Raw genomic sequence first — 1,115,043 nt, forward strand, 5'->3', positions numbered from 1 at the left:
AGCAAGGGCTGTCAGCGCCACGACATGGCTCTCATGAGTCGCGGTCTAAAGGTACCTTAACATGGATGGATTTTGACAAAACTATACTTGGTGGATAGCGGATGAATAGGCCAACAAGCCCACAAATTTGCAAGGCTTCAGACTTGAAAAAAACTTTTGAGAGTGAGCCCCAGACGTAGGTGCATGATGCCCCCAGTTTCGTTTTTGTGCAGTAAGTCCCATAGCAAGGGCTGTCAGCGCCAGCCGACATGGCTCTCATGAGTCGCGGTCTAAAGGTACCTTAACATGGATGGATTTTGACAAACTCTAACCTTGGTGGATAGCGGATGAATAGGCCAACAAGCCCACAAATTTGCAAGGCTTCAGACTTGAAACTTTTGGAGTGAGCCCCAGACGTAGGTGCATGATGCCCCCAGTTTCGTTTTTGTGCAGTAAGTCCCATAGCAAGGGCTGTCAGCGCCAGCCGACATGGCTCTCATGAGTCGCGGTCTAAAGGTACCTTAACATGGATGGATTTTGACAAACTATACCTTGGTGGATAGCGGTGAATAGGCCAACAAGCCCACAAATTTGCAAGGCTTCAGACTTGAAACTTTTGGAGTGAGCCCCAGACGTAGGTGCATGATGCCCCAGTTTCGTTTTTGTGCAGTAAGTCCCATAGCAAGGGCTGTCAGCGCCAGCCGACATGGCTCTCATGAGTCGCGGTCTAAAGGTACCTTAACATGGATGGATTTTGACAAACTATACCTTGGTGGATAGCGGATGAATAGGCCAACAAGCCCACAAATTTGCAAGGCTTCAGACTTGAAACTTTTGGAGTGAGCCCCAGACGTAGGTGCATGATGCCCCCAGTTTCGTTTTTGTGCAGTAAGTCCCATAGCAAGGGCTGTCAGCGCCAGCCGACATGGCTCTCATGAGTCGCGGTCTAAAGGTACCTTAACATGGATGGATTTTGACAAACTATACCTTGGTGGATAGCGGATGAATAGGCCAACAAGCCCACAAATTTGCAAGGCTTCAGACTTGAAACTTTTGGAGTGAGCCCCAGACGTAGGTGCATGATGCCCCCAGTTTCGTTTTTGTGCAGTAAGTCCCATAGCAAGGGCTGTCAGCGCCAGCCGACATGGCTCTCATGAGTCGCGGTCTAAAGGTACCTTAACATGGATGGATTTTGACAAACTATACCTTGGTGGATAGCGGATGAATAGGCCAACAAGCCCACAAATTTGCAAGGCTTCAGACTTGAAACTTTTGGAGTGAGCCCCAGACGTAGGTGCATGATGCCCCCAGTTTCGTTTTTGTGCAGTAAGTCCCATAGCAAGGGCTGTCAGCGCCAGCCGACATGGCTCTCATGAGTCGCGGTCTAAAGGTACTTAACATGGATGGATTTTGACAAACTATACCTTGGTGGATAGCGGATGAATAGGCCAACAAGCCCACAAATTTGCAAGGCTTCAGACTTGAAACTTTTGGGAGTGAGCCCCAGACGTAGGTGCATGATGCCCCCAGTTTCGTTTTTGTGCAGTAAGTCCCATAGCAAGGGCTGTCAGCGCCAGCCGACATGGCTCTCATGAGTCGCGGTCTAAAGGTACCTTAACATGGATGGATTTTGACAAACTATACCTTGGTGGATAGCGGATGAATAGGCCAACAAGCCCACAAATTTGCAAGGCTTCAGACTTGAAAATTTTGGAGTGAGCCCCAGACGTAGGTGCATGATGCCCCCAGTTCGTTTTTGTGCAGTAGTAATCCCATAGCAAGGGCTGTCAGCGCCAGCCGACATGGCTCTCATGAGTCGCGGTCTAAAGGTACCTTAACATGGATGGATTTTGACAAACTATACCTTGGTGGATAGCGGATGAATAGGCCAACAAGCCCACAAATTTGCAAGGCTTCAGACTTGAAACTTTTGGAGTGAGTGAGCCCCAGACGTAGGTGCATGATGCCCCCAGTTTCGTTTTTGTGCAGTAAGTCCCATAGCAAGGGCTGTCAGCGCCAGCCGACATGGCTCTCATGAGTCGCGGTCTAAAGGTACCTTAACATGGATGGATTTTGACAAACTATACCTTGGTGGATAGCGGATGAATAGGCCAACAAGCCCACAAATTTGCAAGGCTTCAGACTTGAAACTTTTGGAGTGAGCCCCAGACGTAGGTGCATGATGCCCCCAGTTTCGTTTTTGTGCAGTAAGTCCCATAGCAAGGGCTGTCAGCGCCAGCCGACATGGCTCTCATGAGTCGCGGTCTAAAGGTACCTTAACATGGATGGATTTTGACAAACTATACCTTGGTGGATAGCGGATGAATAGGCCAACAACAAGCCACAAATTTGCAAGGCTTCAGACTTGAAAACTTTGGAGTGAGCCCCAGACGTAGGTGCATGATGCCCCCAGTTTCGTTTTTGTGCAGTAAGTCCCATAGCAAGGGCTGTCAGCGCCAGCCGACATGGCTCTCATGAGTCGCGGTCTAAAGGTACCTTAACATGGATGGATTTTGACAAACTATACCTTGGTGGATAGCGGATGAATAGGCCAACAAGCCCACAAATTTGCAAGGCTTCAGACTTGAAACTTTGGAGTGAGCCCCAGACGTAGGTGCATGATGCCCCCAGTTTCGTTTTTGTGCAGTAAGTCCCATAGCAAGGGCTGTCAGCGCCAGCCGACATGGCTCTCATGAGTCGCGGTCTAAAGGTACCTTAACATGGATGGATTTTGACAAACTATACCTTGGTGGATAGCGGATGAATAGGCCAACAAGCCCACAAATTTGCAAGGCTTCAGACTTGAAACTTTTGGAGTGAGCCCCAGACGTAGGTGCATGATGCCCCCAGTTTCGTTTTGTGCAGTAAGTCCCATAGCAAGGGCTGTCAGCGCCAGCCGACATGGCTCTCATGAGTCGCGGTCTAAAGGTACCTTAACATGGATGGATTTTGACAAACTATACCTTGGTGGATAGCGGATGAATAGGCCAACAAGCCCACAAATTTGCAAGGCTTCAGACTTGAAACTTTTGGAGTGAGCCCCAGACGTAGGTGCATGATGCCCCAGTTTCGTTTTTGTGCAGTAAGTCCCATAGCAAGGGCTGTCAGCGCCAGCCGACATGGCTCTCATGAGTCGCGGTCTAAAGGTACCTTAACATGGATGGATTTTGACAAACTATACCTTGGTGGATAGCGGATGAATAGGCCAACAAGCCCACAAATTTGCAAGGCTTCAGACTTGAAACTTTTGGAGTGAGCCCCAGACGTAGGTGCATGATGCCCCCAGTTTCGTTTTTGTGCAGTAAGTCCATAGCAAGGGCTGTCAGCGCCAGCCGACATGGCTCTCATGAGTCGCGGTCTAAAGGTACCTTAACATGGATGGATTTTGACAAACTATACCTTGGTGGATAGCGGATGAATAGGCCAACAAGCCCACAAATTTGCAAGGCTTCAGACTTGAAACTTTTGGAGTGAGCCCCAGACGTAGGTGCATGATGCCCCCAGTTTCGTTTTTGTGCAGTAAGTCCCATAGCAAGGGCTGTCAGCGCCAGCCGACATGGCTCTCATGAGTCGCGGTCTAAAGGTACCTTAACATGGATGGATTTTGACAAACTATACCTTGGTGGATAGCGGATGAATAGGCCAACAAGCCCACAAATTTGCAAGGCTTCAGACTTGAAACTTTTGGAGTGAGCCCCAGACGTAGGTGCATGATGCCCCCAGTTTCGTTTTTGTGCAGTAAGTCCCATAGCAAGGGCTGTCAGCGCCAGCCGACATGGCTCTCATGAGTCGCGGTCTAAAGGTACCTTAACATGGATGGATTTTTGACAAACTATACCTTGGTGGATAGCGGATGAATAGGCCAACAAGCCCACAAATTGCAAGGCTTCAGACTTGAAACTTTTGGAGTGAGCCCCAGACGTATGTGCATGATGCCCCCAGTTTCGTTTTTGTGCAGTAAGTCCCATAGCAAGGGCTGTCAGCGCCAGCCGACATGGCTCTCATGAGTCGCGGTCTAAAGGTACCTTAACATGGATGGATTTTGACAAACTATACCTTGGTGGATAGCGGATGAATAGGCCAACAAGCCCACAAATTTGCAAGGCTTCAGACTTGAAACTTTTGGAGTGAGCCCCAGACGTAGGTGCATGATGCCCCCAGTTTCGTTTTTGTGCAGTAAGTCCCATAGCAAGGGCTGTCAGCGCCAGCCGACATGGCTCTCATGAGTCGCGGTCTAAAGGTACCTTAACATGGATGGATTTTGACAAACTATACCTTGGTGGATAGCGGATGAATAGGCCAACAAGCCCACAAATTTGCAAGGCTTCAGACTTGAAACTTTGGAGTGAGCCCCAGACGTAGGTGCATGATGCCCCCAGTTTCGTTTTTGTGCAGTAAGTCCCATAGCAAGGGCTGTCAGCGCCAGCCGACATGGCTCTCATGAGTCGCGGTCTAAAGGTACCTTAACATGGATGGATTTTGACAAACTATACCTTGGTGGATAGCGGATGAATAGGCCAACAAGCCCACAAATTTGCAAGGCTTCAGACTTGAAACTTTTGGAGTGAGCCCCAGACGTAGGTGCATGATGCCCCCAGTTTCGTTTTTGTGCAGTAAGTCCCATAGCAAGGGCTGTCAGCGCCAGCCGACATGGCTCTCATGAGTCGCGGTCTAAAGGTACCTTAACATGGATGGATTTTGACAAAACTATACCTTGGTGGATAGCGGATGAATAGGCCAACAAGCCCACAAATTTGCAAGGCTTCAGACTTGAAACTTTTGGAGTGAGCCCCAGACGTAGGTGCATGATGCCCCCAGTTTCGTTTTTGTGCAGTAAGTCCCATAGCAAGGGCTGTCAGCGCCAGCCGACATGGCTCTCATGAGTCGCGGTCTAAAGGTACCTTAACATGGATGGATTTTGACAAACTATACCTTGGTGGATAGCGGATGAATAGGCCAACAAGCCCACAAATTTGCAGGGCTTCAGACTTGAAACTTTTGGAGTGAGCCCCAGACGTAGGTGCATGATGCCCCCAGTTTCGTTTTTGTGCAGTAAGTCCCATAGCAAGGGCTGTCAGCGCCAGCCGACATGGCTCTCATGAGTCGCGGTCTAAAGGTACCTTAACATGGATGGATTTTGACAAACTATACCTTGGTGGATAGCGGATGAATAGGCCAACAAGCCCACAAATTTGCAAGGGCTTCAGACTTGAAACTTTTGGAGTGAGCCCCAGACGTAGGTGCATGATGCCCCCAGTTTCGTTTTTGTGCAGTAAGTCCCATAGCAAGGGCTGTCAGCGCCAGCCGACATGGCTCTCATGAGTCGCGGTCTAAAGGTACCTTAACATGGATGGATTTTGACAAACTATACCTTGGTGGATAGCGGATGAATAGGCCAACAAGCCCACAAATTTGCAAGGCTTCAGACTTGAAACTTTTGGAGTGAGCCCCAGACGTAGGTGCATGATGCCCCCAGTTTCGTTTTTGTGCAGTAAGTCCCATAGCAAGGGCTGTCAGCGCCAGCCGACATGGCTCTCATGAGTCGCGGTCTAAAGGTACCTTAACATGGATGGATTTTGACAAACTATACCTTGGTGGATAGCGGATGAATAGGCCAACAAGCCCACAAATTTGCAAGGCTTCAGACTTGAAACTTTTGGAGTGAGCCCCAGACGTAGGTGCATGATGCCCCCAGTTTCGTTTTTGTGCAGTAAGTCCCATAGCAAGGGCTGTCAGCGCCAGCCGACATGGCTCTCATGAGTCGCGGTCTAAAGGTACCTTAACATGGATGGATTTTGACAAAACTATACCTTGGTGGATAGCGGATGAATAGGCCAACAAGCCCACAAATTTGCAAGGCTTCAGACTTGAAACTTTTGGAGTGAGCCCCAGACGTAGGTGCATGATGCCCCAGTTTCGTTTTTGTGCAGTAAGTCCCATAGCAAGGGCTGTCAGCGCCAGCCGACATGGCTCTCATGAGTCGCGGTCTAAAGGTACCTTAACATGGATGATTTTGACAAACTATACCTTGGTGGATAGCGGATGAATAGGCCAACAAGCCACAAATTTGCAAGGCTTCAGACTTGAAACTTTTGGAGTGAGCCCCAGACGTAGGTGCATGATGCCCCCAGTTTCGTTTTTGTGCAGTAAGTCCCATAGCAAGGGCTGTCAGCGCCAGCCGACATGGCTCTCATGAGTCGCGGTCTAAAGGTACCTTAACATGGATGGATTTTGACAAACTATACCTTGGTGGATAGCGGATGAATAGGCCAACAAGCCCACAAATTTGCAAGGCTTCAGACTTGAAACTTTTGGAGTGAGCCCCAGACGTAGGTGCATGATGCCCCCAGTTTCGTTTTTGTGCAGTAAGTCCCATAGCAAGGGCTGTCAGCGCCAGCCGACATGGCTCTCATGAGTCGCGGTCTAAAGGTACCTTAAACATGGATGGATTTTGACAAACTATACCTTGGTGGATAGCGGATGAATAGGCCAACAAGCCCACAAATTTGCAAGGCTTCAGACTTGAAACTTTTGGAGTGAGCCCCAGACGTAGGTGCATGATGCCCCCAGTTTCGTTTTTGTGCAGTAAGTCCCATAGCAAGGGCTGTCAGCGCCAGCCGACATGGCTCTCATGAGTCGCGGTCTAAAGGTACCTTAACATGGATGGATTTTGACAAACTATACCTTGGTGGATAGCGGATGAATAGGCCAACAAGCCCACAAATTTGCAAGGCTTCAGACTTGAAACTTTTGGAGTGAGCCCCAGACGTAGGTGCATGATGCCCCCAGTTTCGTTTTTGTGCAGTAAGTCCCATAGCAAGGGCTGTCAGCGCCAGCCGACATGGCTCTCATGAGTCGCGGTCTAAAGGTACCTTAACATGGATGGATTTTGACAAACTATACCTTGGTGGATAGCGGATGAATAGGCCAACAAGCCCACAAATTTGCAGGGCTTCAGACTTGAAACTTTTGGAGTGAGCCCCAGACGTATGTGCATGATGCCCCCAGTTTCGTTTTTGTGCAGTAAGTCCCATAGCAAGGGCTGTCAGCGCCAGCCGACATGGCTCTCATGAGTCGCGGTCTAAAGGTACCTTAACATGGATGGATTTTGACAAACTATACCTTGGTGGATAGCGGATGAATAGGCCAACAAGCCCACAAATTTGCAGGGCTTCAGACTTGAAACTTTTGGAGTGAGCCCCAGACGTAGGTGCATGATGCCCCCAGTTTCGTTTTTGTGCAGTAAGTCCCATAGCAAGGGCTGTCAGCGCCAGCCGACATGGCTCTCATGAGTCGCGGTCTAAAGGTATCTTAACATGGATGGATTTTGACAAACTATACCTTGGTGGATAGCGGATGAATAGGCCAACAAGCCCACAAATTTGCAAGGCTTCAGACTTGAAACTTTTGGAGTGAGCCCCAGACGTAGGTGCATGATGCCCCCAGTTTCGTTTTTGTGCAGTAAGTCCCATAGCAAGGGCTGTCAGCGCCAGCCGACATGGCTCTCATGAGTCGCGGTCTAAAGGTACCTTAACATGGATGGATTTTGACAAACTATACCTTGGTGGATAGCGGATGAATAGGCCAACAAGCCCACAAATTTGCAAGGCTTCAGACTTGAAACTTTTGGAGTGAGCCCCAGACGTAGGTGCATGATGCCCCCAGTTTCGTTTTTGTGCAGTAAGTCCCATAGCAAGGGCTGTCAGCGCCAGCCGACATGGCTCTCATGAGTCGCGGTCTAAAGGTACCTTAACATGGATGGATTTTGACAAACTATACCTTGGTGGATAGCGGATGAATAGGCCAACAAGCCCACAAATTTGCAAGGCTTCAGACTTGAAACTTTTGGAGTGAGCCCCAGACGTAGGTGCATGATGCCCCCAGTTTCGTTTTTGTGCAGTAAGTCCCATAGCAAGGGCTGTCAGCGCCAGCCGACATGGCTCTCATGAGTCGCGGTCTAAAGGTATCTTAACATGGATGGATTTTGACAAACTATACCTTGGTGGATAGCGGATGAATAGGCCAACAAGCCCACAAATTTGCAGGGCTTCAGACTTGAAACTTTTGGAGTGAGCCCCAGACGTAGGTGCATGATGCCCCCAGTTTCGTTTTTGTGCAGTAAGTCCCATAGCAAGGGCTGTCAGCGCCAGCCGACATGGCTCTCATGAGTCGCGGTCTAAAGGTACCTTAACATGGATGGATTTTGACAAACTATACCTTGGTGGATAGCGGATGAATAGGCCAACAAGCCCACAAATTTGCAAGGCTTCAGACTTGAAACTTTTGGAGTGAGCCCCAGACGTAGGTGCATGATGCCCCCAGTTTCGTTTTTGTGCAGTAAGTCCCATAGCAAGGGCTGTCAGCGCCAGCCGACATGGCTCTCATGAGTCGCGGTCTAAAGGTACCTTAACATGGATGGATTTTGACAAAACTATACCTTGGTGGATAGCGGATGAATAGGCCAACAAGCCCACAAATTTGCAAGGCTTCAGACTTGAAACTTTGGGAGTGAGCCCCAGACGTAGGTGCATGATGCCCCCAGTTTCGTTTTTGTGCAGTAAGTCCCATAGCAAGGGCTGTCAGCGCCAGCCGACATGGCTCTCATGAGTCGCGGTCTAAAGGTACCTTAACATGGATGGATTTTGACAAACTATACCTTGGTGGATAGCGGATGAATAGGCCAACAAGCCCACAAATTTGCAAGGCTTCAGACTTGAAACTTTTGGAGTGAGCCCCAGACGTAGGTGCATGATGCCCCAGTTTCGTTTTTTGTGCAGTAAGTCCCATAGCAAGGGCTGTCAGCGCCAGCCGACATGGCTCTCATGAGTCGCGGTCTAAAGGTATCTTAACATGGATGGATTTTGACAAACTATACCTTGGTGGATAGCGGATGAATAGGCCAACAAGCCCACAAATTTGCAGGGCTTCAGACTTGAAACTTTTGGAGTGAGCCCCAGACGTAGGTGCATGATGCCCCCAGTTTCGTTTTGTGCAGTAAGTCCCATAGCAAGGGCTGTCAGCGCCAGCCGACATGGCTCTCATGAGTCGCGGTCTAAAGGTATCTTAACATGGATGGATTTTGACAAACTATACCTTGGTGGATAGCGGATGAATAGGCCAACAAGCCCACAAATTTGCAAGGCTTCAGACTTGAAACTTTTGGAGTGAGCCCCAGACGTAGGTGCATGATGCCCCCAGTTTCGTTTTTGTGCAGTAAGTCCCATAGCAAGGGCTGTCAGCGCCAGCCGACATGGCTCTCATGAGTCGCGGTCTAAAGGTACCTTAACATGGATGGATTTTGACAAACTATACCTTGGTGGATAGCGGATGAATAGGCCAACAAGCCCACAAATTTGCAAGGCTTCAGACTTGAAACTTTTGGAGTGAGCCCCAGACGTAGGTGCATGATGCCCCCAGTTTCGTTTTTGTGCAGTAAGTCCCATAGCAAGGGCTGTCAGCGCCAGCCGACATGGCTCTCATGAGTCGCGGTCTAAAGGTACCTTAACATGGATGGATTTTGACAAACTATACCTTGGTGGATAGCGGGATGAATAGGCCAACAAGCCCACAAATTTGCAAGGCTTCAGACTTGAAACTTTTGGAGTGAGCCCCAGACGTAGGTGCATGATGCCCCCAGTTTCGTTTTTTGTGCAGTAAGTCCCATAGCAAGGGCTGTCAGCGCCAGCCGACATGGCTCTCATGAGTCGCGGTCTAAAGGTACCTTAACATGGATGGATTTTGACAAACTATACCTTGGTGGATAGCGGATGAATAGGCCAACAAGCCCACAAATTTGCAAGGCTTCAGACTTGAAACTTTTGGAGTGAGCCCCAGACGTAGGTGCATGATGCCCCCAGTTTCGTTTTTGTGCAGTAAGTCCCATAGCAAGGGCTGTCAGCGCCAGCCGACATGGCTCTCATGAGTCGCGGTCTAAAGGTACCTTAACATGGATGGATTTTGACAAACTATACCTTGGTGGATAGCGGATGAATAGGCCAACAAGCCCACAAATTTGCAAGGCTTCAGACTTGAAACTTTTGGAGTGAGCCCCAGACGTAGGTGCATGATGCCCCCAGTTTCGTTTTTGTGCAGTAAGTCCCATAGCAAGGGCTGTCAGCGCCAGCCGACATGGCTCTCATGAGTCGCGGTCTAAAGGTACCTTAACATGGATGGATTTTGACAAACTATACCTTGGTGGATAGCGGATGAATAGGCCAACAAGCCCACAAATTTGCAAGGCTTCAGACTTGAAACTTTTGGAGTGAGCCCCAGACGTAGGTGCATGATGCCCCCAGTTTCGTTTTTGTGCAGTAAGTCCCATAGCAAGGGCTGTCAGCGCCAGCCGACATGGCTCTCATGAGTCGCGGTCTAAAGGTACCTTAACATGGATGGATTTTGACAAACTATACCTTGGTGGATAGCGGATGAATAGGCCAACAAGCCCACAAATTTGCAAGGCTTCAGACTTGAAACTTTTGGAGTGAGCCCCAGACGTAGGTGCATGATGCCCCCAGTTTCGTTTTTGTGCAGTAAGTCCCATAGCAAGGGCTGTCAGCGCCAGCCGACATGGCTCTCATGAGTCGCGGTCTAAAGGTACCTTAACATGGATGGATTTTGACAAACTATACCTTGGTGGATAGCGGATGAATAGGCCAACAAGCCCACAAATTTGCAAGGCTTCAGACTTGAAACTTTTGGAGTGAGCCCCAGACGTAGGTGCATGATGCCCCCAGTTTCGTTTTTGTGCAGTAAGTCCCATAGCAAGGGCTGTCAGCGCCAGCCGACATGGCTCTCATGAGTCGCGGTCTAAAGGTACCTTAACATGGATGGATTTTGACAAACTATACCTTGGTGGATAGCGGATGAATAGGCCAACAAGCCCACAAATTTGCAAGGCTTCAGACTTGAAACTTTTGGAGTGAGCCCCAGACGTAGGTGCATGATGCCCCCAGTTTCGTTTTTGTGCAGTAAGTCCCATAGCAAGGGCTGTCAGCGCCAGCCGACATGGCTCTCATGAGTCGCGGTCTAAAGGTACCTTAACATGGATGGATTTTGACAAACTATACCTTGGTGGATAGCGGATGAATAGGCCAACAAGCCCACAAATTTGCAGGGCTTCAGACTTGAAACTTTTGGAGTGAGCCCAGACGTAGGTGCATGATGCCCCCAGTTTCGTTTTTGTGCAGTAAGTCCCATAGCAAGGGCTGTCAGCGCCAGCCGACATGGCTCTCATGAGTCGCGGTCTAAAGGTACCTTAACATGGATGGATTTTGACAAACTATACCTTGGTGGATAGCGGATGAATAGGCCAACAAGCCCACAAATTTGCAGGGCTTCAGACTTGAAACTTTTGGAGTGAGCCCCAGACGTAGGTGCATGATGCCCCCAGTTTCTTTTTGTGCAGTAAGTCCCATAGCAAGGGCTGTCAGCGCCAGCCGACATGGCTCTCATGAGTCGCGGTCTAAAGGTACCTTAACATGGATGGATTTTGACAAACTATACCTTGGTGGATAGCGGATGAATAGGCCAACAAGCCCACAAATTTGCAAGGCTTCAGACTTGAAACTTTTGGAGTGAGCCCCAGACGTAGGTGCATGATGCCCCCAGTTTCGTTTTTGTGCAGTAAGTCCCATAGCAAGGGCTGTCAGCGCCAGCCGACATGGCTCTCATGAGTCGCGGTCTAAAGGTACTTAACATGGATGGATTTTGACAAACTATACCTTGGTGGATAGCGGATGAATAGGCCAACAAGCCCACAAATTTGCAAGGCTTCAGACTTGAAACTTTTGGAGTGAGCCCCAGACGTAGGTGCATGATGCCCCCAGTTTCGTTTTTGTGCAGTAAGTCCCATAGCAAGGGCTGTCAGCGCCAGCCGACATGGCTCTCATGAGTCGCGGTCTAAAGGTACCTTAACATGGATGGATTTTGACAAACTATACCTTGGTGGATAGCGGATGAATAGGCCAACAAGCCCACAAATTTGCAGGCTTCAGACTTGAAACTTTTGGAGTGAGCCCCAGACGTATGTGCATGATGCCCCCAGTTTCGTTTTTGTGCAGTAAGTCCCATAGCAAGGGCTGTCAGCGCCAGCCGACATGGCTCTCATGAGTCGCGGTCTAAAGGTATCTTAACATGGATGGATTTTGACAAACTATACCTTGGTGGATAGCGGATGAATAGGCCAACAAGCCCACAAATTTGCAGGGCTTCAGACTTGAAACTTTTGGAGTGAGCCCCAGACGTAGGTGCATGATGCCCCCAGTTTCGTTTTTGTGCAGTAAGTCCCATAGCAAGGGCTGTCAGCGCCAGCCGACATGGCTCTCATGAGTCGCGGTCTAAAGGTACCTTAACATGGATGGATTTTGACAAACTATACCTTGGTGGATAGCGGATGAATAGGCCAACAAGCCCACAAATTTGCAAGGCTTCAGACTTGAAACTTTTGGAGTGAGCCCAGACGTAGGTGCATGATGCCCCCAGTTTCGTTTTTGTGCAGTAAGTCCCATAGCAAGGGCTGTCAGCGCCAGCCGACATGGCTCTCATGAGTCGCGGTCTAAAGGTACTTAACATGGATGGATTTTGACAAACTATACCTTGGTGGATAGCGGATGAATAGGCCAACAGCCCACAAATTTGCAAGGCTTCAGACTTGAAACTTTTGGAGTGAGCCCAGACGTAGGTGCATGATGCCCCCAGTTTCGTTTTTGTGCAGTAAGTCCCATAGCAAGGGCTGTCAGCGCCAGCCGACATGGCTCTCATGAGTCGCGGTCTAAAGGTACCTTAACATGGATGGATTTTGACAAACTATACCTTGGTGGATAGCGGGATGAATAGGCCAACAAGCCCACAAATTTGCAAGGCTTCAGACTTGAAACTTTTGGAGTGAGCCCCAGACGTAGGTGCATGATGCCCCCAGTTTCGTTTTGTGCAGTAAGTCCCATAGCAAGGGCTGTCAGCGCCAGCCGACATGGCTCTCATGAGTCGCGGTCTAAAGGTACCTTAACATGGATGGATTTTGACAAACTATACCTTGGTGGATAGCGGATGAATAGGCCAACAAGCCCACAAATTTGCAGGGCTTCAGACTTGAAACTTTTGGAGTGAGCCCAGACGTAGGTGCATGATGCCCCAGTTTCGTTTTTGTGCAGTAAGTCCCATAGCAAGGGCTGTCAGCGCCAGCCGACATGGCTCTCATGAGTCGCGGTCTAAAGGTACCTTAACATGGATGGATTTTGACAAACTATACCTTGGTGGATAGCGGATGAATAGGCCAACAAGCCCACAAATTTGCAAGGCTTCAGACTTGAAACTTTTGGAGTGAGCCCCAGACGTAGGTGCATGATGCCCCCAGTTTCGTTTTTGTGCAGTAAGTCCCATAGCAAGGGCTGTCAGCGCCAGCCGACATGGCTCTCATGAGTCGCGGTCTAAAGGTACCTTAACATGGATGGATTTTGACAAACTATACCTTGGTGGATAGCGGATGAATAGGCCAACAAGCCCACAAATTTGCAAGGCTTCAGACTTGAAACTTTTGGAGTGAGCCCCAGACGTAGGTGCATGATGCCCCCAGTTTCGTTTTTGTGCAGTAAGTCCCATAGCAAGGGCTGTCAGCGCCAGCCGACATGGCTCTCATGAGTCGCGGTCTAAAGGTACCTTAACATGGATGGATTTTGACAAACTATACCTTGGTGGATAGCGGATGAATAGGCCAACAAGCCCACAAATTTGCAGGCTTCAGACTTGAAACTTTTGGAGTGAGCCCCAGACGTAGGTGCATGATGCCCCCAGTTTCGTTTTTGTGCAGTAAGTCCCATAGCAAGGGCTGTCAGCGCCAGCCGACATGGCTCTCATGAGTCGCGGTCTAAAGGTACCTTAACATGGATGGATTTTGACAAACTATACCTTGGTGGATAGCGGATGAATAGGCCAACAAGCCCACAAATTTGCAAGGCTTCAGACTTGAAACTTTTGGAGTGAGCCCAGACGTAGGTGCATGATGCCCCCAGTTTCGTTTTTGTGCAGTAAGTCCCATAGCAAGGGCTGTCAGCGCCAGCCGACATGGCTCTCATGAGTCGCGGTCTAAAGGTACCTTAACATGGATGGATTTTGACAAACTATACCTTGGTGGATAGCGGATGAATAGGCCAACAAGCCCACAAATTTGCAAGGCTTCAGACTGTGAAACTTTGGGAGTGAGCCCCAGACGTAGGTGCATGATGCCCCCAGTTCGTTTTTGTGTGCAGTAAGTCCCATAGCAAGGGCTGTCAGCGCCAGCCGACATGGCTCTCATGAGTCGCGGTCTAAAGGTACCTTAACATGGATGGATTTTGACAAACTATACCTTGGTGGATAGCGGATGAATAGGCCAACAAGCCCACAAATTTGCAAGGCTTCAGACTTGAAACTTTTGGAGTGAGCCCCAGACGTAGGTGCATGATGCCCCCAGTTTCGTTTTTGTGCAGTAAGTCCCATAGCAAGGGCTGTCAGCGCCAGCCGACATGGCTCTCATGAGTCGCGGTCTAAAGGTACCTTAACATGATGGATTTTGACAAACTATACCTTGGTGGATAGCGGATGAATAGGCCAACAAGCCCACAAATTTGCAAGGCTTCAGACTTGAAACTTTTGGAGTGAGCCCCAGACGTAGGTGCATGATGCCCCCAGTTTCGTTTTTTTGTGCAGTAAGTCCCATAGCAAGGGCTGTCAGCGCCAGCCGACATGGCTCTCATGAGTCGCGGTCTAAAGGTACCTTAACATGGATGGATTTTGACAAACTATACCTTGGTGGATAGCGGATGAATAGGCCAACAAGCCCACAAATTTGCAAGGCTTCAGACTTGAAACTTTTGGAGTGAGCCCCAGACGTAGGTGCATGATGCCCCCAGTTTCGTTTTTGTGCAGTAAGTCCCATAGCAAGGGCTGTCAGCGCCAGCCGACATGGCTCTCATGAGTCGCGGTCTAAAGGTACCTTAACATGGATGGATTTTGACAAACTATACCTTGGTGGATAGCGGATGAATAGGCCAACAAGCCCACAAATTTGCAAGGCTTCAGACTTGAAACTTTTGGAGTGAGCCCAGACGTAGGTGCATGATGCCCCCAGTTTCGTTTTTGTGCAGTAAGTCCCATAGCAAGGGCTGTCAGCGCCAGCCGACATGGCTCTCATGAGTCGCGGTCTAAAGGTACCTTAACATGGATGGATTTTGACAAACTATACCTTGGTGGATAGCGGATGAATAGGCCAACAAGCCCACAAATTTGCAAGGCTTCAGACTTGAAACTTTGGGAGTGAGCCCCAGACGTAGGTGCATGATGCCCCCAGTTTCGTTTTTGTGCAGTAAGTCCCATAGCAAGGGCTGTCAGCGCCAGCCGACATGGCTCTCATGAGTCGCGGTCTAAAGGTACCTTAACATGGATGGATTTTGACAAACTATACCTTGGTGGATAGCGGATGAATAGGCCAACAAGCCCACAAATTTGCAAGGCTTCAGACTTGAAACTTTGGGAGTGAGCCCCAGACGTAGGTGCATGATGCCCCCAGTTTCGTTTTTGTGCAGTAAGTCCCATAGCAAGGGCTGTCAGCGCCAGCCGACATGGCTCTCATGAGTCGCGGTCTAAAGGTACCTTAACATGGATGGATTTTGACAAACTATACCTTGGTGGATAGCGGATGAATAGGCCAACAAGCCCACAAATTTGCAGGGCTTCAGACTTGAAACTTTTGGAGTGAGCCCCAGACGTATGTGCATGATGCCCCCAGTTTCGTTTTTGTGCAGTAAGTCCCATAGCAAGGGCTGTCAGCGCCAGCCGACATGGCTCTCATGAGTCGCGGTCTAAAGGTATCTTAACATGGATGGATTTTGACAAACTATACCTTGGTGGATAGCGGATGAATAGGCCAACAAGCCCACAAATTTGCAGGGCTTCAGACTTGAAACTTTTGGAGTGAGCCCCAGACGTAGGTGCATGATGCCCCCAGTTTCGTTTTTGTGCAGTAAGTCCCATAGCAAGGGCTGTCAGCGCCAGCCGACATGGCTCTCATGAGTCGCGGTCTAAAGGTATCTTAACATGGATGGATTTTGACAAACTATACCTTGGTGGATAGCGGATGAATAGGCCAACAAGCCCACAAATTTGCAAGGCTTCAGACTTGAAACTTTTGGAGTGAGCCCCAGACGTAGGTGCATGATGCCCCCAGTTTCGTTTTTGTGCAGTAAGTCCCATAGCAAGGGCTGTCAGCGCCAGCCGACATGGCTCTCATGAGTCGCGGTCTAAAGGTACCTTAAATTTTAAAAATACGGTGGGGATAGCGGAATAGGCCCAACAAGCCCACAAATTTTCAGTGATAGCCTCTAAAAAAAAATTTTTGGAGACCCGAGCGTATGTTTTGAGCCTCCAGTTTCGCATCTTTTGTGCAAAAACAGTCCCATCGGACCAAGGGTGTCAGCGCAGCGAAAAATTTTCCGGCGCTCGCGCGTTGGTCTGAAAACTGAATTTTCGCATAATACGTCGTGGACACAGAGCAGAATTGCCATTCGTACATATGAATAATTAATTAGCCATCCATTCAAAAACCTTTGACCTATAGTCTTGAAATTTTTGGGTAGGTCAGGAGAGTTGCCATGATGTATCCCAGTTTCGTTTTTCGTCAGTGATGTCCCAGAGCTTAGGGGGGGGGGGGCCAACCGCCCCCCCCATGGCTGAGAATGGTAAAATAACCCGGCCCCTTTAGGTTAACATGGATGGATTTTGACAAACTATACCTTGTGGGATAGCGGATGAAGGATAGTAGGCCAACAAGCCCACAAATTTGCAAGGCTTCAGACTTGAAACTTTTGGAGTGAGCCCCAGACGTAGGTGCATGATGCCCCCAGTTTCGTTTTTGTGCAGTAAGTCCCATAGCAAGGGCTGTCAGCGCCAGCCGACATGGCTCTCATGAGTCGCGGTCTAAAGGTACCTTAACATGGATGGATTTTGACAAACTATACCTTGGTGGATAGCGGATGAATAGGCCAACAAGCCCACAAATTTGCAGGGCTTCAGACGTGAAACTTTTGGAGTGAGCCCCAGACGTATGTGCATGATGCCCCCAGTTTCGTTTTTTGTGCAGTAAGTCCCATAGCAAGGGCTGTCAGCGCCAGCCGACATGGCTCTCATGAGTCGCGGTCTAAAGGTATCTTAACATGGATGGATTTTGACAAACTATACCTTGGTGGATAGCGGATGAATAGGCCAACAAGCCCACAAATTTGCAGGGCTTCAGACGTGAAACTTTTGGAGTGAGCCCCAGACGTAGGTGCATGATGCCCCAGTTTCGTTTTTGTGCAGTAAGTCCCATAGCAAGGGCTGTCAGCGCCAGCCGACATGGCTCTCATGAGTCGCGGTCTAAAGGTATCTTAACATGGATGGATTTTGACAAACTATACCTTGGTGGATAGCGGATGAATAGGCCAACAAGCCCACAAATTTGCAAGGCTTCAGACTTGAAACTTTTGGAGTGAGCCCCAGACGTAGGTGCATGATGCCCCCAGTTTCGTTTTTGTGCAGTAAGTCCCATAGCAAGGGCTGTCAGCGCCAGCCGACATGGCTCTCATGAGTCGCGGTCTAAAGGTACCTTAACATGGATGGATTTTGACAAACTATACCTTGGTGGATAGCGGATGAATAGGCCAACAAGCCCACAAATTTGCAAGGCTTCAGACTTGAAACTTTGGGAGTGAGCCCCAGACGTAGGTGCATGATGCCCCCAGTTTCGTTTTTGTGCAGTAAGTCCCATAGCAAGGGCTGTCAGCGCCAGCCGACATGGCTCTCATGAGTCGCGGTCTAAAGGTATCTTAACATGGATGGATTTTGACAAACTATACCTTGGTGGATAGCGGATGAATAGGCCAACAAGCCCCAAATTTGCAGGGCTTCAGACGTGAAACTTTTGGAGTGAGCCCAGACGTAGGTGCATGATGCCCCCAGTTTCGTTTTTGTGCAGTAAGTCCCATAGCAAGGGCTGTCAGCGCCAGCCGACATGGCTCTCATGAGTCGCGGTCTAAAGGTATCTTAACATGGATGGATTTTGACAAACTATACCTTGGTGGATAGCGGATGAATAGGCCAACAAGCCCACAAATTTGCAAGGCTTCAGACTTGAAACTTTTGGAGTGAGCCCCAGACGTAGGTGCATGATGCCCCCAGTTTCGTTTTTGTGCAGTAAGTCCCATAGCAAGGGCTGTCAGCGCCAGCCGACATGGCTCTCATGAGTCGCGGTCTAAAGGTATCTTAACATAGATGGATTTTGACAAACTATACCTTGGTGGATAGCGGATGAATAGGCCAACAAGCCCACAAATTTGCAAGGCTTCGGACTTGAAACTTTTGAAGTGAGCCTCAGACGTAGGTGCATGATGCCCCCAGTTTCGTTTTTGTGCAGTAAGTCCCATAGCAAGGGCTGTCAGCGCCAGGCGACATGGCTCTCATGAGTCGCGGTCTAAAGGTACCTTAACATGGATGGATTTTGACAAACTATACCTTGGTGGATAGCGGATGAATAGGCCAACAAGCCCACAAATTTGCAAGGCTTCAGACTTACTTTTGGAGTGAGCCCCAGACGTAGGTGCATGATGCCCCCAGTTTCGTTTTTGTGCAGTAAGTCCCATAGCAAGGGCTGTCAGCGCCAGCCGACATGGCTCTCATGAATCGCGGTCTAAAGGTATCTTAACATGGATGGATTTTGACAAACTATACCTTGGTGGATAGCGGATGAATAGGCCAACAAGCCCAAAAATTTGCAGGGCTTCAGACGTGAAACTTTTGGAGTGAGCCCCAGACGTAGGTGCATGATGCCCCAGTTTCGTTTTTGTGCAGTAAGTCCCATAGCAAGGGCTGTCAGCGCCAGCCGACATGGCTCTCATGAGTCGCGGTCTAAAGGTATCTTAACATGGATGGATTTTGACAAACTATACCTTGGTGGATAGCGGATGAATAGGCCAACAAGCCCACAATTTGCAAGGCTTCAGACTTGAAACTTTTGGAGTGAGCCCCAGACGTAGGTGCATGATGCCCCCAGTTTCGTTTTTGTGCAGTAAGTCCCATAGCAAGGGCTGTCAGCGCCAGCCGACATGGCTCTCATGAGTCGCGGTCTAAAGGTATCTTAACATGGATGGATTTTGACAAACTATACCTTGGTGGATAGCGGATGAATAGGCCAACAAGCCCACAAATTTGCAAGGCTTCAGACTTGAAACTTTTGGAGTGAGCCCCAGACGTAGGTGCATGATGCCCCAGTTTCGTTTTTGTGCAGTAAGTCCCATAGCAAGGGCTGTCAGCGCCACGACATGGCTCTCATGAGTCGCGGTCTAAAGGTACCTTAACATGGATGGATTTTGACAAACTATACCTTGGTGGATAGCGGATGAATAGGCCAACAAGCCCACAAATTTGCAAGGCTTCAGACTTGAAACTTTTGGAGTGAGCCCCAGACGTAGGTGCATGATGCCCCCAGTTTCGTTTTTGTGCAGTAAGTCCCATAGCAAGGGCTGTCAGCGCCAGCCGACATGGCTCTCATGAGTCGCGGTCTAAAGGTATCTTAACATTTATGGATTTTGACAAACTATACCTTGGTGGATAGCGGATGAATAGGCCAACAAGCCCACAAATTTGCAGGGCTTCAGACGTGAAACTTTTGGAGTGAGCCCCAGACGTAGGTGCATGATGCCCCCAGTTTCGTTTTTGTGCAGTAAGTCCCATAGCAAGGGCTGTCAGCGCCAGCCGACATGGCTCTCATGAGTCGCGGTCTAAAGGTATCTTAACATGGATGGATTTTGACAAACTATACCTTGGTGGATAGCGGATGAATAGGCCAACAAGCCCACAAATTTGCAAGGCTTCAGACTTGAAACTGTTGGAGTGAGCCCCAGACGTAGGTGCATGATGCCCCCAGTTTCGTTTTTGTGCAGTAAGTCCCATAGCAAGGGCTGTCAGCGCCAGCGACATGGCTCTCATGAGTCGCGGTCTAAAGGTTCCTTAACATGGATGGATTTTGACAAACTATACCTTGGTGGATAGCAGATGAATAGGCCAACAAGCCCACAAATTTGCAAGGCTTCAGACTTGAAACTTTTGGAGTGAGCCCCAGACGTAGGTGCATGATGCCCCCAGTTTCGTTTTTGTGCAGTAAGTCCCATAGCAAGGGCTGTCAGCGCCAGCCGACATGGCTCTCATGAGTCGCGGTCTAAAGGTACCTTAACATGGATGGATTTTGACAAACTATACCTTGGTGGATAGCGGATGAATAGGCCAACAAGCCCACAAATTTGCAAGGCTTCAGACTTGAAACTTTTGGAGTGAGCCCCAGACGTAGGTGCATGATGCCCCCAGTTTCGTTTTTGTGCAGTAAGTCCCATAGCAAGGGCTGTCAGCGCGAGCCGACATGGCTCTCATGAGTCGCGGTCTAAAGGTACCTTAACATGGATGGATTTTGACAAACTATACCTTGGTGGATAGCGGATGAATAGGCCAACAAGCCCACAAATTTGCAAGGCTTCAGACTTGAAACTTTTGGAGTGAGCCCCAGACGTAGGTGCATGATGCCCCCAGTTTCGTTTTTTGTGCAGTAAGTCCCATAGCAAGGGCTGTCAGCGCCAGCCGACATGGCTCTCATGAGTCGCGGTCTAAAGGTACCTTAACATGGATGGATTTTGACAAACTATACCTTGGTGGATAGCGGATGAATAGGCCAACAAGCCCACAAATTTGCAAGGCTTCAGACTTGAAACTTTGGAGTGAGCCCCAGACGTAGGTGCATGATGCCCCCAGTTTCGTTTTTGTGCAGTAAGTCCCATAGCAAGGGCTGTCAGCGCCAGCCGACATGGTTCTCATGAGTCGCGGTCTAAAAGTACCTTAACATGGATGGATTTTGACAAACTATACCTTGGTGGATAGCGGATGAATAGGCCAACAAGCCCACAAATTTGCAAGGCTTCAGACTTGAAACTTTTGGAGTGAGCCCCAGACGTAGGTGCATGATGCCCCCAGTTTCGTTTTTGTGCAGTAAGTCCCATAGCAAGGGCTGTCAGCGCCAGCCGACATGGCTCTCATGAGTCGCGGTCTAAAGGTACCTTAACATGGATGGATTTTGACAAACTATACCTTGGTGGATAGCGGATGAATAGGCCAACAAGCCCACAAATTTGCAAGGCTTCAGACTTGAAACTTTTGGAGTGAGCCCCAGACGTAGGTGCATGATGCCCCCAGTTTCGTTTTTGTGCAGTAAGTCCCATAGCAAGGGCTGTCAGCGCGAGCCGACATGGCTCTCATGAGTCGCGGTCTAAAGGTACCTTAACATGGATGGATTTTGACAAACTATACCTTGGTGGATAGCGGATGAATAGGCCAACAAGCCCACATTTGCAAGGCTTCAGACTTGAAACTTTGGGAGTGAGCCCCAGACGTAGGTGCATGATGCCCCCAGTTTCGTTTTTGTGCAGTAAGTCCCATAGCAAGGGCTGTCAGCGCCAGCCGACATGGCTCTCATGAGTCGCGGTCTAAAGGTACCTTAACATGGATGGATTTTGACAAACTATACCTTGGTGGATAGCGGATGAATAGGCCAACAAGCCCACAAATTTGCAAGGCTTCAGACTTGAAACTTTGGGAGTGAGCCCCAGACGTAGGTGCATGATGCCCCCAGTTTCGTTTTTGTGCAGTAAGTCCCATAGCAAGGGCTGTCAGCGCCAGCCGACATGGCTCTCATGAGTCGCGGTCTAAAGGTACCTTAACATAGATGGATTTTGACAAACTATACCTTGGTGGATAGCGGATGAATAGGCCAACAACCCACAAATTTGCAGGGCTTCAGACGTGAAACTTTTTGAGTGAGCCCCAGACGTATGTGCATGATGCCCCCAGTTTCGTTTTTGTGCAGTAAGTCCCATAGCAAGGGCTGTCAGCGCCAGCCGACATGGCTCTCATGAGTCGCGGTCTAAAGGTATCTTAACATGGATGGATTTTGACAAACTATACCTTGGTGGATAGCGGATGAATAGGCCAACAAGCCCACAAATTTGCAGGGCTTCAGACGTGAAACTTTTGGAGTGAGCCCCAGACGTAGGTGCATGATGCCCCCAGTTTCGTTTTTGTGCAGTAAGTCCCATAGCAAGGGCTGTCAGCGCCAGCCGACATGGCTCTCATGAGTCGCGGTCTAAAGGTATCTTAACATGGATGGATTTTGACAAACTATACCTTGGTGGATAGCGGATGAATAGGCCAACAAGCCCACAAATTTGCAAGGCTTCAGACTTGAAACTTTTGGAGTGAGCCCCAGACGTAGGTGCATGATGCCCCCAGTTTCGTTTTTGTGCAGTAAGTCCCATAGCAAGGGCTGTCAGCGCCAGCCGACATGGCTCTCATGAGTCGCGGTCTAAAGGTACCTTAACCCTAAAAGGGCCGGGGGGGGGCGGAATCCGCCCCCCCCCCTCAACATTTTCCGTGATAGCCTCTAAAAAAAAATTTTTCGCGACCCGAGCTGTTATAACTTTTTAGCCTCGAGCTTTGCGCATCTTTGATACCAAAAACATAAAAATCGGACCACGGGTTGCCGCGTAGCGAAAAATTTTCCGGCCCTACGCGCCGTGAAAACTGAATTTTCGCATATACGTCGTGTACACAGAGCAGAATTGCCATTCGTACATATGAATAATTAATTAGCCATCATTTCAAAACCCTTTGACCTATAGTCATGAAATTTCTTGGGTATGTCAAGGAAGAGTTGCTCTATGCATGTATCGAGTTTCAACATTTTTCGTCACTCGATGGCCGAGATCTTAGGGGGGGGGCCGAATCCGCCCCCCCCCCCCGGCTGAGAGATGGTCAAAATAACCCGGCCCCTTTAGGGTTAACATGGATGGATTTTGACAAACTATACCTTGGTGGATAGCGGATGAATAGGCCAACAAGCCCACACATTTGCAAGGCTTCAGACTTGAAACTTTTGGAGTGAGCCCCAGACGTAGGTGCATGATGCCCCCAGTTTCGTTTTTGTGCAGTAAGTCCCATAGCAAGGGCTGTCAGCGCCAGGCGACATGGCTCTCATGAGTCGCGGTCTAAAGGTACCTTAACATGGATGGATTTTGACAAACTATACCTTGGTGGATAGCGGATGAATAGGCCAACAAGCCCACAAATTTGCAAGGCTTCAGACTTGAAACTTTGGGAGTGAGCCCCAGACGTAGGTGCATGATGCCCCCAGTTTCGTTTTTGTGCAGTAAGTCCCATAGCAAGGGCTGTCAGCGCCAGCCGACATGGCTCTCATGAGTCGCGGTCTAAAGGTACCTTAACATAGATGGATTTTGACAAACTATACCTTGGTGGATAGCGGATGAATAGGCCAACAAGCCCACAAATTTGCAGGGCTTCAGACGTGAAACTTTTTGAGTGAGCCCCAGACGTATGTGCATGATGCCCCCAGTTTCGTTTTTGTGCAGTAAGTCCCATAGCAAGGGCTGTCAGCGCCAGCCGACATGGCTCTCATGAGTCGCGGTCTAAAGGTATCTTAACATGGATGGATTTTGACAAACTATACCTTGGTGGATAGCGGATGAATAGGCCAACAAGCCCACAAATTTGCAGGGCTTCAGACGTGAAACTTTTGGAGTGAGCCCCAGACGTAGGTGCATGATGCCCCCAGTTTCGTTTTTGTGCAGTAAGTCCCATAGCAAGGGCTGTCAGCGCCAGCCGACATGGCTCTCATGAGTCGCGGTCTAAAGGTATCTTAACATGGATGGATTTTGACAAACTATACCTTGGTGGATAGCGGATGAATAGGCCAACAAGCCCACAAATTTGCAAGGCTTCAGACTTGAAACTTTTGGAGTGAGCCCCAGACGTAGGTGCATGATGCCCCCAGTTTCGTTTTTGTGCAGTAAGTCCCATAGCAAGGGCTGTCAGCGCCAGCCGACATGGCTCTCATGAGTCGCGGTCTAAAGGTACCTTAACCCTAAAAGGGCCGGGGGGGGGCGGAATCCGCCCCCCCCCCTCAACATTTTCCGTGATAGCCTCTAAAAAAAAATTTTTCGCGACCCGAGCTGTTATAACTTTTTAGCCTCGAGCTTTGCGCATCTTTTGATACCAAAAACATAAAAATCGGACCACGGGTTGCCGCGTAGCGAAAAATTTTCCGGCCCTACGCGCCGTGAAAACTGAATTTTCGCATATACGTCGTGTACACAGAGCAGAATTGCCATTCGTACATATGAATAATTAATTAGCCATCATTTCAAAACCCTTTGACCTATAGTCATGAAATTTCTTGGGTATGTCAAGGAAGAGTTGCTCTATGCATGTATCGAGTTTCAAAATTTTTCGTCACTCGATGGCCGAGATCTTAGGGGGGGGGCCGAATCCGCCCCCCCCCCCCCGGCTGAGAGATGGTCAAAATAACCCGGCCCCTTTAGGGTTAACATGGATGGATTTTGACAAACTATACCTTGGTGGATAGCGGATGAATAGGCCAACAAGCCCACACATTTGCAAGGCTTCAGACTTGAAACTTTTGGAGTGAGCCCCAGACGTAGGTGCATGATGCCCCCAGTTTCGTTTTTGTGCAGTAAGTCCCATAGCAAGGGCTGTCAGCGCCAGGCGACATGGCTCTCATGAGTCGCGGTCTAAAGGTACCTTAACATGGATGGATTTTGACAAACTATACCTTGGTGGATAGCGGATGAATAGGCCAACAAGCCCACAAATTTGCAAGGCTTCAGACTTGAAACTTTTGGAGTGAGCCCCAGACGTAGGTGCATGATGCCCCCAGTTTCGTTTTTGTGCAGTAAGTCCCATAGCAAGGGCTGTCAGCGCGAGCCGACATGGCTCTCATGAGTCGCGGTCTAAAGGTACCTTAACATGGATGGATTTTGACAAACTATACCTTGGTGGATAGCAGATGAATAGGCCAACAAGCCCACAAATTTGCACGGCTTCAGACTTGAAACTTTGGGAGTGAGCCCCAGACGTAGGTGCATGATGCCCCCAGTTTCGTTTTTGTGCAGTAAGTCCCATAGCAAGGGCTGTCAGCGCCAGCCGACATGGCTCTCATGAGTCGCGGTCTAAAGGTACCTTAACATGGATGGATTTTGACAAACTATACCTTGGTGGATAGCAGATGAATAGGCCAACAAGCCCACAAATTTGCAAGGCTTCAGACTTGAAACTTTGGGAGTGAGCCCCAGACGTAGGTGCATGATGCCCCCAGTTTCGTTTTTGTGCAGTAAGTCCCATAGCAAGGGCTGTCAGCGCCAGCCGACATGGCTCTCATGAGTCGCGGTCTAAAGGTACCTTAACATGGATGGATTTTGACAAACTATACCTTGGTGGATAGCGGATGAATAGGCCAACAAGCCCACACATTTGCAAGGCTTCAGACTTGAAACTTTTGGAGTGAGCCCCAGACGTAGGTGCATGATGCCCCCAGTTTCGTTTTTGTGCAGTAAGTCCCATAGCAAGGGCTGTCAGCGCCAGCCGACATGGCTCTCATGAGTCGCGGTCTAAAGGTACCTTAACATGGATGGATTTTGACAAACTATACCTTGGTGGATAGCGGATGAATAGGCCAACAAGCCCACAAATTTGCAGGGCTTCAGACGTGAAACTTTTGGAGTGAGCCCCAGACGTATGTGCATGATGCCCCCAGTTTCGTTTTTGTGCAGTAAGTCCCATAGCAAGGGCTGTCAGCGCCAGCCGACATGGCTCTCATGAGTCGCGGTCTAAAGGTATCTTAACATGGATGGATTTTGACAAACTATACCTTGGTGGATAGCGGATGAATAGGCCAACAAGCCCACAAATTTGCAGGGCTTCAGACGTGAAACTTTTGGAGTGAGCCCCAGACGTAGGTGCATGATGCCCCCAGTTTCGTTTTTGTGCAGTAAGTCCCATAGCAAGGGCTGTCAGCGCCAGCCGACATGGCTCTCATGAGTCGCGGTCTAAAGGTATCTTAACATGGATGGATTTTGACAAACTATACCTTGGTGGATAGCGGATGAATATGCCAACAAGCCCACAAATTTGCAAGGCTTCAGACTTGAAACTTTTGGAGTGAGCCCCAGACGTAGGTGCATGATGCCCCCAGTTTCGTTTTTGTGCAGTAAGTCCCATAGCAAGGGCTGTCAGCGCCAGCCGACATGGCTCTCATGAGTCGCGGTCTAAAGGTACCTTAACCCTAAAAGGGCCGGGGGGGCGGAATCCGCCCCCCCCCCCCTCAACATTTTCCGTGATAGCCTCTAAAAAAATTTTTTCGCGACCCGAGCTGTTATAACTTTTTAGCCTCGAGCTTTGCGCATCTTTTGATACCAAAAACATAAAAATCGGACCACGGGTTGCCGCGTAGCGAAAAATTTTCCGGCGCTACGCGCCGTGAAAACTGAATTTTCGCATATACGTCGTGTACACAGAGCAGAATTGCCATTCGTACATATGAATAATTAATTAGCCATCATTTCAAAACCCTTTGACCTATAGTCATGAAATTTCTTGGGTATGTCAAGGAAGAGTTGCTCTATGCATGTATCGAGTTTCAAATTTTTCGTCACTCGATGGCCGAGATCTTAGGGGGGGGGGGCCGAATCCGCCCCCCCCCCGGCTGAGAGATGGTCAAAATAACCCGGCCCCTTTAGGGTTAACATGGATGGATTTTGACAAACTATACCTTGGTGGATAGCGGATGAATAGGCCAACAAGCCCACAAATTTGCAAGGCTTCAGACTTGAAACTTTGGGAGTGAGCCCCAGACGTATGTGCATGATGCCCCCAGTTTCGTTTTTGTGCAGTAAGTCCCATAGCAAGGGCTGTCAGCGCCAGGCGACATGGCTCTCATGAGTCGCGGTCTAAAGGTACCTTAACATGGATGGATTTTGACAAACTATACCTTGGTGGATAGCGGATGAATAGGCCAACAAGCCCACAAATTTGCAAGGCTTCAGACTTGAAACTTTTGGAGTGAGCCCCAGACGTAGGTGCATGATGCCCCCAGTTTCGTTTTTGTGCAGTAAGTCCCATAGCAAGGGCTGTCAGCGCGAGCCGACATGGCTCTCATGAGTCGCGGTCTAAAGGTACCTTAACATGGATGGATTTTGACAAACTATACCTTGGTGGATAGCGGATGAATAGGCCAACAAGCCCACAAATTTGCAAGGCTTCAGACTTGAAACTTTGGGAGTGAGCCCCAGACGTAGGTGCATGATGCCCCCAGTTTCGTTTTTGTGCAGTAAGTCCCATAGCAAGGGCTGTCAGCGCCAGCCGACATGGCTCTCATGAGTCGCGGTCTAAAAGTATCTTAACATGGATGGATTTTGACAAACTATACCTTGGTGGATAGCGTGAAGCCCATCGCCATTTTGAAAAACGATGCCTACACGTTATGGTAAAATAGAGCGCTTTAAAGGGCCCCAATTTCATCAAAATTGAACGGAACGATAAGTTCACAGTCCTGTGCACGGCTTCCACCCATATTTTTTAAAAACCCTCAAGTTCATGGCCCACAGAATGCTCAAATACTGAAGATTTTGAGGGCATGCAAATCGTGATTTGGCCGGCGTAGGCAATTTCGGACCGATTTACTGGTCTGCAACCTTACTCTTAGTCTATGTAATAGACGCTCGTCGAAGACACGGCTCGCTCCGTAGAATGGGTGTTACTCAGACTAGTGAATGACTTGATCAAGTCTAAATCAGCCTCGCACGGCGCCCCCGTGTGGTACGAAACCCATTTTCCTTCGGATCTTTCTGCTGATGCATGCAGCGTACGCGTTCGATCGACCTGTGGCGTTTGAGAAATAACATCGACCATGGAGGTCGTGCATTGATTTAGCGTTCTACTTCTAGCTTCTGCCTTACTTAGAATCAAGGACAAGGTGAGAAATCTGTCAATTTTAGGCATTTTGAGCTATATCTATTTAATTTAATTTGTAGCCACAGTGACATTGCCTGTTATTCTAAGAAGTTTAATTGTTTGGTTCATGGTTGTCTAGCTCTTAAACATTTAAAAGGGCAGTGGATATTTTGCCGGAGACGGCAATCTTTAGTAAACGTTAGTTTGCCGGATATGCACTGAACATGTGCAGTTACTGTTTTTTTGTACTTAAACATTTTCCGGTGACAAATTTTAGTCTGGCTCCATGCCGATATTATCGTTGTAACCTCGTATTCACAAGATGGGATTCAGACTATTTTATAATTTCGGACTTTATTTCCCTTTTAAAAAAAATCCTCCAGAGCCACAAATCTGAAAAAGAAAATGTAATACTCTGCAATAAACTGTTAAAATAAGACATGTTAAAATAATAAAAGAAGAATATTCTTATTTATTTGGGGATGGGAAAAAAAAACTTTAAAAAGTGGCAGGGGTCGGGATCGAACCCGAGTCATCCCGCTCACTAGAGCTTTTGCTTAACCACTACACCAAACGTGCTTCACAACTTTTTGGTGGGAATTTAATACATCTTATACATAATTCAGCCCTATCTTAAAGAGTACAGCGCCCTCTGTTGATATGGATTGCCGCCAGCAAACCTTTAGTAAACGTTAGTTTGCCGTCATTACCTCCGGCAAAATATCCACTATCATTTAAAAAACTCACGGGGGGGGGGGGGGGGGAGCTTTAGAGAGACTGGTGACAGACTTACCCATAAATGTGGCCAATTTACTGGGCCTAGGGCCTACCTTACCTCCGTAAATACATATAAAGGCCACGCTTGTACAAAAACATGTCAAACTTTTTCAATTTTGATTTTCACATTTAGGCTTAGTTTGTACTAGACCTGTGAACGTGGCTACATGTACATAGCCACGCTTCAGTCTATAGTAAAAACACTCTATTGTGATCCGCGGTTACTAAAATGGAGTAACCGTTCAAGCCGAATTTCGGCTAGATTTGACAGAATATTTGCTTACAAAAATGAGTTTTACAGAAAATCAGCAGACAATTTTTTTCGGAAATATTTTTTTCGGCAGAATTATGAAGATGAAGGAAAATGAAAAAGATTGGAAAGAAATATGGCACATTTGGTTTGAAAAACCTTCACTTTTTGAACAATCTTTAAAACAAATCCCTGCACAATGGAGCAGCATTACAAACTGGGTGATTTGGCAGATCGCTTTCGAAGTGGATTTAGCAGAATTTTACATGGTATTACGGTCATCCTGCCATGTAAGACGGTTAGTCGGGTACCCACTGGTGATACTTCTTCCGTTTTGCGCATGCGGAACTCGGGTACCAGAGTGTCATGCCTGTCTTTGATTTTCTGATCATTTTGAAAACATTCGTTGTGACAAAGTTGTGCCGTACTTTACATCAAATTTCTTGGCAATGCCAGATCCAACACTCAGGGAAATTCACAGGACGCCAAACAAGTTAGTGATTCACCTATTGGCAATATTATACATGGTTATATGTAGCGGATCAAAAGATAAAATGCTGTCGCTTGTATTTACCCGACAGAAGCGCGTGGCGTTGTATGCAACGCCACGTTCACGGGTCTAAGTTTGTACATGTAGTTTATTTTTGCTTTAAAAGCATACTCACCCTCTTCATAGTTATAGGCTATTAAAGTGCTGCCTTTTTCAGATGTCTAATTTTCGTGAAATCTCATGTTGAAATTTTGATACGCAAATGAATCTGGAAATGTCATGAAAAACAGACATCTGAAAAAGGCAGCACTTTCTGATTAGCCTATAAAGAGGGTGGGTATGCTTCCAAAGCAAAAATTAACTACAAACTACATTGTAAGCCTTAATGTGAAAATCAAAATTTGACAAAGTTCGACATGTTTTTGTACATGGTGGAAGTGTGGCCTTTATTTACGGAGGTAGTCCAGTAAATTGGCCACGTTTATGGGGCTAGTGACAGACTAGTCACAAGAGTGCTGAGTGGTACAAAACAGTGCCAAGTGAATGTTTTCATGCATTACCGTCAATCACTATATCCCTAGGCATTTTTGTTTGGACTCATAGGAGTAACCTCAATTCTGCAAAATCCTCCAACTGCCTCCATTTTAAAAATTAATAGCATACAGCTTCAGTCCTCCAAAATCCTCCCTCTTTTCTTGAATGTGGCCCTGACCTTGGAGGGGTGACCACTGCCTCAATCCTGCAAAATTCTCCAGCAACCAGTGTTCTAGCCAGGCATCAAATAGCGCTAGCACCCGCTACGCTTTCGGAAATAACCGCTACGCTTAAATCGCGCCGCTACGCTATAAATTTTGGTTGCGAAAAAAAAATATCTGCCGTTTGTTCGTATACAAGCGCAGCGACTTTGAGCATTGCGCACTGGCCGTACGACACAGCGAAAAATAAACAACGATCCCACCGCATGTACCCCGTACGATACCCCTACCGTGATGCTGCGCCACACTTCCATTACACTACAGTTACACTTTGAGGCAGAGCCAGTAACTTCCTGGAGCAGTGCGGAGGATTTCAAGTTTAAATTTATGTACGGCTGAGCATAAACAACACAAGGTCCGGCCCAAGACGTTGACACAGTGCATCCTCCGAAATCAGCCACACACTTGTGCCATATAGCCTCAATCAATCCTGCAAAATGCTCTATTTTGCAAAGAGGATTGTGGAGGATTTGAGAAGGTTAGGGTTGAACTTAAAGCTCCATTTTCTGTAGTATTTCTTTCTTGTCGCTCGATTTTAGAAAGCCGCATCATGGCAGAGTTTATCACCGTCGATAGCCGACTTGTGGAGCCACTGGCCCCAAAGCCTGGACTCGAAGGCGAGCCGTCCACCATTGAAGAATTTCTGGAGTTCTCGACGGCCGAGTTGAAATTCTTTCTCCTGAACAAAGGCGAATCCATTGCCGGTGAGACATGGGGCTAGTCTTAGGCTGGGGAGATTTGTCTTGGGAAATAGTACCGCATAATCTTTGAATTATTTGAGTTTTAGCTATTGTGCACAGTCCAAAATTAAGGATAATTTTTTTAATTTTGGCTCACGTATTGAAATAGAAATTTCAGAGGTTCTTATCTGAGTGCCTGCTTCTTCTTTTTTTAAGACCACCCCCCCCCAAAAAAAACCCAAGAAAGATGTAAAAAAAAAAGGGGGGGGGAATGCTTTCAATGGCTAGTTCAGGTAAACATTCAGTCATTGTTGTCTGGAAAAACTCTCGAAAAGATAAACTTCCATCACGAAAAATACAGGGTAACCATTTTGTACCAAAAAGGCCTCCTTTTCCTTTAACAACAAATCAGGATTTCAAACTTGTTATGTGTGAACTTTGGCACTTGGTGCCCCCCCCCCCCCATAAAAATTTGATTCGTAATAACTAAAGATATGTTTGTTTTTCTCTTTGATATTACAGGTTGCAGAGCTGAACTGGCGGAGCGCGCCGTTCTGGCCCAGCAACGCGCCAACAACACCGGTCCCACCGAGCCAAAGAAGTTTAAGATCGAGCGCGAAGAGGCAAAAGGTGAATACGCAAGCGTTTTAGAGGAGTACAGTTTAACAGACCCTGACGTTGCTAACGAGTGGAGTGTCGACATCTCCGGCCTACCCAACCTGGACACCGGAAAAATCTTCCACTACATCCTCACGAAAGAAGCGTTCGATACGTACTACCTAAGCGAGTACAAATCCAAGAAGGCGTACCAGTATTTAGAGTCGGTATGCGTGCGAAGTATTCAGGTCCATGTCGCGTCGGATTTCATTTTCGTGAAAGGGACCATTGCACCGTTGAACGAATCCGGGGACGGTTTTGAACCGCTGAAGCGGGCGAACGTGGTGAAGATTTTGACGACCGTAGACAAGGACATAATCGTGTCGTGTTGCTCCTGCACGTCCGAGCTCTACCAGTGTTGTAATCACGTGATCACGGTCCTCTTCCGTATCGAGCGCTTGGTGCGCGAGATGAACGCGCGGGAAACAACGGGGAAAACGCCGGACCCGACGCCGGAACACCAGGACGGCTTCAAGCCCGTGAAAATCAGCGACCTATACAAGAAGAAAGACCCGTTTTCGCAGTCGCTCCTGGAGAAGATACACAAGCCGTCGGCCGAAGAGAAGCGACGGTTCATGGAGAAAATCTGCCAGACTATTCCCAATTGCCTCTTTGCGCAGATGTTCAAGGGGTCCATCGGTGTGACTGTCACACCCGACCAGGGAACGCAACCGACGAAAGCAGTAACCGAGCCCAACGCGGCCCTAGCTACAACAACCCAAGTTCAGACAGCCGCCCAATCAGCTACCACTTCCCAAACCATCCCAGTTGCCCTAGCAACTGCAAGCATTGCCAATTCTACCCCTGTCCCAATTTCCCTAGTAGCCGTGACAGCACAAGTCACGCAGCCTGCCCAAAGTACCCCCTCTGCGCAAACAACCAGCGTGCCAAAGAGTGAAAATCAAACTCCTTAGACTGCTGAAAAAAAAACAGTTAGGAAATTTGACATCCGTTTATATATTGCCATACGGTATTCATTGTGCTTTTAATAAGGCTGCTCACTTTTATTATGGAGATGCACTCAGTTTTGAAACTTATAGAAATATAAGTTTGAAAAATCTACAGATGGTTCTAAAACAGTAATGAAAACATGAAAAATAAGAATATCTGGGTATTTTTTTTTATATGCTTCAGTAAACTGATCGGGGCTTGAGACAGGAATACAGTATGGCAAATAAATGTCTCATATTAATAGTGTCCAAGTAAATTTCTTCACCATATGCCCATTGTACATTACATGTACTTTACATTCATAAATACATGTACCTAGGACAGTTTACCCATTCCTATTGGTCGAGAGCCTGTCACGTGGCTGGTTTTTAAACTGTTGATAAAGACATGGCTGGCTGGTCTTCAACACTTTTCCAGTGTCGCATGAAATTTGGACTCCTATGAAATCCGGTGCCAGCACCGTTTTATTGGTTGAACGTTCACACAATCCTCATGTAGGCATGCGCAATACTACCAGTGAGTCAGTATTTCATAGTACTAAATTCATAACGCACTCACCACAGTTGCATCAGCGCGTCATCGCGCAGTACGCGCGCCGCGCATGCCAATCTCTATAAAAGGAGTTGTTTACATCTTAACTCGCGAGCTGGACACTCCATTATATAGCTAGAGGGGTGTTTCGAAATACATAGAGTAAAATTGTTCAACCAAATCGTTGGAAATTTAATTTTCAACTTTTGAACCGAAAAAGTTTTGGTTTTTGGACCTACGGCTCAGTAAATTATCAGCATCCAGACTCCAACCAGTCTTGTTGAACACCTCACAAGCACACATTTATTCTCTTATTTAATATTATGTGTTGCATTTAAAACACCCGGCTTTTCTTTTTAGAATATTGTCTTGGTTGTCTTCCTAATGGAGTCTAGATGCAGATAATTACCCTCGCCGTCAGCTTGGGTAAATATCAGCATCCAGACTTCAACCAGTCTTAAACAGAATGTTTAACACCTCACAGGCACACATTTCTTCCCTTATTTAAAATTACATGTTGCATTTAAAAGACCCAGTTTTTTCAAAAGAATATTGTCTCTGTTCTCTTCATAATTGTTCTCATTTGTAGATCAGCTCTACTGTAGTGCTGTCATCTTGCTGTCTGTTTGTAAGTGGCTAAGCTTCATGTGGAAGTACATGTACATGTACAATTGAATAAATTTGCATGAAATGTAAAATTCATTGAAAGTTATTGGGCCTTGTGTGTTTCTTGTGTCTGTTGTATGTGTTGGGGGAGGGGCTGAGGGAGGGGCTAGGGAGCCTTTGCTTGGGGGAGGGAGGGGAAGGTGACCAATTAATTTGTCGATATTTTCTGATTTGCCTTGGATGGGGGTGGGCGTGGGCGAAATGCTGTCTGCTGGAGGAGAGGAAATTTGCAGGAAAGTGTAAATTGCAACCAAAATGAGTGAATGCTGGAGCATGCATGGAGTATGGACAGTTTTACTGTCTATGGTTTCGAAGAAAATTTGCCAATTTTTGGTTGAGGATGTAAACTAAGGTCGTATTTTCCCCCTCAAATAAAAAAAGTTCGGTGGACTTTAGCAGACGACACATTTGTTTTTGTGGCGAGCGGAAGTGTAGCGCCACCTATTGACGTGCATATCCGTTCATTATTTTTTTTTCGTTTCCAACATAAACGAAACCTTACCGGTTATTGTCATTTTGTGCTCTCATTTTCCTTCTGAATTTCACACCTTACTCGACAACGGTGTTCCTGAACAAGCTACCACAGGATAACTCCATCCTCGAGCACTGCTCTGCACTTTTGAGGTGAGTTTTGAATCGTTCTTTGAGTCAATATCTGCTCTTCAAATTGACTGCATCCTACGAATTAATTTTGTACGCACACCGGTACGGTACGGTGACAATTCACCAGGGACCGCGCAGATAACGCTACCGTGGTTCAGCGCGCTGGGCCCCGTACTTGTGGCGGGTAGTGGTGGGCCTAATTGCCGGAAAAGGCGGTCGGAAACGCTTGGCATAGAATGCGAATTTCTGTTCTTTACTGCATACATAAATGATAAGTTCCTTTTTAAATTGGTTACTGTCTGTTTCATCTAAACTGAAAAAAATTTATTGATATTTTAATTCCGCTTTTTCCTGGTCATTTTTCTCCAGAATAGTCCTAATTTGTTATTGTTTTGATTGTAATGTCATTTACTTAAGCTAGTTAGGAAAGAATGCTGCACCCTGAAGCCACCTTTTCTTCATATCATCTCAATGAAGGTCAGCCATTTCAAAAATGTTAAAAAGACATGAATCTGGGGCTGAGAAACATTTCCAATTTTGTTAAAATTTTAGGAAATACTTTTAATAAATTTTCTTGACTCTCCATAGACTTTGTACACAATCGCTGAAACGGCATCTAGATACTACATTCTTTCCACTAGTTATGAAAAGTAACATTTTTACATGACTTTTTTCCCCACCAAATATATCAATTCACATCTTACCATAGGTATATTTTTGCAGTTGGATTGAAGGATAAATCTTGCTCAAACTTTTAAGTTTTTTTTTACCTTGTGTGTATTAAAGTTTGAGCATTTTTCTTCGAGAAAATAAATGTTTCATTGCTGTCTGGCCTATCCAACTCTACAACGTACTAGTTTATTTCTGAAAATAACTAGATCCACATTCCATTTCCAAGTCAAATTGACCTAAACTGCAAACTCAAGAGAATTTCAAAGGACTTCTTCATAACAGCACTCTTTGTCCACTTGTCCATTGAAATACAGAGGTCAATTTAGGAGTTCTAGAAATCCAAACGGCGTAATTTTTTTTAGCACTATCACAGCCCATTAACATTATATTTGCCATCCTTTCTCCCATTCCATAAATGGCCTTGCAAACTACCATTATCACAACAAAGCATGGCCTTTGAATGCATTTGTCACTGTGGAGATCCCAAATAAAACACAATACAAATTGTTCAATACAATGAAATCTAGGGCCTTTACAAAATGGACAGATATCCCCTGCAAAGTGAATAGCTGCTCTTAAAAGGTTTTGGTGGTGTTTTAATTTCGATGCTTGAACACTGTTAGCCCCATGCTTCCAACGTTAAGTACATTTAGGATCATTTAGTTGGTGTTTATTGACCATCATTTGGATCAAAGTACACAATTTGGCTTGTTAAGTAAAACATACAATATGTAAAAAAAAACCTTGAAAATCCCCCCCCCCCAAAAAAAAAAACTAGCAGAGTTTACTTCCAACGCTGAGACATTTGATCCGAATTTCTACACGTACTTTGTAAACACTTCGTAAAACTCCTATTGTGAACAAGTATCATTCGATACTTTTTGGTAATTCGATCTACATTGGACACTAAGTAAGCCAATTATATCATTTGATGGCCAAGCTTGGAAATTACGTTCAGATTTCGGAGTGTACACGTTAACTTTTGTTGTTGTTGGAGGAAGGAAGCGTCTTTCCTGTACTGAAAAGGAGGCCTACATGCATAGTAAACAAATAGATAGGAGAGATGACCAACATACGTGTACGTACATTTGATATGGTTTATGTAGGCAGGGACGTGGTAGCTACATGTAGTATTTAGGTTGGCCGACCTTGATGTGATGGATATGCGTCCCCAAGTTTCCTTTCATTGTTTAACTTGTTGCATCTCGTTGAGTAACTGCAATTGCAACCGAAAGTAATTTGGAGATTCATTTATAAACCATTGTTTATTGTCATGATTGTGTACAAACTTGGGCTGCAGAATTGCTAGATACACTGTGCACAGAATTTGGAGTTCAGGAAACTGTGTTTTGGTGCATTGTTGAAAGATTATTAATACAACGTAAAATTTCCATATATTTTGGGCCGAAGTAAAATGGTAGAATCTTGTACATTTTAAACAAAAGAAACAGTTGTTAATTATAACTTATTTGTGTAAGTTTTATATTAATTGATATGATTATGAAAAAAGTTGGATGAAACATTTTTGTACACATAGGGCCTAGTTGGATTTGTATACATGCACCAAGTATGTGCAGGAATAAGTTTACCACCGCGCATCCTACATGTATGCTCTGGCTCAGCACTGTTGCTGAAGACTCTTGCCATTCACACCAAAACGTATGGACATCGATCCTTCACACACTAATCCGCTACTCTTTGGAACTCTCGCCCACAAACACATCAAGACTGCAAGAACTGAAACTGAGTTCAAAATTGCACTTAAGACACCTACATGTACGTGTATGTAACATTTAATTATTTTGTGTTGTAAAGCGCATTGAGACATTGTGTAATGCCCTATAAGAACTGTTTTATTGTTATTATTATTAGCACACATTTATACCAAAATTTGGAGTGCATAAATTACATTGATTTTTGTTTGCACTGATCTTGTTTTTTTTTTACAACAATCACAGCTTGCAGACGTCATTTGAGCAAGATTATTTGCAAAGCATGTGGCATACTTGTACACTGTACTGTGTGATTAAAACCTTTTGTGTAGAGATACAAAACCATTAGATAAACATGCCAGTATCCACTTTGAACCCCAATTCATGAAAGATCATTTATGCTTCAGTAGAGGGGAGTGTGCCAATTCCAACAAAGCTAAACAAAACTTTTTTTCAACACAAAACTGACAGAAAAGTTTCCCGGGCCGTGCTTGGATATTAATGAATTTAGCTTTAAGCAGGTTGGCCTGACAATACATTTCTGTGTTTTTCCTCAATGTTCTTTGTTTTTGAAAAAAAATAATTCCCATTAGCAACATTTGTCTATAGAACATGAACGTAGCCTAACTCCCTACTGTCTTTTACTAAGTACTGGACCAAGTCCACCAAAATCCATCAATCACACTGCTTCCAATACATGCTTTGCTTTAGGCCTCCAGGCCCAAACCCATCATATTCCATCAATATTCAGTCACACCAGGCCTGCAGGACCAAGTCCCCCAAAATCCATCAAAATGAGGGGATGGATTTTGATGGAGTCAGGGAGGTTAGGGTTATTACAATGTAGAAATATATTAAAGCAGTCACCACTTTCCAAGCCAAGCCAAGGCTTGCACTTTACATGTAATGTACGGTAGATGTGCATGCTGTCAAATTTTGTGAGAGCAGTCAACCAGTCCAAAAATAACACAACTGATAAAGTAAACATTCTCAATGAAAGACAAATATTTTACCCGCACCCACAAAGGTCGACAAAAACAACTGTTTCCCGGCTGAAGTGCACAAAGCAAAATGACAATGCCATTTTCCTGAACAATAAAAGAACCAGCTTTCTCTGAACAATGATCCCTCATTTGCTGGCAAGATTTTGGGGAAAAATCTCAAGTAAATTCCCAAATATTCAAACAAAACCGGACAGTTACACATTGTATCTTTTACTTCAAGTGGAAAACTTTAATTATATTGAAGGTATAGGCCAGATGATTTTATTGACGTTTTTTACATTAAAGGCTAATTTCATGCTAACCAGAGCCAGAACCCATAAAAGATCACAAATACTGCAAGCTAATCCTTCGACGAAACGTTGCTTTGCATAAACATGATGAGCAGCAATGCTTTACAAGTTGTAAAGTTGAAGGTTGCAGACTTTGAACATATTGAATCAAAACAATAAGAGCCACTGAGTAATTTTGGACAATGGTAAAATCTCTAATGAATTCCTACAGTGCATTGTCTTGTTTCGTTTGCGTGTATTGTGCCGGGGGGGGGGGGGGGGAGTGTAGCAAGCCCTGTTTTGCAAGCACTATCATCAGACAGATGGCTAGCGAGACCTTTAGTTTCCTTACAATGACCTTGTGTTATCATTGTCCATATATTATTATGTAGATCTGTAGTAATGTATGTACATGTACAACATGTACTTGATTTTTGCAGAGTATGTTGTATACATGTACTTAAAAACATGTACACGTAACGTACATGTTGTACATGTTCAAGTACATTAAATTGCAATGACAGTGCTTGGAAAAATTGCTACAAAATTGCTACATCATTGTTTGTTTGTATTTTTCAAGGCAGACTTATAGAACTGATGCTAAAATGGCTATAATTTAATTAATTAATGTCCAAAAGATATTAAGAAGTAAATTTAACTCTGCTCACTATTTGTATCAGACATTGGTTAAAACGCTTATTTATTTATGAATATGACAACAAATAGTGCTTGAGGACTGGACATTTGAATGATTAAATTTTGAAAAACCTAGTTTTCAGAAAAAAAATGAAAAAGTGTCCGATGTAAACAACCAGGTTTTTTTTCATCTTTTCACAGGAACGGTAAGACATTAGGTTGGTTTCCTTTCAACCACATGTTTGAAATAGGATGAGTAAACAATTCAAAACATGAAAATTTCGGGGATTGTAGGACCTAGTGCCCCTTTAAATTTACGCTATTATTTATGTGTACCCTTGTGTACCGGTACGTGATTCCCTTCTATGTCGAACATGCATAAATGCAGGGGTTTGGGACTGATGTCTACATATTGCCAAGTTTTACCAGATGGCAAATTTGATGAGCACGCCTGCGTCTATTATGCCTCATTGATTTTTATCCTCGGAGATGAGTCCGGATGTTCGTTTCTTTAAGTCTGTTTGCCAGATGGACAAAACCAAAACGGTGGATAGGGTACATGCGAGGAAGCTATTTCCTGCAGATAGTAAAGACGCTTGTTTATAGTTTCATTCATTCTTTGGTGTGCAGTCCTGTATTTGTTTTGATGGGACTCCAAAGTCTACTGTTGTTGACACGTTCTTTGTTTTTGTTTCCTGTTGTATCAGACTGTGAAAATAATTATGTCATGTTATCTGTGGGCTCCTTCTTTCCAGTTCTAACAAAATAAGTGTGGATACGAGCAGGGTTCGACTTTAGCGGTAGCCTGCTAGCCAAATGCTAGTCAATGCTAGCCAAATGCTAGTCGAACTATTCCTTAAGTTGCCCGGCTGGCGAGTCAAAAATGATTGGGTTACGGCAAAGATGAAAGGACAGGAAGAAATAAATCACTAAATTCAGAAAGTAAACCTGTATCAATATTTGTGTCTAATATTATTAACTGTTAGGGTTAAATCAATAGGTCTGTTTCTTTACAAGCTTTGCCGTAACATTTAAACAAAAGGTCCAAATCACACAGAACAAAACACCTGTCAAGGGTAAAGAAGCACTCCATTATGACATGGTAACTTTTGTTAAAAAAAAAACATTTAAAAAAGTCCTCAGAAAAAAATGTTAAACAACCTGTACCGAAGTACATAAAGAGAATGTTTTTAGAAGACTAAAAAAACTGCAGATTTCTGGGGGTTTTTTTCGGGGGGGGGGGGGGGTTTCAAAAATATACTTGTAAGTTGTAACAATCAACGAAACTTATACAACAAAGGGGATGGACAAAGGAGGGCATGGAAAGTAAAGCTTGGGAACAAAGGAATTTTGAATATACTTGTAGTAGCCTATATTCAGCGAAGTCAGACTTTGTCTACATTTTAAAGACAAATTCTGACTTCGCTGCAAAATAAAATTTAATACTACATGTATATCAAACCAAATTCTTCAATTTCTTCCTTAATGTCATTTACAGCCCCAGAGTGCATGCATTCGCACAATGGGGAAATGAGCCCACGATCCGATCCAGCAACTTGTAATCCGATCTGTCTACGCTGCAAGAAATCCTTAATTTGAAAACCTGCAAAAGGTTGATTGCATTGTGGGGAGAGCGCCGATATTATATGTCTAAAACAGATTGTGTTTGTAAGTTGCTCTGTAGTACTGGAACCTACATTGTAGTTGCAGTGCAACAGTGTTTTCTGTATCATTTGTCATACATGTAAATTGCTCTAACTCTCTCACATTGTACATTTGCAACAATTATAAGAGTGTATTTTTTTGTGGAAGTCATCAAGTTTTAAAATGTGTATTCTCATTAACTGCCAAAAAGTATATTCTGTTTGCTACAATCATTGAAAAAAAACCACCAATACTGGTAGGTTTTTCTTTTGTGATGTATAGGCCTACTGTACCGGTATTTTCCTCCAGTTTTTGCCTTATCATTGATGGAGTGCCTGGCGAGTACACAACAAACAAGGTTATTAGACCGGACAGATAACATTAATTCTCCCTTTTTGACAGCTTTTCTGATTAAAATTGCTCCAAAGTTCATTACAGAACTGGCTGGAATAATACAAATTTTTGTTTTGGTGAGCATGCTATTGATGTCTCCCCTGCGGCCGCGGACAGATAAACAGTTGTTACAAGTAGGCTTATAATTTGTATCGATGATATACACTAAATATGGCACCACAAAAGGATTCATTCTGTGAAACTATGAAACTCGAATTTTAAAGTGATGACCCAAAAACTTTTGGCATGATCTACTTTACAATATGGGGGTGGCGCGATAACCGTAGCGCGCATAATAAATGCAATTACGTAACAGAAACGAAGCGAATAAAAGACGATTGTGACATTTTGTTTCTGTTTGTCCAGATATTTGTCTTGAAAACCATTCTATACATGTACATTTCTTCCTGGTTTTGCTACTAAAACCGCTGTCAGAAGGATTTTTTCCTCCTGAAATTCGTGGCATAAAAATTGATACTGTAATTTCTCTACAAAATTTTGAATGTTTTTGTGCTTGCAATTAATGATGAACTTTTCAACTAATTAAAGAGGTTGTGGAATGCTGAAAGTCGTTTTGTTTTTTATATTTTTTTACTGTAGAGTAGACCAATATATATCATAATGACAAAGTCCCGTTCTTTTGTAATGTGCGTTTATATGTAAATAAAAGTGAAATTCATCGAGTAATTTGTTGGTCGGCGAGCACATAATTGAAATCAACAGTCGTCGAGTTCTTCGTAAAATTGTGACGTAACAAACAGGACTCGTTTATACTACGCTGCATCGGGAGTCCTGTTTATTACGTCACAATTTACTATGTTTTGTTTGCTGCCCCCAACGACGACTTTTACACAAATTGCACGTTCGGGTCGAAACAGGACCTGAAAAACAGCTCTCAAAAGTACCTTTTGTACTCATTTCATGACAGACACAATAGTCGTTTTTATTTCATCACACCTTAGGCTACATATACCCGAAAAATGACGGAAATGTCTTTGAGCATTCCACAACCTCTTTAAAGAACATTCATTTTGTCTTGCAAATTGCTCATATGTATGGTACATGTACCTCTACCAGTACAAAACATGTTTTTGTTATGTGCACATTTACATTGTAATGTCATGCACATTGTACATAAATTTACATCATATTGTGAATAAAATGCACGGACACGAAAAGAAATTTGTAATCGAATGCATCTCATACATAACGTGTACACGTGTACATGCATGCATTGTGCAAGTATTTTGTACATTACAAGTACATACCGGTACCAACCCTTACTTTTTAAAGGGAATGTACCGGTACATCATTGGCTTTTGCTGTAATTTTCAGAAATGAACTATTTGAGGGGTTAGTATTATAGATCAAATATTGTTACACTGACATGTTTAAAGTTTTGTGTTTGAAAATGCTGGAAAAACCAAGAAAAACAAAAATGTTCAAGTAGTCTGGTTCCTTGACTCCACTAAAGATAAAATGGATCAATTTATAGATCCTGGAAAATTGTAAGGTAAGGGAACCAGTCTTGCTGGCCTGCACTCGTTCATGAACATGTAACCAATAGCAAACAAAATTTGGACAGAAAAAAGTGTAAAGTTGGAGCAGTAGTTGAATAATAGTTAGGTTTTTCCAACGGTGGTCGGCCGACCACTGTTGGAAATGTTTGCAAATGTTGTTCCCTTTAACATACCGGTACAATGTACACTTAGCATAGTCCTAGTACTGATACTTAGCGTTATCAGAGGCACCATAGACGATTTCAATCAATGTGTTGTTGGTGTCATATTGATCTGTATGCAAATCTATCGCTGGTAGTCAATACCAATATGCGCCCAAACCTGCATGCATACATAATTGGGAATGTAATAGAGTTTTTAAAGTGTGGAAATGATGTTGCTGATGTATAGCATTGAAAATTGTCCAAACCTCTGAAATTAAAGGGAATATACATCATTTGCTTTTGCTGTAATTTTCAGAAATGGATGGAATTGGGGGGTTGGAAATATAAAGCAAATATAGTTACACTGACTTTGTTGAGGTTTTGGGTTCGAAAATGCTATAAAAACCAAGAAAAACAATCATTTTCATGTAGTCTGGTTCCCTGACTCCATATAAGAAGAAACAGAGCAGTTTACATACATTGGGGAATTGTGAGGTCAGGGAACCAGTCTAGCTGGCTTGTACCCATTCATAGGTGTGTAATCGATTGCAAACAGTGCGATGGTCAATTGGGGCCAGTAGGCCTATTTGAAAAAAACCCAGTTTTTTCCAACGCTGGTCGGCTGACCAGCGTTGGAAATTGATACAAAAATACCACTTTTCTTGAAAATGACAGTATACCAGGTGCCATATGATTTTACAGGATGCTTTACACTGTCATTCACTGACAGTCCAGCAAGGTATTTCAAAATGATTTGGTAGTTTGATTTTTTGACGTTTGCAAATGTTGTATTTTCCCTTTAAATACAATGTGCATGCCTTTTATGCAAAAAGTATCATAAAAATGTATGGCTACTACTGTACCATGTGTGTGCAATACATTTTCTGCTTGAGTTACCCTTAGTAACCATTTTGAATACCCTGTTCTGTTCAGGGTTCCTTTTGTCATTCCCCTGACAGTACATTGTATACAATACGGCCCGGCCCACCACAGACACAATGACAGCCGTCCTTCCGGCTTAAAATAACAAAAATTTATGAAAAGGCTGTTAAGTCACAACATTGCAGGGATATGCTCCGCAGCCTCTGTGCTCGCTTGAAAGATTCTGAGCATCGAGAGTTCTATTTTTGCCTTTTCCCTGGGAACATTTTTTTTCCTGCTAAATTTGTTGTGCGTAAAAATGCTAGAGTTCAATTCTGACCGTTTGCATTTACCCAAAGAAGAGCACACAAAAAAGAAGCTTTTTTTTGTTCTGTGGTACACCCGTACTACGGAGCGATATCTGTCCAGCCAACTGTCCAATCGATTTATAATTTGAGGACATTTTTTTGTGTGATACATGACATAAAATTCCACTTCTGGCTTCAGTTTTAAAAGTTAAGTGCACGGTGAACAACTCCTTGGGTTTACATGTAACTTGCAACTTCCAACCATTTGTTTGAAACTTAAATTTGAAAATCTTTTTGTTCCATTGCATTGCACTTTGCATTATAACAGCTCAAGAAATTCTTGTGATTGTTTTTTTTGTCCAAAGAATTTCTGTGTCTAATTTTATCCTTTAAGCGTATGTATCTACCGGTAGGTATTGTATTTAGTAAAAACAAGATCCTGCACAACTTTTGCAAAAGAAATTCCATTCCATTTGGCCAAAGATGTAGATAAGCCGAATTTTGTCAGATTTTTTTTATTGCCTCGTCACTGAAGACACAGTGTCAATATAGAAAATTGTTGGACTTCCATGATAAATTCCTAGCGCGGTTCTTTTTTATCAGTCCGTGCGCAGCAACGTCCCGATGTCCAAATGCTAGGCATTTCAACGGGAGGTTTAACTCACCAGGGAGTGTTCAGTATGCTAAGTGCTGTGTTGAATGCAAGACCGAATTGGATTTGTATAATGCAAGTCGGTTCGAGCCAACAATCCTGGAGTATGCAATATCTTGTCAATGTGGGATGGTCATGGATTGACTTCACATGTACACGTTAAATGGACAATCAATGCATATCATGTGTACATGGCTCTGTTCAGTCAATAAAGGCAAAGCAACTGTATGCGTTCATTTAAAGGGAATATACAACATTTGCAAACATCGAAAAATAAAACTACCAAGTTTTTACGAAATACCTTACTAGGATGTTGGTAAATGACAGTCTAAAGCATCCTGTAAAATTATGGCACCTGCTGTGAAGTCATTTTCAAGAAAATGGTATTTTTGTATACATTTCCAACGGTGGTCGGCCGACCACCGTTGGAAAAACTATTTTTCAACTACCGGTACTGCTCCAACTTTACACTTTTTTAGGTCCAAATTTTGTTTGCTATTGGTTACATACATGTTCATGAACGGGTGCAGGCCAGCTAGACTGGTTCCCTTACCTTACAATTTTCCGGCATTTATAAATTGATCCATTTTATCTTTAGTGGAGTCAAGGAACCAGACTACTTGAACATTTTTGTTTTTCTTGATTTTTCCACCATTTTCGAACACAAAACTTCAAACATGTCAGTGTAACAATATTTGATCTATTATACATGTACTAACCCCTCAAATAGTTCATTTCTGAAAATTACAGCAAAAGCCAATGATGTACATTCCCTTTAAACTTACAGATAATATGGAGGCCATCTGATATAAAACAATGTTTTGGAAAGAATGTTGCATCCTGACGCAACTTTTTTTCATCATATATTATCTCAATGAAGGTCAGTCATCGCAAAAATTTTGAAAAGACATGAATCTGGGACTGAGAAAGATTCCAATTTTGTTCGAAAATACTTCAAAAAATACATGCAACTCTCCTTAGACTTTGCACACAACCAAAGAAGTGGCGTCTGGATACTACCATGTACATGTTCTTTCCAATGTTTTTGTTGATTACTTTTGTTCGGTGATAGTCAGTTATTGATCTGTATCTTAGTGCATAATATACATGTATACAAATGTGCATTACTGGGGTAATTTGGAAGTGTACCGATGCATGTGTAGTATTACAAAGTCAGAGGATTTATTTTTAAAGAGACAAAATTTATTAAATTTAACCATCTTCCGACGCTTTTCAACAGAAATGTCTGTTCAGTTTTTTTTTGGCTAGGAAAACAACATTAATCTTTTTCTCTTTGTTCTGTGGCTCGGGGTGCATTTTTAATGTAATCCAATTTTTTGTTTGTATCGAAATTGCCACGAGGGGGGGGGGGGGGGGAAACACACACAAATACTAAATCAGATAACAATTTTTAACAGCACCAAATAAACATTTATGGTCACTTGGTTAGTTCTGAGGGATATGAGCATGGAGCATAGCCCCATATTATGAGGCAGACAAGTAACAAATTGTGATCTTTTTCTTTTTCTTTTCTTTGCCCTTTGTTCAGATTTTTTACAGCACCCAAATTGCCCTTGGGGTGTACACGCACGCATTTATCAGACAATAGAGTCCTACACAAAAGGACGTCTTTTGTATTCAACCGACCGCGAAATGCACGTATTGAATAATTTGTGTACCCAGCCACAGATTTGTTGTAGCAGTGTATACTGTGTGTACATATCTGATTGAAAAACTGAAATCATTCAAGCTGCAATTTTGACAGACTTCCCCAAAACATAACAAATCTTTCAGGATTTCTGTGCTCTTGAGAATTCAGGATTTGTCAACAAAAAGCAATTGTTTTGGATAGAATAATACATTTTTAATAATATTGGAGTGCACGTGAAGCTCATTGGATACATTAATTATTTGCCAGCTCACTCCCCCCCCCCCCAAGAAAAAAAACTTACAATTATACAAGTTTTTTTCAAATACATGTACGTTTTTTCCAAAAAAGTTAATTATTTTGTTCAAAACAAATTTAAATTAAAAATGTAACAAGATGAAAAATATAAAATCAAAGAATTTAATACATTTCTGAAAAAATGGATTAGATAATAAAACTTTTGCTGGCCATCAGTGCTTTTAAATTATGTATTTTTTTTTCAGTAATGAAAAACATAAGTTTGTAATATTAAAAATTAAAAAACAAAATTAACAACTTTTTTTTTAGAAATGAAAAACAAAATTATGATATTAAATATTAAAAAACAAATTATGATAAACTATGATTGGATTTGAATGTACATGTACATTGCACGTTTTATGAAAAACCCATAGACTGACAAGACTGTAAGGACTGACAAGGTTGACAATTTTTTTAAAAACAAAGTTACGTCTGTCACCACACTTTTACACCCAACAAGACTGACACGATGATGCATTATCGCCTCTGTCTGTTTTCCCAAATAACGTCCCCCACGGCCAGACAGCCCAGTTTATTAATTTAGTTTAAATTTTGTCTTGGCGATCTTTCCTGTGTTAAGTGGGGAGATTCCCCGGCCGGCCCATTATCTGACAGAGAAAACAGGAAACGTGCGTCTCGTTAGCGACTTGCACGCTGCTACTGTCTCAAGTTGCACAAGGAAGAATATTTTACCAACAGTTCCTTTTGTTCTTTTGAGATCGTCGGTCGTAGAACATTTGAAAGTACTGCAAAATGTTTTATAACTGTAATTTTAATGCAAATTCATACTGACATTTAGTATAGGGCTTAGTCAATTTGAATAAATTTAATGTTCAAATATTCGATTTTCCATTCCATTGAATATTCGAATATTCTACGCGTATGTTTCAGGAAAAAGTATTTGGGCCTAAGCAATTACAATAAAAAAACATCAAATTTTGTATTGTAACCAATTTTTGAAACAAATTTTGCAATATACGGTAATGTGTTGCTTTGGTATGTATTTGTACTGAATTTTTGATACCATGAACCCTGAATTCTCCTGTAGGATCCTTAATTTGTCCATGGTTCGTTTGACGGCATTCACAGTACTTCCCGTCCTGTATCATATCAGATTTATAATGGTATTCATACACAATGTCTAGTCATCTTGAAAGTAAAATGGAGCAGATTTTTTTTCCCAGCTTGGAATCAAAAACTACCGATAACTTTCATCAGTCATTTTTTACAGTGTAAATTTACTTCTTAGAGGGTTAAAGTGTAATCCTTGAAACAGTCTTTGTATCCCAATTACATGTAACTTCAAGTGTTGTTAATTTTTATTTGCCATATTTAGGGGCATTTTGGTGCTTTTTGGTTATTACGCTAAATGCAAATTTCCAATGTTGATAAGCAAATGTGTGATGTCATTTCAGGCAGAAACCTCAATGTTACAGCTCTATTTCAGCACCAAAATTTGCCAGAATTTTTGATATTTTTGTTTCTTTTGTGATTTGTTGATGTTTCAGTAGATGACAGTAAGCCAGTGAGCAAAGTTTTCTCAGAAAAGTTTTCAGGGAGCAAATTTTGGGTAATTCTCTATTTGAACAGAAAACCCTAAACTGAACAGTGTCTTCCTGAAATGACATCACAGCAACAGTGCCTCAGTTGTCAGGAAAAGTATGAACATTTCAAAAATGTAAAAAAAGTGCACATTTCAATAAAATTTACCAAAATAAGATGTCAAGTAGTTTTCATACAGTATTTAAGAGGAGTAGAAAGCTGCATTAAATATGTTCCCAAGAAAAATCCACGTCACCTGTAGAAGATTATCTCTTCGAATCCTTACTGAGTAAGAGTATGCCTGAAAACATCTCCCTTTTTGACTGGCCTTTCAAGAAAAAAAAAACCCAATCTATGCATAATCCAATGACCCAAAGGACTCAACAAAATCTCACGTAAGCCTCTCGTGATCCGCCTAATGCCAAATGCCATCTCCCAAAGCCGAGAACTGATTTTCTCTGCATTGTGTTATCGACTGAATAACAAGTTAACAAGTCCCGTCGGGAGAGCAGTCTATTTTCTCCCCGCGACAACGTCAAGATTTTCTAGTCTGCTGTCTCTCTTTGCTAATGGGTTTTCTGACGGATGGAGACGATGATTATTGCATTGTATAATAAGAAATCTGTTCCAATTTGTTAATACGGCTTCTGATTATGGTAACGAGCGTTGATCAGAGATGTTCCGTACGGGGGGGGGGGGGGGGGGGGGGGGGGGGGGGGGATGGGGATGGAAGGAGCGATGGGAAAATCTGCTGTTTAATAATATTAATAATAAACATGTAGCTCTGTGTAAACTGGGTTTTCTGAGTAAATTCTCATTTGAGGTACATCAATACATTAATGTACAGTATACAAAATGTAACCCTAACCCTGCTGAATCCAACAGGATTCAACTACGTGTATGTCATATACCCGATGGAGCCTGTTGGATTGAGCAGTTAACCCCTTGTGTACATTCCTGATGCAAAATGTTGGATTCAGCAGGCAACTGAACCGCATTATAACGCCATGTTGGACTCCGTTGGATTCAGCAGACAACTGAAAATAAGGCACAGTGGATTGAGCAGGACACTCCGGTTGGACTCTGTTGGATTTAGCAGGGTAGTCCTGAGGGACTACTATAGGGGGTTAGGCGTCTTACCATAAGGCCAAAAAAAAAATGTCTCCGGTTTCTGGTATGGAGCTTGCCCAAAAAGTGGTGCGGCGACGCGGCTTTTTTTTTTTTTTTACCTGATTTTTTGCTTCAAATGTCGGCTGATGACTGCAAATGGTGCCCGACTAAGCTTAGTGCAAATATTTGCGAGTCCAGAGAGGCCACATAAAGCTGATTCTCGACCATAACCCAATCTAAAAACACGTTAAAATTGTGCAGCAGCAGGATTCCAGTCAAACCAGTGAGTTTGGCGGTTTTGAGACATCATCTTTCATTGAAAAAAAAACTTTTTCATTTTGTCGACGCGCATGGTTACGGCGACGCGCGTGCATACCAGAAACCGGAGACTTTTTTGGGGGCCTAATGTACCAGTAGTTTAGTCTACAATTTTGTACAAAACTAGGACCCACTTTATCCTGTCCCTATAACATCTGACATGTATAATTTCTTAAATTCTGTCTGCATTCCTACTTGAATTCTTCCTCCAAGAGTGGTTTGTGAAGCAAACAATCGACCTACCCAACAAACATGACAAATTTAAAATTAATCTGAAGTCATTTTTTATGAGTTACCGGTACCGGTATATTGTGTGACACTTGAATGGCAAATTACAAAGTTCAGAGGTACATGTAACAGGGACATGAAATAATGTCACACTTTGGTCCCAGAAGTAGCGTCTATGGAAGGCTACGGTAATTTCCAACTGATAGTAAAATCTCTATGGTGTCAAAGTTTAACAAAATGTCGTAAAAGACCGCTTTGATTCAGATTCTTTGAGGTTACACCATGTTCAGTATCATCAAAAATACATTCCTGTCACGGTTAGTTTTTCTGGGAAGAAAATGTGTGATAAATACACCCACTTCCCACTGACTCCTCCCACTTTGTGGGTGTATTTCTGGTGTCTAATAGTCTGATCTCAGACTCAGGCTTATAATTGAATTTGCGCATTCTCCGAACTGCCTGTCGAGTCTGGTGACGGGCTGCACGTGCTGACGCCTATTGTTCTGCTAATAACCGGACGGTGTAGTCCAAATTAATGATTTCCATTAGCTAATTGGGCCTTGTCGGTCTGGTTCCTGTCTCTGCTGTTGCTGTGGTCTACATGTATGTCTGGTTCTGACTCACACAACGAGGATGTCGCGCGGGGTACCGGACTTTTGAAGGCCGGACTGATGTTTTGGTGTCAATATAAGGTGACCAAAGGATGTCCTGTGGTGGTTTGGGTTTGCTGTACATGAACACAAGCAGGATTTGTTCATGCATGCGAACACCAGTGTATATAAACATTGTTTGCATACTCAACCTACATACATGTGCATTTAATGTTCAACTTTGGGTGCAACTTTGTAGTATTTTAGTTACAAGTCTACGGAGCTGTAAAGCATGTACATGTACTTGGACCAGTCATTCAACTCTCGAACCTAAAGGGATTATTCGCTTTGATTTGGAGAATTTGTGGATTATTTGGACTTGACGTCTGGATATATTTGTGGAGTACGGTGTTTGTACCATACTTTGTACATTTTCAGCTGGAAACATTAAACAACATCCTAAATGTAAGTTTGTTCAAGTTGTATAACATTCGGAGCTGTACAGTTCTTGGACCAGTTGTTCAATGCTCAATTTGGGGGCACAAACATGTTCAGAGAATGTAGACTTAATTGAAGGAATATTTGGAGTTTTACCAGCTAATAGTAATCGGATGTTATACCTGCATATAATATTAATTCTGCTGTAAGTAAGTATTGTGTAGGTAAAAAAAGTTAGATGGATCAGTTTTTCACCTCCCAAATTTGAAGGGTAGTGTTGATTGCGATGTTGAATGTTAAAAAATTGTTGAAAATTTACGCAATATTCAATTTACATAAAAAAATGCTCCACAATTTCTCCAAATCAGAGCACACTGTATATAGTACAAATGTTCATGTATACCGGTACGTGAACATACAATATATTTGATTCGGAGAATTTGTGGAGTATTTTTTTTTATGTAAATTGAATATTGCGTACATTTTCAACAATTTTAAGCATTCAACATTACAGTCAATAATGTACTTTTTCATTCATGAGCACACTATACATTATGAGCTTTTTACTTTTGTTGAAAACAAAAATGCAAGGTCTTTTCTGTCCCTTCATAATTCAATTCCAAGCATCCTCACGGACTGCGTTGAAGGAATTGTGAATGCTCAATCTCCCGGTGCCGGGTTGTCATGGCAACATCTTCACATGCTTTCAAAGTGTGATCAGATTTTATTTACTGGAGAAGGTCACATCAACTATGCGGCAAAAATAATTCCGGCACTGCAGATTTGGTTTGAATTTCATTGACACGTAACAAATTGTGAATATTTGATTTTCTACAAGCAGCTAGAAATTTGAAATGTTGCCATGTACCGTACATGTACATGATGTACATTTAAATAACAGGTGTACTACATGTTTATTAGGACTTTTTCAGCTGGAGCCAAGCTCATGAAGCTGTTTAGCAGATAAGCAGAAGAAATATTGCTTAGAAAAATTACTGCTAAGCAGGAATGCAGTTGAGTACCAGTCACAAGTAATAGATGTCAATAAGATTTTGGCTAGTAACCTGTTTGTGCGAAGCAAACTTTTCTGTGCTGAGAAGATTTATTTTGCTTAAGGTATCCGGTAGAGTACCGGGTATCATTTGTAATTTGTGCATTTTTTTCGTTTGAAGCAACTTACGTGTAAAGTGCTCAAAACCTGGAAAAAGGTGCTTAACAACTAACCTGATGAAGTTTTAGCTCAGTGAATGCTGTATTTCTGAGAAATCAATATTCAAGGATCTCGATTTCAATTCGAAAGTTGCTGAGTCATGTTTTGAATTGCGCCCAAAATCAGCGTCTGGGACACGTTCTCATACAGCCGATTGCAGGTACGCGACCTCACGCACTGAACCGACGAATTACACCGACTGTGCATGCGTACCGGTACATGTACATCGTGTCAATGCTGGCGCGGGACCATTTTTGGCTTTGCCGAGTTAAAAATGAACTACAAATGTAGCTAACTGACAGACATTTCCCAAAATTTGTCTGTAGACACATCTTTGGAAATTACCCTCTTTGATTGTTTTCTTCAAAATGACAGCTTGCAAGAAAGAATAATTTCACAGGGAGTTTAGTGCCATTACTATTTTTAAACCAAGTATGTTTTTCAACAGCAATACTTTTTGGATAGCTGCAAATGACTCTACCTTTAACAGATAAATTCTGTGTGAAGCTTAACCCTAAATCCTCCAATTTCCATATAAACATTGGAAGATTTACCGGTAGGACTGTTAGGCATGTTGACTACTTGTAAACTTTGTGCAAATGCCAAACATATTGAAAACCGAAGGTTAACAACAATCTTTCCATTTGTAACATCTGTTTGGACGCAAGGTTCATTCAGAATCCACATGAAAAACAGGTGAATTGTAATCTTTACCAGGTGCATGTACTTTTGAACAGCTTCAATGGGTCATGCCTCTTTTGCACAAATTATTATTTCAGTGAATAAAAAAAACACATGAACTTTGAATACTGTACATGTAGGTACTTTCAACAATTCAAGACTCCATCTTGTAACAAATGGAAAAAATGTTGTAACCTGACGCCACTTCCGTAATTTTGTCTAGATATGGAGAGTCAAGAAAATTTTCTAAGTATTTCCTCAAAAAATTTGACATGTTTCTCAGTCCCAGATTAATGTCTTGTCATCATATTTGCAATGAATGACCTTCATTGAGATGTAAATACATTTTATGTATGAAGAAAACAGTGGCGTCAGGTTGCAACATTTTTTCCTAACAAATTCATCTCCACCATGTTTTCCTTCTAATTTGATTGAAATTCCACCCCCCCCCCCCCCAGATTCCTTGCACAACACTCAAGCTAATTATAGCAACCGGCATCTCGTCAAAAGAAGGCTGCGACTCTATGTTGCCATAGCAACCGCATCGTCGGCTGCATCCTTCCTCCTGCCTTCTCGGATCAAAAAGACGGAACAAAAAATCTTTAACCAAGATGCATCAACCTCGGGACAGGACCGGCAAGAACACGGCGGACTTTGAGGCCTACTTCTCAGAGCTGGAGGAGATCCAACAGGCCAGTAAGAGCGGGGAGAGTAACGGGTCCAACTCGGCCACGGACGGTGAGGATGACGAAGCAAGGACACCGGAGGGTAAGCAATGTTGTAGTCAAGGTACTTGTGACGGATCTTAAGTACATCATAAGTAATAATAAGAAGAATACCGAAGTCTTATATAGCGCACGTATCTGGGCTATTCCACACTAATGGGCCAATTAGGTAAGTTTATGGATGTTGTATCTAAAGGGTAAAAGATGAGCTTCATGTACATGTAGTGTTTTCTTATACATGTACCTTGCTAAGTTGAAAGTGGCTAGGACAAGAAAATACAAGAGATGATATCTTTTTTATTTGAGAAAATTACGTACGTAACATGGACAGACACACTGCAAGGAAAAGGGTGCTTAGGATGAATTCAGCTTCTAATAGGCACTTTCATTTGGCATTATCAACCCATTTACATTGCTATCATGCGAAAATAAAACAGTTTTTGCACTGGCTTCAAAGTTATGATGTGATAAGGGTTACGTACAGACAGGGACAGACATTTTGTGACCAATGTCTAGTCTGTTCGTACAATTGTATAAATCCTAATTATAAAATACATGTACATTGTATGAAATAATTCTTCACATTGGCTCTGAGTTTTCTAGGTTTTGACTGATGGCATTCCTCCAGGGTACATCTTTGGAAATCAGACAACATTAGGGGATCATTAATTGTTATGCTTACTTTGTGACTTTATCTAAAATACCGGTATCTGTCCTTTGTTACGTACCAGTACATGTACATGTACATAATGTACATGTACATTGTACGTAACACCTTAATATACAAATATTGAATGCTTCGAGTGGTGTAGTAAAACTAGCCTCCCGAGGTGATCCATGGACATTCTATTTTCCTGAGGCGAAGCCGAGGGAAAATATATGTAGAATGCTCCACGGATCACCGAGGGGGGCTAGTTTTACTTCACCACAAGATAAAGCATTCAATATTTGTTTTATAACACTTCTCCCACAGATTCTGCTTGGTTTTAATTTTTAAATTATTTAAATCTCAACACAGTTGAAATAAACTTCAATTTCAATACAAATTGGTGGAAAATGTATTTCTCTCTTCCAAACTACCCCTTCACGAAATGTTTGAACCCAACTCTGCGGCGCGCTCTCTTTGGAACAATACGCAGAATGCACACACCAGCATGCATTTGCACACAAATACAGTACCGCGCTGTGGATATAGTACTTTGGTTGCTAATAGTATAGTACTTTGGTTGCTACGGGTATAGTACTTTTGGCTGTGCACAGAAAGATAGCGAAACATAGAAAGTAACATGTGACTCGATCTCGGCCAATCAAGACACAGAATCTGAGGGTGAGGTGTTATAAAAAACAATATCCATCGTATTTTCTAAAATACAAAACCAGTTCTATCGGTATCCTTTGCAGGTGAGGATATTTGTTCAAAGCTTGCAATGTTTACAGCAAAAATTTAGAGACCAAGATCCTAGTTTTATTATCAAAACTCAAAAAGGTCTTCTCAAATGTCACACTTTTGGGCCCATTAGTGTAGAATGGCCCATAATGCCTTATAGACCGTTGTTTGGTTCGAATCCAATAGACGGTACCGGTGCATACATATGATACATAGCAGTGCCTACAGATACCAGCCAAAAAGAGTTTTTGCGATAGTAAAAACATTTAATAAATTAGCGTGCATCATAGCAAATTTACGTCAACTTCCCAGAAAATGTCTAGTAGCCATAAAATTGAATTCCCCCTGTCTCTGCAAAAGCGCCGTGAATTACCCGTCTCACCATAGTAACGCTAAATTGATTTTTTTTTTGAAACTCAAGCCCTCATAAGTCCATCACAATACGCGATCCTGAATTGCCGTGAAAAACACTCTCAACAGCTGCTAGATATTAGCTGCTAGATTGGAGTGCTCTAATGTAAATCATTAACTCTCTCCGACGTTGAAGCGTCGGGGACGACAAAGGCGATTCTGACACTGCAATCAGATAATTTCGTTAATTGGCCCTTCACCGAGGGCTGTCGGAGCATGATACATGTAGGTTGTGTTATGGCAACGTGTACTGCTCTCAAAGTGTACTGCGTGCTCTCAGAAACTTATGATGCACGTACACGTACCAGTACATAAACAGATAAGGTGCGCTGTGTGATATTTGTGCCTTTTGGGTATTAATGAGAGGAACACGGAAATTTGTAAAAAAATATGTAATATTTCTCAATATATTGCTCAAGTATTGTCACATTAAAGTCTGCTTGATAACACATACCGGTACATGTAAACCTCATAAAAAAATTAATAGAAATTTCACCATCATAACATGACCATAATTGTGTTTATTACTCATTTATAAAGCAGTAAACAAAGAACAACAACCGGGGGGAAAAAAATAAGGAATTCAAAACCTTGAAAAGACCAGTCCTTCTGATTTGAGGCGTGCGATCACACCCCCACACCATCACACACCTAAAAGCTTCCCGAGAAGTGTGATTAATTGCACGCCTGAATTTTCCTGCACCACAGATCACACACCTAGAAAATCACACACCTAGAAAAATCACACGCCGAGAAAATTCCAGGCGTGCCTTTTTCCACACGCCTGTGATTTTAAAATCAGAAGGACTGAAAGACCTCTCATCATGCTGTAAGGAATTTTGAATATGAAACCATTGTGAAATTCTGACAAGACGGACAATATAACTTTACATGTACTGATCATTTACCATGTCTCAACAAATGTTATGTTCTTATTATTGCATTTATGTGACAGATCCAAATTAATTAAGCTCCGTCATTTTGTCTGAGCATTACACACTCTGCATACTAAATACATGTACGATACATGTACCCTTAATCTCTTAATATCCTTAAAAGAAATCCCAAAACGAGAGGTTTTTTTTTTGGATTTTGAAATGTTAAACAGAGTACAACTCAACCAGTGTTACTTGCTGAGGTCAGCTGTCTTGTCGAAATCTAAATACTTTTTTTTAAATGTCGTTGGCAAAGAGCAAAACCCAACATTGAAGGGTAAATGTATTTAAAAAAAATACTGTTACCATTTTGCTTTTGCTACTAAAGATGAAAAAAAAAATTCAGTTGGCTTCAAGCCCAAAAGATCTATACTTCAATTGGCCCATAGTTGTTTAGGCCTTCATCGTGAGGCCAATGTGTACAATCGTCTGATCCCTCTGTTGTGTTTTGTGTAACTTCCAGGGGAACCGGAACTGCGGTGGTTGAAGGAAGCCGGCCTGTCGTCCATAGCTGACTCTCTCAAAGGTACGTGCTTGAAACGCCGACGCTACTTTGGTGTAGTAAGTTTTAATGACCTCTTGACGTCAGAAGGAAATTGCGTCGGTTTATTTTGTTGTGGCATTTCCTTCTCGAACTTTTGGAGCTGAAATTCGATGCATTTTGTGTGGATGCATTTCATCCAATTCAGATATACAGTGAAATCTTGATGGAACCTCTAGGGAACAGGTTTAAAATTTGAGCTAAGCAGGGTTGTATATTGTTATACTAATGAAGGCGATGGATTCTTTGTTTGCAGTTGTTTTGAGTTATCAGAGTTTGACTTATCGAGATTTCACTGTAGTTCAAATTATGCGATGCAAAGATTTTTATTCTTTGTCAGTTGTCAGATTTTAAGAAATTCTTCAATTTACCGTTGAAATCTCAAATTGGAATGTTGTAACTTTCTAAAATTTAAAGAGGTTGTGGAATGCTCGAAGACATTTCCGTCATTTTTCGGGTATATGTAGCCTGAGGTGTGATGAAATAAAAACGACTATTGTGTCTGTCATGAAATGAGTACAAAAGGTACTTTTGAGAGCTGTTTTTCAGGTCCTGTTTTGACCCGAACGTGCAATTTGTGTAAAAGTCGTCGTCGGGGGCAGCAAACAAAACATAGTAAATCGTGACGTAATAAACAGGACTCCCGATGCAGCGTAGTACGTTCGGGTCGAAACAGGACCTGAAAAACAGCTCTCAAAAGTACCTTTTGTACTCATTTCATGACAGACACAATAGTCGTTTTTATTTCATCACACCTTAGGCTACATACATGTATACCCGAAAAATGACAGAAATGTCTTCGAGCATTCCACAACCTCTTTAATGTGGTTTTGTGGCATCATATTTGTACATGTACATGTGGGTATTTCCATCGTTATGAAAGGAAGTGTAATGTCCGTGACTGAGCCAATTAACCATGATATCTAATTAATGATTCAGAGAAACGATCCAAAACTCCTAGTCTGTAATCTCTTTGACCATTACTATTGCAGATGATGGATGATAAAGATTTGAAACATATATTTTCAAGTTTATTCACTCAGCTCTCAAAAGTTCGTCACGGACTTACAGAACTCTGGAATTGTCATCATGTGTAAATGTAGTTGAAGATAAGGGGTATATTACCTTTTCAGTTTGATAAAAGATTTTATCGACGTTGAAATCTCAAATATATATTTTAGCACTGTCGGTCGTTTTGGCCTGTTTTGGGTTGTTTTTTTATTTGTGACAACAAATATAATTCTATGGCTAGGGACGTATTTCACGGCGCTGCTTAACAGTTAACAGAAAATTTGTGCTTAGCAAACATGTAAATTAGCAGAAAAATTTGCTAACCTTAAGCCCTACGGTATTTCACGGCGTGGATGTGCTAACGGTCGCGCGTGCATGGAGATTTCTATTGTTACGTCACTGAGTTAAACCAATTTTTTTCCTCTGAATTAAGCGTGCCTTTTGCTGTGCTTATGCTTACTGTCTCCATGAAATAGACGGGAGGCTCTGTTGGCAGAAAATCGTGTGCTTAGCAGCGCTGTGAAATTGTGGCGCTGCTTAGCACACGGTTTCTGCTAACAGAGCCTCCGTCTATTTCATAGAGACCATAAGCACTACATGTAAGTACAGCAAAAGGCACGCTTACCTCGAAGGAAAAGTTGCTTAAATCACGAACGTAACGGTGCAACGGTTAACACATCCCTGCCATGAAATAGTGCCTAAGGTTAGCAAAATTTTTCTGCTAACTGTTAAGCAGCATCATAAACATGGCCTAGGGCCCAATTTCACGGTGCTGCTTAAGAGTTAGCAGAAAAGTTGTGTTTAGCATAGCAGAAAAACGTGCTAACCTTAAACACTATGTGTGTGCTTACGGTCGCGCGTGCATGGAGATTTCTATTGTTACGTCACTATATAAGTTCTAAAAAGCAAATTTTTCCTCTGAAGTACATGTACATGTAAGTGTGCCTTTTGCTGTGCTTATGCTTATGGTCTCCATTAAATAGACGGAGGCTCTGTTAGCAGAAAAGCGTGTGCTTACCAGCGCCGTGAAATTGGGCCATGGTGAGTGAAATTTTCGCTTAGCATTTAGAACAATGTTTTAAGTATAATTTTCTGCTTCAAAACCAATGAAATTGGTTCATGGTTATTACATGTAGATGTTTCCATAAAAAAGCTCATAAAATGGAAAATATTTTTAAAAAAATTTGCAGATGGGCAGATTTTAGATGACCTCCTTCTTGACACGGCTACCTCAACGCTGACGCGCACCCAGGCAGAGGCAGTCAAGAAGCGAGTAGAGAAAGTCAACGAGACGTTAAGGAACAAGCAGCGACAGGAATCCCGCATACCGGACGTCCGGGACATCTTCCCACCCAACCAGGAGGTGAGTGTTCAAATCAAACTTTTCCTTAATGGGTGCTGTGCATGAGAAAAAGAGGGCGCTATTCGACCACTTTTGAGAGCCCAGTGGACGGAACACGCCGCGTGCATTTTGGTTTGTGCGCATGTAGCGTAATTACGTACGCCTTATTTTATTCTGAAAGTGGCATTGCAGCGTCTTTGCGTGAGAATCAGGCGTCGTCAGCAATTTTTGTTTGAATATCTCTCCTGACGGATGATGAACTGATGTAAATTGAAGGGGATCATGGTGCTTGTGTTCTTGGGCAAGCAACTTTACTACAATTGCTTCTCTCCACCCCAGAATATAAATGGGTACCTGTGAGGGTAGAGGCCAGAATGCACCAATCTCCAGTTGCTGCAGAAATCTGGTCACATTGCCCGATGAACAGAGGTAAATGAAGTGGATCATGGTGATTGTGTTCTTGGGCAAGACACTTAACTACAATTGCCTCTCAACACCCAGGAGTATATAGTACCTGTGAGGGTATAGAGACCATGTGCTGATCTCGAGCTGCTGCAGAAAAAAATGGCCTCATGGCCTGATGAACAGGGGTAACTGTAGAGAGTTATGGTGGTTGGGTTCCTGGGCAAGACACTTTACTACAATTGCCTCTCTCCACCCAGGAGTATATATGCTACCTGTGAGGGTAGAGACCAGATTGTGCTGATCTCGAGCTTTTGCAGAAAACATGGTTGCATATTCCTGATGGATAATAATTGTGATGCACTTCGCCGACCTAGATTTTTACTGTTGTATTAAACACATTAAAATAACGTACGTCATTACCAAACCATGCTTCAAAATGTCTACAGCCTTGAAAAAATTCCATCAAAACAACATTCTCATCAAATTTGTTTTTAGGCACATCGCTTTCAATCTAATTGCTCTGTAAACAAAGCATGAAGTTGACAGAAAGTTTTAAAAAAAATCATGTCACTTTACTTAAGGAGACTATTTTGATACATCTAATATATTTATCATTTTCCTCGGAAGGTGGACGTACAGGTACATCCTTGAAATGCTTTTAACAAAATACATTTATCAAATAAATCCAATAATGTGTGTGGACTATGTACTGGCTTATTATCACCAACAGAGGGCGTTCTTCTTTACCACCATAAATAAAATTCCAATACACATTGGCACTGGTTGAACAGGAGAGGGGGCTGTTGCCATTCTCCAGGAATTACTACAAGTGGCTTAAACCAGTGATTTTTTTCGTTGCATTCACAAAACAGGTTTTAAGTGTCCTTGACCAAATGTCGGGTATTTCTCAATTTTCAAAAAGTGGTCACCACGCTCGAGATTGGCGTCCCCTTTTTTTTCTTTTTGGCAAACCAGAAATCGATCATCTCCTCTTGTCGCCGTTTGTCATCCATCTTAAAGTTTGTGGCCCGTCTTTCGACTCCCAAAAAATTAGTCAATTTGTCGTTTGAAATATTGGTGCGATTGACGCGTCTGTCATCGTGTGGCAACAAGTTGTCTTGCCTCCTAATTGGTAGGAAATTAGGGGAATTGCCCACGACGCCCCTTCTAAACCCCCTGAAAAACTCTTGCGTTTTCCCCAAAGGGTAAATTCCCAAAATCACAGGGGAATTTTGACCAGTGAAACTCAAGAAACCTTGTTCCCCCGTCCTTTGGGAAAAGTTGCGAATGCTAACCAGGGTGCTTTGAAATTCTTGCGCAAAGTGAAGAAATATTCGGTAATGCCATCTGATGGGGCCCGAGCACGCAATGTATGTAATTAAGAATGCCTTATTTTTTTTGGGGGGGGGGGGGTGTGGGGGGGGGGGGGGGGAGAGGATTAGGGGCATTTTGTATTTTTTCCTGGGTTCTGGTTTTTATTTCATTTTGAAGGACTCTGCAAGATGAAGGGGAAATAACATGTAATTTAAACACACACGTTAAATTTGGGCTTAATCTACTGAATTACATGTTTTTCTCATTTTTTTAATTGTGACACAACGTGTAATTTTCCTAAATTGAGAGGGCCCATGACATGACTTTTACTTGGGAACCAACCGTATTTCGTACAACTTTCTACTCCTTAAATGTATGAAAATTATTTAACATCCCTTTTTGGTTAATCTTATTGAGCATTTTTTCAATTGAAAAAAAATCCATGTTTTTCCTCACAAATGAGGGCATTGTTACTGTGATGTCATTTCAGGAAGACACTGTTCAGTTGAGGGTTTTCTGTTCAAATTGTGAACTGAAAATTTGCTAATCGTAAACTTGTGGGAAAACTTTGCTCATTGGCTTACATGTTTGGTACATGTACTAACTATCATGCACTGAAAAAACCCAATGAATCACCAAAGAACAGAAAATTTATGACGGCAAAATATTCAAAATTCTGGCAAATGTTGGTGCTGAAATAGCTAACATATATGTACGGTTCATTGAGGTTTCTGCCTGTAATAACATCACACTTTTGCTCTTAATTTGCAAACTTGAATTGGCATTGGAATTGCATTTCATGGACCCTAATATAACATGCATTTGGCACTGCATATCAATGGCGTTGAAAAACAATCAAAGCAGAAGTTACAATAATTTAATTTTAAGCTGAAATCACTTTTTGACTTCAAGAAAGGTCCAGCTAAGGATCATAACATTAGGTCCTCTAATTTGGATTAATGATAAACGAACAAACAAACAAACAATTAAAAAAAGGAATCAGTCATGATAGATTTATTTTCGATCGCCTTTTATTTCACGAAATATTTTTGATAAACAAAACTTTTCACATTTGTGCATCTAAAACTTATGCAGGTAGGTAAAAACTTAAGGTCTTCACACAAATTGACACACTGTCACTTATAAAATTAAATGTTAACAGACCAAAAAACTTACCTTCATACTTGTAAGGTGCAGGGAGAGTTTGATCAGCTTTTTTTCGCATTTCATGGAATCCCCTTTAGTCCGGTTCGCGGCAGCTAATCTTAGCCCCCTTTATACATTAACCCGTCTGTCGTCGGCCCCAGCCACGTGGCCGCATGCTGGAAATGATTCGTTAGTGTCCAACCAGTAGTCATTCCCGATTACAGATCATACAATAAATGCAAGAGTGCCGTAAGGGTTATGAAGAGGCCCACTCCCTGGAGATGTTGGGGGGGGGGGGGGCTGAGGTTGAGCCCGAACATCTGTTCAGCACCGGACAAAGATTGCTGGGGAAAAAATGGGCCATTGTATGAGGACTGAAGATGGAATAATGATGTAATACTGTGAGGTTTATCTAATATCCCTCCAACTTTTTGACCAGGGGGATATGGCTATTGACCTATCGCCGTTTGCGAGTTAGCCACGCCCCTTGGACAACCCTATGGGAATTTCTGTACACTAGAACTTGTAGAAGTATTGTTCGTCTCAGATTTTGTGCGTTCCGTGTCCATTTGTATATCATGTAATCTGACAATATTTCACAAGCTGCGTTGACGCAATTCTAATGCGATTCTACCGCGATAGGTCAATTGAATCATTCCCCACCCCACTTTTTGGTGATGAGAAATGTTTTAAAAAGGCGGATTTTGAGGTATTTTCTGAATGTCGCAACAACTAAAGTGTATTCAATAGCACTGAAAAGTGGAAAAACAAAGTACAAAAGCTTTAAACATTTAAGTGAGAGTAGACATATTGATACATCTTTATCCTGAAGAGCGCTCATAGTGTAGTGTGGTGTCAAGCCCCCCCCCCCCCCCAATTTTGTTATTAGTTGGGCATGTAGTTTGCTATTCACAATCACTCTTGCAGGACGACTGCATATTAAGAAGTGCATTCAGAGCTGTGAAATCACAGATGTCAGATTTAACAGTGGCAGGACAAAAAGTGAACTCAAAAATAAAGGACCCAATAAATCTCTTCTGAACCACATCCTGAACATCAGTTTGTGAAAACCAAAGTTTTTTCCAGGGCATAAAAAGCATCCTGCAAGTTTGCTGAACTTAAGTTGTTGTAGAAATACATGTACTTTTAAGTACATGTACAAAGATTCAAGGTTGGATGAATGTATTTTCAACCCTAGTCCTTCACTGTTCTGTATGAACTCTAGTCAATTCGCATTTTTGGCGGTCTGCTCCAGGGTCAGGAATGATTTCTTCTCTTCACGTTTCAAATTTAGACTTGTTCTATTTTGGAAAGGATTCATGGCTACCTCAGTTCATGGTTATGGGTATAAAAAAGGTGTGTTTTAGATGCGTAGTTATTAATCTCCAGGATTAATTTCATGGGCCTTGTCGCGTGGGGTCGGTGATTCACTGCCTAGCATTTCCTGTGTATTGAAGGTGAACTGTTGGCCACCTTTCCAGAGATGTGATCTCTGGGTTTCATCGACTGAAGTTTTTGTGACCTTGCTGTGTGTAAATGAGTACCTTGTTGCAATCCTTTAGTCACTGCCCCAAACCACCCTGCCTATTACTCCCCGCGGCATTGAAACCACCCAGACACTCTATGTTTTTGTGTCCTCATTAGTCCATCATTTGCAGCTATCCAAAAAGTAACTGGCGTAATTACTGTCGAAAAACATACTTGGTTGAAAGATAGCGAGGGGACTAAACTCCCTGTGAAAATATTCTTTCTGGAAAGCTGTCATTTTGAAGAGATTAACAAATGAAGGAAATTCAAATTAGAAGTTCGCTTTTTTATTCTGCCTATTACTCCCTGGGGCAATCGAAACCACCCAGACACTCTATGTTTTTGTGTCCTCATTAGTCCATCATTTGCAGCTATCCAAAAAGTAACCGGCGTAATTATTGTCGACAAACATACTTGGGTGAAAGATAGTGAGGGGACTAAACTCCCTGTAAAAAAATATCCTTTCTGGCAAGCTGTCGTTTTGAAGAGATTGACAAATGAAGGAAATTCAAATTAGTAGTTCGCTTTTTTATTCGGCGAAGCGCGCGCAAGCATTGGCACGGTGCACAGGTGCGCGCGGTTGCTTCACCGTAATTCGTCGGATCAGACTAGTGCGCGACATCGCGTAGCTGCAATCGGCTCAGTGAGAACAAACCTGTCCTGAGAATCAGTTAAAATTCAGCTGAAAAAAATGTGTAATAAATTAAATAAAAAGAAAAGAAAACACGTAAAATGTGCTGCGATTTCCAAAGATTGCTCCGAATTTTCTGTAATCAGGTATTTTCACGTCCTTCCCATCTGGGGGATCAGGCAGCTTCCTTCTCCATGCGTCATCAAAACTCTGCAGATTTCCCGTCTTTTTGAAAACCTCAACGTTGCTCCTGAAAGTCAGAGGCTGAGTCAGACTTGCTGGCCATTGGAGGGAAGTTACACACACGACGGTGTCAACCGCTGTTTCATGTTTAATTTGTTTCTTTCATACATGTAGTAGTTCAACAAAAGATTTCTGATTTACCATACAATTCTGAAGCAGAAAAGCTCTTACAAAAATCAAACATAAAATTTCACACACAGGAAATGTGCTCTGTGCAGTTCCACTTGTGAGGAATTCATGCGCTGAGTGGTTTTGTGAAAATATCAATTAAATTGATATGAATACACATTTGATTTATTTGTACATGTACAATGTACTGGTACATGTACACACATTTCTTTGAACATTTCTTTGTTCTCGTGTACAAGTAAAGTTTTTGAGTTTGAAAGTGTAGTTCTAAGGCCAAAAAAAAAAAATACTCGGTCTCTGGTCAGACCAAAGTTCCGGAATTGATGCGGCGACGCAGCTTCTTTTTTTTTTCAAGCTTGGATTGTACAGACAAGGTCATGAAGGTGGGGTACTATTTTGCTTTTTTTGTGTCCTCATGTTCATTGATGTCCTGCATAAATTGCCTTAGTGCCCTCGATCATTTGCCTTGGTGCAATTTCCCATTCCTTGGTGCTCTTTGGTAAAAAAAAATTGAGGAGGTGCGGCAATAGAGGGCGCTGTTGGAGCTACCATGGAACATTTAAAAAAAAAAGATTGACGCGCGTGATTAAAATCGACGCGCACGCTGACCAGAGACCGACTATTATTTTTTTTGGCCTAAAATGCTCTTATTTTAACCAGAATTACATGTAATTTCCTTGGCTGAAATTCGGACTTACCGGTAATATCCCTTTTCTAAAACTCTTCCATTTGCGACAGATCAACATCTCTTGGAAATTCCTAGTTTTTGAGTAAAGTCCATATATCAATTTCATGAAAACCTTGTGGAGACGTATTCATCTATAGAAATTGCCCTGTGGAGACGTATACAATCTTTTGTTCCCTATTGTGTGCATGTCTCCAGAGGGCACGGTGTATCAGATCATTGTACAAGTGTCCCGGCATGTATGTAAATCTGTACTGCGTAAATAAATTGTAAAAAGTACATTGCAACAAAAGTCTGATGCAAATTATAAAAGAAAACATTTTTTACATGTACATAAAACATGTACGTACATGCCCACCTCTGAGTCCGTATGATAAGATTCAAACCTAGATTTTGCCCGATCTGATTCAAAGTGGGTTCATATTGTGGATATTGATATGTCGATTATTGGTAACAGTGTGATACACAGCACATGTACAGTCACCAGCAATACCCGGAGTTGTTCCCCTGCGCTTGGGCCAGCTCATACCCCCCTCCCCCTTCTCCCCCTTCTCCCCTCTCGGCCTTCAGCATAACACAGGATGTTCCTATGAGTGTTAGTTACGCAGCGGCAGCGCATAGAGGCCACCGCTCTAGGGAAAAACCGATCCATCACTCTTGATCAAGCCGGGCACAGGGAAACATGACAGAAAACTTGCAGAGAATAGTCGATTTGACTGACTAAAGATGTGCTGCAGCTTGGGATGTGTTCAAAGTTATCACTGTCGGTTCACCATTATTGAGGAGATTTGTTAAAAGGTGTCTGAACATTGACTTTTGAACAGTAGCGTGACACTTGACGAAAGGCCAAAGTCTTATTTGGAAAGTAATTGGCAGTAATCGTACAAGTTATGATTTTGGTTCATGTACAGTGAATGATTCACGCACACTTGTATGTGTCATCACCTACATGTACATTTCTGGCATCTTCAATTGCGGCAAAAAGCATCTTGCCATTTGCTGTCGAAAGATTTCATGTCTCCGAAATGACTTGCAAATTGAACACAAGTTGTTTTCCTTTATTGTTCAGTGTTAGTTAGCGTGGAGAAAATATCGTCAGGACAAAAGTTTGGCACCCGAGTTCGTAGCATCTCGTGCGCGCGTCCATAATCTCTTAGATTGGCAACATCTTATTTGTCACTCGCTGCGGAGGAAGAAACCCATTTCTGCCGAGCCCCTGGGACGCGGACCGCCATCAGATGTAATCAAATTGGACGGTACGTACGCGAGGCACGGTTATTGACAGGAAGCTGAACTCACGTGGGCCTTCTGGAAGACGACTACACCATCAGAGCGTCACTGCATCGGCACATGATGAACACTCTCTGAATGATCTATCGTTGTCTTGCCGAGTCTCTGAAATTGGTTCAAAGAACCCCAAACTGATTCATGACTCTTTTGCTTTGGTCTCAGCACATTTGAGTCATCATTATTTTTTTTAAACACACTCCATTCCCGAGTGATCTGTCATTTTCTTGCAGAGTTCGCAAATCGTCTTTACAGAGTCTGCGAATCACTCATACAATCCAGAAACTGATTCATGGATCTTCTGCTAGGACTTGTGACAAGGTCTTGGCACATTTGAGTCATCGTCGTTTTTGAAAACTACACTTCAACCCGAATGATCTATGTCTTGCTGAGTTTGCCCGTCATCTTGGCTGAGAATCGCTTGTAGAATCAGAAATGGAGTCATGACTTTTCTCGGCTTAGTTTGTTGACAACGTCTCAATATATTTGAGTCATCATTATTTTGGACGCCAGAGTAGTACAGTCAGTTAGTCAAGTCAAGGAATGTAAATGTGAGATTACGCTGACAGAAGCCAAAGCAGTGTGTAACGCTTTGGAAACTCTGGAAGAAGTCGGCACACAACAGTCTTCTTCCAAGAGTTCTTCTGAAGCCTTTATACCTCGGTGTCAGTGGAGCAACCATCTTTGAGACAGTCGACCTTTTCATCTCATCAACGAAATCGTCTGAAGCCAAACATTTTCATTTTAATGAATCAAGACAACAAAAGAACAACCTTCAGGATTGTTACAAAGTATACCATCTACTACATGTAGAGAGCATCATTTGTGTTCAGATACCAACTTTATCGACAAGAAGATTAAGTGCTTCAAAGCCTGAAATTGTTGTTCTTCGATCAGCGTAACTTTTTTGTGTGGCACAAAATTTGCCTGATAGATACTGGAAAAGCCAGGTTTGCGAGTCGAAACCAATTTGACCAATCAGATTTGGCGTAGCGTAACAAGGAACCAATCGGATTGCCAAATGGTGCTGACGTATACCGGCAACGAGGCCAGGATGTGGGCCTGCCGCCTGTCCCACCTGGCCAACCTGCACCACCCCTGCCGATGTCCCAACTGCAAGGGGCACCCACGGATCCAACGAGTCGTAAGTCCAACCATCTCCCCTCGATCCCCCCTCCCCCCTCCCCTGCCACGTCTTGGTCCATAAAGACTGGATTTGTATTGATTGTTCCCCTGACACAGCCAATCCCTGACAAGCGTGGTCACGCCTCCACAGTGGTAGAGGGCGCTATAACGAGATGAAACAACATCTAGTCTTGGGAACTTTGACGCTGGTAACCAAGAAATTTCAAGCATACCTCATGCGGGCACATACACGTGAATATAATGTCATGAGGTACCGGTATGCAGAGTGGATTAGGCCAAAAAAAAAGGCTTCGGTTTCTGGTCTGCGCGCGCGTCGCCATAGCCATACGCGTCGGCAAAAATAAAAAGATTTTTTCACTGGTTTGACTGGAATCCTGCTGCTGCACAATTTTAACATGTTTTTAGATGGGGTTACGATCGAGTATTATTAGCTTTAGGTGGCCTCTCTGGGCTCCCATACATTTGGCACTAAATTTAGTCGGGCACCATTTGCAGTCATGAGCCGACATTTGAAGAGAAAAAAGTAAAAAAAAAAAAAAATGCACATCGCCTCACCACTTTTGGTCAAGCTCCATACCAGAAACTGAAGACTTTTTTTTGGTCTTAGATTCGAGTGCCAAAATTGAGTGCCCAAGACTGAATTGGATGCATCTTGTTGATTGCACCCTCTACCTCCGTGGCGACTTGACCTTCCTTGCCAGAGATAGGGACAAAATCCAAGACTACCCCTGCCTCGCTCAAGGGTCTGAGTGAAACCATAACTTCTAATTTTCAGGCAGTATTGTGGCCAAATTCCTTGAAGTTGTACAGGATTACAACTCCTCACAAAACCATCACAAGTCGATCATAAGTCGTCCAGTCCCAAGTCAACTTGCAAGCTATTCAAATGACAAAGGCATTCCTTCTTTATTGTTCATCCCCAGTTTCTTGTGACTGGACTTGCAAATTGACTTGTGATGTACTTAGAAAATAAAAATTTGGTACGCAGAGGAGAAGTTTGTACTCGCATTATTTTGAAAATGATATCCTAGCGCTCACATCAAGCTGGCTAAGCAATTTGTAATTTCATGTAAGCCTAATGTCATTTCCCACAGTACATGGATCAGATACATTCAGAGTCTTCTAAGCAACATTTTCGTGCTAACTAGATCCTGCTTAGCGGTTCCTGTAGTGTTTATGTGCCAACAGACAGGACAGAGGAAATCATCCAATTATTGTATTTTTAGAAAATGTTTAATGACTTTTAAAGTCTGTTGCCGATTGCTTTAATATCAACTTCCTTCCACCGAGTGTTCGCTGTCAGTTGTCAAGAAAGGCTCTCATGTTTTTTCCCCCTTTCATTTTATTGTTTTTATTTTGGCGTTTCTTCAAAGTATTAAAAGCAATTAGAAAAATCACTATCTTACTTCCCCAGAGTGAAGATTTACTTAATCTGACTTAAGCTTGGGAGAAAATGTTTTTGTGGGATGTTTTTGGATTGGAAAGATTGATGAGTTTTTACTCAACTAATGTCTTTCTTTTTTTCAAACACTTTCATCTAACAAAGAAATTGTTTGCTCTGGTTTCTACTTTCAGTGGCTGATAAAAAAAGGTGAAATTTCATGCATTTTCTGAGAATTGAGTGAAAATATTATTTTGTTAATTAATCTGAAAACTTTAACCAAAAAAGTAATTGTCGTAATAACATAAAGTAAAAATAATATATCAGTCAATAAATTAGCTCACCATATAAGTATAGAATTGGCATACACGTCCACATAGCGCTTTTTCTTAAAAGAAGTTTGAGAATAGAGGGGAAAGAGACTAGAGCTCAAACGAGAACATTGAAGTTCTTCTCAGTGACACCTTTTTATATCACACATCCCGACACACTTTGCTCCAGTTCACAGCTCTTACAGAAACACTGCACATCCTGTTTGTGCATGCAAAACCTCCGCTTTCTCCCCTTTTTTTAAGGCAACCTTGTCGACTGTTATTTTTAATAGCCAGATCTGGGACAGGAGGGGTGATAATTTTGGGTGGGTGGGGTGGGGTAGGGTGAGGGTAAGACTAGGATCCCTTCTAGCAACAAGGGAAGTCAGTACTTTTTAAAAGAATCTAGATCAAAAGTCCCAGTGATAGACGGGGTCACAACACCAAATGTTTGCCCCAAAGAGGCAATTTCTGGCTTCATAATCGACGACTTGTGCATATAACAAGTGCGAGTGCACAATAAGCTCTGGCCGTGTTACAAGAAGTCTTGCATGAAAGTCTTGCATGAAATCGATCAAAATGATCCCTGCCAGAGCTAAAAAATGCAACGCCAAAAAAATGAAACGCCATCCTTTTGGTCAATTTTCCGGACCTATCAACCAACCACCAAGTGACATGTAAGAAGCTCCTGCCAGAGCTTAAAGGGAAAATACAACATTTGCAAACATCAAAAAATAAAACTACCAACTCATTTTGAAATACCTTGCTGGACTGTTAGTGAACGGACAGTGTAAAGCATCCTGTAAAATCATGGCACCTGGTATACTGTCATTTTCAAGAAAAGTGGTATTTTTGTATCAATTTCCAATGCTGGTCGGCCGACCAGCGTTGGAAAAAACTGGCTTTTTTTTCAAATACTGGCCCCAATTGACCATCGCACTTGTTTGCAATCGATTACACACCTATGAACGGGTACAAGCCAGCTAGACTGGTTCCCTGACCTTACAATTCCTCAATGTATGTAAACTGCTCTGTTTCTTCTTATATGGAGTCAGGGAACCAGACTACAGGAAAATGATTGTTTTTCTTGGTTTTATAGCATTTTCGAACCCAAAACCTAAAAACAGGCAGTGTAACTATATTTGCTATATATTTCCAACCCCCCAATTCCATCCATTTCTGAAAATAACAGCAAAAGCAAATGATGTATATTCCCTTTAACAATAGGAAGTGGTTAGAGAAACCCCTGAAATCTCCTGTTAACAAGAACCCCCTCGGAGAATGAAAATAGGCATCATGAAACCCCTTAGGGTACTACTTCTATACTATTTTTTCATTTCTCGCAATTCTCGGGAAACATCAACAAATAGGATGACGGTTATCAGGAACCCCTAAGCTAGTAGAAAATAGGTAGTGGCAATTGGTACTCCCTAGTAGGATAGATAAAAGTGTGAGTGCCCAATAAGCTCTGGCCGTGCTGCAAGAAGTCTTGCATAAGGCCAACAAAAAAAAGTCTCCGGTTTCTGGTATGGAGCTTGCCCAAAAAGTGGTGCGGCGACGCGGCTTTTTTTTTTTTACCTGACTCTTTTGCTTCAAATGTCGGCTGATGACTGCAAATGGTGCCCGACTAAGCTTAGTGCAAATATATGGGAGTCCAGAGAGGCCACATAAAGCTTATTCTCGACCATAACCCAATCTAAAAACATGTTAAAATTGTGCAGCAGCAGGATTCCAGTCAAACCAGTGAGTTTGGCGGTTTTGAGACATCATCTTTCATTGAAAAAAAAACTTTTTCATTTTGCCGACGTGCATGGCTACGGCGACGCGCGCGCATACCAGAAACCGGAAACTTTTTTTTTTGGCCTAACAGTCTTGCATGAAATTGATCAAAATGATCCCTGCCAGAGCTGAAAAATGCGACGCCAAAATGCGACGCTGATAGCACATATGGAACACCATACTTTTGGTCAATTTTCTGGGGACAGACAGACAGACAAACCGACCGAACAACCAACTGAACTCCTGCCCGAACTTGAAAATCATTGTCATTATCATTGTTTAATTTGCTTTAGCACAGAATTTCTGCCTACATTGTGTACAGTACAGGCCCAATTTCATACAGCTGCTTAAGCAGAAAATTTGCTTAAGCACGAAAAAACATTGCTTAGTAAAATTAGGTTACCGGCCAAAACTCCATGTGATGTACATTGCTTTTGACTGGTATTTAGCTGTTGTTTACTTAGCATAACAATCGCATGGAGTTTTGGCCGGTAACCTGATTTTATTAAGCAAGACGTTTTTGTGCTTAAGCAAATTTTCTGCTTAAGCAGCTGTATGAAATTGGCCCCGATGGTACCTAACGGGTAATTCTTTGTCTAAATTTATCCCACCCTCGACTAATTCAATAAACCCAAATTTTTAATGAACCCAAACCCCAAAAGAAAACACGCTAAACGTATTAAATATCCACCAATTGAAATGCAAAAGACCCATAAATCATTTCCAGGAAAGGATCTCCCTGGCAAAGGCACGGATAGGACGTACGGTAAATGTAAACGGGCCGGGACAAATCGTAGCGAGTTAATTGACCAGCCAGCGCACCTGTCCTGCATCTCCGGCTAGTATTATAAGCAATTTGTCTGTCCGTAATGGTTGGTTTAAGGCAACTTCCCTATCTCCAGGAGGCCTGTAAAATACGGACAGGTTTATTCACCCCCTCCTTTCAGGTCAGGTGCATGCGTGTGATTCTCCCCCCCATCCCCCCCCCCCCCCCTCCGGGATTGAAATGGAAGATTTTTGTCATGGTGCAGGCCTGCAGTGTAAAATGTGTTCAAACATCCCACATAAACATAACTACAGCTTCAAAAACACCCTAATGTCGTATAGTGCAAGTACCAAACATATGGAACAGTCCAAGCCAAAGCTGGAAGGAAACCGATGTTTCCAACACCTCCTACGTTTATGTCCATAGAAATATGTAAAATTATGTACCAAACTTTTGGCCAAGTCCGAGCCAAAGCTGATAGTAACTAGAGGTTTCAAAGGCCTCCTGCATGTACATGTAATTTCATAAAAGCAAGTACAAAACTTTTGGAACAGCCACAGCCAAAATTAGAAGAGAACCGAACCCCACATAAACAAACCGCAGTTTTAGAAACATCCTAATGTCGTAGAGTGCAAGTACCAAATGTTTGGAATAGTCCAAGCCAAAGCTGGAAGGAAACCGATGTTTCAAAACCTCCTAAATTTATTTCCTTAGAAATTTGTATCAACTTTTGGAACAATCCAAGCCAAAGCTGGTAGGAACCTGAGGTTTCAAAAACCTCCTACTGGTACATGTACATACGTTCATGTAGACGGTCCAAATTTGTACACAACGTTTGGAACAGCCTTATGAGCCAAAGTTGGACGAAAGTCGAAGTTTCAAAAACCTACATGCATGTGCATACATATGTATGTAGAAAGTCCAAGTACAGTACCAGACTTTTGGAGCAGTCGAGGCGCAGCTGGAAGGAAGTCAGGGTTTCAAAAACCTTGTACATGTACAGGTGTACATGTTCATAGAAAATCCAAGTACCTATGTACGTACATGTATCAAACTTTTGGAACACTCCATTCACTCCAAGGGTTGGGGGAGGGTATATATATTTGTGACAAATCCTGTCTCCCCTCGAGGGGTCATATTACAGATAGTCACGCATGGATGGCATTCGAACCAAGAACCGGACGTCTGCTACGCAAACCGCCCAGGGCGGCCGCGCATGGTTAACATCACGCGGTGACGACGCATACCTTAAAACCATTGTTTGCAGACGGGACAAAAATATTGACATATTTCTGCATCCTCCAGTTCAATGTGGGCTGGATGGGGTAATTTGTGGTTACTCAGCTTTTGAGCTTTAGGATAGTTTGAGGGGATAGAAAGAAAATCGACTGTCTAAAAAGGGGCGGGGTTAGTTTGATACAAGGGGGTTGGCTAATTTTTCTTGTATCAGTAATAGTTCATAGTATCTTGTAATGTACATGTAATCTAGGGTCCAACAATGGGGTGGAGTTAGGGTGGTACCGGGGGGGGGGGGGTGCTATTTAGTACATTTGTTTTGTAGAAGTAATTTTGGGTCCAACAAAGGGGCTGACTTGTGGTGGTACAAGGGGGGGGGAATTTTCTTGGATTAATAATAGTACACGTACCAGTATATTGTACATACATCTACATATATACTAGATTGTTTTATTTTTGGGGTCTTACATCAGTGGACTTACAATGACCGATTTCACAAAACTCCCCGCAGATTGTGAAACCTCGGACTTGCACAACATAGCGGGGGCAAATTCTAATAACTATTTATTAAACCCACCCACTCATGCATCCTGTACAAGTGGCTGAAATTCAGACAGTTAAAATTATATGTACACGAAGAAAGACTAAGCCAAATTTCTTAACCAAATTTCTTCTCCAATTTGTATCAACTATCGGTGTTTCACATGCCCTGCTTAAGTTTCAAATTTTGAAACTTTGTCAGTACAACAGGCTTCTGAATTAGTTTGAAGATGCTTAACATTTACGCTTTTTCCGTGTTTCGTTGCTTGTTGTTCCAGCACTCCAACATCACGTACACGGACAGCCGCGGCGTCTCAAAGCGTGGGACTCGCCGGTCGCGGAGCAGGACGCTACCGGAGGGTCTGAGCAGCGAGAAGCTGCTGTCCAAATACAAGGATGCGTCGTCGGGCGTGGCCGACTCCGTCAACTCGGGTAAGAGATGAGATTGTAATTTACACTTCGGATTTCTTCCTTTATTTCTTGTCTTTTCTGGAAAAAGTTACCGGTAGTTCCGTGTCGTGGCCTTGTCGTCTGAAGCATTGAACTTGTAGTCTGTGGGTAATTCTGCAGGTTGTGGGTTCGAGTCCAGCCTGGGGTTACGGCGTGTGTGCCCTTGGGCAAGGCACTTTGTCACTCATTGCTTCTCCCCACCCAGGAGAAAATGGGTACCTGTAAGGGCAGAGATGGTTATTGTGATTTATTTTAGCTGCGTTGAGCCGAAATGGCGGAGATTGCCTTTGGAATGTTTCCTTAGCCCAATGAACAGGGTAATAATGATGTAACGCTTTGAGCATCAATATTTGTGGATGTGTTCTCCTTCTTCTTCTTCTTCTAATTATTAGTAAAGAAATGGAAACTCTGCCAACAAAAAGAATTGAAAGTTATATTAAAAGCTGCTGCTAATTTACAACTATGATCAAAGATGAAAATTGAGAAATTATCTCTCAAACATTTGCAACCATCTTTGATTTTGAAAAGGGAAGAAAAATATGAAGGTGGGGAAAATTTTTTTAAAAATAACTGACTTTCTTAAGAACAAGTTCAAAATGTTTGTATTACTTCCAAACCGGGCTTTGAGGAGGGGGGGGGGGGGATTCTGGAAGTGCTTAGCATCTACCGGTAGTCAATATACTTTTGTTCAAAAACTTAAGTCAAATTGATTCTTTTGCTTTGAGATAACAGCATTGTGATTCTGTAGTCTAGACTTTCAATTTGCACCCATACATGTACATAAAACAATGATTATCAGCAACAGCCTTAAATCTTATTTTACTATTTTTTATTTACCCAAGACCCAAGACGCTTTTCCATAAAGAAAACGGAATTAGCCTTTGTTAAGCTTTTTGACGGTTGCCATGGTAATAATTACCCTCTTTGTGATAAAATTGAAACAATTCTCCTGTCTAGACTTTGTGCTTATCATTGTTGAAAGATGCAAACGTTTTTGTCAAAACCGTCCTTAAAGACAAGTGCATTGTGCACGAGTGATAATTCTTACAAAGATTTTTCAAAAGTCTCCTTGAAAACTTTTCCTTTTACAGTTTGTACATGTACTTAAATAAGGCCAGGAAAAAATGTTGCAACCTGACGCCACTTCAGTGGTTGTGTACAAAGTCTATGGAGAGTCAAGAGAATTTTCTATGTACCAGTATTTCCTAACAAAATTAGACATGTTTCTCGGTCCCAGATTCATGTCTTATCATTTTTGCAATGACTGACCTTCACTAAGATGATATGAAGAAAAAAGTGGCGTCAGGTTGCAACATTTTTTTGTAAGGCCACCCCAGTCTGTTTGCAGTACCGTACTTAACTGCTTTAAAGAATCTTCTTTAATAGAAATAAATGAATATACATATGTACAGTGGAACGTCGCTATAATGAACATTGTGGGATCCACAGAAATTGTTCGTAATTCTGTATAACGATTTCACACATTAGTGGCGCCCTCTTTTACTCGTTGTTGTGAAGTTGCATTTACAAACCACGCGCGGAGTCGCCAAACTTGTCCATTAATATTTTCAATTCCGTAGCAGAACTTCACCAAGTACGCCCTGGTACATGTAGTTACTAGAAGATGACTTCGAAGGCGTGCGACTATTGAATCATGTAATTACACAGTTTTTAATAACAGCCATTTGTCGCTCTTCTGATGACATTTCCAGCAACAATGTTCGGTACGTTTTGTACACAAGAATTGGGAGCCAAGGCTGATGTTCGGTATAGCCGAATGTTTGGTATAGAGGTGTTCGGTATAGCGACGTTCCGCTGTATGTATCTTAAAATAATGCCTTGTTGAGATTTCTAACAACAGTCCCAAATGTACGGAATGTACAATGTACAACCTGAATCCATGAAATTCTAATACGGCAAGTTTCACTACCCAATCCAACCAAAATCTAACGCCTGAATAGGTAGGATTTGGATAGAATTTGGACAGTAAAGCTGAGCTACTGGAAATTACTTCACACAGCTCTTGATTCTAAAGATTCTGCAATTATGTGTAGTTACCACACAGACGGAAGACAGGGTACCGGCCTTGCTATTGGGGGAAAAATATGAACGTGATTGACCTCGGGTTTTTTGCCCGAGCAAGTGGGACGTCAACTGGGCGTAGAGCATCAAGAAACTGCACGCCATTCCAAACTTCCTCACTGATCACGTTCCTGAAAATTTATGAATCTAATCCTTCCTGGGTTTTAACCCCATCCCCATTATAAAAGGTTAAGAGAAGTTCGGAATAAAAATAGAAACTGAAGCATAAGGGAAAAGCTGGTTTTGCTTTTGGATTGATCAGCTCTGGGGGCTTGGACAACACGGTGGATCCAAAAATTTGGGGTCCTACATTTCATGGATTTCATAAACCTTGATTTTTGTCTGTGACTTTAGAAGAAGTTCAAACCTAAACAAAATACGTAAATTTGGAGAAAAGACACAAGAATAGTTTTGACTTACAAAATGTAGTTTAGAAAGATCGATTTTCGGAGACAACTATCGGCAGGGATTTTTAAAAGGTATGGTTCGTGTCAGCTTGAGACAGGGTTTTACAAGATGCAAGCAAATGTACGAGCCGTAGGTCGAAAATCAACTAGTAAAAATTCCTTGAAAATGGCGACTTTCTGATAACGAAAAAAAAGAAAGGAAAAGGCTTAAAGGGAATATACAACATTTGCAAACATTGAAAAACAAAACTACCAATTTTTTTATGAAATACCTTACTAGGATGTTGGTAAATGACAGTGTAAAGCATCCTGTAAAATTATGGCACCATGTGTGAAGTCATTTTCAAGAAAAGTGGTATTTTGTATAAATTTCCAACGGTGGTCGGCTGACCACCGTTGGAGAAACCTAACTATTTTTCAACTACTGCTCCAAATTTACCACTTTTTTTTCAGTCAAAATTTTGTTTGCTATTGGTTACAAGTTCATGAACGGGTGCAGGCCAGTTAGACTGGTTCCATTACCTTACAATTTTCCGGCATCTATAAATTGATCCATTTTATCTGAAGTGCAGTCAGGGAACCAGACTACTTGAACATTTTTGTTTTTTTCTTGGTTTTTCCAGTATTTTCGAAACACAAAACTTCAAACATGTCAGTGTAACAATATTTGATCTGTTATACTAACCCCTCAAAATAGTTCATTTTTGAAAATTACAGCAAAAGCCAGAGATGTCAATTCCCTTTAATCACAAGTTTCTTTGGAATCACACAAAAACATGTTGAATAAGTTTTGTAATGTTGATCCAGATACACGTACTGGTTTACCACAAGGTCTGAAACAAAGGTTAACATGGTTAATGAAGACATGCACATGTGTATTTATGGCTCTGATATATGGTTTACAAACGTCCCTGCCCTAAGCTTCTTCTTGAATCTTACACACCAACATACGTCAAACAAGTTAATAGGCCTATACGTACATGTACATGAATGTGCGTTGTGTAAGTTTGTACTTACGCAAAAACACGGCATTGAAAATGAATTCTTCTTGAATCTTACACAACCACATACGTCAAACAAGTTAATATACGTACATGAATGTGCGTTGTGTAAGTTTGCACTTACGCAAAAAACACGACATTGAAAATGAATTCTTCTTGAATCTTACACAACCACACACGTCAAACAAGTTAATATACATACATGAATGTGCGTTGTGTAAGTTTTCACTTACGCAAAAAACACGGCATTGAAAAGGAATTCTATTTTTCCCTCTTTGCATTAAAAAAAGAGTGACCCCAAGTATTTTCATTTAAATGTCTGTGAAAAAGAAAGACTTTTTTTCTGTCATCTCAACCAGAAGATTGCCCTGGTGGAGTTGGCTGCATTTTTTTCCCGGCGTCTGTCAATTGCGAGTCAAGTTCGTTCTTTGCGTTTGTGACAAAAATCGGAGTTCCGATTTCATTAACTGCAGTTTCATTAACTGCAGTAGGCTACTCATGTTCCTGTACCGGTATCTTAAAAATTTCTGTCTCGCTTTGCTAAATTTTGTTAAAAAAAAATTCTAAAAGTTTGCCACTGGGAAAGTAGGCTGTGAATTTACCGTATCAGTTAAAAATTACTTTTGAAAAGTAGAAATTATTTGGTGCAAGAAGTAAATTTTAAAGGTTTTCACTAACACAGGAATTAGTGCTGCATTTTTCTGTGTCCACTAATTTACGTATGCTCAAGAAAAAAAAGTACTTAATACTTTTTATTGGGCTTGTGCAGTAAGCTAAACGATTTCCTGTGTCCATGAAAAACGGATTTCGTAACTTCTCTCTAAGTAAAAAAAAAAGGGGGAAAAATGAAAAAGGAAAGGTTGGGATTAGGAAGTTGACTGAGCCTACCCAATTATCGGCCGGCTGTCAACGCCAGTATTAGCAGTTGTCGGGATTGAGTCATTTCAGTCACGTCTATAAATAGCCCTGATACATCAATGGGTTAAAAAGTTTGACCAAACAAATATTTCATAATATAAGTTTTGAGAGTCTCATGCAGTTTGTGGTGGTTTGGGGTAGGGTTGCATGCAAAGTAAAGTAAGTAAAGTCTGAGCCAATGTGGCCCATCAGGCCGGCGTTTATCTCCGGTTTCAGTAGCATGAAACGACTGAGAATATTTCTACTCCCCCCTGGATGGGATGCTAGTCCATCGCAGGTTACTCCTCAGCTAATGCTGGTACCCATTTGTACTCCTGGGTGGAGAGAGGCAAGTGGGGCTGAAGTGGCTTGCCCATGGACACAACAGATGACCAGCAGCTGGATTCGAACCCTGACCCTCTGATCAAGAGTCACAAATCCTAACCACAAGGCCACACTCCCACTAAGGGTTGCATGTACATGTAGTTCTGAAGAAAACAGACCAAATAAACAAAGTTTCTATTTCCAAACGGGAAATCAGATTTCTGTCATTGAGCAGCCACGGCTTCTGACAAAGTAAGAGTTGAAGACGAGAAAAATTAATGAGACGGCAGATGACGAGAAAAATCAACGCGCTGATGACGAGAAAAATCAACGAGATGGTAGAAGCTGAACCGAAGTACATTTTTATGTCAAATCCTTGAAAATGTGTACTCAGGAAATCTGTGACATAACTTTTTACTGGGAAGAGAAGGGGGTGGGGGGGTGGGGGTTGGGGTTGGTTGGGAGGGGGAGAGTTTGTACACGAATGTTATTCTTTTTTTGTGTGCTGATTTTACAAAACATGTGTTTTAAAGTTAAGGTCATAATGACATTTGCTGAAATATAAGATTATATGAATGTGTTTTACGTAGTACGGTAGATAAACTTTTTTGTAGAATTTGTTGCTAAGATTCTTATAAATCAGGAGTATTGTTTAAGTTTATGTGCAATTTTGAACTTCGAAATTTGATGCAATTTTTGCCATCAAATTGACTTACTGCCAAGCAACATCCATTATTCCGTTTGTTGCAAACTAAGTTTTGTTTTTCGCTTTTGAGATGTTTTCAGATATATTTTAAGAACTTACTGGTACAATGTATGAATACAATCTGTGCTGAAGGCCCTTTTTAAAACCAAATATGTGCCAACATTAGTTTGTGATAAGAGGTTTCTGACAAAATAAAAAAAATCTGTATATCGGTAGTTTAACCTTAACAGAACTCAACCCATCAAACCCCAACGGCATGTTTTGTTGGAATCTGTCAGGATGGGTACAGTACCCCTAAACTGACAGATTGGCACACCTCCAGAATCAAAGTCAGAAATACATGTACATATGTGTGGGCAGTTTCACTTATGTTGGAATTTGCTGGTTCATAGTTTATCAGGCTAGGGAGTTAAGGTGTCAATTGATTATATATCCGGTATTAAAACAACAATAATGGGCACATATTACATGTACGTTTGCAAATTCGCCTCAAATTTCCGGTACTTTTGGACATTACTTCATCTGAAAATGAATGACGTACCGGGGTACGTCCGTGCACGTCGACTAGAAATGGGTCCAAAGTACGTGTACTTAAGGTAATGACGTAACAGCCATCGAAAGTGTTTCATATTTATTTGAGAAATTTGACGCCAGAAATAGACCTGGCTTAACACCGTTGTTTACATTGAGACAGGAAGCGTCACCTTTTGTGCAGACTAGCCCAGGCCCGGCTGATTCAGCCTCAGGAGTGGCACGACGTGTCGCATCATGACCAAAAAAAAATATAGAAAATTAAAATCCTGCATCTCATAAAAACCAACTCAGTTTGTTGTCAGTAATTCACCAAGAAGCAGGCATTGTTTGTTGGTTGTCTACATTGTATCTTGTCGCCGGAAACACTTCTGTGAAAATCCTTCAAATGTTGTTGTGCGGAATACATGTTTCAACACGGCATTTCAGTATTTCATCTGCGTGACGAATTTTTAACAGTTTGAAGCAGTCTTGTCAAAAGTCATTCTCTACTTTTTAACGTCGCCAATTCTCTGAAATACATTTCTGACGCGGATACTACCTGTACTTGCCAGTCGTCACTTATCTGTGGATAATTTGGTAGTTGGCTATCCATCTTGAAACGTCATACAGCTATCTGCAGGAATTGTTCGACGCTGTTTTGGGCATTGGATTGAACTTGGAAGTCTATTTGTGTGGCTGGCTTTTTGAAACTTTTGTCTGCTCGGACACACCATGGATTGGCGTCAGAGCCTGTTCAGCTTTCAGAGTTTAATCGGATTTCCGTCCGAGGAAGAAGAAGAAGAAGAAACAGGTAGTTTTGATTTCTAGTAAGAGGTATTTTTGTTGCATATTTTGGCCTTTTTTTCCCCATCAAGCCCTATGCACAATGTGCAGTACGGTACGTGTACGCGTACAATGTTATCGTTGTTTGCATACCGGTACATGTACATACATTTACGCGTTTGTTTATGGTGTAAATCGAGGATTTTCCTTTGTTCCTCTTCCCTTTTCCTTTGTTTGCACTTCAACTTTTTCGCAACAGCTCTCATTGGTTTTGTACACGTCGTTGTTTAATCGAGGTCGTCCTCGATTTGGTTCCTGTCCTCGATTCACCGATGATGTTGCACGTGTGTGTCCTCAATTTACACCATAAACAAACGCTGTGTGCTTGTGTATTATTTTGGTGGTATGGGTGGCTTGTGCGTAAAGCGCTCGCCTCTCACCACTGGGGCCCTGGTTCGAATCCTGGCCGCGGACCATACATGCCATATTAGTAGAGTTGTTCATTCATTCTCTCCTGTGACACGAGGGTTTTTCTCCGGGCCCTCCGGTTTTCCTCCCTCCGCCAAAATCAACACTTTCGATATCTGGCTGTGCTTCGTAGTCATACATGAGTCGTATGGCGGCAGCCTAAGGCGCCTTTACCTGTACATGTACATGCCTGCGGCTTGACCACGTTGTAGCCGCATTCTTCCTAATTCAGCTTCTCAGCTGCGAGTAATGATGATCATTACTCGGTAGCTTCCCAAATTATTATTATTATAGAAAGAAACTCTGTATAACAGGTAAAAATACATTTAATTAAATTTTTTTTGTTGGGGGGGGGGTGTTCAGATGTTTGAGTTAAAGATAAGGCCAAAAAAAAAATAAATAAGTCGGTCTCTGGTCAGCGCGCGTCGATCTTTTTTTTTTTTCCAAAATGTTCCGCGGTAGCTCCAACAGCGCCCTCTATTTCTGCACCTCCTCAATTTTTTTTACCAAAGAGCACCAAGGAATGGGAAATTTCACCAAGGCAAATGATCAAAAGCACCAAGGCAAATTATGGAGGATACCAATGTACATGAGGACACCAAAAAAGCAAAACAGTACCCAACCTCGTCTGTACAATCCAAGCTCGAAGAAAAAAAAAAAAGCAAAAAAAAAAAAAAAAAGCCGCATGGCCACGTCAATTCCGGAACTTTGGTCTGACCAGAGACCGAATATTTTTTTATTTTTGGCCTAACTGTATGACTAAGTGTTGTTACTGCCGCGCAGACAAACCCATGTCAATTATCTGAAGCTGCGAACCACATGTGTTCTAGTAAAGATTACCAAAAGTACAATACGCAATATTGGGTTTACATAATAACACTGTAAAACCGGATGAAACATATTTTCGAGGTTTGGCGGTATACATGACCATCGAGTAGCTCTACTAAAAAGCGTTGATAGTGGCACGCAGATGATGTCAGAAGACAAACCCGTGTACTGGTACATGTGTTATTATCTCAAGCCACAAACTACGTATGTCCTGGGTAAGATATCATCATAGACGCACGTCGGAACATTCTAATTACGCTGTGGTCGCCCCTAAAATCCCTTGATCCTGTAGCAAGCTCCGCATATCACACAGGTACATGTATTTAAGCACTTTACGTTATTACGGACTACACAATGGTTCATCGTCATCCCCAACGGTTTCCCTTAAAGCTATAGTCCATCATTTGCAGCTATCCGAAAAGTAACTGGCGTACTTATTGTTGAAAAACATACTTGATTAAAAGATAGTAAGGGGACTAAACTCCCTGTGAAATTATTCTTTCTGGCAAGCTGTCAGTTAGAAGAAATCAACGAAAGAAGGCCTTTCCAACGGTGCATCTTAAGACGCACCGTAGGAAATTTCTGTTAGTAGTTCGTTTTTTTACTCGGCGAAGCGCGCGCAAGCGTTGACATGATGCACACGCGCGCACGGTTGCTATAATTCGTCGGATCAGTGCGCGGTATCGCGTAGCTGCAATCAGCTCAGTGAGAACGTGTCTCAGACGCTGAATTCAGGCCCAATTCAAAACATGATTCAGCAACTTTTGATTTGAAATTAAGATCCTAGAATGCTGTTTTCCTCGGAATGTACAGCTGAAGCTGAGCTGAAACTTCATCAGGTTAGTTGTTCAGTACCCTTCATTAGATTTTGAACACTTTTGTTGCTTCAAACGAACAAAATGCACAAATTACAAATGATGGACTATATCTTTAATACTGAGTTTTCAGTCTATCCTCCAGTGATCCTTAGGTTGTACTCCTGTTTTAATTTTTTTGCGGGGGTAAGCCTACACGGGGAGTCAGGTTGGCGTAGCTCGGTACTTTCCTCGCCTTCCACCGCTGTGACCCGGGTTCGATTCCTGCCTGGGCCAACATGTGGACTGGGTTTTCAGTCCCTACCTGATTCCGTGGGTTTTCCTCAGAATACTTTTCTGGGGTTTTCCTCCCACATCTTAAAACTGTAATTTCTTCACATTGTCTTCTCTTTACTTGGCCCAGTGGGAGACCAGCGGATTCCGCTGAATTGGCTACCAAGTTAAAAAAAAAAAATTAAATAAATAAATGAAGTGTCTCTTGTTTTACCTCTCTGATTGACTGACTGACTGTCACTTGTGACTTGGACTGGTTGTAGACAGTGCAGAGGCCCGGGCAGTGCTGTCTTATAGGATTACCCCGTAATGCCAATGAATGGGTTACATCCGGCCCATTGTGTGGACCAGATGCATAAAAAGACTTAAAGAGAATATTCTGAATCAATCAAGTAGAATTTTATGCACATTGGGACCAGTTTGACTAATGCTTGCCTAGTCTTTTTGTTGTTGGAATTTAGAATATATCAGTCCTATTTATGGTCATCCTGATAACTCGACGACCGTCATCCCCTGAAAAATATTTTTGTCATAACGGGGAATTTCTTACATCCGATGACAAGGGAGAAATGTAATACCTTGGGAATTACGGTATATCTGTGCATGCAGGGTTCTTACTTGTGGAAGGACGCGTTTCTGACAGAAGATATAAAAATGATGAACAGCAGATTTTGAAAGTCATTTGAATTTTCTTGTTTTTTGGGTTCTCATTTTCTGGGGGGGGGGGAAGGAAAGGTGAATCAATGGGTTTTAAACGACTGAAAACTCTGGTGGGGGGGAGGGGCACGTTCCTTCTCTCCCCCCCACCAATGCTCTTCCAGTTCCTCCCACAAAAAAACCCTGAAATTTGTCCCTTTCCCAAGTAGTGTCTCTGTTTTGTAGTAATTAAACTACAAGAGGATTATAAACAACTATTTTTTAATCAATTTTTTTTGTAATTCCTACAGAATTACGAAATACGTGGAAAAAGTGATATTAGAAAAAGGGAAAAGGAGCAACCTCTAGCATCGAAATAGATCCAGCTCTTCTCCCACTCCCACCCCACCCAACCCCACCCACGCAAAACAGAAATAATGTGAATTAGTTGCCAAAAGAAACCCTCTATAAAATATCACGTGTACGTACACATGTAACCTGTAACGTACAGTATTAATAGGTACATGATATTGTATTACAATTTAATATCGCCCCGAACCCTCCCCCCACCTTTCAAAATAGAAGACCACGCTATTTTTGTACGATTCGTTTGCAAAATCTGACGCCGATCTGTAAGCGGCGTGGTTCTTGGTCATGTCAACCAAAAGAAAGACGAACATAAAAAAAAAAAAAATTGATTTTAGACGTACATGTACGTGAGTATGTGAGGTGGCCATTAAAGGGAAAATACAACATTTGCAAAATCAACAAGTAAAACTACCAAATCATTTTGAAATACCTTGCTGGACTGTTAGTGAATGACAGTGTAAAGCATCCTGTAAAATCATGGCACCTGGTAAACTGTCATTTTCAAGAAAAGTGGTATTTTTGTATCAATTTCCAACGCTGGTCAGCCGACCAGCGTTTGAAAAAACTGGCTTTTTTTCAAATACTAGCCCCAATTGACCATCGCACTTGTTTGCAATCGATTACACACCTATGAACGGGTACGAGCCAGCTAGACTGGTTCCCTGACCTTACAATTCCCCAATGTATGTAAACTGCTCTGTTTCTTCTTATATGGAGTCAGGGAACCAGACTACAGGAAAAATGATTGTTTCTCTTGGTTTTTATAGCATTTTCGAACCCAAAACCTCAAAAAAGTCAGTGTAACTTTATTTGCTATATATTTCCAACCCCCCAATTCCATCCATTTCTGAAAATTACAGCAAAAGCAAATGATGTATATTCCCTTTAATGTCTAAGGGTTCCTCATTAATCCTTCAACTGGAAATGTACCGGTAGGCTTCGTCTGTTTGCGTGACCAACGACACCCTCGTTAACGTCACCCTCGTTAACGTCACCTGCAGCCTTCTATTGTTGTGCTTTCGATGTAAATGTAGCTTTTAATTTTCCAGACGTGTTGCTGTAGTGTCACTTGCCGTGACTGTTTCTTGCCCTGACTGTTTGTCTAATTGTCCTTGCTGCGCAGTCTCAAAATTTCCAGCGGTGTTCTAACGATCGTGACAATCGTATAAATACCGGTCCGTTTCTCTGCTTGTTGTATTCAGGTGTTAAGATCCTCAGTCTGACGCACACCATGCCGATCACGGTCCCCAGCCAGAAGGGCAACTACGACAATTTCCTGAGGTCCCAAATGCGGGATTCCATCTTGGTAAGTCTCAAGTTGAATACTCCAAAGCGTCGTTTTAACCCTAACTCCCCAGGGGGTGTACACAATTATATTGAAATTGGAGGATTCAAGACTGTTAGGGCTGTTATTGCTTTCAGCAAAGTGAAATTGAAGTCGCGAAACAGTAGCTACAAAAGTGTAGGTTAAGTTCCTGAAGTCTTTGTCGTTGTCCACAGAATCATTTGCTTTCTAAACAAGACACACAAAAAACTGATTACTTCTAGTCTTGTAAAAAGTCAATGGCATTTGGCAATAATTACTCACGAGATGTGGCTAGTGCTCAAAGCGCTCGCCTCTCACCAATGTGGCCCGGGTTCGATTCCCGGCTCGGACCACATGTGAGTAGAGTTGTGCGTTGATTCTCTCCTGTGCCACGAGGGTTTTTCTCCGGGCTCTCTGGTTTTCCTTTCTCTGCGCAAAAGTCAACACTTTTTGTTCTCTGGCTGTGCTCCGTGGTCGGACAATTCAGCTTCCTAGCTGTGAGTAAGGATTAGGGGGCCCCCCCCCCCCCTCCAAAAAACCCCACAAACAGCAACAAATTTTCCCATGATGCACCGTGGGTGATGGAAAAGTTGCACCGCAAACGTTAGCTTTCCACATTTGGATTCACTCAAATCACCCAACTCGTTCTCCCAGCGCGAGTCGCTTTAAACACCGCCCTCCTGCTTGCCACGCGCAAGTCACCAGAGAGTTTTGCCCAATAAAGTTGTCAGACTATTTTTCCCTAACCGCTTCGTGGCATGTTTTTTCCCCCCGAACTCTTGGACCAAAGTCAAAAAGGATATTAAATCCTTCCAGTTCCAAAGATTTTTTTCTCTCTCTTTTTTTCTTATTATTTGCTTTTAAGCGTTCAGCTTCCTAGGCCGACAAACATTTGTTTCATATTTCCTCCAATCTTGTTTGCATTTTTTCTTCTTTTTTTCGTGGGAGGCAAGTTATGAAAGATATTGTTTTGGTTTTGCTGGATAGTGTGCTGCTAAGTTTATTTCACGTGATCGATCGAGGCTTTGACATGTGTAATTTTTTTTTTAAAAAGCAAAAAAAAAAAAGCCGTGTGGCCGCGTCAATTCCAGAACTTTGGTCTGACCTGAGACCGAATATTTTTATGCCCCGCGGCGAAGCCGAAGGGGCATACTGTTTCCGCCTTGTCCTTCCGTGGGTGGGTGGGTGGGTGGGTGGGTGGGTGGGTGGGTGGGTGTGGGGGTGGGTGGGTGGGTGGGTGGGTGGGTGGGTGGGTGGGTGGTGTGTGTGTCCGGACAAATCTTGTCAGCGCGATAACTTGAGAAATACTTAACATATGAACTTCAAATTTGGTTTGTGGATTGTTCTTGGTAATCCTAAGAAGTCTTTCGCATTTGGGGCCAAAAGGCCAAAGGTCAAGTTCACAGTGGCTAAAACAATAGAAATCTTGTCAGCGCGATAACTTGAGAAATATTTTACATGTGAACTTCAAATTTGGTTTGTGGATTGTTTTTGGCAATCCTAAGAAGCCTTTCGCATTTGGGGCCAAAAGGCCAAAGGTCAAGTTCACAGTGGCTAAAACAATAGAAATCTTGTCAGCGCGATAACTTGAGAAATACTTTACATGTGAACTTCAAATTTGGTTTGTGGATTGTTCTTGGCAATCCTAAGAAGCCTATTGCATTTGGGGTCGAAAGGTCAAGTGTCAAGTTCACAGTGGCTAAAACAATAGAAATCTTGTCAGCGCGATAACTTGAGAAATACTTAACATATGAACTTCAAATTTGGTTTGTGGATTGTTCTTGGTAATCCTAAGAAGCCTATTGAATTTGGGGCAAAAAGGTCAAGGGTCAAGTTCACAGTGGCTAAAACAATAGAAATCTTGTATTTATTCTGAGATTATAGGGATTAGGGATTAATTCATATAAAACCTACAGAAGACACTAATGCTGTCAATGAATGTTCCATGTGACCAAGGTACATGTAAGTTGATGTTAAAAGAGTGGTGTTATGTCATGGGAACAGTCACGGTTGCGGGGCATTTGTGTTTGTAAACACACCTGACTTGTTTTTTTTTGGCCTTACATGTAGTTTTTTGGAATTTCTTTTTTTTGCCCACATTACATGAAAAGGAAAAGTATCATTCAGTTTTCATCAGATAATGGTTTTTTTTTTCCCCCGGAACCACAGGACTTGCAGTCATCCGAAGATGTCGCGCTTCGACAGGACGACCTGCTTCGGAGCTTGTCTGCCTCCCTTCCTGTGAGTTGATAATATTTATAATTATTTCTTTGTCTTTTCCTTTTCTTTTTATGGATATATTTTCAAGATGATTGTGTTTTGTCGGGAAGGTAGAGACAGTCTGAAGATGAAAATAAAAAAACAGAGGGTGACTTTATTTAAAACATATCCCACAGGAAGGAACAGACAAAGTTTAAATAAACAAAGTGGTTTTGTTTTGAACTAAAAAGAAGGCTCCATTTCCAGTGAGTCAAAAATGGAAGGAAAATTTGTTTCTCATTTGTTTTTCAAAGCACAGTTGCCCCCTTACCATGTTTTATTCCCAAATATACTGTCAGCTTTGTGGACAGACAATCACAATTAATTGCATCGAAGCTCTGTGAACTTTGTTCCGAATTGAAGGGCCGACAGTAATAAGAAACAAAATCTTGTTTAAAGACGTGAAGAGAAGTGATAGAGCAAGCTTTGAAGTAGGACGGGAAAAATGAAAACAATTCACACACATCCCTATGTGATTTGTTGTTGTTTTGCTGAAAGGACACTGAACCGTTTTGTGATCCGTGGACAGAACCTGAAAACGGTGGTTGTGTTTAAAATACCATAACTTGAAAATCACATGACAGATTTGAATGATTCTTGTACTAAAAGAAAGCTTATGAATTGGGCTTTCATATCCTAGATTTTGAAAGTGCTACATGCAGAACTTCACTTAAACAATGGTCCCGACATTTGGGTTTCGTTTTTTTTACTCACTCTGTAGGGGCGCCAAGTACAAAAATCTTATAGAACCAAAGCAGGAGAACGTTCATTAGCTTCGTGTTGATCTTGCAATTTACTACCGCATTCATGCTCTGTCGCCTTTGACTCATTCTCCTTCCTCCAGCCCCCCTTACCCCCCTCCCCTTACTCCCCCCCCCCCCCAACCCGACAATGCAGCCCAGGAACTCCCCAAATATGGGCATGGATTTTGCTCAAGTGGGACGCGGAATTCATGAATTACCGGCGGTACTCCGTTGAAAGCAGGATGCAAATTGCGGTCATTTTTTTTTTTCTTTTTTTTTACAGTAAGGAAAAAGTTGCATATGCTGAGGATAACATAACCTTGGGTCCCTGGGGACGAGGTGGTTGTCACGGCAATAGAAGAGGAGGTGGAGTTAATGGGGCAAGGGGGGAGGGGGGATGGGATAATGTGGTTTTGCGGGATTCTTTTTTTTTTAAGGGACGGATTATGACGTAGTGGGTTTATATCGGATGTTGTTGCATTTTCAAGGGAAACTTTCAATTGTCGCGGGGGGATGTTCGGTGCACGTGCTTGCGTAAATGTGTCAGTGTTGTGCTCTGTTTTTCCTCGGGCACATACACTGTACACTACGGTCGACACAATTTGTTTTTTGAAAGTTGTGTTGACTGTAGCAATTTATAAACCAGAATGAAATTATTCTTTACTTGTTTAATATTAATTGTACGGGTAGATCGTATTGACTTGATATAATTTACCAAGTATTTGACAGAATTTTTTTTTTTGTGCATACTGTACATGTAAATAGAGATGTGATTGCTTAATGATACAAATGTATGACTTGTGCTATGATGTGTAATTGTAATTGTGATTTTACTCATGATTGACTTGTGACTGACCTTTGATTTGTCTTGTGATTAACTTGTAACTGACTTGTGATTGTCTTGTGATTGACTTGTGACTGACTTGAGATTGACTTTTTATTAACTTGTGATTGTCTTGTGATTGACTTTTGACTGACTTGGGATTGACTTGTGATTGACTCGGGTCTGACTTGTGATTGACTTGTGACTGACTTGTGATTGACTTGTGACTGACTTGTGATTGACTTGTGATTGACTTGTGATTGACTCGTGATTGTCTTGTGATTGACTTGTGATTGACTTGTGACTGACTTGTGACTGACTTATAATTGTCTTGTGATGGACTTGTGACTGACTTGTGATTGTCTTGTGATTGTCTTGTGATCGACTTGTGATTATGTTGTGACCAGTTTGTGTCTTTACTTGAAACTAACCTTTCTTTTGAATTTGGACCTTCTTGTGAGTGGGATTTATTTGAAAATTTGTAATAAAAAGCTGTTTCCTCTCTGAGTGATCCCCGTTTGCTATTTCCCCGGTTTGCAGCATTGCTAATGTTGCTAGCATTCTGGCTTTAGGCGTGATCCCTGCCTACGTGGCATTTACGGACTTGTGGCTTCTGACTAGCGCCCCTTGAACAAAGACATTGACAAAATGGGGAGCCGCCAACATAGGGCTGGATAGCTCAGTTGGTAGAGCACCGGAACGGTAATCCAGAGGTCGCAGGTTCAAACCCCGCTTCAGTTAATTTCTTTGTCAATTTGAGAGTTTTTTCCTTCCTTTTGTCCTGCAGAATATCACCATTGCCAGGGACAAGCTGGGCATCACCCCAGTCCATTTCCTCTCCCCTAAAGACATCGACCGCGTCCGGCAGATCGCCCTGATTGAGCTGACGGCCATGTTTGATCGGCTTGGCCTGTCCTTCCAGCCGGTCCGCAAGTCCAGTCGAAAGAAATACAAAGGTGGGGTTCTGCATTTTTGGGAAACAAATTTTGCTTGAATCGAAGAGCCAGCCTTTTGTCCTCTGACTAACTGATGGACTAACTGATTGACTGACTGACTGACTGACTCCCCAACTCCCCTACTCCCCGACTCCCCCCTCCCCCCCCCCCCCCCCCCCTGTCTGCCTGACTGAGTCACCGAGTATAAAAGTGTTGTTAGGCCCCCAAAAAAAATAAGTCGGTCTCTGGTCAGCGCGAGCGTCGATTTTAATCATGCGCGTCAATCTTTTTTTTTCCAAAATGTTCCGCGGAAGCTCCAACAGCGCCCTCTATTTCCACACCTCCTCAATTTTTTTTTAACAAAGAGCACCAAGGAATGGGAAATTGCACCAAGGCAAATGATCGAAAGCACCAAGGCAAAATATGGAGGACACCAATGTACATGAGGACCAAAAAAGGCAAAATAGTACCCCCCTTGTCTGTACAATCCAAGCTTGAAGAAAGAAAAAAAAAAAAAAAGCCGCGTGGCCGCGTCAATTCTGGAACTTTGGTCTGACCAGAGACCGAATATATATTTTATTTGGCCTTAACTATGTTTCTCAGGTCCAGTTCAACTATGTAAGCCTAGTCTGTGTTTCTTACAAAACACAATATATTCTGTTTCACATATTCGTTATAGACTCTGGAATCTTTGGCGTCCCGCTCACAACGCTTGTAGAGAACGACAGACTATGGAGGCCGGACACAGACACGCCGCTGGTATTACAAAAAGTAAGAGGCTTAGAACTTCATGAATATACGCAAATAATTAATATGCATGCATGTAAAATTTGTATAACTTCATTTTGCCTTTAAGTGAGACCAAATACAGACCCATCACAGGCGATACAAAAGGTCAGAAGCTTGGAACTTCATAAATATTCACAAATAATTAATATGCATGTTTGTAAATTTTGTATAACTTAATTTTGCCTTTAAGTGAGACCAAATACAGATACATCGTAGGTGTTACAAAAGGTTGGAAGCTTAGAACTTCATGAATATTCACAAATAATTATTATGTATGTATGTAAATTTGATATTATGACTGAAGTTTGCCCTTAAATGTTGCTTACAGCAAAACTGTAACTCAAGTTGAGTTTACAGTCAGAACATCGAGCAAACATTTGTTTAACTGATGGGAAACATGGAACAGAATGAACCAAATTGTACTTTTTTCTTAAAATAAATTTCAGTTTTTCGAGATAACACTTTAAAAGAGTGTATACAAAAAAGCAAAAAAACTTTAAAAAAAAAAAAAAAAAAAAACACCTTTTTTTTCCAGTTGCAAGCATAATGCAGAGCTATTAGGAGTTGTCGTTTTGAATTAATTTCTAATTTTACACCCAACAAGCTGGAAACAGATATTTTTGTAACGATTTGTTATGGTTGAAACAGAATTCACATAGGATTTTTCTGAAATAAAAAACGGATATGGTGCATTTGAAAATCTTTTGCCTTAGGCTGAGAAGAAAAAAAAATTGTGTGTTTACGGGAATGCCCTAAAATTTTCCAGGTAGGTACATAGGAAGGAAAAAATATTATTTTGTAACTTTTGTGTGCATTTGCCCGTTCGTCTTTTATACTTACTTTGTTTACTTCGGGTCCCTTTGACCGTATTCTGTTTAATTAACCTGTTTAATTGTTTAATTAGCCAATAACTCAAACAAACAAATGTGCAAAGCGAACATTTTTCTGTTGTCAACATATACTTTATTTCAGATATTTGGCCAAATGTGGCAATAAGAAGCTTTGAGGTCGGAAAGTTGGCCTAAACAATTCCAGTTAGGTCGTTTACCGTGAATGCACACATTTTTTTTTAGGCCTTCCAACTGCATATGCTTAGTTATGTTACCCTTGTGTATGCTAGTGTTCTATCTGTATTTTTTGTTGGATGAAAACTTATAAACTTTCTTGTATTTTTTCCAACAGATCATTAGTTACTTGGAAGAGAACGGGCTTGACGAAGAAGGCGTTTTGAGAGTTCCGGGCTCGACGGGCAGAATTAAGGTAAACAAATTCCCTGAAACTCTGCACTTGCAAGATCCTTGGGATCATTAGGATGCATACAGGGTGAGTCAAAAAAAGCGGAACCCAAACCCCAAATATTATATTTCACATTAAAAAAATATGTAGCACCAAACATAATAATGACTGGAAAGCCAATTTCATCAGCTGCTTTTAGATGAAATTTTTTTTGAAATCGCCCTATTAAAGAATATCAACATTTAATCGCAATGAACCTAAAACCTCTTTCGTCCAAAAATGCGATTTCAAGAATCTTCGTCACAATTGTCTTCAAACATCACCAGCGATAAAACCGCAGTTTAAAAGTAAAAAAATATTCAACAAAGTCTTTTTGAAGGCCTGTCTTTTAAAAACGTGGATTTTATAAATCAAATTGTTTCCCTAACCAGGGTTGTTTATAAAGATATTGTGTACTACAGTTATTGACAGTTGTTGAAACAAGTATTCTGTGTCATTTTCTTTGTTGTTCCAAACAATCAGAATACGCAATAAACTGCTTTTTTTTTTGACGAAACAGGTTTCAGGGTCATTGCGCTAAATGGTGATATTCTTTGAACGGATTGAGCAATTTCAGTAATTTTTTTTATCTAAAAGTAGCTTATGAAATTGGCTTTCCAGTCATTATTATGTTTGGTGCTACCTATTTTTTTTAAAATGAAATATATTTTTTGGGGATTTGGGTTCCGCTTTTTTTGACTCACCCTGTACAAAAAATGCTTGCTTAAAAGAAAAGTTCCCAAATCCGGATGTTTACGTAGTTAGGAGCCTTGATTTGAAGGAAATTGTAGCAAATGCTTGGATAAAAGAAAAAGTCCACAATCCCAGATATTTACGCAGTTAGGAGCCTTTATTTGATGGAAGTTGTAGCATTTTAAGAGTTCCGGATTCGACGATAATCAAAATGCCAAGGTCTTGGAGATCATTAAAGTTGTTTACATCATTAGTAAAGTTCTGAACTATGTGAAATAATAAAAGTCAGGGTTTTTAACATGCTTCAAATGGAGTTAGTCTTTCTTTGACCCAATTTGGAGGTCTTTTGAGAGTTCCGGATCTGAGGTTAGTGAAGGTATAAAATGTATTTAAGTTGGTCTGTCTTGGGTCTTGGAGATCATTAAAGTTGTTTACATCATTAGTAAAATTCTGAAATTTGTAGTGAAATAATAAAAGGCAGGGTTTTCAAGATGCTTCAAACGGAGTAAAAAAGACAGTCAAATTGCCAGTAAAAAAAAACGTCCTGGCAAACATGATGGATTTCTTGGAATTCATGGATTTCATCATGGAATTTGTCAAGGGAAACGCATAAATTGTCAGGCAAGACCGCCGTGGAGTTAGACATGTAACCTACTTCTTCTTAGCCAAAATTGTTTGTGTTTTTCGGTAATTTCATATTTGAACCAGCTCTTCAGAACTCAACTCTTTCTAATCCCCCTCCCCCCCCCCCCCCATTATCAAGTCATTGGACATAGATCCTCGTTTCGCTTCCCTGAGTGCGAACAATTAATTAAAGACGTTCCTGTTTTGGACGCACATTGGCCCACATGAGGCTCGGGGGTATTAGCAATACAAATTAATATTGACACTACTGCTGTTGTGCACCGGGAGTTTGTTACACGACAGGATATCGTGATTTAGGCTGTGAGATAGTTACAAGTTAAACATCTGTCGTTAGATCAGATATAAACGTTTCCATTTGGTCTCTCGAAGGCCAATTTTTACGTTGCGGTGGAAAATATTTTTGAAGAATGCACGAGCCTGTGCAAAAGCAATGGAAATGTGTGGATGATGCAGAAATGATGACTTGTTATGACTTGTGATGACTTGTGATGATTTGTGGTGGACTTGTGATGACATGTGATGACTTGTGATGACTTGTGATGACTTGTGATTTGTTATGACTTGTGATTGACTTGTGATGGCTTGTGATGGCTTGCGATGACTTGCGATGACTTGTGATGACTTTTGACGACTTGTGACTACTTGTGATGACTTGTGATGACTTGTGATGGCTTGTGATGACTTGTGATGACTTGTGATGACTTGTGATGACTTGTGACTTGTGATGACTTGTGATTGACTTGTGATGACTTGTGATGACTTTTGATTGTTGATGACTTGTGATGACTTGTGATGGCTTGTGATGGCTTGTGACGATTTGTGATGACTTGTGATGACTTGTGACAAGTGATGACTTGTGACAAGTGATGACTTGTGATGACTTCTGATGACCTGTGATGACGTGTGATGACTTGTGATGTCTTTAATGCAACTCTGCGTCTTCCTGAATGCAACAACCTGAGGCATCAATCAATTCTCCTTCAAGCCACCCAAACAATTCTCAGTACGACCCCATCAAAACTTGATGAATAAATTGAGTTGTTCCTCTCTGCCTTGTCTCTCCGCACAGCAACTCCGTGAGGAAATCGAGAGCCTGTTCTACGAGGGCAAATTCAAGTTTGAAGATTTACGCATCAACGACATCGTGGGTCTCCTCAAGCAGTTCCTGCGCGACCTGCCGACGCCCATCCTGACCCTGGACTACATCAACGCCTTCGCCATGGTGGAAAGTAAGTCCCTCGCTCTCCTTGTTTCGCAACCGATAGAGGGCTCTCTCCATTTGCATGTACATTCAATATGAACGAGGCTTCGCCTCACCCACTACTTTGTCTTTATACTACATTACATTGTATTACATTGCAGTTATTACATGTACCTGTGCTGGGGCAATTTGGGGCAGTGCAGGGAATAACAGACTGGGCAGTTTAGGGCAGTACAGAGACTTCATGGGTTTAAAATGCTGGCTGTTAGGCCAAAAAAAAAAAATATTCGGTCTCTGGTCAGACCAAAGTTCCAGTATTGACGCGGCCACGCGGCTTTTTTTTTTTTTTTTTTTTTTTTTTTTTTCTTCAAGCTTGGATTGTACAGACAAGGTGTGGTACTATTTTGCTTTTTTGGTGTCCTCATGTACATTGGTGTCCTCCATAATTTGCCTTGGTGCTTTCGATCATTTGCCTTGGTGCAATTTCCCATTCCTTGGTACTCTTTGGTAAAAAAAAAAATGAGGAGGTGCGGAAATAGAGGGCGCTGTTGGAGCTACCGCGGAACATTTTGGAAAAAAAAAAGATCGACGCGCATGCTTAAAATCGACGCGCGCGCTGACCAGAGACCGACTTATTTTTTTTTTGGCCTTAGCGCCGATAGGCATTTTTTGTTTTGGCCCAAAGTTTTGTTACCTACAAGCATTTGCTTTTCACGCATTTTGTTTGTTCCCAATAAATAACACCACTCAAAATCCAAAGAAGAAGGTTCAAAACCTAACCTGTTGAAGTTTCAGCTCAGTGGATATGCACTTTTCAAAAAACCAGTGAAAAACCATGCATAACCATTTGGTCACGGAACACGATTTCGTCATTATAACCAGGCCTGCAACTTTTCCTCGGATCCGCTGATTTCCTTGTTTTTTTTTTACTAGAATGAATGAATGAATGCCATTACAAAATTGAAAAACACTGTACAAAGTCTTGTGTGGTTTAGAATTTCCTCGTTTTTTTTTCTAAATTCCCAGTTGCATGCCTGTATGACTTTTTTTTTTCCAAAAATCAGTCAATTGACTGATCATTGGAAATCACCTGGGCCTACATTTCTTGATTTCCTCTAAACGACAACCAGCCAGACGGAATAATTTTCACAGGGCGTTTAGTACCAGCATACGATCTTGAATCCAAGTTAGCTTTTGTGATAATAATTCGGTAGCGGATTACTTTTGGGATAAATGCAAATGATCCTATATGCCTTGAAGAGTTCTTGCAACACCTGTTGCTCGTTATCAAGGTCAGATGCGGCCGTTATCTCCAGGATGTATCAGTAAGGATCTGGATTTCGTAGGGAGATGGATTGCTTCCGGCTCGGAAAAATGGCCGGAACTGACCACGGATCTCAGAAAGGGCTTGAAATGCCTGGTCTCAAGTTCTCTGTTTTTGTGATACGGGTATCGGTTTACGACCTGTCGAAAGTCATTAAACTTGACGAGCTGCCCGACCTGACGTTCGGAGGATAGGATGGCATTTAGATGATTTGAGTTTAGAAGATAGAATTCAGAAGATAAAGCGTGCAAGATTTAGTTGAGAAAGATTGGATTCCTAAGGCAGGATATAGACAGATTTAGGATTAAGAAAGATGGTTTTGAAGGTAAGATTTGGAAGATACGACTGAGATGATTGAATTTAGAAGATACAGTTATCAAGAGCGTATTCATGATTTATGGTTAGAAGATTTTATTTATAAAATAGGATACAGTAAGACATTTTAGGATTTAGAAAGAAGATTTAGATAATAGGATTGAGAAGATAGGATTTAGATGATTAGATTTAGATGATGTGATTTGGAAGATTGGATTAAGGAAATAGGATTAACAAAATACATGTAGTATTAAGTAGATGAGAATTAGAAGACAGGATTTAGATGATGAAAATAAAAAATGAAAATAAAAAAATTAATGAAATAGGATTAACAAAATAGGATTAAGTAGATGAAAATTAGAAGACAGGATTTAGATGATGAAAATAAAAAGATAGGATTTTATAGAACGTTTGATTTAGAATATGGATTGAGCAGATAGGATTTAGAAGATAGGATTAAGAAATTAGGATTAAGAAGCTAGATTGAGGAGATTGGACTAGATTAAGAATTGGATTTAGATGGGATTTAAAAGACAGAACGGGAAGATACCGGTAGAAGATTGTTAATTAGTTGTGCTATGCAGGTTTAACTCAAGGAAGACTGCGTGAACGGTGAACGTAGGTCCTTTTTGATAATTCAGATTTCATTTTTGATAAACAGGTTAAGAATTGTTTTCACTTAAACGTGTAAACGTCACATCCTTAAGAAGATCGTTGCCCAAAATAACCAAGAAAACTGCTTATATCCGTCTCCAAACAGAAATCCAAGATCGCAAGAAGCAGCTCCAGTGTCTCAACCTCTTAATCTTGGTCCTCCCCGACATCCACAGAGCTACCCTGAAGGTAAGCCGGTTATACCCCTCAGTAACAACCCCTCCCTCAAATTTGGAAAAGGGCGTAGGTTCACGGACTCGGTTTTCCCCGGTACACGCTTGCTCCGACCCGTTGCGAAACTTAGCCGAAGGGAAATCACAACCTCATGCTTGTTTAACATTTGATTTGCCGCATGAAAGCCGGTGTTGTTTGGGACCTTCGGGCTATTTTTCGCTTTCGCAAATGCGTGAAGGTCACACGCACAAAGGTTCCTTGGTGTTGAGAAGCGGTTGTGGTAAAGCATCTTGCCCGAGGACACAAGTTTTTTTTAGCCCAGTTGATGCGAGATATGGGAACACTATTCACTGCCACGCCAAAGCATACCCTAAGTTGTTCAGGATCTGTGGGTTATTTTTGGATTTCAGAAATGCGTGATGTTGAGAATTGGTTGCGGTAAAGTGTCTTGCCTAAAGACACAATGCTTTTGATTCCTTGCAGTTTTTGTGTCAGATTTGCAAGCATTTTGCACTGTTAAACCTAAGTCGATTCATAATTCGGTTGCAAGTTCTTTAAGAACAGGTTTAAGAAACATGTCAGATCTGTTTTGAATTGAGGTGAAATATTTCAATTTTTTTTCGCCGCCTTAGTAGCTGAATTTTTTTGATAAACTTTCAACTCTCAAAAGACTTTTAACGGACGTTAAGCTCAGTTAACCTCCAAACACATTAACCACCCACAAACACAAAAATCCCCATCTTTCCTGATCCGCTTAACATTTCAAAACCAGCCGGAGTTTTCCAATTAGTCAGTTCCCGGGAAGGAAGTTGAAAAAAAAAAAAAGTGTTTAAAAATACACGCAGAGACTTCCATTATGTGATCAGTACCCATTTAATTTCTGTGAAAGAGAAAGGCTAAGACCTAAACAGAATTTTTTTTATCAGGGCGTTTGAGGATGTGTCGGAATTGCCGCTTAAATCCTAACCCTTGCGTGAACTTCACCGCCATTTCTTATCAGTGCGTGCAAGTTAATGGGACACGTCAAGACTCTGTAATAGGATGGGGTGTCTTAATAATAGACAAATTTGGGCGTGTTGCTTGTGCATGATGATGTGTATTTTGCGTCTGGATTCTGCAGAGAATGAAATGAGAAGTAAACCAGAACTGAACACCGCAAAAAAGAAAAAGTCTGGACTCATTGGGTCATAAGTTTGAATCTGATCGTCTTAGGATGACGTCATTTATATGGACCTATGGGGAATGTTGTTAGCTACATTTTGATACCCGTTTGCTACCAAAGACTGTAAATCGTCCAAGATTGACAACGGTTTATGAAACATGATGCAGTTTGAAAAGTTGCAAATTTTAAAGAGTACACAAGTGGAAATTGCAGCGTGACAATGTTACACTGACCGAAACGAACGCCAGGGAATATCGATTGCGCAGTGCTTGTATGCTTGTATGCACGTGGGCTATTTCGAATGACCTGCACTTTTTTCGGCACTGTGCAATTGATAGGGGCCAATTACGGCCATGTGTGGTAACGCTTAGCAATTTCTCCTTGCGTAATCGTTTAAATTTGCAACTTTACCAACTGCATAATTTTTCATAAACCGTTGTCAATCTTGGACGATTTACAGTCTTTGGTAGCAAACGGGGTATCAATATGAAGCTAACAAAATTCCCCAAAGGTCTATATCAATGACGTTATCATAAGATGATCAGATTCAAAATTATGACCCCTCCAATGAGTGTGGACTTTCTGTTTGTGCGGTGTTTAGTTCTCATGCATGCAACTTCAAAACTTGCATCCTCAAATCCAGTTTTCCTACTAGCATGAACAAATCTTTAAATCCTGTTCATTTATTTTTCTTCCAATTTTCCAGTTGTTACTGAAATTTCTGGGCAAGGTGGTGGACCACGAAGCCAAGAACAAGATGTCGCTGAACAACATCGCCATGATCATGGCCCCGAATCTCTTCACGGCGCAGGCCACGCGGAAAAAGTCGCCCGACTACGCCGAGCTGCAGTTTGCGGCGGGCACGTGCAACGTCATGCGTATGCTGGTCAAGTACCACAACATCCTATGGGTGGTGAGTAGAACCGGAAAATTTATTTTAGTCTGTGGCTGTGGCTATTTGGTCATTGGTGTGCTGAAGTCGTTAGCCATAGCCTCGGTCCAGAATGGCAGCCATCTTGGTCTGGTATCCTGACTCATTTTTGGGCTGGGGCTGTTTTTGTCATTGGTGTGTGCAAAAGTCAGTAGCCACGTAGCCATAGTCAGAAATTCATAAGGAATTAAGAGAATCATCGGCTGCAGCCATCTTGGTCTAGTATCCTTACTCATCCAAAGTCAACAGCCACAGCCAAGACAGAAACCCTTAAGCAGCCATCTTGGTCTGGTATCCTGACTCATTTTTGGGCTGGGGCTGTTTTTGTCATTGGTGTGTGCAAAAGTCAGTAGCCACGTAGCCATAGTCAGAAATTCATAAGGAATTAAGAGAATCATCGGCTGCAGCCATCTTGGTCTAGTATCCTTACTCATCCAAAGTCAACAGCCACAGCCAAGACAGAAACCCTTAAGCAGCCATCTTGGTCTGGTATCCTGACTCACTTTCTGGCTGTGGCTGTTTTTGTTATTGGCGTGCTCCAAGGTCAGTAGCCACAGTCATAGTCAGAAACCTTTTAGGACTTTAGAGAACCACAAGCAGCAGCCATCTTGGTCTGGTATCCTGACTAAATTTTTGGCTGTAGCTGTTTTTGTCAATGGTGTGCACCAAAGTCAGTAGCCACAGAAGTAGTCAGAAATCCTTCAGTACTTTAATTCAAACACAGACAACAACCATCTTGGTCTGGTGTCCTAAGACACTGTTGACTGACTGACTGACTGTTACATGTGAGCCGGGCAGTGCTGTCTGATAGGATTACCCCATAACGCCAACGAATCGGGCTAAATTCGCCTCAATGTTTAGACCAAATGCATGAAAAGACTTCCAGTGAATAGCCATTCGGAATCAATTGACTAGAATTTTGCGCAATCTCCGACCCCCCTTACTAGGCTAACCTACTCTTGTGCAAAGCAGTTGAGTTTGTTATTTATCTGTGAACAAAGTAGCTTGCTTAAACTCTCGGGGGATTTACACTGAAACTTTAAATATCAGAGATATATTAAACAGTCGGTCAGCATTTGGAAGCCAAGTATCCGTTCAGGGGTTTAGCTTGAAGGAAAATTAAATCCGACCCCGCACCCTTCCCTTTCTGGTCAGATTAATCCTGCTGTTTTCTGTCAGCTCATGCTGGGTTAATCCTGATTCCGTCCCGCCCCCTACTAGGGTCCGTTTTGGGGTCATTTAACCCCTATGCTGCCAAGTTGAAGTCAAGTCCGATAGAAATTCAAACCGTGAGGGAAATGCCCCTCAGGTCGTAAGTCAATCACGAGAAGTCAGGCTGCAAATCAATCTCAAGTCAATCACAAGTTTATCACAAGTCAGTCACAAGTCAAGCACAAACCATCACAAGTCAATCCCAAACCATGAGGGAAATACACCTCAGGTTGCAATTCAATCACAAGAAGTCAGTCACAAGTCAATCACAAGTCAATCACAAACCATCACAAGTCAATCCCAAACCATGAGGGAAATACACCTCAGGTCGCAAGTTAATCACAAGAAGTCAGGCTGCAAATCAATCTCAAGTCAATCACAAGTTTATCACAAGTCAGTCACAAGTCAATCACAAGTCAATCACAAACCATCACAAGTTTATCACAACAAGTCCATCACAAGTTAATGACAAGTCAGTCACAAATCAATCCCAAGTCAATCACAAGTCAGTCACAAGTTGGTCACAAGTCAGTCACAAACCATCACAGGTCAATCACAAACATCACTAGTTAATCACAAGTCAATCACAAGTCAATCACAAGTCAATCACAAGTCAATCACCAGTCAATCACCAGTCAATCACAAGTCAATCACCAGTCAATCACAGACCATCACAAGTCAATCCCAAGTCAGTCACAAATCAATCCCAAGTAAAATTACAAGTCAGTCACAAGCCAATCACAAGTCAATCACAAACCATCACAAGTCAATCACAAGTCAGTCGCGCGTCAATCGCAACTAATTTTAAACATTTCTTCATGCAAAATGTTTATTCTTGCAACTTTTTGTTCCTCCTTTGCAGGTCCCATTCCGTATGACGGAACAAATCAGGCGGATGTGCGAGGTTGAAACCAAAAAGACCAAAGATTCAAAATCGGTGAGTTTAACAAAGCAATTGTTTCTTTCCCCTCAAATTTCTTGTAAACAATATTTTGACCACTTTCATGGGGAAAAAACAGATGTTTTCAAAACAGAACTATTTCCTTTGTCTGTTTCACAAATATTCTCGTAAAGAAAAGGCTTTTTTTTTTCATGTTACCAATAGGTTCATGTTAAAACAGTTTCTATGACACTACTGTATTCGTCATTTAATAAAGAACAGATCCTTTTCCGCCATTTTCCCAATGCTACATACTGGACAAGTCCCTCAAATACAGTCTTGTATCGGGTATTATAGTATGGAGTCAAAGAGATAAGTGTGTTTTGAAAAGACGTGTTTTTTTTTGTAAATTAATTGCATGTGTGTTGTTTTCTCAGGTTATGACGCTTTTCAAGAAAAAGGACCGAAAGAGCTCAGCAGCTGAGGTAAGAGACAAAATTGTTGAATGACTGCGCAAAATTACTTCGGCCAAAATGTTCAAACTCAAAACATTCACATTAGTGGGGTGCTGCGGTGCAATGGTGAAGGTGTTCGACTCGTGTGCCGTGGTACATGGGTTCGAATCCAGACCGTGGGAACATGGTGCTTGTGCTCTTGAGCAAGGCACTTTACCATTATTGCTTCATCCTTCGGATGGGACGTAAAGCCGTCCGTCCCGTGTGTTGTGTGATGCACGTTAAAGAACCCACACATTTCTCATTAACTTCATTTACCTGTCTTTAATAAGAAACATTATTACCAGCGCCTTGAGTACCTAATTGTCGGTAGATACGTGCGCTATATAAGACTTCAGTATTATATTATTATTATTTCAAGATTTCATGTTCCTAACTAATTGCATTGCAAGCCAAAAGTACATTTTTCCTGTAAAGTTCCATGGGTTACACAGCCCTGACATTTTTTTGGGTTCATTTCTTACTTATTAGTTTGACGCGCAGGAAGGCGTCATCCGCATCCAAATGCCGGGCAACGAGAAGATCTCCAACACGGTACGACTCCACGAGACCATGACGGCGGGCGACATCGTGTCGCACTTCACGCAGCACGTCGTCCACCCCGTGCCCGAGACGCCGTTCAAAAGAACGAACAGCCGACGAAGAAGTAGGAGGAAAGCGTTCGAGAGGTGGGTTGGAATTTATTTAATATTATAATAATAATCGGCATTTAAGAACGCTCTTATTAGTAAACGTAATCACAGCGCTTACGGTGTCATTATTACCCCTGATCATTGGGCCAATTAAACATTCCAAATACCATCTCAGCTCCCTGGGGAGTATACAGATTGATGCTGCCTGTTAGGCGCAAGGAAGCTAATTCAATCACAGTTACCATCTCTACCCTCACAGGTACCCATTTACTCCTAGGTGGGGAGAAGCAATGAGTGACAAAGTGCCTTGCCGAAGGGCACACGCACCGTAACCCCAGGCTGGACTCGAACCCACAACCCGCAGAATTACCCACAGACCACGAATCCAATGCCCTTAACCACGAGGCCACGGCACTCCATTATTTATTGTTTATAATAAAGAAATAAAGGAAGAAAGAAATTTAATATGCTAAGCACTCATTTGAAATATTACTTAAACTTTATTTGTTTTGATTGATTTTCGCTTAGCACATAACTTTGCTGAACACTTTTTATTTTCTTCTACCAACTCCATGACCCCATGTCACAGGTCACCGCTAATTCTGCACTAGCTAGCAATGACAACAATTATAGTTTTTTTTTCAATTTTATGTAACTTCATGCAAATACTAAGCGAATCTGACGCCGTGAAACGTTCGCTGCAAAATTCTCCAGAGTTGAAATGTGTTCCACTTTTGCACATTCGCAGAGTGCACTCTTGACGTGACATCACAAGCTCATGTTTGCATTCACTTTCGTGCCGACTATGGGCTGTTCTTCACAGACCATTATCATATTGCCGCCATCTTGATTTTGTTTCCCATTCAAATCAACGTAACCAAATCGAGGCCGGAAGGAAAAATAGTCTGGTTCCTGTTTGCACATAAAACATTAATTATTCAGTACTGTTGTTGGATACAGGGAACATGACTGTAATGGTGGCAGCATGAAGGTCTGTTGGTAAAATTCTGGACATAAAAAGGACTGCCAGTGTCATTTCAATCAATTGAATTTCTTTTTTCGTCTGTTAAACAGAAACGGCGATACATCAGGTCTGATGTCACAGCTAGCACCCAACAGAACGAGATACTTCCTGTACGAAGTCGGCGGTAATATAGGTGAGTTGAGATTCCTTTGCTTCACCGGACTTTTGATTGATGGTTCCAGATGGCCAGCCTGGTTCCCTATTTGTACCTATCTCACTGTCTGACTGTCACTTACGACTCGGACTGGCTGTAGGCTATTGAATAGAGCCGGGCAGTGCTATCGTATAGGATTACCAGTGTTGTAGTCGAGTATTTTTTGCCAAGTACCGAGTACTGCTGAGTACTTAGGTTGCTGGTCCCAGAAAGCCAGCCTGGTTCCCTATTTGTACCTATCTCACTGTCTGACTGTCACTTACGACTTAGACTGGCTGTAGGTTGGTGAAGAGAGCCGGGCAGTGCTATTGTATAGGATTACCAGTGTTGTAGTCGAGTACTTTTTTCCAAGTACCGAGTACTGCCGAGTACTTAGGTTGCCGAGTACGAGTACGAGAACGAGTACTTGTACTTCCGAGAACAAGAACAGGTCCCCAAGTACGAGTATCAGTTCAGTGGAACGCCGCTATAACAAACATCGTGGGATCCACAGAAAATGTTCGTAATAGCGATCGTTCGGTATAGCGATTTTAAGCTGCCGGTGCTCCAGTACTCACTTTTCAATAAACAGCGCCCTTCATACATGTAGCTTCACCCTGCACGCCCTGGTAGTTACTGAAAGACGACTGCGAACACGTGCCGGCTATTGGACTATATAATTACACAGTTTTGCGCTTACTACCTACATCGATGGGTGGCATTCCCCTTCTAAATACTAGCCTCTTGTCCCTCTTCTGTTGACATATTTCACAAACAACGTTCGGTTGGTTTTTCTACAAAAAAATCAGGAGCCAAGGACGTAGTTCGGTATAGCCGAATGTTCGGTATAGCAGCGTTCGCTATAGCGACATTCCACTGTACTACTCGAGTAGTACTCGATTACGAGTACCGAGTACGAGTAGTACAACACTGAGGATTAACCCGAAACGCCAACGAATGCGCAAATGTAGGCCAGAAGCATGGAAGGACTTTCAGTGAATAGCGGTTTGGAAACAATTGAATATAATTTTGTGCACTCTGGGACCAGCTTTACTAAATCTTGCCTAGTCTTACTTGTCAACTCTACTCATTAAGAAGGTTTTTTTCTTTGAAGTTCTAGGTGCGAGTAAATAATTTATTGACAAGTTTACTCAATCCGTTTTGTGATTTTTCTTTTGTCTTGATTCAGGGCAGAGATGTTTAGACCCCGACACCAACATGCAAGCGTTGCTAAAAGTGAATCCCAACGCGGAATGGATCATCAACGCAAAGACGAACTGAAACGATCCATACGTGTGCTGCCAAGTCCCCCCCAAAAAACTCAAACAACTTCACTCCAAGGTTTGTTCAGCTGTTACAAGTACTGGAACGCTCTGGTTGGAAGTGGAGCTGTTTCGGGCAAACATGGCCAAAAGTTCATGTGCCAGATTGTCCGGGGGAAAGGGCGAACTCGCTTGATTTGGATGGAACTGGAACCAATTTGGATTGCAGTGGGTCAAAGGTTACTCTGTGTCCAAGTGGCCGAGGGAAATACCCCCCTCGCTTGATCCGAATGGAACTTGAACCAATTTGGAATGCAGTCGGCCAAAAGTTACTCTGTGTCAGAGTGGCTAAGGGAAATACCGCCCTCGCTTGATCCGGATGGAACTTGAACCAATTTGGAATGCAGTGGGCCAAAAGTTGCTCTGTGTCAGAGCGGCCAAGGGAAATACCGCCCTCGCTTGATCCAGATGGAACTTTAACCAATTTGGAATGAAGTCGGCCAAAAGTTACTCCGTGTCAGAGTGCCGAAGGGAAATACCGCCCTCGCTTGATCCGGATGGAACTGAAACAGATTTGCATTCAACTTGACCAAAGTTACTCTGCGTCAAGAGTTTCTGAGGGGGAAACACTGCCCTCGCTTGATAAGTGTGCGACACGTGGCTGGTGCTCATTAGCCGGTAACCGATAGACGAACAAGGTTAAACAGCGCTGCACTATTTGGGAGAGCGTTGTCGCGTCGTCTTCCAAAGTGCTGCATTTTGGATAGTAAAGGAACTGCATCGGTCACAAAATGAATGAAACTATATAAGTTTAATATAGAGCCCAGATATTTATGTAAATATATATAAATATTAATTTAAAACAAATAACATCGTAATCAGTGCTTTCCGAAATGTATATGCACAAAAGTCACAGCAGGGGATAAGCATAGCAAGTATTACACAAATTGCGAGATATATGCAATATTTTTCTCAGCCCTGTAGCCAGTGTATATTTTTCGTGTTTCAAAAAATTTAAAATTATATTTAACAGCCTGACGATTTGTAGATTCTGGCACAGATAACACTAGAAAATGGTAATTTTGTAGCCTTTGAAAAAATATCTGTGTTTCAGTGGGCATTTTAAAAGATATGCACCGAATATTTTATGCGTTTTTATCATATCAAGATCTTTCATTGGAAAAACTACAAGCGAGCATTAAAATACAGTATTTTGTGCAATACTGTCATTTTTTAGAACAAGAACAAGTTTGTAATGCTACAAAAGAACGAACGTTTAAAATACCATGCAAGTTTTACAGCAAGCACCACATTTTGTGTAATAATCGATCAAATATTGTCACAAGTAAAATTTACACTTGTAAAAAATGTATAACAAGTTAATGCGTTTGTAATGATATTGTAAATATTTCGGTTTTATAGTAATTTATTTAAACAGATGATTTTTTTTTGTCTTGTGTGATGATAAAAGTGTTTTGTTCTTTTTAGACTGCCAGTAATCCACTAAGGATGTTTCGTAAAATCAAAAAATAATTCTAAAGGTGAACATTTATTGACAACATATACGCAAAATGTGTCAAATAGCTCCTTCAGTGAATAAGCACCCCCCCCCCCCCCCCCCCAAATGAACAAATACAAATATTTCAGTTAAATTTTTTTTAATTCAATTTAAAAACTGTTGAGATCAACTTGGTCCACGAAAAGTCTCACTTGTCTGAAAAAGGGACCAATTAATATTAAGGGATACTATTTAATCATTTTTTTGCTCTAAACATTGTAAAAATTCTTAAAATTTAATCTTCAGTTTTCATATGAATTTTACATGACCCCCTAAAATGTTTTTACCGATTATTGTTCAAAGTCATTCCTGTCTATAATGCAATCAACTTTAACCATTTGTACTTGTACATTTCTTTGGCGATATGTTGCATAAATTGAGTGTATCAAAATTATAGGTTAAAATAGCAATGTTAACAAATTATGGTTTCTAAAATTTACATGAGACTATATGCATTTAAATGAAAACAACTTGCCAGATTTTTGTCAAGTATGAAAAGTGTTTTTAAAATAAACATTCAGCTTCACATAATTTATAATTTTTTTCCTGTGTGTGTTTTTCTGGTGAATGTTTGGTGAATTTATTAATTTTGGTGTCTGATTTTGAGGTCAAACCATGAAAAAGAGTTTGGAATGCATACAATTATTTCAAAAAAGTTCCTCAATTTTAGTGGAGAATCTTTTATCCCCTTCTCCCCCCCCCCCCCAAAAGTGTTAACGCCCCTTTAGTGACTGAACAACACAAGAGGGCGTCCTTCAATTCAGGAGCTTGCGAGGTCGCTTGGCAACAGTGATAGAGTGCACATGCGCTGCAATGACTACTACAATAGTTGACATCCATATAGTTTTATTTGTATGGCTTTCGATCGAATAAAGCCTCTTATTATTATCGGTTATCTATTCGGCACTATCATGGGGTATGCCTAGGGCAAACTTTAGTGTTGTGCCTGCTTATGTAGACCTACATGTATTGACTTTCTTTGTAAAGAATGGAATTTGAATCGATTGGGTGGATTGAGTATTTGAAAAAAACCTTAGTGGGTGGTTTTGGAACTTGCTGTCCCTCCCCCTTAACAAACCCCGCCCATCCCCGTTGCCCTTTTCCAAATACAAACTGTTATTGTGAAAACTTCAAGGGAAAAGTTCAAAGGATAAGAAAATACTATAGGCCTACTTGATCTCTCAAGATTATGTCACTTTTTGACATAAAAGCTGATTCATTTTTAGTAAAAAAAATTGAATTGTTTTTAATAAAAGTATTATTTTCTTTAGCCTATTTAATATTGGCATCATGACTACTGATAACGATTTTGTTTCTCAAAATGTATCCGTTATTTTAGATTAGTTTGTTTTACAACTTTTTGCAGAAAATAAAATCGGAAAATTACTTTAACAAGTTTCTAAATACATCGCATTTTTCTCTAAATAAGCAATGCACTATAAACAATGAAATTATTCTCAGAATATGTCATTGAAAAATAACAATTTCAACAATTTCTTTCCATCAGATTAAAATTAAGAAGTCTGGAAAATGCTCTCGAATTTTTTTTTTTGAACATGGTGTAAATTACGGTTTCAATTTAGTTTTTTTTTTCACTAGAAAAAAAAGCTCCATACTAGCACTACTTAATCCATGCTTCCGTAAAAGACCAACGGTGCGCCAGTAATTAGGCATTTCTAATTGTACTTTCTATCCAACCACCAACAAAAAAAGTGAGTGTACCCCTGCATCCAAAAAGGGTCATTATTTCTTCCCCATTTGGGACAAAAGAAGGTCTCAACATGGTGCGTGACAGAATTAAGCCTATAGTATAAAGTAACAATGAGCCACAGCGCCACATGCTGAGGTACAGCCCCGTTGCCTATGGCTGCGTTTCGGTTCAATACTTCCGTGCAAATTCACGTCAGTGCCGGTCGATGTTATTCGAGTACGAGCAAGCGAAATAGGCCACCAAAAATCCCACAGTGCGACACAAAATCGGCACGTAAAACTTCAATTAGGGATCGAAACAGTTGGCCTATTGTTCTTAAATTAATTAGATGGAGAGTTGAAATAGCTGAACGGTGTCGTATCGCGGCACGGGTGAGGATTGATTACCTAGTTTTCAATCGAGGAGAGGGAAAAAATACCGAGGCGATTGGAGAGTTTTGACGGGTGGATTACGAGCTGAAGACGGTAGGGTGGTTGGTGGTGCACGCTGGAGTCGTATGAACCCGGAACTGGTGGTTATCGGAGAAACAAGGGGTAAAGTTCATCGAGTGCTGCGTGTATCGGATCGTGTATAACACCTGTTTTTATCGATGGTAGAGTAAACATTGCACAGTTCTACGGTATGCCGATCGGTGTGATTTGGTTTGAAGATAACGCTGATGGTATGTAATGATCAAACTTCAATAGATCTGGTGTAGCTCCATGCTAAAATAGACAAGTTTTCATTGTGCTACTGATACTGTATGATTTATGCGTTGTCGAATGATTTAGATGTGGCACGACTGGACTATCCTATAGTGCCAAAATGTAGGCTGAAATTTTTGTTCCAATTCTGGTTCCAAGTCACCAAAATGACTTCAAAATCTTCCTAGTGAATAACTCGACATGGAAATAAACAGGATTCGTCAGGGAACGTTCTGAAACGTTCATTTAAGGCGTTGGGAACGGTTTCAAAATGGCATTCCCGGTTCTGAACCACTTGGTGTCGTACCCGGACCCACTTCAAGCGGATGTTCCAACGGGGGACTCGGATGCTGACGCCCCGGGAGAAAATACCTCCGAGACGGTCGAAGACCGAGAACTCTCGGAACCCGTGGAAGACGAAAGAGTTGATGAAAACAAGAACCAAAACCATCGTCTACCATCCGTCGTATCTCTGAAAGAATTTGAGAGACTTCCAAAGCCTGGAACAATCAAGCCAAGTTGGTTGGAGACAAGTTACCAACAAGCTTTGGCCCGAGTCCGAGAGCGGATCGTGGGCGAGAGGAAGCCGCCGAGGAACGCATTGGAGTGGCGGTACCACAAGGCGCCGGCTCCCGCTCGGCCGGATCTGACTCGGACTTTTCCCGTCCTTATACGAAACGAGGTCAATAAAAAAAATCCGAATAGACGGAAGAGGCATCGAAGGAGCGAGACATACCCTAGAGCTGCCACGGTAAGTATAAAACATGTAACTGCATTCCGTTAAAAAAAAAAGACAAACTGTTCTCGAAAATCTTTGTCCGGATTTCTTTACAATAATTTATTTGTGTTGATTTTTTTGGAGTCATACAGTTTATCTTCATTTAAATTAAACGATCTCATAGGCCAAATCCCCCCCCCCCCCCCAAAAAAAACCTGGCAAACTACGAACGTATACGAAGTTGTCAATCTTCAACATCATTCCTATCTAACGCATGAAACGTTGATTTGGAGTACCAGGAAGGTTTAACATTTTCCTCCGAATTTTGATGGTCATCGCAAGTTGTCCATTTGTGAATGATTCGATAAAAGTCGTGGATACCATACCAGACGATGCATCGTAAAAATATATGAATATGATGAACAAATAAATGAATATGATGAACAAATAAATGAATATGATGAACGGTACAAGCCAACATTTTCACCCACGTTTTCGAAACCCATACCCTCATAACTTGAATGGCGTGTATGGCTTACCATACACACAAACAAAAACGCTTGGAAAACTAATCTACTGCAAAATACGATAAGTAAACTGCGCTCTTTTCCCTCAACAATCCTCCAAATATTTTCTCCTAATCCCTCAAGAGCAAAGTAAGCACCCCTTTGAATACAGCCCAGTATTTTGACAACAAACAAGCAACGTTATATTCTAATCTAATCCCACACGATCCTCTCAAGGACAATTTTGCCCTCAGCCTCAACGTGTTTGCGTCTAGCGCAGGCGATTTCATATAATCGGCTAAACTATAATCACGAATTCCTAGACATGCTAGACTAATCCTATAGCCTTCCTTCCAGAGGATTTTTATGTGGAGCCACATTATGCCACGGTTTCGCGGTCTGCCGTCGTCAATTTTTCCCGTCAGAATCGCGGAAACATTTTTTAGCAGTAATTGTTCAAGTTTTTTTTGCAAAGTAACTTGATCTCTTGATACAAACAAGATATGCATGCTTGACATGATTGTGATAGTCACATTTTTTTCACCTAAATTTTCCATAGGCCTAGCCTAGTTGGTATTTTTCGAAGGTAGAACTTTTTAGGAAACATAACTCCAGCAAGCCAGATATAGAATCGTATGCTTTTCATGAATTCTTGTTCGTTTGTAACGATAAAAAAGACAAAGAAAATCCAAAGACGAACGTTCAAAACCTAACCTGTTGAACTTTCAGCTCAGTGGATATCTGTCATGCAGAAAGTTTTGATCATGAAACACGATTTCGTCTATAGAACTTTTTATTCCAAAAATCTGCAGTCAACTGACTGATCGTTAAAAATCACTGAGAGTTTTTCTTCTATAAAAATGACAGCAAGCCAGATGGAATAAATTCACGGGTTGTTTAGCACCAGTACGATATCTAATCCAATTAAACTCTTTGATAATAATTCGATAGGCTAGTTTTGAGATAAATGCAAATAATGCTGTACATGTATATGCCTTTAAACGGTCGTAACTAGGTCAAACAACATAATCACTACCGAGAGTTATGGCAAGCTTTTCACTTTGCGAAGGCAAAAAAACTTATAATAAGAACTGCTTTTGGAAACTCGGAGTATAATCATATACAACTACATAGCCAACTCGTTTGTGTCGTGAAATGCATGAGCCAGTTGCCAAGGCATTGAGCCGGTGATGTCTGAGTGACGTCATGACTACGTAATAAGATGCTCTGAGCTTGTAAGCACTATGCTGGTCGTAGGTTTTAGTCGAATTCGAGTAATTTTGTTAACATTTTTTTCATAAGCTTTCGGCATGCACTGTGCTTGCGCATGGTACTTTGTGAAACTTTCTTGAAACTTGGTACGAAATTGCCAAAACCAAAATTATTCAATGACTATAAACCTTAACTTCACATTATCAAAAAGATGTTATCTTATTTCTTATCCTTCACATGCATTTTTCGCATTCCATAGGTCGTGACCCCCGTTCCTAACACCGGTTGCTATTATTTATTAACAACAAATCTTCCTCCCTAATACCTTTGTCCCAAAATCAATACCTCTCCTTTTTTTGGCCCACGCGGCACGCCGCGCCGCCTTAATGAGTCAATATTCTCTAATCAAGACAATATTATTCTGTAACAACACGCTCGCCATAAGTGTTCCTGCGCAGGATAATATAGCTTTACGTAAATATTGCAAAATTCATTAAGTTTCGTTGTTAATTGCTAGGTAATGAATAATTTCCGTGGAGAAGTTGTCTAAAGGCAGAATTATTTTCGAAATTTGTCAAGCTTAGTTTTGGTCAATCGGTAAGGCAAGATTTGAAATAAAACTTAGCCGCAGAATTGGTCAAAATCACTATTTTGAGTGGACCTATATCAAGCACTGCCGACAAAATGAATAATCATTGTTTTCTACAAAACCCTTCTCAAAAAACTCTCTGTCATGTTTTCCATTGCCGGTACTTGACCAGAATATAAAGAAAATTGGTTTCGAAATACACTCTTAAACAAACAACCTGGTCCGATTTGACTCGGATTCCGATGTCGTATGATATTTGGACCCCTATGAAATCTGGTTTCTTTTACATGGATTCTAAACCTCACACGTGACCTGTTGCTGTCCTATTGTCTTCACTTAGGCATCCGCAATACAAGGAGTCCGTATTTCATAGTTCAATTTTTACACAACACCGGGTTGAACCTTGCCTGGTACTTTTCAGGGTCAAAATGACACTTTCCTTGGTCAACTTTTGCCAAGGTGTCCGAGTCCAAATGATCCCGGAAATTGATCCAAAGAAGCGTCATTTTTACCCAAAAATTACAATCTAAAGAACATGGTCAGACGTGACCCAGAAACCAGACTCTGTTTCGCCTGCTGATCCTTTCAGAGTCAAAAGGACACTTTTCTGAGTCAAAATGACACTTTTGCCAAGTTGTCCAAGTCAAAATGATCCGGAAAATGATTATACAAAGAAGTCTGACATTTTATCCGGAATACAAAATACACTCATATAAAAAAAAACCTTGTCAAATTTGACCCGGAAACCGGGTTCTATTCGGCCTGATATACGTTTCAAGGTCAAAATGTCTCTTTACTGCGTGAAAACGATTTTTCCAAGTTTTCCGAGTCAAGTTGACACGGCAAAATGGTCCAGGAGAAAGTATCAGGACAAATAGAACCGGATTCCGGGTCAGTTTTACCTTCTTTTTTTTTAGAGTGTAAGGTTAAAAGACTTTTGGTCACCAATTTATACTTATTTTCTCATCCAAGAATACTACAACACTTGTTGATCGAAGAAATGTGAATAATTTACAAAACAAATATCATTAGCGTTCTTGTGTGAAAAGGCCGTTCTCCTATCACAAACACCTGAAAAGGCAACGCATCAAAATTTCATGCAGGGACCAGAACGGCCTTCTCAAAAATTCATGGGTGTTTTTTCAGGTCGATGCGGAAGGCTGAATGGAAGTTTTGGAACCACTAATAACCTCTTTCCCGCAGCTGGGGTCTTCAGTTTCAGTCTCGTTCGTGTAGTAGCTGCATTGGTAGCGTACTGCCCGACGCCGTGGGGACGACGTTGGGGCCAACTTGGGGGGGGGGGGGGGTTGCCTATTCTCTTTCACACAAGTTTGCTAAGGAAACGCAAAGCATTGTGGGTATTTTATTGACATATATGGGTCAAACCCTGAAATCACTTCACAATGTTCTTTGAATTAAAAACAGCCAATTACAATATACAGGGTGAGTAAAAAAAAAGCTAAACCCAAATGTCGGGACTAATGTTTTAGTGAAGTTCTGCATGTAGCTCTTTGAAAATCTAGGATATGAAAACCCAAATCATAAACCTTTTTTTTAGTACAAGAATCATTCAAATCACTCATGTACTTTTCAAGTTACGAAATTTTAAACACAACCACCGTTTTAAAGTTCTGTCCACGGATCACAAAAAAGGTGTGCGTTCTTTCAGCAAAACGAAAACAATACACACACATCCCTATGTGATTTGTTTTCGTTTTTCCTGAAAGACCACTTACCTTCTTGTGATCCATGGACAGAACATAAAAACGGTGTGTTTAAATTTCTGTAACTTGAAAAGGACAGGAGTGATTTCAATTATTCTTGTACTAAAAGAAAGCCTACGAATTGGGCTTTCGTATCCTAGATTTTGAAAGTGCTACATGCAGAACTTCACAAAAACAATGGTCCCGACATTTGGGACTTTTGGGTTTCGCTTTTTTTGACTCACCCTGTACACCACGAAAAACCAATATTTTGTATCGGCAAGTTCCCTCGAAAATGCAATGACAAAAGAAACGACTTTCTGTGTTTTGATGTAACATTTTATCCTCCCGTTGAAAAAGGGTTACTGTTTGAATAAACAAATGGCGCTTAATGACATTTTTCGCTTTCAAAAAGTCGAAAGCATGTCAAATTTGTTTTTGGCACTTTCACAGGTGGCGTTTGAATGGGAATTTATTTAGAACGCCCGTGCTAAACAAACTATTAAGTGGATACAGTTGGTGCAAATAAACGAAATGGACGTCAAATTTGGACTAGCGGTCGGTGGTGGGTTTTTTTCCGACACCGTGCGCGTTAAAACAAACATACCAAAACGGCTTGGGTAGTTCTCAAATATTTGAACATGGGATAATTATTTATAGGGTTTAAGACAATCGTGCGTTTCAAAGCGGAAAGAGTTAGTTTGTCGTTAGCAAGCCCCAGTGCAAGCTCAGTTCAGTGAGGGAATGTTGTCTGTAAATAGGAAAAGTTGTTCGGGATTTTTGGTGCAGAACTGGATGAGATATTTGGGAATTTGCGGCAAAAATCATGTGCTCTCTTCAAGTTCTGGGAAGAGCGATTATTCCAACAACGCCGACGATAGTACACGTAAGTGTTTGTGACGACCGATTGCGTTGTTATTGTTTCCCAATTTTCCTCAACCATTTGCAGGAGATCTCCGTTGCTATTTCAAGACATTGTCTGAAAAAAATCGGGAAACAAAATTAACGAAACTATAAATTAAATTATTTTAAATGCAGAGCTCTTTAAATCATTGAACGATACACTGAAAAATTGCCTGGATTAATTTTACCCAAGCAAGGGTGAAAACTGCAACAACCCAAAATTGGGTTGTGCTTCACCCAATAATTGTTTGGGTTAGAATTTCTGTTAAATTCAACCAAAACTTGTGGTCATACCAGACTAAATTTAATTTGGTCTTATATGACCACAAGTTTTGGTTGAATTTAACAGTAACCCAAACAATTGCACTGAAAAATTGCCTGGGTTAATTTTACCCAAGAAAGGGTGAAAACTGGAACTACCCAAACTTGGGTTGTTCTATAACCAATTGTTTGTGTTAGAATTTATGTTAAATTCAACCAAAAGTTGTAGTCATAGCCTACAAGATCAAATTAAATTTGGTCCTGTATGACCACAAGTTTTGGTTGAATTTAGCAGAAATTCTAACCCAAACAATTGGTTATAGAACAACCCAAGTTTGGGTAGTTGCAGTTTTCACCCTTGCTTGGGTAAAATTAACCCAGACATTTTTTTTTTCAGTGTAAATTCATGGTAAAATAGCTTGAAAAGATTTCCGATATAATAGCGGTGTTTTCGTATTTGCCGGTAAAGCATTATTTCTCGAAATGCATTGAGACAAGAATGTCCAAACGCATTTATACAAGTTAGGTCTACGTGTTGTACGATATATTGCAATCGATCTTGAAATACGATCAGTCATCTCAAAATATTATCGAAAATTCCGCTCTGAGTAGTTACGTAAATCTCTCTCTCGATTTGACCGGTAAAAATGACTGTGTTTTCAACGAGAACCTAGACAGTACAATTCACTCTTAAAAAGTCCCTGGACAGATTGACCTGGAATCCGGGTTTCATTTGACCTAATACTTTTCCGGGCCAAAAATGACACTTCTCCTGTAATAATTTCGGTCTAATGATGCGTCAGACTTATGAGGCGTCGGACTTAGGAGAAATACAATTTATTTATTCCGCCTCATAGGTCCGACGACGCCTAAGTCCGACCCCTCATAGCTCCGACGCGTCATAAGTCCGAAACAGCGTTTGTCCATTGTCGGAATTACGATGCGTCGGACCTATGAGGCGGAATTTAAGTCCGACGCCTGAATTGAGTCCGAAATGTCGGACTTATGAGGCGTCGAACCTATATGAGGCGTCGGACTTATGATACGTCCCCCTATAGACACAACACCATCTATACCCAGAACTATTTCATTTGCATCTCACGACCGAGACATTACGTTCGGAATTAATTACCGTGTTTTGGGGGGAGTTGCGTGGGGTTGAAATTTCTCAAACCCCAGTTACCAACTATCGATCTTTTGTTCCGTCTGGGAGACAAGCGTACCCATTAAAAGTTTCTGCACCCCAGGGCATCGAAAAAAAGTAAATAAAAGTGTAGTTTCAGACAGTTATGCAAACATAACTGAGCTAGGAGGGAACCAATCGTTTAGAAACATTAAAGCCTATGGCGAAGTCTAGACTATTTTAGGGGTCTGTAATGTTTATTGATCTGGTTCGGAATATCTCTTTGAAGTTGCCGGTCCGTTGTTATATACATGTACTACCAAACTTTCATAACTGACTTTTTACGAGAGTCCGTTTTTGCCAATGACATACATTCTGAATTCGTTATTACGGATCCGTAGTTACGGAATGCGAACTGGCGTAACGGCGGAATGCGAATTCGCGTAAAATGGTTTCTTTCCGTAATTAATTTCCGTAATTTGGGTGCCGGTCACCGTCAATACGGATTAGGTATCCGTGCATTACATGCATTATCGCATGGGAATGAAACGGCCTTAGTATATCGTGTATAAGCGGTTGTTGTGGTAAATAATCTTTGCAAAATACAGAGTCACAGTGGCAACTTAAATAATGAAAGACGACGACATCAAACGATTTTGTCAAAAGTTCACGTCCCTCCAAAACTATTAAGCCTACGGAAAGGTGATTTTTACAATAGGGTTGTGGTATACAGATAAGATAATCTTTGGCTTATCTACATGATAAAATTGATGGGTTCTGCAAGGCCCATCAAAATGACATAACACACAAACAACGGAGTTTAGATGTCGCTCAGAGACGAATAGACTGGATTCGAGCCGCGCTGGTTTAAGATTCTGTAAGAAAGCTTCCAAACTCATGATGGTGTAAGAAAATTGTGACTCGAATGAAGACAAACGGGGCATTGAAGTACGTATAGCTTACTGTTCTGTCAATATTGAACACTTGGTGTTTCTGACAATGCGGTCTCTAGATCGATAAAATAAATCGATTGGGACGCTTACGGAGTCTGTATATAATGGTTGTGTTCGTACTGTTTAACTGGGGGCAGTGCGGGGGTGCGTGTAAATAAAGTCGGGCCTTGTAAATTATGACAATAAATAGTGAAGGACAGTCATTTTTGTTTGGAGCGAAGTTGTTTCGAGTAAATCATCGTACAACGTTGAACTCTTGAAACTAACTTTTTCCACGCCGCTTTGCCATCGACAGAGCTACTTTTTTTGTCTCAAAGTACATGTAGGCCTAGTAACGAAATATTAATTGAGAGAAAATTATTCTTTAAGAAGGATTTGTGACATTTTCTCAGAGACAACTTAACAAGAACCTTCGACAAAATGTATCCAAAACGAGAATCCATGTGTTGAAACGAAAAAGACACAGAGATGAAATACAAATTTGTGGACAAAACCTGGTAGATTTTGAAAAAAATAGTCAAACCGGCCGCGATTTTTTTTTCACGGTTAGAATTTGTTTTGTCGTTTCAACGACAAATAGGGCCTAGAACAAAACAGACCAGCGCGTATAGGTACGCCATTTATTATTCTTTCCTTTGAAACAAGGGTCACTAAATTCCCTACTCGAGTTTCGTTAACCAAAATTAAAACTTTGAGGTTACGAATTATATGTAGAATGATGAATAGTCTGATGTAAAGGTTCAAGGATTGTTCAAATTGGTATTTAATTTATTTTAGAAGTGTCGGTTATTATTATTATTTTTCTTCGGGATCGAGTGCACTTGACCGATGATCCCTTTAGCAAGGCTCACGAACGAGTTGTGCGGTCAGAGATCGAGAAAGCATGATAAAATATATGACAATTATTCTTCAGTTAAAATGGGCAGTACAAATTTCAATCTTATTAATTCACGTTGATGAGATGGAATTTTGCGTCAGGGTGATGTAAATCAATATAAGTTTTGCCCTTCACCGACGTATAAACACTGTATACTCGGTGTGTTACCTCGGCCTCCTAAGTTGGAAAAAAAATCACTCGGTGGGACTCGAACCCACGACCTCCTGCTTTCTAATGCAAATGTCTTACCACTCGACCACCGAGCTTGCGGGATCAATTGGCTGGTTTGAATCTCATGTACATGTAGCAGTGGGTACCACAATTAAACTACTCCTGTAAGATGGAATTTTGCGTCGGGGTGATGTAAATCAATGTTAGCTTTTGCCCTTCAACTTTCATTCGGGAGGTAACACACTGAGTATACAGTGTCTATACGTCGGTGAAGGGCAATGATTTAACATCGAGTTAAACGGAATTTGCGAAAATCCAAATTTATGTGCACATGCAAAAATCGAACTTATTAAATTTCCCTCACTGAAATAAACGAACTGAAGCTGGAAAAAAATGTCATTAACATTAGTTTTTATTCAGGAGATCAAAGCTTGATTTACTTTAATTATCATATTGGCCGCAAATCGTCAAACAAGAACTCATTCTAATATTAATTAACTCTCGAATATAAATACAAATGAATATTGGAACTGAGAATTCAAAACTTGCAGGCAGTTCGTTCATTATTTTGTCTTTTTTCCCGTCTTTGTTCAGGATAATATAGGCGATGAATCAAAGGTTACCTTTCTTCCACCGCTACCTGTGCATACGTGAGTACCTAATTAATTGTTGAGTAATTTGCAACACCCCCCCCCTTCCCCCAGTTTTAGTTTTAATTTTTAGTTTACAAATTTTAATTGGAACTGGTCGAAATGATTATTTCCGCTCACAAGAGGGCGCTGTTACATTGGCGGGCGCTTACAAATGAAGAAGAGTCGAAGAAAGTTCGAAGACAAAACTCTTGGTAGGCCTTTTCATTCATTTTCCAGAACTTAAAATATAACAAGACTATAAAGTCATTAAATCCTTGATATACTACAAACTGGAAAGTGTGTCCTGATGAAAAAAAGCAACTTTTTTTTTTACAAGAATTACATCGCCATTAGTGGTTTTGGTTTTTTGCCATCATCCTGCGGAAATTTAAGAAAATGTCCAGAAATTGGAAAAAATCTTTCATCTTTCAATTTCATCTTGGGAAAATAACTAACTGGGGGAGAAAAAAAATGGACCTTCGTTTCCTTCAAAAAGACAGTAGAGAAAGTATTTCATTTACATGGCCTAATGTTGAAAATGTCTTTGTTAGAACTCTATAAAACTTGGCATTCCACCCACAGATTGTACCAGAACCTCTTCCACGACCTCTCTGCAAGCTTCCCCTCGACGCTCCTCAGCAAAAAACTCCGCTCCGTCCAGGAGAATGACGCCTACCGCCACACCTACCTCCCCTTCGTCGGGACCGCCTCCCTCCACCCGAAAGCCTTCTCCGAGACCGAGATCCGGGAGAAGCCTTACGTCCTGCCGGCTCTCTGCGCTGGTTGCCGGGGCGATGTCCGGGTCACCGACCTCCGGGGGTTGGAGGTTCTGGAGAAAGATGAGGGAATCGGGTCAGAGGTCGAAAGTCAGGGGATTGTGGGTGGTGACGATGAAGTGAACGATTTGGTGAAGGACAGTGCGGTAACTCGGCAACCGCAGAGCGTCTGCTTTGGTTGTGCATTGAGTAGTACACCACAGTAAGTTTTCTCAAATTCAATAACTTTCTTAAGTTTGTGTTGTTTCTTAAAGGGAATATACAACATTTTGCAAACATCAAAAAACAAAACTACCAAATTATTATGAAATACCTTACTGGACTGTTTAGTATGAATGACAGTCTAAAGCATCCTGTAAAATCGTGGCACCTGGTGTGCTGTCATTTTCAAGAAAAGTGGTATTTTTGTCTCAATTTCCAAGGCTGGTGGGCCGACCAGTGTTGGAAAAAACTTTTTTTTCTTCAAACACTGCCCCCAATTTACCATATTTTGTTAGACTGCATTTTGTGTGTTAGACTGCATTGTGTTAAAGTTAACTTTAATTTGTAGTCAACATATTTATTCAACTAGTGCTTTTATTTTTATGTTTTGAACTTCTACTTTTCACCAGACAACCTTGAGTTGAATATGTGTCCTCATCATTCATATGTCCAGTTCATCTTTGTCTTTTTGACATGTCATTTTCAGATCTGACAGCATTTGTTAGAATTAAATGATAAAAAATTAATATAGTACTGACTTAAGCGGTAATTATCCCAAGTTGTGAAAGAAACTTCTGAAATAAATAAGAAACAGAAAGTTTATCAAAAAAATACAATATATTTATTATTATGAATAATATTAATTGTTCAATTGGTAATTATTTGTCCTTCAGCTATCACCATAGTAAGCCTAGGAGGATTGGGGGCGGTTTTACATTCTTCAGCAGAGAACCTGCGAGATATGTGTATGTTCCTAAGGCGGATACAGTTGCCAAGGAAACAAGAAAACCAGATTCATCGCTGTTGTATTCATGTAAGTTTTGCTCTACATAATTATGGAGTCATCTCATGAATATTAAATTATTCAAATGAGCATGATTCAGACCAGTCACAGAAGTTTACATTTGAATACAGTAGAGAAATTTATATCTTTCATAAAATTTCTCTGCGAAAACTCTCTTTTGAATTAGTGAAGACACACATTTGGCAATACATAAAATTGATGACAACTTTTTCCATTAATGCAAGTGGGTTTTCTGCCTAATTCGGTAGTTTTTCTAGCTGAAATATTTTTATTGTGGTTGAGTTATTATAATGAATTTCTGGTACTGAAACCAAGGATTCCTCAAAAGTGCCCTAGGCACCGTAACTCACAAGCCTGAAGAAACCTGTAGAGAGAAGACAATGAGAAGAAATGACAGTTTTAGAGGTGGGAGGAAAACCCCAGAAGAATATTCTGAGGAAAACCCACGGAATCAGGTAGGCACTGAAAACCCAATCCACATATTGGCACAGGCGGGATTCGAACCTGGGCCACAGCGGTGGAAGGCAAGAAAAACGTCCCCTATGTTTATCCCAAGTCACGTCACAAATTTGTTTTATTAGCTTGGAATCTGACTTAAGAATTAATAACATTTGATTGACTTGAACACAAATCCTGGATAAACTCTAGAACTTTGCAATTTCAAATGGAAATTTAATGTCTTTGTCCAACAGCTGAAGACCCGACCCTGAACGATGACCTGCGAATGTCGGTGGAGAAGCTTCCTGAGCCGGAGGGGCCGGTGTACGAGATGACGGTGCCACGGCAGAAACCAACCAAAGTACCCGAATGGATCCTGGATATGGTGCATCACCATGGCGACGGGAACCACAAAGCCAAGCATTATCAAAGTAACGTTGGAATGACATCATTGACTAAAGTCGGGATACAGACATTAATATATTTTAATTATATTTTTATTTCAATCCACTCTTTATATGGAACCTGTAGAAGATATTTTCAGTGAATTCCATTAAAAAAATAAATCAAAATTTCTTTTCTGAACTATTTATTTTTTGAATTATTAAGTGTGTCTCAGTAATGATTTCTCTAATATTAACATTTGGATCAGAATAAACGTGTCATGTTAATTATGTCATATGTCCTTGTGAAGAATAACAATGTGTTGTCATTATTTGTTTTCCCTTCGCAGATCACTGTTATGCCTGTTTACAAAGTAAGTCATGACTTGTGATTGTCTTGTGATTGGCTTGCGACTTATGATTGACTTGTGATCAACTTGTGATTGAATTGTGATTGACATGAGACTGACTGATAATTGACTTGTGATTGACTTGTGGTTGACTTTCAGTTGGCTTGTGATTGACTTGTGAATTGCGATTGGCTTGTATTGGACTTGTGATTAGCTTATGATTGGCATGTGATGGACTTGTGATGGACTTGTGATAGACTTGTGATTGACTTGCGATTGACTTGTGATGGACTTGTGATGGACTTGTGTTAGACTTGTGACTGACTTGTGATTGACTTGAGATCGACTTGTGACTGACCTGTGATTGACTTGTGACTGACTTGCGATTGACTTGTAATTGGCTTGTGATTGACTTGAGATCGACTAGTGATTGACTTGTGATTGACTTGAGATCAACTTGTGATTGACATGTGATTGACTTGTGATAGACTTGTGATTGGCTTGTGATTGACTTATGATTTACTTGTGATGGACTTGTGATTGGCTTGTGATTGACTTGTAATTGACTTGTGATTGACTTGTGACTGACTTGTGACTGACCTGTGATTGACTTGTGATTGACGTGTGACTGACTTGCGATTGACTTGTAATTGGCTTGTGATTGACTTGAGATCGACTAGTGATTGACTTGTGATTGACTTGAGATCAACTTGTGATTGACATGTGATTGACTTGTGATAGACTTGTGATTGACTTGTGACTGACTTGTGATTGATTCATGACTGACTTGTGATTGACTTGTGATTGCTTGTGATTGACTTGTGATCTCTTTTTTTGCCCTAACAGTCTTGCGCCAGCTCTTGCCAGATTACAACCCCAAGGATTTCTCTGACCGTTCCTCATCTGGAATAGGAACATCCATCATGTCCGAAGGTGAGAATAGGAATTATTCAAATATATTCTTCACAGCTCATGAATATTCATACCACAAACTCCCTTCATTGGCTAGCAACCAAGGCCACATCGAATTTTCCGTGAAGATTAAAGTGACCTAATACCATGGGATTATCTACTGAGATTTTCCGAAGAACGAGATTTAGTCCTAATCCCTGAAAGAAGTTGGATTCATACAAAAAGAAAAAGCAAAGAAGATTCAGAAAATAGGGACACGAACAAAACAAGACAAGAATGGAAATAGTGTACGTATAGTACGTTGTACCAATGCATTGGCAGGGGGTGAGATTTACTTAACAACTCTTGAATAACTGTAGTAGAAAGATTTAAAAAATAATTCAAACCCTTTGTTTGAAACATAAGTGTTTGGTGAACAAAACCAACAATACTGGGTGATAATTTTTTACAAAAAGAACAAGTTATTGAAGAAAAGGTATCGATTTGACACAAACATTGAACAAGATTGGAGGTTTTGAGGCCTTCGTTGGTTTGAAACTCTCTTTGGAAATTTTACAGCAGAAATTATTGGACATGTAAATTTCCGAGCCAAAAAAACCCCTCAAAACAAGCTTGGAATTGCTGACAGAAGAGCAGAAACTATGATTAAGTGAACTGAATTTGAAAAAATATTTGACCGTGAGGCTTGCGTTTTATGATTGTATTTTTCAGCGGCAAGGTTAGAAGAAGAAGCACGTCTGGAGGAAGAGGCTCGACTGAGGATGGAGGCAAGAGCCAGGGAGAAACGACGTCTTGAAGAAGAAAGATTAAGAAGGGAGGAATATGAGAAAGAAAGACGAAAACATCTCTACAAAGGTGAGATAAAGAGTGATGAAAAGTTTTAAATCAACTGAGAATTTACCATAAGTTTGTACTTAAGTATCAGATTTTTCATAAGATGGAATTTGCATCGGGCTGATGTAAATCAATTTTTGGTTTTGCCCTCACCGACGTTTAAACACTGTATACTCTGTGTGTTACCTCCAGAGTGAAAGTTGGAAAAAAAGTCACTCGGGTGGGACTCGAACCCACGACCTCCTGCCTTCTAGTGTAAACATACCACTCGACCACCGAGCTTGTGGGATCGGTTGGCTGGTTGGAATCTGATGAACATGTATCACCGAGTGATTTTTTCCAACTTTCACTCGGGAGGTAACACACTGAGTGTACAGTGTTTATACGTCGGTGAAGGGCAAAACCTAATATTGATTTATCAGAAGTGCAATTAATCAGATTTGTCAATTTTGTTACGTCCACAGCGCCCAAAGCCTTTCAACCCAAGAAGTCCGAGTCCAAGACAACGGATGCCCAGGACCCGTTCAGCAAGGACCGTTCCCTGGACGTCCCCAAGAACGAAGGCTTCAAAGTCCACAAATCCACCAAGCCAACGACCAAAACCATCGAGACCAAACGGGAGGAGAAAACCTGGAAGGAACCGGACAAGTTTGAGTTAAAGAAACCTGCGCCGAAGAAGACGTCGACGGAATGGAAAGCGCCGGAGAGGAATGAGCGGCTCCGCCCGGCGACGCCTCCCCCGCCTCCCCCGCCCCCGGTTGCTAAGAAACCGACCGTCCCGATTCAACCCAAGAAACGGGAACCCGCAGAGCCCATTCCGTCACTGAGGGAACCGGTCGAAGCGCCCCCGAAGAAGAAACTTGAAAAGACGAAGTTTGTGAAAACGCCAGTCAAGAAAGTCGAGAAGGACCCGTTACCGCCTCCACCCCCTCCTCCCGAGCCAGTGCGGGCCAAGACTCCGCCTCCAAAAAAGTAAGTTTTGTGCAGATTTGATCTGATAAAGTGAAAAAAACAAATTTAGAAGTATTCTAGGTTATGCTAAAGAATAGTAACACAGATTTTGTGCGAATATCTGGTTAAAAAAAAAATGAGCTGATGTAGATGCTACGAGTATACCACTGATGTAAACATTTTTGTGCAGTTTTGTACAAAAATTAACCAACGTTGTATTGTATGTAAGGTAGTACCTGATTTTGTTACAATCCTAAATATATCTGTGCTTCAGTATTTCAACACTTTTTTATTTAACTGAATTGTACGGTATCTTTCCATGTATTCTATGTTATATTCTGTTTAACTCTTACCTTAATAATTTCTTTCCAAACCCAAGAAAACCTGTCGCTAGGCCAGTTACGCCACCCCCAAAACCGGTAGAAGAACCACCGAAAATTATCAAGAAAACCAAACCGGTGGTCAAGGAAAAACCCAAACCGGTCCAGAAAGAGGAAATAATGGCCCCTCTCCCTCCGGCTAAAAAGATTGTGAAAACCGAAAAGGTGCCGGAACGCAAACCGCCGGTTGTACAAACGGAAGAAAAGAAACAGCCTGAAAAAGCAGCGGTTGTACAAACGGAAGAAAAGAAACAGCCGGAAAAAGCAGCGGTGTAAGTTGGTACCCGGTGTTCAGCATGCACGTTTTACCATCATCATCCATGCATCATTGGAATCACTGGTGCACGCTTGCTGAGTTACCATGGCAACCAACCATTCACGTCATGCCCTTTCATCGTTGTAGGGAAAAGCATCAAGTGACGATATGGACTTGAATGGATATCCCTGGCGAAGCGCTCTTTTTTTAATAGTACTGAAATCATCCTTTGTTACGATGTGCATTAATGAGTTTCAAACACAGTTCTTGATTGAGAATTGGAAGGGGCGCCCATTTATTCCAAGTATTTTGCAGAACGAACGACTTTGCCATGTTTCGCAGCGTGGGCCCAGTTTCATCACCCTGCGACTACCGAGATTTTAATAATAAATAATGGGTATTTATAAAGTGCACATATCCATCAGTATTGGTGCTCAAGGCGCTACATCATTATTACCCTGCTCATTGGGCCAATAAATACATTCCAAAAACCATCTCAGCTCCCTGGCGAGTATATAGCTCGATGCTGCCATTTCGGCGCAAACAGCTTAAATCGTAACCATCTCTGCCCTCACAGGTACCCATTTACTCCTGGGTGGGGAGAAGCAATGAGTGACAAAGTGCCTTGCCCAAGGGCACACACACAATAGCCTCGGGCTGAACTCGAACCCACAACCTGCAGAATTACCCGCAGACCACGAATTCAATGCTCCAGACCACGAGGCCACATCACTCCACATTTTCTTTCCGTGAAAAACTTTGTGCTTTCCACGGACAATGTAAGCAGTAAAGAACAGGCCGACTCGAGAATTTGGATAATAAAACCTTGCACATTTTCCACAGTGTGAATTACCGTTCCGATACATTCACATTAAATCCAAACCCATTTTGCACACATTTTGCGCACATTGACCTTGTTGGGTGCATTTTTGATCACGTTGTTTTTCGCTTGCAAATTCCACGTCATTTCTACCATCATAAATTTGCATGGAGTCTTGACATGCACATATGTAGCACTAGCAGTTTATTCACATAAATGCAAATATTTTGTAATTAATGTACAATTTTTCCCCCCTCAAACATACACCTTTGTTTTTGGCTTTTGATGAAGTCAAATTCTTTACATGCACAGCAACCTTCTCATCCACTAATAATAAATTGGTTTTTTTTTTTTTATTTAGAAAAAAGAAGCCACCACCTAAAGAACCAGCAGTTAAGCCCAAGAAAGGTAAAACAAAAACCGAGAATAAATAAAATGCATTTAATCATATGTAATGCCATTTTTTTTGGGGGGGGGGGGGGAGAGATATGTCACTGGAAATATTTTGGGCACTTTCCAATAAGACAAGTCATCATCAATCTGAAACTCACATATTTGTTTATTATGACCATTATTTTTATTTATCAATCTTTAACGAAATCGCTCTCTTCTGCTTTCCAACAGAAGTTAAAAAGGAACCAGCCCCAGTCAAGCAAGCCACCCCTCCCCCACCTCCACCCCCACCCAAAGATCCCACCCCCGAACCCCCATCAGAACCTACCCCTCCACCCCCTAAAGACCCCACACCTCCACCTACACCCCCTCCAAAGGAACCCACGCCACCCCCACCCAAAGAACCCACACCCCCACCCAGAGAGCCTACACCCCCACCCAGAGAGCCCACACCCCCTCCAAGAGAACCTACCCCGGTCGAAGTGATCCCACCTCTGCCACCAAAAGATCCCACACCACCCCCACCAGAGCCTGAACCTGAACCAGGTAAGTGGATACAAAAAAATAAGAAGAATTTTCTCATCCCAGAAATTCTAACAGCCTTCATTTTCCTTACCTAATTTAGTATTTCATTTTGCGGCAAGAAATCTTAAGTTTGCTCATAATTATTTGCATGGAAACAAGTTTTCGGTGGAAGAAGACGATTCACTTCATTTTTTTTTTAACCACCAGAGCATTGTGATGGCTATTAAATTCATAAAGTCAACATCACGAATAACAACATAAAAAAATGCTAATTCATTTCCATTCAGTTTATACATCCTTCAATCATTTTTCTTCCTCTTGGAACATCAATCGTTTAGTTCTTTCTTTTTACTTCTGAACTTTATTTTCGAAAGTTGTGGCATGCATGCATCTTTGCCGATCTGTGGAAGTTTCTGTCATTGTCGCAGAAGATTAACATTGTTGCTGAGTCCTTCACAAGTTCAGTAAAAAAGAAAATTAGTAAAGCTGTCCCGAGCTAATATGGCGCATCAGGCCGGCGTTAATTTAAGGTTTCCTTAGGATGAGACAACTGAGAATATTTCTATTCCCCCTGGATGGGATGCCAGTCCATCACAGGTTACTCCCCAGGTAAAGCCGGTACCCATATTATACTCCTTAGTTGTGAGAGGCAAGTGGGGGCAAAGTGGCTTGCCTATAAGGACGCAACATATGGCAGCGGCTGGATTTGAACTCTTGTCCCTCTGATAACAAGACACGAACCCTAACCACTAGGCCACACTCCCCCAACAAGTCTCGTCACAAGTCTCGTCACAAGTCTGGCCACAACTAAATCACAAGTTCATTCAAAACAATAAAACATGAATGCCTTTGTCACAGTTTGTTTTATCGTTGGGACTCGATAACTTGTAATCTAATTGTGGTAGATGCGTGAGGATTCAATACAGGGTGAGTAAAAAAAAAACGAAACCCAAATGTCGGGACCATTGTTTTAGTGAAGTTCTGCATGTACCACTTTCAAAATCTAGGACATGAAAGCCCAATTCATAAGCTTTCTTTTAGTTTTAAGAATCATTCAAATCACTCATGTACTTTTCAAGTTACGGAATTTTAAACACAACCACCGTTTTAAAGTTCTCTCCATGGATCACAAAAAAGGCGTGTGTTCTTTCATCAAAACGAAAACAATTCACACACATCCCTATGTGGTTTGTTTTAGTTTTGCTGAAAGAGTTGTGATCTGTGGACAGAACCTTAAAACGGTGGTTGCATTTGAAATTCCACATTTGAAAGTACATGAGTGATTTGAGTGATTCTTGTACTAAAAGAAAGCTTACAACTTTGGCTTCTATATCCTAGATTTTGAAAGTGCTACATGCAGAACTTCACTAAAAAAAATTGTCCCGACATTTGTGGGTTTTTTTTTAACTCACCCTGTACAATACTGAAGATTAGTATAATCATGCAAATCTTGCCATGAAAGTACGACTGCCATGCCAACCTCATTTTTTTTTTTATAGTTTTATGACATCGCAATTTACTCTTCATCTTCATCACTTTATTTTTCTTCAACTTCATCATTCATTCATTCATCATCTCTTATGTTAGTCACGATCAAAGACAAAAAGCCGGCAAGGCCTAAAGTTCAGCGTAAGAAACCCCCAAAACCGGTCAAGAAGACGACGAAGAAAATTGAACCAGGTGAGGTGAAACTCAACACAAACACCATCAGTTAAACCACTTACTAAGCATGAAAAGATGTAACATTTCACTGTTGACTGCTTTATTAAAGTGGTATAGTACAAATATACTACTTAAGAAAAATGAGTTGTGTTACATAATTGCGTTTTCTCAGCAATCCTTTTTGCTGTTCTTATGATTTTTTTCAGTATTTGCAAGAAAAAGCATCTCAGCTTTAATATTCAAAACATAAAAATTCACAGATCACGTTTTTGAAAAACGGCAAACGTTTCAGGGTTGCATTTTTTGGGGTCACCCTCTGCCGGTATATTCCCTTTGCCTCGCCTCAGGAATATAGACACCTCCATGGGTCTATAGTTTACTATACCACAAGTCAAAGCAGTCAATATTTCTTTGCACAGAGATAGCTGGTAAAATAATGCAAATTCATATTTCTATTTCAATTTGAAATTGGTTGAAAGTTCACTTGCTTTGATATCATCTAAGGAAATGTTCTCCTAATGCAGTCATTATTAAATTCTTTAAATTGATTTTTCTTCCATCATAAAATAATTTTCTTCCCAATATCTTGCAATTCATAACAAACCATTATCACAGTACCTACATTTCACACAATAATATCTCCTAATTTCCAATATTGCTGCTTATTAATTTCCGGAAACTAGTTTCTGTTAATCTTGTAATATGATGTAATCATCAAATAATCTATTTCAAATATTTCTCTTCATAACAACAAGAAAACATTTCTGTAAACTATTCCCCATCCTAAGCTTCTAATTATGGTGTCTGTGAACTAATCCTTTTTATTCGCTGCATGCTCTTTCTCTAATTACCTCTCGTACTACTTGCTTGGCATTCTAACGTCGCTGCTAACCGACAGAAGTACCGGCTAAATCGGAGAGGCCGTATATGGATATACCCCAAGTGCCGTTCCGACAGCCTGGTAGGTTTTGTAGCCTCGGTTTTGGATGGGCGTGCTAATTTTTTTTTAGGTTACAAGTTTGCATTTGTGCCATTTTTGCTGGTCCCAGTCTAGGGCAAGTTCGTGCAAGAACTATTGTTGACCAATGGTTATTTAACCATAGTTTGACTAAGTTAGCCTGAACTCTGTCTACCGCGGCTGGTCGCGCAACGATTTAAAGCTGGTTAGCAATAGCAATGTCCATAGCATAGTGCAGAGGGGGCCAACTTTCAACAAAAATGGCAGAAAACGAAACTGATGTGAGCGCTAAATTTAATTTTCATTGCACAGTTTTTCCACGTTAGTTTATCATTATTTCGCTTTGGTCACCATTGTACAAATAATAATGGTGATTATGTAAGCATGATGTCCTAAACTATCCACAATCACGTGTAAGTGTTTAATAATTGTGTGATATCGCGACGGCCATTTTCCGATGGTCGTGACATGACAATAGTTCGACTGAGTCCTTCGCACTTCAACATCAGTGCCCATGCGCTAGGTACTTCACGAACCAACCACTAGTTAAATGGTCCTTGCCCGAACTTGCCCCATGTGTCCTCTTTGCACCCAGCTGACTGACTGACTGACTGACTAACCGACTGTTTGTTGTGATTTAGCCTGGCTGTTCACTGGTGGAGAGAGCTGGGCAGTGCTGTTGTATAGGATTACCCCGTAAGCTGTATTCGACGGGATGCCGAAATGACAATCATAAAAAAAATTCTTTAGGTTTACAGACTTCTGAATAATTATTGAAGTGTACATTCCCAGGTGAAAAGTTCAGCTGAAGCCAGTTCAGCAGAAAATTGGCAACCAAATAAACTGGTTCAATCCAGTTCAAAACCAGTCACCTATTTCCAGTTCCACTGGTACCAGTTGAAACCGGTTACGCCAGTTAATCTGGTTTCAACTGGAATTTTCACCTGGGCTTGGTCTTAAGTTCACAGGAAGCCAGTTCAGCAGGAAATTGGCAACCGAATAAACTGGTTTAATCCAGTTCAAAACCAGTCACCTATTTCCAGTTCCACTGGTACCAGTTGAAACCGGTTGAGCCAGTTGAACTGGTTTCAACTGGAATTTCCACCTGGGTTTGGTCTTAAGTTCACATTACGTTGTATGTCATCACCTTTTTTTCTTTGCAGCACTCTTTTAGTTTAGTATTTGTCACATTTGTTATTTGCTGTTATTTATCTGATCAAATTCACAGAGCCATTTTTGTCCTCTAATCTTTGTAGCACAACATTTTGCTTAGAATCCTCAGAAGCATGCTGTTTTATTCATAAAATCATTTTGACTCCATTTTGGTTCAGTTCCAGAACCGGAAGTGTTGAAGGAACCGAGTCCGGAACCAGCCCTGCCAGAACCAGAACCAGTGGTGGAACCAGAACCGGAGCCGGAACCTGCCAAAGTTCCCACCCCGGCCCCATCACCACCCCCACCGCCCCCAAAAGGTAAAAAACAAAATAATCAAGTATCAGATTTTTTTCAAAATCAATGTTGATTTTACTGTATTTCATTTCTGTCCCCAACTAACAATGAAAAATATTACAAATTTCATTTTTTCATAATCCATTCCAATGGTTGCAACGATAGTGTTCTTTGTTGTTTATAACCCGTTGCTTGTTTTGTTTTGGCTTGTGACGGACAGAACAAATTTTATTCACAGAACAAATTGTATTTTTCACAGAACCAGAGAAGCCAGCCCCGATTATCAAACCTTCCAAGAAGACCCGGAATGCCAAAATGCCCAAGCCAGCCCCCGTCAAGAAACCCATGGCCGTCAAAGCCAAAAAGATCCCGGACAAACCAAAAAAGGTGAGTTTAATTTCTTAGAGTTCGCAGTGCTGAAATCCTCATCCCAAATTGGAGATAATATAAAACTTGTCATTCAAATTTTAAATTTTTTTTTCCATTTCACACAACATCACTAATAAAATGATTATTTCTTCATAATTCCTCTCGCAGAAACCCAAACCTTTCGTCATGCCCGTTATCGAGAAGCTTCCCGAGCCGGCAGAACCCCCCCAGTTCCCCACAACCCCAGACCCCGTGGAACCCATTGACGTAGAGGTGCCACCCTTACCCCCGGTACCCACACCGGAGCCCCCTAAGGAACCTACGCCTACCCCAGAGCCCCCTCCTCTAACCCCAATGGAGATCCTGGAGCCTATCGTTATGAAGAGAAGACGAGTTCAATACAAGTAAGTACTTCTGCCTCCTTTTATTTTTGTTGTACTCTCCAAGATTCATCTGGTGTATCTCACTTCAGTTGTGTGGTTGATCACAAGTCATAAGTAAATTACTAGTCCAGTCGCAAGTAACAGGGGATGAACGATGAGCAAAGGAATACCTTTGTCATAGTTCATTTGAGTAGCTTGCGACTTGATTTTGGACTGGAGGACTTGTGATGGTCTTGCGATGACTTGTGGTTGACTTGTGATGGACTTGTGAAAGACTTGTGATGACTTGTGATGAGTTGTGATGGACTTGTGATGAACTTGTGATTGACTTTGTGATGGACTGTTGATAACCTTGTGATTGACTTGTGATAACCTTGTGATGAACTTGTGATTGACTTATGATCGACTTGAGATTTACTTGTGATGGACTTGTGAAGAACTTGTGGTGATTTGTGATTGACATGTAATGACTTGTGATTGACTTGTGATTGACTTGTGATAGACTTGTGATATACTTAAGATTGACTTGTGATGGACTTGTGATGATTGACTTGTGATGGACTTGTGCTGGACTTGTGCTGGACTTGTGATGGACTTGTGATGGACTTGTGATAACCTTGCGATAACCTTTTGATAACCTTGTGATACATCACAAGCTTCAGAACTCTTGTCTGTGTAAAGGGGATGTATGATTTTGTTTTTAATTTTTATGAAAATGTTGCATCTGTCCATACTCTTTATCGATTGATAAATTTCCCCTCTTTTTTTTTACAGACCTAAAAAGAGGAAATGGCGTAAAGTAGAAGCCACGCCTACAGAAGCAGGCAGTCCCGAACCAGTGATGGTGGATGCCTTGGACTATCTGGCCAAATACTGCATCGTCCAGTAAGTACAACCCTGCCTGTTACTCCCTGTACTGCCCCACACCACCCAGCCTGTTACTCCCTGTACTGCCCCAAACCACCCTGCCTGTTACTCCCTGTACTGCCCCAAACCGCCCTGCCTGTTACTCCCTGTACTGCCCCACACCACCCTGCCTGTTACTCCCTGTACTGCCCCACACCACCCTGCCTGTTACTCCCTGTACTGCCCTAAACCACCCTGCCTGTTACTCCTGGTACTGCCCCAAACCCCCCTGCCTGTTACTCCTGGTACTGCCCCAAACCCCCCTGCCTGTTACTCCCTGTACTGCCCTAAACCACCCTGCCTGTTACTCCTGGTACTGCCCCAAACCCCCCTGCCTGTTACTCCCTGTACTGCCCCAAACCCCCCTGCCTGTTACTCCTGGTACTGCCCCAAACCCCCCTGCCTGTTACTCCCTGTACTGCCCCAAACTGCACTCCATATCTGTTTGTGTTTGCAGTAAACAGCGCATTCCACACTACCAGCACATCTTCCACGGTGCGCTCCGCAAAAAGGGCATCAAGGTGGAGGAAACAGCTCCCCCTAGTGTCCCCACAGTGGCCAGTCTCAAAGTCCATGACAGCACCACCGCAGTGCCAAATTCCCGAGTGAGTGCAAAGTCAGACCAGGACAACGCTTCAGTAACGACGGAAACCTCAGGTTACGCCAGCGCAGTCAATGACGATCCTATCGGGGAGGATTTCAGGAGTGCGTTCGCCGTGTCGAGGACGATCAATGAGGAAGATTACGTCAGTCCGATGAACCTCGCTGCCCCTGGGAAGGAGGGCAGCAACAGGGACAAGGTTGGAAGCGGAGGGGACAACAACAGACCAACAAATTTCTTCGGAACAACTATGGTAACAACCAAAAAACTTTGTCATTACTCTAATAAAAAACTTTGCAGGAATTTTTTACCAGCCTTTTTATTTCTAGAAACAAAACCATTACGCAAGGTATGCTGTTAAAACATTTGGAAAATTTCCTAATTTTGACGTATGATACTGTTTGAAAAAAACCCAAAAGAGGTTACCGTACTCATATTATGCAAATTGACCTGCTGAAATTTGCATAATTTCTTCTATAAATGTGTCTGCGAAGGAGCTCAAACATTTGTGACCCTCCAGCATAAAACCAGTCACTGTTTTGGAACAATTTTTTGAAAATTTTGGAAAAAGGTGTGATTTTAGGCTCATTGGAAAGGGCATTGAATAAGCTTCCAATGATGTATAGAATATGGGAATCAGATAAAAGAGTTATTTTCAGTTCCCAACGTGGGCGTCGCTAGGATTTTTCCTAGAGGGGGGCAAAGCACATCCCCCCCCCCCCAATCCCCGTACTTTTCCATTATATTCTCGATTTATCATTTTTCGAGGGTGGGCAGGGACATTTGGGCCCCCCCCCCCCACTCCATTAAATTTACAGCAATATGACTTCGCACCTCTTTCTCTTTCTGTTTTCCCCCCTTTTTTTCTCCCTTTTTTTTTCTCCCTTTTTTTTTTTTTTTTGCTTTTTGCTTTTCCAGAGGGGCATTGCCCTCCCCTCGCGATGCCCATGGTTCCCAATTTGATTCAATATTCTATGTTTTATTGGCTGTATTATAGGCTGTTTCTCAAAATACGGCTGTGCAACTTCCAACTGGTTTAGTGCTGGAGAGTCACATTTAAACGCAAAAGGGAATAGCTAGTTACTTGTGTTTTGGTCAGCATAGAATTTCCAAATTATTGTTGAATGTTTCCATCAATTATTATTATTTTTTTTTCTGTTCCCCCTTTTAGTTTGCGGCAGACGATTACATGGACAAGCTCGCCTTCCAACTGGACACGCTCTACCAGAAATCGAACGCCCTGCAGCTGAAGGTTGCACAGCTGTCGGACGAGAGGCAACGAATCGTGGCCAGTTTTGCCCGCCATGAATTCCCCGAAATCCTGAGGCCGGGGTTCGATCCGAACGCTGCGGAGAAGAAAAGTCCACAAGGCAAGAAAAAGAAAGGTGACGGAAAAAAATCAGTCAAAAAAAAATACTCTGGCCGAATTTTATTGAGCCAATTAGCAGAAAATATTTGCGTAGTAAATGTGTGTGCTTAGCAACAATATGGTGGGAACCAGTCAAGAACGGTATACATCATGTAATATTTTGGTTGGTAACCCGTTTTATTTTTCTAAGCAAATGTTTTCTGTGCTTAGCATAATTCTGACCTCAATCTTTAAACTTTTAAATTTTGTTGGTCTTGATTGTCAGGCGAGGTCAAGTTTATCTCGGTCGTTGAGGAGCTTGGCTACCTGAATCCAGACGAGGGCAGCAGACAGGAGGTCCATCCCGAGAGCGACGACTGGGTCCTGAGCCGTCTGAGTGACCAACACTGGCAAATGGTACCAAAATTAATTTTCTTACAAATTGTTTTCTTACTCATCAATTTTCATGTACATATACAGCGAACTGACTTGGAATCGACGCACACGCTTATTGGGGCCGAGGTTGACGTGAATGTTCTTGCATGTTATTATGTCCCACGCTACACGTAATCCCTGTATGCGGCAGCGCAGGCGGACTAAACCCGGCCAATTACAGGCTTGATTTCAAGTCTATAATAAAAAAGCGGGATGCTCCTAATTCAAAAGTTGAAATCAATTAATTGATTACTAGCCTTGGGCTTATTTTTTCCAAATCTCATAACTAGTACATTGCTAGAAAATTATCAATTAAATTTAAAAATCTATTTTCAGGGTGCCATACCCTTAAAGCACGTTTACACCAACTTTAACAATTACCATGTACAGTTGAGTCTCGTTCACTGATCTCTATATAAAGACTGGATAGCGGATATGCATACAACATTCACACAGTAGACTTTGCATAATGACCAATTCGCCCCCGGTCTCACGAAGATGGCCGCATATAATACGAACGTTCTACGCGTAAATACGCGCGCGTTGTATCAACAGTTGACGCGCGTTTTGGTCACGTACACATATTATGATGTTCTAAAAGGAACACATTTCCGTAGTGATAATTATTTCAAAAACGCTGAAAAAGTGATTTGCGGCATTATAAAAGTAACCACTACGTTGGAAAAATTGTAGTAAACCTTGGTCAGTTGGTCAGTGGTGGTGGCCAAAATATAAGTCAAGTGAGCCGCGACGTTACAAAAGAAATCAAGCTGTCTATAAAGACGGCAACTTGTCCTTTGTAGATCACCAGCCGGTCTCACCAATATGGCGTCAAATTCGTACATTGTGCGGCTCTTTATTAGCTATCCAGTCTTTATATAGAGATCAGTGGTCTCGTTAATACAAACTCGTTCGGACCTAGCCAAATTGTTTGTTATACCAGAATTTTGTATTAAGAGGAACATCAGTCCCATACATTGTGCACATAAATGCACAGTTGGGACTAAGGCTTAATGTTTGTTATAACCAGAATTTTGTATTAACAGAGTTTGTACTAACAAGAGTCGACTGTATTCCTCTTGTTTGGATGTGGCCAAAAAAGCCAAGAAACATTTAATACAAAATGTGTTTACTAAAACAGTATTAAAACTTTAAAACAAGGGAACATTCTGGATGAACCAGGACTATGCCTACTTGGGAAACAAAATAATTTGTTTTCGTTTTGTGTCCACTGGTTATTTTTGAATTTTTTTCAAAAATTTTTGTAGCTTGAGTCGGACCCATCAGTAAGGAAGCTGGATCTAGAGAGAGAAAGGGCGCAGGAAAAATACGACTTGACTCAGGAAAGAATTGCCGCTTTGCTCAGTAAGATATCTTCGAAATGCTAGCTAAGATTTCTCATTGTTGTTTCTTTCGTGTCTGCATGCAGTCTTAAAAAATCTGTTTCAGTATCTCTCCAGATGGGATGCTAGTCCAGTGCTGGTACCCATTTATACTTCTTGGTGGAGAGAGTCGGGTTAAATGGCTTGCCCAAGGACACAACATATGGCCAGCAGCAGGATTCGAACACCTGACCCTCTGATCACAAAATGAAGAGCCAACTATGACGTTTCGGATATATATTAAAAACTAATGTGTGAGGAGACATCCTTTAATAATCACTTCGCGCCAGGATTATTTTTGCCGAAAATTACGATTTTCGCAAAAGGCAAAATTGTCAAGCCAGTTTCTGATATGCACAGCCAAACGCCCCAAATACTGATTCACAAGAGTAATTTCAACAGTATTTGTACGATATTTCTTGCTGAAACCTCATATGTTTCAATACTCCAGGGTGTGCACTGGAGTTGTACAACAACAGGCCGTGCACAACGGCCAATTCAAGATCAACACACTGTCCGCCTCCACAGACTTCATGGACTTTGTGTGTGTGTACAAAAGGCACAAGGCATTAGCGTGTTTAGACATCACCCGGAGGCGAGTCAAGGCAATCTTGACGTCTTAACCCGCCAGCGGTGCCTGTGTATAAAAACAACCAGTGCGTGTTATCACGTCCTCCGACACAAACTGGTTAAGACTCAGTTTGTTAGATCTGGTCTGAAACTTATTTGATCTTTCTTGTAGATGAGAAAGTGAGAGCATCTATCAAGGGGAGTTCCTTGAAGCAGCAGGAGACGCTGAGCCGAGCTGCTACCAACGATGACTTCAGACGGAAGCAGAGCATCTTGTACCAGCGAATGAATCCAGTACAGGTACAAAAAATTACTAGCTGAGAATTTAATTTGAGTCATTCTATAAATTTAGGATCCAAAGTGTGACATTCTTCCTGTCCCTGTTATCTTGGCACTTTGTTATTTACGTATCATTAAGACTGACTTGAAATTATTTGTTTATTTGTTGGGTAGGTGGTTTGCTATTCATAATCACTCTTGGAGGACGACTGCATTAAGGAGTGCATCACATTAATAAAATCTTAGATGTTGGATGTACAGGGACAGGGAAAAAGTGGACCCCAAATTTATCGAATGACCTATGTAAATATTGACTGCTTCGACTGGTGTAGTGAAGCTATCCCTCTGAGCGTTCTGCTTTCCAGAGGCGAAGCTGACGAAAATGGAATGAACCATTGATCACAAAGTTGATTTTCGTGGTGATTTGTTGGCGCCGGATGTGAATTTTGGCGCAAATAAATCTTGGCATTACCCATTTTCCATTGAAAACAGAATCACTTCATATAATGAAATAATATTAATTTTTAATAGTTGTAAGTGTCCGGCAATTTTTTTAAAAAGATGGGGAAAACATAGAGCAGAATAAATAATAAATTGGAAGTCAAAAGTCAAGACCCAACATATACAACTGTAGTTGGTAAATTGCAGTCTATGATGTTCCCTTAACAACGGCAAATAAATATACATGTTGGTTGGTTTTGGTGTGCAAATAAATTGTTTATGGGATTATCTGTAATTTTTTCCTCAGAATTATGAAGTTGACGTGAAGGATCTGGAGCCGACGCTGAAACAGGTCAACAGCTACCTCATCACGGAGAAAGAATGCCAATACATCTACCACGTAGGTTGCTTTCCAAACTTCCAAATTTGTTTTGCTTTATTTCACTTTTTTTGGTTTTGTATTTTCTGTTTTCAATGTATTCATTTCTCCCTTTTTCTGTTTGTACCTATTCCAATTTTCTATTATTCCTTTTTTTTTATTTCCATTTGTCCGTTTTCCCATTTGTCCATTTTTCTGTTTCTAATTTTCATTCATTAATGCCTAAGACAGTTTACCCATTCCTATTGGTTGAGAGCCCGTCACGTGGCCGGTTTTAAATGGATGATAGAGTCGTGTCTGGCTGGTCTTTAACACTTTTCCAGTGTAACATGAAATTTGGGCTCCTATGAAATCCAGTGCCAGCACCGTTTTAGATGATAGATAGATAGATAGAGGATAAAACTTTATTAAAATCCAAAACCGGAAATTACATGTTGTCGTCTCTCACTAAATGTTGTCATCTCCTTAAAATTTTGTTATTGGTTGAACCGGCACAATCCTCACGTAGGCATGCGCAATACTACCAGTGAGTCAGTATTTCACAGTCCGAAATTTACACTTCACCGGTACATCTGCGTTGTACGCAACATCATGTGCGCCAATCTCCATATAAGGAGTTGTTTACCAAAGGGCCTAACCATTATGTAGCTAGAGGGGTGTTTTGTTGAACGAAATCATTGGAAATGTATAATTTTTGACTCTTGTGGACCGAAAATGTTTGATTTTCTTGGACTGAAAAGTTATTAATGAATGGGAATACAGTGCTTGGTCGGTATTAAACACTATGTTTAAGACTGGTTAGAGTCTGGATGCTGATATTACCAAGCCGAAGCATTCAGACTCCAACCAGTCTGAAACAGAGTGTTTAATATCCAATCACACATTTATTTCCTTCATCAATTTTTGGTCATTCTTCAGACCCTCAATTTTTTTAATGGGGACAGTTACATGTTGAAAACTGAGTTTGAAAGTTTCTGGAGATTTTTGAAACAGGCGCTTTGCACTGTGGCAGGAAACTTTATTGTGATTTTGAATTCATAAATACCTCAGACAGTTTAGCCATTCCTATTGGTCGAGAGCCCGTCACGTGGCCGGTATTAAACGGATGATAAAGACATGGCTAGCTGGTCTTAAACACTTTTCCAGTGTCACAATAAAATATGGACTCCTAAAAATCCAGTGCCTCTTATCGTTTCATTGGTTGAACGTCCACAATCCTCACGTAGGCATGCGCAACACTACCAGGGAGTTAGAATTTTATAGTTCTAAATTCAAAACGCAACGCGCCAGGTGCGTTCTGCGCGACATCGCGTAGAACATGATACGCGCGCGTCAATCTCCATAAAAGGGTTGTTTTCATCTTACTCGCCAGCTGAACACTCCATTATTTTGCAGGAGGGATGTTTCAAAAAGCATAAAGTGAATTTGTTGAACAAAATCGGGATGTTTTGAATGAATTATATGGGTTTTTTTTACTGAAAAGGTATTTATGAATGGGAATAAATATGTACTCCGTCGGTATTTATCACTCTGTTTAATACCACTTAGAGTCTGGGTGCTGATAATTACCCTCGCCTCCGGCTCGGGTAATTATCAGCACCCAGACTCTAAGTGGTATTAAACAGAGTGATAAAAACCTCCGGAGCACACATTTATTCCCTTATTAAATGATAGCCTGCAAATCAAACCGTTTCATACAGGTGTTGGACTTGCCGCAGAGACACCGGATAGACTTCAAGCTGTTTGCTGTAGTCGCTGCGCTATCTGAAAAGGTCTCCAGGCTAGAGTAAGTCCTCCCAATACTTCCTAATAAAAGTTGCCCTCTCCCTGTGAAACTTTTGAGTTTTAAAAAACCCCAAAACCAATATTTGTTTTTATTGTTATTTTTTCAAGAAATACAAAAGTTAAACCGGTATTTACTTTTGAACGAGAACAACAAAAGTACCAACATCTTTGTCATGGAATATATATACAAAGTTTGAACTATTTTAAATTTACATCTACCCGTAACAAATTCCATCTTATTAAAAAAAAAAACCAAGCAGCTCTTTTGTGCATTAGAGGCACAAAAGCGACCCCCAATTTTTTTCATAGAGTTAAAAAATACCCAGGAAAAACAGCACTTTCTTCGTTGAAAATGAATTGAACAAAAACATCTTTTGCACAGAGAAAGCGACTTAATTTGGGTTCCTTTTGTGCATATTCTTGAGATAAAAACAAACGAGTGAGTTCGTGTAATTTGGGTTGTTGAAATTTTTTCTCTATATCTTTTAGGCCGTTTATTCGGAAGTTGATCAATAAGATGAACTTCGAGGCTTTAGAAGTGAAGATGCAACAAGCGAAGGTAAACAATCTTTTCTCTTTGTTTGGTCTTTTAGTTAATCAAATATAAGTCTTCGAATGAAATCATAGTGAAACTAAGGATTCTTTGAAAATGCACACAAGGCACTGTTTCTCCAAATTCTGAAGAAGTTTCAATGGGATATGACTTTGTTTTATGTCAAATAGTGCCGGTCAGAAAGAAGCCTGTACAAAGTCTATGGGATCTGGGGTAGAACAAAAAGAAGAAAAACTAGAGGTCTGTTTGTTCAATGAACATATATATAGCCCCTTGGAACCAGTGGCTGAAATCTCAATCCAGATGTCAACCTTGGTGGGACTCGAACCTGGCTCACAGAGGTACTCCTACTTAAACTCCCCGACATTTTGTGACTAAATTTTTCAGAAATCTTGTGGGCTGCAAAGATCTGATTTCTTCAACACTCATAAACCTCAGGGTAATATAAAACCTCAGCTTATATCAGTCCTGCCAGTTCATCAAGTGTGCTCATTAATTGCTGATTATTTGTTTCACCGATTACAGGAACTATTTTTCCTTCTGGCGGATGAAGATGACGAAACAGACGGAGGTGAAGTGCCCATTCGCAATCTGGTTGTCGAGTTAGAAGCAGGCGGTCTCAAACCGGAACACGTCCAACTTGTAAGAAAAACTTGATTTTAATTTTCAAAATTTTAAAGACCTTAGCAGACACTTTCATAAACATTGTGAATTTCTTTTTCAAAATTAATTTTTTTTTGTAGGTTGTGGACAAATTCAACCGCGAGGGCAAGGGAACAGTGGATTTCTTAGATTTCCTGACGTATATTCCCTTGTTTATCGACATCCACGAAAACATTATTGCCGACCCTCTTAATTTGTCCAGAGTGAGGTGACCTTCAGGATCCAACCAATCACAGCAGCTCTTGCTTAGGAAGGAGAATCTGAGTTACCAAACTGTATTCCGTAAACCTTTCCCTATTGGCCCACAATTGGTAACTTTTAGAGCTTATCCAATCACATGAGCCGTTATGGAGGGATGGGAATCTGAGTTATCCAACCATATTCATTATGCTTTCCCTTATTGGCCAACAGTTGGGTAACTTAGAAAATTAAGCCAATCAGATGAGCTGTTGAATAGAGATTTGACATGTCTGGGTCCTTTTTTTTCTCACTCAACTTTTCTCATTGGTCCAAAGTGAGGTGTACCACTAGGAAGTGACCAATCAGAGATAATGTAACAAAGAAGAGCATGAATGACTCATTTTTATAATGACTTAAGATAAAGCATGTACTGGATTATTTTCAAGAAGAAATTATTCAACTTCGTATCATTGACACTTAAGGCCAAATTCTATAAGCAGGGTTACATGCCATTAAAAAATTGAGTGCCAATATTATGTTGTACTTTATCGAAACGGGTCGAAATAGTATTCGGTGGTTTGAACAAATTGTACAAATACTTTTTGTGAATGTTAACTTTGCATCAATTTGTGTAATACACTGGATTTTTCCAAACAAAGAGGAAATAGCTTTTGTCAGACATCTTTGAATTTCAGTGAAAACAGGTTACCAGTGAAAATATCATGTAATCATGCATTGTACTTTTATGACTGGTTCTCGGCAATGTTGTCAACGGAGCAATTGCCTCAGGAGTAAACGAGTGTTGCCCTGAATTACAATTATTTTTTGATTTTTAAGAAATTTCCAAACTGAGATATTTATATATATTTGACAACAGTTTATTTATAAGAAACTGCAATAGATAAATAATTAGCGATTTTCAATAAATATCTGTGAAAGAGCAAAAACAATGGTTGTATCTAGTTTGCTTCCTTTATTTGCATCATATCATCAATGTAAAAATATGGCATGGGGGGGGGGGGAGGTGGGGAAATACAGCAAATATATTATGTTATATAATGATTTGTGCCCAAATCTTCCAAAATTTAAGTGTTTGAGTATTGATTGATGCTCCTCTTGCATCTAAAAGAAATTTGTGCCGTATTAGGAGAAAAGTCAATATTTGTCCAAATTTGGGTAAAAATGTAAGGCTAACCCCTTGCAATTTTGTCAAATTTGGCCAAAAATTGAAAATCCTTGAAACTTGCGGGGAAGATGCCTAAAGGACCCTAGAGCACATTCCCACTCGATTTGGGGACATATGTGCCATTTTAAAGAAAAATGACGCCCAAAATTTGGGGAAAATTTTGTAAAATATATTATTTTGTTCTCAATATATCAATGATTTCTGCCCAAATCTTCCAAATATTGGGTGTTTGAGTATTGATTGATGCTCCTCTTGCATCCAAAGGAATTTGTACGTTATTTGGAGAAAAGTCAATTTTTGGCCAAATTTGGGTAAAAATGTAAGGCTAACCCCTTATATTTTTTTCAATTTTGGCCAAAAAATGAAATTTCTTGAAACTTGCTAGGAAGATACCTCAGGGTCCCTAGAACACGTTTCCACTCCTACATCGGACAGATAGGCCTTTAAAAAGGAAATATTACGTCCACAATTTGAGGTAAAATAGGTCAAATATATGAAATTTTACCCAAGAATGTCACAATTTTGGTCAAAATTTAGCGAATTTTGCCGGTCTGAATATTAAATCATGCTCCCAAAGCATCCTTAAGCATTTCTGAGTAATTTGGAGAAAATTCATTTTTTTGGCCAAAATCGAAAAAAAAGTAAGGCTAACCCCTTACATTTTTTTAATTTTGGCCAAAAAATGGAATTTCTTGAAACTTGCTAGGAAGATACCTCAGGGTCCCTAGAACACGTTTCCACTCCTACATCGGACAGATAGGCCTTTAAAAAGGAAATATTACGTCCACAATTTGAGGTAAAATAGGTCAAATACATGTATATGAAATTTTACCCAATAATGTCACAATTTTGGCCAAAAGTTAGCGAATTTTGCCGATCTGAATATTAAATCATGCTCCCAAAGCATCCTTAAGCATTTCTGAGTAATTTGGAGAAAATTCATTTTTTGGCCAAAATCGAAAAAAAAGTAAGGCTAACCCCTTACATTTTTTTCAATTTGGGCCAAAAAATGAAATTTCTTGAAACTTGCTAGGAAGATACCTCAGGGTCCCTAGAACACGTTTCCACTCCTACATCGGACAGATAGGCCTTTAAAAAGGAAATATTACGTCCACAATTTGAGGTAAAATAGGTCAAATACATGTATATGAAATTTTACCCAATAATGTCACAATTTTGGCCAAAATTTAGTCAATTTTGCCGGTCTGAATATTAAATCATGCTCCCAAAGCATCCTTAAGCATTTCTGAGTAATTTGGAGAAAATTCATTTTTTGGCCAAAATCGAAAAAAAAGTAAGGCTAACCCCTTACATTTTTTTCAATTTTGGCCAAAAAATGAAATTTCTTGAAACTTGCTAGGAAGACACCTCAGGGTCCCTAGAACACGTTTCCACTCCTACATCGGACAGATAAACCTTTAAAAAGGAAATATTACGTCCACAATTTGAGGTAAAATAGGTCAAATACATGTATATGAAATTTTACCCAATAATGTCACAATTTTGGCCAAAAGTTAGCGAATTTTGCCGGTCTGAATATTAAATCATGCTCCCAAAGCATCCTTAAGCATTTCTGAGTAATTTGGAGAAAATTCATTTTTTGGCCAAAATCGAAAAAAAAGTAAGGCTAACCCCTTACATTTTTTTCAATTTTGGCCAAAAAATGAAATTTCTTGAAACTTGCTAGGAAGATACCTCAGGGTCCCTAGAACACGTTTCCACTCCTACATCGGACAGATAGGCCTTTAAAAAGGAAATATTACGTCCACAATTTGAGGTAAAATAGGTCAAATATATGGAATTTTACCCAAGAATGTCACAATTTTGGCCAAAAGTTAGCGAATTTTGCCGGTCTGAATATTAAATCATGCTCCCAAAGCATCCTTAAGCATTGCTGAGTAATTTGGAGAAAATTCATTTTTTGGCCAAAATCGAAAAAAAAGTAAGGCTAACCCCTTACATTTTTTTCAATTTTGGCCAAAAAATGAAATTTCTTGAAACTTGCTAGGAAGATACCTTAGGGTCCCTAGAACACGTTTCCACTCCTACATCGGACAGATAGGCCTTTAAAAAGGAAATATTACGTCCACAATTTGAGGTAAAATAGGTCAAATATATGAAATTTTACCCAAGAATGTCACAATTTTGGTCAAAATTTAGCGAATTTTGCCGGTCTGAATATTAAATCATGCTCCCAAAGCATCCTTAAGCATTTCTGAGTAATTTGGAGAAAATTCATTTTTTTGGCCAAAATCGAAAAAAAGTAAGGCTAACCCCTTACATTTTTTTAATTTTGGCCAAAAAATGGAATTTCTTGAAACTTGCTAGGAAGATACCTCAGGGTCCCTAGAACACGTTTCCACTCCTACATCGGACAGATAGGCCTTTAAAAAGGAAATATTACGTCCACAATTTGAGGTAAAATAGGTCAAATACATGTATATGAAATTTTACCCAATAATGTCACAATTTTGGCCAAAAGTTAGCGAATTTTGCCGGTCTGAATATTAAATCATGCTCCCAAAGCATCCTTAAGCATTTCTGAGTAATTTGGAGAAAATTCATTTTTTGGCCAAAATCGAAAAAAAAGTAAGGCTAACCCCTTACATTTTTTTCAATTTTGGCCAAAAAATGGAATTTCTTGAAACTTGCTAGGAAGATACCTCAGGGTCCCTAGAACACGTTTCCACTCCTACATCGGACAGATAGGCCTTTAAAAAGGAAATATTACGTCCACAATTTGAGGTAAAATAGGTCAAATAATATGAAATTTTACCCAAGAATGTCACAATTTTGGCCAAAAGTTAGCGAATTTTGCCGGTCTGAATATTAAATCATGCTCCCAAAGCATCCTTAAGCATTTCTGAGTAATTTGGAGAAAATTCATTTTTTGGCCAAAATCGAAAAAAAAGTAAGGCTAACCCCTTACATTTTTTTCAATTTTGGCCAAAAAATGAAATTTCTTGAAACTTGCTAGGAAGATACCTCAGGGTCCCTAGAACACGTTTCCACTCCTACATCGGACAGATAGGCCTTTAAAAAGGAAATATTACGTCCACAATTTGAGGTAAAATAGGTCAAATATATGAAATTTTACCCAAGAATGTCACAATTTTGGTCAAAATTTAGCGAATTTTGCCGGTCTGAATATTAAATCATGCTCCCAAAGCATCCTTAAGCATTTCTGAGTAATTTGGAGAAAATTCATTTTTTTGGCCAAAATCGAAAAAAAAGTAAGGCTAACCCCTTACATTTTTTTCAATTTTGGCCAAAAATGGAATTTCTTGAAACTTGCTAGGAAGATACCTCAGGGTCCCTAGAACACGTTTCCACTCCTACATCGGACAGATAGGCCTTTAAAAAGGAAATATTACGTCCACAATTTGAGGTAAAATAGGTCAAATACATGTATATGAAATTTTACCCAATAATGTCACAATTTTGGCCAAAATTTAGTCACTTTTGCCGGTCTGAATATTAAATCATGCTCCCAAAGCATCCTTAAGCATTTCTGAGTAATTTGGAGAAAATTCATTTTTTGGCCAAAATCGAAAAAAAGTAAGGCTAACCCCTTACATTTTTTTCAATTTTGGCCAAAAAATGAAATTTCTTGAAACTTGCTAGGAAGACACCTCAGGGTCCCTAGAACACGTTTCCACTCCTACATCGGACAGATAGGCCTTTAAAAAGGAAATATTACGTCCACAATTTGAGGTAAAATAGGTCAAATACATGTATATGAAATTTTACCCAATAATGTCACAATTTTGGCCAAAAGTTAGCGAATTTTGCCGGTCTGAATATTAAATCATGCTCCCAAAGCATCCTTAAGCATTTCTGAGTAATTTGGAGAAAATTCATTTTTTGGCCAAAATCGAAAAAAAAGTAAGGCTAACCCCTTACATTTTTTTCAATTTTGGCCAAAAAATGAAATTTCTTGAAACTTGCTAGGAAGATACCTCAGGGTCCCTAGAACACGTTTCCACTCCTACATCGGACAGATAGGCCTTTAAAAAGGAAATATTACGTCCACAATTTGAGGTAAAATAGGTCAAATATATGGAATTTTACCCAAGAATGTCACAATTTTGGCCAAAAGTTAGCGAATTTTGCCGGTCTGAATATTAAATCATGCTCCCAAAGCATCCTTAAGCATTTCTGAGTAATTTGGAGAAAATTCATTTTTTGGCCAAAATCGAAAAAAAAGTAAGGCTAACCCCTTACATTTTTTTCAATTTTGGCCAAAAAATGAAATTTCTTGAAACTTGCTAGGAAGATACCTTAGGGTCCCTAGGTCCCTTTTTTGGCCAAAATCGAAAAAAAAGTAAGGCTAACCCCTTACATTTTTTTCAATTTTGGCCAAAAAATGAAATTTCTTGAAACTTGCTAGGAAGATACCTTAGGGTCCCTAGAACACGTTTCCACTCCTACATCGGACAGATAGGCCTTTAAAAAGGAAATATTACGTCCACAATTTGAGGTAAAATAGGTCAAATATATGAAATTTTACCCAAGAATGTCACAATTTTGGTCAAAATTTAGCGAATTTTGCCGGTCTGAATATTAAATCATGCTCCCAAAGCATCCTTAAGCATTTCTGAGTAATTTGGAGAAAATTCATTTTTTTGGCCAAAATCGAAAAAAAAGTAAGGCTAACCCCTTACATTTTTTTCAATTTTGGCCAAAAAATGGAATTTCTTGAAACTTGCTAGGAAGATACCTCAGGGTCCCTAGAACACGTTTCCGCTCCTACATCGGACAGATAGGCCTTTAAAAAGGAAATAATACGTCCACAATTTGAGGTAAAATAGGTCAAATACATGTATATGAAATTTTACCCAATAATGTCACAATTTTGGCCAAAAGTTAGCGAATTTTGCTGGTCTGAATATTAAATCATGCTCCCAAAGCATCCTTAAGCATTTCTGAGTAATTTGGAGAAAATTCATTTTTTGGCCAAAATCGAAAAAAAAGTAAGGCTAACCCCTTACATTTTTTTCAATTTTGGCCAAAAAATGGAATTTCTTGAAACTTGCTAGGAAGATACCTCAGGGTCCCTAGAACACGTTTCCACTCCTACATCGGACAGATAGGCCTTTAAAAAGGAAATATTACGTCCACAATTTGAGGTAAAATAGGTCAAATAATATGAAATTTTACCCAAGAATGTCACAATTTTGGCCAAAAGTTAGCGAATTTTGCCGGTCTGAATATTAAATCATGCTCCCAAAGCATCCTTAAGCATTTCTGAGTAATTTGGAGAACAGTCAATTTTTGGCCAAAATCGAAAAAAAAGTAAGGCTAACCCCTTACATTTTTTTTCAATTTTGGCCAAAAAATGAAATTTCTTGAAACTTGCTAGGAAGACACCTCAGGGTCCCTAGAACACGTTTCCACTCCTACATCGGACAGATAGGCCTTTAAAAAGGAAATATTACGTCCACAATTTGAGGTAAAATAGGTCAAATATATGAAATTTTACCCAATAATGTCACAATTTTGGCCAAAATTTTGTCAATTTTGCCGGTCTGAATATTAAATCATGCTCCCAAGGCATCCTTAAGCATTTCTGAGTAATTTGGAGAAAATTCATTTTTTGGCCAAAATCGAAAAAAAAGTAAGGCTAACCCCTTACATTTTTTTCAATTTTGGCCAAAAAATGAAATTTCTTGAAACTTGCTAGGAAGATACCTTAGGGTCCCTAGAACACGTTTCCACTCCTACATCGGACAGATAGGCCTTTAAAAAGGAAATATTACGTCCACAATTTGAGGTAAAATAGGTCAAATATATGAAATTTTACCCAAGAATGTCACAATTTTGGTCAAAATTTAGCGAATTTTGCCGGTCTGAATATTAAATCATGCTCCCAAAGCATCCTTAAGCATTTCTGAGTAATTTGGAGAAAATTCATTTTTTTGGCCAAAATCGAAAAAAAAGTAAGGCTAACCCCTTACATTTTTTTCAATTTTGGCCAAAAAATGGAATTTCTTGAAACTTGCTAGGAAGATACCTCAGGGTCCCTAGAACACGTTTCCACTCCTACATCGGACAGATAGGCCTTTAAAAAGGAAATAATACGTCCACAATTTGAGGTAAAATAGGTCAAATACATGTATATGAAATTTTACCCAATAATGTCACAATTTTGGCCAAAAGTTAGCGAATTTTGCCGGTCTGAATATTAAATCATGCTCCCAAAGCATCCTTAAGCATTTCTGAGTAATTTGGAGAAAATTCATTTTTTGGCCAAAATCGAAAAAAAAGTAAGGCTAACCCCTTACATTTTTTTCAATTTTGGCCAAAAAATGAAATTTCTTGAAACTTGCTAGGAAGATACCTCAGGGTCCCTAGAACACGTTTCCACTCCTACATCGGACAGATAGGCCTTTAAAAAGGAAATAATACGTCCACAATTTGAGGTAAAATAGGTCAAATACATGTATATGAAATTTTACCCAATAATGTCACAATTTTGGCCAAAAGTTAGCGAATTTTGCCGGTCTGAATATTAAATCATGCTCCCAAAGCATCCTTAAGCATTTCTGAGTAATTTGGAGAAAATTCATTTTTTGGCCAAAATCGAAAAAAAAGTAAGGCTAACCCCTTACATTTTTTTCAATTTTGGCCAAAAAATGAAATTTCTTGAAACTTGCTAGGAAGATACCTCAGGGTCCCTAGAACACGTTTCCACTCCTACATCGGACAGATAGGCCTTTAAAAAGGAAATATTACGTCCACAATTTGAGGTAAAATAGGTCAAATATATGAAATTTTACCCAAGAATGTCACAATTTTGGTCAAAATTTAGCGAATTTTGCCGGTCTGAATATTAAATCATGCTCCCAAAGCATCCTTAAGCATTTCTGAGTAATTTGGAGAAAATTCATTTTTTTGGCCAAAATCGAAAAAAAAGTAAGGCTAACCCCTTACATTTTTTTCAATTTTGGCCAAAAAATGGAATTTCTTGAAACTTGCTAGGAAGATACCTCAGGGTCCCTAGAACACGTTTCCACTCCTACATCGGACAGATAGGCCTTTAAAAAGGAAATAATACGTCCACAATTTGAGGTAAAATAGGTCAAATACATGTATATGAAATTTTACCCAATAATGTCACAATTTTGGCCAAAAGTTAGCGAATTTTGCCGGTCTGAATATTAAATCATGCTCCCAAAGCATCCTTAAGCATTTCTGAGTAATTTGGAGAAAATTCATTTTTTGGCCAAAATCGAAAAAAAAGTAAGGCTAACCCTTACATTTTTTTCAATTTTGGCCAAAAAATGAAATTTCTTGAAACTTGCTAGGAAGACACCTCAGGGACCCTAGAACACGTTTCCACTCCTACATCGGACAGATAGGCCTTTAAAAAGGAAATATTACGTCCACAATTTGAGGTAAAATAGGTCAAATAATATGAAATTTTACCCAAGAATGTCACAATTTTGGCCAAAATTTAGCGAATTTTGCCGGTCTGAATATTAAATCATGCTCCCAAAGCATCCTTAAGCATTTCTGAGTAATTTGGAGAAAAGTCAATTTTTGGCCAAAATCGAAAAAAAAGTAGGGCTAACCCCTTACATTTTTTTTCAATTTTGGCCAAAAAATGAAATTTCTTGAAACTTGCTAGGAAGACACCTCAGGGTCCCTAGAACACGTTTCCACTCCTATATCAGACAGATAGGCCTTTAAAAAGGAAATATTACGTCCACAATTTGAGGTAAAATAGGTCAAATATATGAAATTTTACCCAAGAATGTCACAATTTTGGTCAAAATTTAGCGAATTTTGCCGGTCTGAAAATTAAATCATGCTCCCAAAGCATCCTCAAACATTTCTGAGTAATTTGGAGAAAATTCATTTTTTGGCCAAAATCGAAAAAAAAGTAAGGCTAACCCCCTTACATTTTTTTCAATTTTGGCCAAAAAATGGAATTTCTTGAAACTTGCTAGGAAGATACCTCAGGGTCCCTAGAACACGTTTCCACTCCTACATCGGACAGATAGGCCTTTAAAAAGGAAATAATACGTCCACAATTTGAGGTAAAATAGGTCAAATACATGTATATGAAATTTTACCCAATAATGTCACAATTTTGGCCAAAATTTAGCGAATTTTGCCGGTCTGAATATTAAATCATGCTCCCAAAGCATCCTTAAGCATTTCTGAGTAATTTGGAGAAAATTCATTTTTTGGCCAAAATCGAAAAAAAAGTAAGGCTAACCCCTTACATTTTTTTCAATTTGGGCCAAAAAATGGAATTTCTTGAAACTTGCTAGGAAGATACCTCAGGGTCCCTAGAACACGTTTCCACTCCTACATCGGACAGATAGGCCTTTAAAAAGGAAATAATACGTCCACAATTTGAGGTAAAATAGGTCAAATACATGTATATGAAATTTTACCCAATAATGTCACAATTTTGGCCAAAAGTTAGCGAATTTTGCCGGTCTGAATATTAAATCATGCTCCCAAAGCATCCTTAAGCATTTCTGAGTAATTTGGAGAAAATTCATTTTTTGGCCAAAATCGAAAAAAAAGTAAGGCTAACCCCTTACATTTTTTTCAATTTTGGCCAAAAAATGAAATTTCTTGAAACTTGCTAGGAAGATACCTCAGGGTCCCTAGAACACGTTTCCACTCCTACATCGGACAGATAGGCCTTTAAAAGGGAATATTACGTCCACAATTTGAGGTAAAATAGGTCAAATATATGAAATTTTACCCAAGAATGTCACAATTTTGGCCAAAATTTAGCGAATTTTGCCGGTCTGAATATTAAATCATGCTCCCAAAGCATCCTTAAGCATTTCTGAGTAATTTGGAGAAAATTCATTTTTTGGCCAAAATCGAAAAAAAAGTAAGGCTAACCCCTTACATTTTTTTCAATTTTGGCCAAAAAATGAAATTTCTTGAAACTTGCTAGGAAGATACCTCAGGGTCCCTAGAACACGTTTCCACTCCTACATCGGACAGATAGGCCTTTAAAAAGGAAATATTACGTCCACAATTTGAGGTAAAATAGGTCAAATACATGTATATGAAATTTTACCAAAAAATGTCACAATTTTGGCCAAAATTTAGTCAATTTTGCCGGTCTGAATATTAAATCATGCTCCCAAAGCATCCTTAAGCATTTCTGAGTAATTTGGAGAAAATTCATTTTTTGGCCAAAATCGAAAAAAAAGTAAGGCTATTATTACCCCTTGCAATTTTGTCAAATTTTGCCAAATAATAAAAATCCTTGAAAGGGCCCTAGAACACATTCCCACTCAATTTTGGGACAAACGTGCCATTTAAAAGTAAATTGACGCCCAAATTTGGGGTAAAATTTAGCAATAAATATGATTTTTTTTTATCAATATATCGATGATTTGTGCCCAAATCTTCCAAATTTGTCTTGTTTGGGTATTGATTGATGCTCCTCTTGCATCCAAAGGAATTTGTACGTTATTTGGAGAAAAGTAAATTCTTGGCCAAATTTGGGTAAAAATGTAAGGCTAACCCCTTGCAATTTTTTCAAATTTGGCCAAAAAATAAAATTCTTGAAACTTGCAGGGAAGATGCTTAATAGTCCAGCGGATATGTGACAAAATATCGATGAATTGTGCACTTTTGCATAAAAGCGTGAAACTTGGCACAGATGTTTATATTCATGCGATAAAATGTTTTAGATGTGGAGCCATCGCAAATTTACCCTTTTAGGGGCGTGGCATCCATTTTAAAAAAGGGGGGCGGGACTTGTCGTGCCCGCAGTGAAAACGGTTTTTCCCACTTGTTACAAAAGCAGGAAACTTCACAAAGACATAATTATATAGATTATTAGTGTATTCCAGATTCGGAGCCACCACAATAGTATCTTTTGGGGGCGTGGCAGCCATTAAAAGAAAAGGGGGGGGGTTAATTATTATGCCCACTTTGGAAAACATTGTGCCCATAATTCATGAACGAATAAAACGTCCCACAGACGTTTATATTCATGAGAAAAAAAAATTCCAGATGTGGAGCCATCTCGAACACACCCTTTTAGGGGCGTGGCAACCATATAAGAAAAAAAAGGGGGCGGGGTTTTTCATTATGCCCACCCTGGAAATATGGTTTCCACACTCATAGAGAAATGGAACTTTCCACAAACATTGACATTCATGAGAAAAAAAAATCCAGATGTGGAGCCATCTCGAACACACCCTTTTAGGGGCGTGGCAGCCATATTGAAAAAAAGGGGGCGGGGTTCTCATTATGCCCAACATGGAAAAAAATGTGCCCACATCTCATAAATGAATGAAGCTAATTCCCACAGACATTAATATTCACGAGAAAAAAAAAGTCACACGTGAAGCCATCGTATACACACCCTTTTAGGGGCGTGGCAGCCATAGTAAAATGGGGGGGTTTTAGTCATGATTTCCCTATAAAAGAAAGTCATGCCTACCTTTCATTAATGGATTAAACTCCACACGGACAATATATTCATGAAAATCTTTCCTTTTTTTTAATTTGAAGCCATCACAAACTTATCCTTTTAGATGCATGGCATCTATTTAAAAACAAATGGGGGGGGGGGGGTGCTACTAATTATTTGCCCACCATCGAACTTTCATAAATGACTAAACTTCACACAAACTTGGTGCAAGATAATAAATTCATTTGTAGAGCCACAGCAAACTCATCCTTTTAGAGGTGTGAGGGGCCTACTCAATGTGCCCACAATTGCAATTTTTATATTTTGTTGTTGATTTCTTATTATGTTGATTGGCCCATAACCTATATTATTTGGTATTACAATGACTTACACCATAGAGCATGGGTAAGTACCGGTAGGCTAACCCGTGTTATAGGGTTCAATGTGTGTACTTGCACCTATATTATCATGCACATCTAAATTCCAGAGTGATTTCATCATTACAAATACACAGCTCACAATGGCAGCCCTAAACTCTAACATTTAACATTTAAGGGCCATGGAAATCCTTTTTTTACGGGGGGGGGGGTGTAAAATCCCACTACCCCCTACCCGTTGCGCCGCATTGACAGCAGATCGGGTAACAACACGATGTACTCGCCTCACAAAGTGGTGGACACGTCCACTATGACTTCACATTCAATGAATCTGTGTACCCCCACCACACAACACCTCTGTTCTCTTAAAAATGGTATATCAAGCTCTGATGAGTGTTTTTTTTTACCCCGACCAAATCCATTAAAATATTTTATACTTTATACAGGTGCGACACTGCATATGCCTTTTGGTCTGTCAGAAAAAAAGGCAGGGGAAACAATGTATTTGAAGAAGTAACACTAGTCTTTCCAGGACTAACTGAGGTACCCCAGTTTATACCCCAATTCAGATATTGCTGCAGTTGAAAGGTTAACAATAATTCTACAGACGACAAAACCAGTAACTGGGTTAATATAGATGAGGCAAGAATGCATAGTGTAAGAAAACAAAGGGTTTGCCAACAGTAACTTCCAACTATAAAGGCGGCCCTACTCCAACACATTAAACAGCTATCTGAGGTGGATTTTATTATATGAAACGCGGTCAAAATTTTTCACGTTGTGCATATTGAGTATCCCCCCCCCCCCCCCATTTTAAAAATGGATGCCGCGCCTCTAAAAGGGTAGGTTTGTGATGGCTTAAAATTGAAAAAAAAGAATTTTTTTATGAATATATTGTCTGAGTGGAATTTAATCCATTTATGAAAGGTAGGCACGACTTTCTTTTATAGGGACATCATGACTACCCCCCCCCATTTTATTATGGCTGCCACGCCCCTAAAAAGGTGTGTTTACGATGGCTCCACTTGTGATTTTTTTCTCGTGAGTATTAATGTCTGTGGGAATAGCTTCATTCGTTTATGAGATGTGGACACATTTTTCCCATGTTGGGCATAATGAAAACCCCGCCCCCCTTTTTTTCAATATGGCTGCCACGCCCCTAAAAGGGTGTGTTCGCGATGGCTCCACATCTGGAATTGTTTTTCTCATGAATGTCAATGTTTGTGGAAAGTTCCATTTCTCTATGAGTGTGGGAACAATATTTCCAGGGTGGGCATAATGAAAACCCCGCCCCCTTTTTTTTCTTATATATGGTTGCCACGCCCCTAAAAGGGTGTGTTCGAGATGGCTCCACAGCTGGAATTTTTTTTTCTCATGAATATAAACGTCTGTGGGACGTTTTATTCGTTCATGAAATATGGGCACTATGTTTTTCAAAGTGGGCATAATAATTACCCCCCCCCCTTTTTCTTTTAATGGCTGCCACGCCCCCAAAAAGGTACTTTTGTGGTGGCTCCGAATCTGGAAGACACTAATAATCTATATAATTATATCTTTGTAAAGTTTCCTGCTTTTGTAACAAGTGGGAAAAACCGTTTTCAATGCGGGCACGACAAGTCCCGCCCCCCTTTTTTAAAATGGATGCCACGCCCCTAAAAGGGTAAATTTGCGATGGCTCCACATCTAAAACATTTTATCGCATGAATATAAACATCTGTGCCAAGTTTCACGCTTTTATGCAAAAGTGCACAATTTTTTCACATATCCGCTGGACTATAAAGGGCCCTAGAGCACATTCCCACTCGATTTGGGGACATATGTGGCATTTTAAAGAAAAATGACATATGTGGCATTTTAAAGAAAAATGACGCCAAAATTTGGGGTAAAATTTAGCAATAAATATGATTTTTTTTATCAATATATCGATGATTTGTGCCCAAATCTTCCAAATTGGTCTTGGTTGGGTATTGATTGATGCTCCTCTTGCATCCAAACTTGAAACTTGCAGGGAAGATGCCTAAAGGGCTCTAGAGCACATTGCCACTCGATTTGGGGACATATGTGCCATTTTAGAGAAAAATGACGCCCAAAATTTGGGGAATATTTTATAAAATATATAATTTTGTTCTCAATATATCAATGATTTGTGCCCAAATCTTCCAAATATTTGGTGTTTGAGTATTGATTGATGCTCCTCTTGCATCCAAAGGAATTGGTGCGGTGGTTGGAGAAAAGTCAATTTTTGGCCAAATTTTGGTAAAAATGTAAGGTTAACCCCTTGCAATTTTTTCAAATTTGGCCAAAAAAATGAAAATCCTTGAAACTTGCAGGGAAGATGCTTAAAGGGCCCTAGAGCACATTCCCACTCGATTTGGGGACATATGTGCCATTCAAAAGATAATTGACGCCCAAAATTTGGGAAAAATTTTGTACAATATATAATTTTTTTCTCAATATATCAATGATTTGTGCCCAAATCTTCCAAATATTGAGTGTTTGAGTATCGATTGATGCTCCTCTTGCATCCAAAGGAATTTGTACGTAATTTGGAGAAAAGTCAATTTTTTGCCAAATTTGGGTAAAAATGTAAGGCTAACCCCTTGCAATTTTTTCAAATTTGGCCAAAAAATTGAAATCCTTGAAACTTGCGGAGAAGATGCCTAAAGGGCCCTGGAGCACATTCCCATACTCGATTTGGAGACAGATTTGCCATTCAAAAGAAAAATGACGCCCAAAATTTGGGGAAAATTTTGTAAAAAATATGATTTTCTTTCTCAATATATCAATGATTTGTGCCCAAATCTGCCAAATATTGAGTGTTTGGGTATTGATTGATGCTCCTCTCTCATCCAAAGAAATTTGTACGTAATTTGGAGAAAAGTCAATTTTTGGCCAAATTTGGGTAAAAATGTAACCCCTTACAATTTTTTTTTCAAATTTGGCCAAAAAATGAAAATCCTTGAAACTTGCGGGGAAGATGCCTAAAGGGCCCTTAAGCACATTCCCACTTGATTTGGGGACATATGTGCCATTCAAAAGATAATTGACGCCCAACATTTGGGGCAAATTTTGTAAAAAATATGATTTTCTTTCTCAATATATCGATGATTTATGCCCAAATCTTCCAAATTTGGGGTGCTTAAGTATTGATTGATGCTCCTCTTACATCCAAAGGAAATTGTGTGGTATTTGGAGAAAAGTCAATTTTGACTAAATTTGGGTAAAAATGTAAGGCTAACCCCTTACAATTTTGTCAAATTTGGCCAAAAAATGAAAAATCCTTGAAACTTGCGGGGAAGATGCCTAAATAGCCCTTGAGCAAATTCCCACTCGATTTTGGGACAGATGTGCCATTCAAAAGAAAATTGAGGCCGAAAATTTGGGGAAAATTTGGTAAAAAATATGATTTTTTTTCTCAATATATCGATGAATTATGCCCAAATCTTTCCAATTTGGGGTGTTTGAGTATTGATTGATGATCCTCTTGCATCCAAAGGAATTGGTGTGGTATTTGGAAAAAAGTCAATTTTTGACTAAATTTGGGTAAAAATGTAAGGCTAACCCCTTGCAATTTTGTCAAATTTGGCCAAAAAATGAAAATCCTTGAAACTTGCGGGGAAGATGCCAAAAGGGCCCTAGAGCTCATTCCCACTCGATTTTGGGACATATGTGCCATTCAAAAGGATACTGACGGCGAAAATTGTGGTACATTTTAGTAAAAAACAGGATTTTTTTTCTCAATAAATCGAAGATTTGTGCGCAAATCCTCAAAGTTTTGGGTGTTTAAGTAATGATTGATGCTCCTCTTGCATCCATAGAAATTGGTGCGATTTTGAGAAAAGTCCATTTTGGGCCAAATAAAAATGTAAGGCTAACCCTTTGCAATTTTGTCATTTAAGCTGTATTTTCGTTAAATCATATTAAATTGATTATTCAAGTGTTTCCGTCGATTTTCAAACTGTTTGATTCCTATATCCAGAACAATAATTGTACGAAATTTCATTTTAGTGCAATGTGTTTTTCTTAAGTTATCATCTCCACAGAGTGCTTTAGTTTTGTTCACTTGAATTCGGATTGAATTTTGCTATTCCCACCTTTTTTTGGACGGATGTGCCATTCAAAAGAAAACTGGCGGTCAAAATTTGGGTATATACATTTCAGTCAAAGATGTAACTTCTTTTCCTCAATAATTCCATGATTTTTGCCCAAATCTTCAAAATTATAGGGTGTTTGAGCATAATTGGATGCTCCTCTTGCATCCAAAGGAATTTGCGCGCTATTTGGTGAAAAGTCATTTTTTTAACCAAAGTTAAAGTAAAACTGCAAGGCTATCCACTTGCCATTTTTTTCAATGTTGGCCATAAAATGAAAATCCTTGAAACTTGCAGGGAATGTGTCCTTTCGATAACGGTAAGGTAAAATCTCGAAGTTTCGGGAAAAAACGTTCAAATGCAGAAAGCTTTTGTTTAATCAATACATTTCAACAAATTAAAACAGTTTAACGAATTCCATTCTCTTTTTTTCATTGAAAAATCTGATTGGTAGGCGCAACATGCATTAAAGCGAAATTTTAACACAACTTATAGGTTTTCTTTCAAATTTAAACCATGATTATTAGACTTAAACAATATGGGGTTTTGCCATTCACCGACGTATAAACACTGCATTACCTCCCGAGATAACACACTGTACAAGCATTACATTCACAGTGTGGACTTCCGAACAAAAGAGGTCCACACAAACCAGGTAGCAGCGACGTTGTGTGGACTTGCCCATGTCCACACAGTGTTTCCTCCTCTCTGGAAAACAGGTTTAGAGGCATTTTTGGGTTAGGTTTATCCGTGGCAAAATGAAGAGAAACACTAAAGGGAATCATAGAAACAAATTTGGGTTGGAAGAGTTTTCACAGTGCGAGTGAAATGAGTTTTTTTTTCACAGGTTTTTCTTAACTACACGAAAACAAAAGAATGTCCACATTACGTACCGGTATGTAACGTAAACATGTCTGAGTACACAGTGTTTATACGCTGGTGAAGGGCAAAACCCAATATTGATTTACATCAACCCGACGCAAATTCCATCTTATGAATAGACTTACATACTTCCGAGGAGATCATTTTGAAGACACCTTTGTTAAATTGTTGTCTTTGAGGAATCATTCGTGTCTAAGAAAGCTAAATCGCATGCAATTGCACAGTTTGAAAGTCACATTATCAAGATAAAAATAAACGACATAGAAATTCGAGTTTGCAAAAAAAAAGGTTGACCAATTTCCCTAAATTACAGTACTTTACTTTTAGTACAAAACTGTGCAGGCGTTTTTTCAGGTTTAGATGTGACAATGAAAACATAATTATCTGACTAAAACAATATTTTATTTCGTTTGTCTTCTTCTTCCGCCCTCTTTTGCACGTGGCCATAAATGTCCCCAGTTACTTTCAAAGTGTACTTCATGTCCATGAGACCGGGGTAGGGTTTCCCGGCGGCCGCTCCATGTCGCTGGATGCTGGGAAACTCGCTGTCCTTCATGCGATGCGACGCCGTGATGAACAGCAGCCGGTCGAAGAACTCCACTTCCTCCCCCTGGTACTTGAACATCCCCTCCGTGAGCTCCCGGATGCCCGTCTGCACCTGGTAGTTGGAGATGATCTCCATCTGCGGCGGGAATTTCTCCTGCAGCATGGCCAGCCATTTGACCTTCGACATGACGATTGGTACAGTCTCGATCTCCCACTTGGCATCCACCTTGATCTCCTGCAAGCTCCGGATGATTTTGATGTACGGCTCGTCTGAGTCGTTCTCGATGAACCGACGGGATGCCTCGCTGAACACCGGCAGGGTGCTCATGGGTCCCGGTCGGTGGATGATCAGCACCTTCCCGGTGGGACTCAGAGTCCGCATAACATGCGAGAAAGACTCAGCCAGGTTCGTGAGATGCTCCACGGAATCCTTCAAGATCATCTTATCAAAGGGAGGCTCTTTGTGGTCCCGGACCAGGTCTTCCGAGAGCTGCCGGAAGTACTCCTCCGCACCGACGTGGCAGATCTTAAAAGGCAGCATCCTCTGGTTTGGGGTCTCCTGGTAGTGGATCAAGCCGGGGAAGATGTTGACCATGGGCTGAAGGAGGCAGAACCTCTCCTTGATCTTTTCGGCCAAGGAGCCCTTGCTTCCTCCCACATAGGCCAGCCGGTCGTGGGTGTCCAACTCCAGATGCTTGTGGATGAGCTTGTAGAGGCTCTCTTCGTAGACGTCTCCGAAGCTGTAGATGTCTGCTAGAGAGCCTTCGGCGTTCTCCTCCTCAACCCGAGGAGAGCTGAGCTGCAGCTTGTCCTGCCAGTGCTCGCTGATGACGGCGAACGGTTGAGGCTGCTTTGGTAGAACCAGCGGTGCTGACAAAATCTTGTTCCCCGTCGCCATGTTGTTCGTTTGCCAGTTGTAGGTTTTTTTTCCCAAAAGATGGAGTTCAACCAAATGCGAAGGGACCCGAATCATGTAAATGTCTCTCTGTTGGATGCTACAGTTGTTGACACTGGTTAGATAAGGAGGTCTGACAAATTTGAAATTGTCTTTGAATTAGTTTTGTCGCAGACCAAAAATTTACATTTAAATGTTCAATGGGCGTTGCGGGTTTCGGCCTGTCGGAATTAAAAGATTCATTAAATGCATCAAAGCTCACAGTTGCTAAGCCTTCTTGAAACATTCACAAATTTGAAAATTGCCAGTATTTGATCTGAAAGTTCAAAGTTGCACCAGTGTTTTTTTTAATCTCGTTTCATAATAATGCGTCCTATTTCTGCAACATGGGTAGATAACGAGGCCTTTATCGTCTTTGGAGAGTAATTAATCATGTGGTAATGAGACAAGCTCAAACAACAGTCGCTGAAAATGAACTCGCCGCCAGAGAAAACAAAGTCATCGATTCTCCACAGAGTTGAAGCGGGACAACCTTTGTACACGCTTCGCAGGTACGTGTTAAAGATCATCAGTTGATATACTCATCCACCGCTGATAATGCCGATGATACAAGTAGTGCTCTGACGTTGTTCCTCCGTACGATAGCAAATTCTCGCGAATAAAATGTTAGCGTGTCACTGACGGAAGCCAAGAGGAAGGGTCTCCATGCACACGAGCACGCAACAAACACCGTAACCGCAAATCTAATTTCCTCGTCTCCTACGCGATCATTTTTTATTCAGTACGACAATTACAGTCACAATAGGACGTGCGAATCCTCAACTGACTATATTTTTCTCTCACTTATTATATATGATTTACAGTCCAGCATATGTGCTCCAATTCGCTCCAAATCCATGTACATTACTTTGCTCCAAGGATGTGCATGTCGGTGGAACGATTGTCTTTCTTCGCCCTTCACTCCTGTTCATCCAGAAACTATCAGTTCGTTGCAATCTTAAACATCATCTTGAAGAATCGTAAACATCTTTTGTAATTGGACATGGAATCTTTCAGGCCAGTAGGTCAGTGGTCCATATCAGCCTCATGGACGAACACTACGGCTCGAAGTCCTGGAGGAATCGTCAATTAGTGCCGACTATCTCAAGGCGATATCTACAGCAGCAACGATCATGTTCCAAGTTGAAGTAGGGCTACTGTCTCCCCCCTCAAAGCAAAACACCGCAAGTCCGCAACAAACTTCTACATTAGCTGTCAATTCCCCATCAAATACACCAATTATCACTTGGTCAACACTCGGTCAAAATGTGATCCCGACTCGATATTAAAGTCCGTTCGCCATCTAGAAGCCGATTAGAGAGTGTATACCAGCCATGCTAGCCACCTGTTGTATTCAACCTAGTTTTGTTGAGCTCTCCAAAAGACCCCCACTACAAATCGATTCAGTGGAACACTATTATCATACGCAAATAAAAAGACTTGTTATGTCTGAAAGCAACACAGAAAGCCTCAATAGTCTGCATGTATAAGGTTGTTTGGTTGGTTTCTGCGTAGCTCTATTTGATCAAGTGTTGGCGGTAGATAATAGACTGGTGACGCCGTTGCCATGGTGCGCGGAGCAGCGGGGTCGTCGAGCTATTGACTTGCGCCGTCACGGTTCGTGGGTATAGCTGTGTATTATCAGCCGGAAGAGGTCGCACTTTCATTAAAGGGAAAATACAACATTTGCAAACATCAAAAAATAATACTATCAAATCATTTTGAAATACCTTGCTGGACTGTTAGTGAATGACAGTGTAAAGCATCCTGTAAAATCATGGCACCTGGTATACTGTCATTTTCAAGAAAAGTGGTATTTTTGTATCAATTTCCAACGCTGATCGGCCAATCAGCGTTGGAAAAAAACTGGCTTTGGAACCAGACTACAGGAAAATGATTGTTTTTCTTGGTTTTTATAGCATTCACGAACCCAAAACCTCAAAAAAGTCAGTGTAACTATATTTGCTACATATTTCCAACCCCCCAATTCCATCCATTTCTGAAAATTACAGCAAAAGCAAATGATGTATATTCCCTCGGCAGAAAGAAAAGACTAACTGCTTCAAAGATATGCTTAAATTAGTTCACTTTAAAATGCGTGTCATGAGATTGCAACACAAATTAAATCGGAGCTTAAATTCAATCAGAGCTTATATTCATCAGCCCTTCCAATCGTCGTCGGGGGGGGGGGGGGGGGGGGTACGAGCGAAGATGATGATTTGTATACCTACACATGCCCAAACCGGTCCATTTAAACATGCGACAAATGTAGCAGTAAACATAGAACCAATTTTAGAAATCACAGGCCTTTTTTTTAAAGCTCTGGCAGGAGCGGTCGGTCGGTCTGTCTATCTGTCCCCGAAAATTGACCAAAAGTATGGTGTTTCATATGTGCCATCGGCGTCGCATTTTTGGCGTTGCATTTTTAAGCTCTGGCAGTGATCATTTTGATCGATTTCATGCAAGACTATCATGTGAGACTTCTTACAAGCACAGCCAGAGCTTATTCAGTTATTGTGCACTTGCACTTGTTTTTAGGTTGGGCTGAAATTACCATGACACTTTGGAGATTTGTACATGTATTTGGAAGTGGGGTTTATTTTTGGGGGGGGGGGATAAGTAGTTTAGTGAAAAAAAAGTGCCACATTTTTATTCATTTGTAAAAATGGTAACAAGTGAAAGAGGGTGTTATTACATCTAGTGGTTGTAAGGTGCTGGAACTTTACTTTCCAAAAATGTGCAAATAAGCTGTGGGGACCCCCCCCCCCCCCCCCAGATGTAAATACCCCTCGAGTGCAATATACACCACCGAAAGACGTGGCCAGTAGACATATTAACAAAAACATATTCACCTAAAGGTCTCTGGAAGTTCCTATACCATTATAGTAAATCACACACGATGACCAACAACTTAAACAACAAATATCAGTTTTGCAGTGAGTACTAAATAAGACAGAATTTATTGCAATTATGCTTTTTAACACTGCTTAAAAAACCCAAATCCCATGAAAACGTATCGAGGAGTAAACACCAAAGTACAAGGTGCAAAGCTAGAGAAAAATGATCAGTATTTTTTTGACAAATTTAAAATCTTGTGATAGTCTTATGAATGGACCTGTGACTTGTGATTTCCTTATGACTTATGATTTCCTTGTGGCTGGACTTCTGACTTGTGACTTGACTTGTGATTTCCTTAGGAATGGACTTGTAACTTGACTTGTGATTTCCTTATGTGTTGACTTATGACTTGTCTTGTGATTTCCTTGTGGCTGGACTTCTGACTTGTGACTTGACTTGTGATTTCCTTATGAATAGACTTATGGCTTGTGACTTGACTTAGGATTTACTAATGAATGGACTTGTGACTTGACTTGTGATTTTCTTGTGGTTGGACTTCTGACTTGTGACTCGACTTGTGATTTCCTTATGAATGGACTTGTGACTTGACTTGTGATTAAATTGTGGCTGGACTTCTGACTTGTGATTTGACTTGCGATTTCCTTAGGAATGGACTTGTGACTTGACTTGTGATTTCCTTGTGGTTGGACTTCTGACTTGTGACTTGACTTGTGATTTCCTTTGGAATGGACTTGTGACTTGACTTGTGATTTTCTTGCGGTTGGACTTCTGACTTCGTCTTGACTTGCAATTTCCTTATGAATGGACTTGTGACTTGTCTTTGATTTCCTTAGGAATTGACTTGTGACTTGACTTGCGATTTCCTTAGGAATTGACTTGTGACTTTCTTGTGATTTTCTTGTGGATGGAATTCGGACTTGCGACTTGACTTGTGATTTTCTTACGAATGGTCTTGTGACTTGACATGTGGTTTTCTTGTGGTTGGACTTCTGACTTGCGACTTGACTTGTGATTTCCTTGTGGCTGGACTTCTGACTTGCGACTTGACTTGTGATTTCCTTGCGGCTGGACTTCTGACTTAGGGCTTGACTTTGGATTTCCTTATGAATGGACTTGTGACTTGTCTTGTGATTTCTTGTGGTTGGACTTCTGACTTGCGACTTGACTTGCGATTTCCTTAGGAATTGACTTGTGACTTGTCTTGTGATTTCCTTGTGGTTGGACTTCTGACTTGCGACATGACTTGTGATTTCCTTATGTATTGACTTGTGACTTGTCTTGTGATTTCCTTGTGGTTGGACTTCTGACTTGCAACTTGACTTGTGATTTCCTTATGAATGGATTTGTGACTTGACTTGTGTCTTCCTTGTAGCTGGACTTCGGACTTGCGACTTGACTTGTGATTTCCTTACGAATGGACTTGCGAATTGACTTGTGATTTCCTTATGAATTGACTTTCTGACTGGACTTGCGACTTGACTTGTGATTACTTTGTGGTTGGACTTGTGATGGACTTGTGTTAGATTTGCCCACAACACTGGTAGACTGGTCCCAAAAAATACACCTTAAGATTAAAATTATTCCAATTTATTTTTGAGTTGACTATAAATAATTGAATAAAATAAAAAATATTCTAACAGTCTAGTAGTCGTCATTGTCTGAATCGTCCGCTTGATCCCGACCCCCAGCAAAGCTGACCGTTGTTCTTGTCGTTGGCTGAGGCTTTTCTTCCAACGTCGTTACCACGGCGCCCATTTCAGATAATTTCCACTCCAACTCTGCCAAGACATCAGGTAAAGACAAAGAATTTCAGTAGAGTGCCCTCAGTTGGCGAGGAAATTAAGACAATTACAAATCAGTGGTGAATAAAGTCCAAATCTATTTCACAAGAGAAGGCAAAAAAAACACATCTGTTTCCGATTACATGCCTTTCAAAAATCGGTCAGAAATTTTGTTTTTGGCCAATTTTTTTTATGCAGATTGATTGGGGTATTCAATTATATGCAAAGTTTTAGCCTGAACTATTTCCATTGCACTACAAAAGCTATACACAAAATGGCCACGAAAAGTGAATAAAACCTATCTTATTTATTATCAATATATTTACGTTCGATAATTATTTTAAAATAATGGAAAATTCAGGTCGTTCGCACCATATGCACAACGCTAGTCAAGACTGGAAGCTGGCCAAAACTCTGAAGTGTGTGATGCACTGTGCCATGTGTGGTGCACGGCCGACAGACCTCGTTTTTACGGTCGAAAATTTCGGGAAACACGCTGCATGTATCACTCCAAATACGAGTAGTGCGATTTCAAAATGAGCTCTTGAACTCTTTATTCAATAATTATTTTATTTTTATTTTGGAATTGCCGATAATTTTTTTAGGGTTGCAGCCTTAAATAGGGTCGTTCGGGTAACCGGAAGCAGAATTTTTTTTTTTTTTTGGCCTTAGACACATCATCCAGGGCAATGCATGACCTCCGCAGCGTATGACGTAACCACTTCTACGGCGTATGGCCATTCAATGGCAGTCTTTGCATGCATCTGCTGTAAACAATAAGCCGGATTTAACCTATTATGGGGTAATCCTATACAATAGCACTGCCCGGCTCTTTTTCACCAGCCAACAACCAGACTACGTCACAAGTGACAGTGAGTTACTCAATCAATAAGTGAGTGCGTTCAGAACATACAGGATTCTAGGCTGGCTCTCTGAGACCAGCAAAAACTACCAGAATACCATGATTACTTTTCTAGGCAACTAAAGTTTACCTACCTTCTAGTGTCAAATTCATGCCACCGAAATCGATCGGTCCTACGATCTGCGATTTCATGTCGCCCTCGAAGTACACAAACATGGTGGGGAGGTTCTTGTCTGGGTAGTTGGGGATGCAGGTGCTGGATATGCTCTTGAGGAACTTGGTGGCTGGAAACTTGGCGGCGAGTTGCGCGAGGTACTGGTTGATGAGGGAGCAGAGGGGAATGCTGGCCGAGGGAAATAGCGGACATTTTGGTTTTCGTCCAAAAAAGAAATTGACTGGAGCAGGGTTCGAACCAGCGACCTCCGGACGACTAATCCGGTGATCTACCAACTGAGCTATTCAGCCCTATGTTGGCGGCTTCTCATTTGCAATTTCGTGGGTTTGCAACATTGCTAATGCAACATTGCTAAATCCCTGCTTCATGGCATTTACAGGTTTATGGCTTCTGACTAGTGCCTCTTGAACAAAGACATGGACTAAATCGGGAGCCAGCAACATAGGGCTGGATAGCTCAGTTGGTAGAGCACTGGAACGGTCATCAGGAGGTCGCAGGTTCAAACCCAGCTCCAGTCAATATTTCCTTTAACCTTAACCGTAACTGAACTCAACCCATTAAAGGTCAACAGCAAGTTTTGTTTAAATCTGTTGGGATAGGTACAGTACCCCTAAACTGATGGTCTTTTACACTGGGGTTGGCATACTTAAGTCCAGAAATTAAGTCCAACAGTGTGTGTGTACAATTTCCCATGCGGGTGTTGGAATTTGCCAGAATGGGTATGGTTCCTAATAAATTAGGCTGGGGAGTTAGGGTTAAATAATTACAATTTACTTCCTCAGTTTCCCTTTGTGGTTTCTTTGAAAATATTTTTTGTGTGATTTTGTGGGCATTGCTTCTCGATTTGTAGTCAAGTGACAAGTTAATAAGCAGAAGTCAATCATAATTCAAATCACAAGTCAATCATAAGTTAAATCACAAGTCAATCATAGTCAAATCACAGGCCAATCACCAGCCAAATCACAAGTCATTTACACGTCAAATCACAAGTCAATCATAAGTCAAATCACAAGTCGATCATAAATCAAATCACAAGTCAATCATAAGTCAAATCATAGGCCAATCATCAGCCAAATCACAAGTCAATCACACGTCAAATCACAAGTCAATCACACGTCAAATCACAAGTCAATCATTAGTCAAATCACAAGTCAATCATAAGTCAAATCACAAGTTAATCACACGTCAAATCACAAGTCAATCATAAGTCAAATCACAAGTCAATCACACGTCAAATCACAAGTTAATCACAAGTCAAATCACAAGTCAATCACAAGTCAATCACAAGTCCAATCACAAGTCAATACACGCTGAGCAAAATGAATCAATTGAGTAGCCTACCATTCACAAGCAATGCACATCAAACATTTTGGCTGGTAACCTATTTGTATCGTTAAGCAAATGTTGTCCACGCTGAGCAGATTTCTATGCATAACACTCCACCTGTTTTGAATGACTTACCCCTGTTTGAAGAGATGAAGAACAACCCATACCCCTTCCCCGGCCTTGTTGACTTCTTGCACATAATCCTGGGCGGATATTTCTTTGACTTCGCCGTATTTCGCTTTCCCTTGTAACCTCTTGATTTCTTCTATCCTTTGTTGTCTAAAGTCAAAAGCACAAATACAGATATTAGCCTTACTAATAAATGGGACTTTTTCCAGGGCTTATGGGCTGTTGGCGATTTTTTTTTCCTAGGAGGGTTAGGGGCAATGTCATGAATAATGCAGTTTTTCCTTTGAATCATTGCAAGACTTAGGTTCTCGTTCTATTTTCCCCTTAATTTAAAATTATCTCAGCGATAAATTTGTAGAAGAAAAATAGCTGATGAAAATGAGCAGCGATGACGTGGATTCGAACCAGGGATCCACTAGGCTAATGTGGTAGCTCGACGACAACCGTTCTTTAACCCTTACTCTCTGAGGGTAGTTTACTGCATGTCAGTTGGTTATGCCAATGCCCTCCAGCTGCAGTTTATTGGAGGATACTTTGATGTAGCAGTGAAGGCTCCAATTGGCAGGAGTTGGAGGCCCTGGAGGGTGCCTGATACTGACCAGCTGGGGGCACTCACTTTGTTATCAGAGGACTCTCATTGTTCTCTGTGGCATGTATTGGAGTGCCTGTCCAGTTACCCTTGAAATGACATGGCAGATATTGGAGGGCCATGCAAAAAACATAGATTTTCTTGAGGCACAATTGGCATGCGTTGGAGGGTCTAGTAGGGTAAGGGGTTAAAATGCTTTAATGTATTGTAACTAGTTGAGTAACTAACAGCAATGCTGTTGATGTCATTGTCCGTTCTCATGGATAAACATGAATTATTCATGACATTGCCCCTAACCCTCCTAGGAATAAAAATTACGAGGGCTGTCGTCCCATTGTGTATGGCATATTTCCCATTGGCTTATGGGATGATTTCCAAGAGATTATGGGCTGGTTTGTCCCATGGCATATGGGATATTTTCCATTGGCTTATGTGATGTTTTCCGATAGCTTATGGGATGCTTTTGCATGGATTATGGATTATTTTCCCCACAGTCTATGTAATGTCTATGATTATGTAATGTTTTTTTTTGGTTTGTGGGATGTTTATGGATGTTTTCCTATGGGTTATGAGATTTTTCCCCCCATGGCTTATAGATGTTTCCGCATGGCTTATACATGTAGACATTTTCCCATGGCTAATACATGTAGATGTATTTCCATGGCTTATAGGGTGTTTTCTGAGGGATTCTCGCCATACCTGTATCTTAAGAGGACTTCTTCATCTTCATCATCTTCCAGTTCATCCAACTCATCTAAGGTCATGTCTTCCATTGCTTTTCCTGGTGAAAATGTCATAAAGGCAAATATGACTTCCATGTTTTTTTTTACTGGCACCTTAACCTGTGAAAACCATGGAACTTGCCTTGTGACAATAAGAACCCAATATCTTATCTACTGGCAATGATCAAATATGGCTGACCAAGGACTTTTCGACTGACGACCTTACCATGTGACAATGAGGACCCTAGTATATCAACCTGTTACAAAGAAGATCTTATCCCATTTTAAAACGACCAATGACTTTGTACTGTGACAATAAGGACCCAGGAACTAAACACTGTCACAGTGACTGATAAATAGGTCTCTCTCAAAGACAGCCATCTCTGTAGGAAAACTACAACTACTGCGTATTTTACGCAATCAAGCACGCATTGCGCAGTGTTGAAAATGTTCCAAACATGCCCGCTTGTTGTTCGAAATGTGTTCGAAATACGACGCAGCCGATGCGCGTTATGCAAGTTGATGCTCAAAATGCTGATGCACGTGGCTGGTCTGTAGGAAATGACGTCATTTGAGAGAGACCTATACTCTGGATTTATTTTTCGACTGAGGAACTTACCCTGTTCAATTGAGGACCTAGGACCTTATCACAAGACAATGAGGACCCAAAGACTCCTAGCGACATAATTGACGATGACCTAGGCATTATTGACAGAGGGCCTTACCTTGCGTCTTCTCTTGGAGCGTCTGCTCCATTAATCCGATGATGTCATCCTCCGTGACCTCTGGTTCCTCCTTGGGTGGGATGATGCCCTTTGCCCTCAGGATGTCGTTCCATTGTGTGTCTTCATTAGGGTCCTTTGATTGAAGAGATGTAGAAGAGGTTATTGAACAGTTACATTTAAAAACACCTTATTTTGGATAGTTTCAGGCTTTTACAAGGGAAATGTTCAACTGTTTTTTAATGGAAATAATGCGAGTCAACTGTTTGAAACTGTTCCTTAATCCTTAACTCCCTAGGCCCTTTTGCTAGGATGTAGCCTTAATCCTGCAAAATCCTCCAAGTGGCCTCATGGAAAAATAGCATGTAGCCTCAATCCTGCAAATTCCTCCAATATGGTCTGTGGAGGGGTGACCACTGCCTGAACCCTGCAAAGACCTGTGGCAGGAGAATTTCAAGCATAATCCAGGCCAATATTTATGCATGGCTGAGCAAAAACAACACAAGGTCCGGCCCAAGGCCTTGACAAAGTGCATCCTACAAAATCAGTAACGCACTTTTGCCATGTAACCTCAATCCTCCAAATTCCTCCACTTTGGCAAAGAGGATTTTGAAGGATTCAGGGCATTTAGGGTTAACCAATTTGCGTCAGATAACATATTTATACACACAAAGGTTTTGCGGAATTCGGAACGGATGCCGGGTAAACATGCAACGAGCGAGGCCGGAAAATATCTGTCAGCTACCTGCAGACAATGAACGAAGCCGGAAATAAGAGAGTGCTGCCCCAGGGTGATGTCTTCAACCCCCCTAGCATTGAGGTAGAGTGGAAAATAATCCCGTGCCTCGGTCCGGTCATATCAAAATAATCCCGGCAAATAAATTTTCCTTATCTTTGCCTTAACTCTAAATCCCGAGAGTGTATTGAAAAATCTGATTAAAATTTGAGGATTCAGGACTGTTTGAGGAATAAATACGAAAGGTCAAAGAACAAATAAATAAACAAAAAATATCAAACAATAAAGGCAGTGGATATTTAGCTGGATCCAGCTTTCTTTTATTAGAAAGTTTTTAAGACGATATTTTGCGGAATATGCACAGAACATGAGCAGTGACTGTTTTTTGGGGGACTTCAACATTTTTACCGTGACAAATCTTAGTCTGGTTCCGCGCCAACATTGTCGTTGTGAGTGACTTCGTATTCACGAGATAGGAATCAGATCATTTTACTAACAATTTCAGACTTTATTTCCCCTGAAAAAAATCCTCCAGAGTCACGAATCACAAAAAGAAATGTAATACTAAGTAATTAAACGCTGGACTTGGAGTACATTTAAAGTAATAAAAGAAATTTCTAAATTTTTCGGGATGAAAAAAATCAAAAATGTCGCTCGTCATCGGGAGTTGAACCAGGATCTCTCACTCATGAAATACATTGGCCATCCACTCGGCCACAGGTGCTGCAAATACGATGGTGGTAATTTGATGGTGGTAATTTGATGGTGGTAATTTGATGGTGGTAATTTAATAATACGTATAAGGCCAAAAAAAAAAAAGTCTCCGGTTTCTGGTATGGAGCTTGCCCAAAAAGTGGTGCGGCGACACAGCTTTTATATGCATAAACAGTCTTTGACGTATGACCGTACGGCCCCGCCGCACGCACGTCCAAATACACGAGGTCATACGTCACAGACTGTTTATGCATATTCATGAGTTTGCGCGGGCGCGCCTGCATATTACATACATTACAGCGCGGCCGCCATTTTGAAATCGCATGGGGGATTGCATGGGGGACGATATTTGTGGAATCTGATGACTGAAATTCGTCTTGTGGCCAGATGGATGAAAATATTGAGACCAAAGAACGTTTTTTCGAAAAGGTATGAGTTGCTCTACGACTACGAACCTTAACTTTGGAAATTTGTGTCCTGGATGAAAAGATAATCGCGATCGAAAGATGTAGCAAAATCGCTACATCGGCGGCCAACAAAATTCAGTCTCTGTAGCTGGAGTTACCCAGCCCTGAGTTTTATCATTGGGTTGTCTATTAGGGCTGGAGCGAATTTTTCTCGTAACTTGTAGTATAGGCAAACATTTTTGGAAAATGTTCAATTTTGTCCCCGTTACACACTAATTGCAACTGCAACTCACCCCAAACTTGCCTGGAATAACCATTACACAGGTCCTTGAAGTAAAAAACGATCCACGATGAAGATTCAGCCTACAATTGCAGTGAAAACAGGAGGAATAACCGCTAACTTGACAACCTTGCTGGATTGGCCAGGACCGCAATTGGTTTGTGCACAAAAAAAATTGTGTACAATGAATGGCGGTCGATTAACAGGCACAGAGAGCGATCGCTGTCAACTACTCGTTTTTGCCGGCTGCGCTGGCTGTTGGCGCATGACGTCACGCGGAAGCGTAACACCCGATGACTGTTTCATGCACTAATATAAGGTTTACCACTCGCATCACAGCTTTGGTACTGGAACCGCAACCAATGATAAAACTCAGGGCTGGGTAACTCCAGCTACAGTCTCTGTGGAAGCATCGGGCGTCTGGCCGTACTACAGAGCTTGCGATTGTACTGTACGGCCAGACGCAGTCGGGCTAGGCCTACGCATGTAAGCGTCAAAGAGGGCACTGTTCAATATATAGCAATTAGCAGGTTTAAACTTTAATATCCAGCTAAGTAAATATCCTTATCAAAATTAAATCCAATGTTTCTATTATAGTTCAATTAGTTGAGACGAAATCAATAAGGCCCTAGCACTTATTTGGTAGTACAGGGTAATGGCGAAATTTACACTTGGTGTCTGTCTTCATCACAGTCTTTATTTACATGGTAAAATGTTCATGACCAAATATGGACATAGCTCAATTCTGAATCATCACAATCACCGACGTGACGTCCGTGCATCAGAACGACAAAACTAATCCCGTAAATCATCTCCAAATTCACGTTATATCCTTTTCGAAATTGACACAGTATACTCCGAATTATATACCACACATACCTGCATCTTCTGGTCTTTGAAAGCTAATTACGGAGGAGGAAATTTCGTCCGAAATCTAAGATTTATCCCAAGTCAAGATCAAGAACTCAACATGCCAAACATTGGATATGTATTGTCGGGCTCCCTTCTTCGCTACTAATAAAAAAAGCTACGAGTAAATCTTTCAATACGGGTATCAGACTACTTTTCACTTCCGCGCATGCTTAACGCTTCCGCGTGTAAAGACTTGCGCCCTCTATTGACAACAAAAATACACTTTTATTCAAGTCGGGTTGGTGCCTTTTACGCGTGGCACTCCCAAAAATAACATTTTCAAATGTTCTAGCATCACATCGACTCCAGTCGAGTCATTTTAAAGAAGTGACTCGAGTCGAGTCGAGTCATTAGGCCAAGAAGGTTGAGTCGAGTCGAGTGACGGTGTGTAGTCGAGTCGAGTCGAGCAATTTTTTTCTCCTGTTTTTTTTTTTTTCTAATTTTTTTTTTTGTATCTCCAGACGGTAGGGTTTATATGTTTATTGCAAGTATTCGGTGCATGTTGAATTTCTCCCTTTTTAATACATGTTCCTCCCACATTGCCATTTTTATAGCTTTGTCCCCCTCCAGATGGTGGAACTTTCCCTTTTTACCTTGCCAGGCCCTTTCAGGGTTTCCCCCCTGTTCCTACGCCTGAGTCCTAGGTCCCCCCTTCTCCCTTTTTACTACTGCTACATTGGTGTATGTACATGTATGTGTGCTGAATTTGTCCATGTCTGACGTTTTCTGTGTGATAATGAACAAATGTAGATGTTTTTATTTATAAATAAATGTAATTTCGTAATGTTCTTATTGTATCATTGATGTGAATAACAATAAAGTTATTTCAATATATTTAGCTCCATCAATTCGAGTTACAAATATTTGAACTTTTTACAATAAATAAACACAAGAGAGAACTAGAAAGTCTTTTTTTTGGTGGCTTTTTAAATTTTACATTCGGGCTACTTTATGTGGTGACACAACATCTCTTAATGAAAATAAAAAGGGGGTGCCAGCTGATCGCCATTCAACTAATGGGGACACTGATCAAACCACGTATGTATTATGTATATACAATATTCACAAACATTCTAAGCACCGGCATAAGTCTAGTCATTGCAAATATTTTTCTGACCACTGAAACCATATTTGTTTTTTAGCAAAGGATCATCTTTCAAACATCATTTTAGTTTGGAGTCATTGAATCAGCTATTCTGAGCTATAGGCCTAGAATCGTTATAGTAGGCTACAATTTTTATTCGGAGACGAGAAAGTCCCCCCGTCCCCCACCGATTGACGCTTAAAAAGGTCGAGTCATTATGGTGCATGAGGGACTCGAATCGAGTCGAGTCATTTGCTTGCAGTGACTCGAGTCTAGTCGAGTTTATTTGCCCTTATGGACTCGAGTCGAGTCCAGTCGCCAAAAATCGAGTCGAGTCATTGACTCGAATCATTACAACTCTGGCCGCAAAAAAACAATTTGGCATTTTAAGGAATGGGGGCCGGATCGAGTTGTTGAACTCTTATCGTGCAAAGCCTGAATAGGCTGACAATGCCCGGCTTATTCACTTGACTGAGACCTTCAGAATTGTGTTGCAACGTTTTGGGAGAATAGTTTGGATGTTTCTCCACACTAAATTAATTAATGTTAAAGGGAAAATACAACATTTGCAAACATCAAAAAATAAAACTACCAAATCATTTTGAAATACCTTGCTGGACTGTTAGTGAATGACAGTGTAAAGCATCTTGTAAAATCATGGCACCTGGTATACTGTCATTTTCAAGAAAAGTGGTATTTTTGTATCAATTTCCAACGCTGGTCGGCCGACCAGCGTTGAAAAAAAACTGGCTTTTCTTCAAATACTGGCCCCAATTGACCATCGCACTTGTTTGCAATCGATTACACACCTATGAACGGGTACAAGCCAGCTAGACTGGTTCCCTGACCTTACAATTCCCCAATGTATATAACCTGCTCTGTTTCTTCTAATATGGAGTCAGGGAACCAGACTACAGGAAAATGATTGTTTTTCTTGGTTTTTATAGCATTTTCGAACCCAAAACCTCAAAAAAGTCAGTGTAACTATATTTGCTATATATTTCCAACCCCCCAATTCCATCCATTTCTGAAAATTACAGCAAAAGCAAATGATGTATATTCCCTGGCCTACATGTAGTTAACATTGGTCATATAGGGAAGGCGGGGGGGGGAGGCAAAACCAATTACAAGTCATATAAATTGCGCGGTGCTTTATGTCTGCAATACCTGCCCAAAAATACCCTAGGCCTGTTGTTGTTTTGCTTTGGTCCTGAAACCGAAACCAGTGATGGCACATTGAACAATATCCTGTTCAACATCGGGAAAAAACCCCAAACAACCAACCCACCCAACCAACAAACAAACAAAACAACGATCACATAAAAAAAACCAATTTTTCCTGTGTCATATAAAATTTGGACTCCTTTCAAATCTGGTCTCCTTTACCTTTAACCATTACCCATGACTTGTCACTGTCGTAGTAACTATGTTCACAAGACATGCTCAATACAGTCTAGTTGGTCGGCCATATAATGCGAGTCCAAATTTCATACCACATTCGGCGCTCTTCCTTCGCGGGCTTCTTTAGCCAGTGACATCCTGGAGCAGTAGGGAGGATTTCAAGTATAATCCAGGCCCAAATCTATGCACGGCTGAGCATAAACAACACAAGGTCCGGCCCATTATGTACACAAAAACTGTAAAAAAAAAAACCAAAAAAACTAACAACTGCGGTGCGAGAACGGAAATCCGGTCGGCCAGAGAAGATAATTGTTTTATATTTAGGCCTACATGCCTACACCATGTTTACACTCAAAGTTGATTTCCGATCCGGAAAACTTGACTTGACTGACACTTGACTGACACATAATAATGGCATGGTGATAATGTCTGGGATGATGTCATTTTGGGAAATGTATTAAAAGGTTCTCATTTAGAACACGGCCAAGCCTATGGCTATATTCGTATAAGTTGGGGCAGGATTTAGCCCATCGTAATCCCATACGAGAGCACTGCCCGAGTGCCCGGCTCTCATCAGCCAACCAGAATAAGATCTAGTTTTCATAAGGTTTAAATCGGCATTTTTAAGCACCTTTTATTAGCTTTTATTTTTTAAATTCCAGCAAGATTTGCGAAAATATAGGCCCACAGAAAACATCAGGTTTGCACGTCAGTCCAAAATAATTTACTGCATTACCAATAAGTTAAAGCAATAATTGTTTGCACCAGAGAGGGATCGGTTCTTTAACAATATTTTTGACTTCACGAATCAGGGTAATTTGTATTCAATATTTTTGTTTCGATCGTATCAAACCGTCGTTTCGTTCCACTGGCCTTCAAAAGATTGGTTTCTCGAGTTCACTCAAAGCTGACTCAGAACAGCACAAAAAAATGAAACCACTTGTGAAACTGTAAGTTTTGGCTTCAAAAAAATCAACATTTTATTGTCACTCTAACGCATTGCTGTTAAGGTTTTGTGACTAAAATCGAAACCTTCCAGATCCTCGTTCTCCATTGTTGAGTTTTCAGGTCGTTAATTTTCGCAAATATTTTCAACGGGGAAAATACAATCCGCTAGGCTTTATACTGGCCAAAATAGGGCGAGGGGAAACAAGACTACAAAATATCTAAGTTCAGGGTGTACCTAAGTAATCTAAACATCATTGCAGGCAATCAAGAATTGAAGGGGGTGCGGGCTGGGTGTAAGTTAGAAGTCGATGATTTTTTTTCATGAGGTGGACAGAAAGCTGATGCAATGAATCAAATTGTACGATATACAGGGTGAGTAAAAAAATATCCCCGAAACCCATGATGTTGGGACTATTGTTTTAGTGAAGTTCTGCATGTAGCACTTTCAAAATCTTTAAAACGATGGATGTGTTTAAAATTGAAAATTACATGAGTGATATGAATGATTCTTGTATCTAAAAGAAAGCTTAAGAATTGGGCTTTCATATCCTAGATTTTGAAAGTGCTACATGCAGAACGTCACTAAAACCATGGTCTCGACATTTGGGTTCCGTTTTTTTGTTACTCACCCTGAAGTGTACCGACGTTTAGAGAACCGTTCGGAAAATCAGAGATTGTTTCCAGTAATTTATAAGTGGTTTATAGCCCCCACCTCCCCCAGATACGACTTTGGAAAAATTGTAAAACTAATGGGTTTTCTGACAGTATTTTTAAGAAGTAAACTTTCGGGGTATAAGAAACAGTGCCGTAGCCAGGATTTTTTCAGTAGGAGCTAGGGGGGTGAGGAGGATGGACCAACAACATTTTCCCATAATTTCAGGCCACCGCAAGTGCTGAAAATTCGAAAAGCAGGGGAGGGGGGGGGGACACACTTCCTTGGCAAGCGGCAAATGTCAGAGTTTTGCCCCCCCCCCCCCTGCAGTTCCTCCAGGCACACCGCCCCCCCCCCCCCTTGGCTACGCCACTGATGATCATGTAAACAAATGGAAATATATATATATATATTTGGCTTGGGGTACTAAGTATACACTTCAATTAAATCATTGTCCAATCGAATCCAGATTAAATTTAAGCCTCGAGCGATATGTTTTAAAATTTGGTGCGGATTTTTTCAGTCCCGTCCTAATTTTCGCGCAAACCTAAAAAAAATTACTCATAAATGTAAAATTACTCATAAATGCATAAATAGACGCATTTCTCATGCCGTATATATATCTGCAAAGAAGCCATGAAAAGAAAACGAATACACTCTTTTCACGATTGAATGAGCTATTTGGCAAAAACACTCAACACAATGGTGTTTCCCGCTCACGCTGCACGTCCTGGAAAGTACCCGGCGGAGTACGAAATCAAACGGGAATTCCCTGACTAGTAAGCGTCATTGTATATTTTCAAGGGTGTGCTGTTTGCATAAATTGCGATATCCATTTGCAGGCTAGAAGCTGCGCCAAACAATGAAGTCACCAAACCGTCAGGGAAGTCTACTTAACGACTGACCTTCAAGCTTCAAGTGGGTCGGGTACGAAATAAAAAGCACTCACTGAGCACCACCGTCTGCAAACCTGAACCGCCTCACGTCAGAGAACAGGCTGTTGGTATACGCACAATATAAGTGTGGGCAGCGCCGCTTTGTCATAACTTTGCACCGAACTGAAATCGTGTTGCTCACTGGATCCCGGATATTCTGTTTTCCGCATATACACTCTTGGCAAAGGTTTTGCATCAACCAAACTGGTGAGTACACTGAACATAGAGCCTACAGCAGCTGCAGGTGCAATGCAAAGTAAAAATAGACATAGAGCAATGCTGCAACCGAACAAAGACAAAAAACCCAATATGGATAAATTTAAACAAAATATTCTGATTTCAGCAAATCCTGACATTATGTTTGTTTATAACTTCTACAGTTTTGCAGCTACATTATAAACACTTTAGACAGATTTTAAATGTGGAAATTGTAGGCCGGTTTTAGTATCAAACGTGTAATCAATCCTAACAATAGTTGTTTACGACGAAGTGGCGCGCAGAAGAGGTCCTATTGACAGCGTTGGAAAAACCCTGGCAGATTTCCAAGTACAAGTACCTGGGAAAACCCTTGGACACGCAACAACAGAATAGACTTTACACCAGTCCCGCGCGTCACGTGCTAAAAATAGGTATCTACAACAACTAAGGGTATTTCCCTTATGTGACCTGGCTGTACTTCTGGTTTCACTTTATTTGTAGGTCTGACTACTTAGAGCATGAATTCATTGTGAATTGAAGTTAGAAATGCTATAATAAACCTATATAAAAATGACAACTGCTTCACACACTTAATTGCTATTAATACTATACAAGCAGGAAAGAAAAATTATTTTCGTACCAAAGTCCAAAATAAGAATATATCAGTTAGATAACTTTTAAAACTGATAAGTACTCGCACGCAGTAAAGATGGAAAGACAGAGGGAAAACAATTACAGATTGTGACATGCGTTGCTATTTTATGTGTGAAAGTTTACTTATTGCAGTAACTTAAAATAGTTCTCAAAAAGTTCCCGCAAAACCACTGCACGCGTTTTTTCATACTTTTGTCTGAATTTAGACTTTTTGAATCTAACAGCAAAACGTGATCATTATCTAGAAAGAAATCCATCTTTCAGACCTTTCATACATTTTTTAGATTTTTGTTTGAAACTGGCAATCTCATCCCTGCGTAAGCCGTTATTTCGAAATTAAACATGTATGTGTGATGATGTAATTTCATATTTTAGAAAGTGAAGCCTACATGTACATCGATCCTTATATACGGATGTTTTAGTAAAGTTGCAAAACCACATAAGTGATCATATTTATTTGCCAATCGCGGTCATACAGAGTATAATATCAACTATCGTCATATCATAATTATGAGGAGTAGCTAAATATAATGTGTTGTGCTTATAATATGTAGCGCTTTATATACCACATGTCTCAAAGTGCTTCAAAATTATTACCCCTGTCTATTAGGCCAAAAAAAAGTCTCCGCTTTCTGGTATGCGCGCGCGTCGCCGTAGCCATGCGCGTCGGCAAAATGAAAAAGTTTTTTTTTCAATGAAAGATGATGTCTCAAAACCGCCAAACTCACTGGTTTGACTGGAATCCTGCTGCTGCACAATTTTAACGTGTTTTTAGATTGGGTTATGGTCGAGAATGAGCTTTATGTGGCCTCTTGGGCTCCCATATATTTGCACTAAGTTTAGTCGGGCACCATTTGCAGTCATCAGCCGACATTTGAAGCAAAACAATCAGGTAAAAAAAAAAAAAAAAAGCCGCGTCGCCGCACCACTTTTTGGGCAAGCTCCATACCAGAAACCGGAGACTTTTTTTGGCCTTAGGCCATGAGACCAGTTTCCTGCAGCAGCTCGAGATCAGCGCATTGTGGTCTCTACTTTTACAGCTGCTCAGTTATACTCCTGGGTGGAGAGAGGCAATTTAAAGTGTCGAACCCTCGTACCACGGCACACGAGTCGAGTATAAACACCGTCACCATTGGGCCACGGCGCTCCACAATTTCTCCAACCAAACTACTGTAATAATTGTTCTCTTTAAATTTCTCAACAGCGTAACCTTTAAATAGAACGGAAACACGTTTGGCACAATTCCCTCTAGTTCCGTTTAGTTTTACGAGAAACTTTCACTTTCCCCGCACGCATTAGGCCTATATTTACTTTCATTTCTCAATCATTGCCTTTAAAATAGTTAGTTTGCTCACTGCTATTTATACAAACATGTATCGTCCGATAAATAAATAGATTATTTATATTTCGTTTTATAGAAACAAGGTCTACAGAGAAAGCATTACTACATACAATAGGTGATGAGCTTTCACTCTGGTTAGTACTTAAATGCGCATGTACCCAATGTACGTGTTTCAGGATGAGTCGCTGTAGAACATAGGAAAACAATAACTGGCATACTTATCTTAGTATGCGAAAAATACCTGTCTGCATTTGGACTTTTGTGAACGATACTTTGATAGACTGCCTTTCCTCTTCGTCTAATGGCAGTTTTCTTTACACTTGATTTATAGGGTTCATCATCTAAACTTGCTGTTCGGGAGCCTCAAGGTGAAATTGTCTCATAACATCTTCTCGAATCAAACCAATCGTCGGGAACCATGCAGTCTAGACCGAGTTTCTTCAACATGGCGCGCGTTCACACTGTTGTGCTTCTCCTGCTGTGCCAAGCGTTCTTGATGTTTCATCCTGTGTTGGCGGTTTCAGAGCGCACTGATCCCAACAGTCCGCCGACGACCTACGGTGAATGTCTCCAGGAGTGCCAATCCGACACGGATGTGAGGTGCATCGCCTGTGGACTCGACACCATCCCGACTACTCCGGATTGTAAGAGAGCCACCACACTGGAACTGGCGTCGAACGACATCAGGGAGCTGCGACTGGGAGTCTTCGCCGGGTTTAATGAGTTATCAATCCTCGTGCTTACGGACAACGAGATTCGAGATATCCCTCGGGGTGTCTTGAGTGATCTGGGGACCCTGACGGCGTTGTACGTCGACTGGAACAATCTGACAAGTCTCCGGGAGGGGGCGTTCGAAGGCCTGGTGAGCCTGAGAGACCGCCTGATTCTCACTGGCAACCAGATCACAAGGATCACCACGGGGGTGTTCAATACCCTGACTCTCACTCCTATCCTAGCCGTAGACAGCAACCACATTGAGTCCATCCAGCCTGGTGCATTCCAAGGCATGGCCAAGCTGTCCACTCTGCTCCTGGGAAAGAATCGCATCTCCAGTATCGCCAGTGGGACTTTTTCCGAGCTGGGGAAGTTGAGAATGCTCGACCTGAGCTACAACCGCATTGAAACTCTTGAGGGTGGTGCTTTCGAGGGGTTGGTGAGCTTGCAGGAGCTCAAACTGAACTCCAATCGCATCATCAGCGTGGCAGCGATTGAAAGCCTTCCGCGGTTGAGCCACCTGACACTCGCAGACAATGAAATAGAGTCTCTTGGGGACAACCGTTTTCTCGAGAGTAAGTTGCAAGAAAAGGAGTTTACTGTTACTTTCCAGAAGAATCCACTGAGATGCAGCTGTTCTGTAGAATGGCTAAGGCTGTGGTACAGGAAACACGAGACCACAGATGAGGAAAAGGCGATGTGTGCGGCTCCCGCTGAATACGAAGGCAGATTACTCACAGATATCCACACACCTCTTCCGTGTAAACGGCCAGCCGTGGCTACCACCAGTAATCCTTTGATGGACGCCTTGAATCCAAACCAGGCTGAGCCTTTGCTTAACACCACAATGTCTATCATCGTCACCATAGTGGCTTTAGGCCTGATAATCCTTGCGATAGGTACTTACCTGGTGTTGAGAAGATACAGACGGAAGATGGGGGCTCATAGAGAAGCAGAGAAAGACGACGAGGCACCAGAACCGGGACCAGAAGACCCGAATTTGGCCAGCGGTTACAGTACTTTCGTGGAGCGCGACACAGACGCAGCAGGAGACTCCCTGATTGGTCAGACCACCGCGCCGCATCCTCCCCCGATGGCCAACGGACACGTCTTTCACGAAACGGAGCAGGAGGAGACGTCGTCTTTTTTGCCCTCGCACAATTACCTTCCCGTGAAGGAACTGAATTCTCCGAGGGAACCCTTGCAGCCTAGAGTACCGTCTACAATGGCGCCTCCCCCGCCGGTGAACTCGACGGTTTCGCCAGTAAATTCGCCGGTCTCCTCGTTGGAACCCGATGTCGTGTGCCGGATAGACTTCGACGAACGGGGTTCAATGGTCATCACCACCCCAGAGTCCGAGCTTGACGAGGGCAACATGGAACCCACTGACCAATTTATCTGCCCTGAGGAGGTCAAATACGCCAAACTGGACCACTTTAGGCCGACTCAGTCCAGCTCTCGGCCCTGCAACGGGGGCTACATAGCACCCCGAGATTTGGCGGGATACCCGACGTGAATAGACCGATTTACGCGAGCGCAGCCTCTTTCGGGTTGTACCGTGTTGCATATACTCAATGCATTTCGATTCGTGCAAATACTTTGCCATTAGTAAGAGCACGTCGGGCACACATACTCCCGGGCGTTTTACTGCGAAAGTTAGTTTGAAACATGTATAAGGTTATCTTTCAAATTTAAAAGTTCCGAAATACCTTAAGGAAATTAGATACTGCTGTCTGTAAAATTAAAGGAAAATAATCATGTAATACAATTTTGTACATTGTAAAAAGGATTAAGAAATGCTAATTAAAGGTGAACTAAAATGGACAATTGTATACAGATGCACTATATGGTGCGCTAACAGAGCAGAAAAGATGTTTTTTCCCCCTGGTACGAGTACTTTATCATGAGTGTACGAGTAATGAGTACAAGGGTCTGGTTTTTTTGTCTTTCGAGTAGTACATGACATTTGTACAGGGTGTTGCAAATAGAAGGAAACCCACTTTTGACAGCAATTTTCACCTACTTGTTGAGCATATTTCAAAAATTCAATTTAATGGTTTTAAAATATTGATCTTCAAACATAAGTGACGAAAAAAAATGATTGCAAATGCATATTTTGTCTCGGAGATATGGAAGTTTAAAATGGCATGTGCCAAACATGTTTATCCACGGACGGCTTTATCCATCCGCTTGACTGAGCTCCGGAGCTTCATTTGAATACAAAAAACCACTTATAGCCTTACACGTGGACAACAGTGATTTTGGTGAATTGTATTCAAATTAGCATAGTAACACTATTCTTGCGATTTTTGAGAGATTTTCTCCATGTATGGTTGAAGAGCTGTACTCCATCTTATAAAAACAAACAGTTCAAAGAAGTTAGGCCTAAGTAAGCCAGTTAAAGTTCATGTCAAAGTGGGTTTCCTTCTTTTTGTACCACCCTGCATAGTATTCAACACTGCCATGTAAATACGTGTATTGGATGGATTACGTTTGCTTTATAACATGCAATGATGCAACAAGGAAGTAGTTTGTTTTTTGATCTGCCAGATTTATGCAATACGTCAACTCTAGCTTCACCAGAATGGTTATTGTAAGCAAATGTACATGTACATAATATATATATTTAATTAATCTGTGATTGAGCATTACAATTAATCTTGTATAAACATTATATTTTGTTTGAAAAATTATACCATTTATATACTTTCATGTAAATTTAAATTCGTAGGAGAAGGATTTCTCAATCATCTGGTCATTGTTTATTATAGGCAACGACATTTCCCGATGTTTGGTCGCAAAACGTTCTCTGTTCTTTACCGGAATTTCCTCTCCGTTTCTCCCAATACCATTTCTCTGAAACTTTGAACGATATTCCTTTTCGTTTAGATATCTCTGATAACATTAAGGGGAAATGTGTACTAAACCTGATCATTTTTTAAAATAATGTTTAACACCCTTCCCCTAACAAAAGAGATTTGGGTTTAACAAATGGTTATGGTATAGCATGATGTAATTGCAACATTATACTCTTTCTTCTTTTTCTCAATGGTATACGATTGCAAGAAATCGATCCACATTATATAATGTACATAGTATATGTAAAACATTAATGCAGCTGTTTTTTTTTCATTATAAAAAAAATTATATGAAGGCGAATAAGAACTGTAAACAGCAATCGCGTTTTTAAAATCAGTTGTAGTAACACTAACTGGACTTAATAAAATTTCCATCGACTTTCAACATAAGTATTCCTTAAATTAGCTTCATTTCTGATAACAATTATAGATGGGGATATAGTTGAGATAGGACTCAGTAAACATAAAAGTGAGAAGTTATCTCTGGATTTAATTTGTATGTGAAAATCACAATACTTAAAGCTGTAAATAAAATTTGCAAAACTTGAAAGGGATAAAGGCAGTGGCCTACATCATTACTGAAACTAAGTCAGTATACAGGGTGAGTAAAAAAAACCTCGAAACCCAATGTCGGGATTATTGTTTTATTGAAGTTCTGTATTTAGCACTTTCAAAATGTAGGACATAAAAGCCCAATTCATAAGCTTTCCCTTAGTACAAGAATCATTCAAATCACTCATGTACTTTTTAAGTTACGGAATTCTACACACAACGACCGTTTTAAAGTTCTGTTCACGGATCACAGAAAAAGTGTGCTTTCTTTCAGCAAAACGAAAACAATTCACACACTGCTGAAAGAACACTAAACTTTTTTTTGTGTGGTCCGCGTGGACAGAACCTTAAAACAGTGGGTGTATTTAAAATTCTGTAAAAGTACATAAATGATTTGAATGATTCTTGTGCTAAAAGAAAGCTTATGAATTGGGCTTTCATATCTTAGATTTTGAAAGTGCTACATGCAGAACTTCACTAAAACAATGGTCCCAACATTTGGGTTTCGGTTTTTTTTACTCACCCTGTATGAAGTCGCTTTTTCTAACCTTTTCTTCTAAGTTCCTACTCAACTTCGCGGACCTTTCTTCACGAAATGGATAAATTTGCATCATTGACCCGTAAAATCGGAGGATGTCACACCACTCAAAATCTACAAATTTACAATAGATATTTTGAACAAGGCTACATTATCATATCCCATCATAATGTATGACATTAACTCTCACGAAACTTGAACGTAAGCAGCTTCCGGCGAACGAATGTTATATTTAGGCAATATCGAAAATGAAATTGTTAAAGGCAGGCGGATTTATTTTGTTTATTTATTTCGTGTTATTATACCGTACCAATTACACATTTGGACTTTAGTTGGCTAACCTTCTCAATAGATAACGAAAATGCAACGATTCGGAGTGCCGGACGTTTCGATCTTGAGTGTCAAAGCTTCATCAAAGCAACAATTTCAGCAACAAAATCTAAAGTTTTAGTTCTCAGTTCCCGCATGAACGCGAACGGACTATAAAGTTTCTCTCGACGGAAAAAGCTCAGTGCTTCCACTTCAGTCCCAAGTTGAATTTCCTTAAGTTTGTGATTTTTTTCCCTTGAGATTTCCTTAAATTTCCTTAGAATTTTCTTGGCATTTCCTGATTTGTTCCTTCAATAATTGGTACGTGTAAGTCAATTAAAGAAAGAAAGCTATTTCTGATGACAGGTTTGCATCTCAAGTTCAAAGAAAGTTCATTTGAAGCTCACTGCGTTGTCATCATCTGCACATGCGCGCGCATTTGGGGAAGGGGGGGGGGGGCTGCTCTGACACCAAAAATTAAGACATTAATAATTACCTATAATGTCCGCCTGTCCGCAACACTCGGACACAGAGGCGAAGCCAGCGGGGGAAAGGGGGGTATTTGCACACTATTGTGCGATAGTTGTGTGCATGATCGTCGGATTTGAACTGAACAGCGCCCTCATTGGAAGATGGTACTAGCCCCCCCCCCCCCCTCCCCCCCCCCCCCCCCCCCCCCCCCCCCCCCCCCCCCCCTCCACACCCGACCCCCTACCTCCCACTGTTTGATTTAACGGGAGGCCAAGTGTCCGGGGGAAATGTCTACACTTCAGCACTGATTTGCTGATTAAAACAATATGAAGGGCCTAACCCCCTTTTCAAAATCCCTGGATCCGCCCCTGCTAGTGCACTCCGTTTCTCAGACTTCAGCCACGGCTTTTTCGCGTGTGCTGGACTACGCTTGCTGGCCATGGGCATGGACAGCCCCCTCAGGCGGGTCGTACCCTCAACCCCGGTGGAGTGTTCCGTATAGATGTGGGATTCCCGATATAACAGGACACCGCCGTTGTATATGGTGTGTTTGTCGTGAGGGATTTTCCCCTATGACACCGCTATTGCGTGCGGAGGGACTTCCCTCAATGAGAAATAATTTTGCGCAGAGTGCATGAACGATGAGAAATTCGGACTCATGCATGAGAATACGCCAATGTCAGGGACTCGGGAGTGACAACCATGCATCCTAAAATGGGACGGAATAGTGGACATTTTGGCGCATAAAGTTCCAGGAAGAAGTGCAGTCACCACTCCATGTATAATCAATGAACATTTAGGCTTGACTGACCCCGGGCATCATAATAAACAATGAGAAGTGATATTGGTGTCAGACTCCAGCTTCATCCATGTTTAAAGAGAATATACAACATTTGCAAACATCGAAAAATAAAACTACCAAGTTTTTACGAAATACTTTACTAGGATGTTGGTATAAAAATGAAAGTCTAAAGCATCCTGTAAAATTAAGGCACCCGGTGTGAAGTCATTTTCAAGAAAATCGTATTTTTGTATATACATTCCCAACGGTGGTTAGCCGACCACCGTTGGAAAAACCTAACTATTTTTCAACTCCAAATTTACTCCTTTTTAGTCCAAATTTTGTTTGCTATATTTGTTGCATGTTCATTAAGGGGTGCAGAGCAGCTAGACTGGTTCCCTAACCTTACAATTTGCTGGCATCTATAATTTGATCCATTTTATCTTTAGTGGAGTCAGGGAACCACACTACTTGAACATTTTTGTTTTTCTTGGTTTTTCCAGCATTTTCGAACACAACATTTCAAACATATCAGTGTAACAATATTTGATCTATTATACGAACCCCTCAAATAGTTCATTTCTGAAAATTACAGCAAAAGCCAATGATGTACATTCCCCAACCCTAGAATAACAGTATAGGTAGACAGACCACCACATAAAGACCCCCAAAATGGCCCAAGTTTTCGTTTGGACATATATTTACTATCTTTATATTAAAACGTTTTCTTCATCAAAACATTTTTGAATTTTTTTTTATTGCATCATTCAGATTTCACATTTCCTTTAAAATTTGTCAATTCCCATAGACTAATATTTCCTTAGGTTGTTAAAATCCACCATAATTTCTATTAAAATAAGGAAATTCCGTAAAGGTGGAAACACTGAAAAAGCCATTTTTTCAATACCTCTGAAAATAGCCCACCTTTTGTTTTGGGTTGTTTTTGCGTTCACAACGCACAGAAAGATACGCCTGATGTATTATACAATAACATATCAAACAACGTGGGCGGATTTTTGTTTTGTTTTGATATCCAAAAGCAAATGACTTTTGTATTGCTAAAGAAAAAAATACTAGCAATTTAAAAACAACATTGTATCAGGGGAGTGGCTGGATGAGTGGCGCCAAAAAAGGAAGATTTTTTTTTGATTTACCGCACACCCGGCCTCCCTCCGTAAAATAAAGGGGGGGGGGGGGAGCCGGCTTGATGCCGGCACCGGGGCTGTTCAAACCGAAATCATGATGTCAGACAATAGGTTGCGCTATATTCTATTTCCATGGGATGGTAAAATAAACAGCAAATCGCGAAATAAGGGGAAACTAAACAGAAAAGGTGAAGAAAGTCATTTTCTGTAAAAACCAGCTGATCATGGTAACGTACACGTATAAATTATCATATGACTGTATTTTCTCCGGTTACCAGTTTCCAGTGAGTGGGCGACTGGGGGCGATGATTTTTCATGGATGGGGCGTTCTCCCCCCCCCCCCCCCCCCCTTTCCCGTAGCTAGCGCCGCTGACTCTGTGGGAAAAAAAACGGGCCATAACAGGTAGAGTCCATTGTATAAAACAAGATTTAATGGGAAAATAAATTGTATGTGACACCTTATTATTGGAGAAGGGCTTTTTGTCAGTGTTGGCCCCGTGGCCCGCCAAAAGTTTATTTCTGTTATGCGCGTGCGCATACTTGGATGACAGGTATCAATGTTATGAGTCAATAGCCCCTAATAAGACCGTGACTTCGTCTGGGTACCCGACTCAATCCGGCGCTGCGTGATTTTTATTGCAACCACGTTTTTGAGTGACGTTTCGCAAGCAGATTGCTCCTTTACCGTCGTCAAAGTCGGAAAAAAGATCTTCACATTGTCAGCTTCCGAAGTTTCATTGACTTCTTCGTCTGTGTTTTTCAGTCACTGAAGTTTCTGTCGGTGTGTCGAAGCTATGGCTTCGGCGTCGAAATTGGAAATGGTGTGCCGAACGCTGCGGGGCGTACTGCTGTCGGAAAAGGGCGGAGTTGCCATTCACAGACTGCAGGGTAGGGTACTTTAACTTGACTTAAATTAAGTTATTAAAACGTTGACAGACACGTGGTTTGCTAATGCTATTTATTATTTACGTAGTGGCTATCCTTACGGTAGCCGTAACGCACAGTATATACACGTAAAGCAATTTTGCGAAAACACCATTGCAAATCTAACGAGTAACGTTCATGACATAACTAGGCTAGCCCCGCCTCTTATCTTAGTCCCATAATGTGGGTCCTACTAAACTGCGTCAACAAGCCTCAACAAGTGTCAACGGTCGTCAACAAGCATCAACAAATTTTGTATATACAGATATATGCTATTGAACATTAAAAGTAGCTTTAGATATAGCTTGAGTAACTCCAGCTGACATGCTCCATATTCATTCACATAGTATGTAACGCTGGAGGCATAACCTGTTCGTTAGAATGTGGTAGCAAGAGACCCTAAAAAAGGGCCTCTCAAAAATTGTTCATTTTCACCTCTAATATCCCACCCCAGCACCCCAGAGTTCATTTACAAGAATAGTGCAATCCCATTTTTAACCAATCTTCTTAATGAACAACTAAGCTGTACGTCTCACACCCTGGTGTGATATTTATCTTCATTTATTTACTGTTTTTCGTAATCTGAGCAATCCATTTCTCCATGTTTGTTTTCCCAACTGTTTTTAATCAACTGTTTTTAGTCATTTCCTTTTTTTAATATTTTTTTGGAGCAACTATAGAATGCAGGGCCACGCCGAAGCAAGGTTTTTTATTTTGCCTGGAGGCGTGGATGGAATAGGAGTAATAGATATGCAAACCTGCAAAAAAGTGCTAAGTACAGCGAAGGAATGCACTGCACTTGTCTTCAAAGCTTCTCATGAAGGATCGGAAGGGAGGACGTGCTTGTAAATGTGTTGGGGGCACTGTCTGGAGCGGCGGAGGCGCGGAGTCTTGGAGTCGCAGAATCGCGGAGACGCGGGGCACTGGAGTGGCCGCAGTGGCGGAGGCGCGGAGTCGCGGAGTCGCAGAGACGCGCACCGATAGAGGGCGCAATTCTCGGCGGAATCTTTTTGAGAACGAAGCATCCATATCCATTTTAAATGGGCGGGCCAATTAGGAAGGGAGGAGGGCGACAGGGCACTGTCTGGAGTCGCGGAGGCGCGGAGTCGGGGAGTCGCAGAGTCACTTTAATTGGGCGGGCCAATTAGGAAGGGGGGGGGAGGGCGACGGGGCACTGTCTGGAGTCGCGGAGGCGCGGAGTCGGGGAGTCGCAGAGTCACTTTAATTGGGCGGGCCAATTAGGAAGGGGGGGGAGGGCGACGGGGCACTGTCTGGAGTCGCGGAGGCGCGGAGTCGGGGAGTCGCAGAGTCACTTTAATTGGGCGGGCCAATTAGGAAGGGGGGGGAGGGCGACGGGGCACTGTCTGGAGTCGCGGAGGCGCGGAGTCGGGGAGTCGCAGAGTCACTTTAATTGGGCGGGCCAATTAGGAAGGGGGGGGGAGGGCGACGGGGCACTGTCTCTCAGTGGTGGAGGCGCGGAGTCGCGGAGTCGCAGAGACGCGCACCGATAGAGGGCGCAATTCTCTGCGGCTCCACGACTCCACGATCGATTTTCAGAGGTAGGTCGACTGCGGTTCCACGCCTCCACGCAGCCGTACGGAGGCGCGGATGTAGAGTAAAGTGGCCCTGCATTCTATAGTTGTACCATTTTTTTTTTGTGTACTCACCATTCTTGTTGTTACATGCATTATTTTTTAAGTCTCATTATAATTTTTTTCCGGTCTTCTAATTATTTTTATTGTAATACATACAGTTTTTACCTCTGTCTATTTTTAGAATGTTTTCCAATGTAAACCTGCCCACAATTCAGCCTTCGGGCTGCGACGGGAGAGTAAAATAAACCATTTAATAAATAAATAAATAAATATTTATAACCTTTGCAGTTGAAATGCTTGAAAGTTGCTTCATGGAGCCACTGGTGATTTTGTGTACTTTTTGTGGTAAGACAAGCGTGAGTTTCTTGATAATCCTGAGTTCAATCACCGGTGCGGCGTCCATGCACAAAAGTTGAACAGCGATTAAAAAATAAACAATCGTAATGCACACGTGCAGTGGCGATCCAATCAAAGGCTTCAAGTGGGAGCTAGTCTGTTACCGATCCCCATACACTTATGCCCTTCGAGGGGCAGGCCCAATTGTGGCGCTCCCAAAGAAATCTCAATCTGGATCAAACAACAAATGAAAAAAAATCAAAAAGAATTTGCCAAGGAGAAAAATAAAACTTTGCAAAGGATAAAAATAGTAAGTAATACGATTTTAGGAGAATATTGAGAAAAACTAAGGTATCAAAAAAGAGGGGGAAAAATTGATAAACGGGGGAAAATAAAAACCCACAAAGCACTATTGGCAAATGACTCTAAAACAATTATTATTGCTGTAATTTTTAGAAATGAACTATTTGAGGGTTAGTATAATAGATCAAGTATTGTTACACTGAAATTTTTGAAGTTTTGCGTTCGAAAAGGTTGGAAAAACCAAGAAAAACAAAAATGTTCAAGTAGTCTGGTTTCCTGACTCCGCAAAAGTTGAAATGGATCAAATTATAGATGATGGAAAATTGTAAGCAATTTATAGATGATGGAAAATTGTAAGGCAAGGGAACCAGTCTAGCTGGCCTGCACCCGTTCATGAACATGTAACCAATAGCACTAACATTTGGACTAAAAAAATGGTAAATTTGGAGCAGTAGTAGAAAAATAGTTAGGTTTTTCCAACGCTGGTCGGCCGACCACCGTTGGAAATGTATACAAAAATACCATTTTCTTGAAAATGACTTCACACCAGGTGCCATAATTTTACAAGATGCTTGAGACTGTCATTTACCAACATCCTAGTAAGGTATTTCGTAAAAACTTGGTAGTTTTATTTTTCGATATTTGCAAATGTTGTATATTCCCTTTAACACTAAATAACAGCAAATTCCTAGGAAACTACGGTCCATGTACAAAAGTATACTGAAAGCCACAAAATGAGTCTACTTCAAGTTCCCAGCTGGGTGCAGAGGAGGATAAACACATCATAAACTACCAGAAACTGCACTGTCCTATGGGCCTCATTACATATGCAAATCCTCTGGCCTGTCTAGATAAACTATTACTTCTAGGAAAAAGGACCAAGGCATGTGTATTTACATTTTGGAAGCACACTGGCCTTCTAATATCAGCAAGGAAAACAAATTGGTAATTCCTCAGACGTCTACTTTTTATGTAATTTCCAGAGGAAAGTTTGAGGGTTGTTTGAACACATTTGAATGTAGCTAAATTCCAACATGGATGCTGATGCCCAATGCATGCTGGTAGTGTGACCTGCTGGCCAACATTTTTGCTGTCAGTCAAGTGGCGTGCGGCTAGTTCGGCGGCTGTTGCTGTGACTAGGCATGCAACTTTTTTTCTGCCAAAAATTGCTGTTCAAAATTTACAAAATTGGATCCTTAGAATGAAAAGACTGCTTACAATGTAAGGTTGCAGAAGTCATTGTAGAATGATAAAATATCTCAGGACTCAAATAAACACTAGTCAAAGAGGGGCCCGTAACTACAAAATCGCCAAATCCGGTCATGCGGTGGGGGGGGGGGGGGGGGGAGTGATTGAAACCCAAGTCAAAGACACAGGTGAATGGTGAGGAAAGCCATGAAAGTTTGCCTACCTGATTCCTGTTGGAAGACATCCACCAACGTTTGACGGCGCTGTTTTACTTATATTTTCCCACAATTCCAGGTGATTTCCGGGAATTGACGGGCACGCCGTTGCAGTTCAAGGAGTTTGGGTATCCTTCACTGGAAGCTTTTCTCCAGTCAATTCCCCATGTTGTTTCGCTGCAAAGGTAAGGGAGCTCATCCTAAACAATCAAAAAAATTTTTTCTACAATTCAGGCGATTCACAATGCAGTGCACCACCAAGAGTTTGCCATAGAGAGTCAACTTTTCAAGTTTACGTTGGACAAAATATGGCCCATTTGAATGAGTGTCAGTAGACACTTGAGCTAATTTGTTATAGAATGGGGCACAGCGTTCTGCCGTCCTACCAAAAATCACCATATTGATACAAAGACAAGAAAAGGGCAAACATATACTCAAATCATATGCTTACCAAACTACTGACCGGGAAAAACGAACAGTTTCAAATGTCCCGCACTGCGAATTTGTCGACCATCTCCCACAATGCACTGGGAAAAATGAGCTCTCTGTGGCAAACTCTTGGTGGCGCTCTGCATTGTGAATCGCCCGAATTGACCATTTGTGCTTGTAAATCAAACAGCTTTTTAAAAAAATTATTTTTAATCGCCTTTCAAAGGGGTCCCGACGGAGACGTACTTTGCAAATGTGTCACGGATGACACAACTCAACACATCGGCAGCTTGGTGAGCAGACAGAAAGGCAAGAAGAAAAGCAAAGGGGTAAGGATTTTTAACGATTTTGTGCCGACTCGCATCCCTAGCTCGTTTCACTGCTGATAAAATTAAAAAAATTCTGGATAACAAGAGTCTCTTGTATGTATCGATATGTATCTGGCTAGCGGAAAGGCTGATATTTGACAGAGTTTGAAGAAGACATTTGAGCTAATAGTCCTCACGTAAGCTTTACAATCATGCGTGTAAAGTGGATTTTGACAAAAGTGTGGTGTTCGATAAACACTAAAACCACACAACTTTTACAATTGACCCTAACTCCCCAGTATCTTTTACCAAGTACTGGACCAAGTCCGCCAAAATTCATCACTGACCCTGCTTCACTTAATGCTTTAGGACCAAATCAGCTGAAATCCACCACAAGACCACCACTACTATGGGGGGTAGGCGGATTTTGATGGACTTGATACTCGTGGCTTGCCTACCAAAATCCCAAAAATGGGGGATGGATTTTGATGGAGTTTGGAAGGTTAGGGTTAATATAACATCGTGGAAACCTTTCATCAACTCTCAAAACTGCCCACAATTTATTGAATATTTGAATCATCAAATTGCTATTTTGATATTGGGTAGATATTCCAATATTCCAATATTGGAAAGAATGTTGCATCCTGACGCAACTTTTACCACCATATATTATCTCAATGAAGGTGGGTCATCACAAAAATGTGCAAAAGACATGAATCTGGGACTGAGAAACCTTTCCAATTTGGTGAAGAAAATACCCTAAAAATGCATGCAACTCTCCATAGACATTGTCAAAACCAAAGAAGTGGTGTCTGGATACTACATGTACATTCTTGCCCAAATATTCTGTGTATTCGGCATAAGTCAGTGCATTGACTCTGGCACAATGCACTATGACATAATGACTTCAAACCACTGTTTAAGTCAATTTCTTTTTTTGATAAGTTTACTTTTAGGTTTTGAATTGTAAGTTAAGACGGAGAACCAAGACCATGTGGTCTGATATCTCAGGATTTGATTATTGGTTGATATTTGAGAATTTAGAAGATAAAAAGTAAGCTGAATTGTTTCAGTTTTTAACTGAGTACATCTGGTTTTTTTGGATGTTGGTCTGCAATTTCACGTTCTGATGTGTAGTTACATGTTAAACCCGATGATGGTTTCAGTAAACTTTGGTTTTAGTAAATATTCTAACTTAAGATTTTGTATTCACTTTGTTGTCTTCTTTCCAACCAGTCCGGAATGAAAACGCATCCAGGAAAACCAAGGGGCTCCCCATACAGACCCAAACCTTTTTATGGGAACTATAATCCAAGCAGGAAGCCCCAGCCGGTGACGCCAAAGTTCAGGACAAAAAAACCCAATCCAAAATTCTACAAACTGGCGACCCAGCAGCCAAGATTTCACATCCCTAGACCAGCTGTTCCCTCTCAGAGCGCACCTCCGAAACCAACTCCGCAGAAAACTGTGCCGGTGAACCATTACCAATCCAGGACAAAGACCGAGTCGACCAAAAGCCTTGCAAGCACATATAGGAGTTCAGCAAATGCGTCAGCGACAGCTGTGCAGCAACCCACTGGAACCTGGTCGAAAACTGCGCCGGTGAACAATCGCCAATCCACGACGCAGACGGAGACAACCAAAAGGCTTGGAAGTGCATCAACGAGTTCAGCAAATGCGTCAGCGACAGCTGTGCAGCAACCCACTCCAGGGCCCTGGTCGGGCAAACTTGGCTCCAGACGCAACCAGCAGTCTGCCAGTTCAAACCTTGTGGATGCCAAGCGGAATCAGCCCAAGCCAGACCCTCCCACAACTCAACCGACCACAAACAAACCAAAAGTGTACGAGAACATCTACATCACTGTGGAGAATGACGGTGCCACGAAGGGGAAGGCGAAATCTGCGAAACCGAACAAGGTGGAACGGTCTGCCAGCTTGGAATCCGCAAAAGCTAAGAAGCCGGAATGGTCCCCTAACTACGAAGTCCCCCCTCGCTTTAAGAAGCTGATGTCCCCTACTGGAACAAGTTTTCCTGACCACCAGGTTGCTGGACCAGACAGGACCCAAGACACGACTTCTGACCCTCCCGTCAAAGCAAGGCCACCGCAAGTCACCTCCAGTACTCCCCCGATCAGAGGAAAGACATCAGACTGGATACAGAAGGTACGCAATTATGGCGTTTTGTTGATTGAGACTAAGTCAGTATCCACCAGTGCTGCAGGTGCTGACTGATGAGATCTTTCATTTTTGCCAACAGGTTCTGGTAGAAAAGGCAAATGGCATCTGGGCTAGTGGCCTCTCTGACATGCACAAGAAGGAGTTTGGGAGCAGTCTAGACGCAACCATCATCGACCAGATGGCAGAACAAAATCTACTTCAGAAAGAAATGTAATATTAGATAACCTTTCATATTTTAGATTGACAACATTTTCAAAACTTTTTCTCTGGTCCTGTTTTGATTTGAAGTCTTTAACCCTGACCCTGTACAGCGTTTTGGTTAGAAACCCTGCTGAACACAGCAACATGCAACACTTGTCAAAATGACAAGCCTGCCCAGTGTAGCAAGATCCATCAGGTCAATAAATCTCAAGGCTGAACTGCCTCAGAGCCTTTGGTCACCATCTACAACAGGTTACAACTGTGGCATTGTTCAGTGAGCATAGCTCCCATTGGTCGTTTGTGCTCTGGTGTTGATGGCTCAATGCAGCAAATTCCCATCATGGAGCTCTTAGCCCAGCGGATATGTGAAAAAATTGTGCACTTTTGCATAAAAGCATGAAACTTGGCACAGATGTTTATATTCATGGGAGAAAATGTTTCAGATGTGGAGCCATCGCAAATTTACCCTTTTAGGGGCGTGGCATCAATTTAAAAAAAGGGGGGCGGGACTTGTCATGCCCGCAGTGAAAATGGTTTTTCCAACTTGTTTCAAAAGCAGGAAACTTCACAAAGACATAATTATATAGATTATTAGTGTTTTCCCGATTCGGAGCCACCAAAAAGTACTTTTTTGGGGGGCGTGGCAGTCATTAAAAGAAAAGGGGGGGGTTAATTATTATGCCCACTTTGGAAAACACTGTGCCCATATTTCATGAACGAATAAAACGTCCCACAGACGTTTATATTCATGAGAAAAAAAATTCCAGATGTGGAGCCATCTCGAACACACCCTTTTAGGGGCGTGGCAACCATATAAGAAAAAAAGGGGGGCGGGGTTTTCATTATGTCCACCCTGGAAATATTGTTCCCACACTCATAGAGAAATGGAACTTTCCACAAACATTGCCATTCACGAGAAAATTAATTCCAGACGTGGAGCCATCTCGAACACACCCTTTTAGGGGCGTGGCAACCATATCAGAAAAAAAGGGGGCGGGGTTTTCATTATGCCCACCCTGGAAATATTGTTCCCACACTCATAGAGAAATGGGACTTTCCACAGACATTGACATTCATGAGAAAAACAATTCCAGATGTGAAGCCATCGCGAACACACCCTTTTAGGGGCGTGGCAGCCATATTGAAAAAAAGGGGCGGGGTTCTCAGTATGCCCAACATGGGAAAAATGTGCCCACATCTCATAAACGAATGAAGCTATTCCCACAGACATTAATACTCACGAGAAAAAAATCAAACGTGGAACCATCGTAAACACACCCTTTTAGGGGTGTAGCAGCCATAATAAAATGAAGGGGGGTAGTCATGATGCCCCTATAAAAGAAAGTTGTGGCTACCTTTCATAAATGGATTAAATTCCACTAGGACAATATATTCATAAAAATCTTGTTTTTTTTAATGTGAAGCCATCACAAACCTACCCTTTTAGAGGTGCGGCGTCCATTTTTAAATGGGGGGGGGGGGTACTCTATATGTACAACGTGGATAATTTTGACCGCGTTTCATATAATAAAATCCACCCCATATAGCTGTTTAATGTGTTGGAGTAGGGCCGCCTTTATAGTTGGAAGTTACTGTTGGCAAACCCTTTGTTTTCTTTCACTATGCATTCTTGCCTCATCTATATCAACCCAGTTACTGTTAACCTTTCAACTGCAGCAATATCTGAATTGGGGTATAAACTAGGGTGCCTCTGTTAGTCCTGGAAAGACTAGTGTTACTTCTCCAAATACATTGTCCCCCTGCCTTTTTTTCTGACAGACCAAAAGGGGTTGTGTGGTGGGGGTACACAGATTCATTGAATGTGAAGTCATAGTGGACGTGTCCACCACTTTGTGAGGCGAGTACATCGTGTTGTTACCCAATCTGCTGTCAATGCGGCGCAACGGGTAGGGGGTAGGGGGATTTTACACCCCCCCCCCCCTAAAAAAAGAATATCCATGGCCCTTAAATGTTAAATGTTAGAGTTTAGGGCTGCCATTATGTGCTGTGTATTTGTAATTATGAAATCATTCTGGAATTTAGATGTGCATGATAATATAGGTGCAAGTACACACATTGAACCCTTTAACATGGGTTAGCCTACCGGTACTTACCCATGCTCTTTGGTGTAAGTCATTGTATTACCAAATAATATAGTTTATGGGCCAGTCAACATTATAAGAAATCAACAACAAAATTTAAAAATTGCAATTGTGGGCACAGTGAGTAGGCCCCTCACACCTCTAAAAGGATGAGTTTGCTGTGGCTCTACATGTGAATTTATTATCTTGCACCAAGTTTGTGTGAAGTTTAGTCATTTATGAAAGTTCGATGGTGAAAAAATTATTAGTAGCACCCCCCCCCCCCCCATTTAAAAAAAAATAGATGCCATGCATCTAAAAGGATAAGTTTGTGATGGCTTCAAATTACAAAAAAAAGGAAAGATTTTAATGAATATATTGTCCGTGTGGAGTTTAATCCATTAATGAAAGGTAGGCATGACTTTCTTTTATAGGGGCATCATGACTAACCCCCTCCCCCCCCCCCATTTTACTATGGCTGCCACGCCCCTAAAACGGTGTGTTTACGATGGCTTCATGTGTGACTTTTTTTTTCTTGTGAATATTAATGTCTGTGGGAATTAGCTTCATTCGTTTATGAGATGTGGGCACATTTTTTTCCATGTTGGGCATAATGAAAACCCCGCCCCCTTTTTTCAATATGGCTGCCACGCCCATAAAAGGGTGTGTTCACGATGGCTCCACATCTGGAATTGTTTTTCTCATGAATGTCAATGTCTGTGGAAAGTTCCATTTCTCTATGAGTGTGGGAACAATATTTCCAGGGTGGGGATAAAGAAAACCCCGCCTCTTTTTTTCTTATATGGTTGCCACACCCCTAAAAGGGTGTGTTCGAGATGGCTCCACATCTGGAATTTTTTTTCTTATGAATGTCAATGTTTGTGGAAAGTTCCATTTCTCTATGAGTGTGGGAACAATATTTCCAGGGTGGACATAATGAAAACCCCGCCCCCTTTATTTTCTTATATGGTTGCCACGCCCCTAAAAGGGTGTGTTCGAGATGGCTCCATATCTGGAATTTTTTTTCTCATGAATATAAACGTCTGTGGGACGTTATATTCGTTCATGAAATATGGGCACAATGTTTTCCAAAGTGGGCATAATAATTACCCCCCCCTTTTCTTTTAATGGCTGCCACGCCCCCAAAAAAGTACTTTTGTGGTGGCTCCGAATCGGGAAAACACTAATAATCTATATAATTATGTCTTTGTGAAGTTTCCTGCTTTTGTAACAAGTGGGAAAAACCATTTTCACTGCGGGGAGGCCAAGTCCCGCCCCCCTTTTTTTAAATGGATGCCACGCCCCTAAAAGGGTAAATTTGCGATGGCTCCCCATCTAAAACATTTTCTCGCATGAATATAAACATCTGTGCCAAGTTTCACGCTTTTATGCAAAAGTGCACAATTCATCGATATTTTGTCACATATCTACTGGACTATCTGTGGTCCCACAGACTTTTACACCTGATACGTTGTGTTGCGACTGGCAGAGTTAGGGTTTATGACCAAAATCCGAATTGACAAAATTTAGACTTAGTTTGGCCTACATATAGGTGGGATTTGATGTTGCCCAAGCTAACATGAACACACACTGAGCTGGAGTCTTCCAAATTTGTGCCGTGAAATCATCTGAAGGCAATGCTGAAGACAAAACCAAGGTTTCAAGGACCCCTAGGATTTTGATATGGCTCTTTGGTAAAATGACCAAGTATTGGCTATTGTACAGATTCCATAAGAAGGACTGGCAGATGTCCAAAATGTTAATGAGTTATTGCCCTCTGTGTTGTGAATAGACAAACATCACCCTCTATGGGTGATGCACAGATCAAATATGGATTGGTCAGTGTCTGTAATAAACCACTGTTCTCTCTCTTGGTTTTTGTAGGGTCTTAAATAACATCATCCTGTATCCCAAGCTGACGGTTAGTATAAAGAACTCGTCTGAATCCAAAGTGTCAAAACGGACAGTAAACCTTGGTGCCGGAGATCAGAAGGAGGTAGGAACAGCTGCGGAGAAGACGGGAAACCAGACTGCACAAAGGTTTGTGGGAAACAAGCGCTTGTTCAGAAAATCATGTACATAAATATAATTAATTGTACATTACGCAAGCCATTTTCCCTGCATGTGGAAATTGCTCATGTATAATTGTGCAGACATCGTGGTAGCTTTTGTAGCATCTGCCCATTTATATTCCATCCTAGTTGCCCAGAAGCAAAGCCCAACATAACCCCTGCGCTTACCAAGCTCACACCCCCGAAGAATCTTTTCCAAGACCCTGCTCTGGCTGACCCCAGCTTGGCAGACATTTTACAGGCCGTCTGCCAAAGACAGAACTTACCGCTGATGTACAAAACTGAACCCGAGACCCTCCTTGGGAAGCCCTATTTGGCCGTGAACTGCACAGCAGGTTTGCAAGTTAGCATGGCACATGGGATCACCCAGAAGGCTGCCGTTGAGGCGGCATCCGCTAATATTCTCTACCAGTGGAACATCATGCCCGGCGATGTAAGTCAAGTTAGTCAGCCCACTGCAGGGAGGGAGGAGCTGTACTTGAGAGTCGAGCATCAAGCTGGGTTCTGTGACTGCTCTGCTGCAGAACGTCACGACGACTGTAAGGTCCCAAGATGCATGGCCAGCTTGTTAAAGAGAATAAGATGGAAGTCTTCAGATGACCAGTTCATCCAGCAAAATCGTAGAGTCACTCCCACAGCAGGCGTGCCTCGGAGGATTACAAACCTCTCCCAAGTGGACAGGTTGGAAGCAAGAGCTGCCCGGTTTGGTCTTAATCCCAAAGCAGCTCTGGAGGAAGTGGATTCTCAGCAACCCAAACCTCTCATGAACTTATCCTTCTCTCAGGGCAGAGCTGAAAGGTTCTGTGTTGTAAACTCAAAAACTTTGTTGCAACCTCGGGAAACAATTCAAGGTGCACAGGTACTGGAAGCTGAGGACAACTCCAACAAGGCTTCTTCAACTGGAGAGTTTCATGTTCAACCAAATGCTGCTGCTCAAAAGGATGCTGGAATCTTCCCAGACTTGCAAGAGGTAAAGCCACTCTCACAAGAGGAGATTCTAAACAAGAGGGCAGAGAGGTTTGGCCTCACATTAAATGAATATACTCATCCACAACCTGTTGTCGGCAAGACAGATAACAACCCACAGTCACTGGCAGGCATCACAAGCAACTCTGTGACAACTTTACGGAGAGCTCCAGACCTGGAGATTCGGAGAGTTCTACGGGAGACATTTGGCAGAACTGCCATCTATGAGACAGTCAAGGAGACCATCTCAATGGAACGTCCGCTTGTTAGTGTGTGCTTCATTGCTGGGTCTGTTGTTGGCATTGGGAAAGGACCAACTAAATCTGAGGCCAGGAAGGCAGCACTGAAGGAGTTGCTGTTGAATCAGAGACAGTTGAAAAGCAAGCTGAAATCAGCGAGCCACAAAAAGCTGAATCAAGAGGAGCTTCCAAACACCCAAGATCAAGACTCAGAGCCAGTGGCAAGAAGTCACAGATATCCAGAGGTACCTCAAGACGAGAACTTGAATAACTCTGGAATCCAGAATTATGAAAGCTCATCGAGCAGGAATGAAGCAAACGACCAACAGCAAGGAAAAGGTTCCCCCAAGGAGCTGCCACCTTGTCCAGGATCTGAAGAAGTTTGTCGAGAGAGGAAGGGTTGGCCGATGAAGCCAGACCTAGATCTACAATTTCGGAACATTGACAACAACAAAATGCTGAATGTAGAGAAACGGAGAACGAGTCCTAGAGGAGAGTACCAACTTCTACAAGATGCATCAAGCGGCACTGCCTTCCCTGATAAAATGGGGAAGGACTCTTGCAGCCTTGGCATCTCAAGATGGCAGCAGAGCCCAGACTCTTGGACAGGCTCCCTCAGGTTGGCTGCATGCATCTGCACTAACCAAAGTTGCAATCGTCATCTCTTTGTTTTGTTTTTTCTTCAGTTTGTTATAAATTTTTCAGCACCAGTCACACCTAGAACGATGACAAAATGGTACACTGTACATGTCTCTTGTGCTATCAAAGCACATGAAATCCATTACCATAGTAGTTGTCCACCACTGCATTAGGCACAGTGCTATAGTGTGCTTTTGTAGTCTATCCATTGCCCATACTGAACAGGTACAAGTACACTTAGTTTGGTTCTGAACATTGCGAACAGTTCTTAGTATGACTCGGGCTTGTCTGAGCTGGTATGTTTTGTAAAGTGTCGCCACAAGCTTTGTACCTGGGATGCATTCCAAAAACCTTAACCCTTGCCTCTTATATGTATTTCCATTTGGATAGGAACCATCCTCAATCCTGCAAAATCCACCAATTGCCACCATGTAAAACTTGCATTTAGCCTCAATCCTTCAAAATCCTCCAACAATCACTGTAATGGGTTGAGGCAGTGCTGATGACATTCAGAAGCAGTGCGGGTGATATCCAGCGTAATACAGGGCTCAATTATTTATGACCAAACATAAACAATGCTGGTTACAGCCTACAAACTCGACAAAATTGCATCCTCCAAAATCAACCAACACTTTTTAGCAATTCAGCCTCAATCCTCCAAAATCCTCCAAAACTGCCTGGTGGATTGAGGGTAAACCTTAATGCTGAAAGCCATCCTCAGGGAAATTGGCTTCTTTGAAATTAGACCACAGCCGTTTTGTCATCATTCTGGTGTGACCAGCTTTGAACATTCGTTGAGCACTGTTGATTTCCATGGCTATTTGCATTGTTCAATTTTTCACATCATCGTTGTCACTGAAATGTCATCATTCTGGGTGTGTTCACACTGGGTGCATGTTGGCAAAACGTACAATTGACGTGCCTCCTTGTTAATTTTGCAGCCGAAGGAATAAAGTTAACGAATAAACGAAGTTTGCAGAGTGTCTCTGGATACAATTTAACAAGTGGACTTTTTTGGTTGCAGGATAGAATATATTTTTCACAGACCTCTTTAAGTTACATGTACAGTAGGCATTTTACTGACAACTTTATCATTGTTGTTCAGTGTGTACATGTGTTGCCAAAATTTTTCAAGACTCATAATGAAGGGCTTCTGAACTTCGAATGCTTCCACTGTGAACATACCTCTCATTGTGTGATTCAGCCTCCAACCCTTGAATTTACATTCGATTTTAACCAGTTCGTGCCAGAGGCAAAAGTTTTGCAGTATTCGGAAACACAGATAAACGCGTAGGGAGCGTGGCCGGAAATGTGAGTGTGCTGCCTGAGGGTCATTGCTTTAACCCACCTGGTTTGAGGTTGAGTGAAACTGCGCCTTGTTCCGTTCTTATTAAAAATAATCCCGACATGAACTGGTTAATACATTACAGTTACTTGTTTTTGTTTTCAGCTGTTGTTGGGCACCCTTTTTCTTTACATAGTGTCATAAGATTAACCCTAACCAACCATTGCATGTTGTTATCTTGGATTTTGAAGGATTAAGTATATTGTTTATCTTTTTGAAGAAAATGTTATTTGAATAATTTAATTCCCACAGTAACCTGTTTTCTTGTTTCTAGTGCATTTTTGAGAATTTTGTCGAAGAATCCCATGAAATAAGGAGTTATTAATCCTAAACTCTCCTGAAAAAAAGTCTATCTGTTTTTTTTTTCTTTACACGAAACAAATAAACCAGTGCATGTGGGTTTTATTGCACAATGTTGGGATTGTGGTGAACTTTCAAACATTTATGAAATACACCAAGGAGTTGATGTTGAATTTTATTTGTCATAACATGACATTCCCACAGCTACTCGCAAATAACTTCCAACCGGGTTCAAATTCATTAACCTTCCTACTGTTTTAATTGTCACAGACAGTCAAAAATTCCATTGACATCCCCTGCTATGTTTTTTACATACATGTACATGTAGTCACAAACTGTAAGATCATATTTTGATCAAGTCAAATTCAGTCAGCAGACAAAAGCAGGAAACTGGCGGCACAGCTGTCTTATCAATCACCTACTGGTCAAAGCATAGCCAGGTTAAGTTACATAAACAGTCACAGCCAGTCAATCCTGCTTTATGTAGGCTGGGAGCTCTTAACTGTTACAAACAGTCACTTGATTGATTTTGGCTTGGACAGCTTGGCACAGAACGTATGTTTGCATAGGAGGGTTAACGTTTTAACCTGAAAGAATCCCAACTAATTTGTTTTGTATTTTACATGTTTTACTTACCTTTGTTTCCCATCAGATATATGCACCAAGACCAGCATTAACAACGTTTGTTTGCTTCGGATTTTGTTCTCCAGAAATGGCACCCCTACAGGACCATCCACTTCAGTTGTTCAGCCCATCAACAATGCCAGATGGAAACCTTCAGATGACTGGGTCGTCCAGCAAAATCCCAGACTCACTCCCACAGCAGACGCGCCACCTACCAACAACGGCACTCCTGCCACCAGTCCGACAAACATTGTCCCTAGCAACCTGTCCTCACCCAGAACTGTTTCCCCAGGTGCCCAGTTGCTAGGCAACCCAACGCTAGGCAACGCATCCTCACCTGGCGACCCGTTGCCAAGGAACGGTTCACCCCAAGACCCTGCACAGGCCGAAAGCGATGCCTCAAATATCAATGAGATTACCAACAGCCTTGCCAACGCCCAGCTTAGTGGCACCCACTCGCCCCCATGTGTACCCGTTGAGGAGACCTGTAGTGAACCCAGTGAGCCTAGTGAGGGGGGCGGTTCACCCACTATGGAAGTGTCAGGCGTGCCCAACCTGCAGTTGCCAGAAGAAGATGAATGGGATGTTTACGTGGCATACATCAAGAGTTTGTCCGACTTCTTTGTTATTCTGATTGGAGATGACTATTCGGTAAGAAATTGTTTGTCCCCTTATTTAATAATAATGGAGTCTTATATAGCGCACGTATCTACCAACTATTAGGTACTCAAGGCGCTGGAGTTATGTCTATTATTAAAGAAAGGTAAATAAAGTTTATGAGAGATATGAGACCCATTATGTAGCACCTTATAAGGGTGTACAAGGTGCTGCAGCGCATATTGCAGCCACTGCCAGAAACACCGGGGCAAGCCCCTTCTCTTAGCGATAAGTGTTACTGGGTTCTTTAACGTGCATTTACACAACACACGGGACCTACGGCTTTACGTCCCATCCGAAGGACGAAGCAATAATGGTAAAGTGCCTTGCTCAAGAGCACAAGCACCATGTTCCCACAGTCAGGATTCGAACCCATGTACCACGGCACACGAGTCGAACACCGTAACCATTGGACCACAGCACCCCACAACCCTAACCCTCCAGGGTATTTTGGTGAGAAACCTGCCAAACGCAGCAACATGCAACACTTGTCTAAATGACAAGCCTGCTCAGTGTAGCAAGATCCACAAGTTCATTCACTAGTCAATCACAAGTTCATTCACTAGTCAATCACAAGTCATATTGCATGTCAATTACAAGTCAATCGCAAGTCAAATGACCAGTCGGATGACGATTAACTGGAGCTCAACAATGACAACGGATTGCCTTTCCACAGTTCAATTAAATTGGTTGTGGCGAGAGATCGTTCGACTTAGGCCAAGTTCGCGCAAGGACTATAGTTGACCAATGGTTAACTTACGTTTGCCCGAACTCTGTCTAGTCGACGGTGGTTGACTACGCTAGTCAACTATTTGGAACCAGCCTACTGGGGTTGGTTGCTTCGCTGGTAACCAATAGCCACGCGCATTCATAACGATAGCAGAGAGCCAGGATCCAGAAGTTTTGCGATGACATTTTGACCAGCGTTTGACTAGAGACGTTCGCACATTGCTATCAGTGCGCAGGCGTAAGGTACGTCACAAATCAACCACTAGTCGACTAATGGTCCTTGCCCGAACTTGGCCTTAATGTTTATGTCTTGTTGTCGTTTTACAGGAGCAGTTGATGGTTCTGGAGGAGGAGATGCGGCTCTTCTACCAATGCAGCACCTGGACCCTGACTGACCCGCCGGAGGAAGGTGACTGCTGTGCGGCACAGTTCAACAGGGAGTGGCTTAGGGTCATGGTCAAATCGGTCCAAGGGGACCAGGTAATGAAACCTCCCAGAAATTCATCCATGCTAATCTTAAATGATTTACTGATTGTGCTCTGCAACAAAGTCATTTTTTTGGGGGTCAATTTCTTATTCAAAAGTGAATAACTTCTGTATTTCAATATTAGGTTTTGGCCCTTCACTGACATGTAAACACTTTATACCCGTGTGAAAGTTGGAAAAAATCACTCAGGTGAGACTCGAACCCACGACCTGCTTTTCTATTTTAAAAAGTTGCTAGAAATACATTTTAATCGATTTTAAATCTAATTGAGGGAGAAAAACTGGAGCATGGCATAGACAAAACATCTTGAACACTTTAAACCCCTTTAAGTTCTGCCTCCATGATTTTACACAAATCCAAAGTTTTCCTTTAGTACACAAATCCAAAGTTTTCCTTTAGTACACAAATCCAAAGTTTTCCTTTAGTACATAAATCCAAAGTTTTCCTTTAGTACACAAATCCAAAGTTTTCCTTTAGTACACAAATCCAAAGTTTTCCTTTAGTACACAAATCCAAAGTTTTCCTTTAGTACACAAATCCAAAGTTTTCCTTTGTCAAAATCGTATTTTAGGTGCAAGCAGATAAGCCCTCTGCACTCCACATGTATAAAACTTGTCTCTTATATTATTGCCAACCTTTCACAGAGGGCATTTCATTACGATTCAAAATCAAGGTGTTTGGAGTTTATAGCGTTTTATACTGAATTTTGATTCTACAGGAGGAGGGTTATAGCCCTTTCTGGATATGTGTATGCAGAGGCCCCCCAGTTGTGGCACAAGCATTTCGACAGTTGTCCATTAACCCTACTCCCTAGGCATTTTTTTGCTAGGATGCAACCTCAATCCTGCAAAATCCTCCAATTGCCTCCATGTGAAAATTGCATACCGCCTCAGTCCTGCAAAATCCTCCATTATTTCTTGAATGTGGTCATTGCAGGGGTGACCACTGCCTCAATCATTCAAAATGCTCTAGCCATCATTGTCCATATATTGAAGCAGAGACAGTGACATCCTGGAGCAGTGCGGAGGATTTCAAGTATAATATAGGCTGAGCATAAACAACACAAGGTCCGGCCCAAGATCTTGACACAGTGCATTTTTGCCATATAGTCTGAATCCTGCAAAATCCTCCATTTTGCAAAGAGGATTTTGGAGGATTCAGGAAGGTTAGGGTTAAAGTAACAGTCTGGAAGCAGTTGCATTGTGCAAAAGCTTGTCCTATTTTGGCTCAATACAAGACTCACCTTCTAATACTGAATACAATAAAAGCATGCAATTTATTATTTTCTTACTTTTTACATCACAGGTCGAGTGCTTTCTGCTTGATCATGGCGACATTGAGACGGTAGATATCAGTTTTCTCAAACCGTTGTCCGACACTTTCCTACAACTTCCCTTTCAGGTAAGGTCCCAAGTCATTCTGTTTTTGCTTTAGGTTTTTTTTTTTTTTCGAGGGGGAGAGTTTGGTCAGAACAAAATATCTTCTGATTCTGATTTGATGAATCCATAAAATAAACCCGGACAGTGCAGAGTGGTTTGAGACTAAAGAATGTAATAGGTTGCTCGCACTGTTCGGATACCTCAACTTTTGCTGCGACAATTTGCAAGAAAAAAATAGAGACCAGGCGCGGTTCTAGAGCCTATATTTTTTTGGGGGGGGGGTGGGGGAGGGGCTAGCAGGGGTGGATCCAGAAATTATTGCTGGGAGGCATGCTGAAAAGTAGACGTTTTTTTTCTCTGGACACTTTGGTCTAAGAAAATCAATAGGGGGGGGGGGTGCTTGTACCACATTTTCAATGGGGAGCGCTGATAAAATCCTACAATCGTGCACACTGTAGTACCTTTTAGTGTACAAATGCCCCCTTCTCACGACTATTTTTTTGGGGGTGAGATGATTCGCACGTCAACTTCAAAAATTGGGTACTGCCTTTTTTTTTGTGGACTTTTTTTTCGGGGGGGGGGGGGGGGCTACACAATTTTGGGGGCTACAGCCCCCCCCCCCCCCAGTAGGTCCACGCCTGGAAGAGACAGGATGATTCGTTGAGCTGCTTTCCCGCAGCTAAAAATGAAAACCTGTTAGGGGAGGGGGGATAGTCCCTATTCGCCGCCTGGATTCGCCTATGCCTACCTTTTTCTCCCATAAAAGAAAAGACGTGGTGGCGGCCGGGCAGGTTTGTTAATAACACTGATCAAACCATTGACGTCCCACAGGTGGTTCGCTGCAAGTTGGCTGGAAGCGAGCAGGTGGCAAAGGACGACGACACGGCACTACAGATGTTCTGCCAGCTGGCCTTGGGCAAAAACCTGCTGGCGGAAATCACATCAAGGTTGGTGGTTTTTCCTTAAAAGGCATATTGGATCAGTATTTTTTTCCTTAAAGGCATATAGGATCAGGCATAGCAGTGGGTACCACAATTAATCTTTTCATGAGATGGAATTTGCCCTTAAAGGGAATATACATCATTTGCTTTTGCTGTAATTTTCAGAAATGGATGGAATTGGGGGGTTGGAAATATATAGCAAATATAGTTACACTGACTTTTTTGAGGTTTTGGGTTCAAAAATGCTATAAAAACCAAGAAAAACAATCATTTTCCTGTAGTCTGGTTCCCTGACTCCATATAAGAAGAAACAGAGCAGTTTACATACATTGGGGAATTGTAAGGTCAGGGAACCAGTCTAGCTGGCTTGTACCCGTTCATAGGTGTGTAATCCATTGCAAACAAGTGCAATGGTCAATTGGGGCCAGTGTTTGAAAAACAGCCAGTTTTTTCCAATGCTGGTTGGCCGACTAGCGTTGGAAATTGATACAAAAATACCACTTTTCTTGAAAATGAAAGTATACCAGGTGCCATGATTTTACAGGATGCTTTACACTGTCATTCACTAGCAGTCCAGCAAGGTATTTCAAAATGATTTGGTAGTTTTATTTTTTGATGTTTGCAAATGTTGTATTTTCCCTTTAACCGACGTATTAACACTGTGTACTCAATGTGTTACCTCCCAATACACGTAATCAGTGCGAGCTTGTTGCATTCATGCAAGCAAAGGTAGCATTCTTTTCATCAAATTTTACTTCCTCTGTTTACAGGGATGGCGACCAAGTCACGATGGAGCTTTTCGATGAGTCTGACGTCTCTATTCTGGAGCAGAGTATGGCGGCTGGCATTTAACCTCTGAAAATCAGAGCATTGCAAGAACTACCACTTCCAATTCTGAAATAAAAAAATGTTTTTGTTATCCAATCTGTTTAGTCAGATCCTAATCAAATATGTCCAAAAAAGGTGTCCAGTTTCAGCTAATCTTAAAATAAAAGCGTTTCGTCTGAAAGATAATTTCTCTTTTGACTGTCTGTGAACGTGGAAAATGTTTGCACAAATATCTTTCCCTGGTAATTCTAGTTGCATAAAATCTGAGGCAAAGAAATAGTAGTATTAATTTGATATTCTTGGAAATCTTTCTTCCACTGGCAAGTTACGGACACTGAATCTCCCTCTTGCGTACATTTCCAAACTTTGCAACTGGGCTTAACCTACAAGCAAATGATTTTTTTTAAGTGTCTTCTAATATTGTGTGTGAAAATACATTGTTACCTTGTGCCTTCCCAGTTTTTGAAATTTGTTTTTAAAAATTACACGGCAAGTCCTTTGAAGTAAGTGTTCGTTCTTTACAGTACTGCAAATAACGCTCACGTCTTAAACATGCAATATGTGAGGCGCACATGTTGGAGAGGCACACATGTATCCCACATTGAACAGTGACAGGGCGATACCTTTACCATACTTTTGTCTGGATGCGGCAAAGTCCATCAATTCATGCCTACAATGTACTCATAATTCGGGCAATTCACAATGCAGTGCGCCACCAAGAGTTTGCCATGGAGTAATGTTTTGCAAGGAACAATTTCAAATGTCCCGCGCTATCGAAGATCTCCCACAATGCACTGGGAAAACTGAACTCTCCATGGCAAACTCTTGGTGGCGCACTGCATTGTGAATCACCCAAATTGCCAATGGAATCCTGTTACATATAGTTTCGGAATGTCAAGTTACATGCACTATCCATGGTTGTTTACTCAAAGACTCGGTTATGTTAAATTGGTACCTGTAGTTATCAGGCATGCAACTTTTTCTCAGATCAGCTGATTTCCTCGTTTTTCAATTCTCATGACTGCCATTACAAATCGAAAAACACTGTACAAAGTCTTGATTGGTTTGGAATTTCCTCTTTTTTTTTTTACATTCCCAGTTGCTTGCCCGAGTTATCTTTGAGACATGGTAACATTATAATGCATAGGCCTAATAGCCAGTACTCAAAATGTACATTTGTACTAGCTACAGCATCAGTGTACAGTACTCAAGTTACACAGGTGGCAATCAAGAGATACTCGCATGCTATAGTGTAAGATTTTAAAATTGTTATAAGTGGTTGTACTAAACAAAACTATTACAGAAATGTTAAGTGGTAAACTTTGCAAGATGCGATTACAAATATAGGTACTGGAGTTATTGTGTGGTATCAATGTTTTGAAGTGTACAATGCACCCAACAGAGGTATCGAGTAGAAATGGGTATTACTGGGTGACATTTGGGTTAAACGTCGCCCAGTAATGGGCACCCATTTTGGGTACCCAACAGAAATGGGTATTACCGGGTGACATTTGGGTACAGACGTCACCCAGTAATGGGCACCCATTTTGGTTACCCAACAGAAATGGGCATTACTGGGTGACATTTGGGTTAAACGTCGCACACTAATGGGCACCCATTTTGGGTACCAAACAGAAATGGGTATTACTGGGTGACATTTGGGTACAGACATCACCCAGTAACAGGCACCCATTTTGGTCACCCAACAGAAATGGACATTACTGGGTGACATTTGGGTACAAACCACCCACAGTAATGGGCACCTGTTTTGGGTACCCAACAGAAATGGGCATTAGTGGGTGACATTGGGTATTTTGTACTATTATGGGTAACGGAGGAAGCACGGCCCGCATATGAATTCTGTTGATTTGACAGAAATCATATTTGCCTAGGTCCGAATTTAGTTTAGATAAAACGGTGTGCTAGAGGTACAAGGTTTTTTTTTTTCATCGTTATGTAAATGTGTATAAATGTAAATAATTTTGGTGACATTACGAAAACTCTTTCTTTCCTTTAATGTAAAGTTCATGTAAGATACATTTGTAAATTGGAAATTACGATGAAAAGTACTCAAGCTCTGAGGTTGTTTGAAGCATTCCTGAAGTGCAGAAAATTGTGTGTTCAAATAATTATGCAAGTGATCGAGAAATACCAAACATTAAAAAAAAAAATCACCCAGATTTTTGATTGGAGTTTTTTGCAACTTTGTTGAATTGCTTGAAAATTATCGCTCAGCAATCTCAAGTAATGAGCAGATATATGCCGAGAACCAGTCATGGGCAATACAAATTTCATTATATTTTGGCTGGTAACCCAACAAAGCCATTATTATGGTCATGATGGTAGACAAATTGTGTATTTGCAATTAACAGCATTCTGAGCTGGGTGCAAAATGAGACGAGTTAAATCATGCCAAAGTTGTGCCATTGAGTGTTTTCTTCCATATGATGAAACCCAATTTTAATATTGATTTCTTAATTATTTTTTTAAATAAAAACCATCAAAGTTCATATAAAGAAATTCTTTTTATTTTTATGTTAAAATGGTTAGGTTCTTGAAGTTGAATAAAAAAGAAAGAAAACGAAAAAAAATATATTAACCAGCTTTGAGTTTGTGTGGTTTATTAAAATATGCGAAATAATAAACATAATTCTTGTTCTTTTCTAAATCTGTACAAATTTGTACAAAAATATACACAAATATACAAAGGTGCTGAGTAATGTACACAGGTCAAGTAATTCAGAGGGCTGAAGTTGGGGTTCAACAATAGAAAAGTAATGCCGACTCACAAGTCTTGACCAGAATTTTGGATAGGGTCGATAATTGTAAGTGCATGTAAAAACATGTAAAAATAAAAAAAAAAAAACATGCGAAGTTTTTTTATTGGGAATGTTCACACTCTTCAATAGGCATGCCCAATAGCACCAATGAGTATGTATTTCTTGAGACGTAAATTCACACTACTACCGGCATCGCCGCATACTCAAAACTCTTACAGGTGTTCAGGCTGCACAGAAAACTGATGATCAACGTGTCGTCTTTCATTATTTCTTTTAAATTTTGGTGGGTTGACTGATGACTTTTTGAGAAATTCGCAGCCAAAGAAGACCACCCCTGAAACGAATGATATTTTCCAAACTGGAAAAGTTGCCATTTTGAAAAAGGATCCCTCCACAACATGGCTATATAGCACCACTTTCGGACCCAACCGCATCTCAGAATTAGAAGCCGCAAGTCCAGGCCAGAGGTGTAGTGCCATGTGTCTTCAATTCCCCAATTCCATGGCTCTCAAAACTCTCTAATATAGAATAATTTGAGTGTATAACTTTAATTCATGAGCTCGGCAAACAGATTTTGGGCCGATTTACTGGGTTGCACCCTCAAGGGTCATGAAAAGCGCCCTCTGTAGTGTCATGTGGTTTGCAGCCCCTCTTCGGGTCTCGAGCTTGACGACTCCTCGTGTGATTGGGTGAGGGACAAAGCAAGGGCTTCCACTAGGAAAAAAGAACAACCCAGAAAAAAAGAAAAAAACAAAAAACAAATAAGCAACAGAAAACCAAACAAACCCCCCAACACAAACCAAAAAACAACAACCCCCCAAAAAAATTGCAAACTGTGTGCATAAGCTAATGGGGACACTTTTACTTTTTGTAAAATCTAACCATTTTGGGAATACCCAAACTAGAAATATCACTTGTACTGCAACAAATTTTAATGTTTATTTATTTATTTCGAGCTAACCATTAAAAATTGTAAACAGTTATTATTTTCGAATTATTTTTTCTATCATTCATTATCAAGACTGTGGGGTCGGTCTGTTTGTCAGTCAGTCCATCTTTTCGTGTGACCATTCACATTTAGCTGGTCCCAGAGGGCCAGCCGAGTGTAAAACCCCATGGTCCAGTGGTTACGGTGTTTGACTCATGTACGAAGGTGTGTGGGTTCGACCCGTACCAGGCGCATGGTGATTGTGCCCTTGGGCAAGACACTTAACTACAATTGCCTCTCTCCACCCAGGAGTATAAATGGGTACCTGTGAGGGTCGAGGACCAATTGAGCGCTTATATTGGCTGCCGTGTGGTCCCATGGCCTGATGAACGGGGTAATAATTCTAAAGCGCTTTCAGATCGTTGATTCGATGGAAAGCGCTATATAAGCACAATTATTATTAATTATTATATTGTGCTCCAAGTACCTACCTCACTGACAGACAGTCAACTATGATCTGAGCAGTGCTATTGTATAGGATAACCCTATATTGCCAAAAAATGGGCTAAATCCTGCCCATTGTGTAGACCAGATGCATGGAAAGCCTATTCCAATAAATAGCCACTTTGAATCAATGGAATATAATCTTGTGCACCCTGGGACTCGCTTCATTAGACTTGCGTGATCTTTGTTTACTTACAGTGGGGGAAGGCTCCCCGTTTGTTGATGTTGTTCAGCATGGTCAGGAGGAACGTGCTGCATTTGTTGAATTCGCTCAGCATCTGCTCGATTCTCTCGGCGCTGGACAAGCAGACACGCACAGAAACAACAAAATAACACACATCAAAGACGAACACATTAGACAGTAGATAATTTGCACTTTTCAGTGCCAGTGAATTTAAATAAAATGAGCCTATTGACGCCATGCAATAAACAGTAGATTGCTGTTTGTGACCACTGTGCGCATTGCATGGGCGTGCTGGTTTGCGCATATTTCCCAAACTCAACCTCATCCCCCATGGCTACGATCTTGCTACGCCATGTTGGCTCCCATCATGCCCTGCGCAATCTGAACCCCTGGAATTGTGTAACTTTAAATGTGCCACTCTTTGGCACATTTGAATTAGGACTGCAGTCAATGTGTGAGTTTTTTTTGGGTAGAATCAATCCTTTCGAACAATTTTTTTTTGTAGCAGCAGGTTGTGGGTTCGAGTCCCACCCTAGTACTTTGTCAAATTTTTATCGCAATCACTCTGAACAACACTGAGTATACAGTGTTTAAAATATATGTCAGTGAAGGGCAAAACCCAAATACTGAACCCCATATAGTGGCTTCACATCAGCAACAGGCATGGAGTACCATGCGCACGAAATGTGTGTGAAAGACATTGAACCAACACGCGCGCATACTTCATTCATTTGCACTACGCTTTCTGGTTCTAATGACGTCACACTTCGGTACTCCATACAGCTGCAATGTGTTCAGGGGTCCCTCCCAGTGGTCTTCCCAAACTCTTTGTAACCTTAGCGGGCATATCTGTGTACCATAGGTTATTGTCTTACCTGAAAGCTGTCAGTCCAGCATCCCAGCGTCTCTGGAAGACTAGGGCAAGATTTAGGGCCTTGATGACAGCCTCCCGCACCAGGCCCACCTTCTTGTGCAGCAGGCAGCGTTCCCAGACCTTGTCTAGGTAGTTGGCGTGGACGTCTAAGATGGCTTCCAGATCGGGCGCCTTGTCGATATCAGACTGGAACTCCAAACCAGTACTGTGAAGGATCTGCTCGACGACGGTTAAAGACAGAAGTACAACAGTGGTCAGTTTGGCATATGACAGGGACTAATTTCAGAAATTTGCAAATAGGAATTTGCTTAGCATAGAAAATATTAGCTTTGCGAAATTGGGTCATGCAATACTTTCTTGTTAAGTCTAGAACTCCAAACCCGTACTACGCAGAATCTGCTCAAAGATGGTATTTCAAAAAGGACAGTAAAACGTGGTCATCAGTACACTTAATACTAGGGTCCGATTTCAGAAAGATGCTTACAGGGATTTGGCTAAGCAGAAATAATGGCATAGCAAAATTGGGTTAACGGCTACAATTTCATGTGATGTAGTAATGCTTGTAATGGGTTTCCTGCTTATCCCTTTCCTTACCATGGGCGACTTTTGTCGACAAGAAGTACCCCCCTGCTGGTTCCCATGGGCGACTTTAGTCGACCAGGAAACCACACACAAACCACACTCAACACAGATATATTCACTACTTTTCAGAAAGGCGGCATGTTGATATGTTTGGCCGCCCATACATCAACTATATACCAGCTGAAAGAGTGTTTTCGGATTTTTCTATTGGTGTGGTTTATTTATAGTGTTACCATACAAAAAAATGAGAAAAGTGCTTCAGAAGTATCCACGCACAATTTGAGGTATGGAGTGCCATTTGGTCATGTGGTGAAATGGCTTGCAGTTTGATAATTGTGACCAGATAAACAAAAAGGCATAACTTCCTTATATTTGCACGTATGGACTTAATTTTTACATCACATAAAAGAGTAGGGTTCAAGGAACAAACTTTACACACAACATTTATGATTTTAAACACTTCTTGGCAATGAAAATCTGGGTTGAATAAAGTTAGTTTTTGACTCGTGCTCATTTGGTTCACGCTCTAGTGATTTCCGCATGACTGAGCAAACAATTTGGTCCTGGGGGGCCCTAGTCAATAAACAATGTGGGCATGAAAGGGTTATACTTGCTTACCACTGAAATTAGCTGAGCTGCGCCATGAAATTGGGCCCTGTTCACAATCTACTAGACGATCTCCAGAAGGGCCATGGATACAATGACAGTTAAGTTTTCAATTTTACAAAGCTTCTGCGCACCAAAATATGCTTAGCACAGAATAGCACAAACTGTTTACCAACTAAATGTCATATGATCTATACAGCTTGTGCCTGGTTCCCTGCTTATTTTGGCTTAGAATATTAATTTGCTGAACTACACTTCCTGCAAAACAGCTCAGCACAAAATACCGCTTAGCAAATTTTTGTGCTGAGCAAAAACTGGCCGAGTACCAGTCAATAGCAATAACATGACGTGAGGTTTTCGTCTGGTAACCCTTTTCTGCAAAGCAATTTTCTTTTGTAATGAGCAGAATTCCGTGCTCAATGAAATTGGCCCTTATTTTGGCTCAGCCAATATTTTCTGCGCTTAGCAAATTCTAAGCGGTTCTGTGAGATCGGGCCTTTATCAGGACTCACTCTGGACATCAGGTAGCTATGGACGGCGTTCACAAAGTGGATCAGCTTGTAGCGCAGCAGATAGACTCTGTGCAGTAGCTGTGCCTTGGGGAGTGGGGGCTGCCTGGGGGTCAGGGTAGAGTCACCTTTGACCCCTGCTCTTTGACCCTCTGGCTCAGCTGGCAATGTTGGGGATGAAGAACGGCTGATGGCTGTGTGAAAAATAAAAAGTACATCAACTGTGACTAGACTGAATGGCAGGTATCAGACTGTACAGTTATCTCCAGTTTCCTTGGTATGAAACAACCAAGAATGTTTCTATTCCCCTGGATGGGATGCCAGTCCATTGCAGGTTACTCCCCACCTATACCCATTTAAACTCCTGGGTGGCGAGAAGCAAGTTTAGGTGAAGTGGCTTGCCCAAGGACATGACATTGGCCAGCAGACTGAGAATATTTCTACTTCCCCTGGATGGAAAGCCAGTCCATTGCAGGTTACTCCCAGCTAATGCCGGTGCACATTTATCACTCCTGAGTGTAGAGAGGCAAGTGGGATTAAGTGGCTTGCCTAAGGAAACAACATGGCCTGCAGCTGGATTCGAACCCCTGACCCTCTGATCATGAGGCACACACCATAACCACTAGACCACTCTTCCACAGAATGCCTATACCTTTCGTAGCAATCCTAGTTCCATTTCCATTCCACACAATACTCACAGCTGAATCGGAGTTGGTCCAGACAGTACTTGGCCCTCTTGACCTGAAGTAGGAACCTGAAGACTTGATTGTAGCTTGCAATGGTCTCAGAATTGATGATGATATCAAGCGGCCACGGGACCTGTAAGGAATTGGGACACGGGCCAAAGTCTGTATCAGGTCTAGAAGTTGAGGTTCTTCTTAACTATCTGGTGTCAACTTGCAATGAGGTAAACTTTACTAGTTCAATAGTGCTGAATCTGAATGTTCACATTGGCCCTAATTGCACATTAACCTTATGACGACATTTTTTTTATCTCAAAATGTACCTTATAGTGAAGTGTTAGTCCGTCCAAAGCGTGGATTGGTTGCATTGAGACAGCAGAGGGCACACTCACTGGCTCAAAGCTTACGGTCAGTCTGAATCAAGGACAAATAGGTGCCGTTACAAAAAATAGCAGCAAAATCGCAGAATTAGACAGTAAATAACAAAATGCTTTATTACTTTAAAAGTCATTAAAACTTCATTACTTTAACTTGCTGTGGGCAATTTGTATTTGTACTTAAAGAGAGTAACTGTAATGTGTTATTTGGCTTTGGAATTACATTGTATTAAATTGCATTTCTCTCGTTTCCTTCCCTTACAAAACCATTTCACCAGACAGTGCTGGGATGTTTTGGCAATTTGGGGAGTTACAGGCTGGGCGGTTCGGGGCGATACAGGGAATTATGGGTTACTGAGTTTATGTAAGGATTCCAAAAAGGCCGACCTTTTGAATTCCAAAAATGACCACCCTTTACCTGTCTGCGTCGGCAGGATATCTGGTGCTGACAGCCGTCTGCAGCTGGTAGTTGAGGTAGAGCGTGTCCTGCCATTGGCTCTCATGTTGGCATGACCTCAGCTTGTCAAACAGGTCCGACAGGAAGTCGAACATGGTGTCGCCGGCCTCACACAAATAAAATTTCTGCAGAATGAGGAGAGTTTTGTTGTTATGAGAATTTTGTGGACTGAAATGAGAGCGTTGTGGCGCGCTGTGGTCAAATTGTTGCCTGATTCATGTGCAATGGTGGGTCCCAACCTTGATTGGAACATGGAGATTGTGTTCTTGGGCAAGACACTTTACTAGAATTGCCTCTCTCCAAACATGAGTATAAATGGAACCTGTGATGATATAGGGACCAGATTGCACTGATCTCCAGCTGCTGCAGAAAATGGTCTCATGGCCTGATGAACAGGGGTATTAATCGTGAAGCACTTTGAGAGTTTAGTACAAAGAGCTATAAGCTCCATGTTATTATTATTCAGGGAATAAATGTGTGCTTGGCTGGTTTTAAATACCATGTTTAAGGCTGGTTTGGAGTCTGGACGCTGATAATGACCCAAGCCGAACACAATTTATTCCCCCCATTTATAAATAACTTTTCGGTCAAACAGTCAAAACAAGTCAAAAATTAAAAATTTGCAACATTTTTGTTCAACAAGTTTACTTCCTGATGTTTGAAACACCCAACTTGCTATGTTACGTGCCTCTCACGAGTAGTCGTAAATAACTCCTTATATGGAGAATGGCGCGGGCGTTGCGTGTACTGTGCAAGTGGCACAGAATGCTGCTGTGCCGGTGTAGTGCGAATTTAGGACTATGAAATACAGACTCATGCCTAACCTAGGATTGTGAATGTTAAACCAATAAAAGGGGCCAGATTTCATAGGAGTCCGTCACTCACCCTCATGGAGGCAAACATCTCCATCAGGTGGTAGTCTTTCTTCAAGGCTACCACTATTTCCTCGCAGATGGTTTGGCACTTGGCCATCAGCAGCGGGTAGAGACATCTGTGCAGTAACAGTTTCAGGGGCTTCATGGGGCTTGGGTGACCGAGACTGAAGTCTGGAAGCGAAGACCAGCTACAAGAAGGTGAACAGATTTAATTGTCAAAGAAAGGGCACATTTTTGAGCGACAGAGAAGTTTGTAATTCTGTCAATTATGGGAAGTTTCCAAAAATGCTGCAGATATTACAACAGTAAGGTAGGGGAGTCAGTTAGGGGAGACAGGTTGGCATAGCGGTACTTTCCTCGCCTTCCACCGCTGTGACCTGGGTTTGAATCCCGCCTGGGCAAACACATGGATTGGGCTACCTGATTCTGTGGGTTTCCCCAGAAATTCTTCTGGGGTTTTCATCCCGCCTCTAAAACTGTCATTTCTTCTCTAAAGTGCCTAGGGCGCTTTTGAGGAATACTTGGTTTCATTACCAGAAATAAATAATAATCATAATACCAATAACAGTAAAGATATCAATTTTTGGCCGAACAAAGTAATTGACTGGAGCTGTCGCGAAACACAAGGATTTATTTTTCCGGCCTGCTAAGCAATGGAATGCCAGAGTTTTATTCCCAAAAATATGAAAAAGTATGAATTCCTATAAAACAGGAATGTCTAAAAAAAAAAGCTTACTGACATCTGCGTACCTTGTGTCTTCAGTTTCAGTCTCCGAATTGAAATACTCCAGCTCGGTGAACAGGTCTCGAAAGTTGTGCGCCATCAGAGGGTCCCGGACTCCGAGCTTCTGCAGCTCATTCAGGGGGACAAGGGCTGGCGACTGGTCGCTCTCTGGCTGAGAATTTGACGCTGCGACTTTTCCGTCAGTCACCTCCGCTGATGAGCTGTGGAGACGATTCTTGACCGACGTGGAAAATTTGTCGTAGACGGAACTTTTCTCTAAAAAGTAAATTACAAAATTACAACCAACCTAAATGCAAATATTGACAGAGAAATTGGTTACGTGGTCCAGACATCTGCACTAACAAGCAGGAGGTTATGGGTTCGAGTCCCACGTGAGTAAGTTTGTGAATTTTTCTACCAAGCTCTTGGAAGCACTGATGTGACAACAATTCTTTGATAGTTTACAATCCTAGAACTGAAAATTATACTTAAATATACTTTGTCTTGATGTGGTCAATATAACTTTGAAAAAAAAACAGCGTGGGAATGTTTTGAACATTTTCTGCAGAAATTGTACGCCGACTTTCACAGATTCTTCAAAATCTACCAGGTTTCATGGCAAACTTTGTAATGATATAGGAAGATAGAGACAACCCACTATCAGCGTTGTCATTATAGTTCATCACAAGTCCTTTCATTAAAGTCAGGTCACAAGTCGCTATCAAAAGTCCGGTCACAAACAATGGAGTACTGAAGTGTGACGTCATTTAGAACCAGAATGTGCAGTGCAAACGAATGGAGTACGCGCGCGTGGTGGTTCACGGGCTGAATCACGCGCTAATGTGTTTCACGCACATTTTGTGTGCGTGACATTTGAAAAGTTTGTGAGTTGACTTGGGACTGGAGGACTTGTGATAGACTTGAATAAAACACAAGCCACTTTTTCTTAAAAGGAATGAGGAGGACATTAAGAAGACGAGAAGGAACGTTAGAGGATGGAGGAAGATTTCTAGCAAATACAAAATTTTGTTTTTGAGATGTTGACACTCACCTGGGTGATATTTTCTCCAGACTAGAGGAAGCTGACCCATGCTCTCGAGAAGTTCCATGCATTTACCGGCGAGAAGTATCTGCTTCAAGACCGGCTGAAGGAATGAGGGCACAGCCACCTTCTCTCCTCCCTCCTTCCGTCTTTGGTCTGGTCCTGACTGCTGCGCGCCGGAATGATGGGGCTGGGCGGCACCAAGTTTATTCGGGGGTGTGAAACGGTGGAGGGTGAAAGCCTTCTCCCAAAAATCGTGTGATTTGATGATTATTTCTGGATTTCTGAAACCCAAAAAGGAACCATTAAGTGTATTCGCTGGCTGAACGAAATGAGACTTTTTTTTAAAAAACAGTGTAAATTACATTACAATACGAAAATTTACTGAGACATTTTAAAGTGATTAAGACATCTGCACCAGTAAGCAAGCGGTTGTGGGTTCAAGTCCCATCTGAGTATGTTAAATGTTCTCCTAAACTCTAGAAAGCACTGGGCATTAGTTCTTAAAATGTTATTTCTGAAGAGGGTAACACTAAGTACTCAATTCAAATTTAGTTTCAATACACACATTGACAAATTTGATAACTATCGATAATATGTTAGGGGCTTCTGTTGGTTGAGCTCTGGTTTGGCATTCCAGAGGTCGCAGGCTCGAATCCTGCATTTGTCAACCCACCTTTGAATTACAAACTCCTGCGCTGGGTCATATAGTGGGTGGCCAGACAACCAGTTGTCAAGGAACTGAATGTAAGGGCGGATCGTGACCAACCACACTCTTAACAGCATCAGTACCTGTGTGGAACAGAAATTGTAAAAGCAATACAATATCAATAACATTTTCAGCTATAAAGAGACAAATGTGTCCCTCTCAAAGAGGAATTCTGTGGCTACAGCTTCTGCTTTTGCCATTGAAAATACCACAGTGGATAGCCACAGCCATATCTTTTACATCTTTAAATGAAAATGAAAATAATGGTTATGACTATTGTAGACTGCTAGTTTAGTGTTTTTATCAAGTTTGACAGGATCACAGGGGAGAAGCTACACTTGAACTACGGTTGTACTGAGACACAGTCAATCACAATTCAATCATAAGTCAATTTACAAGTAAATTACAAGCCAATCACAAGCCAATCACAAGTCAAATCCCAATAGTCACAAGTCAATCACAAGTCAATTCACAAGTCAAATCACAAGTCAATAATAAATCAAATCACAAGTCAGTCTCAAGTCAATCAAAAGTCAGTTACGAGTCTATCACAAGTCAATCACATGTCAATCACATGTCAATCACAAGTCAATCACAAGTCAATCACAAGTCAATCAAAAGTCAATCACAAGTATATCACAAGTCAATCACATGTCAATCACAAGTCAATCACATGTCAAATCACAAGCCTGTCACAAGTCAATCACATGTCAATCACATGTCAATCACAAGTCAATCACATGTCAATCACAAGTCAATCACAAGTCAATCACATGTCAAATCACAAGCCTGTCACAAGTCAAATCACAAGCCTGTCACAAGTCAAATTACAAGTCAAATTACAAGTCAATCACAAGTCAATTCACGAGCAACAGGGGATCAACATGACAAAAGAATGTCTCTGTCAGAGCTCATTTTAATAGCTAGTGACTTGACTGGAGACTGTGATTGACTTGTGATGACTTGTGATGACTTGTGATGACTTATGACTTGTGATGACTTGTGATGACTTGTGATGACTTGTGATGACTTGTGACGACTTGTGACGACTTGCGATTGACTTGCGATTGACTTGTGATACTTTGTGGCGACTCGGCCAGTACTAAAATATTCAGCCATTTCACCCCATATTTCACAAAGTACAGTTTCTTTCGACAAATTGATGAATGCTTTGATCTGCTGTCACAAACTACTAACACGATCTTACATTCTCTTCCCGGTGCATCCCCTGTTGGTACTCGGCCTCAATGGTCCCCTGCAGCGCCGTCAGCAGGAGCCAGGTGCTCTGAGCACAGCTTCCTGTCTGGCCCATGGCAATTCCTGCTTCGTAGACATGGGTCAGCAGGGAAAGCTTACCAGCCCAGGGTTCCAGTTCGGCGGCAAACTGGGACAATGTCAAGCTTGATTCTGGAAATATATTTATGACAATTATGACTTATTCTGCTGTTTGGCACAGAAATTTGTAGTCGGTTGGCAGTGTTAATATTTTCACATGAGTAACTTTGAGTGGACAGTAATTCTGTTTTATAATGATTACAGTTCTCAGTAAGCCTCACTTCTCACTATACCTTGCTTTGAGATTTCTCTCTCCCATGCGGTGAGTTTCCTCCGGAACTCCCACAGTATGACGGACAGGGCTTCGGCAAAGCTCTCAAAAGTCTGGCCCCTCATTTTGCTTTGTCCTTCTGATGATGATTCTGAAGAGGTCAATCACAATCAGTTGTTGCTATCAATTCAGTCATGAGTCAATCATTAGTCAACCACAAGTTTATCGCGAGTAAATTATTAGACAATCAAAACTCAATCGCGACTAAAATCATTTATAGTCAATCACAAGTCAATCGTGACTAAATCATTAGTCAATCACAAGTCAATAACGAATAAATAATTAGACAATCACAAGTCAATAACAAGTAACTTTTAAGTAAATCATGAATAAATCTAAAGCCAATCACGAGTCAATCACAAGTTAATTGCGAGCAAATCATTAGTCAATCACAACGAGTAAATCATTAGCCAATCACACATCAATCATGACTAACTCATGAGTCACTATAATATAAACATCGCAAACCATTCACAAGTCAATCAAACGTTACTGATAAGTCAATCACAAGTCAATCACAAGTCCATCACAAGTCAGTCGCAGGTCCATCACAAGTCCAACACAAACACATCCCAAGCCCATCAATAGTCAATCAGGGTATTTTAAACCCTACTTTTGTTTGATCAGTCACAGACAGGCAAAAAATCAGGCCTGTTTCCCCTGCCATGCCTTTTACACAGGCTAGTCACGAACAGTCAGATCACATTTCTTGTAGGCACTGCGACAGTCAAATTCCATCAACAGACAAAAGCAGGTGACTGGTAGGCACAGCTGGCTTATCAATCACCTACAGTCAAAGCATAGCTATACCAGGTTTCATAACAATCACAGCCAGTCGATCCTGCTTTATGAAGGCAGGGAGCACTCAACTGTTAAAAACAGTCGCCTGATTTATTTTGACTGCTGGGCTGGCCTTGTTGAAATTGCCAGCCAGAGAGGGAGGGCCAAAAGGCAATTAATGGGGTATTTACCTTTGGCGTTTATGTACCCCATTGGTGTCGTTCTGATGGAATCCACAAACGATTGTAAGACACAGGTGTTTGTGCATATCTCAGCAAGTCTGGATGTAAATCTGTGCAGTGCTTGCTGTTAGATACAGAGGACAATTTTAGTCACATTTCAGGGGCCAGGACAAAAATGTTGCTGAGATAAATTTGAAGGTCAGAAAAAAATGAAAATAATAGTCAAAAAATTTCTACCTTCTCATAAACCTTTATTGCACTGTACACATGTTTGAAAAACTGACTCAAGTTTATAATTATATGCAAATCTTTCACTTCCTCTCATGAATATTCAGTCAGCTATCAATCAAATTGTTGTTATTTCATAACACATGTTTGGAATAAGAATGTCATTCAAGCTCAATATAGTGCACAGAAGAGCTCAACGTATGGCCTCATAAACTGTAAGTGAAAAATCAGCTTTTTGGCTGAAGGGGCCTTCAGAAATATCTGTGTTAACTTACTGGGGTTAGATGTGAAACCTGTATATCTTGCCTGGATGTGAATTTGCCGTCTTGTAGTTGATACACAAAGGAGTTCTCAGCACCCATCAACACCCTATAGCAAAAAAAAAGTCAATGCAGATGGCATTACATGTCATATGGCATGTCATATGACACGTCATATGACATGTCATGACAAAATATTTAAACTTGCATAAGATTGGAACATAAAGTGTGCAAAATGACATATTTCTTTCAATGGTTCCTCATCAGTTGGGTTGTACATGACACAGCACATGGCCTTACCAAATGGTTTCCCGTATGATGTGCATCTCTGTCAGCGTGTATTTTTCTTCGACGGAAGGGAACGGGTCACGATGCTGCTCGTAGGCTCTCCTGTGGAAACCAAGAATAATAAAGAGTGTCCTAATTTGACCGCAATATTTTTTTTTGCTATTTGCAACTCAAAGGAACCAATTTGCCAATTTACCATGTGCTGGCCATTGAAGCTGCGCTGTGTGCACCCTGGGCAGCACTGTCTCTTTCCCCTTCCCAATATTGCACAACGACGTTTCTCCGGAGCCAGCTCCTCCCATGATGCTCCTCTCCGAGATCGTGGCTTCTGATTGGACGCCCTGAAACGGCCCGTCCAATCGGATGCCGCGCAGGTGCAGGGCTGGTTTCTGATTGGTCTGCTTGAATAGCGGAGTCATCCAGGACTTCTTCATCTGACCATTCCTGGGGGAACACAATGTAAGAAAAATCCATGCCATGCAATTAGCGAAATTATCCTCGATCTTGCTGAATCCAACAAGATCTAACAGTACACATTTTCTACTTTTTTGTTTTTTTTACCCTAAGCAATGAACAAAAGGTATTTGGATCTAGCTGACAAATCCTGTTGGATCCAGCAGGCTTCACTCTCCAATAGTTGTTAGATATCAACAGGGTCTTTGTAAAATACCTGGATCAAGGTTTGTGGTACTTAATCTTTGTAGGTTATCTTTGTACCGCCCCAAACTGCCCCGATTGTTACTTCCTAAACTGCCCGAGCAGTCTGTGGTTTGTAGAATGCATCCGGGAATAAATACAATGTAATACAATGTAGTACATGTTCTCATGGGTTAGACCACTCATGTTAAGATTTCAGCTGAAACTTTGACTGACATGTAGATCGTTCCATTAATTTGGGGTCCACTTGTTTTTCCTGTCCCTGTTACATCTGACATCTATGATTTCATAATTCTGATGCACTTCTTAATGCAGTCATTCTTCAAGAGTGATTAAGAATAGCAAACCACCTACCCAACAAATACATCCTTTGAAGTCATTCTTAGTGACATTTGAATGGCAAATTACAAAGTACCAAGTAACAGGGTCAGGAAAGAAAGTCAAACTTTGGACCTTAAATTTAAAGAATGACCCATCTGTATAACTGAACACTTACGTCCGATGAAGAATCACCAAAATTTGGGATAGGAGCCAAGCCCTCCTGAAGGAACGCTCCCCAGTCAAAACCATCCCCTGCTTCTGTAAAACAGATAAAATGGATAAATTAACCCTAACTCCCTAAGCATTTTTGCTAGGATGCAACCTCAATCCTGCAAAATCCTCCAATTGCCTCCATGTAAAAATTGCATGCAGACTCAATCCTGCAAAATCCTCCGAATTTCTTGAATGTGGTCCTTGGAGGGGTGACCACTGCCTCAATCCTGCAAAATCCTCCAGCAATCACTGTCAGTATGTTGAGGCAGAGCCAGCGACATCCTGAAGCAATGCGGAGGATTTCAAGTATAATCTAGGCCTAAATTTACTCACGGCTAAGCACAAACAACGCAAGGTCCGGCCCAAGACCTTAACACAGTGCATTCTCCAAAATCAGCCACCAGTTTTTGCCATATATAGCTTTAATCCTGCAAAATACTCCATTTGGCAAAGAGGATTTTGGAGGATTTGGGAAGGTTAGGGTTAATTAATAATCAAAGAGGTCACTAGGTAGGCCCTCTGAGACCTGCAGAAAGTGGATAACAGCGATGGAAATGAATTTAACACCTACCACGTTTGGGCACACGCAGTGTTTCGGTATAAGCCACATTCACTGGCCTGTCGGACAGACTCAACAGGACTGACAAGATGGAATAATGGATATCTGTCTGAAAATAAAATCACATTAAAGTATTACAATTTGAAGATAGGAAATGTTAAGAAAATATTCATGAGTACCAGAGTTTTTTAGTCAAGTTGGACACAAGTCATTCTGTCTGAGGTTAAATGAACTGTGATAAGCTCAAGGTACTAACAATTGCCACTGGTGCAAATTAGTACAAAAACACCATAAAAGATCAAGAAACACAAAATTTACCTTTGCATCTTGGTTTTTCGGGGACAGAGGAAGTTGAAGAAAGTTGTCGGTCAACTTCCGAAGGGACTCTGCCTTCTCAAGCTGGGAGTGAATCTCAAACTTCTGGAGGAGGCTGGACGATACAAAACAAAGCAATTTCAAAGTGGTTTCTCTACTGAAATATTGATGGAAGGGTTCAATAGCTGTTGTAAAATTTCAAAGAGATTTAAACATTTCAAAAGTTTGGAGAAAAGGAGTTAAATACTTTAATTTTGCATACCCTTGCAGCTTGCTGTTAATTTTGTGACTGTCAACGTCCAAATACCGATGGAACTTGAAGTTTGACAGAACAAACTGCAATGACCGACGGAAATTCTCATCACTGGAATCCTGCAAGACAATGAACAACAAACATGTCATGACAAATGATGTTTATTGAAAAATGAGCTGAATATCATGCATCACGCAGAAACACACACAAAAATATGTCGGTGTAAAATTTAAGAGGGACGGTCAAAAGAGATACTGAAAAAAGTGTTGACTTAAAATTTACTTCAACAACAACATAGGCCTAGGCCTACATCAAATTCAAGTCCAACAAGCACCTGACAAGCTACAACTTACAAATACAAGGCTATTTCTTGATTTAAAAACTGGTACTGAAAGGGTTACATTTAATAAATTTGAACGGAATATTCTATATGAAATTAATATGAAGAAAAGTATAACAGTTATTGCTCTCTTACTTTGAAACCCATCAATTTCTGGATTAATTTCTTGGCCTCTTCTTCGACTAAACTTGAAGTCTGCGCCATTTCTGTATCGTCTGCTTTTTCACTGGTCCCGTTACGGTGCTTCTCGCATTCGCAATGATTAAAGGTGCAACGGGTACCCGCGGCGTGAGGAAGACAGGCGCCCTCTGTTGTTACGATAGTCGCCCTCTTGATTATCGTCCACCATCATGGGTATGAGCAGTCTACAGTCGCTTTTCTAAATCCATCATAATCGGGATGTGAAAATAAAAATTTTGCCATATGAATGAAATTATTTACATTTCATACGTTTAAAGAACATTGCTATGTTATTTTTATGTAGTAAAACGGTGTAGATTTGTTGTAAATTAGTGTCGAATTATCGTTCATCCCAACATGTACAAATGCATACACACAACACAAGCAGTTACAAATCTTCTTGCAAATTTATCTTAATCTCATCGAGGGAGGTGGCGAATTAACCACATTTTATCACTCAAGTTGGAAAGAATGTAGTATCCAGACGCCACAGTGGCTGTGTACAAAGTGATCATTATGTAGAGTCAAGAAAATTATTTCCTAATAATATCGGAAATGTTTCTCACTCCCACCATGCCCACCCCTCCGGACCCAGTCCCACATTACTCTTTCCCTAAACATTCTAAAATTGTCTTATTAAACGTAATTTAGTTTAAGATATTTTACACCTACATTGTGTTTTGGTACTTTTGTAGGTATCTCACGGGACAGGTGGCACAAAAGACGAAAGACCGGTGGCCGTCGCAAGCCCCTGCGTAAGAAGAGAAAGTTTGAGTTGGGTCGCCCAGCTGCCAATACCAAGGTATTTATAGAATGAGAGACAGAATTGTATTTTTTTTGCTGAAAGTGAAATCATCAGTCATTATAATGCAAAACAAGGTGTATTCGAAAACATTGTCACTTTTTTCCAAGTCAAATTAGCTATTGAAGGCCAAGTAAAAAAAAAAAAAAAGTTTAGTATCCAGTCTTTTTGTAAAAAAATGAAAAAGAAAAGAAGGTGGCACACCTTTTCCCCCCAGGGGTGTGAAATCTCAGCTTTTTAGCTGATTTCAGCTTTTTTTTGTTTTTTAGTTTTTCAGCTTTTTCCCCTCACTTGCTGTGTACAAAAGTATAGGAGATTTCCAAAATTCAGCTTTTTTACACTTTTTTTCAGCTGTTTCCAGCTATTTTTATCAGTGGTCACTCAAACCCTGCCCCCCCCCCCCCCAAAAGGCAGATGGATTCGTCCATTTTCTCTACTCTTTTACCGAAATTGTGTCCACAAGAAGCCGTCATCCTTTTCTACATTTGTCGTTTATCCACAAGTTTGTTGGAAACAAAAAAATACACCTTATTCACAAAAAAAGCAAAATATATTGCAAATGTATGAATTTAAAAAAAACCGAGGTGGGCGAGACACAGGAAGTGGGCGGGGACACGAAAATGATTTTTTTTACTTGGCCTAGTGAAACTTGGAGGAGCATTCTATTTATACTCTCTTTGAGAATTGGCTTGCGGAATGATGCTAAGATTAGTCTTTTTGAGGAGGCACTGGTAATCTGGCGCACTCCCATGATGCACTTGTCATAGTTACACTGACCGCTGGCCAGAATCAGGGAGGCTCATGGGATACATGGCGCCAGACTTGGCGCTCAGTCTGTATGTGATCATTCCATGAAACATCACTCTGATAAACTGGAAATAGCTTTAACCCTAACCCACCTCACTCCTCCAAAATCCTCCTGGCGGTTTTGGAGGATTCTAGAGGATTGAGGATGAATGGTGATTGAATCAAATGAGGATTCTGTAGGATTGAGGATGAATGGTGATTGAAGCACATGAGGATTTTGGAGGATTGAGGATGAATGGTGATTGAAGCACAAGAGGATTTTGGAGGATTGAGGATGAATGGTGTTTGAAAAGGAGGATTTTGGAGGATTGAGGATGAATGCATTCTGAGGCAGGACTGTCTGATGATTTTGAAGGATTTGGCGTTGGTTATCCTTCATTTAAACACGAGTGCAAAGTTTTGGGATGAGGAGGATTTTGGAGGATTGAGGATGAATGCATTTTGAGCCAGGACTGTCTGACAATTTTGAAAAATTTAGGCGGAGTTGCAAAATTTTGGAGGATTTTGGAGGATTGAGGATGGTTGTAAGCAACAAGGGCCTAGGGGGTTAGGGTTAACTCAAAAAGAAAGATATTGACATAATGTGTAAGTTTTCTTACTTAAATTCTATGATTTTAAAGCTACGAACTATGTCACTAATCATTTGGTTATCATTTATAAACGTCGAGTTAGTCTCTAATTGCAATATATATATGTTTTGGTATTGACTTTTTTTTGCAGAATTTTGTAAAAATCCATTGATAAATATATTGAGCAAGATTGAAATTGCTTTTTGACTTGTTTTATATTTTCAGCTTGGCGCCAGGCGTATCCATCTGGTGCGATGCATGGGTGGTAACATAAAGTACAGGGCACTGCGTCTGGAGCAAGGCAACTACGCCTGGGGTTCAGAGAGTAAGAAATCTCAACTTCAGATCTTATCCTTGAACTTCCTTGACCCAAATTCTGTCAAATCCAACAATATCCCACAGTGGTCAATTTCTGTGGCGTGTAACTACTGACCAGAAATTGCAAACTCCATTTCCCTGGTACCGGGCTGGCAGAATGATGCTAAGATTAGTCTTTCAGAGGGGAACCAGGCCACCTGGTATGCCCCCATGATGCTCTTGTCATAGTTACACTGACTGCTGGCCCAATTGATGTTGTCGGCCCTAGTAGGGAAATTTCCCAGGCTTTGACAATCTACACGTCAAACGTGAAAAGAAGTTGGGGCAAATTCTCATTCAGGCAGACACTTGGCTGGGAAAAAAATGTTGCAACCTGATGCCACTTTTTCTTCATATATCATCTCAATGAAGGTCATTCATTGCAAAAATGATGATAAGACATGAATCTGGGACCGAGAAACATTTCCAATTTTGTTAAGAAATTTTCTTGACTCTCCATAGACTTTGTACACAACCGCTGAAGTGGCGTCAGGTTGCAACATTTTTTCCCTTGGTTGCATAGTAATACCGATTGGTGAAACCACTTCTTGTTACTCCTTGATGAATTCATAAATCCATATAGAGTGTTAGGGCGGTTTGGGGCGGTATAAGGAACAACTGGCAGGGGGCTTTGGGGCGGTATAGGGACTAACAGGTTAATGTGTTTGTTTCTGTTTTGATACATCACTACAGATGTCGCTCGCAAGACCCGTATCCTGGACGTTGTCTACAACGCCAGTAACAACGAGCTGGTGCGTACCAAGACCCTGGTCAAGAACGCCGTGGTGCAGGTGGACTCCACCCCCTTCAGGCAGTGGTACGAGGCCCACTACGCCCTCCCCTTGGCTCGCAAGAAGGGAGCGAAGCTGGTTAGTATCTTTCCTTCTCTACATCTGGGCCCAATTCATGGCTCTGCTCACTGTAGCTTACTATAGCAAAAAGTTCCGTGCTGATGGTAAACGTATTTCATAGAACAGCAAGGACTTTTTGGCGAATGCAGGTGTGTACATCCCGTAACTAAGGATTCTGTGCTTACAGGGTAAGCGCAGAAATGTTTCTACTAGAGCGCTGAATGGTGGTCGTTAGCGCGGAATGCTGTGGTTAGTAGAGCTATGAAATTGTGCCCTGGTTCTGTAGGAGCTCTGGACCCAATTTAAGGCTCTGCTAAGCGGGGGATTCTGTAACTACTATCATTGGTCTGTGCTAGAGGGCAAGCAAAGAAATTCTGCAATAACCCTGTAAGCAGGAATCCGTAAGCGACGTATGCATGTCAAAATTCATTGCTAACCTGTCGGCACAGAATTTTTGATATAATAAGCAGATTCTTCACTTGTTGTAAGGAAAGCCACGAAATTAGGCTCTGGGCTTAATTCATGCTGCAGGAAAAAGTATCAGTCACATTGGTAAAATAAACTCCACACGACATCCATATGGTTCGTCAGCATTATCAGTCCTCTGAAATTCGTCGTGTGCCCGGCAGAAGGGCATATGTGCATATGCCCTGATGAAATAGCGCGTAATCACCAAAATGTTCCCAGCAAAAGGGCATATGCAGAAAACTGCATCCATTTTAAAGAAATTTAAACATTTGATTCAAAATGCACGCAGGGGGACAATGGAACCTTTCAATGCAATTTTCAGGAAAATGATTTTTGTGTTAGAACGCTCATATGCCCTTCTGCCGGGCACCCGACGAATTGGTCTTTGTCCTTTTGAGATTTGGATGAAACTTTCACCATTTCACATCTAGTGCATCAAGACTGAACTACACTACAGTCGACTCTCGCTATAAAGAGCACTTTTATAAAGAGGTTCTGCTTATAAAGAGCAAATTCTGAGGTCCCAAATCTCAAGTTCTCTTTGTGTTTCTTCGTTTTGCTGTCCTTTCATAACAACATTCCTGTTATAAAGAGGTAATTTAGCTGGTCCCATCGACCTTGTTATAACGAGAGTCGACTGTATATAAAACTGTTTTGGTTTTGATTTTTCAACTTGTAGACGGAGGCCGAGGAGGAAGTGCTGAACAGGAAGCGCTCCAAGAAAGCCACCAAGAAGTACGAGGAGCGCAAGAAGACGGCCAAGCTGAGCCAGATGCTGGAGGATCAGTTCAGCACAGGAAGACTGCTCGGTAAGAAATCGAAACCCCTCCCGGATCCTTCAAAATCTATCAGGAGGTTATTGTGGACTTTGTAGGGTTTAGGAAAGGTAGATCCCAGCCCCTTGCTTGTAATAAGGAAGATGTCTTCACCATCTGCGAAGTTGTTGCATAACTCTCCAAGATCATACAAAATCCACAAGGATCTAGGACATTGTAGGCTTGATGAAGGTTGATTTCACCTCCAAGGTGTCATATATTGAAGGCGCTCACTACACCACCAGAGAGTATATCATCGTGTTCGTGCAACAAAGTCGTATCTACTAAAATGGCGTGTGACCTCATGTTCGGGAAACAAAAGTTTTCAATGTCAAAAGGTCGTATCTCGCTTAAAATAGCCCGGATGTACACTCAAAGTCAATGGACGTCGCGATACGCGAGATACGACCTTGTTGCACGGAGCATATTCGCGCGAGATACGACTTTGTTGCAGAATCGAGTTACGACCTTGTTGCGCTGATGCGACGATATGTGCATGTGCTTTTTATGATTAACTGAGGTTTTCAAGTATCATGTCGCAAATAAGAAATAACATTGGTCTTCAAGTAAAATACATTAAAAAAAAAAAGCACGGAGCACTAGGGATAAAAAAACGAGAACATGTCTTTTTTTTTTCAAAAATGGAATTTGTTGAATCTCTTTTTGGCAGAATGATGCAAAAGATTAGTCTTTCGTAGGGACCGCCTGCCGTTCTGGCATACAAGGCGGTCCCAATGAAGACACGTCATAGTTACACTGACTGCCAATGCTTCAACTAATGACAAACACAAAGTTTAGATCGGGTAAAATACATGTAGATATATTTTGTGACCAATCATGAGAACGCCATGTTCAGAACAGTCTTACTGTGAGCTCTATCTAGTTCCTGTTGTTAACTCTAGTTTGTCGGTGTTGAATTGGAGCTTGTACACAGAAGTGTGTATATCTAGCAGTGTTTTAGTCAAGTTACTTGTAATGGATCACAAGTACATCACAAGTCCGGTCACATCCAAATCACAAGTTAATTCACTAGTCCAGTCACCATGGGATTCACAATATTACTAAGAAATGCCTTTATCATGGCTCATTTCGTCACTGACACCTCGAACTGACACGCGGTGGTCTCTGTGTACACGCGTAGTTTTGATTTTCGCACGGAACGCGTAATTTTAATTTTCACGAACTGACACACAAGTCTGGAGTCGTTATTTTTGTTTTCATGAACTGAAACCCGTCTTAATCATTGAATTGTTAATTAGCTAAGCATCTGTGTAAATCAAGACTGCGTTTCACCAGTTAACAGGTTTTTACGTTAAATGATTCTTTAAGCCCACAAGTGGAGTGTCATGGCCTAGCGGTTAAGAACACCGGACTCATGCTCTGGTGTTTCAGAGGCAACAGTGGCGTGGGTTCGAGCCCGGGCCCGGACACTTGTGCCCTTGAGCAAGGCACTTAACCATTATTGCTTCGTCCTTCGGATGGGACGTAAAGCCGTAGGTCCCGTGTGTTGTGTAATGCATGTTAAAGACCCCAGTAACACTTATCGCTAAGAGAAGGGGTTTGCCCCGGTGTTTCTGGCAGTGGCCGCAATATGCGCCGCACGGCCGCAGCACCTTGTAACCCTTAAAGGTGCTACATAATGGGTCTCATATTTCTCATATTGAGGGCCTCCATGGAAAGCAGTGCCCTGCACTGATCGGAGCTACCCTCACTAAAGATGACGTAAATGAAGTACAACTGACTCTCGTTAATACAAACACTGTTAATACAAAGTCTGGTTATAGTGAATATAAAAACTTGATCCCGAGTGTGCATTTATGTGCGCAATGAACGGGACTGCTCCTCTTAGTAAATATTTTGGCTAGTTCTTGCAGAGTTTGTATTAATGAGAGTTGAATGTGCACAATTGGGGTAAACTCTTGTCAAACCTGAATTGTATTACCGCCACAGTACTTGCGTGTCAGTTCGTGAAAACCAAAATAATCATACACGTTACTTTGCGAAGTGAGCGCACATAGTGCCTGCTTGTCAGTTTGTGAAAACTGACGATTTGGATAGCTTGTGAGTTGACTTGGGTCCAAATGACTTGTGATTTGTCATTGGCGATGATTTGTGTCTGTTGCAAGTACCTCAACTACAACGCTTATACCTTTCCAACTTGGGTTAAAAGTGAAACGTTACCGATTGATTTGGATTTTCTTGCTTGTGTTCTCGCCAGCTTGCATCACATCCAGGCCAGGGCAGTGCGGTCGAGCCGACGGCTACATCCTAGAAGGCAAAGAGCTTGAGTTCTACCTCCGAAAGATCAAGTCCAAGAAGGGAAAGTAAACAAGTAAACGACAACATCAGCATCATCATCAACAACAACAAAATGGTTTTAGATACATACTAATGAGGCCACCTTAACAGTGTTAAATTCTGGATACCCGTTTCACATCCGTTGCTCTCTATAATGGATAGCATCACTTTGTGAAGAAATAAAAACATAAAGACTTCTATACCAATAGTGTGAAATTTTGTCTGGTCCTTTATTGTTTTACGTATTTGTCTTTAAGAAATTATTACAATACATGTAGTCATAAAAACGATATGGCATAATGACGTCACAATTTGTTTACGTGTGTACTAAGGCCCCCCCCCCACAAGTTCTGCTTCCGGTTACCCCACCTACCCTATTTTGACAGCCCCTACCCTAATTTTTTGGGGGAAAATGAGGAAAAAAACCTGAAAACCATCAATTACATGTACAATGTACTACCTTTTACCCTTTACTACAACCAGACACCTCCATATGGTCGTACACAAAAAATCCCTGCATACCTACCATACATTGTACATGTATTTTGAAATCCCACCATATTTTCAAATGCCTTGAAGCAGAACAGTCTTTTGGCCTTATCTGTGGGAGCTAGGTGGGGGTGACCTCATTTACATGTGTGGAGAGATGGGCAGTTGTTACATGGTATGTACTTCTACATCTTGCTGCATGGCAGTTTCGCCATCAAATCTGATGTAATTGGAGTGGTCAACTTCCAACTTTCACAACATGCAGGATTTTACTCGGCTTACATAAAACAACACTGAAATTTATTAAGGCCCGCATGGAACTTGGTCACAATGTCCAAAAATGTTGTGATCAATTGACAATTTGTGCATTGATGCGTTACTGAAAATAAACGAAACTCGTAGGGGTAGAGGCCAAGGCTTAAGAGTCTCTTCTCGACCAAATTTTTTCAAATTGACCTCATGCATGGTTTTGTAGTCGTTTTAAAAAGCAGTTGCACACTTTTCTGGACATAAATGTATTTATGCACACTTTATTTTTTGGAATTTGCACCCTCAGTTGTGATACGTAAGAGATGCTGATTTGTACTGGAAGTCTGGACGAAGATATGCAGTCGGTCCTGTCCGACATGCAGTTATCAACTTTAATAGTAAGGGCGCACTGCTCGACACCAAGTTCGTTTTTAAAACGGCCAAGTTGCAGCAATACACTCGGTCACAACGGTACATGTACAATGTACAATGTACTTGCACATTACCTGACGCTATATACATTTACATGTATACCAGGCCTTCAAGCGGCTTTGTTATAGAAGCCAAGGTCATGTTGCTGACTAAAATGCGCAATTCTAAGGCCAAGCGGAAAAATAAACACGTTTCTCATCCCCGACCGCTTCCTGCTTTTCTCGCCCGCCTCCATTTTAAAATTTGTGTGACATTATCGGTCGGTGATACATTATCCGTTGGTTACTACATTAGGCCAAAAAAAAAGTCTCCGGTTTCTGGTATGCGCGCGCGTCGCCGTAGCCATGCGCGTCGGTAAAATGAATTTTTTTTTTTTAAATACAAGATGATGTTTCAAAACCGCCAAACTAACTGGTTTGACTGGAATTCTGCTGCTGCACAATTTTAACGTGTTTTTAGAAGGAGTTATGATCGAGATTAAGATTTATGTGGCCTCTCTGGACTCCCATATATTTGCACTAAGTTTAGTCGGGCACCATTTGCAGTCATCAGCCGACATTTGAAGCCAAAAAAAAAAAAAAACCAGGTAAAAAAAAAAAAAAGCCGCGTCGCCGCACCACTTTTGGGGCAAGCTCCATACCGGAGACTTTTTTTTGTTGGCCTTATCAGTTGTAACACCCTTTTATATGTTGTCACTTTCCGGCAAAATGGTAGCTAGCTATGCATGCAAGCTCAAAATCTGATAGAAAGGTGGCTCCTTTGGACACAAAACTAGCAAAAGAGTCGAGAAACTAATCTTTTCTGAAAAATCCGCCATCTTGAAAAGAAAACACCACACCGGGCCGCCTCCTCCCATTTTCCGAAAAAATTAGGAGAAACATTTTTTTTTACCTCACCTAACGCACTACATGTATTTGTATGGCATAAAACCGCGGCACGTTTACCCCTAGCTCAGTGCGGACAAATCGTCGAGTGGGCCTATAATTTAGGTAGGTATCATTGCTCATAATGACAAATGTTTCTGCCCGTAATTAGTGAATACAATGTTATATTGGGTACGGGCCTACGTAGGTTGTTCAATGTACATGTACAATGAAAATGCATGCAGTCACCGTATAAAACTACAAATGCAAGTTATTTGTTGTGTACGTGACCAGAAATCCTATGCTACTTCCGTGAGATCATAACGCTGGCACTACTCACTAGCGCAATTGGCCACAGAACGTGAGTTCAGTGGCAACATAAAATATCAGCATGTAGGCGTGGTTTTTTTTGTATGTGTTCGGAAAGCCATGAGGCAACTACTAGCTGCCTTGGCCTGGTAGCCTAGCCGGGCATATTGCATATCTAATTAGTCTATATGGGTTCAGTTGGGATAAAAAGTCAGTTCCTGATGGATACATTTTTTTCACACAACAGTCTGGGGCAACCCATGTTTAGGCGCCATGAATACAGACTAAAAAATTCAGGATGAAGTACTTTTTTTAAATTAAAGTAAAACAAATCTTTCTGAGGCATCTTATCTTAGGCCAAAAAAAAACAAGTCTCCGGTTTCTGGTATGGAGCTTGCCCAAAAAGTGGTGCGGCGACGCGGCTTTTTTTTTTTTTTACCTGATTTTTTTGCTTCGAATGTCGGCTGATGACTGCAAATGGCATGAATGATGCCCGACTAAACTTAGTGCAAATATATATGGGAGTCCAGAGAGGCCACATAAAGCTTATTGTGGACCATAACCCAATCTAAAAACACGTTAAAATTGTGCAGCAGCAGGATTCCATTTAAACCAGTGAGTTTGGCGGTTTTGAGACATCATCTTTCATTGAAAAAAAAACTTTTTCATTTTGCCGACGCGCATGGCTACGGCGACGCGCGCGCATACCAGAAACCGGAGACTTTGTTTTTTTGGCCTCACAGCTTCAATTTAAGTCAAGTTAATTGATACTTGAATCGATTCCTGACTGTATTTAGTTAGGCTCGGTTTCGAATCGGTTTTCGATACCAGAATCGATTTTTATGATCTTGGCCCAGTTGATGTTACAGTCGAACCCTGACAATAAGAAGAGCACTGTTAATACAACATCCTGCTTATAACAAGGAAAAGTTTAGGTCCCATGTCTTTGTTTGTCTTTGTTTTCCATTACTGATAATACAAGGTACCTGTTATAACACGGTAATTTGTAAAGTCCCACAATTAAAGGACCTTGCTTTTGTTTCACTGTCTGTACTTGAAAAGTACTTGGTGTTTTCTTTGTTTCCTGCGTTCTGTGAAATGATTACAAAGAGTCATTCTGACACTAGAAATAGTTTTATCGAAATTATTACAGTGGGACGCCGCTAAACCGAACACCGCTATACCGAACATTCGGTTATACCGAACATCATCCTTGGCTCCCGGTTTAAATGAATAAGACGTACCGAACATTGTTGTTGAAAAAAGGCAACAGATTAACAAAAAAATTACCGGTTGTACATGACTTGTATTAAATACTATTTGGGCCACTTTTAATTCCCGAACATCAAACGACCCATAGTTACATCGTGTTTGAATGTTGAAGAGCGAAAGATGGCTATTATTTCTCCAAGGAATAAAAGGGAAAACCACTCGTGAGAAATGCCAGTTCACTATTGGTCAAAAGAGGGTACCGTCGGTTCAAAATCGCTATACCGAACGATCGTTATTACGAACACTTTCTGTGGATCCAACGATGTTCGTTATAGCGGCGTTCCACTGTATAGGGCAATATGATAGTTGTCTGCTTGGATATGTATGAGTGAACCTTGTGTACACTAATCAGTTACTGAATAAAAATAACTAAAGATGCCCTCTCAGATGGTCGCTACGGGTGCAACCCTGCAAAAAAAATTCCCATAGACACTAGTGCTAAAATGCGCATACTTCAAAATTCTTTTAAAAATACTCAGAACTCTCACAGGTATTCAAGCTGCACAGAAAAATGATTATCAATGTGTCATCTTTCATTTTCTTTTCATTTTTTGGTGGGTTGACCATTGACTTTTCGAGATATTCTCACCCAAAGAAGACGACCCCTATTTTCCCCAAAGCGGAAAAGTAGCCATCTTGAAAAACGATCCCTCCACAACATGGCAAAATAGCGCCACTTTCGAGCCCAATAGCATCCAAAATGCTCAGAATTGAAAGCCCCAAGTCCGGGTCAGAGGTTCATTGCCATATCTCTTTAATTCCCCAATTTTATGGCTCTCAGAAGTCTCTAATATAGAATATTTTGAGGGCATAACTTTTATTCATGAGCTTGGCGGACGGGTTTTTGGCCTATTTACAGGCATGCACCCCGCATTAAGTCTATTCACTTCCTAGTCAGATTTTGAAAGTAGCGGGGTTGTGTTGTGTAGGCCTGTGACAATCAAAATGGCATCGGAACCAGTTTGTGTCGAGGACTTCGAGTCATACCTCGAGGCGAGAGTGTCGGACTGGCTCTGGTCGTTCTACAGAAGCGGAGCAGACCGTGAGCAGACGCTGCGAGACAACCCGCTGGCCTTTCAGAGGTATGCATGTAATCCCATCAATACATCATATCATTTTGTGTCTTTTCAAATTGAAAGGATATCCCGGTACCAATTTCACAGAATTTGTAAGGCGGACTTAAATTTGATGCCATTGGTGCCAGTCTATGGAGGATTTTTTTATTTTAGGATTTAAGTCAAATTATTATTCAAATTAAGTGTTGAAAAACGGGGGTTTCTTTGTTTCTGTATGTACCCAGCCTATCGCCGTTGTATACAGCAACCTCGATCATTGGCGAAACAATTGCCTATATATTTACCCTTTGGTGCCAGTTTCCCTTCAAATATTAAGACATTATGAGGGTCGAGAGAACTCATGATTTACTCTTAGTTAATTGGATAATTCAAGATTGTATTAATAATACCATCAGCTTTCTTTACTATCCAACATGTTAAAAAAGGTGTATACCATCGCCAACCTGCCACCAAGAAATGCATTGCTTTTATAATAGTCCAAGCAGAAGTAACACTAGATTAATACATATTTTTCAATGATTTCTCCCAAAAGGTATCGTCTTCGACCGCGCTGTTTGAGGGACGTGTCTCAACGAGACATCGGCACCTCTATACTCGGTCATCGCTTGTCATTTCCCGTGGGTGTGTCTCCCACGGCCTGTCATGGCTTTGTGCACGAGGATGGAGAAGTTGCAACTGCAAAGGGTAAAACTGATCACGATGCCTTACAACAGAATTGTAAATACGGTAAATTGTATTGTAGACTGCCATAATAGACGCCAATTATAAATATCAGATGTTGCAACTGCTGAGGGTAATTATTTATCTATTGTTTATATCTTTCTGTAATGAAACCAAGGATTCCACAAAGTGCCCTATAGGCACTGCATGTAGCTCGAAAGCCAGAAGATACCTGTAAGAAGAAGACAATGAGAAGAAATTTATAGAGGTGGGAGGAAAACCTCAGAAGAATTTTCTGGTAAACACCCACGGAACCAGAAAACCCAATCCACGTGGTCCGGGCGGGAATCGAACCCGGGCCATAGCGGTGGAAGGCGAGGAAAGTAACCACTGCGCCAACCTGACTCCCCGACTCTTACGACATAATATTGTTAGACTGTCTGCGATACGTTACGACAGAATTGTAAAAACGGTAAATTCAGACTGCCATCAAGATACCAATGATAATACCCTCACTTTTCAGAACTCTCCAGTTAAGGTGTTCAAGTTTTTTGGTCAAGTTTGGGGCCACAAAACTGTATTAAGAGAAATAGCTGCATGAGGGCATGCAAATCGTATAGATCTTTATAATCTTTCTAAATATGCACGTCATAAATGCGTGGTATATTTTCTACAGGGGTATCCAATGCTGGATCTGCCATGATTCTGAGCATGTGGTCCAACAAGAGTCTGGAGGACGTGGCTGCATCTGTGAAACCTGACACGCCACTGTTGCTGCAGCTTAACCTCATACGCGACGAAAGCGGCAGACTAGAGGCGGTGATCAGACGGGCCGAGGCAGCAGGCTTCAAAGCTCTGGTGGTGACGGTAGACCAACCAGTTACGGGAAAAAGAATTCACACTAGACGAAAGAAAATAGATTTTGACCCGACTGCGTACAGGTAAGTTATTCGGGAGAGGTCACAAAGGTCGCAACTTTAAATGAATGCGTAAAGAAGTTGGACTGATATTTTAAAATGGGATACTTAATGTGTGTACCACTAATTGATTTGATTTGTACTACGTCAATCTTTTTTTTCCGATATGTGGTATGGGCGGGAAATATGACTTGGCTCAAATTTTGTTTTGTCGTATCTAGTATTCTTGTTTTCCCCCATGTGTCGCGCACATTTCTACGAGATTTATGACGTACAGGGTGAGTAAAAAAAAGTATCCCAAATTGCAGGACCAATTTGTGAATGAAGTTTTGCCTGTAGCACTTTAAAAATCTAGGATATGAAATCCCAATCAATGAATTTTCTTTTAGTACAAGAATCATTCAAATCTGTTAAAGTTTTGTCCACAGATCACAAAGAGGTACGTGTTCTTTCAGCAAAACGAAAATAATTCATGTGCAACCCTATGAGAATTCTTTTCGTTTTGCTGAAAGAGGACTTACTTTTTTGTGATCCGTGGACAGAACTTCAAAACGGTGCTTGTGTTCGAAATTCCGTAACTTGAAAAATACATGAGTGATCTGAATGATTCTTGTATACTAAAAGAAAGCTTAATGATGGGCTGTCATATCCTAGATTTTGAAAGTGCTACAGGCAAAACTTCACTCAAAGATTGGTCTTGCCATTTAGGATGCGGTTAGTTTAAAGGTCCGGAAAACCCCAAACGAACATTTGTTTTTATTTCCTGTGTGAAGCTTTCCGCAGGTTCTACTGCCTGAAGAGAAAATGACGGCAGAGAAAGCTGGAGAATTACTTGACGGGACGCAGGTTCTGACGTGGAAGGACATATTGTGGCTTAAAGAAATTACGTCACTTCCGGTCGTGCTGAAAGGTATTCTCACAGGTAAGCAAAGTTTTGAGATATAAGAATCATGAAACAGCCGTCGAAATTATAAAGCGTAAACTTGCGGACCTAGTCGTGACGTCACTCAGAGGTTAACTCGGTGCAACGATGATGATTACTGGTTCACACGCACTGCAACGGCCCAGTCTGGTGAACACCGCGGTTTCGCTATGGCTGTTGTGAATCCGTTTCATATTCTCTGCTTCATGAACTTTGTTGGCTAAAGAGCGAGTCAAGTTGGCCTGATTTTTCCCCCTGTTTTTCTGCCTCGACTCCATGGGCGCGTGCGCGTTCCTTCACGATCGCACAAGGCATGATGGGAAAAACATGGCGCAGCAAGATCTCGTACCCATGGGAACAAGGTTGATCCAGTCTGCAATGCCCCTATTTTGCAAACAACATCTTGGCTGGTAACCAGGTCATTTCATCATAGCTGTTATACACACAGTGTACTGAACGCAATTAAATTCCACGTAAAAACAGGCTACCAGCCAACACTGTTGTGGACAGAAAATAAATCACGTTGAAACCTTTTTAACTAAAACTTTTATTCTCACTGTTTAAGCTGAAGATGCAAAAATAGCTGTGAAGCATGGTGCCGCTGGTATCCTGGTGTCTAACCACGGTGGCCGGCAGCTGGATGGGGTACCAGCTACCGTAAGTATAGTACACTCCTTATACAAGAGTGCAAGTGGTAGTTTCATATTGGTGCTTTTTTGCAAGTTGGTGCAGTTTCAGATGACTGCTGAGAAACAAGAAGCGTATATACCTCATCTGTAAATTTGTGGTAGGCCTAATAAGGGAAATTAGCACACATACAGAAGGTTTAGTACGAAATCAGAGCTTGTAATTACATGTACTACACGAACAAGGTGCTGTGTAGGCAAACTTGTTCGAATTTTTTCAAGTGCACTTTACATATCGCTGATAAACGTCCAATGTACATCGCTTTACGTTTCTAAGCAAGTGTACCGAAGGCGAGGTTTTGTCTTGATATACGAGGGCGAAACAGTCCAGCTGCTCTGTAAGTTCATAAGTGGCGGAAGCCAGTCTATAAAGGGGGAAAGTGTCTCTCACTGGTTCGTGATGTGCTCCATGCATGTATTAAAGAATCATGCTTACCAGCGAAGGGTGTTTTTGCTGCTTTCTTTGTGACTACCCGAAAGCACCGCCAACTTGTTCAGACTAGACATCCGAGTGCTATCAACACAATAGCTGCCTCAATGATTTCCAAATTTAATCATCACCAGATCGACGTCTTGGCTGAGATAGTCGACGCCGTACGTGGCTCCAATGTTGAGGTGTATCTTGACGGCGGAGTACGTAAGGGCACCGATGTCCTCAAGGCCCTTGCTCTGGGAGCACGAGCCGTCTTCGTCGGCCGACCTGCACTCTGGGGGCTCGCCTATGACGTACGTAGCATTTCAAACAATATATACACGTATTTTCTTAATACCATTATTTCTGTTTGTTGGTATAATGACGATTTGACTGTATTATGTTGTGAATTCACAGGCTGAAAAAGGAGTTCAAAAGGTTCTTGAGATCCTGAAAGACGAATTCAGCCGGGCGATGGCCTTATGTGGTAAATTCTAATTGTTAAAGGCTGGACTATATATCATAAATTTATTTAATGATTTAAAAGTATTTGTTTTGAATTTTTAAATTCTTGACAAAAAAATAGGGTTTGGTTCATAGACCAATAGCAAAATCGGAAGCAAAATAGATATACACAAGGTATGTGATGGCCGAGTGTTAATAGAAAACGATAGGGGGCCTATAGTAAGTTATATCTCCAATCACACTAGATATAGTGTAGTCCACTTCAGAAGGTTAACTGCTGCTTAGAAATGTACTAAGATAAATGATATCATCTCAATAATTCATTTCCCCTGTCTTATCACCATAGGTTGTTCATCAGTAGCGGATATCACATCCGATTATATCACAACACCGCCATACGGCAAGGTGTAGAACTACACTTTGAGCCTGTACCTACTGGAATGGGAACGGCAAAGACCAGGACTTTTTTTGGCGTCAAAGTTCCTGCGCTCCATGGCAACACTGACAGGGTCCCTCTTACGCCTCAGGTGGTCCTGAGGACAAACAGAGCCTCCTTTCGAGGAAATAATCCAGATTAGGCCAACAAAAAAAATATTCGGTCTCTGGTTAGACCAAAGTTCCGGAATTGACGCGGCCACGCGGCTTTTTTTTTTTTTTGGCTTTTTTTTTGGGGGGGCTTTTTTTTTGGGGGGGGGCTTTTTTTTTTTCTTCAAGCTTGGATTTTACAGACAAGGTGGGTACTATTTTGCTTTTTTGGTGTCCTCATGTACATTGGTGTCCTCCATAATTTGCCTTGGTGCTTTCGATCATTTACCTTGGTGCAATTTCCCATTCCTTGGTGCTCTTTGGTAAAAAAAAAAATTGAGGAGGTGCGGAAATAGAGGGCGCTTTGGGAGCTACCGCGGAACATTTTGGAAATAAAAAGATCGACGTGCATGATTAAAATCGACGCGCGCGCTGACCAGAGACCGGATCATTTCAGAGCATAGAACTATGAACAATCATTGATCACGACAAACTATTTTAACTACATAATCATATACAATAACTGTACAAATAAGATGTAATTTTACTGTCTTTTTAAAAAGTGATCGGGAGCGCATACTTTATGTCTTTCATGATGAATATATACTCTTTAATCTGTAAGATGGTTAAGGCAACACTTTATAGTTCATGTATTTTGATTCTTTTCAGTCATTTGTATTAGATGACTGGCTCTAGACAAAAAGTTATGTGTTCTCGACGCAACTGAGAATGTGAATTTTGTGGAAGTATGCAAATGTATAATGGGTTGAGGTCATAATGATACATGGGTAAATTCCTCTAAAGTGAGGAGCTCTAAACATCAGCTGGTGAGATCAACATGACGAACATGAAGTTAAACCATTGCTATATGACGTCACACTCTTGTTAAAAGTGTGGATTCGGAACTACGAATCCACACTTTGGACAATAAGTAGACAAGAAGAGTATTTTAGTCCCCTCTATATTTTTTTATGTTTTAATTGTTTGTTGTTTTTTACCGTTCATTCGCATGAATCATTTTGTTTGATGGTTTTCATTCCCCATCCACTGATTTATTCATGAGCTATCGTTGTATTAATGGACCGATCCAGTAAGCACCGCCCCATGGTGTTCTGACCAATCACAGCCGTGATTTATGTCCGACATGCGCGCACAAAAGTCCGACATGCGTGCACGCGCGTATGATGTGCGCGGCAGAAAAATGCTGTGTGGCATTGGAGAGGAGCACGTGTTAATTTACCACGTGCGCAGTGGGAGGGGCTTACTGGATCGGTCCATTGGCAGACTGAATCGGTCCATTGGCAGACTGAACCTTTTGGTGATAGGAACATTATTTTTCTCCTCGGTCTTGCCTTCTCCACATTTCACCTCACCTCCTGGTCTAGCTGTATTTTATATGCATGTTATATTTTTTTAAGCATTTTATTGTAGAGAAAATTTAAAAAATAACTAAAAAATAATACATATTATTATTACGGGAAATGGGTCATTTGGGAGACATGGACTTGTGCACAAAAATTGTCTATCTTAAATGTCACCTAACCCCAATTTTACCTTATCATACTCCCACAAATGTTGGTGTATTTATGTTTGCGACCAGAAGCAGTCGATCTAGCCTATTTGCGACGGTACAAATTTTGACTCTAAATAGGAGCTGTGACAATAGGGAGACATTGATGTGTCTCCCTAATGTCCGGTGTCTCCCTAAGGTATAAGTAATGACGACAAAAATGTACCCCAAAGGTAACATTAACATGTATTAAACAATTTACATCATGTTTGACCACGGACAAATTACCATGCATGGACCAACGTTTCTAATTAACAACATCAGAAAATTTCCAGTGCATGTATTCACTGTATACCCTTTTCCAAACACAGACATGACACTGTAGACAATTTAGTCATTTTGAAATATCATTTTTTTTTAATGCAATATTAAAAGCAAACTCTTCAACATTATTTTTAGTATTTGATTTTTTTTACCCCTTTTTTTGTTTGACTTAGAGAAATTGAAACGAATAGGGAAGTTTTGATGTAGTGATTAACGCACACTCATTCAAGAATGAAAAAGTCCAGACAAGGGGCAAGACAATGCATCCTAGTCTGGAAATGAAAAAGTCCAGATTTTACCGAACGATAATATTTCCCCCCCCCCCCCATTTTACGATTTAAAGCCACTCAATATTTGTTTTATATAACTGAAATATAGATCCTGGTCATTTAATTCACAGTTAAAATGAACGTCTCTTTCAATACAAAATTGGTAGAAAATGAAGTTCTCTCTTCCAAACTACCCCTTCACGAAATTTCAAAAGGCTATTGCTCTTTGCTAATACTACGTGGCATATAGTTGTTGTCTCTGTGATTCTACATCCTGCTGAATGGCGGTTTTGCGATCAAGTCTGATGTGATATCCGCCACTGACGAACAACCTGGGGAAAAAAGAAAGATTTTTTTTCCTTGAATTGTAACTAGCAAAACTGTTACCTTCAATCAAGCGGCGCAGGCCTACATTCATCCTACACGAAAAATGTGAACCACAAATCTGGGCTCAGAGCAGGGGTGACAGCACAGTTTAATATGAGAAAAAACAAATGTATGATTTTCACAATTTTATATCTCAGTGAAAAGGCCAGATACTATTTACCTTGATATTATTGTTTGGGTCGAGCCCTGAACCAGACTGTGGTATGGTAAGCGTTTAGCATCAAATTCTTCTAAGCCAAAATAAGTAATTATGTTTACTTTGGGTGGAGCACTAGCTGTAAAAGATCGAATTCGACCAAAACATGATATTTTTTTGGCAACCGCTAAAAATAGACTTCTGTATATAAGACAGTAAATCTGAACAGTTCTGTGCGGGCCAATTTATAATTCAAGACTGAGACGATCACACGTTACCACTTAGGGCCATCGCCAGAGTGAATTCATCTTTCAGAATCCCAAGAACTTTTTCAACTCCTTTCTCCCCCTGCAAAATGTTGAGAGAATAACAAATACGAGTTAAAACAATATTTTGTCAAAACAAAACAATCCACTTAATTCAGTTTTACCAACTGAATTTGGCAGCCAATTTTCTTTGAGAAATAAAAGCGCTATACGTACGTCGTAAGCGAGCCCCCAGATTGCCGGTCGGCCGACGAAGACGGCTCGTGCTCCCAGAGCAAGGGCCTTGAGGACATCGGTGCCTTTGCGTACTCCTCCGTCAAGATACACCTCAACATTGGAGCCTTGGACGGCGTTGACTATATCGGCCAAAACGTCGATCTGGTGGTGATCAAGTTTGGAATTCAGACCCCTTGCACGGTGCGCCCTCTCTGTGCGACATCAGGTTTTGGGAGTTAAAATAGCGGCAATGAAAGTACATGGGTCTGCTCATGCGTCCCAAAGAGGAACGAACACCTGCCCTCAGATATGTGACGTCAGACGCAACCGGATTATTCAGCAGCGATTACAATGCGTAACACACTTTCATGGTAAACATTAGTCTTGTTTTTAGTACATAATTATGCCAAAGGTGATTATACCAGCGAGGGAAGAGCTTTAAGACTGATTTCCGCCTCTCCTTCCGAAGCCTGGAATACATAAATCAGATGACGCGTCGCTCTCGTTCTCGAGCAAATTGTGCCATTTGGTAAACGGATGAATACTACATTATGATTGAAGAGCCTTAAGTCCCAAATCCCATCAGCCGAGGTGATCTTTTAGTGAAGGAGTGAACCAGCCTACTTACGGTAGCTGGTACCCCGTCCAGCTGCCGACCACCGTGGTTGGACACCAGGATACCAGCGGCACCGTGCCTCACTGCTTCTCTTGCATCTGCAGCTTGAGGATAAATAAACAAAGCTTAACTTTGCAAAGGAGGCGAAACTATTTGGCACAAAAAATCTCAAGGGAACTTCAAGTTATGAATAGGGTCTTATACCGACCTCTTTCCAGTCTTCCTGCCGAGTGCTTAGAAGGAGAATTGTTCAGCACATAACATCACTTAAAAACAGTCAAATTTAAATTGAAATTTTTTTGTGCTTATCGAATAAGTTCATTCTTAACATGTGCCCCAGGTTTCTCAAGTTTCATTATGAAAGCTATTTTCCGTGAAAGCACAATCCTGCGGCTGTTTTGTGATTCTAGAATCAGCTCCTTCATTTACCTGTAAGAATTCCTTTCAGCACGACCGGAAGTGACGTAATTCTCCTCAACCACAATATGTCATGCCAAGTCATAGGCGCATCTTTAATGATTTCGTCTGACATCTTATGAGTGTAACGTTCGCCAGGCAGTAGAACTTGTGGAAATCTTTGCACGGAAGATGAAAAAAATATATAATATACATGTATCTGTTTTGTTGATGGACCCACAGGGCCAGCCTAGTGGGTCTTTGTATACCTATCTCACCCACACTTGTGACTTAATGACTCTTTAAGCCCACCTTGGCCCTACAGTTCCCCTATGACCTTTATGACCACCACAGCCTAGACCCCCGGACCAAGACCCTCATACCAAATTGGTCTGGAAGCTTTACCGGGATCGCATTATAGTCTTGTTTTATAGCAAATGTGACTCGTCAATAGAAAGTGTAACATCAAATTCAGCTTTATTAGACCAACTGAATAACAATTCATTATGATGTTCCAAACGATTCGAGTCATAACCTTGCAAGCAATTTACCAACGCTGCTTGCAACCTACGTCATATCCGGATCCAGGTCCACCTTCTTGCTTGAGTAGGCAATCCTGTTCCCCATCATCGGTTGATCAGACGTTATCACTAGTGCTTTGAAGCCTGCTTTCTCGGCCCGTTTGATCACCGCCTCCACTCTGCTTCTGTCGCGCAGCATGTTAAGCTGAAGCAGCAGTGGCGTGTCGGGGTGCACTGATGCAGCCACGTCTTCCAGACTCCTGTTGGACCACATACTGAGAATCATGGCAGACCCAACGCTGGATACACCTATAAAACCAGACAAGCTTGGTGATCTCACAATTCCATTCAATTGATTCAGAATGGCTACTCACTGCAGTCTTGTCATGCATCTGGTCGACACAATTAGCAACATTTATGCACAGGCGATACGGGGTAATCCTATACGATAGCACTGCTCTGTTCACAACAGACATGCTGTCAGTGGGCCGAATACATAAAAACTAACAATTGCTTTTTCTAGGATTTTGCTTATAATATGTATACATAAAAAATAAGCAATTGCTAACAAGCAAAAGCAAAAGTTTGTTTCTTGCAAGCAAAATGCTTAATTCCCACATTAGCAATTGCTTACAAACGTAAACAAAAAAAACAAGCTTTTGCCTTTGTCATTAAGCAATTGCTTGTAGTGTTTCAAGTTCCCCACCTGGAAGCTTGAGCTCTTGCTTATCAGACAAGGTCAACCGTTATCTTCATTTTTTTTTTGCATATGTTTTTTTCTTGACCTTTGCTTTCATGTTGGCTACCTTCTTCAAAAGTTGTTTGTCATCAGTGTTTTTTTCTCAGTATTTGTAACAATTGATGTTTTGACATCCTGAAGAGCCCTCTCTTTCTTTTCCTGGCTAGGGCCTACTTGGTGTACATCTGGATGAAGAGCGAGTCTAAGCACTTGCTAGGCAAGCTTAAATAAGAAAATGCTGCTAGTCAAAGCAAAAGGTTATGTATATATTTTTAACCAATTGCTTTTCCTTACGCTTCTGGCTTGATGAGCTCTTGCTTTTGCTCGGTGCTTCTGCTTATAAGCAATTGCTAGATTTGTTTGTATGTGTTCGGCCCAGCGAGTCAGTCGAGTTTAGTACAAACGGCACTATAGGCTGGCCGACTTGGACCAGCGTTAATCTTTTTATTATTATTAATTAGTTCTGGAAATGAAACGAAGAATTCCTCAAAAACACCCCAGCCACTGTAGCTCGCAAGCCTGAGGAAACCTGCAGTTTATGTAGAGAGAAGACAATGAGAAGTGTTACAGTTTTAGGGGTGGGATCGAGGAAAACCCCAAACGAATATTCTGGGGAAAACCCACGAAATCAGGCTGAGACTGAAAACTCAATCCACATGTCCAGGTGGGATTCGAACCCGGGTCACAGCGGTGGAAGGCGAGGAAAGTACGCCAATCTGACGATTACGATTACTATGCGATTACTTTACAGTCATCAACACGCAGTCATCTTACCCTTTGCAGTTGCAACTTCTGCATCACGATGCGCAAAGACATGACAGCACGTGGGAGACACACCAACGGGAAATGACAAGCGGTGACCGAGTATAGAGGTGCTGGTGTCTCGTTGAGACACGTCCCTCAAACATCGCGGTCGAAGACGATACCTTTGGGATATCCCACAAAAGAAACATCAAAATACAAAATGTAGTACTCATGGACAAACCTAGTCCGAAAATTTAGGACTCTCAATAATGTGTATGAGAGTCCCAAAACGTAAGGTATTGAAAACATGCAATACAAGAAAATAGACTGGCAACTTCTGCATACTGCCTGCAGAACGTGTAGAGGAATAATGATATCGTAGACCCTATTCCTGTGGCAAATTTAGGCCTTCTGGACTATATCCTTTTCTCCGAAAACGAACCTAATTCATTTTGAATAGAGAGCTAGGAAGGGTGTATTTGAAGTCTTAACTCAAGCCGCGCGCCCTAGGACAACTGTTTCAAACAGGCAGGATTTCATTAATTAGGCAGAGGGCTCTATTTTTTCAGCAAACAGTTTGTGTGTGTGTGTGCTGAGAACTCGACTGAGGATTACCTCTGAAAGGCAAGTGGATTGTCTCGCAGCGTCTGCTCACCGTCTGCCCCGCATCTGTAGAATTCCCAGAAAAAGTCCGCCACACTTGCCTTAAGGAACGACTCGAAATCCTCGACACAGACTGGTTCCGACGCCATGTTGATTGTGCACCAACCTCCACTTCCAAATCTGACGAAATGTACGTGACTACATTCTCCAAATCCTACAGTATGGCATCCCACAGACCGACAATTCGATACATAAAGCATGTGACCTTTCGGGAGTTTGACCTACAAGGTCCAATGTACAACTGAGGGCGCACTGAACCAATTCAAGCCCCATTGAAAACAGTGTAGAATCAAATTCAAATCAAATTCGTCAAATTCAAAACAGTACATGACTGGCAGCAAAAAGTTCGCCCCTCGTATACGATCCGAGTGCGGAGTTGATGCACAGAATCGGCGTTGAATTTCATGTTTTCTATAAATGCAAGCAATGAATTTTAAATATCAAATAATTTTAAAAGTTTTTAGCAAAGCAATTAGGCAGATAATAAAACCTATATTATACTCGGAAATACCCGGGCCCTATCCGGTTGTCGACGAAATATTCGGCAAACTTCGGACATTTTCGGAAAAAAGGAGACATTCCCCCCGTATTAGTCACGTGACGTATATAGTTTTTATATACTAGCGGCTACCTGACCTAAGATTTATCAGAAATAGTCAGAATCGTTTTATCCGGCGGCCGCCAGATAATAAGTGGCGGCCGCTGTACAAAAAAAAATATTTTCACACGCACCAAAAATATATTCACACTCATTGAGTGACACTATCCGTCTTCCGTAAAAAAAACGATGAACTTGAAAAAATGAATGCAGATATCGCACATTGGAATTGTGAATGGGTTTACTGACGCGGCCTACAAAGGCTTGAGACAAGTCTACCAGGTACACGCGCTTAGGGTCACGGTTCAGAAAGTTCGCCTAAACACGTACACGACACGACACGATCGACAGATGACGAAAACAAACAGTGAAGTTCAATGCATGCTGTTCAACGGTCAGACATGTTTGTTCATTCTTGGGGTAGTAGGTGGAATTCGTGTACAAGGCCATACACTTATTACAATGTATGGCGTTGTCGTGTCGTAAAAGAGCAGATCCTAGGTAAGTCATTTTTGGAACAAAGTCGGAACAATTCTACCTGATGGATCCAACGTAACTCTAATGTGCATTTGGACGTACCTACACTTGCCTGTACATTTTATAGGCCTGTAGTGTATAACTATAGATGGGAGTGGCGAATTGTTACGCACTCTTATAAACTCCCGGCCTTTAGATTTGATTTGGAATCTGTGTCATTATTGGACCTGATAGTTTCAGGGTCAAAATGACAGTTTTGACTGGTCATTTAGACTCGCAAATCTTGCCAAAAGAGTTTACCCACAAAAGTATGGGCATACATTTTTCGATCCTGAATACGGAAAATATGTTGCAACCTGACGCCACTTCCGCAATTGTATACAAAGTCTATGGAGAGTCCAGTTTTATTTTAAAGTATTTCCTAACAAAATTGGAAATGTTTCTCAATCCCAGATTCATGTCTTATCATCATTTTTGCAATGAATGACCTTCATTGAGATGATATATGAAGAAAAAAGTGGCGTCAGGTTGTAACATTTTTTCCTTGAATACTTTTGGCCTGAGCCATCAATTATTGTGGATTAATTTACCTGATCAAGTTCAATTCGCTCTCAGACTCGGAAAGTATAGGGTTGTGTACAATATCAACATGGCATCGGAACCAGTCTGTGTGGAGGACTTTGAGCCGTACCTCAAGGCGAGCGTTCCGGACACAGTTTGGCAATACTTTAGAAGCGGGGCAGACGGTGAGCAGACGCTGAGAGACAATCCACTGGCCTTTCAGAGGTAATACCATTCATAGTCATGGGGTGATCCCAGTTAATCATCAAACAATTTACGCCTTACATGTAGCAGAAACTCAAAGGTGCCAAGGACTATAGGGCCTAGACGTCAATATATAGAAGAAGAAAAACCCTTAGTTGATGCTGATGGAATAGCCAGCATAGTTGTTTTGAACGGACTAAGAACGAGATGTTTCCTGCCTTTCTCAGATCTTCTCGTGGCAGAGTTACCCAAATTCATCCCTTTTCAATCCCACAATTACCAGAACCAGCTTTCCTAGAAACAAAGGCCTATATATGAGGTCAATTGTAATTGAAGTTACACGAGCCTAAGCCTACACTGTAAAAACTGCGGTGTTAAATATACACCATTGGTATCTATACAGGACCATCTGGTGTTAAATTTTACTGGCAAAAAATATCCTGATGAGTACAGATATTGTTGCAATGTATCTTTGCTGGACCCGCAGAACAAGCTTGTTGTCCTCTGATTGCCGACTGAGTCAGAGACTGACTGCAGGACTGACTGACAGTGAGCGAGTCAGTCAGTGGTATGTCCTATAGCTTGGTTCTTAACTGCCTACAGTGTCTGAACTGATTGGCTGCCCGAATAGTAAGCCTAATCTTGAAAAAAAAGAGTAGAGTCTGTCATGGGCCAATGTGGCTCATCATCAGGCAAGAGTTTATCTCCAGTGTCCTTGGCATAGGCCTAATAAAACGACTTAGAATATTTCCATTCCCCCTGGATAGGATGCCAGTCTATGACAGGGGATATCAGTACCCATTAATACTCCTGTTTTGAGAGGTGAGTAGGGATGAAGTCATTGAAGTGGCTTGCCCAAGGAAACAACGCATGGCATTTGTACCCCAGACTCTCTGATCATGAGTCACGACCGCCCTAACCACTCTGACACTAACCCATAACAGTATTGATAACCTTAACCATGCCAGAAGCAGCCAAAATGCAAAGCAGCCGGCAGGACAATGCAAAAATAAACTTGAATGATACATTTAACCTCTAGTGTCACTGTTTGAATTATTTTCGGACTAAAGGTATCGTCTTCGACCGCGATGTTTGAGGGACGTGTCTCAACGAGACACCAGCACCTCTATACTCGGTCATCGCTTGTCATTTCCCGTTGGTGTGTCTCCCACAGCCTGTCATGCCTCCGTGCATCGTGATGGAGAAGTTGCAACTGCAAAAGGTATACTGATCACATTATCGTAGAAGTCATAACGCCAGCTACGAATGTGTCGGTTTTGTAGTTGAGACCATCATAATTATTAGGTCTAACAAACATCCGGGTTGCAAATCAGTCTTAAGTTAATGACAACTCGGTCCACAAAATTTAGTCAGAAGTAGGCTAACAGGTGCTAGGGATGAACAGTAACAAAAAAAAAAACTTGTCACAGTTCATAAGAGGAAAGCCCGCAGCACACGAGAGCTATGAGCAAAGAGTTATTCGAGGCTGTTTGCTCAGCACGTAGCTCACAAAATATCCCCATGTGCGGTGAATCTGCTGAGTTTTCTGCCTCGCGAGGCCGTGAAGAAAATATCTACCCTGTTGGATTTCTTTCGCCTCGCGTGGCGAAAAAAATTACCGTGTGCTTTCAACCTGAGCTAAAAAGATTAACTAGCAATGAAATCACGTACTCACGCCCGGTACACGTGATTATAAGATATTTTTGTGCAAATCTTCTAAAGCCTGCTGGCGTGTGTCCTCATGTTTTAAATCACGCGACCGACAAACAAGAATAACTTGCTTTCATTGGTATTGGTTAGTTAATCTTTTTAGCTCAGCATGTAGCTCCCCTTGACCGCACAGGGTGAGTTTTTCGCGTCGCGAGGCCATATAAATCAAACAGGGTAGATATTTGACTCAGTTACATCTCTATGTTCCAACACCCATATGTTCCGACTGCACATATTCTTATCCTTATTATCCCTACCCCTAACCGTAACCCTAAACCTAACCCTCAGTGGGAGTAACACAATACTATGTGCAGGTTGTGGGAACACCGCGGTGTCGGAACATAGGTTGAGTAGTTGGAACATAGGGGTGTCGGAACATAATTTATATAGGGGTGTCAAAACATATATAGGGGTGTCGGAACATATATAGGGGTGTCGGAACATAGGGGTGTCGGAACATAGAGCAGTTACCATTTGCTTCACGGCCTCGCGAGGCAGAAAACTCATCAAAACTTCACCGAACACTGTATGAGCTACGTGCTGAGCAAACGGCCTCGAACGACTTTTTGCTAAGCACATAGCTCTCGTGTGCTGTCATGTCTCAACAGACTTATGACTACTGACTGACTGTGATTGACTCGACTACAAAACTGAAATCATAGGACAGCGCCTGACTGATTGGATATCTTGATTATATATCATCAATCTTGATCATATACACAATGATTCGAATGGGACGTATCATTTTTCAGGAGTGTCCAATGCTGGTTCTGCCATGATTCTGAGCATGTGGTCCAACAGGAGTCTGGAGGACGTGGCTGCATCAGTGCACCCTGACACGCCACTGTTGCTTCAGATTAACCTCATACGCAACGAAGGCAGACTAAAGGCGGTGATCAGACGGGCCGAGGCAGCAGGCTTCAAAGCTTTGGTGGTAACGGTAGACCAACCAGTGGTAGGAAACAAACTTCACCTTAAAGGAGGGAAAAGAGATTTGGACCCGACGTGAGTGTATGCTCGGGAAAGGTTTCAAAGTTCCAAATTTAAAAAGAACGTGAATCAATACCGAGATGCTTTTGATCTACCACCAATCAGATTCGTCAAACTGATAAATATTAAGTAAGTAAAGTGATTTACACCATATCCGTGGGTTTTTTTTATTTGTGAAATGAGTGGAACACACGACTCGGCTTAAATTAAAATCTGCCTCCCTTTCCCCAAAACTGGTTGTGTCCGGATATGTCACGCACTTTTCTCTACGAGATTCATGACAAAGAAGCGAACGTACAGGCATTCGTAGGTACCAAAACCAAAAAGATTGAATTTTTTTTTAATTTTCCGTGCACAGCTATCCGCAACTTCTATTGCCTGGAGAGGGTACTTTTACACTAGAGAAAGCTCTTGCATTAGTTAAAGAGACAGAGTCACTGACCTGGAAAGACATCTTGAGGTTGAGGGGAATTACGTCACTTCCACTCGTGCTGAAAGGTATTCTCACAGGTAAGCAGAGTTTGAGGTCCGAATTATGAAATATTAGTAGAACTTTTCTGCGTCCGGGAAGAACAGAAAAAGGAACCGTTGCAAAAAAAAGGAATTTCGTCCCTCTGGCAGTCAACATCTTGGCTGGTAACAAAGCCAAATATCATACTAGCTCATAATACACAATGTGCTCAGTACAACGAAAGGTTTCCGAGTAAAAACAGCCTACCAGCCAAAAGGTTGTGAGCATTAAGTGCATTCAATTGTACAGCTACTTCACCTGATAGTTGCTGAACATATTTTCAGCTCAGCAGATCCATGTACTTGAAAGACACGAACACAGGATTTTCAGATCAGTTTTGGTAATGTGATCTCTCCAGCTGATGTTGAGCACAGCTCTCAGCATACGAGTGTAGGTGCCATTGAGTGTCTACTCCAGGACAGGTGTTAAATTATCTCTCACCCATAGGGCAATATCGATTCAAATGTGGCTAGGCAAAAGCTGAGATTCACCTGTCCTGTTATGTTGGATTCCCCAACCGCCTTCGGGAGCTACCCATACAGATCAGTGTTGGTAATGTGATCTCTCCAACTCATGATGTTGAGTACAGCTCTCAGCATACGAGTGAAGGTGCCATTGAGTGACTTCTCCAGGACAGGTGTTAAAGTCCATGTTTCGCACCCATAGAGCAATACCGATTAAACTGTGGTCATACATAGGAAAAAGCTTCACCTGTACTGGTCGTGTTGGAGTGTCATACTCTTTACATTTCGTTGAGAAGTGTTCAAGCTAGGGACTTCCTGATGTTGATGTCACCCTCTGTTCTCAGATTCCCAGAGTCTGAGGAGGATGACCAAACATCGCTGCTAAGCATCCACGTCCATCGCTTGCCAAGTATAGAGACAGTTTTTCCGCTACGTTCGGTTTTCCACAACAGCTCTTTTAGTATCAACTAAAAGTTTTTGTTTACTCTCACCCTTTAAGCTGAAGATGCAAGAGAAGCTGTGAAGCATGGTGCCGCTGGTATCCTGGTGTCTAACCACGGTGGCCGGCAGCTAGACGGGGTACCAGCTACCGTAAGTCTATTGATTTACTTCATACGAACGTGCATATGAAACACGACTGAAGTGGATATTATAATAATTACCTCAAATTATTGCAATAATTTTTATGGACAGTGTGCGAAAAGGTTGAGCTATGGTCACACAATTACTGTGTGGGTCTAATGAAATTTTTATCTGAAAATCAGAAATAAACAGAAGCCAACTCACTTAAGGTACTTGACCGTGTATGTTTTCTACAAAGTCTGAGCTTGATCAGCAAACAGGGCAACGTGGACAAAAGTAAAACATGTAATTTTGTCGGATAAGTTAACTTACCCAATCTCTGTTAACGTGCGATGTTAATCCAAATATAAGAATGCGCACCATTTATAAGTGAGCAATTAAGGCAGTGTGGATCCCTATCTCCATATTATACTCCACGGGCGGAAACCAGTCTAGAATGGGAAGCTTGGCCCACGCTGGTTCGCGTGCCCCATTTAAAATAAATAATTGGTATAAGATGCACGCTCACCAGGGAAGTGTGTTTCGTGTTGTTACCGTTGTTAATGAATGTTAAACTTGATCTCTATCAGATCGACGTTTTGGCTGAGATAGTTGACGCCGTTCGTGGCTCCAATGTTGAGGTGTATCTTGACAGCGGAGTACGTAAAGGCACCGATGTCCTCAAGGCCCTTGCTCTGGGAGCACGAGCCGTCTTCGTCGGCCGACCGGCAATCTGGGGTCTCGCTTACGACGTACGTAGCATTTCTTCCACACCTAACATTCATTTACGCTTTTTCTACCAACTATTTCTGCTCGGTATAAACATTCTCAGCTGTGTTCCTATCAATATTATTATTTCTCTGTCATCAATCTCTCTCAATTCACAGGGGGAGAAAGGAGTTGAAAAAGTCCTTGGGATTCTCAAAGAAGAATTTAGCCGGGCTATGGCACTATGTGGTAACTTGCGATTACATTCTTCCATTATTTTATTCAAATCTAAATTCCACAGGTAGCCTAGTATAAGCTACGTATTTTAATATTCATTCGCTTCCCCAATATCGATATTTAATGTGTTTGCTTAAGCAGGATTCTAAATATTACAACTTTTAATAAATATTTTTCATAAAATTCATAAATTTTATTACATATTTTGACTGAATATTTTTGATCAATTCTTTTATTTTGCAAACCAAAACCTAAATAATTAGTTTCAGACGACTATATTACAATGACAGCTCTGAATAGAAGGTATTTTGCATATTACTGCTTGCAGTTATATCAGATGACAGGGGTATCATCTGGAGAGTTCATTTTTCATTTCTTTCACCAGGTTGTTCTTCGCTATCGGATATTAAACCAGACTTGATTGCAAGGATGCCTTACAACAATTCAGATGTGGAACTATAGAAACCGCATGGGACTCTCATCCATTCGAATCGGAAAAACGTAGACCTAGCTGTGCTAAGCGTAAAGAAAGAAGCTTGCAGACTCCATGACCGTACACTCTAAAAAGTCCCGGGTCAGACTTGACCCGGAAAAGAGTCATGTGGGGCCTGACCCTTTTCTGGGTCAAAAATGACATTTTCTGGTTCAAAATTACACTGTGTGACTCATTTCGGGGTCATTTTGACCCGAAAAATGTCATTTTTTGACCCGGAAAAGTGTCTTTTTTCGACCCGGAAAAAGGTCAGGCCTCACATGACCCTTTTACGGATCAAGTCTGACCCGGGACTTTTTAGAGTGTACGGAATAGCTTCAAGAAGAACAGACGAGAAAAGAACAATATAGAACTACTTACCAAAAATGTCGATACTTCCAGGTGGGGTTCCTCTTTCGGTGGAAGACTTTGAGACGCTTGTTGGCAGTAAGCACCTGTTAATTTTGTTGTTGTTGTTATTGTTGGCGTCATTCCGAACGTTATTTTAACCCTAAAAGGGCTGGGGGCCTATTAATCCCCCCTTGCCAAAGAAAATTGTCCCGAGCCGAGCTTTCCTGACTTTTTAGCCTCGAGTCTTGCATATATTTTGATTGATACCAAAACATAATTTTCCGACCATTGGCTACCGCACAGCGACTGTATCCCCCCCCCCCCTAATTATGTAGGGTACACAAAGAAGAATGATCATAGGTGCATATGAATAATTAATTAGCCAATCATACCAAAATCCTTTAACCTTAGTCATGAAACTTCTTGGGTATGTTCATATTAAATTGCTCTATAAATGCACTAAGTTTCGTAATTTTTCGTCACTCAATGGCTGAGATCTGAAGGGAAGGGGAGGGGGAGGCGGAATTCGCCACCCGGCTGTGAGATGGACAAAATAACCCGGCTCCTTTAGGGTTAAACGTGCTGCTGCAAACAATAATTTGACCGGTGTGTTTACTGCCCCCACTTTCTACAAAATGGTCCGGTTGTAGAAACACAATGAACTCAACAAGATAACGGGTCACTTCAAACCTTCGAAGACTTAGAAAACACCCGATATTTGCAAAAAAATCCATAATTCAACGGTTTTTTTTAATTAAAGTAATAACTATGACACTATATTTCGTTTTCATTCTTCCAATTATGACACGGATGACCGTCAACAAATCATTCACGTCTTCTAGTTGTGCAGTTTATATACATGTATAGGTTAAAACGGCAGCCAATACTGGCGGTCGACGTTCTACAGGAACATTAATGCTGAAACGTGAACTATCATTACATCAATTTTGATAGAACAATGTAGCGCAGCATATTAAACTTATTAATGTAATTATTTTAGCGCTTCAGTGTTTCACGATGACACGGGATCCTAATATGTTTCTGACGAAAAAAAAAATCGTTTCGGAACCAACCAGATTACTAAATTTCAGTTCCGAACTAAGAGCTATTGAGGACAATCATAGACAACATTAACTATATACTTTGGCTCAAGTAAACAACATCGTTAATAAACATACCAGTAGATTGTACGCATAATGCACAAGGGCGGATCCAGGGGGGGGGGGGCAAAGGGGGCCATGGCCCCCCCCCCCAAAAAAAAACGAAACCAATTTGTTTTTATGTGACGTCGCAATAAAGGCAGGCAATGAGTACACCACCATCTTTTCCTAAAAAAAACATTGGCTAAAGTGGTCAGAAATTGCCTCAGATCGCACCACAGAGCATCGAGAATCCAAAAAATGTTCGGGGCTCTTTAGCGGGCCCCGAACCCCACGCTGTAATTTTTTGACCCACTTTTTGGGAGACACAACATTTTTTTTTTGCCCCCAAAAAATTGTGTTCTGGATCCGCCCTTGAATTAATGCACAAATACAACAGACCTCATTAATGTACCAATAGACCGTGTTTATATATATCGATAAGTCAATTTCGTAAGATTGTAGATATCTTTACAATAAAGTTGTCAAGAAACGGATGGCCGAAAACATTTTCATTGCCGACCGGTGAATTTCTGTCGAGACTGCATTTGCGATGAAGAAGAAATGCAAGATCCCACTGATCGATCTACGGATGTTCAAGTTGTTTGATATGGAGCTAGACGAGATCAAGAAACGGAAGACAAGCTTGTCAAGTGCGGGACCCCTGAACAACAAGAAAGAAACACAATTAACTAGGTACATAAAAACAGACAAAAACAACACGTGAACAGCAAATTTACACAATTTACAGGGTATATAACAACAAACAAAATGTAACAAACGTAAAAAAATAAACTGAATGTCAAAAGACGATGAACTTGACAAAATGAATGCAAATATCGCACATTGGAATTGTGAATGGGTTTACTGACACGGTCTACAAAGGCTTGAGACAAGTCTACTACGTACGTGCTAAGGGTCACGGTTCAGAAAGTTCGCCGTACACACAAACCACGTACACCGGCGTACGACAGAACAATTTTGACGAAAACAAACGTTGCAGCAGTGAAGTTCAATGCGTGCTGTCCAACGGTCAGACATGTTTGTTTACTCTTGGGGCAGTAGGTGGAATTCGTGTACTGTACTATACCATACACTTATTACAATGTATGGCGTTGTCGTGACGTAAAAGAGCAGATCCTAGGTAAGTCATTTTTGGTACAAAGTCGGAACAATTCTACCTGATGGATCCAACGTATGTGCATTTGGATGTACGTACGCTTGCCTGTACATTTTATAGGCCTGTAAGTATAGATGGGAGTGGAATTTTTATGCACTCTTATAAACTCCCGGCCTTTAGATTTGATTCGGAATCTGTGTCATATTGGACCTGATAGTTTCAGGGTAAAAATGACAGTTTTGACTGGTCATTTAGACTCGCAAATCTTGCCAAAAGAGTTTGACCCACAAAAGTATGGGCATACATTTTTCGATCCTGAATACGGAAAATATGTTGCAACCTGACGCTACTTCCGCAATTGTATACAAAGTCTATGGAGAGTCCAGTTTTTTTTTAAAAGTATTTCCTAACAAAATTGGAAATGTTTCTCAATCCCAGATTCATGTCTTATCATCATTTTTGCATGAATGACCTTCATTGAGATGATATATGAAGAAAAAAGTGGCGTCAGGTTGTAACATTTTTTTCCTTGAATACTTTTGGCCTGAGCCATCAATTATTGTGAAGTAATTTACCGGATCAGGTTCAATTTGCTTTCAGACTCGGAAAGTATAGGGTTGTGTACAATATCAACATGGCATCGGAACCAGTCTGTGTCGAGGACTTCGAGCCGTACCTCAAGGCGAGCGTTGCGGACACAACTTGGCAGTTCTTTAGAAGCGGGGCAGACGGTGAGCAGACGCTGAGAGACAATCCACTGGCCTTTCAGAGGTAATACCATTCATAGTCATTGGGTGATCCCAGTTAATCATCAAACAATTTACGCCTTACATGTAGCAGAGGCGCCAGCAATGTCTAGACGTCAATAGGAGAAAAAACTTTCCTTGATAATAGCAAGCATAGTTGTTTTGAACGGACTAAGAACGAGATGATTCCTGCCTTTCTCAGATCTTCTCGTGGCAGTGTTAACCAGTTTTCCTAGAAACAAAGGCCTATATAATTATGAGGTCAATTATAATTTAAGTTACACGAGGTTAGCCTACACTGTAAAAACTGCAGTGTTAAATATACACCATTGGTATCTATACAGGACCATCTGGTGTTAAATTTTACTAGCAATAAATATCCTGATGAGTATAGATATTGTTGCAATGTATCTTTGCTGGACCCGCAGAACAAGCTTGTTGTCCTCTGATTGCCGACTGAGTCAGAGACTGACTGCAGGACTGACTGACAGTGACCGAGTCAGTCAGTGGTATGGATGTCCCATAGCTTATATTAGTCCTTAACTGCCTACAGTGTCTGAACTGATTGGCTGGCCGAATAGTAAGCCTAGTCGTGAAAAAAAAGTAGAGTCTGTCATGGGCAAATGTGGCTCATCATGGCCTCTCCAGTTTCCTTGGCATAAAACGACTGAGAATATTTCCATTTAATGTGAACCGGTTTTGAGAAAGCCAAGTGGGGATGAAGTAGCTTGCCGAAGGAAACACGTATGGCCAGCGGCTGGATTCGTACCCCTGACTCTCTGATCATGAGTCACGAACCCTAAAACCACTTGGACACACTAATCCATTAGCAGTGTTGATAACCTCAACTATAATGCCATAATCAGCCAAATTGCAAAGCAGCCTAGCTGGACAATGCAAAAATATACTTTAGTGATACATTTCACATCTTGTCTTATACTGCTTGATTTCCGTACTAAAGGTATCGTCTTCGACCGCGATGTTTGAGGGACGTGTCTCAACGAGACACCAGCGCCTCTATACTCGGTCATCGCTTGTCATTTCCCGTTGGTGTGTCTCCAACAGCCTGTCATGCCTTTGTGCATCGTGATGGAGAAGTTGCAACTGCAAAGGGTATTACTAACTTTACTTTAGGACATTATCGTAGAAGTCATAACGCCAGCTTAGAATGTGTCATTTTGTAGTTGAGACCATTATAATCATTAAGTCTAACAAACATCTGGTCACAAATCGGTCGTAAGTCAATCATAACTCAGTCCGCACGATTTAGTCAGAAGTTGCTAGGGATGAACAGTAACGAAATGAAAACCCTTGTCACAGTTCATAAGAGGCAAGCCCGCCGCACACGAGAGCTACGTGCTGAGCAAAGAGTTATTCGAGGCTGTTTGCTCGGCACGTAGCTCACAAAATACCCCCATGTGCGGTGAATCCGCTGAGTTTTCCGCCTCGCAAGGCCGTGAGGAAAATATCTACCCTGTTGGATTTCTTTTGCCTCGAGAGGCGAAAAAAAATACCGTGTGCGGTCAACCTGAGCTATACATTTATGCTGAGCTAAAAAGATTAACTAGCAATGAAATCACGTACTTACGGTACACGTGATTTAAGATATTTTTCGTGCAAATCTTCTAAAGCCTGCTGGCGTGTGTCCCAATGTTTTAAATCACGCTACCAACAAACAAGAATAACTTGCTTTCATTGGTATTGGTTAGTTAATCTTTTTAGCTCAGCATGTAGCTCCCCTTGACCGCACACGGTGAGTTTTTTCGCGTCGCGAGGCCATATAAATCAAACAGGGTAGATATTTGACTCGGTTACATCTCTATGTTCCAACGCCCATATGTTCCGACTGCACATATTCTTATCCTTATTATCCCTACCCCTAACCGTAACCCTAAACCTAACCCTCAGTGGGAGTAACACAATACTATGTGCAGGTTGTGGGAACACCGTGGTGTCGGAACATAGGTTGAGTAGTTGGAACATAGGGGTGTCGGAAAATATATAGGGGTGTCGGAACATATATAGGGGTGTCGGAACATAGGGGTGTCGGAACATAGAGCAGTCACCATTTGTTTCACGGCCTAGCGAGGCAGAAAACTCATCAAAACTTCACCGAACACTGTATGAGCTACGTGCTGAGGCTGAGCAAACGGCCTCGAACGAGTTTTTGGTAAGCACATAGCTCTCGTGTGCTGTCATATCTCAACAGACTTATGACTACTGACTGACTGTGATTGACTCGACTACAAAACTGAAATCATAGGACAGCGCCTGACTGATTGGATATCTTGATCATATATCATACACAATGATTCGAATGGGACGTATAATTTTCAGGAGTGTCCAATGCTGGTTCTGCCATGATTCTGAGCATGTGGTCCAACAGGAGCCTGGAGGACGTGGCTGCATCAGTGCTGCCTGATACGCCACTGTTGCTTCAGATTAACCTCATACGCGACGAAAGCAGACTGGAGGCGGTGATCAGACGGGCCGAGGCAGCAGGCTTCAAAGCTTTGGTGGTAACGGTAGACCAACCAGTGGTGGGAAACAAACTTCACCTTAAAGGAAGGAAAAAAGATTTGGACCCGACGTAAGTGTATGCTCGGGAAAGGTTTCAAAGTTCCAAATTTAAAAAGAACGTGAATCAATACCGAGATGCTTTCGATCTACCACCAATCAGATTGGTCAAACTGATAAATATTAAGTAAGTTAAGTGATTTACACCATATCTATGGGTTTTTTTATTTGTGAAATGAGTGGAACACACGACTCGGCTTAAATTAAAATCTGCCTCCCTTTCCCCAAAACTGGTTGTGTCCGGATATGTCACGCACTTTTCTCTACGAGATTCATGACAAAGAAGCGAACGTACAGGCATTCGTAGGTACCAAAACCAAAAAGATTGATTTTTTTTTTTAATTTTCCGTGCACAGCTTTCCGCAACTTCTATTGCCTGGAGAGGGTACTTTTACACCAGAGAAAGCTCATGCATTAGTTAAAGAGACAGAGTCACTGACCTGGAAAGACATCTTGAGGTTGAGGGGAATTACGTCACTTCCACTCGTGCTGAAAGGTATTCTCACAGGTAAGCAGAGTTTGAGGTCCGAATTATGAAATATTAGTAGAACTTTTCTGCGTCCGGGAAGAACAGAAAAAGGAACCGTTGCAAAAAAGAAGGAATTTCGTCCCTCTGGCAGTCAACATCTTGGCTGGTAACAAAGCCAAATAATCATACTAGCTCATAATACACAATGTGCTCAGTACAACAAAATGTTTCCGAGTAAAAACAGCCCACCAGCCAAAAGGTTGTGAGCATGAAGTAAATTCAATTGTACAGCTACTTCACCTGATAGTTGCTGAACATATTTTCAGCTCAGCAGATCCATGTAATTGAAAGACATGCAAACAGGATTTTCAGATCAGTGTTGGTAGTGATCTCTCCAGCTGATGTTGAGTACAGCTCTCAACATACGAGTGTATGTGCGATTGAGTGTCTACTCTAGGACAGGTGTTAAATTATTTCTCACCCATAGGGCAATATTGATTCAAATGTGGCTAGGCAAAAGCTGAGCTTCACCTGTCCTGTTATGTTGGATTCCCCAACCTTCGGGAGCTCCCCATACAGATCAGTGTTGGTAATGTGATCTCTCCAACTCATGATGTTGAGTACAGCTCTCAGCATACGAGTGTAGGTGCCATTGAGTGACTTCTCCAGGACAGGTGTTAAAGTCCATGTTTCGCACCCATAGAGCAATACCGATTAAACTGTGGTCATACATAGGAAAAAGCTTCACCTGTACTGGTCATATTGGAGTGTCACACTCTTTACATTTTGTTGAGAAGTGTTCAAGCTAGGGACTTCCTGATGTTGATGTCACCCTCTGTTCCCAGATTCCCAAAGTCTGAGGAGGATGACCAAACATCGCTGCTAAGCATCCACGTCCATCGCTTGCCAAGTATAGAGACAGTTTTTCCGCTACGTTCGGTTTTCCACAACAGCTCTTTTAGTATCAACTAAAAGTTTTTGTTTACTCTCACCCTTTAAGCTGAAGATGCAAGAGAAGCTGTGAAGCATGGTGCCGCTGGTATCCTGGTGTCTAACCACGGTGGCCGGCAGCTAGACGGGGTACCAGCTACCGTAAGTCTATTGATTTACTTCATACGAACGTGCATATGAAACACGACTGAAGTGGATATTATAATAATTACCTCAAATTATTGCAATAATTTTTATGGACAGTGTGCGAAAAAGGTTGAGCTATGGTCACACAATTACTGTGTGGGTCTAATGAAATTTTTATCTGAAAATCAGAAATAAACAGAAGCCAACTCACTTAAGGTACTTGACCGTGTATGTTTTCTACAAAGTCTGAGCTTGATCAGCAAACAGGGCAACGTGGACAAAAGTAAAACATGTAATTTTGTCGGATAAGTTAACTTACCCAATCTCTGTTAACGTGCGATGTTAATCCAAATATAAGAATGCGAACCATTTATAAGTGAGCAATTAAGGCAGTGTGGATCCCTATCTCCATATTATACTCCACGGGCGGAAACCAGTCTAGAATGGGAAGCTTGGCCCACGCTGGTTCGCGTGCCCCATTTAAAATAAATAATTGGTATAAGATGCACGCTCACCAGGGAAGTGTGTTTCGTGTTGTTACCGTTGTTAATGAATGTTAAACTTTATCTCTATCAGATCGACGTTTTGGCTGAGATAGTTGACGCCGTTCGTGGCTCCAATGTTGAGGTGTATCTTGACAGCGGAGTACGTAAAGGCACCGATGTCCTCAAGGCCCTTGCTCTGGGAGCACGAGCCGTCTTCGTCGGCCGACCGGCAATCTGGGGTCTCGCTTACGACGTACGTAGCATTTCTTCCACACCTACATTCATTTACGCTTTTTCTACCAACTATTTCTGCTCGGTATAAACATTCTCAGCTGTGTTCCTATCAATATTATTATTTCTCTGTCATCAATCTCTCTCAATTCACAGGGGGAGAAAGGAGTTGAAAAAGTCCTTGGGATTCTCAAAGAAGAATTTAGCCGGGCTATGGCACTATGTGGTAACTTGCGATTACATTCTTCCATTATTTTATTCAAATCTAAATTCCACAGGTAGCCTAGTATAAGCTACGTATTTTAATATTCATTCGCTTCCCCAATATCGATATTTAATGTGTTTGCTTAAGCAGGATTCTAAATATTACAACTTTTAATAAATATTTTTCATAAAATTCATAAATTTTATTACATATTTTGACTGAATATTTTTGATCAATTCTTTTATTTTGCAAACCAAAACCTAAATAATTAGTTTCAGACGACTATATTACAATGACAGCTCTGAATAGAAGGTATTTTGCATATTACTTCTTTCAGTTGTATCAGATGACAGGGGTATCATCTGAAGACTTCATGTTTCATTTCTTTCACCAGGTTGTTCTTCACTATCGGATATGACACCAGATTTGATTGTAAGGATGCCTTACAACAATTCAGATGTGGAACTATAGAAACCGCATGGGACTCTCATCCATTCGAATCGGAAAAACGTAGACCTAGCTGTGCTAAGCGTAAAGAAAGAAGCTTGCAGACTCCATGACCGTACACTCTAAAAAGTCCCGGGTCAGACTTGACCCGGAAAAGAGTCATGTGGGGCCTGACCCTTTTCTGGGTCAAAAATGACATTTTCTGGGTCAAAATTACACTGTGTGACTCATTTCGGGGTCATTTTGACCCGAAAAATGTCATTTTTGACCCGGAAAAGTGTCTTTTTTCGACCCGGAAAAAGGTCAGGCCTCACATGACCCTTTTACAGATCAAGTCTGACCCGGGACTTTTTAGAGTGTACGGAATAGCTTCAAGAAGAACAGACGAGAAAAGAACAATATAGAACTACTTACCAAAAATGTCGATACTTCCAGGTGGGGTTCCTCTTTCGGTGGAAGACTTTGAGACGCTTGTTGGCAGTAAGCACCTGTTAATTTTGTTGTTGTTATTGTTCGCGTCATTCCGAACGTTATTTTAACCCTAAAAGGGCTGGGGGCCTATTAATCCCCCCTTGCAAAAGAAAATTGTCCCGAGCCGAGCTTTCCTGACTTTTTAGCCTCGAGTCTTGCATATATTTTGATTGATACCAAAACATAATTTTCCGACCATTGGCTACCGCGCAGCGACTGTATCCCCCCCCCCCCCCTAATTATGTAGGGTACAGAAAGAAGAATGATCATAGGTGCATATGAATAATTAATTAGCCAATCATACCAAAATCATTTAACTTTAGTCATGAAATTTCTTGGGTATGTCCATAATAAATTGCTCTATAAATGCACTAAGTTTCGTAATTTTTCGTCACTCAATGGCTGAGATCTGAAGGGAAGGGGGGGGGGGAGGCGGAATTCGCCACCCGGCTGTGAGATGGACAAAATAACCCGGCTCCTTTAGGGTTAAATTGCTGCAAATTAACAATCATTTGACCGGTGTGGTTGCTGCCCCCACTTTCTACAAAATGGTCCAATAGTAGAAACACAATGAACTCAACCAGATAACGGGTCACTTCAAACCTTTGAAGACTTAGAAAACACCCGATATTTGCAAAAAAAATCCATAACTCAACGTTGTTTTAATTAAAGTCATACTAACTATAACACTATATTTCGTTTTCATTCTTCCAATTATGCAACGGATGACCCGCAACAAATCATTCACGTCTTCTAGTTGTGCAGTTTATATATAGGTTAAAACGGCAGCCAATACTGGCGGTCGTCGACATTCTACAGGAACATTAATGCTGAAACGTGAACTATCATTACATTAATTTTGATAGAACAATGTAGCGCAGCATATTAAACTTATTAATGTAATTTCGTTTTGCTGAAAGAACAAGTTGATCCGTGGACAGAACTTTAAAACGGTGGTTGTATTTAAAATTCCGTAACTTCAAAAGTACATGAGTGATTTGATTGATTCTTGTATTAAAAGAAAGCTTATGAATTAGGCTTTCATATCCTAGATTTTGGAAGTGCTACACGCAGAACTTCACTAAAACAATGGTCCCGACATTTGGGTTTCGTTTTTTTGTTTACTCACCCTTTATACTTTGGCTTAAGTAAACAACATCGTTAATAAACATACCAGTAGATTGTACGCATAATGCACAAATACAATATGCCATTTTACGTACCAATATACCGTATTTATATAGGCCTATATCGATAACTCAATTTCGTAAGATTGTAGATATCTTTACAATAAAGTTGTCAAGAAACGGATGACCGAAAACATCTTCATTGCCGACCGGTGAATTTCTGTTGAGACTGCACTGGCGATGAAGAAGAAATGCAAGATCCCACTGATCGATCTACGGATGTTCAAGTTGTTTGATATGGAGCTAGACGAGATCAAGAAACGGAAGAGTTGGAATGTGTGAATGTTAATTCAACCAAAACGTCACTGACACAAGCGGTCATTTTTAAGCCCAGCATATTTCAAAAAGAGATTGGAATTTAGAGTCTGTTTAATTTTATCCGGCTATCAGCTTCTTATTTTCAATAAGATTGAACCGGATTTATGATAACAAGCATGTTTTGGCTGCCACTTAAAAAAAAAGAGGTAAAATAGCACTTTTAAAAGCTGCCACCGCGGCGCGGCTGCAGTGCTATCTCTCATTATGAATCACAATGACCAAGTTGGAACCACCAATATAGCGGTTATTTAGTGAGGCGCATTCGGAGGCGCCGCGTACATTCCCAGCACGAGGCGACAAAGCTTCACCCGCGTCAAAATCCACTCTTACGGCGTTCTCGGAGGCGCGCGCTGTGTCTGTTCACCCGTGCGTGTTTCAACGGGCAAAGTAGTAGCGCAATATTGGTGCCGTGTACCGCGAAATTGGTTCCTTTTCTGACACGGAAATGTACCATTAGACTGCACTGCCAGGTCAGGTACTAACAGACACGCCGAATTGCCTGATATTTGGTGAGGCGTACTCGGAGGCGACCGTGCAATGTTGTAATGTGAGGGGACAACACCGCACGGACCACAGAATCACCTAAAACCGCGTTATCCGAGAGGCTGATGTGGCGGAGCACGCGAAGCCGTCCACAGTTCAATTTCAACGGGACACACCGAAACACAACGTGGTGCTCCACACATCAATGGACCGCCTCATTGCTGATTTTTCAGGACGACAAGTGATACATAATGATGCAGGGTGAACCATGCACAAAAATGTCTATTTACAAGGTTCATACCGTGTGTGCTTTGTGTACACGTTAAGACAGCTAACAATTTGCTCGGAATTACTGGTTCTTATGACGGCAATTGAGTGAAGTGTATTGTGCAGGCTTAGAAGGAGTACAAACGATTCCATTTATGAGTGTCGGAATTTTTCGGTGAATCTGTGTTAACGTTGGCCCAACGTCGGACCGGTACCGGCCCGTCATCGGCAAAGCAGTACAGAAAACACCGATATGGCCTGATATTTGGTGAGGTTTACCGCCGGACAACCGTGCAGTGTTCTAATAGGACGGCTTGCTACCGCAACGGTCACAAAATCACCTGAAACCGCCTTCGCTGAGGTTTAGTGAGGATGACGGCGCGTTTGCAACGCAATCGAATGGGGATGACACTGTGGTGGACCACGCAGTAGTGAACCCCCAAAATGCTGATTTTTCTGTCGATGTAAGCCACACCGGTACATCACTGAGATGGTTGGTACAAATTTGTCCATTTTACGAGTTTTGTGCTGCAAAATACCACACAAAATACCACACGAAATACCACACAAAATACCATTGGAGAAGCAACGGAGGTGGGAAAAACAACGTCGTTTCTACCACAGGACCGATGAACCGCATAAATGATGATATTTGTGTCTTGAAAGTGCGCTGAATGTACTTCAATTTTACCAGCAACAAATCTGTCCATTTTGGCGTTTCTCAGGACTACATCTTCAGTTTTCTACCCACCGTGACGCAACAAATTCCCTCCATGACGTCATATTTACACGCATTCTCCGTAGTGCCTTAACCTCTTGAGGAATGCGCATGTGCCGCCCTGCCCAGTTGTGCAAATCACAGAAAGGAGTTGAGGGCCAAATAGGCTATTTATTGGAGTTTGGGTCACGCACGAAATGAACAGGGTCGCATTCCGGAAAAAACATCAATTTTGTTGGTACACTTTTCTCGTGTCCCTCGACAGATTCTATGCGCTAGGAATGCGGTAATCCTAATGGATGCGAGAGGGGTGCGACAACGCCATAATGGACGTTTTTGTGGCTCTTCAGGCGTGAGAATATGGCATGGCAGCACGTTCGGCAGATAAAAAGTATTGGAGCATTTTGTGGGATAACAGAAAAGAAGGCTGACGCTGTGCGTGCATGCATGACGGGTCTTTGAGCAGTATTATCAGGGCCATTTCCAGCATCACCGCGTTCACGTTTGTGTAAAAAAATTGACGAAAAAATCGTAGTGAGCACAGCACCACACCAACTGAAAAATCCACCATTACGGCGTTCTATTGCTCCTAATATTCTATTTAGACCGATTTCAACCAAACATATTTTCAAAAAGTGAAAATTTGGCCAAACCGGGGTCAAAAGTCAATATGAGGTCACTGGGTTCATAAAGCGCATTTTTTTTGTTCTCAAAACGCTACTCTTCCAGAAACTTCATTGCACAATCACGTGACTCGTTTAACACAAATTCATTGGCCTGCAGCTTCTGAGATCCGTAGTCAAGTCCTCAAAAGTACGTACCGTACAGGCTTATAAAACAGGTCTTTTACGAATAACGATTAAATCTGTTATAAGCCCTATAGTTGAAAGACTGAGTAAGCCTATTAAGCGGAATCAAGCTTAATTTTTAAAACAAAATCATCATGTTCTTTTCTACAACAAAAAATATGTGCAGTAACGACACAGAATGAGTCGTGTTAACGAAGAGACTGAAGACTCCATCTGATTTTAATTACAATGAAAGGGTGGGGACTGAATAAATCAGCACTTTCGATATGCAAAGTGCTCCATTGTCATTCATTTCTTAACCCCACCCCAAGCTCCAGCATGGTCCCACAAACCCATGTACATGCAGTTAAGAAGGTGCAGCGGTGACGGAGGGATTCACACGTTTTTGTGTCGCACTTCATTTCGGCGTTTTATTTCCTAAGTGAACACATTCCAACGAATCTATTGCAGTGTCAAAACTCAGCACTGTTTCTTGCTTAACGGATGCCAAGATTTTGTCTCCATGACAAAATTTGAGCAATCTGAACCAACTGTCACTCGGCTCAGCGATGCTGCCGTGAACGGACTCACTTGCAAAGGTAATAAAATGATTTGTAACATTGTCACATTCCAGTTATTTTTGTGCATGTATTGTGTTCACTTTGTCGTCGTACAGAAAAGAAGCAAACATTATGCACACTACATGTAATGTTTCAACTCGTTCTGTTCAATTGGTTGTTGTAAAACCTCTCCAGGTAGCGGTATAGTTGAAAAGATTCCCAGATCTGGCCATCTTGTCACCCTGTACACAAACCGTATGACTGGTCTGAAATTTTCAGTGTTTCACAGTATATTACTTTAATTTTTTCCCTGCTAAATTTGCCTCTTTTTTTTTTTAGGAAATATTATTATCACTTTCTGATGGCTGATAGGTCACTGAAGGGAAAATTAGCGATGACCAGCAGCCCAGATAATGGGAATCTTTCCTCAGCGGTTAATGCACCCGCTAGCATTGTGCAAATACGTTGGGAAATCCGGACGCCATTTCATCAGTTGTGTATTTCTTAACACAATTGGAAAGTTTTCAACATTTTTTGGACTGAAGAAATAAGTGGCGTCATGTTCCAGCATTCTTCCATTATGTATACGGAACGTGTTGAGTATTAAGCCCAGTGTAATCAGCCGAGCGTGGCCATGAACGGCCGGCCGCGGCGGCTGTAGCAGTCAGCCGGCGAAGCGGTGCTTATTCGTTGCACGTGGAAACAGCAATATGGCCTGATATTCGGTGAGGCGCACTGGGAGTCGACCGTGCGGTTTTCTAATTTGAGGGGACAACACCGCAGGGGCCACAGAATCACCTGAAACCGCGTTCACTGAGGAGCTGATGCGGTGCAACGCTTGGACCGCGCACGTGCGTTATTCAATGGGGCGAACGTGGCAACATTGGGGTGTTCACATGCCCGTGAAACCGCCACAATGCTTTTATTTCTGGAATGCAAATGAATGCACAAACAATGCAGCGTGGGGCTGGTACAAAAAAGGCCATTTACGTGGCTCACATTGCGACATCCGACTCATTTCTGCAGAGCGGCCATGCATGCATGAGTCGGATGTCGCAATCATCTTTGCGACGAGCCAAACTAGCATTAAAATGTCAAAATATTCGAAAAATAAGATTAACTTGGTAGATTTTAATCAATAAACTCCTCTATGGTCTGTTCCCGAAGTTTCTCCCAGAGTAAATTGCATTATCATGGTGATTTTCAGCAGCACCACGTTCAGATTTGTGTAAGAAATTGACGAAAAAATCGTAGACAGCTGAGGCACACAGCACCACACCAACTGAAAAATCCACCATTATGGCGTTCCCAGAGGCGTTCGCCTGTACAGGCGCGTGCTGCGTATTTCAAAGGGGAAACTACTTTATGCATCGTTCGACCAGTGAACCCCGAAAATGGTATTTTTAACGTTGCACAGGGTGTTATTGACTGAGCAGTTATTTGTGGTAATAAAATCTGCCCATTTATCGGAATCAATGCTCCACATCGCGTTTCGTCTTTTCAAGTTGAGACAAACGAGGAGTGGCGACTGAATTCGGAACAGCATTGAAACACCGAAATGGCCTGATATTTGATGAGGCGCACTCCGAGGCGATCGTGTGGTATTCTAATGCGAGGGGACTGCACCGCACGGGCCACAGAATCACCTAAAACCGCGTTCACTGAGGAGCTGATGCGGTGCAGTGTGTGGACCGCTCGAGGTGCGTTATCCAATGGGGCGAAGGTGAAAACAGCACGGCATCACACAAGCCCGTGAGACCGCCATAATGTAGACATTTATGAAAGGCAAATAAATACACAAACAATGCAGCGTGGGTCTAGTACAAAAACGTTCATTTACGAGGCTCACATTGCGCCATCCGACTCGCTTCTGTAGACGGGGCCCATAGTCGGATGTCGCAATCATCTCTGTGACGAGCAAAAAATGGCGTAAAAAGGTCGAAATGTTTGAAAAATTTGAGGATAAACTCATCAATGATCTAGGTGGTGTCTTCCTGGCTTTTTTAACTGTATTATCAGGGCGATTTTCTGCATCACAGTGTTCACATTTCTGTATAACACAAACGAGGAGGGATGGCAACTGAATTTGGAACAGCATGGAAACGCCGAAATGGCCTGATATTTGGTGAGGCGCACTCCGAGGCGACCGAGTGGTTTTCTAATGTGAGGGGACTGCACCGCACGGGCCACAGAATCACCTAAAACCGCGTTCACTGAGGAGCTGATGCGGTGCAGTGTGTGGACCGCTGACGGTGCGTTATCCAATGGGGTGAACATAACAACTGCTCGGTGCGCCTGTAAGAGGCTTTTGCCGCCATACTGCGGGTTTTTCTGGAACTAAAATACACAACAATAATGTTCGCTCAGTCGTCTTTAATGTGTTGTGCGTGTGTATCAGACACAACATTGTCACGACATCGGCGCAGCACGATAAAAAAATTATGGCCTGATTTTTGGTTCGGTTAAACGCCGATGAAAAAATCCCCTCCCCCAATAAAAAATATTCACAAACGGTTTTGGCGCTTAAAATGTTGTCTTTCCGAATCGTATTTTATATCTATATCTCGTGTTGTGAGTGTTTGTGGTAATTAAATGCAGTCTTTAATTGCTTTGAAAATCAGTACTCTTAGGCTTAAATATGTGAATTGTTTTACTCCTTTATTTGTTGGTTTGGTTTAGTAAATAACTGTATGGGATTTTGGTATGGGGAAATTAGGATTCGACTTTAGTGGTAGTCCGCCAGCCAAATGCTAGTCAAAACAGCACGGCCCGCTAGCGGCGGGCTAATCGTATTTCAGAAAGAAATTTGGATGTGTTCTCATGTTGTGCGGCCCAGGCAAAGGTTCTGCAGGCCTACATTGCTCTGCCACTCATGTAGGCAAACCGTGATTAATAAAAATGGCATGTTTTATCACTTCATTCTCATTATCAGCACCCAGACTCCAAGCGGTCTTAAACAGAGTGATTAAAACCTCCCGAGCACACACATTTATTCCCTTAATAATCGTGAAAACCGGTAATGTATGTTGGAAATAACAACACAAACTACACGATATAAATCATTACTAGCAAATCGAATCAGGATACAGGAAGAAAGTTTCCTATCCAGGGCTTACTATTGGAAACGAGGTTGGAAATAAAGAAAGCACTGGGGACGAGGTTGGGACTATGCACCAAGACACAGTAATTGTATCATCAGTATGTTGCACCACCTAACGTTCAGAATGACGCCAACAATAACAAAATGTGTTTGCTGCCACTATAAGCGTCTCAAAGTCTCCCACGGACAGAGGAACCGAACCTGGAAGTATCGCCATTTTCTTTTCTCGTCGATCAGTACTTCTTGAAGCTATTCTGGCTATTCTGTATAGTCATGGGGTCTGCAAGCGTCCTTGTTTTATCATAGAACAGTTAGGTCTACGTTTTTGCAATCTTGTTGTCGGGCACCGTAACAATCAAATCTGGTGTAATGTCCGATAGCGAGGAACAACCTGGTGAAAGAAATGACAAAAAAGAATCTTCAGAACTGATGATACCCCAGTCATCTGGTATAACTGAAAGCAGTAATATGCAAAATACCTTCTATTCAGAGCAGTCATTATAATATTCGATTGAACGTACTTATTCGGCGGTTTCCTATGGATGCATTAAAGCCGTCAATTGCTACAATTATATTTTGCATAATAAGTGGATTTTGGTTTTGGTTTGCAGATAGAATCAATTGATCAAGAATATTCAGTCAAAATATGAAATTAAATATTTTAACATTTATAAATTCATACTCTGAACCCACTTAATAAAAATGATATACGTAGCTTATACTAGCTGTGGAATTCAGATTTGAATAAAATAATGGAAGACTTTAATCGCAAGTTACCACATAGTGCCATGGCCCGGCTAAATTCTTCTTTGAGAATCCCAAGAACTTTTTCAACTCCTTTCTCCCCCTGTAAATTGAGAGACAATAATGATAGAGAATAATTTAATACCAGGCGGTTACCCGACTTCGGTGGCTCGTATGACGCATTGCTGGATGTAGTGATTGATTACAATGAGAAGTTGTCCCCCCTACTGCGATCCATTTGCGCACGAAACCACCCCGAAATCGGTGCTCTTTTTGTCACAGTGTTTCAAACAGACCCACTGTACATGTATGTACAGTGGCCTCTATTGGCGTGTAGAAGTCTCAATCGCTTAACAAATGTTGCAAAAAATGGAAGTTGGACCAAGCTCATCCACCCACCGAGTTTGAGCGCCGTGCGACCTGCCACTTCTGAGAATAAGCCCGGACAGACATCGAAACATCCAAACAGAGACTTGCGTATTATTATATAGCTAAACACAACAGAGATTGTTAATACCCAGCAGAAATAGTTGGCTCAAAAAGACAATACGTGTAAATGAATGTTACGTGTAGAAGAAATGTTGCGTACGTCGAAAGCAAGCCCCCAGATTGCCGGTCGGCCGACGAAGACGGCTCGTGCTCCCAGAGCAAGGGCCTTGAGGACATCGGTGCCTTTACGTACTCCTCCGTCAAGATACACCTCAACATTGGAGCCACGTACTGCGTCGACTATCTCCGCCAAGACGTCGATCTAGGGAGTCAATTAAGTTTGGAATTTATTAATAACGGTATAACAACACGAAAAACACTTCTCTGGTAAGCATGTGTTCTCATACCAATTCTTACGGGAACCAGCGTGGGGTAAGTTTCCCTTTCTAGACTGGTTTCCGCCCCTGGAGTACCAATATGGAAACCGCACGTTAAGAGAGATTATTTTGTTTCTTATGCACGTCTAGTATGAAGTAAATCAATAGACTTACGGTAGCTGGTACCCCGTCCAGCTGCCGGCCACCGTGGTTAGACACCAGGACACCAGCGGCACCATGCTTCACAGCTTCTCTTGCATCTTCAGCTTTAAGGGTCAGAATAAACAAATACTTTTAGTTAATACTAAGAGGGCCCTACACTGGGCACGCACTGGACGTGGATGCTTAGCGGCGATGGCTGGTTAATGGTCGCCCTCCTCAGATTCTGAGAATCTGAGAACAGGGGCTGGCATCAACACCAGGAAGGCCCTAGCTTGGACATCCCTCAACAAAATGAAAAGAGTGTGGAACTCCAACATAACAAGACAGGTGAAGCTTTTTCCTAGCCACAGTTGAATCGGTATTGCTCTATGGGTGCGAAACATGGACTTTAACACCTGTCCTGGAGAAATCACTCAATGGCACCTACACTCGTTTGCCAAGAGCTATACTCAACATCAGCTGGAGAGATCACTGCCAACACTGATCTGTGAGTGGAGCTCCCTAAGGTTGGGGACAAAATTGCCTTCAGAAAGATGGAACTAGCAGGACATTACCACCGTCATCCTGAGCTACCAACGAGCCAGTTTATACTCTGGGAGCCGCCACATGCGGAAGAAGACGACACAGAGGCAGAAAAAGGCATCGTTAAGCATCAATGTGTTGAAGAAAGACACAGGGGTGGAAAAGAAACTTAAGCTCGTTGCACGTATGAAGAATCGTGACGAATGGCGGATCCGTCCCTATAGCCTAGCCTGAGAACATATTCGTGCGAGGCATTGAAAAAAATATCAAAATGTAGTCAAGCATTCGTCAAAACACCATAAATCCTGTTTGCATGTCTTTCTATTACATGGATACATGTTCAGCAACTATCTGGGGCCAATTTCACGGTGCTGCTCAGCACAAAAAAGTCTGGCTTATAAAAGCAGGTTACTAGCCAAAACTCCATGTGATTTTCATGCTAAGCAAACAACAGCTGAATAATATACATCACATGGAGTTCTGGATGGTAACCTGCTCTTAAAAGCCAGACTATTTTTTTGTGCTAAGCAAAATTGTGTGCTTAGCAGCGCCGTGAAATTGGTGAAGTAATTCTAAACGTTCACAGCCTTTTGGTTGGTAGTCTGTTTTTACTCGGAAAGTTTTCGTTGTACCGAGCACATTGTGTAGATATCAGCTATGGTGAATTGGCGTTGTTTACCAGTCAAGACGTTGTGTGCCAGAGGGATCAAATGACCCTTTTTCAAGCTCCTTCTGTTCTTCAAGGACCCAGAAAAATTCGACTCCTGTTTCATGACTTCATGATTCTGACCTCAATTTCTGCTTACCTGTGAGAATACCTTTCAGCACGACCGGAAGTGACGTAATTCTCCTCAGCAACAAGATGTCTTTCCAAGTCAGTGACTCTGTCTCTGTAATTAATCCACGAGCTTTCTCTGGGGTAATAGTATCCTCTCCAGGCAATAGAAGTTGCGGAAAGCTTCGCACGGGGAAATAAAAAAGGATTCAATCTAGTTTGGTTTTGGTACCTTAGAATACCTGTAGATATGCTTCTTGGTCATGGATCTCGTAAAGAAAGTGCGCGACATATCAGGACACAACCATTTCGAGAAAAAAAGGGACACGGCAGATTTTCATGTAAGCCGAGTCATGTATTCCCCCCACTATTTATTATAAATAGTTTGCCCAATCTGATTGGTGGTAGATATAGAAGTATCGAAAGCATCTCGTATAGGTATTGCAAATTTACGTTCTTTTTAAATTTGGAACTTTTTTCCCAAGCAACTTACGTCGGGTACAAATCTGCTTTTCTTCTTTTTAAGTGAATTTTGTTTCCCAGCACTGGTTGGTCTGCCGTTACCACCAAAGCTTTGAAGCCTGCTACCTCGGCCCGTCTGATCAACGCCTCCAGTCTGCCTTTGTCGCGTATGAGGTTAAGCTGAAGCAACAGTGGCGTGTCAGGGTGCACTGATGCAGCCACGTCCTCCAGACTCCTGTTGGACCACATGCTCAGAATCATGGCAGAACCAACATTGGACACTCCTGAAAATAATATGTTCCATTCGTGTGGGATATGATCGAGATATTCAAACGGTCGGCACGGTCCTATGATTTCAGTGTTGAAGTCGAGTCAATCACTGTCAATCAGAAGTCATAAGTCAACTCGTAAACTCTTAAAATGAACTGTGGCAAAGAATTGTTTAACCCCTGGCAGCTTTTAGGCTACTTCTTACTAATTTTTGCAGACTGACTTATGATTTGCGACTTGTGATGGTCTTCACTACAAAATCTACATTCTCAGTGGGCGTTTTGACTTCTACGATAATGTCGTAAGGGTAAAGTGTTATCAGTCTTACCCTTTGCAGTTGCAACCTCCCCATCACGATGCACAAAGGTCTGACGGGCCGTGGGAGACACACCAACGGGAAATGACAAGCGATGACCGAGTATAGAGGTGCTGATGTCTCGCTGAGACACGTCCCTCAAACATCGCGGTCGAAGACGATACCTTTTTGGGGGAAATCATTCAAACAGTAAGTGAGAGTCTAGATAATGCACTCTAAAAAAGAATTCAGCTGCTGGCCATACGTTGTGTCCTTGGGTATATGCCACTTCATCCCCACTTGCCTCTCTCCAAACAGGAGAATAAATGTAAACCATCCCCTGTCATAAACTGGCATCCCATCTAGGGGGAATAGAAATATTCTCAGTCGTTTCGTATACCAAGGAAACTCTAGCCTGTTGGGCCATATTGGCTAGTGACAGACTCTTCTTTTTTCTTCTTCAAGACTAGGGCGTACTATATAGTCAAGCTGGACCAGTACGTATGACACTGTAGGCAGTTAATAGGACATATCCTTACCACTTAGTCATTGTCAGTCAGTCATGCAGTCAATGATGTCATTGACTCAGTCAGCAATCAGAGGAATATACTTGTTCGGGTCCAGCAAACTACATTGCAACAATATCTACACTCGGGATCTTTAAGGGGAATGATGGCAATAAAATGTTGAAGTAGCTAGCCTACCTCAACAATATGTAAGTTCAAGTTGTATTGACCTCACAGGCCTTAATTTATTTGAAGGAAAGCTGGTACGGTGGGAACTTAAAGGATGAATTTGGGTAAAACTGGCAAGAGCAGATCTCAGTCATTCTAAATTCCCACCTATTCTTGCTATTCAATCAACTTAAGTTTTTTTTTCCTTCCATTCACGTATAGACTGTGGTGCCTTTGAATTTCTTCCAGACGTGAGAAGTTAACTGTGTAATGTATTAACTGGGATCATCCCATGACTAGTCTAAGATTGCTATTTAAATGGTTACCTCTGAAAGGCCAGTGGATTGTCTCGCAGCGTCTGCTCACCGTCTGCCCCGCATCTAAAGAACTGCCAGAGCCAGTCCGAAACAGTCGCCTTGAGGTACGGCTCAAAGTCCTCGACACAGACTGGTTCCGATGCCATGTTGATTGTACACAACCCCTACTTTCCTAGTCTGAGAGGGAATTGAATCCGATCACGAACATTAATTATGTCTGTTTCTAGGAACGAACAACGCATGCGTGACGTATTTCCACCACTAACTCTGCTCCACGAACAGGATCTGTGGTGGCTGACCGGGTGAGCCGCGAGAATGACATATGGGCAGGAGGTCTCCCTAACAAAAGAGGGACAATAATAAGGGGCCCATCCACGATTGCAGGTAGAAATATGTTGTGCCTGCAATCTCGTGGACATTATTTGATGGCAAACATCGAGAATTGGTTGGAAAAAAAAAACACCAAGGCTTAGCCCAAAACATGGCGCCTGACGCCAGACTTGGCTACCATCGGTGCTGTTATCAAAGGTGAGCATGAGTTAGATTGTACTCCAGCTCCACCATACTCATCTGTAATTCTACAGCTGGAGGTCAATCTAGTTGCATCCAGCGGTTAAAAAATGACAGAGGCCGTGAAATTTGGCCTCCACTAAAATGTTCCTAGCTGTTCCCCTAGTAACCAAACCCAGATGAGATTAAACATACCTCATACCATGCAGCAGTCGTTCACAAAGCTAATGATGATCCGCTTGAAACAGAACAACAGTGACTAAACTATGAGAAATATTGGCCTCCCCCTTCTTGGTGACAGTTGGGTATATACACTCCACTCATGCGTGGAATTTTATTTCAGACACACTGTAATTTGGGCCCCCTCGCCGCTCCAACCCAACTAACCACAATCCATTCATTCATGGCAACCTTGAGACAACAACAGCCATTGAAACCACAGTGGAGATCAAAAGACTGTCAGCAGAGCCAATCCATGGCTATATGCATGCATGTCATGGCCGCGCCGGGCATTAACACAAGCCTTTGGAAATTCGCACAGGACTTTCCCCGCCAATTCTGAGCAAGCCACTGGGGCCTGACAACCCTCCAACGGCCCCCTTGGTCCATACTAGGGTCTAGTGGTAGATGATCTCGGGCATGCCTACCACGTGCTGTGACAATATATAAAAAATATCAAACAATGTGAATAGACTTGATCATATGACACGCCGACGTCCAGTGCCGCTGTTACGGTTGTGTCATGTTTGTAAATACTTGTGGAAGAATAATTTTGCTAGTGTATTTGAACATTCCCAGTTGAAGTTTGTTATGTGAGCGTTAGCGTGTGAAGTTTGGCAAATAGAGGTGCAGTATATCTCTGTTGTGAGAGGGCGCAACATCTGATGGCCAGCCTCTGCATGCCAACGAGGTAGTGTACTTGGTTAATTAGTACTGGGTAGCGCCCACACAATCTTGCAGGAATTCAGTAGGAAGAATGAGTGTATTGTAATAAATAATGGTGACTAAGAGTAGTTGCGGGTGCAAAGCTTGGATAGAACACCTTTATTGCGGGAAAGATTTTAAATGAAGAAATCTGGTCACTCCAGGTAAGGCAATCATTGAGCACTGTTACAATGTATCGTGCTGGACCCCAAGAGCAAGTAAGCCTGTTGTCCTGTGATAGACCTTCATCATGCTGCCGCCATTTCAGTCATGTTCCCGGTATCCAATAACAGTACTGAGTGATAACATTTTTTGTGCAAAACGGAACCAGACTATTTTCCTTCCAGCCTCGCTTTGGTTACTATACGTTGATTAGAATGGAAAAAACTTACGATGGCCGCAAAATGATAATATGGTACATTACTGAGTACATACAATCCTGCGGTGTTCCCATATGGTTCCCATGATGAGCATTAAGCTCACACGGGGGCATTTTTACTTTTGTTCTTAAGTACCCACAGGAAATCCGTGGGCTCTCCATCTGACATTTGTGTGAGGGTGTGTTTCTTACTGAGCTCTAGAGGTACCATCCACGACGTTTCCACATCATGACAATAAGTTATGTCAGGATCAGAATCCCAACATCGTGGAAAACACTTCCAGAGCTCCGTAGTTGCCTTAATGTTCGTGGTCAGTGAGATATGATCTGCTGTAACCTCAGCCATTTTCTTTTTAAATAAAAAAAGAAGAGTTTACAGCAGATCAAACCTCATTGACCAAGCACGTTAATTAAGGAAACTACGGAGCTCTCGGAAGACAGTGTACTGATGCGCGATCAAGCTAAATTAGTCGTTTGTCGGGAATTTCCATTTGGAGATTCAGGCCAAAAAATAATTGACTTCATCACATATCACTTCCTTATATCTCTTGGTGTTCCGACTTCCATAATTTTTTAACTAAAGATGGTATCAGCATGCTGTTTTCACAGCAGTATAATGCTGAGATTGTGCCCTGTTGTGAACATGAACTTTTACAACGTGCATTAGGTAAAAAACAGGGACCGTATGCTTTTCATGCCTCCGTTACTGCACTACAGTAGAAAAACCCAATAATTTCTTAAACGTGGTCTCTTTGTGTGTAACATTGTTTGCTCCTCTGCCTATACTGGTACTCAGTCGCACGATCATAGCTATGGAGCGTAGCCCCACTCCATTCAATAACTGACACGGAGCGGACTATACAAAGGTTTTAGTCTGCGCTGTGTGCAGTCGGTTGAGACACATGATCGACGTTTGAGCTATGACAAGTTCATTTCTAAGGCACAGGTTCAAAGTTTAGCCAAGCGTATACAAACAAACACGCCACGGGCCGGCGTTGCAGCTGAATGTGCTGACTAACATTTAGATATACTTTGCGTACTCGACGGTACGTACGCGGAACTCTGCATATGGTGAGAAGTCATACACGACCATTCATATTGCTCAATTACAGAACAGCGGCACGTACACCTCTTTCGACGACGGTCGTCGAGCACGTAGACACAAGGTAATTTTTGTCCTAAAGTAGCGAATACATATTGCCCTAGCTTTACTCTGCATTAAACATATCAGTTCCGGTTGTACATAGGTTTCAGAATTTGTTAATAATATTCTAGCGTGAAACTATATCAGGTGAAATATGACCCATTTTTGTATGTGTAGAATAATGTAGCAGGGCAACGGATCAGCAAAATATCAGTTGGTAACGTTATAGTCAGTGGGCTTACGGTCGAAAATGACCCCCCCCCCCCCATATGCAATTTCGGGTTCATTCTTTGAAACTCTCAGGATCACTAGAGGATACCTCAAGAAGTTCAAAACCACTTTATGCCATTTTTTCTGACCTTTTTGTGGGCGTGGGCATGATTTTAAAAAGTGGGGGGCTTCGCGCGTAAAAAATAAAAAAAAAAAAAATCTTTTTCACATTTGGACAGTTAACCAGCTCAAGTGATACATCACACACAAACAAATTCCACAATTGTGCCTCTTTTGGAGGTGGGGCAACCTTTTAAATAAGTGGGGGCACACGTTGCTAACAGAAAATCGACCTGTAACAGGCAATCTTGAGGTTTCTTGTTTTGTTTTTGTATTTGTTCAATCCCTTATAATTTGGTGTGGAAAACAGAGTTTTGAGTTAAGGCCAACAAAAAAAGTCTCCGGTTTCTGGTATGCGAGCGCGTCGCCATAGCCATGCGCGTCGGCAAAATGAAAAAGTTTTTTTTCAATGAAAGATGATGTCTCAAAACCGCCAAACTCACTGGTTTGACTAGAATCATGCTGCTGCACAATTTTAACGTGTTTTTAGATTGGGTTATGGTCGAGAATAAGCTTTATGTGGCCTCTCTGGACTCCCATATATTTGCACTAAGTTTAGTCGGGCACCATTTGAAGCAAAAAAATCAGTTAAAAAAACAAAACAAAAATCCGCGTTGCCACACTACTTTTTGGGCAAGCTCCATACCAGAAACCGGAGACTTTTTTTGGCCTTAGAAGACAAACGAAGGACGCTCACAGGGGGAACGGAATGATAGAAACGCGTTAAAGGGAATGAAACGAATTCCAGTGATGTGCACTGAATGAGACTCAATAGCATGAATCTGGCAAAGGGACAGAGACAATGAGCAAACAGGATGGAATAATACTTTATTTATTCAGATTAATTGGTAAAAACACCTGTCTCCCAAAAATACAACTATCCAATTAAAAGTAGTATACCAAATTTGATTAAAAACCGTCCAACAGAGTAAAAATACATTAGCAACAATAATTCCCTTAATTACAGTAATTCCCTGAATAATATAAAAAATATGTGCGACAAGTACATGTAGTCGTGTATATTATAATTATTTTGAGTTGCATTATAACAGTGTGTTTATTATCTCAAATTTCTGAAAGATTAACGAAATACAAAGTCAATTGCAAGACTGAGCAGGAAAATATATACTAGAAAAACTGCATAGTTATATTTCTACATACATTTTATTGATAGAGGATAGTCGTTGTGTTTTCCAAGCTTTTGATAGCATTTTTGAATACAACCGTTGAATGTCAATGAATCGAAAAATTAAAGTTTTGAATTTATGGGACGGAGCAGCGTTTTGTGCATTTTCACTTTGACGTAGGCCATGATGACATTTAATGCCAGATTGACTTATTCCTTAAACTTGAGCACCCTTCGTATTTCTTAGACCTCATGGATAGACTTTATGAGTATAGCGGCCGTCTTATAGGGCATCATTTGTTATTTTAATTCAGTAACAATGAGTGCTTAAAAGGTTTATTTCTGGTATGTCACAGCAAGACAAATGTATTGCCTTGATGACTGCTACCTATAAGGTTCATATACGCCTTTTTTGAAATATTGTGGGCAAGAGAGAGCGCCTTTTTTCAGTGGGTGACCTCTCTTGTATATTCACCCCGCAAATGTATTATATTATGTTATTCATCTTTTAAAAACTATTTCATTGAAAATAAAACATGACAGAAAATATTCTTCAAAATTGACAAAAATTGCAAGGGGTTAACCTTACTTTTTTTGTGAAATTTGGCCCGCGAAAAATAAATTTCTTCCTAGTACCTTATCCATCCCCAAATAGAAGTGGAATGTGTTTGAGGGTCCTTTAGGCCAAAAAAAAAAAGTCTCCGGTTTCTGGTATGCGCGCGCGTCGCCATAGCCATGCGCGTCGGCAAAATGAAAAAGGTTTTTTTTTTCAATGAAAGATGATGTCTCAAAACCGCCAAACTCACTGGTTTTACTGGAATCATGCTGCTGCACAATTTTAACGTGTTTTTAGATTGGGTTATGGTCGAGAATAAGCTTTATGTGGCCTCTCTGGACTCCCATATATTTGCGCTATGTTTAGTCGGGCACCATTTGCAGTCATCAGTCGACATTTGAAGCAAAAAAATCAGGTAAAAAAAAAAAAAAAAGCCGCGTCGCCGCACCACTTTTGGGCAAGCTCCATACCAGAAACCGGAGACTTTTTTTTGGCCTAAGCAGGGTTGTATATCACTGTTATAGAAGGGAATAAAGTCCTTGTTTGACTTAACAGGAGGTCTGAGTTATCAACAGTTTGACATTTTGAGATTTCATTGTAGTTTATTTTGTCCTGACAACAGTGTTGACCTCGTTTTATTACACACAAACTGCAATAGCCTTTTTAACTTCAAATTTATTTATCTTCACTTCATTTATAAAAATGATATTATTAAATGTTGTACTCGGTCATTGGAAATATTGTTTGAAAATGACAAAGTTCAATATTAAGAGTAAAACTTATCCAACTTGGGTGATTTAGTGAATCCTTTACAAGTCACTTGTAATTGGACAACATATTTGGCATTTAATATCCATGACCTTATTTAGTAATAGAAAAATGTGAGACTATATTGTCAATAGTTTCAGAATCCAGATTACACAAGATGGATTACACACGATTTGTTTCACTTAACAGTTTTAAATTTGGCATATCACCATAAATGATATGATTGGTGATGTACTTCAAGATTGGATATATCAAAAGGATTTGTAGCCACCGAGTAGAGAAACACATCTTAGGCTGAAACTTTGATGACTATATTGCAAATAGTTTCTGAAAACCCAATCCACATGAAGGCCCAGGCAGAAATCGAACCCTGCGATGAAAGGCGAGGAAAGTAACCAATGAGCCAACCTGACTCCCCAAGCGCCAACCTGGCTCCCCAAAGATTCAAGAAAAGCATGTGACCAGTTCAAATTATAAAAGTATTTTAATAACTACAAATCCTTTACCTTAACATTCCAGCATGGTTTTCCAAAGCGAACAACTCAAAAGTTAGGCAAACCTCTTGACAGAGGCTTGGGATATCAAGTTTTCCTTCTGATATATCCAATCTTAAAGTATGGCACCAATTATATTAATGATACATATATTCAGTGATATGCCATATTTAAAACTGTGACACACAACAAATGTTGTGTAATCCAACCAGATCTGGATTCTGAAACTATTGACAATATAGTCTCACACTTTTCTATTACTAAATAACGTCATGGATATTAAATACCAAATATGTTACAAGTGACTTATGTAGGATTCACTAAATCACCCAAGTTTGGCAAGTTTTACTCTTAATATTGCAATTTGTAATTTTCAAACTTTATTTCCAATGATCAAGTACCACATTTCATAATATCATTTTTATAAATGAAGTGAAGATAAATAAATTTTAAGTTAAAAAGGCTATTGCAGTTTGTATGTTATAAAACAAGGTCAGCATTGTTGTCAGGACAAAATAAACTACAGTGAAATCTCAAAATGTCAAACTGTTGATAAATCAAACCTCCTGTTAAGTCAAACAAAGACTAATTATTCCCTTCATTTGTATAACAGTGATATACAACCTTGCTTGACTCAAAACTCAGCTTAGCTCACATTTTGAGCCCATTCTCTCAAAGTTTGACTTATCGAGATTTCACTGTATATCAAAACATAAATGTCTCATAAAATTGATTATTTGTCCATTTGTACATGTATGTGTACAATATGCCAAATATATTAAAAACGGCTGCCATTTCAATGGCCAATGGGGGGGGGGGAGTGGGGTGGAGCAGATTGTCACTTGTTGAGGTGTCCATAGGTGTTTGTGAGAGTTTGAAAGAATGTGCAATAATCCATATGGGCTCGCACAAGCTTCCTTTTGGAATACACGTATGCCCCCTTTTTAAAAAAGTGTGACACGCCCCCCAAACCCCCAAAAGATGCAAAATTGTGGATTTTTTTTTTCTTGTGATGTTGCACTTGGGTGAACTGTCCAAATGCGAAAAAGAAAAGTAACATTTTTTAAATATTTTTTGCGCGCGATGCCCCCCACATTTTAAAATCATGGCCACGCCCACAAAAGGGTCAGAAAAAAAATGGCATCAAGTGGTTTTGAACTTCTTGAGGTATCATCTAGTGATCCTGAGAGTTTCAAAGAGTGTACCCGAAATTGCATATGAACCACCACAAGCCCACTGACTATTATCAGCATTAAGTAGATTTGGCCTCCGCCGTTTTGATCATAGTTATTTTTGCCTGATCGGGTTCGATCACCTCACTGTCAGATTCGGAAAAAAAGTCGGGGTTCGTGAACGATCTCATGGCTTCGGAACCAGTCTGTGTTGAGGACTTTGAGCCGTATCTCAAGACGAGGGTGTCGGACGCTATCTGGCATTACTACAGAGGCGGGGCAGACGATGAGCAGACACTGAGAGCCAATCCACTTGCCTATCAGAGGTACAATGTAATCCCATTTTAGTAACAATCTCATTTTCATTATGTCTGGTTCACTTGTGTGTCGTTGATTGTAGGTTCACTGCAGCTCAATAACATGCCATTTGCCAAAATGCAAAACATCAAGGCGATATGCTGAACAAATACTAGATATTCATGTCCTATATTTAATACTGCATTCTTACGGTTCGAATGGTTTCCTGACTAATTTAGGTATCGTCTTCTACCGCGATGTTTGAGGGACGTGTCTAAACGAGACACCAGCACCTCTATACTCGGTCAACGCCTATCATTCCCTGTTGGTGTGTCTCCTACGGCCTGTCATGCCTTTGTGCATCGTGATGGAGAAATCGCCACTGCAAAGGGTAAGAAGTTACAGTATAGAAGTGCTGGTCCCAGAGGGCCAGTCTCGTGTCCTCTGTACATTATCTGACTGACTCAGTAACAGTTGTGATCCAAGCAGTGCTATCGTATAGGATTATCGGCTGAATCGGACCAAGTGTGCCGACCAGATGCATGAAATACCTTTTAAGCCGGCCTCAGGTCGACCCACGATTTGCTTGCGCCACGACGGAACCGTCGGCATCAAGCACAAAAAATATGCTCAGGTCACAAAAAAAGAGAAATCTTGTGAAGGTCGCGAAACACGTCGCAGAAGTTGAAATTTTTGTACTCTTGCGACTGTTGATTTTTTTTTGAGCGCCGACTGATGTCGATCGTCTTAATGTCGTCGCAGTTGCACTCAGGTCGCACAAAATCGGCGACTGAGTTGTTTCCGACGGTCGTAGCTCAGGCCCAGCTTGATCCTGAAAAGTCAGTCGCCGACTGATCTATGTCGTCGCAAGGTCGACCTGCGGCCGGCTTAATGAGTAGCCACTCTGCATCTTGTGTGCTCTGAGACTAACTTTGCTAAGCCTACCTTGTCTCGTCTAGGTGCGTCCAGCGTTGGGTCTGCCATAGTTCTCAGCATTATCTACTGACTCACCAACAGTTGTGATCCAAGCAGTGAATCTGGCCAAGTGTGCCGACCAGAGGCACGAAAATACCACTATGAGTGGCCATTCTGAATCAATTCAACAGAATGTCGCACACTCTTTGACCACCTTTAATATGCTTGCCTTGTCTCATCTAGGTGTATCAAATGCTGGGTCTGCCATGGTGCTCAGTATGTTTTCCAACAAGAGTCTGGAGGACGTGGCTGCATCAGTGCACCCCGACACGCCCCTGTTATTTCACCTGAACATCCTGCGCGACAGAAGTAGAGTGGAGGCGGCGATCAGACGGGCTGAGGCTGCAGGCTACAAGGCACTAGTGGTAACGATTGATCAACCGATGTTGGGGAACAGAACGTACATCAGAAGGAACAACAAAGATATGGACCCGACTATAACGTAAGCGGGGAAGGTTGATACAATTCCAATTTCAAAAGAGTGCGAACATACAATACCTGGAGAAAAGTCTGTCTGATTAAAATTATGAAATACTATATAATTTATGATTGCTTTAAAGTGCATTTGCAGTTTGTTGATCTGTAAAATGGGCGGAAAACATGCCTCGGTTTGTTCATGGTGCCCCCCTTTTTTTTAACGAAGTTCTGAATTTTGCGCTTTCCAGATCTAGGATAGAAAAGCCCAATTAATAAGCTTTCTTTTAGTGAAAGAATCCTTCCAAATCGCTCATGTACCTTTCCAGTTAGGGAATTTTGAACACAAACACCGTTTTTAACCTTGTCCATGGACCACATTTAAGGTACGTAATATTATTTCAGTGGAATTTGAGTAAAAAGTAAAGCATGTTATATCCTGAATATGATATCAGAATAATCCCATAAGTCCCCTGGTAGCCAAGTAGAAGGCCCATCAAGACTATAAACTCTTGACATTATAAAACATGTTATTTTGACATTAACATTGGATGCAAGAGGCTTTTAAATAAATGTTATGATAAGTGCCAGTCATCATGGTTATGACAGTGTTCTGATGTGGTATTTTTTATATGTGAATAGTTTTCGTTTTGCTGAAACGTCACTTACCTTTATTGTGATCCGTGGACAAGATTAAAAAAATTGTGTTTGTGTTCAAAATTCCATAACTGGAAAAGTACATGTGAGCAATTTGAATGATTCTTTCACTAAAAGAAAGCATTAATTGCGTGTTGATATCCTAGATCTGGAAAGCGCTACATGCATAACTTCTTAAAAAATAGGGGCATCGTTTGGGTTTCCTTTTTTTGTACTCACCCTGTATAAACATTTGTTTAGCTGTACTTGCCTTTCTTTCCCTCGAAACTTTCGTGTCACGCACTTTTCAACAACGAGATTTATGACCAAGAAGCGTATTCACACATACTGAAATTTGTATCCTTGTGGAGACATTTCTTTGTTCTCGTGCAGTAAAGTTTTCGAGTTTGAAAGTGTAGTTTCAAAATACTCTTATTTTAACCAGAATTAATTTCCTTGGCTGAAATTCGGACTTAATATCCTTTTTCTGAAACTCTTTCATTTGCGACGGATCAACATACCTTGGAAATTCCTAGTTTTTTAAGTAAAATCCATTTCGTGAAAACCTTGTGGAGACGTATTCATCTGTAGAAATTGCCCTGTGGAGACGTATACAATCTTTTGTTCCCTATTGTGTGCATGTCTCCAGAGGGCACGGTGTATCAGATCACGCCTTCAAAAGTATGTACACCATAAATGATTAATGAGATTGTTTTCCATTGCGAAGCTTCCCGCAAGTTGTACTTCCTGGAGAGGAAATAACTCGAGAGAAGGCTAGAGCAATTGTCAACGAGCCACAAGCTCTGACGTGGAAGGACATCTTATGGCTGAGGCGAATTACGTCACTTCCGGTTGTGCTGAAAGGTATTCTCACAGGTGAGCAAAGTTTGAAATCAGAATCACGAAACAGCCGCAGAGTTTTCTGCAAACAAGACAAAACGAATTCAAAATTTGAAAACCAGTCTCTGAATGTGCACGACGCGCACGACGTCTTGGCTGTTAACCAGGTCAATCCATCATTGCTGCTCACCACACAATGGGCTCAGCACAACCAAAACTTTATCAGGCAAAAACAGGGTACAGCCAAACAGGTTGTAGGCGCGGCCTTAGTATTAGGTAAATTTATTCATACATCTTCTTCAACTCAAAGTTGTTGAACAGAATTCGATTGTATCAACTTGAAAGTCCGATTGTATCAACTTGAAAGTCTGTTTAGCGGAATTATGAAATCGAGAGATAAGCCAATTGGATTTTACCACAAAACGATGCATCTATAGCGGATTGGATGGGAGACATCTGATATTTTCCACAGGCTTCGCTCAAATTTGTATACATGTACATGTAATTCTTAAGTACAAAGTTGAAACTTTTTCCACAATACTTTAGCTTTCTTACTATTAACGGAAACATTTATTCATTCTCACCTTTAAAGCTGAAGATGCAAGAGAAGCTGTGAGGCACGGTGCCGCTGGTATCCTGGTGTCTAACCACGGTGGTCGGCAGCTGGACGGGGTACCAGCTACCGTAAGTATAATCAGTCACTCCATACTGTATAAGTGTCTCAAGAAACACGACCGAAGTGGACTTTCAAGTTGATACATTTTTTTCCCCAGATTGCCTGGAATTATTGCAACAGTATTGTGGACTTGTGCGCAAAAAGAGAGAAATCGAAGTGTGGTCACATTTATGCTGTTGGGGACTATAAAAACATTCAAATTTTGAAAAATCAGGAAAACTAGAAACACAGAAACCTTACCTCAGTCGCTTTACTTTGTGAAGCTTTCCGCAAATCTTAGATTGATTAAAATTGCAGACAAATTTTAAGTAACTTATTTATTTCCCTTAAAGCCATTTCTCCCTGTGGAAACTTACTTAAGTACGAATTTTCGGGCGTCTCCCGCCCCTCGTCAGTCAAATTGTGGTTAATCTTAGATTGATTAAAATCGCAGACAATTTTTAAGTAACTTATTTATTTCCCTTAAAGCCATTTCTCCCTGTGGAAACTTACTTAATCAATCTAAGATTGGTTTAAACAAAAAAGGAACCTTTTGACGGATATTAGTTCTTTTAACATACCTAAAGTAAATTGTCTGCGATTTTAATCAATCTAAGATTGACCACAATTTGATTGACGAGGGGCGGGAGACGCCCGAAAATTCGTACTTAAGTAAGTTTCCACAGGGAGAAATGGCTTTAAGGGAAATAAATAAGTTATCAGGAGAATCCCTGTACAAGGTCAAGAACATCATAAAGTGTATCGAAATTTTTAAGTAGCTGGTTGAATAAGTGCACTTACATAATTTTCATCTTTGATAAACGTTTGATGTAAATCCGTAGTACGTTTAAGCATGCTCACCATGAGAACGTTAGTATTTAGGCAGTGTGGTTCCCTCTCTCCATATTACATTTTTGGTGGAGTCAGAAACGAGTCTAGAGGAGAGAGCTTGTCCCACGCTGGTTCGCGTGCTCCATTCAAGTAACTGGTGAGAGTTATGTTTACCGGGGACGTTTGTTTCGTGTTGATACGTACGTTGCTAATAAATGTTACACTTGATCTCTATCAGATCGATGTTTTGGCTGAGATAGTCGACGCAGTACGTGGCTCCAATGTTGAGGTGTATCTTGACGGAGGAATACGCAAAGGCACCGATGTCCTCAAGGCCCTTGCTCTGGGAGCACGAGCCGTCTTCATCGGCCGACCGGCAATCTGGGGTCTCGCTTACGACGTGAGTTACGAAGTATTCATTTCCAGAGAAGGGTGACCCCCTTTATATTCTATGGAAACAACAAACCCCATTTTGAATAAAGATTCTATGCGGTGTTTTTTCTATATCATGTACGTATACCATGTGGTAATTAACTCCCTAGGGGTGTGCAAAATCGTATTAAAATTGGAGGATTCAGGACTGTTAGGGCTACGCCCTATATATTATAAACATGTTAAATTCACTGAAATTCATTTTTTTTCCCTCCAAATACACAGGGGGAGAAAGGAGTTGAACAAGTTTTGGGGATTCTCAAAGAAGAATTTAGCCTGGCCATGGCTCTATGTGGTAATTATAATACATGTATAGCGGTCAAATTGTCAATCATGTTTTTGTGTTTTTGTAAATCTCATATCACCCGCTAGTAAGCCCGTGTATATCATTATATTCTCTTTCCCAACATTGAAAACAGTGTTTACACTTAGGCAAGTACTACGTTGAAGCAAACAGCTCTGAATAGAGAGTAGTTTGCAAATGTCTGCTTGCCAAGTTAAAGCTGATGACCGTGGTATTATCTTCATTTCTTTCACCAGGTTGTTCCTCGCTATCGGATATTACACCAGATTTGATTGCGACGATGCCGTACAGCAAGATGTGAAACTAGAGTCTGAGAAGCAGTTCTTGTTTGAATTGGAACAACGAAGGCCTTGCTAACAAGACTTAAACGGAGAAACTTACAGACCGGATGACGTCACAGAATGTCATTGCATTCTTCCAAGTTATATGTTTGTTGGCCCTCAACAAATTGTTGGCACCGTCTTCTTGTTGCAGTTTACGCATGGGTTTAACGACTGTCTATAGTTGATTAACAATATCACCAAAATTATTGACATATTAAAGTTCAAAACAACACCAGGCATTTTTGATGTAGTTGATTAATTTATAAGCGGGTGTCATGTTCATCTGGTTCCTGTCTTATGTATTGGTGCTAATTATCGGCTTCTGGGTACCAGACGGCATATAAGACGACTGATGGATAGATTGTCATTAAGAAAGAACTTTTTATTGTCGGGGACCAAATTTGATAAAAAAGGTAAAATTAACCTCTTGTAATTTTTGTCAATTTTGGCCAAAAAATGAAATTGCTCCAAAGTTACTAAAAAGATTCTTAAAGAACCTTCAGACACATTCCACTTCGATTTGGAGATGGATAAGTAACTAGGAAGAAATTCATTTTTTGCGGGCCAAATTTCACAAAAAAGTAAGGCTAACCCCTTGCAATTTTGATAAATTTTGGTCAAAAAATGAAATTGCCCCAAGCTTAATGAAAAGACTCCGAAGAGACCCCCAAGACATTCCAACTTGATTTCGGCATATAGATATGTAATTGACAAGAAATTTATCTTTTTTGGGGCCAAATTTCTTAAAGAAGTAAGGCTAACCCTTTGCAATGTTGTCAATTTTGGTCAAAAAATGAAATTGCTCCAAACTTGCTAGAAAGACTCTTAAAGGACACTCCAACACATTCCACCTCGATTTCGGGATGGATATGTCATTAAGAAAAAATTCATTTTTGGGGGACCAAATTTCTTAAAGGAGTAAGGCTAACCCCTTGCAATTTTTGTCAATTTTGGTAAAAAAATGAAATTGCTCCAAACTGACTACAAAGACTCTTCCAGGACCCTTAAACACATTCCAACTCGGTTTGGGAATGGATAAGGTACTAGGAAGAAATTCATTATTAGCGGGCCAAATTTCATAAAAAAAGTAAGGTTAACCCCTTGCAATTTTTGTCAAATTTTGTCAAAAAATGAAATGGCGTCAAACTTGCTAGAAAGACTTTTAAAGGACCCTCAAACACATTCCATCTCAATTTGGTCATGATGGATAAGTCTTTAAGAAGAAATTCATTTTTTTGGGGCCAAATTTCATAAAAAAAGGGATAGGTTAAACCCTTGTAATTTTTGTCAATTTTGGTCATAAAATGAAATTGCTCCAAACTTACAAGAAAGGCTCTTAAAATACCCTCAAACACATTCCACTTCTATTTGGGGATGGATAAGGTACTAGAAAGAAATTTTTTTTTGCGGGCCAAATTTCACAAAAAGGTAAGGTTAACCCCTTACAATATTCGTCAAATTATGTCAAAAAATGAAATTGCTCCGAACTTGCTAGAAAGACTCTTAAAGGACCCTCAAACACATTCCATCTCGATTTCGGCATGGATAAGTCATTAAGAAGAAATTCATATTTTTGGGCCAAATTTCATAAAAAAGTAAGGGGAACCCCTTGTAATTTTTGTCAATTTTGGTCAAAAAATAAAATTGCTCCAAAGTTACTAAAAAGATTCTTAAAGAACCCTCAAACACATTCCACTGCGATTTGGAGAAGGATAAGTAACTAGGAAGAAATTAATTTTTTTGCGGGCCAAATTTTCACAAAAAGTAAGGTTAACCCCTTGCAATTTTGATGAATTTTGGTCAAAAAATGAAATTGCCCCAAACTTAATGAAAAGACTCCGAAGAGACCCTCCAAGACATTACAACTTGATTTCGGGATAGATATGTAATAAAGAAGAAATTTATCTTTTTTGGGGCCAAATTTCTTAAAGAAGTAAGGCTAACCCCTTGCAATTTTTGTCAATTTTGGTCAAAAAATGAAATTGCTCCAAACTGACTAAAGAGACTCTTAAGGAACCCTCAAACACATTCCACCTCAGTTTGGGAATGAATAAGTCATTAAGAAGAAATTCATTTTTAGCGGGCAGAAATTCAGAAAAAAGTAAGGTTAACCCCTTGCAATTTTTGTCAATTTTTGTCAAAAAATGAAATTGCCTCGAACTTAATAGAAAGGCTTTTGAAAGACTCTCAAACACATTCCACTTCTATTTGGGAATGGATAAGGTTCTAGGAAGAAAATCATTTTTTGCGGGCCAAATTTTTAAAAGAAGTAAGGCTAACCCCTTGCAATTTTGTCAATTTCGGTCAGAAAATGAAATTCGTCCAAACTTACTAGAAAAGTTCTTAAAAGACTCTCCAACACATTCCACTGCTATTTGAGGACGGATAAGGTACTAGGAAGAAATTGATTTTTTTGCGGGCCAAATTTCACAAAAAAGTAAGGTTAACCCCTTGCAATTTTTGTCAAATTTTGGTCAAAAAATGAAATTGCTCCAAACTTTCTAGAAAGACTCTTAAAGGACCCTTAAACACATTCCATCTCGATTTCGTCATGGATAAGTCATTAGGAAGAAATTCATTATTAGCGGGCAGAATTTCATAAAAAAGAAAGGTTAACCCCTTGTAATTTTTGTCAATTTTGGTCAAAAAATGAAATGGCCCAAAAGTTTCTAAAAAGATTCTTAAAGAACCCTCAAACACATTCCACTTCGATTTGGGGATGGATAAGTAACTCGGAAGAAATTCATTTTTTTGCGGGCCAAATTTTCAAAAAAAAGTAAGGTTAACCCCTTGCAATTTTGATAAATTTTGGTCAAAAAATGAAATTGCTCTAAACTTGCTAGAAAGACCCTGAAGAGACCCTCCAAGACATTCCAACTTGATTTCGGGATAGATATGTAATAAAGAAGAAATTTATCTTTTTTGGGGCCAAATTTCTTAAAGAAGTAAGGCTAACCCCTTGCAATTTTGTCAATTTTGGTCAATTTTTGAAATTGCTCCAAACTTGCTAGAAAGACTCTTAAAGGACACTCCAACACATTACACCTCGATTTCGGGATGGATATGTCATTAAGAAGAAATTCATTTTTTTGGACCAAATTTCTGAAAGAAGTAAGGCTAACCCCTTGCAATTTTTGTCAATTTTTGTCAAAAAATGAAATTGCCTCGAACTTATTAGAAAGGCTTTTGAAAGACCCTACAAACACATTCCACTTCTATTTGGGGATGGATAAGGTTCGAGGAAGAAATTCATTTTTTGCGGGCCAAATTTCTTAAAGAAGGAAGGCTAACCCCTTGCAATTTTGTAAATTTTGGTCAAGAAATTAAATTGCTCCAAACTTGCTAGAAAGACTCTTAAAGGACACTCCAACACATTCTACCTCGATTTCGGGATGGATATGTCATTAAGAAGAAATTCATATTTTTGGGACCAAATTTCTTAAAGAAGTAAGGCTAACCCCTTGCCATTTTTGTCAATTTTGGTCAAAAAATGAAATTGCTCCAAACTGACTTAAAAGACTCTTAAAGGACCCTCAAACACATTCCACCTCAGTTTGGGAATGAATAAGTCATTAAGAAGAAATTCATTTTTAGCGGGCAGAATTTCAGAAAAGAGTAAAGTTAACCCCTTGCAATTTTTGTCAATTTTTGTCAAAAAATGAAATTGCTCAAAACTGACTAGAAAGACTCTTAAAAGACCCTCAAACACATTCCACTTCGATTTGGGAATGGATAAGGTACGAGAAAGAAATTCATTATTAGCGGGCCAAATTTCATAAAAAAGTAAGGTTAACCCCTTGCAATAATTGTCAAATTTGGTCAAAAAATGAAGTTGCCCCAAACTTAATGAAAAGACTCAGAAGAAACCCTCCAAGACATTCCAACTTGATTTCGGGATAGATATGTAATAAAGAAGAAATTTATCATTTTTTAGGCCAAATTTCTTAAAGAAGTAAGGCTAACCCCTTGCAATTTTGTCAATTTTGGGCAAAAAGTGAAATTGCTCCAAATTTGTTAGAAAGACTCTTAAAGGACACTCCAACACATTCCACCTCGATTTCGGGATGGATATGTCATTAAAAAGAAATTCATTTGTAGCGGGCCAAATTTCATAAAAAAAAGTTAGGTTAACCCCTTGTAATTTTTGTCAATTTTGGTCAAAAAATGAAATTACTCCAAAGTTACAGAAAAGATTCTTAAAGAACCCTCAAACACATTCCACTGCGATTTGGAGATGGATAAGTAACTAGGAAGAAATTCATTTTTTGCGGGCCTAATTTTCACAAAAAAGTAAGGTTAACCCCTTGCAATTTTGATAAATTTTGGTCAAAATATGAAATTGCCCCAAACTTAATGAAAAGACTCTGAAGAGACCCTCCAAGACATTCCAACTTGATTTCGGGATAGATATGTAATAAAGAAGAAATTTATCTTTTTGGGGCCAAATTTCTTAAAGAAGTAAGGCTAACCCCTTGCAATTTTGTCAATTTTGGTCAAAAAATGAAATTGCTCCAAACTTGCTAGAAAGACTCTTAAAGGACACTCCAACACATTCCACCTCGATTTCGGGATGGATATGTCATTAAGAAGAAATTCATATTTTTGAGACCAAATTTCTTAAAGAAGTAAGGCTAACCCCTTGCAACTTTTGTCAATTTTGGTCAAAAAATGAAATTGCTCCAAACTGACTAAAAAGACTCTTAAAGGACCCTCAAAAACATTCCACCTCAGTTTGGGAATGAATAAGTCATTAAGAAGAAATTCATTTTTAGCGGGCAGAATTTCAAAAAAATATAAGGTTAACCCCTTGCAATTTCTGTCAATTTTTGTCAAACAATGAAATTGCTCAAAACTGACTAGAAAGACTCTTAAAAGACCCTCAAACACATTCCATTTCGATTTGGGAATGGATAAGGTACTAGGAAGAAATTCATTATTAGCGGGCCAAATTTCATAAAAAAAAGTAAGGTTAACCCCTTGCAATTTTTGTCAAATTTGGTCAAAAAATGAAATGGCTCCAAACTTGCTAGAAAGACTCTTAAAGGACCCTCAAACACATTCCATCTCAATTTTGTCATGATGGATAGTCATTAACAAGAAATTCATTTTTAGCGGGCCAAATTTCATAAAAAAAGGGATAGGTTAACCCCTTGTAATTTTTGTCAATTTTGGTCAAAAAATGAAATTGCTCCAAACTTACAAGAAAGGCTCTTAAAAGACCCTCAAACACATTCCACTTCTATTTGGGGATGGATAAGGTACTAGAAAGAAATTTATTTTTTCCGGGCCAAATTTCACAAAAAGGTAAGGTTAACCCCTTACAATATTCGTCAAATTATGTCAAAAAATAAAATTGCTCCGAACTTGCTAGAAAGACTCTTAAAGGACCCTCAAACACATTCCATCTCGATTTCGGCATGGATAAGTCATTAAGAAGAAATTCATATTTTTGGGCCAAATTTCATAAAAAAAGTAAGGGGAACCCCTTGTAATTTTGTCAATTTTGGTCAAAAAATAAAATTGCTCCAAAGTTACTAAAAAGATTCTTAAAGAACCCTCAAACACATTCCACTGCGATTTGGAGAAGGATAAGTAACTAGGAAAAAAATCATTTTTAGCGGGCCAAATTTCATAAAAAAGTAAGGTTAACCCCTTGCAATTTTGATGAATTTTGGTCAAAAAATGAAATTGCCCCAAACTTAATGAAAAGACTCCGAAGAGACCCTCCAAGACATTCCAACTTGATTTCGGGATAGATATGTAATAAAGAAGAAATTTATCATATTTGGGGCCAAATTTCTTAAAGAAGTAAGGCTAACCCCTTGCAATTTTTGTCACTTTTGGTCAAAAAATGAAATTTCTCCAAACTGACTAAAAAGACTCTTAAAGGACCCTCAAACACATTCCACCTCGGTTTGGGAATAGATAAGTCATTAAGAAGAAATTCATTTTTAGCGGGCAGAATTTCAAAAAAATATAAGGTTAACCCCTTTCAATTTTTGTCAATTTTGGTCAAAAAATGAAATTGCTCAAAACTGACTAGAAAGACTCTTAAAAGACCCTCAAACACATTCCACTGCGATTTGGGAATGGATAAGTTACTAGGAAAAAAATCATTTTTAGCGGGCCAAATTTCATAAAAAAGTAAGGTTAACCCCTTGTAATTTTTGTCAATTTTGGTCTAAAAATTAAATTGCCCCAAAGTTTCTAAAAAGATTCTTAAAGAACCCTCAAACACATTCCACTGCGATTAGGGGATGGATAAGTAACTAGGAAGAAATTCATTTTTTTGCGGGCCAAATTTTTTACAAAAAAGTAAGGTTAACCCCTTGCAATTTTTGTTGATTTTGGTCAAAAAATGAAATTGCCCCAAACTGAAAGAAAAGACTCCGAAGAGACCCTCCAAGACATTCCAACTTGATTGCGGGATAGATATGTAATAAAGAAGAATTTTATCTTTTTGGGGGCCAAATTTCTTAAAGAAGTAAGGCTAACCCCTTGCAATTTTTGTCAATTTTGGTCAAAAAATGAAATTTCTCCAAACTGACTAAAAACACTCTTAAAGGAGCCTCAAACACATTCCACCTCGGTTTGGAAATAGATAAGTCATTAAGAAGAAATTCATTTTTAGCGGGCAGAATTTCAAACAATATAAGGTTAACCCCTTTCAATTTTTGTCAATTTTGTTCAAAAAATAAAATTGCTCCAATCTTACTAGAAAGGCTCTTAAAAGACCCTCAAACACATTCCACTTCGATTTGGGAATGGATAAGGTACTAGGGAGAGATTAATTTTTTTTGCGGGCCAAATTTGACAAAAAAGTAAGGCTAACCACTTGCAATTTTTGTCAAATTTGGTCAAAAAATGAAATTGCTCCAAACTGACTAAAAAGACTCTTAAAGGACCTTCAAACACATTCCACCTCGGTTTTGGAATAGATAAGTCATTAAGAAGAAATTCATTTTTAGCGGGCAGAATTTCAAAAAAAATATAAGGTTAACCCCTTTCAATTTTTGTCAATTTTGTTCAAAAAATTAAATTGCCCCAAAGTTTCTGAAAAGATTCTTAAAGAACCCTCAAACACATTCCACTTCGATTTGGGGATGGATAAGTAACTAGGAAGAAATTCATTTTTTTGACGGCCAAATTTTTTACAAAAAAGCAAGGTTAACCCCTTGCAATTTTTGTTAATTTTGGTCAAAAAATGAAATTGCCCCAAACTTAATTAAAAGTCTCCGAAGAGACCCTCCAAGACATTCCAACTTGATTGCGGGATAGATATGTAATAAAGAGGGGGGCCAAATTTCTTAAAGAAATAAGGCTAACCCCTTGCAATTTTTGTCAATTTTGGTCAAAAAATGAAATTTCTCCAAACTGACTAAAAAGACTCTTAAAGGACCCTCAAACACATTCCACCTCGGTTTGGGAATAGATAAGTCATTAAGAAGAAATTCATTTTAAGCGGGCAGAATTTCAAAAAAATATAAGGTTAACCCCTCAAAGTTTCTAAAAAGATTCTTAAAGAACCCTCAAACACATTCCACTTCGATTTGGGGATGGATAAGTAACTAGGAAGAAATTCATTTTTTTGCGGGCCAAATTTTTTACAGAAAAGTAAGGTTAACCCCTTGCAATTTTTGTCAATTTTGGTCAAAATGGTCAAAAAATGAAATTGCTCAAAACTGACTAGAAAGACTCTTAAAAGACCCTCCAACACATTCCACTGCGATTTGGGAATGGATAAGGTACTAGGAAAAAATTCATTTTGAGCGGGCCAAATTTCATAAATAAGTAAGGTTTTTTTTTTTTTGTCAATATTGGTCAAAAAATTAAATTGCCCCAAAGTTTCTAAAAAAGATTCTTAAAGAACCCTCACACACATTCCACTGCGATTTGGGGATGGATAAGTAACTAGGAAGAAATTCATTTTTTGCGGGCCAAATTTTTTACAAAAAAGTAAGGTTAACCCCTTGCAATTTTTGTAAATTTTGGTCAAAAAAATGAAATTGGCCCAAACTTTATGAAAAGACTCCGAAGAGACCCTCCAAGACATTCCAACTTGATTTCGGGATAGATATGTAATAAAGAAGAATTTTATCTTTTTGGGGGCCAAATTTCTTAAAGAAGAAAGGCTAACCCCTTGCAACTTTTGTCAATTTTGGTCAAAAAATGAAATTGCTCCAAACTGACTAAAAAGACTCTTAAAGGACCCTCAAACACATTCCACCTCGGTTTGGGAATAGATAAGTCATTAAGAAGAAATTCATTTTAAGCGGGCAGAATTTCAAAAAAATATAAGGTTAACCCCTTTCAATTTTTGTCAATTTTGGTCAAAAAATGAAATTGCTCAAAACTGACTAGAAAGACTCTTAAAAGACCCTCAAACACATTCCACTGCGATTTGGGAATGGATAAGGTACTAGGAAAAAATTCATTTTTAGCGGGCCAAATTTCATAAAAAAGTAAGGTTAACCCCTTGCAATTTTTCTCAATTTTGGTCAAAAAATGAAATTGCTCCAAACTGACTAAAAAGACTCTTAAAGGACCCTCAAACACATTCCACCTCAGTTTGGGAATGGATAAGTCATTAAGAAGAAATTCATTTTTAGCGGTCAAAATTTCATAAAAAATATAAGGTTAACCCCTTGTAATTTTTGTAAATTTGGTCAAAAAATGAAATTGCTCCGAACTTGCCAGAAAGACTCTTAAAGGACCCTCCAACACATTGCACCTCGATTTTTGGATGGATATGTCTTTAAGAAGAATTCCATTTCTTTGGGACCAAATTTCATAAAAAAGTAAGGCTAACCCCTTTTAGTTTTTGTCAATTTTGGTCAAAAATTGAAATGGCTCAAACCTTACTAGAAAGACTCTTCAAGAACCCTCAAACACGTTCCACTGCGATTTGGGGATGGATAATTAAAAGGAAGAAATTCATTTTGGTGGGGGTCAAATTCATAAAAAAGTAAAGTTAACCCATTGCAATTTTGATAATTTTTGGTCAAAAAAATGAAATTGCTCCAACCTCACTAGAAAGACTCTTAAAGGACCCCAAAACACATTCCACTTCAATTGGGGGATGGATAAGTAACTAGAAAGAAATTCGGGGGGGGGGGGTTTAGGGCCAAATTTCACAAAAAAGTAAGGTTAACCCCTTGCAATTTTTGTCAATTGTGGTCAAAAAATGAAATTGCTCCAAACTTATTAGAAAGACTCTTAAAGGACCCTCAAACACATTCCACCTTGATTTGGGGATGGATATGTCATTAAGAAGAAATTCATTTTTTGCGGGCCAAATTTCACAAAAAAGTAAGGTTAACCCCTTATAATTTTTGTAAATTTTGGTCAAAAAATGAAATTCGTCCAAACTTACTAGAAAAGCTCTTAAAAGACCCTCAAACACATTCCACTTCTATTTGAGGATGGATAAGGTACTAGGAAGAAATTCATTTTTTGCGGGCCAAATTTCACAAAAAAAAGTAAGGTTAACCACTTGCAATTTTTGTCAAATTTGGTCAATAAATGAAAGTGCTCCAAACTTCCTAGAAAGATTCTTAAAGGACTCTCAAACACATTCCACCTCGATTTGGGGATGGATAAGTTATTAAGAAGAAATTCATTTTTTTTGCGGGCCAAATTTCATAAAAAAAAAAATAAGGTTAACCCCTTGCAATTTTTGTCAATTTCGGTCAAAAAATGAAATTGCTCCATACATACTAGAAAGACTCTTTTGGACCCTCAAATACATTCCATCTCGATTTCGGGATGGATATATCTTGAGGAAGAAATTTTTTTCTTTGGGGGGGGGCACCAAATTTCATTACAAAAGTAAGGTTAACCCCTTGTAATATTTGTAAATTTGGTCAAAAATGAAATTGCTCCAAACTTACTAGAAAGTGCCATAGGGTGTAGTTGTACCAAGTGAATAGCGGGAACTATGAAGAACCATATTTTTCAGAGGTGATTTCATTTTGTCGTTGATCGAGTCGTGATTTTTTAAATAGTTAGTTTTGGTTAATTTTCCATATGCAAACGTGATACTTTTGACCAATGTTTTCTCAAGGATTCTATCGCAATTAACCAGTTCCCTGCATGCAACATACACGTGCGAATCCAGTATGCTGTGTTCATGTACATGATGTGCGTGCGATACAATGACTAGCTCTAGTTCACGACCGAATAGTGTATGTACAAATACACATCCATATGTATGCTGGAAGTGCGTTACACCATACATGTCCCACTATACGTCTTGACCTCCATTGACACCATTCATACAGAATACGGTAAGTTCGAACTGCACTACCATTTACGTGGGCCTACATGTACCTTTTTTTTTAACGAGATCCTTAATCATGGTATCAAAAAAGCCGACCGGATATTTCCAGATTTTGGGGTCGGTCGGGTGAGGGCGACAAACATCCAATAACAAGTTCATTTCTTTAATGCTGAGGTTCAAGGTTCGGTCAAGCGTAAACACGACACATATACGGGCCGACTATGCAGCTGAATTTCGATCTGGATGGCTGACGTTAATTAACATTTTGTGTAGGCCTACTCCTTGTTTTTGTTAGTGACGGAAACCTGTTGAAAGTTCATATACACTATCATTCGTGTTGCATGGTCTTGACGCCTTCGGACCACAGTGGACGAGTGAATGTAAGTGTTGTCACAAGGTAGCAGGTACATGTATATTCCTACTCGGCTTTAAACGTATTGGTTCAGGCTGTACATGTACATGTAGGTTTCAGAATTTGTTAATTCCAGTGTACTCACGGTGACTTGAATGTCGGCCATTCAATGATATATAGATCTGCAGCTAGTAAGCACTGTTTGGGTCTACACTTTGACCTCCTGCTTTTCAAATGGGCAGTTTTGACCGGTCACCTTGACTGCGAAATCTCTTGTCAAAAGTGTCATTTATATCCAGAAACGTGGCATTTGTGTTTTTTATTTAGCGTAAAAATAAGGTGAGATATGACTCATTTTTAGTGTATAGAATAAAGTACATTTGTACATAACAGCGCAACTCGGCAAAATACCAGTTGGCAGCGTTATCAGCATCAAGTTGAATAGCCTCCGCCATATTGTGATAATAATTTTGCCTCATCGCGTTCACTTCGCTGTCAGATTCGTGAAAAAGTAGGGGGTTGTGAACGATGATCATGGCGTCCGAACCAGTCTGTGTTGAGGACTTTGAGCCGTACCTCAAGGCGAGGGTGTCGGACGCTATCTGGCATTACTACAGAGGCGGGGCAGACGGTGAGCAGACGCTGAGAGACAATCCACTGGCCTTTCAGAGGTAATCCATTTTAATAACATTGTCGTGTATATGTCTGAGTCACTTGATGGTATAGTTGCTTTAAGTTGCGGAACATTGTTCTTGTTGTGATTTGGTTTCTTCTTGGTGGAGCGGCACAGCCTCATGACAAAATTGTGCACTTGGTGATAAAAGCATAAAAATTCGCAATTTGATTTTTTTTCTGCCATGAGGAAGATTCTTCATGCCATGAGAAAGATATGGAGGCATTTTGTATTTCGCCTCTAGAGACCTTTAAGAAGTCAATGACCTTTACATATTCTATTTTCAACATTTTTTTCTCAAAACTTAATTTCCATGTGACCCAAGTCTATGCCATTGGTCTTCATACAATGGAAAGAATGATCAGATGTAGAACCAACTCATATCTGACCTCTGCATAGTCACCTTAGAGAGGCAAATTAACGTTGTAAACCTTATTTATAGCTATTTATTATATTTTTACTCCTTATACCCCAACTTTTTTCTCGATCCAAATCTAAATGTTAGGTGTTCATGTTATGAAAACAATTTTCATATGTATGATAGTTCATATTTAACCTCTGGTGACCTTCTAGAGGTCATGACCTTTCTAAATAAAGCCTATCTTTTAATACGGAAGTGGAGATGAGATCGAGGTTGTGACTAAATTGTCCTTGGGGTCTGAATTCATGACATGTTGTAGAATTATAGTTAAAACAAATTTCTTTTGAACTATTTAGACTTTGGTCATGAAAAAGTGGCATTTGGAAGATTAAACATAGCGGCAATGAGGTATACAAAATTCATTGACCTCGCAAATATTACCAGATGATTATCGCAATTTCTCTCGAACACAACGTGCTTAATTCAATTTTTTTAAGAGGTTTGTTAGGTCATAAATATATGCATTAAAATTAATGTGTGACGTCATCATTAAGTCATTAGAAATGCCATTTTTTTAATAGTACATATTATAAGGAATGGTCTGATCGTCATGAAACTCTGTGGTAAGTTGGATAATGATATTAATATGCAAAATCCGAAGTGATGTCACAAGCTAGGACGTCATCGGCTGTTTTTTATGAATTTGAATTTTGTAAGATGATTTTACTTACAAATTTGACACTGGTTTTGATCAGATCGACTCCAAAATTTGGACACACACTAAGACCAATTTGAAAATGTGTGGATTGATAAGTGCCGTCACGATGACATCATAATATGTCATGTGACGTCATGTTAAAGGTGCACATATTTAAGCCCTATATCTACATAACTACAATCTGATTGGGTTGGAATTTTGTATTTTACAGAGATAGAGATGCATCATAAATTTTTGAATTTCTAAATTTTTTAGAAACGTTCACTTTATCTAGCATACAAGATATGCTGATTTTTTTTCTTTTTACATGTATTGTGGGTCATGTTCAGTGCCCAAAAATTGTGAAAAAGTTTGACTCATTGTGATACCATTAAAATGCACTTTGACCTTTGTTTGTACATAAGACACACACACAAATCATTATGCGGAAAAGCCCTAGGTCCTGTTCTTCGGACAGACATAGACCTCTTATTAATTGCAGTCTCATGGTTTCAATGATTTCCTAACCAAATAAAGGTATCGCCTTCTACCACGATGTTTGAAGGACGTGTCTGAAAGAGACACCAGCACCTCTATACTCGGTCACCGCGTATCATTCCCTGTTGGTGTGTCTCCCACGGCCTATCATGGCTTGGTGCATCGTGATGCAGAAATCGCCACTGCAAAGGGTAAGAGGTTACCGTATGGGCCTTATTCACAAGTCGGCCATAATGGGAATGAGGGTGAGGTAAAATCTTCATTTTTGGAGCTTTACCAGTCTGCTCTGATGAATAATTACAAATTTGTGATTAAACATACTCTAATGTTAAGCCACATTTAAAAAAAAAAAAATTAAAGGGAGGCTATAGTGAATAAATAGACTGGCACCATCACATTCAACAGTTCACAATTTATGAAATGCATTAAGGGAACACGACAAAAAATCGCCAACTTGTGCATAAGGCCCATTGAAGTGCTGATCCCAGAGGGCCAGCTTTAAAGAAGTTGTGGAATGCTCGAAGACATTTCCGTCATTTTCGGGTATATGTAGCCTAAGGTGTGATGAAATAAAAACGACTCTTGTTTTTGTCATGAAATGAATACAAAAGGTACGTTTGAGAGCTGTTTTCCAGGTCCTGTTTCGACCCGAACGTGCAATTTGTGTAAAAGTCGTCGTTGGGGGCACCAAACAAAACATAGTAAATCGTGACGTAATAAACAGGACTCGTTTATACTACGCTGCATAGGGAGTCCTGTTTTTTACGTCACGATTTATTTTTTTTTTTTTTGCTACATGACAGAAACAATAGTCGTTTTTATTTCATCACACCTTAGGCTACATATACCCGAAAATGACGGAAATGTCTTCGAGCATGCCACAACCTCTTTAAGTTTCCTCTGTGCATTATTTCACTTACTCAATGACAGTTGTGATCCAAACAGTGCTATTGTATAGGATTATTGGCTGAATCGGACCAAGTGTGCCGACTAGATGCACGAACGAGCCTAATGTGTAGCCATTCTGCATCTTGCGTCTCTGAGACTAACTATGCTAAGCTTGCCTTGTCTCGTCTAGGTGCATCCAGCGTTGGGTCTGCCATAGTTCTCAGCATTTTCTACTGACTCACTAACAGTTGTGATCCAAGCAGTGCTATCATATAGGATTATCCCGTAGCACCAATGTATCGGCTGAATCTGGCCAAGTGTGCCGACCAGATGTACGAAAATACCACTATGAGTAGCCATTCAACAGAATGTGGCACACTCTTTGACCACCTTTAATATGCTTGCCTTGTCTCATCTAGGTGTATCAAATGCTGGGTCTGCCATGATTCTCAGTATGTGGTCCAACAGGAGTCTGGAGGACGTGGCTGCATCAGTGCACCCTGACACGCCACTGCTGCTTCACCTGAACATCCTGCGCGACAGAAGCAGAATGGAGGCGGTGATCAGACGGGCCGAGGCTGCAGGCTACAAGGCAATAGTGGCAACGGTTGATCAACCGATGTCGGGGAACAGAATGCACCTAAGACTCAACATGGACATTGACTCGAACTTAACGTACGTTGTTCGAAAAAAGGTTTCAAAAATTCCTATTTCAAAAGAATGTGCAGATACAATACTTGGAGTGAAACTGGTCTGGTCTAAATTATGATAAATACTATATAATTTATGATTAATTTGAAGTTAATTTGTACTTTTAAGATGTGTCAATTGGCGGAAAGCATGACTCTGCGTATATGTAAATCGGGTTTACCATACTTCACCAAGAAGTGAACACGCGTTCAAAGTAAAGCCCGCGTACACCAAGAAAAGCTTGATATTTGTTTTTGTGTTATCGTTGCGAAGCCTCCCGCAAATGTTTCTTCCTGGAGATGAAATAACGCAAGGGAGAGCTGTAGCACTTGTATTTGACGGCTCACAAGCTCTGACGTGGAAGGACATCTTGTGGCTGAGGGGAATTACGTCACTTCCGGTTGTGATAAAAGGAATTCTTACAGGTGAGCAAAGTTGGGGGTCAGAATCATGAAACAGCCGCACTGCAACTAGAGTTTGAAAACGAGTCACTGAATGTGCTTCTTGCATACGACGTCTTGGTTGGTAACCATGCTAATTCATCATAGCTGCGCTTTGCATAATGGGAACGTTCAGCACCACAACAAAAATTATCAAGAAAAAAACAAGGTACCAGCAAAAAAAAATTGCAGAGGTGTTATCTTTGCAGAGGTGAATTCACTCATACAACTACTTCTGGTAAAAGTTGTGGAACAAAATTTTTGCGTAGCAGATTTGTGAAATCGAGAGATTAAGCACATTGGATTTTACAACAAATGATGCATCCATAGTTGTGATCTAACGAATGCTAGGAGACGTGATATTTCCGCAGGCTTCGCTCGAATCTGTTTACATGTACATGTGGTTCTAAAGTACCAAGTTAAAACGCTTTTTCACAATACTTTAGCTTTCTTATTAATGGAAATTGTTGTATTCCTTCTCACCCTTAAAGCTGAAGATGCAAGCGAAGCTGTGAAGCATGGTGCCGCTGGTATCCTGGTGTCTAACCACGGTGGCCGGCAGCTGGACGGGGTACCAGCTACCGTAAGTATAGTCAGTCACTCTATCACTGTATGTGCTTTAGAAACCTATTTTTATTTAATAAAACTACATTGAATTTGTCATGGAATCAATGTCAAAATGATTCAGTGTCATTTACAAAGCAATAATAGATTCCCACCAAAATGTGTATTAATCAAATTACCATTGGAAAAAAAATGAACTACGTGGCAGATTCTGAAGTAAACACTATTAAGTCTAAGGTAAACCAAGTACTCGTTGCCCCGCAACAAAGTAAAGCCAAATAAACTGCAGTTGAAAGTGTATTAGCTACATGGGGCAGATCCCCACATTAATTGTGTGAAAAATCAGGAAACTTGAAACAAACAGAAGCCTTCAATACCTCAGTCGCTTTATGTTCAAGGACCATTGTCCGTCAGAAAGTTCCCGTTTTGGAAAAACAAATTTGAGTTTCATAATTCAAATCGAAGACAAATTTTAACCCTGCGAGGCGCCATTGTTTCATTTTAGTTGTAGTCCACCACAGTACTGAACTTTGCAGTGTGATGGTGCATGGATGAGACGATCTAATACAATCCTTCCAGTAGGCGTTTTGGTGAACATAATCCCTTCTCATAGTGTCTAAATAGATGGGTAGATAGAGGCCCAGGAAAACAATTTCAAGCCTAAAAAGTGTATGTTCAGATGTATTTGGTCAGTAGCCGTGCGAAAAAGGTCGCGTTTTATCTCCCTTCCCTAGCTTTTGCATGGCCAACCCCAAGCACAAATGGCTGAGGCTACATGAATATAGCTAAAAAGGATGAGGACCACCTGTGTCCAGGCTTCAAGGCTGGGCCTAATTTTGATGGCCTTGTGATAACTGCAACCATACTGCACAAGCCATGTGGTTGGAGCTGGACTAAATCCTATGGGAGTTGGCCTGGGTCTGATCTTTGCCTCAGAAATTCAGGGTCAAAAGTCTAACCAGGGTTAAAGAAGCATTCATGATGCTTTTTTTCTTTCTAGCTTTGTCTCAATAGGGAACTTGTTGAGTATAAAATGTATGGACGAAAAAATTACGGAGTAATAAAAAAATATTTTAAAATGTACTGACAACGTCAGCAGAGTTAATTACCATTGGACCGTTGATTAAATAAGTTCGCTCTAATTTTTGTATCTATTGTAAACATGCAATATAATTCCAGAGTAAGTTAAGCATGTGCACGATGAAAACGTACAGCCATTAAGGCAGTGTGGTTTCCTCTCTCCATACTGGAGAGGCGGAAATCAGTCTAAAGGAAAGAGCTTGCCCCACGCTGGTTCGCTTGCTCCATACAGGTTACTGGTCAAAATTATGTTTACCAGGGAAGTGTGTTTCGTGTTAATATACCGTCGCTAATTAATTAAATTTAAACTGGATTCTATCAGATCGACGTCTTGGCTGAGATAGTCAACGCCGTACGTGGCTCCAATGTTGAGGTGTATCTTGACGGAGGAGTACGTAAAGGCACCGATGTCCTCAAGGCCCTTGCTCTGGGAGCACGAGCCGTTTTCGTCGGCCGACCGGCAATCTGGGGACTTGCTTACGACGTGAGTTACCGAATATTAATTTCTCGAGTAAAAGGTGACCTCCATTGATATATTATTCTATGGAAACAACAAGCTCCGTTTGGTATATACGTTCTGTGCAGTTTCCTTCCATAAATATACATGTGCCTAAATTGGTGAAATTATTATATCAATTTTAAATTCACCGAAATTTAGGTACTTTTTCTCCAAATACACAGGGTGACAAAGGAGTTGAAAAGGTTTTGGGGATTCTCAAAGACGAATTTAGCCTGGCCATGGCTCTAGCAGGTAAGCATGGATTCAGGGATAAATTGAGATTTTTAAAATCTCAATTACACCGTCAGTAGGCCTATGTATATCAGCATACTGTTGGGGAATGGATAGTCAATACACACTTCTTTACTTCAGGACTGTGTTTACTGTGACTTTATTCCACAACATTTTTTATAAATATACGTTGATTAACTTAACTGGTTAAAGTGAACTAAGGGAAAGAGTTGAGTTGAGTTGAAGATTCAATCGAATTAAAGGGAAGATACAACATTTGCAAACGTCAAAAAACGAAATGATCAAATTATCACAAAATACCTTACTGGATTGTTAGGGAATGACAGTCTAAAGCTTCCTGTACAATTGTGGCTGCTGGTGTGCTGACATTTTCAAGAAAAATAGTATTTTTCCAAAGCTGGTCGGCCGACCAGCGTTGGAGAAAACTGGCTTTTTTCAAAAGCTGCTCCTAAGTTTTCATATTTAGTTATTCCGCATTTTCTTTGCAATTGATTACACACCTATGAAGGGGTACAAGCCTGCTAGACTGATTCTCTGACCTTACAATTTCCCCAAAGTATATTAATTGCTCCGTTTCATCTTAAGTGGGGTCAGGGAACCAGACTACAAGAACATGATTGGTTTTCTTGGTTTTTCCAGCATCTGCAAGCCCATAACGTGAAACAAGTCAGTTTAAAAATATTTGCTATAACATACTTATCATCCAAATCCATTCATTTCTCAAAATTGCAGCAAAAGCAAATGTTGTACATTCCCTTTAAACCAAGAACTGCTCACAGGTCAATACCGAAAGAATATACTGTGGAAACAGGATGAAGTTGAAATAAGAAATATTTAATAAAGGAGAAACTCGGTTATGTTTTCTCAGAAATAAAAGGACTATGGATAAATAAAAACACCTTAAAAAAAGGCCCAGTAAGTTGCTGTCTGTACTGAGAAACTGTTAATGTCAAATGACCAGTGACTTAGGGTTAACAACATGTGTTTGGGCAGCGAAGATCGTTTTGCTCTGTATAAAACAATATTGACTACACACCGCATTGGCACACTGTAGGGGTGTAAGGAAAACTACCAGTAATGCATCACAATCAGAAGGATTAATCGTTCTACAGGAATGATTACTAAACAAGTTCAAAAAGTAACGTTGACTATCAATGTGTGGTGATTAACCAAAAAACAAGGAGAATTGATAATTAAGAACTCATTATATAAAAACGCTACAATGCATTATCTTTTCTAAGAGAGTTTGTTTATGCATGCGCAGAAGAGTGAATAATATTCAATAGTAGTTTATTTCAGTACTTCCACTTAATCTTACAACAATGATAATTCTTTAGTTAGGTAAATGTACACATGAAATCCAAAGTAAACACAATTGCATAACGAAGGACGGAAAATAAAAACCCAACTACTTCGTTACCAGGTGATGTAGTATACAAAAACAAAATCAAAATCCACTTATTCGGATATTATGCAAAGTATATGGCAATTAGCATCAAATAAGCAGACAGCTCTGAATGCAACGTAGTTTGGCTAAGTTTTACCAGATGACTGGGGAGACATCTGAAGATATCATTCTGCATTTCTTTTTATCAGGTTGTTCCTCACTTGCGGATATTACACCAGATTTGATTGCGACGATGCCGCACAGCAAGATGTAGAAGTAAATTTCGAGAACCAGTTCTTGCTTGAATTGAACAACACACAGACCCAGCTAAATATGCTTAAACTGAGAAGTTAACGGGCCCAGGGACTTTACAGAATATCCTCAAGCTTCAACTTCATAACTGCACAACATGGTTGATAGACTCGCCGACCTATTGTATGGATATGAATCTATCCATGGTCCAATGCCTAGTTACATCACTGACAACCATTTCTTTTGATTTTTTTCTGTAACTGTTTGCTGTTTATCGTGCGGCGTTGTAATCTTTGTAGAGCCCAATATAAATACCTGGTATGGTATTATTACTATTATTATTCAAGAGCTAAGAAGTATGGATTAGAAACTACGTCAACTTTTCAACTGCCCAACATCGTTGATAGACACGCCAACCTATCCCAGAGCTACGAACACTAACAATGGATTACAAACCACTTTGTCTTTACTGCACAACATCGGTGATAGAAACGCCAACCTACCCAAGAGCTAGGAACAATCATGGTTACAAACTACTTGGCTTTGCTGCAAAACATCGTTGACAGACTCGCCGATCTATCCAAGAGCGAAGAACAATCATGGGTTACAAAAATACTTCGACTTTATGCACAACATCGTTCGTTGATAGACACGCCACGCCACGTAAGATTATGAACTACAAATCGGCCCATTACAATCATATACATAACTGCACCAATTAGGTTTTAAAAATGGTTATCAAGCTGATTTGATGACTGGTCCTACACGAACGTTATGAGGGTTTGGCGCCACAATTTAGGAAATGGGCGCTCCTTCCGCAAGAAAACCCCATTGTGCCGAGACTTTCAATGAAACTACTTTGTCTACCCAATGAGACAAAATGGTGCAATACACGTACCATATCATAATCAGGCCTAAGTCATACACTATTTTTCAATCACAACGAAAACTGTCACCATGCTAGTTATTTCTCGATTAACATATCATTAATTATTACTGACGTATTAAGTTCAAAACAAAAAAGGCATTTTCGATGTAATTTGTCTACAAGCGTGTTTCCTGTACATCTGGTTTCTGTTTGGACTGTTTGTCATCGTTAATCGTCGAATGGGTACCAGTCGGCGTATTAGATGATGACTGGTGCCCTCTACGTTTACTATTCAGACTGAGCAGTTTCTTCCTCCACAACGCCCTCACGCGTTGGTTAAGGCAGAACGCGACGAAAATGAAGAACCCCTGCAGCGCGTTCACAGTGACGTTAATGTAAGAGAACACCACATGGTCGAAGAGTTCAAACACGAAGGCCAGTACCCACGTGACTCCGATCAGTACACCAAGCTGTTGAGAAAAAAAAATGACTGAACTCCTTACTTTCGTGGGCGCTTTCAATCTAAATGTATGGCATACATGTAGTTATTTTCTTACTACATAATTATTTTGCAACTTTAAAATTTTCTTGACAAATAGCGTGTACCTTGTGGCTAAGCATGTCCTTCTTACATATAAACGAAATGTTTTCAGCTTTACATATAATTGTTAAAATAGCAAATACCATGTGACGCCCTTTGACCAAGCAGGAAACGTAATCTGTAGGTGAGGTTATAAAACCGTATATGACCTGAAATGAAATATATGAAACGATTTGTATGATTGTGTTCATACTTTATATTTACCTTTGCGTATATTTTCACCTCTTTAAGTACCTCTTCTGCTCTCCCCCTTTGATGAATTATCTTGCTGTCTTTTCTGGCTTTTCTCACACTGAAGATGACGGAGACGAAGCAGGCTCCACTGATAAGAAGGGAGGTTGCCACGGGAACACCAAAAAAGAACAGGCGCGCGTTTGCGTCAGCGATCATGCACGGCTGGATTTCGCTGTAAATGGGAGTTAGGGCGGTGCAGTTGCAGTAGTGAAGAATTAGGCAGATGGTTACGACGAGTAAAGCACCACCCCAAACAATAATGACGGATGCTAGAAACTTGCGATAGTTAGGCCCCGATCGCCTTTGTGCGATATTGCTCCCACCGAAGGTTTTAGCTGCGTTGTAGGACAGCATAGCCATCCAGAAGAACGCGGCTAGCCAGTTGAGATGGACCAAGGAGGCGGAAACCGCACAGGCGTTGCCGATGAAGTCCAGGCCCCAAACCATGACTGCAAGAAAGAGGGCGACAAAGAGCGCCACAACGAGGTTCATGATGAACAGACCGGGCATGTTTCTCAGCTCGGAAAATGCGCAGTATGTGACAAAGGTTGCTGTCAGGGCAACGAGAGAGGCGCAGCTGCAGACCAAAGCGACGACGCCCATCGCAAACTCATTCGGGTCGGTCCACTGCACGGGACCGCAGACTGCAGCCTGCCCGTGGGGCATGAGGACGAATTCTCCCGGGTGAAAGTCCTTCCCTCTCGCGGTGTGCGTTATGGACCCACTCGAATCTCGAAAAGCAAACTCGTCAGGAGGGAAGAGTACAATCTGTTGACATCCCAATGTGAGCACTTCTAGGCATTCCGTTGGCACAAGCACATTTCTTATAAAGTCCGAGTTTTGTTTGCTCCATTTGAAGGACCTGAAAATTAAAAATTCCAGACTCGACTCGTTTGCGTCTTGTGAATCCTGGAAAACATCAGTCGCTACTTGTGTAAAGTTCGCACAACTTTCAAGATCGGCCAACAGAGGCGCACCCTCAGAAATATAAACGTTGACTTCTGTGATGTTACAGCGTCCGAGAATGCTCTTGTGGTTCTCAAACAGGCTGCTCAAGTTAAGCTCAAGTGCAGCAGGTGACTCGGTGATGACCGAAACCGAGAACTCTGCATGAGGGTCAAAATCAAAAGTTGGATTGGCTAGAATTGGGACAGCCTTCCAGTACAGAACATCGGGGTCTAGACTTCGATTGATAGATTCCGTGCAACTATCGTCGAGCAGGGAGAACCATGGCAAAACCGGCGGAGGTGCAGATCCCGGCAGTAGGCAACCACCATCCGCGGTAAATCTACCGGACACGCAGAGAACTCTGCGGCATCTGCCGAGGAACGGATCAAACAGCTCGCCAGTCCGGCATAAAGCGTTCTCGTTTCCACCCAAAGGCGAAGTTAAAGAGAGCTTCTACGGTTGGAAGAGGTTCTGCTTCCTGACGCGGCGAACAAGACACGACGCAAAAATCCCAGTTTTCCTGGTTCCTACACTTTGGACAGAGGGACCTACAGGTGTCAGTTGGGCTAACAGATAACCCGTTACACATCGCACAGTGCGGGTTGTGGTAGAGCGCTGCGTTTATTTCCAGCGGTGCGAAGTACTGCTGACAGGCTGATTCAAGGCTTGTGTTCTTGAACTCCGGGAGGCAAGATTTGATCGTGTTCACGGGGCAAGAACGGGCGGTGATGTGCGGCGGAGGTTCGACGGAATAAATGCCGGTTGGCACGCCGTGCACGGTCACATTAAATTTCCAATCGAACATTTGGAAGTTACCCCCATTGTCGATGTATTGCACGGATATTGGCCATGGATGCAGACTTTCCGGTCCAACTCTGTGGCACGCTGCGCAGAATACGTTCTTGTACACAGCGCCCTCTTCGTCGTAGATCGGCAGGGTGCCGATGACGTCATCACGGTCGGCCATCTTTTCGCAGCTCTGCCTTGTTGAAGCATCCGTCCACCACTTTGGGCAGAAACTCACTAGCGCATACCCCCAGTTATCGTAATTATCGTCCATTTGGACCTGTCTGGTAACCGAGACGCATGCGTAATGCCCTAGGTCGACCTCGACCTGGGGCATTACGCAGTTGGACCGGTAGTCATAGCAACAGTCCTCGAAGTACTCGCACAAGCTGTCGCATTTGCAAGTCTCTTGTTTGAATATTCTCAACGTGTCGCGGCGCCCTTGGTTGCATTCGAAGCCACAGAAGTTGATCTCGCCGCACAAATAGGCTGGAATGTCAAACCTCTCCGTTTCTGCAAAGAGAACCCACCACACTTAAACAACACACATGTCGGACTTCACCGTTTTCACGAAGAGCCATTTTGAAGAATAAAACGTTTTCGAGATAATCGCAACAGTTTGTCCCTCCTATTTTAGAACTGCCAAAACTACTACTTTGCAACACCTTTATGCAGTAAGAAAACATTCACGTGATTTTTGAATGATAAACATTCGTGTAGGCCTAAACCCAGCAATTAGAATCAGCACAATAGCTAATTAGCAAAATTTGAAACGTGGAGGAGGCAACAGAGGACGCTATTTGATATGGGAAAACCTGGAGCCAGTTCGGGCGGGAACTACAGGTAACCATGGTTCGACTTATACTTAGCTCGGTTGCACTAATCTATTCGACTATTTGGAACCGAACCCGGTGCGTGATTACATCACTGATACCAACAGACGTGCGCATCCTAAAGCACAACGGGGAACAAGGACTTTTGACAATCGTCTGACTAGAGTAGTTCGCACGTTGCTGTTAGTGAACAGGCGTACGTTACGTCAGAAGTCGACTAATTGTCTTCGCCCAAAACTTACTCTTGGGTTAATCAACAAAAATTATCGCAACCAATTACCTCCATCCTATTGTGTCTAACATTATTACATAATAATTAAAAAAAAAGAAAGAAGCTAATTCCAATACGTCGTTACTTGTTCACGTACCCGCAATGCATTCCACGTAGGCAAGTTGGTCGCAAACCACATCGCGATCGGAGGCCAACTCGCACCGGGACAAGTCGCTCTCGTGTCCGTAGCAGCCCACCCCTGACAGAAACGTCCCGTTGAACCCAAGACTCGTGGTGTTGCGGTGTACCAGGTTGACGACGATGCTGGTAACGTAGCCAAGATGGCGGCACGCGACTTGCGCGTCGCGGTCGTCCCATGTTTGCTGACAGATGGCGCCCCACTTGTCGCTGGGATGGTGTCGGCCCACCACGATACCCGAGGCTTCGTATTTGGAGTCGACAAGCCTGAGCTCTAATCTCCGTTCTGGCGAACACGAGGAATTTTGTTTAAAAATGAACAAGTGGCAAAAGTGAAATAAACCGTTTCATTATGTTCATGGCTGAAGACGAATCGTGACTTTTTTTTTTACAGATTACAGAATAAATGTGCGACAAGACGGCGGGCGATTTTAGTCGTTTATACAGATCAGTTGGAAGAAAATATCAAGGGATGCTATTATTATATATATGTTTTGCCTTTTGCCCAAGAAAGACGGACAGAAATGCTATGTTGGTAGTTTACCAAAGATGTCCCGTTTATGAATTCCACATTTGCCAGAATTTTGAATAATTATTTGCGAGTTATTGTGAATAAATTTATTCAACTGATTATGTAATGCTGTTTAGTGTTTTGTATATCCTCAGGAAAAATACAGAACAATAAGGTGAAGGATAATGGTTATTAGTCTTTACCTTCGTCTTCACTGCAATCCAGACCAGCAAAACCTGAACAGGCATCCGTGGAAGGTTGAAATATCTCACAATCGACCAGACTGTCCTCTTTCCCAGTGCATTTGACACAATCCAGTAGAATATCAAACGAGGTTGAAAGAGTCCACGTAGGAATGACGTAAGCAGTGCTGCGCGCGGCGTCAGAGTATCCAAGATGGCGGCAGGCGACTTGGTGCTCATGCTCAAGAAGCTTCCACAAGTTACCGCATACAGCCTTCCATCGAGTGCTGTTGCTGCAGCGTGCAAGCAGCATGCCGGTGTTTCCGTGAAATCCGTACTCAAGATGAAAGTCAAGAACTTAATTTTGGGAAAATAGAAAGGAACGAAAGACCTTCAAAAACTCAACCCAAAAAAAGTCTAGAAGGTTTATCGTTAGGTAATTTCGTTCATAACTGGTGAATGGAATTTAATCACTACTAACGTATTAAATACACTGTTATTTATGAAGATTTTAATATTTATGACATCGAGAGAAAAAAAAGCAATGGGATTTGTAGGCCGAATTGATCGTTTGCTTCTAAAATAATCTGTCTAGAAGAGACAAGAAAACAGCGGCAGGGGTGGGGGTAAATTCGAGTGATAATCTGATAATAGAATGAGCTGGGCAGAGACAATTCATAACGTGGCGATTCTGTGAATATAGTATTCGGCTGCAACTTACCCGAGTCGCATTCCAGCCACACCGCCTCGTCCAAAGTGCAATCGTCATGGTCGGCCATGTCAGCAACCAGACTACACCCAGAGGCGGCTCCGTCCGAAATTGGGCAAGAAAATCTGGCCCGCCTTAACGGGAAGTCCGCAATAGCAAGCCCATCTTGCGAAGTAAAACCCAGGGCCGCCGGCCCCAGACTGTCCGAGCTACAGTAGACCTTGTACCCGAGCTGCTTGCAAACACTGGCCCAGATGTCAGGGTATACGACCAACCCAGATGATCTGCTGTAGCACATGGTATTCCAGGTCTCATTGGGCGTACTGTGGAACTGTAGAACGCCCTCTTTCGGGGAAGTTCCACCAAACAGACGGTAATACGTGTCATCGTTTTCTTGTAACTGATCGTCACCTGGTAACGGAAATCAAGGTAGGCCTACTCTTAAAATATATCTTATGGCTACAACCCAAATTTGGAGCTAGATGCATATAAATAAAGGCACTATTTGTCTTTCAATGTATTTCATGATAGATGGCTATCGTTGGAATAAACATCTAAACACAAAACATAGCCAGTCGATGTGCCTGAAATTTCTGGCCCCATAAACGCTACGTCCTCTGATCCGGTTCGTAAGTGTGACGTCATTTCAACATAGACCTCGCCCTCTACAGACGGAAACGCATTGGAAATTGAAGTAGTGCCCCCTCCTGAAAATGAGGCCCAAAGTACCTCTCCCCCTCCACCTGCAAATGAGGTCTCAGTTATTGCGCCACTGATCCTGCGGCCTAAAATCGGATGGGAAAAAAAAAGTAATGTAATTTCTTTTCCATTACAGTTTGATGTGCTTTTATGATCCTAAATGGAGCATTAAAGCTTTAGCGAATTAGGCCAAAAGAAGAAGTTGTGTAGTACAGTAATAGGTGTAACTTAGGCCGAGGCCTGGGGAATGTGGTGTGATGTGTATACATGTGTACATGCACTATGCCTTGTATCGCATGCATGTTCATGGAACACAGCTTATAGTTGGCGCTAAACATTTCTTTACGTTGGTAGAGGGGACCATCTATTCGTCAAGTAGAAGAGTGAGTTTACCTATATGTGCACTATCTATAACCGCCCCCCCACAAAAAAATATAAATTAAAAGGCGACATGTGAGGGCAACACAATAATTTTATTTTGGCCGTATGGAAAGGAAATAATTCCATTACTTTATCATCCGGTTTTTTCTTTCCATTTTTTTGGAAAAGAATTCAACATGTCATTTCCAGATCAATATTTCGATTTCAGTTTCGCTTATTGTCTGATTTCTTTATACCAAAAATATTTTTTTTTTATTTTGATGATAATTTGATTATTATTGTTTATTCGGGGGGGGGGGGGGAGGGCACGGGGTTTTTTTTTTGGGGGGGGGGGGGTGGGGTGGTTAAAGACTACACCAGATTTAATGGGCGCTATTTACAACATACTTGATGCATACACGACCGTTTTCTAAACCCCCGATAAGACCTCCAGCGCCAGCTTCAGCTCTACCTCCGAGTTCGTTTTAAAGCCCTTATGTCCAATTGGAAAATAAATAAATTATTTTAAATTTCGCAAAGAAAAATCGAGGAAAGCTAGGGTAGCAAATCAAATTCATAAGTAAGTTAAGTAGCGTCACTTACCCGTATGTGCACATAATGTAACGACGGCAAAAGACAGGAGTACCGCAAATAGACCAACAAAGAACGAATTCCCCCAACAGATCATAATTATCTCCGTCTGTCTGATCCAATGCTGTTATATTCCTAAAGTAAAATCCTGTCGCGCTGAAAAGCACTTCGAAGCTATAGTGTCATCTACGGAAGTGTTAAAGGGACATTATACAGACTAACAAAAAAAGATTAAAATATAGTTATGACTTACCGTTATATCTCATAATACTGACTTAGTAATTAGTCATAATTACGATATATATCTCATAATTACGACTTCGTTATTGTTAAATCATAATTATGACTCGTATCTCATAATTATGACTTATTATTAAGTCATATTCATGACTCATATGTTATTATAATGACTTATATCTCATAATACTGACTTAATACTAAGTCACTACGACTTAGTATTAAGTTAAGTAATTATAAGATAATAGTCATAATTATGACTTGCTAATAAGTCATTATTATGTCACAAATACGACCAAATAGTAATTTAACAACTGAGTTGTAATTATGAAATATATATCATAATTATTACTTAATACTAAGTCATTATTATAAGTCATTGTTGTTTGTATCATGTCCCTTTAACGCTTCCGTAGTCACGAGCGCACGCGTTAATGTGCAGGAAAATGAGGCAACAGGTTGGGCCGTAAGGGCCGAAGCGCAAAATGACAGTTCCAATTAATTTTCACTGAACATTGAGGAGTACGACGGGCACTTTATGCCATTCGCCAGATCGGGTAACATAATTAAAACGGCAAGAGAGCCTCATCTCATGGAGTAAAATGACAGTTGAAACCTTGGCTTACAATATTATCGTGCAATTACGAAGCAGCCAATACGACTATTCATTATGGGCCTAATTGGTTCTTTTCAATTCAGCGCTAAGTCCACGAAGCAATCAAGTAGCATATAAAGGCCTACATGCAGACCATTGTGAAACGCATCACTGCACTGACAGCTTTCACGTTTTTCCATCAGTTTTAATCATTTGAACCAAATTAATGCGGCCGTATTATTAGCCGCTGGAACATCCATCTTAATCTGATGTAGTCTACTGACAGCTTTGTTTTCGCCTTTTTCTAACCAGAAGCATGGACATAAATTATATCCAGTGAATCACAGCTATGAATTTCGTTCACTCTAAGACTAGCTTTAGAATTGTCATTTCAATTCGGGCGATTCACAATGCAGAGCGCCACCAAGAGTTTGCCACGGAGAGTTCATTTTTCCCAGTGCATTGTGGGAGATGGTCGACAAATTTGCGCGCGGGACATTTGAAATTGTTAGTTTTTCCGGTCACTGGTTTCGTAAACGTATGATTCGAGGATCTGCATGTTTGCCGATTTCTTTCCTTTTTATCAATATGGTGTGTTTTGTAAGGCGGCAGAACGCTATGCCCCAATCTATGACATTAACTCAAGTTGTTTACCGACACTCATTGAAATGGGCCATGTTTTGTCGATCGTAAACTTGAAAAATGGACTCTCTATGGCAAACTCTTGCTGGCGCACTGCATTGTGAATCGGCCGAATTGTTAATATATCCATTCTCCTATCACCATGCTTTAGAGTGATCTTGTATATGGGACTTATTGTTTCTATAAACCAGTAGTAATTTCTGATTAGCATGAAAGGATAACAAATACAAAGTAATCCTGTTTAGAAATTGTTACCATGTCAACCACGCGTGCCCATCCATTTGATTTCACACGAATCGAACAAATCAACACACTCGGATTGCAATTCGGGCGATTCACAATGCAGTGCGCCACCAAGGGTTTGCCACGGAGAGTTCGTTTTTCAAGGTCACGGTCGTCAAAAATGGCCATTTGAACGAGTGTCAGTAGTGAACTTGAGCTAATTTTTCTTATAGATTGGGGCAAAGTTTCATTTACCCCTTTGGGCGCGCAATCCATATCATTTTAGTGATATGAACAATTTATCTGACCTCAATATGTCACGTCCGCAATTAATTGGGGCGGCCAGGTGTTCCCCGGCCACGCCCACCAAGTAGCCTAAGGTTTACAGCGCGCACGTACCCCATGGCAACAACCAACAAATTGAAGAAAAATACGTGACTGATCAACAGTGTGTGTCTGTGCAGAATAATGCATTTTATCTTGTAGTGATAAAATAAAATATTTGCATCAGCTATGATTAATAGGATACCGCTCTGAATATACTAGTTTTCAAGTTGCTATTGGCTAAGTTTTACCAGAAAAATTTATTCTTTAATTTATTTTTCACCAGGTTGTTTCTCGCTATCGGATATTACACCAGATTAGATTACGACGATGCCGTAGCAAGATGTAGAGCTAGAGTCTGAGAACCAGTTCTTGTTTGAATTGGAACAACGTCGACCTAGAAAACTAGGCTTAAATCGAGAAGCTTTCTTAACAAAATTCCCTGAGGCTTGTGAGTTAAGTTTGAACACAATCTGGAAAGCCGACTTAATCCATTGCTTTGCACGGTTTAACTTTGCATTCTCCTGACCAAAGAGGCTGTTACTATATCACATGATTCGGGGCAAGCCTTACGCTTGCAACCCCAGCTCCGGAATTGTCTGGTGTTGTCTACCGCAGCTTTACCCTGCAGTGACTTTTTCGTGCAGCACATGTAGGGTCCTTTTCAACCCTTGCTATCCCTTGAAAAAGAAGCTCGGTCGCTCGGCCATTTCGGGTAGGAAAAAAGGGCCTCCTCCTTGCTTTTTTCAAAAAGACAGGACGCTAAACATTTTTTTTTTATTTGGCCTTACTAAGATTTTCGAAATTCAAAGCAGATTTGTTTTTAATTTGAATCTGAATTTTCTTAATTCGACTCGGACATCTGGGTGTTTTTTTTTTTAACGAAATGCACTCGAACCCCCCGTCTGATTTAAGGGGATCGGACAATTTTTTTCAAAAGAAATAGATGGACCCGGACCCCTTTTCTGAATTAAGGGGGTGGGACAATTCTTTCAAAGGAAATTAATGCACTCGACTCCGCTTTTCAAATAAGGGTGTCGGACAATTTCTAACAAAGGAATAACAATCGACCCTAAATTTTCTGAATTTAGGGGGTCGGACAATTCTTCAAAGGAAATAAATTCACTCGACCCCCCTTTTCATAAAAGAGGGGTCGGACAGTTAGTTTTTAAAGGAAAACACTCGACTCGGATTTCTTTTTAAAGGAAATGCACTCGACCCCCCCCCCCCCCCCCCCCCCCTCGTCTGATTTAGGGGGACCGGACTTTTTTTTTGGACAACAGTAATTGTTTCTTTTGGGAAAAGACAAGAAAAGAGAATTGAATCTGACTGTCAACTTTGCCGTTGAACGTGGAAGTGATTTCATAAACGTACATGTAAAACAACATTATAATGAAAGGGTGAGTCAAAAAAAAAGAAACCCAAATGTCGAAACTATTGTTTTAGTGAAGTTCTGCAAGTAGCACTTTAAAATTGTATTTAAAATTCTTCAACTTGAATAGTACATAAGTAATTTGAATGATTCTTAAACTAAAAGAAAGCTTATGAATTGGGCCTTCATATCCTAGATTTCCAAAAAGCTACATGCAGAACTTCACTAAAACAATATTGTTCCGACATTTGGGTTTCGTGTTTTTTTAATCACCCTGTATAGAGGGTGTATTGCCTACAAATCCAATCGGCTAAGGCAATACATGATGCAGTTGTCAACTCGTTCCCACAGGACTGGCCCTGGCAGTGACCTGGCCATTTGGCAATGACAATAGACCTTTCTGCGCTTGGTTGGCAAACTGCATTTTTGCCAACCATGGCCTGCAAAACTATGGCAGGTCCAACACTGCAAAAACGATGAAGAGTTATTACAGATCACTAAAATATTATTTGATACTTGAAAATACAACATTTTCAACAAAGCTACAAAATAATTCCTAAATATGCCTTTTTACAATGTGTTAATGGCGTTATGAGTACTTTTTTGGAAAAATATGTTACCAACCACGGCTTCAATTTATGCGCTTACGGCAGCCCATACAAAATGGCGGCAATGTTCACAAACAAAAGAAAGGCCTATAAGGCTGGTCAGCGCGCGCGTCGATTTTAATCATGCGCGTCAATCTTTTGTTTCCAAAATATTCCGCGGTAGCTCCAACAGCGCCCTCTATTACCGCGCCTCCTCTTATTTTTTTTACTAAAGAGCACCAAGGAATGGGAAATTGCCCCAAGGCTAATGATCGAGGGCACCAAGGCATTTTATGGAGGACACCAATGTACATGAGGAAAAATAAAGCAAACTAGAGGTTCGCGTTTGTTGAGTTACAAACGCAGAGTGGTCGGGCTGGCATATTTTCTTGTGTTTACAGTGACTTAATCATAATTGAACTACACATTACCCCTCCCTTTACCCTGCACCCATTACCCTGTGTTCTTTACAAAGAAAATCACATCAGGGCCGGGGGGGGGGCGGAATCCGCCCCCCCCCTCAACATTTTCCGTGATAGCCTCTAAAAAAAATTTTTTTCGCGACCCGAGCTGTTATGACTTTTTAGCCTCGAGCTTTGCGCATCTTTTGATACTAAAAACATAAAAATCGGACCACGGGTTGCCGCGTAGCGAAAAATTTTCTGGCGCTACGCGCCGTGAAAACTGAATTTTCGCATATACGTCGTGTACACAGAGCAGAATTGCCATTCATACATATGAATAATTAATTAGCCATAATTCCAAAACCCTTTGACCTACAGTCATGAAATTTCTTGGGTATGTCAAGGAAGAGTTGCTCTATGCATGAATTGAGTTTCAAAATTTTTCGTCACTCGATGGCCGAGATCTTAGGGGGGGGGGGGCCGAATCCGCCCCCCCCCCCGGCTGAGAGATGGTCAAAATAACCCGGCCCCTTTAGGGTTAAACTTGTTGCTACCTGGACAAGACTTGTAGGCCTATCTGGAAGCGCACATCTGGTGCTGCATGGATGGCTACTCAAGCATACAACCAGTTGGGACTATTGGTAGAATTAACGAAGCCTCTAACGTCGTTGGAGTTTATGCAACAGAAATATGCTAATCTTAAAATAAAATGGCTGTTTTGTTTTTTGTCTTTTGCATGGGCATAATAAAATTCTGCACTAAGGTTACGACATTGGTAGAATTGACAGAGCGTCTCACGTCGTTAAAGTTTATGAAACATAATTATGCTAATTTTAAGATAAAATGGCCTTTATGGGGGGGGTTGGTGGTTTTGCATGGGTATAATAAAATTCTGCACTAAGGTTACGATATTAAGATAAAATGGCTTTTATTTTAATTTTTCTTTGGGGTCGTTTGCATGGGTATAATAAAATTCCGCGCTGAATTTATGACAACGGTAGACTTGACGGAGCCTCTAACGTCGTCGGAGTTTATGCAACATATGCTAATTTCATCATAAAATGGCTTTTATAGTTTTTTTTTCCTTTTGCATGGGCATAATAAAATTCTGCGCTGAGTTTACGACAGTTTTTCTCATTACGCACGCCTACCTCTTTTGGTGAAATAAGTCAATACTACTATACAAGAGAAAGATTTTGAGGGATCTTTGAATTTCGAAGGACTCCATGGAAAGACACAGCAGGACATTGTAACCCTAAAGGGGCCGGGTTATTTTGACCATCTCTCAGCCGGGGGGCGGGGGGCGGATTCTGCCCCCCCCCCAAGATCTCGGCCATCGAGTGACGAACATTTTGAAACGCGGTACATGCATAGGGGTACACACCGGTAAATCGATCCGCCAAGCTCATGAATAAAAGTTATACCCTCAAAATATTCTATATTAGAGAGTTCTGAGCGCCGTAAAATTTGGGAATTGAAGAGATATGGTAGTGAACCTCTGGCCCGGACTTGGGGCTTCCAATTCTGAGCATTTTGGATGCTATTGGGCTCGAAAGTGGCGCTATTTTGCCATGTTGTGGAGGGATCGTTTTTCAAGATGGCTACTTTTCCGCTTTGGGGAAAATAGGGGTCGTCTTCTTTGCGTGAAAATATCTCGAAAAGTCAATGGTCAACCCATCATAAATTGAAAAGAAATTGAAAGATGACACATTGATCATCATTTTTCTGTGCAGCTTGAATACCTGTGAGAGTTTTGAGTATTTTTAAAAGAATTTTGAAGTACGGGCATTTAGCACTAGTGTCTATGGGAGTTTATTTGCAGGTATGCACCCTATAAAGAATCACAAAGATGGCCGTTTCGCGCATGCGCTGTGCCGCGGCAGTGGTCTTTTCAGTGGGCGGAACCTACGGGGAGGGGGAAAAAGTGTTTTAAAGGTATCAACAAGGGTTTTTTTTCCGTAACGGATGCTTCCAAATCATAAGGGAGCAGTAGGCTATCACCCGATTACAACAATTGATAGTTGAAAAGGGGGGGGGGGGCATTTTGAGCTTTAAAGTAGCTGGAACTCAATTTATTGTCGCTGGGGGCGCTCTACAGCTTAGCAGGGGCAAAACAATCACTATTTTCGGGCTTTATATCGACCTCGGATAATATTTTTCTTTCATTTTTTTTTTCAAAATATTGACTTTGGAGATATTCTGCTTGTCCTGAATGTGATTTTGTGTTAAAATTTAAAAGTTGCCTGCTATTATAAAGAATCACAAAGATGGCCGTTTCGCGCATGCGCTGTGCCGCGGCAGTGGTCTTTTCAGTGGGCGGAACCTACGGGGAGGGGGAAAAAGTGTTTTAAAGGTATCAACAAGGGTTTTTTTCCGTAACGGATGCTTCCAAATCATAAGGGAGCAGTAGGCTATCACCCGATTACAACAATTGATAGTTGAAAAGGGGGGGGGGGGGCATTTTGAGCTTTAAAGTAGCTGGAACTCAATTTATTGTCGCTGGGGGCGCTCTACAGCTTAGCAGGGGCAAAACAATCACTATTTTCGGGCTTTATATCGACCTCGGATAATATTTTTCTTTCATTTTTTTTTTCAAAATATTGACTTTGGAGATATTCTGCTTGTCCTGAATGTGATTTTGTGTTAAAATTTAAAAGTTGCCTGCTATTATAGGGTACACACCGGTAAATCGATCCGCCAAGCTCATGAATAAAAGTTATACCCTCAAAATATTCTATATTAGAGAGTTCTGAGCGCCGTAAAATTTGGGAATTGAAGAGATATGGTAGTGAACCTCTGGCCCGGACTTGGGGCTTCCAATTCTGAGCATTTTGGATGCTATTGGGCTCGAAAGTGGCGCTATTTTGCCATGTTGTGGAGGGATCGTTTTTCAAGATGGCTACTTTTCCGCTTTGGGGAAAATAGGGGTCGTCTTCTTTGCGTGAAAATATCTCGAAAAGTCAATGGTCAACCCATCATAAATTGAAAAGAAATTGAAAGATGACACATTGATCATCATTTTTCTGTGCAGCTTGAATACCTGTGAGAGTTTTGAGTATTTTTAAAAGAATTTTGAAGTACGGGCATTTAGCACTAGTGTCTATGGGAGTTTATTTGCAGGTATGCACCCTATAAAGAATCACAAAGATGGCCGTTTCGCGCATGCGCTGTGCCGCGGCAGTGGTCTTTTCAGTGGGCGGAACCTACGGGGAGGGGGAAAAAGTGTTTTAAAGGTATCAACAAGGGTTTTTTTCCGTAACGGATGCTTCCAAATCATAAGGGAGCAGTAGGCTATCACCCGATTACAACAATTGATAGTTGAAAAGGGGGGGGGGGGGCATTTTGAGCTTTAAAGTAGCTGGAACTCAATTTATTGTCGCTGGGGGCGCTCTACAGCTTAGCAGGGGCAAAACAATCACTATTTTCGGGCTTTATATCGACCTCGGATAATATTTTTCTTTCATTTTTTTTTTCAAAATATTGACTTTGGAGATATTCTGCTTGTCCTGAATGTGATTTTGTGTTAAAATTTAAAAGTTGCCTGCTATTATAAAGAATCACAAAGATGGCCGTTTCGCGCATGCGCTGTGCCGCGGCAGTGGTCTTTTCAGTGGGCGGAACCTACGGGGAGGGGGAAAAAGTGTTTTAAAGGTATCAACAAGGGTTTTTTTCCGTAACGGATGCTTCCAAATCATAAGGGAGCAGTAGGCTATCACCCGATTACAACAATTGATAGTTGAAAAGGGGGGGGGGGGCATTTTGAGCTTTAAAGTAGCTGGAACTCAATTTATTGTCGCTGGGGGCGCTCTACAGCTTAGCAGGGGCAAAACAATCACTATTTTCGGGCTTTATATCGACCTCGGATAATATTTTTCTTTCATTTTTTTTTTCAAAATATTGACTTTGGAGATATTCTGCTTGTCCTGAATGTGATTTTGTGTTAAAATTTAAAAGTTGCCTGCTATTATAGGGTACACACCGGTAAATCGATCCGCCAAGCTCATGAATAAAAGTTATACCCTCAAAATATTCTATATTAGAGAGTTCTGAGCGCCGTAAAATTTGGGAATTGAAGAGATATGGTAGTGAACCTCTGGCCCGGACTTGGGGCTTCCAATTCTGAGCATTTTGGATGCTATTGGGCTCGAAAGTGGCGCTATTTTGCCATGTTGTGGAGGGATCGTTTTTCAAGATGGCTACTTTTCCGCTTTGGGGAAAATAGGGGTCGTCTTCTTTGCGTGAAAATATCTCGAAAAGTCAATGGTCAACCCATCATAAATTGAAAAGAAATTGAAAGATGACACATTGATCATCATTTTTCTGTGCAGCTTGAATACCTGTGAGAGTTTTGAGTATTTTTAAAAGAATTTTGAAGTACGGGCATTTAGCACTAGTGTCTATGGGAGTTTATTTGCAGGTATGCACCCATAGAGCAACTCTTCATGAACATACCCAAGAAATTTCATGACCAAAGGTCAAAGGGTTTTGGAATTATGGCTAATTAATTATTCATATGTATGAATGGAAATTTTGGTCTGTGTACACGACGTATATGGGAAAATTCAGTTTTCACGGCGTGTAGCGCCGGAAAATTTTTCGCTGGTCCGATTTTATGTTTTTGGTGTAAAAAGATGCGCAAGGCTTGAGGCTAAAAAGTCATAACAGCTCTGGTCGCGAAACAATTATTTTAAAGGCTATCGCGGAAAAGGTCGGGGGGGGGGGGCGGCGGATTCCGCCCCCCGGCCCCTTCAGGGTTAAATTTCGAAGGACTCTATGGAAAGACACAGCAGTCCGGACATTTTAAAAGAAAATACAACACACATGTACTATAATTCTTTTGTGGCATAATGGATTTTTCCATAATCGAGAAAGTAAAAGTACGATGTAGTTTTAAAAATGGGCCCTATGGGCTTTCCGACTTGGTCTTTGTCTTTGAAACAACGAATCCCACTGGCGCTGGCGGCGCGGTCACAGCTCGACCCAGATCCCGCTTCATGGCCTTGCCTGCCTGACTGCCACAAAGCACAGTCGTAAAACACGAGGGGAGGCCTTCACGTAGCTGATTGTTCAGTGGTCACTTCTACTGTTTGTGCACAAAGCAATGGCCTTCTAGAAGTGTGTACAAACTTAAAATGACCGAAAGCATCGAGGCCGCCCGTGTAATGGTAAGGGACACGGCTCAGCAAGCCAGCCGCGCAAACAATATTGAAAAGAAGTTGAATGCTGCTTTCTAATCGGACATGTTTGATTATTCTTGTGGTAGATCGAAGTATAGGTAGAATTCTGATACAACTGTAACACACACGGGCCAGCGTTGCAGCCGTATTGGTAAGAGCCAGATCATACGCGACCATTCGTGCTACTTGGTCTTGAGAATAAAGAAGCGGCACATCTTTTCGGAGCACGGCCATCGAGTAGGCATAGTGTGTCAGTTTAAGCATCAGTTCAGGTTGTACATGTACATGTACATGTAGGTTTCCGAATTTGTTAATTGTACTGTGAGTTGAATGTCGGCCATAACATACTTCTTTTGGGTTTGCACTCTTTAGGTCTACAAGTACTTTGACCTGATGCTTTCTAAAATCTTACAAAAGTGACATTCATGTTTATTGAAACGTGACAACTATCAGGTCAAATATGACCCATTTTTAGTGTGTAGAATTATGTAGCAGGGCAAATGGATAAGTAAAATACTGACAATGCTATCAGCATCAAGTCGATTAACCTCCGCCATCAATTGTGATCATGATTTATTTTGCCTGATCGGGTTCAGTTTGCTGTCAGATTTGGAAAAAAAGTTGAGGGCTGTGAACGATCATCATGGCATCGGAACCAGTCTGTGTTGAGGACTTTGAGCCTTACCTGAAGGCGAGGGTGTCGGACAGTTTCTGGCATTACTTCAGAAGCGGGGCAGACGGTGAGCAGACGTTAAGAGACAATCCACTGGCCTTTCAGAGGTAATCCATTTGCAAGTTTGAGTATGTTTAATTCAAGTTGTGTATCATTGATGGAATGCTCCATTATATTTTTAATCAGCTCAACAAAATATAATGTACGCCATATGCCAAAATGCATAACCTCTAGATCATGCTGACCAAAACATTCGAGATATATATTTAATACTTACTGTTTGAATGATTTCCTGACTAAAGGTATCGTCTTCTACCGCGATGTTTGAGGGACGTGTCTCAACGAGACACCAGCACCTCTATACTCGGTCATCGCCTATCATTCCCTGTTGGTGTGTCTCCCATGGGGTGTCATGCCTTTGTGCATCGTGATGGAGAAATCGCCACTGCGAAGGGTAAGAAATTACTGTAGAGAAGTGCTGGTCCCAGAGGGCTAGCCTAGCGTCCTCTGTACATTATCTTGTGTGCCGAGCAGTGCTATCGTATAGGATTATCCCGTAATGCCAATGTATCCGCTGAATCGGGCCAAGTGTGCCGACCAGATGCACGAAGATACCTTAGAGCAGTCTTTCTGAATCAATTTAGAAGAATTTGGCACATTCTTTGATCACCTTTGATGGGCTTGCTTTGTCTTATCTAGGTGTATCAAATGCTGGGTCTGCCATGGTTCTCAGTATGTGGTCCAACAAGAGTCTGGAGGACGTGGCTGCATCAGTGCACCCTGACACGCCACTGCTGCTTCACCTGAACCTCCTGTTCGACAGAAGCAGAATGGAGGCGGTGATCAGACGGGCCGAGGCAGCATGCTACAAGGCACTAGTGGTAACGGTTGATCAACCGACGATGGGGAACAGAATGCACTTGAGAAGGAGCATAGATGTGGACCCGACTATTACGTAAATTGATGGGGAAGGTTTTAACAATTCCAATTTCATAAGAGAGTGCACATAAGGTACCTAGAGAAAAATCGGTCTGGTTAAAATTATGAAAAATACTATATAATTAATTATTGACTGAGAGTCAGTCTGCAGTGTTTAAAATGTGAAATTGGTGAAAAACATGACTCGGCTTATATAAAAATTGTCCCGGCTAAAGGCAGTGCTCGCCATTTCGGCCGGACAGGGAACACTCACAAAATCAAAGGCATTAAAGTTAGCCGAAATAATAAACAAACAAATTCAATTTCTCATTCGGATGATCTTACTTACAATAACACATAAAAAATATTATTTACACGTTCACACAATCACGTCCAATCAAATCTCAAAAGAGAAGTAATCCAAATATTCAATTCAAAACTTCACAATCAATCTCTGTAAATCTGAACATTTGAAATAAAATAAATCGTGCTTACAGTTAGTCTCTTCTCAGTTCACTTAGCCGTCGCCCGTCGCCTGGTCCAACTCTTCCTCCACACAGGATGCCCAAACTGGCATAAAGGAGTGCCAAAACTGGCACAGAATTTGACGCAGAAATCTTGGCAAAAGCCGAAAACGCAAACAGCACTGGCTTCACACCGAAGTAAAAGGTGCCTAAATTGGCACAAATCACGACATCAAAATATCGCAGCTCCGATCAAAATATAAAGGCGAACTATTGTGACCGGGCGGACAGGCCTACACCTCCGGCGTCTAGTGAGTGTTCTGGGATGTGGGATTACGCCCAAGCTTAAATATAACATTTAAGAAACAATAACATTCCTAGCAATCTCTTCTACACTGTATGAGGTTTACTAATTTCCTGAAGTCACTATAACAACAACAGATCTAATTTGACTAACTATGGCCCTCCTGCAAAAACCCTAGATGAACTGGATAGGAATCTAAAGGCTATTGTGTTTCTTCACCTGAGAATGAAATGGCTGTGCTCCGGGGAGACATACATGCAAGATTAAAGGAGCAGTCTATATCTACATTTACAGAAAGAATTATAAAAAAAACTACAACATGGAAAAACAAGTTACTAATGACAAAAATCTGTTTTGCCGAACTTCCTTCCCAGTTGTTTGACGCATTTTTCAATGGTACCTTAACCACACAAAGATTGATGATTTTTGTTTATTTTCCGTGCAAAGCTGTCCGCATATTTTACTTCCTGGAGAGGAGTTGACGCACGAAAAGGCTCGAGCGATTGTTAACGAGTCAAAAGCTGTGACGTGGAAGGACATCTTGTGGCTGACGGGAATTACGTCACTTCCGGTTGTGCTGAAAGGTATTCTAACAGGTGAGCAAAGTTTGAGGTCAAAATCATGAAACAGCCGCATAATTATCTGCAACAAGAATTTTAAAACCAGTCGCTGAATGTACCCCGTGCACACGATGCATTTTGGCTGATTACCAGGTCAATCGATCAATGGACTCAGTACAACAAAATTTGTATCAGTCAAAAATAGAGTACGAGCCAAACAGGCTGTATAAGCATTAGGTAAATTTACTCATACATCTTCAACTCAAAGTTGTTGAACAGAGAGTCTGCCTAGCAGTTTGATGAAATCGAGAGATATATGCACATTGGATTTTACAACAACATCATGCATCTATACAGTGATGATTTAACGAATGCCTGGAAACTTATGATATTTTCCACAGGCTTCGCTAGTCTGGTTCCCTGACCCCACTGTGTTTTCGACCTCAAAAATGGGGTCGTGTAGCCAGCAGTGAATCTGGCATGCATTGCCCGGAATTCCCGATTATGTATGTTAATCATATATATGCATGACGTGCGTGGGTCTGGAACCCACCTCGCCTCGAATCACAACGGTAATGTTTTCGCGCGCCGAGCCAGCCTGTTGCAAAACGGCCAAAGGCCTGGCCACGAATTTGCAATTTTGGAGGGAATGAGCTTCAATTTTTGCAGAATTTGAAAGCATCTCCGACAAAATATCAATAAAGACAGAAATATTGCTGTTCAATTATATACAACCTATGCAGTTGAAAGGATTGATAAGTTGCTTTCATGGAGAAATTGGGGATTTGTTGTGGTAAGACTAGCGTGAGTTTCTTGATGATCGTGAGTTCCATCACCGGCGTCAATTCCCGAATTGAACAGCGATTCAAAAGTATACAACCGTGATGTGCTCGTGCAGAGGCGATCCAGTCAAAGGCTTTAAATGGGAGCTTTTTACCGGTCCCCATAACTTTAGGGGGAGGCAGGGAAACAGTCTAATATAATAAGGCTTCTCCGAATAGGTATACATGAAATCCCAAAGTACCAAGTTGAAACTTTCTTCCAAATTACTTTATTTGTCTTACTTTTCGCGATTTGCATTTTATCTATTCTCACCTTTAAAGCTGAAGATGCAAGAGAAGCTGTGAGGCACGGTGCCGCTGGTATCCTGGTGTCTAACCACGGTGGTCGGCAGCTGGACGGGGTACCAGCTCCAGTAAGTATAATCAGTCACTCCATACTGTATAAGTGTCTCAAGAAACACGACCGAATCGTACTTTCAAGTGGATACAGTTTCTTCAGTTTACCTGGAATGATAGCAACAGTATGGGCTGTGCGTAAAGAGAAGACGAGGTGTAAAGAACATTATTAGTGTGCAGGACTATTAAAATTATCAATATTATGAAAAATCAGGAAACCATAAGCAAACAGAAAGCTTACCTCAGTCGCTTTACTTTTATGTTCAAGGACTACTGTCCGTCAAAAGGTTCCTATATTATTTTGTCAAAACAAATCTGAGATTGATTGAAATCGCAGACAATTTTTAAGTAGCATGCAACTTGGTTGAATAAGTGCACTCACGTTATCTTTATCTCCGGTAAACGTGCGATGTCATGTTTAAGCATGCCCACCATGAAAACTTCAGCAAAAAGGAAGTGTGCTTCCCTCTCTCCATAATTACATTATTGGAGAGGCGAAAACCAGTCTAGAGGGAGAGCTTGTCCCACGCTGGTTCGCGTGCTCCGTTTATACAGGTGAGACATATGCTTACCAGCGAAGTGTGTTTCGTGTTGTTACCGTTGCTTATGAATGTTAAACTTTATCTCTACCAGATCGATGTTTTGGCTGAGATAGTCAACGCCGTACGTGGCTCCAGTGTTGAGGTGTATGTTGACGGAGGAATACGCAAAGGCACCGATGTCCTCAAGGCCCTTGCTCTGGGAGCACGAGCCGTCTTCATCGGCCGACCGGCAATCTGGGGGCTCGCTTACGACGTGAGTTGCCGAATATTCATTTCTCGAGAAAAAACAACAACACACATCAGCTACAGCGACCCTACCTTTACAATTAGAACCTGCAATTGATAACCGGAAGTTAGAAAGTCCACAATTTTGAGCGAAAACTTGACAGATTTATCAATGAACATGATGGATTTATTATCGGATAACGTTACTGTGAATCTTACGAATGATCAGTGCGCCCTCAATTGACACATTTTGAGATGTACATTATACAGTCAGGTTTCAACATGCATATTCATATCGTAAGAATTCGTCCGATCGATGGTTAAAGGGTTATAGACAAAACCATTTCTTTGACCTCAATGTGCATTTTGACCCCAAGTGGGCGTGGTAAACCCTGGTGAAGCAATTTTGGCATATTTTCATCGTCCACGTTATGTTTTGCGCAACAACGATACGTTTTGGAGTGTTTTCACAGAGATAATGTTGCAGTATTGTACAAAATCTGTAAAGAAACCCCCCAAATTTCCACCCCCCCCAAAAAAAGAAAGCACAACAAAACAAAATAAATAATTTTTGCGCGTGCCAACCGTGACATCACAGGACAGTGAAATCAGGAACATATTTATATTTACCATTCAGGACCTGCCTACACTGGATGACCACATAATCAGAGGAACCGTTCACTGCAAAAACTGTAGTGTTAATTTAACACCATTCGGTATCTATATAGGACAACACCAGTAACATTTAACACCAATGGTCCTATATAGAAACCAATCGTGTAAATTTAACACTGCAGTTTTTGCAGTGTTGATATTTGTATATAACCAAGCCTCTTCAAGAACCCTTGCATTTTGTGCTTCCGCACACTCCTCAGGCCTTTTATAAAAACGTGACACACAGACATCAGACAGACAGACAGACAGCGTACACTGCAAAAACTGTAGTGTTAATTTAACACCATTCGGTATCTATATAGGACAACACCAGTAACATTTAACACCAGATGGTCCTATATAGATACCAATGGTGTAAATTTAACACTCCAGTTTTTGCAGTGTATGATCTTTTAATACAGAATAAAACGTTAATATTGGTAACAACTTTAAATTCTATTATAAGATGGAATTTTGCGTCGGGGTTATATAAATCAAATTAGGTTTTGCCCTTCACCGTCGGTGAAGGGCAAAACCTAATTTGAACTTTAAATTCACTTCAATTCAATTTTTTTTCCAAATACACAGGGTGAGAAAGGAGTTGAAAAAGTTCTGGGGATTCTCAAAGAGGAATTTAGCAGGGCCATGGCTCTATGTGGTAATTATATATCGATTAATGTCTTGAATCATTTGTTTGTCTTAATGTCAATTCCACCGCCAGTAGGACTTTGTATATCAGCCTACACTCTCTTTTCCAATGTTCCAAACAGAGAATTTGCTTAGGAAAGTTCAGAATGGTAAATAACATGTAACAGTATTTTAATTCATTACTTCAATTTTATCTTATTGTACTATATAAATTCTTTATCCAGGCAAATTTACACATAAAATACAAATAAACACAATTGGATAAAAAATTGCTAAAGAAAACAGCTACTTTTGATAAGTTGATTTCATATGCAAAAAGAAAACCAAAATCCACTAATTCGGATACTATGTAAAAGTATATGGCAATTAGCGTCAAATAATCAATTACCGTCGAATAATTAGATTAAGGCAGACAGCTCTGAATAAAAGGTAGAAGTTTACCGGATGACCGGGGAGACATCTGGAGAATTCATTCTGCATTTCTTTCTCTATCAGGTTGTTCCTCGCTATCGGATATTACACCAGATTTGATTGCGACGATGCCGTACAGCAAGATGTAGAGCTAAAGTCTGAGAACCAGTTTTTGTTTGAATTGGAACAACGTAGACCTAGCTAAATCTGCTAATTTTCTGCTTAAACTGAGAAGTTAACGGGCCCAGGACTTTACAGAATATCCATAAGCTTCAAGTAGACCCGAGGAAAAACAAAACAACAGAATGTAGGCTTAATTATCACATATCACATTATCGCTTTAGAGAAATTTGGTGGGAGCTAACATACCGGGTTTTTTTTTAATTGAAATGAACTGAATCAGCCAGTTCGGTATTCCAACTGCGCATGTGCACATTCAAATTTGCCGATTTTTCTTTTGGGATAAAAATTTCATCGTATGCGTGCCAAAGTATAGCGGGGTACCAGCAAAATTTAGGAAATCATCGTGTTCTGAAGTATAACATTTTACAAAAACCTTTTGGACAGGGAGGTGTTTTTACGTGTCTTATGTGTCAAAACCTTTGTGCGAACGAAAGTTCCATCTCTTTTCGATTGCACGAAAAATTGCACAGATTCGGTTACCATCCCCCATAGCCTTGTGTGCATTTATCTGCCAAGGTTACCCCGGAAAAAAACTCGTCGAATCTTGCTGCGCACCAGACTATTTTGGTATACCGAACTGGCTTATTGGAACAGTGTGGTTGCTGCCACCAAGCGTCTGAAAAGTCTCCAAATGTAAAAACATATATTAAATCAACGAGATTCAACGAGAGGCGCCCCTAACAAATTATTGACACCACCCTTTCTTTGCAGTTTATACTGTAGCGTTTTCAGATTATCAGTTCTTAATTATCAATTCGTCTTAATTCTTAGTTAATCATCATTTAGTTAAATGTTCCTTTTGAACTTGTTTAAATGATCATGCCTGTATAATGATTAATCCTCCTGATTGTAATGCATTACTCATAGTTTTCCTAGTAAACATAAATGCCTATGCAGTGTGTAGTCCGTTGTTTTATACAGAGCAAATGACGTTTGGAAAAGGGATGGCACTATCCCATTCAGTGACACTTCTTCTCTGGTGACTTGTATGGCTTAGTATGTGTTGTAAGCATGACTGAGTCTTTGCCGGTTACGTCCGATTGAAATGTAGAGTGGGCGGACATAAGAGATTAAGTGACTATGATAGGTTGGGTAATCAAATGTGATTAAAGGTGCGAGCAGAGGATTATGTTCGCAAATCCTCTTGTTAGCAATAGCATGCTTTCGTGCCTTGCTGTTGGGCACTCTTCAGTTGCAAATAGGTGATTCAAAAAAGAATCGAGGCTGACTCGCGGAAAAGTTGTGGTTGGGATTGGTTGTATTCCAATCATGTATCGTAAGTTTGAAGTGTTGTGGTTACAACCATGTGACTTTAGTTGGTTTCAACTTGTTCCTCTAGTGAGGAGAGCAATCGGGTTCGGTTAGTTTTTTGGAAGAGCCGGAGTAGGTCGGGTGTGGGTTTAACTCTTGATTTTGTTTGGGTAGTTACTCCCGGATATGATTTAAGGCTTTTCTGAAGGCAACGAATTATGATTCGGGAAATGTTTCCGCACAGTAGTTTGTTGCCTTGGATTATGTTCCAGTGATGGTTGTTTATTGCTCGATTTAAGTGACGGTGTGTTATGGTTAGGTTGTATGTCGTGGTGAAGACAGGTGGAGTTTGTTTTGATTTTTCTTCATCCTAAGATTGTATGTGTTAAACCTGTGGGCAAGTTTAAAATTAGTGGCTTCCGGGTATTTTCTAGCGTTTCACTAGAATATGATTTCGGATGCCAATTGGTGGTTGAAAGGATGGTTTATAGAGCGTATGTTACGCATTATTAATGTAAATTGTAGTCTTCACTCCAAATAATTATTGATGCTGCTTACGAGTGATTGCGGCTTGGTTTAGCAGAAGTAGGTAAGATGTTGAGGCCTTGTCCAACAAGCAAATATTTCGGTTTGCGATGGTTTTGCTTTGGATAGGTTGGTTATGAAGGATTGATATTTTGTTCTGCTAATGAGCGCAAATGATTGGAGTTGGCTCGTTTGGTTTACGATTGCATTTGTGAGAGAAGTGGTTAGATTTATTTATTGGTCTCTTGGTTTCTTGGTTGAGTTTCCTTCTTGCCATGGTAGTTGAGGGGTTTGTGGTTTGAATATAACGAATAAGGTAAGATGGGGTGGGTTATATTCCAATTTATTTATTATAACAATGGCAGAATGATGGATATTTCTCTTTTGAGAGGTTGTGTTAGTAAGAGACCGAGAAGTGATGGTTCGTTGGTTTTCTCTCAGGGTTTGTATGCACGTATTGCGTGCGTGAGATGGCGCATTGAGCCGTGGCGGTAGTGAATGGTACCATATGTGTGTTGTGATTGGTCACTGTATTGTCCAATGGGCGTGTGGGTGCAGTGGCGCGGAAAACCTTGCGAGGGTTTTGGATTCGTAGTGGAATTTCTGGCCAGTAGTGTGTTTGTTTTTAGTTTTAAAAGCCGTATTTTGATTATTTTCTTTGTCAGAAAATAGTTGAAACTTGTGTAGGCTTTTAGATATTGTTAATCTCTTTCATTTGGTAGTTGTTTGAGTAAGAAACTATCTTCCTACCGTGTGCGGTATCGGAAAAACACGTTGTGTTTCGTTGTTTTTTTCTTGATTTTGTTAATACGAATGCATATTTATGTGGAGATGGTACTTTTTCTTTCCCAAATGTGGGTTGTTTATTTTGTTTGTACCATTCAATGTTGAGATTGATTTATATTTTTTGGGGGAGGCCAATACTGTTTTGAACCCTTTGTTTTGGGGTTAAGTTTGTGGGTTTTTGTCTTGTTTTGTGTTGTTTGGTGTAAAATGGGTATAGTTTATCCGTCTGCGGATAATTTGTATGTCCATTTATCAAGTGCTTATGCTTCTGCTAGCATAGCGTTTTTTTGTTGTTATAACAAATATAGATAATGTTTTCCGTATGCGGAAATATGGTTGTTGGTTTTCCGAATTGGGGTGTACATGTGGTGGAACAGTGAGATATTGTGTCTCGTGTGTGGCAGACTGATTGTTACAAGTCTGTGGATGTACTTGAAGTACTGAAAAACAGAGATAGAAGCAACCTGAAGATACCTCGCTTGTTAATCAAGACGGTATTCTCGGGCAGTTTTTGATGGCCATCGACCCACAATACCCCGGGGTGGGGCAAGGAGTATTACATAGAAGTTTGGAAAAGGGATGGCACTATCCCATTCAGTGACACTTCTTCTCTGGTGACTTGTATGGCTTAGTATGTGTTGTAAGCATGACTGAGTCTTTGCCGGTTACGTCCGATTGAAATGTAGAGTGGGCGGACATAAGAGATTAAGTGACTATGATAAGTGACTTTTTGTTTGAATTGGAACAACGTATGCGTGCCAAAGTATAGCGGGGTACCAGCAAAATTTAAGAAATCATCGTGTTCTGAAGTATAACATTTTACAAAAACCTTTTGGACAGAGAGGTGTTTTTACGTGTCAAAACATTTGTGCGAACGAAAGTTCCATCTCTTTTCGATTGCACGAACAATTGCACAGATTCTGTTACCACATCCCCCATAGCCTTGTGTGCATTTATCTGCCGCGGTTATCCCGGAAAAACTCGTCGAATCTTGCTGCGCACCAGACTATTTTGGAATACCGAACTGGCTAATTAGAACAGTGTGGTTGCTGCCACCCAGCGTCTGAAAAGTCTCCAAATGTAAAAACATATATTAAATCAACGAGATTTAACGAGAGGCGCCTTTAACAAATTATTGACACCACCCTTTCTGTGCAGTTTATACTGTAGCGTTTTCAGATTATCAGTTCTTAATTGTCAATTCGTCTTAATTCTTAGTTAATCATCATTTAGTTAAATGTTCCTTTTGAACTTGTTTAAATGATCATGCCTGTATAATGATTAATCCTCCTGATTGTAATGCATTACTCATAGTTTTCCTAGTAAACATAAATGCCTATGCAGTGTGTAGTCCGTTGTTTTATACAGAGCAAATGACCTTCACTGCCCACACATAAGTCACTGGTCATTTCTCAGTACAGCCAAGTTAGGGCACCATTGTTTGAAGGTGTTATTACTCATCTATAGTCGCCTTATTTGTTAGAAAACATGACTAAGTTTCTCCTTTCTTAAGAATTTCTAATTTCTAAGACATCCTGTTCCCACAGTATATAAGTACTGCCCCGTAACCAGTTCCTCATTCAGCTCTTTCACTCTATAATTCAATCATGGAGTCAGTGCAATTCATTCCATTCATACAGTCAGATCACCCGGTTCTCATTAAAATATTGTTGTTGAATAAACAGTCACGGTAAACACAGCCCTCAACCAAAGAAGTGTGTATCGACTCATCCATACCCCAACAAATTAGGTTAGCGTCTGCCAATGGCTGATGGACGACGTCTTGCTTGAACGCGGAAACCGCACAGGAACAACCGCGGAAGTTCAGGCCCCACGAAGAGTTTCTATCGAGTTTTGTGCCTACATTGTTCCCACCGTGGAACTACAAATGGCTTATTTTCTTGCCTTCGACTTCACTACAGTCCAGGCCTTTATAACCAGAACAGAACTCCCCGGACGGCTGCCATATTTCACAATCAACCAGACTGTCCTCGTCCCCAGTGCAGTAGACATTCTCCAGTAGAATATCAAACGAAGTTGAAAGAGTCGACGCGCGGGGATGACGTTAGCAGCGTGTTTTTTTTTTCGTCTTTTCTCGGGAACAGTAAGACATTAGGTTGGTTTCCTTTCAACCACATGTTTGAAATAGGATAGGTAAACAATCCAAAACATGACGTTTTCGGGGATTTCAGGACCTAGTGCCACTTTAACGTCAGTTTGCCGGTCAATAATCCTGGTGAAGTTACGACTGTTTTTTCCCCAGTTGCATCCATCTAACTTGCCCAGTTGGACTCGAGGGAAATTTGGAAAGACCATTTCAAGCGTGTATTGCTACCATTTTTCTCTCGAAATAATCAACCTAATTTTCTCGGAAGCCATTGGTGACGCCAGTAAAATCAAAATGCTCTCTCTCTCTCATGCCACTGAGCGTAATTGTAAACGATCCATTAACAAAATTTCAGTGCAATATGTCCGATTTTATCTCTTAAAAAGTCGGGGTACTTAGGTCACTAAGCATCCCTGTCGGACACAATTTGCGGGGCAATATTTTCACCACTTTTAAGTTGAAGTGGATTGGATTACAGTGCACTATCGGTCGTTGTCTCTTCAAGCTCTTGCGATGAAACAGTGTAACAATACACTGCATGTATGAACATGTATTACTGATGGATACACGGCATGCGAGACAGGCCTTTCTGTATACCCGAAAGACGGAATACGAGAGTTTTATGTGACAAGCTGAAGAATATGCACATGCACCCTAAAAACTGTGTTTAGCAATTAAACAAAATCTTGATGTCACTTTGTTAACATGTTAAGAAGCCAAGCATAATGTGTTCAATTACTTAACAGAAATGTTCATTTACTAAACACTATCCACCCTAAATACGTTTAGTATTTCAACAAAGTTACAAACTGATAGCAAGAAGTGTTTAATTGCTAAACACAGTTTTTGCAGTGTGGGCGTTGCGTGAGGGTGAGGCAAAGGGGGGGATTCTCCCTCTGGAAAAGCAAAAAAAAAAAAAAAAAAAAAAAAAGGGAAAAAAAGAGTGTCAGTGGAGCTGGGGTAGGCAAATGTCCCCCAGGCTAGAAAAAATGGGAATATGTTGGAGAAAGTACAAGGATTTGGGGAAAATGTGATTTCCCCACCCCCCCCCCAAAAAAAAAATCCTACCAACGCCCATGATATTCACATTGTAGAAATATACTTGAGTCACATTCAGTTAATAGAATGAATTAAACTCGCATATGCGTAGGCGGAAATATTTCATAATGACGCTGGTGTAGGACACGATCAACTGCAGACACGCCGCAAATATATAGCAATGGCGATAGAGGGCGCCTCCTAGAGGTCATTGATGTATTCCGACAGCCTGTCTGAGTTCACAAGTCATCACACGATCATCAAGCATAAACAGCGATGTCAACATGCGATTGTACAATGTCATTTCCCAGTCAATTTTGTCTGCCGATCTTAAGCTGATGACACATCATGGTAACCGCTAGACAGCGATGTCTGTTATTTCACGCACAATACTCACTGATTAGTTTGTGTTCTTCAGCTTCTAATAAAGTCGTCGCGTTAACGAAATCTTAATTCCCTCGGTGTGAAAATCATTAACTTCGCCTCGTTTTCCGGGTCTTTCCCAAATCACCTTACTGTGCGCTGTTACGATGTTCACACCTTTTGCAGTGCAGACACGTACAATTCCATTTAACGAAAACTCGATCAACGGCGTGCGCAACAAAACCGTCATGAATCCATGATATTTAAAAAAAAAAAAAAAAAGGTCAATCACACATTTATACCCTTTCAATAATGTGATTCATCTTGGGGCGATTTTAATTGTTAACCATAAAGGCTATGTGTACAATATGGAATGACAAGAAGTTGACATTACTTTATTACAGATAGGTTTGATTTCAAATTTGGGTATACCAGTAGAAGCGACTCGCATTAATAGATCTTCAGATTGTGCCCATTCATTCATTAAATTTCCCCTTTTTGTTGTTGACCAAATCCTACTTTTGATGAAACACTTTATCTTTCTTACAATCTGGACTGGTATTGTTCTTATGTGACGTCAGCGAACCATTTTCTTACAAGTGACGCATGCGTATAAGGGCTTGTGACTGAACAAAAGAGGGTCAACAATTATCAGATATGGATGCAAAAGCTTGGTTGACTATCAGTGAAAAGTGACAAGCGAAAAGCCACAGGGACAAAATCACGAGAATCTTTTGTATGATTGATGAGGCTAGTCACTGGCTAGCCATTAGCTGACTCGTCATTCAGTCGTTTCCAGGAAGGTTTACTTCCGCTGAAGAAAAAGCTATAGAGCCCAGGAAATGAACAAATTTTTAACGGCAAATTTTCGGAAATGTGACTTTGTTCGTGTTCGATTTAATTTCACTTTCAATCATTACACATTACACCAAAGAATCGGCCTTGAATTGACTCGATAGTTTGGCTAACGACAAAATGGCAACAAAAGGCTAAAACGATGCTATCGGCTCTGAAAAAGAAGAAGAAGAGGAGGACTATGCTCACTAGAGTTTGCATCAGAAGCCGAAAATTTCACCAACATTTCATATTGAATGACGTTTGTAATGTGACAGTTGTTGAAAAAGAATCTTTAAATATAATTGAGAATCTCTTCATATAAAATAATGATCCCTTTAAAATTGAGGAAAAAGTACAACAAGTCTGTACGATTTTCATTAAAAGATGACTGTTATTTGCAATACCTACAATTTCACTTGTAATGAATCTCCAAACTGATATTTGGGGGGAATGTGACCTCAGGTCTTTGGTATAAAATATCCATCTTTTATCCAGCATAGCAGGTGTCACTTCCAAATTAATGAAGGTAAAAGCAATCACCCGAAAGGTATCGTATATTTTAATTAAAAAAAACAACAAGGACAGATCTAGCTGTCGAAATCAATTTACATCAAAGAGTCAATATAGAATTTCCGTTAATAGTCAAATACACGCGTGTTTTGTATAAAAGCTAAAATGTCATTACACCTGTCAACGAAGCAAACAATTGTGTCAAAATTGACGCAATCGTTTCAAAACAGTGCCTTCGAATACAAGGACACATAATAGTGTTTAAGGGAGCACGTACAGGGGTTTATTGGTTACGGTGCCCAACTCACGTTCGATGATGGTACGTGTGTGTTCGAGCCCTAACGGGGAACCAAGCGCGAGTTTATAGTGTAAATCGAGGACATACACTTGCAACATCATCGATAAATCGAGGACAAGAACCCCAATCGAGGACTTCTCGGTTGGAAAACGTGTACAAAACCAATGAGAGCTGTTGCGAAATATTTAGAATATACACAAAGGAAATGGGAAGAAGAACAAAAGAAAATCCTCGATTAACACCATAAGCAAACGTGCTAGCGTTTGTGTTCCCGGGCATGGCACTTTACAGCAATTGCCCGAACAAGAGTAATCATTGTGAGGGGCTTGAATACATAATACATGTATAATGAAGTTGTGTGATATATTCTACTCGGACCCTATTTGGTTTGAATCTGAATGTGAACAATCAGGTTAAACATAAAAAAAACGAATTATAATCATGACTTCGCAAAATAAAAAGGAAGCATTATATAAACCGAACAGATATGGAAAGAGACAGAAAAGGCCAATTAACACATACAGCCTTCTCCTGTATTGTTAAGTGACCTTTCTTTTTGGTTGTTAATGGATTGATAGTTGTTGACACCGGAGTGGATGCTAAGCACTTTATACCGACAAAAATCGATTAAGTTGGAGGGTCGGGTTAACCTTGCACAAATGATTAACTATTACCCACGGGTCAGTGTTTATCAAGATAGAGGATAAAATAGCGGGATATATACGTTGCTAAGAGAGAGCTGCATGTGAGAAACGTTTCGGCACACAACTCTAGTTTCCGACGAATTTGACTTCGTTTTCATTGTCGTCGTGCAGGTCTCATAATCAATCTTTCAGAATAAAGGTTTGTCATTATTACCAATGCGATCTTCATCATCAGCCGCCATTAAAAAAACAAAAGGTATAGATAAGTACAAAAGATATAGATAAGCTCCACATAACGGAGAATCTTTGAGATTGAGGCTCAATGGTTTCAAATACATTAATTAATAAGCAAATTACCTGTTTATACGTTAATGGCGAACAAAAAAACGAAATAACGGAATTGTTTGAATGGAAAGGACAAAATCCAGGTCACCAATTGTTTTCTCTATATGTTTAGATTGAGTTCAATTCCTGACCAGCAAATTTTTAAACAATTAATGATAAGGTTTTCTGTTTCAAGTCGTTAGCAGTCCAGAACTGTCATCGTGTCAAACAATTAGTTGAAGAGTTCATTCTGAGCAAACTCGGCCTTGGTGAAGACTAATACTAGAAATAAAACCTAAACACTCTAAAATAAATTGATTTCCAGTTTATATCACATGACATACATCCAGCAGGATGTGTGACAAGTGGGGTTTGTGTACAGTTCAAGCTATAGTGCACCCGATGAAGGCCTTATGGTGACTTTCAACTGGTGTACGTGCGCCAGGAGTATAATAATTAACCGGTTGTGCATTAGCTCAGACGATCACAATTGAGGACCGTTTCACTAATCAGAACGCTCGATTAATGCCCCACGCAGGACCAACTACGTGCAGCAGAGAATTACATTTAAGCTTTCTTGAGCCATCACTGTCGTTCGCCCTGGATACTCTATCTTCTGGAATTCATATTACACGTAATGGCAAATTACATAAAATAGTTCCACGAATCGGTTTACATCGATCGTGGTAAGTGACCGAAGCACTACCCATTCATTAGTAGGATCCCACTGATTTTGAGATACTAAGAGTGCCGGCGCCAGTGGTATATCAGAATTTGACCTGCAAGGTTTGCAGCGGTTTAAATGGGATTTTGGTCTAGACTAGCAGATCGAACTCTTCGAATCGCGTCGTGTTAATAGTAGGAAGCTGTTTATGAAGTTTCGTAGTTGAACAACGGAGTACATGTACTTGGTGCACTACTTGGACAAGCGTTTGGTAGAAATGAAGGGACGGAACATTATCCGTGTGTTGCTAATTCTGATGGTGACGTTCCATGTTAAGGCGCAGGACTCCGGTAAGTATCTATTTGAACATGCTGTTACTGTGCATTTACGGAGGGCACTTCATGGCCAAATCACTGTGTTAGTTAGCTCTTACACAAAGCATTGAAAGCATTCTTCTAGTTGGTGCAACTGCCCCATGACGGATTGTCTGAATAATAGCTGGTTACAATCTTTTCGTCATTGAAGACGGCCTCCGTAAGTGTACAGTTCATAGTGAGTTTGTTTCTGCATTCAATAGGGGACGTTGAACAATAGAGGACAATAAAGTCCCCAATTTCCGAAGGTCCCAAATTTACGATCGTGTACAAAACATATGGGAAGTCTTCAAAAGACCTTCTTACAAAAGAGGGACAATAAGGGTCCCTGAATGCAGGCAAATAAACATTTCTATGCGCTCGGACAGGTGCCAGTAGCTAAATGTTTAATATCGCAAAATGTATATCTACACCTTAATTCACTATGAACATCTTCACCACTTAAAAATTCATTAAAAGTCCATTTCTCCGTGAAAAGAATCTTTAAGAGATGTTTCACGGACATTTACATGGGTTTATATAGGACTAATCCTGTAAGGGTATTTTCACGGTTTTTTTAATGACCCTGGCCACTGAGGATTATCATTGGTTATACATAACGGTACACTGGGTCTATCTCCATGGGTAAACAAAGGACCTTCTTAAGGGTGTTTTCACGGACTCCTAATCTGGCTTAATATGTTGAAAAATCCGTGGAAATTTAGTTAACAGTAATTTCAAGGGAAAATGGCTCTTTAACGAATTTTTAAAGGATAAAGATGTTCATAACTCCCTAGGGGGTATACAAAATCGTATTGAAATTGGAGGATTCACGACTGTTAGGGGTATCGCTAGAACGGTATGTTTTAGAAAGCGAGAAAAGGATGTACACGTATATCTAAGTAAGGATACGGTGGGGCCGCTGACGAATTTCAAATTGCTAATATCACTTTTATTTTTTAATTTCTGATTTTAATGACGTATGCCTGTCATTATATCAAACACGATACACTGAAAAACCTCGGACTGAGAGTCCCTTCTGCCTCAAGTCAAACCCGCAAGCAAATGAGGGTTTATTCTCAAACCGCGATATGAAACAATTCATATTATTTGTTTTTCTTACAAATTTTGTTTCCAGCCGAAATCGGTTAAGTGAATAGTTTGGACGAAGTTTGTCGGGTGAAAATCACTTTCAATCAAGAAAATTGCGACAATCAATGTAGGGGAAACTTCACCTGAACTGTTTTGTCAGTTTTCAGGAAGAAATAAATTCAAACTTGATCACGTTGAAACTTGAGCACAGGCGTTTGAGTTATCACCATGGAGACAAAATGAATTTGCCCTACGAAACAACGCGCGTGGGGGATCACAAACATCACCTGGACGGAATATGGTTAACTGAATTCGGCGAGTAGATGCGGTATCACGATTCTATTGATTTGAACCTTGACAATCTGACAAGTCAAATATGGATTGTCGTAATTATTCAGAATACATTTACACGTATGCGAACAGGTGAACAGCTGCCTGGAGAGCAATTCAAAATAAATAATTTGTGTATACAGAAAGCAACCTGTACTACGTGCTGTACACCTGTAACGCATACATACATAAATAAATATAAATACATTGTTCCAGTTTGGCATCCGTCAACAAAAAAGGCATTTCGATAAAAATCTGTGTGAAACTGCATTTTCAATCAATTAAACCAATTTTTCTACCAGAGGTAGTGAATAATGTTTTTAACATACGTTAGAAATTTCATTTTGCCATGAAGTTTCACAAACGTAACAAAAAGCTTATTTTGGCAAAAGGATGTATCTTGAGAAAGCTAACTCGAGTTATCCTGATTTCTTTGTTTTAATTAAAACGAACTTGACCTTTGGCCTAAGGGGTCCAACAGTGATCCAAGGAAAACCAATTCACTAAGTTTCAGCTTTTCCTGAGTTATGTTGGAAAACTTCCTGTTTATATGCCAAGGTTTCCTTTATTTATGCTTAAAAAACTACATGTAGTTAAATTGTATTAACCGTAACGATCTTGACTTTTCGCCTATATGGGGCCGGGTCCAAAAGTTACAGGTTTCTCGGGGATCACCAGACTCACCAACGTCCTAACTAAATGTTCAGTTGTTATGACATGTCTTTCTTGAGTTATGCCACGAGACAATTACTAGTTTTTAACCATAATGATCTTGGTTTTTGTCGTATAAGGTTCAAACAAGGTTAAATAAAGTTTATTAAAGTTTCACCAGTATGTTACCTATCACGAGTAATGACATAAAGCAAGTCCAACTTGAGTTTCGTATTGAAACTGAAAGTGTAACACACGCATACAGGTGTGTACTTGCTGGCAATCGGGTACCCCCTATTGTCCCTCTGTTGTTTGTACCTAAACTTTGTAGGAAAACCTCCTATATGTTTTGTACACGAATCAAAATTGGGGACCTCTCAGGAATAGGGGACCTTATTGTCCTCTATTGTCTGACGTCCGCTATTGAATGCAGAACAAACTCAGACTACCTGAAGTGTGTATAATTGTTATCGTATATTTACACACGTTTTTTTATGGGGTAGACCTTTGTTTTCCTTATTTTGTTTTTCTTTGTTTCAATTGAAATCTCAAACTCCATAGCGTTTCCTTTATAGGACAGATTGATTTCTAACGACTGCCTTATGGGGTTTATAATTGTTCTATTGTGTTGCCTTTCCAAAGAGGAACCCTGTAGGTACCAGCACCCACACGTGTGGAAACACTATACCCATTCGGCTTCGCAGGAGGGCCTAAAACAAAATTATGAACATTTCGAAATGATGTAGCGCAACGTGTCCTTTCTCGGGGCGTTTCTATCTTGCCACCAGTGGATATGTGCTTATGCAGAAATCTCCTATTCGTCACACTACTGCGAATATCATCAGTTACCAGTGTATTCAATAAGCGTACACGTACGTGTCCTTCAGTAATAACATCGTGAACGATTGGTTCGTTAATTGGTATGATCCATCTAAAAGCAGGTCGGCAATTTCATGACGAGATACGGAACCTTTCTGTATGTGAGCGATTAAGCTTTTAGAGTAACGTGCACTTTTCACTAATTAGTCCAGCTGCGTGACTCTTTTGTAAACTGATACTGGAAGATGTGGAATTATGTTTACGTCGCAACATATACATTACCTTAGCTCACTATCATTATCACTGTGGGTGATGTTGGGTGACGAGTGGTGGCGGAGCTGATTATGCTTAATTTGTTTGCTGGTGCCAGAGAACCAGCCTTTAGACATTCATCATGCTGCAAGCATTTCAGTCATGTTCCCTGTATCCAATAACGGTAGGCACACTGAATGACAATATTTTTTTGCGCAAAAAGGAACCAGACATTTTTCCTTCCAGTCTCGCTTTGGTTACGTTGATTTGAAAGGGAAAAAAATCAAGATGGCCGCAACATGATAATGGTCTATAGTGTCCTCTTTGTACCATCTCACCGACTGACTGACTGATTAACTGACAGACCTTTACTTAAACAGTAAGAAAATAAAACAAAGTGAAACGATATTTTTAATTCGTTTTACCAACGACAACCGTGCTGTTCCTTTTGTATTCTTTTCAGCAAAATCTAATCAACTCGTCACTCATACTGATCAGAATTGTTCGTTTGTTTCGCAGAGTTCACAGATATCAGAGATCTCGGAATCCAGCTTGTCAATGGAAACGACCCCAACGAGGGCAGGGTGCTAGTTCGATGGTCCCCCGACTCCGACTGGAAGGCTCTGTGCTTTAAGCGGTACGCTCCCGACACCATCGCCCATCAGATGTGCAGGCGGCTCGGGTACCCGTTCGCGTGCGGCATGGAGGAGGCAGGGGCGGGGCGGACCGAGGACACATCCCTTCGGAACATATCAAGCGTGATATATCGATATCAGTGCAACGCGCATCTATTTAACATCACGGCTGGGGGCTGTCTTTTATTTGAGACACCATTGTTTGATCCAAGTCTCGGCCCGCCTTGTGCACATGAGCAAGACACGTGGTTAATGTGTGGATTTGCAGGTAAGCCGCAAGCGAGGAGAGAAAAGGGGGATTAAAGGTTTCAAAGATAGTTTTCAAAGGCTTGGTTCTTGAGAAACATTCATTTTCCTCTTCCTGTCGACAATGATCTATAGTCACGAGGCAGACCACATTTGGGCATTAAAGGGGCGCTAAATGTGCACTGAACAATCATCAGGCTATAATGTGGTCACGTGTACGCTCCACTGTAAATTATGTATACCCAATTTCTTATACCGGGGTAAAAAAAACCGCTTGACCTTCACTTCCGGTGTTACCAGAAGTACAATAGAAATGCAATCTAACTCGAAAACGGAAGCCTTTTACCACAGACAAATATACAGGGTGAGTCAAAAAACGAAACCCAAAATGTTGGGACCATTATTTTAGGGAAGTTCTGTATGTAGCACTTCCTAAATCTAGGATATGAAAATCCAATTCATAAGCTTTATTTTTAGTACAAGAATTATGCAAATTACTCACGTACTTCTGAAGTTACATCATTTTAAACACAACCACCGTTTTAGGGTTCTGTCCACGGATCGCAAAAAAAGTTCAATGTTCTTTCAACCAAACGAAAACAAATCGCATAGGGATGTGTGTGAATTTTTTTCGTTTTGCTGAAAGAACGCACACCTTTTTCGTGATCCGTGGACAGAACCTTAAAACGGTGGTTGGGTTTAAAAATCCGTAACTTGAAAGTGCATAAGTGACTTGAATGATTTTTTTACTAAATGAAAGCTTACGAATTGGGGTTTCATATACTAGATTTTGAAAGTGCTACATGCAGAACTTTAAAAAAAAAAATGGTCCCGACATTTGGGTTTCTTTTTTTTTTGACTCAACCTGTATTATGATAGTGTTAAGCGAGGAATGCCAAACCGGGAAAAAAAACCGTTTCTCTCATCATTCGGGTTTGCTCTAACCGAGGTAAGTTCATAAGCACTGCGTAATGCGTTGCCCGATAGCATACTCACAAGCTTACTCGAGTGGGATTCGAACCCACAAACCCCTGCGTATTGGTAAAGATGTCTTACTACTCGACCACGAGTTTGTTGAGGTTGGCCGGCCGGTTTGAGCGTCGGGTATCTGTATCTGTATCATTATAGTTGGTAAAGCACACCAACTAAGAGAGAAGACAATGAGGAGAAATTACAGTTTTAGATTGGGTACCGCAATCAATCACGATTTCTGTCTCTTATACAGGAATGCCAGATTTTGAATTGCGACTGGTTGAGGAGGGGTTAATTGGTGCCACTAGAGGACTCGTCCAGGGTCGCTGCGGTGGGAGGCAGGAATGGGGTGCCATCTGCAGCAACACATTCGACCTGTCAACCGCTGGACAAGTGGCCTGCCGCGATTTGGGACAGCCTCCCGCCATTTCGGTAGGGAGGGTAGACCGCGGTGCGGTTGATGCGGAGTTCCTACCAGACTACACGCTGTTCGTGGACATCGGTTGTGTTGGGGATGAAGCGAGTCTGAGCGAGTGCGAACACCACTCGCTGCGGTATTGCGAGAGTTTTGCCTCCCTGGAATGCTTTACCGGTAAATATATCGCCGAACCTACTTTTTAATGCTTAAGTGTAAGGCTAGAATCTCATGTCAATCTTGATGGATTTCACGATCAGGGTGTTTGAATTCTTGACATTTTCTGTGATGCTCCTATTTTAACTCTTTCTTGTAATGAAACAAGGAATTCCTAAAAAGTTGAAGGGTACTAAAAACTACATATTTAAATTAATCCGATACCGTAAATAGACGGAGCCCAGTTTGACCATCTCGTAGCCGGTCGCCCCCCCCCTTCAGATCTCGGCCATTGTAAAGAAAAATTATGAAACTCGGTACATGCACTGAACAACTTGATAAGAATCTAACCCAAGAAATGTCATGATTACGGGTTAAAGATTTTTGGAATTATCGGCTCATTAAAGGGAAACTGCGTCCTGGAATGGGCCAAAATGGGCTACAAAACGCACTTTGAACGAAATCGCCTTTTTTCAGACGTGTAGGAAACCACATTGGCATTGGTGCTGTGTGTAATATTATGCGACATGCCCAACGTGTATCTTACATTGACTGAAACGCGGGAAAAACGTATGCATACTCCATCTTACGTGTCCGATGTAAACAATTTTGTCCCCTCTTTTCTCGGGAATGGTAAGACAATACATTGGTTTCCTTTCAACCAGATGTTTGAAATAGAATAGGTAAGCAATCCAAAACATGAACATTTCGTGGATTTCAGGACGCAGTGCCCCTTTTATTATTCAAACAAGTTGAAGGGGAAGGCGGATTCCGCCCCAGCTTTTTGAGTTACAGTTTGGCAAAAAAATCCTTACTTACTATGAAGTGCTTAGTCCGTTCCGAGATGGAACCTATAATTTGTTGTATTTTATACAGAAACTAAAGTTACAACATAGAGTGTCATGGCCTAGCAGTTAAGTGCTACGGACTCATGATCTGGTGTTCAGAAGCAACATAATGTGGGTCCGAACCCAGGTCTAGACACTTGTGCCCTTAAGCAAGGCACTTAACCATTATTGCTTCGTCCTTCGAACGGGACGTAAAGCCGTATGTAGCTGTTGGGTTATGATTGCATTACACAATACACGGGACCAACGTAAAATAACCCGGTAACACCTCGTAAATACTCGTGTAAATACACGAGTATTTACGAGAAGAAACAACCAATTAGCACCATGTACTAACTTATAATTTGTTACGATCATTGTTTGCAGGAAACCGGGATATCAGAGATATTGACATCGAGCTCGTGAATGGCAGCGCCCCCAACGAGGGGCGAGTCTTAGTTCGCTGGTCCCCCGACTTTGAATGGACGGCAGTGTGCTTCAGTTCGAATTACACTGACGCGTTGGCCTTCGACATGTGCAGGCGGCTTGGTTACCCGTTCGCATGCGGCAAGGAGGCGGCAGGGGCGGGGCGGACCGATACCCCCTCCTTGGCGAATATAGCCAGCGTGGCATATCTAACCACGTGTAGGTCAGACCCGAACGATATCTTCGCAGGGGGCTGCTCCCTCTCTGCGGCGACTGATCCCGTTGATGTGCATCCTTGTCCGCATGAACAGGACTTGTGGTTATCGTGTGGATATGCAGGTAAGCTTTAAACATAAGCAAAATGTAATTAAAAGTAAGACTAAGGAGTTTGCTAAAAAAATTTAAAGAAAGTTGTTGCGAACCAATCTGATGACGCAACAGTCTTCTGCTGGACCCGAAGGTACAGCTGACTGAGTCACTGTATGACAAAGGCACTGACTGACTGACTCCCCGACTAACTGACTCACTGCCTGAGTGACTCATCGAAACTGAGACTTTGGATCTAGCTCGACGAGAAAATCCTAGACTTGTCTATATTTGCGATTAACTCAAGGCTCATTTCAAATAGTTTTGCGGCATGTCATTCCATCTTTTGTCAGAAATGCCGGACTTCGAACTGCGACTTGTGGAGGGAGCACCCGGTAGCTCCAATAAAGTCGTTCAGGGTCGCTGCGGTGGGATACCCGAATGGGGTGCTGTCTGTGGGCACCTATATTACGAGCGAAGGGCCGGACCTGTTGTCTGTCGAGATCTCGGGCTGTCTAATTACTCCATTTCGACAGGAGCACTAGCACTGGGAGAAGTTGATGCGCAGCTGGTGCCCGACTACACGCTGTTCGTTGACATAGGGTGTGTCGGCAACGAATCGAGTCTGAGCGAGTGCGAACACTTCTCACTTAGGCAGTGCAACAGCTACGCCACAGTACAGTGTTTTACCGGTAGGTTTATGGACATACGGTATTATATGTTCGTATGGTATTATAGAACTAGGGGTTCTGAGCAAGTGTGCTTCTGCCTGAGGTCCTCTTTTGGTGCAATGTCAAATTGAGGACACTCATTTTCCTTCCTTTAATAAGAACATTAGCGTTCTACAAATAACTTGGGAGTTTCCTCCTCAACCTCTATAAATCGCAAAGGCTGACGATGTGCTTACCAGCACATTATATTCAGCTCCGACTGATTCCGCAGCTTGAGTTGACGCTAAAGCCGAAACCAGAACCGTTATTTGGGATTGATGATACAAAGACACACATCCAACAAGCTTGATCAATTATAATCCTCATTATCATAACGGCGACTGGCCTCTACTGCTGTCACGAGCATTCGGCCTTTTGTGCATTATTAAAATGAGACCACATTATAGTGGCCTTTGAATTCCGTTTATTTATGTGCTAGCCCTTGACACACTTTCCCCTTGCTTACAGAAATTCGGGAGTATGAAGAAACTGCTTACCTTTGTGGTGCTAAGCAACTTTGTGGTCAACAATGCAATCAACAGATCCATCCTCTGCCGAACGACGTTAACGTTTTCCACTACTGCCAGTGCGACGACGCCTGCGTACTATTCGACGACTGTTGTTACGACTACGCCGGTGTTTGCGACCGTAGAGCGCCCAGTTTAGAGCGCGGGGGCTTCACGGCTGACCGGTTCGGCTGCGTCTGGGTACCTGGCAGTCAGTTCACTTTCACTGGCTTTGTGATGATCGACCGCTGCTCGGACGACTGGAGAGATGAAGGTATCCGTGCCTTGTGCGAGAAACCGATCAATGCGACAGACGTCATTGGATCGTTGCCAGTCTTCGACGATCAAGGCGTGGATTTTTCAAACATCTTCTGCGCCCTGTGCAACCACAGGTCTCTGGGTAAATTGAGCAGGTGGGATGTTTTTAGTTCTTACAACAAAATAAGTAGTACCACAAACACATATTACACATCTCTCAACCAGACCTTACCGACAAAGGGCTGGATCATCACTCCACCGAAAAATCATACAGAAATACGTAAGTGCCCCGCTCATCTGATTGACACCTGTCTTGTTGACTTTCGCGGTACCGAGATGGAGAGAGCTTGTAGAGCTTACTACGCACCCGTACGAACCGATCGGGAAAACATAAGGTATCGTAACCCACACTGTGCTATGTGCAACGGCAAGGAACTCGTACCAGATGACTCCTGCATGGATGTGATCTGTAAGATGACATGCGAACCAGACCCTTGGGGTCCTTGCGGGATTGTCTGCGGCCCGTACAATGAGTTCTTCACAATTGAGGTTCTTTTTGACTTCACCTCTTCCTCTTCCATCAATGGGATGTCTTGCCTGGAAGGGCAGATCTACGACCCATTCCTGGAGAGGTGCCGGGTGCTGACGTGCGCAGCTGGATATCGAATCAACGGCGACGAGTGTGTGGCATACACTCCGGTTAATCCACCCATAAACGGCAGTCAAGAGACATCTGCAATCGAATGCTTGGCAAAGCGTCTTGGCAAAGATACAGCCGGCGGGCAAGCCTTGATGGCAGGACAAACTATCATCCTGAATGACCCAGACGCAGGAACATTGTCAGCTCTTATTCTCCTGACTTCGGTTCGCGAAGCACTTGCCATCGATGCAGCATTTGATGTCTATGTTGCAAATGCATCAATAGACAACCCAACCACACTTTCTGAATTATTGTGTAACATATCTACGCTGTCAATTTACGTGCCGTTTGCTCTTAGTGCTTTTAGTAGCTGTAACTTAGTAAATGGGAATGAAACATTTGTAGGATATGTTGGAAACCTTTTGATGGTGGTAAAGTTTCAAGATATCAGAGATGAGGGAGAGTACACACAAGAGAGAACATCGCCTCTATGCCTAAAGGTTGCCGACCTAAATTGCTCTTCTCTTCTGACGTTAAAGGGTTCCGAGTACACGATCTTGGCGGATGAAATTTTACAAGTGACTGCAAGTGGCATACTTGCAGCCGAGTACGTTCGCTTCCCAGACGGCTCTGTGGTCATGTGCTCTTTCGCAGGTCCGCTGCCAGAGGGGTTGGAGCCAAAGATCAGAAGGGCAATTTCCTTTGCAGGTAGCTGTCTGTCACTGCTTGCCCTAGCCGCCACTTTCGTTACATACTGCGTATTTCCTGAGCTCCGGAACACCGCAGGCAAGTCAACGATGAACCTGGTGGTGGCGCTCTTCGTCGCCATCTTGCTGTTCCTACTGACGGGCTACCTCAGGCAGAGCCGCGCCGCCTGCGTGTCCGGTGCCGCAGCGGCGCATTTCGCCTGGCTTGCCGCTTTCTGCTGGATGACGGTCCTTAGTGTCAGTGTTGCTCGCACTCTGGCGTCCAAGGTGTCAATACCGCACCGTGGCAGAGGAATCGATCGTGCACTGGTCTCCTACATGTGTCTTGCCTGGGGGATCCCCCTGATCATAGTGACCATCTGCTTGGCCCTCCAGTTCTGTAACTGCACCAGCCTACCTACAATCTACGCAGAGAGCAACATCTGTTGGATCACTGACGCCACGGTTCGCGTGGTCGTCTTCTTGGTACCGGTTGCGATGAGTTTGGTTCTGAACATCACCACGTATGTCTTCACGGTCATCAACTTCCGGAGAAACAGACAAGTAAGCAAGGCTGCTCGGCACCAAACAACGACGGACGCAGTCAGAGAAGAACTCTCCGTCTACTTAAAGGTACGTTTCAAAAATCTTACATGTTTTTGTATGTTTCGACACTACGGCATTGGGATTTTCAACCCTCTTTTATTAGCCACCAGATCAGAGAGCCAAACATTTCGATGGAACTTGACTCGCAATATTTAGGAAAGATAGAGTCTTATAATATAGGAAGCTAGGTACACCATTTTGGCAAGAAAACAAACAACTTCAGCGACTTGCAAAATAATCACAGTTCTGAAATTTCATTAATTACCCCATTGCCATGACTGTTTTTTTTTTTATGAAGAACGTTATTTTTGCATGATGTAATGAACTCGACGACGTCACTATAACATGACTATGTCGTAGTGACGTAGTCGAGTTCATTATAAGTTCCTACCAGTGCCTCACAAGTCACTCACAAGCTTTTCAGTCCTAAATTAAGTCATAACCTCTGAAGAATTGTAACAATAACGTGCCTTATAACTGTTGATCCCCCGTTACTAACGACCATACTTGTGAATGAACTTGTGATATACTTATGACAGGACGTGTGGTGGACTTTTGATAACTCAACTACAACACAGTTCATACTTTTTTGCCATGTGTTTATCACAAGACTTCATGATGGTGTCTTCTTCACCGACAGATCTGCACACTTGTTGGCGTGACCTGGGTGTTCGGCTTCGTTTCTCAGTCAGTGACTGGCATCGTAGTCTTCTCCTACATCTACATCCTCCTCAACTACCTCCAGGGTGTCTTCATCTTCATCGCCTTCTGTCTGAACAAGAGGGTCCGGGGTCTGTGGAGGCAGAAGCTGAGAAAGATGCCGGCACACACCGGGAAGACAAATCCGAATTCTCTTCATCCGAAGCACCAAACAAACATCACCTCCTCCGGCACGTCAGGGATAAGTCATTCGAAGAAGACCACAGAAAGCACCCACCTGTAAATCCTGTTTCTTTAATCCTGGGGCTTATAACAATTAAATATCGATTTATGCAGCGCAAAAATCCACCTTTTGGCTCGATTTACAAATTTTCAATTACAAATTGCTCAATCTTTGAGCGGTTCGATATTATTTCTGCGCACCGGACCGATAAAAACATTCCAAAAACCATCTTAGCTCCCTGGGGAGTATATAGCTCAATGCTGCCATATCGGCGTAATCGGCTGAATCAAACAATTGGCGTGTGCCCTCACATGTACCACTTTATTCCTTGGTGGGGAGAAGCAATGAGTGACAAAGTTTCCTGCCCAAGGACGCACGCACTACAAACACAGGCTAGACTCGCAAACAAAACCTGCAGATTTGCCCACTAGATCATGTGTGCAATACACCAGACCGCGAGGCCACAGAATTCAACGGCTATCGACACAGCTCACAAAAGCGAAGAGGGAGACAAAATGTCTCTGAGGTACAGCCTGATTAAATTTTTTTCTGGAAACACAGGTTGGCAAATTAGTTTTCACATCAAAGTCGGAATTCTTTTGAAGAATAATAGAAAAGACTACTGTTTGCCCTGGTGTTTCTGGCAGTGGCTGCAATGTGCGCCGCAGCACCTTGTAAACCATTATAAGGTGCTACATAATGGGTCTCATATTTCTCATAAACTTTATTTACCTTTCTTTAATTAATAATTGACATAATTTCCAGCGCCTTGAGTACCTAATTGTTGGTAGATACGTGCGCTAAGTAAGACTCTGTTATTATTATTATTATTACATGGGTATGAGCCATAAATACGAGTGGTAAACAGCTACCTATCATTTTAAGTGCCGTGTGTAAGGTTATTTTAGTTATAATAACAGTTGATGTATTAACTCAAGATCGGTTGTAAATATTGCTGATTCATCGCGTTTGCTTTTTTTCATGCCTTTTACGATAGCTTGTGCCTTTCTGGTTGTAAATTGTTAATGAAATTTCACTAAATGGATATAGTTACTGAGTCTGAATGGGAATGTTTACGTGTTCGATTTACATCATGAACTTCGAAAACAAAACATTTGCTATAAATTCGCAGGAGCTTTGTATAATATTCTAATTAAGAAGGCTTTTACTGTAAGATTTGATTCAACGTACAAGTATAAGAACTAATTATTTGCTTGTGTACAAATGCAGAACTTACGACAAACGTTTTTTTAGGTCCATTAATAAAGATTCCACCGAAAGGAAATGAACATTACATTCGTGATAAATAAATCAGACTGATGGATAAAAATGAAAAACAAAATGTTTTGGCAAACATGCATCTACAAGGGGGCTGGGGGCCAGCTTTGGATGTCAGGGGGGCAACTGCACATCCGCGCCGAAATGTAGAGGATTTTTTTTCCAGACTAATGGCCTCCGGAAAATAAAAAAACCGGGGAGGGGGGGGGGGGGGGGGCTTGTTCCCACCTTCCAAATGGGGACGCTCTTCAAAACTGACCATTATTATGCATACTGCAAATTACATACATGTACCCATTTTCAAGGCGCATTGTAATAGGTTTTGAGCGGGTTTTTCTTTTTTGGGATTGATGTCAGAACTATGTAACCATTTATTCAAATAATTGCTGGGGAAAAAATGGGAAAAAAACATCCTCGAGCGGGGTGGGTGGGGGTGGGGGGAAGGGGCATAGTGCCCCCTTCTGAACCCCCCCCCCCCCCAAATGGCTAAAAAAAGATTTTTTTACGTGAAAATAGCTTTACCTTCTATTGTTCAATGACCTAAATGAGGATAATGAGTCGATAGTTGTTGACACCGGAATGGATTCAAGGCACTTACCGACCAAAATCGATTAAGTTGGAGGGTTGGGTAAACCTTGCACGAATTATTAACTATGATATTAACTATGATACGCAGGTCAATGTTACTGATGACCTAGAGTAATATACATGCCATTCGCAAAGAAAAAACTGCATGTGACCAATTTGACCTCACTTATCATTCATGCCAATGTGATCCTCATGGCCAGCAGCCATAAAAAAAGAGAGCACAGTACAAACTGTAGATGTCCCAAACATCAAGTAACGGAGAACATCATTGAGAAAGACGCTTTGGTTTCTAATGCATCATTAAACAAATCACCTGTGTATCAAGGGCGGATCCAGAACACAATTTTTTTGGGGGCCCAAAAAATTTTGTTCTCCCCAAAAAGTGGGTCCAAAAAAATACGGCGTGGGGTTCGGGGCCCGCTTAAGGGCCCCGAAAAATTTTTGGATTCTAGATGCTCTGTGGTGCGATCTGAGGCAATTTCTGACCACTTTAACCAATGTTTTTTTGAGGAAAAGATGTTGGTGTACTCATTGCCAGCCTTTATTGCGATGTCACATAAAAAAAATTTAAAAATTGGTTTCGTTTTGGGGGTGGGGGGCATGGCCCCCTTTGCCCCCCCCCCCCCTGGATCCGCCCTTGCTGTGTATATGTATATGAACGACCTAAAGACGAAATGGAATTATTTGAATGGCAAGAAAAATGGTTACCAATCTATATTTCTGTATTTCTTTTTAGGTGAGTGAAATGCCTCACCAGCAAATTACAAGACCATTTGTGATAATTACAGGCCTTTCTGTTTCATGTAGTTAGAAGGCCATAACTGTCATCTTGTCAGACAATTAGTTTTAAGTTCATTTTACCAACCTTGCCTAGACAGGGACCAATAATAGTAATAAAACCTAAGTACTCTTAAATAAATAATTGCCAGTTTGAGTCACTTGACATGCAGCCAACAGGATGATCGACATTATGGTTTGTGTAGGTCACGATTACACTGCAAAAGAGAGTTTAGCAAATAAACACTTTTCTAAACACTTTCTTGCTATCAGTTTGTAAACATGTTTAGTTGCTAAATATGTTTAGAGTAAGGATGTACAGTGTCTAGCAATTGAACCTTGACGCTTAGGAATTAGAACACGTAATGTTTAGTGTACAAATATGTTTACAAAGTGATAACAAGATTGTGTTTAATTGTGACTAATTATTTAGGAAAATGGTAACCACCATCTGTTACATATTATGTGTTCTTTTTCTTGACACCACGAACTCCATTTCACCGTCACGGATGACTGAGCACCAAGTGATGTAGCTGACATGCCAAAAATGGCCTTGTTCCACATGCACCATTCAGCATGTTGAAAATAACAAAATCCAGGACGTACATTATCAAAGTCATTTATTCAATTGCTAAAACATATCAAGGTTTTTCACTGTCCCCCTTTTGTCCACTGTCCTTCAACATGCCCCCTATTCCTTTGAACGCACATCTCTGTCCTGGTTCTCATTGCTGTGAACGCATTACTGATAACGTCTCTCTCTCTCTGATAACTGTCAATTGGTCTTATGGTGCTTGTGGAACAATGCCAGTTACATCACTTGGTGCTCAGTCATCCGGAACGTTAAAATGGAGTTCGTGGTGTCAAGAAAAAGAAGACATGGTTATGTAACAGATGGTGGTTACCATTTTCCTAAATAATTAGTCATACCTGAGAAATCAACAAAATAAGCTCGGTTTCCTTGTTTTTTTAAACACCCTGTAGAGGACAACAGGGTCCCCAATTGCCGAGAGGTCCCCAACTTGAATAAGCATACAAAACATTTGGGAGGTCTGCCTAAAAAGTTAGAGTACAAACAAAAGAGGGACAATAGGGGGTCCCTCAATGCAGGCATATACACACTTGCATGTGCTGGTGCGCAACACGTACCGTAATTAACCACTCGTGTATTTTCTTGATCACTTATGAAAGCCGTTACATAATTCGGAGTGCCTGATATTATTGCCCCACGTGTTATAATACGTACAACAAAGTGTTTAATTTTATATTTAAAGCTGAGTGAGCCATCACTGCTTCTGCGCTCGTCCATGAGATTCTGCTGTCTGGTATCCCCATTAACCTAATAGCATTATTATAATGAGTAATTAATAGCTGGCCGAATAGGTCATACATGACCAAATTGCGTCTTAATGTACTAAGGCTACCATGCATGGCTAATTTCCCACCTGTTTGCAAGAGTCATGACACCAGTCGTATAGCTGAATTTGACTAGCGTGCTTTGTAGCTGATTTAATGAGAATTTCAATAGACTGAAAGATCTCACTCTTCGAATCGCGTCTGTTAAATAGCACGGATTGGTTAATGAAGTTTCACACCAGAACAACGGAGCATTTGGTGAACTGCTAAGCTCATTATCTGTGCGTTGCTAATTCTTTGGGTGATGGTCCATGTTAATATAAGGCGGATTTTGGTATTATGCTGTCACTGTGCATTCAACTTGAGGAGGAACGTGTTGGCGCCTATGATTAATTGATTATGTAACTAATTTACATAACCATTGAAGCATAAGTTTAGGTTGTTCCAACTATATTCATTGTGGCAAAGAACAATAGGTAGGTTGGCCAACGGAGAGGTTGCTGGCATGTAAATCTCCTTTCATTCACTTTGCTGCAAATTGGACCACATTGACATATCCCTTTCAATTAACTGTCTATATCTCTAGATGTACGTGTACAAAAGGGATAGGGAAAACAGCATTGTGTCGAGCAATGATCACTCTTAATCGTATATACGTTATAATTAAACACAATAGAGGTATTTTTAATATATTTTCTCTAAAATGTAGTATCTGTCGAGTGCACACTGTATATCATTAATACAAATCTAGTCTGCATGGCCAGCAGCCATTTCAACAAAACTGAGAAAAAAAGTACAAAAAGTAGATAGATAGCAAACACAAAAAACGAAACCCATTGAGATTTACGGTTTTAGGCTTTCATATACATCAACTAATAAGCAAATCATCTGTTCATATATACACGTAAATGGACAAATTAGAGGCGAAGATGGAATTGTTATAATGGAAAGAAAACAACAGGGTTATCAATCTCTGTCTCTATTTTGTTTTTAGATTGCGTTAAATGCCTGACCAGCAAATCGTTAGACAATTTACGATCAGTGTGGGTCAGGCTGTTCCATGTAGTTAGAAGGCCAGAGCCGCCATCGTGTCAAACAATTAGCCCGTTCTGAACAAATTTAGTCTTGGCAAAGACCAACGCCAAGCACTCTAACATAATTGATTTCCCGTTTCCATCGCTTGCCATGCAGCCAGCAGGATGCTTGACAATTGGGGTTTGTGATCTTGAAGTAGGTTTCAAGTGAACTTCATGTTGGGGCCAATGAATGTTTCACAGTTCAGATGCTATAAACTACGTGCAGCTTCAAAGTTTTACCTAAAGTTTTTACGTTTAAAGGGAAAATACAACATTTGCAAACATCAAAAAATAAAACTACCAAATCATTTTGAAATACCTTGCTGGACTCTTAGTGAATGACAGTGTAAAGCATCCTGTAAAATCATGGCGATGACGTTGATCGTATATTCCGCTTGTTGAGCCATCACTGTTGTTCGCTATGCATGAGCTTCTATCGACTTGTATTCATATTAAACGCAATAGAATATTACAATGCATAATTGTTTCCGCAAATTGGTGTGACTGCGGTGCGTGACCTACGTGCGTCTTATAATGCAGGACCTATAGTATACGTACATGCGGGAATCAACATCATCGCTTTCCCTGGGAAGCAATCAGAGATCGAGAAAAGGTTCAATGGGGAAGGCGTGACTAATGCGGCAAATGGGAACTGCCGTTTTGATTGAATTTATGCAGACGACCTATTTACTAAAAAATACTGCCATGCCCCCGTTGCTACGAAATAACCAAGAGAGCTAGTGGAAAAGAAAATCAATTGTGCCAGGGCGCTGCAAAACATTGCAACTATCGCTCTTGATCACTGACGTCTTTGGCCAAGGCTATGCACTGCCATGCATCAGTTATATCCCAGTGAGACTATGAACAGTACCCACACCAGAGGTACGGTACCGCAAAATCGGACCTGCAGGGTCTGCAGCCATTTTAGTGAGAATTTGGTATAGACTTAACAGATCTAACTCTTCGAATCGCGTCCGTTAAATTGCACGAGTTTTTGGTTTACGAAGTTTCACAGCCGAGCAGCGGAGTAGTTGGTCAACTACCAAGACTTCCATTGGTGGAATGGAAGGACTGAATATTATACGTACGATGGTCGTGCTGGTGGTGGTGTTCAATATTAACAAGGCGCAGGACTTGGGTAGGTACATGTATACTATTCCATATACGAGATGCTATGTGAGCTCGGGATTTCCCCCTTGAAACAAAGAAGAGAATTTCTATGTACATCATTCATCGAAAGGACATTGAAACAAACTGAACAATTTAAGGATTTTATCCCTTCTCCTCCAAAAATGAAACGAACACTAAGAAATTCGAATAAAGTCCCAGAACTTAAGTGTAAAACAAATAGAATGCAGAATAGTGCCATTCCTCATCTGGTACATCTGTATAACTCTAATCCTAAATGAAATGAATTGATTTTTACCTGCAACCTTTTTAATGTATTTTACAAGTTTTAACGTTATTTTAATACTACCTTTCATTTTAATTTGACTGCCACACATCTTGCACAATTTTTAAACTCATTCCCCATCTGGCTCATTTGTATAATTCTAATCCTAAATGAAACTATAAATAATTTTTTCTGCAACCTTTTTGAATGTCTTTTATAAGTTTTAACGCAATTCAAATGCTGCCTTTTCAAAGTAAGATAAATTGACTGCAATACAATCTGTACAATAATATGTATCTCTTTAAATAGACAATTCTTAGTCAGATTTGTATGCACAATGTTTAAACCTTTTCTAATATTACATGACTTGTAGTATGTAATGTCATATTTTTATTATATACAAACACGGTAGGCCTTTTACCTTTTAAAAATGTACTTTTGTAATGTAAATCACGTGCAATTCAGCTGTGGCTGCTATTCGTGATTTGTTAATAAACCATGTTGAATTGAATTGAATTGAAATAGATAAAACAGAGTGAGTAAAAAAAGTGGAACCCGAACCCCCCCCCAAAAAAAAACCCCAGGTTTTTGTTGAATATGTTTGACGATTCTTGAAATCCTATTTTTCGACGAGAGAGGTTTTAATGTCATTGTGTTTAAATCGTGATATTCTTTGAACGGATTGAGCAAATTCAGTAATTTGTTCATCTAAAAAGTAGTTGATATAATAGGCTTTCCAGACATTATGATTTTGGTGCTACATAATTTTCTAAAATATAATATAGATTTTTGAGGGGTTTGGGTTCCGCTTATTTTGACTCACCCTGCATGAGCACACTATCAGTGTACACAATGGAGGGCCCATTGAAGGCAAACTGCCTCATGTCACAGTATTCGAAAAATAGCTGACACAGTGCTCGCGTCATTGAGGTCGAAATCCGTGAGAGTACGGCGACTGGGTGCTGAATGGTATAGGTTTAGTGTCAGTAGCTTGATGCTTAATTTTGCACAAAATATACCTTACAACGACTACCGCCATAATACGTTATGATTCAGAGAAGAGAGAAAACCGATTAAGTGTAGACAAAAGCTTTCATCTGTGGTAAGTAACCAATAACAGTTTAGGATCTTGACAAATGAAGTTATCCGAGAAAATGTAGTGGCAAAACAGCTGAGAGAGTTCGTAAGCTGCGTAAAACCAATCCAGGCAAACAGCATAAGCAAATCTGTCACCATGCCAATAAAAGGACATCTGAGCTCACAACTAACATTCAGGGAATTGGCCGTTCTGATTTGAAGACAAACGCCGAGGTTATCAACAAACAGCTTGCCAGAATCTCAAGAACAAGAACCGATTGATGTAGATAATATAATAATACTTGCCTAGACCTTCGGTTATTCCTCTTTTATATCCATGGGAAATTGTTAAATTTGTTGAGGAAGGTGCCGATGCAAAAGCGGTTGGATAAAGGTAAATACAAAACTTATGATAAAGATGAAAATCCAGTCTCTTTGCGATAGACTGAGTCTGTGTCAAACGTTTGCTCAGAAAACGTACAGGTCACATAATTTCATTCAGTTTTTTACCAGTGTCAAAAAAAAACCTCAACATGTACTTTAATCTTGCCGCACCGCGGATGAAGAAACTAGGTCATCAAACAGATTGTGGAAGAATCCAGTGCCATATCTCAGGAAAACTCTGAACCAACCGCAAGGTGGAATTGTGGATTGTGAATATTTATGTTATTAAACCTTTCATTGTGGTGCACGAGTACTTGTGCCAAGAACTTGTACAACTGGTGAAAACAAACCGTCTACATTGTTGCCTCAAAAGTCTTGAATAATATTATCTAACAGCATCCGCCACTCTAGCCACTAGCAGCTTCAACAAATCTCATTTTATTTTGTTAAGTTGATGTTATAATGCTCATTCTGTTTATAGTCATCTTCTTTTTGCTTACTATTCATTTGGTGTAAAGCGCTGTGTTACTTTCTCCCGGTCAGTCAGAGCGCTTAAATTGCTCTGTATTATCATGATTAAAGCCCGTTAGTGCCACCCCTTTTTTTCGAGAGCTGTTATTTGTTTTTTGAAAGCAGTTTTACTTCAAGGATTTTTACGTAACAAAGTTTTGGTCGTGGGCCTTGCCTTCTTCATGTACGAAATGTATGACACCGATAACAGGCCTGATAGCGGAGTGTCCCCGTTTTTCACGGTCCTTGGTTTCATTAAGGCCATAGAACGTGAAGTCTATTTTTGGTAGCTTTCGCAGAGCAGTTTTTTTTCGAGAGCAATTATTTTGTTTTCGAAAGCAATATTTCTTTTCCAGTGCTCTAATTTTTTTCGAGAGCAATAACTTTTTTTCAACAGCAATTATTCATTTTGAGAGCAGTAGTTTTTTCTAGATCAATTATTAATATTTTTTCAGAAGCTTTTTTTTTAAAGATAAATCATATTTTTTCCATCGCAGTTATTATAATTTTTTTTTAAGCTGGGGGACCGGGAAAGCAATAAAAAAAGGACGTAAGCTGTGATTGCTTAAAAAAGTCTCCAACTTCCCTAAAGTTGTTCAAATATGGCGAGCAGCTTCAGGTTTTAAATAGATTCATTAATAATCTAATTAATTTATTTAATTTTATCAATTGAACAATTAATTGCATTTACATTGTTTACTTAAAAATCCTGTTAAGCCATAAGCAATTACAAACGTGATGCAAAGTGCGTGGAAAAAATCGGGGAAAATTGTTTACATATACCATCTTTAACTCTGAATCTTGCCGATACCATGTTCCTGTAAAGTAAGCTCATAAGGATAATACTAAAAAGAAATTAAAAATTTGGCACTTTTAGGCATTTCCTCATGAAGTTCAGGTGCGATGCTTTTAATCAGAGAATAACCCGATTTTCAATGTTACATGATTTTATCCCAACAAAATTAGCGTCTTTCATGACTAACCTTTCACGTTGAGTGCATGGGCAAAATCTAGTTTTTACCTACCTGCCGTGGAGACGCCCTTCCCCATCGTGCCCCTCTAAGCAAGTTTTTCCCGTTTCTTTTTTTGTTGAGCGGACTCCGATCTTTGACTGCATGCATAGGCGCAGACTAGGCGTCCTTGCGTGCGAAAAAAAAAAAAACTATGCTCTCGAAAAAAATTACTGCTCTGGAAAAAAAATAATTGCTCTCGAAAACCAAAACAAAAACGCACTCGAAAAAAAGAATTGCTCTCGAAGAAAAAATAATTGCTCCGGACAAAAAATAATTGCTGCGGACAAAAAATGATTGCTCCGGACAAAAAATAATTGCTCCGGAAAAAAAAATTGCTCTCGATAAACAAATTACCTGTCTGCAAAAAACACAATGCTCTGCAAAGAAAAAAAATTGCTCTCCAAAAAAAAAAGATAATAACTGCTCTGGAAAAAACTGCTCTAGTGGCACTAACGGGCTTTCGTAGTCAGTTAATTGGAAGTGGTGCTGACATCTAATCAGGTTATCCGTGTTCTCAGTGAGCGTTTTTCACTTCTTCTTATTTTACCTTTGAAATAAGAAATGTGAGGAAAGAACATTTCTCACAAGACGTAAAACCTATCTTGGGTTTGTATTGTGGAGAACAAGGCATTAGATATGCATGTAATGGACCAAATAGAAGATGGGAAACGGATATCGTTTGGGCTGAATTCCCCCCCCCCCCCCCGCGCTCCGTAGCTACGCTGCTTGGGCTAGCCTACAATGTCCTCTTTGTACCCATTTCACTGACTAGATGGGTGATAATTATCCACATCAAGACTCCAACCGGTCTTAAACGTAGTGTTTAATACCGGCCAAGCACATATTTATTCCCATTCATAAATATCTTTTCGGTCAAAATATCAACACTTTTCGGTCCGAAAGTCAAAACAAGTAAAAAACAAGCTACATTTCCAGCGATTTTGTTCAAGAATACTACTTCATGTTTTTCCAAACACCCTTCTGACTTATATTATGGAATTTCCCTGTCGCAAAAAGTGGTAAACAACTCCTCATATGGAGAATGGCGCGCGCGTCGCACGTACTGCGCGATGTGACGCAGAACGCAGCTGTGCCGGTGTAGTGTGCTTTTAGGACTATAAAATACTGAATCATTGGTAATATTACGCATGCTTACGTGAAGATGGGAATGAGAATTGTCAACCAATGAAACGGTACAAGGCACCGGATTTCATAGGAGTACAATTTTCATTTGACACTGTAAAAGGATTTCAGACCAGCCAGTCGGTCTTTATCAACCGTTTAAAACAGGCCGAGTGGCGGTCTCTCGACCAGTGGGAATGGCTAAACTGTCTTAGGTATATATGAATTCATATAACCAACGTCAAGTGTGCTGTCCAGCTAAACGCTAACATAAATGGTGGTTGAATGTCATTTATTCTGATGAGAATATTTCGCTTGTGTCATAGGTCTCGATATTCAGCTTGTCAATGGCAGCGCTCCCAACGAGGGCAGGGTGTTAGTTCGCTGGTTCCCTGACTCCGAGTGGAAGGCTCTGTGTTATGCTCCCGACACGACCATCGCCTATCAGATGTGCAGGCGGCTCGGGTACCAGTTCGCGTGCGGCATGGAGGAGGCAGGGGCGGGGCGGACCGATGACCCCTCCCTGGTGAACATACCAAGCGTGGAATATGTGGCAGGCTGCTTTTCGGACATGTTTAACATCACTGCTGGGGGTTGCATCTTATTTGAGATACCTCCGTTTGGTTCCTTTATCGACTTGCCTTGTGCGCATGAACAAGACACGTGGTTAATTTGTGGATTTGCAGGTAAGCACAATTAGGGAGTAAAGTTAAGTAAAGAAAAGGGGACAATATTTGTCAATGATAGTTTTTTCAAAGGTTTGGTACTTGGTAATCGTTAATTTTTTTGCACTCCGTGATGACAATGATGTTTAGTTATGTTACAGACAGCTTGCAAGAAAAACCTCACAACAAGCTTACCGTAAGGGGACTCAGACCCACGACCTCCTGCTTACTAGTGCAGATGTCTTACCACTCGACCACTGAACTTGCCAAAGTGAGCCGGCCTGTTTGAATCTAACGGCGTCGGGTACCGCAATCAATCACAATTTCTCTCCCTGTGTACAGGAATGCCAGATTTCGAATTGCGACTGGTTGAGGAGGGGTTACTTGGTGCCACTAGAGGACTCGTCCAGGGCCGCTGCGGTGGGAGGCAGAAATGGGGCGCCATCTGTAGCAACACATTCGACCTGTCAACCGCTGGGCACGTTGCCTGCCGCGATTTGGGACAGCCTCCCGCCATTTCGGTAGGAGAGGTAGACCCCGGTGCGGTTTATCCAGGGCACGCTCCCGACTACACGCTTTTCGTAGACATCGGTTGTGTTGGGGACGAAGCGAGTCTGAGCGAATGCGAACACTACTCGCTGCGGCAGTGCGAGAGTTATGCCACTCTGGAATGCTTTAACGGTACATATGACATAAACTAAAATTGTTATTGCTTAGAGGCTAGGATTTCATGTCAATTTTGATGGGTTTAACGAGCAGAGTGTTAGAAACATTGCAATGGTTTGTCATGTTCTACTTTTAATTCTGTCTGGTTTTGAAACCGGAGGTTCCTCAACAGAACACAGGTACTGTAGCTCGACAGCCTGGAGAGCAAAATGAGAAAGGAAAATGAAGGGATTTTTATGTATTAGATAAGGGAAACAAATCCGGGTAACCCAAAGAATCGGACTGGGATAGAAACTCAATAATAACGCGTGATTTGGTTGGTTTGGAACCATAACTACAAGCCTCTAGGGTTTGTCACTGATCAAAATAATGTTCGTACTGATTACTATTAACTGTCAAAAAAAACTGACTGATTTGTCTGTTCCTTGCTTGCATTCTTTCGTTGTATTGCCTGCCAAAAGAACTGTCCGAAATTAATTATTTATTGTACATTTATTATATTTTTCAGGAACGAGGGATATCAGAGATATCGACATTAAGCTGGTGAATGGCAGAGCCCCCAACGAGGGGCGAGTCTTAGTCCGCTGGTCCTCAGACTTTGAATGGACGGCAATGTGCTTCAGTTTGAATTACACCGAAGCCGTGGCTTTTGAGTTGTGCAGGTGGCTTGGTTACCCGTTTGTGTGCGGCAAGGAGGCGGCAGGGGCGGGGCGGACCGATGACCCCTCCTTGGCGAACATATCCAGCGTGGCATATCTAACCACGTGCAGGTCAGACCCGAACGATGTCTTCGCAGGGGGTTGCTCCCTCTCTGCGACGCCTGATCCCGTTGATGAGACTCCTTGTTCTCATGAACAGGACATGTGGTTATCGTGTGGGTTTGCGGGTAAGCTCTTAAGAGTAATGGATCATAATGACATGTTTATAGTTTGGTAGCAATGCACGTGTGTAGTATTGTTCATAAACTGCGGAAAAGGCTTACGAACCCATTTACTGACGCAAGAGTTCCCCTGTCGGACCTGACGAGCCAGTCTATGTTTCATTGTCTTACGGGGTCACATGCTTCGTGTCAGACTGACTGAATGACTCTCCGACTGTTGACTGACTGACCCCCCCCCCCCCCCCGACTGACTAGGTGACTGACTGACTTCCCAATCCAGCTCGACTACGAAATCCTTGTCTTGTTCTGCTCGATTGCGACAAGTTCTGGAGACATTTCGAATAATTTGCGGTAATTTATTCCATCCTTTGTCAGGAATGCCGGACTTTGAAATGCGCCTGGCGGAGGAGACATCCGATAGTTCCAGGAGACTCGTTCAGGGCCGCTGCGGTGGGATACACAATTGGGGCGCTGTCTGCGGTAACCGATTTGCCAAGCAAAGGGCCGGACGTGTTGTATGTCGAGATCTTGGACTGTCTAATTACTCCATATCGACAGGAGCACTAGCCTTGGGAGAGGTTGATGCGCAGCTGGTGCCCGACTACATGTTGTTTGTTGACATTGGGTGTGTCGGCAACGAATCGAGTCTGAGCGAGTGCGAACACTTCTCACTTAGGCAGTGTAACAGCTACTTCACAGTAGAGTGTTTTACCGGTAGGTTTATAGAAATATGGTACATGTATAATAATATGTTCGATATTGTATAACAAGGTCTTCTGAGCAAGTGTGCTTCTGCCAGCGGTCCTCATTGGGTGCAATGTCAAAGTGAGGACACTCATTTTCCTTCCTCTTATGAGAACATTAGCGTTATCTTGAACTTGGAAGTGTCCACCTCAAGCTCTATATCGCAGAGGCTCATGCACGATCTTCTTTATTGGCCAATTATGTTCGACATTAACTGACTCTGAAGCCAGATTTAACACTAAGGCTGAAGCCGCAGCCGTTATTTGGGTGCCCTGTAAAATCACGAATAATGATCAAATGGTCACACATCCTCACTAGTTCGTTCAAAAATCGTCATCACCAAACAGCTACAAAACTACCGCTGTCACACTTGAAACCTTTCACCTTGTTTGCAGAAATTCGGGAGTATGCAGAGACTGCTTATCTGTGTGGTTCTAAGCAACTTTGTGGCCAAGAATGCAATCAACAGATTCATCCTCTACCGGACAGTACTGACGTATTCCACTACTGCAAGTGCGACGACGCCTGCGTTCTATTCGACGACTGTTGTTTCGACAGCGCCGATGTTTGCGACCGGATACCGCCAAGTTTAGAGCTTGGGGGATTCACGGCTGATTGGTTTGGCTGCGTCTGGGTACTGGGAAGTCAGTTCACTCACATTGGCTATGTGATGGTCGACCGCTGCCCAGACGACTGGAGAGACGGAAGCATGCGTTCTTTGTGTGACAAGCCCGTCGATGCGACAGACGTCATTGGGTCGATGCCAGTCTACGACGAGCAAGGTGTGGATTTTAAGAACATCTTCTGCGCCCTTTGTAACGGCAGGTCTCTGAATAGGTTAAACAGGTGGGATGTTTTGGGTTCCGACAACGGAATAGAAAGTACCGTGAACACATATTACCCATCTCTAAACCAGACCCTACCGACAAAGGGCTGGGTTAGCAATCCACCGGAAAATCATACAGAAATACGTAAGTGCCCCGCTCATGTCATTGACACCTGTCTGGATGAGTTTCGCGGCACTGAGACGGAGAGAGCTTGCAGATCGTACTATGCACCCATACGAGCCGACGAGAAAAACATTCGGTATCGTAACCCACATTGTGCTATGTGCAACGGCAAGGTACTTGTGCCAGATAACTCCTGCATGGACCAAGTCTGTCGGGATAAATGCGAACCGGAACCGTGGGGTGGTTGCCAGAGTATTTGCAGCCCGTACGACGACTTCTTCACAATTGAGGTTCTCTTTGACTTCACCTCCTCCTCTTCCATCAATGGGAGGTCCTGCTCGGAAGGGCAGATCTATGATCCATTCCTAGAGAGGTGCCGAGTGCTGACGTGCGCAGCTGGGTATCGAATCAACGGCGACGAGTGTGTGGCATACACTCCGGCAGATCCGCCCATAAACGGCAGTAAGGAGACATCTGCGATCGAATGCTGGGCAAAGCGTCTTGGCAAAGACACAGCCGGCGGGCAAGCCTTATTGGCAGGACAGACGATCATCATGAAGGACCCAGATGCGGACCAGTTGTCAGCTCTTGTTCTCCTAACCACCGCTGGTGAAGCGCTTGACATTGTAGCAGCTTTTGATGATGCGCTTGAATCAATAGACAACTCAACTACACTTTCTGAATTATTTTGCAACATATCTACGCTGTCGATTTTAGTGCCGTTTGCTTTTGCAGCTTCTAGTAACTGTCAGACTGTAAATGGAAATGAAACATTCTCAGGATATGTTGGAAACCTTTTCGAGGTGGTAAGGTTTCAAGATATCGGACACAAGATAGAGTACACAAAGCAAAGAGCAGAACCTCTATGCCTGAAGGTTGCCGACCTGAATTGCTCATCTCTTCTGACATTAAAGGGTTCCGAGTACATGATCTTGGCTGATGAGATTTTAGAAGTTGATGTAAGCGGCATTCGTATATCCGAGGATGAATATGTTCGTTTCCCAGACGGATCTGCAGTCACATGTTCTTTCACAGAGCCGCTGCCCGAGGGCCTGGAGCAGAAGATCAGAAGGGCAATTTCCTTTGCAGGTAGCTGCCTGTCTTTGCTGGCACTTGCCGCCACTTTCGTCACCTACTGCATCTTTCCTGAGCTCCGGAACACCGCAGGCAAGTCAACGATGAACCTGGTGGTGGCGCTCTTCGTCGCCATCTTGCTATTTCTACTGACGGGCTACCTCAGGCAGAGCCACGTCGCTTGTGTAACCGGTGCCGTGGCGGCGCATTTCGCCTGGCTGGCCGCTTTCTGCTGGATGACTGTCGTGAGCTTTAACGTCGCTCGCACCCTGGCCTCCAAAGTATCTCGGCCACGTCGTGGCAGAGGAATCGATCGTTCACTAGTCAACTACATGTGTCTTGCCTGGGGGATCCCCCTGATCATAGTGACCATCTGTCTGGCCCTCCAGTTCTGCAACTGCACCCGCCTACCTACAATCTACGCAGAGAGCAACATCTGTTGGATCACTGACGCCAACGTTCGCGTGGTCGTCTTCTTGGTACCGGTTGCGGTGAGCCTGGCTCTGAACCTCACCTTGTATGTCTTCACAGTGATCAACTTCTGGAGAAACAGGCAATTAAGCAAGGCTGCTCGGAACCAAACAACGACGGACGCGGTCAGAGAAGAACTCTCCGTCTACTTAAAGGTGCGTTAAGGATATCTTACCCTTTATTGACTGTTGGGACACAACGGCATAGGGTATTTGAGAGAGTCCTCAACCTCATTGTTGATGAAGCCAGTAAATTTCCTTGCGACAGGACACATTGACACATTCTTCCTCCTTTATTAGCCGCCATAGAGCTAAAATGTTGGATTGATTTTGACCTGGAATATTTAAGAAAGGTCGAGTCTTAAAATATAGGAACTATATCGTTAGGTAGAACAAAACCACTTCGGCTACCTGCGAATCAATCACAACTCTGAAATTTCTCAAATGACTCTACTGGCGGGAAAAGTTTTTATAACGGAGAACGTTACTTAATTGAACTGAAGTATTACACTCTGACTTTGTTATAGTGACGTAGTCGAGTTCATTATAAGTCACAACCAGTCCATTACAGGTCAATCAAGTCTTTCAGTCTTAAATGAAGTCGTAAGATGTTCAAAAGAATTGTAACAAAAAGTATGCGTTACAAATGTAGATGCAATAAACGACATGACTTGTGATAGACTTTTGATGGACTCAACTACAATTCTTGATATAACTGTTCATATTTGTTTTGTGAAGTGTGTATCACAAGACTTCAAGATGGTGTCTTCTTTACCGACAGATCTGCGCACTTGTTGGCGTGACCTGGGTGTTCGGTTTCGTGTCTCAGTCAGTGACTGGCATCGTAGTCTTCTCCTACATCTACATCCTTCTCAACTACCTCCAGGGAATCTTCATCTTCATCGCCTTCTGTCTGAACAAGAGAGTCCGGGGTCTGTGGAGGCAGAAGCTGAGAAAGATGCCGGCACACACCGGGAAGACAAATATAAATCCGACTCCTCATCATCCGAAACAGCAAACGGACACAATGTCCTCTGGGATGCCCGGGACAAGTCATTCGAAGAAGACCACAGAAAGCACCCATCTGTAAATCTTGTCTCTCCAACCTGGGGGCTCAGAACAATAAAAGTATCATTGCGCTATGATTTACTACCCCTACTACCCAGGCCAAAATGAAAACATTCCAGAGACCATCTCAGCTCCCATGGGAGGATGCAGCTCAATGCTGCACTATCGGCGCAATCGGCTAAACCAAACACATGACCATCTCTACCCTTAAAGGTCAGGTACCCTTTTACTCCTGGGTGGGAAGAAACAATGAGTGACAAAGTTCCTGCCCAAGGACACACGCATCGCAAATTCAGGCTAGACTCGTAACCACATGCATATGTGCCTACAAGATCATGAGTGCACACATTCCAAAAAATTGTATCCTTGTGGAGACATTTCTTTGTTCTCGTGAAGTAAAGTGTTCAATTTTGAAAGTGAAGTTTCAAAATGCTCTTATTTTAACCAGAATTAGTTTCCTTGGCTGAAATTTGGATTGATATCCCTTTTCTAAAACTCTTCCATTTGCGACGGATCAACCCACCTTGGAAATTCCTAGTTTTTGAGTAAAACCCATATATCTATTTCGTGAAAACCTTGTGGAGACCTATTCATCTATAGAAATTGCCCTGTGGAGACCTTTACAATGTGTTGTTCCCTATTGTGTGTGTGTCTCCACAAGGATACGAATTTGTGGTCAATGAACCAGAACACGAAACCACGGAATTCCACTGATGATTGACACAGTCACAAAAGCAAAGAGGAGACAACATGTCCCGGAGCCTGAGGTATAGCCAGATTCCACTTCTAATGAAATCAAAGGTAGTCAAATTAGTTCTCATATCAAAGTTGGGGTTATTTTGAAGAATAGTAAAAAGAACTGCATGGGTATGTGCAATGTATAACTGTGGTCAAAAGCTACCTATCATTTTAAGTGTCATTAATAAGGTTATTATAATAACACTTGATAGTAATTCAAGATCGGTTGTAAATATTGGTGATTCATCGCATTTGATTTTAATTCATTCCCATTGCGATAGGTTCTGCCCTACTGGTCACACTTTATGGACGTAGTTACTTTCACAGAATGTATTTCAGTGTATGTTGAAGTGTTTGATTTACCTCTTCTTTTTCGCAAACCAAAATATTTGGTATATATTCTCAAGAACTTGTATAAATATTCATTTTACAGTAACTTTAGATTTTACTTACATGTATATAATCATGTGCTGATTTATAAATGCAGCACTTACGATAAACTTAATCTTAGGTCAGTGAACAAAGATTCGACTGAAATGCAATGCACATTATATTCGTGAATAAGTCAGTACCTTTAGTTAAGATTAAACATTTTTTTTGACAAATGCACGTAGCTCCGTCACGTAACGAAGATTTTAAGCAGGCAAGACATCGACAAACGTTACTTTTAGTAGTTAATGTTAAGTTTTGTACTTAATGAAACCTTATATCTTGGTGTCAACTTCTTGAATGTTCTTTGGATTTTTTTTTTTACATAAAGCCGATAAGTAATACCTCATGTAGTGGACAATAATTAATCTAATTACAATTGAAGAAGTGTTTTACCAAATGTTTTCAATGCTGCGCCCGTCAGTAATTAAAAATGGTTTACAATTTGTTTCATTAGGGGTGCAAAGTAAAGAACACGTCGTACTTTTTAATTACAGTCCCCTGTTGAAACAAGCTTAAACCTTTCGGTTCTTATTTCCTAACTTAAATCACATACAATAACGATACCCGAAAGCTTTATTAAGGTTTCAACATGAATTATTCTTAATATCTTATAGTTAACTATATAATCAATAGCCCCTTTTAAAATCACCAGAACATTTTAAAAATAAAATTGGATATACCGTACCACCCATGTTCGACTTTTTAATGCAGCGGTCACTGAGAAAATTAACATAACACAGTTACGTGTTTTTAATTGACATTTACCGAGTTCTTTTGAAATAAAACGTTATCGTAAACGAAGGCAGCGAGCTCCGCAACATTGTCGTTGGACTAACTTTTAAATGTCTTGTTATACCACAAACACCAATGAGATCTTCATGGCAGGCAGCCATTTAAACAAAAATGAGAACAGAGTACAAATGTAGATAGCCAACACCTAAACTTAAAACCATTGAGATTTGCGCTATGGTTTCATATACATGTACATCAATTGATACGTAAATGGACGAATTGGAGGCAAAGGATGGAATTGTTAGAATTGAAGGAAAGCAACAGAGTTACCAATTCCTTCCTCTATTTTTTTTGAAGTTGCGTGAAAAGTCCGACCCGCAAATCATTAGACAATTTACGATAAGTGTAGGTCAGGGTAATTCATGTAGTTAGAAGGCCAGAGCCGCCATCGTGTCAAACAATTAGCTCGTTCTGAACAAATTTAGTCTTGGCAAAGACCAATGCCGAGCACTCTAAAATAATGGATTTGCCGTTTCCGTCGCTTGCCAAGCAGCCAGCAGGATGTTTGAAAATTAGGTTTGTGAATTCGAAGTAGCTTTAAGTGCACTTCACGTTGGGGCCATTGCCGACTTTCTGCGCGTGCGTGTGAAGGCCGTTCACAGTTCAGATGCTATTGAGCCATCACTGTTGTTCGCTATGCCTGGGCGTCTATCGTCTTGTGTTCATATTAACCGTAATATCCCATTATACTGAATAATTAGTTCCGCGAATTTGGTATGACCGTGGTGCGTGACCTACGTGAGTCTTAATGCTTGACCATGCATTAGTAATATCCCGATGAAATTATCGAGAGTACTGACGCCAGTGGTACAGCAGAAATCGACCTGAGGGTTTGCAGCAGTGTAAGTGAGAATTTCGTATCGGCCTACAAATCTTACTCTTCGAATCGCGTCTGTAAATTGCACGGATTTTTGGTTAAAGAAGTTTCGCAGCCGGACAACGGAGTATTAGGTGAACTACCAAGACTTCCTTTGGTGGAATGGAAGGACTGAATATTTTGCGAACGGTGGTCGTGCTGGTGGCTGTGTTCCATATTAACAAGGCGCAGGACATGGGTAGGTACTTTGTATAATTTTACATATAAATATAACTGTGAGCACACTATCAGAGTATGCTTATGGAGGCCCAAGCTGTCCCCGTCGCGTCATTGAAGGGGGTTGTTAGTTTTAAATTCTTATTTATAAATACCTAATACAGTTTCTCATTTCCATTTGTCGAGAGCCCGTCAGGTGGCCGGTCTTAAACGAAAGATAAAGGCACGGCTGGCTGGTCTTAAACACTTTTTCAGTGTTCGCCTCGGCAAATTATCAACATTCTAGACCCCAACCGGTTTTAAACATAGTGTTTAAAACCTGCCAAACAAACATTTATCCCCTTATTAAAATAGCTTATCATTATAAAAAAAACATGAGAAATATTGACTTAGATTTCCTTTTAAAGCCCATGATGTACACTGTAGAATAGAAAATTGGGCAAATGGGTTGGTATTTTGCCCAATGCTGGTCAGTATACAAACTGCCGAAACTCTTCAGTAATTTTTTTTGCCCGAATTAACCAAATTAAGGTAACTTCATACCAATGCCAAATATTTGTTTCACAACATTTCTTTTTCGATGTAATATAATGGTCACGTAAACGTTATAATTATGTGGCTCTTCGTATCCTCTCTTGGGACGTTTCTAGCTTGCTGCCAATGGATATGTGGTCCTGCGTAAACATAGTGACCGTTTTAGCCTTTTTTTCTGGCTAACTTTGACAGATTCTTTGCTAAAAAAAACGAGTTTGACAGAAAATTTGACAGAATGGACTCTTTTGGCAGATTTCTGGCAGAACATAAAAACATAGCAAATTAAAAAAAAAAATGGCCCATTTGTTTAAAAAAGCTTCAATCTTTTCAAACAAACCCTTGCATCATGGGACAGGTTGGCTCACTGGCTACCGGACTTCATCGTGACACTAATTAATCGCGTTTTGCCTGAAATTTACGCAATTTCATAACATCTTTATGTGACTTAAATTGTTTACAATGTAATTTGAACCTAAATTAAGGCAACACTACAACATCTGCATGTGATTTAAAGTGTTTACAGTGTATTTCGAGTAACTCTGGGGGATTTGGCAGATTTCTGATAGATCTGACAGATTTTTGAAGTGCATTTAGCAGAATGTAGCCATGACCTTACGGTCACCCTCTGCGTAAATCTCTCATTCTTCACACTTGTGTGCATATCATGAGTTGCCAATGTAATGAATTAGCTTATGTGTTCGTGTCATTCATTATAAATCGTGAATTTTTAAGGCCTACTTTGTCTATTGGTATGATCCGCTTAGCACAGGCCGGCATTCTCAAGACCAGATGAGCGATTAAACAAAAACAAAATCTAGAGCGACACACATTTTTTGTAATTAGTCCAGCTTTGGGATGGCTTTGCAAAATTGATTTGAAACTGAATGTTTCCATTATTCAATATTTCAATATCATATGAAATGCAAACGTTCTAGTATAATGTTTACGTCGCACCGGATACATAACATGAATTCTTCCTGCCGAGCAACATCACAACTGACCTTAACTCGCAATAATTATAACCGTGAGTGTTGTGTGCTATTTTCAGATAAAAATGACTGATCATTGCTGATCATGAGAAATGTGTGACTTAGATTCCCTTCTGAAACCCATATGTAAAATTGTCTTGAAATTCCGAAGATGTGGAAACGATTTAGCTCTACTTGTCCTTTCTCGGATATGCGTTCATGCATGAAAATCTCCGATCGTCACACTCTAGCTCTATGAATATCATGAGTTGCGAATGTGATTAATTAGCGTATGCACACACGTCCTTCAGTAATACAATTAATGAATACAATTCATGATCTAAATACAGGTCGGCAATTTTATAACGAGATGCGGAACCATTTTGTACACGAGTAATTAAACTTATGAATATTGACGGTGACGTGCAATTTTCACTAATTAATTCAGCTTCCTGACTGTTTTGGGAAAATTGATAAATTGAAAATGTCCATGATTATTACATGTAGTGTAAACATTCGAGTTGTACCAGATACCTTACATGCATTCTTCATGCAGAGAAACATGACAAGTGACCGCGGTTCGCTATATTACTCTGGAAGGTGTGTTGGGTGATAAATGATGGTGAAGCAGAACAATAGGCTTTACTATTTTGCTCATGCCAGAGGGCTAGCCAGTGGCGTAGTGAGGATTCGTATCCTGGGGGGGGGGGGGACGCAAGACAACCGGCCTTTGTAAAATCAAACAGCGTTTTTTTTATGGTGTAAACCGAGGACACACACGTGCAACATCATGGATGAATTGATGACAGGAACCAAACTGAGGACTCCTCGGATAGAAAACGTGTACACAACAAACAAGCAAAGAAGTAGGAGTATAAACAAAGGAACAGGGAAAAAGAACAATACAAATCCTCGATTAATCCGCAAACAAAGGATGTGTGTGTGGGTGAGTTTGTCTTACATACGCAGTGTGGACTTCCGAACAAAAGACGTCCACATAATGTAGGTAGCACCGACGTTGTGTGGACTTACCCCACGTCCACACAGTGTTTCCCCATTTCTGGAAAACAGGTTTAGAGGCATTTTTGGGTTAGGTTTATCTGTAGCAGAATGAAGAGAAACACTAAAGGGAATCATAGAAAAAAAATTGGGTTGAAAGAGTTTTCACAGTTTGAGAAAAATGAGTTTTTTCACTGGTTTTTCTTAACTACACGAAAGCAATGGAAAGTCCACACTAGTCATGTGAAACAAGTATGGGTGTCTGTGAGTGTGTAAACACTGGCCATCGTGGACCTAGAACAAAAGGGTTAGGGCAAAAACAATAAGCCCACGATTGACCGATAGTCCACGTTGGAAATTCGTGTACAAAACCAATGAGAGCTGATGCTAAAAACTTACAAACAAAGGAATGAGGATGAGGGGCAATAGGGGGTCCACGATTGCCGGTGTTTACAAAGATATGTGTGTACAAGTATTACATTCAATGTGTAGTCTTCGGAACAAAAGGTGTCCCCATAACCAGGTTTTAGATACGTTGTGTGGATTTGTCCGTGTCCACTCAAGGTCTCCTCTCTCTGGAAAACAGGTTAAGAGGTATTTTTCGCAAAATTATGAGAACCCTCAACGGAATCATAGAAACAATTGGGCACAGTTTTCGGCCAGGTGACAGACTCTCGACCAATAGGAATGGGTAATCTATCTTATGTTTTTAAGAAATCATATTACTAACGTCAACGGCTCTGCATTATATTGCATTATATTCAGTTAAACGCTAACAGAAATAGTGGTTGATGAGAATTTTTTCGTTTGCATCACAGAATTCACTGATATCAGAGATCTTGATATCCGACTTGTCAATGGCAGCGCCCCCAACGAGGGCAGGGTGTTAGTTCGCTGGTTGCCTGACTCCGAGTGGAAGGCTCTGTGTCTTAATCCGTATGCTCCCGACACCATCGCCTATCAGATGTGCAGACGGCTTGGGTACCAGTTCGCATGCGGTATGGAGGAGGCAGGGGCGGGGCGAACCGATGACCCCTCCCTGGTGAACATACCAAGCGTGGAATATCTGGAAGGCTGCTTTACGCACGCATTTAACATCACTACTGGGGGTTGCGTCTTATCTGAGTCACCTCCGTTCGGTCCCAGTACCGACCCGCCTTGTGCGCATGAACAAGACACGTGGCTAATTTGTGGATTTGCAGGTAAGCCCAATTAAGGGGAAAAGTTAAGTAAAGAAAAGTAGACCATATTTGTTGATGATAGTTTTTTTCAAAGGTTTGATACTTGGAAATAGTTTATTTTACACTTCGTGATAGCAATGATGAAAAGTCACGATACAGATATCCAGTATGAGCTACCTCTACAAAATATGCACTGGATACTTTGTGCTGCCTGAAAGCTTGCGAGAAAAACCTCACAACAAACTGACCCAATCGGGACTAAAACCCAAGACCTTCTGCTTACTGCCTTTACCACTCAAGCACCGGGCGCGTAATTTTTTTTCCTAGGAGGGTTAAGGGCAATGTCATGAATAATTCATGTTTATCCATGAGAACGGACAATGACATCAACAGCATTGTTGTTAGTTACTCAACTAGTTACAATACATTAAAGCATTTTAAAGAACGGTTGTCGTCGAGCTACCACACAGGAGCCTAGTGGATAGCGAGATGAGCTATGGATACAAAGATCCCTGGTTCGAATCCACGTCGTCGCTGCTCATGCATTTTCATCAGCTATTTTTCTTCTCCAAATTTATCACTGAGATATTTTTAAATTAAGGGGAAAATAGAACGAGAAGCTAAGTCTTGCAATGATTCAAAGGAAAAACTGAATTATTCATGACATTGCCCCTAACTCTCCTAGGAAAAAAATTACGCGCATCGGGCTTGCTGTGGTCGGCCGGCTGGTTCGAAACAGATAAAGCAGGTGGTACCGCAATCAATTACATTTCTCTCCATGTGTACAGGAATGCCAAATTTCGAATTGCGACTGGTTGAGGAGGGGACATTTGGTGCGACTGGAGGACTCGTCCAGGGACGCTGCGGTGGGAGGCAGGAATGGGGTGCCATCTGCAGCAACACGTTCGACCTGTCAACCGCTGGGCACGTTGCCTGCCGCGATTTGGGACAGCCTCCCGCCATTTCGGTGGGGGAGGTAGACACCCGTGCGGTTTATCCAGGGCACGCTCCCGACTACACGCTATTCGTGGACATCGGTTGTGTTGGGGACGAAGCGAGTCTGAGCGAGTGCGAACACTACTCGCTGCGGCAGTGCGAGAGTTATGCCACTCTGGAATGCTTTACTGGTAATTATGTGACAGAATTTACTTGCTATTGCTTAAGACTATGATATCAGGTGATGAGTTCATTGACCTAAGTTTTAGAATCATTGGCATTATGCGTCACGCTCATGATTTAATTCTTTGTGACACGGTAGCTACAAAGCATGAAAAAAAGGGAAGCAATGACAGAAGAGGATGAAGACATGTTATGCTTTAGAGAAGGTAGAAAATCGGGAAGGGTGTTCCCACGAAACCCACAGAATTTGACAGGGATAGAAAACCCAATCCAAATTAATTCTGGGTTGAATTTGCCCCCTGGCCAGAGTGGTTCAAGGCAAGCAAAAGACCACTGTGCCAAACTGACTCCCAGCAGAGTCTTTCTGGCCTGATTCCTAAAACGCACACTGGATTTTTAAACAAATCTGGTACCACAAGCGGAAGCCTCTAGTGTATGGCACTTTTGAAGATGGGAGCAAAACAATTTTCGTACTGATCGCTGTCATGTAAGCTAACTGATTCGTCTGTTCCCTGCTGGTATTTTTTCTTTCTATTGCCTGCCGGAAGTAAATAAATGTATGCACATTAAAATGATTTATACATTATTATTTGTTCAGGAACGAGGGATATCAGAGATGTCGACATAATGCTGGTGAATGGCAGCGCCCCCAACGAGGGGCGAGTCTTAGTCCGCTGGTCCGCAGACTTTGACTGGACGGCAATGTGCTTCAGTCGCAACCACACCGACGCGGTGGCTTTCGAGATGTGCAGGCGGCTCGGGTTCCCGTTCGCGTGCGGCAAGGAGGCGGCAGGGGCGGGGCGGACCGATGCCCCCTCCTTGGCGAACATATCCAGCGTGGAATACCTAATCGAGTGCAGGTCAGACCCAACCAATATCTTCGCAGGGGGCTGCTCCCTCTCGACGACACCTGATCCCATTGGCGTGTCGCCTTGTCCGCATGAAGAGGATATCTGGTTATCGTGTGGATATGCAGGTAATAATAAGCTCTAAACAAAGGCAAAAAACTTTTCAGATAAAATAAAGCCCATCTGAGACGCAATAGTTCTCTGTGGACAGGAAAGGACAGCCTGCTGTCCATTGATTGAGTCACTGACCGACTGAGTCATTGACTGACTGACTCCCCGACTAAGTCACTGACTGACTGACTGACTGACTGTCTGACTGAATGAGTCACATGAACTAAGACTTTCGAATCCGTGAGGAAATCCAAGTCTTGTTTCTGCTTGCCCTATTTTATAGCGCTGCTTAACGGTTAGGCAGAAAAGTTCTCTCTCAAAAGACCAGCCACGTGCATCGGCATTTTGAGCGTCAACGTGCATAACACGCATCGGCTGCGTCGTGCGCAATGCGTACTTGATTACGTAAAATACGCAATTGCAGTTCTCCTGCACAGAGATGGCCGTCTTTTTACAGCTTGCAGCTGATGTGCTGACGGTTGCGTGTGCATGGAGAGTTCTGTTGTTATGTCACTGATTAATGCAACTATTTCTTTTGGGGTTAAGCGAACTTTTGCTGAGCCTATTGCTTACAGTCTCTTTTGGTCTCGGTAAGCACAAGATCAGCTGCTATGAAAGCAGCGCTATGAAATTGGGACCAGTTTTTGATTTATTTCAAATAATTTGTGACACGTTATTTCAACCGTTGTCAGGAATGCCAGACTTCGAATTGCGACTGGTGGAGGAGGCATCCAATACTTCCAGAGGACTCGTTCAGGGCCGTTGCGGTGGGATACACGAATGGGGTGCCGTCTGCGGTAACAGATTTGCCAAGCTCAGGGCCGGGCACGTTGTCTGTCGAGATCTTGGATTGTCGAACTACTCCATATCAACAGGAACACTAGCCTTTGGAGAGGTTAATGCGCAGCACGTGCCCAACTACAATCTGTTCGTGGATATCGGTTGTGTTGGCGACGAAGCAAGTCTGAGCGAGTGCGAACACTTCTCTCTACGTCAGTGCCAGAGTTACGCCACAGTAGAATGTTTTACCGGTAGGTTTATGGCGGACCTTCATGTGGTATTATAGAACTAGGGGTTCTGAGCAAGTTTATTTCTTCCATCGGTCTTCTTGGGGTGCAATGTCAAAGTGACGACACTCCTTTTCCGTTTTTCTAATGCGCACATTAGCGTACTGTGCATAATATGGGAGTTTCCAACTTAGGCTAATTACGACCTATTTAATCAACGCATTCTGTTTGGCTGTGACTGATTCTGAAGCTAGAGATAACGCCAAAGCCGAAGCCGTTGCCGAAATTACCAATCATGGTAAAGAGACATACATCTTCACAGCCTTTTGCTTTTGGCCAGTCATGCATTATTGAAATGATACTTAAAAACATAATTTAGCCGTTTACTTACGGTTTTTTTCGTACTTACATTTGATACCTATTCCCTTGTTTACAGAAACTCGGGAGTATGAAGATATTGCTTATCTGTGTGGTTCTAAGCAACTCTGTGGCCAAGAATGCCATCAACAGATCAATCCTCTGCCGGACAGCGCTGATGTATTCCACTATTGCCAGTGCGACGACGCCTGCGTTCTATTCGACGACTGTTGCTACGACTACGCCAATGTTTGCGACCGAACACCGCCAAGTTTAGAACGCGGGGGCTTCACGACTGATTGGTTCGGCTGCGTCTGGATACCGGGCAGTCAGTTCACTCACATTGGTTTTGTGGTGGTAGAACGTTGCCCAGAAGACTGGAGAGACGAAGGCACACGTGCTTTGTGTGAGAAGCCGATCAATGTGACAGACGTCATTGGTTCAATACCAGTATACGACGATCAAGGTGTGGATTTTAAAAACATCTTCTGTGCCCTGTGTAACCGCAGGTCTCTAGCTAGGTTAAGCAGGTGGGACATTTTCGGCTCTGACAATGTTATAAGTAGTACTGCGAACCTATATCACCCATCTCTCAACCAGACCCTTCCGACAAAGGGCTGGGCCGTCACTCCACCAAAAGGTCACACAGAAATACGTAAGTGCCCCGCTCATGTGATTGACACCTGTCTTGTTGACTTTCGCGGTACCGACATGGAGACAGCTTGTAGAGCTTACTACGCACCCGTACGAACCGATCGGGAAAACATAAGGTATCGTAACCCACACTGTGCTATGTGCAACGGCAAGATTCTCGAACCAGATAACTCCTGCATGGACCACGTCTGTACGGAGACATGCGAACCTGTACCGTGGGGTCACTGCATGGGTGTATGCAGCCCGTACGACGACTTCTTCACAATTGAGGTTCTCTTTGACTTCACATCCTCCTCTTCCATCAATGGGAGGTCCTGCTTGGAAGGGCAGATCTATGATCCATTCCTAGAGAGGTGCCGAGTGCTGACGTGCGCAGCTGGGTATCGAATCAACGGCGACGAGTGTGTGGCATACACTCCGGCAGATCCGCCCATAAACGGCAGTATGGAGACATCTGCGATCGAATGCTGGGCAAAGCGTCTTGGCAAAGACACAACCGGCGGGCAAGCCTTGATGGCAGGACAAACTATCATCCTGGAGGACCCAGATGCGGGACAGTTGTCAGCTCTTGTTCTCCTGACCTCTTTTCGAGGAGCGCTTGACGTTGAAGCATCTTTTGATGGTGCACATGAATCAATAGACAACACCACCACACTCCCTGGATTACTTTGCAATATATCTACGCTGTCAATTTTCGTGCCGTTTGGTCTCCGAGCTTCTAGTACCTGTCAGACTGTAAATGGGAATGAAACATTTGAAGGATATGTTGGAAACCTTTTGGAGGTGATAAGGTTTCAAGGTATCAAAGATAAGGGAGAGTATACGAAGAAAAGAGCATCGCCTCTATGCTTGAAGGTTGCCAACCTGAATTGCTCATCTCTTCTTACGTTAAACGGTTCCGAGTACACGATCTTGGCGGATGAGATTTTACAGGTGACTGTAAGTGGCATACGTATACCTACTGCCGAGTACGTTCGTTTCCCAGACGACTCTGCTGTCACGTGCTCTTTCACAGGTCCGCTTCCGGAGGGGTTGGAGCCGAAGATCAGAAGGGCAATTTCCTTTGCAGGTAGCTGTCTGTCTTTGCTGGCACTTGCCGCAACCTTCGTTACATACTGCGTCTTTCCTGAGATCCGGAACACCGCGGGCAAGTCAACGATGAACCTGGTGGTGGCGCTCTTCGTCGCCATCTTGCTGTTCCTACTGACGGGCTACCTCAGGCAGAGCCGCGCCGCTTGCGTGTCCGGTGCCGTAGGAGCGCATTTCGCCTGGCTTGCCGCTTTCTGCTGGATGACGGTCCTTAGCGTCAGTGTTGCTCGCACTCTGGCGTCCAAGGTGACCATACCGCATCGTGGCAGAGGAATCGATCGTTCACTGGTCACCTACATGTGTCTTGCCTGGGGGATCCCCCTGATCATAGTGACCATCTGTCTGGCCCTCCAGTTCTGTAACTGCACCAGCCTACCTACAATCTACGCAGAGAGAAACATCTGTTGGATCACTGACGCCACGGTTCGCGTGGTCGTCTTCTTGGTACCGGTTGCGGTGAGTTTGGTTCTGAACATCACCACGTATATCTTCACGGTCATCAACTTCCGGAGAAACAGACAAGCAAGCAAGGCTGCTCGGGATCAAACAACGACGGACGCAGTCAGAGAAGAACTCTCCGTCTACTTAAAGGTTCGTTAAGAATATCTATCTTTTATTGGCTTTAACGAAACACAGCATCGGGGACAATTGGGAGTCTGCATCCTAATCGTTGAGCGAAAACTAATTCAAACAAGCTATAGATACTGGTTGTCTTGGCTTCATCCCTTTTGGTTTGTCTCCATAGCGTGGAAACTCGCCTCGGAATACTTCAGAAAAGTTGGGACTTAGCATGAAAAAAAAACACAACAAAACTGCATCACACATGTAAGCGCCAAAACAAATAACTTGAACTTGCGAAATAGTCTGAAGTCTCCTAATTTATACGCATCTATTTCTTAAATCTCCACTACCGGGACAGGTATAAGCTATATTTTGGACCACACATTCTCCATTTAATCTCGATTCTATCACCAATCCTCATAATTCCTTTTAAAAAAAAGCATTCAGAAATTAAACAGTCCCCAGTCAAGCAGCATGTTTTTTTTTCTCAAAATGTACAACGACATAATCATTCCTCATTGTTATTGAAGATCCCTTAACTCATATAAACCGGACATGCGAATAGACTCGTGATTCACTTGTGACCAGACCTGTGGGTTGTTTTAGTGTCAGCTTGGAAAACCTCAACAACGTGTCCTCTTCTTTAACCAACAGATCTGCACACTTGTTGGCGTGACCTGGATCTTCGGCTTCGTGTCTCAGTCAGTGACTGGCATCGTAGTATTCTCCTACATCTACATCCTCCTCAATTATCTCCAAGCGGTCTTCATCTTCATCGCCTTTTGCCTCAACAAGAGGGTCCGGGGTCTGTGGAGGCAGAAGCTGAGAAAGAAGCCGGCACACACCGGGACGACGAATTCGACTTCTCACTACCCAAGGCATCAGGCGAACACAATCTCCTCCAGGATGTCCGGGATAAATCACACGAACACGACCACAGAGAACACCCATCTGTAACTCTTATCTCTCCAAAGTGAAAGCTTGTAACACAAAGGTATCGACATAATAGCACACATATCGACCAAACAGGCTTTCATTGCGCGGTATGATTTACGTCCCCCGCTCGCCGCGTCATTGAAAACATTCCAGGAACATCACAGCTCCTCGGGGAGCATACAGCTTAATGCTGCCATATCGACGCAATCGGATGAATCAAACACATGATAGTTTTTCCATCACGTGTACCAATTTACTCCTGGGAGGGGGAGAGGCAATGAGTGACAAAGCGTCTTGCCCAAGGTACAGGACACGAATCACAAACCCCAGGTTAGACTTGAACCAATAACCTTCAGATTTACCCACAAGATCAGCAGTTCAATACAAAAGACTACGAAGCCACGGTACTCAACGGGTTTGGGAGGGAGACAACATGTCTCTGAGAAAAGGCCGTTTGGCCTGATTCAACTTCGTCTGTAGTCAATATAGTTCTCCTATCAAAGTCGGGGTTTTTTTTCCAAGTATATATAAATAAAGATAATAAATACAATGTAGGTGATGTAAAATCGTGTAGTTAAAGGCTGCTAATAGTTTTAAGTGTCATTGTAAGGTTATTGTATGTGTAATTTCATTTTAGACGAAGTATAGATTTTGCCCACGTCATATCTAATTGTTAATTAAATTACACTTAGTGAATATAGTTACTCAGATACACAGTATTTCAGTACTTTTACGTGTTCGACTTGCCTGTCTTATTTTGGAAAATATAGATTTGTATAAATATTATAGGTAGGCTTTTACTAAGGGAATAAATGTGTGCTCGAGAGGTTTTTATCACTCTGTTTAAGACCACTTAGAGTCTGGGTGCTGATAATTACCCGAGCCGGAGGCGAGGGTAATTATCAGCACCCAGACTCTAAGTGGTCTTAAACAGAGTGATAAATACCGACCGAGCACATATTTATTCCCATTCATAAATACCTTTTCGGTTAAAAAATATCAAATAATTCGTTCAAAAAATCCCAATATTGTTCAACAAGTTCTTTCATGCTTTTTTAAACATCCCTCTGGCAAAATAATGGAGTGTTCAGCTGGCGAGTAAAGATGTAAACAACCCTTTTACGGCGATTGACGCGCGCGTGGCATGTTCTGCGCGATGTCGCGCAGAACGCACCTAGGGCGTTGTGTTTGGAATTTTGAACTGTAAAATTCTGACTCACTGGTAGTGTTGCGCATGCCTACGTGAGGATTGTGAACGTTCAACCAATGAAACGGTAAGAGGCACTGGATTTTTAGGAGTCCACATTTTATTGTGACACTGGAAAAGTGTTTAAGACCAGCTAGCCATGTCTTTATCATCCGTTTAAGACCGGCCACGTGACGGGCTCTCGACCAATAGGAATAGCTTAACGGTCTGAGGTATTTATGAAAATTATATTTCATTGCAAATATATTACTCTGTGTTGCTGTACCAGCGCAGCACATACGGCGCACTTTGTCTGAGGTCACTTTTGAAACTCCGTTGGATCTGTATCGATTAATCGTGTTTTTATTTAATAATTTTCTTTTTAATTGAGCTGATAGGTAATACCTTAAGAACTGAAAAAGAGTTCATTTTATCAAATGTTCACAATGCTCCACCTTTGGTCTCAGTTTACTGGGGGTGTGGCAAAGTTAAAAACAAGTCGAACGTTGAAACTAAAGTCCCCTTGTTGACACAAGCTTAATCCTCTCGGTTTTTGTTTTTATTTAAATCATATGAAATAACCGATATCCGAAAGGCTTTATTCTCGGTTCAACCAAAAAATAACCAAAATACCAAGAACATTTTAATTATTGAACAAAAAATAGATATACAATCAACGGGTCGGTAATTGTTTTGTTTGTTCAATTTAACACAGTTGCTGGTATGGTGTTTGACACCTGCCAAGTCCTACGGAAATAAAAAGTTATCATCAACGAAGGTACAAAAAAGGCAGCGAGTGTATGTGTCGAAATATTGTCGCTGGACAATATTCTAAATTCTTATCATCAATACCAATGTAAATTTCAGGCCAGCAGCCATTAAAAAAATGAGAATAGAGTACGAAATTTAGGTAGCCCACGCACAACGGGAAACCACCAAGATTGACGCTTTGGTTTCAAATTCATCAATTATTAAACAAATCACCTACTTATGCGCAAATGCGAACGAAAATACAAACAGATGGAATTGTTTGAATGGAAAAAACAACAAATGTATTCATCTATTTATTTTGTTAGATTTAGTGAAGTGTCTGACCAGCAAATAATCAGACAGTCCTTCTGTTTCATGTAGTTAGAAGGCCAGTGCTGCTATCGTGCCAAACAATTGGTTTCAGGGTTCGTGCTTAACAATAAGGCCTTGGCAAAGACTAATACTATACTAATACTAAATAAAACGTAACCATTCTAAAAGAATTGATTTCCAGGTTCCATCACTGCACTGTAAAAAGCAATGCAAAGACTTTTTTTGCCAGTTTCAACATGAATAATTCTGAATATTTTATAGTTTACCATATAATCAATAGTCCTTTTAATAATCACCAAAATATCATGACAAAAAAATTAATTCTTAAAATAAAATTAGATATACAAACACAGGGTCGTTTGTTAATGCAGAGGTCAATGGGAAGAATTAATTTAGTTGCGGGTTTTTAATTGACATCTACCAAGATCTTTCGAAATAAAAACTTTGTCCTCAACGAAAGTACAACAGTGGCAGCGGGCGCCGTTACTTATTTTTGTACAAAATTCCAAACGTCTTGTTATACAGAGGGGCATTGGTCTTAAGATAACGGTGTAGAGGGAGTTACAGAACTGCCATTCTGCAAGGCAAGTTCAACAGTGAATATGTTATTGCTGCCAATTTTCCGTCTGTCCTTTTGGCAGCAAAACACCTTTTTGAAAGCAATGCGGTAACGCCAATTGGTGATATTATACACAATAGGATTGATCGCTACGTTTGTGTAGATTAGCGTCTTGAATACCCAAAGTATCGTCAGCTTCTGTTCGAATGTTAGCAAATGGATTCCAATGGTTTCTGTGATGGTCTCCACGAGGTAGTAGCTCTCCAAAGGTGATAAAAGCAGGAAGAAGAGGCCCCCTGTGGTCAAGACCATCCGGTCGATCGCATTGCGCTGGCTTGATGTCACCAGGGTATCCTGCAGTTTGCTCCGTTGTTGCATGGCGCGCACGATGGATGCGTACATGACCGCGTTCACTACAAGACTGACGAAGAAGGGTAAGGTGCGCAGTGCATTTCTGACGTAAGACACCCACTCCGGGAAGAAGTCAGACTGGCACACCATGATCTCTCGAGGATAATTCTTGCAAGGTATCACAACTGGAAGCACTGTGTAAAAAGCCGGAAGTAAACAAGCAGCGGCTACTACCGCAAGTACCCAGAATGCAACGCTGAGCCTGGACCGCTTGGTAGACGTGCGCAACCTTGCCTGCAGCGGCCGGCAGATGGCAATATACCGGTCAAAGGTGACTGAGGTGATGAAGAACAAGGACGCAAAGTAGGAGATATAGGAGAAGGCTGGCCGCAGGATGCATCCGGTAACAAACCCGAGCGGGAAGATGTCATAGCGGAACGGTGTCATGGAATACAACACGATCCTTGCTGATGAAGACGACATCAAATATAAGATATCTGCCACTGCCAGTTGCACAAGATAGCAACTTGTGGGTGTCCGCATGAACGGCACGCGGTGGACCACGATGATAAAGGCGGCGTTACACAAGATACCGAAGACACAGATCACCGGTATGACGTAATAAGTCATGGTCCTGTCGATGGGGAGGTATACCATGTAAGAATCTGTCCGGTGGTCGTCTCGGAAATACAGGGCAGTGCAGTTGTCCAAAGCCATGACACTCAGCCTTTCACGAGGTATGTAGTGAAACACTTGAACTTGGACTTAACCAATACACAACATTAAGGTTAGCCTTGATGCCGTCACGGTAGTTTGGTCCTATTTCGGGTTTTCGTCAGTCACATTACAATACGAGGTACACGATAGCTCTTCCAGTGGGTTCCTTTCAATGTTCTCACCTCTTGTACACAGTGGCTCCCGTCTGGTCACGATGTAATACCATGGGTATTGAAGCTTCGTCGTGCCAAGAGAATATCGAAGACCAAAATTCACCTATCTGACAAAATCCTAAGATATGAGTCACAACATCGTCAGAATTTTCATTCCTGCGTTTTATATGAATGTCTGCATACGGAAGCTTGATGATTATCCACAATTCATCTTAATTGTTTCTTGTTTAAAACAACTGTGCTTGTAGCACCAACAACAAACACGTATAGTGTTCAATAATCGAGTTGGTGATGTGTCAAACAGCAAACAGTGTACAACACACAGTACTCCCGATACAAATAAAATGAACAGTCTAGTCTACAGCTTAATTCACCCCAAATTTGCTACTTATCGCATTCGAATTCTGCGTATTTCTCACCATCCTTGCAAATAATGCTGGTGGTCAATTATCATGCCTATACTCACTGGGAACGACAACAATTAAAAATGAGCCACGCGGAGACAACAATTTATGATGATTACTTCGTGACTCTAAAATCAGTGGAGTAGAAAATAGAATATTTCAATTGCTTTATATCAAACCAAATCGTGCTGAAGCTAGCTCCATTAATCTCCAACGTATACTTTACTGACATTTTTTTTATAGCTCGAAAACTAATTGTTTTTATTTCAGAAAAAAATAAAATAAAATCCCTGACGTCAGCGGCACCGCACACCGGGTATACCGGTACTTACGGTAGTTGTGTGTTAGTATTTAAATCGAGACTTTAGTACGTATTTTTCAATCAATGTTACTTGGAAATTCGTGGAGGACCTGATGGTTTTACCATTGATACCCAGAAAATATTGGTTTGTTCAATTAAACGATAATTCTATGTAAAAGGGTGTCTTTTGTCAAGATGCCGTCATTCGACGGCTGATATTTAACACCGATTATATTTAGGCCTTGAATCTTAGGCATGGAATCATTTTCCAAGGTGTCCGAGGCGGTCGTTGAAACTGTTGACTACGTCATCAGGCGCGCAATGGCAATGTTTGACTCTCCCATCGATGTTGATTGCTCCTCAGCCATCGTGCAGTCCGTAGAAAGTCAGGTCTCCTTGACTCTGAGACAAGAAGGTCAGGTCAGTACGTCAGGACACCATCCATGTTGAGGCGGTCAGTCTGAACCTGATTCAGGCTAGCAACGGACTCAGCTTCGTCTCGCTTCGACAGCCTGGACAAGCGGTACCTCCCCAGGGCTCACTCGTCGGTTCCGAGGGCCAGACATTCTTGGATACGGCTAAGATACCGACAGGTTTTGAAGTGATAGCATCGGTCCTATTACCGGCTAGCATTGTGGACTTGATGCATTCGCCTGACATAAGTAAGTACACAAGGCATGTTCTAGTATTTTGTTTGCTTGATATAAAAAAAAACCAATATATCCATCATCTAGTCGTCTCCTACCCAAAGCATGGCAAAAATGGCAACAGTCAGATGTACATGGAAACATGGCGCATGTTCATACTCATTGTGGCAAAGCGCTTCTCTGCTATCCTTTGTAGGCAATGATACCTCTGCCAAGCTACAAGCCAGCTTCCTGATCTACGCTGATGACACTTTGTTCCAGTCTGCTTCAATCAGAGAGTATCGAGGGGAGGATAACTCGACTCGTAAGGTCGCTGGATCTGTCGTCTCACTGACTGTGGAAAATGTGGATCTCGTCAACCTCACAGAACCACTCTTGATTGAATTCAAGGTTAGTTGACTAATCGAATGAGGAATCACCTTCATCGGAATCAAACATAGCCAGTCACCTAACTCATACCCGATTTTTAATTATTGGTTACAACAATGTTTAAGACTCAGTATAACTTCGCCTTAAAAAAAGAACAATTTGAAATATTTTTCTCTAATAACCACAGACACCTGATGAGGCAAGTTACAAGGAGAGAAGGAAGATCCAGTGTGTCTTCTGGGACTTTGAACTTGGTCGGTGAATGGTCAACCTATGGCTGCACACGGGCAGAAATGACTAATGAAACGGCGCTGTGCAGCTGTAACCACGGCAACAACATTGCCATGCTTATGGTTTGTGACAATCTTATTGATTTCAAAATGGTTTCAGTAAATGAAAATATCAAAATGAAATGACTGGGTTTTATAACTCGGGAAACGTGGCTACATGAAAAAAATCCCTAGTATTGAATATGTTCGGCTACTACATTCCTAATTATATGCTTACATTTGCTGAAGAAATCATGAAAAGGCGTATAGGCAACGTTACGTTTTGATATGGAACGAACCTCGGTTATCAATAATACCTAACAACGGCACAAGTTTAAACAATACAAAACATGGATACAATGTTCTCCTATCTCTCTTTGAATATCTGTGCCGAGGATATTTCGATTATCAGAAACATTTTTATTACAGGTTTTAGAGATTCGCGTTGGATTCCGTGCTCTTTAAATTTACATAACGTAAGAGGCGTAATGGCGTGGCAGATTAGATGAGGCATAAAGTAAGGGAACGAAGCTAGTTGCAAATGGACCACAAGCACAAACAAGTGACTGGAAGGCGACTGCTATTATACATGAAATTACACTGTGGTTTTATGTTAAAATGCCTAGTTGTAATTGGTTTCAGTACTTAATTTTGTAAGGATACATATTATGATAACGGAATTGAGTACTTACCCAATCGCAGACTAATCGCAGAGATTGTGCACGTCGGGTTGGTTGAAAATCGATTATTGCACACATGACGCCAAGTGTCGATGGTGGATCAGTTCCTGCAGACAATAAGTAAGCAGAGTAATTATTGCATATTTAAATAAAATGAACCAAAAGGAGATGTCCAGCACTGGCAGATTTTTCACATTTAATAGGAAGTTGCAAAACATGCGTTTCTAAGAAAAAAAAACACATCTCATGGACCCTGTTACGTGTGGACACACCAAACTAAAAGCTCAGTACGTCACACATGGCAGCAAATGCAAATTAAATGTGAAGAATAAACAGTTAGCCAAAAAAAGGAAGGGATATGTGTTGGACAACCAGCAATTAACAAGGCGGTGAAACAATGAAATTAAGGTGCACGACCTTTATTTATTATCAAAGTCAATCCAAATCAGAGTGAAAGATGTAATCAGGTAAATGGATAATATAATACAAATTTATACAATCATAAATTAAGTATCGGCCGATTCTTACGCAAGACTGGGAATGAAGGAATGCCCGGTGAACTGAAGAAAACGTAGGGGGCCGGGTTGCTCTGTTTACCGATGAGGGGCGGCGTGACAAACAGCGTCTTCTCACCTCGGGATTCCGAGGTGTGGTCCACGTCCAACGAGGGGGGGCTTGGCTGACTTGACTGAAGGGACCGCAGGATTTGACTGCATTGCGACAAGGGGCTCACACGGATAGGGTTTCATACCCGTGCTAATAGTTCATGCTGTTTTAAAGAGCTTGAACCTACAGCACAGTCGATGAAGAGCCAAAGCGTGGAAGAAACAGCCACGCCCAAAAGGATCCACTTCAGGTAGCTTGACTTGAATATGCAGGAGCTGGTTCTTCAGTGTTGTCAGCGGTCCGCCTGCCCGTGATGGTATGGCTAACAGAGGCCTCGGCATGGGAATGTCTACCCAATTTATAGTGGGCCAGCACATTCCACTTGTTCACTCTAAGTTTATGCCAAGTTAATACAAAGGGAAATATTTTGGAGGGTTCGAGCCCAGAGGATTAAGCTGATAATCTCTCACCAGCTGGCCTGACCCAAATACATGGAGGGTTCGGGCCCCCGGAGGATTAAGCTGATAATCCTTGACCAGCTGGCCTGACCGAGATACATGGAATTTAAACTAATTTCATTGACGATGATACACTAAGCGAAACTAACCACACAAAAAACAAAAAAACCAGAACATGTAATATTCGTATGCCTCAAAAGTGACCAACATGCGTGTCCGTAAATAGATTTTGGGCATTCGCTTAAATGAACTAAGTAAAACTGAGTAAAGTATATGACGGTTCATACATGTATGGAGGTTTCAACGGACGTTGATGTTTTTGTTTGGCTAAGAGTTTTTACGTACCAATAGTAAAGATGTTTGGTTACACGTGTCCACAATAAATGTTTTCAAAATGTTATACTTTTTAGGATGTAAGTGGCCAAACACTTGATGATGAAGATGACACTCATGCTAAGACAGCGCTTGATATCATCAGTCAGGTTGGCGTTGCTTTGTCAATCATAGCTCTAGCTATCATGCTGATTATATACTTAGCTATCAGGTAAGAATGTTAACTACTTAACATGTGATCGAGCTTTAATTGGGCTTCAAGGCTCACCTGATGTCGTAATTTGTCATTATTTTATGAAGGAATGCAAACTTTCCTACATTTAAAAGTAACTGTTATAATTCAATCTAATTTCTAACAACAATCTCAAGGTAGACCTTTTTTTCGGTTTATGAGTGCATCCAGGGATTTAAAAGAATCTTTTTAAATGGAGAAAATAATAATTATTAAATAATTGCCCATATTGTCAAACGTTAAGCCTCCAAATTTACAGGATACTACGAAGCTTTGTTTTGACTGATAATGTAGTAACCAACGGATAATGTATCACCAACCGATAATGTCACACAAATTGACCGATAGTGTAGTAAATTGTACTACAGTATCAGTCAAAATGTGCAACATTATCGGTTAAGACCGACAACAATCGACTGATAGTGTAGTACATTTTACTACACTATCGGTCAATTGTTGTTACATTATCGGTCAGTGACACAGTATCGGTCAATTTGTGTGACATTTAACGGTTGGTGATACATTATCCGTTCGTTACTGCATTATCAGTTGTAACAAGCTTCTCCTTGTTGATGTTGTACATCGTGTTCCTTGCCGGGTATGCCGGCGTTGATAATGCATTGGTATGTCTCAAAATAGTTAGCGGTCAACCAATTTCTCAAAACTCTAATTTGCCAATCGAATGCAGTTTGCATACAGTGTTCAAATACTTGGTGAAGTACCTGTTGAAGAATGCTTATTCGGGTAAAATTCGGGTAAAAGTTGGGAAGAATTTATCCAAAAGTGTACGCAGTTGATATGTTGACCAACATTTGGCAAACTACCACCCCATTTTCCAAACTCGTAGAAAATACTGGCACTTAAATCAAAGTATTTGTGGTGATCTGATTTTGTTGAATAGACTTTGCACATAACTGTACGATCATATCAGATCGCTAAAAACACTTTTTATGAATTAGGCCCAAAAAAGTCTCCGGTTTCTGGTAAGGAGCTTGCCCATAAATTGGTGCGGCGACGCGGCTTTTTTTTACCTGTTTTTTTTTGCTTCAAATGTCGGCTGATGATTGCAAATGGTGCCCGACTAAACTCAAAATATATGGGAGTCCAGAGAGGCCACATAAAGCTTATTCTCGATCACAACCCCATCTAAAAACACGTTACAATTGTGCAGCAGCAGGATTGCAGTCAAACCAGTGAGTTTGGCGGTTTTGAGACATCATCTTTTATTGAAAAAAACAATCATTTTGCCGACGCGCATGGCTACGGCGACGCGCGCGCATACCAGAAACCGGAGACTTTTTTTGGCCTTAACTAGCTTATTTTCATGTGGTTTTGAGACATCATCTTTTATTGAAAAAAAAAATCATTTTGCCGACGCGCATGGATACGGCGACGCGCGCGCATACCAGAAACCGGAGACTTTTTTTGGCCTTAACTAGCTTATTTTCATGTGGTTTTGATGTTTTCTAAAGCGGTTTGAGATTTTACTCTAAACGAAATTATCATTACATTGTTACCATTGAGTACGTTTATACGTTGACGTCAACGCTTGTATACACTTGTTTTCTTCCAATATTTTTTCCCTTAACAATTATAATTATATTTCTTATACGAAGAATATTCAACTTATTTTGTTTTTGAATTTTAAAGGGCTCTAAAGTTGTTTGTATGGATGTGGCTGCTGTACTCCACTACTTGACTCTGTCCACTGTAATGTGGATGGCCATTGAAGCCAGGAACATGTGCAGCTGTACGGTGAAAGTGTTTCTGAAGCACACTGGGTTGCATCCTAACACTAAAAACACCCACCTCCCAGAAACATTTGAATTGCGCAATAACTAGGTCACTTTATCAAATATCTATGTTCTCAGTGCAATAAGAAATCTGGGTAGGGAATTTAAAATGCCAAAACCTATGGAATCGATGGAATCGATAGAAACTGTATAAGACATAAGCCCCCCCCCCCCCCCTGTATGCGATCGAGCGCCTCCTGTTGTCCGTGAGTTTGTGGAAACCACGCAGGTAGCCCTTACTCAAACACAGGCAGAATAAGGCTCTTATACAAACAGAGTTTTGAACTAACTGACGACTTAAAGGCAACAGTTTTGATCAAAACCAGCATTCTATTAGCACGGGAGACAATATCATTGACACAATCATTCCAACCAATCTGAGCATTCACTGTAACTCCGAGGTACTTAAATGACATTACACATTGCAGTAGGGAAACACTCAATGTATAAACAGGAGGCGCCGGATTATTTTTCAGCAGCGTGCTCGACTGGCTCGCTATATCTCAATCAAAAGGTACCCTAAAATGCCAATTTGCAGACAAACTTTACACTGTTACAAAGCTCTTGAACGGGCCTACAACATACAAAAAAATCAAGTCTTCAGACCCAAGACTTTTGGAGGAAATGCAAGACGTAGTAACTAAGTCCTTCGAGTTTAGTTTTGTGCAGTAACTCCCATAGCAAGGCCTGTCAGCGCCGTGCTCGACTGGCTCTCTATATCTCAATAAAAAGGCACCTTAAAATGCGAATTTGCAGACAAACTTTACACCGTTACAGAGCTCTTGTACAGGCCTACAACATACTAAAAATTCAAGTCTTCAGACACAAGACTTTTGGAGAAAATGCAAGACGTAGTAACTAAGTCCTTCCAGTTTAGTTTTGTGCAGTAACTCCCATAGCAAGGCCTGTCAGCGCCGTGCTCGACTGGCTCTCTATGTCTCAATAAAAAGGCACCTTAAAATGCGAATTTGCAGACAAACTTTACACCGTTACAGAGCTCTTGTACAGGCCTACAACATACTAAAAATGCAAGTCTTCAGACACAAGACTTTTGGAGAAAATGCAAGACGTAGTAACTAAGTCCTTCCAGTTTAGTTTTGTGCAGTAACTCCCATAGCAAGGCCTGTCAGCGCCGTGCTCGACTGGCTCTCTATGTCTCAATAAAAAGGCACCTTAAAATGCGAATTTGCAGACAAACGTTACACCGTTACAAAGCTCTTGAACAGGCCTACAACATACTAAAAATTAAAGTCTTCAGAATAAAGAATTTTGGAGAAAATGCAAGACGTAGTAACTAAGTCCTTCCAGTTTAGTTTTGTGCAGTAACTCCCATAGCAAGGCCTGTCAGCGCCGTGCTCGACTGGCTCTCTATGTCTCAATAAAAAGGCACCTTACAATGCGAATTTGCAGACAAACTTTACACCGTTACAAAGCTCTTGAACAGGCCAACAACATACTAAGAATTCAAGTCTTCAGACACAAGACTTTTGGAGAAAATGCAAGACGTAGTAACTAAGTCCTTCCAGTTTAGTTTTGTGCAGTAACTCACATAGCAAGGCCTGTCAGCGCCGTGCTCGACTGGCTCTCTATGTCTCAATAAAAAGGCACCTTAAAATGCGAATTTGCAGACAAATTTTACACCGTTACAAAGTTCTTGAACAGGCCTACAACATACTAAAAATTCAAGTCTTCAGACACAAGACTTTTGGAGAAAATGCAAGACGTAGTAACCAAGTCCTTCCAGTTTAGTTTTGTGCAGTAACTCACATAGCAAGGCCTGTCAGCGCCGTGCTCGACTGGCTCTCTATGTCTCAAGAAAAAGGCACTTTAAAATGAGAATTTCCAGACAAACTTTACACCGTTACAAAGCTCTTGAACTGGCCTACAACATACTAAAAATTCAAGTCTTCAGACTCAAGACTTTTGGAGAAAATGCAAGACGTAGTAACTAAGTCCTTCCAGTTTAGTTTTGTGCAGTAACTCACATAGCAAGGCCTGTCAGCGCCGTGCTCGACTGGCTGTCTATGTCTCAATAAAAAGGCACTTTAAAATGCGAATTTGCAGACAAACTTTACACCGTTACAAAGCTCTTGAACAGGCCTACAACATACTAAAAATTCAAGTCTTCAGACACAAGACTTTTGGAGAAAATGCAAGACGTAGTAACTAAGTCCTTCGAGCTTAGTTTTGTGCAGTAACTCCCATAGCAAGGCCTGTCAGCGCCGTGCTCGACTGGCTCTCTATGTCTCAATAAAAAGGCACCTTAAAATGCGAATTTCCAGACAAACTTTACACCGTTACAAAGCTCTTGAACAGGCCTACAACATACTAAAAATTCAAGTCTTCAGACACAAGACTTTTGGAGAAAATGCAAGACGTAGTAACTAAGTCCTTCCAGTTTAGTTTTGTGCAGTAACTCCCATAGCAAGGCCTGTCAGCGCCGTGCTCGACTGGCTCTCTATGTCTCAATAAAAAGCCCCCTTAAAATGCGAATTTGCAGACAAATTTTACCCCGTTACAAAGCTCTTGAACAGGCCTACAATATACTAAAAATTCAAGTCTTCAGACTCAAGACTTTTGGAGAAAATGCAAGACGTAGTAACTAAGTCCTTCGAGCTTAGTTTTGTGCAGTAACTCCCATAGCAAGGCCTGTCAGCGCCGTGCTCGACTGGCTCTCTATGTCTCAATAAAAAAGGCACCTTAAAATGCGAATTTGCACACAAACTTTACACTGTTACAAAGCTCTTGAACAGGCCTACAACATACTAAAAAATTCAAGTCTTCAGACACAAGACTTTTGGAGAAAATGCAAGACGTAGTAACTAAGTCCTTCCAGTTGAGTTTTGTGCAGTAACTCCCATAGCAAGGCCTGTCAGCGCCGTGCTCGACTGGCTCTCTATGTCTCAATAAAAAGCCCCCTTAAAATGCGAATTTGCAGACAAACTTTACACCGTTACAAAGCTCTTGAACAGGCCAACAACATACTAAAAATTCAAGTCTTCAGACACAAGACTTTTGGAGAAAATGCCGTGCTCGACTGGCTCTCTATGTCTCAATAAAAAGGCACCTTAAAATGCGAATTTGCAGACAAATTTTACACCGTTACAAAGTTCTTGAACAGGCCTACAACATACTAAAAATTCAAGTCTTCAGACACAAGACTTTTGGAGAAAATGCAAGACGTAGTAACCAAGTCCTTCCAGTTTAGTTTTGTGCAGTAACTCACATAGCAAGGCCTGTCAGCGCCGTGCTCGACTGGCTCTCTATGTCTCAAGAAAAAGGCACTTTAAAATGCGAATTTCCAGACAAACTTTACACCGTTACAAAGCTCTTGAACTGGCCTACAACATACTAAAAATTCAAGTCTTCAGACTCAAGACTTTTGGAGAAAATGCAAGACGTAGTAACTAAGTCCTTCCAGTTTAGTTTTGTGCAGTAACTCCCATAGCAAGGCCTGTCAGCGCCGTGCTCGACTGGCTCTCTATGTCTCAATAAAAAGCCCCCTTAAAATGCGAATTTGCACACAAACTTTACACTGTTACAAAGCTCTTGAACAGGCCTACAACATACTAAACATTCAAGTCTTCAGACACAAGACTTTTGGAGAAAATGCAAGACGTAGTAACTAAGTCCTTCCAGTTTAGTTTTGTGCAGTAACTCCCATAGCAAGGCCTGTCAGCGCCGTGCTCGACTGGCTCTCTATGTCTCAATAAAAAGCCCCCTTAAAATGCGAATTTGCAGACAAACCTTACACCGTTACAAAGCTCTTGAACAGGCCAACAACATACTAAACATTCAAGTCTTCAGACTCAAGACTTTCGGAGAAAATGCAAGACGTAGTAACTAAGTCCTTCCAGTTTAGTTTTGTGCAGTAACTCACATAGCAAGGCCTGTCAGCGCCGTGCTCGACTGGCTCTCTATGTCTCAATAAAAAGGCACCTTAAAATGCGAATTTGCAGACAAACTTTACACCGTTACAAAGCTCTTGAACAGGCCTACAACATACTAAAAATTCAAGTCTTCAGACACAAGACTTTTGGAGAAAATGCAAGACGTAGTAACTAAGTCCTTCCAGTTTAGTTTTGTGCAGTAACTCCCATAGCAAGGCCTGTCAGCGCCGTGCTCGACTGGCTCTCTATGTCTCAATAAAAAGGCACCTTAAAATGCGAATTTCCAGACAAACTTTACACCGTTACAAAGCTCTTGAACAGGCCTACAACATACTAAAAATTCAAGTCTTCAGACACAAGACTTTTGGAGAAAATGCAAGACGTAGTAACTAAGTCCTTCCAGTTTAGTTTTGTGCAGTAACTCCCATAGCAAGGCCTGTCAGCGCCGTGCTCGACTGGCTCTCTATGTCTCAATAAAAAGGCACCTTGAAATGCGAATTTGCAGACAAATTTTACACCGTTACAAAGCTCTTGAACAGGCCTACAACATACTAAAACTTCAAGTCTTCAGACTTAAGACTTTTGGAGAAAATGCAAGACGTAGTAACTAAGTCCTTCCAGTTTAGTTTTGTGCAGTAACTCACATAGCAAGGTCTGTCAGCGCCGTGCTCGACTGGCTCTCTATGTCTCAATCAAAAGGCACCTTAAAATGCGAATTTGCAGACAAACTTCACACCGTTAGAAAGCTCTTGAACAGGCCTACAACATACATAAAAATCACGTAATCAGTAACTCCCATAGCAGTAAAACCCAAAACAGTAACTGCCATAGCAACGCCTGTCAGCGCCGTGCTCCACTGACTATCTGTATCTCAATCAAAAGGTACCTTAAAATGAGAATTAGAAGACAAACTTTAGTAGTTGGCAAGCTCTTGAACAGGCCTACAACATACAACAACCAAGTCTGACAGTTTCGTTTTGTGCAGTAACTCCTATAGCAAAGCCCGTCAGAGCCGTATACATTGGATCTTTAATGATAACGGAAATTACAGACAAACTCTACCTTTTTCGAAAGTTGCTTATCAGGGCTATAATATGCAAAACAACCAAGACTTCGGACTTAAGACTTTTTAATAAAATGCAAGATTTAGTAACTTAGTCCGGCTAGTTTTGTTTGTGCAGTTACTCCCAAAGCCCGTCAGTGCCGTAGACATTGGCTCTCTATCTGTCGTTCGAAAGGTAGCTTAATGTGGGAATTATGGACAAACTGTACCTTGTTCGAAAGCTGCTAAGCAGAGCTACAACATGCGACAACAACCAACAGTTCAGATTCAAGAGTTTTAGAGAAAATGCAAGACTTAGTCCGCTACTTTTGTTTTGTGCCGTAACTCACAAAGCAACGCCCGTAAGGGTCGTTGACATTGGATCTCTATATGTCGTTCAAAAGGTACCTTAATATGGAACATTGTTGACAAACTCTACCTTGTTCAAAAGCTGCTAAGCAGGGCTACAACATGCAAAAACAACCAAGACTTCAAACCCGGGACTTTTGGAGAAAATGCAAGATATAGTAGCTTAGTCCGGCTGGTTTCGTTTTGCTTAGGTACTCCCATAGCAAGGCTAGACTTGTAGACTCTAGATGTCGTTTAAAAGGTAATATGAACAATTATAGATAAACTCATACCTTGTTTGAAAGCTGACTGAGCAGGGCTACAACATGCAAAACAACCAAGACTTCAGAGCAAAGGCATTTAGAGATAATGCTATGTAGTAACTTAGTCCGGCTAGTTTCATAGCAAGGCCCGTAATTATAAGAGGCGTGGACATTGGCTTACTATTTGTCGGTTAAAAGGTACCTTAATATGGGTAATTATAGACAAACTGTACCTTGTTCAGCTGAACAGGGCTACAATATGCAAAGAAACCAAGACTTCAGACCGAAGACTCTTAAAGAAAATGCAATATAGAGTAACTCAGTCCGGCTAATTTCGTTTTGTGCATGCAGTTCTTCCATACTTAGCAAGGCCCGTAAGAGTCGAAGACATTGGCTCTCTATGTGTCGTGCAAAAGGTACCTTATTGTAGAAAATTATAGACAAACTTTAGTTTGTTCAAAAGCTACTGAGCAGAACTACAAATTGCAACAAAAACCAAGACTTCAGACCCAAGACTTTTAGCGAAAATGCAAAATATAGTAACTTAATCCGGCTAGTTTCGTTTTGTGCAGTTCTCCCAGAGCAAGGCAGGTCAGCCCAGGCAAAATTGGCTCTCTATGCATGTCAAAAGATGCCTTAATAAGGGAAATTATCTAGACAAGCTCTCCCTACAATTTCTAACTTTGAACCTTGACTACAAGCAGACGCAAAATAAAAACCTACACACCTACCCTATTTTCGAATGCCATATATGTGATCGGCAGCAGAACTATTTTCTTTGTTTTGCCTAAAGGTCTAATAATGCATGCACGAAACATTAATACCCTCTAACTTTAGCCCAAAATTTAACTCGACTCTACATCCGAGAATTATTATTCAATACTTCACCAACACTTACTAAATTTACATTACCAAATTAAAATGCATTTAGTTTGCTTTAAACAACACTGTATGTTAACTGTATAAAAGTGCACGACTGGCTCTCTATGTCTCATTAAAAAGGCACCTTAAAATGCAGGTCAGCCCGGGCAAGATTGGCTCTCTATGCATGTCAAAAGATGCCTTAATAAGGGAAATTATAGACAAGCTCTCCCTACAATTTCTAACTTTGAACCTTGACTACAAGCAGACGCAAAATAAAAACCTACACACTTACCCTTAGCCCCATAAATGTGGCCTATTTACTGGACTGCCTCCGTAAACATAGGCCACACGTCCACATGTACAAAAATCGTGTCGACTTTGCCAAGTTTTGATTTTCACATTTAGGCTTAGTTTGTAGGATTTTTTTGCTTTAGAAGCATATACTCACCCACTTTATAGGCTAGTCAGAAAGTGCTGCCTCTTTCAGATGTCTAATTTTTGTGAAATTTCTTGATGAAATTTTGATACGCAAACGTGTAAAAATGAATCTGGAAATTTCACGAAAAATATACATCTGAAAAAGGCAGCACTTTCTGATTAGCCTATAAAGAGGGTGAGTATGCTTCTTAAGCAAAAAAACCCTACAAACTAAGCCTTAATGTGAAAATCAAAATTTGGCAAAGTCGACACGATTTTGTACATGTGGACGTGTGGCCTATGTTTACGGAGGCAGTCCAGTAAATAGGCCACATTTATGGGGCTAACCTACCCTATTTTCGAATGCCATATATGTAATCGGCAGCAGAACTATCTTTTTGTTTTGCCTAAAGGTCTAATAATGCATTCACGAAAACATTAATACCCTCTAACTTTAGCCCAAAATTTAACTCGACTCTACATCCGAGAATTATTATTCAATACTTCACCAACACTTACTAAATTTACATTACCAAATTAAAATGCATTTAGTTTGCTTTAAACAACACTGTATGTTAACTGTATAAAAGTTAAATGTAAATAGAGGATATAGCAATAGCGTTTCCTTTCATGCCTTTATAGTATTGTAGATGTACCCTAACGTGGCGCGGCCCCTAACATCGCGCACTTTGATTGTACGCCTGCAACTACTGTAGCCAGAGCAAAACCTAAAACTGAAATTTCAAAAAAAGTGAAATTTCATCCAGTTCTAAACACTCCCGTTCATAAATCAAGATGTTATCTAGGCCTACCCGTTACCACGTTAGAGGAAGCAATTATTTCGAAGTGATTTTTTATTTTATTTTCGAAGTTCATTCGCAGTGAACCCTTTGGAAAAAGTCGCCCCAAATATATACTTCTAGTTGGGTATGCAAGTAAAGATAATAATGGTTTATCAGAATTTTACAACTTTACGGGAATTGTGCCCAATTTCCGGACGGCACCGTTTTTGAATTCCATGCTTATCATTTTCATGACACTAAAATTGTTCACAAAGGTAAAATACAAGTAGCAAGCATTTACAAGGTAAAATGACCACTATTTCACAGCATGAATTTGAAGTTTGTCAACAAAGAAGTTTGGCAACACACTCATGAGGAATATCGGTGTAAACATTGAAGTGCGCCACGTTAGGGAACACCACGTTGAGTGATGGGAGCTCGGAGAGAATTGAAGTTCACAACCTTACCGTACACTCCAGCCGCCATTTTACGTTCGGTGTGAGAAGAATCAACGGCACACTTTCCTCGTCGGAAGTTGTCCTCCCGTCTGTGAGACTCGGTCAGTTTAAAGATAGTCCTCTTCCCTGTTCGTTCCTGGAATTCGTACCTCAAACTGGCAGCATTTGAAAGCGCTCAAACCTCGCCTTTTGCATGACTTCGAGACGGTGAAATCTACAAGAATGTGCCATGGCTGAGCGATAGCTCTCATGCACACGTGCATTATTACCAACGCAATGTGCGTTTCGTTTGGTTTCGTTGCAACGTTGGTACTTGTCACAGGCAGCGTGCGCGTATACGCGCGCGCCGTGCACGCGTGCGCTCTGCTGTGACGTCATCTAAAGTTATTGCGTGGGCGCGCGATGCAATCATCACGTCGGGCTTTTAATTAGCTCACACCTTTTATCGACAAAATCCATAATAATTTTGCAGGTTTTTCCTTGTGACTGATATATACGAATTCCCAGCTTTGTCACAGTTACGGCTTCAGAGAATAATGCATGTCGGTATGTCCCGAGCCCTGATGACACCACTTGGCAGACTTGGCCCAAGTCAAGAATTTGGTGTCTCAAGTTAAGTTATAATTCTCCAAAAAACAAAAATGTATAACCATGTCAGTGACATGGTCATATGTTTTTTTCCCCTTCTTTACCCACCAAATTATGTCCCCCAAGGCCAATCATTTATTTGGGTGAATTTGTTTTGTCGGGTGGGGGTCTTCTAATAAGAAACCCCCAACAAAATAAAAAAAATTGCTACAGTTTAATCCCGCCCACTTTGTATATGTACAAAATTATCATGAATTAACAAAAGTATTATTTTGGTGATGGATTCAGATTTACTAAAGTTATGAAATAAAAACAACTTGTCTTTTTTTTCACACTGCAAAGCATAAATGTCGCCCTCTCTTGTTGCAAAAGCCCAGGGTAGTTTGGTAACCAACTTGGCACATACAAATTCGCTGAAATTTTCAAGGCAGGCAACGAAACCCTGATGTGGCACCAGTCTAAAAACTAATACTGCATTATTTTTTTCGGGAACCGTGAAACAAATCGACACTTTGACACGTCTGATGAATTCCTGCATTTGTGACCTCCAGAGTTTCACGATTTCGATGACAGTTTGACGGATGGTGAGTTTATGCATTTATTTTGATTGATGAACCATATTTCAGGATAAAATGTCTAAGTAAAGGTGTGATCGTATGATCATCGTCATGTCGTGGGGCCGGCCGGTGTCACGGCTTGTCACTTCTGTTGTTGTCAATGTCAGTAGTCACTAGTATATTTCACCCGTTTGGCGATCATGTAGCTAGCTCTACTGAGTGGAACGTTGAACTACCCCTACCATGCCTACGGTACCTCCGTACTAAAGCTCCGCCGATTTGGCATACTTTGGTGACAGGCACCTACGCTGTATGCATACCCTTGCGAGGACAAAAAGCCCCAAAAAAACTGGTACATGTAAAGAGAATAAAAATGAGGAAGACAGTCCCTAACCCTGGATCGATCCTAGTCCGAGTAACTTGGACCCAACTTATCGCCTTTTTTAACATTTGGACATGGTCTGGCAATAGTAAGGTCCAAGCTAATACCGCGAGCTGGACAACACCGTCCCAAAAACCAACATTTCCCAACAAAAAACATCAGATTTCACCTTCAAAACGGCCTCCAAATTACTAGAAAGATATGCCACCTGAGGTACTACAAGTAGACATCGATGATTAAGATGGTTGTACTGAAGTTTACTTACGATCCGGAAAAAAGTGAAATTTTCCGTTTATTTCGGAGAGCTCCCCTCGCGATCTTGAACACGTTAAATTTCCGATCGTGTTTAATGTTTGAACGACGCGATTTCTTCTTCATGCCCAGCGTACATTCGATGGTCCCCGTATCCCGAGTGCGATTCCGTTACCGAGCGCGCGCGATGCATCGATTATGATAATGATCACGTTTGTAAACGCATACATGTGCATTTCGAACTGTAAAAGGGAATCGGGAACCAGCTTGAACTGGTATCCGCCATAAAAGCTGCGCTAGTTCCCGACTCCCTATTATCGTTTGAAATGCACATGTGTTTACAAACGTGATCCAGTCTACTCATTATCATAATCGATGCATCGCGCGCGCTCGGTAACGGAATCGCACTTGGGATACGGGGACCATCCAATGTACGCTGGGCATGAAGAAGAAATCGCGTCGTTCAAACATTAAACACGATCGGAAATTTAACGTGTTCAAGATCGCGATCGCGAGGGGAGCTCTCCGAAATGAACGGAAAATTTCACTTTTTTCCGGATCGTAAGTAAACTTCAGTACAACCATCTTAATCATCGATGTCTACTTGTACCTCAGGTGGCATATCTAGTAATTTGGAGGCCGTTTTGAAGGTGAAATCTGATGTTTTTTGTTGGGAAATGTTGGTTTTTGGGACGGTGTTGTCCAGCTCGCGGTATTAGCTTGGACCCTACTATCGCCAGACCATGTCCAAATGTTAAAAAAGGCGATAAGTTGGGTCCAAGTTACTCGGACTAGATCGATCCACACATTCATTGCAATAACCGTCCTAAGTAACTTTCATATTTTAAGTCAAGTTAGTCAACTGAATAAACATGTATCTGCTCATGGGTGCTAGCCATGATTTACACTGAAGATAGTTTGTGTATTTTCATTCCCAAATTGGTAAATTAGGCAGAAAGTACGTACATATCACTTTCTATATTTCTGAATGAAAAAAAAAAATACAACTCTCTTCGTTTTACAATGGCTTTTTGCTAAACTGATTTAGATTGTGATAGTTTGTTCATGTTTTTTCCATGGTCAGATCACATACCTGTATCCTGTCACGAAAGTCATGTAAATGCAGCATGGAAAATGTAGGTAGAGACAATCTACCCTTCACATAGAGTGAGATCTTCTGCCAGTCAGACCTGTCGACCCCCCCCCCCCAGGATATTTAGCTCCGCCCATCTGTGACCCCTGACCTCTGACCCCACAATGTCTGACGGCTTGATGGATCAGGATCAGGAGAGCGCCCCCTTGGCAGGGAAGAAGGGAAAACCGAGCAAGAACATCGAGTGGGGGAAGTTTGGATTGAAGGAGGACCAGCCCGGCGAGAATGGTGCAGCGCTGGCAGGGGAGGGAGATGGGTACCAGACCGGCGGGGGCAAGGAGAAAATCCAGGAGCTTTATGATGAGCAGCAGGTGAGATCAAATTACTAAATTAGTCCAAAAATCACGGCCGGTACGTTTGTGTGGACTTCCAGGATCTGAAATGTCCTTAATACTGTGTATTAGCCCCTCTTGGAGTTCCCTTTGACTCATCCACATTGATCTGATCCCAATTTAATCCCTCTTTTATGTTTCTCCTACCAACCCTGCATGCTTGTGTGTCAAATGTTTCGCCTCTGAAGAAGATCCTGTTAATGCCAGGATTATTTTGAAAAGCAAAATATGTACATGTACATGTACATGTAGCAGCCAAGTTCTGTATACAGCCAAACACCACAAAAACTTGATTCGCAAGAGTCATTTCAACAGTATTTTCAATTACAGTGCAATATTTCTTGCCAAAACCTCATACATGTATTTTTCGACAGGGGTGAATCGAGGCATGCTTGATGTTTAGCCTGGCAGCTGTGCCTGTGTATAAAAATAGGCAACTGGTGCGTGTTAATACAGCCTCCAACACAAACTGGTTAAGATCGCAACGCCAGGCCGTCTTCATTTTTTAGATTTGGATCTTGCAGTTAAAACCAGTCAAAAAGCAGTTTGCAGCGGTTTTTTTCATTTTCACAAATGTGTTCTTTGTCAGTTTGTGTAACAATTGCAAAATAGACACTTACATGTATGGCATGTACATGTACACGTACTGTCTTTTGGTAGGGGACTTTTCCTGATAATACCGAGCTACATGTACACAAAATCCACAACAAATCCCATGTTGATTTGTCAGGATTTTTGTTGCAGTAGGCCTATTATTGCTGTAACTTTCATTGATAAGTTTGGATTGTATCGATTCTTTGATCTTTCTTATGTTCAGGATGTCAGGGTTTGATTCTAACATCAGTTAATTTCAACCAAAAAGTTGGTTAAATAAATACATGTGAAATAGGGCTAGGTCCATTTTCGAAATATTTGATTATTCGAGACTGCACCTGACCGAATTTTTGAAAAGTCGAAACTCGACGATCAAGTTCTACACATGCCGGCTGCAGCTGCCTTCCTCCTTGGTCAAAAGTTGCATACAAAACGAGCCAGTTAAAATTTGCATGCGGCAATGGATATTACAATGTATGTTCTACTGTAGTATCTTGCAGTATGTATGCCATGCTTTTGTATTTATGTACATGTAACTGTCAGTGGACTTTTACCCAGCTAAAAGAATGAGACTATGAAGCCCGGGAAGGGACAGGGTGGAATTTTTTTTTGTAATTTGCTAATTCGTTCGCACGAATTGCTAACTCGTTCCCATGAATTACTAATTCGTTCGCACGAATTGCTAATTCGTTCGCACGAATTGCTATTTCGTTCGCACGAATTGCTAATTCGTTCGCATGAATTGCTATTTCGTTCGCACGAATTGTTAATTCGTTCCCACGAATTAGCATTTCGTTCGCACAATTTCCTAATTCGTGAGAACAAATTGCTTACTCGTGCATCCGGGAACGCGTTACTAATTCGTGGGAACAAGTTGGTACTTCGTGGGAACAAATTAGCAATTCGTGGGAACGAATTAGCAATTCATGGGAACGAAATAGCAATTCGTGCGAACGAGTTAGCAATTCTTGAGCACGAATTAGCAATTCATGCGCACGAATTAGCAATTCGTGGGAACGAATTAGTAATTCGTGGGAACGAATTAGCAAATTACAAAAAAAAAATTCCACCCTGTCCCTTCCCGGGCTTCATATGAGACCAATAAAGTGGCATGTGACAATAAAAAAACTCAAAGTTACGATTAAAATAAAATCTCGTGTGTGCATGTGCATAGTTTTTTTTTTCTCTGAATATTCCAATCGGGAAAAACTATTTGAATTTGGTTGATGATCCAATAAGCCTACATGTATTCACATTCTTTATAAATATTATGGACAGCCCTTATGTAAAAGTGTTATGAGTTAGTTACTAGAAGTAGGCTAATATATTAATTAATTTGTTGGAAAACAGGGTTTTTTACAAGTATTAATTTAAAGGGAACACAACATTTGCAAACATCGGGGAAAAAAAACTACATTTAAAAAAAAAATGCCTTACTAGGATGTTGGTAAATGACAGCCTAAAGCATCCTGTAAAATTATGGCACCAGGTGTGAAGTCATTTTCAAGAAAAGTGGTATTTTGTATAAATTTCCAACGGTGGTCGGCCGACCACCGTTGGAAAAACCTAACTATTTTTCAGCTACTGCTCCAAATTTACAATTTTTTTCAGTCAAAATTTTGTTTGCTATTGGTTACATGTTCATGAACGGGTGCAGGCCAGCTAGACTTGTTCTATTACATTGTACCTTACAAATTTCCGGCATCTATAAATTGATCCATTTCATCTTTAGTGGAGTCAGGGAACCAGACTACTTAAACATTTTCGATCATAAAACTTCAAACATGTCAGTGGAACAATATTTGATTATACTAACCCCTCAAATAGTTCATTTCTGAAAATTACAGCAAAAGCTAATGATGTACATTCCCTTTAACGTAAGAAAGCAAGGTTGGTTCTACATGTATGCATGATGACACGGAAACAGAAATTTCAAGGAAAATAACTAAATGTTGCTTATACTGAAGTGCACTTAATGTATTGGGTGCTAAAAAAATGTGTATCTGAAAATTTGATAAATCTTTAAAAAGACCTACATTTTTACAGTATATGCTGTCTCTATTTCAAAATTAAATTGATAATTTAAAATACAAACTTGCATCAAATATGCAGTCAATATTGTAATGTGCAATTCAAGTGTGCATGAGCACATAATTATTATCTTCTAAACGAACTTAAAAAATATGAAATGGTCCACCGTTAAAATGCAACGTCCAACATTTCTTATTCAGAAATGGCATTTTAAGAAAAAAAACCTGCTCCAATATCAAATATGCAGTCAACATTGTAATGTACAATTCAAGTGTTCTTGCAATGAGCACATAATTATTATCTTCAAAACGAACTTAAAAAATATAAAATGGTCCCCCGTTAAAATGCAACGTCCAACATTTCTTATTCAGAAATCGCATTTTAAGAAAAAAAACCTGCTCCAATATCAAATATGCAGTCAACATTGTAATGTACAATTCAAGTGTTCTTGCAATGAGCACATAATTATTGTCTTCAAAACGAACTTAAACAATATAAAAGGGCCCCTCGTTAAACTGCAACGTCCAACATTTCTTATTCAAGTAATCGCATTTTAAGAAAAAAAACCTGCTCCAATATCAAATATGCAGTCAACATCGTAATGTACTATTCAAGTGTTCTTGCAATGAGCACATAATTATTATCTTCAAAACGAACTTTAAAAATATAAAACGGTCCCCCGTTAAAATGCAACGTCCAACATTTCTTATTCAGAAATCACATTTTAAGAAAAATAACTGCTCCAATATGTCACGAAGATTAATCATTAGCCAGAATACCCAGTTCACTATTTGCCTAACTCAAAGGCCAATTTTGTGCAGTGTTAAGACGTAGGCAGGTTACGAGCCGTACGCAGTCAACGCACACACACACACAGGACATGAACTCAAATGTCAATCGATTCAATGCGTGGAATTAAACAGCGTCAACGCCTATTGGGCGTCTGTGGTTGATTCAGTACAAAATTTGTTTATCTAAATTTTGTTGATTAACTGTAGTGTTAAGTGTGACGCTATTTGCTTCTTGTTTTTCTATGTTATTACCAGTCAAGTCAGTCAAGTTTTGTGTGTTATTGTGTAATCAGGTTAACTGCACTTGTATGTAAGTACCGGTACACATGGTACATGTAACATTTGATAGCCTTTTTATGTGTGACGTGTGTGCATCCACGAGAAAATTAATACACATGTATATTTTTTTGTCTCGTTTGGAAAATAACATACAATATATCTAAGCCAAACAGTACATTTTGTATTGATCAAGTTAAAAAGTCTTGTTTGAGGCACACAACACATAGCACTTAAATACTTCCAAATAAGCATTTAAATGTTGTTTACATGAACAGTCGAGTCTCGTTAATACAAACTCGTTCGGACCTAGCCAAATTGTTTGTTATGTCAGAATTTTGTATTAAGAGGTACATCAGTCCCATTCATTGTGCACATAAATGCACAGTCGGGACTCAGGCTTTATGTTTGTTATAACCAGAATTTTGTATTAATAGAGTTTGTACTAACGAGATTCGACTGTAGTATAATTACAATCAAGGGAAATGAAATGTTTCTTATTATTTAGCTGTACATGTCACAACAACTAGTATACTGCACAGAGAATCTATACATGTACAGTACCATATGTTAGAACTACATGTACATGTACATGTATTACAATGCAACAATATCCATATATGCATGAACAAGCAGCTCCAATGTTGCGGACAGATAATTTATGTAAATAACTGCAATACATGATGTACATGTACATTATCAGTTGAAGGCTTCTGAAGACCTATTTGTTTACTCCTGAATCATACCCCTCACTGGTGTTATCAAATCAAAAAAGATCAAAAATATAATTTTGAAGAACTTTGTAAAAGGAGATTGCCTGGAGCCATTACTCTACCAACTGAGCTATCCAGCCAGGCTACATGTACATGATCAAAGTATCTGTTCAATTTTGAAAAAATTAACACTCAAATTTGAGAGCTCAAAATTAAGTTTTGCTGCATGTGTAATTTATTTTGTCTAATAAGTTACAACTGCTCTCTTTATTTCTTATTTACCCTGGGGAAACCTCTCAGTGGAACAGGTTTTTTTGAGAGGTTCCCAGCAATTATACAGTACAATTCATTAAAATTCCAATTACAAAAAACACTTTAAAAATAGTAGTAAACAGTAAAATGCGGGGTACATAAAAACACATGAAGTAAAATAATCCTGGGACCAGCCAATAAAAATAAATATCCAGACACACAGAAAAAATAAAATGAAAAAAAACAAATACATTTATAGCACCCATGCACAGCATGCGTTCAACCTGTGAGAACTATAACATTGAATCGTGCGCATAAATTGTTTGCAGGAGGAGTTCTCAAAAAAGCTGCAAGCAGCCAAGACCAGAGGCCAAACAATTGGCCCCATTATAACAGGCACATTATCTATGGGCACTGCACTAGTACACACGATCTCTAATCACACACTTTACAATTTTAGACCTGGATGAAATTAACTGTGGATTTATACCATATTTTATAATATTTTGCACCATGTACCGTGCTTTTATGTGGATATTACCATGTAAATTATGTACTCTGAAATATAATGTATGTATTTAACATACTGGGAACTTAAAAAAAATCACCTGATTTTGAACAGCAACTCTGAGAACAATTTCCTGCGGTCAAGAGCTTGCTGATTGCCATTTGCCATTCCTTTGGCATCTGCCATTATAAATGCGTAAACATCTCCCTGATTTGCGTCACTAGAATGCTCAGTGCAGTCAGGATGGCTCCCATTCATTCAACTGTCCGCGCAGCTCTGCATTTCTTGAGAGCTAATTGTGCATTCATCCAGCTTACATTACGTCAGTTGGGTTTTTTTTAACAGGCATCCCAATGCAAATGTCCAGCTGCTGCAGTTGACCATTAGAAAGATTTTTTTTAAAACAAAAATTATAAAGAAAGAAAATAAAAACATGTGTACATGTATTACGTAACCTCCTGTATTTTTTTGATGAGAGTGTGGGTACAATACATGAACATTGTTTGCTTAACTGTTTGTTTGTTTGTTTGTTTGTTGGGGTGTTGGTGTACATGTATTTGTTTCAATTTTATACTAAGAACTGATACAAGCCTAGAAATACATGTAACACAATGTACGTACTGTACATGTACATTTGTACCGGTAGTGTATACCAAAGTACATGTACATAACATTAGTTACGCTATTACATGTACATATTTCTGTAAATAAATTACAACATCATTGGACGCATACTTTGTGCATTGTACGTTTGTATTCAATCATCAAAACGTATTGTCGGTACATACATTCTAAAGGAACAGTCTTAGTCAGTGGAAGTCACTTCACAAATGGGTACACAAAGAAAGTTATCAATTTCTTTAGTTTCCAATAAAAAAAATATAATAATGAGTTGATTTAACACAAAAGTGTGTATACACAGGCAGGCCTGCACCTCGTTTTGGGGAAGTTTTTTATTTTTAGGCAAATTAGGACCGAGTTGTGGGGACTTTCTGCTGTCCCCACAACGTTTTCGGTCCCCACACTTCGTGGCGATGAGTGTACATGTATGTCCCCACAACTACATGTACAGTACAGTAAAAATAATTTACATACTACATTGTACAGTCACGTTTGTCGATCTATGCTGTAAATCGAGGATTTTCTATTGTTCCTCATCGTTGATCCTTTTTTGCAACATGCCCATTGGTTTTGTACACGTTTTTAAATTGAGGACGTTCTCGATTTGACTCCTGTCCTCAATTACTCCATGATGCTTCACATGTGTGTCCTCGATTTATACCATAAACAAACCTTCATGTACATGTACATGTACATTAGGCCTAATGTACATGTATGTAAGTGTGCACTATGTATACAGTGTACTTACAATGTACATGTACATGTGAAGTGTTTTTATTCTTCCATATGTTCTCATCTTGCATACATGTAAAAAAATTCATCTCACCTTCGTCATGTTCGTGGGACTTCGTGATAAATGGGAAAATTCATTCATGACATTCCCATACCAAAGTTTCACCGTAAATTGTGTGCCCAAAAGTCTAGTCAAGCGCTTAATTACAAAATGTAAAAATAAACTGTGCGTGACGTTTTATACTCGTTACCCCATTGAAATTATGAGGGTTGGCTATTAATTGCCCTTCATAGCACTTCCACATGATTGGAAATTATTCTAAGGGCTGTATGTAGGTACGGGTATACGGTATGTAGATAAATTGCCTACATTGTGTACAGGGTCATTAATAATATGTACATTTGTACACGGCATAATGACCATTGTTTTACATGTACAAGTGTAAGTACACAGCTATACAGCTGTTCAACAGAAAAATGCAGACAGAAATTTGGTACAATGTATTTCACGCAAAATAAATTAAACGTATCATTGGAGATATTCACGTTAATCAAGAAAAGATGGATTTCTCACAAATCTATCAATGTAAGTTATAAATCCATAATACAGCTTTTTATATTCTAATTGCAGAAAATGTCTGTGAAACTCTCAAAAACAAAAAGCGATATCATTTTCAACTGTCTTTTTCACACTGTATCGATTGAAGATAAAGAACTGCATGGTGGATTTAAACACATGTACGTACCATTCTTTAAAAATATTGATAAGTATAATGCCGTCCACATTGCTGAAGGTTTAAGAGTTCAACAACAGAAAAATGGAAATGATGTGGATATATTTCGTTGAAATATTATATCCCTGAGCACTGTAATATTTAATATATGCTCACATCAGTGCCTCCAGCTGGTGTCATATATTAATGGCCTAAATATTATTGGTTCAGTGATACTTTGCAAAATACATGTACCGGTACCGGGGTACATTGTAATTTAATTAAAGCGAAATGTAAATTTGCTACATGTACCTCAATTGCATGTGGGTGTGCTACATTACATGTAGTACCATCTGTTACAATTTCTCAACTGCACATGTATTATTTACTGTGTCACATTTACGTGTACAATGTATTCATTTTTGAATACATCTACATGTACATTGTTGGTCTATAGACTCTAGTTTTTCTCTTTGGAAATTACAAACATTTGGTGTTATAAAAAGATGTAAGCAGGAGGTTATGGGTTCGAGTCCAACTCACACAATTGCATAAAATTGGTGTCTTCAGTCAAAAATGTCTTGCCTGGCACCGCCAAGAAATTTGGGCAAGCAGATAGTACATGATCTACCAGTTTGAGAAAGTACTTGTACTATTTACTTGTAAATTGAAGCTCTTCCACTCAGTACTGGCTTGAGTCTTACGTTGACATCCATGAGAAAGTATCCTCTCGTTGGAGAAGCGGGAACAAGTGCTTCTGGTGTATTACGTTTCAGCTGAAGCACTTGGCCTGAACTGCCTGATCAGGGTTTCCGTTACACACAAACAAGCACATTTTGTAGGAGGTGTATGTATGTACATGTATGTGAGTACAGGATGAGTAAAAAAAGCGGAACCCAAACCCCAAAAATCATATTTCATATTTTAAAAAACATGTAGTAACGAAAATAATAATGACTGGAAAGCCAATTTCATAAGCTAATGTACCGGTACTTTTTAGATAAGGCAAAAATCCTGAAATTGCTCAGTCCGTTCAAAGAATATCACCATTTAAACGCAATGCCCCTAAAAACATTTGTCACAAATTACAAACGATTTAAACCTACTCTTCCTTAAAATTCTTTTGCTTGAAAATAAGGACCCAACTACATGTATACACGTATGCCATTGTACATTTGTACATTATTCTTGTCCAATCACTTTCTCGTAAGTACAGAGCCTTGTGCAGTTGCTCTGGTAAACATGGTAAACATACATGAATACAGGGTGAGTCAAAAAAAGAGGAACCCAAACCCCAAAAATTATATTTCATATTTGAAAAATATGTAACACCAAAAATAATAATAACTGGAAAGCCAATTTCATAAGCTACTTTTGGATGAAAAAATTACTGAAATTTGTCAATCCATTAAAAAAATATTACCATTTAAACACAATGACCCTAAAACCTGTCTCGTCCCAAAAATGCGATTTCAACAATCGTCGTCACAATTGTCTTCAAACATCACCAGCAACTAAATCTTACTTTAAACGTTAACAGTATGCAACAAAGTCCTTTTGAAGGCCCGTCTTTTAAAAAAGTAGATTTTATAAATCATATTGTTTGCCTAACCAGGGTTGTTAATCAAAATATTGTGTGCTACAGTTGGTGACAGTTGTTGAAACAAGTATTCTGTGTCATTTTCTTTGTTGTTCCAAACAGTCAAAACACACAGGTCATGGCGTTTAAATGGTGATATTCCTTGAACGGATTGAGCAATTTCAGTAATTTTTTCATCTAAAAGTAGCTTTTGAAATTGGCTTTCCAGTCAGTATTATTTTTGGTGCTACACATTTTTTTAAATATGAAATATATTTTGGGGGGTTTGGGTTCCGCTTTTTTTGACTCGCCCTGTATTTATAAGCCGTTACAAAAATCTATATGTCTATATTGTAAAGAGAATTCTGACTTCTCCATTTCCTTTGCAGTAGTTACATTGCAATACAGAGAGTGTACCGGTACTTTAATACAGTATGCACTTCCGTAAAATTAATATGTGTGCCGCACAGTCGCTCCAGCGGTTATTGGATATTATGTTTTTGCCAGTGACAGCTGTCTGCGATAGTGTGTCAATACTGTGTACACACCGCGGGTTGACTGCGCTTCGATTGGGCTGCTATTTACTTCAATGCCGTCAGCCCGCTACATTTTCATTGATTGGTACTCGAGAATTTGTACCAGGCTTATCTACTGTACATGTAGTCTATGACAGTTATTCGAAGTGGTTCAGAAGTATTTGGGGATTAAATTATGCTTTGATTTGTTTAAGTAGGAATTTTTTCGAACAAAATTTTGATGTTTTCGTGTACGCACTATTGTTCGTACTTTCATTGGCTAAAGTACTTTTAGCAAGAAACTCTTATCAATCTGCCAAAAAGTGGCTTAATTGACTTGCATATTGGGAACAAAAACATTCAAAAAAAAATCAATTAGTGAGTTTGAGGTCCCCACAAGTCCATCACATGGCCTCACACGTCCATCACAAGTCCTCACAAGTCCTTACAAGTCTACCGGTATTTAACAAGTCCCCACAAGTCCATCACAAGTCCTCACAAGTCCTTACAAGTCCTTACAAGTCCATTTAACAAGTCCCCACAAGCCTTCACAAGTCCTTACAAGTCCCCACAAGTCCCCACAAGTCCATCACAAGTCCTCACAAGTCCTTACAAGTCCCCACAAGTCCATTTAACAAGTCCCCATAAGCCTTCACAAGTCCATCACAAGTCCCCACAAGTACATCACAAGTCCTCACGAGTCCATTACAAATCCATCACAAGTCCAAAGTCCTCCACTCTCAAGTCAAGAAACAATCCATTCAAATGAACTATGACAAAAGCATTCATGACTTTCAAATCTCCTGTTACTTGCAACTGGACTTGTGAAGCTTAAAAGACTTCAGGTGATTAAAGGTATAGTCCATCATTTGTAATTAGTGCATTTTGTTCGTTTGAAGCAACAAAAGTGTTCAAAATCTAATGAAGGATACTGAGCAACTAACCTGATGAAGTTTCAGCTAAGCTTCAGCTGTACATTCCGAGAAAAGCAGCATTCTAGGATCTCAATTTCAAATCAAAAGTTACTGAATCATGTTTTGAATTGTTTTGAATTGCAGCTATACGCGGCGTCGCGCACTGATCCGACGAATTATAACAACCGCGCGCGCGTGTGCGTCGTTCCAATGCTTGCGCGCGCTGCGCCGAATAACAAAACGAACTATTAATTTAAATTTTCCTACGGTGCTTCTTAAGAATCACCGTTGGAAATGCCTTCTTTCGTGGATTTCTTCAAAATGACAGCTTCCCAGAAAGAATAATTTCACAGGGAGTTTAGTTCCCTTACTATCTTTCAACCAAGTGTGTTTTTCAACAGTAACTACGCCAGTTACTTTTTGGATGGCTGCAAATGATGGACTATAGCTTTAATACTACATGTATTTTGACCAGATTTGTGATGAACTCAACTTCACTAAGTTCTAGAATACGTGTACATGTGCGTGTACATTTGAACACCGAATATGTACACGTGCATGCACACAGAGCATACATTGTATTTGAAGTCTGGAAAAATACATGGCATTTTATTGATCAATGCGCATCCAAGTGTAGTGTTGGCAAATTCATAAAATCCTTAATAACCAAACATCGTAAAATGCATTACTGCCTGAGCACATACATTTATTTACACAATTTGATACATGTTCAGCATGTGGCATACATGTATACATGTACATGTACATGCATTTTCTTATATTCTAGTATCTTCATTTTACTAAAATTTCTGGCATTTTATTGAAGTGTAGTCTACCAATAAGTGTGCGCATTGGTAAATCAACAAAATCTACAATTAAACATTGTTAAAGAAAATGCATGTCTTAGACACCATATGCTCTCTCCACCGTTCTAAAATTAGCATCTTCATCCTTTTTTTTTTGCCTCGAGGCATACGCTCGACCAGAAACCGTCTCCATCATAATGAGCAGCACGTCACCTGGGCTGTCAGTGTGCGCTGCACAATAAAAGGATTGATTATAACTAAGGCTGTGTCCGAATTACCAGGTGATTCTCAAGGAAGAGTCTCTCTTCACTTAACTCTGAAAAGGGGATGGTCCATGTAATCTTATTGATTAGGGATTCCATCAGCGTTTCAACCTTTTAAGGGTGTAGTAATGGCCTTAGCTTCTATTGAAGAGTCGTCTTGTCTTAATGACAGGGATGTGTTTTGAACAAGGAGTTTTATCTCCGGCAATGGAATTTTGAGTGTTATCCAGTAAAACAAAATTAATTATTGTACAAGGTTTTAAGTGTTCAAGCATTTTGTAAAGTACATGTATGTACATGTTTGTACATTGACAATTGTTGTACATTGCTACAAATTCTTCTGGCAACAAAACTAGTTGTGCACAGATCATGTATAATTTATTCTTGAACAGAATTTTTAGGGTCAGGGTTCCCATGGCCAGCCAGCGTATTTGTTTTCCTTGGAGGGTTGGAGGTAATGTCATGCATAATTCAGTTTTGATTTTGAATCATTGCAAGACACTTACCGTACATGTAGGTTCTCGTTCACTTTTTTCCAGTCGGGGAAAAGTTGAACTCAGGGAATTTGGGGGGAAAAGCCAAAATCTAGGAAAACTGAGGGGAATTTGACAGTGACCCAGAAGGGAAAGGTTTTTGCCAGTTTGGCGTACATATGTACATACATATAGTGCGTCTTGAGCCATGTGTCCGAATTGTGTCCATTGATTGGCTGGATTACAGTGTGAATATTAGTTAATATATTACACACCTCTCTAGACAATAACTACTAGCTGTGTGCTACCCAGCAATCATTATCTCGATAAAATAAAAATATTTCTAAAGAATTTTGGAAATTTTATATCAGGGTTAACATCTATAGGAATTTTGTTTTCATACATGTCATAAAGTGGTGGGAAATCTGAGGATTGAATGCCATTATCTGATTATTTTTCCCAGAATGTCGAACTGACTGTAAAGTAAGGGATTTTTTTGGCTCTTCACCAATGTAAAGTACAGTGTACATTTGTACATTGTACACATTGCACGTACATACATGACATATGACCCATCTCATTCCAATGTTATACAAAAATTTATTCATTTATGATTTACATGTACTACAAGAAATATTATTTCTTATATTCTTAAATATTGACAACCCTTTTTATGTGCACACAATACAACCCATCGTAGCCCAAAGGAAAAGTATGCATATTAGCTTAATATATATCCCCCTCATTCATAATATCCCACGCATATAATTCCTTCTACTGCCCATCTGTGGAATATGAAATGAGACGTGGCCTTGTGCGATATGTGAATATCGTTGGGGGAAGCTCGCAAATTATTGATTTCAGATGCTGTTGGCAGAATGGATTGAGCTCTGTATACACACACAAATGAGCATAGAGCTTAAGCATGATTGAGTTTGATGCAAATAGATGGTTGAACATTAAAGATAATATACATGTACATGTGTAATGTACATGTACACTACACTGTTACTGTATTGTATTCCACCCATGATTCCACGTGTTCATGTTATACAGTACAAGTGAACATGTGTACGTACATGTACATGTACATGTACATGTTAACATACATGTACATTCCCATGTACAGTGTACTTCTTACTTGAAGGTGCAAACCGAAATAAATAAGCTGCCATAACCACATAAGATAAATACCTTTTCCTAAAAATTGAAAAAAAATCAGGAAAAATATTCGGAACTCTCTAAGTTGTTCAAGACATAGTACTGAAATAATTTAAAGCCCAAATTTAAAGGGAAAATACAACATTTGCAAACATCAAAAAATAAAACTACCAAATCATTTTGAAATACCTTGCTGGACTGTTAGTGAATGACAGTGTAAAGCATCCTGTAAAATCATGGCACCTGGTATACTGTCATTTTCAAGAAAAGTGCTATTTTTGTACCAATTTCCAACGCTGATCGGCCGATCAGCGTTGGAAAAAACTGGCTTTTTTTCAAATACTGGCCCCAATTGACCATCGCACTTGTTTGCAATCGATTACACACCTATGAACGGGTACAAGCCAGCTAGACTGGTTCCCTGACCTTACAATTCCCCAATGTATGTAAACTGCTCTGTTTCTTCTTATATGGAGTCAGGGAACCAGACTACAGGAAAATGATTGTTTTTCTTGGTTTTTATAGCATTTTCGAACCCAAAACCTCAAAAAAGTCAGTGTAACTATATTTGCTATATATTTCCAACCCCCCAATTCCATCCATTTCTGAAAATTACAGCAAAAGCAAATGATGTATATTCCCTTTAATTACCCTGTTGGGTTGGGGGTGTTTTTTTGCGGGTGGATTTTTTTTGCGGTACATTTACGTGTTTTTTTTTTTAATTATTGTTTGCTTTTTGCACACTTTTTGGGTGGCTTTTTGAGCTCACCACCCCCCTCTCAAAAAAAACTCTTCAATTTTCAATTCGTGGTACATGTATATTTTTAGCAAATGATCACCTACATTGCAGCATCTTCCCAGCAATAGCTGTACATTTTCCTCACGTGTACGGTACATGCACATCATTATTTACAGAATATTCGTGTCTCCCAAATTTTCGGTATTTACCAAATTACCGCTCGTCGATTAAATAAACGTGACTCCCAGTGCTTGTGTGTGCACACATATCATGTCGTAGATTATGTACAAGAGGATCTTGTTAGGTTAAGATTTGATTAACATTTGGAGGGTTATTTGTTGCCGGGTATCAGTGTTTGTGCATGGTTGGCCTACTGATTATGGATGGGGCACGGTTGTAAAATTGTGTGGGTGGTATATTTTTTATGGACAGGATGGTGTATTTCCATGAAGTATTTTTGTCTAGACTCACTTGTAGTGGCAGTATTTTTTGTTATTAACCCTAACCCCATAGGCCTAGGAACCATCCTCAATCCTCCCAAATCCTCAAAAATGTTGAACTTTATGTTCAAATGAAGGATACCCAGTGCCTAGGTAATCCTTCAAAATCCTCAGACAGACCTGCCTCTCAAAATGCATTCATCCTCAATCCTCCAAAATTCTCCTCAATCCTTCTCTTTTTCAAACACCATTCATCCTCAATCCTCCAAAATTCTCCTCAATCCTTCGATCTCTTCTTCAAACACCATTCATCCTCAATCCTCCAAAATTCTCCTCAATCCTTCTCTTCTTCAAACACCATTCATCCTCAATCCTCCAAAATTCTCCTCAATCCTTCTCTTCTTCAAACACCATTCATCCTCAATCCTCCAAAATTCTCCTCAATCCTTCTCTTCTTCAAACACCATTCATCCTCAATCCTCCAAAATTCTCCTCAATCCTTCTCTTCTTCAAACACCATTCATCCTCAATCCTCCAAAATTCTCCTCAATCCTTCTCTTCTTCAAACACCATTCATCCTCAATCCTCCAAAATCCTCATGTGCTTCAACATCATTAATCCCAAATCCTCCAAAATTGTACTTTGCATTCACCCACAATCCTCGAAAATCCTCCAAAACTGCCAGGAGGAGTTTGGAAGATTGAGGAGGATTGAGATTAATGCTCAAACTGGGCATAAAATAATTGAATTTTCCTAGTGAAATGGAACTCAGTTGAAATAGAAATGTATAGTTTTAATTAAAGGAACAAAATCTTTAGGGATTTTCTGGGACACAACCTGAAAAAAGTAATTATTTAAAGAGAAGTATAATGCAGCATTTGACAAATTTCCTTTCATTTTCCAATGAAATATTGCGCACAAAATATAAGTGTTTAAGACAAGCAGCAGATGTAAATAATTTTGAATTAAGGTGGTCTGCCCTTTGAAAAGTTTATCAATTCCTTGTAAACAGTGCAAATTATTGGAAAGAAATGTGAACAACTTTTAGTTGATATCCAACACTTCACACATATATTATTGATTTTCTTTTTCCTGTTTAAAAGGTGAAAATAAAATACATTTTGGAAACAAAATCATTGGCTTAGTAATTGAAGTGGGAGTTGTTTTTTCATTTTCTATCTATTCCATTTAGAGTAGGCTTATTGGTTTTTTTCCAGTCAATTTCCACTTTTTTTCTGAAAAGAAAATGTAAGTCAACAAAATGGTAAACATGTACATATGGCAGGCATGTTGGTTTGAGCTGTGTGACATACACTGACATCACCACCGGTAGTTCTATAGCTGACATGCACTTTTAACCCCCCTATGCAAACATAGATTCTGTGCCAAGTTGTCCTTTCAGTCAAAATCAATCAAGTGACTGTTTTCAACAGTAAAGAATTCCCGGCCTACATAAAGCAGGATTGACTGGCTGTGACTGTTTATGTAACTTGATACACCTTTGCTTTGACTGTGGGAGATTGATAAGCCAGGTGTGCCCACAACTTGCCTGCTTTGTCTGTTCATGGTCTGTTGACTGAGTTTGACTAGTCACAGTGCCTGCTTGATATGATCCAGACTGCCTGTGTTAAAAGTCTAGCAGGAAAGGTGGATGGAAAATTTGGGGTCTGTGACTGTTTGTGGGTTAATTGACTCTGTGTTTTATTTTGACAATTTTATTTTCCCCACAGGGATCATTGACAAGCCAGAAGCCATGGTGGAAAGCCAACTTCTTCGTCAGGGAGCCGGTTCTCTTCGGTACGTGGGACGGCGTCTTCACGTCGTGTATGATCAACATCTTCGGTGTGGTCATCTTCTTGAGAACCGGTTGGGTTGTGGTAAGCAAAAAAAACATTCCGAAAGATTTGCATGGCAAATTTATATGCTTAGCGAATATCAGCGGGAACCAGCCAAAGCACTACATGCATGTATATGATGCTTAGCAGATTAGCTTAGCTGCCCCAATAAGCTGACGGCAGAGCCTTGGAATACCGGGTATTCTCGAATCTTGGAGCTAGTAAATGTCGTCCTCAATAGCTTATGCACAGAGGCATTGAGCTACATGTATGTTGATCTAATTTAAGGCATGTACCTTTTCCTCGGATTCGCTGATATCCTTGTTTTTTACTTCTCATGAATGCCATTACAAATTGAAAAACACTGTAAAAAGTCTTGTGTGGTTTTGAATTTCCTTGTTTTTCTAAATTCCCAGTTGCATGCCTAGATTTGCTTAGGATAATTTATAATATTGGTTCAATATTTGAATATTTTTCCCTTTTCCAAAGGAATTTCATAAACATTGTACATGCATGTATTCAGTGCTGTCTTAGCTCGCGAGAAAGTCACAAACTTACTCAGGTGGGACTCTAACCCATGACCCCTGCTTACTTGTGCAGCCATTGGCGTCTGCAAAATTGCACCCACACTCGCTTGTGCACACATGTGATAAACACTGATGAAAACTTTGTGTTGCTCTTCTTTTTCCACAGGGTAATGCTGGTATCGGCCTATCTTGCCTCATAGTTGTACTTACCGTCATAGTAGCCCTCGTGGCAGCTCTAGCGGCCATTGGTGTCTGTGAGAGATGCCATATAGAGAGCGGCGGCGTCTATTTCTTAGTTTCCAAAGTTCTAGGAGCCAGGATAGGGGGAGCTATCGGGATGTTATATGTATTTGGACAGGTAAGATGATTGACTTGATAATGACTTGTGATGGACTTGTGATGGATGGCTTGTGGTTGGAATTATGATGGACTTGTTATTGACTTGTGATTGACTTATGATTGACTTGTGATTGACTTGTGATTGACTTATGATTGACATGTGATTGACTTGAGATTGGTTTGTGATTGACTTGTGGTTGGACTAGTAATGGACTTGTGATGGACTTGTGATGGACTTGTGATGGATGGCTTGTGGTTGGACTTATGATGGACTTTTGATTGACTTGTGATTGACTTGTGATTGACTTATGATTGACATGTGATTGACTTGAGATTGGTTTGTGATTGACTTGTGGTTGGACTAGTAATGGACTTGTGATTGGCTTGTGATGGACTTAAGTCTTACGATTGACTTGTGATTGCCTTTGATTGACTTATGATTGACTTGTGATACACTTGAAAGTTCTTATCCATCCATTGATGTTACTGCTTACCAGGGAAAATACAGTTAAGCAAAGTAAGCTGGAAAGATCATGTTTCTGGTAGAATCTCAAAGTTTCACCAAAACCCGTTTTTTTTTCTTCAAAATAACCAACCTACCCTTAATTGTGCACGGTATCTTTTTCTCTCATTTTTCTGAAACGTGCAGACCGTAGCATGCGCCCTCTACTGCACAGGGTTCGGCGAGTCCGTCGCGGAGACCTTCCAATGGGACAACACGTGGGCCGTCCGCGGGGTGGGCATTGCCACGATCCTGCTGCTACTGGCCGTCAACATTGCCGGGGTCAAATGGGTGATCAAGATGCAGCTGATCCTGCTGGCCGTGCTGGGGATCGCCACGCTGGACTTCCTGGTGGGGACATTCGCCCAGTCGGACCGGGGTAATAAAAACAGTAATAACGTTAAAGCTATAGTCCATCATTTGCAGCCATCCAAAAAGTAACTGGCGTAATTATTGTTGAAAAACAAACTTGGTTGAAAGATAATAAGGGAACTAAACTCCCTGTGAAATTATTCTTTCTGGGAAACTGTCATTTTGAAGTAATCAACGAAAGAAGGCATTTCCAACGGTGATTCTTAAGAAGCACCGTAGGAAAATTTAAATTAGTTGTCCGTTTTGTTATTCAGCGCAGCGCGCACAAGTATTGGAACGACGCACCTGCGCGCGCGGTTGTTATAATTCGTCGGATCAGTGCGCTACGTCGCGTATAGCTGCAATTCAAAGCATGATTCAGTAACTTTTGATTTGAAATTGAGATCTTAGAATGCTGTTTTTCTCGGAATTTACAGCTGAAGCTTAGCTGAAACTTCATCAGGTTAGTTGCTCAGTATCCTTCATTAGATTTTGAACTCTTTTGTTGCTTCAAACGAACAAAATGCACAAATTACAAATGATGGACTGTAGTTTTAACTTACCGAGCATTCGTATCCACTACTACCGTTTACTTTTTGAGTGGAAAGAAGTAATTTAAAGGGGCCATGACATAAGTTTTTCTTGGGAACTTTCAGGGTGAGTCAAAAACAAATGAAACCAAATGCAGGGGTGTGATTTTTCCGGATTTTTCCGGATTTCCGGATTTTTATCTAACGTCTGCGGAATTGTTTTGCGGATTCCGGATTTTTAACGTTTTCTGTTTCCGTAATAATATCGCCCAAAAACTTCTGGCGAAATATAGGCTCTAATTTACGATAATGGATGGACTGGTGACAAGTCTAATGCAGTGCGGTCAAGAACCTAATAGACATTAATGCAGTATGCGCAGTGGAGTACTTGAGGACCAGACTAAAAATAATTTTTGCAGCACCTCGTGTTTGTATATCGCGTGTGGATGTACTATGTGTGTGTGTATTGTGCATGTAGTGTGCAGTGCAGTGACTAGCAATTCGCAAACACATTGGTGTCAATATTGCCGCGATTTTGTCAAGGAATTCAAGAGTATGGCTGGAAGAACTGGTAATAAAGTGTCACTGTCGATGGAAATCAGTTTGAGCTGCAGTAGTGCTTTGAAAAATAGCCACCACCAACACAAAATTTCAAAAATGTTTTGGAAGCCTGGGGCTGGGACTGGAGTTTAAAGTAAGATTAAACTTTTTTCAGCACCGTTCAAATTGTTTTGTGTGAATCGTTTCTCTCTGCAACATGCAAATGTAAAAACATCACACACAGAAAAAGCCTTTATGAATCAATCACATATGGATTATATTATTTAATGACCAGACGTTTTTTCTTAATTTTTCCCCCATTTGTTTTCTTTACTGAAGCGACAAAATTTGCTAACATTACAGAAATTACAGTACATAAAATGTACATGCCCTAGGCCTATATATGGACATACGTGCATGCATAATGTATACATGTACATCTATACAAGTACATGTACAATAATACATGTACATGTACATGTACATGTACATGTATATTACATGTCAACCGAAGTTCGTGGATTTTTCATTTTTGTCCAATCACACCCCTGCAAATGACAGGACCAATTTTGAATGAAGGTTTGCCTGCAGCACTTTCAAAATCTAGGATATGAAAGCCCAATCAATGAGCTTTCTTTTAGTACAAGAATCATTCAAATCATTGGTCATTTTGCTGAAAGAAGACTTACTTTTTTTTTGTGATCCGCGGGCGGAACTTTAGAACGGTGTTTGTGTTCAAAATTCTGTTAACTTAAAGTACATGAGATATTTGAATGATTCTTGCACTAAAAGAAAGCCTAACGACGGGGCTTTTATTTCCTAGATTTTGAAAGTGCTACAGGCAAAACTTCATTCAAAAAATGGTCCTGCATGTGTTGAAACAACAAAGAATCACCTAAAGCAGAATATTTAAGACGGCAAAATATCCAAAATTCTGGTAACTTTTGGTGCTGATATAACGTAGCTGTAACACTGAGGTTCGTGACTAAATGACATCACACTTTTGCTCACGAATTTAGATTTGCATTAAACCTTGAAAATGGCAAATTGTAAAAGTGCGCTTTCAAAAACTGCATTATAAAAACTATATTACATGGGTTCTTGAAGATTTTTGTTGGTAACGTTCCTTTCATCATCTAGAAAATGGCGTCCTAGGCTTCAACAGCCTCGCCTTCACCAACAACTCGGGCCCCTCCTACTTAGAAGGCGAGAACTTCTTCACGGTCTTCGGCGTCTTCTTCCCGACGGCGACCGGCGTGATGGCGGGCATCAACATGAGCGGGGACCTGAAGAATCCCAAGAAGAGCATCCCGTACGGCACGCTGTCGGCGCTGGGCGTGACGACTATACTATACTTGCTTTTTGTGTTGCTACTCGGGGCGACGTGCGCTCGTTATGCATTGCAGGAAGACTACATGATTGCAGAAAAGGTACTAAGAACATTCAGTTTCCGACTTACTTTGTTTCTGTCAGTTTTGTACCAAGGCAGTAGTGGACCAATTTCACAGCTCTGCAAAGCACAGAAATCTGCTCAACATAAAATATATTTGCTTAGCAAAAAGTGGTTACCAGCCAAAATCTCATGTGATTGTATATTGCTTGTGACTGGTTCTCAGACAAAGGTTTTTGAACCAGATAAATAAATAGGCTAAGCATACATTGTAGAAAATATTGCTTAGCAACAAAACAGGTTACCAGCCCAAATCTCATGTGATTGTATATTGCTCCTGGCTGGTACTCATCCAAGTTTTTCTAAGCACATACATTTTCTGAGAAATATGCTTAGCGTAGAAATATTGCTTAGCAAAAACTGGTATCCAGCCAAAATCTCATGTGATTGTATATTGCTTGTGGCTGGTTCTCAGCCAACTTTTACTATTAAAGCACATAAATAAATATGCTAAGCATAGAAAATAATGCTTAGCAACAAAGCAGGTTACCAGCTAAATTCTCATGTGATTGTATACTGCTTGTAACTGGTTCTCAGCAAATGTTTTCTGAGCACATAAATAGATATGCTAAGCATAGAAAATACTGCTTAGCAAAAACTGGTTACCAGCCAAAATATCATGTGATTGTATAGTTCTTTTGACTGGTTCTCAGCCAAGGAATTGATACATTTCTTTCACTTGTTTTGTGTAGGTATCTCTGGTAGGGTTCCTATGGCTGATGGGCCTGTACATCTCCAGTTTGTCCTCCTGTCTAGGGGGTCTATACGGAGCCCCTCGCATCCTTCAATGCATCGCTAACGAGAACGTCATCCCCATCATCAAAGTGCTGGGCCACGGGGTAGGTAGAGGGTAAAACCTGAAACGTCCTGCAGCCGATTTCAAAAAAAGTTTAGGCAGCGGCGTATCTCCACTTACAGTATGACTGTTTTGTGACAAAAGCAAAAAAATTTACACAGGCAGCCATATGAAATATCTTGCAAGATGTTTTGTTATTTGAAATGTTGCGCAAGTTGTGTGAAATCGATCATAAATTATTTCGCAGCTGTGTAACAAAGGTTTCGTGTGAATCCTACGCATGGCATAAGTTATGCAGTGTTTTGTGAAATGGCTACTGGGAATAAACCTTGCCCATGTAGATTAACGTGCGCACACACTCACTCACACAGAAAAGCCTTTGTAGCACAGCGGCCTGATTTGCGTAAGCAACTGATGAACACGTTCATAACTTGCTTTATAGCATAGCAGTTATTGTTATTATTGAATCCTGAACAAAGAAATTGACTGGAGCAGAGTTTGAACCTGCGACCTCCGGATTGCCGTTCCAGAGCTCTAGCAACTGAGCTATCCAGCCCTATGTTGGTGATTCCCCATTTTGTTAAAGAGGTTGTGGAATGTTCGAAGACATTTCCGTCATTTTTGGGTATATGTAGCCTGAGGTGTGATGAAATAAAAACGACTATTGTTTCTGTCATGAAATTAGTACAAAGGTTACTTTTGAGAGCTATCTTTCAGGTCCTGTTTCGACCCGAACGTGCAATTTGTGTAAAAGTCGTCGTTGCGGGCAGCAAACAAAACACAGTAAATCGTGACGTAATAAACAGGACTCGTTTATGCTACTCTGCATCGGGAGTCCTGTTTATTACGTCATGATTTACTGTGTTTTGTTTGCTGCCCGCAACGACGACTTTTACACAAATTGCACGTTCGGGTCGAAACAGGCATGACAGGACTTGAAAAACAGCTCTCAAAAGTACCTTTTGTACTCATTTTATGACAGAAACAATAGTCGTTTTTATTTCATCACACCTTAGGCTACATATACCCGAAAAATGACGGAAATGTCTTCGAGCATTCCACAACCTCTTGAATGTCTTTGGTCAAGGGGTGCTAGTCGGAAGCCTTAAACCCATAGCAATGCTGCAAACCAGGAAAACGACAAACGGGATCACAGATATTATTAATTTCTGGGTTTTTTCTTGTGCTGCTTTTTCAATTTGCAGAAAGGGCCCAACAAGGAGCCAATCTTTGCCTCGCTAGTCGTTTGTTTCGTCGCCATCCTCTTCATCTTCATCGGTCACGTGAACGAGTTGGGCCCCATCGTCACCATGCCGTTTCTTGTCACTTACGCAGGTACGAAGAATTCTTTGAGACCTTAAAGACATTATAGGATCATTTGCTGTTCATGTGTTATTTCCAATAATTACACCACTCAAAGTCCAAAGAAGAAGCAAACTAATTCAAGAGTTGAGACCGGTTCGTACTCGGCACAAAAAGCGAATGCCAACTCAAATTTGTGACATCACGTCCAGTTTTCATGCCGCAAATTCACAAAGCGGAACACATTTCAACTGTGGTGATTTCATTGCAAACTTTCTGCTGGCATTAGCGTGATGTATGAACATTTAGCCTAAACTTTTCTGCAAATTGTTAAAGGGACACTAGGTCCTGGAACAGCCTAATTGGGCTACAAAACGCGCTTTGCACGAGATGATGTTAATCGGAAATAACATTTAAAAGTAGGATATAAACATTCACACAACTATCCTTTCAAAACTGGGCGTTTTTGTGTTATTCCTGTATTATGCGTGCGAGAACGAATTTCGGGGTCCACTTTTGCGACCCCATAAATTCGAGCTGTTTGGATGCTAGTTGTGATTTCATTCGTAAGGTGTTCGCCTTTTGCGGACGTTGAAGAAACCATTTTTTTTTGCATTGGTGATTGGTCACCACTGTTCCTGAGACACACAATGTGTATATTGTACACTGAGAACGACATGAAAAACGTATTCGTACTCCGTCATGTCCGATGTAAACAAGCGGTTTTTTTTCGTCTTTTATCGGGAACGGTAAGACATTAGGTTGGTTTCCTTTCAACCAGATGTTTGAAATAGGCTAAGTAAACAATCCAAAACATAACATTTTCAGGGATTTCTGGAATCCTTTCTTTAATCCACGCCATTAAATTGGCTCTAATGTTTTCTGTAAATTTGTCACCGCCAGCCATGGACTATGCCTACTTCTCCCTGGCCATGAGCTACGACAAGGAAAAAAGCGCCAAGTCCAAGAAAGAGAAGGACAGCCTCCTGGCGCACGTCCTGAACAAGAGCGACGACAAGACGTATGGCGCCCTCAAGAGTGACGTCTTACCCAAGGACGACCCCTTGCACGAGTTCAAAGAGGACATCGAAAAGGCCGAGAAGATGTTTCCCAAGAAGGACGAGGAGAAGACGGGAGGACAGCCCGCGGGTGAGGACTACGACGGATGGGAGAAGAACCGAGGGGGCGGTGACGGACCGGTGGACGTCAGCGACAAGGAAGGGCTGATTGATTCGAGCGATGGGCAAGATAAGCAAGGTGAGAAGCTTTCAGATATAGTACTGAGACAAAGTATCTAACATTTGAAACAAAGAATCTGTCAGATTTTAGAAACAATAAATAATTTTGAATTCCAATAGGTGTACACCTGCCATCAACTCGGTCATTTTCATCCTTAAAAACTAAAGCTTGCTTTAAAATTTATGGGGGCAGAAGGAATTGAAATGGTGGTTTTAGACAAAGTTAAAAGTTGGCGGAGCTCTTCTGTCAGGTTTGAGGAAATATAAAACTAGGACTCTCATCAAGATTAAGTTTTGTAACAGCATCAAATTTGCAGGTAGGGGCGGTACTTGTTTGTTTGTGGTTTTTCGCCAATTGGCCGGTATAGCCCATGAAAGTCTCTCGACCTTTTTCAAGTGGGGTCCCTTGGTAGAAAATGCTGAAGGAAATTACAGTTTTAGCGGTGGGAGGAAAATCCAGATTGACATTCTAGGGAAACCCACGGAATCAGGTAGGGACTGAAAACCCAATCCAAATATTGGCGCAGGCGGGATTCGAACCCGAGTCACAGCAGTGGAAGGCGAGGAGAGTACCGCTACGCAAACATGGGGTCCTTATTTTCTGGAGTGGGTACTAAATTTGTTTTGTCATAGTTTCAAGGAATACAAAGCTTTTTTTGTTACTCCTGCCCTGAGCAGGGGAACAGGAGGGAGGGACATGCTGAAATCATTTTTATAACATTTTGTTTTCTTTGGTCTCTACAGATAACAACAGACCATTTGGCACCGTCGATCGCATGCCAGCATCGTGGTATTCTAGGTTCTGCAATCGATGGGTGTCTTTTCTTGGAGTGAGTAAAGCCTATAAATTATTCATTGTGAATTTCACATATTTTTGAGTGTCATCCCAAAAAGTAGATTCTTTTCTTCTACATTGCTATTTTTCTAGCAGTACAAAAGTTTTTCACTTTCGAACAAGACATCGACCAGAAAAATCGGCCCACTCTTAGTTATCGAATTTCCGAATTACTTGCAGCCCGACAGTAATTCTGTACTCACGGGTTGGGCTGGTTCCCGACCCTACAATCAGTATTGATAATGCACGGACTGGAAACCGGTCTGCTCCGGTTGGGCTGATTCCCGACCCTACAATCAGTATCGATAATGCACGGACCGGAAACCGGTCTGCTCCGGTTGGGCTGATTCCTGACCCTACAATCAGTATTGATAATGTACGGACTGGAAACCGGTCTGCTCTGGTTGGGCTGCTTCCTGACCCTTCAATCAGTATCGATAATGTACGGACCGGAAACCGGTCTGCTCTGGTTGGGCTGGTTCCTGACCCTTCAATCAGTATTGATAATGTACGGACCGGAAACCGGTCTGCTCTGGTTGGGCTGATTCCTGACCCTACAATCAGTATCGATAATGTACGGACCGGAAACTGGTCTGCTCCGGTTGGGCTGGTTCCTGACCCTTCAATCAGTATTGATAATGTACGGACCGGAAACCGGTCTGCTCTGGTTGGGCTGATTCCTGACCCTACAATCAGTATCGATAGTGTACAGACCGGAAAACCGGTCTGCTCCAAAAGGGGATCTGTTTGTGCCCAAACTGAAAACCTTGTTTCAAAGGGTTGCAGACTCCCCAAAAAGAATTTCAAAAAGGAATTTTTTTGGGTTGGAATAAAGCATACGAGTTGAACATTTATTAAGGGAAAACAAATCAAACTTTTTGAAGAGCATGGGTGATGCAACTTTAATATTGTACATGTATGTCCCACCCTAGCTCCAAGTTAACCCATATTTATCTCAGCTTTTCCTCTAAACTCCACATCTAAACACTTCTTCATCACAAGATTTCCATGTTTGAAAGGTGCAGCACCATGGGTGCTTTCAACTTTTCATTACCCGTATACCAATTGTAATACTTAATATATCGCCCTCTTTCCACAGATCCTAGCTTCGTTTGTCATCATGTTTGCCATCCAGTGGGGCTACGCTCTTGCCAACGTCTCCGTCTACTTAATCCTCTACATCTACATCGGCCAGGCCAACCCCGGGGTGACTCCGGGCATCTCAGAGTTCAAATTCTTCCAGTGGATCAAGTCGCTCTTCAACAGGCTATGCAGGTAAGTTTCCACCAATCTTTTGCAATCTCATGGATAGCTCAGTTGCTAGAGCTTTCAGTATGATACTCCGGAAGTTGCGGGTATATTCCACTTCAGTAAATTGTAAACTCCTTCATCCATTTTTTCTCTCAGCTTTTTGGGGTTCTTTTCCTGTTTTTGTATTTTTGCACATTGTGGGGTTGTGTTTGTGCTTTGATTTTTCTGCATGTGTAGTCAACGTGTGTTGGTATTGTGAGTCAGTCCTTTTTTGTGTGTGGAAAACTTTGTTATCATGTGTGCACTTTCATGTCTGAAAATGTGCTGCAATTTCCTGAAACTCAAATCAAAAGAAACCAAACTGTCCGGTCTTGTTAAGAATTTTCCAGTCACCTGACACATTTTGGTAAATGGCGGTACACAGTTCACTAACTCGTGAGTCATCATCCACGCCATAACAGGTCCACGACTAATCACAATATTTTACTGCAAAAAAAAGTTACTACTATTTGGGTGTAATCCTCTGTCAACCACAAAACTAATACATCTAGTTTTTATGTAAATAAACAATAATTTGTATGTACTTTTGTAACATATTCCGTGCTAATATAATAATAAAGGTCATATCATAACCGAAAATGATAACCTTAGGGAAACGTTCCCATAGACTTGGGCACACATTTTTCCCGACTTTCCTGACCCCTAACACCAATTTTCCCTGATCCTACCCCCACAAAGTTTGGTATTTTTACTAACTGGACGACGAGCAATTGATCCAGCCTATTTGCGACACTAAAATTTTGCCTCTAAATAGGAGCTGAGGCATTAGGGAGACATTGAAATGTCTTTCTAATTCCACATGTCCCCCAAAGGTATAATTTCTGACGCCAAGGTGTCTCCCTAATGGTACTATTTACCATAGTAATAACTAATTCTAATAATAAGGATTTTAAACCATACTTAAAATAATGTGATAAATACCGGTACTTCATATGTGTTAAAGGGAATATACATCATTTGCTTTTGCTGTAATTTTCAGAAATGGATGGAATTGGGGGGGTTGGAAATATATAGCAAATATAGTTACACTGACTTTTTTGAGGTTTTGGGTTCGAAAATGCTATAAAAACCAAGAAAAACCATCATTTTCCTGTAGTCTGGTTCCCTGACTCCATATAAGAAGAAACAGAGCAGTTTACATACATTGGGGAATTGTAAGGTCAGGGAACCAGTCTAGCTGGCTCGTACCCGTTCATAGGTTTGTAATCGATTGCGATGGTCAATTGGGGCCAGTATTTGAAAAAAAACCCAGTTTTTTCCAACGCTGATCGGCCGATCAGCGTTGGAAATTGATACAAAAATACCACTTTTCTTGAAAATGACAGTATACCAGGTGCCATGATTTTACAGGATGCTTTACACTGTCATTCACTAACAGTCCAGCAAGGTATTTCAAAATGATTTGGTAGTTTTATTTTTTGATGTTTGCAAATGTTGTATTTTCCCTTTAACCAACAAACACCATTTTTGAAGTTCAACAAATGAATAATTAGATTACCCATGATTGCCTAATCCTAATAATAGCCACATTACTTCAATTGAAAAATAACGTGAGAAGAACAGTTAAAGAATACACTAGAAAGGCACCGGTAGAATTGTTCAAGGTCAACCGAGGTCAGCATGAGGTCAGAGGGTCAACTCTTCCCGACATCATCAGCATCTCTCTCTGGTTCTTCTGGAACTCTCTGCATGCCTTTCTGCCATCTTTGGTGTTGGAACTTTCACGTGCTTGGGTTGGTCATATGTTTCTCTTAAAAACTCGTTTTCACTTGATGTTGGATCAATGCGCTTAGGCTCCATGCATGAACTACAGAGGGCAGTGTTTAGCCTAGCAATGTAACCGAGTGAAGAGCACTTAAAGTTTCATTGTTCTCTTTAGTTTGCATTGCAGAATACATACCAGGAATGGCAGATTTTTGCCCACTTCTGACTGGATAGTGCATTAAGATCAAAGGCTGAAGTCACTAGTGCGCCATCTTGAGAGGCCTAAAATGTATACGAATTCTGCCTAAGACTTTGATTCAACATCTTGTATTGAATTTTAAAAAGAAATTAAATATGTAAATTCTCATTAAAGAGAAATAAAACTTATGGTGTTAGTGATGGTGGTGGTGGTGGAGGGGGCGGTGGTGGTGAGGTGAATAAACAATCCCAAATTATTTAAATATAAACCACTTTTAATATTCCAAAATAATTTCTTCAACTGTTGCTTCATGCAAATCTTGTTATGTTTTAATAACACATATTTTCCAATGTGTGCAATACAGACATGGGACAAAAAAATGAAAATGTATGTTCTAATTATTCAGAAACATTGAAACGGTGGTGGTCCAAATGAAAAACTACATCAAAATTTCCCCACTAAAGTCGGCTTGAATTTCTTCCCTCCCCCCGCCCTGAAAAACCACCACCACCTGTTTCCTACCCTCCTCAACTCATCCGCACCCCCATCTCCAACCCTGTCCCCCACTCTATCACCCATCCCCTCTACCACCCCCTCCCCCTCCCCCACCCAATCCCCATCCCCCACCCTGTCCCCCAACTTATCCCTATCTCCACCCTGTCCCCCATCCTGTCTTCCATCCCCTCTCCCACAACATTACCCACCACCCTTTCCCAAACCCCATCCCCCATCCCGTCCCCCACCCCATCTCACCACCGCCATCGGTAAACCACAGATCAGGCCCTCCCCCACCGGACCAATACGTCCTGACCCCGCTCCTCTCGACCCCGGGGATGGTCGAAGAGACGCAGGTGACGGAGGAAAACGGGGACTTTGCGGAGCGGAGCCGCTACCACCACTCGCGCTTGATGAATCCCACGGGGGGAAGCGGGGATCAGATGGAATGGGAATACGAACCGGCGGGACTTTTGGACGAAGGGGAACAGTTGGCGAACAGACCAGAGCCATAACACAGGAGAATTAGCTATGGGGTGGGTGGGGAGGGTCAGTGTAAGGGGGTTTATTTAATATTTGTCCAAGACTCGATTTTGATTTTGTTCGCCTATTACATAAGCTTTTGAGGTGAAGAGGATCTGTTTGAAGACAGTATATCCTAAGTGGAGCCAGTCCTAATACATTTGGGAGATCAGTGTTAAGTGGCTTGCCCATGGACACACAGTGCTTGATTTGAATCGCTGACCCTCTGGTCATGAGTCACAAAGCCTGATTACTAAACCACACTCTCTACACAGGGTGTCCCAAAAAAATGTCATTTATGCAGATATCCTTTAATTTTGCAGAAACTACTTTACATGAGTATTTCATCTTGATGGAGCATATTAATTATACTCTTGTGTATAACCAGTTGAAATACCATGGAAATCCACAGATCTAACAGATTATGAAAGGCTATGGTTTTTTTTACCCATTCCAATGGGATTTACACAGTTAGTGATATCAGTGCATCAGGTTGTCATGGGCCTTTTCACTCTTATGTAAATTAAGTTAACTGTGTAAATCCCATCACATTGGAATGGGTGAAAAAAAACCCATAGCCTTTTATAATCTATTAGATCTCTGGTTTGCATGAACGGATTTCCATGGCATTTTATCTGATTAATGTGCTCCAACAAGATGAAAATGCTCATGTTAAGTAGTTTTTGAGAAATTAAAGGATATCTGCTTGCACAACTTTATTGGGACACCCTGTATACGAGGACAATAGTAGTTGTTACATGAAGAACAGAAATAGTTGTGTGCTGTAACGGATGGTAGTTTTACTTTGGAGGTAAAAGTTGTGCAGATAAGCAGGGATGTGTGAGGTTTTGAGATATGAAAAGTGTCTGTTACTGCAATAGTGACAGAAATTACACCAAACTTACCAAAAGGTCACAAATTGTTCAGTTTTGTTTTATTGTTTACATACATGTACCGATAGGTTGAAGACATTCCAGCCATGTTGTTGTTGTTTTACATGTAGTATTTGAGTTGTCATCGTGAAATATCTTAGTTTTGAAATCTGAAATGAATTTATGCAGTGTAGTAAAGACAGTTTGTATCTGAACAGGTACTTAAAACTTGCAAATGAGCCAACACCCTTCAGCTGCTAAGCACAGTAATGTTTGGCTAAGCAGAAACAGGTTACCAGCCAAAGTTATATAGGGTATATATCACTTGTGACTGGTTCACAGCCACTTCTTGCTAAGCATTTTGATTTGCTAAGCAGTGTTCTGCAATTGATGAAATTGGGGCAAGGTCATTTTTATGTTATTTCATGCATGTGTAGTGATTTCTTTTTAAATTGAAATTGTAATTGTAAAGCATGAGTGGTCATTTGTATTCTTATTTATTTATTTAACCCATTGTACATGACAAGATTGTATACAAAGTGCTATTGACTTAAAATACATGTTGCAATATGTACAACAAAATTCTAGCTATTAATTAATTTATAAAAAGTCCTTATATTCCCCTTCACCTTTCCTTTTTTTCATTTTCAACTTAGTGAGACAACTCCTTGAAAAAAAACATCTGAAGTGTTGACTTAAAGTAATACCAAAATTTCTTAGTGGAACATTTGTGTTCTTTTAACTTGTTGGTTTTTGTTTTTTGTTTTGTATATTTCAAGGAAATCGGGAAATAGAAATAATCACTGGTCACATATTATATATCGTACTCATGGCGTGTTAACATATATTTATTACATGGTTTACCAAAACATGAAGTGTCTTTGTCTGGTTTAACATATATAATGGAACAAAGGTTGCTCATGAAAATCAGCTGAATCGGTGCGAAGTGGCCACCCATGAAAGCGGCCACAATGGACAGGTTGCCAACACCCTTAAAGAGGTTGTGGAATGCTCGAAGACATTTCCGTCATTTTTTGGGTATATGTAGCCTAAGATGTGATGAAATAAAAACGACTATTGTTTCTGTCATGAAATGAGTACAAAGGGTACTTTTAAGAGCTACGGTATTTTTCAGGTCCTGTTTCGACCCGAACGTGCAATTTGTGTAAAAGTCGTCGTTGCGGGCAGCAAACAAAACACAGTAAATCGTGACGTAATAAACAGGACTCTTTTATGCTACTCTGCATCGGGAGTCCTGTTTATTACGTCACGAATTACTGTGTTTTGTTTGCTGCCCGCAACGACGACTTTTACACAAATTGCACGTTCGGGTCGAAACAGGCATGACAGGACTTGAAAAACAGCTCTCAAAAGTACCTTTTGTACTCATTTTATGACAGAAACAATAGTCGTTTTTATTTCATCACACCTTGGGCTACATACCCGAAAAATGACGGAAATGTCTTTGAGCATTCCACAACCTCTTTAAGCTATGACATGTGCAATAAAGAATTCGCAGTGGGTTCACTAATTTCATTTACACTTGCACATATTATCGTTTATACCGAAATTCTGTGTGGGGATTTGTTACTTTTGTTTTGTTTCTTCCATTTATAAGTGTGCAATTTGTTTAGTGCCAGTTAAATTTTTGAGCGCCAAATCCGTAAACTGAGTGTGATTCACTGTCCACAATGGATGTTGTTTCTTTTAATTGATGACCGTGCATTGACTGTGTGAAAAGGTGGTTTTCAAACCTTGGTTTCATCGCCAGGTTTGGCATCATCTCTAAAATTCTTCTAAAGCCGAGCTTGAAGGCATAGCCGAGATTTCAAAAACTCCATGTGTTCTTGTTTATGAATGGGCTCTTAACATGTGTATGCCTAACTTAACTTACAGATATAGGGTTCAAAGTTATATTAATATATTATTCATATGTAAATGTACATTGAACTTGTATTTAAAAAAATGTACATTAAACTTGTATTTATAGGCCAAATAAATGATGATAATCCTTACATTGAAGCATACATGTATAGTGTTTTGCTTGTAGAAATGTCTTCCAAATATTTAGTGTCAAAATTGTTCTTGTCAGATTTATGTGTTGAAAAGTAGATATTGCGGTTGTTATTTATTATGGAATTTCCACGTCATCATGTACATGTGTATGTCAAATTCTTGTATTTCTTTTGTTTTGTCATCAGATGCATGCACTTTTAAAATGGTTCTTTCCTTATTTTCAATTTCTTCTGAGAAGAGTGAGCTAGACCAAGCAATCTATCATAGATTTCTGGAAGATTTGAGGAAAGAAGGGCCCCAAAAAGAAAACAAAATGGTCATCTTCAATTTTTCTGTCCCCCGCTTTTGTTTTTAATTTCCACTTGAAAATCAAAAACTTCAACTTGAAATTTTTTTTGACAGTGCTATTTTCCTAGCGATACAAGAGTTATTCGCTTTCAAACGAGACATCAAAAAAAAAAGAATCTGCCCACATTTAAAGGGAATATACATCATTTGCTTTTGCTGTAATTTTCAAAAATGGATGGAATTGGGGGGTTGGAAATATATAGCAAATATAGTTACACTGACTTTTTTGAGGTTTTGGGTTCGAAAATGCTATAAAAACCAAGAAAAACGATCATTTTCCTGTAGTCTGGTTCCCTGACTCCGTATAAGAAGAAACAGAGCAGTTTACATACATGGGGGAATTGTAAGGTCAGGGAACCAGTCTAGCTGGCTCGTACCCGTTCATAGGTTTGAATTCGATTGCAAACAAGTGCGATGGTCAATTGGGGCCAGTATTTGAAAAAAAGCCAGTTGTTTCCAACGCTGATCGGCCGATCAGCGTTGGAAATTGATACAAAAATACCACTTTTCTTGAAAATGACAGTATACCAGGTGCCATGATTTTACAGGATGCTTTACACTGTCATTCACTAACAGTCCAGCAAGGTATTTCAAAATGATTTGGTAGTTTTATTTTTTGATGTTTGCAAATGTTGTATTTTCCCTTTAATTCTGGAATAATTTCTTCACAAATTTTGAACATAGACAAAAATTCAGGTGGATCTTTTTCGAGGTGTTAGAGGTGAAAAGAAGTTCAAAATAAAAGCCTTTTTTTCCAGGTTGCAATTTTCCGAATGTCACAAATGTCTTTTGTTAAAATACAATTTCAAACAGAAATTTTGTTCGGACGGAAAATAAATGCATAAGAATGGGTTCAGTATGCAGCAATAATGAATGAATATTTTTCTTTCAGATTTAAATTCATTCTTTGTTTCTCTCTGACCTTTCAACTTTCCCTCCCCCACCCCCGTGAGCAGAAGGACCCCACCCCCAGAGGAGCAGATGGTGGTCCACTCCTCTCAGAACTTTGCGCCGCAGATCACCACGGAGCAGCTTACAGAGGACAACCAGGACTTCGCCTCAAGAGGGCGCTATCACCAGTCCATGGTCAACGACGCCAACTTCGACGATTTTGAGTACGGTCAGGAACAGTAGCGCCGCAAAATGTATTATACACACATTTACACATAAGGTTCACATACCGATAGTCTTTTTCAAAATATGGCCGACACAACATGAAGGCGCTATTCGGAGTGGGTAAATTTGCCAAAGAGTAACTTTTCAAGAGTTTACCCGCAATCAAATAGCGCCCTCGTATTGTGTCCAAATCTCAAAAAGTGAATTTTCTTGAACCTACTTCACTTTTCTACAGTCCTTGTGGTCACAAATCTCTTTCTCTGAGAAAAAATTGCGAAAGGAAATAAGGAATTAAGAGTAGCTTGATGCCATGCAAATGACCTCAGGTCAAAGGTTACACAAAAATCTATCCAATCATGACACCAGAGGGCAGTATTACATACTTGTTGTCAACAAAATCAGCTGTTTAAGTCAGTTTTCAAAACATTTGAAGAACTTTCGATGACTTTTTTTTTGTGTTTTAAAATTGGCTTTTAAAGTTAGTGGTCTTAGCAATTTGATGGTCACAGTTTCAAACTTTGCGGTCAGTAACTATTCCATTCATTATTAAAACGGGTTTGGTATGAATTTACCAAGTTTTTTGTTAAGGTTGTCACACTAATGTTTTATTTTAAACTAAAGACCAAATTTACCACAAATCCTTCAGACATAGCAACAAAACAAATCAACATGTAGTCAAATGTCAAACATTTCTTGTCCAAAGATTTTCGGTTGTTTTTCTTCGAATGGAAACTTTTTTTGCAAATTGTTTGAGTTCATGCTGTTATTTTCATGAGGTTGAGTTGCATGTAAAAACCTAGTATTCAGTTTATTGTCTGCACTCATAGAGGTATTTATCTCGAGTATAAAATCAAAATGATAATATGTTTCATTGTTTTAGAGACAGTGTCAGAATAATAAGTTATTGGTCGTGTAAACTGTGCTAAGTTGTATATTACTTGTGTATGATAGTGAAAATGAGTTGTACATAGATGAAATTACATAGCATGCTGCAAAGTTAGCGTTACATTGTAATTTTTAAACTGGTCCAACATTTGTTTATTTTCCAATGATCGCATTTTGTTTTAAAAAACAATTTACTCCCAGTTGCACGACCACTTCATTTTCTTAATTCAAAAGAGTGTAAAAAAGTGAAGTGTGAAGCAATTTTGTGGAGCTTAAAAACAAAACAGGAATTTGCTAAGCACAAAAATATTTGCTTACTAAAAACAGTTTTCCAGCCAAAATGTTGTGTTGATTGGGACTCTTTCTCAGCTGAATATGCTAAGCGCAAAACAAATGGTACTGGGTAATTGTTATTTTCATTTTGGTGGAAATTGTTTGAATTTTGTTGAATTCGGGAGGGTTTGGGATAACACTGAGCTTTCAGAAAATGTTTACAAGAAAAACTAAAAAAAAAAAATTAAGAAACAAACAAATAGGCATTTTAATATTTTTTTTTTTAAAATTGTAGGTAAATAATTTCTGTGACTTTTTGCAGAACTTCATTAAAAGCCAAAAAAAGTGAGTACACACAATTTGCTGCTTAGCAGGAAAAAAAGGTTTTGCTTAGCAAAAACTGGTCACCAGCCAAAGTGCCATGTGAAGTATAATGAGAGTGACCGGTTCACAGCTGATTTGTGCTTAGCAAGAAAAGGTACTTAGCACTAACTTATGCTGATGTGGCTTTCCTAAGCATTGAAGCCTGCAAGGCAATTACTTGGGTACATTTTAAAATTACACATGAGTCTATGGTAGTCGCTGTAGCCACTTCACATACACTCGTGTGTAATTTCAAGGCGTAGCCAGTAAGTCAGACATCGCCTGACTTGCTTAGCAAGAAGGGGCTGTCATTTGTACCCCCGAACTAATGGGTTTGTCCATAGAGGGCTCTCACGATTGTATTTATTGTTAAACAGGGTGCATATATTGTACATGTTACACGTATGTGGTTGTTCAGTACTAAGATTGTGTTGTAATTGTTTTGCCAAAGATTAGTTTTGTGATTCTGTGTTAAACAGGACCAATTTTTTTCGTGAAGGAAAAAATAATGATCATATTCCTTTCCAACCAAAAAGGTGTTCCGAAATTAATTCGAAAGCTAAGATGTGCTTTTCAGACCCAAATATTTTTGAAATCTAAGACAAATTTTTAATTCTTTTTTCTTCAATATTGTTTAACGTTAAAAGCTGAAATAATTTGAGATGTTTTACTTTGTATTGTTTGGTACAATAAAAGTGTAACCTATTCAGGAATATAAAATTTGACAAGTGACACACAAATTCTTCCAAACAAATATATTTAGAATTATAAATAAATGCATGTATAAAAATATGTTTAATTGTATGTGGAAAATATATGCCTAAATATACCGTATACATAGAGATGTGTACAAAAAAAGTCTAGTAGATGTATTATGTGGTGTATGTAAAAACACAGCTTATTGGCCATTGTACTTAGTAAGTATTTAGTGATCAATACTGAAATTGTGATTGGACAGTTCAGCAAAGCATCAGAATTCAGTATTATGCAAATTCTATATTCCTGATTGACCAATGGGAGTGTGTTTTTCAAGACTGTTCACCTGTGCGGAAGAGAGTCACACTTTTATTGGTCAGTTGTTATACATGTTTCAACCAATGAGAATGTGTGTTTCAAGACTATCTACCAATGCAGATAAGACCGTATTGGTCAATTATTGTACATTCCTCAATGGAAAAAAAATAATACTCAAAATGTATTAGGACAATAGAATACACTGATACAGTACAGTGTTTTGTGCTTGTGATTTAAAAAGTGGCAATAGGTATATGGAAAATATATTCATTATTGGGATAGTAAATGTAAACATATGATTTAGATTCTATTTGTTGATATGTAGTTAGAAGACTATTTCATGAAGTGCACATAAGAGTTATATTGATGTACAGAATAGCAGTAGGGTTTTATTCACGTGTGGAATATTTTAGTGCAATGTTTTAGCTTCAGTTTAAAATTACAAAGTTGAGATTTAGTAACATATAAAAACAAAAACAACACATTCCTGTTTTTTTAATTTAAACACTGGTATTCTTTCGGGTGTTTTCATTGATTCAGTCATCGACTTGAAATTCAGGGAATATTTTAAATCACAGTAGATTTCAATGATTTAGCGTGATAATTTCATGAATATGTATTCAATGACTATTTGTGACTTGGCGTGTCAAAGTTTGACAACAAAGTAAACTTGAGTTTGTGGCCAAGTAGCCTATTACTGAGATACTCTAACGAAGGGCATGTGCAGGTGCACACATTCTTGTTCCGTAGTTGTGGGGACTACACACGAGTTGTCCCATGGTTCAAGACGCTGTGGGGACAGCAGAAAGTCCTCACAACTCGGTCCTAATTTACCCAACAATAAAAAAAACTTCCCCATAACGCGGTGACGGCCTACCCACCCACACTTGTTCCATAGTTGTGGGGACTACACACGAGTTGTCCCATGGTACAAGACGCTGTGGGGACAGCAGAAAGTCCTCACAACTCGGTCCTTAAATTTGCCCAACAATAAAAAAAACTTCCCCTTAACGCAGTGACGGCCTACCCACCCATACTTGTTCCGTAGTTGTGGGGACTACACACGAGTTGTCCCATGGTACAAGACACTGTGGGGACAGCAGAAAGTCCTCACAACTCGGTCCTAATTTGCCCAACAATAAGAAAAACTTCCCCATAACGCGGTGACGGCCTACCATCCATACTTGTTCTGTAGTTGTGGGGACAACACACGAGTTGTCCCATGGTACAAGATGCTGTGGGGACAGCAGAAAGTCCTCACAAGTCGGTCCTAATTTGCCCAACAATAAAAAAAAACTTCCCCATAACGCGCCTGCACCAGTTCGCCTATGGCACACACACACAGAGTCATACTTTCATAACCGTCGAGGACAAGGCATTGTCTTTCCCTTTGTCCCTATAGTATAACACTCTCCCATAGACTAAGCACACAAACTCACGATCGAGGACTGTCTTCAACAAAAGATGAAGTCTCGAGGACAACAAAGAATCTGTTGTTCTCCCTTTGTCTGTCTGTCCTCGTGTATAAAGTACACTGCCAGGTACATGGTGACAATGGCATTCAAGGGCCACCATATCTCTCTGTCACTGTTAAGAGCGCCCTCATTAGCATGCACTTGGCAGGCAAATGCCGATCTAGTCTTGTGCTGTATCATTTATGTAATGCCAAAACTGAATAAATGTTATGAATGTCTTACAATATTGTAGTGTGTATCTTTTTTTTTATTCAAATTGGTCTTTGAAATTATACCTGCTAAAAAAAGGACAAAATTAACAAATTAATGCAATTTGTCTTTTCACATCATGAATTTTAATTCATCTCAACCAAATCACAACTAGAAAGCAGATCACATCAAATTGTTTCACAATTTGGGGAAAAAAACAGCTTATTGATAAATATTCTGAAAAAAAAATTAAATTAAAGAGGGCCAATCTTTAATCAATTCTAAGCAAATCTGATGGAGTCTCTGAGCTCAGATATTTGCTTAGTGCAACAAAAATCTGCTAAGCAAAAACAGGTTACCAGCCAAAATGTGTGATGTTTACAACTACTGACTGGTTCCCACCAGACTTTTTCTGCTAAGCATAAAAATGTTGCTAAGCAGGGAGCAGTGAACCAGCCAAAATTACACATTACATGTCATTTTGGCAGTTCAAATTAGTACCCAGTTTTTACTAAAATAATTGTAAAATTATTATTGAGGTAATAAGTGCTTTTTTTGGAAATTTCTGGGAAAGGGTGTGTTTCAGCCATTTCAATTCTCATTCATTTCGTAATCATTTAAGGCAATTTTAGGCAAATCTCAGAATTCAAACTTTTAAGTTTACAAAAGCTATCGAATATGACTTACAGTGAGTTGAGTCGCCAAACTTACTTCAAATTACTAAAGCTTGCACAAACTCAGTATTTTTTTTGTCGACATACACAATCTATATCAGCGTGTCCAACTGGGTGCAATATCAAAATGAAAAACAAAGCATGCTGTTCCTAATGCACAAAGAAAACCAACAAGCGATTAAAAATGTTACAGCCCAACTAGACTATCGGCCCAACTCAAGTTGGGGCCGTCCCACCTAGTGTTTCAACTGGAATTATTCTTCAGTTGGGACCAATGGTTTACTTGGGTGTAAGAAAAACATTGACTTCATTTTAAGCTGAAATTGAAACACACATTTATGTATTATCGGCTATGGAATTTGAAATGAAAGTTTTGATATTTAGAACACACCCATTTTTTTTATATTTTTTTTTTTTAACCTCGCTTTGACTCTCCAATTTCCCGAAACTCAAGCACACTTTTGTTATAAGGTGACCCAGACCGAAAATTTGGGACTCTCAATACTGTGTATGAAAATCCCAAAACTTAAGGTATTGAAAACATGCAACACAAGAAAATAGACTGGCACTTAAAACAACCAGTCCAACACCATTTTACAATATGTTTTAGTACTGCATCAATCAACTGTGTCAAAAGAAACATCTGGTACCTAGTCTCTATTTCTACACACTGCCTATTTCTACACACACATGTAGTCATGCCACCAGACTACTGAAGGGTCAATCTTTTCATAAAGTTGGACATGTACCAGTCTAGTCTTAGGCTTCAAATTGAAATCACTTTGCATCACTCTCAGGTGCAAAATGTTGAAGAAAAGTCTCTTTTAATAACTGAATTGAGACCTCAAGCTTGCCTGGTGTAATACTGAGGACCTTGTCTTTGCCTCGTGAAAATTTTTGGAGAATTTTGTCAGCTAAAAGAGGGAGTAAAGTTGGCCTGATTTTGTTATGCATGTTTTTCTACACACAAGGTCCCAGTCTGGGGTAACCTTTTTGTTCCCTTATTAAAATCTCTGTTGTATATGCACTTAAAGATGGGTAGCACAAAATTTGACCAAAACTCACAGCAAATTTGATATTTCTACTCTACTGCAAACACAGTTTCTTTTGTTTTTGTTAAAGCACAAATCATAACTATGAATAAAACACATAAAATTGATGTCAAACATTTGGAATCTATAACACACTGTCCAAATTGTACATCATTTCCTGTTTAAATTTTGTCACAAATTCAAGAAAATATATCACAAAGTTTTTATAATGTCATGCAGATTACAAACCACTCTGGGAGTTTTCCCTGATTTAAATAATTTTGGTGGAAATTTGGTGGAAATTGGAATAATCTTACATCATAAAAGAAAAATAGCTACCTATAACAAGGGCAACAAAGATTTCTTAATGTTACATTGAAGAGTTGTTTTTATACATAAATTCAAATTATACATACCCTGCCATGCAAAATTACACTGTACGTGTGCTAGTCATGAATTCATTCATAAAATAACATTTAAATTCCAAAATTGGCACAAATGGTTTATCAATTGTCATACAGAGCCAAACTTTGCAGCATTTTCAATTCCAAACTTATCTTCAAAATACCACCAATTCCTTGTATTTCATCACATGAATTTCATTTTAAAAACTGAATTTCTGTCCGTCCTATGGCTCTGTTCCTTTTTTTCCCCCTCATTTTTAACTTTGTTCACCAATGAAAATTTGAAATATCCCTTTCAATGTAGGCTATTTCCCTGGTATGCAATTTTGTTTTCTTTCTTTAATTGGTAATAATAGCACACGTGAACCAGTGAGGTGAATTCTAGACTGGTTTCTGCCCCATATTCACAAAGTCTACAATATGGCGAGACTGTAAACCAGACTATCAAATTGACTCATTCAGTGACGATTAACCCTTCTTCCCTGGTATGCATCGACCCCAATGTCAAAGAAAACAGAACAGCGCATGTGAACCAGTGAAATTATTCAGCATCAAAGCGCCCTCTTTACATGTACTTCATGCACAGAGCCATTAGAAAACGGACAACACAAGAACCATTCATTTCTTTTGATTTAATGCAACCAATTTTTAATTGGGTTGGAAATATTATAAAACCTTTAAAAGTGAAAAAAAAAAAATTACTCCTTTCAAAACTCTTTGGGGTGGCGGACGGTTTAGTCGATCTTTTTGGATGAGACTCCTCCGATGACCTTCTTACGCTGACGAATCATGTGCGAGTACAAACGCGGGAAAACTGTCACAGACAATACAGAAAAAAATTAGTACATTTGCATAAGTGAATGAATAAGAAACGGATAAACCAAAGCGAACGACTGGCATAGAAGTATCCCTATTAACATCTATGGTTTCAATGTATAGAGCAATCCGGGCACGTTATCAATTCCATCACGAAGGCCCCCTTCAATGGCGAAAGCATTGTGCTAGCTATTGTTCAGATAATCCATCACAGGGCCGTTGCTTTGTACAAAAGCACACACAATGGTTTCTCCATTGAAGGGGGGCCTCGTGCGTGTTCAGTGACCACGTGCACGTATTCGCCTATAGTACTCCGAAGCATAAAGCCCAGTTATGATGACATTAAAAACGATGACAAGCCCTACTGCTGTCTGAACAGTCACAGACAGTCAAAAACTTAATCCTCTTCCCCTGCCATGCCTTTTACACAGGCTAGTCACAGGAACGAATGTTGCATCCTGATGCTACCTTTTTCATGATATATATCATCTCAGTGGAGGTCAGTCATTGTAAAAATGTTGAAAAAGACATGAATCTGGGACTGAGAAACATTTCCCATTTTGTTAGAAAATACTTTGAAATTCTTGACTCTCCATAGACTTTGTACACATCCAACAAAGTGGCGTCTGGATAGTACATTCTTTTCTAGTCACCAGCAGTTGGATCATATTTCAAGCAAGGACTGTGACTAGTCAAATTCAGTCAACCGACAAAAAGCAGGCATAACCAGGCACAACTGTCTTATCAATCACCTACAGTCAAAGCATAGCTGTATCAAGTTCCATAAACAGTCACAGCCAGTCAATCTTAATCTGCTGTATGTAGGCTAGGAGCTCTTAACTGTTTGGGAAAACAGTCACTTGACTGATTTTTACAGGAAGGACAACTTTGCACAGAGCGTATGTTTGCATAGGAGGGTTAAAATTGGATACCTACTTGGTATGTACAACAGCATGATGACTATAAGAAAGCTATAGTAATCAAATGACACGTTGAGATCGTTGGGTAGCGTGAATGAGAACAGGCCGCTTTCCTTGACGTGGGGGAGTGCTGCATAGATGGTCAAAAGCTCACCCTGCCAAAAAAAAAGTAAGTTTTTCATTTTATTCTATTAACCCTAACCTTCGCAAATGCTTCAAAATCCTCTTTGCAAAATTGCAGGATTGAGGCTATATGGCAAAAATGTGTGGCTGATTTTGGAGGATGCACTGTGTCAAGGTTTTGGGCCGGACCTTGTGTTGTTTATGCTCAGCCGTGCATAAATTTAGGCCTAGATTATACTTGAAATCTGCCACACTGCTCCAGGATGTCACTGGCTCTACCTTAACATATACTGACAGTGATTGCTGGAGGATTTTGCAGGATTGAGGCAGTGGTCACCCCTCCAAGGACCACATTCAAGAAATAACTGAGGATTTCACATGCAAATTTTTACACGGAGGCAGTTGGAGCATTTTGCATGTAGAGGTTGCATCCTGGCAAAAATGCCTAGGGAGTAAGGGTTAACATTTCTTTGTGGTTACAAAGTTACACGTGCCTTTCATTTGTCTTTGGCCGTATCCGAATTTTCTTGTCTACGGCTTGAAATTATGCATGCGCCTATGGAAGTGGCTGAAGTCATTGCCCATAGACACGTGTGTTACTGCTAGCCACAGTCTCAGATTTTGTCCGGTTTTGGAAACTTACAGTAACTCCGAGAGGGTACAGCACGATGAACAGCGTGTATCTGCACCACGTCAGCGCATACGGCAGTCGGTTCAGTAGACCCAGCGTGTAGAAGGCATACCGCATGATTTCCGTCACCGTCCACGCTGCGATGTAGAGCGGTACGCTAATCTCGTCTTGAACCTGAAGTTATGAAAAAAGGGAAACAAACAGTCAAGTTACACAAAGCTTTTGGTACAGCATGTATGATTGGCCACATTGCACCCAATTTTATTTATATTTCAGTCTCCTATTGGTCCATTCTTTTGTCACCGATTATACAGCCTTTGTGATTGGCTAAATCAATGTGGCTTGTTTGAATGAAGTTTCTGATTGGTTTTAAAAGTCATCCCAACCTCAAGTACAGCATTTGTGATTGGCCACATGCCACTCATATTTTATTTATATGTCAGTCTCTCATTGGTCCAATCTTTCCTTAGCTTTGGTTACAGCCAGCATGATTGGCTAAACCACTAATTTGTTTAATTCCCATGAATATTATTGGTTGTTATCCTTAGCTGTTGTCTGATTTATGTGATTGGCCACACACCACTGGTATTTACTTATGCTGCTCTCATTGGTCCACCCTTTTCTTAGCTGTGGTACAGCATGTATGATTGGCCAAGTTTCACTCATGTTTATTCATGCCACTCTCTCATTGGTCCAAAGTTGTCTTACCTGTGGTACAGCGTGTGTGATTGGCCAGAGCAGCATCACCCTGGAGAACACCTGGAATGCTGTGATCATCACAGAAGAAGGCACAATCCCAATGGCACAGTGAAATATCTAAGAAATGAACAAAATAAATTAAGAGGATTTTTAGGTTGTAAATTATCAAACTCTGTGACTTTTTCCTGCATCTAAGGGCCCAGGCAATGTAATTGTATGAATACAATCCTTGAAAATGCACCTTTGTGTCCCATTTAAACCTTATTTTCACTTTTTGTTTTGCCATTTTCAAGGGTATTTTGGTGCCTTTTTGGTTTTTAAGCTAATGCCAATTTCCATATTCATGAGCAAAACTGTGATGTCATTCCGAGCAGAAACCTCAAAGTTACAGCTATTTCAGCAAAAAAAATGTTGCTAGAATTTTGCATATTTTGCTGTCATACATTTTCTTTTCTTTGGTGAGTCGTTGTTGTGCCCTTACATGGCAGTAAAGCCAATGAGCAAACCTTTCTCAAAAATGTTTTCAATGAGCAAAATATTTGGTTCACAATTTGAACAGAAAACCCCTAAACTGAAGAGTGTCTTCATGAAATGACATCATGGCAACAGTGCCCTCAGTTCTCCAGAAAAGCATGGAAAATGTTTAAATGTTAAAAAAAGTGCACTTTTCAATAAAATTAACCAAATAGGGGTGTCAAATCGTTTTCATACATTTCAGAGGAGTAGAAAGTTTCACAAAGTGTGTTCCTAAGAAAAAATCATCGCATTGACCCTTTAACTGAATGGATAAAGATGGCACCTAATTAGATTGGGGTCAAAGGTCACAGTGTTTGTTTACCTCCAAGACAGCTGCCGTTTGAAACACCTTCAGCGGGACCTCCACAGTGTCATAGATGCCAATGTTGGTTTTGGTTTGTAAGTAATGACGGACCGCCATCACTCCTACGGCTGTCCATCTGAAATAAACAAAATTTTGTTGTGGAAAGTGTGTGAACATGGTGAAGACGTCTCTCTGTCATCATTTTATGAAGAGTAAAAACGCAGTGGCTGTTGTTACAGTAGTCCACCATCTGGTTCCCTGACCTAAGTATATTCAACATCGGGATCTTTGGCTCTTGGATTTTTGGAACCAGACTATCAACCGAATGGTTCTCGGACTTTATTCCTTAAAATAAATCCTCCAAACCAACAAATTATGCAGAAGAAAATGAAATCTACTTCACAATAAAACATAGGATTTGATTAAAAACATAACAATATTAATGAAATATTAATTAAAAGGGAAAAAAAGAGGGGAAAAAAGGTGTGGCACACAGATTTGATCCCGGGACCTTGGTTGTCCAGCATTTATTAATGATAGTGGATATTTTGCCGGAGGTAATGACGGCAAACTAACGATTACTAAAGGTTTGCCGGCGGCAATCCATATCAACAGAGGGCGCTGTACTCTTTAAAATAGGGCTGAATTATAAGATGTATTAAATTCCCACCAAGAGTTGTGTAGCACGTTTGGTGTAATGGTCAAGATAAGGCTCTAGTAAGCAGGATGACTCGCGTTCAATTCCAACAGCACCATATTTTAAAGGTTTTTTTTTCTCATCCCCAAATAAATAAGAATATTCTTCTTTTATCATTTTAACATGTCTCAAACATTTTTTGCAGAGTATTACATTTTCTTTTTCAGATTTGTGGCTCTGGAGGATTTTTTTTTTAAAAGGGAAATAAAGTCCGAAATTATGGTCTGAATCCCATCTTGTGAATACGAGGTAACAACGATAATTTTGGCATGGAGCCAGACTAAAACTTGTCACCGGAAAATGTTTAAGTACAAAAAAACAGTAACTGCGCATGTCATGCATGTTCAGTGCATATCCGGCAAACTAACGTTTACTAAAGGTTTGCCGTCTCCGGCAAAATATACGCTGCCTATTTTTTATATTAGTATACAGATAGCATGATCCTCTGATGTTACTACGAACTTACTTGACCTAATGACAATGTCATAAACAATAGTAAAACTTCAGGAAACCCTTAATTGAATATGGGTTGGCGTTGAGGGCGCTATGCATTCTTATCCAATACTCTCAACTCCAGCATAATTTGATGCCAGCCTTGCGACTGCGAGCCAGGATTTCCCAAACTTGGCCCAAAATTAACGATCACCCTCAAGCAAAATTAAGAGGAGATATTCTCAGTTTACCCTGCACATAAGACGACATTATAGATGACCAAATATGCTGTCGCCAGGCCAGAGACTGGTCGAGATTTGGCCCCTTGTTTCAGGTCCCCAGATGCCTGTCCAGTCGCCATGCTTGCTGCGCTTGATCGTACGATCACGGAACACAATCAGATACCCATTACATCAATGTGTCTACATCATGTAAAACAGACTAGGTGCTAGACAAGTACTAAACTTATTTCAGTCGCTTGAGTGTCACATCCATGTCTCGTCACTGGGGGCAAGTCTACTATCCAGCGAGTGATAAGTAGTCTGGCTCCAGCCCACTCGATGCATGAATAATTCGAGTCCCAAACTAGGTTTACTTAAAAGGTGGTTTCCTGCCGGGAATAATTGTTTTGTCAATGTAAACCGTGATTACCAGCCAAGTTAAATGAAAATCACATGATACCGTTTGTGCATGCGGGAATGTACATGCAGGTACGGGATATACAGGTACGGTACGCAAATCCTGCCTGCAGTGTGTACTATACTTTTTGCAAACTTTTGAGACTCTTTGGAACCGAAAAGGATTAATTTCAGTCCAATTAATTCCGCTATGCGGACACTCAGAATTTGTGCCGGCCTACTATCAATTAATACTCGGTAGATATTACTGTTTGCAGGCAGACTTTTACGGAATTTCACTTTCATATCTGTTAAAACGTGAAGATTAAAGCCGGCGAAGTTTTCAAGTGAAAATTTTCAGCAGTCAGCGTTGACCACTCAGCACAGGTCGGGGATTCCACAGGTCAGCACGACAGCAGCAGACGATTGTTCGTACGGGTGCTGGACTTCATTTCAAAGCATGGTGAGTAAACGCACTGCACATGTACTGTATGAACGCTATGCTCTTTCTGATTTTACGTGTCAGTGGTTTTGGCTATGGTCCAACCCAAGTTGGGTTGGACTAGACTGGGCATACATGTACTTCTTAAGTTAAACTTAAAGTTTAAAATACACACTAGGGTGGGCGTGGCTAGCTACAGCATGAGGGGGCGTGGACCTACAAATGTCAAAACATTTGTAAATTGTACAGTAAAAGTTGGAATTAATGACAGATCATCATGATTGAGTGTGTACAAAGTTTTACATTTTCTCTGCCAATATTTTTTTCTTTTACATTTATTATATTCTCATATGAATTAGGCCTATGAGTTTGATTTCATTTTTGAATCAGTTATAAATGGCTGCATGCTTAACTTGTTGACTGACTAGTGACTGGTCCTATTTATTTTCTAGCTCTGAATTGTAGTGTAGAGATGGAATTTAGAGGTCTTTCCCAATAAAGGGAGCTACATGTACAGTTTACATGCATCCCTATGAATGACTATGAGAATTGTTGGAAAGAGTGTTGCTGCCTGACGCTACTTCGGCGGTTGTGTACAAAGTCTATGGAGAGTCAAGAAAATTTTCTAAGTGTTTCCCAACAAAATTGGAGAAAAGATTTCCACATACGAAGTTCACTAATTTTCCTCTGTACTGACTAACAAGTCCCCAGATAGCAATTTCATGTCATCAAAGTCAATTTGAGCAGTGAGAAAATACAAGCATTTTCTTAGAAAACACTTGAAATTTTTCAGTCCAATCTCATAGGGTTTGTACACAGGGTGTTGAGTGAATTCGTATATGGAAATCTTTCCGAATTGGAAATGTTTCTCAGTCCCAGATTCGTGTCTTATCATTTTTGCAACGACTGACCTTCATTGAGATGATATATGAAGAAAAAAGCAGCGTCAGGTTGCAACATTCTTTCCGAATTGTTTTCATTTTGCTGAAAGACCACTTGCTTTTTTTTCCGATCCGTGTGTAACGTGCGTCTCCTAGTAGGTCCCTTGCCTCTCTGGCCCAGTCCCAATGGAGTTGAAGCGCCTGCGGTTGGAGGCCACAGCACCAAGTGACGAACAGCACTCCCAAATCTGCTCCACCAGGGGAAAGCACTAACTCAACTAGTGTTTGGGATTTAGGGGATTGGGTGGATTAACCTGTGGTTTTGGGTGGATTAGCCTGTGTGGTTTGGGTGGTTGACCGGTGGCTCTGGGTGGCTGACCGGTGGCTGTGTGTGGCTGACCAGTGGCTCAAGTGGCTAAGTGGGGGAGACTTACGGGTACACACCGGTAAATCGATCCGCCAAGCTCATGAATAAAAGTTATACCCTCAAAATATTCTATATTAGAGAGTTCTGAGCGCCGTAAAATTGGGGAATTGAAGAGATATGGTAGTGAACCTCTGGCCCGGACTTGGGGCTTCCAATTCTGAGCATTTTGGATGCTATTGGGCTCGAAAGTGGCGCTATTTTGCCATGTTGTGGAGGGATCGTTTTTCAAGATGGCTACTTTTCCGCTTTGGGGAAAATAGGGGTCGTCTTCTTTGCGTGAAAATATCTCGAAAAGTCAATGGTCAACCCACCATAAATTGAAAAGAAAATGAAAGACGACACATTGATCATCATTTTTCTGTGCAGCTTGAATACCTGTGAGAGTTTTGAGTATTTTTAAAAGAATTTTGAAGTACGGGCATTTAGCACTAGTGTCTATGGGAGTTTATTTGCAGGTATGCACCCTTACAGTTTTGTACACCCTATTTAGTGACAATTAGACAACAAAACAGAGACAGGAGACTTCTTTGACTTCTTTGGTCCCACCAGGCGAAGAAGTGAGATTTATTGCTTAGTAGATAAGCAATAAACTAGTAGACTTAAGCCACGCCCACTAACAGCGCTGGCCAATTAAATGCTGATGTTCTAGTATGAGTGACTGGGCACTAAAGAAAAGTCACTATACAGTTCATGTTAATGTATAAAACGTATAGTTGATGATTCATCACACGTGGAATGAACTTTAGTACTTCAGAAGTGAGTGTTGTCCAAATTTCGTGTTTAAACCAAACTTTTCCTTTATCATGTTTATTTTGCCAAAAATTACATTTCGAACCATTGCGCAAGTATTTGTTTAGATTACAAATAAAAAGTGTTCAGAATGCTAAACACTTTTGTAAGGAAGTGAAACCAAGCCAATACTAACATGGCTAATGTGTCACGTGCCCAACCCCGACCCAACCTTCAACAAAGGGGAAATTATGATCACATAGTCATGGGGGTGTGTTGTATAGTGCAGGGCATAAAAGCCGCTAAGTTACACAACAGAAAGTGGAAAATCCCCTACATGAAGAATTCCCCACATCTGTGAGAGCCATACAAAACTTGTATGGGCATATTGCCTTCCAATTGAAATTGAAGGTGCTTTTTCATACAAATGCAGTTTCCTCTGTGGGTTGGACAGGGTGGTTAAAATGGTTAAAAACACTCATTTAAATTGAGGCCAGTTTATTTTTCGGTAAATTTTCAAAGTATCAATAAAATTGTCAAATCTACCCTACCCTTTTTTGTTGAAAATTTGTTAATTAGGGCCCTGGTTTGTGTACAAGGCAGAAAATCATGTTCAGCCAATTTTATGTGCTAAGCAATAATCAGCAGGGAACCAGTCAAATGTAATGTACACTGACAATTTCGGTTGGTAACCTGTTTTGCTAAGCTTTGCTTGGCACACTTCTATGCTTAGCTCTATGAACTTGATAGCAGATTGTGTATTGAGATTAAACTGAAGTCAATTTTCTAAAGCCGGGCTTTGCCATGTGATGTTACAGGGCCGGTTGAGACTTTAATTCACACGAAAGCGAATCGAATTTCACAACTGAAGTTCCATTGTCACTTTGTGACATTCACCGATACTCTAACGAATTGGCTTCGCAGTTCGCACTGACATTTGCTGAGACCAACAGAAGCTTGAATCTCACAAAATGACAGCAACAATCAATGTACATGTACCAGTGGTTTTGAAAGTTGGGTTTCCAGACATTGTGTTATCGTCTTGTTAGATAAAAGGACAGGATACTTCAATGCACTCGGAACTTCCTAAACTTTTCTGTTTATATTCTGAGTATCAAAGGCTGTACAAACTACAGGATGTACATTGTACATGTACATGTACATGTAGGTTTGCCAAACTACATGTACATGTACATGTATGACCTTAAGTGACCTTTCCTGCAATCTGCATACATGTCCTACCAGTGATATTCAACAGTTTACAATAATAGAGACAAGTTATACACATTCAGTGTTGTGTAATATCATTGTGTGTACAACTACAAGCCCTTTGCAGTGTGCACAACAGTTCACCGTGTGCCTAAGAATTGTTGACACACGCAAATATTTTGTATACAATAATTGTATATTGCCGTGGGCAAATTTGCCAAAAATCCAGTTCGATAAACAAGACGTGCATTCCTTTTTTTCCTCTCTATTTTCACAAAAATAGGGCCTAAATAAAACCGGCTAGATTGTACATGTACATTGTCAAAAGGGGTACCTGAATCAAGCAAATAGACTGTAGGCCCCTGAATGTAGTGTACAATTCTACAAAGAGGTTGAAATTATGGATAGATGAAAGACATTTCACCTCTTGACACATTTTATTCATCCGTGCAGTTGGGACTCTGCTATGATCAATACAGCTGAAGAAGTCACTATACATTTACATGTTTTGTAAATTGTAAGTCCAAAAAAACTGCTTTAAAAAAAAATCAAGTTTCATGCTTCAGGAGGGCTCTGTGCAAGCTACAATTAAAATGAAATCTAATAAGTTTTGGAATTTGTTTTTGTATATTTTTTTCAACAAAAGAAAATTTGAAGAGTTTTTCCCACCATGGCTTGAATACACTGTATAGGCCTACAATGATGTGCATAGCATTTCAAATAAAGTCCAGTAGCATTTTTTTTTTCTTCATTTTTTGGCTTGAATTGTATTATCTGTGTGGATGTAATCTGACTCGATCCAACGCTGACCTTTAGTCCGTCATTACCCCCAGTGCAAAGTTCAGGGATTTTTATCTTCAAAAAGCACACATCCCATCAAGTAACGATAATATTTCAAGCTAAATGTTATAAATTGCTCACCTCACTTCCTTCCAGGTAAAAGGTTATAAAGTTCGTAGTTTTTTATCTCCACATGCCAAAAAAGATATTTTGTAATATGTGTGTCCATTTTTTGTATTCGTCCTCTTAAATTGTTGAGTGCAGTATATGTGTTTGAGACCATTCCGTTGCCTATACCTCTTAGGTTGTATTCCTCCTCAAAACAAACTTTTTAGAAGGTTACAGAAATCCAAAAAAAGAAAGAAAATAACATAACAAGATCAACATTAAATGTTAGCAAAAACTGGTATTGGTTGAAGTGCACGAGAACGCAATTTTTAAATTTGTTTTTACTTTCAGTTCTTTTAAAGTGGTTTCAACAGAGTAGCCTATAGATAAAATGTCAAGATGCATTCCCATGCATACATGTTTCTGTACAAGGAAATTGTAACTAATGGAAAGTAAATACATATTTCAAGGTCAATCGTCAACCCTAACTCCCTAGGCATTTTTGCCAGGATGTAACCTCAATCCTGCAAAATCCTCCAACTGCCTCCATGTAAAAATAACATACAGCCTCAATCCTCCAAAATCCTCTGTTAGTTCTTGAATGTGGTCCTTGGAGGGGTGACCACTGCCTCAATCCTGCAAAATCCTCTGGCAATCACTGTCAATATGTTGAGGCTGAGCCAGTGACATCCTGGAGCAGTGCAGAGGATTTCAAGTATAATTTAGGCCTAAATTTATGCCCAGCTGAGCATTTAAATAACAACAGAAGGTCTGGCCCAAAGACCTTGACACAGTGCATCCTCCAAAATCAGCCATGTGCACATTTTTGCCATGGAGCCTCGCTCACTGCAAAATGCTGCATTTTGCAAAGAAAATTTTGGAGGATTTGGGAAGGTTAGGTTAAATTAATATCATTTGCATTTGATGTTTTTAAATTTTTTTCAAGGAAACAGCAGTCCTCAAAATCTAACATCTAAAATCTAAAAAAACAACAGATGTTGTGAAAATTAATTTGTTAAAGATTCAGCTTGTTCTTCAAATGAAATTTTGTTTGAATTTTGGAAATTACACTGAGCCCCACGTTCGGCACCGAAAAGCAGAACTAAACCAATAAGAATCACATTCATGAATTGGGCACAAGACTTGTGACTTGTTCGTGTTGTGCTAGAAACAAGGGCCAGGTTCAATGTGATTATAGAGGGTATACTACAGTGCATGAACTTAACGCACTTTTATCACATACACATGTACAATGTACATGTAGATATCTGGCAAGTTTCCGGGTACTTGCAAATTATCTGATGGGCCTCAGTTCAGAAGCTTGGAAACACAATGGCAGGACCATGTGCACTTTTTCTGGGCAGTACAGTGTGTACACTGAGAGACGTTTTTATTGACACGTAAATTATACACAAGTATGTACACTGTAAACACTATGAGTTTAAAAGTTACCCACGCATACAGGAACTTAACAAGTAAACAAAGTTCTTCAGTAATAAATGTATTCAATGTTTTTATTATCGTGAAATTTAGCAATTGTTGTAGTTTTGAAAGATGAGATCTAATATCTGGCCATTGTTTCCATAGATCGACCAATCAGGCTCAAGGATTTAAAGTTGCTGAAAGACAATAGCAAACAAACATTTACTGCTTCGAGTGGTGTAGTAAAACTTACCTCCCGACATGATGCATTGAGCATACTACAGTCGAGTCTCGTTAATACAAACTCGTTCGGACCTAGTCAAATTGTTTGTTATATCAGAATTTTGTATTAAGAGGAACATAAGTCCCATTCATTGTGCACATAAACTTTTATGCACAGTCGGGACTAAGGCTTTGTGTTTGTTATAACCAGAATTTTGTATTAACAGAGTTTGTACTAACGAGATCCGACTGTAATACATGTATTTTTCCCGTAAAATAGTGAATGCCACGTGACTACCGGTAGCTTTCGGCAAATCAAAATACAGAATCTGCGTGAGGTGTTATAATACACCCTGATGGATATTTGATTTCGTTTATGAATTTCTCTTTTCATTCTCTCCCCCCCCCCCAACCAAACCACTTTTGCCCCGCCCACCAGTCGGCAACAGGAGAGAAGCGGGAACACCTATACAAGGTCTTGGTCATAGGGGACCTTGGCGTGGGTAAGACCAGCGTCATCAAGAGATACGTACACCAATTCTTCTCACAACACTACAGGGCGACCGTATCCTTTTACCAAAAAAAATTCTCAAACTCAAAAGAAATTTTTGCTGCCAGGACGCTTTCGAAATTCTCAATATGTTTTTTTTAATTCATTATTTATGTAATAATAACTCAATGGCATACTGTTTGTAATATTGTTGACATTTAGCTTGGAGCTCCTTATCGCCGAAATTTGCTTAGCACGGAAACTAATTGCTTAGCAAAAACAGGTAAGTTTATGCCGTACCCGCTGCTATGTACATCAGATTCGAACCCGGCCAACCAATCCTGTTAGCTTGGTGGTCGATTGGTAAGACATCTGCACTGGAGGGCAGGAGGTCGTGGGTTCCAGTCCCACCCAAGTGATTTTTTCCAACTGGAGGTAGCACACTGAATATACAGTGTTTTAACATCGGTGAAGGGCAAAACCTAGTTTGATTCAAAAACAGGTTACCAGCCGAAATTCCAATATTGCTTGTGACCAGTGACTGGTACCCTGCAGATTTCTGCTTAGCACGCAAATTTGCTAAGCAGAAAATGGGATGATAAACTGGGGGTTTTTTTGTGTGTTTTTTTTTTTTTTCGTTTTCTGTTTTAGATTTGTAATTAACAACTCCCATAAATGCTTCAAATTTCTCCCTTGAAAACATTGCTTAAAAATTTTGAATTTTGTTATATAGTGAAGGTTTAATTAAAGATATATTGGAAAGCATTTTTACATTCTGCAATTAGTACAAGTGTGTTCTAGTTCACTTTTTTGTTATTAATCTCCAAATGTTTTTTTTTTCACATGACAATGTAGTGCACAATTGGAAAGTGTAGCAAAATTCATTTGAATAAAATATCTCGAAACTCTTCTGTTTTTGTCTTGGCACCCTGACTTTACACCAGTACATGTACATGTACATGTGTTCAACAGCATCCAAAAATTAGAGAAAATGTTTTCCATTTTTCATTTCTCATCAACAAAATCTGTCTCAAATTTCTCTCTCCCCCCCCCCCCCCCACATGCAATGTTGATACTGAATTCAGCAGGGTTGAAAAGCTTGAGGTTGTGAGGTCAGGACCTTGGAGCAAACTCTAGACTGAGGGCCTGCCAGTCACTTGTGATCCAGACACTGTTTATCAACACCTGATTATTGGGTAATTGAGCGGCCATAAACACCCCCAGACTTTGTGTAATGGATCTGTCAGCTGTTAAAATGACCTGTCAAGGCTGAAAGAACCTTGTTGTAAATTCCAGAAGGCCCATGGTAAATCACAAAGGCTCAATCTTGGTTAAAAACAATGTTCAGTGTTGTTTTAATATTCATGTACATGTACATGTTCACAACAAGATGTGACTGTTTTGTAACTTTGGGATAAACAAAGCAACTGAATGCAATTTTTTTATGCAATCAATAAAACAAAGAAGACAGCTTTTGTTTGCACAAAAGTTTGAAGTTGAACATGTACAACCACCTAAAAACAAGGTTCTGTAAAAAGTTATTGAAATAAGTTTTTAATTCAGGACACTAATTTACATGTTATTGGCACCGGCTGTAATTCACACGTATACAGCAAATGGTGTCTCTTGCTAATATATACATACCGGTACATGCACATGTTAAACATGGGCAATTTGAATACAGAACGTGCTGTTTGAACACATCAAATAAAACTCTAAACTAAACAGAAATGTAGGTCACACTTTGTGTACAACAATGAATTTAAAGGGAATATACAACATTTGCAAACATCGACAAATAAAACAACCAAGTTTTTACGAAATACCTCACTAGGATGTTGGTAAATGACAGTCTAAAGCATCCTGTAAAATTATGGCACTTGGTGTGAAGTCATTTTCAAGAAAATTGTATTTTTAACGGTGGTCGGCCGACCACCGTTGGAAAAACCTAACTATTTTTCAACTACTGCTCCAAATTTACCATTTTGTTCAGTCAAAATTGTGTTTGCTATTGGTTACATGTTCATTAACGGGTGCAGGCCAGCTAGACTGGTTCCCTGACCTAACAATTTTCCGGCATCTATAAATTGATCCATTTCATCTTTAGTGGAGTCAGGGAACCAGACTACTTGAACGTTTTTGTGTTTCTTGGCTTTTCCAGCATTTTCGAACACAAAACTTCAAACATGTCAGTGTAACAATATTTGATCTATTATACTAACCCCTCAAATACTTCATTTTAAAAATAACAGCAAAAGCCAATGATGTACATTCCCTTTAAGGGCTTTTTAAAAGTAATTTTTTGAAAGGCCATACATTGTATACAGTAAACGTACTGAATTCTTTTTTAGTTGGGCTTGGCTGGGCTGGGCAGACTTGGGTTGAGTTTCCTTGCATTATTTTTTTTTAAGCACCCAGGAATAAAAGATACGATACGGTAACTGCAATTTGGCTGTATTCCAGAAGCTTACAACTTACAAGATTCACACAGGTCATATTTAATACCATGACATATATGTACATGTAAAGCCATTACACCCAGTAATTTAACAAACTTTGCTTAGATTTTTTTTTCCAGCATAGAAAATAACATGAAATGGTCACGTGTGCAACAATGTCTTTCCCAAATGGTAATAATACCAGTACTTAAATGAGATTTATTTAAGTAGAAACCCTTGAATGTTTCTGTGCAATACATATAACATCCAGCTCAATGTTTGTATTTAACATTTGTGAGCTGACTTTTCCAGACCCCTTTTCCTTGACCCTAGTGCCTTTGTAGATTGGTGTTGATTTTGCTCTGAAAGTCATCAACTGGGATGCAGACACGCTCATACGTCTGCAGTTATGGGATATTGCTGGTAAGTTCTATCACAGCCCAATTGTAACTTACACAACAACAAGCACGCAGTTGTGAATTTCTGTACGCCCGAGGACAATGCTTTGTGTTTTCCTTTATCCCTGTAATATAACACTCTCCCATAGACTAAGCACATAACTGTATGATCGAGGAGTTTTTTCAACAAAAGACCCTGCATTGCTCGCGGACTGAAAGGATCTTTTGTTCTCCTATATGTGTCTGTCCTCTATCGTAAAGCATGTATATTCTCACCAGAGAAGACTGCACAAGGCCAAGAAAGAAAAAAAATAGTTTGGAAACAAATAAAAAGGCAAAATATTTGCAAATATATAATTAACCAGGTCGCGTCGGAGGACGTGATAACACGCACTGGCTGTTTTTATACATGGGCACGGCTGACAGGTTAAGACGTCAAGATAGCCTCGACTCGCCTCCGGGTGACGTCTAAACACGCTAATCCCTCGTGCCTTTTGTACACATACATGTACACCCAAAGTCTTTGAAATCTGAGGAGGCGGACTGTGTATTGATCTTGAATTGGATGTTGTGCAGGGCTTATTATCGTACAATGTGCACTCCAGTGCCCATCCCGGAGTATTGAAACATGAGGTTTTGGCAAGAAATATCATACAAATACTGTTGAAATAACTCTTGCTAATCAGTGTTTGTGGCGTTTGGCTGTATCTGAAGTTGGCTGGAAAATTTTGGCTTTTGCGAAATCGAAATTTTCGGCAAAACTAAACCCGGCGCAAAGTGGTTAACAATAAAACCATTAAAAAAAGAAAGTTGGCGGGGATGAGAAACTGGTTTGTTATTTTACTTGGCCCAATCTTTAACCTTTCACCTTTGACCTCTGGACAGGTCAGGAAAGATTCGGCAACATGACGCGGGTGTATTACAAGGAGGCGGTCGGCGCGTTCATCGTCTTTGACGTGACGAGAGTCTCGACGTTCGAGGCCGTCGCGAAATGGAAACACGACCTTGACAGCAAAGTGCAGCTCGCCAACGGCAACAATATACCAGTAGTGCTACTAGCCAATAAGGTAAGACAACAACTTCGAATAAGCAGACAATATTTCTAATGGGTTACTCACTAAAAGTACTTCTCCAAGTAAGGTACGGTACATTAGTCCAAGTGTGAGCCAGAGCCGTGCTCTCTTTAATAGGCATGGGAGGGATTACATCAGCCGGTGAAAACATCCATTCATTTGCACACAAATTTTCACCGGTTGCCACATGTATGTGTTACCATTGAGCACTCCAGACTCCGTTTTCATTACAAACAAGCAGTAACAGCACAAACTGCTACTGCTTGTTTTTCATTGCCCGCATGATTCAGCTCCTGAATACAACATAGACCTATTAACTCCATACAATCCATCCAGGCGATTGAGATCTTCTGATGCTTCTTTGCTGGTTGTCCCTCGCACTCACAAATCTTGGGGTGATCGATCATTTTCTCACACAGGTCCTCATCTTTGGAACAAACTACCCCTCGCCATTCGCAATATCTCATCGCTTTCTGAATTTAAAGTGGCCCTGAAGACCTATTTGTTTCAGACCACTCAGAATATTCTTGTTTAGTTAAATTTAATTGTTTTGTTATTTCTGATTTGATCTAATTTTTGTATTGCACCATGAGCGTCATTTATGGCGGATACCGGTGCGTTATAAATTGCCGTTATTATTATTATTGAGTTTCAAGAAAATGCGTCTGGAAGCTAGATGAGTCAATATACATTCATGGATGTCCACGTCTGCCTATTCAGACTTTTGATGTTCGGTTTAGGATGAAGTAGCAGTAATTTCAAAGTTTCGGGAAAGTTTTTGGGAATAGAAGAGCTTCTCAAGACATCACATGAAGGGCCACGTGCATGAACAGTACATCACGGTTTTTACAATGTATTTTTTTCTGACCCCTGAACTTTGACCTGACCGCCGTCCTTTGAACTCTCACCTTTGACCTACAGTGTGACCAAGCCAAGGAAGGGTTAGTCAACAACAGTGCCCAGATGGACGAGTACTGCAAAGACAAAGGCTTCATCGGTTGGTACGAGACCTCGGCCAAAGAGAACATCAACATCGACGAGAGTGCCAGATTCCTTGTCACCTCGGTAGGACTTATTTCCATCTAAAGTCCTTTTTTTTTCCTTTTACGAAATACCTTAATAGGATGTTGGTAAATGACAGTCTAAAGCATCCTGTAAAGTTATGGCACCTGGTGTGAAGTCATTTTCAAGAAAATGATATTTTTGTAAAACTTTCCAGCGGTGGTCGGCCGACCACCGTTGGAAAAACCTAACTATTTTTCAACTACTGCTCCAAATTAACCATTAATTCAGTCCAAATTGTGTTTGCTATTGGTTACATGTTCGTTCGTGGGTGCAAGCCAGCTAGACTGGTATCCTTACCCTTACAATTTTCCGGCATCTGTAAATTGATCCATTTTATATTTAGAGGAGTCAGGGAACCAGACTTCTTGAACAGTTTTGTTTTTCTTGGTTTTTCCAGCATTTTCGAACACAAAACTTCAAACATGTCAGTGTAACAATATTTGATCTATTATACTAACCCCTGAAATAGTTCATTTCTGAAAATTACAGCAAAAGCCAATGATGTATATTCCCTTTAACACTCCCAAATTTTAGAGCCCCGAATCAATTGAAAAAGGTCACTTCATGCATGCTCTAGGCAAGAGCGGATTCGAGGGGGGATAGTGGGGGTGGCCAACCGGCCAGCCCTCTAAAAAAAAAAAAGCGTTTATGTAACAGATTTAAACAAATTCCTGAATGTCCTTCAGTTCCCTGAATAACGTCATCACTCAATATCGTAAATCGTATTTCATCGCTTCAGGCCTTGGTCTTTTTATTCATTGATTTCAAGGCCTCCCACGCCCCCCCCCCCAAAAAAAGGATAAAATAAAATAAATACATAATTATATAAATACTGGACTTCTACACTCCGCCACCTTCCTTTAGACAATCCTGGATCCGCCACTGCTAGGGTAGTGCTTTAGATAGATCTAGACACATGTAAAATTTAAAATTATTCAGGAAGTGATAGGTAAAGAACTGGCTATATTCTGCCTCTCTATGGCCAAATCTCTTGAATTATTCATCATAGCCTATTTAGTATTGCAGGACTCAATTGTACAAATGAGGAATTCCATGCCAGCCAACTAAAATACCGTCATAGTAGCCTACTTTGACATTTTCTGGTTTGTGTTTTCTGATCAATCTCAGATCCTAGCAAACGACAAATCAATCAGCCACGATGACAGAGATGGTGACGCTGACAAGTTGACGTTAGATCCAACCCAGGAAGGAGGAAATGAAGGCAAAGGGTCATGTTGCTGACGGCCACGCCTCCTTTGCCACGCCCTCCTTAAGCTCCTCCCACCGCCCTCCCCCCTTCAGGTGCCTCCATTATCCCCACCCACCATCAGGTACCAATCACCCTTAGCCCCACCCACTTCCCACAGAGGCACTCACATCATGCAGGAATGTAAGCAATTTTTACTGAAGGTCATTTGTCAAAGTTGTAGCCACACCCCCTTTGCTAAGCCCCTCCTTAAGCCCCTCCACTATCAGGTACCAGTCACTATTAGCCCCGCCCACTTCCCTCAGAGGCACTCACAAAATGCAGGATTTTAAACTTGTTTGATATGAAGGCACTTTGTTAAAGTGATGGCCCCGCCCCCTTTACCAAGCCCCTCCTTAAGCCCTTCCCATTATCTGGTGGCAATCACCCCTAGCCCCTCCCACTTCCCACAGAGGCACTCACAAAATGCAGGAATGTAAGCAGTTTTTACTGAAGGTCATATTTCAAAGTTGTTGCCACACCCCCTTTGCTAAGCCCCTCCTTAAGCCCTCCACTATCATGTACCAATCACCATTAGCCCCGCCCACTTCCCTCAGAGGCACTCACAAAATGCAGGATTTTAAACTGTTTTGATATGAAGGCACTTTGTTAAAGTGATGGCCCCGCCCCCTTTGCCAAGCCCCTCCTTAAGCCCCTCCCATTATCTGGTGGCAATCACCCCTAGCCCCTCCCACTTCCCACAGAGGAGACACAAAATGCAGGACTGTAAAGATTTCATGCTGAAAGTCACTGTGCCAAAGTTACAAAACCCCTGCATGTGGCGCTCCTCCCAAAAGCTATGCAAATTAGATGATTTACATAAATGTGTTATGTATGCACGGTCTTTCATACATGTATGAGTTTGCATACAGCATGCCTCTAGTATCCTGAAATCTGTGGTATTTTACTGCGATATAATTATTCACCTAGCGTAAGTTAGTTGTTTTTAACTTTTAAATGTGTTGTACCCGACCGGTAGGACAAAAATCAAAAGCTTCAAACTTTCAAAAGGCATCTGTTATTAAAATGAAAAGATCCTTGTTTACGATTGAAAGGAAAATTGGCAAAAACTACAGCAACTTTGTAGAAACACACTGTCTTTTTTTATCTCTCTATATTGTAATTGACTTGGGTGTGTGTTTTTACAGGTGTTAGTACACAAACAGTTGAACAAACTAGATTCTTTAGAAAAACAAGCCAGATTTAGCTGTTGAAGGTGTAGCTTTATGGGCAAAGTTAGTTTGCATAGTGAATTTTGTTTTATGAAATATCCATAATTTCCATTTTTTTGTTTGTAAAAAAAACAAACAAAAAATCACATTATTTGTAAAATGGGAGTCATTCTCCAAAAATAGCCAAGGCATGTATGATATAAACAAAAAAAATAACTAAAATATGTAAATGCAATTCTATGGACTGAAGAATTAAAGTAATATACAAGTAATGTTTTATTTTGGTAAGCACATGTACATGAATCATGTAAATATTTGTTTTGCATGAATGTATCAAGCAAGTGAATGAAATTCAAATTTTGTTACGTGTGCGTCATGTTTTGCATGCCATAATGTAAATTCCCATTCACTCTTAATAAGTTAAGAAAAATAGCTTGCTGTTGCTGTATTGTACAGATTGTCCCACAAAAAGAAAAACAGTCAAATCGGGCATGATTTCAGAAAAGTGGGGGTTGTATTCAAAATCGTGTCTAATGTATTGCCGAGTAGAATATCTGGTTTTGCAAATGCTTTTTAGTTGGTTTCATTAGGATGTTTTGTTCAAAAGATACAGCAATCACAATAAGGACTTGGAAAACTTGGGCCACTTTGTTTATTTATATCTCCTGGTCTTCCAAAAAAAACTCTTTGTGCAAATGGTAACGTAATAAGCTGCACTAACACTTTTGACCCATCCTTTGTGTGTTTCTCTAACTGCGCTTTCTCATTTTCAAGGAAAGTGGCCCAAGACGATTTTCAACCCCTGAGTTCGATGAAGCATTGCGTTTCTTTCCAATGCATCGATTTGAATGAAATAAAATTTGTATGGTAGATTGGTTTAAGAGGTAATTTAAAAATATACCAAAACTCACATGCAGTACACCTTTATTAAATTGGTTTTCGACTGTTAAGTTCTTTGTGGGACAAGCTGTATGCACTGCATATTTTGGCAGCCATATTGGGAGGCCCAAAATGTGACTCACGATGGCTTCACTTTGTGCATGGCTTTGGGCACTTGCACTATGTTGTTAATACTTGTATACGCAAATCACTGGGAATGCGGACTTTCTACATGGTGCTTAAATTTTGCTTCCGCTTTGCATTTTGTCAATGTTAAATGTTGTGGAGTTCTTTGACGATTTGTAAAAATATCCTTGTCAATTATACTAAAGATTAAGATGACTATTTTGTTTTTTTAATATACAATATTTCCATTATTAGGAGTGCATGAAATGTGGAGCAAAATCCACAGAATTTACAACTTATTATGTATAATTCTTAGTGATATTTTCAGTGTATGAAGGAGTTGGATGGCAAACAAACTGGTCAATTTTATGACAAAAAAAATCATCTGCTTACTCCCCCCCCCCCCCACCCCCCAAATTAACATTTTTAATAACTTGGTTTGGACTTTTGAAATATAAACCATATATCTTATATAAGTTAAAGAAAAAACAAATGCATTTTAAAAGGCATAAGTAAACTGGGTGAAAAACAATTAATACTAATCCATAATTGAATATGCCTCCTGGGATAGGAAGAGCCAAAGCTATGACTGCCAGTGACCAATCAGAATGGACTCTTTAATAATGACATCCAATCGCATGAGTCCTACTTTGTCTGCTCTTCTAATCCCAGGGTGGTTGAATGTTGTTTGTCATCCATAGCCTTAAAATTTTTAACACGAAATAATTGCATGAAAATCTGGGAGCAGGACTTTGAAAGTGGGGCAGTATGTTTATCACATTTATCTGATTTTTAAGTTTAAAGGGAATCGAACCTCCGACCTAAATTTAATCTCTGCTCTTCAACTGTGTTCCTGGTTCATTAACAACTCTACAGCATTGTGGTTTTACAATTTAAAAGTGTTAAAATTTGATGTCATTTTGTATTGTGAATATCATTTGTAATAGATTATTTTGATAAATCTCAAAGATGTATAATTTTTTTCATTTTGGCTGTAAACTTATATTTATGTTTATCTTCATAATCAAGAAATTTGTTTGAAAAACATCTCGCAATGAAAAAACATGATAAATTTTGTTAATATTTCCAAATCCAAACGGGCCAGGAGAAAAGACATTTTGTCAAGAGATCTCTTGATTGAGGTTTATTTATTGTCCAATCATGTGACATTTCAGAAGTGTTTGAGATTTCAAAGGCATGTTTAAAAAAAAAAGAATATGGAAATGATCTTAGAATTCAGACTTGAAGTATTCAAAAATTAATTTAGTCTTTCAATAGTGGATTACAATCGGATATTGATTTTCGTTCATGCGTAAATTTCTTTGAGGGAATATGGTTGTTTGTGAAGATGATCTTTTGTAGAAACAATTTCAAAACACAAACATGTTTAATATTTTTCATCATTTTAGATTTTTTTGTGACAACCCCCCCCCCCCCGAAAAAAAACACGACCAACACTACATTCCCATAATTACCAGTGAAACCCAATGCAAAATCAAATTTAAAAATGTATTTTTCAAAATCTTTATTAATAGTTGCTAATGACGACACTAAACTGTAAAATAATCATGGTCAATAAAAGGGAAACTAATTAAAATAAGACAATATGGTTTTATTTGCATTTCGACTTTTAACACTTTAACAAACAATAAAACGTACGTTACTTTTACTTAAAAGAGACTATACAGGAGGTTATCTTGTCTTGATTTTAAACTCTGCTAAAGAATTCATTTAAATTGTTGGGCCCAGATTATATTCATAACGAAAAAAAAAATTTCTTGGCACTAATACAAGGTAATGTTTTTACAAAGTGTGGTATGGGCCACAAGTCGGCCATATTGAATTGAAAGTGAGGTAAAATCTTACTTTTGGAACTTGCGAAGAGAAATGAAAGCAAGTTGGTTCCTAATTAATTCCAGTCTGCTTTAATGAAAATTTCAAATTTGAAATTGAAAATTCCCTAATGTTTAAAACCAGATAAAAAAATAAGGCTGTATTGTGCCTGCATAAATAGTCTGGCGCCATCCCATTGAACAGTTAACACTTAATGACATACGTTCAGGGAACTTGACAAAAATGGCCAACTCATGAATAAGGCCCATAGCCATACTTTTTAATGCAAAAACAATTGAAAAAGGGATACGCCAAGTCTGGTTTCCTATTACCCTCAATGATATGGGGCTCTCTCAACCCATCCTACCTCAGGGTACCAGAAAGTCAGCATCACCACTGTAGTGGGCAAAGATTGTATAGGGCACTGCACTACAAAGTAGTAGGCAAGGCTTCAAAGCTGTGGTGGATGGCAAAAACTCTGAGAAAAGCGTGGAGCCAACACCCAGTGCTGGGTCTGCACGATGGTGACAATTGTCCAACTTTCACTCGGGAGGTAACACAGTGAGTATACAGTGTTTATGCTTCGGTGAAGGGCAAAACCTAATATTGATTTACATCACCCCGAAACAAATTCATAATAGTTTAATTGCGGTACCCGCTGCTACATGTACATCAGATTTGAACCAGCCAACTGATCACGCAAGCTTGGTGGTGGAGTGGTGAGACGTCTTGACTAGAAAGCAGCAGGTCGTGGGTTCGAGTCCCACCCGAGTGTTTTTTCCAACTTTCACTTGGGAGGTAATGCACTGACTATACAGTGTTTATACGTCGGTGAAGGGCAAAACCTAATATTGATTTACGACGATGACAACTGCACAAGGCACAGGTAGTGACCATAACGCCATTTGATAAAAAACTTGCGGTTATTTTAAATGAAAATAAGCCCTTCTCTCTAGTTTACAATGCAGGACACGGCTGCTAACCACCTTGTGTACTGTAATAGTGGCCGACCAGGGGGAAACCGGAGGGTCACGTGATATTTTGACATAATAGGACCAGAACCTATGAACAATCCCACCATTTGGAATAATGAAAAGACTAGGAAAACATTAATTACAAAATAAATATACACCTAACTTGCACACTTCTTTTGTAAAAACATTTTTGCAAGCTTTTACTCCTCAAACTGAACGAAACGACTTTAAACTTGGTCTTTAAATTATCGGCTTTCATTTTCATGTTTAGATCTGATAGACTCACTAAAATCGGTGGCCTGAAATAACCCGGGGCTTGAAGCCAAAAGCTGATATCGAAGCCGCTGTTTCAAAAATGGCCTGATCAACCTCATATTAGCCTGAGATTGGTTAAGTGGGCGGGGCTAATGAGGAGGGAGGGGGGAGGGCAGATTAAAAGGGGATAACGTCTTCATGTGTCTCCTCAATATGAGCAACACAGCTGTGCAAAATAATAATTTACACAATTTCTGGTCGTGCACTGGCCCCAGAGTCTCGAGTCACCCCCCCCCAAAAAAAAATTCTTGCTCCGCCCTTTCAGAGGGAGGCAAACTAAAGTCATCCTCTGATAATGAGGAAAAGTTTTATCAAATGCCTCTTGATAAGAAGAGACATTTCAACTACGGTGCTCCAAGTGCTATTTTCTGACTACGTTGTGTTTCGGCCGGTCGAATTTCGTCATTGGGGCGCCCCCTACGCCGCACGTTCCGACGCCGACTTTACCCGACGTGCTCTCGGGAGACGCGAAGATGCTCTTCTTTGTCATTCCTTTCTTGCTCTTGATAGCCTAAATGGAAAATGTTAAGACAAGATAAAGTCTTCTGTTTTGTAAATATGTTAATCAGGAATGTTTTAATATTCTAGAAAATCGGAAACAAATTGGAAAATCAAAGACTGACAATTTCACTTGTGACAAATTTAACTTGGCACTAGCATCAGCAGAACTTCGCTTAGCAAATTTATGAGATGGGCAAAAATTAACCTTGGACCGGTCACAAGTAATATACATTGAATGAGATTTTAGCAGGTAACCTGTTTTTGTTAAGCTAATATTTTCTATGCTTATCTTATTTCTTAATAAATTTTACGTGCTTAGAGAAAATTCGGCTGTGAACCAGATATGATACCAAACTGAAATCATGGTTTGAAGAATGGCAACAAACTCCAGACTAACTGGCATGGTTTGGCCTCTCGGGGGCTCACTCACCTTACTGCTGAAGTTGAGCCAGCTGTTTTTCTGCTCCTCGTGTTTCTGTTCCATCTGTTTGAGTCGGTCCATTTTCTTCTGCGTCTTCCGCTTCTTGTACTCTCTCTGTTTTGCTAAAAGCTCTTTCCTGTAAAGATTGCAAACAAAATCACAAATCAACAGCCAACCTCAGCCCAAATATTTGTTATATCAAGTTTTGTATTGTCTCGTTCAAATGACGTCATTTCCTACAGACCTTCTACGTGCATCAGCATTTAGAGCATCAACTTCCATAACGTGCATCGGCTACGTCGTATTTCGAACACATTTCGAGCACAAGTGCACATGCTCAGAACATTTTCCAAACTGCGCAATGCATGATTGGTTGTGTAAAATACGCAGTTGCAGTTCTCCTACAGAGATGGCCGTCATTGAGCGAGCCTAAGGTTGCAGACCAGTAAATAAACTTCCATAGACCCCAATGGTAAATGCTCCTACTTCAGAAATTCGGGAAAAATACTCACAACTCTCCAAGGTGTTCGAGACACACATCAAATTAAAGCTTATTTCATCATCTTTCATTTTCTTTTCAATTTTCGGGGGGTCAACTGATGACTTTTAGGAGAAATTTCCATCCGAAGATGATCACCCCTGAAAATAGTCCTGAAGCCCATCGCCATTTTGAAAAACGATGCCTACACTCCATCGCAAAATAGAGCGCTTTTAGGGTCCAAATTACATCCAAATTACACAGAACTGCAAGCTCCCAGTCCTGTGCACGGCTTCCACCCATATTTTTTACAAACCCTCAAGTTCATGGCCCACAGCATGCTCAAATACTGAAGATTTTGAGGGCATGCAAATCGTGATTTGGCCGGCGTAGGCAATTTCGGACCGATTTACTGGTCTGCACCCTTAAGAGGAGTGCTGGTCCCATTCATTGTGCACATAAAGCAGTGTCAGGACCAAGGCTTTGTTTACTTAACCAGAATTTGTCTTAACAGCTTTTGTATTAACAAGAGTCCACTGTATATAACCACCACATAACTATATCATTATTATTATTATAAAATGTCGGGTTTTTTTTAGAGTTTAATCTCATCTCCCCTGACTGACTTACTTTGACAATGGTTTACTGTTGAGGTCAGCCTCATCACCCGTCCGTTTGCTTCCTCTGGCCTGCTCGCTGGGTTTTAACTTAGATATCTGTCAGGGGAAAAAAAGACGCAAACATTTAACAGTTGATTCAATAATAAAATAATCTTACAGTCAATATTACAAAACTGGACAAAACTCAACCACAGGAATACAAATTACGATCTTCTTTTAGTCCTCACTTCTCCACTGTTTTTTATTTATTTCACACATCTCGCTGACTAACTGACCGACTGAATCACTGTCACTTATGAGTCGGGCAGTGCTATCAGGTAGGATTACCCAGTAACGCCAATTCTGGGCTTGCCTGGTACATGTACATGGTCTTGTTTCTACAAATCCCTGTTAATTTCATACCAGATCGAATGGCACAAATCAGGGACGGCCAACTCACCTGTACAATTTCTGTGTTTTCGTACCCGTCAAACGTGACTGTCACGGTACCGTCCGCATGAACTTCGTCTATTGTGCCTTCGTAATACCTGGGGAAAAAATCATTTATAATCAGGTTACGAGTAATAGGAGATGGACAATGACAAAGGAATATCTTTGTCATAGTTAATTTGAACAGCTTGCAACTTGACTGCAGATCTACGATGATTTGTGATGGACTTGTGATTAACTTGTAATGGGCTTGTTATTGACTTTTGATTACTTGTGACTGACCTCTTGTGATGGACTTGTGATTGATTGTGATGACATGTTATTGACTTGTGATGTACTTGTGATGGACTTATGATTGACCTGTGACTGACTTGATTTGTGATGGACTTGTGATTAACTTGTGATGGGCTTGTTATTGACCTTTGATTACTTGTGACTGACCTCTTGTGATGGATTTGTGATTGATTTTGATGACATGTGATTGAATTGTGACTACTTATGATTAACTTGTGATGGACGTGTGCTTGACTTGTGATGAGACGTGTGAATTTGTGATGGACGTGTGATTGACTTGTGATTAACTTGTGATGGACTTGTTATGGACTTTGGACAACTTGTGATGGACTTGTGATATACCTCTTGTAATGGATTTGTGATTTTTATTGTGATGGCATGTGATTGACTTGTGATGTACTTGTGATGTACTTGTGATGGACTTGTGATGACTTGTCGACTTGTGATGACTTGTGATGGACTTGTGATTGATTTTGATGACGTGATTGACTTGTGATGGACTTGTGATGGACATGCAATTGACTTGTGATGGACTTGGGGTGAACATGTGATTGACTTGTGTTTGACTTGTGTATGACTTGTGATTGATTTGTGATTGATTGTGATGACGTGATTGCCTTGTCATGTACTTGTGATAGACTCATTTTAGACTTGTGATTGATTGTGATTGACTTGTGATGGACTTATGATTCACTTGTGATTTTCTTGTGATGACTTGTGATTTTGTGAGTGATTCGATACTACTGTCCTGCCGGATACTTACAGTCCATCTTGGCTGTATATTGCCTGGCAGGGATCTCCTACATCCCATGATGCTACGGTAGTTTCTGCTGTCTCTGACTCGGCCTCTACTGTCTCGCCCTTGGATCCAGGGCCTGCCTGGATTAGATCTTGTGTGAGTTCTATGACATCCTGCAAATAAGAGAACAAAAATGTGCATTCTGAGCCTTGTTATTACTTGGGTCTTGGCCGAGTGACCCATTGGTTTGTTAAGAGTATGCCCAGGGGAGAGGAAGGAAATTTTGACCAACTGTGTGACCTTTAAAGCAGCAGGAGAATTAATTTATTTGAAATTTATACCAAACTAGTTAAGTTAAGGTAACAAACATTAGGAACAAACAGGTAGGACCTATCTCATAGAAAGAGGACAGGGTGTTGAATTGTTTAGGGAAAATTACCTGTAAATCTGCCTTGAGCTTGAGGAGTTCTTCATTCTCGGAGTCGTTTGTTAAGGCTGCTTCCACCTGAAATGAATATGTTGAGCAAAAGGAAAGAATGTTACAACCTGACACTACTTTTTTTCTTCATATATTCTAACAAAATTTGATTTTATTATGGTCCCAATTGCACCTTTAAACTAAATAGAGAGCGCTTGGCCACAGTAATCCATAGCAGTCATGTATTACATCTGTTCTCAAGTCAGATTAATGCCACAAAACTATTTCAGAGCTTACTTTGTTCAACTTAAGTCTTAACCTACTTTAACCACAATAGAATAGTATTTGGGTTGCAGTCAAACCACAGATGGAGCTCTCGTGGTAGTCTTTATTGTTTACTCTCACAATACTGGGATATAAGTTCCTTGGCTCCCATACCTCTGCACTTAGTGTTTATGCAAGTATCTCCCAGTACGAAAGACACACTGCATTAGTATGCCTAATCTTGAAATTCTTATGCATATTTTTACCCAGCACTATAAAACCCCTTTGAAAGCCCAATAGGGCGTGGACTTGCGACTGGGGCATGGTGGTGGATGGTGGTGTGCATTTTAGTTCCTTATTTTCTAAGTTCCTATACATGTATGGCTGAAGGTGGAAGCCTAGTTTAATTTGGCCTTCGTTTTTGTGCAAGACGCTGTGTTCTTTAATTTGCATCACCACCACCACCATTACACCAAAGGGTTCAGTGGTCTGCATAGTCTTGTGAGTATGTTCCAATATTATCCCCCCTTGCACCCAGTAGTTTTTACATGGCCTAGTTGTAGACTACGGTGTTGCATCGTAGTGGTGCCAATCTGAACTCTACTCTGTCAGTAACTAGTCATTTAAATTCTATCATTCATATTTACATGCTCTCCCCTGGTTAATTATTTTGTAAGCGAAGAAGCGCTAATTAAATTTTCATTATTTCTATTTTCTGATATTGCATATATATAGTCGGACTCCCTATTATCGCGGCATCCCTATTATCGCGGCATGGGAAATTTCTCTTTTTACAGAGTCAAAACTCCTTCAAGTGGCGATTTTTATCCAGTTCACCAGTCATCAAGGATTTTCTACCAAGTTGTATAAAAAGGACGATTAAAAAATGTTGTGTCTTTCGGGACTTTTAACGATTTTAATAAATATTAACGTTTTCCAAAACTTGCAAAATTTTCCCTCACCGTGTCTGCTAAAAGGTACCGTTTATATTTTAACAGAAATCTTTAATTGCGCTCTGTCCATGAAAGTTCCATTGTCTGGTTCCCATTCTTCAGCTGCAAATGTAAAATGAAGTCGAACGACGATATTTGCAGCGCGAAATCGTAACAACTTTTACGGGATCAAAATAAGCACCGCGCGTTAGCGAAAATAAACGGCACACAGTGTAAAGTGAATGGCGCCCTCAATCGCCGATCAGTAGACTTGCCTCAGGGATTTGTGTTCTCCTTTCGGGGGAAGGGCAGGGTCTTAAGAAATCATCCTGCAGACATTTTGTCTTTAATCAACTTGAACGTTACAGGGAAAATATCAGACTTTATTCAGGGGGTGTTTTGGTCAAACATAAACTATGAACAAAAAAGTTGGGATCATTATAAAAACCACTTCCCGCATACCGCGATAATAGGGAGTCCACCTCCGTTCGCACACGCCGCGCATGTCTATTTTCACAGGCATCGTACACGGAATAAACCACACCACCCGTCAGATTTTGTTATATTAATTTAAAAAGGAAGAGTTATACTACACATAAGACAGGACAATTCTGGAAGGTTAGTGGGCAATCTCTATTCCGAACGAGAAACGTGATAAGTACCGCGATAATACGGCGTTCCATCCTACTTGTCCCTTTGTCGGTTATTTTGTGATCAACATCCATGTATTTTTGATTAATTAGTTAATCCCCCCAACTGACGGTTGGCCTCTTTGGGTCGCCGTTACATCTGGAAAGAATGTTGCAACCTGACGCTACTTCAGTAGTTGTGTACAAAGTCTATGGAGAGGCAAGACTTTTTAAAAGTATTTCCTAACAAAATTGGAAATGTTTCTCAGTCCCAGATTCATGTCTTATCATCATTTTTGCAATTACCGACCTTCATTGAGATGATATATGAAGAAAAACGCAGTGGCTATTGTTACGGCAGCCGTAACGCATTTCCCATTTTCTATCGTTACGGTAGACTGCAACCTGGCAACTTTTATAAAAAAACATGACAAGAAAATATAAAATTAGAACGAAAAAAGTGAATTTGAACTTTATGAAATTCGGACTTTATTTCCCTTTTAAAAAAAATCCTCCAAAGCCTCAGGTTAGAAAAGGAAAAAAATTCGAGTGCAAAACCGAGATTCGAACCCGCAACCTCGCGGTGCAAAATCCTACCCTCCATCGGCTGAGCTGGCGCACTGCTCGATAAAACGAGTGGAAACAAATAATTATATACCTGCGTGCGTATCAAAAAAATATCGTAGAGGGCACTAAACAACGAGTGCCGTAACGATAGCCACTTCGGAAGAAAAAAGCGGTGTCAGGTTGCAACATTCTTTCCAAAATGTTGATAAGACATGACTCTGTCTCTGGGACTGAGAAATATTTCCAATTTTGTTAGGAAAACGTTTTTGACTCTCCATAGACTTTGTACACAACCGCTGAGCATGCTGAGTGAAGACTTGAATTGAAGTGGCGTGGTGGTGAATCAGTCACTTCAGTGGCGTCAGGATTAGTACGTTCTTTCCAAAAATAATCATTATCGAAGAAAATCATTTAGTTACACGCATAATATTAACCTGCCAACAATCTTCATATCTTCTGTACCTAATGTGTAAATACATAATAAAAAATTGGCAATTCACCTGTTGAAGTTGGGCCCGGTAAGTGGAAAGATTCGTTGCCCAGTCCTCATTGACTTCAGCCATTTTTGTTGTTTTCTAATCATGAATGGCGCCCTCTAGCACAGGAAAAGGGTTTCCTTTGTGGAGGTTTTGAAACCAAGGTTTTTTTTGCAACTGAGGCTTCAAGAGCGTGAATTTCAGCCCAAACTTCGGGGATTCGGCTCAATATGAGGCGATGTTCACATACCAATTCCTTGTATACTAGGCAATGTTTAGAGTCGGTCCACTATTTTTTTAAAAGTAATTAGGGACCTAGATATTAACCCAGAGTCAAAGTGGATTTGAGGGCGCGGTTTGAAAACGTCACAACATTCTCCACTTACTTTGAATAAAAAAAGGTACTTAAATTTTCACTTCAGGGCTATTTTAGATGAAATGAAAAACCATGATTTTAAAAAGTTGGTTAACAATCAAATAAAGGAAATCAAAGGACGACAAAATTCATTCTGACATTAGACAAGATTTATTATATTCAAAAACAAAAGTTTATGCTTTTCATTAACTGCCCATGAACAAGTTGAAAAAAACCCAACAAAGCTGTTCCATTAAGCATGATTTTTTCACAAATAAAACATCCTAAAAATTGGAAGAACTTCCCCATGTTTTTCAGAGAAGATCCCCATAAAAATAATCAATTTAAATTTAAGAGGGGCGATTCCAAATTCAGTTGTGATTATGATATTTAATTTTTAAAGATTTTCCCATTTAGTTCTGATAAACATGTACTACCGAATAGGTAACACATTCACAATTCAGTCAGCAAGTTTAAACCTAATTGCACAGTGACTAAGAATTTTGATGTAAGAATCATTCAGATATTATTTCTTTCTTACGTCGTTGAGAACTTTTGAGAGTGAACCCCATGAATTTGTTGAAGGTGAAATATAACTTTTAACTCTTAATACACTGATAGACGCAAAAAATCAGGTTTTTCTCAATCAAGCTATGTTGCAAATGTCTTCACAAATTATTTTCCTGTGGATATAGGAGGGAATGGCTTAAATAAAATCTCATTTTTGATCCAATCTACCAAATTAAATAAAAAGGGAATAATATTATGAGCTTTTAAACACGTATGTTAAAAGCAGCTTATTGGTCAGTCCTGGACGCCAATGATGGTTCTGAGCCCGCGAAGGCGAGCAGTTATTATCCCTGTCCAGGCCCCTAGCCTTGTTTAAAGGGAATATACATCATTTGCTTTTGCTGTAATTTTCAGAAATGGATGGAATTGGGGGTTGGAAATATATAGCAAATATAGTTACACTGACTTTTTTGAGGTTTTGGGTTTGAAAATGCTATATAAAACCAAGAAAAACAATCATTTTCCTGTAGTCTGGCTCCCTGACTCCATATAAGAAGAAACAGAGCAGTTTACATACATTGGGAAATTGTAAGGTCAGGGAACCAGTCTAGCTGGCTTGTACCCGTTCATAGGTGTGTAATCGATTGCAAACAAGTGCGATGGTCAATTGGGGCCAGTATTTGAAAAAAAAGCCAGTTTTTTCCAACGCTGATCGGCCGATCAGCGTTGGAAATTGATTCAAAAATACCACTTTTCTTGAAAATGACAGTATACCAGGTGCCATGATTTTACAGGATGCTTTACACTGTCATTCACTAACAGTCCAGCAAGGTATTTCAAAATGATTTGGTAGTTTAATTTTTTAATGTTTGCAAATGTTGTATTTTCCCTTTAATACTGGCCAAGCACATATATATATTCCCATTCATAAATACCTCTCGGTCAAAAAGTCAAAACAAGTCCAAAATTCACAGATTTCCAACAATTTTGTTCAACAATTTTACTTCTTTTTTTGTGAAAAACACCCTGGGGCCATATATATGGCATGTGCCTCGCTCACGTAGTGTGGTAAAAATTTCCTTATTTGGAAACTGGCGCACGCGTGGCACGTACTGCGCGATGTGGCGCAAAATGCAGCAGTGTCTTATCGGCAGTTTGAAACCACTCACGTGATGGGCTCTCGACCAATAGGAATGGGTAAAATGTCTCAGGTATTTATGAATAAAAGATAAAATTTTATTTACTATTCAAAAAAGGAGCAAATATGGAGTGAATTTAATGAATGGATGCTGAAATGCCAAAATGGTTATACACTGAAGAGGCAAAAATAACAGCTTGTTAATATGCTATAAACATGAACTCTAAATGTCTTCAATCTTTTTGTCAGAAATGTGCATACCCCTTCATTTGTGAAATTCTACAAACCTTTGTCTGAATTACACACGTTTTGTCCCAAACAATGAAATTTCAGGCATTTTTTTTGGTTCATTGTCTATGTCAGTTGCAATAACACAATACAAATTATTTGACATATTTATACATTATGCTTATAATTGTGAAATTATGTACAGAATAAGGATTTAAACATTACGGCTAAATTAAATAATCTAAAGTAGTCAGCTGTAACATTAACTGGAAATTTTGAAGTTTTTCTGAGGTCTGCCTCTTTCTGTTCATGAACTTTTCAGGGGGTTCCCATAAAATACAGAAATAGTAGCGAAAACGTAGACAAATTGCAATGCTTTTTAATGAGAGAGCTTTTACATTATCCACGAAGGAGTAGTCTTGTCCCCAATTACCATCTTTATCTTAATGCTTTACTTCACCCACAGTAACTTGAGATATCAATTGTGATTCAAGATCACAGGCACCAGACTATTTTCAATACCAAACTAACATTTGTATGCAAATTGGACACATATTTTATGACCGTATTTGGACATGGCCAGCTGAAGGGTAGTCTTGTCTCCAATGGCCCTTTTTATTTTAATGCTTCCTTTTACCAATGCCAAAGATAACAACATATCACTGGCACCAGACTATTTTCCATTACCATACATAAATTGTATGCAAATTTGACATCAATTTTATGACCATATTTGGATATGGCCAGCTGAAAAGGTAAAGTCTTGCTTCCAATGGCCATCTTTATTTTAATGCTTCCTTAACCAATGGCAAAGGTAAACAACATGTCACTGGCACCAGACTATTTGTCATTACCATACATATTAATTGTATGCAAATTTGACATTACTTTTATGACCACATTTAGACAAGACGGCATTTTTTTCATCCTCAAATAATAATCCGTGTAGATTAAACCAAAAGGCTTCCACTTCTGGCCTTCAATTGTCCGTACTAAAGTTCATAATTTCATTCCTTGGTTACTTGCTTTTATCAATACAATATATCTGCAGTTAGCACTGTACATACGACGTGATACAGAATACACGAACAGATGTTTTATGTACAAAATAAGCAGTGGCGTTGCTAGGTTACATTTTTCAGCTGAAGACAAAATTGTGCCAATTACAGTGGAATTCTATGCACTTTCATTTTTTTTGAAAATATACAAGTATACAAATTGTAAATCGTCCAATTGTAATTGTTTTTTTACTTTTACTAACTTAAACCCTTCAAAAGTTACTTATCTTAAAGTTTGGTTACCTAGCAACGCCACTGGGTTACAACTGATGTTACCATAGCAACCACTTAACCTGCATGCAGTGTTTGCCAAATTCACTTGGGCCAAATACCAAGCAACCAATTTCATCAGAGCTGTGAACACCAAAAAGCATTGCTTGACAATTTGATTTGGAAATATTGGTAAGCAGACTTGGCTGTTCAGCAAAATTAACCAATGAAGGAATGTCAATCACAAGATGTTTAAGTTGGTGTTAGAATTTTGCTATCCAATTTTGCTTTGTGCTGAGCACATTTTGATAACAGCTCTATGAAGTATAAAGTGTCGGTGGCAGGTTCTGGATCTGTTAAGCATGTTAAGCAGAAAAAATAGTGTTTAGCAAGTTCATGTGCTAAGCGTAAATTAGCCGAGTACCAGTTACAAGCAGTTCACATTGCATGCCATTTTGGTTGGTAACCTGTATTCCTGCTAAGCAAATATTTACCTTGCTTAGCAAACTCCTGTGTTAAGCTTTTCCCTTAAATGGCCCAAATGGGAAAGTGACCCAATTTGGAAAATGGCCCAAATGGGAAAATGGCCCAAATTCGAAAATTAGCCAATGGGAAATGGTCCAAGCTGGAGTAATGTCCCAATTGAGAAATCACATATACATCGGCTGTTGCTGTTGTTGCTGCTGCTGCTGCTGCATCGGTTGTTGGAGTTGCTGCGGGTGCGTGCCCATTGGTGGCTGCTGCCCAACTGGTGCCCCGCTATAGTTCTGTGCCATGATGGGCGGTCCCTGCACGCCGGATGGGACGCTGCCTTGGGCGCTGTAGGACGTGGAGGTGTTGACGCTCATCTGGTGCATGGAATTCTGGGGAGGGGCCTGGTAGTGGGTCATGTTGTTGTGGGCCATGGGGCCGGGCTGGGTCTGGTACTGCTGCGCTGTGCCAGGACTGTTTCAAACAGGAAAAACAATTAATCATATGATCCTTTTCCCAGGATGCATTGCAACTGGAAAGCTGCTGCTAACATTGTATGCAGTGTTCGTGATATAATTTTCCGCATAATTCTGTGGACTTTATTCTGTGGGTATTATTTTCTGCAGTGGGGTGCTGTGGTCCAATGGTTACGGTGTTTGACTCGTCCGCCGTGGTACATGGGTTCGAATCCTGACCGTGGGAACATGGTGCTTGTGCTCTTGAGCAAGGCACTTTACCATTATTGCTTCGTCCTTCGGATGGGACTTAAAGCCGTAGGTCCCGTGTGTTGAGTAATGCACGTTAAAGAACCCAGTAACACTTATCGCTAAGAGAAGGGGTTTGCCCCAGTGTTTCTGGCAGTGGCTGCAATATGCGCCGCAGCACCTTGTAAACCCTTATAAGGTGCTACATAATGGGTCTCATATTTCTCATAAACTTTATTTACCTTTCTTTAATAATAGACATATCTCCAGCGCCTTGAGTACCTAATTGTTGGTAGATACATGCGCTATATAAGACTCCGATATTATTATTATTATTATAATTCTGTGGATTTAAACATTGGAACAAGTAAACTGTAAAAAAAAAAGTTTTACTTTGACTTACTGTGAGTACATTGCCTGTCCGGGCTGCGCCATCGTCATGGGGTGGTTGCCTTGCGTCATCATCCCGCTAGCCATCTGCCCCTGCGGCATGGCCATCTCACCCCCCTGCTGCATAATGGGCTGACCCATCTGGCCTTGCACCCCAGGGGGACCGTACATGCCCTGCGGGGGAGCGCCGTACTGCGAGGGAAATACCATGAGAATTATATTTTGATCTTAAACACGGCTCGGAAGAAAACAATTAGTTGTATTAGACGGTGGATTCCTAGGTATGTAACCATACCCTACTCACGCAACTCAGGTTCTTGAAGCAAAGTCCATTCTACTCAATGGTACCTCCCGATATCCCATAATACCCTGCCCGGCCACGCCCTAATACTCCCTAACCACACTCTACTGATACAACACAGAGTCAAAAGCCACACCCAATCTGCAAATGTTATAAGTTTCTCCCTGTATCCTGGCATGTTCCACTTTACCACGCCCTACTACCAAACCAAACCGCACCCACTTTCAACTAAGGCCAAGTTCGGGCAAGGACCATTAGTCGACTAGTGGTTGATTTGTGACGTACCTTACGCCTGCGCACTAATAGCAACGTGCGAACGTCTCTAGTCAAACGCTGGTCAAAATGTCATCGCAAAACTTCTGGATCCTGGCTCTCTGCTAGCGCTATGAATGCGCGCGGCTATTGTTTACCAGCGAAGCAACCAACCCCAGTAGGCTGGTTCCAAATAGTCGACTAGCGTAGTCAACCACTGTCGACTAGACAGAGTTCGGGCAAACGTTAGTTAACCATTGGTCAACTATAGTCCTTGCGCGAACTTGGCCATATTTTCATATAGCCACACCCACTCTACTACTCACCGGTACCTCCCCGAATCCCGGCATGCCCGGCCCGGCCACGCCCGGTTGGTACTGCCCAGCCACGCCCTGTTGTGGCATGTTCATGGTCTTCAGCGAGTAGCCGTACACCGGTGCTTCCTTCATGAGCTTGTGGTACATGGAGAACGCATCAATGAGCTTTGCGTTGAGGGCGGTCAAGTCCATGTGCTCTCGGTCGACTGCTTCAAGTTCCTGGTTGATCAGGGGGTTCATTCTCTTACACGTGTCTGTAACGAAAAACAGGTCTAACCCTCAAAAAGCCATTTGTTTCCCCATCTCTTGGTAGAGCAAGGATCCTCTGTCCACCATGGTCCTCCCATTGCACTCCTTTCTGATCTCAGACATGCAGGACCGATTTTCTATGAATTTTGGTAGGTTTGCAGACTTTCATGGTCACTCAGTATTCAAACGTTTAGCTCAATCAAACATGTTGTTTACAAACATAGGTTGTTTGAGAATTATGGTCATTCATTCTATGCTTAAGTCCGTAAAAGAGTGTGTTGCTTTTGATCAAGATTTTTCTGTACCCCGGGTCAAAAATGTGACATATCTTGATGAAATTGTCGTCAAAATATCAATGAGACACCAGTGTAGAAACCATAGAGGCCCAGCACAAAACAATCACAAGGCAATGATATCAGAAGTAATGTGCTTTTGGGGAAAATTGCATGTCGTAAGGCTTGTCAGTAGGTGGCGCTATACCCAATTGCAAGATAATAGTGTTCACTGATCACTAGTTCATCACACCCCTCCTTTTCCTTAAGCCCCGCCTACCTTCTAACACCAGCATCTCCTGTGTATCCGGCCTTGCCTCGGTAGGGTCAGCATTCTGCATCATCTCTAGACAGCTGTCCATCTGTCCCTCGTCGATTTCAACCACCTCGGGAGCCATGGACTCGATCGTCCTGACCTCGACCTCCTCGTCGAATGAAACCTTCTTCTCTCTTTCCCTAATATCTGCAATAAATTTAACAGAGAAAAATTACTCAGGCAGGATTCGAACCTTTGACAAGAAAAAAATTGCAATTTTTGCTCAGGCGCAGCCATTTTGAATTCAGGTGCGTGTTTGTAGAACACAATGAAAGTAGATGGACTGAATTTTAAAAGTGTACTCTAAATGCAACGCGCAAGTAGAACATACTTTAACAACTTAAACACATCATGACGGCTCAAAGAACGCCACGGCAAAAAGCATCTGTAGCGGATGCACCAGGCGTCGTTGCGCTATTTGCGCAGAGCAAAATGAAATGCTCATTTGCTGATCGCGCGTTTCGGTTTTGGATGTATCAACTTCGGTAATGCACCTGTATAGAATACAAACGCAGATATGCAAATAGCCATACAAAAGCTGTACAAAATTTCGAGTTTTTTCATAGGTTTGTGCACAAATATGGATGCGGCCAGCAGGCATCACTTTGTACACGAGTCAGCGCTCTAGTAATTTAATATAGCTCTATGATCAGGTGTAAAAGTCTGTGGGACCATGCTGCACTGAGCCATCAACACCAGTGCATAAACGGCCAAATCTGAAACAATGAGAGCTAGTCCCATTGAACAATGCCACAGTTGTATCCTGCTGCATTCAGTGACCACAGACTCTGATGGATCTCACTACACTGAGCAGGCGTGTCATTTTGACAAGTGTTGCATGTTGCTGCATTTAGCACGGCATCTAGCCAAAACACCCTTTCGCATCTATGAGATATTTTTTTCAACAATTCTGTAATTTTCTGTGCACTGCATTTTCAGTGCTGTCGGGAAAACTTGCGAGATATGCGGGAACCAAGTTTAATTTAAAAATATCTACCTACCAGCATCAGTCTCTGCGGTAAGATCGGCAGTTACAAAGTTTGACGGGAACAACCCGGTCCCCCGGGAATTCTCCCCCTTCCACCAGTTAGTGTCACTAAATACACAAGAAGGAATCAATACAAATAAAACCATATTATAATTAATTTCAAAAGCCAGTTCGTTATTTCAACTGCGCATGCACACAATGATGTGGGTCACATGTCATTCGGGATAATCGAACGCGCATAGAATGCGCATGAACACGCATGGAGACGGGCGCAAGACGCTTGCGTGTTAATTATGAGCAGAACGGGCATTAGTGTGACATCGCGTAACATCGCGTAACATCACGTCAGCAATTTTATCCCGAATGACCTTTGACTTAGACTAATACAGAACCGGCTTATTGAATGTGGTTTCAAGAGTGTAAAATGACATAAGAGATTTAAAGCTATAGTCCATCATTTGCAGCCATCCGAAAAGTAACTGGCGTAATTATTGTTGAAAAACAAACTTGGTTGAAAGATAGTAAGGGAACTAAACTCCCTATGAAATTATTCTTTCTGGGAAGCTGTCATTTTGAAGTAATCGACGAAAGAAGGCCTTTCCAACGGTGCGTCTTAAGACGCACCGTAGGAAAATTTAAATTAGTAGTTCATTTTGTTATTCAGCGAAGCGCGCGCAAGCATAGACACAACGCACACGCGCACGCGGTTGCTATAATTCGTTGGATCAGTGCGCGACGTCGCGTATAGCTGCAATTCAAAACAATTCAAAACATGATTCAGTAACTTTTGATTTGAAATTGAGATCCTAGAATGCTGTTTTTCTCGGAATATACAGCTGAAGCTTAGCTGAAACTTCATCAGGTTAGTTGTTCAGTATCCTTCATTAGATTTTGAACACCTTTGTTGCTTCAAACAAACAAAATGCACAAATTACAAATGTCATGAAGCATGCACAAATTTCTAACATAGATATCTTCATGATAACATTTTCAATGAGACAATATTCAACCGTACCTATCATCTAAGACACTGATTATTTCCCCGGCCTTGAACGTCAGTTCGTTGTCTTCTGCCGCCTCAAAGTCGTAAAGTGCTTTGACCTTTCGGGGCTCCCGCCTCGTCGTGGCCGCGGACACAGAGGGCGTCATACTGGCGTAGAGACCGGCGGAGGGATACAGGCTGCTGGTTTTGGCTTTGTCCTGTTGCAACGAGAGTTGGATCGCTAGGTAAAGAGGAATATAGACAAAAATTATTTTTTTAAAAATTAAGAATCGATTTGCACAATTTTTTTGAAAATTAACACCTCTCACAGCTCAAAATTTCACTGTCAAGCAAATTTTAGCGGAGTACCAGTCAAATGTTGGCTGGTAACCTGAAATTTGTCAAACAAACATTTTCTGTGCTGAATTTCTGTCCTTAGCAGTACTTTGAAATTGGCCAGAGGTTATGCGTGTCCACTGACACATTTTTTTAATACTGCCCATATTAAAACCCATTCAGGAAGAAGAAAAGTCGACAAAGATTAACCCTAACTCCCTAGGCCTTTTTGCTAGGATGTAGCCTCAATCCTGCAAAATCCTCCAATTGGCCTCATGGAAAAATAGCATATAGCCTCAATCCTGCAAATTCCTCCGCTATTTCTTGAATATGGTCCATGGAGGGGTGACCACTGCCTGAATCCTGCAAAATCCTCCAGCTATGACTAGAGGCAGTGACATCCTGGAGCAGTGCGGAGGATTTCAAGTATAATCAAGGGCTACATTTATGCACGGCTGAGCATAAACAAAACAAGGTCTGGCCCAAGACCTTGACACAGTGCGTACTTCGAAATCAGCAACCCACTTTTGCCATGTAACCTCAATCCTGCAAATTCCTCCAATTTGCAAAAAGGATTTTGGAGGATTCAGGGCGGTTAGGGTTAAGTTACCTTTTGCAATGTCGTCCTCCTCTTGTCTGGAGGATGCTGCTGGGGCAGGAGTAGTGACTGGGGCCGGTTTGGTGGACTGAACAGAAGATGAAGCAAGGACAAGTTATCAACAAATCTAGCACATTCACACTGACAAAGGTCAGAGATGAAACTGGCCTTGGCAAAACAAATCTGAAATTGGACATTTGGCCCGAGCTGCCACAGCGTCACGCACGCAGTGCAGCGCATTGTGGGACCCAGTGAATTTGTCCAAGTCATACGTCAGTATTTAACCTTTTCTCCAGCCGGAAAAGGATCTGATCAGTGTTGGTCTAGGTGTTTCTACTGTACAATCACTCCATTCCCGACTGGTAAGAGATTAAAACTACTACACTTGTGAAAGTGCCGTTTTCATCGACTTTTCATGGACTTTTTTTGGAAATTATAATGACAAAAAAAAAAAATTGGTGGAAAAATTGTTAGACAATCATTTTTGTGGGATCGTTAAAAAATCTGAAATGTCATTGGAAAAGTAAGAAAAATCTTAGTTCAGATTAAAACCTGAAAACTTTCATCTCTAAAAGGTAATGTACACCATTTCCAAAAAGAAAAGAGAAAAAAATGTTTTTGTTGACCCCAGGGACAACAATAGCATAAATCTGAAGTATGTAATCAAAAAAATACTTTTTGAGAAAACTTTGAAAATGCAGCTTCAGTTTTTCTTGACGCAAACTTTGCTCAGGTTTTTGTTGAAAGCCCAATGGTTCGGTCCTAATCATCATGAGGAAATTATGGTATTTCATCTTTTCAGATACTCTTTGATTTTTTTTACCTGTGAAGTTTTCTGACTCGTTGCAGGAAAGTCGTACCCTTCTGCTTTTAAGCTGTCGTAAAGTTGAACCATCAAACTGCAGAGAAAGAAAACGAAAATTTACAAGGATTCAAAAAGAGTACAATTCATCGATTCAATCCAACAGTGTGCAACAAGACGACTAAAAAATTATTCCATTTTGTTGGGTTTCCAAAAACCTGACCAGTAAATGTATAATAAACAATTGCTGGCTGGATTCGTTGAGAACATTTCATGTTTTTCCCTTGTTACATTGACGAGTTGTTTCTTACTTGAGTTGTGGGTCGTTCTTGAATTCCTCCGCCCATTCCTTGATTTGCCCTCTTATCTTCTCCGACACTTTGCCACTACCCTGATTGCACAAGGCAAAGAAATATTATTATTCAAATATTAATTTCTCTAAACTGTTAAACTACATCCTATGCAGTCCAATTCTTGTCTGAATCGCAGAAACTCTCAGGCGATGCAAAAAGTTACATTACTGTGACCTAAAACTTGCACAAGTTTTCTTGTCGATTTTTTTCATTATTTAGCCCTCCTTTGCAAACATACATTCTGTGCCAAGTAGACCTTGCAGTCAAAAACCATCAAGTGACTGTTTTCAACAGTTAAGAGCTCCCAGCTTACATAAAGCAGGATTGACTGGCTGGGACTGTTTATGTACCTTGGTATAGCTATGCTTTAACTGTAGGTGATTGAGAAGCCAGCAGTGTCTACCACTTGCCTTTTTTTTGTCGGTTTTGACTGAATTTGACTAGTCACAGTGCTTGCTTGAAATATGATTGACTGTTGGTGACTAGCCTGTGTAAAAGTCATGGCAGGGTAAGAGGACTGATCTTTTTGACTGTCTGTGACTGCTTAGATAGCCGGAGGGTTAGATCTATTTCAGTCACCTGTTACGAATGACAAAGTCAGTCAAACTTCCTTACAAGACTTTACCCTAGATATCTATTTTTAAGACCTTGTTACATTACTCTCTCGGTTATACAGGTAGGCTGAAAGATTTGCACATATCAGACGACAATTTGCCCTGTTTGCATTTGGGATTGCATTTTGATAGGTGTTGATAGGTGTTGATCAGTGTGTGGACAGCGCCCACACTAGTCCACGCACAGACCCGATACAACTGCCTGCCATCCTTACCTTGCTGACGATGTTCCTGGCTTCCGACATGAAATCTCTGCTGCAGAGCTCCAAGTGGAACGTCTTGCCGCAGTTACTGACACATGCCCCCAGGAGCTACGACAGAAAAACACAGGATCAATTAAACATGGTTTACTAAAACAAATGTAGAGTATATCATTTGCAGCTATCCAAAAAGCAACTGACAAAATTACTGTAGGGCATTGCTTGGTTTAAAGATAGTAATGGTACTAAACTCCCTGTGCAATTATTCTTTTTGGCAGGCTGTCATTTTGGAGAAAACAATAAAGACACTTTGTACATTAACAAATTTGGGACATCAATTCAAAATAAAAGTGGTTCGGCAATACAAACCTATAGATCCATTAAAACCAATCAAAACCAATTGTTAGATGTTGGCTGATTTAGGACTTACCGTTAGTGCCTGGAGGCAAACCTGTGAAACTGGGTTTCGTACTCTTTTCATGATGGACTTCAGGACGTCTTTGGCACTACAGAAGGGGGAAAAAAACAGACGTTAAAAATTGCACACGCATATAGATACAATGTAACTCTTTCATTTGAAACAATGAAGGTTCAACAGTGTAATTTTTTTGGATTTAACCAGTTCGCGTTTGATGATGATGTGTTAACATGATCTTGCTGTTTTTATGCAGAGACAGGGCTGACGGGTTAAAACGCCAAGCGTGCCTCGACTCGCCTCCGGGTGATGTCTAAACAAACTGATCCCCCATTTGTTTTGTACACACTCAAAGTCCGAGAAGTCTGTGGAGGGGGACTGTGTGTTGAACTTGAACAAGGCCGTGTTGTGGTGCAATTTACTCTCCGTGGGCACACCCTGAGTGGTGAAAAATGCGAGGTTACGGTAAGAAATGTCGTACAAATACTGTTGGAATGACTCTTGCGAATCAGTATTTGTGGCGTTTGGCTGTACATTGTATATCAAAAGTTGTCTGCTATATTCTGTCTTTTTCAAACATTGAAATTTTCGGCAAATATAATCCCGTTGCCAAGTGGTTTGCAGGAGATGAAATGTTAAGTCTTACGCCTGTGGTTGGCCAGAGACTCTGTCGCAGATGTCCATAATGAGCCCCCAGTCTTCGCCCTTGTTGGACTCACTTGTGGCTTTTTCTGTTGAAAAAGAAAAGAAAAAAGTTGAGCACAGAAATGGACTGGAGCCGGATTTGAACCTGCGACCTCCGGATTGCAATTCCGGTGCTCTACCGACTTCCAGCCCTGTTCTGGCAGCTTCCATTTTAGTCAATTTGTCTTTATTCGAAGGCATGAAAAATTGGGTTGTTTGGTGCTTAAAGGGAATATTCACCATTTGCAAACATCAAAAAACAAAACTACAACATGATCACAAAATACCATACTGTTTAATGACAGTTTAAAGCATCCTGTAAAATCATGGCACCTGCTGACAATTTCAAGAAAAGTGGTATTTTTGTATCAATTTCCAACGCTGGTCAGCCGACCAGTGTTTGAAAAAAATGGCTGTTTTTAAATACTGCTCCCAATTTATCATATTTAGTTAGTACACATTTTGTTTGCAGTCGAAACACACCATCATTGAATGAACGGGTACAAGCCAGCTAGACTGATCCCCTGACCTTATAATAGCCTGACGTCTATAAATTGCTCTGTTTCATCTTAAGTGGGGTCAGGGAAACAGACTGTTTTTCTTGGTTTTTCCAGCCTCTACAAAACAGGGAGGTCCTTGAGCGAGCAGATCTGCCCTCTATGGAAGATCTCCTTATAAGAAAGAACCTCTGAAAATTATACAGCAAAAGCAAATATGTTGTGTATATTCCCTTTAATAAAACATGTAAAAAGAACTACATGTAGGACATTTTTACTGCATGTTTAATAATAATTTCAAATATCAAAGTAGACATGAATGCAAAATATTGTGTAATACGCATTATGTTAAATGATCAAGTGCCTAGGCCTACCAATTTTCACATGACTTTGGCAGTGTGTGATTACACTGTGAGTCACCTCCCCAAATCTTCAGTATGTAACACAATGTACATGATGTACATTGTACTTTGTACCAGCATTGTCAGAAGTAAAAACTGTACGTGACAATCAGATCATAACAATTTTCATCAAAATTATAAAATCAACTTCTGACAAATTTCTAAGCAAGCAAAAGTCTTGGAAATATTCAAAGAACCAAAATTCTCCATCATGATACGACAGAAAATTATAATTTTTATAAAAAAAGTTCATTTCAGTTGAATGACATGAATGAATGCTTGAACTTATTTAACTAAACTGCCCATCATGCCACTTGCCAGTATTGGAGTAATTCCTTTTCTTTAATTTTATTCAAAAAGATGCTGTAATGATGACAAGGAAACTCTAGGCACACAGGTAAGATATCCCTCCATTTTGGTCTGGTTTGTGTAAAATATGTGACCAAAAAAATCACATTATTTTGTGAGACCACGATGACTATACAACTTACAAGTTACATCAACAGCCATGACAGCAACTCGCACACCGCAGAACAACTTTTCCCCTTTATAATTCACATTTCTACTTATCAAAATACTTCCAAATATTGCGTACACTTTGTTGGGGGTTTGCAGTCCCTTACCAACTTACCAACATCTTGATCAAAAGGTGAGGAACCTCCGAAAAGCGGCATTTTTTGACGAGAAAAAAAATCAGAACTGCCGATCGAAGAACTGCTTCCGTAGATTACTAGGTCACGTAAAACCCTTGTGCGCATGACAAGTCATCCTCTTTTAACCCATGACGTCATTGTAAACATTAAAAAACAAAAAACAAAATGAGTAATTTTAGGCTTAATTTTATATTATTCGGAAAATGCTATTTTAAAAAGTAGCTTGCTCATCGATGACAATTCATCACAAGCTCCAAAAGACAGGTGTATTTCTGTTGTATCGTGCATAAAATGAATTGAAATAAATTGCATAACAAAGCTAGTTATTTAAATAAAAATGGCGGACGAAAGCCACGCACGGTCAAGAAGCTTCGGTAGGAAACCTTTCTATTTCTCAGTTTGACGATAATTTTGTAGATTCTACGTTTTGGGACCTTAACATTGAGGAATAGTACATGTTTGATTGACCTCTCAAAAGCGTTGAATTTGAAGGGAACTGGCATGGCAGCATTTTCACAAAATGTTTGCGAATTTTTTTAGCTGCATGCATATCGCGTAGAAGTTGTATGAAGTTTCGAAAGAATCAATAGAGGGCGCCCTAATTCGAAAAGATTGGGCTAAATTAAATATGATTAAATCTGTGGAAACTCTTTAGATTGTTGGTAAATGGAGGCTTGATGGTTCAGTATCACATCATCTATAATCAGATCATGATCTGCATGAAATTGAATGTGCAAATATAATAAAAAGGCATTGCCTTGGATATTTTGCCGTGACGGACAATAGGCCTACTAGTAGTACTAGGCCTACTACTAACTAGTAAATTACTAGGTTCTCCTAATGTTATTTTGCCATGAGTGTGCTGTGATTGACTGTTTCAATATGAAAGTTATTTTAATTTGTTGGAAAAGAAAATTACGTCATGCTATTGTTATTATTTAGGCCTAATCAATGTTAACGATACATGTAATAAAGCATTAAAAAAAAAAAACAGCTGTTATCGAGGTGCCAGTGGATAGTGAGATTAGCTATGGATCGAAAGATCCCTGGCTCGAATCCACCAGTGTCCATTTTTCATCTACTATTTTTCTTCTCCAAATCCAACTTTATAGTTAGGATAGCTTTAATTTAAAGAGAAAAGAAAAGTTCCAATGAAACTGTACTGACATGGTTTCTCAGAGCGCTGCCATGGCAAATTAGCGTTAGTGTTAGGAAGTGTATTGCTGGTCACGGCAAAAAAATCACTGTTAATTCGGCAATTAAAAATAAAAATATTTTTTAACTGTGAGTGCCCGTGATTGATGTTTTCATCCAAAAAAATAATGAAATTAGGCGTACTGTAGGATCCCAAGTTCAGAAAGTGCTGCAAAAGCTAGTAAAACATAGAAACGTACTTGATGAATAGAAACTCATTAGACATGTTAGAACGAATTAAGAGAGCTACTTTTGAGCAACTATTAAATTATATTATTAAATTAATTATAAGTTCTTTTAAGTGATTGACAAACATGACTAATCTGTAAGGTACTGTAAGAAGTTCTTAATGATTTTGGGTTTTTTTCCCCTCTACTACAGTCTGGCAAAATGACGAGACATATTTACGGAATGTGGAGAGGGAGGTCTTGATACCCAAGAAGATGAGGGACAAAGCGAAGGTCCAATGTGCCCAGTATGTCGATGGTATGTGTTCTGGAAATCACCTTCAATCATTGGCTTTAAAGTTTAACTTGTACTACATTGTATTACATTGTGTTTATTCACTGAAGAATCAATAAAATCATAGAGTGCTCAGACAGGTTCAGGCGCTAGGCAGGGTGATTTTGGGCACTGCAGTGACTACATGTAAAGGGTTACATTTATCAACGTTTCAGTTGACTTTCCCTTCTACCAAAGAAAGATAATATTTTTAGGAAGAGTGGCTTTAACTAAAGGGGGAGGGGGGAATGGGAGGTCTCCCCCCTGCTCAAGGCATATGGGATGCCTGCTCCCCCCCCCCCCCCCCCTCCTGTCATCCCCTGTTGTTGCCCTGCCCACCCACCCACGCAGAATTTGGGAAAGATAAAAAAATTAGCCATTTATTGCACTAATTATTTTGTCATGTTGTTCCATTTATGGAAACACCAGGCTTTTCCTTTCTTCTCGCGTATTTTAACCCTAACTCCCTAGGCATTTCTGCTAGGATGCAACCTCAATCCTGCAAAATCCTCCAACTGCCTCCATGTGAAAATAACATACAGCATCAATGCTCCAAAATTATCCATTATATCTTGAATGTGGTCCTTGGATGGGATGACCACTGCCTCGATCCTGCAAAATCCCCCAGGAATCACTTGTCATTTTTTTGTGTTTTGTATGTCGAAGCAGAGCCAGTGACATCCTGGAGCAGTGCAGGGATTTCAAGTAGATAGTCTTGCCTGAATTTATGCACGGCTGAGCATAAACAACACAAGGTCCAGCCCAAGACCTTGACACAGTGCATCCTCCAAAATCAGCCACACATTTGTGCCATATAGCCTCAATCCTGCAAAATCCTCCATGTTGCAAAGAGGATTTGGGAGATTTTGGATGGTTAGGGTTAATTGATGGAGGAAATCGTCTTTGTAGCCTTCAGCTGAAGGAGAAATCTTTGGGGTGTTTTTCATATAAGATTAACTGTTGGTATTACAGAATGAATCAGACAACTGATTGGATATTTTATGGTTTGTATTATTATTTTTCAGCGTTTACCAAATGCTGCCAGGATAGTGGTCTTGCAATGGCAATCAAATGCAGAAAAGAGAACAGTGAATTGAAGGAATGCGTCACAAAATAGTGAGTACAAACTTTTATGATTAACCCTAACCCTGCCAGATGCACAATGCAACAAGTGTAAAAGTCTTTGGGACCTTTGGGCCATCAACGGCCATGCATAAACTGCCACTTCTTAACCAGTTCGCGCCGGAGGCCGTGATAACGCGCACTAGCTGTTTTTGTGCACAGGCAAAGCTGACAGGTAAAGACGTCAAGATTGCCTCGACTCGCCTCCGGGTGACGTCTAAACACGCTAATCCCTCGTGCCATTTGTACACACACACACACACACAGTCGTGTTTTACTATACTCTCGAGGACAATGCTTTGTCTTTTCCTTCGTCCCTGTAATGTAACACTCTCCCATAGACTAAGCACACAAACGCACGACCAAGGACCGATTTCAACAAAAGATGAACTCTCGAGGACAACAAAGAATCTGTTGTTCTCCTTTTGTCTGTCTGTCCTTGGGGTGTGTATAGTTCACGTACACAAAGTTCAAGTAGTCTGTGGAGGCAGACAGTGTGTACGTGTTCTACATAACACCCGAGGACAGACACACAAAGGGAGAACAACAGATCCTTTCAGTCCTCGGGAGTTGGGTCTTTTGTTCAAAACGGTCCTCTGTAGTAGGTTCGTGTGCTTAGTCTATGGGAGAGTGTTATAACTTATATTACAGGGACAAAGGGAAACATAAAGCATTGTCCTCGGGGGTATAGTAAAACAAGAGTGTGTGCTGACCGTTGTGTGGGTCGTTGTGCACGGCCTAATGTTGTACAATTTACGCTCCAGTGCACACCCCGGAGTATTGAAACATTAAGTTTCGGCAAGAAATATCGTACAAATACTGTTGAAATCACTCTTGCGAATCAGTATTTGTGGCGTTTGGCTGCATATCAGAAGTTAGCTGGGAAATTGTGCTTTTTAAAAATTTCGAAATTTTCAGCAAAAATAAACCCGGTGCGAAGTGGTTAAAGTAATTAAGGCCATAAAAAAAAAATTACTGGCTATGACTGGTAGTTACACATGCGCCTATGGAAGCCGCTAAAGCCACTTCCCATAGAGTGTTACTTTTCAACCATAGCCAAGTAATCAGATGCAGCCTTATCAGATCAAAGTTGTAATTGAATCCAATCACAAGAAATCATTTAGCCTGTTCACAAGTATCAGGGGACAAACGACAATGTAAAGCCTGCGACACAGTTCATTTCTCACATGGCTTGTGATCGCGTGACTGGTTATTGACAGTTGTTGTCTATGCTTCTTTCTCTGTGCAGCTACAAGGACCCAGAGTTTTTCGAGATGTGCAAGCAAGAGTATCTTGCAGAAAGAGCGGAATTTAGAGCCACGGGCATCACAAAGAAAAAGAAGAAGCTCCTAGAGCAGCAACAACAGGCAGAACAAGACCAGCAACAGCCAACATAGTCTTCATAGTTTCCCCGCAACCAATGCCCAACAGAACTTTTAAGGATTACAAATAAACAGCGTTTGACAAATTTCATGTGCCTGCTTTATGGATAAGTGGCCCCTTCCTACTGTGCATGGACAAAGTGGATCACAACTTGCACTGTGTACATTTGTACATCGACACCAAAGGTGGGCAGGGTTTCTGGCCAAATTTGGAATGCTGCATTGATATCTTTGAGAGGACAATCAAGATGGTTGTAAAGAGGCCAGGTTGTACAAGTGCCTCCACTTAAGTTTAATACAGCAAGGGGGTTCGAATCCACGTGTTGTAAACTAACAAGGGATTCCTGAAGGCTAAAGTAACGGTTGTTGGTTTGAATAAGTCTGCCTTTTAGCAGTCATTTGTCATTGCGCCTTTGATTTGATACTCTCAACTTCCATGTGATTTGAATCCTGTGGATGTACGAGTTGAAGAGATTGGGCCAATAACCCTAACTCCCCAGGCAATTTTGCTAGGATGCAACCTAAATCCTCCAGCTGCCTCCATGTAAAAATAGCATACAGCCTCAATCTTCCAAAATCATCCATTATTTCTTGAATGTGGTCCTTCAAGGGGTGACCACTGCCTCAATCCTCCGGCAAGTACTGTCAGTATGTTGAGGCAGAGCCAGTGACATCCTGGAGCAGTGCGGAGGATTTCAAGTATAATCTAGGCCAGAATGTATACACGGCTGAGCATAAGCAACACAAGCTTCAGCCCACTACCTTGACACAGTGCATTCTCCAAAGCCAGCCACACATTTTTGCCATATAGCCTCAATCCTGCAAAATCCTCCATTTTGAAAAGAGGATTTTGGAGGATTTGAGAAGGTTAGGGTTAACAGCTTTTGGCAGCTGTTTATTAAAGTTATCTGCAGAATAACAAATTTTAATTCGTATTCTGCTTTCATGACTCAGTTTAAATTTTAAGCTGGTAAGCTAGAAAGACATTGTATGTCATTGAAAATTTTAGCTATCAAAGAAAGATGAACAAAAACCCATGAATTTTTCATAAAGTTGTTTTTGAGCACATTGGTGCCCTTTGGCAGATTTTTTTTTTATAGCCCGTCCCAAACCTTAAAATGATTGCATATTTGTAAAAGTGGGGGGGGGGGGGGGGGGGGGGGGAACACTACACTGTTTTAGTGAGAAGTCTTGATAAACGATTGAATTTATTACCATACATGAACCTGTACTGTATGTATAAACTAAAACAGGAAGAAAACCACAATCATTGTTTCATTTCAATGTATTTTTTTAATCAAATAAAACAATAATTCCAAAAATGGGACAGTGAACAAAGATTGCCTTCATTTATTTTCTTTCCCTGCTCTGATAAAATATTTTTATTTTTTTTTAACTTATGATTTATTAAATAAATCTAAAATTAGCACACATTAACACACCCATGTTTACGTTACAAACGTAGTGTGGACATTCATTGTTTTCGTGTAAAGAAAAACCTGTCCAAAAAACAACTTTCACTCGCACTGTGAAAACTCTTTCAACCCAATTTTTTTCTATGATTTCCTTTAGTGTTTCTCTTCATTTTGCCACAAATAAACCTAACCCAAAAATGCCTCTAAACCTGTTTTCCAGAGAGGAGGAAACACTGTGTGGCAGGGGTGTGAAATCTCAGCTTTAAAGCTGATTTCAGCTTCTTTTTTTTCATTTTGGATTTCAGCTTTTTTTTTCAGCTTTTTCCCTCACTTGCTGTGCACAAAAGTATAGGAGATTTCCAAAGTTCAGCTTTTTTACACCTTTTTCAGCTGTTTTCAGCTATTTTTATCAGTGGTCACTCACAGTCACACCCCTGGTGTGGACGTGGGCAAGTCCACACAACGTCGCTGCTACCTGGTTTATGTGGACCTCTTTTGTTCGGAAGCCCACACAGTGAATATAATGCTTGTACACCAGACTGTTACCTACATTTAATTCACATCCTGTTTTATTTGGGGGTTGTAAAGGTGTTTAAAGCCCGAGTCCATCATTTGCAGCTATCCAAAAAAGTAACCGGCGTAATTATTGTTGAAAAACATACTGGTTGAAAGACAGTAAGGGGACTAAACTCCCTGTGAAATTATCCTTTCTGGCAAGCTCTCATTTTGAAGAAATCAACGAAAGAAGGCATTTCCAACGGTGCTTCTTAAGAAGGAAAATTTAAATTAGTAGTTCGTTTTGTTATTCGGCGCAGCGCGCACAAGCATTGGAACAACGCACAGGCACGCGCGGTTGCTATAATTCATTGGATCAGTGCGCAACATGATGCATCGCGTAAAGCTGCAATTCAAAACAATTCGAAACATGATTTAGCAACTTTTGATTTGAAATTGAGATCCTAGAATGCTGTTTTTCTCGGAATATAAAGCTGAAGCTGAGCTGAAACTTCATCAAGTAAGTTGTTCAGTATCCTTCATTAGATTTTGAACACTTTTGTTGCTTCAAACGAACAAAATGCACTAATTACAAATGACGGACTATAGCTTTAAATTAAAACAAAATACTTTAAATACCTCTTCAACATGAACATGAACAAAAATCTAACATCCGCACTACATTTTGTAGCAAGAGGTAGGGCATGGGTTCGAATCTAACCCGGGCATTCTGCAATTTGTGTTGCCAGACGTTGCTGTACATAACGTATAACACCTTTGTACAGTAAACGGTAACAATGCCGTCACATTTAGGATTTCACTAATCATAACATTACTAAATCAACAATCGGTGACTTTCAACAATCAGCGTTGCTTCTATTGGTCCTACAATGGAAATTATGAAGCACAAATAAACTACCTTTTTTGAATAGGATATCAGGTTTAAATACCAAACAAATAAGTACAGATATTCAAAAGAGTCCTTGCATAGGGAAGTCCACAACCTGAACTGGAGGTAATGTCGTCAAATTTGAATTTCATGGATGTTGCAATAATAAATTATCATAGAAAAGTAAATAATACAAAGACAATCAATTGACTATCATGTTGCATAACTATTCAAGTAAACATAAAAGATCTTTGTCGATCATGTTCGCATAAAAAAGTTGCCATTTAAAAATCAATGCAGCATACTTTCAACATTTTTTGTTCTCAAACAGTTCAAGAACAAGAACAAGTAACAAAGCACCTTACAACTTCACTCTTCATTTTTTTCAACTTCAAAGGCACATAATATTTACCAAATTCAGTCCAATATGAATGTGCAATACATGTATCAAAACTGACATACTGCAAGCTAAAATAGTCCAATGAATTTGTCGGGTGCACCACAAAGTGACGCATCGTCTATGGACTTTGGGCATACGATACGTCACTTCGTGGTGCGACTGATGAACTACTGTAAAACTGGCCTTAAATTAAATAAACGGAGTTAAGTGTGTCACTACAATCACAATCTTAATTTTGCATAGACATCAATTGTTTTTCTACATTTAATAATTTTTGATATAACGTTAACACATTCATGCATATTATTTTTCTCAACGGAAAAAAATTAATAACACTGTACACTGAAAAAAATTAATACATTGTACATTTTACTGGCACTTCATTCATTTGGTTTCTGACCACACACAGCCTTAACTGGAATTTTGACATGTCCAAATTTTAAAAAATAAATAAGTGTAAAAGATATTGTAAAAGTTAATGTATAAGTGGTCCCTCAAAGACATCAGAGAACAGGTCAAGCACACACTATTATTATCCCAGTGTTCATAAAGGGAAACAAAATCGATAAAATATCTTCAAATTCATACCCTGCACTTCATAATCAATAAATTGATAAACAAATACCATTCACCACTGGTATTAGAAACAGCACCACAAGAATTAAACTTGTTTGATAAAAAGGCAGAAACACTTCTGCAAAAATTTCACGAACATCTCAACATCTACCAATGGAAAAATTACCGAGGCACAAAGTTTCCAAAAACACAATCATCTTTCTCAGCAAGATTAACAAAGAGCCTCCTTGCAACTGTGCGTCAGCAAAAGCTTTTTGATTTTTCAATCCTGCCCTACAGACTTTCCACGTAAAAAGGACTGTCTGCATAAAAAAAATATTAATTTCTCTTGCGATAACATAATATCCCCCCCCCCCCCTAACAACGACACACAAATAATTGTCAAGATGACATATTCCTCAGCGACTCAATCCCTTTTAAACCCGAAACTTTTTGACTCCTCATTCACAATCACACCGATATCAGTAAAGAGAAGTCTTCATTCTTTGGTGTTTTTTTTTCATGTTTTTTTTGGTTCAAAACATTTGTCAACTTTTCTAAACAGCAATGCTCTCAGAACAGGAAGTTGGTTTGATGAATGTTAAGGCACAACACACGGCAGCAGTGTATTTTAAGTCATCCTCACAAATCTTAACAGATCAATCACTGTAGATTGATCACAAGTCAATCACAGAACCATTCGATCGCAATTCAATCACAGGCCTTTTGGTTGCCAGTTAAGTCAAAACCTATCCAAATGACCTGCAACAAAGGCTTACCTTTGTCAATGAGCATCTCTAGCTACTTATTATCAGACTTGTAATCTGACTTGTGATATGACTTGTGACCTGACTTGTAATATACAATGTACTTATGATCCATCACAAGTACTTCATTTACAACTTACGAAGGTCTTGTGATTTGGCTTGTGACAGACACAACTACGACTCTTACACGTTTATACTAGGCTACATTATTTCGGGCCAGGAATTAAAATGGCGCATCTCGTGGCTCACCCACTCCTCCTGAGTCCACAACTCGATATCGCAGTACAGACAAACAAACACCCTCTTGGACTTATTAGGGGATGGTTGGTCCTCAACGAACGACTGAACTCGAGGCGAGGGGTAGTGGTCTTGAAAAACCGGTGTGGACGATCGCGAGCTCGACGGCGATTCACTTCCGGCGTTTTGCTGGATTTTCATTTTTGTCGGCGAGGGCTTGGCTTTGCTGACTAGAGACCCGATGTTGATTTTGAGTTTTTGCCCATTTCTACCATATACGCTCTTTTTCTTGCCGAGGCCATTTTGATGACGAAAACTGGATTGGGGAAGTTTTTGTTGGACCGCGGTCATCTTGCTTGTTGGAGAGTTTTCATTTTCTGTTTGATCTGGAGCGGGATCAGGGGCTAGGTCGTCAGCAGTTGGGACACTGTTGCTGTCGTTCATATGGACGTGGCTCATCAAATGCGTTGCATACTGGTGCTTGATAGGTGTTGTGAAATTGCAGGAAGGGCAGGAGTAAGTCGAAGGTTTGTGGAAAGCGCAATGTGTCAGAAAGTCTTCTTTTACACTGCAGCAGAAGGAGCACAGGCCACACCTGAATTTCTTAACCTCGGCGATGTGCAGAGCGACGTGTTTCTTCAGCGAGAAGGACTGGCTTGTCGAGAAAGAACAGTGCGGACACTTGTGGGGCCGCTGACCCTGATGCATCCCCATGTGCTCTCTGAGAGACTTGGGTACCGTCGAGGCAAAGGGGCACTCGTGGCACATGTACGGCTTTTCGCCAGTGTGGCTCCGCATGTGAACATTCAGGTGCCCTTTTTGGCTGGACTCGTACGGACACATGTCGCACTTGTACGGCTTGGATCCTGTATGGATGGACATGTGTTGGATCAGATTGTGCTTGCGCGCTGTGGCGTAATCGCACTCCTCGCAACGGAACGTGCGATTGTGCTTGAACTTACGGATATGCATTTGCAAAACAGAGAGGTGCTTGGAGCGGTACGGGCAACCGGGGCACTGGAAGGGTCGGTCCTGGCTATGAACCTGCATGTGAACTCGCAGATGGTTACGTTGGATGGTGGAATAGCTACACTGCGAGCACTTGAACGGCTTCTTGCCACTATGAATCCGCATGTGGATTAGGATATGCCCGCGCTGGCGGGCGCGATAGTTGCACAGTTTGCACTGGTAGGGCTTTTCGCCGGTGTGGATCAGCGTGTGGTTTGAGACCGCGCTGTAGTACAGCGAGGTGAAGGAGCAGGCTGGGCACTCATACTGCATGGTCTTGAGGTTCTTGCGGATGCGGACGGGTTGGACTTGCAGAGGCATCTTCTGAAACAGCTCCTTGGCTTCGTCGGACGAGATGCCTTCAAAGTCGTTCTCTTCGATGCCTTCTTCTGTGACATCTATACCACCCTCATCCTCAAAGTCATAAACATCTCGAACTGCTGCATTATCTTTTAGTCCTGTCGCTCCTATGTCATTATTGTTCTCTTCTTTAAAGTGGCCATGCAACATCTCTCCTTCACCAATCAAACTTGATTCATCCACTACTCCTGTACTTTCTAAGATGCCATCCTCAAAGTCCTGAGATGAAACTTCTCTGTCGTTTTCGGCCAACTTTTTAGGAGCAGAGCCCTTGAAAGATTTCCTGGCTTTTGGGATCGATGCCACACTGTGTGCCTTGGGTTCAACTGATGATGAAGATGCCATCTTGTGCAAACCAAGTAAATTTTGTACAGCAATCTGGAAAAAAAATTAAAAATTGAATGTCGACACTTTTGTTAAACTGCGAGGCAACAGATTCAGGGGGAATATACAAGAAAGAATACTACGTTATGGTTAAGGGAGTTTCCAGAATAAAAGTATTTCTAAAATATTTTGCGATAATACAAATGAAACTGGTCTTTATGTATTTTTGTTAAAAAGAAATATGGCATTTTTAAGATGGGAGATATTTTACATATATACCTCCAAAAAAAGCAAATACAGGTTACGGTTTCACAACACTTTTAACCCCTTTCTTTGACTGAGTATAGTTGAAGGTAATATTAAGTCACAAAATTTGTGAGTTTTTTTTTACAAAATTTGAAGTGTTTCTCTCTCCAAAATTAACTGTTTGTTCAATGACATTGCAACATGACTTTCATTGAGATCATTCAATTTCATTTAGGTAAAAAGTGACATCACATTTACTCTTTTTTTTCACCAGACTGTTTTTCCCAATGACAAAATTAATTCAATGGCTTTTACAGTCATAAAGCGTTCAAAAAGTTGAATGCACAATTTGAAACACAAGCTACAATTACTTTCCCCACGAACCACGGTTGACTTCCATATATCAAGTTGCGCCATGTCCATTACAAAAAAATGTGACCGCAATTTAAATCCCAGGAGTTTAGCAGCACCTTACCCACGATCAATGAACATAATGCGTGTGAGACTTCAACAGGTGCTACCATGCATAGCCAGCACAATGGCGATACCACGCACAAATTCGTTACATTATACGCCTAACGTTGTAAACTGAATGAAGTTACCAAAACTTTCAAAACTACATTTTTTTTCTACCAGGATTCCCTAAAACTACACTGGTTTATTAACCTACAGATCTGACTGACATTAATACAGTACTGGCTGTCAAAGAACGTGGCCACATCGATGATATATGCCGTCTTACAAAAAGCACTTCCTTCGAAATTGTCGAAGAAACTCGCCATTGAGGCATCGTATTACGATAGCACAGCGTATGATGAAATCGCCATTGAAAAGCGTTGCGAGAACGTGTCATACCAACGCGTGCACAATACAATACAAACTTATCTTACGAAGTTTAAAACTATCCCAACTTACTTTGCTTTCCCGCAACGAAACTGAAGATACTGCTTCTGAGAACGCCGAGGGTGGCAACCGAGTGTTTTGTAGGTGCTTGGTGTGACCAAGAGGAAGGTCACATTTGAGGTTGTTCTTGCGTGAAAAGTGACACACGAAGAGTCACAAAGTTGACAACTTTCTTTGCGGTCAACCACTGCCCAATTTCGCTGTGTACGGAGCAATGTATTATGTGTAGTAACTAGTATTATTTCGCGCAATTATGTTGTATGCATGCACGTCGCACGTGGATGTCGTGTACAGTATACATGTACATGTATGTACCTGTACATGTATGTATGTATATATGTATGAGATTGATATTAGCTCTCGCGTAAGCTTTTATAATGCAAATAAATAACATACGGTAACAGTGGCTATTGTTTCCAGGGGCTGCGGAACCGGGGGGGGGGGGGGGCAGATTTTCCCAGACCAACATTTATAAGTGCCCCTCTCGCGGTTATAAATGTGCACCCCTCGAGATGAAAACAAAACTGCCCCTAAAACACACAAGTTCCCCTCTCGCATTAACAAGATATGTGCACTCAAAACTGCCCCTCGAAAGCACAATTAGTGGCGGCCCCGCTTGCGATCGCAATATCAAAATTGTACCCCCTCTCAAGATGGAAAACAATAGCCCCTAAACAAAATAGTGCTCTCACTGCACGCGAATAAAATGGTCACTGAACTCTGGCCATCAAAAGCAACATATTACACTAGTACCCCTTTTCGCGATTAAAAAGGTATCTCACATAAATAGTTAAAAGAAACCCAAAGTGCAAGATGGACAATGTATTCATAATATTTTCCTCGTCATATAGGTTTATTGCGAAATGAACAGGACCATTATTCTTTTCCATTACTTTCACACTGCACCGACGGAAGGCGCCCCTTTTTCTGAGCAAGTTCCCCTTTTTAGGGGTGTCGGACGCTTCGCCCCATTTCCACGTCGCCCCATGTCACTTCGCCCCTAACTACTTCGCCCCATCCCCACTTCGCCCCATCCCCACATCGCCCCATCCCCACATCGCCCCATCTCCGCCCTTTTTAGTGTCCGCTAAAATGCTGCTACATATCGTGCCAGGTAACGCATAAAATGGACTGGGAACCAGTCTAACAAGATCAACCAATCATTTCCGCTGGTCCCTCTTTTCCAAATATTATATCACACACATCGTTTATACAAAAAGTAGAATACCAATCAACGCGCGTCGATGTCAGCGCCATCTTTTCCCAGTTGCAACGATCTGGAAAATTTTGCTGAATTTCTAACTGAAAATTAGTATCCATCGAGCCCATTAATTCGGCAGAATGGCAGGAACAGGGGCGAACAGTATACCCCTAGGTGCCCTGCATCCGATTTTACGGGGTCAAAAGCCTCCTGGAGGGATAGGAGTAGGGATAACGGGCCCGATAGGCGGCGGGGGTGAGAGCTCGATGTTGAACGCGGCGAGGGAAGCGGCAGCGCGTGTCACCGCGAACATCATGGGGAAGCGTCCGCCGCCGACTGGGCCATCGACTGGCGGGCCCGGTGGACCTGGAAAATCCATAGGTAGTCTACTTAAATTCTGTAATAATAAATAATTCGTGTGTTACTTAATATTTTCTTCAGTGTAGAGTGTTTTGCTTTATCATTATGTAGGAAGTCACGATAATTTTAAAACTTTTATTAAAACTTAGGCCTAATTCACTTTTATTAAAACTTAGGCCTAATTCTTATTCTTAATTGACTTTGCTGTGGTGTTTTTTTGGTTTTTTGTTTATTGATTTTAATTTCTAAAAGGGAAAAAATGTTGTAACCTGACACTACTTTCGAAACAGAAAAAAAGACAATTTTTTTGCTTATCTTGTACTTGACGTGTGAACGTGGCTATATTATAGCCACGCTTCAATCTATAGTAAAAACACTCTATTGTGATCCACGGTTACTGTGATCGAGTGACTGTTCTAGCCAAATTTCGATGGATGGATGAATTATTGATGGAGTAGTTTAAGTAACGTTTCTACTTTGAATTGTATAATTAAATAATTCATTGTATGTTATTGTTTCATTTTGACACATTTTCAAAATAGATTCCACCAACTGGCCGCCGGACAAGAAGCGGAAGAGAAGTCGGTGGGGAGGGGAGGACACAAAGCCAGCTGGTGTGGCCTCCATCATTCCCTCCGGACTGAGCAAAGACCAGGAGAAACAGGTTTTGAGTAAGTGTCCTGCTTTCCCAGTATGGTTCGCCTGATTAATTGCTTGCTTGAATCATATTTACGTTGTTCTTATTTTTTTAAAAGGTCACAGATTCTGCTAGCTCATTGGTGTGGGAAAAGTCTGGACTATTTGCATGCCGTGTCTGGCAAAATGGTCTCATTTTCTTTGTTCCCAGAATAAAAACTTGTGCCATCACTGCCAAATTCTCACCTGTATATTGACGCTAATTTATTTTTTACTTCTAACAGTTTAACACCTTATTGTTTGATTGATTAAAATATGTATGAATGATCATAATGTTTTATGATTATGTCACTTCATGTGATGATGGCATTGTTCTCATTTAAACATTCACCAATGTAACCTTAAATTTTCTATTCATTTGCATTGCATTCATTGTCTTTCTTATTATAACTTTATATTTCTCAGATGTGTGGGTTGGTTATCCAAATTTGGTTCCCTGTTCTAGGATCTAAAACTCAAACACCTTCAAAAATGCTTGGAGGCACAGAAGCGCGTACATGTAAGGGCAAAAAGGAGTTTTCCGATTGCCCCTACCGGTGTTCCCAAATATACAACATGATTTTTTGAAGAAAAAAAAATCCTCTGTCCATTTTTGTCAATACCCCCTTCCCCCCCCCCCCCTCCTCCTCCCCTCCCCCCCCCCCCCCTCCCCAAAAAGAAGGTTCCTACATGTTCATGCAGGGAGAGAGAGTTGAGCTAATGGCCAGTCAAACAAATTATTATGAATAATGGTCTGCAATAAAATTTCTGACATTGTTCATATTATTTTTTTTCCCTTTCTAACCTTTGACACCAATCCACAGTGCACTTGCAGGTAGAAGAGATCAGCAGGCAGCTCCGTTCCGGAGACCTTGGAATCCCAGCCACAGAGGATAGGTTTGTTCCCACCCAAAAGCGTAACCATTTCTTTATTTTTTAACTGCTTTTCCTTCTCACTTTGTCATTGTCATGTGTCGTACAGATGGCAGTTCAGAAATGTTGGCATTACAAGGTTTTAATCACTGTTGTTATATATATGTACTCACAAATTTGAAGATGTGTTTTGGTGTTGTTAACTTTGCAATATTCTTCATTTGAAGTCCATCGCCGTGTTTTGGACGATTTTGAGCCAAACCCACTATCTTTTACTTACGGCGTGGCATTCCAATTGTGTAATGCCCGCTTGGCCCAAGAGAATCTTGCAACAACTTTTACTGCATTTATATAGACCTTATGCATTGCATAGTAGCCATTGCCCTCTCATACAGGGCAATGCCTTTTGTTTTGCTTGGTATGTATGAGTGAACCTTTTGTGACAAAATTGCCACAGCCTGTCAATTGTACCAATATGAGCCCAATTTACAAAACTGTTAAAAAAAACCTGTCACTTGATAGACTTTGACAGATAGGGGATCTCTCACCGTTTTGTCACTAAGGCCAAAAAAAAAGTCTCCGGTTTCTGGTATGCGCGTGCGTCGCCGTAGCCATGCGCGTCGGCAAAATGAAAAAGTTTTTTTTTTCAATACAAGATGATGTTTCAAAACCGCCAAACTCACTGGTTTGACTGGAATTCTGCTGCTGCACAATTCTAACATGTTTTTAGAAGGGGTTATGATCGAGAATAAGATTTATGTGGCCTCTCTGGACTCCCATATATTTGCACTAAGTTTAGTCGGGCACCATTTGCAGTCATCAGCCGACATTTGAAGCCAAAAAAAAAAAAAAAAACAGGTAAAAAAAAAAAAAAAAGCCGCGTCGCCGCACCACTTTTGGGGCAAGCTCCATACCAGAAACCGGATACTTTTTTTTTTTGGCCTAAGAGAGGGCGGGTCAATTATACCCAAAGAACCTGGGACCTCTGTATCACTGGAGATCTGTTTATGTTGAAAAACAAAAGCGTTAACAATTTACAGCTTACAATAGTGTATAGTATATCACAATTAAATTGTTAAGTACAAAGTTTCTGTAGATAAGCACAGCTCACATGTTATCACTCAGTCCAAAAAAATCACTTAACTGTTAGTGTTAACATTTGCCTACAGACATTCAACACAGTTTTGTTAATGATGGTAGCCTCGTTCTCCCAAATCCATCCAGCGACCGGTCTTTCCCCCCAGATGTCGCTCAAATTTCTAACGATTATTTTACCACCGCGACGAGGGAAAGCTCCAAAAGTTTAACCTTTGTTTTTTTTTAATGAGCTTTCCTTTCTTCACGTAACGTAATTTTAACCAGATTGTATTTCATTCACAATTATTGAATTACCAAAGAACCTAATCTTTCTCTTTTGAAAGGTTGGCTATGCTTTTCCCGCTTCTCCGGCCAGTTGCAAACCTTGGAGATTAAATTTGTCCTGCTGCCACCAATCACTTCAAATAACCATGACGTTAACCATTTTGCTCCCAAAGGCAGCCCAGTGGCAGGCCTGCAAATCAAAGAAAAAATTAACCATTTTCGTGTTTTTTTTTTCTCCCAGACTTCAATAACCAGTTTTTATTCCATTCCAACCCCAAAGGAAAGGTTCCTATCCCGAACCTGAATTTACATCACTGGCTCAAAGAACATCTTTAGCTTCTAAACTAGACATCAGGATCAGAACATTCAAAAACATTCATATGGCTGGTACAATCCCTCTTAAAATTCCCCCTCAAAATTAAATTCCCCCCTTGGTTCTGTTAATAGAGGCTGCAGGTTGAACAGATGAACACAAAAAAAGTGGAAACAGTCAAATTTGTAAACAATTTCAAAGTATAAAATTTCCTTTAGGACTTTTCAGTAATTCTTTCTGTCTTTACATTGGATCAATGGGTGCGTTCGTTGAGCTCGCCCGAGTCGACTTGGGCCAGCCCCGTGCCGTTCGATTAGCTCTGACGTCATTCTCGGGGCTCACCCAGTTCAGCCACCACAGACCCTGCTCATGAGCAGAGTCACTGGTGGAAACACGCCACGCGCATGCGTTGTTCGTTCCAAAAAGCGTACAAATATGGCGACCGGACAGCGGAAATCTCAAGTGGACTTAAAAATTAACCTTATTTGAAGTCTAAAGGCAATCATTTATTGAGTTCATTGCGACTTTTGAGGTTATAATTCCAGCCCAACTTTTTTGAGTTTTGCAACGGACTGAAAAGCAGTAAATCTCAAACTAAGACCCAATCCAAAAAGGGCGTTTTGTCAGTGGCTATGGCCACGGCTGGAGGCGTTGCGTGAGGATCGTGATGGCCCGCGGTTGAGCATTCGATTAGCCCGGCTGTCGTGGCTAACCTGTCTGCCTTTACCCAAGTTGATCTGGGCGAGCTACTCGAACGCACCCATTGTATATACATCTTTTGCATTGCAACCATCTTTGACCGTGTGTGCTTTTGATCATCAGCGATGCGCATGAGTAGACCTCTTGTGCACTTGTTATATTGAATTAAAATAACAAAACGCACCTCAAAGATGGCCACTGAATGCAAAGAATCTATTTTCTTCTCTTGTACCCAAGATTGACAACAGAGGGCGCTGGTCTAGGGTGATATTTAAAGTGCCCTCCTGACTTGGTTATGTGTAATGACTATGTACAGCAAAGAGTCCTGTGATTGGTTGCCGAGCCAATCACCCACAATTCATTGCATTACCATACAAAATTCTGCCAGAATTGATTAGCCTGTGCCAGTGCCCAGGAGACGGAACCCAATTTCATTGCAAAAGAATTTCGCTGACTACAGCGAATAAAATATGCACCGATGGGTAACATGTTTCAGGTGTTAGCATTTACCATGGAAATCTGTGTTTACAGGGTTAAACCAAATTGTCCGTGCTGGCGTTGTTAGCTAGCTCAGAAGGATGCTCATAAGAGAAGAACAGACGTTTTTTGCCTGTCAAATAAATAATGCGCATCGATCCAATCTTGATTTTTTGGTCAGGTGACCAAAGTAACTTGGTCAGACCCAGTCACAATACGGGTGATTCTCAGTGCAGTGCCCCACCAAGAGTTTGCCACGGAGAGTCTATTTTTCAAGTCTGTCCGACGAGAAAAACATGGCCGACTTGCCGCGATTTGAACGAAAGTCAGTAGACAACTTGAGGACATTTTCAATAGATCGAAGCAAAGCATTCTTTCGCTTCCCAAAAAAACACCATGTCTTGATAAAAAGAAAAGAAACAAAAAGATACTCCAATAATATGCTTACGAACCTACAGACTGGACAAACTAACAATTTGAAGCGTCTCGCGCTATGGCAAATTTGTCCACCGTCTCCCACAGTGCACTGCGAAAAATTGACTTTTTTCGGGTGACCACTTGGTGGGGCACTGTTTTGGCAATCGCCCGTATTATGACCTAGTTTGACCCGAAAAGTTGACAATTTTGACTGAGTTTGACCAATGTAGCATGGAATAGGACTGTCCATTTGGGGTTATGGTCATGCACATCTCATAATTCTGTGCTTATATGGTTAGTGCAGACAGAACCTCTAAAGTAGTGCTGTGTAAGCACAAGATAGGCTATTAAAAGCACAGATATTCGAAATTAGCCGAGCCACGAAATAAATAAAAAGCTGGATAAACAGCTGGAGCATCCTAGCACCACGCCTCTTTTTTTCATTGTCTTCTACAGATCTCCGTCTCCGGAACCAGTCTACAATCATGAGGGGAAGCGGCTGAACACGCGAGAGTATCGCACCAGGAAGAAACTGGAAGAACAGCGACACATTCTCATCCAGGAGGCCATGCTGATCAACCCGGACTACAAACCACCCGCTGATTACAAGTATGCCTCAATAATAATGCGGTGCTCATACAGTAGTTTATAACCAAAAGTCTCAAAAGTGCTTCACAATTCGGGCGATATCACAATGCAGTGCGCCACCAAGAGTTTGCCATGGAGAGTCCATTTTTCTAGTTTACGGTCGACAAAACATGGCCCATTTGAATGAGTGTCAGTAGACAATTTGAGCTAATTTGTTATAGATTTGGGCATAGCGTTCTGCCGCCTTACCAAAAATCACCATATTGATCAAAAGAAAAGAAAAGGGCAAACATATACTCGACTCATACACTTATGAAACTACTGACCGGAAAAACGAACAATTTCAAATGTCCCGCGCTGCGAATTTGTCGACCATCTCCCACAATGCACTGGGAAAAATGAACTCTCTGTGGCAAACTCTTGGTGGCGCACTGCATTGTGAATCGCCCGAATTATTAACCCTATTCATCAGGCTACAAGATCTGTTTTCTGTAACAGCATGACTTCGGCGTAATCTGGTCTCTACCCTCACAGGTACCCCTTTATACTCCCGGGTAGAGAGGGGCAATTGTAGTAAAGTGTCTTGCCCAAGAACACAAACACCGCGTTCCCTGTCAGGGATTCGAAACACCTGTGTGATTCTCAACCCCACAATTTCCATCATTTGATTGATTCCCCCAGGCCGGTTAGAGAGAGGCCCTTGTAGTATAGTGTCTTGCCCAAGAACACAAGCACCACGTTCCCTGTCAGGGATTAGAAACTTCTGTGTGATTCTCAACCCCACAATTTCCATCATTTGATTGATTCCCCCAGGCCGCCTATTCAGCGTGTGAGCGATCGAGTCATGATCCCCCAGGATGACCACCCAGACATCAATTTTGTGGGACTCCTCATCGGGCCTCGGTAAGACACCGATAGTTATCTGGTAACCGTAGAAAATTCCAATAAATTTTCAAAACATAACCCTCAATTCACTTTCTGAACATGCAGCACATTTTAGCTTTGTATTCCTAGTTGTTCCTAAGTTGTGATCCTCCGAAAATCACATCCCTGCCTCCTGTAGCAGTAGTGAAGAATTGTGCATTGTTAAAAAGCCCACAATTTAAAAGCCCTTCAAAATGGCATGACGATACTTTCGTGGAAAAAAAAAAACGTGGTGCACCTCATTTCATTTCCATTTAATTAAGTCAGCTAACCCGCCTAGTGGGAAGTCACTATTCAGAGCAATAAGTAAAACCATTTACAAGCATGCAGGCCAGTCTCAAGCAAAGGCTTATGAAGTGTTAAAGTAACTGTATCACACAGAGAGTCACTGCACACAAAAACAGCACTGTGTAGAGCAGTGAAGCGTGACCGAATCTGCCTGCATGCCCTGAGCTCAACCACACAAAAGAATTGTGCAGAGATTTGAAGTATTATCCATACTCCATAAAGTACTGAAGTGAATACGTCACGCGTATAAAATGTGTGTAAAAGACATTAGCGGGTGGTTCAGCCCGTGAACCAACATGCGCGCGTACTCCATTCTTTTGCACTACACTTCCCGGTTCAAAATGACGTCTCACTTTGGTACTCTATAGAAGATAACCTCACAGGAATTTGAAGTGTGGGCGCTACCTCTATGGGGAAAAATAGTTTTGTGAAGTGCAGAAGGCTAGGAGGGTTAATTCTTAAATTCAGTTGTCAGAGTTACAGTAAACTTAAAGTATCCCAAAATATCGCAACTGCCGCACGATAGGTGCTTACTTTTAAACGTAATTGTAATTTGACGCTGTGTATCAAGATTGGATTGTCTCAGTTTCATGTTAAGAATCATGAAAATGTGGCAGTATTACATCCCAAATCATTGGTAAGAGGCCTCAAAGATGTTCTCATTTTGTTTCTTCAGCGGCAACACCTTGAAGAAGTTGGAGAAGGACACGGGCACAAAGGTCATGATCAGAGGTAAAGGGTCGGTCAAGGAGGGCAAGGTGGGGCGCAAGGACGGCCAGCCGCTGCCTGGGGAGGACGAGCCACTCCACGCGTTGGTGACGGCCAACACCTCAGAAGCTGTCAAGAAGGCTGTGGATCAGGTAGGATGCTTTGAACTTTCAAACTGTTAGCCGAGTTGAATCGAGGACTGTCTGTTGAAGAGTGGTTGATTCTTGACTTTGTTTCACCCGAGTACTAATGATTAAAGTGCAACCATTTCTAGTCAAGCGACGGTTAAATGTCGTCACAAAAACTGGTTCCCTGCTGCACATTGCAAAATTTGCCCCTGTCGATAACCAGCTGTGGTAGGCGGGTACCAAATAGTTAATAGATCGATCTGCCTAGCCACGCCCCTTGGTATTTTAACTAATCGCAACCGTGACTATTGTCCCACATGCGCCTATGCAAATCTGACATGCATACGCACACGTTTGGTGCGCGCGGCTGGAAAGTACAGTGTAGCATTAGAGAAGCGCATGTGTTGTTGCCCACGTGCACAGTTGGCGGGTCCGAATGGATTGGTCAAACCTTTTTTGACCAGCGTGAGTTTGATGAATGTAAGTCGGCCATTGGTTGACCACAGTTCTACAGTTTGTCTCCCAAAAAAGTGTCCATCTGGGTATTTTTGAAATAACTACAAAACCATGAGTTCAGTTTTGGAAATATTTGGTTGTGCAGATACTCCAAAGCCTTGGCCTCAACCCCTATGAGTTTCATTTAATTTCAGTCACGCATCACTACACAATGGTCAATTGAGCACAAGAACATTTTTTGGACACTGTGACCAAGTTCCTTACCTTATGCAATCTCATACCGTGTTGAGTTAGCTGTGTAAAGTCCTTCATGTTGTGATAAGGGCTGCCGTTGGGATTGGAATCATTTGCCTGGCTATCAGTCATCATGGCAAGACCTCAGTTTAATGCTCAAGGGCAAATGATTCCAATCCCAAACCACATCAGCCTTTTTTTCACAACATCCAGGATTAAAGTTGAAATACTTTCCAACTTTATGTGTCATTTTGTTGTTGTTGCTCACTGTCAATTATTGCACTTCATTGCTATACCGAACACCGCTATACCGAAGTTTTGGCTATAACGAACATCGTTCTTGGCTGCCGATTTTTGTCTGCAAAACGTACCGAACATTGTTGTTAAAAACTGTCAAGAGAAGAGCGACAAGTGGCTATTATTTCGCCAAGGAATAGAAGGGGAAAGCCACCCATTGCTGTTGGTAGTAAGCTCAAAAACTGTGTAATGACATAATTCAATAGTCGGCATGTGTTCAAAGTCGTCTTTCGGTAACTACCAGGGTGCGAACGGAGTACCGGAGCACCGGCAGCTTAAAATGGTTATACCGAATGATCGCTATTAGGAACAATTTCTGTGGATCCCGCGATGTTCGTTACAGCGGCGTACCACTGTACTTGTTGCCAGAACATTTTGGTTGTTTTGTTTTTTTAGGTTTAATGCACATTCTGAAATGCACCATCCTGTTGTCTTCCTCAGCGGCCCATATATTATGTTGCTGATCACCCTCTTTGCTTCTTGCCCACAGACCGACGACCCCCTCAGAATGCATGATTCTTGCACCGTCTGATTCACCACAGTCAGTGCCCATTTGTTGTGTGTTTGTTTTGAGAGGGTTAGACAAGAACTGAAGTTTTGCAGCATGGTCCCGACCCTTTTTGGGGGGGGGGGGGGGCTGGTTATAGAGCAAATTTCAGCATTCTTTTAGATTAAACGTCAAGCGTTCCTCGACTCACCTCCAGTTGATGTCTAAATATGTTAATATCCTTCGTGTCTTTTGTCATTTGTATACACACACAAAGTCTGTGTAGTCTGTGGAGGCGAACCATGTGTTGATCTTGAATTGGCTGCTGTGCACGGCCTATTCTACAATTTACGCTCTGTTGCACACCCTGGAGCGGTGAAAAATATGAGGTTTCGGAAAGAAATATCGTGCAAAAACTCTTGCGATGACTCTTGCGAATCAATATTCGTGGAGTTTGGCTGTATATCAGAGGTTGGCTGCTATATTTTGCCTTTTTTTTGAAAATCAAAATAATACTGGCAAGAATAATACCGGCGCGAACTGGTTAAAAGAAGCTCCAAACTTGCCCTAGGTAGTTTATCAGTGGGTACCAACATTAATTTGATGGTTACCAACTCTCGGTGACGGGTCCCCCGTGTAATGCGAAGATGCCCATTCTACCGCCCGTGTACTAACCCCCTCTTGCTCCACAGTAACTCCGCCCCTTGTTCGCCAATATCTCTCCTTCCCAAAACCAGATCGGGTTCATCATCAGCAACGGCATCGAGGCGCCAGAGGGCCACAACGAGCTCAAACGCTCGCAGCTGCGCGAGCTCGCCGCCCTCAACGGGACCCTCCGCGATGCCGACGTCTCAAGGTACCTTGAGTGTCACGTGCTTCCAAAAAAAAAAAAAAAGTGGTGTGGACAGTCTGTGCTTGCGTACTTATCGTTGCCCCTTTTTTCTTTTTTCTTTCACTTCTTCCCTCTATCTTCACCCTCACTTGGATGTTTTGCCCATGTTTTGATGTTTCCCCCTACCCCCTTTTCCTTTCCGCCCTCTTTCTCCCCTCCTTTCGTCGCCTTGTGATGGTGGGTTTTTTGTAGATCCGCGAGATTATCAAGCAGGGGATTGAGACGCCCGAGGGTCAGAACGATTTGCGGAGGATGCAGCTGCGCGAGCTGGCCCGTCTGAACGGCACGCTGCGAGATGAGGACACGACAAGGTTTGTTAGAGACCAAGAAAGGTGGTGGTTAATTACTCCAAAAAAAATGGGAAAAGCCTTGAAAAAGTAAACAAGTGGATGTCGGTCTGAAAGTGTATAAGGTAGAGTGCATCATTTGTCATTTTTCGTTTGAAGCAACAAAAGTGCTCAAAATCTAACGAAGGGTGCTTAACAACTAACCTGATGAAGTTTTAGCTCAGTAAATGCTGTGTTCCGAGAAACCAATATTCTAGAATATAGCTTCCCACTTCAGCCTGCAAACAATTTGAAAAATGAACCAAAAACCCTTTTGATTTTTTTTTCAATTTCTAACTTTGGCATAACTCCAGATAAAATTATCGGAAGAAAATGGCATCAAAATGTCATGCACAAGAGGCAAACCAACCCTTTAAGCAAGCTGTTTGATTTCTGTTTCTGCTGGTGTTGAATTCTGTTGTGTTTAAGCAGTGTGGCTAGAAAGGGCTAAATGTCAATTCATAAATACCTCAGACAGTTTAGCTATTCCCATTGGTCGAGAGCCCGTCATGTGGCCGGTCTTAAATGGATGATAAAGACATGGCTAGCTGGTCTTAAACACTTTTCGAGTGTCACAATAAAATGTGGACTCCTAAAAATCCAGTGCCTCTTACCGTTTCATTGGTTGAACGTTCACAATCCTCACGTAGGCATGCGCAGAACATGCTATGCGCGCGTCAATCTCCATGAAAGGGTTGTTTACATCTTACTCGCCAGGTGAACACTCCATTAATTTGCTAGAGGGATGAAAGCATGAAGTGAACTTGATGAACAAAATCGGGATTTTTTGAACAAATTAGTTGATTTTTTTTACCGAAAAGGTATTTATGAATGGGAATAAATATGTGCTCGGTCGGTATTTATCACTCTGTTTAAGACCACTTAGAGTCTGGGAGCTGATAATTACCCTCGCCTCCGGCTCGGGTAATTATCAGCGCCCAGACTCTAAGTGATCTTAAACAGAGTGATAAAAACCTCCGGAGCACACATTTATTCCCTTATTAAGTATAAAGAAGTACTGTGTTGGATACCATTGAAACCTTGATAGAAAGTTTAGAATATGCACAGACTTATGATAATTAAATTTTCTTCGTAACAGGTGTTCCAACTGCGGCGCCCTCACCCATCGCACCTGGCAGTGCCCCGAGAAGCAGAACATCACGGGCACCATCGTCTGCACCATCTGCGGTGGCACGGGCCACATCGCGCAGGACTGTCGCGCCAAGTTTGACGGCAGTGATGAAATGGGAGGGCCCATGGGCGGTGGGCCCATGGGTGGGCCCAATGGCGGCCCCCCCAGAATGGCTGGCCCAAGTGCTGCCGAGAAGGCCAAGATGGATTCGGAGGTACGATGGATTGATTGACATTCATTGGCCCTTGAACTTCATTCACCTATGACCTCTGTTGACCTTTGACATTTAGTGGCCTTATTCTGGGACGTTATTCATTTCTACACTGCGTGACACCACAAGGGGAGTCAGGTTGGCGTAGCGGTACTTTCCTCGCCTTCCACCGCTGTGACCCGGGTTCGAATCCCGCCTGGGCCAATATGTGGAGTGGGTTTTCAGTCCCTACCTGATTCCGTGGGTTTCCCCCCAGAATATTCTTCTGTGCTTTTCCTCCCACCTCTAAAACTGTAACTTCTTCTCATTGTCTTCTCTCCATTTTTCCATCCTGTTATTGGCGCTTGCGCTGTTGGATATGGCTGAAATAAAATTAAAATAAAATACACCACAGTGCATTACAACATCAAGAAGGGCCATAATCGTTCCACCTCAACCAAAATGTGATCAATTAAAAAAAAAAAAATAAAAAAAAAAAAATTTTATAATTTGTTATAAACTTTTAAAAATTAGTTTTCCTGTCCTATCCTGCCTGTAGTACATGTGTCTGATGGCGGAGCTGGGCGAAGGGCCGCCCCCATCGGAACCCAAGATGAACATGCCGCCCCCTCTTCACAGCCAGCAAGGACCGCCCAATATGGGCGGGCCCAGGCCACTGCTGTCCACCCCGCCCAATCAGAACCCCCATCAGAATCATCAGAATCAGCCACGCCCGCTGGTGAGTGAATAATTGATTGGCACTTGTTGAAGAAAACAAATATTCGGATAGAGCTTGCTTAACCCTAACCGCCCTGAATCCTCCAAAATCCTTTTTGCAAATTGGAGGAATTTGCAGGATTGAGGTTACATGGCAAAAGTGCGTTGCTGATTTCGAAGTACGCACTGTGTCAAGGTCTTGGGCCGGACCTTGTGTTGTTTATGCTCAGCCATGCATAAAGTTAGCCCTTGATTATACTTGACATCCTCCGCACTGCTCCAGGATGTCACTGCCTCTGCCTCTGCCTCTGCCTCAGCCTATTGACAGTCATAGCCGGAGGATTTTGCAGGATTCAGGCAGTGGTCACCCCTCCATGGACCATATTCAAGAAATAGCGGAGGAATTTGCAGGATTGAGGCTATATGCTATTTTTCCATGAGGCCAATTGGAGGATTTTGCAGGATTGAGGCTACATCCTAGCAAAAAGGCCTAGGGAGTTAGGGTTAATACACAAGTTTGCTTAGTGCGGAGAAGGAAAATATTGTTCCTGGTAAACGTTTTTTTTCTGTCCTATCTTTCCCCAGATGGGCCAGAGTTTCCAGCCTCCATGGATGAGCAAGGATCACCACGGACCCCCGATGCCAAACAAGCCCCCTAGCCTCCTGGGCATGCCCCATCCTCATCACCACAGGGGACCCCCAGGGGGTGGGGGCGGTGGCCCCCCTGGTCCACCCGGTCCACCCCACCCCTCCGGTCCCCCACCCCCTAATTTTGGCGGGCCCCCGCCTCCTGGGGGACACCCAGGGGGACACCCAGGAGGACACCCAGGGGGACACCCAGGCGGACACCCAGGTGGACACCCAGGTGGGCACCCAGGCGGACCCCCAGGTGGGCACCCAGGGGGACACCCAGGGGGACACCCAGGGGGCCCCCAGGCCAGTTTAACATGAACCAGCCACCCCCTGGGTTGTTGCCCCCACCTATGATGCAGCCCCCACCAGGCATGATGAACATGCCTCCCCACGGCATGGGGGGAGGGAACCCACCCCCTTGGGGGATGCCCCCACCACCTCCCGCGTCGCAACAGCCAACGGCAACGAGTACGAACGTCACTTTAGCAACAGGTTAGTGTGCTCTTCACCATTTAACTCATGAATCTAAGTCTTTCAAGACCGACAGCCTTGGGTGAAATCTTGACCTTCAAAAGATGTTAGGCCCCATACAGGGGATTTAATAAAAAAAATTCACAAGATTCTTTTGGTGGGACATGAACCCAGAACCTCCCACAAACTAGCGCTCAACATCGAGCTTGCCAGGATTGGCTGGCCTTGTTTCAAATCCTCGGTGAAAGGCAAAGCTCAATATTGTATAAACATCTCCCTGATGCAAAAAAAAAAGAAATTAAAAAAAAAGAGAAAAAAAAAGAAAATTTGAAATATTTGTAAGTAAGGCTATGCCCAGAGTGCACAAAATTAACTATTTTCATTTGAAACACAATTGGCCTTATTTAGCCCATTCATTGGTGTTATGAGGTAATCCTATACGATAGCACTGCCAGGCTGGCTGGCCCTCTTGGACCAGCACGAAAATTCCACCATTGACTGTGAACCTCTCCATTGTTTTCAGCTTTGCCGACAATGGCCGAAATGCAAGCCCTGGCCATGCCCGTACCGCCACCCCCGACGTCCCTCCTGGCCGCGCCCCCTCCCCCACCCCCTAGCAGTGAGCCTCCCCCTCCACCCCTGCCGACATCTACCGCACCCTGGCAGGTTGCGACAAGTGCCGGTAAGTGCAACAAATTGATTTAAACTAAGTGTAACAGATAATGCACTGAAATAGAACGTTGAAATTTAGTGTTAAATATTATCATTTCAAGCAAAACTGAAGAACACCAGTGTGATATGTATCTCAAATATAATGATTGTGTTGGAAGGGGAATTTACTCTTCAATATAAAGTTTACCATGCATAACAACTTGCATTTTGTTTTGAAATTTTATTCATCAGTTTAGAGGGAACAGGGCACATTTGTTTATGGAAGGCCTGTTTGCTTTTGCACAGATCCTGATCCAGATTCAGGATCCGGATCCGGGACCCTGATCTAGATCCAGGATCCTGATCCGGATGCAGTATCCTGATCCAGATCCGGGATCCTGATCCAGATGCAGTATCCTGATCCAGATTCAGGTCCCAGATCTGGCTCCGGATCCGGGATCCTGATCCTGGATCCTGATCCTGGATCCTGATCCCGGGATCCTGATCCGGGATCCTGATCCGGATTCCTGATCCGGAATCCTGATCTGGGATCCTGATCCGGGATCCTGATCCGGATCCTGATCTGGATCTGGCATTCAATCATTGGTTTTGCTCAGATCCTGATCTGGATCACAGATCTGAGGGATCCTTCCGGAGAGGTGGATAAACACGAGATTGAAAAATGGAGACTAACGAAACGATGCACAATGTTAACCGTCTCCATGTGTATTTTTGGCCAGTCCCAGTTTTGTTTGTTATAGCACGGTTCTGGTTCCAAGGATCCTGATTGCACCGAAGCAAACTTGTCCTTAGTTTTTCAGGTTCTTAAGGGTCCGCCTCGATTCACATCCAGAACGAGTTCCGGACAAGTTGCAGGTAAAATCATCCACTTTGTCCGGAAGAAGCTCTGCATTTGTCCCGGACACGTTCCGGGGAAATTTTCATAAGCAACTGCTTGACTCACCAATGCTGATAACTTCATTGCGGGAAGATTGCGGGGAAGTTGCTCAGAATCCAGGCATGCAACTTTTCCTCGGATCAACTGATTTCCTTTTTTTTTTACTTCCCATGTGTGCCATTGAAAATAGAAAAACACTGTACAAAGTCTGGGAAAAATTTGAATTTCCTTTTTTTTTTGTGATTTCCCAGTTGCATGCCTGAGAATCCTGCACCTTATACCCGATGCAATGTCAATTTGTCTGGATTTCGTCCCCGATGTGAATTGCGACGGGCCCTAAGCATCCAAGCCAAAATCTACGCGCAACAATGATGATATTCAGTTTTAGCGTGTGAAGGCTTTTAAACACAGCATCCTTTTATCCGTAGGTGGGAGACCGGTGGTCACGAGCACCGGGCCGGTGACCACGCCGCCATGGCAACGCATCGCTCAAGGTATCAGACGTTGCCTTAATATCTGTTGAGATGCATGCATCTGCACGACCAAAAAAAACGACCTTCCTTTCCCACAATTGCTTTTTCTCTTGTGCTTGACTGATATTGCCTATTTTTTTCTGCAGTGTTACCAAAGATGTTCTTTCAAGGCCAAATTTTAACCTAAATTTGCATTGCTTTTGTGTGTGAAAAACAGTCTCCTGACTTCCTGGAGTAGACAAGTATGGTGTTGACAACCTAAGTAGCTAGTACCCGACTATTGGACAGAATGCGGGGCTTGTTTTAAATTCAAACATTTGGTGTTAATTTTTGACAAATCCAGCTGGCTCTGTTATAGGCTTCTAATAAAACCAAGATTTGCAGGGAGAGCGTTTTTCTTCTGTTGTGACGAGTTTGCAACACTGCCATTTGTTTGTTCTGTCTTTGAAAAAAAATTTCTTTAATAACTTTCATTTTACATTGTTGTGTGGCTGTGTGTTCTTTTGTTGTTGAAAAATGTGAAATGTACAGTTGTAGTGCTTGCATGATTCCAAAAATCCAAATTCAAAAACAAGCTGAAGCTAATTTATTAGTGCAGACATAATATGTTGATTCATTTTGGAATCATTAACATGTTTGTAAAGCATGACTCACCATTATTCATGTATCATCTGTGAAGGTCAGAGAAAATTCAGATCTAATTACTACAAACTCTCTAGGATATTTTGAACAAGTTTATAGGCATGCGAACTGATTTACATTCTGCTATTAGAGCAAATACACGTAGAATATCTGGATCTTTGCGCAATTGCTGAACGTCAAAACACGCAGAACACACTAGACATAACTTCCTGCAGTGCTCCTCACGATGTACGCACCAAGCTTGTAATTAAGGACTTCCTCTTTGCATTTCGGTACAATGCACCTTGAAAATATCTCTGGCTTTGCTATGAATCTGTTTTCCAAGTTAAAACTATAACGGTTCTGTTATTAACTTTGATGATAGCGGCTTTTCCCTGTTTTACAGGTCCTCAAATCATCATAGTTTTCACGCAGAGACACATTTAGTGTACTGAGGGAACAGGAAATTTGTCTCTTCGAGAAAACTGTGACGAAATCATCATAAAACTAATTTTGACTCACTTTTATTATAAGTCACTCCGATTCCCAAGTGTCTGGTTTTTTTTCAGTGGCTCAGTGTTCCTATTTTAGCCTTATATTTGCCCATTTCAAAATTAGATGATAACTTTGTTTTGCAGGGATCTGAGGTCAAAGGTCAATTTATTTTTGTCCTAACCCATGCCGCATTCTCTTCCTTTGTTCCAGAGGGAGGACTGGCAGTTGGCGTATCAATGGCAAATCTGCCTTGGCAACAGCCCACAGGTACCCTACTGCTGTTTGATGAACTGAGTTCTGCCATGTTTTTTTTGCCCTATTGCCATTTCATAAACTAATTTAAGTCTTTTTTTAAGGCTCTTTTGGTTGCAGATTTTTGTATGGTGTCTCAGTTGTTAATTATTCAGCACCTATGTTCTTTGAAAGTTTATTTCTACTTTTTTTAATTATAGATTTCAACTGAGAGTGAAAATCAATAACCAACAACTTGATTAGCATCTTCAAACTTAAAAGCAAACTTAATTTATATCTTGTGAATTATAGGAAATAACCTGAAGTGTGTGTCTCTTCGCCTTAAGATCTCCAGCGACTCAACTTTTCTTGGTGTTGAGAATATTCAAAGTCTCTACAATTATTTACAGCACAAAATTCAGAAGTTTGTATTTTTTTCTGCTTTTTTTTTTTTATTCATAGCACCAGCCACAACAGCAAGTGCCGTCACAGCAGCAGCATGGCAACAACTCCTCCAGCAACAGCAGCAAGCGCAGCAGCAGGTGCAGCAACAACCGCAGATTTCCACAATCACCACCCAAGCAACGAGCACCCAGGCGTCACTGACCATTCCCCCACCCCCGCTGCAGTGGGCCGCCTTGCCTCCCCCTCCACCGATGCAGTCCCCGCCCCCAATGGCCATGCCCCCGCAGTCGGCCCCCTTACCCACGTTCCAGCCCCCCATGCCCCAGGGCCCCCCACCCCCTCTGCCGGGGCAGTTGGCATTCAGCCAGCCCCCACCCCCGCTGTCACAAATGCCCTCTGCCCTGGGGCAGCCCCCTCCACCGCCACCCCCATCCTAGCTCAAACAATTGCACATAAAACAGTAGCAGGGTCTATGGTCACATCATTGGGGTTATATTACAAATTTACACGCAGGGCCAAATTACCTGTTAAGCAGAAAATAAATGCTGAGCAAACTTATGTAAGCACGATCAAGCGATAACCAGTCACAAGCAGTATACATAAGATGAACTTTTAGCTGGTAACCTGTCTTTGCTAAGCATGTATTTTCCGTGCTTACCAGCTCCATGACATATGCTTCGGAGTGAGATATTTGTATACTGAAAATTACCTTGTATTCAATATACCAGTAAATATTACTTGCATGTGTAAACTAATGTAAAAGGCCACAATGATAATCTGTATGGTTTTCTGGTTCTTTGAATGCATCAAAGACACAGACTATCGTTCACATTATGTGTGTAATCCAGAAATATAACGAGTCACTGAATTGTGTAAACTTGAGTCATTTTGAAGAAGTGACTTGAGTCGAGTCATTAGGTCAAGTAAGTCGAGTCGAGTCCCAGTGTGTAGTCGAGTTGAGTCAAATGTTTACCTTGAGTCAATTTGAGTCGCAAATATTTGAGCATTATATTACAAAAACGAAAGAGAAAGTTCAGCCTGAGTCGTCGAGTCCTTACAACTCAAACTCTTCGAATCAGCTGATTTCCTCTTCTTTTTTTAAAAATCTTAAAACTTAGACTTACAGAAAAAATTTTTTTTGTTGTTCTGCCTGTGACGTGGTAAGCTTTGGAAGAGCTCTGTTCATTAATCAAAAGGTTTATTATGTATTTTTTTTTTTTAGCTAATTAAAACTTGCATTTTTAAACTCCGTGCACAAATTCAAAATGGAGAGGAATGCCTTGCACAATCCTATTTAAATATTATTTTAGATATTTTTCCAAGGTCGCTCAATTTCAGACCTAGTTTTTCCGTTTTCCATTTATTAGTTTGAACACAGACCATCTAAAACATTATTTGTGTTTCCTGTACCACCAGGAAATTATTATTTGGGGAGGGGGGGGGGGCAAGGTTGTTTCCATTTTCTTTCTGTATGTTTGCTTTTTAACTTTCGTGTTTTTTTTGAGTTGCACAAATACAATGTATGTGTAAATAGATGCTTTTAAAACAAGTTCGATCGGATCTCGAAAGCTTCGGGCCAACGAATTCATGTTCATGCACGAGTCAAGCGATTGTGCCATGTAATATCTGGAAGGAGTAGAGTTTTGAGTAAAACACTCAGGTTTTTGACCCCAGTGACCCCATGATGACCTTTGACCCCAGTTTGGTCATGTGACATGTTGGGGCTGGGCTGCTGATACTTTTGACAAAGTTTGGGTTGAAATTGGTCAAAATATGCAGGAGCAATAGACAATGTCAACGTTTGTTACTAACTAACGGACTAACGGAGAGACATGATGATTTGTTGAGCTGTTATCCCGCAGCTAAAACAAAAAATTATGCAAGAATTTGTGAATCGAAAATGCATTTGATATCACAGAGGAATTGTGCTTTCAAATTCTCCATGAAATTGTTTCCAAGACCTCACTTGTAGCATAATGAGTGGTAAAATTATGGGTGTGTATTTGTAGCACCCTACATGCACTTAATATGTAAAAAGGACCCACTTCAAGCCAAGTTTAAGCATATTAATTTCTAGTCCAATGCTGTCAATATTGCAAATTCCCTTTTTGGCTTGATTATTGTGAGACTTAAATACTATTGCCAAAATTAATTAAAAAGACTGAAAAATATGAGTTTTGAGTTTGTTGTGTGTTGCTCGTTATAGAACACTAGTTTCTTTGCAAGACTCATTGGAATTTCTTTAGAGATCTCTTTGTGCCTTCTACATTTTGGTTGTTTTTTTCCTGCTAATATTTGTGGCGAGTTTTTTTCTATTGGAATTTGATTTATTAAGATGAGCTTGAGTTTTCAAATTTTAATTGTTAAATGAAACATGCAGAAAAAAACACTTATCCCTGAAATACAATGAACGTAAATTGTTAAGAATGATCAAGATTTGTCCAAATGTTCGTGTCAAAATAATTCCAATTTAATTTTCTTTGAATGATTAATTTGAACTTGTATACAGTCATGTATGAAATGTACAAATATTGGCCAATTGAAAATGGAATAAAAATACAGAAGACAGAATTTTAAAGAATGTTTCCCCTTTTTGTTGTTGATTGAGATTCACTTTTGGAGATGTGATTAAAAAAAAAACTCGGAAGGACTTTGCTGAAATGTCCGGTTCGTTAGTAAAAACGTCATACACGCACGCGCATCATTGATGACTAGCGCCCATTGGATAAACACTCAAGTTGCGTTAGCTTCTGGTTCCAATTGCTTTGTCATTTACAAATTGACTTATTTGTTTTTCCAATGCAAAATTTATATTTATTTTCCTTTAATGTATACGCTACATGAATTGTATTTTGTTCATGGTTGGGTACAAATAAATGTTATATTAAATTGAATTGAATGGCTTTATTTTATGCACAACAAAAATTATGTGGGATGGGATGAAAAGAATATCAAACTACGGGTTTGTCTGCAGAAATGGTTCGGGAGATTTTTTACTCTCTGACTTTGTGCAATGCAGCCCAATCCAGGCCGATGTTCTGTTTTGGGAACATAAAGCCATTGAATTTGAAGCCCCAAAGTAGGGCATTTTTATTTGGTTGGGACACTAAAACTAAAGCTTCTTAACCGTGGTATGAATCCCATGCTGCAGGCGAAACCGTGACTTGAATAACTGCACATGAAGGTGGCGCTCGTCAGATGGCACGTGCGCGTGGCGCGCCTTTATTGATATTTTGTTGGGTTTTTTTTAGCACCGCGGCTGTGGGTGTGACGTTGCGCTTGAGTAAACTTTGCTTTAGTTGGCATGTGACAGCAGGATTTCGATCTCATCAGCTATCAGTTGACGCTTTATATGGACGATGAACGGTGTATGTAGCTGGTTGTAATGACGGATTATTGGCTTTAATGCCCGCAAGTTGCACGACACCATGGCGGCGATTTACGATGGAGATACGGCCAAGCTTGTCGAACGTGAAAAGGTACGTGTGGTTTGGAGATGTCTACACTTCTGTCAACATGGTCAATGATGGTCATGGTCAAGTACATGTATGTAGTTAGCCCCATGTGGCCTATTTACTGGACTGCCTCCGTAAACATAGGCCACACATCCACATCATGTACAAAAAACGTGTCGACTTTGCCAAATTTGGATTTTCACATTTAGGCTTACTTTGTAGATTTTTTTTGCTTTAGTAGCATTCTCACCCTCTATTTTTATAGGCTAATCAGAAAGTGCTGCCTTTTTCAGATGTTTAATATTTTGTGAAATTTCATGTTGAAATTTTGATACGCAAACGTGTGCAAATGAAATTTCACGAAAAATGGACATCTGAAAAAGGCAGCACTTTCTGATTAGCCTATATAGAGGGTGAGAATGTTTCTAAAGTAAAAAAAACGTAAACAGTAAGCCTAAATGTGAAAATCAAAATTTGGCAAAGTCGACACGTTTTTTGTACATGTGGATGTGAGGCCTATGTTTACGGAGGCACTCCAGTAAATAGGCCACATTTATGGGGCTAGTATGTAGTCTGTTGTCGTGTTGACCACGTTGACATGCATAAGCTTCAGTAAATTCTGCACAGTGCAACAAATGCACAAAGATTTTACACTGAGTGAGAAGAAAATCCTATAAACTCAACCCAAAAAGAAAGTCCCCCTTCCATTTTCAAAACTTTTTTGTCTAACTAAAAAAAATACTGTCATTACTGAGCTAAGTCCATGGAGTCTGAGCGCCTCTTGCTCATGATCAGTGCAGAAATTCCTTAGCAATCCTGCCATACTCTTCATTTGGCCCAAAACAGTGATAATGTGTACAAATTTATGCAATTCATGACAAATGATACAAAAAAGGCACACGAACGGGCGCTGCCACAAAAAGGGCACTTGTTGTACTTGTTCAGCATGTTCAGAAAAAAAGGTACTTCTGTTCTACTACTTCTTAATAAAAAAAAAGGGGGCACGTTAAAAAATATTGAGGGGGGGGGGGGGGCACCGGAGGAAAAATGGCATTTCAATGGAAACGGGCAGTCTTTAGAAAATATCAGGGGGGGGGGGGGAAATGAATTCTTTCATAGTTTTTATGGTGATTTGCCTGAAGGCGTTTGTTGAAACTTCTAACTTCCAGAGTTGTTAAAATCAGTGTCTCTGTATGGAGTGTAAAACAAACTTGCCCTAGCTGTTTCATAGAACAAGGGCTGTTTGTAGCAGTCCTAAATGATGCGTAGCTGGTGGAATATTTGTACTGTGGAGGATTTTATTGCTACAGTGTTTTTGTGTTTTTGTTGTTAACCTTAGAACGCAGCTTGTTTGCTTTTCGACCTCTTGAACATTGGTCAATCCAGCCAGATAAGAAGAGTGCTGCAGTCAAAACCATTAAGTTGAATACTGAATTCACTAAATATAGTCAGGTGGAATTCACGTGACCCAACAATTGTTTTTTTATTGACGAAGCATTTTGTTCACTATTTTGTAATTCAAAGATACGCTATCTATAGAATTGTTGCATTTTGAATGAAAAGAGTATGCAGTACTGAAATCAGAAAAGAATCACTTTTTCATTCAACTTTTTCTGCGATAGCCTTGAATTTTTTTTGTTTTTCGCGACCCCAGCTGTTATGACCTTTTAGCCTGGAGCCTTGCGCATCTTTTGTTACCAAAAACATAAAAATCGGACCACGGGTTGCTGCGCAGCGAAAACAATTTTCGGAAAACTCGACTTTCCCATATATGTCGTGTACACAGAGCACAATTACCATTCGTACATATGAGTAATTAATTAGCCATAATTCTAAAATCCTTTGACCTATAGTCATGAAATTTCTTGGGTATGTTCATGATGATTTGCTCTATGCATACCGAGTTTCACAAATATTCGTCACTTGATGGCCGAGATCTTGGGGGGGGGGGGGCAGAATTGATGATTTAAGAAAACTTGAAACAGTGTATAGATTTGTATTTAATTGAACAGGGACAAACTTTCATCCGTTCACATTCACAATATTCATGCACATGGCAAACAACAATGAATTGTATGGAGGCCTGATCCATGCCATTTTATTGCTAATTGTTCAAGTTCACGTTAATAAACCAACTTTATAGGGCTTAATAATTTTGTTCATTGCAAGCACACGCATACTAAAATTTGTATCCTTGTGGAAACATTTCTTGGTTCTCGTGTAGTTAAGTTTTGGATTTTGAAAGTGTGGTTTCAAAATGCTCTTATTTTAACCAGAATTAATTTCCTTGGCTGAAAGTCAGACTTAATATCCCTTTTCTGAAACTCTTCCATTTGCGACAGACCAACCCACCTTGGAAATTCCTAGTTTTGGAGTAAAATCCATCTATTTCCTGAAAACCTTGTGGAGATGTATTCATTGCCCTGTGGAGACATATACAATACATGTATTTTGTTCCCTATTGTGTGCATGTCTCCAGAGGGCACGGTGTGTCAGATCATTTGTGTACACATTTTCTACGGTGCTGTGTTATTGTGTAAACGCATTTGACAGGTTTTGAAAAGGACAATAGTCGGCAAATTTGAAACTACATGTACATGTAAATCTGCAAAATCTGCAACAGCTTTTGCCAAATATTGCACATTTAAACCCTTGTTAATAAAAACAGGTATCATGAGGGTTTTTGGAAATGTCTTAAATTTGATAGTAGTGACTATTACAGTTGTATTTGATAATTGCATGATATTTGTAAAAACTTTGTGATCGTTCAGTTGTTTTTGCAGTGATTGTCTGAATTATATTTATTGCCAAAAATAAAAATACAAAGAAAAAAAAACTGCCAAAGGTCTAGTTTGGTATGTGGAAAGTTGTTGTGCGATGAATTGCGTATTGGGTTATTGAATGTAATCAGTGATATTTTATTTGTACATCTTGCAGGTCCCTGTCAAGAACGGCCAAGAAGGAACATTCAGGACCAAGATTGGCATCGCCCTGACCTGCATAGGATGTATGGTGGGTACCGGCAACATATGGCGGTTCCCCCGCATCCTAGCTAACAACGGCGGCAACAGCGGTAATGCCCTGAATTAGATGGTATACAAATAATGAACGTTTATGACTGCAATGGTGAGAATTGCAGGTGGCATGGGTGGCTTGTGCGTAAAGCACTCGCCTCTCGCCAAGGTGACCACGGTTCGAATCCTGGCCGCGGATCGCATATGAGTAGAGTAGTGCATTGGTTCTCTCCTGTGCCATGAGGGTTTTTCTCCGGGCCCTCCGGTTTTCCTCCCTCCGGAAAAATCAAACACTTTCGATCTCAGGCTGTGCTCCGTGGTCATATATGGGTCGATGTGGCCGGCAGCCATAGGCGCCTTTACGTGCCAGCGGCCCGACCACGTTGAAGCCGCATCCTTTGCAATTCAGCATACCAGCTGCGAGTAAGGATGATTAGCCTCCCAAATTATTATTATTATTATAATAATATTTTCAGGAATTGAAAGATTGAATGTTCCATTCAATGAGGCGAAGCCGAGTTGAATGGAACATTCCATCTTTCAATGAATGAAAATATTCCATCTTTCAATGAATGAAAATATTCTCACCTTTGCACCAATGCAAAACATTCATTATTTCTTTTATATAACATCAAAGTAGATCATTAGATTGAAGTATAAAACTTTAAGAACAAACAAAACTCACAATATTGTACATATCATATCCACTACTTTTTTTCAGCTTAACAAAGGTTTAAAAGTCAAATCATTGACAATAATAAAACTTGTAAGTTCTTAAACTAATGGCAAACAAAAAAAATCATGGCGACTGCATCAACTTCAAGGCAAGTTTTATACTTGATAACGCATGATATGGTCTAAATAGTGCAAAGATCATATAGTGTTGGCCCACTGCGCGTCTTAGCATGCGCGCGGCGTGCAATAGATCAAAAGAGATGGGACAAAAAGACACCATGAATGGAACCAAAAATGCACGGTTATGACGTAGGCCGTGCAATGGTTTGATTCATGAATGCCGCGTGACCTACAATCCTCCACTCGGATGACAAGGATTTACTTGGGTGTTATACAACCAATCTTTAATCAATTGACCTATTGCTGTTTGCGAGTTAGCGACGCCCCTTAGGCCAAAAAAAAAGTCTCCGGTTTCTGGTATGCGCGCGCGTCGCCGTAGCCATGCGCGTCGGCAAAATGAAAAAGTTTTTTTTTCAATGAAAGATGATGTCTCAAAACCGCCAAACTCACTGGTTTGACTGGAATCCTGCTGCTGCACAATTTTAACGTGTTTTTAGAAGGGGTTATGATCGAGAATAAGCTTTATGTGGCCTCTCTGGACTCCCATATATTTGCACTAAGTTTAGTCGGACACCATTTGCAGTCATCAGCCGACATTTGAAGCAAAAAAGTCAGGTAAAAAAAAAAAAAAAGCCACGTCGCCGCACCACTTTTTTGGCAAGCTCCATACCAGAAACCGGAGACTTTTTTTTTTGGCCTTAGACAACCCTACGGATTTTTTGTACAGTAATTTTTGTTTGTCTCAGATTTTGCGCGTTCCACGTCCATTTGTATCATGTATTTGGACAATATTCCACAAGCTGCGTTGACGCGATTCTAACGCGATTTTACCGCGATAGGTCAGTTGGGTACACCGGCACCAGTATTGTGCACTCTGGGACCAGCTTTGAGATACTTGCCTTGACTTGTTCGATAATATGAGAATATTTTTCTGAACATAATTCATTCCAAATGGCCAGTATTTATCCTTCAAATGGTAATCATTACCATATTGCAAGAATGAACTGTACATGTACCCTTATCATTGTAGCATCAATCTTTTGACGTAAAGCAGTGTGCAATTTGTATCATAAGTTCAGGGTATTTTTATAATTTATTCAAATTGCCATTATATATCCTTGGATTATCTACCAGTTTTGAAAGAATAACGGGTACCCTCATATATTACTGTAGCGTGACAGTTACACGTTGGCAGCACTTGCTATAAAGCTGTGTGCTAAAGTAATTAGCATAAGTTGAGGGTATGTGAAGAGAAATACATACATGTAACGGTGTTAGTCAAAAGCACCGGTACCAACAAAATTGCCAGAATTTTCATGATTATTTTTTTTCTAATAAACCACAAAACTAAATAGAGGAGAGAAAAAATCAAACTACTACATCCATTTAATTTCAAAACCAAGAGAATTACTCTTTTTTTTTCAAATTTTTCATTTATTTGTTTGTACCAGCAACAGGATTTAAAGATTAAAACTAAATGAACCAGAAATGTAAAAGACAATCCTTAATCAGCGATTTACCTTGAAAGGTCAGCGACTGACCATATGTCTCGCTTGTTTGAAACTTTAAATTTAATCCATCTACTTTTTGTACGCAGCATTTGTTTGGATCGGTATAGTTTGTAAGGGAATACGTGCTCGGCTGGGTTTAAACTAGTCTTTTTAAGAACGGCTGTGAGAGTGCACGCTGATAATAGATGAGCCATGCCTTTTCGGTCAAATTGTCCAAACAAGTTTAAAAAAAAACATATTCAATGATTTTGTTAAACAATTTCATGTTTTTTGAAAAACCACTCTAGCTACTGGTATGTTGTGGTATGTGCCTCTTGCAAGTAGTCGCAAACAACTCCTTAAATGGAGATTGGCATGCGGGTGGCGCTTACTGCGCGATGTGGCGCTTACTGCGCGATGTGGCGCAGAACGCAGCTGTGCCAGCGTAGTGTGAATTTAGAAGTATGAAATACTGACTCATTGGTATTGTATTGCGCATGCCGAAGTGAGGACTGTGAACGTTCAACCAATAAAAGTGTAAAAGCCACTGGATTTCACAGGAGTCTAAATTTCATGTGACACTGGAAAAGTGTTTATGACCAGCCAGCCGGTGTTTAATCTAACCATTTAAGACCGGCCTTTTTTTGTCGTTTGTAGGCTGTCTACAATTCCTAATGGTATGGCTCCTATTCCTCTTCATCTGGTCCATACCCATGCTGATCATTGAGTACGCCGTGGGGCGCTACACCAAACGGTCCACGATCGTCTCCTTCCAACGGATGATTGGCGACAACAACATGTGGGGCGGGGCCTGGATCGCCATGGTGACACTGGGCATAGCGTAAGTAAAAAAATTGCTTCAAAAGTCTCTCCCTGTGCTTTTTTTTAAAAAAATGTTCCCCAAAAATTTCAAATAATTTTTCTAGAATGCAAACAGTTATTCACTTTTGAATGAGACATCGAATGAAAACAACTTGGCCCGAGTTTAGTGACAAAATAATTATTTTAGAAATTTCCAATTATTTTCAGGGGAGTTTAAAACTTCAAACCATTTGTAAACTTTTGGGAATAAGTCCCTGTAGTGAAAGATTTTATTCAAGTAAACAATATTAAAAGTACATGTACGTCCAGTCTATCATTTGTAATTTGTACATTTTGTTCGTTTGAAGCAGCAAACGTGCTCAAAATCTAAAGAAGGGTGCTGAACAACTAACCTGATGAGCTTTCAGCCCAGCTTCAGCTGTATATTCCGAGAAATACAGCATTCTAGGATCTCGATTTCAAATCAAAAATTACTGAATCATGTTTTGAATTGAACCGGAGTTCAGCATCCGAGACACATTCTCACTGAGCCCATTGCAGCTACGCGATGTCGTGCACCGATCCAATGAATTACAGCAACCCCGTGCGCGTGTGTGTTGTGCCAACGCTTGCGCTTGCTTCGCCGAATAAAATAAATGAAATGCATATGTACTAACGAAAAATTACAATGGTGTTGGAAAGGCCTTCATTCGTTGATTTCTTCAAAATGACAGCTTGCCAGAAATAATAATTTCACAGGGAGTTTAGTCCCCTATCTTTCAACCAAGTACGTTTTTCAAAAATAATTACGTCAGTTACTTTTTGGATAGCTGCAAGTGATGGACTGTAGCTTTGAGAAAAGGCAGTAATATTCAGTTACATATTTTTCTCTACCCAGCTATGTACTTTCGTAAGACACTAAAAACCTAACAAATTCAAGTGCAAAGTCAATAAAAAATCTCAAATGCCTGCACATTGGATATCATCCCTAATTGTTTTTTTTTTTTTAATTTGGCATTGTGGCAAACTCATTTTCTTGTTCAATATTGTTGCTGGTTCGAAATTCAAGTACGTACACCGTAAACAGATATGCATACACATTTGTACACGTATCCATGAGCTTGTCTTACTTGGACTTCCGAACAAAAGACGTCCACATAATGTAGGTAGCAGCGACGAAGTGTGGACTTGCCCACGTCCACACAGTGTTTCCCCATTTCTGGAAAACAGGTTTAGAGGCATTTTTGGGTTAGGTTTATCTGTAGCAGAATGAAGAGAAACACTAAAGGGAATCATTGAAAAAAAATTGGGTTGTAAGAGTTTTCACAGTTTGAGAAAAATGAGTTTTTCCACTGGTGTTCCTTAACTACACGAAAAGAAAGGAAAGTCCACACTAGGTATGTGAAACAAGTCTGTGTGCACATACGTAAACATTATATAAATTGAAATGCTAACATAACTAATAAGTTTGCAACTGTTTTGTTCAAATATCATCGTTGTTTGCAAACTGGAAGATAATTTGGTTATACAAATAAATTGGCCATTTGTTTGTGCAGGTGTTGAGGATGGACCCTTAACGACTTGACCTTTGACCCAGTATTTTGCTTGGCTTTCAAGTAAATAAATTGCTGACAACAATAATGAAAATGCTTATTCCAAAAAAGTTAGGGTTTTAATGTATCCCCCACACACAAACAAATGATCCCTCCACTCCGAAGTAAATTTTGACAAAAATTTTATTCAAATTTCAGGCCTTATATGGGTCATTCTTTACATTTTCCTGTCCCTGCTTGGTACTTTGTAATTTCAATTGAAGTATCATTAAGAACTTGACTTTAAATGATTTTTTTATTTGTTGGGTAGCCAGTTTGCTATTCATAATCAGTCTTGGAGGACGGCTGCATTATTAAGGAATGCATCAGAATTATAAAATCACATAACCGGGACAGGAAAAAATGGCGGACTCCAGATTTATAAAATGAGCCATATCTGAGTTAAATCTGTAGACTGTACATAATTTAATAAAGGTGTGAATTCAGTATGGGATTAGTGTGTTTGTGTGTGCAATTTCACACTATAATGTAGTTTTAATAACATAATAAGTAATTATTTCAAATATTACTAAAATTAAGAGTGAAGGTGCACGTACCGGTATTTGCCAACAGATGTGTGTCAAATTAAAATACTCTGTGGAATTCCGACAGAATAAATATTTATCAGGAACAGCTGTTGCATTTAAAATTGCTTTCACAGCTGTCAAACAATTGATGTGGGCTCTTCAAATTCAATAACAAAATCCTCTTTTTATTTTACGACAAGGTCACTGGTTCAGTCGCATTTGTTGTAAAGAAATTGTATGCTCTGTTTCAAAAGAAGATGATTGATGCAATCTGGGCAACTCCATTGTTACATACGTTACTGAGCCTAAAACCAATTTGAAACAGCAAAGTAAAAGACTTTTATGAAATAAAGGTTCGCTCTATGAAAACACCAAGTTTTTTTACCAAAAGGTACTGTGATATCATGGAAACATCATGTTTTAGTTGTTCTAGATGTTGCATTATAAAGTTAAGGATGTAACGTGTCTGATATCAACTTCAAACACAAGACAAAAATAAAATAACAAAGTGTGCACTAAACTTTCCACATCAGTAATTAAACAAATCAATAGAATATGTAATATTTAAAGGTGGCAATCATAAACTTACATAAAATTAATATTTTTGAATCATGGGGGGAAAAAAGGTCTTGAAGATGATTTTTTGAAAGAATTGCAAAATATTGTCCACATTTAATAAGTTTGTTTCCCAGTTATTTTACAATGAATATTTCCACTTTGGTTTTATTTCTTGACAGTGCGTACTACTCCGTAATTGTGGGCTGGTGTCTCTACTATCTCTTCCATTTCATGGTCAACGAACTCCCGACGACATCTGTCGAAAGCAACCTCATATTTTATAATTTTGTCGAGGTATTTTAATTATTAAGAAAATGATCAAAAATGTTATTACAATTTATGGACGAAGTATGCTCGAAGTATTTGTGTGACTATTTTTTTATTCTGAGTGCGCATAAATCTTCGAAAATGCTGGAAAAAGCAAGAAAAACAAAAAACGTTCAAGTAGTCTGGTTCCCTGACTCCACTAAAGATAAAATGGATCAATTTCCAGATGCCGGGAAATTGTAAGGTAAGGGAACAAGTCTAGCTGGCCTGCACCCATTCATGAATATATAACCAATAGCAAACAAAATTTGAACTGAATAAAAAATGGTAAATTTTGAGCAGTAGTTGCACAATAGTTGGGTTTTTCCAACGGTGGTCAGCCGACCACCGCTGGAAACAGATACAAAAATGCCATTTTCTTGAAAATGACTTCACACCAGGTGCCATCATTTTACAGGATGCTTTAGACTGTCATTTTCCAACATCCTAGTAAGGTATTTCGTAAAAACTTGGTAGTTTTATTTTTCGATGTTTGCAAATGTTGTATATATTCCCTTTAAGAGATACTTTTTCCAATTGGAATCCACAGCATAATAGTTTGTACTTTTTTTTTTTTTTGCAGGATTCTTGGTGGCCCGTGCTCTGCCATTTTGTCGCCATCCTCTTCGGCGCCGTCTCGGTGGCCTGGGGCGTCAAGAGCATCGAGTTGGCCAACTGCATCATTGTGCCCATCTTCCTCCTACTCCTACTCTTCACGTTCATCTGGACCATGACGCTGGAGTACGCCGGACGGGGGCTGCAGTTCATGTTCTCGCCCGATTGGGGTCGGTGGGCCTCTGTTGGTTCCTGGAGGGTTAACCTAAAAAGGCTGGGGGGGGGGGAGGGACCAGAATTTAATGTTTGATGGCCTAAACTGCAAAGGGCATTGTTGAGCCTTGAACAATTAAGCAGGAAAAGTGACTACAAAAGTGGCCAACAGTAGTATATACAAAAAAATTGGTGTATACAAATTTGATAATATGGATTAAGTATGGAGTATTCCAGCAACAAAAAATTACGTACTACAGTGGAACGCCGCTATAATGAACGTCATGGGATCCACAGAAAGTGTTCGTAGTAACGATCGTTCGGTATAGCGATTTTAAACCGCCGGTATACCCTCTTTAGACCAATAGTGAAGTCACTGAACTGGCATTTTCACATCCCACCGCCGCACGAGAAGTTGTCACAAAACTTTAGCAAAGAGTGGTTTTCCCTTTCACTCCTTTGGGAAATAATAGTCATCTATCGCTCTTCGACATTCAAACACGATGTAACCATGGGTAGTTTGATGTTTGGGAATTAAAAGTGGCCCAAACAGTGTTTAATACATGTAACAACCGGTGTTTTTTTTATCTGTTGACTTTTTTCAACAACGATGTTTGGTACGTTTTGTACATTAAAACCGGGAGCCAAGGATGATGTTCGGTATTGCGGAATGTTCGGTATAGCGGTGTTCGGTATAGCGGTGTTCCACTGTATAATATCCTCTTTGTAAAAAAAAACCACTAGATTTGTCTCGTGTAAGAAACGCTTAGAGAAAATTGTGGTAAAATAAAGATCTTGGAAACAGCCTTCAGAATAAGACCCAGAAAGTTTTAAAAAAGTTTGGAAACTTAGATAAAAGCTTTTGATAGAAGCTTGAACTAATTGAAATGAACTTTCGTCGTCTTTTCCTATTTTTCAACGTAAAACAGCTCAGTTCAAGGAACCTCGGATGTGGGTGGACGCCATTACCCAGAATGCATTTGACACCGGGGCCGGTTCGGGGCTGTTCGTATCCTACGCCGCTTTCATGACCGCGCAAAACGGGATCGTGCGCTACGCCACCCTAGTGCCTATCTGCAACAATGTTATCAGGTATGCTGTAGCATTCATGAGTAACGCACTTATAATTTTCAAACAAAAGTCAAAAGCTTGTTGATATGTTGTAACATATGTGGCAGTTGTTTGGTTTTCGTAGAGTTAACGTTCCGTTAGACATCCTGAGTTCATTATTAGTACTAAAATTGCAGTATTTGTTGCATGCTATTGTTCACATACAGTGTGAGTCAAAAAGAATGTTACGGAATTAGAAAACTAGTTCTAAAAAGATACGTTTTCATAAAATAACGTAGGGATGAAGTAAATGTTATTGACTAGTAACTCTGAAAATTTCACGTCTTTTATTATTACATACTCTGTTCCCAAGTTATGTCTATTTTGATAAAGAGATTACATAATTCAGCTGTCCACCACTGATCGTTTACCATTCTACGAACTGATGAATACCCATTAAATACAATAAAACATGGAAGTTTTCCCACCTCCACGAATGAACAAAAAGATGCAAGGAAAACAGACAAAAATAGCCATCAATATTTCAGAGTTGACTTTTTAATAGTTGACATACATGTATTAAAAACACAACATAAACGATAGGCACGCCTGGCATACTGCAAATATTGGCATATCCAAAGTGAACACAGCATTTTAATTATTCCACAGTTTATGATTGATATTTTGCATAATCTCACACTCGCCATATTGCATGGGTAAAAAGAAATTATTCAAAAGATGGGGAAAAAAATCGTTTGCTTACAATTTTGTTTTAAAGGTAATTTAGGTTAATATTTTGCAGATTTGAAGACAAATTAAACTGTTATTTTCGTTCAGCTTGTTCAAATGACGTTAAATGCATAGCAGTTCACAATTCTTACCATGAAGATGTTTTTCCTGTGGTTTCACTCACTTATTTCTTTTAGAGAGTTTTTTGGGGAAAACAATAGGTTAAAAAAAAAATGAATGTGGCCACCGTAAAAGAAAAAGAAGAGGGATACCAGATGTATTTTCTACTTGGCCCAACATGTTGGTACCAGCATGTCGTTGTGCATAGTTTATTTTTTATTACCATTTGCCCATAGCGCAAGGAACATACCCATCTCATTAAAAGCATGTTCTGGATATTTTCCATTTTTTTTCCGATCTTTTATTCTTCAATAAAACAAGTTGAATTAAACCAGATGTTAGGTTTGATCTTACATCTGAAATTGTTTAAATGACAGTTGAATTTGTCGCATGTATCAGAACACAAACTTCAAAGTTCAAAGTTTAAAGGTTAGAAAATCTTTAAAAATTCAAAAGGGACAACAACAGACATATGACCAAAGGAGGCCCTACCATGCATGGGATTATATTTTTATGAAGAGAGATATGTCAATTATTCAGGTTTTTAATTCATTCGTTTCCTTGTTAGGCCAACAGCAAAAAAATCGGTCTCTGGTCAGACCAAAGTTCCGGAATTGATGAGGCGACGCGTTTTTTTTGTGTTTTTTTGGTGGCTTTTTTTTTTTTCAAGCTTGAATTGTACAGACAAGGTGGGTACTATTTTGCTTTTTTGTGTCCTCATTATACATTGGTGTCCTCCATAATTTGCCTTGGTACCCTTTATCATTTGCCTTGGTGCAATTTCCCCATTCCTTGGTGCTCCTTGGTACAAAAATTTGAGGAGGTGCGGCAATAGAGGGCGCTGTTGTAGGTTCCGTGTTAATTTGAAGAAAAAAAAAGGTTGACGTGCATGATTAAAATCGACGCGCGCGCTGACCAGAGACTGAGTATTTCTTTCTTTTGACCTTATAATTGTAATGTGTGACAAGTTGTCAAGAATTCCAAAAATTTTGTTTTAGAATTGTAATCGAGTCAATCACAGTTCAATCACAAGCCAATCACAGTTCAATCACAAGTCAATCACAAGTTAATCATAAGTTCAATCATAATCACAAGTTATTCACAAGTCAATCACAATCACAAGTTAATCAGAACTTCAGTCACAAGTCAATCACAATTCAAATCACAAGGCAGTCACGAATAACGGAGCTGAATATGAATGACAAAGGAATGCCTTTGTCGTGGTTAATTCTAATTGCTTGCGACTTGACTTGAGACTCCCTTCTGTTGGCTTGTGATGGACTTCTGGTGGCTAATGATGACTTGTGACAACTTACATAGAGCAGCTGTGATATCTAATGCTTACGTGGTTTGCAACAATGCACCTCAATTTAATGCCATTTTCACCTGTTTCTTTGCAGTCTTTTCTGTGGAATGCTGACCTTTTCCACGGTTTTTGCGACGGAAGTCAAGAATGGGTCATCAACGGAGGAAATCGTTGCGCTTCTGAAAGAGAACGGACCGGGAAATACAGGCCTTACTTTTGTTTGGTAAAATATAAATGAAAAAAAAAATAGAATAGAAATAACATCTTATTTTGCATTTGTTTTAAATAATGTGATGTGATCAAGCTAAATGAGTCGTTTGTCGGGAATTTTCATTTGGAGATTTTGGCCAAAATAGGGCCTCTTCGTCACATCACCTCATCACATTTCTTGGTGTTCCGACTTCCATAAATTTTGAACTAAAGATGGTATCAGCATGCGGTTTTCACAACAGTTATGCTGAGATTGTGCTCTTTTCAAATCTGTAAAAAAAAAATTGACCATGGTCAACAAACGACTCATGTAGCTTGATCGCATCACATATGAAAATAATAATGGAAAGATTGAAATTATGAAAATGTGTTGGTTCCTTCATTATTTCACTTTTGTTTCCCGCAGGATGCCGATTCTTTACAACCAAATCAACGGTGGCCGCGTCTTGACGGTGATTTTCTTTTTTTCGCTCCTGCTTGCGGGCTTCAGTTCCCTTGTGGCACAGCTGGAGTTGTTTGTCCACAACGTCAAAGATTTTGGAGGTACATGTATTCTTCTCATTTTCAAGGCACTTTATTGTGATGGGTCACAAGTCCATCACAAGTCCGGTCACAAATATATCACAATTTAAGTCTGAATTCCAGTCACAAATTAAGGGGGATAACCAGTAACAAACCATTTTCATCCACAGAAAACAATTCCAGTCCGCCTAAACGTTCAAACAAAAGCAAACCTCTGAGCCAGGGATGTACATATATTCCAGTCTATCGCAAGTCCCTTCAAGTTCATTACAAAGTCCTCCAGTCCCAATTCAACTCGCAAGCTATTCACATGAGCTTTGACAAAGGCATTCCTTTGTTATTGTTTATCCACTGTTACTTGAGACTGAACTTGTGATGTACTTGTGACTGGACTTGTGATGTACTTGTAACTGGACTTGTGATTGGACTTGTGACTGGATTTGTAACTGGATTTGTGATGGACTCGACTCCATTCCTTCTTTGAGCCCTTATAAGTCGAGGCCTTTTCACACTAGATAAATGTCAGGGTTGATGCAGGGTTGATGCAGGGTTGCAACCCTGCGTTGATTTCGCCCCGAGCTGAACTCAAGCCCTGCTCCAAACCCAGGTTGAGACTTTCAACCCGGGTTGAAACTCTCACCAGGGTTCAATACTATAACCGAGCGAAGTAAGCTGGGTTTGCACGAAACAGGTTTGAAACGATGCAGGGTTGAACACGGGGTTGAAAAATAAAAAAACTCAACCCGGGGCGGCACTGGGTTTGCCCAGAGTTCAACCTGGGTTGAGAGGCTCTAGTGTGAACAGGCAGTTTATGATATCAAATACCATCAATTTATATCCTTTTTGTTCACAGATTACGCTTATAAACATAAGGCCTTTTCACACTATCTCCGTTTCGAACCGTGTTGAAACCAACCCGGATCCAACCCGGTTCAGCCCGAGTTGTTTTCGACACGGATCGGAGAGACGCGACGTTCACACTGTCCTTTACGGGAACGGCCGCTACCCGGAGATTTTGGACAGTGTGAAAAGGCCTATACATGTAGGTAACCTGTCTACTCTGAAGGGAGAGCTAACAGTTCATTGAAGTTCAAAGACAATTCTTTAACAATCTTTCTTCTCTTCCAGTGTTTTATTTCAGCAATTGAAGGAGTAAACGTGAAGGTGGGGTCACATTTGTTATGTTGCTAATTGTGACTTCCAGTGATTTTTGTTGCATTTTATGGTGGCATGCGTGTGATATTGTTTTCACCAAAATGTTGAAATCTATTTCTGTCCAAACTTTGCTGCAACTCATACACATTGCCTCCCCAGAAATGCATTTTGCATCGGCATCTAATAATAGTTAAATGACCAAAACAAATAAAACAAACCAAAAAAAGGATTTGCAACATTTGCTGTTCAATCAAGAGAGATTTTAGCGTTGGTTGCCTAGGCAACAAGGAAAGGCCCTACATGCTGTTTCTAATTGAACTAGAATATGTGTAAAATATGAGCCATGTGCATGATATAGGTGGTTTTCGTTAAGATATTGCATATGTTGTAGTGAATAGCCGCCATTAATTTGTTGATGTGTTTAATTGCATACTGTGAAACATGTGTCGTATACTTAATTATTTGTACTAGCAGAAATTGTCAATTGCTCATGTATTGAGACTTTTTAGAATCTTTGTCTATCCGTGCTATCTCTAGACTTTTATATTTTTCTGGGACCTGTAAATTGTTTGTTCGGCAAGTTTAACTTAGTTCACATCTTATGTGTTTGGTGCCCCTTTATGTGGTATCCACAATGACCATATAAGATGGAATTATTTTTGCAAAATAGAACGAGGAAATTGACTGGAGCGGGGTTTGAACCTGCAACCTCCGGATTTCCGTTCCGGTGCTCTACCAACTGAGCTATCCCGCCCTATGTTGGCGGTACCCCAATTCGTCAATGTAATTTGTTCAAGGGCGAATTTTGACACTAATATGACAATACAAAAATGTATTGACCTTTTGATCTTTTGCTTTTTCAGTATCGAGAAAGAAGGCAACGCTAGCCGTGACCGTTTTGGTGTTTCTTCTGGGCCTGGGGTCTGCTCTTAGCCTGGACTTTCTCGTTAACCAGGTAAATTGGTGATGTAACCAGTTAAGTGACCACTAGTTGATTAAACTGTCAGTTCAACCCAGCAGGTTCATAAACGTAACCTATTATAGTTAGTAGTTTATACCATGACTGTGTGGACAAAATAAATTATACCAAACAGAGCCTGAGTTATTATTAAACTAATTAACCAGGTACTTGTTAACTTTAACTAACTTTATGATTATAACTATAACTAAAAACACTTAGTTATCAATAAAACAGATTAGTTTATTTTGTTATGTATATGAACTCTGCAATGGCAACTTTTGCACTGAACACTGTGAAAATTCCAGTGTGAGAATTTTGAACAAAAGAGCCTGCACATTTCTTCAAAACGTTCTTGAATATTAACTTTTAACAACAGACGGAACCTTACAAGTTTTTAAAAGATCCCTCATCTGCGTACATGTAGACGTAAGGCATACTATACTTTCATCTCCTACAGGTTACTATAGAATCCCATAGGATACCTATTGGCATACTATAGGATCCCTATGGGTTTTTCATCATCTCCTACAGGTTACTATGGAATCCCATAGGATACCTATTGGCATATTATAGGATCCATATGGGTTTTTCATCATCTCCTACATGTTACTATAGAATCCTATAGGATACCTATTGTCCTATGGTCCTATCTTATAAACTTATTTGGGACCACCTATAGGATCCTATAGGATGTGAGGGAAACCCTATAAGAAACCTATGGGATCTTATAGGATTTTTTTATAGGATTCCTGAAAGCCTTTTGGTAATAATTGTTGACTTGTTATAACACTTCTGCTATCTGAACAGTCACAGACAGTCAAAAAATCAATCCTCTTCCCCTGCCATGCATTTTACACAGGCTAGTCACCAACAGTCAGATCATATTTCAAGCAAGCACTGTGACTAGTCAAATTCAGTCAACAAAAAAAAAGCAGACAAGTGGTAGGCACAGCTGTCTTATCAATCACCTACAGTCAAAGCACAGCTGTATCAAGTTTAACAGGCACAGCCAGTCAATCCTAGTTTATGTAGGCTGGGAGCTCTGAACTGTTGAAAAGAGTCACTTGATTGATTTTAACTGAAAAGGACAACTTGGCACAGACTGTATGTTTGCAAAGGAGGGTTAAATTTGATTTTTTTTTTCCCCTCTGTGACAGGATTTTGTCTGGGGTTTTGCGCTTCTTCTGTCAGGGATGGCCTTGCAGTATCTGGTTATCCGCTTCGGCGCCAAACGTTTCCGCCAAGAACTGGCCAACAATTTCAGCGAGAGCGACTGGCCGCTACCTGTTATCTGGGAATGGATCGTAAAGTGAGTTTTTTTTTTACATTTGATACATTTCATTGATATTTCTTTAAAAAAATTGTGATTACGGTAAGTTTATACGTCACACAGATGCAATAGAGCATGTGAACATCTTGGGGCAGGTTCGCGCAACAACCATTAGTCAACCAATGGTTGGTTGGTGTCAAACAGTGCGCATGCGCTGTAACATTAAAGTGCGAACGACTCTAGTCGAACCATTGTCATCATATGGTGGTCACCAGTATATGTTTGGATTGTTAACATTCTTTGACCTGGAGTTGGGGGCTCTGGTCCAATGGTTACGGTGTTCGACTCGTGTGCATGGTACATGGGTTCGAATCCTGATGGGGAACATGGTGCTTGTGCTCTTGGGCAAGGCACTTTACCATTATTGCCTCGTCCTTCGGATGGGACGTAAAGCCGTAGGTCCTGTGTGTTGTGTAATGCACGTTAAAGAACCCAGTAACACTTAGCGTTAAGAGAAGGGGTTCGCCCCAGTGTTTCTTGCAGTGGCTGCAATATGCGTCACAGCACTCTTATCAATGGTTCCCTCTGCACTTAAGTAATGAAACGAGGCTATTGATAACCAGCGATGCGACCAGGCCCAGTAGGCTGGTTCCAAATAGTCGACTAGCATAGTCCAATCATCGTCAACTAGACAGAGTTCAGGCTAACTTTGTCAAACTTTGGCATTCCTTTGTTATTTTTCATCCACTGTTTCCTGTGACTGGACTTGTGACTGGACTTGTGATGGACTTGTGATGCACTTGTGATGGACTTGTGATGGACTTGTGATGGACTTGTGATGGACTCGACTACGTCCCTGCAGTTTACTCTAGACATCTCCAACAAATCCTGAAGTGTGTTTCTTTTCTCAGATTTATTGCACCGTTGGAGGCTGTAGCGCTGATTATCTGGTGGATCGTCACGACGATACAGGAGTCCAATCCCTGGTATGGTTTTTCTAACGAGAGTTTCATGATCACGATCGTACAGGTAAGAACAATAATTTAAAGAAAAACTGTAAAATTTGGAGGAAAGCATTCAATCGATAGTCAATAATTAATTTTGAAGAAATCAATTTTGAGTAATTATAATTAAACCATATTTTCTGGTTAAAATAACCGAAGAATGGGTTGGAATTGTTTGATTAATTAATTTCATTTCAAGTATAATGTCAGTTGCTTTTAAGTAAATCCAAATTTAATTGATAATTTATGAGCTCATGTCCAAGTACATGTTTATTAAAATACAACTTGAAAAATTCAGTGAAAGCAAAAATAAAAAAAAAATGAAAGGAAAAAAAAAACATAAAATGTGTACAAGAGCATGAGAAGACAGCAAACTAAAATAAAAATACAATCCAAGGCCAAAAAAAAGTCTTCCATTTCTGGAATGGAGCTTGCCCCAAAAGTGGTGCAGTGACGCGGCTTTTTTTGTTGTACTTTTTTTCCCTTCAAATGTCGGCTTATGACTGCAAATGGTGCCCGACTACATTTTGTGCAAAATGTATGGGAGCCCAGAGAGGCCACAGAAAGCTTATACTCGATCGTAACCCCATCTAAAAACACATTAAAATTGTGCAGCAGCAGGATTCCAGTCAAACCAGTGAGTTTGGCGGTTTTGAGACGTCATCTTATATTGAAAAAAAATCCTTTTAATTTTGCCGACGCGCATGGCTACGGCGACACGCGCGCAGACCGGAAACCGGAGCCTTTTTTTTTTGGCCTACAGCTAACTTGTATTTCCTACTGGGCATTCTTTTCAAATTTGGCATCTGAAAGAGAATTGGCAACAAGATAAGAATCCAAAAATTACTACTTTAACATAAGTTTCGTTTTATTCTTCATTTTACAGTGGATTGGCTTTTTCGGTCTTATACTACTCTTGAATTTGCTGTACGTGAAGTTCATCAAACGTTTCGCCCCTATACCAAACGACGACATTGCGTTACCCTTGCCAGCATCAGACGGCACAGACAAGGGATCTGAGGGAAGGTACAAGACGTTCAACGAAGAAACACCACAGTGATCATGTGATGTACTTTTAGTGGGTCCGTGCATGAACGTGCGAGGGCCCCCTTAGGGCACTAGCTTAGTGAACGAACAATCTGCTGATAACTCATTGAAATACTTTGAAATGGAAATTCAGGGAACCAGTGAAATGCTATATTTAATGTGCCATTTTGGCTGGTAACCCTTTTAGCTTTCTTTATGCAGTATTGGACAGTAATTAGGTCCAAAATGCCAGTACTCTTAAAGGTATCGCAATTTCAAAAATGGCGTTTAAATCTGATATATAACTTTAAAATAGTTTTGTGTCTTCCAAAAATTGTGTGAGAGAGGTTGGTATATATCCAAAGCAAACGATTTTATTCTGAAATGTAGGAAAATGCAATAAAGTTTTACTTAAACCAAATGCCTGAAAGAAATGCAATGTACCAGGGGCGTAGCAAGGTCATTTTTATTGGGGGGGGGGGAGTTTGTGAAAAAAGGCTAGTACATCTGTGCAGAAATATAGACGGTTTTTTTCTCTGGACTCTTGGCCTCCATAAAGTCAAATAGTGGGTGGGTGGGTGGGTGGGGCACCATCTTTCAATGGGCGCACTATTCAACCGGACAATCATGCCGACTATCAGACAATAGATGGCGCTTTTCAGGGCGGCACAACATTCGACAGTCGCAGTCAACAGCCGACAGTCGCATGAAATTACAAAAAGGTCACTTGTAAAAGGCCGCTGGTAAAAAAAAAGGCACTTGAATGGAAAAGGCCAGTCTTTACAAAATCAAGATATTGGAGGTAAATACCAACTTTCCCCACCCTGGCTACGCCTCTGCATATTATGAAGATCAATTTTAGAAATTGACCCAAAAACTTAAGCTTTGTTCAATTATTCAACTGTGTGTAATTCAAATCCAAATGTATATGGTTACTTGCCACAAAAACCGAGTGTGTTTAAAGTTGTTCTGCGTTAATTTTTTCTCATAGGGTGGAATTTTTTCCCCTTTTAATTAAAAAATCATAGGAAATCTCTAGTTATCCAAAAGAACATAGACATTGACAAAATTGGATGCCGTAAAAATACTGGTAGCCTGAGCGATGGAAGTTGTTCAGTTGGTGAACAAATTTTTTTGTTGGATTGAAACCATTCCAGTTATTTGTCTTTGTTCAACTAAATTTAATCCCCTTGTATCAAAATGAAATATTATTTTTATCCTTTTTTTTCTTTTTCTGAGGTATTACTCGTGGTGGTGAAACAAGCACAAATTTGGTTTGTTTCTCCTCCCCTTAATTTATGTGTGTGCTAATCTGTTCATTCATTCAAAAAAATCATTTCGTATGCTACTTTACAAGAGTATAAATATATATTTGTAGATTTTGAAATATCTGTTTCTTGAAAAAACAAACATCGGTTTTCTTGAAAATCACTTAATATCTCATATTTTTTAATAACGAAATATGGCAAAGAGCTTACGGGAGCACAATATCTAAAGAATTTTCCAATTTTGGAATGTGGGTTAAAAATGCAATGTTTTTTTGTTGTTTTTTTGTGTTTTTTAAATGAAATGATACGAAAATCAAAAGGTACAAAAACCAATATTTATTATATTCCTATATTTAATGAGACTATATGTGTATATCTTGTAAACAGATTTTTGTGTCCACAACAAGTTGTGTCAAAATCATCGACACTGAGACAAATTAAAATGTGAATGATGGAACGACGTACTGTTTTGTATTTCTGTTCTTTTGATTCGAGTTGAGGTATACATGTATGTGCACTGACGTGTTCTTTTCTGAGAATAGTTCAGTCCAATTCTTCTTTCGTTAGCCATCTGCTAATAATTATAACTTTTGTTGTTATTTTCTATTAAAAGTTTAAAGGACTTTTTTTATTGGATAATTTTATTTGTCTCTTATGGAAAGAGATGTTTTTGTAAAGAAAAATAGCTGTATTTATTTAGAGGAGGGTGATTGAGAACCATGCTTTGCATTGACCATTTAAATTTTGCGCTGCCAAAATCAAAGACCGCCCTCTGCTGTTTAGAAACGTTCAATAATATTGGTAGTTTCTTAACAACAGAGGGCGCCCTTTGATTTTAACGGCACAACTATTTAAACAGCGCCCTCTGTTGTTTAGAATGCTAACATTTTTTGTGCCGTTAAAATCAAAGAGCGCCCTCTGTCGTTCAAAAACTACCAACATTCGTCCTGTCAAAATCAAAGAGCGCCCTCTGATGAATAGAAACTACCAACAACATTGACCCTTGACCTCTACATGCCAGTTTGTTGTCAAACAGCAACCGCATTGCATTGTCTGAACATTTCAGCTCGATTTCAACGCGAATTTTACCCTTAAATGCGTCAATATGGATGGACCTGGTAGCTGAAGTATTACAGTTGACATTCATAGATATTTCTCTATTGATTCTCACGGGAACCAGTGTTCTAATTTTGTAAGTATTGTTATTGTAAGAGATTAAACATTATGAAAAAAAAAAATCAACGCGAAGCCGCGCCCACCATGCAGCTACGCGTCAATAATGCCTAGAGCTGAATACCCTAAGGCTTAGGCAGTGAGTTGACCGTAAACTGGTCCCAGATTATTTTTGCTACTTTAAGTGTTTTCCAACTAAATATTTTAATATTTTCCCTGCTAAATTTCATTTTTTTTAGAACATTTGTTATCCAATGAAAAATACAAAATGAAAAGGCCCTCATCCTTCTCTTTAAAAAAAAAAAACCTGGACGATCCACCGGTGTTCTTTTTTACTTTGCTTTAGTCTCAAAATCTCCTCAACAAATCACATGGCAACTAGATATTTGAGAATGCCTTGTAACAAACCAAACCAAAAAATTGAAGTTGTAAACATGTATTCATTGCATAGCAAACATTGCAAAAGAGAAAGTTTTCCACATGTCTTTCAACATTTGATTTTGTTTTTGCCCCACAGAATTTCATATGTCCAGTATCCACTAATCCCCTGGAAATGACATCTTTAAGCAATCGGCCGGACAGCGGCCGGGAGACAAGCCTCAGTGTATCTGGCGAGACCATGCGCACCGGCACCCCACTCAACAAAGCCAAGAAATCCTACAAGTACCGCAAGGTCTCCAACAGCGGCTCGGCCGATGAGACGTTGTTTACCTCTCAGCGTGAGCACTATCTCCAAACCCGGAACAGTCCCTCCAACGCCCGACCTAAATCAGCCGGGGGCGGCGAGTGGCACGTTCACGGGGAACAACATCCAGCCCCGACCCCGACCCTAATTGGGCAGACAAAACGAACCCCATCTGGGGCCCCTCCCATCAAATCGCCTCTGGTGAAAGTCGGAGGAGCGCCACGGACTCGGTCCAGATTGTACAAGCCAACGCCGAGCTACGTGGACGAATCGCTCTTCGGTCCAAAACTCCAGGAACCTGATTTCCTAGCGCCTTGGGAGAAGCCCGAAGATTCGCGGAAGGGGCCCATGTTAACTTGGAGCCCGCCGGTCGTGGGGAGTCTGTCCTGTACGCCGAGGTCCACACCGCCTAGCCGGCCACCGTCGAGTGCAGGGAGCCGGCCAGGATCTGCCAAAGGTAGCAGGCCGGGATCGGCTGCAGGGGACCAGCGGCACGGCAGCCGACCCCCGACGCCTAACAGACCGGTGTGGAAATGAATATTCATGACATCCGTCCTTTGGCAAAAGTTTTCATTGTATGAAGGCAGGAAGGATGCATGGACTAGGTATCGCTGGAAAATGTTAAAAAGTGGAGTGTACAAGCTGGCAAAGTTTCTTCTAAGAAGAAAATATGGGCAGCAAATTTATATGCTCATCAAAACTTATCCGAGAATCAGCCGCAAGGAATGGCATGAAATTATGGCTGCTAAATATTTTTTGCTGAGCACATTTTTTCTGACCGTGGCCAAATTACTGTGCTGAATATTTCACTGAAATTGGCCAGCACCTATGTTGCTGTTGCTCCACGTTACTTCAAACACTGAGAACTATGGTTATGGATTGTTGCACTGACTTAGAAGTTGGAGAAAACCTGTCAGCATTGAATGGTTTGACTACTGTACATATATGTGGCGTAGTGGTTAGGGTTTGTGACTCGTGATCATGCCTGATTCTTGCTGCAGTTCGTAGATTGTGTCTATGAGCAAGCCACTTTACCCAAACTTGCCTCTACCTAGGAGTATCAAATGGGTACTCACAGTAATTTGTTAGCATCCCGTCTAGCAAAGAAATGGCTAAATGAATTTGGTCAGTTTTTTTTTCAAAATGTAGGGTTAACCCCCGAAAGGTAACTTTTTCAAAAGGTTCATTCAAAAATGTTGGGTAAACCCCTAGCAAATTATTTTATTCACATTTAAAATGTAAGGTTAACCCGGTGCAAATTAATTAGGTCAAATTTTCACACAAAATGTAAGGTTAACCCCTTTCCAATTCATTATGTCCAATTTTATTGAAAATGTTAAGGTTAACCCCTTTGAAATTATGTTATTCAAAAAATTTCAAATTTTATTCAACATTGAAAATAAACCCCTTTAATTAATGTTGTCCAATTTAATTCAAAATGCAAGATAAACGCCTTGTAAATTAAGTTATTCAATATTTTTAAATTAATTAATTTCGCAACATTTTTATTCATAATGTAAGGTTTCAGCCTGTCGCCTTTATTTGGTCAGATTTTCTTCAAAATGCAAGTAAAGTTATTCAAATTTTATTCAAAACGTAAGCTTAACCCCTTGCAAATTAACTCATTAAAATTCAAGGGTTTACCCCTTGCAACCTAATTTGGTCAAAACTTTTACTCAATATGTAAGGTTCACCTCTTGAAAAATATATTTGGTCAGATTTTCACTCAAAAATGTAAGGTTAACCCCTTATTGCGAAGTGATTGGGTCGAATTTTTTATAAAATGCAAAGCTACCTCCCCCCCCCCCCTTGCAAATTAAGTTATTCAAATTTCATTCAAAACGTCAGCTCAACTCCTTACAATTTGGGTGTGAAAACAGATGTACCTTTGAAGAGAAAATTTGGGGTAAAAACAGTCAAAATTCTGGTTTCTTTTGACTAAATCTGCCAAAATTTGGGTGTTTGAATATCGATTCATGCTCCACCCGTCTCCAAAGGAATTTCTGCGTTGTTTGGAGAAAAGTCATTTGATGGCAAAATTTTGTTAAAAATGTAAGACTAACCCCTTGTATTGTTTTCAATTTTGGCCAAAAAAAAAGAAATTCCTTGAAACTTGCAGGAAATATGCCTAAGGTCACCCTGAAGACATTCCAATTGGATTTAGGAACAGATATGCCTTCACAAAGATAATTTGGCTGAAAATTTGGGGTAAAAACAGTCAAAATTATGATTTTTCTTTACATGTATTTCCTCCCAGAAAAATAGATGATTTCTGCCTAGATCTGCCAAAATGTGGGTGTTTGAATATTGATTCATGCTCCTACCGTCTCCAGAGGAATTTCTGCGTTGTTTGGAGAAAAGTCATTTTTTGGCCAAATTTTGATAAAAATGTAAGGCTAACCCCTTTTTTTTTTCAATTTTGGCCAAAAAATGAAATTCCTTGAAACTTGCAGGAAAGATGCCTAAGGTCACCCTGAACACATTCCAATTGGATTTAGGAACAGATGTGCCTTCGCAAAGAAAATTTGGCCGAAAATTTGGGGTAAAAACAGTCAAAATTATGATTTTTACTTACATGTATTTCCTCCCAGAAAAAATGGATGATTTCTGCCTAGATCTGCCAAAATGTGGGTATTTGAATATTGATTCATGCTCCAACTGTCTCCAGAGGAATTTCTGCGTTGTTTGGAGAAAAGTCATTTTTTGGCCAAATTTTGATAAAAAATGAAATTCCTTGAAACTTGCAGGAAAGATGCCTAAGGTCACCCTGAACACATTCCAATTGGATTTAGGAACAGATGTGCCTTCTCAAAGAAAATTTCGCCGAAAATTGGGGTAAAAACAGTCGAAATTATGATTTTTATTTGCATGTATTTCCTCCCAGAAAAATGGATGATTTCTGCCTAGATCTGCCAAAATGTGGGTGTTTGAATATTGATTCATGCTCCTACCGTCTCCAGAGGAATTTCTGCGTTGTTTGGAGAAAAGTCATTTTTTTGGCCAAATTTTGATAAAAATGTAAGGCTAACCCCTTGTTTTTTTACAATTTTGGCCAAAAAATGAAATTCCTTGAAACTTGCAGGAAAGATGCCTAAGGTCACCCTGAACACATTCCAATTGGATTTAGGAACAGATGTGCCTTCGCAAAGAAAATTTGGCCGAAAATTTGGGGTAAAAACAGTCAAAATTATGATTTTTATTTACATGTATTTCCTCCCAGGAAAATGGATGATTTCTGCCTAGATCTGCCAAAATGTGGGTGTTTGAATATTGATTCATGCTCCACCCGTCTCCAGAGGAATTTCTGCGTTGTTTGGAGAAAAGTTATTTTTTGGCCAAATTTTGATAAAAATGTAAGGCTAACCCCTTGTTTTTTTTTCAATTTTGGCCAAAAAATGAAGTTCCTTGAAACTTGCAGGAAAGATGCATCAGGTCACCCTGAACACATTCCAATTGGATTTAGGAACAGATATGCCTTCGCAAAGAAAATTTGGCCGAAAATTTGGGGTAAAAACAGTCAAAATTATGATTTTTATTTACATGTATTTCCTCCCAGAAAAAATGGATGATTTCTGCCTAGATCTGCCAAAATGTGGGTGTTTGAATATTGATTCATGCTCCACCCGTCTCCAGAGGAGTTTCTGCGTTGTTTGGAGAAAAGTTATTTTTTGGCCAAATTTTGATAAAAATGTAAGGCTAACCCCTTGTTTTTTTTTCAATTTTGGCCAAAAAATGAAATTCCTTGAAACTTGCAGGAAAGATGCCTAAGGTCACCCTGAACACATTCCAATTGGATTTAGGAACAGATGTACCTTCTCAAAGAAAATGGGGTAAAAACAGTCAAAATTATGATTTTTATTTGCATGTATTTCCTCCCAGAAAAATGGATGATTTCTGCCTAGATCTGCCAAAATGTGGGTGTTTGAATATTGATTCATGCTCCTACCGTCTCCAGAGGAATTTCTGCGTTGTTTGGAGAAAAGTCATTTTTTTGGCCAAATTTTGATAAAAATGTAAGGCTAACCCCTTGTTTTTTTTCAATTTTGGCCAAAAAATGAAATTCCTTGAAACTTGCAGGAAAGATGCCTAAGGTCACCCTGAACACATTCCAATTGGATTTAGGAACAGATGTGCCTTCGCAAAGAAAATTTGGCCGAAAATTTGGGGTAAAAACAGTCAAAATTATGATTTTTATTTACATGTATTTCCTCCCAGAAAAATGGATGATTTCTGCCTAGATCTGCCAAAATGTGGGTGTTTGAATATTGATTCATGCTCCTACCGTCTCCAGAGGAATTTCTGCGTTGTTTGGAGAAAAGTCATTTTTTTGGCCAAATTTTGATAAAAATGTAAGGCTAACCCCTTGTTTTTTTTCAATTTTGGCCAAAAAATGAAATTCCTTGAAACCTGCAGGAAAGATGCCTAAGGTCACCCTGAACACATTCCAATTGGATTTAGGAACAGATGTGCCTTCGCAAAGAAAATTTGGCCGAAAATTTGGGGTAAAAACAGTCGAAATTATGATTTTTATTTGCATGTATTTCCTCCCAGAAAAATGGATGATTTCTGCCTAGATCTGCCAAAATGTGGGTGTTTGAATATTGATTCATGCTCCTACCGTCTCCAGAGGAATTTCTGCGTTGTTTGGAGAAAAGTCATTTTTTTGGCCAAATTTTGATAAAAATGTAAGGCTAACCCCTTGTTTTTTTTACAATTTTGGCCAAAAAATGAAATTCCTTGAAACTTGCAGGAAAGATGCCTAAGGTCACCCTGAACACATTCCAATTGGATTTAGGAACAGATGTGCCTTCGCAAAGATAATTTGGCCGAAAATTTGGGGTAAAAACAGTCAAAATTATGATTTTTATTTACATGTATTTCCTCCCATAAAAATGGATGATTTCTGCCTAGATCTGCCAAAATGTGGGTGTTTGAATATTGATTCATGCTCCTACCGTCTCCAGAGGAATTTCTGCGTTGTTTGGAGAAAAGTCATTTTTTTGGCCAAATTTTGATAAAAATGTAAGGCTAACCCCTTGTTTTTTTTCAATTTTGGCCAAAAAATGAAATTCCTTGAAACTTGCAGGAAAGATGCCTAAGGTCACCCTGAACACATTCCAATTGGATTTAGGAACAGATGTGCCTTCGCAAAGAAAATTTGGCCGAAAATTTGGGGTAAAAACAGTCGAAATTATGATTTTTATTTGCATGTATTTCCTCCCAGAAAAATGGATGATTTCTGCCTAGATCTGCCAAAATGTGGGTGTTTGAATATTGATTCATGCTCCTACCGTCTCCAGAGGAATTTCTGCGTTGTTTGGAGAAAAGTCATTTTTTGGGCCAAATTTTGATAAAAATGTAAGGCTAACCCCTTGTTTTTTTACAATTTTGGCCAAAAAATGAAATTCCTTGAAACTTGCAGGAAAGATGCCTAAGGTCACCCTGAACACATTCCAATTGGATTTAGGAACAGATGTGCCTTCGCAAAGAAAATTTGGCCGAAAATTTGGGGTAAAAACAGTCAAAATTATGATTTCTTTTTACATGTATTTCCTCCCAGGAAAATGGATGATTTCTGCCTAGATCTGCCAAAATGTGGGTGTTTGAATATTGATTCATGCTCCACCCGTCTCCAGAGGAATTTCTGCGTTGTTTGGAGAAAAGTTATTTTTTGGCCAAATTTTGATAAAAATGTAAGGCTAACCCCTTGTTTTTTTTCAATTTTGGCCAAAAAATGAAGTTCCTTGAAACTTGCAGGAAAGATGCATCAGGTCACCCTGAACACATTCCAATTGGATTTAGGAACAGATGTACCTTCTCAAAGAAAATGGGGTAAAAACAGTCAAAATTATGATATCTTTTTACATGTATTTCCTCCCAGGAAAATGGATGATTTCTGCCTAGATCTGCCAAAATGTGGGTATTTGAATATTGATTCATGCTCCACCCGTCTCCAGAGGAATTTCTGCGTTGTTTGGAGAAAAGTTATTTTTTGGCCAAATTTTGATAAAAATGTAAGGCTAACCCCTTGTTTTTTTTCAATTTTGGCCAAAAAATGAAGTTCCTTGAAACTTGCAGGAAAGATGCCTAAGGTCACCCTGAACACATTCCAATTGGATTTAGGAACAGATGTGCCTTCGCAAAGAAAATTTGGCCGAAAATTTGGGGTAAAAACAGTCAAAATTATGATTTTTATTTACATGTATTTCCTCCCAGAAAAATGGATGATTTCTGCCTAGATCTGCCAAAATGTGGGTGTTTGAATATTGATTCATGCTCCTACCGTCTCCAGAGGAATTTCTGCGTTGTTTGGAGAAAAGTCATTTTTTTGGCCAAATTTTGATAAAAATGTAAGGCTAACCCCTTGTTTTTTTCAATTTTGGCCAAAAAATGAAATTCCTTGAAACCTGCAGGAAAGATGCCTAAGGTCACCCTGAACACATTCCAATTGGATTTAGGAACAGATGTGCCTTCGCAAAGAAAATTTGGCCGAAAATTTGGGGTAAAAACAGTCAAAATTATGATTTTTATTTACATGTATTTCCTCCCAGAAAAATGGATGATTTCTGCCTAGATCTGCCAAAATGTGGGTGTTTGAATATTGATTCATGCTCCTACCGTCTCCAGAGGAATTTCTGCGTTGTTTGGAGAAAAGTCATTTTTTTGGCCAAATTTTGATAAAAATGTAAGGCTAACCCCTTGTTTTTTTTCAATTTTGGCCAAAAAATGAAATTCCTTGAAACCTGCAGGAAAGATGCCTAAGGTCACCCTGAACACATTCCAATTGGATTTAGGAACAGATGTGCCTTCGCAAAGAAAATTTGGCCGAAAATTTGGGGTAAAAACAGTCGAAATTATGATTTTTATTTGCATGTATTTCCTCCCAGAAAAATGGATGATTTCTGCCTAGATCTGCCAAAATGTGGGTGTTTGAATATTGATTCATGCTCCTACCGTCTCCAGAGGAATTTCTGCGTTGTTTGGAGAAAAGTCATTTTTTTTGGCCAAATTTTGATAAAAATGTAAGGCTAACCCCTTGTTTTTTTACAATTTTGGCCAAAAAATGAAATTCCTTGAAACTTGCAGGAAAGATGCCTAAGGTCACCCTCAACACATTCCAATTGGATTTAGGAACAGATGTGCCTTCGCAAAGATAATTTGGCCGAAAATTTGGGGTAAAAACAGTCAAAATTATGATTTTTATTTACATGTATTTCCTCCCATAAAAATGGATGATTTCTGCCTAGATCTGCCAAAATGTGGGTGTTTGAATATTGATTCATGCTCCTACCGTCTCCAGAGGAATTTCTGCGTTGTTTGGAGAAAAGTCATTTTTTTGGCCAAATTTTGATAAAAATGTAAGGCTAACCCCTTGTTTTTTTTCAATTTTGGCCAAAAAATGAAATTCCTTGAAACTTGCAGGAAAGATGCCTAAGGTCACCCTGAACACATTCCAATTGGATTTAGGAACAGATGTGCCTTCGCAAAGAAAATTTGGCCGAAAATTTGGGGTAAAAACAGTCGAAATTATGATTTTTATTTGCATGTATTTCCTCCCAGAAAAATGGATGATTTCTGCCTAGATCTGCCAAAATGTGGGTGTTTGAATATTGATTCATGCTCCTACCGTCTCCAGAGGAATTTCTGCGTTGTTTGGAGAAAAGTCATTTTTTTGGCCAAATTTTGATAAAAATGTAAGGCTAACCCCTTGTTTTTTTACAATTTTGGCCAAAAAATGAAATTCCTTGAAACTTGCAGGAAAGATGCCTAAGGTCACCCTGAACACATTCCAATTGGATTTAGGAACAGATGTGCCTTCGCAAAGAAAATTTGGCCGAAAATTTGGGGTAAAAACAGTCAAAATTATGATTTCTTTTTACATGTATTTCCTCCCAGGAAAATGGATGATTTCTGCCTAGATCTGCCAAAATGTGGGTGTTTGAATATTGATTCATGCTCCACCCGTCTCCAGAGGAATTTCTGCGTTGTTTGGAGAAAAGTTATTTTTTGGCCAAATTTTGATAAAAATGTAAGGCTAACCCCTTGTTTTTTTTCAATTTTGGCCAAAAAATGAAGTTCCTTGAAACTTGCAGGAAAGATGCATCAGGTCACCCTGAACACATTCCAATTGGATTAAGGAACAGATGTACCTTCTCAAAGAAAATGGGGTAAAAACAGTCAAAATTATGATTTCTTTTTACATGTATTTCCTCCCAGGAAAATGGATGATTTCTGCCTAGATCTGCCAAAATGTGGGTGTTTGAATATTGATTCATGCTCCACCCGTCTCCAGAGGAATTTCTGCGTTGTTTGGAGAAAAGTTATTTTTTGGCCAAATTTTGATAAAAATGTAAGGCTAACCCCTTGTTTTTTTTCAATTTTGGCCAAAAATGAAGTTCCTTGAAACTTGCAGGAAAGATGCCTAAGGTCACCCTGAACACATTCCAATTGGATTTAGGAACAGATGTGCCTTCGCAAAGAAAATTTGGCCGAAAATTTGGGGTAAAAACAGTCAAAATTATGATTTCTTTTTACATGTATTTCCTCCCAGGAAAATGGATGATTTCTGCCTAGATCTGCCAAAATGTGGGTGTTTGAATATTGATTCATGCTCCACCCGTCTCCAGAGGAATTTCTGCGTTGTTTGGAGAAAAGTTATTTTTTGGCCAAATTTTGATAAAAATGTAAGGCTAACCCCTTGTTTTTTTTTCAATTTTGGCCAAAAAATGAAATTCCTTGAAACTTGCAGGAAAGATGCCTAAGGTCACCCTGAACACATTCCAATTGGATTTAGGAACAGATGTGCCTTCTCAAAGAAAATTTCGCCGAAAATTGGGGTAAAAACAGTCGAAATTATGATTTTTATTTGCATGTATTTCCTCCCAGAAAAATGGATGATTTCTGCCTAGATCTGCCAAAATGTGGGTGTTTGAATATTGATTCATGCTCCTACCGTCTCCAGAGGAATTTCTGCGTTGTTTGGAGAAAAGTCATTTTTTGGGCCAAATTTTGATAAAAATGTAAGGCTAACCCCTTGTTTTTTTACAATTTTGGCCAAAAAATGAAATTTCTTGAAACTTGCAGGAAAGATGCCTAAGGTCACCCTGAACACATTCCAATTGGATTTAGGAACAGATGTGCCTTCGCAAAGAAAATTTGGCCGAAAATTTGGGGTAAAAACAGTCAAAATTATGATTTTTATTTACATGTATTTCCTCCCAGGAAAATGGATGATTTCTGCCTAGATCTGCCAAAATGTGGGTGTTTGAATATTGATTCATGCTCCACCCGTCTCCAGAGGAATTTCTGCGTTGTTTGGAGAAAAGTTATTTTTTGGCCAAATTTTGATAAAAATGTAAGGCTAACCCCTTGTTTTTTTTTCAATTTTGGCAAAAAAATGAAGTTCCTTGAAACTTGCAGGAAAGTTGCATCAGGTCACCCTGAACACATTCCAATTGGATTTAGGAACAGATATGCCTTCGCAAAGAAAATTTGGCCGAAAATTTGGGGTAAAAACAGTCAAAATTATGATTTTTCTTTACATGTATTTCCTCCCAGAAAAAATGGATGATTTCTGCCTAGATCTGCCAAAATGTGGGTGTTTGAATATTGATTCATGCTCCACCCGTCTCCAGAGGAGTTTCTGCGTTGTTTGGAGAAAAGTTATTTTTTGGCCAAATTTTGATAAAAATGTAAGGCTAACCCCTTGTTTTTTTTTCAATTTTGGCCAAAAAATGAAATTCCTTGAAACTTGCAGGAAAGATGCCTAAGGTCACCCTGAACACATTCCAATTGGATTTAGGAACAGATGTACCTTCTCAAAGAAAATGGGGTAAAAACAGTCAAAATTATGATTTTTATTTGCATGTATTTCCTCCCAGAAAAATGGATGATTTCTGCCTAGATCTGCCAAAATGTGGGTGTTTGAATATTGATTCATGCTCCTACCGTCTCCAGAGGAATTTCTGCGTTGTTTGGAGAAAAGTCATTTTTTTGGCCAAATTTTGATAAAAATGTAAGGCTAACCCCTTGTTTTTTTTCAATTTTGGCCAAAAAATGAAATTCCTTGAAACTTGCAGGAAAGATGCCAAAGGTCACCCTGAACACATTCCAATTGGATTTAGGAACAGATGTGCCTTCGCAAAGAAAATTTGGCCGAAAATTTGGGGTAAAAACAGTCAAAATTATGATTTTTATTTACATGTATTTCCTCCCAGAAAAATGGATGATTTCTGCCTAGATCTGCCAAAATGTGGGTGTTTGAATATTGATTCATGCTCCTACCGTCTCCAGAGGAATTTCTGCGTTGTTTGGAGAAAAGTCATTTTTTTGGCCAAATTTTGATAAAAATGTAAGGCTAACCCCTTGTTTTTTTTCAATTTTGGCCAAAAAATGAAATTCCTTGAAACCTGCAGGAAAGATGCCTAAGGTCACCCTGAACACATTCCAATTGGATTTAGGAACAGATGTGCCTTCGCAAAGAAAATTTGGCCGAAAATTTGGGGTAAAAACAGTCGAAATTATGATTTTTATTTGCATGTATTTCCTCCCAGAAAAATGGATGATTTCTGCCTAGATCTGCCAAAATGTGGGTGTTTGAATATTGATTCATGCTCCTACCGTCTCCAGAGGAATTTCTGCGTTGTTTGGAGAAAAGTCATTTTTTGGGCCAATTTTGATAAAAATGTAAGGCTAACCCCTTGTTTTTTTACAATTTTGGCCAAAAAATGAAATTCCTTGAAACTTGCAGGAAAGATGCCTAAGGTCACCCTGAACACATTCCAATTGGATTTAGGAACAGATGTGCCTTCGTAAAGATAATTTGGCCGAAAATTTGGGGTAAAAACAGTCAAAATTATGATTTTTATTTACATGTATTTCCTCCCATAAAAATGGATGATTTCTGCCTAAATCTGCCAAAATGTGGGTGTTTGAATATTGATTCATGCTCCTACCGTCTCCAGAGGAATTTCTGCGTTGTTTGGAGAAAAGTCATTTTTTTGGCCAAATTTTGATAAAAATGTAAGGCTAACCCCTTGTTTTTTTTCAATTTTGGCCAAAAAATGAAATTCCTTGAAACTTGCAGGAAAGATGCCTAAGGTCACCCTGAACACATTCCAATTGGATTTAGGAACAGATGTGCCTTCGCAAAGAAAATTTGGCCGAAAATTTGGGGTAAAAACAGTCGAAATTATGATTTTTATTTGCATGTATTTCCTCCCAGAAAAATGGATGATTTCTGCCTAGATCTGCCAAAATGTGGGTGTTTGAATATTGATTCATGCTCCTACCGTCTCCAGAGGAATTTCTGCGTTGTTTGGAGAAAAGTCATTTTTTTGGCCAAATTTTGATAAAAATGTAAGGCTAACCCCTTGTTTTTTTACAATTTTGGCCAAAAAATGAAATTCCTTGAAACTTGCAGGAAAGATGCCTAAGGTCACCCTGAACACATTCCAATTGGATTTAGGAACAGATGTGCCTTCGCAAAGAAAATTTGGCCGAAAATTTGGGGTAAAAACAGTCAAAATTATGATTTCTTTTTACATGTATTTCCTCCCAGGAAAATGGATGATTTCTGCCTAGATCTGCCAAAATGTGGGTGTTTGAATATTGATTCATGCTCCACCCGTCTCCAGAGGAATTTCTGCGTTGTTTGGAGAAAAGTTATTTTTTGGCCAAATTTTGATAAAAATGTAAGGCTAACCCCTTGTTTTTTTTTCAATTTTGGCAAAAAAATGAAGTTCCTTGAAACTTGCAAGAAAGATGCATCAGGTCACCCTGAACACATTCCAATTGGATTTAGGAACAGATATGCCTTCGCAAAGAAAATTTGGCCGAAAATTTGGGGTAAAAACAGTCAAAATTATGATTTTTATTTACATGTATTTCCTCCCAGAAAAATGGATGATTTCTGCCTAGATCTGCCAAAATGTGGGTGTTTGAATATTGATTCATGCTCCACTCGTCTCCAGAGGAATTTCTGCGTTGTTTGGAGAAAAGTTATTTTTTGGCCAAATTTTGATAAAAATGTAAGGCTAACCCCTTGTTTTTTTTTCAATTTTGGCCAAAAAATGAAATTCCTTGAAACTTGCAGGAAAGATGCCTAAGGTCACCCTGAACACATTCCAATTGGATTTAGGAACAGATGTACCTTCTCAAAGAAAATGGGGTAAAAACAGTCTAAATTATGATTTTTATTTACATGTATTTCCTCCCAGAAAAATGGATGATTTCTGCCTAGATCTGCCAAAATGTGGGTGTTTGAATATTGATTCATGCTCCACCCGTCTCCAGAGGAATTTCTGCGTTGTTTGGAGAAAAGTCATTTTTTGGGCCAAATTTTGATAAAAATGTAAGGCTAACCCCTTGTTTTTTTTTCAATTTTGGCCAAAAAATGAAATTCCTTGAAACTTGCAGGAAAGATGCCAAAGGTCACCCTGAACACATTCCAATTGGATTTAGGAACAGATGTGCCTTCGCAAAGAAAATTTGGCCGAAAATTTGGGGTAAAAACAGTCAAAATTATGATTTTTATTTACATGTATTTCCTCCCAGAAAAATGGATGATTTCTGCCTAGATCTGCCAAAATGTGGGTGTTTGAATATTGATTCATGCTCCTACCGTCTCCAGAGGAATTTCTGCGTTGTTTGGAGAAAAGTCATTTTTTTGGCCAAATTTTGATAAAAATGTAAGGCTAACCCCTTGTTTTTTTTCAATTTTGGCCAAAAAATGAAATTCCTTGAAACTTGCAGGAAAGATGCCTAAGGTCACCCTGAACACATTCCAATTGGATTTAGGAACAGATGTGCCTTCGCAAAGAAAATTTGGCCGAAAATTTGGGGTAAAAACAGTCGAAATTATGATTTTTATTTGCATGTATTTCCTCCCAGAAAAATGGATGATTTCTGCCTAAATCTGCCAAAATGTGGGTGTTTGAATATTGATTCATGCTCCTACCGTCTCCAGAGGAATTTCTGCGTTGTTTGGAGAAAAGTCATTTTTTTGGCCAAATTTTGATAAAAATGTAAGGCTAACCCCTTGTTTTTTTACAATTTTGGCCAAAAAATGAAATTCCTTGAAACTTGCAGGAAAGATGCCTAAGGTCACCCTGAACACATTCCAATTGGATTTAGGAACAGATGTGCCTTCGCAAAGAAAATTTGGCCGAAAATTTGGGGTAAAAACAGTCAAAATTATGATTTCTTTTTACATGTATTTCCTCCCAGGAAAATGGATGATTTCTGCCTAGATCTGCCAAAATGTGGGTGTTTGAATATTGATTCATGCTCCACCCGTCTCCAGAGGAATTTCTGCGTTGTTTGGAGAAAAGTTATTTTTTGGCCAAATTTTGATAAAAATGTAAGGCTAACCCCTTGTTTTTTTACAATTTTGGCCAAAAAATGAAATTCCTTGAAACTTGCAGGAAAGATGCCTAAGGTCACCCTGAACACATTCCAATTGGATTTAGGAACAGATGTGCCTTCGTAAAGATAATTTGGCCGAAAATTTGGGGTAAAAACAGTCAAAATTATGATTTTTATTTACATGTATTTCCTCCCAGAAAAATGGATGATTTCTGCCTAAATCTGCCAAAATGTGGGTGTTTGAATATTGATTCATGCTCCTACCGTCTCCAGAGGAATTTCTGCGTTGTTTGGAGAAAAGTCATTTTTTGGCCAAATTTTGATAAAAATGTAAGGCTAACCCCTTGTTTTTTTACAATTTTGGCCAAAAAATGAAATTCCTTGAAACTTGCAGGAAAGATGCCTAAGGTCACCCTGAACACATTCCAATTGGATTTAGGAACAGATGTGCCTTCGTAAAGATAATTTGGCCGAAAATTTGGGGTAAAAACAGTCAAAATTATGATTTTTATTTACATGTATTTCCTCCCATAAAAATGGATGATTTCTGCCTAAATCTGCCAAAATGTGGGTGTTTGAATATTGATTCATGCTCCTACCGTCTCCAGAGGAATTTCTGCGTTGTTTGGAGAAAAGTCATTTTTTTGGCCAAATTTTGATAAAAATGTAAGGCTAACCCCTTGTTTTTTTTCAATTTTGGCCAAAAAATGAAATTCCTTGAAACTTGCAGGAAAGATGCCTAAGGTCACCCTGAACACATTCCAATTGGATTTAGGAACAGATGTGCCTTCGCAAAGAAAATTTGGCCGAAAATTTGGGGTAAAAACAGTCGAAATTATGATTTTTATTTGCATGTATTTCCTCCCAGAAAAATGGATGATTTCTGCCTAGATCTGCCAAAATGTGGGTGTTTGAATATTGATTCATGCTCCTACCGTCTCCAGAGGAATTTCTGCGTTGTTTGGAGAAAAGTCATTTTTTTGGCCAAATTTTGATAAAAATGTAAGGCTAACCCCTTGTTTTTTTACAATTTTGGCCAAAAAATGAAATTCCTTGAAACTTGCAGGAAAGATGCCTAAGGTCACCCTGAACACATTCCAATTGGATTTAGGAACAGATGTGCCTTCGCAAAGAAAATTTGGCCGAAAATTTGGGGTAAAAACAGTCAAAATTATGATTTCTTTTTACATGTATTTCCTCCCAGGAAAATGGATGATTTCTGCCTAGATCTGCCAAAATGTGGGTGTTTGAATATTGATTCATGCTCCACCCGTCTCCAGAGGAATTTCTGCGTTGTTTGGAGAAAAGTTATTTTTTGGCCAAATTTTGATAAAAATGTAAGGCTAACCCCTTGTTTTTTTTTCAATTTTGGCCAAAAAATGAAGTTCCTTGAAACTTGCAAGAAAGATGCATCAGGTCACCCTGAACACATTCCAATTGGATTTAGGAACAGATATGCCTTCGCAAAGAAAATTTGGCCGAAAATTTGGGGTAAAAACAGTCAAAATTATGATTTTTATTTACATGTATTTCCTCCCAGAAAAATGGATGATTTCTGCCTAGATCTGCCAAAATGTGGGTGTTTGAATATTGATTCATGCTCCACTCGTCTCCAGAGGAATTTCTGCGTTGTTTGGAGAAAAGTTATTTTTTGGCCAAATTTTGATAAAAATGTAAGGCTAACCCCTTGTTTTTTTTTCAATTTTGGCCAAAAAATGAAATTCCTTGAAACTTGCAGGAAAGATGCCTAAGGTCACCCTGAACACATTCCAATTGGATTTAGGAACAGATGTACCTTCTCAAAGAAAATGGGGTAAAAACAGTCTAAATTATGATTTTTATTTACATGTATTTCCTCCCAGAAAAATGGATGATTTCTGCCTAGATCTGCCAAAATGTGGGTGTTTGAATATTGATTCATGCTCCACCCGTCTCCAGAGGAATTTCTGCGTTGTTTGGAGAAAAGTCATTTTTTGGGCCAAATTTTGATAAAAATGTAAGGCTAACCCCTTGTTTTTTTTTCAATTTTGGCCAAAAAATGAAATTCCTTGAAACTTGCAGGAAAGATGCCAAAGGTCACCCTGAACACATTCCAATTGGATTTAGGAACAGATGTGCCTTCGCAAAGAAAATTTGGCCGAAAATTTGGGGTAAAAACAGTCAAAATTATGATTTTTATTTACATGTATTTCCTCCCAGAAAAATGGATGATTTCTGCCTAGATCTGCCAAAATGTGGGTGTTTGAATATTGATTCATGCTCCTACCGTCTCCAGAGGAATTTCTGCGTTGTTTGGAGAAAAGTCATTTTTTTGGCCAAATTTTGATAAAAATGTAAGGCTAACCCCTTGTTTTTTTTCAATTTTGGCCAAAAAATGAAATTCCTTGAAACTTGCAGGAAAGATGCCTAAGGTCACCCTGAACACATTCCAATTGGATTTAGGAACAGATGTGCCTTCGCAAAGAAAATTTGGCCGAAAATTTGGGGTAAAAACAGTCGAAATTATGATTTTTATTTGCATGTATTTCCTCCCAGAAAAATGGATGATTTCTGCCTAAATCTGCCAAAATGTGGGTGTTTGAATATTGATTCATGCTCCTACCGTCTCCAGAGGAATTTCTGCGTTGTTTGGAGAAAAGTCATTTTTTTGGCCAAATTTTGATAAAAATGTAAGGCTAACCCCTTGTTTTTTTACAATTTTGGCCAAAAAATGAAATTCCTTGAAACTTGCAGGAAAGATGCCTAAGGTCACCCTGAACACATTCCAATTGGATTTAGGAACAGATGTGCCTTCGCAAAGAAAATTTGGCCGAAAATTTGGGGTAAAAACAGTCAAAATTATGATTTCTTTTTACATGTATTTCCTCCCAGGAAAATGGATGATTTCTGCCTAGATCTGCCAAAATGTGGGTGTTTGAATATTGATTCATGCTCCACCCGTCTCCAGAGGAATTTCTGCGTTGTTTGGAGAAAAGTTATTTTTTGGCCAAATTTTGATAAAAATGTAAGGCTAACCCCTTGTTTTTTTTTCAATTTTGGCCAAAAAATGAAGTTCCTTGAAACTTGCAAGAAAGATGCATCAGGTCACCCTGAACACATTCCAATCGGATTTAGGAACAGATATGCCTTCGCAAAGAAAATTTGGCCGAAAATTTGGGGTAAAAACAGTCAAAATTATGATTTTTATTTACATGTATTTCCTCCCAGAAAAATGGATGATTTCTGCCTAGATCTGCCAAAATGTGGGTGTTTGAATATTGATTCATGCTCCACTCGTCTCCAGAGGAATTTCTGCGTTGTTTGGAGAAAAGTTATTTTTTGGCCAAATTTTGATAAAAATGTAAGGCTAACCCCTTGTTTTTTTTTCAATTTTGGCCAAAAAATGAAATTCCTTGAAACTTGCAGGAAAGATGCCTTAGTATAAGGTCACCCTGAACACATTCCAATTGGATTTAGGAACAGATGTACCTTCTCAAAGAAAATGGGGTAAAAACAGTCAAAATTATGATTTTTATTTACATGTATTTCCTCCCAGAAAAATGGATGATTTCTGCCTAGATCTGCCAAAATGTGGGTGTTTGAATATTGATTCATGCTCCACTCGTCTCCAGAGGAATTTCTGCGTTGTTTGGAGAAAAGTTATTTTTTGGCCAAATTTTGATAAAAATGTAAGGCTAACCCCTTGTTTTTTTTTCAATTTTGGCCAAAAAATGAAATTCCTTGAAACTTGCAGGAAAGATGCCTAAGGTCACCCTGAACACATTCCAATTGGATTTAGGAACAGATGTACCTTCTCAAAGAAAATGGGGTAAAAACAGTCTAAATTATGATTTTTATTTACATGTATTTCCTCCCAGAAAAATGGATGATTTCTGCCTAGATCTGCCAAAATGTGGGTGTTTGAATATTGATTCATGCTCCACCCGTCTCCAGAGGAATTTCTGCGTTGTTTGGAGAAAAGTCATTTTTTGGGCCAAATTTTGATAAAAATGTAAGGCTAACCCCTTGTTTTTTTTTCAATTTTGGCCAAAAAATGAAATTCCTTGAAACTTGCAGGAAAGATGCCAAAGGTCACCCTGAACACATTCCAATTGGATTTAGGAACAGATGTGCCTTCGCAAAGAAAATTTGGCCGAAAATTTGGGGTAAAAACAGTCAAAATTATGATTTTTATTTACATGTATTTCCTCCCAGAAAAATGGATGATTTCTGCCTAGATCTGCCAAAATGTGGGTGTTTGAATATTGATTCATGCTCCTACCGTCTCCAGAGGAATTTCTGCGTTGTTTGGAGAAAAGTCATTTTTTTGGCCAAATTTTGATAAAAATGTAAGGCTAACCCCTTGTTTTTTTTCAATTTTGGCCAAAAAATGAAATTCCTTGAAACTTGCAGGAAAGATGCCTAAGGTCACCCTGAACACATTCCAATTGGATTTAGGAACAGATGTGCCTTCGCAAAGAAAATTTGGCCGAAAATTTGGGGTAAAAACAGTCGAAATTATGATTTTTATTTGCATGTATTTCCTCCCAGAAAAATGGATGATTTCTGCCTAAATCTGCCAAAATGTGGGTGTTTGAATATTGATTCATGCTCCTACCGTCTCCAGAGGAATTTCTGCGTTGTTTGGAGAAAAGTCATTTTTTTGGCCAAATTTTGATAAAAATGTAAGGCTAACCCCTTGTTTTTTTACAATTTTGGCCAAAAAATGAAATTCCTTGAAACTTGCAGGAAAGATGCCTAAGGTCACCCTGAACACATTCCAATTGGATTTAGGAACAGATGTGCCTTCGCAAAGAAAATTTGGCCGAAAATTTGGGGTAAAAACAGTCAAAATTATGATTTCTTTTTACATGTATTTCCTCCCAGGAAAATGGATGATTTCTGCCTAGATCTGCCAAAATGTGGGTGTTTGAATATTGATTCATGCTCCACCCGTCTCCAGAGGAATTTCTGCGTTGTTTGGAGAAAAGTTATTTTTTGGCCAAATTTTGATAAAAATGTAAGGCTAACCCCTTGTTTTTTTTTCAATTTTGGCCAAAAAATGAAGTTCCTTGAAACTTGCAAGAAAGATGCATCAGGTCACCCTGAACACATTCCAATCGGATTTAGGAACAGATATGCCTTCGCAAAGAAAATTTGGCCGAAAATTTGGGGTAAAAACAGTCAAAATTATGATTTTTATTTACATGTATTTCCTCCCAGAAAAATGGATGATTTCTGCCTAGATCTGCCAAAATGTGGGTGTTTGAATATTGATTCATGCTCCACTCGTCTCCAGAGGAATTTCTGCGTTGTTTGGAGAAAAGTTATTTTTTGGCCAAATTTTGATAAAAATGTAAGGCTAACCCCTTGTTTTTTTTTCAATTTTGGCCAAAAAATGAAATTCCTTGAAACTTGCAGGAAAGATGCCTAAGGTCACCCTGAACACATTCCAATTGGATTTAGGAACAGATGTACCTTCTCAAAGAAAATGGGGTAAAAACAGTCTAAATTATGATTTTTATTTACATGTATTTCCTCCCAGAAAAATGGATGATTTCTGCCTAGATCTGCCAAAATGTGGGTGTTTGAATATTGATTCATGCTCCACCCGTCTCCAGAGGAATTTCTGCGTTGTTTGGAGAAAAGTCATTTTTTGGGCCAAATTTTGATAAAAATGTAAGGCTAACCCCTTGTTTTTTTTTCAATTTTGGCCAAAAAATGAAATTCCTTGAAACTTGCAGGAAAGATGCATCAGGTCACCCTGAACACATTCCAATTGGATTTAGGAACAGATGTGCCTTCTCAAAGAAAATTTCGCCGAAAATTTGGGGTAAAAACAGTCGAAATTATGATTTTTATTTGCATGTATTTCCTCCCAGAAAAAATGGATGATTTCTGCCTAGATCTGCCAAAATGTGGGTGTTTGAATATTGATTCATGCTCCTACCGTCTCCAGAGGAATTTCTGCGTTGTTCGGAGAAAAGTCATTTTTTGGCCAAATTTTGATAAAAATGTAAGGCTAACCCCTTGTTTTTTTTACAATTTTGGCCAAAAAATGAAATTCCTTGAAACTTGCAGGAAAGATGCCTAAGGTCACCCTGAACACATTCCAATTGGATTTAGGAACAGATGTGCCTTCTCAAAGAAAATTTGGCCGAAAATTTGGGGTAAAAACAGTCGAAATTATGATTTTTATTTGCATGTATTTCCTCCCAGAAAAATGGATGATTTCTGCCTAGATATGCCAAAATGTGGGTGTTTGAATATTGATTCATGCTCCTACCGTCTCCAGAGGAATTTCTGCGTTGTTTGGAGAAAAGTCATTTTTTGGCCAAATTTTGATAAAAATGTAAGGCTAACCCCTTGTTTTTTTTTACAATTTTGGCCAAAAAATGAAATTCCTTGAAACTTGCAGGAAAGATGCCTAAGGTCACCCTGAACACATTCCAATTGGATTTAGGAACAGATGTGCCTTCGCAAAGAAAATTTGGCCGAAAATTTGGGGTAAAAAGAGTCAAAATTATGATTTTTATTTACATGTATTTCTTCCCAGAAAAATGGATGATTTCTGCCTAGATCTGCCAAAATGTGGGTGTTTGAATATTGATTCATGCTCCACCCGTCTCCAGAGGAGTTTCTGCGTTGTTTGGAGAAAAGTTATTTTTTGGCCAAATTTTGATAAAAATGTAAGGCTAACCCCTTGTTTTTTTTTCAATTTTGGCCAAAAAATGAAATTCCTTGAAACTTGCAGGAAAGATGCATCAGGTCACCCTGAACACATTCCAATTGGATTTAGGAACAGATATGCCTTCGCAAAGAAAATTTGGCCGAAAATTTGGGGTAAAAACAGTCAAAATTACGATTTTTATTTACATGTATTTCCTCCCAGAAAAATGGATGATTTCTACCTAGATCTGCCAAAATGTGGGTGTTTGAATATTGATTCATGCTCCACCCGTCTCCAGAGGAGTTTCTGCGTTGTTTGGAGAAAAGTTATTTTTTGGCCAAATTTTGATGAAAATGTAAGGCTAACCCCTTGTTTTTTTTTTCAATTTTGGCCAAAAAATGAAATTCCTTGAAACTTGCAGGAAAGATGCCTAAGGTCACCCTGAACACATTCCAATTGGATTAAGGAACAAATGTACCTTCTCAAAGAAAATGGGGTAAAAACAGTCTAAATTATGATTTTTATTTGCATGTATTTCCTCCCAGAAAAATGGATGATTTCTGCCTAGATCTGCCAAAATGTGGGTGTTTGAATATTGATTCATGCTCCACCCGTCTCCAGAGGAATTTCTGCGTTGTTTGGAGAAAAGTCATTTTTTGGCCAAATTTTGAAAAAAATGTAAGGCTAACCCCTTGTTTTTTTTTCAATTTTGGCCAAAAAATGAAATTCCTTGAAACTTGCAGGAAAGATGCCTAAGGTCACCCTGAACACATTCCAATTGGATTTAGGAACAGATGTGCCTTCACAAAGAAAATTTCGCCGAAAATTTGGGGTAAAAACAGTCAAAATTATGATTTTTATTTGCATGTATTTCCTCCCAGAAAAATGGATGATTTCTGCCTAGATCTGCCAAAATGTGGGTGTTTGAATATTGATTCATGCCCCTACCGTCTCCAGAGGAATTTCTGCGTTGTTTGGAGAAAAGTCATTTTTTGGCCAAATTTTGATAAAAATGTAAGGCTAACCCCTTGTTTTTTTTACAATTTTGGCCAAAAAATGAAATTCCTTGAAACTTGCAGGAAAGATGCCTAAGGTCACCCTGAACACATTCCAATTGGATTTAGGAACAGATGTGCCTTCGCAAAGAAAATTTGGCCGAAAATTTGGGGTAAAAACAGTCAAAATTATGATTTTTATTTACATGTATTTCCTCCCAGAAAAATGGATGATTTCTGCCTAGATCTGCCAAAATGTGGGTGTTTGAATATTGATTCATGCTCCAACCGTCTCCAGAGGAATTTCTGCGTTGTTTGGAGAAAAGTCATTTTTTGGCCAAATTTTGAAAAAAATGTAAGGCTAACATTGTTTTTTTTTCAATTTTGGCCAAAAAATGAAATTCCTTGAAACTTGCAGGAAAGATGCCTAAGGTCACCCTGAACACATTCCAATTGGATTTAGGAACAGATGTGCCTTCACAAAGAAAATTTCGCCGAAAATTTGGGGTAAAAACAGTCAAAATTATGATTTTTATTTGCATGTATTTCCTCCCAGAAAAATGGATGATTTCTGCCTAGATCTGCCAAAATGTGGGTGTTTGAATATTGATTCATGCCCCTACCGTCTCCAGAGGAATTTCTGCGTTGTTTGGAGAAAAGTCATTTTTTGGCCAAATTTTGATAAAAATGTAAGGCTAACCCCTTGTTTTTTTTTCAATTTTGGCCAAAAAATGAAATTCCTTGAAACTTGCAGGAAAGATGCCTAAGGTCACCCTGAACACATTCCAATTGGATTTAGGAACAGATGTGCCTTCGCAAAGAAAATTTGGCCGAAAATTTGAGTTAAAAACAGTCAAAATTATGATTTTTATTTACATGTATTTCCTCCCAGAAAAATGGATGATTTCTGCATAGATCTGCCAAAATGTGGGTGTTTGAATATTGATTCATGCTCCACCCGTCTCCAGAGGAATTTCTGCGTTGTTTGGAGAAAAGTTATTTTTTGGCCAAATTTTGATAAAAATGTAAGGCTGACCCCTTGTTTTTTTTTCAATTTTGGCCAAAAAATGAAATTCCTTGAAACTTGCAGGAAAGATGCCTAAGGTCACCCTGAACACATTCCAATTGGATTTAGGAACAGATGTGCCTTCACAAGGAAAATTTCGCCGAAAATTTGGGGTAAAAACAGTCGAAATTATGATTTTTATTTGCATGTATTTCCTCCCAGAAAAATGGATGATTTCTGCCTAGATCTGCCAAAATGTGGGTGTTTGAATATTGATTCATGCCCCTACCGTCTCCAGAGGAATTTCTGCGTTGTTTGGAGAAAAGTCATTTTTTGGCCAAATTTTGATAAAAATGTAAGGCTAACCCCTTGTTTTTTTTACAATTTTGGCCCAAAAATGAAATTCCTTGAAACTTGCAGGAAAGATGCCTAAGGTCACCCTGAACACATTCCAATTGGATTTAGGAACAGATGTGCCTTCGCAAAGAAAATTTGAGGTAAAAACAGTCAAAATTATGATTTTTATTTACATGTATTTCCTCCCATAAAAATGGATGATTTCTGCATAGATCTGCCAAAATGTGGGTGTTTGAATATTGATTCATGCTCCACCCGTCTCCAGAGGAATTTCTGCGTTGTTTGGAGAAAAGTCATTTTTTGGCCAAATTTTGATAAAATGTAAGGCTAACCCCTTGTATTTTTTTAAATTTGGACCACTTCCTTAAAACTTGCAGGAAAGATGAAAACAAATTTGAAGATGAACCCCTTGCAAATTCATTTGGTCAAATTTTCACTCAAAATGTAAGGTTAACCCCTTGCAAAATTGGGTACACTTCCAATTTGGTAAAATAAAACAAACACGTCTTGTGCACTATAATTCTTGCCATTTTTGTACATACAGTAATTGTGTGAAACAAATTTGTTTGTGTCAAGTTAAAATAAAATATTATATTGTGTTTACAAGTTAAGAAATTGTTGCTGTAATGTGTGTGTATATTTATGTTCATAGAGAAATTACAACCTTTTTTGGCATTTATTTCAGCTATTTTTTTTATTACAAGTATTGAAGTACATGACTAGCATGTAAGGCCAAATCCAATATGATCTTAGTAAATTGCTGTGAATAAGTCAAAAATAGATGCTGAAAAAGTAGGGTTTTAATTTCTTTAACTCAATATGTACAGGGTTGAATATAGACACAAACATTGCTGTGGTACAATAAGCAATTTTAAGTTTTCACAAGCACAATGTCAAATTGCTTAAAATGAATATACAACATTAACATTTGCTTTTGCTGTCATTTTCAGAAATGAATGGATTTGAGAGATTGGTATTTTATAGCAAATATTGTTACACTGACTTGTTTAAAGTTTTGTGTTCCTAGATAGATGCAGGAAAAACCCAATTGAGAATTATAAGGTCAGGGATCCAGTCTACATGTAGCTGGCTTGTACTCGTCCAAAGGTGTGTAATCAATTACAAACAAAATTTAGACTAACTCAGTGTTGTAGTACTCGTACTCGGTACTTGTTCTCGAGTACTACTCGAGTACTTTTTACAGAGTACTCGTACTCATACTCGAATGTCAAAGTACTCGTACTTTTACTCGTACTCTGGCAGCAAAGTACTCATACTCGAATAGCAGTACTCGAAAAAAAAAATGGTATAGCTTGACTTACCACGGCCATATTTTATTATCCATACTTTCAGTTGGAAATGGATGATCGGCTTGCAGAGAAATAAAAGTTTCCTGATTTTCCTCTGTGCACGTCCAGACAAACACATTTAACACAGGCATGCAACTGGGAAATCACAAAAAAAGAGGAAATTCAAATTTTTCCCAGACTTTGTACAGTGTTTTTCTATTTTCAATGGCACACATGGGAAGTAAAAAAAGAGGAAATCAGCTGATCCGAGGAAAAGTTGCATGCCTGTTAACAGTGAGTCGTGAGTGGGTCTGTATATCGGTCTGACTGGGCCTGGGCCAACTACGCACAACGAACCACTTGCCGTATGGCTGTATTCGGAAATACAAGTACTCGTACTCGGTACTCGGAAAAAGGTACTCGACTACAACACTGGACTAACTTCCAACAACACATGCACTAGGGGTTTGATGGGTTGAGTTCTGTTAGGGCTGATTAAATAAACCACGAGCAAGAGTGGAACACGGAATAATGTAGTGCCTCTGTGTCCCACATACCACGAGGCTGAAGGCAGAGTGGTAGGTGGGACGCAGCCGCACTACGTTGTCTGTGTTCCACGAGCGCGAGTGGGGTGACAAATTTATCTTCAAGCAAACTTGACGCACAGTAAAGATGGAACACGCATGCTGTACACAAACTTTTCAGCGGTGTGTAATACGCGGAGTGCAGTATGGACCACGCTACATGGGATAATGTAGTACGGTTTGTTGCCATGGATCGACCAATCAGGATCCAGGATTCAAGTCTACTTGAAGATCATGTTTCTAGTAACAAATAGACAAACGGTCTAGAAAGTTTATCTCCCAATTCTTGCACATAATTTGTGGATATTGTGGTACATGTAATAGCGTGGGTGTGGTTTCTGGTAACATTACCATCATGCCTATATATCTGAAATGAAATGATAAAACAATACTAATAATACAGTTTTAAAGGGAATATACATTATTTGCTTTTGCTGTAATTTTCAGAAATGGATGGAATGGGGGGTTGGAAATATATAGCAAATATAGTTACACTGACTTTTTTGAGGTTTTCGGTTCGAAAATGCTATAAAAACCAAGAAAAACAATCATTTTCCTGTGGTCTGGTTCCCTGACTCCATATAAGAAGAAACAGAGCAGTTTACATACATTGGGGAATTGTAAGGTCAGGGAACCAGTCTAGCTGGCTTGTACCCGTTCATAGGTGTGTAATCGATTGCAAACAAGTGCGATGGTCAATTGGGGCCAGTATTTGAAAAAAAAGCCAGTTTTTTTCCAACACCGGTCGGCCGACCAGCGTTGGAAATTGACACAAAAATACCACTTTTCTTGAAAATGACAGTATACCAGGTGCCATGATTTTACAAGATGCTATAAACTGTCGTTTTAACAGTCCAGCAAGGTATTTCAAAATGATTTGGTAGTTTTATTTTTTGATGTTTGCAAATGTTGTATTTTCCCTTTAAGGCTGAAAAAAGCAAGAGAACTTTTTGTTTGTTATTAGAGTAATGATTGCTGTTACCCTGTTGCTCAGTATATTGTTCATGTCAATTCACAATTTTCTCAATAAAAAAAATAATTAAAAATTTGCAAAAATGTCTATTAATCAATAAGAATCCTAACAATTTCTGATTAAAATTTCTGTACTTCTTATTTACAATTTTATACAACAGAAGTGAGTTGAAAATGAAATCGGCAGAAATTGCACATACATGTATCTATAAACTATTTGTTTAAAATTTGATGTTAAAATTATTCTCTACATATGCACCATATATTGTTCATGGTCCCAATGCACAGTTGCACTGCAACGCACAATTCACAAAGAAGAATGATCTTCGAAATATTTCATATTGTCCTTAAAAATGCTCTTTAAAATTATCAATGAAATGCTAAGAAGTTTGGCCCTAAAAAGTTGACAAGGGCTAGATAACGGAACTTAGAAAAAAACTTTTTTGAAAAATTAGTTTAAACTATACAATTGATTCAAAGCCCATCAAAATGTTGGTAAAATTACAAGTCATGATTGTCAATAGGTATAGACTGAAGTACTTGTTTAAAAGGTTACATTAATGCACAGTTGGGGTTGGTACATGAAGGATATTATTAACAGGGGCTTTACATACTCCTCCACTTCGGAAGAAGATTGGCAGACTGTGACTGAAACGTTGGTAAAGTCGTCACATATGTCCGTGCACTTTGCCATCTTGATTTCTAGGCTAGAAGACTGAAGCATGGTGATTGAAAAGATTGGAAAGTCTCCACAAATCTCCTTACAACTGGACATTTTCCTCTTGAAGGCCATTTTGTTGCTTCAGCTTTCTTGAAGAAGATCAGTGTTGTGTGACTGAAACTTTTGAAACATCTCCACAGACTGTCTGCCCCTTAAATCTAAATCATGTGGTAACTTGTCCTCACGGCCATTTTGACGCAGGAAAAAATGTACCCTCTTCCTCACATAGAAATCAGTCCTCCCTACAGGCGTTTTGTCAACTTAGCACCAACTTCTGAAGATCAGTAAAAAAGAAATGAAATATTGTCGAGTCTCAACATACGACCTCATACATCAAAACTCTTTGAACAGCCATTTTGTTATCTTGGCTCTTCTTTCCAGAACTACAGTGAACTGTGATTGAATATTGGGAAAGCATCACGATACGTCCTCATTCCTCACAACTGATGGCTATTTTTTCCTCTGAACTCCCCTTTGAGAAGATCACTGAACTGTGAATGAAACGTTGCCAAACTCTCTGTACAGATCCACAAAGTATTTGGCCAGTTTGCCATCTTGAATTAATCCCTTTTTCAGAAGATCAGTGCGCTGCAAAAGAAACGTCGCCAAACTCTCCGTATACATCCTCACACCTAAATTTTTGGCCAGTTTGCCGTCTGGCATAGATCCATGTCTTTCGGAAGATTAGAGCGCTGCAGCTGAAACCTCAGCGTTGTCTTGACAAAGGTCCTCAGGTCTGGAAGTTAGTCCTCCAGACAGCCACTTTGCCGTCGCGGCTGCCCGCACCCGTGAGGACATAGCGCGACTCCGCCTGCGTCATGGAGCGGATGGCGTCCTCGTGGGCCGTCAGCGTCTTCTCAAACTTTCCCGTGTCCAGGTCAAAGAGGTGAATCTTGCCGTCTTTGCTTGCGGCCCACAGCTTCGAGAAAAAGCAGTAGACATCAAAGTGAAACATGCACAAAATAGCTCTAGTAATTAACAAGTCTAAGGGAAGGACTTGTAATGAAACCAACAGGATTATTGTTTAACCACATCGGCCAAATCTGCAGTAACATAGTTTGTATAATCTGTGTCCCTCAGCAGGGTATTATGCAGTAACATTGTTGGGTATTCTGGATACATCAGGTTAACATGTGCTCAGTCAACTGCACAGGTAGACTTTTCTGATGAATATCAACAGCAGACAGGTTAGGGGAAGAAAACAGTGAGTGGGGTCTTGGTTGGGTCTTGGTATGGATGCAGAATAGAGAAAGGCTTGGGGTCATGATTTGGAATGGGATGAGGTGGGGGTCGGGGAATGGGTGGGGAATGGGATGGGGAATAGGCTGGGGAATGGGGTAGGGAAATGGCATGGTAAATTTGGTGGGGTCGGGGTGGGCAATGGGGTATGGAATTGGGTGGGCAATGGGGTGGGGATTGGGGTGGTCAATTTGGTGGGGTCGGGGTGGGCAATGGGGTATGGAATTGGGTGGGCAATGGGGTGGGGATTGGGGTGGTTAATTTGGTGGGGTCGGGGTGGGCAACAGGGTATGGAATTGGTCGGGGAATGGGGTGGGGAAATGGGGTGGTGAATTTGGTGGGGTCGGGGTGGGCAATGGGGTATGGAATTGGGTGGGCAATGGGGTGGGGATTGGGGTGGTCAATTTGGTGGGGTCGGGGTGGGCAATGGGGTATGGAATTGGGTGGGGAATGGGGTGGGGAATGGGGTGAGGGTTGGTGGTGAGGGTCAGATGGATGCTGTGAAATGGGTTACCATTTCTGGACTTACTCGTTTATTGACAGCTAACAACTTGCTGATGCCTCGACAGTCCATCTTCAGGATTTTCTGCCTCTTGAACGACGTCTTATCCCAGCTGACCAGCTCGCCTCGCCTTCCGCAACCTACCCATAACTGCTCCAAAATATTTATCAAAACAAAACGTTCATCATCTATTAAAAAAGCCAAATTTTCAGCTTGAAAATATTCCACACCCATAGGAACATGGTATATGTGTTCTTGGGCAGTACACTTTACCGCAATCGCCTCTCTCCACCCAAGATTATAAATGGGTACCTGTGAGGGTAAAGACTAGATTGCACTGATCTCGAGCTGCTGCAGAAAAAAGTACCATGGCCTGATGAACAGGGATTATTAACTATGAAGCGCCATGAGACACTGGTATAAAACGCACATTATTATTACGAAGCGATCTACTAACCATTACATTCTATGTGTAATGGCAAATATCATTTTGATTTAGGCATAGTTAGTCTGCTCACCGTATTTCTAGTGATAATGAAAGTCTCCAGTAGTATCGGGAAGCCTTGGTCATCCCTGTAGACAAACTTCTGGAGGACCCCTCCACTCTTCTGGACGAGGCGAATGTCGTCCTTCGTACCTGAGTAGGGTAAGTAATCAGATCACGACAACTCAGAATTTATAAAGTGCCTTTGCCAAAGGATACAAAGCGCTGTGAATAGATCGACAGGAAACTAGGAACAGAAAGAAAAAAGAGATTTCATGAGTTGTTTCAACTGTTCAAAAGATGATGCATTCTAGATGGCGATAGGGAAAGAGTTTGATATTCGAGGCCCAGCAAATGAGAAAGGAGGATAACATACCCAGTGTACATGTAGTTCAACTTTGCAACAGTTTATAACAAAGGTAGACAATATCACTTATGGTTTTCTCTTTCGTTTGAAGCGACAAAACTGCTCAAAATCTAAATAAGGGCGCTGAACAACTAACCTAATGAACTTTTTATAGCTCAGTGAATGCTGTATATTCCGAGAAAACAATGCTTTAGGATGTCGATTTTAATTCAAAAGTTGCCAAGTGATGTTTTGAATTGCGCCTTAAATCAGCATCCAGGACACGTTCTCATTCAGCCGATTGCAGCTACGCTATGTCACGCACTGAACTGCCAAATAAAAGCACTACGCGCACGCATGCGTCGTGTCAACGCTCGCGCACTCATTCACGGCTTCACCGAATTAAAAATGAACTACTGTCGGAAATTTCCAGGAATGCGTCTTTAGACGTATCGTTGGAAATGGCCTTCTTTTATTGTTTTCTTCAAAATGACAGCATGCCGGAAAGAATAATTTCACAGGGAGTTTAGTACCATTACCATCTTTAAACCAAGTATGCTTTTCAACAATAATTTCATTTACTGTTTGGATAGCTGCAAATGATGGACCGTACCTTTTTAGTATGAAAAGTAGAGGATGAAAATGACAAATCTTTGTTTCGTAATGACAAATGTTTTGAATGTGGAGAGTTAGATATTTTTGTTTTGTGACTTACAGCACCAGAGTCGTTGGGAGATGTTGTCCCATTTGATGGATACCAGCTTGTCGGTGTTCTGTAGCTGGATGACGTTCTTCTTGCTCAGTGTTGCGGTGTCCCACTCTATGATTTGACCGTTGAGACTGGCAGTGTAGGCAACACTGTCATTAGAAAACAATCCAGGTGAAGTCATTTAAGAAACTTTTCTAGGGATGAACCTGGGGCCGATTTTGCGAAACGCGTCTTATCTTGCGACTCATCTTAGGACTTAAGAGGAGATAGATCTAAGATAGATCTCAGCTAAGACACGTCCTAAGACCGATTTCACTAAACCCATCTTAAGCAAGATGAATCAAAACTACCAATTTGATGGCTGTTTCATGTTTGTTTTTACCGCTTGACGAAACAGTCGCTGAAAAGAAACGCGCAAAACTCGTCTCATCTTGCAATTCATCTAAGGACTTCAGTGAGTCCCTAACTCTAAGATAGATCTTAGCTAAGACGCATCCTAAGACCTTAGACTTGACTTTCCCTGTGTTAACAGAAATCCCATCGGAATTCTGGTGCCAAGGACCTTTTCTGCATGAAAGCTCACCTCTGGTTTTCGGTAACAGCAATGTCGGAGACGATGTCGTTGTGATCCATCAGCTGTTTGTTGGCGGAGTACGTGTGGACGTCGATGATGTAGATGGTGGTATCGAAGGAACCAGCCCAGACCTGTTCACCATTGACACACTCTAGACAACACTGTCATAATCAGGGAGGAAAGTAACAGACGCGAGTTAGAAGCGGCAAATAAAAGCAGAACTTTTTTAGACATTCTTAAGGGTGGGAAAGTTTAAATAAAAGCAGATTCACTGGGTTGTTCTTATTACCATAAATGTGACCTGCCATATCATAATGAAGAATAACCCGCACCTTTGACTTTTCCAATTACATACATCATGTGAAAGCGCAAATCATTGGCTTTCCGATGATACCAAATTTGTTTCTGTAGATTAATTTATTCCAAAGATATGCAGCAAAAACTTCAACAGTGTCCCGTCGAACTGCGCCGGCCTCATTTCAAGAAAAACTGCCTTGAAACAAAAGATACACATTGCGTCTCCGACAGCAGTGAAAAAAAGTTCTTCAGTTTTTTCCACTTTTGGGGGTATTTTTTCAAAACAAAAATGTATAGTGTGAATCTACCTTGGCTACACAAAAATACCTCATTATATGTTTTGACATGATTTTTCAGGCGTCGATTACTCAAAACAAGGTTTTGGGGGACATTCCTCATTCTGCCACAGCAGGTAACAAATGTTAATACCATTGACATGCCGGTAAATTCATTCATCAGTCAAAGACCTAAGATTTCAAACACAGAAGCAGGTTTTTTTGGGGGGGGGGGGCATTCAAGAAAAAAGTTGAGAGGATTGAAACCTCAGACCCTCAAAACCTTCCCAATTTTTTTCCGGAACCTTTTTTTTATTGCACTTTTCATCTGTTTGGCACATATGGTACTTAAAGGATAAGTAAAGATTACTTTTGACTTACTACTCTGTCCTTGGCTTCGGGTATTTCCGCCTCCAAGAGGAAGTTACTGCCGTCGTAAACTTTGACCTTTCCTGACCCCATGGCGCACCATAGCTTGGGACTTGTGTCTTCCTCAGTACTGCCATCGCTACGGTCTGAAAGAATCAATCAGTGTCTTTTAAAACCAAACTCTTTTTTATACCACAAAAAAACTAATCTGTTGTTGGCTTGTCAAACACTGTGGAAACATATGCATACCACAATATTCCACGCTATGAGTGCGTTTGATTACTTCCCCCAGCTTACTCGCGCCTGGCTCCTCGCGTGATGACAGACATGCGCAGAGGAGCTAAATAAACGAACGGTTTCAATTAAAGTTTCGTGTAAGAGCTGGAAAGTTGAACTTTGACATGACACTGAGGCTGCATCCGAATCAACTGTCTAGAGCTAGGTCTAGGTCCGCGCCCATTAAAAATACGCGGGGACGGGCTGACAGTTGACGTAGCTGTAGCTCTGGAAGCACACGGCCTGAGGCGCTCGCCGGACGTCACGTTGGCAACCATGTTTATTGCACGGCCTTATGGGATACTTACCCAAGTAACCGGCTTGGCGAGTCGGTTACTTGGGCCAGGCTCGAGTAAGCGCAAGAAGTCACGTGAGAGGTAAATCGAACGCTGTCGCGCTTGCACGAGTAAGCGCGGGGGGAAGTAATCGAACGCACTCTTAATAAGATAGCAAGGCTGTTAAACCCTTTCCTTATATAATTACAACATATTTTACTGACTTGGCTCTCCACAGAACCAAATTGTTTGTTCATTCATGCGGAAATCACTAGAGCGCAAAAAATAAACCACAAGTCCAAAACTCACTTTTGTTTTAACCTAGATTTTCATTGTCGTGGAGTGATTAAAATCAAAAGTGATTTGAGCAAAGTTTGTTCCTTGAATTTTAAAACACTTTTGTGTGATGTAAAAATCAAGGCCGTATGTGCAATGATAAGAAAGTCGAGTCTGATTTTGTGGTCTGGTCCCATTTATCAAACTGCACACCATTTCACCACATGACCAAATGGCACTCCGTACCTTAAATTGTGCGTGGATACTTCTGAACAGTTTGTGGACATGAATTTGTTCAGCAAAAGTTGCAATGAAATTGTGCCCTTGTACTTTATACATTGGAGTGCGAAGACTGCTCTGAAAAGTTAAAACTGCTCAGCAGGAGCAATTCCTACAACAAAAACAAGCAATGATTACTTACTCCCGGGTGTATAGATCATGGCCTCCACCGTACTACGTTGGCCCTCGTTGCTGGACGGGTTGAACTTGTGAACCAGGGCGTTACTTGTTTCTGGGGCTACGCTTGCCATGCCTTGCGACTTCATATGAGTGAAATAGCACAAAATCTGAGAAAAACATTATTAAACATGTTAAAATGTTGATATTTCAAGTTGTTCTCCCCCTGCTATTGTCAAGTTTCATTCTGAAAAAAAAGATTTTTATCAACTTGGTATTTTTCTACAAATAGGAGCTGTTTACTTTTGAATGAGACATTGAAAACCAAAAATTTTGGCAAACTTAGTCCAAAAAGTTTTGCATTCCGACGAAAATGCACGAAGATTTTTTTGTACATTAGCTGCGCAAATTCAGAGGGTAGCAGATGCCAAAAATGTTGAAATAAAACAAACAAATTGAAATATTGGGAAAGAATGTAGTATCCAGACGCCATTTCAGCGGTTGTGTACAAAATCTATGGAGAGTCAAGAAAATTGTGTATTTCCTAATAAAATTGGAAATGTTTCTCAGTCCCAGATTCATGTCTTTTCAACATTTTTGCAATGACTGACCTTTATTGAGATGATATATGAAGAAAAACGTGGCGTCAGGTTGCAACATTCTTTTCAAAATTTGCTAGGTTCAAAACATCCAATTCAGGAAGAGTAAGTTTTAGGTCATACTTGAGACACAACATCCAAGTGTTTGGCGTAAGACGCGCCCGAGTTCTCAGCGCTGCGTATGGCCGCGTCCAGGAGGCAAATGTTCCTCGCGGCTTGCTGGACAATGTGCGGGTCCTTCTGAGCGTCTGCGATGGCGCGGCCCGACCACATCTCGGTGATCAGGGTATACCAGCTGTTGCGCTCTCCTTTGAGATTGGCCATGTAGGGCTCCTTGTTGGGTCCTTGGGAATTGGAAGAAGTTTGAAGCGTGAATTGCTTACTTTGTAGTAACAAAATGAAGATAGTTCTATGGTTAACCATGCATTAACTAACCTACTGATCGGGGTTGTAGTCAAGTTATGTTGTCCATGACAAGTCAAACATAAGTAATCACAAGTCAAACACAAGTCATCACAAGTCATCACAAGTCAATCACAAGTCATCACAAGTCAATCACAAGTTAATCACAATGTCAATCACAAGTCAATCACAATGTCAATCACAAGTCATCACAAGTCATCACAAGTCATCACAAGCCATCACAAGTCATCACAAGCAAATCACAAGTCAATCAGAAGTCAAATCACAATCAATCACAAGTCATCACAAGTTAGTGAAATGTCTATCAAAGGTAATATCACAAATCATAAAAACTCATCGCAAGTGATCATAGGTCAATCACACGCCATCACAAGCTGATCATAAGTCATCACAAGGTAAATAAGTGAAATCACAAAGTCTTCACAAGTCAATAAAAAGTCAATCACAAGTCATCACAAGTCATCACAAGTCACCATTAAGTCATCATTAAGTCATTTGTGACATGACCTATGATAGTCATCGCAAGACACCCACAAGCCATCACAAATCAATCACAAGTCAAATCGCAACAATCATAAGTCATCCACAAGTAAGCCACAAGTCCATCATCAGTCAATCATGTCAATCACAATACAAGTTGATCACAAATCATCGTATGTCAAACGTCAATCACAAGTCATCACAATTTTTATGTTTGGTGTGATTTGGCTTTAAATGGAAGCACACCACATTCACAGTCCAGTAAGGTATTTCATAATAATTTGGTAGTTAAGTTTTTTGATGTTTACAAGTGTTGTATATTACCTTTGAATTGGGCTTGTGACTGACTTGTAACTGACTCAGATACAACTCCGTTAATAATGATATAATAATAATATCATAATAATAATAATATCGGAGTCTTATATAGCGCATGTATCTACCAACAATTAGGTACTCAAGGCGCTGGAATTATGTCTATTAATAAAGAAAGGTAAATAAAGTTTATGAGAAATATGAGACCCATTATGTAGCACCTTATTAGGGGTTTACAAGGTGCTGCGGCGCATATTGCAGCCACTGCCAGAAACACCGGGGCAAACCCCTTCTCTTAGCGATTAGTGTCACTGGGATCTTTAACGTGCAGTACACAACACACGGGACCTACGGCTTTTTGTCCCATCCAAAGGACGAAGCAATAATGGTAAAGTGCCTTGCTTAAGAGCACAAGCACCATGTTCCCATGGTCAGGATTCGAACCCATGTACCACGGCACACGAGTCGAACACCGTAACCATTGGACCACATCTAGCTCACGTGATCAAGGACAGTAACAGCACGATCGAAACAATGCCCAACTTACAATGCCCAGCTTGGAATGCACCGATCTACTCACGTTTGTTGTATATTCTGAGTGCGGGTGCGCTGCTCAGGAGCCGATACGACTGTTCAAATTTCTCCAGGCATTGGATGTCACGGATACGGATGACTTCGTCAAAGTTGTTGCTGCCTTCCGTCAGGAAGAAAAGCCTTTTGGGGACAAATTATGGACAGAAAAATGTAATGTTTAGAGTTCTCTGATTGACTTAGAAGTGAGTGTAGCCAAGTGGTTAGGGTTTGTGACTTATGGCACGGGCTGATCTAGAGAGATTACTTCCGGGGGAGGGGGCTGAGGCTGAACTGGGCGGTGGAAGAGCTCTCGCAAGTAAAAAATTGCCTTATTTGAGAACATTTTGGTCACTGCCGGGGGGCCGGCGCCCCCTCCGCACCCCCTGGGTCCACCACTGTATGGTCAGTGGGTTAGGGAGTTGAATCTATACAATAATAATAAGCTTATATAGGGCCAAATCCGTCAAACTGTTGTGTCCTTAGGCATTCTACTTTACCATTACTTGCCTTTACCCATTTTATTGACGGTATTTGGCATTAGCTGAGGAGCAACCTGCGATGGACTGGCATCCCATCCAAGGGGGGGAATAGAAATATTCTCAGTCTTTTCATGCCATTGAAACTGGACTGAGATAAACGCCAGCCTGATCAGCCAAACTGACTGAAATTGTAATGACACTTGGAACGCATCTAAATACATCAATAAGGGAATAAATCCGTGTATGGCAGGTTTTAAACGAGTCTGTTTAAGACTGGCTGCGGGCCTGGTCCCCAATAATATCCAGCACCTTCAACTCAGGCTCTTATCAGCTCCCATTCTCCCAGCCGCTCTTAAACAGACTTGTTTAAAACTGGTCAAACTCACATTTGTGATGCGATCAAGCTAAACGAGTCGTTTGTCGACCGTGGTCATTTTTATTTATTACAGGTTTGAAAAAAGCACAATCTCAGCATTGCTGCTGTGAAAACTGCATGCTGGTACCATCTTTAGCTCAAAAATGGAAGTCAGAACACCAAGAGATGTGATGAAGTGATGTGATGAAGTGGCCCTATTTTGACCTGTATCTCCAAATAAAAGTTCCCGACAAACGACTCATTTAGCTTGATGGCATCACATTTATTCCCTTATTCATATATACCTAAGACAGTTTACCCATTCCTATTGGTCGAGAGCCCGTCACGTGGCCGGTCTTAAACGGATGATAAAGACATGGCTAGCTGGTCTTAAATACTTTTCCAGTGTCACATGAAATTTGGACTCCTAAAAATCAACTGCCTTTGGCTCGGGTAATTATTAGCACCCAGACTCCAAGCGGTCTTTATAAACAGAGTGATTAAAATCTGCCAAACACACATATATTCCTTTATTGATGTATTTATGTGTATTCCAAAGGCCATTACAATTTGAAATTGGGCAGATTGGATATCAGTCTTTTCAAGTTGTCTGCTCTTCACTCACCTCTTGTCAGACAAGACAATTCTTCCCATGCCCACCTTGGACATGATGAGGGAGGAGATCTTGAGGATGCTCTCCGTGTGATCCAGACGCTCCGAGTAGACCTCGTTGGGGATCTTCAGCCCTTCCAGCTCCCCTTCCTTCCAGGCGTCCACGAAGGCCACGAACGAGTCCGCGTCCAGTCCTGTGGTAAAACAGATATTCATAAATACCTAAGATGGTTTACGCATTTCTATTGGTTAAGAGCCTGTCACATGGCCGGTCTTAAACGGATGATAAAGACATGGCTGGCTGGTCTTAAACACTTTTCCAGTGTCACATGAAATTTGGACTCCCTTGAAATCTGGTGCCTTTTAACATTTCATTGGTTGAACATTCACATTCCTAACGTATGCAAGAGCAATACAACCACTGAATCAGTATTTCATAGTCCGAAATTCACACTACACCAGCCCAGCTGCATTTTGCGTGACATTGGGCACTAGGCGCACGCCAATGTCCTTATAAGGTAACGAGTTGTGGAGGGGCATTCCATATTATAGTCAGAGGGGTGTTTCGTAAAACATGAAGTAAAATTGTTGAACAAAATGGTGGGCAACGTCAAGTTTTTGCCTTTATTCGATTTTTGGACCGAAAAGGTTTCGTTTTTAGACCGAAAAGGTATTTATGAATGGGAATAAGTATGTGTTCGGTCGGTATTAAACACTTTGTTTAAGGCCGGTGGGAGTCTGGATGGGTGATAATTACCCATACCTCCCAAACACACATTTATTCCCTTATTTATAGAGTGATGGACTTAATAATAATAATAATAATACCAAGCATTTATATGGTGCTCTACAAAGATCACAGCACCTCACAATAAGCAGCAAACAGTCACAGCAAATTTTGTGCTAAGCATGAATCAGCTGGGGACCGGTCACAAACCATTTACAGAGAACGAGATTTTGACTGGTAACCCACTTTTGCTAAGCAAATGTTTTTGACGCTAAGCAGATTTCTGTGCTGAGGAGCTTCATGAAATTGACCCCTGACCCCTGACCTCTGATTGGTCCTCTTACCAGCTTGGATGTTACCGCCAGTCAGCGCGGTGAAGAGACGCTCGATGACGTCCACATCGATGGCAATCTCAAGGTTTTGGACATGCTTGACGAAATCAGACAGTCCTGTAAGCAAGCAAAATATCCACTAGTTTTAATGCGTTGACCGACATCAACAAACGAGCTTTACTGAAAAAATACCAAGACAAAATGAGGAATGTCCCCCAAAACCTTGTTTTGAGTAGTCGACGCCTGAAGTCGGATACACAAGAAAAATCATGTGAAAATCGATATTGATTAGTTTGTATTTTTGAATAGCCAAGGTATCCAAGATTCACAATTTGCATTTTTGTTTGGACAAAAATACCCACAAAAGTGAAAAACTGATGAATGTTTTTTTCACTGCCATTGGCGGCGCAATGCTTGTCTTTTTTTTTTCAAAGCTGTTTTTCTCGAAGTTAGAGAAACTTGGCAGGACACTGTTGAAATTCCTATGTCATATCTTGGGAATAGATCAAAGAGGTTTGTCAAAACTGCATGGGGAAAGTACATTTATTGACTGACAACAAGACTGTATAAGATGGAATTTTGCATCGGGGTGATATAAATCAAATTAGGTTTTGCCCTTCACCGACGTTTTTTTTTTTTAAACACTGTATACTCAGTGTGTTACCTCCCGAGTGAATGTTGGAAAAAATCACTCGGGTGGGACTCGAACCCACGACCTCCTGCTTTCTAGTGCAGATGTCTTACCACTTGACCACCGAGCTAACGGGAACAAGACTATACCTAGTATTCCCTCGATGGGGATATCCTCCGGTATGGTCGGGTTGGTCAGTCCGCCTGGTCTCTTTCGCTGACTGACTTTCTTCAGGATCTCCCCCCTCTTGTAGAATTCCTGGTCCTCAAGCTCCGCCTTCTCAGAGGGGCTCAGGTCTTCCACGACCCTTGTGATCTCACTGGAAAAACAAAAACAAATTGTTTCGAAACGCCAGTTGCATTGGAATGATTCAAAACAAAAAGTCAATTCCTTTTAAATGACAATTTTTTTTTCAGAATTAAAAGACACATCCAAGTTACAAAAGTCCTGGAGTGGAAAGCGAGGTCGCAAACTACTCAAATGACCTGTGACAAGGATTTCACTGGTGATTAACTTATGACCTGACTTGTGATTTGCTTATGATTGACTTGTGATTCATCGGTCATTTGGCCACTGACTGACTTGTGATTTACTTGTGAATGATGTGATTGACTTGTGACTGACTTGTGATTGACTTTTGATTGACTTGTGACTGACTTGTGATTGACTTGGGACTGACTTCGGACTGACCTGTGATTGACTTGCGACTGATTTGTGATAGATTTATGATTGACTTGCGAATGGCTTATGATTGACTTATGACTTTAATTGTTATTTGAATTGTGATTGACCTGTGATTGACTTGTGATTGACTTGTGATTGACTTGTGATTGACTTGTGATTGACTTGTGATTGACCCGTGATTGACTTGTGATTGACTTGTGATTGACATGTGATTGCCTTATGAATGACTTGTGATTGACTTGTGATTGACCTGTGATTGACTTGTGATTGACCTGTGATTGACTTGTGATTGACTTGTGATTGACTTGTGATTGACTTGTGATTGACTTGTGATTGACCTGTGATTGACTTGTGATTGACTTGTGATTGACATGTGATTGCCTTATGAATGACTTGTGATTGACTTGTGATTGACCTGTGATTGACTTGTGATTGACCTGTGATTGACTTGTGATTGACTTGTGATTGACTTGTGATTGACTTGTGATTGACTTGTGATTGACCTGTGATTGACTTGTGATTGACTTGTGATTGACATGTGATTGCCTTATGAATGACTTGTGATCAGGCCCATCGCCAGCCCTGAGCATGGGGGGGGGGAGCGCCATAGTATCAAAATACAAAATAGATATGTACGTATACAAAATACATATGGATGGCTTTTGCCATTGGGGGCCCAAGTGCTCGCCAAGGGGTGTTCGCCAAGGGGTGCTCAGCCCCACCAGCCCCCCCCCCCCCCCACTTCTTGGCGACGGGCCTGCTTGTGATGTGATTTGTGACTTATTTGATTTCAACTCTTTTGACATTAAATTTTCCTGGTCCCTGAATAATTGGCTATTCTTTCAAGTGTACTCACTCCACTGGGAAGATGGACAGATCCGTGGTGTGCAGCTGGTGGAAGTCGTCCAGCCCATCCAGAGGGCGTGCGCACGCTATACGGAGCATCCCACGTAGGTACAGGTACGAGGCTTTGATGCTTGCTGATTTGACATTCTTTGCAACAACAAAAAAAGGAAAGAAAAAAAGGTAGAACCAAATACAATTATATTAAAAAAGCTATGCAGAAAATGATGTTTAGTGCTAAGCATAAATCAGCCAAGAACCAGTGCTAAGCAATATACGCTGCGCAATGTTTTGGCTGGTAACCTGTTTCTGCTAAGCAAATATTCTACGTGCTTATTAGATTTTTGTGCCCATCCGCTTCATGTAGTTGGCGGAATATATGGAAAGAATGTTGCAACCTGACGCCGCTTTTTTCTTCATATATCATCTCAGTGAAGGTCATTCATTGCCATAATGATGATAATACATGAATCTGGGACTGAGAAATATTTCCAATTTTTTTTAAGGAAATACTTAAGATTTTTTTTTTGACTCTCCATAGACTTTGTACGCAATCGCTGAAGTGGCGTCAGGTTGTGATATTTTTCTCCGAATATATCATTGCCAAGATTTTTTTTGCTGCAGGATAGCAGCTCAACTAATCATCATGTCTCTCCGTTAGTCCGTTAGTTAGTAACAAACCTTGACATCGTCTAATGCTCTTACATATTTTGACCAATTTCAACCAAACTTTGTCAAAAGTATCAGTAGCCCAGCCCCAACATGTCACATGACCAAACTGGGGTCAAAGGTCATCATGGGGTCACTGGGGTCAAAATCTATTTTTTTTAAAACTCAAAACACGACTCCTTCCAGAAATTACATGGCACAATCACGTGACTCATGAATGAACAAGAATTCGTTGGCCCGCAGCATCCAAGCTCAAATTCCAACTATGCTTGTTCCCTAATTATTGGGGCCATTACGCAGGGTAATACTTACCCCCTGTGAATTTTGATGTCAGAACTAAATAACATAAAAGATTGGAAAAAAAATGAAAAGATGAAAACATGAAACTTTTGCGACGAATGTGGGAAAATGTTCCTCAACTTACCTTGATGGACATGCTGATAAATTCAATGCAGTTATCATAGAACTGGTGAGCTGAAATGCGAACACGAAACAAAGTTATACTCGGCAAAAACTATCTGTTTCATAAAAACATAATAAGCAATAAATTCTTACAAGGAAACTACAGAGATTTGAGCATCTTACATTTCGGTCATGACTTCATATGATTTTCCCAATATTGTTTAATTTTCCAACCAATTTCGCATACAAAACATCATTTACAGATGATTTGAATGCAATGTTTGAGCTCGCAAAAAAGATGGAGTTGTGCTGAAATATTTTGTTGAAGGACAAAAAAAATTCATAAAATGAGAACAAATAGCTTAAGGTAAAGTAATGTAGGATCACTGGCTAACCACTCTGCGCCAGGATTATTTTTACCGAAAATTTCAATTTTTGCAAAAGGCTAAATAATCCAGCCAACTTCTGATATACAGCCAAACGCCACAAATACTGATTCGCAAGAGCCATTTCAACAGCATTTGTACAATATTTTTTGCCGAAACCTCATATGTTTCAATATTGTGAGGTGTGCACTTGAGTGTAAATTGTACAACAGGCCATGCACAATGGCCAATTCGAAATCAACACACGGTCTGCCTCCACAGACTTCACGGACTTTGTGTGTTTGTACAAAAGGCACCAGGGATTAGCGTGTTTAGACGTCACCCGGAGGCGAGTCGAGGCAATCTTGGCATTTAAACCCATCAGCCGCTAGTGTGTGTCATCACGTCCTCCGACGCGAACTGGTTAAACGAAACTTATCCAACGACCTCTTTTCGAGAAACAAAAGGTCTTACCTGACTCTAGTGGTATCTTGAAGGGTGGCAAGCTGAAGTACGTGTAGGGGGCGACGTTCCCTTTCTGGCTGTCGGACTTGCGGCTGGCGACCGGGCTGGGTACCAGCACGTTACTGCTGAACTTCCGCCGTCTGCATGCAAATAAAATATTCACGACGAGCGAGAAAATAAAATCCAAATCACAAATGCAAACGGATATTTTCAAATTTTTTGAATATAAAAAGTTGACCTACGAGTGCGAGTGTGAATCTAAATGCTGGCGTCGTTTGTCCAAGTTAAGGTAGTAGTCCTTTTTCTTGTCCAATCGGTCGTGTTTGTAAGTTTTGAAGAGATGAGTTTGGAGAAACTGCAAAACGAAAAAAAAAAAAAAGGAAATTACTGAAGAAAAACGCATCTTCCTGACATAAAAAAAATTAGCAACCCTTTCGCTAGCATTAAACCTTTTTGAAACTCACAAAAATAATCAAAAATTTATTTTGTTTATGCATGTAAAAAATATGATTGAACAAAATTATTTGACACTCATTTTCATAAATTTTGCATCCACAAAACAGTAGTGAACTAATCACTACTGCTTTGTGGATGCAAAACATTTGAAAAAGTGAGTCAAATTTTTTTTTAAGCAAAACTTTAAACAATTTTTTTTAGGCATTTTCTTAATAATGAAGAAACAATGGTCACTTGTCACTGTTAACTTGCAAAACTTTCCAGTGAAAATTGACTAATAATGGGACTAGAAACGAACTTTCATGCTTGAAAATTTATTAATAAGAACAAATTGAGAGTGACAGTTCATTACATTTTGGGAAGATTTCACAGATTTTCCATCTTCAAAACGCTCTATTATTTTCATTGGCACAGTAAATGGAAGAGCAGAAAACCCTGAACAAAGTTGTGATTTTTTTCCCCATTAAACAATTCCAAAGATGTCCTGTTGCCATAGTTACCACAGAGTAAAATTCCCTCTCATCTTCTGCTCTGCAGGCGATAAACTCGTCCACTTTAAACCGCTGCTGGTCAAAGTTCATGAAATCCAAAATGTCCCTGCGGGTACAAGTAACAAATTTTTACTCAAGAAATTCTTTGGTTAAAGGGAATGTACATCATTGGCTTTTGCTGTAATTTTCAGAAATGAACTATTTGGGGGGTTAGTATAAAAAAATCAAATATTGTTACACTGACATGTTTGAAGTTTTGTGTTCGAAAATGCTGGAAAAACCAAGAAAAACAAAACTGCTCAAGTAGTCTGGTTCCCTGACTCCACTAAAGATGAAATGGATCAAAAATACCGGAAAATTGTAAGGTAAGGGAACCAGTCTAGCTGGCCTGCACCCGTTCATGAACATGGAACCAATAGCTAGCAAAACAAAATTTAGACAAAAAAAAAAGAAGGTAAATTTGGTGCAGTATTTGAAAAATAGTTAGGTTTCTCCAACGGTGGTCGGCCGACCAGTGTTGGAAATGTAGACAAATATACCATTTTCTTGAAAATGGCTTCACACCAGGTGCCATAATTTTACAGGATGCTTAAGCATGTCATTTACCAACATCCTAGTAAGGTATTTCGTAACAACTTGGTAGTTTTATTTTTCGATGTTTGCAAATGGTGTATTTTCCCTTTTAATAAGAGAGTTTAGTGCAGCTCAGGGCCGTATTTCATTTTCTGCTTACCATTAGTAAAATAAACATGGTCACTATGGGCTCCGTGCACCAACAAAAGAGGGCGCATTTTTACCACTTTTGAGAGCCCGTGGACAGAACACACAGCGTGTGCGTACTGTACTGTGCTGGTTCGCGCGCGAAGTACGCACGTTTTCCTGAATGTGCTACAGCTAGTAGGCCCGCGTCTTCCTGTGAGAGTCAGGCGTCATTCACGCGCGAAAACGCTCAAATGTGACCCGTTCTGTCAAAAGCAGACGCTTCTGGGCAGAGGTTGAAATTGAGATAGAGCCAAAAAATGCTCTGGGGGTGATTTTTTTTCTCGATATTCTAATTTTTGCATATTTGTAATCCTGAACATGTCTAAAATACACTATAAAAGTTTGAAACCGTAATTTGAACTCTAAATATAGTATTTTTGATGATTTGTTAAGGTATATCAGGTAAAGAAATGTCTGTTTCGTGACGTTTGTGGCCATTTTCTCCGTTTTCTACTTTTCGACACAATGAACTTCAAAATACCAGGAGTGACCGGTTTCAAAAATGTAACCACCTTTTAAAAGGAAAATGTACATATTTTAACAATATGCAAAAATCTCATTTTTGACCTTGTGCCCAGAAAAGTCTGATTTTGACAGAACAGGTCACAAATGTGATGCGATCAAGCTTAGTGAGTCGTTTGTCGACCCTGGTCTTTTTTTTTTTCTTTTTTTTTGAAAAGAGCACAATCTCAGCGTTACTGCTGTGAAATCCGCATGCTGATACCATCTTTAGTTCAAATATTATGGAAGTCGGAAAACCCAGAGATGTGATTAAGTGATGTGATGAAGTAGTCCTATTTTGGCCTGAATCTCCAAATGAAAGTTCCCGACAAACGACTCATTTAGCTTGATCGCATCACAAATTTAACGGGCGATGGTCTCCCCGACTAATCCTCGCCCCCAATAACTTTGGATCATTCGAAATACCCAGTGGATGGACCGGGAACAAGTCTAGGTCTCCCGAAAACTCTCCTTTTCTGACCATTGAAGGAGTACTTGTACACGGAGCCCATAGCAGATAACTCAATGCTTATCAAAGGTAATATACAACACTTGCTTTCGCTGGAATTTTCAGAAATAGTTGGATTCGGGGGTTGGTATTTTAAAGAAAATATTGATACACCTAGATATGTATATTTCAGCTATCAAAAATATGATGTACACTTAAAAAAGAAGGAGAAGAAATGAAGGGAGGTAACACACTGAGTATACAGTGTTTAAACGTCGGTGAAGGGCAAAAACCTAATTTGAAGAAAATGAATGAAACAGAGATTAACTGGGACCGAATAATGAATTTACTGGGAAAAGGTCATTTTAAGGATGGATGCTTTAGCACATGATTGCAGATGTGCTAACTTTTCAATCACTTACTGGCGACAGAGATCATTACCTTATTAATGTGAAATAAAGTGGAAAATATAATAAACTCAGAAGGCGACACACTGAGGAGGTAACACACTGAGTATACAGTGTTTAAACGTCGGTGAAGGGCAAAAACCTAATTTGAAGAAAATGAATGAAACAGAGATTAACTGGGACCAAATAATGAATTTACTGGGAAAAGGTCGTTTTAAGAATGGATGCTTTAGCACATGATTGCAGACGTGCTAACTTTTCAATCGCTTACTAGCCACAGAGTTCATTACCTTATAAATGTGAAATAAAGTAGAAATTAACCCTAACCGCCCTGAATCCTCCAAAATCCTTTTTGCAAATTGGAGGAATTTGCAGGATTGAGGTTACATGGCCAAAGTGCGTTGCTGACTTCGGAGTACGCACTGTGTCAAGGTCTTAGGCCGGACCTTGTGTTGTTTATGCTCAGCCGTGCATAAATTTAGTCCTTGATTATTCTTGACATCCTCCGCACTACTCCAGGATGTCACTGCCTCTGCCTCAGCCTATTGACAGTCATAGCCGGAGGATTTTGCAGGATTCAGGCAGTGGTCACCCCTCCATGGACCATATTGAAGAAATAACAGAGGAATTTGTAGGATTGAGGCTACATGCTATTTTTCCATGAGGCCAATTGGAGGATTTTGCAGGACTGAGGCTACATCCTAGCAAAAAGGCCTAGGGAGTTAGGGTTAAAATAAACTAAAAAGGCGATATGATAAAAAGACACCCTGAAGGTAGTGATATAAACTGACTAACCCAAAGAGCACGGTGTACATCTCAGTGAAGCAGCGCTGAATGTCCTGCTGGTACTGCCTGCGCAGTCGCTCTCGGAAGGTGAAGTCTTTTTCTAGCGTCGACGCAGCAGGACGTGAGAGCGACGCAATCTCGTACTGCTTGGAATTCGCCAAAGTGTACCTAAAATAAGAAAGACAGTTCAAATTACAAACTGGCAACATTGACATCAAACTGGAAACCAATTTTTCGAAACAGAAACTCTTAAAAAATTAATATTAAAAGAAACGATGACTTATGAAATGTAAAAATATTTCAGTTGTGGTGATCAAGTTGCTGCACTATTACCCCGCTAAGCAAGCTTATCAATCATTCCTTACGTGAAAATGTGTGACACAATATACAGATCCTGCTACAATTAACTTTGCAGTTGGTGTTTTGCTGACTTATACCCCATACAAAGGAACTGTGAAGGAAACTTAATGCATTGTGGGTAGTACAGGGTTTAAAACAGTGCTTGTTTGTAAAAATCCGCAACTTGAAAAGTACATGAGTGATTTGAATGATTCTTGTACTTAAATAAAAGAAAGCTTATAAATTTGGCTTTCATATCCTAGATATTGAAAGTGTTGCATGCAGAACTTCATTATAAAAACGGTCCTGACATTTGGGTTTCCTTTCTCTTTTTTTGGACTCACCCTACATATGGCCACATTTTAAATATGCACATGCACTCTGTGTACAACGCACTGGTCGGAAAGACAAAAATTTGAGCAAAGTACCTTGCCCAAGGACACTCAGGTCCTGGCTAGGCTCATAAACAATTGCCGTTCAAGAAAAACTTACAGTCTTTTGAAGGTTGCCACGCCGGATTCAGGGATGGGCGGTACATTGATGGATTTACACTTCTCTACATGTCCCCTGTCAATGTCTATGATCACAAGACCTTCAACCTATGGGGAAAAATAAATAATACTAAATTCTTACAAGTCTGTCATGCACAGATGACATAGGGCACTCTATCAGTAATTCTGGTCTACCGAAGACGATCAGAGCATACTGGTCGAAACAATGAGGAAACCCTCTTTTCAGAATCACTCATTACAAAAGAGTTATTTTCCATGGGGTCACCGCAAATTTCACCTTATTGATCTCCACCGTGCATAGCTTCAAGTCTTGAGATAATGGTCTTATGATTGACTTGTGATTTTGACATAAAATGGAATATGATGGACTTGTGATTGACTTGTTATGGACTTGTGAGTGACTTTTGATGGACATACGATGGACTTGTGACGGACTTATGTTGGACTTGCGATTATTGACTACAAACTACTTTAGTAATATACCATCCTTACCTCAGATATTCTTTGTCGGTGAGTGGAGTTGCAGCCCATGATGAAACAACCAGGAGCCTCTAGGAGGTCAAGCAGACTCGAGGAGACGACAGGAACGTAGACGAACGGCCACTTGAATGGCAAGATGAACAGCAAGAAACACTGCACAAACAAATAGAAGACAATACAAAAACACATTGGTTTGGCTTGGTTAACTGTCAATCTCCGTGGCATTTTTGCTAGGAACGTTCTTCCGAGAACTACTTCTGTATGGGCTCTGTGCGCCAACAAAAGGGGGCGCCCTTTTACCTAGCAACGACGTCCCATGGGCGGGACATTTAGCTGGTTGACGCGCACCGTTCCTTGTGTGTGAGGGGGTACTTGTGAAAGGAGTGGATAGGAACCAAATGGTACATTCTATGTACTTCTACTGCTGGGGAGAATGTGGCACAGTGGTTAGGGGTTGTGGCTCATGATCACAAGGTCAGGGGTTCGAATCCTGCCACTGTTCATATGTAGTGTCCTTAGGCAAGTCACATCACATGAACTAAGGGGATTGTGGGCGAGTGGTTAGGGGTTGTGGCTCATGATCAGAAAGTCAGGGGTTCCAATCCTACCACTGTTCATATGTAGTGTCCTCAGGCAATTCACATGTTATGAATTATGGGGATTGTGTCCGGGTGGTTAGGAGTTGAGACTCATGATCAGAAGATCAGGGGTTCGAATCCTGCCACTGTTCATATGTATATTAGGCAAGTCGCTTTTATGAACCTAGTGGCCAGGAGTTGAGACTCATGATCAGAGGTTCCAATGCTGCAACTGTTTATATCTTGTGTCCCCAGGCAAGCTACTTTACCCCACTTTGCCTCTCACCACCCAGGAGTACAAATGGGTCCCAGCATTAGCTGGGGAGTAACCTGTGCCGGCTTGACTTCAAATCCAGGGAAAAGAAACATTCTTGTTTCATGCCACAGAATCTGGAGATAAACGCCGGCCTGATGAGACACATTGGTTCCGACAAAGGAAAAAATGTTGCAACCTGACGCCACTTTTTTCTTCATATATCATCTCAATGAAGGTCATTTATTGTAAAAATGACAAGACATGAATCTGGGACTGACCAATATTTTGTTAGGAAATAGTTAGACAATTTTCTTGACTCTCCGTAGACCTTGTACACAATCGCAGAAGTGGCGTCAGGTTGCAACATTTTTTCCCCGACAAACTTTACTATAATTTTACCTCTACTATGGGCGTGAGCAGGGCGTAGTCCTGCGACACAAAGACTAGTCTCTGCTGGGTGAGGATACAGGTCACGATGGTGAGCACGTCCTCCGTGGTGAAACACAGGAAGGGTAGGTTGAGGGGGACGTCCACGACTTGCTTCTCCGGGTTGTCCGGCGGGTGGACCAAGATGGGCCTGAAGCTGTCTCTCATGTAGAACGACTGAGAGTAAACGAAACAGGAAAAAAGACAAATATAAGCAAATCAATACGGAGAAATTCTGCCAACTATTGTAGGCCTGGGCGTACATGGTGAGGTTCTGCTTACGGAATTCGGGCGATTCACGATGCAGTGCGCCACCAAGAGTTTGCCACAGAGAGTTCATTTTTCACAGTGCATTGTGGGCGATGGTCGACAAATTCGCAGCACGACATTTGAAATTGTTCGTTTATCCGGTCAATAGTTTCGTAAGCGTATGATTCGAGTATACGTTTGCCCTTTTCTTTTCTTTTTATCAATACGGTGATTTTTGATAAAATGCTATGCCCAAATCTATAACAAATTAGCTCAAATTATCTTTTGACACTCATTCAAATGGGCCATGTTTTGTTGACCGTAAACTTAAAAAGTTGACCCTCTATGGTAAACTCTAGGTGGCGCACTGCATTGTGAATCGCCCGAATTGAAAAGATTGGCTACTCTCTGCGCGTGGTTTTTAAATGCAACTTCACTATAACAATGGTCAAAAGAGGGTGACACTAATATGTGAAAATCATATACCGAAGGACTGCTATTACGAACAATTTTTGTGGATCCCACAAAGTTTGATGTAGCAACGTTCCACTGCAGCAAGTTTAAAATCCTCCAAAAATTAATTGTGACTTGAAGTGAAAAATTTCCAGTTATATATATGAAATTTTTGCGGATGTTGGAAAAAAAAAAAAATTCAGTACGGACAGCATTATTATATTCATTGTGTGTGTCTTTTTTGCCAATATCCCCAATGATGGTGGCAAACAGTAAGTGAAGCACCAATTGATTTATATCATATAGTTGAGTTACCACAGCTAGTGAGCCAGCGGGTGGCGTAGGCACCATCGTCATCTGTATGGTGAAAAACTTGAGGCTCTGCAGCATGTTGTCGTAGTCGTCCTTCAGACTTGGTATGAGGCTGTGAGGCAAAAGACAAAGAGTCTTTTGAGTGAGTAGTAGTTCGTTTTTAATTCGGGGAAGCCGTGAATGGGTGCGCTCAAGCGTTGACATGACCCACACGATCGCGAGGTTGCTATAATTCATCCGTTCAGTGCGTAGCCGCAACCGGCTGAATGAGAACATGTCCCGGACGCTGATTTCGGGCGCAATTCAAAACACTTTTGTATTGAAACCGCGATCCTAGAATATTGTTTTCTCAGAATATAGAGCATTCACAGAGCTAAAACTTCATCCGGTTGGTTCTTAAGCACCCTTCTTTAGATTTTCAGCACTTTTGTTGCTTCAAACAAACAAAAATGCACAAATGACAAATGTGATGCGATCAAGGTACATAAGGCGTTTGTCAACCCTGGTCAATTTTTTTTTTTTTTACAGATTTGAAAAGAGCACAATCTCAGCATTACTTCTGTGAAAACCACATGCTGATACCATCTTTAGTTCAAAATTATGGAATTCGGAACACCAAGAGACGTCATGATGTGATGTGATGAAGTGATCTTATTTTGGCCTGTATCTCCAAAAAAAATTCCCGACAAACGACTCATTTAGCTTGATCGCATCACAAATGATTTACTCTAACTTTAAAGTTTTGATTGAATTAGTTTAACAATGATATTTCTATTGTTTGTACCCAGGACATCTCGTCAATACAGCATTTGTTCAAAAAACTATGGGCAACTAGACTCACGTTGACAGGCACTGTTTCATGACTAGGAAATACGGCTGGGAGGAGATGGCACATATGCAGGACGGCACATAACACGTGACTGCTGCTTTCTTCTTGTCCTCCATGACGGGCATATTGGGATGCAACTCAAACTTGCCGTCTTTCGCCTTCAGAAAAGAAGAAAAAAATTACCAATTTTTTTGCTGATATTAACTTAGGCCAAAAAAAAAAGTCTCCGGTTTCTGGTATGGAGCTTGCCCAAAAAGTGGTGTGGCGACGCGGCTTTTTTTTTTTTTTTACATGATTTTTTTTGCCTCAAATGTCGGCTGATGACTGCAAATGGTGCCCCACTAAACTTAGTGCAAATATATGGGAGTCCAGAGAGGCCACATAAAGCTTATTCTCGATCATAACCCCATCCAAAAACACGTTAAAATTGTGCAGCAGCAGGATTCCAGTCAAACCAGTGACTTTGGCGGTTTTGAGACATCATCTTTCATTGAAAAAAAACCTTTTTCATTTTGCCGACGCGCATGGCTACGGCGACGCGCGCGCATACCAGAAACTGGAGCTTTTTTTGGGCCTTAAGTAGCGTTGTGCTGTGGCCTCGTGGTTAAGGGCATTGGATTCGTGGTCTGCGGGTAAAGCTGCAGGTCGTGGGTTCGAGTCCAGCCTGGGGTCATGGTGCGTGTGCCCTTGGGCAAGGTACTTTGTCACTCATTGCTTCTCTCCACCCAGGAGTAAATGGGTACCTGTGAGGGCAGAGATGGTTCTTGTGATTGATTTAGCTTCCTTGCGCCTAACGGGCTGCATCGAGTTGTATACTCCCCAGGGAGCTGAGATTGTATTTGGAATGCTTAATTGGACCAATGATCAGGGGTAATAATGATGTAAAGGGCTTTGATCTTATTTAACAGCACTATATAAGAACCCGTTATTATTATTCCACTAAATGTACCATTAAGGAGATATGTTATCGTAATTTCTTCGAAAGGTGGGAGACATCGGTCATTAGGGAGACATTTTGATGTCTCCCCAAGGGTGTCCGAATCACCCGTGATTGTAAGAGTGTTTGAATCTTAAGAAATCATGGTGTTTGTGTTCTTGGGCAAGACACTTTACCACATTTGCCTCTCTCCACCCAGGAGTATAAACGGGTACCTGTGTGGGTAGAGACCAGATTGCACTGATCTTGAGCTGCTGCAAGAAAACTGGTCTCATGGCCTGAGGAACAGGGGTCATGCTGTACATTTGGACGATTTATAGTATTAGTAGAGCAACAAAATGATGACTTGGTCACAAGATTTTGTAATAGGTCAAATTTACCATGACGAGGTAGTATTGCCGGTGGAAGGTGAGGCAAGTGGCGTAGGAACGGCTGCCGCAAATACTGGTCAGGACTAGATACTGAAAGGACTCCTGGGGTTTGTTTGGAAGTAAATAGGCTTCACCTGAAACCAAAATAAAAATCAAAATGATGAAATAACAAATGAAAGCACACTGTGTCCACAATAAATACATCAAAATCTGGCGAGTCAGGTTGGCGTAGCAGTACTTTCCTCGCCTTCAACCACTGTGAACCGGGTTCGATTCCTGCCTGGGCTAACACATGGACTGGTTTTCAGTCCCAGCCTGATTCCGTTGGTTTTCCCCGAATATTCTATTCTGGGGTGTTCCTCCCACATCTACAACTGTCATTTCTTCACATTGTCTTCTCTTTACTGGGCCCCATGGGAGACCACTGGATTCCACTGAATGGGCTACCCAGTTAAAATTTGAAAGAATTGACTAAATAATTAAATGAAACTAAGTAAACGAATACCATAAAGGTTTGCAAGGTGAAATTATGATGATAATTAGGAGAGACAAAGTGATACAATCAGGTTAGGTAGATACATGTGAGGTGCATACCATCCAGTTAAAATTATTCAACATGTTCAAATCTTTCTTTCATTGTATTTGATTCAGGGTCATTCTGTGTCAAATCACCCAAGTGGTTAAACCCCACTCCCTTCAAATTTGCTCATATTTAGAATGTAGGGTAACTTAGGCTGAAACAGATGAAATTGTAAGTTTTGCGCCATAGGACAAATGGTTTTCGTGCTACCACCCGCCATTGTTTGGCAATCAATAATCTTATTATAAGATGGAATTTTGCGTTGGGGTGATATAAATCAAATTAGGTTTTGCCCTTCACCGACGTTTAAACACTGTATACTCAGTGTGTTACCTCCCGAGTGAAAGTTGGAAAAAATCACTCGGGTGGGACTCGACCCCACGACCTCCTGCTTTCTAGTGCAGATGTCTTACCACTCGACCTCCGAGCTAACGGGATTGGTTGGCCGGTTCGAATCTGATGTACATAGCAGTGGGTAGCGCATAAACTATTATAAGATGGCATTTTTGCGTCGGGGTGATATAAATCAAATTTTTTCCAACTTTCACTTGGGAGGTAACACAATGAGTATACAGTGTTTAAACGTCGGTGAAGGGAAAAAACCTAATTTGAATTAATAATCTTACTAGGAAAGCAAAGCGTTGGCAAGGATGCGATCATCTCCTGGTTATGCGGGAACGTGGCGGGCCGCGGCTTGACCGACAACCTCCGCGAGGCCCCGCGTTTCAGCGGGGGCTGGTTCTTGCGCGAGCTCTTCGACGCGACCTTGACCAGCACCGGGGGGTAGTACGAATCGGTCGGAATCTTGGAGTTTGGGAAGTAGGCGAGCTGGTTGTTGATGACGGCCAGAATCTGGGGGTCCAGGGGAAGACTGAAGAGGCTGGAGGTGGCCTTCTCCGAGACCTGGTTGGCATAGTAACAGTTACCGTGGAAGAGTTTTACGTCGGGATGAATACAATAAATACATGTAAATGGCAACTTTTCTTAATGCATGCAACTTGGAAGTATAAAACAAACTAGGAAACTCCAATCTTTATAAGACAATGGCTTAAGTGAGAAGTGAAAAACAAGGAAATCAGCTGATCCGAGGAAAAGTTCCATGCCTGCAAACGGGGCAGGCACATGTAACCTTATCTGGATTCTCCAATTTTTCACGCTATCAAACCCAAAATGGAACTTTTTGGCACAAAAGTTAAGGCATAGAAAACATATTAAACATGGTGTTGACCATAATTTTTGAACTTTAATTGTACATGTTCGTCTTTCAAAACAACAAATTTTCTGTAACTTTTTTTTATATCCACTGTTACATTCCACACATACCACAGCAATTATTTAACTCTGTAGCCCAAAAGGGGTTTATTATACAGTCAGGTTCTGAAATGGATTTGTGACCGTTTTCATAGAGATAATGTTGTATTTAACTATTCAAAGTCTCACCGCTTACTGTTTTTACCTAACTGGTCATTGGGTAAAAACTTTAACTTAAATAGGAGACTAAAATGTATTTTGGGGCACACAATTCTTTGGAATAAAGTTCAAGGATTAATTCTCATTTACAAACAAATCAAACATGGCCGTTGATAAGAAATGTATTCAAGCAAGCCCAATTAAATCCAGAATCCATCGGATGTAGGTAGATAAATCTTCGCGTCTTTATCATATTCGTTCTCACGCAAGTATGCGACAAACGTGAAAACAAACGTGAAAACAAACATGATCGAACAAGAAGACCTACTGTGGGTACAAAAATCAAGATGTGAAAGGTCGTAAGTCAAATTCGTTTTTACCCATTTCCAACTGATTTCTCATCATTTTTTTCTTGTGGAATGCCAAGATAAAATTCCAACTTGAATGGTTCTTGGAGTGATTACGGTTGGAAATCACTCTGTCAAAAATTATAGCAAGAAAAAGGGAAACCTCGTGTAAAATGCCCATAGAAGGGTCACGGAGGGGCCTGGAAGTTCAAAGACAAAATGGCGTACTTTCAGGCTATATTTACCTGTGCATTTCTGCCAAAATGAACTCCAGTCTCCGGGTCCAGACCCACTAAGACACACACCTCCAAAAGGCAGTTGGGCAGCTTGGCTAGGGGAGTGTCTGTCACGCTCATTCTGTTAAGAAAGGAGGTTTAAAATATGGCGTCCAAATGAAATGGCTGCGGCTAGCTCAACATGTGTCTATGAGAAGTGGCTGCAATGGCTTCCATAGGTGTATACATGTGTTATTGAAAGCGGTAGCCGAGGGATTTTGACACAGGCTTTGAGGAAAAAGGATTTGTTGTTAGAAGTTGTTCTCGAGTCACCTGAAACATCAAGTTATTTACATGAGTCAAAAAGAAAGTGAAAGGATCATAAACAATACTTTAAAAAAATATGTGGCTCACTCTAGTTCATAAAAATAACATAGTGATAAAGTATATGTTATCGACTAGTAACTGTGAAAACTCTATTCCCAAGTTATGACAATTTTAATAAACAGATCACAAAATTCAGCTGTCCGCCACTGATCATTTACCGTTCTACGTGTAATCTGTAATTCTCACTCAGCTCAATAGCTTCCAATGGCATTCCATGGACAGCTAGGTTCTTTAAGTATTTAACATGCATACATACATGTATGTATGCATGTTAAATACTGAATGTAACTTCAGATAGCATGGATCAATTTCAGTAGGCCTATTTTGGTTTTTCTTTTACCAGGGCCCAATTTCACGGCGTTGCTTAGCACAAAAATTTGCTTAGCACAAAAATAGTCTGGCTTATAAAAGCAGGTAACCAGCCCAAACTCCATGTGATGTATATTGGTCGTGATCAGTATTCAGCTGTTGTTTGCTTAGCATGAAAATCACATGGAGTTTTGCCTGGTAACCTACTTTTATAAAGCAGACTTTTTTTGTGCTAAGCAAATTTTTGTGCTTAGCAGCGCAATGAAATTGGCACTAAATGAGTGGAAGAACATGCTCTTTCAAGACATACTTCATTCCTGTATTAAATTTGATTGCTTTTTAAAAACAAATTAATCAAGGTCACTATCTTTTTGACTCACCCTCTACTACCAGTGTTATGGTGACATTCTACTGTTAAAGGGAATATACAACATTTGCAAACATCGAAAAATAAAACTACCAAGTTTTTGCGAAATACCTTAATAGGATGTTGGTAAATGACAGTCTAAAGCATCCTGTAAAATTATGGCACCTGGTATACTGTCATTTTCAAGAAAAGTGGTATTTTTGTATCAATTTCCAACGCTGATCGGCCGATCAGCGTTGGAAACAACTGGCTTTTTTTTCAAATACTGGCCCCAATTGACCATTGCACTTGTTTGCAATCGATTACAAACCTATGAACGGGTACGAGCCAGCTAGACTGGTTCCCTGACCTTACAATTCCCCAATGTATGTAAACTGCTCTGTTTCTTCTTATATGGAGTCAGGGAACCAGACTACAGGAAAATGATCGTTTTTCTTGGTTTTTATAGCATTTTCGAACCCAAAACCTCCAAAAAGTCAGTGTAACTATATTTGCTTTATATTTCCAACCCCCCAATTCCATCCATTTCTGAAAATTACAGCAAAAGCAAATGATGTATATTCCCTTTAATTTATCAAATTTAAATAGATTTATTTAAAACACCTTTATTCAAGATGGCAGATACAAAATGCAAGTTTGTTAACTTCCACTCAAAATGTTTCTGAGCAAAATTCATGTAAAGTATATGAAATCACAAACAGATCTAGTCAGCCTGTACATCATGTACATGTACAAAAGTCATACAGCAAACTCATACGGGTACATGTACATGTACATTGGCATTATCATTTAACATAACACCTGTACATGTACTTTCATCATATTCAAATTCCCAATGTAAAAACGCACTCCTCCGAACAATTACAAGCAATACATGTACCTGTGTCGCAGTCTGTAGGGCGGTGGACCTTGCAACTTCCCTCCTTTCCCCGCCTTCGGCGAGACTGGCGAGGTCCCCGATTTGGTCCCGCCCCCTTTCTGGAAGCCGCCAAATCCGCCCCCAAAGGGCTCAAAGACGTCTCGAAACTCGTCTCGACACTCGTCCTCGTTGAGATTTGAGCAGCTCTGCGTCTGCCACAGCAGCTCCGGGTCGTCGCTAATGTGCAGTGGTTGCAAAAACTCGCCGGTACCCCGCTCGGCCGCCACACACCCATCTGATAAGGCCCCATCGGAAGCCTGACTCTGCACACGCAGTTTTGTGAAGTATGCCATATTGGACATTGTACCCCTTTTTGCAGTTGTGCAACAGAAAAAAAAAATCTGGGGCGAGTTTCGACCTCCACGGAATCAACAAGAACTTCAGAAGTGCTTGCAAGTCATTGTGTTATGGGCTCCTGTCGACTGTCGTAAACAAACAAAAAAGATTTATTGACAGTTTAAGGTTCAATTGTTTATGTTCACATAAACAAAATAAACATGGATTTCGAGGGGGAAAAGGGTTCCGTGGAAAGATGTCAGAATTGTTGATGACATTTAATGAGCCCCTATAAAAATGGACAAATATTTACACAACTTATTGGAATCTTTTTTATTCTGATATCAGTTCTGGAAAAACTGACACTGTTTCGGCTGAGGTGATTTTTTTTGTTCCCCAAAACATTTCAAGACTTTGTTTACACGTGAAAAATGCAATTAGTTATTACAGAAATAGTAAACAAATTCTCTACCACTCACAACATTGAAAACAAGACTAATTCATTCGTAAGCACCTTTTCAAGCTATTTATAATATGTAGCACCAAAAATAATTATGACTGGTAAGTCAATTTAATAAACTACTTTTAGATGAAAAAAAAATTACTTCAATTGCTCAGTCCATTCAAATTATATCACCACTTAAATGAAATGACCCTAAAATCTGTTTCGTCCAAAAATGCAATTTCAAGAATTGTCACTACAATTGCCTTCACTACATCACCAGCGATAAAACCTCAGTTTAAAAGTTAAAAACATTCAACAAAGTCATTTTAAAGGCCCGTCTTTGAAAAAAAAACTGTAGATTTGATCAATCCTATTGTTATAGCCGAAGCAGGCTTGTTGGTTAATAAAGATATTGTGTACTACACGTACAGTTGTTGAAACACGTATTCTGTTTCATTTTCTTTGTTGTTCCAAACAAAGAAAATGTGGAACACACAATAAATTGCTTTTGGGGAGGGGGGAAAGAAACTGATTTTCGATTAATTTCATTTAAATTATGGTGATATAATTTGGACCGATTGAGCAATTGAAGTGATTTTTTTTCATCTAAAAAGTACTTTAATAATTGGCTTACCAGTCATAATTATTTTTGGTGCTACATATTTGTTCCGCTTGTTTTTTACTCACCCTGTATAATGGGCTACGGAAGTTCTGCATTCAATACATACATATAAGACCTCCCCTCCGGAAACTGATGACAGATACACTGAACATAAATCTGAAATCCGATCTGGATTGGATAAGGAACAAAAACAAAGTACTTCCTGAGGTCGGTGACCTTCATTTCCTGTACGGACACACCCCCTTAGGACACAAAAAAAAAGTCTCCGGTTTCTGGTATGCGCGCGCGTCGCCATAGCCATGCGCGTCGGCAAAATGAAAAAGTTTTTTTGTCAATACAAGATGATGTTTCAAAACCGCCAAACTCACTAGTTTGACTGGAATTATGCTGCTGCACAATTTTAACGTGTTTTTAGAAGGGTTTATGATCGAGAATAAGATTTATGTGGCCTCTCTGGACTCCCATATATTTGCACTAAGTTTAGTCGGGCACCATTTGCAGTCATCAGCCGACATTTGAAGCCAAAAAAAAAAAAAAAACAGGTAAAAAAAAAAAAAAAGCCACGTCGCCGCACCCCTTTTGGGCAAGCTCCATACCAGAAACCGGAGACTTTTTTTTTTGGCCTTAGCGCTCTCTTTTTCACAGCTTTTATAAAAATACATCGCAAATATATCTACACATATTTAGAGAGTATAGTCAATTAGCTAAAATTCAACAACGGAAATTTATTGAGTTATGGCCAATTCAAAATAAATCTGATTTTTCAATCGGTACTTATCTTCAATTGGCCATAACTCAATAACTATTTCACCAATTGGACAGATTTTTTTCCGTTGTTGAAAAGCTTATGGACTCCCCAAATATGTAAAGAAATTTGCGATGTATATTTTTAAAAACTGTGAAAAGAGGGCGCTTTAAGGGTTCTGTGGTGTGTTTTTTTTAGACACACTGTAGGTTAGAATTTCCCATTCATTCGGCAGAACATCTTGACTTCATCAAAACACTTCCCCCTCGGAAGAGACACGGAAGGAAGTATTCATTGTGAAAGTCTGCCATGACCTGGATAGCAGGGTTACTTTTAGGCAACAGGCAGAACCCTATTATCTGATTATATTTGAATTGAGATACTAACGGAAATTTTCAATGATGTGTCACTTCATCATGATCATGTTCATAGTCACAAGATGGGACTCAGACCTGATGTAATTTCAGACTTCATTTCCCTTAAAAAACTTCATCCAGAGTTCGATTTAAGTAAATAAACGACAATTCTTACTTTTTGGGACATAAAAATAGAGTTTCAAAAACAGCAAGGTTTGGACTCGATCTCGGGGCGTGCTTGCCAGGAGGGCACGCTATATAAACTACATTGTAGGCCAGTACACGTTCGCTCGACATGATGAGTTAGCAGTTTAATAATAGGCCTACCAATACCATGCCTACCGTTACTTCAAGTAGACATGGTACTGGTAAATCGAAATACATAGAAGTTAAATAATCATTGACAATATTCTATGTACCGGTAGTTTACCCAATTTATGCATGTTTTATCTGTTTATGCATAAAAAAAAGGCTTTTGAGGCGAGACAAAATAAAGAATGCAGGCAGGGATGATCAACTGTGTTTTCTTTTCTTTTTTAATGGGAAAAAGTACACTTCGAAGTTCGAACCTGGAAATGTTTCTCAGACCCAGTCCAGATTCATGTCTTTTTGATCATGTTGATATTTCTGCAGGAAAAAATGTTTCAACCAGACGCCCCTTTTTCTTCATAAATTTTATATCATCTCAATGAAGGTCAGTCACTGCAAAAATGATGATAAGAATTTTAAGAGTACGACCATGAATTTGGGACTGAGAAACATTCCAATTTTGTTAGGAAATACTCAGAACATTTTCTTGACTCTCCATGGCCCCATAAATGTGGGCTATTTACTGGACTGCCTCCGTAAACATAGGCCACACATCCACATGTACAAAAACGTGTCGACTTTGCCAAATTTTGATTTTCACATTTAGGCTTACTTTGTAGGTTTTTTTTGCTTTAGAAGCATTCTCACCCTCTATATAGGCTAATCAGAAAGTGCTGCCTTTTTCAGATGTACTTTTTTTGTGAAATTTCCAGATACATTTGCACACGTTTGCGTATCAAAATTTCAACATCAAATTTCACAAAAAATGAACATCTGAAAAAGGCAGCACTTTCTGAATAGGCCACATTTATGGGGCTAGACTCTCCACAGACTTTGTATAGTCGTGTTCCCTAACGTGGCGCACTTCGAAGCTTACCCAAATTTCCTCGTGTAGTGTTGCCAAACCTCTTTGTTGATAAACCTCAAATTCATGCAGTGAAATACTGGTACTTTTACCTTATTAATGCTTGCTGTTTAACCTCTGTGAACAATTTCGGTTTCATAAAATTTAAGCCGAAATTAAAAAACGGTGGCGTCCGGAAATTGGGCACAATTTGGCGGAGTGTTCCCTAACGTGGCGCACTAAAATAAATCTCGGAAAATTCCAAATTAAGAATTTCTGTAAACTCGATAAATTCTGATAAATCATTATTATCTCTACCTACATACCCAGCCAGATGTTTGTCACAAAATTATTTTCTTATTTTTCGGGGCATTTTCAAAGGGTTCACTTTGCACTTGAAAATAAAATCGGAAAATCACGCCAAAATAATTTTTTCTTTTAACTTTGTAGCGGGTAAATAAACTCGCGATTTATGAACGGGAGTGTTTATAACTTGATGAAATTTCACTTTCTGTGAAATTTCAGTTAAAACTTTTGCTCTAGCTAGGCGCTACAGGCGAAAAATCAAAGTGCGCCACGTTAGGGGCCGCGCCACGTTAGGGTACATCAACAATACACAACCGCTGAAGTGGCGTCAGGTTGCAACAATTTTTTTTCCTTTTTGCAATGACCGTCCTTCACTGAGTGGCATCAACATGCACCATTTCTTCCAAACACTGTTTTCGTATGCGCACTAGCGAAGCAGACAAAAAGTATCGATTGCAGTTGCACAACAAGTCAAGTCAACAAAATGATCGACATGAGTAACGACCGTGATGATTGTCACATGACATCGGTCATTGTCGGTCTGGTCTGTCTGTAAACTTGGGCCTACCTACCATGCCTACCGCCTAGCTAGAAAGCAGTTTATTTTGTATTTCATAAGATGAAAATATATGACCTATAATGTAAGAATATAACCTATTTATCTGATGTAAATATTTACTCACCTTTGCCCGTGAACTTCTCGGCAGCGCAGCCGTGTTGTATTTGCTCACGAGCGCTGCGCTAGCTGAGCAAAGATCACGCGTATCCGTATTGATGTTTATGTCCGGTGGTCCATGCGCGCGTGCGCGGATATCAGGTACCAGACCAAAACAAACAGCTGGCAGTCTAGACTTGTTTGCAGTCCCTCTTCAGGAGTTCTGGTTTATCTTTTGTTTTTGCGGGGTGTATTGTAATTTATTCCTCCATGGTTGCACCCCTGTATTAAAATTCCCATGCTAAACTGCCCATACTTCAAAATTCTTTTAAAAATACTCAGAACTCTCACAGGTATTTAAGCTGCCCACATGGGCGTCGCCAGGATTTTTTCCAGGGGGGGGGGGGGGGCAAAGCAAAATATTCCCCAAAATTCCTTAACTTTTTCATTATATTCTCAATTTATCATTTTTCCAAGCGTGAGCAGGGGAGCCTTTGCCCTACCCCCACAGGGGGGGGGGGGGGGGGGGGGGGGGGGGGGGGGGGGGGGGGGGGGCAAGCACTCCCCCTATATTAGTATATTACGCATGCATATAGTGTACACTTGAATGGACTGGATTAAGTCTAATATATTCGGTAATCCTATACAATAGCACTGCCCGGCTACATTAAGTTGAACACTACCACAAGCACTTCATGATTAAACCATTGTACAAAAAAAATGGATACACTGTTCAATGAGATTAATATTTATTTCAGTTAAATCACTTTCAGGCATACTGACTTTGCAGCGAATTTTATGAGTTGCAATTAAGACAACATATAAAAAGTAAAGGCAGAGATAATTCTCACATCTTTCTCTTAAAATGCATCTGCTATCTTGGGGATTTTCTTTTTCAAATTTTAATTATTCACATTTTACAGTCACATTCAATGTAATGTTTAAATGCAATTTTTGAAAATGCACCTTTGTACCCCATTCATTTATTTATTCATCATTTATTTTTTTTTTTACCCAGGGTATGCCAAAACAGTTTAAAACTGTTTCTATTGGGGCCCTGCATAAACTACAAATGACTACACACATATACATTACAAAGACAATACGGCACAATAAAATAAAATATAAGCATATGGGACTACAGCATGATTGTAAAGCAACTATTATGAATATTGCACGTTTCGTTTTTAAACGACAACTCTAACAGACTTTCCTAAAGGCTTAAGGTGAAATAAGTGAACACGACAAATTTGGATATTTCTTGTGACATCAAAAAAATATATTTACGGGAGGGGCAAAAAACCTGCGAAAATCCTTTTGGGAGAAAACGGACAAATTCCCATCCGGCTTCATATTATTATGGCAACCAAGTTAACTTTATTTTCAATTTTTTTGGTAATTATAGTTTTGCTATAACTATAGGTATTTTGGGTGCCTTTTTGGTTTTTATGCTAATACTTATATTCATTATATCATTTCAGGCAAAATATTACATTATATTTCAGGCCTCAATATTATAGTTATTTCAGAAAAACGGAAAATGTCCCATCCGGCTCCATATTGTTATGGCAACCAAGTTATCGTTCAAATAGCATTCAGGTCGATATTGGAGTCAATGAGGGCGCTCTTTACAAAGCCTTCAGTGGTGTACAACCCAAGGTTATTGAAACTTCACGACATTAATCTTTGATTTTTAGATTGAATTAAAAGGGGCACTAGGTCCTGAAATCCCCCAAAATTTCATGTTTTGGATTGTGTACTTAGCATCAAACATCTGGTGGAAAGGAAACCAACCTAATGTCCTACCGTTTCCGAGAAGACGAAAAAAACGCGGTTGTTTACATCAGACACGACGGAGTACTGATACGTTTTTCGTGTCGTTCTCAGTGTACGATATACACGTTGTGTGTCTCGGGAACAGCAGTGACCAATCACCAATGCAAAAAAATATAGGTTCTTCCACGTCCGCAAAATGCGAACACTTTACGAATGGCATCCAAACAGCTCGAATTTATGGGGTCGCAAAAGTGGACCCCGAAATTCATTTTCGCACGCATAATACAGGAATAACACAAACACGCCCAGTTTTTAAAGGATAGTTGTGTGGATGTTTATATCCTAGTTTTAAATGTTATTTCCGATTAACATCATCTCGTTCAACGCGCGTTTTGTAGCCCAATTGGGCTGTTCCAGGACCCAGTGTCCCTTTAAACCAAACTGCTGTACTATTTCTACTAATTAACGCACTCCCTGTGTCCTAAATGATGGCTTAATCTTTGGCATAATAGTCTGGTTCCCTGTCCCTCCATGTCCTTGGGACTTCAAAAATGGGGACAGGTAGCTAGCAGTAAATCCTAGCTTAAACATTAATTAGGATGCTTTCAAATAATGTATGCAAATAATATGCTGGACGTGCATAGTCGAATCCCGCCTCCTGCATTTACAAACGTAAAATCACAACGGTAATGTTGGCGCGCAACCACTTTCAAAACGGTAATAGGCCACACATGTGCAATTTCGTAGGTGATGAGCTTCGATTTTTGCATAGTTTTTTGGTATTGTGTTCAACCATCGTCCTTGCACAAAGCTGAATGTTGATTCAAAAATAAACAATCATGCTGCGCGCATGCTCAGATGTGATCCAATCAATGGCTTTCAATCGGAGCTAGCTACCGGTCCCCATATTTTTGTTAGGGGAGGGGGAGAGTCTAATCTCTGGCAATGAGGCAGATGTCAAAGTTCTGCGGTGCCCTCAAGGAGCTGTTTTGCTCTACTTCGAAGGACACGGCGGGAACATGGTCAGGTTTCTTCATCGTGAAGTGATGCAAAAGGTACGTGAAGAAGACGAAGAGCTCCATCTTGGCCAGGTGCTCTCCCAGACACATGCGGCGACCTGCAGATAGTGGATTTTTTTGTGCGAGACGAAATGAGACGGAGTCAAAGAACAGTTTACATGAAGTACGGCTATATACATATAAACAGGACAGCAATTGTTTTTTAAAGCTACAGTCCATCATTCGCAGCTATCCAAAAAGTAACTGATGTAATTATTGTTGAAAAACATTCTTGGTTGAAAGATAGTAAGGGGACTGCACTCCCTGAGAAATTACTCTTTCTGGCAAGCTGTCATTTTGAAGAAATCAACGACAGAAGACCTTTCCAACAGTGCCTCTAAAGATGCATCGTTGGACATTTCCGTTTTGTTTTTGTTTTTGGGCAAAGCATGCGCAAGCGTTGACACGATGCAGACGTGCGCACGGTTGCTATAATTCGTCGGATTGGTGTGCAACATCGCGTAGCTGCAATCTGCTCAGTGAGAACGTGTCTCGGACGCTGAATTCAGGCCCAATTCTAAACATGATTCAGCAACTTTTGATTTGAAATCGAGATCCTAGAATGCTGCTTTTCTCAAAATATACAGCTGAAGCTGAGCTGAAAGTTCATCAGGTTAGTTGTTCAGCACCCTTCTTTAGATTTTGAGCGCGTTTGTCGCTTCAAACGAACAAAATGCACAAATTACAAACGATGGACTGTACCTTTAAGCACGAACAGACATGCAGGCTGTAACCTGCAGTAGACTGGTTTCGGTTCCAACATTATAGATTATGCAAGGGGCAGAATAGCCAGACTGTCTCTGGCCGTACACAAGTATCACAAGCTCTGTACGGCCAGACAGACCATGCTCCCCTAAACGCTAAAAAGAGATGTAGCGATTTTACTACTGATTTTGATCTAAATTATCTTCTCATCCAGGACATAAATTTCCAACGTTAGGGTACCTTGTCGTAGACGAACTCAAGCCTGTTCGAAAACACATTCTTTTATCTAGAAATCTTCATGTTTCTGGCCAAAAAACAATGATCGGTCATCAGCTCCCACGAATATTGTCTCAAAAATGTTCCTCCATGGGATTTCAAAATGGCGGACGCGTCGTAATGCATGCATTATGCGGGCGAGCTTGGCAAAGTTATGAATATTCATTGTACAGTTCATGACCTCGTGTTTGTATGGCCAGCCGCACCGCGCGTCCGACAACCCGAGGTCATAAACTGTGTAAGGCCTACAGCTAGAAATATCGCGATTTAAAAATGACCCTTGAAAAATGCACGGACAGCACCATAACATCTTTAGGCCTTGTGGTTAACGCAACAGCTGTTTGCTTACCAGTTCCGAATGGCATGAACTCCTCCCTGGAACGAAACTTGCCATCCCCATCAAGGAATCGCTCCGGACGAAACTTCTCCGGCTCTTCCCATACCAGCGGGTCGAAGTGGTTGTGCCAGATGTTATACATGAGGGTCATTCCTTTGGGAATGTTGTATCTGTAGATGTAATGGCAAGATTGGGCAAGCGTAAGTAAAGCATAGTCCCTGAAAGCCTTTTTTTTCAGGTGTGTCAGAATAGCTGCTCAAGTCTTTTCATGTGTACCAATCTACACAGTGGGCTACATTATGCTTTTCTTTGGTGTTACTTTGGTAGACCTATACAATAGAACTGCCCGACTCACAAATGACTGTCAATCAGTGAGTCGTTGGTCAGTCAGTTAGGCATAAAGAAGGCTGTCACACTGGGACCAGTAAAATTTATGATTGTCGTGTATGCCTATTTCATTTCGGGTTAACAATTGAAGTTAAATTCACTACTTTGATTACCCGGCGATAGTGGTATCCTCCGTGGTTGCGTGAGGCAGACCCAACGGCGAGATGGTTCCAATGCGCTGAATCTCACACAACACTGCTTCCGTATATGGCAGCTCAGGCTTGTCTGCGATCCTGGGCAGGCGATTGCGAGCAGTGACGTCATCCAGTTCCTTCTGGACCCGGGTTTGTATCTCAGGGTACGCCATCATGTACAGCATGCCCCATCGGAGACTGGTGGCGGTGGTCTCGGACCCGGCCCCGAACAGGTCCCCGACGATGTGCTGCAAGTTTCTCGGTCGCAGAGCTGCATTCTCCACGCCCTGTTCCTCCTTAATTTTCCGCTCACTCAAGAAGATATCAATGAGATCTTCCTGATGATCGGCGCTCTTCTCCTTGCTGTGCTCTGCAATGAGCTGGTTGATTTGACCGTAGTAGTTCCTCAAGCTGGCGGCATAGCTCCGCACAAATGGGAGCATGGTCAGCTTGTTGAACACCGGTGAGAATTCGAACACGCTCCCTGCCCCAGCCTGCAAAGCCAGATCAGAATTGGCCTGCTGGAGACGCTTAAACGACGGGTCGGTGTACTGGAACCGTTTGCCGAAGACCACCATGCTGATGATGTTACCCACGGCGTTGCCCAGGGCGGGCTTTGGGTCGAACGCCTCGCCTCCGTGTTTCTGGACCTCCTCCAGGAAGATCTCGGCTTCTGTGACAATGTTCTGCTCGAAGGCGGACTTGCCCACCCCAAGTTTCTTGAGAACGGTCATGGAGAAGCGACGTAGCTCCACCCAGTTCTCGCCCGAGGATGCAAGGAAACCTGCAAAGGTGACAGTGCGAAGGTTAAAATAAAAACAAAAACATGTGCATCAATGCCTCAATCAAGCGTGTACATGCTCGTGTACAAATGTGTGAGGGAGTTATTATTAGTGAAGAATTTCAACCCAGGAAAATAATTCTGGTAACATTTTTCAAGAATGCTATGGTTTACCATGTCCGGGGGCGACCATCGTGGTCATGTAAGCGGGCGGTCGGTCGCTGAGCTGCTGCCGTGAGAACGCCTCTTTTACTGTATTGTGCCCATGCAGAACGACCATTGACATTCCCGCCAGATTGATGCTTACAACGTTACCGTATCTAGTGGGAAAATTTGGTTAGCAATGAGTTGTGCAAAGGCAGGCATAATCACAAGTGCCTATGATGTTAGCCTTGGTCAAGGCGTTGTCATTATTCGTCCGTACGCATTAAACGATCGCATATCCTCGCTATGCAGTGCATTAAAAATACAGCGCAAACACCGACCTCATACGGCAACTATTTTATGCATATCATTTGGATCCAGACGAACGCCTTGGTCCACTCATCCATGAAGCTTATGTTTTGCTTTATTTTGTGCTAGATTTCCAGCGCACGACCTCGTGCGAATACAGATAAGTGTAGGCGGGACTAATATGTGGAGTGTCCAAACACACCTTAGTAAATCTCGACGTCATCAAACTTTTGCAGCTATTCGCCCTTTGCGGACGTGTCAAAAACTATATTTTTTATGCATTGGTGCTGTGTGTAATGTGAGACATCGACGCGACATACAGCGTGTGTGCATGTATTGTGTACAATACATGTCTCGCCAGTACCGCTCGCTGTTATATGCCAGTTCCACGCAACGATCGACCAATAAGAAAACGACTTTTTTTAGCATAATGAGCACCACCCCTAAAAACCTCAAATGGACGATTGGACCAAGGCATTCGTCTGGATCCAAATGATTTGCATAAAATAAAGGCTGCATGAGGTCGCTGTTCGCGCTATATTTTTAATGCACCGCATAGCGAGGATATGCTGCCGATCGTTTACGTACGGACGAATAACGAGTAATGCCTTGACCAAGGCTAGTATGATGTTTGACCAGGTCCATAGATGAACCAAGGAAACATTTGCGATTGGCGCGCAGGCGCAAATTACGTCTAGAATCTATCACCAGTCTATCAATGCTCTTCGATCGCACTTGCTCCTACCTGGCAGTCAGCTTCGAGAAGTTCTCGTGCATCTCGCCTCCGGACAACATCAGTTGTGGGAGGTTTCCCAGGAAGGGCCAGCCCCAGGGCCCGGGAGGCGGATTCCGCGGTCGACGAAGGAAGCGCAACACGACGAGAAACACGGCGATCCCCAGGAGAATCGTTCGAACATCGAGGACGGTCAAGGCCGCGAGAATCTCCATGGTGACGTCTGGAAGAAATAGGTTACGAAAAAATTATTATCAGCAGTGGAGTTTAAGTTGGAGGAGGCACGAGACACTAGTCACGCCCCTCCTTTCGAGGCTTTATGTTTCTGAGGTTTTGGGGAAATATAACCGTAAGCACAGACATGACAGAAGCCGTAAGTACAGAACCTGTAAGCACATAACCCTAATAGTTATGATATATACGCATGGACAGAACCGCCGGCAATATATCCACTAGGCTTATCTTCAGTTTTTACGGCGCTTGGCGCCGGAGAATTTAGCGCTAAATAAAATATACTGTTTTGAGGCGTGCGATCACACCCCCACGCCACCACACGCCTAAATGCTTCCTGAGAAGTGCGAATAATCGCACGCCTGAATCCCTCAGTACCGCACAACTCAGCATACATTTACAGCATAATTTTACTTAAAATTTGTGAAAATATAGTACGTCAGTGAAGAGCAAATGGTTATATTGTAATGTAAACCAAGATGAATACATGTACAGTATTATGAAATATATCCCAGCTTGGACCGTAGAATCACACACCTAGAAAAATCACTCGCCTAGAAAAATCACACGCCTAGAAAAATCACTTGCCTAGAAAAATCACACGCTTAGAAAAATCACACGCCTAAAAGAATCAAGGTGTGCTTTTTTCCACACACCGGTGATTTTCAAATCAGAAGGACTGTATAAAAAAATGTGTTATTTTCATGATTATAGTTGGTCACTGGAAGAACTAGCCCCATAAATGTGGCCTATTTACTGGACTGCCTCTGTAAACATAGGCCACACATCCACATGTACAAAAATGTGTCGCACTTTGCCAAATTTTGATTTTCGCATTTAGGCTTAGTTTGTAGGTTTTTTTTGCTTTAGAAGCATACTCACCCTCTTTATAGGCTAATCAGAAAGTGCTGCCTTTTTCAGATGTATATTTTTCGTGAAATTTCCAGATTCATTTTTACACGTACGTTTGCGTATCAAAATTTCAACATGAAATTTCACAAAAAATATACATCTGAAAAAGGCAGCACTTTCTGATTAGCCTATAAAGAGGGTGAGTATGCTTCTAAAGCCAAAAAAACCTTCAAACTTAGCTTGAGTAACTCCAGCTGACATGCTCATATTCATTCACATGTGAATGAATATGAGCATGTCAGCTGGAGTTACTCAAGCTACTTCAAACTAAGCCTAAATGTGAACATCAAAATTTGGCAAAGTGCGACACGTTTTTGTACATGTGGATGTGTGGCCTATGTTTACGGAGGCAGTCCAGTAAATAGGCCACATTTATGGGGCTATGGAAGAACAAATGGCGATCGTGAAGTGTGGGGCCCTGTTTAGATCAATGTTTTTTTTTAATGCTAAAAAATCACCTACAATCAAAGGCAGACTTTTCTCAATTCTAATGACACCCGTTTTGCAATTTTGAACAGATTCTTGGGGTAGAAATCACGATTTTCCTACGCGGTTTGTGCCTTGCGATTCAGCACGCCGTGCGTGCTCACGGTAGGATGGAACGCCGTATTATCGCGGTACTTATCACGTTTCTCGTTCGGAATAGAGATTGCCCACTAACCTTCCAGAATTGTCCTGTCTTATGTGTAGTATAACTCTTCCTTTTTAAATTAATATAAACAAAACTTACAGGTGGTGTGGTTTATTCCTACTCCTAGAACTATGAGGCTCCGCGTGAGCGGAGCCTCATAGATCAAGAAGCCCGCAAAATTGCCTGCAGCACAAAACATTAATAAAGTACAAAAACGTCCATCAAAATGCAGCCATTTCACACAGAACCGCTGCACAGTTTGCCCCTATACTCCGTACTTTATCTCTTGACATACTCACGTATCTTGTGCGGAACTAACATGGGTGGATTCTGTCGGTTTTTAGGCCAAAATGATGAAAAATATGCCCTTTCCGCACTGAGCCAACCTGACACTTGAAACGTGCACGCATTATGATCGAGCGATGATTTTCGGTTCGCTCGGAGCGCGCCGCGGGGGGTACGATACATGCACTTGTACGCATGTGCATACTATCATTTCGCTTGTACCGTACCCCCCGCGGCGCGCTCCGAGCGAACCGAAAATCATCGCTCGATCATATGCGTGCACGTTTCAAGTGTCAGGTTGGCTCAGTGCGGAAAGGGCATATTTTTCATCATTTTGGCCTAAAAACCGACAGAATCCACGCATGTTAGTTCCGCACAAGATAGGTGAGTATGTCAAGAGATAAAGTACGGAGTATAGGGGCAAACTGTGCAGCGGTTCTGTGTGAAATGGCTGCATTTTGATGGACGTTTTTGTACTTTATTAGTGTTTTGTGCTGCAGGCAATTTTGCGGGCTTCTTGATCTATGAGGCTCCGCTCACGCGGAGCCTCATAGTTCTAGGAGTAGTTTATTCCGTGTACGATGCCTGTGAAAATAGACATGCGCGGCGTGTGCGAACGGAGGTGGACTCCCTATTATCGCGGTATGCGGGAAGTGGTTTTTATAATGATCCCAACTTTTTTGTTCATAGTTTATGTTTGACCAAACACCCCCTGAATAAAGTCTGATATTTTCCCTGTAACGTTCAAGTTGATTAAAGACAAAATGTCTGCAGGATGATTCTTAAGACCCTGCCCTTCCCCCGAAAGGAGAACACAAATCCCTGAGGCAAGTCTACTGATCGGCGATTGAGGGCGCCATTCACATTACACGGTGTGCCGTTTTATTTTCGAGTTTTGACACTGTAAAAAGAGAAATTGGCACAATTGCAGAATACCCCGCCACTCGATCTATCCACCTCGTAGCTGGCTACGAAGTCACGGTTGGTTGACCTAAATAAACATTCTCAGTGCTACTTGTATGTACTATGCGTCATGCTCCATTGCACTCCCACTTCGTGACCGCGTAGCCGCCAACAGGGTAGTTGGTTTGGACTTAGAATTTTTTCAGCAACTCCCATTCCTTTTGTGTTGCTTCGTTCTCAAGCATATTCAAGGGGACTCCCACTCCGTAGCCTCAGTTCAAGTCTGCTCCTTTTTTTTTTCATTTGAAACAAATTAGTTGAAAAAAAAATGGCCACCTTAAGTTAGTGAGGCTATACAGAGTTTCCCCCTTTTCAATATCAGTGAGGAGAAATTTTAAAAAGGGAATGTAGTTATAATAAGTTGGAAACGTCTACTTACATACGTTGATTTGAATCCGAAACAAAATGCAGTACCCCAGTCTTGCATATATTTGGCAGGTTCCTTGCGAACCGGCCTAGCCTGCGAACTGAATTGGCGCGCACATTTATCGCTACAGTACCCTGCACAGACGGGTACATAAACACCATGTGCCAACAAAAACCAGACAACAAAGGGCAATACAACCGGTGAGGCAAGTTGTCCAATGTCTGCAATTGCCATGACTGCGCGCTGATATCGTTATCTCATAGCTTAGTCCAAAGGTACAGTCATTTACAGTCATAGTTTTCATAAGTGTTTGATAACTGGATATGGGACACAGAAACATTCCCAACACGCACAGCGGCGACTCCCAAATATTTCCAAAGTTCCAAGAGACCATTAAGTGCAACTGGGCCATCAGCCTGGGGGTTGGTCGGTATCATAAATTGCGGAGAATTAAGTTGGCAAGGTATTTGCACCTTAGTTGGAAAATAATATAAACAGATTTGGGGCAACATACGATCTCTCGATTCAGTACGTAACCAAAAAATGCATTATACAATCAAACTGTGATTGATCAAGGTGTCAACGCGTCATTCCACCTGTTTGAAGCGCGACTATGCGCGGGAATTGTATTGGGTGTTGATTGGACGAAAAGTTTGCCTACGTCATACAACGAAAGATAAGTTAACGCTATACAATGGGTACGCGTATATACAAAAGTCCCTTTAAAAATAACGAGATTGTGACCGAATTTAACTTTGGATTTAAGCTGTGCTCCTTGATTTGTTTTATTTACCTATAGATTGAAAAGCTAGACTTATTTTGCTTCGTCACATCTTGGACGCACAATATATGCAGGAAATAATTATTTGGTCATTCAAGTCCAAACCTGGTGCTATGTACCGACTTTTTGCTGGGCATATAAAATTTTAAAGAACAGTATTTTGAGCTAAGCAACTTTTTGGAATGGGGTTAGCGGGCCCGAGCCGCTTAATAACAGATTCTATATTGCATACTAGTAAAACAGTTAGTTGTTATGAATGTCAAATTTTAATCCATGCTGAGTGACGAACATAAGCAAAAAGTCTTAGTCATAAAAGGTAAATTTAGTTTAACACCGTACAATAACCTCATGGTTAAACATAAAAAAGTCCAAACAGAATATGAGATTTAAATGTTTCTCAGTTAAAGATAATTAGCTATAGACCATAGCGTTAACTTTAAGCGAAATTTTTCAAGATTACATAAAAAGTAAACGCAGAGATAATACTCGCATGCTGTACAGATTTCATTATTTTACAGGTCTCTTAAATGCATCAACCATTTTAAATGCATCTATCATCTTAAATTTCAATTTAGTAACAATGAATACACAAAAGGATTACTTATGCGTATTCGGTATCCATTTGAAAAAAAAAACCAGCATTTCCAAGATGGCTGCCATGAAAAGCCGCTGCGACCGGTGTGATATTTTTTAGGGAAAGAGGGCGCTTTTGCGACACCATTCTGGAGCAGCAAACATGTTACGAATCCTAGCTTATTGATGTAAGTTGACATGTTGCTAAAGTTCAAACACTCTTTAATATTCATATTCATAAATACCCAAGAGAGTACGCCACGTTGGCGGTCTTAAACGGTTGATAAAACACCGGCTAGCTCGTCTTCAACGCTTTTCCAGTGTCACATGAAATTTGGACTATGAAGCCTGGCCCCTTTTATCCTTGTATTGGTTGAACGTTCAGAATCTTCACTTAGCCATGCGTAATGCCAGTAATCATTCTGTATTTCGAGAGTCCTAAATTCATACTTCACCACTACTAAATTCATAATAAATTCATACGGCACCGCTGCGTTCTGCGCCACATCGCGTACGTGCGCACCACGCGCGCGCCAATCTCCACATAAGGAGTTGTTTAAGACAACGCGGGAGAGACACATAATATAACATAGCCAGAGGGGTGTTGAAAAAAAATGAAGTAAAATTGTAAAAAGCCCGTGATAATAGCCCGACCCGAATCTGCGCCCATTCCCTCGGTCGGTCTTAACAGACTTGTTTAAAACCGGCCAAGCACATATCTATTCCCTTATTAAAGTAAATGTGTTAAAATACTTCAATAAGCGTGATATCTCTGCTGTTCCTACCCATAAAATGGCGTCGCGAAAGCGCCCTCTCGTTTAATTGCCTTTAGGTATATGTTAATGATTGAGGGCGCTTCGGGGGACGCCATTGTTGTAGTACAAAAAAAAGGTAATCCAAGGTCATTGACGCGTCATTACGTTAATTTACATGATGCTGCGATTTAAAAATAGAAGTAAATTAAGGTATCAAACTGCTTTATTAATGGAAATTATTCTACTGTTTTTACTAAGAAATTTGCGTTGTTACAGCGCCCCATGCGTCAAAAACTGACCTATTCTCGGACAGTGGCGCAGATGTCAAATTTCAGCGGCACCCACATAATGCCGTATTTCCCCTCGCAGGACACGGCGGGAACATGGTCGGGTTTCTTGATCGTGAAGTGATGCAAAAGGTACGTGAAGAAGACGAAGAGCTCCATCTTCGCCAGTTGCTCCCCCAGACAGCTGCGGCGACCTGATGATAATTTCACGGAAAGAGACAAAAAGGAACAAAATCTTGAAACCAGTGTGATTAAACTAGCACGAAAATTGAAACTGCGTATAACACGCGAACAGGGCAGAAGTTGCTTTTAAACACGAAGCGACCTACGGCCTGCAAGTAGACTAGTTCCGGTTCCAACATTATGGGTTCTGCTCGAGAGAGGGAACCTGTCTACAAGTTGTTTTTAGACTTTCGCTGCGGCGCGCTTCTCGAAAAATATTTTCCCCCAGAACTGAACGTATCCGCTCCGTTGACAAGTACCTCCTCACCGGCAAAGGAAGTACAGTCGGGGGTGACCGACCGACGCCATCTTGCCTGACTGCAATTTTGCCGCGACGCGCGGCCGTACCACTGCGTGTACCGATAGTACAAATCCACATGCGTCACACACAAGGAACGGTGCGCGTCTACCAGCTAAATGTCCCGACCATGGGACAGCCCATGCTAGGTAAAAGGGCGCCCTCTTTGTTGGCGCACGGAGCCCATAAGCCCGATCGGGCCGAAAACCTATAGATAAGATAAACAATTGTATTGCAAGAAAAATAGCAATTGGTGTTTTTTTTCTTCGGGCTGAAACTCAAAAATTGCACGGACAGTATGTCTTAAACAGATGTACCGTGTTCTCTAAAATACATAATGTTTTTATGTTGAACCCTAATGTCCATTTTTCATCCGAAATTTTAATATTGTTAACAATTGTTTGGATCTTGTAATGCGCATTAAAACATTTGTATGGTTTTTGCGTAAAATAATATTTTTTTTTGTTATTTTTCTTTTACTTATTGCCAACGGCTGTTTGCTCACCAGATCCAAATGGCATGAGCTCTTCGCGGGGACGAAACTTGTTTTCCCCATCAAGGAATCGCTCCGGACGAAACTTCTCGGGCTCTTCCCATACCAGCGGGTCGAAGTGGTTGTGCCAGATGTTAGCCATGATGGTCGTGCCTTTAGGAATGTTATATCTGTTGACGGAATAACAGGATATGGTAGGCCTGGTAAAGCTGGTCCCAGAGCGCACAACATTCTTTTCAATTGAGTAGGAATCGATATTCACTGAAAGTATCTTTATGTTAGGTTATTGTTGGACAATAGGTTGGATTTAGGTTATTCACTGGCGTTATTGGCGTAATCCTATACGGTAGCTATGCGAGTCAGTCAAGTTAAACGAGCAAAGAATATGAACAAACAAATAAGAAAAACCATACTAGGACTAGGAAAATTAACGTATATACACGAGTTCGCTCACCCCGCGATAGTGGTATCCTCCGTGCTTGCGTGAGGCACAGAGAGCGGCACGATGGTTTCAAGGCGATGAATCTCACACAACACTGCTTCCGTATACGGCAGCTCAGGCTTGTCTGCGATCCTGGGCAGTCGATTGCGACCAGTGACGTCATCCAGTTCCTTCTGGACCCGGACTTGTACCTCAGGGTACGCCATCATGTACAGCATGCCCCATAGGAGAGTGGTGGCGGTGGTCTCGGACCCGGCCCCGAACACGTCGCGGACGATGTGCTTCAAATTCTCCGGTCGCAGAGCCGCATTCTCCACGCCGTGTTGCTCCTTAATTTTCTTCTCACTCAAGAAGATATCAAGAAGATCTTCCTGATGATCGGCGCTCTTCTCCTTGCTGTGCTCTTTCATCAGCAGGTTGATGTGATCGAAGGTGCTCCTTAAGCAGGCGACATAGGTCCGCACAAATGGGAGCATGGTCAGCTTGTTGAAAACCGGCGAAAATTCGAACACACTCCCTGCCCCCACCTGCAAAACAAATTCATGTACGACCTTCAGGAGCTGCTCGAACGCTGGATCGGTATACTGGAATCTCCTGCCAAACACCACCGTGCAGATGATGTTGGACACGGCGTTGCTCATTGCGTGCTTCGGGTCGAAAGCCTTGCCGCCGTGACTCTGGACTTCCTCGATGAACATCTCGGCTTCTGTGACGATGTTCTGCTCGAACGCCGACTTGCCCACTCCGAGTTTCTTGAGAACGGCCATAGTGAACCGACGGATTTCAATCCAGCTCTCACCCGAGGATGATAAGAAACCTGCAAAGACGACAGTGCAAAGGCTCCAACAAATTACAAAAACCGAGCATCGTAATTCCTCGTTCGATCATGTGTTATCAAAACACTTCATTTGTGTTCGAATATGTATACCCATTCAATAGTGGACCTTCAAAAATAGGGTCAACGATTGGGTGAAGGTCGCAGTTTGAAAGCATTAATAAAGAAAATGGGGTTGTCCCCCCCCCCCCCGAAAAAAGTAAACAATTGGGGACAGCTCAGAGGACCTGAGCCAATCTTCTCGGTTGGTTTTCGTGTGCCAAGCTTATGGCACATGCCAATAAAGAGTTGAAGTCCAAACGACAGGAACCAAAAAAAAAAGGAGCAAAAAGGTTCCTCAATTTACAGACTACATGGGCTTGTTAGTGTTGGTACAAATGGGTTTTGGGGTGGTGTTCAGGGCCAAGAAGTGGTTTTTTTTCTTGTGTTAGTGTGCGAGTTCTTTGTTGTATTTTGTTTGTTTTTCAGCAAAGTTAGATTTTTACCTCTACCAGGGGCAACCTTCTGGGTCATGTAAGCGGGTGGTCGTTCGCTGAGCTCCTGCCGTGAGAAGGCCTCTTTCACCGTATCGTGCCCATGCAGAACGACCATGGATATTCCTGCTAGATTGACGCTTACAACCTTACCATATCTAGTGGGATTGGGAAATTTGATTAGCAATGAGTCGTGCAAAGGCAGGCATTATCACAAGGAGCGAGAAGTTGCGTGTGGTGTTTGACCAAAGATGAACCAAGGATGTAAACATTTGCTATTAGCACGCAGGCGCAAGCTACGTCAAAAATCCATCACCAGTATGCCGATGTTCCGCGGTCGAACTTGCTGCATTTATAGTCTATCAATGGTCTTCGATCAAACTTGCTCCTACCTGGCAGTCAGCTTCGAGATGTTCTCGTGCAGCTCGCCTCCGTACCACGTTAGTTGTGGGAGGTTTCCCAGAAAGGGCCAGCCCCAGGGCCCGGGAGGCAGATTCCGCGGTCGACGAAGGAACCGAAACACGACGAGAAACACGGCAACCCCAAGAAGAAGCGACCGAACATCGAGGACGGTCAAGGCCGAGAGAATCTCCATTATGAATTCTGAAAGAAATAGGTCATATCAAAACTATTTTTTTAGCAGTGGGGTTACGAACTTGGAGAAGGCACGCAACGTTAGTAGCCATTTAGGTTTGGTACTACATGTATATGTCCTCACAATTATTCAGTCTTGTACGCTTTAGAACATGTTATTGAAGTAAGGAAGTGTAAGTAGAAAAACTAAAATGTACTTTTCAAAAAATAATATAATAAACAGTATCCCCAAATATGGGAACAAATATATTACACGACAGGTATTAAAGATTTATGTAAATTAGACATATTTCCACTAAACGTCCAGCTTGGTATCCATCATTTTCGGATTCAGCACCAAGTTAGGTAAAATAGCTATGTTACCAAATTCTACTCAAAATGCCTCTTCATGTAACCTTTTTTTTTAAATATCGCCTAGACTATGTGAAAAAGGCCTCACGTAGGGTGCCTACAAACCGGCGAATTTATATCCTATAATCACATTGTGCATAACGTTGTATTGATCGTTACACTACCCTGCACAGACATGTAACCAACAAAAGGCCAGATAATCGTACCAGCGGGCAATAGGTGTGCGCGCTGGTAAATTCCATTGTGTCGAGGTCGGAAGGTAACATACAACAAGTCCTACACTTTGCAAATCATACTCACTGGATATGGGAAGGGAAACACAACTCACTCCAAACATGCACAGATATTCCCAAATATTTCTAAAATCAAAATACAAGCAATAAGTGCAAGGGGAGAGATGGCATCACGTCACTTCACCATTATAAACCTACATATCGGTGGAAATATAAATTGGCACTGAGACTCATTTCTAGTTAGAAAAAAAATTGTCTAGATTACCAACACAATCACATTGGAAGTAGCGTCACCTAGGATACAACATTATTTCCAGTACACATGCAAGATTTGAACGTTTGAATTATGAAAAAGACAATGTGTGGGAGGTACGCAGTTAAAGATCACTTTGTCGGATGAACATCACGAATTGACTCGAATATTCTACTCAACGTTCCTCCTCATCTACAACTATAAGTGACCCCATTGGAAACAAGTTGGTAGGCCTATACATGTATTAGACTTTCGTGTGCCTCCACTTACAGCTGAATGCCAGAAAGTAAATAAGCAACCTTGAAAAGCTGGTCCTAGAAAGCACAAAATGTACATTTAAGTGATTTCAGAATATCTTAAACGCTCGTTGAATGAGCTGTAGTGGTTCAAGCTTACATGATGAAAATGAGACATCGCTCTCGCTGTTACGTAAAGGCCGGTCCATGACCAGTGTACAGAGTCACGACTAACAGTCAGTCAGCGAGTGGTCTAAATCAGAAATGACAGTCAGTCAGTCGGTCAATCGGTCAGTCAGACCATGGATGGTCAGACAGACCAGGTCGGTCAGTCAGACCATGGTTGGTCAGACAGACAAGAGGACAAAGGGGAAGGCTGGCCCCACCAGCCAAAAAAAACATACCTTAAAAGTTTACTCGGAAGAGTTTTATCAGCTACTTACCTATCCAATATCCGCGGCTTCTCACTCAATCAAACACCGATGTAAATGGTTCAAGTATTCTCTTTTCTATTCTGCTGGTACGACTAGCCGTCGATCGGAAACCTATGAACAAATGCCGCGTCACCAATAAACGGCAGCGCACTATTCATACTGCGTTGTCCAAGGTCAGCTTTTGAACTTGTATTTTTATTGATTTGTATCTGAAACAAAATGCAGTACCCCAGTCTTGCATATTTGGCAGGGTCCGTGCGAACCTCGCCTGCGAACTGAAGTGGTGCGCTATCATCACATTGATCGCTACAATACTCTACACAGACGGATTAACACCAAAGATGTGCCAACAAAAAGCCAGACAGCAAAAGGCAATACAACCGGTGAGGCAAGTTGTCCAATGTCTGCCATTGCCATGACTGCGCGCTGATATCGTTATCTCATAGCTTAGTCCAAAGGTACAGTCATTTACAGTCATAGTTTTCATAAGTGTTTGATAACTGGATATGGGACACAGAAACATTCCCAACACGCACAGCGGCGACTCCCAAATGTTTCCAAAGTTACAAGAGACCATTAAGTGCAACTGGGCCATCAGCCTGGTGGTTGGTCGGTATCATAAATTGCTGAGAATTAAGTTGGCAAGGTATTTGCACCTTAGTTGGAAAATAATATAAACAGATTTGGGGCAACATACGATCTCTCGATTCAGTACGAAACCAAAAAATGCATTATACAATCAAACTGTGATTGATCAAGGTGTCAACGCGTCATTCCACCTGTTTGAAGCACGACTATGCGCGGGAATTGTATTGGGTGTTGATTGGACGAAAAGTTTGCATACGTCATACAACGAAAGATAAGTTAACGCTATACAATGGGTACGCGTATATACAAAAGTCCCCTTACAAATAACGAGATTGTGACAGAATCTAATTACTTTGTATTTAAGCTTTGCTCCTTGATTTGTTTTATTTACCTATAGATTGAAAACTGGACTTATCTTGCTTCGTCACATCTTGAACACACAATATATGCAGGAAATAATTATTTGGTCAGTCAAGTCCAAACCTGGTGCTATATATGTACCGACTTTTTGCTGGGCATATGAAATTTTAAAGAACAATATTTTGAGCTAAGCAACTTTTTGGAATGGGGGTTAGCGGGCCCGTGCCGCTTAATAACATATTCTATATTGCATACATGTACAATGTACTAGTAAAACAGTTAGTTGTGATGGAATGTCACATTGTAATCCATGCTGAGTGAATATGTGCACATTAACAAAAGTCTTATTCATAAAAAGTAAACTAAGTTAGTACAAGAACCTCATGGTTAAACATTAAAAGAAGTCCAAATAGAATATGAAATGTAAATGTTACTCAGTTAAAGATACTTATGAATAGACCATACAGCGTTAATTTTAAGCGAAATTTTGCAAGACTACATAAAAGTGAACGCAGAGATAATTCTCGCATGCTCTGCATTATTTTACATGTATACATTTCTTAAATGCATCAACCATTTTAAATGCATCTATCATCTTAAATTTCAATTAAATAACCATGAATAAACAAAAGGATTACTTATGCGTATCCGGTATCCATTTGAAGAAAAAAAACATTTCCAAGCATTTCCAAGATGGCTGCCATGAAAAGGGGCTGCGACCGGCGTGATGTTTTGGGGATAGAGGACGCTTTTGTGACGCCATTCTGGAGCAGCAAACAGGTAACGAATCCTAGCTTATTGATGTAAGTTGACATGTTGCTAAAATTCAAAACTCTTTAATATTCATATTCATAAATACCTGAGACAGTACGTCACGTGGGCGGTCATAACCAGTTGATAAAACACCGGCGGGCTGGTCTTCAACACTTTCCGGTGTCACATGAAATTTTGACTCCTATGAAGTCTGGCCCCTTTTATCCTTGTATTGGTTGAACGTTCAGAATCTTCACTTAGCCATGCGTAATGCCAGTAATCATTCTGTATTTCGAGAGTCCTAAATTCATACTCCACCGGCACCGCCGCGTTCTGCGCCACATCGCGTACGTACGCACCACGCGCGCGCCAATCTCCACATAAGGAGTTGTTTAAGACAACGCGGGAGAGGCACATAATATAAAATAGCCAGAGGGGTGTTGGAAAAAAATGAAGTAAAATTGTAAAAAGCCCGTAATAATAGCCCGAGCCGAATCTGCGCCCATTCCCCCGGTCGGTCTTAACAGACTTGTTTAACTAGAACCGGCCAAGCACATATCTATTCCCTTATTAAAGTAAATGTGTTAAATTTCTTCAATAAGCGTGATATCTCTTCTGTTCCTACCCATAAAATGGCGTCGCGAAAGCGCCCTCTCGTTTAATTGCCTTTAGGTATATGTTAATGATTGAGGGCGCTTCGGGGGACGCCATTGTTGTAGTACAAAAAAGAGGTAATCCAATTTAGGTTATTGATGCGTCATTACGTTAATTTACATGATGCTGCGATTTACAAATAGAAGTAAAGGTATCAAACTGCTTTATTAATGGAAATTATTCCACTGTTTTTACTAAGAAATTTGCGTTGTTACAGCGCCCCCATACGTCAAAAACTGACCTATTCTCTGACAATGGCGCAGATGTCAAAGTTCAGCGGCACCCACACCATGCCGTTTTTCCCCTCTAAGGACACGGCGGGAACATGGTCGGGTTTCTTGATCGTAAAGTGATGCAAAAGGTACGTGAAGAAGACGAAGAGCTCCATCTTCGCCAGTTGCTCCCCCAGACAGCTGCGGCGACCTGATGATAATTTCATGGAAAAAGACAAAAAGGAACAGAATCTTGAAACCAGTGTTATTAAACTGGCACGAAAATTGGAACTGCGTATAACACGCGAACAGGGTAGAAGTTGCTTTTAAACACGAAGAGACTATACGGCCTGCAAGTAGACTGGTTCCGGTTGCAAAATTATGGATTCTGCTCAAGAGAGGGCCGGGAACCTGTCTACAAGTTGTTTTTAGACTTTCGCTGCGGTGCACTTCTCGTATTTTTCCCCCCAGAACTAAACGTATAAGCACGATCGGGCCGTATACCTATAAATAAGTTAAACAATTGTATTGCAAGAAAAATAGCAATTGGGTTTTTATTCGGGCTGAAACTCGAAAATTGCACGGACAGTATGTCTTTAACAGATAAACCGTGTTCTCTAAAATACGAAAAGTTTTTATGTTGAAAACTATTTGTCCATTTTTAATCCGTAATTTTAATATTTTTAACAATTATTCGGATCTTGTAATGCGCATTAAACCATTAAGTATGGTTTTTGCGTAAAATGATTTTTTTTTAATTATTTTTCTTTTAACGGCTGTTTGCTCACCAGATCCAAACGGCATGAGTTCCTCACGGGGACGAAACTTGCCATCGCCGTCAAGGAATCGCTCCGGACGAAACTTCTCGGGCTCTTCCCATACCAGTGGGTCGAAGTGGTTGTGCCAGATGTTAGCCATGATGGTCGTGCCTTTAGGAATGTTATATCTGTTGACGGAATAACAGGATATGGTAGGCCTGGTAAAGCCGGTCCCAGAGCGCACAACATTCTTTTCAATTGAGTAGGAATCGATATTCACTGAAAGTCTCTTTATGCATCTGTATGGTCAACACAATAGGTTGGATTTAGGCTACTCACTGGCGTTATTGGCGTAATCCTATACGGTAGCTATGCGAGTCAGTCAAGTTAAACGAGCAAAGAATATGAACAAACAAATAAGAAAAAAACCATACTAGGACTAGGAAAATTAACGTATATACACGAGTTCGCTCACCCCGCGATAGTGGTATCCTCCGTGCTTGCGTGAGGCACAGAGAGCGGCGCGATGGTTTCAAGGCGATGAATCTCACACAACACTGCTTCCGTATACGGCAGCTCAGGCTTGTCTGCGATCCTGGGCAGTCGATTGCGACCAGTGACGTCATCCAGTTCCTTCTGGACCTGGACTTGTACCTCAGGGTACGCCATCATGTACAGCATGCCCCATAGGAGAGTGGTGGCGGTGGTCTCGGACCCGGCCCCGAACACGTCGCGGACGATGTGCTTCAAATTCTCCGGTCGCAGAGCCGCATTCTCCACGCCCTGTTGCTCCTTAATTTTCTTCTCACTCAAGAAGATATCAATGAGATCTTCCTGATGATCGGCGCTCTTCTCCTTGCTGTGCTCTTTCATCAGCAGGTTGATGTGACCGAAGATGCTCTTTAAGCAGGCGACATAGGTCCGCACAAATGGGAGCATAGTCAGCTTGTTGAAAACCGGCGAAAATTCGAACACACTCCCTGCCCCCACCTGCAAAACAAAATTATGTACGACCTTCAGGAGCTGCTCGAACGCTGGATCGGTGTACTGGAATCTCCTGCCAAACACCACCGTGCAGATGATGTTGGACACGGCGTTGCTCATTGCGTGCTTTGGGTCGAAAGCCTTGCCGCCGTGTTTCTTGACTTCATCGATGAACATCTCGGCTTCTGTTACGATGTTCTGCTCGAACGCCGACTTGCCCACTCCGAGTTTCTTGAGAACGGCCATAGTGAACCGACGGATTTCAATCCAGCTCTCACCCGAGGATGATACGAAACCTGCAAAGACGACAGTGCAAAGGCTCCAACAAATTACAAAAACCGAACATCGTAATTCCTCGTTCGATCATGTGTTATCAAAACACTTCATTTGTGTTCGAATATGTATACCCATTCAATAGTGGACCTTCAAAAATATGGTCAACGATTGGGTGAAGGTCGCACGGTTTGAAAGCATTAATAAAGAAAATGGGGTTGTCCCCCCCCCCCCGAAAAAAGTAAACAATTGGGGGACAGCCCAGAGGACCTAGCTGAGCCCATCTTCTCGGTTGGTTTTCGTGTGCCAAGCTTATGGCACATGCCAATAAATAGTTGAAGTCCACACGACGGGAACCAAAAAAAAAAGGAGCAGAAAGGTTCCTCAGTTTAAAGACTGGGCTTGTTAGTGTTGGTACAAATGGGTTTTGGGGTGGTGTTCAGGGCCAAGAAGTGTTTTTTTTCTTGTGTTGGTGTGTGAGTTCTTTGTTGTATTTTGTTTGTTTTTCAGCAAAGTTAGATTTTTACCTCTCCCAGGGGCAACCTCCTGGGTCATGTAAGCGGGTGGTCGTTCGCTGAGCTCCTGCCGTGAGAAGGCCTCTTTCACCGTATCGTGCCCATGCAGAACGACCATGGATATTCCTGCTAGATTGACGCTTACAACCTTACCATATCTAGTGGGATTGGGAAATTTGATTAGCAATGAGTCGTGCAAAGGCAGGCATTATCACAAGGAGCGAGAAGTTGCGTGTAATGTTTGACCAAAGATGAACCGAGGCTGTAAACATTAGCTATTAGCACGCAGGCGCAAGTTACGTCAAGAATCCACCATCAGTATGCCGATGTGCCTCTGTCGAACTCGATGCATTAGTCTACCAATGGTCCTCAGTCGAACATGCTCCTACCTTGCAGTCAGCTTGGAGATGTTCTCGTGCAGCTCGCCTCCGGACCACGTCAGTTGTGGGAGGTTTCCCAGGATTGGCCAGCCCCACGGCCCAGGAGGCAGATTCCGCGGTCGACGAAGGAAGCGCAACACGACGAGAAACACGGCGACCCCAAGAAGAAGCGACCGAACATCGAGGACGGTCAAGGCCGAGAGAATCTCCATTATGAATTCTGAAAGAAATAGGTCACATCAACTAATTTTTCATGGAGCAGTGGACTTACCAACTGGGAGAAGGCACGCAACGTTAGGCTATTATAGTAGCCATTTAGGATTGGTACTATGTCCTCATAATTATTCAGTCTTGTACGCTTTAGAAAATGTTATTGAAGTAAGGAAGTGTAAGTAGAAAAACCAAAATAAACTTTTCAAAAAATAATATAATAAACAATATCCCCAAATATGGGAACAAATATATTATACGACAGGTATTAAAGATTTATGTAAATTAGACATATTTCCACTAAACGTCCAGCTTGGTATCCATCATTTTCGGATTCAGCACCCCAAAATTAGGTAAAATAGCTATGTTACCAACTTCTACTCATAAATGCCTCTTCATGTAACCTTTTTTTAAAAATATCGCCTAGACTATGTGAAAAAGACCTCACTTAGGGTGCCTGCAAACCGGCGAATTTATATCCTATAGTCACATTGTGCATATTATTGTATTGATCGTGACACTACCCTGCACAGACATGTAAACAACAAAAGACAAGTGCCAACAATAGGCCAGACAATGCTGGCAATGGTACTAGATGTGCGCGCTGGATAATTCCATTGTGTCGAGGTCGGAAGGTAACATACAACAAGTCCTACACTTTGCAAATCATACCCACTGGATATGGGAAGGGAAACACAAACACTCCAAACATGCACAGATATTCCCAAATATTTCTAAAATCAAAATACAAGCAATAAGTGCAAGGGGAGAGATGGCATCACGTCACTTCACCATTATAAACCTACATATCGGTGGAAATATAAATTGGCACTGAGACTCATTTCTAGTTAGAAAAAAAAATGTCTAGATTACCCACACAATCACATTGGAAGTAGCGTCACCTAGGATACAACATTACGGAACACATGCAAGATTTGAACGTTTGAATTATGAAAAAGACAATGTGTGGGAGGTATGCAGTAAAAGATCACTTTGTCGGATGAAGATCACGAATTGATATAGGTTCCTCCTCATCTACAACTATAAGTGACCCCATTGGAAACAAGTTGGTAGGCCTATACATGTATTAGACTTTCGTGTGCCTCCACTTACAGCTGAATGTCAGAAAGCAAATAAGCAATCTTGAAAAGCTGGTCCTAGAAAGCACAAAATGTACATTAAGTGGTTTCAGAATATCTTAAACGCTCGTAGAATGAGCTGTAGTGGTTCAAGCTTACATGATGGAAATGAAAAACCACTCAATCTCGATCGAGCTCGCTGTTACGTAAAGGCCGGTCCACAGTGTACAGAGTCACGACTATAACAGTCAGTCAGCGAGTGGTCTAAGTCAGAAATGACGAGGAGTCAGTCGGTCAATCCTTATTCCTCCATGGTCAGACCATGGATGGTCAGACAGACAAGGTCGGTCAGTCAGACCATGGATGGTCAGACAGACAAGAGGACAAAGGGGAAGGCTGGCCCCACCAGCCAAAAAAAACATACCTTAAAAGTTTACTCGGAAGAGTTTTATCAGCTACTTACCTATCCAATATCCGCGACTTCTCACTCAATCAAACACCGATGTAAATGGTCCAAGTATTCGCTATTCTATTCTGCTGGTACGACTAGCCGTCGATCGGAAACCTATGAACAAATGCCGCGTCACCAATAACCCGGCAGCGCACTATTCGTACTGCGTTGTCCAAGGTCATCTTTTGAACTTGTCTCCACATAGCTTGATTCGGGTTTGCTTTGCAAATTCAACAAGTCGACCCAACTCCACTATACTGTGGGACACAAGGTATCAACGCGTCATGCCACCTGTTGACTACTGTTGGTTGAAAGGCGACTATATGTGCGGATTTGCATTAAGTGTTGATTTGACGAAAAGTTTGCATAGGTCATACCATGGAGCTATTAATAGCTCCATGGTTATACGCGGTGTCCTGAAACTAATGGTGCATGTAAACCCCTTCCATTTTCGCCAATTTACTACCGGAATTTACTGCAAATGTTTACTCAATCTTCAAGGTTACAGATTTAGCTTGAGGATACCGTTTGTTGAATTAAGATTGCTTTTGTAAATCGAGAGATATGTTCATGGGCGTCGCGAGGGGGGGGGCAAGGGGGGGCACTTGCCCCCCCCCCCTGGAAAAGCAAAAAAAAAAAAAAAAAAAAAAAGGAAGAAAAAAAGAAAAGAAAAAAAAAGAAAAAGAGGCGCGAAGACAAAGTGGTGTAAATTTAATGAGTTGGGGGGGGGGGGGCAAAATGTCCCTGCCCCCCTCTAAAACTGATAAATCAAGAATGTGTTGAGAAATACAAGCATTTTTTGGCAAAAAATTTTTTGCCCCCCTCTAGAAAAAATCCTGGCGACGCCCATGGATATGTTTGAATAACCGCGAAGCCAAACAAACCATTCCGTGCCACTTTTAGAAAGCGAGTGCTTCAAAGATCAGACAATGCCAGTGTGGCCCTTTTAATAAGAGTATCCCTATGGGTGTAAGACAAACATTCCATTCACATGACAATATAGGGCATTGTTCTTATGTTGAAACAATTTAATAGAACAGACAGGTTCACTTCTTTAAAACTTCAATGAAAGAGTTCAACTAAATAAAAAAAAATATTGCACACTCTGCTTAAAAATGTTAAAATCGCTAACAGTAAAGTGATTCGGTTTTAGACTAGGACTATACTGATTTTAACTGCTTCACAGAAAGTGGCACAAAATGGGTTTCTTTACAAAAGCAATCTCAATGAAACAAACGGTATTCTCAAGCTAAATCTATTACCTTGAAGACGGTGTAAACATTCGCAGAAAATTGTGGTCGTAAATTAGCAAAAATGGAGGGGATTACATGCACCATCTTTTTCAGGACGCCTTGTACACACTGATCTTTATTACACTGACAGTATAGTTGAGATCAGTGGCCATACAACGTAAGATAAGTTGACTCGGACATGTGAATGGATTGACGCGTAGAATACGAGTAAAAACGTTAAATAATATGGACTCTGGATTCGAGTTGTGCTCTTGGCTTTTCTTTTATTTAAGTTATAGCTTAAAAGTGGATTTATTTTGCTTCGTCACATCTTTAACACACAATATATCAGGAAGTAATTATTTGGTGAGCAGAAATTGGTTATCAGTCAAAACTTCGTGCAATGTATCAACTTTTGGTGGACATACAATTTTGCTAAACAATATTTCCATCTAATCAACTTTATGGAATGGGTTTAGTAGGGGCCCTTGCCGTTCAATAACATATTCTTTATTGCTTACAAGTAAAATATTTAGTTGTTAATGGAATGTCAAATGTTACTCCATGCCGAGTGAAAAAATCGGTGTCAAAACATTGACAAAACACGTTGATTTGAAATAAAACAAAAAATATCTAGACTAATGCCCTGTTGAAAAATATGGAATGGAATATCGCTAGTCCTCACGTAGGCCTTGTGTAGAGCATCGTGGTCCAATGATGTCGAACGCATGTGCGATCGATGTACATGGGTTCGAGCCCTGATAGGGGAACACGATGGTGTGTGTTCTTAGGCAAGACACTTTACTAAGTCTACGATAACCACTCTCCACCAAAGGAGTACCCTTGTACCTAATGTGCATTACATTATCGATATCTTTATCCTCTCGATTCTTGAAAGGTTCCAAAGTTGCAACATCACAAACAAGACTACGGGGTGAATTACATGCTAATGAAAATGCCATATAACCACCCGAAATCATGGTATCAAGCTACACGCGGTCTCGACCGCTTTACAATGAGCAACATGGGAACTGTATTTGAAATGCGTCTTGCATCAGACGTTCCTGCACTTTTCGAATACAATTAAATCGAATCGTAGAGGAAGTCAATCAACATCTTTATGTTTTGCGTTAATAACAAATAGTAAGCTAAAACTAAGACAAGACAAGCCTAATAAAGCTGATCACAGAGCGCACAAAATCCTATTCACTTGATTAAGAACGGTAATTCACTGGACTGGTAGTATTTTCATGCATGAAGTATGGACCAAATTAAGTCCAATGTATGAGGTGATCCTATACAATAGCACTATCCGGCTAATTACCTAGTGACAATGATTTTAGTCAGTGATAGCCAGCTTTAGTCTGTCAGTCCGTCAGGTACGCACCTCTGACATAAGAAAAAAGGCTCCTGTAAGTTAAATCATAAATTACATTGCTATACCATGCAGCGTTAACTCTGAGCAAAATTATGCAAGACTACAGACTTTGATAACTCTGACATGCTATGTGGGTTTCATTATTTGTTGAGACCCCTTAAATGCTTCAGCCGTATAGTAGATTTGTGAATTGTTTAATGAACAATTAATGCTCTACTCGTGCGTATCCATAGGAAACATTACCCCAGCACTTCCAAGATGGCTGCCTTGAATAGGGCCGGTGAGCGATGTTTTTATCTGCAGCACGCATTATCAATGGTTATGATTATTCAGCTAGTGGGATGTTTATTCATGAGAAAATAACAATGACGTCACACTATTGCTATCGCTCAGTCATGCATGTACATTAAAGCATTTCAAATTTCAAAGAACGACTTTCGTCGAGCTGCCACAGTGGCCTAGTGCATATTGGAATGAACTATTGATCGCAAGATCCGCGGTTTGGGCCCATGTCCATTTTCATCAAATCTTTTTGTTTGTTGGAATAAGTACAGTATAATTGAATGGAATACACTACGAAAACCTAAGTGTCCTCCATCCACACAGCATGATGAATATTCATGTTAGGGTGCGTGATGTGATTGGTTAAGATACGATGTATGCTTCCAAAAAATACGCCTACTGGCCGTGTTCTAGGGAGGCACATAGAGGCATAAACCCTAGCTTATAGACCTAAGTTAACATGTTACAATACGTCATACAGTCTTTAATTATTTTCATATTAAACTAAAGGTGTTAAATTTCTTCAATACACTTTTCTCTACTGTTTCGACTCAGAAAATGGGGTCACAAGAGAGCCCTCGTTCAGTCAATGACCTTTATGTCATATTTGATCATTAGAGGGCGCTTTGGGTGACGCCATTGTGTAGTGCACATAGACGTAAGTTCAATGTTATTGACGCGTCCTAACGTTAATTACAAGTTGTCGTGAGTCAACAATCACATAATTTCAATGTTTGGTACCAAACTACTTTTTTAATCACGATTTTTCGGGCGTTTTTCTAGGCACATTGCGCCCCCATTCGTAAAAAAACAATGATCTATTCTCTGACACTGGCGCAGATGTCAAAGTTCAGCGGCCCCCACACGACACCGTTTGTCCCTTTGAAGGACACGGCGGGAACATGGTCGGGTTTCTTGATCGTGAAGTGATGCAAGAGGTACGTGAAGAAGACGAAGAGCTCCATCCTGGCCAGGTGCTCTCCCAGACAGCTGCGGCGACCTGATGATAATGAATTTTCATGTAATTAAAGAGACAAAAACGCACAGAATCTTAAAATCAGTGTTATTATACTGGCACGAAAATTGCAACTGCGAATATCAAAATGCGAAAAGCGTAGGCCTAGACGTTGATTTTCAGCAGAAACTCGACAATTGCACGATCTAATCTTGAATCAACGACTGTTTGCTCACCAGATCCAAACGGCATGAGCTCCTCACGGGGACGAAACTTGCCATCGCCGTCAAGGAATCGCTCCGGACGAAATTTCTCGGGCTCTTCCCATACCAGCGGGTCGAAGTGGTTGTGCCAGATATTAGGTATGATGATCGTTCCTTTAGGAATGTTATACCTGTTGACGGAATAAGAGGACAAGGTAAGCCTAGAAGCTGGTCCTAGAGCTTGCAAATTATAATATTCAATTGATTCAGAATCAATAATAACTGGAAGACTTTTCATGCACCATCCTACACAACATGGACCGGATATGGTAATATTGGGGTAATCATCAGACGATACTTATAAGCACTGCCCGGCTCACAAGTACTATCAGTCACTGATTCGGTGAGTCTTTTAAGATGCAAGGGAAAAGAAACAAGGACAAATACATAAGACAAAATATAAAGGGACTTTATAAGAGATCTAACAGACACTACCCGCGAGTTCACTTACCCGGCGATAGCGGTATCCTCTGTGGTTGCGTGAGCCACACCCAGCGGCACGATGGTACCAACGCGCTGGATCTCACACAACACTGCTTCAGTGTACGGCAGCTCCGACTTGTCTGCGATCCTGGGAAGGCGATTGCGACCAGTGACGTCATCCAGTTCCTTCTGGACCCGGGCTTGTATCTGAGGATGGGCCATCATGTACAGCATGCCCCATCGGAGAGTGGTGGCGGTGGTCTCGGACCCGGCCGCGAACAGGTCGCCGACGATGTGCTTCAAATTCTCCGGTTGCAGGGCCGCATTCTCCACGCCCTGTTGCTCCTTAATTTTCCGCTCACTCAAGAAAACATCAATGAGATCTTCATGATGATCGGCGCTCTTCTCCTTGCTGTGCTCTTTCATTAGCAGGTTGATGTGACCGTAGAAGTTATTCACGTTGGCGACATATGTGCGCAAACTTGGGACATATGTGCGCACACCTGGGAGCATGGCCAGCTTATTTAACACGGGTGATATTTCGAACATGTCCCCTGCCCCCGACTGCGAAACAAGAACATCTACGACCTTCAGGAGTTGCTCGAACGCTGGATCGGTGTACTGAAATCTCCTCCCGAACACCACCGTGCAGATGATGTTAGACACGGCGTTGCCAAGGGCGTGCTTCGGGTCGAACGCCTGGCCGCCGTGTCTCTTAAACTCCTCGATTAAGATATCGGCTTCTGTGACGATGTTCTGCTCGAACGCGGACTTACCCACTCCGAGTTTCCTGAGAACAGTCATGGACAAGCGACGGAGCTCCGTCCATTTCCCATCCGAAGGTAAAAAGAAACCTGCAACATTTCAATGTTGTATTAAAAAGCGAGTATCAACCGAGTGCCTCGAACATTGTACATGTACAATGTACTATAAGAAAAGTGAGGATTAATTTTGTAAGTATTTATCTGCACTCTTTTGGAACTTGAACAACACAGAACAATAAGGTCCACGGATGAGTGAAGGTCCAAAGTTGGGAACCGTTTAAAAAAGCAATGCAAGTTCTATTCAAAAGATAGAGTACAATCAGAGGACATCAGGAGGTCCACGATTGGAGGTGTTTGCTTACCTGTGTATCTGGTTATCGTATACGACTGGGGACTGCGATAGCAATAACTTCGTGGACCTTCGCCTGGGTCCTCAGTAGGTTTTCGTGTACAAACTCACGGTATGTGCCAAGAAAATTAAAATCCAAACATTCAACATGGATAAAAAACAGTCCTCAGTTGTAAATTAAAATGAGGACTGTCCCGTTTGTGTGTACGTGCATTCGATGTTTGATCATGAAGAATACAGGACAATTAGGTCCTCAAATCGAAGATATTATAGTACCTGTCCCAGGGGCAACCACTTGGGTCACGTAGGCGGGTGGACGCTCGCTGAGCTGCTGCCGAGAGAAGGCCTCCTTCACCGTATCGTTCCCATGCAGAACGACCATGCATACTCCTGGCAGGTTGATGCGCATAACATTACCGTATCTAAACAAGAAGTGGAAAGAGTGGTTAGCATTATTAGCAGTCATCAGGGGCGGATCCAGGAATTTTTGCAGGGGAGGTTTCATCAGCCAAAACAATCTGAAATGTTGACAAGTTTTTTTTCCCGGGCACTTTGCCCCCGTGCAAATTCGACGATTATAAACACTTAATTACAGAATAGTGTACAAATACCCCCTTTCTAAGCTGCCTCTATCCGTATTTTGCACAGGTGGACATTATACCATTATAATTTTTTGAGTGTCAGAGCAGGGGGGGGGGGGGGGGTCGCAATATTTTTTAGAATTTCTGTGAAATTTGATTTTTAGAGAGCTGTTTTTTCGGGGGTTTCCCCCCCCCCCCCCCGCTTGGATCCGCGCCTGGTCATGCACTAGACAGTCAGTGTCACACTAGGTCTCGTATGAACATCAGTTCTGATCCCTTAAATTTTCATTAAAAGTCCACTTCTCGGTAAAAAGAATATTTAAGAGATGTTTCACGGACAATATTTTACATGGGGCTATAGGACTAATCCTGTAAGGGCATTTTGACGTTTTTTTAATGACCCCGGCCACCGAGGATTATCATTGGTTATACATAACGGTACACTGTGTCTATCTCCATGGGTAAACAAAGGACCTTCTTAAGGGTGTTTTCACGGACTCCTAATTTGGCTTAATAGGTTGGGGAAAAAAACCGTGAAAATTTAGTTAACTGTAATTTCAAGGGAAAATGGCTCTTTAACGAATCTTTAAGGGATGAAGATGTTCATATTAACCTTTGCATACGTCATGAGTCCGTACCAGTTTACCAGGTTTGGTTGTTACGCTGATAATCGATGGCCGCGTATATTGCGATTTACAGCAGGGAGCCAGAATCTAGTGGTTTAATGTAGCATAATACTTTGCCCATGGATGGGCTAAGGATGTTTCTGCTATTCGCGGTCCGAGGCGCAAGTAACGTCACGAATCAACCACCAGTCTGTTGATGGTCCTCGGTCGAACTTGCTGCATAAGTCTACCAATGGTCCTCAATCGAACGTGCTCCTACCTGGCAGTCAGCTTGGAGATGTTCTCGTGCAGCTCGCCTCCGAACCACGTCAGTTGTGGGAGGTTTCCCAGGATGGGCCAGCTCCAGGGCCCGGGAGGCAGATTCCGCGGTCGACGAAGGAACCACAACACGACGAGAAACACGGCGATCCCCAGGAGGAGCGACCGAACATCGAGGACGGTCAAGGCCGAGAGAATCTCCATTATGAATTCTGGAAGAAATATGTCATATCAAAAGCAGTCATTGTACCAAGTGGGAGGAGGCACGAGGCACGGGGGTCACGCCCCCTCACCCAGGCGTATGTGTTCCTAAGGTCTGGGTAAAAAGAGCTAGATCAGGCATGCAATATGCTTTAAAGTAAAATAAAGGAAAAAATACCATGCATCTTTACAAGACTTTATACAATGTTTTTCACTAATGATTGCCATAATTGAAAAAGGAGAAAATCACCTTATCCGAGGAGAACTTGCATAGGCCTACCTGCTTGATGCAACAAGACATATATTCGGTGTTGAAAATATACAAGTTCCAAGTTGAATATACCGGGGAAGAGGAAAAAGGTGTCTAAATAGATCTCAAAATGAATACAATACCAAGTCCCAGTTCCTATAATGGAGATTAGGCAGGGTGCATGCGAACCTGCGAACTGAAGTGGTAACCTATATATAATAGTCACAGGCAGGCCAATTTTTGGCAGTATAATATCAGACGCCTGCTGGGAATCAATCCATGACACCATGTACTTTGAGCTACCCGGCCCTCCACCATTCACCCCAGATTAACCCCTGGTATCCCTCAGGCCCTAAACAGTCAATAAGGCCCCCCAAAAAAGTCTCCGGTTTCTGGTATGCGCGCGCGTCGCCGTAGCCATGCGCGTCGGCAAAATGAAAAAGTTTTTTTTCAATGAAAGATGATGTCTCAAAACCGCCAAACTCACTGGTTTGACTGGAATCATGCTGCTGCTGCACAATTTTAACGTGTTTTTAGATTGGGTTATGGTCGACAATAAGCTTTATGTGGCCTCTCTGGACTCCCATTTGCACTAAGTTTAGTCGGGCACCATTTGCAGTCATCAGCCGACATTTAAAGCAAAAAAATCAGGTAAAAAAAAACAAAACGCATCGCCACACCACTTTTTGGGCAAGCTCCATACCAGAAACCGGAGACCTTTTTTTTGGTCTTAGAAGACAAACGAAGGACGCTCACAGGGGGAACGGAATGATAGAAACGCGTTAAAGGGAATATACAACAAATATCGAAAAATAAAACTACCAAGTTTTTACGAAATACCTTACAATAGGATGTTGGTAAATGACAGTCTAAAGCATCCTGTAAAATTATGGCACCTGATGTCAAGTCATTTTCAAGAAAATGGTATTTTTGTATACATTTCCAACGGTGGTCGGCTGACCACCGTTGGAAAAACCTAACTATTTTTCAACTACTGCTCCAAATTTACAATTTTTTGTCAGTCCAAATTTTGTTTGCTATTGGTTACATGTTCATGAACGGGTGCAGGCCAGCTAGACTGGTTCCCTTACCTTACAATTTTCCGACATCTATAAATTGGTCCATTTTATCTTTAGTGGAGTCAGGGAACCAGACTACTTAAAAATTTTTGTTTTTCTTGGTTTTTCAAGCATTTTCAAACACAAAACTTCAAACATGTCAGTTAAACAATATTTGATCTATTATACTAACCCCTCAAAATAGTTCATTTCTGAAAATTACAGCAAAAGCCAATGATGTATATTCCCTTTAAAGGGAATGAAACGAACTCCAGTGATGTGCACTGAGTGAGACACAATAGCATGAATCTGGCAAAGGGACAGAGACAATGAACATACAGGATGGAATAATACTTAATTTATTCTGATTAATTGGTAAAAACACCTGTCTCCCAAAAATACAACTATCCAATTAAAAGTAGTATACCAAATTTGATTAAAAACCGTCCAACAGAGTAAAAATACATTAACAACAATAATTCCCTTAAATTACAATAATTCCCTGAATAATATGAAAAATCTGTGCGACAATTACATGTAGTCGTGTATATTATAATTATTTTGAGTTGCATTATAACGGTGTGTTAAGTATCTCAAATTTCTGAAAGATTAACGAAATACAAAGTCAATTGCAAGACTGACCAGGAAAATATATACTAGAAAAACTGCATAGTTATATTTCTACAGAAATTCTATTGATAGAGGATAGTCGTTGTGTTTTCCAAGCTTTTGATAGCATTTTTGAATACAACCGTTGAATGTCAATGAATCGAAAAATAAAAGTTTTGAATTTATGGGACGGAGCAGCGTTTCGGTGCATTTTCACTTTGACGTAGGCCATGATGACATTTCATGCCAGATTGACTTATTCCTTAAACTTGAGCACCCTTCGTATTTCTTAGACCTCATGGGTAGAATTTATGCGTATAGCGGCCGTCTTATAGGGCATCCTTCGTTATTTTAATTCAGTAACAATGAGTGCTTAAAAAGTTTATTTCTGGTATGTCACAGCAAGACAAATGTATTGCCTTGATGACTGCTACCTATAAGGTCCATATACGCCTTTTTTGAAATATTGTGGGCAAGAGAGAGCGCCTTTTTTTCAGTGGGTGACCTCTCTTGTATATTCACCCCGCAAATGTATTATATTATGTTATTCATTTTTAAAAAATTATTTCATTGAAAATAAAACATGACAAAAAATAAAAAGCCCCGCTTCCTCCTTTTTTTTCAAACACCCGGACGAGAAACATGGGTTTTTTTATTCGGCCTAAGGAGCCAGCCGACAGGTTGCTTGTATGAGGCTGCATCCTAACCAGACGCTAACTCCTCAATGCCATTTGACAGTTCCATTTTGGTCACAGGGGTGATCGAGGTAATCCCTATGTGAACAATGCATTTGTACACAAGCCTATGTAAATGCGCACAAGCACACTAGGTTTTCCCGCCAATTTCCAACCCCTCCAGTAGGATCACAAGACTGACACCCCCTCTGGTGGATGTACCATGGTCCATACTAGGATCTAGTGATAGATGACCTGGGCATGGCTACCGCGTGGCTGGGACAATAAAAAACAAAGAAATGTGAAAGCGATTTTATTCACACTGACTCCCGCTAAGGGGCCTACGTACCAGCACAGACTTGTAAACAACTGACAAAGACGGCTACAAAAAAAACCAGACAGCAAAGGCCTGACAATCGTACCGGTGGAGCAATGTTTCCTGGCGAGGGGTATGCATTTACGGCTAGCACGGGGGCCGAGTACCCGATTGAAAAAAAAAGGATACCCAGGCACCCGTTAAAGACCCCTAACCCATGGTGTTCCCATGATGTCCATAAAAACCCCATGGTGTTTCCATGAAGCTAATAAAATCCCATGGTGTTCCCATGTTGTTCATGCAATCTTCATGGTGTTCCCATGGGTTTCCCATGATGAGCATAAAATCTCCCATGGTGATCATTTTATCTTACATGGTGTACTTGATGACCCCATGGGTTTCCCATGACCCCATGGAAATCCCACGGGATGCTCATGGGACATTTCTGTAAGGGTGCAATCTCGGTGGTTTAAAGCATACGCACGCACGATAAAACTATCACACCCACATTCAGAGCCTTTCTTTTTCATTGTCTGAGATGTTACATAATATGTTATTTGTTTGCATGATTCCGTTCTATCTCCAGGTCAGAAGTATGTAGGCCTACAGTGCCACTCTTTTCAAAATCTGTTTGCTCACTGGATAAGGGGAGCGAAACGCAAACATTCAAACACGCACAGATACCATCAAACACAGGGTGGTCCAAACATAAACGAGGCAGATTTCTTAGAATGTGGAGACATGTTGAAAAAATTTAAGATATTCCTGAACTGGATCTCGGTGGTATATGGTAAAAACGGCGTTGGAAATAAAGCCTAAATTCATAAAAACGTCCAAAACCAGTTTGTCCACAAGAGTCTATTCGAGACTGGTTTTGACTATTTTCTTTTTACTGTAAATACGTAAGTGAGTCGGTCAGTCTGTTAAATTTGTGAGATCAATGCTCTGATCAGTTTTATGAAATGGGAGTGACAATCAGTGAGTTTAATTAACAGTGATCGACACTCGGTGAGTTATAGTCACCAGTGGCAGTCCGTGAGTTTAGTCACGGTGACACTCGTTGAGTTTAGTCACAGTGACAGTCAGTGAGGTTAGTCACAGCATAGAGCAAGGAACAGTTTTAAAGTGACAGGTCCCGAGTTTGTGCACAATGAAAGGACTAGCTGATGTTCCTCTTAACACAAACTTCTGATATAACAAACAATTTGGCTATATAGGTCCGAACGAGTTTGTTATCACGAGACGCGGCTGTACATGTAAAGCATGTAGCAATTAAGGCTCAACTGAGCATAAAGAAAGGAAACTCTAAGGCCAAAAAAAAAGTCTCCGGTTTCTGGTATGGAGCTTGCCCAAAAAGTGGTGCGGCGACGCGGCTTTTTTTTTTTTTTACCCGACTTTTTTGCTTCAAATGTCGGCTGATGACTGCAAATGGTGGCCGACTAAACTTAGTGCAAAATGTACAGGAGTCCAGAGAGTCCACATAAAGCTTATTCTCGATCATACCCCCATCTAAAAACACGTTAAAATTGTGCTGCAGCAGAATTCCAGTCGAACCAGTGAGTTTGGCGGTTTTGAGACATCATCTTTTATTGAAAAAAAAACTTTTTCATTTTGCCGACGCGCATGGCTACGGCGACGCGCGCGCATACCAGAAACCGGAGACTTTTTTTTTTGGCCTAAGGGGCCATTCAGAATTTTCAATGTTTTAATATTTCGATCTTTTTTCCAAATTGTGGGTGGGTGGGTCAAGCTAAATAATTGAAAATCGAAATTCTCTTTCCATGGAAAAAAGATAAAAAACAAAGAAAGATAGATCTTTTGACTTGCCTGAACTACTACGCGCAAACGTTCCGATATCGCGATGCGTGTTTCTTTTCCAACTTCGTCCCCTGTATGTACTGTCAGTGGCGTAGCCAGGAATTTTTCAGTTGGGGGGGGGGGCCGCTTGGGGGGGGGGCTGGAACATTTCATGGGGGGGGGCGTCATGTAGATCAATGATATTTTTTTTAGAAACTCAAAATCTCAGTGGGGGAGGCGACTGGGGGGCGACAAGGTTTCATGGGGGGGGGGGGCTGTCGCCCCCCACGCCCCCCCCCCGTGGCTACGCCACTGCAGGTCATACAGTTAAAGTTTATGTAAACTTGTATGAAAAGTCAAAGAAAAGTAACTCCCATGATCTATTTGACACCAAGTTTGTGTTAACTTGCCGGTAACGCCCTAAAAAATTATCCAGACAAATATGTTTATTTTGTAACATTTTATGTTCGTCTGTCGGTCTTCTATGCTGTTATGTTTACTTTTAGGTACCTTCAATGGTACTATGTTTAATTAACCTGTTCATTTGTTTAATTAAACTAATAACGCACATATAGTTGCCAAATATGGCACTAACAAGTTTGAGGTCGGCAATTTCGTCTTTAAAAATTTGGGTACATCGGGTTACCGTACACACAATTGTCCTGGAAACAACAGTACCAAAGTACAGAAAGTCGTACTCAAGAGCTCCCCAGCAAGTATCGCTGACGCCATTATGATTCCAAAATTTCTCACTGTGTCACAGTGAAATATCTAAACAGCGTCGTTGTGTTGTGAACACATAAAGGCATTCAAGTCGCATTCTTGCACACTTTTTGCACGTCGACATAGATATCCTTGAACCACTGCCCCTGCTTTGCATAACAAGTGCACCTGAATGAACGATTCAACTTTTATTCAAAGAAATTTCTATGTACAGTCACCAGACTCTATTCAGTAAAGTCCCTGTCAAAACGAAAGTAAACAATCCACGTGCATGACGCACGGCTACACCATCGTACGTGTGGCAGGGACACCAACAAGTAACACAACTAAACATTTTTTTTTTAAATTGATAAATATTCTGATTGAATTTCGTTAAAAGATACTTGTTGGTGAGGTACACATATTTTATCACATAAAAGAGAAGACCGAAAACTTCACGCCGTCACTGAACTAGACACGAATGTACATGGTGTTCAAGTACATGTACATGCGAGTGCATGTACATGTACATGTTCAGTTTTTTATTAATCGAAATTAGGGGTGGGTGGGTGGGTCAAAATAATTTGGAAAAAAAGTCGAAATTTTAAAACATTGAAAATTCTGAATGGCCCCTAAGGTTGAGTTTTGCGTTATCAGTAGCGTGTATAAATAACAAACATTTCAATACGGCCTACAAACAAGAAATGGCTCACATTAAGGCTCATATGTTTTCACATTGCGAAGCTTCATGGTTTCGTCTTGGGTTAAATCACAAGGTGGGGTGCCGGAACATAGCCCAATAAATGTGGCCAATTTACTGGACTACCTCCGATGTCAGATGTCTATTTTTCGTGAAATTTCCAGATTCGTTTGCACACGTTTGCATATCACTAAATATAGACATCTGAAAAAGCAGCACTTTCTGATTAGCCTATAAACAAGGTGAGTATGCTTCTACAGCAAAAATAAACTAGGCTTACATACTAAGCCCAAGTGTGAAAATCAAAAATTGACAGAGTTCTACATGTTTTTGTACATGTTCCAAGTGTGGCCGTTATTTATGGAGGTGGTCCAGTAAATTGTCCACATTTATGGGGCTAGGGTAAACATTGATGTGTTTATAGTGGCAGATAACTGACGTCTGAGTGTAGATAACTGATGTTTGAGTGTGGAATTCTTCCCCAATCATAAAATAACTAAAAATGTGTCAGTAAACTTACTTTTGCTGAGCTCCCAAAGAATGTCACACATAAAACATGGTAAGATACAGTGCTGTTGTCAAGTAATATATGCATGTAGGTAGGTGCGTAGGTATGTATAGCGTAGAAAAAGGCACAATTGCATTTCAGAATACCCCGCCACTATCCCACCTCGTATCCGGATACGCGGATACGGAGTCACGCTTGGATTCTCAACCAAAACCACACGCGTGTGCCACCCCGTATTCCCGTATCCGCGTATCCACTTCCCGGCACCTACTTTGGACTAAGGCTTTTTCCCTGATCCCCATTCAACTCACGTTGTCTCTGCCTTTGTTATTTTCCAACATCGATATGGATGCTTCGTTCTCAAAAATATTTTCCTCCGCTAGAAATAAAGTCCACCCTGTATCCCCGTATCCGCGTATCCACTTCCTGGCACCAGCTTTGGACTTCGATTTATTTAACCCCTGATCCTCATTCAATTCACATTGTCCCTGCTAGCCGCATTTCTTAGCGCCCTCTTTAGACCCTCCACCGCTCAACTCCACCCCGTATATTGTATCCGCGTAGAAAAATCTCTCAAAGAAAATATCCTGGTTCAAATGATTAGTCGCAATTTAGTTATTAAGCTGGAACAAAAAAGAAAGAAAATGAATCAAGGAAACAAAAACATGTCATTTGTCTCAAAAGAAGATCTTCAAACCAAAAAAACAATTTCTATCCGTAAATAAGAAAAAAATCTTTTTTCTCAATTAATTTTCCAAAAAACTCAATCTGCGTCAAAATCCAAGACCAAAAAAAAAGTTAACAACCAAACAGGAAAAAAACCAAAATTAAAATCAAAATGAAAAAATAAAAATGAAATGAAACCCATACAGCACTAGAGGAAAATGACTCTTAAAGATACAGAAATGAACTAAAAACCTGTCACAAGAAAATAAGAAAGAAACAAATGGCAATTTAACAACAGCATTTTACAGCATATAAAACAAAACTCCTATATGAAACTACAAGTCCATGTACATTAGTATACTCTCGCCTTTTTATGCGACATATGGGTCCAAATACAATTTTGTCATTGTGCGCACGAGTGATTAACACTATGTGCACAAGGGATTAACACATTATAAACTTTAAGATCCTGCACAGTCCAATAGGTCATTATGTATGCAAATCCTCTGGACTGTCTAAACAAACTATCACTTCTAGGAAGGGAGAAACAAATTTAGGACAAATGCTTGGTCTATACTAAATGAATGAGTACAGGTTGTACATGTACATAAAGTCAAAAAGAGCAGCTAAAAAAAACTAGAAAAATATGAAAATATAAACTCAAAATGCAACACATGAAACTTAAATGCAGGTAATCCTATAGACTCAAGTTATCAAAACCTCGACAAACTTATATTACACAACTTATTAGCAAATCACACAACTTCAACACTTTCAGAGAAAAGAACACTTTCAATCCTTCCTCCATGAGTGAGCCAAAAGAATAATCAAAATGGAATAAAAAGTGAACAGTAATCAAATGTTTCAAAACCACATGACTATAGTTAAAACTGTTTCGAGAAAAGATGGGAGACAAAAATTTCATCTCGAAGAAACTAAAAAAGGATAATGAAACTGGATAAATGAGTATCCTAACGACAAATATGAAACTGGATTTATGCAATAATAACAAAAGTAATGAAAACTCACCAATAACTGGACTAGCAGACAAACCCAAGCAGGGAAAACACTCTCCAGGTAGGAGGAAAATAAAAGGCTGTGATAACTTGTCTCTCTGCTGGTCTGCTGAACTAAAACTAAATGTGGCATGACGGCAGCTTTATATAGGGGGACTTGTGGGCTAAAATAAACAAACAGGGGGTCACACTACCAACAAAGGAAGGGGGACATCTAAACTTCAACTAAAATGATTTTCTGTTTCTTAGGGAGCTACTCCTATTTTATACAGTCTATGAAAATAGTATACACAAGGAAAATTTTGCCCTGCCACACGTACATATGAGCATTATGGTCATGTATATGTCCAAAGAACTGACCAGACCTAGAGCCGTACAAATGTAACATAAGGGTCGCGCCGTTTGGAACTGAAATGGCGGATTATATGCATCAGTGCACACGTATAATAATGAACGGCCGTAATGTTTCAACAGTCTGAAGTTGTCGCAACTCTTTCTACATACGGCTCTGACCACGCCCACTAAACAGTGCCTCATGCTACCAAACTGGCGGTGCCTTTATGCACATGCTAATAAGGCAAATTAATTAGACTTGTTACAGTGTCAAATTCTGTCTGTAACAAGGGCTACTGGCCGCGTATTTAATTTTTTTTTGCAGAATACATCGTATTTTCACAAATCACATCACGCACCCTAACATGAATATTTATCAGCCATTGACGTCAGCTTTATCAGTTTGGAAAATTGTGATCTCCCAAAAATTTGTGCACATAAAATGGAGCCGTTTAATGGCGCCCTCATTTGTTGAACAACTTTTAAGTCATATCTGAGTGAACGAGGGCGCTCTAGTGTGAGTAGAAACAGACCTAAACTCAAGGTTATTGGTAGTCACAACGTTAATGTACATGCTGTTGTGATTCAAAATAACTTATTTTCTATCTCTATTTTGTAAGATTAAAGTAAGGCACCAAACTGCTAAGTTAATTCTACTGTTTGAACCCAGAAAATTGCGTCGTTACAGCTCCCCGCTATTCGTCCAAAATATGGCCTATTCCCTGGCAACGGCACAGATGTCAAAGTTCTGTAGCGACCTCACGGAGCTGTTTTTCACTACTGCGAAGGACACGGCGGGAACATGGTCGGGTTTCTTGATCGTGAAGTGATGCATAAGGTACGTGAAGAAGACGAAGAGCTCCATCTTGGCCAGGTGCTCTCCCAGACACATGCGGCGACCTACGGAGATTTGAACATGCAAACAGGACAGCAAATGACTACAAACAGACCTGCGGTCAAGTAGACTGGTTCCGGTTCAAACATCATATATTCTGCTGTGTGGAAACCAGTCTTCCTGGGTGACAATGCTAGACAATGGAAATTAATGCTGGACTTCAGTTTTCGAAAATGATTACTTCATCACTAAAGTCGACGACCGATCACTTTCGTGTGATTTCTCATCAAAATTTTCAAAACAAAGTTTCGGTAGAAAAATAGCATTTGAAAAAAAATAATGTATTGTACTGCAGCTCAAAATATGCTTGGACAACAGTGGTTAACGCTACGGCTATTTGCTCACCAGATCCGAATGGCATGAACTCCTCTCGGGGACGAAACTTGCCATCTCCATCAAGGAATCGCTCCGGACGAAACTTTTCAGGCTCTTCCCATACCAGTGGGTCGTAGTGGTTGTGCCAGATGTTACACATGATGGTCGTACCTTTGGGAATATTATAGCTGTTGAAGTAATAGCAAGATTGGGCAAGCCTAGTTAAAGCATGATCATGTACATGTACATGTACATGTACATGTATACCATTCTACACAGTGGGCCGGATTCAGGCCCTTCATTGGCGTTGTTTGGGTAGACCTATGCCATACAACTGCCCAGCTCACGAATGACTGTCAATCAGTGAATCGCTGAGTCAGTCAGTCAGGCATAAAGAAGGCTGGCACACTGGGACCAGCAAAAAATAATGACAAAGATTTTTATGTAGGTATTTCCTTTTGTTTAACAACTGAACTAAAATACACAGCGTGAGTCTATCCACAACTCCGCTTACCCGGCGATGATGGTATCCTCTGTACTTCGGTGAGGCAGAGCCAGCGGTGTGATGGTTCCAATGCGCTGAATCTCACACAACACTGCTTCCGTATACGGTAGGTCAGGCTTGTCTGCGATTCTGGGCAGTCGATTGCGACCAGTGACGTCATCCAGTTCCTTCTGGACCCGGGTTTGTATCTCAGGGTACGCCATCATATACAGCATGCCCCATTGGAGAGTGGTGGCGGTGGTCTCGGACCCGGCCCCGAACAGGTCGGCAACGATGTGCTGCAAATTCTCCGGTCGCAGAGCTGCATTCTCCACGCCCTGTTGCTCCTTAATTTTCCGCTCACTCAAAAAAATATCAACCAAATCTTCATGATGATTGGCAGTCTTCTCCTTGCTGTGCTCTTTCAAGAGTTGGTTGATGTGACCGTAGAAGTTCTTCAAGCTGGCGACATATGTCCGCAAATATGGGAGCATGGTCAGCTTGTTGAACACCGGTGAGAATTCGAACACGCTCCCTGCCCCAGCCTGCACAAAGACATCGTTTAGGACCTGAAGGAGGCGCTTAAACGCCGGGTCGGTGTACTGGAACCGTTTGCCGAACACCACCATGCTGATGATGTTAGAAACGGCATTGCCCAGGGCGTGCTTCGGGTCGTACGCCTTGCCGCCGTGTCTCTTGACCTCCTCAATGAAGATCTCGGCTTCTGTGACGATGTTCTGCTCGAATGCCGACTTGCCCACTCCGAGTTTCCTGAGAACGGTCATGGAGAAACGACGGAGCTCCACCCAGTTCTCGCCCGAGGATGCAAGGAAACCTGCAAAGGTGACAGTCCGAAGGCTCTAACAAATTACCCCAAAAAGGTGCATCACAGTACCTCGATCGTGTACTATCACAAGTGCGTGAGAGAGCTAGGCAAAAACAACGGGCTTGTTCCCCAATTATAAACAATTGTTTGTGTGTGGGGGAGGGGTCGGATCTTCTCCGCGTTATAGGGATTTCTCCATTGTTAAGTAAATTAGAAACGAGTTATGGGGACTGTCTGCTGTCCCCATAGTGTCTTCAGTCCCCATAGAACCATGGCACAAATCGTGTGTAGTCCCCACAACTAGGGAACAAGGATGTTTGTTGACATATTATACATCTTTTTTCTCTTTTCTTTTTTTGATTGTGGATTTTGTTCGTGATTTTTTTGTTTTTGAGCAAAGCTCAATTTTACCTTTCCCACGGGCAACCATCTCAGTCGTGTAAGCGGGTGGTCTGTCGCTGAGCTGCTGCCGAGAGAACGCCTCTTTCACCGTATGATGCCCATGCAGAACGACCACAGGTATTCCTGCCAGATTGATGCTTACAACATCACCGTATCTAGTGGGATAGAAAACATTAATTCATAATTATAGTTGCACAAGGCAGTCATTATCACAATGAGCGAGAAGTTTGATGTTTGACGTAGCTAATGACTGAGGATTTAATCATTTGCTATTTAGCGCGCAGGCACATTAGTTACGTAAAGAATCAACCACTGCCGATGGACGTCGGTCGAACTAGCTTGCTGCATTAGTCAACCAATGGTCCTTGCTCGAACTTTTTCCTACCTGGCAGTCAGCTTCGAGATGTTCTCGTGCAGCTCGCCTCCGTACCACGTCAGTTGTGGGAGGTTTCCCAGGAAGGGCCAGCCCCAGGGCCCGGGAGGCAGATTCCGCGGTCGACGAAGGAACCGCAACACGACGAGAAACACGGCGATCCCGAGGAGAAGCGACCGAACATCGAGGACGGTCAAGGCCGAGAGAATCTCCATTGTGATTTCTGGTAAAAACAGGTCGTCAAAAAAAATTATTAGCAGTCGTGTTACCATGTGGGAGGCGGCACGCGGCGCAAGGCCACGCCCCTTGCCTCCAGGCGTGTATTCCTAAGGTTTAAGGAAAATACATATTGAGCATATTAAATAAAAGGCCCCACTTGCCCCCCCCCCCCCCTGCAAATGGGACCCTATGGGTTGCTCCTTCCATATTTAGGCTTACAGCTAGTAGATGCACCTAGTCACGATCTGTCATGGAAAGGTACAAGTTCCTAACTTGATATACAGTGTAAATGTACCGGAGAATAGAAACAGCAGTTGTTTTATATCTCAAAATTGAAAACAAGTCACCAGTTCACCAGTTCCTTTGGATATCAGGCAGGGTGCGTGCGAGCCTAGCGTGCGAACTGGAGTGGTATGCTATCGTCACAATTGATTGCTACTACCCAGACGGGTAAACACGAAAGATGCGCCAACAAAAAGCCAGACAACAAAAGGCCAGACAATCGTACCAGTGAGGCAATTGTACCCGTACCTGTCACGGCTGCGCTGATATCGTTATCTAAAGGTCGGAAGGTACAAGTCCCAAAACTTTTTAAATGTGTTTGCTCGCTGGATATGGGGAGGGCTAGGGAAACACAAACATTCCAAACACGCACAGAGATTCCCAAGTGTGTTCGAAGTTAAAAGAGAAGTATAAAGTGCAAGGGGCAGAATGTAGCAAGCTGACGCCACTTTTCATCATATATAAATAATAAATCATGATTAAATACAACCAAGATAAGAAAAGCCAATAAAGCTGGTCCCAGAGAACACACACTTACATTCATTTGATTCAAGATGGCTGTTCACTGGAAGTCTTTTCATGTATCACTGAAAACCCAATCCACATGTAGACCATGGGTGCCGATGCACAGCGCATTGTGCGCGTAAACGGCATTGCGTTTGTCACGTTTGGTGCGTTTTTTTTGCATCTGTTCTCCAGCACGCGACCCTCCCCGGTGCCGCTTTCCCTTTCGGTTACAATAGTTTTTTTCTTCTGCAAACCCGTTAGTATTTTGCTCCCTTATACATACATAATTAAACAGCGTTTACAGGTTCAAGATGCACAACCATCGATCCCTCAGTCTGGCTTCCACCGTCGCACAATTACAAAATTGCAGCCGCCGTCTGCAAATGGTGCCCGACTTAATTAAGTGCAAAATATATGGGAGCCCAGAGGGGCCACATAAAGCCTTAACTCGATCGTAACCCAATCTAAAAACACGTTAAAATTGTGCAGCAGCAGCTCTCCAGTCAAACCAGTGAGTTAGGCGGTTTTGAGACATCATCTTACATTGAAATTATTTTTGTTAAATTTTGCCGACGCGCATGGCTATGGCGATGCGCGCGCATACCAGAAACCGGAGACCTTTTTTGGGGGGGGGGGGGCTTAAGCGTATACAAGTTATTATTAAACAAAATAGGAGCTAGTATTTGTAATATTTTTTTGTTTTATTTTCTTTTTATACACACTGTATTCAGACCGTACTGCGCTGATATGGAGCTGCTGCAGATAATGTCTCCTGTCCTGATAGACGGGTAGCGCTGTAAGACTTTGGTGTAACGCGCAAGTCATAAGCATCACATTTTCAATATCATTATCGATTCATTATCATCCTCTCGATTCTTGAAAAGTTCCAGGAGGAAACAAGACTACGGAGTGACTGATTACGAAACTATAGGCTCCGCAAATTGCCAATGTCTGTAACGTTTAAAGCAGTGTTTTCAATGTCCAATAACGACTAAGAACAGCTGGATAGGCAGGCAACATGCTGGTCTCTTATCTAACAGTGTTGTCATACCTCTGTCTTGAACACTGCTTTTTTTTTTCATTGGCCCAGAACGATCACGTGTTAAGTTTATAAAAAGTCATGGCACCTTCCCTGTGGGATATCACGTACGTACGGTACGGTACTACGGTACGGTACGTACGGTGTGAAACGCTTGTATCGTTGGTACCCACGCTATTTTCAACATGTTTTTACACATGTGTGGGAGCAGCGAACTAGCAGACGATCAGCTGTTTTGAGCACGCGACATGCATGTGAGTTGAGGTTCAATTGTCATGACTGTTGTGTTTACTGCTGTTTGTTTTCGTGATTTTTACATCAACATCCTTCGCCTCGGGTGTTATGCGCCCCAAGGGTGTTCAAAACGTCATATCCCACATCACAGCAGTCAACAATTGTTAAATATAACCGTAGCGATACAAATCAATTAAAAACTTCCCTTTAGAAGAAAATCATTGGCTCCACAGTTCTTATCTACAACATGGTGTTTTGCACGCTAATGGTGCGCGGTCGGCTTGACGATCGGCCGGCCCTTGTTGGTACTGTGGTCCGTCTCCAGCACAAGCCCAGCCTCTTGAGGGCGTCCAGGTAGAGCGGGTTAGCCACGGCATAGCAAAACGGATTCACGGTGCTGTTCATGTGTGCCAAGTACACGCTGGTCTGATGAGAAAAGTAAAACAATACAAGGTAAGCCAAGAAAAACTGGTCTAACAGCGATCAAAATTCTATTTAAATTATTCAGAATGAATTATAGAGTTTGTAGAAGCAGTACCGTTGTGGTAACTTGATGATTATGACAAGTCCATTGTCGGCGCACGGACGGCCACTTGAATTATTGACTATATGGCAGTATGTCAGTGAGAGACTGAAAGAAGTCTAAATCACTAGTGACAGTCAGTCAGTCAGTAAGATAGGTTACCAGTTTAATTAAAACGGGAAGTTAATGAGATAGTGCCCAGTCTAACTCATGACAGTCAGTCAGTGACATAGGTAACCAGACTAATTCATACGTGACAGTCACTCAGTGAGATAGGTAACCGGTCTAATTCACAGGTGACAGTCACTCAGTGAGATAGGTCACCAGTCTAATTAAAACGTGAAGTCAGATAGATGACCCTAATTCACAAGTGACAGTCAGTCACAATAATATTGTGTCCCAAAAAATCGAGCTGTTCAGTGCTTGTTGTGACTCCAGCCGCGCACTGGTCGCCTTTTGCGGACGTGTACTAAGAAACAACATTTGTGTATTGGTGCTGTGTGTAATTTATGCATGTGACACACACAACGTGTATCGTACGTACATTGGATGAAAATAAACAGGAAACACGTGCGTACTCCGTCGTGTTCGATGTAAACAACCGTATTTTTTTCCGTCTTTTCTCGGGAACGGTAAGACATTAGGTTAGTTTCCTTTCAACTAGACCTTTCAAATAGTATAAGTAAACAATCCAAAACTAAGATTTTCGGGGATTTCAGGCTGTAATGCCCCTTTAAGGGTCTAATTCATAAATGAGAATCAATTGGTCAGTCAGTCAGGTGCAAAGGGGACACTAGGCTTACCCCGTCTGGGACAAACAAAATAAAATCATGAAAGTGTTAAGTGAGTTGTTTTTTTTTTAAAGTATAAAACACCAAAACTGTAGCGGTACATTTATCTCATCATGTTGTGTTTATAGGCCTAGGCCTATACGTGCACTGATGAATGTGATCAATGCGGATAGGCATACAGCTTGGTTTGAAACAGTTTGGTGGAATGCTATACTTTAATTAATCTTATGCCCAAACATTCTCTACTCCAAACAGCCTACCCTGTCACGTTCGTTAAATAAAGTGGTGCGCTACACTGACTCAGAATCGTGTCTACAGCATTGATTGTGGGGTTGAATGTAGAAGCAGAATCAATGCATAAAACCTAATACAACTTATTCTTGGACGGTGTAAAGGTGAGGATTGGTTTGCTATACGATTTGCAAAGGTCGGCACGAACGGCTGATCTAACGCTTTGTCTTCACGGAAAAAGGTACTTAGGCCTACGAGTTATGACAATTTAAAGGGAAAATACAACATTTGCAAACATCAAAAAATAAAACTACCAAATCATTTTGAAATACCTTGCTGGACTGTTTAATAGTGAATGACAGTGTAAAGCATCCTGTAAAATCATGGCACCTGGTAAACTGTCATTTTCAAGAAAAGTGGTATTTTTGTATCAATTTCCAACGCTGATCGGCCGACCAGCGTTGGAAAAAACTGGGTTTTTTTCAAATACTGGCCCCAGTTGACCATCGCACTTGTTTGCAATCGATTACACACATATGAACGGGTACAAGCCAGCTAGACTGGTTCCCTGACCTTACAATTCCCCAATGTATGTAAACTGCTCTGTTTCTTCTAAAATGGAGTCGGGGAACCAGACTACAGGAAAATGATTGTTTTTCTTGGTTTTTATAGCATTTTCGAACCCAAAACCTCAAAAAAGTCAGTGTAACTATATTTGCTATATATTTCCAACCCCCCAATTCCATCCATTTCTGAAAATTACAGCAAAAGCAAAGGATGAAAATTCCCTTCAATATAGGGTGACTCCAAATAGGCAACCCTAACAAAAATTTTCAAAAACGTGATTTGTGAATTTTCATTTTTTGGATATCAAATAAAAGCCGAGAGTTTGTTTCTTTCAAATACTGGAAAAAAAATAATGAAAACAGCACATTGGGTTGTTGAGAAAATGCCAATTATACAAAAGAAGTGGTTTTTCATCCTTTTTATTGGTGCTTCAAACAGTGAAACATGTTACTGTAAGCGTTATGTGCAATTAAATACATTTACTTCTGATGAAAAATTACTTGGATATTGTATTCTCTAAATCTAGGTCTTGCTAACTTGACAGGGTCACAATTCAAAGTGTCACTTACATAAGTGTGAAAAGACTAAGTCTGATAAGGTGTGTATAATTGTTACATAACACTTGACATAGTGAAAGCATCTTAGACCGTGCCACAGAAACATTAATTTTAGTACATCTTTCATTGTGCAATTTCATTAATATTTTGTTTGATGATGAAAAGGTTTTAAATAGGACTTAAAAGGGCAAGATACCTGTTCAGGTGGAAATAAAAGGTATTTCCATCAATTCATTTGTAATCTTTTCATATTATGTGCCGTGTTGCTTGTAAGGATTATGACACAATGCGCTACATGCATTTCATGTACAAATAGGTACAGGGTAAATCCCTTAACTGTGGTAATGCCATTGGAATGCGCCAAAAAGGTGTTGTGTTACATAATTGGCATTTTCTCAACAACCTAATGTGCTGTTTACATGATTTCAGTATTTGAAAGAAAAAACCTCTCAGCTTTAATCTGATACCCAATATTTTTGGAAAAAAGGCAAATGTTTCAGAGTTGCGGTTTTTTTTTGGTCACCCTGTATAAAAGGTATTACTTTCATATTATAGGCCGTTTGCTATAGGAAATCGAAGTCATCGGTCTATGTTTGCTATTGTAATGTCCATTAACGCCCCCTTACTGGCGCTTAAAATACAATGTCCGAGAGGTCGATAAACTGCAATGGGTAAATTTCAATCGGTACTTCTCTGAGAGAAGTTTACGACCTGTGCTTTCCATGATAATGTGCAACAATCTTCCAGCAGCGATTCCCCAAAACATAATTTAGTTAGTTGGTAGCATATCCGCTCCGTTCACAAGTACCCTCTCACCGGCAAAGAAAGTACAGTTGGGGTAACCGTCCGACGCCATCTTGCCTGACTGCAATTCATTTGACGCGAATTGAAGCGCGGCCACTGCGTGTACATAGTACAAATCCCTGCGTCACACACATTGATCTCCATATGGTCACACACAAGGAACGGTGCGCGTTAACCAGCGAAATGTGCGCCCATGGGACGTCGTTGCTAGGTAAAAGGGCGCCCTCTTTAGTCGGCGCACGGAAGCCATATCTATTCAACAGATTCACTGTGCACTGTAAATGACCGAGGGGCGTTGTACTGCATTGGAAAAATTGTCATCGTTATTTCTTTAAGAGCACTGTCTGATTTTTGCTTTCCATGGTAATGTTCAAGACCTTTTTCGGGTAGCAATTCCCAAATCGTACTATAGCTTGGTAACACTTTCCGTCGTCAGAGTCACCATAGAGTCACATCTGTCCTTACGGTCATGGGTTTTACGTGTACGTGTTGGTTAATTCCAGGGTGTGTTTACATAAGTTTTTCAAGCACCATCCGTCAACCCACAAAGGGTGCACGGGGAAAATCAAAAGACTCATTTGCAGGGGAAATTGACTTAGCTGTCAGGTGCGAGATATTAATTACACTTATCAAGGGAAGAGCGTTCTTGCGTTGTCTGTTTGCGAATTGCATTCAGCGAATGTAGTCGCTCAGCGTAGGCGCGCATCACACAGTACTTCGGTGCTTTGTAGGTTATACTATTGGAGTGGAATCGGGCGACCAGAATTAGTATACAAATAATGAATGACTATGAGTGCAATGGTGAGAATATTTCATGAGTTGAAAGGTGGAATGTTTCATTCAACGAGGCGAGGTGGAATGTTTCATTCAACGGAGAGTTGGGGGAGACCCATCCTCGACTCCATGGGCGCGTGCGCGTACATTCACTAAATGAGATTGCGCAAGGCATGATGGGAAACAACATGGCGCAGCAAGATCTCGTACCCATGAGAACGAGGTTGGGGGAGACCATTGATCTCCATTAGACCCGGTCCACCCACTGCGAATTTCGAATGATCCAAAGTTATAGACCATTATCATGTTGCAACCATTTTATTTTTTTCCCATTCAGATCAATGTAACCAAAGCGAGGCTGGAAGGAAAAACAGTCTGGTTCCTCCAATAGTAAGCCCTGGATAGCAAACTTTCTTTCTGTATCCCGCAAGATTCGATACCGCAACTAATGGATTTATATCGTGTAGTTAGTGTTGTTATTTCCAACGTGCATTACGTGTTTTCACGATCATGGTAATTATAACGTCCACGCCTTCTCAAAAATACTCTTTTCCTTTCCAATTTGCTCATATTAATATGACATGTGATATTACATATTGGCGGGATAAGATTGTAACATTTTAACTTCGAAAACAATCGTTTATTTGTAACTCACGGCGCGACGAGTTGATTGTGCTTTTACCCCAGACACCGTATACAAAAACAAACGCTTATGTAATGTACAGGCAGGCACCAGACTATTCCTCATTTGCATACGTGTGCAAAAACTTTGCACATGCAAATGATCCAATACCAGGGTGAGAGAGCAGATAGTGGTGGGCGCGTACTGCTCGACACCCTGGGGACGAGGTTGGGAGGCACCGTCATCCTCATCCGATGCGGATATCTGTGAAGTGTTTGTCTCGTCTATGAAGTGTCGGGTTGGAAAGGGAATTTACCTGTAGGCCCTACGTTTACTTTGAACTTGTGTGGAATCAATTAAACCGCCCATCTCTAAAGTCGAGGGGAACATCCCGTTAATCGAGGTCGACTAATGACGTCAAATGAAAGAGTTGTTTATTAAATGATTGGCAACAGAAATATATGTTTTGAAACAATGAGACTGCACGTGAAGATAAACCAGACCCACAGGTGCATTTCAAAACAAATATTTGTTTCAAAACAAAAATTTCTGTCGCCAAGCCTTTAATAATCTTCACGTGCAGTCTTTATTTTGTCATTTTCAAGGATGTTTCTGGCCGTGTTTTGTGCTAATGGGGTTTGCCCCGGTGTTTCTGGCAGTGGCTGCAATATGAGCCGCAGCACCTTGTCAACCATTATAAGGTGCTACATAATGGGTCTCATATTTCTCATATACTTTATTTACCTTACTTTAATAAGAGACATAATTTCCAGCGCCTTGAGTACCTAGATACGTGCGCTATATAAGACTCCGTTATTATTACTATTAATGCGAATTTTGAATATTCATGAGCAAGTGACGCCACCTAAGTGGCCTCAGCTTTACAACTTTGGGCAGAAGTTTGCTGGAATTGTTTTAGTTTTGACGTGGATAATAATAAATCTGGAGGTTTTTTCCCAAAAGCCATAAGCTAGTAAAAAATTCGGTTCACATTTTAACTGTTACTTTCTAGAATTTAACCCCAAAGGGGCTGCGTTATTTTGATCATCTCACAGCCGGGGGCGGATTCCGCCCCCCCCCCCCCTCCCTCAGATCTCGGCCATCGAGTGACGAAAAATTATGAAACTCGGTGCATGCATAGAACAACTTAATATGAACATACGCAAGAAATGTCATGACTATAGGTTAAAGGTTTAGGAATTATGGCTAATTAACTAATCATATGTACCAATGGTAATTCTGCTTTGTGTACACTACATAATGGGGAGATTCAGTTTTCATGGTGCGCAGCGAAAAAAACTCGCTGCGCATGCGCGGCAACCCATGGTCAGAAATGTCAGGAAGCTCGGGTCGGGAAAAATAATTGTTACAAGGGTATCGCAGAAAAAGTTGAGGGGACGGATTCCGCCCCTGGCCCTTTAAGGGTTAAAGGGGAAGCCTGAAAGTGAATCATAGCACCAACCAACAGGTAACAAGGTAACAGCACAGGACATTGTTAAGTGCAACGTCCCTTTAAAATATCAAGAAGTGCAACACTTACCATCTGTCTGCGGAATAGTCTGCTATTAACTTGATTAAATTGGATATTACATGTAATGCGTGATTCCTGTCTATTTTAACACGTTCTAAAATCAATTTTTACTGGAAAAATTGATCCTGTTGAAAATACAAAACGTGCTATATCGATTTGTGTTAGACTGAACGAGCGAGTTGTGCAAATACACACGGATAAGCGGATTTGTTTCATTTGAACTTTGTAATTTATCAAAAACTGTTAATGTTACCGAAATGACATGGAGCAAAAAAACAGCTTTGGTAGCCACTAGGTCTTTCATGCTATATGAAACTCAATTGTGACCGAATCCCACAAAATGAGTCCTAATGACAATTTCTCACTTATTAGTTGTTCACATTCAATAGGGAGAGCATAATCTGTTCTTTAGTTTAATATATTCCTCAGTTTGAAATATTGATGTATTCAGATATTTTGATGTTAAACAAGTTTGCTCTTCAGTTTATAATACAGGGTGAGCAAAAAAAACCAAAAAACCCCCAAATGTCGGGACTATTGTTTTATTGAAGTTCTGCATGGAGCACTGTCAAAATCTAGGATATGAAAGCCCAATTCATAAGCTTTCTTTTAGTACAAGAATCATTCAAATAACTTATGTACTTTTCAAGTTTCGGAATTTTAAACACAACCACCGTTTTAAGGTTCTGTCCACGGATCACAAAAAAAGGTGTGCGTTCTTTCAGCAAAACGAAAACAATTCACACACACCCCTATGTGATTTCCTTTCGAAAAGTACATGAGTGATTTGAATGATTCTTGTACTAAAAGAAAGCTTATGAATTGGGCTTTCATATCATAGATTTTAAAAATGCTACATGCAGAACTTCTCTAAAACAATGGTCCCAACATTTGAGTTTCATTTTTTTTACTCACCCTGTATTCCTCAGTTTGAAATCTCGATGTATTCAGATATTTTCATGATGAACAAGTCAATCAATTCCTATTGACTTCCATATCAGGTTAGATTCTTTGAAAAGCGAATGAATCAAAGGAACGCAGCTCTGGCAACTTGTGACTCATTTTGTTGGGTTGGGTTACAAGTTTTGTGTTCAGTTCTTTTGTTTTTAAGGCCAACATACAAAGAAAAAGAGGTCATTTGGGCATCTCGTATATTCTGGTTATTAAAAGGAAAGTGATCTGAACTTCTTTAAATGTTCGTGGAGAAAGCAGCCAAAATGAATAGAAGTTACTTTTTTTAAGTAATAATTGCAAATCCTAAAGTTCCGTTCTTGCGAAATTTTGTCTGTAAACACCTACCTGGTAGAGAACAAGAGGGATACAGCTTGGGCAGACAGAGTAGATTATGACAAGTACGGACCAAGGGACGGACGAGACGAGCAGAGCGACAAGGATGAGCGTAAGAGTGCGGATCGCTCGGTGGCTTTCCCGGGTACTAAAGTCCCGCTCGTGCTCGGTCGGCTTGGTCGTAGTCGTAGAGCCTGGCCCTCCATCACTAGCTTGGCCTGTTGTGGGTCTGTTTACAGGGTATTTCTCAATGCGGGACAATGATGGTACGGTGTGGTTGTTGAGCTGTACGTCGGCTTCAAAACTTGGGTTTTCGTGCCAAGAAGGGAGCTCGGTTGTGTGGTTGTAATTGGCGGCTGAGAGAGGAGCTGCTGTAGAGTGGATGTCTAGGACTGCTGGGTTCTTCGGAGGCTGCTGATCGGCGGTTGGAATGCTGTATCCGCTGGCTGGATCTTGGGTGGAGCAACTGGTGCCTAGGTTGGTCATCCTCACTGGCCTTTGTTGCTTAGACTTGCGGATGACGCGGTAGATCCGCAAGTAGAGCACCGAGGTGATCGGCACGGGTATCCAGAAGAAACAAATGGGTGCTAATATGGAGAAGACGAGACTTTCCACGTACTGGGGGTAGCAGAAGCCGGGCCTGATCCGACGGGCACCGACGATGTACGGCCAGAGAAGGCACCAGGGAAGCCATATGAGGAAGGGAATGACGTAGGAGATTGAGATCATGAAGGTAGCGTGACGCAACGTGCGCCTACGAAGGTGCTTGAACGGATGGTAGACAGCCTGGTACCGGTCGGCAGCGAGGACCAAGATTCCTAAGACGGAGATGTGGATGAAGACGTGGTTGAGGTACAAATAGGTGTCGCAAACGGCAGGACCGAAGGGCCAGCGACCCAGCACCCAGTAAACGGTGTACAGAGGCATTGTAATGAGACCTGCGACGAGGTCTGAGACGGAGAGCCCCACGATGTAGTAGTTGGTGTAGGTGCGGAGCCGACGGTCGGTGCAGAAGGCGCCCAAGACTACCAGGTTGCCCAGCACGGTGATGGAGCAAATGAGGCAACTCGTCACGGCGATGGCGATTTGGACCGTGCCGAGCGGCTGTTCCTCCCCGGCAACCGACGGCCAAGCCGCGGTGGCGTTGACGATTGGTTCCGTGCTTTGGCATGTCATGACATTCAATAATGATTCAGTAGTTGTGAAATTAACAATCTCACCCATGCGTCTGCGTGACTTTTTTTAAGATTCAAGAACAGAGATCATGGAGATACTCCTCCGTCTTGTGTGATTAATATGTGCCGATTTCTTGTTAGTGTGGCGTGAACAGACACAGTGTTCTCAAAACAGAAATGAAGTCCAACCAGAGGAAGTAAAATCGTGGATCACACGTTTGGTTGACTCATGATCTATTCGTGACGTACGTTGCGCTTGCGCGCTACTATATAAAAGCTCGAATACTATATTGAACTGTGGTCGACGTCCGATCTTAATCCTTATGCTCCTGGCCCCCTGCAAGCTGTACACTATGAATGCACGGCCATCAACAACCAGCGATGCAACCAAACCAAATAAGCAGCAGCTGGTCCCAATATAGTCATCATCGACTAGCGTGCGTTCGATGAAGGTATTTAAGTCAAACTGCGCTGAAAAGTCACATTTTAAAATTACTTTTCTTCCTCCACACGCACCGGAACAAATCCAGTGCACAGAAATATCCGGAATTGTCCGCGCAATTTCGATGCAGTATTATGTTTATGAACCACGTTTAATCAAGTAGATCTGAAACTGGGATCGATTACCCGCGAATAAAACCATGTATTGTAGACTATGGTGTGATACGAATCGAGTGGTTCCCACCAGTTTGCTGAAGAAAGTCATAAATTCGGGAAGGAATTTATCTCGTGCCCCATAAAGTAAACATACATCCTTTCTATCGCGGTATATCTTGTTCATTATTCAAAGAGACGTGCGATGGTGCGAGTTACAAAATGAAGAATGATCAAAGCTGAAAGACTGACGACGGTCCTTTATTTGGAGCAATCCTGGTTAAAAATTAAATGAAAGCAGTGAGAAGCAGTGTTTCTGTCAGGAGAACTGCATATAGTCTTGTGTGCAGGCGCCTCTGTGTCTGAGGCTTGTGTAGTTCAGTGTGTATCGTCATCTACATCCTTTCTTCGTACCGTACCTCTTCCCTCTTCGTCTTTTTTTAAATTAAATACGATCTAACTTGTTGCCTACCTCAATTTCCTGCGTGCAAGAAACAACATTGCTCAGGGGGTGGTTTTTGTCAAGCGCCATCGGTCAAAATGTAATCGCTTGTTTAAAGTCGTTCCGATTGATAGATCCTTGGCATGGTTGAGTTAAAACAGGGACACTGGCAACGTCAGCCACTTGCCCACCAAAAACGCGGTGGAGTACTTATAGACCTTTATCTGCTGCCACCATTTCAGTCATGTTCCCTATATCCAATAACAGCACTGAATGATAATGTTTTTTGCGCAAAAAGGAACAAGACTTTGTTTTCCTTCCAGCCTCGCTTTGGTTACGTTGGGTTGAATGGGACAAATTCAAATGGCCGCAACATGATAATAGTCTAGTCGTTTTTGCTGGTTAAACCCTTGTGCGCTCTGGGACCAGCTTTACTAAGATGCCTTATCTTGTCATTTCAATATGGTGATTCCACGCATGGAGTTCAAGGTATAAATATGCAACATTTGCAAACATCACCAAACTAACCAAATCATAATACCTTACTTACTGTATAAGTGAATAATAGTCTCAAGCATCCTGTGAAATTAGGGCCGGCACCTGGTGTTCTGTCATTTTCAAGAAAAGGGGGATTTTTGTATCAATTTCCAACGATGGTCGGCTGACCATCGTTGGGGAAAAAACGGACTTTTCTCAAATTCTGCCCCCAATGTACCATGCATAGTTAGTTTAGCCCACATTTTGTTGGCAATCGTCCGTAAACGGGTGCAAGCCAGATAGTCTGGTTCTTTGACTGACAATTCCCCGACGTCTATTTAATAATTGCTCCGTATCGTCTGAGGTAGAGTTTTTTCCTAGCATCTATGAACACAAAACTTTAAACGTGTCGGTGTAACAACAAATAATTTGCTATTAATACCAACTACCCAAATACATCCATTTCAGAAAATCACAGCAAAAGCAAATGTATATTTCCTTTCATACGACATACATTGTACCACCATGGAGCTATAGAACCTCACAGAACATTGCCGTGTACATCCCGTTGTCACCCCTAAACAAATAGACAAGTGTTCTTAATTAACTGATAGTCGTCACAGGTGCGAAGAATCGCAGGAAGGCAAAAGATGTTATCATGTAACTTAGTAACTGAGAGGTTCATTACTGAGTTTCCTAGACGATGGCGGGGAATAATTTGCACGGAGCGCTAGCGATAATCATTCATTGCCAAAACAGCGATACACGCACATCCTCTACATTTACAGTTTGCACCAACATGGATACCGAAACATGAACTTTCGCACGTTTGGGAAGATAAATAAAAGAATTTATTTTGTTTGCATTCCCAATGTACTTTCCCCGTGTACATTGAAAAAAGTTCAGATCACTTTCCTTTTTAGTAATAACCAGAATAAAAACACAGCGCTTTCCCAAAACGATATTTCTTGCGCTTACTTTGACTACTTTGTTGGGTTTTGGTTAACGTCAGTGAATAGAAAGAATGAAAAATCAAAGACATTTGGCTATATATTTGTGCCGCACATGCTAGTCGTAAGCAAAAAAGGACCGATTTCGAAGATCAGCGGTACAAAAACACTGATATGGCGCGATATTTGGTGCAGTTAATTCGCTTATGTTGTGCAGCATTGGAAGGATTACCGTGTTTCCAATTTCCCAATGCATGAAGCTAACTCTTTTTTTGACGTTTGCCCAACGTCGGCACAGAGGTACAGAAACAATATGGCCCGATATTTGGTGAGTTGTACTCCGAGGCGACCGTGCAGTTTTCTAATGTGAGGGGGCAACACCGCATGGGCCACATAATCCCCCTCAAACCGCGTTCATTGAGGAGCTGATGTGGCGATCCATGCGGAGCCGTGGACGGTTCATTTTCAACGCGACACACTGAGCCCACAACGCGGTTTTTCCACACCACCAAAGACCACCTAAATACTGATTTTTCTAGAAGGCAAATAATGCATGATGATGCAGCGCGTAACATGCACAAAAATGTCCATTTACAAGGTTCACGCTGTGTGTATTTTGTTTAAGCTCAAACTGCCAATTTACTCCGAATCACTGTTTCTATCATGCCAATTAGTCACGTGTCTTGTGCAGTAATAGGAATGCTTACAAATGATTCCATTTTCAAGTTTCCGAATTTCTCAATGAGGCTATTTTGACGTCGGTCCAACGTCGGCCCGACGTTGGCCCGATATTGGCGCAGCGGTACAGAAACACCGATATAACCAGATATTTGGTGTGGTATTGTCGCTTGCCTTGTGCAGCACTGGAAGGATTACAAATTTGTTCATTCATAAGTTTCCGAATTGCTCCATGAAGGTTGGGCCAACGTCGGCCCAACGTCGGCCCGACGTCGGCGCAGCGGTACAGAAAACACTGATATGGCCCGATATTTAGTGAGGAGTACGACGAGGAAACCGTGCAGTTTTCTAATGAGAGGGGGCAACACCGCATCGGCCACAAAATCCCTTCAAACCGCGTTCTCTGAGGAGTTGATTGTGGCGGTACTTGTCGAGCCGTCGACAGTTCAACTTCAACGAGACACACTGAAACACAACGCGATGCGCCACACGATCAATGAACCGCTAAAATGCTGATTTTTCTGGAAGGCAACAGCGTAAACCACGCACACTGTACAAACCACACCACACGGATTGCACCACACGGATTGCACAGACTTCGCAGTTATTTTGTGGGTAATTCTGCCCATTTATCGGAATCACTGTTCCAAAATCGCGTTTCATCTTTTCACGTTGAAACAAACGAGAAGTGGCCACTGAATTTGGAACAGCATGGAAACGCTATAATGGCCGGATATTTGGGGAGGCGCACTCCGAGGCGATCGTGCAGCTTTCTAACGCGAGGGGACTGCACCGCACGGGCCACAAAATCACCTCAAACCGCGTTCACTGAGGAGCTGATGCGGTGCAGTGTGTGTGGACCACTGACGGTGCGTTATTCAATGGGGCGGACGTGAAAACCGCGCGGTGTGCCAGTAGGCCGGTGAAACTGGCACAATGCTGATATTTCTGGAAGGCCAGTTAGTACGGAATTCTGCTGCGTGGACATGCACAAAAGTGTTCACTTGCAAGGTTCACGCTCTGTGTGTTTTGTACGAGTAGGATCCGTCAACATTTTGTTCCAATTCGCTGTATCCATCATGGTATTTCTTTATGTGTGCAGCAAGATTCCACAAAAAAATCCATTTACGAGTTTCCGAATTTGTCTGTAAATATGGGTCCAACGTGGGCACCATGTGGGACCGACATCGGCGCAGTGGTTACAGAAACACCGATATGGCCCGATATTTGGTGCGGTTTACGCAGAGGCGATCGTGTAGTTTTCTAATGTGAGAGACGCAAACCGTTTGGGCTACAAAATCACCTAAAACTGCGTTCGCTGAGGTTAGTGAGGATTACGGTTCATTTGTACTGGGTTGAATGGGAAATCAGCGCTGTCAAACAGGCGATCGTGAACCGCGAAAACAGTGATTTTTCTGCCTACATACAAAGGACCCCGTACAAAGTCGCTGAGAAAGCACCAAAACGGAGGCGTTTTTTTAAAAACAGTTTTTTTCCATTGCAAAAGAACGTGCATTTGAAGTATGCTGTAATGGAAAGATTGTTTGTTATAAAAAGAGCCGCCGGTGCTAGATTGCAATTTCTTTACAGACTTGCTAACTTTTGAATGAGAGATCCCGCAAAAGACTCTCTTCTGCATGCTCTGCAGTATATATCTGTCTGATACAATGTCATTTTGACTATTGTACTCTGCGTTGTCGGTAAAATTGAAGAAAAGGCTCCAAGTTACCCAAAAATTGAAAATAAATTGGACCGGTTTAATTGTAAACATGGATTCTAGATCACATATTGGTCAAACAGAACTGAACAAGCTGGGCATGCTAAGCGTCAATGACCGTGTTACACAACTCAAGCTGAATCATGTTTATCAAATAATTTTCATGAAATGGCACCAGACTACCTCTGTCATAAATTTAGGAAGGTTTCAGATATGCATAATTATTCCACCAGGGGTAGTTTCACCACCTCAACAATTTTGTTGTTCCAAGAATAAAATTTACAGAGTGCAATACATTTTTTATACCGGAATTCATGAATGGAATTTACTTCCCAACAGCATCAAAATGTGCGGTATCAATCGTCCTCAATTTAAAAGGGCAGTGAAAGATCATCACTCTTCTAGTTCTCAGTAATTTGTTTTTAAACAGCCGAGTTTATTTAATGATCAGTCTTTTCCTTTCCTGTGTAATTCTATTGAACATTTTTTGATGAACCTGTTGGTTTTTTTGTGTTTTTAAAACAGCTTTTTGGGTTATCCTCGGCTTTGAATTTACATGTAATAAGTTCTTTTTTGATGTATCACTGTATCACGTGTTTGTATTAGCCAAAATAAATAAATAAAATAAATGAATAAATTTGCAGCGCACTGTGCAGCTGAAACTCAGATATGATCAACAATTTGTTCCAATTCGCTGTTTCATGCATAGTATTTCTCCATGTGTCCAGCAACATTCCACAAATAATTCCATATACGAGTTTCCGAATTTTTCGGTGAATCGGTTTTATTGATGGGTCCAACGTGGGCCCCATGTGGGCCGACAACGGCGCAGCAGTTACAGAAACACCGATATGGCCTGATATTTGGTGCGGATTACGCCCATGCAACCGTGCACTTTTCTAATAGGAGCGACGCAACCAGTTCGGCTACAAAATCACCTAAAACTGCGTTCGCTGCGGATTACTGCGGATGACGGTTCTTTTTGTATCGGTCGAATTGGAAATCAACGCGGTTGAAGAAACACCGATATAGCCTGATATTTGGTGCAGTTTACGCTGAGGCGATCGTGCAGCTTTGTAATTTGAGCGCTACAAACCACTAGGGCCACAAAATCACCTAAAACTGCGTTCGCTGAGGGTTGGTGAGGATCACGGTTCATTTGTAATGGGTTGAATGGGAAATCAGCGCTTTTAAACAGGCCATCATGAACCGCCAAAATGCAGATTTTTCTGCCTTGTGGGGCATAATATTTCCATACAGCAAGGACCCGTACAAAGTCGCTGAGAAACCACCAAAACGGAGGCATTTTTAAAAGATTTTTTCCATTACAAGGGAACGTGCGTGCGAGGCACAGCTGAAAACTCAGATATGGCCAGAAATTTGGTGAGGCGCGCTTTGAGGCGACCGTGCAGTTTTCCAATGCGAGGAGACAACACCGCACGGGCCACAAATTCACCTAAAACCGCGGTTGCCGAGTGGCAGATGAGGCGGGGTATGCGGTGCCGCGGTCACCGCATGAACCAACGGGGTCAATCTGAAGCAAGCACGGATGCGGCGTGCCACCCGTGGACCGCCCAAAAGCCCGTTTTTCTTCCCCGCAACGCCGAACTGACAAGCGCGGTATCGACGCCCATTTCGGATTTTGCCGGCCGGAGTACGGTTACCGACCCCCATTCGTCGCGGTGCTTGTCCCCCGGTGTTTTGGGGTTTGCTCGGCGGGCGTCGCCGGTACAGACCGACCGCGGACTCTGCGCTCGGAAAACGCTAAAATGGACCTATTTCTGCACCCGAACACACTACCATTATCTGTACATCTGAACAGCCACAAAAACGTCCATTATGGCGTTGTCGCACCCCTCTTCGCATCCGTATGATTCCCGCATTCCTAGCGCATAGAATCCGTTTAGGGACGCGAGAAAGTGTACCAACAAAATGGATGCATTTTCCTACAGACGCGGCCCTATTCATTTCATGCGTGTCCCAAACCCCCAAAATAGCGTATTTGGCCCTCAACTCCTTTCTGTAAGAAAGGTCAGAAAAGCACATACGCACGGATAATGTGTGTAAACGTGACGTCATCGAGTTAATTTGTTGCGTCACTGGGTGTAGAAAACTCCAGATCGTAGTCCTAGGGAAACGCCAAAATGGACAGATTTGCTCCTGATAAACTTGAAGTGCATTCAGCGCACCTTTCAACTCAGAAATATCATCATTTCTGCGGTTCATGGGTCCTGTGGTACAACCGAGTTTGTTCTTCCATCTTCGTTGCGTCTCCAATGGTATTTTGTGTGGTATTTCGTGCGGTATTTTGTGTGGTATTTTGCAGCACAAAACTCGTAAAATGGACAGATTTCTACCAACCATCTCAGTGTTGTACCAACGTGACTTTCATCGACAGAAAAATGAGCATTTCGGTGGTCCACCACCGCGTGGTCCACCACGTTGCAAACGCAGCGTCATCCTCACTAAACCTCAGCGAACGCGGTTTGAGGGGATTTTGTGACCGTTGCGGTTGCATCCCCTCACATTCGAAAACTGCACGGTTGTCGGGTGGTATACCTCACCAAATACCAGGTCATATCGGTGTTTCTGTACCCGTACTGCCGATGTCGGGCCGAGTATTGGGGCCGACGTTAGGGCGGGCCGACATTAAAAATGGTTTCGGCGAAATATTCCGAAACTCATCAATGGAAAATCATTTGTACGCCTTCTAACTGCACCACTTTACTAAATTGCCGAGATAGGAACCAGCGAATCAGAGCGAATTTTTGTTAGCTGTCCTGTACTGCCATAGACCCCAATGATAAATGCTCCCACTTCAGAAATTCGGGGGAAGTACTCACAACCCTTCTGTTCAATTTGGGGGGCCAATCTGACATCTTTTTGAAAAATTTTTCCTTCAAATGTGATCATCCCTCAAAACTAGTCCTGAAGCCCATAGGCCATCGCCATTATTTTTTTGAAAAACGATGTCTACAGTCAATACCAGTGCAAAATACAACACTTTTTAGGGCCAATTTTTTTTTTTTTTACAAACCCTCAATCAAGTTCATGGCCCACAAAATGCTCCAATATCTGTAGCCGAACGGGCTGCATAAATTCTTCACATCTAAACAGCCACAAAAACGTCCATTATGGCGTTGTCGCACCCCTCTCCGCATCCGTATGATTTACCGCATTCCTAGCGCATACAATCCGTTTGGGGACACGAGAAAATGTACCAACAAAATGGATGTTTTTTTCCCGCATACGACCCTATTCATTTTGTGCGTGACCCAAACCCCAAGAAGTAGCCGATTTGGCCCTCCTCCTTTCTGTGAGTTGCACAACTGGGCAGAAGTGGCGCATGCGCATTCCTCAAGAGTTTAAGACACTGCGGAAGGCGCGCGTACTCCGTGACGTCATCTCGGGAATTTGTTGCGTCACGTCGGACAGAAAACTCCAAATGTAGTCCTGAGAAACGCCAAAATGGACAGATTTGTTGCTGGTAAAATTGAAGTGCATTCGGCGCCCCTTTCAAGACATGAATATCATCATTTGAGCGGTTCATCGGTCCCGCGGTAAAACGAGGTTGGTTTTTCCCACCTTCGTTGCTTCTCCACTGGTATTTTGTGTGGTATTTTGCAGCACAAAACGCGTAAAATGGACAAATTTGTACCAACCATCTCAGTGTTGTATCGGTGAAACTTACATGGACAGAAAAAGCAGCGTTTTGGTGGTCCACCACCGCGCGGTCCACCACGGTGTAATTCCCATTCGATCGCGTTGCAAACGCACCGTCATCCTCGGTAAACCTCAGCGAACGCGGTTTCAGGTGATTTTGTTACCGGTGTAGTTGCAAGCTGTCAAATTAGAAAACTGCACGGTTGTCCGGCGGTAAACCTCACCCAATATCAGGCCATATCGGTGTTTCTTGTACCGCTGCGCCGACGTTGGGCCGATACTGGGCCGACGTTGGGCCAACGTTAAAGCGGATTCACCGAAAAATTCCGAAACTCATAAATGGAATCGTTTGTACTCCTTCTAAGCCTGCACAATACACTTCACTAAATTGCCGTCATAAGAACCAGTAATTCTGAGCAAATTGTTAGCTGTCCTATGTATACACAAAGCATACTCGGTATGAACCTTGAAAATATACATTTTCGTGCATGGTTCACGCTGCATCACTCTGCACAATTTGCCTTCCAGAAAAATCAGCAATGAGGCGGTCCATTGATGCGTGGCGCGCCGTGGTGAGTTTGTCTTACATACGCAGTGTGGACTTCCGAACAAAAGACGTCCACATAATGTAGGTAGCACCGACGTTGTGTGGACTTACCCCACGTCCACACAGCTGTTTCCCCATTTCTGGAAAACAGGTTTAGAGGCATTTTTGGGTTAGGTTTATCTGTAGCAGAATGAAGAGAAACACTAAAGGGAATCATAGAAAAAAAATTGGGTTGAAAGAGTTTTCACAGTTTGAGAAAAATGAGTTTTTTCACTGGTTTTTCTTAACTACACGAAAGCAATGGAAAGTCCACACTAGTCATGTGAAACAAGTATGGGTGTGTTGTAGTGTGTGTCCCGTTGGAATTGAACTGTGGACGGCTTCGCCTGCTCCGCCACATCAGCCTCTCGGATAACGCGGTTTTAGGTGATTCTGTGGTCCGTGCGGTGTTGTCCCCTCACATTGCAACATTGCACGGTCGCCTCCGAGTGCGCCTCACCGAATATCAGGCAATTTCGGCGTGTCTGTGCTGTTATAAATTCAGTCTCCATTATTCGTAAATTTGCTTCAAACTCAATCTTACATACATCATGGAGCTATAGCTCCATGCATACATACAACATTGACTCCGAGATTGCTGGTTTAATTCCCTTTTTTAAACACACCAGCACCTGACCTGGCAGTGCAGTCTAATGGTACATTTTCACGTCAGAAAAGGAACCAATTTCGCGGTACACGGCACCAATATTGCGCTACTACTTTGCCCGTTGAAACACGCACGGTGAACAGACACAGCACGCGCCTCCGAGAAAGCCTCTGAAAACGCCGTAAGAGTGGATTTTGACGCGGGTGAAGCTTTGTCGCCTCGTGCTGGGAATGTACGCGGTCGCCTCCGAATGCGCCTCACTAAATAACCGCTATATTGGTGGTTCCAACTTGGGCGTTCGTATCCAAAAGGACTAGATTCGACATTGAAAACTAATAGGGAAGAATAATGGTCATTGTGATTTTCGGTATTTTGAAACTGTGTGATAGCATTGCAGCGGTAGCAGCTTTTAAAGTGTTATTTTGCCTTACTTTTTTTTAAATGGCAGCCAAAACATGCTTGTTATCACATTATAATAAATTCGGTTCAATTTTATTGGCGGCCATTAATTATTTTGAGAAAAAAAAATAAAAGTGATAACAACCACAAAACAGCCACCTCTCATACTACAAAGCTATCACACATTTTCCAATTTTAGATGTGTGTATGTAGCAGTACGCCATTAAGGAGGTCCGCTCAAATGATTAGATCTAAGGACGCCAAGGACAATTCAAGACAAACAGACAAAATCAAAACACTAGGAGGAGTCAAATTATGTTTGGTCTCATGAACTTGTTACAGATTACTCGTTTACAAAATCAATTGCAATAGTTCTGGATCTGAATCTCAATCTTACTCACAAAACAAGTGTTACAAAAATCATGTAACTTAATAAGTTTACTTAATCATAATAAGGTTCCTAAGATTCCCAGGTTCCTAATGTTCTTGGTTCTAATATTTTAATCAGGTTCCCCGAAGTTCTCCGAACGCCTGACAAGTGTACAACTGTGTTAATGAGCTAGGCCTCCGCCTCCAAATTGCACCTGATAGGCCGTCAGCTGGACTGGAAAATTCGTTCGTTTCGTTCCAGCAATCGCGGGTCTAAAAAATTTTAACAGTTGTACCGAAATACACTACCAAAGAATGATACTACAAAAGTTCTCCACATTTCGTCCAGCAGTTTTTTGATAATTTGACTCGAAAAAGCGAACTATTTGTCCATTGTGGACGTTCAAAAACGTACCGCGCGTACGTTAAAAAAATCCGCCGCGTATGACGCATCGTACCACGTGACGTGAACTGTCCAATTAGACACCAGATATGAGGTCGCAGGTCAAGACATTTAACAAACATGGCGGCGTCCATTGGCAAATGTGCGTCAACGTAAACATCGACCGGTGCAAAAAAGAAGTGTTTGCACTCATAATCTGTCACGTTTGAGGGGGAAAATGCGAAGGATCTGATGTCCGGTGATAGTAAGTTCATTTCCTGTGCCAAAGAGTGGCTGAATTTCACAATGACACCGCCGAATATACCCACGATGTGTGGGCAGTGGATCTGCTATGTCTGTATCGTACTGTACAGTACATCATGCACTACCGGTACATCATGCACTACCGGCGCATGTAAACAAGGCAGTCCGGCCGGCCGATCTCACCCGTGGCGGTTTTTATAGATAGTAAACGTCTCGGTGCTGCAAGAAAAGGTAAACCATACACTTCAGCTGAGACCCAGATTTCTTCACCGAAAAAGCTCCGGACAAAGTTCAAGTTTCTTTTAATTGCCTATCTACATAACTGTGTCATGCTGCACACAAACTCAACCAGGATTTTGATTTCGATGAAAACCTCAATTCAAGGACAAGCTGCAACAGTACAACAAGCAGAACTTCCGTTGGAGGTAGGCCTACATGTCATTATAATGAAGGCGATTGTGTATTTATGTGCCCCAAAAAAGAACCAAAAAATCCATGTTTGGGTTTAATTGTCTTGAATTGAGGGTAAGGTTAGGTTTTAATTTCTTTGAGGGAAACTGGGGTGACACAACGATAAAAACACAATGCGAAAACAAAGCTGGTGGTCACCACGATGCACCGTGAATGCACAGAACCGCATCGATTTGGATGGCGTTAACTGAAAATGCATAGGAAAAATTTCTTTTCTTGCAAAAGATACCATTCAAAATTATAACAGATTCCTGGTTATAAAAAAACACCTTTTCTTTCTCTACGGCATTGGACTGTTGGGTACGTCACTTGTTTACCGAGTGGTTTTTGGACTTTACTTTCCTTTTAGAAAAATTCTCTTAAGTCGATGAAGAAAAATGTCTTCAATGACAAATCGATCTTATTTGAAAAACCCAGTAAAAAAGGGGTTTTTTTTTAGTTCCATGATTCAAACCGAGTACCTCTGGCACTGAAAATAAATGTCTAACGTTAAGATGCCAAAGTACAACGGGTACTGCACAAAATCCCATAATAAAATGTTGTGCAGTCTCCTTCTCCATTGTTGAAGGATACTTTTATGGAGGTGTGAGGGTAGTCTTTCCCTTTGTATAAAATAGCAAAATAGCTTTTTATAGAATTTACTATTTGATTCTATATATATAGGCCTAAGGGATGAACGTCAGGAAAAGGGAGATGTTCTGCGACTGACTGTTCAACCCCGATCAACAACTTAGTTTCATGAGAATGTCCCAGCTTGCTGAACTGTTGGAATTCTTGAAATGATTTAGAAGCCGAAGGAACTGGCCTTGGATCTCTTTATATCGGTAAGATGTTTTGATTGTTATTCAGAGTTCAAACAGAAATAAACTTTAATGGAATTTTCAAAATGAAAACTTCTTGATATTGCTTTGGAAGCTGAAAAGGTTGGTTCTCAATAGCTACCAATGTTTACATATTTACAGTGGAAGGCAAAACGATCGGGCACGTGATCTTTCTATAATTTAACTCTAGATTGAACAGGTTGTTTTCTTTCTTCTAAAGCACATCCACAGTAATCATTGTTTTTGATCATCAGATACTAAACCTGTGTATATTTTACTATTTATTTTTTTACAGAACTAATAAGTTGACATATCGGCTTAGAAGAGAATATCCACAGGTCTCTTTCCTTGATATATGCGACATCATCTACACCGCTACTTTATCTGCTGGATGTGTGGTTGAATCTCTGGGGACTTCAGAGGAGGATTCAAAACTGAAACTTTGGCTTTAGAAAGCAAGACATACGCTCCATCCTGTTGTTATGCCGTTACTGCACAAGATTTGATGAGAACTTTGATGTAGTGATAACATTTACTTGAAGTTGTATTAGCACGACTAGTTAGCATTTGACATTATAATGAAAATAATGAGTAACTCTAGATTTTTCAAAACTACATAATTGTATCCTTCTGTTCATTAGTGTTGGTTTTATTCATTTTAATTCTTTTTAATTATTAAAAATTAGTTTCAGTAGAAAGGCAAATTCTGTGAATTTTAACAGTGAGACTAGCCACATATGACAAGCCAAATCACTCTCTTTAATGTGTAAGCATACAAAATAGCATGAGTTATGGTTTTGTTTTCTTTTTATTGATATACATGCAAACATTTTTCGGTGCTAATCAATGTATCAATAAATAAAAAGCTGAAATTTTCTTTGACAAAAGACTGATCTTAAGGCTTTTCTCCAAACCAAGATGGCTGTTTTGATTAGATAGCAAATAAATGTACAATGGTTGATTTTTGAAATTATTAAACCAGACTCTGACTTCTATCTGATGGTCCTTTGATTTATAATTGTATTTAAAGCCTGTTTCATTCCAAAAAAGGTGGTCTTTCTTACAAGTAGAAGGTTCTTTAAGTGACGTACCTGGTTCACCACAGCAGATCCAGAGGGTTTGGGGGGCATAGCACCTTTTTTTTTTTTTTTTTTTATATGCGTTAGTTTGCTTTGTTTAAAGGGACATGTCTTGTCTGCTTTCCTGTTTCTTCTGCTGGTTACATGTACAGGTATTTATTTACTCTAAAGACACCTCCATTTTGGGCACCCCCTGTCTTTCATTAATGATGAGCTCGTTCCATCACTGCATTATAAACCTTCAAAATAATTGCATTGTTGTATGCTGCCAAATAAATTAGAGTGAAATATTTTTTGGAAGAGGGACTGTGGTGATGTCTACCAGATGAGAAAACAAAAGTTCATGTTCTGTGTGACCCAATTGCCAATGTACATAAAAGATATTTTTTAACTCTAAAATCTCCTGGGTCAGATTCACCCAGAATCTGAATCCAAATTTGCTCAGTCCTTTTCTGGGTAAAAAAAATACACATTTCAGTCAATATGACCGAGAAACATGTCTTTTTTTTACTCCAAAGTGGTCATTTATGACTCCAAAAGGGGTCAATTTTTGACCCGAAAAAGGACTGAGCAGACTGAGTCTGACCCAGGAGTTTCTAGAGTGTAGGATGTGACAAGCTATAGTGCTGTACGTGCGTAGTTTTGAAATTGGAAGTGCCAACGCAAGGTCTCAAACCGGAAATGTGGTTTTTTAGCATACATACATGTACATAACATTGGCAAACTTTGATGAAGTGTAAAAAAAAAACTGCAGCATATTTGCTGGAGAACTTTTGACATAGCGTTTGTGATGTACTGAACCCCACATATGTGCATTAAAAAAGTAGACCCAGTGTTGCTGGACGAAACTCATTTTACAGCCGGTTTTTGAGTTTCAGCTGATGGCCTATGACATGAAACAGTCGTATTGCAATAAATCAACATGTGACACACGGTGAATAAAACTTTGAGATAACGAAGACTAATTCACCCCAAAATCACTCCTTTCGTCAACATGAAATAAACGAACACCTAGCCCAGCGGTAGCAGAGAACATGCATTCTGACATTAGAATGTAAGGAAATTACAAATTTCGCTCATTTGAAATTAAAATGTTGGTTTTCAAGCACAAATCTATGCACACGATACTCACACTTTGGTGTGCAGGCAGAAAAGGGCTGATATTCGCGCGTTCACGGCACCGGCACTGAGTGCGCGTTACGTTTGTATACATTTTTCTGGGCTGTGTGCCAATTGTACGGTGCCTCGTAAAAGACGTCTCACTACGTGTATATAAACCTTGCCAAAATCACTGTGAACATTGCTCTTTTCGATGATTTGATACGTGGCCAAATGTTTAAACCGAAGCTGAAAGCCTATCTTTTATTTTTGTTTATCGGGAGTCTCAATCAATTGAACTGCGTTGATCATTGTGTTTCCTGTTCCGTGCCGATACTCTTTCGGTATCTAAATAGTACTCAAAATTTTCATTGTAAATTAGATTGAACTCTATTTCTTTGAATATCCAAATATCGGCCCGCTTATATCAGGTAGAAGTGATTAGTATACTCATTCAAACCAGACAATGAAGTGATAAAACATGCCAATTTGTAAGGCCATATAATTATGATGCAGTGAGGCGCGCCCAGCATGTAGGCCTTCAGAACCTATAACATGAGAACACATCCAAATTTCTTTCTGAAATACGATTTAGCCCGCCGCTGTTTTGACTAGCATTTGATCGAATACTAATTTCCCCATACCAAAATCCCATACAACAATGAAGAGTAAAACCATTTAAATTTTTAAGCCTAAGAATGCTTATTTTCAAAGCAATTAAAGATTGCATTTAATTACCAAAAACACTCACAACACGAGATAAGATAGATATAACAAATACGATTCGGAAAGACATTTTTAGCGCCAGAACCTTTTGTGAATACGTTTGGGTTGTTTTTTTTTAGGGGGGGGATTTTTCCTCGGCGTTTAACCGAACCAAAAGTCAGGCCATAATTTCTATTGTGCTGCGCCGATGTCGTGACAACGTTGTGTCCGATACACACACACAACATACATTCAAGGCGACTGAGCGCACAATATGTTTGTCGTAAGCAGACATGTTTGTTTGTTTGTAGCGCCGCACCGAGCAGTTGTGATGTTCGCCCCATTGGATAACGCACGTTGAGCGGTACACACACACACTGCACCGCATCAGCTCCTCAGTGAACGCGGTTTTAGGTGATTCTGTGGCCCGTGCGGTGCAGTCCCCTCACATTAGAAAACCACTCGGTCGCCTCGGAATGCGCCTCACCAAATATCAGGCCATTTCAACGTTTCCATGCTGTTCCAAATTCAGTCGCCATCCTCGTTTGTATTATACAGAAATGTGAACACGGTGATGCTGAAAATCGCCCTCGTAAATACAACTTACTAATCAAAAATCCGGGAAGACACTTCGGGAACAGATAATTGAAGAGTTTACTGATTAAGAACTGCCATGTTCATCTATTTTTTCAAATATTTTGACCTTTTAACGCCAATTTGGCTTGTCACAAAGATGATTGCGACATCCGACTAAAATAGCCGTCTACAGAAATGAGCGTAATGTCGCATGTGAGTCTTGCAAATGGACATTTTTGTGCTAGACCCACGCTGCATTGTCTGTGTATGCATTTGCCTTTCAGAAATATCAGTATTGTGGCGGTTTCGCGGACGTGTGTGACATCGGTACTGTTTTCACGTTCGCCCCATTGAATAACGCACCGTGAGCGGTCCACACATTGCACCGCATCAGCTCCTCAGTGAACGCGGTTTTAGCATTGATTCCGATAAATGGGCAGATTTTATTACCCATAAATAACTGCTAAGCTCATACACACCCTTAATCGTTAAAAATACCATTTTCGGGGTTCACTGGTGGAAAGTCGCGCGAGACGGTTTCCCCGTTGAAATACGCAGCACGCGCCTGTACAGGCGGATGCCTCTAGGGAACGCCATAATGGTGGATTTTTCAGTTGGTGTGACAACGGCCGCTCTGCTTCTAGAAATGAGTCGCATGTCGCAGTGTAAACCTCGTAAATTGACATTTTTGTACCAGGCCATGCTGCATTGTTTGTGTACTTGTTTGCCTTCCGGAAATACCAGCATTGTGGCGGTTTCGCAGGCATGTGAGACACCGGGCTGTTGTCACGTTCGCACCATTGAATAACGCACCGTGAGTGGTCCACACACTGCACCGCATCAGCTCCTCAGTGAACGCGGTTTTAGGTGATTCTGTGGCCCGTGCGGTGCAGTCCCCTCACATTAGAAAACCACACAATCGCCTCGCAGTGCGCCTCCCCAAATATCAGGCCTTTTCGGCGTTTCCATGCTGGTCCAAATTCAGTCGCCATCCCTCGTTTGTCTCAACGTGAAAAGACGAAACGCGATTGTGGAGCATTGATTCCGATAAATGGGCAGATTTTATTACCCATAAATAACTGCTAAGTCAGTACACCCTTAACCGTTAAAAATACAATTTTCGGGGTTCACTGGTGGAACGCCACATGAAGCGGTTCCCCCGTTGAAACACACAGCACACGCCTCTTACAGGCGAACGCCTCTGGGAACGCCGTAATGGAGGATTTTTCAGTTGGTGTGGCGCTGTGCTCACTACGTATTTTTTTGTCAATTTCTTACACAAACGTGAACGTGGTGCTGCTGAAAATCACCCTGATAATGCAATTTATTAATCACAAATCTGGGAGGAAACTTCGGGAACAGACTATTAAAGAGTTTATTTACTAAAATCTACCATGTTAATCTCATTTTTCGAATATTTTGACCCCAATAACGCTATTTTGGCTCGTCACAAAGATGATTCCGACATCTGAATTGGCCGCTCTGCAGAAATGAGTCGCATGTCGCAATGTGAGCCTCGAAATGGGCATTTTCGCACCAGACCCACGCTGCATTGTTTGTGTATTTTTGCCTTCCACAAATATCAGCATTGTGGCGGTTTCACGGGCATGGGAACACCGCAATGTTGCCACGTTCGCCCCATTGAATAACGCACGTGCGCGGTCCAAACGTTGCACCGCATCAACCCCTCAGCGAACGCGGTTTGAGGTCATTTTGTGGCCCATGCGGTGTTGTCCCCTCACATTAGAAAACCGCACGGTCGACTCGCAGTGCGCCTCACCGAATATCAGACCATATTGCTGTTTCCACGTGCAACGAATAAGCACCGCTTCGCCAGCTGACTGCTACAGCCGCCGCGGCCGGCCGTTCATGGCCACGCTCGGCTGATTACACTGGGCTCAAGTTCCGTATACATCCCCGTATATGGAAAGAATGCTGCAACATGACGCCACTTATTTCTTCATCGTATTGCAAAAAATGTTGAAAAAGCATTGAATCTAGAAACCTTTTTAAGAACACAACCGCTGAAGTGGCATCCGGATACTACATTTTTTACCAACGTATTTGCACATGATGCATTACCTACGGGGTAAATGCTAGCGGGTGCATTTACCACACGGGAAAGACCATATCTGGTCTGCTGGTCATCACCGTAATTTTCCCTTCAGTGACCCACCAGCCACCAGAAAGTGATAATAATGTCCTAAAAAGGCAACGTTAGCAGGGATAGTATTCACTGTGAAACACTGAAATACAGGGCGACAAGATGGCCAGATATGGGAATCTTTCCAACTATACCGCTACCTGGAGAGGTTTTACACAACAACCAATTGAACAGAACGGGTTGAATACATTACGTATGTAGTGTGCATTATGTATGTTTTTTTCTATACGACAAAGTGAACACAATACATGCACAAAAATAAATGGAATGTGATCATGTTGCAAATCATTTCACTACCTTTGCAAGAAGCGTCCGTTCACGGCCGAGCATCGCTGAGCTGAGTGACAGTTGGTTCAGATGGCTCAACTTGTGTCATGGAGACAAAATCTTGGAATCCGTTTAGCAAGAAACAGCGCTGAGTTTTGACACTGCAATAGATTCGTTGGAATGTTTTCACTAAGGAAATAAAACGCCGAAATGAAGTGCGACAGAGAACGTGTGAATCCCTCCGTAACCGCTGCACGTTCCTAATCTTAACTGCATGTGCATGGGTTCGTGGGACCATGCCAGAGCTTGGGGTGGGGTTAAGACATGAATGACAATGGTGCAATTTGCATATGGAAAGTGCTGATTTATTCAGTTCCCACCCTTTCATTGTAATTAAAATCAGACGGAGTCTTCAGGCTCTTCGTTAACCCGACTCATTCTGTGTCGTTACTGCACATCTTTTTGTTGTAGAAAAGAACATGAATAGATGATTTTGTTTTAAATAATAGGCTTTATTCCCGCTTAACAGGCTTACTCAGTCTTTCAATTATATGGCTTAGATTTAATCGTTATTCGTAAAAGACCTGTTTTATAAGACTGCACGTGTACGTACTTTTGAGGACTTGACTACGGATCTCAGGAGGTGCAGGCCAACGAATTCGTGTTACACGAGTCATAACGTGATTGTGCCATGTAATTTCTGGAAGTAGTGTTTTGAGAGGAGAAAAAAAATCAGGTTTGTGACCCCAGTGACCTCATAATGACCTTTGACCCCGGTTTGGTCCAATTTTCACTTTTTGAAAATATGTTTGGCTGAAAATTGTCAAAAATATGTAGGAGCAATAGACAATGTCAATGCTTGTTTAACGGACATGATAATTTGTTGAACTGCTATCCCGCAGCTAAATTAATCCCCTAAAATAACTTAAACTAGTCTAGTTGTACTTCATGACTTCCCGTCATAAATCCTTCTTAGCTCCCGTTTCTCAAAATCTTTCTCCGCATCTTTCTCTCTGTCGCTCACTCCATCTCGCTTAGAATTTGGCGCAGCCTCCTTTCCCTTCACCCCCGTACCCCAGAGGCAATTTCATAGATTTCGGATAAAAAATCGTAAAGACCAGGGCAAGACCGAGCGGACAGGAAAAAGTTTTGTTTTACATCCAAGTATAGGCCTAGTCAATTACCATAAGGTAAAAAAAAAAACCATAGTTCTACTTCCGGTTTCCCTACCTACCCTATTCTGACAGCCCCTACCCTAATTTTTTTATGGGAAAAATGAGAAAAAACACCCAAAACCATCAATTGCTCCCTTTTACCCTTGACTACAAGCAGACGCCTCCGTATGATCGTACACACAAAAAATTGGCCAAAAAAAAAAATTCCCACCCCCTACCCTATTTTCGAATGCCATGTATAAATCGGAAGAACTATTTTTTTTTGCCTAAATGCACCTGCGTCAGTTGGTTACGCAATGGGTTTAGGGCTCAATTTGCCATTTAAAAAAATTCTCCATAGCCAGGAATCAACCGGGAAAAATGCCATGAATATCAAAGCCTAGCTTATGGTCTGGCCACCTCTTCAGAATGTCTGACGATAGGCTTCCCAAAAAGTTATTCTATTCAGAACCCTCCCCCCCCCCCAACAACAACAAAACTGAAACACCAGAGACAAAAATACATCATTATTTGTTACTGGGAAAGCGGTTGTGCAATATTTTTACCAAAACGGGAGGAGGACACGCCCTTGTTTCACTGGACACGCCCACTTCCACACCCTCACTCACATTTTGCTCCATTTCATTCTCTTTCGAAACAATACATCCATCTACATTTGCAACACAAACGTTCAAATTCCTTACTTTTTTTTGCATTCACAAGATGTAAAATATAAATGCAGGATTGATATTATATAAGTCTAGTACTGGGGGAAAACTGACTTTATAAACACTGCGATGTAAATCTTTAAACAACCGACTAGTTCATTTTGACTGTTCGGTTTTTATCATTGATTTTTTTTCTTCAGGTCATTTTCGAGAGCATTAATTTCTCCAAAATCAAACAGTTTCCCATTCTAAAATTTGCATAAACACTCTTTCCATATTCCTGACATTTGACAATGTAATTCCGTTATGCAAAAACCTCTTTTAGATAAATATACAATACTTTATACAACTTTACTTTCCTCGTGTACATGAATATATTTCTGCATAATAAATTCCAATAGGCCCCCCCTACTTAAATACATGTTATACTTATGGCTATAACAATTATAATATAGGATAATTATATACAACTATTTTACACCTATAATTTCTATCCTAACACTATCACTTAACCGCAATGCTCAATTTTTGGTCACTTTTCGCCATTAAGTTACTCGCACAATTTACATAAATATTTAGATATAGGTATTTATAGGTTGTATTTAAAATATCTCCTTACATTATACAGTGTGGATTAAAAAAACACGAAACCGAGATATTATTGCTAATTGGAACAGAAGTAGGGCACATGTGAATCAAAAGGAGATATATTCTGTTAGGGTTGAATCTCCTCTTAATGACAGCCTGATCATGTGATTACATTCACGGTTGACGGAGCAGTGACCAATTTTATGAAATGGTCCATTTGAGAGAGTTGCGCCACTTTTCAATCGTGGATATTGTGGTGTCATTTGTCACAGAGTGAAAGGCTATTGTTGCCAATCAAGGCAGGTGGGGAGATTTCACCATGAAAACTGGCGCAATTCTCTAAAAAGACCCTTTCATAAAATTGGTCACTGCTCAGTCAACCGTGAATGTAAGGACATGATCAGGGTGTCATTTTAAAAGGGAAAATTCAACCCTAACAGAGGATATCTCCCTTCGATTTACATGTGCCCTACTTCTGTTCCAATTAGCAACAATATCTCGGTTTCGGGTTTTTTTTTATCCACCCTTCAGAGTGCAGTATCTTTACATTGCAAATGCATCTAATGACATTGTGTGTGCCCATTAAAACCTAATAAAAGTGCATTTGCATCTAAACAATACTCGATAAAATACAACCGGTTTTTAGTGAATACCTTGTAAAAGTGGCAATCTCGCAAACACTCTTACAAATTTCAAGACACACTCAGTAAAACCCATCAACTTGTGCTTGAGTACCCCCTCAACGGTTGCAAAGAGAGAGAGAGAGAGTAGTTTTGGGGGGGACCACCGTACTGGGAGGGACTCTTGTACCATTGGCAACATCAGTGCTTGACGCTCAGTAAAGGCCTTCACGCATAGGCGCTCACGCAAAGACGCTCACGCACAGGCGCTCACTCAAAGACGCTCACGCAAAGACACTCTCGCAAAGACGCTCACGCAAAGACGTTCACAATAAGAAGCTTACGCAAAGAAGCTTAAGCAAATGCGCTCACGCAAAGAGGCTCACGCAAAGACGCTCACGCAAAGACACTCTCGCAAAGACGCTCACGCAAAGACGTTCACAATAAGAAGCTTACGCAAAGAAGCTTAAGCAAATGCGCTCACGCAAAGAGGCTCACGCAAAGAGGCTCACGCAAAGAGACTCACGCTAAGAGACTCACGCAAAGAGGCTCACAGAAAGTCGTTCACGCAAAATCGCTCACGCAAAGATGGCATTGGTTTGTGCACATTCAGAAAGATACATACGGGCTCCACGTGCAGACGTACCCCCTCCACGGTAAGGAAGGGAGAGTTGGGGAGACCACTTGGAGTGACATTGGAACACATTGCTGACGAGGCCTGATGCCCATGCCAGGACGCTATGGCTATATGTGCACATTCGGAATAAAATACCGGGCCGCAAGAGTGGGAACTTCGCGCCATACATGCGCGAACTGCACACGCGCGCGGTGTGTCACATCCTCGGGCTCTCGCAAGTGGTAAAATAAGTGCCCTCTCTTGTTCATGCACGGAGCCCTATGTCGCATTGTACGGAAATGTCTGCGTGCATGTGTCCCTCCCCTGAGATCTCAAAAGTGGTAAAAAAGCGGCATCTACAGTTCAAATTTGAAGTAAATCTAATTTCCCATTTTCCCCGTTCACACGTTCCCAGTATGCATGCCAGCCTCGGCCTCCTTCCCCGACTCCGCCCCCTGGGTGGGGGAGTGGTGGTCCTGTAGAAGGTTAAGCTCTTCGCTTCGTGTCTGCGCCGTCGCCGGTTCGTCTGGTTCCGTGTCCGATTGGGAGATGATGGTGTTCAGTTTGATGGCGTTCTTGTTCGCGTCCGCTTTGGGGAGGCGGATGCCCTTCTGCCATCCTTTGCGGCCGTTGCACATCCGGCCCTGCCGATCTGCAAAATGGCCAATTGAATCAAAGAAGCGAATAACAAAAATGATCAATTGACCAGCTGCTTACAGTAATCTCGATGGTCGAATGGTAAGACGTAGGAGGTCGTGGGTTCGAGTCCCATTTTGTTATAATCAACTGACATACCTCCGTGGTTGACCTGTTTCATGTCCGTGGTCACTGTGGACAGCGAGAGGTTGAGAGATGTACGGGCCCTGCTCATGACTCGCCGCACGTAGGGCGCTGTCAGAAGGGTGTACAGCATGGGATTGATGGCCGAGTTGACTGGAAGAACGAAGACGGCTACCCAAGCGTATACCTAGGACAATGTCAGAAATTGTCAATCAAACTAGAGATCATTATTTTAGGTGTGGCGTGGTATAGAGCACTGGGCTCAGTATCTTGTTGGTAATTCTGCAGGTTGTGGGTTCGAGTCCAGCCTGGGGTTGTGGTGCGTGTGCCCTTGGGCAAGGCACTTTGTCACTCATTGCTTCTCCCCACCCAGGAGTAAATGGGTACCTGTGAGCGCAGAGGTATTGTGGTTGATTTTAGCTGCTTTGCACCGAAATGGCAGCATTGAGCTGTATACTCCCCAGGGAGCTGAGATTGTCTTTGGAATGTTTCATTGGCCCAAAGAGCTGTATCGCATCTTGAGCACAGAAACTGGTGGATGTGAACTTTATAATTACCTTATTGTAATATTAATGTGTTTGATTGATGAAAATCGACTTTGCAGGTTTTGGCTGTAAGACCAAAGCCTTGATCTGATTGGTCAGTGCGCACTGACTTTGATTGACACTTTGACAGGCAGGAAGGCCTAGGCTCCGTTACCTGCGGAGGTATTTTGGCCCCGCCCAACGAAGCCACGCCCAGTAGGATGATTGGCACCCAGCAGACAAAGTCCGTCATGACAATCAGCGTCATCCGTCTGGCCATGGCGTCACCGGTGTTGGTGTCTCTGGACCTGGAGAGAATAGCAAAAAGTCATCCACTTGCTGCTGGATTCGAACCAGCAACCATAAACAAGAAGTCAAGAACATATCGACACTGAGCAAACTGGGTAAATAATTCACAATCTTGACGAACCATTGGGGCGCTGTTCAAATCCAACTATCATTAACACTATATTACAGAATAGTATACAAATACCCCCGTAAACCGAGCTGGCTCTGTCCGTATTTTGTGCACAGGCGTATAATTGTTACCACTTTATTAATTTTTTTTTTGGGGGGGGTATCAGAGCAGGGGTTGGAAAAAATGTTGCAACCTGACGCCACTTTTTTCTTCATACATGTATATCATCTCAATGAAGGTCATTCATTGCAAAAATGATGACAAGACATGAATCTGGGACTGAGAAACATTTCCAATTTTGTTAGGAAATACTTAGAACATATTTTTGACTCCCCATAGAGTTTATACACAATCGCGGACGTGGCGTCAGGTTGCAACATTTTTTCCCAGGTTTTTTTCACACTTTTTCTAAGGAATTTCTATGAAAACAAAAAGAAAAATTGAGACAGAGCTGGGGGGGGGGGCGATAAAGTTTGACCAATTTGAACATTCAAAATTTTTTAAAGAAGTGGGAACATTAAATACGTTGGGGAAATTTAACGTGAGCAGGTTAGCAATTTTTCGTAGCGAAACAAACTTTTAAAACTTCTGATAATATCAACTGATAAACTGAAACAAAAACTGAAATAAAAAAAAATAGATATTACGTTTAAAACAATGATTAGAAGCGAACTAAGGTTCAGCATAATTTAAAACTTCTAATAATGTCAACAGATAAACTGAAACAAAAATTGAAAATAAAACGAAGAGATGTTACGTTTAAACCAATGATTAGAAACGAACTATGGTAGTATCTCGCTTAAGGGACACAGGTCCCAAATCACCTGTTGACAGCCTTCTGCGTACGCCGAGCCACCACGAACATGACGGAGTAGGAGACAGCGATGGTAAGGAACGAGATGAAGTTGAGAGCTAGGAAGATGAAGACAGAGTACTCCCAGCCCTTGGGCAGGTCGGGGGTGATGTGGAGGGCTAGACATACCCCCGACCGGCCGTAGAAGTTGCCGAAGTAAGACAGGCCGAAGAGAGGAAACGCAGACAGGAAGATGACCTGAAAACAAATACAATCACGAGTACATCACAGGACCGCTCAGGTAAATCAAAAGTCAGTAAAGAATTTAGTCCAGGCTCATGTAACAGGGGATGAACAATGACTTTGGTTTGTGTAAGTTATTGGAATAGCTTGGGAATTGGCTCGGCAGTCGATGACTTGTGATGGACTTGTGATCCATGAAAGAAAGATGTAAACAATGTTCACTCAACATGAACAGTTCGAGAAATGTCACTCACGAATAAACTTCCATACCTCCACTTCAACTCTTGCTTTTTTTTTATTTGGCTGACCAAAATAAATTCACTGCAGGTCGTCTTCCCCCTTCAAACTCTATGTGTTCTGGGTTCGAATCCAAACTAGGCGAATACGTGGATTGGGTTTCAGTCCCTGCCTAGAATAAACTGTACCATTTCCGAGTTTTCCTCCAAAACTAAATTTGCTCCATAATTGCCTTCTCTCTTAAGGTTTCTTAAGCCTTCCAAGCTATTTTACCTCCACGCACTTAGGTCCCTTAACATGTGTCATCACAAGAGAGAATGAAATAAGAATTGTGCTCCCCTAACTGACCTATCCGGCCGAATGTTAGAAGTCTTTTTTTTCTTCTTCAATTTTTGTTATTGTTCAAAGGATGATATTGAGTAGGCCTATACCCATGAAAACAATAGTTGAGGGAACTTTAAGAAAGAGGGGAAGGGGCACAGTTGCTCACAAAATGATATTTATCATTCTTAGCATAAAATACTGTTTTTGTTCGCTAAATGGTCATTTGTTTGAAACTGTCTTTCTTTCTTCCTTTTAAGTGCAGACTTCATGGCTGAAGATAAACGTACTGCCAGAAACACCGGGGCGAACCCCTTCTCTTAGCGATAAGTGTTACCTGGGTACTTTTACGTTGCAATACAACACACGGGACCTACGGCTTTACCTCACATCCAAGGGACGAAGCAATAATGGTTAAGTGCCTTGCTTAGGGGTACAAGTGTCCACCCGGTGGGCTCGAACCCACGCCACAGTTGCCTCTGAAACACCAGTGCATGAGTCCAGTGCTCTTAACCGCTAGGCTATGACACGCCTATCGGCTAAATAATCACAATTAACAGCGCCACATACCCAGTATTGGATGGTGTCCAATCGGATGCCCCTCCCTAAAACCTCCTGTGCTTGAAAAAATGAACTTACCATCAGCCAGGTAACGACCATGACGCGCACGGCCCCGCTGTACTCCATGTCCTTGATCCGGAACGGAAAGAGAATCGACAACAACCGATGCAGGGTGATGATGGTCAGACTGAACACGGACAACTCGCTGGAGAACGTGGACAGGAACCCGGCGAAGCGGCAGAGAGCCGAGTCGCGCCACTGGGCGTCATAGATGATGTAGTAGCCGCGGTAGAAGGCGTCGACTGAGGCGATGATCAAGAGGTAGACGCCCATGCAGAAGTCGCCGATGGCCAGGTTGGTGATTAGGAACGAGTGCACCTGTAGGAGAGGATATAAATAATGAATGTTTATGAGTGCAATGGTAAGAATAATTTCATTCGGAACATCATCAGTTACCGAATGATATTATTCTTACGCTGAATCAATCCTCGATCGTCGTCCGATTGGTGAAGCCCAGTTTCCATAAGAAACGCAGAGAGCAACGCAAACAAGACCCAACCTGCAACGCAGACATAATGGAGACATTTCATCCGCAAATGTCACCGATAACCCAGACAGACGCAATTAATCTATCTCGCAGACGGTCGGCAAAGTTGAACGCGGTTCAACATTGCCCACGGTTCCGCATACTGTCTGCGCAGACTCCATAAGCTAAATGTCGATATGGAAACCAAGCTTTAATCACGTGACCGTGCAATGGAACTTGGAACAATGTTTTTGCAGTGCAGGCTGTGCAGCCAAGCCGTGGGTTGGGGCGAATAATTTCATGACACGTGATCGGCAACCCACCAATCAGATGACGGGGATTTATTCAGGCGTTGTAAAAACACAATAAAGAACAGGGTTTTTTTTTTTTTTTTTTTTTTTTTAGATTTGGGACGTCAATGACGCTGTAGGGGCGGAACATTGATGTACGACGTGTCAAAAAACCCCGAATGGGCTACTTTTGATCCTGAATAACTCTGTTGTTAATCAATGGAATTAAACACAGATCATGTAACAGCCACTTTCGACTTGGCGTCCTCCAATGTCGATACAGCGCTGGAGACGGTGGCGGAAGGCGCGTGCTGCCGCTGAAAGCTTCTGATGGAATGCAGGATCACCCCTGATGTCATTGCACACCTCCTATATCGCTTGGTGCAACACACGATCAAGGATGTGTGCAATGACATCAGGGGTGATCCTGCATTCCTTCAGAAGCTTCCGCCACCGTCTCCAGCGCTGTAGCGACATTGGAGGACGCCAAGTCGGAAGCGGCAGATTCTGAAAATGAGTAATATTTTTCGTATGGCGCTTAAGTCTCATCCTCTTGCACAAAGCTCATACCTTGTTCACATGATCTGAAATGTTGGTTTAATTCCATTGGTAAACAATAGAGTTGTTCAGGATCAAACGTAGGACATGTGTTTTTTGACAAGACGTAGTATTTCCTCCCCAATGTTTCCCCTTCCCAGTTCGTCCCCAAACGTTGTTCACATATTAAACATTTTCCCCTGCTTATCTTCTTGGAAGTTTAGACTATAGACGTCCAAACTTTAAAGCAGTGTTATAGTCGATCGAAATGTCGAGTCTATCAAGAGGCAAGTCAAGAGTAAAACCACAAGCCACAAGACTGGTCACAAGTAAAACAGGAGATGAACAATAACAAAGGACTGTTTTTTTTGTCGCAGTTCGTTTGACTAGCTTGCAACTTGGCTTGGGACTGGATGACTTGTGATGGACCTGTGAGGACTTGCGGAGACTCAGACTTGGCAGGACTTGTGACGGATTTTGCGCACATAGTTGGCACATAACTTTATGAACGTTTTAGTTATAGCCTTCGAGTCATTGTGTGATTACTGTAGTTGTACAGGGCCAGTCCAAAAAAGCAGAACCCAAACCCCCAAAACTATATTTCATATTTAAAATAAAAATGTAGCACCAAATATAATAATGACTGGAAAGCCAATTTCATAAGGTACTTTTAGATAAAAAAAGGACTGAAATTGGTCAATCCATTCAGAAAATTTCACCATTTAAACACAATGACCTTAAAACCTGTCCCGTCCATAAAATGCAATTTCGTCGCAATTGTCTTCAAACATCATGCAACAGCGATAAAAAAAATCTGTTTAGACGTGAAAAATATTCAACAGAATCCATTTGAAGGCCCGTCCTTTAAAAAAGGTAGATTTTATGAATCAGATTGTTTGCCTAACCAGGGTTGTTAATAAAGATATTGTGTACTACAGTTGGTGACAATTGTTGAAACAAGTATTCTGTGTCATTTTCTGTTCCAAACAGTCAAAACACACAATGACTTGCTTTTTTGGACGAGACAGGTTTTAGGGTGATTGTGTTTAAATGGTGATATTCTTTGAACAGATTGAGCAATTTCAGTACTTGTTTCATCTAAAAGTAGATTTTGAAATTGGCTTTCCAGTCGTCATTATTTTTGGTGCTACATATTTTTTTAAAATATGATATATATTTTATGGGGTTTGGGTTCCGTTTATTTTTTTTTACTTAACCTGTAGTATAACGTGCGCTCAGCGTTTGAAAAATTGACTGTCTCCTACATTCCTGTCTAATCGCTCAGGCTCACTTGGCCCAAAGTTATCCAGTCTTGCGCCACCACTGACTTTGAGGAAAAAGTTTGACAGACAGACTTCGGATAGAAGACGTAATGCAAATGGTACAGGGGATGGTGTAAATGCATTTCCTGAATTCTGAGGACAAGGTTTCATGCATGAAGCGTTTTTTAAAGGGCCCATGTAATGTAATTTTGTTTAATCCGATCCGTGGAAATGCACCTTTGTATCCTATTTAACATTATTTTCAATTTTCATTTGGCCATTTTTTTTTAGAGCATTTCAGTGCCTTTTTGTTTTAATGCTAATACGAATTTGCATATTCATATGCTAAAGTGTGATGTCATTTCGGGCAAAAATCTCAATGTTACAGCTATTATAGCCTCAATATTTGCCACAATTTACGATATTTTGCTATCGTAAATTGTCTTTTCTTTGGCGATTTTCAATGAGCAACTTTTGGGTTGACAATTTCAACAGAAAACCCCTAATCTAAAGAATGTCTTCCTGAAATGACATCACAGCAACAGCGCCCTCATTAGTCAAGCAAAGCATGGACAATTTGAAATGTTAAAAAGTGCACGTTTCAATAAAATTAACCAAAAAGGAATATCAAATAGTTTTCATACATTTAAGAGTATAAAGTTGCACAAAATGTGAGCCAAAGTAAAATTCATGTCATGGACCCTTTAAGGGAAAGAGTTTTCCGATGAATTCAAAGTCCCTCAATCTACTGAGATCTCATTCAGTTCAATTGTTGTACAATTCTTCTAAACAAACTTTACCAAGCAGGTCTACTAGCGATGTGATTTCAATGTCTATGGTTTTTCATAACAAATGCAACATATCACTTGTATAAACTTAATACATGCGAACATATCAACACATCTACAAAACTGGTACCTAATTTTGGTGGTGGATCGATCCGATCGAACTACTTTTTAAGCATCTTTAAGGAACTTAGATTGTTTTTTGAGGGGGGAATATTTACCCAAGTCAGCCCCTCAGCTACAGGGAACTGATCACCCAGAGGGGTCTGCCGAACAAGAAACTACAAAAAACACAGACAGAGAAAGCACCCAAATCAAAATAAAACAATTTACATCACACCAGAAAAGAATGTTGAAAACAGAATACATCAAAATGTGTAGTCTTCTGGGCAGACCTGCGCACACTTTTCAAGAATTGTCTTGTATCTTCGATTGCTTTTCAAACTGTTTTATAGTAATCTGTCACTCATGCTTTCCAGGGGAAAAAAACAAATTGCGGCCTCATCATCATTACGGATGTTGTTCATTACAGCCTTACTAAGAACAGTAATGTTTAGGGTCGCCAAGTATTTTATTTTGCTGGTTAGGAGAGAACTTGTATATACAAGTTCATGTTTGGGCGTCGGTGTAACATCAGCCACGGTCAAATTACTAAGGGAATAAATGTGTTCTTGGCCGTTTTTAAACACAATGTTTAAGAGCAGTTTGAGTTTGGATGCTGATAATTGCCAGAGCGGAAGGCGAGGGTAATCATCGGCATCCAGACTCCAACCGGTCTTAAACATAGCGTTTAATACCGGTCAAGTACATAATTTATTCCCTTTCATAAATACATTTTTGGTGAAAAACAAAATCAATTTTTGTTCGGTCAAGAAGTCAGAACAAGTCAATAGTTATAAATTTCCCACGATTTTGTTCAACAATTTTACTTCATGTTTTTTCGGGACACCCCTCTAGCTATATTAGGGTACGTCCAGTCTCGCCAGTCATGGTAAACAACTCCTTATATAGAGATTGGCGCGTGCATCGCGCAGAACTCAGCTGTGCCGGTGTATTCTGAATTAAGGACTTTTAATACATACTCACTGGTAGTATTGCGCATGCCTACGTGAGGATTGTGAACGTTCAACCAATGAAACGGTAAAATGCACCGGATTTCATAGGATTCCAAATTGTATGTGACACTAAAAAAGTGTTTCAGACCAGCCAGCCGGTCTTTATCAACCTTGTAGAACTGGCCACGCGTGACGGGCTCTCAACCAATAGGAATATCAATAAATTGCTGTTTAAAGCTTGAGCTGTAAAAAGGTTGAAGGTGCTCAGAAAAAAATAGCAAACAGAGATACAACTAAACCATCAAAAACAAATAATTTACATGTACCAACAAAAAAATAACATAAAGTCAACTGGCTCAATTTCATGGCTCTGTCAACATCCTCTGTGCTTGTGGTCACATCGCCAGAAAAAATGGGACCTTTTCACACACGCTCGGGCCGACTCACTCGATTATCCCGCTTGTTATTCATCCGCATCATAATGACAGCCAGGTTGCCGATGGACGCGATGATGCCGATCACCCAAATAGATCCGCGGAGGAACACGTTGGCCATGAGGTCCTCGCAGGACGAGAACTCATCCGGCGGGGGAGTGCAGGTCTCAACCGACACCATTTCTCGCACCATGCAGCAGAAACGGAATTCATCCGTATGGCTGCATTTTCGAAAGCACAAGACAGAAAATTGCACACACGCCGTTATTGTTGACCTATTGAACGAATGATTAGTGTTGCTCAGAATTGAAGTTTATGGTGAAGTCAGCAACGAGAGTAAGTTTGCAGTTGCATCCACTGATCTCTACAAAAGAGCAACATGAAAAAGTTTGCGGTTGCATCCACTGAACTCCTGTGGGAATGCAAAGCAAATTTAATATCAAAACATTCAAATTTCATGGCATCATTTTCACTTACAGAACGCGTAGCTTCGGAAGCCCGTAGAACGCCTCGGCGTGTATTTGCGACAGCTTATTGTTGGAAATGTCTCTGCAAGCAAAAAAAGATGAAAGAAAGAAATGAACAAAGTGGAAATAAACAAACGACTTTGAGGTATCTTTTTCAGTTGATGTAATGGATGAAAGTTGAGGCTGATTGTTTTTTTGAAGTACACGTAGTGCTAAAAAATCCTTACGGAAATTGGCGAGCGCGGTGCGTACCGATCGATGTGGCGCAGAACGCAGCGGTGTTTTTTGGGGGTTTGCAACCACCCACGTAATGGGCTCTCGATTAATAGGGATGGGTAAAATGTCTAAGGTATTTATGAATAATTATTACAAATACAAAATGTAGTTTAATGACAGTTTAATAGATTAATTTGAATACTTACAGTTCTTTTAGCTCATTGAGTCCAAAAAACGTGCCCCTTGGTATGTCAGTCATTCTATTGTGGGACAAGTTTCTGGTAAAAATAAAATTAAAGACAAGTGACAGGCCCACTTCCTTCCAAGATCATGTGTAAAAATTACATTGTAAGCAGCAATAAGGGCCAACTTTTATGGAGCTATATTAAGCAGAAAATATAGCTTGGCCAATTTATGTGCTAAGCAAAAATAAGCTGTACGTGAACCAGTGACCCGCAATGGACATCACATGAGGGTTTCGCTGGTAACCTGTTTTTGCTAAGCAAATATTTTCTGTGCTTAGCAAATTTCTGTGCTGAGCAAAAATCAGCGGAGCACCAGTCACAAGTCATGTACACATCAAATGACATTTTGGCTGGTAACCTGTTTTTGCTAAGCAAATATTGTCTGTGCTTAGCAAAATTCTGTGCTAAGCAAAAGTCAGCGGAGTACCAGTCACAAGCCATGTGCACATCAAATGACTTTTTGGATGGTAAACTATTTTGCTTATGAAGTATTTTCTATGCTTAGCAAATACACATTGCGAGACGTTGGTAACCTTTCACTGCTAAGCAATTGTTCTTTTGCACTTGGCAGATGAAGTAAGCAGTACCATTTAATGGGCCTCAGTTTTAAATCACTTACAAAAAAGCCAGCTTGTTGAGACCATCGAACGCTCCTTTGTTGATAGACTGTATCTTTTGTTGGCTCAGATCCCTAGAGGGGAACAAATGTCAAAAATGAAACAATTAAAATCACATCATGCATGGCGTCCGTACAGGTGAGTTATAGAATGTCTAAGTAGGCCTTATGAATTTTGCGAATTAACCGACAACTCACAGCGTGGTTAGCTCTCCAAGTCCTAAAAAGGCCTGCCCCGCTACTGTCTGCATTGCGTTACCTCTCAAAATTCTGCAAGAAATAGAGTACCAAATAGCACAATGATGTTACAATTTTTTAAAAACATACGGTAACTTACAGACATTAAAGACGTAACATTCAACAAAGAGTGTACATGGGTTTTCGTTTTTAAATTAAAAATGGCAATGCAACTTGGTGCTGTAATACTTTTGTCGCCTAACATCACGTTTGGTAGCCCTGAAGGTTTGATTCCCATCCGATGCGGTGTAAGGATTGGGTTTTGATTACGAGGGAATTCCTTAACTTAAAAAACGCAACTAGTACTTGTTTGAAATTTTTGTCTCAGAAACATTGTTTGAATATGAGAACTTATTAAGCTCTCCTAAGCGTGTTTGGCTTCATTGTAGGCTTACTCACTAGATTATAAGGCAATTTCAGGGCAACTTTAAGGCAAAACATTACTGTGTACTGTGAGCGTGAGACCACACAGACCCCCCTGGAAAGAGCACAGCATATTTTTCCCCACAATTTATGGTAATTCCTCAAAACATTATATAAAATTTAAAAAAAACCTGGCGTTTAATTTTCGTCTCGGATGTTGTTTTCCGTTAATTTCCTCTAGTGGCAAGACCCTTGTACATGTACAATTACATTGGCTTGAATATTTATGACCAAAAAAATCACACCGTGAAACCACATGGAGAATTTTATCACCACACTGGTTCTAGGTCAATAACCCCGATCATGGGTAAGATATAGGCAGGTCACATGGCCTTTATGTGGGCCAGGATTGTTAACGACCTGTCTGAGCTCTGGGCGGCACGAGGGGTTGACACAGCTAGAGAGATCGGCGGCACAAAGGGGTTGGCCACTAAGATATTCAATTACTGCACAAGGGCATTAGGCGCCTCTTGGGGCTGCTGTCGTTCAACACTCCTTACTCTGCAGTGGTTAGGGTCTGGCCAATGGGAGTGTACAGGCTTTTCGTGTATATTAGGGGTGAGGATTACATTGAATCTTGGCCTTATTGGCCCATTGAAAAAAAAGTTATGACCATATTTGGAAAATGTAGAGAATTTTATCACCACGTGGCTTCTCCGAGGGTAACAGCATTTTTAGATTCAAAATAACCAATAAAAGGTACGTAACAATATTTGTTTAGTTATCTATACTCACAGTGTTCGCAGATGTTGTAAGCTAGAGAATGTCTGGTTGCCTAGTTTGGTGATTTTATTGTCGGCTAAGATTCTAAAACCGTGAAAGATAAAGAAAAAGAAGAAGAAATTTTGATCAATAATCAAACTAACAATTTCTATGCCATTTGAAAAGAATAAAGTGGTTTTTTGATCTAATTTTCGATGCACACTTACAGTGTTTGCAGGTTTGGTACATTCAACAAGGCCGCTTTGTTTATGAACGTGACGCCGTTATCTGAAAGATCCCTGTAATAGGTGGAATTGAAAAAAAAAGTTTTAATATTTCGAAACAGTTCAAAGTTTGCACACTTTAAAACCTTATGCTTAACGCTTGAACGCATGTGATAAACGCTTTTTGAAACGGTTTATAAATATTTAAAACACGTTTTAAATGAGTCAGAAACTTCGCTCACAGAAGGATCGTTCGTGTGAGTCCTTCCAGAGCGGTCGGGTCTTGCAGGAGATGGTGGAGATTATTTCCAGGCAAAGAACTGCAAAGAGAAAAACAAATACAGGGCGAGTCAAAAAAAGCGAAACCCAAATGTCGTGACCATTGTTTTAGTGAAGTTCTGCATGTAGCCCTTTCAAAATCTAGGACACAAAAGCCCAATTCATAAGCTTTCATTTACTACAAGAATCATTCAAATCACTCATGTACTTTTCAAGTTACGGAATTTTAAACACAACCACCGTTTTAAAGTTCTGTCCACGGACACAAGAAAGTAAGTGTTCTTTAAGCAAAACGATAACAAACCACATAGCTGCGTGTGAATTGTTTTCGTTTTGCTGAAAGAACGCACACCTCTTTTGTGATCCGTGAACAGAACTTTAAAACGGTGGTTGTGTTTAAAATTCCGTAACTTGAAAAGTACACAAGTGATTTGAATGATTCTTGTACTAAAACAAAGTTAATAAATTGGGCTTCTATATCCTAGATTTTGAAAGTGCTACATGCAAAACTTCACTAAAACAATAGTCCCGACATTTGGGTTTCGCTTTTTTGACCGACCCTGTATTGGTTTCAACAATTCAAGACAGGTTTTTTAACAAACAAAATATCACGAGTGATCATCTGTGTTACTGTTTCTGACTTATTAGCTTATTTTGCAGTAAACATTACGATTATTGGATTTGTATCAAAATGTAGCTAAAAAATCCCAAAAGGTCCATATAAATGACGTCATCATATTAAGACGATCAGATTCAAAATTACAACCCCTCCAATGAGTGTGGATTTGTCTCTTTTTTTAGCGGTGTTTACTGTATGTTACATGGAAAAGAATATCACATTGGAACAATGAAATACAAATTGTGGCTACTGGACCCATCCATAAGCCACGCCCCCATCCATAAGCCACGCCCACTCCACTGCTCACATGGGCAACAACGCATGTCAGACATTAAATATGGCTCTGATTGGTCAAAAGCAGTAATAGGGTGGGGCTAAGAGGAGGCGTTGCTCACAAGTGTATGATCAGCCGCGTGTCTTTAGCATTGAGACTAAAGGACGACTCATTAAGGCCAATGTTAGTGCATGTCATGTCGAATTGGGAGCAGCCGCAACCAGACGAGGCACACTCCTGTACTGTACAAGGAGGAAACAAAATAATAAATAAAAACTACTGTGAAAGGCTTTGATATTCAGTTTGATCACACCATCATAAGGCAATCACAGGTCAGTCGCAAGCTAAGTCACAGGTCAACTCAAGTCAACCACAAGTCAAGCACAAGTCAATCACAAGTCAGCACTCAATTCAATCATACGACAATAACAAGTCGATCGCAAGTCAGTCACAAGTCATCATAAGTCAATCGCAAGTCCGTCACAAATCAATCGTAATTCAATCACAAGTCAATTACAAGTCATTCCCAAGTTTATCACAAGTCAATCACAACTCAAAAACCAGTCAATCACAAGTCAGTTCACACGTCAGTACAATCATAAGTCCAACACAAGTCATTCACAAATCATTACACATGTAGGTTTAACGAGCAGCGTTCTTTCTTACTGCATGTGTCCCCATGTCGTGGCGCTTCGTCGTCCCAAGACTCTAGGCAATCTACGTTTTTGTCGCAAACCATTGTCCCGTTAATGCAATGCGATCGGGCACATTTGAAGGCTCCTGCTGGGCACACAAAGTCACCTGCAAAAGAAATTGCAGTCCATGGTTTATGTTTGTCTTTGCCTAAAGTAGAAAGTAAGTGTCACAAGCCAGTACAGCCTTGTACGGTTGCTATAAGGCCGATTTGGCCACTTACGTAATACATATTTGAATGAAACAAGCTCAAATAACCGTTTCATAGACGTTTTGATGATCGCCGCGGCAAAATCTTTGAACATCAATTTCTCCCGTTTTGAAGACCGTATCTTCATGCCACTTTCGGAGTTTGTTCCCAACTATGTGCTATAAATCGTTTTAAAATGTTCAGTATTTTTCATTAAAATTGGAAAAATAGGCTTGGGTGCGTCCATTTTCAAATCTGTAACAAGTGGTGTTTGCTTTTTTATGTCAGTCTTTTCAAGCCTCGCAAATATTAATAAGGATCCTATATCCATATATGGTGTCCAGTAAAAAATTTGGACCCCTCCTTCACGCGTCATTCATTAAATTAATAAATGTCAACCTTTTTGGTTGAGATTTAGTACGGTCACCAAATCCCTTGGTTCAAGGCGGTGTGGGGACAAGTCCAAAAACCGTTTATGTCCGTCGAAGATGTGCAAATATTACTTACTGCAGTTCCGGAGATGCGACAGGTCCGCACAGCCCTGAACGTGGTCATGCTGGTCCCGGTAACAGCGCCGGGACGCTGGGATGCACTGTCCGCTTCGGCATTGGAACTCGTCCTCACGACACTGCCTTCTGGCTAATAAAATTTAAAAAAAAAAAAAAAAAAAAATCAGAATAAAGAAAGAGGTTTACTTAAGAAAGAGGTTTAAGTTCGAGTCCAGCCGGGGTCATGGTGCGTGTGCCCTTGAGCAAGGAACTTTGTCACTCACTGCTTCTCTCCACCCAGGAGTAAATGGGTACCTGTGAGGGCAGAGATGGTTATTGTGATTGAATAAGCTTGCTTGCGCCTAACAGGCAGCATCGATTTGAACTCTCCCCAGGGAGCTGAGATGGTAATTGGAATGTTTAATTGGCCCAATGATCAGGGGTAATAATAATACTGTAAGCGCTGTGATTTAGTTTACTAAAAAGAGCGTTCTTAAATGCTGATTATTATTATTATTATTAAGTTAGAAAGCACGACTTGTGCATTGTATAGTTAGTTCTAGCGAGCAAACCCGCTGAGACGAACGTTATACCAACATTTTGTATGAGTTTATAAAAGTATAAAGATGGTTATTATGATTTTTGTTTTAGGGAGAGGTCCAACGCCCAACACACAGGAGGACGCTGACTGTTTTGAGGCACAGTTTTCCAGAGCATCAAAAAAATTATCTCGGTCTTTTTTTCATGGACGCCGTGCTCTCCACTGAAGTGTCATCATCATTTGACAAGAGTTATTTCTTCATTAAGATATAGTTTAAAACTATGTAGTATAACAGCCGCATTAAAAAAAAAATCACTGTCATTTGTATAGAAAGAAAATCGGAGTAGAAAGAGTAAAAGACAAATCAAGAAAATGTTGATGATGTTGTAAACGTTGAAATAATAACAGGCGAAAAACGAGCGTCACTCCTGTGCTGCGCTATCGCTAAAGTTGTACGGCAGATAGGTGATGGGATTGTGCCTTTGATGATACAAGCATGGCATTTGGCACACATGTCATGAGAAAGATATTTGGCTATAGGACCATCGCAGATTTGTCTTTTTAAAAAATATAGGTAGAATAACAAGCAATGGCAGCCATTTTGAATTATTTTTAAATTGCTTGTTATTCTACCTATATTTTTCAAAAGGACAAATCTGCGATGGCCTAGCCAAATATCTTTCTTAAGGCATGCTCAGACTGTGTGCCAAATGCCATGCTTGTATCATCAAAGGCACAATTCCCCCAAATATTTCTCCTATCTGCATGCCCCACTAAAGCAAGAAAGTTGAGTTTTGTTGTTTTTGAGTATGAGAAAAGATAAGACTATTAACTTACTGCAGTGGGCTTCGTCGGATACGTCCCTTGTACTGTTTTTGTAGTAGAAGCAGTCTAGGTGGTAGTCACAAAACAGCCTCTGAGATATGCATTGACCGGCGGCACATTTCCGTAGACCCGGTGGACACTCGAACAATTCTGCAGAAACGAAACCAAAAAAAAGCCAGGAATATTGAGGAAAAAACCCAAATGGAGATAAAATAAAGATCACATTTTGAGCGGCATTAAGCACTATGCATGCGCTGCTAAGCACAATGTAGGCATATGCTGTCAAAATCCACTACATTTTTATTTTGCGCCGGACTGCACCGCAGGCTGAATCACGGGCTGTGACAGCCCGTGATTCAGCCCGCGGTAATCCCAGTGCGATCCAGCACCGCAATTCGGCCCAAAATGTTGTGGATGGTACCCCGAAGCACACAGTTAATATTCGTTCACGCGTGCGGAAAGCTGGGAGCCCTAGCTGCCGATTTCCTTCGACTACGTATACACACGGGACAAAATCAAATTTTTAAGTTTTTATTTTGTACCCCCAAAAAACACTTAGGCATGAAAGTAATGCCTATGGCGATTTAAGTGGTTTTTTTCTAAAGAAAAAAAGCGAAAAATCCGGGTCAAATTGAGAGAAAATAACCCCAATGTTTATAGCCCTTTTCATTTTCAATGGGCCGCTTTCGCTTTTTGCCGCCAGGCTCATTGATGCGCATGCCTGCATAATTATGAATGCATTAGTAAAAAGGTATGTTCCTTTTAAGAAGTAATGTTTATTTCAAGCAGTTTAGTATACCTTTACTTCAATCTTAAATTAAAGATTGTAAAAAATGTAATTCTTGAATTGTAGCAACATGTATTAAAGCTCACGCCAATGACCTTTGACACACGTCTAAGTTTTGCACCAAAATGACGTCGTGCGTCCTCACTATAGTTCAAGAATAAGGCCACTGAGGTTTTGGATTCACTTCTCACCACAGTTGTCCTCGTCTGATCCGTCGAAGCAGTCCACGTAGCCATCACACCAGAGCTCCTCTTTCACACAATAGCCCCCTCTACGGCACTGGTGCTGTCCCGGTGGACAAGGCATCACCGCTGTATGACGGAACAAGAAATAAACACTTTGGTATCAGAGAGACTGCGCAGTGTGATCAGCGTAATTTGTTTTTTATATATGGAAAATTGCCCCAAGCAAGGCTATAAAAGTCACTCTTTGCTACATCTGCGGTTTTCTCCAAAAGTTTCAGGTCTAGAGCCTTGCCGTTTCGTATGCTGGTTGGCCTATTCATCCGCTTTGCAACGGTACCAAGTTTGTCCAGAACCATCCACGTTAAGGTAGCAAAGGGCTATAAAGAAGGAAAAATATGATGAAAAAAAAATCATAATCAGGAAAGCTGGAGGTAGGAATTGATATTGCTCTTAAAAGAAGCCAGTCATAATGGAGGGAAGCGCGCACTAGGCAAGGAGTTCCAACGAGATACAGCTCTTTGTTCTTCATCTCGGCACAGCTAGAGTGTATGGGTGAGAGGAAGCAGAGAGCCTGGTTGCACGCTCAAACACCCTGACAGGAGGAACCAAGTCAAACAAACTGGTGGAACAATGTCCATAGAAATATCTGTCGAACAGACCGAGGGTGGCTATACCGTGGGAAAGGGGTTGTAATGATGAGCCCAACTCCTCACCAACCAATTGAACGATTCGCTTCTGCACCCGATCTAATAGAGATACATGAAAGGCAGAAGCTCCGGCCCATATTTGGGAACGTATTGTCTTGTATAAGTACAGAATAGCATCAGGATGTTAAAACTTAATTCTGAGCTTGATAAAGACAACCAACTCGCAAGGAAGCACTCTTAGCGATACCTGAGATATACATCTCCCATGCCATGGTTTATAGCTAATGCAGCTTAAAATGATAGTTGTGATTGACTCGTTTGCAAATCTCCCGTATTCTTCTTCTTCTTCTTCATTCATTCATTTTCAGGACGACTTGATGAGTTGGGCCCAACTGTCCCTGTCAAGCATAGTGTTGGAAAGAGATAGACCACTCAGACCAGTTTCTAGCTCGATGGATGTTTTCAGGGTCATGTTGGGACGACCTTTTCGTCGAGGGGCTTCAGGGGTGGGGGGGGGGGGTTAAGGAAGTATTAAGGAAGGCAAACATGCAAAAATCATCTTTCATAGTATGTAGGAAACCTTGCAGTAGAGACAACTATATTTGTATATACTCACTGCAGTTCTGCTCGTCAACACCAGTCAAGCAGTCGAACCTTTTGTCGCATTTTACATATTTGGAAGGTGGGCAGCGCGGGTCTCCCGCGCCACAGCTCACCGTGCCCGGCACATTGCAGCTCGCTACACTTTCGCCGTCCGGTAACGCTAAGGGTACAACAAAAGAGAGAACTGTGTCTTTAGGGAACAACTCACCCACTGCTACCTAAAACAAGTGCCATTATTTTGAGGGTTCTAATCCAAAGTGAATACTTAATGAGCAAGGAAACTGACCGGAGTGGGGTTTGGACCTGCAACCTCCAAAACAATGCAGCATGCTCTACCAACTGAGCTATCAAAACCCTGTGTTGATGGTCTCCAAAATTAAAAATGTTTTTGTTCAAGAGTTAATTGACAATCAGTAGTCGGTTTGGACCACAGTTTTGGTACAATTGAACCTAATATTGGTGGCTAAAAATTGGTACAGCGAAGAAATGCTACACCAAATAATAATGGTTGTGTAGGCACCTATCAGATTTAGAAAACACGGTGACGGTTCGCCGAATTATTAGGGTTTTTTTTTGCAACCAAGTATAGTCAATGACATAAGCGCAAGCGTGAAACATATCACGTGAACAACTTAATCTGTGTCACCTGATTCGGAATAAGTTCTTATAGCGTTATTCCACGTCGGTAGGCGTGGTCTCGCTGTGGGTTGAGCGTTAAAACGCTGATCTGAATGCTGGAGGTTCCAAGTTCAATTCCCGAAAGGAATTTTTAATATTTCCAATTTTGTTTCCCCGGCCCTTTTAGGGTTAAATAATGTTCCAGTCTTTCTTGTGCGTACTGGTGGACAACACATACTTTGACAGTCGTCCTCATCCCACCCGAAAATAGGACAGTCCCTGCGACCGTCGCAGATGAATTGCTTCTGGAGGCACACGGGCGGTTTGCCGTCAACTGGAGGGCAAAAGATGTGCGTGTCCGTGTCGCAATCGTCTTTATTATCTTTTGGGGGAAAAAATGGATTGTATTCAAAACACAAATCTGACACTAGCAATAATGTTTCAGTTTTGACTACTGATTAAAATCTCATTGGTATAGGTTTTCCCGGCCAATTTCCTTAAATGTTCATTCGCTTCTAAAAAACGGTCATTCATTTTCGTCTGAATTTGAGAATCGCTCCGAACACGCGTTTCATTTTCGCTATCAGAGCATTCGATTCCATTTCAGTTTAATCAAGTAAGTGATTGAGCAGCACCTTTCGTTTATGTCCATTCAGATTCGTTTACAAGACTTCTTTTTCGCTTTTAGAAGGCAATTTCAACATTTACCATTCTATATCACTGTTAGTTTAATGCCATCGGCACCAGATGCAATTAGTGGTTTTTTTTTAATAAACCGTCAATCAAATTAGCTGTACCCGAAATCAATTTTAAAAGGGTTGGCTTGCGTAAATGAATGTGCAGGTAACGTAAATTGGCCGTCTGTTTCTCAAAACCGAATGCGCGGACAGTGAAAACGATTGAACTTTCGTTGAATTGAAGTGGGATTAAAGACGTGCATTCAAATTCAGACGAAAATGAATGACCGATTTTCAGTAGTGAATGAACATTTCTGGAAACTGGCCGGAAAAACCTATACTTGAATGCCAGTGTGTAATCTGTGATTCTCACCCAGCTCAATAGCTTCCAATGGCATTCTATGGACTACCATTAAAATGGGTTCTTTGAGTAAAATATGCAGAACGTCTGATAACATGGATCAATTTTGCTTCTTTTTTTATTAATACAGATCACTTTCAGTTGGGAACAATGGCTATACACTAGGCAAGGCTGAGGTCAGCTAAACATAGCTCACATAAAAAAACTTATGGTAAAGCTCAACTGTCGGGCTCTTTACTAAATTCATTCTGTTTTAAGTCGTGATGAATTTCCTTATGCGAAAACAAAACTCCTTTTTTTCTGTTTTGTGCGTCTGCTACCCTTTAGAAAAAGATTCTAATTTTGAGCTGGTTTTGCAAGTAGACTGGCATCTGGTCCCTCCATTGTTACATCCGATTGACGGCGGGAACCAGTCCACCCTGCAAGAACTGAATTCTTTGTCAGGCAGCAAACAGAAAATCGAATTTTGAAGAATATTTAATATATTTTTATTCTTCCTATTTTTGGGGGGTTCATTTCATTCGGATAAAAACGTCACACCCAGTAGGCTGAATTAAGTTTTAGTCACAATAAGAGATATAAAAATATAGCATTTATCAAATAATGAGAACAGCTAAATGTTGAGAAGAATAACTAAATATTGAGAATAACTCATTAATATTCAGAATAAATTAATTTTACAACTTGTTTTTCGTTCCATGGAAACATTCGTTGCATAGGCCCAGTTAGAGAAAATACAATTTTAAACCGCACAGACAGTACATCTGCAACATTTTTTTTTTACCGCATCCTTCTTCGTCCTCGCAGTTGGAACAGTCGCACAACCGATCGCACTGCTTGGCCGGCGGCAGGCACTTGCCGTTCCCGCATCGGAACTCGTCGTCGGAGCAATCGCAGTTGATCTCGACTGCCTTGTTGAGCTGGCACTTTGCATCGCCGTTGCAGAACTGCTGGGCGCGGACTCGGGTGCCGTCGCCGCAATCGGCAAAGTTGCCTGAAATTATATGGTTTTTCCTTCAACACATTTAATATGGTATCCGTCCCTCGCATAAAAAAAATTGACAAAAACCAAGATTACCACAGACAGATTCTCAAGATTTCCCACGAAAGTCAGGATTATGTATAAGTCTAGCCAAAGACCTAACCTTGTTCTCAGGGACTACGTTCTTTTCAATAGCAGGTAGTGGGAGTGTACTGCTCCACACCATGGGAACAAGGTTGCCAAAGACTCACAAGTAACGCTCACAAAGTGATGCAATGTAATATTTTGCGCATGCGCAATCCATATCTTTGTGCGTGCCCAATACGCACACAATCCCAATTTTTGGCTAGAATTTCCCAAGGTCTTCTCCCAAACTTCCCAAGATCTTGGTAGAAAACCCAAGGATTGACTGCGCCGGTCTAATGGTAAGTTTGTCTGCTGCCACCAAGAGTGGAATTAAGGGTGTAAGACTAGAGCAATTTTAGGATTTGCGAAATTGGCCTTACTTCCGTCTATCGTTTCTGGCGCGGGTCCAACATCATGATTTTAGTTCCTGACTTGACTGATGGCGCTGGTACAATGTTCCACTTTTCTGCTATGGAGACTCAATGGCCCACAAAATGCTCTTATGCCAAAGAATTGGAGGTCATGCAAATCGTGATATGGCCGGTGTAGGCAGTTTTGTGCCTTTTTACTGGTATGCTGCCCTAATGAATTACCAGGGGAACAAGTAGACTCCATCTCGTCCGTGCCGTCCGTGCAGTCCTGTATGCCGTCACACAGGAAAAACGAATTGATGCACTGCTGGTTGATACATTGGAACTGGCCGTACCAACAATCGAGCCTCTCTGAAATCAAAAAGAATGTTTACCAAAAATAACAGGGGATTTTCGAGTACAGAAGGTCTAGTCCAGACAAGCTGGGCGTGGTTTTGCCTCAGTATTACAGCTAGTTCAAAGTTTTGAGACCAGGGATCATTTGCAGTACTCTGAAAAGAAGCTACCAATTTAATGACAGAACAATCCCTACCTGTCACACTGGGGTCATCGGGAGGTTAATATGAGGTCATCATGAGGTCATAACACATATTAACACTGATTAAGATGTCTTTATGAGGTTAAGGTCATGAAGTAGTGAAATGGCTAGGTCTTCTTTGATGTCATATATAAGGTTATCACAAGGTTGATTATGAGGTCATAATATGTCATAATGGGCTCCTCGGGAGGTCACTATGTTATCATCATGAGGTTATTATGAGGTTATTTTGATGTAAATGACGAGGTTTTTATGATGTTATCAGTCGTGATGAGGTCAAGAGATTGCTAGGTCCTTTTGGAGTCACATCATGAGGTTGATTATCTGAAGTCATTACGAGGTTATCAGGGGGTCATCATAAGGTCACTTTGTGGTCATTATTAGGTTTTTAAGAGGTTGTTTGAGATTAACTATGAGGTTTATGAGGTTGTTACTGTCTTGATGAGGTTAAGCAATTACCACGTCTTTAATTAGAAGTTACGTATGAAGATATTATGAGGTTATGCGATCTTTATAGGGTTATTACAAGATCATTATCATATTATCATGAGGTCATAATGAGGTTATTATGAGGTTATACTACCTACCGCAAAGAGCTTCATCAGACATATCCCCACAATCATCAACGAAGTCGCACCAGGCATAAGTGGGCATGCAGAAGTGGTTTTCGCACTTCTGAAACCCAGGAAGACACTGGAAGCTATCTGTACAGATGGAAAAGAGACAAAGCTTTTCTCAAAGGCCTTCAAGAATAATGTTGTCTTGCTCAATATCTTTGCAAAATTCTGAGACGTCAAGCCCGACTTGTACTCAAGTACATCACGAGTCCTTCACCAATTGTAGGCCATTTCAGAAGTCCAGCCACAAATTACAGGAATGCACGCTAAGAAATGGGATACTATTGTGACATACAGTTCGTTTTAATAGTTTGTGAGGACATGTGAGGACTTGTGATGGAATTGTGAGGACTAGAGATGGACTTTTGGTTGACTTGTGAGGACGTGTAAGGACTTGTGAGGACGTGTAAGGACTTCTGATGGACTCGTGGTGGAATTGCGAGGACTTGCGAGGACTTAAGATGGAATTGTGGGTGACTTGTGAGGACTTGTGATAGAATTATGACGACTAGAGATAGACTTTTGGTTAACATGTGAGGACGTGTAAGGACTTGTGAGGTAAGGTTGAGTCCTGAATATTGTACCATCCGAGTATGAGGTCCTTATCTGTATTTTAAAGTAGGTGCATACGAATAGTCTTGCAAGTATCCAATAGATGGACCATTTACGTCCTACAGCACCATTGTTCGATGGTTACGTTGTCCATCTCGTGTGTGATGGCAACGTGGGCCCACGGTGGGCGTGAACCCTGATGGGTAATATGGTGTTTGTGTTCTTGGGCAAGACACAATACCATTATTGCCTCTCTCAGCCCGGGACTAGGTAGCCGTTCGAGACCGATTGCGCTGATCTCGAACTGCCTGATAACACTTGGATAATCATGGGTTACGATTGTGAAGCGCTTTGAGACTTTAGCATAAAGGGCTTTATAATCACCACGTTTTGTCAATATTCTCAGTAACAAAAAAATGTGTCAAATGCAGGTAAATGTGTAAATTGCTTACCACAATGATCTTCATCTGCACAGTCGTCCTGGCAGTCGCAATGCCGGTCGCACCTCTTCTCTAGCGGTATGCAGGAATTCAGGCACCTAAACTCGCCCGAGGGGCACCCTATTTGTAAAGAGAACAAAAAAAAGCTTGAAAAGTATTATCTCAGATCTCCCAAGCAATACGAATCCTTTGCAAGCTTCTGACAAGAGAGCCTGCTTAGCAAATTTAAGCAAAAATCAGCTGATCACCAGTCGCGAGCAATATACATTGTACAGCTTTTTTTAGCTGGTAACAGTTTCTTGCTAAGCAATATTTTTCTATGCTTAGCAGTTTTCCTGTGGTAAGCGGTTCCATAATATTTGCCCTGCTTCTCAGCTGATTCTGGCTAAGCAAGAACATTGGCTCATCATCCTGCCTACTCAACCAAACTTAAAGTGGCAAACAGAAAAAAATATTGAACTATCAGCTAAAAGCTTTCAACAAGCAATATACAATGAGAGATTTATCAGACGCTTTAATTGGTGGCAACAAACACACCGGGCCACTTATTTGATTACGTCATGTTTAATCTAATGTGCGCATGCTTAAAATGACGTAAACAATAGAAAAGGACTGGTGTGTTTGCTGCCACCAAGCGCCTCAAAAGTCTTCCGTTCACTTTTTTGGTAACTTTTTTTGTTAGCAAACATTTTCTTCTCACCGCATAGCATGACGGTCTCGTCTGCCATGGACTCGCAGTCGTACGCCGAGTTGCACGCCAGCGACGCATCGATGCAGACGCCGGGCTCGCACTCGAAGTCAGCCTCGTTCTCGCAGGACGTCGTCTCGTCTTTGTTGCGCAGCCTCGCGTCCGATGCCAGGAAGAGGGCTGCGGGAAGGAGGTTGATGAATCATTATTAGAATAAGTTGTAATGCTTATATAGCGCTTTCCATTGTAGCAATAATCTCAAAGCACTTTACATTTATTCCTCTGTTCATCAGGCCACGAGACCACACGGCAGCCGATATCAGTGCACATTCGGTCCTCTACCCTCACAGGTACCCATTCATAACAAGCAATTTTCAAAATTTTCAAAATGGCTGGCATTGCTTGTTATTCTACATATATTTTTTTTATCAAAGGACAAATCCGCGATGGCCCTATAGCCAAATATCTTTCTCCTGACATACTCTAAGACTAGTCAAAAGCCATACAACACTTTATGCCATCTAGCCAGGGATCACACCCAACGTCATGATGCCAGCACATTATTAATCAATACTGCAAACCTGGGAAATAGCAAACGGGGATCACTCGGAGAGGATACGGTCGTTTAAATATACATTACCAAATAAACCACAAGAATTATTAGATCTCCACCAGAATTACATTAAACAAAAACCAGATTAGTTCGCTTAGCTAAAAGTAAATATAAAATGTCCATAATTGCAATTGTATACAGGGTGAGTAAAAAAAAACCCGAAACCCAAATGTCGGGACCATTGTTTTAGTGAAGTTCTGCATGTAAAATCTAGGATACGAAAGCCCAATTCATAAGCTTTCTTTTAGTTTAAGAATCATTCAAATCACTAATGTACTTTTCATGTTACGGAATTTTAAAGACAACTACCGTTTTAAAGTTCCGTCCACGGATCACAGAAAGGTAAGTGTTCTTTCAGCAAAACGAAAACAAATCACATGGGATTGTGCAAAAATTGTTTTCGTTTTGCTGAAAGAACGCACACTTCTTTTGTGATCTGTGGACAGAACTTTAAAAGGGTGGTTGTGTTTAAAATTCCGTAACTTGAAAAGTACATGAGCGATTTAAACGATGCTTGTACTAAAAGAAAGCTTATGAATTGGGCTTTCATGTCGTAGATTTTGAAAGTGCTACATGCAAAACGTCACTTAAACAATGGTCCCGACATTTGTTTTTTTTTTTTTTTTAATCACCCTGTATTTATAAACCAAACGACACTAACTGGACGACTAACCTATATTTTTACAGACAAAATAGGACATCTTCATTTTTGTTGCAAGCTAAACATGATCATCCGATCTCCTTCAAAATACAATTTGTAAACCTGTCCACTGTTACCAGATAAGCATGAGGTAGGATTACAAAAAACACACAAAACTGTTCGCGATTAGGTCTTTTTTTTCACGCGTTATATGATATTCTTTCCTTGACTATTTCCCAAGGCTAAACCTGCTGCTCGTTTTTATTGGGCTGTCGAGAATCATTTGTTATTGCGCATCTCAACCTCGTTTATGGGAGGCGAACTGTCTGCCTAGAAACGCTAAAGGGAAATAGTCGGTCAAACAATTTCATCAAAAAGGCGCCAAAAAGTGGGGCAGATGATTTTTTGCAGATTGTATATCGGATGTGCCGCAAATTTTATTTTGAAAATTCGCTTTCGTTTTCATTATTATTTTTACTGTCATATTATGTGTTTTGAATATGTGGAACAAGTCAACCTTTTTTGTTTTTGAAATACTGATGGCGATTTTTGTCTGTTTTCCTTTGCAAATTTTCGTTCATTCATGGAGGTGGGAAACGTCCATGTTTCATTGTATTTAACGGATATTCATCAGTTCGTAGAACGGTAAACGATCAGTGGACAACTGAATTTATGATTTTTTTTTTATTAAAATAAACACTGAGCTTGGGAATAGGTAACATTTACACAGTTACTAGTCAGTTACACGTACTTTATGCCTATGTCATTTTTATGAAATGGTGCAAGCTACATATTGTTTTATTTTTTCTATAATCTGGTTACTATAATCTTGACTCACACTGTACAGGGTGAGTAAAAAAACCCGAAACCCAAATGTCGGGGCCATTGTTTTAGTGAGGTTCTGCATATAGCACTTTCAAAATCTAAGATATGAAAGCTCAATTCATAAGCTTTCTTTTAGTATGAGAATCATTCAAATCACTTATGTACTTTTCAAGTTACAAAGTTTTTAACACAACCGCCATTTTAAAGTTCTGTCCACGGATCACAAAAAGTTCAGTGTTCTTTCAGCAAAAAGAAAGCAAATCACATAAGGATGTGTGTGAATTGTGTTCGTTTTGCTGCAAGAACGCACACCTTTTTTGTGATCCGTGGACAGAACTTCAAAACGCTGGTTGTGTTTAAAACTCCGTAGCTTGAGTGATGAGTGATTTGAATGATTCTTGTACTAAAAGAAAGCTTATGAATTGGGCTTTCAGATCCTAGATTTTGAAAGTGCTACATGCGGAACTTCACTAAAACAATGGTCCCGACATTTGGGTTTCGTTTTTTTTTTTTACTCACCCTGTACTACTGATCTGCTTTTGCAGATAAATAAAATTCTTCCAAATGCTGCTTTAAGGAGACAATTTGTAACAAATCATTTGACGTTAGGGAGAGACTTAACATGAGAAGGACATTTAAATCGTCTAACTTAATGTTTTAAGTACCATTTCTAGAAGGAATTAAACTGTCGAAAGTTGCTGAAAACAATTCTACTAAAAACAAAACTTGAGAAAAATGTTTTAGAAACGGGATACTTCGAGGATTGTTGTTTTCACACAAGTCTATTGAATGTCTCCCTATAATAAGGTACCATTTTCGGTAATAATAAGTATGGTTAAACAATTAATTATTAATGCATCCACAATTGATGCTCCACAGAATAACAGATGACTCACTCTATTACTACAGGTCACCATTTTGACACCGTTTTTTCTTCTTCTTTTTTTGGCGAAGCATCGATGTAACAAGCTCGCTTCAAATCCTCCGGCGGCACTGAAAATCTCGCCATTTCTCGTTACAGTTTCGATTATTATCCGGACACAAAAGGGAGAAGAAATCCAGACCAAGTTTTGCCCGGGGCTTCGTCCGATAAACACCCGCTTTTCCCCCTGCTGATCCGAAGCTGCGGGCTCCGCTGATCTAATCATCTTCCCTTTGTCCGAGGCAGCACGCTCCAGAAAGTCTCACCGGGGGGAAACGGGTCCACCTCGTGGGCGTTTTGCTCACTTTGGACGGTATAGGACGCAAGACAAATCACGCTGCTCGCACCTTCCCCCGGGACAACGATGCCTTCTTCCCGGGAAGAGACAGCACGGTAACTCGGCACGAACTTGACAGGAAATGCCTCAGATCATGACATACGAGAGGCTTCAAAGTGTTTTTTTCATACCTCGAATTTGACTGCTAGGGTAACGAATTGACACAATTCTATCCCCCAAAAGTCAACTTTTCTTCTGGGCAAATTCAATTATTATAATCATCTTTAGTTGATATCCTTCATCTTTCAAAATAACTAAGCCCCAATTTGTGTGCTACTGGGTAATACTGTACGACTGCACTGCCCGGTTCTCTTCACCACTCTACAACTATAGTCACAAAAGTCAGTCAGTCAGTCGTTCAGTCAGTGAATCGGATATTTTAAAAGGCGACATTAGGCTGACCCTCTGCATGTAACCAGCAAAAACAAACAAGAATTGAAAAGTGTGTGATGTGCTTGAAATACATGAAACAGTCGTTCAGTCAGTGAATCGGATAGGTACAAAGACGACACTAGGTTAACCCTCTGCAACCACCAAAAACGAACCAGATTTGAAATGTGTGTGATGTGCTTGAAATACATGAAACAGTCGTGTACGTGTATCTTGAACAAAATTACATCACGGCGTTTGTGGGTTAACTCTAATACCCGGATGTCCGTAGTGACTTCAATTTTTTTCCAATTATGGTATTTCATCCAGGGATTTCGGAATGAAATTACTATTATCGGATTATGAATTAAACCGTGACTAGTGAAATACGAACAGATTTTTGATGGTTTTCCAATGTGAGGCGTGCATTCACCACTCTTCCCCACTGCACTGCAGACTTCAACGGCCGTTTTCAAAAAAAAAAAATCCCAAACGACATCCGCATATGGCTGGGTGTAAGCTATGGCGTTTTGGACTTTACTTCTCTAAAAACATGAGAAGAAAATATAAAAGGAGAAAAAAAGCAATGAATTCAAACGTAATGAAATTCGGACTTATTTCCCTTTTAAAAAATCCTCCGAAGCCTCAAGAGTATAATTAATATGCTCCATGAAGATGAAATACTCATGTGAAGTAGTTTTTGAGAAATTAAAGGATATCTGCTTGCACAACATTTTTGGGGCACCCTGTAGATATCAAGGAACAACTACTATACGTGTAGTAATTTGATAGGTTCATATCAATGCACTATCATTCGGAACATGATGTACAACCTTGCTGAGGAGACCTTACTTGAGCCAAACGCAACTTTCTCAGATAGCAACAGACAATCTGTCTTTCGTCAAACGCTGCAATTTTAACGCTAAACGATCTCCCAAAAGTCTAATTCCGCCCGAACACAAACCTTCGAATTTGAAATGTAGCACGTTCACTCAGTCCATTATTCCGCGCATTGCCCAGGGGAGCCACGTTTATATCCAACCGGGAGATGGTTTTGCCACTCGCCATCACGGTAATTTGGTGAAACATTTCGTATTAGGAGGTCACCCCCTCTCGTGGGTGCAGGGGTGTCTGTTTTTTGAGAACGGGATGGGTCGTTAGTGAAAATTGTTCGGTTTTTATTGCAGAGATTATCTGTGTTTTTGAATTGCCCACCGAGGACTTTTTATCAATGCTGATCAAACATTAATTTGCAAGTGTCACGACTCGCGCCGTCTGTCAGAAAGAGAGCCATTAATTTTAACCTATGAGATTTCGTTTGATGCATGTTAGACAAAATCGAACGCTTAATCTCAGCTGCCATTCAGCTACAACTTCCGTTCTTAAAGTTACAGACCAGTAACTGCCATAGACTCCAATGATAAATGCCCCCACTTCAGAAATTCGGGAAAAATACTCAGAACTCTCCAAAGTGTTCGAGACACACATCAAATTAAAGCTTATTACATCAACTTTCATTTTCTTTTCAATTTTTGTTCTTTTCAATTACTTTTAGGAGAAATTTCCATCCGAAGATGACAACCCCTGAAAAAAGTCCTGAAGCCAATCGCCATTTTGATAAACGGTGCCTAGACTCTACTGTAAAATAGAGCACTTTTAATAGGGCCCCAATTTCATCAAAATTTCACTGAAACTCAAGCTCACATTCCTGTGCACGGCTTCCACCCATACTTTTTACGCCAATTACAATAGGTCAGAGGTGATTGCCATATCTCTTCACTTCCCCAATGCTCTCAGAACCCTCTAATATAGAATTTTTTTTTTTTGAGGGTATAACTTTTTTTCATGAGCTCGGCGGATGGGTTTAGGCATATTTACAGGTGTGCACCCAAAATAGCCAGAATCGTGTGGTCTGGGAAACACAACAGATATTGCTTTTAACGGTCCTTTAAGATGCAATATTCTCCTCTTCACCGTTGAGGACCAACATACTTTTTGCACATGCAGATGGTTTAACTTTTTCAATCAGTTATCAAATAGACAAACTGGTCTCATGACAAAACTCTCCCAGAACTTTGTTTATTCCACTTTGTTTTGTGTAAGTACGCCCTCAGGATGATACGATTCGGAGCCACCTCTGACCGTAGGCGGCAATTTTATCACGATTAACCAACACAAGCCGGCGAGTCTCAAAGATAAGACCACTCCATGCACTCACAGTTGTAAATAAACAACAAAGTGCCTGTCAAACGGGGCGATAGTCGAATTGAAGAAGAACTCTGTAGACGTGTGCCCCAAAAAATCAAAGTTTTCTTCACAATATGCTTGCATCCGTTACCAAATTCTTTTCAAAATGACTTTTTTGTATCATTAGATTGAAGTCATTTGACGTGATTTATTCTTAACTGGAAGCCTGCGTTATCAATGGATCTGATCTGATTGGTCAATAGAAGCGCGCGTATATGCGCTCGTTCCACCAATCACTGGCAAGAAGAAGCAAGGCTAGGCATGTTGTTTTAATTGAAACCACGACCTCGTCTCCGGGTTCGGCTTCCACCTCTGGCTTCATAACCATTTTAAAATCCTTTAATGTCTTCGCCACCCCTGTCACGATCGAGCAGAATTGAAGTCGCCGCACCTCCCCACAGAAATCACTTCCTTAAATATCGCACGTCCAAACCATTTTCCAGTAACTTAAGGACACTTAACTCCCAGGGGGTGCCACCTTGTCGATACCACCGGGTCCAATTTCCTTTACCTGGTACTCGGATCGTTGTTGCATTTCCCATACGACAGGGCGACCCCTCCCCGCGGGGGGTCTCTGCTTACCTCCCATTGGTCCAATTAATAGCATTTATCACGTGACTTGAAAAAATTGAGGTTTGAAAGGTTATTGGCCGGTGTGTAAGGTCTCACGATGTATAGCTTGGAATTCTTAAGTCTTTTTCTCCGATTCCAAAGATGTCATCTTACTTTACAATTATACTCAGTGAATGTGTACTTAAAGTGGATGTTGTGGCTTCATGATTAAGGGCATTGGATTCGTGGTCTGCGGGTAAAGCTGCAGGTTGTGGGTTCGAGTCCAGCCGGGATGCGGTGCGTGTGCCCTTGGGCAAGGTACTTTGTCACGCATTGCTTCTCCCCACCCAGGAGTAAATGGGTTCCTGCGACGGTACGGGGCATAATGCGCTGATACTGAGCTGCTGCAGAAGTGGTCTCGTGGCCTGATGAACGGGGGTAATCATTGTAAAACGTTTGACACCTTTGGTATAAGGCGCTATATAAGCACAACATTATTATTATTATTATTAGCAATAATAATAATTATCTTGTTAGCAATTCTTTCTGACCAAAAAAAAGCGCCAATCAATAAGAAAGAATGCAGGCGCAGATAGTGTGACATACCACGTGTGGTGGCGCTTCAGCCCATGCCGCGGGCGTATTAGCGATAAGAAAATCCTTAGTTACTCCCAAAAAACAAACAACTCTTGACCGATTCAGCCTCAAAATGCAGCGTCTAATTAGGGCACAACACTCGAAATTCAGAGAAAAACAGTAGTATGTAGTTGTCAAAATGGTCATAGGACATAGGCTTATAATGTTTGAGAACTTACTGGAAATGTAGTTGCTACTAAAAAAAAAACACACTCGCCGACTTCTATATCTTTGAACTGAAGTCGGAAATCCATACACATGTATTTGATTTTGGACCCAACAATGCTCGGTGAAGTCGATTGTTTTTTAGGTCTAATCCGAACCCCCTCCCCCTTTTTTTTAGAATATAGGCCGGCAGGATTACATACACTTGAAGGCAGTATGTAATCATTCTACCGGGGCATTCTATAATTTGGGGTCCATATTCCGTCCTGTTTCTGTTACATCTGACAACTACGATTTCATAATTCTAGATTCGTGCAGTACATAATGTATTCTTCCTCCAAGAGTGATTATGTGAAGGACACGACATACCTCAAGATAATTACATGTAGATATACAGGGTGTCCTCAAAAAAGTTGTGCAAGCAGATATCCTTTAATTTCTCAACAACTACTTAAAGAGGTTGTGGAATGCTCGAAGACATTTTTCGGGTATATGTAGCCTAAGGTGTGCAATTTGTGTAAAAGTCGTCGTTGGGGGCAGCAAACAAACCATAGTAAATCGTGACGTAATAAGCAGGACTCCCGACGTAGCGTATAAACGAGTCCTGTTTATTACGTCACGATTTACTATGTTTTTTTTGCTGCCCCCAACGACGACTTTTACACAAATTGCACGTTCGGGTCGAAACAGGACCTGAAAATCAGCTCTCAAAAGTACCTTTTGTACTCATTTCATGACAGACACAAAAGTGGTTTTTATTTCATCACACCTTAGGCTACATATACCCGAAAAATGACGGAAATGTCTTCGAGCATTCCACAACCTCTTTAACATGATTGAGTATTTCATCTCGATGGAGCATATTTATTATACTCTTGTATATATATACAATCAGTGAAAATGCCATGGAAATCCGCTCATGCAAAACAGAGATCTAACAGATTATAAACGGCTATGGGTTTTTCATCCATTCCCGTGGGAAGGGATTTACACAGCTAACTTAATTTACATCACAGTGAAAAGGCCCATGACAATCTGATGCACCGATATCACTTACTGTGTAAATCACATTGGAATGGGTGAAACACGAATAGCTTTTTACAATCAGTTAGATCTCTGGTTTTCATGAACGGATTTCCACGGCATTTTCATTGATTATACACAAGAGTATAATTAATATGTTCCATGAAGATGAAATACTCATGTTAAGTAGTTTTTTAGAAATTTAAGGATATCTGCTAACAGAGCTTTTTGGGGGACACCCGGTAGTTTGAAGTCATTTAAAATGACACTTGAATGGCAAATTACAAAGTTCAGAAATAAATCTCCTGCAAGTCCCAACAGCACAAGATGTCAAATTTGATGAAAACACCACAAAATAATATTGCTTAATTCCTAAACTCTAAAATACATATCCCCGAAATGTGACAAATCAAGACACGAATCATCAAATTTAATACACACAACAAGAAACGGTGAAAGTACACCTTTAAAATATAAATATGGTTATTGCATCCATGCATACATGAACATTAGAGGGGCACTGCGTCCCGAAATCCCCGAAAATGTCATGCTTTGGATTGTTAACTTATCCTATTTCAAACATCTGGTTGAAAGGGTACCAACTAAAATGTCTTTACCGTTCCCGAGAAAAGACGGAAAAACCGGTAGTTTGCATCGGACACGACGGAGTACGCAAACGTTTTTCCTGTCGTTTTCATTCAATGTATACGATACACGTTGTGTGTCACATAAATATTCCACACACCAATGCACAGATGTGGTTTCTTACACGTCCGCAAAAGGCGGACACTTCACGGGTGAAATCACAACTAGCACGAACAGCCCGATTTTTTTGGGTCGCAAAAAGTGGACACCTAAAGCCGTTCTCGCACGAAATAACACAAAAACGCCCAGTTTTTGAAGGATGGTTGCGGGGATGTTTATATCTTACTTTTGAATGTTCTTTCCAATTAACATCATTTCGTTCAAAACGCGTCTTGAAGCCCAGTTGGGCGCATTGTCCCTTTAAGTTGAACTATATTTGACGGAAATTACAATCCACCTGACCCTGTTGCTTGATTTAGTTCATTTGAGAAAATTAAAATCCCAAAACAGAATGATCGATGGATTAAAATAAAATAAAAACCCAAAGTGCATTCCCTTCGATATCTTTATATGGTCTTTAATCGTGGATGACTGATTGATATACCTAATATAACAAGAGACAATGGGTTATTACCTTTGAAGAGAGACGTACCCCATTTAACACGTGGATTATCTCTTATTAATTAACCTATGGTCCATTCAATGTGTTATTTGTACAGCAAACAGTGGCCAATAATAACGGCCCAGAATATAGTGAACCGTTCTTATTAATGCAAACATATTGACTGCATAGCTAGTTTATAAGGAAAGATTTGATAGGCACACCGTCTAACGGTTCGGTACATCGCAATGTCACTTAGTTTTCATACATCGGCAGCTTTTTCAAATCCATTTTAAACAAGTGTTTTCTATCGGAAAATCGTATACAATCTAATTTCTCCCTGGGCACCTCAAAATCTCCATATCGTACTCGTCTGTAGACGGCGCCTAACAAGGCGAAAAGGGTCCCAAATGGACCAATTAACACACGAGACAAGACTAGTCAATAGCGACATTTCTTACAGAGCCTTGAAAAGACACGATTAGAATCGGAGACGATTGAAGAGAATGAAAGCATATAGAACTTTATTTTGTCACACTTGTTTTGCTTTTTACAATTCAAGCGGACCTTTCATATAAAAAAAATATGTCATTATCACCTGTGCAGACCAGTGCAGACTGTGTCTTGCACTCAGGTGCAGACACAATGCTTCCTATGAAGAACTGAGCTGATCGATTTTTCATTCGTCCGAGGGATTGACATTACCGGAATCGATAAGCGAGAAATGGGTTGGCAGGTTTTTCCTGCAGTGATCAAATTCGGTGGCTGTGTAATAGAGGGGGAGTTTAGAGGTGCTAGACAGGTGGCAGACGTTAAAGGGGATGTTATAGAGGCATGTGGAAAAGGCGAGGCTAAAATGACTGGTTGTAGAAGGTGTGTTCGTGGAAGAAAAGGTGTCGAAATAGTCGAAACAGGTGTAGTACAACAAACGAAGTATGGGAAGCCTTGTGTGGGAGGGGAGGGCGGGATGAAGGGGGGAAGGCACGCCCTCTCTCACGACCTTTGCCCCACCTGAACTGGAGAAGAAAGTCTTTTCATTGTCTGGAACCCTAGCCTAACCCATGATGAGTATCACATCTACAATATGAGAGCGTAAGTGCCCTCTGCATTGTAACCAAGTTTAAAGGGACACTGCATCCTGAAATGCGCCCAATTCCAATACAAACCGCGTTTTAACGAAATGGTATTCAGTGGTCAGGAACGTGCATTTAATAGTAGGATATAAACGTCAACACAACTATCCTTTAAAATTTGGGCGTTTTGTGTTATTCTTGCGAGAACTTTGCGAGAAGGAATTGTCCGGGGTCAACATTTTGACTCTCAAAAATCAAGCTAGTTGTGAATCCTGCCGCACAGTGCATCGCATTCTGCGGACGTGCGAGAAACAACATTAGTGCTGTGTAAATTACGTGACACAGAATACACACACACACAACGTGTACCGTACATTTAATGGACACGGCTTGCAATACGGATGCGTATGCCACAAAATGTCAGCCGCGTCCGAAGTAAACGACCGTTCTTTTCCATCTTTTCTCTAGAACGGTAAGACATTTCTTTCAAACGCTTAGCAAGCTGTGTGCGATTTCATTCACATTTCTACGCATTCAAAAATCAACGCAGCGATAATCGCAGCCTTCCTACTTTAAGACTGACCGCTCAAACCAACTCATATTTCACGAAATTGTTGAACTCGGATAGAGGACTCTACTCAAAAAGACCATAGAAAAAATATAGAACAGGGATAAGGTGTACGTCTCGAATGACCCAGATTTCAACATCCCCTCAAAAAAATGAGCAGCTTTTTTGTCAAGACACTTGACTCTCTCGTAATCATTATGTCGCGGCGACGGCGCGCCTGCCGGCAATAATTTTTTTTACTGCAACCAAGGATAGTCACTGACCACACTACGCATGCGTCAGTTGTTAAAGGAATGGTTCTGAGACTTTACTTTCCTTTCAAAAAATAAAATCCCGCGCAGAGCCATGAATCGGAAAGTAAGGTGAAATTTATTGCATTAAAATGTATTAACGATGCATTTTGGCAGGAAAAACAAGGGAAATATCTCAAAATACCAGCCATAATCAAAAGTGTCTCTTCAACTTTTGTTCGAAATCAAAACATTACGAAAGGTCATACAAAACACGTGATAGTATTTCAATCACATGATGTTTTACGCATGGGTGTTTGGTTAATGACTATACCTGGTTGCAAAAGAAAAAACAATCGGCTCGCCAGTCCGTCTGGCAATGGGCCGATCACCCGCATTTATGATACGGTTGCTGCGCTCAATTCAACGGTCGATGGGCCGGACTCAGGATCGGTCGAGGGTCGAGTTAAACGTTTCTTGGCATCGATCGTTTTGTATGACTGTGGGGAATATTAATGAACTGTCGTATTTCACAGACTGTATTCCCATTTTGACATTCTCTTGATTTGCATTTTTACAAAAGTTTAAGGAAGCTTCAAACTTTGTCGAACCATTACGGGACTTTTTTAAAGGTAGTATACAACATTCGCAAACATCAAAAAAAAAAAACCAAATTATTATAAATTACCTTACTTGACTGTAAGTGAATAATAATCTCAAGCATCCTGTGAAATCGTGGCACCTGGTGAGCTGTCATTTCCAAGAAAAGTGGAATTTTTGAATTGATTTCCTTCGATGGTCGGCCAACCATCGTTGGAAAAAACCTGACTTTTTTTCAAATACTGCCCTAGTTTATCAAATTTAAAGTCAGTCCACATTTTGTCTGCAATTGCTTACACATTCGCGAGCGGAACCAATTCTGGTTCCTTGACCTGAAAATTCCCCGACAAATTGCCCCATTTTTTCTGAAGTAGGTCAGGGAACCAGACTACAAGAAAGGTTGTTTTTCCCCCAGCATCTATAAACACAAAACTTTAAACAGGTCAGCGTATACAATATTTGCTATAAAATACTAACCCCCAAAGCCATCCATTTCTGAAAAATACAGCAAAAGCAAATGTTGTACATCCCCTTTAATTGTCTTATTTTTTTTTCAAAATGTAACGGTATTTTTCATGCTTTTTTGCTTCCTTTCGATGCATTATCTTATAAATAATGTATCATATCATGTGTGAGTTTAAAATTGTCAACTGGCCTCTGTGATGTGTGTCACGTAGATATAGCCCATAGGAATGTCTCATTTCATTCCATTAGCCGTTGATCGTGACTGTTCGACGGGGACATTATTTTGAAATTTGACATATTATGATACTTTTAGGAATTAAACTGGAAAGCAGATCATTTGAAACTATTATTCATAAATACCTCAGACAGTTTACCCAATGCTATTGGTTAAAGAGCCCGTCACGTGGCCGGTTTTACACGGTTGATAAAGACCGGCTGGCTGGTCTTTTCCCGTGTCACATGAAATTTGGACTCCTATCAAATCCGGTGCCAGTACCGTTTTACTGGTTGAACGTTCACAATCGTCACGTAGGCATGCGCAATAATATCAGTGAGTCAGTATTTCATAGTCCTAAATTCACACTACACCGGCACAGCTGCGTTCTACGCCACATCACGCAGTACGCGCGACGCGCGCCAATCACCACACAAGGAGTTGTTTACGAGAGGGACACGCCATAGCATAGCTAGACGGGTGTTTTCGAGAAACATGAAGTAAAATTGTTGAACAGAATCGTTGGAAATTAAAATTGTTTGACTTGTTTTCACTTTTGGCTTCGGCTCCGGTCATTATCAGTTTTCAGACTCCAACCGGTCTCACAAATAGTGTTTAAAACCAGCCAAGCCCACATTGATTCCCTTATTTCAAACATGTTGAAACCAGTAGCGAATTCGCAGTTGGCCCAAATTCGCTACATCATGCAAAATTGTCAAAACGAAGACAAGTACTTAAAACTTCAAATAAAACTTCCTCTATTTTACCACCACAAAACACCCAACCCCCAAAAAATCTGCTCTGTCCTATACCTCTTGTAAAACACACACAAAAACTACCGGACCTTTTTTTCCTTTTAATATTGGACCATATGCATCGTCACTCATTTTTACACTTATTCCAAGCGACGTCCAAGAACAACCGGAGAAACATGTGTTGTTCTATGAGATATTGCTCCTCCTTTGAGATATTGCTCCTCCACCCAGGGGCAAAATTCCCGCCCGATTTGATCCGAAGTCGCGCACCGTGTCTAAATAGTGACACACGTAATTTGTAACAGCCGGTAAACGGACCGGTTGCATTTGAACTGATACGCCCGTGTTCAGCCGGCGGAATAAACCGGGGAGTTATTAAAAAAATACACCAAAAGGCGGAAAATGTACGGAAAAAAAATAGTTTAGTGTTGTGCTTAATCTAATGGAATATTGCGACACAGAAATGGGCAATCTCGTAAAGGAAAGGAAATTTGGATGTGGTTCGGGAATTTTCAGGGTTTCGAGAGTACAACTTGGAAGAACTACGAGATGTGAACAATACTTCGTAGTTCCGAGAAGAACCACATGTGACAAGTTCGGTTCTTCTCGAAGACCATTTCGTGGTTTTAAGACAGAGGTATTAAGTCTGGTTCTTCGAAAAATAGTTCTTTTGGTTCAGAGAGGAACCGAAATAATGATATTTGTTCTTCTCATGCAGCAGTTCTTCGAATAACAATATATATTAACTTTGGTTCTTCTTGGAACAATACTTCGTGGTTCTGAGAAGAACCATTGGTAACACCTTCGGTTCTTCTCGAACAATACTTCGTGGCTCTACACTAAATTACAATTTAAGTTTTCAGAGCTATATTCTCCTTGTTTCTGAGAAGAACCAAAGGTATTGAGTTCTTCTGAGAACAATACGCTTAAGCGGAACAATAACGTTTAAGCGGAACAATACTTAAACGTTTAAGCAGAACCATATATGAACTAAGTTTGGTTCTTAAGAACCAAAAAAATCATGTTTTGAGAAGAAACATTGGTAATAATTGTGTTTTTTCTGACAGCTACACTTCTCTATATTAATAATACACTTCATATTCAACAAACGTCTCCGACGATAAGATTAAAAAAAAACCAATATTTAAAATATGCAAAAGATTTCCAAATTGTGAAAGCGAATTAAGAAATCGTTCAATACTGTTTCTCCACATCAAAATGTAGTTAACTAAATTCATGGGGTATTCCATTAAAAATAAATTTTCAGCAGAGCACAGACATGCCAACTTAAAGGTGGAAATACTTTACAATCGTGGAATGAGCAACCGTATTAACGCAAGTCAGCTTGGTATGATCCAAAATTACTTCCAGACCTATCCCATGGGGCATTGCGATTTTTTTTTTTTAAGAAAACTCCCAAACTGATTGCAAACTCCGCACGTTGAACAAATAAACGTCTGCAGGGTTAAACGCTTTGACACTGTACAGCGAAGCGCTAAAACGTCTGCTCAGGTCGGCAATGAAGTATAAAATAAGATTTTTTTGGGCGGCAAATGCCAGGCGAGAGAGGAGTAGAAATTTATGGGCGTGAGTTCGCGCGCATTTGCGTCATGGCCGATCTGGCGAACCGGCTGGAGAATTCTGCTGATGAGGCCTACAGATATTATTTTGATAGGCCCCTGGAATAGCACGTTTATGGGTTTTTAGTGGACGGACGAAATGAAATGTAGGGAATTTCTGAAAGAGCCGAAACTTATGTAGACCAGCGTCAATACAGGAATTCTATCCATGTTTATTTTCACGAGGAGGCCTTGATGTTGTCTGTGATCTACATAAAAAGACTAAAAGGAGCTTACTTTGAAAACATTTCAACCAGGATTTTCTTTGATTTGAATAAACTAAGAATTTTCAAATAGAAACCTTGTTTAATGTAGAAAAAAATATTTTCAAAACAAAATACATGTAATTATATTAGAAGATTGTAGGGAAAACGAAACAAGACACAAGTTTTCATCTTGAAAATTTACACCCAAAATTATAGACTGGTACCCTGACGGAGGGCCATTTTTATTGCAGTCTTGTATGCGAGCATGCGGGTACAATACAAAATGGCGATGAGTTTAAAATTTACACTGAGGGAAATGGTCTGGTACCTGTGACGTATGACCCTTTACATGCAGATCTCTTTGCACGCCTGTGGGTGCAATACAAAATGGCGGAAGGTATATTTAAAATATAATGGGTACTTACATATTAGGAAGACAACGAGAAGGATACTGGTAAGTCTCATGGTGACATTGCTGATGGTAAAATGGCCAAAATGTAGAGTTAATGTATATCGCAAATCTGCTGGGTTAGATCGGCTGTTTTGACCTGCGTAAAGGGGGAAACACAAAAAATGGAATTAATACATAGCCCGGTAATTAAATAATTCTTATCAGAAACAAATTAAGATTTTATATTTGAAATGTGCAGCACAGCTTAGGTAGACTCTGTCGTGTATGCTGGAACGAGACTTGGGGTGTTTATCAAATCACGGCTTCGTTCTCCGGTATCGGCTCTATCTCCTTTCCCCGATTCACAAATTCAAAGCCTGTTATGTTTCAACGCAACGAAAATCCGATTCTGGTATTCTACTACAACAGGTACATAACACGATTTCATGTGTCTTTTCGACAGAATGTTGGGCCTAGACAAGGGCTGAACCAGGAGTCTCCTAAGTCAGACGCCGAACATCGCATCACAAAGCTAGCGAACTTGAAGCCCCAGCTGGGAATGAAGCCGAGATTTGATAAACACCCTTAGGTCTCATTTAAAAACAGTCAAGCAGAATCCTTCCTATATTAAAAGATCCTACGCTCTCTGTCTGTCTGTCTGCTGTCTGTGTGTCACTTTTTTGTAAAAGGCCTAAAGAGTATGCGCAAGCACAAAATGCAATGGTTAATAGAGAGACTTGGTTATTGTATGCAGGTCCTTAAGATGAGATATATATATGCTCCGATTTCACTGTCCTCTGAAATCACGGTTGGCACGTGTAAAAACAATTATTTATTTGTTTGTTTTGTTTTGATTTGTTTTACTTTTTGGCAAATTTGTTTCTTTCAGACTTTGAACACATGTAGTTCAATATTACAACATTATCTCCATAAAACACTCCAAAACGTTTCGCTATTACGCAAAACATAACGTTGATGATGAACACTGGGGCAAATTGCTTCACCGAGGCTTACCACGCCCACTTGGGGTCAACATGCAAATTGAGGTCAAAGTAAACATTAGTGTATATGACTCCATAGCGGATGCCGCGCGAGAAAACATCATAGCCAAGGTTTCGACGGAAAGGAATAGAATGCTCAACTTTGGGCCAATTACTTCCCAAGCTCCAATTCCATTAGCGGATTTCTGGCGGGCTTTCGTCTGTACTTTGGGGTTAACAGTTGAATCAAAGTCTTTAAAAAATAAGAGAAAAAGCGCCGAGATTTTCTACCAAGATTGATAGAGAACTTGGTTTTTAATCTTATCTTGTGAGTCACCCAGGTCGGCTGACAGAAAAAGGCTGCACTTTTAGGTGTGAAAATGGGTGAGCAACGTGTAGCAGAGGTGCTTAAAGAAAACATCGTATGCTGCAACGAAATATTCAGTGCCGTGGTTCAACGCATGATTTACGGTGTCCGAACCATGTGTGACGGTATGGGTTTGAACCCTGACGGGGAACATGGTGCTTGTGTTCTTAGGCAAGACACCTAACTACAATTGCCTCTCTCTGCTCAGGAGATAACTTGATGAAAAGGGTAAAAGTTGTGAAGCGCTTTGAGACCTTTGGTATGAAGTGCTATTACGATAAGAATCACGGTGCTTGTGTTCTTGGGCAAGACACTTTACTACAATTGCCTCTCTCGGCGTTGTCGAACCAAAATGGCCGATGATTCTCAGACATGTCAGACCAACTCGTAATATATTTATTTCTGAAACAAGTTTTTAACACTTAATTGTAAGATTTCTTTTGTGAATTTGACTGTCACTATAAAGTACGGTGTTCCTTTACCTTTTCCGTTAATTGTTTGAGTTTGTGTTTTAACTTAAATAGTGTGATAGGCCGACCTATATCGAGCCACTCCAAAACAAAGTGATGTTGAACACAGTTTTGTATAACTTGGATTAACCCTCCTGCTTTTTAAACAGTCACAGACAGTCAAAATGTCCATCCACTTCCCCTGCTATACTTTTAACACAGGCTAGTCACCAGCAGTCAGATCATATGTGAAGCAAGCATAGTCAAACCCAGTCTACAGACCATGAACAGACAAAACAGGCAAGTTGTAGTCACAGCTGGTTTATCAATCTCCCGCAGTCAAAGCATAGCTGTATCGAGTTACATTAACAGCACGGCCAGTCAATCCTGCTTTACGTCGGCTGGGAATTCTTAACTCTTGAAAACAGTCACTTGATTGATTTTGTCTGAAAGGACTATTTGGCACAGAATGTATGTTTGCATACTTTAGGAGGGATAATATACACGATTCTTCCATCAGACATGAAGAAAAACAGCCGTGCTGAAATTGTCTCTTTAAAAACCAACTTGTTTGCCAAGCACGGAGAGGTGGATTTGCAAGGGATTTGTAAAAAAGCCAAGCTAAGTGGCTGTGGGTCACGGCGACGCGGTGGATCATTCAAGGCCCGGACCCCGAGGCGGCACACCGGTGACACATCCCACCAGTCAACTCCTCGTCATTCCGTGGGGCGATCGGCGTCGAATCACGGCATAAGAAGAGAGAGAGAGAGCGAGGAGGAGACGGTGATGGGGTGTCTCGTAAAGACAAAGACACCGGAGGGGGAGAATATAAGCCCACATAATCTGACAGGTAGGATGAAAGGAAGAGGGAGGAACATTGGGGAATGTTTCTTAGATGGTTTGGAGAGGGATGGATCTGTAGTGCTATCATGAAACACCAAATCCTGGACTTTCCAGATCAGAATAATGATGACTTGCCGGCAGACAGCAATAATTCATTGCTTTGAAAAACACTTCTACAAAAGCTTTAGTGGCTAGTGTGTATGAATGTCGTCTCCAAATGGCCGGTGGATCCAGAACCAAATGCTCGGGGAGGGAGTGAAGGGGCGGGGAGATGGACAGGCCTGCCAGCCGGGGGGGGGGGAGTCCTCATTTGATGCTAGGGGGCGCTTCTTTGGCCCCTTTTCTGTTCTTTCTTATCATTAATATTTCACGAAACTATAGAGAAAAGGGGACGCGTGGACTACACAATTATAAAAAAAAAAAAAACTCGTTCTCTGGTTTCATTAGGCAACTTAAACCACAGAACGCAACTTATTTCTTGGGGGGGGGGGGGCGTGGCACCCATAGCCCCAGGATCCGCCCGTTGACGCATTGTTCAATCAGAGAGCGGTATCATAATCTTCTTAAAGTGTATCTTTATAGCGTTCTCAGGATCAGACATTCACTTGGGCAGAGCCACGGTTGAACGTCTGAATAATCACAGCGTGTACATTTTATGCGACCCCGCGCGCCGGCCAATCGGAGTGGTCTTTAGAGGCGGTGACGCCATTTCGATCAGAAATGTGGACTAAGCTGTTGATTGGTCTATTAAGATGCCATGTTGTTGTAATACAACAACGGGTTACGGGAGACCGGATAGAAGGCGCCCGCTGAATGGTCAGAATCTCGAGGTCAAGACGCAGACTTGCTTTGCATAATTAATCGCCGAATCTGCTCGCATTAGCACCATATTAGACGGAGGGAAAGCCCCTCCCTTGTGTTGGTCATTGTGTTACCAGAATCTCAGGAATTCTTTTGAGCCATATGTAGGGGGGATGTGTCAGGTAACAATAGTCTAGGGTGTGTATAGGGTATAGGGAGATGGGGGGGGGGGTACCCCTCCGTCTCATCTCGTGCTGGGTATAATGATATCCCCTTGCTGTGTAAAAGGATATTCCACGGACAATCTTTATAGCGGCCCTTTTAAAAATACTACAGAGTTAATTAATTCAGTGAAGTTGTTTGTTTTTGTTCACTTCTGTCATCGCTCCTTTCTGCAAAACAAAGTTGTTTACTTTCTCCACACATGACCTCAAATTGGGAAACTGTTCCCTGCAGAAATATATAATTGCTCAACGACAACAAAAGACGTGGCATTTTCCTCCTAGAAAAACGGCTTCTGCAAGAGTCACTTCTTCTAATTGATTTCTGTACCACAATAAGGTTCATTGTGTAGCTGACAACGTCGCATTTGTGTGCTAAGTGGGACAATCGCCAAACTGTGACATTTAGCCTTCGAAATAGAAAGGGGGAAACTGACAATTTACTCAGTGAAAATGTTTCCAATACAGGAACACCGTCACACGTACTTCACACTTTGTCGCTAATTAATTTGCGCAAAGATTGACAAACCGCTGTGTTGACTTTAGTCACCAGACTATAGTCGGGTGCCTACTGTGGACAAACGTAAAATTGCGATACAAAATCCACAATGAAATTGCTAGCAGTAAAAAGGCACCAAGTGCCTACGCTGACCAAATAACTCCCCCCCCCCCCCTTATAAGAGAAAATTTGAGGACGATATACCCGGGGGTTTGAAAATGAAGGGCCCCAACTCTCTACAGTATACTGTGAGCTTTTACTTTTGTGAAATTAGGATGAAATTGTATCCGGATGTTTCTACTTTGCAAGGGAGCGGAGGGATCATTTTTCGAAATGGCGACGGGTTTCAGGACTACTTTTTAGGGGGTGATCTTCTTTGGAGGCAATATCACCGAAAAAAACATATCCCAGCAGGCCTGCGCCCCACAAATCGAAAGTAGCGTTAAAGGTGTAAATCAAGCATTAATTTAACGCAGGTCTTAAGCGATCTGGAGAGTTGTGAGAATCTTGATCTTTGCAACTCGGTTATGTTTCCAATGGCTAAAGGCAATTTATCGACTAGCAACCCCATAGGGGTGTAACCAAGTAAATAGATTCCCATAGACACCAGTGATAAATCCCCATACTTCCAAATTCTCAAAAGAAATACTCAAACGCTCACTGGTGTTCAGGCTGCACAGGAAAAAAAATGATAATTGACAAGTCGTCTTTCATTTTCCATTCAATTTTTGGTGGGTTGACAACGACTTTTTGAAGAAATTCTCACCCAAACAACACCACTTCTAAAACAAATGATATTTCCCAAACTGGAAGAGTAGCCATTTTGAAGAAAAAAAAAGATCCTTCCACAACATGGCTAAATGGCGCCACTTTCGGACCAATTGCATCCAAAATGCTCAGAATTGGAAATCCCAAGTCCACGTCAGATAATGTGCAGTGCCACATGTCTTCAATCCCCAAATTTCACGGCTCTCAGAACTCTCTATAAATATAGAATAGTCTGCCGGGCCTATAACTTTATTCATGAGCTCGGCGTGCGGATTTTTGGCCTATTTATTGAGTTGCACTCATAGGTGGCATGTAACCTAGAGGTCAGGGAACCAGACCGGCTACGCCATAGTAACCACTCCAAAACAAGCCAATCTTCCTGTTTGCTGACAATTCAAAGCGCGGGAAGCATCCTGCCGATAATTATCAATTAGTCACTGTATTCGAAGGGCTGTGGAGCCAGACATGCAAAAATACAGCAAAGATGCAGTCAATTTATTCTCACATAATAGGCGTCACTTTCAAATTCTGACACTTGCTTCGAGAGGGAAGTGGTAGTGATTTTTCTCTAGGACACCGTGTCTGAAGGGGAAAATGCATAGAATTGGCAATTGAAAACACAACAGTAAATAGAGGACAAAAAAGTGTTTAAATTGAATTTGGTTAAATAGGCCAATTGGTCAAGAAAATGAAATCATTGTCTTCGTTTTAGGTCATGGCTGAATTCTTGCCATCTAAAAAGATGAAGCTTACTTGGTCATTTTTGTGACCGCATTAAATTGAATCAGTATCAGTATCAGTATCAAAACCATTGATGTAGAGTAGAAGTTTACGGCAAACTCTATGTGGACAGAACCTTAAAACGGCGGCTGTGTTTAAAACTCCGTAACTTAAAAAGTGAGTGATTTGAATGATTCTTGTACGAAGCTTATGAATTGGGCTTTCATATCCTAGATTTTGAAAGTGCTACATGCAGAACTTCACTACAAAAATGGTCCCGACATTTGGGTTTCGTTTTTTTTACTCACCCTGTATACAAACCGAACTTTTTTTCAGGAGCACCAATGACCTAAATGCAATGCAAATCCAGTTCATGTCAGTACCTCACTTGTATTCAAACATCCAAACTTTACAGCACACCAGTGTTGGAGCAAAGGCTTTGACCCTCAAGGCCAAGGCCAAGGCCAAGGCTTTGACCCTCAAGGCCAAGGCCAAGGCCAAGGCTTTGACCCTCAAGCCTCGAGGCCAAGGCCAAGGCTTAACCCTCAAGGCCAAGGCCAAGGCCAAGGCCCTGTTTTATGAAATGACCACTAATATAGAACTAATTATAGTCACATGAGTGACACATCATCACGCAAGGGCGGATCCAGAACACAATTTGTGGGGGGGGGGGGCGCAAAGAAATTTTGGTCCCCCCAAAAAAAGTGGGTAAAAAAATTACGGCTTGGGCTTCGGGGCACGCTTAAGGGCCCCGAAATTTTTTTGGATTCGAGATGCTCTGTGGTGCGATTTGAGGCCATTTCTGACCATTTTAACCGATGTTTTTTGAGGAAAAGACGGTGGTGTACTCATTGCCTGCCTTTATTACGACGTCACATAAAACAAAAATGGTTTCGTTTTTTTTTTGGGGGGGGGGGCATGGCCCCTTTTGGCCCCCCCTGGATCCGCCCTTATCATCACGATTTGCTCGTTACGAAGAACAACATTTCTTTAATTGCAATCAACATGCTCGCATAGGCCTACACCGTTTTATGACTGTATTGTATCTATTAAAGTATAAGTTCAGGTCTTCAATATGGTTTAACTAAACAAAATAATGATTTACTTCTATATTGACACACAATTCTCCCAAGTGTAACAAAAGGGGGATTCAAGAAACTGATTTGGGAAATTTTTATTTGCTGGCCCAACATGGTCAGAAATATCAGCATTATCTAAAACAGATACATGCAAATCTTTAGCACTTACCAGGGAGACATATACAACCAATCAGATCTATTCCATAGTTATATGCAATTAAAGTGATCATCTCATTAGCCCCACAAGTGTACGGAATATTTTTGCAGCAAATCTACTACAATGGTAACAAAATGTGATGCTACAAAAGTGGAAGTGTGCCCAACACACAAATCTATAGGGTGCTTCCCTCCTCCATGGTAATACGATTAAAATGGTAACAGCAAAATTTCGAACAGATTTATCTGGAAAATGCAAAAATCTATGGGCCTTGAAGAGCCTTGACTCAAAATTGCAAGGCCCTGAACCCTCAAGGCCAAGGCCAAGGCCAAGGCTTTTGCCCTCAAGCCTCGAGGCCAAGGCCAAGGCCCTAAAATCCAGCCTTAAGGCCGCCTTAAGGCCAAGGCCCAGCATCAAGGCACTACATCACTGCAGCACACTCTTGGACTTATCCAAAGAGTTTTTGAAACACGTGTTGTCATGACAATGTCCTGCCAGGGCATGTGGGTGGATGTGAGGGGGGAAAAACATGGCCCGTCTTTAAGGAATGTACGAAGCAACAAATGTATTCAACGATCGTAAGACTTTCCGAGGCCAATGAAAGGGATCTTCGACATCGCTAAGCGGATTAGCGTCGCCAATTTATTTGCCTTTTTTCCCCTCAGAGATTCTTTTAGTATAGAAATCGTGAGTATGAATACAGTGTGATAAGTGCCCCGGGAAAGGAAGTCTTGTTCCCTATCTATTCTGTCCATTCTTAGGTAAGGCATACCGTCACATTCCAACGGCGGATGGGGGGGGGGGGATGTCCCCCCCCCACCAAAAAAAGAACCCATTTTCTTTCTTTTTGAAGTGACGTCCCCAGAAAACCAGCCACTGCGTACGTACAGCATTAAAATTGCGACTCCAGGTACCAATGCCATGAAGAGTTCTATAGTGCCCCCCCCCCCATTTCTTTTCAAAGTAAACTTGGGTCGGAAGTTTTTCCGACCCAAATTTTCGAGGATTTTTTTGCCCCCCAAAAAATGGTTTTCTGTATCAGTCCTTGTTACATTCAAACACAGAATACGACGCAGCAAATACAGAGTAATATGCCTGGCATTGAGGTGTGTTTTTTACATGAAATCAATTACTTTATGAATTCAACGTTTTCAAAGCTGATAACAAGCACGACGGGTATTTTATTTTTTGGCAGGCTAAATTAAAACTCTGTTTACACCCGAAAATACCCGAGCTGTTGCGAGCATAACCTAGTGTCAACGAAAACAATTCCGTAAACTTCGGACATTTTCGGAAACAGGCACTATAGGATCCTGTCAAGTTTATTTTTAGCCGTGGAACTACCAGCTGACCTAAGATTTTTAAAAATAGTCAAAATCTTCGGATCCGGAAACCAGACTCTCATTTTAGGTGGCCTGTATCACAGACAAAATTTGTCCTGTGTTGGCGTAGCCATCTAGTAAAAAAAAAAATCGTCTTTCACAAGATGATGTCAACACTTGGAATGGGCGCATGGACTGGTTACCTTGAATTTGAGCTAAAATCGGACTGCGCAAGTACGAGCACGCGCATTACGCCCACGAGCCAGCTCGGCTCGCGTTGCAATCTAATATGCAACATCATGAACGATAACAATTTACAGGCTGAGGTCACTGAACCGAACTGCATTGTGAAAGAAGAGGAAACAAATATCGATTTAATCAAAACACTTTAATATTTATTAATGGTAATTATTAGCATTAATTTTTTTCTGTTTAATCAACAGTGGAAAACATGTTTTCGTCAGGGGATTAAAACCGAGTAAAAAGTGATAAAATGGTTGAAAAGTTCGAGTGCAAGGACTGTGGAAACATAGTCTGCCACCTCATGGTTTTTGCAAAGAATACGGAAGTATTAATGTTTTATAGCTGACATTTGTGGTGGGTCTGATAACACAATTGACAGTTGTAAGTAACGCGATCAAACCACTGTGTGGCAAGTAAAAAAATGCCCCAGGCATGACATGCCGGACTCGACGGATGATGTTGTAACGCCCACACATCACAAAGAAATCAAGACGCTGGAAAAGGACGAGAATATCACACGTGCACTTCTGAACCAAACACTATATCCCAGCTCAATTTTCTACGAGACTTCTGTTTTCTTCTTCTTCTTCTTCCCGCAAACGACCAGGAGGAATGTCGAGATCCTCCCCCGCGCTCTGCGAGCTAAAAGCCCTCGACGCGGCTCAAGAGGCCGGACCCGACACTCCTTGACGGTGTCTTACAACTGTTGCATAGTGCATGTCCTCTCTCTGCTTCTCAGCCTCCGTATTTGCCCAATTTAAAAGGGGGCAATTTCGTCCTTTTCTTTTTTGTTGTTGTGTTTTAAAGGTATCCATTTATTCTGTTCGGCTGCGGTAAACTTGTATACTTGATGTTTATTTGCAAGCTTGTCGCCTGTTTTCTAAATATTGCGCGCCGTCGCCACAGGTATTGCGGTTGTCTCATGCATGCAGAGTGCGAGTGTATTAAAGCTGCATTTAGCAAAGAGCCGAGACAATAATAATGTCGAGCAGTGGCATCGCCAAGGGGGGCCAGGGGGGGGGGGGCACGTGCCCCCCTGGAAAACCTAGTGCCCCCCCCCCCCCCCCCCCCGAGTGCCCCCCCCCCCCATCTAAGATTTGGGTTGGTAAAAAAAAATTCTGCGCGTTGTTAAAATCATTACCTCGAAAACAGCAATTTCTGGAGATATATTCAGATCGAATTTAGCATCAAATGTGGCACCATTTTGCATCTAGCCCATCTAGCCCCCCTCCCCTAAGACCCCTCCCCCAGGACGGCGATCCGTATCCACCTAAGTGCCCCCCCCCCCCCATCAAATGCTGGTGCCCCCCTGTGCCCCCCCCAGACTGAAAAGTATGGTGACGCCACTGATGTCGAGGTTTTCTTTCATAAAGGAAAAATTGTGTCATACAGTGCTAAAAATATTCATAAATACCTAAGATAGTTTACGCCATTCATATTGGTTGAGAACCCATCACGTGGTAGGTCGTAAACGGTTGATAAAACACCGGCTGGCTGGTCTTAAACACTTCTAGAGTCGCATGAATTTTGGACTGCTATGAAATTAAATTTATTGGTTAAACGTTCACAATCCTTGGTGAGACGTGCACAATACAACCAGTGAGTCCGTATTTCATAGTCCTAAATTCACACGACACAGGCACAGCTGCGTTCTGCGCCGCATCGCGCAGTACGCGCAACGCGTGCGCTTATCTTCATATAAAAATAATAATAATAATAATGGAGTCTTAAATAGCGCACGTATCTACCAACAATTAGGTACTCAAGGCGCTGGTTATAAGTATATAAGTACACAAGTAGTTGTTTAGTTAGTATAGTATATAAGTAGTTATTTAGTTGTATATAAGTAGTTGTTTACGACAACTCGCGAGAGGCACATACCATAACATACTAGAGGGGTGTTTAAAAAAAACATGAAGTAATTTTGTTGAGCAAAATCGTAGGAAATTTTTTTGACATGTTTTGACTGTTGGATCGACAAGATATTTATGGATAATATGCATGTGCTTGGCCGGTATTAAACACTATGTTAAGACCAGTTTGGAGTCTGGACAGAGAAAATGATAAACATAGTATTTAAAACCGGCCAAGCACACATGTATTCCCTTATTCAAATTCACAAAACACAACCGGCTCAGGATATACAACTTTAATACCTACTAGTGCATTTGTACCTGGCTGACTGACCGTCTGACTGACTGACACTTGGAAATTAAACTTGTCGAAGTCTCGCCATAGCCCACAAGTTTGAAATAGCATTACCCATGCATAAAAAGACTTTCAGTGATAAGCCATTCTGAACCTAATGAATAGAATGTTGTGTACTTTTGGAACAGCTTTTTTTTTTTTTTTTTTTAGATCTGCATTGTATTTGTATGTGTGTGCGTGTGTGTGTTCCTGCATGGCATTACGCCTGAGGACAGACAACAAAAGGAGCACAAAGGGGCCATTGATCCTCGAAGGAAGGTGCCTATTGTCCTCGAACGCAGGTTTGTGTGCTTAGTCTATGGGAGAGTGTTATATTACAGGGACAAAGGAAAACACAAAGCCAATCCTCGGAAGCATAGCAAAAAACGACTGGGTGTGTGTGGGTGGGGGGGGGGGTGTACGTGACCCGAGGACAGACAGACAAAGGGAGAACAACAGATTCTTTGTCGTCCTCAAGAGTTCATCTTTTGTTGAAATCGGTCCTCGGTCGTGCGTTTGTGTGCTTAGTCTATGGGAGAGTGTTATATTACAGGGACAAAGGAAAATACAAAGCATTGTCCTCGAGAGTATAGTAAAACACGACTGTGTGTGTGTGTGTGGGGGGGGGGTACGTGTGTGTGTGTGTGTCAATTTACAAGATTTACAGGTAAAAACCGAAACGTCTATTACAATAATGTGGTTGTGGTTTTAACTTAATAAAAGCCTCTGCAGACGGTTTCGTTTGGTGGCTATTCCCTTTATTATTTATATAATTACTCACAAGGCGGCCATCTTGAGTTGTTAACGAGGCAAGCCATGCAGTTTTCATTTAATTCCAAAAGAAATTGGATGAAAATGATGCAAAAGAGGCAATTAAAGACGAATCACACTGTATTTCTATTATATGTTAATACGAATAATTGGCCGTCACATGTTAAGAGCATGCAGCAAATAAAAATGAAAGCGAGGCCAACACTGCAATCACAAAATAGTCTGGCACCTTCCCAGTCACGAGTGCACAGTAATTCCAATACATTCGGGGATCACGACCTAAAATGGCCAACTCGTGAGTAAGACCTGTCTTGCAGGCAAACGCACGTCAAACGTCAGTTGCAGAAAAGAAGGGGGAATCTACAAGACAGAGGTATTGATTTAGGACGACCTGGGGAATTGCAGATTAGGAGGAAAAAAAATAATCGCCAGCCGTTTTGTCGTGATCTGAATTCCTTTTGCCCCCAGCACGGCTCACTCGGAATAAAAAACCCGGGTTTTTTTTTTCTTCGAAAAGACGGGTAGTATGTCAGCGCTCGGAACAGCTCATATTGAAGACACTCGAACGAGACAAGTGGAGTAGCAACAGGGGCCCGTGAACAATTGCTCGGGAAGATTCCCCGGGCTGATGTGCCGAGACAACTAAGTGATGAAAAAAAGAAAGAAACAACTAGAAGAAAGAGAAAGAAATCTTGTCCAGAACAGGAGTTGAGGTGTTCTGAAATTCATGAGATGGTAGTTTAATCCCCTCTAAAAGGGGTTATACGTTTTGGGTTTTTTTCCCTAATACTTGGCGAGCTGTTTTGTGATGAGGTGAAACCGGGGGACGTGGACTTTGGGCGGATGTAAGTGACTCTAACACCGTGCAGTGTTGGAGGGGCTTTCGGTTGATGATGAGGATGGGGGATGATCGTCCAGGGCCTGAAGTGTTGAATGATGCGTTGATCCCGAACGAAAGTAGTATGGGCGTTTGGTTTTCTAGTTGTTGCAAAAACCTTGCGTTTATACGAGTGAAGCGATTGAACCTTTAGTATTGAACCTGGGGTTTGTATGCTATTTCCATACTCAAGAGCAATTTAAGTGTAATGTCATTTCGGGCAGAGACCTCAATATTACAGCAATTTCAACATCAAAACTTGCCAGAATTTTGGATATTTCGCTGTCGTAAATTTTCTTTTCTTTGGTGATTCGTTGTTGTTTCAAAACACGACAATAGACCAATGAGCAAAGTTTTCTCAAGAACGCGGAAGGGTATTGTATTCAGACACCAATATACCGGTTAATGTCTAAAGTCTGTTGAGGTCGTGAACAGTTTTAAAATATTTGCCTAAAAAATCCTAAAATTTGAAATGTTCCAACACCAATCTTTGTGATTTTTAACATATTTAAGGTCGAAGATGGTACCAGGATGCCTCAAATCCTTCTGAGAAGAAAATGGATTATAGAATGAAAGGGGAGAAATTGATGGGCACTTGAACTTCACACGAGAACCCGCGTGAAACGAGAAACGGCGCGATTTGAGTGCAACCTCAATTAAACCATGTATCAACCCCGTTCTCAGAAGTCATCGCTTGGGCACTTCTTGCCAGCCCTACATGATTACGTATAGACATGGTATAGCGTACAGCCTCTGCTCCTTGAGGTAAAAAAAATAGTGCAGCAGCTCTGCCTGAGCTGTGTTCATTCACCATGGTTCGTCTCGCAAATCAAGCTCTCATGATATTCAATTTCTGTCGAGGTTCTTTAACGGGGGCGGGGCGCACATCAAGCCTCGCCAATTTTGGCCGCGAAACAACACACCGTGTTCCACATGAGCGTGGCGTTCCGGTATCGAACCCCCGAGTACCTTCGGGTCAAGTGGGTTCGGCTCGCGCTGCCCTGCTCGGATTGCGGAAGACCGGTACTGGGTGTCGGGGGGAAAGGTGTCCACAGGTGGGAAATCGGGAAATTTGAACCAATTTTGGCTAAATTTCATTAAGCTGTGTATAATTACTATGAGACAGACTTGCACTAGTTCAAAATGTGAGTCATGACGCACTTTCCATAATGACATCGTTCATATTTTTTTCTCGTGCCTGCCGGCTCGGAGGCGGGGTCAACTGAATTTAAATATTGCCAGAGCTTGAAAATAGACGGGGGCTTTAGCCTACAATGCTTTGGGTTTGTGGCACATGATCAGAGGGTCAGGGGTTCGAATCCAGCTGCTGGCCATTATGTTGTGTCCTTGGGCTAGCCACTTTACCTCCACTTGCCTGTCACCACCCAGGAGTATAAATGTGTACCCAGACTAGCAGGGCAGTAACCTGCGATGGACCGACATCCCATCCAAGGAGACTAGAAAATGTTCTCAGTCGCTTCACTCAAAGGAAACCGGAGATAAACGCCGTGCATATTGGCCTGTGACGGACTTAATAACTTGAAACATAACTAGCTCGATCAGAAATATCTCGGATTTTTGACCCCAGTGACCCCATGATGACCTTTGACCCCAGTTTGGTCACGTGACAAGTTACGGCTGGGCTACTGATACTTTTGACAACGTTTGGTTGAAATCGGTTGTAGCAGCAACAGACAATATCAACGTTTGTTACTTACTAACCAACTACCTAACTAAAGGTAACTAAAGGAGAGACATGATGATTTTTTGAGCTGCTACCCCGCAGCTAAAAATAGGCGAGGGTTTTCGAATACCCTACAGTCATAATATTGCACATGAAACGTAGGTTTCTCGTTCTTATCATAACTACACACTTTATATTGCAAAGCATATATCCAATTTCTAGGTCCCAAGTTCCCGCTGTTGTTGTTTTTTTTTGGTAAAAAAAGTCAATGCTATAACACCATACGAGATGAAAATGAAATCGCCAAAGGCACGTGATAATACGATGCGCATGATTCACGGGGATCATATTCACCGTTGGAAAAATAACAGCGGGGACATTACAAAGGTATAGGGATAAAAATGTAACGTGGTCGACATCGATCCCGTGGGGACGGGGGTGTTTTCACGGTGTTCTTCTCTCTATATGTCGCTGATACGATACGGGGTTGCAAGATTGCATCTGAGTTGTCAATTCAGTTTAGGTGTAGGATTTGATGGCATGGAAATGTGCAATATTGCGTAGTTCCTGGATTAACAAGAAATACATGTGCCTTTCAGCTTAAGAATATTCGTAACTTTAAAGGCATATGCAAGAAAATGCAATTTTTTTTCGTTTCCAATAACACCACTCAAAATCCAAAGGAGAATGTTCAAAACCTAACCTGCTAAGGGTTCAGCTCAGTAAATATCACATTTCTCGAGAAAACAGTGAAAAAAACATGCACGACATGTTGATCAAGAAACACGATTTCTCATATAGCACTATTTATTTAAAAAGAAAAAAAGCCAGTCAATTGACTGATCGTTGGAACTTGAAAGGTACATGAGTGATTGAATGATTCTTGTACTAAAAGAAAGCTTATGAATTGGGCTTTCATATCCTAGATTTTGAAAGTGCTACATTTAGAACTTCATTTCAACAATGATCCCGACATTTGGGTTTCGTTTTTTTTCTTTTTTAACTCACCCTGTCTAATATGCCGACTGCATCCATTGCTTGTCCACTTTGGCCGTTTCAGTACACATTGATTTTGATTGATGATGGAAGGATATAATGTTCTTTCACAGTCGAAGTCCCAACCGGCTGTGAAAGTAGCTAATTCACTCGTATCACTTAAAAGATTACCACCGATTATCCTCGTTCCTAATGCCCACACACGCAAGGGCTTTTGATGGCACGAATCCACAATGCATTTTAATGGTAACGGTTGGGATTGAAAAACAAAATTAAAAGGGAGAAAGAAAGCAGTTAAATTTTGTCTGGACTGGACGTCACAGGTAGAACTACCATTGAGTACCAACCATTTTGGAAGATGCACATGCTTCTGGAATACATGCAGTTCGAAGTTGTTTGCAAATAGTTTGGTCCACATTTTAAGACCGATTCACAATTTTGCTACTGAACCAACTTACATGTATTGTTATCAAGGGTGTCGCAAGTGTTTTTGATATGTTAAGTCTTAGATGAGTTTCATATAGATCATGCATCCTGTGACGTCATGCCGACAGGCAGCCGCTGGGCAACCCAAACATTTAAGTATTTTTTGCATGTTATCATGGCCCACATTAAACAGTACTGTCAACACTTTAAACTATTATGTTGGCATCACGTACCCGCATCATCCAATTTACAGTGGCTCTCAGCTAAAAGCCACTGAACGACATTGTCAACCTTCCATTTCATTATCTTTTACCACAAAAGAGAGTGTGACCCTCAGTTAGAGTCTAATTTGATATTCGTCTATACAGGAACACCCATCTTAGTTCAAGAGCGAGTCCGAGTCCGAGTCATTTTCCAATGTGACTCGAGTCGAGTCCTAGTCAAGAAAAATGTGACTCGAGTCGGACTCGAGTCGGACTCCTGGACTCGAGTCCTACAAAACTGGTTGTAGGTGAGTCCATCACAAGTCCTTACAAGTCATCATGAGGTCAATCACAAGTTAGTCCAAAGTCAGGCCAAACACGTTATTCAATAAGCTGTGACAAAAGCATTCATTTGTTACTGTTCCTCCGCCATTACTTGTGATTGGACTAGTGTAAGGATTTTAGATTCACTTGTGATAGACTTGTTATGGACTAGACTATAAAATGCCCCCTCTACACTTTGCCACGCCCCTAAAGGGGGCAAGACTTATCCCCGTAGATGTGGATGTGATGATGCAAGCAAGTAAGGTGCAGTTCCTCGAAAATACACGCACGACCTTCACGGGCGTAATTGCAGAGATACAGGTGTTGCGATCAGACTCTGCTACATAGCCCGGGGGCCGGGGCCGTATATACGGCAACATAATTAGCGAGTTACGCCAAATGGAAAAACACCGCGGAAAATTAAATCCTTTTTTTTTTTTTTTTTTTTTTTTTACCCCTACCGAGTTCTTACACCCACTTACCCGGTTTATCGAGGGGGTAGGTGCCGTTCTGTGCCCGGGGGCAAATCTGGTCAGCACGCCCGGTGTGACAGATCTCGGTGTACGCTGATGTTATTTTTTTTTTTTTTCTTGCCGAGTTTTTTGCCGTTGGGGGTTGTCAGTGGAGCGTATAATAGGGGCACATTACGTTAATTTGGACAAATTGGTGTCGTTTGGGGGGGGGGGTCGCTGTCAGTTTTCCAGGCATTAAAGGGAAAATACAACATTTGCAAACATCAAAAAATAGAACTACCAAATCATTTTGAAATACCTTGCTGGACTGTTAGTGAATGACAGTCTATAGCATCTTGTAAAATCATGGCACCTGGTATACTGTCATTTTCAAGAAAAGTGGTCTTTAGACGCATCTTTGGAAAGGACCTTCTCTTATTGTCTTCTTCAAAAGCATGCTAGAAAGAATAATTTCACAGGGAGTTTAGTGTCATTACCATCTTTAAACCAAGTATGCTTTTCAACAATAATTTCATCAGTAACTTTTCGGATAAAAATTTGCAGATGATTTAGCTTCGCATCTCAATTTTGGTGCGACCGAACGGCTCAGTGGTGGGAATATCCTTTGTAAATAAACCCTTCGTGGTTTCCGCTGAAAAGCAGCCACATTTCTCAAGTTTTTACCAATTTTACCCCCCAAGTTGGAAAAACAAATGAAAGTCGACAGTTGCAAATGAACGTGCTTCAAGCAACACGGGGACAAAATTGAACAAACTGCATTGGTGCTGGAGTACTGTTCGCCCGATCCTAACCACGCTCTTTCTTTGGCGTCGCCTGAAATTTCACCCCAACTCACGGAAGCAAAATTACCGCAAATTGAACATCACTGCTCCTTTCCATATCGTTTACACTCCAAAACCCGTTGTAGTAAGAGTTCAGGGTCATGCATTTGCACTTTAAAGCCGAGGGTTTTTGTGAGTGTAAACGATATTGAAAGGGGCATGTCGGGCGATCGATGTCTTATTAATGTTCAATTATCTAAATTTTTCCGAGTTGGGAATTGCGATGTAAGTGGCGTTGTTCGTCCCCGAAAGGGCTGCCCTCGTTTCCTCCTCGTTAGACGGTATGTAATTAGGATAATTGGACGGGAATTGACAACACGAAGTGCGGGTCGGGCAGGCAGGTCTTCACGGAGAGAATGTAACTCAGCAAATATGTGTTAAGCATAAATGCGCTTGCAATAAGCCGCAACCACATTACACAACATACAGAGTGGGCCAATGTGCAAAATTCATAAAATTTTATATTGCGCAAATTCCATATGAATATGATCAAATGCGCATCATAATTATTATCCCTGTTCATCAGGAATGAGACCATTTTTTGTCTGCAGCAGCTCGAGATCAGCGCAATTTGGTCTGTACTTTCACATGTACCCATTTATACTCCTGGGTGGACAGAGGCAATCGCAGTAAAGTGCCTTGCCCAAGAGCACAAGCACCATGTTCCCCGTCAGGGTTCGAACCCATGTACCACGGCACACGAGTCGAACACCGAACCATTAGACCACACTCCACAGCGCTTAACATTTTTTTCTTCCTAAAAACTGTTTAATGTTTTTATCTTCAATGAAATTATACATTACATTAAAGCCTGACTTTTCTCACTCCACCCTTTTTACCCCATTCCATTCAGGTCCCTAGATCTGGAAATTTTCCTTGGACATTGCCTGGACATCCTGAATCTCTGTTAAGCACTGAATGGAAAAAGGCATTGAACTTGGTATCGCTATTACGCAAAACATAACGTTGATGATAAAAATGTGGTAACATTACTTCACCAAGGTTAACCACGCCCACTTGGGGTCAACTTGCAAATTGAGGTACTAAAACAAACATAGGTTTATGACTCCACCCAAAATAATTGCACTATAGGAGGTTCAAAGCCAATTGCCAGTACATAATACAAACATTCTCAAAAGCAGACTACAAGATTGTGAATACTTTTTCTAAATAAGGTATTCGCTGCGCATTATTACATTTCAGCGCTGAAGGTATGCTCTCGCCTTTTGACATAGATAAATCACTCGCGTCCCATAGAAACGTGCAGCATTGCCTGGTTCGTGGCGACTTTAGATATCGTATAGCCTATTATGGACGGCAAAAAGGTACATGTAATGTTTCAAGAAGATCGAACAGTCGGATGACAAATTTGCATGGCACACCAATCAGTCAAATTCCCGTGATTGATACCAAGGAATTTTAATGGTGTTGTTTTTTTACGGAATTAGTTTTTTTTCTCACCAGGGGCTGATATGTCTTATACCGACGGTGAATTAATGGCGCGCCCAGCCCAAGTCACGACAGTTTTAAATTAATACAAATTAAGTGTCAAAATTAATGGAAGGGGTGCGATTCCTTGAAGCTGACGTCATATCTCAAGGCCTGTCACGCCGCAGCGTTGATTTGTGGCTTTCTTTCAGCGCGTTTAAATATACTTTAAGTGAAAATATTCGACAATGAATGTGAACTTTGGTTTCTTTGCAATAATGTTATTTTTAACTGGAGTTTTTTTTTCTTCGATGACATTCCGTCACCGACACCACGAACTGACACCCTTTGCATCACATGTGTACAAAAAAAATTAAAAATTCAAATTTTCTTTTTTTGCACATATAAACAGTTTGTATCATGAAGTTTAACATGACGAGGTTAAAATTGCTGAAATCATCTAAAATAAGCAAATTTTACTAGTGAATTTTCAAGAAATTGGTCAATTCTGGTATTTTTGGTTACCACGAAGTGACCCTGCACAGGGTGTCAGTTCGTGAAAACCAAAATTGACGTGTTTTCGGAGAGTGCGCGCATGCAATAGCGTTAGTGAGTGTCAGTTCGTGAAAACCAAAATTGACGCGTTTTGGTAGAGTGCGCGCACGCATGCGCAGTGTGTGCGCGCACTCTCCAAAAACACGTCAATTTTGGTTTTCACGAACTGACACTCACTAACGCTATTGCATGCACGCACTCTCCGAAAACACGTCAATTTTGGTTTTCACGAACTGACACCCATCTTAATCAATTAATTGCTAATTAACTAAGCAGATTTTCACAAATAACGTTTATAATTGAGTAGTTTAAGCATTTTCACGTTAAGTGATACCAAAACCTCTAAGATAGATGGATTATTTTACTGAGTAAATTCGTGTCAAGCCTTTAAAAGCGTTTTTCTCCGATTTGTATTTCTGCAACGCTGATCACTGGGTGTCAGTTCGTGGTGTCGGTGACGATTCATTTATTACCGGAGCTTTTCGATATCATGACTACAATAAAGGCGATTGTAATGCCAAATATGGCAATGCCATGACTCCGTTTAATAATGACTTCAAATAATAATAATAATAATAATAATAATACCGGAGTCTTATATAGCGCACGTTTCTACCAACAATTAGGTACTCAAGGCGCTGAAAATTATTTCTATTATTAATGAAAGGTAAATAAAGTTTATGAGAAATATGAGACCCATTATGTAGCACCTTATAATGGTTTTACAAGGTGCTGCGGTGCATATTGCAGCCACTGCCAGAAACATCGGGGCAAACCCCTTCTCTTAGCGATAAGTGTTACTGGGTTCTTTAACGTGCATTACACACGTAATTCACACATTGACTAATCACACTTTTTCCGGCAGTGTGAAAAATGGTTTAAATTTTTTTTTTTTGACCGGCGTTAAAGTTAAACAACGTTTGTTTACACGGGAGAAATAGATAAACAAAATTCCAACATCGGGTACTTTGGCGGGAACGTTTTTAATTCACGTGAAAAGGTACACAAAGTTTATAAAGTTTATGAGAAATATGAGACCCATAATGTAGCACCTTATAATGGTTTTACAAGGGGCTGTTTCGCATATTGCAGCCACAAAATCATAATTAACTACATTCCATCTCATTGGCACATCACTCAAATGAAAGATCTTGTTGTCCCCTTTAATTTGACACCACATGTGATGTTGTGATGCTTGTAGTTTGGAAAATTTCATACAGTTTCCTCTTTCCAGCTGTGTCCACTTTTTCGTGGAATTGCCCCTATATACGAGAAATACACACCGATCGTTTAGCTTTCGATTTCAGCCTCGTTACGTAAGGGGTAACATCAACCATACAGGCGTGTTTTAATGACCTATTTTTGGGGGGAGGGGAGAAGTGATCAGCTTCGACATCAGTGGTGCACAGTGCACTCTTTACAGGAAAACAAATCTACGATTTCACTGGAAAACACTCTCATCCCTACTTCAGTGCGTCAGCTTGATGCAAGTTTGGCCTTGACGAAAAAAAACCCTATAAGTAGGCCTATAGAAAACCAGAAATGTCGCTGTACATTTGCAGGAGGCACTTTTGGTGGAGGGGACCATTTTCTGGAGGGGTACTCAATGGTTTTAAACAATAAAAAAAACTCAATTTGCCTCTCCCAAATTCTGTAACCCCCCCCCCCCCCACCTGAGTTACGCCACTGAGTATATGTACGTATTACGCATATACATGTATATGCACAGTTACGCCACTATGGCGTAACGGTGTTGGTGAGACTGTACCATACGCAAAACCATCGCTGTACAGTGACCGCAGAATTTGAAGCATATTGCAATTGTCGAAATGAATCGCTCAGCCTAATTATCATCCTAGTCAGTGGTACGGTTAGAGTATTCAAGCGATACCATCAGACGTATAGCTGACTAGCTGCATAAGCTTTAATGGAGCATACGTGCAAGGGAATTTTTTGGAAGTCCAATATGATTAGGAACGTATGTAGTAACATGCGGGAGTTATTAAAGTGGCATTTTGCACTTAACGACATGATATCAATGTGACCCTTGATCGCTTTTCAAAACCGGAAAGAGGGACAACACATGAGTGGGCCTGTATAGCTCTATCCAACGCTACATTTAGGAGTATTATAATCATACAACAGAGCAGAAAAATGACAATCGCATGAAGACTGTATGCTTGTTAATTTAATATGCTTAACAGTCACAGACAGTCAAACAATCAATCCTCTTCCCCTGCCATGCCTTTTTCACCGGCTAGTCACCAACAGTCATATCGTGTTTCAAGCAAGTACCGTGAATAGTTGAATTCAGTCAACAGACAAAAACAGGCAAGTGGTAGGCTTATCAATCAGCGACAGTCAAAGCATGGCTGTATCAAGTTACGTAAACAGTCACAGCCAGTCAATCCTGCTTTATGCAAGCTGGGAGCTCGTAACTGTTGAAAACAGTCACTTGATTGATTTTGACTGAAAGGACACATTGGTACAGAAATGTATGTTTGCATAGGAGTGTTAAATAAATTTAATTGAGACACAATTTATGTAAATTCACTCTACCGCCTCACCACAACCGGGCTACTTCTAATTTCTCAAAAAAAGGACCACTTTTTTTTTTTTAATTCCCAATTTTTCTCCAAGATCCCCAAAACTGGATTATCCACTTGCTGTAAAGACAAAATGGAATGAACCACCCATTATGAAAGAAAACCCGAGAAAACGGATAACGATCGATCTCGCAAATCCCGACAACGTAAAAGGACGGTATGTCAACGCTCAGAACGACCTTGGGTGCCGTTGGGGGGGGGGGGGAGGGAGCGAAGTGCTGGTACCTAAGTATGAAGTATTTATCAAAGATGTAATGACTCGAGTCAATGACTCGACTCGAGTCCGACTCGGGTCACAATTGTTGATGACTCGACTTGACTCGAGTCCCCAAGGGTAAATGACTTGGCTCGAGACTCTGCGAGTAAATGACTCGACTCGACCCACTGCGAGCAAATGACTCGACTCGAGTCCCTCATATTCTAATAAGACTCGAGTCCAGAATATAAAAGCAAAGCTTTGTGAAAAAAAATTGCTTTTGAATAACCCTTGACAAATATCAAAGTTGTAACATGTCACTGATTTTGTGACTCGAGTCGAGTAGAGTCATTTTAAAGATGTGACTCGAGTCGAGTCATTTTAAAGAAGTGACTCGAGTCGAGTCATTAGGTCAAGAAGGTCGAGTCGAGTCGAGTCAAATATGTAGCTCGAGTCAATTCGAGTCACAAATATTTGAACACTACATGTATATAACAAATACTGACAAGAGAGAAGGTCATTTGTATCACTAACAGCTAACAAGAAGTGAAACTTCAGTCTTATATAGGCTTCGGTTTGGTTTTGGCTTCGGGTCTAGAATTTGTTTCGCTGATCGCTGACAACATCAAACCAAGTTGCATTATAGAAAACAACTGTTTTTGATTATTTAAAAGTGGGCATATATATTTTAAAAGGAGGCCGAGTAAATTATAGCCGGCCTTCGAATCCAAGAGTTTTATAGGAAATCGCCCAAAGCCAATAATGGAAAAACGAATTGGAAAATGTGTTTTAAAATCCGGTTCTTGGATAGTATTTTGCGCATTAAAAGTGGGCATATATATTTTAAAAGGAGGCCGAGTAAATTATAGCCGGCGTTCGAATCCAAGAGTTTTATAGGAAATCGCCCAAAGCCAATAATGGAAAAACGAATTGGAAAATGTGTTTTAAAATCCGGTTCCTGGATAGTATTTTGCGCGTTCAAGAACCACGAGGTGGGAGTCTGTGAACGGATTTCCATAACATTTTCACTGTTTCACAAGATGACATACTCATTTTAAGTAGTTTTTGAGAAATTAAAGGATATCTGCTTGCACAATTTTTGGGGGCATCCTATAGTAACCAGGTAAGTGTGCTTCCAAACCAGAAAAAAGTTGTAAAACAGTCCTTTCAATGGTGAAATTGTAGATTGTTCACTCTTTTCCCCGAAATGTGGTAGTGGGGTTCAGTACAGAGAGATAGAGGCTGCCTAGAATCTGAGCAAATTCATGGGCTGTGCCGAACTCAAGACGCTGTGTGCATATCGTTACTAATCTTACACAGAACCTTCGCGAGCCTCATTATTCGCAACCACTTACCTGCAGTTTATATGCATCCAAACAGCGAGTAATTACACCGAGCGGGCACAGCACACACAGACGACCGGTGAATCGGCTCCCGAAGACCGGGCGACACTGTCGGAGACACACGGACCAAAAACAAAACCCACTGTCGTGAGGCGAGTACAAAAATCCGTGGCGCACTCATGCGATATCACACGCTGAACTGAGGATACAGTGAGACATCAACACATGCCATAGGGCCCTGTGTGCGCATGTACGTACGCGCTAGGAATGAAATCAAGACGGATGGTTGGCTGCGATGTTGGCAGACGGTCGTGACGTCACGGGGATTAGCGTGATTGTCATTGGCTACCGGTTGGCCGCGGTTGCAACAGGCGACGGAGTATATACTGATGAGCAATAAAGTGGCTCGATCATCGTGTGTGCGTGATGTAATTGTGAGCTGTGTATGTGAGCCTTTGGGAGTTCGGACTTCGGACTGTTTCAAGAGAGTTTGTGTGACTTTTTGTGGGAAAAATTGTTTTGTTTTCGTTTAACATCATCTTTGGTGTAGGCTATTTCCGTCTTGTGCGAGATAGGATGGTGCACTTGCAAACATAATTACAAAATGTGATGACGATTTTGTAACCAAACATGGTCAGCAGAATAATGGAATTTTTTTTAAGCATGACAAGATCCGAGTACATGTATATGAATAGTTTGTATGTTCTCCCGAACAATACATCACCGTTATTTGTCTTATTTACAAGTCGGCCATCTTGAATCCAAAGCGAGGCCAACCCCGCAAATATTTGGAATTTTCTTCAAATTTGAGATTTGTGGGTATGAAGATGATTGATGGCATATAGGCAAATTATACATTTTTAAACTCCGTTGTACACTGATGAATAATTCTTCATGAATGGATTAAAAATCTTCTCACTTTTTGGCCCAAATGCAAATTGATTCTCCAAAAAAAAAAAAAAACGTTGAACATTTTTAACATGACGTCGTGCGTTAGATACATCGACTGCAGTCCTAATTTAAATGTGTCATATTTTGACACATTTACATTAGACAAATCCAGGGGTTGAGATTGCGCAAGGCATGATGGGAAACAACATGGCGCAGCAAGATCGTACTCATGGAAACGAGGTTGGTGCAACAATTATGAAATAGTCTGGCACCTGCCTTCCCATTCAATCAAGTACAATAAAATAGAGTTTGGACGCACGATTCCAAAATGCCATCTTGTAAATAACACTTATTATTTTCGTTGACATGGTAGTCGTCTGTAAGGTTCCCACAGCGAGACTGCATATGCAAAACTAGAAAGCACTCAGAGAGCGCACACCTCCATCAAGGCTAAACAATTCCCCGCCATTACACACAGCACCAATGCACAAATGTTGTTTCTAAAACAAAACCTAAAACTCCAACATTTTGTAGTTAACATGTATATGCCTGTGTTGGTCTACCTTTCCACTTCCCAATTGTATAAAATGGTGTAGTCCATTGACCTGTGTGGTTAGATTAGGTGGGTGGTAAGGCATACAGGGTCACCAGATCAGTGCCACGCACATGAAGCAGGTCACGTTTTTCATATCATAATGTAAAAAATCCTGAAAACAAATCCTGCATCCAGACGCAGATTACTTCCAAAATGTAATCGATTTGTTCTTGTACCAAGGACCACCCAAAAACAATTGTCATAAAAATCCGTCCATAACTTTTTGAATATCCTGTTAACAGACAACCAACCAACCAACCAACAAACAAACAAACAAACGCCAAAGAAAACATAACCGCCTTGGTGGAGGTAATAAAAGCTCTATGGCGACGTAACTATGCAGGTTCCGAAGCTTATTACAAGAACCCAAGATGAAATCATTACCTTGAATTGCTCGACGAATACGAAAGGTTTTTCTCCAAAAGGAAAAAGGCGTACGCATTCAGACATAGTTCCTATTCATATCTGTCCAAATTAACTCCATTCTTAGTGTCACTGCGTGAACTTGACTGCAATTCTTGTGTTCAATTTGATGAAAACCACATCCAATCTAATTTGCGAGGCCATGCACGATCGCTGCGATAGTAAGTTATGAGATCGATTTTTAGTCTCTTCCGGGAAAAAAGAAACGCCTGTGCGGAAAAGAAAAAACCGAAGCATTTCGGTGCCAATTTATGAGCCTTTTATCGTTGGTCGGTTGCAAAACAAGGGTTCATTCGCAAGGTCGGGCCTTGGAATGGGTTCTTACGTTGTAGCTTGGAAACATGACTTATAGAGCCTCGATATCGAACCAAAATGGTGGCTACGTGCAAAGACCTACAATGGCTCAACGTCCGACAATGATTGGGATTATAACGAGAATCTTGCCCCTCACATCGACAAAACAATAATATATTTATCTTACACATACTAATCGATGAATACTTTTGCCGAAAACAGCTTTTAAAGTAGAAATTGATATTTCGGACTGAACAACGAAAATTGTCAAGAGCGGAATTATAACCTTGCTACCTCAGGAACACTTGCTGGGCTAGCGCCGCTCTGCCAAGTGAGCAACCTGTCTCAAAATTGGCAATTTTGTCATTTTCAAATATATCAAAAAGTGTCAAATTGAGTTGCTCACTATAAAAAAACTGACACATTTTCATAAATCACTTTCTCTTCTGGTTGATTTATTAAAAAAACACACAAGGTGATCCGCGGATCACGCGTCTCGCCTTTTTTTCGCGGTCGATGCCTACACGTTTTGTGTTCTTAGCTGAAGAAATGATTGGGTCCTGGCATGTATTTAATTGTTTCTGTGAAAGAAACGCCTTTCAGCATTTTGTCCATCATGAGTTATGACCTCCATTGACCCCTGTATGACCTTTGACCTCCATTTCTGAAGACTTGTCATGAACCCCCACCCAAGGATGACTCCATGCAAGTGACTAAAAATCCATCAAATTCTGTAGACAAAGAAACCATTGCAGCATATTCGAACAATGACCTCTAATGACCCCTAATGACCTTTGACCTCAGTAATCAATTGAGGAATTATGTCTTCCCACCCTAGGGTCACTGCATCCAAGTTTCATCAAAATCTATGAAAGCATGTAGAAGTTATACATGTTTTTCAAAAACTTAACTTAAAAACTGAACCTAAACTTTAACCATACGGGGATACAGTGTTCCCAAATCTTCGTACATTTGACACAAAAATATATACCAAAGTAATCACTCCGACACAACGATGTAACGAGCGAAGTCCCGACCAACGCACGAACTGAGCAACCCATTAATGCAGAACGCAGCTTTCACGACCTGGGCCCAAAAGAATTTGCTGTAAGCACAGTAAATGTATGCTAAGCAAAAGCAGGTTACCAACCAAAGTGCCGTGCAAGCATATTGCGTGTGGCTGGTTCCCAGCTGAGGTTTTGATTAGCACCAAAACCTGGCACCGAAATTGGGCTCCCTGTACTAAATTGACATGCATATCTTTGGCACCATAGGAATTAGGCTCCAAATTTGATTCTTGAGCAGATATATCGGCCTGCTTGATCCAATGCTAGTGCGAGCCCTACATAATATAGGACTTAAAATAGCCCCCCCCCCCCCAACAAATTATTGTACGTGAAGGTTGCTGGTCGCGGCAAATTTGCAGGCCTGCTGTATACAAAGTGGTAATATTGCAATCTTGAAAGTGGAAAGGAGATATTGCAATGCTGTATTTGATTACTGTATCTAATAAATATTTTACGTCCGATCGAACGGTTAAGTACGCCACTCTTTCCCACGACGGTTGTGTCTAGTCTCACATTTCTTGGAAACTACATGTATGCTATGCACCGCCACAATCATGGGTACTCTTTTAAAATGCAAAACAAATATGGCTGTTTTCAAAAAAGCCCTAAATTGTACTTCTACGGTCTTTCATCCACTTAGGTGACAATGTGGCGTGAAGTATACATTGTATGTCATAAAAGCTAGGCATAGCACACACAAAAAATACAAATACTTTCAACATTTTGTTTTAAGGGACTCAGTCTCGGGTTAAAAAACATAGAAAAATAGGATTATAAATGTTACATGTGTCCTGACACGAAGATTTTGTTTGTCTTTATATTTTTCAACTTTGACAGCAGTTTTCTGGACATGCATCTTAATATGATCAGGTAAAAACACTTCCAAACCCCAAAATAATAATTATTATAATGATAATAATAATATTAATTTAGAGGGCTCGTCATCCTTACTTGCAGCTGAGAAGCTAAATTGCGAAGGACGCGGCTACAACGTGGTCAAGCCGCAGGCATGCAAACGTGCCTTAGGCAGCCGCCGTACGACCCATATATGACCACGGAGCACAGCCAGAGATCGAAAGTGTTTGATTTTTGCGGAGGGAGGAAAACAAAAGAGCCCTGAGAAAAAGCCTCGTGGCACAGGAGAGAACCAACGCACAACTCTACTCACATAATGGTCCTAGCCGTGAATCGAACCTGGGCCACAGAAGTGAGAGGCAAGCGCTTTACGCACTAGTCACCCATGCCACCCATAAAACTCCAGCTCCATTCTCGACGTACAGGCCCTGTGGTAAAAATATTGCAGTTTTTGTACACCGACTTTCTTCCAAAGAAAACACATAATTCTTCTGATCTCATTTCCTTGCCGACATAAATAAACATACATTCGTCAACATACATACTTCTAAGTGTTCAAAATCCAGATCGACCTAAAATTTGCTCTGAATGAAATTCAAACGTCTTTTTTATTCCTTAGTACTCCCCTGAACGAATGTCTACAAAATTCTGCCTTGCACTCGCATGGGCGACTTTAAAGTAAACCAATTAAAGGTGATTTATACGGCTTTTCTAATATTACTGGTCGAGTCATGAATTCAACTCAACACAAATTCCGCATGGACTGTTTTATTTCAAGGTTTGTGCATTCACTTCATGCTGATGTTAGCACTGTGTACACAAGTTAGAAATACTGCGCTCGGTATAGATTTAATAAAATAAACAAAACATGTAAAACGGATCAGCCTTTTGTCTGTATGGAAAAGTAATGACCTCAAGTTTGGAATTCCATGCAAGTACTACAAAAGAAAGAGGTAAATTTAGATTTCAATTTGTTCCGAAACAAATAAATTTGGGTCGTTTATACAGGGTGGATTAAAAAAAAAACGAAATCAAGATATTGTTGGTAAGTGGAACACAAGTAGGGCACATGTGAATCAAAGGGAAATATGAATCTCCTCTTTAAAATGACACCCTGGTCATGTCATTACATTCACGGTTGACTGAGCAGTGACCAATTTTATGAAAGGGTCTATTTAGAGACTTGCGCCACTTTTCAATTGTGGTTTTTGTTGTGTCCATTGTCACAGAGTGAAAGGCTATGGTTGCCAATCAAGGCGGTTGGGAAAAAAGAAGAGATTTCGCCATGAAAAGTGGCACATTTCTCTAAATAGACCCTTTCATACAATCGGTCAGGAGATTCAACCCTAACAGAGGATATCTCCCTTTGATTCACATGGGCCCTACTTCTGTTCCAATTAGCAATACTATCTCGGTTTCGGTGCTTTTTTTTTAATCCACCCTGTACAGGGTGAGTAAAAAAAATATGTCCCTTTGGATAAGGTTTGGTCTCCCACAAAAAAAAGGTTACCATTTTTTCTCTTCACCCAAAATTCTATTTATTTCCTTCATTGTCCAGAGGCGCTTTGATGCCTTTGTGCTTCTTGCCAAGGCCTATTCTGAACATCGTGTCGGTAGTGTTTTTGGGTAGTCACAAAGAAAAGCCTGTATCCTTTTCATGCATCGATAAACATCAGTGAAAATTGAACTGAATGTGGTCAATACCCAGACCGAATGTTGGCTGAAGAGAAAACTAAAATGGTAACCTTTCCCAGTTTTGTGGGAGACACAGAATTATCCAATAGGATTTTATTTTTACACTGTATAGGCCAACAGCGAGGAAAATATTTTAGAAAAAAATCTTTGCAGTATTTAAAAGTGTTTAGTGATATTTGTGAGAACAAAAATAATGGCTTAACTGACTAGAACTCTTATACTTGATTCCATATCTGTTCTGTATAGTGTATAGAAATATGACTTTCGGTATAAACCACATTAATGCTAACGACATTAAATTTCGGAGAACAACATGCTATTAATGCTACATGTAATAGGTAAGATTAGGTTTGTCTCCGGTATCATTAAATTAAACACAGGACATAGTTGCATAAAACATGACCGATTGACATAGTGTTCATTGCGTGCAAATATGTCACCATATCTTGTCAGTTTGCAACTCCACAACCATTAAACAGTGAGTACATTTTTTTCTTTGCCTTTAAAATAAAATTGAAATGTCCAGTGCATTTGGTGCCACATCTGGTTTAATTAATGCCGTCCGCAGCGCTACGCTGTGTTTGCTTTCTGACGGGCTTCCTACTAGTTAATTGTTCCGGTGAACACGGAGCCTGCATCAATTAGGCAACCATTAGGACGGCAATTAATTAACCATCGACGGCAGGATGATACCGCGACGCGCACGCGATGCTGAATATTCATGAGCGCGCTGCGCGTCAACACCAAAGCCACCGCCAATCAGCAGGAAGGCGTTCCACAGACCGAGTTGGTTTGCGGTCGCGCGCGCGACACTGCATATTCATGAGCGCTGCGCGTGAACACCAAGGCTATGCCAATCAGCTGGAAGGAAGGCGTTCCAGCAGACAGAGTTTGTTTGAGGTCAAGGCGCCGCCGAAAAATTGGGGGGTAAAATGCCACTGAGGAAACGGAGGTTGTTATATTTTACGATTTGTTGATGGGTGTTTGAAGGGTTGTTCAACTTTACGGCGCCGGCATGACAGCGGGCACGCCGAGACTCTCTTGCCCGGGCCGGAGATGCCTACTACAGGAGGGCCGTCTTGGGACACTTTCGGTGTGCCCTTTGCACAATTAAACCACTTTCACTATTAGAAATGACTTCGTGTTATACTGCTGTGCGCTTCGCGTTTTGAATGCTCTTGGGAGAATCTTTTCATCCATTTTTGTTTTTGACAGAGCAGTTTTATTTCAAAATTAATGAACGACTGATTTCAGATTTTGCTATCAATTTTTCGATTCTGGGGTTTGGCTGGCGTTTTCATTTAAGTTGCAATGTGGCGAGTCTTAAAATCTCTCACTAAAGAGGATAAAGGGTGAGTAAAAAACAAGGAAACCCAAATGACAGAACCATTTTGTTAATGAAGTCCTGCATGTAGCACTTTTAAAATCTAGGATATGAAAGCCCAATTAAGCTTTCGTTTAGTACAAGAATCATTCAAATCATTCATGTACTTTTCAAGTTACGGAATTTTAAGCACAAACACCGCTTTAAACTTCTGTCCACGGATCACAGAAAAGAGAAGTGTTCTTTTAGCAAAACGAAAACAATTCACATACATGTACATTCCTATGTGAATTCAGGGAACAAGATTAAGAATGGCTACCAGTGTGCATAAGGATTTAAGGCATAGGCTGGCCCTCTGGGACCAGCCTAAATGCAGGGTCAGAAACAAAATATGTTTGATAGAAAAACAAGTGTACACAATATTTGACTCAAACTGCATATAAGTGTACATTTCCGATACATATTGACCGAAAGTTCTAGCCTCGGCCGATTCGAAATGAACCGAACAGTAACACCAAATAACTCGCCCTAAACAAACCCGCCTCTTAAAATGCCGAAGTTTAATTCCGAATAATTTCACGAACGAATAGCGCTACATCGATAATCAGTTCCGAAACCTTGTATTTTTTTTTTGGCGCGAATATGACTGCAGCGCGTGGGCAAGAAATCGAAGCCAATCAGTGCATTGCGCGTTCAAAAGTCGTTACCCATCACATCCGAAAGAATTCACGCAAGTGCGAATACATGTACTGCGAAACAGTAATATGAGTTGGGCATTGAGGGGTGATAAACACTACTGGACTTGATTAGAAAACAGTTCCGACCTAAAGACATTATGAAAATGCATTATAAAAAGAATAATTCTGTGACATTTTTGGCTGCATGTCTTACTGAATTTTCTTTCAAGTCTTTCATGCACGTGTTCATGTCACATATCGTGATTTTGTTTTAACCTTTAGCTAAAAGTGCAGACACATATCAATATGAACAACAAATTATAATGCTTCATGCTAGAAATATTCTCTGACAAGTTATGCTACAAGCAAAACAACACTGTTTCAGCTTCTGCGGCATGACGTCATGTGTTTGCGCATTTACGCCACCTAGGGCGCCCTCCGGAGTTCGTTTAGCCCTCCCCAATTTATGCCTTGCTTGGAGGCCTAACCAGCAAAATGTCACGGCTGTATAAAAGCACAAGCTCAACAATATAGGTAGAAGTTGGTTTCTCATACATTGTGTGAATGAAAGCCGTATGCTTTAGGGTTACTGGAAAAAGGGAAAACCCCACGATTTAGTGCGCTTTTTCCTAAAACAATATTATTTAAGCTCACAGAGCTTAAGCCCACAGAGCTCAGATACTTTTACAGATGCGCCTACAAATAGGTATTAGAAGACCATCACTTGTGTCAGTATCTGTTTCAATAATTGTTATATCCTGCATCGGTTAAAAGGAAATATGACTTTCATTATTATGTTTTTTACGCGTATACGACTACTAAATCTACCCAATGTCACACATTTCATGTTAAAACAAGCTCGATCGGATCTCGGAAGCTGCGGGCCAACGAATTTGTGTTCATGCTGAGTCACTTGATTGTTCAATGTAATTTATGGAAGGAGTAGGCCTGTGTTTTGAGTAAAAAAAAAACCCCAAGGTTTTTTACCCCAGTGACCACATGATGACCTTTGACCCCAGGTTGGTCATGTGACATGTTGGGTAAAAAAAACCCATTTGCCCAACTTTTTTCGGTAGTGTTTCCACTAGAATTGTACCAATAAACGGAATTCAACCCGCCGAAAAGAAAGCGAAACGGGCGACAGGCAATAACGTAATAATCCCTACTCCAGCACCAAGCAGACGAGCTAATAATGCTAAACCTCGCGCAGCGATCCAGATTGTGTCATTTTCCCTCCTAAAATTCTTCCCCAATTCGCCCCGGAGCGACCAGGCAATTGGGAGCGCTCAGGTGTGAGCAAAAGCCGTTGGAATTAACCAACCTTGCCCCATCGGATCGATATCAGTAGAGACAATTTTTTTCCCAAAGCCTTTAACCGTCGTGTTTCTGTGTCGATTTGGCGCTTTTTTACGCCTTTTTTTCTGCGGTCATTATTAAAAGCGCGGGATTTGTTTTCATTTGGGGATGTTTGCTTGTGTTTTGGCCACTCGGCCGGTTACAAGGTTACAGCAGGCTGCGCGGTTCGCCTTTTGTGTATACCATGTCGATGAATTTTGTCCTTTGATTTCAATGACGATTTTGTCCTTATGGATATAAGTCCAATCTACGAGGGTTCACTATAAAAGACACCTAGTTAGATATAGACACTAAATCTAGTTTGATATTGGACACTGGACATGCATATACGTTTGCACAGCAAATTTCTACAGTATTTCGATATTGGACATAATTATATTACATACGTTTGTGAAGCGAATGTCTACTTTATTTCGGTATTGGACATTGGACATTCGCATACGTTTGTGCAGCGAACGTCAACTTATATTTCGATACTGGACATCCACATACGTTTGTACAGCGAATGTATAATCCACATACGTTTGTACAGCGAATGTCTACTTTTCATTCCCATATTGGACACTGGACATTCACATAGGTTTGTAAAGCGAATGTGTTTTCCCTGACTGGAAAAATGGAAACTCATTTTGGAGGTTTTCCGTGATTTGAAGAGTGGCTGGGAACCCTACTTTGGTGCTTTCGTGGTTCCCGAGGTTAACCCTCCTGCTATTTAAGCAGTCACAGACAGTCAAAATTCACTTCCACTTCCCCTGCTACACTTTTAACACAGGCTAGTCATCAGCAGTCAGATCATATCATCACTGTGACTAGTCAAACTGGGTCAACAGACAAAGCAGGCAAGTTGTGGTCACAACTGTTTTATCACTCACCCGGAGTCAAAGCATAGCTGTATCAAGTTACTTTATCAGTCCAAGGCAGTCAATCCTGCTTTATGTGGGCTGGCAATTCTTAAGGGTTGAAAAATAGTCACTTGATTGACTTTGACTGCGAGGACAACTTTGCAGTTTGCACAGAATGTAAGTTTGCACAGAATAACAAGATCATTTCAAAGATGGCCGTATGATGTGAAGTAACTCTATCAACTTCAAAAATATCCACCAAGCTGTAATGTGACAAGTGTGTATACTGGATACTATGCTCTTTAGGCGACCGGGGCTGAAGGATCGACAAAGCTAATAAAAGGCGACAGGTTCAGCGAGAAAGAAAAGAAACTCGCTCCGAGGAGTATCACAGCAAGATGAAATTATTGTTGCCCGATGACGATGTTGACTAACGAATTGAGGTCAAGCAAGGAACAATCTCAGGATTTCAACAACCAAAACAAAATGGTTGGAGGGAGTGAATGATGAAACAAGAGAAGCCAAATATCGTCAAAGTTGTGTGACCGTGTTGAACTATATGACCGAGTAACCCTGAAGTTATTTTTCTTTACATAGTTAACTTGACACCTGTTATTTGTTTTTTATACTCAGATTTGTCCTGAAGCATTTAACAAAAAAAAATTATGAAAACGATCTTTTATTGTATTTTTGAGCACAAAGTGTTATTAAAGCCTCATGACTTTTTATTTTTACTTCAAACTGAAGGGTTGAATGTCACGCAGTGGCTAAAAAAATATTGCTTGGAGGAAAACTTTGTTTACCAAAAAACAGCCTTTAGAACAGAAACAGGCAATACACGTCGTATTAACCTGCTTTTGTGTTGGGGTTTTTGTTTTGAACAAATATTTCTAGTTCATAAGAGTCGTCGTTTCGTTTCTGTAGGTTATATTCCTTATTTAGTGTTATATTGAATTTCATGTTTTCCAAACTTCGGATGCAATTTTTATCTTTGCTCAAGGATTGTGCACTGGAGCTCAATGTGGTCAAAGTTTCTTCTTTAAGAACATCAAATCCTGCAATACGGGGCCAAAACTAACTGAACACTTCAGTTGAACACTGAACGCTTATCAACATTCTCGAGACGGGTATGAAACTGAACCTAAAACACAACCGAGGTGACTGACCGGTTTTAGATTGGTTAATTACACGGCTTGGTGTTAGTGAAACGATGTCATTAACACACAGCTTATGAGCAGTAATTAATATCCATCAGATCTTGACAAGCGACGGGTTACAATTTGCTATTTGGATTAAAAAAATTCGGTTCCAATTATACCGGACCACAGAGTAAATAGGTAGAACAATGGTCGAGGTGATGGCTAAAGGAATACAAACATACAGCAGTGAGTGTGACCGGAGACAATGGAGAAAGGGGATTATTTGTTTTTGGTAACTGAGAATTAATTAACGCGGATTGCTTAATTGGTGATTTGGCGGCTGGTGGTTATGTGCAAATATTGGTTCGGTAGGACGAAGGTTGGTAATGGAATGGTGTTTTTATAAGAGAGTGGCAGCTGACGCAGCAGGAAAATGAAATGTTGTGTAGGGAGTGAGTATATGGATGTGAAGAAGAAGACTGTTAGTCAAATTAGGTTTTGCCCTTCACTGACGTATTAACACTGTATACTCAGTGTGTTACCGCCCAAGTGAAAGTTGGAAAAAAAATCACTCGGATGGGACTCGAACCCACGACCTCCTGCTTTTTAGTGGAATCCCATCTTATGAAGAGGACAGTGTTTTATATAAGAACAGTTGGGTTTCTTTAAAACGTGGAGCTAGTGTGGCCTTGTGGGTAGGGATCGTGACTCATGATTAGAGGGTCAGAGATTCGAATCCAGCTGCTGGCCATTATGTTGCGTCCTTTGGCAAGCCACTTGCCTCTCTCCACCCAGGAGTATATAAATGGTTTGTAATCCGTGGTGGACTAGCATCCCATCCAAGGGGAATCGAGTCTCAGTACTGTTGTTTCATGCAAATTTCGGAAACCGGAGACAAACGCGGCCCTGATTGACCATAATTATTGGCTCGTGCCAGACACAGGGGTGTGAGTGACCACTGATAAAAATAGCTGAAAACAGCTGGAAAAAGGTGTAAAAAAACCTGAACTTTGGAAATCTCCTATACTTTTGTACAAAGCAAGTGAGGGAAAAAAAGCTGAAATCCAAAACAAAAAAAAGCTGAAATCTTTAAAGCTGAGATTTCACACCCCTGCAGACATCCCTCGCTTTAAAAACTAGAGGTTTGTTTATTTTATAATAAAGGGGGAATTGAAAGAACCTCATGAAGCTAGCACCGTAGCACGTGATGCCCTGGTGTTAAACATATGAATAGTGCTGACAAAAACAATTCGAAAACCCATGTAAAAAGCCAATGAACATGAATATGCACTTGGTAAAAAGAAATACAGAATTTACTATTGTGTAATTTTCTTGGAATGATCATTGTGCCATTACGACCATGCGTTTACGACTGTTCAGAATTTCACGATGTAGAAATTAGCAGGGCAAGACATAACTCATAAAAACGAGGAACGTCGTTGAGACCCTTTGTTGCCTCGAAAAAGACTCGATAAAAATGTTAAAAATGTTGAAGGGAAAGGCTTTAACTACAACACAAATGATCACGAACCTAAAGTAAATTACCACATGAATTTTAAAGTAGTAATGAAACAAAGATTTTGAAGCAATTTAGTAGTTTTAATTATGGTTAAAGTGCCAATAACATATTACTTTAAGAAGCTCGTTGGCTGGCCAAATAGTTTATCTTTGCGGTCAAAAATGCAGAGGCCAACTTTATTCAAGAGGACAGCTGTCCCCGATATATAACCCCAATTACAAAAATCCATGTCACAAGTAGACATCTCGATACGGATGACCAGTGCATTCTTGGAAAAAAAAATATTTCCCTCTCAAACTGGGACATTACGGGAACTCGGCTCCACCGACCGTGTCATCGAACTAGCTTGATGGGGGAATCAGCGCTCGCAGCCCCGCGGACACTCACGAGCTTAACCGCACCCGCGGCCGTACATACATCATCCGCGGACAGTGAAAAACTAAACAAGCATTGAAAATGAGACAGTTATTGATAGCGAAGGGGAAAAAAGAAAAAGAAGAAGAAGAAGAGTGGAATATCCCATCTGCAGTCGGCGAGTCTGTGTGTCATCTCGATACGGGGATTTACCTTAGGACGTCTGTCCCCGTTTTTGTGAGTTTTGATTGCAGATAATACTTACTGGTTACAGTAGACGAGCAGTGTTTCTATAGCAGTCTTCTTTTCATTGTTGGCATATTGGTTTCTATTGGTTGGTGTTTCGATACTGATTGGTGAAGCTGGGTGCATTTACCTTGATGTAAATTGGATGGTAATTGAAAAAAAGAGTATCCCGAGGCTTGGTATGGGGTTTTGTATGCCGTAGATTGTGTGCGGTGAAAATGGACGAAAGTAGTGAAGAGATTCTTTGTAAGAATCTCTCTGTGCCTTAAATTGTGTGAATCTGTAATTGATGTGGAATGGATAGGCCTTTTGACCAATATCAGGGGCTTCCAACTACAAACTTTGTTTCTACTAAGCACAGAAACGTTTTGCTTAGGAAAAAACAGGTTACCAGTCAAAATGCCATGTGGTTAAGAATGCTTTTGACTGGTTCTAAAAGAGGAAATAAGCTCATCCAGGGGAACAGTTGCTTTCCTGAGAATTAACAAGCTCCTATACAGGGTGAGTAAAAAAAGCGAAACCCAAATGTCGGGACCATTGTTTTAGTGAAGTTCTGCATGTAACACTTTAGAAATCTAGGATATGAAAGCCCAATTCATAAGCTCTCTTTAGTACAAGAATCATTCAAATCACTCATGTGCTTTTCAAGTTACGGACTTTTAAACACAAGCACCGTATTAAAGTTCTGTCCACCGATCACAAAAAGGTATAGTGTTCTTTCAGTAAAACAACACAATCACACAGGGATGTGTGAATTGTTTTCGTTTTGATGAAAGAATGCACACCTTTTGTGTGATCCGTGGAGAACTTCCATAAGCGCAACTAATCAGCTACACTCTCATGCATATTCATTTTCCTGTGTCGTGACCAACTACGGCGTCCGATTAGGAACAATTTGCACACCGTGTTGATTAAAATTCAACGGCTCGCCGACGCTAATTTCATCACATACCTGTCACAGTGCGTGGAATTAAGATCTCGCGCTCTGAAGAGTGTCGTATTTGTTTTAATGGAGTGAATTTTTGTGCGCCCGTTAATTTTCCGCATACGTGATTTTGTTTTGCCGGCGACGTGGCGACAAGCGCAGTGATTGAGCATGTCGTAAAACATTTTTTTTCTTCAAGAAATGACCTTGACCTTGAGTTAGAACACAGATTATTATCGCCGGAAGTGGACTAATTTCGAATGCAGGCATCAATACCGGACACTGCGCGTTGGCGCAAATAGGCCAAAGCGACCATTAGGGGCCAATAGAAATGGTCCACGAACGCGTACGGGATACGTATGCGGGTCGGAAACGTTGCTTACGGTTATTTCATTAGGCACACTGATGGCCAATGCGTATTTCTTTAAAATGTTAAAAGATATTAATATATGGATTTGGTAAAATAACCACACAAAATGGTGGTGTGTCCTGTTTTGTATATAATTTTCTAACGCGGGGTACCGAAAAAAAAATATTTTCCACAAACCGTGTACAAGAAAATGCACTCAAACAGACGGAAGTCTTATGGTCATAAATTACAAATACGCTTTGTCTTATTGAACTTTTGCATATTTACAGAACATGAAGATTATTACAAGTCTGCCGAATGTGGCGGAGAACGCAGCTGTGCTGGTGTGCTAAGAATTTAGGACTATGAAATGCTGACTCACTGGAAGTATTGCGCATGCCTACGTGAGCATTGTGAACGTTCAACCAATAAAGCGGTAACTAAAAGGCACTGGATGTCATGGGAGCCACAATGTCACGTGACACTTAAAAAGTGATTAAGTTCCGCCAGTCGGTCTTTATCAACCGTTTAAAACCAGCCAAGTGACAGGCTCTCGACCAATAGGAATTGGAAAACTATCTTTAGGTTTTATGAATACAATTTAAAAAAAAAAACACATTTAAGTAAACAAAACATTTTTCATTTCAATAGCAATTGATATAATAAAAAATAAGTCGAAACTAAACAAATACATTCAAATTGAATACATTCAATAAAATAGGTAAAGTTTGCGGTAAAAATAGAACAGATTTGTTTACAAATCCATTGTTATTGGAGTGGTAAGATGACGGACAGTGACTTTATTTTGAACAGCCAATGGGGCTATCCACATTTTTTTTGACATGGAGATCGGCCAATTGTGTTCCCCGGCTGTAAGACGGCTAAAGCCTCGCAGCAACTTTTATAGGATGAAGGTAAATACCTCCTTGATGATGAAATGGGACATTTCATCAGCAGGCACGATTTGGGTCAAGGCTACAGCAATAGGGCCTTCAAAGAACTCGTGTTTAGTCTAATGATGAACGTCTGTCCTAATCACATACAATATATAACTGTTAATTGCTGTCAATTCGCTCCGACGAGAAAATCCTTATATATGAAAAACTCGAGCAGTCCTGATCGATTCTGTCTGACAAAGGCGTGCTGTACATTGGTAATAAAGATTAATCAGTCTTGAACTGCGTCTTGTATCGTGTATAGGGAAATCAGCATCTTGTTATTTGATCGAATGCGATTGTATTTTTATTTTTCCATCGGAGACGACAGTCGAAGGAAAGGTAGCGGAATGAAGATTGTTTTGTAATCTGTGAGCTTCAGGTTTAGGAGTTTCCGATTCACATAATAAAATACAGGTCGTATTTCCTTTGGAGATACTATAAAGTTGGACTGCCTGGGATAAATTCAGACCTGAATATTATAGCTTTTGGAAAAGAAGTAATTTTGACAAGTGTTTTGATATTCGATAACCGCACTAATGCTTATATAATAATTTCTGCCCCGAAATCTACAATCGAAAGTAAGCGCTACGTACACTTAAGGACGTAAGATATTTTTTGTACAACTAACTCTAATACGTATCATATCTTTGTTAACCTCTTTAAAGACTGTATAGCTAGCTGCTGCCCCAGTCGATGGAACAATTCGATTAAATTTTTTTTTTTTATAAATCAAACAGACCTATGTCAATTCAAAACAAATTGTAAAGACTGGCATGCAGGCATCAAATGACGTAACGTGTTTTTGTAAAACTAATTATGACGTAAAACATATTTTTTTGTGAAAGTAATTTAAGACTAGGTAGCTGACTAGAGAACCATTAGAAGAAACTACTTTACCTTGTTCAAAAGATCTTTTCAACACTACGGAAATAAATCTGTGTCAATCCAATGCAAAGATGTCAAGTCTGGCAAGATTAATTTACACGTTGGTTGCACTAAAGGAACACAATCAAATCGATGTTTGTCAGCTCACAGAACAAGAAATTTTGGTTCGAGATTAAGTTCCAGAGGTCAGATTGTTACTGTTTCTCACGCAACAACAAAAATCTCCTGTAAAAGAAGAAGAAAAAACTAGAGTTTGTTTTGGTAATCACAAACAACCACGAAATGAAAATTGCTGCGGGCTTTTTTCCATATCCGATCGCCGCAATGAGAAACCTGAGCGATCGTTTTACCCATAAAAGGGAAGAAGATTCACCGATAATCGGGACCGCGGTTCAGCGGGAGATTCATTCGAAATTTCGGCGGGCGCAATCACGGGGAAAAACGGGGGCAGGTGGTGGCTCGGACTATACGGTGCGAGAGCGCGAGACAGAGGAAACCAAGAATGATAATTTTGATGCTTCATTTTCTTGATATCGGTTACATGTGATTCGTGTAAGTTTGAAATGTTTAGTAATCGATATTAGACTTTATTGGGATTTATAAAAAAAAAAATCGATGCTGGACTAATAACTGAGAGTCGTCATAATCCAGGAACAAAAGTTCCTGTCGGTCACAATCATGTAAATAGTGTGGGTTATTATTATTAATTATTTCTGGTAATGAAACCAAGGATTCCTCAAAAGCGCCCTAGGCACTGTAGCTCACAAGCATGAAGAAACCTGTAGAGAAAAGACAATGAGAAGAATTGACAGTTTTAGAGTTAGAGGTGGGAGGGAAACCGCAGAATGGGAAAGCTCACGGAATCAGGCAGGGACTGAAAACTCAATCCACATTTTGACCGTGAGACGGGAATCGAACCCGGGTCACAGCGATGGAATCATAGGCAAGGTAAAGTCCCGCTACGTCATCCTGATGGTCGTGGTTAATATAATTGATACTGGACTATATTTAGATTTTACAACAGAATCGAAAGTGCACTATAGGAACAATGATTGAAATTCACGAAAGCCATGTCGGACATTTTAAAAAAGGTATGCACGCATGTCGGACATTAAGCACGGCTGTGATTGGTCAAAGCTTCAGGGGCGTGGCTTATTGTGCCTTTTTAAACTCACACCCCCAAAAAAATTACCTTGCTTTGTACAGTTAACTTGTATTCATAAGTACCTAACACAGTTTTCCCATTCCTATTGGTCGAGAGCCCGTCACGTGGCCGGTTTTAAACGGCTGATAAACCGGCTGGACTTTTCCAGTGTCACGTGATTTTGGACTCCTCTGAACTCCGGTGCCAGTGCCGTTTTATTGGTTGAACGTTCACAATCCTCACGTTGCCATGCGCAATACTACCAGTGAGTCAGTATTTCATAGTCCTAAATTCAAACTTCACCGCCACAGCTGCGTTCTGCGCCACATCACGCAGTACGCGCGACGCGCGCGCAAATCTCCAAATAAGGAGTTGTTGACGACTTCTCGTGAGAAAAACAAGAGGTAGAGTTGCTGAACTAAATCGTTGGAAATTTATAATTTTTGACTTGTTTGACTTTGGACCGAAAAAGTTTAGATTTTTTTTGACCGAAAGGTTATTAATGGGAATAAATATTTGCTTGGCCGGTATCAAACATTATACATGTATGTTTAAAACCGGTTAAAGTCTGGATGCTGATAATTACCCGAGCCGAAGGTAATTTTGATTATAAATATTCATGAAGGTACTGGTATTTTTACACAGATTGCGTGGAGAGGTGACTTCTTGTATACGTACCAAAGCTGAAAAAACACTGTCCACACCTTTCAGCACACTATTTACACATGAATGTACCACGCGGTCACTTCAAACTCGGACACCGAGTTGTCAAAACAATCACTCGCGCCTTTGTGTTCTTCGGATATCTTTCTCGAAGACCGTGCATGTTTGTTGCATACAGGTATTTTGCTTTATTATCGCCACACATTTGGGAGCCGTCATACAGAAATGATTAAGTCCGTCACACGTCATTCCGCCTTTGCCGCTCTAACTCTGATATTTGCTTTCTAAATATTCATTTTTTTTTGTACCTGCGCCTCTCTCACCTTTTTTACACGGTTGAAAAGAGCGATCGATCAGTGGCGGGGAAGAAGACGGTCGCTTCCGTGCCGGGGATCTCGCGCTTGACTCCCACTCGCCATTAAAAGACTGCCCCGCTCCGGTACGGGCGATTTGAAATTCATCGGAATCCGCGCAAATCATTTTTTTCTTGTCCTGCTGTTCGCTACTTTGGTAAATTGGTTCAGATGGTTTGGGGAATACGCATTTGGTTATATGAAATCTTCTTTTTATTCGTGCAGTGGCCAGAAATCAATCATATCTATTTGCATACGGGAATTTGGGATTGAAAAAGTGCAGTGTCGACAAGTTCATGATAAAATGTACCTGCGTATTAAAGCCGTGGTAAACTTACCGTAAAAAATCTGATACTGCAGCTTTCGATTTTTGGCGCAAACATGTATGAAAGCATTCTCGGTATTTATTTCACACAAAATAGGCCAAAACCAGAATCAATTCACAACACACATTTTAATTACATGTGATACGAGTAAATGAGGTAATGATTGAATTCATATTGTTCTGCAATATCCAAAATTAATTACCGGCAGTTTTTCTTGCTTCCAAACATTATCAAGCTACTTTTTGCAGGGTTCGACTTAATGTTCTGTTTCACTAGCCAGCCGGGCTACTGAAACAGACTCTTAACTAGCCCGCGGACATTTTGACTAGCCCGCTCGTTTTTCTTGTATAGAGTGTCTCATAAACAACAATGTGCGTACATGTAAAACGTGTATCCTGAGGCAATCTTGTCATTTTTTTTTAATAAACAGATCCAATAATTTAACCCTACACAGTTAATAAAATTAGACACAAATGGATACAGGTTTACTTTTAATGAATTAGTTCTTCCTGCTCTTTTATCTTTGCCGTAGCCCAATAATTGTTGACTCGGAGAATAGGAGAGTGTTATATTACAGGGACAAAGGGAAACACAAAGCATTGTCCTCGGGAGTATAGTAAAACAAAAGTAAAGTGTGTGTATGTGGATGTAACTTTTGCCTTGTTGAATTAGTTTCTGCTGGTCCTAGAGGGCCAGCCTGGTATCCTCTTTGTACATATCTGGCTGAGGCTGACTGACTGTCACTTGTTACTTAGACTCCTGGCAGTGCTATCGTATAGATCACCCCGTAACGCCAGGGAATGGGCTACATCCCGGCCACTGTGTAGACAACATGCATGAAGACTTCCAGTGAACAGAATCAATTGAACAGAATGTTGTGTGCTCTGGGACCAGCTCTATAGGCTTATCTAGTCTTTTTTCCATGCGCTATGAACTTCAAGTTCAGTTGACACTTCAAGTATGCAAAGCTGCTCGACGTCATCTTCACACTGACAAGATGTTTAACAAATATACGTGTCATTTCCGTAAGCTTGGTAAAAAATGTACATACACACATCACCAAGTGCTAAACACAATGGTTAACGGTTTACACGAAACATTCCCTATTTAGCACGTAAATGTCGTCCCCAGGGAATAACATTTTCCCCCAAACACCCTTGTCGGCAAGACTATTAAGTAAATTGAAATCTGCTTCCATCTTTTGGACCAGGTTTTATATGTCAAGAATGATTCATTTTAGCCGGAATGTTTTATCTATACTCAAGAAAAACAAAGGCCACGTGTGGAACTTGGCTTTTGATGCCGACGTTTTTACGCGCGCCGCCGAGTCCCAACCCAAACAACGTTGGTCGAGTATTTACGTTGAAGGGGATAGGAATAACATCAATGTTTCTCGTATACAGTCACAAGCGTGCTTTCCATTTTGGGAATTTGGCAATTTTCGGCTCAGGCTTAAAGCAATTAAGTTTGAGGAGAAAAAACTAAAGGATGTTTTTCTTACATTATACTGTGGGAGAGGATGATTTGTTAATGTAAAGAAAATATATCAAAAATTGAAGAGCTTTCATTGAGTCAATTGTGTTTGTGTCGACACCGGACGTTAAAAACGGCGCCCTATACAGAAACTGGAAAGATCACGTTCTGAAGGCACATCAAAAAGAAAAGTCAAAAAGCCTTAAACTAAATAAACACTGGGGAAAAATATGAAAATTAATGAAGACCAGAACACAAACAAGGTTTAAATGTCAATCGGAGATTTGAATTCCAGTTTATATGCAAAATAAACATAAATTTCGATTTGAATTAAGAAATAAATTAAAGAATTCCCATTGGGCGAATCAAAACAAAAATAAATTAAACAACATAAAGTCGAAATGTAAACAATATAAATATTGTAAATATAAAGTAAAAACTAACAAACATAAATAAATAAACATAAATTAAAATTAACAAGAACAAAAGGAAGCTTAAATTCCCAAGATAAATTGTAACTTTTTTGAGAAAAAAAACACCAAGTTTTAAGTTTGTTATTGGACGCTTTCATTGTATATCTTAAGTTCACAGTTTTTACAGTCACTTCTAAAAAAGGGGACTTTTACATTTTTTTGGCTGATTTGTATAATTAAGCAAGGTCGGAGGGCAGGCACTTAATAAATGAGCGCACGTAGGGTCTTGATTTAGGCTTCGTTTGGACGACACAAGTTTTTCTTACATTATTTCTTACAAGATTTTCTTACATGACGGGAGAGGACATTTTCATAACGTCTGTTTGTAAATAAATAAAACACAATTGACAGTTGTCTTTAAATTGACTAGGTTTGTGAATTGTAATGTTTGATTTTGTTTGTGTCAACATGGTTATCCGGTAATTATGCGAGCTTTGCATGCACGTAATGAAAGCAAGTGAAGTCGGATTTGGGCCTTAACTGGGATAAAACAGGTCCTCACAAAGGCATATCCTCGCGATCCTTGAGATTCAAATGGACAGAATCTGACGCATTTGTATGACGTCAAGATGTAAACAACAGAGTAAAAAATCTTAAATCTTTCAGATTTGCCACAATGCCATTCACACGCACAACCCAAGCTGGCCTGATTAAATTCCTAGGGGAATAAACACCGCTGCTAAATCCAGTTAGGCCTAATTAATGTGACCGGAGTGCCGTGGTCAAATGGTCGTGCACGGTGTGCGACTCATGTGCCGTGGTAAGTGGGTTCAAACAGTGATGGTGCTTGTGTTCTTGGGCAAGACACTTTACTACAATTGCCTCTCTCCACCCAGGAGTATAAAAATGGGTACCTGTACAGGTTAAGACCAGATTGCGCTGATCTCGAGCTGCTGCAGAAAATATGGTATCATGGCCTGAGGAATAGCGTAATAAAGAGAGCTTAACCTGCATACAGCGTACAAGTTTATCAAAATAATATCACAGAAATGACAGAATACAACTTTGTGTCTTTACCATTGCTTCTTGGAAACATCAAGACGGCACAACTTTCTGCTGTCCAGTTGGTTCCATGTGACTCTTCAGTCTCAAGTACTACAAGAAAAGACAAAACAAAGAAAAAGAGAAGGAACATTTATTAAATCTTCCAATTTTCATCCATTTATGCGTTTCCCTTCAAAAACCACCAGCTGCATGAATTTGTAGAATTTTGCAGGATTCTTGTGGGATTTTGTAGTATTTTAGTAAGATTTTTGTAGCATTTGTGTCAGATTTTGTAGGATTATTATCGGATTTTTAGTAGGATTTTGTATGATTTTATGGGAATTGGTAGGATTTCTGTAGGATATTGTTGGATTTGGTAGGATTTCATAGGACTTGGTAAGATTTTCGGAGGATTTTGTAGGATTAAGCAAAGCCCATATACTTTAATAAGTACATGTACCTAAACAGGACTTGAGGCCTCTGTAACGTGAAGTACAAAGAGTGTGCCATTGGGTTCTTCCAAAGTGATAGATTTTGGAAGAATCAGGTAGCTGAAGGATTTAGGATTCAAAAGAAAACCACCATGGGATTTTGTTGGGTTTTGTAGGATTAAGGGACCTAGGCAAAGCCAAGATACTTTTACATGTACTAGTCATGGTGAATTGTTTACCAAAAAAAACACACAATGATTTAGTTTCCTCAGAAAAAAAGAAATGATGCTACCGGTACAATTTTTTAGACACACTGTATCGACCGTTCTTGCGTTTTTAAATATTGAGCGCCACTTTATATTTTTAGCCGTGGTAGACAACATGTTTTGAAAAAAAAATGAATATTAACACTCTCATTGTGTAAGAAAGAGACATTAGTCTTAAGTCTTTGGAAGCGTTTGTTGGTAACTTTGTATTTTCTACAAGCCAATGATACATTTGGAAACATTAATTTTTGAAAAATGACCTTCCATAGTTTGCTAATCCGTGGCTAGCAAATTAAAGTGTCTGTGGTTGGCAAAGTAAGGTCTAAAGTTAACCACGTTATATTGATTAAATAGTGATTTTAACACATTTCTTTATTGCCGTGGACTTTATAATGAACATTGGCGAACAACCCGACGCTGTACATTATGAACATTTGTCACATCAAATAAAATGCCATCCCAGTGAAACCCCCAAGAGGATCGCGAGTCAATTTGCGACTGATGACATTACCGCCGCGTCTTAACCCTCTCCCGCCACAAAAAAAAAGCGCAATGAAGGCATGGAAAGGGGGCTCAGTGTCTGAGCCAGGAGTATGCTGGGACAGTTAAAGTAATGACGCGGTCCACCGAACCAAGAAATGCAAATTCCAGTGGAGAGAGGTCTTGATTTGGTCCCTGGACTGAGGAAAAGTGTGCCAAGGTTGCGGTAGTCACGCCTTATTTTTTTATCATAATTTTATCTTTTTATTAAAAGGTGTGGGCGGGGTTGGTATACATGTTCAGATGATAATTGCCACTTTCTAATTGGAATGTGTTGACTGCAAATTGATGGATTTGGATGGGAAGTACAGAGTGGACAAGCATTACATTCACTGTGTGGACTTCCAAACAAAAGACGTCAACATAAACCAGGTAGCAGCGACGTTGTGTGGACTTGCCCACGTCCACACAAGGCTTTCCCCTCTCTGGAAAACAGGTTTAGAGGCATTTTTGTGTTAGGATTATTTGTGGCAACATGAAGAGGAACACTAAAGGGAATCACAGAAAAAAAATTGGGTTGAAAGATTTTTCACTGGTTTTTCTTAACTACACGAAAACAAAGGAAGTCCACCCTAGGTATGTAAAACAAACATGCGTGTGCCCAAAAGTGCAACATTCAGAGAAAAAACAATTAAAACTGTTTAATATTTTTTTCCCATGAAATTATATAGTATATTAAAGCCTGACTATTTCGCAATCCACTCCTTTTACCCCATTCCATTTGGGTCCCTAGATCCAGACATGCTTAACCCAGATTCAGCATGTCCTGTGAGAGTGGCCTGGTAACATTTACACCCTTTCACTTTAATAATTGATTGTATTTCTGGATCTAGGGACCCAAATGAAATGGGGTAAAAATGAGTGGATTAAGAACAAGTCAGGCTTTAACGTAATATATAATTTAATTGAAAAAAAAAAAACATTAAACAGTTTTACTTACAATGTATTTGTTTTCTGAATGTTGCACATTTTTTGGGCACACTCTGTACAGTATGTATGCAGAATATTTCATATTGTTGCACTAGCTCAAGCAAAAGACATGTGATAGACGTACATGGTTGTAAGAAAATGTATTAATGAACTGATGTCGTCCTTCCAGATCATGCAAGTGTCCTTCCGGTGTGTATTTTAATGGATTCTGCAGGCTTTGGGGAGGTGCAGACCAGCCATGATTAAATTGGTCCCTAAGGCCAAAAAAAAAAGTCTCCGGTTTCTGGTATGGAGCTTGCCCCAAAAGTGGTGCGGCGACGCGACTTTTTTTTTTTTTTTTACCGGTTTTTTTTTTTTTTGGCATCAAATGTCGGCTGATGACTGCAAATGGTGCCCGACTAAACTTAGTGCAAATATATGGGAGTCCAGAGAGGCCACATAAAGCTTATTCTCGATCATAACCCCATCTAAAAACACGTTAAAATTGTGCAGCAGCAGGATTCCAGTCAAACCAGTGAGTTTGGTGGTTTTGAGACATCATTTTGTATTGAAAAAAAAACTTTTTCATTTTGCCCACGCGCATGGCTACGGCGACGCGCGCGCATACCAGAAACCGGAGACTTTTTTTTTTGGCCTAAGATGATTTTTTTCTTGGGAACACATTTTGTGCAACTGTCTACTCCTCTATAAATGTATGAAATCTATTTGACATTGCTTTTTGGTTAATTTTATTGAAAAGTGCACTTCTTGAAACATTAAAAAAGTTCCATGCTTTTCCGGACAACAAAGGGCGCTGTTGCTGTGATGTCATTTCGGGAAGACACTGTTTTGTTTAAGGGTTTTCAGTTCAAAGTTTGAACCAAAAACAAATTGCTCATTGAAAACATTTCTGAGAAAAGTTTGCTCATTGGCTTACTGCCATGTACTGACACAATGAATCACCAAAGAAAAAGAAATTCACGACAGCAAAATATCCAACATTCTGGCAACATTTGGCGCTAAAATTGCTGTAAAATTGAGGTTTCTCCATGAAATCACATCCTACTTTTGTAATAATAGGCGATTTAGCAGATTTGTGAAGTGCATCTATCAGAATTTCGCCATTTCCTTACGGTCACCCTAGATGTTTGCTCAATTCAGTGACTAAGCCTTCTATTTCCCGAGATGACCTCAAGTTTGAGGCTTTCCAAGATTTTCTATGACCCAGAGAAAAAAATCTGCAAGCCATTTGAGAGATGATGTCAATTAGAGACAGGCACCGAGCCAGAGAACAAATTCCAGTGCTCTCCCACAAGATTTACAGGATTGCTGGACGGCCTAAACACACATGTCAGACATGACCAGACAAGTGAAAAAAGATGTAGATAAACAGTGACAACAAGGGATTTCCTCAGAGAAGTGAGCAGTATATCAGTTCCACCCCTGCCTCTATTTCTCTCACAAAGGGTCACAGAAGACTGAGCCTCATTTCCTTGTGAACCCAGAAAAAAATATCAACAAAGAAAGTGTGATGTGTTTTTTTCGAAAACGGACTCTTCTGCGAAGCTGGTTGAAAAGATTTTTTTTTTTTTTTTAATCCTAACCACCCCAACTCCATCAAAATCCATCCCCCTTTGGGTGGATTTTGGGGGACTTGGTCCAGATGGAGTGGAGTGACTAAATATTGATGGAGTGTGATGGACTTGGGCCTAATGGCCTGAAGCAGTGCTAGGGGTATCCGATTGATTTTGCCTAGCTTTCTGTAATGCTATTGTGATACAAGCCATGTGTAGCAAGTCCATGAATGTCAACCAGTGCGTCAGTGGTGGATTCCATTACGTCATGTACAGTTTTGTATTGGACACACAGTGATTGATGGATTTTGATGGACTTGGTCCAGTTCCTAGTAAAATACGCTAGGGAGTTGGGGTTAAAGATGCATTCCTGTGGTATTTTGAGTTTCAAGCTGTAAATAGATTTGGGTTTTTTTAATTGCTGTTTTCCAAGCAATATAATTTACTTTTCAATTAGAAATCGAACGAAAACAATCTACTTTTGTTTACTTATTAAATTAATTTCTTCACACAATTCGAATTATTTGCTGCCCCACAATAAATCGGCTATCACAGGGTGGGTTCATTTGTGTGAAAAATGAAAGCCCCTTTTCCAGAGTTTTTATTTGTTACAACAAAACATACAAATTTAAAAATCGTTCGGATAAAAAAAGTATATTTTTTGAAGAGCACAGGGCACGCATCTTTATAAAAATACAGTATGTCCCCCCAAAAATGTCCATCTTACTTTTTTTTTTAAGTAACTATGGCTGCGGTTGGGATTGGAATCATTTGCCTGGCTATCAGTCATCACGGCAAGACCTCGGTTTAATGCTCAAGGGCAAATGATTCCAATCCCAAACCACATCAGACTTTTTTTCCACAACATGCAGGATTTTAGACAGTATAACACAGCTTTGAACTTGATTAAGGCATGGAACTTGGTCACAGTGTCAACAAATGTTGCTGTGATCAATTGTGCAGTGATGCGTGACTGAAATTAAATGAAACTCATAGGGGTTTAGGCCAAGGATAAGGAGTACATGTACATATCTGCACCATCACACATTTTCAAAATTGACTTCATGGTAATGTAGTTACATGTATTCAAAAAATAGTCAGACGGACACATTTTGGGGACATACTGTAGAACTTGCCCTGCAAAAGTGCTGTTTAATGTTTGAAAAAGCACTCTCCGTTGCAAACCTATTCTCATTTCAAAAAAGTTGAACACAGAAACAAACTGCACATAAAAAAAAGGGTTACACATTTCTTCAGCTGATACACCACACAAATTGTCCAAAGAATGTCTGAAACTTTTGCAGATACATTGTTTATTAACATATTTAGGATCATGCCCTCCAAAAAAACTTTAAAAATGAAAATTCCCCCGCATAAAAACAAACACGATTATTAACAGGAAAACAACATTGTTAACTCTTCAACAACAAAAGCAAAACTTAACTTCTAAAAAAAAAAACAGATTTAATTCTCCAAAATGAACTTTCTACAGTTCATCAGAATTTGAAACACAGCTGCATAAGAGACAAAAATTATGTGCCATACATGCACTGTCAGTTACACGTACATGAATGCGTCTCGTGACAAGATAGAAACGGACAGATTTTATTAAACAGTACTACAAAACTGTGTTGATCCATCACCGGCGACACGGTCCGCACAATTTGAGAATTCTACGGCTTAGGCTCTCGCGCGACGTATCGCGTGTGCGATCAGGTTGAAAATTGCACCGCCAGCTGTGCGAGAAGTAAATTAAGTGCACATTAGAAGAAACTTACAGATTTCTTTATTTTGCTGGTCAGGTCCCAGAGAGGGCCGGTTCAGCATAAATTTAGGTTTTATGAAATACGGACTCATTGGTGGTATTGCGCATGCTCATGCATAGATAATTAGGAGAGGGACCGGTCACATGAGAGGGTTTAACCAATAAAAGGGAAAAAGAGTCCGATTTTCATACAAGTCCGATTTTCATATGACACCGACCCATAGCCTTCTTTGTACATGCACCTCACTGCCTGACTGACAATTCTGAGCCGGGCAGTGCTATTGTATAGGATTACCCCATAATGCCAGTGAATGGGTTAAATCCGGCCCATTGTGTGGACCAGATGCATGAAAAAGACTTCCAGTGAATAGCCATTCTGAATCAATCGAAGAGAAATTCTGTGCACTCTGGAACCAGCTTTACTAACTATGCTTGCCATGTCTTGTTTTTGTAAGTTTGGAATCTTGTGATTGACTGGCGATTGATTTGTGATTGTATTAACATTTGACTTGGTGATTTGACTTGTGATTTGACTTGGTGATTTGACTTGTGATTTTCTTGTGATAATACTTAGGATTGTCTTGTGAATTTACTTGTGATTGACTTGTGATTGATTTGTGAGAGACTTGTGATTGACTTGTGATTGGCTTGTGATTTGACTTGGTGATTTGACTTGTGATTTACTTGTGATAATACTTAGGATTGTCTTGTGAATTTACTTGTGATTGACTTGTGATTGATTTGTGATTGACTAGTGATTGACTTGTAATTGACTTGTGCTTTAACTTGTGCTTTGACTTGTGAGAGACTTGTGATTGGCTTGTGATTGACATGCGACGGACTTGTGATAGACTTGTGATTGACTTGTGATTTGACTTGTGATTTGACTTGCTATAGACTTGTGACTGACCTGTGACTGACCTGTGATTGATTTGTGATTGACTTGTGAATAACTTGTGATTTAACTTGTGATATTGACTAGTGTTTGACCTGTGATTGACTAGTGTTTGACCTGTGATTGACTTGTGATTGACTTGTGATTGACTTGTGGTTGACTTGTGATTGACTTATGATTGATCTGCGATTGATTTGTGATTAACTTGTGACTGAATTGTGACTGACTTGTGACAGACTTGTGATTGACTTGTGACCGACTTGTGATGGACTTGTAATTGACCTGTGATTGGCTTGTGATTGACTTGTGATAGGCCTGTGACTGACTTGCGATTGACTTGTGATTTGACTTGTGATCGACTTGAAATGGATTTGTATTTGACACAATAACAACTTGGTGTATACAGATGTGTGGCAGCCACTACTGGCGCGGACCACACGTGTACCGGTACATACATGTGGTCCGATCATTCTTGACCTACAGGGCCTCACAGATCTTGCGAATAAATCCTTCACTGCCAAGAACAAACACACACAGTGTTGGTGGTCTCTGAATCATATAAAAAAAAAACCTGACTAAAACAATGCTCTAGGGCTGCTGAAAAAAACATTCCCAGCAGGGATTGGGTTAAAAGGAGTCACTGAAACCAATTATAGACGAATCCCAAACCAATTTGAGACCAAGCATTCACACTTTGAACCAGTGTTGCAGTCGACTCCATCACAAGTTCATCAGAACTTGACATTATAAGTCAATCCACACATCTGTACATTCGGTTTCCTATAGGGTACCGTTAATGTAAAACTATACTTCACTACTGTTCTCGTTTGAGATTTCAAAAGACTTATTTTCGGGGTGCCATTGTCCGCAAAGATGTCATAGAGAAGATCAAGGAAATGAAATGGAGATGGGCAGGGCACTTAGCAAGAAGACAAGACAACAGATGGACCAAGAGACTCACAGAATGGCAACCAAGGACAGGCAGAAGAAGAAGAGGTAGACAAAGGAGATGGAGAAATGAAATCACCACATACATGAACACGGCAACATGGAGCAGAATGACAAACAGAAGAGAATAGAAACTGCTTGAGGAAGGCTGCATCCAACAATGGATGACCACAGCCTTGGGCCAATTTCACAGAGCTGCTTAAGCACAAAATTTGCTTAAGCACAAAAACGTCTTGCTTAATAAAATCAGGTTACCGGCCAAAACTCCATGCGATTGTTATGCTAAGTAAACAACCGCTAAATACCAGTCACAAGCAATGTACATCGCATGGAGTTTTGGCCGGTAACCCAATTTTACTAAGCAATGTTTTTTCGTGCTTAAAAGCAAATTTTGTGCTTAAGCAGCTCTATGAAATTGGGCCCTGATGATGATGATGATGATGATGATGATGATGATGATGATAATTGTCTTAGGGGTGTGCAAAAAATGTATGGGTAGAACGGGAACTGGGTACCTGATTGAAAAAAAAAACACGGATATCCGGGTACCCCTTGAAGAAACCCAACCGCAAAATTCAAATCATGGCAATGCTGTTCAGATTGTTCATAAAGGTCCACACTATGAACATCGGTGTGTCAATGCAGCAAGATACAAGTGTGTACATAGTGAGCTTTATAGCTTTACGGTGTAAACTGCAACTCTCACGTGCGTCATAAATGTGAAATATGTTATATTTTCCCGTGTAGCCTGGTTTTCATTTTGAAAATTCCCCGCAAATGACATTCTAAACCTTTATTTATCATGGCCTAAGAAGATTATTTGTTTGTAATGCGATCAAGCTAAATGAGTCGTTTGTCGGGAACTTTCATTTGGAGATTCTGGCCAAAATAGGGCCACTTAATCACATCACTTCATCACATCTCTTGGTGTTCCGACTTCCATAATTTTTGAACTAAAGATGGTACCAGCATGTGGTTTTCACAGCAGCAATGCTGAGATTGTGCTCTTTTCAAATCTGTAAACAAAAAAAGATGACCAGGGTCGACAAACGACTCATTTAGCTTGATCGCATCACATTTACGTAATTTGTAAAGTTGGTTATGAGGACCCGATCTATCTACATGTAGAACCGGTTCCTGACATCAACCGTCGGGTACTCTAAGGTACACGGGTCCGATGCACAGACCTTCCATTTGGATAGCTTGGGACTTCACTGGGGACTGGGTGGCTTGTGATTGGCTTGAGATTGATCTGTGATTGGCTTGTGATTGACTTGTGATTAGCTTGTGATTGGCTTGTGATTGACTTGTGATTGGCTTGTGATTGACTTGTGATTGGCTTGTGATTGACTTGTGATTGGCTTGAGATTGATCTGTGATTGGCTTGTGATTTACTTGTGATGGAGTTGACTACGACACTGTTTTTCACTTACATTTTTCCTGCTGCTGATAGCTTGCTGTACCCACAGTAGCTCAAGAGCGGCACTGTTACGTAGCTTCTGAAGCGCCTCCAGATCGGTTGGATAATCAGACTCGAGCATCTCTGAAAGAAAAAAAACAGTAAAGCTTAATATACAACATTTGCAAACATCAAGACACAAAACTACCAAATTATTACGAAATACCTAAGGCCAAAAAAAAAATACTTCTGCTTCCGATTACATGGCTTTTGAAAATAGGGTAGGTAGGTAGGGATTTTTTTTGGGTTGCAATTTTTTTTTTTTTTTAAGATTGTATGGAGGTGTCTGCATGTAATCAAGGGTAAAAGGTAAACATTGATGGTTTTGGGTGTTTTGTTCTCATTTTTCCAATAAAAAAAAATAGGGTAGGTGCTGTCAGAATAGGGTACATGTAGGAAGGGAAACCTGAAGCATAACTACTGTTTTTTTTGTGTGCCTTACTTGATTGTAAGCGAATAACAGTCTCAAGCATCCTGTGAAATCATGGCACCTGGTGTGCTGTCATTTTCAGGAAAAGTGGAATTTTTGTGTCAATTTCCAATGATGGTCGGCCAACCGTCGTTGGAAAAAAAGTGACTTTTTTCAAATACTGCCCCCAATTTACCAAATTTAGCTAGTCCGCATTTTGTTTGCAATCTATTACACATCCATGAACGGATGCAAGCTAGCTAGTCTGGTTCCCTGACCTGACAATGCCTATCAATTGCTCTGTTTCGTCTGAAGGGTCAGGGCACCAGACAATTCCCTGACTCCTATAAATTGCTGTTTCGTGTGAAGTAGGGTTAGGAAACCAGACTACAACAACAGCATTTTTTCTTCTTCTTTTTTTTTTTCCAGAATTCTATGAACACAAAACTTTAAACAGGTCAGTGTAACAATATTTGCTATAAAATACAAACCCCAAATCCATCCATTTCTGAAAATTACAACAACAGCAAATGTTGTATTAATTTTAAGTATTTAAAGGTAATTACTTTTAGAAAAATGGTGATGTAGATACAAGTACTCTCTTTGGGCAAGGAATACTGATGGGGAATTCTGGCAATACTAAGGGTGGAATTGGACACTGGACACAAAAACCGTGATGACAAAGTGAACTAGAACAATCAATTTCAAGCTGTAGATGTACATGCATGTACATGAATATTGACACTAGTGAGGCTAAATCTGAACTAGACAAGTTTTTAATCAACCCAATTTCCACTGAACCAAATAAATATATATTTAGCAACTGCCACAAACTCAGGCCATAGAATCGAGTCACAGTGCAGCAATGTTCGGAAGATCGGATATCCTCAGGAGGGCAAACTCCGGAACATGAGAATGTCATCCGCGATGTTGAAGATGCACAAGTTGTCCTCTAAATAGCCTTCGACCAATCCTTGTAATGTTTTTCCAAGTGGTCACATCCCAGGAGAAAGTTCACGGAAATACCACGGTCCCATGTGCACATGCAAATCAAGTAATGAAGAACAGCTTGAATCAAGTCTAACACTGCACTAGCAGTGGTTAGGCCAACAAAAAAAAGTCTCCGGTTTCTGGTATGGAGCTTGCCCAAAAAGTGGTGCGGCGACGCAGCTTCTTTTTTTTTTACCTGTTTTTTTTGCTTCAAATGTCGGCTGATGACTGCAAATGGTGCCCGACTAAACTTAGTGCAAATATTATGGGAGGCCAGAGAGGCCAGAGCTTATTCTCGATCATAACCCCATCTGAAAACACGTTAAAATAGTGCAGCAGCAGGATTCCAGTCAAACCAGTGAGTTTGGCGGTTTTGAGACATCATCTTTCATTGAAAAAAAAAAACCTTTTTCATTTTGCCAACGCGCATGGCTACGGCGACGCGCGCGCATACCAGAAACCGGAGACTTTTTTTTTTGGCCTTACAGACCAGTTGATAACCTGCCATAGACCCCAGTGATAAATACGCCCATTTCCAAAATACAGGAAAAATACTCACAACTCTACAAGGTGTTTGAGACGCACATCAAATTGAATCTTATTTCATCATCTTCACTTTCTGTTTAAGTTTTGGGGAGTTAACCCTCCTATGCAAACATACAACGTACATTCTGTGCCAAGTGACAAACAGGTGACAGTTAAGAATTCCCAGTCTATAAAGCAGAATTGACTGGCTGTGACTGTTTATGTAACTTGAGACAGCTTCGCTTTGACTGTGGGTAATCGATAAAGCTAGCTGTGCCCACAACTTGCCAGCTTTGTCTGTTCATGTTGACTGAGTTTGACTAGTCACAGTGCTTGCTTGACATATGATCTGACTGCTGGTGACTAGCCTGTGTTGAAAGTATAGGGAAGTGGATAGAAATTTTGACTGTCTGTGACTGTTTAAATAGCAGGAGGGTTCACCAATTTAACTTTTGGGAGAAATTTCCATCCAAAGTTGAGCACCCCTAACAATAACATGCCTGAAAGTAGTCCTGAAGCCCATCGCCATTTTGAAAAATGAAGCATTATGCTCCCTTGCAAAATAGAGCAATTTTATGGCCCAATTTCATCCAAATTTCACAGAAATACAAGCTCGCAGTCCTGTTCCCGGATTCCACCCTTTCCTTTTTTTAACAAACCCTCAAGTTCATGGCCCACAAGATGGTCTAACACAGCAGGAAATTTGAGGGCATGCAAATCGTGATTTGGCCGGCGTAGGCAATTTCTCCCTGTTGAAAGTACCCTACAAAGAATGTTCTACTCAAATGTCCTGCAATATGGATGATTTACACATTAAAGGAAAGTTTCTAGCAGATCATGTTTATTGCCTGGGGAGTTACACCTAAAAGTCAAACATTTTACTCAGCTGCCAGCTGTACAGCAGCTGTATATGATTCTAAATTCCTCAAAATACATTTTGGGATCTTCCCCAGCTGTGATGGAGAGTTGGTTTTTATTGTCCACACGAGTCCAAGGGATAAACGGTTATCACACGGTATCTGTTGGGGGGGGGGAGGAAGGGGGAACCGGACGCATGATTTATGGGCAGGTTGACAGACTGCGACTTTGACGGGCCAGCTTAAATGTCGCGATGTGTGCCGTTTGCGTACGTGTGTGAACTGCCAAGCCAGAATGTTTAAACGGTTCTGTTGTATGCTTTAGACCACAGGAATGTACTAGCTTTTTGGAATGGAGAAGGGGGGGGGGGGAGGGTTTGGGGGGGGAGTTCTGGATGAGCAGATGTTTTGATAAACATGTCAGTTTGAATGGTCCAGGTGGGAGTGGGGAGACGTGGCTATGGGTTGGGGACTGTGTGGTGCTAGGGTGTCTGTCTGTGTGTGTTTGCCAGGGGCCATGTGGTGGACGTGTAAACACATTTTGAGGTACCAAGAAAGAGATGTTCCGGTCTGGTGAGGTGACCTTAAAGATGCACTCCCCTTCATGCCCTTGCTACTTTGAGTTTTAAACCCCCCCCCCCCCAAAAAAAAAAAAAAAAACAATTAAAAAGAATTTCAAAATTGTGCTAATTTTTTAACAATTGAAAAGTTATTAATTTTGAATGGGACATCGAACAAGAAAATCCATGGACATTTACTAATTGAATTATTTCTTAACAAAATACAAATTATTGGCTGCCAGAGAATAATTGGGCCCTTGCAGAGTGGGTTCATTTGTGGGCAAATTGAAAGCCCTTTTTTTTCAGAGGGATGCAGACTACAAAAACTAGGAAAAAGTAGGTTTTGTTTTTTAACAAAGCATACAAATTGCAAATTTGTTATGAAATTTTAATTTTTTTTACTGACGAGATACCCTAAATTTGAGATGTAGCCCCCCGGGTATGCGCGGCCTGAAGCCCCATTGACAACCCACTGTACAGGTATTTACACTCACGATGAAAACTCAGCCAGAAAGTTGTTGCGTGTACGTCGCATTTTCTCCATGAGTATTGGTTCTACGGACTTTAAACTTGCTGGAGGTTGTTGCCACACTATCCAGCTTTCCATCCATGTATTTTTTCCGGGAAAGTTTTAATGCCATTTAACTTTCAGATATCACAAACCTGTAGTCATGTTCCCAATACATAACATTTTTCCGGTGAAAAAAACATCATATGAAAATAATAGAAATGTAGACAAAAAGTATGAATCGGAACACAGACAGCTAGAGACAAATGTCACAATGACCAACCGACAAACATTAATTATGTGTAGAATAAATATTACAAGCGACTTTGTTTCAGAGGTAGCAGTTTTAAAATAGCTGGTTTTTTATCAACGTTAAATTGGGGGGGGGGGGGGGAATTACGGACAGAGTACACTGTCTGAAACATCAAGAACACTTCTCACCACGAGTTCTTTTCAGAACCATACATGTACTTCTTCACAGAGGAGAAGTAATCCATGGTGAACCCACAAACTTACATGAGTTACATGTACTGTACTATTTTATTTTTGACAAATGATTTCAAGAAATTACAATCGGCTAAAATGAAACTGACAAGCAAGATTACTACAATCAACTTTCCTCCCCGGCTGTTGGAACTGGTATCTGGTACTAGTCCAAAGCCTCTTTTAAATGTCATTTCACGGCCAGAGCGATGATCGTTTGGAATGTTCCCACCCCCGGACGGACTGTCAAAAACGTGGCACGGTATATGCCACGGGAGTCAATGCACGCGCGACTTTTCAAAACATACACATCGGGGCGGTGATAAATCGTGCGCGCTTCACATATGCTATCAATTTCTTCGCTTTCGTTTTCTTTGAATGTCAAATTCTGGTGATGCTCAAACGGTAAAAGGTTAAATTGCTTGTAATTTTTTTTTTTTTCGCCCAGACGGACTTGAAAAGATGGATTTCTTTATTTGCTTGTAAAAGGGGATTGATTAATTTTTGGCAACTTTGGTTGTTTATTGTCAGAATATCACGATCGGTCGATGTGTGTCCTGTGTACGGCTTTGGGCGATTTTTTTATGGGTTTGACGACATTTGAAATGTGAGATGTTTGAAACATACTTTGCTGTTTTTGCATCGTCTGAAATTTAAGTTTCTATTTAGGGGTTGGAGCCTGTGCAGAGCATTAATCAAAGTTGGATTTCCGGCGGTAATATAACATGAAGTCGACTTCAGAATGAAATACAATCTTGCCAGCTTAAACCTTAGCCAACAGTGCGTCTAGATATATCAAACGGGAAACTTGCTTTCGTTTGACAAAGTTCACTTGGTTAATTATAAACTAGACAAGGTCATAAATCACCTAAAAACTATTTCCATGAGTCACCAATTTAAAGCTATTTCCAAAACTTTTCATAATACTATCACACCCAAAAGTTTCTTAAACTTATTGGAAGATAAAAATACACTAAGCGATTCTTCTAAAATGTAAAATGCATTTGGTAAGCATTCAGTACAAAAGCTGAAAAATAATCATCTGTAATATTTTTGTGAAAAGTGACCTACAGAGGGCAGCATTTAAAAAATCTTGTATATGGGTACCAGTATTTAACAATTCCCCTTTTTTTCAAACATTTGAACAGCCTTTTGCTGTCCAGCGTGTCCAGTTTTATCACGGATATTTGCAAACCTACATACATTACAATGCAATCATTTGCATAATTATCCCAAAAGAAACCTACCAAATTACCGGTATTACCAAAAAAGCTTACATGGATTAAAGATTGTACTGGTACTAAACACTCAGTGAAATTATTCCGTCTGGCCTGATTTAGAAGAAATAAAAAAATGTAGGTGGTTTCCAACGACTGAATTTTAGAAAAAAGACTCCTATGGCCCAAAAAAAAAGTCTCCGGTTTCTGGTATGCGCGCGCGTCGCCGCAGCCATGCGCGTCGGCAAAATGAAAAAGTTTTTTTTTCAATACAAGATGATGTCTCAAAACCGCCAAACTCACTGGTTTGACTGGAATCCTGCTGCTGCACAATTTTAACGTGTTTTTAGATGGGGTTATGATCGAGAATAAGCTTTATGTGGCCTCTCTGGACTCCCATATATTTGCACTAAGTTTAGTCAGGCACCATTTGCAGTCATCAGCCGACATTTGAAGCCCCCCCCCCCCCAAAAAAAAACAGGTAAAAAAAAAAAAAAAAAGCCGCGTCGCCGCACCACTTTTGGGGCAAGCTCCATACCAGAAACCGGAGACTTTTTTTTTTGGCCTATCGATGAAATCATGTATCATGACCAAAAGGTTGTGCACAGTTTTGCACTGTTTTCTAAAATCCACTGAGCTGAAACTTCAACATGTTTACGTTTTGAACATTCATCTTTTGGATTTTGAGCCGTACGTGTTATTATTGGAAACGAACAAAATGCATGAAAAGCAAAATGATCCTACATTTGTACATGGCTTTTAATAATGCATCACATAGTTTCACAGAAGTTTTACGAAATTTAATATGGACTCGCATCCCTTACCTGTTAAAGAGCCCTCATTGCTCCAGATGGAGGTCATATCTGCCACGCCCGAAAAATCCTGCTCTCCACTTCTCTCTTGGCCAAGCAAGATGCCTCTGCCCGCCACCGGATTCTCCCCCTTGGATGTTATCAAACCTCCTCCTGTCTCTTTCTCATCTTTGCCTGCATCAATTCCTGATTCCATCCCGTCTCTTTGGTGATCAACGATGCGGGAGACATGAGATGGGGTTTGCATTTCTGCGTTTCTGTCTGCTGAGCCAGTTTTAAATTGGTTCTCCTTGTTTGTTGACGTCTTGGAAGCTGCATCCGGAGTGTCCGTTCTACCGTCCAATTTCAAATCCTGTGACTGTTGAGATGTAACTTCAAAGTTCTCTTGGTCGTCAGAACTTTCAAAATCTTCAGCAGACTTACTAGCCTCATCCCGTGAAACTTTTGCTGTTTGATCATCACCGTTGTGTGAAACTGTTTTAGCTTCATTTGTAGGGGATGTTACTGTCTTGTCGTCATAATCCTCACTTTTTCTATCCATGTTTTGCAGATTTGACGGTAAAACTTTATCAGTCCTGTTGCTTTGGACTGGAGCGAGGTCTTCAGCAAAATTCTTATTTTTTCCGTTCATATTTTGTAGATTTCGCGATAAGACAACAGGCCGGTCGTTTTCAGATGCTGGAAAATCTTCGGCTGATTTCTGATCACCGTTTTTCTTTTCAACCTCCCTTTCATCCATCCTTTCTAGCGCAGCCTCCCTGTTCTGCGTCCCTTGTAGCAAACCACTGTCGCTCTCTTCAGGTCTATCATCAAGGGGCGTAACAATGCAAAACTCTGGAGAAGCAACACTCCCCGCGTCCTGCTTCGACAGTGCCAGCTCTGCGCTCGAACTCAAACTTGCGGCTCCCGACGTGGCTGTACTGGAGTACGATTCAAAATCAGGGGTGTATTCAACGCTGGATGCTGGAGACCCCACCTGTGTGTTTTTACCGCTGTTCTCAGACACAGAATCTGATTGTTTTGAAGAGTTCTGGAAACCGTTTGATCCATTTCCTTCTTCGGAGTTGGCAGAACCCTGGTCTTGACTTACAGGGTCTTTCGGAAGTCTTGGGGACTCTACGTCATCCTTTTTAGGAAGGCTCTCTGCTTGGTTAACAATGTTATCCGAATCTGTGTCAAGTCCAGGAGAGCCATCATCTCGTGTTTGAAGGGGCTGCACTTGATGATTAGGATCTTTGTTAGGTCTTGAAGAAGGGTCACCATCGTCATTGGGAAGGACCTCTTCTTGATGACTTGCAGATGGGAGGCTCCTTGACGAGATTGGATGCGTTGCTCCATTTTGATCTTTCACAACTTCTTCAGACCTCAACGAAGCGCCATTCACTTTACATTCGTCACCAAGGGACGCTTTTGATGACGTGTCAGATGTGGAATTTGGTCCATCTGTGACATTGTGACCTTTGACCTGGCGTTGCGTGACACGACCTCCTGGGTCAAGGGAAGTTGCTTGACCTTTGATGTCCTCATCAGTATCTTGAACTAGCTGTTGATCGGATGGAGGATGTTGAGTTTGGTGGGTCCGTGCATCCTGCGTTCCAACTTTACCAACTGCAGATGACTTCTGTGGCTGCAAAGTAGAAAATAAGTTTCAACTACCCTTTTTATAACACATGTATGGACAAGTCACATGTACACCAGTTATATTCGTTGTAAACTTTTACCGTTATTTCTTTCCCCAGTAATTATAGAACATGCTTTCCAAAAACAGCCGTCAACTAAAATGAAAGTTAAATAGACAAGGGTCATTCAATAAATTCGGGGTCCACATTTTTCCCGTCCCTGTTTCATCTATTTTCTAAGATTTTATAATTCTGATGCACTCCTTAATGCAGTCATCGTCTAAGAGTAATTGTGAACAGAAACTCCCTACCAGAACAACAAATAAAATATCGTTTAAATGGCACATTACAAAGTTCAAAGGTAACAGGGACAGGAAAAATGTCACACTTTGAACCAAAAATTTAGTATTAAAAAAATAAAATTGATCATTCTCCCCATCCTAGGGAAAAAAAGGATGTTCCTCCATGGAATGACTGTACATGTCGTACTCACATGGAAAATAAATTTAAACTGACTATATTTTTTAAATAAATCCCATCTGGCACACAGATTTTCAAGGCGGGCATCACTTTTCGAGCAAAGACACGATTGGGGAAATCTCAATTTTTCCCCCCAATGAGCAGCGGTACCCTTAGGTATTCCTGGTAAGACCACAGTATAACGTTTGCTCATAAGGCCAAATAATAAACAAACATGTTAAGCGTACCCGCCCGCTTCCTTTTTTGGAGGCCGCCTCCTCTTTTTTTATTTTAACCGAAAAAAATGATAAATTTTAAACAGTGACATCATTTTGGCCTTTTTGTCTGTTGCATCTAGCCCACATAAAGCTGTTGTCATTTCCTGAGTCCAATGGCGGCAATTTTTTTTTTAAATGGTGTCCATCTTGAAAATTAGCCCAGTCTGGCGGCCATTTAGGAGGGGGAAAAAAGAGGGGCCTCCCGCTTCCTTTTTTAACCCTAACCCCCTAGGCCCTTGTTGCTTACAACCATCCTCAATCATCCAAGATCCTCCAAAATTTTGCAACTCCGCCTAAATTTTTCAAAATTGTCAGACAGTCCTGCCTCAAAATGCATTCATCCTCAATCCTCCAAAATCCTCCTCATCCCAAAACTTTGCACTCGTGTTTAAATGAAGGATAACCAACGCCAAATCCTTCAAAATCATCAGACAGTCCTGCCTCAAAATGCATTCATCCTCAATCCTCCAAAATCCTCTTGTGCTTCAATCACCATTCATCCTCAATCCTCCAGAATCCTCATGTGCTTCAATCACCATTCATCCTCAATCCTCCAGAATCCTCATTTGATTCAATCACCATTCATCCTCAATCCTCTAGAATCCTCCAAAACCGCCAGGAGGATTTTGGAGGAGTGAGGCAGGACGCTATTTGGCCTCTATATTTGGCCTAACCATGATAACATCACAGCTTACTTTCTGAAAATAGCGGGGCTTGCATGGAAGGCCGGTTCTCCAACGCACATTGCTGGGTTTACCGGAGATGTCCCCTTCTACTTCACTGACAATTTCTTCATACAGCTTCCTCACTTCTTGGAACTTCTTGCGAATCAGAAAGGCTCTGATGTAAGCCTGGAAGTAAAAACATGTAAAAACAAGAAAATTTAGACTGATCTTAACTTCATTGCTTTGTTTTGGTTATTCAATAACTCTTTGAAAATAGACTGATTGAGGATGTTAGCAGATATATGTACATTTGTAGTTTTTATGTTAGACAGCAAAACAAACAAAATGCTCATCAATTGTACCAGTAATTGATTTTATTAAAATGACTGTATACATTCCATTGCAAAATTAATTAAACTGCTGCAAATGGCTGACTGACTGGACTGGCCTGAAAATAAACATTTATAAAACGTAGTGGCTGTCGTTACGGCAGCCGTAACGCGATTTTTACGGTATTGCAAAATCACCATTGCGAATCTATGTCACATTTATAAATACCCGTCCAACCAGAACTTTTGGCAGCTCAATTGGTTACACGTTCGACTACTGTGCGGGGGATCCGGGTTCGAAACGGCTGCTGCGCTGCTTATTTTTTTACAATTCTTTAAATAGATTCCTTTACTTTCAGTTTCATGTTTAAGTAAAATCATTCGGATGCCACTTCAGCGGTTGTGTACAAAGTCTATGGACATGATGGAGAGTCAAACAAATTTTGTAATATTTTTCATCTTCATCGAGATGATAGGATTAATTTGACAATTTATTATTCTTACTAATTTCGAATGAATATTTACCATTTGAATCGATAAAGTATTCCTAATAAATCTTCATTTTCATACTTCCCTGTCCGGTCGAACTACGGAACCTACCTGCAGACGGCAAATCACTTCTTCGTCCCAAATATTCTCCTCACCATTTCCCGACAACAAATCTGCGAACTCGTTCGTGTTGGCCGCCATTTGTAGTTTGTACAAGTCTGCCTCTTGAGGGCGCTAATACAGCTCTATGGTGTACACGAAACGCCGGTCGGCAAGATCTTCGCTTCGAGAAAATGTCCTAAATTTGGGGAAATCAAAAGGCAAGAGAAGTCATTTTTGTCAAGAGCTAGACACTTTGAAGGTAATCGTAAGAGGACCACCAAGGGTCTTTGGTTTTGATCGAAGTTGTGGGAGATCCTTGGTTGGACAATTGCAGAATTTTTCAGGCCTACGTACGCGACGACACGTCGTCTGCACAAACTTTGTTGACAAAATATTGTGCTCCATCATGCAAATTTATATTGGCCTGAACAAAATGATTTCGAATTTTTAGCCATGGTCATGACATAAGTTAAGAATATTATGGTTAAGAATTTCAGTAATTTGTTCTATCTTGATTGTCAATGATGGCCACTGTCATCACTGGAAACTTCTCATTCAAAAATTTGTTGTGACTTGTGTTGTTTTTGCATTTTGGTAGGACGTCATTGTTATACAATAAATGGAGACCAGAGCCAGAGTAAACAAAGCCGTCCCCGCGTCAAGTCTCGGGGAGAGCTGTGGAAATGTAGGGGTCAAAGGTCATGCTCAGTGTGACCCTGGTGTCAACTCTGATGTCGACCCCAAGAGGTCTCTTGAGCTTTGCCACATCGAAGATGCACAAATCGTCGTCGCGGCAGAAGTCTCGCAAGCCGTGAGCATCATGGAGGAAATTCTAAACCCTTCGATGTCTAAGTCTGATGTCAATGTTCAACGCCAAGTTGTCAAAGATCATGAACGTTCCCACAGTGATTCCATAGAAGAGGTCAAAACACAACGCAGAGCCGTCCAAGAGATTCTGAAGGAACGCAAAGACTCGGACCTCTCCGAAAATGAGACCCTGCCATTGGCTGAGCAGTTGACCAATGAGGAAGGAGGATCGAAGGATCCACTGTTGCCGTGGGTTTCAACTTACGACAAAGTGGAGGAACTCGTCCGAGAGTACGAGATTGAAACAACCTCAAAGTTCTTGATGGGAAATCCAGACCGAGACTTCGGAAAAACATTTGGTGAATGCTCAGATTGCTCAAATTTGATAAAATAGTCGATTAAAAAGTCATCTAGTCTTATTCAAATGATGAGCTATTCAAAATGAATTGTATGTGACAATTGTTCATTCCCTGTTTGTGACTTGACTTTGTAATCTGACTATAGTGATCAGGACTTTTTTGTGCAAGCATGTCGGACATTAATCACTGCTGTGATTGGCCAAAACACCATGGGGTGGGGCTTAAAAATAAAATGGATCAGTCCATTGAGTCAATTTCTAGTGAATGGACTTAAGATTGGACCCTTCTTGCCTGTCAATCACACTGCGCATTGACCAATTGGACCGGGACTTTATTGTGCAAGCATGTCAGACATTAATCACGGCTGTGATTGGCCAAAACACCATGGGGTGGGGCTTAAAATGGATCGGTCCATTGAGTCAGTTATACTTGAGAATGGACTTATGAATGGACCCTTCCTACCTGTCAATCAATTAGTGCCCATTGGCCAATTAGATTGTGACTTTTGGTCAGGTGACCACAGCAGCTCACACAAACCAAAGGTGGGCGGGGCCTGTGGCCCAAGCCGGAATAGTCCATTGCAGAATGTTACAAATTTAGTTATTGCAAAATTGATTTGAAATTCAATTTCTGTGTTTATTATTTCCTTCAGATGAGATCAAGCACCACCACCACATCCATTTGGATGGTGGGAGCTTCGGCAACGATCTGTCCCCTAAACTCTGCCTGGACGGCATGCCGTACATCATGATGGGCAACAGACGCCTGGCTTGCCATCACGGAAAGCCCCACTACCAATCTTCCAAAAAGGTGCCTTTTTAAACTTTGGCTCAATACAAGATTCAGGAGGAGGTTATATTCGTTGGTTCAAATCTTCAACAAACTGGACAAAAAAGTTCCTAACTCCTTCCGGGACCTTTTTTAAGTATACCATGCTAATATTTTCATGGGTAAGTTCCAAGTGAAATCAATTTAGTTTTTCACATCTTGTTTTAAGGATTTGCCATATTTTTTCTCTGTTACTATATTTTTTCAGATAAAGGGCAAACAGAGACTTTGCGTCCAAGCCTCCAAGAAAGTGGGCTGTCCGGCACACATCTTCATTCGACACGTCATGCTGCTACCAGACTTTAGTGTAAGGAAACTCCTCAGAAAAAAATTGCACTCCTCAGCTTTTTCCCTTGTACTTGTCAAATTACAAGTCAATCACAAGCATTTGATGGCTTGCGATAACTTGTGACGCATGATGATAACATGTGAGAACTTGCGAGGCCTTATGATAACTTGTGATAACTGGTGAGGACTTGTAATGACTTGTGATGACTTTCCACGTAGTGATAACTTGTGAGGACTGTTGATAACTTGTGATCTTTGTGATGACTAGTGATAACTGGTGAAGATGTTTGGTGACTTGTGAGGACTTGTGATGACTTGTGATAACTAATTAGGCCTTATGATAACTTGTGAGGCCTTATGATAACTTGTGATGACTTGTGATGACTTGTAAGGCTTTATGATGACTTTTGAGGCCTTATGATTACTTGTGAGGCCTTATGATAACTTGTGAGGCCTTATGGTAACTTGTGATAACTTGTGAGGACTTGTAATGGCTTGTGATGACTTGTGATGACTTGTAATGACTTGTGATGACTTGTGTAACTTGTGATGACTTGTGATGACTTGTGATGACTTGTGATGACTTGTGATACCTTGTGAAGACCTGTCTCAGTCCTGAATTCCCAACTGAATCTTGCTGTCCCACTTTCTCTTAACTAACCAAACTTACCACAACCTCTTTCTTCAGTCTTCTTTAAATGCCAATTTTGGAGTTACCTGTTTGGTCCAGTAATATGCCTTTTAAAGCCCACACAGTCTCCTATGAATACAATTTTTAAAATCTGTCTTTGATTTTAGTTTGACAAGAACAAGATAACCGAGCACCGACGTCGGGAGTTATCCAAGCACATCAAAGCAACATGGAAGGAGAAACACACCGTTACCACTGAGTCTCGCTTCTATATTGAATTCCCTGACACCGGCAGTCATAAGAACCATCCCCTTGGAGAAGTAAGAACGTCCTCGTAAATTTTAAAACAAAAGTTCTGTAACAATGCTGTTAAGACTTTTATGAGTGTCATCAGTAGGCTTTCCTCAAAGGCCTATATGTTTTTGTGGTTGAATATGTAAGACTTCAAATTCCTGTAATCAGTTGCAATGTAAACACATTAGTCTTCGTACCACCCCAAACTAATTGCAGCTACGCGATGTCACGCACTGACCCGACGAGTCAGCGAACCCGCGCGCGTGTCCGTCGCGTCAACGCTTGCACGCACCCTTTCACAGATTCGCCAATTACAAACCAACTACTTACGGTAATTTCCAAAAATGCGTCATTTGCGGCATCATTGGAAATGGTCTTCTTTTATCGTTTTCTTAAAAATGACAGCATGCCAGAAAGACTTATTTCACAGGGAGTTTATTGCCATCCCCATCTTGAAAGCAAGTAAGCTTTTCAACAAAAATTTTTTTTTTGGATTGCTACAAATGATCTACTCTACCTTTAATGGACTCAATTTGTTTTTCTGCACAGGCTGCGGGTGTCAAACAACCCATCGACAAACGAGTCAACGAGAAAATGCTGCAGCTCATCAGCAACGGGATGAAATCCATCCCACTGATCGAGAGTTCCATCAAAGACTTTGTCCGGAACGAGATCTTTAAAGATTCACCGTGCCCGCCGGACTCGAACCGCCGATTCTTTCCGACCCAAAAGGACATCACGAACCGAATCTTCAAAGTCACAACGAACTCACACTCGTCCAAGTTGAAAACGGACGAACTTGAAGAGTCGGTTAGGGCGTGGCTTGTAGAACAACAGGACGAAGAAGGATTCGTATTTTTCCGGAACACACTGGACACCCGCAAGGGTGTTCAACAGAACGGAGTTTCAGACTTTGAGCGCAAAAGTGACGTAGACACGGGTGAGCAGAGAACTAACGTACATTCTTCGCAGAACGGGAATGCGGACGCAGAACTTCTCCCGGATTCGTCAACAGAGGGCCTCCTCTTCGTCTACCAGACGCGACATCAGCGTAGGTTGCTGGAACGCTACGGATCCCACCTTACCTTTCTAGACTCCGCCCACAAAGAGGCAGCCTATCCGATACCGCTGTATTTCCTCCTGGTGAATACCAACTGTGGGTTTTACGTTGCGGCCGTTGTTGCCATGGCGAAGGAGTCCGTTGGGGGTCTGCAGGAGGCGCTAGGGCTACTTCGGGAAGCCAATCCGGGCTGGAGTCCTCAGCAGTTCATGGTGGAACCTTCGGAACTTGAGATTCAAACCATTGAGGGATTATTCCCTGGTAGGATATAAAGATGTATTTTGGTCCAAAATCATACGCTGTAGAAGTGCTTTGCATGGGAGAGTTTGGCCTAGTGGTTAGGGTTTGTGACTCTTGATCAGAGGGTCAGGGGTTCGAATCTAGCTGCTGGTCTTTTGTTGTGTCCTTGGGCAAGTCACTTTACCCCCACTTGCCTCTCTCCATCCAGGAGTATAAATGGGTACCGGCATTAGCTGGGGAGTAGCCTGCGATGTACTGGCATCACATCCAGGGGGAGTAGATATATTCGCAGTTGTTTCATGCCAAGGAAACCGGAGATAAACGCCGGCATGATTGGCCGAATTGGCTTGTGACAGACTTTAGTTTTGACTGTTTTATTTTTTTGCATAGATACATCAGGCATGCAACTTTTCCTCGGATCTGCTGATTTCCTTGTTTTTTACTTCTCATGAGTGCCATTACAAATTGAAAAACACTTTACAAAGTCTTGTGTGGTTTGGAGTTTCCTTCTTTTTCCTAAATTCCCAGTTGCATGTCTGATACATTTGTTTACTACAAGCCATTTCACCACATGACCAAATGGCACTCCATACCTCAAATTTCGCATGGATACTTCTGAAGCAGTTTTCTCACAATTGCATAATGGTTATAAAAGCATGGTTGATGTATGGGGAGCAAAACATAAAAACATACCAGCTTGTTGAAAAGCATAAAAACATGCCAGCTTGTTGAAAAGCAGTGTTGAGAGTATTTTGTGTGTGGTAAAGTGGTTGTGAAAGGGTTAAACATCTGTAACTTTTGCCCGTTCGTCTTTCTTTCAGATTGTCAAGTTTACATCACCGACACCCGACGCCAACAAGCATGGCAACGCTTTCTCATCAACCCGAAACACCGGACGTCCAAACGCTGGCAGGAATTGTTAGCCAGTATGACCAGCGTCGCGACGGCGCGTACCCCCGAGGCCTACCAGGCTGCGTTGGACGTCCTCCGCGGGGCGTGGACCAAGCCCGCCCTGAAACAGATGAGGGCGTGGTTTCGGGAGAAGTGGATGTCCAATATACAGGTACTTGAAGATGTATTGTTGGTGCTCTTCAACAAATTCATTTTTTTTTCTTTTTGAGTTTTCAACTTTTATGCTGTATTTTATGAAATAAGTATACCGAGCGTCGGTATTGATATTGTGTACACCCAACCCGAAACGGACCCGACCCGAAACTGACTTCGGGTCAGGTCGGGTTGGTTTGTCCATCATTTCAGTCGGGTCGGTTTCAGTTGCGATATTTCGGTTCAGGTCAGGTCGGTTAAGCCATTTTGGAAAAAAAACCGAAATAAACCAAATAAAAAACGTGAAATTCACACGGTGCAATATTTGTTGCAGAGTCACTGAGCCCAGTGCGATCAAATGCGGTTTGCGGACTAACACGCATGGTCTATAACATGTAGGCCCACCAGTAGGTCACGTTGTGAGTCCCGTATAGTATGATTCAGTTAATCAAACTAGGTGTTGCCCTTCACCGACGTATAAACACTGTATACTCAGTGGGACTCGAACCCACGACCTCCTGCTTTCTAGTGCATACATCTTACCACTCGACCACCAAGCTAACGGGATCGGTTGGCTGGTTCGAATCTGGTTTGAATGATTCAGTTACTGAGAGACAATGATTTCACGTGATGCGGGTAAGTTCTGGCACAAAAAGCGGACACGGTTACCCAAGCCAGAATTTTTTTTTTTTTCCGGGTCAGTTCGGTTTCGGGTCAGTTCTGGTTGTTTTCCTTGAATTTTTGTCGGGTCGGGTCGGTTTTAGAGAGTTCAGATCGGTTTTGATTCGGATTCACTTTATATCTGTAATGTTTTTGGGTCGGTAATAGCCTGGTCAACCCGACCCGATTCACAACATTAGTCGGTATGATGCTTGGTACGGTCTTTAGTTGAAATCCTATTCCAGTCAATTCCTTCATTCAACCAAATATTGTTTTCTCTCCGCGACAGAGATGGGCCCACGTCTACCGCCAGCCTCAGCAGTTACTGCCTCTGATCATCAACAATGGCCTGGAGTCGCAACAGGCGGCCCTAGGGTACCCCTTCATTGCCAGCAACCGTCACAGAACGCTGCACGGCATGCTAGATCTAATCGTCGGCATAGTTCTTCCCAAAATGGAAACAAGGTGAAGAGGAAGTCTTTCGAAAATGGGTCATTCATTAAATTTGGGTCCACTTTTTTCTCTGTCCCTGTTACATCTGACGTCCTTGATTATATAATTCTGATGCACTCCTTAATGCAGTCATCCTCCAAGAATGATTATGAACAGCAGACGACCTATCCAACAAATGAAATATCATTTGAAGTCATTCTTAATGATACTTGAATTGCATGTTACAAAGTACCAAGGTTACCTAGGGACGGGAAAAATGTCACTCTTTGGACCCTAAATTGATAGAATGATCCAAATGCCTTGATATCTAATGTGAACTTTTCTAGTATGTATTGGACTACATTTTAATATCAATTTATACTTTATTATCCAGATATTTTGATGCTAACAATGCATGGAGAAAAGCTAAAGACTCCAGCGTGCTACCTCTTTTCCACAACCGGCCTCAACCGTTCATAGACCACTGCCAACAACGGCTGCCTCTTGCTAAACAGATCGAGAAAATATCAATCACCCAACTTGACCAGAGTGTCTTCCGTGTTCCCGCCGGAGATCCCGACCGCGGCGAGGAATTTGTGGACCTGGGCGTCCCGTCATGCACCTGCGAGGATCTCGCGGGAACCGGTTTCCCGTGCGTGCATCTGTTGGCGTGTATCGTTGACGGCGATGACGTACTGTGGGAGCGGCTGCCGTCCGCCTACCTGCGCAGCCCTTTTTTGACTGTAGATGATTGTGGGGAGGTGGGCGGGGCAGTGGGCGGGGCTGTGGGCGGGGCTACGGGCGAGGCTGTGGGTGTGGCCACAGGTGAAGGACAAACACTTGGGATTGATGAAGAGGACGATGAGTGTACTGCCGCTGTCTCAGGGATTCCAGCCGAGGTTGAGGCAACTTCGAACTTGGCAGGTGAGATATTTTTATCTTAGATTTTGGCACATCGGGGGAGTGTGGCCAAGTGGTTAGGGTTCGTGACTCGTGATCAGAGGGTCAGGAGTTCGAATCCAGCTGTTGGTCATATTTTGCATCCATAGGCAAGCCGCTTCAGCCACACTTGCCTCTCTCCACCCAGGAGTATAAAAGGGTACCGGCATTATTAGGCGAGGAACGTGCGATGGTATAGCATCCCATTCAGGGGGAATAGAAATATTCTCGTTCATGTGACTAAAACCGGAGATTGATTGTCATTGTTGATCAAAGTATTTGCTTGTTATCTTCACAGCCATCCTTGCTGCAATGGAAGCCCATCAAACCCCAACAGAATCCACTAACCCTTCCGTAAACTCCACCCCAACTTCAGACGACCCTTCTCCAGATGAGGCAGCTCGCTGTCGAGCCGTGGCGAGAGAACTCTTAGACCTGACGCACACGGTGACGGACACGGAGACACTAGCCCAGGCGCGAACACAAATGGAGGCAGTACTGACCACCCTGAGGCAAACCCTACCCAGGGGAGAGCTGCGCGACCCTGTCTGTCATGATCAGACAGATGAGGAGGTACCTCTTCACGTAATGAAAGTGAGCGTACGACTCGATCAAGACTTAAAACCAGCCAAGAGACAACGTCTCGAAGAACAAGTGCAGATAAGCGAAGATCGCATGAATGACTCCAACATGGAGGTTGACATTACTGGGAGCGAGAGCACAGAGGTTTATGACGACAGGCAGAATTTGGAGGTCGACGAGAGCATCGTCACGGAAACCATTGACCTCCAACAGGGGGCGGTGTTCATCCTGGAGCCATCAGGAATGATGAGGAACGTTGAAATAATGGACGATTGTCCTGTGGGAACTGTTATCATTAAGGACTCCTAAGACATCATCAATGGAGTAGCCACTGGGTTAGGAAGGCTTTCAACAGGATTCTCATTGAGGGTTGGGAAATCCAAAGTTCTAGCTGAAGAGAAAGTTGAAGGTTGGGGGAGGACATTAAAGGGGGGATCTTTTCTTTAGTGAAGTTATATTAACCCTTCTAGGCAAACATACATTCTGTGCTAAGTTGTCCTTTCAGTCAAATTCAGTCAAGTTGGAGCGTTTTTAAGTTAACGGTTGAGTGCTCCCAGTCTACATAAAGCAGGATCGACTGGCTGTGACTGTTTATGGAACTTGATACAGCTATGCTTTGACTGTAGGTGATTGATACGACAGCTGTGCCCACCACTGGCGTGCTTTTGTCTGTTTGACTGAATTTGACTAGTCGGAGTGCTTGCTTCAAATATGATCCGACTGTTGGTGAAGCCTTTGCAAAACGCATGGCAGGGGAAGTGGATATAACTTTTGACTGTCTGTGACTGTTCAAACGGTAGGAGGGTTAAAGTGGTTTTGTATGTACTGCGTATGATGTGCAGCGTACATTTTAGCACTGGATCCATGCATATGCGCCAACAAATTAATGCACCAATAATTACAAAGACAGCCGATATTTTGCTGGCGCCATTTTTTATTAATGAGGCTTTCTCTAGCTGATATAATTATATCATTTTGGCCGCTTTTATTATCTCGCTTTTAGTTTCGTCCCCATTGTAATATATGTGACTATTTATAGACTCGGGATATTAAAAAGAGATACTGGAAATTAAAATGATACCAAGAACATGATTTATTTCTGCTGCATGACTTTTAATAAAGGTTGAATTGAAACTACATGTATGAATGTGGCAATTTTTTTTTAAATAGCCCACTTTTACAACCATTTAATAAATAAATCTATAATTTCTGAAACGGATTTCATTTCACTTTCAGACTGTTTGCTGTCCATTAAACACTCGTGATGTATTCCATTATTATTTAACGCAGCTGAAACCCTCGCAATACGAGTAAAGCTGTACAGCATAAAAAAGTCGTCTGTGTACATCATATTGCAGCATCTCGAATTCCGGGTCCGTTCTCTTTCCACAGCTGGGCTTGATTAAAAAAATAATAATAGTACAAATTTGTACATAAAACAGCCGCTGAGTAGCACGCTACTTATTTTTGCGCACAAAATAGTCATCTGCTAGTCTGAACTCTGGTTTCGTTGACTTCTTCATGTGCTGGAGGTATGTTGGACGGTTGCGGGAGCAGACTAACACACACATGTTTACATGGCGGGCACTATTTCCGGAACTTGTGCAATTGTTTGCCGTTAAAAACACACTTTCAGCTAATTTTATGACTTAAACCTGTATACATAAGATACCGGAAGTAAGCAGACGTTATTCAGCTTCAGAGACAAAAGTTTCAAATGGCGGATCAGTCAGAAAAGGGAGCAAGCGGTGATCAAGAGCCCAATGTTGCAAGTCCGGAGAATCAGGAGCGAGGAGCAGCGGACGGAGCTGAATGCGCGGCGGGCGCAGACGGCGGCGATGATGGCAATGATTACGACGATGACGAAGGGGCCTACACGCCGTGGCAGGACATTCCACCAGGTTCAAAGTTCGAATGTGAGTTGGTGTTATCTTTTCAAATTTCAGGAGTGTATCAATACTATCATGCATGCAGCAGATTCAAGGGAAAGAATGTTGTGTTCTTATTCCTCCATGGTTCAACCTGACGCTATACTTCAGCGATTGTGTACAAAAACAATGGAGAGTCAAGAAAAATTAATTGGAAATGTTTCTCAGTCCCAGCTTCATGTCTTATCATTATTTTTGCAATGACTGACCTTCATTGAGATGATATATAAAGAAAAAAGTGGTGTCAGGTTGCAACATTTTTTCCAATTCAATAAGGGTCATGAAGGTTACAAATATTTTTTTAATATTTTAATTTATTTTCTTGTTTTTGTTTCATTTGATTCAGTTTTGGACCACACGGCAGATGTACAGTGAGTACTACAAATAAACTCTTTTATTTTCAACTTCTGTACTGGATAAACTTCCTAAATGTCTTGATCAAAATTTAAAGCTATTGATCTTTTTCCCTTTCCAGCTTCTCCCTGACCCTGCCATTTGTAAAAGCTTAAATTTTAAATATTTGGTATTTATATGACCATTTATTTTCATGAATGTTTTGTTTCACTTAATTGACCTATTGCGGTAGAATCGCATTAGAATTGCGTCAACGCAGCTTGTGAAATATTGTCCAATTACATGATATACAAATGGACGCTCAACGCGCAAAATCTGAAGCAAACAAAACTTAGTGTTAAAGGGGCGTGGCTAACTCGCAAACGGCGATAGGTCAGTGGTCTAGTTTGTTACATTTTGTTTCCTTTTTATACCTGTTTCAATCTTTTGATTTGTTTCTTTTCATTTGCAGACTACATTCATGTATCCTTTTTAAAACTCATTTTGGGATGTTATATTTTTTTACAACGAACCTTTTTGATGGTGGTACAAACTTTTGAAAAAATGTTGCAACCTGACGCCACTTTTTTCTTCATATATCATCTCAATGATGATAAGACATGAAGCTCGGACTGAGAGACATTTCCAATTTTGTTAGGAATAACTTTTCTTGACTCTCCATAGACTTTGTATACGACCACTGAAGTGGCGTCAGGTTGCAACATTTTTTCCCCAAACTTTTGTTTCCATTATTGTCATTCGGATAATACCTTGGCCATCAAAAGATGAAGTTTTGATCAGATGCACCAACCTACAACCTCCTTCATATAATTCTGGCACTCTTCCATCAAGCCATCCAGCCCTGTGTTGATGTTGTGCGCTTTATTGTCATTTGCGCAATCATAAGAATGTGCATGCGCATTCTTATGATTGCGCAACAGGATCCTTGCACAATCTTCGAAAAAAAAAATCTTCCAGATTGAGCGCACATTCTTAAGAATGCACAACAAGAGAAGCCATCTTTTCAAAGCCGAGAACCGGCTGCGCTTGGCGAGTCTAGCTGCATCCTCGTTCACTGATTAATTCTTGGGCCGTACTTAAATAATTAGGCCTATACTGTGGCAATGCAAATTCACTAGGTAAAAGACATAACAATGTAAAGTAGAGATGAAAGTATTATGCGTATTGGGGGAAATAATAAGAGACATAATAGTTTGGTGGAAAGAATTCTGATAACAAAAACATGTTGCTCATCACTCAGCATGCGTACATGTATGGTGAGGGACTTGTAACTTGTCTAGACTAAACAAAGCACTTCCTAGACAAGTTCCCAGTTCTCCGTTACAAAACTTCCCATGGGGGGACAGAAAAAAAGTAATAATAACAGCTTTAATTGAAGTCAAATTATCGTAGTTCAACGGGTACAGAAGCATAGATCACTTTCTTGTCTCATCATATGATTATTTCCCCTTTAAACCTCTAAAAGTTTAATTTAACATAATAATGTCGTGCAGTGTTTGTTAAGATTGGGCAAAATTCATAAATTGTGCAAGTAATATTCCCATGCAATCTTAAGAATGAGCGCTCATTCTTCAGAGTGCGTGCTTATTCTTAAGAATGCGCGCTCATTTTTAAGAGTGCGCGCTCATTCTTAAGATTGCACAAATTGCAAGAAAGCGCACAACATTGACAGTCTCCCAATTTGTAGCTAGAGTCAGTTCCCCCTTGTGGTTTATTGGATGATAAATTTTGGCTTTGATAGACCTTGACTTTGGGTACCTTCAGGGGGAGACACGTTAAAGGAATCCTTTGAACAGGTTGCAATGGCCATGTTTGCCTACATGACTGAAATCAGTAAAGTGGAGAAACTGAAGACAGAAACCATCGAAGCTGAAGGTACATGTATAGCCACTAGGATTTCTATCAATTGTTTGATTGCACTGTTGTCTTTCCCGTCTGTTTCGTTTTTATTGGGACCAAATCCTACTTCTAGAATTAGAAGGCACCTCTTGTTAGCCTTCTAGCATTGTTATTTGATAGACTAAATATATTTGTTTGGAATTCCAATTTCTGGAACACAGATCCACCCAGAAAGTTGCCCTGGTTGATCCATAACTCTTAAATGTTTTGGAACCATTGACATTTCGATCATGGGACACTTTTTGGGTGGAAAATCCGAGTTTTTACTCGCCGCCATCAGTTTTTCGACGTCGCGAACGTTGAGCACGCACTCGATGCAAACCTAGCTACACGGAGTAATTTGGTCTGGTTTCCTGACCAAAACTAGAATCCCATTCCTTTAACGTACACACAGGAAGGGTATCACACCTAAATTTCTTCTTCTTTTTTCCCCACATATGATGAGCCATTAGCATCGTGCCTGTGTTAAAGCCAAACCAGAAATGGTGCCGAGCTTTGAAAAAGGGCCATCATGTTAAATTTTAGCCCTGAATAAAATTGTGTGTACTCTGGGACCGCTTAAATAGGCTCATCTCATCTTTTTTCATCCGATTTTAAATTGTCTTAAAACAAAAGACAAATATCCATATTTTGTTTTGTCTTTTTTTTTTTACAGGAGATGACATGCTGTCGTTACTCTACCACTTCCTAGACGAATTCCTGTTTGTATTTTCAGCAGACCCGTTCTTTATTCCTAGGGTAAGTTTACAGCTTGAGTCAAGGTTAGTTTCAAAGAGGGGAAGGGCGGAGATTCAAAGAAATAAAGGGTGGGGGTTAATTGACACTTTTATTAATACTATGACCATGTTCCTTGTAAAAGTAGTTTTGTTATTAATTCCAGTTGGCCATTATTGTGAGCTTTTTTTTCTGGGTCTGTCACAATAATCTAACTTAATGGAGGTAGCATTTTCATGTTTGTTCTGCGAAGTTTCAAAAACTTATTGAAATTGAAGGAACATTTAATACATAATTTGCACACACATATGTAAATGTTATTTCTTGTTCTTGACTTTTCAGGAAATAACCATTGATGAGTTCGATTTAGAAAATTTTAAAATCAAGGCCACAGGGTAAGTTTATTTTGCATCAATTTTCTTTCTTCTTTTTTTGAAATAAAAAATGGTTTGCGTTAAACATTGCTTTTAAATCATTGTGTTTTAAATTTTTGGAGAAACAAAGAAAATGGATTAAAAAGTAGTTGTAGTTTTTAACAGCACAGAAAATTCAGTGTTTAATACAAAGGATGCAGAGCATTTTTTTTTTCTCAAAAGAAAATTTATGGAAGTGAACCATTTTGAAGTTAATTTTCCAGAAATATTAACTACTGCTATAGTGTTTATTTTTATATTTAGTGGCAGAGTAAAAATTGAATGCACACTGAAAAACATTTCACAAGCACAGTCAAAATAGGCCTAAATATTGGATCAAAATTTTAGTCACTGTCACTGCCCCAAGCCACCCTGCCTATATACTCCCTGTGTCCAAAACCTCCACTCTATTATGGTTTTATGGATCCACAGTGAATAAACACAATGTGATACAATGTAGTACAGTGCTATTTGGTTAAGGACTGTGTTTGAACAGTGGTCTATTTTTAGAGCACCATGCATATTCCGTGTTCACTGAGACATGCAAACTAGGACAGCATTGAGCATGTTGAACTGAGTGTAAAATGCATGTCTGGGTCTGAGTATTTTATTCTTTTGAGATTATATTATGGTAGTTTTGCAAATATACTACTACTAGACTAGTGCTAAACATGCTGTGTACACATCCGCGTTAAGCGTTGTATGCATTTTTATGGTCTGGTTGTAAGGCATATGTGATCATTTGCTGTTCTTTCATTTTGTTCATTTCCAACGCTTACACCGCTCAAAATCCAAAAAAGAATGTTCAAAACCTAACTTGTTGAAGTTTCAGCTCAGTGGATATTATACTTTTCAAGAAAAGGGTGTTTAGTACCATTACAATTTTTAATCCAAATAAGCTTTTTTTCTTAATGCTGCTAAGCTTTTTGCTTATAAACAATTTGCTTGGTCAGTTTTTGGGCAAATGCAAATGATCCTATATGACTTTATAAGGTACTAGGGCCTACATGTATATATGAAGAAACAAATGCCCATTAAAATTTGAAGCAATTTTGAATCAATTTTCCTAATTATTTTCACTACAGACATGGGGAAACATTCGACCTTACAAAACACCCACAGGTATGTGTCTTGCACTATTATTAATATTATTATCATTTATTAGTTCTGGTAATGAAACCAAGGATTCCTCAAAAATGCCCTAGGCACTGTAGCTCGCAAGCCTGAAGAAACCTGTGGAGAGAAGACAATGAGAAGAATTTACAGTTTTAGAGGTTGGAGGAAAACCCCAGAAGAATATTCAGGGGAAAACCCACGGAATCAGGCAGGGACTGAAAACCCAATCCACATGGCCCAGGCGGGATTCGAACCCGGGTCACAGCGGTGGAAGGCGAGGAAAGAACCGCTACGCCAAGCTAACGCCCCTGTATTTTGTCAAAAAAAACATTTTCTATATCTTGCTAAAGTTTACCATCTCTTGTCAAAAACTCCAGATGTACAAAAGTACATGTATACTAAATGTAGCAAATTTGTTCAGCGGGAATAAGGCATGAGAAATCAGAAAGTGTGGTCCACGTACTTGGATATTTGAAAGGATAAGAGTTTGAGTACTTTGCTCAAAATATTTTTTACAGAAAAGGTTTCAATACTTGCAATAGGACTCAAAATGTTAATGTTTAAATAATGTTTGCTCATTTTTAAACTACATGTATGTCATTGGAATATTCCATTTTTCTGTGCAGGGGACAGAAGTCAAAGCAATCACTTACTCCAACATGCAGGTCCACAAAGATAGTCCCAAGCACGATGTCTACGTCATCATTGATATCTGAAGAGCTTTTGCTTAAACTAACTTGGGACAATTTCATTAAACCGCTAAAGCATAGAATTATTTTATTCAGCAAAAACAGATCAGCCCAAAATGCCATTCCATAGACTTTATGCATTAAAGGCGGAGTTAGAAGGCAACAGTCTATCGCTTGGATAGGCACGAGTATTAAAACCTTTTGTGCGTTCACTATGGGCTCCGTGCGCCAACAAAAGAGGGCGCGTTTTGACCACTTTTGAGAGCTCCGTGGACGGGACACACAGCGTGTGCGTGTACTGTACTGGTTCGTGCACAAACTACGCACGACTTCCTGAATGTGCAAAAGCTATTAGCCACAATGTCTTCGCATGAGCGTCAGATGTCGTCGGCGCGCAAATACATTCCAACAGAAATTGTGATGGTCTCCCAGACTAATCCCCGCCGCCAATAACTTTGGATCATTAGAAATACGCAGTGGATGGACCGGGAACCAGTCTGGGTCTCCCCCAACTCTCCTTTTCTGGCCGTTGAAGGGGTACTTGTGCACGGAGCCCATTGTGAAATTAACATATTGAAGAACCCGCTCAGTGACATCTGCAATGTATAAAGCACATGTACAATGTTTGGGATTGGGACTGTTTTTCACAGTTGCAGGGAACTTATAACTGGCTCCAAAATTTTAAATGGAATTTCCCATGTATAATGGTTATGGTAATAAGCCAGTTCGGTATTCCAACTGCGCATGTGCACATGCGTGCAAAAGCATAGCGGGTACCAGAAAAATTGAAGAAATCATCGTGTTCTGAAGTACACAATTTTGCAAAAAACTTTGGACAGCGAAGTGTTTTTAGGTGTCTTGTGTGTCAAAACTTTTTTGCGAACGAAAGTTCCATCTCTTTGCGATTGCACGAAGAATTGTACAGAATGCAGATTTGGTTACCACGTCCCCCATAGCCTTGTGTGCATTTATCTGCCGTGGTTTTTCCCAAAAAAGTTTAATCTTGCTGTGCGCCAGACTATATTGGAATACCAAACTGTTTTATTGATGTGCCTGCTTTTATTGTCGTAGTATTGGCCTTATGAAGTTTATTTGTATGAAGATGTACATACTTCAAAACAAAAAAATCACTAGTATTTTCCACTTAGTTTCATCATAGCTGGCTTGCTGAATATGCATTGAAGGATCTTTTTTTATAACTAAGTTTAAAATGTATGTTTCTTGTACCACTGTCATTTTGCCTCTGAAGCAGAACTTGTTCAGTTCGAAACGTCAGGCCGTCTTAATTTTTTTTATTTGTATATTTTAGGTCAATCGAGTCAGAAAGAAGTTTGCAGCAGTCTGATTCATTTTTAAGTTTAAATAAGTGCGTTTCTGAAAATAGGATTTTGCATATATGACAATCTCATACAGCTTTTTAATATTTAAAGCTTATTTTTGTGCGTGTAATAGTGCGTTCACAATTTGGAGAGGTATATAATTTGGAGAAATATATTGTTCAAAGTTGATAAGCTGCAAATTACCCAATCCGTTAAAATGGACTCTTTATTTGTGTGTCATCAAGCCAGTTTTTCATTATCAACAATAATATGAAGTGCAAAGGTGAACAAAGACGAGATAAGTTTGCGGTAGCACCATGTGAATAAATCTCTTTTGTGAGTACATGTATGTGTGGTTCTGAAAAGAACCGGAGGGACTCAACTTTTCGAACAGTACGCTCTGCCCGTTGTCAGGAGAAAGGTGTACAAATTAATTATTACTGCCCCCCCCCCTCCCCAAACAATTTGTAATTTGAAGTGTATGGAATTTCTAATTGATTTTGACATAAACAGCCAACATTATAATGTGAAGTTTAATACATGTATTCACGGACCTATTTTTATGAATATAATCATTTTGTAAAAATATAAACATGAAATAATAAAAAATAAAAACATGAAATAATGAGAAAACAATGCCGTTTAAAAATTCAAATTGTCGTTTTTATTATTGTCAGTGTCAATTTCTTTCAAAGAATTTGACTTTATACTGTACACAGCCCGTGTTCTTTCAACATTGAACGCATTGCATACAAAGTGTACATTTACTTTCGCAAATTTAAATAATGAGTTTCTCAATACGGCAGCATAACACTGAAAACACATAGCTTTGGGAATTTCTTTTTCTTTGGGTGTCCAGTAAATTAATTTTCTGAACAACTTTATACACTTAAAAAAAATTCCCTTATTCTTGACAAATTGAATTTCGTTTCGTGTGTAATGCACAGAAGTTCATTGATGCTTACATAATTCAAAAAAGAAAGAAAAGTATTTCATGATAAACATTACACATTTTCAAATGAACAAACTAAAATTCTCCACATATCTGTCTACACCTCCCATAATCCTGTCAATACAGACTTGGAGCAACAGGCTCACTATTGCAATGACTTCAAGATTGTTTATAAGTTAAACTTTGTTAGACCCTGCATTTTGAACTAAACAATTTAATGTGAAACAATTTATAAACTGGTATCTAAAAAAGGATGACTACATGTACAATGCATTCGAAAATGAAGTGGTGTCTTTTCGAGTACCAAATTTGGAAGAAGGAATAATCGCCAATTTCTCAATTTTCATTTTTTCCCCTCTTTAAGGGCTTTGAAAATTCTAAACACTTTCATGCGAGAAAGTTTGTAACTATTTTAGGAGAGCATGTAAATGCCTAGAGGACAGAAGAGGGAACTCGCGTGTTCCAATAAATATTAAGTTATATTTGTGCATTTTATTTTAAATAATGCTCAATTTAAAAAACATTTTCAAATCCCTGCACGGAAGTTTACGTACAACCAAAATTGAAAATTGGCGTCTTTGATTCAATCAGGATACGTTGACTGAATACAGAGAATCTACAAATGTGGAAGTACAGAGGAATTTTTTTTTCTGGGGGGGGGGGGGCGGATAAATACCTTTTTGGTAATATTCCATCAATTTTAGAGTTTTGTTCCTATTTTTATACAGGATATGTACAAACTATGAGACAAATAAGCAACAATTTTGACGGAACAGAAAAATATGGCTGAATAATCACCCACCACCAAAATAGGAAAATGTGAGAGGAAATACTGGCCACAACATTTTAAATAAGAAAAAAAAAGAAAAAAAGACGAAAAAAAAAAAAAAAGGTGAAATATGACACCATGAATTTCAACAAGGGAAGAGTTCCATACATGGACATCACTATTTTTTCCCTGCATTTTTTCCCATTCAGCCATTAGAAAGTGATAACAAATCCTAAAAACTCAAATTTAGCAGGGAAAATACTGAAGCATTTACTGAGAAAACACTTGGAATTTTTCAGACCATTCTCATGGATTTTGTGCACAGGGTGTCAAGTGATGTCCAGGTATGGAACTCTTTCCTTAAATCAATCACAACATAAAATAATCCACATTAGAGATGAAGGTTTCTGCTACGTGTATATAAAGCACAGAACATAAATTATATAACTACAAAATCAAAAGTGTAATTTGAGACTACTGCAAACAGCTGTGCGTGGCATCAGCTGTCCAACGGTAAAATTTGTTTAGTTTGTCTAGTAGGTTACAGATGGCCCGCAATGTGGATGTCTTGACAATCGTTTGTTTCACATGCACAATTGGTCGTCTGGACTTTAGCTGAACAGGCAGTGCAATTACCACAGACATCTGTTGGCTTGAAAAAATTACTTAAACAGTATTTATCACACACCATGCCAACTGGGAAACACGCAATTGCGCGCATTGCAAGTTTTATAAGTTCAACAAATTTGTACGTCTTTGAAGTCCAGCTAAACACACATTCACATAATTATAAGGACTCTGATTATATCATTGTGACTGCCTGATGTCCTGCTCAGGCTGTGCGATTTCCAGAGGGGTTGTTATATCACACCATTCCCACTGGATACACAACGGCTAGTTGTCACACCTCTGGACAGTCATCACAATGCATATTGACATATGATTCTGGATGGATACAGAACTGCCTACTGTCACCTGCTCAGGCTGTGCAATTTCCAGAGGGGGGTTGTTAACACACACCATTCCCACTGGATATACAACGGCTAGTTGTCACATCTCTGGACACTTTTCACAATGCATGTTCTGGATGGATACAGAACTGCCTACTGTCACCTGTTCAGGCTGTGCAATTTCCAGAGGGGTCTTATCACACTCCGTTCCCACTGGATCTTCAACAGCTAGTTACCGCATCTCTGGACAGCCATCACAATGCATATATATTCACATGTATATGACTCTGGATGGATACACAACTGCCTCTTGTCACCTGCTCAGGCTGTGCGATTTCCGGAGGGGCGAGTGTAGTCTCTGGTGACCCAGTAGATCGTCAAAGAAGGGGTGGTCTAGCGCCTCTTGGAGGGTGAGCCTCTTTGAGGGGTCGTACTCCAGCATCAACTGGATGAGATCGAAGAGCAAGTGGACCTCCTCGGTGTTGCGTGAGGAGCGCATGTAGTGGTGCAGGGACTTGCAGTTCTCACGGACGTAGCGCCCCGATGAGCTGTTCTTTTCCCAGTCCACGCCGCCACGGTAGAAGTACTTCTGCTTCCTGTGGATTGAGAATGGCAGATAACGGGTGAATTACTTATTCTGTTGCACGGCGACTGTAGCTCTTACTTTGTTTGAATCCTTCAAGGTCTTTCAAAATCCTTGGGCCAATTTCACGGAGCTAGCTGCTAAGCACAAAAATTTGCTTAGCACAAAAAAGTATGGCTCATAAAAGCAGGTTACCAGCCAATACTCCATGTGATGTATATTGCTTGTGATTGGTATTCAGCTGTTGTTTGCTGAGCATGAAAATCACATGGAGTTTTGGCTGGTAACCTGCTTTTATAAGCCAGACTTTGTTTGTGCTAAGCAAATTTTTGTGCTTAGCAGTGCCGTGAAATTGGCCCCAGATGTTGGATTCTTCATGGAATTTAGCAAGGTTGGGTGATACCAAGTTACATTACTTTACTTGATGCCCCTTTGAAGTTTTAGAGAGAAAAAACATCTTTATTGCGTTCCTGTCTTGTGGTTGATTTTGAAGGATTTAGGAAGCTTCATAGCAGAAATGCCCAGAGTTAAGATCAATGTGTGAGTTAAGGGCTGTGACTTCTGAGCTTAAGGCAATCACAATTTTATTTCCGTTACCAAAAGTATTTTGCAAAGAATCTGTATGTATTGCAATCCTCAACCTTTTAGTTGCAATAAACTTCAACGTTAGAGTCTATTATCTGTAAAACTTTGATTAAATTTGTTTTTGATGTACCTTGTTTTCTTGATCATTGAAGACGGCATGGGGCCAAGGATCATCTCCATCATCGCCAGATGTTCCCTGTTATCGTGAGTCTATCGTGCAAGAAAAACAAACAATCAAGATGAACTTCACAGTGCACTCTACACAGTGCTCTAAGAAAAAAAAATCATACTTCCACTATTCAGAGATTTACACTATTGATATATACGAGTATTAATCAGACTTTACAACTGAATAGTTACTCGCCGAAATCTATTTTGTCAAATTTCACATTAAAACATTGATGACGCAAAAAAAAAATCCACATTGCATATTTGTCAATCATATGATTGCAGTTTACTCACCTGGAATAACGTAAAGCCGGTGTATAACTCAAACATGATGGCTCCTATACTCCACACATCGCATGCCTGCTCCCAACCCAACTCTGCAAGATAAGTCAAAGGGAACACACAGGCGTGAGTTTTTTTACGCTCGAGGACAATGCTTTGTGTTTCCCTTTGTCCCTGTAATATAACACTCTCCCATAGACTAAGCACAGTATATAACTCAAACATGATGGCTCCTATACTCCACACATCGCATGCCTGATCCCAACCCAACTCTGCAAGATATTAAAGTCAAAGGGAACACACAGTCGTGAATTTCTATACGCTGGAGGACAATGCTTTGTGTTTCCCTTTGTCCCTGTAATATCACACTCTCCCATAGACTAAGCACATAACCGTACGATCGAGGACCGTTTTCAATAAAAGACCCAACGCTCGAGGACTGAAAGGATCGTTTGTTCTACCTTTGTGTGTCTGTCCTCTATCGTACAGCCATACAAGATAAAAAAATACAAGTCATCACAATGAACACTTCATTGTCAAATTTATGTTCAGGTCTTGTTGAGCAAATTCACTGCTTAGCAAAAATGAACCTGTCTTGCTGAGAAGTGTTTTTGGTAAGCAAATTGTAGGGGACTCTTTCCACATGAGATGGTGTATACTATACTGTCTGCTTATAACCCTATAAGCAGATGTACCTCAAAACAGGTCACAAGTCATATAGATAAACTTTTTTTTTAGTAATGTATGTAACTTGTTTCTGGTAAGCAAAATCTTACCTGCTTATCAAATTTTGTAAAACTTTCTACGCTTACCTAGTAATACTTCTAATGCCCTGTAGTGTCTTGTGGATACAATGGTACTGTGGTGTTCGTGCTCAAATGTCGCCGAGCCAAAGTCTATTAGACGGATGTCTGAGCACCTGACTGTTTTCTCGTCACGTTTCTGGTTTGGAAAAAGAAGTTATGGAGACAACAAATTTAAGATTTTACACGATTAAATAACCAGTCCAGTGTACCGAACACTTGAAGAATCAAAGAATTTAGCTACAACTCAATTCAGTAGTCCATGTACCACCCCAAACCGCCCTGCCCGTTTACTGTACCACCCCAAACCACCCTGCCTGTTACTCCCTGTACTGCCCCAAACCACCCCTGCCTGTTACTCCCTGTACTGCCCCAAAACACCCTGCCTGTTACTCCCTGTACTGCCCTGAACCGCCCTGCCTGTTACTCCCTGTACTGCCCCAAACCACCCTGCCTGTTACTCCCTGTACTGCCCCGAACCGCCCTGCCTGTTTCTCCCTGAACTGCCCCAAACCTCCCCGTTACTCCCTGTACCACTGCAAACCGGCCTACCTCTTACTCCCTGTACCACCCCAAACTGCTCTGCCTGTTACTCCCTGTACTGCCCCAAACCGCCCTGCCTGTTACTCCCTGTACTACCCCGAACCACCCTGCTTGTTACTCCCTATACCACCCCAAACCACCCTGCCTGTTACTCCCTGTACTGCTCCGAACCAGCCTGCCTGTTACTCCCTGTACTGCCCTATACCACCCTGCCTGTTACTCCCTGTACTGCCCTATACCACCCTGCCTGTTACTCCCTGTACTGCCCTATACCACCCTGCCTGTTACTCCCTGTACTGCCCTGGACCGCCCTGCCTGTTGCTCCCTGTACCGCCCCAAACCAGCCAGCCTGTTACTCCCTGTACTGCCCCAAACCACCCTGCCTGTTACTCCCTGTACTGCCCCAAACCACCCTGCCTGTTACTCCCTGCACTGCCCCAAACCACCCTGCCTGTTACTCCCTGTACTGCCCCAAACCGCCCTGCCTGTTACTCCCTGTACCGCCCCAAACCACCCTGCCTGTTACTCTTTGTACCAAATCAACCCAGCACTGTATGGCTTCATGCATTCATCATGGAATAAATATAACATATTACAACGTAGCACAGGTGCTAATGTTCTCACCTTGGAAGGGTTGTACCTAATGTCGTAGTCTGAATTAACGAAGAGGATATTTTCTGGCTTGAGGTCTGTGTGGGCAAGCTTCATATCATGCATAACTGAAGATGAAAACAATAAATACAAAATACAACATTACAAAAGATATATTGATCTTTTGGGGTCAGAATCCGACAGCTAGTTTGCAATTCGTTGTTACAAAACAAGTACATAACAACAAGAAAATCTATGAATTATATTAACCCTAACTCCCTAGCATGATTTACAAGGAGCCATACCCATCCTGGCAAATTCCAACACCATATGGGAAACTGCACACACATATTTCTGACTTTGTTTCTGGAGGTGTGCCAACCCAATGTAAAAGACTGTCAGTTTAGGGGTACTGTACCCATCCTGACAGATTCCAACACAACATGCCGTTGGGGTTTGATGGGTTGAGTTCTGTTAGGGTTAAAATCAATTCCGGCATGAATACAAATCCTAGTGTCGGATATCGTCTTGGGAAAATCACAAGGTCTGAAGACACAATTTGGCCAAGTTAAATCTTAGAACGGAAGACAGGTTCAAGATTTACACATTTAGAAACAAACTTTACTCACATTTGACGGCGTAGCACATCTGATAGGATATGTGTCTGACGTGATCCATGGGATATGGGAGGTAGTTATTCTCTTTCTGTTGAAAAGAAGAACAAGCCTTGTTATTTTCTCAAATTTCTCAAAAAAGAAGGATATTGTGGTGAGTTCGTCCGTGAGAAACGCAGAGAATACAAACAGAAACAATCACTCGGATTTATACGTCGCTTGATTTAATACGTTGGTGATCTGTAATGGTTTTGAGCAACTAATGTTTGCTTACCAAGAAATCGAAGACACTTAGACCCAGAACCTCGAAGGCGAGACACATGTGGCCGTGGTAGTCAAACCAGTCCAGCATACGTACACACAAGCTGTCGTAAATGGGAAAAAAAATGGAATGGATCAAAATTATGCAAAGGTTTATTTAATGGTAGAGTAGGGCCTATATAATATGCCGTTTGTGCATTTGTTTTCGTTTAACGCCAAAAAGTGCTCAAAATCTAAAGATGGGTGCTTTACAACTAAACTGATGAAAGTTTAGCTCAGTGAATGCTGTATATATCGAGGAAGCAATATTCTAGGATCTCGATTTCAATTTGAAAGTTGCCGAGTCACATTTTGAATTGCGCCCAAAATCAGCGTCTGGGACACGTTCTCATTCAGTCAAATGCCATTACAGCTACGTGATGTTTTGAATTGTACCCGAAATCAGCATCTGGGACACGTTTTCATTCAGCCGATTGCAGCTACATGATGTCACACACTGAACCGACGAATTAAAGCAACCGTGTGCGCGAGTGCGTCATGTTAATACCTGGGCGCACCCATTCATGGCTTTGCCAAATTGAAAAGAACTACTAACGGAAATTTCCAAAAATGCGTCTTTACACATGTCTTTGGAAATGGCTTTCTTTTATTTTCTTCAAAATGACAGCATGCCAGAAAGAATAATTTCACAGGGAGTTTAGTGCCATTACTATATCTTTAAACCAAGTAAGCTTTTTAACAATGATTTCGTCAGTTACTTTTTGGATAGCTGCAAATGATATACTCTACCTTTGAAAGGGTAGAGTTGCCTGCTTATGCACTCTCTAAGCCACTGTATACATTTAACCTAATGAAAATTCAATGTTTTCACCTTTTTCCTTCTGGGTCTCTGTGTAGTAGCTTCGTCAGGACGTTAATCTCTAGTTTAGCAGCTTCGGTGTACTTCTCTATGTTCTTAATGACCTTCAATGCTACATGGGTATTCCTGCACACAGAAGACCAAGAGAGAGCTACAGGTTGTTGCATGGACATGAATGTACATGCAGCTCAGATTTGAAGTCCTGAAGCCAGTGCTAAAACTGTTCAATGTGTTACTTCATGACGCAAGAAATTGTTGTAACAAATCAGGCTGTATAGGAAATAAGTAAAGATCTTAACCCTACATGTAACCCTAAAGGACCTTTTTGCTAGGAACCATCCTCCGAAATCCTCCAAACTTTGGCATATGTTAAAATGAAGGATGCCTAGTGCATCAATCCTTCAAAATCATCAGACAGTCCTGCCTCTCAAAATACATTCATCCTCAATCCTCCAAATTTCCTCTTCCTCTTCAAACACCACTCAGCCTCAATCCTCCAAAATCCTCAGGTGCTTCAACACCATTCAACCTCAATCCTCCAAAATCCTCAGGTGCTTCAACACCATTCAACCTCAATCCTCCAAAATCCTCAGGTGCTTCAACACCATTCAACCTCAATCCTCCAAAATCCTCAGGTTTCTCAAACACCATTCATCCTCAATCCTGCAAAATCCTCCAAAACCGCCAGGAGGATTTGGGAGGATTGAGGAGAGTTAGGGTTAAATGTATTCATTGTCCATCTCAGGCCTTGAGCGTTCAAAAACGTCAAGGCAAGTGTTAATGCTGGGAATTTTCCCGAAGTTAAACACATTTCCAAACAAGCGGATGTTTTGTGACAACACAAGTAATGTAATACTTCGCTATAACCGGAATCATGTCCCAGAATGCATAGCTCTCATCGAGAATGCCCAATAGATCGCTCTCAAATGACGTCACTGCCTACAGATTGTCACATGCATCGGCATTTTGGGAGTCGAATTTTCGTGACGCGCATCGGCTGTGCCGTGTTTCAAAGAAATTTCAAGCAACAAACGCGAGTGATTCGAACATCTTGCACACTGCGCGTACACGCACCTGATGCCGTTGAACACGCAGCTGCAATTTTCCTACAAAGATGGCTGTCTATGAGAGGGGTCTATGCATCAGTTTCTTTTCTAGTTGGCACTACTGTTGAATTTATGCACAACTGGCATACCTCATAAGGAATACACTATTTTGTCACAAATTGTCTCAGTGAACCGAGTGACAAGAACTCAGGCTTGCATGGGATGGTTTCATCAGAGGGAACAAGGATGTCGATGTGAAGTGTCGTTAATCAGAAAGATTTCACTTCACACAAAATGGGAACAAAATGGCGAATATCTATGAGGAATGAGCTGAGGTAGAAATGAGTTAGAAACTGAAGCAGCAAATGAATAAATAGACTTACACTGTATGCAAATCTTTGCAGTCGATCACCTTCCCGAACGTTCCTTCTCCTAGCGTCCCGACCACCTCATCTATAGACACATTGGGGAAGGAAAAAGAATCCAATAGCATTAGCATGTTTCTTTAACACGTTTGGCAAGAAACATACGTACGTGTAAAACACCCGGGATAGGAAAAATACAAACGGAAGACATGATCAAATGGCTTATTTCATAGAACTCCTATTACTAAGTAAGGCAGTGCAAATTTATCAATTCGGATGGGAAAAAACAATGCTTCGGTTTGAATGATAACCAGCCAAAAACAAATGTAATATATTAATATACCTCTATGGCCAGTTGACGATCTTCGTGCTACATGTACAAGTACATGTAGCTCTACGAAATTAGGATTCGGGCACAAAGCCAAAACCGACGAGAGGATGGGCAAAGTATTAAATGGCGTTCAAAACAAACACAACTATCTGGAAAATGGCAAGAATTTCAGAGATGCTTCCAGATGTATCCAATAAAATAGTTTCAAAAACTCAAACAGGAAAAAACAAACTGAATGAAGTGTCATGGCATGTATGGCGCAATGAATACATGTAAACTGCTACATGCTAATTCTACCTCCATTGAATAAGCCATTTGCGAATTAAATTTGAATAACATCTGTACTGACTTGCTGAAATGCTTAGCACATTTTAACTTTGAATTCGCCAGACCGAAGACACTGTTGCTATATCACGTGATTCGGGGCAAGCCTTTTCGCTAGTAACCCCCAGCTCCGGAATGGTCTGGTGTCTTTGTGCCATTCTCACTCATTGTGAGCAATGTATTGACGCTGAGCATCTCTTACGTAACTATGCAAGAGCTTGCCCCGAATCATGTGATATATAGCAACAGTGTCTTTGGTCTGGAGAATTCAAAGTTAAAACGTGCCAAGCATTATGAGCAAGTCAGTGTACCAGATGTTATTCAAATTTAACTCGCAAAGGGTAAAGGTTATTCATTCACTCCATTACACTCAATGTATTATGTGTTAAGTAAAGTGGCAACTCGTTACATGTAATGTACATGTGTACACATGTAGGTAGACCATAAAGCGAATACCTACATGTACATATTTTGGTCCTAACTCTATGAAAACACCGTACATGTGCACATGTATATTTATCTAGTGGCCTAATACAAATGCTCTCTAGAGCATTGTGAGTTTAATTATAAAGAGTTGAAAGACAAGCAAGTACATGTGCAGCATGTACAATATCTGCATGCGTAAGGCTCGTGTCCAAATTGTCACGAGCAAAAACGTTACCATATGGATGTAAAGGAAGTACACATGTACAGTGTGTCTCAAGGTCTAACCGGTAACTGTACGTGCACAAACCGTAAATAATACATCTATAACTTGCAGCTGCTCATTATACACAGTATGATTTATGATTTGTACACGTTGAGCCAAGCCTACTCATTTTAATATGTGTGTCTGTTTTTTGCCAACTTGCCACACTTGTAATGAACTAGATTATGTTATTTGAAACGTAAACAAGTCAGATCAGGAAGTTTTATATTGTTTGTATTTGAACAGCCATTTAATAAATTGCCTTATGCTCAAATATCGAAGTGAAAGATGCTTTCCGAGAACATACGCGTAAATATGCAAAATTGCTACATGTTTCATATGGTTTCAGTTTAAAAAACAAAATGTAACAGGCACAGAAAAAAGTCATGGTTGTGAGTAACCACAAAAAAAGTCCTTTAATTGAAAAACACAAAAAAATTGCCACCGTGATAACAAAAATCTCAGGGGGACCTGTAACATGAAACACAGTTTCCAAACAAGTATTAAAAAACCTTGAAAAATCGGACAGGTCACCGTTGTTATGTATGTGTGAATGTCGGAGCGTGTGTAATGTATATGTACAGGACTTATAAGGCACTACGTAAAAAAGATTACGGAGCATTTGTGACTGTACATCTTGCTTGCAGGATGTCCCCTGGACGATACACGAGGTGTCCGTCCTGGTCATCGATCACGCCTCGACCCTTGCCCTCCTCCCTTCGACTCCGCCCTTCCTCCCTTGCACTCCGACTCCGCCTCCCTTCTCTTCTCTGTGTGTGTGAACCACCCAAAAGCCAACGCGAAGCACAGCCCACCGGATAGGACACAAGACGTCGTACGCACACGCACAGCGGTAGTCAGGACCGCGATGAAAGACGTTGGTAGTTGTCGTTGATGGTGACGATGGGTGGAGTTATAGACACGGGCGGGCAAAAGATTCGAAGTTGGTACCACATTCGTGTAATTCGCCCGACAAACGGGGTAGGTTGTGGTACATAATATAAGAAAATAGACAGGGATGCAAAACGGCACACAAAATCTTTGTCAATCCAATGATTATGTGCAGGCTCAAGACAAAAAAAAGAATCTTCTGGTAAAAACCATCTCCCCAAAAAAGTAGTGCTGGCGTTTGAGCATAAACACATAATTGATGTACATACACGTACAGTTGTTTAAATGTTTCCCCCTAAAAAATCGCCCCGCAAAAAAAACCAAGTAAATTACAAAAACAAATTACCGACGCCTGCTTGCATCATTTACACCAACACGTTACAATTGATTTAAAAACAAAAATTTGTTAATTCAAAGAAAAAGAAACGAAACTTGAATTTCAGATATCTGTTCAGTTTTCCCAATTTTTAATGTGCACAAATCGAGAAGAAAAAAAAATCATCAAAATCATCACTTTCCTTGTTCTAATTTCAATGAAATTACAGACCTCTTACCATTCTGCCCTTCTTATGGAAAGGAACAAACCATATTTGTTCGTAAATAATTAAAACATTTCTAAAGGCCAGAAAATTGGGGATCAATGCCATAAACTATGTCACCATGTATGCAATGACCCCACCAGTTTCTGGCCATTTTGTTTGACTGTCAAAATGTACAGATTTTCAAAGAACAGTTAACATTGCAAGGAAGAAAACAAGCAGAAGTTCAATATATTTGACAATATGAGAGGCGTTGCCGTCCTAGATTTAAGAACACCACAAAACCATCAGACAGAGGAAGATGCATAAAAATAGATGGAACTCAACAAGATCATGGTACGGACAAGACTTGTTTCTGTGCCAAACCTCTAGATTTTGTAAAACTGAAAGAGCTGTGCAAAACATATTTGAAAGAGAAGACATTAGATGGAAAGCCAGAATGTGAACATGCAGAAATTTGTTATCAAGGATTTTTTTTAAAGCAAAACTTGTATTTGTTGAAATCCATCCACTTTTCTTGGTACAAGTCCTTACCTTAGAAACCCACTGTTTTTACACACAAATATGAACCCGTAAATTAACAATTTATTTTGAAATGGATAAATTTTAACTCAATTTGTTAAAAAAAACAATTTTGTTTGTTTTGTTTGTTTGTTGAGTTTCCAAGATAAGGGGGCTGCATTTATGAATTGTCACAGTATTTTCTGGCAACAGAAGTAATTGCTTGAAAACTACTCATGCAACAGCAGTTGTGTGTCAACACTTCAGAAATGCAGCACTCGTACCAGGCATCAACATGTCTCAGCAAAGATCAGAGAAGAAAGCCTACGACTGTTTTGTGACTGATACTGACCCCTGATGATTTACTGTGCGAGTGGTGGCGGCGGTGCTTCCTGTGGCGTCGGCTCCGGCGGTAGTCGCTGCTCCGGCGGCAGTCGCTGCTCGGCTCTTCCCTTTCCCGGGGGATGTAGTAGTCATCCTCGTAGTACACCACCCCTCTGGGCGGGGATTCCCTGTAGTCGTACTCGTGGTAGGGGTCGTAGTAGTGCTGCCGTCGGGAAGCCATGGAATTTTGGGAATGCTCTCGCCGCCGATCCCGGCTGTCGGGAAAGAAACCAAAAATAAAATTGACTAAACGGAAGAGAAATGGACGTTAAAATATATTGGTCCTCACAAAATTCCACGACTTTCACATGACTTTAGTCAGATCATACATGTCAAGCAAGCACTGTGACTAGTCAAACTGGGTCAACAGACAAGGCAGCCAAGTTGTGGTCACAGCTGCTTTATCACTCACCAGGATTCAAAGCCTATAGCTGTATCAAGTAACATAAACAGTCCCAGCCAGTCAATCCTGCTTTATGTACCGGTAGGGCTGGTAATTCTTAACTGTTGAAAACAGTCACTTGATTGATTTTGACTGAAAGGACTACTTGGCACATGTATGTTTGCATAGGAAGGGTTAACGGTGACTGCTCTATGTTCCGACACCCCTATGTTCCGACAACCTAGATTGTGTTACTCCCGGTTAGGGTTAGGGTTAGGGTTAGGGTTAGGGTTAGGAATATGTGCAGTCGGAACATAGGGGTCTCGGAACATAGAGGTGTAACCGGGTTAACATGGTTCATATGTGAATGATTGCATGTTTTTAATGCCAGCCCTTAATCCTAAACCGTAAGATTTTTGCAAGATTGAGGATGGTCAAGCCAAGATGCTATAGTATCAATTTACCTCATGTACCTAGTTTTAATCATAAAGAATGTGTCATTGATGTCTTGGCGGGTTTGAGGTTCAAGGAAACCTCCTAGCAGGGAAATTAGGGTGTAGGTTACTGACATATGGCTGAGCAGCAAGTTAGAGTCTATAATTGGAACAGGAAAGTGACAACTTCCCTCGCGCAGTAACCTCAGTTCACAAAGTACTTTGACAGTCTGTGTTCATTGTAAATGCAATACAATCATGTGGAATGCATTGAACTACTGGGGGATTTCTGGTATGTCTGGAGTGCTTCATACTCAATGTACATGTGCCTGTACATGTACAATGTACATGTTTACACATAATTCTTAGTCCACCTCTTACACAGCCAAACTACGTACATGTACATGTACATGTTGTTAACTAGATGTTGACAGTTTTGACACAACAAATATATTCTAGGACTTCTTGTTGGATGGTTCTTGCCCTACATGTACACGTATCACACGCGGTAGAATCGCGTTACAAACGCGTCAACGCAGCTTGTGAAATATTGTCCAATTACATGATACACAAATGGACACGGAGCGCGCAAAATCTGAGACAAACAAAACTTAGTGTACAAAAACTCCATAGGGTTGTCTAAGGGGCGTGGCTAATTCGCAAACGGCGAGAGGTCAATTGTACATAAAACATTGTAACATACGTGATTGTGAAAAAGTAACCCAACCTGTATGTGGCAGAATAAAATTGAGAATTAAATGGATAATAAATTATACCAATGTACATGTACACGTAATTTCTAAACTGATATGTGGAAATCAAACTGTCCCAAAATTTAATTTCTGTTCATCAATTCAGTTTAAATTTTGTTTTTGACATTGACTTTTTCCCATCTAATCTGGCCAATGATGCAACCTCAATCCTGCAAAATCCTCCAAATACCTCAATGTAAAAATACCCTCAATCCTTCAAATTCCTTCTGTCTTTCTTGATCACTGCCTTAATCCTGCAAAATCGTCCAGCAATCACTGTCAATATGTTGAGGTAGAGCCAGTGACATCCTGGAGCAGTGCGGAGGATTTCAAGTACAATATAGACCTAAATTTATGCACGGCTGAGCATAAACAACACAAGGTTCAGCCCAAGACCTTGACATAGTGCATCCTCCGAAATCAGCAGCACACTTGTGCCATGTAACCTCAATCCTGCAAAATCCTCTATTTTACAAAGAGAATTTTGCAGGATCTGGGAATTTTAGGGTTAATCAAAATACTTGAACAATGGTGAAAACTTTTTGAATGAGACCACAAATTCCAAGAAATAATACACAAGTATGAAGGACTAATCGAATTGTAGTGATGTGAAAAGTAATTATAAATATGCAAGGCAAGTAAACAGGTGCGCACAAGAACAGCTGCGTTATACAAGTGCATGCGCGTGCACGTACGTTAAAGTAATTCGAGAATAATATTATGGAAAGGAATTCGTTTTTGTTATTAAAAGAGTTTCTGGAAGGAGTTGGCGTTTGGTAGGGAAAGAGAAAGGATGTACATTGTAATTGTGGCCCAGCTGTGAAATTAAGTCTGAAGACGTTTTGTACCATCACACAACTGAAGCGTGACCACTGTTTTTGGTACAAGACTGAATTCCCCTTTTCCACTGCGCACAAAATTTCCCAGGATTTGTTCCTATTTATATGTACAACGTTTTACAATATGAAGTTGAAACTCTATGGCATAAACTCACAACCAAAGCACAGAGCAAAAGCTCACAAACTTACCTCCTTGACCGGTACCTATGTGACCCATATTCGTCATCGTAGTAATGCCTTGAAGGCGTCCGCCTTCTCCTTCTGTGTCTGTAGTGATTGGAATACCTGCTAGTGGATCGTGGTCTGTGATGTGAGCGGGGCATCTGCAACGAAATATGTCCAAAGGTTTAATTATACGAGGTTATACAGATATATATAGTTACACTGGATCATTAGCCCTAACTCCCTAGGCCTTTTTGCTAGGATGTAGCCTCAATCCTGCAAAATCCTCCAATTGGCCTCATGGAAAAATAGCATGTAGCCTCAATCCTGCAAATTCCTCCGCTGTTTCTTGAATATGGTCCATAGAGGGGTGAATCCTGCAAAATCCTCCAGCTATGACTGTCAATAGGCTGAGGCAGAGGCAGTGACATCCTGGAGCAGTGCGGAGGATGTCAAGTATAATCAAGGACTAAATTTATGCACGGCTGAGCATGAACAACACAAGGTCCGGCCCAAGACCCTGACACAGTGCGTACTCCGAAATCAGCAACGCACTTTGGCCATGTAACCTCAATCCTGCAAATTCCTCCAATTTGCAAAAAGGATTTTGGAGGATTCAAGGCGGTTAGGGTTAGTAATGTTTAAGAGATTTGAAAAATGAGAAAATTTGCAACCTGACGTCACTTTTTTCTTCATATATCATCGCCATGAAGGTCATTCATTGCAAAAATGATGATAAGACATGAATCTGGGACTGAGAAACAACGCCTAAGTAAGTAGGTATGATATTGTTATCCATTTGGCGTTTGAGTTTCTTCTCCTGGCCCGAGTATTTTATTTTTAAAATCAACTCTCCTGTAGTTAGACCATTCAAAACACCTCAAACTCTGGGTGCTGGCAAATTGGAGGAAAAAAATGCTGGACCTTTTAAAATCCTCCAGATTTTAATGTTACTGCACTACCAAACCTTTCGATTCCTTTCGAAAGGTATTGAAATGCAACTTATTGAATTTGCCCACAGAGTTGCTTCACCTTTGGAAACCTTTGGAAAAGTCCCAAAGTTCCAGCACTATTTCACCTTTCAAAACCCTTTTACTAGTAAGGCAAATGTAAAATGTTTTGAAAGGTCTGATAGATCTCTTTGCCAACTGCACTGGGCATAGCAGGGTCAATGGACCAAATTTCCGGTAATCCTTACTTTTAGGACCCCGTTCCTATATAGGAAGGGAAAGACTCACCAAAACAGATGACTATTCTGATATTTCTTGACACATCTAAACACATTCTTGAATATCAGCAGGTTTAATTTTGTGGAAAGAGGGCAAGGCTTCGATTTATGAGGGAAATTAAGGGGTAAAAGACGACGGTCACAACCAGAAAACAGACTCAACATGCTCAAAAACCAAGATGGCAAACGTGAAAGCTTGATGCAATTAAACTGTGAAAGCTTGATGCTGATTGGCTGAAAAAATAAACATCTAATTTTTAATTGTTTTAGCAGCCAATCAGCATCGGGCTTTTATTATGTAGGGATTTCACTCGTGTTGTGAGAATTCATGCACGTCTGACTGCAAAAAAAGGTAGGAAAGTCACATTTTCTTTGAAAGTGCTTTCATGAGTTTATTATATGAAGAAAAAAAGACTGCTTTAGCCTGCAAAAGGTACTGGACAGTGGACAGTCATCTGCAAAAGTCAGTTTTGAACAGAACTCGTAAAACTTTACCAAATATCCCTTATTGTCAAATAATAATAGGCCTACCCACACTTACCATGCTTGACCTACCGGAGTAATACCAACAGCAATACATCCTAGAGAAATATACCGTAAGTAACCTTGACCGCAAAATTTCAACAAGTAACAGGATTGGAATGAAACGAAATCACAAATTCCACACCACACACATTCTAAAAAAAATCACACGATACAAACCGACACTGGCACGACCTTCACTCACAAAGCCAATTCCCACATATTAAATAACAGACGTAGACCAATTTGGCCAAATTCGTAAGGTAAAAAGACTTACTGTGCTCGTGAGGAAATCCCTCACTTTTCCGAGTAGAAACTCCACGATGATTGCTAATTCGTAAAAACCTTGTCCGGCCAAACGCGCGTTCAACGAAAAGGTAGGTCAACTGTACGGCAACTACGTCACGTTTATGAGCGTAAAAATACAATACTAAGCTGCCCTATGATTGGCCACATTATTTGTAGTTCCTTTCAATGCGCGAATTCATTGACCAATGATCACAGTCCTCTTTTGCCTACAAGAAAAATATCCCACTTGGGCTGTTCCAAGTATTGTTGTTGGACTTGTATACTTCTAGAAAAGTTATCCTAAAAAGAATTGCCTGCAATATTTTCGAGGTAAATTTTGTAGTTTTTTTTACAAAAAATAATAACAGTACCAATTTCAAATGATTGTAGAGACAATTAATGAGTTCAACACATTATTTAAATACAAAAATGTCATTTTGCCCTTAGCTTTCCAGAATTTCCCCATAATCCATAAACTTGTTCCCAGTCCTTCATCATCGATTCATCTGACTGGTTGTGCACTTCTGAACTGCTTGGTGGCGCTCTTTACAATTTGTGGGCAAACTTTTCGCATGCTCAAGCAAAAACAATTGACACTGACAGAATCATTGCAACTGCAACTTTGATCGTTAATATTTCCGTTTGGGGTCACCATTATGCCGGCAGTTATCAAGAATGTACATCTTAAATTTGTCAAGAATATTCTTGTAGAATTCTGCCCTTGGCAAGCAAATGTGGAGTCTGCGAGGTAATATTTAACAAGATTTCTTGGGATTTTTTTTTGCAATTTTGGTTTGAAATGAAAAGATGAGGGGGGGGGGGTATGGGCGGGGCAAAGGGGGCTACGTAAGGGAGAAACTGTATAATATTATTGTGCATCAAGACTGAAGTACATAAAAATAATATAATAGTGCATATGCCTAAATGAGAAACATCACGACGTCATCATGCAATTTTATATGATTATTTGAATTTTTGGACCTTTTGTTTAGTTAACTTGAGGCTGAGGCCTATCTGACGAACACAATGTGCAAAATTCAAAATTCTTTTTGTATTACAGGTTATGTTTGTTAGGTAACATGTATATGCACACAATTTTGAAAAATGTGTGACGTCACGATGATGTCATCCCTTGATTTTTATGATTTTTATAATATTTAAAAAAAAAATAATCAGCTTCCAAAATGTTTCCTTTTGTTGGATCATGGAGGAATTTGTACAAACCAAGGCCACAATGACAAAATGTAAATAATAAATAAGTATAATGCGAAAAAGCCCTTTCTTTTGTTGCAAACAGACATAGTATCTCTAGTTTTATTTTACATTTCTTTATTGCAGGCAGTTTCAGAGTAGAATTGCCAATTTCGCCACCCGACAGACAAATATGAAGTGTGCAATCAAGACCAAAGTGAAGAATGATGGAACTCTGCCGTCAATCACGATATTATTTGGTAAGCGAGGGGTACTTCACCCCCCCCCCCACCCCAAAATTCAGAAAAATTTCTTTTTCGTGTGAAGTGTCGCTGTTTTATTTTCAGGTGTGGGGTGATGTAAATCAATATAAGGTTTTGCCCTTCACCGACATATAAACACTTAATACTCAGTGTGTTACCTCCTGAGCAAAAGTTGGAAAAAATCACTCGGGTGGGACTCTAACCCACGACCTCCTGCTTTCTAAATTCTAGTAGAAAGCAGGATGTCGTGGGTTCAAGTCCCACCTGAATGATTTTTTCCAACTTTCACTCGGGAGGTAACACACTACAGTGTTTATACATCGGTGAAGGGCACAACCTAATAGTGATAATTTTGCATTGTTTCAACAATTTGCATATTCGTATTGCCTAGGCCTTTATTAATTCTTTTTTGCCTGCAATGGCCTGAGTAAAGTCAACGGAGGGCGCTTAAGTTCCAGACACCATCATTATAAAACAAATTTGTTCTTCAAATTCTCTTGATTTTATTATTATTTTTCCAAATTCAGATGACGGGAAACAACTGATCTTCAAAAGCAGCTACCTCACATCCACAGAAATGCTGCAGAGGTTTGGCACCCTGAATCTCCAGCGTGAGAAAGCCCTCGAACAGTCTGACGCAGGGAGGTAGCGCCTCAGCCAAGGAACCCGACTATAAGTGGGGGCGGGCTGACGTCATCCGATGAAAAGATCTTTTCATTTGCACACCGGTTTTCATCGGTTGCTATGTGTTGCCATTCAGCACTCCAGACTCAAGAAGCATTGAGTTTCAAGAACTTAAGTCTGGGAGCTAGATAAGCCAACGAACAAACTTCCCAGATGTCCGCGCCCACCTATTCAACTTTTGTATTTGTACATCATGTACGCATGGAAGAGTGCGCAAGTTTATGTTCGTGACGGGAGACCGAATTCCTTGTGAGAAATGGGTCATCAGTATTTGACAAAGATCAGCCATTTTTCAGCAAGCTCTCCATGTTTCTGTTTCCTGGGGCCTTCAGTTTTGGACCTATTTTCAATGAATATTTGCTAAATACAGGGCCAGTCAGAATGATCTGGACCCCAGTTCACCATTTTTTGTGGTGGCAAATAGAGTATATTGAGAACAAAAACTGAGTGCTTCTTATAAATGGTCATTACCTTGTCTTCCACAGGAATTTTTTTTTTGAATTTTTCAAATTAGTGGCTGTGGTGAGGAGTTATGCCATTTTCACTGAAGTGGCTCATTTTCCAGTCTGCACACGAAATTGGTTTTGCCTTTTTTAAATGTGTCAATAACTTCAAGTGAGTCAGTCATCATGACTAGTTTTTTTTTGTTTTTATACTGCTTCACATCAGTATGTGATTTCAATAAATTTGTTGAACCATGGAACCGTGGTCAGAGTGTTTTTTAGCGTGTGTTCTTTGCTAGTACTTTTCTTCAAAATGGTACGATGGATATACATGAAACTTTAACCAAATACGTCCAAAATACCAGCCTATAACATATCTCATTTGAACTTGATTTGATAATGGCTACATATTTTGAATATTTTCTTTATCTTGGGTCCAGATCATTCGGACTCGCCCTGTATCAGCAAAGTCTTGAGAAATTTTTATTTATATAAAGTGTGGCTTTTGAGGATTGGGTGGGACAGCTTCACCACACTGTGTGTTAAATAAAAAGGACATCAAATTTAAAAAATAATAGACTAACTAAGCATGTTATTGAAATAATTTATTGAACAGACCTTGTTTTACTGCAGTAAAATTACTTACATGTACATTGTATATATTACTGTTGCACAGCAGTTCAAAAGAACGTGAATAAAATTGTTGGTGAGGGAGTTGTGAGGAAATTAAAAAAAAAACATTTTGCCATTTGTCAGAGTTTTGTTTGAGTATATTGGTACAAACATGATATTTAGAAGTTATGGGACTTTTTTAAACAATTTTTCCAAGTTTGGTAATTATGTTGGCTGATTACATTTTGTTACCAAACATTTATTTTATCAATCCTCCGGAAAAAGAACAGCCACAAAAGTGGTCTAGCACCCAGACCTGGTTTTCACAATGTGAGTGGATGGTGTTACAGGGGCCAGACTTAGTTTACCAGGCGACAAGATGGCGCTGCCCATGACAGCATCAAGATTGGCCAGGCCAGCGGTTTTTCGATGTGTTGCCGCATCTTTAAATGTACGTTCTTTTAAAGTTGGTTGTATGACAAGTTAATTGACAATTAAATGACAGATTAATGGGAGAAATAAACAAGGTTGAAAAAGTTCAGTTTTTCCAAGGGAAGTCATGGACAAAATGGGAAAGAAAGTTGCAACCTAACGCTACTTTAGCAGTTGTGTACAAAGTCTATGGAGAGTCAAGAACTTTTTTCTAAGTAAAGTATTTCCTAACAAAATTGGAAATGTTTTTCAGTCCCAGATTCATGTCTTATCATCATTTTCAATGAGTGACCCTTATTGAGATGATATATGAAGAAAAAGCAGCATCATGGTCAAATGGTTGCAACATTCTTTCCTTTCAGTTTCAGTTTCATGCCTTTTAACTTTTAGTTCTATTTCTTGTCCTATTTTTTTTTCAAAATAAGGATTAAATATTAAATATTCATCCCCCCTCCACACACACACCTACGTAGGTATCAGCTCAACTCGGACCCACCTTCTTATCCCTAGTCCACGATTTCCTGTGTTTACATACAATGACATACTCACACACACATTGTGTTGAAACGAATATGGTGCCCCAGGCTTTTGCATTCAAGAATCATAATAAAACAAATGAAGAACCAAAAATTGTAAAAACGGAAGGCTGACACCTAAGTTTTTTTCCCCCAAAAATTTCCAGATCTGCTCTCATATTATAAAATGTAAAGATTACATCTGATCAAACTTTCATTAAAATTGGTAAACTTCAAATTCAATTTCAGTTGTTTTTTTAATGGCTATTGTACATTTCAGGATTTTCGCCTGTTTGATTCATGATAATCTTTCCAAGTTCCAATTTTTTTCTTCTTCAAAAGCAGCAGTATGGAGCAGCAGGTGCCAGACCACACAGACAGAATCTGTCCACTGGAGTCTCGGAGGCCAAGGATGTCGCATTTACCGTTAGAAGCCAAACTGAGCAAGGAGTCAGAACCATACTCCTGAATGATCCAAAAAGAAGGTATAAATATCCCTTGGACAGCTCCCGATGGTGGACTTTCCCAGCAGCAGATCAAGTATTTTTGAGAGGAGGGGTAGTTAAGGTGTTAAACCCTCAAAGGGCCAGGGTTGGGGCAGAATCCTCATCCCCCTCCACCCACGCCCATCTGTAACCCACCCCACCCCCACCCCCCCCCCCTCTCACAAATACCCACCCCCGTAACACCCCCACCCCCTGTAAATACCTACTTCCCCCATAACACTCCCCCCTCCTCCATCCAGCAGTTCCCGTACACATATTGCAGCCACTGCCAGAAACACCGGGGCAAACCCCTTCTCTTAGCGATAAGTGTTACTGGGTTCTTTAACGTGCATTACACAAAACACGGGACCTACGGCTTTACATCCCATCCCAAGGACGAAGCAATAATGGTAAAGTGCCTTGCTCAGGAGCACAAGGGCCATGTTCCCCGTCAGGATTCAAACCCGGCATGGCACGGCACACGAGTCGAACACCATAACCATTGGACCTCAGCCCCCCTTCTTTCATTGGTCAATATTCAGATGCATAGTGAGAATAAAAGAAGCTACCCTACACACGCACTGCACGTATTACCATACCTCATACATATTCATGAGCGCGAGCCAAAGCCTAATTGCCTCGCAAACTATTTTATCATCTTCTAATACCTCGGGAGCTAATACCAACTGTCCACTCTCAGACTGTGGCATATTTGTGCACTACATCCCAACAGCTGGGGCCAGTAAATATTTGTGCATTACTTCCCCTCCAAACCATGTCGTATTTGTATTATACAATCTAATTCAAGGATTCAAAAACTTGTAGGCACGTGTGGTCTAGCGGTGGAGCACAAGATTCATGATCGTGAGGTTGTGGGTTCGAGCCCCGTGCCATGGCCATGCGTGTTGTGCCCTTGAGTAAGGCACTTCACCTCAATTACTTATACCCCGCAAGATTTGAGACCAAAAATTTTTGCACTATGTGCGTGTAGATACACTACACCCTACACCAATAAAGCGCCCTCACAAGGCAGCAGGGATGAAGCTAGATTGATCACGGACAACCTGCTTATGACGTGACATATCTTTAATATGGAAGCATGCGCATTGGTCATGTACGTAATTCCAGAACACACAGTTCAATATCCAATCGTGTACCCTCTCTTACGGTCACATGCACACAAAAAGATCTACACTGTCTACACGGTGCTAAAGAGGTCTACAGCATCTACACAGTGCTAAAGAGGTCTATACACTATCTACACAGTGGTTAAGAGATCTACAGCATCTACACAGTGCTAATGAGGTCTACAGCATCTACACAGTGCTAAAGAGATCTACAGCATCTACACAGTGGTTAAGAGGTCTACAGCATCTACACAGTGGTTAAGAAGTCTACAGCATCTACACAGTGGTTATGAGATCTACAGCATCTACACAGTGCTTAAGAGGTCTACAGCATCTACACAGTGGTTAAGAGGTCTACAGCATCTACACAGTGCTAAAAAGGTCTACAGCATCTACACAGTGGTTAAGAGATCTACAGCATCTACACAGTGCTTAAGAGGTCTACACTATCTACACAGTGCTAAAAAGGTCTACAGCATCTACACAGTGGTTAAGAGGTCTACAGCATCTACACAGTGGTTAAGAAGTCTACAGCATCTACACAGTGGTTATGAGATCTACAGCATCTACACAGTGCTTAAGAGGTCTACAGCATCTACACAGTGGTTAAGAGGTCTACAGCATCTACACAGTGCTAAAAAGGTCTACAGCATCTACACAGTGGTTAAGAGATCTACAGCATCTACACAGTGGTTAAGAGGTCTACAGCATCTACACAGTGGTTAAGAGGTCTACAGCATCTACACAGTGGTTAAGAGGTCTACAGCATCTACACAGTGCTAAAAAGGTCTACAGCATCTACACAGTGGTTAAGAGATCTAAAGCATCTACACAGTGGTTAAGAGGTCTACAGCATCTACACAGTGGTTAAGAAGTCTACAGCATCTACACAGTGGTTAAGAAGTCTACAGCATCTACACAGTGGTTAGGAGATCTACAGCATCTACACAGTGCTTAAGAGGTCTACAGCATCTACACAGTGCTTAAGAGGTCTACAGCATCTACACAGTGGTTAAGAGGTCTACAGCATCTACACAGTGCTAAAGAGGTCTACAGCATCTACACAGTGCTAAAGAGGTCTACAGCATCTACACAGTGGTTAAGAGGTCTACAGCATCTACACAGTGCTAAAGAGATCTACAGCATCTACACAGTGGTTAAGAGGTCTACAGCATCTACACAGTGGTTAAGAAGTGTACAGCATCTACACAGTGCTAAAGAGGTCTACAGCATCTACACAGTGGTTAAGAGGTCTACAGCATCTACACAGTGCTAAAGAGGTCTACAGCATCTACACAGTGGTTAAGAAGTCTACAGCATCTACACAGTGGTTAAGAAGTCTACAGCATCTACACAGTGGTTAAGAGGTCTACACTATCTACACAGTGCTAAAGAGGTCTACAGCATCTACACAGTGCTAAAGAGGTCTACAGCATCTACACAGTGGTTAAGAAGTCTACAGCATCTACACAGTGCTTAAGAGGTCTACAGCATCTACACAGTGCTTAAGAGGTCTACAGCATCTACACAGTGGTTAAGAGGTCTACAGCATCTACACAGTGCTAAAGAGGTCTACAGCATCTACACAGTGGTTAAGAAGTCTACAGCATCTACACAGTGGTTAAGAAGTCTACAGCATCTACACAGTGGTTAAGAGGTCTACACTATCTACACAGTGCTAAAGAGGTCTACAGCATCTACACAGTGCTAAAGAGGTCTACAGCATCTACACAGTGGTTAAGAAGTGTACAGCATCTACACAGTGGTTAAGAAGTCTACAGCATCTACACAGTGGTTAAGAAGTCTACAGCATCTACACAGTGGTTAAGAAGTCTACAGCATCTACACAGTGGTTAAGAGGTCTACAGCATCTACACAGTGCTTAAGAGGTCTACAGCATCTACACAGTGGTTAAGAAGTCTACAGCATCTACACAGTGCTAAAGAGGTCTACAGCATCTACACAGTGCTTAAGAGGTCTACAGCATCTACACAGTGCTTAAGAGGTCTACAGCATCTACACAGTGGTTAAGAGATCTACAGCATCTACACAGTGCTAAAGAGATCTACAGCATCTACACAGTGGTTAAGAGGTCTACAGCATCTACACAGTGCTAAAGAGGGCTACAGCATATGGTATCCGGTCAACTCGGACCCAAATCAACTAAACTCATGCCAACTCAGACCCACGCCAACTCGGACCCACGCAAACTCGGACCCACTACCAATTCAGACCACTACCAATTCGGACCCACGGCCAACCTGGAACCACTACCATTTCGGACCCAAGCACGACCAACTCTGACCCAACGATGATTCAATCATTAGTTTAGGGATTATAGGTCATCTTACAGTGTCGGATGTATTCTGTATTATATTCGGCTTTTATTGTTTTCTTTTGCCGTCGCTGAGCGGTACTTTATGATGTGTATGGAAGTTGTTGCTAAACGCTTATCGTTTTGAACGTCATGAAACTCAACGTGCTTAGCTTTTCGAAACCGTGACTTAACCATGGCGGGAATATCTGTATATGAAGCTAAACCAAGAGATGTGTACGTACATGTAAAGCAGGTTAGGCCCAAAGATTAGGCCTACCATATATCATTTTGTACAGGCTGGTACGGTATATGTTTTAAGGAGCGTCCCGCCAAAGTTGAAATTAATTAGTTGATTACTTGTCATGGGCTGTTTTTGTTGTGTGATGATTCATTGGAAAGCTCATTACTAAAAAATTATCAACTTAATTTGAAAATGTTTGTTCAAGGTGTTTTCACCCAACAAAACATGTATACATGTACACCAACTTTAAATCCCTTTAAAGCCTGGTTCCTTACAAAATGGTAACCTTAAGCCTGTTGAAGCAAAACATTATGTAACTGTAATCGATTAAGAGCACAAAATCATATTTTTCGTTGTGACTGTTGGTCCGCCATGTTGGGGTATTTAATTTTGACTAGGCGGTTGTAATTAAGTTCGATATGTTTGAAGACACTGCCGCACTTATGCCATGCTAACGTAACACTAAATCAATTTTATTCGACACGGCATAAGCACATTTGAAAGAGGCCTTACCAAATTGTTTATATTTTTGATCTGTGATGAACGGTAACCTGCTCGCATCCAATTACAGATGTGCACAATGTAGACCTACATATATCTTTGATATACATTGTACGATCACTACGACGAACGGTAACCTACACATTTGTTGTTATTTTAGGATGTGAAACAAATGGCAACCGAACAGTATTTTTTATGTACTACGAGGCAGTGAACATGTTTCAGTGAGGTCAGAGGATGTTTTTCATTTGAAATTACTATTTAGGCAAAAAAGTAATTGACTATTGTTTTTATTCACATGCTTACTTTGATTTTTGTTCTTTTAACTTTTTATACTTATATATAGATTCATATGGAACCTTCGTTTTTCTTATAAAGTGTATGCAGTGGTGTTGATGTATCTTTTAAATCAAACGTTTTTTTATTTTTTTCATATTTTTTTGGCACTTGGAAATGGCACGTTTCTTTTATTCAAACTGTAAGGTAGTTTTATAGTTATTTATATTATTTGTTACCCATCTAGGCTTTTAATTTCATATTCAAAATATGCTGACTTTTGTTGGTGTTTTGAAGTTGCTTATCGTTTAGATCCGTGAATGGTTTATATCTTATATTTTATTTATTGACTTTAGTTTTATCCAGTATTATATACAAATGAATAATGTTTTGTTTGCAAGTGTTTATATTTGAATGTTCATGCTTTCCGATTTTATTTTTCTATGAAGATCTGTGCTGGATGTGTTAATTTCGTTACGTATAAAGTTTGGATTAAAAATGAAATAACATGAGAAAAATGGCATGAACGATATCACTTAACATGTGTTAATTTTTAAAAAAAATTAATAAATAATAAAATACAATTTTAGTAAAAGTTTTACTAGAGTTATCGCATTACAATTACAATGAAAAATTATACCATAGAGCAAGGACCCAGCATCACTGTAACACATGTAACTTGATACGGAATGGGGAATGTTTGAAAACGTGCATAATGAGTCCGAGTTGGTTGTGGGTCCGATTTGGTAGTGGGTCTGAATTGGCATGGGTCCGAGTTGGCTTGGGTCCGATACGTACACAGTGCTAAAGAGATGTTGAAGACCCCTTTAGCATTATGTAGATAGTGTAGACCTCTTTAGCACTGTGTAGATGCTGTAGATCTATTTAGCACTGTGTAGATAGTGTAGACCTCTTAACCACTGTGTAGATGCTGTAGACTTCTTAACCACTGTGTAGATGCTGTAGACCTCTTTAGCACTGTGTAGATGCTGTAGATCTATTTAGCACTGTGTAGATAGTGTAGACCTCTTAAGCACTGTGTAGATGCTGTAGACCTCTTAACCACTGTGTAGATGCTGTAGACCTCTTAACCACTGTGTAGATGATGTAGACCTCTTAACCACTGTGTAGATGCTGTAGACCTCTTAACCACTGTGTAGATGCTGTAGACCTCTTAACCACTGTGTAGATGCTGTAGACCTCTTAACCACTGTGTAGATGATGTAGACCTCTTAACCACTGTGTACACATGTAGATGATGTAGACCTCCTTAGCACTGTGTCTATGCTGTAGACATCAAAGCTCTGGCACTGTGGCAGAAACTAGTTCCAATCATGGAGCTGTGTTTTAAAGCTCCATGTTCCCATTAATATTATATTGAGGGATGTTTCGCATGCTCAGTATGTGTAGCGTGTAGTGTATCTACACGACGTGCGGTCTGTGAAAAGTGTGTAGCGTGTAGTGTATCTACATGACGTACGGTCTGTGAACCTGGTCTCAAATGTTGCATCATATGACTGTTCCTGTTAAAACAGGTTCGTCTCCTTTACCTCTACCTTTTTCAACAACTTACTTGAATTTTTCATCTCAGGAATGCCCTGTCGCTGGACATGCTGCAGAGCCTGAAGGAGGATCTCATGCACCAAGTTGGCGGCGAGGATCTGCGAGCCATCGTCATAGCGTCGTCGGGACCGGTCTTCTCATCCGGCCACAACCTGAAAGAACTGGCAAGTATCGAGGGACCGTTCCACATTTGGCCATAAGACCCGCCCACTTTTCATTAATTAGCCTCATGCATATTCACAACCAAGTGCACTTATTTCATTGGTCAAGGTTCAAGAGTTGCATATTGTGAGTGATTGTGACTGAGTTTGACCGAGCTTCCGTGGTCACCTGACCAAAATGTCGTAATCTGATTGGTCAGTGCGCACTGTCTGATTGACTGGCATTGAAAAGTCGGTTCGTAGTAAAGAGTTGAGAGTTCTACAGTTTGAGTCCAGCCTGGGGTTTTGGTGTATGTGTGTCCTTGGGCAAGGCACTTTGTCACAATTGCTTCTCCCCACCTAGGAGTAAATGGATACCAGTGCCTGTGACAGCAGGGTCAGATGTTGAGTTTGATTTTGTACCTCTGAGGCGACATCGAGCTGTATACTCCCCAAGGAGCTGAGAGCCTGAAATGGTCTTCAGTATTTTTGTCATTTGCCCGATGAGCAGGGGTAATAATAATAATGTACTGCTCCAGTTTGGTAGAAAAATTGTGTGCTTTACACATTTGAGCAACTACATAGCTAAAACAAAGTTTTTCGAACAATTTTACAGACCACAGAGCATGGCAGAGACTTTCAATACCAAGTCATGAAGACGTGTAGTCAGGTCATGATGCTAGTACAGGACATGCCGGTGCCAGTCATAGCCCAGGTGCAAGGTAGGTTGGGTACCAGACCTTGAGAATTCAAACTATGAGACCCTATCCACAATGGACATTTTTTAATGGCTGTGACTGTTCATCATAGCATGTAAATGACAAACAATTAAGGCGTAGTCACTAAAATATACTTGACAGACAATTTTTATTCTAAATCGGGAGAAATTTGATCACAGAATGTTAGGAAAGGTGTTATGTTTTTTTATTTGGTTTACTCAAGTTCAGAAAGGGAAAAAGCTTTCCAAAACTTGTTTAGATTATTTTTTTTTAGGCCAAAACAAAAAAGTAGTCGGTCTCTGGTCAGCGCGCGCGTCGATTTTAATCATGCGCGTCAACCTTTTTTTTTTCCAAAATGTTCCGCGGTAGCTCCAACAGCGCCCTCTATTGCTGCACCTCCTCAATTTCTTTTACCAAAGAGCACCAAGGAATGGGAAATACCACCAAGGCAAATGATCGAGAGCACCAAGGCAAATTATGGAGGACACCAATGTACATGAGGACACCAAAAAAAGCAAAATAGTACCCCACCTTGTCTGTACAATCAAAGCTTGAAAAAAAAAAAAGCAAAAAAAAAAAAAAAAAGCCGCGTCGCCGCATCAATTCCGGAACTTTGGTCTGACCAGAGACCGAATATTTTCGGGGGGGGGGGGGGGGGGGGGGGCTTTATTCCTATTTTTTTAATCTCTTTTTTTTGTAGGATTGGCGACTGCCGCTGGTTGTCAACTGGTAGCTAGCTGTGACATCGCCGTCGCCTCTGAGAATGCCAGATTTGCAACGCCGGGGTAAGAGAAGATGTGCTGTGAAATTGTTTCTCCAGATTTTAAAATCTAAAATCGGGAACTTCAGCTGCAGTATATTTTTGCTCCAATTTACCTGAATTCATAAGAAAGCCTGAAGATACTTTTGGACTGTAAGTTGTACGGATTCATTTTCTTGCTGATCCGTGCTTTAATTTGTTGTTACAGTGTTAATGTTGTTCACAAAACAGTTTGTTTAATATAAAAAAATGATGAATGAATAAAAGAATGCATAAGTTTACAAAAATGTTCTTGAAAATAGAAGTATACTGTTTCAAACTTGCATCTTAGAGTCGTGCCAAATTAAATTATTCTGAAGAGTAGAACAAGTTTGTTTTTTAAACAATTAAGAGCGACTATACATGCAAGATTTATTTTAACACTGGTTCAAAATGACTCCAGAGTCCCATCAATGGAAAATCATTAAACTTGCCCATCTGAAATTAAATTTTATTTAGTGATGTTACTTTAATTACATTTTGGTTGGGCATAACTCTGGAACGCTACTTGAAACGGATATTACTTGACTGAATTGTGGTGTGTTTCCTTTTTTTCAGAGTGAATATTGGACTCTTCTGTTCAACGCCTGGGGTGGCTCTCGGCAGGGCGGTGCCCAGGAAACTAGCCATGGAGATGCTGTTCACTGGAGAGCCCATCTCAGCCGATGGTAAGAATTAAGAATTTGATAAGATGATCAATAAGACAATTATTGATTGGTTGATCAATAAAGTAATTGATTGATTATTGATTGACCACGATTGATTGGTTGATGCATCAATCGATTGATGATAATCGATTGATTGATCACGATTGGTTGATTGGTCCATCAACTGAGTGATGGATCATGATTGATTTATAAGTCAATCCGTCAATTGAGTTATCAATAGATTGATCCTGAGTGATTTATTGATCAATCAATTATTGATTAAGTAATTGGTTGAGATTGATGATTTACCAATTGATTATTGGATGGATTAATCAGATACAAAAAGTAAAATGTTAAACCTGTGGCAGACTGTGTTATTGATTGGTTATTTGGAAACCCATCAATTAATTGATTTATTGGGAGATTAATGCATTATTGCATGTATTGATTTTTGATCTGATGGAAGCAATTATTTAATTGACTAATTTAGAAAGAAACTGACTCATTAATACTTGCACTTTTTTGATCGTAAAAATGAATTAATTGAACAATTAATTGGGAAATTGGGAAAGATTTCCATATACGAAGTTCACTCAACACCCTGTGTACAAACCCTATGAGATTGGACTGAAAAATTCTAAGTGTTTTCTAAGAAAATGCTTGTATTTTCTCACTGCTCAAATTGACTTTGATGACATGAAATTGCTATCTGGGGGCTTGTTAGTCAATACAGAGGAAAATTAGTGAACTTCGTATATGGAAATCTTTCCGGAAATTGATTTCTAAATTGATTGATTGAATACCTGTATTTCATTCTAAAATAAAACAAATTGTAATTGTGGAGTTCTTCTCTTCATTGATTGGCTAGCCGACTGTAATATTATTATTTCTAAATGCGTGAATTCAGGAGTAATTTGTTACCGATTCCTTAATGCACTGATCAATGACATACTGACTACGTACTTACTGCTGCACTTGACCATCAGTGGGTTGTAGTGACCTCCAACCTCCCTGGTCAAGGGCAAGAGACCAGCACTCGATTGGTGACAGCTGCACAGCATCCACAACCTGCTTAAGCCAGGTAAGCCGGGGACAACCACGAGGCCTGGTCCAGGTGGCAGGCCGTTGCCAAAAAAGGTAGAACTGGATGGCAGCATCAAGGGCAAGACGAGCAGGGGCAGTAGCTTGGAGGCGCCGAACGTGATCACAAAGGGTGTGTCGCCTCCCTGAGATCTCAGACAAAATGCTGCCAATCCCCAAACGCTGTTGGATGATTGCATTAGAAATGAAGTCGAACCATCGGATTCCAAGTATGCAATGCTGACACCGCATGTGGAAGCCTTGAATGCGTTCAAGTGATCAATTTCTGATCAATTTTGTCTTGCAGTTGCCTTGAAGCACGGCCTGGTCAGCAAAGTCGTCCCACACGACTCACTGGAGGAGGAAACCAACAAACTAACAGACAAGATCTGCACGGCCAGCCGGTCGGTCATAGCCCTGGGCAAGGCGTGCTTCAACAGCCAGATGAAGAAGACGAGAGCGGAGGCATATGGGTAATGAATGACTCGCACATTCTTGTCTACTTGTCAAGTCTATAGACGAACCCCCGGACGAGATCACTGTACACTCACGTGGCCCCCTTCAATGGAGAAACCATTGTGTATGCTATTGTACAAAGCAACTGCTCCATGATGGATTATCTGAACAATAGCTAGCACAATGCTTCCGCCATTCAAGGGGGCCTTCATGGTGGAATTGGTAGCGTGTCCGACTGTCCGGGATTGACTTTAGCAAGAATCTGACTTGACTTGACAAAATTACCTTGTTTACCCTAATGACTTAACTCCACTCGCTGAATTTCGTGACTCGAGTCGGGTCACGAAACTCATTGACTCGATACGAGACTGCAAACCTAACAATCCATACCACCACTCGGTTATCTTAGAGCAAAACTCTTTCTTTGCTTCTTACAGGCAAGCTAGCGAGGTGATGGTGCAGAATCTTGGCCTCGTTGACGGGCAGGAAGGAATCCAGGCGTTCATTGAGAAACGCAAACCGGTCTGGACACACAACTTTGACAAAGTATAGGAAAAGTAAGGTCTGAGAACAGCAGTGAAGTCTAGTTAGTCTATCACAAGTCCTGTCAGAAGTAAATCATCCTTCCATTCACAAGTCCATCACAAGTCCATCACAAGTCATCACAAGTCATCACAAGTCCATCACGAGTCATCACAAGTCATCACAAGTCCATCACAAGTCATCACAAGTCAACACAAGCACATCACAAGTCATCACAAGTCCATCACAAGTCCATCACAAGTCATCACAAGTCAACACAAGCACATCACAAGTCATCACAAGCCCATCACAAGTCATCACAAGTTAACACAAGTCAACACAAGTCAACACAAGTCATCACAAGCCCATCACAAGTCATCACAAGTCCATCACAAGTCATCACAAGCACATCACAAGTCATCACAAGTCCATCACAAGTCCATCACAAGTCCAGTCTTATGATGGACTTGTGATAGGCTTGTGAGTCTTTTGTGATGGACTTGTGATTGACTTGTGATGGACTTGTGATGACTTGTGATGGGCTTGTGATTTACTTGTGATGGGCTTGTGATGGACTTGCGATGGCCTTGTGATGGACTTGTGATGGACTTGTGATCACCTTGTGATAGAATTGTGATTGGCTTGTGATGGAATTGTGATTGGCTTGTGATGGAATTGTGATTGGCTTGTGATGGAATTGTGATTGGCTTGTGATGGAATTGTGATTGGCTTGTGATGGAATTGTGATTGGCTTGTGATGGAATTGTGATTGGCTTGTGATGGAATTGTGATTGGCTTGTGATGGAATTGTGATTGGCTTGTGATGGAATTATGATTGGCTTGTGATGGACTTGTCATGGACTTGACTACTGCAAACTTATCAAACTAACCCAGATTGTTTTTAATGAAAAGATTGCATATAAATATATATATATTTTTTAAGAAAATTGTATCAATGTTAATATGATTAATCCGAAGAATGGATCAAGCTACGTTTCTGCTTATCACCTACGTACTCAAAAAATTGAAATTTTTAGGTTGAATTACGACAGGGTATTACTGCACATTGTGTGACAGATCAAGGGACTGTTTCAAGTCTATTTTCTCTCTGATCACTGGCTGACATTTTTGCGTCTTTAAAATTTGTCTAATTAATTCCTTTTAATTGCTATACGTTTCATCACCTATCAAAGTTTGCAGTGCCAAACATTTTTTTCTTCAAAATTATAAAAACCATAAATTAACCAATAAAACAATTTTCTATTAGGCCAAGTAAAAAATAAACCAATTTCCTCGTCTCCGCTTGCTTCCTTTTTCTGGCCCACCTTTTTTGTTTTCTTTTTTTTAATTCATACATTTACAATATATTTTGCGCATATATTGTCAATAAATTGTCTTTTTAATTTTTCCCAACAAAATTGTAGCTATGTAGAAGGGTTAAGGCTCCTTTGGACTCAATAATTGTGATGCGATCAAGCTAAATCAGTCGTTTGTCGGCAATTATGATTCCAAGATACAGCCCAAAATAGGTCACTAGGGGTGGAAATTTCAAAAATGACTCTTTTGTAAAATCGGAAGGCTACATATGTCCTCTTTCATGTCAGCTAATTTTTTCCGAGGAAAACTCAAAATAAAGTAGTTAAAATGTGACATTTATGCTAAGGAGTTAAATAACCTGAAATAAAGCATGTTTATTGTTGCTTAATGAGCACTTCAATTTTGAATCGTTGATTTCTCTGTTTAAATTCTCTGTTTTCTTCTTTCTGATCTGCCTGTGTTCTAAGTCCCATAACTTCTTAACGGAAGGTGGTATTCACCTGGGATTTTCACCAAATATAAATTGAAAGATAGCCCTATTCAAAAATGTAAAAAAAACACCAAAATTCGTTAAGGGCCGACAAATGACTCATTTAGCTTGATCGCATCACAATTTTGCATTAGCAAAAGAGTCGAGAAAATGAAATAATCCATCTGCCTCTTTGATTTTTTTAAAAAGCCCGGATGAAAACTCCATTTTACTCGGCCTTAGGCTATAAAGATTATACTTGATCTTTCCTCAGGGTCAGGCCCTTGCCTTATCTTCTTCTTGGGGGGGTAAAAATGATCTTGGTGTTCAGGTGGAACACGTCCTAATTTTTTTTTTCATTTATGAAAAGCTTTTACCCATAATTTGCATTCATTTGCTTTTTAACAAGGAAATTTGAAAACAAAAACTGACAACACAAATGTTAGTTTCTTTATTCCATCATCAATTTATTTTTCAATTTTTGTTACAAATTTATGATTTTCTTTGGTAAAATTTAAAACTCCAATTTATTTTGAATCTTCTTTATCGGATTCGTTCCCTGCTACAAGAAATGTTATGGACGCAATCATGTATACGTTAGCTTTTAATTTTTTTTTTTTCACAAAATATTTCTGTTTAGCTTATTGCATATTTTGCGTTTTTAAAAAGGTGTGAAATTAAATGATCAGTATTAACTAAATATCAGAGTAGTCTATGGGTATTTGTGTGCTTATTGCAGAATTATTTTAATCTTCTAAAAACTTTTATTGGGAAATTAGCGCTGTTCTTTTCTGTGTAATTTTGTAAAAATATACTGATTTTTTAACAAGTTTTGTCCCTAAATTTTATATACATGTATATGTGCATAAGTATTTTTAAAACACAAGGGGAAAAACTCGTTTGTGAAACGTACGTAATTACAAAAACATTAAACAAATGTGGTTTTCTTTACTCTTTTGGTTACAGTAAATGTTTTGTTAAACTTGTATCAATGTATTCAACCTCTTGCGCAGTGCCAGAATTCTAGGCTGAAAAAGTTTTACAAAATGTACAAAAATATTTTTTGGGTTAAACAATGTACAGTTATTGGAAACGGCATCCTATATTGGCTTTAGGTATGGTATAGGCCTACTACGTGCAAAAATCATACAAAAGACACAAAAAGGCAACATAAAATAGTGAACAAAAATCTGTTTGGAGTAACGCTTGTGTAAATGGTTTTTAAAAATATCTTTGCTGTTTAACCAGTTCCCGTTGGATGACGTGTATACACGCAAAGGTTTTGCGGTATTTGGAACGGATGACGGATAAACATGCAACGAGCGAGTTTGGAAATATCTGTTTGCGACCTGCTCGCAGCGAGTGAGGCTGGAAATTTCAGGGTGTGCTACCTGCAGATGACGGCCTGAACCCGTCTGGCGTTGAGGTTCGTGAAAAATAATCACGTCCCTGGGTCCGGTCAATGTTGAAATAATCCCGGCGCAAACTGGTTAATAAAAAAAAAACTTTGAAAAAAGTAGACAATTTTCAGCTAATACAGGTTTCGCAAGCATAAGCAATGAGCACAGCAAAGAACACACTAGAGAGACAGAATTTTCTTATAATAGTGCTGCAATAAAAAATAAAAATATAAAAACAAACACAAAAACGGGCCAGTCTTTAACAAGAATAATGGTGCTCTTCATAATACCTAGTTTGTACTTGCATTGTACAACAAAGTTGTATAGCAATCATGAGCATATTGCCATTTGCGAATATCCTATACCTTTGCGAGTTACATTTGAATAACATCTGATACACTGACTTGCCCATTAATGCTTGGCGCGTTTTCACTTTGAATTCTCCAGACCAAAGACAATGTTGCTATATCACATGATTCGGGGCAAGCTCTTGCATAGTTACGTAAGAGACGCTCAGCATCAATACATTGCTCACTATGGATGAGAATGGCACAAAGACACAAGACCATGCCGGAGCTGGGGGTTGCTAGCATAAGGCTTGCCCCGAATCACGTGATATAGCAACAGTCTCTTTGGTCTGGAGAATTCAAAGTTAAAATGTGCCAAGCATTTGAGTAAGTCAGTGAACCAGATACTCAAATTTAATTCGCAAATGGCTTAATCAGAAGTTAAACTGCCAATGGGATGTAGAATGCAAATTCAGAAAAGAAAGTAATAATTATTCTTTGTGTACAAAATGTTGCCAAACCCTGTGTATGCTTATAGCAAAATACCTAAGATATATCAAATCCACAAACTCATATGGTAATATACAGCCTTATTTTGGATATGACACAGCATGACATCAACAGCACAAAAACCAATAAAACATGAGCGCTCTTTTAAAACAAAACCTATGCCATACACATGTGTACATGTTGCATATACATGTATGAATTCATTTAGTAAAAATATTCGTTTTAGTTTAATTAGTACATGTACAATAGACCTGAGGTATATATCGAAAAAAGCACACTAAAACTGCAGCAATAGTCATGAATTAAAGTTTTTTACAAATGATCATTTGAAATGGAAATCATCGCCGAAATCATAGTTAGAGAATTACAAGTGTTTAAAGTCCAATCAATAAAATATAAACAAATATGTTATAAAGGTAAAATACCAAAAAAAATAATAATAATTAGGAAGATACCGGTATAATGCTTGACTTTTGATATCTGTGCATGTTAACAATGGGAAATATGTGAGCTATTCTTTTGGGACTAACTCCTTTCTCAATAATCAGAAAAGGATACAAGTGAATGGCGTGGGAAAATCCATGTAAGTGGAAACAATATTTTGTGCATCTGGAAAGGCTAGATTGTGAATTAATAGAATCAATGAATGCATTAGGATCATTTATGCCCTGGCTCACAGCAACCTGCTTCTACTGCTTTGACCTTTAAGCCCCTCCCTTCCCAACTGGCCCCTCCCCATCCACAATTGACCCCTCCCTAATTGCCTCCAACTGTTCGTTCTCCATCCTCCAATTGGACCAACTGGTCTCTCCCCATCCTTCCTAAACTGGGCCCCTTCAACTGTTTCCTCTCCTAATTGGCCAACCCCTCTTTCCATTAAGACCCCTCCTTCCATTAATCTCCTCCCCCAATTTGCCCCTCCCCAAAAGGCCCCTCCCCTTAATTCTCTCAGTACCCTGACCGTGCCATCATGCTCTTTATTTTGCTACATGTAAATCATGCCATCAGCCTCCTTCCATTAAGACCCCTCCTTCCATTAAGCTCCTCCCCCAATTTGCCCCTCCCCAAAAGGCCCCTCCCCTTAATTCTCTCAGTACCCTGACCGTGCCCTCATGCTCTTTATTTTGCTACATGTAGTTCATGCCATCAGCCATCTTTTCAAACTCCCCTATCACTGGCTCTGTCCTTTTTTTCTAATGCCAGGATCTCCAACACCCCTCCCCACCCAAGTTGGCCCCTCCCCCAATTAGTCCCTCCCCACAATTGGCCTCTTCCTCAATACTCCGCCGTCATGTTCTTAGAAAGGTTCTTCATGCTCTGAGCAATCTGTTCAAACTCCCCCATTTTTGGCTCTGGGTACTAGTAATACTTGGCTGCTTGATGTACAACCCTCGACCCCCTCCCCAATAGTCCCCTCCCCTTTCATCAATAAGCTCCTCCCTCAATACTCCGGTGTCAGCGACTGCACCATCCTGTTCTTTGACAAAATCTTCATGCTCTGAGCCATCTTTTCAAACCCCCCCCCCCTCCATTTCTGGCTCTTTAGGGTACTAGTAATACTTGGCTGCCTGATATACACCCCTCAACCCCCGCCCCAATAGTCCCCTCCCCTTTCATCAATAAGCTCCTCCCTCAATACTCCGGTGTCACTGACCGTGCCGTCATGCTCTTTGACAGATCTTCATGCTCTCGGCCATCTTTTCAAACTCCCCCCTTTTCTGGCTCTTTAGGTACTAGTAAATACTTGGCTGCTTGATATACACCCCTCAACCCCGCCCCAATAGTCCCCTCCCCTTTCATCAATAAGCTCCTCCCTCAATACTCCGGTGTCACTGACCGTGCCGTCATGCTCTTGGACAGATTCTTCATGCTCTCGGCCATCTTTTCAAACTCCCCCCATTTCTGGCTCTGTATGGTGCTCTCATGCTTGTTTCGGCGGTCCAGGTTGGCCAGGGTTCCCTCCATGGTGTGCAGGTGGTTCTGCATCCGTGTGGTCTCATGCTCTCGCTCTGAAACCTATAGAAGTGAAAAGAAAAACCTGCGTTGAAATCTCTTTTCTCTTTTACTTGTGAATGACTTGTGAATTGACTTGTGATGGACTTTTGATATGACTAGTGATTGACGGTGATCTGACTTATGATCACCTTATGACAGACTTGCGATTGACTTGTAATTAACTTATGACTCGCTTGTGATCAACTTCTGACTTGACTTGCACTTCTGATCTTACTTAATTTATCTTATCTTATTACTGACTTTTGCTTGACTTATATGATTGACCTGTGATTGAGTTTTGATTTGACTTGTGATTGTGATCTGACTTGTTATTGTGATCTGACTTATGATTATCTTACGACAGACCTGCGATTGACTTGCGATTGACTTACGACTCGCTTGTGATTGACTTTTGACTTGACTTTTGATTCTGATCTTACTTATGATTATCTTCTGACTGACTTATGATCGACTTATGATTGACCTGTGATTGACTTATAATTGTCTTATTTTGGACTTATGACTGACTTTTGATTGACTTGTGATTTACTCATGTTTGGCTTGTGACTGATTTATAATTGTCTCATATTGGACTTATGACTGACTTTGACTTGTGATCTGAAATATGATTGGCTTGTGATTGGTTTGCGATATGACCTCTGATGGTCACAGCTCTGATACGAACCTGTTTCTGTAGCTCAGAGACGTGGTCCACCAGCAGCATCTTATCCCTACGCAGCTGAGTGTTCTCCACCTCCACCCCAGACAGCCTGCCTTCCAGCTCAGCCAGCCTGCTGCGCAGGGTGTTCTGGCTCAGGCTAGACGTTGTCTGCTCCTGCTCCTGCTTGGCCAACTGTTTTAGAGAAAAAATAGGCAAGGCAAGAGTCTGTTAATGGTTAAAATGGAGAGCTGTGGCCTCGTGGTCTGGAGCATTGAATTCGTGGTCTGCGGGTAATTCTGCAAGTTGTGGGTTCAAGTCCAGCCTGGCGGATACGTGCGCTTTATAAATACACATCATAATTATTATTTTTAAAATCAGATGAGTGTTGGGTGGTCTTGTATTCAAACCTTCAAGGCCGGGCCTTGTCCATTGCCCTCTGCAGCACCAACTTGGCATATTAGTAGCTATGCCAATGGGCAATTCCACGGTTACTCACGTTACATTTTCGTAACGTGAGTAACCAATTTTGTGCGTCTTGTTTATCATACATAACACATTTTTCTGGATGTCATCTTTGGTGCTTAGGTAGGTCTAGGTCTACTCTATCTACCATGGGGATAACAGTTATTAAACCTTTTCAGTAAGGTAATTACAGCCCAAGGAAACTCAAAAGTACATCAAAAATGTAACGTGAGTAACCGTGGAATTGCCCCAATGCATATTATGTGACGTGATTAGTTCTCGGCCAATGACATTTCACAATTTAATACCAATTTCCTAATTGCAGCGCTGACTTATATCAGCACATTTGTATGTTGAGCAGATACGTACATGACATTGTCAAATGTGAGTAAAGCCGTATGGCTCAGCTTGACAGAGCTCCGAACACGTTACCAGCCAGAGTTTCATCTCGTAACTGGTTCCTAGGTGAGCTGAGTTTCGCTGTGTTAGAATAATTTTTAAGCAATTGGACCCAGAATGGTTCAGATTGAACAGTGTGACTGCCTGACTGACCTGGTTCATGAGGTGTTGCACCCGGTCCCGTTCGTACTTCAACTCTTCTTTGGTCTTGTCCAAGTCGTACTTGAGGTGCTTCTCCTTGTCGCGCACTGTCACCAGCTCGGTGATGTTGGAGGCGTGTCTGGTGTCCCGACTCTCTCTCAAGGTTCTCTCCTGTAAGGCAGAAACAAGGAACCAGTTTGCTATCAACATCTTGAACTTCTAGATATAAAAACGTTCACATTTTAGGATAAATGTTTGCTCTGCCAGGAATGTATGAAGTACAGACTCGGACATTTTTGTCTGAAATTTGGAGTACAAAGGAAAAGTATGCATGGAGGTGATATGTTACTTCAAAATATTCTTGACAATTTAATTTTTCATGTAAACCACAAAGGAAAACTGACTATGTGCATTATACTAATTTTAAAATTGATCAAAGACTGGAGCAGGGTTTGAACCTGCGACCTCCAGATTGCCGTTCCAGTGCTCTACCAACTGAGCTATCTAGCGCTGTGATGGCGGTTCCAAACTCACCCTGTCCAGCTGTTTCTGCAGTTCCAACACCTGGGTCCCCATCATCGCGTTCTCTTTGACTAAGCTGGCAATGTCGTCAGACATCTGTTCAGGAATTTTAAAGAGGAAACACAAATCATTCATTTCGCTTTGTGATGAAAAAATAAGATCGCTGTTGCATAGCTGCAATTTTTAACAAACTTGTTGAACGCATTATTGTTTAAAGCTATAGTCCATCATTTGCAGCCATCCGAAAAGTAACTGGCCTAATTATTGTTGAAAAACATACTTGGTTGAAAGATAGTAAGGAGACTAAACTCCCTGTGAAATTATTCTTTCTGGCAAGCTGTCATTTTGAAGTAATCAACGAAAGAAGGCCTTTCCAACGGTGCGTCTTAAGACGCACCGTAGGAAAATTAAATTAGTAGTTCGTTTTGTTGTTCGGCGAAGCGCGCGCAAGCATTGGCACGATGCACACGCGCACGCGGTCGCTATAATTCGTCGGATCAGTGCGCGACATCGCGTATAGCTGCAATCGGCTCAGTGAGAATGTGTCTCGGACGCTGAATTCAGGCCCAATTTAAAACATGATTCAGCAACTTTTGATTTGAAATAGAGATCCTGGAATGCTGTTTTCTCGGAATATACAGCTGAAGCTGAGCTGAAACTTCATCAGGTTAGTTGTTCAGTATCCTTCATTAGATAATGAACACTTTTGTTACTTCAAACGAACAAAATGCACAAATTACAAATGATGGACTATATCTTTAAAACAAAATTGACTTTTTTTACCTTGTTCTTCAAGTAGCGATCTTGCTGGGCATTTAGTTCCGTCTCCTTCATCTTATGCTGCATCAAACGAATCTCATTCTGTAGATACAATCATAATAGAGAGAAATTACATAGTGTATCAATGAGGTACGGTATTCGGGGTTACCGCAGAAATCTTAAAATGAAATTCTGTGACTTTTCCGTGTATTTTCCATGAATTTTCCCAAACAAACTTGTATAGAGCTTTCCATGACCAATTCCTACACTGTTTTGGCATCCTTAGGAGACTATTTACAATACACTGGCCAGTCATCACACTGAGGCAATAGAGATTGAAAGTTCACCCCTAGTGCATGCTTCCGGAACCCTTGAATAGGAAAATCACTGCTCAAAAATCCTTAACTTTGCAATTATTTTTGGTACTTTGATTTCTTCAGCAAATCACCCTCGAAAAAGGCCTTTCGTAAAATTGTTACTAGCATCGCAATTTACGGAAACTGACAAATCGCTTGACGTGAAAGAGAAATATCGTGCCAAAAATTGACCTCTCACTTCCGAAAATCTAAAATACATGCGGACTAGTGGAACTCGGTGCACTCGTACAAAGATAAAAATGTATGAAATAATTTTGTGATGGTCATTGGGTGAAAACTGAAACTTAAATAGGAGACTAAAATGTCTTTTAAGATATACAATCTTTTTGAATAAACTTGAAGGACTCGTTAGCATTTACAAAAAAATTCTAAAGTGACCGCTGATAAGGACTGTGTCATGAATGTGTCTTGGGGGGTGATTACAGTTCGAGATCATTCTGTCAGAAATTATAGCAAGAAAATCGGCAATGTAGTGTAAAATGCCCATATAGGCGGGCCACGCGAGGGGTCCGGAAGCTCGCTGCGTGACCTTTTACTTTCCGGCTCTATTGAGGGACACCATTCCCTTTCAGCCTTCCAGTTGAACACAAGACCACTGAGTTGTCGGTTAAGTCTACATACATGACCCTACCCTGAATTCTTCTACTGCCTTGTCCTGTATGGACGCCGTGCTGGAGTAATATCGATCCTCCATCTCCTGCAACTGAGTCTGCACCTTCAGAAGATCAGTCCGCTTGTCTTCCAACGCCAACTGGGTGTGTCTCAACTCATCTGACTTCTGGTCAACCTACGCAACAAATACAAGCAAAAATCACTATTGGTTTAGCTCTTGACCTTCATGATGCCGGTTGAAGCCAGTTGAAACCGGTTAAAACCGGTTTCTACTGGCTTCAACCGGCTTCAACCAGTTAAAACCAGTTTCTACTGGTTACTGTTTCTACTGGCATATTGATTCAGCTCTTGACCTTCATGATGCCGGTTGAAGCCATTTGAAACCGATTAAAACCGGTTTTAACCGGTTTCAACTGGCTTCAACCGGTTAAAACTGGTTTGTACTGGAATGTTCACCTGGGATATCATAGGTGTAGTTCTATTACCTGTGCAGTCAGAATCCGGATTTTCTGCTCCGCGCTCGTCAGCGACGTGCTTCCTCTGTCCAGTTCCTTCCTCGCGTCAAAGATCTGCTCCTCTTTCTGCGCAATCTCCCTCATCGTCATCTCGTTCTGCTTCTTGAGCTGGACGATTTCCTCCACCAGTAGTTTCTTCTCTCGGTTGTGGGTATCTAGACCAAGACGATTTCAAACACAAGAAGATAAAATTTAAAACCTTGTCACCTAATGCGTCCACACTAGTCAGATTGCAGAGTTGTAACTTGGCCAATCAAAAGCAAATCACAAGCCAATCACAAGTCAAATCACAAGTCATATCACAAGGTAAATACAGATTCATATTTGGCGCAACAGTGAATATTGTGGCAAAGACTGTATCCATCACATGTCCATCACATGTCCATCACATGTCCATCACAAGTCCACCACAAGTCCATCACAAGTCCAGAGATGCCAACTTTACAGAATACAAAATAGTAATGATTCTTCCTGCAAAGAGTAATGCTAATGTAAATACATGGGACAACAGTCAAGTTTAAGAGTAACCACAGTACTTTTCAGGGTAACCACAATGTTGGCGTATAGGACAGCTGGAATTTTCAAGAGTAGTAACATGCCTCAAAATCCTAATAATTACTCCAAAAGAGTAATGGTTGGCATCTCTGCAAGTCCATCACAAGTCCATCACAAGTCCATCACAAGTCCATCACAAGTCCATCACATGTCCATCACATGTCCATCACAAGTCCATCACAAGTTATCCCCAGTTACTTGTGACTGTGAACTGACTTGTGATTTACATGCAATGCGATGGACTTGTGATCCATCACAAGTACCTCAACTGCAACGCTATCTATTTCTCTTTAGCATACTCAAACGAATGACACAAAGGAAATCTCTGGGGTGTTGAGGACTCACCCTGAAGCAGTCTGAGTCTTCCGTCCAGTCGTTCCTTCTCCGTGTTCACCATGTCCAGGTTGGATTCCTTACGCTTGATGTCTAGGTGCATGCTGTCCACATCGGCTTGCAATTCCTGAAAGAGTCAGTGATGAGATCCCACAAAAAGAGCCTTTTAAGGACATTTTGTTTTACTCCGTTGTTTTTAACATGCTTTAGAAAAGATCATCTCTTCTCTTTGGCATTTGCAAGAGCTATCAGCAATGATTCACTGCTTTCAGTTACTTCTCTAGAGTAAGCAAACTAGTAAAAAAAAAATTAGAAAACAATTCACCTTGAGTGCGTCTAGCATCCTGCTTGCCTCTTCTGTCATCCTGGGCTGCAGGGTGGTAGCCTTCCTGGCATGGTCCCGCGTAAGAATGGTCCAGTCAAGGAATCTTCATGGATAAAATGTTTGTGCTCAACACAGAAAGTTTACCTCGATGGGATATTTTTTTTTGGAAAAAAAAAGTTCTCTGGATGAGTCCCAGTACCCGTTTGCCAGGTTTGCTGCACTGCTTATGTTGCTAGCATCATGACTTTGGGCGTGATCCCTGGCTATTTACCAGTTTGTAGCTTCTGACTATCGCCCTCTTTACAGAAAAAAACACACTGACAAATTTGCAAGTCCTAGATGGTGGTTTCGAATCGTCAATTTGTCATTTTATTATCATTATTATTATCAATCATTTCTGGTAATGAAACCAAGGATTCCTCAAAGCACCATAGGCACTGTAGCTCGCAAGCCTGAAGAAACCTTTGGAGAGAACACAATGAGAAGGAGTGACAGTTTTAGATGTGGGAGGAAACGCCCAGAAGAAATTCACGGGAAAACCCACAGAATCAGGCAGGGACTGAAAACTCAATTCACATATTTGCCCAGGCGGGATTCGAACCCGGGTCACAGTGGTGGAAGGCGAGGAAAGTACCGCTACGCCAACCTGACTCCCCAATATTTTCAATGTTCAAAAGAAAATGTTTAGGACCACAAATATTTTAAGAGTCCGATGAAGTGTTTACCTTAAGACAAAGTTTTAAGTTAACTGTAGCTTTGATTGCTTTGGAATAGGAATTGGAATTGGAATCAATACATTATTTTCGACAAAGGATATAGAAAGTTGGCCTCCAGTTCCAGAAAGTAGATCTGCTGCTGTAAGTTCTTGATGTACTCGGCTTCAAGATTGCTGTAATCTTGAGACATGGTTGGTCCAGTTTTGCTGCAAAAACAACGAGTACTTGTGTGAACAGTAAACATTGCTAATACTTTTATAACGATCAACTGAGTAATTTTCACTGTACTCATAAATATTCATTATTTTATTTTATATCTGAGGTGCTTACGAAGCATTGAAGGAGGGAGCTAAGTTGGCAGAGCTTCGTTTGTTCAGACTGCCAAGGCTGCTGGTCCTCTTGAGTGTGCTGGAAAATCCTGGACCTGAAAGCAAAAGAATAACATCGTTTTAATACCAAGTATTTAATAACAACAGTGTCAAAATAATAAATACATAATAAGTTAGGTTAAAAAACGTAAACAAAGAAAGAATCCCCAAAAAGTACATTAATCAATCAATAATAAATTTGATTCAAGTATAATTATTATGTATATTTTTAAAAACTAAAATCTAAATTAATTAATTTTTCAAAACTTTTGAATAAATTATTGCCCAATCTTACTAATTGTTGACGCTGCATTCTCCCCTTTTTTCTTATAAATGTTATGACGCAATAAAAGCATCTTATTAATGTTTGGCCAGTTTCATTGAAGTTTCAACTACGTCTAAGTGTTAAGGCCTTACACTTTATACGCTTAAGATTTGATGGGACTATCAATTATACTATATAGGCCTGTCTAGCTTGAGCCTTAGACCCCACTGCTAGGCGCCTGTCACTGTATGCCCATTCATTGATTCATTCTGAAAAAATCATTGAACAATAAGGTTGAAAATTAAATTGAAGTGTAATTTCTTTCTTTTCAGTATAAAATTGGTCTCCACAAATGTTCCTTTGACCACTTTTATTCCATTCAGTCAAGCCAGCAATGCCCTCTCTGCATAATCGGTTCCGCATAATCCAATATTGGTTTTGACACAAGTTTGTACAGTACACTACAGCCTAGGCATGACGGACCCACCCAACGTCAACGATCAATTAGCAAACACTCGAGACTACGAGAGTTTTACGAGGCGGTTCAAACGAATAATTTCCCCCGCAAACGTGACAAATCGAGCTCATGAAACGACACAGAAAATGACAAAAACAATCTACAGTACCTCTAGAGGACTTTGCTGGATTTCTGAACCTCGCCATGCTCGAAATTGAGGACATTTTGGCTGATTTTGAGACGGTCTCTTGTGCACAGAGCAGTCGACGCGACAGATGTCCAGAGCGTTATTAGCAACAAATAAACTACCTAGCTTGGTCAAAAATTGTAGTAATTTTGCAGCTTTGAAACTCAAATTAAAACAAAGAAGAATTTTATACTGCAAGTATTTTATTGCAATACAAGAATATTATTTTTATTCAGTTTTTAGGCTTTAAACTTAATGTGAATTGTGAGAAAACTGCTAATTTCCTTTCTAGAGAAAATAATATTATGTCAATTTTTGGTAACTTAGGTAAACTCTACTAGTCTCTCTTACGAGCGCCAAATACTCGAGGAGAGACTAACATAAAAGTTCAAAGGTCAGACATTGCACAGAAAAATCTAGTTCCCAGAGTATGCAGCCCGCATAATGAATGTAAAGGTACAAGGGAAATGTTTGCGCCAGACTAAATGTGGGGTGGATCATTGAATTTTCGGCATCAGGTCAACTCGGACCCAAACCAAGTCGGACCCATGCCAAGTCGGACCCACGCCAACTCGGACCCACGCCAACTCGGACCCACTACCAACTCGGACCCACTACCAACTCGGACCCAAGACCAACTCGGACCCACTACCAACTCGGACCCAAAACCAACTCGGACCCACTACCAACTCGGACCCAAGCACGACCAACTCGGACCCAACAATGACTTTTATCATTAGTTTCAGAGATTATATTTATAGGTCATCTTAATGTTACAGTGCTTATATAGTGAAGATATTCTGTAATTATATTGGTCAGAATGGGGCTTTTAGTTTTGTTGTTTGATCATACTTCGTTGGTTTTGCTCTCTTATTACTGATTCACATGAAGAAATGGATATCTATGTGCAATGTTTTTCCTTTTTCATCTGCTTTTTGTGTGTGTGCCAAATATATAAACCAAATTAAATCACACCCAATGAAGGATTTCATTATGTCACAGAAAGGTAATCATCAAGTTAAGGAAATTAGGAATGCAGTTCGAAAATGTCAAACACAATGCATGCAGTAACATTGATCCGTCAATCATTCTCCCCCATTCATAGCGCTGATCACCAACGCCAAGAGATTAATCTTCGCGGTTGAACCAACGCGCGGTCCCCGGTTCACACACAAACAGCGGCAAGTTCATTCGGCAGTATCGGCAACCCTTGATCAGTTCAGTGAAGCGGGTAAAAAGGTTACCGCTGCAAAGATCGAAGTGTATGAAAGAAAATTGCTAATTAGAAAGACTAATCTGACTCAGGAACATTCAACCATGATGGACACCTGCTTGGACGCGTCAACAACCTGAATTATGGCATTTTGCAAGAACAAAGTAGGCACAAGGGATGCTTATGAAGTTAGCACAAGTTTGTTTGCTTGTTTTTTTCTGTTGTTTTAAGTCGTCAATATTTTCCAGCAGATCACATTCACTTTTGCACAATAGTGTTGGCAGTGACACCATGACACGAGTCCCACCCAGTAGCGTAGTTAGGATTTTCTTAGTGGGGCCAGAGGGGGCATCAGAATATCATGGGGAAGGGAGGAGGGCATTATCGCAAACGTCCTATTGCAGTTTATCCCAGTTGGGCCCAATAATGCCTCGCTATATCCATTGACATCAGAAATTGTAAACAGTAAGCCGTTGGCTTACTGAAAAATACAACCTGAAGAAAAGGGGCATTAGCAGTGTTTTTTATGAGTGGGGGCATGAAAAATTTGTGGGGGCGGGCACGTTACGCCACTGGTCCCACCCGGATTCCCTTGGAACGTACCCCATACCCAGGTCGTGAGGCTGGCCAGAACAAAACTACAGATACATGAATCACCGGACACATAAATCTAAACACTACAAAACTGTGCAGCCTCTAATTCAAAAATGCTGCAAAATGTGGCGGAGTAGGCCTATACACAGAGATCGGTAGCACAGGTAATCATGTCATTTACTTTGAGCTATACTGACTGTGTCTCATAAAGCAGGAAAAGGTTAACTTACACATGATTTGAAACAAGTATAAACGTATTGGGTCTATTCTTTTAGAAAAAGTGGTACGATACAGGAAAACAGCGGATAAATGGGTATATTTGAAATTTTTTAATAGAACGCTGTTTAATTTTAATTATTTTTTGGTACTTGGAAATGTCATTTTGAGGAAGTTATTAAAATTCAAGTACATGTAGAGATTAGAATAGACTTCGTTTTTAGACCTTATTTATTCTATTTAATGACTTATAATGTTCACTTATTTTTATTGAATTAATAATGTCATGTTTGAAAGTATTTATGTTTCAATGTCATACTTTCCAGTTTTATTTTTCTACGGAAGATCTGTTCTGAATTTATGTGGTTTGAATTAAAAATGAATTAAATTGCTGTTAAATTGAGCAAGATGGCGTGAACGATGTCAAATATGAAAATGAATAACTGGTTAAACTTTAATTTTAATTACTAAGGGAATAAATGTGTGCTCCGGAGGTTTTTATCACTCTGTTTAATACCACTTAGAGTCTGGGTGCTGATAATTACCCGAGCCGGAGGCGAGGGTAATTATCAGCACCCAGACTCTAAGTGGTATTAAACAGAGTGATAAATACCGACGGAGTACATATTTATTCCCATTCATAAATACCTTTTCGGTAAAAAAAAATCATATAATTCGTGCAAAACATCCCGATTTTGTTCAACAAATTCACTTTATGCTTTTTGAATCATCCCTCCTGCAAAATAATGGAGTGTTCAGCTGGCGAGTAAGATGAAAACAACCCTTTTATGGAGATTGACGCGCGCGTATCATGTTCTATGCGATGTCGCGCAGAACGCACCTGGCGCGTTGCGTTTTGAATTTAGAACTATAAAATTCTAACTCCCTGGTAGTGTTGCGCATGCCTACGTGAGGATTGTGAACGTTCAACCAATTAAACGATAAGAGGCACTGGATTTTTAGGAGTCCACATTTTATTGTGACACTGGAAAAGTGTTTAAGACCAGCTAGCCATGTCTTTATCATCCGTTTAATACCGGCCACGTGACGGGCTCTCGACCAATAGGAATGGCTAAACTGTCTGAGGTATTTATGAATTTTGGTTAAAGCGCAATATGTTTCAATGGAAACAAATAATAAAAATTAATAATTAATTAAACTTTTAAAGCGCATTTCAAAATAGCATATTAATGCACTTTACAATGACAAACTGCTGCAATACAGCTATTTTACCTGACAACTACAATGAAAATTTATGCTTAACAGCATCACTGTATTAACAGATAAGTGAACAGACTATATGAAATTGTCGAATGATTGAAAACGTTGTCGAATGATTGTTAACGTTGGGTCCGAGTTGGTCATGCATGGGTCCGAGTTGGTAGTGGGTCCGAGTTGGTTGTGGGTCCGAGTTGGTAGTGGGTCCGAGTTGGTAGTGGGTCCGAGTTGGTAGTGGGTCCGAGTTGGCGTGGGTCCGAGTTGGTAGTGGGTCCGAGTTGGCATGGGTCCGAGTCGGCATGGGTCCGACTTGGTTTGGGTCCGAGTTGGATCGAAACCGAATTTTCGCCACTTCGAGTCCTGGAAATGTTGTGAAAATGGCATTTTTACAGCAGGTGAAGTATCTTAAATTGATCAGTGAATGGATAATAGTTTTTGGTGCCTTATAGATTGTTAATGAGTAAAAAGTAGTGATGCTAAGAGCAATTACTGTGGGATTTTCAGCATGTTCAGTGGGCGGGATTTTCTTGTCAGTTTGTCACACTCACAAATTTGCACAGTGCGAGCGCCCCCACTGTTGTTGAGTGTAGATCTTGACTATGTCTATCATGACTATGTATCAGTATGTTCAGACTTTGTTAGTAAAAAATAGTAGAAACGTTGTTCATTAATTGTCATTGAAATTAAACATAACCTGTCCTTAGACTGAGGGCGCTCTGTGCAGGCTCTTTTTAATTATTATTAAAAGTGGATTGGTTGATCTTGTACATGTGTAAGTTGTAAAGAAACAAGTTTACACGATTGTTTTGGATTTCAAAGACGACAAAGTGTTTAAATAGCCGTGAACATGGTGAACCGGTCCCGCGTTCACTGCGTTTTTTCCGTTCTTAAGCCTGCTGCCTGCAGACATGGCAGATTAGCGCCCTCATGCACGTGTATACCAGTGATGTAGTGCCTTGATGCTGGGCCTTGGCCTTAAGGCTGGATTTTAGGGCCTTGGCCTTGGCCTCGAGGCTTGAGGGCAAAAGCCTTGGCCTTGGCCTTGGCCTTGAGGGTTCAGGGCCTTGCAATTTTGAGTCAAGGCTCTTCAAGGCCCATAGATTTTTGCATTTTCCAGATAAATCTGTTCGAAATTTTGCTGTTACCATTTTAATCGTATTACCATGGAGGAGGGAAGCACCCTATAGATTTGTGTGTTGGGCACACTTCCACTTTTGTAGCATTACATTTTGTTACCATTGTAGTAGATTTGCTGCAAAAATATTCCGTACACTTGTGGGGCTAATGAGATGATCACTTTAATTGCATATAACTATGGAATAGATCTGATTGGTTGTACCGGTATATATGTCTCCCTGATAAGTGCTAAAGATTTGCATGTATCTGTTTTAGATAATGCTGATATTTCTGACCATGTTGGGCCAGCAAATAAAAATTTCCCAAATCAGTTTCTTGGATCCCCCTATTGTTACCCTTGGGAGAATTGTGTGTCAATATAGAAGTTAATCATTATTTTGTTTAGTTAAACCATATTGAAGACCTGAACTTATACTTTAATTAATAGATACAGTGCAGTCATAAAACGGTGTAGGCCTATGCGAGCATGTGATTGCAATTAAAGAAATGTTGTTCTTCGTAACGAGCAATTTGTGATGATAAGGGCGGATCCAGGGGGCCAGAAGGGCCCATGCCCCCCCCCCCCCCCCAAAAAAAACACCATTTTTTTTTATGTGACGTCGTAATAAAGGCAGGCAATGAGTACACCACAATTTTTTCCTCAAAAAACATCGGTTAAAATGGTCAGAAATTGCCTCAAGTCGCACCACAGAGCATCTCGAATCCAAAAATTTTTCTGGGCCCTTAAGCGGGCCCCGAAGCCCAAGCCGTAATTTTTTGACCCACTTTTCTTTGGGGGGGACCAAAATTTCTTCCCCCCCCCCCCCCCGAAAAAAATTGTGTTCTGGATCCACCCTTGCGTGATGATGTGTCACTCATGTGACTATAATTAGTTCTATATCAGTGGTCATTTCATAAATCAGGGCCTTGGCCTTGGCCTTGGCCTTGAGGGTTAAGCCTTGGCCTTGGCCTCGAGGCTTGAGGGCCAAAGCCTTGGCCTTGGCCTTGGCCTTGAGGGTCAAAGCCTTGGCCTTGGCCTTGGCCTTGAGGGTCAAAGCCTTTGCTCCAACACTGGTGTATACAACGTACTAGGCCTACGCTAACATGAATAATTAAATTACAAACTCTTGTCGAGCGAATACGTGGTCAGGGTGGTCAAATTGTAGTAGGCATAGCGTGCCTGCCTTGCAAGGACGTCACTGGAGTTCGAGTCCCAGCCTTGCCGTTGTTTTTGAAACTTTGTTTTTTGAGTTCCAAACAGTAAGAATTGTACAATTTATTGTGTTTAATCCAATCCTACATTTAATTGCAGATAAATTTGTTTTCTTTTTCTGATTCATGGCTCTGGAGGATTTTTTTTAAATGAAACTAAAGTCCGAAGTTGCTTTAGGTCTGATTCCCATCTCGTGAATACGAAGTCACATCGACAATCAAAGCATGGAACCAGACGAAGATTTGTCACGGTTAAAACTCTTAGTTACAAAAAACACTTACTATGTTCAGTACGGTGCCGGTAAAAGAGCTAAAAAACAAAATCAGAGACCGATTCACGGTCAACTATACTGCCTTTGGATTTGTTGTATCTCAGAAGCTCTTCAACTCATTTTCAAGCAAAAGATTTCCAGTTCATGGAAGTTACAAGTGTCAAATAATGCTTCAGTGTTTTAATTCGGTTTACTTTCTCTTGAAATCTTTCAGTGGAAGCGGCTGAACTTCTTTGACAAGGAAGTTGTGAAGCTTCCAGGCACAGCTGAGATCTTCACTAGCTTGAGGGTAAGCTTTTACTATGCATCTGTGTCTCTAGCATGTCGAGATATAGTCCGAAAATTTGGAACTCTCAATACTGTGTATGAGAGTCCCAAAACTTAAGGTATTGAAAGCATGCAATACACGAAAATAGACTGGCACCTGAAACAACCAGTCAAGCACCGCTTCAGTACTGCATCAATCAAACTGTCAACTGTGCCAGGAGAAACGTCTGGCATGAACCGGGAACTAGTCTCTATATACTACACATTTCTCCATAGTCAGCCACCAGACTAATGACACTAAATGAAGAGGTCAGTCTTTTCAAATAGTTGGACCATGGTTGGACATGTACCAGTCTAGTCTTTATAAATTGCTCCGTTTCATCTTAAGTGGGGTCAGGGAACCAGACTACAAGAGCATGATTGGTTTTCTTAGTTTTTCCAGCATCCACAACCCAAAAAGTGAAACAAGTCAGTTTAATAATATTTGCTATAACATAATAATCCACCAAACCATTTATTTCAGAAAAAATGCAGCAAAAGCAAATGTTGTACATTCCCTTTAAAATGAGACAATCTTTAAATCCTTATTTTTCTAGGACATAGACATCACCACCTGTGCTAGTGGGCGGGGCCAGGTGACCCTTGGGGATTCCGATGGCAATCTCTTCTTTCTGGATCGCAACTTGGAGATCTCCGGTTTCCGCGCCTACGAGCTGCGAGTCACCCACCTCTACCAGCTGAAACAGCACAACATCCTGGTGTCCATCGGGGTGAGTCAACCAGAATTGTAAAACCATCACAAGTCACTCATCAGACATTACAATTCAATCACTAGTTAATCACATGTCCATCACATATCCATCTCAAGTCGCTCACAAGTTAATCACAAGTCAATCATATGTCCATCACAAGTCAATCACAAGTCAATCACAAGTCAATCACAAGTCAATCACAACTTAATCACAAGTCAATCACAAGTCATCACATGTCAATCACAAGTCATCACAAGTCAATCACATGTCATCACAAGTCAATCACAACTTCATCACAAGTCATCACCAGTCAATCACAAGTCACTCACCAGTCAATCACAAGTTATCACAAGTCCAACACAAGTCAATCACACAAGTCAATCACAGTGCAATGTGGACAAGCAGGACAAAATAAATTATGCACAATTTATATGGATATTTGTATAGCCTTATGCATAATTCATGAACAGTAAGGTGAGCCTGGCTTGGACAAGCAGGACAAGATGAATTATTCATAACTTTTCTGAATACGTAATTACCCTTATATATACATAATCATGAACAGCAAGATGAGCCTTGGATCAACCCCATATCAAGGTCTGGACAAGCAGGACAAGATGATCTATTTCTAATGTTGATGAATATTTAATAAGTTCTTATGCATTATTCTAATCATTCATAATGTTGATGAATATTTAATAAGTTTCATGCATTATTCATGAACAGCAAGATGAGGCCGGGATCAACCCCATCATCAAGGTCTTGAACCTGGACAAGCAGGACAAGATGAATAATTTGCACTAAGTTCTCATGCATTATTCATGATTCATAATGTTGATGAATATTTAATCGGTTCTCATGCATTATTCACGAACAGCAAGATGAGGCCGGCATCAACCCCATCATCAAGGTCTGGAACCTGGACAAGCAGGACAAGATGAATCATTTGCAATAAGTTCTCTCATGCATTATTCATGATTCATAATGTTGATGAATATTTGATCAGTTCTCATGCATTATTCACGAACAGCAAGATGAGGCTGGCATCAACCCCATCATCAAGGTCTGGAACCTGGACAAGCAGGACAAGATGCGCAACCCGACCTGCTCGCGCATCACGAGGGCGCTGCCCGGCAGCAACCAGCCGTGCCACGTCTCCGCGCTGGCGGTCAGCGAGACCATGACCATGATGGCCATCGGGTTTCAGGACGGGAGTGTGACGCTCATCAGGGGGGACGTCACACGCGACAGGTTCGTGCTGAACAATTTTAGAGTTAACAACGGGGGTTGTCGAAACCTGGGTTCATTTGCAGCTTCAGATTCAGGAGATGTTCGCTTTTCATTTCAACATCTTGGTACCAAACACTGACTAGTCTAGTCACAGACTCCCGTGCTAGAATTCACCTAATAAACCGTTCGCGAGTTAAATTTGAATAAAGTCTGGAACGCTGACTTAATCCAATGCTTTGCACATTTTAACTTTGCACTCTCACAATAAAAAAGACTGTTACTATATCACGTGATTCAGGGCAAGCCTTATGCTAGCAACCCCCAACTCCGGCATGGTCTGGTGTCTTTGTGCCATTCTCACCCATCGTGAACAATGTATTGGTGCTGAGTGTCCCTTACGTAACTATGAAAGAGCTTGCCCCGAATCATGTGATTAGCAACAGTGTCTTTGGTCTGGAGAATTCAAAGTTAAAATGTGCCAAGCATTCTGAGCAAGTCAGTGTACCAGATGTTTTCAAATTTAAATCCCAAAAGGTATAGGTCAATCGCAAATGGCTCATTGTTATCTGCATGATCAATTAAACGGAAGTTGAGGCCAGGTAAACAAAGTATTTGAAATATGAGACCCATTTTATGTAGCACCTTATAAGGGTTTACAAGGTGCTGCGGCATTAAGCAGCCACTGCCAGAAACACCGGGGCAAACCCCTTCTCTTAGCGATTTGTGTACTCATAATGTCAAATCATTACCTAGTTGACCTAATGTTTTTTGTTTTGACGTAGACACAACAAGTTTAGGACCGTCTTCCAGGACAAGACGCCAGTTACCGGGTTGGCGTTCCGTCACACGCAGCGCAGCACGGTGCTCTTCGTCGCCACGGAAACCAGCGTGAGCTCCTTCAACCTTAGCGGGAAGGACCCCCACAGGGTGAGCGTCTTTTGAAATTTTCTTTCATCAAAGAAAGTTGGATGAGTTGAGATAATCGAATTGACTGGAGAGGGGTTCGAACCTGCGACCCCCCACAGGGTGAGCGTCTTTTGAAATTTTCTTTCGTCAAATAAAGTTGCATGAGTTAGATAATCTAATTGACTGGAGCGGGGTTCGAACCTGCGACCTCCGAATTGCAGTTCCGGTGCTCTACCAACTGAGCTATCTAGCCCTATGTTGGCAGTTCCCCATTTTGTCAATGTCTGTGTTCAAGGGTGCTAGTCCGAAGTTGTAAACCTGTATATGCCATGTAGCCAGGGATCACGCGCAAAGTCACGATGCTAGCAACATTAGCAATGCTGCAAACCTGGAAAAAAGCAAACGGGGATCACTCAGAGAGGATACAGCTTTTTATTACACATTTTTGAAATAAACTTATAATTTTTTTGTATAATCGCAGGAGGTACTCGATTTGCACGGTTGCCCGCCCCGCTGTGCCGTGCTGAGCGACGCCACACAGGACAACCAGTTTGTCATGGGACGAGAGGACGTAAGTTAGCCGGTGCCCTGCTGGGTAACCAGTTCCACAAAGCTGGGGCCAATTTCACGGCACTGCTAAGCTAAAAAAAATTTGCTTATCACAAAAAAAGTCTGGCTTATAAAAGCAGGTTACCAGTCAATATATTGCTCGTGATTAATATTCAGCTGTCTTTTGCTTAGCATGAAAATCACATGGAGTTTTGGCTGGTAACCTGCTTTTATAAGCCAGACTTTTTTGTGCTAAGCAAAGTTTCGTGCTGAGCAGCGCCGTGAAATTGAGCCCAGTACATAAAAATCTTGCTTAAACAAATTTGGTTTCGCAGTGAATGTTTTCGTTATGTCAAATTTGTTTCGCATTCGCGTTAATTCTTACGTTTTCTGACATGCGTCATGTTTATTACAATATTCCAGGCGGTGTATTTCTACCAGCCCGATGGTCGAGGTCCATGCCTGGCCTTTGAAGGCAAGAAGACCCTGCTGCACTGGTACCGGGGGTACCTGGTAGTCGTCACCAAAGACAGCAAGATGCTGTCGCGGAATCTTGGCGCGTAAGTACTTTGGTTATTTTAACGTTCTCGACAAAGTTAAAATTTTCAAAGGGATCGCACAGGAAAACTGACTAGGTACATTATAATAATTATAAAGTTAAAGGTAGAGTCCATCATTTGCAGCAATCCAAAAAGTAACTGACAAAATTATTGTTGAAAAGCATACTTGGTTTAAAGATAGTGATGGCACTAAACTCTCTGTGAAATTATTCTTTCTGGCATGTTGTCATTTTGAAGAAAACAATAAAAGAAGGTCATTTCCAACGATGCGTCTAAAGACACATTTTTGGAAATTTCCGTTAGTAATTCATTTAAATTTGGCAACTGGTGCACGCAAGCGTTGACACGATGCACACGCACGCACAATTCGTCGGTTCATTGCGTGACAATAAAAGAAGGTCATTTCCAACGATGCGTCTAAAGACACATTTTTGGAAATTTCCGTTAGTAATTCATTTAAATTTGGCAACTGCTGCACGCAAGCGTTGACACGATGCACACGCACGCACAATTCGTCGGTTCATTGCGTGACTTGGCGTAGCTGCAATCGGCTGTATGAGAACGTTTCCCAGATGCTGATTTAGGGCGTAATTCAAAACATGACTCGGCAACTTTTGAATGGAAAATCGAGATCCTAGAATATTGTTTTTCTCAGAATACACAGCATTCACTGAGCTAAAACTTCATCAGGTTAGTTGTTCAGCACCCTTCTTTAGATTTTGAGCACTTTGGTTGTTCCAAAGGAAAAAAATGCACAAATGACAAATTATGTACTCTACCTTTAAACAAAAATATCGGCTGGAACCACCAAGCGTTCCATTAGCCTTTTGAAGTAGGGTGGACACAATAGCAGGATGCTATTTGAAGTTGGTAAATTTGAGTACCTGCAAAACAGTTTACCCACACGGAATAGCGCCCTGCTAGTGTGTGCGCCATACTTCAAAAAGTCTCATAGCAGAATCCCATTAAAATCTCATTGGTAAGACATTGTTTATTCTTTGTTGTTCAGTTTTTTGTGTCTTCTTTGTTTCATCATATTCTGCCTTTTAGCGCTGGACAGCAGTTGGTGATGGACACGGTGACGGTATATGACATCCAGAACAAATTCATAGGTAAGAACTTGAGGTCAAGTACTCAAACTATATTTATAAATTAGTACTTATGAATGTATTGTAAGATCGCGATGGCAGATAGACGATACATATAATGTATTTTAAGAATGGTGTATAGACTAAACACTTTCTCTAATGCTGTATGTTTTTCATTTCCCGTTTTTTTTGCAGCTTACTTGGCCCCCGTGCCAGAAGTCCTGGATGTTTTCCAGGAGTGGGGATCTATCTATGTGCTTGGTGGGGACAGAAAGGTACAGAAATTTTAAGAAACAATTTTTTTTTTTAGGGAGAATGAGGATTTCCTAAGAATTATTCAAAGTGAAAAACCCAGTAAAAAAGATGTGACGGAAATTCAGTCAGATGCTGCATAAGTTGCTAGTCAAATTTTGATTATTTTTTTTTAGAATTGACAGGCCACATGCACTCCTAGGGAATGAATGCCCTGACCTAAAGAAACAAGCTCGATCGGATCTCGGAAGCTTCGGGCCAACGAATACGTGTTCGTGCATGAGTCACGTGATTGTGCCATGTAATTTCTGGAAGGAGTAGAGTTTTGAGTTTAAAAAAAATCATGTTTTTTACCCCAGTGACCCCATGATGACCTTTGACCCCAGTTTGGTCATGTGACATGTTGGGGCTGGGCTACTGATACTTTTGACAAAGTTTGGCTAAAATTGGTCAAAATATGTAGGAGCAATAAACAATGTCAACGTTGGTTACTAATTACTGAGAGACATGATGATTTGTTGAGCTGCTATTCCGCAGCTAAAACCTCATCAATTTTTTCAACTTTTTTTGCAGTTTCAACTTTTTACGGAGCTGGTTTAGTGTTACAGAAAATCAAATTTTGAAATACTTCTGTTGATTCATATATTTTCCCTTTTCCTTGCAGCTGTACCATCTACAAGAGAAGGACACGCAGACCAAGCTAGAGATTCTCTTCAAGAAGAACCTGTATAGTCTGGCGATCAAGTAAGCTTGTACATTGTGCTTTGTTTATTACACTGATTGACAGAATTTGTATCACATTGTAACCGTCATGTCTTATAACTGTTAGATCAAATTGGGTTGTAGCACAGTGAGTGAATTAAGTTAAGGAGAATACATGAGAAAGTGTGGATTCGTAATTTAAGAATTCACGAGGCCTGAAGCGCCGAGTGAATTCGTAAATTAAGAATCCATGCTTGCGAGTGTATTCTCCCACTTAAACCATTGCGTCAACAGAAGTATTGTCATTAACAGTCCAGTGAGTGGAGATGAAAAGACTTGCATATCTCGTGTCAAGTCGTGGCCATCAGGGTATTTACTGGGGAGTTTTTCGAGGCTCTTATACGTAATCAAGCATTGTGGCGTGTTTAGCATGTGTATCGCCACACCCGTACAACAAAGTCATTTTGTGTGTAGGCACCTTACGTTAACTTCAGACAATGATTTCTTTCTGACTCAAAGTAGTTGTTGCAGTGACGGTGGAGAATCTGACAGTGAAGATGCATTGGTAATTTCGGAAGGAAAGTTTTAATGCAGACGGTCCTATTAATGCTCATTATGGAGAACAATTGTCCGACATGTTTAAAGTGTGGATTCATAATTCCGAATCCACACTTTACTAAAAATTCTTCATTCCGAATCCACACTTTGTGACCAGTGTAACAGATTCGTAGTTCCGAATCCACACTTTTAACAATAGTGTGACGTCATAGCAATGGTTTAAGCATAAAGAATGATGATGTGAAGGCATAGCCACTTTTTATGATGATGTAGCTGGTTTTGCCGGCCGTAAAATCAGTTCCTTTGCACAGCAGGGGGAGTCAGGTTGGCGCAGTGGTCCTTTCCTTGCCTTCCACCTCCATGGCCCGGGTTCGATTCCTGCCCTGATCAACATGATTGGGTTGGGTTTTCAGTCCCTACCTGATTCCATGGGTTTCCCCAGACTTTTCTCCTGGGGTTTTCCTGACCCACCTCTAAAACTGAAGTTTTACTGTCTTCGTTAAATTCCAGCCTCCCCCGCGAGAACGGGAATTATTGTCTGGCAAGCTATGATTTGAAATTGTGAATTAATAATTTGGTAACTAAGCATGGGCCGATATTTGTGCATAACTTTTGTATTGCTAGAAGAATAGCAATTTAGGAGAGGAATCTATTTTGCAGGATGAAATTAAAAAATAGCACGGGGAAGCACCTTTAAGTTAGCACAATTCTTCTGCTGTTTTCTTTTAATAGTTAGGCTCCTTGATAAAATGATAAAGATATTTGTCTTTCTCTGCCTGTCCACAGCCTTGCCAAGAGCCAGCATTACGACTACGACGGCTTGATTGACATCTTCACCCAGTACGGCGACCACCTGTACGGCAAAGGGGACCACGACGGCGCCATATCCCAGTACATCCGCACCATCGGACACCTGGAACCATCGTATGTCATCCGAAAGGTGAATCATAGAAAAATTGATCATTGGGAACTAATAAGTACTCAGTGATTGTTTTGGATTCTGACTAGAGCCCCTTGACCAAATACATTGACAAATTGGGGAACCGCCAACATAGGGCTGGATAGCTCAGTTGGTAGAGCACCGAAACGGCAATCCGGGGGTCACAGGTTCAAACCCCCCTTCAGTCAGACGCTGATACAGCTGAACTTTGGTATTTGTAGATGCATTAGAGACATTTATTTGGATGAGGCCAAGAACTCTTGAGGCTTTTGAAGCAGCATGGTTTCTTTGCTTATTCCAGGTTGTTCTGGATGTAGATACCCAGGTACTGGTATTCTGAGATTTCTTCAAGGTCGGTGTCCATCATAGAATAATTTGCATTTCCTGGAGATCTTTTGCGGCTCATGCGCATACGTTAAATTTCGTTCCCCACGTGTCGGCCCATGTAACTAGGTTGTTCAGGTCATTGTGGAGCTTTGTTTTGTCAATAAGTGAAAGGACAATGTGCTGGCCCCTTTGGTTCATCAAAGAAAAATTGGTTCTTTTATGATCGTTGTTTTTCACAAGTGTTGAAATTTTTGTTCCGTTAGTTCCTGGATGCTCAGAGAATCCACAACCTAACTGCCTACCTACAAGCCCTACACAAGCAGTCCTTGGCCACCGAGGATCACACGACCTTACTGCTCAACTGCTACACCAAACTCAAAGACAACAGCAAACTGGACGAGTTCATTATGGTGAGTTTCTGTCATTGTAAAAGATCATATGGGTATAAGAAGGACCCAGAATCGAATACAGGCATCGATCCTACCCGACATACCTAAAGATGAGGCTCCCCTATGCCGTCTCAAAACAATATGAGAATTTCTCTCTAACAGACCAAGGACAAAGAAGTAGACTTTGATGTGGAGACGGCCATCAAGGTCTGCCGTCAGGCCGGCTACTACAAACACGCCCTGTTCCTGGCAGAGAAACACGGCCAACACGACTGGTACCTTAAGGTCCAGCTAGAAGACATCAAGGACTACCAGAGAGCGCTGACTTACATCGCTAAGCTGGAATTTTTTGAGGTATGGAAGATAAGGCACATCAAAGTGAAATTTAAGAACTAAACGCAGTTGGAAGTTACGGGCTCAATTGCGCCGCCAACTTCAAGAGTTTTCTCTTTAAAAAAAAATCATGTAATGTCAAGTGTCTTTGTTCACAGGCGATGGACAACATGAAGAAATACGGCAAGACACTGATGAACGAAGTTCCCAAAGACACCACGGATCTACTCAAGATCCTGTGCACGGACTACAAACCTAGTGATAGTAAGTAAAAGAAATATCTCTTTCCTTAAACAATTTTCATTCATTTCTCTTTGAAATAAAAATCAAATTTACATTTTTATATTTTTCAACAGAGCAGAGTCATTGTCATTTTGATTTTCAGATGTCGTTAAATAGATGTATCAAAAAACGGAATTCTAACAAAATGGCCGCCTTTGCCATTATCCAAACCGTGACTGAATTTTGCAGCTTTGGATTAAAACTCTAAAGGCTAACTTGCAGGTCGATTTTGCTAAGCTTAAAAAAGACCAAAATTTAGAGCATGAAATGGTTTAAGTTTAAGCCAAAGCTGGAGGCAGCGTCGTGATTTCAAAAATGTCCCTCAAGTCAAAGAAACGATTTGGTTTTCACAATCCATGTTTCAAATCATGGATATTTTATCTGTTTTGGTAATTTTTTTTCGTCTTTAGTCGCTAATTTCCTGCAAGTTGGAGAAGAAGATGGTAAAACTGTCGCAACAATTTGCATGTGGCTTGTAGTTCAGTTTCAGAATATGAATGGTGTCCGGCTCAAAATTATTGCAGATGACTAAACCTTTGCAATGGACTTTGCTTACCAAATGTGTTTTGTTTTGTGTTTCTCGGCAACAAAAGTAAAGGAAAACTTTTCTTTATTACACAGCATTTGTTCACACAAAGTGTGTCTCACTTTTGCATGTAGTGTAATTCTGATTTTTGGGCATTTTTTATTTTGTATGTGTCTGGAAGTGAATGCTATGAAATAGTCTTGTGTCATATTACATATTAAGTTTGCATGTTTTTTGTTTTGTTTTGCACAGGACAACAGAAACACAATCCCCCAACAACAAAAAATACCACCAAAGAAATGCAAGTAGCATACGTGTGCTTGTGCTAACATGCAAAATACCGGTGAAAATGCCATTTACTTTGTTGTAATTTAAATGTTCAAAGATATGTTCTGTCTTTTCTTTTCTGGTTGTTATGGAATCTGGTATTATGAATTTTTTTTATAGCGTTGTTTGTGAAAGGTTTATCAAATTTTTCCAAAAAAATTGGTTGAGGGGTTCTTAAATTTTGTGTATTACTTAATTTTCTATTAGGCCAAAAAAAAAATAGTCGGTCTCTGGTCAGACCGAAGTTCCGGAATTGATGCGGCGACGCGTTTTTTTTGGTTTTTTTTTTTAAGCTTGTATTGTACAGACAAGGTGGGTACTATTTTGCTTTTTTGTGTCCTCATTATACATTGGTGTCCTCTATAGTTTGCCTTGGTGCCCTTTATCATTTGCCTTGGTGCAATATCCCCATTCCTTGGTGCTCCTTGGTACAAAATTTGAGGAGGCGCGGCAATAGAGGGCGCTGTTGTAGCTTCCGTGTTAATTTGAAAAAGAAAAAAAAGGTTGACGCGCATGATTAAAATCGACGCACGCGCTGACCAGAGACCGAGTATTTTTTTTTTTTGGCCTTAAAATGAGTAAGCTTTTTTTTTAAAAATATCTCATGATCATAAGAAGGTTTTGTCCTTTTTTTCAGAAGGTGGTCTTGACTAACTTCTTTGTCTGCTCAAAAATGCTAGGTTTTTTTTGGTGTTTTTGGGGGGGAAGGGGTTGCAACCCCTTAGCTTTAGTCAAGTTTTTGAAAAGTGAAGCCCCTCAGCCTTGTTTAAATTTGAAATCCGATGTTGAGTCATAAAAGCATCCTTGTGTGGGCTCTGTGCGCGGACAAGAGAGGGAGCTGTTTGACCACTTCCGTGAGCCCAGTGGACGGAACACACACCTGTGTACCTAGTATGGATATTTCTTTTGTCTTCGCGTAGTTAAGAACAATCTTTATTTTCTACCCAGAGCCCCTGATAGATTCCAACATGCTAAGTGGCGACGTCATGCCGTCCGTTCAAAAGGCCAACGCCGAAGAGTTTATCCACATCTTTGTCAACAACTCGGGGCAACTCATGGAGTTCCTTGAACACATGGTCAAGGTCAGTCCACAGTATTTCCGAGTCCAAAATCACGCCAACTTGTTTCATCGAAAAGAGCATACGGACATCTTTAACCCATTTAACACCTGTACTACATTGTACCAACGAATCCGGAAAATCGACCACTTGTACACTCACGAGGCCCCCTTCAATGGAGAAACCATTGTGCATGCTATTGTACAAAGCAACTGCCCATGATGGATTATCTGAACAATAGCTAGCACAATGCTTTCGCCATTGAAGGGGGCCTTCGTGAAAGAATTGATATAGTGTGCCCGCATTAGTCTATTGGATTCTGTTGATTCACTGATGTTTCCATAAAACCATATGGGACGGTTCGGGGCAGTACAGGGAGTAACTGGCAGGGTGGTTTGGGGCATTTCAGGGAGTAACAGGCAGGGTGGTTTGGGGCAGTACAGGGAGTAACAGGCAGGGTGGTTTGGGCAGTACAGGAAGTAACAGGCAGGGTGGTTTGGGCAGTACAGGGAGTAACAGGCAGGGCGGCTTGGGGCAGTGCAGGGAGTAACAGGCAGGGTGGTTTGGGGCAGTAGAGAGGGAGTAACAGGCAGGGTGGTTTTTGGGCAGTACAGGGAGTAACAGGCAGGGTGGTTTGGGGCAGTACAGGGAGTAACAGGCAGGGTGGTTTTTGGGCAGTACAGGGAGTAACAGGCAGGGTGGTTTTGGGGCAGTACAGGGAGTAACAGGCAGGGCGGTTTGGGGCAGTACAGGGAGTAACAGGCAGGGTGGTTTGGGGCAGTACAGGGAGTAACAGGCAGTGTGGTTTGGGGCAGTACAGGGAGTAACAGGCAGGTTGGTTTGGGGCAGTACAGGGAGTAACAGGCAGGGTGGTTTGGGGCAGTACAGGGAGTAACAGGCAGGGTGGTTTGGGGCAGTACAGGGAGTAACAGGCAGGGTGGTTTGGGGCAGTGCAGGGAGTAACAGGTAGGGTGGTTTGGGGCAGTACAGGGAGTAACAGGCAGGGCAGTTTGGGGCAGTACAGGGAGTAACAGGCAGGGGGGTTTGGGGCAGTACAGGAAGTAATAGGCAGGGTGGTTTGGGGCAGTACAGGGAGTAACAGGCAGGGTGGTTTGGGGCAGTACAGGGAGAAACAGGCAGGGTGGTTTGGGCGGTACAAGGAGTAACAGGCAGGGTGGTTTGGGACAGTACAGGGAGTAACAGGCAGGGTGGTTTGGGGCAGTACAGGGAGTAACAGGCAGGGTGGTTTGGGGCAGTACAGGGAGTAACAGGCAGGGTGGTTTGGGGCAGTACAGGGAGTAACAGGCAGGGTGGTTTGGGGCAGTACAGGGAGTAACAGGAAGGGTGGCTTGGGGCTGTACAGGGAGTAACAGGCAGGGTGGTTTGGGGTGGTACAGGGAGTAACAAGCAGGGTGGTTTGGGGCAGTACAGGGAGTAACAGGCAGGGTGGTTTGGGCAGTACAGGGAGTAACAGGCAGGGTGGTTTGGGGCAGTACAGGGAGTAACAGGCAGGGCGGTTTGGGGCGGTACAGGGAGTAACAGGCAGGGTGGTTTGGGCAGTGCAGGGACTTATGTGTTGACATCGTTTTAAAAAGTTTCACTAAATAATCTCTGTTTTTTTTTCATACCACTATCTTATAGGTTCAGCCCGATTCATCTCATCTCATCTACAACACCTTACTGGAGCTGTATCTCCACGACATGGCACATGAAGGAGAAAGACGGAACCGTTTGGAACTCCATCGCAAAGCCATGGACCTGTTACAGACGTCGGATGTGAGTCACAAACCCCCATTTCATCTAGTCTTGGTCTCTCCCCTCCCCCACCCCCGGCAGCCAGTTTTGATTCCTGGCAGTCGCGTTCAAGCTATCAACAAGGTGAATCAAATCCAGTTTTGGGATATTTTGCACTTAGACCCACAAAATTCCGAGCACACTTCATGTGTGGAGCGCCGTGGTCCAATGGTGCTTGTGTTCTTGGGCAAGACACTTCACTACAATTTGCCTCTCTCCACCTAGGAGTATAAATGGGTATCTGTAAAGGCATTCCTTGAATTTCTCGATCTGAGTGCCAGCTTTTACAAGACAAATTTCATTGACAATTCCTTTATTTTTTTTCGCTCAGGCCTTGTATGACATTGACCAGGCCATGGTGCTTTGTCAGATGCACAACTTCAAGCAAGGAATACTTTTCCTGTACGAGAAATCCAAACTGTAAGTTACAACCCTTCACTTTGCGTTTCTGTTTGGGAAGTAACCATCTGTTCAGAGCTGAGATGTTAGTGAGTCAATCCCAAGTCAAGTCCACATTCATAAATACCTAAGACAGTTTACCCATTCCTATTGGTCGAGAGCACGTCACATGGCCGATCTTAAACAGTCTTAAACACCGGCTGGCTGGTCTTAAAAAAACTTTTCCGGTGTCACATGAACTTTTGACTCATATGAAGTCTGGTCCCTTTTACCCTTTTATTGGTTGAACGTTCACAATCTTCACTTACGCATACACAATACTACCATTGAGTCCGCATTTCGAGAGTCTCAAAATTCACACTACACCGGCACCGCCACATATTTTTTTACTTGTTTTGACTTTTTGACCGAAGAGGTATTGATGAATGGGAATAAATATGTGCTTGGCCGGTATTAAACAAGTTTGTTTAAGACAGGCATGAGCCTGTTTGTTGATAATGTTCGTCGCCTTCGGCTCTGGCCATTATCAGCGTTCAGACTAAATATTCGTTGGAAATTTGAAATTTGTGACTTGTTTTAACTTTTGACCGAAAAGGTATTTGTGACTGGGAGTGCTTGGCCGGTATTAAATAAGTCCGTGCAAAACCCGTGTGTGGCCTGTTGCAGAAAATGTCTCTCGCTTTCGGCTCGGGCCATTATTGGCCGGTCTTAAACGGACTTGTTTAAAACCGGCCAAGCACATATTTATTCCCTTTAATAGTAATCGCCATTTCGCGTCTGTGTTCAGACTATATAAACAGGGCTGCGTTCCACTCGCACAAAAGTTCACAATTTTTTGTGCACATCCGATGGGAATTGTTTTGCAAAGTAGCATACATATTCTGTCATCTATTTTTCAGATATCAACAGATTCTGCACTATCACATGGAGAACAACGAGTACGACCAAGTCATTGATACCTGCAAGAGACACGGGTGAGAATAAAAAAAATATATAAATCTTTAAAAAAAAAAGTTGGCTTGCTGCCTGGTTTTCACCTTAAAATCAATCACTTTGAGATAGACAACCTCTTTGTCCAAGTTGCTATGCGACCAGTCTGGGCAAGCTATCGATTCTATCATGAAGGCCCCCTTCAATGGCGAAAGCATTGTGCTAGCTATTGTTCAGATAATCCATCACAGGGCAGTTGCTTTGTACAATAGAGTGCACAATGGTGTCTCCATTGAAGGGGGCCTCGCTAGTGTGCAGTGATTATGTGTTCAACTCCGTCTGTGGATAAGACAACAAAAAGCATCCTATACACATCTTACAATTTTTGTGAACTTCATGTACTTTCCCCCCTTTACCCATCTAGGACCCAGGACCCTAACCTGTGGGTTCAGACCCTCTCCTACTTTGCCCGCAAGGAGGAGAACTGCAAGCAGTACATCGTGGAGGTTCTGTCCCAGATCGATCGCTACAATCTCCTGCCTCCGCTCATGGTCATACAGACGCTGGCTCACAACTCATCGGCAACGCTGTCCGTTGTCAAGGTACGCAGTGCTTGTCAACAAAAGTCATCACAAGTCAATACGCCGTAGAAGTGGTTATGTCATGCCTGCCAAGATCACGCATTGCCTAGGGTGATGTTTCAACACAAACCTGGTCTTATGCAGCAATAGCACGGTGCCCACTTTTTTTCCACAAATTTTTTATCCACAAAATATTATCCTTTTGAAAAATAAAAATAACGGCATCCCTCACGTTCTGAGTGATGGCTACAGTCAGCTACGAAGCACTGCCCCATTTCCCAGTTTTATATATTCTTAAGGTCTGAGAAATCTCAACTAGAAAACCTTCACCTAAATCGCTTGTGCAAAACATACGGTAAAAATGGCGGACAAGACATTGTGTGGAAATTCCACACACAGCGGAATGGTCACTATTGGGGACGACCCCGCGTGACGTCACACTTCTACGGCGTATCCCAGGCTAATCATAAGTCAATCATAAGTCATCACAAGATAATCACAAGTTAATCACTAGTCATATCGCAGGCCATCATAAGAATATTGTAAGTCATCACAAGAGAATGACAAATTAATCACAAGTCATCACAGGTCAAGACAATTACAAGGCACTAACAAGTCAGTCACGAGTCAGTCACAAGTCAATAAAAAGTCAAGTTGGTTTTTAGTTTATTTTTTAAATTATTTTTGGTTTCCTTTTTGTTTAAAGGACTACATCATTCGAAGGCTTCAACAGGAGAATGATCAGATTACAGAGGACGAGAGATTAGTGAAACAGTACAGGGAAGAGACGGAGAAAATGAGGATACAGATGGAAGAGATGAAGACAAGGTGAGTATAAACGGCTTTTGGGCTGGCTGGTTGCTGGCTGGTTTTCTTGGTTGGTAGTTGGTCAGTTGCTTGGTTGATTGACAGTCACGATAGTTGGTTTGTTGGTCAGTTTGGGCGAGGACCATAGTTCAACTAACTTTGTTCGAACGCAGGATTGTTGGACTACTTGTAGTCGACTATTTGGAACCTTAGCCCAGGGCACGGTTTCATCGCTGGTAACCAATTGCCGCAGGCATCATAATACACAACGGGGAACCAGGACCAAGAAGTTCCGTGATGATGTTTGACCATCGTTTGACTAGAGGCATTAGCATGTTGCTATTAGTGCCCAGGCCTAAGTTACATCACAAATAAACCATTGGTCGACTAATGGTCCTTGCCTGAAATTGCTCACATTTGCTAGATTGCCAACTCTCTCTCAGTCCAAAATGTAGCAAAATGTCAACAGATTTCTCCTGTCTCTTGTATTGGGCAGATAGGGGGAAAATGGCGGGGGGGGGGGGGGGGGATTGTTCATTCTCATGTTACAAGCATGGCATTTGGCACACAGTCAGAGTATGTCTTAAGAAAGACATTTGGCTATAGGGCCATCCCAGATTTGTCCTTTGAAAAAATATAGGTAGAATTACAAGCAATATTAAAAATGGCTGCCATTGCTTGTTATTCTACCTGTATTTTTTTCAAAGGACAAATCTGTGATGGCCCTAAAGCCAAATATCTTTCTCATGACATACTCTGACTGTGTGCCAAATGCCATGCTTGTATCATCAAAGGCACAATCCCATCACCTATCTGCCGTACTATTGGACTTGCTACTCTATTTCTCTTTGTAAAAACCACCTTGAATGGGCCGTTGTCTTGTTGTCAACAATTCTCATTAGAAATAAATCATCAATTTTTACCAAATTCTGAAGACGAGACCAAAAAACATGCTCTTTTTGCTTTCCTTTGTTTAACAGCGCCAAGATCTTTCAAGTGTCCAAGTGCAGTATCTGTAATCATAACCTGGAGCTGCCGTCCGTCCATTTCCTGTGCCAGCACTCTTACCATCAGCAGTGAGTACAAACTTGGGATTCTCTTCTTATTTTCAAATAATTTCAAACAAAATGTTGAACTTTTTTACAACTCATTATCAAACAACCACAATACGAGAGAAGGAAACTTACTGGGGACTGGGATGTAGGTCTTCCTGCAGTTGCCAGATTGGTGTTATTTTTAAAGAGATTTGGTTCTACGTCGATCATTTTTGTCATTGTGCTTTGCCTGTCATTACGAGAATGCCTGAATCCTAGATACTAAAGTCGCTTGCATCGTGACTTTGGACTATACTCAATATTTATTGTTTTAATTCTCACAGCTGTTTTGAGAGTTATGCCGAGAATGACCTAGAATGCCCAGCCTGCGCTCCAGAGAACCACAAAGTCATGGACATCATCAGAGCCCAGGAGCAGAGCAAAGACCTCCACGAACAGTTCCACAGACAGGTATGGTGCTTTGTGTTCTTGGGCAAGACGCTTTACTACAATTGCCTCTCCCCACCCAGTAGTACAAACAGGCACCTGTGAGCGTAGAGACCAGATTGTGCTGATCTCGAGCTGCTGCAGAAAACTGGTCTCATGTTCTGATGAACTTGCTAATTTCTTTTTGTTTTGTCTGTTCTTCCTTCCGTAGCTTGAGAAGTCACAAGATGGTTTTTCTGTCGTCGCCGATTACTTTGGTAGAGGGGTCTTCAATAAGGTGAGAGTTTGAACAATTCAAGTTTTTTTTTATTTAAAAAAAAATATATATTTATGTTTTTCATAAAATGCAGGATTCTGTGACAAATATTTATTATTGTGCAGTTTTGTTCTGACTTTCTTTACAATCTGTTGTCAGAAGTGAACAGAAACAAAATGCCTGTACCAGCCGCAGACAGCAAACGTTTTCATCCTTGTAGAAAGTTAAACCAATTTTTTTGTTCACTCTCACAGGTTACCCTTGTGACTGATACCTTCCCAGCCTCACCCAAGAAGCTGACACCCTCCCAGTCGCCCGGTATCCTGCCAGCACCCATGAAGCCTACCATGGCAACACAGGGGGCACCCAGAGCAACCCAGCACCCAGTGCAGAAGCCCATTCAGCAGGTTCCCAGGCCATCCCAGGCAGCAGCGCCGACCAGAGCCACCCAGCCCTCCACAGGCTACACCCAGCCCACTTCCCTCCCAAGCATCCAACAACCCAGTCGAACCCAGACCCCTCCCCAAACCCAGGTGTCCAGATCCACCCCTAGCTCGGTCCAGATCCCAACCAACAGAGGCGGCACCCAGTCCTTCCAGCAAGAGACGAAACAACCCCAGACGGCGGCCGCCGATGTTTACCGCTCCAGCCCTTCCCGGCTCACCCCTTCCAACCCTAACCCCCCGAAATCATCAAGTCCAAGCCTTCACCATCGCGCGCCCACGGCCCCCACCCAACCCACGCAAGAGTACAACCCATTTTTCGGGGCGGGTTCGAGCACAACAAAAGCCCCTGCCCCTGGTACCGCCCCGACAGCCCAGAAATCCTCCGCGCCAAGCAAAACACAGACATACAATCCTCAGAGCAATCCGTTCGAAACCGGACCACCCAAAGCAGACAACCCGTTTGGAAATGATGGATCTGGTTCAAACCCGTTTGAAGAAGACGAAGATGCCAATAATCCTTTTTTCAATTAAAAAAAATGCATTAAGAAGAAATGTACAATTGTCTTACCGAAATCATGTTCTGTTGTATATAATGTATCGATAAGGAAAATGAGGAGATTATTAATATTAGAGATGTTTAATTATTGTTGACAGTTGCAATTTGAAAACTTCCCGAACTGCCCCACTCGTTTTAGAAATAATTCACAAGGTTCCAAACGGAACCCGGGACCCTATACGTGTTTATGGCAGTGTACGTCTATCACAAGCAGAACAGACGTCAATTCATGTGTGGCCACAAGCAACGGGGAATGAACAATATCGTCGCGCCAGTTCAACAAGGTCGTAACTCCATTCTGCAACACAGTCGTATCTCGTGCGATTACGCTCCGTGCAACAAGGTCCGATCTCAACGTCCATTGACTTTGTGTGTACATCCAGGTTATTTTAAGTGAGATACAACCTTTTGAAATTCCGAAACTCGCGTTTCATGTACAGCCCATTTTAGCAGATACAACCTTGTTGAACGGACACGAGGATATTAACCACTTGCTGCCGGGATTATTTTTGGCTGAAAAACAACCATTTTTGAATTGTTTAAAAAATTTAGTCAAACACATCAAACACCGACTCTTGAGAGTCATTTTATTTGTGCGATACTTCTCACCATGACTTCATATTTTGCAACACTCCAAAGCCAGGGAGTAATATTTGCGACGATGTCAGGCCGTGTACAGCGGCCAAGTTCAAGTTCAAAACACGGTGTGTACACAAAACCACGGCGAACCACTGACGTGTTTACACGTCCACCACCAGAGACTTAGGGAAAGCTTGACGATTTTACCCGTCGCCCGCCCCTGCGAATATACATTGCCACATTGTGTTTGCGCGTCCTCCGACGTTAACTGGTTAAACAGTGGAATGTCTTTGTCACAGATCATGGGAAATAAGCTTGTGACTTTTTGACTTAGGACTGGATATCATTACCTTGTGATGGACTTGTGATCAATGACTCGATCGACTACAAGTATAGTTCAGAGAAGGCACACGTTTTTTTTATAGCGCTCAAAAATTTTGCTGTTAAATCAAAGCATGCAAACATTATTAAATAGCTTTTAATTATTTGCAACTTCAACATCAAAACTCTTTCAAATCTGTCTTTTACCTTCCAAATTCTCCAAAATCCTCTTTGCAAAATGGAGGATTTTGCTATATGGCCAAACAAATATGTGTGGCTGATTTTGGAGGATGCTCTGTGTCAAGGTCTTGGGCCGGACCTTGTGTTGTTTATGCTCTGCCTCCACATACTGACAGTGATTGCTGGAGGATTTTTCAGGATTGAGGCAGTGGTCACCCCTCCAAGGACCACATTCAAGAAATAACAAATGATTTTGGAGGATTGAGGCTGCATTACATGGAGGCAGTTGGAGGATTTTGCAGGATTGAGGTTGCGTCCTAGCAAAAATGCCTAGGGAGTAATTGGGTTAGTTTAAAAAAAGAAAGGAAAATTGATCAAGACATATTTAAAGAATATTTTGTAAAAGATGTATGTACATTTAAGCCTCTACTCAAATTGTAAATCATATGTTTAGAAACTTAATTTTGTTCTTGCCTAAATCTTGGAACACAGCAATCAGTAGAATTAATTTCATATTATCATAAGAATTTTCTTTAATTTTTTTTTTTATATTTTGAAAAAAATACATGGTGTAAGCTCTGAAAATTAAAGATAGAGAATCTACATTTGTACAGAATTAGTTTCTTGCTTTTTTTATATATATAATTCACTTTGATTTTCTGCCTTAAAATGGAAATTATTGTGTGTATGAAAAAACAATAATCAAAAACGGGGGGCATATGGTCTAAGCACAGAGCAAGTGGGCATATATAAAGGTGCACTGAACTAATTCAAGTGAGAATTTCTACGCAAGTCATTAGCATAAAAAGTGGCCCCCCCCCCCCACAATTTCGTTTGAAAACGGAGACCGTTTGGCTTTAAAAACGGTGGAATTGTGTAAATATACCCAAGGATCAACTCCCTGGTTTTTGGGCTTCCATCTGAGGGCAGGCTTGATAAAATCACGGATGAAAAATGGGTCCTATTTGCCTGTGAAAGTGGAAGGATGCCACTTGTAAAATGGCAACATGCAGGCTTGGGAACTATCACTTTTCGGGAGGTGATTTTGTTTTGGTGTGACTATTTAAAAATCTAATCGGGTAATCTACCAAAAATTGAAAAGAAATGAAAAGATGAAGTACAAAACAATAATTTAAGTTTTGTTTGAGAAACCCCAGTGATGTCGGCTTGCATGTTATTTGGCCCTGAACTTTGTTGATTTTACACTGTTTTCAATGGGGCTTGAATTAGTACAATTGACCCATAATGTTATTGGGGGCGAAGTGACAATTTCGCCGACAATTTAAACACGAGAGGGCGCCCTACTTATAAAAAGATCCATGTTTTTTTTAACACAAGCGCAGGCATGCGCGCCGCTCGAGCGATCATTCTGTATTTCATGAGTGTCGGTCGCGCGCGTAGCCCCGTTTTGCTGTATTTACGAGGATCTGGAAACGGTGCAGTTGCTGTCGTGGTTGTAACGCTCGGAAGATTTGCTGGTGAGATCTGGACGGAAAGTGGTAATTATTTTCATCGGTTTTGTTTTAACAATGTCAATGCTAATCTACCATTGTCTACCCTGGCATGTAGCCTAAGCAAGCGGGTGACTTTTCACTGCGTTTACGCATGGAGCTATCTCCATGGTTTACGCGTTACTAATCGTGTATTCACGATTCATGTAATCGTGCATTGGCTTTGTTTTTTGATAGTGGATATTTTGCTGGAGGTAATGACGGCAAACTAACGTTTACTAAAGGTTTGCCGGCGGCAATCCATATCAACAGAGGGCGCTGTACTCTTTAAGATAGGGCTGAATTATAAGATGTATTAAATTCCCACCAAAGTTGTCGAGCACGTTTGGTGTAGTGGTTAAGCAAGAGCTCTGGTGACTGTATGACACGGGTTCGATCCCGATCCCCGCCACATTTTTAATTTTTTTTTTCCCATCCCCAAATAAATCAGAATATTCTTCTTTTATTATTTTAACATGTCTCAAACATTTTATTGCAGAGTATTACATTTTCTTTTCCAGATTTGTGGCTCTGGAGGATTTTTTTTAAAAGGGAAATAAAGTCCGAAATTATATAATGGTCTGAATCCCATCTTGTGAATACGAGGTTACAACGATAATATTGGCATGGAGCCAGACTAAAATTTGTCACCGGAAAATGTTTAAGTACAAAAAAACAGTAACTGCGCATGTTCAGTGCATATCCGGCAAACTAACGTTTACTAAAGGTTTGCCGTCTCCGGCAAAATATACACTGCCTTATCTTTTTATGACAACCCAATGATAAAATTTAGGGCTGGGTAACTCCAGCTAGTGTAAGTGCAAGTTCTATTTATTTTTGTCACTCATTTTACTTTTGGCATGTTTGGTAATGGTGTAGTTTAGGACCCCGTTCCATTATAAGAAAAGTAGGCCTACCGGTAAGACACTTTTCAGTTTTGGCACAAACATGATGAATCAGGGACTGAGTGAGATGTCCATGTAGACTTGTCAATGTCATGAATGTGGCGTCAAATGTCAATAACAATGCCACACATCGATGAACACAAAAACTTTAAACATTTTAGGGGCCTACATACATTTTGTACAGTACTGGTATGATGTATTTATTGGGAAGAAATGATATTTAATCCACTTTCAAATTTACCATTCCTTTCTTTGCCAGTATGCTGACAAACATAGGCCTACCGGTAATCACCAAACAATCAGATTCTTAACTGATGGTTCTGGAAGTGTGGCCCACTTATTGTCCTTATCTGTGGTGTCTACCGTATATGTTACATGTACCCAGCCAAATTGTGTAAATTTCCTGTCTTTTTATTGATAGTAAAAACTTTTGCCGGATACAGGTGGCCCTGACAATGCTTTAGACAAGGTCAGAAATTTATGTTGAGGATGTTTAAAGGTAGAGTCGATCATTTGCAGCTATCCAAAAAGTAACCAACAAAATTTATTGTTGGAAACCTTACTTGGTTTAATATGGCAATAAATAAACTGCCTGTGAAATTTTTCTTTCTGGCATGCTGTCATTTTGAAGAAAACACTAAAAAAGAGGCAATTTCTAAAGATGCGTCAAGTGACGCAATTTTTTGGAAATTTCCATTTGTAGTTGGTTTGTAAATCGACGAATCCATGAATGGGTGCGCGCAAGGGTAGACACGATGCACACACAAATGTGTGTTCACCGTCGATCGTGGACGTCCTATTGTCCCTCTTTTATTTGTAAACTTGTACTCTAACTTTTTAGGAAGACTCCCATAGGTTTTGTACACGACCCCAATCGCAGACATACATTTATGCTGGGAATCGTGGACGATATTGTTCTCTTTTGTTCTCTGGTATTTTTCGTCCACGGTTTGAAAAGATAAACACGTACACGGGTGATACTTTTTTTCAGTTCAGTGCGTGACATCGCATAGCTGCAATCGGCTGAATGAGAACGTGTCCCGGGCGCTGATTTCAGGCTGCGCAATTCAAAACATGACTTGGCAACTTTTGAATTGAATTCGAAATCCAAGATTATATTGTTTTCTCGGAATACACAGCATTCACAGAGCTAAAAGTTCATCAGGTTAGTTGTTAAGCGCCTGTCTTTAGATTTTGAGAAGTTTCGATTACTTGTTGTTAGGCGTTCCGGCAGAGTTCGAAATGGGGGTTTGCAGGTATTACTATTTAGAAAGAGAACAATATTTTTCTTTATACAATAACGTTAGTTGCACTTCAATCAGAGATTCCTTTGGCAAGTTGTGGGTTTTTATTGTTTGCATTTATCGACTTGTCAAAAAATAAAACACAGTAAAAGGCCTTTGAGTTTTGAGTTTAGTATTTGTGAAATTGAAAGATGCCTGTTATTTTTCCTGGAAAACATTTTTATACCACGATTATTATACTATATCTTTAAAACAAGTGTAGAAGACAAAGATGGAAACAAATCTGAAAATCGAAAAAAAAAAGTCAACCCCAATTCAGGTTTTTCTCCGTGCTACGTTCTGTGCCCAGTTCCGTCTGATTTTGCCAGAACGCCTAACATTTTTGTGAACTGGCTTTTCGCATGCATGATTTTCAGAACTACAATGAGAAATATTCTAATTTTGTAGCTTATTTCTCCTGTCAAAGTCCAGTATTGAAGTTTCAGATCCAAAAAATCCCCCCAAAAATGCTTCCTCAAAGAAATTTTATATTAAAAGCTCTTGGCGTGACACCAGTTGTTTTCAAATCCATCCAGCTGTGACTTTAAAAGCAAGGGAAATATCCCCAAGGTTTTTTTTCCCCTCAAAATTAAGCTGAACTGTTTCGAGAAGAAGATTATTATCAACAGACAGAGAAGAACCAAAATGTCATTTTAAAAAGCCGCATGTGGCTTTTGACGTCTGATATTAAACATGTAATATGAAACACGCTGACAGAAGAGTTGTGGGGGGGGGGGGGGGATAAAATCCCCAGAGATAGCGGAAAGTTAATATCCTGATGTGCGTTTCTTTCAACAGTCCGTGAATGAGTTGCAGACTCCCAGGTCCTTCGAAAAGCTAGCGCCTTTTTTTTCCCGTCACTTAATTACATCCATATTTTCTTTGAGTGATATGAAAAACTGTCGGGGGATGCTGTAGATATGGCTCTGGTTTTTTTAACATGCCCATATTTGTCAACCAAGAGGGTAAAAATTGAAAATATGTTAACACACTTGAAACATGTAGTTTTAGCATCAAAACTATTTATATTTATGAGAAATGTAAAAGTCGGAGCTTAAATCTAACTCTAAACTTGTGAAACATCCATGAACATAACAACATTTGTATATTTTACTACGAACTGTTACACATCTCAAAATGGTGATATTCAACTCATGCTTTACCAACTTCTTTAGCAATGAATGTTAATGTTAAGAGCATGGTTCAGAGATTATTTATGCCAAGTTTTGAGTTTCTATCACAAAAAATTACGATTTTACATTGCTTGAAAGCACGAAATAGCCGAAAATACTGGGTTTCACCATTTAAAGTTTTTGTTTGGTATGGAAGAATGGGGTTTTCTTGGGTCAAACTTATTGCATGTAAACCATGGATGATAAAACATAGTTACATGAAAAAAAATTGGAAAAAGTACATTGGCAGATAATTTTCATACCTGTGTCCCCTGCTATGTTTCGGACGTTACACTTTGTTAACATCTCAACTTGTCTCACATTTTATGGCATTGCTTTGGTATCATTGGCCTGTTAGCTTATTTGCAGGCAGAAAATAAACTAACATATTAACATTTATGCAATTTCTGTATTCAAATTGTCACAGAAATAGTTTAGCAGTGTGTTCTATCACCTTAAATACTGGTATATACAGTACGGTACATGCACTTGCACTTGTTGCAACTGGATCTGTCTAATTTATCTGTACTTCAGAACGTTATGTTGCATACATACATGGACAATTGCAAAATATGAACTTGATTGCAGTGGTAATCATTAAAAAAAACACTGAAAACATACTGAACTGCATTTACTACGGTACAAAAAGACAACATGTCATCTTTTGTTTCGGATGTTACATAATGTTAACATCAGATCATCAATTTCTGCAAACTTTGCTAAGGTTTGACCTGTTTGCTTCGTTATTTTTGACTAACCCACATCAGTCCAGTTACAATATCCCATGTAATAATTGAAAATCAATTTTGGAATGAAACCTGTAGAAAACCTCGATATTAAAGGTAAACTGTTGTGATTCGTGCTTATTCCACAGTTAGTTTTGTTACATTTTAAGCAATGTAACACCACTGTTTGGGCGCGTATTTCAACGTTACAGTTTGTCTCCCCATCTTTGACAAAAGTTCTAACATACCAAAAAGAAACTAATATTCAAACAAAAGACCTCTATTTGTACAGAATTTTCACCTTTCTCTAAAATACAAAACTTATACATAAATACCATTCAAGTTTTGCATGTTAAAACAAGTTGTCAAAATTTGTACCAAAAATCCATGATTTTATAAAAAAATACCAGGTTATTTATCCAAAATTCACGCTTTGCTTCATGTCATCTTGCTGCAACACCAAATCTTGTTGTCTCCTTTAATTTGATACCACACTTATTGTTGTTAACTTTCTAAAGATATAACAAATTTCATGTTTTATAAAATTTATCCACCTTTTCATGGAATTTGCCTTTCAAGTTCTTTGAGCACTGCATATGTAATTTTAAATCAAAGAACTTACATGAGATTGAAATACCGGTACTGACCAATTAGTGCAAATAATTACACCTACTTGTAAGCTGTATTCATTGAGGGAATGTAATATTTTACCTTAAAAGTCTCATTTTTGTTTGTTTCGGATGTTACATTATACATGTTAACAAACTGAACATGTCCATGACAATAGAATAGTACAAGTACAAAAGTTTAGTCTCCCACCATACAGTACATGTGGAACTGGAATCATCCATTTTGTTAATAGAGGTGACCAGCATGCATGCAGAAACTTAAAATCTAGATCTAAATTCGGTGTACTATAGTGTAAAATTGCCATACAGGAATTGAGAAATAGACTTTACTTATATTGTATAAGTTGGAATTACCTTCATAGAAGCAAGACCAGATAAAATATAAAAACAAAACACAACAGGGGGACTTAAAATGTTGAAATCTATTTTTTCAATGTAAGAGTTTTCCCTCATTTGAACTTGTCTGACGTTAAAAATGTTTGTTAACACTATGCTGTAACGTCCGAAACACGACAACAATACCCCAGAAAGTATTATTTATAGGGCTCAAGAATTCTGATGAGTAGTTGTGGTTGACATTGTTTTAGTTTAAGTAACAGTTAGGTTATTTTTGAACAATCCACCAATGCCATGCATCACATACAGTGTCTTTAAACATTTCATTGTTACCAATTTAATATAGTAGAAAGCTTAGAAAGTTAACAGTAAATTTGGATTTTGGCATCAAATGCATACATGTACTATATTTACTTTTAAAACTGAATGAAATGGTTCAAATATTTTTCTTGACAAAATAAAACAATGAAAGAATCATAAAATATTGATATAATCAAAAAAATGCATGACAAATGGCAATTTTGTGTTAACAATACAACTGTGTAACGTCCGAAACAAATTTCTTGTGCTACGAGAAATTTGTTGGATATCAAAGATCTAATTTATGTATAGATTTGTTTTAAAACTAACAGTGGTTTATTTCATGATGATTGATTCACTTCAGGTGTCCTCTACTTTGAGTTATTAGCTGAGAAATGGTATTTTTTGTTTCGGACGTTACATTTGTTTCGGACGTTACAACTGTTAACGGAAAATTTGTTTTGCTGATATAATGGTAATGTAATTAGATACTGCATTAATTTATGCTGGGAGGGAAGCTGCCTTGAGCTTCCTCCAAAATGAAATAATAAATAGGTTCTGCAATTCCTTTATTTTCTGAGACTCCAAAATTAAAATTGTTTCGGACGTTACAAAACTGTTTACGGAAAATGAGATAACTTTTTCATTTGATAAAAAAAGTTTTAAACAACATCACTGCAATAAAATAATGTTACTTTCTTTTTAGGCATTGGAATGGGGTAACCAGAAAGTGTATTTTAATACTGATATCATATAATTTAATTGTAGTCCTAGTGTGTCAAATGAGGGGTAAGATTGTTTACGGAAGATGTAACGTCCGAAACACCATTTTCAATTGCACCATTCCATGAAAATAATCAAGATAGTTCCGATTAATGTTCACTTTCTTAAAGTTCCACTCATACTTATTCATTATATATAGGAAAGAAAATTATTGTTTCTGAGTTTAATTTTTTTCCAACCAAAACGAAATTGTCTCTTGTTTTGGTTGACAAAATTCCGTTAACATTTGGCTGTTCAGCAACACGTCACTCACATAAACAAAGGTTGTAGGATTTTCATTAAGCTATGGGAGATCAATCTAGGTCTATGCTACAAAAAAATATGAAAACTGATTTCCAGCTCTGTATCTTTACAAAATTTGAGGCTCTCAAAGTGCCATTAAGCTTTTTGGTATATGTTAAAAAAACCAGAGCCATATTGCATTCCAAATTTTTCTGTTTTTGTTTAATATTCTGTGAATCATTTATAGGCCCAGGTCCTTGTTTTTACAATATGGTTCAGATTACATGAACATGATCATACCGGGTATTGTCAGTGTCAGTGTATGGACCAATCTGGGCACACTGGTAATTCTATCACGAAGGCCCCTTTCAATGGCACAAGCATTGTGCTAGCTATTGTTCAGATTAAGTCCATCACCGGGGAGTTGCTGTGTTTCGAAAAATGATGCCTTGTGGAGACCTGGGTATAATATGGAACAAATGATTGTAGAGGTCTCCACGAGGCAATTTCTAAAGGTGAATTTGCAGTCTGTTTTGTGGCAGTTGCACTGTTTTGTGCGAATGGAAAAAGTAGCTTTAAAATTGGCGCAAAGAGATATTGCGTTTTAAGAAAAATATATCACTTTATATCAATGAAATAGTGCAAAATAATTATTAAACAAAGAAGTTAGATTCCCTTACATTTCAATTCCTAGCAGGATCTTTGACTCTTTGTCAAAGGCGAAATGATTTTTAATTAATTGAACAGACAGACAATACATGTACATGTACAATGCATGTACACGACTATACATTGTATGTATTACAAGGTATAAGATTTATTAGACATAAAAACTAATCAGCCATGATCTGGCACAAACAATTTTGATCGTAATATTTCATTCACCAATTTTAATGTGGACACAGCAAAAATTGGACTGAGAACATCTGTTTTTGTTCAATAGAATAAAATATGGCAAACGGTCGTAAAATTCCATCGTCAGACTGCAATTTTGTCATGTATTTGAAGTTGAAATGAACATGACCTGTGTAGTAAGCGCCGCCGACTTGTTTTGCTGAATGCAGAGGGCCAGCCAAGTGTCTTCTTTGCGTGTATCTCTCTCACTGACTGATTGCCACTCTTGTAAGCCGGACAGTGCTATTGTAAAGGATTACATGTACCCCCCCCCCCCGGAAAAAAGTCTGTCACTTACAATGTATGAGCCCATACTGCCAATCAGGCCAGCATTTCTCTCCGATTTCCACGGCACGAAACGACTGAGAATAATTCTAATTTCCCTGGATGGGATGCCTGTCCAACGCAGGTTACTCCCCAGCTCATGCCAGTACCCATTTATACTCCTGGGTGGAGAGAGGCAAGTGGGGTAAAGTGACTTGCCCAAGGACACAACATATGACCAGCAGCTGAGCTCGAACCCCTGACCCTCTGATCACGAGTCACGAACCCTAACCACAAGGCCACACTCCCCCCAAAAGCCATTCTGAATAATTTGAATAGAATTTTGTGTACTCTGTGATCAGCTTTAATATATAGACTTGCCTAAGGCCAAAAAAAAAAAGTCTCCGGTTTCTGGTATGCGCGCGCGTCGCCGTAGCCATGCGCGTCGGCAAAATGAAAAAGGTTTTTTTTCAATGAAAGATGATGTCTCAAAACCGCCAAACTGGAATCCTGCTGGGCAGCCATTCCATGGTGACTCGCGTGACATTTGAACAAAATGTAAAGTTTTAATGCATTACTGTTGTTAACCTGGCATTTATTCAACTCAAATTAGCATGTATTTGAGTCAGGGCATTGTGAATTTATGGTTTAGTCTTTATATGATTACTTTAAAATCGCTATTTTTTCATGTATCACAGTTTCTTTGACGTGACTCGCATGACAGGATAGAAAAAGGGATTTTTGACATCCCTTGATTCAAATAGCTTTTCCTATGGATCTACCAGTGTTCTAAAAATTATTCTTACAGAACTTAGAACTTAATACCCTCACCCAATACATGCATAAGTTGTATTGTGCGGTAATATCTTAAATATTGTAAGAAATGGCCTGAAGAAAATGTGACTCGCGTGACACAAATGCGTGACTCGCGTGACACAGTAGCTTTTCACTTTCACATTATAACTGTAATTTTAGTATAACGAATCAAATCATAATATTATATTAATAAAAATGATTTGCCTGTGAATACCTTATGAAAGAGTGTGAAAACTGCTATTTATCCCTTTACTTTGGCAAATGTTGGGGGTGGAAATCTGGTTTAAACACAATATCCTTAACAATGACATAGAGAGAAAAAAATGTTTTGGAATTTTAGTTACGAAGTGATATCATCAATCCACGGGTGATTATTTCAGGAAAACAGTTGTAATTCTTGGTCATGTAGAGTCACAGTTTCCTTAAATGGTAAGATCGAGCTGCAATTAACGATGCAGTTGTTTAGGAATGTATACAGTACAGTCGAATCTCGTTTGTACAAACTCTGTTAATACAAAATTCTAGTTATAACAAACATAAAGCCTTAGTCCCGACTGTGCATTTATGTGCACAATGAATGGGACTGATGTTCCTCTTAGTACAAAATTCTGATATAACAAACAATTTGGCTAGGTCCAAACGAGTTTGTATTAACGAGACTCGACTGTATATACATTTGTAAAAAACTGATTCAATTTCTTGTTACATAACTAATGCTTATAAAGACTTAATTCGAATTCTATAATTTAATAGGGCCTATGGCATTGTTTCTTTGTATTACATGTAAATGAAACATTCCTGGCTTGTGACCAGGCGCGGATCCAGAGGTTTTTTTGGGGGGTCAACCCCCCCCCCCCCAGCTCTGTCAAAAAAAGGGGGTCAACCCCCCCCCCCCCCCCGCGTGACACCCCCAAAAACATTATACTGGTCTAATGTCCGCCTGTTCAAAATACGGTACACCATTCTGTAATGTGTTAATAATCGTCGAATTTGAACAGCGCCCCCGATTGAAATTGGTACCAGCCCCCCCCACCCCCCGTCCCCTGCCCCCCCCCCCCCCCCCCCCAGTTTTTTAATTTTACGGAAGCGAGTGTCCAGAGAAAAAAACGTGTGTACATTTTCACATTTTTTGGCTGATGAAACCCCCCCCCCCCCTGCGAAAATTCCTGGATCCACCCCTGGTGACTCGCGTGACATACATCATGTGTGACTCGCGTGACATTTTTGAGATAGTTTTTTCTACAAGGAATGTAGAGCAAATAAGAATATTCATACTTTTATTGATAGACCACCACTATTTCATTTACAAATATCAAACACTAGCTGAATCCCTCTCTAGTTATTAAGTAATCTGAAAAAAGTCCTTTTTTGTGACTCGCGTGACATATTTTTGAGGGTGTTTTCACGATGAAATAGTGGGAAAATACTGAAGACATTTCGAAAAATTCTCAATGTTTTATCAAATAGACTGGAATAGCTACCAAATGTATGCAGATAAAGCACAATCTTATGAATGAGCTTCAATTACTTCCTCAGTTTGTGATTTATACCCCTGACCCTCCGTTTCACCCACAAAATTCATCCATGTTCAGGAGGCTGAAATTTTAATTCAAATGATTTATTTTAAAAAATCTTTTGAGATTTAGATGGTTTCAATATTCCTCTTATCAAATATAACTGACAAAAATTTATTCCTTTCACTTCAATTTTTGAGTTTGGTGATGACCCTTACATGGAATGGCTGTGCTGCACAATTTTAACGTGTTTTTAGATGGGGTTATGATCGAGAATAAGCTTTATGTGGCCTCTCTGGACTCCCATATATTTGCACTAAGTTTAGTCGGGCACCATTTGCAGTCATCAGTCGACATTTGAAGCAAAAAAGTCAGGTAAAAAAAAAAAAAGCCGCGTCGCCGCACCACTTTTTGGACAAGCTCCATACCAGAAACCGGAGACTTTTTTTTTTTTGGCCTAAGCTAGTCTTGTTATAAAATAAATGTACCCGGTATTATTGCCTTTCGCACTCTTCTTTGCTTCATCGTCTTACCCCAATTTTCCAATTTCCCAAACCATCTTGTCAAACGTCTTATTAGATTCTTCCCCAGAACCTTCTCGCTAATTTGGTCCCGCAGGAAAATGTCGAGATTGGACGGAGCTTTTATTGAATTTTTTTTTCATCCAGTTGACGACATTCGTGGCCTAAAATGTTTTCACAGTTTCCCGTAATTTTTGAAATTTAATTGAGGTACAAGTCTCGAAGCTCCAAAAATTCAATTTGCAGTTTTTAATGTAGATGGCACTGGTTAGTCCAGTCAGTCACAGCACACACTAGGCCTACAAGATGGATTTTCATCATCGTATTTTCCAAATGTAAGCTTGATATATCATTTCTCCTCTGAACTTACATGTAGGCCTATATAACACATTAAAATTGAAGGTGTTTCCCCAACGGTAGTCGGCCAACTTTTGTTGGAAATTGATATACATGTAAAATTCCACTTTTCTTGAAATATTATGGCTTGACACCAGGTCCCTTGAGAATATTATTCACAAGTACGGGTACATTTATTACGTATTTCATAATTACACATACTTTATTTGGTACTGGAGTTTTTTATGCTTGCAAATGTTGTACCAGTACATGTACCCGTACTGGTACCAGTATACGTACCTTTAAAGCTGTTTCCTTGGACTTCGGGTAAAGGAAATGCTGGTACCAACAGGTGTGCAGTACCAGTCACTAGGGAACACCAAGTGAAACTTGAGATTTCAAGGTTGATGCTGGTCTGCTGCTGTACACAGTCATAGAGCTAGCTCCATGGCAAAGTATTTCATCAGAATAGAGCAAGGACAGGCAGGGAAAGGCCAATACACTGTGTAATGGTTTTTGACCCACATGTTTATTTTATTTGGCCAAGAAATGGACACAGTAGTACCCCACAAAAAGATACCCTGTAGTTTTGTGTTACACAATACACTACTCTGGACAGAAACTTTGGTAAATTTACTGGCCCGGAAAAAAGAAAAGAAAAACAAGTTACTGGTAATTTAATTGACATTGTTAACATTTTGGTTACCCTGGGAAGATATTTGTACAGTTGTAGACTGTACATGTACATGATGCACTTATGCTACACATGATGCATACTATCATCAAGCTCTCATGACCTTTAACTAAAGAATTGATGTATTATCCAGAACAAGACATTTGTTTATTAAGGCTAAAAGCCGGCTATACTCATCACAAAAGCAAATGCGAATAGGAACATGTGACGTCACGGCAACTATTTGCGCTGCAAATTCGCATAAAGGGCCGGCAAAGTTGTGCACATGTATGTGAAGTTTTTTTTGATGTCACTGCGAAATGTTAAAGGGAATATACATATGTACATCATTTGCTTTTGCTGTAATTTTCAGAAATGGATGGAATTGGGGGGTTGGAAATATATAGAAAATATAGTTACACTGACTTTTTTGAGGTTTGGGGTTCGAAAATGCTATAAAAACCAAGAAAAACAATCATTTTTCTGTAGTCTGGTTCCCTGACTCCATATAAGAAGAAACAGAGCAGTTTACATACATTGGGGAATTGTAAGGTCAGGGAACCAGTCTAGCTGGCTTGTACCCGTTCATAGGTGTGTAATCGATTGCAAACAAGTGCGATGGTCAATTGCGGCCAGTATTTGAAAAAAAAGCCAGTTTTTTCCAACGCTGATCGGCTGATCAGCGTTGGAAATTGATACAAACATAGCACTTTTCTTGAAAATGGCAGTATACCAGGTGCCATGATTTTACAGGATGCTTTACACTGTCATTGACTAACAGTCCAGCAAGGTATTTCAAAATGATTTGGTAGTTTTATTTTTTGATGTTTGCAAATATTGTATTTTCCCTTTAACTGTAGAGCAAGGAAACAGTTTTAACCGAAAATGTTCATCAATGGAATACATGTATATTCCTGTAGGTTTTCGCTTGTAATCAAAGATTAAAGTATATGCGTGTGTACACATCTGTACACGACTGTGATGTTACATATAATCGTAAACTTCCTGTGCTTCATTCGTCATTGTCAGATGCCACTTCTTGACTGTAACTTTTTGTCGACAGCGGTTCATTGTTCTCATCCTCTAAGCAGGTAAAAGCCATTGAAGGTCCATAACATCGATTGCCGCACATGCTTTTTAACTGGCGCCCTGCCTCCGTTGGTGTGCAACGTTAGACAGGCGCGGCGTGCGCTTGCAGCTGATGTGTGTTTACTTGACCATCGAGTTTCGAAGATTCGGTCAAACGCAGTTTCGAACAATCAAATACCAAATTATTCGAAAAGAGAAAGCTCTACGTTTTAGGAATATGGACCTATTGGAAATATAGGCATTGAGGTATATAATTCTGTTTTAAAGTCAGTAAGGCTTTAGGGAAGTGGAATGACGGATTTCATAAAGAAGATTATTCCAAAGGTTTGGAGCTGCTGCATAAAAACCTAATTTTGTGGAGATTGAAGAACAAGTTTTGGGTTTAGTGAGGATTCTGGTATCAGAACTGGAACGCAGTGTACGATTCAAATGGCTGGTTTGGGGTTATGAGTTCAGTGAGATAAGATGGAACACTGTCAAGCTCAAACAATTATAAGTGATTGTTAGGCCCAAAAAAATAAATAATCAGTCTCTGGTCAGACCAAAGTTCCAAAATTGATGCGGTGACGCGTTTTTGTTTTGTTTGTTTTTTTTGGTGGTTTTTTTTTTTTTTCAAGCTTGAATTGTACAGACAAAGTGGGTACTATTTTGCTTTTTTGTGTCCTCATTATACATTGGTGTCCTCCATAGTTTGCCTTGGTGCGCTTTATCATTTGCCTTGGTGCAATTTCCCCATTCCTTGGTGCTCCTTGATACAAAAATTTGAGGAGGTGCGGCAATAGAGGGCGCTGTTGTAGCTTCCGAGTTAATTTGAAGGGAAAAAAAGAAGGTTGACGCGCATGATTAAAATTGATGCGCACGCTGACCAGAGACCGAGGTATTTTTATTTTTGGCCTTAATAACTTGAAAATGATTTGTTCATTGATAGGAAGCCAGTGGAGCTGTTGATATTCCAATAGTCATGGTTCAATAGTCCCGAGTTGGTGTACAATGTAGGCTAGGCTGCACCCTCGCATCGCATCCCATCGCATGGTTCTAAAAGCTAAACTTCCTCATCAAAACTTTGTAAACAATTTCGGAGTTAGGCCGGGTCAGCTCTTTTGTACAAAGTTACATGTAACTTCCCTTCAAAGAATTCCTAGGATTTTTGAAAGTCCCCAGAATAAAAAAAAGAAGTTGTTTTTAATCAGGAAGCCAGTGGAGCTGTTGATATTCCAATAGTCATGGTTCAATAGTCCCGAGTTGGTGTAGGCTAGGCTGCACCCTCGCATCGCATCCCATCCCATGGTTCTAAAAGCTAAACTTCCTCATCAATTCTAAAACTTTGTAAACAATTTCGGAGTTAGGCCGGGTCAGCTCTTTTGTACAAAGTTACATGTAACTTCCCTTCAAAGAATTCCTAGGATTTTTGAAATTCCCCAGAATAAAAAAAAGTTGTAAATCAGGTTTTTTTATCAAGCTTTTGGGCTTGCTTTTTGTAACTAAACAATTGCCATTGGAAAATGAATGAAAGGGTTCCTGTCCGGGCCTTTGTCAAAAAGGTTGCGTGCAACCTGTGGGCCATTATCAATCGCCCAGTCAACATGTCAACGGACCTATCAGTACCAATCAATAATGCCAATCAATTAATCATGTGTAATGGACGGACCTGTCAAACACTTTGCCTCATAAAAGTCAACAGGTAAACTAAACACTTGCCCATCATATAGGCCTAATGGTATGGATCGTTTGCGAAATTGCCCAGAAAAGTACATGTCCTAGTAGGCCTACCTACCGATTTAATGACAGAAACCTAGCTCGTTGGGGAAGATACGGTATTAGAGCTGTCCCGACCAAATATTCGAAAAGCTTTTTGAATTGATCCCAGCTTGCTCATAAATTGTTCGTTTTAAAATGTCTTATACGTATTCTCATTTGAACAAGATCTTTGAAATCTAAAAATTAAAAATGAGAAGAATTTTTGTCAATGTTTATTGTGTCTTCTACTGAAGTGAACAATCATTCACATTAAATTGTTTACAGTGTATATTGGACGGAATTTTCTTGTTACGGTTTATTTTTGTACAATTTGAAAAAAAGGGAAACCCAAATGGCGCCCCTTACATAAGTTCTGCATGTAGCACTTTTCAGATCTAATGTGAAAGCCCAATTCAATATTCTTTTAGTAAAAGAATCATTCCGATCACTCGTGTACAAATGTACTTTTCCAGTTACAGAATTTTGAACTCAAACACAGTTTTAACATTTTGTCCACGGCATCACATTTAAGGTACATGATTTTTCAGTAAAATGAAACCATGCCGTATCATGAAAACGACATCAGAATAATCACATAGGCTAAGTCTCCGGGGTAGCCAAGTAGAAGGCAGGGCGAGACTTTAAACTCTTGACATTATAAGGCATGTTGTTTTGACATTGGAAGCAGAAGTTTTTTAAATAAAGGTCTGCTTCTTCTTCCAACTTCTGGGCCAACTTCATATTGTTGAAGACTAAAGGCACATTGTTACGATAAGAGCCAGTTATCATGGTTATGAGAGTGTTTTGTTGTTTTGGGGTGTTTTTTTTGTTGAATTGTCTTAGTTTTGCTGAAATATCGCTTACCTAAGTTATTGTGATCCGTGGACAGAATTTTTAATCTATATTTGTGTTTAAAAGGTCATAACTGGAAAAGTACAAGAGCGATACGAATGATTCTTTTACTAAAAGAAAGCTTATAAATTGGGCTTTCACATCCTAGATCACAAAAGTGCTACTTCTTTTAAAAATAGGGGCGTCATTTTTTGACTCAACCTGTAGTGCAATGACCTTGTAAATTTCTTTCTTGTGTATTTTTGTCCAATGCACACCCAAATTTCGCCCGCAGCAGTGTATTTTTTTAAATTTCATTGCGCCTTGAGCCACAAAATTAGACAGGTATTGTGTGAAGAGTGCCTTACAAATGCACATTTGAAAAGAGGACATTCTTCGGGCTTTAGTCAAGTACTGGTACAATCAACGCAGTGGCAAAGCGACTCCGGAATTACGCACTCGAGGAATACTTCGCGAGTCTAGAATTTCCTGTTGCGGCGGAATAACAAGTCTCGGAAGCCCTGAAGCGAAAAGAGTGATGTCTTTTTGGCCGTTGGACTTTTGGCATGTCAATCACCTAGCGTCAGCTGTTGAACATTGCAGTCGCGCCAGACGCTGAATTTCTAGGTACGCTGTTCCGTCAAAGCCAACGATCTTCCATTTTGCTAAAACCATGTTCGTGACATGATCCTTCTTGTAAAGTCTGATTTGTCCATTCAGTTTCAGATGTCTGAGCACTTCTGAAAATTGTATGAAGTGTATTTTCCTCTGCTAACGAGTTACGGAGAAACAAAACGTAAGATGGTGCACATTAATTCTGCTAAAATTGTTAATTTTATGAAATGAAAAAAAAATGAAAAAAATTACATATCATGTACATGTACCGTATACATGTATACAAATATATATATGAATTATTATAGGAATCTGCGAATTCTAGCTTCCTGTTAAATTTTAAGCTGTAGACTTAAAATTTTCAAAATTAGTTTTTCAAAATGCCATACCAGAAGTAGGGGGATTTTTTTGGGAATTGTGCCTTTGATGATACAAACATGGCACGTACGTACATGTACATGAATTTGGCACATGTCAGAGCATGTCTTGAGAAAGATATTTGGCTATAGGGCCGTCGCAGATTTGTCCTTATAGGTAGAATAACAAGAAATTTTCAAAATGGCTGCCATTGCTTGACAAAAAAATGTATTTTCAAAGGACAAATTAATCTGCGATGGCCCTATAGCCAGATACAATATACTGGTATCTTTCTCATAAAAGGCACAATCCCATCACCTACAAAAACTGTACATAATGTACATGTGAAATTGGGATCATTTATTCCGTCCAGACTACATCGTTACTTCCTATTTGAAAGATGTTAAGAATTGCACAGAAACCTACAAAATTGGCAATTAACAAATCAGTTTTTTCCCCTTCAAATTCCCTATTTCATCAGGCGGAACGGTTGGACTTTAAAGTTTTCCTTGAACAACAAAAGGTTGGTCAATATATCTAGAGTCACCATGAATTTTCACAAAGTTTTTCTCCTTCGTGGGAGATATCATCAATTTTTCCTGAGGCTGTCAGGACAGGTCCTCGTAAGTGACAAAGAAGCGCCAAACTAGGCCAGGAAGCAATCAAACACTTGAAGTTTGAAGGCGATCCGTGAATAGTGAAGATCGTGCATGCATAATACTCTCGTGGCCGTAGGCGTGCTGTCACTATGCTGGCTTGTTAGAATCTAGCGACTAACAGGGTTGAAATGAATAAGTTGGATCATTAATATAAGGTTGTGTTCTTCACGAATGTATTTTTACAAGCTTAATATACCCAGTGATGTGCGAGAGCTCACAAGAAAGAAAATTGTGTAAATTTTTATGGTCGGTTTTACCCTTCACCAACATATTTCATAAGTTTACTCAAGTGGGACTCGAACCCACGACTTCCTGCATACTGGTGCAGATGTCTTAACCACTGGATCACTGAGAAAAAATTACTTGGGTGGGAATCGAACCCACACATTCTAAAATTTGTATCCTTGTGGAGACATTTCTTTGTTCTCGTGTAGTAAAGTGTTCAATTTTGAAAGTGAAGTTTCAAAATGCTCTTATTTTAACCAGAATTAGTTTCCTTGGCTGAAATTTGGACTTGATATCCCTTTTCTAAAACTCTTCCATTTGCGACAGATCAACCCACCTTGGAAATTCCTAGTTTTTGAGTAAAACCCATATATATCTATTTCGTGAAAACCTTGTGGAGACCTATTCATCTATAGAAATTGCCCTGTGGAGACCTTTACAATGTTTTGTTCCCTATTGTGTGTGTGTCTCCACAAGGATGCGAATTTGTGGTCACGATCTCCTACAAACTAGTGCAGATATCTTACCACTCGATCACCGAGGAAAAAAACACTCGGGTGGGAATCGAACCAATGACACGACCGCCAATTTCATAAAATTAGACCAAGATAAAAATAACCTACTAAAATTGAAAGGAAAGAATTGGTCTTGCCACACAATTTAAGTATTTGGATGAAAGTTTTAAACTGATTAAAAATGACGAGGCAGTTAATAAGCAAAGGTACATTACAGTGTTTGTCATACGTGTACACACATAATTTACATACATATTGTGCATAAAATATTTGCTTTCTTGCAAATTATGCACACAATAACATTGTACAAATCATGTATCAATGTACGTGTGCATGTACGTAGGATAAAAGTGTAATAAATAATAGACTTTAATAAGACATGTGGCGTAATACATGCCACGTGTGTAGACACCCAGCCACTATTGTGTGACTAATACCACAATATAAGCCAGTTATTATTGACCGGCATATGAGGGGAATTAATTAGATCATTGTGCAAGCTGATTCACTTCAGCCACATCTGGCTGGTGGTACTGGTACGTTGCCGGCAAGTGGTTGGCCTATTGATTGGAAATGTACTGTGCATGTACAATGATCATGCATGTCTGTTTGGAGTGTGCCTATGGTAGAATTCGACAGTACTATGATGTATCTGATGTTCTTAGTTTTTGTACTGGTCTATCCTACCTCCTTGGTCCATGGAGGTGGTAAGTAAAATGCTTACTTCATTTGTACACAAGTTTCAATGTTGAAGATTCTATTACTTAGTAGTAGTACTTGAACATTGTATACAATGTATTTGTACAGGGTGGATAAAAAAAAAACTGAGATATTATTGCTAATTAGAACAGAAGTAGGGCACATGTGAATCAAAGGGAGATATCCTTTGTTAGGGTTGAATCTCCTCTTTAAAATGACACCCTGATCATGTCATTACATTCATGGTTGACTGAGCAGTGACCAATTTTATGAAAGGGTCTTTTTAGAGAATTGCGCCACTTTTCAATTTTGGTTTTTGTTGTGTCATTTGTCACAGAGTGAAAGGCTATGGTTGCCAATAAAGGCAAGTTGGGAAAAAAACACGATATTTCCCCATTTGTTCAGTGCATTTCTAATAAGGTATTATTTGGGTGTTTAATTTGGGGGGGGGGGGGGTCATGTCTACATCTTGTATTATAAGGGGATTCATAGCTGTAGTATACCTGCAGCTTACATGTGTACGTCTTGATGAAAAAATGTACAATGTATACTGCACAGCCTGCACATACACATGTAATTTACATACCCGGTACTTGTACGGTACCCTGGTACGTATTGCAGCCTGTTGAAAGTTTTATTGGCCACGTTTTATCTGTGCCATCAGTTTTGGTCAGATTGCCTTCCTGATGCAACCGAAATATTTGTGGTGCATAAGTTACTGCAGTTTGATTAAAACGGAGATTAGTTTGTATGGGAAGTGGGGGGGGGGGGGGGTGGTATCGTTATGACCACAAAAGCCAGGAAGTCGATCCAGGAAATTGTTAGATCACAGGAAGGGAAAAGAAACCCAACAAATGAGTCGCACAGACTATCAAAACAAGTCTCTAAAACTATTTCAAGTCAATTACCGGTACATGTACACTTTCAAAATGCAGAGTAGGCCTAAGGACAACTTTTGGCTTGCACACTTTCATTTTTATCCCGCAATGTAATTTTTAAAATGCAATCCTTGAAAAGGCACCTTTGTGTCCCATTTAGGCCAAAAAAGATAATAGTTCTGCTTCCGATTTCCCTACCTACCCTATTCTGACAACCCCTACCCTAATTTTTTTATGGGAAAAATGAAAACAAAAACACCCAAAACCATCAATTTCTACCCTTGACAACACGCACACGCCTCCATATGAATATTATGATCGTACACAAAAAAAATTGGCAAAAAAGAATTATTTCCCTACCTACCTACCGTACCCTATTTTCAAATGCCATGTAATCGGAAGCATAACTATTTTTTTTTGGCCTTAGCCTTATTTTCAATTTTCGTTTTTGCCATTGTTAAAGGGTACGTATATTGGTGCCTTTTTGGTTTTTATGCTAATTTCTGTATTCATGAGCAAATGTGTGATGTCTTTTCAGGCAGAAACTTGGATGGTACATCTACCGGTATTTCAGCACCAAAATTGGGCAGAATTTGGAATATTTTTCTGTCATGAATTTTCTTTTCTTTGGTGATTCGTAGTTGTGTCAGTACATGGCAGTAAGCCAATGAGTAAACTTTTCTCACAAATGTTTTTAATGAGTGATTTTTTAGGGTTCCCAATTTGAACAGAAAACCCCTAAACTGAACAGTGTCTTCCTGAAATGACATCACAGCATCAGCGCCCTCAGTTGTCTGAAAGAGCATCCATTTAAATGTTTTAAAGCGTGCACTTTTAAATAAAATTAACCAAAAATAGACGTCAAATAGTTTTCGTACATTTAAGAGAAGAAAGTTGCACAAAATGTGTTCCTAGGAAATGAAAAAAAACCTTTTGTGGACCCATTAAGTTTTGCCAATTTTAAGATTGTAAGTTTTAAGTTTGAGAAATTTACATGTACATGTACCCTGTATACTGTTGGATAACATTTATTGTTGAAAGACTAACCAGGATATACATGTAGTACATGTCTCGTGAAAATTTGTTTTAATGTTATCATACTCTGAAATATTCTTGTTCAGAGTAAGATGTTTGTATACTTTAAGTCATTTGATTTATCCCCAATTCTTTGAGAACAATTCAAACTCAAAACGCAGATTTTCAACTCAAATCTAAAATGGTTGTATTTTGGCACAATCAAATTGTTCCTCCGTAATTGAACTAAATTTTGGGGTCAATGACCAATAGCGTTTTGAAAAGAACTTCTTCACATGTACATGTAGTACATGTACATGTACATGTACATGTGCTGGTACTTATAAAAGCATTAGCCTGGCGCCCGATTGATGTGTGTGTAACTTAAGTGCATGTTGTTGCCAAGGGCATTGACTTCCAAAAATGCAGTTGGCAAATACATGTGGATTACTTAATGGGCGACATGGAGAGAGTCCGTTCATGGACCAAAAGGGTCCGGCACCAGACTGTAGGCTGCTTGAACTCAAAATGAACTCAAAATGACAGGATTTTGAAGGATGGTGTTTTTTTGTTATTTTAACAGGAATGGATGCTTGGGAGATCTGAAAGTGGTTTGGATGGGATGAAGATTTTTGTCTGAGAGTTTTGTTTTGATAAAGGGGAAAGTGGTTAGGACACTGACTTGCAAAATATCTCTGTTTTGCTACATTTATTGGGAGGATCAAGTGCTGTATGTTTTTGGTTTATTTGCCTTTCCTGCAGGCCAGAATCCATTTTTTACTGAGCACTTGGCACAAATTGAAGCACATTTGCTGAGACAAACGGTTACCGGCCGAAATTTCATGCAGTGTCATTGACCGTGACTGGTTCGCAACTTGTTTCTTCTGGAAAAAAAAAAAATGCTCAACACTTTCTGCTTAGCAGGAATTATTGCTTAACAAAATTTTGTGTAAGCAAAACTTCTGCTCGGGGAACCAGTCGTCAAAAGCATTAAACTTTGCAGGACATTTTGGCCGGTAACCTGTTTTTGCTCAGCAGATATTTCCAGTGCTTTGCAGATTTCTGTGCTTAGCAATAATCAGCTGGAAACCAGTCACAAGCAATGTTCATTGTGTGACATTTTGGCTGGTAACCTGTTTTTGCTAAGTAAATATTTTCCGTGTTCAGCAAATTTCTGTGCTTAGCAAGAAACAGCTGGGAACCAGTCACAAGCAATGTACATTGTTTGACATTTTGGCTGGTAGCCTGTTTTTGCTGAGAACATATTTTCTGTGCTTAGCAGATTTGATTTCTGTGCTGCAGTTTGTCAAGTGCAGAAAATTGCTAAGCATGGGAAATATCTGCTTAGCAGAAACAGGTTACCAGCCACAATGCCATGCCTTGGGTATTGAATGTGACTGGTTCCCTGCCGATTTGTGCTTAGCTTGTTAACTTCGTAAGCAATGTTTTCAGCTTGGCAACTCCACAGATGTCTCTCTTATCTTGACACTTGACAGTAATTTCACCCTGAGTACATGTAATGTGTCCAACCTCAACAGCTTGTTGGTGTCCCTGTGACCTCTATTGTCAGGAAACAGACCCTAACCTTTTTGTGGTGAAGGGCACTTGACTATTTTGACACTTCCTTCCCTGAGAGTCACTTTAAAGGAACAAACGTGTCTTTGTTTTTTAAAGATAACGCAGGATTTGGGGGTTTCCTTTGAGCTAAAGGTTAAATGTGTTTACTAGGAATCCAATCCTGGCTATCATTTCAAGCTAATGGTTTTTGGTAATCTAATTACAAAATTTCAAAGAATTTCTTGTGAAATATTCTATTGTTTAAAAGATGATTTGATTTTCTCTTGGAAAACATGTTCTGAAATCATCAAATTTGGTTTACTTCCAAAGAAAATAATTATTGTGAGTGTTTGTTTAATGCTTAAAAAAGAACACAAAATCTGCCAGATTTCTAAAAATGTTTCAAATTCAAAATTCAAAATAATTTTTGAGATCGTAAAATGATACCAGAATTTTCTAGAGAACATTTGTCAATTTCACTAACCTATTCAAAATATGTACACACACTTTAATGTACATTTAAACTGTCCCCTAACTAATTATTACAAACAAAGAAATTATTTCAATAATTTCATCAATATCATTTAATTATCATTCTTTCCAGTAAAAATCTCTTTAATCTAAATATATGACTTTTGTAGTGTGTGGAGCTGTCCCTGCACTTTTCCTGTTTATATTTCACCAGCTTAATGAAAACAAAGAACAAGGAAAACGTTTTTCCTTTTTCTGCAGCGAAATTCGGAAACAGCAACCACATCAAAGAGCGATTAACATTATCAGGAGATTCAGTCCTATTGCATTGGAAACCGATGTTCAATTTAAATTTATGGTCTCTTTTTTCCCCCTCTACAGATCTGTCAATTGAGCTGCAAGCCTAGCAGTTTAGTTGTTAGTCAAGACAGCCCAACGTCCTGCTAGACGCTCGGTACGTGACTCGTCACCCAAGTCGCACATCAGGACCTGTCAGGAATTCTAAACGATCCAGCCAAACCAGGACGATTGATTTCCCCGAGTCCCCAAGAATTTCAGCGACTGGGTTTCCCGCATTCCAGCTCCGGATAGACAACATATTTCTTCAGTTCAGATCTTAAGAATTGCCCACCCCATTCCCTACAAGTTTGACGCACTTTCATTTTTAGCGAGTCCCAATCAGTCATCTTGGACGTAAACAGAAATTTCAAATTATGCTGGCTTGGGCCGAAAGCCAGACAATATCCTTGTATACATGGCAGCAGTCATTGGGAAAATTGAGCCTTTTTGTTGACAGATACCCGCTAGCACCCCCACGGCTCTTTGAGAAAATGTCTGCAAGACAGAGATAAATTTCTCTAGCAGCGCCTGACTTGTGTAATTTGTCATGTGAAAGATCTGGCATCATCTGCATTCTGTAGAAATTCAGGATAATTTTTTTTTTGTCGGCGTATCAGATGCATTTCGGAGAAGTGAAATGAACAGCGCTGGATGATTATGACAAGGGGAGATTATTTGTGAGCTCAGAAATCCTCTGTTGACCAAAAGTCGGATTTCCTGACTGAGAATGAGGCATGGGTTTTTGTTGAGTGCTTTTTGAGAGGGGTCAACCATGGCAACATGAAACGGTCTGAAGAACTGCGGAGCAAAATGATGATGAGCATGGTTGATCTGTGGAATTGACACAAAAAAATATTAAAATTCTCTCAGTGTGTCTCAAACTGGACAAGAGCTTTGCTAGAATATATGAATGAAATTTAAGCAGTCCAAAATGAAAACGGGCGAAGAAAGTCGACATTTTTTACCGTCACGGTCGGCAGCGATTGTAGGATTTTATTTGCGCGCAAGATGACCGGAGCGTGTTGTGGCACGCGATGCGGTAACCAGTGATGGATTACCAGCACAGGAAGGGGTACAACGGGGGCGCGGCGCAACCTGCGAGGGCGACATTCCTGCGCTGGCTGCAGCGCAACGGCATCCTGATGCAGCTGATCATGTTACTGATCGTCGTGATGGTCTTCATCCCGCTGGTCACGCACTACTACCTCAGCAACGCCGAGCTGCCGGCGACGTCCCGTCGGAGCCAACCCCAGCAACTCTCCTTGGAGAACCTCCAAGCGATGAAGCCCCAGGAGCTCAAAGCGCGCCTGGAAGAGCTCTACCGCATCCGAAGCTCGGTCCAGCAGGAACTCCTGGGTCTGGAAGCCCGGCGCAAGGACATGCAGAACCAGATAGACGAGTATAGCGCCCTCATTGCCCAGAGGCAGAGGGAGAACAAGGAATCGCAAAGCACCCTCGACAAGGTCAACTTCGAGATTGTTCAGAAGCGCAAAAGTTACGAGGAAGTCATACAGCGTTCTATGCTCCATATTGGAGCCCCGAAACAAATCCTACCCCAGTTGGACGACAATGTTGACGTGGAACCACCGCAAGCGAGCGCGCAGTGTCGGCAGCACAATTGCTTCGATTACTCGCGCTGCTCACTCACGTCGCATTTCCCGGTCTACATTTATGCTAGTGAGGACGTCACGCTTTCGAAACAACCGCTGGACGCGTTTGTTCGGACTAGCGTTGCCAACGTCATGACGACCAACCCCCACGTCACGTTCGATCCCAACATCGCCTGCGTGTACCTGGTCCTGATCGGAGACACCGCAGACCACTGGCAGAGCGCGTCCAGCCTGGAGTTGGAGACTAGCCTCCGGAAGCTTCCATTGTGGAAGGGGGACGGCCGGAACCACGTTTTGCTAAACCTTGCCAGAAATGTGTCTGCGACAAACGTACTGTACGGCATGAACACCGACCGCGCCATTTTAGTGCAGTCCAACTTTGACGCGGCGCAATTCAGACCCGGGTTTGACATCGTCGCGCCGATGCTTCTAGGAAAAGAAGCGTCATTTGACTGGAAAGAAACACCCCCTCTCGTCCCAGCCAAACGAAAATACCTTCTGTCTTTCCAGGGGATATTATCCCCCTACGCCAGTAAACAGTCCAACCACGGACACGCGAACGTCGAGAACGTCATGATGAGTCGACGCTTAAAAGACTCCAACAGAACTCAAGTCAACTCTGTGAGCGACTTCATACAAGAAGAACTCCACAAACTCAAATCCCTTCAGGTAGATAATTTTTATATCGAGTTCAAATGCCCGCCGCTTAACGCCGACCCGGCCAGCGTCGACCTATCAGAGTGGTGGATATGTAGGACAAAAGATAGATTAGCGATTTTAAAGCAGTCAACGTATGCATTAATTATAGGCCCCGACGAACACATAGTGTCGTCAACAATGCTACAGATGCGACTTTACGAAGCGTTAAAGCATGGAGCGATTCCGGTAATCCTAGGGGAACACGTGGAGCTTCCGTTCGGCGAGTTCATCCAATGGCGGAAAGCCGCAATCATATTGCCAAAAGCGCGAGCGTCGGAGTTATATTTCTACTTAAAAACCATCCAAGACAATGATATTGTAAAACTTCGCGGGCAGGGCTGGTTCGTCTGGACAACATACCTGAGCTCGGCCAAGGCTGTCTTAGACACCATCTTGGCGACCCTAAGAACGAGGCTGAACATCCCCGCCAGCATCATGCCGGCCGAGCAGTCCGTCAACCTCTTCCCCGGGGGCGCCCCGCTTAAACAAAAACGGGCGCAGGGCATGATGCCCGAGTCGGACGATTTTTTCCCGCCGCCCGAAATCCCCTTCCCTTCACCGAAATTCCTGCGGAATTTCACCTACAGCACCATCGACCGCGACGTCAACTGGAACACGGCGCCTGGGCCCTTCAAGCTTTTTCCCAACACGCCCTTCGACCCCGTACTCCCTTCCGATGCCAAGTTTATCGGATCAGGGCTCGGTTTCAGACCGATAGGCAAAGGTTCGGGGGGTACAGGGAAGGAATTTCAGGAGGCGCTCGGCGGCAACATTCCCGGGGAGCAGTTTACCATCATCATCCTGACGTACGAGAGAGACGCTTTGTTGATGACATCACTGGAAAGGCTCATGGGATTACCGTACTTGAATAAGGTAGAATGAACGATGAAGCACTAAAAAACTATGTCATACAATTGTCAAGATTTGTCAAATTGAACAAAATTCTTTGTGTTTGGCAGGACCTGACTATTCATGAATTTGACACGAAAAGGAAATTTTGACAGCTTAGAAAGAAAGAATTGCTGCTTTGTAAAATTTCATTTTTGTGTGGACTTGTGCATACATCTTCATTGTCACATAAGCCATTTTATGAGACTTATTTTCTTGATTCTATCTTTTTAAACCTATGTAAACAGTCTCAGACAGTAAAAATTGCCATCCACTTCCCCTGCAATACTTTTAACACAGGCTTGTCACCAGCAGTCAGATCATATGTCAAGCAAACACTGTGACTAGTCAAACTCAGTCAACAGATCATGAACAGACAAATCAGGCAAGTTGTGGGCACAGCTGGCTTATCAATCTCCCGCAGTCAAAGCAAAGCTGGATCAAGTTACATAAACAGTCACGGCCTGTCCATCCTGCTAGTATGTAGTCTGGGAATTATTAACTGTTAAAAACAGTTACTTGATTGATTTAGACTGAAAGGACAACTTGACAGAGAGTGTATGTTTGCATAGGAGGGTTAATGAAAAACTCCGGGTTCATTTCAAGACGGCATTGAAATGAAGCTTGAAAAATAGTAACTTTTTGATTTCATGTACATGTACATGTATGTATTTCTTACAGGTTATAGTGGTATGGAACTCTCCCAAGCCGGCCGCAGCTGACATCATTTGGCCCGAAATTCACGTCCCAATAAAGGTAGGAAGGAGGCTTGAAAATTGGTTAATTGGTCTCTTGAAGCTGGTTTAAACCTGTGACAAAGGCTTTCCTTTGTTATGGGACGTGCGGTTTGACTTGTGATTGTCTTGTGATTGATTGTGATTGTCTTGTGATTGACTTGTAATTGGCCGATGATTGACTTGTAATTGGCCGGTGATTGACTTGTGATTGGCCGGTGATTGACATGTGATGTACTTATGAATGACCTGTTATCGACTTGAGATGTACTTGTGATTGACTTGTGATTGACTTCTGATCGACTTCTGATGGACTTGTGATCGACTTGTGATGCACGTGTGATGTACCTGTGATAGACTTGTGATTGACTTGTGATTGACTAGTGATTGACTTGTGAATAACATGTGATTGACTTGTGATGGACAAGTTATGATTGACTTGTGATATTTTTGTGATCGACTTTTGACTGACGTGCGATCGACTTCCGATCTGTGATTCGCCTATTACTGACTTAGATTGACTTGAGATCAAGTTACGACCGGTTTGTGATTCACTTGTGACTGGCTTGTGAATGACTTGGGATTGGCTTGTAATTGACTTGGGATTTATCCTGTTCATGTTAACATTTCCAGGTTGTACGGACCAAGAAGAACAGTCTCAACAATCGGTTTCTTCCTTACGACGAGATCGAGACGGAGGCAATTCTCTCTCTGGACGACGACGCCCATCTCAGACACGATGAGATTCTCTTTGGCTTCAGGTCAGGTCTTTTAAGCAACAGGCCACCGATTTCAAAACTCATCTACAAATAAATTGTTCTTTAACTTACAAAATCCATAGGGAAGTTTTGCGAGATTGAGGAGTGTATTTATAGGATAGTTTAAGTACACAGGACGTGTGATCGGTTTCCTAAAAAATGTTGGCTTTAGGAGAATTTAGGAAGTTCACAGCAAAAGCTAAAGGGACCTTTCATAAAAGTTTCAGTTTTGTAAAACAAAGAGTGTGCTGTTGCCCGTAAAAAAGTAGTAAAAGTTTCGGTAAAAATTGAGTGTTGAGAGGCGAGAACTGATTGAAGCGCATACCAGTGTTGTAGTACTCGTACTCGTTACTCGTACTCGAGTACTTTTTTTGGAGTACTCGTACTCGTACTCGTACTCGAATGTCAAAGTATTCGTACTCGAAATGATGGTACTCGTACTTGGGCAGCAAAGTACTCGTACTCGAATAGCAGTACTCGGGGGAAATGATATAGTACTCGTACTCGTACTCGTACTCGGAAGTACAAGTACTCGTACTCATATTTGTACTCGGAAGTACAAGTAGTCGTACTCGGAGACCTGTTTTTGTACTCGGAGGTACAAGCACTCGTACTTGTACTCGTACTCGGCAACCTAAGTACTCGGCAGTACTCGGTACTCGGAAAAAAGTACTCGACTACAACACTGGTGCATACACTGTAATTCTAAGTATTTTCTCTTTTTTTCTGATCGCAGAGTTTGGCGTGAGAACAGAGACCAGATTGTAGGCTTTCCAGGCCGCTACCACGCCTGGGACGTCAACCTCAACAACGGCTTCCTGTACAACTCCAACTACTCCTGTGAGCTGTCTATGGTGCTGACTGGTGCAGCGTTCATTCACAAGGTACGATTATGGAAAACTGCAGGTTTACAAAATTGTTTCAATCAAATTTAGATATTAAATTCAACAAATGTATGTGTATGCTGGTACCTGCATACTGGATGCGTTTTGGGCATCATGCTCTGGTACTGATGCACTTTTTGATCTTCAGGCTGTATTGTTGTGGTAGAATTGTCCTTGGGCAAGACACTTTATCACAATTTGGGCGATTCACAATGCAGTGCGCCACCAAGAGTTTGCCACGGAGAGTTCATTATTCCCAATGCATTGTGGGAGATGGTTGACAAATTCGCAGCGCGGGACATTTGAAATCGTTTGTTTTTCCAGTCAGTAGTTTCGTTAGCGTATGACTCGAGTACGTGTCTGCCCTTTCCTTTTCTTTTTATCAATATGGTGGGTTTTTTTAAGGCGGCAGAACGCTATGCCCCAATCTATAACAAATTAGCTCAAGTTGTCTACTGACACTCATTCAAATGGGCCATGTTTTGTCGACCGTAAACTTAAAAAGTGGACTCTCCATGGCAAACTCTTGGTGGCGCACTGCATTGTGAATCGCCCGACTTGCATCCAGATCTAGAAGAACACTTAAAATGGATAGGACAGAGATAAAATGCAGTTCATGCCAAAATAGCAGCACCGTGTGTAACACTGAATGCAGCTAATAAATACCGTATGGTCCTAGAAATCTTTGGTGGTCACAATAATAATATCAAGTGAAATATGAAGGGAAACAGCAATATCAAACTAAATGGATGTATTTTTTTAAAGGAAGGGAGATTGGATGCTAGTCACAAGCCGTTAACAAATCCCATGTTCCTCTACTAGGTTTTATGATTAACTAGTAGTAAAGAGAAGTAAAGTCTGTTATGAGCCAATATGCCCCATCAGGCCAGCGTTTATCTCCGGTTTCCTTGGCATGAAACTGAAAGTAGTTTTATTCCCCCGGATGGGATGCCAGTCCATCGCAGGTTACTCCCCAGCTAATGTCAGTACTCATTTGCACTCCTGGGTGGAGAGAGACCAGTGGGGGTGAAGTGGCTTGCCCAAGGACACAACATATGACCAGCAGTTGGAATAGAATCCCTGACCCTCTGATCATGAGTCACAAACAAGTAGTCTGAGATTATCTCTGTTTTTTTTTTTTTTTCATTTTTGTCTTGCAGTATTATGCCTACCTCTACAGTTACGTCATGCCACAGGTCATCCGAGACAAAGTTGATGAATACATGAACTGCGAGGACATCGCCATGAACTTCCTGGTGTCCCACATCACCAGGAAACCACCCGTTAAGGTATGTGGAGATCGGCTGGGTCGTACGCAGGGAACCGGGCAAGTGGATGCTCAACTTTGATTGGTCGAATTGAGAACAACAGCCAAAGCATTGGTTCACACGTTTTGAATAGCAACTCAGTCCCTGCAGTATTTTTACCAAAAAGCACAAAATCCTGAATGTTTTGGTGATAAAAAGTCAAATTTCAAATTTAACAAAATTAAGGGAAAAACATGTTTGGCTACTTTTGCAGCTTTTCTGCACACTAGAAAGAGGAGTCATCACAAGCTTTTGTTGATAATTTTAATTTATTTAAAAAAAATTGATAATTTTCCCATATTTTCTGGCTTTGTGAAGCCAGGAAACTCGGATTACAAAGCATTGAATTTGAGAAACAGTCAAATGGAATTATTTCAGTAACAAAAGGTGAATGAGTCACCATGGCAACACATCTTTGACAGGAAATAGCGCCCCCCCCCCCCCCCCCCAAGCAAAAAAAAAGTCAGTCCAATTTTTGAATTTATATTTATTTTCTGTTCAAAAAAATTCAGGTGACCTCCCGTTGGACCTTCCGTTGCCCCTCCTGCCCCGAAGCGCTATCGCAGGACGACTCGCACTTCAAGGAACGCCACCGGTGCATTCAGTTCTTCAACCAGGTTTACGGGTACATACCCCTGCTCTATACGCAGTTCCGCGTGGACTCGGTGCTTTTCAAGACGCGGGTTCCCCACGATAAACAAAAGTGCTTCAAATTCGTCTAGCGACCTCTGCTTTCTCAACCAGTTCGCGCCGGAGGCCGTGATGACGCGCACTGGCTGTTTTTGTGCACAGGCACGGCTGACGGATCACGACGTCAAGATTGCCTCGACTCGGCTCCGGGTGACGTCTAAAAACGCTAATGCCTCATGCCTTTTGTACGCGCACACACAGTCCGTGTTGTCTGTTGAGGCGGACCGTGTTTTGGCCGTTGTACACCGCCAATTGTTGTACAATTTACGCTCCAGTGCACGCCCTGGAGTATTGAAACGTGAGGTTTCGGCAAGAAATATTGTACAAATTTACTGTTGAAATGACTCTTGCGAATCAGTATTTTTGGTGCTTGGCTGTATATCAGAAGTTGGCTGGAAAATTTTGCCTCTTGAAAATTTGGAAATTTTCGGCAAAACTAAACCCGGCGCGAAGTGGTTAAAAAAGCATATGTAGTGAGTTCGTACAGAACACAAAAGTAATTTATTTTGTTTTTTTCCTCACTTATTAAAGAACATTAAGTGTGCATTGTAAATACAGTGAAAGTACGAAATTCCTATTTTTGTTGTTGTTCGCATCATTTTTTAGCAAATTTACTTTATTTTTAAAATTGCCAGATTCTTTCGTTAACCCTCTCCAACTGAATCTTTACTGCTACTTCAACGTTATTTTGGCTAATTGCTCATACATTAATTTGGCCTGGACACTGTCTGACAAATGAGGGCGCTGTTTGAGTCAAACAGGACTAGGGCTGTCCAATTTTGATTAATTTAGTATTCGATTACTCAAACTGCGTTTGGCCGAATATTCAGATATTCAAAACTGCCAGCTGCAAATGCTTGCTGCGCCAGTAAAAAGTTGCACGAACAGTGTGCCAGTTACAATTTGATTTTGGCGATTCGTATAGAGCGCTGGATTGTATTGCAGTAAGTATTTTTCTAACTGTAAAAGGGATTTAACCTGCTAAAAGGATGTAAACAATGAACTGCCGTCAACAAAAAAGTTATAGTCGACAAAAAAAGTGGCGCCTGACAATAAAGCACCACAACTTTACGATAACATAGCATTACAGTCATGTGTGTATGTGGGTATCTATTTTGTTTTGGAATATTGAAACCGGAAGAAAGCTATTTGAATTATTCGGTAGTAAATCAAATATTCGACTACTGGTATATTTAGGACATCCCTAAACAGGACTGGACACCATCTGACAATAGGTGGCACTATTCATGGTGACATCCGTAAACAGGACTGGACACCATCTGACTATAGGTGGCGCTATTCATGACAACGCTCATGTCCTGACTCACTGATTTTTTATGCATGTTGTCGCGTCTTGAAAACGTTTATAATGTTCATTTATTTCTTTGTATTTATTTCTTTGGTGAAAACTATCGTGGTGTCGGTAAATGACCACAGATTTTTTTGCTAGAATTTGTGTCTTGCCATTTTTTGAGGGAGGGTAGGTAATATTCATGTATTATATTTTCTATTGTTGTACATGTAGATGAATGTATAGAATTTGGACGCTACTACTTATTCCTTGAAATTGGTGGCACACTGCATTGTGAATCGCCTGAACAAAAGGCAATTAAAGTTTGATTGATGCATGTGTAACAACTTGTCTCAAGAGGGCGCCATTTGCTCACTGTTTATAAAGTTGAATAAAACTCCGGATCTCCATTGTTATATTAATACCCAAGTCCCCAAAACAAAAGGAAACGTGATTTTTAGTTTCCAATGGAAGTCTTACTGCATAAAAAAAAAGGAACAATGGTCGTACTTTATTTTAAAAAAAAATTGATTATATATATGTTGATCTTTTTGTTATCAGAAGGCATATTAAGTGCTCTTTGATATGTGCAAAATAACAACCAGGTTTAATTTTTAAGATCTCATTTATTAAACCATAAACCCAACATTTAACATTCTTTGAGTGTATATCAGAAATTGGAGTATTTTTTATTCAAATGGGATATTTATTTGCCCTCTTTATTGAAAAATAAAGTGTCTGCACAAGACCTGTAATCCTTCGGTGCTGCATCGTGCATATTTCAATGTTATTTCAACTTTCTTTATTTCATATTCTCACAATTAACAAACCAGTTCTTTCTTTCTTATTTTCCATGAAAATATTCAAAGGGTGTTTCAAGAGGATTAATTGTTTTAGGCCAAGTAAAAAAAAAAAAAAAAGGTTTCTCGCCCGAGCTTTTTGAAAAAGGAAAGTAGAGGCCTTTTTTTCCCCAAAGATAGCAGATTTTCCAAGATGGCTGATTTTTCAAGATGGCGGATGAATTCTTCCACTTTATCGACTAATTTAGTAGCACTTTTGTGTCCAAAAGAGTCATCACCCTAGTATAAGATTTTGAACTTGCACTGAAATTCATCTTGACGAGCTTTTAATTTTGAACACTCGAGTTGAACTGGAGAGAGCACAAATTTTCAGACTGGAGCCAAGTCTAGTTTGACCTGTGACCTCATTACTGCTTCTGTGATGTCATCGTCTTAAACTAGCAACAAGCCATGCATGGCACATGTCAATTAAAACTTGAATAATGGAGCAATGGCCAACAGCTTCAGATGCATTACAAGGTATCGTTTAATGAATTTTTACACAGGTAAGATAAATATATTTCTATATTTACATCCATACACCGGTACACACTTTGTCTGACACCGCTTGTAGCAAATTTACAGGGAATTAAAACATTTTTTGCAACTCAAGTGAAAAATACAATATAAAAAAATTTACCAAGTACACAAATTCACAAATAGGTTTTTGTGTACTGTGTTAACATTATTTAAGTATGGGCTTTGGAAATGTCTATGACATGCAGATTTTAAAACTTCCTCATTGTTTTACAAATATTGTTGGAATTAACTTGGGCACTAGAACTCCTTTTTTTCTTCAAAATTTTGACTGTGGTCAGTCATACTCGTCATGCTCATGTGACCATGATGACAAAGCAAAGTCAAAATTCGAGTCCAAGCGCCCGTAGTACGTAAACATTGTCAGTTTTGGCTAAAGACTTTCCCCAACAATTTCTTTTCCTTCAGATTTGCATAACAATTTACTGAAGATGTATGGGGTTGAGGGAGATATGTTTACAAATGTGTTTTACTGTTGCTAAGGGCAGCCATTTTGAAAATCAATGCTGGTTGGTGTCATCTTTGGGCAAGTTTGCGCAAGAACTGTTGCTGACCAATGGTTAACCATAGTTTGACTAAAGTTAGCCCGAACTCTGTCTTGTCGACGGTGGTTGACTACGCTAGTCGACTATTTGGAACCAGCCTACTGGGGCTGGTTGCATCGCTGGTAACCAATAGTCACGCGCATTCATTACGTACAGCAGGGAGCCAGGACCCAGAAGTTTTGCGATGACATTTTGACCAGCGTTCGACTAGAGACATTCGCACATTGCTATTTGTGCGCAGGCGGAAGTTAAGTCACAAATCAACCACTAGTCAACTAATAGTCCTTGCCCGAACTTGGCCTTGGTTTAAATACGAATCTGATTGAAAAGTGAACAAAAATCACATTATTTGGTCACCATGCACTGTTGGTTAAGTCAGCCATTTTGAAAATGTATCTAGTAAAGAGTTTTTGCTTTTTCTACATAAGTTTATTTCTGCCTAGGACTACCAAGTCCACATGTACTAATCTTTGGAGTGCTGAAGGGCCATTATCAGCTGGAAGCACACCTTGTCAGGTTTGTGACTCCCTATGTCACTGAGAATTGACCCCTTACGTGGCAGCCATGTTGAAGGTGCAGTGTTTTTGTTCTGCAGGAATAAGCCAGAGTGGATCATTTGTGCATGGGAAAAAAATATGTACAAATATCATGTACCAAATATCATGCACGGCGTTGCCACACCGATATGAAACCCGCCAAAATGTATTAGGAATATCAATATACTTTTGTCCCAAAATTATTTTTAAAATGTGGGCTTGTCCAACATCGACTTTGTGAACCTTGGTTTAAAAAAAAAAAAAAAAATTTAAAAATGCACATTTCAGTGTGTATCACATATTGGGTGTTTATTTCAGAACTCCAAAATTCAGGCCAGTTGTTATTTTTGCACTTTTTTTAATGCAACCAACAAAAGCCAAAAAGCTATGAAAATATCTGAAATGCTACCACAGCATTTCTCTACTTTATTTGCTAAAGCAATAAATTAAGTATATAAAAAAAAATTGGCTAGATAGTTATGTTAAAAATATGCAAAATATAAAGACTAAAGTAAAATTCCAAAATACCGAAAAAGCAACAAAATCAACCTCTTCACATTCATTAATACACAAAACATCCAAAAATGTGATTGCCATGGTAATATGTCTGGTTCCCTGACTTGGTATCATTCCTTGTGTTTTGTTTGCTTTTACCTCTAAGTTGTACTTGAGGGGGACATACTATTCATGTTTACCTAAATTAATCCTCCTATGCAAACATATACATTCTTTGCCAGCCTTGCTGTCAAAATCAATCAAGTGACTGTTTTCAACCTGTAAGAATTCCCAGCCCACATAAAAGCAGGATTGACTGCCTTGGATTGATCAAGTAACTTAATACAGCTATGCTTTGACTCCGGTGAGTGATAAAACAGCTGTGACCGCAACTTGCCTGCTTTGTCTGTTGACCCAGTTTGACTAGTCACAGTGCTTGCTTGACAAATGATCTGACTGCTGGTGACTAGCCTTTGTTAAAAGTATAGCAGGGGAAGTGTAACTGAATTTTGACTGTCTGTGACTGTTTTAATGGCAGAAGGGTTAAAGGACAAACTAACCACTGAATTTTGTTTATGGGAACCTCACAGTGGTCTCGAAAAAAAAAATTTCCTTGTGTACATTTTGTACATGTATTTCTCGGCTACAGTTTGTGAAAGTGCTTACCAAATGTGGAAACCGGTAAGCACAACACTTTGTAGTAAGGACCTTTCACATAATCCAAAAAACTCTGTGTGCCACTCACGTACGTCCAACGTGGAGATTTATGGGAACCCATTTCGCACTAGCAACAATTCAATATGGATTCTGCACGGGTCTGGCGTTCTACACAGGTAAAAATCCAACCCTGGGCGCGACCACGGTTGAAAAGCTCTATACCTGGGTAGAAAATCCAAAATTTTCGGACCTGGGTACACAACGGTGTCAGTGTGAATGGTATGCCTTAACCTACCTGTGTTCATTTGGACCTGGTTAAAATTCTTAACGGTCGACCCTTTTTTTATTAGGCATGACGATAGTGTGAGAATCCTTTTGTTAATGGGGTTTGTCGTTTGTGAATATCTTGCCTCTAAAAAATGCTTATCTCAAAATATTCTTTCCCAACAAGCTTGCTTTCCACCTCCGAAAACATACCAAACTAATATACATTTTAATATTTTTATGCTTATTTTTTATTACACTCAACTTTAAGTTCTTGTTCCTTTTTTGGTAGTAAAACAATATTTTTTTAGTACATATGCATACATATGAAACATCCATCTACAATATATACACAAGTTTGCCAATATACAATTTACGGGTTAGCTGTTTTTGAAACTGCGTTACATAAAAAAAATATATGTACACAACTAAGTTGACATAATTGTACTAAGCAAGCTGGGACCTTACAGGCTGTGGCCATTTTGTCTTCATCCAAGACTTACTTGTGGGAAAAACAATGTTAAGTGAGCCACATGTTGCGGGTACCAGATCTACATATAATAGGTGAAGGGCTTTCCGCTTAGCAACCACAAGATAAAACTGAACATGGACAATTTGGAAAATCCGTGTCTGAAGATGTTTTTTCTTCTTCAGATAATGGAATATATATAAAAACAATTGCACTATTTGAAGCTTTCTTCACTAGAAATTACACCGTATTGCCAAACTTTTTATTTTTTCAATAAAGGCAAAAAACCTTTTTACAAATTGCGAGAGAGGTGGGTTTTTTCCAGTATTAAACTGCACACAGGAATTTTCTTCCTCATATTTCTGACTCTAGCTGTCTCTGTAACGCTCAAAACTGCCCTGCCTGTTACTCCCTGTACCACCTCAAACCGTCCACGCACCCTAGAGTTATGGGTTCATCAGAGAATAAACACAAAGTTTTACAGGTGCTAATTAGCTAAATTGCAAACGCTACTGTTAGGAGATTGTTGGAGGCGACTAATGCGTACATGTATGTTGCTGTTACAAGGAGTACTGTGATATCGTACTTCCACTGCTAGTTTAGGGCCCAGCTCAATTCATATCTTGGACGAGTTGTGGACATTGTATCGGGTATAAGTTGCAGGATTCAGAAAAACTTCCCCGCAATCTTCCCGCAATGAAGTTATCAGTATTGGCGAGTCGAGCAGTTGCTGGTGAAAAATTCCCAGCAACGTGTCCGGGACAAATGCAGAGCTTGTTCCGGACAAAGTGGATGATTTTACCCGCAACTCGTCCGGAACTCGTCCCGGATACGAAATGAGACAGGCCATTGTATGTACCTGTCGCCCGACAGATTTTGGTGCATTTTGGAGGATTAAGCAACCTTCGTAGCACAAAAACGCATGATGAGTTATGGTTAAAGCATATCTACATGTATGAGACAATACAATGCATGAAAATTTGTATAAATTAAAGTGAATGTACATTGTACATGCCAATTGTGCCGCAAGTCTGCCACATACACATACCTACGCGTGTGACTTTTGCAACATGGCCGCCATGGATGGTTGCCACGGATAGCTACCAAGGTAACACTGTGTTCCCTTAGCAACCATGGCAATAAAATACTTGTGGTGTTTCAGCCAATTGGAGGCAAAAAGATTACAAAATTTTGATCTCAACTTAAAAAAAAAAAATGTTGTTTGTCCTCAGTGATCAGCCTCTTTGCTTTGGAAAACAATTCTGGAAGGCTTGCAATTTTTTGAGGTTTTGAATATTTTTCTCAAGAGAAACAACGTTTTCTTTTGAAACAGAAAATGGCAGTATTCCAGCCTCTTGGGTGTAATACAAGATGGTCTTAATGGGTCAGGAACCAGACATTATTCTGGATCCTGCTCTATGCGCATTAGTAGCTCTATCAAATTATACACTTGTAAATGTAACGTTAGGTAACACATTCTGCAAAGTATTCAAAAAACTCCTCATGTACTACTACTTTTTGTTTTCATGTTTGTTTGTTTTTTCGTGGCAGTTCCCTTGTGACCTATTTAACCGAACTGACTCAGTTCTTCCACAAAGTATTACCCCAAAATAAAAACTGTGCAAAAAGTTTTCCTATTGTTGCAGTATTAAAATCGTAGGGCGAGAGTCCAGTAAATTCCAACATCAAACAAAATGTCAGACGACCAAAACACTGCGGTGGGTTTGTTCATGTACGTGTGTATGAGCGTTGTTTTCCAAATACTTTAATAATAGTATGTCAACGGATTGTTAGCTTTCTCAGTGAATTCCGGAAATGCCACAGGTCGATAGACAGGTCAAAGGTCGATTTTCTAAGCATTTTTACTGTCGGATAGCTGGTCCTCGGCAAATTAGTCCCCCAGACCAATTCGTAAAGTCGTAATGTCACTCAGAGATCAACTCGGTGCCACCATGATCACTGGTTCACGCGGGCTGCAACGGTCTGGTGAACACCAAGGTTTCGCTACGGCTGTTGCGAATCCGTTTCATAATCGGCTTGATTCTCCTCTTTGAAGCGAAAACAAGCACAAGTGTGGTTGAAATGGTGTGGTGACAATCTGCTGAAAGGCAGTTAACCACTTACAGGTACTAATTTGTGAAAATGTTCTAAAAAGTAGGATGTAAAGTTGCTGTCTTTGATCGTGTGTGTGCTAAACGTACGTGCAATGCGTGTGCTAAACGTACGTGTAATGCGTGAACCATTTTCGAGGAAGTCAGCCCAATGTGACCGAGAGGAGATGACATCAAACTCTCGCGGCGTATTGCGCAAATGTTTCTGCTGACGGTTGTGCAAGCATGGTAATGTTCGATTTCTTGAGTATGGAGTTGTCTTTTCCATATCTTCAGCTGCTGAAATTTCACCGAAGGTTGAATGTTAAGCTTCGAGTTTACCACTGCCTGCGCTGTACGTTTACAAGAACAAGACAAAGTGGTTGAACACATGTTTACTATTCAGCTCGTAGTACTTTCAAGAACATCCAAGTGTTCCACTTTTGTCCAAATAGCGTCTGAAGTTTTTCTCACTTACATGTATTAGCGTAATAAAAGACATTATCTCTCCAGATTTTTCGCAACGTGAACAAACTTCCATGGACAACTATACAATTGTTTCATTTGGTTTTTCAATCATATACAAAAAAAAATGTACCGTTCATAAATATCAGCGAAAAAATGCTATTTCAAATTCTTTGGCAAATATTAACATTAGCAAGGGACGTGCAGAGTACCAATGAAAAGTGGTGTCCCAGTTCATAAAGTTCACAATTGCTGTGGTATATTGGTGTCGTTGTTCCCAATGGTTATATATATTCAGCACCGGCCGTTGGACGAGGGAGGGCCTTATAATCGTGTGCTAATCCCTGTTGACGGCTACCAGTCACAGCTGGTATCCAACCACACACTTAAATCTGTACTGTAGGGTACCGGTCACAGCTGGTGTCACACCTCTTACAAATCCCTGTGATTGGGTACCGGTTACAGCTGGTATCCAACCACACACAAATCTGTACTGTAGGTTACCGGTCACTGCTGGTGTCACACCTCATACAATTGCCAGTGGTAGGAAACCGGTTACAGCTGGTGTCCAACCACACACAAAATCTCTGTGGTAGGATACCGGTTACAGCTGGTATCCAACCACATACGAAATCCCTGCAGTAGGAAACCAGTCACAGCCGGTGTCCTGCCTCACACAACTCCCTGCTGTAGGATACCGGTCACAGCTGGTGTCCAACCACACAAAAAACTGTACTGCCACAAATTTTAAACACGACTACCTCCATTTTGGACGCGGAGGGAATGTTGCCCTCTAGTGTTTGTGGACGGAAGGGAACAACGGGAACTGGTCGAGGGGCAGGGGTCACGTTCGACTGTTGACGTAGAATAAGTGTTTGTAGTTCTCCACGATGTGCTGGGTCAGGTCTTCGATGACCTCGCGGCGTTGCCAGATGCAACAGAATAAGAAGGAGAACGTCACGGTGGTTAACAGACGCCCTCTGTGGAAAAAAAAAAGGACCAAAAAAAGTTAATATTTGGCCAAAATATCTACAACAATCGTGAAGATTTGTCAGTTTTTCATAAAAAAATAATCATGCATTATTTAATTTGAGATGACAAATATCCAGGATTTGTTTACAAACCTCGTTGCGACAAACGGCGACACCGCATTGGTGATGGTGGAAATGATGAGTAGTACGACGGCCAGGACGGACAGCACGACGTTGATGAGCTTGGACAAGAGCGCCCTCGCGTTGGCGTTCTCGTAGCCCTCCAGCGTGATGACCTGCTGGTGCTGCTGGGCCAGTTCTATCTTCGATATCTGAAACAAGGACACGTGGAGGTAGAATTTAGCCCTATCTGAAGAAGACCAGGGTGACTCCAGACTTGACCAGAGTGACTCGAGAATTGACCAGAGTGACTCGAGAGTGACTCGAGACTTGACCAGAGTGGCGCGAGACTTGACCAGAGTGGCTCGAGACTTGACCAGAGTGACTCGACACTTGACCAGAGTGAATCGACACTTGACCAGAGTGAATCGACACTTGACCAGAGTGACTCGAGACTTGACTGGAGTGACTCGAGACTTGATCAGAGTGTCTTGAGACTTGACCAGAATGACTCCAGACTTGACCAGAGTGACTCCAGACTTGACTTGAGACTTGCCCAGAGTGACTTGAGACTTGACCATAGTGACTTAAAACTTGACCAGAGAGACTTGACCAGAGTGACTCGAGACTTGACCAGAGTGACTCGAAACTTGACCAGAGTGACTCGAGACTTGACCGGAGTAACTCGAGACTTGACCAGAATGACTTGAGACTTGACCAGAGTGACTGGAGACTTGACCAGAGTGACTCATGACTTGACCAGAGTGACTCTAGACTTGACCAGAGTGACTCCAGACTTGACCAAAGTGACTCCAGACTTGACCAGAGTGACTCGAGTCTTGACCAGAGTGACTAGAGTCTTGCTTTCAGACCCGACAAGAGTGACTTGAGACAAGGCTACCCACCCTAGTCTGGCACTGGTCCACGTTGTCCAGCACATCTCTCTCCCTCTCGGCCGACCGGTACTCTAGTCTTTCCTCCATGCTGCTCAGCTCCTGCTGCATGTTGGTCAGTGCGTGGTTGTGCAGGTCAGTCAGGTCGGCCAGTTGCTCCTCCAGCCGCTCGGCCCGGTAGCGCTCGTCCGCCAGCGCCTGGTTGAAGAACTGGTACTGCTCTCTGTTTTGCTCCTGTCAAAAAGAACAAATTGGAATATTCAATTTCATCTACAGCAAAGCGCTGTGGCCTCGTGGTCCGGAACACTGAATTCATGATCTGCGGGTAATTCTGCAGGTTGTGGGTTTGAGTCCAGCCTGGGGTTATGGTGCGTGTGCCCTTGGGCAAGACACTTTGTCACTCATTGCTTCTCCCTACCCAGGAGTAAATGGGTACCTGTGAGGGCAGAGATGGTTATTGTGGTTGATTTTAGCTGCTTCGCTCCGAAATAGCAGCATCGAGCTGTAAATTCCCCGGGGAGCTGAGATTGTCTTTGGAATGTTTCATTGGTGAGGGTAGAGACCTGATTGCGCTAATCTCGAGCTGCTGCAGCAGTTGGTCTCATGGCCTGATGAACAAGGGTAATAATTGTGAAGCGCTTTGCGAATTCGGTAAAAAGTACTACATAAGCACTACATTATTATTTACTACCAGAAAAAAACCACAATAAGGCTAAATACCTTTAATTCTTCTATTTTCACGTGTAGTAGCGCCTCGGATGCCGCTAGTTCCGATATCCTGTCTTGGAGTATCGTCATGCGACCCACTAACGGATGTTCCTCTAGCTCATCTCTCATCATCAGGTGACCGTTTTCTGTCATCTCCATGCTGGACGACTCTTCACCCTCGCTGTTGGACTTTGGCCTGAGGTAAATTTTTTTTTAAATATTCAAGATTTCAATCAGTAAACCAAAGGCAAAAATCATGGTTCGATGATTATGGTGTTTGACTAATGCGGTAGTGGGTTCGAATGAAAGCAATGGTCATGGTGTCATGGTGTTTGTGTCCTTGGGCAAGACACACAACTCCAATTTCCTCTCAGGAATACAGGGAACAGTTTGCGCTGGTCTCGAATATCTGCATAAAACAGATCACTCACCCAACAAATAAACAAACTACAGTGAAACGAATGTAACAGTAAAAACTGTCCTCCAAAACCAGACCAAATGAACAAACGAAAAAGTATCACAAAATCAAAACATCACTAAAGTCAAATAAAAAAACGTTACATTACATGTACTAAACACAAAACTACATCCAAAAATTATGAAAAGAGGTCAAAATCCAAAAAAATTATTGTTCATTGAATATTGAATAAATCAAATTACAGAAATTCCCAATCAATTCTTCCAGCGACTTACATGGTAGCCGGCGTCGGTGCAAACCAGCTACTTCTCCCTGTCTTGTGTGGTTGGTCAACATCCTCTTCTTCATCTGAAAAACAACGAATCAGATCAAACGTAACAAATGTTCATATTAGCTCATGAGCGACGATCAAGTAACGGAATTTCTTATTGGCTAAATAGCAACATATAGCCTTATTTTATTGGTTTTTTTCTCCGTGCATGCAACACAGGGTTTTGTTTTTCCAAAATGTTGGAGTTATGTCTAAAGCCTGAAAAATCCGAAATTCCTGCTATGAGAAGACCTTCAGTATTTGGGAGTTGGTAAAAACAAAACAAGCTTACCGGTGTTATCGATGTTGTCTGCACTGCCGAACTTGTTCTTGAATTTATGGGCAATTTCTTTGGGCTTGGAAACAACAACGCTGTATTATAAAAACACCAAACAAAAAATGAAAATCAGGTAAAAATCCATCACAAAAGACGAGACGGCTTGAAGGTTTGATACCTACACACTTGTCCTAAAGTCAGCAAAAACAAATGTGACCGGCTCAACAACAAAAAGGGTATTAAGTCGCGCTGTGCATTATTGTGTAATGGTCCACTCAACATTGAGGGGGTGAAAATTTCGTCAAAAATAATTTTTCATTTTGTGTCATGAATGACATCTTTAATACCTACAGTTTCAGGTTTCTTTCACAGAAATGTTGATTGTGATGAAGAAAATGGGAAAAACAACCATTTTGTGTGCATCGTTCTGTTGTTCTACAACAAAGCCAGTTATTTCAAAGCCTGTTTTCTCAGTTGTGTAATTTGAACTTCAAGGAAGTAATTAATATGCAAATATGTCATCTCCAGAACGGGAGGGGCTATGGAGCTCTATTTTATACAAAATGAAAGCTTACGTTGTGGGCTTTCCAACCATATAACTCAATTTCACTTTTTTTCTACATAATACCCTTTTTTGTGGAGCCGGTCGCAAATTTTACTTTTGGGCATTCCTGAATGTGCTCAACTGCAGCTAATGAACAACAGAAAAAAATTTGGAACTAGACTGAAGGGAATATATAAAAACAGAAACAAAACAAAAAAGCACAGGCCAGTCAACAAAATAAAATGCAATGTATTAAGTTATAAATGAATCCTCGGTATTTGGCTGCTGGTTTTGAAAAACTGGTACCCATCGCAGTATCTTTGTGGTCATCTACACATATACACATTGTCCTATTAAACCACATTTTTAAACTTGTGAATGCAGTCAATTCAGAAGATGAGATCTTGCAAAGCATGATGGGGTGTACATGTACACGTTCATTTACCGTACACAGTGCAGTCATTTCTAATATTTCAAGTTGGGAACTTTACATATAACTACATGTATATGTAACATGCTGAAAAATATATGCATACATGTACATGACGTGAAACTACAAGGTCTGGCATCCCGACTATCACATGTAACAAGGAATGCATGAGAAACATGTTATGTGAAGGTACCAGTCACAGAGAAAAACAACATGGTTGCAAAAAGAAATAAGCTGATGTTAAAAAAAGTTAGTGCATTGTGCACAGATCAGTGCGCACACTGTTAATTACATATTCGCTGCTTCATGTACATTGCTCCATGATAAGCTAAAGATAGAGTGAAATTCTACAAGTTCTTCGAAACTTATCCTGCAAAAAAGAAATGTATTTGCGCGAAATGCATTAATAAGGAGATGGGAAAAAGACTTCTACATGTTATATGAGAAGAATCTATTTTCAGAGTCTATTTTGATTTGTGAAAAAAAATGATATGATGCCAAAATTATAAACTGAATTGCAAGCAAGGTAACTATGGATTTAAATAGCACCCTATTATGTACGTGTTGTATATGGCTTGCTGGTTGCCATGGAAATGGTTGCTATGGCTCCATCAGTGCAGGGATTACCATAGATACACACCTAGCGGCGCTCTGCGTGAGACCCGTGAGTCCGGAGATGCCTCCCCCGATTCGATCGGCCATGCCCCTGATCGTCAGATGGGCGGGAAAAAAATTGCGGGAAAATAATTTTGAATTCTTGAGTTGCTTTGATACTGTTGCACTGTACTGCGAGAGGGTTCTTTTTAATCTCAAATTTCCAATGATTGGGAAAATGTTCCCAAGTGGTTAGGGTTTGTAACTCATGGTATGAGGGTCGGGGATTGAAAACCTGCTGCTGGCCATTGTTGTGTCCTTGGGCAAGCCACTTTACCCCCATTTTGCTCTCTCGGTCTCCAACCAGAAGCATTCTTAAAGAGAAATGGATATTCTCAGTTCTTTAAGCCAAGGAAAGAGGATAAAAACATTAATGCTTTAGGACCAAATCCGCTGAAATCCACCACAAGACCACCACTACTATAGGTGGATTTTGATGGACTTATCATGGCTTGCCTACCAAAATCCCCAAATCGGGGAATGGATTTTGATGGATTCAGGAAGGTTAGGGTTAAGGTTGTATTGGGCAGTATGTTTAAATTGGCCTTTTTGTACATGTATTTCAATTCCTGTATTTCTTACAATTTTTCTGTTTATACATGTAAGCAACTTACCCAGAAAACCCGGTAATGCCTTCCTTGATGTTGTCTCTTACTCCCCTGAAATAGAAAAAAATGACATCATTTTAATTTCTCGCAACAAAAAATATTGCTCAAATGACCAAGGCACCCATGGATAATTTGTGCAACATTGCCTTTGTTCATAGGTCATTGTGGAATTTCCCTCGCATGCCCACCATGTTTGCACTGGACTTTTTCCTTTCCTATTTCACAAATTTCCTGTGTTTTGATTTCGTCAGGGACTGTCCCACGGAAATCTAGATAGGTCAGACACTATCCTGCCATGAACAGGAAAGCATTGTGTCTAAACAATTGTTCGGAAGAAAGGTTGCACAATAATCACCGTACATGTACATTTTGATAATGATATTAATCCTAGCCCCTTGGTAGGGCTTATCGACACTGAAATTCTTTAAAATGTGAGAAAATACATTTGTAATTACAATGACTATTCAAGTTACGAATACAATTCAATTTGTAAGTTGGCTTGTGCTTGTAAGCCTCAATGAAGTGATAGAATGTCACATCATACATGTACACTGTGTGCAAATTACCAACCCTGAAGCAGACTATGCAAATCCACATTGGTCAACTAACAATAGAAAGGACTTGCTGAAAGTTCACCCAGTGCCAGCGTGTGATAGTATAGGCCTACAAATAATGAATGCTTGTGAGTGCAATGATAAGAATAATTTCATGAGGTGACAGATGAAATGTTCCATTCCACTCGGCGAGTGCAATGGTAAGAATAATTTCATGAGGTGACAGATCGCCTCGTGGAATGGAACATTTCATCTGTCACCTCATGAAATTATTCTTACCATTGCACGAACATGAAACATTCATTATTTGTTTTATATAACACCTGAATAAATCCTTGTCATCTGATTGGTTGACTTTTAATAGCCAATTTATTCAGGTTAAAACCTGTTTAAAAGTTCGAAAAATTCATCACATTTAATTTATGCAAACTGTTCAACAGGTTGAGAACCATCATATTCAATTTATCTTGATGGTAAGTATCTTGATAAGATGGTTAGTAACTAGAATTGAAAAGTAAAAACATGAATAAATTGGAGCTCGCTTTTGACTTGCTTTTTTGTAACCTAATTCTATCTGTACCGGTACTTCCTCCATAAACCTTACATGTACCAGTACCGCAACCCCTGTTGCAGCCCATGGATCACCTCCTTGGGCCTCCTATGCCCTGCCAGCCCCTTAATCAACCCTTCTCTTACCCCCTTGTACCCCCATACACCCCTCATCAACTCTCTTACCTTAGCCCCTGCTGCATCCCATGGAACACCTCCTTGGGTCTCCTATGCCCAACCAGCCAGCTTCTTAATCAACCCTTCTCATACCCCCATACATCCCGTCAACCCTCTTACCTCAGCCCCTGCTGCATCCCGTGGAACACCTCCTTGGGCCTCCTGGGCCCCACCGCCCCGTTGGTCTCCAGCTCAATCAGCTTCTTGTGGTAGTTCTCCAGCTTCTTCTGCAGGTGGGCGATGGTGGCGTTGGACTTCTGGTTCTTCTTCTCAAAGACGGTCTTGATGCGCTGCATCTGGATCTTGTCGGCCTGGGCCGACAGCTTCAGGTACTCGGTCACATTTTCTGGAATAAAGAATAAGGATTCTAATTTTCCAAATGTACTTAAGTTTTGAGGCAAATTGTCAAGCTCCCGAGACGGGACTTGACTCATCATGTAGATACCGCCCTTTATCGTTGACTGCGCTTGATCGCCATTGACAGGTTGCACTAGGGAAAGAAAATCCAAATTAAGTACTGCACCGATACTTGTGGGTGCGAGCCCCGCCGTGGCCATGTGTGTTGTGCCCTTGAGTAAGGCGCTTTACCTCAATTACTCCTCTCAACCCAGGTGTTAAATGGGTACCGGCATTATTCAATGCTGGGAAGGTAACAGACTCGCACGTGGAGGAGGTGTGGCGATCCCCACAGTAGAGTCTGGCCCAATCGCTTCGAATGAGAGATGGCACTCCGTTCCTGTGAACACAGGTTCGTTCCCTTTTAATACTTAAATCTTTCCCGACATCTTACCGTCTTTTGCAATTTGTTCGGCCTTCATGGCCTCTTTGGTCCGGTCAATCTTGGCCAGGGTCTGCTCGATGAGGAACTTGGTCCGGTGGGGGTCCGGGGAGGTGACGCTGTCCGTCTCGTCCTGCTGCTCCATGTCGGAGCCATAGCTGGGGGTGTGGCACAGCGTGGTGTCGGTCTGGGTGTGTGCGAGCTGTGTGGAAAATCGAAGACGACAAGTAAATTAACCTGAACCTGAAAATTCTGCTGGGTGGCATAGCGAGCAAAAGCCATGACCGTGAGTACCAAAGGCAGGACTTTTTAGTCAACAAGAATGAAGACGGCTCGCTTTCAGGTATAAATAACGGGCTCTATTGAGGTGTCAAATTTGTGTCCATGCATATACACAGCCACATGTAGTCTGCACAAAGGTATGGCATCCACAGACATTTGTGCACAAACCCTTAGATGTGAAGAGATGAACGCAACTTTAATTGCAAGTTGCACAAAGCGTCAATTCAGCTCATGTGTCCTGCAATATCGACAGAGTGGGGGAAAAGTGTGGGGGAGGGTTCTTTCCTCGCCTTCCACCTCTATGGCCCAGGTTCAATTCCTGCCCTGGTCCAAATGTGGACATTGTCCACTTTCCCATTGTCCATGCATTGTCCACTATCCTGCCAGTGACATGATTCTGTGGGTTTTCCCAGAATATTCTTCTGGGGTTTTCCTCCCACCTCTAAAACTGTAAATTCTTCATTAATTATCTTGCATCTTCTTCAGGCTTGCCAGCTACAGTGCCAAAATCAATTTTTTGGTATCCTTACCAAATACAAATAATACTAAGGAAAGAAAGATGTACTTGGTACTTGGTTGGTTCTTCTCCTAAATACTCCGCAGGGGAGTTTTAACATGAGGCCAGAAACACTGGGGAAAACCCCTTCTCTTTAGCAATAAGTGTTACTGGGTTCTTTTACATGCATTGCATTACACAACACACGGGACCTACGGTACCAGTACGTTTTTACATCCCATCCGAAGGACGAAGCAATAACGGTTAAGTGCCTTGCTTAAGGGCACAAGTGTCCAGGCAGACCCGGGCTCGAACCCACATTCTGCTGCCTCTGAAACACCAGAGCATGAGTCCGGTGCGGTGCTCTTAACCGCTAGGCCATGACACTCGATTGTAGCAAAGAATCACTTTATGCATCGCACACCCTGGTGGGTTATTCATAGAAAGAAAACATTTCAGACCAGAAAATTCCGATAGTTACCGGTACATGTATTTACCTTCCTGTTGAACAGTGGAGAGTTGATGGCTACCAGAAATCCCAAACCCATATTCACCAGGTCACATTACAGACCACAAAAAAATCAACAACAGCACTTCTTCCAAAAGACTATCACGTTATGAGGGAACACACTAATCATCCAAACTGGGGATCGCAAGTGAACGGCAAAGTGTCTAAATCCCAAATATCCAGAAGATGTCCTGACAGGGCTGCAACTTTCCTCGAAAGTGAACTGGACATGACGAAATGGGCCCAAAATACCGGCAAGTGTTCATTCTTCCGTGAATAAAGGACGGCACGCTGTTGTCGTACGTGGACCACATGATATGGTCTGCTCCAATGGGAAGGGCGATTGGAATATTTCACCAGGATGTTGTTTTTCCTGAAGTAATATCTGGGCCAGCGTCCGATGGTTTTCAAGGTATTAAAGGGACTCTCTTTTTTTTCAAAAAGAAATTAAAAAAAAATTGAAAAATGTACATGTACCATACATGTACATGTACATGGAAAACAGGCTACATTTGTACATAAAGCAGGATTGACTGGCTGTGACTGTTTATGTAACTTGATACAGCTATGCTTCGACTGTAGGTGATTGATAAGCCAGCTGTGCCTACGTCTGGCCTGCTTTTGTCGGTTGACTGAATTTGACTAGTCACAGTGCTTGTTTGTAATATGATATGTTGGTGACTACAGCCGGTGTAAAAGGCATGGCGGGAGAAGAGGACTGATTTTTTTGACTGTCTGTGACTGTTCAGATAGCAGGAGGGTTAAGTTCAATGCATGTACATGTAAATGTGCGGTACATGTAAAGTTATACATGTTTGGATTGGTTCTACAGATAAGGGCCAAAAGTAATGCAAATATATGTACATGTGTCATGTACACATGTACATTTTCTTAGCCAACAAGCACTGAAGAGACTGGCCGAATAAACTGCTGAATACATTATCTCTACACCTGTAACTGATACCAGTGAAACAGAGAATTTGAAATTCCAAAAACGTGGTCGGGCTTTGCCATCTGATAATCGTACCAGACTTGTCTTCAATGTAGAAAGACAAAACAATAGCTCAAGTAATTAACACAGTGGAAAAGGAAATGGTATTAAAAATTAACTGGTAAAAAAAAGAGGAATATTTAAAAATTGTGACCGAAAAATGAAGAACAGGAAAAAAGAAGACATATAAAGTACGGTACAAACCAAAGCCTTCCACAGAAAAGAATGCAGTTGGTGACGGTGACCCGTTAAAAGGAAAAAGAAACAACAAAAATTCCTCTGGGTCCGATTGACTGATGTACCCTAGGCACAGGAAGTTATTCTTTGATTTCGGCACAGTACGTTGACACTTACACAGTGTACAAGGAAATGTCAAGGGATTAAATAGTTTTGTGTCTGGTGTCTGGGTTTGGTGTTATGTAAACACCCATGTCTTAGGAATGGTAGTGGCTTACAGCGCCCTCTGTTGGGCATGCCATGCCATGCTGCCTCATGGAAATGGATTTTGCTCTATACTAATGCAGCCACAAGTGGTGGGATCAAAATCCGGATTTTTGAAAAATCAGTTTGAATCCCACTTTTCGGTTTGGATTCTGGAAACCGGATATTCGAAACCAACCTTAAAAAAAAAAATTAAAGCTTTCCATATTTTTTGTGACACAAGCTAAAGATGGTATCTGGAACATCCCCCGATTTACTCCATGGTCTCTGATTGTGGCCACATTCACTTGCTGATGGTCTTCTTGGTTCAAGATTACATGCTCAGCCGACTGATCAAAGAGTTCCCGTCCAGTTTTTTCACCATTACAACACCTGAAGCGTTTTGGGGAAAGGCCAATGAAATACCAACAAATCTCGCCAATTTCTTTGTTCAACTTTAAAATTAGGAAATGGTGGAATAAAGCTTACATGTACAAAGTCGACTTGGTCCTCCTTCGTAGCCGGCCGGGCCGACTCCGCCCGCGCCCTCATCTCCACGTCCCGGGGCAAGCTGGAACCCTTCTTACGCCCCGTGTCTTCCTTGTCATTGTCGCTGCCATCCGACCGCGTCCGCATGGACGTCAGCTTGGAGTTGGAGGGGACTTTGGTCTCCGAAGCTCGCCTCCTGATTTTACAAATGGGAGATAAAAACATGTTCATGTACAGTTTTCAATACATGTATATGAACATGTTTGGCCATTTTCAAAATCTAGGCTTCAACTGTGACTTTGACATGTACAGTTTCCAATACAATCCCCATGTGCACACATGGCCATTTTTGAAATCTCGGATTCGTCTCTGACTTCGGCTTCAGAATCATTGAGAAGACCTTTATGTCCAAACCAAATGGAAATGTGCTCCAAATGTTGACTTTATATTGTAGGTTAAACAGAATATGGATTCAAATACAACATACATGTACTGTACAGTTTATATGAGTATGGGTCTACCGGTACATTCTTCTGATGCCAAAGCCAGAATAAAGCCGTGGTTTGGAAAAACTGGTAAAGAGTCTCAGAACGGCAAGCCTATTGTCGTCCTCATGACCTTTGATGTGAGGTCAACGTCATTTACCGATATGTAGTCATACTCAATGAATTCAACATGTAGTACCGTATTTGAACCTGAAGACATTGTACATAAATTACATGCACATGTACATGTACCGTACATGTACAATGTAGGTCAACAACTCTTTTAAAGGCAGTATAACTTTAAGTAGTTAAAGCCATGTCAACCAATAGAAAGTCAGACGTTTTGAGAGCATTGTCTGTCCTCAAAATAAACTGAGTCAGCTCGCCAGACAGAGCATATTATTCAAATATTGGCATAACTGTACAAACATAGTTTCTGGTTATGCATTAATGAAAATGTGAATATTTCTGATAGCACGGGCAGTTTTCACACACTAAATTCACAAAAACTCAAACAAATTTCAGCCCGAGTGAATTTTGCGGCAGATGTTTCATGATTTCAAATTTTGAAAATGAATAAAAAAACTGCTGCAGACTTCTAACTGACTGGATTAACCTGAAATAGATAAAAGTTAAAAAGCCTTACATTTCGATTCTAGTGGCCCTAGCGGGATCTCAGTGCCTTTGACCATCCTGCCAAGATTGGAACGATAGGCCCTCTTTCTAGATGTCAAATTTTCTCTACTTGTGCAGTCTACTACAACTACATGTATGAACACGCATACTGAAATTTGTATCCTTGTGGAGACATTTCTTTGTTCTCGTGTAGTAAAGTTTTCGAATTTGAAAGGGTAGTTTCAAAATGCTCTTATTTCTATAACCAAAATTAATTTCCTTGGCTGAAATTCTGACTTAATTTCCCTTTTCTAAAACTCTTCCATTTGCGACCCATCAACATACCTTGGAAATTCCTAGTTTTTGAGTAAAGTCCATATACATATTTCGTGATAACCTTGTGGAGACGTATTTATCTATAGAAATTGCCCTGTGGAGACGTATACGATCTTTTGTTCCCTATTGTGTGCATGTCTCCAGAGGGCACGGTGTATCAAATCCATACATACATACATACCTGTAGTTTATACATGTAAGTAACTGAACTTCAATAAATCTTGGAACTGAAGTTTAACATAACTCCAACACTTAAACATATGCAACAAGCGTAAGTTCATTTGGCAAAAATCCAATTTCCCCCGCTTGCAATTCAAGTCAACCAGGGAACCTAATCTTCCCCACTGCTGGGTAAGCCAATCCGGAGAAGGAGAAATCGGACACCTCAGTACATACAGGACGTCGTGTGGCTTGTTTGTTTGTTCTTGTCTGTTTCTGCTTGTCTTGTAACGTCCGTCTACTGCGTCACTGTCAGACTGTGTGCGCTTCGCTGCGATTACGTGTATCGTGGACTTTTTTCAGCTGGATGCATGGATCACAAACTCTGTTTTCGTGCCAGGAGCTTACTGTATGCCTGCTTTTTTTTTTGGTGGTGGAGGGGGGGATGTACATGTATACTTGTCTCAAACTTGGAAAACAATTCTACATCATGCACATAGCCAAGTTTTGGGAGATGGGTGAATGAAGGAACCAAGTTTGAACAGTTCATGAGACGTTTGTTGTCTTTGTTTTTTTGGGGGGCGGGGGGTTTCTTGGGGGGGGGGGGTTACTATCTATTATTGTCATTCTGTCATGACTGGACAGTTTGCTCTCCAAATAGAAATGGTAAAATACGGTGTAGGCCGAAGGTTAAAATCAGTACATCATGTCAATAGGTCGTACATGCAATGACATTTAAATCAGTAGACTTTCGTTTTGGTACAAAAATCTTGGAATTATAAAGAATTACCCATTGTATCTCTATCAAGCTGATTATATGAAATGCCTATTCTACATTACCCTGAAACTGGAGAAGTTAATTTAAAAAAAAAATTGGGGTATGTTTTTTAATTGTCCAGTTATTTAGTTTCATCCAATTGTTTATCCCTGCCCTTAATTAGGGGCAACCCAAAAAAATTAAAAGAAAAAACTTTTGGGGGTGGGGTTGAAATTGACAGCACACAGCCAAAAAAGAATTTCTTAAGCAAGAAAACTAACATTGAATAAAGAATATATTTCTTGTTCTGAGAAATGTCATGAGAAAATCATATTTTTTAAAAGGAAAATTTTCCGAAAATTTTGGCTATTTAAAACATTAAGAAAATTTTTCGTACACGAGTTCTTTTTTGTTGTTGTAAATTTCCAATTTCAAGAATATTTTCCCTATTTTAGGAATATTTTTCCTTAGTGAGAACATGATTTCAAACAATACCAAAAACTAATTTCTTGAGCAGGAGAGTTTTTCTGAGCACAAGAACATTTTTCCTGTTTCAAAAGCACAAAACAAGTTTCTTTCTTAAAACAGTTCAATTTCTAAAAAATAAAGTTAAAGTTAGCTAACATTTATGTTGTTTTAAGAAATTAATTGGGAAAATCTGGTAATGTTCCAAAAATATTTTTCAAAATATTTAACACTTCAAGAAAATTATTTCCTGTTTCAAAAGCACAAAACAAGTTTCTTTCTTAAAACAGTTCAATTTCTAAAAAATAAAGTTAAAGTTAGCTAACATTTATGTTGTTTTAAGAAATTAATTGGGAAAATCTGGTAATGTTCCCAAAATATTTTTCAAAATATTTAACACTTCAAGAAAATTATTCTTGCCAAGTGCTCTTCTGGATGCATTATCCAATACAAACAAAATATTCTTATTTTCAGAACATTTATCTTGAATGAAAACAAAATGTGACTGTGGCCAGGACAACAGAGGGCGCTATTGGGGGAGTGGCCACTGATAATTCAAAAGTGCACTCAATTAAAAGTGTAAAGTTTCAGTTGTCAGGCCTGAACATTCCATCATTTTTTCTACAACAGGTATGTTCACAATCACAATTATGTTTTAACTTAATTATCGTAGATTAAGAAAGGCTATTTGTTTGAACTTTATTGTTGAAGATGTTTAAGGATTGAAAAGATTGAAAGTTGTGTAAGTTTCAAACATTGCACACATCTGCCACTAGGCATGAATAAGATAGCAATTCCTTTTCTGTAGTGGAAAGTTGCATATAAAGTGGAAGTCACTGATATAGCAATACACCCGAGATAGTATTGGTAATCCAATATCTTTAGGACCCCATTATATCAGGTTAAAAGATTCACTAAATGACACTCAAAAGTGACATTCTGATATTTCTTGACACATTTGAACAGTTGGTAATGACACCTTCCTGAATATCAGCAGGATTACTTTTGTGGAAAGAGGGCAGGGCTTTGATTTTATGAGGGAAATTAAGGGGTAATAGATGACCAGAAAACAGACTCCAAAACCAAGATGGCAAACGTGAAAGCTAGATGCAATGAAAGCTCGATGCTGATTGGCTGATAAAAAAAAATTATTTTTTTTTTTAAGCACTAAAATCAGCATCCGGCTTTCATTGCAAAAAAGGCGGGAAAGTCACATTTTCTTGAAAGTGCTTTCAAAATTACAACAAACATGAGTTTATCTGAAGAAAAAAAAGACTGCTTTAGCCTGCAAAAGTCACTTTGGTACTGGACAGTCATCTGCAAAAGTCAGTTTTAAACAGAACTCGTAAAAAAATAGAGGTGTCCTAAAGATAACGATTACCGTTATTTTCACTTCACTGATACATGTAGTACCATGTGAAGTGTGTACAGTCACGTGCAAAGCTTAAAACTGACAAGTGCATCCTGATATTGTCTCAATCACAAGGCTGCGTAAATGAAATAAACCACTGCTGCTAAACTTTGTCGAGGTTTCGTGGGAACAAGTGGAAAATGGGAACGTGCGTCAGCCGTAGTGACCACTGGGAACTGCCTAGAAAGGGCACAAGTCCCCAAATGGGAATGCTAATCTTAAAAGCCAACTATGGAGTCTCCGGTAACAAGGCATTGTGGGATAGAATTGGGATCGACAAACTCTCCGGTGCGCTTGTTATTTACGCGGGTCCTGCAACGGGAATTGAAATTTGAGGCCAAAAAGGTGTAAAAAAAAATCATAAAAAACATGGCAGCTCACGTCAGTGGGAGTACCACAGGAACTTTCTAGAAAGGCAACAAGGTCCCAAATGGGAATTGTGGTCTTAAAAACCAACCATTGTGAGACAGAATTTGGATCAAAAATCTAGCCTGTGAGCTTACCATTTTCATAGATCCTGCGAAGGGACTGAAATTTTAGGGAAAATAGAAAACTAAAAAAAGAATTTGTTAAAAGCATTGTCAAGGTAAATTAGGGAATTTTGGAGTGAAGCTTTGGTGCGTTTCTTCATTTTTGTTTCCTAATGGAAAATTTGATTTTAACTTAATGGAAGCATCAATATTGCCAACTGTGTTTGGTTGTTTTCAGAATTCCAGCGCATGTCTTCAAACAGGAGCTTCATTGCGTTGACAATCCACGGCCATTCAGGGATTTCTGATGAAGACAACAGGGCATTTTCCAGACCACTTTGCAGAGTAACGGGTAAATGACATTTGCAAATGTCCTATCTGTAAATTGACTGTAATTTGAGCTGTCAGTGCCAAAATGCCAAATTTTAACAAAAAGAGAGACAACGAGACAAAGAGAGAGACAACGATGCATTTGGAGACCCATTTTACCTTTTTTGCCCATATTTTCTTGGATACAACTCAAGGTCAATTACGACACAATATAAATGTATGAGGCTTTTAGTGTCTTCAATTTATACAAGTGATGGGATTTCAATCCGGATTTTTTAAAATTCGGTTTTGAATTCCACTATATTTGGTTTCAATTTTGGAAAACCGGATATTTGCCGACAACCTTATAAAAATTTAAGCCTTTGGGTTTTTTTTGTGAAACAGGCTGAAGAAACCAACTGGAACATCCTCAATTTTTTCCATGGTCTCTGATTGTTACTTCATCCACTTGCTAGTGGTGTTCTTGGTACATGTATATGAATAGCCTGCTCATTCGACTTATCAGAGAGTTCCCATCTATTTTTTTTTCAACATTAGCTCTGGAGTGTTTTTGTAAAGGCCCAGTGGTCATTAAATCCTGCAAACTATCCCCAGTCATTGGGGGGGCATTGCATGCAGCACCTCACTCGTCACTTTTTGTTGCCATGACTGTGAGTTGGATGGGAACTTCCGTTGAAATCAAGTTACCATTATTCGCTTTGAAACAAAATTAGGATTTCCGAAATTTGAAATCTCTGATTTCTCCAACCTCTAGACGAATATAAACCCGGTTTATGTATGAGTATTCCTATCAGCAAAAAAACACTAAAGAAGTTTTATAGAGGATGACTTTGAAAATAAAACCACAACAAAACAAACAGTGAAATGTGAATTCTGTACCAAGTAACACTGGCCAATTGATAAATATTAACAAAAATTGAGTTTTGTCAACCAGATCTATGCTGCATCTCTTTTATGAATAAATATAGAGCTTCTCTCCACAAAAAACTAAAATGGTGGCTTTAAGAAATGTACATCATTGGCTTATGCTTTAATTTTCAAAAATGAACTATTTGAGGGGTTAGTATAATAGATCAACTTATTGTTACACTGACATGTTTGAAGTTTAGTTTTCGAAAATGCTGGAAAAACCAAGAAAAACAAAAATGTTCAAGTAGTCTGGTTCCCTTACTTCACTGAAGATGAAATGGATCAATTTACAAATGCCGGAAAATTGTACGCTAAGGGAACCAGTCTAGCTGACCTGCACCAATTCATGAACATAAAACCAATTAGCTAACAAAATTGGACTGAAAAAATGGTAAATTTGGAGCAGTAGTGAAAAATAGTTGGGTTTTTCCTACGGTGGTCGGCCGACCACCGTTGGAAATGTAAACAAAAATACAATTTTCTTGAAAATGACTTCACACCAGGTGCCATAATTTTACAGGATGCTTTAGACTGTCATTTACCAACATCCTGTAAGGTATTTCATAAAAACTTGGTCATTTTATTTTTGATGTTTGCAAATGTTGTATTTTCCCTTTAAGTTAAAAACCATCCAAAAAATATGGTAACCACAATATTACCAAAAGACACATTTTCAAACATATTTTTTTTTAGATGTATCAAGCAAATGAATGACTCACCTCAAAAACATTTCCCATTTAATTCGTCTGTCTCTGTTTTTCATTAGTCACACATAATCAAGCTCTTCGAAAGCTCATACAGAATTTTCGGAATTCGATCGCGGTTCTGTCAGACGTTGGCCCCGTCGACTGATAATCTCGTTAACGATTAACCACAGTTTTATGGAAATACTGACTGTTTTATCAACGCCTTCTTACAAAAAGCCCCCCCTCCCTGACAAATTCCGTTCTTGGAACTGAAGGAATCTACAACCCGCTCCGGTCAGTTACTGACCGAAGAAAAATTAGCCAGCCAAGAAAAGGAAAAAATTCAAGATGATAATAAAATGATCACGAACTTGTGGCATTTCAAGAACCTAATCCCTGTCCGTTTGGCAGGGAAAAAAAATTCTGATTAATTTTAGTGTCTGTGCCAATAAATTACCAGTCTTTGCCATGTGATAGACCTGCCGCATTGATTGACCATTTGGCCTCGGGGAACAAATTCTGGGGGAACTTCGTGTTCAGTATGTTCTAAAGAGTCGTCCGCTGCGATTGATTTAAACCGCAGACAGGCAAAATTAGATTGAGTGTGAAAACTGCTGATTGGATTTTTGTAAAACTGTACTCTTCTCTTATGACATTTCTTACAGGTTTAAAAAAAATATATTGTGCACATACAGTACATGTACATGTATGTGCCTGTACTTTAAGAATGCGCTGATGTTGAAACCAATCGTCGGGTACACCACAGAGTGACAGATTTTCTGTGGACTTTGTTCAAACAAGACGTCACTTCGTGGTGTGACAGATGAATTGTACAAAATCATACTTGTAGAGCATTTCATTTAGTTCACAGAATCTGAAATTTTCAATTACCTCAAAAGTATGTTTTGACTTATCTGGAGTTTATTGTTCGGATGCATGGTTTTCAATTATTATTTTTTTAATTTTCATGTTCACTCTATGTAATATTTAACAATTGTCGTAAGACCGAGACACAGTGCATCATCCAAAATCAGCCTCAAATTTTTGCCATGTACGGTACCTGTAGCCTCGATTCTGCCAAATCCTACATTTTACAAAAGGGATTTTGGAGGATTTGGGAAGGTTAGGGTTAATTAATACACCAGTCTGGCCCTCTGGGACCAGCACTAATTCTCCACGCAACTTACAGCATAGCTGGTTGGGACCGGATCTGCTGCAGGACTCGGTTGAACGCGTTGGGCCGGACCGGCGGGTTGTAAATGTTCTGCGCGTAGGAGACGGGATGCACATCGGGCTCCTGGTTGTGGGCCGAGATCTCTATGATAGGGGGCGCCGCATCATTTTCCTTCTTGCGGTGAAAGAGACCCTTTAAACCTGCAAAAAATATGGGGCGAACAAAAATGGTTTCATCCTGGGTCTCGTTACACAGGCCACAGGGGTCATTCTATAAATTTGGGGTCCACTTTTTTCCCTGTCCCTGTTACATCTGACATCTTTGATTTTATAATTCTGATGCACTCTTTTATGCAGTCGTTTTCCAAGAGTGATCAAGAAATTATTATGATTATGGTGACTATAAACTAATTGGGTGAAAACTGTTAAATTCCCCCCTATTTTACAGAAATCAGAACTAGTGTTTCCCCTGGCTACTGAACTGAGCGAGGTGGTAACAATTCAAGTTGATGATTGAAACAAAATTTACGCAGTCTGCAAACTGAAAGAATGCAGCGCTCATCCAAAAGCACATCGAAATTGTGAGTTCTTGATACCGGTACATGGAGGTAAAGGAAAATGCTCATATATTACACAAAATGAAAATTTTTCAATTGATATTTCCTTTTTTGCCAATCTTCACAGCGAGGTGGTGATATTGGCAAAAATTGAGCGAGGTGGTCACTGAAAGTAGCGAGGTGGGCCACCTCACGTTTGAATGGGCAGGGGAAACACTGATCAGAACATTCTGTTATCTTTCCATCTCAAAACCTCCAAATTGGGATGAACCGGGGACGGTTGGCAGGTACCGGGTACATGTATGAGAATGTACTGCTACATTGTACGTCCACACATACTGACTGGGCACCGATACATGTATGTCATATTTGTTTCATAAAAAAACTACAACATGTAGCATACATGTATAGAGCCTAGCTTGCTCAATGATACTGTGCATCCAAAAAGAGCTTGCATGACACAATTTTTTAATATCAACACTAAATGCATTAGTAGACAGCTGTGAGTGAATTTTTTATATGATGAATTTTTATCTGAGCTCCACTTACATAGTGCAAATAAATAATACCCCCTCCCCCCCCCCCAAAAAAAATCATGAAGCCCGTACATTTGTACAATGTGCACTTGTATGCACATTGTACCTGTACCTGATGCACGTACATGTACACTGTACATGTACATCACCCAAGAAAAGTGCTAAGCTGTTTGATTTGAAAAATAAAAAAGGCTTACCTGTAAAATCTGATGTACTTTACAATTATGTACTCTTTTGGATTTACTTAGCACAATTAAACACTTGCTAAGCAGTATTTGGTTGGCAGTTCCATGAAATACATGTCCCAGGTCACTAAACTACGGCATACAGAAATGTACAGTAATAAACCAGGTGAACTCACCATTAAAATATTGAACTGGAAGCGGTGAAGGTCAACTGTGCTCAGTGGTATTTACTATCATCACGTACCATCAATATTTTCTAATATATACCAGGTATGCCTATCACCGGTCACGGTGTGTGAACTTTGCAGGATCAATTGTTATCTAAAGCATCCTGCAGCTACCGGCATACCAGGTCAAGCCCCAGCGCTAACTACACAAATACCCGGTACTGAGAATTGTTTTCCAGGAAGCTTAACTTGAAAATGTATGAGCAATTCCACACTGTTCAGTAATTTGATGCGCAAACAAAATACTGGTACTGTGGTACAAAGTTTTGACCAGAGACCTCATATAAAGTTGTACAATTAAAACTGCCAAAAAATATGTAAACTATAGACAATTGACATATGTAACTCTACGTTTGTACGCTACAGGGCGAGTAAAGAAAAAAAAACCCAAATGGCAGGACCAGTTTTTGAATGAACTTTTACCTGTATCCCTTTCAAAATCTATGATATGAAAGCCCAGTCATTAAGCTTTCGTTTAGAAAGAATCATTCAAATCTCTCATGTACTTTTCAAGTTACAGAATGTTTTTACACAAACACCGTTTTAAAGTTCTGTCCACGGATCACGAAGAGTAAGTGTTCTTTCAGTTTCAGCCAAACGAAAACAATTCTCATAGGGATGCATGAATTATTTTCATTTTGCTGAAAGAACACTCACCTTTTCTTGTGATCCTTTTGACAGAAAGGTGTTTGTGTTCAAAATTCCGTAATTTGAAAAGTACATGATTGATTTGAATGATTTTTGTACTAAAAGAAAGCTCATTTAAATAATTGGGCTTTTATTATAACTTAGATTTGAAAGTGCTACAGGTAAAACTTCATTCAAAAATTGGTCCTACCATTTGGGTTTCACTTTTTATACTCACCCTGTATTAATGCAACTCAGTTTAATAAACAAGTACTGTTTGAATGTTTTACAATCATACAAAACCATCATCTACATAATAACCTGCAAACTACGGTAACTTATCAAGTATTTTTTATCTGACCAGCCCTTTGCTCCATTAGCTTAATGAACAAATTACCTGCAGCCATTATCGCCATCAGCTCAATGAACAGAGCACTTTCATCCTCAACAAATAACTTTGCCATGGCCACTATGGACCTTATTCATGAGGAATCCTTATTTTTTTTTCGTGTTCACTGAATGTATTTTATACATATTGTAAACTGTTGAATGGGATGGTGCCAGACTATTTATGCATTCCAAGCCTCAATTTCATTTTGTGGCTTATAACATACGTGTAAATCACAAATTTTAAAGGGAATGTACAACATTTGCTTTTGCTGCAATTTTCAGAAATAAATGGATTTGGAGGATTAGTACCAGTATGTTATAGAAAATATTGTTAAAATGACTTGTTTCACGTTTTGGGCTTGTAGATGCTGGGAAAACCAATCATGTTTTGTAGTCTGGTTCCCTGACCCCACTTAAGATGAAACGGAGCAATTTATAGACTTCGTAAGGCCAGAGAATCAGTCTAGCTGGCTTGTACCCCTTCACAGGTGTGTAATCAATTGCAAAGAAAACGCGGGATAACTAATTTTGAAAAATTAGCAGCAGTTTTTGAAAAAAGCAAGTTTTCTCCAACGCTGGTCGGCCGACCAGCGTTGGAAAAATACAATTTTTCTTGAAAATGTCAGCACACCAGGAGCCACAATTTTACAGGATGCTTTAGACTGTCATTCCCTAACAATCTAGTAAGGTATTTCGTGATTATTTGATCATTTCGTTTTGTGATGTTTGCAAATGTTGTATCTTCCCTTTAACTATCAGACTGGCATTAATTTGTAATTAACTTTATGTCATTGCTTTCATTTCTATTCCCAAGTTCCAAAAATGATTTTACCTCAATTTCAATTTAGTATGGCCGACTCGTGAATAAAGCCTGTTACTACAGGTTTTAGTGTCATCTTCCTGTCATTGTCCTCAACAAGGTCATCACTACCATCACCGATACGTGCATACCGGTAGTAATCTCCATCAGCAATGGTGTTTGTTTGCCATCAATACCATTATCAGTGTACATACCGGTACATCACAGTTTCAAACCAAAATGCCATCCCATGCATTCCTCTAAATTAATCATAATCATCATCATAATTATCATCACATTTTTGTGTGAATGTCATCATGCATGTAATCAACATTTCCAAATTGCTATCTATGTCATCATTAGTCACATCATCGTCACTCCCCCCCCCCCCCTCACCTCCTGAAATCATTATCCTCTTTCTAAAACATTCTATTCTCATCAACACTCGTCACTCCCTCTTTATCATCCACCTTGCCACACTGTCATCGCCGCAGCCTCTCCCAAAGAACTTGTTGCTCTTGAAAATATCTGAACAACAATCCTGCGACGTGAACACTCCCACCCAAATTACACATAACTTGTTGCTGCTGAAAAAATCTCGTTAACGATTCTCCACCACAACAACTCGACTCTCCTAACGCCAAATCGCAAACAAAAACTCACCGATTCAGACAAAATCAGAGAAAGTCAGGCGAGCAAACGCGGAAAAAAAGCTTCGCCTCTCACTTACAGATCCCCGGCTCGAACGGACAACGTGGAACCTCTGGCCGATGTTCGATGGCAACATCCCAGTATCCTATACCTAACTCACTGCATGCGTCAGTGTGCTGGCCACATATCAACAGCTGTATGAGGATGCGGCCCCCCAAGGGGAAGGGCCAGGGGGATGGACGGTTACGTTTCTCCTGCAGATCCTGGCAGAGGATACACTCTGCCACACAATAATCATTTCTGAATTTTGAATACTGCACACGTGTCATCACCATTTCAAAAAAAAAATTTAAAATGCAGGAATTTTTTTTTTTAATTCACTATGGGAGGTGTGTAGAACTACAAATTTTGGGTTCCACAATTAATTGGAATGAGCTTGTACCATACTTGCCACCACTTTTTGAAGACGATTTTAGATTATTGCAAACAGAATCTCTTTTTTTTTTAAATACATGTACTGATGTAAACAGTTCAAAATGTTGATGGAAACCAGTGTCAATTTGTTTTGGGTTGAGGAGATCATAGACTAAATAGAGGTACATTGTAGGACCCAGCTCTATGAGGAAATCAATTCATATTCTCCATAAACCTGAAGTCCGCATAGCATATAATAAGGATACATGTTTTATTTTTCCGGACTTTGGTCGTTTCACCCAAGCCTGCGATATAAAATCCATTAATATATTGGGGGACTTATGAGGGTACACATTTCAAGCTTTTGTTTTCAATTATTCACTGTTTATTTTACAATATAGGCTCATTCGCGCTTAATTTTATACGTGTACATGTCTACCAGGTGAAATATGCTGAATTTTGTTTTGATACAGTCCACCAGTAACAAGATTTACTTTGCGTCTGGCCAGGATGAGTCATCCTCTGATTACACATTTCATTACACCTGTAGCAGACACTGGCAAACATGCTGGCTAACACATGAATACATCCCGCACAATGTACCTGCAGGGGGGCTTGGCTTATCAGACTATGGTGGGACCTAGCCCAGGTCAATGGTCACTAAACCCCAGACAGAGGGAGATTTTTGCCACAGACCACAAATCCATTGGCAAATTATTAATGTTGTCTCTGTACATGTTTTTTCAAAGTATACTGACTCACAAAAACAATTAAACCTTCTGATATTTGAACAGGGAAACGATGGTCAGTTTGGCTTTTTTTATGGGAAGTGAAGAATTTTTCATAAAATTTTGACCTCTAATTAATAAAATGCTAAGTTTCAAATAATTCTACCTCCATGATAACCATCTCGTATACGTATGTGTAAATGGGTGGTTTTTTTTATAATTAATCTTCAGAGTAATTTTGTTTAAACGTAAGTGAGTAAATTATTTGATCAGAGTAAACAAATGTCATCAATTTAAATACATGTACATGTATCACAGTACACTGGAAAATTACTGGGTAAATGTACAGTTATGTACAGTATACATGTACATGTAACTACCGGTATGTGTAGTTACATATTTTCTGCTTTTGCCTCATCAACTTTGTGCAATAAACTCTAATAAGAACTCGTAAACGCATATGTACAAACATACATGTGATTACAAAAAACAAATTTCTAACGTACAATGTATTACATACAATGACATACTGAGAAACATGTACCGGTACGTACCGGTACCGTACATAGTGCACTTATTTACTGAATGAACATGATCATCGTTTGCACATTTTCTTCAGGGTTCAAGCAACTTCAGCCATTTTATGAAGGTACATTTTCTCATAGCAAGTGGTACACATCTTACCTTAAACTACCGTAGTCACGTAGACTCAGATATAAACAGTTCCAAATAGTGCTGTCAAGCTACACGCTCACTCTTCTCGGCAACAAATTTCGAAATGTGCCCAGCCCATGAGGATTTGTCACGTCCCGCACAGAAATGTCAAGAGAATCGAACTTGGACTTTACACCGTTCTAGATTACAGGATAACTCATTGCATGAGTTTCTATCAGCCAGGCATGGCTAAACGCACCAGTACAGTAACGTTCCCACGTGATGACAGGCATGCACAATGACATTAGTGTAAACAGCATTTTCGCCAGTTGCAATTTTTTTCAGTGTAGGGAACTTGGCTTTGATCCTTCGAGTTATGGAATCTTGAAAGGTCAGGCCCGAACAATTGATGAGGAAGTATGACAAAATATTTTTTCCTTACAAATTAATAAGCATTGTGCGGAGCAAGGAATGTGCACATTTGCACTAAGGCTGTGAATTTTTGAGTAATTCAGTACTCGGTTATGCCAACTTGGACTTGGTCGAATATTCAAATATTCGATATGCACCGATAAAGTTTAGACGTGCTACCCGGCCTAAACCTGCTGTGCGATCGGGATTTGCGTGCAATAAAAACTGTACTTGTCAAAAATTAAAATAACGGTGAAGAACATCATGTACATGTACTTATTTTCTAGGTTTCCGAATGGCTGAAATTTGACAGATTTTAAAGGTAGCGTCCATCATTTGTAATTTGTGCATTTTGTTCGTTTGAAGCAACAAAAGTGCTCAAAACTTAAAGAAGGGTGCTGAACAACTATCCTGATGAATTTCAGCTCAGTGAATGCTGTATATTCCGAAAAAAAAAACAGCATTCTAAGATCTCGATTTCAAATCAAAAGTTCCTGAATCATGTTTTGGATTGGGCCTGAATTCGGCATCTGAGACACGTTCTCACTGAGCCGATTGCAGCTACGCGATGTCGCGCACTGAACCGACGAATTATAGCAACTACGCGTGCGTGTGCATCGTGTCAACGCTTACGTGCGCTTCACCGAATTAAAAAAAAATACTAATGGACATTTTCAATACTACCGGTATCTTTAAACAAAGTACATGTACATGTAAGTTTCTCAACAATAATTACAACAGTTACTTTTTGGATAGCTGCAAATGATGGACTGTACCTTTAAAGAAGAAATTTGAGATAATATCCTGACGGAAGATCTCTCAATATGTGTAAAGTGACTTTTGACAAAAGTGTGGCATTTTTACAAAAAAAACATGCAACCTTATCATTTGAAATAACACTGTGTACATTTTTCATCATCTCTCTCAAAAGAACACTCACATTCTTTGAACATTTAAATAAAAAAAAAAATGTTTTTCAGATATGGGATCAAAGCGCGAACACAGACAGGGAGCCTTTTAACCAATTTCAGTGGGGGACACACCACGTGGGCGCGCTGGTACTTGTGGCTCGCTGTGCAAAGTACCCGGTACGCACGACTTAGTTTATTCTGAGAGCGCGCAAATCCGTAGCGTCTTCGCGTGAGCATCAAGCGCTGACGGTAATGCGTTAGTTTATTCTGAGAGCGCGCAAATCCGTAGCGTCTTCGCGTGTGCGTCAAGCGCTGACGGTAATGCGTTAGTTTATTCTGAGAGCGCGCAAATCCGTAGCGTCTTCGCGTGAGCGTCAAGCGCTGACGGTAATGCGTTCCAATGTCCTTCCCAGTGGTCTCCCTCAACTCTCTCTTCGTCACCGTTGAGGGGGTACTTGCAACACGGAGTCCATTGTTGATTTGTTTTTACCTCTCTTATTTTTTATTTTAAAACCTACGCTGCAAACTTACCGAATGAATGCTTGGTGACCGGCGGCGTCGAGGGTAATGGTTGCTCATTTGGGATGGAGTTCGGGGACAGGTCCTCTGCGCTGCGTGCCCGCCGATAGTTCGGATCAACATCTAGAAAGAAAAAAAACAAAGTCAGAACTAAAAAATAAACCATTCATGTTTCAGAAAACAATACGAACCTGTCAGGACACAGACTCTCGTTATAACATGTAAAATCCTTGCATAGTCAGTGGATGGAGTTACAGTTGGACATTAAACAGTTTTGACAGTTAAATGTATTTGAAACAGAAACTTTTGACAGAAAGTTTCGTTTGAAAATAACCAACAATACTTGCAACAAGGAACAAATTCAAGATGTCATAGTACAGAACAGCATTTTTGTAAACATTTCAAAACATTCAACTTGTTACTTGTCAGTCAAAGAATTTAGCAAGCATATGAAACGACAACATTTATTGCACTGTTTCATATTGCGGGGGTTCAACGTTTCCCTTTGAATTCAAATTACACTTTAATTGCTAGTGGATGGTTGCCATCTTGGGCCCATCTGTTACCATGGTTACAATAAAGCTACTTAACAAATGACTGCATGACAAATCTCCCCTGGGTCTCTACGTACAAATATGGATAGACCATCACAGCAAAGCCGCATGATGTATTATATGTATGTATGCAGATGACAACGCTGGCTGTAGAAAATGCACATTATTCAAAAGAAAGTACCATAGCAAGGCCCAGTACATTTTTTTATAATAATTTGGTAGTTTGAGTTTTTCATGTGAATTGCATTATTGCAAATGTTGTATAGATTACCTTTAAATATTTTTTTCAGTTTTTGTGAATGAATTAATGAATTCCTTACATGTACATAGTATGTATAAATTAAGTGTGAATTTAAGTATAATTTCCAACTCATTTTAGGTCCCTTCCATTGGTAGACAATTATTTACATGTAACTCACTGTCCGTAAAACAAACAGTACATTCTGGGTGAGAGAATGCATCATGACATCTAATCTACCGTGCACTCTTATGAGCTTGATATGGTGGATCATAATTAGTTGGCACATGATGTACACATGTGGTACTTGTGCGTGTATAATTGTAGAATAAAGGTGCTACACATGTATTTTGTACAATGTACAATTAAACGTAAATTTATACAAGTATTGTGAGGCACATATAGATAACGTCAAACTCTCCTGCAGTTATATTCATACCGGTACATCTAAATCTTTAAATATTGTCTATTTAGAAGCACATTTTGTAGATCTAATTTCCCTCTAAATGTTCACAGATTTAATTATACCAAAAATGTACACGATTTAAATTTTGTCCAAGCACTATAGGTCTAATTTCATACTCTACATAATACATTTTTGTATGAACAGTTTTTGTATGAACTGTACACGCACACGTGTACATGAATCATGATCATACAGGGCCTACCAACATGTACGGTAGCTTGGAGAAACTCTAAACCACAAATCGAGACTTAGTGGTGTTCATGTCTTGCCGCCATGCGAAGAATAAAAACACGACACCCGCAAGCCCGACAAAGAAAAACGGAGCAAAGCAGACAAGAATGTCACAGCTGAAGACATCAGCTGACTGGCTTGTGTGTCAATGTCATGTCAAATCCGCCGAGCACGGCGCGAGCAATCAAAAGATTAAATCAAGCTTATTCTTTCCCTTTTGGGGGGGGGGGGAGGGGTCTGTGGTGTGTCTGGTTTGACACCACAGTTAATCTGATTTCCAAGGGAGGCGTAACCCTATACAAAGTATTGATGGAGGCTGATGCTGATGAACTGAGCTGGGCATTGGGGGGGGGGGGGGCGGAATTAAAGGTGGATTAAGGTACAGGAATTAAAGGTTCCAGAACGATTTTTGCTCGTGTACAAGAGGACATGTTTGTTTGTTTGTTTATTTATTTGTGTTTGTTTGTTTTTTTATTTCCATTTGTACAACAAAAATACAATGAGAAAGCCTAGTGCCTTGTTTACAATGTTTAGCCTAGTGTCTTGTTTACATCTCAATGACTTACTGACTGACTGACTCCCCGACCGACTGACTCCCCAACTGTAACTTATGACTTGTGTAAACTAGTTCAACAGAAGAGAGCCGGGCAGTGCTATTGTATAGGATTACCCATCAATCAGGCATGCAACTGGGAATGTAGACAAAAACGAGGAAATCCCAAACCACACAAGACTTTGTACAGTGTTTTTCAATTTGTAATGGCATTCATGAGAAGTAAAAAACGAGGAAATCAACGGATCCGAGGAAAAGTTGCATGCCTGATCAATAAATGGGCTAAATCTGGCCCATTGTGACCAGATGCATGAAAAGACTTCCAGTGAATAGCCGTGCTGAATCAACTGAATAAAATTGTGTGAACTCTGGACCAGCTTCTGGTTTTTTTTAGCAACACCCTTGTGCAAAGTTTTACTTCAGAAAATCTGGCGATTTACCAAAACCAGAAGCTTACTCTACATTAATGATTATACATTTTATTGACGCAAGTAACTGTTGAAGTGTTTACTTAAGCCTGCGTCATGTTTGGTTCAAAGTTCAAGAACGAGCCCCAATTCCTATTCACAGTGTATCTCACAGACTCACACACAACAAAAAATGCGGTGAATCCGGAAGTCTTTTGATCAAATTCCAAGAGTCTCTCGATTATCTACTTTGAACGATCTTGACCAAATAAAAAATGATCTGAATGTACATAGTGTGCAGTCACAACAAAGTAAATGCGATAAGAAAATTACTGAACAAACTGCTCTGAATGGCACAGTCATACAATGTATTAAAGTTTAAAACTGATAATTTGTAGACAAATTTAGGCCAAAACCGAAACCAAAAGCCACAAATTGTCATTGAAAGACAAGTCGATACATGATATGACCTGTATTTCTTTTTAAAATTAAGGTTAAAAATATGGAAATGGCATAAAAAGTATGGGAGTTTCCCTATAGTAACAATAATGTACACTGTGTGTATACTTGTGTACATAAACAATAGAGAGTCTACGGTACTGTTAATTACTAGAGCGCTAACTCCTCATTATATAATTATTACACGCAGAGATACTTTGAAGCCGTCTGCACGCAGACACTTTGAATTCATGTGCGTGATTGTAGAACATGATGAAATAAGATGGGGTGAATTTTGAAAGTGTACTCTTAAAGGTATAGTCCATCATTTGTAATTTGTGCATTTTGTTCGTTTGAAGCAACAAAAGTGCTCAATATCTGAAGAAGGTTGCTGAACAACCAATCTGATTAAGTTTCAGCTTAGGTTCAGCTGCATTTTTCGGGGAAAAAAACAACATTCTAGGATCTCGATTTCAAATCAAAAGTTGCTGAATCATGTTTTGAATGGGGCCTGAATCCAGCGTCTGAGACACGTTCTCACTTCTTTCGTTGATCATGTTGATTTCTTCAAAATGACAGCTTGCCAGAAAGAATAATTTCACAGGGAGTTTAGTCCCCTTACTATTTTTCAACCAAGTATGTTTTTCAAAAATAGTTACACCACTTACATGTATTTCTTGGATAGCTGCAAATGATGGACTCTGGCTTTAAAATGTAACGCGCAAGAACAATATTTAAGGGCATCATGACAGTTAAAAAACGTCATGGCAAAATCATAGATCTGCAGCGGATATGCGCATACGTTTGCATTGTTTGCGCAGAGCAAAACGAAATGCTCATTTACTGGTTTCGGTTTAGGGCGTATAGGCTCTGATAAAACACCTGTATAGAATACAAATTACCGTATGCAGAAACATGTGTATAGATGCAAATAGCCGTACAAAATTTTGAGTTTTCCATAGGTTTGTGCACAAACATGGATGCGCCCAGCAGGCATCACTTTGTACATCGAGTCAGCACTCTAATATTTCTAGTTCTATGAGATAAACAGTAACTAGTAGCAACCAATATTGTGATTATCCTTTGTTCTGTTTGGTAATCAAAAGAGTTTCTTTTAATGAATCGTTGCAACAGAAGTTTATTTACCAAGAATAAATTTTGTTGAAACATTTAATTTGTGTCTGGTCATTTACTTTCTCACACACGGTTAGTACAAGTTAACTGTAGGATTCCTTTTGATATTGTTTTGGAGATATTCATGATAATTAACAACTAAATACTTTGTACAAGTACATGTATGCATCCAATTGTACATTATACATCTTCACAGTCATTCATGAGCCATGTGTAAAGTATAGAAAGTACAAATTTAGCAAGAGAGTTCTGACGTCAATGGCACCTACTAACATTAGTCACACAATCGTTACTAATGACTCCAGTTGGCCGTAACTAAGGAAGCTAGCTCCTCGAGTCTCAATCAGACGCAGCGCCACAAAGAGCAAATGTTAGCAAGACCCAGGATTGTACGTAAGGCCAAAAAAAAAAAAATCTCCGGTTTCTGGTATGCGCGCACGTCGCCGTAGCCATGCGCGTCGGTAAAATGAAAAAGGTTTTTTTTCAATGAAAGATGATGTCTCAAAACCGCCAAACTCACTGGTTTGACTGGAATCCTGCTGCTGCACAATTTTAACGTGTTTTTAGAGGGGGTTATGATCGAGAATAAGCTTTATGTGGCCTCTCTGGACTCCCATATATTTGCACTTAGTTTAGTCGGGCACCATTTGCAGTCATCAGCCGACATTTGAAGCAAAAAAATCAGGTAAAAAAAAAAAAAAAAGCATTGCCGCACCACTTTTTGGGCAAGCTCCATACCAGAAACCGGAGACTTTTTTTTTTGGCCTAATGCAATTCCCCTGGTATCAGTTTATTTAAAAAACATTCTCCTTGTTCCCCCCCCCCCCCAAAAAAAAGATGATTATTTTTGAAATTTCACGTATGATTTTTCAAAAAATCCCTTTGGTTCATTTATTGTATGCAAGTAAAGTAAATTGCAGGCCTACATTGTACACGTTTTATTTAACATTGCACTTAAAAAAATATACATATAAATTCACAAACATCAAAAAACAACACTACCAAACTTTAAAGAAATTGTAAGTGAATAATACTAGTCACAAACATCCTGTGAGATCGTTGCACCTGGTGTGCTGTCATTTTCAAGAAACTTAAAATTATGTATCAATTTCCAACGATGGTCGACCAACCATCGTTGGAAAAACACTGAGGGTTTTTTCTTCAAATACTGCACTCAATATACCAAATTAAGTCCATAGTTTGTTTGCAATCAGTTACACAGGGATCTGTTGATGGATGCAAGCCAGCCAGTCTGGCACCCTGACCTGACAATGCCGTGATGCAGCCTCGACTCCAGGGGCGCGTGCTCGTTCCTTACACTAACCCCTGGCTGTGATGATTACGTAAATGACGCTGAACGGCTACTCACAACGTACTGCGCGCGCATTTCGAAGATTGCACGCTGGGCGCCCCCATAATGCGCTCGCGTGCTTTGCACGTAACGTCACGTACGAAAAAAAATTAGGATTCAAAAGTCGCGATGCCTGTACGATATGGATTATGTCAGCCGCGTTTTTCGCTAAAACCCCCCTGTATCTGTGGTTGTAAAGGTACGAAAGGGGTACGTACATTTAATACAAATCTTTGCTAATTAACACAACGTACAAACGTTGTGTTTGGAAGGATTGATTCTTCAAAATCACTTTTAACATTTTAAAGATGGCGTCGGCACGTAAAACGGATAAACTGCAGCCCTAATTATAATGTACCGTATTTTGGCACATTTAAATTACACAATTCCAGGGGTTACGATCGCGCAAGGCATGATGGGAAACAACATGGCGCTGCAAGATCGTACCCATGGGGCACGAGGTTGGCCGTGATGTAATAAGTTCTGTTTGGTCTGAAGCAGGGTCAGGGAACCAGACTACAAGACCTACATGTAACATTGATTTACATCAGCCCGATTCCAACTTAAATTGCGGTACCCGCTGCTACATCATGGGTGTGTACAAGATTCGAACCAGCCAACTGATCCCAAAAGCTTGGTGGTCAAGTGGTAAGACGTCTACCAGTACACTAGAAAGCAGGAGGTCGTGGGTTCGAGTCCCACCCGAATGATTTTTTTTCCAACTTTCACTAGGGGAGATAACACACTGAGTATACAGTGTTTATGAATTAGCATACATTAAGCATCTTGTGGTATCTATTGGTAATGTACATGTGCAGCAGTCACATTGTCATTTCTGTTGACAGAATCATCAATAGTTCAATGGGATTAGAAGGCCCCATTGTTACCTACTGGTAATTGCCCATACTGCACTGTGAAAAACCACAGATAGAGACATTGATTTTTGTCTTGCACAGTACTTTAAATAGATTCAAACCATACAACACCAAATGAGATCTTAGAAAGTTTCTGCAAATGAGCACAGCCACAATTATGGGTATTTTCATGAACCAATTAGACACCATTGCATGAAAAACAAAAAACAAATACGCTCACATAGGCCTAATCGTCACAGTTCAATACAGTTTTATAACAGATCTGATAAATAGTCGAACAGAGTATGAAATATTAAATCAAACAATATTAAATCAACAAACCCCAGCAAATCGCAAAGCTGGGGAATTCAAAGTACAAAAGAACACACGATCAAGTACTAGGTATTAACGTTTTATGTTCATTATAAACTTAATGTTCCTTTACATGTAAGGCCAGAAAAAAAAAATAGTCGGTCTCTGGTCAGCGCGCGCGTCGATTTTAATCATGCGCGCCAATCTTTTTTTTTTCCAAAATGTTCCGCGTTAGCTCCAACAGCGCCCTCTATTGCCGCACCTCCTCAAATTTTTTTTACCAAAGAACACCAAGGAATGGGAAATTGCACCAAGGCAAATGATCGAGAGCACCAAGGCAAATTATGGAGGACACCAATGTACATGAGGACACCAAAAAAGCAAAATAGTACCCCACCTTGTCTGTACAATCCAAGCTTGAAGAAAGAAAAAAAAGAAAAAAAAGAAAGAAAAACGCGTTGCCATGTCAATTCCGGAACTTTGGTCTGACCACAGACCGAATATTTTTTGGGGGGGGCCTAAAGTCAGTTGTAAACTTTCACTAAATACTCTAAACAATTTATTTGTTGTTTACTTTACTATGCATGTTCAGTCGTTATCACTTCCCTGACCAAATATGGCTTGGGGTACATGTGCATGTACATGTACAGTACTGTACATGTACATCCATGTACGGTATCTTATTTCATACAAAATACCAATACATTGTATGTACATTGTATGCATACAGTACATGTCACATAGTGTGTACAGCTATGTGCACATGTACTTGCATAGAGCAAGGAACAGATGGTACAAGTTAGAACATTCCTCTAAAATGAAGTTTAGAGACGGTAAAATAGAAAGTGCATACCGGTATGTCGCCTCTCTGAATTTGTACCCACGGTCCCTGTACTGCCCCAATCTGCCCTGCCCTTTTCTCCCTAGACCGCCCAAATTCAGCCAAGCACTTTATGGTTTTATGCATTCTTTATAAGGGAATATACACAGTGCAATACAATGTACATTTATGCTGTGCAGCAGTTTCTTAACTGCCAAATTTTGTTTGAACCACGGAGGAATAAAAACACAACGTTAAAATTACCACAGAAAGACTTACCAATAAATCAACAGCTCTTTTTTTTCTCCATCAGCTTAATTCGCTTTTTGGAATTTAGAATTCAGAGCTTTCTCAACTGCCAAATTTTGTTTGAACATGTACAACGTAAACACACGTCTATGGAACATTCCACAATGTGCCCATGTGCACTGAGCATGTGCACACAATACATCAGCGCTCACTGGGGGGTTTTACCCCAGCCAGCCAGACAGATAATCAATGAATATTCATAATGAATACCCCTGGATGATTACACAATATAGCCTCGGACTGTTCCATTATCCAGTCAGGTGTGGGAGCACGTTGCTCCTCATATTCTTTGGAATACAAATAAGATTATAACCCAGTATGTTTCCGCGAAATACAGTTTTAGCATCCTTTAATTATCCAATTTAAAAATCTGGTTGTGTCTTGTTGCAGCCTGTATTGCAACGCTGTATTGCAACCTTGTATTGCAACCTTGTATTGCAACCCTGAATTGCAACCCTATAGTACCCGGCAGACAGTACTGTACACATTCTGACGTGCAGTACATAAAAATGAAGATATAATTAAATGGCAGTTTACACAATTGATTTTTCAACCTTTTGCAGCACACTACAGGGGTGTACATGTGCATGCACTTGTTCTGTGTTCAGTACAAGCACGTCAAGCATACTACGGTGCGTACCGTTCATGCACGTATGTAAACAGCACACTATTCAAACATGATCTTGACTTCAATTTCAATACATGGCACCTGTCAAGCAGTTTGCTTGGAGTAGATGACATGATCACCACACGGTGGCGCTATACAACTTTTGTGTGACAATCAAGATGCTCTCAAACGCTGTTTATGGGTGCAACCCTGCATTAAAATTCCCATAGACACTAAAAAATACTCGGAACTCTGACAAGTACCGGTACCAGTATGTAAGCTGCACAGAAAAATGATGACAAACATGTCATCTATCATTTTCTTTTCACTTTTTGGTGGGCTGACCATTGACTTTTCAAGAAATTCTCACACAAAGAAGACAACCCATATTTTCCCCAAAGCAGAAAGGTATCCATCTTGAAAAACGATCCCTCCAAGATCCTTTAAAAGGTAAATGAACAGATAGCAACGGTGTTAATATGATGAATAGGTTGCCATAGAAATGGTTGCTATTCTGGGAGAACACAGTAAGATCCTGTTCAAATATTGAGCCATGTGTACCTTTCATGCATTTCATCAAAACGTAATCAAATTTTTATTGTGCTCGCCTACGTGTGGGGGAATTTTGTCACAATGAAACCCAACGACAGACTTGATGGAATACTGACGCTGCATATTTGACATCAATAGCTGTGATTTTATCTTTTGAAATACATCTGAACACAGGTATCATTTTGTGGGCTTTTTCCCCAAACCATTCTCTGCCAACGGATTTTTCTGCCACAGGTTTGCAAATCTATGGAAGGTCAACGTGTCAAAAATAACAAATTTTTATAAATGTTTCCAAACAGATCATAATGGGATTTGATTGTTAAAAATTCAAAATAACCAACAAAAATAGACCAAAGAATTAATAACAACGTCTCTTTCTTACATAATGAGGGTGCTAATAGGCAAATTGGGGCAAAATCTCTTGCCAACCACAGCTTAAATTTATGCCCTTCTTGCATCCCGTACAAAATGGCGTCAATGTTTACAACGAAAAGAAAGGTAATGTAAGATGAAATAAATCATCCCAAATACAACACATGCTCAAAGTACTCCACAATGCCCTAAACACATTCTTATAATTTTGCAACTAAATATTTTGCCAGTCGAAAACATGATGGGACCAGTATTTACATACTTATGTTTAAACCTGCGCCACTGCAGGACCCGAGCCAAACATTTTAATAATATGTATCACTCAGTTTATTCCAGTTCTCCACCCCGCAGGACCCAATCTCATTAAGAAAAGCTGCATGAATCGCGCAAGTTCACAGCTGACGCAATTGCATAAAACGCCCAGGGTGCTTTTTCTCTTGTGTTTATTTTCCACCATCTCTCACCTAGCTTGGCTTCGCTGGCTATTTTTTTTTTATCACTATCCATCTGTCCACTAAATCTGTTAAAAGGATTCATGTTGTTTTAATCTCGAACATGTTCTTTTTGTTTGTAAGGGATCATTGGATTTAACATCAGGCTTGCTTTTCGGATAAAAAAGGATGTAGATTTATTAATCCTACCAAGTAACCTCTCCTTAAATTACAAAATACTTCTAGTAAGAACATACATGTACCGGTATACTACTTCAACCTAATTTACATAAACTTTGTAGAATATGGTGCAGTGTAGGCCTACCGGTACCTCTTCCCAAATAAATTTTGTAGAAATGACAATCAATGGAAACTATCAATTTCCATAATTTGTAAAAACCTTTCTGAATTTTTAACAGGGGGAAAATAAGGAGATTCTTGCTTGGAAAATAGTAGGCTAAGGCCAAAAAAAAAGTCTCCGGTTTCTGGTATGGAGCTTTCCCAAAAAGTGGTGCGGCGACGCGGCTTTTTTTTTTTTTCCTGATTTTTTTGCTTCAAATGTGTGCTGATGACTGCAAATGGTGCCCGACTAAACTTAGTGCAAATATATGGGAGTCCAGAGAGGCCACATAAAGCTTATTCTCGACCATAACCCAATCTAAGAACACGTTAAAATTGTGCAGCAGCAGGATTCCAGTCAAACCAGTGAGTTTGGCGGTTTTGAGACATCATCTTTCATTGAAAAAAAAAACTTTTTCATTTTGCCAACGCGCATGGCTACGGCGACGCGCGCGCATACCAGAAACCGGAGACTTTTTTTTTTTGGCCTAATCACTGAGCTGTTTCTTCTTTTTGTTGGGGGGGGGAGGAGATTTGATGGTGGGGGGGGGGGTGGGGGAGAGGGGGTGGAGGTGGAATGGGCACTGAAAACAAGAACTTTCTTTTTTAGCTAAACAGACCACATGTACATGTAGCTAAACCTCTCCTACCAACAAAAACCCTTTACACCCCCCCCCCCCCAGGGCCTGACATCTCCCCGACATTCCCCACCCCACACCCACCCATACAAGTGTGTATTTGCCTGCAATCAGGTATCCCCTATTGTCCCTCTTTTGTTTGTACTTTTTAGGAAGACCTCCCACATGTTTTGTACACGAATCCAAATTGGAAACCTCTCGGGAATTGGGGACCCTACCGGTATTGTCCTCTATTGTTCAACATCCTCTACTGAATGCAGAATCCCCTACTGAATGCAGAGGACTCCTCAGTCCTCACCCCAACCAACACCCAAAAATGAGGGAAATGAAAGAGAAACCATCTGGGACTTATTATCACCCTTCCGCAGAACTCGCACAAGAATGGTGACACTAACTGTGAAACTCATTATTTTAGTCCACACATCCCACATTTAACTGTAACAAGTAACAGCTCATGTCGGCTGCTTGACACTTAGCTCTAAACACCCCTTATTAATGACTAGCCAAGTGCCGATTTCATTTTGGTGTGGTGGCTACAACTGCAAGCAATACTGCAAATATGGGTCATTCTAGAAATTTGGGGTCCACTTTTTTCCCTGTCACATGTTCTTCTGAAATCTGTGACTTTATAACTCTGGTGCAATCCTTATTGAATGCAGTCGTCCTCCAAGAGTGAACAGCAAACTACAGATAAAAAGTACCAAGGTAACAGGGACAGAAATGTCAGACTTTGGACCCTAAATTTGTAGGATGACGCAAATTCCTTCCTCCGTGGCACATGCCTTTTAAAAAACCACTCTGGACCTTTAAGTTTTAACACATTAATTTCCTTGTCCTGTGTATACATGTATGCATAAATATCAAATCACATCATGTCAGGGAAGTAGATAAACACTTCAAATATTATTACAGGATTCTACATGTATGAAAGGATACGAAACTATGTAATTTACATCCGCTGAACATTCAATAAAAAAAATGAACTTGTGAACTGTGTGTTGAAATGAACTTGTGAAATGAGTTTAAAGGGAATGTACATCATTGGTTTTTGCTGTAATTTTCAGAAATGAACTATTTGAAGGGTTACTATGATAGATCAAATATTGTTACACTGACATGTTTGAAGTTTTGTGTTCCAAAATGCTGGAAAAACCAAGAAAAACACAAATGGTGAAGTAGTCTGGTTCCCTGACTCCACTAAAGATAAAATGGATCAATTTTTAGATGACGGAAATTTGTAAGGTAAAGGGAAGCAGTCTAGCTGGCCTGCACCCATTCATGAACATGTAACCATTAGCAAACAAACTTTTGGACTGAAAAAATGGTGAATTTAGAGCAGTAGTTGAAAAATAGTTAGGTTTTTCTTATGGTGGTCGGCCGACCACTGTTGGAAATTTATACAAAAACACAATTTTCTTGAATATGACTTCACACCAGGTGCCATAATTTTACAGGATGTTTTAGACTGTCATTTACCAACATCCTAGTAAGGTATTTCATAAAAACTGGGTAGTTTTATTTTTCGATGTTTGCAAATGTTGTATATTCCCTTTAAAGGGGCAGTAGGGCCTGAAATCACCAACAATTTTATGTTTTGGGATTGTTTTATTTACTGTATAAATCCTACTGTAGTTCAAAGGCCTGGTTGAAAGAAAACTAACCTAATGTCTTATTTATATCGTTCCTGACAAAAAACACACAAATCTGGTTGGTACATAAACATCGGACTCGGCAGACATTTTGTGGCATACGTATTTCTAGTCGTGTCCATTCAATGCACAATGGTACACGTTCGGTGTGTCAGCCTTCTGTGCAATATAACATCAAGCCCATATATTGGCCCTTGTCTCCAACAGGCGTGTACTGGTTCATCCTCAGCAGTGTTAATTGTATAGTCTACACGTTTTCTAATTATCACCGTTATATAACATGTAATAGTAATAGGCATAACTTTTTCTTAATCTTAGGCGAAGTTAAAAAACCAACATGTTTCTCGTCCCCGCCCACTTCCTTTTTGGAGGCCGCCTGGATTTTTTTATTATTTTTAATTTTTGAAAAATGCAGTAAAAAAACACAGAAAAAGTCCACAAATTCATCGGAAAATAAATTGTAGACCAATACAAGTCTAAATGACACTGTAAATATGTTCAGTTCTCTTGTCCAACTTATCTTTCATTTTAAAAGTGTCTTTGAAGAGTGGAAACACAAACGGTTGCAGGCAATTTTTAAATGGCGGCCATCTTGAAACAAATAAAAAATAAAAAGCCCCGCTTCCTCCTTTTTTTCGTAAACCCGGACGAGAAACATGGGTTTTTTTTATTCGGCCTTAAGGCAATTAATATTTAGCCGGGTAGGGCATAATGCAGAATTCAATATAAAAAAATGGGACATAAAAATATTTGTAATTTTATGGCAGTGGATTAGCCAGATCTGGCTTTCTTTTTAGTAAAGTATATTTTTTTCCCCAAAAAAAAATCCTCAAAAAAGAGCCACAAATCCGAAAAAAAGTGTAATACTCTGCAATTAAATATTGGAGTCAATTTAAAACACTAAACTTAAAGAAAAACATTCTTCATTTTTTGGGATGAAAAAAAAATCAAAAATTGTCAATAGCTGGGCTTGAACCGTACCAGGGATCTACGAGACAGACGCACAATCTACTCGTAATTTAATACGTTTTATAATGTAAGCCTACTCGTATACGAGTCTAAGCATGATAAGAGGGTGCTGTACAATCTAGCAGCCTGGCTGAATATCGTTTACTGAAAGAAAGAGTAATAAGTAGGCAATTTTTTCAACAAATTTTGAATGACTAAGCAGCACTGTTTACAAATTAAATGAATCATTAAACAAACATTTTACAATGACACCATACATCCCCAACCCAACCCCCCTCCCCCCCCCCCAAAAAAAAATGTGTAACAATACAAATCAAATCATATGAAAAGAAAATTAGGCTTTAGGCGTTCATTTCATGTGTTAAAAGTCGAAACCCCGCCCCCTCTTTTTTCAACACCGTCATCCCTGAAAATGAAACGTCAAATCTCAGCCATACTCAAAGAACAACTCACCCAGCGTATTTCGACTCCCCGAAGTATTTCTGTGTCGATCCTCGTGTACCCTCTTCATGCCCTTCGCGGTGCGTTTGTCCAAGTTGTCACTCAGTCGCTTACCGACCACCATTTTGTGAGCCATTTGAAAGCCCAATTTCGGCAACGTCTACACCAATCAGTCACCCACACAACAAGCACGCATCACTTTCTTGAGTGGTTTCTCTTACAAAGCTGCATAGCTATTTGACACTTTAATGACCCTGTTATCTCGCAAGATTTCCAGCGAACTATGGTTTCGCACAATAAGGCTGTGCAGTATTACTTGATCTTTGACCCGAATATCCAAAACCGTCAGGATGACTTTTTGAGCACATACGCAGTTCACCATTCCAACAACCTGTGATTTTATTTTGGCCTAGGTTTATTTATTTAGGGCAGGATTGTACATAATACGCATGCGCTTCTAGTTACAGGTCACCAAAAATGAATTATTCATGATTTGTTGACAGCTAGACGTAGACAAGTTTCCAGTCCTTCCGTCATCGATTCTGACTTCGAATTAAGTAAATATTAATTGATAACCAGATCCTCTTCTTCCTTTTTACTGAACCTTAAATGGAGTATACCTTTAATGTTCTATTGAATATTTAATGAGTTTCGGTACGCTAGATGTCGACTTAAAGCACAGAGGGAGAGTGCTTAAAACATAAACTGCGTGCGGACTTGTACAAGTTAAGTTTAGTAACTTAATGAATATTCAATGTAATATAAATATTCAGTATATACAACCTTCATCCTTTGTCGATAATCTTGTTAGTTGATAAGTTGATTTTATCACAAAAATCCATACAACAAACACATTTTATACTTTTTAAAAACTACATATTAATAACGAATATTTTTACTTGTAATTCAAGTAAAATTATTTGAATACCATTATTGGATTTTTTTTCTTTGTTGTACAATCTTGAAAGAGACGTAAATCACATGATAAATTTAACTTTCATCGTTCACGTTCGCCAAAACATGCTTGCACAGCAGGATGGTAAGAAATATGGTTTAAAATTTCACTATTTGTAGGATAGTAATTGTTATGGATTATCAGCCGGGAAAAATGTGAAAATGTGTAAATAAACCAATTATGGAAAGATTGTGTAATTTTGGTTTTGTTTGGGTTTGGTTGTCGTCTTCAAGTTTCAACATGTTCAACTTCACTTCTTCAGCTAGTTCATCCATCAACTTCAATTTCAACTTCAAGTTGTTGATTGTTGATTGTCATGATTGTAAGTGGTGTGTTGACTTGAATTAACCCTAGGACTATGGTCTTACACGTAAGACCCATACTAAGATAGACATATCAACGCGAACATGCTGTACACTCCACGAATAATAATATATGGAAATGAGTCTTGGAGCGGCCGCTGTATATTTTCTAGGGCGATTGTCATGATTCATTGTGTAGTGACACTAGTGTCATGAGTGTAGGGCCCGGTCCCTAGTATAAGGGAACAAAATCCACTTTAAAATTATTGGACCTACAAAACTAGTTGGCGACATTCTCAATAAACAGGTATATCATAAATAGACCCGAAAATAAAGATGGCGATCACCGCGCGATGTACTGTGAGCACGCACTGTGCGCTGAATCGCAAGGCACAAACCGCGCAGGCAAATCGTGATTTCTACCCCTGAAAGAAACTGTTCAAAATTGCAAAACAGGTGTCAAATAGAATTGAGAGAAGTCTGCTTTTGATTGTAAATGTGATTTTTGAGCAATAAAAAACATTTTTGACTCTAATTTGATCAAAACAAAATATTATATTTATTCCCAGTGAGAATTTGATCCCAAAGAATTACATGTACCTTTGCAAAATTCCAAACTCAGTGAGCATTCTTAAGATAATGGTCAAACATTTTTAAAGAAGTACAAAAAAAAAGAGGTACATACATTTTTGTTTCTGTTCCAGTCTTTTGAAGACGAAGAGTTTGTTGGAGGGTATAGCGCCCTCGTTGGGTCCTTCCCCAAAGACTTCGGCTACGGACCGGACGACCACAATGCTGAGGTGGGGGCTGCATCTGCCGACACCAAGCCACGGATCCTGCTGATGGGACTCCGGAGGTAGGGGTCATTCCATGTCAAGTCAATACTCCTTCCGGGGTCAATTGGCCAAATTTGCTTTCAATTTGCTAAAATTGTTCATATATCAGAAATTCCACATCCCGATTTTGAACCTTTTGGGTCACTTGTGAAATACTGGTCCTTTTTCAATACAGCTTTTTTCACAGGCTATAGTTAGGGAATTGAAATATCACATTGCAAATCTTTATAAGGACTTTAAATTTCTACAATGATTAAAGCGCTTTGGTAGCTCCGTGTGATAAATGTGTGTTCTGAATGCCGAAGGAACTAAGCTTGAATCCCAAAGATTACTTTTTTGATAATTTCCCAAAATGTATTTTTTTACTTTGATTGTTGTAAATCAGATCCTACTTTTATTAAAATAGAAATTTCCCGCTGATTCATGGCCCTGGAGGATTTTTGGTGTTTTTTTACTGGGAATTAACCCTAACCCCCTAGGCCCTTGTTGCTTACAACCATCCTCAATCCTCCAAAATCCTCCAAAATTTTGCAACTCCGCCTAAATTTTTCAAAATTGTCAGACAGTCCTGCCTCAAAATGCATTCATCCTCAATCCTCCAAAATCCTCCTCATCCCAAAACTTTGCACTCGTGTTTAAATGAAGGATAACCAACGCCAAATCCTTCAAAATCATCAGACAGTCCTGCCTCAAAATGCATTCATCCTCAATCCTCCAAAATCCTCTTGTGCTTCAATCACCATTCATCCTCAATCCTCCAAAATTTTCATGTGCTTCAATCACCATTCATCCTCAATCCTCCAGAATCCTCATTTGATTCAATCACCATTCATCCTCAATCCTCTAGAATCCTCCAAAACCGCCAGGAGGATTTTGGAGGAGTGAGGTGGGTTAGGGTTAAAGTCTGGGAAGTAAAGTCCGAGAACCATTTGGTTGACAAGTCAAGCATGCGCGCTGTGGTCGACTTTTGTTTAAAAAAAAACAAAAAAAACAAAGCAACAGCAATTTTTAAATTCTCTTGGCAGCTGACTCCTCTGCATGTTTGTGGTATTGATTTTTGTTTTTGTTTCCAGGAGTGGAAAGTCGTCAATCCAGAAGGTGGTATTTCACAAGATGTCGCCGAACGAAACCCTCTTCTTGGAGAGCACAAACAAACTAGTCAAGGATGGTAAGCGGAATGATATCACTGCTGATGTAAAGACTAGTCTGGCCAATAATAATTAAATAATAGTTTATACATTTATATTGCGCAAATACCATAAGAATATGATGAAATGCGCATCACAATTATTAACCCTGTTCATCAGGAATGAGACCCTGCAGCAGCTTGAGATCCGCGCAATATGGTCTCTACCCTCACTGGTACCCATTATACTCCTGGGTGGAGAGAGGCAATCATAGTAAAGTGTCTTGCCCAAGAGCACAAGCACCATGTTCCCTGTCAGGGTTCGAACCCATGTACCACGGCACACGAGTCGAACACCGTAACCATTCGACCACAGTGCCCCACAACCATTAGCGAAACAACAGCAGAATTGTGCCGAGTGCCTTGAACTCTTGGTGACTGCTCTATGTTCCGACACCCCTATGTTCCGACAACCTAGATTGTGTTACTCCCGGTTAGGGTTAGGAATAGGAATATGTGCAGTCGGAACATAGGGGTGTCGGAACATAGAGGTGTAACCGAACTCTTCAGGCTGCTTTGTACTTCATGTTAAACTTGACCAGCACATTTATAACCCCAACCTTCTCAAATCCTCCAAAATCCTCTTTGCATAATGGTGGATTTTGCAGGATTGAGGCTATACTGCAAAAAGGTGTGGCTGATTTTGGAGGATACACTGTGTCAAGGCAGCACTGAATCCCTCCATATCAATGCTGATTTATTTTTTTAAATTCATTGATTCAGTTTTTATTTCGATGTCATTGATCTACTACTTCTTGTTTCTAATTTGTGACTTTGACAGACATCAACAATAGTTCCTTTGTTCAATTCCAAATTTGGGACTTCCCCGGCCAGATTGACTTCTTCGATCCGACGTTCGACTCGGAGACGATATTTGGCGGATGCGGAGCTCTTGTATTCGTCATCGATGCACAGGTAAAATCTCAAACTTCAAACAGTCCAAGTGTAGGTTTATTGAGGTCGGGTTTACATACTCCTAAATAGCGACCTCGTATTGTGTCCACCATGTCTCAAAAAACGATACATGGAAATTTATTTCTTGGTTTTAGGATGACTACATGGACGCGTTGGCCAAACTGCACATGACGGTGTCCAGAGCCTACAAAGTCAACCCCAACATCAAATTTGAGGTTTTCATCCACAAAGTGGACGGCCTTTCGGACGACCACAAGATCGAAACACAGCGGGACATCCATCAGCGGGCCAACGACGACCTGAGCGACGCCGGCCTAGACTGCATTCACCTCAGGTAGGTCGCCCAGAAAGGTCAAAGGTCGGTCAAAGGTCGGTCAAAGGTCAGCTTAGAAATTTGCTAAGCACAGAAAACATTTGGTTAGCAAAAACAGGTTACCAACTAAAACCTCTTGTAATGTATATCGCTTGTTACCGGTTCCCTGCTGAATTTTTGCTTACCATATATATTTGCTTAGCAGGTTTTTTGGTCTATTTTTTATAGTTTCTACCTGACGAGTATCTACGATCACTCCATCTTTGAGGCCTTCAGTAAGGTTGTACAGAAACTCATCCCGCAGCTACCGACGCTGGAAAACCTTCTCAACATACTCATATCGGTAAGCACCGAAAAAGGGGTGAAAGTTTTTCTGTCTCCGAGCCAGAAAACCGTGAATACGAGGCGTTCTGGCAAAATGAGACAAAACTGGGCAGAGGTGGAAATGAGGGTGTGTAGGTATTAGGAAAGAGAATGAAATTCTCCTTACAATGCTGTTTGTTGCGCTTCAATCGGACATTCCGTTGACAAGTTAATGCTGTTTATAGTTCGCATTTATCGACATATCAAAATAGTAAAATACTGAGAAAAAGGCCCTTAAAGTTTCAAGTTTTGTATTCGTAAAAATGAAAGATGGCATATTGTTTCCTTCAAACCACTTTTACTCCATGATTTGCATTCTATTTCTTTAAAATAACATGTAGTAGACATACATGTATCAAAAAATTACAAATATCGCTAAATCTGAAAATTGATAAAAATCACCCCCATTCAGTTTTTTTCATTTTTCTTCACTATGGCCTGTGTCCATTTTGCCAGAACACCTCATATATTGCTGGTCATTTTTTAAGATTGTCGGTTCTGTTGAGCCGCGGTGTGTGTCCTTGGGCAAGACACTTTGTCACTCTTTTCCTCCAACCCAGGAGTTAAATAAGTTTCTGTAAGATTAGAGATAGTTATTGAAACAGTATGAGGCTGTACACTCTCTAAGGAGCTGAGATGGTACAGGAAGTTTTTATTGGCGGTGGTAAAAATTAGAAGTGTGCAGGACGGGAACCCTATTGAAGTAAAACATGGACACCCGGGTACCAGTAAAAGAAACCCAACCCCAAAATGTAAATCCTGGAAGTTGTCTGAAGGGCTTTATTAGCTTTGCGATGTAAACTGCAACTTTTGCAAGCATCATCTGTTGCACGTTAAAATGTACATGAAACTGTTTTGATTTTCAAGGTAGCCTGGTTTTCATTTTGAAAATGCCCACAAATGGCATTCAAAACCTTTCTTTTTCGTTGTTTGAGAAGTAACTAAAGTAGGTCTAATTTGTAAGTTGGTTACGAGTACCCGATCCAAATCTGGAACCGGTTCTCGACATCTTATTCAGTTGTTAAATGCCAACACCGTACATAATTTATGTAGAATGAATAGCGCCCTCACCCATGGAAGAGTACCTCAAGATGTTTTCTCTTATTTCTGGCACAGAATTCTGGAATCGAGAAAGCATTTCTCTTCGACGTGGTCAGCAAGATCTACATCGCGACCGACAGCTCCCCCGTGGACATGCAATCGTACGAGCTGTGCTGCGACATGATCGACGTGGTCATCGACGTGTCTTGTATATATGGGTAGGTTTTTGAAATTGCTTACGAATTCATTCAGAGTTCCTGTCCTTCACAATGAACATTTCGTATTAAAAATAACAAGAATTGCCGCCTTTTTTGCTTCAACATCGGAGGAAAAAAGGGAAGAAGCCACATCAAACATAAACATTGAAGCAAACAAAAATTGCTAAGAACTACATTGTTGAAGGTTCAGCTGAGCGGATACTGTACATTTTCGAGAAAAACGGAAAACGTATCCACAATGTTAGGGTCTCATAACTGGAATCCGTTACTAACGCACGTTAAAAAAGTGTGCCCGCCGGTGGTTTTTAAACCACCTTCAATTATTGTTTTCTCTTGAATGATAAAATTTCAGGCAGAATAATTTCCCGGAGTATTGGTACGAGTCCTTTCTTCACTTTGAGCAAGGATTTTCTCGTTACGTTTCCGGGTAATTGCAAATGTTCCATTTTTCGCTCTCGACCAGTTTACAGGATGACGGTGAAGTCGCATACGACACGGACTCCAGCTCCATCATTCGGCTGAACAACGCAACGATCCTGTACCTCAAGGAAGTGAACCGGTACCTCGCCCTGGTCTGCATCCTGAGGGAGGACAACTTTGACAGACAAGGTGAGAAACAGGGTGGGGGGAGAGGTTGGGGTGGGGAGTACCCCCTCATGGGTGCCAAGGGAAAGATTCTCAGTTGAAATTTAATTTCACATCCTCTGCCATATTCGCTCTTTGCACGCTTCCCCCATAAGCATGCACAGCCTCGATCGGGCAACTTTACACAATAAATATAGCCGGTTCAGTGATTCCCGAGTCAGGGTACAGTGATTCCCGTGCATACACGGGAATCACTAAACCGGCTTTTTTTATTAAAGTTGCCAGATCTTGGCTCTTCCCAGAACTAAATGATGGTCAGTCATGCGGAAATCACTAGAGCATGACAAATGGACCACAAGTTACAAAACTTACTTCTTCTTTTTTTTCAACCCAGATTTTCACTACCAAGGAGTGATTAAAGTCAAAGGTGTTGTGCGTAAAGTTTGTTCCTTGAATCTTACTCTTTCATGTGATGTCAAAATCAGTGCCATATGTGCAAAAATAAGAAAGTTATGCCTGTTTGTTGATCTGGTCTCAATAACTATTCCTCCAGCGGTGAAAACAAATATGAAACAGTCATCAAATATGTCATTTTGATGCATCTTGCTTATGATGGGTTTAGTGATATCAGTCTTAGGACGCGTCTTGACTAGGATGCATCTTAGAGCGGGGACTCATCTTAAGTCCGTCACAAGATTAGACGAGATTTGTGAAATCGTCCCCTGTTTACATAAAATGTCTGTTCCAAGGTGCAAGATTTGGTGTTTTTTGGGGGTAAGTTTTTGATGGGTTTTTTTTTCAAATTTTGTTTCACCGCAGGGCTGATTGACTACAATTTCCTCTGCTTCAAGAGAGCCATCGAAGAGATTTTCGAGGTCCGGCAAAAGGGCCAGGGTTCCTCTGGCCCGACCGGGGCCGCGGGGATGAAGTCGTTACGGTCGCTAAGCAACGATTCCACAGACAGTCCGCAGTTGAACGGACTAGTCGCGGCCAAATCGTGAGGCAGTTTCTAAATAGCAAATATATTTTATGGAGTGACTTTCGAATGGACTTTGAAGAATACCTCGTAGAGTTTTTCAGCAAGTGCGCAAAAGTTAAGTTACGTCAAAGTTGTGAGACGTCTTTTCTTACAATTCTGGAGGCCCTGGTTCGATTCCCACTCTGGTGAATATGTACGTCGGAAGTAAAATTTTGTCAAAGTTGACGTTGCTTTCACTAAGCATCGGCTAGTGCAGTTGTCATTTTACAATTCTGATGGCCGAGGTTCGAATCTCACTCTGGTGCAGGTACATCAAAAGTAAAGATTCATCAAAATTGATGTTGCTTTCGCTACAAAGCTTGCAAATCCACTGGCCCTGGTTCGAATTCTACAACAGAGAATTAACGGAACAGTTTTTTCAATTTTTTTTTTTTTTTGTGGAACCGTATGATAAGAAAAATCAGAGGGGTTATTCCTCATGTTCAAAGCGACGCAAAAATCTTCAATCATTATTACTTTTTTTTTGGTTCTTTTGTATGTACATACATGTAAATTATATGCTGCACGCAAACAAGAGTAACCCTTTTTGGTAAATTAGTAACAAAATTCCTATTAAACTGTTGAATCTTGTACAATTTTTGTGTAATATGTAGAATATGATTCAAGAACGTAAATTAGTATTTTAAGTCCAAATGGGGGGGGGGGGGTTTAAATTCTCAATGGTTACTCAACAATCGTTACGCCAAAAAAAAAGTCTCCGGTTTCTGGTGTGCGTCGCCGTAGCCATGCGCGTTGGCAAAATTAAAACTTTTTTTTTAATGTAAGATGATGTCTCAAAACCGCCAAACTCACTTGTTTGACTGGAATCCTGCTGCTGCACAATTTTAATGTGTTTTCAGATGGGGTTGCAATCGAGTATAGGCTTTATGTGGCCTCTCTGGACTCCCATATATTTGCACTTAATTTAGTCGGGCACCATTTGCAGTCATCAGCCGACATTTGCAGGAAAAAAAAATGGGTAAAAAAAAAAAGAAGGCCGCGTCACCGCACCACTTTTAGAGTAAGCTCCATACCAGAAACCGGAGACTTTTTTTGGGGGGCCTTAGTAGTTTTATTTATTCACTTTAGGCTTGGATATTCCAATAATACCGTATAACAATACGGTATTATGAAAAGATTTTTGTATATACCGAACAGTACCCAATGATGTTGTCGAAATCCCGACAACCTCGGTAGAGAATTTCATTACCACATTTTCCCTCTTAAATGTGGCCAAATCTGTGGTACCCAAACAGGTAGCAGAAATAACGTGGCCAGACCCATCGTTAGGTCTCGTGTTAAAATCTCCGAAGCAACAGCCGTGAACTCCAAACAATTGACAATAAACACACCGTCGTCAATTTCCAATGCTATTTATTGAAGTAGTAACAACATGCAATATAAGAAAATAGACATGTACGCGAAAGAACATTTCCAAACAAAATTTAAGTATTGCACAAGTGAATGAGTAGGCAATGTCTGACACCCAGTCTCTGTTTCCATGCATTTCCAATGCAAGTAGTGCCCACCAGACCATTTAATTTTTGCTAACGGTAAGCACAGCCGTGAAATTTAGGCTGCATCCGAATCAGTTGTCTAGAGCTAGGTCTAGGTCTGCGCCCATTGAAAATACGCGGGGACGCGCTGACAATAGACGTAGCCGTAGCTCTGGAAGCCCGTTTCGGACACGGCTTAGACTAAAAATAGACCTTATTCGCAAGGAAGCCATTTTTGATCGTGTTCCCTGAATGTTCTTTATAAATTGTAAACTGTTGCATGGGATGGTACCAGACTACCATGCCTCACTTTCAAATTTCTTTTTTTAAGTGTGGCTTTTAACACTAGGGTAGGTTTAATCACAAATTTAAAATTATTCATCAGAGCAGACTGGTATTAATTTGCGACGAACTTTATTTCGTTGCTTTCATTTCTATTCGCAAGTTCCAAAAATAAAGATTTTACCTCGTTTTCAATTTAATATGGCCAACTCGTGAATAAAGCCTATTCAAAATTGCTTGTGCCACCAACTTCTACTTTAAAATTTCAATCAAACATGGTTGTTGAAATGCTCAGAACATGTACCCAATCTTTGCAACATTTCTTTTTTATTGAGAAATATATCAATTAATAGGTGAGTAAAGTTTAATAGACTGATTGATTAAAGATTCAAAACGAGCTTATGTCATATTGAGGCGACCCAGACAAACTTGATAGTTGAACTAAAAACTTCCAAACTTTTCTTTAACATTAAAGTTCGATCATGAATTTGTTTATAATTACAATTTAAAAAGTTGTCAAATTTTGTAAATAAATATTTTGTAAATGTGATTTCTACTCAAATTGATAAATACTCAAATTGATAAATTTCAGTAAAAGTTCTGTGTTATTTACAATGCTACATGTATGTGGGAATATCTCCACACAGTAAGTTAGAGAAGAAGTACCGTAGGAGATTTAATATCCTGATATTTTATATATTTTTTTGTGGAGAGTTGAATTTTAGATTTCAGGACTTAAAAGCAGTATACCTGTACAACACTTGGTTTTGCTGTAATTTTCAGAAATGGATGGATTTTGGGGTTAGTATTTTATAGCAAATATTGTTACTCTGACCTGTTTTGTCTTCATACGTGAAGGAAAAACAAAAAAATGCTGTTCTTGTAGTCTGGTTTCCTGACCCTACTTCAGAGAAAACAGAGCAATTTATAGACGTCGGGGAATTGTCAGGTCAGGGAACCAGACAAGCTGGCTTGCACCCGTTTACGGATGTGTGACCAATGTAAACAAAGCATGGACTAACTAAATTTGGTAATTGGGGGCAGTATTCGAAAAAAGTCAGATTTTTTCCAATGATGGCCAGCCGACCATCGTTGGAAATTTACACACAAAAATCCTCTTTTCTTAAAAATGACAGCACACCAGGTGCTATGATTTCACAGGATGCTTGAGACTATTATTCACTTACAGTCGAGTAATGTAATTTATAATAATTTGGTATTTATTTTTTTTTTTTTTTATGTTTGCAAATGTATACTACCTTTTAAGTCTATTTCTTTCATTGGATGGGCAGCACTTTGCATGACTTTGTAATTTACATGAACAAAGACCTACACACTCTACATACATTGGCAAAAGAACAATCGTGAAAGCTTTTTTCTTCTGAAATACCGCTGTACTTAAACAGAAATAGTAAAACCCACATTAAATGCAAAAATGGAAGTGTGTGCTTATAATTTGAAGTTTTTAAAATAGAGTGTAACATTCTTAGGTTGATTTTATAAGAGAATTCTGGCAAGCATGTATGCAGGAGAAAATCTCTAAAAAACTGACTTGAACAAGATTTGAACCCACAGCTTTCCGAACACTGTATCAGTGTCTTGAAATTGAGCTATCTAACCCAATGCTAAAATGTTGAGAGACCAACGAATTAAGGATAGCACTACTTTGGCTGTGCACTTTCATATTATTTTCATTAGTGGTGGGGTGCGAATCCTGATGAGGTCAACTTTATTTTGCTGCAGAGGCACAGGTTCGAATCCTGTATCAGTCAGTTTTCTTTCTTTGAAATTGAAAAGTGCTAAACATCTTATCCACATGTAAGTAGTATTTCGGTTTTGGTTGATTACTCAAAAATTTTACTTGGGACCAACTGTCAGATTCTTTTACGGAAGTGTGCACAACTGGTATATGTTGCACTGCGTTGTGGAACAGTGTGCGTCAGCATTTGGGGATTTGATCTGATACACGGTACCCTGTGGAGACGTGTATAATAGGGAACAAAAGATTGTATACATCTCCACAGGGCAATTTCTATTGGTGAACACGTCTCCACAAGGTTATTACGAAAAAGATATATTTAAAAATAGGAATTTCCAAGGTGTGTTGATTTGTCGCAACTTGAAGTATTTTATTTACGGGATATTAAATACGAATTTCAGCCCAGGAAATTATTTCTGGTTAAAATATAGGAGCATTTTGATACTAGATTTTCACATTCTAAAATTTTAGTACACGAGAACAAAGAAATGACTCCACAAGGATACAAATTTCAGTTATGTATGTGTGTGTATATATGTTAGTTATACATGTAGGTGCACGACAAACGAAGGGCATCATCGCCCCAAACCACAAAAAAAGATCGTTCATAATAGACTGCCCTTTTGCTTTGGAAATAAAATGGATGTGAAAGGCATCTTTAAGTTTTTTGTGAAACGCATGGATTTCGTTTGATAAAATGTATTAAACGGATCATAGATTTTTTTAAATGTGTAAACGTCACATCCTTAGTAGCAGACAGCATAAAATATAAACGTCTTCGTAGTTGGATTATATTATGAAACCAACTTTGTCAACTGACAAGCAAAATACAAAGCAAGAAAAACTGGGACTGGTGAGTAATTATTGATTTTCAAAAAGTAAATGAGTACACATGATGTATATATATAAATAAGAATTAAACTTCAACAGTCAAATAGATATTGTTGACTTTTCCGGTGTTCAAGCCACTTTGAGCCTGTGTATTTGCGTGAGCATTGGGCCTTAGCACATGAAACGAGTGTTTGACAACAGACCGGTTGCATTCAGTGGCCATTTTGGAGGTGTGCCTTGTGCTGCTGATTCATTAACAATGAATGCTCAAGCGGTCTGCTTGTGCGTTCATCCGTTGAACAAAGCATACACCTCAAACATGGCTGCCTGATCATGCAGCGCAACGGTCTACACCTTGTTTCGAGCACGCGACATGCATGTGAGTTGCCGTTCTATTGTCACGATTGTTGTGTTAACTGCTGTTTGTTTTCGTGATTTTTAAATCAAAATCCAAAGAATGCAAGACAGAGGTATAACAAAACAATTGACTGCTGTGATGTGGGACTATGACGTTTCGGATACCCTCGGGGCGCATAGCACCCTCGGCTTCGCTTTGGGTGCTAGGCGCCCCCCAGGTGTTCGAAACGTCCTATCCCACATCACAGCAGTCGACAATTATTGTTAAATATCCGTTGACCATACACGGAGTTCGACGATTTTTAATTTTTTTTTTAGTTGAAGCGCAGATCCCGGCCTTGATGATGGGCGGTATTCAGTTATTAATTTATTAAAACAATTGTGCACTTTGATTCGTGGAATGGTTTTCCATCTGGTGACAAGGATTCAAAACCAGTAATGTTTTATAGCTCACCAGCAGGAAGTGCGGACAAAGAGACAACATAAATCTTGAAATTGTGTGTCAGCTGGTATTAAATACACCAATTAATTTGGGATATGATACAGCTGGCAGAATGGAATTACCAATGTTGTGAATCGTATTAATGGGTTCACGGAATATACACATCAGCGTTAACACCCGTACAAAAAGGCACTTATATATTGAATTTCAGATCAATCAAGCGATAATTACTTCGCTGTTGCGTGAAGCTTGCATGCAGTTTCGGGGAAGGATAATAATATCCCGATATTAAAACAAAGCTATCATATTATTTTTTATTTATTTCCCGACGATTTTGTGATCTTTGTTAACCTTATACGTCCGAGAAATTAGGACAATGAATTGCCTGTGATAGCAATAAACCCCAATGACCTGACCAAGTTTTCGGGAGGTTGGCTTACAAGCCTTATGGGACATGTCGAGAAAAAGTTATAAAGGTACAAACAATACAGGTTGTCATTTTGAGTAAAAAAAAACCCACCGAAACCCAAATGTCAGGACCATTGTTTTAATGAAGTTCTGCATGTAGCACTTTCAAAATCTAGGACCTGAACGCCCAATTCATAAGCTTTCCAGTTTAGTACAAGAATCATTCAAATCACTCATTTAATGTTCCGAGTAACGGATTTTTAAACAAAACCACCGTTTTAACCCTAAAGGGGCCGGGGGACGGAATCCCCCCAACTTTTTCCGCGATAGCTTTAAAAAAAAAAAAGATGTTCGCGACCCGAGCTGTTCCGACTTCTTAGCCTCGAGCCTTGCGCATATTTTGATACTGAAAACAAAAACATCGGACAACGGGTTGCCGTGCAGCGAAAATTTTTCCGGCGCTACGTGTATACGCTACGCGCCGTGAAAACTGAATTTTCCCATAGGTAGTGTACACAGAGCAGATAATTACCATTCATGCATATGAATAATTAATTAGCCATAATTCCAAAACCCTTTGACCTATAGTCATAAAATTTCTTGGATATGCAAAGTTGTCCAATGCATGTACCGAGTTTCAAATTTTTTCGTCACTCGATGGCCGAGATCTTAGGGAGGGGGCGGAATCCCCCCGGCTGAGATCTGATCAAAAAAGCCCGGCCCTTTTAGGGTTAAAGTTCTGTCCACGGATCACAAAAAAAAGGTATTTTCTTTCAGCAAAAGGAAAACAAATCACATAGGGATGTGTGCAAATTGTTTTCGTTTTGTTTGATCAAAAGAACGCACACCTTTTGTTTGCATGTGGGGTGCATCTCTTTCGCTAAGGCAACTTGTGTATACAATTATATATTAAGATAAGGCAAGTTGTACATCATTGTGTTACACCACTGTATTTTAATTGGCCTAGAACGATCACGTGTATAATGTCATGGCACACTCCCCTGACGGGACGCTTGTGTCATTGGTACCCACGCTATTTTCACCATGTTTTCACAAATGAGTGGGAGCAGCGAACTAGCAGACGATCAGCTGTTTCGAGCACTACGCGACATGCTATACATGTGAGTTGACGTTAGATTGTCATGATTGTTGTGTTTACTGCTGTTTGTTTTCGTGATTTTTACATCAAAATTCGAAGAATCCAAGGCAGAGGTATAACAAAACAATTGTTTTTCTTCTATTAGGTGGGATATGACGTTTTGACCAGGCTCGGGGCGCATAGCACCCTCGGCTTCCCCTCGGGTGCTTCGCCCCTCGGGTGTTCAAAACGTCATGTCCCACATCACAGCAGTCAACTATAATTTTGTTAAATATTAATAATATGACAATAAATATTTATTTGAAGTATAGGGCCTATTAAAGTAAGCATATCTTTAGATCTCTTCGTATGAGGATCTCTAGGCAATACGTGTACACCAGGTTCGAGCGAGCTACACGTGTTAACACGAGTATACTCCTGAGTGCCCGAACGGCAGGAGTACGACCCGCGGGTTAGCAGGAGTCATGCTCTCCGTCATACCGGGATAATGCTCCTGCACCGAGAATAATGCACACGCAACATTTTCCTGCACGCGGGAGTAACAAGAGTAACACGCTCGAACGCACCCTCTACGTGTACATTTACGCGGTCAGGTTCGAAGGGGAACTTGACGTGGTACCAATTTCTGCGCTGGTACGCGTCAATGCAATGGTGCTGGTCAAAGTGCTAGTACGTTTGCGCCCTCCAGCGTTGAGATTGACGGTAGCCAGCGTGCGCGTGCTTGAACTTTGACGAGCGCGCCCGTTTTTCGCGCTCGAACGCATTCGGCAGCAGCAGATGCGGCCCAGACACCCGACGAAACACGCCCGGTGGTTGGAGCTGATGGCGAAGAGGAGCCAGGGATCCATACAGGTGTTGACGACCGGCATGATGAAGGCAGCGTCGCGGTAGGTGAGGGATGCTCTCCCGAAGTGTAGGGCCATGAAGTAGGAGAAGTACGGCAGCCAGCAGAGGGCGAAGAACAAGGTGATGATCAGCACGAAGACAGCCAGGCGCTTGCGGTCACGCATCTGTTTGGCCAAGGTGTCACTTGCGTCCGGGAACCTGTGAATGAAAGTCGTATGGGCCTATGTAGGATCATTTGCATTTCCTTTTTGTTCATGTCCAATGATCTATAATACTAAGACCGGAGTCTTATAGCGCACGTATCTACCAACATTATTAGTACTCTCAGGGCTAATTAATATGAATTTCTTTTGATTACAGGTAACTTGCGTATTTGAAATATGAGACCTATTGTATGTAGCACCTTATAAGGGGTTACAAAGTGCTGCACCATAAACACTGGGGAAAACCCCTTGTCTTAGCGATAAGTGTTTACGTGCATTACGTTGTGTAATGCACGTAAACTCCGCTTTTTTTAATCACCCTGTAGTTGGTACAGTTGCTGCAGTTAGGACGCATACATACCTTTGAGTGCTGCGGCAGATGTGAACGGCAATCCTCAGGTAGTAGAATGCCACCACCATCAGCGGTATCACGTACCCAACTGCGAACCTGGCAATCTCATTGGCCTTCTTCGTGGTACTGTCGTCTGGCGAGAGTCGACATCTCCAGAGGCCGTGAACGTCGACGACACGGGCGAAGACCAAATTGGGAATAGCCAAGACGAAGGAGGCGAGCCAGATGGCTACGACTGCGGCTGAGGTGCGAAGGCGACTGGTCTCGCGGCGGCGAGCGCCACAGGCGCTGGACGTCACCGCCGCGTGGCGGTCCCAGCTCAGGGCGGCCAAGGCGTAGACGCTGGCGTACTGCGCCACGAAGGACAGGTAAACCTTCAACTTGCAGACGGACTTGGGGAGATCCCAGTAGGGCCACATCAGCTTCTCGATGTAGAACGGCGTCGGGACCAAGATGTAGAGCAGATCGGCCGAGGCGAGATTCAGTATGAGCACGTTGGGCACTGTGCGCATCTTCCTGTTGGCCAGAATGACGCACATCATGCAGACGTTGCCGACGAAACCTATCACGTTTACGATCGACAGAATTATGGCAGGCCGTGGCGACGCTGGATCGGCAGATGGAGTTAGTATAAAGTCTGGTGGTGGGTTCCAATCATCATAAGAACTTAAAGTCTCATTGTCCCCCATTGTAGCCCTAGCCCCGCTATTCGGACGCGGACTATTGTGGAAAATAACCGCTGCAGTGTTGTGTTCACGGACCGAACTTCAAGTTCAAGGAGCTTTGTCCGGACTGTGCAGAAGCCGAATTTGCGTTGGATTTTTATACCGACGACTGTTCGTGTTTTGAAATTAATACCTGGAAAATTCGATCAAAAATCACTTAATACTTGGCTTGCCTATAGCGACATCTCTGCCGGCACGTACGCCCCGCCCGTTGAGATCGAGAAAATACCAAACTTAACTCGCGTTGGTTGGTTAGCGGTCACGTACGTTGATGAGCCACATCCCATCACGTGGATCATGATCTAGGTAGATCATTCGCGTTTTATATTGCTCACAAGTTTTAGTGGGGTATACATAACAACTTACCTATTGTATGCCTGCCACGTTATTGTTTATTTTCTTATAAATAAACATCGAACTAGCTGAATAATCATGAGCCATTGACGATGAGTCCTGCAAATGTTTCTGTCATGAAATCGCTATAATGGCTCGTGCCATATTTTCAATTGGGAGCGCTGATAAAATCAGGCACACTATATTAGCTAAAAGTGTACAAATGCACCCTTCTCACGTCTATTTATATAGGGGGAGACCGTTCGCATGTATGTCACATTCTTAAATTTGGCTAGTGCAATTTTTTTATGGATTTTTTTTGGGGGGGGGGGCTAGACAAAATTTCCAGTGACATCCTTGAATTGGCCAAAAAAAAACTGTTTGCAACTGGTGCCGCGCCGTTACATTTAGGCACTGTCGAACGATTGACGGCAGATGGATATTTACAACTATTAAATTGCCCGATTTAGGCCTATTTGTTTATCACCATTTCCCAGAGGGATACCTTTTCAATTCGCGGCTGGCACGTCCGTTCACAGCTTCCACGAACTCATTATTTTTAGAGTGCATATTAGATATCTTCTTCCCGCCATAATAGCTTTTCAACGCCCGTATGCACGCTTCTCCATTTCACGGAAGCCCGCTATTTCTGTGGAGTGTTAAACGATCAAAACATCAGTAGGGAAATAAAGAGCCCATGGGTATCGACCAGTAAATTGCCTACGATAATGTTTCTCTAAATAGAGAATTGCGCGGCCCCAGCACATGAGGGTTTGTTCATTGAGTTTTAAGCCGGTCTTTCAGCTTGCGTTTCTGAGAAAATTTGGAATGCAATTGCACCAGAGAACCGACATATTTTGTATTGTAACGGAGTAGATAGGAGTCATTGTTTTCCTTTTCAAAATGGCGATGGCCTGACGTGAAGGGGTGGTCACCTTAAATGGGGGGGGGGGGGGGGGGGGGGGAGGGGGGGGACAATACGGCCCAAAGTCATTGGTTTGTTCCTGGTGAACAGACAGTGAAAGAGGAGGGTAAATTCAGCCTTAAAGGGCCCATGCAATGTATTGAACGCAGCCCTTGGAAATACACCTTTGTATCCCATTAAAAAGATTCAATTCTTGTTTTGCCACTTTCAAGGGTATTTTGAAATTCGAACCGGCGCCTTTGAATGGTTTCCAGAGATAGAGCGCGTTTTAATGTTGTGTCATAATAATGACTATCGTAAATAGTACCATTTGGGAAACACCTTAGCGTCAGAAGTTATTCCTTTGGGAGACAGGTGGAATTAGAGAGACATTTCAATGTCTCTCTAATGCCTTAGCTCATATTTAGTGGCAAAATTATAGTGTCTCATCTTAGGCTAGATTGACTGCACGTGGTCCAGTTAGTAAAAAGAGAATGTGGGGGTGTGATAAGGGGAAATTGGGGTTAGGGTCAGGAAAGTCGGGGGGAAAATTGTGCACAAGTCTGGAATGCCTCGCTAAGGGTAGCATTTCCCGTAAAAATAATTATTATTAATAATTTTTTTTTTGGGGGGGGGATCCGGCACACCCCGTTCAAAGGCAAAAAACGGGGATATAAACTCCATCTAGGCCGACTCTGTGAGTTTACGCCCTGGGTGTGCTGTGCGTAAATCAGAGTGAACCCATAGCATAGCAATTTGCGTTTTAGTCCTATTGTCAAAATAACTTGTATTGTTACAAATGTGTTTAGGGTTACTCAAGCGTGCAGACTAATTCGTGTGTACGCAAGCATTTCAACATCTGCACATAAGGTAGGCATACATGGACGTTTTCACTGTAGATAAGACATTGTAGCTCATCAGTGGTCCAGTAGAAGCTAGGCAGCAATACAACAGTCAAATTAATGTCAATTTTCTCGTGTTTACTTCGGATTTGTTGTCTTTCACTGTCCAACGTCGTCGAGAGTGACATGTCTGTTAGTCGGTAAGGCTGTAACTAATTCAGGTAGGCCTAACTCTTCGCGTTCTTGCTCGTTTGGAAACGTGATTTCTGTATTAGTTTAAAGCCGTTTCTGACGATCGTGTTTACATAGTGTAGGGCGTCGTTAAAAGTTTCGATCAAATTTGAGTCAAGGGTGTGTTTTATTAACGGGCTCAAAAATTACCTTTTCAACCTAAAGCAGACTTCTCTCAATGTAATGACACCTTTTTCGGGGTTTTTAAAAACAGTTTCTTGGGTAAAGAAATTATGATTTTCCTACGTGGTTTACGGTTGGTGCCGTGCGATTCAGCGCGCCTATACTAGCGCGCGTTGTGAGTTCACGGTACATCGCGTGGTGATGTTGCGTTTTGTCGTTGTCATCATCATTTTACTCCCAAATTTCCCTCACAAAGTCAAAGCCCTGCCCTTTATCTATGACATATCTGCATGTTCTTAATGTCACCAACTAGTTTAGGTGGTCAAATAACTAAAAAAGTGGATCATTAATTATAAAAAAAAGCATTAAATTTTGTCACTTTCTTTTTGACCATCCTCACAATACACCTCGTATCGTTTAGTGATTTTTTTACTTTAATACCACCACTCTTTGAAAAAACATTTAGAATTTTAAAAATGAATTTTGTGCAAAATTATAGGAAGTACTTGTTTAATTGTCGTATCATGTTTCGACCATAATGGGTACAACAGTTATAAAGTTGTATTAAAAATATCGTTTTTAAGCATTTTGAAAGAAAATTTAAAGATGTCTCACTCCCGAATTTGTAGAGTCAAATGGTTGATATTTTCCTTTTCTTTTAACCATATATTTTGTATGAAAATCTGACAAATTAAATTGGGAAGTGGTTAACGTGTGCAGAGCCACATGACAAAGCGTGTGATATATCCAACATTCATATTTTATACGACCCCGCTCGCCAGCCAATCGGAGTAAACTTTAGAAATTGTGACGTTATTTCTATCAGAAATTTGGACTTTTAAAGCTGTTGATTGGTCAATTTGGCTACCATGTTTTTGTAATACAACAACGGGTTACGGAAGACCCGATAGAGGGCGCCCGGTGAATGGAAAGAATCTGGAGACCAACGCAGTCGAGTCTTGTTTTGCATAATTAATCGTCGCCCTGCTTGCATATCATAGGCCATTGCTGTGCAAGGGACTATTCCACCGACTAGGCTTAAAGCTACAGTCCATCATTTGTAATTTGTGCATTTTGTTCGTTTGAAGCAACAAAAGAGTTCAAAATCTAATGAAGGATACTGAACAACTAACCTGATGAAGTTTCAGCTAAGCTTCAGCTGTACATTCCGAGAAAAACAGCATTCTAAGATCTCAATTTCAAATCAAAAGTTACTGAATCATGTTTTGAATTGTTTTGAATTGCAGCTATACGCGACGTCGCGTACTGATCCGACGAATTATAACAACCGCGCGCGCGTGTGCGTCGTTCCAATACTTGTGCGCGCTGCGCTGAATAACAAAACGAACTACTAATTTAAATTTTCCTACGGTGCTTCTTAAGAATCACCGTTGGAAATGCCTTCTTTCGTTGATTACTTCAAAATGACAGCTTCCCAGAAAGAAAAATTTCACAGGGAGTTTAGTTCCCTTACTATCTTTCAACCAAGTTTGTTTTTCAACAATAATTCCGCCAGTTACTTTTCGGATGGCTGCAAATGATGGACTATAGCTTTAACCTCGCTTCAATACACATTGATTTTCAAGGGTTAACCTTACAATTTGAATAGAAATGTGACCGAATGAATGTTAATCTTACATTTTGAGTGAAAATTTGACCAGATACATTTTCAAGAGGTTAGTCTTACATTTGGAATGGAAATTTGTAGAATAAATTTGCAAGGTGTTAATCTTATGTTTTGAATGAAAATGTGACCAGCTAAATTTCCAAACGGTAAGCCTTACATTTGGAATGAACATTTGAAGAAATTTATTTGCATGGGGTTAACCTTGCATTTGAATTCAAATGTGAACAAATACATTTACAAGGGATAGATCTTCCACTTTGAATGTACATTTGAAGGGTTTAACCTTACAATTCGAATGAAAATGTGACCAAATAAATTTGCAAGGGGTTAACCTTACAATTCGCAAGATAATTTGACCAAATACATTTTCAAGGGGTTAACCTTACATTTTTGCAAGGGGTTATAGCCTAAGATTTGGAATGACAATTTGAAGAAATTAATTTGCATAGCCGGGGCTAACATTTCTTTTTGAATGAAAATTTGACCAAAGATATGTCCAAGGGTACATTTTGAATGAACATTTTAAGAAATAAATTTGCAAGAGGTTAACCTTACAATTCGAATGATATTTTGACCTATTTGACCCGATATGTTTTTCAACCTTATAATTTGAATGAAAATTTAGCCTAATTAATTTGCAAGGGGTTAGCCTTACATTTTGTGGAAAATGTGACCAACCTAGGGGGATGACCTTGCATTTTGAATCCAAATGAGATCAAATAAATGTACAAGGGGTAAATCTTACATGTGAATAAAAATTTAAAGAACTGTTTTTTTTTTGCAAGGGGTTAACTTGACACTTCGAATGATAATTTGACTTAGGCCCTAATAAATGTTTAAGGGGTTATCTGACATTTTTGGAAGGGGTTAGCCTTACATTTGGAATGGAAATTTGACCAAATAAATGTTCAAAGAGTTAACCTTTAATTTCGAGAAAAAATGAAGTAATGCATTTCCAAATAAGTAAGTTAAGCGGATATTTTGAAAATGTATCCTTAATTTGCAAGGGGTTAGCCTTACATTTTGAGTGAAAATTTGACAAGTTACATTTGCAAGGGGTTAGCCTTACAATTTAAATGGAAATTTGACGAACACCTTTTTATCAAGGTGTCAATCTTACACTTTGAGTGAAAATGTGACCAGTTTAATTTTCAAGGGGTTAGCCTTACATTTTGAGTGAAAATGTAACCAATTTAATTTGCAAGGGTTTAGCCTTACATTTGGGAAAAAAAACATTTGAAGAAATTAATTCGGAAGAAGGTTAACCTTGCATTGTGAATGCAAAAAAACCCAAATATATTTACAAGGGGTAAATCTTACATTTTTTATGAATATTGAAGACCTATTTTATGCAAGGGGTTAACCTTACAATTCGAATGAAAATGTCACCAAATAACTTTGCAAGGCGTTTACCTTACATTTTGAGTGAGAATTTGACCAAGTAAATTTACCATGGGTAAATCTTACGTTTTGATTGAAAATTTGAAGAAATTAATTTGCAGGAGGTTAACCTTCTAATGTAAATGTGACGAAATACATTTACAAGGGATAAATCTTCGATTTTGAATGAGTATTTGAAAAAAAAAATTGCAAGGTGTTAACCTTACAATTCGAATTTATGTGACAAAATGAATTTCCAAGGGGTTAATCTTACATTTTTGCAAGGGGTTAGCCTAACATTTAGAATGGAAATTTGAAGAAATTAATTTGCCAAGCCGGGATTTACCTTACATTTTGAATGAAAATTTGAAAGAAAAAAAAATTATAAGCGGTTTACCTTCCATTTTGAATGAAATTTTGACCGAATAAATTAAAAAGTTTAACCTTATATTTTGAATAAACATTTGACAAAATTAATTTGCATATTAGTGAAAGTCATGAAGATACATTTTGCAAGGGGTTAACCTTGCATTTTGAATGGAAATTTGATCCTATTAATTATTTAATGTGTAAACCTCACATTTTAAGTTAAATTAGCAAGGGCAAGCCTTGCTTTTGAAATGCACATGTGACCAAATAATTTTACAAGGGGTAAATCTTACATTTTGAATGAAAAACCTCTGTTTTGCAAGGTATTTATCTTACAATGCGAATGCAAACTGACAAATTTACTTTTGAACAGGTTAATAACCATTCATTTTGAATGAAAGTCGGCAGACTGTAATTTTCAAGGGGTAAAGCCTTACATTTTGAATGGAAATATCACACAATTTTATGTGCAGAGGTTTACCTTACCTTTTTTTGGGGGGGGGGGGGAATCGAAAATATTTTTTTCTCCAAATTCATCTCACTGAACGATCACTGTTTTTACCCTTTGAGAAATCGAGAAACAATATTGGGCATGCGCGCTGACTTTACCTCAAAATCGATGAACTGTATGGTTCAGAAGCTTGACGCAAAATTTTAAGTGCGCATGCGCGCTAACTTAGTACTAAAAATCCAACTTGCGTATTGCCCTAAAACCTTGTCACAACAAGAGCGCATGCGCGTGGACTTAGCTTTAGTCAGAACCAGTCGTATATAGACTGGTTCCGACTTACTTTTTTTTTTAATTGCGTAATTCCATCCGACTCTTTATATTTTACTTCCGATTATTGCAAGTAAGAAGAGCGTGTTGGCCTAGTGGAAGGCACCCTAGCGCTCAACCAGAAGGTTGCGGGTTCGATTCCCGCCGATGTCACATCAGGACCTTTTACTTAATTTTACTTATACTTATTTATATTTAAAAAGAGTAAAATTCTGTTTTATTTTATTTTATTTTATATAGTTGGGGTAGACACGCGATACAAAACTCGGACTGGCCGCAGGTTTCCTTGCAGCCAGTCCGGGTTGCCGCGGCCGGGACTCGAACCAGGGGCGCCGGCTTACCCGGCGGTACCTCTACCGGGTGCGCTACCTGGGTCCCCCAGTGAAAATCACACTTCCAATAATTAAAACCCTTAGAATCGAATTACGCAATCTTAAAATAAATAAATTAAACTTACGGGGCTGGGATTCGAACTCGCTATCTTGGGACTCCGTGCAGACAGATCTACCACGAGGCCACACCCACTTTGAAATTTGCGCGAAAATTTAAATACTTATACTTTCGGTTTGTACTTATACTGCAAACTTAATATACGAACTTAAAATATACTCAGGAGATAAATACTATGTACTTATTTATTAAAGGAAAAACAACCGTTTGTGGTACTGGACAGGAATCAGAATTTACGATGTCCGGTTTAGGAGTTTTGGGGAAATGGTGGAATTTCGGGGATTTAAAATATATGTACTGTCGTTTTATACTTGGGAATTTGAAGCATTAGGGAATAGTTCTATTGGGTTCGATCAGCATAATTAATTTGCAAGGGGTTAACCTTACAATTTAGCTAAAAACATTTTGGGTGAAAATGGGTGAAAATGTGACAAAATAATTTTACAAGGGGTTAGCCTTTCTTTTTGAGTGAAAATGTGACAAAATAAATTTGCAAGGGGTTAGCCTTACATTTTGGGTGAAAATGTGACCAAATAAATTTGCCTTACATTTTGGGTGAAAATGAGACAAAATAAATTTGCAAGGGGTAAGCCTTACATTTTGAGTGAAAATGTGACAAAATAAATTTGCAAGGGGTTAGCCTTACATTTTGGGTGAAAATGTGACAAAATAAATGTGCAAGGGGTTAGCCTTACATTTTGAGTGAAAATGTGACAAAATAAATGTGCAAGGGGTTAGCCTTACATTTTGAGTGAAAATGTGAGAAAATAAATTTGCAAGGGGTAAGCCTTACATTTTGAGTGAAAATGTGAGAAAATAAATTTGCAAGTGGTTAGCCTTATATTTTTGGTGAAAATGAGACAAAATAAATTTGCAAGGGGTTAGCCTTACATTTTGGGTGAAAATGTGACAAAATAAATTTGCAAGTAGTTAGCCTTACATTTTGGGTGAAAAAGTGACAAAATAAATTTGCAAGTGGTTAGCCTTACATTTTGGGTGAAAATGTGACAAAATAAATTTGCAAGTGGTTAGCCTTACATTTTGGGTGAAAATGTGACAAAGTAAATGTGCAAAGGGTAAGCCTTACATTTTGAGTGAAAATGTGACAAAATAAATTTGCAAGGGGTTAGCCTTACATTTTGGGTGAAAATGTGAGAAAATAAATTTGCAAGGGGTTAGCCTTACATTTTGGATGAAAATGTGACAAAATAAATCTGCAAGGGGTTAGCCTTACATTTTGGGTGAAAATGTGACAAAATATATTTGCAAGGGGTTAACCTTACATTTTGGGTGAAAATGTGACGAAATAAATTTGCAAGGGGTTAGCCTTACATTTTGAGTGAAAATGTGACAAAATAAATTTGCAAGGGGTAAGCCTTATATTTTGAGTGAAAATGTGACAAAATACATTTGCAAGGGGTTAACCTTACATTTTGGGTGAAAATGTCAGAAAATAAATTTGCAAGTGGTTAGCCTTACATTTTGGGTGAAAATGTGACGAAATAAATTTGCAAGGGGTTAGCCTTACATTTTGAGTGAAAATGTGACAAAACAAATTTGCAAGGGGTTAGCCTTATATTTTGAGTGAAAATGTGACAAAATACATTTGCAAGGGGTTAAACTTACATTTTGGGTGAAAATGTGATAAAATAAATTTGCAAGGGGTTAGCCTTACATTTTGGGTGAAAATGTGACAAAATAAATTTGCAAGGGGTAAGCCTTACATTTTGAGTGAAAATGTGACAAAATAAATTTGCAAGGGGTAAGCCTTACATTTTGAGTGAAAATGTGACAAAATAAATTTGCAAGGGGTAAGCCTTACATTTTGAGTGAAAATGTGAGAAAATAAATTTGCAAGTGGTTAGCCTTATATTTTTGGTGAAAATGAGACAAAATAAATTTGCAAGGGGTTAGCCTTACATTTTGGGTGAAAATGTGACAAAATACATTTGCAAGGGGTTAACCTTACATTTTGGGTGAAAATGTGATAAAATAAATTTGCAAGGGGTTAGCCTTACATTTTGGGTGAAAATGTGACGAAATAAATTTGCAAGGGGTTAGCCTTACATTTTGAGTGAAAATGTGACAAAATACATTTGCAAGGGGTTAACCTTACATTTTGGGTGAAAATGTGATAAAATAAATTTGCAAGGGGTTAGCCTTACATTTTGGGTGAAAATGTGACAAAATAAATTTGCAAGGGGTAAGCCTTACATTTTGAGTGAAAATGTGACAAAATAAATTGGCAAGGGGTTAGCCTTACATTTTGGGTGAAAATGTGACAAAATAAGTTTGCAAGGGGTTAGCCTTACATTTTGGGTGAAAATGTGACAAAATAAATTTGCAAGGGGTAAGCCTTACATTTTGAGTGAAAATTTGACAAAATAAATTTGCAAGGGGTTAGCCTGACATTTTGAATGAAAATGTGACAAAATAAATTTGCAAGGGGTAAGCTTTACATTTTGGGTGAAAATGTGACAAAATAAATGTGCAAGGGGTAAGCCTTACATTTTGGGTGAAAATGTGACAAAATACATTTGCAAGGGGTTAACCTTACATTTTGGGTGAAAATGTGATAAAATAAATTTGCAAGGGGTTAGCCTTACATTTTGGGTGAAAATGTGACGAAATAAATTTGCAAGGGGTTAACCTTACATTTTGGGTGAAAAAGTGACAAAATAAATGTGCAAGGGGTAAGCCTTACATTTTGGGTGAAAATGTGACAAAATACATTTGCAAGGGGTTAACCTTACATTTTGGGTGAAAATGTGATAAAATAAATTTGCAAGGGGTTAGCCTTACATTTTGGGTGAAAATGTGACGAAATAAATTTGCAAGGGGTTAGCCTTACATTTTGAGTGAAAATGTGACAAAATACATTTGCAAGGGGTTAACCTTACATTTTGGGTGAAAATGTGATAAAATAAATTTGCAAGGGGTTAGCCTTACATTTTGGGTGAAAATGTGACAAAATAAATTTGCAAGGGGTAAGCCTTACATTTTGAGTGAAAATGTGACAAAATAAATTGGCAAGGGGTTAGCCTTACATTTTGGGTGAAAATGTGACAAAATAAGTTTGCAAGGGGTTAGCCTTACATTTTGGGTGAAAATGTGACAAAATAAATTTGCAAGGGGTAAGCCTTACATTTTGAGTGAAAATTTGACAAAATAAATTTGCAAGGGGTTAGCCTGACATTTTGAATGAAAATGTGACAAAATTAATTTGCAAGGGGTAAGCTTTACATTTTGGGTGAAAATGTGACAAAATAAATTTGCAAGGGGTTAGCCTTACATTTTGTGTGAAAATGTGACAAAATAAATGTGCAAGGGGTTAGCCTTACATTTTGAGTGAAAATGTGAGAAAAATAAATTTGCAAGGGGTTAGCCTTACATTTTGAGTGAAAATGTGACAAAATAAATTTGCAAGGGGTTAGCCTTACATTTTGAGTGAAAATGTGATAAAATAAATTTGCAAGGGGTTAGCCTTACATTTTGGGTGAAAATGTGACAAAATAAGTTTGCAAGGGGTTAGCCTTACATTTTGGGTGAAAATGTGACAAAATAAATTTGCAAGGGGTAAGCCTTACATTTTGGGTGAAAATTTGACAAAATAAATTTGCAAGGGGTTAGCCTTACATTTTTAGTGAAAATGTGACAAAATAAATTGGCAAGGGGTAACCTTAAATTTGGCATACAACAATTGACCAAATTAACTGGCATAAGGGGTTAACCTTACATTTTGATAAAAATGATACAATCTTTAACACATTTTACATTTTTTTTATCATTTAATTAATGCTTACTTTATTACTGCCGTATCATTTATAGTATTGCGAGACAAAACACTGCAGGACTCTAGTTTTAAATTAGCAACATTTTTTTAAAAGTTGATTCTAGATTATTATAAAATTCATTCAACTGTGAGGGCGCTATTTACATTCATGATACACACGTCTTGGCGTTGAGGGCGCTTTTCTGTTGAATAATATGAAACAGTGAAACTGCCTGAAATTTGTGGTACAATATTAGTCACTGGTGGCAAGGTGTTTCATAGCGCTATGCCAATAACAATAAACAGCGCCCTCTTTTGACTAAGACAAGCCAATGGCAGGCCTGGTTCATCAGATCTGATATTTTGAAGCAAGTGTTTTTAACAGATGTGTCATTTGCTCAAGTACTTCATTTACTAAGTGCATGCCAGCTTATCTTACACAAAAAAAAAAAACAATAGTAGCACGCCACTTCTTGTACCATATCTCGCACACACGCCATCATGGACAATCGTTTCAAACATTCAAACATTTCTTCCAACTTATGTACACTGTCATGAAATAACTGAAAAGCAGACTCAATACTTTAAAATAAAAGTATTTAAATCACAATTAGCATTTTATCCCTTGGAAATTTCCTTTTCTCCTTGGATGTTGCTGTTTTTTCATGATATTTAAAAGTTGCTTTTAGACACTCACTGACAAATGTCCTAAATTTTGCAGTCCGAATTGAGAGCGAAATTCCAAACTCTGACAGTCTTTATTAAACATGCTACAGCCTACAGTCAACTTGCAATATGAGCTCCATTCTTTTGCCTTTTTTTGATTCCAAAACGCCGCCACATCTGTCTATAATAAAACTACTTTACTACAGAATCTGTTATAAGGAAAAAAAACTGGCATAACCTTAAAAATTGTAAAAATACTTAATTTAGGTTAAATGTGATACCTATCATAACGCTACTCTATTTGCACGAAGCGTCGACCAGGCAAAGACCCTTGTCGCAAAGATTCCCCAGAGAGCGCTTTAAACCAAAAACAACGCCCTCTAGTGTTGACGACTTTACGTCAGATGCCAATAAAACCTGGTAGACGTTCACAAATAAGCAATTGCACAGCAATGTAAAAAAAATGTATACTTTTTTTTCTGCAGCTTTCGAGCAACAAGTTCCACAAATATATTTTAAGTTTTAAGATATTTGTTTCAAATTTTTAAGTCACCGATTTAATTTTTCATGCTATAAGAAAGACGGGTCAGCTATTACTTTGTACGGAACAAACACTTTGCGTAACAATAATTGAGACTTTGTACAAGAAAAGGGCGGTGTGTTGCAGAGCCCATTAGATATTGCTCAGCTGAAATCGGTTACCAGCCAAAAAATTTCATATGCTGTTTATTTCTTGTTACTGGTACCCCGCTGATATTCGCTTGACAAGAACATTTGAATTTATGCCAAAGTTCGGTTATGACCTCGGCTTTCATGATCTAATTAAAAATGACCAAAAAAAATTTGCGTTCGAGGATTTTTCCTACTCCACCGATTTGAGTAGCTCCTCTATGTTCACGGGCTCGCCTTCTTCTAAGACAACTTGGAGGGAGCAGGACGTCTCGCATTCGCCGTGAGCGTTCTTGGCCTTGAAGGTGTACTGGCCCGTGTCGGTGGACAGGGCCATGGGGATCTCGAGGCGATACTCGTCGGCCTCGGCCGAGATGGTGAAACGGCCGCCATCCTCCAGCGCTCGGTCGTCTTTGAGCCAGAAGACTGTAGATGGGTTGGGGAAAAAAACAGACGAGGATTAGAAAAACTTGTCGATAAGGACTCTTGACCGAGAAAAAAATAAAAAAATAAAAAACAGAAAAGAAAAGAGGTCTGAAGTCATATTTGCTCTTAATTTAATACCGATTTAACAAAATGGGCGTCTGCAGGGGTGTCAATGGGGTGGGGTGGGCAAATTTCCCCCCGCCCACCCTTGAAAAAATCCTGGCGACGCCCATGACAGAGTCTGTAACACTTCACCAGACTTTTGGTATCACACTTTTGCAATTAATCTTGTACATTATGGATGCGTTCGAGTAGCTCACCCGGATCGACTCGGGTTAGCCACGACAGCCAGGCTAATCAAATGCTAAACCGCGGGCCATCACGATCCTCACGTGACGCCCGTAGCCGCGACCGTGGCCACTGATAAAACGCCCGTTTATTTTGGATCTTAGTTTGAGATTTACCGCTTTTCAGTCAATTGCAAAACTCTAAAAAAAATGGACTGGACTTATAGCCTCAAAAGTCGCAATGAACTCAAATAAATTATTACCTTTAGACTTCAAATAAAGTAAATTTTTAAGTCCACTTGACATTTCCGCTGTCCGGCTACCAGATTTGTCCATTTCTTGGAATGAACAACACATGCGCGTGGCGTGTTTCCACCAGTGACTCTGCTCCACGAGCAGGGTCTGTGGTGGCTAAAACCCCGGTGAGCCCTGAGCATGACGTCAGAGCTAATCGAACGGCACAGGTCTGACCCGTGTCGATCCGGATGATCTTAACGAACGCACCCTTTCATTCAACTGCCAGTGAACTAAAGCTCCTTGATTGAACTTGCTCCTGGTTGAACAAAAAAGCAAAATTGGTGACCTTTCAGACTGGGCTTACCTTCCTCGGCTGCCTCCATCAGTTTGCAGTAGAATTTGGCACCCATTCCTTCCTCGACGCTTACAGACGATGGCTGGACAACCATGATGGGGCCTTTGTAGCCCTCGGGCACAGCTGCAAAAAAGATAGAAAGCAGAACTATTGGAAACAGACTGATAAAGAAAATGGGTGAAGGGGAATCGGATGGGCGACAAGCATGGCTATTCGACATCAAGACTACTCAATGGGCAGCCTGAAAGTCAATTGACTAGTAAAACAGGTTCGACTAGGCAGCCAAGGGCTAGCAAATTATGGAGTCAGACAAACGATCAACTCGCCAGCATTTTAGTCAGAATATAAGCAAGCCAGTCAGCCAGCCAGCCAGCAAGCCAACCAGCCAGCAAGTCAGCAAACCAGCCAGCCTGTCAGCTGACTTGCCATCAAGCAAGCCAGCTAGCCAGCCAACCAACCTCTATAAGCCAACCAACCAGCCAGCCAGCCAGCCAGCCTGCAAGCCAACCAGCCAGCAAGTTAGTCAACCAGCCTGTCAGCTGACTGGCCATCAAGCAAGCCAGCAAGCCACCCAGCCAACTGAATTCTGAGCCATACAGCCAGCCAGCCAGCCATCCAGGGAGCAAGCCAGCCAGCTAGTCAACTGACCAGTCAGCATGCCAACTAGCCAACCTGTCAGCCAACCAGCCAGCCTATCAGCCAACAAGCCAACAAGCCAACAAGCCAGCCAGCCAACCAGCCAGCTAGCTAGCCAGCCAGCAATTCAGCCGACCAGCCAGCCAGCAAGTAAGCCAGTCATCCAGCACAATCCAAACAGCCAGCCAGCCAGCCAGCCATCCAACACAAACCAACCAGCCAACCAACCAGCCAGTCCGGCCCCAACCAAAGTCCCCCCTTTGAACTCACCAGGTGCCTCCTCTTCCACAGCGGGCATTTCCTCCACCTGGGCAGCATCCTCCTGTGCCACAGCTGGCTCCTCAACCACGCCCACCTCCTCGACCACACCCGCCTCCTCGACCTCCTCCTCCTCCTTTGCACCTTCCAAGTCAACCTCGATCGCCTGTCTAGCGCCGACATCGATTCGTGCCTGGCTCTCCTCTTCCCTGGCCGAGTCAACGGAGCCGCTCTGCCCTACGTGGATCTCCTCACGTCTCTCTCTACGTGTTTCTCTTCTTGTGTGCACACCGCCCTCTTCTGATTCTGTAAAAAAAAAGGGGAAAGCGGGAAAAAAACTAACAAATCGTCACTATTTCAATCTTACACAACATCTTGTTTGACAGAAACTCAAATGCAGTGCCAAGAAATCACCTACACCCATGCAGGTACACTATGGGTTCGGGGGTTGCAGGCCAGTAAATAGGCCCGCAATTGCCTACGCCGGCCTAATCACGATTTGCATGCCCCCAAATTTTCTGTTATCAGAGCCTTGTGTGGGCCATGCACTTGAGGGTTTGTAGAAGAGAAGGGTAGGAGCCGTGAACAGGAATGCAAGCTTGTATTTCTGTAAAATTTGATGAAATCGGGCCCTTAAATGGCTCTATTTTGCAATGGAGCGTAGGCATCATTTTTCAAAATGGCGATGGGCTGCAGGACTACTTTTCGGTTGGAGATTTCTTCAAAAAGTCATTGGATTACTTCCCAAAAAAGGGGAAAAAATTTAAAGGTGATGAAATAAGCTTTAATTTGATGTATGTCTCAAACACCTTGGAGAGTTGTTAGTATTTTCCCAATAAGCCATTTGCAAAAAAAATTTGTGTAACATCTGGTAACTGACTTGCTCGAATGATTGGCACATTTTAACTTTGAATTCTCCAGACCAAAGAAACTGTAGCTATATCACGTGATTCGGGGCAAGCCTTACGCTAGCAACCCCCAGCTCCGGAATGGTCTGGTGTCTCTGTGCCATTCTCATCCATTGTGAGCAATATATTGGTGCTGAGCGTCTCTTACGTAACTATGCAAGAGCTGGCCCCAAATCATGTGATATAGCAACAGTGTCTTTGGTCTGGAGAATTCAAAGTTAAAACGTGCCAAGCATTCTGAGCAAGTCAGTGTACCAGATGTTATTCAAATTTAACTCGCAAAGGGTATAGGTTATTCGCATATGCCTTATTGGGGTCTATGGCAGTTTATTTACTGGTCTGCAACCTGAGAAGATTCAGACGAACGTGCAATCAGACTATTGGAGGCGCTATTCAAAGCCAAATAATCTTTGACATTTTCAGACAATAGGTGGTGCTCTTCGTCTCAATATTCCTCAACAAATGAGTCTTTCCTTTTTTTTCGTCTGACCTGTGACTTCTTCCGAGACGCTCTCTTTCTTCTGTCGGTACTCCCGGAAGCCTTGCTGGATGGTCCGTGCTGCCGAAGAGGTGTCGTCCTCTGTCATGTCCTCTCGTCGCCTGGATTTGCGGGTGGTGGTGCTGCTGTACTCTGTGCTGCTGGCTTTCTGGCCTCGCTTGGCACGATCTGGGGACAAACAAAAAGTGACCCCACCAAACAAAAATGAATTACAACTCAAGCTGCCTTCAAGCAATAGACTTTTAGTTTTAACAGAATCTTACTCAAGGCAACACTTCCATCCATATTTATGTCTGTACGTAACGGTATAAATATGTGAAATTTGAAGGGATGGTCAATTTTTTGTTTTCAGGTGAACCTCAATCAGTAAGTCCTGTTTTACCTTGCTCCATTTTTTGTTGTTCTGTCAAACAACTTTAAAACCTATTTCATCCCGTTTTATTATGCTGATTGTTCATTCACTGTCACAACTGCAGGATTTTGAACTGCCAATCTTCTCAAGAATCATTTTACAACTTCAAGTATTAAAATTGGTGGTCTATATTTGCGTCACTGAACTCAGTACCCCTTCATGTGGTATACCATTGGAATGCTCATGTTCTGCAGAATCCAGATATATAAATATCTCCATTCTTAAAAAGTCCGACTCTAAGTTCATTTTGCGATGACAGGTCACAAATAAAGATGTGATATATAAAGATGTGATATATAAAGATGTGATATATAAAGATTTGATATATATTAAGATGTGATAAGAAAGATGTGATAACCAAAAGGTGATATATAAAAATGAAGAGTGAATTATTTGCTTCCTAATGCTTGTAAAATAACAGATCGACAATGCATTGTGCTTCAGTAGAAATCACACCAGTTTCGTTGCTGTGCATGCCCATACTGTTACCCCCGATCAGCAGGCCTAGCCTCACCCTCCACACTGATAATGCACTCCGTCTCGTCGGTGCCCATGGAGTTCTCCGAGATGCAAGCGAAACGTCCGCTGGTCTCTGCCGTGACCCGGTCGATCTCCAGGACCGCCATGCGGTACGAGTACTCCTGCTTGAAGTCTGGGTGGGTCTTGGGGATGACCTCGCCGTTACGCATCCAGGTCACCTGGAGGGAAACAAAAATCAAAAGTACAGGAGATTTCATGCTAGACTTTGTGTAAACTCTAGGCACAAGTACCCCCTCAACGGTTACAACGAGAAAGTTGGGGGAGACCACTGGCAGGGATTTTTGAGTACACCTGCTGACGGCGTGTGATACTCAAAACCAAGCTCAGTGGTCGAGTGGTTAAGATGTCTACACGAGTAATAAGGAGGTTGTGGGTTCGAGTCCCACCCCAGCAAGCTTTTGAGTTTTTTCTACCACGCTCCTTGACAGCACTCAGTAAATATGTAACTCAAAAAAGTTGTAAGTCAATTTTATAATTTGAAAAATAAACCGCTGTCACAACCAAAGAAGTTCTGCTTAAGTGACAAGTTGGGGACAGAGTTGTAGTTGAGGTCCTCACAAGTCCTTACAAGACCACACAAGTCCTCACAAGTCAACCACAAGTCCTCACAAGTCCACCAAGTCCTAACAAGTCCCAACAAGTCCTAACAAGTCCCCACAAGTCCACCAAATACTCACAAGTCTCCACACGTCCTCACAAGTCTTCACAAGTCCTCATAAGTCCACACAAGTCCTCCCAAGTCCTCCCAAGTCCATACAAGACCTCACAAGTCCTCACAAGTCCCCACAAGTCCATCACAATTCCCAAGTCATCAAAAGTCCCCACAAGTCCTCATAAGACCACACAAGTCCATCACAAGCCATCGTAAGTTTACACAAGTCCACATAAGCCCTTGCAAGTCCTTAACAAGTCCATCACAAGTCCTCACAAGTCCCTCAAATGACAATCACAAGTCCCCCAGTCACAAGTCAAGTCACGAGCGATTCACATGACCCGAGACGAGCTACTCCTTGTCATTGTTCATCCGCCGTTACTTTCGACGGAACTTGTGAAAGGTATTGTGATGAACTCTATGAACTCGACTACAAAACTGGTACGGGACTATATACCTTGGGTTCTGGGTAACCGGCGGCTATACAGCTGAGTCGTACGCTGCTCCCCTCTTGGATGGTACGTGACCGCAGACGGAATGTGAAGGCCGGTTTGGAGTCTGGGCGGGGCGGGGGCAGCTGCTCTACTTTTCTGCAACAAATTATCAAAATAATATTGAAGAACATTGTAATCACATACTATTACCCCCTATGGACAGGCTAATTAATTCAGAATCTATCAACTCTATTATCATCTATTAGGCCAAAAAAAAAAAAAGTCGGTCTCTGGTCAGCGCGCGCGTCGATTTTAATCATGCGCGTCGATCTTTTTTTTCCCCAAAATGTTCCGCGGTAGCTCCAACAGCGCCCTCTATTTCCGCACCTCCTCAATTTTTTTTACCAAAGAGCACCAAAGAATGGGAAATTGCACCAAGGCAAATGATCGAAAGCACCAAGGCAAATTATGGAGGACACCAATGTACATGAGGACACCAAAAAAGCAAAAAAGTACCCCACCTTGTCTGTACAATCCAAGCTAGAAGAAAAAAAAAAAAAAGCAAAAAAAAAAAAAAAAAAAGCCGCGTGGCCGCGTCAATTCCGGAACTTTGGTCTGACCAGAGACCGAATATTTTTTTTTTTGGCCTTAGCTGTTTTTTTTTATAACTGGACCATAAGCACACACATTTTTAATTTAGTACAAAGTCTGCATTTACATTTTTGCATATTGGTGGAAATTCCAGTTGAAAACAGGTCAACTGGTTTCAACTGGTACCGGTTAAACTGGGAATTGGTGACTGGTTGTGACTGGTTTTGACTAGTTTGAACTGGTTCTGAACTGGTTTTGAACTAGTTTTGAACTGGTAAAAGTTGTTATGGACCAGTTAAACCAGTTCAAACTAGTTGAACTGGAATTTTCTTCTGGGTAGTACCGTGTCTATGAAATGTTAACTTATTATTAACAAAGTATTCGTACATACAGTTTATTTAAAGATTTGTTATTTACCTTATCTTCTTTTCTTCACGCCTCTTCATGGGATCGGCTACAAAATTGAAAAATAATATTAAAATATGGTAATCACATTTGCAGACTATAATTTACTCATTGTTTTCCTGTTTTGTTACGGAAAAAAATCTGTTAAAGAATGGACTTTTCTTTTTCAAAAGATGGTTTCTACTTTAAGGTGTTACAGCAAAAAAATGGAGTTCTGTCCTTTTAGAAATGTGACCAAAAAGAATTTGTTCTCAACATATAATTATTCAAATAGTCAAGTTATTAATATTATCTAAAAAATCGAACTATACCATTTTACAGTCAACCGTTTTGAGATATTTTTGGACGCAAAATGAGGGCGCTTTTTAGTTTGGGTAAATATTAAAGAGTTTACCCAAACCAAATAGCGCCCCCTATTGACCCCCTACTGAGCCATATATGTAAAAAAGCTACATGATTTGAGTCTTTTTGGAAGAGTTGTCAGTTTGTGATTGGCTTGTGATGACTTATGATCAGCTTATGATGACTTGTGATCAACATACGATTTTATTTATGATGATCTGTGACTATCTCAGTCCGACTCACGTTCGACAGAAAGATGCGACTCCTTGGTCAGTTCACCGTAGGAGTTGACCGCCTTGACCATATACTGGCCGGCTTCTTCCACCTGGCAACGTGCGATGACCAACCCGTAGTTCACGTCATCGTATTTGGACTTGTACTTGAGGCTCTGCTTCAGCTCCTTGTTGTCCTTCCACCTGAAATGAAAACATCAACTACGTGTGACATGAAATTCCCCCAAAAATGTGCAATAAACTTCAATCAAATTTTAAAAAAATAAAAAGAAAACCAATTTTTAGATGGAATGTTCCGTTGGGGTGATGACAATTTTAAAATTCAATTTTATCCTTCATCAAAGTATTTTTTTAATAAACACTGTATACTCAAAAGCTTTGAGAAAAAATATCCACAAGCTGACTTGGTCGAGACTTGAACCAACGACCTCCCACTTGCTAGTGCAGATGTCTTACCACTCGACCAGCAAGTTTGCCAAGGTTGGCTAGCCGGTTCGAATCTGATAAGGCTACAATCAATTTCATTTTCATTTTTCACGTATTGTTTTTGCTTCAATAGATGATGTCTCACTGCAGAAGCTTACAAAACTGATTTTTTTAAAATCAGGGGTGGAGGAATGGGGGGGGCAACTCACCAAGTTACGACAGGCTGTGAGGGCGCTGCAATAACACACTTGAACACGGCGTCGCGATCCTCCATGGCAATTGAGTCGATGGGACGGCGAACAAAGCGTGGACGCGCTTCCTTCCGTGCTAAACAAAAAAGAAAGAAAAGCAAATCAGAATTAATACAAAACTGTTCTCTATTTCTTAGTATAAAGATTTACACTGACACAGGTGCAACGACTCTAAGTAAACTACCACAAACACACGATCTCAGACTTACACATTGCGACTTCGATGATGAAGTCGCCCTCTAGTGGCCTGCGTCTCCGGTGTGCGCTGGTGTTGGATAGCCGTCCAATGCCAAGCGTCTGGGTACCGATCTTTGAAGGAAATAATAAAATCATGTCAGTCGTTTGTAAAACTATGATTCCGCTTCACCCTCTGCCTCTGGCTTACATTCTTGCTGTGGGAAAGCTCCGACTAGATCTGATTTTCATTTACCATCTACTGTTTTTGCACTGTGTCCATAACCAAGCCACCATTGGTTTTTTTTACTTTGGGCTGGATCAGCACACAGAGGAAGACTCTTGGCAAGAATTTCTAGGGAGCTGAAGGTTTTCACCTACCCTCCATCCTGGTCTCTCTAGCAGCATCTTGTGACGGTCGGTAGGGATGCGATTCTTGGCCCATTTGCCTGGCTCCTTCAACCATGGGTGCTCCAGGGCCTCATAAGCTGGCATGCGCTTCCTGAAACATCATTGAGAAAAAGAAAAAGAGGATGTGTTATTTCCAATCGTCCGAATCGGCCACGTCCAAAATTACTTCGCTACAACTGACAGAAACACACATGTTCCTGGTGATCCTTTAGTCTGAGGACTTGGAACAATGGGTTACCTGTGTTAACAATATAAACCAAATGACCAAAGCCCAACTTCTTGGAAACTTTTTGTGTACAAACCTTATGGAACATGTCAAGAAAAGTTTGACTTTTCTAAATGACCTGTCATATACATGTCATATGATTTGTCAGATGGCTTATCATATGAGTTGTAATATGACTTAAAATATGACATGTATTATGACTAGTGATTTGACTAACATGACATGAAATATGACTTGTTATATGACTTGTAATATGACATGAAATAAGACTTTAAACATGTTTCTAATTCGACTTGTAATATGACATGTAATATGACTTTACGAAATTGTATAATGACATGAAATATAGCTTTAAACATGACTTACAATATGACTCATAATCTGACTTGTAATATGACAAATAATATGGCTTGTAATATGACACAGAAATATGACATATAATATGATGTTTAATATGACTCATAACAGACTTATGAAGGCTTGTAACCGACTTTTGAAGACTTGTAAGGAGTGAAACTGTGAAAACAGCATGTAAATGTTACTTACTCTGTGTCTACAACGAGCAGTTGGCTGATGAAATCCTTAGCATCGTCAGAAATGCCGCGGAACGCTCCTTGGTCAAAATCCCAACGACCCCGTCGGATCTTGTCCGAGTCGTGGTCAAATGGATGTATACCACTCAGCCTGTGGCATAAAAACAGAAGAACTGATTCCAACTTGGCTGATTTAGACAACCTCCTGATGTGAAGCCGAGGGTGGTACTCAAACAGCCAAACCAACCTGCCTGTTACTCCCTGTAATGCCCGCGAAAACGCCTGAACACTACAGCCTGTCCCCCCCCCAAAAAAAAAAAAGCTGCAAAAAAAAAAGCTGTAAGCAGAAACGGGCTCTGTGTCCTTGGAATATTGAAAAATGTTTCATGATGCCTATTGAGATATTCAGCTTTAAAATGTTATTTGTTTTATCAATTTTGCTTTTACCAAACCAGAGATATGGTCCGTTGAACATAAACACTCAAAAATCAATTTGTGCCACTTTCCGTAAGTTGACACTATAAACAGCAGTGCTGTCAGTATTATACACATGTATGATCGTGCAGAAAAACAATTAGTAATGAATAGGCGATGAAACACTTTTGATATTCATATCATAATGTTCTTTTCATTATTTGTAACTCACTTTCCAAATCATTATAATAGAAACATTTCTTCTGGAATTGCGAACCTCAATTGAAGTTGGATTTGAACAGGTGCCATGTCTTGTCATGTCCTAACAATGTAGAAAGTGGCCTAACAATGTAGAAAGTGGCAAAAATTGATTTTTGAGTGTTTGTGTTCAACAGACCATATCTCCGGTTCGGCAAAAGCAAAATTGATAAACCAAATAGCATTTGAAAGCTGAATATCCCAGGTTTAACATTATATAAGCATTATGAAATATTGTTCAATATTCCAAGGACACAGAGACCGTTTCTGCTTGCAGCCTTTTTGGCAGGAAAGGCTGTATATGGTTTTATAAATTCTTCAGGGAATAAATATAATACAATGTGGCACAAGTGCTAAGGGTTAAATAATCCTACAGCCCACTCACAGCATGTATACGATGACTCCCACAGTCCACATATCTGTGGAGAAGCCCACCGCGTCGCCGTTGATCAGCTCGGGCGAGGAGTACTCCGATGAGCCAGAGACCACCTTGACCCGCTCCTCCGGGTCCAGCTTGGTTGCCATGCCTAGGTCGATGAGGCGGATGTTGTTGCCTCGCTTGGTCTCGTAGATGATGCTCTGGGGCTGTTTGCGGGAGGAAAGACCAATTTTCGTTGTTGACAGGATTGTGATGGCTTAAGGGTGAGTATATTAATTGGCCTGATTTTGTTGTTGAAAAATTATTAAAAGTTTAACAAAGTGGATAGGACAATTTGAGAACTTTGAGGATACACGATGTGAGGTAACAAGCACAGGTTTTAGGTCAGAATGTCCAGACCATCATCAGGTCCTGGTTCTTTCCAGAACTACACGTCTATTTAGAGTTGGTAACTTGGACCTACTTGAGTCTCCATCTAGGCCTTGCAATTGAGCTACCATGAGACGAGGGCCATCTTTTGGTTCTTAACTCTAGGATATGTAGTGAGGCTCCTTAGTTGTGATTCTTGAGGTATCAGACTGTTCTTTTCCTCTTAAAGTCACTGTGTAGAGGGCACAACTTCAGGTCTCAGCGATTGTCGAACCATAAAATCTAAGTCTAGGACCTAGGTCTTGATATTAAAGTCTAGTTTGAAATTAAAGTCTAGGTGCCTAGGTCACTAGTAGTGCGGCAGATAGGTGATGGGATTGCGCCTTTCACGATGCAAGCATGGCATTTGGTACACAGTCAGAGTATGTCGTGATGTATGTCATGGCCATCGCAGATTTGTCATTTGAAAAAAATATAGGTAGAATAACAAGAAATGACGGCCATTTTGAAAATTTTGAAAATTGCTTGTTATTCTACCTACATTTTTCAAATGACAAATCTGCGATGGCCCTATAGCCAAATATTTTTCTGAAGACAAACTCTGACTGTGTGCCAAATGCCATGCTTGTATCATCAAAGGCACAATTCCCCCAAAGATTTCCCCTAACTGCCCCACTATTGAGGTCTTAGTCATAGCAACCTTGAGGTCTCAGCCAATTTGGGCTTACCTCTAGGTCTGATTTTGGGTCTTATCTTTAGGCCTCAGTTTAGGTGTTAACTTGAGGTATCATTTTAGGGGCCTACCTTGAGGTCCAGGTGCATGTAGTTCCTGAGGTGCAGGTAGTTGAGACCCTCACAGGTCTCAGTTTAGGTGCTAACTTTATAGGTCTCATTTTAGGGGCCTACCTTGAGGTGCGGGTGCATGTAGTTCCTGAGGTGTAGGTAGTTGAGACCCTCACAGGTCTCAGTTTAGGTGCTAAGTTTATAGGTCTCATTTTAAGGGCATACCTTGAGGTCCAGGTGCATGTAGTTCCTGAGGTGTAGGTAGTTGAGACCCTCACAGGTCTCAGTTTAGGTGCTAAGTTTATAGGTCTCATTTTAAGGGCATACCTTGAGGTCCAGGTGCATGTAGTTCCTGAGGTGTAGATAGTTGAGACCCTCACAGGTCTCAGTTGAGGTGCTAACTTTATAGGTCTCATTTTAGGGGCATACCTTGAGGTCCAGGTGCATGTAGTTCCTGAGGTGTAGGTAGTTGAGACCCTCACAGGTCTCAGTTGAGGTGCTAACTTTATAGGTCTCATTTAAGGGCCTACCTTGAGGTGCGGGTGCATGAAGTTCCTGAGGTGTAGGTAGTTGAGACCCTCAAAGGTCTCAGTTCAGGTGCTAACTTTATAGGTCTCATTTTAGGGGCCTACCTTGAGGTGCGGGTGCATGTAGGCACTGAGGTGCATGTAGGCACTGAGGTGTTGGTAGTTGAGACCCTCAAAGGTCTCAGTTTAGGTGGTAATTTTATAGGTCTCATTTAAGGGCCTACTTTGAGGTGCGGGTGCATGTAGGCACTGAGGTGCATGAAGTTCCTGAGGTGTAGGTAGTTGAGGCCCTCAAAGGTCTCAGTTTAGGTGTTAACTTTATAGGTCTCATTTTAGGGGCCTACCTTGAGGTGCGGGTGCATGTAGGCACTGAGGTGCATGTAGGCACTGAGGTGTTGGTAGTTGAGACCCTCAAAGGTCTCAGTTTAGGTGGTAATTTTATAGGTCTCATTTAAGGGCCTACTTTGAGGTGCGGGTGCATGTAGGCACTGAGGTGCATGAAGTTCCTGAGGTGTAGGTAGTTGAGGCCCTCAAAGGTCTCAGTTTAGGTACTAACTTTATAGGTCTCATTTCAGGGGCCTACCTTGAGGTCCAGGTGCATGTAGTTCCTGAGGTGTAGGTAGTTGAGACCCTCACAGACCTGCCTGGTGAGGCGCGCAACCTCCTCCTCTGTCAGGTGGTCCCGGTCCTTGATGCGGTCAAAGGGATCGCCTCCGCTCAAACTGCCAAAAAAATGAGATGATAGTCATTGAAATTAGTAGGCGACATGTTGCTGAAGTTGTGCAACAGTCATACTCTTATGGAGCACGTCTCACTACACAGAACAATGGGCTCTGTGTAAAAGTACTTCTTCAACGGCCAGAAAAGGAGAGTTGGGGGAGACCTAGACTGGTTACCGGACCATCCACTGCGTATTTCGAATGATCCAAAGTTATTGGGTGCGGGGATTAGTCTGGGAGACCATCGCAAGTTTTATTTGAACGTATTCGCACTCACACGAAGACGCTGTGGCTAATAGCTTTGGCACATTCAGGAAGTCGTTCATACAGTACAGTACGCACATGCTGTGTGTCCCCTTCATGGAGCGTTCAAAAGAGGTAAAAATGCACCCTCTTTTGTTGGCGCACAGAGCCCATAAGTGATCACAGTCACATATGAGGCTGCAAGTCCAAATAAGATAAAAAGGACCAGATATCACATGACTCAAATTTCTGGTAGAGCCAGACCAAGATTTTGGTATGATAAGAATTTGTAAGAATTGGTTTATGATGTGATGGTTCACATGATGACAGTTGATGGTATTTGACTGAGTTTAGACATTTATTTCAAAGCGACCTAAAATTTTGAGCTATGTACAAAGGGACACTGATGTCAACTGCTACAGCAAGAAAGCCTTAGCGATATCATACCCGATTCAGAAAGGGCTTTTATCAACAATGTATGAGTCTGGTGCCAATACTGTACACAATTAATGTTCCAATTGTCAAGTCCAGGATCATGATCATCTGAGTGTCCATATCAAAGAATTTGACAAAGCCTTAGCCACAGCATATTCAATTCATGAGTGGCTTTTTGAACAATGTTTTAGTCTGGCGCTGATGATCTTATACAACTGACTTCCCAACTTACAAGTCCAGGACCATGTCCGCCTGTAAACAAAATGTAGCCATAGCAACAACTTCAGAAATGGCTTTGTTCACAATGTTTTAGTCTGGTTCTGATATCAAATTCAACTGAATGTCCAACTTACAAGTCCAGGATCATGACCATCTGGTCGTCCGTCTCGAAGGCGTCGTGCAGCTGCAGCAGTCGCGGGTGCTGCAGGGCGCTCATCGTGTCCATCTCCTGCTTGATGTGGGCCTTGTCGGCCGGCTCCGTCGAGACAAACTTGGCGGCGTAGTTGCGGCCTGTTGGTCTCTCCAGTGCCCTGCGAACTACGCCATATTCTCCCCTGCAAGGGTATATAAATATATTGACCGGTCAATAGAACACAGATTGGCCCTGTCACACCAACACGGATTGTACAAGTATATAATGGATCTTACTATCACCATTCTCCCCAGTGGCGGAAAAGCAGTATATTGACTGGTCAATATAAAACATTGGGATCTACCATAGTAACAGGGAGTGTAATACTATTTGATCATTATAGCCCATTTGGAGCACGATTTTCCCTCCTCTGGTGAATAGTGTTACTATTTACTGGTCAATATAAGATTTATTGGCGCTGCTGCAATAACACAAAACTAGACTGTTTTTAAGACAAAAACCGGGATGTCTTCCAATAAAAAGAAAATATTACCTTCCAAGCTCTTCTCCAAACTCATAGCGGTCGCTGGGTGACGTCTTTCGCAGCTTGACTTTTTTTGGTGTGAAACCCTCCTCAACTTCAAAAGAGTTAAATAAAAATAATTAATTTATGGATGTGGGTTTTCTTTTGAGTTATTGCAGTTAACTTTTTTTGGTGGGGAAAGGTTTGTATTAAATTAGTTAAAAATGAAAATTAAACAGCCCATCAAACAAATTCTGTTGCAAACTTAAGCGATTTTAACAAAATACAAAATGACATTTAAGGAACTCACCAATCATGTCATAATCGTGAACTTTAGGAAGTCTTGGTTTTTCTGGACGGGCAGCTGGTAAATAAAACAAAAATGGAGAAATTCATTTTAAAAAACGCAAGTACTATTTCTGAAGATGCTATTTGAGGTGCTTGACGTGCAGAAACAAAATAGGAAAAACAAACGGGAAAAAAATGCCTTTTTATTTAATAAATTTAAAAATATTTTCAGTTTGAGAATTAAATAAACAGTTACAGAATTTTCAAAATGACCGATTAATCCACATTCTCACCTGACTCTTCTGTTGCCATGGAAGCTCTTTTGATGGGTTTTTCTGGTTCTAAAAAAAAAAGGAAATGAAAAATTGCATTGTGTTAACCCTCTAAAACTTCAAACTTGGTAGGTACAAAGAGTATGCCATTGGGTCCTGCACAGTGGAGGATTTTGTAGGATTAAGGGAGGTAGAGCCCAGCCACTATTACTTCACATTTGGGCTTGATGTAACTTGAAACTTGGTAGGTACAAAGAGTATGCCATTGTGTTCCTGCACAGTGGAGGATTTTGTAGGATTGAGGAAGGTAGAGCCCAGCCACTATTACTTTACATGTGGCTTAATGCTCCTTGAAACTTGGTAGGTACAAAGAGTATGCCATTGGGTTCCTGCACAGCGGAGGATTTTGTAGGATTGAGGAAGGTAGAGCCCAGCCACTATTACTTTACATGGGGCTTGATGCGCCTTGAAACTTGGTAGGTACAAAGAGTGTGCCATTGGGTTCCTGCACAGTGGAGGATTTTGTAGGATTGAGGAAGGTAGAGCCCAGCCACTATTACTTTACATGGGGCTTAATGCTCCTTGAAACTTGGTAGGTACAAAGAGTATGCCATTGGGTTCCTGCACAGCGGAGGATTTTGTAGGATTATGGAAGGTAGAGCCCAGCCACTATTACTTTACATGGGGCTTGATGCACCTTGAAACTTGGTAGGTACAAAGAGTATGCCATTGGGTTCCTGCACAGTGGAGGATTTTGTAGGATTGAGGAAGGTAGAGCCCAGCCACTATTACTTTACATGGGGCTTGATGCGCCTTGAAACTTGGTAGGTACAAAGAGTGTGCCATTGGGTTCCTGCACAGTGGAGGATTTTGTAGGATTGAGGAAGGTAGAGCCCAGCCACTATTACTTTACATGGGGCTTGATTCATCTTGAAACTTGGTAGGTACAAAGAGTGTGCCATTGTGTTCCTGCACAGTGGAGGATTTTGGAAGGGTTCAGAAAGGTTTCTCACACAAATGTGACTTCTGAAATATCCATTGGGCCCATGCTTCATACCTGGTATAGCAATCTTGTGAGTAACTTCTATCGGCTCGCTGGAGCCCGTGATGTTTTCTGCCCGGACACGGAACCGGTACTCCTTATTGGGCGTGAGCATGGAGACAACGTGAGTGGTCTGACCCGAGGTGTACCCGGCGCGACTCCACGACTCAAGGCCGAACTCTCGCTTCTCCAGGACGTAAGCATCGATGTGGCTGCCTCCGTCATCCGAGGGCGCTTTCCAGGTCAGCTCGACAGACTCGAAGGTGACATCGGACGCCTGGAGGTCAGTGGGTGCTCCGGGAACATCTAAGGGATAAAAAAGGTTCAAATTGTGGCAATTTTTGTTTGCGTTTTTTTTTTTTTTAAGGAGAATTTGGGAAATGGGCACAAATAATGTCTTGTGGAAGGATAAATGAGCAAAATATTATAACGACCAACAATTAAAACATGAACAGACTGAAAGTTAAAAACACCAATAGCGTGGTACACATTCATGACTGGTTTTTGCAATGACCACTCAGATAGCGCAAAAAAACCTCCCAGGGTAAACTATTGAGAACCATTTGAAGTAGACCCTGGAAACAAGGTTAACTCACCATTGACATTGATCTGAATGACAGCTGAGTCGCTCCCAACCTCGTTCTCAGCGGTCAGTTCATACTCTCCGCTGTCCTTCCGGTCGGCGTTGGAGATGGTCAGCACGGCGTGGCGCTCTGTGTCTTCAACGCCGCGGTTGATGCGCTTACCGTTGAGCGTCCAGCTGGACGTGGGCTTCGGGTAACCGGTGACGGGGATCTTGAGTTTGATGGTCTCGCCCTTGATGAAGCTCACGACCGTGTCGCGGAAGCGGGCAGGGAGCTTAATCTTTGGTGAAACTGTGAACAGAAATTTTAAAAATCATTTGATTTATCCCAAAAGTAACATACCGAATAATTATCAAAAAGCGTACTTGGATTAAAGATTGTACTGGCACTAAACATCCCGTGAAATTATTCCGTCTGGTTCAGCAGTAGGGACTCCAGACACAAGTACCCCCTCAACGGTTACAAAGGGCGAGTTAGAGGTGACCACTGCGAGAGACATTTGAACGCAATGCCGACGACATCTGACGCTCACAAAAGACGCTGTGGGTTGTGCACATTCATAATAAAATTAGTCGTGCATACTTCCCACTATGTACGCATGAACCAGTACGTAAACTAAAGATGTGACGTTTAGACATTTAAAAAAAAAATCTATAACGAGACCAGAATTGAAAAACAAAAGACCTACACTGCACGATCTTCCTTTTAGTTAAACAAATTTCAAACCTATTCAATTTACAAAACCTTGGAAGCACCCCACTGCTTCATTACACTCGAGGTATACGTAGTTAGTATTTTACTTTTTCAATGACTCTCCACTATTTATTATGTCAATCGTTGTTGATTTATCATGTCAATCACGCCGGTCACCAGACATATAATGCAGGTGCAGCCTTTGTGAAATGGCTAAGCATTTATACCTTTAAAGGGTTCTTAAAATATTTGCTAAACGTTTACAAAATCAAACGTAAAGTCACATCCTTAACGTGCACGCAGAGTGTCCAATCCAATGGGCTGTTGAAAAGTGGTCAAAAAGCACTATCTCCATTTCCTGATCAGTGACTCTATAAAATTGGCGTCTAAATCTTAAATTTTCTTTCTGTCTTTCTTACATTTGACAAGGAGTTGCGCTCTGGTCAGCTTTCTCCCGCCAGGATTCCTGATTTCGCAGGTGTATTCCTCCACGTCGTCAGGCTGGATGTTGCTGATGGTCAGCGTTGCCGCGTTGCCGTCCAACTCCGGCTGGTACTTGTTGTTGGTGAACAGCTCCCGCGATCCCTTGAACCTGTTTGAGAGTTTCAGGTTTCGTTTCTTTAATTTTTTTTCGTATTTTATTAACCATATTCGCCCTGAACAAGGCTAAAAACCCACTCAAGGTACAGGGCTACAAGAGAAATAAAAAGAAGAGTTGGTACTCAGGAGAACTGAGGTAGAATTAACACTCCTCTTGAAACAGGACGAAACAAAGGTTGGAGGGAAACAAGCACCAGGCAAGGAATTCCAAAGAGAATTTTCCACTCATAAATAACAAATTTAAGAAATACAGGTTTCATTTCAATCTGTGATTGGTGGATCATCTGGAGTCCATGAAGGTCAAATCACAAGTAAATCACTAGTCATCACAAGTCATGGACACAAACAAGCACCAGGCAAGGAATTCCAAAGAGAATTTTCCCCACTCATAAATAACAAAGTTAAAAAAAACAGGTTTCATTTCAATCTGTGATTGGTGGATCATCTGGAGTCCAAGAAGGTCAAATCACAAGTAAATCACAAGTCGAATCACTAGTCAATCACAAGTCATTCACTAGTCATGGACACAAACAAGTACCAGGCAAGGAATTCCAAAGAAAATTTTCCCCCATTCATAAATAACAAATTTAAGAAATACAGGTTTCATTTCAATCTGTGATTGGTAGATCATCTGGAGTCCGAGAAGGCCAAATCACAAGTAAATCACAAGTCAAAACAGTAGTCAATCACAAGTCATTCACTAGTCAATCACTAGTCATATCACAAGATAAACGACCAGCCACTTGACTCGAAATTGACTTGTGGGTCTTGTGATGACATGTGATTGAATTCTGATGACTTCATTATAACTCTTGGTTGGGGTTGGGTTGGGGTAAGGGTGGGGGTAAGGGTGGGGGTAGCGATAGCTTGGGGGTAGGGGTGGGGTGGGTGGGTGGGTGTGGAGTGTTTGGATGGGGTTGGATGAACACCAGTCTATCATTTACCATTTAACCTCTGGTTGGGGTTTCCCGCTGAACCTGCACTCAAAAGTGGCCGTTCTGCCCTCATGGGCCGTGCTGTCCTTCAGACCTTCCTCAAACTTGGGTCTGATCACCTCTGGAAAAAGAACAGCAAAGTGAGAATTTCACTTTCACATTGGAGGTAACTCACTGAGTATACAGTGTTTATGCATCGGTGAAAGGCAAAAACCTTATATTGATTTACATCACCCCTACGCAAAATTCCATCTTTTGAACTGCGATATCGTTCTTTGCTGCTTTCAGATGCCTTAACTAGATATAACAGGTTCTCATGCACTATTCAATACAATACATTCTTAGCATATTTGGTTAAACAGTCATCTACGCGAATTCTATGGTAACTTTACTTTCCTTAAAGCTAATCTTCTGCAATATTTTGCAATAAAACCTTTCACATTTTTAGATGCACCAAATATCAGATGAATAGTGAATGAAAAATTGCTCTCTCCCTAAAAAAATATATTTTTCTCCTAATACATTTTCATTTTAAATGTTTTAGTTTTAAATAACAAAATACTTGGGCATCATCCCTCTGATAAACGGCTCGTATTTTGAATTACTTTTTGCACCCCAACAATGCACAAGAAGATGCACCTGGAATATCCATTAAACAATTTTTTTTTTAAATTGTAACGTGATTATTCCAAAACTTACTGTGAGCCACTTTTTTAACTTAACGTGAGCCATTTAGGGATGAGACCATATTGTAATGTTCGAAAAAATGAATAGAACAATTTGATTAAAAAACCTTTAAGTGAATGGATTAGGACTGACCATTGGGATCCTTGACCAGGACCGAGTTGCTGCCGACGGCCGGCTCGCTGACCAGTCCGGCCTGGTTGATGGCAGTCACCCGGAAGTCGTACTCTCGGTCCTCGATCAGGTTGGGGATGGTCATGATCAGTTGCATGACGGCATTGCGGTTGACTTGTACCTGTGGGACGAGGTACCAGACCAGATTATTGGTGGATAACCCTACACGGGCACCAGTCTTGTCAAATAACATGCAGGGAAGTATTATATATTTTTTTGTGTGAAAATAAAACCAAGGGTTCCTTAAAAGCACCCTAGCCACTGTAGCTCGAAAACCTGAAGAAACCTGTAGAGAGAAGGCAATGAGAAGAAATGATAGTTTTAGAGGTGGGAGGAAAAGCCCAGAAGTATTTTCTGGGGAAAACCCACAGAATCAGGTAGGGACTTAAAAACCCAATCCAAATGTGGACCAGGGCAGGAATCGAACCCGGGTCACAGCGATGGAAGGCGAGGAAAGAACCACTGTGCCACCCTGACTTCCCAAAAGCTGGCGATTTTAAATCCATGATTTTTGTACTAATCAAAGTACAAAGTAAGATTTATGAATATGTATGAAGGTATCTAATATAAAGTAAAATAAGGAAATAAATGCGTGCTTGGCCGGTTTAATTCACTCTGTTTAAGACCAGTTGGAGTCTGAATGCTGATAATTGCCGGAGCAGAAGGCAGGGGTATTAACGGCATCCAAACTCCAACCAGTCTTAAAACAGAGTGTTAAATACCAGTGTCATATGAAAATCCGACTCCTACGAAAATCGGACTCCTTTTCCCTATTATTGGTTAATACCCCTCACGTGACAGGTCACTCTCCCATATATGAGCCTAAAAATAGCATATATTGTACTTACACATGCGCAATACTACCATTGAGTCCATATTTCATGGAGTCGGATATTCACGCTACAACGGCCAAGCCCATAATTATTCCCATTCAAAAATATCTTTTCGGCAAAAAAAAAAACCCCAACCTTTTCGGTCTAAAAGTCAAAACATGTCAAAAATTATATATTTCCAACGATTCGTTTCAACAACTTGACTTCATGTTTCTTGAAACACCCCTGTAGCTATATTATGGTAGTGTCAGTGTCGTAAACAACTCCTTATATGGCAACAAAGAATGAGTAAAGTTTGCTTGAATTTGACTTTTTTCTGCACTTTTGAGTTTCAAGCGGCTTCTTACCCATCTATCGGATCCAGCCTCCGTTTTCTCAACGAAGTATCCGGTGATGGGGCTCCCGCCGTCCGAGTGCGGACGGCCCCACATCAAGGCCACAAAATCCCTGCCGATTTGGCTGACGTCCGGCTCACCGGGCTTGCTAGGAGGGTCAAAGGGGCTCTTGGCCACCACGGGCGAGTCGCCGACCAGCGGCTTGCCCACGCCGATCTCATTCTCGGCCGCCACGCGGAACTCGTAGGGCTGGCCTGTCTGCAGGCCGTGCACCAGGAAGTTGGTGTCTTTCACAAAGCTGCTGACTGGTAATGGATTTGGCAATTGTGTTTAATGGAGACAAACATGATGCACATTTTTGTGAGTCAGTTAAATAAGAACCTTATAAATAGACATGGGAGATTATTTTTAAATCATATGCATTATTCAGCTGAAAACCATGAGCCTTGAAACTTCCGTCTAGTATTTGTGACCTACTGAGGCAAAATGAGGACTGTCCCACAAAACCTTGTTTTGAGTAATCAACGCCTGAATTTGGATATACTAGAAAAATCATGTCAAAATCGTTATTGATTGTTATGTATTTTTGAGTAGCCAAGGTATCCAAGATTCACACTATGCATATTTGATGGGAAAAAAATACCCACAAAAGTGGAAAAACTGTTGTTGGCAGTGCAATGCGTGTCTTTTTTTCAAAGCTGTTTCTCTCGAAATGGGGTTAGCGAAACTTGGCAGGACACTGTTAAAGTTTCTGTGCCATATCTTTGGAATAACTTAGGCTATAGCAATCAATTTGGTAGCATTGGAAAGCCAATGCCTTGCACTTTAACATGATGTACATAGAAGACCCGATATAGAAAGTGCCCATTAATTGATCAAAATCTAGAGGTCAAGGGGCGGTTGTCTTGCCTAATTAATCAGCGAATCTGCTCACATATCATAGACCATGGGGAATGACATAGACTATGAATATGAGGCCCCGGTATATAATTTGAGATCAGGGCGGCAAAAAAGGAGTTCACAGAGTTAAAATTTTTGGAAGGGAAAATATTTTAAACCTCTCCCAAACAATAGTAGACAACTCTAAAAGAGCGGACAACGGAGAATAAAAAAGTTCTTTTTTCCTCCCTACCTGGTGTCCAGTCTCTCGATCCTTCCTCCCTTTTCTCCACGTAGTAAGACTTGATGGGCATGCCACCGTTGTGGGCTGGGGGTTTCCAGGAGATGTGGATGGAGTGGTTGGTCACCTCGCCGACTTCCAGCGGGCCGCGCGGCGCTCCGGGTGCATCTGCAAGAAAACGAATCGACAGAAAGAATGGCATTCTAATGTACTAAAAATGAGTCAATTTAGTTGTGAATGATGGTTTTAAAGGGAATATACAAGATTTGCAAACATCGAAAAACAAAACTACCAAGTTTTTACGAAATACCTTACTAGGATGTTGGTAAATGATAGTCTCAAGCATTTTGTATAATTATGACACCTGGTGTGAAGTCATTTTCAAGAAAATGGTATTTTTGTATACATTTCCAACGGTGGTCGGCCGACCAGCGTTGGAAAAACCTAACTATTTTTTAACTACTGCTCCAAATTAACCATTTTTTCAGTCCAAATTTTGTTTGCTATTGGTTACATGTTTCATGAACGGGTGCAGGCCAGCTAGACTGGTTCCCGTGCCCTACAATTTTCCATCATCTATAAATTGATCCATTTTATCTTTTGTGGAGTCAGGGAACCAGACTACTTAAACATTTTTGTTTTTCTTGGTTTTTCCAACCTTTTCGAACACAAAACTTCAAAAATGTCAGTGTAACAATATTTGATCTATATATACTAACCCCTCAAATAGTTCATTTCTGAAAATTACATCAAAAACCAATGATGTACATTCCCTTTAAGTATAACTGTACACTATACTCAAACAAGAGCCACTGTTGGACTATCAAGTCATCTATCTATTCATACACTCAACCCAAAAAGAAAGTCCCCCTTTCCAATACTTTTTTGTCTAACTCAAAAACTACTGAGCACCTCTCACTCAAATAACGACTAATCAGTACAGAAATTCCGTAGCAATCCAGCCATACTCTCTATTTGGCCCAACACACTGATAATGTGTACGAATTTATGCAATTTATGACAAATGATATCGAATACAGTTGCCCTTTTGTATACATGCAATTTGTGGTGCACACTCACCTTGCATGCATACAAAAGTTCAACTTTTTCCAAAATCCAAACCGTATTGTGTAATTCAAACCGAATTTTAAAATATCTGGCTTTACATCCCACCACTATTTCCCGACGTCAAATTTGCATTCGAGTGAACTGGGATGAACAGGCTCTAAGGCTGTTCAACGTTTGACATCATAATACCATTCACGTATGGATCCACAATGCGGAAATAATGTTGGTCTAAGTAAGAATTTTAACCCTTACCAATAACTTTGACATTGAAGGTGGCGGTGTCATTTCCTGCGTCGTTGCCGACGGTGACCTTGAACATGGCGTTGTCCTCCGGCTCGGCATGCTTCACGTTCATGATGACGTAGTCGTCGAAAACCGTCATCTTTACACGGTTGTCTGCAAAACAGAAAAAAAAAAGAGAAAAACAAAAACAATTCAACTTAATCCTCCCTGCGCAATAACTTTACTGCTGATTTAAAAAAAAATGTTCAGCATAAACAATTGACTTGTACAAAATTAACATTTTGAGTTTACAAATTTGACCAAAAATTAATTGTTATTCCGCATGTCTTTAATGCCTGCCCACTGAAAGTTAAAATAAAAAATATAATAAAAACAAAGCTAAGTTTCAACCAGAACGGCCCACTTTTAAGCAGCGCAAACATTTTGGGGGTAAAACCATCCACATTTTCTGCCATAAACGATTGATAATTTGACAGTTTTCAAAGCAACAAAATAGTGACTCATTCTCTTATAAAATATTAAAAAACAATTCGTCAGCAGCTTTAGCGACAAGGAAAGAACTAATTTGAGCTGGTGACATACCGTCGACCGGTTCCCCGTCCCTCTGGCAGCGGGCAGTGACGTCCCCTTTCCCGCTGAATGGAATCTTCACCTTGAATGGGTTGCCCACTTCCACTGTGACTTCGCGGGGGACGTTGCCCACCGAGGGGGCCACTGAAACAGAGCAAAAGATTATAAAGTGAATTTTTGAAGTTGAAGACTTTGTGTGGAAAAAGTAGTTGGAAAACTTGTCAATGCATGTTTTTTTTTTTCATATGTGACATACATACACGCCACAGCACAGGAGCATCTTTTTTTCTCCATTTTTCTCTTTTTGAATGCACTGTTTGCCCTTAATTTTTCAATTTCCGCTCAATTCCAGCCGCGGAATCAAACTGTGGCTTCACCTCAGCAGGAATTGAAAAAAAAACATTGCCTTTTTAAACTATTTTCAGGCAGGCAGCGATGACCAACTGTACGTTATTTCGTCTTAATAAGTTCACTTAATTCATTCAAAAAAGGGTGAATGAAAAAATTGACGGGAGCAGGGTTAGAACCTGCAACCTCCGGATTGCCCGGTGTTCTGGCGCTCTCTGAGTGATCACCGTTTGCTATTTCCCAGGTTTGCGGCATTGCTGATGTTGCTAACATCGTGACTTTGGGCGTGATCCCTGGCTACATTATATACACAGGTTTTTGGCTTCTGACTAGCGCCCCCTAAACAAAGACTTCGACAAATTGGGGCAACCGCCAACATAGGGCTGGACAGCTCAGTTGGTAGAGCACCGGAACGGTAATCCGAAGGTCGCAGGTTCAAACCCCGCTCCAGTCATTTTCTTTGTTCAACTTTAAAATTACAGACAAAGCAAACTGCAAACTTTCTCTTTTAGCTGCCACCTTGAATGTCCATTGGTCTGATGATTGGTGAATTTCATATAAAGAGATACAAACATGTGACTTGTTGACTCACGTTGGACGGCCAGTTTTGCCTTGCATCTCTCTGTGCCCAGCTTGTTGCTAGCTTCGCAGGTGTACTCGCCAGAGTCTGCGTCTTTGAGGTCACTGATGGTCAAGATGCAGAGCTCGTCGCTCTGTCGCGCAGACACGCGAACTCCGGGCCACAGCTCTGCCCCGTTCTTATACCTAAACAATGAATGGATACAACATTATAAAGAAAAGTCTTCATGCTCGCCTTATTTCAAGCCCTAGTTATCAAATGTGTATTCTTCCTTTCTTATTTAACCCTAACTCCCAACTGTCTTGTACTAAGTACTGGACCAAGTCCACCAAAATCCATCAATCACACTGCTTCCAATGCATGCTTTGCTTTAGGCCTCCAGGCCCAAGTCCATCATACTCCATCAATATTTAGTCAAACCAGGCCTGCAGGACCAAGTCCCCCAAAATCCACCAAAGTGGGGGGTGGATTTTGATGGAGCTGGGAGGTTAGGGTTAAGGATCAACATTGGTTTTTCCTCAGATATAGCTCTGCATGAGTCATTTAGAAAATAAATTTGATTAAGATTACAATCCAGAAGTTTTCTTATTGAAACTTTTCTTATTTTACGATCGGGTACAAGCCTTCTGCCAATATAAACTCCAGCTTTGGAATGTCGTTGTGACTCTGTGCCATTTTCACCCATCGGGAACAATATTTTGATATTTACAAAAGACCTTCCCACACATCATGCGATATACCAATAACATTTCAGTCTGGACAATTAATTCAATTCTACCATCTCTTAAACACGAGTCAGGGTACCAGACTTTCAAATTTGAGTTGCAAATTTGCTAATTTAAAGGAAATGAGGAAGAATGTTGAGTTTTTGATCGTGGGAATGAATTCCACTAGTTGCCCTTTTATCTATAAAACAGGTCTGCATATTTGGGTACGCACTTTAAACCCTGTCGGGAATCGAGGACATGTGAATGTGAACCAACTTGAAATAAATCGTCAAAATTCCAAAACTACCAACATCTGGACAACTGTTTTAGATGCGAGCTTACCACTTGACGATGGGCTGCGGGGTACCAGACACTGCGCACTCAAACTTGGCCGAATCCCCTTGGGAACCGGTGACATTCTCCAGCCTTTTGTCAAAGAATGGAGCTGTACCCTCTGGAAATGAACGAATCACATTCAGAAAAAGTCCATGAAATAGCAGGGAAAAAATGTTTTGTCTTCTTCGAGTAAGTTGGCATAAAGAATACACCAATCAAATTAAAGTACTCCCAATCACGAAAATGCGTGGACGAAGAATGGAACGATCACATTTATGCCTTGAAGAAAATGAGCCAATATATATTTTGAAGAAAACTATGGCCAAATCAATTACATACTTTGAAGAAAATGAAACATTCACAAAAATTGTGATGCATTCCAGCTACACGAGTCATTTGTCGACCCTGGTCAATTTTTTTTTTTTACAGATTTGAAAAGAGCACAATCTCGGCATTACTGCTGTGAAAACCGCATGCTGGTACCATCTTTAGTTCAAAAATTATGGAAGTCGGAACACCAAGAAATATGATGAAGTGATGTGATGAAGTGATCCTATTTTGGCCTGAATCTCCGAAAGAAAATTCCTGACAAACGACTCATTTCGCCTGATCGCATCACAAATATGCTTGATAAAGGAATGGACCAATCACACAAATGTTGGAAGAAGATTTGGCCAATCACATTTAAGCTTGGAAAAACAACAGATCAATTCAAACGATTGACCAATAATACACTTGAGAGAAGAATGGACCAATCACATGACATCTTAAAAAAGAACGGACCAATCACATGAGATCTTTTTACAAAATGGCCAATCGCATGGCATATGTTGAAAGAATGGGCCAATCACATAAATGCTTGGTAAAAGTATTTCAACTGGATGAATCACACTTTATAATTTGTACTGAAGCACAATATTTGACCACTCAAAATCCTTAACCACTTTTGCAATTGAGTTGCAAAGTCAACAAAAAAAACCCTCATTTTTATGACACTCACTGACGGAGTCCTTGGGTTTGATGGGCACCTCCGAGTAACTGGGCTCACTCATTCCCGCCGCGTTCTCGGCGCAGACTCGCACCTCGTATTCCTTCCCTTCCTCTAGTCCGCCAAGGGTGAAGTTGGTATCCTTGACCGGATACCGGTTAGCCTTCTCCCAGTTGGGAGCGCCCATCTCGCGTTTCTCAACCGTGTAACCTATAAAACAAAACAAACGGCGTTGTGGTTACTGTATTACACATTAACTTGTGAGCCAAGAAGGAAATATTGGTACAAAAATGGCTGGCAAAAACGTTTGCTGAGATTTCATGCAATTGGTTTTAAATATTACCCTTATATTTAACAGGTTTAAGATTTGTTCATTGTTTCATTTCACAGATGGCATGTAATCTAGAACGTAGGTATCGAAATGTATTATTTTAATAAGGATTAGGATAAAAACAAAAATCAAGAATATCAAAATTTGTAGCGAACAAGTTTTGAACTTCTGTTAAAAAGTCACTATTTTAATAAAAATCTGCATTTCAGGGCTGGCATCAATAACAGGAAAAGTGTTTCCATATTAACTAGAAAAATAACTGGAATTTGTGGTAAAAAAAATTGTTTTCCAAAAGTATTTTTCGGCCCCTCTCTGAACTGGTCTAGCACCCGGCCTGCTTTTGGGTTATACCAACCTAGAAGGCGTGATCCTCCATCTGATGTAGGCTTGGACCAGGTTATGTCAGCCGTGTTGCTGGTTACTTTCTCAACCTCTGGTACTCCAGGCTTGTCTGAGGTAGCTGCAAGAAAGGAAAAAACAAGGTTCTAAAGGTAAATTTTCTTGAACCATTGTTCCCTAAAAACCTCCCCTTTTTACTCAAAAAACGTCCCTGAATTTTCAACACACCGTAACTGCTGTTTTATACATTGCATGCAAATCCTGAAAACTACCAGTGATGTAACAACATGTGTACTGTAAGCCAAACTATAAAAAAAAAGTTGAAAATAAAACTTATGATAAAAAGTCACATCATTTAGGTCTCTTTTCTAAAATTTGTTTGGAAGATTATTTTGAGGAAGTAAATAATCTATTAAGATCTTCCTGGCTTCAAGTGATACTTTTCAGAGTGTCTAAAAATAAGTATGCTTGGAATGTTCGATAACGCACATCACTTACTTTAAAAGGAAAGAAAGACAAAAAAACAAACAAAAAAACATCCCAAACGAAACCAAACAAAAATCTGACACTAAAGCCTTTTGCTATTAAAGTTGACATCAAGCAAAAGTGGATCCATCTATAAAAAGACAATCAAACGCCCTTTAATAGGCAAAATAAACGATAGTAAATTGGACCGACACAGGTCCATGCTTCAAGCAAATAATAAATCTTTTTAATTGGCTTTTTAACCCTCCTGCTGTTTGAACAGTCACAGATAGTCAAAAAATTAATCCTCTTCCCCGCCATGTCTTTTACACAGGCTAGTCACCAGCAGTCAGATCATATTTCAGGCAAGCACTGTGACTAGTCAAATTAAGTCGATAAACTGACAAAAACAGGCAAGTGGTAGGCACAGCTGGCTTATCAATCACCTACTGTCAAAGCACAGCTGTATCAAGCTACATAAACAGTCCAAGGCAGTCGATCCTGCTTTAAGTAGGCTAGGAATTCCTAACTGTTGAAAACAGTCACTTGTTTGATTTTGACTGAAAGGACAACTTTGGACAGTGTATGTTTGCATTGGAGGGTTAAGTTCAATTAGCAAAACAAAACATCAACAACCAAATACTCTCACTGATTGGTAAACAATATATACTTTCTTACTGTATTGTGGTTTCGGGACGACGCCGTTGGAGGGCCGACTGGGTGCGCTCAGACCGGCCGTGTTCTTGGCGATCACGCGGAACTGGTACTCCACTGTGTCACGTAGGTTGCTCAGGGACATCTTGGTGTCCTTCACCAGGAAATTATTGCACTATGGGATACCAATCAAATGAGAGAAATCTTTAAAATTCTCAGACCAGACATTACAAGAATGTGCTTGAAGACGCAAATTCCCATCTTGCATTTGCATTATACTTGGAAAAGCCAAAATTAGTGTAAGTGCTCCTTAATTTCAATCAATCATTAAGTCCTTCACTACCAGTCGCCTGTTTTAGTTTCATCAAGCATGCATGAAACTTATTAAAACACAATTTAAACACAAACCCAAAGATGCCTGGCGTCCACTTTTACATGTGCTTCATTTTGCCACTCTCAAAATGCTGAAAACGTGGCCTGTTCATTTTTAGCAACCCTGACCCTTGTTTTCACTTATTCACTGTAATACAACAGTGGGATTTCAATTGTAATAAAAAAATTATTTTCTTGAAAACTAGTTTTACAACTCCATTATACTCTCTGAGGGTAGTTTACTGCATGTCAGTTGGTTATGCCAATGCCCTCCAGCTGCAGTTTATTGGAGGATACTTTGATGTAGCAGTGAAGGCTCCAATTGGCAGGAGTTGGAGGCCCTGGAGGGTGCCTGATACTGACCAGCTGGGGGCACTTGATTGTTATCAGAGGACTCTCATTGTTCTCTGTGGCATGTATTGGAGTGCCTGTCCAGTTACCCTTGAAATGACATGGCAGATATTGGAGGGCCATGCAAAAAACATAGGAGATTTTCTTGAGGCACATATTGGCATGCGTTGGAGGGTCTAGTAGGGTAAGGGTTAAGGTAGTCTGTATTTCTGTTAAACTGAACTCAGTATATCCAAAGTTGTTTGTGCATTTCAGACAGTTTTACTGCCACAAATTTCAGTAAATTTGGACATTCAACCAAAACCTGAATAGTGAAAACACCCGCGGCAATGTAATACTTATTTTTGAAAGAGCAGATCACAGTCATTATTTTGAATTTAATAACAGACCTGTTCCCATTCAGCATCTTCCTCTTTCTTCTCCACGTTGTATCCCGTGATCTTGGCTCCGCCGTCATTCTCCGGTTTCTCCCAGGTCAGACTCACGTAGCCCCTGTCCACCTCGTTGATGACGGGCTTGCCCGGCGCATCGGGAACATCTGGAAGTTGGAACGAAAAAATAAGACAGTGAAAATAGAATACTCATCAGGGAAACTGATAATAAACTGTAACTGAAGATAATAAACTGGCCTCTGGAGCAATTTCACGTTGCTGCTAAGCACATATTTCTCTGCTAACACAACCTCTGCCTGTTTCATGGAGACTGAAGCAGTAAGCACAGTCAAAGGCACGCTTAAAGAGGTTGTGGAATGCTCGAAGACATTTCCGTCATTTTTCGGGTATATGTAGCCTAAGGTGTGATGAAATAAAAACGACTATTGTTTCTGTCATAAAATGAGTACAAAAGGTACTTTTGAGAGCTGTTTTTCAAGTCCTGTCATGCCTGTTTCGACCCGAACGTGCAATTTGTGTAAAAGTCGTCGTTGCGGGCAGCAAACAAAACACAGTAAATCGTGATGTAATAAACAGGACTCCCGATGCAGAGTAGCATAAACGAGTCCTGTTTATTACGTCACGATTTACTGTGTTTTGTTTGCTGTCCGCAACGACGACTTTTACACAAATTGCACGTTCGGGTCGAAACAGGACCTGAAAAATACTGGTAGCTCTCAAAAGTACCCTTTGTACTCATTTCATGACAGAAACAATAGTCGTTTTTATTTCATCACACCTTAGGCTACATATACCCAAAAAATGACGGAAATGTCTTCGAGCATTCCACAACCTCTTTAACCCCAGAGGACAAAGTTGATTGAATCAGTGACATAACAATAGAAATAAACGTGTGCACGCAACCGTTAGCACATCCACACCATGAAATTTTGCTATGCTATTTGACATTGAAATCTAGAAGTAAACTAACAACTTTCAAACAGAGCATACGAAACGTCGTGTTAAACCAAAGAGGTTCTCTTCAGAACCACACATACTCGCAAAAGAGATATTTCCACATGGTGTTACCGCAAACCTCTCACTTATTGACCTTTCCACCGTGCAAACCTTCAAGTCTCATTTAACACTATATGGGTCAGAATCGTCACTTACAGGATAAAGGCACGCGCAAAAAAAATTCCTTGCTTATTTGCAAATATGCTAACCGTCAATGTTTGGGTCTCATTCACATTGCCTTACCGTATGGACTTTTGACGTGTACAGCGTTTGAATTCTCCAGCGGCTCACCGACGCCATACTGGTTCTCCGCCCGTATGCGGAAGAAGTACTTGGTGCCTTCATCTAGACCTCCGACTGCATGGTCGGTGGTCCGCACAAAACCAGAAACCTGCGAAAATACGAACAAATGGTTGAGCATGAAACTTGCATATTTTGCGGACGAATTTTCCGAGTCCATTGGCGAAATTATTGTTGGAACCCACTGTAGGGTTTGAGTTCAGCTTCAGCTCAGGTGCCGTGTCCTTGGGCAAGTTAGTTTACCTCAACTTGCACTCTCTCTCCACCAAGGAGTAACATGCGGCAGACTAGCATATCAGTTGTTTCATGTCAAGGAACACTACTAGGCATTTTTGCCAACTAACTTTCCGAATGCAACAAAACCCATCGTTATGTAGGAACTCAACAGCATATTTTTGTAATTTTCAAGGTTCAAATCCAGCTGCTGGTCATGTGCTGTGTCCTCAGGCAAGCCGCTTTACCACGATTTGCTCTCTCTCTACACCCAGAAGTCTAAATGAGTACCAGTGTTAACTAGATAGTAACCTGCGATGGACGTTTTTTTTTTAAGAAATGAAAAAAAAAAACGCTGGCCGTTTTGTGTGTTCATGGGCAAGCCACTTTACCACAACTTTCTCTCTCTACACCCAGAAGTAAAAATGAGTATCAGTGTTAGCTAGAGAATAACATGCGATGCATTGGCAATTGTTCCATGACAAAAAGACAAGAAATGAAGAAAAAAAAAAAACCATATAAAGCCCGGCTCATACTTCACGCGAAAGCGAAGCGAAATTCGTGACGTCAAAAAATACGTTCGAAGCACGTCCACCATTGTTGACGACACGAATTTCGCTTCGCACTTGCTTTCGCGTGAAGTATGAACCGGGCTTAAAACAATATTATCCTGAACTTGACCTTTGACTGACCTTTGACCAGCTGGTCCGTCCTTCCTCTTTCTTTTCCACCACGTAGTTGGTGATGCGGCTTCCTCCGTCGTCCTTCGGGGGATTCCATGACAGCTTGACTGACTCGGCAGTGACGTCGGACACCTCCAGAGGACCATCCGGAGGACCGGGCTTATCTACATGAAAACAATTGAAAATTCTAGCGTTGAAGGGATTCGAACCAGACAATACTGAAAAAAGTTCTCAACCATACACAGCACCTTTTCTAAGTAAAATGAAGAAACAAAGAATAACAGGACAAATGGAACAATAAACTGCATCAGAGAAAAAAGAAATCTGCAAGACCTAGATTATTCAAAGGAGCATTACAGAGATAAACAGCACTAGAAGGGTTCGAACCTATCACCCTTCAAATATAGTATTGAACCATACACAGGACCAAGTGCACTTAAGTAAAAGACACAGGAAAAATTCAACTGAGGAGGAAGAAAAATATCACAATGCAGAAAAAAGTGTCATTGGAGGGGTTCGAACCTACAACCATTGAAAAAACAACAACATAGTACTGAACTATTCAGAGAACGTGGATAATTTTAAGAAACACAGGAACAACAGCACTGGAGGAATCTGAACCTATAACCAATACAAAATATTATTCATAGGACTGGACTTATCAAAAGAAACAATGTAGGAATAGCACTGAAGGGATTCGAACCTCTAACAACTGAAGAATAGTATTCAAAGGTTCAGGCTCATATAAAAAGGGAATAACAGCAATGGGGGAGTTAGAACCTGTTAACCATCGATACACCACCCACAGGACGAAATCCTATCTGACAAAATCCAAAAAAAATCGGCACTGAAGGGATTCGAACCCAAACCACTGAAAAAATAGCCCTTAACAATTCTGAAGCAACATGAGAATATCTGCACCAGAGATATTTGAAATTACAGGTTTAAGAGGAATTTTGAAGCTGAAAGTACGAGGAATAGTAAACATTTGGAATAAATCTGTATCGATGGTTTTTTTTGGTGTCCCTGAAAGAGGATGTTATCAAGCTTGGTCTGGTCTCCTGGCCCCTACTTACCAACAACAGTGATACGGAGAATGCAGGTGTCGGTACCCTCATTGTTGCGCAATGTGATTGTGTACCGCCCGCTGTCGGTTCTCTCTGCGTGCTTGCATGTGAACAGGGCTTCATCCGAACCTTCCTGCAAGAGGCAACAAAACATTGACCACACCAAGTTAAACCAAAAAGTTTAAATATTGGGAAATTCATAAAAACAGATGTCGCTGTTTCTTTATGTTAATTTTTTTTTCAGTTGTGAACACTTACTCTTTGTGTGTGAAGAATATGTTACCCAATAATTGTTAGTAAAATCTGTAAGTAAAACTCAGTAATTTTTAAAGTAAACAACTCAATTTCTTATAGTAAAAATACTTTTTCTCCAATTCAAATGTGAATACTAGCAGTTTTCTGACAAAAGTAAGTTCAAATGTATCATATATTTTATTCTATTTAAATATTTTCATTCTCCCCTGTGTTTAACTGTACAAAATATTTCGGGTTTGTTAATTTTTAAATAAAATACAAAGGCAAACTGTCTGGGGCTGGACATAGTTGGTAGATCAACGGAAAGGTAACAAGTTCCATTCGACGAATGCTGCTGCGGCAAATTTCTTGGTCAATTTTTTTTCCAGGTTTTAAACTGTAAATAATGCTTTGTTATGCTTGCAAATAAATTATTACGGGAAACTGATTAGGGCTGGATAGTTCAGTTGGAAGAGCATCGAAACAGTGTTTTGGGAGGTCATACATGTAGGTTCGAATCCTGCTTTGGCCACTTAAACCAAGTTAAAAAAAAAAACAGTTTCTTGTCTTGGCTTTTTCAAAAATGGGGAGAAATGGCTCCATTTTCTTGAGCCATCACCCTTTCTATCAGGTTGTGAGCGTCCATACGTTGCAGGAAACACATAAAAAGACAAAATATATTTCAAATGTATAATAAAAAAAAGACAGGAGGCTGGCTTGAAAAAGGAAACGGGCTGGGACAAGAAACTGGTTTTATTTTTTAACTTGGATTTACGTACCTGTATGTCAAATCTATCTCCCTTAGGGATCTCCATTCCGCCTTTGTCGTCGCGCGTCACGGTGACTTGGGGCGCCGGGGTGCTCTCAAATGGAACGTCCACTCTGAACTGGTCCCCGGCGACCACGGTGATGTCTTTGTTCCGACAGTCGCTACGCACTTTGGGCTTCACTGTTGATTACAAAATAAAAATGAAAGGTATTACAATACAATGATACTGTACAAAGTCTTGGTCATTATCTTTTCTGATATTTTTTAGGTTTTCCTTCAGCTGTAAGTGACAAATTTAAGGCTGCTTCTTGATCAAAGAAAGTGAAATCAAACTTGAATTGATGATGTTATGGCTCAAATTGATGATGTTATAAGTTTTGGTGCTCCAATTTTGCAAAAGTTTTGACTCATTTCAACACTAGTGAATTCGGGCAATTCACAATGCAGTGCGCCACCAACAGTTTGCCATGGAGAGTCCATATTTTCAAGTTTACGCTCGACAAAACATGAATGTTTGAATGAGTGTCAGTAGACAACTTGAGTTAATTTGTTCTAGATTGGGGCATAGCGTTCTGCCGCCTTACTACAAACACCGTATTGATAAAAAGAAAAGAAAAGGGCAAACAGATACTCGAATCATACGCTTACTTAACTACTGACCGGAAAAACAATTTCAAATGTCCTGCACTGCGAATTTATCGACCATCTCCTACAATGCATTGGGAAAAATGAACTCTCCGTGGGAAACTCTTGGTGGCGCACTGCATTGTGAATCGCCAAAATTGCGACACTAAGGTTTTTTGACAGTATGAACCATTTAGAAAATGCCAAGGAACATGTCGGGAGCAAAAGAAAAAGTACGCATTAAATTTTTTTTTCAAAGCCATTTGGTGGTGTTCTAAACGATAATGTTCTACTGACCTGATGGGGGTGCAGCAATGATCGCTTCGCAAGCGTCGCTAGGTTTCCCAGGCCCCGCGGCATTCTGGGCCGTCACGCGGAACTCGTACTCCGTCCCCTCCACGAGTTTAGGCACGGAGCAGCTGGTGTCCTTCAGCGGTGCCCTGGTGGCCGGGTACCACTTGCTCTCGCCGGCTTCCCGCTTCTCGACGATGTAGCTGGTGACGGGGTTGCCTCCGTTGTTGGACGGGGGTTTCCAGGCGAGGTTGATGGCCGTGCGGTCCGTCTTGGTGGGGTAGGGCGGTTCGGGGGCACCCGGGGCGTCTGCCAAAAATATTGTAAGAAGTTGGAGGACCTCACATTTCATTCGCAGCAAATTTTTTTTTAAATTCAATTAAATTCAATACAACATATATTTCCAAACGTATTGTTGATGTACCCTAACGAGGAGCGGCCCCTAACATGGCGTGCTCTGATTTCTTCGTCTAATCGCCTAGTTAGAGCAAAAGTTTTAACTGAAATTTCACAAAAAGTGAAATTTCATCAAATTCTAAACACTCCTGTGCATAAATCACAAGTTTATCTACCTGTTACAAAGTTAGAAGAAAACTTTATTTCGGGGTGATTTTCCGATTTTATTTCGAAGTGCACAGTGAACCCTTAAAAAATGTCCCCCCAAAATAAAAAAAAATTCTGACAAACATCTAGTTGGGTATGCAAGTAGAGATAATAATGGTTTATCAGAATTTGTCAACTTTACAGAAATTCCTTAATGTTAATTTGGAATTTTCTGAGTTTTTTCATTTAAGTGTGCCACGTTAGGGAACACTCAGCTGATTTTGTGCCCAATTTTCGGACGCCACCGTTTTTAAATTTCGGATTAAATTTCATGACACCGCAATTGTTCACAGAGGTTAAATAGCATGCAATAATAATAAGGTAAAAGTACCAGTATTTCACTGAATAAAATTGAAGTTTGTCAACAAAGAAGTATGGCAACATTACTTGAGGAAATGCGGGGTAAACATCAAAGTGCACCACGTTAGGGAACACCAATATAGATTGCATCATTTTTCAATGGGCCTTATTCACGAGGTAGCCATTTTTGTCAAGTTCCCTGAATGCATTTCATCAATTGTTAACTGCTGAGTGGGATGGCGCCAGACTATTTATGCAGCCATATTTTACGTTCAATGTTTTTTTAAATTTGGCTTAAAACATTAGGGAATGTTTAATTACAAATTTTAAATTATTCATTTAAGCAGACTTGAATTATTTATTATTTAGTAATGTACTTGCTTTCAATTCTCTTCGCAAGTTTCAAAAATGAAGACTTTATTTTACTTTATATTCAACATGGCCGACTCGTGAATAAGGCCCATTGACCTATAATTGACAACTATGGCTTATTGGAGCATTTAAGGACCAACTGGAGGTACTCACCAAATGGGTGTTTAGCAGTGAAGGGCTCACTGACCAGCGGCTTGCTGGCCCCGTACTGGTTCTCGGCACTGACGCGGAATTCGTACTCTTTCCCCTCCTGCAGGTTACGCACCTTGAAGTTGGGCGAGACGCAGAAGCTGCTGACCTTGGACCACGCACCCGTGTCCGGCTCTTTCTTCTCCACGATGTAGTTCTCGACGTCCTCGGGCCCGTGGGCCGGGGGCTTCCAGGATAGGGTGGCGGATTCTGGAGTGATGTCGGAGACTTTGAGGGGCCCTTCGGGAGAGGCTGGGGCATCTGAACAAAAACAACCAAAAGAGACCAAAAACCATAAATGCTGGGTTTTACCCTTCACTGCTATTGCAGGGTTTGTGAGAAACAAGTCGGTTCTCGACCCGCGCGTCTTGTATGCTTTCATGATTATCTTTTAATAAAGAGTGCCCTTTGACCTTGGTGTGTGACCTTTGATACCATTAGCATGTGAAGGTTCCCATGTTGCATCTTTGCCCCAAGTTTGGCTCCAATTGGTCTTCAACTTTTGAAATAAGACCAATTTTACGAAACTTTAACCAAAATACAACATACATTTGTACATGAGGGCTTTAAATTCAAGGATTTTTTTCCATGACTGTGGAAACCCTGCCAACCTGACACCCCATCACATTTCCTGATATCCCACTGTGGATCCGTCGGGATTTGAACCGGGCTCATCAAGGGTGATAGAACCACGACACTCACCTAGAACTACCACCTTGACTTTCCCGCTGTCTGTGCCCGCGCTGTTCTTCAGCGTGACGGTGTACCGCCCGCTGTCCGCCCGCTGGGCGCTCTCCACGACCAACGCCGTCACGTCGTGCGTGGTCTTGACCATCACGCGGCCGTCCTCTTTGACGTGCTGACCGTTCAGTTCCCAGGTCACCTCGGGTTTGGGGATGCCCGTGTAGGACAGCTTGAGGTCAAACTTCTCTCCGCCTTTGACCTTGATGTCCTTGAGGGTGCTGATGTCCAGAACCGGACGCTCTGTAATAAAAAGTATACCCACAAAAATTGTTCATTAGCATCTGTGCTACATTGTACTACATGGTATTAATAAATGCCTTGGAGAGTTGATAGCTGCTGATTGGTCGAGACTCGATCACGTGGGGGTGTATTAAAATGTGATATAAAGACCGGCTTCAAGAACAAGCGAATAAATGGCCCCTGAACCAGCGTTGATCCAGCATCATGTAAGCCAAATGATTGGCCAAATTTACAACAGTAGCTTGTAGCAATTGACCGATCACGGTAGAATCGCATTAGAATCGCCTCAACACAGCTTGTGAAATATTGTCCAGGACGCGGAACGCGCAAAATCTGAGACAAACAAAACTTAGTGTAAAAAAAGATTCGAGAGGGTTGTCTAAGGGGGCGTGGCCAACTCGTAAACGGCGATATGTCAATACAGCAATACACATGCCCTCAGTCACAATCGTGGCATGCACATAGAGAGTGTTCGAAGACTTACGCGCGCGTACGCAACATAGTTGTTATGTGTGGGTGCACGCGTAAGGAAGTTTTCAAACGACATGTTCGTACTGCAGTGCTCAGGATGTTTATGATGAAAGCGTGGATTGATCTGCCATTTATCTTCTGTAAACACTTCGCCCACAGACATATTTCCTTTTTCTAAGCTGAGCATCTTTGTTATTCTGGACACAACGAATATATAAACAAAATTTCTGCTTCCTCTATCAGGTAAAGATAAGAAAACAAGTTTGTTGTAATGTTGTTTTGCTACGGCAGCCAAAGTTCATACCCTAGACGTCAGTGGTTGTAATTCAATGAAGACGTCGTCCAGCGCAGCCTGGGCCCGCTAGGGTGGTATATAACAATGCATATTGAAGAGACAGGGTACCACGCATAAGCTAAAATATGGCAACTGAGCATGAGCACAAAACAAGTCTGGAAGTATCGTCTCACCTGGACGGTCCTCTGCAGTGACAACTGGTGTCGGGATGCTGGGCTTGCCAGGAGGTCCTTCCTCAGTCTGGGCCCGGACTCTAAACTCATAGGGCGTACCCTCCTCTAGATCTGGTACCGTGGCCTGCTCTTCGGACGCTGGTACTTTGACAGCCTTGAATGAAGAAAAGGAAGAAGTATATTGGCAAAACTTTTGGTTTCAATAAATATTGTTGTATTTTAAATGGACTCATTTTCAGTGTGTATGATGAAAAACAGAAGTGTTAAGGGGTCCACGCGATGAATTTTTCTTAGGAAGGCATTTTGTTTATCTTTCTACTCCTCTTAAATGAATGAAAACTATTGACATTCCTTTTCGCTTAATTTTATTGAAAAGTGCACTTCTTTAAATATTTAAAATAAGGTTAAATGGGACACAAAGGTGCATTTTCAAGGATAGCATTACAAAAGTTACACTACAAGGTCCCTTTGTGTAATACCATAGTGTATCTTGAGTCAATATTGCAACATGAATGCTAGAAAAAAAACCTCCAAACTGTATGCCAAATCTCAGACCTATGTTAAGTTTTTCCTGAAAAGTTAAAACTAAACCACAAGTCAAGGTGGAATAAGAATGAAAGTGGCCTAAACTAAACACCATTTTAACAAACATTTTGGGAAATTTCTCAGTGAGTTTAACAACTGTAGAACTCCAACTTTCGCAATCATTCAGCAGTCCGCAGTATTACCAGAAATGTTTTAGTCAAGCCCAGATCTGAGTTCAAGGGAAAAAATATTTTAAAAAACTGACTTGAAGTAAATTTTGAGTCCAAAACACCAAGCCCCACATCAGCATAAAATCCAAGAGGGTACCAGTTAACGGTTAAATTGATAAGCGTTTGTGATTGGTCAACTTACATCCACCCAGTCGCCCTTCTGGCCGCTGTCCGGCACTTTGCGCTTCTCTACCACGTACTCTTTGATCTTGGACCCGCCGTCAGACACGGGCTTGGTCCACGACACGCCGATGTTGTCCTTGCGAACTTTGTCCACGGACGGCCTGCTGGGAGCATCGGCTGGCACTGTGGAAAAAATACACACAACTCAACAAATCAAAAAGCGGCAATTAACTTTTCCACTAAACAATAACCAGGGTTGCAAAAGAAATCTCAAACTGAAAATCCATGACTTCTCAGGACAAAATCAGGGCTTTCCTTATGACAAATTTCCATGCCATTTTGGCACCTTAGAAGCCTTTTTACGATACACTGGCCAGTCATCACACTGAGGCAAGGGGCGCCACTCCCTTTCAGCCTTCCAGTTTGACACAAGACTACTGAGCACCACAAAAGCATCACAATGGTGCATTGAACGGTTGGCTCTGTCACGGACATTACATTTTCTTCAATAATGCTAGCATTGCCCAGAAGTAACTTACGGATTGGAGTCTTGGCGACGATAGAGTCAGAAGCCCGGCTGGGTTTGCCCGGCCCGGCCTCGTTCAAGGCGATGACCCTAAACTGGTACTCATCGCCCTCCCTCAGATTCGGCACGGTAGCCATGGTGTCCTTAGTAGGGTAGTTGCTAGCTGGTTCCCATTTGTTGCTGCCTGGTTTGCTGTACTCTACGGCATAGCCGGTAACCGGGCTGCCGCCGTCGCTTGCTGGTGGGGACCAGGAGATCTGGGCGGAGTTGCGGTCAACGGCTTCGATCTTGGGGGCAGTGGGGGAGTCAGGTTCATCTGATTGAAAAAGATTCATTTAAAAAGCCACAGAGGTTAATATTTGCTACCAAAAAAGAAAAACAAAGGAGGAAAATAAGAGGAACTTAATCTTATTGCTCCAGTAAGTACTCTGGTTGAGTCTTTCATTGATTGATTCATCAAAACCCTCCAATTGTTTGATCATTCACAGACAGTCAAAAACATACTTCCACTTCCCCTGCCATGTATTTGTATACTAGTAAAAAAAACAATCAGATCGCATTCGTGTAAACACTGTGACTAGTCAAATTCCGTCAACAGATAAAAGAGGTAACTGGTAGGCACAGCTGGCATATCAATCACCTCCAGTCGAATTAACAACGGGAGTTCTTAACTGTTAGGGCCCGTCTCAATTCACATCCTTGAAGAGTTCTGGATGAGATGCGGAAGAATCATTCACTTCGTTCGGAACAAGCTCTGCATTTGTCCTGGATGTGTTCCGGGGAAATGTTCATAAGCAACTGCTTGACTCACCAACACCGATAACTTCATTGCGGGAAGATTGCGGGGAAGTTGTTCAGAATCCTGCAACTTATAACTGATGCAATGTTCGCAACTTGTCCGCAACTTGTCCCAGATATGACTAAGCCATTTGCGAGTTAAATTTGAATAAAGTCTTGAACGCTGACTTAATCCAATGCTTTGCACATTTTAACTTTACATTCTCCGGACCAAAGAGACTGTTACTATATCACGTGATTCGGGGCAAGCCTTACGCTAGCTACCCCCAGCTCTGGCATGGTCTGGTGTCTTTGTGCCATTCTCACCCATTGTGAACAATGTATTGGTGCTGAGCATCTCTTACGTAACTATGCAAGAGCTTGCCCCGAATCATGTGATTAGCAACAGTCAAAGTTAAAATGTGCCAAGAATTCTGAGCAAGTCAGTGTACCAAATGTTTTTCAAATTTAAATCCCAAAGGGTATAGATCACTCGAAAATGGCTTACTGAGAAGGGCCCTTAAAAACAGTCACTTGATTGATTTTGACTGCTGTGATGGCGTTGCTGAATTTGCCAGCCAGAGAGGAAGGGTTTTAAATTAAAAGCAAAACTAGTCTGCATCTCTCGGTGCTTGATTTGAAAATTGAAGCTTACCAAACGGCAGCTTGGCTTTCACTTGTCTGCCTTCCAGCGGTTCGCTGACGCCGTACTGGTTCACCGCCGAGACGCGGAACACGTAGTCGTTGTGCGTCTTGAGGTTGCGCGCCGTGTGGCCCAAGATGGACGCCGAGCTCGTGATCTTCTGCCAGTTGTCGCGGTTGGCGTCGCGCTGCTCCACGACGTAGCCCGTGATGGAGGCGTTGCCGTCGTCCTCTGGCGGTTGCCAGGTTAGCTTGAGGGAGTCTTTCTTGAACTCGGAGTACTCCAGTGGGGCTTTGGGTGGGGTGGGGCAGCCTGAATATTAGGGGGTGGGCAGGGAGAGGAATAGACAATGAGTGATCCCTATCATTAAATAGATACTCTGATAAATACACAAAGTTCTTTGGCTCTGAATATCAAGCTCTGATTTTTATAAGCTATTTTGGTAATGGTCAGTCCAATTTAGGGTACACATTTTTCACGTCCCTGTTACATCTGATATAAGATTTTGTAAATTCAGGTCAAATGCAAAGTTCCCTAAACTAGATCGTTCACTGTTCGCTTCTGTGTTTTGGGGCAAAGTAAACTCTTTTCTTGATAAATATTCAATATCATATATTTTTTCCTTCTCAATATTAAACTAATCAGAGCATTTCAAAACAATGTGTTGATTCGCAATATAGCAAGCTACCAAAAAGCTTACAGTATCTATGTATTTTAAGAGCCCTTGGTTTCATAAATTTAAAGAATGTAAATACAATTTGGCAAAATGCTCAACTGTTCGCATGCATTTCTCTAAAGCTTGCTGGCCTTAAAAAAATCACCAGAAACAAAAACTTATACTTACAGAGTACTGTAACCTTCAACGAAACCGAATCAGTGCCTGAGTCGTTCTCCAACGTGACCTTGTAGGTCCCCGTGTCGCCCCGTTCGGCCGCCTTGTTACTGAGCGTGCACGTGGTTTCTGACGTGTCGACTTCGATGCGATTGTTCAGCTTGATCTCCCGGTTGTCCTTGTACCAGACAGCATCCGGCGCGGGGCTGGCCACGAAGGGTACCTTGACGTCGAAGGGTTCGCCTTCCCTCACCTTGATGTCTCGGAGGCTTAGCGCGTTGGTGTCGATTCTTGGCTTCTCTGGATATTTTAGGGTGCAGAGGAATAATTTCCTGTTCATATAATGAACCCTTCTGCCGAGTAAGGCCTGCTGTGTTGACCCTTGAATGCCACATTTGTGCAAGCACTCAATGCAAGTGACTTATTTTCCAAGCTAATTTCTGATGCAAAGCTTACATACACTGAAGCTTGCCCCATATTCAGCTCCCAATTGAAGTCTAATGCCCATATGCAAATATGAATCAGAATTTAGTGCTGCTTACTGCTTAGGTCTACATTTCTAATTGGGTACCAAATTCTGGACTCAATTAGCTTGCCATTAACTTAACCACACTGATTTGAAACAAGGAAAATGTAGAAAGACTGATATGTTCATAGACGCATCTTAGATACCCCAATGTTTCCAGTCATTCTGATATCCCCTGTTTTTGAACAAGAGCAACATTTCTGTGTTTTGTGAACAAAAAAAAGTTCTGATCATCTGGTGGTTTCAGGCTGTTCCCAATTAAAACAAGGGATAACCTACGGATGCATTTCCGACGAATGTTTCAAAATGATTTTAAAATTTTGAGAAATAAAAATTATGCTGAATCCATATTCCCAGTTTTTCAATTCTTACCAAATTCTGGCTTTGCAATCATGACTTCGGACTCCGGGCTCGGCTGGCCGGGGCCGGCGCGATTCTCCGCGGTGACCCGGAAGTGGTACTGCCTTCCCTCGATCAAGCCCGGCACGGTGAACTTTGTGCCCAGGACCGGGGCCTTGTTGACCTTTGACCAGCGGCTGGATTTGGGATCCTTCTTCTCGATGATGTAGCCCGTGATGGCGTCGCCCCCATCTGACTGAGGCTCGGCCCACTGGAGGTCGGCGCGGTCCCGGTCGTAGCTGGCGATCTTGGGCTTGCCTGGGGCATCGGGCTCATCTGGAAAATCAAAACAATCCAGAATTGTTTTGAATTTTGGGTTTCAAACAAGCATCCTCTGAGCCAAGACCTTGACAATTTGGGAGACAGCTGAAAGAAAGCTGATAGCTCAGCTGGCAAGGATTTTACAAAGGCAGGAGGTTGCAGATTCCAATCCTGCATCAGTCAATTTTTTTTTTTTAAACCTGGTAATTCTAGCTTTAAGGGTTTATCTAATAAATTGCAAAAAATGTCAGAATTTTTTAGAATGAAAGAATTCTTCCAAATTCTTCTGCTTACTCTGATATTTGCATTAAGTTAAATAGAATTTGCTTACTGACAAAAGGCCACTTCAGGTAACAGGTTTGCTGATTTTTTTATTTTTCAAGATTGATGACTTTTCAGCTTGCAAAGTATTTCTGCTGCACTTTGCAAGGTTTTTCAGCTTAACAGTAAGCCTGGCCATGAAAGACCCAATTTGTAATATCTTTTTTAAGAAAGCTTGTTTTAAGGGTTTTTTTTTTTTTTTTTAGAAAAGGCTACTTAAGGTATAAAGGGCTTCATAAGGGGAGAATAAAAAGGGAGTTGACAAAATAAAGAATTTATTTATAGAGGTAACTATTCACGTTGCACTTGAACTGGGACAGTTTGTAAGTAGCTGGGAAACATGACACAGGTAGGGAATTCAAACACGTATCAGTGTGTGAGATGAAACTGGATGAATATCACTAGTGTTGTGGCCTCGTGGTTAAGGGCACTGATTCGTGGTCTGTGGGTAAAGCTGCAGGTCGTGGGTTCTAGTCCTGGCGGGGTCATGGTGCGTGTGCCCTTGAGCAAGGCACTTTGTCACTCATTGCTTCTCTCCACCCAGGAGTAAATGGGTACCTATGAGGGCAGTGATGGCTATTGTGATTGAATTAGCTTCCTTGCGCCCAACAGGCAGCATCGAGCTGTATACTCCCCAGGGAGCTGAGATGGTATATGGAATGTTTAATTGGCCCAACGATTAGGGGTAATAATAATGTAAAGCGCTTTGATCTTAGTTAAAAGCGCTATATAAGAACCTGTTATTATTATTATTATTTTATTATTACATCACTGCACAAAAAAATATTGAAGAAAAATTACAACGGACATCACGCCTTACCGTATGGATTCTTTGCAACAACGGGCGCCGACTCCAACGGCGCGCTGATCCCGCCGTGAGCGTTCTCTGCGCTCACTCTAAACACGTACTCCTTCCCGCGTATCAGCTTGGTGGCGGTGTACGCAGGCGCATTGATGAAACCGCCGCACTTGGCCCAGTAGTCGTCATCCGACTCGCGCTTCTCTATGATGTAGTTGGCGATCTCGCTGCCGCCGTCGTCAGTTGGTGGGTTCCAGGTCAGCCTGCAGGTCTCGTTGGTCACGTCGGTGATGTCAAAGGGGGGCTCCGGTGGAGAAGGCTTGTCTAGTGAACAAAGAATTTGAAAAAATTGTTTGAAGGTAACTGATATTATTCAAACTTCTAGTTATAACTACGTTATGGTAATTTAAGGTGTTTGTCTATAATTGTGTACTAATGTTGGTGATCTGGTACCCGGTACCCTCTGGAGACATGTGCACAATAGGGAACAAAAGATTGTATACGTCTCCACAGAGCAATTTCTATAGGTGAATACGTCTCCACAAGGTTATCACGAAATAGATATATGGATTTTACTCAAAAATTAGGAATTTCCAAGGTGTGTTGATTTGTCGCAAATTGAAGTATTTTATGTAAGGGATATTAAGTACGAATTTCAGCCAAGGAAATTAATTCTGGTTAAAATAGGAGCATCTTGAAAGTACACTTTCAAACTCGAAAACTTTAGTACATGAGAACAAAGAAATGACTCCACAAGGATACAAATTTCAGTATGTGTGTACAGCTACTCTGAACTGGCTTAATGTGTGCCCTGGTAAGTTGAAATGTTCAACAACAGGTTTCTGTATACATGTATATATCCTTGTCTTCTGATATTAAACTTGTGTCCTTCATACGTTGTCTTAACTGTCCAGTGTGTCCAATGTATACTGCTGCGGGCATTGCTGACAGACAATTGCATGTACAGCTGAATGATCGGTTGATGTTGTTTGTAACATTGTTGTATGATGATGCCTCTCTTCATTGCATCTAATGAAGTAGTTGCTGCTACGAAGGCTTACGCAAACTTTCATTCTAGTTAGTCGTTTAAAGTGCTACCTTAACTTTTTCCATTTGATTTTGATATTATAAATTGTTTAAGAACGCCTTGGTTTTTATTTGGCAGTACCTAAGACGATGACGTTGCACTTGGCGTTGAGAGTTCCCGAGTCGTTGGTCAGTATCAACTCGTACTCCCCGGTGTCGTCCCGCTGCGACTCTTTGACTCGCACGGTCGTCTCCTCTTCGGTGCTCTCGATCTGCACGTGCTCAGACGGTTCCAGGGGGCTGCCGTTCTTCTTCCAGGCGACGTCAGGGGGCGGGCTTCCGTCGAAGGGGACGTGGAGTTTCAGCTCCTGGCCAGCCCGGAGTTTGAGGTCCTTCAGGCGGTCGATGCGCAGAACTGGTTTGGCTGGAGTGTAGGGAAAAAGACAATTTCTTCTTTTATGAGTAACAGAAGAGATGTTTCGCAGTTGGCATCATTTTTGGTTGCAAGTCAACATACTTAATGTGCTTAATGTGCTTGATAAGTGTAATCACAGAATGACTTGATTTCAGTTGTATTTTGAACTTCAGACCTGTACATATAAAAGAAACACAGAATTCAAATTAGTTCACTAAAGATTTTAAGAATGCTTACATTTGAAAAAAAAAGTTAGGAAAAAAAAACTGGAGTTCAGGTTTTAAAAGTGTTCCAACTAGTTTGAATTCAGGACATTGATTTTTCTTGCTCAATTCAGTGAAAGCAATATCAGAATATTGTAACTGTCTACTAAAGATGAATGACATTCAAATCTGTAAACCATGCAATACTTCAAATTGAATGTGGAAAGAGAAAAAAAAACCAATCCACCAAAAGAGTTTGGAAAAAAATCCACAGTGTTCATAGTAGGGGCTTTTTCAATGCAGACAGAAGTAAGAAAAGCCAGAGAAAAGACAAATATGTCAGCAAGAACATGTGGAGGCAAACTCCAATTGGAAATTTTTGTAAAGCTGGCGTCTTGTAACGTATTGAAATACCAACAATGTCGTGATTGCTACTCACAGAATTTAGCCTTGACCAGTTTGGGCTGTGACACCTGGCTAGGTTTGCCCTTGCCAGCCTTGTTGACGGCAGCCACGCGGAACTCGTAGGTACGCCCGTCTATCAGATTGGGGACCTGAGGAAGGCAGAAAAAAACCATAAGTTCACAACTGTTGTTGGGAATGTATAACCTGCGCAAAACACATAAATACTTGCCAAAAAGAGAGAGTTGTGATGACAAGGATAAGACGCACTTCGTGAAAAGTGACCAGGACATCACAATTTAAAATTCTAAACTAGATCTTCATCTTCACTCATCACAAAATGCATTTCTCAAAAATAAAAAAGACACTGATTTGGAAGTTTTGTTCTTTTAGTGATATATTAAGCCAATTATAAAGCTTATTTCTCTTTAAATTTCAAACTTCAATTGTGGTGTGAATATTGAACTTATTTTCGCAGTTCTTAAATTGAAAACGTGCATATTGGTTATGAAATGGTGACATAGACCAATCACAAGGATGCCATTTTTGATTGCGTTCCCTGAAATTTATTTACACACACATGCTTTTGTCACGCGATAATGTCATACGTTTTTACATATACGCACAAATCAATGAGCGCCTCATAGGAGCACGTTCACATTTACGCGAAAGCATGTCGTGAGACTTATTACGCGATTTGTTTAAATCAAATTCGATTTGAAATTGGGAACAGGAGATTTTCCGACCTTAAAGTTAGTGCCTCTGACGGGCTTGTCGGTTGCATCCATCCAGCGGGTACTGGTCTTCTCTTTCTTCTCCACGACGTAGCCCTCGATGTCCGCCCCTCCGTCGTTCTCAGGCTCCTCCCACTCGAGGTCCACAAAGTCGTTGTCGTAGTCCACAACCTCCGGCACGCCCGGTGCACCGGGCTCGTCTGAAAAACAAAAAACGAGAGAGAAATGTAAACATCCAGAGAAAATAATAAATAAAAACAAGACAGGAATTGTCAACATCACCAGAATTTTAGGGTAACAAAATTTGCTTTTGCTTTTATTTTCAGAAAAGGATGGATTTGGGGTGTTAGCACTTTATAGAAAATATTGTTACACTGACTTGTTTGAAGTTTTGGGTTTGTAGATGCTGGAAAAACCAAGAGAAAAAGTCATGTTCAGTCTGGTTTTCTGACCCCACTTAAGATGAAACAGAGCAATATAGACGTCAGTGAATTGTAAAGTCAGGGAATCAGTCTAGCTGGCTTGTACCAATTCACAGGTGTGTAATCGATTGCAAAGAAAATGCTGACTAACTAAATATGATAAATTGGGAGCAGTATTTTAAAAAAGCCATTTTTTACCAATGCTGGTCGGCTGACCAGCTTTGAAAATTGATACAAAAATAAACCTTTTCTTGAAAATGTTAGCACTTCAGGTGCCATGATTTTACAGGATGCTTTAGACTGTCATTTACTAACAGTCAAGTAATGTATTTTGTGATAATTTGGTAGTTCTGTTTGTTGATGTTTGCAAATGTTGTATATTCCCATTAAAGCAAGTAATTTTTTGTGTTCCTATGATGGCAGTTTCCTGAGCAATACATACTTGTAACATTTCAGCAAAGCAAATTTCGTTGCCGTTACTTCAGCCAATGCTTTGAAATTTTTTCAACTTTACACCTGCATGTTTATCAAATTAGGTTTTGCCCTTCACCTACGTATAAACACTGTATACTCAGTGCGTGACCTCCCGAGTGAAAGTTGAAAAAAAAAAATCACTCGGGTGGGACTCGAACACATGACCTCCTGCTTTCTAGTGCAGATGTCTTGCAACTCAACCACCGAGCTAACGGGATCGGTTGGCTGGTTCGAATCTGATGTTCATAGCAGCGGGTACCGCATTAACTATTATAATATGGAATTTTTGCGTCGGGGTGATGTAAATCAAATTAGGTTTTGCCCTTCACGGACGTATAACCACCTGCATGTTTGCCGAATGGGACCAAAAACCGGGACACATACCGTATGGGTTCTTTGCCAGGACGGTGTGTGGGGCCTCCAAGTACTTGCTGACGCCCAGAGTAGTCTCTGCAGCAACACGGAACATGTACTCCGTCTTCTCTTGTAACTTGGTAACCTTTAAAAAAACGGGAAACAATATCAAATCTTTTAAGTTATATTTCATGGATAATTTTAAACTGGATGTGAAAAATTATTTTCTAAGTAAGATTTGAGGCTTTGCATGGTGGAGATACTAAATAATGAAAGGTTTGCGGAAACACCATGTGCGAATAATTTCTCAACTAAGAGAATGGTTCTGAAAAGAACCACAGGTATAAACTCGACGTTCCCGGTCAGTATGCTCTGACCGTCTTCAGGAGAGTGCCTAAACTCTAAGAAAGTGAATACTTAAGTAGCAAAAAGTACTTGGCATCCTCACAGGATGCAACTTCACACTTCATTGACTTCGCATTTTGCTACTTAAGTATTCACTTTCTTAGAGTTTAGGCACTCTCCTGAAGACGGTCCGAGCATACTGACCGGAACGTCGAGTTTATACCTCTGGTTCTTTTCAGAACCATTCTCTTAGTTGAGAAATTATTCGCACATGGTGTTTCCGCAAACCTTTCATTGTTTAAATTATTTTCTACCAATACCAATAAAGTCTTTTGCAAAATTAAGAGAAAATATGGTGGAGTTTTGTGATCTTTTGCTCTAGCGCATTGTGTAGGTAATGGTTGTTGGTTTGAGTCCAGCCTCGGTTGCAGTGATTGTGTCCTTGAGCAGCACTCTTTATCATCACCAATTGCTTATTCTCACTCAGGAATAAAACTGGTACCTGTACCTGTAAGTGTACAGATGGATATCGTGTTTTTACAGTAGGAGTTTTTACATACTTTGGGAATTCATTACACAACAGTCATAAATGGTCATGGGGGAAGTGTGGCCTAGCGGTTAGGGATCGTGGCTCATGATGAGAGGGTCAGGGGTTCGAACCCAGCTGCTGGCCTAACGTTGTGTCCTTGGGCAAGCCACTTCACCCCTACTTGCCTCTCTCCACCAAGGAGTATAAATGGGTACCGGCATTAGCTGGGGAGTAACCTGTGATGGACTGGCATCCCATCCAGGGGGAATAGAAATATTCTCAGTCGTTTTGATGCTTCTGAAACCGGAGACAAACGCCGGCCTAATGGGTCACATTGGCTCATGACAGACTTTCATTTTTTTTACTTTTACTTTACTAAAAATCGCCGTAGTGGTATCCGCTTATTTGTAACATTACCTTGAGTGTTGTGTCTTTTGTCGTGTCGTTGACCACCGACCAACCAGATCGCTTGATGTCTCTCTTCTCAATGACGTAGTTTGTGATTGGCTGGCCGCCGTCGTCGGCTGGCGCCTGCCATGACAACACGGCCGAGGTTGCCGTGACGCCATTGATTTCCATTGGTCCTTTCGGGGGACCAGGCTTGTCTAAGGATAAAGAAATTATAATAATCAGTAAATTTGAAAGATTTGTTTATTTTAATAAAATGATCACTATTTTCTATTTTGTCACATTGTTGTGATAATATCAATGTTAATTATTTCATTACATTAAACCATTAGTACCTGTACTACAGTGTATTACATTGTATTACAGTGTATTACATTGTATTACATTGTATTACATTGTATTACATTGTATTACATTGTATTACATTGTATTACATTGTATTAATTCACTGATGAAGCAATTAAACCCTAGAGTGTTCAGGCGGTTTTGGGCGCAACAGAGAGTAATAGCAGGACGGTTTGGGGCAGTAAGTGACTAAAAAGGTAAAACTTTTTGAAATTGGCTGCCGGGGTTTCTCAACTCACCGAGCACGTTGACGTTAGACGTGCCCTTCTCCGTGCCAAACGGATTGGTGACCGTGACGATGTAGACCCCCGTATCGCTGCGGCGCGCGTCCATGGTGGTCAGCTCGGCCGTCAGCAGGTTGCTGCGCAGCTTGGTGCGGTCGTCGGGCACCAGCTCCTCCTCGTCCAGGCTCCAGGTGGCTTTCGGTGGTGGGGTACCAGTGAAGGAGACAGATAGCTTGATGGTCTGGCCGGCCTTGACCGTGAGGTCTTTTAGCTGGGAGACGTCCAAGGAAGGAGGGACTGGACGAAGAATGAAAACCAGTTTACCGATTTTGATCTTTTTGCCTACTATAAAACTGAAGGTTTCGTTGTCAACTTAGCACCTTCGCCTTCCAGAAAGATTTCTTAGAAACAGTCACTTCATCGAGGCAAGCTTCTTCAAAGTAGGAATGCTGCTTTCATTGTGTACTCCCGATAGCTTTCTTCAGGCTTTTGAGCTACAGAAAACTTAGTTTCATTATTAGAAAGAAATACTATTACAAAATTCAAGAAACTGCTCCAGAAATGTGATCTAGGGTTACTTACTCTCGGGATCTTTAGCCACCACCGGCGGTGACACCACACTGGGCTCGCTGAGCCCCGCCTCGTTCTCGGCCACCACTCGGAACTCATACTCCTCTCCTTCCACCAAGTCCGGCACCTAAAACAATGGGAATCTTTAGTGAAACTTCACGCACCAAAAATATTCAAACCTGGACAAGTTGACAATTTGGTGTTTTTATTTTTAGGATTTGGCATTTTCAAATTCCTGAGGTTCTCAGCTTTTATCATAAGTTTTCATAAGTAAGGGAGAGGGATTACGCGATAAAACCCCGACAACCCAACTATGAGATAAAAAGCCTTAAAGTTCAGGAAGTGCGTATTTTTAATGTGTGATTGGGGGGCGATTAGAAAAAGGCATATTCCATTACGTGATTTACAATTCATGTTCACTGAAATGCTTTTTGTAAAAATTTCTTAACACACACACTGTTTGGAATATTAAAATCAACCAAAAACACATTTCTTCCTTGATGGATTACATTCATATTCGTGGAGATTGTAAATTCATTGTTGCTGATTCAGAAAACGTCAAAACCTCAAAATAGTCAGTTTCACCGTGAAGAGACTTCAAATTTCATTTTGCAAGAATATGAACTTCTGCCATTTTATCCGAGATTTCGTGGAAGCAGGTCTCAAACATGTTAACCAACACTTTTCAAAGGCTGCTGCCTACTGGAGTCTTATATAGCGCACGTACCTACCAACAATTAGGTATTCAAGGCGCTGGAAATTATGTCTACTATTAAAGACAGGTAAATGAAGTTTACGAGAAATATGAGACCCATCATGTAGCACTGTTTAAGGGTTTAACAAGGTGCTGCGGCGCATATTGCAGCCAATGCCAGAAACACCGGGGTAAACCCCTTCTCTTTATGATAAGTGTTACTGGGTTCTTTAACGTGCATTACACAATTAACACACAGGACCTACGGCTTTACGTCGCATCCGAAGGACGAAGCAATTATGGTAAAGTGCCTTGCTCAGGAGCACAAGCACCATGTTCCCATGGTCAGGATTCGAACCCATGTACCATGGCACACGGGTCGAACACCGTAACCATTGGACCACAGCACCCCACCCCACCCCAGGATGTGCGCATTTTGGCCCGACGGTAGATTACAATTTTTGTCTTGTAAATGTCTAAGCGTATAAACATCACGTCCTTCGCACCTTGTACTTGGTATCCTTGATGGGCTTCTTGTTGACGCGTTCCCAGTCGCCTGTCGCGGGGTTCTTTTTCTCCACGTAGTAGCCCGCGATGGGACTGCCCCCGTCGTCCTTGGGTTTGGCCCAGGAGAGGGTGACAGAGTCCTTGGTCACGTCCTCGATGACGGGCTCGCCTGGGGGTAGGGCTGGGTCTGTGCGGGGGGTAGGGAGACAGATAGACCTTGAATGGCTTCCAAAGAAAGAGCATCTTGTATTTAAGAATTCTGTGATAATATTACACCATACTCTAGTCTTTTCTGAGTACGAGTCCCCAAAATTGTGACTCACAATAGACTCAATGTTAGTCTGAACTCACATCTACACAGTCGTACTGGCAAACTACGTGACTTACATTTTCACATGGTCTTAACTCAAATGTGTCTTTGAAAGGCCGAGCCACCAAGCGTTTTCAAAAGTATACGGTGAGTAAAAAAAAAAAAGGAAACCCAAATGGCAGGACCAATTATTTAATGAAGTTCTGCATGTAGCACTTTCAAAATCTAGGATATAAAAGCCCAATTCATAAGCTTTCTTGTAGTACAAGAATCATTCAAATCAGTCATGTACTTTTCAAGTTACATAGGGATGTATGTGAATTGATTTCGTTTTGCTGAAAGAACACCTACATTTTGGGGGATCTGTGGACAGAACTTTAAAACGGTGTTTGTGTTCAAAATTCCACAACTTGAAAAATACATGAGTGATTTGAATGATTCTTGTACTAAAAGAAAGCTTATGAATTGGGCTTTCATATCCTAGATTTCGACAGTGCTACATGCAGAACTTCATTAAAAGAATGGTCCTGACATTTGGGTTTCTTTTTTTTGATTCACCCTGTACAATTCAGTAGTTGTCTCTGATAACAAAAACCCAAATGACCCATACCGATTGGTTCCCGCGCCAGGGCCGCCTTGCTAGGCGTGCTCGGTTCGCTCTCCCCGGCCTTGTTGACGGCCATGGCCCGGAACTCGTAGTTCCCGCCCTGCACCAGGTCCGGTACCTCGTAGCTGGTGCCCTTGATTGGGCTCTTGGTGGCCTTGGACCAGCGTGGGGAACCGACTTCCCGCTTCTCGATGATGTAGCCAGTGATCGGGCAGCCGCCGTCGAATTCTGGTGGGGACCACTTCAGCTCAATGCTGCCGTCGTGGGTGTCAACGACTTTCGGCGCTTCCATCTGATCAGCGGGCTCTGAAATAACCACATTTCAAAACCTCAAATCCTTAAAACGAGTCTTTAGAAAAATATTTTCGCCTCTTAGTTTTCGCTTAGCAGATAAAATTGCTTAGCAATTCTGCTTAGCAAATTTGTGCGCTAAGCAAAAATTGGCAGAGTACCAGTCAACAGCAATACATGTGACATGCAATTTTGGCTGGTGACCTGTTTTTGCTAAGCGAATCTCTTCCATCCTTAGCAGAAATTCTGTGCTTAACATCTCCACAAAATTGGCAGCAAGTACGAAGAGCCAAAACTCACCAAATGGTTCCTTGGCAACCTGGGTCCGGTCTGTCTGCTTCGGTTCACTGGTACCCACTATGTTGACGGCCGCCACGCGGAACGTGTACTCCTTCCCCTCCGTCAAGTTGGGGACGGTGAATTCCGTCTCTGACACGCTGTCGGTTGCGACCGTCCAATCGCCGCGCTTGACCTCTTTGTACTCCACCACGTAGTGCGTGATTTCCGAGTTGCCGTTGTCGACGGGCGGTTTCCAGGTGAGGGAGACCGAGTGCTCGTCGTAGCTGGAGATTTTGACGCTTTCTGGACCCTGCGGCTTGTCTGTATGGAGAGGAAAAAAGAGTGGTTTGATTGTTGTGAAGATCTAATTTCATGGAAATTTTTCAATAAGCCATTTGCGAGTTAAATTTGAATAAAATCTGGAACGCTGACTTAATCCAATGCTTTGCACATTTTAACTTTACATTCTCCAGACCAAAGAGACTGTTACTATATCCGTGATTCAGGGCAAGTGTTACGCTAGCAACCCCCAGCTCCGACATGGTCTGGTGTCTTTGTGCCATTCTCACCCATTGTGAGCAATGTATTGATGCTGAGCGTCTCTTACGTAACTATGCAAGAGCTTGACCCGAATCATATGATTAGCAACAGTGTCTTTGGTCTGGAGAATTCAAAGTTAAAATGTGCCAAGCATTCTGAGCAAGTCAGTGTACCGGATGTTTTTCAATTTTAAATTCCAAAGGGTATCGGTCACTCGCAAATGGCTTATTGGTCGACCACTGGTATAAAATAATTTTTCAAAAGATATTTTGTTAAATTCTTGCCTTTTTAAAAAAATTTGAAAATTTTCCACAATTCACCCCAAAATGATAAAACGTGCCTACCAATGACCGTGATCTTGAAGTTGGCCGACTCCGTGCCGTGCTTGTTGTTCACAGTGACCGTGTACTCGTTGGTGTCGTTGCGGTCGGTATGCGTGATCAGCAGCGTGGCGCTCATGGGCATGGTCACCATCTGGGTCCGGTCGTCTGGCGCCAGCGTGGTGCCCGGCTTGGACCATTCCACTTGGGGCGCGGGGGAGCCGGAGATGTCGAGGGTGACTTCCACGGGCTCACCGGCTTTGACAATCAAGTCCTCCATGTCCAGGGGCATCTTGAGGGTGGGTGGAGCTAATATGTAGAAAAAAAGGGGGGACTTTTGAAAATTTCATATTTTTGAAACGTTAAAGCTATAGTCCATCATTTGCAGCCATCCGAAAAGTAACTGGCGTAATTATTGTTGAAAAACATACTTAGTTGAAAGATAGTAAGGGAACTAAACTCCCTGTGAAATTATTCTTTCTGGGAAGCTGTCATTTTGAAGTAATCAACGAAAGAAGGCATTTCCAACGGTGATTCTTAAGAAGCACCGTAGGAAAATTTAAATTAGTAGTTCGTTTTGTTATTCAGCGCAGCGTAGCGCACGCAAGTATTGGAACGACGCACACGCGCGCGCGGTTGTTATAATTCGTCGGATCAGTGCGCGACGTCACGTATAGCTGCAATTCAAAACATGATTCAGTAACTTTTGATTTGAAATTGAGATCTTAGAATGCTGGTTTTTCTCGGAATGTACAGCTGAAGCTTAGCTGAAACTTTATCAGGTTAGTTGCTTAGTATCCTTTATTAGATTTTGAACTCTTTTGTTACTTCAAACGAACAAAATGCACAAATTACAAATGATGGACTATAGCTTTAATATAAATTGGTAAGCAAGAGACACATGCATTTATCCCGAAAGTAACCTCCCAAATTATTATCAAAAGGTTTACTTGGATTAAAGATCGTACAGGTACTCAACACCTCGTGAAATTATATTTCGTCTGGCTTGTTGTTATTTACAAGTTTTCAAGAAATGTGGGTGATTTCAAACAATCAGTCAAATTAGTTTTGGAAATAAAAAGTGCAACTGACAAACTTGTGTCTCATGACTAAGGCCAAAAAAAAAAGTCTCCGGTTTCTGGTATGGAGCTTGCCCCAAAAGTGGTGCGGTGACGCGGCTTTTTTTTTTTTTTTTTACCTGTTTTTTTTTTTTTTTGCTTCAAATGTCGGCTGATGACTGCAAATGGTGCCCGACTAAACTTAGTGCAAATATATGGGAGTCCAGAGAGGCCACATAAAGCTTATTCTCGATCATAACCCCATCTAAAAACACGTCAAAATTGTGCAGCAGCAGAATTCCAGTCAAACCAGTGAGTTTGGCGGTTTTGAGACATCATCTTGTATTGAAAAAAAACCTTTTTCATTTTGCCGACGCGCATGGCTACGGCGACGCACGCGCATACCAGAAACCGGAGACTTTTTTTTTTTGGCCTAAAGGGTTGCGCATGGTTTTTTTTCCACTGTTTTCTCAAAGAATGTAATATCAACTGAGCTGAAACTTTAACAGGTTAGGTTATGAACACTTGGATTTTGAGTGGTGTTATTATTGGAAATGAACAAAATGCACGAAAAGCAAATGGTCCAATATGCCTGTAATTAATTATGATGTTCCTGTAAACATTCTTTTCTCGATTGGTGTTGATGCACAAAAAGAAAATGATTCTATTAGCCTTTGGGCCCCAATCAGGCCCCTTTCTGGTTTGAAGTCTTTGATGCATTTTTTTCCAATGACAACTAACCTTGAACTTTGAGATTAGACCGTGTAGCTCTAGTCTCGTCCAGGGCGCACGCGTAGTTGGCCTCGTCCTCGGGCCCCACGTCCTTGACAACCAGTTTGCGCGTGGGACCCTCGGAAATCATCTCGTACTTGTCCTCCTCTCCGGGCATGATGGGCTGGCCATTCTTGAACCAGAAGACCTCCGCGTCGTCGCTGGAGACCTCCGTGGCAAACTCGGCGTCCTGGTGGGCGAAGGCTTCCACTTCATCCGGCAGGTTACCGTTGAAGTTTGGCGGCTCTGAGCGGAAGAACACAAAACAATACAGTGGATAAATCTTCTTCTTCTTCATTCATTCATTTTCATGATGACTTGATGAGTTGGGCCCAACTGTCCCTGTCGAGCATAGTGTTGGAAAGAGATGGACCACTCAGACCAGTTTCTAGCTCGATGGATGTTTTCAGGGTCATGTTGGGACGACCTTTTCGTCGAGGGGCTTCAGGATTCCAGAGGAGAACTTGACTAGCTGGCTCATTGTCAATAAACGTTACCGGCTAGCCGAAGCCGACGCTGTCTGATGGTGGTGGAGATAGGGGGAAGGGCACCATACAGAACAGAGTTAGGGAGATGTTGTTGCCAAGAAACGTTCTGTACAGCCCGCAACATCATCCAATAAAGAAAGGGATGGATGCCACACAGTATATTTCATTTAAAAATGAACCAGTTTGACTAAATGCACGAAATAAAAATAAATGTCTGTGGTAAAATTTGAAAGTTATAAATTTGCTTTCAAAACAGCTTAAACTCTTAAAATTCAAAATAAGTGAAATTTCTTTTCCAGATAACAGCTATAACAGCTGAAAGGTAAAACACAAAAAATATACCCACACATCACCAAAAGCTTTGAAAATAATTGAGGTTTTTAAAATAGTTTCCAAAGCCTCCAACAGCAACCCTCCATAATATCAATGAAAGCAGTTCTAGATGTTGACAAAACAGCTCATACCATTTTCAAAATAGCCTTTGTCTAGTATAGCTTATAGAATTTCCAAATACCTGGAACAGTCAACTTGATCTTGCACTCCAAACCAGTGAACTCACCAAAATATCAGACAGAACAACTTGAAAATTATTTGATATTAATTTCACAAGTAGCAAATATAAAATTTGAAAATACCTGTAACAGTCAGTTTGGCCTTGGACTCCAAATCAGCAAACTTGACGGTGTACTCGGCCGCGTCGTCAAACGCCGCCTTGTAGAAGACCAGCTTGCGGACGCCTTTGTCCATCTTGGTGACCACCCGGTCGTCCAGAGTGACCGGCTTGCCGTCCTTGAGCCACTTGACCTCCGAGGTGAAGTCGGAGATCTCGCAGGTCAGCGCGCAGGACCTGCTCTCCACCACAGTGACCGGTGACAGCTCCTTAACGAACTTGGGTTTGGCTGAGATGGGCCAAAGAAAGTTAACGCAAAAAAAAACTGAAATTGAAATTTGGCTAAAAACTCAAGTGATGTTTCTCCTTTCAAAGGAATTCCTTCTTCAATTAATTTAATCTGCTGTGTTCATTCCTCCAATGTGGGGGCAACACTATAAGTGAAACTCTTTAACGGAATTCTTTAACCAATTAATATTTAATCCACACAACAATTTGATATCAATGGAAGAAAGGGAACAAATGGGACGATATGATGTTATAAATCCTGTTTTACTGGGGCAAAAAGAAAACAAAGACAATTAAAGACAGCACACAACTATCTACAAAGATACGAGGTTTTGGACCGGTTCGTCAAGCATTCACGATGACTTAATTAAGGCAAACAGAGGATACTTTCGGTCATTTCACCAAAATAATGAACTTATTTTCTTAAAATTGGGCACTCTTTTAAAGAATATGGAAGGCGGGATGAGTAGTGGTGAACTTTTTTCCAGATTTTTCTGGTTTGGGGTGAAAATGATGTTTTAAAAGGATGCAACCGAGTGTCGTCTGTTCCAAGTAGCCACCTAATAACATTTCTAGATTCTAGTTTGTCATTTTGGTCGTAACTTTGACGTCATCAACGTATTTCTGGTTTCTGGTCTAGAATATGCCCCTGTACACAACAAAAATTAGAACCTTACACTTGACGGTCAGATCGGCGCGGCTGTACCGCCCAAAGACGCTGATGGCAATCTCGCTCTGGTCGGCCGCCTTGCAGTCCTTGACGATCAGCGTGTGGCGCCGCCCCAGCCGCTTGACCTCACATTTCTTGTCGCGTGGCGGCACTTTGTCGTTGCCCTTGTACCACTGGAGTTCCATGCAGTCGCCCGACAGCTCGCAGCTGAACCTCGCGTCCTGTCCCTCGTGGACTTCGACGGGCTTCAGGAGCGTCACAAAGTCCACCTTCGGTTTCCCCGCTGGATAGAAAAAAAATAATCACAAAGCCCAAATCTGCCGTTTTAGCTTCAGATCCTTGGTAAGAAATTTCGTTATTCTGTTAGTTGACACTCTACATGCTAAACAGTTATTGATGGTGATGTCATGGGTTCGTTGCCATCTGAAGAATGGACTAAGCACGAATATCTTGCTTAGCACGTTGGGCAGGGGACCGGCTAAAACTGAGAAAAGTGTGTGGAGAAACTGTTAGCTGGTTCCCATTTCACTGTGTCAGACAGATATTCGTACTTAGGGAATTTTCCAGTTGGCTGGATCAGGTTATGACTGTTTAGGACGAAAAATTAAAAGACAGGGGTATATAAATGTGCATAGACTGAGTAAGGGCACAAATTTGATTGGTATGTTGATGATGGACGTAGGTAGAGAAATTGTATTATTTTTATGGCTAAACCCAAAGCTAGAAACAACAATTTTCTTTATTTAATGATGCAAAGCCAAATGACAAAGTAAAGAAATACAGGAATATAACAAAACAGAGAAAAAAAAGGCAAATATTACTTTGTACAGAACGCAGGTTGGAGTTGGCTTTTGAAGGAAAACATTTACTTGACTGTTGTTGAAAACTTAATGTCAGAAATATCACAGTAATTTTCTTCCTGTTTTTCCGTCTTATTCTTGTTTACCCTTTTTTATGGGGGGGGCAGGAGATAGAAGAATTTGTGGCTTACTTAAGATTAGACTTCTAGATGATGAAACAGTCTACCAAAAAAAACTTGAACATGAAGAAATTCAATACTTGTGGGAAGTAAAATTTATGAGAAATGCTAAAATATGACACTATAACAGTGTTTTATTAATGGGAATCTCTAAACAACTAGTATGTGGTGAAGTGCAATGGCCACTGCAAATTACAAGGTGTGCCAGAGTTGGGGGAGAACACAAAATGTACGTGTAGTTGGTGTGAAAAGGGAAACAGAAGGTCTTGTGTGCACAGACACTTCATGTAAAAGAAACAAGTAAAATGTGAAAAAAGTAAAAGAAAAATCATTTTGCAACAATTTCAGGGGTGGTGGTTTTCTTCAATAAAAAAAAAAAAAAAGGGAAAAATAACAGGTACAAAGTGAATAATGTGAAAGTTAGTGCCATTTTAAAAATTCACATTATCTACTTTTCCGAAAAAACAAAAAGAAATGAAGAAAATTAGTCACTTTTTTGTGTGTTTGACAGGGAAACTTGGGAGACCAATAAAAAATGGAACAAACTTTCACACTTAACTCTTTCAGTGCCAAACTCGTACATGTACGGGGTATATTTGTTAATACAAAAGCGCCAACCTCGTACATGTACGAGGTAATGTTCGTACTTAAAATTAAGGTAGAGTAAATATGTTATCAAAAGGGGGCGCTCTCGCTCTTTCTAATGGTACCATTTTCATGCATGTACGACCTGTATTTATTTTTTCATTCGAGTTCTTGCGAGAGGGCGCAGCACTAAATCTCGTATTTTCTGCAAAAAGTGCGGAATTCCCCTGTGTTCAGGCCAGAGTTTCAGGGTGTATCACTATGTTTGTGACTACTTTTGACTTTCCAATACATCAAGGATATACCAGAGAGCAACAACAACAAATTTATTGAGTAAAACTTATTTACTTTTTTTTTTTACAGAATTTCGAACAATTAACCAAAACGCTCGAAGTTGGGCACTTTAGGGTTAAACTTTTCAAATTTCGCGGGCACTGAAAGAGTTATAACTGTGAAAAGGTGAATGTGGTGAAAGTGCTGAAGCTAAAGAGTGAAATGAAGAAAAACAATCAGTGGAAAGTGAAAAGGGCAAATCATCGTTTTTATTTCAAAAGCACCATCCGGCGGCCATCTTTTTTTCTCTGGCACCTATGAGGTCACGGCTGACTTCATAATGACCGCAGGCCTCGAGGTCAAGGTACTAGACGGCCACTGCATGACCAATCTGGTTTGGAGTGAAATACTTACGTGGAGGAGCGGCTGTATCGATAATTAATGGTTTGTCATGTTTTGAGTTAGGTGGATTATAGGGAAGTGGAATGAGGGAAAAGGAAGAAAAAGAGACGAGAAATAGAGAGGATCAGAAAAGGATGAAAAAGATAAAGATAAAAAAAGAGGCCACTTGTACAGATCAAATTTTATCGTAATCAAAGATCTGATAAAAAAATATGTAGATACGGAAACATAATTTGAGAAACGTAAACATAAAACTGCAAAGGGGACAATTTTTTTAAAGTAAAACTTCGATAAATTATGTAGCATTCTCAGATACACTCAACTTTATTACTTTAAATTTCTAGGATTTGTTGTTGGCAATTTAAAGTTCACTGAACTGATGTTCAAAACTTCAACCATCATAAAAGGAACAAATGTGGTCAAATTTTCTAAAATGAAACCTTCCTTTTTTCATGAGTTTTTATTAATTCGCGAGAAAAATAGAAAATACTTCCTTCCCTTAATAAATTGAATGTACAAATGGCCTCAGAAATTCAAACAGAACTTTAACGAGAAATGTGACATCATTGAAACAAGTTTCAGAGAAAGATGAATAATGTATGGCCAGATATGGAAATCTAAAATGAACCTTACAGGTTTCGAATATGTCTGAAGCATGGGGACAAATACTTTGCATATTTACCATGCAATTTGCATATCCATCGTGAAAATTTGCATACTGATCATGCAATATGTATGTTCATCAGTCACCATGCATATTCATGCAGCACATGCTAATGATCACCAGCAAGGGAAACAGACAAGCTGCAAACGGGAGAAAAGATGAAATGGCGACATGAATTTATTTATTATTTTTTTTTGTATAAAATGGAACAGTCCATACCACCCTTAGGTAAAATCCCCTTGGAAACCATTGTAGTCACTTCTCTGTCAGACATGGTTGCTAGGCAACGGTGCACTGTGGGTAGATGCATCAGCCAATGGGAAAACAGCAGAGGAAGGGAGGAGCAAGGCACAAGAAAATAGCGTGGTAGACAAACAAAAATTGGACAGAAGCGAGAAAAATAGCAAAGCAATGCAGACAATTTGATACGCCTTAACAATGAAGCAAAAAAAAGAAAGAAAAAGCTGTAATAAGGAGCTTCTACGTGTCACTTGGTGGTCAGTCGGTCGGTCGGTCAGTGGGTCTGTCTATCTGTCCCCGAAAATTGACCAAAATATTTGACCAAAAATTGACCAAACACCATGCCATGGTCATATAAAAGCACTCTTGCCGAAAGATTTCGGAAGACCAGCTTTGTGTTGATCGATGCGCATGTGCGTCTATTTTGCATATGTCTGTCCCCGGAAAATTGACCAAAAACGAGCCCCCTGGCCCTAAGTTTCCCATAAAGTGTAACTACCAAATTTTAATTTTCCAAAAAAAAAATTAAAAAAAAAAAAATTAAATACTTGACAAAAATTGTTTGTGACAATTTGTGGGGTTGTTTTATAAATGGAGGGAAGATATGTGCAGTAATGTTATAGTCGCGTGGCATATAGCGCAGCGCGATTTTCAAATTGGGATGGCGGCCCGGGCTTGTACGCACAATCGTTTCATGCAAGACTTTCATGCAAGACGGCCAGAGCTTATTGTGCACTCATTTTGTAAACTGCAAAAAAGCACAAACGCATACTTGCCAAGCACGGAAAATGAACAAGCATAAAAGCTACATGGACTGCTGACTGACTAAAAAGCATGTGCACATTTACAAAGCTAGATTTTTCAACCGAGGATTAGCGATAAATTACAACGCCAACATTCCTGGAGTCAAGAATAATGATACTACATCACACACAGGGGAACTTTGCTAACACCATTAAAAAATAACACCATTAAAAAATAAGCCTCTGTACTGATGACGTCATACTTTGTTTACGTGCGTGCTTTCCTATGGTGCTCAGTGGACCGCGGGCCCCCACTGGCTCCATAGGAAAGTGCACACCTAAACAAAGTGTGACATCATCAGTATAGCGGCTTATTGAGCCATGCTAGCTGTAAATCATTCTTCTAAATTCTAATGGCATTATAAAATATGCATTATTCTTGAACGAAACAGGAAAAAGAAAATTCCCAAAGATGTAAAGTTTAGACTGTTTTGTCTGGGCACATTGGCGGATCCAGTGGGTGCTGAGGGGGTGCCCGCCCCTGGGGCAGTGACAGAACTTTTCTCAAGTGTGAGAGCCCTCCCCCCGGCAAAGCCTCAACATCCCTGGATCCGCCCTTGGAAGCATGAACAATTTTCTTCTCGCTCATAACTAGTCTCTGTATGCAAACTTTGTTAACTTGCATTTAACATTCTTTGGGAAGTGGTATCTACGCATTGGTTTGAATCACTCCAAAAGATGCTCATTATGGGCTCCGTGCACAAGTACTCCTTCAACGGCCAAAAAAGGAGAGTTGGGGAGACCTAGACTGGTTCCCGGTCCATCCACTGCGTCTCTTGAATGATCCAAAGTTATTGGAGGCAGGGATTTGTCTGGGAGACCATCGCAAGTTAAATTTGAATGTTTTTGCGCGCCGACGACGCCTGACGCTCACGCAAGACGCTGTGACTAGCTTTGGCACATTCGGGAAGTCGTGCATACTTCGCGCGCAAACCAGTGCAGTACAGTGCGCACACGCTGTGCGTCCCGTCTACGGGCTCTCAAAAGTGGTAAAAAAGCGCCCTCTTTTGTTGGCGCATGGAGCCCATATCAAAAACTGCTTTCACAGTGAATATACAGAAAAGAAATTTCCAACATTTGTTCAGTACTATTTAGTGAACATCTGTTCATATTTGAAAAAGAAAAATCCATTTTAAAAGCAGCGTCGAATATTCAGCGAAGTTCTTTTGAAGAATTAAAAATCCTTGAAAAAGCCCTGAATCTGAACCACGCGGACTCACCATCGATGACCACGTTGCACTTGGACTCGGCAAAGTCACCAAACTTGACCGTGTAGTCCCCGCTGTCCGCCACCTTTAGGTCCGTGATGGTCAGCTCGTAGTCGTTGATCGTACTCTTGATCTTGTACTTCTTGCTGGCTGTTAGTTCCTGGCCGTTCTTATGCCAGGTGGGCTTGACGCCATTGGCCTTACAACCAACTTCGAGGGTCAGCCGGCCGTCGCGCTCGTTGGCGCGGGTCGATCTTAGGGGACGTGTCACCTCCGCGCCCTGGTGGAACGTTGAATTACGACTTTCGATGAGCCAGTTTGGTATTCTCGAAGGCATATAGGATCATTTGCTTTTCATGCATTTGGCAGTTTCCAATAATAACGCCGCTCAAACTTCAAAGTGTGTTCAAAACCCAACCTGTTGAAGTTTCAGCTCAGTGGATATTAATACGCTTGTCGAGAAAACAGTGAAAAAATATGCCCAACCTTTTTGATCACGAAACACGATTTTGTCCATGGCACTCTTTATTTCCAAAAATCAGTCCACTGACTGATCGTTGGAAATCACCTACATTTCTTGATTTCCTCTTAATGACAGCAAGCCAGATGGAAGAATTCCACTGGGTATTTAGTACCACACAATCTTAATCCAAGTAAGCATTTTTTTAAAAATAATTTGGTAGGTTACTTTTGGGATAAATGCAAATGATCTTATTATGCCTTTTAGTCCAGTTCATAATTGGCGCGAAAACGCATGCGAACACAAAATTTCTATTGGCATGACAAACATTTAAGATAATAATTTGCAAAAAGTTGACTAAGTTTCAAATCCAGCAAGTTTAGCTGAAAATGTTTCATGAGGTTATGGCTAGAGTTCCTTTTTGCATTTTCATTCATTAGCATATGAACCTGTTTCAATTATTGGAAACAAACAAGCCACTAGTATGTGTTAAAATTGCCTGTCGCTCTTACCACTTTGTCGGGTACATCAGTGTCCTTGAGGGTGCCCCAGTCTGGTACCTCAACCTTAGACTCACGCCGTTCCACCTCCCTGAAAAGGGTACCACACCAGAGGGTTATTATCCTCACTGCACATGCTCACAACATGCTCAATAAGATCACACGTGTCGTATCACAGCTTTTTTTTTTTATTCAAATATTTGAAAATTTTTTTTTTAGCGGTTTCAAGGAGACAAACACAGCTGCACGTAAACCCTAACGGCAGCAAATTTAACTGGATCAGAGCATTTCGAATATTCAAATATTCAATCAAATTAATTGAGACAAGTACAAATTGGAATAATCGAATAAAACATTTTTTTCTGAGCTACCTGTGTCTCAGGAACTGACGGAAATCCAACGCATCAGCTTCTGGCTTTTCTGGTGGTAGGAAAAATTAACAAACAACGAAAAGTTAGAAAGTTGTTTTCTTATCTTTTATCCAATATTCTCTTGAATATTGTCTGGTCAAAAAGGGGCTACTTATACATTTATAGAACGGCTGCTTCCAGTATTTAAAATTGTCCGAAACAAAAAAAGGGGACAAAAAAAGAAAAGAAAAATACCAAAGATCACTAACCGATCAAAATATCATGAGAAATGGTCTGAAAGTTTTACCCATTCCAGTTTCAGTTCAACACAAATCTTAACAATAAATGATGAGTCCATGTAAAGTCAAAACCCAACATTATCCTTTCTCTGTTACCTCCTCTACCAGAAATCCTACGATAAAAAAGATCCTTCTAATTATCAGTATCTTGGCCCAACGTTCGCACAAGAATGGAAAACAATGTATGAACTCCGTGCACAAACAATAGATGGTGTTTTTGACCACTTTTGAGAGTCCCAAATGGGCGGCACAAACCGCATGCACGTACTGGCTCATGCGCGTATTGGGCAAGGTACGCACGATTCTGAATGCGCCCAAACCCGTATCATCTTCAAGCAAACTTGAATCCTCGATCCTGATTGGGCGATCCATGGCATCAACAGCGCAATATTATACGTGATTGCAAGGTCCGTAGCGCACTCTGTGAATTGTACTATTCCAAGATGTACATTTCTGATCCTGATTGGGCGATCCATGGCAACAACAGTGTGATATTCCAAGATGCGCGCGCCGTTCCTTTTGCCACACTTTTAATAGAATGACCACTGACAATTTTGTGCACCGCATGCGTGTTCCATCTTTACTGTGCGTCAAGTTTGCTCGAAGATAAATTCGTTATCCAACTCGCGCTCGTGGAACACAGAAAATGTAGACGCATTACATTATTCCGTGTTCCACTCGCGCTCGCACGATAATTAATAGTGTCTTCGCGTGAGCTTCAGGCATCGTCAGCAATGCGTTCCAATGTCTCTCCTAGTGGTCTCCCCAAACTCTCCCTTTCTTACCGTTGAGGGGGTACTTGTGCACGGAGCCCATACTAATTATAACTGAATTTCTATTTTCAAAAAAATGCTGCTACATGTACGTTTTTCCGATTTTTCCAATTTGAATACTTAATGGCACACCTTCTTCTGGAGTTTCTTCCGGCTCCACTGCCTCCGGGTTCTCTGTTTTTTTCCACGGGGAAAATTTGACGACAGTTTTCAGTGAATTGACGCGGGCCTCAGTTTTACAGAATTTACAAGTTTTGCTTCTGCGGCTAATGAGTTTTGGGAATTTGTTATCTCGCTGTAAGCTGTGCTTTGTTTTGCGAAGCAAAAGTTAAACTTGGTGCTTATTAGTGAGTCTTGTAAACGGGTTCCTGCAAGTCGTCTGGGAGAAAAGACTTCCGTGATTTTTCCCAAAAGTTTTCCATGATAAAACATGGAATCTTTTTTTATTTTTTGTGGATAGTCATGGAAAAACGGACGACACATTTTTGAGTCACTGATTTCTGGAATTCTGTGATCCATAATTCCATGATTCCTTGGATCAATTTCCATGTTTGTCACGGAAAACACTGGGAAGTGTCAAGGAATTTTTCCATGATAAATGGTGAGTTTTCCACATGCAGTCACGGAAAAGAGCTCCTGTAGGGAATCCTGAACAATTCCTGGAAATAAAACCTCCAGATATTGCCATATTTTTTCCTTGGGAATTTTCCAATTTTTTTCCCAAACATTTTCCGTGACTCGTCCCGGAATTGGTGATTCCGGATCAACTTTTACCCCCAGATTTCCTCAACAGGAACCCTACTGTAAAACTGAGCCCCGGTTCGGTCAGGTCTAGCTGTGCAGAAAAAAATCAAAGTGCATTGTGGGAAACTGTGTGTGCCGAGCGCGTGTGAAGGAAGGGGAGGAATAGTCCTGGAAGTCTGTGCATAATTAATAAAAATGAAACACTGGTGTGGGGGACCAAAATATCATGCACTTAAAAAAAGAACGAAACGTAGCGGCGGACTAAAAGTTATAATATTAATATCATTTTTAACTTTGCATGTTTATTTAATAATTAATCATTAATCATCAACACTGTTTCATTCGAAATTTAGTTTTCTACACTCAATTAGACGATTATAATAAAGCTCAGAAGCACTTCTGTAGCCAACGCAACAAAATTACTATTATTAATGTTTTCATTTTGTGAAGCCAAAATTCGAAGAAAAAAAAAGAAAAAACAGCCAGAGACAACATTTGTCAATGATTAACTGCCACTCTCAAAACAGTCAGCGGCCAAATCGTTTTTGAACTACGATCTATTTTAACATCTTTATTAGCCGAGACAGCTGTGTGCAGTGGACACTGTATTCTATCGGTGCAGAAAGTGTCAACGTTACAATGTAAGCATTTTCAAAGGGTGCTGTTTGATTTGGTTCCCGTGTTGATTGGTTCTCCCATCATATTGAAGGGATGCGCCTGAAAGGTTCTCCAATTCGACAATTTGACAATGTTCTAATGACTCAAACTGAATGCAAAGACATCATTTTAGAAATACAGTGGAACGTCGCTTTACCGAACACCGCTATGCCAAACATTCGGCGATACCGAACATCGTCCTTGGCTCCCGATTTTTGTGTACAAAACATACCGAACATTGTTGAAAAATGTCAACAGAAGAGCAACAAGTGGCTATTATTTCCCCAAGGAATAGAAGGGGAAAGCCACCCATTGCTGTAGGTGGTAAGCTCAAAAACTGTGTAATTACATAATTCAATAGTCGGCAAATGTTCAAAGTCGTCTTTCAGTAACTACCAGGGCGTGCAAGGTGAAGTTCTGAAGTGCGCTATTTATTGAAAAGTGAGTACCGGAGCACAGACAGCTTAACATCGCTTATAACGAATGATCGCTATTATGAACCATTTCATGTGGATCCTGCGATGTTTGTTATAGCGGCGTTCCACTTGTACAAGTCTTTTCTAAAACCAAAATTTGCTGAACAGGGGTATATAAAAAGAAATCAAACAGCACCCTGAATTAAGTAACACTTAAGTCAAAGACCTGTTGGGGAAAAAAAAGGCAAAACAAAGGTGAATTTTTTCAATTTTCATTTGGAATTGGAACAATTTACTTTTTCTTCAGCAATGTGCCCAATAACAGTTTTGTAATGCACTGGGTGTTTTTTTTTCGATATAATTTAATCAAAGCAAGAGCGAACAATGCCCTGAGCATCGAGGGGGGGGGCCTAGTACCAACTAGGGGGCCCACTACCATAAAAAATACAAAAAACACATAGGTATGGCTTTTGCCGTTGGGAACAAGTGCTCGCCAAGGGGGTCCCGGCCCCACCAGCCCCCCCCCCCCCCCCCACCCTTGGCGACGGGCCTGGATAGCGTGAAAGGCCCCTTAGTCTCCATTTTTGCCACATAATTTACATTCAGACACACTTTTTTTAAGAAAGACAAATTCTTTTAGGAGGAGTACAACCATCAGTTAGGCCTTTGGCAACTGCAGGCAGCGGCTCTTTAAGCAGAAACCTGCTTAGTAAATTGTTTTTGCCGACCAGAACCCAGCTGAAAATGAGTCACAAAGTCCCTGTCTTATGATGAGAGATTAAACAATCTGCACCTGACCACACTAGAAACAAGAAGGAAAAGGGGCGATCTCCTCCAAACCTACAAAATCATGATTCAAATCGACAGGATCAATCCAGACCATTATAAGATGGAATTTTTGCGCCGGGGTGATATAACTCAAATTAGGTTTTTGCCCTTCACCGACGTTTTAAACACTGTATACTCAGTGTGTTACCTCCCGAGTGAAAGTTGGAAAAAATCACTCGGGTGGGACTCGAACCCACGACCTCCTGCTTTCTAGTGCAGATGTCTTACCACTCGACCACCGAGCTAACGGGATCGCTTGGCCGGTTCGAATCTGATGTACATAGCAGCGGGTACCGCATAAACTATTATAAGATGGAATTTTTGCGCCGATATATAATTTGATATAAATCAAATTAGACCATGACCATGTTTCAGAAAGCTTACTACCCGGGTACCACAGAACATTCACAGAAACTAGCCAAATCCAGACCAAGACTTGACGTCAGAAAGCACTTCTACAGCCAGAGGCTAGTGGATAGCTGGAACGAATTGCCTTAGACTTGCCATCCAAGCGTCCACACTTCTCTGCTTCAAGCAGAATTTAAGTAACTTGGGTTTTTAATGAGCAAATGAAGCCTGCTTAACCCTGCCACACTTTTCTGCTACATGACGTGAAGTTGGAGGTGTGGCCTTCAATATAAACAAATATAAACATAAACTGTTTACAATTTCTGGTCAAGCAACTATTTTTCTGTGCTAGGCAAATGAAGCTCCGTGATACTTGCGCAAGCCTTATGTTGTTTGACAGAACTTTCAAAATTTGGACGGCTTCAAAAGACACCGATACTTACTGTTGACCATCATTGAGAAGACGCGCTCGTCTTTGCCGTGGTCGTTCTCCACGATGCAGCTGAACTTCCCCGTGTCGGTCATCTCCGACTTCTTGACTTCCAAGACGTGGACGTCCTGCTTCTCCAAGAACTTGACCTGACAAAAGAGGAGATAAATTGAGGAAGGAGGATTGGATTTGGTTTAGAGGAAATAAGCTAGAAAACCTGGTCACTAACCCTTGACAATTTCAAGTTGAAGACAAAAATCTCTTTGATTTTAAAAAGTCTTTTTTACTTAGCACCGTGCATGACTTTAGCATCTGCAGGTAACTTTGATATTAACCTCCTATGCAAACGTACATTCAGTGCCAAGTTGTCCTTTCAGTCAAAATCAAGCAAGTGACTGTTTTTCAACAGTTAAGAGCTCCCAGCCTTCATAAAGCAGGATCGACTGGCTGGGACTGTTTATGTAACTTGATACAGCTATGCTTTGACTGTAGGCGATTGATAAGCCAGCTGTGCCTACTCCATGCCTGCTTTTGTCTGTGGACTGAATCTGACTAGTCACAGTGCTTGCTTGACATATGATCCGACTGTTGGGGACTAGCCTGTGGAAAAGGCATGGCAGGGGAAGAGGATTGAACTTTGACTGTCTGTGACTGGTCGGACAGCAGGAGGTTTTGAGATAAACAGTGAGATACGCAGCCCCACAGGTCCAGCAATTTTTCCCCTTTTTTTTGAAAGGGGAATGATAATGTGAATGTAGACATAATGTATTTATCCAACATTTTTGGATAAAATGACATTCAACTTTCTTCAATCAGAAGCATCCAATATGCTCTTGAGAAGGGGGAAGCAAAATTACGACAAAGTGTCTTGCCCAAGGACACAATCACTGCAGACACTGCAAGCCGGCTGGCCCGTTCCCACAAAACACTTACAGCATAGCGATTCTTGTAACCGTCGTCAATCTTCGTGCTGCCTTTGTACCATGTGACTGTGGGCTTCGGTTTGCCTTCCACCACAGCCTCAAACTTCACTGACTGACCTATGGGTCAAAAAGGTCAAAGGTCAAAGACATGGACTGATTAGTTTTATGGGGGAAAAAATGGAAAGAAAAAGAAACTAAAGCTTCGTGTCAACACAGTTGAAAGCAATTCCACAGAACTGTTGTATATAGCAGAAGGAGCAATCAAACTGTCACAGATGTAAATGGACTATGACTAGTTCATTGCTGATTTTTGCTAAGTCAAAATTTTCTGAGCAAAATTTTTTGCTGAGCCGAGTTGCAGTACGGTCATCACAATCATCATCACAAGTCAATCACAAGTCATCCATTCATTCACACAAGTATCAAAGGAATGCCTCTGCCGCAGTTCATTTCATCAGTTTGAACTTGACTTACAAGACTGGACGATCAGTGACTGACTTTTGATTGACTTGTTCCTCTCGGAAAACTACGAGTAAACACTTTGAACTTTATCACTGAATTTAAATAACAGAACTAGTCTTGATACAAGACGTTCTTAGCGGGGTAGTTCGCAATAGAAGGTACTTCGGAGCAGTGTGCATGTTCCCCTTCACGAACCACTTGGTCAACGAACCACACGCAAAGAACGTCTTGGGAATTTCGCATTGCAACAAGGAGTTAGTGTTGTGTAAACCCGACCCGAAACCGAAACCGACACGAAACCAACCCGACCCAAAACCGACCTCGGGTCAGGTCGGGAAGGTTGTCCATAATTTTACCCGGGTCAGGTCGGTTTTGTGTTTGTGACTTTCGGGTCGGGTTGCTTAAGCCATTTTGGAAAAACCCGAAATAAACTGAAATAAAAAAAACAGTTCAGAGATTCACACGGTGCAATATCTAGTGCAGTCACTGCGCCCGGTTTCAGTTCAGATTCGGTTTATATCTATAATGTTTCGGGTCAGTTTAGCCTGGTCAACCCGACCCGATGCACAACACTGCAGGGTGTGGCTTAATATGCAAAATAGCAGCACAAGCGCATTGGTGGAAACAAAAGAGCTGTTCCGAAAACTGTTACTCAGGCGATGGCACTAGGTGCCGGCACTAAAACAAAACAGACAAACGCAGCAAAAAAATACAACACAGGCCTAGAATTGGAAGTGTTGTCACCAACCTTCAATGACTTGGACCTTGCAGGGCGACTCTATGAAAGAGGGCGGCCCGCCTTCCTCCTTCATCTTGACGGCCGGTGGGGGAGCCGTGGGCTTGGTCTCGGCCGGCTTGACCGACTGACCAGTCTTTCTGAACCCTGACCCGACACAAATATACAAAACTTAGTTTAACGAACAGGCAAAAAGGATTTTAAAAGTGACTGCATTAGCTACGGAACACACTTTCATACGCCTGGTCAACTTAACTGGAATTGAAATTATTCTTTTGGAATATTAATAAATTAGTAGCACTGGAGAAAAGTCAAAACAATGTATGCAAATTTTTTATTATGTGTCAAAGTTCTTCATTTTTTTTGCCTTGTAATGAGTCATATTGTTGTAGTTTTACCCCCCCAAAAGTGTTCCCCCCCCCCCAAAGTATTTGGTTCTGCCAAAAATCACAATTCAAGGCATGCAAATTTGCAACTGAAACAGCATATCTACACCGGTATAAATGGTTTGTGGAATGCCTTAAATTTTGCAAATTAAATATCTTTAGAAGGGATATACCTAAAAGTTTGTTCAGCCAAGAGTCACAATTTTAAGAAAAAGGTTAGAGCATGCAAACCACTGAACTAATGTGTCTCCATAAAGTGTTTGAATTTATGAAGCATTTCTTTGATATGAACTAAGTGAATTCGATAATCACAAAAACAAAAAATATTCAACATTTAATTAAGGAGGCTTTTAAGCATGCAAGTAAGTTTAATCACCGGTCATAATCTCCAAGTTAAATTTGAAAAAAGCTGTAAGCCCACAAACTTAAAAAAAAAGTAAACAAGTACAGGGAGACAACTTAATGATTATTTTCTGACTTTTTTTCTGACAAATTTTTACTTTGAAAGTTTGAATATATTCAACAGTCTAAGCTTAAAAACTTAAGCCTTAGTTTTTATGCATGAAGTTGCAAAGTAGAAAACACTGCCAAAAACTGTTAGTTATAACTTTTCAAGTGAGGTTGTGAAGGGATACTGAATTTCAGGGGCCGTATCATAAGTCCGACGCCTCATAGGTTCGACGCCTCATAAGTCCGAAATTTCGGACTTATGAGGCGTCGGACTTATGAGGCATAAAATTTATTTATTCCGCCTCATAGGTCCGACGCCTCATAAGTCCGATGCCTCATAAGTCCGACAACAGAAAAACAAGGCGTTTAATTTGTCGGACTTACGAGGCGTCGGAGCTATGAGGCGTCGGAGCTATGAGGCGTCGGACTTATGAGGCGTCGGACCTATGAGGCGTCGGACTTATGGGCCTTTATTTGGTTAGGGGATGCGATTTTGTCGGACTCATGAGGCGTCGGACCTATGAGGCGTCGGACTTATGAGCGGACCCCGAATTTCCAATGGTTCCTGGACAAGTTTCATATCTCACACTGTTGGCGGGGTTCACATTGTTAAATTCTAGCGACGAGTTTTAACACAAGATTAAAGCTATAGTCCATCATTTGCAGCCATCCGAAAAGTAACTGGCGTAATTACTGTTGAAAAACAAACTTGGTTGAAAGATAGTAAGGGAACTAAACTCCCTGTGAAATTATTCTTTCTGGGAAGCTGTCATTTTGAAGTAATCAACAAAAGAAGGCATTTCCAATGGTGATTCTTAAGAAGCACCGTAGGAAAATTTAAAATAGTAGTTCGTTTTGTTATTCAGCGCAGCGCGCACAAGTATTGGAACGACGCACATGCGCGCGCGGTTGTTATAATTCGTCGGATCAGTGCGCGAGGCCGCGTATAGCTGCAATTACAAAACAATTCAAAACATGATTCAGTAACTTTTGATTTGAAATTGAGATCTTAGAATGCTGTTTTTCTCGGAATGTACAGCTGAAGCTGAGCTGAAACTTCATCAGGTTAGTTGCTCAGTATCCTTTATTAGATTTTGAACACTTTTGTTGCTTCAAACGAACAAAATGCACAAATTACAAATGATGGACTAGAGCTTTAAATTTACCACAATACGATGAAATACAACACAACATATACATGTAATACATTTTATCTACATGTACTACACACACAAAAAGAGCCAGATATTTTTTTGGAGAATAAGATTAGTACTCGAACATTTTTTTTTTAAACTGCCAACTTTAAATTTACAATACATGTAAAATTTCCAGTGTCAATATTATCAAAGATGTAACTCACTGAGATAAATGATTACCGTAATGTCAAAATGTTTCCATTGATTTGGCATAATTTGTATTTTTTTTTTCTGACCAAAATTATTTTATTTTGACACTTCCTTAATTTTCCGCATCACTGACTTAACCAGTTCACGCCGGATGACGTGTGTGTATACATGCAAAGCTTTTGTGGTGTTCGGAACGGATGACAGATAAACACGCAGGGAGCGAGGCCGGAAATATCTGTCAGCGACCCGCTCGCAGCAAGCGAGGCCGGAAATATGAGTGTGCTGCCCGAGGGTGATGGCTTCAACCCGCCTGGTTTGAGGTCGAGTGAAAAATAATCCCGCGCCTCGTTCCGTTCTGGTCAAAATAATCCCGGCACAAACTGGTTAAAACAGACAGGGAACTTCAGTTAACGGCAGCTATTCTGGATACAAAATAATCTGCAAAACAAAATTTCTGGAACAAGTGACAAAATTACAAATGTACCACACAGCAAGGTCAATATTATCAGTGGAGTTTCGGGGTAATGACGGGCTTCTTCTTGCCTGGGTTTACAAGATTTGAGGAGCTTATTTTGCAACGGCAAAAAAAAAACGACTTAAATTTCTTTCTTTTCAAGTTATTTTATTTTGTTTCAGTTCAATCCTTTTTTTCTTGATGCTCTGAAAATCAGCAAAAGAAGCAAAGAATAATTAAATATTAACTATTTAGCTAGATTGCTGAAGTGCAAGAAACACCATTTCTGGGGGCTGCAGGTTCCAATCCTGCTTAAATTTATTTTTTGGGGAGCATCTAACTTTTTTCTCTCAGTACTTTAAATTAGATGCCAAATAAAAAAATAAAACAATATTAGCAAAGGAAAAAAATTATGTCATTGTCAATTGTATATTCCATTTTTTTTTGTTATTTTGGTAGCCCCAAATCTTCCAAACCCAGACACGAATATAAACAGTAGCATGCAATTCTCGCTTATTCGTGTGTGCATGTTTATGGTGTAAATCGAGGACACACTTGTGAAGCTTCATCAAGTAATTTGAGGACATGAGTCAAATCGAGGACGACCTCGATTAGAAAATTGATTAAAAGAACAATGAGAGCTGTTGCAAAGATCGTTGATGAGGAACAACAGAAAATCCTCAATTTACTCCATAAACAAACCTGCTTGCACGTCTGTGTGGGTGTGTGGGTGTGTATGTGTCAAGGGGGTGGGGGACAGAGACTGCCACGGCAAAAGGGGAAGTGGAAAAAAAAAATATCGAGTTGGACGTTGGCTTCACGGCAGTCACACCAGCGGGGCAAGCATTCACCTTCGTCGGGGGCGCTCTCTCCTTTCTTGGGCGCAGATTCCGGGGCGGACTCTTCATCTAATTGTCACATGAGGGCAGCAGACAGGTTGGCGGTTAAACATTTTAGGTTGAATGCAGAGAAAGAGTGCTGTAATGTATTTGTGGAAACTAACTTTTTGATCAGCCAAATTGTTAAATATCATCTTTTGAAAGTGTAAAAAATGGAAAAAAATATAGTATGAATGTAATGACTCTGGAAAAATACTTCAAGTGAAATGAGGGCAAGTGTTTTTAAAATTAAAAAATGTATATGTAAACTAAGATCGTTGCATCTGTAACTTGACAATGCATGTCATAATTATTGGGATTTTTTTTATAATATACTGATGTCGGTTGCTCAAGCCTGTTTGAAATTGTTCTGTTTATTTAAACTGAAGCGTTTAAAACTTTGCCAACTTAATTTAAAGAGATGATAAACTTTCAAAATTGACATACCCAGGTAATCGGTCGCCGACATCCGACGCTGTTTGGGAACAGCCGCCTGTTCCTCCGGCGCCTGTTGAGCCACGATCCCTCCCTCTGGGGTGATCTCAATCTCCACTGGAGCTGGTGTGGACTCGGCGGGAGTCTGCTCCATTGGCGTAACAGCCTCCTCTACTGGAGCAGGGGCTGATTTTGCAGGGGTTTGCTCCATTGGCGTAACAGCCTCCTCTACTGGACCAGGGGCCGATTTTGCAGGGGTTTGCTCCATTGGCGTAACAGCCTCCTCTACAGGAGCAGGGGCCGATTCAGCGGGGGTTTGCTCCATTGGTGTAATAGCTTCCTCTGCGGGGGCGGGCTTGGGCTTGTCGCCGGGGCGGGGTTTCTTTTCAGGCGGGGCCTCTTCGTCTTTCTTCGGGGCCTTCTTCTTGGACGGGGTCTCTGAAGAGAAAATGACGTAACCCTTCCGAAATGAGTGAATCTGTTCGAGTCGGAAGGCTACCCATAATGCCACTGTTCTTGGATGGACTTATTTTCAGACTTAAAACTTTTTTTTTTAATGTTTTTCTTTCCTTCTTTTTTTAATTTCTTTCTTTCTTTCAAAAGGGACAAAAAAAACCAACTGATTCCTCGCTTTGGGAAATAAGGAATAAATACTTACAGCCATTTTTCTGTTGAAAACCAAAAAAAACCTTGACTGAAAGAGGATTTCAGATTCCGACCTCTGCATTTTCATGACCCCTATTTCTATCAAAAGAACAATCTAACCCCATAATCTGGCAAAGTACTTGTTCAGGGGCATTGGTCGGAAGCCGGAAAACACAATTATGAGTTTATATTATATTAACACAAAACTGTTCTTGTATTCTAGATGCCGCAGTTGTAAACCCTACGTAATTTTTTTCTGTTTCCCATCAAGAATTGACTAAATGTCGTCTGGTCTATTTCCTTGAATATAAAAAAAAATCATCAAAAAGCTGCTAGAGACTTTAGGGTAGCGGTAAGTTAATTTGGCATTGTGCTGCCACAAGCTTCTTTGCCGTGCTTACAAATGAAAAGTCATGCTTTGAGAAATTATAGTTACATCCTCAATGGTAAACGATGATCAGCGTTATAGCTGTAGTTGTAGTAATAGTTATAAACAAAAAGTCTTATATATTTTCAGATGCAGCAGTTTGCATAATTCTTTTAAATGTGTGCAGTCATGCAGTGCACATTTTCACGAAGTGGAGTACTTGTATATTCCAGCTGAAAAACAAATGCTCGTTACAACCATTATAACTAATTCTAACAATCATTTGCGATCTATAATTGCTTACCTTTTTATACCTTCCTAAAACATGAAAACAAACTCATTCATTTATATGCTTGCTGAAATAAATGCTTCACTTTTGCCGTCATGCAAGTGCGGCATACGTTACTGTGCATTCTTGCTGTCCGCGTGCTGTACCTTGTCATGAAAATAAATGTATACTTTTATTGTCAAAACGTAAATGGCCATGCTTTAAAATAAAACATTTGCATGAGAAACGTTACTGCATCATTTACTCGCTTGCAGTTCAAACTAAAATGTCGTCTATGCCAACTTCTAAATTAATGCAAAAATATTATTTTCATTTTTTAATTATTATTATTTTTTTGTGGGCAAATAATGCCGTGCATATGATGCAATGTTTGTAGCGGCCTTGCCTGCTTCAGTTGGTTTCTCAACTTCTGGTTTTTTGGACGGTTTTTCCGGCTCCTTTTTCTTTGGCACTTCTGAAAATGAATTGAGTTTTAATTAATGACGACAAAATGTTGGATAAACCTGTAGAACGAAAAAAGAGCATTAGGTTAGTTAGTTTGTGCATGTTATGCAAATGAGACTTTCTTTAAATGAATATGGTTACACCTAACTTTTACAAAGTGCAACTGTTAGTTGGTTTTGAAAAAATGTAACTGGCAAAAGCTATATTTATACACGTATTTACTCCCAAAAAACATGCTGTGCATTTCAAGATCTGCAAAGACCAGAAACACAAGAAATATTTAAAGCATGTCTTGTATAAAGCCGGACAGAACATAAATTTATAATAAACTAAATGAGCTGACAAACAGTACAGAAATACATTCAGTAAAATGATATGCCAGCATTCAGAAGACTGTAAGAATGTTGACAATAAAATAAAATAAAAAAATAATAATAAAAAAGAAATTAAAAAATGGCAGGTTTTGTCAAGCGAGCTCACATGTAAAAAATAAAAGAAAATAAATTATAGCACAAAATACTCTCCCCTACCAAACAAAAAATGAAAATGGAAAAAAAACACATACAGCGTACTTGTGCATATGTTTTTTCAGCATCTGTAAAATGAATTGCAAAAGTTAGCGTTTTTATTTTGACTGATCAGTTTCAAATAATATGGTGCGCACGATGCAATGTCTGTAGACCCTTGCCTGCTTCCTTTGGTTTCTCAACTTCCGGCTTTTTCCACGGTTTCTCTGGTTCCTTTTTCTTGGGCACCTCTGAAAACGAACAAGTTTATTAATGATGACACAACGTTAGGTTTAGGCCTGTAGAACTAAAACAGAGCATGCAGTAAGTTATTATGCAAATTACATGTAGATTAATGCTAATTGATATGGTTACAGCTAACAGTTAATAGAAGGTGCAACTGTAAATTACTCTATGCAATTTGCAAAAGCTTTACATGTATTAATATTTACCAAAACAAAACAAAACAAAGAAAGGACCAAGAGCATGACTAGTATAAGGATCAGACACTCATGTTGGCAGAACCACGGTTGAACGTCCGATATATCATAGCATGTAAATTTTATGCGACCCTGCGCCAGCAAATCGGAGTGGTCTTTAGAGACTGTGACGTTGTTTTGATCAGCATGTGGACTAAGCTGTGGATTGGTCAGTTTGGATGCCATGTTTTTATAATACAAAAACAGGTTACGGAAGACCTGATAGAAAGGCGCCCGCTGAATGGTCAGAATCTCGAGGTCAAGACGCAGTCTTGTTTTGCATGATTAATCGCCAAATCTGCTCACATATCATAGACCCTTGCTGTGCAAGGGGGTATTCCATAGACTAGACATGACAAGCACAGACATAAATAGCAAAGTACAAGCATGTCAATACATATGATGGGGCAGAACATCCAAATAATGACAGACTAAAATGAGCTAACATACTGAGAGAAAGACGTGCCAGCATTCAGACGACAGATTGTTGAAAATAAAATTTAAAAAACTTAAGAAATAATGAATGGCAGGTTATGTCATGTTAGGTCACATTTTGTGTAATGATAAATCATAGAGCACCAATTCATTACATTTCCCTTAAAGGAAAAGTAAAAAGCAAAACAAAAAGGAAGAAATTTCAGACAGCATATTTGTGCATGATTTTTTTTATTCAGCAGCATCTGTAAAATGAAATACAAGATTAGCATTGTTTTTATTCTCATGTATCTAGCAGGTTTACTTTAAATTAGCAAGGGAATTTCATACACAGAATCTGTGAAATAAAATGTCAGATTAACGTTGCTTTCAGTAAATTCTACATGGTTTTTATCTGTTGCACAAGATGCAGTGCCCACGATGCAATGTTTGGGGACCCTTGCCTGCTTCCTTTGGTTTCTCAACTTCCGGCTTTTTCCACGGTTTCTCCGGTTCCTTTTTCTTGGGCACCTCTGAAAATGAACAAGTTTATTAATGATGACATACCTTTTAGATTAATGCCTGTGGAACTACAACAGAGCAGTCAGTTCGTTATTATACATGCATTGTGCAAATTCGATGTACTGTAAATAAATATGGATAGAGATCACTTTGTACAAAGTGCAAGTGAGTTTATTATATTGTGCATAATATCCCCTACAAAATGCAATAAAAAAGCTTCTTTTAAAATAACCCTCCCAAAAACCAAACTAATAATAAAACTGACAAACAGGGAAGAGAAAATGAATGCAACAATATGTGTACATACATGTATACTCACATACAGGGCGAGTCAAAAAAAAAAAACCAAAATGTAGGGACTATTGTTTTATTGAAGTTCTGCATGTAGCACTTTCACAATTTAGGATATGAAAGCCCAATTCATAAGCTTTCTTTTAGTACAAGAATCATTGAAATCACTCGTGTACTTTTCAAGTTACAGAATTTTAAACACAACCACCATTTAAAGTTTTGTCCACGAATCACAAAAAGGTAAGTGTTCTTTTAGCAAAACGAAAACAAATCACATAGGGATGTGTGTGAATTGTTTTTGTTTCAAATGCTGAAAGAACGCACACTTTTTTTGTGATCCGTGGACAGAACTTTAAAATGGTGGTTGTGTTTAAAATTTCGTAACTTGAAAAGTACATGAGTGATTTGAATGATTCTTGTACTAAAAGAAAGCTTATGAATTGGGCTTTCATATCCTAGATTTCGAAAGTGCTACATGCAGAACTTCACTAAAACAACAGTCCTGACATTTGGGTTTCAGGGTTTTTTTACTCACCCTGTATAAAGGACATGCCAACATGTACAAGACAGAAGGGTATGCTGTTCATAAAATGAATTAAAAAAAATATTATAATAAAAAAATTGCGGCTTGTGTCATGCTAGCTCACATTTTTTTTGTTATATATATCAAGGAGCACAAAAATAATCCAATCCCCCCCCCCTGAAAAAAAAAAAAAAACATGTCTGTGTATGGGCATTTCAAACACAGCATCTGAAAAATAATATAATAATGCAATTATTAGCGTTGTTTTATTGCTATTCATCTGTTTTTAAAAAAAACAGCGGTGTGCACGATGCAATGTATGTAGACCCTTGCCTGCTTCGGTCGGTTTGTCAACTTCCGGCTTTTTCAACGGTTTTTCTGGCTCCTTTTTCTTTGGAAATTCTGAAAAACAGAAATGTACATTAATGGCAACAAAAGAATAGAGTTCGGCCTGTGGAACGAAAACAGCTTCAGTTAATTAGCATGCAAGTATCATGCAAATGAAATGTGATGAAATAATGATGGTTAATAGCTTACTTTGGCCGGGTTACATTGTAATACCCCTCCCCCCCCCCAAAAAAAAGAGTCTGGCTACTGCCACTTGTGAAAAATTTAACAAGTTGGCTAGGGGGGCAGATTTGGGAGAATTGTGCCTTTGATGATACAAGCATGGCATTTGGCACACAGTCAGAGTATGTCTTAAGAAAGATATTTGGCTAAAGGGCCATCGCAGATTTTTCCTTTGAAATAATATAGGGAAGAATAAGGCCACAAAAAAAAAATATTCGGTCTCTGGTCAGACCAAAGTTCCGGAATTGACGCGGCCACGCGGATTTGCCTTGGTGCTTACGATCATTTGCCTTGGTGCAATTTCCCATTCCTTGGTGCTCTTTGGTAAAAAAAATTGAGGTGCGGAAATAGAGGGCGCTGTTGGAGCTACCGCGGAACATTTTGGGGAAAAAAAAGATCGACGCGCATGATTAAAATCGACGCGCGCTCTGACCAGAGACAGACTTTTTTTTTTTTTTGGCCTAACAAGCAATTTCCAGAATTTTCAAAATTCTGACATAACTCTTTACACTATCTCTTTATACTAACAGAAACATCTCAAATATTCCGAAAACCCCAAGATTATCAAGAAACAACAGGTACGCACGTGGTTTTCTCAATCACAGTTTCTGTAATTAAGCACACACAGAATTGTTTCTTGTTTATCTGTTTCACATGATGCAGTGAGTTTGTTTCTGCATTCAGTAGGGGACGTTGAACAATAGAGGACAATAGGGTCCCCACTTCCCGAAGGTCCCCAATTTGGCAATCATGTACAAAACATATGGGAGGTCTTCCTAACAAGTTTAAGTACAAACAAAAAGAGGGACAATAGGGGTCCCCGATTGCAGGCAAATACACACTTGTGTGTGCGCACGATGCAATTTTCTTAAACATCCTTGCCTGCTTCAGTTGGCTTATCAACTTCCGGCTTTTTCCACGGTTTTTCAGGCTCCTTTTTCTTAGGCACTTCTGAAAAATGGAACGTTACGGACGTTGATGAAAAGTTAGCGCCCTGCTTACATGGAACTAAAATAAAAGTCTTCAGAAAGTTATTAGAGAAATTAGAAATTGTTACTGTTATAAAGTGTATAATTGCGAGTTATTTGGTCCACATGATGCATTTCACATGATGCAATGTTTGTGTGCATCCTTGCCTGCTTCAGTCGGTTTCTCAGGTTCGGGTTTTTTCCACGGTTTTTCCGGCTCCTTCTTCTTGGGCACTTCTGAAAATAAATTTTATGAATGTGAAAAAGTGTTCTTCCTATGAAACTAAAACAGTTTCTTTAATTAGTCACAGTGCAAATTAGAAATTATTTAGTTACAAAATGTATCATCATACATTTCAACCCCACCCATCCAAAACAAAAAAATGAAAACAAAAAACATTGACAAAACAAATGTATAGAAAATATATTTAAAAAAAAACCTTAACAGAGCAACAAAGGAATGAGCACAGTTGCAAACTGACAGACAAAGCAGGCATAAATATGGCACATCAGGCAAAAGGTTTCATACCTGCTGACTTTAAAACAAATTTCTCAGTTATAAGTTATAATTAAACTGAAAGAAAAGCATATTTAGATCTATCACATTACAGTAATAGCTTGCTGTGAAATTGTGACTAAACACTTACCAACAAACGTGCAATAACTATTTTATGACAAATAATTAACCAGTTTGCGCCGGATGACTAGTGTATATGCGCAAAGGTTTTGCGGTATTCGGAACGGATGACGGATAAACATGCAGGGAGCGAGGCCGGAAATATCTGTCAGCAACCCGCTCGCAGCGAGCGAGGCCAGAAATATGAGTGTGCTGCCGAGGGTGATGGCTTCAACCCGCCTGGCTTGAGGTCGAGTGAAAAGTAATCCTGCGCCTCGTTCTGTTCTAGTCAAAATATTCCAGGCGTGAACTGGTTAAAAAGTCGAAATGTACCACAACGAACAGAAACGAAAAATAAACAACTACACGTTGAGAGGTTTTTTGTAAACTGACTATTTCTGACCTAAACGGGACAGAACAACCACTAATGAAATGCATATTTGCGAAAAAAGCTGCCGTACGTACAGGACATGAACAGATATGCCAACCTTTGAAAAACAAAGTTTCAAATGTGAAATGCTCCGTTTGTTTATTTAAAAGTAAGTGTCGTTCATGCAGATGTGCAAAACGTGAAACACTGCTGCCACACTGACATACACAATGCCTGTAATAAAAATGTGAAAGAATTTTTTTTTCTAATGCCATGCATTGCATTTTTCATTTCATTTGCTTTGGAGACTATTGCTGACTTTTCACCTTTCTTGTCTTTGTCGGTCGGTTTAGTCTCGGCAGGTTTTTTGGTCGGCTCCTCTGGTTTGCGTTTGCTAGGAGCTGTGGAATTTTGAATTAGAAAATCATATTTTAAATTCAAAACGATGGATTTGCTTTCATGAAAAGGGAGATGAGACTGATATTTCGTATGACAAAATATTAGAAGTATGTGGCTGGATCTAAGTAGAAAAGTTAATATGCATCAAGATTGTGTTACAAGAATTAATGTATGCATGTATTGTTGATGAAACCCTGACGTGGCGCGGCCCCTAACGTGGCGCACTTTTATTTTTTGCCTGTAGCGCCTAGCTAGAGCAAAAGTTTTAACTGAAATTTCACAGAAAGTGAAATTTCATCAAGTTCTAAACACTCCCGTTCATAAATCGCGAGTTTATTTACCCGTTACAAAGTTAAAAGAAAAAATTGTTTTGGCGTGATTTTCCGATTTTATTTTCAAGTGCAAAGTGAACCCTTTGAAAATGCCCCGAAAAATAAGAAAATAATTTTCTGACAAACATCTGGCTGGGTTTGTAAGTAAAGATAATAATGATTTATCAGGATTTATCAGAATTTATCAAGTTTACAGAAATTCTTAAATGTTAATTTGGAATTTTCTGAGATTTATTCAAGTGCGCCACGTTAGGGAACACTCCGCCAATTTGTGCCCAATTTCCGGACGCGACTGTTTTTGCATTTCGGATTAAATTTTATGAAACCGAAATTGTTCACAGAGGTTAAATAGCAAGCATTAAAAAGGAAAAAGTACCAGTATTTCACTGCATGAATTTGAGGTTTATCAACAAAGAGGTTTGGCAACACTACACGAGGAAAGTTGGGTAAGCTTCGAAGTGCGCCACGTTAGGGAACACGACTATATCATGACTTAAGGTTTAAGGTTAAAGATGTAAGGTTAAAGGGCCCATCACAATTCATATCTGGGACAAGTTGCAGACATTGTATCGGGTATAAAGGGCAGGATTCTGAACAACTTCCCCGCAATCTTCCCGCAATTCGTGAGTCAAGCAGTTGCTGATGAAAATTTCCCTAGAATACGTCCTGGACAAATGCAGAGCTTCTTCCGGAGAAAGTGAATGATTCTACCTGCAACTTGTCCGGAACTCGTCTAGGGTATGAATTGATACGGGCCCTAACAATATTTAAAGATATAGTCCATCATTTGTAATTTGTGCATTTTGTTCGTTTGAAGCAACAAAAGTGTTCAAAATCTAATGAAGGATACTGAACAACTAACCTGATGAAGTTTCAGCTCAGCTTCAGCTGTATATTCCGAGAAAAACAGCATTCTAGGATCTCAATTTCAAATCAAAAGTTGCTGAATCATGTTTTGAATTGGGCCTAAATTCAGCGTCCGAGACACGTTCTCACTGAGCCAATTGCAGCTATACTCGATGTCGCGCACTGATCCGACAAATTATAGCAACCACGCGTGCGTGTGCGTCGTGCCAATGCTTGCTCACGCTTCGCCGAATAACAAAACGAACTACTAATTTAAATTTTCCTACGGTGCGTCTTATGACGCACTGTTGGAAAGGCCTTCTTTCGTTGATTACTTCAAAATGACAGCTTGCCAGAAAGAATAATTTCACTTACTATCTTACAACCAAGTATGTTTTTCAACTGGATTGCTGCAAATGATGGACTATAGCTTTAATGCATGCATCAAGAATTTGTATACGAATTAATGTATGCTTAGGTGACAATCTGCCCACCGTAGATAAACTGTGTATAAAGCCGTAGCTTTAGAATGAGGGAATGTTTGCAATTCTTAATTTACAGGGACCACGGTTCTTAGATTCGCAGTTATCTGAGCATTACAGCGAATATTGTTAGTGACGCAAAAGTCACTCTGCATTTGGACTGCTGTGAAGTATGAACAAGCTTTGCAAAACATCCATACTTGACAAATACAATTCACTTTGAAACAAAGCACAGTGTATTTCACGAATTAATTTTTACAACAAATCATGTAAGTAGCTGTAGTTTTCTTGCCTTTTTCCTCTACTATACTTGACAAATAAAATTCACTTTGAAACAAAGCACGGTGTATTTCACGAATTAATTTTTATAACAAATCATGTTAGTAGCTGTAGTTTTCTTGCCTTTTTCCTCTACTTCCATGGCAACGGCCTGCTGCAAAGGCTCCTCGACTTTAGGGGCTTTGCTAGGAACTTCTGTAAATCCATTTCATTCAGGAAAAAAATTTAATTAAGAAAAATTGAAATTCTCAGCCAAATCTCATGAAGCTACATGGCAGAAAATATCGCTTAGCATATTTTTGTAGTAAGCAGAAATCAGCTGAATACCAGTCACAAGCAATAGTCATCTCATGAAATTTTGGCTGGTAACCAGTTTTTGCTAAGCAATTATTTTTTGCGCTTAGCAATATCTGTGAAATTGGCTCCGGGAAGGTTGACAGAAACTGATATAACCAATACACTTTTAAAAAAAACCTGACTTAGCAGTTACAAAGGTTTTACATGCACTGTTACGTTTATTTAAATTCCGACTCTTTTTTTTTGTATTAATTTGTTAAAATTTGGAACAACTGTTGGTGTCGTCTTGCCTTCTGGTTTTTCGGGCGCTGGTCGCTTCGCTGGCTCTTCCTTGGGCTTTGGAGCAGGCTTGCTGGGCAGATCTTGGAGGGAAAATTATGGAAGTTATAGACAACATAATGGGAAAGAAAAATGCCCAAACCGGGTAGATTAGTTTATTTGGTGCAGTTTCTTAGAGCTTGGAAGAATCTGCTTTTTGTCACATTTTTGTTGAATAGCATATTACTTGAATTTACATTGTCTTGTGGTTGATTTGTGATTTACTTGTGGCTTGAGAATGACTTGTGGTTTGTGATTGACTTCTGATTGTCTTGTGATGACTTGTGATGACTTGTGATTGACTTGTGATGGACTTGTGATGGACTTGTGATAGACTTGTGATTGACTTGCGATGACTTGTGATTGACTTGCGATGACTTGTGATTGACTTGCGATGACTTGTGATTGACTTGTGATGACTTGTGATTGACTTGCGATGGCTTGTGATGACTTGTGATGACTTGTGATGACTTGTGATTAACTTGTGATGGACTTGTGATGGACTTGTGATAGACTTGTGATTGACTTGCGACGACTTGTGATTGACTTGTGATGACTTGTGATGGCTTGCGATTGACATGTGATTGAATCATGATTGATATGTGATCGACTTGTAAACCGAGTTATGATTGACTTGCGATTGATTTCTGATGACTTGCGATGACTTGTGATACACTTGCACTTAACTCCCCACTAATTTCCGATGACTTAATGCAGTTGTGATAACTCGATGTAAGCGCTAATGACAAAATTGGGAACCAACAACAGAAATTGTCCTCAAAAACAAATAATTCACAAATCAAGTTATCATGAATGTACGCACACCTTGCGTACCTGCGAAGCAAACAACTGGCAATTTTCATTTCAGAATTTGAAAAAAAGAACCCGGAATCTTACCGTCGACAAAAAGTTCAGCCTCAGACTTAGCCTCCCCTCCAGGCCCCACCACGACAATTTTGTAGTCTCCGCTGTCGCGGGCCATAGCCCTGGGCATGCGCAGCATGTAAAGGTCGCCCTCTTGAAGTATTTTGATGTTATACGAGGGACGGATTTCCTTGCTGTCTCTGAAAAGCAAAACAAAACAAAAAAAAGAATAAAAATGGGTATTTGTGATCAGATCCAACAAAATGAGTCTTAAGTCTTCTTTCCCACTCATTACTTGTTCATGTGCATTAGAATGAGGATACTCCTCATTTTGATATATCACTCAGTTTGACATCCTGATGAATGTTGACATTATAGTACATTTTATTTTAGACTTTGAAAACCGGGCAGAAATAAGTCTCACTGGTTCTTGTGCATTTTGCAAAATCACTGCATACAACGGACTCGCGATTTTTTTTTAAGTCCGTGCATTGGGAGTGCCACACTTTAGTTTGAATGGTGACGGCACTGCATTCGCCCCCGATTGTTCCCCCTCCCCTGGTTTCCTGTTCCCTGGTACCAAGCCATTATCAGAGTCACTGGTAACCCACCTGTACCAGATGACCTTGGTAACCTTGCCGACGATCCTGCATCTGAACTCCACGGCTTTTCCATTCTCCACATCCTGGGGAAAAAAAAAAAAAAAAATTGTCGCGTCAGTGCGACAAAGTCGTACAAGGTCGTAACTCCATTCTGCAACAAAGTCGTATCTCGCACGAATACGCTCCGTGCAACAAGGTCGTATCTTGACATTCAGTGACTTTGTGTGTACATCCGGGTTATTTTACATGAGATACAACCTTTAGACATTCTAAAACTTGAGTTTCACGTACGGCCCATTTTAGGAGATACGACCTTGTTGCATGGAAACAACGAATTGCATTTTGTTCCAAGAATTTCCTAACTGTTAGTCTGTTGTTGAGGAGAAGCAACACAGCATCTGGGCCTAATTTCATGGCTCTGTTTACCATTAGCGAAAAAATCCCTGCTTACAATAGCAGGAAATATCGTGCTTACGGTCAGCATAGTTCACACGTTAGGGAGGAATTTTGGCTTCTGCAACATGCGTACATCCCATAACTAAGGTTTCTGTGCTTACCGAGTTAGCACAGAATTTTTCTGCTAGCGCGGTTAGCACAAAATGGTGATCGTAAGCGCGGAATTGTGTGGTTAGCAGAGCCATGAAATTGGGCCCACGTTTCCAAAATCATCTTAGCAGATTTTGAAACATTCTTGATGCTTACCACGTCTTCGAGCGGCTCGGAGAAGACTGGCACCGAATCCTTGACTTTAGGTTTCTCCTGCTCCTCGGGTCCCTTGCTGATCAGCTCGATCTCCCTGGGCCCACCCATCTCCATCTCCGGCATGAGCAGCTCCAGGGTGCCGAAGTCCGGCCCCAGGTCGATGGTCTCCATGGAAGATGCCGGGAAGTCAACGTGGACTTTGGCCACCTCCGTCGAGACCTCAAACTTGCGAGGGAAGCGCTTGTCTTTAACTGGGAGGTAAAAAAAAAATGGAAAAATCCAATTACGAGAAGATGTACAGCGTGTGTCAATAAAAACGCAGGATTAGAAACAAAAATATTAAGAATATAAACCACCCCTATTCATCATAATGTTAACCCTCTTTTCAAAGTACCTTTCCTTCTCTTCACTATGCTTTTTATCCCATCTCATTTGGACAATCCTGTCCAGACATTGAAGAAGGGTTATAAATTCCAAGCTGGTCTGATTTGTGAAATCACACATACCTAATGAAAGGTTTGAATTCAGTTCAGGTGAAAGTATTTGTGGATCACAAAGAAGGACATGTGTGGCAGGATTAGGTTTACATAATCCTTTAGTCCACAATCAATGTTATTTGATATGTCAGAGACGACATTCATGATGCTTTGAAACAATGATAGTCCAGTTATTAAATTTAAGTGATACTTATCATCAGTTGTTTCAAAGAAAGTTTTGTTCTGGTTTAATTGTCTTCAATTCATACCTGCATTGTACATAACTGGTCGTTGTGTTAAGGTCATTGAATCAGACCAACCCGCTTCAGAAGGGCTTCACAAAACTTGTCATAACTTTTGAACCAAAAGTCCAAATTCCACCAAACAAAAATCTTGTCAAAGATGAAATTATGGACAATCAAATCCTTATCAAATTAGGCACACCAGTAGCATAATTTTCTCAGAAAAAAATCGCTTTGAATCCTGCGTTTTTATTGACACACGCTGTATATGCTGGAAATGAAAACATTTTCAAGACTTTCTCATGAAGGAAACCAGACTTGAAATCAAGTCGGTAATTGGCCGGATGTATTTCACTCACTGTGCACCGGCGTGGACAGATAAAGCATACCGTCTCAGGGTGTACATATAGCGTGCGGTATGGTGCTAACTTGCGGGGACGCTTTGTGCATTTTCTGCCCCAATATGCGTGTAGGTCGATACCAATTGACCTATCGCCGTTTGCGAGTTAGCCACGCCCCTTAGACAACCCTATGGAGTTTTTGCACACTTAAAGTTTTGTTTGTCTCAGATTTTGCTCGTTCCGCATCCATTTGTATATCATGTAATTGGACAATATTTGACAAGCTGCGTTGATGCCATTCTAACGCAATTCTACTGCGATAGGTCAATTACCGACATGAATAATCTGCTCTTAGCTTTCTACACAATGTATGGGGCTTGCTACCAGATTTGGATGGAGCAGTCTGATTGGTTAAGGTTCAGGAGACTACTGAATATTCATGTTATGCCATACAGCTTGCATGTCTTGTGCATAGTTGTTCACGCGTTCAAACACGTGCAGAAAAGTTTCTTCACGTGGTGAGCGCAATACAACATGGAGCGAATCCAATTCCTCGTAGGGTCAAAAGCTAATTCCTGGGCTGTGACCGGGTTCGAATCCCGCTTGGGCCAACATGTGGATTTGGTTTTCAGTCCCTACCTGATTCTGTGGGTTTTAACTGGAATAGTCTTCTTAGGTTTTCCTCCCACCTCTAAAACTGTAATTTTTTTCTCACTGTCTTCTCTCTACAGGTTTCTCCAGGCTTGTGAGCTACAGTGCCTAGGGCGCTTTTGAGGAATCCTTGGTTTCATTGCAAGAAATAATTACTAATAATAAAAATTAATATTTTCTAGAACAAGTTTTTTCCAAAATGTTGTCCTGGGCAATTCCACGGTTACTCACGTTACATTTTTGATGTACTTTTGAGTTTCCTTGGGCTGTAATTACCTTACTGAAAAGGTTTAATAACTGTTATCCCCATGGTAGATAGAGTAGACCTAGACCTACCTGAGCACCAAAGATGACATCCAGAAAAATGTGTTATGTATGATAAACAAGACTCACAAAATCGGTTACTCACGTTACGAAAATGTAACGTGAGTAACCGTGGAATTGCCCTCCTGCCCTACCTTCAAAGTTGACCGTCATGGTGGACGACGCTTTGCCCTTCTCGTTCTCGGCCACCACCTTGTAGATGCCCATATCCTGGGGTGTGACGTTGGACATGTCCAGCACCAGGATGTAGATCTTACCCTGCTTGGTGGTGCGCAGGCGGTAGCGGCCCGCGTCCTTCAGCTCCTTGTTGTTGTAGTACCAGACCACCTGACAATGGCAACGACATGAACAATGCAGTAAAAATTGCAATGGAGGCAAAATAAAGGGGAAATGACAGTGATGATAACAGAACAATGGAAATGTATTACAAGTTGCTATAAAAGTTTAAGTTTCTCAGAATGCAAACCCTTTGTGTACAATAGCTGCGCATTTTTTTTTTTTTAACCCTTTCTTTACCATGGGCAACTGTTGTCAACATGTCGTGAGTCCTCATAAAATTCAATCTTATAATAGTTTATGTCGTACCCGCTGCTATGTACATCAGAGTCGAACCCGCCAACCGATCCCGTTAGCTCGGTGGTCGAGTGGTAAGACATCTGCACTAGAAAGCAGGAGGTCGTGGGTTCGAGTCCCACCCGAGTGATTTTTTTCCAACTTTCATTCGGGAGGTAAACACACTGAGTATACAGTGTTTAAACGTCGGTGAAGGGCAAAACCTAATTTGATTTATATCACCCCGGCGCAAAAAATTCCATCTTATAATGAAGTAGACTTGTTGAACAAAATCGTTGGAAATTTATATTTTTTGACTTGTTTTATTATTTGTCTCAAAGGTAATTTAGAATTGGAATAAACATGTGCTTGGTCAGTATGTACGTTTAAGACCGGCTCAGGGGACTGGGAAGGTTTGGGCCATTAAAACCAGCCAAGCATATATTTATTCCCTTAATAATGTGCAGCCCCAGCTTGTAATTGTTTAAAGCTAGCGTCCATCATTTGCAGTTATCCGAAAAGTAACTGGTGTAATTATTGTTGAAAAACATACTTGGTTGAAAGATAGTAAGGGGACTAAACTTCCTGTCAAGTTATTCTTTCTGGCAAGCTGTCATTTTAAAGAAATCAACGAAAGAAGGCCTTTCCAATGGTGCGTCTTAAGAAGCACCGTTGGAAATTTCCGTTAGTAGTTCGTTTTTTTTTATTCGGCGAAGTGCGCGCAAGTGTTGGCACGACGCACACGCGCGGTTGCTATAATTCGTCGGATCAGTGTGCGACATCGCATAGCTGCAGTCGGCTCAGTGAGAAAGTGTCTCGGACGCTGAATTCAGGCCCAATTCAAAACATGATTCAGCAACTTTTGATTTGAAATTGAGATCCTATAATGCTGTTTTTCTTGGAATATACAGCTGAAGCTGAGCTGAAACTTCATCAGGTTAGTTGTTCAGTACCCTTCTTTGTATTTTGAGCACTTTTGTTGCTTCAAACGAACAAAATGCACAAATTACAAATGATGGACTATATCTTTAAGGATTGTATATCCTGTCCGAACAAATTTCTACATACAACGATTAACGAAAAGCTGTTAAAAAATAAAATCAGCAAGTACGTGTATCACTCAGAATAACAGGCTTGGCATTTAAAGTCGGGGCATTTTCAGCACTGGCCGTTATTTTTTGATTGTTTATGTTTCAAATCTACATGTACAAACTAAATTATTTATATTTGATGCTATGTGTCTCCAGTCTGTCCCTTAACATGCTTAATGTCATTTCAAGTTTGTTTAGCAGAAGACCTTATTTTAACATGACATTTCCATGTACGGATGATGCTGACTATTAATATCGCTGATAGTGTACGGCATTCTCCGTCTGGTCTGTGAATCGCAGAATTTGTCCCTGGGACGAGCCTTGGCAATCTGCCAGGTCCCCGGGCCGGCATGCTTGGAATCTCGCCAATGTGACCAATGTATTAACTGCGACGCTTTATATGTAAAACCTCGTCCCAGGGCAAGGTTAAGCCAACCTCGTAATTCCAACTGCTTTAAAATAACCGTGACTCGCCCTGTCTGCCGGGACGTGAAGATATGAAGGCCGGAGCGAATGTTACAGCAATGCATTGTGGGATAGAGTGTCGGACTTTTAACATAACGGTCTGCTTCGATGAATTCATTGGCATAGATAAGTTGCCAGGTTTCCAGACAAGTATATTATTCTTGGTAGACCATTCATAGAGTTTTAAAAAATATATAATTTTTTTTGTTTCCTTGTAGATGATAACACAACATAGTTTCCATGAAATGCGAAGTGTGGAAATAAAGACTGATAGAGTTGTCTACACATATCTTAATTAACCACCATGGATAGTCTGTAAAGTCACAATTCAAGTGATTGGAAATTTTTATCTCTAAATCGTCTTGTGCTTTCTATAGGAACTCATAACTTCGAAAACTTTGAAGTCTAAAGATAATATTAAGTCCTGTTTCAAGCTCACGATTTTCCCATACGATTGCGTTTAAATATCACCAAGGCTGAGTGCCATGCCAACAATTGTAAACAATGAACTTTAGCCCTCACTAAATTACATGTATTATACAACGCCTGAATACATCCCCGTCATCTGATTGGTGAGTCGTTGATCACATGTCATTGAATTATTCGTCCCAACCTATGGCCCAGCCATTCCACGGTAAATAGACGTTCCATTGCACGGTCACAGCATTGGTGGCTCTGACCAAGCAGACGACGAGGATTTATTCAGGTGTTTAATCAAACAAATTGCACGAATGTTTCACATTTGTGCAATGGTAGTATTGCGCATGTCGACATGTGCATTGTAAAAGTTCAACCAATAAAATGGTAACTAAAAGGCACCGGATATCAAAGGAGTCAAAATTTCTTGTGACACTGGAAAAATGTTTCAGACCAGCCATCCGGTCTTTATCAACCGTTTAAAACCGGCCACGTGACAGGCTCTCGACCAATAGGAATGGGTGAACTGTTTTAAGTACAAGTATTTAGGAATAGTTGTTAAAATCCGTTAACGGTGGTAGTGAGGTTAATATAATTGTTACTCTTGGAACTATTGAAGTATTTATGAAAATTGATTCCTCACCTACAAATTTTGTAAAAAAAAATTGCATACTGGGCACTCACCTTGGGTCGAGGGTCGGCCATGACCTTGCACTCCATGACCAGACGACGACCGTTGTCCTCTTGCTTGATGGTAGGTTTCTCGATGAAGGTTGGGGCGCCCTCCTTGTTGGCTTCACGAACTGCGAGCAAACATGAACGAAACTCTTGAAATGAAGTCAAAATTCACATCTGAATACGGACATTTGTTGCATCATTTGCCGTGACCATAACTTGTTAACCATCACACCTAAACTTTTTCCCCTGCTTATGGAACCTTCATTTATGCTTGAGACTGTAACTTAGTATTAGGCAAAGTTTAGAAGCAAAATGTGGTCAATTTGTAAGTTTGCTTTGACAAATCTTTAGAAATAGAAATTTTCTTCAGGATTAGCACATCTACAAGGAAAAGCGAAATTGTTTGTCCATCTTTTGTCATAATCTTCCTTAATCCTTTGAAATCTACCTGGATTTGATGGATTTTGCAGGGACGAGGAAGGTCAAGTGCGATTGATAGCATTTAACAAGATAAAAATTAAAAATACCAAAAATAAGCTATTATTTTCCTGAAAATTGGAAGATATTCAGGAATGTTCCTTAAAAATAATAAGATACTTCACATATCTACCAACAATTAGGTACTAAAGGCGCTGTTAATTATGTCTATTTTTGAAGAAAGGTAAATGAAGTTTATGAGAAATATGAGACCCATAATGTAGCACCTTATAAGGGTTTACAAGGTGCTGCGGCGCATATTGCAGCCACTGCCAGAAACACCGGGGCAAACCCCTTCTCTTAGCGATAACTGTTACTGGGTTCTTTAACGTGCATTACACAACACACGGGACCTACGGCTTTACGTCCCATCCGAAGGACGAAGCAATAATGGTAAAGTGCCTTGCTCAAGAGCACAAGCACCATGTTCCCACGGTCAGGATTCGAACCAACGTACCACGGCACATGAGTCGAACACCATAACCACTGGACCACAGCACCCCAAAAGTGCTTTAGGAGTTCAGGTTAAGCAAGATGCAACAAATGGCGCTTACCGTCAAAGTTGAGGTTGATGGTAGTCCTGTCCTCCCCACCCTGATTACGGGCGTAGACCACATAGGTCCCGCCATCCTTAGGGCTGATGTTGTCCATACTCAGCATCAGCGAGTACTTGTCTGTCCCCTTGGGCTCCAGTTTCAGGTTGTACTTCCCGCCGGTGGGGATGCGTTTGTTCCCCAGGGTCCAGATGACCTCGGGTTTGGGGTCGGCCATCAGCTGGCAGTCAAAATAGACGGAGGTGCCGTCGTCCGACTGGCGCATGCCTGGCTTTCCGATGAAGGAAGGAGGAGTTCCCTTACTGTTAGAAAAAGGGGGGGGGGAATCAGTAATTGTCAGATGCAAATCATAAGCTTATCAATCTGGTGAAACAGGGTTGGATTCGATTCTAAACCAATCAGACTGCTCCGTTCAAATCTAGTATCAAGTCCCATATACAGTGTGTCCCTAAAAAGTGTCCGTCTAAATATTTTTGAAATAACAGCAAAACCACGAAGTAAATTTTGAGTTTTTTTAAATTTTGCAGATTCTCCTAAGCCTTAGGCCTAAACCCCTATGAGTGTTATTTAATTTCACTCACGCTACACTGCACAATGGTCAATTGATCACAACGACATTTTTGGACACTGTGACCAAGTTCCTTGCCTTAATCAATTTCAGTGCTTTGTTATGTAAGCTGTGTAAAATCCTTCATGTTGTGAAAAAGGACTGTGGTTGGGGATTGGAATCATTTGCCTGGCTATCAGTCGTGGCGCGGTGCAAGGCAGGCGAACAAAACTAGACTTGAAATGAAGTCTAGAGATGTACTGTAGGCTGCCTTGTAAAACTTTGAGAAGTTATACATCCATGTCGGCTGCAGCAGCTAATTTCACGAAACTTTACACCGTAGGATAACTCCACAAATGCAACTTTGTCAGTCATGACACATTTTATCAAAAGTTTCAGTGGAAAATTGTGTGTCTTGAAATACGCAACGAAGTATGGCATAGCTTATGCAGTCAGTATTGGCGGCGTAAGCTATGGCATAAAAATTGAAAATGTACTATTTTACTGACTAATCATAGTTGTCAAATGGTCTGTCATTGCCCAAATTATCAAGGTTGATACAAGAAACTCACAGCTTTGTTTGAAAAGGTAAATGTTATGCTATTTACCCTCAACCAAATTTTGAGAGCTGCCACACGCTTCTAAAGAAATGTTGTCAAAACTGTTTTCAAAACTACTTTCAACTTTTTTACTTACACCGGTGGTTTGGGTGGTTCCTCCGCGCCTCCCTCAAAGTTCAGGTCGATGGTCGATTTGGCGTCGCCGTGCTCGTTCTTGGCCATGATCTTGTACTTGCCAGCATCCTTAGCCGACACATCCGCGATGCCCAGCGTCAGGAAGTACACGTTGTCGTCGGGCTCCACATTCATCGTGTAGCGTCCGCCGGCGGCCAGCGGCACGTCGTCCTTGAACCAGGTGAGGGTCGGTTTGGGGTCGGCGGTCAGCTCGCACTGGAAGGTCAAGTTGCGGCCGTCCGGGGACTGCTCGATCTTGGGCTGCATGGTGAAGGACGGGGCACCGGCTAAGTTGACAAAAAGAAGACAACAAATAAACACATGGTGAACAATATGTGACCTGTTCTGTCAAAAGCAGACGCTTCTGGGCAGAGGTTGAAATTGAGATAGGGCCAAAACACGCTGTGGGGGTGATTTTTATCGATTTTCAAATTTTTGCATATTTGTAATCCTGAACATGTCTGAAATACATTAAAAAAATTGGAAACCCTAATTTGAACTTTACATGTACTATTTTTGATGATTTTGATAAGGTATATCAGTTAAAGAAATAACTGTTTTGTGTCGTTCGTGGCCATTTTCTCTGTTTTCTACTTTTCAACACAATGAACTTCAAAATAGCATAACTCTGCCCAGGAATGACTGGTATCAAAAATTAAACCACCTATTAATAGGAAAAAGAACATAGGTTAACAATATGTAAAAATATCATTTTCGACCGTATGCCCAGAAAAGTCTGATTTTGACAGAACAGGTCACATATGTGAAGGACAGGGCACTATCTAAGTGTTAAAAATGATTAAAATGTTTCGGCTCCTGGGGGTGCAACGGTACAAAGCGGAATGCAGAATAAAGAAAGGGATATGAACTGTAGCTAATTAAAATCTTCTTCGTCAGGGGATGGCAATGATTCAGAAACAACACATTGGGTAAAAGTCATGGAATTCACCACAGGATCAATGTTTTAACATCGGCTCTATGCACAAGAACATACTGAGTTTTGTCTTTCAAAGACATAATATTGGGGAATCGGGTTGGCGTAGTGGTACTTTCCTCGCCTTCCACCGCTGTGACCCGGGTTCAAATCCCGTCTGGGCCAATATCGTCACCGTTTTGACGAAGTGACACATCCGTCCAAAACCATGATTTTCTGAAATCTGAGATTTTTGGATATTCTAAGATTTTATGATGTCCTCTACATGGTTACCAAATTTCAAGACACAACATTCCATCGTTCGTTAATTACGCTAATTGCAATAATTACGCTAAGTGTTGAAAGTGCTACACACTGAGTTTTTCATTTTGACGAAGTGATGGATCTCTATGTGTCACTTCGTCTCATTGATTTTACACGTGTGCTATATTTAGAAATATGAAGCCTCCAGGATTTGCGTTTTGACGAAGTGACGCATCTGCGTTCTAAAATGTATAAATTTAATATACGCACACGCGCTGTGTACAAACATATGCCTCATTTTTGTTGATTTTCCGTTTTGATGAAGTGAAGAGACTTTCATGGGCTATCCCAGCCAAATTGCTGAATAATTACACATACAAACACAATAGAACAAGTGCCCTTGATAAATTTAATATGTAAACAGTACGAACTGGACTCACTCTGGAAGTTGAGCTTGATGGTATTGGTAGCCGTGCCCAGTTTGTTGGAAGCTACGATCTTATACTCTCCGCCGTCACGCTCCGTCACGTCGGTGATTTCAAGCGCCAAGAAAATGTACTCCCCGTCCGGGGTGTAGGTCAACCGGAAGCGGCCTCCGTCGCGCAGAGTGCTGTTGCCGCGGTACCAGGTGACCTCGGGCTCCGGGTCGGCCATCAGCTCACACTCGATGGTCAGCTTGAGGCCATCCTCAGACTGCCGCATCTTGGGTTTCATGGTGAAGTTGGGCGCCAGGCCATCGGCACCCCTTCAGGCCATTAAAAAAAAGGAACATTTTTAATAAGACGGCAAGTCCACAATTTTTTACGGCATGAAGCGATGCAGCGCGCACACCATGTTCAGGGTTTTCCGATGTGCAGTCACATGACCGATTCTGTTTGATCAATAGAGGGCGCTGTCATGCAACTGCACCTGGCCCAACGGTAACCGTCAGGCTAACTCGAAAGCCAGGCGCGCATTTCCAATGCCGTCACCTGGCCACCACAAATAGCCAGCAATGGGACCGCCGGCGTGCTGGCTGCAATTGGGCCGGTAGTAGTGATCAGGCAAACAGGAAAGCCAGGATTTGTTGCAGTTACAGGCTGGAGTCCGATCACATTGGCACTGAGTATGCTGCATCCCCACGTGAAAAGACAAAGTACATTCAGCAATGGGCTCCATGCGCCAACAAAAGAGGGCGCCCTTTTACCTAGCAACGACGTCCCTTGGGCGGGTCATTCGGTGGTTGACGCGCACCGTTCCTTGTGTGTGACGCACGTACACCAGGGGATTCAGTTGTACTGTGTAAACGCAGCGCTAGTTGTGGCCTCGCGTCGCGGCAAAATTGCAGTCAGGCAAGATGGCGTCGGTCGGTCACCCCCAACTTGTACTTTCTTTGCCGGTGAGGGGGTACTTGTGAACGGAGCGGATTATGACTCATGATAAAAGTTTTGTGATCTTTTTATGTTTCATTGTGACTGTAAGCTGCAGGTTTCTTATGGACTGGCTGAACAAAAGTTTTGGGTAAACGGAGGTACCGGTGTGGTCTTTCGAGTTTACAGGGGTATTCGTGTACAGACTATACTATTCTCTTGACGGGAATTATCCAAGTTATCCGAGTTTGACTTATCGAGATTTCCCTTTTTTAATTTAATTGAGGAAATGACAACTTACCCTGGTTTTCCTTCACCTTCTTCTTCCTCTGTTCAGGGCGGAAAAAAAAGGAGTAGTAATTTCAGAAAAATGGGGGGGGGGAAATCTTGGGAAGTCATGAAAATTTGGTAACGACATAAACATTGTGTCAAAGTGTGTGACTGCTCAAGTACAAAACCAGTCAGACCATTGCTATGTATTCAGAGAAGATTTTTATGTATTTTCTTTTAGGCCAAAAAAAAAAATAAGTCGGTCTCTGGTCAGCGCGTGCATCGATTTTAATCATGCGCGTCGATCTTTTTTTTTTCCAAAATGTTCCGCGGTAGCTCCAACAGCGCCCTCTATTTCCGCACCTCCTCAATTTTTTTTTACCAAAGGGCACCAAGGAATGGGAAATTGCATCAAGGCAAATGATCGAGAGCACCAAGGCAAATTTTGGAGGACACCAATGTACATGAGGACACCAAAAAAGAAAAATAATCCAAGCTTCATTTTCAATAGTTAAACAATGTTAGACAACTCACCGCCAAACTTGAGATTGATGGTGGCACTGGTACTGCCGGATTTGTTCTCGGCGACGATCTTGTAATTCCCAGCGTCCTCGCCAGACACGTCCTCGATCTCCAAGGCAACCTGGTAGCTGTCGCCGTCGGGCTTGGTGGTCATGAAGTAGCGCCCACCGTCGCTCAGCTCTTTGTCGTTCAGGAACCATTTGAAGTTTGGCCGGGGTTCGCCGGCGATGCGGCAGGAGAACTTGAGGACCCGGCCGTCATCCGATTGGTCGAGGATCGGTTTCTGGACAAACGTGGGTCCGGACTCTTTCACCATTGTGATCGTTGATTACAGAACCTGCTCAAAAAGAGCAAAAAAGAAAACAATTATGGAAATTTTATGGGATTTGAGCTACTACAATTGTTACATTCTACATTACGAAAAATTCAGAAAACTGCTGCAAATTAGTTTCTGACTGAATCGACCTGAAATATGCAAATTACAAAAGTTAGCAGGCTTGACATATCGATGCTGGCAGGTTTACAATACAGGGTGAGTACGAAAAAAACACTAACAAATGGCAGGACCAATTTTGGAATGAAGTTTTGCCTGTAGCACTTTCAAAATCTAGGATATGAAAGCCCAGTCATTAAGCTTTTATTTTAGTACAAGAATCATTCAGATCACTCATGTACTTATCAAGTTACGGCATTTTGAACACAAACACCGTTTTAAAGTTCATTCCACGGATCACAAAAAAAAGTAGATGTTCTTTCAGCAAAACGAAAACAATTCTCATAGGGATGCATGTGAATTGTTTTCGTTTTGTGATCCGTGGAATGAACTTTAAAATGGTGTTTGTGTTAAAAATGCTGTTACTTGAAAAGTAAATGAGTGATTTGAATTATTCTTGTACTAAAAGAAAGCTCATTGATGGGATTTAATATCCTAGATTTTGAAACTGCTACAGGCAAAACTTCATTCAAAAATTGTCAAATTGTTCCTGCCATTTGGGATGCATTATTTTTACTCACCCTGTACAGTAAACTTCATTGTACATTTTACTTTTAAACACACAAATTGCTATTTCCCCAACTATTTCGAGTATTGTCAACATTAATACATTGAAACTTTGAAAAAGTTTTATGTAGTGATTATAATCATCCATTTGCAATATATTTTACACATTATATATAAATATAAATATTGCCTTTTTATTTGTTTCCAACAAAATTGTAGCTACAAGTATGTAGAAAGGCTTATGGCTGTGGACACAATTTGTATCAGCAAAAGATCAACCTTATGTGAGAAAAGTGAGATTTTCAACAACAATTTGGGTATTTCAACTGCAAACGTGCACTTCATTTAATGATTATGCCTACTTTGGATACAACTTTCTTTAGAATGGTTATCAAACTAGACGGAAAAAATGTTGCAACCTGACGCCACTTTTTTCTTCATAAATCAATCTCAATGAAGGTCATTCATTGCAAAAATGACGATAAAAATAAGACATGAATCTGGGACTGAGAAACATTTCCAAATTGTTAGGAACTATTTTAACTTTAAAAAAAATTCTTGACTCTCCATAGACTATATATGTACACAATCGCGGAAGTGGCGTCAGGTTGCAACATTTTTTTCCGCAGGCAGGTATACCTATTAACTAAGAAAAGGTGTACAAAATACTAGACATGCTAGAAAAATGTTCAAGGTTCACAAATTCATTTTCACGAAACTGGGTCAACATAATCCTGCCCTTCAACTTTCAAGGCGCCAATCTTGCATACCAAATACTGGACCGGGCCGATCGCGCCATAATAAACTCATCAGGCAACAACTCCAGACGCCAAACGGCAAGCAGTCGTCGGCAGACATAGCTAGAATTTCAGCAGGGTCGAGCTAAAGTTGGGGAAGGAACGTGTGGAATTTCTTCGCACATTAAAAAAATCGTACTCAGAATCGTATTCGATCGCACATACACACGTACACACACGTGAAGTTGTTTTTAATCGGCCCGCGAGCGATATCGCGGAAATGGACTGATGTCTGGACTTATCATGTGCAGAATGTCATATCCAAAGTTTGACATTGTTACCAGACTACTGTCATCATGGCCATTTTTAAAACTTCGTCTTTGTTTAAAAAAATCAGCTTCAAACTCGCGTACGTACGTTGTTGCATGATTTTTGTAAGTTCCCAACTTTGGAGATTATCGCTTAATTATGAGTTTTGAATTAATTAAAGTGAGGCTTTTGAACTTTTAAAGTGAGGCTTTTGAAGTGAGGCAAAATGTTGTTGCGTGTTCTTTTTTTGTATCCAACGTGAAACTCTCTGGATATGGGGACAAAGACGACATCGGAGACACACCTACCGAGTCGCGGGCAAGTTTTGTGAAATAGCCCAAAAACCGAAAGCAAATCGAAAGACATGGACGTAGAAGTTATTCTGCTTGTCCATTTTTTGGAGTTTTACCCCGCAAAAGAAATTGATTTTGTTTATTTGCTGCTTGTATATCAATACAAAAAAGTCGTTTAAGTTTGAATGAGAAATCGAACGAAAACAAGCTGCCTGCATTATTCTATTAACTAATGGAAAAACAGATTTTATTGCGGCCGGCCGTATTAAAATTCGGCTCTTGTAGGTAGATTGGTGTCGGTCTCCTGACAGAATCTATTATGTTGGGACCGAGAACCAGCCTATTCGCAGGGAGGTTCAGTTTGTGCTAATAACCAATCATAACAAAAAATAGGCGGGAGAAAAAAATATGATCAAAGTTTGTTGTAGGCCTACAGCACGTATATACGCGGACAGTAATCTGTACTGAAACGAAACTATTGCTCTATAACTTATTTCATCAACACATCGCACTTAGCTCCGGCCAAAAGAACTTCAATCTAATCAAAAACAGGCCCGTACCCAGTGGGGTGCGCCGGGTGCGTACGCCCCCCCCCCCAAACAAAATCCAAATTTTTAAGGGGTCTATGAAATGAATTTTTCTTAGAACAGTATTTTTTTAGGAAATGTATGAAAACTATTCGGACATCCCTTTTTTTGGGTTAATTTTATTGAATAGCGAACTTCATTAAACAAATTCAAAATATCCATGCTTTTCCGGACAACAGAGGTCGATGTTGCTGTTTGCTGTTCAAAATAATGTGAACCCAAACATTCTGCTCAACAAAAAACATTAATGAGATTGGCCTTCTGCCATGTACTGACACTACAACGAATCAGCAAGGAAATGAAAACGACAGCAAAATATCCAAAATTCTGGCAACTTTTGGTGCTGAAACTTTTGGTGCTCATGAATTGATATACGCATTTTGAATTAAAACCTAATTAACTTTCGTAACTTGGCATTTTTTTTAATGAAAGTTGTCCTCATTCAGGATAGATCCCAAAAGGATCGGGGTTTCTTTATTTGAGGGTCGATCGAGTTTGTAAAAGAATTTATATTTAAAACTTGTAAAATATAACTTTATTTCGGGAGCCGGGAGGATGCATAATAACGGTCTTCGGGGCAACCTATCAAAATGAAGCCTGTCATGTGCAATTAGTCTGATCGGCGCCCCAACCTTGACACGAAACCACCCATAGTTTTTAGTCAACAGTTATTTTAGCCTTATTTGTAACTTTTTGTTTTGCCTGCTCTTTTTGCCTCCTGTTACACCGTCCCTAGTTAATGTGCCGGTTCTGATGGGAAACATCATTTCTATAACACGTCAAAATTATTGAAGTATATTCTCGAGTGGCTAATCCTGGGGGGGGGGGTGCAGAGCGCGGCGCCCCCCCCCCTTCCCCAGCAAGGACCGGAATGTTCTCAAATAAGGCCATTTTCACTTGTGAGAGCCCTCCCCCCTCACAGCCTCAGCCCCCCCCCCCCCGGCATAACCTCTCTGGATCCGCCCTTGCCTGCAGTATGCACTGAGCACCTAAAAGATATTGCTATAAAATCTTGCCAGAATATCCTCTACCACTCGTTTTTCGGTTAATGACAATGGTTTATTCTTAGCTTACAGCACCCAACAAAAACCCACATTTGCCTTTTGGTATATCTTACAAAAATCGTTGAAACTTATAATTGTTTTGGATTTCAGTAAAAAGAGATTTGCGCGCCTGAACCAAATTTCCAAGGCTAATCGATGACTAGCAGTTCAAGCAGTTGAACGGACGATCAGATGTATTGCATGCATGTCTTTAAACGTTAATTAAAATCAACCTTTAAAGTTAATTACACTGATTAGCACTTTATGATGAATAATTATATGGTCCTGCTTTTGATGTTCAGATATTCAGAGGTCTTGAAACATATTTTCCTGAAAGTTCTTCTTCGCTGCAGTATACCAGTGTACGTAGGCTTTTTTCCCGGCTGTTGATCATGAATGAGCAAGCCTAAATTCCTGACATACTATCGGCTAAATTACATTGAGATAACACACACACACGCCCAAAAAGATGCTACCGCTCGCGAACTGAAGATGCTTACTTAATTGAAGCCCGGTTCAAGTTTTAAATATCAAGGCTTCTTTTTTTTCTCGCCAAAACTTACCGCTTTCCGAGGCGATTTTTAAACTATCCTCATGTCCAGCTGACAAGGAAGCTCAGTGATAAAATAATCCAAGTTGACTTTTTCTTTATTCTTCCTTTTATGTTTCTTCGTCGATGATGCGGAGCCGAGATACAGCCAGATCTGGGAGCAAAACTCAGAGATGTCCAGAAGACGAACGCGATGAGACCGGTGCGCAGAAGACGGAGAATTCGCCAGGAATTTTCCTGATGCCGTCTTGGGCCGCACTGCGCATGTCCGCCACGCGTGCCGTCTTGCAGTCGTGTGGGTGTGCGTGTGATATGCATTGGCAGATAGGGTCAGCACAGATATGCGGCAGCTTACCATAAAAGGTTCGCACGCTGTTGGGTGGGGAAACCGCGCATATATACACAGACGTTATCTGGTTCGAATTCAGTTTGTGCTGTGCTACGGAGAAATGAAGATACAGACGAATTCTCCTTCATTTGCTCAGACCGAGTTTTATAAACAACTGTCAGTTGTAAATGCCCCAGTATTTATTGTGTTGTTATTGTACAGGGTGGATAAAAAAAAAACGAAACCGAGATATTATTGCTAATTGGAACAGAAGTAGGGCACATGTGAATAAAAGGGAGATATCCTCTGTTAGGGTTGAATCTCCTCTTTAAAATGACACCCTGATCATGTCCTTACATTCACGTTTGACTGAGCAGTGACCAGAGGTGGCAGCAAGTCACTTTTTGCAAGTCCAAGTCAAGTCACAAGTCACTGTTTGCAAGTCCAAGTCAAGTCACAAGTCATTAGGTCCAGTCACAAGTCAAGTCACAAGTCATTAGGTCCAGTCACAAGTCAAGTCACAAGTCATTTAATTGGTCTAAACACAAGTCAAGTCACAAGTATCTTTGTCCAAGAACACGTCAAGTTGCACATAATTTTTTTCCAGCTGTAATAAGCTAAAAGAACCTGGCGTTTGAACTTACAAGTTATTTTTAACATGCCTCCTTAATTCCACTTTTTCAATGTGTTGCAATTACTATTCTTGTAGTTTATCACATATCTGTCGGATATATTAGCCCTTTGTATACTTTAATACATTTACTTTACATTGTAGAAATAAATGTTGAGATGACATGAAAAAAAAGACTTCACTCACTCGATTACATGTAGTATACTAACACTTTATTGTTCAATTTTCATGTATACTAAACGCCTACCAATGGGTTAGGCTATCCGGTATTTTACATGCAATTGATAAAGGCCTGCTTTCTTTTCATGAAAGGTTCCTTTCAAATTTTGTTCAACCATTACATTTAGCAAGAGACTTGGTCATTGAAAACTGTAGTTTGTTGTGACAGTCTTATTGAAAACTTTTGAAACTAGTGGGAACTATTCATTTGACTGGATTAATTAAGTCACTGAGGTCTATTTTCTGGAATGAAACTTTCTCGCTATAATAGCTTGATTAAAGTGTATTGGGTCGCTCGAGTAGCGTCTGACTTGCGTTGGTAACAAGTCATTTTTTGCAATCCCAAGTCAAGTCACAAGTCATTGTTTGCAAGTCCAAGTCAAGTCACAAGTCAAAGCTGGTATTTACAAGTCAAGTCACAAGTCACAAAAATAGCGACTCGAGTCCGACTCGAGTCCAAGTCACATGACTCGAGTCAGCAACTCTGGCAGTGACCAATTTTATGAAAGGGTCTATATAGAGTCTTGCGCCACTTTTCATGGTGAATCTCATTTTCCCCCACCTGCCTTGATTGGCAACCATAGCCTTTTACTCTGGGACAATAATTGACACAACAAAAACCACAATTGAAAAGTGGCGCAACAGACCCTTTTATAAAATGGAAATGGGCGTTGCCGGGATTTTTTTAGAGAGGCAAAGCAATTTTTCCCCACAAAATCCCTATATTTTCCAGCATTTTCCTGGTTGATCATTTTTTTCGAGGGTGGGCAGGGACATTTGCCCCTCCCCAGCCCATTAAATTAAAAACAATATGCTTTCGCGCCCGTTCTTCTTTTTATTTTCTTGCCGGGGGGGGGGGGGGGTGGGGGGAGGGGGGCAAGCACCCCTCCCCCCTCATGACGCCCATGGCCAAGTCCTCCTACACGACTAGACAGCACACAGCAGTTTAGAGCGGTATAGTAAGTTTTGTTTTCTTTTTTTATTTTTAAAATGCCTGGAAGCGACAACTATATGCTTTCCCGTCCCCGAGAGGGGTAAAAAAAGAAAGTAGTCCATGAAAAATACAACTAAGAATCGTTTCTTAAATTAGGGTAAATTTTTAAGAGTACATGCACACTTTGTGCAAGTTTATACGCGAGACCCTTCTTTAAAGTGATATATGCTAGTTTTGGGTGGGGGGGGGATTGCAAATTTGCTTGAAGGATGTCTGCATTTAAATAAATTCTTCAAACCCAGGCCCCTATCCGTCGGCAACTTAGGAAATTTCTAAGGCACATTGAATAAAAGGCTTAAAGATAGCTTGAATAATAATTACCCCTTTCAATATTTACTTTCACTGATAACCCGAAACGACAGCCTGATGTATTCAATGTGAACACTATCAAACCGAGCAGACGACTTTGGCCCAAATCTTCAACAAACAAGTTTTTGGAGGGCGCGCCGAATTGCACCTGGCGAAAATTCTTCCGTTCCTATTGTTATGCAAATTAGAAACCGCACGCGCACGCACGACTTGTGCATGTTTGTGCCACACTAAACTTTTGACGGGAATGCCGGCCGTGCACAAGATGCGAAACTGTTGAGGACGTTCAAGTTCATTGGCTGGGAAGGGCGATAAAATGACCGTCGTTTCACCTCGAATCTTCGTTTCTACCTGTTTCTGAAACAGAAACACTTTCTAGAACAAACTTGGACACAAACTTGCGACATAGTTACCATGCCGGATCAACGTACATTAAGGGAGAAACTTTTACGGCCTTGCTGAGAACGTTATCATGCCGCTGCTGCGCCTACTTCAAACAACGTCGCCATCTTCGATTTTTGCCAAACGTGTATTTGCTGCAGTAGACTGAAATGTGTTTCTGCAACCATGTGAGGGGGAACTTTCAGCAGTTAGTTATCCTGGGCTTTCCAAGAAGGTCACTGTATTTAAAGAAAAGGACAACGGACGGGCGAGCCAGTGGATGCAATGTGCTTCGGTGAGTTGTTAAACATGTTTTTAATATTTTTTCATTTAGAAAACTTTCCGATATAAATGGCATAGTTACTCACCTAATCACCTTTAGAAAGTAACAGCTGGTAAAGGCCAGTTTTAATTTCTCTTTCTGCTTCATGACCCTGAAAGATTTCGTTTAAGGTAAGTCCGAGAGCCATTTGGTTGACAACTGACGCATGGCTAGCCCCATAAATGTGGCCAATTTACTGGACTTCCTCCGTAAACATATATATAGGCCACACATCCACATGTACAAAAACGTGTCGCACTTTGTCAAATTTTGATTTTCACATTTAGGCTTAGTTTGTAGGGTTTTTTTGCTTTAGAAGCATACTCACCCTCTTTATAGGCTAATCAGAAAGTGCTGCCTTTTTCAGATGTCTAATTTTTGTGAAATTTCATGTTGAAATTTTGATACGCAAACGTGTGCAAATGAATCTGGAAATTTCACAAAAATAGACATCTGAAAATGGCAGCACTTTCTGATAAGCCTATATAGAGGGTGAGAATGCTTCTAAAGCAAAAAAAACCGACAAACTAAGCCTAAATGTGAAAATCAAAATTTGACAAAGTGCGACACGTTTTTGTACATGTGGATGTGTGGCCTGTGTTTTCGGAGGTAGTCCAGTAAATTGGCCACATTTATGGGGCTAACGCATGGCCAACTGTCGACTTCCGTAAAAATAGCAACAGCAAAAATATATAGAGGGTACTAGTACAATACCCGGTTATTTAGTGGACCTAAGCCGTTCCCCTGTTTCACAAATAAGCAGACATAACCGTTGTCATATCCTGTGACTTCCACGTAGATTAATTACCCCAAAATGAAATCTGTCAAAATTAACCTGAATTCACGGTAGCCTTTTCTTTGGTACGTATTAGTGTGGTGGGGGGGGGGGACAATTAACCTACCCCCATAGGCCTTTTTGCTAGGATGCAACCTTAATCCTGCCAAATCCTCCAACTGCATGCCTTTATGTAAAGATTGCATAGGCCTACAGCCTCAATCCTGCCATATCCGCCGTTATTTCTTGAATGGCACCCTGAAGCAGTGCGGAGGATTTCAAATATAATGCATGCGCCTAAATGTATGCACAGCTGAGCATAAACAACACAAGGTCTGGCCCAAGAATACCTTGACTCAGTGCATCTAAAATCAGCCGCATATTTTGCCATATAGCGGAATTCTGCAAAATCCTCCATTTTGCAAAGGGGATTTTAGAGGATTTGGGAAGGTTAGGGTTAAATTAATCACACCAGCACAGTGTTCATTAGACTTAATTCCGCACGAGCTCGCAATGGACACGGGCTTTATTCCGACTGTATTTTCCAGTGATAACAAGTTTTGATTTGCAAAATATACTAACATCCATCAAACTAAACTGTGTAAAATAATAAATACATGTATTTTAAAAAAAACCTGCAGACTGCGTAATTGTCTAATAGGCACATTCATTTTCAATGGCACACACTCTAATCATTAGTAAATTCAGAGTGCGTTTACCAACTTCACCTCAAACCCAAACATTCCATTTCTCTTGCCGACACCTGCTGAATAAATGTCAGATTGTAAGTAGCTATATTGAAAACGAACATAAAAAAACACCTTACAATAGCCGTACACATTTTTATAGGTCACAACGATTTCTTGCCACATTCAAGCTTTGAAGATAGTATCAATGGTACTTAAGAGGCTTGTAGATTCTTATCCAGTAATCCAGAAATCTTGCCTTTTCCTTGTTTCCATGCTTGTGTTTGTTTCTCACTTGTTTATAACTATTCATTCTCACATTCTTTCATTGGATGATTTAATAGAATCGAAACAGACCCTCTACGAAAGTAATTTCTGAAAGGGCTAATTTACTACTGGATATAAATTCTGATCTGACTAATTTACTGCTGAAGACTGTCGACAAGGCTCTAGACCTGAAACTTTTGGAGTAAACTGCAGATGTAGTAGCTGATGCCCCTAGTTTCGTTTTTCTGCAGTAAGTCCCATAGGGATACCCGTCAGCGCCAACCCGCATGGCTCTCATGTATCGCAGTCTAAAGGTACATTTAATAACGTGTATGGTTCTGGACAAACTTGGTACTGTTGCAAAGCTGGTGAATAAGCCAACCAGCATGGAAATCCGCAAGGCTCTAGACCTGACACTTTTGGAGTAAACCGCAGATGTAGCAGCCGTTGCCCCTAGTTTCGTTTTTTCTGCAGTAAGTCCCATAGGGAGGCCTGTCAGCGCCAACCCGCATGGCTCTCATGTATCGCGGTCTAAAGGTACCTTAACGTGAATAATTCTGGACAAACTTGGTACCGTTGCAAAGCGAATGAATAGGCCAACCAGCATGCAAATCGGCAAGGCTCTAGATCTGAAATTTTTGGAGTAAACCGCAGATGTAGCAGATGATGCCCCTAGTTTCGTTTTTCTGCAGTAAGTCCAATAGGGAGGCCTGTCAGCGCCCACCTGCATGGCTCTCATGTGTCGCGGTCTAAAGGTACCTTAACATGGATGGATTTTGACAAACTATAGCTTGTTGGATAGTGGATGAATAGGCCAACAAGCTGACAAATCGGCCAGGCTTCAGACTTGAAACCTTTGGAGTGAGCTCCAGACGTAGGTACATGATGCCCCCAGTCTCGTTTTTGTGCAGTACGTCCCATAGCAAGGGCTGTCAGCACCAGGCGACATGGCGCTCATGTGTCGCGGTCTAAGGGTACCTTAACATGGATGGATTTTGACAAACTATAGCTTGTTGGATAGCGAATATGTAGGCCAACAAGCTGATAAATCGGCCAGGCTTCAGACTTGAAACCTTTGGAGTGAGCTCCAGACGTAGGTACATGATGCCCCCAGTCTCGTTTTTGTGCAGTAAGTCCCATAGCAAGGGCTGTCAGCGCCAGGCGACATGGCGCTCATGTGTCGCGGTCTAAGGGTACCTTCACATGTATGGATTTTGACAAACTATAGCTTGTTGGATAGCGAATATATAGGCCAACAAGCTGATAAATCGGCAAGGCTTCAGACTCGAAACTTTTGGAGTGAGCTCCAGACGTAGGTACATGATGCCCCCAGTCTCGTTTTTGTGCAGTACGTCCCATAGCAAGGGCTGTCAGCGCCAGCCGACATGGCTCTCATGTGTCGCGGTCTAAAGGTACCTTAACATGGATGGATTTTGACAAACTATAGCTTGTTGGATAGCAGATAAATAGGCCAACAAGCTGACAAATCGGCAAGGCTTCAGACTTGAAACTTTTGGAGTGAGCTTCAGACGTAGGTACATGATGCCCCCAGTCTCGTTTTTGTGCAGTAAGTCCCCTAGCAAGGTCTGTCAGCGACAGCCGACATGGCTCTCATGTGTCGCGGTCTAAAGGTACCTTAACATGGATGGATTTTGACAAACTATAGCTTGTTAGATAGCGGATGAATATGCCAACAAGCTGAGAAATCGGCAAGGCTTCATACGTGAAACTGTTGGAGAGAGCCCCAGACGTAGGTACATGATTCCCCCGTCTCATTTTTGTGCAGTAAGTCCCATAGCAAGGGCTGTCAGCGCCAGCCGACATGGCTCTCATGTGTCGCGGTCTAAAGGTACCTTAACATGGATGGATTTTGACATACTATAGCTTGTTATATAGCAGATGAATAGGCCAACAAGCTGACAAATCGGCAAGGCTTCAGACTTGAACATTTTTGAGTGAGCCCCAGACGTAGGTACATGATCCCCCAGTCTTGTTTTTGTGCAGTAAGTCCCATAGCAAGGGCTGTCAGCGCCAGCCGACATGGCTCTCATGTGTCGCGGTCCAAAGGTACCTTAACATGAATGGATTTTGACAAACTAAAGCTTGTTATATAGCAGATGAATAGGCCAACAAGCTGACAAATCGGCAAGGCTTAGGACTTGAAACTTTTGGAGTGAGCCCCGGACGTAGATACATGATCCCCCAGTCTTGTTTTTGTGCAGTAAGTCCCATAGCAGGGCTGTCGGCGCCAGCCGACATGGCTCTCATGTGTCGCGGTCTAAAGGTACCTTTAAATAGATGGATTTTGACAAACTATAGCTTTTTAGATAGCGAATGAATAGGCCAACAAGCTGACAAATCGGCAAGGCTTCATACTTGAAACTTTTGGAGTGAGCCCCAGACGTAGGTACTTGATCTCCCCAGTCTCGTTTTTGTGCAGTAAGTCCCATAGCAAGGGCTGTCAGCGCCAGCCGACATGGCTCTCATGTGTCACGGTCTAAAGGTACCTTAACATGGATGGATTTTGACAAACTATAGCTTGTTAGATAGCGGATGAATAGGCCAACAAGCTGAGAAATCGGCCAGGCTTCAGACTTGAAACCTTTGGAGTGAGCTCCAGACGTAGGTACATGATCCCCCCAGTTTCGTTTTTGTGCAGTAAGTCCCATAGCAAGGGCTGTCAGCGCCAGCCGACATGGCTCTCATGTGTCGCGGTCTAAAGGTACCTTAACATGTATGGATTTTGACAAACTATAGCTTGTTATATAGCGGATGAATAGGCCAACAAGCTGACAAATCTGCAAGGCTTCAGACTTGAAACTTTTGTATTGAGCCTCAGACGTAGGTACATGATCCCCAGTCTCGTTTTTGTGCAGTAAGTCCCATAGCAAGGGCCGTCAGCGCCAACCGACATGGCTCTCATGTGTCGCGGTCTAAAGGTCCATTAACATGGATGGATTTTGACAAACTATAGCTTGTTATATAGCGGATGAATAGGCCAACAAGCTGACAAATCGGCCAGGCTTCAGACTTGAAACTTTTGGAGTGAGCTCCAGACGTAGGTACATGATGCCCCCAGCTCGTTTTTTTGCAGTAAGTCCCATAGCAAGGGCTGTCAGCGCCAGCCGACATGGCTCTCATGTGTCGCAGTAACATGGATGGATTTTGACAAACTATAACTTGTTGAATAGCGGATGAATAGGCCAACAAGCTGACATATCGGCAAGGCTTCAGACTTGAAACTTTTGGAGTGAGCCCCAGACGTAGGTACTTGATCTCCCTAGTCTCGTTTTTGTGCAGTAAGTCCCATAGCAAGTGCTGTCAGCGCCAGCCGACATGGCTCTCATGTGTCGCGGTCTAAAGGTACCTTAACATGTATGGATTTTGACAAACTATAGCTTGGTGGATAGCGGATGAATAGGCCAACACGCTGACAAATTTGAAAGGCTTCTGACTTGAAACTTTTGGAGTGAGCCCCAGAAGTAGGTGCATGATGCCCCCAGTTTCGTTTTTGTGCAGTAAGTCCCATAGCAAGGGCTGTCAGCGCCAGCCTACATGGCTCTCATGAGTCGCGGTCTAAAGGTATCTCAACATGGATGGATTTTGACAAACTATACCTTGGTGGATAGCGGATGAATAGGCCAACACGCTGACAAATTTGCAAGGCTTCTGACTTGAAACTTTTGGAGTGAGCCCCAGAAGTAGGTGCATGATGCCCCCAGTTTCGTTTTTGTGCAGTAAGTCCCATAGCAAGGGCTGTCAGCGCCAGCCTACATGGCTCTCATGAGTCGCGGTCTAAAGGTATCTCAACATAGATGGATTTTGACAAACTATACCTTGGTGGATAGCGGATGAATAGGCCAACAAGCTGACAAATTTGCAAGGCTTCAGACTTGAAACTTTTGGAGTGAGCCCCAGAAGTAGGTGCATGATGCCCCCAGTTTCGTTTTTGTGCAGTAAGTCCCATAGCAAGGGCTGTCAGCGCCAGCCTACATGGCTCTCATGAGTCGCGGTCTAAAGGTATCTCAACATGGATGGATTTTGACAAACTATACCTTGGTGGATAGCGGATGAATAGGCCAACAAGCTGACAAATTTGCAAGGCTTCAGACTTGAAACTTTTGGAGTGAGCCCCAGAAGTAGGTGCATGATGCCCCCAGTTTCGTTTTTGTGCAGTAAGTCCCATAGCAAGGGCTGTCAGCGCCAGCCTACATGGCTCTCATGAGTCGCGGTCTAAAGGTATCTCAACATGGATGGATTTTGACAAACTATACCTTGGTGGATAGCGGATGAATAGGCCAACAAGCTGACAAATTTGCAAGGCTTCTGACTTGAAACTTTTGGAGTGAGCCCCAGAAGTAGGTGCATGATGCCCCCAGTTTCGTTTTTGTGCAGTAAGTCCCATAGCAAGGGCTGTCAGCGCCAGCCTACATGGCTCTCATGAGTCGCGGTCTAAAGGTATCTCAACATAGATGGATTTTGACAAACTATACCTTGGTGGATAGCTGATGAATAGGCCAACAGGCTGACAAATTTGCAAGGCTTCAGACTTGAAACTTTTGGAGTGAGCCCCAGAAGTAGGTGCATGATGCCCCCAGTTTCGTTTTTGTGCAGTAAGTCCCATAGCAAGGGCTGTCAGCGCCAGCCTACATGGCTCTCATGAGTCGCGGTCTAAAGGTATCTCAACATGGATGGATTTTGACAAACTATACCTTGGTGGATAGCGGATGAATAGGCCAACAAGCTGACAAATTTGCAAGGCTTCAGACTTGAAACTTTTGGAGTGAGCCCCAGAAGTAGGTGCATGATGCCCCCAGTTTCGTTTTTGTGCAGTAAGTCCCATAGCAAGGGCTGTCAGCGCCAGCCTACATGGCTCTCATGAGTCGCGGTCTAAAGGTACCTCAACATGGATGGATTTTGACAAACTATACCTTGGTGGATAGCGGATGAATAGGCCAACACGCTGACAAATTTGCAAGGCTTCTGACTTGAAACTTTTGGAGTGAGCCCCAGAAGTAGGTGCATGATGCCCCCAGTTTCGTTTTTGTGCAGTAAGTCCCATAGCAAGGGCTGTCAGCGCCAGCCTACATGGCTCTCATGAGTCGCGGTCTAAAGGTACCTCAACATGGATGGATTTTGACAAACTATACCTTGGTGGATAGCGGATGAATAGGCCAACACGCTGACAAATTTGCAAGGCTTCAGACTTGAAACTTTTGGAGTGAGCCCCAGAAGTAGGTGCATGATGCCCCCAGTTTCGTTTTTGTGCAGTAAGTCCCATAGCAAGGGCTGTCAGCGCCAGCCTACATGGCTCTCATGAGTCGCGGTCTAAAGGTATCTCAACATGGATGGATTTTGACAAACTATACCTTGGTGGATAGCGGATGAATAGGCCAACACGCTGACAAATTTGCAAGGCTTCAGACTTGAAACTTTTGGAGTGAGCCCCAGAAGTAGGTGCATGATGCCCCCAGTTTCGTTTTTGTGCAGTAAGTCCCATAGCAAGGGCTGTCAGCGCCAGCCTACATGGCTCTCATGAGTCGCGGTCTAAAGGTACCTCAACATGGATGGATTTTGACAAACTATACCTTGGTGGATAGCGGATGAATAGGCCAACAAGCTGACAAATTTGCAAGGCTTCAGACTTGAAACTTTTGGAGTGAGCCCCAGAAGTAGGTGCATGATCCCCCAGTTTCGTTTTTGTGCAGTAAGTCCCATAGCAAGGGCTGTCAGCGCCAGCCTACATGGCTCTCATGAGTCGCGGTCTAAAGGTCCATTAACATGGATGGATTTTGACAAACTATACCTTGGTGGATAGCGGATGAATAGGCCAACAAGCTGACAAATTTGCAAGGCTTCAGACTTGAAACTTTTGGAGTGAGCCCCAGAAGTAGGTGCATGATGCCCCCAGTTTCGTTTTTTTGCAGTAAGTCCCATAGCAAGGGCTGTCAGCGCCAGCCTACATGGCTCTCATGAGTCGCAAAGTAACATGGATGGATTTTGACAAACTATACCTTGGTGGATAGCGGATGAATAGGCCAACACGCTGACAAATTTGCAAGGCTTCAGACTTGAAACTTTTGGAGTGAGCCCCAGAAGTAGGTGCATGATGCCCCCAGTTTCGTTTTTGTGCAGTAAGTCCCATAGCAAGGGCTGTCAGCGCCAGCCTACATGGCTCTCATGAGTCGCGGTCTAAAGGTACCTCAACATGGATGGATTTTGACAAACTATACCTTGGTGGATAGCGGATGAATAGGCCAACACGCTGACAAATTTGCAAGGCTTCTGACTTGAAACTTTTGGAGTGAGCCCCAGAAGTAGGTGCATGATGCCCCCAGTTTCGTTTTTGTGCAGTAAGTCCCATAGCAAGGGCTGTCAGCGCCAGCCTACATGGCTCTCATGAGTCGCGGTCTAAAGGTATCTCAACATGGATGGATTTTGACAAACTATACCTTGGTGGATAGCGGATGAATAGGCCAACACGCTGACAAATTTGCAAGGCTTCTGACTTGAAACTTTTGGAGTGAGCCCCAGAAGTAGGTGCATGATGCCCCCAGTTTCGTTTTTGTGCAGTAAGTCCCATAGCAAGGGCTGTCAGCGCCAGCCTACATGGCTCTCATGAGTCGCGGTCTAAAGGTATCTCAACATGGATGGATTTTGACAAACTATACCTTGGTGGATAGCGGATGAATAGGCCAACAAGCTGACAAATTTGCAAGGCTTCTGACTTGAAACTTTTGGAGTGAGCCCCAGAAGTAGGTGCATGATGCCCCCAGTTTCGTTTTTGTGCAGTAAGTCCCATAGCAAGGGCTGTCAGCGCCAGCCTACATGGCTCTCATGAGTCGCGGTCTAAAGGTATCTCAACATGGATGGATTTTGACAAACTATACCTTGGTGGATAGCGGATGAATAGGCCAACAAGCTGACAAATTTGCAAGGCTTCAGACTTGAAACTTTTGGAGTGAGCCCCAGAAGTAGGTGCATGATGCCCCCAGTTTCGTTTTTGTGCAGTAAGTCCCATAGCAAGGGCTGTCAGCGCCAGCCTACATGGCTCTCATGAGTCGCGGTCTAAAGGTATCTCAACATGGATGGATTTTGACAAACTATACCTTGGTGGATAGCGGATGAATAGGCCAACAAGCTGACAAATTTGCAAGGCTTCTGACTTGAAACTTTTGGAGTGAGCCCCAGAAGTAGGTGCATGATGCCCCCAGTTTCGTTTTTGTGCAGTAAGTCCCATAGCAAGGGCTGTCAGCGCCAGCCTACATGGCTCTCATGAGTCGCGGTCTAAAGGTATCTCAACATGGATGGATTTTGACAAACTATACCTTGGTGGATAGCGGATGAATAGGCCAACAGCTGACAAATTTGCAAGGCTTCAGACTTGAAACTTTTGGAGTGAGCCCCAGAAGTAGGTGCATGATGCCCCCAGTTTCGTTTTTGTGCAGTAAGTCCCATAGCAAGGGCTGTCAGCGCCAGCCTACATGGCTCTCATGAGTCGCGGTCTAAAGGTATCTCAACATGGATGGATTTTGACAAACTATACCTTGGTGGATAGCGGATGAATAGGCCAACAAGCTGACAAATTTGCAAGGCTTCAGACTTGAAACTTTTGGAGTGAGCCCCAGAAGTAGGTGCATGATGCCCCCAGTTTCGTTTTTGTGCAGTAAGTCCCATAGCAAGGGCTGTCAGCGCCAGCCTACATGGCTCTCATGAGTCGCGGTCTAAAGGTACCTCAACATGGATGGATTTTGACAAACTATACCTTGGTGGATAGCGGATGAATAGGCCAACACGCTGACAAATTTGCAAGGCTTCTGACTTGAAACTTTTGGAGTGAGCCCCAGAAGTAGGTGCATGATGCCCCCAGTTTCGTTTTTGTGCAGTAAGTCCCATAGCAAGGGCTGTCAGCGCCAGCCTACATGGCTCTCATGAGTCGCGGTCTAAAGGTACCTCAACATGGATGGATTTTGACAAACTATACCTTGGTGGATAGCGGATGAATAGGCCAACACGCTGACAAATTTGCAAGGCTTCAGACTTGAAACTTTTGGAGTGAGCCCCAGAAGTAGGTGCATGATGCCCCCAGTTTCGTTTTTGTGCAGTAAGTCCCATAGCAAGGGCTGTCAGCGCCAGCCTACATGGCTCTCATGAGTCGCGGTCTAAAGGTATCTCAACATGGATGGATTTTGACAAACTATACCTTGGTGGATAGCGGATGAATAGGCCAACACGCTGACAAATTTGCAAGGCTTCAGACTTGAAACTTTTGGAGTGAGCCCCAGAAGTAGGTGCATGATGCCCCCAGTTTCGTTTTTGTGCAGTAAGTCCCATAGCAAGGGCTGTCAGCGCCAGCCTACATGGCTCTCATGAGTCGCGGTCTAAAGGTATCTCAACATGGATGGATTTTGACAAACTATACCTTGGTGGATAGCGGATGAATAGGCCAACAAGCTGACAAATTTGCAAGGCTTCAGACTTGAAACTTTTGGAGTGAGCCCCAGAAGTAGGTGCATGATGCCCCCAGTTTCGTTTTTGTGCAGTAAGTCCCATAGCAAGGGCTGTCAGCGCCAGCCTACATGGCTCTCATGAGTCGCGGTCTAAAGGTACCTCAACATGGATGGATTTTGACAAACTATACCTTGGTGGATAGCGGATGAATAGGCCAACACGCTGACAAATTTGCAAGGCTTCTGACTTGAAACTTTTGGAGTGAGCCCCAGAAGTAGGTGCATGATGCCCCCAGTTTCGTTTTTGTGCAGTAAGTCCCATAGCAAGGGCTGTCAGCGCCAGCCTACATGGCTCTCATGAGTCGCGGTCTAAAGGTACCTCAACATGGATGGATTTTGACAAACTATACCTTGGTGGATAGCGGATGAATAGGCCAACACGCTGACAAATTTGCAAGGCTTCAGACTTGAAACTTTTGGAGTGAGCCCCAGAAGTAGGTGCATGATGCCCCCAGTTTCGTTTTTGTGCAGTAAGTCCCATAGCAAGGGCTGTCAGCGCCAGCCTACATGGCTCTCATGAGTCGCGGTCTAAAGGTATCTCAACATGGATGGATTTTGACAAACTATACCTTGGTGGATAGCGGATGAATAGGCCAACACGCTGACAAATTTGCAAGGCTTCTGACTTGAAACTTTTGGAGTGAGCCCCAGAAGTAGGTGCATGATGCCCCCAGTTTCGTTTTTGTGCAGTAAGTCCCATAGCAAGGGCTGTCAGCGCCAGCCTACATGGCTCTCATGAGTCGCGGTCTAAAGGTATCTCAACATGGATGGATTTTGACAAACTATACCTTGGTGGATAGCGGATGAATAGGCCAACAAGCTGACAAATTTGCAAGGCTTCTGACTTGAAACTTTTGGAGTGAGCCCCAGAAGTAGGTGCATGATGCCCCCAGTTTCGTTTTTGTGCAGTAAGTCCCATAGCAAGGGCTGTCAGCGCCAGCCTACATGGCTCTCATGAGTCGCGGTCTAAAGGTATCTCAACATGGATGGATTTTGACAAACTATACCTTGGTGGATAGCGGATGAATAGGCCAACACGCTGACAAATTTGCAAGGCTTCTGACTTGAAACTTTTGGAGTGAGCCCCAGAAGTAGGTGCATGATGCCCCCAGTTTCGTTTTTGTGCAGTAAGTCCCATAGCAAGGGCTGTCAGCGCCAGCCTACATGGCTCTCATGAGTCGCGGTCTAAAGGTATCTCAACATGGATGGATTTTGACAAACTATACCTTGGTGGATAGCGGATGAATAGGCCAACAAGCTGACAAATTTGCAAGGCTTCTGACTTGAAACTTTTGGAGTGAGCCCCAGAAGTAGGTGCATGATGCCCCCAGTTTCGTTTTTGTGCAGTAAGTCCCATAGCAAGGGCTGTCAGCGCCAGCCTACATGGCTCTCATGAGTCGCGGTCTAAAGGTATCTCAACATGGATGGATTTTGACAAACTATACCTTGGTGGATAGCGGATGAATAGGCCAACAAGCTGACAAATTTGCAAGGCTTCAGACTTGAAACTTTTGGAGTGAGCCCCAGAAGTAGGTGCATGATGCCCCCAGTTTCGTTTTTGTGCAGTAAGTCCCATAGCAAGGGCTGTCAGCGCCAGCCTACATGGCTCTCATGAGTCGCGGTCTAAAGGTACCTCAACATGGATGGATTTTGACAAACTATACCTTGGTGGATAGCGGATGAATAGGCCAACACGCTGACAAATTTGCAAGGCTTCTGACTTGAAACTTTTGGAGTGAGCCCCAGAAGTAGGTGCATGATGCCCCCAGTTTTTTTTGTGCAGTAAGTCCCATAGCAAGGGCTGTCAGCGCCAGCCTACATGGCTCTCATGAGTCGCGGTCTAAAGGTATCTCAACATGGATGGATTTTGACAAACTATACCTTGGTGGATAGCGGATGAATAGGCCAACACGCTGACAAATTTGCAAGGCTTCTGACTTGAAACTTTTGGAGTGAGCCCCAGAAGTAGGTGCATGATGCCCCCAGTTTCGTTTTTGTGCAGTAAGTCCCATAGCAAGGGCTGTCAGCGCCAGCCTACATGGCTCTCATGAGTCGCGGTCTAAAGGTATCTCAACATGGATGGATTTTGACAAACTATACCTTGGTGGATAGCGGATGAATAGGCCAACACGCTGACAAATTTGCAAGGCTTCTGACTTGAAACTTTTGGAGTGAGCCCCAGAAGTAGGTGCATGATGCCCCCAGTTTCGTTTTTGTGCAGTAAGTCCCATAGCAAGGGCTGTCAGCGCCAGCCTACATGGCTCTCATGAGTCGCGGTCTAAAGGTACCTCAACATGGATGGATTTTGACAAACTATACCTTGGTGGATAGCGGATGAATAGGCCAACACGCTGACAAATTTGCAAGGCTTCTGACTTGAAACTTTTGGAGTGAGCCCCAGAAGTAGGTGCATGATGCCCCCAGTTTCGTTTTTGTGCAGTAAGTCCCATAGCAAGGGCTGTCAGCGCCAGCCTACATGGCTCTCATGAGTCGCGGTCTAAAGGTATCTCAACATGGATGGATTTTGACAAACTATACCTTGGTGGATAGCGGATGAATAGGCCAACACGCTGACAAATTTGCAAGGCTTCAGACTTGAAACTTTTGGAGTGAGCCCCAGAAGTAGGTGCATGATGCCCCCAGTTTCGTTTTTGTGCAGTAAGTCCCATAGCAAGGGCTGTCAGCGCCAGCCTACATGGCTCTCATGAGTCGCGGTCTAAAGGTATCTCAACATGGATGGATTTTGACAAACTATACCTTGGTGGATAGCGGATGAATAGGCCAACAAGCTGACAAATTTGCAAGGCTTCTGACTTGAAACTTTTGGAGTGAGCCCCAGAAGTAGGTGCATGATGCCCCCAGTTTCGTTTTTGTGCAGTAAGTCCCATAGCAAGGGCTGTCAGCGCCAGCCTACATGGCTCTCATGAGTCGCGGTCTAAAGGTACCTCAACATGGATGGATTTTGACAAACTATACCTTGGTGGATAGCGGATGAATAGGCCAACACGCTGACAAATTTGCAAGGCTTCTGACTTGAAACTTTTGGAGTGAGCCCCAGAAGTAGGTGCATGATGCCCCCAGTTTCGTTTTTGTGCAGTAAGTCCCATAGCAAGGGCTGTCAGCGCCAGCCTACATGGCTCTCATGAGTCGCGGTCTAAAGGTACCTCAACATGGATGGATTTTGACAAACTATACCTTGGTGGATAGCGGATGAATAGGCCAACACGCTGACAAATTTGCAAGGCTTCAGACTTGAAACTTTTGGAGTGAGCCCCAGAAGTAGGTGCATGATGCCCCCAGTTTCGTTTTTGTGCAGTAAGTCCCATAGCAAGGGCTGTCAGCGCCAGCCTACATGGCTCTCATGAGTCGCGGTCTAAAGGTATCTCAACATGGATGGATTTTGACAAACTATACCTTGGTGGATAGCGGATGAATAGGCCAACACGCTGACAAATTTGCAAGGCTTCTGACTTGAAACTTTTGGAGTGAGCCCCAGAAGTAGGTGCATGATGCCCCCAGTTTCGTTTTTGTGCAGTAAGTCCCATAGCAAGGGCTGTCAGCGCCAGCCTACATGGCTCTCATGAGTCGCGGTCTAAAGGTATCTCAACATGGATGGATTTTGACAAACTATACCTTGGTGGATAGCGGATGAATAGGCCAACAAGCTGACAAATTTGCAAGGCTTCTGACTTGAAACTTTTGGAGTGAGCCCCAGAAGTAGGTGCATGATGCCCCCAGTTTCGTTTTTGTGCAGTAAGTCCCATAGCAAGGGCTGTCAGCGCCAGCCTACATGGCTCTCATGAGTCGCGGTCTAAAGGTATCTCAACATGGATGGATTTTGACAAACTATACCTTGGTGGATAGCGGATGAATAGGCCAACACGCTGACAAATTTGCAAGGCTTCTGACTTGAAACTTTTGGAGTGAGCCCCAGAAGTAGGTGCATGATGCCCCCAGTTTCGTTTTTGTGCAGTAAGTCCCATAGCAAGGGCTGTCAGCGCCAGCCTACATGGCTCTCATGAGTCGCGGTCTAAAGGTATCTCAACATGGATGGATTTTGACAAACTATACCTTGGTGGATAGCGGATGAATAGGCCAACAAGCTGACAAATTTGCAAGGCTTCTGACTTGAAACTTTTGGAGTGAGCCCCAGAAGTAGGTGCATGATGCCCCCAGTTTCGTTTTTGTGCAGTAAGTCCCATAGCAAGGGCTGTCAGCGCCAGCCTACATGGCTCTCATGAGTCGCGGTCTAAAGGTACCTCAACATGGATGGATTTTGACAAACTATACCTTGGTGGATAGCGGATGAATAGGCCAACACGCTGACAAATTTGCAAGGCTTCTGACTTGAAACTTTTGGAGTGAGCCCCAGAAGTAGGTGCATGATGCCCCCAGTTTTTTTTTGTGCAGTAAGTCCCATAGCAAGGGCTGTCAGCGCCAGCCTACATGGCTCTCATGAGTCGCGGTCTAAAGGTATCTCAACATGGATGGATTTTGACAAACTATACCTTGGTGGATAGCGGATGAATAGGCCAACACGCTGACAAATTTGCAAGGCTTCTGACTTGAAACTTTTGGAGTGAGCCCCAGAAGTAGGTGCATGATGCCCCCAGTTTCGTTTTTGTGCAGTAAGTCCCATAGCAAGGGCTGTCAGCGCCAGCCTACATGGCTCTCATGAGTCGCGGTCTAAAGGTATCTCAACATGGATGGATTTTGACAAACTATACCTTGGTGGATAGCGGATGAATAGGCCAACACGCTGACAAATTTGCAAGGCTTCAGACTTGAAACTTTTGGAGTGAGCCCCAGAAGTAGGTGCATGATGCCCCCAGTTTCGTTTTTGTGCAGTAAGTCCCATAGCAAGGGCTGTCAGCGCCAGCCTACATGGCTCTCATGAGTCGCGGTCTAAAGGTATCTCAACATGGATGGATTTTGACAAACTATACCTTGGTGGATAGCGGATGAATAGGCCAACACGCTGACAAATTTGCAAGGCTTCTGACTTGAAACTTTTGGAGTGAGCCCCAGAAGTAGGTGCATGATGCCCCCAGTTTCGTTTTTGTGCAGTAAGTCCCATAGCAAGGGCTGTCAGCGCCAGCCTACATGGCTCTCATGAGTCGCGGTCTAAAGGTATCTCAACATGGATGGATTTTGACAAACTATACCTTGGTGGATAGCGGATGAATAGGCCAACACGCTGACAAATTTGCAAGGCTTCTGACTTGAAACTTTTGGAGTGAGCCCCAGAAGTAGGTGCATGATGCCCCCAGTTTCGTTTTTGTGCAGTAAGTCCCATAGCAAGGGCTGTCAGCGCCAGCCTACATGGCTCTCATGAGTCGCGGTCTAAAGGTATCTCAACATGGATGGATTTTGACAAACTATACCTTGGTGGATAGCGGATGAATAGGCCAACAAGCTGACAAATTTGCAAGGCTTCTGACTTGAAACTTTTGGAGTGAGCCCCAGAAGTAGGTGCATGATGCCCCCAGTTTCGTTTTTGTGCAGTAAGTCCCATAGCAAGGGCTGTCAGCGCCAGCCTACATGGCTCTCATGAGTCGCGGTCTAAAGGTATCTCAACATGGATGGATTTTGACAAACTATACCTTGGTGGATAGCGGATGAATAGGCCAACACGCTGACAAATTTGCAAGGCTTCTGACTTGAAACTTTTGGAGTGAGCCCCAGAAGTAGGTGCATGATGCCCCCAGTTTCGTTTTTGTGCAGTAAGTCCCATAGCAAGGGCTGTCAGCGCCAGCCTACATGGCTCTCATGAGTCGCGGTCTAAAGGTATCTCAACATGGATGGATTTTGACAAACTATACCTTGGTGGATAGCGGATGAATAGGCCAACACGCTGACAAATTTGCAAGGCTTCTGACTTGAAACTTTTGGAGTGAGCCCCAGAAGTAGGTGCATGATGCCCCCAGTTTTTTTTTTTGTGCAGTAAGTCCCATAGCAAGGGCTGTCAGCGCCAGCCTACATGGCTCTCATGAGTCGCGGTCTAAAGGTATCTCAACATGGATGGATTTTGACAAACTATACCTTGGTGGATAGCGGATGAATAGGCCAACACGCTGACAAATTTGCAAGGCTTCTGACTTGAAACTTTTGGAGTGAGCCCCAGAAGTAGGTGCATGATGCCCCCAGTTTCGTTTTTGTGCAGTAAGTCCCATAGCAAGGGCTGTCAGCGCCAGCCTACATGGCTCTCATGAGTCGCGGTCTAAAGGTATCTCAACATGGATGGATTTTGACAAACTATACCTTGGTGGATAGCGGATGAATAGGCCAACAAGCTGACAAATTTGCAAGGCTTCAGACTTGAAACTTTTGGAGTGAGCCCCAGAAGTAGGTGCATGATGCCCCCAGTTTCGTTTTTGTGCAGTAAGTCCCATAGCAAGGGCTGTCAGCGCCAGCCTACATGGCTCTCATGAGTCGCGGTCTAAAGGTATCTCAACATGATGGATTTTGACAAACTATACCTTGGTGGATAGCGGATGAATAGGCCAACACGCTGACAAATTTGCAAGGCTTCTGACTTGAAACTTTTGGAGTGAGCCCCAGAAGTAGGTGCATGATGCCCCAGTTTCGTTTTTGTGCAGTAAGTCCCATAGCAAGGGCTGTCAGCGCCAGCCTACATGGCTCTCATGAGTCGCGGTCTAAAGGTATCTCAACATGGATGGATTTTGACAAACTATACCTTGGTGGATAGCGGATGAATAGGCCAACAAGCTGACAAATTTGCAAGGCTTCTGACTTGAAACTTTTGGAGTGAGCCCCAGAAGTAGGTGCATGATGCCCCCAGTTTCGTTTTTGTGCAGTAAGTCCCATAGCAAGGGCTGTCAGCGCCAGCCTACATGGCTCTCATGAGTCGCGGTCTAAAGGTACCTCAACATGGATGGATTTTGACAAACTATACCTTGGTGGATAGCGGATGAATAGGCCAACACGCTGACAAATTTGCAAGGCTTCTGACTTGAAACTTTTGGAGTGAGCCCCAGAAGTAGGTGCATGATGCCCCCAGTTTCGTTTTTGTGCAGTAAGTCCCATAGCAAGGGCTGTCAGCGCCAGCCTACATGGCTCTCATGAGTCGCGGTCTAAAGGTACCTCAACATGGATGGATTTTGACAAACTATACCTTGGTGGATAGCGGATGAATAGGCCAACAAGCTGACAAATTTGCAAGGCTTCTGACTTGAAACTTTTGGAGTGAGCCCCAGAAGTAGGTGCATGATGCCCCAGTTTCGTTTTTGTGCAGTAAGTCCCATAGCAAGGGCTGTCAGCGCCAGCCTACATGGCTCTCATGAGTCGCGGTCTAAAGGTATCTCAACATGGATGGATTTTGACAAACTATACCTTGGTGGATAGCGGATGAATAGGCCAACACGCTGACAAATTTGCAAGGCTTCTGACTTGAAACTTTTGGAGTGAGCCCCAGAAGTAGGTGCATGATGCCCCCAGTTTCGTTTTTGTGCAGTAAGTCCCATAGCAAGGGCTGTCAGCGCCAGCCTACATGGCTCTCATGAGTCGCGGTCTAAAGGTATCTCAACATGGATGGATTTTGACAAACTATACCTTGGTGGATAGCGGATGAATAGGCCAACACGCTGACAAATTTGCAAGGCTTCTGACTTGAAACTTTTGGAGTGAGCCCCAGAAGTAGGTGCATGATGCCCCCAGTTTCGTTTTTGTGCAGTAAGTCCCATAGCAAGGGCTGTCAGCGCCAGCCTACATGGCTCTCATGAGTCGCGGTCTAAAGGTATCTCAACATGGATGGATTTTGACAAACTATACCTTGGTGGATAGCGGATGAATAGGCCAACAAGCTGACAAATTTGCAAGGCTTCAGACTTGAAACTTTTGGAGTGAGCCCCAGAAGTAGGTGCATGATGCCCCCAGTTTCGTTTTTGTGCAGTAAGTCCCATAGCAAGGGCTGTCAGCGCCAGCCTACATGGCTCTCATGAGTCGCGGTCTAAAGGTACCTCAACATGGATGGATTTTGACAAACTATACCTTGGTGGATAGCGGATGAATAGGCCAACAAGCTGACAAATTTGCAAGGCTTCTGACTTGAAACTTTTGGAGTGAGCCCCAGAAGTAGGTGCATGATGCCCCCAGTTTCGTTTTTGTGCAGTAAGTCCCATAGCAAGGGCTGTCAGCGCCAGCCTACATGGCTCTCATGAGTCGCGGTCTAAAGGTACCTCAACATGGATGGATTTTGACAAACTATACCTTGGTGGATAGCGGATGAATAGGCCAACAAGCTGACAAATTTGCAAGGCTTCAGACTTGAAACTTTTGGAGTGAGCCCCAGAAGTAGGTGCATGATGCCCCCAGTTTCGTTTTTGTGCAGTAAGTCCCATAGCAAGGGCTGTCAGCGCCAGCCTACATGGCTCTCATGAGTCGCGGTCTAAAGGTATCTCAACATGGATGGATTTTGACAAACTATACCTTGGTGGATAGCGGATGAATAGGCCAACACGCTGACAAATTTGCAAGGCTTCTGACTTGAAACTTTTGGAGTGAGCCCCAGAAGTAGGTGCATGATGCCCCCAGTTTCGTTTTTGTGCAGTAAGTCCCATAGCAAGGGCTGTCAGCGCCAGCCTACATGGCTCTCATGAGTCGCGGTCTAAAGGTATCTCAACATGGATGGATTTTGACAAACTATACCTTGGTGGATAGCGGATGAATAGGCCAACACGCTGACAAATTTGCAAGGCTTCTGACTTGAAACTTTTGGAGTGAGCCCCAGAAGTAGGTGCATGATGCCCCCAGTTTCGTTTTTGTGCAGTAAGTCCCATAGCAAGGGCTGTCAGCGCCAGCCTACATGGCTCTCATGAGTCGCGGTCTAAAGGTATCTCAACATGGATGGATTTTGACAAACTATACCTTGGTGGATAGCGGATGAATAGGCCAACACGCTGACAAATTTGCAAGGCTTCTGACTTGAAACTTTTGGAGTGAGCCCCAGAAGTAGGTGCATGATGCCCCCAGTTTCGTTTTTGTGCAGTAAGTCCCATAGCAAGGGCTGTCAGCGCCAGCCTACATGGCTCTCATGAGTCGCGGTCTAAAGGTATCTCAACATGGATGGATTTTGACAAACTATACCTTGGTGGATAGCGGATGAATAGGCCAACACTGACAAATTTGCAAGGCTTCAGACTTGAAACTTTTGGAGTGAGCCCCAGAAGTAGGTGCATGATGCCCCCAGTTTCGTTTTTGTGCAGTAAGTCCCATAGCAAGGGCTGTCAGCGCCAGCCTACATGGCTCTCATGAGTCGCGGTCTAAAGGTACCTCAACATGGATGGATTTTGACAAACTATACCTTGGTGGATAGCGGATGAATAGGCCAACACGCTGACAAATTTGCAAGGCTTCTGACTTGAAACTTTTGGAGTGAGCCCCAGAAGTAGGTGCATGATGCCCCCAGTTTCGTTTTTGTGCAGTAAGTCCCATAGCAAGGGCTGTCAGCGCCAGCCTACATGGCTCTCATGAGTCGCGGTCTAAAGGTATCTCAACATGGATGGATTTTGACAAACTATACCTTGGTGGATAGCGGATGAATAGGCCAACACGCTGACAAATTTGCAAGGCTTCTGACTTGAAACTTTTGGAGTGAGCCCCAGAAGTAGGTGCATGATGCCCCCAGTTTCGTTTTTGTGCAGTAAGTCCCATAGCAAGGGCTGTCAGCGCCAGCCTACATGGCTCTCATGAGTCGCGGTCTAAAGGTATCTCAACATGGATGGATTTTGACAAACTATACCTTGGTGGATAGCGGATGAATAGGCCAACACGCTGACAAATTTGCAAGGCTTCTGACTTGAAACTTTTGGAGTGAGCCCCAGAAGTAGGTGCATGATGCCCCCAGTTTCGTTTTTGTGCAGTAAGTCCCATAGCAAGGGCTGTCAGCGCCAGCCTACATGGCTCTCATGAGTCGCGGTCTAAAGGTATCTCAACATGGATGGATTTTGACAAACTATACCTTGGTGGATAGCGGATGAATAGGCCAACACGCTGACAAATTTGCAAGGCTTCTGACTTGAAACTTTTGGAGTGAGCCCCAGAAGTAGGTGCATGATGCCCCCAGTTTCGTTTTTGTGCAGTAAGTCCCATAGCAAGGGCTGTCAGCGCCAGCCTACATGGCTCTCATGAGTCGCGGTCTAAAGGTATCTCAACATGGATGGATTTTGACAAACTATACCTTGGTGGATAGCGGATGAATAGGCCAACAAGCTGACAAATTTGCAAGGCTTCAGACTTGAAACTTTTGGAGTGAGCCCCAGAAGTAGGTGCATGATGCCCCCAGTTTCGTTTTTGTGCAGTAAGTCCCATAGCAAGGGCTGTCAGCGCCAGCCTACATGGCTCTCATGAGTCGCGGTCTAAAGGTATCTCAACATGGATGGATTTTGACAAACTATACCTTGGTGGATAGCGGATGAATAGGCCAACACGCTGACAAATTTGCAAGGCTTCTGACTTGAAACTTTTGGAGTGAGCCCCAGAAGTAGGTGCATGATGCCCCCAGTTTCGTTTTTGTGCAGTAAGTCCCATAGCAAGGGCTGTCAGCGCCAGCCTACATGGCTCTCATGAGTCGCGGTCTAAAGGTATCTCAACATGGATGGATTTTGACAAACTATACCTTGGTGGATAGCGGATGAATAGGCCAACACGCTGACAAATTTGCAAGGCTTCTGACTTGAAACTTTTGGAGTGAGCCCCAGAAGTAGGTGCATGATGCCCCCAGTTTCGTTTTTGTGCAGTAAGTCCCATAGCAAGGGCTGTCAGCGCCAGCCTACATGGCTCTCATGAGTCGCGGTCTAAAGGTATCTCAACATGGATGGATTTTGACAAACTATACCTTGGTGGATAGCGGATGAATAGGCCAACACGCTGACAAATTTGCAAGGCTTCTGACTTGAAACTTTTGGAGTGAGCCCCAGAAGTAGGTGCATGATGCCCCCAGTTTCGTTTTTGTGCAGTAAGTCCCATAGCAAGGGCTGTCAGCGCCAGCCTACATGGCTCTCATGAGTCGCGGTCTAAAGGTATCTCAACATGGATGGATTTTGACAAACTATACCTTGGTGGATAGCGGATGAATAGGCCAACACGCTGACAAATTTGCAAGGCTTCTGACTTGAAACTTTTGGGAGTGAGCCCCAGAAGTAGGTGCATGATGCCCCCAGTTTCGTTTTTGTGCAGTAAGTCCCATAGCAAGGGCTGTCAGCGCCAGCCTACATGGCTCTCATGAGTCGCGGTCTAAAGGTATCTCAACATGGATGGATTTTGACAAACTATACCTTGGTGGATAGCGGATGAATAGGCCAACACGCTGACAAATTTGCAAGGCTTCTGACTTGAAACTTTTGGAGTGAGCCCCAGAAGTAGGTGCATGATGCCCCCAGTTTCGTTTTTGTGCAGTAAGTCCCATAGCAAGGGCTGTCAGCGCCAGCCTACATGGCTCTCATGAGTCGCGGTCTAAAGGTATCTCAACATGGATGGATTTTGACAAACTATACCTTGGTGGATAGCGGATGAATAGGCCAACACGCTGACAAATTTGCAAGGCTTCTGACTTGAAACTTTTGGAGTGAGCCCCAGAAGTAGGTGCATGATGCCCCCAGTTTCGTTTTTGTGCAGTAAGTCCCATAGCAAGGGCTGTCAGCGCCAGCCTACATGGCTCTCATGAGTCGCGGTCTAAAGGTATCTCAACATGGATGGATTTTGACAAACTATACCTTGGTGGATAGCGGATGAATAGGCCAACACGCTGACAAATTTGCAAGGCTTCTGACTTGAAACTTTTGGAGTGAGCCCCAGAAGTAGGTGCATGATGCCCCCAGTTTCGTTTTTGTGCAGTAAGTCCCATAGCAAGGGCTGTCAGCGCCAGCCTACATGGCTCTCATGAGTCGCGGTCTAAAGGTATCTCAACATGGATGGATTTTGACAAACTATACCTTGGTGGATAGCGGATGAATAGGCCAACACGCTGACAAATTTGCAAGGCTTCTGACTTGAAACTTTTGGAGTGAGCCCCAGAAGTAGGTGCATGATGCCCCCAGTTTCGTTTTTGTGCAGTAAGTCCCATAGCAAGGGCTGTCAGCGCCAGCCTACATGGCTCTCATGAGTCGCGGTCTAAAGGTATCTCAACATGGATGGATTTTGACAAACTATACCTTGGTGGATAGCGGATGAATAGGCCAACACGCTGACAAATTTGCAAGGCTTCTGACTTGAAACTTTTGGAGTGAGCCCCAGAAGTAGGTGCATGATGCCCCCAGTTTCGTTTTTGTGCAGTAAGTCCCATAGCAAGGGCTGTCAGCGCCAGCCTACATGGCTCTCATGAGTCGCGGTCTAAAGGTATCTCAACATGGATGGATTTTGACAAACTATACCTTGGTGGATAGCGGATGAATAGGCCAACACGCTGACAAATTTGCAAGGCTTCTGACTTGAAACTTTTGGAGTGAGCCCCAGAAGTAGGTGCATGATGCCCCCAGTTTCGTTTTTGTGCAGTAAGTCCCATAGCAAGGGCTGTCAGCGCCAGCCTACATGGCTCTCATGAGTCGCGGTCTAAAGGTATCTCAACATGGATGGATTTTGACAAACTATACCTTGGTGGATAGCGGATGAATAGGCCAACACGCTGACAAATTTGCAAGGCTTCTGACTTGAAACTTTTGGAGTGAGCCCCAGAAGTAGGTGCATGATGCCCCCAGTTTCGTTTTTGTGCAGTAAGTCCCATAGCAAGGGCTGTCAGCGCCAGCCTACATGGCTCTCATGAGTCGCGGTCTAAAGGTATCTCAACATGGATGGATTTTGACAAACTATACCTTGGTGGATAGCGGATGAATAGGCCAACACGCTGACAAATTTGCAAGGCTTCTGACTTGAAACTTTTGGAGTGAGCCCCAGAAGTAGGTGCATGATGCCCCCAGTTTCGTTTTTGTGCAGTAAGTCCCATAGCAAGGGCTGTCAGCGCCAGCCTACATGGCTCTCATGAGTCGCGGTCTAAAGGTATCTCAACATGGATGGATTTTGACAAACTATACCTTGGTGGATAGCGGATGAATAGGCCAACACGCTGACAAATTTGCAAGGCTTCTGACTTGAAACTTTTGGAGTGAGCCCCAGAAGTAGGTGCATGATGCCCCCAGTTTCGTTTTTGTGCAGTAAGTCCCATAGCAAGGGCTGTCAGCGCCAGCCTACATGGCTCTCATGAGTCGCGGTCTAAAGGTATCTCAACATGGATGGATTTTGACAAACTATACCTTGGTGGATAGCGGATGAATAGGCCAACACGCTGACAAATTTGCAAGGCTTCTGACTTGAAACTTTTGGAGTGAGCCCAGAAGTAGGTGCATGATGCCCCCAGTTTCGTTTTTGTGCAGTAAGTCCCATAGCAAGGGCTGTCAGCGCCAGCCTACATGGCTCTCATGAGTCGCGGTCTAAAGGTATCTCAACATGGATGGATTTTGACAAACTATACCTTGGTGGATAGCGGATGAATAGGCCAACACGCTGACAAATTTGCAAGGCTTCTGACTTGAAACTTTTGGAGTGAGCCCCAGAAGTAGGTGCATGATGCCCCCAGTTTCGTTTTTGTGCAGTAAGTCCCATAGCAAGGGCTGTCAGCGCCAGCCTACATGGCTCTCATGAGTCGCGGTCTAAAGGTATCTCAACATGGATGGATTTTGACAAACTATACCTTGGTGGATAGCGGATGAATAGGCCAACACGCTGACAAATTTGCAAGGCTTCTGACTTGAAACTTTTGGAGTGAGCCCCAGAAGTAGGTGCATGATGCCCCCAGTTTCGTTTTTGTGCAGTAAGTCCCATAGCAAGGGCTGTCAGCGCCAGCCTACATGGCTCTCATGAGTCGCGGTCTAAAGGTATCTCAACATGGATGGATTTTGACAAACTATACCTTGGTGGATAGCGGATGAATAGGCCAACACGCTGACAAATTTGCAAGGCTTCTGACTTGAAACTTTTGGAGTGAGCCCCAGAAGTAGGTGCATGATGCCCCCAGTTTCGTTTTTGTGCAGTAAGTCCCATAGCAAGGGCTGTCAGCGCCAGCCTACATGGCTCTCATGAGTCGCGGTCTAAAGGTATCTCAACATGGATGGATTTTGACAAACTATACCTTGGTGGATAGCGGATGAATAGGCCAACACGCTGACAAATTTGCAAGGCTTCTGACTTGAAACTTTTGGAGTGAGCCCCAGAAGTAGGTGCATGATGCCCCCAGTTTCGTTTTTGTGCAGTAAGTCCCATAGCAAGGGCTGTCAGCGCCAGCCTACATGGCTCTCATGAGTCGCGGTCTAAAGGTATCTCAACATGGATGGATTTTGACAAACTATACCTTGGTGGATAGCGGATGAATAGGCCAACACGCTGACAAATTTGCAAGGCTGACTTGAAACTTTTGGAGTGAGCCCAGAAGTAGGTGCATGATGCCCCCAGTTTCGTTTTTGTGCAGTAAGTCCCATAGCAAGGGGTCAGCGCCAGCCTACATGGCTCTCATGAGTCGCGGTCTAAAGGTATCTCAACATGGATGGATTTTGACAAACTATACCTTGGTGGATAGCGGATGAATAGGCCAAAGCTGACAAATTTGCAAGGCTTCTGACTTGAAACTTTTGGAGTGAGCCCCAGAAGTAGGTGCATGATGCCCCCAGTTTCGTTTTTGTGCAGTAAGTCCCATAGCAAGGGCTGTCAGCGCCAGCCTACATGGCTCTCATGAGTCGCGGTCTAAAGGTATCTCAACATGGATGGATTTTGACAAACTATACCTTGGTGGATAGCGGATGAATAGGCCAACACGCTGACAAATTTGCAAGGCTTCTGACTTGAAACTTTTGGAGTGAGCCCCAGAAGTAGGTGCATGATGCCCCCAGTTTCGTTTTTGTGCAGTAAGTCCCATAGCAAGGGCTGTCAGCGCCAGCCTACATGGCTCTCATGAGTCGCGGTCTAAAGGTATCTCAACATGGATGGATTTTGACAAACTATACCTTGGTGGATAGCGGATGAATAGGCCAACACGCTGACAAATTTGCAAGGCTTCTGACTTGAAACTTTTGGAGTGAGCCCCAGAAGTAGGTGCATGATGCCCCCAGTTTCGTTTTTGTGCAGTAAGTCCCATAGCAAGGGCTGTCAGCGCCAGCCTACATGGCTCTCATGAGTCGCGGTCTAAAGGTATCTCAACATGGATGGATTTTGACAAACTATACCTTGGTGGATAGCGGATGAATAGGCCAACACGCTGACAAATTTGCAAGGCTTCTGACTTGAAACTTTTGGAGTGAGCCCCAGAAGTAGGTGCATGATGCCCCCAGTTTCGTTTTTGTGCAGTAAGTCCCATAGCAAGGGCTGTCAGCGCCAGCCTACATGGCTCTCATGAGTCGCGGTCTAAAGGTATCTCAACATGGATGGATTTTGACAAACTATACCTTGGTGGATAGCGGATGAATAGGCCAACACGCTGACAAATTTGCAAGGCTTCAGACTTGAAACTTTTGGAGTGAGCCCCAGAAGTAGGTGCATGATGCCCCCAGTTTCGTTTTTGTGCAGTAAGTCCCATAGCAAGGGCTGTCAGCGCCAGCCTACATGGCTCTCATGAGTCGCGGTCTAAAGGTATCTCAACATGGATGGATTTTGACAAACTATACCTTGGTGGATAGCGGATGAATAGGCCAACACGCTGACAAATTTGCAAGGCTTCAGACTTGAAACT

General features: G+C 40.9%; 53 protein-coding genes, 2 long non-coding RNA genes and 2 other non-coding genes across 87 annotated transcripts; 30 read left to right on the forward strand and 27 right to left on the reverse strand.

Moving 5' to 3' along the window:
* Positions 1 to 27,671: 27,671 nt before the first annotated feature.
* LOC119724577 lies at positions 27,672 to 32,528 on the forward strand. The gene is made up of 3 exons (XM_038195685.1): positions 27,672 to 27,868; positions 30,658 to 30,822; positions 31,321 to 32,528. Exons 2-3 carry the CDS (start codon positions 30,669 to 30,671, stop codon positions 32,367 to 32,369), a joined length of 1,203 nt encoding a protein of 400 aa, XP_038051613.1. The 5' UTR covers positions 27,672 to 27,868; positions 30,658 to 30,668; the 3' UTR covers positions 32,370 to 32,528.
* A 1,536-nt stretch (positions 32,529 to 34,064) lies between these two features.
* Positions 34,065 to 106,495, forward strand: LOC119724578 (rho GTPase-activating protein 18-like). 2 transcript variants are annotated; one of them, XM_038195686.1, is made up of 18 exons: positions 34,065 to 34,227; positions 52,544 to 52,853; positions 56,007 to 56,069; positions 58,286 to 58,458; positions 73,242 to 73,395; positions 84,718 to 84,821; positions 86,991 to 87,062; positions 89,434 to 89,602; positions 90,261 to 90,352; positions 91,553 to 91,630; positions 94,053 to 94,212; positions 96,584 to 96,666; positions 98,520 to 98,726; positions 100,819 to 100,893; positions 101,274 to 101,321; positions 101,823 to 102,019; positions 103,058 to 103,140; positions 104,330 to 106,495. In XM_038195686.1, the coding sequence occupies exons 2-18, from the start codon at positions 52,697 to 52,699 to the stop codon at positions 104,419 to 104,421; spliced, it is 2,007 nt and encodes a 668-aa protein (XP_038051614.1). In that variant the 5' UTR covers positions 34,065 to 34,227; positions 52,544 to 52,696; the 3' UTR covers positions 104,422 to 106,495. The 2 variants fall into 2 exon arrangements, with proteins under 2 accessions (XP_038051614.1, XP_038051615.1); XM_038195687.1 differs by lacking the exons at positions 34,065 to 34,227; positions 52,544 to 52,853; positions 56,007 to 56,069; positions 58,286 to 58,458 and adding an exon at positions 66,560 to 66,948.
* Positions 106,496 to 107,788: 1,293 nt separating this feature from the next.
* On the forward strand, positions 107,789 to 141,319 carry LOC119725126. Its single transcript, XM_038196486.1, has 29 exons — positions 107,789 to 109,105; positions 117,965 to 118,020; positions 118,585 to 118,980; positions 119,654 to 119,793; positions 120,477 to 120,653; positions 120,956 to 120,979; positions 121,802 to 121,888; positions 122,579 to 122,722; positions 123,166 to 123,673; positions 124,032 to 124,304; positions 125,470 to 125,516; positions 125,733 to 126,047; positions 127,614 to 127,706; positions 128,587 to 128,649; positions 129,978 to 130,118; positions 130,355 to 130,482; positions 130,633 to 130,868; positions 131,622 to 131,732; positions 132,211 to 132,607; positions 133,526 to 133,739; positions 133,989 to 134,119; positions 135,406 to 135,502; positions 135,567 to 135,619; positions 136,228 to 136,389; positions 137,117 to 137,209; positions 138,889 to 138,974; positions 139,463 to 139,532; positions 140,052 to 140,168; positions 140,270 to 141,319. Exons 1-29 carry the CDS (start codon positions 108,626 to 108,628, stop codon positions 140,399 to 140,401), a joined length of 4,971 nt encoding a protein of 1,656 aa, XP_038052414.1. The 5' UTR covers positions 107,789 to 108,625; the 3' UTR covers positions 140,402 to 141,319.
* A 15,996-nt stretch (positions 141,320 to 157,315) lies between these two features.
* Positions 157,316 to 159,512, reverse strand: LOC119724579. The gene has a single exon (XM_038195688.1). It carries the CDS (start codon positions 158,824 to 158,826, stop codon positions 157,696 to 157,698), a length of 1,131 nt encoding a protein of 376 aa, XP_038051616.1. The 5' UTR covers positions 158,827 to 159,512; the 3' UTR covers positions 157,316 to 157,695.
* A 3,108-nt stretch (positions 159,513 to 162,620) lies between these two features.
* Positions 162,621 to 171,071, reverse strand: LOC119724581 (phosducin-like protein 3). Its single transcript, XM_038195689.1, has 6 exons — positions 170,969 to 171,071; positions 167,956 to 168,088; positions 167,208 to 167,289; positions 165,926 to 166,069; positions 164,424 to 164,632; positions 162,621 to 163,424 (listed from the first exon to the last, which is right to left on the reverse strand). Exons 1-6 carry the CDS (start codon positions 170,972 to 170,974, stop codon positions 163,288 to 163,290), a joined length of 711 nt encoding a protein of 236 aa, XP_038051617.1. The 5' UTR covers positions 170,975 to 171,071; the 3' UTR covers positions 162,621 to 163,287.
* Positions 171,072 to 175,867: 4,796 nt separating this feature from the next.
* On the forward strand, positions 175,868 to 182,337 carry LOC119724582 (slit homolog 3 protein-like). The gene is made up of 2 exons (XM_038195690.1): positions 175,868 to 176,228; positions 178,547 to 182,337. Exon 2 carries the CDS (start codon positions 178,634 to 178,636, stop codon positions 180,443 to 180,445), a length of 1,812 nt encoding a protein of 603 aa, XP_038051618.1. The 5' UTR covers positions 175,868 to 176,228; positions 178,547 to 178,633; the 3' UTR covers positions 180,446 to 182,337.
* Positions 182,338 to 186,173: 3,836 nt separating this feature from the next.
* Positions 186,174 to 209,133, forward strand: LOC119724583. 2 transcript variants are annotated; one of them, XR_005270654.1, is made up of 13 exons: positions 186,174 to 186,471; positions 190,224 to 190,329; positions 190,800 to 190,902; positions 192,118 to 193,044; positions 193,139 to 193,269; positions 197,226 to 197,381; positions 197,543 to 199,237; positions 201,613 to 202,177; positions 203,240 to 203,392; positions 204,705 to 204,800; positions 205,610 to 205,725; positions 206,490 to 206,650; positions 206,689 to 209,133. XR_005270654.1 is itself a non-coding variant. In XM_038195691.1 (12 exons), exons 1-12 carry the CDS (start codon positions 186,378 to 186,380, stop codon positions 206,569 to 206,571), a joined length of 4,224 nt encoding a protein of 1,407 aa, XP_038051619.1. In that variant the 5' UTR covers positions 186,174 to 186,377; the 3' UTR covers positions 206,572 to 209,133. The 2 variants fall into 2 exon arrangements, 1 of the variants encoding a protein (XP_038051619.1); XM_038195691.1 differs by having other exon boundaries at positions 206,490 to 209,133.
* A 534-nt stretch (positions 209,134 to 209,667) lies between these two features.
* On the reverse strand, positions 209,668 to 224,731 carry LOC119725127 (gamma-tubulin complex component 5-like; the record flags this gene model as incomplete). Its single annotated transcript, XM_038196487.1, has 22 exons — positions 209,668 to 210,041; positions 210,956 to 211,056; positions 211,819 to 212,033; positions 213,518 to 213,708; positions 214,213 to 214,333; positions 214,521 to 214,611; positions 214,993 to 215,156; positions 215,917 to 216,094; positions 216,657 to 216,906; positions 217,682 to 217,956; positions 218,349 to 218,464; positions 219,589 to 219,788; positions 219,950 to 220,078; positions 220,959 to 221,073; positions 221,453 to 221,546; positions 221,738 to 221,827; positions 221,922 to 222,169; positions 222,879 to 222,961; positions 223,488 to 223,584; positions 223,794 to 223,905; positions 224,053 to 224,162; positions 224,519 to 224,731. Coding segments are annotated over 22 exons (3,276 nt in total), but the record flags the coding sequence as incomplete, so codon positions are not given.
* On the forward strand, positions 224,638 to 231,740 carry LOC119724584 (40S ribosomal protein S8-like). The gene is made up of 6 exons (XM_038195693.1): positions 224,638 to 224,737; positions 225,259 to 225,365; positions 226,967 to 227,066; positions 227,792 to 227,967; positions 229,097 to 229,226; positions 231,451 to 231,740. Exons 1-6 carry the CDS (start codon positions 224,734 to 224,736, stop codon positions 231,558 to 231,560), a joined length of 627 nt encoding a protein of 208 aa, XP_038051621.1. The 5' UTR covers positions 224,638 to 224,733; the 3' UTR covers positions 231,561 to 231,740.
* A 1,744-nt stretch (positions 231,741 to 233,484) lies between these two features.
* LOC119724587 (hydroxyacid oxidase 1-like) lies at positions 233,485 to 240,841 on the forward strand. Its single transcript, XM_038195696.1, has 9 exons — positions 233,485 to 233,689; positions 236,074 to 236,226; positions 236,753 to 236,904; positions 237,557 to 237,821; positions 238,571 to 238,719; positions 239,285 to 239,376; positions 239,970 to 240,131; positions 240,235 to 240,304; positions 240,629 to 240,841. The coding sequence occupies exons 2-9, from the start codon at positions 236,090 to 236,092 to the stop codon at positions 240,691 to 240,693; spliced, it is 1,092 nt and encodes a 363-aa protein (XP_038051624.1). The 5' UTR covers positions 233,485 to 233,689; positions 236,074 to 236,089; the 3' UTR covers positions 240,694 to 240,841.
* Positions 240,842 to 242,567: 1,726 nt separating this feature from the next.
* Positions 242,568 to 247,816, reverse strand: LOC119724585 (hydroxyacid oxidase 1-like). Its single transcript, XM_038195694.1, has 8 exons — positions 247,547 to 247,816; positions 246,962 to 247,113; positions 245,499 to 245,757; positions 244,961 to 245,106; positions 244,544 to 244,635; positions 243,916 to 244,077; positions 243,712 to 243,781; positions 242,568 to 243,242 (listed from the first exon to the last, which is right to left on the reverse strand). The coding sequence occupies exons 1-8, from the start codon at positions 247,792 to 247,794 to the stop codon at positions 243,178 to 243,180; spliced, it is 1,194 nt and encodes a 397-aa protein (XP_038051622.1). The 5' UTR covers positions 247,795 to 247,816; the 3' UTR covers positions 242,568 to 243,177.
* Positions 247,817 to 248,551: 735 nt separating this feature from the next.
* On the forward strand, positions 248,552 to 255,237 carry LOC119724586 (hydroxyacid oxidase 1-like). Its single transcript, XM_038195695.1, has 9 exons — positions 248,552 to 248,693; positions 249,285 to 249,455; positions 250,505 to 250,656; positions 251,897 to 252,149; positions 252,493 to 252,644; positions 253,609 to 253,700; positions 254,261 to 254,422; positions 254,558 to 254,627; positions 255,001 to 255,237. The coding sequence occupies exons 1-9, from the start codon at positions 248,659 to 248,661 to the stop codon at positions 255,075 to 255,077; spliced, it is 1,164 nt and encodes a 387-aa protein (XP_038051623.1). The 5' UTR covers positions 248,552 to 248,658; the 3' UTR covers positions 255,078 to 255,237.
* A 1,605-nt stretch (positions 255,238 to 256,842) lies between these two features.
* On the forward strand, positions 256,843 to 264,442 carry LOC119724588 (hydroxyacid oxidase 1-like). The gene is made up of 9 exons (XM_038195697.1): positions 256,843 to 257,721; positions 258,298 to 258,468; positions 259,405 to 259,556; positions 260,781 to 261,033; positions 261,377 to 261,528; positions 262,490 to 262,581; positions 263,143 to 263,304; positions 263,439 to 263,508; positions 263,882 to 264,442. The coding sequence occupies exons 2-9, from the start codon at positions 258,332 to 258,334 to the stop codon at positions 263,956 to 263,958; spliced, it is 1,095 nt and encodes a 364-aa protein (XP_038051625.1). The 5' UTR covers positions 256,843 to 257,721; positions 258,298 to 258,331; the 3' UTR covers positions 263,959 to 264,442.
* Positions 264,443 to 268,518: 4,076 nt separating this feature from the next.
* On the forward strand, positions 268,519 to 290,337 carry LOC119724592 (hydroxyacid oxidase 1-like). 2 transcript variants are annotated; one of them, XM_038195701.1, is made up of 9 exons: positions 279,698 to 279,832; positions 284,411 to 284,582; positions 284,793 to 284,944; positions 285,712 to 285,970; positions 287,306 to 287,454; positions 288,011 to 288,102; positions 289,143 to 289,304; positions 289,562 to 289,631; positions 289,877 to 290,337. In XM_038195701.1, the coding sequence occupies exons 2-9, from the start codon at positions 284,446 to 284,448 to the stop codon at positions 289,939 to 289,941; spliced, it is 1,086 nt and encodes a 361-aa protein (XP_038051629.1). In that variant the 5' UTR covers positions 279,698 to 279,832; positions 284,411 to 284,445; the 3' UTR covers positions 289,942 to 290,337. The 2 variants fall into 2 exon arrangements, with proteins under 2 accessions (XP_038051630.1, XP_038051629.1); XM_038195702.1 differs by lacking the exons at positions 279,698 to 279,832; positions 284,411 to 284,582; positions 284,793 to 284,944 and adding an exon at positions 268,519 to 268,765.
* On the reverse strand, positions 270,712 to 277,828 carry LOC119724589 (hydroxyacid oxidase 1-like). Its single transcript, XM_038195698.1, has 9 exons — positions 277,559 to 277,828; positions 276,863 to 277,030; positions 275,896 to 276,047; positions 275,329 to 275,581; positions 274,867 to 275,018; positions 273,551 to 273,642; positions 273,160 to 273,321; positions 272,604 to 272,673; positions 270,712 to 272,217 (listed from the first exon to the last, which is right to left on the reverse strand). Exons 2-9 carry the CDS (start codon positions 276,997 to 276,999, stop codon positions 272,144 to 272,146), a joined length of 1,092 nt encoding a protein of 363 aa, XP_038051626.1. The 5' UTR covers positions 277,000 to 277,030; positions 277,559 to 277,828; the 3' UTR covers positions 270,712 to 272,143.
* Positions 290,338 to 300,160: 9,823 nt separating the features above from the next.
* Positions 300,161 to 309,912, forward strand: LOC119724590 (hydroxyacid oxidase 1-like). 2 transcript variants are annotated; one of them, XM_038195700.1, is made up of 9 exons: positions 300,161 to 300,249; positions 301,094 to 301,265; positions 302,863 to 303,014; positions 304,131 to 304,386; positions 304,675 to 304,826; positions 305,333 to 305,424; positions 306,808 to 306,969; positions 307,167 to 307,236; positions 308,833 to 309,912. In XM_038195700.1, the coding sequence occupies exons 2-9, from the start codon at positions 301,123 to 301,125 to the stop codon at positions 308,895 to 308,897; spliced, it is 1,092 nt and encodes a 363-aa protein (XP_038051628.1). In that variant the 5' UTR covers positions 300,161 to 300,249; positions 301,094 to 301,122; the 3' UTR covers positions 308,898 to 309,912. The 2 variants fall into 2 exon arrangements, with proteins under 2 accessions (XP_038051628.1, XP_038051627.1); XM_038195699.1 differs by lacking the exon at positions 300,161 to 300,249 and adding an exon at positions 300,426 to 300,622.
* On the reverse strand, positions 308,050 to 316,847 carry LOC119725128. Its single transcript, XM_038196488.1, is given in 7 exon segments — positions 308,050 to 310,288; positions 310,402 to 311,911; positions 311,913 to 312,825; positions 313,514 to 313,840; positions 314,269 to 314,604; positions 314,969 to 315,367; positions 316,619 to 316,847. Coding segments are annotated over 7 exon segments (3,939 nt in total). The 5' UTR covers positions 316,704 to 316,847; the 3' UTR covers positions 308,050 to 309,919.
* An 8,923-nt stretch (positions 316,848 to 325,770) lies between these two features.
* Positions 325,771 to 334,319, forward strand: LOC119724593 (hydroxyacid oxidase 1-like). Of its 2 annotated transcripts, none has more exons than XM_038195703.1 (9): positions 325,771 to 326,317; positions 326,763 to 326,946; positions 327,142 to 327,293; positions 327,539 to 327,794; positions 328,973 to 329,121; positions 330,189 to 330,280; positions 330,897 to 331,058; positions 332,273 to 332,342; positions 332,828 to 334,319. In XM_038195703.1, the coding sequence occupies exons 2-9, from the start codon at positions 326,810 to 326,812 to the stop codon at positions 332,890 to 332,892; spliced, it is 1,083 nt and encodes a 360-aa protein (XP_038051631.1). In that variant the 5' UTR covers positions 325,771 to 326,317; positions 326,763 to 326,809; the 3' UTR covers positions 332,893 to 334,319. The 2 variants fall into 2 exon arrangements, with proteins under 2 accessions (XP_038051631.1, XP_038051633.1); XM_038195705.1 differs by lacking the exon at positions 325,771 to 326,317 and adding an exon at positions 326,319 to 326,403.
* An 11,748-nt stretch (positions 334,320 to 346,067) lies between these two features.
* LOC119724594 lies at positions 346,068 to 354,741 on the forward strand. The gene is made up of 6 exons (XM_038195706.1): positions 346,068 to 346,673; positions 347,877 to 348,215; positions 349,409 to 349,786; positions 350,107 to 350,445; positions 350,932 to 353,186; positions 353,800 to 354,741. The coding sequence occupies exons 1-6, from the start codon at positions 346,436 to 346,438 to the stop codon at positions 354,100 to 354,102; spliced, it is 3,852 nt and encodes a 1,283-aa protein (XP_038051634.1). The 5' UTR covers positions 346,068 to 346,435; the 3' UTR covers positions 354,103 to 354,741.
* Positions 354,742 to 365,266: 10,525 nt separating this feature from the next.
* On the forward strand, positions 365,267 to 371,378 carry LOC119724595. The gene is made up of 6 exons (XM_038195707.1): positions 365,267 to 365,302; positions 365,624 to 365,962; positions 366,456 to 366,833; positions 367,203 to 367,541; positions 367,967 to 370,221; positions 370,847 to 371,378. The coding sequence occupies exons 2-6, from the start codon at positions 365,626 to 365,628 to the stop codon at positions 371,153 to 371,155; spliced, it is 3,618 nt and encodes a 1,205-aa protein (XP_038051635.1). The 5' UTR covers positions 365,267 to 365,302; positions 365,624 to 365,625; the 3' UTR covers positions 371,156 to 371,378.
* Positions 371,379 to 374,074: 2,696 nt separating this feature from the next.
* LOC119725129 lies at positions 374,075 to 385,202 on the forward strand. The gene is made up of 5 exons (XM_038196490.1): positions 374,075 to 374,150; positions 377,448 to 377,831; positions 380,581 to 380,919; positions 381,332 to 383,586; positions 384,211 to 385,202. Exons 1-5 carry the CDS (start codon positions 374,075 to 374,077, stop codon positions 384,511 to 384,513), a joined length of 3,357 nt encoding a protein of 1,118 aa, XP_038052418.1. The 3' UTR covers positions 384,514 to 385,202.
* A 1,248-nt stretch (positions 385,203 to 386,450) lies between these two features.
* Positions 386,451 to 389,022, reverse strand: LOC119724596 (thyrotropin-releasing hormone receptor-like). The gene has a single exon (XM_038195708.1). The coding sequence runs from the start codon at positions 388,386 to 388,388 to the stop codon at positions 387,300 to 387,302; it is 1,089 nt and encodes a 362-aa protein (XP_038051636.1). The 5' UTR covers positions 388,389 to 389,022; the 3' UTR covers positions 386,451 to 387,299.
* A 14,741-nt stretch (positions 389,023 to 403,763) lies between these two features.
* Positions 403,764 to 440,348, forward strand: LOC119724597 (solute carrier family 12 member 8-like). Of its 2 annotated transcripts, none has more exons than XM_038195710.1 (12): positions 403,764 to 403,889; positions 405,581 to 405,960; positions 421,833 to 421,979; positions 422,631 to 422,822; positions 423,453 to 423,684; positions 425,867 to 426,156; positions 426,869 to 427,015; positions 428,178 to 428,307; positions 429,178 to 429,531; positions 430,257 to 430,342; positions 431,447 to 431,622; positions 438,771 to 440,348. In XM_038195710.1, exons 2-12 carry the CDS (start codon positions 405,754 to 405,756, stop codon positions 438,946 to 438,948), a joined length of 2,139 nt encoding a protein of 712 aa, XP_038051638.1. In that variant the 5' UTR covers positions 403,764 to 403,889; positions 405,581 to 405,753; the 3' UTR covers positions 438,949 to 440,348. The 2 variants fall into 2 exon arrangements, with proteins under 2 accessions (XP_038051638.1, XP_038051637.1); XM_038195709.1 differs by lacking the exon at positions 438,771 to 440,348 and adding an exon at positions 434,337 to 434,584.
* Positions 440,349 to 443,247: 2,899 nt separating this feature from the next.
* Positions 443,248 to 450,857, reverse strand: LOC119724598 (very-long-chain (3R)-3-hydroxyacyl-CoA dehydratase 2-like). The gene is made up of 6 exons (XM_038195711.1): positions 450,628 to 450,857; positions 449,266 to 449,383; positions 448,437 to 448,544; positions 447,741 to 447,902; positions 446,991 to 447,129; positions 443,248 to 446,052 (listed from the first exon to the last, which is right to left on the reverse strand). The coding sequence occupies exons 1-6, from the start codon at positions 450,735 to 450,737 to the stop codon at positions 445,973 to 445,975; spliced, it is 717 nt and encodes a 238-aa protein (XP_038051639.1). The 5' UTR covers positions 450,738 to 450,857; the 3' UTR covers positions 443,248 to 445,972.
* Positions 450,858 to 451,037: 180 nt separating this feature from the next.
* Positions 451,038 to 467,765, forward strand: LOC119724600 (ras-related protein Rab-32-like). Its single transcript, XM_038195712.1, has 6 exons — positions 451,038 to 451,456; positions 457,653 to 457,778; positions 460,486 to 460,564; positions 461,425 to 461,606; positions 462,534 to 462,677; positions 463,806 to 467,765. The coding sequence occupies exons 1-6, from the start codon at positions 451,454 to 451,456 to the stop codon at positions 463,917 to 463,919; spliced, it is 648 nt and encodes a 215-aa protein (XP_038051640.1). The 5' UTR covers positions 451,038 to 451,453; the 3' UTR covers positions 463,920 to 467,765.
* Positions 467,766 to 468,764: 999 nt separating this feature from the next.
* On the reverse strand, positions 468,765 to 476,127 carry LOC119724602 (survival of motor neuron-related-splicing factor 30-like). The gene is made up of 7 exons (XM_038195714.1): positions 476,015 to 476,127; positions 473,144 to 473,209; positions 472,729 to 472,877; positions 471,682 to 471,769; positions 471,253 to 471,338; positions 470,154 to 470,280; positions 468,765 to 469,733 (listed from the first exon to the last, which is right to left on the reverse strand). The coding sequence occupies exons 1-7, from the start codon at positions 476,075 to 476,077 to the stop codon at positions 469,584 to 469,586; spliced, it is 729 nt and encodes a 242-aa protein (XP_038051642.1). The 5' UTR covers positions 476,078 to 476,127; the 3' UTR covers positions 468,765 to 469,583.
* Positions 476,128 to 478,069: 1,942 nt separating this feature from the next.
* On the reverse strand, positions 478,070 to 490,406 carry LOC119724601 (signal transducing adapter molecule 2-like). The gene is made up of 13 exons (XM_038195713.1): positions 490,263 to 490,406; positions 488,696 to 488,780; positions 488,065 to 488,140; positions 487,650 to 487,745; positions 486,779 to 486,858; positions 486,489 to 486,564; positions 485,678 to 485,753; positions 484,765 to 484,972; positions 483,763 to 483,857; positions 482,726 to 482,908; positions 481,934 to 482,178; positions 481,068 to 481,246; positions 478,070 to 480,434 (listed from the first exon to the last, which is right to left on the reverse strand). The coding sequence occupies exons 1-13, from the start codon at positions 490,387 to 490,389 to the stop codon at positions 480,140 to 480,142; spliced, it is 1,821 nt and encodes a 606-aa protein (XP_038051641.1). The 5' UTR covers positions 490,390 to 490,406; the 3' UTR covers positions 478,070 to 480,139.
* Positions 490,407 to 490,449: 43 nt separating this feature from the next.
* On the forward strand, positions 490,450 to 495,540 carry LOC119724603 (COX assembly mitochondrial protein homolog). Of its 2 annotated transcripts, none has more exons than XM_038195717.1 (4): positions 490,450 to 490,548; positions 491,860 to 491,964; positions 493,005 to 493,095; positions 494,351 to 495,540. In XM_038195717.1, the coding sequence occupies exons 1-4, from the start codon at positions 490,518 to 490,520 to the stop codon at positions 494,496 to 494,498; spliced, it is 375 nt and encodes a 124-aa protein (XP_038051645.1). In that variant the 5' UTR covers positions 490,450 to 490,517; the 3' UTR covers positions 494,499 to 495,540. The 2 variants fall into 2 exon arrangements, with proteins under 2 accessions (XP_038051645.1, XP_038051644.1); XM_038195716.1 differs by having other exon boundaries at positions 490,541 to 490,658.
* Positions 495,541 to 498,848: 3,308 nt separating this feature from the next.
* LOC119724604 (gastrula zinc finger protein XlCGF57.1-like) lies at positions 498,849 to 502,332 on the reverse strand. 3 transcript variants are annotated; one of them, XM_038195719.1, is made up of 2 exons: positions 502,105 to 502,332; positions 498,849 to 500,987 (listed from the first exon to the last, which is right to left on the reverse strand). In XM_038195719.1, the coding sequence occupies exon 2, from the start codon at positions 500,952 to 500,954 to the stop codon at positions 499,206 to 499,208; it is 1,749 nt and encodes a 582-aa protein (XP_038051647.1). In that variant the 5' UTR covers positions 500,955 to 500,987; positions 502,105 to 502,332; the 3' UTR covers positions 498,849 to 499,205. The 3 variants fall into 3 exon arrangements, with proteins under 3 accessions (XP_038051647.1, XP_038051646.1, XP_038051648.1); XM_038195718.1 differs by having other exon boundaries at positions 502,095 to 502,332; XM_038195720.1 differs by lacking the exon at positions 502,105 to 502,332 and adding an exon at positions 501,551 to 501,653.
* Positions 502,333 to 503,290: 958 nt separating this feature from the next.
* LOC119724605 (splicing factor 1-like) lies at positions 503,291 to 521,809 on the forward strand. Its single transcript, XM_038195721.1, is given in 16 exon segments — positions 503,291 to 503,664; positions 504,186 to 504,314; positions 505,143 to 505,215; positions 508,916 to 509,068; positions 509,861 to 509,950; positions 510,936 to 511,119; positions 513,654 to 513,772; positions 514,887 to 515,133; positions 515,669 to 515,848; positions 516,412 to 516,619; positions 516,751 to 516,951; positions 517,454 to 517,612; positions 518,908 to 518,973; positions 520,279 to 520,335; positions 520,762 to 520,835; positions 520,838 to 521,809. Coding segments are annotated over 16 exon segments (2,628 nt in total). The 5' UTR covers positions 503,291 to 503,423; the 3' UTR covers positions 521,285 to 521,809.
* Positions 521,810 to 523,978: 2,169 nt separating this feature from the next.
* LOC119724606 (uncharacterized sodium-dependent transporter HI_0736-like) lies at positions 523,979 to 543,916 on the forward strand. Its single transcript, XM_038195722.1, has 12 exons — positions 523,979 to 524,183; positions 527,097 to 527,232; positions 530,116 to 530,299; positions 533,116 to 533,230; positions 533,826 to 534,027; positions 534,940 to 535,102; positions 537,310 to 537,438; positions 537,832 to 537,968; positions 539,966 to 540,057; positions 541,221 to 541,372; positions 542,245 to 542,362; positions 543,224 to 543,916. Exons 1-12 carry the CDS (start codon positions 524,133 to 524,135, stop codon positions 543,395 to 543,397), a joined length of 1,653 nt encoding a protein of 550 aa, XP_038051650.1. The 5' UTR covers positions 523,979 to 524,132; the 3' UTR covers positions 543,398 to 543,916.
* On the reverse strand, positions 539,784 to 539,856 carry Trnas-gga. The gene has a single exon. It is a non-coding gene; the product is annotated as a tRNA-Ser (tRNA).
* A 1,695-nt stretch (positions 543,917 to 545,611) lies between the features above and the next one.
* On the forward strand, positions 545,612 to 548,147 carry LOC119724607 (RBPJ-interacting and tubulin-associated protein 1-like). The gene is made up of 2 exons (XM_038195723.1): positions 545,612 to 545,823; positions 546,322 to 548,147. Exon 2 carries the CDS (start codon positions 546,358 to 546,360, stop codon positions 547,024 to 547,026), a length of 669 nt encoding a protein of 222 aa, XP_038051651.1. The 5' UTR covers positions 545,612 to 545,823; positions 546,322 to 546,357; the 3' UTR covers positions 547,027 to 548,147.
* Positions 548,148 to 571,920: 23,773 nt separating this feature from the next.
* LOC119724609 (DENN domain-containing protein 3-like) lies at positions 571,921 to 606,204 on the reverse strand. Of its 3 annotated transcripts, none has more exons than XM_038195725.1 (29): positions 606,113 to 606,204; positions 602,935 to 603,037; positions 601,488 to 601,941; positions 599,575 to 599,686; positions 598,199 to 598,475; positions 597,002 to 597,126; positions 595,697 to 595,842; positions 594,859 to 594,967; positions 593,815 to 594,018; positions 592,594 to 592,734; positions 592,082 to 592,188; positions 591,260 to 591,418; positions 588,356 to 588,452; positions 587,642 to 587,754; positions 587,409 to 587,539; positions 586,592 to 586,641; positions 585,512 to 585,648; positions 584,121 to 584,290; positions 583,353 to 583,457; positions 582,295 to 582,475; positions 580,843 to 580,976; positions 579,168 to 579,388; positions 578,471 to 578,615; positions 577,235 to 577,368; positions 576,291 to 576,442; positions 575,714 to 575,856; positions 574,687 to 574,805; positions 574,196 to 574,318; positions 571,921 to 573,346 (listed from the first exon to the last, which is right to left on the reverse strand). In XM_038195725.1, exons 3-29 carry the CDS (start codon positions 601,826 to 601,828, stop codon positions 573,158 to 573,160), a joined length of 4,065 nt encoding a protein of 1,354 aa, XP_038051653.1. In that variant the 5' UTR covers positions 601,829 to 601,941; positions 602,935 to 603,037; positions 606,113 to 606,204; the 3' UTR covers positions 571,921 to 573,157. The 3 variants fall into 3 exon arrangements, with proteins under 3 accessions (XP_038051653.1, XP_038051652.1, XP_038051654.1); XM_038195724.1 differs by having other exon boundaries at positions 601,488 to 601,948; XM_038195726.1 differs by lacking the exon at positions 602,935 to 603,037 and having other exon boundaries at positions 601,488 to 601,948; positions 606,113 to 606,203.
* A 605-nt stretch (positions 606,205 to 606,809) lies between these two features.
* LOC119724611 (cytochrome P450 2J2-like) lies at positions 606,810 to 616,290 on the reverse strand. Of its 5 annotated transcripts, none has more exons than XM_038195734.1 (6): positions 616,126 to 616,290; positions 612,737 to 612,947; positions 611,713 to 611,858; positions 610,737 to 611,541; positions 610,249 to 610,406; positions 606,810 to 608,977 (listed from the first exon to the last, which is right to left on the reverse strand). In XM_038195734.1, exons 2-6 carry the CDS (start codon positions 612,937 to 612,939, stop codon positions 608,793 to 608,795), a joined length of 1,497 nt encoding a protein of 498 aa, XP_038051662.1. In that variant the 5' UTR covers positions 612,940 to 612,947; positions 616,126 to 616,290; the 3' UTR covers positions 606,810 to 608,792. The 5 variants fall into 5 exon arrangements, with proteins under 5 accessions (XP_038051662.1, XP_038051664.1, XP_038051666.1 ...); XM_038195736.1 differs by lacking the exon at positions 616,126 to 616,290 and adding an exon at positions 614,529 to 614,578; XM_038195738.1 differs by lacking the exon at positions 616,126 to 616,290 and adding an exon at positions 614,417 to 614,467.
* A 577-nt stretch (positions 616,291 to 616,867) lies between these two features.
* LOC119724615 (cytochrome P450 2J6-like) lies at positions 616,868 to 623,948 on the reverse strand. The gene is made up of 6 exons (XM_038195745.1): positions 623,383 to 623,948; positions 621,665 to 621,875; positions 621,285 to 621,430; positions 619,977 to 620,781; positions 619,535 to 619,692; positions 616,868 to 618,703 (listed from the first exon to the last, which is right to left on the reverse strand). The coding sequence occupies exons 2-6, from the start codon at positions 621,865 to 621,867 to the stop codon at positions 618,522 to 618,524; spliced, it is 1,494 nt and encodes a 497-aa protein (XP_038051673.1). The 5' UTR covers positions 621,868 to 621,875; positions 623,383 to 623,948; the 3' UTR covers positions 616,868 to 618,521.
* Positions 623,949 to 624,311: 363 nt separating this feature from the next.
* LOC119724614 (cytochrome P450 2J6-like) lies at positions 624,312 to 630,998 on the reverse strand. Of its 2 annotated transcripts, none has more exons than XM_038195742.1 (6): positions 630,603 to 630,998; positions 628,860 to 629,070; positions 628,483 to 628,628; positions 627,174 to 627,978; positions 626,729 to 626,886; positions 624,312 to 626,151 (listed from the first exon to the last, which is right to left on the reverse strand). In XM_038195742.1, exons 2-6 carry the CDS (start codon positions 629,060 to 629,062, stop codon positions 625,970 to 625,972), a joined length of 1,494 nt encoding a protein of 497 aa, XP_038051670.1. In that variant the 5' UTR covers positions 629,063 to 629,070; positions 630,603 to 630,998; the 3' UTR covers positions 624,312 to 625,969. The 2 variants fall into 2 exon arrangements, with proteins under 2 accessions (XP_038051670.1, XP_038051672.1); XM_038195744.1 differs by lacking the exon at positions 630,603 to 630,998 and adding an exon at positions 630,299 to 630,554.
* A 1,082-nt stretch (positions 630,999 to 632,080) lies between these two features.
* LOC119724610 (cytochrome P450 2J6-like) lies at positions 632,081 to 646,330 on the reverse strand. Of its 6 annotated transcripts, none has more exons than XM_038195729.1 (6): positions 646,212 to 646,330; positions 637,703 to 637,913; positions 636,513 to 636,658; positions 635,152 to 635,977; positions 634,674 to 634,831; positions 632,081 to 634,482 (listed from the first exon to the last, which is right to left on the reverse strand). In XM_038195729.1, exons 2-6 carry the CDS (start codon positions 637,903 to 637,905, stop codon positions 634,301 to 634,303), a joined length of 1,515 nt encoding a protein of 504 aa, XP_038051657.1. In that variant the 5' UTR covers positions 637,906 to 637,913; positions 646,212 to 646,330; the 3' UTR covers positions 632,081 to 634,300. The 6 variants fall into 6 exon arrangements, with proteins under 6 accessions (XP_038051657.1, XP_038051658.1, XP_038051655.1 ...); XM_038195730.1 differs by lacking the exon at positions 646,212 to 646,330 and adding an exon at positions 644,828 to 646,202; XM_038195727.1 differs by lacking the exon at positions 646,212 to 646,330 and adding an exon at positions 644,529 to 644,674.
* A 146-nt stretch (positions 646,331 to 646,476) lies between these two features.
* On the reverse strand, positions 646,477 to 650,954 carry LOC119724613 (cytochrome P450 2J6-like). Of its 3 annotated transcripts, none has more exons than XM_038195739.1 (6): positions 650,866 to 650,954; positions 649,839 to 650,049; positions 649,463 to 649,608; positions 648,256 to 649,060; positions 647,772 to 647,929; positions 646,477 to 647,431 (listed from the first exon to the last, which is right to left on the reverse strand). In XM_038195739.1, exons 2-6 carry the CDS (start codon positions 650,039 to 650,041, stop codon positions 647,247 to 647,249), a joined length of 1,497 nt encoding a protein of 498 aa, XP_038051667.1. In that variant the 5' UTR covers positions 650,042 to 650,049; positions 650,866 to 650,954; the 3' UTR covers positions 646,477 to 647,246. The 3 variants fall into 3 exon arrangements, with proteins under 3 accessions (XP_038051667.1, XP_038051669.1, XP_038051668.1); XM_038195741.1 differs by lacking the exon at positions 650,866 to 650,954 and adding an exon at positions 650,393 to 650,859; XM_038195740.1 differs by lacking the exon at positions 650,866 to 650,954 and adding an exon at positions 650,265 to 650,382.
* A 1,323-nt stretch (positions 650,955 to 652,277) lies between these two features.
* On the reverse strand, positions 652,278 to 679,581 carry LOC119724616 (muscarinic acetylcholine receptor M3-like). Of its 2 annotated transcripts, none has more exons than XM_038195746.1 (2): positions 659,807 to 661,205; positions 652,278 to 652,533 (listed from the first exon to the last, which is right to left on the reverse strand). In XM_038195746.1, exons 1-2 carry the CDS (start codon positions 661,016 to 661,018, stop codon positions 652,348 to 652,350), a joined length of 1,398 nt encoding a protein of 465 aa, XP_038051674.1. In that variant the 5' UTR covers positions 661,019 to 661,205; the 3' UTR covers positions 652,278 to 652,347. The 2 variants fall into 2 exon arrangements, 1 of the variants encoding a protein (XP_038051674.1); XR_005270655.1 differs by lacking the exon at positions 659,807 to 661,205 and adding an exon at positions 679,309 to 679,581 and having other exon boundaries at positions 652,466 to 652,533.
* On the forward strand, positions 671,879 to 674,400 carry LOC119724617. Its single transcript, XR_005270656.1, has 3 exons — positions 671,879 to 672,522; positions 673,232 to 673,392; positions 673,685 to 674,400. It is a non-coding gene; the product is annotated as an uncharacterized LOC119724617 (long non-coding RNA).
* Positions 679,582 to 682,161: 2,580 nt separating the features above from the next.
* On the reverse strand, positions 682,162 to 746,166 carry LOC119724618 (G-protein coupled receptor GRL101-like). Of its 2 annotated transcripts, XM_038195747.1 has the most exons (28): positions 745,909 to 746,166; positions 722,592 to 722,714; positions 706,934 to 707,101; positions 706,246 to 706,353; positions 705,212 to 705,328; positions 704,309 to 704,437; positions 703,392 to 703,601; positions 701,808 to 701,951; positions 700,965 to 701,111; positions 699,708 to 699,827; positions 698,742 to 698,879; positions 697,383 to 697,514; positions 696,659 to 696,793; positions 696,114 to 696,234; positions 695,063 to 695,140; positions 694,824 to 694,895; positions 694,630 to 694,701; positions 693,433 to 693,504; positions 693,238 to 693,309; positions 692,580 to 692,651; positions 692,168 to 692,239; positions 691,704 to 691,911; positions 690,423 to 690,482; positions 686,880 to 687,179; positions 685,471 to 685,697; positions 684,404 to 684,536; positions 683,720 to 683,891; positions 682,162 to 683,576 (listed from the first exon to the last, which is right to left on the reverse strand). In XM_038195747.1, exons 2-28 carry the CDS (start codon positions 722,629 to 722,631, stop codon positions 683,326 to 683,328), a joined length of 3,570 nt encoding a protein of 1,189 aa, XP_038051675.1. In that variant the 5' UTR covers positions 722,632 to 722,714; positions 745,909 to 746,166; the 3' UTR covers positions 682,162 to 683,325. The 2 variants fall into 2 exon arrangements, with proteins under 2 accessions (XP_038051675.1, XP_038051676.1); XM_038195748.1 differs by lacking the exon at positions 690,423 to 690,482 and having other exon boundaries at positions 745,909 to 746,165.
* A 20,327-nt stretch (positions 746,167 to 766,493) lies between these two features.
* LOC119724622 (cell wall protein IFF6-like) lies at positions 766,494 to 786,895 on the reverse strand. The gene is made up of 5 exons (XM_038195751.1): positions 786,785 to 786,895; positions 785,886 to 786,041; positions 782,847 to 784,461; positions 776,448 to 776,557; positions 766,494 to 767,797 (listed from the first exon to the last, which is right to left on the reverse strand). Exons 1-5 carry the CDS (start codon positions 786,872 to 786,874, stop codon positions 767,738 to 767,740), a joined length of 2,031 nt encoding a protein of 676 aa, XP_038051679.1. The 5' UTR covers positions 786,875 to 786,895; the 3' UTR covers positions 766,494 to 767,737.
* A 17-nt stretch (positions 786,896 to 786,912) lies between these two features.
* Positions 786,913 to 796,073, forward strand: LOC119724619. 2 transcript variants are annotated; one of them, XM_038195750.1, is made up of 10 exons: positions 786,913 to 786,993; positions 787,374 to 787,941; positions 788,594 to 788,751; positions 788,978 to 789,076; positions 789,856 to 790,008; positions 790,532 to 791,303; positions 792,104 to 792,345; positions 793,276 to 793,451; positions 793,813 to 794,342; positions 794,656 to 796,073. In XM_038195750.1, the coding sequence occupies exons 2-10, from the start codon at positions 787,395 to 787,397 to the stop codon at positions 795,246 to 795,248; spliced, it is 3,270 nt and encodes a 1,089-aa protein (XP_038051678.1). In that variant the 5' UTR covers positions 786,913 to 786,993; positions 787,374 to 787,394; the 3' UTR covers positions 795,249 to 796,073. The 2 variants fall into 2 exon arrangements, with proteins under 2 accessions (XP_038051678.1, XP_038051677.1); XM_038195749.1 differs by having other exon boundaries at positions 786,929 to 787,034.
* A 435-nt stretch (positions 796,074 to 796,508) lies between these two features.
* On the forward strand, positions 796,509 to 802,801 carry LOC119724623 (protein archease-like). Its single transcript, XM_038195752.1, has 8 exons — positions 796,509 to 796,855; positions 797,214 to 797,238; positions 797,673 to 797,683; positions 798,986 to 799,096; positions 799,776 to 799,858; positions 800,177 to 800,229; positions 801,333 to 801,369; positions 801,990 to 802,801. Exons 1-8 carry the CDS (start codon positions 796,657 to 796,659, stop codon positions 802,077 to 802,079), a joined length of 609 nt encoding a protein of 202 aa, XP_038051680.1. The 5' UTR covers positions 796,509 to 796,656; the 3' UTR covers positions 802,080 to 802,801.
* A 92-nt stretch (positions 802,802 to 802,893) lies between these two features.
* On the forward strand, positions 802,894 to 803,974 carry LOC119724625. The gene is made up of 2 exons (XR_005270657.1): positions 802,894 to 803,654; positions 803,793 to 803,974. It is a non-coding gene; the product is annotated as an uncharacterized LOC119724625 (long non-coding RNA).
* A 38-nt stretch (positions 803,975 to 804,012) lies between these two features.
* LOC119724624 (dual specificity protein kinase CLK2-like) lies at positions 804,013 to 821,134 on the reverse strand. The gene is made up of 13 exons (XM_038195753.1): positions 820,997 to 821,134; positions 818,997 to 819,130; positions 816,369 to 816,615; positions 814,720 to 814,855; positions 812,761 to 812,830; positions 811,344 to 811,457; positions 810,486 to 810,576; positions 810,227 to 810,302; positions 809,631 to 809,725; positions 808,473 to 808,602; positions 807,673 to 807,755; positions 807,341 to 807,420; positions 804,013 to 806,638 (listed from the first exon to the last, which is right to left on the reverse strand). The coding sequence occupies exons 2-13, from the start codon at positions 819,128 to 819,130 to the stop codon at positions 806,356 to 806,358; spliced, it is 1,539 nt and encodes a 512-aa protein (XP_038051681.1). The 5' UTR covers positions 820,997 to 821,134; the 3' UTR covers positions 804,013 to 806,355.
* Positions 821,135 to 821,585: 451 nt separating this feature from the next.
* LOC119724626 (39S ribosomal protein L53, mitochondrial-like) lies at positions 821,586 to 823,159 on the forward strand. The gene is made up of 3 exons (XM_038195755.1): positions 821,586 to 821,755; positions 822,346 to 822,458; positions 822,989 to 823,159. The coding sequence occupies exons 1-3, from the start codon at positions 821,664 to 821,666 to the stop codon at positions 823,108 to 823,110; spliced, it is 327 nt and encodes a 108-aa protein (XP_038051683.1). The 5' UTR covers positions 821,586 to 821,663; the 3' UTR covers positions 823,111 to 823,159.
* A 1,297-nt stretch (positions 823,160 to 824,456) lies between these two features.
* LOC119724627 (enoyl-CoA hydratase domain-containing protein 3, mitochondrial-like) lies at positions 824,457 to 836,179 on the forward strand. 2 transcript variants are annotated; one of them, XM_038195756.1, is made up of 8 exons: positions 824,457 to 824,651; positions 825,490 to 825,632; positions 831,686 to 831,821; positions 832,414 to 832,519; positions 833,217 to 833,301; positions 833,874 to 833,983; positions 835,350 to 835,515; positions 835,936 to 836,179. In XM_038195756.1, the coding sequence occupies exons 1-8, from the start codon at positions 824,580 to 824,582 to the stop codon at positions 836,048 to 836,050; spliced, it is 933 nt and encodes a 310-aa protein (XP_038051684.1). In that variant the 5' UTR covers positions 824,457 to 824,579; the 3' UTR covers positions 836,051 to 836,179. The 2 variants fall into 2 exon arrangements, with proteins under 2 accessions (XP_038051684.1, XP_038051685.1); XM_038195757.1 differs by having other exon boundaries at positions 825,493 to 825,632.
* A 4,767-nt stretch (positions 836,180 to 840,946) lies between these two features.
* LOC119724628 (cingulin-like) lies at positions 840,947 to 849,689 on the reverse strand. Its single transcript, XM_038195758.1, has 12 exons — positions 849,635 to 849,689; positions 848,706 to 848,799; positions 848,477 to 848,581; positions 847,660 to 847,738; positions 847,347 to 847,461; positions 846,417 to 846,601; positions 845,951 to 846,106; positions 844,967 to 845,044; positions 844,196 to 844,279; positions 843,674 to 843,832; positions 842,684 to 842,851; positions 840,947 to 842,019 (listed from the first exon to the last, which is right to left on the reverse strand). Exons 1-12 carry the CDS (start codon positions 849,687 to 849,689, stop codon positions 841,819 to 841,821), a joined length of 1,479 nt encoding a protein of 492 aa, XP_038051686.1. The 3' UTR covers positions 840,947 to 841,818.
* A 411-nt stretch (positions 849,690 to 850,100) lies between these two features.
* On the forward strand, positions 850,101 to 873,851 carry LOC119724629 (vacuolar protein sorting-associated protein 11 homolog). The gene is made up of 26 exons (XM_038195759.1): positions 850,101 to 850,154; positions 853,233 to 853,288; positions 855,708 to 855,782; positions 856,357 to 856,530; positions 857,543 to 857,763; positions 858,525 to 858,669; positions 859,130 to 859,219; positions 859,621 to 859,757; positions 860,808 to 860,869; positions 861,041 to 861,120; positions 861,762 to 861,841; positions 863,144 to 863,297; positions 863,888 to 864,034; positions 864,176 to 864,367; positions 864,505 to 864,610; positions 865,039 to 865,071; positions 866,430 to 866,563; positions 868,181 to 868,315; positions 868,665 to 868,753; positions 869,632 to 869,706; positions 870,087 to 870,264; positions 870,950 to 871,071; positions 872,031 to 872,126; positions 872,429 to 872,555; positions 872,743 to 872,808; positions 873,042 to 873,851. Exons 2-26 carry the CDS (start codon positions 853,271 to 853,273, stop codon positions 873,762 to 873,764), a joined length of 3,459 nt encoding a protein of 1,152 aa, XP_038051687.1. The 5' UTR covers positions 850,101 to 850,154; positions 853,233 to 853,270; the 3' UTR covers positions 873,765 to 873,851.
* Trnaa-ugc lies at positions 858,829 to 858,901 on the reverse strand. Its single transcript has one exon. It is a non-coding gene; the product is annotated as a tRNA-Ala (tRNA).
* A 2,382-nt stretch (positions 873,852 to 876,233) lies between the features above and the next one.
* Positions 876,234 to 908,340, forward strand: LOC119724630 (exostosin-like 3). Of its 3 annotated transcripts, XR_005270658.1 has the most exons (8): positions 876,234 to 876,368; positions 898,761 to 901,900; positions 902,597 to 902,671; positions 903,283 to 903,410; positions 904,144 to 904,291; positions 905,452 to 905,580; positions 906,111 to 907,523; positions 907,579 to 908,340. XR_005270658.1 is itself a non-coding variant. In XM_038195760.1 (7 exons), the coding sequence occupies exons 2-7, from the start codon at positions 899,768 to 899,770 to the stop codon at positions 906,318 to 906,320; spliced, it is 2,823 nt and encodes a 940-aa protein (XP_038051688.1). In that variant the 5' UTR covers positions 876,234 to 876,368; positions 898,761 to 899,767; the 3' UTR covers positions 906,321 to 908,340. The 3 variants fall into 3 exon arrangements, 2 of the variants coding, with proteins under 2 accessions (XP_038051688.1, XP_038051689.1); XM_038195760.1 differs by having other exon boundaries at positions 906,111 to 908,340; XM_038195761.1 differs by lacking the exon at positions 876,234 to 876,368 and adding an exon at positions 894,404 to 894,467 and having other exon boundaries at positions 906,111 to 908,340.
* A 3,348-nt stretch (positions 908,341 to 911,688) lies between these two features.
* Positions 911,689 to 955,154, reverse strand: LOC119724632 (transmembrane and coiled-coil domains protein 2-like). 2 transcript variants are annotated; one of them, XM_038195762.1, is made up of 14 exons: positions 954,736 to 955,154; positions 941,071 to 941,181; positions 933,464 to 933,650; positions 925,654 to 925,849; positions 922,480 to 922,669; positions 921,810 to 922,035; positions 920,416 to 920,460; positions 919,788 to 919,853; positions 918,189 to 918,268; positions 917,862 to 917,934; positions 917,181 to 917,364; positions 916,473 to 916,694; positions 915,601 to 915,779; positions 911,689 to 915,456 (listed from the first exon to the last, which is right to left on the reverse strand). In XM_038195762.1, the coding sequence occupies exons 1-14, from the start codon at positions 954,857 to 954,859 to the stop codon at positions 915,321 to 915,323; spliced, it is 2,019 nt and encodes a 672-aa protein (XP_038051690.1). In that variant the 5' UTR covers positions 954,860 to 955,154; the 3' UTR covers positions 911,689 to 915,320. The 2 variants fall into 2 exon arrangements, with proteins under 2 accessions (XP_038051690.1, XP_038051691.1); XM_038195763.1 differs by lacking the exon at positions 919,788 to 919,853.
* A 529-nt stretch (positions 955,155 to 955,683) lies between these two features.
* Positions 955,684 to 962,666, forward strand: LOC119724633 (ras-related GTP-binding protein C-like). Its single transcript, XM_038195764.1, has 9 exons — positions 955,684 to 955,762; positions 956,685 to 956,836; positions 957,890 to 957,984; positions 958,784 to 958,917; positions 959,052 to 959,251; positions 959,459 to 959,573; positions 960,710 to 960,852; positions 961,316 to 961,461; positions 962,257 to 962,666. Exons 1-9 carry the CDS (start codon positions 955,760 to 955,762, stop codon positions 962,436 to 962,438), a joined length of 1,170 nt encoding a protein of 389 aa, XP_038051692.1. The 5' UTR covers positions 955,684 to 955,759; the 3' UTR covers positions 962,439 to 962,666.
* Positions 962,667 to 969,710: 7,044 nt separating this feature from the next.
* LOC119725130 (neuromedin-B receptor-like) lies at positions 969,711 to 971,436 on the reverse strand. Its single transcript, XM_038196491.1, has 2 exons — positions 970,540 to 971,436; positions 969,711 to 970,173 (listed from the first exon to the last, which is right to left on the reverse strand). The coding sequence occupies exons 1-2, from the start codon at positions 971,217 to 971,219 to the stop codon at positions 969,711 to 969,713; spliced, it is 1,143 nt and encodes a 380-aa protein (XP_038052419.1). The 5' UTR covers positions 971,220 to 971,436.
* A 12,147-nt stretch (positions 971,437 to 983,583) lies between these two features.
* LOC119724634 (twitchin-like) lies at positions 983,584 to 1,086,100 on the reverse strand. The gene is made up of 91 exons (XM_038195766.1): positions 1,085,905 to 1,086,100; positions 1,081,385 to 1,081,709; positions 1,080,882 to 1,080,909; positions 1,079,672 to 1,079,976; positions 1,078,017 to 1,078,341; positions 1,076,774 to 1,077,075; positions 1,075,749 to 1,075,867; positions 1,072,674 to 1,072,866; positions 1,070,506 to 1,070,756; positions 1,069,813 to 1,069,886; positions 1,069,235 to 1,069,401; positions 1,068,310 to 1,068,381; positions 1,067,846 to 1,067,917; positions 1,065,711 to 1,065,785; positions 1,064,567 to 1,064,635; positions 1,064,313 to 1,064,381; positions 1,063,194 to 1,063,262; positions 1,061,989 to 1,062,057; positions 1,060,814 to 1,060,882; positions 1,060,067 to 1,060,135; positions 1,058,393 to 1,058,818; positions 1,057,919 to 1,057,975; positions 1,054,444 to 1,054,578; positions 1,053,244 to 1,053,350; positions 1,052,324 to 1,052,459; positions 1,049,020 to 1,049,061; positions 1,047,837 to 1,047,885; positions 1,047,478 to 1,047,556; positions 1,046,518 to 1,046,785; positions 1,044,474 to 1,044,548; positions 1,041,359 to 1,041,634; positions 1,040,419 to 1,040,682; positions 1,039,266 to 1,039,541; positions 1,037,491 to 1,037,775; positions 1,036,628 to 1,036,927; positions 1,036,040 to 1,036,342; positions 1,035,119 to 1,035,306; positions 1,033,931 to 1,034,045; positions 1,033,364 to 1,033,645; positions 1,032,789 to 1,032,976; positions 1,031,528 to 1,031,642; positions 1,030,260 to 1,030,447; positions 1,029,551 to 1,029,665; positions 1,028,636 to 1,028,917; positions 1,027,489 to 1,027,791; positions 1,026,060 to 1,026,362; positions 1,025,174 to 1,025,461; positions 1,024,342 to 1,024,641; positions 1,022,923 to 1,023,225; positions 1,022,403 to 1,022,566; positions 1,021,506 to 1,021,659; positions 1,020,285 to 1,020,566; positions 1,019,547 to 1,019,843; positions 1,018,125 to 1,018,427; positions 1,017,214 to 1,017,383; positions 1,016,210 to 1,016,333; positions 1,015,143 to 1,015,297; positions 1,014,181 to 1,014,328; positions 1,012,939 to 1,013,087; positions 1,011,851 to 1,012,001; positions 1,010,724 to 1,010,828; positions 1,010,050 to 1,010,247; positions 1,009,056 to 1,009,167; positions 1,008,019 to 1,008,191; positions 1,007,091 to 1,007,222; positions 1,006,518 to 1,006,661; positions 1,005,210 to 1,005,365; positions 1,004,090 to 1,004,382; positions 1,002,871 to 1,003,030; positions 1,002,061 to 1,002,172; positions 1,000,936 to 1,001,108; positions 999,836 to 1,000,114; positions 999,255 to 999,545; positions 998,219 to 998,266; positions 997,948 to 998,001; positions 997,668 to 997,752; positions 997,116 to 997,316; positions 995,949 to 996,087; positions 993,693 to 993,892; positions 992,649 to 992,786; positions 991,847 to 991,967; positions 991,501 to 991,600; positions 991,250 to 991,367; positions 990,625 to 990,797; positions 990,052 to 990,088; positions 989,067 to 989,199; positions 987,932 to 988,115; positions 986,997 to 987,173; positions 985,611 to 985,904; positions 984,714 to 984,827; positions 983,584 to 983,825 (listed from the first exon to the last, which is right to left on the reverse strand). The coding sequence occupies exons 2-91, from the start codon at positions 1,081,686 to 1,081,688 to the stop codon at positions 983,593 to 983,595; spliced, it is 15,723 nt and encodes a 5,240-aa protein (XP_038051694.1). The 5' UTR covers positions 1,081,689 to 1,081,709; positions 1,085,905 to 1,086,100; the 3' UTR covers positions 983,584 to 983,592.
* Between the last annotated feature and the right edge of the window lie 28,943 nt (positions 1,086,101 to 1,115,043).

The sequence above is a fragment of the Patiria miniata genome, unplaced genomic scaffold (genome assembly GCF_015706575.1).
Source record: "Patiria miniata isolate m_02_andy unplaced genomic scaffold, ASM1570657v1 HiC_scaffold_18, whole genome shotgun sequence".
In the NCBI taxonomy this organism is placed as follows: Eukaryota; Metazoa; Echinodermata; class Asteroidea; order Valvatida; family Asterinidae; genus Patiria; species Patiria miniata.

Bases quoted from the DNA above. Each gene is read 5' to 3' on its own strand.
- LOC119724623 (XM_038195752.1), top strand. From the start codon at position 796,657: ATGGCGGATCAGTCAGAAAAGGGAGCAAGCGGTGATCAAGAGCCCAAT. The intron at 799,859-800,176 runs GTAAGTTTACAG...TTGACTTTTCAG, and splicing joins ACCCGTTCTTTATTCCTAGG to GAAATAACCATTGATGAGTT. The intron at 800,230-801,332 runs GTAAGTTTATTT...TTTTCACTACAG, and splicing joins TTTAAAATCAAGGCCACAGG to ACATGGGGAAACATTCGACC.
- LOC119725126 (XM_038196486.1), top strand. From the start codon at position 108,626: ATGGCATTCCCGGTTCTGAACCACTTGGTGTCGTACCCGGACCCACTT. The intron at 118,021-118,584 runs GTGAGTACCTAA...TTCCACCCACAG, and splicing joins CCACCGCTACCTGTGCATAC to ATTGTACCAGAACCTCTTCC. The intron at 118,981-119,653 runs GTAAGTTTTCTC...TTTGTCCTTCAG, and splicing joins GCATTGAGTAGTACACCACA to CTATCACCATAGTAAGCCTA.
- LOC119724611 (XM_038195734.1), bottom strand. From the start codon at position 612,939: ATGGAGATTCTCGCGGCCTTGACCGTCCTCGATGTTCGAACGATTCTC. The intron at 611,542-611,712 runs GTAAACCATAGC...TCACCTTTGCAG, and splicing joins GATGGTCGCCCCCGGACATG to GTTTCCTTGCATCCTCGGGC. The intron at 610,407-610,736 runs GTAATCAAAGTA...TTACATCTACAG, and splicing joins GAGGATACCACTATCGCCGG to ATACAACATTCCCAAAGGAA.
- LOC119724634 (XM_038195766.1), bottom strand. From the start codon at position 1,081,688: ATGGTGAAAGAGTCCGGACCCACGTTTGTCCAGAAACCGATCCTCGAC. The intron at 1,008,192-1,009,055 runs GTAAGCTCGCAT...TTCATTGTTTAG, and splicing joins CCGCAGCCCATCGTCAAGTG to GTATAAGAACGGGGCAGAGC. The intron at 996,088-997,115 runs GTAAGTTGGACA...TTTTTTTGGCAG, and splicing joins ATGGTCATGATCCTGGACTT to TTTGAGCGGAGGCGATCCCT.
- LOC119724587 (XM_038195696.1), top strand. From the start codon at position 236,090: ATGGCATCGGAACCAGTTTGTGTCGAGGACTTCGAGTCATACCTCGAG. The intron at 238,720-239,284 runs GTAAGCAAAGTT...TCACTGTTTAAG, and splicing joins GCTGAAAGGTATTCTCACAG to CTGAAGATGCAAAAATAGCT. The intron at 240,305-240,628 runs GTAAATTCTAAT...TTATCACCATAG, and splicing joins CCGGGCGATGGCCTTATGTG to GTTGTTCATCAGTAGCGGAT.
- LOC119724588 (XM_038195697.1), top strand. From the start codon at position 258,332: ATGGCATCGGAACCAGTCTGTGTCGAGGACTTCGAGCCGTACCTCAAG. The intron at 258,469-259,404 runs GTAATACCATTC...TCCGTACTAAAG, and splicing joins AATCCACTGGCCTTTCAGAG to GTATCGTCTTCGACCGCGAT. The intron at 263,305-263,438 runs GTACGTAGCATT...CTCAATTCACAG, and splicing joins TCTGGGGTCTCGCTTACGAC to GGGGAGAAAGGAGTTGAAAA.
- LOC119724603 (XM_038195716.1), top strand. From the start codon at position 490,622: ATGGCGGACGAAAGCCACGCACGGTCAAGAAGCTTCG. The intron at 491,965-493,004 runs GTATGTGTTCTG...ATTATTTTTCAG, and splicing joins ATGTGCCCAGTATGTCGATG to CGTTTACCAAATGCTGCCAG. The intron at 493,096-494,350 runs GTGAGTACAAAC...TTCTCTGTGCAG, and splicing joins AAGGAATGCGTCACAAAATA to CTACAAGGACCCAGAGTTTT.
- LOC119724615 (XM_038195745.1), bottom strand. From the start codon at position 621,867: ATGGAGATTCTCTCGGCCTTGACCGTCCTCGATGTTCGGTCGCTTCTT. The intron at 621,431-621,664 runs GTAGGAGCAAGT...CAATCCCACTAG, and splicing joins ATCTCGAAGCTGACTGCCAG to ATATGGTAAGGTTGTAAGCG. The intron at 620,782-621,284 runs GTAAAAATCTAA...TCGTCTTTGCAG, and splicing joins GAAGGTTGCCCCTGGTAGAG to GTTTCTTATCATCCTCGGGT.
- LOC119724584 (XM_038195693.1), top strand. The intron at 227,067-227,791 runs GTAAGAAATCTC...ACATCACTACAG, and splicing joins CTACGCCTGGGGTTCAGAGA to ATGTCGCTCGCAAGACCCGT. The intron at 227,968-229,096 runs GTTAGTATCTTT...TTCAACTTGTAG, and splicing joins GCAAGAAGGGAGCGAAGCTG to ACGGAGGCCGAGGAGGAAGT.
- LOC119724633 (XM_038195764.1), top strand. The intron at 959,252-959,458 runs GTAGGTCGCCCA...TATTTTTTATAG, and splicing joins CTAGACTGCATTCACCTCAG to TTTCTACCTGACGAGTATCT. The intron at 960,853-961,315 runs GTAGGTTTTTGA...GCTCTCGACCAG, and splicing joins GACGTGTCTTGTATATATGG to TTTACAGGATGACGGTGAAG.
- LOC119724594 (XM_038195706.1), top strand. From the start codon at position 346,436: ATGTGCAGGCGGCTCGGGTACCCGTTCGCGTGCGGCATGGAGGAGGCA. The intron at 348,216-349,408 runs GTAAATATATCG...CATTGTTTGCAG, and splicing joins CTCCCTGGAATGCTTTACCG to GAAACCGGGATATCAGAGAT. The intron at 349,787-350,106 runs GTAAGCTTTAAA...ATCTTTTGTCAG, and splicing joins GTTATCGTGTGGATATGCAG to AAATGCCGGACTTCGAACTG.
- LOC119724577 (XM_038195685.1), top strand. From the start codon at position 30,669: ATGGCAGAGTTTATCACCGTCGATAGCCGACTTGTGGAGCCACTGGCC. The intron at 30,823-31,320 runs GTGAGACATGGG...TTGATATTACAG, and splicing joins CAAAGGCGAATCCATTGCCG to GTTGCAGAGCTGAACTGGCG.
- LOC119724581 (XM_038195689.1), bottom strand. The intron at 166,070-167,207 runs GTATGGCGAGAA...TTTTGACTTTAG, and splicing joins GAAGTCCTCTTAAGATACAG to ACAACAAAGGATAGAAGAAA. The intron at 164,633-165,925 runs GTAAGTCATTCA...TCCCTCGGCCAG, and splicing joins CTTCATCTCTTCAAACAGGG to CATTCCCCTCTGCTCCCTCA.
- LOC119724598 (XM_038195711.1), bottom strand. From the start codon at position 450,737: ATGGCGACTGGACAGGCATCTGGGGACCTGAAACAAGGGGCCAAATCT. The intron at 448,545-449,265 runs GTAAACAAACAC...TTCATTTCTTAG, and splicing joins AAACGGCAGCTGTCTTGGAG to ATATTTCACTGTGCCATTGG. The intron at 447,130-447,740 runs GTAAGTTTCCAA...TTTTTTTGGCAG, and splicing joins TGTACCCTCTCGGAGTTACT to GGTGAGCTTTTGACCATCTA.
- LOC119724592 (XM_038195701.1), top strand. From the start codon at position 284,446: ATGGCTTCGGAACCAGTCTGTGTTGAGGACTTTGAGCCGTATCTCAAG. The intron at 284,583-284,792 runs GTACAATGTAAT...TGACTAATTTAG, and splicing joins AATCCACTTGCCTATCAGAG to GTATCGTCTTCTACCGCGAT. The intron at 289,305-289,561 runs GTGAGTTACGAA...CCAAATACACAG, and splicing joins TCTGGGGTCTCGCTTACGAC to GGGGAGAAAGGAGTTGAACA.
- LOC119724632 (XM_038195762.1), bottom strand. From the start codon at position 954,859: ATGGCTCACAAAATGGTGGTCGGTAAGCGACTGAGTGACAACTTGGAC. The intron at 920,461-921,809 runs GTAAGAGGGTTG...TTTCTATTTCAG, and splicing joins GGGATGCAGCAGGGGCTGAG to GGGAGTAAGAGACAACATCA. The intron at 919,854-920,415 runs GTAAGTTGCTTA...TCTGACGATCAG, and splicing joins GGCATTACCGGGTTTTCTGG to GGGCATGGCCGATCGAATCG.
- LOC119724606 (XM_038195722.1), top strand. From the start codon at position 524,133: ATGGCGGCGATTTACGATGGAGATACGGCCAAGCTTGTCGAACGTGAA. The intron at 534,028-534,939 runs GTCGGTGGGCCT...AACGTAAAACAG, and splicing joins CATGTTCTCGCCCGATTGGG to CTCAGTTCAAGGAACCTCGG. The intron at 542,363-543,223 runs GTAAGAACAATA...TTCATTTTACAG, and splicing joins TCATGATCACGATCGTACAG to TGGATTGGCTTTTTCGGTCT.
- LOC119724582 (XM_038195690.1), top strand. From the start codon at position 178,634: ATGCAGTCTAGACCGAGTTTCTTCAACATGGCGCGCGTTCACACTGTT.
- LOC119724600 (XM_038195712.1), top strand. The intron at 460,565-461,424 runs GTAAGTTCTATC...ACCTCTGGACAG, and splicing joins GCAGTTATGGGATATTGCTG to GTCAGGAAAGATTCGGCAAC. The intron at 461,607-462,533 runs GTAAGACAACAA...TTTGACCTACAG, and splicing joins TAGTGCTACTAGCCAATAAG to TGTGACCAAGCCAAGGAAGG.
- LOC119724619 (XM_038195750.1), top strand. From the start codon at position 787,395: ATGGAGACCAGAGCCAGAGTAAACAAAGCCGTCCCCGCGTCAAGTCTC. The intron at 793,452-793,812 runs GTGAAGAGGAAG...TTTATTATCCAG, and splicing joins CTTCCCAAAATGGAAACAAG to ATATTTTGATGCTAACAATG. The intron at 794,343-794,655 runs GTGAGATATTTT...TTATCTTCACAG, and splicing joins GGCAACTTCGAACTTGGCAG to CCATCCTTGCTGCAATGGAA.
- LOC119724628 (XM_038195758.1), bottom strand. From the start codon at position 849,689: ATGTCCTCAATTTCGAGCATGGCGAGGTTCAGAAATCCAGCAAAGTCC. The intron at 843,833-844,195 runs GTGAGTTTGGAA...TCTGCCTTACAG, and splicing joins TGCAGAAACAGCTGGACAGG to GAGAGAACCTTGAGAGAGAG. The intron at 842,020-842,683 runs GTTCGTATCAGA...TCACTTCTATAG, and splicing joins TCTCTGAGCTACAGAAACAG to GTTTCAGAGCGAGAGCATGA.
- LOC119724589 (XM_038195698.1), bottom strand. From the start codon at position 276,999: ATGGCATCGGAACCAGTCTGTGTCGAGGACTTTGAGCCGTACCTCAAG. The intron at 276,048-276,862 runs GTAACCATTTAA...TCCCCCAAAAAG, and splicing joins AATCCACTGGCCTTTCAGAG to GTATCGTCTTCGACCGCGAT. The intron at 275,582-275,895 runs GTAAGACTGATA...TATTATTTTCAG, and splicing joins GGAGGTTGCAACTGCAAAGG to GAGTGTCCAATGTTGGTTCT.
- LOC119724624 (XM_038195753.1), bottom strand. From the start codon at position 819,130: ATGCCCCGCTCACATCACAGACCACGATCCACTAGCAGGTATTCCAAT. The intron at 816,616-818,996 runs GTAAGTTTGTGA...CTTTCCCGACAG, and splicing joins CATAGGTACCGGTCAAGGAG to CCGGGATCGGCGGCGAGAGC. The intron at 811,458-812,760 runs GTAAGTCTATTT...TTCTGTGTGCAG, and splicing joins TGCAAAGATTTGCATACAGT to GAATACCCATGTAGCATTGA.
- LOC119724590 (XM_038195700.1), top strand. From the start codon at position 301,123: ATGATCATGGCGTCCGAACCAGTCTGTGTTGAGGACTTTGAGCCGTAC. The intron at 304,827-305,332 runs GTGAGCAAAGTT...TCACCCTTAAAG, and splicing joins GATAAAAGGAATTCTTACAG to CTGAAGATGCAAGCGAAGCT. The intron at 306,970-307,166 runs GTGAGTTACCGA...CCAAATACACAG, and splicing joins TCTGGGGACTTGCTTACGAC to GGTGACAAAGGAGTTGAAAA.
- LOC119724616 (XM_038195746.1), bottom strand. From the start codon at position 661,018: ATGGGTGAGATTGTTAATTTCACAACTACTGAATCATTATTGAATGTC. The intron at 652,534-659,806 runs GTAGGTGTTTAC...TTTTCTCATCAG, and splicing joins TCCCTCTTGTTCTCTACCAG to ACCAGCGTGTACTTGGCACA.
- LOC119724613 (XM_038195739.1), bottom strand. From the start codon at position 650,041: ATGGAGATTCTCTCGGCCTTGACCGTCCTCGATGTTCGGTCGCTTCTC. The intron at 649,609-649,838 runs GTAGGAAAAAGT...CTATCCCACTAG, and splicing joins ATCTCGAAGCTGACTGCCAG to ATACGGTGATGTTGTAAGCA. The intron at 649,061-649,462 runs GTAAAATTGAGC...TCACCTTTGCAG, and splicing joins GATGGTTGCCCGTGGGAAAG to GTTTCCTTGCATCCTCGGGC.
- LOC119724597 (XM_038195709.1), top strand. From the start codon at position 405,754: ATGTCTGACGGCTTGATGGATCAGGATCAGGAGAGCGCCCCCTTGGCA. The intron at 405,961-421,832 runs GTGAGATCAAAT...TTTTCCCCACAG, and splicing joins AGCTTTATGATGAGCAGCAG to GGATCATTGACAAGCCAGAA. The intron at 422,823-423,452 runs GTAAGATGATTG...TGAAACGTGCAG, and splicing joins TGTTATATGTATTTGGACAG to ACCGTAGCATGCGCCCTCTA.
- LOC119724601 (XM_038195713.1), bottom strand. From the start codon at position 490,389: ATGCGCACAAGGGTTTTACGTGACCTAGTAATCTACGGAAGCAGTTCT. The intron at 486,565-486,778 runs GTAAGAAACAAC...CTTTCTCTGCAG, and splicing joins AAGAACGACCCACAACTCAA to TTTGATGGTTCAACTTTACG. The intron at 484,973-485,677 runs GTAACTTAACCC...CTCTTTACCTAG, and splicing joins GGAGGACGACATTGCAAAAG to CGATCCAACTCTCGTTGCAA.
- LOC119724622 (XM_038195751.1), bottom strand. From the start codon at position 786,874: ATGGCGGCCAACACGAACGAGTTCGCAGATTTGTTGTCGGGAAATGGT. The intron at 784,462-785,885 runs GTAAGCTGTGAT...TCTACTTTGCAG, and splicing joins AGCCCCGCTATTTTCAGAAA to CCACAGAAGTCATCTGCAGT. The intron at 767,798-776,447 runs GTAAGTGAAAAA...CTTTTCTTGTAG, and splicing joins CTATCAGCAGCAGGAAAAAT to TACTTGAGACTGAAGAGTCA.
- LOC119725130 (XM_038196491.1), bottom strand. From the start codon at position 971,219: ATGGGGGACAATGAGACTTTAAGTTCTTATGATGATTGGAACCCACCA. The intron at 970,174-970,539 runs GTATGTATGCGT...TTTCATTCACAG, and splicing joins ATCTGCCGCAGCACTCAAAG to GTTCCCGGACGCAAGTGACA.
- LOC119724583 (XM_038195691.1), top strand. From the start codon at position 186,378: ATGGCTTCGGCGTCGAAATTGGAAATGGTGTGCCGAACGCTGCGGGGC. The intron at 190,903-192,117 runs GTAAGGATTTTT...CTTTCCAACCAG, and splicing joins GCAAGAAGAAAAGCAAAGGG to TCCGGAATGAAAACGCATCC. The intron at 193,045-193,138 runs GTACGCAATTAT...TTTTGCCAACAG, and splicing joins CATCAGACTGGATACAGAAG to GTTCTGGTAGAAAAGGCAAA.
- LOC119724585 (XM_038195694.1), bottom strand. From the start codon at position 247,794: ATGCTTTATGTATCGAATTGTCGGTCTGTGGGATGCCATACTGTAGGA. The intron at 245,758-246,961 runs GTAAGATGACTG...CTGGTTTTATAG, and splicing joins AGAAGTTGCAACTGCAAAGG to GTGTATCCAGCGTTGGGTCT. The intron at 243,782-243,915 runs GTACGTATAGCG...AACATTTTGCAG, and splicing joins TCTGGGGGCTCGCTTACGAC to GGGGAGAAAGGAGTTGAAAA.
- LOC119724614 (XM_038195742.1), bottom strand. From the start codon at position 629,062: ATGGAGATTCTCTCGGCCTTGACCGTCCTCGATGTTCGGTCGCTTCTT. The intron at 627,979-628,482 runs GTAAAAATCTAA...TCGTCTTTGCAG, and splicing joins GGAGGTTGCCCCTGGGAGAG to GTTTCGTATCATCCTCGGGT. The intron at 626,152-626,728 runs GTGAGCAAACAG...AATTATCATCAG, and splicing joins ACTCATGCCGTTTGGATCTG to GTCGCCGCAGCTGTCTGGGG.
- LOC119724593 (XM_038195703.1), top strand. From the start codon at position 326,810: ATGGCATCGGAACCAGTCTGTGTTGAGGACTTTGAGCCTTACCTGAAG. The intron at 327,294-327,538 runs GTAAGAAATTAC...TGTCTTATCTAG, and splicing joins AGAAATCGCCACTGCGAAGG to GTGTATCAAATGCTGGGTCT. The intron at 331,059-332,272 runs GTGAGTTGCCGA...CCAAATACACAG, and splicing joins TCTGGGGGCTCGCTTACGAC to GGTGAGAAAGGAGTTGAAAA.
- LOC119724596 (XM_038195708.1), bottom strand. From the start codon at position 388,388: ATGGCTTTGGACAACTGCACTGCCCTGTATTTCCGAGACGACCACCGG.
- LOC119724604 (XM_038195719.1), bottom strand. From the start codon at position 500,954: ATGGCATCTTCATCATCAGTTGAACCCAAGGCACACAGTGTGGCATCG.
- LOC119724610 (XM_038195727.1), bottom strand. From the start codon at position 644,559: ATGTGTGACATTCTTTGGGAGCTCAGCAAAA. The intron at 637,914-644,528 runs GTAAGTTTACTG...TATTTCTTCCAG, and splicing joins TCTTTGGGAGCTCAGCAAAA to AATTCATAATGGAGATTCTC. The intron at 634,483-634,673 runs GTGAGCAAACAG...CATTATCATCAG, and splicing joins GCTCATGCCGTTTGGATCTG to GTCGCCGCAGCTGTCTGGGA.
- LOC119724607 (XM_038195723.1), top strand. From the start codon at position 546,358: ATGACATCTTTAAGCAATCGGCCGGACAGCGGCCGGGAGACAAGCCTC.
- LOC119724595 (XM_038195707.1), top strand. From the start codon at position 365,626: ATGCCAGATTTCGAATTGCGACTGGTTGAGGAGGGGTTACTTGGTGCC. The intron at 367,542-367,966 runs GTAGGTTTATAG...CCTTGTTTGCAG, and splicing joins CACAGTAGAGTGTTTTACCG to AAATTCGGGAGTATGCAGAG. The intron at 370,222-370,846 runs GTGCGTTAAGGA...CTTTACCGACAG, and splicing joins AACTCTCCGTCTACTTAAAG to ATCTGCGCACTTGTTGGCGT.
- LOC119724627 (XM_038195756.1), top strand. From the start codon at position 824,580: ATGGCGCTGCCCATGACAGCATCAAGATTGGCCAGGCCAGCGGTTTTT. The intron at 825,633-831,685 runs GTATAAATATCC...TTTTCATCTCAG, and splicing joins CTGAATGATCCAAAAAGAAG to GAATGCCCTGTCGCTGGACA. The intron at 832,520-833,216 runs GTAGGTTGGGTA...TTTTTTTTGTAG, and splicing joins AGTCATAGCCCAGGTGCAAG to GATTGGCGACTGCCGCTGGT.
- LOC119724579 (XM_038195688.1), bottom strand. From the start codon at position 158,826: ATGATTCGGGTCCCTTCGCATTTGGTTGAACTCCATCTTTTGGGAAAA.
- LOC119725129 (XM_038196490.1), top strand. From the start codon at position 374,075: ATGGAAGGACTGAATATTTTGCGAACGGTGGTCGTGCTGGTGGCTGTG. The intron at 380,920-381,331 runs GTAGGTTTATGG...CCTTGTTTACAG, and splicing joins CACAGTAGAATGTTTTACCG to AAACTCGGGAGTATGAAGAT. The intron at 383,587-384,210 runs GTTCGTTAAGAA...TTTAACCAACAG, and splicing joins AACTCTCCGTCTACTTAAAG to ATCTGCACACTTGTTGGCGT.
- LOC119724578 (XM_038195686.1), top strand. From the start codon at position 52,697: ATGCATCAACCTCGGGACAGGACCGGCAAGAACACGGCGGACTTTGAG. The intron at 96,667-98,519 runs GTAAGCCGGTTA...CCAATTTTCCAG, and splicing joins TCCACAGAGCTACCCTGAAG to TTGTTACTGAAATTTCTGGG. The intron at 102,020-103,057 runs GTGGGTTGGAAT...TCTGTTAAACAG, and splicing joins AGGAGGAAAGCGTTCGAGAG to AAACGGCGATACATCAGGTC.
- LOC119724586 (XM_038195695.1), top strand. From the start codon at position 248,659: ATGGCGTTGTCGTGTCGTAAAAGAGCAGATCCTAG. The intron at 252,150-252,492 runs GTGAGTGTATGC...TTCCGTGCACAG, and splicing joins AAAAGAGATTTGGACCCGAC to CTATCCGCAACTTCTATTGC. The intron at 253,701-254,260 runs GTAAGTCTATTG...GATCTCTATCAG, and splicing joins TAGACGGGGTACCAGCTACC to ATCGACGTTTTGGCTGAGAT.
- LOC119724630 (XM_038195760.1), top strand. From the start codon at position 899,768: ATGGATTACCAGCACAGGAAGGGGTACAACGGGGGCGCGGCGCAACCT. The intron at 903,411-904,143 runs GTCAGGTCTTTT...TTCTGATCGCAG, and splicing joins GAGATTCTCTTTGGCTTCAG to AGTTTGGCGTGAGAACAGAG. The intron at 905,581-906,110 runs GTATGTGGAGAT...AAAAAAATTCAG, and splicing joins CCAGGAAACCACCCGTTAAG to GTGACCTCCCGTTGGACCTT.
- LOC119724602 (XM_038195714.1), bottom strand. From the start codon at position 476,077: ATGGCTGAAGTCAATGAGGACTGGGCAACGAATCTTTCCACTTACCGG. The intron at 473,210-476,014 runs GTGAATTGCCAA...TATTCATTTCAG, and splicing joins ACCGGGCCCAACTTCAACAG to GTGGAAGCAGCCTTAACAAA. The intron at 472,878-473,143 runs GTAATTTTCCCT...TCTTATTTGCAG, and splicing joins AGCTCAAGGCAGATTTACAG to GATGTCATAGAACTCACACA.
- LOC119724629 (XM_038195759.1), top strand. The intron at 865,072-866,429 runs GTAAAACTGTCG...TTTTCTACCCAG, and splicing joins GCAAGTTGGAGAAGAAGATG to AGCCCCTGATAGATTCCAAC. The intron at 869,707-870,086 runs GTGAGAATAAAA...TTACCCATCTAG, and splicing joins GATACCTGCAAGAGACACGG to GACCCAGGACCCTAACCTGT.
- LOC119724618 (XM_038195747.1), bottom strand. From the start codon at position 722,631: ATGAGACTTACCAGTATCCTTCTCGTTGTCTTCCTAATAT. The intron at 707,102-722,591 runs GTAAGTACCCAT...TCCTTCCCGCAG, and splicing joins TCTCGTTGTCTTCCTAATAT to CCCTCTTCCTGGCATCGGAC. The intron at 701,952-703,391 runs GTAAAAAAAAAA...TTCCCCCAAAAG, and splicing joins CGAGGACGAAGAAGGATGCG to ATAATAAAGACGATTGCGAC.
- LOC119724626 (XM_038195755.1), top strand. From the start codon at position 821,664: ATGCCGGCAGTTATCAAGAATGTACATCTTAAATTTGTCAAGAATATT. The intron at 821,756-822,345 runs GTAATATTTAAC...TCTTTATTGCAG, and splicing joins GCAAATGTGGAGTCTGCGAG to GCAGTTTCAGAGTAGAATTG. The intron at 822,459-822,988 runs GTAAGCGAGGGG...TTCCAAATTCAG, and splicing joins GTCAATCACGATATTATTTG to ATGACGGGAAACAACTGATC.
- LOC119724609 (XM_038195725.1), bottom strand. From the start codon at position 601,828: ATGTCCAATATGGCATACTTCACAAAACTGCGTGTGCAGAGTCAGGCT. The intron at 597,127-598,198 runs GTAAGATTATTA...TTTTGGTTTCAG, and splicing joins GCCAACGCTTTGCTTTCCTA to GTGAAGCCTATTTACTTCCA. The intron at 583,458-584,120 runs GTATAGTCTTGT...GCTTGCTTACAG, and splicing joins CCCCATCGAGGGAATACTAG to GACTGTCTGATTTCGTCAAG.